The sequence below is a fragment of the Lissotriton vulgaris genome, chromosome 1_1 (genome assembly GCF_964263255.1).
Source record: "Lissotriton vulgaris chromosome 1_1, aLisVul1.2, whole genome shotgun sequence".
Classification (NCBI taxonomy): Eukaryota; Metazoa; Chordata; class Amphibia; order Caudata; family Salamandridae; genus Lissotriton; species Lissotriton vulgaris.
The window spans coordinates 1,345,147,096-1,346,300,528 of record NC_141685.1 but is presented as its reverse complement, the minus strand read 5'-3'; the positions used below and the strand labels follow the sequence as shown (position 1 = coordinate 1,346,300,528).

The 1,153,433-nt window shown below is 45.3% G+C and overlaps 1 protein-coding gene across 1 annotated transcript; it reads left to right on the top strand.

Annotated features, from left to right (window-relative positions):
* The first annotated feature begins 425,047 nt into the window (after positions 1-425,047).
* Positions 425,048-1,085,843, top strand: KIF5A (kinesin family member 5A). The gene is made up of 29 exons (XM_086966580.1): positions 425,048-425,736; positions 639,882-639,969; positions 685,824-685,897; positions 696,824-696,928; positions 704,955-705,003; positions 707,384-707,439; positions 746,539-746,626; positions 747,487-747,611; positions 751,767-751,871; positions 794,256-794,404; positions 803,266-803,414; positions 864,402-864,577; positions 866,852-866,920; positions 888,308-888,514; positions 892,733-892,879; positions 905,962-906,150; positions 907,583-907,700; positions 943,293-943,357; positions 946,019-946,128; positions 950,920-951,021; positions 956,282-956,342; positions 960,127-960,198; positions 984,480-984,584; positions 1,016,488-1,016,704; positions 1,017,791-1,017,944; positions 1,033,099-1,033,181; positions 1,045,281-1,045,308; positions 1,068,877-1,069,001; positions 1,085,500-1,085,843. Exons 1-28 carry the CDS (start codon positions 425,611-425,613, stop codon positions 1,068,953-1,068,955), a joined length of 3,096 nt encoding a protein of 1,031 aa, XP_086822706.1. The 5' UTR covers positions 425,048-425,610; the 3' UTR covers positions 1,068,956-1,069,001; positions 1,085,500-1,085,843.
* The last annotated feature ends 67,590 nt before the right edge of the window (positions 1,085,844-1,153,433 follow it).

Genomic DNA, 1,153,433 nt, shown 5'->3' with positions numbered 1-1,153,433 from the left:
AGGAGTTTTTCACTGTCAGGACATGTAAAACTGAAATAAACTTGTCCTGAATTTTAAATATAATGCACTCTGCCCTATATATTATGGGTGAATTATAAGTATTAAACAGGACGGTTTAGGACTAGCAAAAGGTTTGTAATGACTGGTTGAAATGGCAGTTTAACACATAACTTCAGATTTTAGTGGTAGGCCTGAGACAAGTTTTGCAGTGCTACTTTAGTGGGGGAGGAGGGCACAATGAGTGCTGCAAAGCACTAGTAGCATTTAATTTCCAGGCCCTGGGTATATTTAGTACCATATAATAGGGTCTTAAAAGTAAAGTAAATGTAACCAATCAGACAATTGGCTTGTGAACACAAAATGGAGGCTGGGGGTGCACTGTTTTAACACACAGGTCTTAGCACAGAACTAAGTAGAAATTTGGAGGGAAAACAGATTTGTCACCAAGGAATGAGAGGGACAAACTACAGAGGTTGGACTGCAAATCCCACAATTCAACACGTTTAATGCGAGCAATCATGGGTAGGGAAAACCACAAGTTTAAAACACAAAACAGGTGATCAAATATGCAATCACAGGCAGGTCAAAACTGCAATTTTAAACTGTAACAACCACATGCAAAGACAGTAATCACAGAAAGGGAAAATCGTTTTTTAAACAACTTTGTTTTGGGAAGAGATAGCACTAGTCTGTCTCCTTACCACATAAGTGTGCATGGATTTGGAAAATACATAGGCCTTTAGAGGTAGAACAATGCCTAAATTCTATTTAAGTTAAATATTAACATAATGGTTTTGATCCAAAACACAAGAGATCTCCCATCCATCTTATTCTAAGTGTATTTATAGTCTAAGGCACTTGTAATATGGCGGAAGAAGTATATGTCACATTTTGATTGAGTATCCCATCCACTATACTGAAAAAAGACCCTCAGACAAGCAATCTAATACATAAATTAACTTACCAGTAGTCAAGCTCACTAATAAATGTCAATGTTTAAAGAAATTGCACTTCTCCTGAGCTAACACAGCTTCAACCTCCTCCTTCCAAGTCTCCAAGGAAAGTGACCACTGCGCCTGAGATCTAGAACTCTCAGCCTCGGTGTCCTAGGCAGCACTAATGGAGCCATTATGACACTATCAGCAACCATCTGCTTGTTATGTTTCCATTTTTGCTACCTGGCAATGCTGATGATGTCACAGACACAGAATCTGCAGAGGGTGGAAGATGAGTTGAGAATCCTGGTGTGAGGGAAATTCCAACAAACAACTGAAGCAGGATTTCCATTAAAGAAAATGCAGAAAATGCCACAGTTCTGTATTAAGGGAATGCCCACAAGCTTTCCAATCCACTTTAGCTTTGTTTCTGTGGCACAGTGTCACAGAACTCACGTCTGGACATACAGTGTGTCAGAGCTATACCTGTCTGATGAGCCCTATTAGTGTGAAACCAGTCTTGGGTCAATACTGATTTGATTTTGACTGGGCCCAAATTGAGGTGGCATGGTATGGAAAATAATGATGGATCAGGATGAGATTAATTCAAGCATTACAACTGTCACTTTTCTGTACACTTTAACCTTTTCACTGCTAGGCTTCACCCCCCCCCCCCATGCTAAGCTTTTATTTTGGGCTATTTGGGGTAGGTTGCGCTTAGACCTCTTTAACACTTTGTCCACACAAGAAATCTGTTGGACTTGGCTCTTTTCCCTGACATTATTTGCTTTTTGCTCCCCTAATTCTGGATGTCCCCCCTTGTACTGTAATTGTATAGGCCCTGTGAGGTTAAAATGCCCTGGGTTATATTAAAATCAATGCTAGGTACAGGTGCCTTCTACCTTCAACATGGCTGCCATAGGCCCCTGTTACTGCAGTGTGGTCTTGTTAAGGTGCATTCTAGTTGCCAGGAGCTGGCTGAGACCCCATACATTGTTGCCAGTCCAGCCTGCCTTGCCTGCCCATAGTGAGAGTAGGGAAGCTCTTGGCACCTTCTAGAATAGGGGCGGAGCTTAGTTTTGCCGCCTTAGAGGGTAGTCACCTGACCTGGGCCTATAAAAGAAAAGGGAGGAAACTTTCCAGTCAGTTGAGGCATCACTGACCTGGGGAACCCACGCAGGAGTTTTAGGCGGTAGGGCCAAGTCGGGGACTTATGCCACTGGGAGTGACAGGACTTAGGTGCTGCCTCTTAAGCTGAGTGAGGTACCCTGAGCTAACCCACTGATGTGGCCCGGCAAGAGGGGAACCCCGGGACCATCTCCAGTGACCTGCAGAGGAAGCCTGCCTGCAGCCCCCAACTCAACCCCCCCTTCAAGGAACAAGAAACTGATATTTACAAGGGCGCAAAAACCATCAAGCGCCAAGAAAAAGAAGACCTTCAAATTACCACTGGACTGCTGGGGAATCAATCAGCTACTGGACTGTGTTGCACCTGCGCCCCCTTTGTCCTGACCTTGGTCCCTGCGTTAACCTGCTACTGTCATGTGGCCTGTCCTGCATCATCTGAACTGCCTAATTTACCTCAGCTGACAGAACTGCTGTGTGTGCACCCTCTAAAAGCGCTTGTGACTCCCAGAGTTGTGGTGCCCTTAAAGCGCCACAAATCTCCTGGGCGCTGTTCCTGCCTGAAGCGCTGTGTTCTGAGGACCTGCTGTGCCCCTTGAGAAGCGCTTATGTTCTGCAGACTATTGTGCCCTGAAGCGCCATACTCTTGAAGCGCCACAAAGTCCCTGGGCGCTAGTCCTGTGTGGAGGGCTTCTGTCCCGTTGAGCTCTGTGCCCCCCAAAGCGCTGCCTGTGTGTGGGTGGCTCACCGCCGCAGCCCCGGTTCTTGGTGAGCCCTGAAGTACTGCATTCACGGGAGGGGCCGTCGCTTCCTCCGCCGCGGTCCCCGTGTCAGCATTAGGCAGTCTGGGCCTCGTAGTCCCTGCCGCGGCCCAGCGCTTGTCCAGGGAGGCCCCCCGCAGGTGAAAATCGTTGCGGCGGCCCTCGGTGCCAGGAGAAGGCCGCCGGAGGGCAAAGTAGGCCGCACTAGGACCGAAGAGGCCAGACGCCGGAGTCCGCGAATTCCTGTCAGGCCGGACGAGGCCTGAAGCCTGTACCCTCAGCACGTGACGGGGGTGCGTCTTGCCCCGCCCCCGCCACGCCGCATGCCCATTGGGCCTTGAGGCTGCGCCTCCACCCACGGAGGCCGCTGATTGGTCCCCAGCCTGGGACCACGAAGGAGACCCCAGAAGACCTGAGAAACATCGGGGCTGAAGGGAGGCCCCGAGAAGAGCGCCGGAGTAGCGCGGGCCTCCCCTGACCGGCCCCAATCAAGGGCTCTTGTTGAGGAGCTGAGGAAAAGACAGGTAATCCCTCGGGGGAGGGGGGTGGGTCGCTGAGTGAGTGCGGGGCCTCTGGAGAACCGGAGAGAGGCCCCGAGACCGCCCCGCCCGAGGGAGACTGTTGTTGGGCCCCGTTGGCCCAGATTAATGGCGAAGAGGCAGCAAACCCCCAGGGAGGAGGGCGGAAGGCCCCGGGAGGCCCGGAGTTCGCCCCTCCCTGGGGAAAACTGGTGACTGGTCCTCGTTGGCCCTAATTAGCCCCAGAGAGTCCCCTGACCTGGGCCAGGGCCCCTAAACACACCATGAGGGCATCACTTGGTAAAAGTTAACCCCTGCCTGGGGTACTGTTGAATGCCAGTTACTGTAGCCTTATGCATGGCTTGTTTTGGATTAAATGAAATGCCTATTTTAGCTTGAGGGATGATGATCCTGACCTAAGGAAATGTCTATGCTTGCCTTGAAGAAATGTTCTCTGGTCTAGTGTAATGATTTACTGCTACACAGAATGAGTTACGGCAGCTGAGATTAATGCTTTGCTCTTGTTTAAAGTTATGCTGATTTCTGTCATAATGAAATGTTTATTGTGGGGTAAAGGGCTCCCTGCTTATTTAATGCAATGATTTATGAGTGCCTACAATTAACTAATGAAATGTGTAAGCTCCTGGTTAGCGCTGCAATCCCTGAATGCCTACAGGTATCTATTGAATTGGTGGGCCTTACCTACTGAAAGGTTTTACTTTGGCTTCATAGAATGTTCTACACATGCCAACTTAGGGGCTAAAAGAAAGCCTCCAGGTAACTCTTGGACCGCTCCTTCAATGAAAATGGTTATTTCTACCTAGGGAGATGTTCACTCTTGAGGAAGGAAAGGTTTTCTCCTAATTAATTAAATGTTTTACTCCTGTCTAGGGTAGGGGAACCCGAATGCCTACAGTGATCTAAGGGAATGTTTTATTCCTGCTAACTGGACGGATAATTGAATGTCTTTGTAATGAATTTCTTGCAGGAGCGGGCTACATGAAATGGTTATCCTATCTAAGGAACAGTTGCCCAGATGCCCAAAAGTGCTATACTGCAGGGGTTGTTTATTAATGAAATACTTTACCCATGCTGGAGGCAATGTGTCAATTTACCTGGTGACACACTGGTTAATACCTTCCTGAAATGCTTAATGCTGATTGAGGAGACGTTTATTCTTGATTAAGAAACTGTGATACCTATGCCTAGGAGGTGGTTCTTCCTAACTGTTAAATATTTTACTCCTGATGCAGCGGCTAAGGAAATGTCCTACATTTAATGAAATGTTTTATCCTCACTTAATGCACTGTTTAATCCTGCCAAGGAGTTTTAAGTAATGTTCACCCTTGCTTGGTGAGAGGTTAATTGCGTTACCTACGGAACAGGTTACTTACCTGAAGACCTGTGGACACTCTCTACAGGATTTGCTCATCCTTGCCGGATGAGCTGGTTGTCCATGCTAATCCTTTCATGAAATGTTCATTGTTAACTAATGAAATGCTAATTCTCTAAGGGATTGTTATTGCAACATGTTAAATTGGATATTGAACTGCCCCTTTTCTCCCCTCCTATGAAATGCTTTGATGAGTAATTGATACTGTGATTTTCCACTCCTAAACCTTAATCCTATATAAAAGTTATTTGATTTTTAATCAAACCCACTGGAGTGGCGTCAGTCATTGCGGGCCTTTGATTGTCTCAGTGGGTGTGTGCTGTGTAGTCACTTAACACCTAAGCTTTCGGGTGCCTACCTGCTCGTGCCAGGCTACCCCCGGGGAACTGGTGACCCCAGTTCCTACAGTATCCTTTCCAAATTTGCATCCTTTTCTTCCAGCATCAGGTGGATGTGAAAGGTACCCATGGGTTGTGTGTTCCTATGAATGCGAGACAGATATTAGCCAAAATACAGCTAAACTTTGGGTTTTGTGAGGAACAAATGAGAAACATTTCTGCAGAAAAAAGTGCTTGTATTCCCCTGAAAGTGGTATCAACAAAGGGTTTGTTGTGCTGAAATCACCATCTTCCCAGCATTCAGGGACAGGCAGACTTTTATTAGACAAACAACATTTTCTGCACAATTGTGGCATTTTATTGGGACATAGCCTATTTTTGCAATTTGTTGTGCTTTTAACCTCCTTCCAGTGTTCTTTTTAATTTTTGTTATTGAAAGCTTGCAGTTACAATCCAAATGCTCCAATAGGGAGCCATCAGCGACTTCATAGCATGATATAGCACAAGAATTTGTAAGATAAAGTGTCTTCATAGTGAAGAAGGATGCAACTATAACAGCAGCTCAGAGAGTCAACAATCCCCACCCCCGTACCCTGTCCCCTCAGCACTTAAAGAAAAACAGTATCAAAGAAGCAAGGCACTTGAATGGCATTGTCAAGGAAATCTAGGGACACAGAACATGAATTGAACAACAATAGCCCCCATTGAGAAACAGACCCTAAACATAGTAAAAGAAAAGAAAATGCTAGTAGCAGGAAGCTTCACAAATCTGGATGACTCAAAAGATACATTGTCAGTGGGGCCCAGAAATCTTTGGGACAAGAGGATTCAGCCAGATCCTCTGCATAGGTCTCCAGTTGTTCCCTGCAATAAGTTAGATCCCAAACCCATTTTTAAACTGTAGGGAGAATCTTTCCATCCCATCATTGTGCCACAGCCCGCTTGGCCATTAAGGTTGCTACTGCAACAAAACGCCTGTTACATCTCCCATCAGACACACATCTGGCACACACCGCACTCGCTCCATCACCACCTTGGTCAACACAGTCGCTACTTTAACCCAGAAGGCAGCCACCCCTGCACACTGCATGCTAAATGCAAAAAATCAGCATCAGCCTGCCCGCTCCTCACACAGCAGGCAGAGTCACGCAAGTCATATTTCTTTAATTGCAGAGGTGTATAATACCACTGATGGAAGAACTTGAAATGGAAAATTCGTAAATTATAATTGGCGGTAAGACGCCCCATCAATGTATAGCAGAACGGCCAATGTTCAAGTGGGAAAGTGTGCACCAAGGTTGTGTTCCATTTAAGAAATGAAGGGTGTTTTTCCAGGTCCTTCTCACGTTGAGATGCAGGGTATAGGTTAGTGATAAAACGCTTACTTTTGTCTCCAGAGAGCACTGTCTGCATCATGCACTACGGCTGTGGGTCTATTGGATAATCAGGGTAGATTGCCCTAATGCCTGTCGCACACTGACACATGTGAAGCACAGCGTCAGGTGGAAGCCTGACCCGCCTGAATATCTTGTAGTGAGCGGAACTGGCCATGTTTTTATAGGTCGCCCATCTTCCCAACCCCAACCGCATGTAGCACACGTAGGGCAGAACGCTCCTGCGCCGCAGAGATATCCGGATGAGCCGCAACAGGCAGCTTTGGGGCATAAAGGTAATCTAGCTGTGCTCTGCGGGCAAGGGCCCGCCAGACCCTGGCAGTACATAACACTGGGATAATCTCTGCCTGAGGACCTCCGTCACCGCCTGAAAGGGTAGCTGCGACAAGCAGAAGTGGGAGGATAGCATCCACCTCTATCGCTGTGTGGGACAGGGACCACTGCGGATAGAACCAATAGTGCGCGAATTGAGCTTGGGTGCATAAATAGTAGAGATGCATATCTGGGGCCTCGAATCCGCCGCGGTCGAATGGTAACACAAGTGTATTCCAACTACATCTAGGCTTCCCCCCCCAGACGAACAACAACAGGGCAGTCTGCAACGTATTAAAAAGGGTAAGATTCAAGCGGATAGGAATGTTTACAAATAAGTACAATAATTTAGGTAAAATGGTAATTTTGATCACAGCTATGCGGTCTGCGAGTGAAAGAGGTAGCCGAGCCTAGCGCGCAGCTTTATCTGCAAAGTGGGAGATGGTGCAGCCATAATTCATAGATATCACCTGCTCAAGGTCCCTATGAAGCCAGATACTCAGATATTTCACCGGGTCCTGGGTCCAGTGTGACTTCCTGGGTGCCAGCCATCTGAGGGGAAACAGTCGATTTAGCCCAAATAATCCCGTTCACCGGAGAAGCGCTCGAATTTCACATATTCTCTGAGCAGGTCACAAAGTGGACTGCAGGTTCACGGACATACAAGAGCATGTCATCGGCATATAACGCCACTATAAGTGGGCGCTGCCGAAGCTCAATGCTGCTGATGCATGCAACTGGCGGAGCTAGCAGGCGAGAGGCTCGAAAGCCAGAGCAAATAGCAGCGGCGACAAGGGGCAACCCTGCAGCGTGCCCCTTCTGATGGAAAAATCGGATGACACCCAGCCACTAATATGAACCCTGGCTGCCGGTTCGGTATACAGTACTCTATTCCACTGAAGAAAAAAGGAGGAAATCTCAGTCTCAAGAGGACCGTGACCATGAAGCTGCATTAGAGTGAATCAAATGCTTTTCTGCATCGATCTGCAAAGCAACAGCCTGAAAGTCGGAATCAAAGTAGTGTAAGGTGGCAAATAAAGTACGTAAATTGTGCATGGTTGACCATGTTTTCATGAACCCAGATTGGTCGGGAAGAACCAACAGAGGGATCAAGGCTGTAAACGCATAGCAATCATCTTGACCAGAATCTTAGCGTCAATATAAATAATGGAGAGAGGCCCAGAAGCGTCGCAGCAATTGGAAGCCTTGTCAGGTTTCAGTAGCATCACCAAAAGGGCTTCCCATAAGGAGGCTGGGAGACGACCCATGTCATATGCCTCCACAAAGACCGCTAGCAGTCTAGGGCCTAGTGCATCCACATAGGATTTATAAAATTCACCAGGGAGCCCATCTAAGCTCGCAGCCTTGCAGGTAGGAAGTGACATGATAGCTAATTTGACATCCTCCTCATCGAAAGGCTGCATAAGATATTCCCAGTGACCCAAAGACAGCCACAGCCAGAGCAATTTCGTTGAGGTATTCATGGATCTCTTCCTGCAGTGTGTCTGCTCTGCTTGCATATAACTTGGCATAAAAGTCCAGGATGATCTCACTAATGTCCGCTGGGGTATAATGCACCTCCCCACCTCATCGAGAATCTCCTTAATATGGTCCTGGCTACGAGGATCAGATAGCTTCTGAGCCAGGGAGCGGCTAGGTCTGCCCCCTCCCCCCCCTCCCCATAATAACAGGCTTTACTAAGTCTAGACCTATGGGCCATCTCCTGATCTACTGTCTCATTGTGTTCGGTAACCAATTCCCGGATTGCCGAGAGTGTCAAAGGGGAAGGGTCCGAGTCATAAGATCTTTCCAGAGCGGAGATATCTGCAGCCAATTTTTGAATCCTGTGCGTCAAATTTCGCGAAATGCCCACCTGCGCCCCCATGCACATACCCCTAATAGTCATCTTAAATGTCTCCCAGAGTACGCCCGCGCTATCAACCGAACCCTCGTTCTCCTTGAAAAAGTTATGTATAGCCGCCCCAATTTCATGTTTAAAGACAGGGTCTGATAGCAAGGAAGGGTGCAGACGCCAAATGAAAGTTGACCGCTGACAAGCAGGAACCTGCAGCTCCAACAGCACAGGAGAATAGGCTGAGAATATCCGGACCATATGACGGGCATCCACTGCCCAGGTACACACAGCCTCAGTGACCAGCAAGAAATCCAGGAGGGACCAAGTCCCATGAAGCGAGAAAACAAATGTACTCTCATGCGCCCCAGGATGTCGCAAGCGCCACACATCCCACAGCTGGCCAGCATCCATCAGTCGCCGCAAAACCTCAGATGCCTGCTTGGGTCGTGAAGTCTCACTACTCATGCGGTCTACAGTCATATACAGGCACGCATTAAAGTCGCCACCCCAAAGTATCTCAACCTCCGGGAAGCTGGTAATGCGGTGCCACACATCAGAAAAGAAGGTTGGATCATCTATACTCGGGCCATACGCATTTAACAACAATACACTCACCCCACCCAGTTGCCCATGTAATATCGCAAGCCGGACAGATTCATCCATGTCTGTGCGGAGAACGGTAAATGGGATGCCTTGTTTTATCAATATCATCACCCCTCTTGCACAACTAGAATACGAGGACATCACCCGCGCCCCCGCCCACCGATTCCCAATATTTCTTTCAGACAGTTTTGTGAGGTGGGTCTCCTGCAAAAAGGCTATCTGCACATCCATCCTGTCTAAAGTAGAAAATATAGAGTGGATCTTTCTAGGGGTGTTGAGACCACGGATATTCCAAGTTAACAGTCGCACTTTACCACTTATTATATCGTAGGGATCTTGTGCGACCTGTCAATGAGAACAATAAAAAAGAGTTGTGCATGCTCCTGCAAAAAAAAGGGTAGTACACCAAAAACTAAAGGTGCAGGACCAACCCTTCACCCACATCTCCCGCTTGCCAAACCCCCATCCCACTCCCCCCACCCCAGGCCCCCCCACCCACTTCAGCGTTCTCAACTCACTAAAGCCATCCCAACCATCTCTGTCCCAACCCAACTAAGAGAAAGCTAATAGAATTTGTAAATGGGGTATTCCCATGAGGGGTGACAAACTGCCACTAGCCTCCTAACTAGTAGAAGTTGGCTGAGCATAAACACCAAATATGCCTGATCAGAACGAGTATACCTTTAAATCCTGCGTTCTTTTACCACGCAGGGAATCACAACACAGTTGTTACAACGACCGTGTTGTGGTTCCGCATACCAATACTCCGCAAGTCGGAACAACGACTTGCGGAGGGGGGCGCTGGAAGTTGGAATAGTATAATTTACCATTCCAACTCCAGTCTGTGCAGACACTAGGGAAGGTGTTGGATTTTAAATCCAACACCTCCCCCTCCGCAAGTCGTTGTTCCGACTTGCGGAGTAATGGTATGCGGAATCACAACACGGTCGTTCTAACGACCGCGCTGTGATTCCCTGCGGGGTAAAAGATTTGTTGTAAACACTGTTTACCGATCAGAACACAGTATAGAGCCCCGCGATAAGGTGGTATAGTTGAGTGAAACCAAAAGGACTCTAGAGTGTCCATCTGTACCGGGTGGGGAACCTGACATGCGTAGGGGGCAGAGCATATAACAGGTTAAAGATAAAGCTGCCCGAAGAGCTACACATCCTAACCAATTATCAATGTGCTCACAATAACCCTGCTATTCATCAGTTTTGGATAGAGTCTGGGAATTCACTACTGTTGAGTAGCTTCAGAGATATTAAAGTAAAAAAATCTAGATATCTAGGGACGCAAGAAATCTATACTACTATTATAAAGAGAGAACACAAACCTTTTGGCAAGGTAAACTCGGGAACCACCGTGCTAATCCACACACCCAATACATTGTCGTAATCCTCAGGGTGTGCAGATGGACATAGGCTATAGAAAATTTTAAAAAAACGTAAATTTAAAAATATAACTTAAAAAAAAAAGTAGTGCCCTGAAATTAGCGCTGGCCACGACGCTGACGGCCATGACGTAGCGCTGGCCGCAACGTACGTGATGATGAGGAGGAGCGGTGGTGAAGTGAGGAGCTCGGGGAGGAGCGGCGGCTCAGGTAAGGCTCTGGGACATGGGACGGGAGGGAGCCGGTGCGGGAGGTTGGCCCGGAACAACTGCGGTAAGGCTCAGGGTCTGGGGGCAGCATTTTAGGCTTGCAAGCAGGAGCGGCGGTGAAGTGAGGAGCTCGGGGAGGAGCGGCGGCTCAGGTAAGGCTCTGGGACACGGGACGGGAGTGAGCCGGTGCGGGAGGTTGGGCCGGAACAACTGCGGTAAGGCTCAGGGTCTGGGGGCAGCATTTCAGGCTTGCGTGCACTCCTGCCCCGGCCCCCGCCCGCCACGACATTGTCCGGACACAGACAATGTCGTGGCGGGCGGGGGCCGGGGCGGGAGTGCACGCAAGCCTGAAATGCTGCCCCCAGCCCTTTTCTGCCCCAGGCAACGCTGGGGTGGGCTGCTAGTCTTTTATAAAAAAAGATGCATGGACTCCCACAGTTTTTTTTTTTATGAAGACCCCAGGTCGGCCAAATCCCAGGGGCATATTACAATCAAGGAAAAGGTTCATGGGGCTCCCTCCTAGGCTTTTGAAAAGCCACGAGGACTGCAACCTACCCGGGGCACTTAAGCACACAAATGCAGGGGGCTTGTGCAGAGAGGGAGAGGGACCACCCTCTCCCAGGGGCACTGAACTATGTAAACATGGGGGGCCCGTCCAGCCCCCTGGCAGCCCCATGGTCCGCCGCCTCCCTGGAGCACATACATCATTTAAGAAGGAATGTTGGAGTGGCCCTACTGCCTCCTCTGCTGCCCCGGTGACAACCACTTCCCCAGGGCAGAAATAGTATATTTGTGGTGGAGCCACCTCCCTGTGGCACAAACAGAATAATGGGAGGGTGTCCATTGTGGATCACTGTCCCCTGGGACCACCATCTCCCCTGGGCTAAATACTTGAAAGAGGGGGGCCAAATGGCCCTATTGTGGATCCGTAGATGGCCTGGGTGCTCTTGCAATGTCACAGGGAGGCCCCCTCCTGGGACATTGATGTTTGCCATGGCTCCTAGCAAATGCAACTTTGCTTTCATCAAGCGAGAACATTAAAAATACTCTCACTTTCTGAAAGCAGAGCAGAATTGCTTTGGGACAGAGGGAGCTGCGTGTTTAGCAGCTACCTCTGTCCAAAATCAATGCAGGCTTCTGCAGGATGCGGGGAGCAGGCAGGGACCGGGGTGCCCCTCCCTGTATTTACAACAAAAAAAAAAAGAGGGGCCCAGCAGACCACCTTTCAAGTGATTTTTGCACTTCCGAAGGCGTCGTAATTTGCGATCTACCCCATTAATATTCATGAGGTAGGTCATTTGTGATCCCCTATGAATCGCAGAAGGTGTTAAACACAATTTCATGCATTCTATTTTCTGTTTTTCTTATTGCGAATCGTAAGAATTCGCAATTAAGAAATCGCAAAAATGGATTGTTGATGCATCTGACTCTGGGTTCTTAGTTGAGAGAAGTGGAAGCACCACTCTAATAATAAATACATTCCTTGTCTGGGTGAAACGCAAAAGTCAGTAAGTAAGCCTGTGCTTATCCTCTAGTACTTTAGCACAAAAGGACTCATGCTTAATTTAGTGGTAATGTGGATACCACTTATGCTGCACTCAAACAAATAAAGTGATAAAGTGAAAACACTACACAAGAAAGATCCCAAATCTTTCTACGTCACTGGAGTTTCATGTTGGCAGTCATCACAGGCTACTGCTGCTGATGCTGGTTCTTGAAGGGGACGCAAAGAGCAGGTTGCCACAGGAGATTCACGTCAGCGGGCATCGCAGATGGTTGCCAGGCGACATGAGGAGTACATTTGTAGTTGCACACGGACAAAAACCTTATCTTCACCAGGAACTCAGGACTTGTGGTTTTCAGGCAAAAAGAGAACACTCTGATGGCAGTTCAGGGTCACAACCTGGATATGCACCTCTTAGGGATCAGCACTCAATCCAGCAGAGGCCAGCACCAGGGCCCAGACCGGTCCATGCAGGACCAGTTAGTTCTGGTCGGCTTGACAGTTGCAGGAAGCTTATCTTTTCCCTGTAGCTATAACAGGGAATCAACTGACACTTTGAATAACTTATGTGGAGCCTGAGCTCAAGTCAAGAAAGTCCAATCTATCTTCTTTCTTCAGATGGTAGGACAGTCCTTTTTCTGAATCTTCCACAGGACCAGCAGTGTTCTGATGAGAGGTTTTGAAGGTGCAACTTTTATCCTCAGTGCCAGCCTGCAGGTGAGGGATGTCCCCTCTGTATACACTATTTTATTTGGCTCCAAAATGTGTATGGTAACAAAGGCTAGTTAGGCCTATTTGTGAGCTGCATTTGTCAGTGACACAACAGGCAACCCTTAGAAGTTGGGGGGCGGGGGCAAGCCCTGAGGCTATGCTTGGATGTTCAGGAAGGCTAAGTACAACCTTCAAGGACGTCCTTGTTAGGAGGTGAACACCCCACCCCACCCCAATGCCTGTTTGTCCCCATATCTGGAAGTAATATACAAAACACAACAGCACACACATTCACATTCATGTGATCCTGGACCTTGGCAGAAATGTAAACTTTCTTTATGCAGAAAAATGCACACTTTCTAAAATTGGCTTTTCGAGAATAGCAACTTAAAATCAGGGTTTATCATTAAAGAGGATTTCAAATTACAATTTATTTTAATGGAAACAGTGTCTCTTGATATGGTCCCAAATTGAAGTCATGACTTCTTAAGCGTAACAAGGTAGCCCATTGTTTATCTATGGGAGTTCGTTTTACAACCCTAAAAACTTCTTCTAGGAGTTTTTTACTGTCAGGACATGTAAAACTGAAATAAACTTGTCCTGAATTTTAAATACAATGCACTCTGCCCTATATATTATGGGTGAATTATAAGTATTAAACAGGACGGTTTAGGACTAGCAAAAGGTTTGTAATGACTGGTTGAAATGGCAGTTTAACACATAACTACAGATTTTAGTGGTAGGCCTGAGACATGTTTTGCAGTGCTACTTTAGTGGGGGGGAGGGCACAATGAGTGCTGCAAAGCACTAGTAGCATTTAGTTTCCAGGCCCTGGGTATATTTAGTACCATATAATAGGGTCTTACAAGTAAAGTAAATGTAACCAATCAGACAAACGCCATCTTTACCCTGTTTACAAGGGAGACCATAATTTGTTTACCACTATTTAGCAGCCCTAAAAGCCATCAAAAACGAGTTCAGCGAATGAAGAAAAAAATGGTGGATGACCTTGCATAAAGGGCCAGGTTGAACACCACCTCATTCCGTTCCTGTTTAAAACATCTAGGACTCATATTACCAGCTCACTAACTAGTAATATTTTGTTAGGTTGTAAGGCTGATTTAAAACTATCACCACTGACATTGATTAGATGCAAATATATTTCATAAGCATTTATTCTTTAATACTATTTGATAGGTCGACAAGCCTAGCCCGAATGTAAACATATGGTAGATATCTCTAGGTGGTGAATAGTGTTTGAACAGAAGACAAGTAATCCTTCTCCCTTTTCACCACAGCCTGTATGTTTTCCTCTTGTACTGTACCACTACCCAGGTTCATAACACGGATGTGCAACCTGACAGCCCTCAAACACAAGACCCACATTAAAAGATTGAAGGAACAGCAGTGTTAAATAGCAACATCTCTAGCCCAAATGAGCAGCAAAAAACAAAAGTGACTAGAAAACCTAAATGGGCAGAATAGCAAACAAAAATAGAGATGCCTATAGAATTTTGAGGACAATAAAATACCGCAAAAAAATATATTTTACATAATCACAAATTAAGTAAGGCGTAACATTTACAGACTAGAGCTCCTAACATCTACAACACTTCACACTCAATTACCACATTTCTAGATGTTTTAAACATAAATCAATCACCAAAGAAAATTAAAATGTAAACATAAAAAATAACCTTTTTACTAAGCAAGAAATCATCTAAGCAGGTACATGGTGCACAAATATCTTTGGGTACTTAATTGAAAGCCAAGAACATGTTTGCCATAGAAAACAATATAGATATCAATAAAATAACATACTCAAATGTGTGTGTGATTATTTATTTTCTTACCTTGATAATTCACACTGTTTACTGAATTTCCAGGAAAGTCATGCGTGTTCCATTGAAATAAATTGAGTGCAATGTTACAGTGAAAAGTGAAGCTGCATATTTTTCACACAGCTGTGCTCAAAATTCCCAAGACACTCATGAGCATAGCATAGCAGTAAAGCCTCATCATTTGTCCTCAGTATGTATTGTATTGTATTGTAATTGCATTTATATAACGCTTACTACCCCTGACGAGGCGTCAAAGTGCTTTTTCGGCGGGTAGCACGCTACTCCGAACCCACATAGGATTAGTGTTGAATTAGTATAGTGAAACATGCAAGTACATTTTAAGTGGTGGATAGGTTAGTCAGGTATTTGGATATGGAATGATAGCAGAAGGATAGAGGAGGACAAAAGTTTCTATTTATTTATCGCTTGTTGACGCACGCTATTCCGGAAGCCTATAAAGGATTAGTGGTGAATTATTATGGTGAAATATGAGGTAATTTCAGTGGTGGATATAGTCTGTTACTATGAGTGAGAAGGATAGCGGGGGATAAAAGGGGAATAAAGATTAGCATTCATATAGCACTTGTTACCCCTGATGGTGGTTGAAGCGCTTTTCTGGCACGCCAGCCACTCCTGAACCCATAAAGGATTTGTGTTTAAAATTAGTATAGTATAAATATGAAGTAATTTGAGTAGTAGATATGTTATTCAGTTATTTGGGCAGTATATTAGTATAGGTGAATATGGAATTTGAGAAGTGAACATGTTAGTCTGTTAATTTTGATTGAAAAGGATAGTGGAGGGATGATGAAAGATGAAAGTGAAAGATGTTTTCATTTTTTTTAAGGTGTTGCAGTAGGAAGAGAAATGAGAAAAAGGTCAGCATTTCTGGCCCTAGTCCCGACCAGTCTCGAACAGGCTCAAACAGGCAACTACCCTTGTCCTCTCCGCCCTTAGCCTCGATGCCCGGGCTGAGATGCACTAACCCTGGCCTTGTGTAGCCCTAGTAATCAGGTGACCCCTTCTTCTAATGGGAACCTCCAGCCCTAACAGTATCCAATCACAACACTAGCCCTAAAATCTAGAGCCAATGGGAGACCAGGACCTTACTGCCAATCTTAGCCTTAGTCCAAGCACCCAATAAGTTCAAAAACCCTGATCTCTACGTCCAATAAAGGCCTTAGCCTTACCAGTAGTCCCAACCCAAGCCCAAGCAGCCAATGGTACAGGTAGCCCTAGTTCCTACTTCCAATAGAAATCCTAACCCTAGCACTAGTCCCAACCCTACAATGATTGAATCACAGACCCAGAAACCAATCAGAACCCTCAAATACCCAACCAATGAGGACATTAACCCTAACCTAATAGAAACACCAGATACAACCACCAATCAGTGTAAACATGTGCCAACCACTAGCAGACCATATAAGGTCCCAGCGACCTCACACAAGGTTTGCTGGCCAGGGAGTTGGTAGTTGCTTTTCCTGTTCAGAATCTCCAAGGAGACAGACAGGCTTAATCCACACTTTGGACTTCTTCAGGAAAAGGCTTCACTAACTCGAAATCTAACAATACTGTTTGAATAAAACTTTACTCCCCCTTCTGGCCAAAAAACTAAGTGCACAGGCCCCAGTAAATACAATTTAAACAGCTCACAGAAGCACCCTCTGATGTAGAATATCCCTGTTGCTGGGTGGGGGGGCATGGGGGCTGGCCTCACTGGCTTGTGAACACAAAATGGAGGCTGGGGGTGCACTGTTTTAACACACAGGTCTTAGCACAGAACAAAGTAGACATTTGGAGGGAAAACAGATTTGTCACCAAGAAATGAGAGGGACAAACTACAGAGGTTGGACTGCAACTCCCACAATTCAACACGTTAAATGCAAGCAATCATGGGTAGGGAGAACCACAAGTTTAAAACACAAAACAGGTGATAAAATATGCAATTACAGGCAGGTCAAAACTGCAATTTTAAACTATAACAACCACATGCAAAGACAGTAATCACAGAAAGGGAAAATCGTTTTTTAAACAACTTTGTTTTGGGAAGAGATAGCACTAGTCTGTCTCCTTACCACATAAGTGTGCATGAATTTGGAAAATACATAGGCCTTTAGAGGTAGAACAATGCCTAAATTCTATTTAAGTTAAATATTAACATAATGGTTTTGATCCAAAACATTAGAGATATCCCATCCATCTTATTCCAAGTGTATTTATAGTCTAAGGCACTTGTAATATGGCAGAAGAAGTATATGTCACATTTTGATTGAGTATCCATCCATCATACTGAAAAACGACCCTCAGACAAGCAATCTAATACATAAATTAACCTACCAGTGGTAGAAGTAGTCAAGCTCACTAATAAATATCAATGTTTAAAGAAATTGCACTTCTCCTGAGCTAACACAACTTCAACCTCATCCTTCCAAGTCTCCAAGGAAAGTGACCACTGCGCCTGAGATCTAGAACTCTCAGCCTCGGTGTCCTAGGCAGCACTAATGGAGCCATTATGACACTATCAGCAACCATCTGCTTGTTATGTTTCCATTTGTGCTACCTGGCAATGCTGATGATGTCACAGAAACAGAATCTGCAGAGGGTGGAAGATGAGTTGAGAATCCTGGTGTGAGGGAAATTCCAACAAACAACTGAAGCAGGATTTCCATTAAAGAAAATGCAGAAAATGTCACAGTTCTTTAAGAAGGGAATGCCCACAAGCTTTCCAATCCACTTTAGTTTTGTTTCTGTGGCACAGTGTCACAGAACTCACGTCTGGACATACAGTGTGTATCGAGCTATACCTGTCTGATGAGCCCTTCTAGTGTGAAACCAGTCTGGGTCAAGACTGATTTGATTTTGACTGGGCCAAAACTGAGGTGGCATGGTATGGAAAATAATGATGGATCAGGATGAGATTAATCCAAGCATTACATATGTCACTTTTCTGTACACTTTCACCTTTTCACTGCTAGGCTTCACCCCTTCATGCTAAGCCTTTATTTTGGGCCATTTGGGGTAGGTTGCGCTTAGACCTCTTTAACATTTTCTCCACACAAGGTATCTGTTGGACTTGGCCCTTTTCACGGAAATTCCCCCCTTGTACTGTAATTGTATAGGCCCTGTGAGGTTAAAATGCCCTGGGTTATATTAAAATCAATGCTAGGTACAGGTGCCCTCTACCTTCAACATGGCTGCCATAGACCCTTGTTACTGCAGTGTGGTCTTGTTAAGGCGCATTCTAGTTGCCAGGAGCTGGCTGAGACCCCATACATTGTTGCCAGTCCAGCCTGCCTTGCCTGCCCATAGTTAGAGTAGGGAAGCTCCTGGCACCTTCTAGAATAGGGGAGGAGCTTAGTTTTGCCACCTTAGAGGATGGTCACCTGACCTGGGCCTATAAAAGGAAAGGGAGGGAAACTTTCCAGTCAGTTGGGGCATCACTGACCTGGGGAACCCACGCAGGAGTTTTAGGCGGTAGGGCCAAGTCAGGGACTTATGCCACTGGGAGTGACAGGACTTAGGTGCTGCCTCTTAAGCTGAGTGAGGTACCCTGAGCTAACCCACTGATGTGGCCCGGCGAGAGGCGAACCCAGGGACCATCTCCAGTGACCTGCAGAGGAAGCCTGCCTGCAGCCCCAACTCAACCCCCCCTTCAAGTAACAGGAAACTGATATTTACAAGGGCGCAAAAACCATCAAGCACCAAGAAAAAGAAGACCTTCAAATTACCACTGGACTGCTGGGGAATCAATCAGCTACTGGACGGTGCTGCACCTGCACCCCCTTTGTCCTGACCTGGGTCCTTGCGCTAACCTGCTACTGTCATGTGGCCTGTCCTGCATCATCTGAACTGCCTAATTTACCTCAGCTGACACAACTGCTGTGTGTGCCCCCTCTGAAAGCGCTGGTGACTCCCAGAGTTGTGGTGCCCTTAAAGCGCCACAAAGCTCCTGGGCGCTGTTCCTGTCTGAAGCGCTGTGTTCTGAGGACCTGCTGTGCCCCTTGAGAAGCGCTTATGCTCTGCAGACTATTGTGCCCTGAAGCGCCATACTCTTGAAGCGTCACGAAGTCCCTGGGCGCTAGTCCTGTGTGGAGCGCTTCTGCCCCGTTGAGCTCTGTGCCCCCCAAAGCGATGCCTGTGTGTGGGTGACTCACCGTCGCAGCCCCGGTCCTTGGTGAGCCCTGAAGTACTGCATTCACGGGAGGGGCCGTCGCTTCCTCCGCCGCGGTCCCCGTGTCAGCGTGAGGCAGTCTGGGCCTCGTAGTCCCTGCCGCGGCCCAGTGCTTGGCCAGGGAGGCCCCCCGCAGGTGAATATCGTTGCGGCGGCCCTCGGTGCCAGGAAAGGGTCGCCGGAGGGCAAAGTAGGCCGCACTAGGCCCGAAGAGGCCGGACACCGGAGTCCGTGAATTCCTGTCAGGCCGGACAAGGCCTGAAGCCTATACCCTCATCACGTGACGGGGGCGCGTCTTGCCCCGCCACGCCGCATGCCCATTGGGCCTTGAGGCCGCGCCTCCACCCACGGAGGCCGCTGATTGGTCCCCAGCCTGGGACCACGAAGGAGACCCCAGAAGACCGGAGAAACATCGTGGCTGAAGGGAGGCCCCAAGGGCTCTTGTTGGGGAGCCAAGGAAAAGACAGGTAATCCCTCGAGGGAGGGGGGCGGGTCGCTGAGTGAGTGCGGGCCTCTGGAGAACCGGAGAGAGGCCCCGAGACCGCCCCGCCCATGGCCCCGTTGGCCCAGATTAACGGCAAAGAGGCAGAAAACCCCCAGGGAGGAGGGCGGAAGGCCCCGGGAGGTCCGGAGTTCGCCCCTCCCTGGGGAAAACTGGTGACTGGTCCTCGTTGGCCCTAATTAGCCCCAGAGAGTCCCCTGACCTGGGCCAGGGCCCCTAAACACACCGTGAGGGCATCACTTGGTAAAAGTTAACCCCTGCCTGGGGTACTGTTGAATGCCAGTTACTGTAGCCTTATGCATGGCTTGTTTTGGATTAAATGAAATGCCTATTTTAGCCTGAGGGATGATGATCCTGACCTAAGGAAACGTCTATGCTTGCCTTGAAGAAATGTTCTCTGGTCTGGTGTAATGATTTGTTGCTGCACAGAATGAGTTATGGCAGCTGAGATTAATGCTTTGCTCTTGTTTAAAGTTATGCTGATTTCAGTCATAATGAAATGTTTATTGTGGGGTAAAGGGCTCCCTGCTTATTTAATGCAATGATTTATGAGTGCCTACAATTAACTAATGAAATGTGTAAGCTCCTGGTTAGCGCTGCAATCCCTGAATGCCTACAGGTATCTATTGAATTGGTGGGCCCTACCTACTGAAAGGTTTTACTTTGGCTTCATAGAATGTTCTACACATGCCAACTGAGGGACTAAAAGAAAGCCTCCAGGTAACTCTTGGACCGCTCCTTTAATGAAAATGGTTATTTCTACCTAGTAATATGTTCACTCTTGCGGAAGGAAAGGTTTTCTCCTAATTAATTAAATGTTTTACTCCTGTCTAGGGTAGGGGAACCCGAATGCCTACTGTGATCTAAGGGAATGTTTTATTCCTGCTAACTGGATGGATAATTGAATGTCTTTGTAATGAATTTCTTGCAGGAGCGGGCTACATGAAATGGTCATCCTATCTAAGGAACAGTTGCCCAGATGCCCAAAAGTGCTATACTGCAGGGGTTGTTTATTAATGAAATACTTTACCCATGCTGGAGGCAATGTGTCAATTTACCTGGTGACACACTGGTTAATACCTTCCTGAAATGCTTAATGCTGATTGAGGAGACGTTTATTCTTGATTAAGAAACTGTGGTATCTATGCCTAGGAGGTGGCTCTTCCTAACTGTTAAATATTTCACTCATGATACAGGGAAAGAGTTATCCTAGCCTAAGGCAGCGGCTAAGGAAATGTCCTATGTTAGACCTGTCTGCCCTTTTGGGTTGTCCTTCCTATTTATTATTTCTTTTTGTCCCCTTTCTGCCCCTCATACCTTTTTTTATCTTTTAGTGTCCACTGGATTTTTGTGGTATTGGCAGGGGTTAGATGCTCTTTTGCCCTCATAGTTTTTTTTACCTGAGGCCTAGGTGCCTTTTCTGACTGGAAAGTATGGGACTCACAAAATGGTCGCCATTAACTGCCATAACGGTCACCCCTAGACAGGACCCATAGGCTAGAATGGGGACCTTCCAGAACCTTCTGGTCCCTTCCGGACCTTCTAAGGCCAACCTATAAAAGGTCAGCTGCAGTGCAGCCATTTTGTCTTGCCAGAGAGAGTCAGCTGGAGTACAGGCTGTAGCATTAGGTGGGGGTAGGATATCCAGAGGGTTGACCTCCCAGTTTAGGGACGCTTCCTTATTGCTTCACCACCCATCTCCCCTTGTAGTTACTGACTTGACCCTGCCACAAGGGATTCCTGGAGACCCTGGGCGCCTGACCGACCCATAGCCTAGAAGAAAGGGTTAGGAGTGGTTGAGGGTGAATGAACTACTGAGGAGTTCAGTCCATTGCCTAGTAGGAAAAGCCCTCGCTAAGATTCTGGAAGTGAGATACCAGGAAGAAGGAAAGTTTGAGACTGTGGGGTCAATTCCTTTAGCCTTCCCTTTTCCGACCTCCATGTGAGCTGGGTAACTGATTGCCCAACCTGCCAACTTTCCAACCGGATCCCCCCCTGTACCGGTGTTAGCGGACTGCCTTAGTAAAAGTAGCAGCACACCAGGAGGGAAGGAAGGGTCCGAGTGTCTGGGACAGGGCTCACAGGTGGAGTGGGCGTGTGGGGCAGGTAGCCTCATTCTTTCCTGGGCCGAAGAGGATGAACTCTGGTCTTGGAGCCGCTAATCCCTTGCGCCTGCTCAGTCAGGTCGCTTCCCTCAGGAAAGGCGGAGCAAAGGAAGAAGAATCGCCGTCGCTGAGCGGGCTCGGTCTTGGAGCCGCTAATCCCTTGCGCCTGCTCAGTCAGGTCGCTTCCCACAGGAAAGGCGGAGTCAGCGTCCAACGAGGAAGCGGGCGCGAAGCGAGCCTCGGCCCTCTACAGCCTGTGTGGCCCTCTTCACCCCGCGCCATCTCTGTCTCAAGTGGCTGGTCCGGCGGGTGAGGCGGGTGTGGCGAGCACCGGCCCTCTTCAGCCTGTGTGGCTCTCTTCACCCCGCGCCAGCTCTGTCTCCAAGCGGCTGGCCCGGCGGGTGAGGCAGGTGAGGCGAGCATATTCTGACAGAGACCATTGGTGTGGTCCTACCCTCCCCCGGCGATCCGAGACTATGGCCTGAGGGCCCAACTCTGAGAAGTAAGGAGTGTGTTGGGGGAGCTAAAGATCGGAGACCTACCGATCAAGGGGCTGAAGAGCAGTTTCTTTCTATGGGTCTAAGTAAGAGTGGGTTATTCAAGCTAGAAGCCTTCAAGACTTCCACCACTGACCTGATCACCCCAATGCAGAGATTGGAAGCTGTTTATTGATCTGTTGATAAATAATCCTCTTTGTTCAGGATTAGAGGAGAGCTTTCATGGAACAGTAAAGTGGGGGTTAATAGCCATTGTTCCTTGGTGTTGCCAGGGAATAGACAGTAGTCTCCACTTGTGGAAACCAAAGGTTACCTGAATTCACAAAGAGTGAACCGCTGTACTCACTACGAGTCCTTGTATTGAATTCTTTTGCTTGTAAAATGGAGTTATGAGAACTCAACTTCAACATCCAGTAATTTGCAGAAACAATGTTTAAATGTGTATTTCTGTACTGACGAAGGTTATTTAGTGGAAAGAGAGCCAAGTATTATTTTTATAAAGCAGCACGTATTTTCCTATAAAATTTTGGTGTAGTGTCCTTTTTGTGTGGAAGTGCATTGAGTTACTGCTGGGTGGTGCGCAAACTTTACACCTGTGCATCTAGGAACTGACTGTCTTACCCTAGGCCAGGCTACCCTATGTGACTTGGTAACATTAGTTCCAACATATTGGTGTCTAGCGGTGGGATGAGAACTGTGGTTGCGACTACTCTGCAGTAACTAAGTGTAATCCACTGACCTACACCAGGAGTTTTCTCCTGGCGGACTTCCTAATTACTACTTTTGCTTTTTCTAAATTCATTCCTGGTGGTGGGTGGAGGTAGCTTCAAATTGCCCCTTGTGAATCTATTCTTTTTGTGTGCTTGTCCCTAAATTGCCCTTTAGCAAAATGGAATTTGCTTTGGAAGAACTGGACACTTATTCTGTAGCCCAGCTTAAGGACTTTTGTCAACAGATGGGAGTGTTCTTTAAGCGTGGTGCCAAGAAGGGGGAGCTCCAGACCAGTTGAAGGGCTTGGGTGGCAGCACATGGAGAAGGGAAGGAGGAGGAAGAGGGGACAGACCGGGACACAGTCATAGGGGTAGAGGGATTGTTCCATCCTGAGATGGGAAACCTACTTCCAGGACCAATGACCTACTCAATGAGGGGCAGTAGTGTCTCCGGAGGAAGCTTGACCGAAGCTGAACTAACAGACAGGAGGGAGAAAAGGCAACTGAAGTGGGAGTTAGCCAGGTTAGAACAGGAGAGGGAGGAACAGAGGATGGCTCATGAGTTAAAACTGAAAGAGCTAGAACTCCAGGCCCTACAATTAGGACCCTCCCCTTCTCCGAATGGTGGCAGCGAAACCAAAGAACCAACCAGGGAGTACAGGCCCTACCTACCTAAAGACATAGTTGCCAGCTATAGCCAGGGGGATGATATTGCCAACTGGCTGGCTGCCTATGAGGTATCTTTAAGAGCCCATGGGATCCAGGAGAAACACTGGGAGGGGGGGGTGGGGGGGTGGGTTATATAAGTATATGCCTCCCACTGGTCGGGACACATTATTGGCCCTAGAACAGGAGGAGCAGACCCACTACCCCACCATGAAGGTAGCGTTAATCAAAAAGTTTGGGCTAACCCCGGAAAAGTATCGCCAAAAGTTCAGGGGGAGCCACAAGTTAAGCACCCAAAACTGGCTGGATTTCCTGGACTATGGGAGGAAGGCATTGGAGGGCTGGGTACAGGGCAGCGAGGTGAAGGACTATGAGGGGTTATATGACCTTTTTCTTAAAGAGCATCTACTCGAGAAATGTTTTCCCGAGCTGCGCAAACACCTAGTGGACAGCAAGCTGACCAACCCCCGGAAGCTTGCAGAGGAGGCAGACATCTGGGCAAGTACCCGGGTGTCCTCAAAGGGGACTGGAGGGGATTCCCAAAGGGCCAGACAGGGCGCCCCTCAGAAGAAGGAGGGGGGAGATAAAAAGCGGGAGTTCTCTAAAGGTCCCCAAAACAGTTTCCAGGGAAAGGGAACAGGTTTCACCTCTAAGGCTAACCCGCCCAGAAACCCTCATCCTGGCCAAAGCCAGCAGCCAAGGGTTCTCCACTGCTTTGAGTGTGGTGGTGTTGGACATTATAAGGGAGATGTCAAATGCCCAAAGAGACCACCCCCTCCCACCGGAGGAAAAGCCCCGGGAGTAGCTAGTGTAGCGCTCCGGGAAGAGTTGCCCTTAGATAAGGGGGGTGAGTGGGCGGGTGTCACCTTAGTGTCCCTGGGAGATCGGGAGATGGTTCCTAAGATCCAGGTGCCCCCAAACACTACCAAGTATGGGCAATGGATCACCATCAATGGCCAGAGAGGGGAGGCTCTGAGAGATACAGGAGCCAGTATGACTATGGTGAGGAGTCAACTGGTGTCTCCAGAGCTGGTGATTCCCAATGTACTCCACCCCGCCGCGATGGCTGACGGCAGAATGGGCCACTACCCTGTGGCCGAGGTTCCCTTTGAGTGGGAAGGGGTTGCAGGTTCACTTCGAGTTGCCGTAAGCCCTGCCGTGCCAGTCGATTGTCTGCTGGGGAATGACATGGAGCACAATGCTTGGAGAGAGGTGGAATACCGGACGCATTCAGAGATGCTGGGTACACCTGACTGGGCCTGTGTAAGCACAAGGTCTGCGACTGCCCGGAGAGGGAGTTCGCCCGGGTTGGAGCCTGGAACAATGGCCCAGCCCGCTGCCAAAAAGGGACAGACCCGAAGACAGGAGAAGCCTGCTTCGGCTTCCACACCCCATGTGACAGATCGGCCACCTGCGGTGGTGGACTAGGAGTCCGTGGAGGGGGAAGTAGTCTCCCTGGAGGACCTACCCATTCCTGCTGAGTGGCATGTGGAGGGAGGGCCTACCAGGGAGGAGTTCTGTAAGAGCCAGAAGGAGTGCCCTACCCTTGAGGGACTGAGGCGACAGGCCGAAGCCCAGGCAGCAGGGAAGGTTGCGGGACATTACCACATTTACTGGGAGGACGGACTCCTCTACAGTGAACTCAAGGTACCTTTACCTGGTTCATCTAGGGCCTTGGTAGTCCCTCAATGATACCAAGCCTTTCTGCTGGAATTGGCTCATGAGATTCCTTTGGCAGGACACTTAGGTCAGGACAAGACCTTTGCTCGGCTTGTCCCCCACTTTTACTGGCCTCAGATGAAAGTGGCGTCGGACATGTATATCCTGTCAAGCCAGTGGGAAAACAGGGGTGAAGCTGAAAGCTCCCCTGGAACCACTACCTGTCGTTAGCACCCCCTTTGAAAGGGTGGGCATCGACATTGTGGGACCATTGGATCCTCCAACAACAGCTGGTCACAGGTTTATCCTGGTTCTGGTGGATCACGCCACACGGTACCCAGAGGCAATTCCTCTGAGGACTGTCACTGCACCTGTGGTGGCAAGGGCCCTGATGGGGATCTTCACCCGAGTGGGTTTCCCCAAAGAAGTTGTGTCCGACAGGGGGACCAACTTCATGTCAGCATACATGCGGGCAATGTGGAAGGAGTGTGGAGTGACCTACCGGTTCACCACTCCCTATCACCTCCAGTCAAATGGACTGGTAGAAAGGTTCAACAAGACCTTGAAGGGCATGATCAGAAGTCTGCCTGAAAGCCTGCGGAGGAAATGGGACGTCCTCCTACCCTGTTTGCTATTTTCCTACAGGGAAGTGCCACAGAAGGGAGTGGGCTTCAGCCCCTTTGAGCTTCTGTATGGGCACCCTGTACGCGGTCCTCTCAGCCTGGTGAAGGATGGATGGGAAAAGTCTCCCAGGAAGCCTCCCCAGGATGTGGTGAGCTACATGCTGGCCTTCAGGAGCCAAATGGCGAAGTTGTGGAAGCAAGCTTCTGACAACTTGGAGGCCAGCCAGGCAGTAATGAAGGAGTGGTATGACCACATCGCTCACCCGGTGGAGTTGGAGCCTGGCCAGAAAGTGTGGGTGATGGAGCCTGGAGAGCTAAGTGCCCTCCAGGATCACTGGACAGGCCCCTTTGAGGTGTTAGAAAAGAAGGGTAAGGCTACATATCTGGTGGACCTTAAGACCCCTCGACAGCCCCTACGGGTGCTACATGCTAATCGCCTCAAACCCCACCATGAGAGGCCCGAGGTCATCTTGATGATGGTGACTGATGGAGGAGAGGAAGCGGAAAGCGAACCTCTCCCAGACTTGTTTTCGTCTCAGGAAAAGGATGGGTCGGTGGAGGGAGTGATTCTCTCCCCAACCCTAACTCCTGAACAGCGGGAGGACTGCCGCCAGATACTGGAGCAGTACTCTACGTTGTTCTCCCTTGTCCTGGGAAGGACCCACCTGTGTACCCATGATGTGGACACAGGAGACAGCCCACCAGTGAAGTCAAAGACCTACCGGCTGTCAGACAAGATGAAGGCTAGCATCCATGGTGAGGTTACCAAGATGCTGGAGCTAGGAGTTATAGAACCTTCCAGTAGCCCTTGGTCCAGTCCGGTGGTTCTAGTGCCAAAAGCAGCTCCACCAGGCACCACTCCAGAACTGAGGTTCTGTGTGGATTACCGGGGACGGAACTCAGTTACCAAAACTGATGCTCATTGGATCCCTAGGGCGGATGAATTAATTGACCGGCTGGGAGCTGCCCAATACTTGAGTACCTTTGACCTCACTTCCGGGTACTGGCAGATCTCTCTGACAGATGGAGCAAAGGAAAGGTCAGCTTTCTCCACGCCTGAGGGACACTTCCAGTTCTGTGTGATGCCCTTTGGGCTCAAGAACGCCCCTGCCACTTTTTAGCGGCTGGTGAACCAGGTCCTCTCCGGAATGGAGAGTTTCTCCGCTGCTTACCTGGATGACATTGCCGTCTTCAACAGCAGTTGGGAGGACCATTTGCAACAGTTGCAAGCAGTTCTCCAGGCCCTGAAACAAGCTGACTTGACAATCAAGGCCAGCAAATGTCAGATTGGGCAGGGGTCGGTTGTGTACCTAGGAAACTTGGTGGGTAGGGGAACAGTGCAGCCCCTCCAGGCAAAGATTGAGGCAATCATGGCCTGGGAACCCCCCAAGACCCAGACTGAGGTCCGAGCTTTCCTGGGCCTCACAGGTTACTACCGTCACTTTGTGAAGGGGTATGGCACTATTGTAGCGCCCCTCACAGAGCTTGCATCCAAGAAACAACCTCGACGGGTAGTTTGGACAGAGGCTTGTCAGCAAGCCTTTGAAAAATTGAAGCAGGCAATGTGCGCAGCACCGGTCCTGAGGGCCCCAGACTTCTCCAAGGAGTTCATTGTCCAGACAGACGCATCAGAACATGGCATTGGGGTAGTGTTATCGCAACTCAATGAAGAGGGTCTGGATCAGCCTGTAGTCTTCCTATCCAAGAGACTGCTTCCCCGGGAACAGAAGTGGAGTGCAATTGAGCGGGAAGCTTTTGCGGTGATGTGGGCTCTGAAGAAGTTGCGGCCATACCTGTTTGGCTCGCACTTCCTGGTTCAGACTGACCACCGACCCCTTCGTTGGCTAATGCAAATGAAGGGGAAAAATCCCAAGTTGTTGAGATGGTCCATCTCCCCACAGGGAATGGACTTCCGGGTGGAACATCGGCCTGGAGTGGACCACGCCAATGCAGGCGGTCTCTCTAGGTATTTCCGCCTTAGTGATGATACTCCCAAGGGGTTGGGTAGCTCTCCCCACTTTCAGCTGGGGGGGACGCGTGTTAGACCTGTCTGCCCTTTTGGGTTGTCCCTCCTATATATTATTTCTTTTTGTCCCCTTTCTGCCCCTCATACCTTTTTTTATCTTTTCGTGTCCACTGGATTTTTGTGGTTGGCAGGGGTTAGATGCTCTTTTGCCCTCATAGATATTTTTACCTGAGGCCTAGGTGCCTTTTCTGACTGGAAAGTATGGGACTCACAAAATGGTCGCCATTAACTGCCATAATGGTCACCCCTAGACAGGACCCATAGGCTAGAATGGGGACCTTCCAGAACCTTCTGGTCCCTTCTGGACCTTCTAAGGCCAACCTGTAAAAGGTCAGCTGCAGTGCAGCCATTTTGTCTTGCCAGAGAGAGTCAGCTAGAGTACAGGCTGTAGCATAAGGTGGGGGTAGGATATCCAGAGGGTTGACCTCCCAGTTTAGGGACGCTTCCTTATTGCTTCACCACCCCTCTCCCCTTGTAGATACTGACTTGACCCTGCCACGAGGGATTCCTGGAGACCCTGGGCGCCTGACCGACCCATAGCCTAGAAGAAAGGGTTAGGAGTGGTTGAGGGTGAATGAACTACTGAGGAGTTCAGTCCATTGCCCAGTAGGAAAATCCCTCGCTAAGATTCTGGAAGTGAGATACCAGGAAGAAGGAAAGTTTGAGACTGTGGGGTTAATTCCTTTAGCCTTCCCTTTTCCGACCTCCATGTGAGCTGGGTAACTGATTGCCCAACCTGCCAACTTTCCAACCGGATCCCCCCCTGTACCTGTGTTAGCGGACGGCCTTAGTAAAAGTAGCGGCACACCAGGAGGGAAGGAAGGGTCCGAGTGTCTGGGACAGGGCTCACAGGTGGAGTGGGCGTGTGGGGCAGGTAGCCTCATTCTTTCCTAGGCTTGTGAGGGGAAAGCCTCTCCCCAATCTGCGCAGGCTCGGTAGCGCGAACTCTGGTCTTGGAGCCGCTAATCCCTTGCGCCTGCCCAGTCAGGTCGCTTCCCTCAGGAAAGGCGGAGCAAAGGAAGAAGAATCGCCGTCGCTGAGCGGGCTCGGTCTTGGAGCCGCTAATCCCTTGCGCCTGCTCAGTCATGTTGCTTCCCACAGGAAAGGCGGAGTCAGCGTCCAACGAGGAAGCGGGCGCGAAGCGAGCCTTGGCCCTCTACAGCCTGTGTGGCCCTCTTCACCCCGCGCCAGCTCTGTCTCCAAGTGGCTGGTCCGGCGGGTGAGGCGGGTGTGGCGAGCATCGCCCCCCTTCAGCCTGTGTGGCTCTCTTCACCCCGCGCCAGCTCTGTCCCCAAGCGGCTGGCCCGGCGGGTGAGGCGGGTGAGGCGAGCATATTCTGACAGAGACCATTGGTGTGGTCCTACCCTCCCCCGGCGATCCGAGACTATGGCCTGAGGGCCCAACTCTGAGAAGTAAGGAGTGTGTTGGGGGAGCTAAAGATCGGAGACCTACTGATCAAGGGGCTGAAGAGCAGTTTCTTTCTATGGGTCTAAGTAAGAGTGGGTTATTCAAGCTAGAAGCCTTCAAGACTTCCACCACTGACCTGATCACCCCAATGCAGAGATTGGAAGCTGTTTATTGATCTGTTGATAAATAATCCTCTTTGTTCAGGATTAGAGGAGAGCTTTCGTGGAACAGTAAAGTGGGGGTTAATAGCCATTGTTCCTTGGTGTTGCCAGGGAATAGACAGTAGTCTCCACTTGTGGAAACCAAAGGTTACCTGAATTCACAAAGAGTGAACCGCTGTTACTCACTACGAGTCCTTGTATTGAATTCTTTTGCTTGTAAAATGGAGTTATGAGAACTCAACTTCAACATCCAGTAACTTGCAGAAACAATGTTTAAATGTGTATTTCTGTACTGACGAAGGTTATTTAGTGGAAAGAGAGCCAAGTATTATTTTTATAAAGCAGCACGTATTTTCCTATAAAATTTTGGTGTAGTGTCCTTTTTGTGTGGAAGTGCATTGAGTTACTGCTGGGTGGTGCGCAAACTTTACACCTGTGCTTCTAGGAACTGACTGTCTTACCCTAGGCCAGGCTACCCTATGTGACTTGGTAACATTAGTTCCAACATCCTACATTTAATGAAATGTTTTATCCTCACTTAATGCACTGTTTATTCCTGCCAAGGAGTTTTAAGTAATGTTCACCCTTGCTTGGTGAGAGGTTATTTGCGTTACCTACGGAACAGGTTACTTACCTGAAGACCTGTGGACACTCGCTACAGGATTTGCTCATCCTTGCCGATGAGCTGGTTGTCCATGCTAATCCTTTCATGAAATGTTCATTGTTAACTAATGAAATGCTAATTCTCTAAGGGATTGTTATTGCAACATGTTAAATTGGATATTGAACTGCCCCTTTTCTCCCCTCCTATGAAATGCTTTGATGAGTAATTGATACTGTGATTTTCCACTCCTGAACCTTAATCCTATATAAAAGTTATTTGATTTTTAATCAAACCCACTGGAGTGGCGTCAGTCATTGCGTGCCTTTTATTGTCTCAGTGGGTGTGTGCTGTGTAGTCACTTAACACCTATGCTTTCGGGTGCCTACCTGCTCGTGCCAGGCTACCCCCGGGGAACTGGTGACCCCAGTTCCTACATTGGTGGCAAGCGGTGGGATTCAGGACTTGTGACTATACAGCACCCTCCAGTGAGACGGTGTGTGCTGCAATTACCTGAGGCCTAGGTGCCTTTTCTGACTGGAAAGTATGGGACTCACAAAATGGTCGCCATTAACTGCCATAATGGTCACCCCTAGACAGGACCCATAGGCTAGAATGGGGACCTTCCAGAACCTTCTGGTCCCTTCTGGACCTTCTAAGGCCAACCTATAAAAGGTCAGCTGCAGTGCAGCCATTTTGTCTTGCCAGAGAGAGTCAGCTAGAGTACAGGCTGTAGCATAAGGTGGGGGTAGGATATCCAGAGGGTTGACCTCCCAGTTTAGGGACGCTTCCTTATTGCTTCACCACCCCTCTCGCCTTGTAGTTACTGACTTGACCCTGCCACGAGGGATTCCTGGAGACCCTGGGCGCCTGACCGACCCATAGCCTAGAAGAAAGGGTTAGGAGTGGTTGAGGGTGAATGAACTACTGAGGAGTTCAGTCCATTGCCCAGTAGGAAAATCCCTCGCTAAGATTCTGGAAGTGAGATACCAGGAAGAAGGAAAGTTTGAGACTGTGGGGTTAATTCCTTTAGCCTTCCCTTTTCCGACCTCCATGTGAGCTGGGTAACTGATTGCCCAACCTGCCAACTTTCCAACCGGATCCCCCCCTGTACCTGTGTTAGCGGACGGCCTTAGTAAAAGTAGCGGCACACCAGGAGGGAAGGAAGGGTCCGAGTGTCTGGGACAGGGCTCACAGGTGGAGTGGGTCCTCTCCGGAATGGAGAGTTTCTCCGCTGCTTAGACTGAACACCTATCGTGCCGGCAAGCTTAGGTAATTGCCCCCACTGTCTAGCCTGTGTGTAGTGACCTGTTTGACCCAGAATTGTTACCCACGTCCTAGCATCTTCCCTTTATTTTATCTGGGTCCCCACCTGGCAAAATGGAGTTCCAGCTGGCCAAACTGCCATGGGAATTTTGTCAGGGGATGGGGTGCCGGCTGGGCGGAGAGCCGCAAAGGAGAAGCTCCGTACCACCTTGAGAGCAGGGGTAAGGGCCCACCCAGAGGGGAGAGGGGATGGGGAACAGGAGGGGCAGGTCCCACAAGTGGAGGCGAGCGCTCCAGAAGGACTAGACCTACTGAACACTGTGATAAGTGGAAATGTGTCGTCAGGAAGACGTTCCAAGACAGGCAGTGGTGTATCTAGGAGGAGTGTGTCGTCCGAGGTGTATGAGGACAGGAGAGAGGAGAGGCGATTGAGATTGGAGCTTGCTAAGCTGGAGCACGAGAGGGAGGGAGAAAGGGAAGATAGAGAGTTTGCTTTGGAGGAGAGGAGGATGGCGCACGAGCTTCAGCTCAAGGAGTTGGAGCTGAGAGCTTTACAATTAGGTGCGCCAGGAACTCCTAATGGTGACAGCGTACCCAAGGTTTGGGGGAGTGATCCTGAAGGGGGTGGTGCAGGGATCTTCTGACCCAGCGAGGCGGGAGAGGTGAGGAGTAGCCCAGCTAGGTCCCAGGAAAGTGAGAGGGTTGTAGGGCCTCACATCCCATCTACAGGAGGGAGTGAGATGGGGAGGTGTCCTGAGGTGCCCCAACCGCAGTCACAGGGCCTGGAGAGTTCCATAAGGGGACCCCAGGTTGGGAGCCTAGGCTGTCCTGTTGTGCCTTCCAGTAAAGAGGATCCCCTTGTGTCAGGAGAACCCAGAGCATCCGTAATCGGGGCTCCAGTGGTTCGGGGTTATGACCAGTCACAGAGTTTAGTCCTGGACTGGGGTTTCAGGTTCAGGAGTTGCCTGACCTGGAGGGTGGGGCACCTGTAATCCAGGTCCCTATCAGTTTGACTTCCAGGGGTACTTCTCCCGGTGGGAGGGTACGGAACTCTGGAAGGGGTGCGGAGGGAGGAAGGACTCTCCTCCGTCACCGGCTCAGGCACAGGGCGCAGATCCTGGGTTGGGTGGCCAGGTTGAGGGTTTTCCGGACCTGGCGGGTGGGACATCTGTAATCAGAGTCCCCGCGGATGTGACTCTCAGGGGTACTTCTCCGGTTAGGATGGTGCGGAACTCTGGGAGGGGGTGCAGGGGGAGGGAGGGCTCGCCTCTGTCACCAGTTCAACCTAAGGGTCTAGACTCTAGGTTGGGGAGAGAGTGGTGTTCTGAGGCTGTCCCGCTTAGGAGGAATGGGCAGAACCCTCGAAAGAGAGGTAGGGGGAGGAGAGCCTCGCCCCTGGTGGCTGGTCAGCCTGAGGGTTCGGACTCCAGGTGGAAGGACCAGTGGCCGTTTGGAGCTGCAAGGAGGAGAAGGAGAGTGGTCAAATGGTACTACGGGCCGGGGGCTATTGCACCCCACTCTGTGAGAGAGCTAGGGCCATAGACTTTTGGGCTGTCTAGAGGCCAGTCCTGGCCACATCCCACTAGGGAACACCAGTGGGGTGGTTTGAATGGTGAAGAGCTGGCAGATGCCATGGAAGTAACGGGCCTGCGTCCACCTTTTTCTGCCCCAAGCAGGGAAGACCATCAAGGTGATGATTGGTCTACCCTGGCTTTTGGCTGGGGGGGGAGTTGTGTTGGACTTGGCCCTTTTCCCAGACATTTTTTGCTTTTTTCTCCCCTAATTCTGGATGTCCCCCCTGTACTGTAATTGTATAGGCCCTGTGAGGTTAAAATGCCCTGGGTTATATTAAAATCAATGCTAGGTACAGGTGCCCTCTACCTTCAACATGGCTGCCATAGGCCCCTGGTACTGCAGTGTGGTCTTGTTAAGGCGCATTCTAGTTGCCAGGAGCTGGCTAAGACCCCATACATTGTTGCCAGTCCAGCCTGCCTTGCCTGCCCATAGTTAGAGTAGGGAAACTCCTGGCACCTTCTAGAATAGGGGCAGAGCTTAGTTTTGCCACCTTAGAGGGTGGTCACCTACCTGGGCCTATAAAAGAAAAGGGAGGAAAACTTTCCAGTCAGTTGGGGCTTCACTGACCTGGGGAACCCACGCAGGAGTTTTTAGCGGTAGGGCCAAGTCAGGGACTTATGCCACTGGGAGTGACAGGACTTAGATGCTGCCTCTTAAGCTGAGTGAGGTACCCTGAGCTAACCCACTGATCTGGCCCGGCGAGAGGGGAACCCAGGGACCATCTCCAGTGACCTGCAGAGGAAGCCTGCCTGCAGCCCCCAACTCAACCCCCCCCTTCAAGTAACAAGAAACTGATATTTACAAGGGCGCAAAAACCATCAAGCGCCAAGAAAAAGAAGACCTTCAAATTACCACAGGACTGCTGGGGAATCAATCAGGTACTGGACTGTGCTGCACCTGCGCACCCTTTGTCCTGACCTGGGTCCCTGCGCTAACCTGCCACTGTCATGTGGCCTGTCCTGCATCATATGAACTGCCTAATTTACCTCAGCTGACAGAACTGCTGTGTGTGCCCCCTCTGAAAGCGCTGGTGACTCCCAGAGTTGTGGTGCCCCTAAAGCGCCACAAAGCTCCTGGGCGCTGTTCCTGCCTGAAGCGCTGTGTTCTGAGGACCTGCTGTGCCCCTTGAGAAGCGCTTATGTTCTGCAGACTATTGTGCCCTGAAGCGCCATACTCTTGAAGCGCCACAAAGTCCCTGGGCGCTAGTCCTGTGTGGAGCGCTTCTGCCCCACTGAGCTCTGTGCCCCCCAAAGCGCTGCCTGTGTGTGGGTGACTCACCGCCGCAGCCCCGGTCCTTAGTGAGCCCTGAAGTACTGCATTCACGGGAGGGGCCGTCGCTTCCTCCGCTGGGTCCCCGTGTCAGCGTGAGGCAGTCTGGGCCTCGTAGTCCCTGCCGCGGCACAGCGCTTGTCCAGGGAGGCCCCCCGCAGGTAAATATCGTTGCGGCAGCCCTCGGTGCCAGGAGAGGGCCGCCGGAGGGCAAAGTAGGCCGCACTAGGCCCAAAGAGGCCGGACGCCGGAGTCCGCGAATTCCTGTCAGGCCGGACGAGGCCTGAAGCCTGTACCCTCATCACGTGACGGGGTCGCGTCTTGCCCCGCCCCCGCCACGCCGCATGCCCATTGGGCCTTGAGGCTGCGCCTCCACCCACAGAGGCCGCTGATTGGTCCCCAGCCTGGGACCACGAAGGGGACCCCAGAAGACCGGAGAAACATCGGGGCTGAAGGGAGGCCCCGAGAAGAGCGCCGGAGTTGTGCGGGCCTCCCCTGACCGGCCCCAATCAAGGGCTCTTGTTGAGGAGCCGACTAAAAGACAGGTAATCTCTCGGGGGAGAGGGGCGGGTCGCTGAGTGAGAACCGCAGAGAGGCCCCGAGACCGCCCCGCCCCGAGGGAGACTGTTGTTGGGCCCCGTTGGCCCGGATTAACGGCGAAGAGGCAGCAAACCCCCAGGGAGGAGGGCGGAAGGCCCCGGGAGGCCCGGAGTTCGCCCCTCCCTGGGGAAAACTGGTGACTGGTCCTCGCTGGCCCTAATTAGCCCCAGAGAGTCCCCTGACCTGGGCCACGGCCCCTAAACACACCGTGAGGGCATCACTTGGTAAAAGTTAACCCCTGTCTGGGGTACTGTTGAATGCCAGTTACTGTAGCCTTATGCATGGCTTGTTTTGGATTAAATGAAATGCCTATTTTTAGCCTGAGGGATGATGATCCTGACCTAAGGAAACGTCTATGCTTGCCTTGAAGAAATGGTCTCTGGTCTAGTGTAATGATTTACTGCTGCACAGAATGAGTTACGGCAGCTGAGATTAATGCTTTGCTCTTGTTTAAAGTTATGCTGATTTCTGTCATAATGAAATGTTTATTGTGAGGTAAAGGGCTCCCTGCTTATTTAATGCAATGATTCATGAGTGCCTACAATTAACTAATGAAATGTGTAAGCTCCTGGTTAGCGCTGCAATCCCTGAATGCCTACAGGTATCTGTTGAATTGGTGGGCCTTACCTACTGAAAGGTTTTACTTTGGCTTCATAGAATGTTCTACACATGCCAACTGAGGGGCTAAAAGAAAGCCTCCAGGTAACTCTTGGACCGCTCCTTTAATGAAAATGGTTATTTCTACCTAGGGAGATGTTCACTCTTGAGGAAGGAAAGGTTTTCTCCTAATTAATTAAATGTTTTACTCCTGTCTAGGGTAGGGGAACCCGAATGCCTACAGTGATCTAAGGGAATGTTTTATTCCTGCTAACTGGACGGATAATTGAATGTCTTTGTAATGAATTTCTTGCAGGAGCGGGCTACATGAAATGGTTATCCTATCTAAGGAACAGTTGCCCAGATGCCCAAAAGTGCTATACTGCAGGGGTTGTTTATTAAGGAAATACTTTACCCATGCTGGAGGCAATGTGTCAATTTACCTGGTGACACACTGGTTAATACCTTCCTGAAATGCTTAATGCTGATTGAGGAGACGTTTATTCTTGATTAAGAAACTGTGGTACCTATGCCTAGGAGGTGGCTCTTCCTAACTGTTAAATATTTTACTCCTGATACAGGGAAAGAGTTATCCTAGCCTAAGGCAGCGGCTAAGGAAATGTCCTACATTTAATGAAATGTTTTATCGTCACTTAATGCACTGTTTATTCCTGCCAAGGAGTTTTAAGTAATGTTCACCCTTGCTTGGTGAGAGGTTAATTGCGTTACCTACGGAACAGGTTACTTACCTGAAGACCTGTGGACACTCGCTACAGGATTTGCTCATCCTTGCCGATGAGCTGGTTGTCCATGCTAATCCTTTCATGAAATGTTCATTGTTAACTAATGAAATGCTAATTCTCTAAGGGATTGTTATTGCAACATGTTAAATTGGATATTGAACTGCCCCTTTTCTCCCCTCCTATGAAATGCTTTGATGAGTAATTGATACTGTGATTTTCCACTCCTAAACCGTAATCCTATATAAAAGCTATTTGATTTTTAATCAAACCCACTGGAGTGGCGTCAGTCATTGCGGGCCTTTGATTGTCTCAGTGGGTGTGTGCTGTGTAGTCACTTAACACCTAAGCTTTCGGGTGCCTACCTGCTCATGCCAGGCTACCCCCGGGGAACTGGTGACCCCAGTTCCTACAGTATCATTTCCAAATTTGCATCCTTTTCTTCCAACATCAGGTGGATTTGAAAGGTACCCATGGGTTGTGTGTTCCTATGAAGGCGACACAGATATTAGCCAAAATACAGCTAAACTTTGGGTTTTGTGAGGAACAAATGAGAAACATTTCTGCAGAAAAAAATCCTTGTATTCCCCTGAAAGTGGTATCAACAAAGGGTTTGTTGTGCTGACATCACCATCTTCCCAGCATTCAGGGACAGGCATACTTTTATTAGACAAACAACATTTTCTGCACAGTTGTGGCATTTTATTAGGACATAGCCTATTTTTGCAATATGTTGTGCTTTTAACCTCCTTCCAGTGTTCTTTTTAATTTTTGTTACTGAAAGCTTGCAGTTACAATCCAAATGCTCCAATAGGGAGCCATCACTGACTTCATAGCATGATATAGCACAAGCATTTTTAAGATAAAGTGTCTTCATAGTGGAGAAGGATGCAACTATAACAGCAGCTCAGAGAGTCAACAATCCCCATCCCCCCCAACCCTGTCCCCTCAGCACTTAAAGTAAACAGTATCAAAGAAGCAAGGCACTTGAATGGCATTGTCAAGGAAATCTAGGGACACAGCACGTGAATTGAACAACAATAGCCCCCATTGAGAAACAGACCCTAAACATTGTAAAAGAAAAGAAAATGCTAGGAGCAGGAAGCTTCACAAATCTGGATGACTCAAAAGATACATTGTCAGTGGGGCCCAGAAATCTTTGGGACAAGAGGATTCAGCCAGATCCTCTGCATAGGTCTCCAGTTGTTCCCTGCAATAGGTTAGATCCCAAACCCATTTTTAAACTGTAGGGAGAATCTTTCCATCCCAGCATTGAGCCACAGCCCGCTTGGCCATTAAGGTTGCTACTGCAACCAAACGCCTGTTAAATCTTCCAGCAGACACACCTCTGGCACACACCACAGTTGCTCCATCTCCACCTTGGTCAACACAGTCGCTACTTTAACCCAGAAGGCAGTCACCCCTGCACACTGCATGCTAAATGCAGAAAATCGGCATCAGCCTGCCCGCACCTCACACAGCAGGCAGAGTCACGCAAGTCATATTTCTTTAATTGCAGAGGTGTATAATACCACTGATGGAAGAACTTGAAATGGATAATTCGTAAATTACAATTGGCGGTAAGACGACCCGTCAATATATAGCAGAACTGCCAATGTTCAAGTGGGAAAGTGTGCCCCAAGGTTGTGTTCCATTTAAGAAATGAAGGGTGTTTTTCCAGGGCCTTCTCACGTTGAGATGCGTGTATAGGTTAGTGATAAAACACGTACGTTTGTCCCCAGAGAGCCCCGTCTGCATCATGCACTACAGCTGTGGTTCTATTGGATAATCAGGGTAGATTGCCCTAATGCCTGTCGCACACTGACACATGTGAAGCACAGCGTCGGGTGGAAGCCTGACCCGCCTGAATATCTTGTAGTGAGCGGAACTTGCCATGTTTGTATAGGTCGCCCATCTTCCCAACTCCAACCGCATGTAGCACACGTAGGGCAGAACGCTCCTGCGCAGCAGAGATATCCGGATGAGCCGCAACAGGCAGCTTTGGGGCATAAAGGTAATCTTGCTGTGCTCTGCGGGCAAGGGCCCGCCAGGCCTTGGCAGTACATAGCACTGGAATAATCTCTGCCTGAGGACCTCCGTCACCGCCTGAAAGGGTAGCCGCGGCAAGCAGAAGTGGGAGGATAGCATCCACCTCTATCGCTGTGTGGGATAGGGACCACTGCTGATAGAACCAATAGTGCGCAAATTGAGCTTAGGTGCATAAATAGTAGAGATGCATATCTGGGGCCTCGAAGCCGCCGCGGTCAAATGGTAACACAAGAGTATTCCAACTACATCTAGGCTTCCCCCCCAGACGAACGACAACAGGGCAGTCTGCAACGTTTTAAAAAGGGTAAGATTCAAGCGGATAGGAATGTTTACAAATAAGTACAATAATTTAGGTAAAATGTTAACTTTGATCACAGCTATGCGGTCTGCGAGTGAAAGAGGTAGCCGAGCCTAGCACGCTGCTTTATGTGCAACGTGGGAGATGGTGCAGCCATAATTCATAGATATCACCTGCTCAAGGTCCCTATGAAGCCAGATACTCAGATATTTCACCGGGTCCATGGGCATCCGCAGAAATGTTTCCAGGGGGGGCAACATTTTAACTTCATCACCATCCTCCGACATGATTGAGTACAAGTATTAAATACATTTAAAAAAATCTAATAAGGCAAAGAGCTTAAATAAACAAAGAAATCCATAGGGGGAAGAAAAAAATCTTGTGAGGCGCCACATCAGACAACCTGGCAAGTAATAAAACAGAGGGAAAACTAAAAATGACCGGAAAACAAACAAAAACATTCTAAATCAGGTTGATGCGGTTATAGAGCATGGGTACTCACAAACTTTCTCTCAGGGGCCAAATTTACAGTGTGGTTTGTGGCCGAGGGCCGCACTGGTGGCGGCGGGGTCAGGGAGGGAGGGGGTGGGGCTAAAGCAACAAAAAAACTATGACCATGAGGTTGAACATAGGTCCCTGCAGCGGACGCCTTCATCTGCTGAGCCATCAGACCCGGCATACACACATCTTTCTTTCTCTCTCTCTCTCTCTCTGTCTGTCTCTCTGTCTCCTTCCCTCTCTCTCTGTCTCCTTCCCTCTCTCTCTGTCTCCCTCCCTCTCTCTATCTCTCTCTCTCCCTCCCTCTCCCTCCCTCTGTCTCCCTCTGTCTCACTCACTCTGTCTATCTCTCTCACCCTCCCTCTCTCTCACCCTCCCTCTCTCTCTCCCTCTCCCTCCCTCTCCCTCTCTCTCTCTCTCTCTCTCTCTCTCTCTCTCTCTCTCTCCCTCTCTCCCTCTCTCTCTCTCCCTCTGTCTCTCTCCCTCTCCCTCTCACTCATCCCTCTCTCTGTCTCCCTCCCTCTCTCTCCCTCTCTCTCCCTCCCTCCGTCTCTCTCCCTCTGTCTCTCTCCCTCTGTCTCTCTCCCTCTCCCTCTCCTTCCTCTATCTCCATCCCTCTCTCCATCCCTCTCTCTCCATCCATCTCTCTGTCTCCCGCCCTCTGTCTCACGCCCTCTGTCTGTCGCCCTCTGTCTGTCGCCTTCTGTCTGTCACCCTCTGTCTCCCTTCCTCTGTCTGTGTCCCTCCCTCTGCCTCCCACCCCCTGCCTCCCTCCCATTGTCTCCCTCCCTCTGTCTCCCTCCCTCTGTCTCCCTCCCTCTGTCTCCCTCCCTCTCTGTCGCCCTCTCTCTATGTCTCCCTCTCTCTATGTCTCCCTCTCTCTAGGTCTCCCTCTACCTCCCTCTGTCTCCCTCCCTCTTCCTCTCCCTCTGTTTCCCTCTCTCTCTGTCTGTCTCCCTCCCTCTGTCTGTCTCCCTTCCTCAGTTTGTCTCTGACTGTCTCCCTTTATCTGTCTCCCTGTCTGTGTCCCTCCCTCTGTCGCCCCCTTCTTCTTTCTGTTGCCCTGTCTCCCTCCATCTGTCTCCCTCCCTCTCTCTTTCTCTCTCTCCCTCTGTCCCCCACCCTATCTGTCCCCTGCCCTATCTGTCTCCCTCTCTCTGTCTCCCTCAGTCTCCCTCCCTCTGTCTCCCTCCCCCCGTCTCCCTCCTTCTGTCTCCCTCCCTCTGTCTCCCTCTGCCTCCCTCCCTCTGCTTCCCTCCCTCTATCTCCCTCCCTATGTCCCCCTTGTGTGTCCCTCCCTCCCTGTATCCCTCCCTCTGTCTCCCTCCCTCTGTCTCCCTCCCTCTGTCTCCCTCCCTCTGTCTTCCTCTCTCGGTCTTCCTCTCTCTGTTTTCCTCTCTCTGTGTTTCCCTCTCTCTCTGTCTCCCTACCTCTGTCTGTCTCCCTCCTTCTGTCTGTCTCTCTCCCGGTCTGTCTCCCTCCCTCTATCATCCCCCTCCCTCTGTCGGTTGCCCTCTGTCTCTCTCCCTCTGTCCCCAGCCCTATATGTCCCCGCCCTATCTGTCTCCCTTTCTCTCTGTCTCCCTCTGTCCGTCTCTGTCTCCGTCCCGCAGTCTCCCTCCCTCAGTCTCCGTCCCTCAGTCTCCGTCCCTCTGTCCCCCTCCCTCTCTGTCTCCCTCCCTCTCTGTCTCCCTCTCTCTCGGTCTCCCTCTCTCTCGGTCTCCCTCTCTCTCGGTCTTCCTCTCTCGGTCTTCCTCTCTAGGTCTCTCTCTCTCTCGGTCTCCCTCTCTCGTTTTCTCTCTCTCTCGGTCTCCCTATCTTTCCCACTCTTTCCCTCTTCTCGGTCTCTCTACCTCTGTCTGTCTCTGTCTGTCTCCCACCCTGTATCTCCCTCTATCTGTCTCCCTGTCTGTCTGTCTCCCTCCCTATGTCGCCCCCTTCCCTCTGTTGCCCCCTTCCCTCTGTCTGTCTCCTTCTGTCTGTCGCCCTCTGTCTCCCTGCCTCATTGTGCTTATCTATAATAATGTCCCTCCCTCGGCTCTTTCACTATCTTCTCTCGTCAATTATTTCTCAGTCTTTCCTCTCCCCCTCTCAGTTTGTCTCTACTCCCCACTCCATCTCTTATTTTTCCTTTTGGCTCTGTCTCTCTCTTTTATCTCTCCTCTGCTCTTACGTCTCCCTTATCCTCAACATGGAGGGTTAGTTACATTTTTCCACTACAACATTGTCAAAAGCGAATTTTCATTTTTTTCCATTTTAAGTCATATTGTTCTTTAAATGTAGTTATTTCAGTCCTTAGTGTTTTTTTCGGGAGTATTTCCACTCTTAGCTGTATTAGCACTCTCCCCATTGCACAAATTCATAACAATGAAACTTTCAATTTCAATCCGGTCTGTCACTTCACAGTTTTTAAACTAAGAATGTTGGCACTAACCCCGCTCCCCAAATGACGCCCCCACCCACGCCCCTTAGCTTTGTATCTGATCGTTGTGGCCTGCTGTGAGGGACTAAAGCTCACGGCCCCTGCTAATTGTGCTGCTTGAAAGCATCAGCAGCTCCCCAAGAACTCAAGGTCATCTCCTGAGGCCTGGGATGGGTCGAGATGCTCCATGCTGTAACTCCTCTGCCGGCCCATTGTCATACTGCCCATGACAATGAACGGCTGCCTCTGTGACCTGCTGGGACTCACACTCGGGCTGTACTGTAGCAGCCTTTCAGGTGTCGCCCCAGCAGGAAAGTCGGCCCAGGTATGTGGGCCATCCTCTAGAACCGGGCCTGGATCCAGGGGGGGGCAAGCGCCCCCTCTTGCCCCCCCCTGCGGATGCCCATGACCGGGTCCTGGGTCCAGTGTGACCTACTGGGTGCCAGCCATCTGAGGGAAAACAGTCGATTTAGCCCAAATAATCCCTACACCGGAGAAGCGCTCGAATTTCACATATTCTCTGAGCAGTTCTGAAAGATAGACTGCAGGTTCATGGACATACAAGAGCATGTCATTGGCATATAGCGCCACTATAAGTGGGCACTGCCGAAGCTCAATGCTGCTGATGCATGCAACTGGCGGAGCTTGCAGGCGAGAGGCTCGAAAGCCAGAGTAAATAGCAGCGGCGACAAGGGGCAACCCTGCAGCGTGCCCCTTCTGATGGAAAAATCGGATGACACCCAACCACTAATATGAACCCTGGCTGCTGGTTCGGTATACAGTACTCTATTCCCTGAAGAAAAAAGAAGGAAATCTCAGTCTCAAGAGGACCGTGAACATGAAGCTGCATTAGAGTGAATCAAACGCTTTTGCTGCATCGAGCTGCACAGCAACAGCCTGAAAGTCGGAATCAAAGTAGTGTAAGGTGGCAAATAAAGTACGTAAATTGTGCATGGTTGACCATGTTTTCATGAACCCAGATTGGTCGGGAAGAACCAACAGAGGGATCAAGGCTGTAAACGCATAGCAATCATCTTGGCCAGAATCTTAGCATCAATATAAATAATGGAGAGAGGCCAAGACGGGTCGCAGCAATTGGAAGCCTTGTCAGGTTTCAGTAGCATCACCGAAAGGGCTTCCCATAAGGAGGCTGGGAGACGACCCATGTCATATGCCTCCACAAAGACCGCTAGCAGTCTAGGGCCTAGTGCATCCACATAAGATTTATAAAATTCACTAAGGAGCCCATATAAGCTCGCAGCCTTGCAGGTAGGAAGTGGCATGATAATTAATTTGACATCCTCCCCATCGAAAGGCTGCATAAGAAATTCTCAGTGACCCAAAGACAGCCACAGCCAGAGCAATTTCGTTGAGGTATTCATGGATCTCTTCCTGCAGTGTGTCTGCTCTGCTTGCATATAACTTGGCATAAAAGTCCAAGATGATCTCACTAATGTCCGCTGTGGTATAATGCGCCTCCCCCACCTCATCGAGAATCTCCTTAATATGGTCCTGGCTACGAGGATCAGATAGCTTCTGAGCCAGGGAGCGGCTAGGTCTGCCCCCCCCCCCATAATAACAAGCTTTACTAAGTCTAGACCTATAGGCCATCTCCTGTTCTACTGTCTCGTTGTGTTCGGTAACCAATTCCCGGATTGTCGAGAGTGTCGAAGGGGAAGGGTCCGAGTCATAAGATCTTTCCAGAGCGGAGATATCTGCAGCCAATTTTTGAATCCTGTGCGTCAAATTACGCGAAATGCCCACCTGCGCCCCCATGCACATACCCCTAATAGTCATCTTAATTGTCTCCCAGAGTACGTCCACGCTATCAACCGAACCCTCGTTCTCCTTGAAAAAGTAATGTATAGCCTCCCCAATTTCATGTTTAAAGACAGAGTCTGATAGCACGGAAGGCTGCAGACGCCAAGTGAAAGTTGCTCGCTGACAAGCAGGAACCTGCAGCTCCAACAGCACAGGAGAATGGGCTGAGAATATCCGGACCATATGACGGGCATCCACTGCCCAGGTACACACAGCCTCCGTGACCAGCAAGAAATCCAGGAGGGACCAAGTCCCATGAACCGAGAAAACAAATGTACTCTCATGCGCCCCAGGATGTCTCAAGTGCCACACTTCCCACAGCTGGCAAGCATCCATCAGTCGCCGCAACACCTCAGATGCCTGCTTGGGTAGCGAAGTCTCACTACCCATGCGATCTACAGTCATATACAGGCACGCATTAAAGTTGCCACCCCAAAGTATCTATACCTCCGGGAAGCTGGTAATGTGGCGCCACACATCAGAAAAGAAGGTTTGATCATCTATACTCAGGCCATACACATTTAACAACAATACACCCCACCCAGTTGCCCATGTAATATCGCAAGCCGGCCAGATTCATCCGTGTCTGTGCGGAGAACGGTAAATGGGATGCCTTGTTTTATCAATATCATCACCCCTCTTGCACAACTAGAATACGAGGACATCACGCGCACCCCGGCCCACCGATTCCCAATATTTATTTCAGACAGTTTTCTGAGGTGGGTCTCCTGCAAAAAGGCTATCTGCACATCCATCCTGTCTAAAGTAGCAAATATAGAGCGGATCTTTCTAGGGGTGTTGAGACCACGGATATTCCAAGTTAACAGTCGCACTTTACCACTAATTATATCGAAGGGATCTCGTGCGTTCAATGAGAACAATAAAAAGAGTTGTGCATGCTCCTGCAAAAAAAAAAAGGGTAGTACACCAATAACTAAAGGAGCCGGACCAACCCTTCACCCACATTTCCCGCTTGCCAAACCCCCATCCCACTCCCCCCACCCCAGGCCCCCCACCCACTTCAGCGTTCTCAACTCACTAAAGCCATCCCAACCATCTCTGTCCCAACCCAACTCAGAGAAAACCAATAGAATTTGTAAAAGGGGTATTCCAATGAGGGGTGACAAAGTGCCACTAGACTCCTAACTAGTAGGAGTTGGCTGAGCATAAACACCAAATATGCCTGATCAGAACGAATATACCTTTAAATCCTGCATTCTTTTACCACGCAGGGAATCACAACACGGTTGCTACAACGACCCTGTTGTGATTCCGCATACCAATACTCCGCAAGTCGGAACAACGACTTGCGGAGGGGGGCGCTGGATGTTGGAATAGTATAATTTACTATTCCAACTCCAGTCTGTGCGGGCACTAGGGAAGGTGTTGGATTTTAAATCCAACATCTCCCCCCTCCGCAAGTCGTTGTTCCGACTTGCGGAGTAATGGTGTGCGGAGTCACAACACAGTCATTCTAATGACCGCGCTGTGATTCCCTGCGGGGTAAAAGATTTGTTGTAAACGCTGTTTACCGATCAGAACACAGTATAGAGCCCCGCGATAAGGTATCATAGTTGAGTGAAACCAAAAGGACTCTAGAGTGTCCATCTGTACCGGGGTGGGGCACCTGACATGCGTAGGAGGCAGAGCATATAACAGGTTAAAGATAAAGCTGCCCGAAGAGCTACACGTCCTAACCAATTATCAATGTACTCACAATAACCCTGCTATTCATCTGTTTTGGATAGAGTCTGGGATTCACGCAGCCATCTCTTAAGTTGTTTAGCATGCTCCATCGCCGCGTTGGGATTGGTGAAGATCTTGGAGTCCCCATCTGGACCAATCTTCAAACGGGCCTGGTATGACAATGCATTAGGAACACCTTCAGATTGTAAAAACATTTTCACCACTCCAAACTGCCTTTGGGCAGCTTGTATATTTACAGTAAAATCAGGGAAGAAAGAGAGAGTATTGCCTTGATGTACGATCGTTCCCTTGTCCCTGACCATGCGCAGGATGGTGTCTCGGTCCCTGTAATTCAAAACTCGTGCAATAATAGGGCGTGGCGGAGCCCCTGGGACAGGCGGAGCCGCAAGGGAGTAGTGATCCTGCCCAACAATGTACATGGCAGAGAGCAGTTCAGTTTGCCCATGTTTGTTGATTCTAGGCAACCCTGTTATTAGAATGTTATTCCTGCGTGAGAAGGCCTCCAAATCCTCATTCCTGGCCTGAATGATGGAGAGAACATTATTCATTTTGAGTGTTTTTCCCGCCACCTCACTCAGGCCATCCACTGCCGCAGATAAACATTGCTCCCCTTCTCCCAAACGTGTGCCCTGTTTTTCTAGTTGTGACAACATGTGGTTGAGGCGTTGATGAACTGCAGCCATGTTGCCTTCTATGGATTGGAGGCTGCGTTGCATGGCTCGTAGCGTTGTCTCTAGCATGGAGGGACCCACGTCTTGGGCATCCGCCTCTGAGTCAGAGGCAGCTTTTTGTGGGGTCTTAGATGTCTCACGTGCCTCAAACGTGAGGCGGGGTTGAGATTTATCAGTCCTCTCCATCCTGTCAGCATAGTGAGTCTCACCACCGTGGAGATGTTAGATTGGGGGCTCCTGATATGCAATGTGGTAGTGTTGGACCTAGAGTTGTCAGGTCACCTAGGGAAGCCTGGCCTAGGGTAAGACAGTCACTAAATAGAGGCACATGTGTAAAGATTCCACACCACCCAGCAGTAACTCAATGAAATTCCACTCAAAAATGACACTACACCGGTAATTATGGAAAAATATGGATTGCTTTATAAAAATAGTTTGGTTATTCTCTTTCTTTTTCACACCATCATTTCTCCTTATTTTTCTTTTCACTCTTAAAGTTGAAAATCACATTTCACAGTCAAATTACATTCCCTTTGTCAATTTCATAAGGGTTCAGCATTAAACTCTCTCTCTTACAGCTTTCTATCAGCACTACTCAATGGGGGGCAGGGCAAATAGAAGTTTGAGCAAATTAACCTTTTCAGTTCCCCCAATTCCAACCCTCCTTCACCCACCAATTTTCTAATGATGCAATACAGTCAATGGAAAAGAGAAGGGAGTAGAAGGAATCAATAAACACAATTCCCACAGTGAAGCATTGGCATTGTCATACAAGATAAGTTCCCACTCCTCTACGCTGTTCTTAGCAATCACACTCAATGCTAATGTTTTAGGAATGACGCCCTGTAGGATTCTTACCAGGGATCTCCTTCGCCACCCCTATAACAGGATCTTCTCCTATCCCAGTACCATGACAGGAGAACCCTTACAACATTACTGACTCAAGAGTCCTTGATGGAAGTCTTAAAGGCTTCTTGAGTCAATTACCCACTCATTCTGTTCTGCGCAGCAGGTGAGGGAAACACCTCTCAGGACTCTTGGTCAGTGGATCCCCGCTCTCCGGCTCCCCCAACACACACCTTCCTTACTTTCAAAGTAGGCCCTTCATTGGCCACCGTCTTGAATTGCTGGAAGGAAGGAAGGAAGACATCAACAGGAGCTCCGCAAGAAGCTGTTTGCCTCTTAAGCTAACCCACCAGACCAGCCGCTCACTCTCCGGTTAGCGCTAGGCGTAAGGCTTCTCTGACTGAGGAGAGTCGATGCGCACCTCCCGCCGGGTTCCTCGATGTGGGACAATTCCGCCTCACTCTCGATCCAGCCGAGGGTTTCTTCAGCCCTTCTCTGGGCCTGCGCGTCACACAGACGCTTCCGCACCTCCGGGGCCGCCCGCTTACCGAGCCTCCTCGCCTCAGGGACAGCTCTCCTCCTCCAAGGCACTGCCCCGCCTCGCACCTGGCCTGCACAACACTCGGGCCGCTACCCTTCAGCAAAAGGCGTGGTGCCTCCCAACGCTGGATACCGCTCCGCGCTTCTGGGCATGCGCGGGGATCAGCGTCTCCTCGATCACGCACCAGTCCAACAGCCCCACTGCAATCCCTTATCTCTGCTTCAAGGACTCCACAGCCGGCACAGGGCGTCTCAACTCCGCTCTTTGGGGAGACCGGTAAGCAGTTCAGAGGGAAGGGGTTTTACCCAGCCAGCGGCGAGGTTTTAGATTAGCAGAGGCCGGAGGATCTCAAGGAGGGGCCAGCTGAAATCACTGAGCTGACTCCCTCAGATGACAAGGTCCCACCAGAGGGTTTGGTCAGAGGCTAAGGGGAAACGTCTTCCAGAAGAGGCTGTCAAACTTTCTGTCAACTAACTTCTCTCTGTGCGTCCACCTCCACTTGCGACTGCCTCACTCCTCACACTCTCTAGACTACACAAAATGGCTTCCTGACCTCTGCCCTTATATAGCCTGTCCACACAGGGTCCAGTAGGGTCCAGCAGGTTCCAGAAGGCTCTATGTTAACCTATGGAGCTTTCTAGGGGATGACAGTTGTGGCAGTTAGTATCCACCATTTTGTTGATCTGGGTGAATCCCAGTCAGAAAAGGCACCTAAACGTGAGGTAAAAAACTATGAGGGAAAAAGAGCATCTATCCCCCAGGCCAGCACCATAAAAATCTAGCGGACACAAAAAGATAGAAAGGGAATGAGGGGCCAAAAAGGGGCCAAAATAAATAATAAATGGGAGGGACTACCCAAAGGCAGACAGGTCTAACAGGTAGGATCCTGGCAGGGGAGACAGCAACCCCAGGGGCCACTCAAGCGCACCACACAGCTGGTCACTTAAGACACTTAGGCTAGAGCCTGCCCCACACCGCGTGACATGTCCCACAAGGTACACTCCCTGGGTTAAACAGCGAAGTTAGGCAACAAGTGCCCACAGATCAACGTGCGATGGAGAGAAGCACCACATAAAACGGCAGACACACGACCCCCTCAGGAACAGGATAGACATACTTCTGATCGGCCAGGCACATCTGCCGGGCCTCCCAACAGACGCAGATGCAGGGCAAGTGCAGCAATTCCTGGAGATAGGCCTGCGGCCAGCAGTCAAATATCAACGAGGCAGGGGCAGCTCAAAAAACGAAAGAAGGCCTAATTACCATGCAGTGTAGACCCATTTCAGAAAGGGGGCAGCTCCACTTTTCCGATGCCAGCCAGGTGCTCAGAATACTGAAAGCGCTTCGGCAGGATCGGGTCCCCAGCAACAACAAGACAGGCAGTAGAAGGGCGGATGGTGCAGGCGCACTCCAGGGCCTGCTGCGCAGATCCCCTCAGCCCTGATGGCCCAGACTCAGCGGTCCCGCAGGTGTTCACAAGGCGGCACAATCCAGATGGCCGCAACAACGAGCGCCCACCTGCCCCGGCCACAACTCGCTCCCTTGCCCACACCAGCTTCTGCAGTTACCAGCCAGGTATGTGCCGCACACCACTCACTGCAGCCAGCACAGGCGGCACTCCACTCTCCCAGGGCGGCTCGTGACCCACCTCCGTTCAGCCAGCTCCGCAGACTCCCGCATACCACGGCCTGGTTGGTGCCCCCTTGGCCTCCGGGAAGATCGCACACCACCGCTCAGTAGTCCACTCTGCAGCCGTCACCGGCAATATTTAGGCAGCTCCACACTTCTCCCAAGCTCCGCAACCATAGGCCTCCAGGCACAAGTGCAGAAACAGCAGCAGGCAGGTTCCGCACTCTGGGCCCAGAGGCGGCCGCCATGTTGTGGAAGCGCCGCCAGGACTAATCCACTCAGCGTATAGTGTGTTGTCTTGCTCTATTGCACCCCAAACTGGCACAGGATATCCCAGAGGGGCTTGCAAATCAGGTCTGACACGTTAGTGGTGTGGATGCAGCAGTTAACAGGCAGAAATTAGTCAGATTGGCGCTCAGCCGGACAGAGCCTCACTAGAGTGCGGCCATTTTGCTGTGCACCCTCTAGCGCCCTCCTCAACCTCCTTCCAGTTAGTGGTAGAAATGGGTGTGAAAGCAATAATGGATCCCAGAAAGCTATACATTTCTGAAAAGTAGACGAAATTCTGAATTCAGCAAGGGGTAATTTGTGTAGATCCTTCAATGTTGTTTTATAGAAACTAACAGTTGAAAATATTTTGAAATTGTGTTAAAAAAAACAGGCATTAGTGCCAACGTTTTCACCTGTAACTTCTTCTAAGTGGACCTATTTTTTAGGTTTAAAGCATTTTTATTAAGACAAAAAACATAGGGAGAGGGAACAGGAGGTTAGGGCCACATACAGTAAAGCAAGGAAAATAAGCACGGCATTATGAGTGCGATTGTGGAGTAGTCCGCTATGGAAAAGGAAGCAACAGCAAATGAAAAGGCGAAATAAATACTATATCTCCATTCTGAGCATAGTCAACACTACCAGTCTGAGCATAGGAAATGATAAGTAATGACACAAGGAAGCCCAACCCACCATCCCCTAGAACCCCCCCCCAAAACACCCCAACTCCCCCACCACCCTCGTCCAATGTTCCACCGATAACACCACCTGCCCCCCAGCCGCACCCCCCACCCCTCCGAAACCCAGCCCTCCCACCCCTCCTAGTCTGCTGGAATCACCGGTGGCGTCAACCTTAGAAGCCTGAGGTACCTCGGACAGGTGAGTTCCCTAAATTCGGTAGTCAACAGCGCACGAAAGGGTTGCCACAGCTCATCAAACTGGTCTATCTCCCCCGCTACCATGAGTGACAATTTTTCCATACCCAGCACATGCCAAAGCCTATGCAACCAGCCAGTGATGGAGGGGACCGTGGTAGTGCGCCAATGAATGAGGATGTTCTGAACCGCTGAGCCCAGCGCAATCGCGATTTGCCTGCCCCTACGGGACTTCAGCGGATACATCAGGCCATTAGACAGGCCCAGCAATACATACGCCGGAAAGCGCGGTAACTCAATTTCAAAATGCGTGTCCACCTCATCAAGAACTTCCTTCCAATAAGCGGCCAACAAGGGACAATCCCAAAGAATATGTGAAAGGGTCCCCACCTGACCACAACCTCTCCAGCACCCCTTGTCAATGTGTCTGTTCATCTTGTGCAGTCTCTCTGGGGTGTAGTACCAGTACGTGGACACCTTACTGAATGTTTCCGTGAGGCCAGTGTGATACACTGAGTGTCTCGCCCGGTGTGCAACCCGGTCCCACTCCTTGTGACTAAGTGTCCTACCAGGTTCCCTGTGCCATCGTTCCCTGCCCGGGTTATAATAGTGAAACGGAGGGGGCTGTAAGAACTTGTAAAGATCAGTGATCAATTTAGCATCAGAGGCTCGGGTCACCAGCCATCGCTCATACGGTGTTATCTGACGATCAGCGGTGTCCCGCACCTGGAGTTGAAGCGCCCAGTGTCGGACCTGCATATATCGCAGTCTATCCAACTCCGTCAGGCAGAACTCCTGTTGAAGCTGCTGAAAGGGGACCACTCCCTCCGACCCATAGATCTGATAGAGCGCTCGGCAGCCCGCCGTCCTCCAATGGGAGAAAGCGCCCGGCTCCAGCCCCGGGGAGAAGTCAGGATTATCCACAATGGGCGTAAATGGCGAGGAGAACGTGGTGAGGTCCCGGACCTCGCAAACCGCGTCCCACACCCTCAAGGGAACCCTCGTAACAAAGGAAGCATAAATGTTGGGGGGGCGGTGAGCGCGGCGCAAGAATGGAACTTCCTGGAGGGTACGCCCTGCAACCGCCTGGTCCTGAAAGAGCCAGTGCTTATCGGATTCCCACCTGCTCCACTCCACAAGGTATCGCAGCTGTGCCGCCTGAAAGTATTTACAGAGGTCCGGAATACCAAGGCCCCCCGCTTCCGGGGCAAGCGTGGAGAGAACCCTCTTCATCCGGGGCTTGCGGCCTTGCCAGACAAAGCGTGAGATGTCAGCTTGCGTCTGTCTGATCCAACCCACTGGAGGCTGGAGCGGCAAGGCTCGGAAAAGATACAGGATCTGGGGCAGAACCGTCATCTTGACCGCCGCGATCCTACCAAGCCAAGACAACAGGCCCTTACTCCAGCGGCCAAGCTCCTCCTTAATCTTCTTACTGAGAGAAGCGTAATTAGCCATCACCATCGCTGGCAACGTCGGCGCCAACAGAATCCCCAAGTATGGCACTAGGGACGATGACCACTGCATGGGGAAGAGCCGCTGAAGGTCCTGTCTAGTGTCCGCAGCCAAGGACACATCTAAAGCCATTGATTTGCTCATATTCATTTTGAAACCGGCCACACGTGAGAAAGCATCCAGCTCGTGGACGCAGGCGGGAAGGGACCTTCTGTCAGCAGGACATCATCCGCATAGAGGCTGACCATGTGAACATACTGCCCCATCTTGATCCCAATTGCATCCGGGTTGTGGCGTATTCTTTTGGCGAACGGCTCCATGTAAAGATCAAAGAGGAGTGGGGAAAGGGGGCACCCCTGCCTCGTGCCACGCTCGATCGCAAAACTGCGGGAGCTGCACCCATTGACCCTCACCGTTGCCGAAGGGTACCTATAGCAGTTGAAAACCATCGAGCAGAATTTATTACCGATACCCAGTTTCTTGAGCACCAGCTCGAGGTACGGCCAATGAACCCTGTCGAAGGCCTTCTCAGCGTCCACCGCCAGTAGCATCCGCTCCTGTTCGAGCTCCCGGACCTGGGAAGTCAGCTCCTCCCTCTTCCGCTGCCGCTCCCTGTTTTCTGCCTGCCCGGTTATGGCCTCCTCAATATGTTTCACAACAGTTTTCTTGTGCAGAAGGGTGTCCCTAAGGCGCCACACTCCCCGAGAGGGGGAGGCCGCCGGCCACGCAAACGCACCTACGACCGGCGCATGATCAGACAAAGCCAGGACCCCAATGTCCGCCGCCGTGGCAGCGGCACGCATCGGTCCACTAACCAAAAGATAGTCCAACCGTGCGTAGGTCCGGTGCGCATGCGAATAATAGGAGTAGTCCCTGTCCGTACGGTGGAGTGAGCGCCAGAGGTCGTGCAAATCCATGTCAGCGATTCGGGCCTTCCCGGCTTGGGAAAGTTCCCCAGTCTGCGGGAAGCGCTGCGCCGACCTGTCTAATGCCGAATCGAAGACTATATTGAAGTCACCCCCTAGAAGAACATAACGATCGGGGGAGGCAGTGACCTCCACCAGCACTGAATCCAAAAAGCGTTCCTGATGATCATTCGGGCTATATACGGAGCCAATAGTAAACGATATGCCCCCCAGGCGGAGGCGGTATGCCAAAAGCCTCCCCTTCTGTTCAGCATATTTATACAACACCTCCCCCTTGAAGGAGCTCGCTATGAGAATGGCCACCCCCGCAGTTTTAGACGCCGCAGAGGAAAAAAACTGGGTGGGAAACCTAGCAGAGCGCATTCTATGGCAGTCGTGGGACAACAAGTGGGTCTCTTGCAAGAGGCAGATATCAGCCTGCGTCCCCTCAAGCAGAGACAAAATCGCCCTGCGCTTAACAGGATTATTCAGGCCCTTAACATTAAGGGTCACCACCTTCAGGGACGACATGTCTCCCAGAGACCAGGGACGCTATGCTGCGGGCAGGTAACTGGAGGGGGAGGGGCGCAGGGCAGCAGCGCGGGGCAGGTAAAAGTAGGCCAAGCGTGAACACAGGCAACATCGGACAGTTCTTTCCCAACCCCTGAACAACTCCCAACCCCACCCCAAACAAACCAATGGCAACTAGCCAAATACCAACTCAAACAACCCATTGTCCCAGTCAAGTCCCAAAACGGACAAGTCTGCAGAAAGTAGTAAAAGTGGACGTCCGGCCACTCACTTCCCCCCGTTCCCCCCCGACCCTCCCTCCAGCCCCCGAACCTGGCACCGAAGAAGCTGTGTCCATCTCCCCCCGGAGTGAGTCTAGGCCGTCAAGGCCACACCGTTCGAGGCGGCCGAGTCCCTGGCCGCTTCTCTCAGGGCACTGGCCATGTCCGCTCTGATGGTGGGCGAGTCAGGCCGCTCAGCGCTCGCCGCCGATCGTCTTCTCGCCGACCTCCACCGACCTCCTCTATCTGAGCGCCTCCAAGTCGGCGTTGCTCCATCCTCCTCCGCAGCCGTGAGCCCCAAGACACCGCAGATATCCTGTAAGGAGCGCAGCTGGTGAAGCACCCCGTTCCAACGAAATATCAAACGGAAGGGATGCCCCCAGGAATACGGCGTCTCATGTTCACGCAGGAAATCGGTCGCAATCTTGAAGGACCTGCGCTTCTGCAATGTGATGACGGACAGGTCTTGATACAGCGCCACGGGCCGCTCTCGGAAAGTCAGTGGTTGTTTCCTGCGGGCTTCGGACATGATGCGCTCCTTCAGCGGGAAGTCAGGTAGGAAGGCTAAGATGTCTGGTGGAGGCGCCGCCGACTGACGCTGTCGGCCAACTCTGTGGGCCCTATCAATGCGGATAGGAAAGTCCGCGGCCTCTCCCAGAATCTCCCGGAACAAATCTTGCAGATAGCCCACCAGGTCCGTCCCCTCATCTGCAGACGGTACACCCCGTACCCAGATATTGTTCCGCCTCGACCTGTTCTCTAGATCTTTGGTGTGGGCCTGGAGTTCAACACATTGCTCCTGGAGACAGCGAACGTCCTGTTGCAAGTGGACAATCTCGTCGTCCCGGCGTTGGGCTGCTGTCTCCACCGTCTCTATCCGCTCGCCAAGGCCCTCCACCTCTCTGCGGACCTCGCGTACCTCACTGGCCACCTCCTGCTTCAGTGTCCGGAAGTCTTCCTTAAGCGAGCTGAACAGGTCCTCCATGAAGGATCTCGTGACCGGGGGCTTGTAGGAAGGTACCTCCTGACTATGGTTGCCCCCAACTTTTTGCTCTGTGTTTTAGCTGGTTTTTGACATAGTCGACCTGGGACCCTGCCAATCAGGACCCCAGGCCTACTGCTCTCTCTGTAAAATGGATTCCATGTACCCTAGGTGCATTTCCAATTGGTACTGGGCCACCCTATCAGACCCTGTAACTCAGGGCATGGGTGTACCCAGGGCTGCCAGGGGCTGCAGCATGTATTATGCCACCCCTGGCTGGCCTCCTAAATTTGACACAACTGGCTGCATGACAGCTGGGGCAAAGTCATGTAATCACCCTTTGCTGTAGATATAGTATACCTATATCTAACCCTAAAATGGACACACAGATTCCTATCAGTCACTCCTATGGCAGGCCTTAACAATCCTGAAGGCAGAGTGCTTGGAATCGTGTGAGATGGTGCTCTGGCATGAGCTGAGCCTGTCTGCAGCTTGCGGAACCAAGTCCTAATAGCTGTTCCATGATATCGCATACCATATACTCTTAAGTGCATTATAATCCTCGCGGTTAAATGCTATCTTTGGTATTGCTTTATCAAAACATGTCGAGTAAGGTGTCATACGAATTGGAATACTAACCCCTCGCCAATTCTGGCGACGGGGTTAGCATTCCACCCTTCTAGAGGGACACGACATGTATGTAACTGTGAACCCCGGTTAAAGTTAAACGAAGCCTCAGCTCCACAAAATGGATGCTGCCACCACAGACACGAGTCTGACCCCTGCAGCTGGGAGTCCTTCCAGCGAGGGGAGCCTGGACAAAGGGTTTCCTGTCAGGGGCGGTGCTAGCACCGTCCCAGACATGGTTTTGTGTATCCTGGGTAGGCAGGGCTTTTCAGGAAGGTGACTGCTGAGTGGCACCTCGGTGCTCACTACGCATAGGCCAGTCTGAACCAGTTCCAGGGGCACACCCGCCCCTGGCCTGGGGAAGTCCGGCATGGGAGAGGGGTGTAACCACCCCCCTCCTAGTCCCACCCATAGGCAGGACCTAGTCACCGGGTCAGCCCCCTTTTTTAGTATGAAGATGGGAGCGGGCCCCCTGTTCAAATTAGATCATCTTTGGAATCAAGACCCGACTTTCTGCGAAAGACATCAAGATTTCCTTCTTCAAGATTCTCCCTTGTGGCTAAGGAGTAGTCACCCTGCATCCGCAGGCACCATCCTAAGAACACTGCGGTCTGCTGCAAGTCCTTCTTCACGAATCCGACAACCCAGCTCGACGAGACCTGGCTTCCCTGGCACCTCTGACCTCTACTCACCTCTATAGCAAAGCTGAGAACTGTGAGTGCGACGAGACCTCGAGGGACCGACGATCGCCAAGACTGCACGACTTCTTTGTAACAAGCCCACCGTGGGCTCCACTGGTGAGTGCTTTGGGGTCCGAGAAGCCCCAACCCTGAGCAGCTCCAGCACCGAAGATCAGCCCTCCAGCATCTCCACGATCTGCGTGGGGCCCTTCTGCTTTTGCGTGCTCACCGCGCTGTGTGGCTACTAGCCGGCTGGCTTGTGGCCTTCTTCACGACGCCCGACGACATCACTGCTGCTGGTCTGGTTGCTCCAGACTGGCCCTTGCTTCCTTCTTCAAGAGAGGCACCCCGGACCCTCCTGGTCCACTCCAGACGCCATTTTGAGTCCACCGCGTGGGCTTGAATTTGCCAAGGCTTTGTTGCCCAATCCTGGGTCCAGCGACGCCGACAGCTTCATCCATCGTGGGACAGCTCGCTCCTCCATCCTGGTCGCCGACAACGCCTCCTGGTCCGCGAGATCTGCGAGCACAGCGTCACCCACTCACCTAGTCGAGGTGGCTACCATCCGGTGCCCTCCTGGTGCCCACTGACTACTGGCTAGTAGTCTCGAACTTGGTCCCCTCTGCTTTCAGGTGTCATCTTCCTTCGATCCAGGCTTGGATCCATCGAACTTTCTTCACTGGTCGCCTGCCAGCAACTTCTTTCTTCCAGGCTCCTGGTCCGTCTACGAGGATTCCCGACGTCTTTTGAGACCTATGCAGCTGCAGCCCCTGGGCTAGGTAACTTCGGCATTTCGGTGCCCCAGCATAGCCTCACTATCCAAGGGTCAGAATCCACTTTCGTTTTCCTCCTACCAGGTCGGGTTCGCCCGAGAACACTAACTTTGTCATTACTAGCTACCATAGACTTTGTCCCGCATCACGCGTGAGAGTGCACACTCTGCACCCGAGTCCCCTGGGTCTCCTAGAAGTAATCTGAAGATTCTATAGTCAAGATCTAGCGATTCCAAAGCCTATTAGTACTGTACTTACCTGCTAGTAATTTCGCATTCCACTTTCAGAGTATATGGTTTTCCGTGCCCCTCGGGCATTTGTATATACTGTGCTAACTTAAGTATTTTCGTAAGAGTTTTGTTTTGTGCTTAGTACCCTGTCCTCATAAAGAGTACAGGGCTGTTGTGATTCTTAATAAATATCTTGTTTATTTTCATAACACTTGTGTGGTGTCCTTTCACTGGGTATTCAAGGGGTATATGTGTGGTAAACAGCTGGCTTAACACGCCCTCTCGAGTCTTTAGCCTTAGACTGCTCGTATCCATGCTACTAGGATAGCTGGTCTATAAGGTTGACTTACAACCAATCATCAATAAGGGTTGCTGGACTGATACATAGTGTTCACTAGAATAGTGAGCACTGCATATCAGGCCACCTTCTCACAGGGCTCTCCCCCGGTCGCGTCCGCTGTGGCCCGGGAGGATCCCGGTGACGGTTGCCGCCTGTCCCGCTGCTGCTGGGCCCTGCTGAGCATGTCCGGCAGGGTACGGTCCCCCTTCCTCGATCCTCCTCTGCCGGACATCCTTGTCCCGTACACCGTCGCGCTCAACCGAAGAAGGGGCACAGGCCTCGATCACCCCGGGGAGTTTCCAACCGCCAGTAGAGTCCACCAATATGAAGCTCTCAGCCAGACAGGGGACCTGCGCCACAGATGACAAAATGGCGGGCCAGTCTAGTCACAGCGAGCCGTGGGCGCCCGACCAAGATAGCAACTGGGACCCCCACTGGGGGAGCCCCGGCTGGCGCGTCCCACTGGAAAGGAGAGCTAAGCAGAGGCAAAGGTGCGGGAGATGACTCCAAGCGACACTGAAGGAGGTCTGTGTCTCCGTCTCTGTGAAGACAAGATGGCGGTTGGGTGGGGCCAAGCAGATCATCCGAGCCTGGTGATGCCACCGGGGCCACCCAGAAGCCAGGCAAACGGGGGAAAGCTCCAACCAGGGCCGTCCGGCTAGAAAGGAGAAACAGTAGATCTGGCTCCAATCCCAAATCGGTCGTTGACCGGCCCCGGGGCCGGGGCTCTCGCCACAGGAGAGGCCACCACCGCAAGTTCAAGCACCACGACACTCACTCCGCAGGTCCCCCGTGCAGTGAATCACACAGCCGGCAGCCCTCCGTCGATCCCCGTCGAGCACCGGGGCGATCCCAACACCAAGTCGCTAGCCATCAGCACCAGGCCCAGCCGAGGCCTCCGGACAGTGCTCCGATCAGCTCCGCCCCCAAGGCGCTCCGTCGTCCTGCAATCGGTCTTTTAAGGTGCTTCTACCAGAGCAATCGGGGCCAAAGTAGCATCAATGCGTGCTCCAGGGTCTCCGCCACACGCCTCTCAGCCGCTGAGCATCAGCGGGGGGAGAGAAGCTGATGAAAAAGGGCTCGAGCCTAGTCGGGCCGGAGGAGCTACGGGAAGAAGCTTCCGCTCACTCCGCCATCTTGGCCACGCCCCTCTGGACATATTTTTTAAAGCAATACATTGTTACATCTGCTGGACCCTTCTGGTTGTGGGGATATATAGGACTTGTAGGCTCACCAAGAACCCGAGGAATCCAGAGCCAATAACTGAGCTGCATCTTGCAATGATTTTTCTTTCTGTACCGGGTATATAGCAATTCATTTGGTAAAATATAAAGAGTGAAAAACAGGTACCAAAGAAACTGATATATTTCTGAAATGGCAACAAAATAAAGAATTTACAAGCAGTGGTTATTTGGACATCTCCAAAATTGTGGGGTCACCCATGTCAGCATGTGAATTAGAGGTCATTTTTTCAAAATACCGTTTTTTTTGTTACAAATTGTCTCACATTTGGAAGGCAGAAATGCATTGAAGATCAATTGGTAAAAATACTTGTTCTACTATTCTGTGTTTTCCTAAGTCTCTTGATAAAAAATGCTACCTCACTTGTGTGGGTAGGCCTAGTGCCTACGAAACGAAACAGCCCAACAGGCAACGTGAACGCAACGTGGACACATCACATTTTTCCAGTAAAAATATACTCTTTTTATGCAATGTGCCTAGCTGTGGATTTTGAACCCTAGCTCTGCCGGCACCTAGGGAAAACTTTCCAAATAATACATTTTTTTTAACTAGACATTAAGGGAAATCCAGAATCGGGTGACCTGTGTGGCTCCCACCAGGTTCTGTTACCCAGAATCCCCTGCAAACCTTAAACTTTGTAAAATAAATTACACATTTTCCTCAAATTTCTGTGATGGGAAGTTCAAGAATCTGCGTGGATCCACAAACTTCCACCCACTCAGCATTCCCTAAAGTCTCACAATAGAAATGGTACCTCAGTTGTGTAGCTAGACCCAGTGTCTGGGACAAGAAAAGGCCCAATTCACAATGTGGACACCACTTTTTTCCAGCGAAAACTGACCCTTCTTTTGCAATGTGCCTTGCTGTGGATTTTGATCCCTAGCTCATCTGGCACTTAGGGAAAACCTAGCAAACCTATACATTTTTGAAAATTAAACACCCATGAAAATAGAGGATGGGGGGACTTGTGTGGCTCTCACCAGGTTCTGGGACTCAGAATCCCTTGCAAACCTCAAACTTTAAAACATATTTTCCTCACATTTCTGTGATGGAAAGTTCTGGAATCTGTCTAGAGCCACAAATGTCCACACACCCAGCATTACCAAAACACTCCCAATAGAAATGGTACCTCACTTGTGTGGTTAGGCCTAGTGCCTGCAACATGAAACGGCTCAACACCGAACAAGGACACATCACATTTTTCAAGTGAAAACTGAACTATTTTTTGCAATGTGCCTAGCTGTGGATTTTGAACCCTAGCTCAGCCGACACCTAGGAAAACCTAGCAAACCAATACATTTTTAAAAACTAGACACTCTGGGAAATCCAGGATGGGGTGACTGTGTGGCTCTCACCAGGTTATGTTACCCAGAATCCTTTGCAAACCTCAAACTTTGTAAAAAAAAAACTACATTTTCCTCACATTTCTGTGATGGAAAGTTCTGGAATCTGCAAGAACCCACAAAATTCCACTCACCAAGCGCTCAACAAAGTCACCTGATAAAAATGGTACCTCACTTGTGTGCATAGGCCTAATGCCGAGGACTGGAAACGGCCCAAAACGCAACATGGACTCTTCAAATTTTTTAATGGTCAGTCAGTCAGTCAATTATCTTTATTCGATTATTAAAAATCATAAAAGAACGAGCATTATTACATAGCAACATTTCATCAGAACACAAGTTAATACATAATAATAACAGACAATCAATGTTTAAAAAACACTAAAATCGCAATGTACAAAGTGAATCATACGAGAATGTTAAAAATATTAAAAAGAGACTTTTTAAAAGACAAGGCGTTTAAAATCAGTGAAATAAGAAGGGAAATCAATGTTCAGGAGTAAGGTGCCTAATTCTTGTACGGTGCTTATTTATACGTGCTCCTGCGACTAAAAAACTAGCAACGTGAGAGGCTACTCTTACATTGGGAAGGAGTTGCAAAAACATCAGGGCTGGTTTTACCTGAATAAAGCCTTGATTACGCAGGATTGGAAGCAAATATCTTTTTCTAATCTCAGTATAATGACCGCAAAACATGGTAAAGTGAATCGTGTCCTGGGTGGAAAAGTGATCACAATCACATGGTTCAGCATTATCGGGTCTATTCCAAGTTTTAAAATTGCCCAGAATGAAGTGGATCAAATCAAAACGGAATCTCGTTAGAAGGAAACTATGGTATGGTTTAGTTACCAGGAAAAGGTATGGTTCCATTCCTGGAACAGATATCAACAAACAATGTTTCCTTACCATGGTTTTTTTTAACTCTATGGCTCCCCTCTCCATAACATATAAGTTTGTCAGGGTATTTTTTACTATTTTAAGATCATCCTGTCTTATCAAGCTCCGGTCGGCCAGCTAAAGTTAACTGCGTTTGTACGTATTTTACCCACGGGATGTTTTGGGCTCTATCCAGGGCTAAACAATCTTTTAAGATAATGTGGTTTAATGTAAGCTCCTGGTTAAGCCAAGTTTTCATCCATCCGATGACTGGGGCTAGTTTTAAAATGTCAGTTATATAGCCCAATCCTAGCTCTGTGTGTAATGCATAGGTGGGAGTCGATTGGGGGACTGAAAGCAGGGATCTCAGAAATTTGTTTTCTACTTTCTGGATTTTGTCATGATTAGTGTACCCCCAAATAACAGAGCCGTACTGGGCAACAGACAAACATTTTGCTTTATAGACCTTAATAATGCTTTCCATGGGACGGGCACCTAATTTTTTTAGCAAAACCAAGCAACCCTGAAACTGAAACTTTTTTTGCAATGTGCCTTGCTGTGGATTGTGAACCCTAGCTCAGCCGATACCTAGGGAAACCTAGAATCTTATAAATTTATGAAATGTCTATACACTCAGTGGAATACAGGATGGGGTGACTTGTGTGGCTCTCAGCAGTTTCTGTTACCCAGAATCCCTTGCAAACCTCAAACTTTCTAAAAAATATCACATTTTTCTCACATTTCTGTGACGGGAAGTTTTGGAATCTGTCTGGATCCAGAGGGTTCCACCCATTCCGTACTTAACAAAGTCTCCCAATAAAATTGGAACCTCACTTGGGTACGTAGGCCTAGTGCCTGCTACATAAAACGGCCCAAAACGCAACATGGACGCATCACATTTTGCCAGTGAAAATGGATCCTTTTTTTGCAATGTGCCTAGTTGTGGATTTTGAACCTTAGCTCAGCCGGCAACTAGGGAAACCTAAAAACCTATACATTTTCAAAAACTAGACACTAAGGGAAATCTAGGATGGGGTGACTTGTGTGGCTCTCACCAGATTCTGTCTTCAACACTGTCTCACACTGCACTCTAGCCAGCAGACTCCACGAAGCGGGTATCCGGAATAAGGCCCTCCACTTGATCGTCTACTTCCTCTCCAGCAGAACCCTAGAGTCAGGCTCCCTCCATTTCTCTCAGAACCCACCCCAACCACCTGCAGAGTTCCACAAGGATCCTCCATCAGCCTGACCCTGTTCAGCATCTACATGACCCCACTGACATCCATCGTCAGAGCACACAGACTTAATATCATATCAAACGCAGACGACACCCAACTCATCCTCTCCCTCTCCAACCAACCCAACATCATCAGACACAATTTTCAAGATGGAATGGAAGCAGTCGCAAGATGGATGAAGAACAGCTGTCTACAACGTAACACAGACAAAACCGAAGTGCTCTTCATGGGCCCACACCCCGTTGTCTAGAACAACACCTGGTGGCCCCCGCCCTCTGGACACCCTGCTCCCACAGACCATGCACACAACCTCAGAATCATCCTGGACTCTGAACTCAAAATGGACCGCCAGATCAACACCATCACCTCCTTCTGCTATAGCACCCTCCGCCTACTATGAAAGACATTCAACTCGATCCCTCACGAACACAGGAAAACCATCACATACACCCTCATCAGCAGCAGATTGGACTACAGCAACACAGTCTACGTGGGTATCAACAAGAACCTCACCCGCAAACTCCATAACGTCCAGAATACCGCGTCAGACTAGTCCTCAACCTACTGCGCCACATCAACCAACACCTATGGACTCTACACTGGCTTCTCAACCATGCACACAAGGCCCTCCACAACACCAAACCATCCAACCTAAACCACCCCCTCTCGTTCCATGCTCCCCAGCGTTTTCTTCTCTCTGCCCAGGTCTCCCTCGTGACAGTACCTCAGATCAATAATACCATATCAAGAGCAAGCTCCTTCTCCCTCCTCGTGGCCAAGGCATGGAACTCCCTTTCTCTCCACCTCCAACAGACCACATCGCTCCCTAATTTCCTAAAGGACCTGAAGACCTGCCTCTTCAATGGAACTCAGGGACCCCCTCAGATTGTTACAGACCCCACCTCCCCCCACTCACTTGCTCCTTGAGACCCATACCAGGTGAGTAGTTTGAGCTCTACAAAACCCATGATTGATTGATTGCCATTTGAAATGTCATCAGTGATGCCCCTGACTACGTCATGAGTAATGTAATATGTGAGGTCATAAGCAGGACATTGTGGGGTGAGAGTTATGGTTGTTTAGTTAGCCCAGTAACTATAACAGCTGAATTTCACTGGTTTTGTATTGAGTGAAACCTGAGCCTAACTATAATGTCCCTGTAATTTTATATATATATATATATATATAAATAAATAATGCAAAAACAGTGCTTGCGTAAATGCTTTTAATACAATTTAGATGGGTGTTAGATCTGGGGGTCTCTAGCAGGCAATGGTATTCTCCTTTGTCCAAATAGGGACCCTTACTTCTAAGTCACGATAAGAGGATTACACTCCTTAATAACCCCTGCTCACCCTCTTGGTAGCTTGTCACGAGTAGACAGGCTTATCTCAGAGTCAGACAGGCCCTGCGACACGCTTCTCCGGTGATGGGATGGCGACTCTCTCGATGGTGTCACGCTTCTCCCGTGATGCGACACCAGGCAGCTTCGATGAACACATGCATCCAGGGAGATGCAACGAAGCCTCGCTTCTCCGGCGATGTGATGATTTCAGCTGTGGCGGCGACACGCTTCTTCTCGATGCGTCGCACTTTCAGCTCCCAGCGACACGCAAATGTCTGGAGTTGAGAATTCCCAGCAAGGAACGTCAGAGGGGATTTGGAGGTGAAGTATTTTGTCCCTGAGACTTCAGTAGGAGGCAAGCACAGTTCAAGCCCTTGGAGAATATTCTGTAAATGATGAAAGTCCTTAAAAAGTTCCTTCTCTTTTCCTTAGCAATGAAGCAACCACTGCAGGCCAACCCAGCAAACAGCACACCGGCAGAGGGGCAGTAAAACTCCTGCAGCTTCCTTGGTTCTTCTCCTTGGCAAAAGGTTTCTTGTTCCAGATGTGATCTAATTTCTTGGAATCAGGGTCCCAATATTTATACCCCAAACTCATTTGTTCTCTGAAGGCAGAGAGGCCACTGCCTAGTCCAAACCAGTTCCTGAGCACTTTATTTAGATGACTCTCTTATTCCTTTCACTGTGCAGGGCAGATACATCAGACAAGCCACAGGAGGTGGAGCAAGCATTGTAGAGGGAAGGCCTAGCTCTATTCAGGTCCCAGGTGCAACTCCTCCCTCCCATCTAGATGCAGATCTCTCTATTCACCACAAGGCCGCCCCAGCCTGTGTCCTGGAATCCCCTAGCCCTGTCAATCATGAACCCAGACAAGCCAGCCAAGGAATACACAACCTAGCAGAGGCAGGCCTGGACAGTTAGGCAAGAAAATACCTACTTTCTAAAATTGGTATTTTCAAACACAGAATATTAAAACCAACTTTACTATAAGATGTATTTTATTATTCTGAGTTCAGGCTTACTAAACTCGAATTTCTACCATGTTCACTGAGTCAGTTAGGATTATAAGAATGTAATGATCCAAATGCACATTCTGGCCTATGGAGAACAGATAGCCTTCAATAGTGAAAAAAACAAAATGGCTGTAATTCACTATCAGGACATGCTACACACACCAGACTGTGTCCTACCTTATACTTACAATGCACCCTGCCCTTGGGCCTACCATAGGGGTGTCTAATATGATGTAAAGGGAAGCTTTAGAGACTGTCAAGTGGGTGCACTCGGCCACGTCGACATGGAAGTGCTAGACTGCACACAGGCCTTGCTATGACAGGCCTGATACACACTTTACAAGCTGCTTCTGTGGGTGGCACAGCCAGTGCTGCAAGTCCACCAGCAGCATTTGATTTACAAGCCTTGGGCACACATGGTGACTGTACTGGGGCTGACAGATAAATCAAATAACCCAATCATGGAATCACCAATTAGTACATTAATTTAACATAGGGAGCACTTGCACTGTGGCACTGATTGGCAGCGGCACAGTGCCCAAATCATAAAACCAGCAAAAACATATCAAAACAGAGGAGGCAATTCGTCAAAATGGAAGGGAGACTCACGCCAATGATGCCAGGTCTAACAATGGTCAGCTCTTATTACAGTGGCACAATAAAGTGAGGTTGTCACAGGATATTCACATCAGCGGGCATCGCAGATGGTTGTCAGGCGACATGAGGAGTCCATTTGTAGTCGCACAGGGACCAAAAACCTTAGAATCTTCATTAGGGACTCAGGAATTGTGGTTGTCAGGCAGGAAGAGAACACTCTGATGCCAGTCAAGGGTCACGACCTTGACTGGGGGATCAGTGCTCACTTCAGCAGAGGCCAGCAACAGGACTCATGCCGGTCCATGCAGGTCCAGTTGGTGCTGGTCGGCTTGACAGTTGCAAGGAGACATCTGGAAACTTGTTTTTTCCCTGTAGCTCTAACAGGAGGGTAGTCAACTGACACTTTGAAGCACTTATGTGGAGCCTGAGCTCAAGTCAAGCAGGTCCAATCTTCATTCTTCAGAGAACAGGGCAATCCATTTCCTGAATCTATCACAGGACCAGCAGTGTTCTGATGAGAGGTTTTGAAGGTGCCACTTTTATCCTCAGGGCCAGCCTATGCGGGAGGGATGGCCCCTCTGTCTAAACTTGCCGCTTACCTATGTTTGGCTCCAAAATGTGTAGGATAACAAAGGGTAGACAGGCCTATTTGTGAGCTGCATTTGTCATTGACACAACACACAACCCTTAAAAGTTGGGGGGGGGGGGGGGGGGGGGACAAGGCCTGAGGTCAAGTCAAGTCAAGTCAAAAAAAATTTGTATAGCGCACTACATACCCAGAGGGTTTCAAGGCGCTAAGGAAGGGGAGGGGGATTATTTGTCAAATATCCACGTTTTAAGCTGCTTTCTGAACGCTAGGTGGTTCTGGGTGAGGCGAAGGTAAGCGGGGAGTGAGTTCCATGTTTGAGCAGCCAGGTATGAAAAGGATCTGCCTCCCATGGTGGTCTTGTGGATGCGAGGTACAGTGGCGAGGGCTTGGCTGGAAGAGCGTAATTGGCGGGAGGGGGTGTAGAAGGACAGTCGAGAGTTGAGGCAATCTGGTCCGATGTCGTAGAGTGATTTGTGTGCGTGGGTAAGCAGTCGGAAAGTGATTCTCTTATTGACGGGTAGCCAGTGGAGGTCTTTAAGGTGACCAGAGATGTGTTCGTTGCGTGGGATGTCTAATATGAGCCTGGCTGAGGCGTTTTGGATTCGTTGGAGTTTCTTTTGGAGTTTAGCGGTGGTGCCTGCGTAGAGGGTGTTTCCGTAGTCCAGTCGGCTCGTGACCAGAGCGTGGGTGACTGTTTTCCTTGTTTCGGTGGGGATCCAGCGAAAAGTTTTTCTGAGCATGCGAAGAATGTTGAAGCAGGAAGAGGATACGGCGCTGACTTGTCTGTTCATTGAGAGTGAAGAATCCAGGATGACGCCAAGGTTCCGTGCGTGGTCTGTCGGGATGGGTGCTTTTCCGAGGGCTTCCGGCCACCAGGAGTCGTCCCAAGCAGAGGGGGATGTACCTAAGATGAGGACTTCTGTTTTGTCTGAGTTCAGTTTCAAACGGCTTTGTTTCATCCATTCGGCAACTTCTTTCATTCCTTCGTGTAGGTTAGTTTTGGCGGTGCTGGGGTCATTGGTGAGAGAAAGGATCAGTTGAGTGTCGTCCGCGTAAGAGATGATGTTGAGGTTGTGTTGGCGTGCGATGGCCGCGAGGGGGCTCATGTATACGTTGAATAGGGTGGGAAGGCTAAGTACAACCTTCAAGGACATCCTTGTTAGGAGGTGAACACCCCACCCCACCCCAAGGCCTGTTCGTCCCCATATCTGGAAGTAATATACAAAACACAACAGCACACACATTCACAGTCATGTGATCCTGGACCTTGGCAGAAATGCAAACTTTCTTTATGCAGAAAAATGCACACTTTCTAAAATTGGATTTTCCAGAATAACAACTTAAAATCCGGGTTTATCATTAAAGAGGATTTCAAATTACAATTTATTTTATTGGAAACAGTGTCTCTTGATATGGTCCCAAATTGAAGTCATGACTTTTTAAGCGTAACAAGGTAACCCATTGTTTATCTATGGGAGTTCGTTTTACAACCCTAAAAACTTCTTCTAGGAGTTTTTTACTGTCAGGACATGTAAAACTAAAATAAACTTGTCCTGAATTTTAAATACAATGCACTCTGCCCTATATATTATGGGTGAATTATAAGTATTAAACAGGACAGTTTAGGACTAGCAAAAGGTTTGTAATGACTGGTTGAAATGGCAGTTTAACACATAACTACAGATTTTAGTGGTAGGCCTGAGACATGTTTTGCAGTGCTACTTTAGTGGGGGAGGAGGGCACAATGAGTGCTGCAAACCACTAGTAGCATTTAATTTCCAGGCCCTGGGTATATTTAGTACCATATAATAGGGTCTTACAAGTAAAGTAAATGTAACTAATCAGACAAACGCCATCTTTACCCTGTTTGAAAGGGAGACCATAATTTGTTTACCACTATTTAGCAGCCCTAAAAGCCTTCAAAAACGAGTTCAGCGAATGAAGAAACAAATGGTGGATGACCTTGCATAAAGGGCCAGGTTGAACACCACCTCATTCCGTTCCTGTTTAAAACATCTAGGACTCATATTACCAGCTCACTGACTAGTAATATTTTGTTAGGTTGTAAGGCTGATCAACAGATTTAAAACTATCACCACCGACATTGATTAGATGCAAATATATTTCATAAGCATTTATTCTTTAATACTATTTGATAGGTCGACAAGCCTAGCCCGAATGTAAAAATATGGTAGATATCTCTAGGTGGTGAATAGGGTTTGAACAGAAGACAAGTAATCCTTCTTCCTTTTCACCACAGCCTGTATGTTTTCCTCTTGTACTGTACCACTACCCAGGTTCATAACACAGATGTGCAACCTGACAGCCCTCAAACACAAGACCCACATTAAAAGATTAAAGGAACAGCAGTGTTTAATAGCAACATCTCTTGCCCAAATGAGCAGCAAAAAACAAAAGTTACTAGAAAACCTAAATGTGCACAATAGCAAACAAAAATAGAGATGCCTATAGAATTTTGAGGACAATAAAATACCGCAAAAAAATATATTTTAGATTATTACAAATTAGGTAAGGCGTAACATTTACAGACTAGAGCTCCTAACATCTACAACACTTCACACTCAATTACCACATTTCTAGATGTTTTAAACATAAATCAATCACCAAATTAAATAAAAAATGTAAACACAAAACATAACCTTTTTACTAAGCAAGAAATCATCTAAGCAGGTACATGGTGCACAAATATCTTTGGGTACTTAATTGAAAGCCAAGAACATGTTTGCCATAGAAAACATTATAGATATCAATAAAAAAAACATACTCAAATGTGTGTGTGTGTGTGTGTGATTATTTATTTTCTTGCCTTGATAATTCACACTGTTTACTGAGAAATAGATTCAGTTATTTTGCTACACTTCCAACTGAATTTCCAGGAAAGTCATGTGTGTTCCATTGAAATAAATTGAGTGCAATGTTACAGTGAAAAGAGAAGCTCATATTTTTCATACAGATGTGCTCAAAATTCCCAAGACACTCATTAGCATAGCATAGCAGTAAAGCCTCATCATTTGACCTCAGTATGTATTGTATTGTATTGTATTGTAATTGCATTTATATAGTGCTTACTACCCCTGACGAGGCGTTGAAGAGCTTTTTCGGCGGGTAGTACGCTATTCCGGGACCCATCGAGGATTAGTGTTGAATTAGTATAGTGAAACATGCAAGTACATTTTAAGTGGTGGATAGGTTAGTCAGGTATTTGGATATGGAATGATAGCAGAAGGATAGAGGAGGACAAAGGTTTGCATTTATTTATCTCTTGTTGACGCACGCTATTCTGGAAGCCTATAAAGGATTAGTGGTGAATTAATATGGTGAAATATGAGGTAATTTCAGTGGTGAATATTAGTCTGTTACTTGGAGTGAGAAGGATAGCGGAGGGATAAAAGGGGAAGAAAGATTAGCATTCATATAGCACTTGTTACCCCTGATGGGGGTTGAAGCGCTTTTCTGGCGAGTAGCACGCCACACCTGAACTCATAAAGGATTTGTGTTTAAACTTGGTATAGTATAAATATGAAGTAATTTGAGTGATAGATATGTTATTCAGTTATTTGGGCAGTATATTAGTATAGTTGAATATGGAATTTGAGAAGTGAACATGTTAGTCTGTTAATTTTGATTGAAAAGGATAGTGGAGGGATTAAAGAGTGAAAGATTTTTTTTTTTTTTAGGTCTTAGCAGTAGGAAGAGAAATGAGAAAAAGGGGGCCATTTTTGGCCCTAGTCCTGACCAGTCTCGAAGAGGCTCAAACTGGCAACTACCCTTGTCCTCTCCGCCCTTAGCCTCGATGCCCGGGCTGAGACGCACAAATCCTGGCCTTGTGTAGCCCTAGTAATCAGGTGACCCCTTCAGTCAATGGGAACCCTAGCCCTAACACTATCCAATCACAACACTAGCCCTAAAATCTAGAACCAATGGGAGACCAGGACCTTACTGCCATTCTTAGCCCTAGTCCAAGCAACCAATCAGTTCAAAAACCCTAATCTCTAGGTCCAATAAAGGCCTTAGCCCTACCAGTAGTCCCAACCCAAATCCAAGCAGCCAATGGCACAGGTAGCCCTAGTTCCTACTTCCAATAGAAATCCTAACCCTAGCACTAATCTCAACCCTACAATGATTGAATCACAGACTTAGAAACCAATCAGAACCCTCAAATACCCAACCAATGAGGACATTAACCCTAACCCAATAGAAACACCAGATACAACCACCAATCAGTGTGAACATGTGCCAACCACTAGCAGACCATATAAGGTCCCAGCAACCTCAGACAAGGTTTGCTGGCCAGGGAGTTGGAAGTTGCTTTTCCTGTTCAGAATCTCCTAGGAGACAGACAGGCTTAATCCACACTTTGGACTTCTTCAGGAAAAGGCTTCACTACCTCGAAATCTAACAATACTGTTTGAATAAAACTTTACGCCCCCTTCTGGCCCAAAAACTAAGTGCACAGGCCCCAGTAAATACAGTTTAAACAGCTCACAGAAGCACCCTCTGATGTAGAATATCCCTGTTGCTGGGGCGAGAGGGGGGCAGGGGGGCTGGCCTCACTGGCTTGTGAACACAAAATGGTGGCTAGGGGTGCACTGTTTTAACACACAGGTCTTAGCACAAAGCAAAGGAGAAATTTGGAGGGAAAACAGATTTGTCACTAAGGAATGAGAGAGACAAACTACAGAGGTTGGACTGCAAATCCCACAATTCAATACGTTAAATGCAAGCAATCCTGGGTAGGGAAAACCTAATGGAGCCATTATGACACTATCAGCAACCATCTGCTTGTTATGTTTCCATTTTTGCTACCTGGCAATGCTGATGATGTCACAGAAACAGAATCTGCAGAGGGTGGAAGATGAGTTGAGAATCCTGGTATGAAGGAAATTCCAACAAACAACTGAAGCAGGATTTCCCTTAAAGAAAATGGAGAAAATGTCACAGTTCTTTAATAAGGGAATGCCCACAAGCTTTCCAATCCACTTTAGCTTTGTTTCTGTGGCACAGTGTCACAGAACTCACGTCTGGACATACAGTGTGTCACGAGCTATACCTGTCTGATGAGCCCTTCTAGTGTGAAACCATTCTTGGGTCAAGACTGATTTGATTTTGACTGGGCCCAAACTGAGGTGGCATGGTATAGAAAATAATGATGGATCAGGATGAGATTAATTCAAGCATTCCATCCATCACTTTTCTGTACACTTTAACCTTTTCACTGCTAGGCTTCACCCCCTCTCCCCCATGCTAAGCCTTTATTTAGAGCTATTTGGGGTAGGTTGCGCTAGACCTCATTAACAATTTGTCCACACAAGGTATCCATTCCAAATTTGCATCCTTTTCTTCTAACATCAGGTGGATTTGAAAGGTACCCATGGGTTGTGTGTTCCTATGGAGGTGACACAGATATTAGCCAAAATACAGCTAAACTTTGGGTTTTGTGAGGAACAAATGGGACCCCCAGGTAACCCATTAAGTCCGTAAAACTGCTGCGTTGGGACCCCCAGGTAACCCATTAAGTCCGTAAAACTGTCCAGCCTCTGCTGGCAGTCCGTCGAACCGGGCTGACCCACCAGGAAGAAATCATCCAGGTAATGCGTCATCGCCTCAGAGCCTGTGCCCCAGGAAAAAGCCCACTGCAAAAAGGAGCTGAATCGCTCGAACAATGCACATGACACGGAGCATCCCATAGACAGCGCTATGTCTACGAAAAAGGAACCCTCAAACTGGATCCCCAACAACTGGTGGTCCGCCGGGTGTACCGGCAGCAACCGAAACGCTGATTTCACGTCACATTTCGCCATCAGGGCACCCCGCCCCGCCCTCGTCACCAACCTCCTTGCCACGTCCACCGACGAATACGACACCGACGCCAACTCTGCAGAGATATAGTTGTTCACCGACGCGCCCTCCAGCCAGGACAGATGCTGAATGAGGCGAAATTGACCCGGCTCTTTTTTGGGGACCACCCCAATCGGTGAGATGAGAAATTCGGCAGTGGCGGCTCCTGGAAAGGCCCCACCATCCTCCCTTCTTTTACTTCCTTGAAAAGCTTCTCCCGGACAATACCTCTGTGTGCGTTCACGGATTTCAGGTTTTCTGCCTACCGGGCGATCCGCGGACCCTCGTACCCCAACCATAAACCCTCCCTGAAGCCCCAACGCAGCACGGCCGCATCGTCCGCCCGAGGGCAAACCTCCGAAAGAGGTTCCAACCTGTCCAGCCTAACCGGTGTATGAGCCTTTCCCCATGGCACTTCCCCCCCTCTGCCGCCCCCCGTCCTCCACTGGGCCCCGCCGCCGGCTGCTGGCCCTGTGCGGGCCGCCCGCGAGCCCCCAGCAGCGCACCACCGGGTGCCGTCTCCCGCACTTGGAGCACTCATGCCGAAAACGGCACACTTGTCTAAGACAGGAACCCCTGTTGAAGTCCCAGCAGGCCCCGACGCTGTGTGTGCTCGCGGCATCCCACGGGTGGGGCGGGCCGTAAAGGGGGTTGTCGTCAGCGGCAAACCACTGGCTGTGAATATGGTGCGGCCAAACTTGGCCCCGCTCATGGTCTGCTGATACAAGTCAGCATCCAGCTCCCCCCACTTGGCCTCCGGATCCGACGCCATGCGTGCCCGAAACTCCTCGTCATAATGTGACCACGCATAACCCCCGTACGTCACCTGCGCCCGCCGCACCACGTCCATATACTTGAACAGCGCGACCGACCTGTCGGGATACTTCTCGCAATAGACACTGGCGTAAATGAGGAAAGCGGCCGACCAATTCTCAATAGTAACCGGTACCTTCGGTCGCCTGGCCAGCTCCTGTTCCTCCTCCTTCGAACCCTCTTTTGCCATCAACTCCCTGTGCAGCATCTTCAAAATCTCCAAATATTCCCCTTTCCAGATTTTCTCCTTAGTCGCCAGCGACAAGTGTGCCCCCAGTGGCTTCGCTACCCCCATGTAAGGCAGCTTCCTGACCGGCACCTCACAACTCTCTTTCGCCCTGACGCCGCGGACCCCCCGGACTTCGTTTTCTCCCCCTTTCCAGCGCACCCCGACGTCGCGTCACCCGCCGCCTCCGTACCCACCCCGGCATCCGTCACATACCTGCCCTTCAACAACCGCACTACGTCATCACCCCCCACAGCATCCGTTCCCACAGACACCCGGCCTCCACCATCTGCACCCCCAGACGCCTGGCCTCCCTGAGGCCCGCCCAAACCCCTCCCCAGCAGTGCACCTGTCTTACCTGGCGTCAAGGCTGAAGTCTGCACCGTATCCCGCCGCCTAACCAGTTCCGCTGGGGGGGCCATCACTCGCGGCACCATCTGCCGGGGGCGTACCTGTAAAACACTGCCAACATCATTACTCGTCTCCCCCCTCCTCCCGAAGCTCCCCTTCCTCCTCCGACTCCATTTCCCCCCATACATCTCCATCACCGTGTCCTTGTGCCACCTCTGTGTGCACCTTGCTCAGCCCTGCCTTGTCCCTGCATTCCTGCATCAGAGTCACCAAATCTACGCTCCCCCGCCTCCCTCGCTCCGCCTGGTAATCCGTGTATCCATCCTTATGCGTGCTCCGTCCCCGTCCCCCGGCTCGACCCATGGGGGGGGGGGGGGCGTCGGAGACCCATGTCCCTGCCATCTGCGCTCCTCACGTGCATGGTCCCACGTTGGAGCGCGACCGCCTGTACTAGGCAGAGCCGGACCATCCTCTCGGCGGGTTGGAGCCGCATGCTGCTCACCCGAGCCCCTGTCCAAATGATCCTGCCAAGACAAAAACGGGGACGTCCAGCATGCCGAGGAAAATTCCCCTCCTTCTCCCCCCCACCCACCAGGTGCCCCTCTCCCCCACGCCGCCGAATGCCCCCCCCCCCCGCTGCGCCGGTCTGCCCCTCCACCCTCCGTCCCCCCATCGCCACCCCCACTCCCTGACACCCCCCAGTCCCCCTGACGCACCCTTCCCCGGACCCCCGCATGCACCGCAACCCCTCGAGCCCCACCCGCAGCCCCCGACGCCCCCCCTCTTCCTGGCTCCACCCGCTGTGGTGTCCCCTCTCCCCTTCCCCCCCACCCCCAACTGCCCCCAACCCCCGTGGCCTCCCCTCCCCCCTACCCACCCCCGCCATGCCCCCCCTGTGCACCCCCCCTCTCCCCACCTCGCGGCGACACCGACCTGCTGGGACCCACCACGTCCCCCTCACCCTCGGATGACGACCCCCAGTCCATCGCGGTCTCCCCCTCCCCTCCCCCAGCCCCCCCTTCCTCCTCCAACTCATTAATCAATAAAGGCGAGTCCCCCTCCCCACCCAGCAAACCCCCCGGTCCGCCTGCACCGCCCGCACCCAGTTGCGGACCGCCCCCCGCCCCCACACCATCCCCATCCTGGCCCGCCAGCGCGCCCGCGGCGTCCCTGCCCCTCCCCGCGGAGATTCCCCCACCCTGTTCAACCGGGACTTGGACCCCGCCCCCCCCTCGCCCCCCCACCCAACCTGGCACTCCTCCGCTTTTGTTGCGCACCCCCCCAACCGTCTTCCCACCGTCCTTCCCCATCTCCGGCTCCGCGCCCCCTGCAGGCGTCCCTCCCGCTGCACCGGAGCCGCCAGCCCCTCCCCGCCCTCCCCGACCTCCCGCGCCCTCCACAAACACCAAAGGCGCCTTCTGCGCCCCACCGCGTCTCTTCCCCCGTCCAATAGTCTCTACACTGTATCATCCTGCATTTAAAGCGGACTCCAACAATTTTACCTCCCTGAATTTAAAGCAGACTCAAACAATTTTACCCCCAAAGTTATTTTCCGTACATGGTCTTCAAAAATTGTATAAGGTGACTCCAAAACTGGGTTTGCTTGAATTCTAAACTCACACATAGACTTGTCTTTTTTTCAATTCCCACTACTGACATTCAACACAAAATTCTTTCTCAAACTCGAATTTTTTTGTTGTGGAATCATCTTTGTCGCTAGAAGACTGTTCCCTATCCTCTTCTGTGTACTTAACTTAATAATGCCTTTTCCCACGCTTTTTTGCAAAATGACCTACTACAGCATAAAAAATAAATATTTTTTTGACTGCTGCACTTGGTTTGAAGTAAACCAAATGATTGTTGTTGCCACACCGTTAACACCTAGGAAAAATCCTATTCTTCTCTGTCCCTTGTTTTGCCCTTGTATACGGTTTACCATTTTTTTTCCTTCTGCCTTACCCATGATTTTCCCTGTACTCTCACATGCAGGAAGCCTTGATTCATTTGTAATCACTTATATTCCTGGTATCTCAGTTGTGTATGCGTAGCCAAAATGGCTTTTATTTTGTTTTAACTCAGAATCACCAGTAATCCTTAAATGCTCTAGCATAGTGGGATTGCAAGCATGTATAACTACTGAACTTTGATACATGTGTCTTGTAATTTTCCAAATTTACATTCCAAAGCTAATTTCTTCAAGACTGTCATCAATTGATTCTCGTTTCATCTCATATCAATGTCATCTTTTAGTGCTAAATAATTAACAAAATCAGTAGGTATGTTAGTGAATACATTTCCATCCCTAGTACTAACACCCTAAGGCATTTGGTTGTAATTCATCTCTTCAGGGATCAAGGCAGGCTTACTGGTAGCTCTCCAGATATCTGTAAGTAGCTCTCCTGTGTGTAGCACAGCCTGATAAATTAGGAGCTTTTGCTGGGTTGAATATAACATTTCCTAGCTATCGTGAAGGGAAATTTAAATTCTATTAAGGACGCGGAGCAGAGGATCATGCAATGATGTTCATTATTTATGTCTCCAGCGAAAAACCAACATTAACATCGGAACACTAAAGACTACAAATTCCATGAGTCTTGGTTCTAAACTTTCAACAGTCCAACCAGAGTCCAACATATATGGCATTCACCAAGGAAAAGTACTTCCTCTTTCTTTGTGGTGCGAAAGTGCTTCTTCCAGCCTTTGAATTAAGCCATCTTGGTTTTGATCTAATCCTATCATAGAAACAACAAAACATATAGCACCAACCAGGACTCAGACTATAGTCCAAATTATTTGCAAAAGAGAGAAACTCGAATATATTGGCAACAATAATAGCATTGACATAACACAACGTCACAGTGACACCAAAGAAAATATACTTATCTCCACCTCCATCCAAATCAGAAAAAAACGAGGGAGGGTTACTGAACGTAAACGACTAACTGGGAGGGATAATCCTTGCCCCGCATTCTTAATAGAATTGAAACTTTCCTTTAAGATAGCTAGGCCATTTTATATTCTATGTCAGGACTGGAGGCTCAGATAGTGCACGTTTAAAGCTGGCTGATCACCAGTGAGGCCATTCCAGGGATCAGCTTAAAGTAGAAAGTCCTGAACATAGAATCCAAAGACCAATCTACCGCCACGAGGATTTGCGGCAATCTTCCTCTCAAAGCGAAAGCTTTTGAGGTTATCGCTCCCCTAGTCGAATGTGCACCAAAGAAGGAGGTGTCAACCCTTGCCTCTTGTTGGATCCATTTTATCCATCTTGCAATAGTAGCCACAGAGACCAGTTTGATCGGCTTCTTAAGAGCTATCCGAAGTTGTCTCTTTACCAGGGGGGGGGGGTTAGGTTTAGGAGATTTATAGAACGCGTAGCTGCCCTTAGGCTTCCCAGTGCTAGGAGGAACTTAACAGAGGTAATCTAGGTCAGAGTGTCTGATATCGAGAGGTGTTTAAGGAAATAGTAGTGTTTTGAGTTTTTTCCTAAATGCTAGTTTGTTGATTATCATGCGCATGCCCCTGAGTAGTGAGTTCCACATTTTAGAAACCAAGTGCTTAAAGGACCTTCCTCCCCATCTTTCTCTTTTTATTCTGGCTTGTTGCATTAGAAGGTCCTGTGAAGACCTTAGGGCCCTACTTGGCGAGTAGTGTTTAACCAACATTTTAATGAATGCCGTGCCTCTGTCAGTAATGGCTCTGTGGGCGATACACAGGGCTTTGAACCTAATCCTCGACATTTGTATGTCATGTAACCTTTGATTTTCTTCTAGATATTGGGACAAGGTAAGGTTTACAGTTTTTTCAGCATTTATTTTTAACAATGGTAGGACCGAAATGGGTCGGTTGTTTCCAGGTTCCGCTGGATCCAACTGGAGTTTCTTCAATAATGGCCTTATGATCGCGTGTTTCCATGTTTTTGGGACTATGCCTAGGGATAGGAAGAGTGATATCAAGGCTGCAGTGAATGATTTTGCTCTTGTGCCCGCTTGTAGTAAGATCTCTGGTCAAATTGGATCTTGGGGCTAGCCAGATTTAATCCTTTGCAGGGTGGAAACCAGATACTCTACTTGTATTTCTGGAAAGTGATCTAGTTTCTTTCCCGTTTTAATATTTAGGTCTTCATATGTAGTGAGGGAGGGGTTATCTGTTGTGATGTTTCTATTTTGTTGTAAATTCTCATATAGTAGTTCCACTTTATTTGCCATCTGATTACATCTTTCTATGGACAAGGGTTGGTTGTTTACTTCTTGGTTAGATGTTAAGGAGCGTACTACTTTGAATACTTTGTGCCGAATTAAGTTTTTTCTTCATAGAATGTGTTCTGCGCTTGAATCATCTCCCTATAGTATTGTCAAATCGTTGCTTTATAGTGATTTTTGATGGCGGGATCATAGTTTTTTCTCCACAACCTTTCTAATCTTTTACATAATTTTTTTGTAGTGATTAATTGCTTATTGAACCATGAAGCTTTTATCCTATCCTCCAATTTACTTTTGTTTTCTGTAGATGTTGGGCTGCGACTTTGTTAAGCCAGTGATACCAAGTTTTATTGGCCTCTTCTATGTCCTCTGTCAGGCTTGGCGCTAGCTCTTCTAGTTCAGACCTTATGTTTTCAGGTAGGGATTTTGGCCATTTGTTCTTGATCCTAGTTACTTTGTGAATGGTGTGTCGAGCCTGTGGATTTTCACGTATAAAAGGGGTGAAATAGTGATCTGACCATGCCATTGGTAATGGGATCCCTACCTTCATCTTAGGGTCATTTGAGAAAATGGCATCCAGTGTGTGCAACTTTACATGTGTGCTTGTGTTTATCAGTTGTTTTAGTTGCATGGCCTCCATGTCATGGAGTAGTCTCGTCGCTGTGGTATCCCCTGGTTCATCCAGATGGATGTTAAAATCCCCCAATAGTGTAGTGGAACTCACACTAACCGCCATGTCTGCAGTTAGTGCGGGAAGTTCCTCTAGGAATGATGTTGGAGGACCTCGGGGTCTATAAAACAGTGAGCCTAAAAATTAGTTATTGGCCAACAGTTTGAAGTTGAATTTCACTGTTAATGGTGGTGAAAGGTAATTTCATTCATTCATAGGTGCTTCTATAAATGATTGCTACCCCACCTCCTGTCTTTTCCTTCCTATCTTGTCTTCGGATATGGAAATCTGGGGGTATTGCTTTGATTATATCAGGGGAATACCAGTCTTTCAGCCACATTTCAGTAACGAAGAGGATGTCGAGTTCTTCGCTCTCTAATAGCATTCTGATGTCTGTGGTGTGTGCTGGCATGGACCTGCTAATGATAAGTCCCATTTTACAGAGCTCAGTTTTTTTCTGCATGTCTAGTTGTGATGGTCCTTCATTTTTATCTGGGTAAAGCTTAGTCTCTCAGGCTTTGACTCTTCTATCAAAGCCTGATAGGTACGAAGACACCGAACCACACACAATTTAGGCTGAGAATTGAAAGTAAGGTAATGCACCATCCTAGAATTAGTTTTAGTTCTTCTATATAGAGAAAACAAGACTCCCTCTTGGTTAAAATGTGAGCTGTAATATCAAGCACTCGTACGTCAGGCAACCGTCTACAAGGAATCAGGCACAATAGAATCTCTAGTTTAACAGACAGTTCCCTGCTTCAAAAATACTAATTATCCTGTTAAGCAACAAGCGTAACACCACATTAACATTCCTTAACCCTTTCGATGCTCATGACGAGCTCAGCTCGTCATGATGCACAGTTGAGCTGTGCTGATGACGAGCTGAGCTCGTCATGACACCAGCAAAATGGCAATTTCCAGCACAGGGGGGGAAAACGCCTAGCAGCCAAGGTGTTAAGGAAGAGTGGTTCTGGAGGAATAGACAATTGAATTCCTCTCTGTAATCTGCACTCCAGGGATGGTCCCCCGCTGGTACCTCTTTAAACAGTAAACGGCCAGGTGAAATAGCAGACCTACATGCATTGATTGTGCTGTATGCCCGGCACCTGCCATTACTGACTGAAAGTTCACAATGTGAACTACATCTGCCCCCACAACATCAATATCCTGCTGCAGACATCAGCATGACCATCTACTCCAAGCGGAACTATATTGTTTGACAGTAGAGTCTACCCAAGCTCTCCTAATGAGTAAAGAAGCTTGTGATGAAAGACCTGGGACATCCCAACATCCCCTGTAATTCTCCATGCCATCAAACGAAGAGTGCCGTTCTGCAAGTTGCTGTGATCGTCCATCAGAAGAAGAGGAGCCTGGGGAAGTGGGAGTGGAAAATCTATAGAAAGTTCCAGAAGAACTGGATACCATAATCACGACTTCCATAAAAGTGTCACCGGATCACCTCCGTTCCCTTGATGCCTGAGTAAGGGACCTCTTTGCCAGTGATCTCCCATACTGTGCGTACCACCACCTCCAAGCATTCACTCCGGTGGGGGAGGCTCACAACATGTGCAGGGTAGGCGCTTGTCCTTCACCACATCGTGGGCAGGCTGCCCCTTCCATCTGAAAGTATTTGCGTATGCATTCGGGGGTCAGGTAGGCTCTATGGAGGACATAATAATGTATCAATTTAAAGCACACGTTTCTAGATACTTTAGGTATCCCCTTTAGTATGTTATCCCAGTCCTTTGTCGGAATCACGGTGCCCAAGTCCTCTTTCCACTGGAGGCCTCCAGTGGGCACATGAAGTGCCCTAAACAGGCAGAAAACTGCTTTAATGGTGCCCGCTGAAGGGCTATGTAGTAGCAGCTCTGCTGGGATGGGGGGTTATGCAGAACCCGTCTTCCATTGTTTACGTATTGCTGTTGTAAGTACCCTATGTACTAAGAAATGTCCCCAGGGTAATCTAAACTCTGTGAAGAGCTCCTCAAATGGTAGTAGCTAACTGTCTCTAGTGAGGTTTCTCATCTTTGTCACTTCAGCCTCCAGGGCCCGCCAGTTGACCCAGTGCAGGAGTGCCTGTAGCATGTCTAACAGTATGTCTGGTGAGTATGGGACCCTCACTCCCATTCTTTGTAATCCCCTATGCCAGCACCTGGCTTGCACTTTAAGTGCATGAGGGTCTTGTCCCACTGATCTGTGCACCCTCAGGAATACCTGTAATAAATCATCTAGCGGTGGTTCAGTCATTCCCAGGTTTCCATCTGTCGTCACCCCAGAGCTATGCTTCGTACTCGCCACTGCAGTTGTGCTGCTATCTAGTAGCTCTCAAAATCCGGGGTCATCATACCTCCCACTGCTGTCGGTTGTTGCATTGTTGTGAGGGCAACTCTAAAGCGCCCTGAACCCCAGACGAAAATCCATATCTGGGAGCTCAGATCCTTGAAAAAGGCCTGGGGATTCCACAGTGGGAGTGCATTAAAAAAGTACAGCTGGTGGGGAAGCGCCAACATTTTGTGTAGTGCAATCCTGCCAGCCACCGAGACCAACAGGGTCCGCGAGAAGTCTATAGATGCTTTTAGTCCCCGGACGGCCCTCCCTATGTTGCCCTCATATAGATCCATCCAAGTATGGTAAATGTGGACTCCCAGGTAAGGCAGGCATCTAGGTTCCAACCGCAGGCTCCCGAGGTCCCTCTGGGGCGTCCCGCCTGCTTCACTGGGAAGAGTTGAGACTTATGCAAGCTCACATTAAGCCCTGAGATGAACCTGAATCTTTCTAGCAGGATCCTGGCCCCGTTAAGTCCTCGCCTCCCCTTTCTAAGAACAGCAGTAGATAGTCCGCATAGAGTGCTAAGTGATGGCAAGCTTGGCCAACTTTCAACCCTCTATAGGAGCACCCTGTTCTAGCCGCAAGTGCAAGGGTTTCCATGGCCAAGGCGAATAACGGCGGAAAGGGGCCACTCTTGTCTGATGCTACTCCCTTCTTGCCATATCCCCGATACGGTCCGTCCCATGTGTGCTCTCGCCGTAGGTTCAGTGTTTAAGAGTCTAGTCCACCTTATAAACCTCTCCCCCAACCCCATGTTCGCCATTACCTCGTACAAGTGTGCCCATTCCAGGCTGTCAAATGCTTTATCTTTGTCAACCTTGAAAATCACTGCTGTTTCTCGGTCTTCCCTGTTCGCCTCATAGACAGTGAGTAACCATCTAATATTTTTAGCTTGCTGCGAGTTGGGATAAACCCAGCCTGGTCCTTGTGCACCAGTGTGGTCATGAAGGGCAGTAGCAGGTGGCAAGAATCCGGCTTGGACTTTTGTAATCGATGTTTAACATTGATAACTGGCGGTAGGCCGTCTTGTCATGAGCCTCTTTATTAGGCTTCAGAATAGAGTCTATAACAGCCTCTCTTGTGGTGATTGGAAGGGAGCCAGCATCGTCAGCCGTCTCATACAGCCTCTCGAGGGGAGGAATTAATTCAGAAGAATATGTGGAGTAAAACTCTATTGGGAACCCATCGGCGTCCGTGGTTTTATTGCATGCCATATGCTTAGAAGCGTCAGCTATCTCATGGGTTGTTATGTCCCTTCCTAGTGTGTCTGCATCTTCCTCCGTGACCCGCGGACTGGAGGTCTGCCAGGCATGTTCCTGTTTCTTGTGGCTCGCTAGGGGATGCACTAGTGTATAAGGCTGAGTAATACCCTGCAAATATTTTGTTAATCTCTTCCTGTGTATAGACTCTGTTGCCTTCTTCATTCTCCAGTTCCAGAATGGGTGAACCTCTTTGGCTGGATTAGCCAGCCATGCTAACAAAGATTCCAATCTATCTCTTTCAGCATGCGTTCTGTCTATATAGCTCTTATAACCAAAACATTGTAATCTCTCCACTTAAGTTGCTACCTCTTCCTTGGCAGCAAGGAATTCCGTCTGGATCTCAGGGCAACCCGGTCGTCTTAGTTCTATGTCCCGTAGTCGTTCCTCTGCCTTTCCTACATCAGTCAGTAGAGTTTGTCTAATCCCCTTGGACTCGGCAATGCAGTATCCCCGTTCTACGCACTTCAAGGCATATTATGTACTAAAGTTCCCAGATTCACTTTAGGTTTACACATTCAAAAGGTACTTATTGCCTTCAACCACTAATCCCTCCACAGGGATGAAATCAGTTCTAGTATGGTTGCTAAATGGGACGCAGTTGCCTTGTTTAAATTTTATAGACATTGGCTGACATTGAAATTGTTCCTATCGGGTGTAGGGCACTTGTAAACATCGAGACTTTGAACTTTTAGCTCCATGGTTCCCGGTAAACCCTGTTGTATAGACAGCTAACTAGTTGGAAACCTCTCGTGTTCCTTGGATTTGAGACCCGCTGCAGTGACAACTATGGACGCGTTCTTACAGCGAGCCATGGCTGTGTTGGACAAGGAGATCGAGTTGGTGAATCAACATCTTTCTAGGTCGCCTGTTATTGCTTCTTCGTTATTGCACGTAGATACTCAATCATCTGTGGCCAATGCTTTAATTGAATCCCTAGATAACTTAGGGGTGCAGGAGGATATGCAGGGCTGTTCTGTGATAATTAGTCACCCAGTAGTTCAACAGCCACCCCTCTCGCCCGCTATTGTGGTTAACAATCAGAGGGCTGTCACAGCTCCCTTAAACAAGGGGCCGGCGGCAGTTACATCCGGCAAGCATATGGGTAACCCAGATATTGCTGGTTCCAAGGTGCAGTGGAGACTAACAGTTGCTGAGCCAGTCAGTTTAGGGTCCGGGACAAAAAGAAAGACACTTACAATGGAGGGAGGGAGGGAGGGAGGGAGGGGGGTGAAAAGATCAAGACCTAATCCAATTTCCCAAGAGACATCTGTCCATCAAGCTTTGACCAAAGCAGATTTGACGGGTATATCAGACTCTTTCCAAGTTTCTATGAAGGCATTGTTGGACACTAAATTGAGTCCGGTAATTCAGAGGTTGACTCTGGTTGAAAAGGGTCTACCGAACTCAAATGTTGTGTATCATCAGGAGAGGTAGAGGCTATCCAAGACATCAGACTACCAACAGCTCGCCCAATTATGAACGGTCCCTCTTCAATTACCCAATCTCTAAACACTGGGGCAACAATCTCAGCTATAAGGGGGGCAGACATCAGTCGGCCATCTGGTGTTATCCTTGGGTACCAATACTGGTCAAAAGGAACGGCAAGACATGCGGGATCCAAGCACATTGGAGAACTATGAGACCCTAGAAAACTTTATGACGAAAATAAGCTTTCTTTAATGATATTAACCTGTGCATGTGTGATGCTACATTAATTTTATTTGTTGTGTTTTAACACATTTTTTAGATGGTGATGAAACAGATGTAGAGATCATAGCCTGAAAAGCCAAAATGTAACCGCATACCCGCAATACATAGGCTTAAACATCATCTGAACCTTTATTATTAACCTTATCACAAACCATCATAGTCGAACAAAACACCATTAGCAAATTATAGCGTGTCATATTCATACAAAGATTCTTGTACGAGTAGCAAAATATATTTAGCAGGGCCACACCAGCAGACACAACTGCCTTCATAGACCTCTAACCGTCAACAAACAAAGAATTTCAAACCTCAACAACATTTTGATTCTGTAGAAGTACCCAACAATTCCACCACTTTCTCAGAGGCAACAAGAAACATAACACAGGTTCCCTCTTTCCATATTTGACAAGAGGGACCCTAAATGTTTACACTAAATAGGTAACAAACCATAAATCCAAAAATATGTAAAAAATAAATAAAAATAAATATAGCAATCCCCCTTAAAGCTTTACATTCCTGTAATTAAAGCTGCAACTTTCCCCGATCTTTAGGGCCGCTGCGCTGGGTCTCTGAGTGCCTGCTCTCGGCCGGTCGGTGACGGGCTAGTGAGGGGGGCCTTGGATTCTGCTCAGGGGAGGCTGCGTCTGCGTTGGGCCCCTCGGGACCAGCTGGCTGCCCTCCTTCGCTCATCTCTGGTCCTTGCTGTGGTTGCTGCCACCTAAGACTCCACTGCTTCGCTGCTTCTCCTGCCCCATCAACACCTTTGGGCCTGGCCAGTTTCTGCCTGGTTGATCTCACTGAGCTGTGATCACTGCGGGAGGTGCAACTCCATTGAAGCTATATTGTGTGGGGTCCAATGTTCCCTCTAATTATTTTCCTCTGTGTGCAGCAGAGTAAGGTCTGTGTGCGCTGCAGCCAAGGCTATGTGCGCCAAGAACCTGACCGCGTGTATAGATCAGGACTTTGAGTTGGATGAAAATACTCAGTGTTCATTCAAAGGGGCGTAACTGATGCAATTAAGGGTGTGGCTTAAAAGCAATTACACTAAAAATATGTGCATCGCATAGTGTGCCACCCTACTGATATATTGCTGCTTCTGTCATTGCATCCAGATATATAAGACAAGTAACATTACACCTACAAGAAGTGAAGACTATTGGCTTTGTCAATGGTTGTTTTTTGCATCAAGTTGTATATAATATTGAAAATGCTTCCGCTCTTGTGGTTGGGGTTGTGGCTAATGCTCGAGCTATCGATTTATGAGATGGGTTTTTAGTCTCGGGTCAGCCTAACATCCTGTCACTCTGGGCAAATCAATTAATCTCCCCATGCATACAAAAAAATATATAATATTACATCATGTGAAGCGCTCCAATACTTTTGGGTTGAGTTCGCACTATCTAAAAATTTACCGCAACCTTTTTTTAAATGCGGGGTAGAAACCATAACAGATGGAGAAACACAGCCTTCCTTACATTTCATCTTATTAACTACTTCAGCTTATTCTACTCCACCTCTCACTACATCACCTCTGTTTATCTGATCACTTCTTTCTATCCGATCTCTCTTCCTTTCTTCTCTCTCTACCTCTATTCCTATTAATCACTACTTGCTCTCGCTCTCTTCTCTCTCTTTCTGTACCTCATTCTCTATTTCATTTTACTCTTTTAATTTACCTACCCTCTTTATACATCTCTACATAATTACTTTCCTTTCTACCTCACCTTGTCTCTCTGCCTCTATATCAACACTGCCTCTCTTTAACTACGTCACCTCTATATCTCTGCTTCACCTCCTTTCTCTCTACAACTTGTCTCTCTACCCATCACTCTTTTGCTTTATTTTTCTCTTAGCTTTACCACTGTCTTTTCCTGACCAGTCTACCTACGCCTCTTATAATTTTTCCACCCTTTGATCCTCACCACTCTTTGTCTACTTTGCATCTGTTGTCTCCATTCCTCTAAACACCTCACTCGTCTCTCCCTCTTTAGCTCTTCATACTCCCCTCCTTCTGTCACAATTCTCTTTGAACTTCTTCCCTGTCCCTCGTTTGCATTTCCTTGTCACTCGACCTGAATGTAAAACCATCCGCCTACATCTTCCCCTCGGCAGCTTTAATTTTGGCTACCTCACCTTCATCTCTTTAGCTTGAATCTCGCCATATGTTCAGCATCTCTCCACCTTACCTGTACTACTACCCTGCTTGTCCCCTCCTTTAACTCTCTTCCTTTGCCATTCACAATACCTCTCTATTCTTCCCCTGCCTCATTTCTCCAACTCAGTAAAGCGAGAGGTCACACTTAGAATGAGGAGAGAAGGGATAACTGGGCAAGAGCATTAAAGAGGAAATTATTCCATATCATTAAATAAATGGTGAGCTTCAGTTATGCATGGAGAGTGGCAGGTATAAAGGTTGATGTATCTGTGATTGGTAATTTCCGTCACTTAAAGGTACAATTTCAAGCACTATGCATGTTTCTTATTCTGATATTAGCTATTAGTCCACTAAATAGCCATCCTTACTGTATCTTCCCTACACCGTGACTATTGACACTGAATCCCACATAAAACATTGTTGCAAGACAAAAAATATCTAACTCCATCCAGCGCACATTAAATAAACGGCAACTCGTAATAAAGTTATTCACTTTATTGCGAGCAATTTTTTATTGTTTCTCATTTGTCTTTCTATGCCTGTATATTTCTATTCATCTCATGCCTCGTGTGGTTATTGTGATAACCTTTGTGTTATTTGTCACTGGCTGTGTTGGTGCTGGCGAGACTATATGTAGTCAAGCCCTCTAGCAGTGACCTCCGCAGTTCTTACAGTGCTCTGCGTCCTACCATGCTAGCGACTGAGACCCCTTCTTAAACACTGGACTGCCAATCAAATGTGGTTCTCTGCATGACGTAGGTTTGTTTGTGCACGTTCTGTCATACTGGAAAAAATTCTACATCTAGTGCTGGGAAAGTAACTGCTCTGGTAAGTTTAATATTGTGTAACTTGCCCATTATGCAGGGCCGGCCTATTGCATGGGGGAGCCGGGCCCAGGCACAGGGCGCTCCCCTTCCGAGAGAAATCGAAGCTTCCTGGAACAGTTTTCCTTCCACATAGCAGACAAGTAAAACGTGCACACTTTGTAGGAATCCTATTGGTGACCGTGTCATCATATCGTTTCGTTCTCTTCACGTGGAGCACCTCAACCTTGCCCCCCCCCCTTCACCCTCATTTTTAGTCTTTTCACGCCAAAGTTTTCAACATGCAGAAATTTAAAGACGAGTGGGAAAGAGGTGAACAGGCACATGCATCAAAGGATTTTGCGATCGCAAACGGTGCGAATCGCAAAACTCGGCCGTTTGCGATCGCAAAATCTGCTTTTGGAATGCATGAAGGGTGAAGGCCCTCGCAATTAGAGAATTCGCAAATATTTGCGAATTCTCAAATTGCGATTGCATTTAAGGAATCACATTTTGCGATTCCTTAAATGCAATGCATGAAACTTAAAAAAAATTGCGATTTCGCAATTAGGGGGAGCAAATTACCATGAGGTTGAACCTCATGGAAATTTGCGAAAACTTTGAAAAATTCACTTTTGTGCATTTTTCAAAGTTTCATGTTGTGCACACACATGCCCTTAGGGCATGTGTGTGCACAACATATGTGCACAGATTGATTTCAGGGGTGCAACAGGGTGTCCTTTGGATACCCCTGCACCCTTGAAATCGCATTCTCAATTTGCGATTCGCTAATTGCTAATCGCAAATTGAGAATGTCTTCCCATTCATTCCTATGGGCCTCTAGGCCCATAGGAATGAATGGGGAGGTATTCCTTAATTGCGACTCGCAATTTGCGAGTCGCAATTAAGGAATATTAAGAAATCGCAATTTATTTTGCGATTTCTTGATGCATTGCATTTTGCAATTCCTTAATTGCGATTCCTTACTTTTCGCAATTGAGGAATCGCAAAAAGCAATATTGATGCATGTGCCTGTAAGTCTGGATTTGCCCAGGGCGCTATCTGAGGAAAGGCCCCCTACGCCAGTATGCCTGCATTCTCGTTGCCTCTGAACTATAGCTCCATTATCGACGAGTTCCTCATTCGTTTGTCTGACTTTCCACAGTCGGAATCTACCCATGTAGCTTGCTGTCTGCAAGTTCAGCAGTCGCTCTCCTGTTTATTTGCCAACAAAAAGGGGAATCGACTTTCCTCTCAGTTTGGACTCGCAGTCCACACATGGCGAATATACCCTTCAAAGGCAGGCAGCTGCGCATTCACGGACTCTACATTGCATGTGCATTATGTGGGCATTTGTGAAAGTATTCCTGTTAATCACCGCGTCAGTCATGCGCTGCAATTAACAGGAATACTTTCACAAATGCCCACAATCAGCCCGCACCCTCTCGCAATGGAGAAAAGACATGTAGCAAGTCCAAAAGCATGACGTGTGCTTTACACGTTGTGCTTTAGATTTGCTTCATTTCTTTTCTAAATAGAGCGCAGCTGGGTGCTGATTGTGGGCCATTGTGAAAGGATTCATGTTAATCAAAGCACCCATCATGCGCTGTTAATTGTAGTGCATGACGGGCGCGGTGATTAACAGGAATACTTTCACAATGGCCTCAAGCAACCAGTCAATTGCCTTTTTTCGCCGCTCGCGTTTTAAAAGCGGGCAGCGGCGAGAACTTGTGCGCGCATCACAGGGGACACTGCGCACTCGGTACCTTAAAGGTGCGCAGGAGCGCAGCCGCGCACATTAGAGGGAACACTGGTGGGGTCCCACGTTTTGTGATCTGGTTTGTTACTCCTCAGAGACTCTTGGACTGCGCAATATTCGCCACACGTGCTCCTGAAGGCAGGAACACCTCACGCCCTCACTTGCCCTTGCACTTTGGTGACTTGCCTAGCTGCAGCCATTTGCATTTGGATCCCAGGGGCTTTATCTGCGCCCTTTCGCCAGGCCAGTATTGAGACTGGCGATGTGTTGGTGAAGCGTTTGTTGAGGGCCACCTTACGCCTCTCTTCTGTTGAGGTGGAGCCAGGCGAGGACTTTGCGCTCCTCCACTCCACTCACCCTTCAAGCTCTGTTTTTGCTCCATTGGTGTCTTTGGAGGCAGTTATTACAGCCTACAATATGGGGAGGAAAGATCCCAAGCAGAGCACGCTGCAATTTGAAAAAGCTCCTGATCCTACCTTGGACGATGGGGCTCATGGCTCGGATGATGCGGATGACTCTGCCCCCCTGACGGCGGCCCTGCTCAAGGAGATGAGAGCTGGGTTTAGGTCGCTGGACGGCAGATTCGATGCACTTGACAAGAAAATGGCAGAGAGTGGCATGAAGGTCCAAGCACATGACAGGCGGTTGGATGTAGTAGAGGCCGGGGTCTCTGACATCGAAGACGGAGTGGCGACGTCACTAAAAAGGCTTGAGAGGGTGGAAAAGATTTTGAAATATGTGGCGATAAAGAATGAGGATTTGGGGGCTCCCAGTCGTCAAAATAACATCCACATTATTGGTGTGCCGGAGACCGCCACCACTGGTCGTGTGGACATCTTTGTTGAGCAATTGTTAACATACTTGTTTGGTAGAGAGACTTTCACGCAGGGGTTTGTGGTGGAGCGAGCCCATAGGTCTTTGGGCCCCCACCCCAAGCCTGGTCAGCCTCCGAGACCCATCATCGCCAGGCTCATGAATTTTAGGGACAGGGATACGGCTCTCCGTGCTGCTCGTGAACGAGGAGAGGTTCAGTGGCAAGGGAGTAAATTGTCATTTTTCCCTGATTTTACAATCATGGTCCAAGATGCGAGACGCATGTTCAACGGCGTTAAGGCCACCCTGAGGAACATGGGGTTTCGCTATGGCATGCTTTATCAGGCCAGGTTGAAGGTAGATGTGGACGGGCGATTCCGTATCTTCGAGTCCCCGACGGAAGCACAGGAGTTCTGCCACGATTATAAACAGTCACTTCCCCTCCGCAAAATGGGTCACAGGCCAGCGTTGACCTTTTCTCTGATCCCGGAACTGGTTGATCCATTGCTGCACTTATTCTTTTTTTCCAAAACAGATTTTATTGACAGATCATATAAATAGCCACAGATCTCTGTACCCCAGAGATATCTGTCAGGTATCAATAAAGTTGTACAATAAAGCAATCCGTCATTACTTTCATGATCAAAACAATGGGAACAATCACAAGAAACAAGTCCCCCCATCCATTCCCCCTAACCCCATCCCCAACTACCCTCCCCCCCCCCTCCTAACCCACCCAGGACCCTCCCCCGCACGGCATTCGGTCGATCAAGCCATTCACACACATCCATCCGGTCATCGCACTCATTCATACGTCTGGATCTGGATCCTGCACTACTGGGGGCTCTAGCCAAAGTCCCCTGTAGTCGTCCCACCTCTTCCATATCTTGTAGTATTTGCTAGGGCAGCCGCGGGCCAGAAATATGGGCCTCTCCATCCCCATACAGAAGTCCAGACCTCTCTTCCAAGCGAGAAGTGATGGGGGCTGCGGGTCCTTCCAGGCCCTAGCTATGTCGCGCTTGGCTATTGTTAGTCCCAGTAGTAATAGGTGTCTCTTGTACAGATTGCCCCCCACTCCCTCTAGCACATGCAGTAAACCCAAGCGCGGTGTGCGCGGGAGCACCCATCCGAGCGCCTCATCCAGACCACTCCAGACACTACGCCAGAACCTCTCCAGGCGCCCACAACTCCACACTGTATGAAGGAACGTACCTTCCTCGCTTCCAAGATGCGAGACGCATGTTCAACGGCGTTAAGGCCACCCTGAGGAACATGGGGTTTCGCTATGGCATGCTTTATCAGGCCAGGTTGAAGGTAGATGTGGACGGGCGATTCCGATTCAGGGTGGCCTTAACGCCGTTGAACATGCGTCCTGCCCTCCATAGCCTCTGCCGTGTGTAGTACACTCTGTGGAAGTATTTAAATTGAATTAGCTGGAGGCGAATCGAGATGGCCGCGCCTCGAGAACTCGCCAGCGCCTCATTCCAATCCTCTTCCTCCAGTAGCCCCACGTCCTCCTCCCATTTCTCCTTAAGTGAACATAAGTCAGAGGAGCAATGTATGATCAGGGATGGATATATGCAAGACATTTTTTTGGTATCCAACTCCCCCATGAAGACTCGGGCCTCCAGCGGGCTAAACTCAGGGAGTGAAGTCAGACCCTCCAGATCCAGAGTCAGGGCGTGGCGAAATTGCAAGTAGCAGAAAAATTGTGTGCCGGGCATGTCAAACTCCACTCTCAACTCCTGAAACGATTTAAGCGTCGTCCCAGCCATAACATCACCCAACCTAGAGATGCCGATAGCATCCCATCCTGCGAATCCCTACAGGGTAGCAAGGCCCGGGAGGCGGCCATTGTGCCAGAGGGGAGTCTCCTCGGTCAAGGTTTGCCACCAACCCATCCGCCTCAGCGACCGCCACCAGACGTTGAAAACAACCTGCGTCACCGTCGGCAAGGCCCTGCGCCCTTTGGCGCGTGGAGCAGCGTGTGTAATGTGTGTGGCTCCATTAGTAGTCTCTCCAGCGCATAGGCCGGGTCTCCCCTGTCCCCATACCACCAGTCATTTAGGACAAGAAGATGGGACGCCTGGTAATAGGAAAGTACGTCCGAGGTCGCCAGTCCCCCCGTATGTAGATCGAAAACATGTGCGCAGCGCCACCCTGACCGAGCCACCATCCCAGAGGAACTGTCCCAGGACCGAGTTTACGCGCTTAAACCACACGGGCGGAATCGGGCATTGATGGTTCTGCAATTGATATAGCAGCCTGGGCAGGGCCACCATCTTAAATATGGCCGACCTGCCATAAATGGTCAACGGCATACAAGACCACACCTTAATGTCTGCCTGAGTCTGTTCCCAAACCGGCACCACATTGCGCTCCCAAGCAACCGCTGATCTCTCGGTAAGAAACACCCCTAGATATTTAATTCCTCCTGCGGCCTGCTGGAGCTCTGCGGCCCAGTCTCCAACCGGCGGACCCCTTCCCAACACCCAGAGAGTGGATTTACGTGGATTCACGTACAGGCCCGATGTCTCACCAAAGATCTGTAGAATGCGCATGAGGCGGGGCCCGGACTTATTAAATTCCGTGAGGAAAAACAATACGTCGTCCGCATAAAGCGCGATGCGGTCAGACAGGTCACCAGTCCACTCAAAGCCCCTCATCTGCGCGTCAATGCAGACCCAGGCAGCCAGGGGTTCCATGGCTAGCGCAAATAAGTAGGGCGAGAGGAGACAACCCTGTCTGGTGCCCCTCCGGATGGGAAAGGTCGAGGACGCCACCCCCGCTGCCCGAACCGAGGCCGTAAGGTTAGTATAGAGCAATTTCACATAGGACAGGAACAACGGCCCCAGGTTCAGCCGCGGCAGCAGTGAGAAGAGGTACGTCCAGCTGAGTGAGTCGAACGCCCTGTCCATGTCCGCCAAAAAAAGCGCCGCTTGCACCCCGGAGGACTGGATTGCTGCGACCGCGACGTTGGCCCGCCTGATATTGTGCAGCGTCGCCCGCTTGGGCATAAAGCCGGCTTGGTCCGGATGTATGAGATCGGAAATGTATGGCAGCAATCTATTGGCCAGAGCCTTAGCTAACACCTTGGCCTCCACGTTCAATAAGGAAATTGGGCGATATGACGCGTAGTGCTCGGGGGACTGACCAGGTTTATGAAAGACCACCTCAGCATGTCTCCAGTCTTGGGGCATGCATCCCAGTTCCCGTGCCTCCTCCACTACCGCTCTGTACTGGGGTCCTAACTGGAGATGACATTTCTTAAAGAATTCACTGGGGAAGCCGTTGGGGCCGGGGGCCTTCCCCGTATTAAGTTCCCCAAGAGCGGTTCCTAGCTCTTCCTCAGTCAAAGGTTTATCCAGGCTATCGCGGGCTTCATCTGATAGTGCCCGTGGCGGTAAATCCGCTTTAAACTTGTCTATCAAAGCCTCACTGATGCATTCATGCGGGGAGTATAGGTCGGCATAGTAGATTGCAAAACCTTCGAGAGCGACCAGGGATCAGTTATCAGGGCGCCGGACTCATCTTGTATTCTCGGAGGAGTCTGGGTTTGAAACTGGCCCTGACACAACCTGTGCAACATCGTCCCAGATTTGTCCCCCCATTGGTACACCCTGCTCCGGGTCGCCAGCCACATCTGCCGCGTCTCATCAAGTAGCAACGAGGCGTAGGACTGTTGCACTAGCAGCAGCTGCTCCAGCACCCGATCTTCCCCACCCGAACTACTACACTGCTCTAAATCCCGTATGGCCACCTCTGCTTGATCAAGAGTCTCCCTGCGCCGTTTCTTGGCCGCCACACACCACGCTATATCTATGCCTCTCAATGTGGGCTTCATGGCTTCCCAGAGCGCCGCCTTAGTGGCCACCGACCCAGTATTTTCAGCCAAGTACTGCGCTATGGCTTTCTGCATGTGGGCCTGGTAATCCCCAAGCTGTAGGTGCCACACTGACAGGCGCCAACGAAACTGCTGTTGCCTCTGGTCCAATCTCATAGTGACCACCACCGGAGAATGGTCCGACAGCCCCCGTGGCAAAATATCCGCGGCCTCCACCCTACCCTGAGCCGCCAGGGGGACAAAGATGTAGTCCAGCCTAGAGAATGATTGGTGTACTGCCGAGAGGAAGGTGTATTCACGCTGTGTGCCATGCATATATCTCCATGTGTCTACCCAACCCAGATTTCTGATGATATCATGCAATTTGGTATGCCCGGATACTACTGTCCCCCCCCCCAGGCCTGTACCTGTCGCGCGTCTGATCAACCCCATCGTTCCAATCACCCCCAATGACAGCCAACACATCTGGAATAGTCCCCCACACTGTCAAGATCTTTTCAACCAGGGACCACTGCAAGGAGGGTGGGGCGTACATGCAGCCAAACACTACATCTTCATCTCCAAGCGTACCTTGAATAAATATGTATCTACCTTGTGGGTCTTGCCAATGAGTGGAGTGCACGTATGGGACCCTGCGGTGTACTAAAATGGCCACGCCTCTGGACCCCCTGGCAAAACCTGCATGGAAAACCTGACTGTAACCAAAGTGCTGAAGGCATAGTGTTTTAGTCCCCAGAAGATGCGTTTCCTGCAGCATAACAACATCCGCCCCCGCTCTTTTAGCCTGTTTCAGAATCGCTCCCCACTTGATCTTGTCTAGCATCCCTCTCACGTTCCAACTAAGGACCCGAAGTGTGGCCCCAGGCCCAGCGGCCCCTCTATCCAGGTTCGACATCATAGACCCTTCGCAGCCAGCATCCATGACGCATACCATCTGCGTGTGCTTCCAGCCACCATCTCAATCGTATCCGAACCGTGCAGTCCCCCCCCAATCCAACATCCACCAACTTCCCAGAACTCCCCCCCACCCCACCCCATACCTCAAGGAACGATGAAGTATCTGTTGCGGTGCAGCATGGCTTCTGCCTCCAACATGAGACAGACAGCCCACCCCACCAATGGATCCCCATAACTGCAGTTAACTCACCCAACACCTACTCCCTCCCACCCTCGCATGAGAGGAACCCCCCCGCCCACCCATATACTCCCCCCCACCCACCATCGCCCCTCATCTGTACATTCAGTCTCACACAAGGCACAGGCACCTCGCTCTACCCCCATGCACGCTCCCAAGAAAGGAGGGAATTAAGACAAGCTGTCCGCAATATGTCTCTGAGCGCCCTCACGTGCCCTTCTTCTGTTTCTCGGCCGCTCCAGTCGCAGTCTCCGAAGCCGTGCTTGACACCGACCGCTGTCGGGATCGGGATCTCCAATTGCCCTTAAGTTGGGAGGATCGTGTCTGCGTATCATCGTGTGAAGAGTCTGAGTCCCGTCCCGGGGGAGTGTGCGCCTTCACAGGCCTGATTTCATCTGTCCATTGAAACACTTCCTCCGAGGAATCAAAGAAGTGAGTGCGAGATTGGAAGATAACTCTTAGGCGGGCTGGATAAAGAAGTGCATATTGTATTTTCAGATCGAGCAAACGTGCCTTGGCCCCCGTAAAGGACTAGCGCTGCTGTTGTACTAAGCGGGTATAGTCAGGAAAGATCAGGATCGTGTGATTTTCATATCGCAGTGGTTCTTTCACTCTGGCCTGTTTGAGGATCACATCTCTGTCATGGTAATTGAGAAGCTTCGCAATCACTGGCCGCAGTCTCGCTCCCTCTGGCGGTTTTTGCACCAAGGCCCGGTGCGCCCTTTCTATCACAAAACAACTGGAGAGGGCCCCGGGTGAAAACCAGCTTCCAAGCCACTGTGTCAGGAAGCCCTCCATATCTACCTTCTCGCATCCTTCCGGTAGTCCTACAAAACGGAGGTTGTTGCGCCTGGCGCGCCCTTCTGCGTCCTCCACCCGGAGCGCCAGGCCCTTCTGTGTGGATTCCAGTGCAGCCACTTTGCGTTTGAGAGTCACCACATCATCCTCCACCCCAGATATCCGAGTTTCGGCTTCCGTGATACGGGAGACCGCGTTCCGCAGGTCCTGGCGAAGGAGTGTAACTTCTGACCCCACTGCCCCATTTTGGCGTCCAACGCGTCTCGGGACTGGGTAATGGCCGCCATCATTGCCGCATTGTCTGGCCCGGTCGTCTGGGATCCACCGGAGGCCCCCGCACTGCCGCCCGGCCCTGTGAACTTGTTAATGGGCCCGAATGTCTGACATAATATCGACAGACAGAATATCGAAATACAAAAATATCGGCACAAAAATATCGACATCAAAAATATCGGAGTCATATCTTCATAAAGGTAAGTACAAAAATATCGAAAAAATAATATCGTAGTACAAAAATATCGAAATTAAAAATATCGTTTTTTAAAATGTATTAATAATAATGTAAAAATAATTTTAAAATACATATAATTTTACAAATATTAAATAAAAATATTAAAACAAAATTAAAACTAATACATATACATTTAAAATAAATAAAAGACTTAATAATTTAATGTAATTTTCTTTTTTTTAATTTCATTTAATTGATTTAATGTAATTTTTTTTTATTTCTACCCTGTACGCCTGTATCCCAAAAACTCAAAACTGACCCTGAACCCTAAAAAAATCCTTGTACCCCAAAAACCCAAAACTGACCCTGAACCCTAAAAATATCCCTGTACCCCAAAAACCCAAAACTGACCCTGAACCCTAAAAATACCCCTTTACCCAAAAACTGAAAACTGACCCTGAACCCTAAAAATACCCCTTTACCCAAAAACTGAAAACCGACCCTGAACCCTAAAAATGCCCCTTTACCCAAAAACTGAAAACTGACCCTGAACCCTAAAAATACCCCTTTACCCAAGAACTGAAAACTGACCCTGAACCCTAAAAATACCCTTTTACCCAAGAACTGAAAACTGACCCTGAACCCTAAAAATACCCCTTTACCCAAAAACTGAAAACTGACCCTGAACCCTAAAAATACCCCTTTACCCAAGAACTGAAAACTGACCCTGAACCCTAAAAATACCCCTTTACCCAAAAACTGAAATCTGACCCTGAACCCTAAAAATACTCCTTTACCCAAAATTAATTAATATTATTTAATTACCAATTAATTATTAATTAACAATAACAATAAAGTAAATATATTAGCACATTAGCTGTAATTAATTTAATTTAATAATTAATATTATTTTTCCCAATTAATTAATTAAGAATAACAAAAAATTATATATAAAAAAATTACTCTAATTAATGCAATTAACTAATTATTATTAATTAATTACCAACTAATTAATAATAAAAAATATGTACAAAATTATATTAATTAATTAACTGATTAATATACATTAATTACCAATTAATTATTAATTAAAATATGTACCAACATATATTAATTAATTAATTATTATTAAATTACTTCCCACCCTATTCCCCTATAAACCCATAACCCGCTACAGAACATATTTATCAATGAATCAATTAATTATAATTAATTAAAAATTAATTCTCAATTAATTAATTAATAATTCCTACTAATTAATAATTAATTTAACATAATTAAATTACTTCCCACCCTATTCCCCTATAAACCCACAACCCGCTACAGTAGTAAAAGACAATATTTAATTAAATTACATTAAAAATAAATAATAAAACATAATAAATACAATATAATATACACTACATTTATTTAAAAATTGATATTAGTAACATCGAAGTTATTTATTTCGATATTATTGACATTGATATTTAAAACTTCGATATTACTGATATCATACTAATATTGATATTAAGACTGTCGATATTACTTACCTTCGATATTTTGTCCCATCGATATTTAAACTTCGATATAATTGTATATCGAAATTTAAAACTCGATATTTTGTCTGGGTACCGATGGGCCCCTGCTTAGGGCCCCCTCCGCCTCCACCTGCCCCGCGGCTCATGATGAGTGTGCTGCACTTAGATCTGGGGCAGCCTAGTAGACACTCGTCGGGTTACCACTCACTATGCCACCAGTCAGGGGGGGTCCCCCCACCGCGGTCCGAATTGACCGCCGAATAGTCAGGCTAGGCACTCCACCTCGATGTCTAGTGGCCCCGATCACGCCCCTCAGGGCCAAAGTCCAGCCGCGGCCTGCGCCACCAGGGTCCCCCCGTCTCTCAAGCAGATCTCAGCCACCCCCGACCTGCATCTGGCGTGGCGCTTGTCGTCCCACTGCTGCCTAGGGGGCCCCCCCTGTCCGTTACCTCAAGGATTGGGCATTAGGTCCCTCACTTCCCAGCCGCTCCGCAGCGGCTTTCAGTGTTGGTAGCTGAGCTCGTCCGGTCCCACGATGGCAGGCGGTCGGTGTCCTCTACTGCCAGGCCCCGATCCCTTGCACAGACGCACTGCTGGGTGTCATGAAAATCGAGGCCCCGGTCTAACGCTGCCGCTCCAGGCCTCTGCGCTGCCGCTGGATCTCCCGGGTCACCACCACTCCCGGACTTTGCTCCTCACCGCCCGGGGCCCAGAGAAGGAAGAGGGGCACTCACCTGGCCGTTCGGCTCCGCCAGCGTGGTTTCCGCCTTCCGAGCGGGCCGCGTTGCTCGGCCGCCTCCTGTAGGGCCGCCGAGTGGGACCAGTGGCTCCCGATGCAGAGAAGAGGCTTCTCCCAGACGTCCAAAGCCAGGCGCGGCCCTCAGCCGCCACCGGTCCGCCGCCTGTCAACCGAGCTCCGGCCGCCTCCGCAGGGTGTCAATCCGGGTCACGAAACTCGAGCTCCCCGGCTCTCGGAGGCCGCCCAGGCCGCACCTCGTCCGCCTGCCCCCACTCGTCTCCAGCGGCGCCGAACCGGCCCAAAGTGTGTTGAAGTGGGCTCCGCGGCCCCCGCAGTAAGCGCAACCCTTGGACCCTCGATGAAATGGGGAAGAGAAGGATATATCGACGGATAATCGGCAGGCGGGGGCGGAACTCAACTAGGCAGCGTCCGCCATGCTTGCCGTCCATGCATCGGTCTTCTTCGACTCACTGTATAACTGTTGTGATTGCCTTTATATGGTACAATTAGGTTAGCAGCCCGGACCTTCCAGGCTTTACTTGATTTCCTGGAATGTTAGGGGGTTGAATAATACCTGCAAAAGGAGACAGGTCCTTAATTATATTGCACAACACAACATTGACATTGTATACATGCAAGAGACCCACCTCTCCAGATCTACCCCTCTCTTTCACCATTGTCTATTTTTCTAACCAACTGTGTGGTCTCTCACTCCATTCCCTTGCATCACCTCAAAAGACCTCCTTTTTCCTTTTCCAGATTTCCAATATGTAATTTAAAGCACACAGATCCTCCTTTTCAAAGTGGCTCTCCTTTATATTTCTGTACCAGCCATACCGTTCCTTTTTAGGTCTCGCCTAAGCAGCACTTGTGCTGTCTTTTCGAGACATGCTGTATTCAAGATAGTGCTACGCAAACAAATGATGGACGGAATGCTGAAGAAATCATACATTCACCCCAGTCAAGAGATCTGGGTTTAATCCATTGTTCTTTTGCTCACCATGCCACCCCAGTTTAGACCGAACTGCCAAACCAAGTGGGACTGGTATGCCCAGACGTGGGTCCTGTGTTCTCCATGCCACTGGAGTCAAGCTATCCTGGCTGATGAGGCTGAAAGCCCGAGACCGGTCCTAGGATGTTTGTTTCCAGTCCAAGGAGGACCTGGCCTGGCAGTTCGGTCTGGACTGCTCCCATTGGGCGCAGGGCGAAGACTGATTTGCATATGGCTGGGTCCAAACTGGAATGGCACCGTGAGCAAAAAATGATGGATATAGACCCAAATCTCTGTACTGCTGTGAATGTATGACATTGTTTTGCATTCTGTCCGTCAATTGTTCTTTTTGCATTTATCACCCGAGTGAGACGGGTATGCCCAGACGTGGGTCCTGTGCTCTCCATGCCACTGGAGTCAAGCTATCCTGGCTGATTAGGGATGAAAGCCCGAAACTGGCCCTAGGATGCTTGTTTCCAGTCTAGGGAGGACCTGGCCTGGCAGTTCGGGTGGACTGTTCTCATTGGGCGCAGGGTCAAGACTGATTTGCATATGGCTGGGTCTAAACTGGAATGGCATGGTGAGCAAAAAAACAATGGATTTAGGCCCAGATCTCTGTACTGGGGTGAATGTAGGACATTGTTTTGCATTCTGTCCATCAATTGTTCTTTTTGCAGTATTCAAGATAAGGGCATAAGGCTCCGCCCACTTTCCGCCTATCTTTTTAACTGGCTCCTGTCCCTGACCTTTGTAAATGGTGGCTTTCATTGGTCAATAGGCTTAGTAGTCCCTCCTTAGTACCACCTTGTCTCTTCTTGTAACCTCTCATAAGGACACCCCATGTTACATGCGTTTTCACTCCCTAGATTTTAATTACAACCGCAGAGCACTTTTTTCTTCAAGGGCTTCAGGCAGGACACACGATTGGTCCTAATCAAGGCTGGCAGTGGGTACTTTACTTACTAGCACATCTCACATTTATATGAGACCTTCCATAAATGTAACTTCATCAGCTCCACAAAGAGTACAACCTAACTCGGAATTAATACACTAATTCTTTTGTCACATTTCAAAGCTATTCAATTCAATATTTATTAAAGATTTGGAACTCCTAGGAGGTCCACATAAAGATACTTACATATTGTTACAAATATTAAAACATAACGGAACTCTTTCCAAGAATCATCATACAATTATCAAGGGACCTGCTTTAGCAGGGCTGGAATTCATGTAAGTAAGAGCAGTCAATATTGTAAATTGTCCCAGTACGAAGAATACTTAAAGTGTTCAACATTAAAAATCATATGCAGAATAAAATCCACAGTGTTGTATCAACTGAAGGATCAATTTAGAATTATCAGCAATTTAAGTCCATGGTTCAATTTCAACTGAAATTTTCAATTTGGAATTAGCAGCGAAAAAAGAAATAGCTTCAGCAAATCCAACCTGTGTAAATGGAAATTCAGTAGCAGCCGATTCATGTGCAAAAATATATCCAATATCCTACTTCAATTAAGTTTTGAGGAAAACAAAAGGGAACATAATGGGAAACAAACGCATCATATCCCTATGTGCAAAATAGCAGTAGATAGCAGCCAATCAGTGTGCAAAATACAAAATTGATAAAGTACTGATACTTCATAAGAAGATGAAAAACGAGGGGGTTACTCCCCCAATTAAAAGGAATATATATATATTTTAATATATTCATAAACTCCTTAAAATAAGTAAAAAGTTTTACACACACTGCTTTGTTTTTTAGACAAAAGAGATAGTCTCGGGCTGTTGCTACATTTTTAACATGATTTTGTAAAAACATTGGCCGAAGCCAACTATGACTACTCGAGGCCAATACTGGACAAACAAACAAAACATGGTCCAGGGTCTGAATGCTCAGCTTACACAAATTACAAGTTTTTCCATTATTCAAAGTCTGGGACCACTTTGCTTTTAAATCATTTAAAGATAAAAGGTACATGCAACATAAAATAAGCAAATGTCGAGTTCCGTGTTCTAAATTCCAAAATAAGTATTTTGGTGCAATTCTTCGTGAGTTTGTACTGGCTATTAGTTTTAATCTTTCTTCAGAGTTGCAAAATGTAATATCTCTATTGAAGCAAATTTTGCATCTTAAGGTTTTTAGAAGAGATTTAAATCCTGATGGTGGGAGTGTTAATACTAATTCTTCTTGTATAACAAAGGTTTTTAATGCCAAAGATAAATCATGATAAACAAGCATTTACAATGCAACGGTTTCGCCTTTGGAAAAGTTAGAGCTATTGGCAATGTAAATGACAATGCCATTTATTTATCTGTTTTCAAAACCAACACATAAATAAAAATGTTGTCATTTACAATGCCAATCGCTCAAACTTTTCCAAAGGCGAAACCGTTGCATTGTAAATGCTTGTTATGATTGTCAGGGAAGGATGCCTAGTTCGAGATTTTCCTCTTTACGTTTGGACAGGAGGAAAGGAAATAAATCAACCAGTCTGGATATTGAGAGGTACGACCATGAAGAAGCAGCAGACAACAAGGTAGAAGAAAGGTGAGGTAGCATTGTGAAGACGAGTGCTGGGGAAAAAACTAAGATTTAGGGGGGGGGGGGGGGGGGGTAGTGGCGAGGAAGAGAAGAATGGCCCATCCAAATTCTCCAGTGGACAGAGGGCTGTGATAGTGTAGAAGACAAAATAAGTGTCCCTTGACTCTAGAGGTCCAGAGGACATTGGTACTGCTGCATGCAAATAACAGTGAGAAATAAAAAAGTAGGGTAAGGTTATATCACTTCTCATTTTTGCATTGGTCTAACTCTATATTGCTATGTAGAATATGGTCTTTTGTTAGTATGAATGGTTTTGAGCATAGAGTATTTTTGACTGAAATGGACTTGGTCACCAAGTTCTGTGCGCCATCTCTGGATGCGTTAGGACAATGATCCCAAGTTAGCGTCTTGACAAGTTGAATCTAACCTTAACCAAGCAGGACTGAGTTGTCACTTCAAGTACTGGTAAATTTATAAATCCAGTTTCACTGTTTTTTTTTTTTTTTTTTTTTTAAGAGCATGAAGCCTAGATATAGGATGGTGACGGAAGGGTGACTGGCTCTAGCCCCTTCTCGCGTTGCATGCAATGAAACCGTAGCATAAACAGCTGTGTAGCCACCTTGAAGTAAAGGGCACATTAATTCAATTCTAGCATAAAATAAATATATTTGGCATTACACCATGCTTAATGCATGGTCTCCGCAGTATCATCACTCACCAACATAATAAAAGCCAGCCCGGGCGAGTTCACTTGGCAGCACCTTGTCCTGCGGTCAGCCGCTGAAAGAGTACTCCCGCTTCCATTCGCGTGCCATGTCCGGACGCGCTGCGTGGTTTATTAATCTGGAGGCCTCTGGGCTCCTTCTCCGAAGTCCATCCATCCAGTCCGGGCTTCGACCCACTGGCTGATGCTTGGGGATGTTGCCCACTTCCCTCCCCATGACAAAGTGGCAGTACGGGACGCACTTCCGGTGCTCCTGCATGGCACTTGCCCGAAAGTGCCTGCATTTCAGAATGCCACCACAGGAGAAACACTGGACCCGGTCCTTAGGCCCCACGTAAAATAAGCCAGCTGTGGCCAGCTCTGCGCGAAACGCCTCGGAAGCGGATTGCCACCTTTCAAAGGACCTCAGCCTGTTGAGCTCGCACTTCATCTTCTCCTGCGTGCAGTCGGGGTTCCTAGCGCCAGCTTGCAGGTTCTCGTAGGTCTTCCCAAGGTGCCCAAGGTGCTCGCGCACAGCGAGGAAACCTCCAGATTCGATTGAGGTGGAGGAGCGACGTCTGGCACCTCGAGGGGCATCTGGCCGACAGTAGGCGTAGTTACTCATGCCGCTTACGCTCAATATGAGAAAGTAGGGGCGTCTCAAGTTTGAGGGCACCAGGCAGGATTCCTTCACACCAGTGGCGTGTCTGCTGCAGCGCCCAGTGGATTATCCAAGGAGGCCGATTTAGTCTCTTTTTAGGTTCCGACAGTGAGAATATACACAGTTCCTAAAATAAAAACAAATATATGGGTTTTAAGGAGATTGACCAGTAATAGACCCGAACATCGTCGGGACCACAAATAGCGAGGGGGGAAGGGGGGTTGCGCAGAGGGGTGATACCAAAGTCATTAAATGAAACAACCGACTCCAAATACTAGGACCACATCCCCCAGAATGCATTAACTCAATCGTAGACCCTGTGGTAGAGAAATATCCCTATATCAGTAAAGTAGGGAGCAAGGTAATGCAGGAGGTGCACGCACATGGCATCTGCAGCAGACTAGTAATTGCTGCATTTTTAGTACCCAGATTTTGGTGTGGGAAGATAGAGGAGGCCGGCACATTTACTTGTTTGCCTTGGGGCCCATGACAGCCCTTAATAGAGTAATTTAGAACAGATTGAGCATGGGTGGTGGCGAGTTTAGCATCCCTGACAAACAGAAGTCATACCCTACAAAACAACAAATACATTAACCTGTAAGAGCAGAACCCAGAGGCACCTGAGCCCACTGAACCCAATGTATGGCTGTATTTTACATCGTAGTGGTCGGCAGATGGTTGTGAGCATTTATATTTTTTACCTTACACAAGGGTCCCAACTGCCATGCTATGACAAAGCCATTATGAGTACTAATAAGATGGGGTATTTCAGTCAAACTGATTCACCACCCCCCTTCAGAGGATTACAATACATGAGCACTAGTTGCTTACACAAAGAAACATTTTTGTTAGGCACGAGGAGAGATTAAGTGATCCGCCCAGAATCACAGGATGGTGAGCGTCATTGCGGAGATTCGAACCCGGCTCCCCTTAGGCTACATCCTCTTCCCTAGATTTTAGAGCCACCGCTCTAATCTTTAGGCTACACCCTCTTCCCGGTTAGATGGTGGAAGGTGCAGCAGGTGAAATGAAGAGAAGGCAACCTCAGTAATCGGCAACCCTAAACTCTTAAGACAATCTTTGGGGCCATCGGCTTACTTATTTTATAAATCAAACACTTATGTCCTACTGTAAACATTTCTTTAGCAAATTATTATTGTGTCTGCACAGACCTGACAACATGAGAAACAAGTCAGGTCCCGGGCCGCGCTGTGATTGGCTGACGTCACGGGGGTGTCCCGACCGGCAGCCAATCACAGCGCGACCCGGGAATGACGTCACAGGGGTGTCCCGGGCCGGCAGCCAATCGCAGCGCGGCCCGGGACAAAGGGGCGGGGCTTAAAAAAGCACCAGAAACGCCCCCGAATCGCGTTTTCTGGAGAAAGCGCGATTGACAGCCTCTGTCTCCCAATGGCTAGCCTCCATTTATGGAGCTAGCCAATGATAGACAGAGGCGGTCCAAACATCCCTACTGTAGACAATAGTTTTCAATCTGGGAGGGGCTTTGCCCCTCGCCAGGTCGAAACCTAAAAAGTGATTACCAGCCTTGGCCGAAAATTTCATAACGCATGAAACTTCTTAGTGTATCTGGCTCACTATTTTTTAGCTGTTATCCCCAGGGTAGAACCCTGGATAAACCTTGGATAAAAGAGTTTATCAGGCCAAATTCCAATCTAATTGCTGCTGTGTTAAAATTACAAATTTTACGTAGTATCTGACCTTCATTCCTATCTAAAAAACTCCATTCCTTAACAGGGATTGATTCAATCGCATAAAGCAGTGTTGGAGGAATTTTTGCTTTAAAAACCTTCAATAAATGTGAAAAGTGTCTTCTGACCATAGCACTGTAAAAAATACGCAAACCATTGGCTTGAGATATAGCTTTACTAGTGCTGTGTTCGGTGTGAGGTTTGTTCTTCGAACAATCTATTAATAGTTTCCCTAAATAAAGTTATGCGTCTACCACCTCCAGCTTTTCAGGACCAATTTGCAACTTAAAATGACATGATTTTCTACTTTTAATACTTTTCATAATTACAATTTTACTTTTAGAGACATTTATTTTCAAAGCTACAAATTGTATATATGGACATAGCTATTTGAATGTACTTGTGGTACTGTCTTGCATGCAATGCATTATGTATAGGGTGGAGTAACCATATCTTCTGCAGGGTGCAGTACCATATGTGGCGAAAAAAAGTCCCATGGGATATCTTTTCGGACACATATGGTACTGCATCCTGCAACATGACTAGGTAAAAACATTGGCATTTATAATGCCAATAACTCCAACTTTGCAGGGTGCAGTACTATATGTGTCCAGAAGAGATCCCATGGGACCTCTTTTGGACACATATTGTACTGCATCCTGCAACATGGCTAGGTAAAAAACATTGTCATTTATAATGCCAATAACTCCAACTCCAACAAATGTGAGACTGATTGAATTTCCAATGCAATAGGTCTTGCATTTGTTAAAGTTAGAGCTGTTGGCATTGAAAATGACCGTGTTTTTTACTTTTGCTTTTTATAGCCATTGGCAATAGTTCTATGCAAATATAATAACTCCACAAAAAAAACAAAAGTAAAAAACATTGTTATTTTCAACGCTGACAGCTCTAACTTTAACAAATGCGAGACCTATTGCAGTGCAAATGCTTGTTCTAACAAGCATGGAGGCCCACCAAAAACGTTTGCCACACCCTTAGCCTTCTCCCAGATCACTCCTCTGAAGACTGTCCTGTACATGAAGTCTCTGCGATGACCTACAATGGAGGTGTCCTCCGAATGTGGATAGGAATGGCACTTACGTTAGCAGCACCGCCCGGACAGCTGCTGATCAGATTACCACAGTGGTTCACTGCATCTGGGTACAAAAGAGAGACTGAAACCAGGGGCAAATCTGCCATTCCCAGTTGAGACTTTTTTTAATACGGAAGCCGCTAAAAACATTGAATTGAGTTACACAGGTACCTTTTGAGAAGTTTTGAGTGTCAACCACTGGGGATTACTGGAGGCAGCATCCCAATCCATTGTGTTTTTTTGCCACCATGTCACCTCAGATTGGACCCACCATATGCAAGTCAACCTTGGTCCTGGTCCTATAGGAACCGTCTGAACTCAACTGCCAAGCCTGGGCCTCTATGAACCAGAACCCAACAGTAGTGGCTGTTAGGGAATGAGAGTGGAGGGGTGGGTGAGGGGAGGGGGAGGAGATCGCGAGGGTGAAAAAATTATAACAAAAAACACACTTCTCCCCTTGCCGCTGTCCCTCGTTGTCTCTGTGGCTACTGGTAGCAGGAAGCACACAGGCTCCCTCCCCTCAGCCAATCACTATGCTGCAATGTAGCGTTGTGATTGGTCTGAACGCCGTGGCTCAGCGCTCCGCAAGGGACTGGGAGGTTGAGCATGTTCCCCGCCAGTCTGTGTAATGCAGCCTGGTGGGGAACAGAGGGCCAGCCAAGCAGTCATGCCCACTTTTGAATGCAGCAACGAATCCTCTTCCCGGACGTCATGGAAGCCCAGCCCCGCCCAACCTGACTGATCATGAAAATAAAACAGGGGGTGCTTGGAAAATACTGCTGCTGTTTTGTTACAGGGGGCTGATATTGCAGCTATTCCTGCAAATCCAGCCCCCGGTAACAAAAACACCCCCCTCAGGGGTCCAAAACCATCCCCCACCCTGGCGGCCCACACTAAAAACGTCTGATGCCCGCTATAGCGAGTCCAGCCCTATGTACATGTATGTTGGAACCTCCTCAATATGCTGAAGTCTTCTCCTTCCCTGTACCCAAACACATATTTGACAATGTTCTCAGTTTGTAACCAGAAGAAGTTACTGAAGATCTGACATTCTGCCTTTAAGAGTACAATCAAATGTTGCCGGGAGAAGAACACTTGAAAGGACCCTTTATTTGGAATTCTCCATTTTAAGCTTATTGATGTTATCTGCTGCACCACTAGTTTCAGTGCCACTGTACACGTCTTAACTTAAATTCTGCCAAACTGAAAACATCCCATTAAATCAGTCCTGATGCCCCCATCCCAATTTTACAATAAAGCAGGGGTGGGCCCTATACCACACAGCTAGATTGGGCCAGTAAATTTCAAAGAAAAAAGATACCTAGCTGACCATTTAATTATGCTGCCAACTATTAAACAGACTGAGACCAAAATCACTAATAGGATGGTCTATATCATTTAATTATTCATTTTTTCAAGTACTACACAAGATAGAGATGGACCATACTTCATAATTTGTATAATGTGAAAATTAGGTTAAAAAAGAATTCAAAACAATCAGTACAAATATGATACAAACAATAAGTGATTTCACCAGGGAACAATTCACAAAAGACAAATAAACTTTATAAATAAATAAATAAATAAATAAATAAATAAAGTGCAAACATCAAAATTGAAACACATACAAATCAATTAAAACTGCTATCAGTCAAGGACAAGAACAATAATGAGGTATCATGTATAAGCATCAACACTGTTTACATCCAACGGGGGTATTTACATCTCATGCAAAAGAGGATATTTAAATTAGAAAAAATGTATCCCTCAATTGCTATACTATTTAGAACACTATTTAGTCCTCTGTTGGTCAACATTGTTCCAGCGCGTTTCGAAACCATCTTAATTTGAAGGGATTCTCATCAGGGCTGTGACTGGATTCTGTGAAACCAAAAAAAAGGTACAAGTTTGTTGAGAGGAAAAGAATAAATACCTGGCACCTACTTTTCTCTGTATTGATACCCCAGTTAAAAGGACTGCTAGAAGGTGTATACCTGTTCTTGTTTTTAGAAATTTCATCAAGACTGCTGTGAGCCTCGTTTTTCACATTGTGGACAAAAAGCCTGAGACATGAAGGGGCGATAAATGGTTAAACATGAAAAAAATTGAAACTAAACTAGTATAAAGCCAGATAACTGCATTCCGACGTACTTGTGGTTCCTGGCAATGTAGGCAGAGTGTAAGAAGTTTTGAATAGGGCAGGGTTTTATTTAGGATCTGAAAGAAGCAACAAAGCTTCATAATCATCCTTACATATTATTCTAAACAAAGGAGGCATAAAAAAGTAGACCGCAACACAAATTGCACTTCCTTTAAAGGCACAAATGCTAGACCACCCAGTATCATACTTGGGGAGTATTCTCAAGAACGTGTGACAACCATCGCAAAAGTAACTTAACGCAACACTCAACATCGCAGTCTATCGCTGGAAAATTATGCCATATTAACTAAGTATTCACAACACGGCGTTAACATGGCATAGTGGCAGGCCTGCAAATCCCACGCGTCTGGCGGTAAAATGCACTATAAAAGCTACAAAAACAACACACCAGAAACAATCCAAAGTGCATAGCAACATGGATGCACCCGGACTGAGCGCAGAGGCCAAGGCAAGCTCCACAAGCCCCACAAACCACCAGCAAGGAACAACAGGTTTGGGGAAGGCCAAGGAGAAGAGGGAGAGGACGACGGAGTGCAGTCCGCAGGAAAACGAGATCAGCGTCATGAAGGTGACAGAACACTACCATCAACTGACCCAAAATTAGACTGCTGTGAATGAAGTCGGAGTGTCGAGGAGGCCAATGGAGGAGGCCAAGAGGCGCTGGCATGTTGTGAAAACCTAAACCAGGCACAAAGCCGCTGCAACAGGAAGGCATCAACTGCGACAGAAGGTGGGAGTCCTGCGCCACAGGAGGAGCTGGAGGCCACAGTCATCAATGTGGAGACGGTGCAAGGAGTCGGTAGTCCGAACACAGCTCTTGGAGGACATGACACAACGACAACAGTGTGAGTAACGACCAGGGACAGGGGGGACGGGGAGATGGGCACAATGGCAAACATGCACAACAATGTGTAGCACACTGCACACCACAATTACCCAGGATCATGTCCCTGATCCCAGTGGCACACTGCAGCACACACACATGTGAATCACAGCACATCCCACGACAATGTGGCACACGCTCATGCGCAGAAACAGGCCAATCACATTGAACAAAGCAGGAAACTGTGAGATGCATTTGTACCTGTACAACCTCACATCCGTCACGTAGTCAAAATGTTCACTGTCCCCCCTCAAATTGCCAGTATCACCCAAACAGTCACAATGTACATTGTCACACAGTCTGCATGTCAACGAGAACAATGCGCCAACATAAATGTCAACACAATGTCAACATACATCTCCCCTTCACATTGCAGAGGGACAAACAACACCTCCAGCAGCGAGACCAGACAACCTATCAGTGATGCTGGAGACGACCACCACTCCTTTGACACCAATGCCCTACAACAGCTCATGGACATCTCAGGCAACCCAACCCCAGGAGCAGGGCAGCCAAGCTACATAGAGGAGACTCCAGCCCCTGCTCAGACCACACAGCAGGAAGCACCCACCACCACGGCTGGCTCCCAACACTTCACCGAGGCACACATCGCATTCCAATGCCAGGTGTCAGAATGCCAAAAGGAGGTGTCCGAACAGGTGAGGGTGGACTCAGAGGTCATGGAAGCTCAACTACATCACATACGAGGGTCGAAGTCCCATCTGGGACCACCTACACCCCGCAAAGGAGACCCACACTGCAATAGAGACAAATGCATTTGCACATTTCCTGTACTGAACTACGCCCAGAGCCCCGGAATTACCGCCGACACACCCACTCTGGTCCTCCGTACGACGGCCCAGTACACCGCTTTTACGTATTGAGTGGCTGATGACAAAGCTACATCTCCACGCTCTAACCCGCTGCCTGCGATGACATGGTTTGCGTCCGCTGTACACAGCACAATGTAATGTTGTAGGGCCCGGGGCCCTCATGCACACATCATGACCACACACACACATACAGATAGTTTTTGGAATCTGCTACCGGCACCTGCGCCCGATCCCTTTATTGGCAGGGTCACATGCACAATGATGCCTGTGCTGGTTGTGTGTGGGGTGAGTGTAAGCCAGCCCTCAGGGAGTTGTTGGTGCTGGCAACAAATACAACAGTGAACACTATAAATACGGAAACAGAAAACACCAGCATTACAGAGACAACTGCAGAGCATCATGGAGGTAGCCGGAGCAAATCCAGAGGTCTCACAATGAACTCACAGAAGTGTCCGTGAGTTGCTGTGTACTAAGGTGGGGGCACTAGAGCTGAGCATGCTCTTGTGAACAAATTGTCTAGGATTGTGTCCTTTCTGAACACTCCTGATGCAGCTGCAGTGGTCGGGGGGGAGGGGGGGGGTCACACCTGCATCATCTTCCCCATCATCGTCTCAGGTCTCCCACACTGCCTGAGGTGACATTGCTGCGTGAGCTCTCCACAGCACATAACCAAAACAGTAATGGACGATGATTTGTAGTGCACTAAGTTAGTGGCACCTGAAGTGCTGAGCAGGGGATCAGGCAGAAGATGGCATCCACAACAGGTGGGAGCAACTCAGTCAGTCAGCACGACTGTTTCAACACTGGCAGTTGGCGGTTGGAGTTGGTCCTGCCAGTGGTGGCGTGTGCCTCCTGCGGCGATGCGACGTCCGGGCCGGTCAGGACTCGATTTGATGTATGAGACCTTGTTGACCACAGTTGAGGCCAGAGGCAGCGGACAGCGCAGGGCCCCAAGGCCATCGTTTTAGAGGCCATCCAATATTTCAGAAGAGAGGGTCCCTAACTTGAGCTGCACAGAGTTAGTGGCCTCAAAGCACCGCAGCCGGCACAGGAACCCCGCCACGGTGCACTGAGGTAGGGCCATGCGGACTGAGCGGGTCCTCATCGATGTATGAAGTGAATATGGAGGAGGGCTGACGGGGAAAGTGGAGGGTGTCCTCCAGGGCATGATGCAGAGGGCAGAAGCCATCCGGAAGAAGCAAATGGAGGAGTGGAATGCTGCAGCCTTGTTTCCACCACCATTTAGGTATCAGCTACATGAGGATGATGACAATCCCCAGTCCATAGACTCAGCCACCACCAAAGTTCAAACAGAGAGTGTCCATGAATGACGGTGAACAGACTTTGTGGCACCGGAAATGAGAGGGGATGCAGTCTGCAATGAGGCCGGTACAATGTTATGAACTCGGCCATTGCTAAATCAAGACTCAGTTCTAACTGTGTGACCTACTCAACCTCAGTGTAGGCTGGAGGCAGCTGTCAGCAGTGACCCCCAGCCATGTGTCGTTGGCTCGCGATGCACAGAGTTAGTGACACCAGGGCAGTTGTCTGTAGTGTTCGATCAACTCCGTAACGAGGATCCTTTTTCCCTCCTGACTCCAACGCGTCATCCTCTTACACCTCTCCTTGCCTGCAATGATATGTACTCTGCCATGTAAAAATCGGTGCTCAGTTCCAATTGTGTGACCAACTCGGGCGCAGCGTAGGCCGAGGGCAGTAGTCTGCGTGGGCCCACAGAAACGTGTGGTTGTGATGGACTACTAAGACTTGGTGGCACCACATCAAAGGGAGTATAGTGACATTAAATCAGCCATAAATATTGTTCTCTGCCATAGTGTAATCAAGACTCAGTTCCAAATGTGTGACCTACTAGTCTGCCGTGTATGCCGGTAGCGTACATCAACGAGAAAGGAGTACTGTGGGCCTTGCCCTCGGAGGCCGTGATGGTCGTAGCAGGTTGCCACGTTCCCATGCCTCAGGCTTGGAGCTTGCACCGGCACGTGGTGGGCCCTCTTCGACACATGCCGGTGTCAGCAGGTGAGCAGTGGAGACCGGGTACCCAAAGGCGGGCAAGTCGAGTTCAGGGACCAGCGGCCTTGGGTGCTGCATGCACAGGATCGCAGGCCTCACCGCTCACTGCAACGGCCTTGTGGGGGGCTGAGGGGCGCCATTCTGGTAGAGATATTGGGTATTCCAGAAGAGGTGTTGTATCAAAAAGAGAGAGGAGAACTAGAGAGGCAAGTCCGTTTCCCCAGTTTATATGTTAGCAATCAATGGGAACTAGCTCTGGTTTAAATTGTTTGAATGTCTGCGAGTGGAGGAAAACCATTAGGTTTTATGAAGGCCCTCACCCACCAACCTAATTGGTGGCATGCTTCATCATCGGGACCCACCAGAGGTACCGAGTGTACCTCAGGTGTGCTTCGACGCCAGATTACTGCCGAGCAGGTTTTTTTGGGTTTGTGAGGGTGCTGTGAGTGTGTTCTGAGTGAGGTTTAAAATACTGTCCTGGCTGTCCCAAAGACTGTTTTAATGGTGAGCCCCAGGCAGTCAATAAAAACAAAGGCTATCGGAAGTACACGGTAGGCTTATGGCGTCCGATGTCCTGTGCGGTCAACTAGTTTCAGCCAGGCCTTTTCCTCTACTGGCTTTCGTCAGGACCTTATATGTGTAGAGTGTTACAGGGGTTAGTATGGGTTTGTCAGTGCCCTGTGTGTAAAGCACACGCTACGGTGCTTATATGTGCAGGAGGTGTTTCCTCTCGAGTTGTACCTGTAGGGGATAATAATGGACAGGCATAACATTTAAGTAAAGGCTCCTTGTAGCGGGCTAAAAGCATTTAGTGAGGCCGCGCTAGGTGCCTAGAGGTGACCACGGACAAGGCGGTAGTGTTGGCGTCAGTGGCGGGCAGTGAAAGTGTGGCCGGTCTCACAATATGCTTTATTATATGTGAAATTAGGCCTAAGTACTGTAACCAGAGTTGGCGTAAACAGTGGTGAATGAATAAAAACATTAAAATGGAGTTGCTTACACCTGATTTTAGCGAACAACTCAGCATGAAGCTCAGCCGGGGGCCAGGACCATGTGCACTCTAAATTGGGGGAGAAAAGAAAAAAGGCTGTTGGGGGAGGGGGGTAGTCTGCACCCAACAAGGTAACGGTAAAAGGATTCACACACAGACACGGTCGGGGGCAGCATGAATGGTGGCTGTACCGTTAGCAAAGTCCAGTTCAGGTACTTACTGCGCGATGTCACTGGGCCCTCAATGAACCTGTTGTCCGGGCAGAGGCTCCGTGAGAAATGAGCTTCAGTGTAGAAAGCGCCTAAATACCTGTGGAAAGGGCCAGGTGTTGCTTGTTAGCTGTGTCAGGTGTTCTGGCCTGGGCACGTGTCACAGGGCGTGTTCAGCTTCCTGTTGTCTCGAGGAGATGCCTGTAGTAGAGGAAATAGAAGAAAGACATGCAGGTGTTTGTAGTGCTCTCTCTATTTATTTTCATGGTGCAATTGGATGTCTAAATTGCTAACATGCGCCTGCAAATGTGCAGTTATCTAGGGGAGTCAAGCTATCCTGGCTGAAGACGGCTGATTGCCAGAAACTGGTCAGAGGATGCTTGATTCTGGTCCAGGAAAGACATGGCTTGGCAGTTCGGGCTGGACTGTTCCCATGAGGCACAGGGTCCAGGTTGATTTGTACATGGCCATGTCTGAACTGGGGTGGTGTGGAGAGCAAAAAAACGATGGATTTAGGCCCAGATCTCTGTTCTGGGGTGAATGTATGACATTGTTCTGCATTCTGTCCATCAATTGTTGTTTTTGCATTTGTCACCCCGAGTGGGATGGGTATGCTCAGACGTGAGTCCCATGCTCTCCACACCACTGGAGTCAAGCTATCCTGGCTGAAGACGGCTGATAGCTAGAAACCGGTCCTAGGATGCTTGATTCCGGTCCAGGAAAGACATGGCTTGGCAGTTCGGGCTGGACTGTTCCCATGAGGCACAGGGTCAAGGTTGATTTGTATATGGCCATGTCTGAACTGGGGTGGTGTGGAGGGCAAAAAAACTATGGATTTAGGCCCAGATCTCTGTACTGGGGTGAATGTATGACATTGTTCTGCATTTTGTCCATCAATTGTTGTTTTTGCATTTGTCACCCCGAGTGGGATGGGTATGCTCAGACGTGAGTCCAATGCTCTCCACACCACTGGAGTCAAGCTATCCTGGCTGAAGACGGCTGATAGCCAGAAACCGGTCCTAGGATGCTTGATTCCGGACCAGGAAAGACATGGCTTGGCAGTTCGGGCTGGACTGTTCCCATGAGGCACAGGGTCAAGGTTGATTTGTATATGGCCATGTCTGAACTGGGGTGGTGTGGAGGGCAAAAAAACGATGGATTTAGGCCCAGATCTCTGTACTGGGGTGAATGTATGACATTGTTCTGCATTTTGTCCATCAATTGTTGTTTTTGCATTTGTCACCCTGAGTGGGATGGGTATGCTCAGACGTGAGTCCCATGCTCTCCACACCACTGGAGTCAAGCTATCCTGGCTGAAGACGGCTGATAGCCAGAAACCGGTCCTAGGATCCTTGATTCCGGTCCAGGAAAGACATGACTTGGCAGTTAGGGCTGGACTGTTCCCATGAGGCACAGGGTCAAGGTTGATTTGTATATGGCCATGTCTGAACTGGGGATGGTGTTGAGTGCAAACAAACAATGGATTTAGGCCCAGATCTCTGTACTGGGGTGAATGTATGACATTGTTCTGCATTTTGTCCATCAATTGTTGTTTTTGCATTTGTCACCCCGAGTGGGATGGGTATGCTCTAACCCTGGGCGTAGTACTTCGCTACGCCCACGGAGTGGACGAAGTGTTGCCTACTTCGCCATTTGCGAAGTAGGCGTAGCAGGCAACACTACGCCCACTCCGTGGGCGTAGCGAAGTTGAACGCCACCCACCTTCCTCCCGCCCTCCCTAAATACTTAAATATTGTTTTTAAAAGGAATAAACACCACTTACCTTGTCGGCTGCATCTCTGGGGCTCCCTCTGGCGGCGCGGTTACCAGAGGGAGCCCCGGAGACGCAGCCGACAAGGTAAGTTGCGTTTATTCCTTTTAAAAACATTATTTGAGTATTTAAGGAGAGCGGTAGGGAGGGCGGGTAGTATTTAACGAGGGCGGGAGGGAGGCGGGTGGCGCGTAGTGCGGCCACGCGAAGTGCGTGGGTGTACGTAGTTTCTGTCCCACTTCGCGTAGCTTTGTGTAGCCCCACTAAGCCTACTACGCCCAGGCTTAGTATGCTCAGACGTGAGTCCCATGCTCTTCACACCACTGGAGTCAAGCTATCCTGGCTAAAGACGGCTGATAGCCAGAAACCGGTCCTAGGATGCTTGATTCCGGTCCAGGAAAGACATGGCTTGGCAGTTCGGGCTGGACTGTTCCCATGAGGCACAGGGTCAAGGTTTATTTGTATATGGCCATGTCTGAACTGGGGTGGTGTGGAGTGCAAAAAAACGATGGATTTAGGCCCAGATCTCTGTACTGGGGTGAATGTATGACATTATTCTGCATTCTGTCCATCAATTGTTGTTTTTGCATTTGTCACCCCGAGTGGGATGGGTATGCTCAGACGTGAGTCCCATGCTCTCCACACCACTGGAGTCAAGCTATCCTGGATGAAAACGGCTGATAGCACGAAACCGGTCCTAGGATGCTTGCTTCCGGTCCAGGAAAGACATGGCTTGGCAGTTCGGGCTGGACTGTTCCCATGAGGCACAGGGTCAAGGTTGATTTGTATATGGCCATGTCTGAACTGGGGTGGTGTGGAGGGCAAAAAAACTATGGATTTAGGCCCAGATCTCTGTACTGGGGTGAATGTATGACATTGTTCTGCATTTTGTCCATCAATTGTTGTTTTTGCATTTGTCACCCTGAGTGGGATGGGTATGCTCAGATGTGAGTCCCATGCTCTCCACACCACTGGAGTCAAGCTATCCTGGCTGAAGACGGCTGATAGCCAGAAACCGGTCCTAGGATCCTTGATTCCGGTCCAGGAAAGACATGACTTGGCAGTTAGGGCTGGACTGTTCCCATGAGGCACAGGGTCAAGGTTGATTTGTATATGGCCATGTCTGAACTGGGGATGGTGTTGAGTGCAAACAAACAATGGATTTAGGCCCAGATCTCTGTACTGGGGTGAATGTATGACATTGTTCTGCATTCTGTCCATCAATTGTTGTTTTTGCATTTGTCACCCCGAGTGGGATGGGTATGCTCTAACCCTGGGCGTAGTACTTCGCTACGCCCACGGAGTGGACGAAGTGTTGCCTACTTCGCCATTTGCGAAGTAGGCGTAGCAGGCAACACTACGCCCACTCCGTGGGCGTAGCGAAGTTGAACGCCACCCACCTTCCTCCCGCCCTCCCTAAATACTTAAATATTGTTTTTAAAAGGAATAAACACCACTTACCTTGTCGACTGCATCTCTGGGGCTCCCTCTGGCGGCGCGGTTACCAGAGGGAGCCCCGGAGACGCAGCCGACAAGGTAAGTTGTGTTTATTCCTTTTAAAAACATTATTTGAGTATTTAAGGAGAGCGGTAGGGTGGGCGGGTAGTATTTAACGAGGGCGGGAGGGAGGCGGGTGGCGCGTAGTGGGGCCACGCGAAGTGCGTGGGTGTACGTAGTTTCTGTCCCACTTCGGGTAGCTTCGTGTAGCCCCACTACGCCTACTACGCCCAGGCTTAGTATGCTCAGACGTGAGTCCCATGCTCTTCACACCACTGGGGTCAAGCTATCCTGGCTAAAGACGGCTGATAGCCAGAAACCGGTCCTAGGATGCTTGATTCCGGTCCAGGAAAGACATGGCTTGGCAGTTCGGGCTGGACTGTTCCCATGAGGCACTGGGTCAAGGTTTATTTGTATATGGCCATGTCTGAACTGGGGTGGTGTGGAGTGCAAAAAAACGATGGATTTAGGCCCAGATCTCTGTACTGGGGTGAATGTATTACATTGTTCTGCATTCTGTCCATCAATTGTTGTTTTTGCATTTGTCACCCAGAGTGGGATGGGTATGCTCAGACGTGAGTCCCATGCTCTCCACACCACTGGAGTCAAGCTATCCTGGATGAAAACGGCTGATAGCACGAAACCGGTCCTAGGATGCTTGCTTCCGGTCCAGGAAAGACATGGCTTGACAGTTCAGGCTGGACTGTTCCCATGAAGCACAGGGTCAAGGTTGATTTGTATATGGCCATGTCTGAACTGGGGTGGTGTGGAGTGCAAAAAAACGATGGATTTAGGCCCAGATCTCTGTACTGGGGTGAATGTATGACATTGTTCTGCATTCTGTCCATCAACTGTTGTTTTTGCATTTGTCACCCCGTGTTGGATGGGTATGCTCAGACGTGAGTCCCATGCTCTCCACACCATTGGAGTCAAGCTATCCTGGCTGAAGCCGGCTGATAACCAGAAACCGGTCCTAGGATGCTTGATTCCGGTCCAGGAAAGACATGGCTTGGCAGTTCGGGCTGGACTGTTCCCATGAGGCACAGGGTCAAGGTTGATTTGTATATAACCATGTCTGAACTGGGGGGGGGGGTGTGGAGTGCAAAAAAAAGATGGATTTAGGCCCAGATCTCTGTACTGGGGTGAATGTATGACATTGTTCTGCATTCTGTCCATCAATTGTTGTTTTTGCATTTGTCACCCCGAATGGGATGGGTATGCTCAGATGCGAGTCCCATGCTCTCCACACCACTGGAGTCAAGCTATCCTGGCTGAAGACGGCTGATAGCCAGAAACCGGTCCTAGGATGCTTGATTCCGGTCCAGGAAAGACATGGCTTGGCAGTTCGGGCTGGACTGTTCCCATGAGGCACAGGGTCAAGGTTGATTTGTATATGGCCATGTCTGAACTGGGGTGGTGTGGAGTGCGAAAAAACGATGGATTTAGGCCCAGATCTCTGTACTGGGGTGAATGTATGACATTGTTCTGCATTCTGTCCATCAATTGTTGTTTTTGCATTTGTCACCCAGAGTGGGATGGGTATGCTCAGACTTGAGTCCCATGCTCTCCATACCACTGGAGTCAAGCTATCCTGGCTGAAGACGGCTGATAGCCAGAAACCGGTCCTAGGATGCTTGATTCTTGTCCAGGATAGACATGGCTTGGCAGTTTGGGCTGGACTGTTCCCATGAGGCACAGGGTCAAGGTTGATTTGTATATGGCCATGTTGTAACCAAGGTGGTGTGGGGTACCAAACAAACGATGGATTTAGGCCCAGATCTCTGTACTGGGGTGAATGTATGACATTGTTCTGCATTCTGTCCATCAATTGTTTTTGCACCCATTTGGGGCAGGGGGGGTCGTGCTCCATCTGTGCACAGTAATCGGGGGCGTCTTCTCTAATTAAATGTAAGGCGGCAACTAGGCGGGGCTAAAGATGTAAAGTACGCTAATGTGCAGTGATGTTGCTGCATATGGGCCTGCCATAAATGGGGGTGATGAACCCACTTTGTGGGGGCTCACGAGTATGTGCAGGGGGGGTACATGTGTTCTTCAGGGAAGGGATATCTCAGGGTCATAATGGTCTCGGGTGGGTGTATACCCTGGCACAGTGTAGTGGGTCCAGGCGGGGCGTGGAGTTTAAGTGCCCTGCCGGGTGCAGTAAGGTTCACAGGGCATTGGTTGGCGGGATCTGTTGTCATCCCATAGAGTGATGGTTTAGCGCATGTAGAGAAGGACCTGTGAGTCAGTAGGTCACCACCTAGGTGTTCGAGCCAGTACGTCGCACATGAGGACGTTTGGTGTTGGGAGATGTAGTAGGGCATGGTCGTCCCGTGCCCTGCGCGGGCCCTGTTGGTGAGGTGGCACTCGGAGAGTGGAAATGATGTGTCAGGTGTTGACAGAAGGGGGGGGGCTCATCTGCTGAGGCTGTTCCACGGACTATTATCATTCAGTCCCTCCGTATGGGTGGACAATCTGTAGATCCAATGTTGTTCTTTGGACAGTAGCTGCTTCTCGTTGTCTGTAGGGTGGACAGGGATCTGTTCGATGACTGTCCATCTGAGGTCATTGGTGGTATGTCCAAGCCTAAGGAAGTGGTCTGTGAGTTTGCTGATAGTCCTCTTGCACTGAATCGTACTTCTGTGTTCAGTGATTCTGGTGCGTATTTTTCTTGTGGTCATCCCCACGTATCGGAGCTGGCATGGGCACTCAATCCAGTACACTAGATTGGTTGAATTGCAGTTCATGTGCTTGCGTTGGTGCCATGTTTTTCCGGTTTCCAGATTGAGGGTTTTGGTATGTGTCGTGAGATGGCAGATGCTGCAGTCGCCACAGGGGTAGTGACCTGTGACTTTAGGGAGGTTCCACACTTGATGTAGTGTAGGGTTGGTGGTGGTTTCCGTGGTTCTCGGCCGCGTAGAGATTAGTTGATCCCATAGGCTGTTCGATTTTTTTTATAGGCGAAGAGGGGCAGGTCCCAGTCTCGTTTGCCCGTGTTGATGATTCTCCAATTTTTCTTAATGATTTTAGCCACTGTGTTGGCGATAGGGTTGTACGTGGTGACACAGGTCAATGGTGTTGTTTTTTTCTTGACGGGTCAGTGTTTCCAGTAGGGCGTCTCAATTTTGGTTCTTTGCCCGTTTCTTGGTCCTATTGATGATCCTTTTTGGATAGCCCTGTTGTTGTAGTCTGTGGGAGAGGTATGTGGCCTGTGTGTTGTAGTCCTCCTTATTGCTGCAATTGCGCCTTATGCGTAGAAGTTGGCCATAGGGCAGGTTCTCCCTTAGTGGTCGTGGGTGGAAACTTTCAAAGGCCAGTAATGAATTTCTTGCTGTGGGTTTGTAATACGTAGTGGTTGACAGTTTTCCATTGGCGGCCTTGATCAGTAGGTCCAGGAAAGGTAACTGGTCTTTGCTGCTGGTGTACGTGTAGCGTAGGTAGGGATCACGTGTGTTGAGCCAGGTCAGAAAGTTCATCAAGGACTCCTCCGAGTCTTCCCATATCATGAGGATGTCATCAATGTATCGATGCCAGAAAAGTATTGATTCCGTGAATGGGTTGTTGGGCTCGAGGATGTGTGACTGTTCCAGGTGGTAGACGTATAATCCCGCCACGCTGGGAGCAAAAACACTGCCCATGGACGTTCCGTTTGTCTGGAGATAGTATGTTCCCTCAAATTCAAAAAAGTTTTCTTTTAGTGCCAATCTTGCGCAGTCTAGGACAAATTCTCTTGGTGTGGTGTGTTCCCATTGTGAGTTGGTGAGAGTTTCTTCTAAGACCTTGAGGGTGTCATCTTGGGGCAGGCGTGTGTACAGGCTTTCAATCTCCAGTCCCACAAGTAACTGGGCTGTGGGGTTAAAATCCAGGTCTTGAAGGAGGGACAGGAGATGTTTGGTGTCCTTGATGTAAGTGGTTGCAGCTTGCACTAGAGGGTTAAGAAAAAAGTCACAGAACCTTGAGAGGGGCTCTAGAAGTGAGTTGCAGCCTGAGACAATCGGTCGTCCCGGGGGTGGTCTTGTTTCCTTGTGTACCTTAGGTACTGTGTAAAAGTACGGTATCCGGGCTTGTGTGTTGCAGATGAAGGTAGCCTCCTGTTTGGAGATGTGGTTGTTGTTTGCCGCTGTGGTCACTGAGTTGGTGATTGCTAGCTTGAGTTGATTAGAAGGGTTGCCGTTGAGGCGTCTGTAATTGCGGTTGTCTTCGAGGAGTCTCTGGGACTCTGCTCGGTAAGCCTGGGTGTCCTGTATCACAATCCCTCCGCCTTGGTCGGCGGGTTTGATGGTAATGTTGTCTTTGTCTCGGAGGGTTTTCAGAGCTGCCTGTTCTTCTTTAGATAGGTTGTTGTAAGTCTCAGTTTGATTGGTTTTCTCTACTTCATTGTAGACGGCCTGCTCGAAGGCAATGACTTCTACAGGTATACTGGAAGGTGGAGGCATGAATGTTGGTTTGGGTCATAGACTTGTCTCATTGGTTTCCTTTGTCTCATTGTTGGTGTCTTGTCTTTCAAAAAAGGTGCAGAGCTTCAGCTTCCGGAAGAACTTGGCTAGTTCGGTGTGTAGGAGGAATTTGTCAACTCTCTTGGTAGGGACAAAGGAGAGGCTTTTATTCAATACTTTTTCTTCAGTAGTGGTTAAGTCTATGGAGCATAGATTGAAGACCAGGGAAGGTGTGTCCAATTCCCTGGTTAGCGGCTGGTGCTCGGTTGTTGTTCTTTGCCCTTGTTGGGGGTGTTGGCGCTGACCGGTTCGTCTTCCTCTGTCCAGTGTACATGGGGTGTCTGTTGCGCATTTCTCCTGCGGCCTCTTGTTCGGCCGCCCTGCCCTAAAAAAGGCGGTCTGTAGCGTTGGCCATAGAAGTTCTGGGGTGCTTGGTGGTACAAGGGTGGCCATCCGAAGTAGGGGTTCTGTTGTGGGTGGTTGAACGTCGGGGGTCCATAGGCCGCAATGATCATCGACATACAGGCCACCGAATCACATTCCAAAACTACTATAACCTCGTTCAAAAAGAAACTGGAAGAATCCAATAAAGAACTGAATGAGTACAAAGAGTACTAGACAAAAGCAAAGATAGCAACATTTGACAAAGACTTAAAGAAATTCAATTTCTAAAAAACCTACCCTTACGCAGCGGATGATTATGTGGCCCCTCTAAGACAAGACAGAGGCTCAGATTCATCGGGGGACAACACCTCAATGTCCAGCGACTCTAGCTCAGGATCTGTAAAACAACAAAGAAACAGAGGCTGGGGCCGTCGCTGGCAACAACCATGGGGAGGACAACCACAGCCCAACCAGGCCTATGGACCCCGACGTTCAACCAACCACACGAGAACACCTACTTCGGATGGCCACCCTTGTACCACCAAGCACCCCAGAACCTCTATGGCCAACCCTACAGACTGCCTGTTTTAGGGCAGGGCGGCTGAACAAGAGGCCGCAGGAGAAATGCACAACAGACACCCCATGTACACTGGACAGAGGAAGATGGACCGGTCAGCGCCATCACCCGCAACAAGGGTAAAGAACAACAACCGAGCACCAGCCGCTAACCAGGGAATTAGACACACCTTCCTTGGTCTTCAATCTGTCCTCCATAGACTTAACCACTACTGAAGAAAAAGTACTGAACCAAGGCCTCTCCTTTGTCCCTACCAAGAGAGTTGACAAATTCCTCTTACACACCGAACTAGCCGAGTCCTTCCGGAAGCTGAAGCTCCGCGCCTTTTTTGAAAGACAAGACACCAACAATTACACAAGGGAAACCAATGAGACGGGTCTACGACCCAAATCAACATGCCTCCACCTTCCAGTATACCTGTAGAAATCATTGCCTTCGAGCAGGCCGTCTACAATGAAGTAGAGAAAAACAATCAAACAGAGACTTACAACAACCTATCTAAAGAAGAACCGGCAGCTCTGAAAACCCTCCGAGACAACGACAACATTACCATCAAACCTGCCGACAAAGGCGGAAGGGTTGTGATACAGGACAGCCAGGCTTACCAAGCAGAGTGCCAGAGACTCCTCGAAGACAACCGCAATTACAGACACCACGATGGCGACCCTTCCAATCAACTCAGGCTAGCAATCACCAACTTGGTGACCACAGCGGCAAACAACAACCACATCTCCAAACAGGAGGCTACCTTCATCTGCAAAACACAAGCCCGGATACCGTACTTTTACACAGTACCTAAGGTACACAAGGAAACAAGACCCACCCCGGGACGACCGATTGTCTCAGGCTGCAACTCACTCCTAGAGCCCCTCTCAAGGTTCTGTGACTTTTTTCTTAACCCTCTAGAACAAGCTGCAACCACTTACATCAAGGACACCAAACATCTCCTGTCCCTCCTTCAAGACCTGGATTTTAACCCCACAACTAAGTTACTTGTGGGACTGGATATTGAAAGCCTGTACACAAGCCTGCCACAAGACGACACCCTCAAGGTCTTAGAAGAAACTCTCACCAACTCACAATGGGAACACACCCCACCAAGAGAATTTGTCCTAGACTGCGCAAGATTGGCACTAAAAGAAAACTTTTTCGAATTTGAGGGAACATACTATCTCCAGACAAACGGAACGTCCATGGGCAGTGTTTTTGCTCCCAGCGTGGCGGGACTATACGTCTACCACCCGGAACAGTCACACATCCTCGAGCCCAACAATCCATTCACGGAATGAATACTTTTCTGGCGTCGATACATTGATGACGTCCTCATGATATGGGAAGACTCGGAGGAGTCCATGAAGAATTTCCTGACCTGGCTCAATACACCTGATCCCTACCTACGCTTCACGTACACCAGCAGCAAAGACCAGTTACCTTTCCTAGACCGACTGATCAAGGCCGCCAATGGTAAACTGTCAACCACCACGTATTACAAACCCACTGCAAGAAATTCACTACTGGCCTTTGAAAGTTTCCACCCACGACCAATAAGGGAGAACCAGCCCTATGGCCAAGTTCTACGCATAAGGCGCAATTGCAGCAATAAGGAGGACTACAACACACAGGCCACAGATCTCTCCCACAGACTACAACAACTGGGCTATCCAGCAAGGATCATCAACAGGACCAAGAAACGGGCAAAGAACCAAAATTGAGACGCCCTGCAGGGGAGCTGACAAGAGGGAGGAGAGCGCCCGTGGAGGTCCACCAACACCTACCAAGTGCCGTGAGGGGAACGGCCGAAGAGACTCTTGCGCCACAATAGCGCCAGCACCCTGACCGCCGCGAGGGCAAGGGACTACATCCCCCAGGTGCCCCGGCGGTCAGGTGACGTCAGCGGAGCGCCCGGAGGCGCCGGCAAAAGGGAGGAGAGCCGAGCGCTGGTGGCGAGCGCTGCAGGGGAGCTGACAAGAGGGAGGAGAGCGCCCGGGGAGGTCCACCAACACCTACCAAGTGCCGTGAGGGGAACGGCCGAAGAGACTCTTGCGCCACAATAGCGCCAGCACCCTGACCGCCGCGAGGGCAAGGGACTACATCCCCCAGGTGCCCCGGCGGTCAGGTGACGTCAGCGGAGCGCCCGGAGGCGCCGGCAAAAGGGAGGAGAGCCGAGCGCTGGTGGCGAGCGCTGCAGGGGAGCTGACAAGAGGGAGGAGAGCGCCCGGGGAGGTCCACCAACACCTACCAAGTGCCGTGAGGGGAACGGCCGAAGAGACTCTTGCGCCACAATAGCGCCAGCACCCTGACCGCCGCGAGGGCAAGGGACTACATCCCCCAGGTGCCCCGGCGGTCAGGTGACGTCAGCGGAGCGCCCGGAGGCGCCGGCAAAAGGGAGGAGAACCTCTCGCAACGCGAGTCGCGCGCGGGAGCGCCGGGCTAAGCCCGGGCAAAGGGCGGGCCCTCTACGGCCCTCATCGGACAGAAGAGGCCGGGACGGGCCACCCCCCCATGGCCGTGCACCTATAATAGGTAAGACATCTTGTGCCAAACCACTCTCACTCCTCATAGGTACCTACTGCTATTTACACCATGTCTCAAAAGGGGGCCCCGAAGATTCCCACTGTGACTAGGGACTTGGCAAAGGGGTCGATGGTTCATTATTTAATCAAAACAACACCGCCTGTTGACACATCACCAAACTTATCATTTCTGGAGGAACTTAACAGTTTATGCAAAACTAAGTATGCGGCCGTTAAGTCGACATCGGAGCATATTAATGCCTCCTTTTGCCCCTCAGCCATCACAAGCCCCCATCCCAGTACATCATCCCCACCCTATGGAAATCTCCTGGCTACTTCCCCCTGCCCACCTGAAATAGGCAGTACGAACCCTATAATGTCCCCTCAGGACTTTCCAGGTGAAAGAAAACGATCAGCCGAAAACCAAACAGACTCCCAAGCCAAGGAAAATACATTGCCTGCACCCCCAATTTCATTAACCCTCTTGGCCCAGATACAGACTATGTTTAATGCCGCAATACACCCTTTAATACAAAAAATGAACGATCTTGGGGACAGGATTGCGGCAATAGAGGAAATGACTAGGACAAACTCGATACTCCTAAAAAACAAGGCCGACCCCAACCAACCACAGCCTTTACGCGATATTGTAAAGCCTCTGACAACTCCACAAAGTAGTGTTCTTCAACTCCATCGGGCATCACCAGGCACACTAACCCAAGCTACTGAGAAAGTCTCCACCAAAATAAAAACAGCAAACAGCTGTTCCTATAAGTCGGGACAGAACAAAGTAACCACGCCACCTAAAGGGTCACCTTCCAAGATAAGGAACATACAAAGAGGAACAAATCATATCCACCTACCACCAGAAGCTGCCCCGTTCGTGGGTGTCCTTTCTGGGGTCCCTGAACTCACAAAGGGAAAAACTGAAAGTGAACAGGAGCTGAGAAATAAGGCCCTATTTTGGTTAACAAAAAATAGACCCCTACCCCCTGACATTGATGGTAGTATACAATGTGTTAGAAGGGTGGGATGGTTGGGTCCGCTCCGAAAAGAGAGATCTGGTGACCTGGTTCTGATAAAGTTTCTAAACAGTAATGTCGTGCCTTACCTCCAGTCCTGGAAACCACAGATAGGAGATGGTTCTATACATACCTGGGGATTATCTGACTTTTATCCCAGAGATTCACTTTATCCCCACACAAGAACATCGAAGAGGCCAATTTTTGGCTGGACCAAAACGGCTCCGGGTTGAGGGGTTTTTAATACCCAGACTCTTACTTGATACACTGTGCATTTGGTACCTGATTTTTCTTAAAGATTTTTTAGCTGTAACGTTATTTACCGTGATATGATTTGAAATGTAATTGTGTATATATTTTGCAATGTGCTTTTATGATTTTATACCTAAAAATCGAATAAAGCTAAAGTTCAAGTTCAAGTTCGAGACGCCCTCCTGGAAACACCGACCCGTCAAGAAACAACAACACCATTGACCTATGTCACCACGTACAACCCTATCTCCAACACAGTAGCTAAAATCATTAAGAAAAATTGGAGAATCATCAACACGGGCAAACAAGACTGGGACCTGCCCCTCTTCGCCTATAAAAAATCAAACAGCCTATGGGATCAACTCATCTCTACTCGGCCGAGAACCACGGAAACCACCACCAACCCTACACTACATCAAGTGTGGAACCTCCCTAAAGTCACCGGTCACTACCCCTGTGGAGACTGCAGCATCTGCCATCTCACGACACATACCAAAACCCTCAATCTGGAAACCGGAAAAACATGGCACCAACACAAGCACACGAACTGCAATTCAACCAATCTAGTGTCCTTGATTGAGTGCCCATGCCAGCTCCGATACGTGGTTATGACCACGAGAAAAATAGGCACCAGAATCACTGAACACAGAAGTATGATTCGGTGCAAGAAGACTATCAGCAAACTCACAGACCACTTACTTAGGCTTGGACATACCACCAATGATCTCAGATGGACAGTCATCAAACAGATCCCTGTCCACCCTACTGACAACGAGAAGCAGCTACTGTCCAAAGAACAACACTGGATCTACTGATTGTCCACCCACATGGAGGGACTGAATGATAATATTCCGCGGAACAGCCTCAGCAGATGAGTCCCCCCCTTCTGTTAACACCTGACACATCATTTCCACTCTCTGAGTGCCACCTCACCAACAGGGCCCGTGCAGGGCATGGGACGACCATGCCCTACTACATGTCCCAACACCAAACGTCCTCATGTGCGACATACTGGCTCGAACACCTAGGTGGTGACCTACTCACTCACAGGTCCTTCTCTACATGCGCTAAAACATCACTCAATGGGATGACAACAGATCCTGCCAACCAATGCCCTGTGAACCTTACTGCACCCGGCAGGGCACTTAAACTCCACGCCCTGCCTGGACCCACTACACTTTGCCAGGGTATACACCCACACGAGACCATTATGACCCCGCGATCTCCCTTCCCTGAAGAACACATGTACCCCCCTGCACATACTCATGCGCCTCCACACAGTGGGTTCATCACCCCCATTAATGGCAGGGCCATATGCAGCAACATCACTGCACATTAGCGTACGTTACCTCTCTTTAGCCCCTCCTAGTTGCCGCCTTACATTTCAATAGAGAAGACGACCCCCAATTACTGTGCACAGATGGAGCGTTATCCCCCCAAATGGGTAGCACTCCCCCTAGATATCCGCACATTTGCAGGCGCATGTTAGCAATTTAGACATCCAATTGCACCATGAAAATAAATAGAGAGAGCACTACATACAGCTGCATGCAAGTCTTTCTTCTATTTCCTCTACTGCTGGCATCTCCTCGAGACAACAGGAAGCTGAACACGCCTGTGACACGTGCCCAGGCCAGAACACCTGACACAGCTAACAAGCAACACCTGGCCCTTTCCACAGGTATTTAAGCGCTTTCTACACTGAAGCTCATTTCTCACGGAGCCTTTGCCCGGACAACAGGTTCATTGAGGGCCCAGCGACATCGCGCAGTAAGTACCTTAACTCGACTTTGCTAGGTACAGCTACCATTCATGCTGCCCTTGACCGTGTCTGTGTGTGCATTCTTTTACCGTTACCTTGTTGGGTGCAGACCACCCCCCTCCCCCAACAGCCTTTTTCCTTTTCTCCCCCAATTTAGAGCACACATGGTCCTGGCTCAGCGCTGAGCTCCATACTGAGTTGTTCGTTAAAATCAGGGGTAAGCAACTCCATTTTAATGTTTTCATTCCTTCACCACTGTTTACGCCAACTCTTGTTACAGTACTTAGGCCTAATTTCACATATAATAATGCATATTGTGAGACCGGCCACACGTTCACTGCCCGCAACTGACGCCAACACTACCGCCTTGTCCGTGGTCACCTCTAGGCACCTAGCGTGGCCTCACTAAATGCTTTTAGCCCGCTATAAGGAGCCTTTACTTAAATGTTATGTCAGTCCTTTTTTATCCCCTACAGGTACAACTCGAGAGGAAACACCTCTTGCACATATATGCACCGTAGCGTGTGCTTTACACACAGGGCACTGACAAACCCATACTAACTCCTGTAACACCCTACACATATAAGGTCCTGACGAAAGCCAGTAGAGGAAAAGGCCTGGCTGAAACTAATTGACCGCACAGGACGTCGGAGGCCATAAGCCTACCGTGCACGTGCGATAGCCTTTGTTTTTATTGACTGCCTGAGGCCCACCATTAAAACAGTCTTTGGGACACCCAGGACAGTATTTTAAACCTCACTCAGAGCACCCTCACAAACCAAAAAAACCCGCTCCTCAGTAATCTGGCATCGAAGCACACCTGAGGTACACTCGGTACCCCAGGTGGGGCCCGATGATGAAGCATGCCACCAACTAGGTTGGTGGGTGAGGGCCTTCAAAAAACCTAATGGTTTTCCTCCACCCGCAGACATACAATCAATTTAAACCAGAGCTAGTTCCCATTGATTGCTAACATATTCTGGAAGAGGACCACACCCAGAGGTACGTGCTTTTTATCCACACCACTACGCTGGCCTGGCGACCGGCGGGTCAGCCCACTCTGCTCACGCGTACGGGGGGAATGTAACAAGCTACATTTCCGCAAGCTTCCCCAGTGGCTGGTGTGAATTGTTTGCTTCCACTGTCCACTACACTCCATACACCAGAGGTGTATGTCGACATGAATATGTGTGTGGTCTGCATACTGTAGTCTGGCCATCACATCCACACCACACTTGGCAATGTACATTCTCATTAATGGTTCACTTGCATCCTTCGCACATGCCTGATTCCCACCTCTCCCCACATTCAGCTATTGTGTGGCTGAGGTGCCATGACGTTGCTGGCCCATTTACATGGCTGGTCCAGGTTCCCACAGTAAGTTGTGCTGTCGTGTCTGGTGGGTGGGCATGTTGTTTTGCTTGTTGTATGTAAATTTGTAAAGTGTGCATTCCAAGTGTTGTGTGTTCCATGATTGTGGAGTTGAGGTGTGTATTGTGTTCATTTGGTACTTGCCAACGAGCAGTGCATTTCCTTAGGTGCTATCCTGGTAGCGCTGGTTGCTGATGGACTGTCGGGAGATGTCATAATCATGCACACTGCCTGGCTGGTTGTCATCGACGTTGGTGGAGATTTCCCGGGGGACCACTATTGCCTGCAAATTGATGGGATGCGTGTGCTTTCTGTTGCAGTTATTGTTTGCAGTGTAGCCAGGGGTCACCAGTAGGACACGTGTGCAGTCAATTGCACCCACAACGTGCGGGAAGCCAACTATGGCGTAGACTCCTTGCTTGGTCTCCAGCTGTTCCTGCGCAGTGTGGGGGAAATATAGGTACAGGGGTACTAAGCGGATGATGGCATCCAGGACAGGTTTGAGGAGCTTTGATAGGGCTCCTCTGACTCTGGCAGTTGTTGGTTGGTAGGTACCAGAGGCCAACAGGTGTAGCACAGCCAGCAGCTATGTCTGATGTTGGTTGTCCCTTTGAGCCTGTGGTGTGTAATGTCATTCTCTGGTGTTGGGTGTGTGAAGTTGGTGCGTTTTCAGGGGGACGCTGTCTTTGCCTGAGCTGCCTCAATGTTGAACTTGAATTTAAAGGTATTTGTTGAGCGCTCATATACCTAGCGTTTTCATAGCGCTGTGGGGGTAAGATCCTAAATCAGGTGGCAAAAGTGGTTTAGATGGTAAAAGCCTGTGAGAACAAGAATGTTTTCAAGGTACAGCGAAACTCCAAGTAAGATGTTGCAGTTCTAATGGAAAGAGGTAGAGAGTTCCAGAACAGAGGAGCGAGAACAGAGAACTTAGAGCCTCCCATTCTACTTTTCCTGAACCGGGGCACCACCAAGAGGAACAGAGAGGAGGAGCGCAGTTGTCTATTGGGGATATAGGGTTGAATTTTGGACTTAATAAAAGCTGGGGCTGTCCCAGCAAGAGCCTGAAACGTCATGCAGCCCATCTTAAAAAGGGCTCTTTCTCTGATAGGGAGCCAGCGGAGGGATCAGAGGAGAGGAGTGACGTGATGTGATTTGGGTAAGCCATAGACCAAGCGGGCGGCTTGGTTCTGCACAAATTGGAGCCGCCGAAGAGCGTAGGCAGGGACACCACTGTACAGTACGTTACCGTAGTCTAAACGGGAAAGAACCATAGCCATAAGAATCAACTTAAGAGATGAAAAAGGGAAAAACCGTGAAATCTTTCGGATGGTGCGCAAAATAAAAAACAAGAAGAGACCACCATGCTGATCTGAGAGTGTAGAGTGAGGTGTTGATTGAGAGTAATCCCCAGTGTTTTAACAGAGGAGGAAGGGGAGGGAGGAATGCCAAAAGAAGGGGGCCAAAAGGTAAGAGACCAGGGATTAAGTTTACCACCAGTGAGGACAAGCTCGGTTTTGTTAGGGTTGAGTTTAAGATGGTTGAAATTCATCCAATCCCTGATAAAAACCATCACCGACTGGAAATTGTGAATAGAGTGAGGAGAATCAAAGAGATTGAAAATGAGCTGGAGGTCATCGGCGTAGTTAAACACCGTGACATCCATCTACTGCAAAGCAAAAATAAGTGGGAAGCAGTGTTCCCTGTAACGTGCGCGGGCGCGGGCGCGCGCGCGCACGTTGATTACCCCGAGCGCGCAGAGTCCCGAGGGAAGCGCGCACACATCCTGCGAGTGCTTTCGCGCTGCCGCTTTTAAAACGCGAGCGGCGCGAAAACGGTAGTTCCGGCTGTGGCTGCGGGCTGTTTGTGGCCCTTTGTGAAAACATTTGTTAATTGCAGCCCCGTCATGCGCTGCAATTAACAAACATTTTCACAATGGTTTACAATCAGCCCCCAACCGCGCTCCCTTAAGAGAAGACATTTAGCAAGTCCGTGCTTTTGGACTTGCTAAATGTCTTCTCTTAAGGGAGCGTGGTTGGGGGCTGATTGTAAACCATTGAACTTTGAATTCATAATTTGCCCTATGCCAGGATTGGGTACACCGAGAGACAGGTGGTGCAATTCAAAACACTGAACACCGAGTTGTGCACAGCTCTCTTTGTGGGTGAGTGAGCAGGCTCGCGGATACCACGTGCCAACAGAGTGCCCAGTGCATGAGTGCAAATGGGGGAACGCCCAGAAAGGCACGTGCTGGTTCTTGACCAACATTTACATGCACAGTACAGTCGTAAACAAATATCTGAGAAGGGCAGGCAAACGTATTGTTGCTAATGTCTGGAAGGCCATGGAACACGCTCGCGTTTTGTGAGGATGCGGGTGAAGGGATTTGGAGACAGTTACGACCTGGATAAAAACAGAGAGGAAAATATTGTGCATTTTCTAATTGATTCCAACCCTAGGAATCTACAGTCTTGGGTTTAAAACTCACACACCTGGTGCGCCTCCAGTTTCTGAATCAACAGTACACCTTAGCGGCTAGTGTTCTCTATATGGGCGGGTGGGAGCTAACATCAGACTTTGGGTTTGGTAAGCACCTCCTTGAAAACGGAGGAGCTGAAATTCTGACATAAAAGAATCAGTGTAAAATCATAACGTGCATTAGTTACCATCACCCAAGAAAATCTTTACCACAAACTTGTTTGTTATAAGCTCTTTTAGAACAGCAAGGTGCAAGTGAGAAAAAATGCAGCCAAACACATTTCTACCGATTATGTGTTCACTTCTAGGGGCAGTTACCAGATAGCACAGTGCTCGTGGAAGCACGTGCCACGCCTCTGGGAGGACTGTTTAAAAATGCACTGGTACACATTGTTACACGTTCACTTGTTTACTAAACATCACTAACAGATCTAGGCATCGTGTTTTGTTCAGTATTCAAATGAGGGTAAACAAAACCAAATAGGAAGCTACAAACACAAAACAGCATTCCCTCACAAGTGTTTGTAAAACAGGCTTCGTACATGAGCATCGAAGCGTGGAGAAGAAGACGGCAGGTCTGTGTGGTTTGCCAGCAAAACAAAATCTTTCCAGCAATTTTTTTTCTTTTTTTCTGAGGCAAATCAACAGATAATCCTAAACGTCCAAAAATGTAAAAGTGGGTAAAACGTATTTGCGTCTTTGGATTACATCAGAGTTAGTGGGTCTGATATTTCGGGACTTTGTAAACAGGAGGACTCTAACAGACAGATCTGACAGCGAGTGAACTTTGGAAATGTTTTAAAGTGTGGATGTATTTTCTTCTTTTATTGTCATTATGAAGACCTATGCCAAACACACCGTTGCGAAATCAATAAGATGAGTTACAGACATTGACAATTTATGAGCAATAAATAAAAACAATCATCATTATCAGAAATAAATGCATTGCTCATTACTTTAGCACTAGCTTAAGAGACTCAAAGATGGTATCTCTTGAGAATTGATGGGAGACAGTCTAAAATATCTAGTCTTTCCACCATTGCATTCGTTCTTGTAAAGGGACAGGGTGGAAGTCTAGGTTTGGCCACCATGTTGGGGCACACCAGACCAGCAAATTAAGCTGTTGTTAAGTAGCTCTTTGACAAAGACATACAACTCATGCTTGTATTGCTTCTGTGTGGTAACTAATCTACTTCCCGAAACTTTGTTGATGCGTTTTTATGCAGCACTGTCTCCTGTGCAGGCACTTTCTGGTAATTCTCTATTTTCTCTTAAAACTTGAGTCGACTAAGTTCCTGGACTTAACTTAAGAAGTTGTTTTATTCTGTGAGGCTGCTAGGGAAGTCGACCCTGTTACCATCCTTGATGCCCCATAGGTAGGCATCATATGTCACATGTTCTCTGAATTGGTCCTCTAGAGAAGCAGGACATGCCTGGTTATTTCCCACAGTCTTGCCCCTGAGCAGTAAGAAGATCTATGTTCCCTTAGCTGTGGCTGCACTCAGATAGGGATGCTGCAAGGAGTAGATGAGAGGGACGTTTAGGGTCCAATCAAGAGAGTCAATCGACACCATTCCCTGACCTATATGTGTGAAGGATACTGTAGAAGCGCATGGAGATGTTTCTCTACCCGACGTTTGACTGCGTGCAGCAGCTCTTGGTGGGTCTCATTCCCTAGAAGTGGTGCCCCTTATGCTTTTGCCCAGTAATCTTTGATTTGTGCAGTACTTGGCACTGTGATGTAGTGTCTGTGCTCTTTGAGAAAAAGATATATTGTACCATTTCCTGCACGGCGAAAACACTGGGGTCCAAACGACAAGTACTGTACACTCTTAATTCCAACTCCGCTAGTCCTAATTTAGCGGCTGAATCCTCATTATGAGTGATGTGGAAACAGAGCATGCCTGATATTTTCACTCGGGCCCTTTTGTCTGCCGGAGGACACAGAGTGGGGCGATGATTTGAAAACAATAGTCAACTTGACCCATCAGCACTTCTGTCTGCATGAATACTGATACAGGATGCTTGCAGCATTCATTATCGGAGCTATGAGGAGGCATTTCATTGTATTTAGTTAGAAAGGAGACCGTACAAGTGGAGATCTGCAATGCACCTTCCAATATTTGGCAACATTATCCCACTCCTTTTCACTAAGGCAAGCAGTGCCCCTGTAGTCCTAAGCCAGCGGTAAGCGAAAGATGCCTAGCACTGTGGGCTATGGACTTCATTCCACAGGGGACCGGGAGGTACAAGGGGCTACAGCAGGAATACATAGACTCAATAAACTAGGCTTCTCCAATGAGTAGCTTGTGAACTACTTGTAGCACTCTAGCTACCTGTGAGTAGCTCTCCTGTGTGCGGCACAGCCTACTAAATTAGAAGGCTTTTGTTTGTTTGAACAAATATATGTATAGCAAAATTGAAAAATGTGTATTTGATATCAACCTCAGAAGGACGAAATGGCGAGTTGTTCCCGCCAGTATTTTTCCCTACGACTCTGCTGCTTATGGAGTTCTCTTTAGGAGGTTCATGCCTGCGAGTTCTGAGTAGAAAAAATACACAATGTGTGAAGAAAGCTCAACAGGTAGTGTGTGCTGTCGTGACGAGTGAATGGTTATTGATCCATAGGTCACAGGTTCAAATACTCAAAAGGACTTCACATCCTTTTGAAGTATGTAAAATGAATATTAATTTCAATTTGGCAATAGTATTTATGTAAAAAAAAGGTCTTTTTACCATACTTTTGATAAATGTAATACATATAACAGAAGAAGTTCAAATGGAATTTGAAATAATCTATTAAACGTATTTATTGATTTTCTAAGTCTTGAGGTGCCGGGCACGTTACTAGTCAGGATAGAGATGCATTGTGAGAGCACTTGGAGTGTCTTGGATCTGAGGCACAAGTGCACTGCATGTGGGGACAGGGGGGCATCGCAGAGTCTGTGAATGGGTCTGTTCTTAACAGTTGTGTATGCAGACTGCATTATGAGAGATTCATTCGATGCATAGTGTAGATGTCGGTGATGTTGCATTATATGCCCACCCCCTCCCCAGAGCAGAAGTTATAAGCGATGACTCACCTGGTGCAAAAGAACAACCACAGACTATTTGTGGTGAAACAACTTGAGGTGCATTTATTATACACTTGTGTTACAAGGTAACACACCTCCTCAATTGCAACATCAATAAATAACTTGTTAGATGGAGTTGACACCATTCCTGTATGTATACCCATGGCTTGCATCACTGATCGCATTTTTCTTTTGGGACAATAATTGATTTTGATGAATAAAGGTGAGAGTTTAAGCACCCGCCCCTGCACTTCTGCCAGAGAACAGATCAAATTCTCAATCTTAACTGTTATTGCTTTTATATATTTCTTACTACCCCTGATGAGGCGGAGAAGCGCTTTATGCCGGGCAGCACATTGCTCGGAACCCGTGGTTAATGGTTAGTTCAGTGTTATTGGTTACTGTTTGTTATTAGGGTTAGTCTTGTGCACTCAAAGCAAACCATTGCATGCAGTCATTTCAGTTTGTTATGGTGTACTAAAGTAATAGTGGATGGTTGCTGTCCTTAGTGGTGAGGTGAGCTCAGGCACATGGTTGGTGGTATTAATACAGGAGTTACAGGAGATTAGCTATGGTAAGGCTTCTCTGTGTAGTTAGGCCTCTGGTGTTTGCAGTCTATCTTTTCCCCAGTGGGATACAACCATTGTTTGGCCTTCAGAAGCTGCTGCAGGACTTGCTTCCGAACACAGCTGGAATTGATCCGTAATTGGGAAATCCAGTAAGATGACTTCTGAGGTCTTTAGTAGAACAATACATTGATCTCTTCTACATTTCCTGGCCCAGTTCCCAAAATGACCCCAACTTGCAGACTCTGGCCTTTTGTTTAAGTATTACTGTTAATCGGAGCCTGTGAAGGGGCTCTGATTAACATCAATACTTAAACAAAAGGCTAGAGTGGCTGGGGAACCGAGCGGAACAGGAGGCAAAAGGGGCACGAAAACATGGAAAAGCGAAGTGGGACAGAGGGCAGAAGGGCACAAAACGAGTGGGACAGAGGGCAGAAAGGCAAAAAAACTAGTGGGACAGAGGGCAAAAGGGCACCAAAAACGAGTGGGACAGAGGGCAGAAGGGTACCAAAACGAGTAGGACAGAGGGCAGAATGGCACAAAAACGAGTGGGACAGAGGGCAGAAGGGCACCAAAAACGAGTGGGACAGAGGGCAGAATGGCAAAAAAACTAGTGGGAGAGAGATTAAAAGGGCACCAAAAACGAGTGGGACAGAGGGCAGAAGTGCACCAAAAACGAGTGACATTTGGCGCCGCAGACACGCGTGGTTTGGTTCCTGGCGCACATAGCCATGGTTGCAGCGCACAGAGACCCTCCACTGCCGCACACAGAGGAAAAAAATTAGAGGGAACATTGGTGGGAAGATATATAAATTAAAAAGAAGAGGAGACAGAGAAGATCCCTGGGGGACGCCACATTGCACTTTGTGTGCAGGGGCGGAGAAATCCGCCAAGTGAACAGCCTGTGTGCGGTCCCTCAGGAATGAGCTAAGCCAAGCCAGAGCAGAGCCTCCAGTGCCTGCCGCCTCGACACGGGAAAGAAGGATGGTATGATCCACTGTGTCGAAAGCGGCAGACAGGTCAAGGAGGACCAGTGCCTGTGGGAGATTGACATCTAGCCCCTCTCTAAGTGTGTCCATAACAGAGACCACCACTTTTTCAGTGGAATGGAGAGGGCGAAACCCTGCTTGGCACGGAGCAAGATAGCCGCTGTCCTCGATGAAGGAACTGAGGACTTTGGTGGCGTGGCGTTCAAGAACTTTGGCCAAATAAGGGAGAAGGGAAATAGGCCGATAGTTTGATAACGCTGTGGGATCTGCACCTGGTTTTTTCAAAATTGGATTAATGGTAGCTGATTTATGGGAGGGAGGAACAATTCCTGATTTGAGGGACTCATTAAGAAAAATAAGAGGAGGAAAAGGGCAAGTCAAGAAAATATCACGCAAGGTGGGCAGATATCGGAAGGGATCCAGATTTAATACAAGAAAGCAGAGAGAGAAATGTTTCCCTAGACAAGGGAGTTATATGATCTAAGTGATGAGTATTAAATGGTGGGTCAAAATTTGTAAAAACTGGGGATGGGGGGGATGTTGGCCTTAATGTCTGCAATTTTATTAATGAAAAAGTTGTTCAATGAGTCACATAGGGATTGGGAGGGTACCGGCTTGGAGGTAGTCCTGTCCGAAAAAGCCAGTTCAAAAACTGTGGCAAAGATTTCCCTGGGTTGACTCTCTGCCCGGAGTATTTTATTGGAGAAGTAGCTGGTTTTAGCGTCAAGGATGGCTTCCTTGTACTCAGCCTGGATGGAGGTGTACAGTAGTTTAGAAACAGTGCAATAAGTGCGTCTCCAGGCGCGCTCTGCTCGACGAACCACCAGTTTTTTCTCCTTGAGCTCCGGGCTGAACACTTTGTGAGCATCATGGGCGCGCCTCACCCTAATGCGCCTTAAAGGGGCCACCTGATCGCAGGCGCTAGACAGCCATTTATTTATGGCCTCTGCTTGAAGAGGTGTGGAAAGGTCCTCTATTGCTGGACTAGAAGCTAAAAGAGAAGAGCAGATGTCAGCTTTGCCCCAATTACGTGCCCAGGTATTCTTAGGAAAGGAAGGTTTTTTGGCTAAACTTAAATCCAGGAAGAAGTAAATCAAATAATGGTCAGACCACAAACAGTGAGTGACAATAGGGACGGGGATAGGGATGTTAAGAGACCAAACTTGGTCCAAAGTGTGGCCCTGAACGTGGGTTGGAGTATGAATATGTGATATGAAATTCAAACTATGAAGTAATTCAATAGAGTCTCTAGAGGGGGCGTCTTCCGCCGGATCAGAGGGCCAAAAATGTAAATCTCCAAGTAGCAGGACAGCCGAGTTGTTCACTGCAAGTGTGGCTAGCAATTCCTGAAAGGCCGGGAGGAAGTGAGGCATGTATTAAGGAGGACGGTACATCAGAACACAGGTGATTGGGATTTGAAAGGAGGCAGAGTGTACTACCAAGTAGTCGACTGCTGAAATAGGTGGGTAGGGTAGTAGTTGAAAATGAAAGCCGGAACGAATAATCAGGGCGACCCCCCCCCCCTGCTTTACCAAGAGGCCGATCTGCCTGTAGAGCATAATATGAGGCGGGCAGGGCTGCAAGTAAGTTGGGCAGGGAGTCCTGGCATAGCCAGGTTTCCGTGAGATACATTAGGTCCGGTTTATGGGTATCCAAAAAAATGAACAAGTCAAGGTGATGTTTAACAGCAGACTGTGTGTTTAGCAGAAAGGCTGAGATGGTCGATGTCACGCTCACTTGAGGGAGCGGTGGGTAGGACTAGTGGGGAGTCGGGATAATGAGGGCAAATTAGGTGGAAGGGAGGGCAAAGGATGAGCGCGGCGTGCAATACCCACATCCATGACATGCCCCAACGTGGCTTGATTTAATTTCCATGGGCCTTGATAAGCGCAGAGTTGGCCGGGGGGGTAGGAAACAAAATGGGCATAATGCTGTGCCCCTGACTCCGTCTGGCCGCGGACGGGCTCAGACGGGCACAGACGGGCTTACCTTAGGCGCACCTCCGGCACGCAAAAGGCGTGCCCGCTGCGCTCGTTCGCATCGCTTCCGGTAACACATGCGCGCTTTATGGGGACCAGCCTCGGGCCGCTAGACCGCTGCCTGCGGTGTAAGCGCCCTTCATGCTACTCCCAAGATGGCGCCCTCACTTCAGCCGACCGGCACGAGAAGCCTCGGTGAAGAAAATACCCTCCACGCAATCGGCACAGAGAGCCGTGCGGGACCGGGGGAGGGAAGGCCAGACAGTGAGTAAATACACAATTACAGCAGTGAAAAGCAAAACGAAAAACGAGGTAGCAATGTGCTAGCTGCTAGAGGCAAAATGTAAAACATAGAAGTAAAAGTTAAAAGTTCGGCAGTATCGCTCACTGCACGTGTAAAATATGCCACAATGCCACAATGCTGTCTTTAGATTGCAATGCCCCCAATGGAATCAAGGAGCTGCCACCACCTGTATAGCCCTGTATTGTTCATCTGGGAGGAGTGGGGGGGGGTCCAGGGGGGTGAGGTGTTGTCCTGGGGTGGTGGCCGTAGGTGTTGTAGCCCTCTTGGGTGTCCTAGCTGTATGATCAGTGGCTCCATGGCATCTGTTGCCCTTCAGGTGTAGCTCTGGGCTGGGCTTCCTTTTGTGGTTCAGGCTGTCGTTTGACTTTACACCAGGTCAGAGCAGGTGTTAATATCCTGCTGCTAACGTGCCTTATCGCCTGTTTTGTGATCTTATCGCCCATCTGGCTCGTCATTGAGAATGTTGCGGAGTGTTTTTGTCACCGCTTTTGGCACGGGAACGCCTACTCTGCGTCTCATTAGCGATAGTTGCCGGGGTCATCTGTGGCGATGTTTATTGCGGCTGATATCACTGCTTGTGAATAGGGTGTTAGTTGTATCGCAACTTTGGCTGCGATAAAGTACCGATAACTCAGCGATAGTTCCTTGAGAATGTACCCCTTTATTTTTAGTCGGGCTGTAAGAAAGTGGCTCTATATATACTGGACCAAAGTAAGGTACAGTGGGTATAGAGTCCCCAGTCTCCAGAGGTATGGCAGAGGTTAAAGTTAGATATAACCTTACTCTCTAAAGTGGTAGCTTGGTCGAGCAGTTAGGCAGTATCAGAGGACAGTATAAAGCATTTGTTGTACACAGTCAGCAAATGGTCTCGCACACTCAAGAACTTAACTCTAGGCCAATTGTTTTATATCCAAAAATATAGTTGTTTTATTTTTAGAACTAACAGGTATCAAAATATACTTTTCTCAATATGAGTGACTTTAGGTAATTACTTTGTAAAAAGGTAATAAACTTTGTAAGTACAATAGCTACAGTGGTTGCCATAGGCAACACAATTTCAAACACAATTTAACATTGAGCTCAAAGGGTTTTTCTACATAAATGCAATAGATTACTTTATGGATTACTTTTCTAACCACAGGACTGGATCCTGGATTCAGTCCCAGGACATAAGCTGTAAACAGTTAAGTAAAAGCGTTTTGGTTACAGTGGTGATTTTTAAAGAATATAAATATATTTTCAAACTTGACACAAAAACTTTTCAGTGAAAACCAAGCACTGTTATCCTATGGAAGGAAATTCAAGTTACAGGTAAAGTAGGTTCCCGTTACTTTGGTAATCCAGTACTAGACTCCTAGGTTCAGTACTGGGATCTCTACCTAGGACAGGCAAGTAATTACGTTTTGGTAGTTTGTACGATTTTTAAAGAATATTTGTAGTTTGCAAAAATCGACACTTAGAAGAAATTTCACAGAAAAACAGTCAATGGTTTCCTATAAAAGAAAATTCACTTTACTGGTAACTACGGTTATGATGACTTTTTCGGTTCAGTACTGGGCTAAAAGGTACAGTACTGGCTTATCTCTTGATCACAGGTGAGTAATTCGGAATTCGTTATTTGGCTGATTTTAGATGAATATTTTAAAGTTTCAAAACTCGACACAAAAGAAATTTCAAGTGAAACCTGTCAATGTTAACCTATGGAAGGAAAATTAGTTATCAGCTTTTAGGTAAGTGCTCGACTGGTGGAGTTAAGGTTCTGCGCATAGACTAAGGGGTCTCCCAGGGTCGGAAAGGTACAGTAGTTACACCCTCAGCAGCACATGGGCAGGCGGGTGCAGAGAGAGTAGGCCCAATGCAATCTAATGGAGGGTAGGGGGCCTTTGGTTGGTGGCTGCAAGCAAGCAGGCCACGCGGCTGTGGGAGCTGAGCTTCTGGTCACTTATTCAGGGCAAGTGGGGGAGTAGAGTAAAGAAGTAGTTGCACTTCCAGCGGCACTCGGGCGGCTGGGTGCAGGGTGCTTTTGAGCCGTCGGGCACTCAATGTTATCCAATGGGAAAATTTAAAAGTGAACAAAGGCTGCAGGCTTGGGGACAGAGATTCTTCAGGTGCGACCACCACTTCGAGGGGTAAGTTGGGATCTTGGAGAAGAGATAGGTACCCCAAAGGAAGGCACAGGGGGCCGTGGGGCGCCGGGTGCAGGGGTGTCTTTTGGCGTCGGGAAATCTTACCCTCAGCTGGTCGCGGTTGGAGGGGTCCCTGGTTCTGAGGCTGCGGACAGGTAAGTAATTACGTTTTGGTAGTTGGTACAATTTTTAAAGAATATTTGTAGTTTGCAAAAATCGACACTTAGAAGAAGTTTCACAGAAAAACAGTCAATGGTTTCCTAAGGAAGAAATTTCACTTTACTGGTAAGTATTGTTATGATTACTTTTTCGGTTCAGTACTGGGCTAAAAGGTACAGTACTGGCTTCTTTCCTGATGACAGGTAAGTAATTCAGAATTCGTTATTCGGCTGATTTTAGATGAATATTTTAAAGTTTCAAAACTCCACACTTATAAGAAATTTCAGGTGAAACCAGTCAATGTTAACCTATAGAAGGAAAATTAGTTATCGGCTTTTAGGTAAGTACTCGACTGGTGGAGTTAAGGTTCTGGGCATAGACTCAGGGGTCTCCCAGGGTCAGAAAGGTACAGTAGTTACACCCGCAGCGGCGTAGGGGCAGCCGGGTGTAGAGAGAGTAAGCCCAATGCAATCCAATGGAGGGTAGGGGCCTTTGGTTGGTGGCTGCAAGAAAACAGGCCACGTGGCTGTGTGAGCTGAGCTCCTGGTCACTTACTCAAGGCAAGTGGGGAAGTAGAGTAGGGTAGTAGTTGCACTTCCAGGGGCACTCCGGCGGCTGGGTGCAGGGTGCTTTTGAGCCGTGGGGCGCTCAATGTTATCCCATGGGAAAATTAAAAAGTGAACAAAGGCTGCAGGCTCGGGACGGAGATTCTTCAGGTGCGACCACCACAACTTCGAGAGGTAAGTTGGGATCTTGGAGAAGAGGTAGGTACTGCAAAGGAAGGCACAGAGGGCCGTGGGGCGCCGGGTGCAGGAGTGTCTTTTGGCATCGGGAAATCTTACCCTCAGCTGGTCGTGGTTGGAGGGGTCCCTGGTTCTGAGGCTGCAGACAGGTAAGTAATTACGTTTTGTTGGTTGGTACGATTTTTAAAGAATATTTGTAGTTTGCAAAAATCGACACTTAGAAGAAATTTCACAGAAAAACAGTCAATGGTTTCCTATGGAAGAAAATTCACGTTACTGGTACGTACAGTTATGATTACTCTTTCGGTTCAGTACTGGGCTAAAAGGTACAGTACTGGCTTCTCTCCTGATCACAGGTGAGTAATTCGTAATTTGCTATTCGGCTGATTTTAGATGAATATTTTAAAGTTTCAAAACTCCACACTTAAAAGAAATTTTAAGTGAAACCAGTCAATGTTAACCTATGGAAGGAAAATGAGTTATCGGCTTTTAGGTAAGTACTCGACTGGTGGTGTTAAGGTTCTGGGCATAGACTCAGGGGTCTCCCAGGGTCGGAAAGGTACCGTAGTTACACCCCACAGCGGCACAGGGGCAGCCGGGTGCACAGAGAGTAGGCCCAATGCAATCTAATGGAGGGTAGGGGGCCTTTGGTTGGTGGCTGCAAGCAAGCAGGCCACTCGGCTGTGGGAGCTGAGCTCCTGGTCACTTACTCAGGGCAAGTGAGGAAGTAGAGTAGGGTAGTAGTTGCACTTCCAGTGGCACTTGGGCGGCTGGGTGCAGGGTGCTTTTGAGCTGTTGGGCGCTCAATGTTATCCAATAGGAAAGTTAAAAAGTGAACAAAGGCTGCAGGCTCGGGGATGGAGATTCTTCAGGTGCGACTACCACTTCGAGAGGTAAGTTGGGATCTTGGAGAAGAGGTAGGTACCCAAAGGAAGGCACAGGGGGCCTTGGGGCGCCGGGTGCAGGGGTGTCTTTTGGCGTGGGGAAATCTTACCCTCAGCTGTTCGCGGTTGGAGGGGTCCCTAGTTCTGACGCTGCAGGCGTCATCTGGTTCGCCGAGGAGGGTCTTTGGGCACTGGACTTTGGGTCCCAGTCGCCGGGGGGACGTCCTCGTGGTCTTGGTTCACTCAGGCACAAGCCGGGCTCGGCGGGTGCAGAGTGGGCTGGATTCGCGATTCCTGGCTGGCACCAAGGTTATTGCTGTTTGAGCAGAACCACTGCTCGTGGGAGCCCCAGTCTTTTGGAAGGTTCAATGCAGGCAGGTCCGCTGGGGTTTTCAAGGTTGCTGTCCACAGGAGACACTGGAGTTTCGCAGGAGCAGGTTCAAGGATCAACAGGCCTGTAGGGTTCTGGGGCCAAGTCAGTGGGCGTCGTCCTTTTGTTAGCAGCTGCATGGCAGGTCTTCTTGTTTCTTGTTCTTCTTCTTGTTGCAATGGTGATATGAGGAAGGAAGGTTCAGGGTGCCCCTAAATATTAAATTTATGGGCGTTACAGGTTAGGCAAGGGCAGGGACCAATGGATCCTTGTCCTGGGGTGGGTATACAGGGGTGCTGGTGACATTTGAAAGTGGTGGGGCGTAAACTAATTTGCATATTGCACCGCAGCGATCGAGCGCAGCGAGCGAGCCCGAACCACCTTGCATCCATCCATACATCATTCATGCATCCACCCATCCATCCACCCACCCACCCTGCATCCATACATCATTCATTCATGCATCCACCCATCCATCCATCCATCCATCCATCCATCCATCCATCCATCATGCATCCACCCATCATGCATGCATCCATGCATCCATCCATACATCATTCATGCATCCACCCATCCTTCCACCCACCCATCCTGCATCCACACATCATTCATTCATGCACCCACCCATTCATCCATCCACCCATCCATCCATCATGCATCCACCCATCATGCATGCATCCATGCATCCATCCATTCATCATTCATGCATCCATCCATCCATCCACCCATCCATCCATCATGCATCCATCCATCATGCATGCATCCATGCATCCATCCATACATCATTCATGCATCCACCCATCCTGCATCCATACATCATTCATTCATGCATCCACCCATCCACCCACCCATCCATCCTGCATCCATCATTCATGCATTCATCCACCCATCATGCATGCATCCATCCATGCACCCATCCATCGAATAATCATTAATGCACCCACTCTGCATCCATCCATCATTCATGTATTTTTATGACCATATAAAAATAAATTATGGACTCTAACAAGCCTTTAGGATCGATGTTGAAGGATGTGCCAGTTTACATATTACATCACCCCTACCTTTTTATGCTGGAAACCTTCTACCGCCCATGTATTTGCCATCCTGTAAGCCCTAGGTATGTACTATACAAATTCACATACAAACATACACCAACATGTATGCAATAATAAATGCATATATCATGCTATTCCGCCTCTACAGTTTGTTAACATTTTGAAATTTTAAAGAAAAAGAGAGATTGAGACGGAAAGAGTGTCAGGAAGAAGCTGAGGCATAGTCAGAGAGAGAGTAGCAAGCAGGTTCAGAGCGGCGTGGAGCAGTAACGGGGCGGGGGGACGCAGGTGGCAGAGGGGAAGAGTGGCACGGAGCTTTAAAAACAGAATAATAAAGACGAGTGAGAAAAAAGCTAAGAAATAAGGGAGATGTGTTGAACTGAGAGGGTAACAAATATGGGACGTGGTAGACGAAGAGACGAGACGACTGGAGTAATGCACTAAAAACACACACTCTTACCTTGCTGCCGGTCCCGGTCCGCGCCACCTCTGGGCTCTGCTCCCCACACGCCACAGGCTCACAGCGCCCCTGGCCAATCCTGGCGCCAGGGGCACAGGTACCCTCTCGCCCGCAGCATGCCCATTAGGGCTTCTGATGCGCATTGCCAACTCGCAAAAACACAAGTGCGCATGCGTGGGCACGGGTAAAAATTTCACCCTCCGTCCCCACGCATACGTACTTGTGTTGCCGCCTGTATGATCTCAATGAATCAACATGATGCCCGCCCGGCGGTCTGACGTCATGTTGATTCGTTGACATGATTGTCATGAGGGAGCTGCGGGCGGCGTTGGGCGGGGGGGGGCTACGCCCCCACGCCCCAATGGACGAACCGCGCCTGTGGGTACACCCCTTAGCCTGCTCCTCTCCTGTGGGAGGAGGGCAGGAGACGAGCTGTTATTGGGCAGGGCTCCCCATCTTCAAGATGGCAGGACCCCAGTGTGGTGCTTCACCTCGCCTCTCCCACCTGAGGGGTGGGGTTGGCATAGGCTGGCACACCCCCTTTCCTCACGTAGGGTTTTTAAAAAAATTTATTTTCAAAGCAACAAAAAGAGAGAAAATAAAAAATAAAAAAGATACATCTTCATCTGCATTGTAGCTTATGCACAGACATGGTACAATAATGCAAGCATCAACAATTTTCATCTCTTAAAACAAACAATGCCTCCACATGCTGCAATAACATTTTCCTACACGTTGAACAATCGAGCAGATCAGGCCACAGCAGAAGATCAAAAGAAAATACAAAAGAAACCCAGGAAGAAAAATGCATTGTCAATCACAAAGAAGCGTCAACTATAAATCACAGGCACTGTGCAAGCCATCCGCTTAGTAAGTCCTCTCATTGTTGTGTAATTCTTATTAAAGGATCCCCACAGCCACTCTCACCACAAACCACACCCCCGAGTCTCCCCGCCAACCTATTTCTTACTCAGCTTTATCGAGTAGATATAATCTCAACGACTCCCAGATGTCCCTCGGCCTTGATCTAAGGGGCAATTCTTCCGCATAAACATTAAGGTTGTCACAGCAGTACACCAGATCGGTCAGCCACTCCTTGAGGACAGGCCAGCAAACCTTCCCCCACATGATCCAGGGGCGTAACACAGGCCCCCGCAGCCCACGCGGTAAGGGGGGACCCTAGCTCCAAGAGGCCCCCTTGGCACTGAACTCTGGCTGGGACAGCTCCTGATTGAGCCCGGAGGGGGCCCCCCTAAGTATCGTTACGCCAGTGACGTGATTGCCACCCTACGCGTAGCCATTAGTAGCGCCAGATGCACAAAATTACCACTTGCCCCTCTCACATGCGGCACGCAACACAGGAGGCACACCAGAGGGGTACAGGGGAGGTCCACAGAAACCATCTCCCGCAATCAATTCACCACCGCAACCCAGAAGTCCGCCATTGCCCTGCAATTTCACGCTAAATGCATGAAGACTGCTTCATCTTGTCCGCACCTGTCGCAGCAGGCTGACTCATGCAGCCCATACCCATATAATCGTGCGGGGGTGTAGTACACCTGGTGTATATATTTAAAATGGATAATCTTTACATTGCCGTTGATACAGAGTTTACCCGTTAATCCGCAGACATGCTTCCAGTTATCTTCAGAAATAGCCGTAGGCAAACATTCATTCCATCTGACCCAGCTCTTATCTGTTACATCCACCGTTTCATCTTTAATAAGGGTATATAATTTAGATACCAGCCTCTTATTATTAGGTGTGGTGAGAACAGACTGTAGAGACAGCAGTACCGGTGGCTCGATCGGGAAGGTGCTGTAATGCGCCCTGGCCGCATGTCTCAGCCTATGAATCACAAACCGAAAAAAAAGCGACTGATTTGTAATATGCTGTAAATCCTCTTGCGTGACAAATGTGCTGTTTGGATAGATATCTTTCATATGTGAAATACCCGCCTCCCTCAGAACCCTCATAGACGGGGCCTTGTGCGTGACAGACATGCACGCATGATGTTCCAGTAGCATATCCGGCGCGTATAACGGCAACCTCTGTGCTAACTTCCCGATCCTCTGCCAAGCCGAGATCGTGGCGTCAACTGCATTGATCTCCGATATCGGGGTACCCCGCTAAAGATGAGTGACCACACTGTGCAGTCGGACGGGAGCCGCATCTCCTTCCTCCACTCCGACGTGCGGTGTAAAGGCGTGCGGCCGGTACCAATAGTAAAGATATTGCGCCTGCACACTTAGATAGTATGCATAGAAGTCCGGCGCTGCAAATCCACCCTTCTCATAGCCTCTGGTGAGGACCGACCACTGCACTCGCGCAGCCCTGCCCCCCCAAACTAGCCTGAGTAAGTGGCTACGGAGAGTCTTAAAAAATTCCATATTGAGCACGATTGGCACGTTCGCGAACAAATAAAGAAATCTAGGTAACACAACCCTTTTAATAGGAGCAATGTGGTCCGCTAGCGACAGCGGTAATAAAAGCCAGGTCTCGACCATAGTCTCCAGTTTCGAGCATGCCCTGCCGTAGTTCTCCCTGAGCACCACTGTGGGGTCCCGATGCACCCAAACACCCAGATACTTGACTGGATCTGTAGACCACATTAGCAGAAATTCCAGACCAGGCTGTGCAGTGCCGGCCGTTAGCGGGATTATAAATGACTTCTCCCAATTAATATGTAGGCCTGAAATAAGTTTAAAGTGTACATACTCCCTCAATAATTGTGCCAAGTATTTGGTTGGCTCACGCATGAAAAGAACCATGTCGTCGGCATATAATGATATTGATACCGGCCGGTAATTAAAATTCAATGCAGTCTCTCTGTGCCGCTGACGAATAACACAGGCCAACGGTTCCAGGATGATCGCAAATAGTAGAGGCGAGAGAGAGCACCCCTGCCGAGTGCCTCTCTCAATACGTAGTGACTCAGACGTCAGCCGCTGCCGTGTAAAGCACCGTTATCCATTGGTGAAACAATGGGGCAATCCCATACGCCGCAGCACCTGATGCATATAGTACCATTCCACCGAGTCGAACGCCTTGGCGGCGTCCAATAACACCACTGCGGCTTCCAGGTCAGGTTCTAAAACATGTAACGTAGAAAAGAGTGTGCGAAGGTTATGCGAGGTGGACCGCTCTGGCACGAACCCCGACTGATCAGGCAATATCAGCCCCTGCAGCAGCGGCTGCAGTTTGGTGGCGAGGATCTTTGCCAGAATCTTGGCGTCTATATTTATCAGCGACAGCGGGCGATACGATTCACAGTGATCCGCCGGTTTGTCTTTCTTAAGTAAGGTAACAATAAGTGCCTCCCTTATTGTCTGGGGAAGCATCCCCATGTCGTATGCTTCAGCATAAACTTCCAGTAGATGCGGCGCAATCAGGTCTACATATTTCTTGTAAAATTCCACCGAGAGCCCGTCTGGGCCGGGCGCCTTACCATTAGGAAGCGCCGCTATTGCCAATTTTATGTCCTGCTCATCTATGGGAAGACAAAGATATTTACGCTGCACGTGGAACAGCCAGGCACAGGCGATATCCTCCAAGTATGTGTCAAAATCCTCCGCCGGCAGCGACCCCCTCGTACTATACAAATCCGCGTAGAACGCACAGAACTACTCAGTGATAGCCTCCGGAGTGTAGTGCTCTACCCCCGTGTCATCTACTATCCTGTCCACACGCTGCTGCTCGAGTCGCTCCTTTATCTTAAATGCTCGCGTGCGACTCGGTCTGCCCGCCTCTCCGTACCGTCTGGCTGTATGTCTGCGAGACAAATACTTAACCTCTGTCTCCGCGAAAGAATCATATCCCCCAATCAGCTCTTGTTTCCGAGCCAGTTTGGCCACCGCAGGCTGACTCTCGTAGTTGCGCTCCAAGCAATGCAGTTCACTTTCGATTCTCTGTAGTTGTGTCCGTATATCACGGAGTATGCCCGCAGGAGTCCAGATGCACACTCCTCTGATGGTGACCTTAAAGGCCTCCCAGAGCATCGCTGCCTGGTCGACTGTTCCTTTATTCAACGCAAAACATTGTACTATGGCCTCATGTATGGCCTTCTCATACACGGGGCCCAGAAGTGCCTCGGATCGCAACCGCCATGTAAACGGGCGATGCACACCCTTCGGATTCCTCAGAAGCAATTTCACCGCATTATGATCTGACAGTGTACGAGCAAGCGGCACCACCTCATCAATCCATTCCATCAACCCATCATCAATCAGCCAGTAGTCGAGCCTAGACCAACTTCCATGCATAGGTGTCGCATGCGTGCTCTCCCGCCTCTGCGGATTCCGCACTCTCCAGGCGTCACATAACCCGAATTCTTCCATAGCCCTTATCACTCTCCCAGCAACTTTCGGGGTGCGATGTGTAACAGGATTGGACTTATCCAGCTGTGCATTTAGGTAGATGTTCAAATCCCCTCCCCAGATAATAAGGGCAGCCGGACAGTCTCTCAACCGTCCACAGATACGATCAACACACACTGGGTCATCCACTATGGGCCCATACATATTTATAATGATGACCAACTTGCCCTGCAACTTCCCACATACCACTGCACACCTCCCAGCATCATCAGTGTATGTGTGTAACGCCTGAAAGTCCACACCTTTCTTGACCAATATCATCACACCTCTTGCATAGGAGGAATACGAAGCAGCCAGACGAAAGCCTACCCATCTACTCACAGCCCCTCATGCCACGAGAGGAGCCAGATGCGTTTCTTGCAGCAACACAAGTTGAATCTCGTGTCTATTTAAATATGCAAGCACCTGCCTCACTTTTTTAGGAGAGTTGAGGCCACTGACATTCCAGGTCAGCATCGCACATCTATCTGCTATCAGACATTAGAAATCCTAGTAATTGCAGTTCGTGGCACAGAACCCAAGGGGGCATAGCATAAGCAGCAGTAGCGCAACTCAAGCACTTTGACAACAACAAATCTTGGCTCGCACAGTTGACTGAATTCAATGCTGAACACATATAAATCATACAAAACTTCACAACCCCAGCCGCCCCCCGCCTTCCACTGCAACCTCCCAATCAGGTCGAGACCCAGACCCCCCCACCCTCAATGCAACAGTCATATGGGTGATAACCTCTTGGGGAGGGAGGCTCAGCAGCACGTACCCGCACCGAAGTGCGGCCGCCGGAACTATGTCAATATCACACCTGCCAGGCCCCAATCAGAAAATATTTTAAACAACATGTCTCAGCCCCCCGTTACGCCCAAGGAAGCATCTTGTAGGACAAGCAACCCCGCTACCCCCCCTCCCCCCATCATTACATCCATCATGAGACACCATAGCCTAGGCGATACCAGTAGAGGGATATCAGAAAAAGGCACCCAGACGGCCATTTATAGTGTCTAGTCATTAATCTGCATCGTCCAGCCCCGACACCGCCTGTTCTTCCTCTGCCCGTTTCCGTTGCGTTTCGCCTTGCAGATGTGCTTAGTGAACTTTAATGCAGATTTTGCGTCCGTGAAGAAGTGGGACTGCTCCTCATGAGTAATCTTCAGTTTTGCCGGGTACAACATGGCATAAGGCACCACCGCCTCCCTCAGCAACTTTTTCACCGGCACAAACTCCCGCCCAGCCGACTGCACAGCCGGTGTGTAGTCCGGAAAAAAGGATAATGTGTCTCCGTTAAACACCACCGGCTCTTTGCCCTTGCCTCTCTCAGGATAGCGTCTCTGTCTGCATAATTAAGCAGTCATGCAATGATCGGGCACGGTGACGCCCCGGGCTTGGGCCAGGGCCCCAAGGATCTGTGCGCTCTATCACTATCATCACATTTGAGAGAGCCGGCCCAAAGAGCTTGTGCAACATGCCATCGATAAAGGGCTCCATTTTAGATATCGGCGTGATCTCCGACAAGCCAATAATTCTCACATTATTTCGCCTGGATTGTGCTTCTAAATCCTCGTTCTTTGCACTAATCACCTCGTGTATCTTTTCCATTTGTAGGATCTGTGTGCGTGCCTCCGCCTGTGCGTCATGCCTATCAGACACCCGGTTCTCAAGAACATCTAAGCTGTGTTCATGCTTGTCCACTTTCTTTTTCACGACTTCCAAGCCAGTCGCCAGAGCGTCAATTTTGCTGTCGATAGATTTCATCCCTACACGCAGTTCCAAGAGTATTATCCTGTTATCGTCCTCTGCGTCGTCTGGGAGACTCGAGGTGCCCCACTGTTCGCCCTGCTCACCCGAGCCATCCGTGGTGCGTGTCAACCTCTTATTCTCAAAGGTCAGCTTCACTTGTTTAGGCTCCGATTTGCCCATGGTGGTCAGCTAGTTGGGTCCAACAGTCGGAGAACACCTACAGACCAGCCGAAGCGGGAGCAGTAGTTAAGAGCTGCAGCACCTCAATCAGGCAGCCGCCCCGTCACTTGGAGCGCCTTCGTGGGCTCGGCAGATGGTCTCCACAACACAATATCACACAGAGCGCCAGGAAGCCAATCGCGCTTATTGCAGTGCCTCAGCGCCACTCCACACTGCCAGGTCTCCTTATTCCAGCATCTCCCATGTGCTCCCCAAAAGCAGGACACTCAGGGCAGACCCTCGTTGACCAGTATGGGTCCTTACACCGCCCCCGGCCACCTCGGAGCTCCCCCGCAGCCCCTCACCTGCCCTCGGCCGAACCCGACCGGAGAGCGAGACAAGATGGCCGACAGGAGCACTCCACCGGCACCGAGAACAGCCCAGCACCCAGCCTGCCGCGGTGAGAAGCGCCACCCCGGCCTCAGCCCCCGAGGGCCCCGCCACGCATGTCCCACAAGGCCCCGCCTCACCTAGGGGGCGCACCACCCTGCCAGCCCCACGCCGCCGGCCCCGTGGGCCCGACCGTCCACGGCACCCCACTCACCTCGCCAGCAGCACGTGTGCAGAGCCCGTCTCCGTGCCCTCTCTCGGCCGCATCCGGCGACCTGCAGCCAATTAGCTCCCTTCCAGGTCTCAGTGAGGGCTGGATCGTCCCACGCCAGTTACCGCAGGGCTGAATCCACCAGCAGGATGGGATGACGCCCGTCGTCAGCCGGGGCCCACCTCCGTAGTCCGGTCTCTTCAGCACGTCCGACCGCAACTTCACAGCAAGCCGCCAGCTGCTGCCCAGTTTCCGGCAGCCAGAGTACTCCGGTCGCTCCGGTCCGATCCTCGCACTTTAATCACTCCGAGAATCCACACAGGCGGGGAGCGCCCAAATCGCCCGATATGCAGCCCCCATTTTCTTGTCGTCCACGCGGTCCACTGCCTCACGAAGTTCGGTGGAGAAGCGCGGGGCACTAGCCCTCTGCACCACCTCAGATCATGCCAGTAGCTTCCGGGGGGCCACCGAGGGGTTTTTTCTCATGCCCAGCAGCTTCAAAAGGATGGTAATAGTCCAGTGTATGGTTCCAGCGCGCGGAGCTTCCCTACAAGGCAGCCATTCCGCTACGTGCCATAGCCACGTTCCCTCCTCACTTAGGGTTTCCCGCCGTTCTTCCCGCCAGAGTGGGGGTTAGAACCGGTGGGGGCCAGTTGCTGAGTATAGCAAGTGGCCTGGAGAAGCTCACAAAGGCGATGTGTCTTTGAAGCTTCCTCTGTCCATCCTGGGGAGGAGGCTTGGCACCTCGTCCCAGGATGTGCATTGTTCCATGCCCCTGAGAGCGGCAGGCTCTTGACCCAGGGGTCCACAAACATGTCTGGTGGTGGCAGCCTCGGTAGCCACACAGTCAGGACACTGGGAGTTGGCTAGGTTTCAGGGGGCATCTCTAAGTTGCCCTCTGTCGTCCATTTTACATTAAATCCCACACTGGCATCAGTGAAGGTTTAATGTGCTGAGAAGTTTGATACCAAACTTCTCAGTCTTCATTGAAGCCATTATGGTGCTGTGGAGTTCGTAATGACAACCTCCCAGCACCATACACTCTTAATGGCAGCACCGCACTTACAGTGCCCAGGAATGACCCTGGGTACTGTAGGGGCACAGGGCTCGTGCACCTGTGCCCACACCACTGGCATAGGGCACCCAGCTATAGGGGTGACTGATGGATGCCAGGGCAGTGAGCTGGTGGGCATGGCACACAGGAATGTGCGCCATGTCGACTCTCTGTTTAGTTCTGTACTTTGGGCCCGATTCACAGAACTAACTTAAGACAAAATCCTAAACTTACTACCATTTTCGTATTATCAGAAGGCACTTACTCATTTTGGAATCCACAGAAGACACTAACTCATTTCGGTATTCACTGAAGTTAGGAGTCCTAACTTTAGGACTCCTAAATGCCTTCTGTGAATACAAAAAGTCTTAAAATTAGGATTTTTCTTAATTTAGTAGTAGTAAAGTTAGGCCTCTGATGCCCTGGGGTCCGTCCTACTATGCCTTTGCAAACCAGCACAAGTACTACCCATTCTGCACTTTATTGATTTGAAGCGGTGGTGAGCAGTCACAGGCCTATCAAGAAGATGGTGTGGGGTACATTAGGATCAGAACAAAAAAATTACACAAAAGTGCAATCATAGATTTTCCAATCCAGTGCTTGTCTGTTATAAGAAGAAAGTCATTTAGTACACTCAAAGACTAAATAGTACACACTATAGTCAGCAGGCACGAATATCCACTGGCTCGGGCCACTGTACCAAGGGTTCAAGATCCCTGTTGCCCTACGCTCCCCAAATTAGGTGTAGGATATGGTTCGGCAGGTTTCAAACACAGTTACAGGGCTACCCCTCTTGTTCAGAGTTTTTGCCCTCAGTTTAACAGTCCTAGTCCTGTATTTAAATCTTTTTTTTTAAAGCTTTATTTATAATTTCCACAAAACAAACATTACTTTGTCGGTTCATATGCATACATTGTGACTAAGACAATATGCTGCTTATGCTGTCCTTGGCTGTGAAAGGAGTCCATATCAAACGCCATCCACAATGATCCCTGCTCCTCAACAAATCCACTCTCCTCCCTCTGTGGGGCTTTCTGCCTGTGGGTCCCGATCTGTCTGTGAGCTTGTCGATGCTTGTGCAGTAAGTAGGATTTGTATGGTTGCCTTGTGTCTAGTGGTCTTGACCTAGGGTGTTGCAATTGGGCATACAAGTCACTATTGGTATTACAGTAGGACATACTAAACAGCCATTCCTTCAATGTTGGTGAGGGTTTGCTCCCCCAGTGTAGCGCTACTTCTCTCTTTGCTATCAGCAAGGCTACCGCAGAAGCATCAGGCAGACTTGGTGAGGTCCTTAACATATTCAAGCAATGCCATTCAAGGAGATGGGGGGATGGGTATTTCTATCATGCGTGATAATTCGTCAAACGCCCGATTCAGAATTGGGCCACCCCACCGCAGGTCCACGTCATGTGTGAGTATGCCATCAGGGTGTTGCATTGAGGGCAATTATGGGGGCATGCAGGGTCCATGCGGTGTACTCTGGCAGGTGTAACATAAGCCCGCAGTAGGCATTTAAAATGTAATATTTTAAGTTTATGGTTGAAGGAGACCTTGCATGTTTGATCGCAGCAGAAATGCCAATGAGCGTCTGTAATGGGTTGCCCCAGATCCTGTTCCCATGCCTGTCATGTTTTGTCATCCCTGGCCGGGAGTAGCACCACTGCGGCCTTAAGTATTCTCTTCCTATATCTGTAATGAGTAAAGTCAGTGGTGGGAAGTCATGAGGGTCTATAGGGTAACTGGGGATCAGTGACCTAAGAGCCCTCTGCAGCCTGCAAAGTGTGAACCGGTCCATGAAAGTGGCTTCTCTAAATCGAGCGTCCTGGACTCCAGAGTAAATATGGCCCTCTGGGAATACATCTCCAAATGTAATCAAATTATACTTAGATAAGGTGCGCTGCATCACACTCTCCTGAGTAATTGGCACCCAGAGGTTCCCTGATAACGGGAGGGATGAAGAATAAAGTAGCTGTGCCCCGGTCATACGAGTCAGCTGCTTCCAGGCCCAGCTAGTCGTAGATAACGTCTGAAGATCTTGCGGGTCTCTGGCTAGGCCCACTAGTAGCAGAGCCGATAGGGGAGTAAGTAGAGAAAGGCCTGCTTCCGGACGAATGTAAGGCACCTGGAGTTGGCATGGAACCGGTGCCTTGAAAATCTGCATTGGGTAACCAAGTTGTAGACCTGAATATTGGGGATTCCGAACCCCCCTCTCTCATAAGATTGTGTCAGGACATCCTAACTAACCCTGGGCTGCTTCCCCCCCCTACCAGCCATATTAGTTGTGAGCGCAGTGTGGTGAAAAAACTCTTATTCAAAGGTATCGGTATGTTCTGGAAGAGATATAAAAACTGTGGGAGAGCAACCATTTTAATAAGGGCAATTCTTCAGTGGTAATTTCAACCACCGCTCTATCTTGATTTTCAATTTCTCCATAGCGGGCCATAATTAGGTTGGATAATTTGTATCTGGTCTCTGTGGATGTGTATACCCAAATATTTGACCCAGTCGTCACATCACTTTAAGGGGTACTCATTGAGCCAGTCCTTCCAGTCCTTGTAGGCGTTAGTCAGGAGGAAAACCTCTGATTTGTTCCAATTAATGTGCAAGCCTGACAGGGCGCTATAGCGGGTGACCTCTCGAAGAATCGGACCTAAATTTTCATCCGGGTGCCTCACGTATATGATGATGTAGTCGACATAAAACTGAACAGTAAAGGACCAGTCTTGAATTGTGGCCCCCTATGGGAGTGATGATCTTGTCAGTGGCGCACAAGTGGGTCCATTGCTATTGTGAATAGTAGCGGGGACAGAGTGAAGTCCAGCTGTTTGGCAGGGGGATGGCGTCCCCCCAGTAAAATAAGTGGGGGGAGGCCGTCCACCCGCGTGGTACCTCGACTCGAGCCCTGATCCTATGGAGTGTTGCGAACAGTGTCCGCAGATTCAATGCAGTGGATCTATGTGGAATGAAGCCCGCATGGGCCGGGGATACCATTTGATCAACTATCAGACAGCCTAGTAGCCATCATTTTGGCTAGAATTTTATAATCAAAATTCAGCAATGAAAGGGGCCTGTATGAGCCACAATGTAGTGGGTCATTCCCTTCCTTAGGGAGGAGAGTAATCACTGTTTTCCGCATTGTCAATGGGAGTACGCCTGTCTCAATCGCTTCCTGGTACTCATCGATGAGGTGCAGGGCTAATTCTTTCTTAAGTACTTTATAAAAACATCCTGAGAACCCATCTAAACCTGCCACCTTTGAGCGTCCATGTCCTCTATTGCTTGGACTACGTCGTCTACCGTGAAAGGGCTCAGCCAGAAACCCCCTACGTGTGTCTTCTAGCCATACCATGGCCACCTCGTCCAGGTAGGTATAACTGGCTGCTGTATCCGGAGAGACTTGTGTGGTGTAGCGATCCGTATAATATGGCAATACCCTGGCCATGATGCCCTCACAGTCTGAGATAGGCACCCCATTGTCTTCTAACTAAGAGGCTCGTAATGTATGTCTGTCCCCGGTTAGGTTGTATAAGCCTGGCCAATGTACGGCCTGGGCGCTCACCCTCCTCAAATCTCCTGGCTGTCGCATATTTCCCCAAGTAATGGGCTTCCCACGCTGCTGCTTCATGCAATTCCGCTAATAGTGTTGCACTTTGCCTCATACCAGAAACGGTCCGTGCTGTCACTTGGTCTGCATCCGCTGCCTCCAGCTGTGTTTCGAGCCTGGACATTGTGCGCCGTAAATCCTTGATGATCCCTGTGCCTTTACAGATGCAAACCCCTCGTATATATGCTTTAAACGCCTCCCACAGCATAGCTTTGGTCTTCACTATGCCGTGTTGGTCTCAAAATACTCCTCTAGCGCTAATCTTAACTCTGCTTCTAAGACCGGGTCTCGAAGGGCCATTTCAGGGAACCTCCACTGATGTGCCATCCCAACCGCCCTCGTAACCTGAAGCTCGAGCACCACCAGGGCGTGGTCTGATAGTATGTGTGGTAAGTGCGTGATCCCACCTAGCCATGTAGTTACACTAGGGGACAATAACCAATCGGGTCCAAGTATTGTGAGGGGCAGAATAGTGTGTATATGCAGGTGTATCTTGTTGGAGGTGTTGCCATGCGTCCGATAACTGATATATCGCCATCAAGCTGGCTAGTGCCTGCCTGGTCCTTGGTTTTGTAGCTGACGTTGTGGCTGTTCTATCCACTCTAGGGTTGAGTAGAATGTTTAAGTCTCCCGCTATGCAAATATGATCCGCCCTCATCCTGTACAAGTTAGAGTGCAGCTCTACAAAGAAGTCCGGGTCAGCCACATTGGGTGCATAAACATTCACCAATAGCATTGTGCTCCTCAGGAGCCACCCGTTCACTGGCACATATCTGCCTGCCTGATCCTTATATACTTCTACTGTTTTGAAGGTAGTCCCTTAAGTATTAGGATCGAGACTCCCCTCACATAGGAGCTAAAACCAGCAAAATAGCGATTAGAGCCCCAACTGGCAGTGAAGCTCGGGGACGCATGTGGAGCTAGGCGTGTCTTCTTTAGAAACGCTATATCCAAATAGTAATTGTGCCGTCAAGGGTTTTTGTTAAACTGTTGAATATTCAGAATTATATATTATTTTGTGGTCCTAAACATTTGACACCACTGATGCACAATTTGTGTCAGACAAAGTTTTTAGACAAGTAGAGCTAATACCAGACGGTAATAAAAAGAGAGCAATAGCAGGGTATATGGAAAAGTTCTGTTTGTTTTAATTATTCACAAAACAAGAATAAAATATACATGGGTATACCATTTGTTGCAAAAGCTACAATAGGAAAAATATCAATAAAACAGCCTATTTGCAGCAATTGTTGTAGCTTATCCACCTATTTACAAATTATATCATTACAAGCGGTGGAACAAGCGCAGTCGACGTTTCGGTCTCTAGACTTGCGTTATGGAGACCATCCTCAGGACAAACAAATCAAATCATGAATACCCTTTCTTATAGATTAATGAAGATCATGGAGTTTAAATGGGCCTCAAATTCAAGTAGATGGTAGCGCTGAGTGCAATCATCTGTAAAGACAGTAATCGACTGATTTAAGCTCTCCCTCTGTAACTTTAGAGGTGGCGCTGCTGATACACACGCACATCTAGTCTGTACTTCAGTTCTCTGTATATTTAAACGATTGGCAGGCCCTCGGTCACTTTTACATGAAGTTCACTTAACACGGCGGTCCTGGCTAAACAAAGGTCGAAGGCGATCCTCACAGTTCAACAGGCAGCAGCAATCCGGCCGGAATCCTCACAGGGGAAATCACAAACCATCCTTTTGCAGTGCTGCCTTTACTGTTGCAATTTTCCTCCTGGCATCCTGCACCATGGCCGTAAAGTCCGGGTACAGGGAGATTGAGAACCTCTGCCAATTTAGTGACCCCCTTTCCCGGGCCAGACGCAGTGCTATGTTTCTGTCCTTAAAATTCAGAATCGGGCCGGGATCGGTCGAGGAGGGCAACCAGGGTTCGGCCGTGGTCCGATGCGTCCTTTCAATCACAAATGTGGATGTCAAGGATTCGCGCCCAAATAAGTGTATCAGGAGTCTCTCCACAAGCTCATTGAGATGGCCTGTATTTGTAGATTCTGGGACCCCAAGGACACAGACATTGTTGCGTCTTCCCCTGGCTTCCAAGTCCTCATTCTTCATTGCTATAGTTTTGAGTACTCTTTCCATCATCTCTAGTCTCTTGTTGGCTTGTGCTGATCCGTCCTCCAGATCTAGTCGTCCATCATGATGGTCTAGCCTGGCTCCCATTTTATCCAGTCTGCTATCCAGTGCATCAAAGCGAGTATACAGTGCTCAAAAGCCAGCCCCCAATTGCGCCATTAGTGCTTCATTTCCCTGTGGGGCTACCAGGGGTGGGGCAACTGCGTCTCCTCCTTTCGCCATTGTGGTACCCGTCGTTTCTGCCCCTCCACCTATCTTTTCAAATGGAGGCTTCTTCTGCTTGGGATCGCTCTTTCCCATGGCCCCTTGGGTAGTGCACCCCAGTGTATGTCGCAATCTGCGGTGATCTCTGCTGCCTACTACGGACTGTGTATTCCCCCGGTCTGGGATTTGTGCCCTATAGCAACCTCCGTGCCGATAAGTGATTACATGAATTAATGTGTTTTTGTGCTGACTCTGGTGCCTGACTGGGGCTTGCCTCTGCTGTTACGTTGCATACGTGCCCTGCTTGTGAAATGTAAAAAGAAAAATGATCTTTCCGCTGAGCAGGCCCCGTCCCCGTTTCTGAGTGGGCCTTGCAATATTCTGGCTCGTCTCACTGTGTTCCTGCGCCCAGCCCTGATGCTTCCCACAGGGCCTCTGAGGCCGCCGCGCGTTGTACCTGCTGGGTCCGAAGGGCCTCTCACGCGTCCTACCGCCTCCTTGCCCGATTGCGTGCCTGTCATCTCTCGAGCCGGGCTGTGATCCGTTCTACTTTTGTGGGGCAGTCACCATTCCATGCAGTAGTCGCCAGGGTTCTCGATTTAGGAAGCTCCGGGGTCTTCCTTCCAAACCGATGGCATGACGAAACTTGAGCCCCCGGCTTTGCCTCTCAATCTGGGCCTCCCTCCTCCATCTGCAAATCCGCGGGTGCCGGAGTTGTGAACCAATTCCTAGAATGACCCCTTCATGGACAGTTGCGCCAAAGGTGCTGTTGCTTTGTCTCCGCAGGTCATGACTCGCTGTGGCCGCTCGTTGGGACGATTTTCCCAGGGAGCTCGGCGGAGCTCCAAAGCTACGCAGCAATCTTGGTCCGCCGCTTGGCCACGCTCCCTTTTTTAAATCTTATTAACGTGAGTTTTTTTCTCCTGTTGATCAAAGACTAGGCCTGCAGCATGTGCCTTGTCCCTTCTCTCTCTTTCAAGAGGAAGACTCACTGGTTGCGAATGCGTCAGTACTGCATAGCAGTGAAGTGCAGCTGGTGGCATTTTCCTGCGCTACTGGTGGTCTCTGTTCATTCGCAGGCCCACATGTGGGTGCAGGATGAGTTGGACTGGTTCAGAGCTCATAGGGCTACCAAAGGCCCTTCTCAAAGCAGTGGTGTATCTCTGACATCACTCATGGCAATTGGACAGCAGCTTGCTCTGCACAGGTCCAGTCAGTTATCACAAGATGCAAATGACTTTCGCACTTCTGGACTTGCCACAGCACTGCCCACCTTTGGCACAAATGTTTTGGGTCGCGCAGTACGCAGTCTGCCTAAAGCACACTTCAGGACAGTGCATGGTGCAGGCTGCTTGCACAGCCACAGTGGCAACGTCCACTCAGGCATACTTTACCAGTGCCAAAGTGCAGCCACATTGGGCTCGAGAGTCAACACTCCAGTCCAGGAGGATACTGATCATTTTCTTGAGCCTTGGCTCCGGGATCAGCTGTTTTAGCATCTTCTGCCTTCTTCAATGTTGGCACTTTCCTTCCTTCTTCTCAAGCAGGTCAGACTCCAGGTGCATCAGGACAGGTAGACAAATCTTCCTTTCATGTCACACTGCAGGTGATGTACCCCTCACCTCTTAGAAGCTGACTGTCTGGCAGAAACAGCTCAGGTTGCACAGCCATCCTCTGGGTACTCTGTGGAGCATCCCCTTCCTTGGCCAAAGAGAACTTGGAACTGGAACGACACATGAGCCAGCAGCTCTTTTTTATATAAAGAAAAACTGGGTAGGTGGATTCTTTGTCTGCATTCGCAAAACCAGTTTTAGTTGGTTTGTCTTTCATGTGTCCTTTTAAGAGGAATCCTTGGTTCCCAGTGATCCTCCTCACAGCAGGGTGATCTTCAGTTTGGAACACCCACAAAAGAGGCACAAAAGGTGTGAGCTTCCTGAGCCTGTCTATGAACAGCCACTCCACTAAAGGCTGTTATCCACGAAAGGACCCTTCACACTATGAACACAAAATTCTGCAGTCCCACCCTTCAACCCCTCTATCTACCAAAAGCAGTGGTCAGAAAGACTAATTAGCTTATTGCAGCATAAAAGAAGCTATTTGAATTTCTAAAGGATCCCTGCCTTCTCTGTTCACATGTCAGTGTCTCTGTCTCCTAACTCCAGCTTAATGAATGCCAGTTATACACCATCTGGGAAAACAACCATACCTCCACCATGTGCACATGAACAGGCCAGAAACTTCCAAAACCCATGGGCCTCTATTATTGTGGATCATTCATATATGCAATGTATCCATCACACAGTTGCTTCAGAGTACACATGGGTTCACATAAGATAAAGTTCACTGAGAAAGCTCAAAAACATACAAGGGTGTTTGTGACTTTTAGTACACTATAGTACACTATATTTTACACAGTGCTATAAAAGTGCTACAAAATAGAGTCCTTGAATAATATGGATTTTAGATAGCTGCACCTGCTAACATATTGTTCATTTTCAAGGGGAACCGCTTTCCTGGTCCTGGAGTGAGACCCACTGGTCCTGGGGTCAACTGTTACCAGAGTCCTTATTCCAAGAGGGCATCATGTGTTCCTGCTTCCAGTTGTCCATGGCTGTCACTGTCCTGCCCCAATGTCCAGCTATAACAAAAAGGATTCTCTCCTCCTTGTGCAAGGCTTTTTGAGTGGGAGTGGAAAGTTCTAGATGCTAAGAAGCCCTGGAAAATCCTAGGGTGCCACATCCCCTCTCCTCCCCTATCTCAACCCTCCTACACAGCATGCTGGAACAATTCAAGATAGTGCCATCCAGAAGTCACTGGTCACATCTCCTCTGGGGGCCTCAGCTCCGCACCTCACTGATATCACTGCCAGGGCCTTTCCCATCAGAACTTCAAAGAGAAACCCCTCTGTTTTGGCTCCAGAGGTCTGAGTTCCCTCCTTTGTTCTGTAGATCTGGGCTGTCTCATCCCTGATACAGTGTGACACCTAATTAATGGATGCAGAATTTACTTCCCCACCCATTCCTGCTCCCGAGCTGAGTGAGGCATTGTTATTTGCTCTCTTTGGATGGGGAGGCCTCTATGCCTTCTGCTGGAGAGAAATGTAATTAACTTGACCCAGAAGTGTGACAAAAGGCCTGGGTTCTGATCCTGAGCTGAGCCAGAGAAATATGACAACTCTGAATGACCCATAATATGTACAGATACCTTCTTGGGCTTGCAGATTTAATACTGGTGTAGTGTATAACCTTTGCCCAAGTTTGATATGTTGATGGACCTAGTAGGCCAAAGGGAAGCAAAACTGCGCTTTAAAGCCACATTTCCTCATATATAATAAAGTGTCACTGTAGACAAGACATTAAACAACATTAACTCTCCCTATGGGTTTTCACTATTATTATAAGACCTACCCAGGTCAATATCTAACCCTGCAGAGTCCTTTCCGCACCGGCTACCTCAGCTCAGTTATCTGGCTGCGCATGATAGTAGTCTCACTCATGCAGCCCTTATGCGTGTGCACACGTATTCACGTTTAGCCAGCCATGTGCCCCTTACCCTTGTGTTATATTCAAGAGTAAGGCCCATGTAGCAAGCAGTTTATTTGTTGCATTGTCCTAGAAAATAGCATTTCATCTATGACATTTTGCACACATTTGCATGCACAACAATGTTGGATTAGTTTCTCTGAAACTACTTTGAACAACATTATCACGATGCCCTGAACATCATGTACTAGGTATCTCTACACACTAGGTACAAAACTCGTCCTATCGTAATCAGCGGTGCTACAGCACTATCCACATATCCATAATATCACTAATCTAGCACGCACATTGCAAAGTCTGCTTTTATTATAAATAAAAGACATCTCAATAGATTGGTAGATGAGGCACTTCTGCTGACACCGAATGTCCCTGCAAGCTGAGAAATCACCACCCACCGGTCTGACATTCCGTGAGAGGTGTCCAACTCGAGACCAAGATGGGGTCCTTCACTCTCTCCCATCAGGTAATGGGGTTGGATCGTCTCTAGGGAGGATTCTTGGCTCTACACCTACACACACTCTCGGTACACTTAGGGTAGGGTTTGCATCGTAGGAGTACGTTAGATTACCATTTTGCATATATTCATTGCTTTAGCACCATGGTAGAAATGTATCTACTGTTTACTCTTTTGGTGCTTGTAATTTCCTTTATTTGCTACTGTCTACTAATCATTGCAGCACACAAATTTTATGCAAGAATAACGTTAGTTCAATAAATATTCCGTTCCCACTGTGTATTCTCTGTATATTTCTCTGAGAACAAGTGAGCACAAGTGATTGAGCGAAAGGTTCTGTACTATTTCCACAATTCCTGAGGAATCAGGGTTGTAATGTTCAGTGGTTGCCAGAAACTTTTTGCTGGTAGGTTAGGGGTGCTTACAGTGGCACTGTGAGCTAGCTGGTCTATAGGCCAACATATCCTGCGGGGTGTCCGAAAGCAGTCTAGGCCCCAAGCTCTTCGTTTATGTTGTCCAAACATGCGCAGATCATATGGATTAGTAGGAAATATGCCACATGGCGCCGCCAATGTTGGTTAGGCACTTATTTAATCTGAATAGTTCAGTAGTTCTTTCTCAGAGACCCCTACTCGCATTAAACCAGAGACGTCCGTCGTGGGAAAAAGTGAATCCGCCTCAGCTGAGTAGGTATGTCCTACGTATTGACTGTAGGTTTTATCAAGCTTGAAGGATTGAAAAGATTCCTATTGTACAAACAGAATCTAATTCATTCATTTTCATAAAAAAACATTTTTCACTTTTACTTTTACATTGAAGATGAGACACCAGAGGAATACTTTCCAAACGTGGACATAGAAGTCCTGTTAAGTTACCAAGAGCATATAAACTGGTTTAAAGGTACCCTCCCCACACTGTAGAAAACGTGAGACTCGGAGGAGCAACCTGGCCGGTCTTAGTTTCGTATACACCACACCCTGACATTTATAGGTTACGATCAGCAGAAATGGGCTCACTATCAATCAATCATTTATATGTAGAGCGCATTAATCACCTGCGAGGGTCTTAAGGCGCTGAGGGGGGAGGGGGGGTGCAGCTGCTTCTCGAACAGCCAGGTCTTGAGAAGTCTCCTGAAAGTCGCAGGTCCGGGGTCTGTTGCAGCTCTGTGTGGAGGGTGTTCCATGTCTTGGCAGCGAGGTAGGAGAAGGATCTGCTGCCGGTGGAGGTCCTGTGAATGCGTGTGATGGTGGTGAGGGCGAAGCTGGCGGTTCGGCGTGTAGAAGGTGATACGCTTGTTGAGGTATGCTGGTTCGGCGTTGTGTAGTGCTTTGTGGGTGTGGGTGAGGAGCTTGAAGGCGATCCTCTTCTTGACTGGGAGCCAGTGCAGGTCTTTCAGGTAGGCAGTGATGTGGGTGTGGCGAGGAATGTCGAGGATGAAGCGTGCAGAGGTGTTTTGTATGCTTTGGAGCCTCTTCTGGAGTTTGATTGTGGTCCCTGAGTAGAGGGCATTGCCGTAGTCCAGTCTGCTGCTGACGAGAGCCTGTGTGACCGCCCTTCTGGTTCTGGTAGGGGATTTATCTGTAGATCTTGCGGAGCATGGGGATGGTGTTGAAGCAGGAGGAGTTGACGACGTTGACTTGCTGGGTCATTGAGAGCTATGAGTCCAGGATGAACCCCAGGTTGCGTGCGTGGTCGGTGGGTATGGGTGCGGCTCCTAGGGTGGCCAGCCACCAAGAGTCATCCCAGGCGGAGGGGGTGGATCCGAGGATGAGGACCTCTGTCTTGTCAGAGTTCAATTTGAGGCTGCTGGACTGCATCCAGCTGGCAACGGCCTTCATTCCGTTTTGGAGGTTAGTTTTGGCAGTGGTGGGGTCTTTGGTGAGTGAGAGGATCAGTTGAGTGTTGTTGGCAAGGTTGTGTGAGCGGACGATATTGGCGAGTGGTGCCATGTAGATGTTGAAAAGGGTAGGGCTGAGGGATGATCCCTGGGAAACGACGCAGATGATCTTGGTGGCGTCCGAATGGAAAGGGGGGAGGCAGACACTCTGGGTTCTGTCAGTGAGGAAGGAGGTGATCCAGTCTAGCGCTTTGTCACATATTCCTGCGTCCTGTAAGCGTGTGCATAGGATGTGGTGGCAGACGGTGTAGAAGGGGGCTGAGAGGTCCAAGAGGATGAGGGCTGTGGTTTCGCCATTGTCCAGTAGGGTCCTGATGTCGTCTGTGGCAGCGATGAGGGCGGTTTTGGTGCTGTGATGGCTGCGGAATACAGAATGGGACGGGTCCAGGATGTTGTTCTCCTCGAGGAAGTGGGTCAGTTGCCTGTTAAAGATCTTTTCAATGACTTTCCTCGGGAACGGAAGAAGGGAGATGGGCCGGATGTTCTTGAGGTCCTTTGGGTCCGCTGTTGGGTTTCTTGAGTAGGGTGTTGATTTCGGCATGCTTCCAGCTTACCGGGAAGGTAGCGGTCTTGAAAGAGCTGTTGATGATCTTCTGAAGTTGGGGTGCGATGATGCGGTTTGCTTTGTTGAAGATGTGGTAAGGGCAGGGGTTGGATGGTGAGCCGGATTGGATGGTGTTCATGGTCTTGATGGTGTCGTCGTCGTTGATGTGGGTTCAGGAGAGCAGGTGGTTAGTGAGGCTGGGGGGCGGTAAGTCTGCAGTGTTGGCGGCTGTGGTGAGAGTCTAGGTGTTGAAGCTGTCATTGATGTCTGCGATCTTGCTGTGAAAGAAGTGGCTAGGGAGTCGCATAGGTCTTGCGACGGTGGGATGTCGTTGAAGCTGGAGCTGGGGTTGGAGAGCTCCTTCACAATGTTGAAGATCTCTTTACAATTGAGTGCGTTGTTGTTGATGCGTTCCTTGAAGGAAGTCCTTTTGGTGGTTCAGATGAGTTGGTGGTGCTTGAGGCTGGAGTTCTTTAGGGCTGCGTGGTTGTACAGTGTCTTTTCGTGGTGCCACTTTTTCTCGAGTCTTCAGCAAGTCCGCTTGGATTCCTTGAGGTCGGTGGTGAACCAGCTGGCCTTTCTGTTGGTGCGTCTGTTTGAGGCTTTTTTGATTAGGGCGAGAGTGTTGGCGCAGCCGTCGATCCATTGCCTGAGGTTGCTGGCGGCTGTGTCAGTGTCGATGGTGTCTGTCGGTGGGTCTCGGGCAAGGGCGGTGATGAGCTGGTCTTCCGTGACCTTCTTCCAGCTGCGATAGGGGATCCCTAGCGGGTGGTGGTGCACAGTAGGTTTCTTGAAGGTGAAGTGGACGCAGCGGTGGTCGGTCCAGTGGGGTTCGGTGGAGTGGCTGAAGGTGACGTGGTTGCTAGCTGAGAGGATGGGGTCGAGTGTGTGTCCGGTGGTGTGGGTAAGGGTCGTGACGAGCTGTTTGAGTCTGAGGTTGCCAAGTAGAGTGACAGAGTTGCTGTCGTCGGGGTTCTCAAGGTGGAAATTCAGGTCTCCTTGGAGTATGTAGTCTGTGGATGCAAGAGTGTGTGTGCTGACGATGTCGGAGATGGTGTCGATGAACTTTACGTGCATACGAAGATTTAGTGAAAATTGAAAGAAATCTTACACAATACATAATGCGAACATTTATAGTACAACCTGTGAGGGCTGCTCACGCTGCACAACCTCAATTGGCTACCACGGATATCAGCCCTCAAATGCTGAATGCCGTAATGGGAAGAAATGCCACCAGTCGGGAACAGGTACCGTTCTGGATAGCAAAAAAATAGCACTTCTTGAAGCGTTTTTTTTCCCATACGGGCCCACTGGAAAAACACAGAATTCTGACAATTCGCTTGCTGATGGGGATGGCTTCCCGATAGAAGATTGTGCCACTTGGGGTACAGTTTTTGCTGCTGTTTACACCAGAACTCATGGAACCCTTTCAATAGCAGTAATACCAGATGTACTGAAACAAATACAGGATGGATTTAGGGATGAAACTAATTGGGAATTTTAACAATTATGATAAGCATAAAAAATGGGGTGGCAAAAGCGAGGACTATATGCCAACTCCTAAGGGAACTCTTTCCTATACAACACGAGAGAGGGTTACCTAAAATTATCACAGAAACGCACGCTTCCTTGGGAAGAGATAATCTGGGCGCCAGAGCTGGGAAACCAGTGGCTAAGGGTAATTCTGAAAAGGATAACTCTAAGCAAGCTCCTGAGTCTTCTAAAAAGAAATAGGATAATAAACAAAACAATAATAAACAAAATAAACAACAATCACATAGTGGGTCTCCTCAACAGGAGCACATTGAAAAGAGATATAATCTCAGAAACCGTGATAACATTAGAAAACCTGACAGATATCCGGATAATGATACACGTTCCTCTCAGGATCAATCTGAGAAATGCTCGGAGAGAGGAGGACGGTCAAAGCAAAGATCAGAAGAGTGAACGAAGCCGAAAAAGGAGAAACATTTCGCGCCTAGATGCTCCTTGGAGCGATTGTCGCGCGTTATAAATTGGCATTTACATTACATTACATTACATTGTACTTCAGACTACAACATCAAACAAGAAGATAAACAAAAATCTATGAAACCTCAATTTAAAAAGAAAAAGGAGAGGGATTAAGATCAGAAATGCCCAGGATGCTGAGGACTCTGCTTCTGAACGGGGAATGGGCAGTGACGATGCTGGACGGACAGCACAGCAGAAGTCACAATAGCTTGTCAGAACATGAGGAATTTTCTGTAAGTAGTAGCGCTGAGTGAGTATATCATGGTGGAAACACCTGATACAAGAGTGAGTGTCTCACATAGTTTACACACAATAATGCCTCAGGTGGAAGGGGACATACAAAGAGAAGTGAGGGGTCTCTTTTGGGAGGAACTGGCACAGGGTTACGACATTCTTTTGGCTGAAAAGGATTGGCCACCTGAGTTCGTAAAAGATTGCTGAATGTGGGAAGAAGTAATTTTTCCTGCTTTCTCCGACCTCATAGCAGAATCAGTTAAAAATGTATATGAGTAGTAGTGGATGTCAGTTTTAGCACCTGCTCTATACTGCATTCGTGTTGGGTGGGATGATGAGTCTCCTCATCATGAGATCCCATTAAAAACAATCCCTCAACCGCAGAGATAGTACCTGATTAAACATGAAGCAAAGAAACAAGTCAGAGAGGTCTTAGATCAACTTGAGTACCAGGGTGTTTTTTTATAACTGAAGTATGAGAGGAGGGAGCAAAATCAGGCAGGGGGCAAGATGGCCGCTGCAGTTCTGTAGAGAGTAGTCGCACTCTCACTCTCTCCCATCCGAAAGATGCTGTAGTACTGCTGAACCAGGGATGTGGGGTCTGGTTAACCAGTTTCAACATACTCCGCTAGACGCATTCAACTCAGAGTGGTGGTGGAGCTTCGCACCAAAGAAAGTGTCAAAGAAGGTATTGAAGTGGCTGACTTGGTGGAGAGGGGCGCTAAGCTCTGTGAAGATCGCTGCCAACATGTCTCACAGAGTTAAGGCAGATAGAGAGAAGCCTAATACAGGACTGATTAAAGCCTCAGCCACTGCAGCAGCGAGAGAGGGAGCGGTCCCGAAGGTTAGCTCATTGAAGAAAGCTGCGGAAAACCCTAGCCGTTCCTCAAAAAACACAGCAGCAAAGAAAAATGAAAAGCTAGAAAAGAAATCCGAGGCTGGCCCGGAGACCCGCTCGGAAATAACAAAATCGGCGAGGGAGATTACACTGGAAGGGAAAGCGCAGCGTGCGCAAACAGTACAATCAGCATTTATGAAAGACCAGAAGCGGCAAGCAACTCTACCTGAGTCCTTTACGCCGAGAATTTCCTTAGCGGTACCACGGATCGAGATCCAGGAAGCTGATCCTTGTCAGGAGAAACCGCTGGTCGAGGTGGTGCTGCCGGTATCATTTGACGGCGTCCATGGAGATGCATTGGAGGAGAATGCGGAAGCAGCCGTAGGAGCAGGTTCGGCAGTCCGCGAGGACCGCGAGGACGCAAGCGTCAGAGTCGGCTTGGTTGCTGGGCAACCAACGAGTGCTGCAGAAGTCGGCAGATTGCGAGCAGAGGTGAACGCGGAGGTGAACACAGAAGCCACAGAAGCGGCAGTAGGCAAAAAAGCGAGCAAGGAGTCTGGTAAGAACAGCAGCCCTGACGATACTGTGTCAAACCCGATAGAGGCTCAAAATAATAAACTGATGCTTGATGCTCTGTTGGCTGTAGAGCTAGAATCACATAGTAGTTCTATACAGGATGCAGGATCAAGCTGGGGCAGCACCCAGAGCTTAACGGAGCAGAAAGGGCTGTCTATGAGTCAAGTCACTGGTAGGAATACGAAAAATATAGACAGAAGTTCAAGAGGAGGCTCGCCTGAGTTTTTCTCAGTATATGAGGAGACAGATACATCAAGTGCAAGTGCTAGTGCTACTACCAGTGAGCAGGAGTCAGTGGAATCTGAGAATGAGGAAAGCACTGAACACACCTTTGACTCAGATACTAGTAAGGGCCCTAATGATCCTGCAACGAAAAAGAAGAAAGGACTTGGCAGTGGCAAAAGAAGAAGTGGTAGAGGATCAAGGAGCAGTATGACGAAGAAACTGTCGTGGGATTATGCCGCTACTTCAGAGACTTACAATGAAAGCGAGCAGGAAGGAGCGAAAGAAGAGGGGGGGCAGAATACGCAGAATGTAACACTTGAAATGCTGTTTGGAACGTTAAAACAAATGCAGAAGGAGGCAAGGACTGAGAGCAGAAGGGCAAAAAGAGACACCAAAAAGCTTCAAGCGTCATTAAGGAAAGTAAGCAGAAAACAGGAGGAGGTTGAAGGAAGAGTCTCGCAAGTCGAGGAAAGGACAAGCAGGGTTGAAGATGAAGTGACAGACTGGCAATCTTTCCAAAAAGAGCAAGTGAAGGTGGTTGAGGATCTCCAATGGAAGCTAGAAAGCTTTGAGAACCGCCAAAGGAGAAACAATGTGAGACTGTTGGGCCTTGAGGAGGGAAAGGAGGGGCAAGACCCCAGGGGGTATGTGATCAAGATTTTGGAAGAGGCCTTTCCCGAGTCAAAATGGCATTGGGATGTGGAAGTGCAGAGAGCACATAGGTATCCACTCTTCAAGAAGAATAGGGGAGGGGATGAAAAGGGGTTCCCAAGAGCAATGTTGGTTTTTTTAGGCAACTTCCTAGCGAGGCAGGAAATAATAGATAAAGCTAGGCCTGATTCAAGGAAGATAGCCGACGGGAACACTTTTTTCTCCAGGCCGGACTTTTGCCACGTCACTGTGGAAAGGAGGTGGAGGCTAAGGCAGCTGATAGGGCCTTTCCAAAAGCAAGGGGCAGAAGCATACCTATTGTTTCCGTCGAGGCTGAAAGTGATTAGGAAAGGGTACACCAGAATGTTTACTTCAGAAGTAAAAGCAGCAGAATACCTAGCAGAAATTTCGGAAGCTGGTAGTGGTATGGAGAGTAGAACCAGATCAAGAACCCCACCAAGGTCTCCCACGAGTCCCCGTAAGCAGCAGTAGGTAAGTTTTAACAGTAAGGAATCAGGCTGGGAGAGAGTAGCGACTCTACAGACTACAGGAGGCTACACATAGGCCAGGATTGGCCTATTTGCCTGTAGCAAGGGGGGGGGGGGCTCCTAAGGGGTGGGGGGCAAGGGGGGGAGAGGGGTGGGTGGCAAGGGGGGGAGACAAACAGGTTGGTTTTGAGCACAAACACGGTGAGGGAGTAAGTAGTAGGAAGGTACGCAAAATACACCAAAAGATACATGGGCTAAAATATATAAACATACCCAAGGAGGAAAATGTGGGGGAAATGTTAAGGATATTTTTCAAAGCTTGTTGGGGCAAATGGAAATTTGGATTAGGAAAATTTTTGAAACATAATGACCTGTAGAATAGTTTCATTAAATATATGTGGTCTTAATGAGTTGAATAAGAGATTAAAAGCTGCTGCTTTGTTAAAGTCATTAAAACCAGACCTGGTGTGTCTTCAGGAAACACACATCGAGGGCACTAAGGCTTACTTATTAGATCAATTGGGTTTTAATGTTTTAGCAAAAACCAATCTGAATACTAAGACACGAGGGGTGGTAATCCTGGGCAAAAGGCAGGATACACTAGTCAAGAGAAAGTTGGAGGATCAATGGGGAAGATGGGTGATAGCAGAATTAACATTTGTGGGAGAAACTTTTACCCTTGTCTCAGTGTATGGGTCCACTGGTGATGATCCTGATATTTTTCAATTTTTGGATGCAGAACTTGCACAGTGGCCAGAGCCTATTATTTTATGTGGAGATTTGAATCTGCATGATGCAGATAGTAGTTTTCTAGACTCCAATAGGAAATACACAGGGAGGAAAAAGAGAACCTACAGGGCTCTGGCTGACATGGTAAGAAATAATTCCTTAGAGGATCCATGGATAAAGTGTCACCCGAATCTGGATGGGAGTACTTTTTTTTCAGCTCCCCATCAGACCTTAGTTAGGCTGGATTATTTTTTGATTACACGAGACGTAATAGATGGGGTAAAGATAGAAAGAGAACCTAGGATTATTTCTGACCACAGCCCACAAGTGCTAAGTGTAAATCTGGGGCAAAAGAGAAATAAGGAGCCGTCACAATGGACATTTGACAGAATGCTGCTTCAGGACCAAACATACAGGGAAAAAATGTCTGAATGGATTAAGGAATATTGGGAAATTAACAGAGGTACCTCAACACCAGGGATGGAGTGGGATGCTTGCAAAGCTGGGATAAGAGGAATGACCCTGAGTTATGGTATTTCTGCACAGAAAAGGGAGAGGGAAAAAGTGGTGAGAGACAACGAACTAATTAGAGAGGTAGAAGAGGAGCTTATGATGGCTATAAATATGCATTTACCACTCGAACAGATTTTACTGAGACTAGTTGCACTTAGAGCGGAAGTTATGGACGGGATGGCAAAAAAAACAGTGGAGAAGTACATGGCTAATAAAGAGAAGGCTTATGAACTCAGTGAGAGAGTTGGTCATATACTTGCGGTAAGAGCTAGACAAAGAGGTGGGGTTGCAGATATTAAAGAGATTAAAAATGAACAAGGAGTTAAAGTTAAGGGTCCAGAACAGATTAGAGAGGTCTTTAGGCAGTTTTATATGGCATTATACCAACTAGAAGGAGATGGAGGAGAAGAGGACATAAGGGCTTACTTGAGGGAGATAGAGTCGACAAAACTGGATGAGGCAGATAGGAAAGAGTTGGAAGAGAAATTCAAAGTGGAGGAACTGACTGAGGCCCTGAGAGAGCTGCCATCTGGGAAGGCCGCTGGTCCGGACCAGATCCCAGTTGAATTTTATAAAATCTTTCAATCCTCTCTGTTACCAGATATGTTTAGCATGATGCTGTTAGCACAAGTAGGTGAGTCTGTCCCGCACTCTTGGGGAGGTGCAGACATCATTGTTATCCCGAAGAAAGGTAAGCCGGCGGATGCTCCGGGCTCTTACAGACCTATCACGTTAATGAACGCCGACGTCAAGGTGTTCTCCAAGATGCTAGCAAAAAGATTGTCCAGAAAAATTGAATCCCTAGTCATTCCCTCTCAGCATGGGTTTATCCCTGGTAAGGGAACAACCCACCATACGAGGTTAGCAATTACGGCATTTGATGTTGCAGATACTTTAGAAGATCCAATGGCAGCGGTATTTCTCGATGCCGAAAAAGCCTTTGACAGGGTCTCATGGAGATATCTTTGGGAGGTTTTGAGGTGGCACGGTATAGGTCCAGGATTTATAAAGGCTTTACAGACACTATATATTGATCCGACAGCCAGGATAAGAGTCAACAGAGGTTACTCGGCTGCAGTTAGCATTCAAAGAGGTACAAGGCAGGGTTGCCCCTCTTCTCCTCTGCTTTTTGCTTTATATCTGGACCCCTATGTAAGGAAATTGGAATTCAATCAAGAGATATTACCACTAGTACTAAATGGTCGTAGGATTAAATCATTAGCCTATGCGGATGACGTCGCTATCTTAACTCCAGAACCCTCAGATGCCATTAGGGTAATTGAAGAAGAAGCTGAGAGGTTTGGTCAGTTCTCAGGCTACAGCTTGAACACTACAAAAACACAGATAGTTAAAAATCAGTGGGCTATTTGCAACGATGATAGAGTAACGAACATAGCAACCTATTTAGGGGTACAAATGACAGCGGAAGTAAGTAGAATTGTGGAAAAAAATATGGATCCTTTGATTGCTCAAACGAAAAAAGATCTGGAAAGAATGAATAACCTACACCTCTCGCTGGTTGGATGTACAAATATAATCAAAATGATGATTTTACCTAAATTTTTGTATGTGTTCAGGGCTGTACCCTTGTTGATCGAAGCCAGTTGGTTTAACAGTATAGAGGCAATATGTAATAGATTTATTTGGGCCCAAGGTAAGACCAGGAGGGCCTATAGGTACATGACGCTTCCTAGAGAAAAGGGAGGGTGGGGGGCACCAGATTTTCGTTTATATTACATGGCTACGGTGCTCCAATATATTCAAGGCCTTATTGGCGGAAATTCTGATGATGTAAGTTTGCAGCAGATGTCGACAGAGGTTTATGCTGTCGCGTTAGGGGTAAACGCTGAGAATTGCTTTTTAAAATGTATTGACTATAGTTATTTTAAACGGACTAAGTTTAAAACCGTAAGAGCGGCAGTGACGGTTTGGAATGCATTTTTAAAGAAAGTAAAGATGGGAAGGTATAATAGGTATGTCCAATTATTTAATAACAGTTCACTGCCTAAGGAAATTTTTGCTGATCATGTTATGGCAGACTGGGCTACAAGGGGGGTCATGCAAATTGGTGATTTACTCTCACAGGATGGTTTTAAACAATTCTCAGAGCTGAGAGATACATACGGCCTAGATAATAGGGGATTTGTTAAATATCTACAGGTCAGAAGCTTTCTTAACAACAAAGCCGGAGGTCCAGCGGGCTTTAATAAAATAGGGATTATGGAGAAAATAAAACTGATGGGGGATTGCTCTATTAAAACTTTTTATGCAGCATTGGTGGAAGAGAAGCAAGATGATTTAGATAAATTTAGTAAGAAATGGGAGGATAAATTGGGAATTGATGGTAGTTTGTTTTATGATTCTCTAAACCTGGGCTGTACGATAATCTGCGCTGCCCCGTTGCAATCGCAGCATTATAAAACACTGTATTTCTTGTATTTTACGCCTGCAAAGATTGCAAAATGGGGGGGGAATCAAGGTATCAACTGCCCTAGATGCAATGAGCTGGAAGCAGATAGTGTACATATTTTTGCAACATGCCCCAAGTTGCGATCATTGATTAGTGGGATCGAGGGGTTTCTGGCAACTTCACTGGGTATTGAGATATCCCTTACGCCGACGTGGATTATGTTAGGTGTGAATAATGAGGAGCAGGTTCAATATGCTGAATTTATGTTTCTAATAATGGCGGTTTATAGGCTCACAATAGCAAGGGCCTGGCTAGATAAAAGCCCTCCGAGCTTGCAATGCTGGCTAGCAAACACTCTGTATGCATATAATATAGAGGAAAAAATGTATGCTCGAAAGGGGAGAAATGGAAGACGATTGGGGAGTAGAATTTGGGAGCCAATATGTAACTGGAAAGAGAGGCAAAGAAGGAGTAACTAGGGGAGGGGGAAGGAGAATGTTGAAGGTATCGTTACCATCATTGTCTGTGGCTTTCATCTTCTTTATTTTTTGTGGTACTTTTTGAGTTTGATCGATTATTATAGCTGAATATTAGTATGCGTAAGCTTTCTTTAGGTAGATGTAGTATACAAGTGGTATGTTATTATTAATTAATGCTGGTGTTTAAAGTATTATATTATAAATTAATGTATAAAATTGTGATATATGTAATGCTCATAACAATATGTTGTAATGAAGGAAAATAAAATAATAATAAAAAAATAAAAAAACTTGAGTACCAGGGTGTAATAGAGACTTGCAGCTCATCTATGAATAATCATTTGTTTCCCATAATGAAACCCGACAATTCATATAGTTTAGTCTTGGATTACAGACATTTGAATGCATTCACGCGTACATTTGCATTACAGAATGCACACAGTGCTGCACTGATGAATAACATTGTGCGGAAAAAATCAAAACAACAGTAGACATCTCAAATGTTTTTTTCTGTTAGAATATAGTGCCTGGAAGTAGATATTTGACTGCATTTTCAGCGCTAGGGTCTTAGCTTCAATTTTGTCGCTTGCCACAAGGGTATAAGATTAGCCCTTGGCTATTTTCACTCATAATAACAGAGATACTTTAAAGTATTGATGAGGAGGCCGTGTCCTATGTAGATGATATTTATCTGATGGACGATGAATTAATGGAACATTTGGCTTGAGTAAAGAACATAATAGTTGTGTTTGCTTACCTGGGCTAAACATTTATTTAAAAAGAATCTAAAATAGCCCACCTCAGTGTCCTGTTTCTGGGACTCAAGTTTCAAGTGAAGGCAAAAGCCTAGTGACACATATGTTCGAAAAATGTGCATTGCTCCAACCTCCAACAACTCTGAAGAGACTACAATCCATTTTGGGATTTTAAAATTTTGGCAGAACTTACATTTTGGATTATGCAGAAAAGGTAAACCATTTTACGATTTAATTAGACATGACTTTTCAGTGCAACACTGGGCACAGGAACTTAATAATATTTTACGTTCCCTACAAGCTGACATGCCTGCCTCCAGGCTTTTACACACATGTGTCAACACAACAAACCTGGTGATCCACATAGTCGCTGGACCAACCGGGTACACCTACATTACTTTCAATGAAGGTGATATGATACCTATTAGCATACAAATCACAAACACTGAAATGCGTTTTGCATCCACTGAGAAAATACTCACAGCTGTACAGACTGCTGTATTGAGAGAGAGAGAGCCCTGGCTCAGGAAAAACACATAATTGCAGTCACCCCAGCTCTGACCTTAGAGACGGTTACTAAAGCGAGCATTCTGAATGCAAAAGTTCTGCAAACAAGATGGATTCAGTGAGCTAACTCACTCACTACAACAGATGTAGACTACAGATTTGACGCTGCATTACATTACAAGCACAAGCATTCCTGCAGTATGAACAAGAATATCCTCTGCCGAATTAAATTATGCCTCTAGATCGATATGAATATATCATTTATACTGATTGATCTGCTCAACCTGCCATAGGATTGAAACAGCAATATTCTGCAGCATTCACAATTATAAAAGGGCGCATGCGAGACGGAAAGTTTCTTACCAGAATAACACTCACACAGTTCCTAGGGGATTGCACAGCGCAGTTGGCAGAACTAAAATCCCTGATACTGGCACTAGAAAATATAGACTGAGAATTCCCCATACTTATAGTGTGTGATCCATTTTACTGTGTCCAGTCTGAAATTGAATATCTTCACTATTGGGGCCAAAATGGGCTTTGAGATTCGAAGGGTTGTACAATCAAGCACAAGATGCTTTGGGAACAAGTGGCAAAGCTGAAAGAAGGCCTGCCACAGGCTCATGTCATTCATGCATTGGGTCATCAGCATGTTGGCGTTCACATTGAAGGGAATTCAATGGCAGATGAAGCCACCAAGGCAACAGTGCAAACTGCTGTCATTGCTGCAATCACTCGTTCTAGCACAAAAATAGACAGAACAACTATGATAGCTGTTGTGCCACATAACAACAGCTTAGCACCACCGAAAGGCTTTCCTCTCGAGTACTCCTACAAGTTAGATGCACAAAATATTCCCTATGCTCAGATTCCTGGAGTGAGGGATAGAGTAATACCAAACACTGATCGCAGATTGGTATTGATACTAGCTGCACATGAGGGTCTGAGTTCAGCACATGCAGGGATTACTCCTACAGTTTCACTACGGAAGCAGCACTACTGGTGGCCAGGTCTCAGTAAACAGACCAAGGACTTAGTCCTCAAATGCGGCATCTGCCATGATGGGCTCAACCGTAGCACGTCCACTGCAAACACCTTTATTGATCACAGACAAACCTCTTGCATGTGCCTATTTGGATGACTGTGGCCACTTACACTCTGACGGGACTTACAAGTATATCTTGGTGGCAGTTGATTCATGCTCTAGATTCCTATTGTTTTGGCTCCAGCACACAGCTAACACCTGAACTGTTGTAAAGGATTTGAGTCTTTATCTGGACATACGCAATTGGCCTACTACATTCCAACCAGGGTCCAGCGTTTAGCTCTCTGGCTTAAAAAGAAGCCATGTGAAGTTTAAGTGCGGCCTTGTAGCACTCTTTCCCCTTTCCGAGGGAAATTAGGTCATTGAGAGGAAGAACCGGGACTTAAAGCAATCCTTAACAGCTAGGGTACAAGGCTTGGGTAGGAGTTGGGTCAATCACCCATATGGGGCCCAGAAGGCACTTAATAAAATGCTAAGCAATTCCCAGGGGGGGTGGGGGGGGGGGGGTGTACACCCTATGAGATCCTGTTTGCGGGTGAGAATATGGGTACAAGACCTCAATAGTGTCAACGCAGTGGCGGCTGAAACTCAAGTTGACATCAATGATCATTGGGATGTTTTATAGGACATGAAAGAATTTGCAACTTCCAGAAGCAACATCCACATAAAATGTACCGCCACTGGAGAAGTGAAAGCAGTATTGGTAAGACCTGCCTGGGTCCCCAACCTTGGGTACGTGGTCAGAGAAAAAATGCAGAACAAGAAAGAATTTGGGCCATCATACAGAGCGCCTGTACCTGTCCTGGCTGTTGAAGGTACCAGAACTGTACTTCTTCCGCTTCTTGCCGGTCGCTGAGACAAATGGTTTGTCTCCATCGATCTTATCAAACCACACTATGTGGCCGATTTTCAACAGTAGGCCACGTGGGCTCCTGGGCAGCTGACGATCTCTTCTCGCTACCTTACAGGAAGTTCAGATGGAAGCTTTAATAACGACTAAAGACTCCACTTTCCAAATAGAGGCTATCGACGAAAATGAGATGATGCTTCTTCCTATTGAAACAACTACAACTGTCCAGTCAACAAGTACAGAAATTTCAATGAAAAAAATTGATGACGTCTATGTCAACATGCCACAGATTGACCAATCTCCCAGTTCCACTAAACCTGCTGAGCTACCAAAAATTTACTGGATGTCTTCTGGCTACTTCGTGCATTATGACGATTTTTCATTGGATCCCAGTGAACCTAAATTGCCAACACTGTCACTCCCATTCAAGCTACGAGTTTATTCTCTCTTTGGCTGAAAAAGACGTACCTTGTTGCCCCCTGGATACATCTCTGGGTTACAATTGAATTACTTTTCCTGGTACTCTGGATTGGTTTGGTGACTGTCTTTTTTCTACTTCTGAATGGACATTATCTCTCAGAACACTCTCTAGTCCAACAAGTGAACTTGGTTCTAAAACAACATGCATCATCGCATCATGAACTGAGGGATCTGTCCCTGGTAAACATTACAGTGGTTCCAGTTCCTGCTGTAATAGTGTGAGATAGGGTATCATATGATGTATATGGTCCTACTGAACCTTAGCAAATTCTATATTTGTTTAAGGTTTCTTTAAATGATATCATCACCTCTAGTACATTGTCTGATGATTGGGACATTGAAACTGTGCATAATTTGCTTTCAGATCTAGAGCAATCAGCCGCACTTTCTCATGATGAATTGTATGATGGTACAAGAAATTTTGGAAACATGTTCTGTTACCAACATTATACTAATAATATTAATAATAGAGTCACTTGTATTGCTTAAACAGCTACCTCAAACAGAGGTGTCCTGGCGCTTTGTGGAAGATCAAGTGAGCAAACTGACCCTCACAATTAGCCTTGACCAAAGAGCCACGTTTTCAAGTTCCTATGGGACTAGGATTCAGAGTCTGACATGCGTAAATGTAGTGGAAGCTCATTCCACAGCATGGCAGTCCTGACTGTGAAGGACCTTCCCCCTTTTCAGGCTTCTGTGAAGCGAGGAACGGAAAATAGAAACTGGGAATTAGATCTCAGTATTCATGAAGGTTGGTAAGGTCGAAGCCTATTTCTCGGGTATCTAGGACCAATGTTATCCATGGCCCGAAAAACTAATACCAGAGATTTGAATTCAATATGTTTTGCTACTGGAAGCCAGTGTAGAAACCTGATGTGGGGGGTGATATGATGGCGGAAGGGCACTCGCCGAAGGAGTCAAGCAGCCGCCTTTTGAATTATATGCAGTCTGTGGATCAAATATCTGAGTAGACCCAGGTACAGACTGTTAGCATAATCCAGCTGCGATGTCACCGTGGCATGAACTACTGTCATGCGGCTGTCCTCCGACAAGAGGTGCAAGAATTTCTTTAAAATGTTCACTTTTCCAAAGCAAATCGACAAGACCTGACGTATATGAGTTTCAAAGGTTAAGTGTGAGTCCTTCTTGACGCCCAGATTCCTCGCCATCTTTGCCGGCATTGACGGAGTACCCAGCTCAGCAGGCCACCAAAGTCCTGTAGAGAGGGGGAAGGATGTCCAAAAAATAGGACCATAGTCTTGTCTGCGTTTAATTTCAGTTTGTTATGATTCATTCTGGCAATGTCCTTCAGGCACCCCAAACATTTAGTGAATGAGTCCTTCGAGTGGTCTTAAACGAGAACACCAGCTGGGTGTCATTCACATACAAGATAGCCTTATCATCATAGGTGTCAATAAGATTGAAGAGAGGTACCAGGTAGGTGTTATAAAGTAGATGGCTTAGTGCTGAACCCTGTGATACACCACATTTCAAAGGCTTACGTGATGATTGATTTGGTGGAAGAAACACACTTTGGGAGCGGTCATAAAGATAGGACTGGATTCACGCAAGTGCTGAGCCCCGAATTCCAAGTTGTTAGAGTCTGTACAGCAGGATGAAGTATGCAACTGTGTCGAAGGCTGCTGACAGATCCAGCAGGATCAACATAGCAGATGCTCCAGCATCCATCGACATTCTTACAGACTCCACCACCTCCACCAGAGCGGTTTCATTTCTATATCCTGCCCGGAAGCCTGATTGAGTGTCATGTAAGATTTGTGTGTCCATAAATTTGGCGAGTTGACGATGTATCAATCAAAAAAGGGGAGAAGGAATACTTTTGATCCCACCAAGTTCCTTGGCTTCAAGTATTTTTGATCAAAAGGGTGGGAGGGAGGATCACTTGTCCTGTATAACCTGGGTACAGTTCTAACTGGGATGACCCTTTGTAAAAGACCCTCATATACGTGTAGCAATGGTGGTATGGGCGGTATATGTTGGTTCTCCGCCTTCGTTTACACGTCTGTGCAAAATCATAGGGTCAGTTGGTATGCACCCTCCACCAGGAGGAGAACACCCTAGGTTAAAAACAGTAGTGATTAGTGATAGTGGGTGACGTGTGAGTGAATTTATAAAAACAATCCAATCATTCCAGGGAGAATGCACTTTATTGTCCGGGATTGAATCGTGGGTTGAGGATATGGCAGAATATGTTTTTAGAAGTAGTTAGGATTCATACATATTCCATCCTCTAGTGTCTAAACAATGGTCAACATGTTTCAGCCGTGTGTCGCCTATTAAGGTCAGTGGGGCTTTCTTCAGGACCAGGTGAGTTCTGTGTGTAGAGTGACTGATGTCTACTCTTAGATGAAGGTCAAAATTGGACCTGTGGGTGAAACAACAAATTAGCTTCTAGGGTGCGGGTCATAGGGACATGAGTTGACGATGTGCCAATTTTTCTAACATCTTAGCATGTGCCGGAAGAAGGGAGATTGGTTGGTAGTTGCTGAGCTCCGCTGGATCGGCATTGGATTTTTTCAGGAGAGGTAGTAGGAATGCCTGTTTCCAGATATCAAGAAAGATGCCAGAAAACCAAGACATATTCCAGATGTGATTCAATACCGGATTAATCCAGTGAGCTAGTATTTTAAAGATCTTGGGTGGGTGAGGGTCTGTGGGAGAGCCAGATTTGCATCTTAAAATTTCAGCCATTGATTCCTGCAGTGTTATATGGGCGAACTCCGTAAAAGCACCCGTAGGTTTGCTGGTTGGCAGTGCCAGTGGTTCCGGTAAAGGTTCTCCCATTGTAAAAGAGGAGTAGACTTTCTAAATCTTCTCCTCAAAAGAATTTGATACATTTATACACAAGATTAAGGAGGAAGGAATATTTCCTTCAACAGCTGATGGGTTTGTAAAGGATCTGACAATCTTAAAGATCTCCTTGCCTGAATTCTCTGCGCCCTCAATCCTTTTAACAAAATATTCTCTTCTAGCTACTCCCATCATTTTACACAGCTTTTTAAAAGCCTTTTTAAAGGTCTCTCTGAGACTTGGATGATTTTAGAGGTGCCACAGCATCAAGGGAAGACGTGATGCTGACACTAAACATAACCGCATCCTCCTTAGAATCACCCGTACATAATGGGCCACCTTTAAGGAGCAGCGGACCAATATTGTCTGCACATACTCTTTTCCAGTTCCCACTTAATGTAGAGTGTTTCTTGCCAGTGAGCTGTATATTCCCTATGTTAATGGAAAAATGAACTAGGTAATGATGTATCCATGGTAGACAATACAGGACTTTGGCTTTAATAGATTTGATATTTGAAAAATTAAGGTCCAAAGTATGGCCTGCTTAATGTGTGGAGGCAGATACGTGGTGAGTGAGGTTTACTCCCTTAAGGGCTTGCACAAGCTGTGAAGCCTGGGGACAGTAAGTGTCATCCACATGCAGATTGAAATCGCCTAAGGCCATAAAATTGACATATTGAAGTGATGATGTCTGAGCCATAAGATCACTCAGTTCCAAGAGATATTGATTTGGGCCATCTGGTTGACAAAGGACTTTCTTCTGTTTTTATATTTGTTGTCATAATGTTATGAACTTTTAATGAATATTACTTTGTATGATTATCTGTAACTCGATTCAGAACAACTATAGTGATTAGTGTATGTATTAGATATATCAAATTTTGTTGATATGTTTTAAAATGTTATGGAATAAATGTACTCAGATGTTTTAATATAATCTTAAATACATTTTGAGAGACAAAAACTACTTTAGTCTTGTGCAGATATAATAATCCGTGTCACTGTGGAACACTAAAAGTCAAACTAGTGTCTAGGCCCTAAGGTCATAAATGTATAGTGAATAACACAGAAAGGAATTCTCTCTTTTTTACTGTTGTATGCCCAGTCCTTTCTGGTTTTCTGGGAAACTCTCTTTTTTGAAACCTGTATATTAGTAAGCCAGCGACAGAGAGGGTTGGGGACATCCTAATGCAAAAATTCATGCCCTTGATTGGGCCCATACCACTCAAATCAGAGGAGTCGATGTCCCAAGCTTCCTTCAGATTAATGGGTACCCCACCACCACTCTTATCTTCTTTCATATTAGCACACATGATTCTGAGGCCAGCCGGGATCGCTAGGGTCAGCGACAATACAGTGTCCTCTTTCAACCATGTTTTCGTAAGGAACAGTATGTCCTATCCATTATCTACCAGCAAAAGCCAGATATCATCAGCATGCTTGGATAATGATCTGCAATTGATCAAACCGGCTCTTACCCCACTGCTCAATGTACTCTGTACCCTGAGCTTTCCCCTGCTGCATGACATCCCTCCTGGACTCCTCAGAGTAAAGTTGGAAATCTTACCATGATAGCTGGAGTCCGGGCTCTTCAAGCGATCCTCCTGAATTCCAGTGCATGAATTATTTCTCAAGGCCAGTAGGGATTCCCGCGGCCAGTGTAGTCTCTTCCCGCTACCAAAAATAGGCAGCATGGCCTGGCGCTGGTCGCGGGCCGAGCGCGGATGGGCGCAGACGGGCTTGCCTTTGGCGCACCGGCAGTGCACCCGCTGCGCGCGTCCGGTGCGCGTCCGGTACGCGACCGGATAGTGGTGTGCATTAAGTAGGTAGCCACCCAGGAGCAATCCAAAAGTTGGACTGCTCACCTCCCCAAAATGGCGCCTGTGAGTGGTCTAACCGAGCAGAGTAGAAATGACGCTCCGCTCGGGAATCTCCGAGAAAGTGCAAGTGCAAAGGAGCAACCAATGCAAACTTAGTGCAAGTAAGAGACAGTAAATGACAATAAAAAGTTAAAAACTAGGTCCCCCAATTCCCTTAAAAAGTGGAGACTCTGCTCACCCTGCAACACACAGCAGAGAGCCACTCCAAGCAGAGTCCTGCAGCAACAATAGAATTATCAGGTTTTCAGTGAATGTCCCATTAGTGCCTGACACCGCTGCACGACTGCATAATTGTGTGCATTAAGTAGGTAGCCACTCGGGAGCAATCGAAAAGCTGGACTGCTCACCTCCCCAAAATGGCGCCTGTGAGTGGTCTAACCGAGCAGAGTAGAAATGGTGCTCTGCTCAGGAATCTCCAAGAAAGTGCAAGTGCAAAGGAGCGACAAATACGAACTTAGTGCAAGTAAGAGACAGTAAATGGCAATAAAAAGTTAAAAACTCTGTCGGCCAGTAGGGATTCCCGCGGCCAGTGTAGTCTTTTCCCGCTACCAAAACAGGCAGCATGGCCTGGCGCTGGTCGCAGGCCGAGGGCGGACGGGTGCAGACAGGCTTGCCTTTGGCGCACCGGCAGTGCACCCGCTGCGCGCGTCCGGTGCGCGACGGCGCAGTGGTGTGCATTAAGTAGGCAGCCACCCAGGAGCGATCCAAAAGTTGGACTGCTCACATCCCCAAAATGGTGCTTGTGAGTGGTCTAACCGAGCAGAGTAGAAATGGCGTTCCGCTCGGTAATCTCCGAGAAAGTGCAAGTGCAAAGGAGCAACGAATGCAAACTTAGTGCAAGTAAGAGACAGTAAATGACAATAAAAAGATAAAAACTCGGTCCCTCAATTCCCTTAAAAAGTGGAGACTCTGCTCACCCTGGAACACACTGTTCGGGAAACTGCGATTGTGCCATTCCGCGTCCTACGAGCGGGTATTGTCCCGTTTTTCTGCTGGAAATCTGAGTGCTACTCGACTCCATTCCCACGAACACCACGATAATCAGAGTGTGCCCGGCTAGGTACACTGTAAGTCCAATTTAATTATTTCATCACGCATGGGTTGCGCTGAGTTGAGACACCACGAGATGTCCCTCACTGTTTAGTCCTGACGAGACCTCCATCAAGCAGGTCGAAACGCCGTCGACGCTATAGGGAAGGAACCCTCTCAGCACAGTGATTTATGATTCTAGATAGTCACTGTTAGCAATTACTGTATTATATTGCTTGGTCATTTCCCTGTGTAAATATCCATAACGCAAAATTGTACAATTCACCTATTATCTGTGTTTGTTCTGTTTTTGTTCACGAAATCACTTGGGACGCACTGCACTTTCTTGTACATATAACTTTTTGTATATGTGTTGTTGTTGTAAATATGGACACTTTCATGAGATGAAATATAAGAAGTCTTTCTTATAAAATTTGCATAGGCGTGCTTCTTTCCTTGCCAAACCCTTCTCTGTTACTAGTTAATATCGCTTATTTAAGCTGTTTAAAATTATATATTCTACAAATTGTTATGCCACAGGAACCATTGTTCTTTGGATATACACCCTGGAACACACAGCAGAAAGCCACTCTAAGCACAGTCCTGTAGCAACAATAGAATTATCAGGTTTTCAGTGAATGTCCAATTAGTGCCTGACACCGCTGCACATTAAGAAGGTAGCCACCCGGGAGCAATCCAAAAGCTGGACTGCTCACCTCCCCAAAATGGCGCCTGTGATTGGTCTAACCGAGCAGAGTAGAAATGGTGCTCCGCTCAGGAATCTCCAAGAAAGTGCAAGTGCAAAGGAGCAACAAATACGTACTTAGTGCAAGTGAGAGACAGTAAATGGCAATAAAAAGTTAAAAACTCTGACCCCAATTCCCTTAAAAAGCGGAGACTCAGCTCACCCTGCAACACGCAGCAGTGAACCACTCCGAGCACAGTCCTCTAGCAGCAATAGAATTTTCAGGTTCTCAGTGAATGTCGTATTAACACCTGACACCATTGTCATCATTTTTTACACTAAGCTAGTATCCACCGTGCTGTTTACAACTACACCCAATTGGAACCTTACCCGACACTGCCGAAAGATAGTTCAAAATCACTTGCACAGAAGTTTGAATTTTTTTCTGGTTTTGACACATCAGACCTAGCCTCTTATTATGATAGGCTTGCACCTACAACAGCAAAGAAGAATTTGCTCACAAACACCAATCTGATTTACTCTGCTTCCTTTATTTCCCAACTGTCTGTACAGGTTTTCGACTTTTGTGAAGGACTCAATAGACACAAAATCTGTCTGGGGAACAAAATATTGGAAGGCTCAAGGAAGGAGGCATTATTTAGAGCATGTCTCATTCCACATCAAATAATTTTCCTGAATAAAACAGTGCAACAAACTTCCTGTCTTGGTTTAGCTAAGTGTTAGACTTGGCTGTCTCTAGTTGGCAGAGGTATACACTTCTGACAAATAGGGACTCACCTCCTCTTGTCAGGGCAAGGGGATCACACACTTAGATAACCCCTGCTCACCCCCTTGGTAGCTTGGCAAAGCAGACAGGCTTATCTCAGAGGCAGTGCGTTAAGCATTTATGACCACATACAGTAATAAAGTGAATACACTACAAATGGACACGACACAGTAGTATTATAAAAATAAGGATGTTTATATAAGGCTTAGCACAAGACCAAATACCGGCAAAAATATACCACAACCTTATAAATACTCTTGGAAGGAAAAAATAATAGTTCAAGTGTAGTTTCTTCTTAGCACAAAGTCTTTAGTAACAAAAGCAACTCTTCTTATTTAAATCACAGTTCTTGGCAACAATGTAACCCACACGGGAGTCACACGACGTTGAGGCAAAGTTAATCCAAAGCTTCGGCGTCGACCGCGAGGAGCGCTACGTCAAACAGACCCCCACAACACAGTACCTTGGAAAAGCGAAGTACATGATGATCAGCGGCGTCAAGATGTCCGGCGTCGCGTCTTCGGCGTCGATCGGGCCTCGGAGTCGGGGCGATCTGCAGCGGCGTTGACAGATGTCAGGCAGGAGCAGCGCTCACGAGGTGAAGCAGGATACGGCGTCGATGTCGATGATGATGTTGCAAGAGTGAGCAGCGCTCACGGCGTCGAGAGGGCTCGGGGTCGATGCGATCAGCGGCGGCGTCGACACGGGGTCACTTGGAGCTGGAGCCGAACTCGCTACTCACTGGCGTCGCTACTGGCGTCGAGGAAGCGGGACACTTGAGCCGTTACTCATGATGTCGAGCTGGATTCGGCGGCGTCTGTCGGCGTCGAGATTGCTGGATTCTTCAGAGGTGCTGGATTTTCAGGTTCCAGCAACAAGCACTTTCAGCAAATAAATGAAGTCCTTTGGCCCTGTGGCTTCAACAGGAGGCTGGCACTCTTCCAACCCTTGGAGATTTTCTTTAGCAAAGTTTGAGAGTACACACACAGTTCCGCTCTCCTGGTTCCTTGGCAAAAATAAAGAAGTGACTGCAGGATTCCCCCCAGCAAACAGCACACTGGCAGAAGGGGTAGGCAAGTCCTTGGATCAGCAGGCTTCTTGTCCTTGGTTCAGGTTTCCTTGTCAGAAGTGATCTAAATTCTTGGTTCAGGGGTCCTTCTCTTATACCCCTTTTTGGCTTTGATCCCTTTGTCCATGCAGGGGAATTCCCCTCATCCTGGGTTTGTTGTGGGTGTAGCCAGGCAGAGGCACCTGGCCTATTCACTGTGCAGGGCAGGGTCCTCAGACGCCCAGCAGGAGATGGAGCCAGTATTGTGTCAGGCAGGGCCGGCTATCAGGAGCTACTCTTCCCCTACTCTCAATGCAAATGTCCCACTCACCCCACACTGACTCATTCAGAACTCTGGAGCCACCCAGCCCCTGTCACACACACACCAAACCAGCAGAAACCAGTAATAGTTAGACAAGAAAATAGCCACTTTCTAAAAGTGCTATTTTCAAACCCAGAGTCCAAAAACCATCCACACAAACGGATGCGTTATTAAACCCTGAGTTCAGGGATACCAAACTCGACATTGTACCATGCTCCCGAGCCAGCTAGGATTATAGCTTTTAATAACCCTGGCAGCCCATTCTAACTTATGGAGAGCAGGTAACCTTACAATAGTGAAAAACGAATATGGCTGTAATTCACTATTAGGACATGCCAACCTAGTCAGGCTTGTCCTACCTTAGGCTTACAATGCACCCTGCCTGTGGGCTTACCATAGGGGTGACTAACATGAAGTTAAGGGAAGGTTTAGACTGGCAAGTAGGTGTACTTGCGCAGTCTGCGTGACAGTACCAGACTGCACTTTAGGTCTAGCAATTGCAGACCTTTAGACATACTTTTACTAGGCCGCTCCTGTGGGTGGCACAACGGATGTATGACGTTAAAACGCATACTTTAACAATGCATACCATTACAACGCAATATTTACAACGCAGGATCCTTTACAACGAATGCCTTTACAATGCATTACATTACATCGCATATACTATTACAACGCATGCCATTACAACGTAAGTATAGGTAAGTATATTATTGTTTTATATTATTATATTATTTTTTTAATTTAATTAATAAATATTTATTTAATTTATTTATTATATACATTTTTTTAATGTCATTGTAATTTTAAAATTATATATATATATACTTTTTTAAATAATTATTAAAAATACTAAAATAATTTTTTTTAATTTAATTTAAGTATTTTTATAAAACTGAACCCTTAAAATACCCCTGTACCCCAAAACCCAAACCCAGCCCTGTACCCTAAAAATACCCCTGTACCCCAAACCCAAACCCAGCCCTGAACCCTAAAAATACCTGTGTACCCCAAAACCCAAACCCAGCCCTGAACCCTAAAAATACCCCTGTACCCTATAACCCAAACCTAGCCCTGAACCCTAAAAATACCCCTGTACCCCATAACCCAAACCCAGCCCTGAACCCTAAAAATGCCCCTGTACCCCATAACCCAAACCTAGCCCTGAACCCTAAAAATAGCCCTGTACCCCAAAACCCAAACCCAGCCCTGAACCCTAAAAATACCCTTGTACCCCAAAACCCAAACCCAGCCCTGAACCCTAAAAATACCCCTGTACCTCAAAACCCAAACCCAGCCCTGAACCCTAAAAATACCCCTGTACCCCAAAACCCAAACCCAACCCTGAACCCTAAAAATACCCCTGTACCCCAAAACCCAAACCCAACCCTGAACCCTAAAAATACCCCTGTACTCCAAAACCCAAACCCAGCCCTGAACCCTAAAAATACCCCTGTACCCCAAAACCCAAACCCAACCCTGAACCCTAAATATACCCCTGTACCACAAAACCCAAATCCAACCCTGAACCCAAACTATATATAAAATTACTTTAATTAATTTATTTAATTTATTTTTAATATTTTGGTAATTAAAAAAAGGTTAAATAAAATGATATACTTACCTATACTTACGTTGTAATGGCATGCGTTGTAATAGCATCTGCGATGTAATGACATGCGTTGTAAAGGCATGCGTTGTAAAGGATCCTGCGTTGTAATGGTGTGCGTTGTAACAGTATGCGTTGTAAAAGTTGCGTTGTAACGGTTGCATACCGGCACAACATGTGCTGCAGGCCCACGAGCAGCATTTGTATTTACAAGCCCTGGCACTCCTGGTGCACTAGACTAGGGACTGACAGTAAACCAAATAGCCAAACATAGTATTCAATCCATACAGTAATTTCACATAGGGAGCACTTGCACTGTGGCACTGATCAGCAGTGGCACAGCGCCCAAAGCAATATACCAGCAAAAACATTGTAAACAGAGGAGGCAAACAGAAAAAAATGGAGGAGAGACTCAGGCCAATGATGTCAGGTCTAACACGTGTCCCCTCCAGCTGAAATGTGGGGAGAACTACCCTTGACCTAGGGAGTCCTCATCACTAAGGCCGAAAAATCTGGACAGACCATCAGCATTGGCGTGATCTGTACCAGGGCGGTGTTCCACCGTGAAGTCCATCCCCTGTAGGGAAATGGACCACCTCAACAGCTTTGGATTCTCACCCCTCATCTGCATCAACCATCTGAGGGGCCTGTGGTCTGTCTGAACCCGGAAGTGAGTCCCAAACAGGTAGGGTCTTAGCTTTTTCAGTGCCAAGACCACAGCAAATGCTTCTCGCTCTATTGCACTCCACCTCTGTTCCCTGGGAAGTAACCTCCTACTAATGAAGGCTACAGGTAAGTCTCGGCCCTCTTCATTCACCTGAGCCAGAACAGCCCCCACCCCATGCTCTGAAGCGTCCGTCTGGACAACAAATTCTTTAGAAAAGTCGGGTGCCTGGAGTATGGGTACTGTACACATTCCAGTTTTCAGGGTGTTAAAGGCCGTCTGACAGGCGTCAGTCCAGATCACATTTCGTGGCTGCTTCCTGGAAGTCAGCAAAGTCAAGGGGTGCACAATGTTACCACAATCCTTGACAAACCTCCTGTAGTAACCCGTGAGACCTAAGAAGGCTCTCACCTGAGTTTAGGTTTTGGGCGGTGCCCAAGCCAGGATGGTATCAATCTTGGGTTGCAGGGGGGGGCACCTTGCTGCTCCCTACTTGGTGCCCCAAGTACACCATGGAACCCTGCCCAAATCTGGCACTTACTGGCTTTGATTGTGAGGCCTGCTCTGCGCAGGGCCAACAACACTTCCTGGAGGTGGCGCAAGTGTTCCTCCCAACTGGCGCTGAACACTGCGATGTCGTCCAGGTAGGCAGCACTGAAATCCTCCAGTCCAGCCAATACCTGGTTGACCAACCTCTGAAAGGTGGCAGGGGCATTCTTCATCCCAAAGGGCATAACCCAGAACTGGTAGAGCCCATCTGGTGTGGAAAATGCTGACCTTTCCTTTGCCCCATCAGTTAAGGCGATCTGCCAGTACCCAGACGTTAGATCAAACGTACTAAGGTACCGGGCAGCCCCCAACCGATCTATGAGCTCATCAGCTCTGGGGATGGGGTGCGCGTCAGTCTTGGTGACTGAATTGAGTCCTCGATAATCCACACAGAACCGAAGTTCTGGTGAAGCACCAGACGCTGCAGCCTTCGGGACCAAGACCACTGGGCTGGCCCAAGGACTGCTAGAGGACTGAACCACCCCTAAGGCAAACATCTTGGAGACCTCCTCCTTGATGTATGCTCTGACCATGTCAGTCACCCTGTAAGCCTTGTGCTTCACAGGAGGGCTGTCCCCGGTGTCCACATCATGGACACACCACTGAGTGACACCAGGAATCAAGGAGAACAGATCAGGGAATTGTCCCAACAGTGGGCGACAATCTTGCTGCTGCTCAGGGGTCAGTGTGTCAGAGACGACAACACCATCCACTGAACCATCTTGCTCTTTTGCATACAGGAGGTCAGGAAGAGGCTCACTCTCCTCCTCCATTCCAGCATCTGTAGCTAGGAGCATGCCCACTTCGGACCTTTCTAAGTGGGGCTTTAAACGGTTGACATGCAGGACCCTCAAGGGGTTCCTGGGAGATTTCAAGTCCACCAAGTAGGTGACATCGCTCTTTTTCTCCACAACCTCAAATGGTCCAGTCCACCTGTCCTAGAGCGCACAAGGTTCTACAGGGGACATGACCCAAACTTTTTGACCAGGTTGAAGCTCCACCAGAGTGGCATTCCGGTCATACTACCGCTTCATCTCTTCCTGGCTGGCCTCCAGATTTGCCTGAGCAAGATCCCTGAAGCGCCTAGTCTGGTTCCTAAAGGCCAGCATGTAACTGTATACATCCTGGGGAGGTTTCCTGGGAGATTGCTCCCAGCCTTCTTTGACCAGACTCAAAGGTCCTCTTACCGAGTGTCCATACAAAAGCTCAAAGGGGCTGAACCCTAGAGACTTCTGTGGCACCTCACGGTAAGCAAACAGCAGGCATGGCAAGAGGACGTCCCATTTAAGCCTCATTGGTTCTTCCAGACCCATGATCATGCCTTTAAGGGTCCGGTTGAATCTCTCAACCAGCCCATTACCTTGAGGGTGGTAAGGAGTGGTGAACTTGTAGGTTAGCCCACACTCCTTCCACAGAGACTTCATATAATTGGAAATGAAGTTGGTGCCCCGGTCTGACACCACCTCTCTGGGGAACCCCATGCGGGAAAAAACACCCATCAGTGCCCGTCCCACCACGGGGGCCATCACTGTTCTGAGAGGGATGGCTTCCGGGTACCGTGTGGCATGGTCCACCAAGACCAGGATGAACCTGTTGCCCAGGGCTGTCTTGGGGTCCAGGGGCCCAACAATGTCAATCCCCACCCGGTCAAAGGGGGTACTGACGACGGGAAAAGGTTGGAGGTGAGCCTTCTGCTTCCTTCCGCTTTTCCCACTTGCCTGGCAAGTTTGACAGGTTTTGCAATGGATATCTGTATCCCTTCTCATCTGAGGCCAATAAAAATGGGTGACAAACCTGTCATAGGTCTTGTCCTGCCCCAGATGTCCAGCTAATGGAACGTCATGAGCCAAACCCAGTAGGAAGGCTCTGAAGCGCTGGGGTACCACCAGCACACAGACTGACCCAGGCTCAGCAGCCTTAGGCTCGCTATACAGGAGATCATTCTCCCAGTAGACAAAATGTGATCCTGACTGGTCACCTGTGGTTTGGGCTGAGGCCTCCTGCCTCATACCCACAAGAGAAGGGCACACTTTCTGTTCTGCACAAAATTCTTCCCTTGAAGGACCACCATCCTGCTGCCAGTGGGTCAGCTCGGGCAGGTCTCCCAGTTCAGCAACTTGTTCCCCTGTGGGCTCCAGGGCATCCCCTCAGGGTCTGCCTCCTCCTGGACCACGGGAACTATGGGGCCGGTTTCCCACGCCTCCTGCCTCTTCTCTTCACAGCTGGGTCCTGGGCCATTCTTTCAGGCTCCAGGACCCCATCAACACCCTTACTTGCTGTCATCGATCGAGTGGTTGCACACACCCACTCTGGCACACCCAACATTTTCAAATGTGTCTCTCGCTCCACCTTAGCCCAAGGGGAGTCTTCCAAATCATTGCCCAGGAGACAATCAACAGGCATGGCGGGCCTTACAGCAACTTGAAGAGTACCTGAAACTCCCCCCATTCAAAGGGAACCTGAGCTACCTCACACTCTTTCTGGGAGTTGTCAGCAGCTATCACAGGGTAGAATGCGTGGGGAACCACCTGCTCTCTGGACACCAAGTGACACTTGACAGCTGTCACACTCGCTCCGGTGTCTCTGAGAGCTTCAACTCTATGGCCATTAATGGTCACCCACTGCCTATATTTATTAGTGTTACTAAGCAGAGGGGATGGAGGGACCATTTCCATGTCACCTAAAGAGACCAGGGACATCTCTGCAGGACCCCTCCCACCAGGGGCAACCATCTCCTCGCCTCCCAGGGCTACACTCGCCAACTGATGGGGGGTGCATGTGGTGGTGCATTAGGTCCATCATGGGACACTGGGGATCATAATAACGATGTCCCACCTGCTTACAAACATAGCAGGTCATTGGGCCCCTATGAACAGGTTTACCTGTCGGGCCCCTGGCTTCTTCACAGGGGGAGGCTGGGAACCCTTCCCTTGGTTCCCTTGGGGATTACTTTGGGGCCCTTTCTGGAACTCCCTCTGTTTACCCTTGCCCCCCCCACTCTTTTGCTGGAGACCCTGCCCACCTTTGGCTGAGTCTCCTACTGGACCCTTGTGGACCCTGGTACTCACCCAGCGGTCCGCCTCCTCAGCAAGTTTTCTAGGGCTAGATATCTTGCTATCAATAAGGTGCTGGCGCAGCTCTGGAAAACAGTTATTAGACAAGTGCTCCCAAGCAAACAAATCATAAAGAGCTTCATAACTTTCCACTTTGCTGCCCTTTACCCAACCATCCAAGGCTCTGCAAAAAAATGACACATATTCAACCCACGTAGTACCAGGCAATTTCTTACATTCTCTAAAGGTTTGTCTGTACTTTCCTGGGGTTAGGCCATACCTTAACATTAAAGCATCTTTCATATGAGCATAAGACATCCTATCCTCAACAGGCATGTCCAACAGGGTATTTATCCCCTCATTCACAAAGCGACCCCTCAACCCTGTTCCCCAATTCTTCTCAGGGACCTGGTGGGCCAACAATGCTAACTCATATGCTTTAAACCATTGACCAATATCCTCATTCTTCTGAAAATCTTTGATCATATCTTTGTTAAAATAAAACCTACTTTCTGCAGGCACAGATGGGATGCTGCCACCAGAGGGATTCAATTCTAAACTCTTAGCTTGGAGCTCCATTTCCCTCACCATTTTCTCACGCTCAAAAGCTAACTTTTCTCTTTCAAACTCCAACCTTTTGATCTCCATATCAGCATCTCTCCTTCCTCTTGCATTTTCTAACTCCAACTGCCCTTCTATCTTACGTTTTGCCATTTCCATGTTGTATACTCGCTCCTTTGCCCTTTCTTCTCTTTCTTCAGGGGAAAGACCTTTAGAGGAAACACTGCTACCGGGAGAGGACACAGGCCCATTCACTGGCACCTCCTCATCCCCTTCCACTGGCAGTACCACCACCTCATCAGAGGGATTTCTGGCCTCTAACCAGGCTTCCAAGGCTTTCAGATATTCCCCTTTCTTGGAGATGCCAGGGGTAGGAACTTTAAACTGCTTGCAAAAGGATTTCAGCTCCTGTATCCTGTAGTCGTTTATCTTTGCTCTATCAAATTCCTCCACAACAACAACAGGGGTAGTGACTCCGGCATCACTCATGGTCAAAACTGGCAGTGTTCAAAAATTAAGCTCCAGGAAAGCGGAGAACAAAAATAGAGTATCCTACCAAAAATAGGTTGTGGCTGCACTATGGTCTGCTTTCACTATGTAGCGCACACTAATCACTGCACATGGGTCATAAATGCAAAGTTCATATCCTCACCGCTGACCCACCAATGTTAGACTTGGCTGTCTCTAGTTGGCAGAGGTATACACTTCTGACAAATAGGGACTCACCTCCTCTAGTGAAGGCAAGGGGATCACACACTTAGATAACCCCTGCTCACCCCCTTGGTAGCTTGGCAAAGCAGACAGGCTTATCTCAGAGGCAGTGGGTTAAGCATTTATAACCACATACAGTAATAAAGTGAATACAACACTACAAATGGACACGACACAGTGGTATTATAAAAATAAGGATGTTTATATAAGGCTTAGCACAAGACCAAATAACGACAAAAATATACCACAATCTTATAAATACTCTTGGAAGGAAAGAATAATAGTTCAAGTGTAGTTTCTTCTTAGCACAAAGTCTTTAGTAACAAAAGCAACTCTTCTTATTTAAATCACAGTTCTTGGCAACAATGTAACCCACACAGGAGTCACACGACGTCGAGGCAAAGTTAATCCAAAGGTTCGGCGTCGACCGCGAGGAGCGCTACTTCGAGCCCAGAGTCGAACAGACTCCCACAACACAGTACCTTGGAAAAGCGAAGCACACGATGATCAGCGGCGTCGAGATGTCCGGCGTCGCGTCTTCGGCATCGATCGGGCCTCGGAGTCGGGGCGATCTGCAGCAGCGTCGACAGATGTCAGGCAGGAGCAGCGCTCACGAGGCGAAGCAGGATACGGCGTCGTCGTCGATGTCGATGATGATGTTGCAAGAGTGAGCAGCGCTCACGGCATCTAGAAGGCTCGGGGTCGATGCGATCAGCGGCGGCGTCGACACGGGGTCACTTGGAGCTGGAGCCGAACTCGCTACTCACTGGCGTCGCTACTGCCGTCGATCGGGCCCGGCGGCCGGTGTCGAGGAAGCAGGACACTGGAGCCGTTACTCACGATGTCGAGCTGGATTCGTCGGCGTCCTTCGGCGTCGAGATTGCTGGATTCTTCAGAGGCGCTGGATTTTCAGGTTCCAGCAACAAGCACTTTCAGCAAATAAATGAAGTCCTTTGGCCCTGTGACCTCAACAGGAGACTGGGACTCTTCCAACCCTTGGAGATTTTCTTTAGCAAAGTTTGAGAGTACACACACAGTTCCGCTCTCCTGGTTCCCCTGAAAAAATAAAGAAGTGACTGCAGGATTCCCCCCAGCAAACAGCACACTGGCAGAAGGGGTAGGCAAGTCCTTGGATCAGCAGGCTTCTTGTCCTTGGTTCAGGTTTCCTTGTCAGAAGTGATCTAAATTCTTGGTTCAGGGGTCCTTCTCTTATACCCCTTTTTGGCTTTGGCGCTGGTCGCAGGCCGAGGGCGGACGGGTGCAGACAGGCTTGCCTTTGGCGCACCGGCAGTGCACCCGCTGCGCGCGTCCGGTGCGCGTCCGGTGCGCGACGGCGCAGTGGTGTGCATTAAGTAGGCAGCCACCCAGGAGCGATCCAAAAGTTGGACTGCTCACATCCCCAAAATGGTGCTTGTGAGTGGTCTAACCGAGCAGAGTAGAAATGGCGTTCCGCTCGGTAATCTCCGAGAAAGTGCAAGTGCAAAGGAGCAACGAATGCAAACTTAGTGCAAGTAAGAGACAGTAAATGACAATAAAAAGATAAAAACTCGGTCCCTCAATTCCCTTAAAAAGTGGAGACTCTGCTCACCCTGGAACACACTGTTCGGGAAACTGCGATTGTGCCATTCCGCGTCCTACGAGCGGGTATTGTCCCGTTTTTCTGCTGGAAATCTGAGTGCTACTCGACTCCATTCCCACGAACACCACGATAATCAGAGTGTGCCCGGCTAGGTACACTGTAAGTCCAATTTAATTATTTCATCACGCATGGGTTGCGCTGAGTTGAGACACCACGAGATGTCCCTCACTGTTTAGTCCTGACGAGACCTCCATCAAGCAGGTCGAAACGCCGTCGACGCTATAGGGAAGGAACCCTCTCAGCACAGTGATTTATGATTCTAGATAGTCACTGTTAGCAATTACTGTATTATATTGCTTGGTCATTTCCCTGTGTAAATATCCATAACGCAAAATTGTACAATTCACCTATTATCTGTGTTTGTTCTGTTTTTGTTCACGAAATCACTTGGGACGCACTGCACTTTCTTGTACATATAACTTTTTGTATATGTGTTGTTGTTGTAAATATGGACACTTTCATGAGATGAAATATAAGAAGTCTTTCTTATAAAATTTGCATAGGCGTGCTTCTTTCCTTGCCAAACCCTTCTCTGTTACTAGTTAATATCGCTTATTTAAGCTGTTTAAAATTATATATTCTACAAATTGTTATGCCACAGGAACCATTGTTCTTTGGATATACACCCTGGAACACACAGCAGAAAGCCACTCTAAGCACAGTCCTGTAGCAACAATAGAATTATCAGGTTTTCAGTGAATGTCCAATTAGTGCCTGACACCGCTGCACATTAAGAAGGTAGCCACCCGGGAGCAATCCAAAAGCTGGACTGCTCACCTCCCCAAAATGGCGCCTGTGATTGGTCTAACCGAGCAGAGTAGAAATGGTGCTCCGCTCAGGAATCTCCAAGAAAGTGCAAGTGCAAAGGAGCAACAAATACGTACTTAGTGCAAGTGAGAGACAGTAAATGGCAATAAAAAGTTAAAAACTCTGACCCCAATTCCCTTAAAAAGCGGAGACTCAGCTCACCCTGCAACACGCAGCAGTGAACCACTCCGAGCACAGTCCTCTAGCAGCAATAGAATTTTCAGGTTCTCAGTGAATGTCGTATTAACACCTGACACCATTGTCATCATTTTTTACACTAAGCTAGTATCCACCATGCTGTTTACAACTACACCCAATTGGAACCTTACCCGACACTGCCGAAAGATAGTTCAAAATCACTTGCACAGAAGTTTGAATTTTTTTCTGGTTTTGACACATCAGACCTAGCCTCTTATTATGATAGGCTTGCACCTACAACAGCAAAGAAGAATTTGCTCACAAACACCAATCTGATTTACTCTGCTTCCTTTATTTCCCAACTGTCTGTACAGGTTTTCGACTTTTGTGAAGGACTCAATAGACACAAAATCTGTCTGGGGAACAAAATATTGGAAGGCTCAAGGAAGGAGGCATTATTTAGAGCATGTCTCATTCCACATCAAATAATTTTCCTGAATAAAACAGTGCAACAAACTTCCTGTCTTGGTTTAGCTAAGTGTTAGACTTGGCTGTCTCTAGTTGGCAGAGGTATACACTTCTGACAAATAGGGACTCACCTCCTCTTGTCAGGGCAAGGGGATCACACACTTAGATAACCCCTGCTCACCCCCTTGGTAGCTTGGCAAAGCAGACAGGCTTATCTCAGAGGCAGTGCGTTAAGCATTTATGACCACATACAGTAATAAAGTGAATACACTACAAATGGACACGACACAGTAGTATTATAAAAATAAGGATGTTTATATAAGGCTTAGCACAAGACCAAATACCGACAAAAATATACCACAACCTTATAAATACTCTTGGAAGGAAAAAATAATAGTTCAAGTGTAGTTTCTTCTTAGCACAAAGTCTTTAGTAACAAAAGCAACTCTTCTTATTTAAATCACAGTTCTTGGCAACAATGTAACCCACACGGGAGTCACACGACGTTGAGGCAAAGTTAATCCAAAGCTTCGGCGTCGACCGCGAGGAGCGCTACGTCAAACAGACCCCCACAACACAGTACCTTGGAAAAGCGAAGTACATGATGATCAGCGGCGTCAAGATGTCCGGCGTCGCGTCTTCGGCGTCGATCGGGCCTCGGAGTCGGGGCGATCTGCAGCGGCGTTGACAGATGTCAGGCAGGAGCAGCGCTCACGAGGTGAAGCAGGATACGGCGTCGATGTCGATGATGATGTTGCAAGAGTGAGCAGCGCTCACGGCGTCGAGAGGGCTCGGGGTCGATGCGATCAGCGGCGGCGTCGACACGGGGTCACTTGGAGCTGGAGCCGAACTCGCTACTCACTGGCGTCGCTACTGGCGTCGAGGAAGCGGGACACTAGAGCTGTTACTCATGATGTCGAGCTGGATTCGGCGGCGTCTGTCGGCGTCGAGATTGCTGGATTCTTCAGAGGTGCTGGATTTTCAGGTTCCAGCAACAAGCACTTTCAGCAAATAAATGAAGTCCTTTGGCCCTGTGGCTTCAACAGGAGGCTGGCACTCTTCCAAACCTTGGAGATTTTCTTTAGCAAAGTTTGAGAGTACACACACAGTTCCGCTCTCCTGGTTCCTTGGCAAAAATAAAGAAGTGACTGCAGGATTCCCCCCAGCAAACAGCACACTGGCAGAAGGGGTAGGCAAGTCCTTGGATCAGCAGGCTTCTTGTCCTTGGTTCAGGTTTCCTTGTCAGAAGTGATCTAAATTCTTGGTTCAGGGGTCCTTCTCTTATACCCCTTTTTGGCTTTGATCCCTTTGTCCATGCAGGGGAATTCCCCTCATCCTGGGTTTGTTGTGGGTGTAGCCAGGCAGAGGCACCTGGCCTATTCACTGTGCAGGGCAGGGTCCTCAGACGCCCAGCAGGAGATGGAGCCAGTATTGTGTCAGGCAGGGCCGGCTATCAGGAGCTACTCTTCCCCTACTCTCAATGCAAATGTCCCACTCACCCCACACTGACTCATTCAGAACTCTGGAGCCACCCAGCCCCTGTCACACACACACCAAACCAGCAGAAACCAGTAATAGTTAGACAAGAAAATAGCCACTTTCTAAAAGTGCTATTTTCAAACCCAGAGTCCAAAAACCATCCACACAAACGGATGCGTTATTAAACCCTGAGTTCAGGGATACCAAACTCGACATTGTACCATGCTCCCGAGCCAGCTAGGATTATAGCTTTTAATAACCCTGGCAGCCCATTCTAACTTATGGAGAGCAGGTAACCTTACAATAGTGAAAAACGAATATGGCTGTAATTCACTATTAGGACATGCCAACCTAGTCAGGCTTGTCCTACCTTAGGCTTACAATGCACCCTGCCTGTGGGCTTACCATAGGGGTGACTAACATGAAGTTAAGGGAAGGTTTAGACTGGCAAGTAGGTGTACTTGCGCAGTCTGCGTGACAGTACCAGACTGCACTTTAGGTCTAGCAATTGCAGACCTTTAGACATACTTTTACTAGGCCGCTCCTGTGGGTGGCACAACGGATGTATGACGTTAAAACGCATACTTTAACAATGCATACCATTACAACGCAATATTTACAACGCAGGATCCTTTACAACGAATGCCTTTACAATGCATTACATTACATGGCATATACTATTACAACGCATGCCATTACAACGTAAGTATAGGTAAGTATATTATTGTTTTATATTATTATATTATTTTTTTAATTTAATTAATAAATATTTATTTAATTTATTTATTATATACATTTTTTTAATGTCATTGTAATTTTAAAATTATATATATATATATACTTTTTTAAATAATTATTAAAAATACTAAAATATTTTTTTTTAATTTAATTTAAGTATTTTTATAAAACTGAACCCTTAAAATACCCCTGTACCCCAAAACCCAAACCCAGCCCTGTACCCTAAAAATACCCCTGTACCCCAAACCCAAACCCAGCCCTGAACCCTAAAAATACCTGTGTACCCCAAAACCCAAACCCAGCCCTGAACCCTAAAAATACCCCTGTACCCTATAACCCAAACCTAGCCCTGAACCCTAAAAATACCCCTGTACCCCATAACCCAAACCCAGCCCTGAACCCTAAAAATACCCCTGTACCCCATAACCCAAACCTAGCCCTGAACCCTAAAAATAGCCCTGTACCCCAAAACCCAAACCCAGCCCTGAACCCTAAAAATACCCTTGTACCCCAAAACCCAAACCCAGCCCTGAACCCTAAAAATACCCCTGTACCTCAAAACCCAAACCCAGCCCTGAACCCTAAAAATACCCCTGTACCCCAAAACCCAAACCCAACCCTGAACCCTAAAAATACCCCTGTACCCCAAAACCCAAACCCAACCCTGAACCCTAAAAATACCCCTGTACTCCAAAACCCAAACCCAGCCCTGAACCCTAAAAATACCCCTGTACCCCAAAACCCAAACCCAACCCTGAACCCTAAATATACCCCTGTACCACAAAACCCAAACCCAACCCTGAACCCAAACTATATATAAAATTACTTTAATTAATTTATTTAATTTATTTTTAATATTTTGGTAATTAAAAAAAGGTTAAATAAAATGATATACTTACCTATACTTACGTTGTAATGGCATGCGTTGTAATAGCATCTGCGATGTAATGACATGCGTTGTAAAGGCATGCGTTGTAAAGGATCCTGCGTTGTAATGGTGTGCGTTGTAACAGTATGCGTTGTAAAAGTTGCGTTGTAACGGTTGCATACCGGCACAACATGTGCTGCAGGCCCACGAGCAGCATTTGTATTTACAAGCCCTGGCACTCCTGGTGCACTAGACTAGGGACTGACAGTAAACCAAATAGCCAAACATAGTATTCAATCCATACAGTAATTTCACATAGGGAGCACTTGCACTGTGGCACTGATCAGCAGTGGCACAGCGCCCAAAGCAATATACCAGCAAAAACATTGTAAACAGAGGAGGCAAACAGAAAAAAATGGAGGAGAGACTCAGGCCAATGATGTCAGGTCTAACACGTGTCCCCTCCAGCTGAAATGTGGGGAGAACTACCCTTGACCTAGGGAGTCCTCATCACTAAGGCGGAAAAATCTGGACAGACCATCAGCATTGGCGTGATCTGTACCAGGGCGGTGTTCCACCGTGAAGTCCATCCCCTGTAGGGAAATGGACCACCTCAACAGCTTTGGATTCTCACCCCTCATCTGCATCAACCATCTGAGGGGCCTGTGGTCTGTCTGAACCCGGAAGTGAGTCCCAAACAGGTAGGGTCTTAGCTTTTTCAGTGCCAAGACCACAGCAAATGCTTCTCGCTCTATTGCACTCCACCTCTGTTCCCTGGGAAGTAACCTCCTACTAATGAAGGCTACAGGTAAGTCTCGGCCCTCTTCATTCACCTGAGCCAGAACAGCCCCCACGCCATGCTCTGAAGCGTCCGTCTGGACAACAAATTCTTTAGAAAAGTCGGGTGCCTGGAGTATGGGTACTGTACACATTCCAGTTTTCAGGGTGTCAAAGGCCGTCTGACAGGCGTCAGTCCAGATCACATTTCGTGGCTGCTTCCTGGAAGTCAGCAAAGTCAAGGGGTGCACAATGTTACCACAATCCTTGACAAACCTCCTGTAGTAACCCGTGAGACCTAAGAAGGCTCTCACCTGAGTTTAGGTTTTGGGCGGTGCCCAAGCCAGGATGGTATCAATCTTGGGTTGCAGGGGGGGGCACCTTGCTGCTCCCTACTTGGTGCCCCAAGTACACCATGGAACCCTGCCCAAATCTGGCACTTACTGGCTTTGATTGTGAGGCCTGCTCTGCGCAGGGCCAACAACACTTCCTGGAGGTGGCGCAAGTGTTCCTCCCAACTGGCGCTGAACACTGCGATGTCGTCCAGGTAGGCAGCACTGAAATCCTCCAGTCCAGCCAATACCTGGTTGACCAACCTCTGAAAGGTGGCAGGGGCATTCTTCATCCCAAAGGGCATAACCCAGAACTGGTAGAGCCCATCTGGTGTGGAAAATGCTGACCTTTCCTTTGCCCCATCAGTTAAGGCGATCTGCCAGTACCCAGACGTTAGATCAAACGTACTAAGGTACCGGGCAGCCCCCAACCGATCTATGAGCTCATCAGCTCTGGGGATGGGGTGCGCGTCAGTCTTGGTGACTGAATTGAGTCCTCGGTAATCCACACAGAACCGAAGTTCTGGTGAAGCACCAGACGCTGCAGCCTTCGGGACCAAGACCACTGGGCTGGCCCAAGGACTGCTAGAGGACTGAACCACCCCTAAGGCAAACATCTTGGAGACCTCCTCCTTGATGTATGCTCTGACCTTGTCAGTCACCCTGTAAGCCTTGTGCTTCACAGGAGGGCTGTCCCCGGTGTCCACATCATGGACACACCACTGAGTGACACCAGGAATCAAGGAGAACAGATCAGGGAATTGTCCCAACAGTGGGCGACAATCTTGCTGCTGCTCAGGGGTCAGTGTGTCAGAGACGACAACACCATCCACTGAACCATCTTGCTCTTTTGCATACAGGAGGTCAGGAAGAGGCTCACTCTCCTCCTCCATTCCAGCATCTGTAGCTAGGAGCATGCCCACTTCGGACCTTTCTAAGTGGGGCTTTAAACGGTTGACATGCAGGACCCTCAAGGGGTTCCTGGGAGATTTCAAGTCCACCAAGTAGGTGACATCGCTCTTTTTCTCCACAACCTCAAATGGTCCAGTCCACCTGTCCTAGAGCGCACAAGGTTCTACAGGGGACATGACCCAAACTTTTTGACCAGGTTGAAGCTCCACCAGAGTGGCATTCCGGTCATACTACCGCTTCATCTCTTCCTGGCTGGCCTCCAGATTTGCCTGAGCAAGATCCCTGAAGCGCCTAGTCTGGTTCCTAAAGGCCAGCATGTAACTGTATACATCCTGGGGAGGTTTCCTGGGAGATTGCTCCCAGCCTTCTTTGACCAGACTCAAAGGTCCTCTTACCGAGTGTCCATACAAAAGCTCAAAGGGGCTGAACCCTAGAGACTTCTGTGGCACCTCACGGTAAGCAAACAGCAGGCATGGCAAGAGGACGTCCTATTTAAGCCTCATTGGTTCTTCCAGACCCATGATCATGCCTTTAAGGGTCCGGTTGAATCTCTCAACCAGCCCATTACCTTGAGGGTGGTAAGGAGTGGTGAACTTGTAGGTTAGCCCACACTCCTTCCACAGAGACTTCATATAATTGGAAATGAAGTTGGTGCCCCGGTCTGACACCACCTCTCTGGGGAACCCCATGCGGGAAAAAACACCCATCAGTGCCCGTCCCACCACGGGGGCCATCACTGTTCTGAGAGGGATGGCTTCCGGGTACCGTGTGGCATGGTCCACCAAGACCAGGATGAACCTGTTGCCCAGGGCTGTCTTGGGGTCCAGGGGCCCAACAATGTCAATCCCCACCCGGTCAAAGGGGGTACTGACGACGGGAAAAGGTTGGAGGTGAGCCTTCTGCTTCCTTCCGCTTTTCCCACTTGCCTGGCAAGTTTGACAGGTTTTGCAATGGATATCTGTATCCCTTCTCATCTGAGGCCAATAAAAATGGGTGACAAACCTGTCATAGGTCTTGTCCTGCCCCAGATGTCCAGCTAATGGAACGTCATGAGCCAAACCCAGTAGGAAGGCTCTGAAGCGCTGGGGTACCACCAGCACACAGACTGACCCAGGCTCAGCAGCCTTAGGCTCGCTATACAGGAGATCATTCTCCCAGTAGACAAAATGTGATCCTGACTGGTCACCTGTGGTTTGGGCTGAGGCCTCCTGCCTCATACCCACAAGAGAAGGGCACACTTTCTGTTCTGCACAAAATTCTTCCCTTGAAGGACCACCATCCTGCTGCCAGTGGGTCAGCTCGGGCAGGTCTCCCAGTTCAGCAACTTGTTCCCCTGTGGGCTCCAGGGCATCCCCTCAGGGTCTGCCTCCTCCTGGACCACGGGAACTATGGGGCCGGTTTCCCACGCCTCCTGCCTCTTCTCTTCACAGCTGGGTCCTGGGCCATTCTTTCAGGCTCCAGGACCCCATCAACACCCTTACTTGCTGTCATCGATCGAGTGGTTGCACACACCCACTCTGGCACACCCAACATTTTCAAATGTGTCTCTCGCTCCACCTTAGCCAAAGGGGAGTCTTCCAAATCATTGCCCAGGAGACAATCAACAGGCATGGCGGGCCTTACAGCAACTTGAAGAGTACCTGAAACTCCCCCCATTCAAAGGGAACCTGAGCTACCTCACACTCTTTCTGGGAGTTGTCAGCAGCTATCACAGGGTAGAATGCGTGGGGAACCACCTGCTCTCTGGACACCAAGTGACACTTGACAGCTGTCACACTCGCTCCGGTGTCTCTGAGAGCTTCAACTCTATGGCCATTAATGGTCACCCACTGCCTATATTTATTAGTGTTACTAAGCAGAGGGGATGGAGGGACCATTTCCATGTCACCTAAAGAGACCAGGGACATCTCTGCGGGACCCCTCCCACCAGGGGCAACCATCTCCTCGCCTCCCAGGGCTACACTCGCCAACTGATGGGGGGTGCATGTGGTGGTGCATTAGGTCCATCATGGGACACTGGGGATCATAATAACGATGTCCCACCTGCTTACAAACATAGCAGGTCATTGGGCCCCTATGAACAGGTTTACCTGTCGGGCCCCTGGCTTCTTCACAGGGGGAGGCTGGGAACCCTTCCCTTGGTTCCCTTGGGGATTACTTTGGGGCCCTTTCTGGAACTCCCTCTGTTTTCCCTTGCCCCCCCCACTCTTTTGCTGGAGACCCTGCCCACCTTTGGCTGAGTCTCCTACTGGACCCTTGTGGACCCTGGTACTCACCCAGCGGTCCGCCTCCTCAGCAAGTTTTCTAGGGCTAGATATCTTGCTATCAATAAGGTGCTGGCGCAGCTCTGGAAAACAGTTATTAGACAAGTGCTCCCAAGCAAACAAATCATAAAGAGCTTCATAACTTTCCACTTTGCTGCCCTTTACCCAACCATCCAAGGCTCTGCAAAAAAATGACACATATTCAACCCACGTAGTACCAGGCAATTTCTTACATTCTCTAAAGGTTTGTCTGTACTTTCCTGGGGTTAGGCCATACCTTAACATTAAAGCATCTTTCATATGAGCATAAGACATCCTATCCTCAACAGGCATGTCCAACAGGGTATTTATCCCCTCATTCACAAAGCGACCCCTCAACCCTGTTCCCCAATTCTTCTCAGGGACCTGGTGGGCCAACAATGCTAACTCATATGCTTTAAACCATTGACCAATATCCTCATTCTTCTGAAAATCTTTGATCATATCTTTGTTAAAATAAAACCTACTTTCTGCAGGCACAGATGGGATGCTGCCACCAGAGGGATTCAATTCTAAACTCTTAGCTTGGAGCTCTATTTCCCTCACCATTTTCTCACGCTCAAAAGCTAACTTTTCTCTTTCAAACTCCAACCTTTTGATCTCCATATCAGCATCTCTCCTTCCTCTTGCATTTTCTAACTCCAACTGCCCTTCTATCTTACGTTTTGCCATTTCCATGTTGTATACTCGCTCCTTTGCCCTTTCTTCTCTTTCTTCAGGGGAAAGACCTTTAGAGGAAACACTGCTACCGGGAGAGGACACAGGCCCATTCACTGGCACCTCCTCATCCCCTTCCACTGGCAGTACCACCACCTCATCAGAGGGATTTCTGGCCTCTAACCAGGCTTCCAAGGCTTTCAGATATTCCCCTTTCTTGGAGATGCCAGGGGTAGGAACTTTAAACTGCTTGCAAAAGGATTTCAGCTCCTGTACCCTGTAGTCGTTTATCTTTGCTCTATCAAATTCCTCCACAACAACAACAGGGGTAGTGACTCCGGCATCACTCATGGTCAAAACTGGCAGTGTTCAAAAATTAAGCTCCAGGAAAGCGGAGAACAAAAATAGAGTATCCTACCAAAAATAGGTTGTGGCTGCACTATGGTCTGCTTTCACTATGTAGCGCACACTAATCACTGCACATGGGTCATAAATGCAAAGTTCATATCCTCACCGCTGACCCACCAATGTTAGACTTGGCTGTCTCTAGTTGGCAGAGGTATACCTTTCTGACAAATAGGGACTCACCTCCTCTAGTGAAGGCAAGGGGATCACACACTTAGATAACCCCTGCTCACCCCCTTGGTAGCTTGGCAAAGCAGACAGGCTTATCTCAGAGGCAGTGGGTTAAGCATTTATGACCACATACAGTAATAAAGTGAATACAACACTACAAATGGACACGACACAGTGGTATTATAAAAATAAGGATGTTTATATAAGGCTTAGCACAAGACCAAATAACGACAAAAATATACCACAATCTTATAAATACTCTTGGAAGGAAAGAATAATAGTTCAAGTGTAGTTTCTTCTTAGCACAAAGTCTTTAGTAACAAAAGCAACTCTTCTTATTTAAATCACAGTTCTTGGCAACAATGTAACCCACACAGGAGTCACACGACGTCGAGGCAAAGTTAATCCAAAGGTTCGGTGTCGACCGCGAGGAGCGCTACTTCGAGCCCAGAGTCGAACAGACTCCCACAACACAGTACCTTGGAAAAGCGAAGCACACGATGATCAGCGGCGTCGAGATGTCCGGCGTCGCGTCTTCGGCATCGATCGGGCCTCGGAGTCGGGGCGATCTGCAGCAGCGTCGACAGATGTCAGGCAGGAGCAGCGCTCACGAGGCGAAGCAGGATACGGCGTCGTCGTCGATGTCGATGATGATGTTGCAAGAGTGAGCAGCGCTCACGGCATCGAGAAGGCTCGGGGTCGATGCGATCAGCGGCGGCGTCGACACGGGGTCACTTGGAGCTGGAGCCGAACTCGCTACTCACTGGCGTCGCTACTGCCGTCGATCGGGCCCGGCGGCCGGTGTCGAGGAAGCAGGACACTGGAGCCCTTACTCACGATGTCGAGCTGGATTCGTCGGCGTCCGTCGGCGTCGAGATTGCTGGATTCTTCAGAGGCGCTGGATTTTCAGGTTCCAGCAACAAGCACTTTCAGCAAATAAATGAAGTCCTTTGGCCCTGTGACCTCAACAGGAGACTGGGACTCTTCCAACCCTTGGAGATTTTCTTTAGCAAAGTTTGAGAGTACACACACAGTTCCGCTCTCCTGGTTCCTTGGAAAAAATAAAGAAGTGACTGCAGGATTCCCCCCAGCAAACAGCACACTGGCAGAAGGGGTAGGCAAGTCCTTGGATCAGCAGGCTTCTTGTCCTTGGTTCAGGTTTCCTTGTCAGAAGTGATCTAAATTCTTGGTTCAGGGGTCCTTCTCTTATACCCCTTTTTGGCTTTGATCCCTTTGTCCATGCAGGGGAATTCCCCTCATCCTGGGTTTGTTGTGGGTGTAGCCAGGCAGAGGCACCTGGCCTATTCACTGTGCAGGGCAGGGTCCTCAGACGCCCAGCAGGAGATGGAGCCAGTATTGTGTCAGGCAGGGCCGGCTATCAGGAGCTACTCTTCCCCTACTCTCAATGCAAATGTCCCACTCACCCCACACTGACTCATTCAGAACTCTGGAGCCACCCAGCCCCTGTCACACACACACCAAACCAGCAGAAACCAGTAATAGTTAGACAAGAAAATAGCCACTTTCTAAAAGTGCTATTTTCAAACCCAGAGTCCAAAAACCATCCACACAAACGGATGCGTTATTAAACCCTGAGTTCAGGGATACCAAACTCGACATTGTACCATGCTCCCGAGCGAGCTAGGATTATAGCTTTTAATAACCCTGGCAGCCCATTCTAACTTATGGAGAGCAGGTAACCTTACAATAGTGAAAAACGAATATGGCTGTAATTCACTATTAGGACATGCCAACCTAGTCAGGCTTGTCCTACCTTAGGCTTACAATGCACCCTGCCCGTGGGCTTACCATAGGGCTGACTAACATGAAGTTAAGGGAAGGTTTAGACTGGCAAGTAGGTGTACTTGCGCAGTCTGCGTGACAGTACCAGACTGCACTTTAGGTCTAGCAATTGCAGACCTTTAGACATACTTTTACTAGGCCGCTCCTGTGGGTGGCACAACGGATGTATGACGTTAAAACGCATACTTTAACAACGCATACCATTACAATGCAATATTTACAACGCAGGATCCTTTACAACGAATGCCTTTACAATGCATTACATTACATCGCATATACTATTACAACGCATGCCATTACAACGTAAGTATAGGTAAGTATATTATTTTTTTATATTATTATATTATTTTTTTAATTTAATTAATAAATATTTATTTAATTTATTTATTATATACATTTTTTTAATGTCATTGTAATTTTAAAATTATATATATATATATACTTTTTTAAATAACTATTAAAAATACTAAAATAATTTTTTTTAATTTAATTTAAGTATTTTTATAAAACTGAACCCTTAAAATACCCCTGTACCCCAAAACCCAAACCCAGCCCTGAACCCTAAAAATACCCCTGTACCCCAAACCCAAACCCAGCCCTGAACCCTAAAAATACCTGTGTACCCCAAAACCCAAACCCAGCCCTGAACCCTAAAAATACCCCTGTACCCTATAACCCAAACCTAGCCCTGAACCCTAAAAATACCCCTGTACCCCATAACCCAAACCCAGCCCTGAACCCTAAAAATACCCCTGTACCCCATAACCCAAACCTAGCCCTGAACCCTAAAAATAGCCCTGTACCCCAAAACCCAAACCCAGCCCTGAACCCTAAAAATACCCTTGTACCCCAAAACCCAAACCCAGCCCTGAACCCTAAAAATACCCCTGTACCTCAAAACCCAAACCCAGCCCTGAACCCTAAAAATACCCCTGTACCCCAAAACCCAAACCCAACCCTGAACCCTAAAAATACCCCTGTACCCCAAAACCCAAACCCAACCCTGAACCCTAAAAATACCCCTGTACTCCAAAACCCAAACCCAGCCCTGAACTCTAAAAATACCCCTGTACCCCAAAACCCAAACCCAACCCTGAACCCTAAATATACCCCTGTACCACAAAACCCAAACCCAACCCTGAACCCAAACTATATATAAAATTACTTTAATTAATTAATTTAATTTATTTTTAATATTTTGGTAATTAAAAAAAGGTTAAATAAAATGATATACTTACCTATACTTACGTTGTAATGGCATGCGTTGTAATAGCATCTGCGATGTAATGACATGCGTTGTAAAGGATCCTGCGTTGTAATGGTGTGCGTTGTAACAGTATGCGTTGTAAAAGTTGCGTTGTAACGGTTGCATACCGGCACAACATGTGCTGCAGGCCCACGAGCAGCATTTGTATTTACAAGCCCTGGCACTCCTGGTGCACTAGACTAGGGACTGACAGTAAACCAAATAGCCAAACATAGTATTCAATCCATACAGTAATTTCACATAGGGAGCACTTGCACTGTGGCACTGATCAGCAGTGGCACAGCGCCCAAAGCAATATACCAGCAAAAACATTGTAAACAGAGGAGGCAAACAGAAAAAAATGGAGGAGAGACTCAGGCCAATGATGTCAGGTCTAACACGTGTCCCCTCCAGCTGAAATGTGGGGAGAACTACCCTTGACCTAGGGAGTCCTCATCACTAAGGCCGAAAAATCTGGACAGACCATCAGCATTGGCGTGATCTGTACCAGGGCGGTGTTCCACCGTGAAGTCCATCCCCTGTAGGGAAATGGACCACCTCAACAGCTTTGGATTCTCACCCCTCATCTGCATCAACCATCTGAGGGGCCTGTGGTCTGTCTGAACCCGGAAGTGAGTCCCAAACAGGTAGGGTCTTAGCTTTTTCAGTGCCAAGACCACAGCAAATGCTTCTCGCTCTATTGCACTCCACCTCTGTTCCCTGGGAAGTAACCTCCTACTAATGAAGGCTACAGGTAAGTCTCGGCCCTCTTCATTCACCTGAGCCAGAACAGCCCCCACGCCATGCTCTGAAGCGTCCGTCTGGACAACAAATTCTTTAGAAAAGTCGGGTGCCTGGAGTATGGGTACTGTACACATTCCAGTTTTCAGGGTGTCAAAGGCCGTCTGACAGGCGTCAGTCCAGATCACATTTCGTGGCTGCTTCCTGGAAGTCAGCAAAGTCAAGGGGTGCACAATGTTACCACAATCCTTGACAAACCTCCTGTAGTAACCCGTGAGACCTAAGAAGGCTCTCACCTGAGTTTAGGTTTTGGGCGGTGCCCAAGCCAGGATGGTATCAATCTTGGGTTGCAGGGGGGGCACCTTGCTGCTCCCTACTTGGTGCCCCAAGTACACCATGGAACCCTGCCCAAATCTGGCACTTACTGGCTTTGATTGTGAGGCCTGCTCTGCGCAGGGCCAACAACACTTCCTGGAGGTGGCGCAAGTGTTCCTCCCAACTGGCGCTGAACACTGCGATGTCGTCCAGGTAGGCAGCACTGAAATCCTCCAGTCCAGCCAATACCTGGTTGACCAACCTCTGAAAGGTGGCAGGGGCATTCTTCATCCCAAAGGGCATAACCCAGAACTGGTAGAGCCCATCTGGTGTGGAAAATGCTGACCTTTCCTTTGCCCCATCAGTTAAGGCGATCTGCCAGTACCCAGACGTTAGATCAAACGTACTAAGGTACCGGGCAGCCCCCAACCGATCTATGAGCTCATCAGCTCTGGGGATGGGGTGCGCGTCAGTCTTGGTGACTGAATTGAGTCCTCGGTAATCCACACAGAACCGAAGTTCTGGTGAAGCACCAGACGCTGCAGCCTTCGGGACCAAGACCACTGGGCTGGCCCAAGGACTGCTAGAGGACTGAACCACCCCTAAGGCAAACATCTTGGAGACCTCCTCCTTGATGTATGCTCTGACCTTGTCAGTCACCCTGTAAGCCTTGTGCTTCACAGGAGGGCTGTCCCCGGTGTCCACATCATGGACACACCACTGAGTGACACCAGGAATCAAGGAGAACAGATCAGGGAATTGTCCCAACAGTGGGCGACAATCTTGCTGCTGCTCAGGGGTCAGTGTGTCAGAGACGACAACACCATCCACTGAACCATCTTGCTCTTTTGCATACAGGAGGTCAGGAAGAGGCTCACTCTCCTCCTCCATTCCAGCATCTGTAGCTAGGAGCATGCCCACTTCGGACCTTTCTAAGTGGGGCTTTAAACGGTTGACATGTAGGACCCTCAAGGGGTTCCTGGGAGATTTCAAGTCCACCAAGTAGGTGACATCGCTCTTTTTCTCCACAACCTCAAATGGTCCAGTCCACCTGTCCTAGAGCGCACAAGGTTCTACAGGGGACATGACCCAAACTTTTTGACCAGGTTGAAGCTCCACCAGAGTGGCATTCCGGTCATACTACCGCTTCATCTCTTCCTGGCTGGCCTCCAGATTTGCCTGAGCAAGATCCCTGAAGCGCCTAGTCTGGTTCCTAAAGGCCAGCATGTAACTGTATACATCCTGGGGAGGTTTCCTGGGAGATTGCTCCCAGCCTTCTTTGACCAGACTCAAAGGTCCTCTTACCGAGTGTCCATACAAAAGCTCAAAGGGGCTGAACCCTAGAGACTTCTGTGGCACCTCACGGTAAGCAAACAGCAGGCATGGCAAGAGGACGTCCCATTTAAGCCTCATTGGTTCTTCCAGACCCATGATCATGCCTTTAAGGGTCCGGTTGAATCTCTCAACCAGCCCATTACCTTGAGGGTGGTAAGGAGTGGTGAACTTGTAGGTTAGCCCACACTCCTTCCACAGAGACTTCATATAATTGGAAATGAAGTTGGTGCCCCGGTCTGACACCACCTCTCTGGGGAACCCCATGCGGGAAAAAACACCCATCAGTGCCCGTCCCACCACGGGGGCCATCACTGTTCTGAGAGGGATGGCTTCCGGGTACCGTGTGGCATGGTCCACCAAGACCAGGATGAACCTGTTGCCCAGGGCTGTCTTGGGGTCCAGGGGCCCAACAATGTCAATCCCCACCCGGTCAAAGGGGGTACTGACGACGGGAAAAGGTTGGAGGTGAGCCTTCTGCTTCCTTCCGCTTTTCCCACTTGCCTGGCAAGTTTGACAGGTTTTGCAATGGATATCTGTATCCCTTCTCATCTGAGGCCAATAAAAATGGGTGACAAGCCTGTCATAGGTCTTGTCCTGCCCCAGATGTCCAGCTAATGGAACGTCATGAGCCAAACCCAGTAGGAAGGCTCTGAAGCGCTGGGGTACCACCAGCACACAGGCTGACCCAGGCTCAGCAGCCTTAGGCTCGCTATACAGGAGATCATTCTCCCAGTAGACAAAATGTGATCCTGACTGGTCACCTGTGGTTTGGGCTGAGGCCTCCTGCCTCATACCCACAAGAGAAGGGCACACTTTCTGTTCTGCACAAAATTCTTCCCTTGAAGGACCACCATCCTGCTGCCAGTGGGTCAGCTCGGGCAGGTCTCCCAGTTCAGCAACTTGTTCCCCTGTGGGCTCCAGGGCATCCCCTCAGGGTCTGCCTCCTCCTGGACCACGGGAACTATGGGGGCCGGTTTCCCACGCCTCCTGCCTCTTCTCTTCACAGCTGGGTCCTGGGCCATTCTTTCAGGCTCCAGGACCCCATCAACACCCTTACTTGCTGTCATCGATCGAGTGGTTGCACACACCCACTCTGGCACACCCAACATTTTCAAATGTGTCTCTCGCTCCACCTTAGCCCAAGGGGAGTCTTCCAAATCATTGCCCAGGAGACAATCAACAGGCATGGCGGGCCTTACAGCAACTTGAAGAGTACCTGAAACTCCCCCCATTCAAAGGGAACCTGAGCTACCTCACACTCTTTCTGGGAGTTGTCAGCAGCTATCACAGGGTAGAATGCGTGGGGAACCACCTGCTCTCTGGACACCAAGTGACACTTGACAGCTGTCACACTCGCTCCGGTGTCTCTGAGAGCTTCCACTCTATGGCCATTAATGGTCACCCACTGCCTATATTTATTAGTGTTACTAAGCAGAGGGGATGGAGGGACCATTTCCATGTCACCTAAAGAGACCAGGGACATCTCTGCGGGACCCCTCCCACCAGGGGCAACCATCTCCTCGCCTCCCAGGGCTACACTCGCCAACTGACGGGGGGTGCATGTGGTGGTGCATTAGGTCCCTCATGGGACACTGGGGATCATAATAACGATGTCCCACCTGCTTACAAACATAGCAGGTCATTGGGCCCCTATGAACAGGTTTACCTGTCGGGCCCCTGGCTTCTTCACAGGGGGAGGCTGGGAACCCTTCCCTTGGTTCCCTTGGGGATTACTTTGGGGCCCTTTCTGGAACTCCCTCTGTTTACCCTTGTCCCCCCCACTCTTTTGCTGGAGACCCTGCCCACCTTTGGCTGAGTCTCCCACTGGACCCTTGTGGACCCTGGTACTCACCCAGCGGTCCGCCTCCTCAGCAAGTTTTCTAGGGCTAGATATCTTGCTATCAATAAGGTGCTGGCGCAGCTCTGGAAAACAGTTATTAGACAAGTGCTCCCAAGCAAACAAATCATAAAGAGCTTCATAACTTTCCACTTTGCTGCCCTTTACCCAACCATCCAAGGCTCTGCAAAAAAATGACACATATTCAACCCACGTAGTACCAGGCAATTTCTTACATTCTCTAAAGGTTTGTCTGTACTTTCCTGGGGTTAGGCCATACCTTAACATTAAAGCATCTTTCATATGAGCATAAGACATCCTATCCTCAACAGGCATGTCCAACAGGGTATTTATCCCCTCATTCACAAAGCGACCCCTCAACCCCGTTCCCCAATTCTTCTCAGGGACCTGGTGGGCCAACAATGCTAACTCATATGCTTTAAACTATTGACCAATATCCTCATTCTTCTGAAAATCTTTGATCATATCTTTGTTAAAATAAAACCTACTTTCTGCAGGCACAGATGGGATGCTGCCACCAGAGGGATTCAATTCTAAACTCTTAGCTTGGAGCTCCATTTCCCTCACCATTTTCTCACGCTCAAAAGCTAACTTTTCTCTTTCAAACTCCAACCTTTTGATCTCCATATCAGCATCTCTCCTTCCTCTTGCATTTTCTAACTCCAACTGCCCTTCTATCTTACGTTTTGCCATTTCCATGTTGTATACTCGCTCCTTCGCCCTTTCTTCTCTTTCTTCAGGGGAAAGACCTTTAGAGGAAACACTGCTACCGGGAGAGGACACGGGCCCATTCACTGGCACCTCCTCATCCCCTTCCACTGGCAGTACCACCACCTCATCAGAGGGATTTCTGGCCTCTAACCAGGCTTCCAAGGCTTTCAGATATTCCCCTTTCTTGGAGATGCCAGGGGTAGGAACTTTAAACTGCTTGCAAAAGGATTTCAGCTCCTGTACCCTGTAGTCGTTTATCTTTGCTCTATCAAATTCCTCCACAACAACAACAGGGGTAGTGACTCCGGCATCACTCATGGTCAAAACTGGCAGTGTTCAAAAATTAAGCTCCAGGAAAGCGGAGAACAAAAATAGAGTATCCTACCAAAAATAGGTTGTGGCTGCACTATGGTCTGCTTTCACTATGTAGCGCACACTAATCACTGCACATGGGTCATAAATGCAAAGTTCATATCCTCACCGCTGACCCACCAATGTTAGACTTGGCTGTCTCTAGTTGGCAGAGGTATATACTTCTGACAAATAGGGACTCACCTCCTCTAGTGAAGGCAAGGGGATCACACACTTAGATAACCCCTGCTCACCCTCTTGGTAGCTTGGCAAAGCAGACAGGCTTATCTCAGAGGCAGTGGGTTAAGCATTTATGACCACATACAGTAATAAAGTGAATACAACACTACAAATGGACACGACACAGTGGTATTATAAAAATAAGGATGTTTATATAAGGCTTAGCACAAGACCAAATAACGACAAAAATATACCACAATCTTATAAATACTCTTGGAAGGAAAGAATAATAGTTCAAGTGTAGTTTCTTCTTAGCACAAAGTATTTAGTAACAAAAGCAACTCTTCTTATTTAAATCACAGTTCTTGGCAACAATGTAACCCACACAGGAGTCACACGACGTCGAGGCAAAGTTAATCCAAAGGTTCGGCGTCGACCGCGAGGAGCGCTACTTCGAGCCCAGAGTCGAACAGACTCCCACAACACAGTACCTTGGAAAAGCGAAGCACACGATGATCAGCGGCGTCGAGATGTCCGGCGTCGCGTCTTCGGCATCGATCGGGCCTCGGAGTCGGGGCGATCTGCAGCAGCGTCGACAGATGTCAGGCAGGAGCAGCGCTCACGAGGCGAAGCAGGATACGGCGTCGTCGTCGATGTCGATGATGATGTTGCAAGAGTGAGCAGCGCTCACGGCATCGAGAAGGCTCGGGGTCGATGCGATCAGCGGCGGCGTCGACACGGGGTCACTTGGAGCTGGAGCCGAACTCGCTACTCACTGGCGTCGCTACTGCCGTCGATCGGGCCCGGCGGCCGGTGTCGAGGAAGCAGGACACTGGAGCCGTTACTCACGATGTCGAGCTGGATTCGTCGGCGTCCGTCGGCGTCGAGATTGCTGGATTCTTCAGAGGCGCTGGATTTTCAGGTTCCAGCAACAAGCACTTTCAGCAAATAAATGAAGTCCTTTGGCCCTGTGACCTCAACAGGAGACTGGGACTCTTCCAACCCTTGGAGATTTTCTTTAGCAAAGTTTGAGAGTACACACACAGTTCCGCTCTCCTGGTTCCTTGGAAAAAATAAAGAAGTGACTGCAGGATTCCCCCCAGCAAACAGCACACTGGCAGAAGGGGTAGGCAAGTCCTTGGATCGGCAGGCTTCTTGTCCTTGGTTCAGGTTTCCTTCTCAGAAGTGATCTAAATTCTTGGTTCAGGGGTCCTTCTTTTATACACCTTTTTGGCTTTGATCCCTTTGTCCATGCAGGGGAATTCCCCTCATCCTGGGTTTGTTGTGGGTGTAGCCAGGCAGAGGCACCTGGCCTATTCACTGTGCAGGGCAGGGTCCTCAGACGCCCAACAGGAGGTGGAGCCAGTATTGTCACTGGCAGGAGCAGAGCCATCAGTCGCCCGGCAGGAGGTGGAGCCAGCATTGTGTCAGGCAGGGCCGGCTATCAGGAGCTACTCTTCCCCTACTCTCAATGCAAATATCCCACTCACCCCACACTGACTCATTCAGAACTCTGGAGCCACCCAGCCCCTGTCACACACATACCAAACCACCAGAAACCAGTAATAGTTAGACAAGAAAATAGCCACTTTCTAAAAGTGCTATTTTCAAACCCAGAGTCCAAAAACCATCCACACAAACGGATACATTATTAAACCCTGAGTTCAGGGATACCAAACTCGACATTGTACCATGCTCCCCGAGCCAGCTAGGATTATAGCTTTTAATAACCCTGGCACCCCATTCAAACTTATGGAGAGCAGGTAACCTTATAATAGTGAAAAACGAATATGGCTGTAATTCACTAATAGGACATGCCAACCTAGTCAGGCTTGTCCTACCTTAGGCTTACAATGCACCCTGCCTGTGGGCCTACCATAGGGGTGACTAACATGAAGTTAAGGGAAGGTTTAGGGACTGGCAAGTAGGTGTACTTGCGCAGTCTGCGTGACAGTACCAGACTGCACGTAGGTCTAGCAATGGCAGACCTTTAGATATACTTTTACTAGGCCGCTCCTGTGGGTGGCACAACATGTGCTGCAGGCCCACGAGCAGCATTTGTATTTACAAGCCCTGGCACTCCTGGTGCACTAGACTAGGGACTGACAGTAAACCAAATAGCCAAACATAGTATTCAATCCATACAGTAATTTCACATAGGGAGCACTTGCACTGTGGCACTGATCAGCAGTGGCACAGCGCCCAAAGCAATATACCAGCAAAAACATCGTAAACAGAGGAGGCAAACAGAAAAAAATGGAGTAGAGACTCAGGCCAATGATGTCAGGTCTAACACTAAGGAAAAAGATTTGAACATACCTCACATTCCCATATTGCATGCTTTGAACATTGGCAATAATACACAAAGTACAGTGAGGATATATTAGATGCCATACTCTGCAATGGATCATACAATACATCAGACCCCGAACACTAGGGTTGGAGGGTTGGTTGGTTTGGCCTCTAGTCACAGACAAATGTCAGTCTAGGTTCCTGGGTAACACGTAAGGATTTAAGATCAACAGGCCCGACCTACGCTATGTACAAACAGAACACGCAGGGGTGGTGACATCATATAGTGTTGGGAAGTTATGCCCAGATTGGCTAAAGACCTCAACACTTTCCCAGGTGAAACAACACTTGTTCCTTCTGTCTGATGACCTGGATCTCAGGAATTTTTTACTAGGTCCCAGAAACCCATGTCAAAAGCGCTTATTGTATCGAATATACAACTATGGAAGATTTTTCTGCAGGAAGCTAAAGAGAGGTTGCCCAAGATTGACAGGGTAAATATGGAAAAGTATTTGGCTGTGGATGACGACGGTATGACATTATCATCCAGAATTTATTCACTGGGAACATTGTGTCTTCTGCAATTGACATAATACTGCAGGGCATGTCTATTTTAAAACATCAAGCCTTTGGTTAGTTTGTGTTTGAGAAACTGATTGGTTTTCGAAAACTGGGGAAATGAACTAGCCCTTACTGATTTTCCTCGCTCTCTTCATGATATTTAAATATTAGGCAATATTAGGCAGCACACAGCTGTGAGAGCTGATATTTACACTATGTTCTGAAATCCCATTATCAGAACCATGGCTGAGATCCCACGTCTGACCTTTTCAGAGAGGATATAAATGAAATCCTCTCAGGCCCACCTTTACCCGCTGATTTTATTTTGATAATCAATTTTACTGATTTTGAAATTAACACATTTGCAGCAAGAAAAAAAAACACAGCCAGCTTTTCGCACAGTGGTCCATACAAATCTGTGACAAAAATAGGAAAATAATACTCCCACATATATGAATGTAGCTAGGACTAGCAAGTACCAATGTCCACAAGCATGTCAATATGGAAGCCTCAGGACAGTTCATTCTTCCACCACCTGACTCATTTACCCAACACCTTTCAAAACTTTTTGGGACAACCACGGGCTGCATACATTGGTCGTTCCTGCGCTGCACACCAATCCACCCCCTGCGCCACCGTGTCAAGGAAGAGGCCGACGAGTCCAGCCAAAGGGCTGCAATATCTTGTTTAGCTACCAACAGTGTTGTGGTGAGACAGAGCTTCTCTGCCCTTTTCCTGTCCAAACTATCAGTAACACCTAAAAGTATGGTCATCGGGTTCAGCGGGGGCTCCCAGCCGGACCTCAGTAAGTTCAGCCGTCACCAGTGGCGCATAATAGCGGGACAGAGCCATACCATGTGATAAAAAAATCTGCTTGGGAGCAGTGACAGAGAGGGAGAGGAAGCATCAGGCCGGAGCCCAGAGCGATGAAGGCGCTAAGGCGTGAGGTAAGCCGCATGCAAATAGTATATTTGAACTAAGCGGAGCTGCGCCGAAGCTGTAACAGTTTTAGGGGCCATCAACACGTCTCTTCAATCTGCGTCATCTAGGGAGCCTATCCAACCCTCCCACTTATCCCAGAGAGAGGCAAGGGAATTGGGGGTGTTGTTTGTGAGGGAATGATAAATGCGGGAAATACCCCCCTTCCCCAGGTTGCCAGTCATGACCTGAGCCTCAACTGGGCTATATGCAGGCAGGGAGGTCCCCTCTGAGATGTGTATATGAAGTGCATGGCGCAGCTGAAGATAGCGGTAGAATTGAGAAGCGTGGTGGGAAAACCGGGTCTGCATGTCTGAGAATTTGTGAATATGGCTCCCGCACCAGACATCTCCCAGCATAGAAATGCTGATGTGATCCCAGACTCTAAAACCAGAAAGAGCGGCAACGTCTTTGAGCCATGTTCTGCACCACAAAGGGGTACATTGAGTTAGTCTGCCTGACCAGCGTGTGTGGCGCTGGGCGGATCGCCAGTCCAAAAACACCCCACGAGTAATCTCCGGCAGGGTGTGACGGATAGCGGTTCTGTACAGCATCTCTTGAATACAGGAAAAACCCAGGGCATGTAATTCCAGGCCGTAGGCCGGGGAGGCCCTGCCACCATTAAACCAGTCATGTACAGTGAGAAGCCTGGTCGCCAGATAATATAGATGGAGGTTTGTCATTTCCAGCCCCCCATCAGAGGGCGGAATTTTGCATTGATTAAGAGCCAATCTCGGCCTCCAACCACCCCCATAGAAATTTTGTGGCCAAACCATTCATCTCTCGGAACCAGGACCGCAGGACGGCGAGGGGCGTGTTTTGGAGCATATAGAGGAACCTGGGTAGGACCACCATCTTATAAAGAGTAATCCCGCCCATAAGGTTCAGCGGCAGCATGTGCCATTGAAGAAGTTCACTGCGCACCCAGGGGTGACGTTAAGAGACCAGGAGAGATCAGGAAGGAGTGCCACCCAGATCCCCAAGTATTTAAATGATTGTCGTAAGAGAGGAATCGAGGAATGCCAATCGAAGCATTTTCTCGATAAATCTAGGGGAACCAGGACCAACTTGGCTGCATTCAATCTGAGGCCAGAGACACGCTCAAAGAGACGCAAGGCGCAGAGATACTGAGGCCCTGAATGGGCTTGGTCTGACAGAAAGATCAGGACGTCGTCGGCGTAGAGGGCGATCTTGTCCTCCGCCAGACCGGGCCATCGCCACCCTGTGAGCAGCGGTCAGCACGGACAAGAGAGGCAAAGGGCTCCATCACTAATGTGAAGAGGACGGGCGGGTGGGGGCAGCCCTGCCTCGTGCCCCTCCCAATGGGGAAGGGGTGGGAAAGAGCTCAGTTAACCATTACCTGGGTCCGCAGCTTGCAGCAAAGGGTCTTGATCAAATTACAAAAGAGGGGTCCAAATCCCATCTCCAGATACCACCAGTCCACAGAAGCAAATGCGTTCTCGAAATCCACGAGGAGCAAGGAGAGATGGGGAGTTAGTTGTTGTTGGTGTGCCAGAGCCATGTAGAGCCGTCCGAGGCAGTGTCTGGTGCCCCGGATGGGCATAAAGCCGCACTGGTCAATCTGGACCAACTTGTCCAGGTGAGGGCGTATGCAGTGTGCCAAAACTGAGGCACATATTTTGAGTTCTGAATTAATAAGGGATATAGGGCGGTAATCAGAGCAGTGAGCCCAGGGGGGTTGAGACTTAGGGATCACCACAATAGTGGCCAGGTCCGTTTCAGGACGGAAGGAGACGTGATCCGCTGCCTCACGGTACATTGCCAGGAGATGGGGGATCAGCGTGTCCCGGTAGGACGCGTAACATTCCTGCGGGAGGCCCTCTGGTCCTGGTGTCTTACCGGCTGCCATGCGGGAGATAGACTTGTTAATTTCTTATGGAGTAATCAGGAGATCAAGGTCCTTCGCCTCAGCGTCAGTGAGCCACAGGAGGGAGAATCTTTCACTCCGGAGGAGTTCCGACAGAGCAAGGTCTGGAGGCTGGGCAGAGTACAGAGAGGCAAAACACTGGATCACCGCCGTGGGTGTCTGGTGGGTCTTCCCCTGGGAGTCCATCACTTCTGGAATAATACGGTTAGCCATAGGCTATGTGGCCAAACGGTGGAGGAGCTTCCCATTTGTATCCCCCATCCATACACTCTCACCACGGAGGACCTCCACTCAACAAACAGAATAACTTTCAGATATCTCGGGATATGACACTTCATTCAACAGGGAATCAAGCACAGGCAGAAACCCAAGACAACAAGGAAGAGGCAAGTCTCGCCAATGGCCACAACAATGGGAATCCTTTCCTAACCAAGGCCAAAGATTTTTTCCAGCACCTTTTAACCAACCCCCTCCACAACCGTTCTATGGCTGGAACCTCCAGTTCTACCCTACCAACCTACAATTCTTTTCTCAAAATCAAAGCCCCCCTTTTTTAGGGAGAGGCAGGAGAGGAAGGGGCAGGAGAAGAGGCAGAGAGCATGTACACTGGGGAGAGGAAGTGTGACCAATCGAGGCAAACACAAGGAGCAAGTCAAAGGAGTCCCAACCAGAAACGAGCGGACAGAGAACATAAACACAACTTGCCAGAAACAAGGGTTAGTGTTCAATCTATCCTCTACAATCCTTACTCCAACAGAAGAAAGAGTCATAAACAAGGGACTTGGCCTTGTACCGACTGCACGCCTGGACAAATTTAAACTTCACTGCGAATTGGCAGAATTGTTCAGAAAGCTGATATTAAAAGCTTTTTTCGAAAACCACACCCCTAACAACAATCAGGACAATCACAGTGATACAGGATTGAGACTAAAGTCTACCTTTTGCCCCCCACCCGCATCAACACCGGTGGAAATAGTCGCCTTTGAACAGGCAGTCTTCAAGAGTACGCATCATAGGAGTACGTTGGATTACCATTTTGCATATATGCCTGCATATATTCATTATTTCAGCACCATGGTAGAAATGTATCTACAATTTACTCTTTTGGTGCTTGTAATCTCCTTTATTTTCTTCTGTCTCCTAATCATTGCAGCACACATATTTCATGCAAGAATAACATTGATTCAATAAATATTATTAGAGCATTGGAATGCTGGTAGCTCTATTGAAAACAAAGGAGTGCTCCGAGCTTATAATGGCTGATATAAGCCCGGAGCTCCAACATTCCAATGTTTCTTTGTTCACAGCTCTGGCTGTGAACAAAGGCTTCAGGGAGCCTTAGGGGATTTCAATCATCTTGCGCTCCCTGAAGGCTTTGTTTTATTTGCTAGAACATTCTGCCCTCTAGTGGCAGAATGTTCTAATAGCCTTAAACCCCTTCGTAGCAGGGCTATACCGGCTTTTAAAGTCCCGTTGCCTTATTAAAGGCCCGAGCCAAAGGCTCGGGCCTTTAACACTGCAGCAGGCCTTTAATAGCCGGTATAGTCCCACTCTGTATTTTTCTTTTAGAACAAGTGAGGACGAGTGACTGTGCAAAAGGTTCTGTACTGTTTCCATGATTCCTGAGGAATCTGGGTTATCATGTTCAGTGGTTGCCAGAAGCTGTTCGCTCCCTGGTAGGTTAGGGGGGCTTACAGTGGCACTGTGAGCTAGCTGGTCTATAGGTGAAGATATCCTGCGTTTCTAGGCACCAAGCCCTTAGTTTATGTTGCCCAAACAATGCGAAGATCCTACGGATTAGTAGGACCTACACAATACTTGCTGTGTTGCAGCAACCTTATCTCAAAAGGTGAACTCTAGCAGTAAACATGCGCAGTCCATTTGCTGTGGGTGAATCTCCAGTTGTGAGGTTTATCCACAGTAAAAAGTCCAAAACCAGGTGATCAAGAAGCGAAAAATCTAGGTGGATTACTTACTTGGGCAGAACCCATTTTGCTACTTTTGAGAAGATAGGGAATGTCCAGGAATTCGGAAGCACTGGCTCTTTATTTTTCATTTTTTTAAAACCACACATATTTTTGCATTGAGTATCCCAATAGAAAATAAAAATATGTTTAAGGGCATTAAGTATGTTGCTTTCCTGAGCTCTTCTTATTTTCTCTGTTTTAAAAGATATAAAAAGAAAGGAATTTGTTTTCATAAGGATACTTCTTCATACAAAGAAAAAACTGCACGTCCCTCTGAAGCATTCAAGTGTTTGACAATTTCCACTGTCCTCCCCATTTCTGCTTAGGCAATTTTTTTAAGGGACTGGTCAATATTCAATTTGATGACATTTTCTCCTTTTCTAGGGATTTTAATGTAGTTGTTGGTTTTGGTTGCTTTTTATTCTACCTCAAAATTTCCCTTAAACGTAGAAAGACCTGTACTTTGCCCTTTAGGGGAGCCTAGTTTGGTGTTGTGTTGGAGTTCGTAAAACACTGGGTAGCGTATACACATTCAGATAGGGACAGTGATGTGGGAGCAGGATGATGCTCCCAAGGGCAATGTCTGGTCTAGCCTGGTACTTTTTCTTTCATTTTGCAGTCTCCTCCTCTCCACTGGTCAATGTTTCCTCACTATTTACTGGGCTTTGGCAGTAGGCTGATCCTTAAGTGTGGGCTCACTATTTTTTTTGAATTTTTCAGTTTTCAACCCTTCAATTGTAACTTTATGCAGTTACACACAATATCACAGTACATTAAGGTCAACGTACAGTGAACGTACATTATCAACAGTAAGAGTACATCGTAGAAATACAACTATCCCAACCCTCCCTCCCCCAACTTTTTCTGGCTCCAACCAATCATAGCGCATAGAGCAAAGTGTTCCCACGTCCCCACGTCCACTCCCGGCTGCAAAGAAGCATACAAAGGGCATTTATGCACTTTGTAGCGCAGGAATGAAAAACAGTGGAATTCCTGAAACGTTAAAACTAGAAAACAGGGGCTAGGTGATACATCGCATGTTACGTCTGAGCTATCGGTACAGGTGGTGGGCCATGGCCTTGAACTCTTCCAGGATACTGTCTCAGTCTAGAGAGATAATTATTTTGCGCAATCCCCGGGCTTCCTCCCGGTGAATGGCAGCACTCTCCGCTCCCCCATCTCACCACTTCCTCATGCCAGCCGTAAAGCTGGGAGGGGGGGGGGGGGGGGTGTTGTCTATTTCCACCGCATAGTGATGGAGCGTTTAGCCAGAAGTAGGGACAGGTCTACCAAGCGAAGTTGCACTTTCTGTGCCTTAGGGCGTCGTATCAATCCTAAGAGGCACACCGCGAGCGTGTCCGGGACAGGGACCTTAACCCCAGTTGTAAGCAAGGACAGTACTTCCGACCAATAAGGAGTAAGCACGGGACACTGCCCTAGCATGTGTAGGAGGTCAGCATACTCTAGTTTGCATCTAGGGCAGCAGTGTTGTGTAGTCTGAAACACCCACTGCAGGCGGTGCGGGGTAAGATACGCTCTATGTAAAACCATATGTTGAATTTATTGCCTAGGTTGGTTTGTGGGGTCCTAGTGTGAGGAATAATGCCCTTGTAAAGCCATTTAGTAAGGTGGCGGCCACCTCTCATCAGATAAGTTATAAAGACCATTGTGTGGGGGTTCCTCCCTGTGTGGGGCCCAATGTTTCTTCACGTACTGCACGAGTGCAGCATGTGAGAGGTACAATGCATCGGTGACCCACAGGCGCAGCGCAAGTTTATCATGATCCATGAGCAGGCCGTCATCAAAGAGGTCACCCACTGTGGTCACATGTGTCGTCTGCCAAGGAGGATCCCCCGTGGCCTCGCTGACAGTCGCACCCTAAGGGCCAACGGCTCCGGTGCCAGCACAAAGAGCAGGGGGGACAAGGGGCAACCCTGTCGGGTGCCCCTACCCACCGGGTACTCCCTTGAGATGTGTTGTCCCATGTGGGCCCGTGCTGTTGGATCCGTATATAGCAGCCTCACCCATTTCAAATAGTCCTGGGGGAGTCCAAAGCATTCTAGCACTCAGAACATGTAGTCCCAGTGAAGCGTATCAAATGCTTGTCTTAAATCTAAGGTGACACAACCAGCGTTGGCCCTCTCCTTGGGGGTGGCTACCATGACATGATATAGTCTCCTGATATCGAGTAAGGTGCATCGTGCTGGCACAAAGCCCCGTTGATCCAGATGGATGAGCTGTGCACATATGGGAGCAGGCAGTTAGCTAGTACCTTACTCAATATTTGGTATTCGGTGGTGAATAGGGACAATGGTCTGTATCCGGACTGGTCTGTCGGCGGGCGTCCTGGTTTGGGAAGGGATACTACCAGTGCCTGTCTAGTAGAGTGGGGCAGGGACCTTGAGGACAGCGCTGCTTTATACAAGCTCTCTAGATGCGGCACCAAGGTGTCCGAAAAAGTGGCACAGAATTCGGCCAGGAGACCGTCCAAGCCTGGGGCCTTATTCCTGGGTAGGGAAGTGTGAGCTCACTAATGAATGATCTCCCGCTTCAAAATCATATACACAGACTATCTTGTCAGTGAAAAATTAGTAGTCGCATGACCTCTCTGTTCTCCCTTCATGGTTTCCCTACCATTCGTTTTACCCATACCTCCTCTTCAGACCCTTGTATTGATGCTAGTTGCTGAACCCTTATCCTTGTAGTTAACCTATCCAAACTTGAATCCTCACTTACATATTCTGGAAGTTTCTTCTCACAGGATTTCTGAGCCAACCTGTGCCGCCTCTTGTTTGCGTTCTGGCTTTTTCTGTGACTGTAAGTATGCCAAAGAAAACTGTGAGCCACCCATGCTTGGGGCTGCCAAAGAGACACTCAACTTGCAGTCCCACCTCTCTGTTGCTGCAATGTTCCTTCTGTGGGGTCTGCTGAAGCCTCTTCTTTAACCGCATCGCTGCGGCGGTTATTTTTCCGCTCTGCGGCAATTTACAAAAATCCGCGTTACATGGCGAGCTCAGCTCGTCATCCGCACACGACCACCGTGGCATGAGCAGGGAAGGGGTTAATTCTGCTTGCTCTTGATCTCTCCCTCGTTACTACAAACAACGATGGAGCAAGCAAGGACCCTCTGGGGCACATCTTACAAAGACTGCTGGCAGATCATCACCACAAAGAGTGCATCCTTTTTTCCTTGATTACCAGGATCAAGGTTATCCTCTCTTCTGCCATTCCAATGGATCGGACATAGGGTATGTTGGGATGTATTACTGGGTATAGATTCTAAACTGTGGCCCTCTTATCCTGCCCCTCTAGCACTCTGTATGTGAAAGCCTTCTAAATATCCTGGTTGTCATTTTAAATCAACACAATGTGTTGGTTATGTCCATGTTCATGTTTAACATCAACCACGGGGGTCAAGGACATTACACTGACCAGTGATAATCCGGACAAAATATGCCTATGCATTTTAAGGATTCTGCTTTCCTTCTAGTTCAAAAGGCGCGCATTTCAAACAGGTGTGGGCCTTTTCTGGTGAGGTTCTCCTAAAGGGAAGGGCGTGGAGGGGACCCCTGAAGCACATTACCTCACTTTAAAGCATGTTGTTCTTCTTCCTTCTCGAACGTTGGATACAAAATTTGCCCTGCAGTCAGATAATGGACGCAAAATCAATCCTGCAATATACAGGATGTGTCCATGCGGTGAAACCGGAGATGCTTGTTTACCAGAATGAATATGACCAGAGCACTCAAAATGGAAGAAAATGATGCGTCATTGCTGGCGGATTGTGCCTCTCTGGAATGGGAAGACTCAGCTACGCTATTGATCGAGTAGACTGAGAGAGTTTTTTTTCTGAAGAGACGTAGGTGTAGACGACCTTTACAGTGACTTTCTCAGAATTAATATTAAGTAAAAGTTTAGTTTTTTTCGTCTGCATCGGTTGTCTTCGTGTGTGACTTGTACACCGTGAACCAAGCTACAAAACATGACGCACTGCTGGCAACGGTATTTTACTGTGGTCACGGTGGATCAGACCATTGCATAGCAAAGTGACCCCACGAGGTTTTGCTCACAACCTTTCCCAAGCTTTTTCAACCAGGAAGTACCAAAAGGTAATTTCCTTCGCTAAGCAAGCTTCTTCAGTTATACGTTCATTTACTCTACTCTCATTCACAAACAACTTGTGGAGCAGGAGCACACACCATCCCAATGAATGCGACACCTATCAGGAGTTGTAGCGTTCTCTGGTTTCTCTTTTAGTCAGAAGCAATAGGTTAAATTCCCATCTTTGCTACAGTGCTCTTTGTGTGATCTATGGCCACTCACTCAACTTCTCTATCACGTCCCCATTGCTTTTAAGGGCGCTGTCTTGATGTCGTGGTGTTCGTTACATACACTAACTGCCAGATTCATGAAGCTACCATTTTGCGACTAGCAAATAGCGAAAAATTGCGTATCGCTATTTGAGAATCGCAAAATGGCATTCATGATAGAAAGCGCGGAAAAATTGCGATTCGCATTCGATCGCAATTGGCGATTGCGATCTAGCCGCAATCGCAAAATAATCGCAGTTCCGGCAATTTCCCATGCGGAAATAGCGATATCGCAAATAGCGATATCGCAATTAGCGATCTCGCTAACAGCGAGATCGCAAAAACGGGAAGGCGCATTTCGAGCCCACTGATGACATCACAACCAGGAAGTAGGCTCACCACACCCACAAACCGAACACAGAGCCAGGGAGTGGCAGCAGTAAAGTTTGGAGCTCCTAAAGCAAGACCCTGCAGCACCCCAGCCTGAAGGAAAGTGCAGAAAGATGTCCCGGGATGCAGCAGCAGGGAGCAGTGGGCAGGAGAGGAAAAGAAAAATGAAATTTTCCGAGGCAGAATTGGAGTATGTCATTGAGGGGGTGTGCAATGACTATGGGAAGCTGTTTGGCAAAGACTCTCGGAGGGTGCCAGAGCCCGAGAAGCGCAGGATTTGGCAGCGCATCCGCGCCCAGGTCAATTCCGTCGGTGTCACCCAGCGCTCCATCGAAGACATAAAGAAGCGCTGGTATGACCTGCGAGGACGTTCGAAGGAGCGGATTGCTTTGCGGCTTGGGGACCAACTGGGCACCGGTGGAGGGGATGCATTAGCCACATCTAACACCCCCTTGGAGAACATGATTGAGGAGACCATAGCGCCAGCAGCCTGCGTGGGGGTCATTCAGCTGGACTCCTCTCGACCCGGCCAACAACAAAGTCAAGGTAAGTGCCATGCGACTGCGACCCAGTCCCCTAACAATGCCCATACGTCCTGAACTAGCACCATGACATCCCCAAATATGCAGACCAAGCACACCAAAAAAGCCCCTTTGCATTGTGGTACTTGTAGTGTAATCATGAGCCCGCAGTCAGCCCAACAGTGCCAGAGCACTCATTGCTAAGTCTAAACAAAACCCAGTCAGGGAAAGCAAGGCTGCGTGCATGTGTCAAATTTTCCTGTGCAATAAACATAACATTAATCATCCACCCTTTCACATTACAGGTGCAGGGGATCAAGCCAGCACCGATAGTGATGCGCTACACATTGCTGAGAGCCCGGAGGACACTGAGGGTGAGGGACAGTCCTCCCAACAACCTGGCACATCACATCAAGCAGCATTGCAGCCAGCACCACTCACAGCATCAACACCCCGTGCCGACAGGGCCACCCCTGCATCCACTGCAGTGCAGCCAGCACCAGCGACAGCACCAACACCCCGTGCCGACAGGGCCACCCCTGCATCCACTGCAGTGCAGTCAGCACCAGCGACAGCACCAACACCCGTGCCGCCACAGCAGTCGTACAGCCTCCACCACCAGCGCCTGGGAGGCAGACGAGGCACACACCAGCTGGCAGGGCACAGACCATCGCACAGAGGCGCCAGCAGCGCCAGGGCCCAGCAGGCACCGGCAGGGCACTAGAAACACCAGACCCAGGCCTGGTCATTGAACGCCGCATGCTGGCGGTGCATCGCACGCAGGCACGCCACATGGCAGTAATGCTTGCACAGATGCAGGCAAATGGGCAATATATTGCCCAGATGACAGCAGCTGTGAGACAGAACAACCAGCTGCTTGTCTCACAGCAGGACATGACCCGTAGACGCCACCGACAACTACTGGCCCGCCTATCGGCCTACACTAGGTCTAACCATGTTGTTGGCCACGCCACATCTCAGCTGGCACGTCGGTCACTCGCTATGCAGGCACAAATGGTGCAGTGTTGCCAGGATGTGGCGAGGTCACTCGACCTACTCACTGCAGCAGGGGATCATCAGAAAGCTGTATTGCCGTTTGTGGGAGTCACTGGAAGACCCTCTGCCTTGAAAGGAGGTAACGCGAGGATAATTACCAGCTCCTTGCCGGACCAGCTGCGCGGGTCCCGCTGTGTTGCCTGCATCCGTGAGCCATCGTTTGGGAGCCGCAGGGCTGCGAGCTGACCCGCAGGGACTCAATCTCCCAGGAGTCCCTGCGTGAGGTCGAGACCCGCAACACCTGGGTCGCTCTCCCTGCCTGCCCCGCCCTCGCCTCAGCAGATAAGGACCTGCTGCACCAACCCTCGCTGGGATCATCAGAAAGCTGTATTGCCGTTTGTGGGAGTCACTGGAAGACCCTCTGCCTTGAAAGGAGGTAACGCGAGGATAATTACCAGCTCCTTGTCGGACCCGCTGCGCGGGTCCCGCTGCGTTGCCTGCATCTGTGAGCCATCGTTTGGGAGCCGCAGGGCTGCGAGCTGACCCGCAGGGACTCAATCTCCCAGGAGTCCCTGCGTGAGGTCGAGACCCGCAACACCTGGGTCGCTCTCCCTGCCTGCCCCGCCCTCGCCTCAGCAGATAAGGACCTGCTGCACCAACCCTCGCTGGGATCATCAGAAAGCTGTATTGCCGTTTGTGGGAGTCACTGGAAGACCCTCTGCCTTGAAAGGAGGTAACGCGAGGATAATTACCAGCTCCTTGCCGGACCCGCTGCGCGGGTCCCGCTGCGTTGCCTGCATCTGTGAGCCATTGTTTGGGAGCCGCAGGGCTGCGAGCTGACCCGCAGGGACTCAATCTCCCAGGAGTCCCTGCGTGAGGTCGAGACCCACAACACCTGGGTCGCTCTCCCTGCCTGCCCCGCCCCTCGCCTTACACCGCCTTATTAGTGACATAGCGCACCGCTGCGCGGGAGCGCGCGGGAGCGTCCGGGGCGAAGCCCGGTCAAAGGGCGGGCCGTCTAAGGCCGTCCAAGGTCGAACAAGGACGGGACGGGCCACCCCCTTAACGCCCAACCTTTGGCAATCGACTTTCCCTTCATCTGCTACTACCTCCAAGGATTTCTGTACTAAATCTACTAACCTCAAGCTGGATTAGATATCGCTTCTTGTCAAATAGATACCCGAACCATCATGCCTTCGGACCATGCAAAACCCAGGAATATTACTGTAAACACATCGAGGGGGCCAGTAACAGGAACCATTGGTCAATTTTTTAAAAGAGTCACAATTGTCCTAGAAAAAGAAATAGCGGACACTGAAAAGCGCTAATCGATGGACTTGCTAACCAGTAAGCGCTCCTCCTTAGGTCTGATTGGGAATGCCCGCTCTCCACATTTGATCGACTCTGATTCTCGGTCCTCCATTATTCCCTCCTCTAACATTAACTCACTCTCATTTTTGGGAAACGACGCAAGGGATACAATCACTCACCCACTTAGAAATGAACTAGAACCAGAACAAGAACCGGTTCCTGAAATAACTCTAATTAGCCCCAATGCATCTAGACTATCTAGTTCCCCAAATCTCTCCATTTCCCCCCCACCTCCCTTAGATCAAATAAACAATCATACCAAGAAACGAAAGCGACAATCTTCCCCTACCGCTTCTAGTACAATTACCATCCTGAACACAACCCCTACTCCGCCAACACCCCTTCTTCTTACCACCACGGCGCAGAATACCCGCACCACAACAGGATTACTTCCTGAAATGGAGGCGGAACTTCTCTCCAGAATAGAGGTAATAGTGAAGGCTCTCATGCTTCCGCTTATGGAGAGAACAAGATTAATAAGCTCCCATCTAGAAAAACTGGGTAAACAACTAGAAGAAAATACTGCGGCCATTCTTAAACTATCCACACAACCACACAAACACCCAGCACATAACCCCACAGACCAAAACGCACCTCTACTGGCCCAACCATCGACCAGTAGTGCGTCCATGAAACCAGGAACCACACAAGGGAAAAAAGCGGTAGCAAAAACCTCAAAAGAAACAACAACAAAAAGATACCCCAAAACCATTAAACAGTAATCAGGTAAAAGACGGGGTAAAACCAACCGTAGAGGGCAAAAACACGATAGGGAAGAACCCTACAGAAAGAACCCTCCCCGCATCTAACACCACCTCTAACCCCCCAACGAACCCTACACCAACTACCGAGATGGGCGAACAGTTATCACAGCGCCCATATAGACCTAGACGTAGGATAGTTGATTTACCTCCTGAATCTGCACCTTACACAATCGTAATGGCAGGAGTACCAGAACTAGCAGAAGGGGACAGAGAATCATACCACGCGCTAAAAAATAAAACCATCTATTGGTTGAAGCAGAATAGACCCCTCCCCGCACACGTTAACGGGGTAATTCTGTCGGTCAGGCGGGCTGTTTTGGTGGGGTCTAGGCCGAAAGACAAAAGAGGGGACGTCATAATTATCAATTTTAAGGATCACAGGGCGGTAAGAACTATAGGTGATTGGTATGAGATTACAGGAGGGGACAACATCACAACACACTACGTTAGCTACTTCTACCCACGGGAATTAATCAACAAGCCACCTCACCATCGCATTAGTAGGCAGCGCCCTGAGTGGAGAGAAGTAGGCTATCAATTCACCCAGAATCAGTTTTTAAATCAACTCCAACACCCACCTTATCACCATCCTTACCAAAATAACCCGTTTAACAACAATTACCATCTGATCCCCTCAGGCTACAACATACCTACATTTAACCCCTTCTCAGCCCTGAGCGGCTTAGACGGAATAGATTGACTTGCCAGCAACCAATCTTCACCCGCACAACCCTTCATAACAAAAGAGAATACCCCTCTGGCTGTCACAGTTCCAGATACTCCAATTGAAACCTGCAATAACGCAAGCCAACCTCAACTTACCCACTTGCATGGAACAAGTCCGAGGGAGCAGAAAGACTCTAGCATACAGACCGAAACAAATGCGAGGCCCATCAGAACTAATAGGGAACCTATTCCAGAGCCAGACACGGTCACAAGACAAACAGAAGATGGACTAAATAAAGGACAGATCCTCACCAGGAGAATATAAAAAATCCAGATAATGTTCTGGAATGTTGCGGGCCTCCGAGAAAAAATGGTGGATGGAACTTTATTAGATTTTGTCAAAGATTGTCAAGTAGTGGCCCTTCAGGAAACATGGCTTACGAAAGAAATGCACCTTGTAGGTTACAAAACCTATTCCTCAGCAGGGATCGCAGGAAAGCATGGAAGAGCCAAAGGAGGGCTGGCAATTTACATATCTAATACTATACCAGGTTTGGAAGTGACTGTACTTAGCCTAGAACCCAATTTCCAAATTTTAAAGCTGGTTTTCAAGACAAAGAGGACAGTAATTCTTGTTAACCTATATGATAATACAGGGGACAATGATAGGCTAAAAATGTTGGGGGCCCTTTGCAAGAAATTATCTAGTGGCGCGAGACTAAGACCAGGGCTGGAACCCGCAAGCATCGTATGGGGAGGTGACTTTAATCACCATCCCTGTACGATGTCAAATTACGATGTCTGCGGGATTGGAGGTGACTCAGAAGGCCAGATATTCCACTTTAGTCATTCAGCGGTGGGTGATCTATTAAATGAAACACTGTCAAGGTTGGATCTACTTATATTAAATCATATTAACCCCTCAACCGGGAAACTGGATCCCACCTACCTTGGTAGGGGCCACGAAACAACGGTCGATTACATTCTTACGACAGCATCCCTAGTAAATAGGACCGCAAATTTTAAAACTAAAATTAACACCCTGAGTGACCACTCGGCCTTAGTTTTTGATCTAATCTTAGACCAAGCTCAGACAATAGTCCAGACTATAATGTCTACCCTCACCCATAATAATTCACAGCTTACAAAAACAAATGGCTACACCCTGGGGTGGGGAAAGATTGACCCAACTGAGCTGACACATAAAGTGGTAACCGAAGCAGAATTTGCTATATCTAATTGTTTAGACCTTGAGGCGAGTGATGAGAATGTAATATTCCACTTTAAAAAAATATTATCTAAAGTAAATGAATGCCTTACCAAGGAACAGAAAGGGCCTAAGGAAATAAAGAAAAAAGGTTGGTTTAGTCCAGGTTGTACGGCTGCCCATAAACAATTAAAGAGAGCCCTGTCAAAAACAACAAGAAACCAGGAGGAGATTAGGATCCTGAGGAAACAATACAGGCTAGCGTGTAGAGCGCGTAAAGAGGAACTAAAAAAGGCCCTATGGGATCAGCTGCACGAAAGTTCACTCAATAAAGACAGCGATCTATTTTGGAAGGTGGTAAAAGCACAGTTCCTGAACGACACAGACGACCACCCTAGCATAGATGTGGCCATTGAGGGACAAACCTGGGTCAATCACTTTGCTAAGATCTTTGGACAAACCCAGCCTGTAGTCCCTATAGATAGAAGACACTCCCTAAATCAGGATAAAGTATACCCAATCTCATTGGAAATTCAATTATATGAAGTTATCACGGAAGTTAACGCTAGCAAGAGCGGAAAAGCGCCAGGCCCTGATGGGGTCCCGGTCGATTTCTTTAAATTCAAAATAGACCTGTGGGCTCCCATCATAACTAGGGTCTTCAATGCAACAATGCAGCAAGGTTTACTTAACTCTTGGACACAATCTATATTAGTACCCATCTTTAAAAAGGGCAATAGAGAGGAGGTGACTTGTTATCGGCCTATTTTACTTCTCGACTCACTGGGGAAAGTACTGGGAAGAGTGATACTCCAGCGTCTGCAGGAGTGGGCAGAGGATACCGGGGCCCTCTCGGATGTCCAGTATGGCTTCCGAGAGGGACTTGGAACAACGGAACAAGCCCTGAACCTGGCCCTTTTGCTGGGTAAATACGTGTCGGCAAAACGCCGGAAGGTCTACATGGTTTATGTCGACCTTTCCGCGGCTTTCGACTGCGTATCCCATGCAAAACTGTGGGTGTTGCTGTCCGACATGGGAATAGACGAGGCCTTGGTGACTTTTCTCAGGGAACTTTACTCGAACGCCTCCTCCAGGGTGCGCTTTGGAGTACGGGGCGAATTGTCGGAACCATTTTCTGTGGAGCGTGGGGTCAGGCAGGGGTGCGTCCTCGCCCCCTTCCTCTTCTCCCTCTACACAAATGGTCTCGAGGCGGAAATGTTGAGGGGGGGTTTGGACCTGCCCCGAGTGAACAAGAGATTGGTGCCCGCGCTCCTGTACGCGGATGACGCGGTGCTCCTAGCACGCACCCCACGAGAGCTCCAAAAATCCCTGAACACCTACGCTAAATTTATGAGCGACCTAGACCTTCACATAAATATAAAAAAAACTTATGTGATGGTGGCGGGACAAGCCAGGAAACAGGGAAAAGCTATCTTCCTAAATAGTGAAAAGCTGTAAACCACCTCCCAGTACCCTTATTTAGGGATTATGATAGATGAGAGGCTCACCTGGAGAGCAGCCATAGAAGCGCGCAAACACCAACTGCTGCGCTCTATCGCTGCCCTAATGAAATTTGCTCAAAAACTGGGGAAAAAACCCCCGGTAGAATTACTTAAGATATATAGAGCCAAGTGCCATTCCATCGCTCTATACGGGGCGGGCCTATGGGGACACAAAGATACAAATGCCCTGCAGGTAGCAGAAAACATTTTTCTGAGATTCTTGCTCGCGGTCCCAAAAAGAGCCTCCACCTATGCCTGTCATGCAGAACTGGGACTCCCACACATCGAAGATCTGGCTAAAATTGAACCAATACTCCTTAGGCGCAGAGTATGGGTCTCAACAAAAAACACACTTACCAAAGCTATAATCACGGACTGTATGACTCTAGACAGGGCCGTAAATATAGCCTGGCTCACATATGTAAAGAAACTTTTTGCAGATCTGGGAATGCTGGAGTACTATTACAATCCTGAAACCATCGCCGAAATAACAAAAAAAGAACTAAAGGTAAAAGCACTGAGCTATTTCGAAGAGCTTCGCATCACCGTGAAGATCAGGAAACAATCAGTACAGCATTCCATAGCAGTTATGTCCACCCTGGAAATGGAACCCTATCTAACATACGTAAACACGCAGTTTGAACGCTTTTTATTAACAAGATTTAGGTTGCACATTTTCCATAGGGTGGTAGCATTCCCTAAAAGAAACAGCTGGGATGAATGCTTAACTCTTTGCCCATGCGACGAACTATCAGAACAGTCAACAATGCACACTGTTTTGTTTTGTAAATTCTATTCTGCTCATCGCAAACTTTGGTTAATACCTCTGCTACGTTCTTTACATTTTAGAAGATGTCGCCCTGCTATGTTATGGTTACAATTTTTAAATTCGGCTTACGTGTGTAAAGTTGTTAGCACCTTCTTAAAATGCATTTTTAAGCATAGGCTAAACCTTTAAAAAAAAACAACCTCTAAAATTATTTGATAAGCCAATGATGATCTCTTACCAAACTGAATTTTAATCTGTATTGCTAAATTTTATAAAATGTCTGTACACTTTTATGGTTCTCTTTGTAAAAATGAAACCGAATAAAGATTTTACTTACTTACTTACTCACTGCAGCTGTGCTTGGCAGACAGGCCACTGGCCGGGATGAAGCAGAGGGTGGTGACGACGCAAGTGAGGCTGCGTCGACCAATAGCAGTGCCTCCTTACCACCGTTGCCTCCACCTCGCCGCAGCACCCGGCCAACATCAGGGAGTAGGGCCAACAACGTCCCTGACAATGCGGAGAGACGACTTGGGGCGTCTCGTCGTCAACATCGTTGAGGACTGTAAAAACATGAGGGAGGCCATGCAGTCCAGTCCTGCAAACCCCCTACCCCAGCATGGGGAGGTATGGAGTAATACACTCCCCATCAGACAATTATTTTTTTGGAAGGCCAATTTATTGTGATGTAACATTAAAGATGAAAGGTCATACTTCATACACACTCATGTCATTATTTCATCCGTCATGCATGGGTGCAGTGTTGTGATAGTGGTATGTGTGCACTAGAAACAGTTTGTAGTGATGTGGTTGCGGCGCCTGTGTCCTTCCGCAGGATCTTCTCCGCGGGCATGACGTACATGTGCAGGTGGACGGTCGTCCCCTTCAGATTCACTGCCAGAGATGTCGACAGGTATCCGGCGCTTGGTTGCCATGTTATGTAGTATTGCGCAGACAGCCACAATGCGGCAGCACACTGCTGGACTGTAATACATGGCCCCACCTGTCTTGTGCAGTATGCGGAACCTGCTCTTGAGCAGGCCAAATGTCCTTTCTATGCAATTCCTTGTCCGTATGTGTGCAGCGTTGTAACGCCGTTGCTGGGGTGTGGCAGGGTTGAAGTAAGGGGTCAGGAGGTATTCACGGAGGGCGTAGCCACTGTCACCTGAATGAGAGGAGCAGATGGTGATTGGCTGGGCTGCGCAGTTACTTCATAGCAATGTGACATTGTTGACAAAGTGCACTTACCAAGTAGGTGTCCTTCACCGAACTCTCCCCTGACCAGTCGTGAGTGGAGGCCGCTGTGCCGGAATATGAAGGAGTCATGGGTACTCCCTGGGTACTGGGCCACAATGTCAGTGATGTATGACTTAGCATTGCACACCATCTGTATGTTCAGGGAGTGGTAAGACTTTCTATTGCGGAACATATACTCTGTGGCAGCTGGTGGGCAGATGGCGACGTGGGTACAATCTATACATCCAAGTACATGGGGAAAATGGGCAACATTGTAGAATTGTAGCTTGGTCAAGTCCAATTCCTGTTGGCTCGTGGGAAATTTGATGTGACGCTGTAGCTGGGTGAGCATGGCGTCAACGAAAGTGTGGAGGCAGCGTGACATGGTGGGCTGGGATATCCCCCCAGCAGCCGCTACTATCCCCTGGAAACTCCCGGAGGTCAGGAGGTGCAGGCTACACAATACCTGCACATGTGTAGGCACCGCATTGGTACGGCTTGTTGGGTGCTGCATCAGGGGGTCAAGGTCCTGTATTAGCTGCATTATCATTTCCCCATTCAGCCTATATTTTGCATATATCTGCTCTCTGGTTTGGCCCAGCAAGGTGACCCGCTGGTGGAAAATTCTGTCCTGGATCCTGCGTCTCTTCTGTGCTGCTCGCTGTAGCCTTCGACGCCTCACCACCATGTACATTCCTGGCATTGTGGCACTCCAAATGCTGTTGCTGGATGTCCTTATGTGTGATTGGTCAGGCCTGAACCTGTTGCTGATTGGCCAACGGTTTTTCAAATGTAATTTTTTTCATGGCTTTTATGGTTATCACCTGGTTTGAGTTCTCCTTAATTTGCGCCGCGCAAACAGCGATTTTTGGGTTTTTCGCTATTAGCGATTTTTTATGAATGCCGATAGCGATTATTTAGCGAATTCGCTATTTATTTCGCAGATTCCGTGGTTTGTCGCATTTTCCGATTCGCTAATGATCGGCTACCGGGATTCTGCAAAATTTATTGCGAATTCGCTATTATGTGTTAGCGAATTCGCTATTTTGATGTTGAATGACGATTACGTCAATTGCGCCCGCAATTGCTTTCTCGCAGCGATTGCGGGTGCAATTTCACTTCATGAATATGGCTGTAAGCGATCTGTTTTGAGGGATCAGAGGTGAGTGGATAGGAGCATAAATCCTCCAAAGCCCCTTTGCTGCACTGAACCTAAATACTGATTTGGAACCCAGACAGCTCTGAAGCGTCGAGAATCCATCAATCAGCAATTGATGTAACAGTTTCCCACCATAAGCAAAATATCCTTGGGAACATATGTAATGTAATCCAGATTCCATTACGAGTCCCTCTCCCTGGCAACAACGCTGGGTCTCCAAGTGGCAGACAAAAGAATTGAGGGAAAAACGTAGCTACTCCTTCGAAAAACATATGAGTAACTAGAAAGGGTAAAAGACGTTACAAATTCACACCAAATGTATATATTTGAGAAAAACATATAATAAAAGGATCCTATTCACACAGCAAGTACATTTATTGAGGAATAGTTGCTGCTGAACTGCGTCCTTTGAGGGTGGAGGACGTGATTGTTTACTAAAGTGAAACTGCAGTTTTTCTTCTTTGCAAAGGTGCATCTCTATAGAATAATTTCCATGTTTTCTATTTTAAATTGATGAAATTGAATTGTGGTTACGGTGCGAGGTTGCTATATGTATTTAAACCAATTTGTACGTTTCTAGCTTTTTATATTTAGTTTATTTATCAATATTAAGAGATACAACATTAGAAGGAGAATATAGTATTTGAAGAGAACCTATATAAAGAGATCATTTTCTCCCTTTTAAAAGTGATTCGGGATCTACCAAAAAAGGCAGAGATGGTGTTTATTTGTTTCTCAATATAATGAACATTCCTACGATGCAAAGCTGGTTCTATATGTAGGTAAACTTTCCTTTTCTGTGCTCCACTTAGTCAGCTACAAATCTGATGTGATTAGACTGTCAAGAGTACAACAGGTGAAATGTTATTGACGTTATTATACAAGTGAGGTTCAGTCCGAAACTATTTTACTGATATAACTATCCTTTTCAAAATACAAAACATATACAAGTTCAGCAAACCACTTTCTTCAAATGAATGCACTAATATAGTAGATGCAAGGTTTCTACAATCATTGTGTTGATTTAAAACATTAGGAGTTGAATATGTTGCATGCCATTACAGCTTACATATCAATAAATTGATAAAACAGTACTGACTGTAAAGTTGCCTCAATCAGACTCCCCCAGGATGTTGCGGCATGGATTAGGAAATTTTGCGGGACACTATTGTGCTTTTTGCAGCAGTTTTTGCTGCACATGATTTTGGTAACATATAAAAATTCTGTCCTAATAACAAAGAAATATGGAGGAAAAACCCAAGGTGTATGCTCATCTAATCACAAATGCCCAAAGGTGGGTCCTTTGCTCACTGTGCCACTCGACTCAAGCTAGACTGGTTGATGAAGGGTGACATACCCAGAAATCAGCCCCAGGATGCTTGTTTCCGGTCCAGGGAGGACCTGGCTTGGCAGTTCGGTCTGGACTGATCCCATGAGGCACAGGGTCAAGACTGATTGGCATATGGCTGGGTCCAAACTTGGGTGGCGTAGTGGGCAAAAGAACGATGGATTTGAGCCAGTTTTCTTGACTGGGGGAGAATGTTTGAATCATTCAGCATTCCGTCCATCATTTGTTGCAGTTACACTTTTTGCCCTAAGTGGGACGGGTATGCGTGGGCTCCTCACTGTGCCACTGGACTCAAGCTAGCCTGGCTGATGAAGGGTGACATACACAGAACCCACTCCCAGGATCCTTGGTTCCGGTCCAGGGAGGACCTGGCTTGGCAGTTCAGGCTAGACTGTTTCCACAAGGATCAGGGTCAAGACTGATATGCGTATGGCTGGGCCCAAACTGGGGTGGTGTGGTGAGCAAATGAATGCTGGATTTAACCCAGATCCTTGTGTCTGGGGGTGAATGTTTGCATTGTCCAGCATTCCGTCCATCAATTGTTTCTTTTGCATATGTCGCCCTGTGTGGGAAGGGTATGTTCAGACGTGGGTCCCGTGCTCACCACACCACTAGATTCAAGCTAGCTTGGCTGATGAAGGGTGATGCCAGGATACTTGTTTCCGGTCCAGGGAGGACCTGGCTTGGCAGTTCCCGCTGGACTGTTCCCACAAGGAGCAGCGTCAATACTGATTTGTATATGGCTGGGCTCAAACTGGAGAGCGTGGTGAGCAAATAAATGATGGGTTTAACCCAGATCCATGTGACTGGGGGTGAATGTTTGCATTGTCCAGCATTCCGTCCATGAATTGTTTCTTTTGCATATGCTTCTAATCACAACAGCATAGGGCTCCTTCTCACCCTGGCACTATTTTGCAGCAGTGACTTGCACAGGTAAATGCTGTCGGGCGGTGAAGGGGGCGGGGTGGTGGCCTAAGGAAATTCGACATATACGATGGGAATGTGAAAACTAACTAAATAAATAAATAAAACCACTTACCTTGTGCTCGCCGCATTGCCGAGTCGTCGATGAGGCGAGCGCTAGGAAAGTAGTTTTATTTATTTTTTTAACAAGTTTTCACATTCCCTTCGTATGTCAAGTTCCACTACCACCACCCCTCCCCGCCCCCGCCCCCACCCTGCCTCACTGCCCCACAGCTTTTACCTGTGCGAGCTGCCACTGCTATTTTGGAGTACCAGTGTGGGCTACGACCCCAGTGGAGGAGAGCTCTTGAGGTGTAAAATGTTTGGAAGAGGATCCTATATGAGCAGTGGTGTGGGTGTCAACTTCTATTTAGGTAGAATCAGCAGGAGGGAAAATGAATGGTGTAAAATTGCTAACACTATCTTCTGGTGGAGTTAAAATGTTATTCTTGTCCACAGTGGGTGTCAGCGTGAGTAAGAGCCCTGCCTGCAGGATTATTGTTAGTGCGATTCAGTGGTCACTGGCATCTATGGAGAGTGGAGGGGACGTGCTTGCTGGCAAATAATAAAAAAAAATAAAAAAAAGAAACACCTACTTTACACGTCCTGAACTCCAGACTCTTCTTTCTCTTGTGCGGAGTGGCGGGCACAAGCAAACTCCCTTGGCAAATTGTGGTGCTGCTCACATGCTGTTAACCAGCATGTGAGCAGTGCCCTGATTAGATGGAGCGGCCTCACTCCCCGCTGCATAGCGCACTGAAGGCCTGCACTTACCCTCAACTCAGCTCTTCTAAAACACATGTGTTGAGAGGTTTAAAGAGCGCATGTCTGGCTGGCCGTCGCAAGACTCTTGATCAAAGAGACATGCACTCTTTACACAGTGCAAAAACAACCCTCTGCCCACCACTCCTCCCTGCTGTCATTCTGCAGGCCCCGCCCCGTCCTGACGCTCAGTTCAGGACTGGGAAATGTAAAATAAAAAGGGGATGAATTACCATTTTATTTTTCATCTCGGTGGCTTTGGGGGGGAATTTAAGTGGGGTGATGCACCCCCGCGCCAACGGAGGAGCTGGTCCTGTATTAAATAGTTAAATAGTTATGCAAACGTTTGCTTGTGTTTGATGGTAGACTGTGGAGATGATCAATCTGTTCACATTTTATTTAATAAAAAAAAAAAGAATGGCGAACCGAGAACAGGTGACAGCTGGCAGTTATATTTTAAAAATGATGATTGACTGGGTACATTTTGGTGCTACAGTAGTCCCTCGCCAACTCTCACTTCCATTTATCATCTTTTTTAAATAATGAAAATCTTTAGCAGAATGACGTTAAATAATCGACCAAAGTGTTATGGATTAATACATAATGTATCCCAACACTTAGCAACTTAAAATATTTCATGTTTATAAGCAGTCTGTAATAAGTGGTTTATTTGTGCCTGCACTTTATACACACACAATTATCAGATGACACCATGCCATTGGGGAAACTGTACTCCAGTACTGGACTTTCCTTCTAGAAATCACTGTTTTCAGCTGTGTTGGCCCTATTGATTCAACTGAAATTGTATTGTATTGTTACTGTATTTATATAGGGACACCCCTCACAGGGTATTGAGGAGCTTTATGATTAGGAGCAGACTATTTTAGGATACCAAAGTTAGGGGTTATTCCAGTGGTTGTTGATGGTTATCGTGAATAGTCTTATGCTCTCAAGGAAATCATTGGGGAGAGGAGTTGGCCTAACAGCTTGGGCAGTCGACCTCGAATCTGGGGAACTAGGTTGGAGCCTCAGCAACGACGCTGAACATCCTGTAATTCTGGGCAAATCACTTAATCTCCAGGTGCCTATCAAAAAAAAAAATGAATGTGTCCTCACGTAACGCAACTGGTGCTATGTAATGCGCTCTGATACCCGATACCTTCGGGTCAAGTTTGCGCTATATAAAACTCTGTAAAATAAAAAAAATTCCATGCACTTACTCCACTTCAGTCCGCTACAGGTAAACGCAACTACTGGACCCATTACCCAAATATCAAACTATCTCACTGAAAGCGGGAATATGTGACTTCAGGTTCTGTGCATGCAGTAAGTACATTAGTCAAGTGGTTCCTTTTAATAGGGATGGGACGTATGACCTGTAGGTAGGTTACATGCACATTTCAGCAGCAGGTGTATTATGTGCAAGCTGCCTCTGTAGCTCAGATTCACACACAGAGAAAGAAGTTGAGGGACTATCAGCTTTTCAGGCTGCTCCTCATCAAGAGCATGAGGATGTACAGATGAGCCCTTTACCACCTCAACACTCAGTGCATGAATAGAGTAGCCCAGCTTCCAAAGGTTCAAAGATCATTACCTTATCCCAGGGACTCAGGTTTTGCTCAAATACCCTTCAAAGTGGACAGGAGGGCAAAGCTATACACCTCATTACAAAGAGATTACTGCTTCAAAGTTAGAGGAAATATTGAACCAGCTTGTCGTCCAAGAGAAAGCCAGGCTAATACGGCTGCAGTAGTATAGAGATGAGGCCCAGTCACCATTACATAATGAATGAAGAGAGCGCATCAGTTCTGTTGTGGTCTCATACCACTAAGGGAAAGACCCCATCGTTTAATTAATCCCCCCCAAACATTACATTTCCACTGTATGATCAACTGCGAAGTCTTGCCTTATCCAAGGCAATGACCATGTCAACCTGAAACTATTGCCTATGTACAAAATAGGAAGATTTCCAACTCTGAAACAAACTTCTAGAAGCCATCCAACAACTGCATGTGTACCTCAAATTGAGAGCTGACCTTCTCACCGCCCCCAAATTCTTATAGTTCTTCCACTTTCTTTGTTTGAGTCAAATGCACTGAGAAGACCAACCCTCCCCAAACTTTTCGCAATTTCGCGAAACACAAAAATTGCCCAGGTGTGCATTGCTTGAAATGTAATGCCCAAGTGCCAGGATATAACGCAAAAGTGCTCTTCCTTGATGTATTTATTGTTTTATTGAATGCTGCTTAGGGTCTACAAATACACCATGATCTGAATGAAGGAAAGACAGCAGACCTGCATGTATTTTTGCCGCTTTCCTACCCTTCCAAGACGTTATCTAAATAAAGTTACATGGTTTTCTTCTGCTCTGCCTACTCGCCCATATTACTGGATTTTCTTTGGGACATGCAGAGAGCAAGGAAACCAGGCTGGTATCAGTATTTTTCTCCAGCGTTTCGTTAAGAGCATGAGCTTTTCTACTGTCATGGGCTCTGCTATAGTTAAAATTATTTTTCCTCATCCGCACTACAACCACCCCCCCTGCCAGATCGTTGACCTGCCAAACCACATGAAAGAGAACTATCCTGGTGGAGGTCAACAAATGAACAGAGAGTGAGCCAAGGGAGAGCCCTGGCTCCAAGAAAGAGCCTGTGGGGCCGATTAGGATGGCGGTGAATCCGCATCCTCCGGGCCGGCGGAAGCCACCGCCGGCGTGGAGGATGCGGATTCACTGCCGCGGCCACAGAAAACACCCACCTCCAGATTAGGATGGCAGTGGGATTGCGGTGGAACCAGCGGCGGACGGCAGGTCCGTCTGCAACTGATCCGTGGGGTGTGGAGGGCTATTTGGTGGCGGTGTCTGCAAGACACCGTCAGCCAAATTACGATGTGCATTGCAACATGCTTTTCCATGGCGGCTTTTCCGCTGTGGAAAAGCATGAGGTCTTTGGTGTTTGGGGGCCCGTTTCAGGCCCCCAGGGTGTCGGGGTGGGGGGTGCTCATGGGGGCTACCTATGGTACCCCCAGCATTTACATGCACAAAGCGGCAGGCACCGCGTGGTGCCTGTTGCTTTGTGCATGTAAATGTAAAACATGCATTTTTAACCTTGTGGCGGGTGCTGCTTCAAGCAGCACCCGCCGCAGGGTTAAAGATACAGGATGTGACCGCCAGGGTGGCGGTCACATCCTAATTGCACCGGAGGGACCGCCGCTGCCCCTGCGGACGGTCCCTCCACCTCGGGGGTGGCGGACGGACGCAGGTCCGTCCGCCATCCTAATAGGCCCCTGTGTACGAGCCAAGCCCAGAAAATATTTGGCATTTAAGCCATGCAGCAAAGATGTTAGAATTTGATAAGGTGTCTTCAAAATGCAGAAGTGTTTCACCATTGTACATCCGACTATACGTCTGCATTGAGTGAATCATTTATGTGAGAGTGTTTAAACAGAAACTGAGAAACATAACGTTGCTGATCGGGCCCTGATGACAATACTGTTAGTGGATGAAAAGCAGGATCACTGGAATTATGTGGCATGGAAACACCAAATTATACAGCAGGGTTTAGTAAATTATACAGCAAAAAAGACAAATTATTCTGCAAAATGCCACACATTTTGTTTATAGTATCACTTTATTATTTTATCGCACAGTAATACTGTCTAAACCAAGATTTCACCTGATTAGTGCTCATTAACAACCATATACAGAAATAAGCAACTGAAAGATGGCCAGTTAATAATTGGGAAAGGCTCTCCACTGGACGAGAACACATGTACCCACGTCTTTAGTAACCTTTAATCCATTTGAGCTAGAAACAAGTTTTTTCTGCTAAAAATTGCAGATTATGCAGCGGATGATGGATTATGTGGCATATGCAGCCAATCCGTAACTATGCGAAAAAAGCAGCAGCATTTCATAATTCCAATTGCCCTAAGGGGCAAATCAATTGTAATTTGTACCCTTTATGTGGCCTAGATATGTATTAGGATAGAGCAACATCATATACTATTAAATCAAACACAATACAGGTTTGTGCACAGCAGACTTCCTGAACTCACGTATTTGAGGTGCTCTCATATGTGGTAATGAGAAAAAAGGAGGCTCAGTGAAAAGTATGTGCCTAACATCACACAATTTGTTCAAACAGGGAACCCCCTAGCTTTCAAGTTTCATTCTGTGCAAGCCAGCAAGAAGATAAGTATCTCTTTCAGACATCAACAAGGTTTTGTGTTTAAGTTTTGGAGAATGAGACTAGAGTGTGGGTGACTGGCAGAATTCACACTGATTTTTTATAGTTTACAAAGTGCAAACACCACCCAAGGACATGAGTGTTTCACAGCATGAAGAAACTAGGTTACACAGTATTCAATTTTTCTACACAAGTGTATTTGACTGGATTCACAGGATACTGAGTTGAGGCTAGGATTCAAACTTGGTTCTCTATGTAATGTAGGTGGCAGCTGTATCCACTGCTTACCTCACCTCCTGTTAAAGCTCAGGTCATTTTGGGCTGAGGGTACAGGAGGACCTCTCGCAGAGCTAGAGTCAGGGATGTGGCTCAAGCTTTCAGAGACTTGCCCACCTCTAGTAAGGTGTCCTATTAGTTGCTGTGGCATGGGAGCATACAGTAAGTATGAGTTGCAACAAAGTGCAAAAGTGTTGCTTTCTATTCTTGTATACAAATGTACTGACTTTATCTAATCTCTCCCTGTCATCATCATCTAGAAAAACTTTAGTCGGTTTTACAAATAAAACCATAAAAGTCATACAAACATCAATAAAAACTTCACCAGGTTACAAAATCGCGATACAATACAACCAGAGTAGTTTAATTACAGGGTAGAGATTTGTGAATCCCGATGCCAAGATTAATCACAACTTGACCTCAGTCTAACGGCAACCCATAAAAAGTCAAGCATGTACAAAACGGTATCATTAGAGAGGAGTTGTAAAAAGATAAAAGCTGGTCTCACCCTCCTAAAACAAGCTTTTTAAGAATATGGATAAAGAATAACTTTCTGGGAGCAGCTTAGTGCAACATGTCCTGGGGAGACTGACCGTCGCAGCCACAGGGCATGAGGCACTGACCTCTATGAGCGCCTTGTGGCTGTGCCAGGAGATAGTGAAAAAGATCAAGTTGAAATCTCGTCAGTAAAAAGCGATCATGAATGCTTTTAAGCCCTAGAAGATATGGTTCAGAGGTTGGTTCAGATTTTAGCGCAATGTATCTATGCTTGCTGGGTTTACACAGCTCTGTTTCCTCTCTTTCACAGCACCTCCTACTTAAAAACACTATTTAGCCCTGTCAAAGTTCCCCTTGCATATAAGCTTGGGGTTATTAAACATTTCTGCCCTGCGTAGCCTAGAGAAGCCTGCTCTTATATACTGGAGTCATCGGATGCACATGATGTGTTCAAGGGAAAGACAATCCTTTAAAATGTCTTTGCTGAGTAAGTTTTCTTGCTTAGCCCAAATCTTTAATCACAATGCTAGTGGACGAAAAGCCAATTCGTCTGAAAGAAAAGGCATCCCCAGCTCCTAATGCACAACGTAAGACAGGGTGCTTTGCGGTACTGAAAGGACCCGTCGCAGGAAGGAATTTTCAGCAATTTGTAGGGCCTCTACCCCAATATAACCCCATATATCACTCCCATAGCAGGCCTTTGAAATGCATTTCACTTTATAAATCTTCAAAATGGCCCCTATTGATTCCCCCTCACTCTAGAAGCAAAGTTAAAAACAGTTGCCTTCGCTTTGACTAGGTCCCCTCTCTTACGGGTAAGCAAGGGGCCCTAACTCAAGGTATCATCAAACACTACTTCCAGATAGGAGAAGATGTTAGTCATGGGTATTGACAAGGTTCATAACTTAAAGGTGGACTGCTTGGCTTTATGGGATTCCACCTGCATGACAAACGATTTGGTATGATTAACCGTCAGGTCCAAATTCGCCATAAAATAAACAAAAGAGTTCAGCCGGAGTTGGAGACCCCAGGCAAATTCTCTATAAAATAAACAAAAGAGTTCAGCCGTAGTTGGAGACCCCTGGCTGTTCTTGCCATGAGAACAGCATAGTCACAGGCTTGCCTACCTGGGGGCAGTCAGCTTTTATGTCCAAAAGGGCCTTCTCTAGGGAATTGATGTATACATTAAAAAGAAAGGGGGCTAATATGCACCCCTCTCTTGATGTCAAACTTGCGGGTCACTTTGAAGTCTTTTGAATAATGGACAGCCGCTTTTGAATCTCTGTTAAGGTCCCTAAGAAATAAAACGATATCCCTATCAATGCCAATAGAGGACATTAACTGCCACAGCTTCGATCTATTTACACAGTTGAACGCTGAGGACAGGTCCATAAAGGCCAGGTGGATGGAGCTAGAGCGGGTAACGGTGTACGTATTCAAAACCATATACAGATTTAAACATTGTTCCACTGTGGAGCGACCTTGGACGAAAACCATATTGTATCTCGGCTAAAAAGTTGTTTTCGTCTGCCCAGGATACAAGTCTATCCAGTACCATACTACCCACCACCTTCACCACGGATTCCAAAAGAGAGATGGACCTGTAGCAAAGAGTGCTGTCCCGGTCCCCCTTTTTGAACACCAGGAGTATGATTGAAAGGGTCCAAGAGTCTGGACGGTCAACCTGGACTGATGCTTTGATGACAGCTCTAAGTCCAGGTACCCAGCTTCCCACATGAGCTATGTAAAGATCTGGCGGAATCCCGTCAGGCCCAGGATGCCGGCTCTCACCTCTGGTGTAGTAAAAACGAGCTCAGCCTTGCCTTCCACTCTTTCCTGCCTTTCAGTTATTGGGATGTCTGACTTAAAGATACCCTCAAAATAATTTATCCAATCGTCCTCTGTAATATCGGCATCCAGTAGGTTGCCACTGTCTCCAGCTAAGAAGGGACTGTTGATAATACCCTAGAACTTTGAGCTATTGCTCAATGTGCTGGCCTCTACTAAATCGACCCAGGCCTCCTCCTTCAAGGCGGGCTTTGATGGGCAGTTTGCAGCTGTTTGGTACAAATGCTATTGCTTCATCCAACAGTGACAATCCAACAGAACGGGGTGGCAGAACATATGAAGCTGTTCAAGCATTCAGAGACTATGTTGTGAAGTGCTTTGTATCTATGAGAAGTTTGAAGTATGCTTGATTGTGTATCGAGAGGCAGTGGAGTTCCCTTAGGTGAGGTGTGAAGTGGGCCCAGCGTGGGAGATTGAAGATTAGCCAGGCTGCTATGTTCTGGATGGTCTAAAGGCTTTTTGTGAGCTGGTTGGTTATTTCTGCATATAGGATGTTCTTGTGGCCCAGTCTGCTGGTGATGAGGGCTTGGGTGACTATTTTCCTGGTGTTTTTCTGTGGCCACTTGAAGATCTTCTTGTGCTTCTGGGCATGGGAGCGGGTCAGAGATCTGTTTGCCACACAGTGAGACGGCCTCCTGAAAATCAGAAATTCTGTCTTTCCAGTGTTTGGGCAAAATATCGGGTAAAAAATATTGTGATACAAAAGTATCATGTCAAGAATATTGGAATGTCAAAAGTATTGCCAACAGGAATATCCTAGGTAAGAATACCATATTCAGTGTTATTTTTATTATCATTGTAAAAAATATCAATTTAGACAATATCTTTGTATGTAAGACCATTTGCATTATCCAGTATTGGATCTTTTATAGATTCACAAGTTGAATCATTTCCCATAGTTGAAGTGAGAGTCCCATGGCACCATAGAAAGCAGTATGCAACTGTACCATGGCCATAATGGTAATGCAAAGTCACATTTTTTTTTAAAGGGCCAAACTTGAACCATAATCAATCAGGCAATAGAACCCTCTAGAACACTTCAAAGAGTCTGAATCCCTCAGATTTTCTACCTCACATTGTGTGAAGGGAGTCTCCCTGAGTTCTGCTCAGTTTCCCCTGAACTATTCTCAAGATACTATGTCTCTCATGTCTGATTCTTCTAAAACAGGTCTTTTCAGATCCTGCAAGTCCTGTGGGGAGAAAAAGTTGCAGTTCCACATAATGACTGTTTGTATTGTATTTACCCTCAACATCAGGTAAAGGTGTGCAAGATTTGTCACACTTTTTCTTCAAAAACCTTGCGAGATAGAGAGGGGTGACTGCTTCTGTGGCTAAAGAAGTCCAAAGCCCAGAAATCCAGCTCATCTGATGAAGATAGCATTTCACGTCACACAACCCAGAAAATGTAAAGATTTTCTGACCATGGGGTTTCTGAGAGGAGTAGAAAGGCCTTGAAGACACACAAAGATCCCCTGAAACAGGAGAAATTAAAACTAGTCTCCAGAGGGGTGGCCTCCTCCATACCCTCTACTACTTCTGACAGAAAAAGGGAGTGAAAACCTCCTCCCTCAGAACCGTCAACGTCAGCACCAACGATGCTAATGTAGGGGGGAGTGGCCAGCAGCATGGTGGAGTAAGACGTGCCTCTGTTCGGCTCCCGGCTTACTGCACGAATCCGTCGATAAAACTATCCCCAAACCTTCCAAAACTTCACCAAACTGAAGCCAGAGAGACTCCACAGACCCAGAAGCCCGATTTCAGAGACCTGGTTGCAAACAGGGCTGTATTCGGCACTGAGCGAGGAACGCGAGAGGCTAAGGCGAACTCGCGACAAGATGGCGACCGGGCCCGCTCCTTTGTATTAAGTGGAGCTCTGCCCGGCTCTGAGGTCGTGCAGCCGGCGGACCCTCTATATCGGCGGGGTCGGGAATACGGCCTGACCGGAGGTGCAGCGGGCGGCCCCGTCCGCCAGCGTCCAGAGGCAGCGGAGTGGTAATCCGGAGCGGAGGGTCCCTGCCGGGCCGGAGGGAGACCCGGACGGAAAATCGCCGCAAACCCGGGGCCGAGGGCTGCGGTGGACGGCTGCGGAGGAGAGCGCCGAGACGGTGGTGACATCTGCCGACGGAGGTCCGGGTAAGGAGGGGGGCCGCCCCGCTCAAGAGGCCGCGGATCCTGGGGCTCCCTCCTCTTCCCCCCCTTCACCCTGTGACTGGGACCTGTGCTGTTGGGGGTCCGGCGGACGGGCTTGCCGTCCCGATTGTGGCTGGCTGGTCGGACCGGCGACTGCTTCCCTCCATCCTGCCTGACCTGCCGCCGCCGCCGTGGGACAGGGGTAGCCTCAGGCGGCCTTGACAGGGGCTCACGACCAGTATTGGCGCCACGAGGGAGAGAGCTGGAGACACAATGAGGAGTGCCGTGAACGGGCCCTGGTCGGGCCGGCGCCGACCCCCTCGAGACACCGAACCAGACTGGTGAACCCCCCTCCCCATCTTGGTGAGGCAAAGGAGGGGGGAACGTGGGTGCCCACTGCAGCTGTTGTTCCTCGGGGGGACTCATTGGGGTGCTGCCTAACTTCGACGCTCATCAGAGGGGGGCCCCGATACACCTGGAGGCTCCGCTAAGTGGAGGAAAGCGACACCCGCCTCGGCAGGTAGCCGTGTGTGAGACCTTGGGAGGCTCCCTCCCCGCCTCTGCCCATCAACAGATGCCTACTGCCACCAGACTATACGCTGCCGGCGAGTCCTGCAGAGCTGGGCGTTCAAACTTCGGTGCTCTCCCCCCCCCCTCGCCGCCTGCCGGGAGAGGCTACTGCTCGAGATCGCCATGGGGAAAAGGGACCCTGCCCAGAGGTCGGCCAGACAGGAAACCATAGAAAGCTACGCTACGGCACGATCTCGGAGGGAGGTGACCCCGGTGCCGCCTGGCACCAGTACGGACACGACTATCATCATGGAAGCAATACAGGCCTCAAGGGCGTATATACAGAACTCTAGAAAGGCTCTGGAGACGAAAAAAGGCGAGGTGGGTGCAGAGGTCCTCCTGCTGCGCCAGGACTTCAGGAATCTCACAGAGAGAGTGACCGTCACTGAGACCAGAATCAGCGAGACGGAGGATTCCCTTACTGCACTGAAGAAAGATATGGCGGAGCTACAGGCATCACACAGGCAGCTACTGTGGAGAGTTGATGATGCAGAAAACCGGGCAAGACGCAACAACCTCCGCTTCGTGGGTTTTAGAGAAGGTATTGAGAAGACCGACGTTGCAGCGTTTCTCAGAGACTAAATAACAGCGATGTTCCCACAGGCCAAACTCTCGAACAGCTTTATCTTAGAACGGGCACACAGGGCTCTGCTTATGAAACCTCCGGAAGGAGCGAGGCCACGACCGATCATTGCCCGTTTCCTTAACTTTGCAGATAGAGACCTCATCCTGAGAGAGGCAAGGAAAAAAGGGGAACTTAGACTGGAAAATGCAAACATCATGATTTTCCCGGATTATAGCCAGGATGTGCAGAAACAGAGACGTTCATATGACTCAGTTAAGGCAAAACTGCGCGACATGCACATATCCTACATGCTACTCTTTCCGGCGAAGTTTAAGGTCTTATATAAGGGCAGATCACATTTCTTCAGCCGCCCGGAAGAGGCTTGGCAGTGGTTGGAGGAGCGACCCCTGCTCCGAGAGGCAGAGGAGGACGGCCGTAGGATCTGCTTCGAAATGGCGGCAGCCAACTTCCGGAGAAGCCCGCCCAAGACACAGCGGTCCCACATCCCGAGGATGAAATGCCATACACCCTCCCCACTGAATTCAGAATGCACCTCATTGGCCGGAGGAGAACGGGACCGAAATGTAACCACGGAGGTGAATCCGGTGCCGGGTAACAGATCTAGCAGCATGGGAAACCACACCGTCGAGGAGATGGAAGATGTGGCTAGCGCACGATCATCAGACTCTGAGGAAACAACAGATAACTCCCTACATCCCCTGGTCGCGGAGATCCGAGAGATGGAAAGAGGGGCCCTGGAGGCGCGGAGGACTGCGGCCTGGACTCACAGGATTCCCACTCATAAGGAAGTATGGAATTGGTATCCGGAACTGCAGTAGGCCACTGCCGGCGACACGCAAGTTACAAACACCACTTTTTGAATTCTGTTTGACACTGGTGCTCTCAGATCGACTAGGTACCACCTTTAGCGGCCCACGGGACGGCAGAACAAGTCCAGTCCCTGGTTAGACAATTAAGCTGGTGGAGGCCTAGACTGGAGCCCTAGCGTTCTTCTAGTTGGGGTGGTTTGCGGGAGGGCGATAGACCTTTACCGCCCAAGAGTCTCGTGCTTTCTTGGTTATAAGTATGGGATGGCTGGGGGGAAAAGGTGGGGAGGAGGTGGTGGGGACTGGGGAAGTTCGGACAGTTTGTTGGGGGGGACACTCTGGGGAGGTGGGGAGACCACAGTTGATTGTTCACAGTCATGTTTATTACTGCAATATTCTCTGCTCATACACCAGGAAACAAACACTCAGGCTATCATGTTACAACATCAGAATGGCAAGTACATTAGATACACAACCGACTGACCTTTCCAAACTCAGCGCCCTGACCTGGAATGTGAATGGTCTCGGTAACAAGATCAAGAGAGGACTAGTAAACGCATACATTAAAAGAATAGGACATGATATCATTTTCCTACAGGAGACGCACCTCAAGGGGTCCAATTGCTCCTTCATTGCCAGGGGACGATACAAAGTGTTGGCCCACGCGGGATACACTACAGACTCCAGGGGAGTGGCAATTATCCTTAAGACAACTTTTCCATTCTGCATCACACGCACATGGGTGGACCCACAGGGAACCTGCGTTGGAGTGCAAGGGACGTGGTGTAGGCGCACATACACACTAGTATCAGTATATGCCCCCCCTAAACTACAGGCGAATACACTCCAGACGTTAGCAAACATACTTCTAGAATCGTCCGACACCATTCAATTAGTGGGCGGGGACTTTAACGATGTCATGGATAAGAAGCTGGATCGCTCAGGGTCGACACCCACTAAGATCACCCAGACACCACTGGCCCAGATGATTTCTACAATCAGTCTTACTGATGTTTGGAGGTGGCTACACCCGGGGCAACTTACATACTCCTTTTACTCGGCCCCCCATAAGGTATTCTCAAGACTAGACTATATCTTTATGTCCAGACAAGACTTGACTATGGACTCGACCGCAGAATACAGGGCGAGAGGAATCTCGGACCACTCGCCTTTATTGATCAAAGTAGGTCACAGACGCAACACAACAGGGGCTACGATTGGACGCTTGGGAACTCAAAAACCCAGCGACCCTGAAGGGGGTGCGGGCAGATGCACGAGTCTATCTAGCTGACAACGAGGGAACGGTTGACTCTGGGAAGCCTTGAAACCGGTCATGAGAGACAGGATAATGAATAGAACTGGAGAAGAGAAGAAAAAACTTCAGGGAATAGTGGCGGGGGCTGAGCGGGCCATCATGGACCTGGAGAGAGAACACCTGTGCACCAAATCTCCTATAACCCTGAGAAAACTAGTAGATGCACAACGCCACTACAGGGACCTGGTGACAGATGAGGCTAAGACACAGAACCTGGCCACTCTTCATCGTCTGTATGACGTGGGGGACAAATCAGGCAGACTCCTAGCATGGCTTAGTAGGAAAGAGCGGGCAGCGCGGTGGGTAGAATAAGTTAGGGGTATAGACGGGGGCCTTGCCTGCACAGATGCACACATCGCTGAGGCCTTTGCTGCCCACTATGAGAGGTTTTATACCGCTAGGAACTTCGGTTCGAGTGATGATGCTCTCCGATATATGAGCCAGATTGAAGTCCCATCCCTAGACCCGGAATCAGTTAAGGCCCTTGACGCCGACATTACGACAGATGAGGTTTCTTTAGCGATAGGCAGACTGAGGCCTGGAAAGGCCCCGGGACCCAATGGTTTCCCAGCAGAATTCGTTAAATGTACGGCGGACATCCTGGCTCCACACTTGAGAAACCTCTTCTTAGGTTCCTACCAGGATGAGAGGCTCCCTGCTGACCTCTCTGCGACAATAATCGTCCCAATCTACAAAGAGGGTAAACCGCGGGAGGACTGCTCATCCTACAGACCTATATCCCTCCTGAACACCGAGGTGAAGCTCCTTGCGACTGCCCTGGCACTCTGGTTACGGACGGTAATACCGGATCTGATACACCTAGACCAACCCGGCTTCCTCCCTGACAGACCCACAAAATTCAATCTCAGACGTACACACAACTGGCTTCAAGAGGTATGTGACAGAGAGGCACCGCACTGGTTCCTCTCCCTTAATGCAGAAAAGGCCTTTGATGCGGTTCACTGGCCGTTCCTGGCAGGGGTGTTAGAAAAATGTGGCTTCGTCCCCAAATTCCGAGCCTGGGTTCGACTCCTTTACACTGCACCTCGAGCCAGGGTAAGAGTGAACGGGAGTCTATCCCGAGAATTTCAGATCCAGAGAGGGACCCGACAAGGGTGCCCTCTATCGCCCCTTCTCTTTACACTCACCATTGAAATCATGGCGGCCAGGGTCCGACAGAACTCGACAATCAGTGGTTTCAGAATAACAAACGCAGATACGGCTCAGGAGAAGCTGTCCCTATATGCGGACGATGTCCTCCTATACATCACTGACCCGGAGACGACCATCCCGGAGCTATTTCGGGAGTTAGAAAATTATGGTGCCCTGTCCGGTTATAAAATTAACTGGCATAAATCGATCGTATATGACCCAGGGGGAGGTGGTCGCTGGACGACGCTGCCCCAACAATTAATAACTACTACAGAGGGCTTTCAATACCTAGGGATTTACATTACCCTTGATAAGACACTCTCACTTCAGAGAAATATAGATAGGGTCTCACAAAACTCGATCGCGGACATGGAGAGATGGCGACGCCTGCCACTCACACTCTTAGGACGAGCAGCCTTATATAAAATGATTATCCTTCCCAAATACTTGTATGCACTTCAAAATGAATATTATTCCCTCCCTGACACATTGTTACACAGACTTCATTCGGATCTCCGGGCATTTCTCTGGCTAGGAAAGCAACCTAGGATAGCACTGTCCACGCCTCAGAGGCACCAGTATAGTGGCAGAATCTCACTCCCGAATCTGGAAGCCTATTATTGGGCGGAACACATGACCCCGATTAATGAGTGGTTACATTTGCCGGCAGACCATCCCACCTATGCCCTAGAACGACATACACTATCCACACACAACCTATTGCACTACTTGTACGGAGGGTCAACACAGCACAAACTACTCCCGGCTACCCGTACGACATTACGAGCATGGAATAAAGCAATGAAACGCACGGGCTGGGACAAGACCCCCACTCGCCAGACACCACTTTGGCACTGTACGTGGCTACGTGAGTTACACAAACTAAAAGGTTTCAAACGTTGGGATGATATTGGTATCTCCACCATCGGGGATGTTAGAGCTAGGGGAGAACTGAAGTCCTTCCAGAAAATGAGAGCTGATTATGGACTACAAAGCTCGCAGTTTTTTAAGTACACCCAGTTCAGGCACGCATGGAAAGCGCAACAGATACAACTATTAGAGTTATCGGAGTACGCTCCACTGGAGGGGCGGCTTCTGCAGGAAAGGATTCAGGGAAAAGCAGTCTCACTTACATACAAAACACTAACCAACAATATGCTGGGGGACCTTGCGAAGCTCAGAGATACTTGGGAGAGTGAAGTAGGAACATTGGAAGATCTAGACTGGGAGCTAGTGCTGATGCACCCCGTGAGGTAGCGATAAAATCGAGGCTGCGCCTCATTCAATATAATATACTGCATAGGACATACTACGATAGGGTACGACTACATAAAATGGGGAAAATCGAGAACGACAGATGTCTCAGATGTCAAGGGGATGGGGGAGGCTTTTATCATACACTATGGACCTGCACAGTGATCCAACTATACTGGTCCTGTGTCTTCTCAGAATTGCAGGAGGTCCTGGGAGTTCCATTGACGCCAGAGCCGAAGCTGGCTTTATTAGGAATGTCCAATGATGTGGATTTACCACGCCCACTTATAATTTTCCTGGCCCTAGCCCTGGTGGTGGCCAAAAGAGACATTGCGAAACGATGGGGGTCTCCGACTCCTCCTGACCTGGAGTAATGGAGGCAAGGACTAGACCTCTACATGGCGGCTGAGAGGGTGACCTATAAATCCAGGGGGTGCCCTAGGAAGTTTCAAAAAATTTGGGCTAAGTGGAGACAATATCATGGACTGGATGGAGGATTGGGGAATGACTGAGCTTACCATGGCGTTCCTAGTTCATATAGGGGAGGGCGGGTGGGGATGGAGGGGGAAATGGGGAGTTGGAACCTTGATGCATAGTCCTTTTTTACAATTCTACAATGTACTGCATATCCACAGTGTGTTTTTCTGGGGGGGGTGGGAGTGGAATTAGGGGGAGAGGCGCTGTTGAACACATGACTGTATTGTTCAGTTATATACAAAAAGCAAATAAAAATGTTTTAAAAAAAACAAAAACGGTGCTAATGTCAATGACGGCAACGAAGGCTATCATTATCACAGTCTCGTTGACAAAGCCATTGTCATCAATAATATCACCAACAGCAGCCATCACAGGTCCTATTTTGTTGATACGAGTGATCCCCTCTCCTAAATCACCATCAACTGGAGATCATACTTCCAAGTCACTGCAGACGAAAGCTGTCTGTATCCAAGCCTTCGACGGAGATGACACCATTATCGACATCAACAGCGTCGACGAGCTTACCATCGATGGCCGCACCCATGACGATAGGACCAGGATTGGCACCATCACCAACTACGCTGTCGATACCACAGTGTGTCTCTACGTTGTCGACAATGTTGTCAACGGGACCAGTGACGAAAATAAAAATTACAAAAATAACGAAAACAGACTCAACACTTCAGCTTACCTCACCAGGTAAGGTATCACCTTTGCTGCCTAGTCATTTACTAGACTTAGAAGAGGTGGATGAGGAGGGGCTTTGGGGGATGTGTACAGTCCTTTAGAGCTCTTAGTAAAATATCAAGATGAGAAATCTGATGCTTATGATAACCATGAACAGTGCTATGAGTCATACTACTCTCAGACGAGGCGATATTATGAACGTTATGAGTACCAGCAACCACCCAGGCAGTATGAATTGCACATGCCCACCTCTCTGGTACAAGACTTACAAGCTGTGTTATAGGACTACAAGAGGAGCTTCCGAGATGCTCCACATGAGCAACCACTAGCACCCCCTCAACCAGTTCTGCATCAAGAGGTCCTCGCGGTCAAGCCATATTGCTTTGTATTAGATATATAACATTGTGTGGATAAATGATAGCACATATGTGTAAATTTGTTAATTGGATCTGACTCCATTCTCTACCTACCACACCGGTGATCTATAGAATAGCTCTAGAATAGAATACTACGTGAGATTTATTTCCTTACAAAACAAGGAAAAGGGATTTGTGTATTTGTTTGAATATAAACCCATTCCCCTTTTCTTAATAAGGGTTTCTCCCAACACTTTTTCTCCTCGCGGTCAGGAGCCTTTGGCATCCTCCACTATCTGGGGAACCTGAGCTGAACTTCAAAGGTGGCGCCTCCTTTGAAGCTTCCCAATCTGGAAGGGCATTCCAGCCTGAGGGAGGTGTGAAGCACCTCCGACCAGAGCAGGCTTTATTTCTGGCCTCTGAGAGTGCAGGCTCTCACCCCAGGAGGTCACAAACATGTCTGGTGGTGGCAGACTGGCTATGACTAGTCAGAGACCACACCAGTGCTTAGTAGGTTTTCAGGGACCCTCTAAAGGGTCTCCTGTGTGCATTTATAAATACATCTCTCACTGGCATCAGTGGGGATTTACTAAGACCAGATTTTTGGTACCAAACATCTTAGGGTACAGTGAAGTTATCATGGAACTAGAAAACTCTTAATGACAAGTCCTCAGCCCATGTACTCCTTTATGGCTTCCCTGTGCACTTACAATATCCAGTATTGGCTCAGATTTTGTAGGGTCATATCTGCACATGCAGATATGTCCACACATGGGATATTGTGCTATTGAGACCCGATGCTCCCTGCGGTGCCGGCACCTATTCTCATCCCCGAAGACTCTGAGCCGTTACCACATTATGACCGAAGTCGTTTCCTGTGCCAACAAGACCACCAGGGCCTAGGTTGCTTACTGAGCCCTATTCTGGAGGGCTAAGATTAGGAGAAGACTGGAAGGGTTTCGCTGGACCCTTTAGAAGACCAGCCTTTTGAGAACATGTATTTGTTTGAGGAGCTGGGCTAAGCCGGCAGACTGGATACCTCTCCAGATACTGGCATGCTTTCTCACCCCACCATGATTATGGCGGAGGGAGCATCTTACACAGTGTTGGTGCATAGGGCAGCTGATGACCTGAACCTTCAGCTACCCTCAGCGGCAGTTACGACTAACATCTTGACGAAGGTGCTACAGCCAGGAACCACTTCTTCAGAGCCCTTGCTCTCTTTTACTGAAGCCCTCACAGACGTCTTTCTGGGAACATGGTCCAAACCCAGCGCAAGGGCACCTGTGAACAGGGTGATTGCCTGCTGCCACTGTCCTGCGCCGGGCAACCCAAACTTTCTCACAACCCACCCCATCCCAGAGATCTTGGTGGTCCAACCTTCTTCTTCTCAAGGCGCATTCCCTGCCGCTTCCCCGAACAGGGAATCTAAGAGACTGGACAGTTGGGGTGAGAATATCTTGTCTTTTGCCAGCCTTGCATTGCATTCGGTGAACACTGCATACTTATTGGCCCAGTATTTGCACTCTCTGTGGAAATTGGTTGCACAATTGTTGCCACAGGTCCTGGAGGATGCTCTGGCCATCCTCTTCTAAGCTGTAACAAACAAAAGAAATGCAGGAACGTTCCGCATTCAATGTGGCTTAGATACGACTGACTCGCTGGTCAGAGCGATTAACACGGAAGTCGTTGTTAGAGGCTGGCTGAGAGCATCTGGCTTTTCCAGGGATGTTCATGCTTTGCTCATGGACATGCCCTTTGATGGCACCCATCTCTTCGGAGAAAAGACAGACACAGCGCTGGAGTGCTTTAAGGACTCAAAGGATATGGCCAAGTCCTTGGGGCTCTCATTTGCCTCTTATCCCCAATCTACCTTTCACTCCTTTTGTGGCTATGGAAGGGGCTTTCAATCGTGCCTACCATGCCCAGGCCACAGAGCCGTGCAAGTTCCACAACCCCTGCACAATCGAGGACACAGTTTGTTCCAACCACATGGGTCGGGTTGACAGAGGTCTGGACAAGTTACTAACACCCCGGCAGGTTCCACCTCCAAACCCTCCTAGTCTTGCCCTTCCAGACCATGGACGTCCATTATTTAGCAGGATCCTCCATCAACTCCACCACTGGCAAAACATCACTTCGGACAGGTGGGTCCTCCAGATTATCCATAGGGCTACTCCCTCCCCTTAGAGACTGCTCCTCCCTCCATGCCTCCATCCTTCCACCGGCTGACGGAGGATCATCTGCTTGTGCTCCAGGAGGAAATCATGGCTCTCATCACAAGGGGAGCCATAGAGAGGGTTCTGAGGTTCCGTGACAATTGTAAGTGGTGCATTCGACTCGCACGAATATAGTCGAGTCTGGTATCTATGAACCGCAAATGACGAGTTTAGTGGGTGTACGCAGTTTCGCTGTGCTAACCTAAACCGTTCGTCTGTTACGTGGGTATTTCTATCTGTACCCACGGGTTCCATCTTAGATACGGCATCCATTTTGTCTCTTGCCCTCAAGTAGCCAGCGAACGGACGTTGTCCGCTTCGCGACCCTGGGACTCCCAAGATATTTGCGGAAGACACATGTTCTTTGTAAGTGTCTTTATGACGAGGGGGATGCTACTGTAAGGCAGATGGCGCCGCTCGAGGCTCATCTTGCCGCACGGACTTATTGTCTCAGCCGTGCATCTCATTAGGCACGTCCCTTTGATGCCTGTATCTCGTGTTTCTCGATACCTCCCCTTTTACACCCTTTCCGATCTCCCCACTGTCTCCGTCTTCCTCTACACCTGTCTTTGTTCCTATTTCGATCTGTTTTACTGCTGATTGGAATTCGCTAATGGTGGGAAGATGGGTTTTTACAGTTGGGAACCGCCAAATGTTTCCGCACTTATGTTCCGGACCTCATGTGTTTCAAAGTGACCAAAGCGACCCCTCTGGGGGATGATGGTGGGAACCGGGTTGTAAACCTTTGTGTACCATGTTGTCTTATGGGTAAAAACTGTATAAAAGGAGCGATCCACAGAACCAATTTGAAGCAGTCTCCCCGAACTACACTTGATGTACTTCCTGTGATATCTGTGTTCCCTGCAGCAAATAAACCTTGAATCTTTGACGCCGAAGGAAGTGTCCCGTGTCTCTGTGATTCGTACGCCGGAGCAGGTTACCCACGAAGGTTTCAGGTGTTGTGCCCTGGCACCGCTGGGTCTTAAAGAACCCAGTCCTTCAGTTGGCGCCCAACGTGGGGCTGCATCAGTGGTACCGGTCCAAGCCCGACGATCGTGAGGAACTTCGTGTGAAATCTCCGAGGGAAGGTGCACTCCGCTTCATCGATCCTGTTGTCGAAACAAGTGGCCCGAAGACTTTTCCCGCGAAGATTCCCGCCTCCTGACGGCTGCGACGGACTGCTGCCCTGACTGTAGACCTGTTTTGGCGCCTGGCGTAGACCTTGGTAGAGCGAGACGACTGACGGGCCTTCCTGGTGACGCCATCGATCTTTGAGTTAAGTATTTGTGGGTCGCTCCCAGAGTTCTTGGTTGTGGTTACTCAGTGGTTGCATGGTTCCATTGCATTTGTAGTTCTTGGTCCTTTGTTGTGTTGTTTGACGACTGCAGCCGCCAAAAACCGAGGGTTTTGTTCTTTGCTGGGACTTGGTAAATCCCGTAACCCTCGAAGTTTGTGAAACTCGGCTAGTGTGCAAGATGCCTGGTCGCAGTACTTTGTTTAGTTGTTTCAGACCTTGTGGTACGGATTCCCGACTGGAGGACTCGTGTCCGATACCTCCGGTTGGAACTCCCACTTATGAGCTCTATAGTAAGCATGGGCTAGGCCCAATTACCTTTAACGATTACTGGATTAAATACACGAAGAAGGACGGCGACCTTCGTTGGCCACCTCATGGTAGCTTCGAGGCCCCGATCTTAGATAATCTAGAGATTAAATTGTTCGAAAGAAAGTCAAGGCCGGCCATGTTTGATGCCTTTCGGTTGTGGCGTAAGGAAGCCCGACAGAAAGACATCAGACAGACTAAACGTAATCAGCGAGATAATGTTGCTACCATAGTGAAGAAAGCAGAGCAATTTCAGCGAGATAAGGAGGTTAAGGATAAGGAAGTGTTTGATAGACTACAGCGTATGACCGTAGATAAATGTTATCCCGCTTTGCCTACGGAGTCGGAAAAGAAGGAAGAGCCAGTTGAGGATCCTTTAATGTCTTATCTTATGAAGTCGCCACCTCCGTACGTACAGGGTACCGCAGCTCCTGTGGCCCCTGCCGTACCTATTCTTCCGCCTATTCCTCCTCCGCCTGTTCCTCAACCTGCACCCGTTCTTCTGACTGTTCCTGCTCCTTCCTCTGTTTCTATTCCTACTGCTCCTCCGCTTCCACATACTCCTGCTCCCGCTACTGCTCCTGTGCTGTTAACTCCTGCTGTTGCTACTGTTTCTACTCCTTCTCTTGTTAGTCCTGTGTCCTATTCTTCTCCCTCTACTCGTAGTCGCAATTCTCCTCTTGCGGCTAGCTTCTTTCATTCGCTCGGGCCCGTTCATGGGTCCGCTGGTTCCGATGGTCCTCAGAGACGTAGTCAGCTTCCTGGAAACAGAGAACGCGTTGCGCTATATAATATGGCGATGGGTTGGATGGTAAATCCTCTTAGAAGTCCACCCCGTGTTGTCCTCGAAACATTTTGTCAATTCAATATACCAACCCAGAGATATGTGTTCAACGAAATGTGTAAGTTCCTTCATGATCAAATAGCGGCCGATGCGCCTGACGAGGTGCTGACCGCCCTGTCTGATCTTCAGCTTCAGTTCTCGAACGGACTGATAGTGGATACTAACGTTCGACGTGCTGTTGAGCGATTGCTATCTTTTCGTCCCGCTCCGATCCCTCATGCATTGTTTGTTGAGGATATTGAAAAACAACCAGACGAGTCTGGCCAATACCCCATGCGGGAAGTTCCACCAGTGTGGATGCCGGGCGATGCTAATGCTATTCCTATTGTTCCGCCGCATTTCCAGAGAGTATGGATACATCTCCCGTGGAAGAGATCGAAAGTGTTGCAGGTGAAGCAATCCTTGCCTGACCCCCGCAAAAATCCTACAGGTTATTACAAAGAATTATCGCAGCTTGTAGACGCTACAATCATGAATCTTGCCGATATCGATATGTTGTTCGGCAATGTCGTACCGCAACCTGTATGGGCTAAGATTCGGCAGGAAAATCATCCGAATGAATTAGGTGGTGATTGGGCTGCCATTGTAGCGGCAGATGGTTTACAAACTGGTGGGGCTAAACCTGAGCAGCTAATTACTGCTCTTCCTCAACGAATAATAACATTGATGAAAACTCTTATGCCAGCTATGAGGGTGAACTGGGACAAATTGTCAGCTTGTAAGCAAAAGAAGGACGAGAGTGTTTCCGACTTCTTTACGAGGTTCGAGGAGGCATTCATCGACCATAGTGGCCAGGATATGGGTACCGAGGGTGGTCAAAGATTGTTTGTGGATAAATTTGTTTCGAACTTATTGCCCGATTTGAGCAATAAGTTAAAGAATTCGGAAAGTGCATGGGCTGTTTCTACTTCAGCTCAGATATTGGCTACGGCACAATATTATGAGAACAGAGAGAAAGAAGAGAATGACCGTGCTGATAAAAAGACGAAGGAACTGAAAACTAAAGTGTTGTTGCAACAAGCGTATCCTCCGCGTTCAAATCAGAATGCGCCACAACAGAATAGATCGCAGCCGCAATCGAACAGATCCCAAACTCATAATGACTCCTCCTCCCAAAGATCATCGTTAGGGTACAATCAATGCGCTTATTGTAGACAAGAGGGTCACATTAAATTCAATTGCCCTGTTTTGAATGAACGTAATAGTGGTAACTCATCTAGAGGAGGTCGTGGTGGTTCACAGCAGGCATCACGTGGTAGAGGTCGTGGTGCTCAGAATGATCGCTCAGATAACTCATCCAATTCTAATAATTGTTTCGATCAACGTGGATCATCGCAAGGACGATCTGCGCAGTACAATGTAGACGATTATTACGTCGATCAGGGAACTGACGACAGTAATTACTAGGACAGCCATAGACAAGGAGAGGGAGTGGTATCAGTTCCGGTTGATCAGAGAGGGCCTTACGTCGCAGTTGCTACATCGGGCGTCGTTGAGCCTTTTCTGTTGGACACTGGTGCAGCGAAAAGTTCTATCATGCATTCGAAACTCCCTGGCGCACCTTTGTCTGGCTTAACAAATGTTTCCGTTGGATTCTCTGGCGCCCCCGTTAGCAATCCAGTTTCGCGCCCTTTGCCCCTTAAAATTGGGCCACGTGAGCTAGAAGCTCCGTTGATTTTGACTACGGGTTGTGGTGAAAATCTTTTGGGCCTGGATTTGCTTAAACGTTTGTATGCGACTTTGTATTGTTCTCCTGCGGGTGTAAAGCTTTCGTTAGGAGAGAGGGTTGTCTCTCCCATGTACTTGTCCCTCGATAAGCTCCCACCGGAATTGAGTTCTCTTCCTGCGTCTTTGTGGGCAATGGGTCCGAATGATGTGGGCCTACTTGATATCTCACCATATGTTGTTCAGTTGAAATCTAATGTGCGATTGCCACGTATTCCCCAGTATCGTATCTCCCTTGATGGTGAACGAGCACTGTTAGCGATCATCTATGATTTGATCGAGAACGATGTTATTGAGGAGACTCGGGGAAACGTGTGCAACAGTCCTGTGCTGCCCATTCTTAAACGTACTGATCCTTCAAAGCCGCCTGTTTATCGTTTTGTTATCGATTTACGGGAGGTGAATAAAATTGTGGTTCCTCAATTCCCCGTTGTGCCTGACATCACGGCGCTACTGACTCTGATTCCAGCTTCTGCATCGTGGTTTTCGGTGATTGACTTGAAAAATGCGTTTTTCAGCATCCCGATTGCCGAGGAGAGCAGGGACCTTTTTGGTTTCTCTCTCGGTGGACGCAGCTTCCGGTTCAAACGCGCTCCTCAGGGCTACTGTGAAAGTCCATCGATTTACAGTCAAGCCTTGAAGGGTCAACTGGATGCGTTTAGGTTGCCGGTTGGTGCGGCCTTAATCCAATACGTCGACGACTTATTGGTGGCTGCTGATACTCAGGACATTTGCAAAATTGCTACGGTGTCGTTGCTGCAACATCTCTGTGAGTTGAATCATAAGGTGTCCCCTTCTAAACTCCAATATTGTTGTCAAGAAGTAACCTATTTAGGTCACTTATTGTCAAAGGAGGGAAGGAGGTTGACCCCAGAGAGAATTGCAGCGATTGCGCGAATGGCTGTGCCAAAAACCCAAAGAGATGTGCGTGCCTTTCTAGGTATCACGTCGTACTGCAGGCAATGGATTCCTAATTTTTCATTGCTAGCGAAACCATTGGTGGCTCTTACGTGCAAGGATGTTTCAACTCCTTTACCATGGACGGAAGAATGTCAGAAAAGTTTTTCTGAACTGCGTGATTCATTGTGTTCGGCTCCTGTGTTAGGTACTCCTGACTACAGTAAGCCGTTTACGTTATATGTTCACGAGAGAGAAGGTTGTGCTTTGAGTGTTTTAACGCAACCTTTTGGTGGTAAGCAACGTCCATGTGCATATTTTTCCTCGACCTTGGACCCAGTAGCTAGAGCATTGCCGAGTTGTTTACGAGCAACAGCGGCAGCTGCGGTCTCCATCCGACAATCAGCAGGATTGGTCATGGATAATATGCTTACGGTGATGGTTCCGCATGCAGTTGATACTCTTTTGAATCGTACGAAAACTCAGCACTTGACGAGTGCGAGGTTGTCTGGGTACGTGTTGACGCTGTTGGCAAGCCACATTCAGATAAAACGTTGTAATGTTCTGAACCCGGCAACTTTGTTACCAATTAGCACAGAGTCAGATGAAGTAGCAGAACATGATTGCTACTTGAGGACAGAGGAGGAAACAAAAGGTCGAGTGGACCTTAAAAACACCCCATTGGAAGAACCAGATGGTACATTGTATGTGGATGGGTCATGTTTTAAGTTGCCGAATGGCGATGTGACTACTGCTTATGCTGTTGTAACGTTGAATACTGTTGTTGAGACTGCAAGGTTGAATCAGAACTCTGCCCAAGCTGCAGAATTGATTGCTCTCACTAGAGCATGCGTGTTAGCGAAAGGGAAACGTGTGAATGTGTTTACCGACAGCCAATACGCATTTGGCGTCGCACATAGTTTTGGACGATTGTGGAGAGAGAGAGGTTTCTTGACGTCGCATGGTACGAAGATTCAGCATGGCCAGCTTGTGAATGATCTTTTGGATGCACTGACGCTGCCTAAGCAAGTTGCAATTGTTAAATGTAGTGCGCATCGTAAGGTGACGGATGATGTTGGTCGTGGTAATGCGTTTGCGGATGAGACTGCTAAGGAGACTGCCCGGAACCTTAGCACTCGAATGTATGTGACGAGTTCGGTTAGGTGGCCTACAGAATCGAGCATGTGTGAAGACACTATCGAAAGTGTGAAAGAAATTCAGAATGAGGCCACCGAGACTGAAAAGGCGAAGTGGAAAGAAAGTACGGGAAAGGTGGATGCGAATGGTTGTTGGATTGATTTGTCTGATCAGAAAAGATGGATGTTACCGGATGCGTATGTGCTGGCCGTTGTGACAATGGCGCATGGGTTAGCACATATTAGCGCGAAAGGTATTTGCAAATTGTTGTCCCCTGTATGGAAGAATGATGGTATCACGAAATGTGCTGAACGTCTGGTGAAGAATTGTATGGTGTGCATGATGTACAATCCTGGCAAAGGAACCCCAACTCCTCCTGGCAGTTTTGCTCCCCCTTCATACCCCTTTGAGGTGATTCAATTGGACTTCATCCATATGGAGCGATGCAACAACCTGAAATACGTTTTAGTTGTGGTTTGCGCATTCTCCCGATGGATCGAGGCCTATCCTCTCAAAGACAATACTGCTTTGTCTACTGCGAAAATCCTACTGAAGGAATACTTTCCTCGGTATGGAATGCCTAGAGTCGTGTGGTCAGATAACGGAAGTGAGTTTGTGGGTAGTGTGATGAAGAGTGTGTGTAAGGGCCTTGGAATTAATCAGAAATTCCACAGCGCCAATCATCCCGAGTCAGCTGGATTGGTTGAAGGGTACAACGGCACCCTCAAACTAAAGCTAGCGAAGATTCAGGCTACGACTGGTCTTTCGTGGCCTGACGCTTTACCTTTAGCATTACTGTCAACTAGGGCGACTGTACACTCCCGAGTAGGGCTTAGTCCCTATGAAATAGTGTTCGGCCGTCCTGCGAATGTGTGGGGGGTTCCTAGGCCAGGAATGTTCTCTGATCTTGAGTACCCAATGTTGATCGATTATCTACATGACTTGACTGCTAAACTGAGGTTAATTCACCAACAGGTTTACGACGCATTGCCGACGCAGACGGAGGGTCCAGGCCACCAGCTCCAGCCCGGAGATTGGGTGGTGACGAGAAATTTTTCACGCAAGAATAACCTGGACCCGAGGTTTACCGGACCCTACCAGGTGCTCCTTGCCACGAGGACTGCTGTTCGTCTCGAGGGACGCAAGAATTGGGTGCATGCCACCCATACCAAAAGAGTCCCCATCCCTTTGCTGGCAGACCCGTGGGTAAGGAGAGGCATTGCATCAACTGAAACCGAAACATTGCCGGCGTTCATACCTTTCAGCGACGCACAGCTTGTTGGAGAATCCTCAGCGCAGCAGAAAGACATTGTTGAACAATTATCATCAAAAGACTCAAGACCAAACCACTCAACTGATCATCGGGACGCTGTCTCTTCAACGGATCCTTTGTTTGACGAGCAGACACGTCCTGGGAAAACCCGATACTTTTTGCGATCTCGCACAAAAGACTAATAAAAAGATCCTGCTTTTCTGTATTGACAACTGCATTATCCCGTTTTCCGTGATCAGTTTTGAACATTCATATTACTGTAATTATTTTGTACATATATTGAGCTTCATTCCTTATACTTTTGCTTTTACAGCTGAGAGACTTTGTTTTTGCATATATACATATTGTGCATTAAAGGCCGTAGGGCCGCGTGCGTACTTCCTTCTGGATAGTAGGTCTTGACGCTAGGTTAAAGGCCGTCGGTTCCTGGGAACTCCTAGGGATTGACTATTACTGCACAGAACGAAGTGCGTCAAGAAACGTTGCGGACGGTCGTAGGGAATGGCATTCTCGAAGCTGAATGATTTGGAGGGAGCTCAGGCTCACAGATTCAAGCTGCAGCAACTCAGCCGTACCAAATGTTTTATATTCCAACTGTTTTTATTGTTTTTGACTGCTTCTGCATTATTGGCGGTGGGGTGTATTACACGATGTCTTACTTCTTACCTTCTGCTACACCTACTCCTACTCCTGACCCCAAACTTGCCTCTACTGTTTCTCCTCATTCCTTTCATATGTTACCGGAACACGAACTGGCTAGACGTGTAGAATTCCGCAACAATTCCTTTATTCAGCTCCTTCATCAGCATCAGTTAGTGGTTAACACTACTAATTGTTGGGTGTGTGGGTTGATGCCACATACTACGGACAAGGGAATTCCATATCTGGTGTTACCGTATAGTTCCCAAGGGTCAGCTCGAGCATTTCAAACAATGTTTCGAAGCGCACTGGGTTTCCACCCCATTCGAGAACCACGTTCCCCCTACTCTGGTCCTACCTCGTATCAAAAACCTTTGTCGATAGCCATAGAGGATTTAGATAGCGATATCTATGATCCCTCGCTTATTCCCGAAGAAGAGATACAAGCCTATAGGGTCCTAAGTAGAGGTGAATATAGTGCGTTCACCAGCGAAAAGCAGCTTAAAAGCTCGCCTCCAATATGGGTCGTACCCCACACTGGTAATTTTTGTCTCATGGGTCGTGGCCGAAGATCGCAAGCCCGACTTGGAGCAAGTGCTTGCACTGAAAATTACATTCTGCCGATGTTCTCGTCCCCTGTGTTTCTGGCTGCCAAGGGTAAATACTTTATCTGCTATGATCGTGCATATGCATGGTTGCCCGCTGACTTCATGGGCTCATGCTTCATTGCAAATCTGTTGCCTCCGACGTTCACTGTAGATGCCGATTATCATAAGACTAGAGTTGAACGAGGCGTAATTAGCGAAGAGGATACTGCCGGTCAAGAGGCAGGAGACTTTTTCAAGGGTTTCCTCCCGTTTTGGGGTCCTATGGTTAATAGTAGCAACCTGAGACAGTTGACTCGAGTGGTAGAATCGACAGCTAATATTACCGCCAGTGCCCTTGGTAATATCACCACAGAACTTCAGGCGGATAGACTTATGACGTTACAAAACCGTATGGTTTTAGATGTCATCTTAGCGGATCGAGGTGGGGTATGTAAGGTGATCCATTCGAGCTGCTGCATTTTTATTCCAGATAATGCTCCAACTGTCTATCAAGCCATCTCGAGGTTGCATAAAATCTCCGAATCCATACACGTGGATGTAGGGGATTGGACGCTACTTGGATGGTTTTGGGGCCTGATGTCGACTTGGGGTTGGAAGATTCTGATGATCATCGGAGTCGTTGTGGTGTTCCTGTTCACGTGTTGCCTTTGTGTGCAGTGTGGTCCTGCCTTATGTGGCCTCTGTGCTACAACGTGTATAAGACAACCACCTGTTACCAAGGGGACTCGGTTGGACAGAGCTATGCTACAGCAACATCTCGATGGTCTGATGAATATCGAATATGATTCCGACTAGTGCTTGCCTACATGAGGGCAAAAGGAGCGTCTGAGGTTCCGTGACAATTGTAAGTGGTGCATTCGACTCGCACGAATATAGTCGAGTCTGGTATCTATGAACCGCAAATGACGAATTTAGTGGGTGTACGCAGTTTCGCTGTGCTAACCTAAACCGTTCGTCTGTTACGTGGGTATTTCTATCTGTACCCACGGGTTCCATCTTAGATACGGCATCCATTTTGTCTCTTGCCCTCAAGTAGCCAGCGAACGGACGTTGTCCGCTTCGCGACCCTGGGACTCCCAAGATATTTGCGGAAGACACATGTTCTTTGTAAGTGTCTTTATGACGAGGGGGATGCTACTGTAAGGCAGATGGCGCCGCTCGAGGCTCATCTTGCCGCACGGACTTATTGTCTCAGCCGTGCATCTCATTAGGCACGTCCCTTTGATGCCTGTATCTCGTGTTTCTCGATACCTCCCCTTTTACACCCTTTCCGATCTCCCCACTGTCTCCGTCTTCCTCTACACCTGTCTTTGTTCCTATTTCGATCTGTTTTACTGCTGATTGGAATTCGCTAATGGTGGGAAGATGGGTTTTTACAGTTGGGAACCGCCAAATGTTTCCGCACTTATGTTCCGGACCTCATGTGTTTCAAAGTGACCAAAGCGACCCCTCTGGGGGATGATGGTGGGAACCGGGTTGTAAACCTTTGTGTACCATGTTGTCTTATGGGTAAAAACTGTATAAAAGGAGCGATCCACAGAACCAATTTGAAGCAGTCTCCCCGAACTACACTTGATGTACTTCCTGTGATATCTGTGTTCCCTGCAGCAAATAAACCTTGAATCTTTGACGCCGAAGGAAGTGTCCCGTGTCTCTGTGATTCGTACGCCGGAGCAGGTTACCCACGAAGGTTTCAGGTGTTGTGCCCTGGCACCGCTGGGTCTTAAATAACCCAGTCCTTCAGTTCCAGTGCCAGATGTAGGGTGTAGTTGCTATTCCTGCTACTTTCTTGTCCCAAAAAAGGACAAGAGCCTTCGTCCTATCTTAAACATCTGGGCCCTCAACTACTTGCTAAAAAAGGAGAAATGCAAGATGTGCATGTTGGCTCAGGTCTTGTCTGCTCCTGACCATCGAGAATGGATGTTAGCTTTGGACTTGCAGGACTCATAATTTCACAAACTCGTCCTGTCTGCCCACAAGCGTTACCTGTGATTCACAGTGGGCCACAAGCACTTTCAGTTCACAGTTCTCCCTTTTGGTCTTACAAGCATCCCTCAGGAGTTCATCAAGGTGATGCTGGTGGTCGCAGCTTATCTGCAAAATCAGGGGGGTCAGTCTTCCTCTATCTCAATAACTGTCTGTGTTAAATGTGGGCTCACCACAAGCTGTCGTCTCCCACCTCCAGACTACAGCAGACCTCCTGCATTTGCTGGAATTCACTAGCAACATGCCAAAGTCACACCTGACTCTCTCTCAGTAGCTCCATTTCATCGGAGCTGTTCTGGACACTGTGCAGTTTTGGACCTATCCTCCCAAGTAGCGAGTCCAGGACATTCATCCTATGATACCAATGTTTCAGCCTCTATCCTGGCTATAGGTGGGAATTACTTCGAGGCTGCTGGGTCTCATGACCTCCTGCATCCTGCTAGTGACACATGCCAAATGGAAGATGCAGGCTCTGCAGTGGGACCTGAAGTTCCAATGGGTGCATCATCAGGGCAATCTCTCTGACGTGGTCCAGATCTCAGCGGGAACTGCACAAGACCTGCAGTGGTGGCTGACAAATTGCGTTTGGGTCAGAGGCAGACCCCTCTCCCTTCCCCAACCAGATCTCACAGTAGTGACAAATACGTCACGTCTGGTATAGAGCAGCCATCTGGGAGAGGTGGAGATCAGAGCACTCTTGTCGACAGTGAAATCCAGACTCCACATCAACGTGGTGGAGCTCCGAGCAATCCGATTGACATTGAAAGCCTTCCTACCCTCCATCAAAGGAAGGCTAGTTCAAGAGTTCACAGACAACACCACCACCATGTGGTACAGCAACAAGCAAGGCAGAGGGGGGTCGTGGACTCTTTTCAAGGGCCCTGCATTTCTCTGGAGATGGCTGGAACATCAGGGCATATTCCTGATGGTTCAGCACCTGGCAGGCTCTCTGGACGTCACGTCAGACTAATTCAGCTGTCAATGCCCAGTGTATCACGAGTGGAGTCTCCATCAGAAGGTGGTGCAAGGTCTCTTTCACGAGTGTGTAGTCTTGGTTAGATCTGTTTGCCTCTGCAGAGAATGCGCAATGTCAGCAGGTTTGCCCGCTGGAGTTTCCAAGGCGGCTCTCGCTTTCAAACGCTTTTTGTCTCAAGTGGAGCTCCGCCCTCCTGTACGCCTTTCTGCCCATACCACTCCTGCCCAGAGTTCTCAAGAAGATCAGAAATGACCGGGCCCAAGTCATTCTTGTAGCTCAGGACTAGGCATGGAGAGTCTGGTATCCCGAAGTTCTGCAAATGAGCATCAATCATCTGATCAGGCTGCCACTTTAGGAGTAACTTCTGTCGCAGCAGCAGGGGAGGGACCTCTTCTTGATCTTGTCAACTCTATTTTTTCTTGCGTGGAGATTAAGTGGGGGCAGTTCACAGCTTTCAATTTTCCTCCCGAAGTTTGTAATGATATTCTTGGAGCTAGCTGTCCCTCCACCAAGACTGTATATACCTGCTAGTGGAAGAAATTTGTAATATATTGTACAGAGAAGTCTATTACCCCTCTCTTTGCTTCCCTTTATGATTTTTATCGTTTATTTTGACCCTTGCCCATCAGGGATCTGCTCTGGGCACCCTGAAAGGGTATTTGCTCTGTCTGCTTTCCTGAAGATGCCAAATCAACCCTCTTTATTAAAGCCACCCATTGTACATAGATTTCTCAAAGGCCTTGCACATATGTGTCTACCTTCCCCCTTCAGTATCCCTCAGTGGGACCTTAATTTGGTTCTCACATTCCTTATGTGTTCTCCTTTCGAGCCTCTGCATAATTGACCCCTCCTGCTGCTCACAATAAAAACAGACTTTTCAGTGGAAAGTACATCTGCCAGGACTGTGAGCGAGCTGCAGGCTGTTTCGTCCAAACCTCCTTTTCTGACGATATTCTCTGACAAATTGGTGCTTTGCACCAGGGCCTCTTTGCTGTCAAAAGTAGTAACACCTTTCCATACGGGACAGTCTGCTATCTTACCCACTTTTTACACTCCTCTGCATCCCTCTAAAGAAGAGGAGCAACTCCATCATCTGGACTCAAACGGAGCGTTGTCGTTCTACCTTGAACACACAAAAGAGTTCCGGGTAGACGACCAACTCTTTTTTGGGTACGTTGGAGCTAAGAAGGGTCAGGCAGTGCAGAAGAGGATCATCCCCCGATGGGTAGTCCTCTACATCAAGAGTTGCAACACCCTGGCAAAGAAGCAGTATCCTGAAGGCTTAAGAGCTCATTCCACCAGAACTAAAGCTGCAACCACTACATTAGCAAATGGAGTCCCAGTCCTAGAAATCTGTCAGCCAGCAACGTGGGCATCCCTGCACATGTTTACCAAGCATTACTGTCTGGACAGGCAGGTCTGCAGGGATGGCCATTTTGTCTTTCAGTCCTGCAGGACTTTCTAGTCTAAAACATGTCTGCAGTCCCTCCTCTGGGGATGTTTTTGCTAGGGTATCTATTCAAAGGTGAGGAATCTGCGACTAAATGTCTCTATCAGATGAACAAGTTAATTACCTCAGTAATGCCTTATCTGGTAGAGACAGTGTCTAGCTGCAGATTTCATACCGACCTACCACTCCTCCCTGCATTGCGAACTAGTTTCTATGGTCAAGGTTGTTCCCTTTAAGGGACACACCAATGGCAGTACTCTTCATGGCTCCGCGTTTCTGGTGTGGAAAGTCGTGAAAAGTAACAGACGTCAGCACACAGAGGTGGCTCCTATAAAAGTGATGTGGATATCACTCCTGGCATGGATGGCGCTGACAATGTCACACTTAGCAGACCAGCACCACCTACTGGCACACAAGGGTATTGCTCGAAGAAAAATCTTCTGGATCCAGTCGGATGCCTGGGAAATTCAAAGGTAAGGAATCTCCAGCTAGATACTGTCTCTACCAGATACGGTGTTACCGAAGGTAAGTAACTTATCCAACAATATCATTTCTGGGATAAGCATCAGCACAGATGTATCCAAAATGTTCACGTGTGAGGACACAATATCTCAGTCTTGATTACAATACTGGGCCGTTCTTTCTCCCATTGTTGAAGTAGTTAACCTGCAAACATTGTTTATTTTGAATCTCTCTATTCCACATGATTAGTTACTACTTTTGAAAGCCCAAGTCTCTTTTCAGTGGGTCAAAAATTCCATAGTGTACTTAGGAATTCAGATCACCTCCATGGAAATGGAGATCCTCCAAACCAACTACCTACACTTCCGAGAGAGATACAATGGTTTCTGCAGGCTTGGCACATGGGAGGCGTATTATGGATGATGAGATTAGCTGCAGTCAAAAGTGACAATGTTGCCTAAGATACTGTTGCGATTTGAGCCTTTGCTGTTATAAATTCCTCCTGTGCTGCTCTTGAGATTCCAGAGAGCAATTGATGATTGCGTGTGTGGGGTGAGTGGAAGGCAGAGGATATCTAGATGACCCTTAAATGAGACAAACTGGGGTAAGGGTCTCCCCAGCATGAGCAAATACCATCAGGCAGCCCAAATGTAATACATCTTTGAGCAATAAAGGGCTGAGTCTGGAAAACAATGGTGTTTTATCAATCAGCACTTTGCAGAGGCTAATATAGGGACTGCACCATGAATGGACTGAATATACTGTAGCTGGCGCCTATACTCTTCCCCTACAGTAAGAGCCACCATGATATATGGGACAATTTACCTTTAGTTATAGGCCTTACCACATGCACGCCACTGTCCACATCAGTCATGGCAAATAAAGACCTTCTGCTTTAAACACAGACAATCCGTAAATGACTGCAGGCTTTTTTAGAGTGGGTGATCTCTATAACAACCCCGTAATAAATCTGGACGTAATGAGAAGTGAATATGATCTCCTGGATTCAGAAAGATGTCAATATTACCACATTTTTATAGGTATTGCAACAAAAAGCCTCAAGCAACTAGACGTGTGACAGAGTTTTAAAGGTCGTTACTCTCGAAATAGAGGCGATAAAAACGAATCTTTGACATATACTAAATGTTGCTGAGTGCAACTAGAGCCAGGAATTCCCCAAGGCTGGCTAAACGGGAGAACGAGCTGGGACGCAAATTCAGTGACAGAGGAGAAGAAATGTACATACAGAGACACTCCTCATCCAATTACATAGTCAAAAAGGAAGCAATGCCAAAACCTATGCTATCCTTGCAGGATATGCCAGCTAGATTGTAGTAGGGCGGGGGGCGTGGCTTAGCGCCCGATACGGATGGAGGTCCCGGGGTGAAGCTCCGTCTAAACCGGAGTTTTGTGGCGGTTCTACCCCTCCTAGAAGAAAATGCAGCACACCGAGCGACGTCGGAACACCTCGCCTTCTTGTTGACCTGCCTACCGTTTCCAGGCTCCCTTAGCCTCGCACAGCAACTCCCGTTTTCCTCCGGCCGAGGCTTTCATTCAGCCGCGGCCGCCATCTTGTCATTTTAGACGGCGCCCGTCTGAGGAGCGAGTCTGCGACGGTGACAGCCTCCTGACTTCAGCGCTTCACAGAAAATGCCGTATTTCAACGGGAAATAAGGACAAACCAACAGAACCCTCACAGGTGACTTTATTCTTTTTTCTTGGAACCGTTTTTTTTTTTTTTTTTTTTCCTCGTTTATTCTCCCTCGGAGTCTTGCTTTCTCACTGGCATTGGCTTGGCAGCCATTTTAAGCTCCCTGCTCCCTCAGCTGTGAGTCGCCTCTACAGTAAATTGACTTTCCTCAGTTTTACAGCTAAAATTTATTAGCTCCATCGATTGTATGCTGCACTTGGCGCTTGCTCCTCCTCCTATTGACTGTTAGGTCTCTATAACGGTTGCAGCGCTCACTAGCCTGTACTTCACTGCTGCGCACTTTGCTGCTGGAACTTTATCTCAAGTGTTATCATGGCGGAGGGCCCCGGTAAAAACCCTAAAAGGAATTTTATCAAAAATTCAAAGCTTTTCACTGCATTGGCTAATTTAGACGCCTCAGCAGAGTCCTCCACAGGTGAACCATCTCCTACCATGGATACACCCCCGCAGCCAGGGTCGAAAAATACCATCAAAAGACTGAAACAAAATCCGCCCTCTCCCCCAAAGCCTACATCAGCTATTTCTATAGAATTACTCCTCGAGGAAATAAGGGCTTTGCGACCTTTCATGGAGGAGACAAACTCCAAATTGCAAACGCTGACTGACAACTGGTCCCTAATGGATACTAGGGTCTCCAAGGTGGAAAAATCTGTCTCATCCTTCCAGGAAGCTACCACCAAAGTTACCCACATGGAAACACAGGTCTCGTCACTCCAAAAGCAGGTGGAGGACCTTGAAAACAGAAATAGGCGCAATAACCTGCGCCTTTACGGCCTGAAGGAAGGTTGCGAGGGGAATGACGCCATTGCCTTCTTCACATCCTTCCTGCCCAAACTTCTGCACCTTCCTGAAGGCACTTCTCTTAATATTCAACGAGCTCATAGGCTGGGACGAGCGCCTTCCACCATCTCTCCTACGACAAAGCCTAGAGGTGTTATTATGTATTTTCTTGAATACACAGATTTGCTGAAGGTTCTATTGGCGGCTAAAGCTATACCTCACATCAAATGGTCAGACTCTACTTTATTCTTCGCCCAAGACTATGCCAAGGCTACTGCTTCCCGCCGCAAAGCATTTCTCGACATGAGACCGGAACTGCGTTCCATCGGAGCCAGATACGGACTTTTCCACCCCTGCTTATTCAAAGTCACACATAATAACAAAACTATGACTTTTGAGGATCCTCTCCGACTTCGCAGTTTTCTGAATTCCTGTGGTACAGCTGATATGGAGTTTTCTGGCTCTTCCTCTTCATTTCCACCTTGACTCTCGCTGCTGTTATTTTTGGAATACCTTGAAACTTATGGTTCCTAGTTCTTAATATATTGTTATGTTCTTTTTTTTCCACAGGTTCCTAAGCTATCGTATACCTTTCATGTTCACTACCTGTGTTGGTTTGTTCCCGTTACTCCATTGTTTAATCTTATCTTTTCCTTGATCCCTTTTCCTTATGTACCTGGAATACGTTGTTCACCTGGTTCTAATATTATTGTTTTCCTTTTGCAGAACACCTCCCTTTGTTCCGTCACGTCTCTCCGGTTGGACGTCCTGTGGCCCCGTCTACCTACCTACCGTTGGTTGGTCTCCCCCCCCTCCTCTCATCTCCGTCTCTCCCTTTGTGTTCAGTCCTCTGAACGTATCCACTTCCCAGAATCCCTTGTAAGTATCGACCTATTTTTTCTTCTTTTTCCATTGTTGACATGCTTCCTATTGTTTTATGTATTTTTGTCTTGACTTTTATATGGCTATTGTTTCATCCTTTAACATCGTTCTCTTGCAAACCATTCTTCTTCTTCTTTTTGATCCTAGTACTCCACTCTCTTATTGTTATCCTACATTTCCTTCCTTTTTCTAGTTTTATTCTGCAGCCCTATACTGCATCCTCTTTACTCTTGTGTAACATTTCATGGTTCTCTCCAAATTATCTTCTTTATCCAAAATTTATGGCCTATTTCTCCTCTTGCCTTTTATTCTTTTCTGCTCAGCTGACTTTTATCCTCTCATCACGATTTTCTTTTCATCTTCCAGCGCCCCTCTTCTCCACTATCCTCCTTCACTCTCATTTATATGTCCTCCTCTTTTTCAGGCTTTCTTTTTCTTTTTTCTCGTACCCCTCCTTTCTTGATTTATCTGAGGCTTTCTTCCATTTCATACTTGTATTCCCTCTCTCTAATTATTCTTAATGTCAGTACGCATTGTTTCTTGGAACGTTAAAGGCTTAAACTCACCTATCAAGAGACAAAAGATCCTTTCCCATTTAGCTAAACTGAATGTAGATATAGCCTTTCTTCAAGAAACCCATTTATCTGATACTGACGCTGCTAAGCTTCAAAGAGGTTGGGTGGGAAAGGTTTTTTCAGCTCCCGGGGATGGCAAAAGAAATGGTGTTGTTTTGCTAGTCCGAAAGTCCTTTTCTCACTCTGTATTACATTCTGAATCTGATCCCGATGGCAGATGGTTACATGTCAAACTTTCCTCTAAGGGTGTCCCTTTATCCTTGCTTAATGTTTATGCCCCCACAGGTGGTAACCCTACTTTTTGGAAAGCGTTTGCCTCTCGCATTACTCAATCCATTGAAGACAATTTTATTCTAGCAGGTGATTGCAACTTGCCGTTGGATCCCTTCTTAGACAGAAACTCCAAAGTTTTTTTTGTCCCTAATAAATCCCACAAACTCTTCACACATGTCATCTCTCAACACAAATTAATAGACGCCTGGCGACTCTGTAACCCGACTAGCAAAGAATTTACATTCTATTCCCCTGTTCACCAATCCCAATCACGCATTGATTATATTTTTCTCTCTCACCATTTATCCCAATCCCTCACCCAAGCTGATATAGGCCCCATTGTGTTTTCAGATCATGCCCCGGTTCTGATTAACATTGACATCTTACCCAAAACCACTGGTCCCAAACGGTGGCGTTTCAATAATACCCTTCTTCTTGATCCCAAATTCACGGCCTCCTTTATTGAGTTCACCACCGAATTTTTTGATATAAATGACACCCCTACTTTAGCTACCCACACTATATGGGACGCTTATAAAGCTGCAGCTAGAGACTTTATCCTCAGACATGTTGCCACAAAGCGTAACCTTGCCCGTCAACGTACCAGTGATCTTTTATCTCAGATCAAAGCCCTGGAACATGCCTTTTATACCTCTCACACCCAGGAAAGTTTGACAGCTCTTGTTAATGCGAAAATGAACTACAACAAACAGTCTACTGATGATGCATCTTTGTACTTATTGAAATCCAGCTCGAAATTTTATGGCGGGAAAAATAAGGCGGGGAAAGTTCTCGCTAACTATTTAAAGGTTAAACAAAATAAGTTGAATATTGAATCTGTTTTTGATGCTAATTTAGTTCTGCAACACAAAGATGCGGATATTTTAGAGGAATTTTCCCGTTTTTACTCTACACTATACTCTTCTGACACGCAACCATCTGAGCACTCTCTTTCCACTTTCTTCACAAGTATTCAACCTCCCTCTAACTTTCCCGTTGACCTTACCTCTCTTGAAACTCCCCTTACCGTTCGGGAATTACGCACAGCACTTCAATCTCTTAAGAAAGACAAAGCCCCTGGTCCTGATGGTTTCACTGTCGAATTTTATCAACACTTTGCTACCCTTCTCCTACCCAAATTATTTCATCTTTTGGAGTCTTTTAAAACTAGCGGAGCTTCTTCAGGCACTTTCTCTGATGCTTATGTTTGTATTATACCAAAAGAGGGGAAGGACACTCAACACTGTAAGAATTATAGGCCGATATCATTGGTCAACATTGACTATAAGATATATGCCAAATCTTTAGCCATCAGACTAGACTCCTTTCTCCCAGAACTTCTGGGCCCTGAGCAATCTGGATTTGTTAAAGGACGCTTCATATCAGACAACACCAGACTCCTTTTTAATGTATTATCCAAATCCTCACGCTTCAGTGATTCCCTAGCCGCAATTGCTCTTGACGCCGAGAAGGCGTTCGATAGAGTAGAGTGGTCATTCATGTTTTCTGCATTAAAATGGTTTGGGTTTGGCCCTAATTTTATTTCACTCATCTCCTTTCTTTACGCAAACCCTAGAGCAGCAGTCTGTGCTAACGGTTTAATCTCCTCCTTTTTTAACCTTGGCAGAGGAGTACGACAGGGATGTCCCTTATCCCCCTTTCTTTTCAACCTTGCTCTTGAACCTTTCCTATCTAAATTACGTCAAAATCCAAATATTCACGGTTTCCCTCTATCCCAATCGCAAATCAAATTAGCTGCCTATGCTGATGACATTTTACTCTTCATTTCAAACCCATCGGTTTCCATCCCAGCTTTTCTTGCTGAAGTTAATGTATATTCTCACCTTTCCGGTTATAAATTGAACAACGACAAATGCGAAATTCTACCCCTCACCAAATTCACCTTTAAACCTGATTTTGCGGCTTCTAACTTCAAATGGAGCCCATCCCATATAAAATACCGCGGTTTACATATTACCCCTTCTGTCTCGGATACTATCTCTTTATGTCTTACTAAATGCACTCAGAAGTTATCCGATCTCACCTCCAGGTGGCATCCCTTATACCTCTCCTGGTGGGGCAGGCTTGACACTATTAAGATGATGCTATCCCCAATCGTCCTTTACACCATTTCGAATATTCCCGTTTCCATCCCTGCCAAATTTTTTGCCAAAATCAACTCCACCTTATCCTCCTTTTTATGGTCTGGGAAAAAATTGCGCATGTCCTTATCAAGACTGCGTCTCCCCAAAGCGGAAGGCGGGGTTAATTTTCCAAACTTTCCTGCATATCATAAGGCCTTCCTTCTAAAACAGGCCGCTATCTGGCTTAAAGACCCTATCGAGCCTCTTCCTCTCTGGGCTAACCTTGAGCACCTTTCTTTATCTCCCTTCTCCTTTGCCGAATACCTTTCCTTTTCTCGCAAACCCCAATTTATATCCACTCCAATCCACAAACACACCGCGAAACTACTTTTAGCCATCACCCCACCTCCTCCCTCTTCTCTCGCCGATCTTCTCACTTCTACGATTTGGTATAATAGCAGTATTCTTATCAAACTCAAACCCTTCTATTGGAAATCTTGGAGACAACGTGGTTTAATTTGGGTTTCCCAACTTTTCACTGGTTCTGTCTTCATACCGTTCCCTATTCTAAGCCAAACTTTTTCTCTCCCACCCTCCTTTGCCCACAAATATATATTACTCAAGACTGCGGTCATGTCCGCATACGATTCCCTTTCTCACTCTCCTCAAAGTACGACTTCTACTTCATTGGCTTCCTCTTTACACTCTCAACTGCGCTCAAATCCCTCAGCATCTTCCATTTATCACTCCTTCCACAACCCTCCATTACCCCGGCCTAAGACTGCGGTGGAGACGCAATGGGAATCTGAACTCGAAGTCTCTTGGCCCACTACTCTATGGGATAAAATTTGGATCAAGCTTCGCAAGTCTTCCAGAGCCGCTTATCTCACGCAAACACTTTTCTTTCTTTACAATCGACTTCTTTACACGCCTTCTATTCTCCACAAAAGGTTCCCTACAACTCCAGATCTTTGTTGGTCTTGCTCCACTCCCAATGCCACGCTCTTCCACATGCTTTTCCTGTGCCCTCACACGCAAGCATTCTGGATCAAAGTATGGGATCAAATCAATACTATCTTTCATACCTCTATCCCCTTCTCTATCACTGACATATTCCTCGGTTCACTGTCCTCTTCCTGGACTGAAGTTGAAATGAATGTTCATATTATTGATTTACTGTTAGCTGTTGCGTTTCAACAGATTACTGCTCACTGGAAGAATTCTAAAGATATTACGTTTAAAGCTTGGTGGTTCAATGTATGTTTTAATCATAGATTGGATACTGCATTTATTTATCCCATCACCCTAGCCCCGAAAAGACATGCGTTGTGGCTTCCTGTTACCCTTTACTTGGATGTTTGCGCCAAACGCTCATCTCACCTTCCCCCATCGCAGCAAGAGGTCTTGAAACCCCCATGAATTGCCTTTTGTTCCCTCTCTTTATTTAACACTTCGTTTTCAGCTTATATTTGCACTATCTCCTGAAGAACAAAGCCTCATCGAGTATACACCTTGCATCCCAAGCCTCATTTACTATTTTTTGATTACCCTTCTCCTCTTTTTCCCCTTCGCTTTTTATTTTTGATGTACTTTAATAATGTTATCCTAGCTTATTATTCCTATCGCTATTGATGTATTGCATTTTACTTTTTGTAATGATAATTCTGTTTACCCTAATAAAAATTTTATTTGAACTTAAAAAAGATTGTAGTAGGGCACACATTGATCAGATTGATGCTGGAGCAGCTGTGGAGCGAAGGGAACGTTGATTCACCTGTTGCGACACTGGTCATGTCGCAACTACTGGACTGACATCCTAAATGCCTTTGCCCAGATGTTTGAAACAGCAGTCCCCAGATTCCCCTTCTGCAGACTATCAGGACTGTCATACAGGCATACTATTTCCTCTACGCTCGCTTGGGGGAAACACATAATCCCTGCTTTTTGCGATGCCAAAGAGGCCATGAGATTCTAGGAAGTAAACAACTGTCCATGCCTCTGAAACAGAAAGGTGAGAATTATTACAAGAATTATGTACTCTTTTTGCCTTCCTTATCTTCTGAATTGAGACATCTTACATGCCAGAAATATTGGAGGGCCCCACAAAGTTTACCTCAGAAACTGTCTCAGTTTCTATGATTAATTATATTTTGGCAACTAGATGGGAGCAGAATCTAACTGGATGTATACCTTTCAGAGCTGTCAGTGGCTGAAGTACTCTCCTTTCTTGACACCTCATCTGATACCTGTTGTTGCTAGAGGATGAAGAGGATGTTCATGTTTGTTGATTATTCTGACACCTCTGTTTGGAATCAGTGTATTGTTACAGGTTTTTCGTTGTAAGCCAGTCAAGGTAGGCATGGTGTGTGCACGCTATAGAAGATTAATAAAATATTTGATCCATAATAGACACCTTGAAAGAAAATGGTGTTGAGAGTCATAGAGACTTATAAATGAGGTACCTAATCCTCGAATGAAGCAGAGTGATAGACGGCTCATCAATTCTATTTTAGGCTCTCGTTCTATACGTTATTGGAGAGGATTACCAAACAAAATAGACAACAATGATGTGTTGCACTCTTCAGAGTTTATTTGTTCTTCAACAGTTAACTTGTGTTTGTTAAATCAATAATTATCTATCAAGACTCTTGACCAGGCTCATCTTATTTGTTAATTTTCCTTCTGTTCCGTAGGTGCGATGGAAATTGGTCAGACTTTATAACAGGATGGTTCCTCAATTTATCCATAAGATAAGATCAAGGTATGTGTTAATCACTTTTTGATTGCTCTTACCTCTTTTGGACAGGGCATTACTCCACACTTCTTCTTGTGTTGTCCCAGTGATTTGCTCTTATTCTTGGTAATCAAATGTAGGGGCATATTATCAAGGGGGTTTATCTCTGCTTTTTGGCTTTAAAAGCCAAGAAAGCGGAGATAAAATTATCTCCCTATTACCAAGCTGTCGCTAACACCAGTTAGCGACAGCTAGTAGTAGATAGCGACCATCTTGGGCCCAACTTTGCAAGTCAGTGATATTTATCACTAATGATATGCAAAGTGGGCGTGCCAAGATGTTAGCGACTGGACACAGTCGCTAACATCGCTATCTCCTATTACCAACTTTTGGAGATATTTGCGCTAAGTGCGAATATCTCCAAAAGCTAACACCTGCCCGGAGCAGTTCTTAGCCATGTTATCCAATGGGAGGTGGATAACATGGCTAAGAGCATTAGCTCGGTAATGCATGAATATCGCTGACTTTTCAGCGATATTCATGCATTGTGGCCGATTTTTATCGCATTTGCGATAAACCTTGGTAATACCAAGGTTTATTTGCGATAAAAATCGCCGCAGCTCAGCGGTAAATGTTTGTCTCTAACCAAGCAATAGCGATAATTATCGCTATTGCTTGGTAATATGCCCCTATGTTTCTTAATCTTGTATGGATAAGAAAGCACCAAATCCCATTTTGGACGCTCTAGCTTTTATTTATGTTTTTCTCTATTTTTCTCTTCTCCTTTCCTAATATGGTGTAGATTTCTGAGTGCTGTAGACAGCTTGGAAAGGTTAAATCCCTCAGGGTTGTGGTCTCTTGAGTTAAGAGTGGTTCTTATTCTAGAGGTTTATTGATATATTTATAATGTTCTTCTCTTTTTCATCTCTTTTGTCCCCTTATTCTAATGGCTTTGGTTTAAAGAAGAGTCCATAGTCATTTGTCTTCTCTCCATCAGTAAATAGGAAATAGTGGAAAATATAATAAAGCAACATTCAAGAAACAAATACCTTTGAAAATGTAACTGTTCTGCAGGGTCAGCCAAATTATTTTTTGCCTTTTCACTGAAACCTATTTTTGCTGGCTATAGAACTCTGTGTACTTTACTCCTGCTAACTAGTGGTAAACTGCTAGTGCCCCTGCTTTCAATATTGTAAAACTGATATACTCCGATTGGAATATTTCGCTTACCTATAAAACCCTAGTATAAGGTATCAAAATGAACCCAGGGCCGGTAAGTTAAATGTGACAAGCGGACTGCAGCACCCATTGAGCCCTGCACTGCAGTGACATTGCAAACATGACTGCAGGCCTGCCACCAGCAGCCTGGAGGTGCAAGTTTTAACTTCAAATTCGATCTGTCAAGCTAACTACTTTTGACACGTCTAAACCTTCCTTTTAAATAATTATAAGGCATCCCTAAGTAGGCCTTATTGCCCATAAAGACCGTATGCATGTTATTTAAAAGTAGGATTTGTAAATGTTTCATGTTAAACATGTCTTTACAGAGAAAATGGCCTTAAATCAATCAATCAGTCAATCAATTGGTAAACTTGTAGAGCATGACTGTCACCCGAGAGGGTATCCAGGAGCTTGCAGGGTCCATAGTCTCAGTGAAAGAGCCAGGTGTTCAGCATCTTTAAGTATTCTTGTAGAGTAAGGGAGATTCTGAGGTGTAGGGGAAGGCCGTTTTAGGCCCTGGCTGCGAGGTAGGAGAAAGAGCATCCTCCTGTTTTGCTGTGGTGTATGCTAGGGGGTGTGAGCCAACGCGAGGGAGGCCTGAGTGGAGGTGTCAGGCAGGCTTGTGAAATCTCAGGCGGTGGTTGATGTAGGCAGGTCTGGGGTCATGCAGGGACTAGTACACATGGGTAAGGTTCTTGAATTGGCATCTCTTATGTACTGTGTGCCAGTGGAGTTCTCTGAGGTGGGGGCTGATAATGGTGCGGCCCTCAAAGCTATTTTTACTGTAGCAAATTTGGCTACTCCACAGAAAAGCACTGAGATGCAATTCTAAATGCTAATTCTGTATCTCAGCAATAGCACTTTTTAATACTCGTTAAAATCCAGTTCAATGGTGAAGGCAGATTTGTCATAAATATTACAGAAAAGTAACTTTTAAAAAGTAACCTTTGCCCTACCTGAAGTCCCTGCAAGTTAAATCTACCTTACCCGCTCTCACTTCGACCACCGAAAAATGAAAATTTAAATAGACATAAATGAAGTGTGAGCTTGCTCCCAGGAGCTACATAATGGGCTGACCTGACTGGGCAGAGATGACCCCTTTGAGACTGACAGCATATACATGGAGGGGTGGTAGGATCCTTTTTAACACCAGAGTGTCAAGTACTACTTGAATATCACAATCTGCTTGGAAAGTCTGATGGGGTTTTCATATGACACTTAGGAAGCACTTCAAAGAGTCTTCCCTTCTCATGGGCAAATATTAGCTTGTCACTTGGGCAGGAAGCTTCTGTTGTATCCACAGCCAGTCAGGTCCCAATCACAGTGGGCTACTTTGATATCACAGTGCCACAGCCTGTTTGAAAAGGTCTGATGCAAGTTTACATATAACATTTGGGGCACACTTTAAATTGGTGAAATAGAATGCCAAAATAATTTGTGTGCATACATTTGCATCCATTGTCTGGTTGCTGAAAGCTCAACTTTGTTATACCAAACTTCTGTCTCTGAGGTTTTTGGGGGTACAGGGACAGCCTGAAACTGTCTTTTATTGTTAGATGGGGGAGAACTCTAGGATTACGATAGTACACTCCCCACACACGCACACACACACACACACACACACACACACACACACACACACACAGCCATCAGAACCCACGTTTAGTGTGACAGAAAACTTTAGCCTTCTTGAAAATGCCCAAAGTGGGTAGGGTTAGCCCCATGCACAAGCTTGTGCTTGGAATTCATTTGTCCATCACCACCCCCTTTTGTACCTCTTTGTTCGCCAAAAGTTGGCAGGTTATGCTCAGACGTGAGTCCCTTGCTCACTTTGCCACTGGATTCAAGCAAGCCTGGCTGAAGACGGCTGTAATGCCAGAAACAAGTCCTAGGAAGCTTCTTTCCGGTCTAGGGAAGGCATGGCTTGGCAGTTCGGGCTGGACTGTTCCCATGAGGCACAGGGTCAGACTGATTTGCATATGGCCATGTCTGAACTGGGGTGGCAGAGTGGGCTAAAGAACAGTGATGGATTAAACCCAGATCTGTTGACTGGGTGCGAGTGTTTGATTGGTTCAGATGCTCCGTCCATCACCACACCCTTTTGTTAGGCATTCATTTGTAGCATTTCCAGACAATCCCTTCAGAACACTCCTGGATCTGAGGAAGGTCAGAACAGCCACGGCCCGTGGAGGGAGTTTTGGTCGGGCGGAGAGGCAGGGCGGGGGAGGGGCAGGGTGGGGGGTGCCAAAAACTGGAGTATGGATAATTGAAGGTAAGTAAACAATTTAATAAATAAAACGAATTTCGTAGCGCGCCCTGCATCACAAAATGTGATGCAGGGTGCGCTACGAAATTCGTTTTATTTATTAAATTGTTTACTTAATTTCAATTATCCATACTCCGGTTTTAGCACCTCCCACCCTGCCCCGCCCCGCCTCTCCACCCCACCGAAACTCCTTCCACAGGCCGTGGCTGGGTCAGAAGAGGACTAAAACTGTTGTCTACAATGTAAGAAGAGCCCTGGAGGCCTGCACCTGCTCTCTTCTCTCTCTCTTATGCGTGTTTATTTGTTTTACGATACAATGTAGCAAAAGTAGAAACATTTGATCAATCTGCTGAATAAAGAATATCTTCCAGCCTTCCTCCTAACACAAATGCCTTACCGGCCATAGCACCTCCTGATGAATCGTCACTCAAATACTCTCACATTAACCAGATGACCACTTTTGAAGATGTTTTTGTCCTTATGGCTATACTGAAGATAATATCACTAACAAGGGGGAGAGAGAGAGATATATCGAAATGGATTCGTTCTCCCTGGTCAAATGTACATAAACGAAAAGAATCCACTCCTTGGGTGTATCCTCCAGATGTGGGGAACACCCTTGTTGTTTTTGGTCCCCTCACACACCAACAGGCCCCTTGGTGTCATGCTTCATCATCGGGGTCATCATACCCCTCTATCAATGATCGGAGCCTGAGAAAAAGTACAAATACCGGTACCTGGCACTCCCCTTGACACAACCACCGGAGCCACGGAGGAGTCGGTTGGGAGGAATTTCCTCGCTGAAATCGTGAGTAAAATTGGTAGAGAGCAGCATTATCTCCATGACGCCAATGTAAGTAAAAATGGGACCCTGAAACTCCATTTTTTTGACAGGTGCTAAATAGCATAAAAGGACCCTGACGTTGCGCTCATGAGGCATTTCTACCCCTACAAAACAGTATACCAGTGTATATGGGCATGTAGTGTCTCTTTTTATTCACAGGAGCACCCAACATTATATTTGACAACCCCTAACCACCAAGGGTGCAATGTTCAGAATATCGCTATAATGCTGAATTTACTAAGAAAAAGTGTGTGTTTTATGTTATATGTTAGTGAGTCTAGTTTGTCTTCTTTTTTCCACTTTTTTGTTTATATACTGAAGATAACTCTTTCTGGTACAAAAACATGCACTCTAACCTCTAATACTCTTCCAAAAGACATTAACAAAGCAAAATGGCTAGTTTCCAAAATAAAAGTTTAAGTGATAAAATCGCTATTATCTTCCCAATCTAATAGCATACATAGAATTGCATTTAAATCCATGAATGCAGAGTATTTGGTTGTTTGAAGTCTTTTAATCAGTATCCTTTTAATAAGTTTGCAGTCTCAATCCATTTAATCACAAAAGTCCAGCTGAAATGGTTGACCGATAAGAGTTTGCCGTTTGATAACTCAAAACCTTTTTCAACAATTCTGTTAAAAAACACCCCACAAGCACTATATGACCATCCACAGGATTAAAGCCCTGTCCAGCACGTCAACTAATATTATATACCTTCCAAGGTAATTAACACCTTTTTCTAATTCTTTACACTCATGCTTTATTAGCCTTTTGTAAGGCTACTGATTCTCCATGGACCCTTGAAATCTTCCAAGCCATCACATGTAACTGCCCCACAAAATCATCTTGCATATTTATTAGAAAATCTGGAAATACTGGAATAAATATAGGCACTTGAACACCCAAACTCATTACTGTTGGAAACCAAGCTTATACTGTCAAAACCAGGTGTTAATAATACCAGATGAACCTCATCTCTCTGTCTGTAATTATGCTTGTGGTTTTATAGAAAATGGGGAGAAAGCCTAAGTCCCAGTCTTTTAGCAAATCTGAGCAAATGCAACTACTCCTACTTCTTCTAGCCATAGCCTCCAGCGGTATTATCTTGGAAGATATCTGTATAAGAGTGTCCTTGTACCACTCAAGCAATTGACATACCTGACTGCTGACAGACTGCCTATCCTCGAAAGTTTTCTTACTCCAGTATTGCTGCTTTCATAGATTCACATGCTTGAATCATTCCCTGTCATCGAGATAGGTGTCCCCAGTACATATAATAGTAACACAATGTGAAAGATAGTGCATGAAGGACTTAGGCCCTCCTAATGTGCAACCTATCATAGTCTATTTAACAAATAGACCAAACTTATACCTCAGCCAAACAGGATGCATAGACAGATATCGAGTTTGAAATGTCAACATACACAAATATCGAGTTGGAAATATTGGATTAATTAATTAATTGGGAATTATGTTAATTGTGTCATTTTTCTAGGAGCTGGTTGTGGGTTTAGAGAGGAATAGGGTGGGAAGTAATTTAATTATAATACATTTAATAGTTTTTCTTATTGATTATTATTCATTTAATGTACATTTTATAGTATTAATTGTGGGAATTAATTTATTATTAATTAATTATTAATTGGTTGTAAATTATTATTAATTAATTATTTGGTAACTATGTCAATTGTGTTATTTTTTAGGAATGGGTTGCGGGTTTTATAGGGGAATAGAGTGGGAAGTAAATTAATTATAATCCATTCATTAATATTTGTTATTTATTATCTATATTTTATAGTGTGAGAATTAATTTATTATTAATTATTTATTAATTGTGTGTTAATTATTATTAATTAATTGGTCAATAAGTATGTTAATTTTGGGTTTTTAGGAGTGGCTAGTGGTGTTTATAGGGAAATAGGGTGAGAAGTAATTTATGTATAATTAATTTTCCCAGTGGTCTTCTGAGCCTAATCGTAAAGCTGCACGAGGGGAACTATGCGAGGGTTAGATGGGGATCCCAGGGGCAACTAACAGACAGGATCCCAGTGCGGAGAGGAGTACGTCAGGGCTGTGTCATGGCTCCGACCCTCTTCTCCCTATTCGTAAACGGAGTGGTTGACCATCTAAAGGGGGAGGAGTCGGATGCCCCATCCCTGGCGGGGGAGAGAATCCCCACACTTCTCTTCGCTGATGACACCCTATTAATTTCCAAATCCCCGGTGGGCTTACAAAAACTCTTGAATCGGTTTAGCTCCTTCTGCACCACCCGAGGCTTAACAATCAATACATCGAAAACCAAATTGATGGCTTTTGCACCCTCAAAAAGATTTAAAAACAATTTTGTGCTCAACAACGCCCCCCTCGAGCTGGTCGAGTCTTTTGACTATCTTGGTGTCCGGATTAACAGCCGCATGACCTGGAAGGATCATCTTTCCAAAATGTTATTAAACCATCGAAGAGTATCCGGGGTGACGCTGAAGGAGATCCGTGAATCAACCAGTAAACCGGTCTCCCCAGCTATGACCATCTATGAGGGACAGATTCTTCCTGCTGCACTTTATGGCTCCGAACTTTGGGGGTTTGAAGGGGTTTCGGACTTGATGAGAGCGGAAAACAATTTTTTTAGGAAAGTGGTAGCTCTTCCCGCTTCCACCCCAATGATCCCACTAAGATTAGATCTGGGCAGAAAAACAGTAAAGGACTTGGTGAGGCTACGCCCGTTGCTATTCTGGTCCCGCCTAAGAAGAACTGAGGAGCTCGCAAAGTATGCAGAAGGGCTGGATGAACTACTACTACTGGACACATGTAAAAAAATAGGATGGCTAAATAAACTGAAAGAATTGGCTTTCAGCTTGGGTCTAAGAGAGGCATGGGAGTTGCAATCACCACCACCCAAAGATGTCATAAAAAAACTATACTGGGACTGGGTACAGAGTAACGCTACGAGGCTTACGAATGTGGGCTCACTTACTGACCAATTTTTGACAATTAAGTGTGTGCGAAAATTGGAACCCTTTCTCGACTTAATAACTAAACCATTGGATCGAGCGCTGTACCTAAAATTGCGATATGGGACGCTCCCGGTTCATGACTTTACGGTGAGATGGTCGAATACAGATGCCCGCTCGCGTGCATGCCCTGGCTGTGCGGCCCCTAAGGAATCGGTGGCTCACTTGTTTTTTGCCTGCCCAGCCTATAAAGGGGCGCGGAAATTCTGGTTGAAACCCGTCTGTAGGGAATTAGGGCTGAGGTGCCATAGCCAGGCACTACGTGTCCTCTCTACAGATTCTTCATCTGCCAGTATGATCTGTGGGGTGGCTAAATTTTTGGGAAGTGCGTGGATGACACGTTCCCGCTTACTGAAACTACACTCTGGAGGTTCCACATGCTGAGGACGAATTTACTGCTAGTAAATTGACGAATGAGGTGTCCATGCTTTTACTGTATTTTATAATCTTTTATTGGTATTTTGAAATGTTTATGTATATGTATTCTTTTATGGTGATAAATTGCCGAATAAAGATATTCAAACAACAATAATTAATTAATAATTATTTGTTTATTAATGCTAATTAATTAATAAAATGTAAATATGGCAATTGCGTAATTCATTTTAGATGGGAGTTTTTGACACCGTCTGCCACGGCACCCTAATAACCCCCTCTTCCACACCGGGATCCAAGGAAAGGCCCTGGAATTGATCACCTCCTTCCTCTCCGACAGAACCCAGAGAGAACGCCTCCATCCCTTCCGCTCAACGGCCACCAAGATCATCTGCGGCGTACCCCAAGGCTCCTCGCTCTTCCCAACACTCTTCAATATCTACATGAACCCCCTCACCGCCATCGCACGCAAACACAACATCAACATCAACTCCTACGCCGACGACACCCCACTGATACTCTCCCTCACCAAGGACCCAGCCACCGCCAAAACCAACCTCCAGGAAGGAATGAAAGACGTTGCAGAATGGATGAAGCTCTGGCGCCTGAAGCTGAACTCAGACAAGACGGAGATCCTCATCTTCGGACATTCCCCCTCCGCCTGGGACGACTCCTGGTGGCCCACAGCACTGGGCTCCGCGCCTACTCCTACTGACCACGCACGTAACCTGGGATTCATCCTGGACTCCTCTGTCTCGATGACCAAGCAAGTCAACGCTGTCTCATCATCCTGCTTCAACACCCTACGCATGCTCCGAAAAATCTTCCGATGGATCCCTACCGAAACCAGAAAAAACGCCACCCAGGCCCTAGTCACCAGCCGACTGGACTACGGAAACGCCCTCTACGCAGGAACCACAGCCAAACTTCAGAAACAACTCCAGCGCATACAGAACGCTTCCGCCCGACTCATCCTCGACATCCCCCGCCACATATCCGCCCACCTGAGAAACCTGCACTGGCTCCCCATCAGCAAGAGGATCACATTCAGGCTCCTCACTCACGCTCACAAAGCGCTCCACGACAAAGGACCCGAATACCTCAACAACCGCCTCTCGTTCTACACTCCCATCCGCCTGCTTCGATCAACCGGCCTCGCCCTCGCTGCCGTCCCACGGATCCGCAGAACCACCGCCGGAGGAAGATCGTTCTCCTACCTGGCCACCAAGACATGGAACTCACTCCCCACATACCTATGAACGACCCAGGACCACCTCACCTTCAGGAAACACCTCAAGACCTGGCTATTCGAGCAGTGACAGCACCCCTGCCTTTAGTGCCTTGAGACCCTCACGGGTGAGTAGCGCGCTCTATAAATGTTTTGATTGATTGAGTTGTGGGGTTTATAATGCCAAAGGGTGGGAAGTAAATTATTTTACAATAATTAATACGTTGTTGTTAATTGATATTCATTTATTAATGTAAAATTAGTTTTGGAAATTGTTTATTGGGTAGAGGGTGGAAAGTAATTTAGGTTTAATTAATTAAGAACTAGTTGATCATTAATATTAATTCATAAATATTTATGGTAATTGTTTATTTTTATTTTGTGGGTGGGTTTTGGTTTTATAGGGGTAATGTTTGAGGAGTGAATGATTTTTTTATATGATTTAATTTGTTTTTTAATTAATATTTCTTTAAATGATAATTAATTATGTTAATTATGAAGGTACATTTGTTTTTAAATTTAGATGCGTGTAGTGAATTGTGTGGTGTTATCGGGTAGGAATTAAAAAAGATAACATTAATGTTATAATGTTTTTGATTATAAATAATTTATATTAAAAATAGTTATTTGTAAATAATTTTTTAATGAAAAAAAATCTTTCTAGGTACTTGTTAGCTTTTGTTAACATTATAATATGGTTCTATCTTTTGTAAAAAAAAAGATTATATTTTTATATCAGCTTAAAAAAAATATTTTATGTTGTAGTTGATATTTATTTTTTTTTGGTTTTCCTCATATACCAAGTTGTGGGATCCTGACGGGAAATAGCATGTCCCTTCACAATTGGTCATCCTATTCCAGCCCTGATGTTATAGACCAATGAACATGAAGGGGGGACCAAATACCTCAAGTCGCTACTGTTTTCTCAATCTGCTCCATTTCACACCATAGTGGGGACCCTGTGTTACTTTGGAGAAAGAGAACCAACAGTGCCCGGAAGAATCATAGGAAGACCATTCACCTGTTACGCCAAGCCACAAGGGCCGCCAGGATTTTATGAAGACTAGTGCTATCACATGCCATATACGATTCACTCGTGATAATGATATGTTTTAGGCATTGTGAAAAGGTGGGAGGATTTACATCTTTCCAAGCTCTGCATATTTCCCACCTTGCAAGAAGAATAACATAAAAAAAGAGTTTTGTGGAGGGGTCATTTAGATTGTAATTTGGCCTCAATCCAGAGAAGATAGTTCTTGAGGTGACTACCAAAGATTGTTGAAGAACATCTTCCAAAAAGTCCTGAATCTTGATCCAATAGTTTCTTATCTCTGGACAGTCAACAAACATGTGGAGATCATCTGCGGCAGGATGCCTGCATCTTGGGCAGTAGTATTCCAAGTTGGTAAACTTAACTAGTTTTTTGGGGGTTATATAGACAATATACATGGTAAATAGGTGATTTCTTTTTAGCGCGGCGGGCTTAACCACTGCCTGTAAGATGGTAAAGGAATCGATCCATAGGTCTTTGATATTACCAATGTTACCGGTGTTTGGACCCAAAAAATTACCCCAGAGTTTTTGTAGCTCAGAATCTGTGACATTCTCGGCCTCTAATATTGCCCAATACCAAAACGAGATTTGACGCTTCCATCTACCCCTCCTAAATACGGAGTCAAATTTAGGGTTTAATTCTTCGAAGTCCCATAGTCTGGTTGCCCACCATCCTGTTAACTGATAATATTTAAATCTGGTGAGTGTCCTCCCGGTCAAACCAGAAAGAGCCTCCCAACTTAGGAGCTGTAAGTTTTTTTGGAGGTCTTCCCAATATTCTAGCCCTGCCATCCTCAGGGGCCGGGACAGTTGATCGTTCAAGCAGTCCGGTGTACCGCGAGAATCCCAGATCGGGGCCTGAGATGTATAGTAGGGAATACCAAGACTTTTCCTGACATATACCCAGTTTTTCAGCGCTACCCCCAGAACCTTGAGCCTCACCTTTTTAAAAAACTTCGGACCCCCAAACTTAAAAAGAAATAACTCTTGTCCCTGTGGTATATCTTGCAGAAGTGCTTTAAAAAGTATGCCTAAAGAGGATGAGTCCATTCTATCAGCCAGTAATCTGACATTTTTAAAAGGAAATGAATGGCAATATACAAGTATGTCTGGAATGGCCAGCCCTCATGTTTTTAAGCTTCTCCTTAGCTTTTACCAGGAGATTCTTGGAGACTTGGTGTTCCAGATGAAGGATCCTATTTTCCCTTGTAATTTTTTAATAGCTGGTGTTTGGAAAGATAGGGAGATAGTATTGAATATGAATGTTATTTTTGGAAGGATGATTATCTTGATCAGATTGACTCTCGCAAATATGTTTAATGAGAGGGATGACCACCGCTGTAGCAGGGCACAGACATCCTTTGAGACTCTGTCTAAATTAATTTTTGGTATGTCTTCAATGTTTTGAGCCAGGTATACCCCCAAGTACCACATTCGAGTCCTAACTCCTAATGTCCCTTCCTCTTGGTGCCATTCCATGATCTCGGTTTTATCTTTGTTCATAGTGTATCCTGATATATCTCCAAAGGCTTCGGCCTGATCTATTAATCTTGGGAGAGCTTCAGCTGGATTTGAGGTAAACATAAGTAAATCATCGGCATACAGCGCAAACTTTAATTCCAGGTCTGAGATCTTGAAAGGCTTAATTACACGGTCGGACCAGAGGTGGCAGACAAAAGGTTCTATATACAAATTAAATATTAGGGGCGATAAAGGACAGCCTTGCCTAGTTCCGTGGGCGATGGTTACCCAATCTGTAAGAGATCCATTAACTAAAATTTTTGCACACGAGGAGCAGTAGAGAGACTTGATGGCTGTAACAAAATTATTTAGGAATCCAAACCCCGCTAGGCCCTTCGATAGATATAGCCAGTCAACTTGATCGAAAGCCTTAGCAGCATCGATGGCTACCAGAGTCAGGGGGAGCTTCTTATCGATTGGAACATCAATTGCAGCTATAGCTTGGAATGTTAATCCATTTAGTTGCCTATCAGGAATAAAGCCCCTCTGGTCATGGTGAACAATAGTTTTAATCACTCTAGCCATTCTCGCTGCAAGAACCCCAGCAAAGATCTTGTAGTCCGAATTCTATAAAGAAATCGGTCTGTAGGACTCTATTCTTTGAGGATCTTTATTGGACTTTAATAGTAGGGTAAAAGTGGCTTCAGACCATGATTTGGGGGCCATCTCCCCACCTAAGAAGATCTTGTTATACAGAATCGTCAGGACAGATACAACTTGATCAAGGATTATCAGGCACAACTTGAATGGGAGTCCGTCTGGACCGGCTGCTTTTCCCTTAGTCATTTTCTTGTTCTGGATTCTGACTTCGTTCTCACTGATATCAGAACTAAGATAGGATCTATCCACGTCAGTAGATTGGTAAGCTGTAGCTGGCTTAGCCAATCTTCCGCTCTCTGTGGGGAATGGCAGGTGTCAACCTTGTATAAATCTTGCATAAATGTCTAGCCTCTTCCCTAATTAGATCTTCATCGTGGGTGACCATTCCTGTACCACAAAGAGATAGACAGCTGATCTGATTTCTAGTCCTGTCTACCCAGGATTTCCAGGCCAGGAGACGGCAACATTTTTCCCCGTACGAGAAATTTTGGAGCTTTACTAGTGTCCCATCTGCCCTTTAAAATCTTATCAAGGCTTGCTTGGTACTCTGTCCGCTGGCCATCCAGCTCCTTTTGTAAACGTAGTCTAGTATTTGGCTGGTCTACTGACGCTCTCTGAAGCTCCTGCTCTTTTAATTTAAGCTTCAAAAGACGATCTTCCTCCATCTTCCTCCTAAGTTTATTTCTTCTGATCATCAAGGTGCTCAATATGCCTCTAAGAAAGGCCTTAAATGCCTCCCAAACCACCTGGTCACTTGTGGAGCCATTATTATACCTGAAATACTCATCTGTCCGTGTTGCTAAATCTAACCTCATCTTGGAGTAATAAGGGTCGATCCAGAGTCCACCTCCTCTGCTGCTCCCTCTGTTTAAAATAAATACCCAACTCCACAACCGAATGATCGGACAAAAGGGCTGGAATATAGGAAATGTATTCAACTGCAGAGAAGAGAGACTGCTCTAATAAAAAAAAGTAAATTCTGGAATGATGTCCATATCTTCGGCTTTAGAAAGAGAAATCCTTTTTGGTGTTGTTTTTGGCTCTCCAAGTGTCTATTAAATTGAAGTCTTTAATAATATTCTTAAGCTCAGTGCGAGATCTGAGAGGGGGTATAAACTTGACCCTTGACGGGCGATCCAATTTTTCATCTAAAATCAGGTTAAAATCCCCTCCCAGGATGACAGGGTCTGCCACATCTCCCAAACTGACCTTGAGCTTCATGAGAGCCCCCGGGGCATCTTGGTTAGGCCCGTAGTAAACTGCACATACAAAAGGGGTACTACCCCCTACTAATGAGGCCACCAACTACCTCCCAGAATGATCTGTCTCAAACTTCTCCACCCTAATCCCAACATTGACTCTGATCACTATTGCCACTCCTCTTGTGCTGCCACTTTGATCCGAACAGAGGATATCTTGGACCCACCGATATTTACTGAACACTAATTTACAATCTCGCATCTCTAAATGAGTCTCCTCATGTAGGCAAATATGGGCCCCAGAGTTATGCAGATATTCATTTACCCTGGACATCTTTCTCCTATCCCTCAGGCCGTTGACATTCCAGCTGATGATCTTAATTTTACTGGAGGTATAGGTCATATCAGCATTTCCTCGAATGAATCACTTCCCAACTCCCGCCGAAAAGAGCTATCTTTCTTCATATGTATATGAGGATTTATTTTTTCCCTTTTTACCCCTGCCACCCAACAGACAACCCACCTCCCATGAGGAACCCCCCCCCCCCCCCCACCTGCTTTGGCGATCTTGTCGCCTTTTGGGGACTCGCAGGATCTGGTCAGGATCACCCCCCTTTGTAGAGAATAGGCTACTAAGTGTACGTCTTGTGTATTACTGTATTTTTTTCCCCCCAACTACTACCCCCTATTATTTTCTCTTTTTTTTTTTCCTGGGTTCATATTTTTTTTCACTTGATACTAAACTATGATTTAGAATTAAGTACAAAGAAAGTACAAAGAAAGATGGAGGAAAAAAACAAAGAACACTCTACTGGGAGTTTTCTCTCATTAAAATTAGAAATGTATCGACTTCTTGAGGCGAGAAAAAATTATGCGTTTTATTCCTCCAGACTACCTTTAAAAAAGGCCAGAAATTTCATTTGAACCTGTGCGCCCATTGTTCTCAAATCAGGTATTCTGTTCCCTAACTCCCACTGCCTTTGGGCTGAGGCTTTACCTACATCCGAACGAATTAGGTATTTTGCGGAGTCAATCCGAGGTGTGGTGTCTGTTAACGCTCTCCCTAGTATCAACTCCTTTATTGTATGTGTGTGGAAGTTGACCAGGATTTTTCTGGGAGTTTTCCTCTCAGCATGCAATCTAAAGAGATCCCTATGGGCCCTCTGAATTTCTGACTCAAGATCTATGTTGAGTCTGTCTTTTAAAACTCCCTCTCTAAGGAGTTTAAATATTAGTGACTTAACATCCCCATTCTCAGCCCCCTCCGTAATCTTTAGGAATTTCAGATTATTTCTTCTAGAGTGGATCTCAAGTCTCTCAATGTCCAACTGGAGTGTTTTATTCTGAGTTTTAAGGGTTGCTATGTCCCTCTCATGTCGTTGTGTTACTCCCGAGAGCACGGCCACCTCTTCTTCCAGTTCCCCTAGTCCGTTTACAGACATCATCAAGTTTGGCTTCCAGATTGGAACACTTCTCATGGAGGCTTTTTAAATTGGCCTCCGAAATCTCGAATTTAGATAGGAGGTCCCCTCTCAGGGAGTGTAGGAGAGATCCCAACTGCAAGAGGCCACTACCTGAATCAGCTGATGCCGTCTCCGGGGAGCTCCCATCATCCTTCTCAAGCACTCAGCATCCGTGGAGGAGGAGGAGCAGTGCGCTACTGATAGAGACATTTGATGATCAGATATCTCTTGCTCCAGAGGAGCCGGCTCCGCTACATCTACCTCTGGGTCACACGGTAAAACAGAATATCTATTTTCAACAGGGACAGGATAGACTGTAACAGCTGGGGCTATAGCTTGCGTGTTTGCAGTGGGGTTATGAGAGAGAGAAAGGGGGGAGGGTCTATCCCCTTTGGCGACAGTCACCTGTTCCATGATTTTAAAACACGACTTCAATGAAGGGGTCGGTTTTAACAGAGCAGGACAGCTTTTTGGTAGTCTCAGTTTTTTGGGCTCCCCTGGCCTTGTAGTTTTCTCTTTCCTCTCTTTCTTCTTCCACTGAGGGGTAAGTGGAACTACCTCCGAACCAGCAAAAGCCTGTGATGTAAAGAGGCCAGTTTTTTGCAGATTGGAATTCGAACGAAGCTGGTATCTATTTTTAGCATATAATGGTAATATCGGCATTGCAGGCACATGTGTTGCGCCCTCACCTTTCCTGCCTCCTTCTGAGTCTGATACCGGAGATTCCCCTTCCACTCTGGAAAAAGCCTGTTCTGAGGCTATGTCCATCCCTCCACACCGTATTAGTGGAGGGGATGCGGCAACTGACCCTGGTGGCTGACAAAAACTCCCCAATAAATCTCCTGCACACCAATCCAGCACGGTACTCAAAATACTTGCGGTGCTACCACAGCTCTGCAACAGGCACCCCTGGCTCCCACGACCCCTCTGACTGACCCTAAATAGGTATCTCCAAATGAGGGCGTTCGAAAGCAGATCCTAGCAAGCACCGTCCTCGACCGCCTCCATAGCCCTGCCCTACATTCTCGCCGCTTCTCCTGCCGATATTCCTGTTCTGCGCCGGCAGCCCTCTCCGCCTCGCCTCCACCGCCTTCCGCTTCGAAACAAACTCTACTCCCATGAGGAGGATAGCCGTTCCTTCAGGGTCCTACCGCCGGGCTCTCATTTCTCCCACAGTCAAACCACATCGTAGTTCGGGAGATGAAAAGAAAGCAAGAAAAATAGAAACGTGTAAGGGGAAATGCTACATGTAGGAAAAGAGAAGCCTTTCACACCCGCTCACCATCCAGCTGAAATCCACAGACGGCTAATTGCAGACCTACACGGGGCAGTCTCCTTACCAGATTGGAGCTCCCGCAGCCGGCGTCAACCCGCCGCCATGTTCCTCTGCTCCACCCTCGAAAGACGTTGTAGTTGATATTTTGTTTGTTTTTAATTTTGAACTGACTCCAATGGGAATATTACATTTTACCCCTCTTCTATTCAACACTTTCCCTACTGTTGCCCTGACTGGATTGGGTATAGTAATTTTTACCCCTCCGCTATCCAACACTTTCCCTACTGTTGCACTCACTGGCGTGGGAATAGTAATTTTTACTCCTCCGCTATCCAACACTTTTCCTACTGTTGCACTCACTGGAGTGGGAATAATAATTTTTACCCCTCCGCTATGCAACAGTTTTCCTACTGTTGTACTCACTGAAGAGGGAATAGTAAGTTTTACCTCTCCTCTATCCAACACTTTCCCTACTATTGCACTCATTGGAGTGGGAATAGTAATTTTTACACGTCCGCTATCCAACATTTTCCCTACTGTTGCTCTCACTGGAGTGGGAATATTACGTTTTACCCCTCCGCTATCCAACACTTTCCCGACTGTTGCACTCACTGGAGTAGGAAGGGTAATTTTTACCGCTCCGCTATCCAACATTTTTCCTACTGTTTCACCCACTGGATTGTGGGAACATTAATGTTTACCCCTCCTCTATCCAACACTTTCCCTACTGTTGCACTCACTGAGTGTGAATAGTAATTTTTACCCCTCCGCTATCCAACACTTTCCCTACTGTTGCATTCACTGAAGTGGGAATAGTAATTGTTATCCCTATGCTATCTAACATGTTCCCTACTGTTGCACTTACTGGAGTGGGAATAGTAATTTATACCCCTATGCTATCCAACACTTTCCCTACTGTTGCACTCACTGGAGTGGGAATAGTAATTTGTACCCCTCCTCTATCCAACACTTTCCCTAATGTTGCTCCCACTGTCATGAGAATAGTAATTTTCACTCCTCCGCTATCCAACACTTTTCCTATTGTTTAACTGTAAGTCCTTTTCAGTCATATACGAGGCAAAGTTTTCTATTATTGATTGCAGACCGTTTGCCATCCTTAATATTAAAACAGCATTGTCTGCATAGAGTAATATAGGCGTGGGGCGCATCCCAAATTTTGGGTCATCTACAGTAAAATTTTGTAGATAAGGATCCACATTATTAATATATAGGAAAAATAAGATAGGGGCTAGAACGCAACCCTGTCTAATTCCACGCATGACCTTAAAATCAACTGTACATTCCGCCATTTTGCCAAACGATACCCTAGAGGTCAAAAGTGTATACATTTGAGATGAAATTTGTATTATTTCAATAGAAACCCGTAGCTCTCTCAAGGTTTGCCATAGTATACAGTGATTGATGGGGTCGAAAGCACTGGTCAAATCGATACAACAGAGATGTGAAACCCCTTCCTTCGCTAACGTGTACTTTCGTATCTGTAAATCAAGATTTACGCACTGTTCTACCGTCCCAATACCTCTTCTAAAGCAATACCATGTCTCTGTTAAAATTGTATTCTCATTTGCCCAATATTCTAGCCTCTCCAGCATTATTCGGCCCATCAGTTCAAAGGTGGAGTCAAGAAGAGATATTGGGCTGTAGCAGTTAGCCTTCCCATATCCCTCTTTTTAAAAATGGGTACGATAACGCTTTCGACCCATGATGCAGGTAAAACTCCTTTAAGGATAGCATTAAAAACATTCAATAAAATCGGAATCCAAAAATTTGTATTGTATTTAAAACATCAATGGGTACCCCATACGGGCCAGCAGCTTTACCATTAGCACTTTTTACCAGGGCAGACTCAATTTCAACTGTGGTTATAGGGGATGAGTTGAAAGGGTCCAATAAAATATAGTTGTTATCATTGCCCTTATATATTTTAGAAGCATCTGGATTAAATATACTCTCGAAATGCAATATCCAATCTTTCGGGGCCACCACAGTATCAATATTTACTGCTGTGTTCTCTTTAAAGAAAGGGTGATTAATAGTTTTCCAAAAAAGGGCTGGATCTTTCATTTCTGCAGCTTGAACTAATTTCTCCCAAGCCCCTTCTCAAATCTCCTTTTTCCTTTCTTTCAAGCTGTTTTTGTAGGCTTTCCACAAGGTACTGATCTTGGCACAATCTCTTGGTATTATTTTAAGGGCAGATTTTAGTTTCCCATTTATCCTAGATCATTCCTGATTAAACCATTTAGGGTTGAGATCACAAGCTTTCCTCTTCCTCTTAGCAGTTAAATGACCTGCAATTTCAGTTGTGATATTATAAAATGCATTATTAATGTCCGGGTTTGTCGAGGAACTATTCATACAAGTTTCTATGTCTCCTTGTTTTTTTCTCTATGAGCTTTTCTATAGAGATGGATGGATTAACACCAGACTATTTTATTGAGATTCCATTATTACCCTGGGTGTCAATATCAATGTCCGCGCTCCTCCCCCATTTCTTCTTTGTCAAGGTTAGCCTCAGAGTCATTGTTATAGGATAATGATCACTAAGGAGGCTAACTCTAATAACGTTGTTTCCCACTAAGTTCCTACAATTAGCTGATGCAACAAGATAGTCTATGATTGAAGATGACCTTGCCCCTACAAATGTTTGTATTATGGTCTCACCCTCTGACATAGTAGGTTCCAGAACAACTAGGTTACATTTATGTATAGCTAGATTAACGGCTTCCTTGTACGTATCATGTGAAAAATGGGGAATCCTATCACCATAGTGATCACAATATCCACAAGGTTCTCCAGATTCAAAGGAGGACATTTGGCACAGTTAAAATCACCCCCAAACCAAAAAGTAATCCCCTCCTACTCCCTATAAAAAAATACAAATCTTCTTCTAATTGCTGTATTACCCTGCATTTAGTTGTATCAAAAGTATTATTGTAAAAGTTTTTTACAATAAAGAATTGCTTTCCTTCTGAATATAAAAAAAAAGCTGAAAGTGCTGTGACAAAGTGTATGATTTCTTTAAAATTAAAGGTGAGGTAACTGCAATTAAAGTGGCTAAGCCACCCTTTGCTCTCCCCATCCAGGATGGAGTAGCATTGGTGCAAACAGATAGATATCCATTTAGAAAAAATGGCTCAGTATGCCATGTTTCTTGAATAAGTGCAAGTGTAAACCCTTCTATAGATTTTAGGCAATCTTCTTTTTTAATCTTATTTTTGATCCCTGCAGTGTTCCACATCATAATATTTAGAGACTCCTTTATATTTATACGGCACCCGGCTAACATCGTTTTACCAGAGGGAGTATCCTCTATATTGTTAATTGAGGAGTTTCCCGAAGATTTCTGGGCATGCATAGTTAAATCAGCATTTTCCGGATTAATACAATAATTGCCGTTGGGCGCACAGTCCTTAGAACTAAACAACAGTACTTCTGAATCAACTTTGTTTTGTGTGGATAGATCTACATCTATTGTACTGCAAAGAACAACAGGATCCAAGTCCCTATCTAATAACTTTACCATATTCTTTTGCTGTCAGTCTATTTTGCTACAACTTGTTAATGGGTTGAACCTATTAAACAATGGCACACTAGAAAGAAAATCTTGCCTCAAGTGTATATGGGAGTTACTAGGGCTAGGCCTATAGGAATAGCCCAATGCTACGGTCGTTATATAATCATTACTGTCAAGGCGGGTCCCATTAACATCATTCGAAAATTCTTTAACAAATTCCCCACCAGTCCCCTACTACGAAAGTTAACCACAACACAGTCTCCCTGGCATGATTTCCTGGATTTGCCTACCCAGTTCACTCTCCTTAACATAATAATATCCTGATGTAACACATTAGCCCCAACATTCGAGTTAGTGGATAACAAATGTACCACTTGGTTTTTCAATTACTCATAAGTTTCCCTCTGATTTTTTTCAGATGGTTTGGCACCTTATTTAGAGCAATGACATATGGAGTTGCCTGGGAGGAAGATTTAAAAACCCCTTGGTATTATTATTATCATACGTAATACTATTTATTTTATCTCTCGAGAGTTTTTGTGTTGCTCTTAATGGATGGATTATATCTACTTTTTGGGGTTTTTAGGTCTTGTGTTGACCAAGCTGTTGAGATACCCCCTGAAGTTAATGCTGAGGCCTGTCTTGGAGAAGCTGGTGTGCTCGGAGGCCGCTCGGACGCCAGCTGAGGCGGCGGCGGTCAAGACCCCCGCTGGGAGGGCGTGGGCTCCCGCGCCACGGCGACCCGGGTGGAGGTTTCCTGAAATTGACGGCCCGTATCGGTGAGAGGTGAGGAGTGGAGGGGCGGCTGCCTGGAGGCTCGGGACTCGGTCCGCAGGCCGGCGGACGGTGAGGGTCCCACAAGGGTGGTGCTGGCATTGGGGCCCGACTCTGGTGACGTGTGCGGCCTCCCCCCCGATCCCGGCTGCTCTCTGGGCTGGTTTGCTGGCTGGCCGGGGCCTGATGACCTGGGAGTCCCACAGCGCTTAGTATCGGCCCGGACATCGGCGGCTGGCACGGTGGGAAGCCCTTCTCTCCTACCGGCTGGAGTGCTCCCTGGAGCCAGGGGGTGAACTTGTGATATCTGTTCTGGGCACAGTGCTCACCGGGCTGGTGTGGGACCTCATATCGGCCCGTATATTGGCGGGTGGTGCTTTTCTACTTTCGCCTTCCCCCCATCTGCCGGGGAGCCCACGAAGTTTGGGGGTTTCCAGCAGTGCCCCACTGGAGCTTTGGGTAAAGCGGAGGGGGGACAACAATAGAACATCTCCGGAGGTGCCCGTAAGGAGGTCCGGGAACGGTGAGGAGGAGTGGTCGGGTGCCTGGAGGACACCTGATTGAGTTGTAGCCTCTGTGGGGCAAGTGGGGCCTAGAACCGGCCTGGGACCTGGTGTGGGGAGCCCCACCGCCCTGCTTGCTGGTCTACTGTGGGATGCTGCCCGTGGGTGCCCTGGACTGGGGGGTGACGTTGCCTCCTGGACAGAAGAGATGTGCGCAGACGGCGGTCTGCGTTGGCCCTTGCGCCAGGGAGGCCTGGTGTGATTAGTGGTGCTGGGGAGCCCAAGGGCTGTTCTGCAGTGGCGCTGCTGAGACGTGGCGGTAGTTAGACGAAGGAGGGAGCACCTTCGGCATGTGTGTCGGCGGGCAGCTTCTTCCAGCTGTGGCCTGGGCATGGGCCGCCCGGCGGGGAGTGGGTGCTGCTGTGCCCTGTTTGCGCCCTGCTGGCTCTCAGCGGCGCCAAGATGTCAGCCACCAGGGGTAAGAAGGATAAGCCCCTGAAAGATGCGCTAGAGAAAGTGGCGGGTCAGACTGCCTCGCAGTCAGATGGCCAATCCTCGCAGCCTGGGGATGTGGACGTGCGGCCATTAAGGAGGACATCTTATAACTCCGTTCCCAACTCTCCTCTGACGTGCGGGAGATGCGGCGAGATGTAGACGCTATTGGGGAGCGCATGGCGACCCTAGAGGAACACGACCTGGGCACTACCGATGAGGTTCATCAGCTTCAGCAGGACATTCTCCGCCTCATGGAATAAATCTGGACCTGCAGGCATACACCGAGAACTTGGAAAACCGCTCCCGGAGAAACAACATCAGAATTCGTGCGGTCCTGTGGAAAGGGGAAGAGGACAGTTTGCGGGAGTATGTGGAGGCTTGCTCTGACAAATCCTTGATGAGGGGGATGAGCTGGGCATCCAACTGGATCGTGTACACAGTTACATTATACACAAAATATAGCTTAATTAACACAATATATTAAAACATATGCCATTTGGAGCAGCAGCAGAATAATTCATTACTTCAAATCCAATTTGACAAAGGAGACCACAGTTTCCGACCAATAACTTTCTTCTAACACCTTTTGATTTATAGACTGCGGTCTCTAAATGAAATGTCGAAAGTAATCTAGATTGCCAGTTATTAAATACTGGTGGTTTTGCATCTAGCCATTGAGTTGTTATGCATAACCGAAAAATTGACATACAGATAACTTAAAACCCTTGCTCTACTTCCGTCCTCACGCTAACTTGAATTGACTGCAAACCCAAAATAACCAGTTCTGCTGATAATTGTGCCTGGATCCCCAGACTAACATTTAAAAAATATTCAACATCAGAAATGAATTGACTTAATTTTGGACAATAAAAAAACATATGAGCAGGGGGGCGGAGCTAGCCGGCGTCGATGGCGGACGCGTGAGCTCTCGGCTCCTCGCCTTAGCCCCGGAATAATCCTGATAATTCATCCTTAAAAGTGTCCTATATGCCATAGCGGGCTCTCCTACACCCGCCGACACCCCTAGATTCTTTTGGGGGCCTTTTTGGACATTGGCTGGCGAGCCTCTCCGAGTTGTTTGAAGGGTGGCTCCTTGCGACTCGGCCGAGGAGGACTGGGCCCGAAGCTGCGTGCTATCCTGGAGAGGTGGCCGGGTGACGTCGCCTGACGTGCAGCCTCAGAGACGGGAGTGGTCGGCCTGACCTCCGGCCGGACTGCCACTTGGATTTATCCCTTGCCGGAGAGTCCCTCCCCTTTGTCTGCGATTGCCCCACATCAGAACGGCTTGTCCTCCCAAGCAGAGGGTCACCGGCAGAGAGGACACTGAGCACCCGAACCACGAGGTGGAGCGGCCGCCATATCGGTGCGATCACTGGTTCGGATCCCCACTGCGGCGACCTGCTATCCCCGTACCCCTACGCCACGGTGGTGCGACGTTGACTGGTGCTGGCATTGTTGACCTACTATTACCCTGTGTCCAGCGAGTGTGGGTTTTGCCGGAGTGATTGGAGGCGGTTTGTCCGCCATAACGGACGCCATCTTGGCTGCATCGGGCCTCTGGCTCTGACTTGGTATCTAGTGGCAGTGGAGCGCTGGCTGGTGTATCTCCTGTATTGCCCCTGCGACCTGCTGATTGCGAGGCGCCTCTCTGTTCTGGGTCCCACCGCAACAGGGGCAGAAGATGGGGAAAAACGACGCTGCCCAGGCGAAGCTCTCCTTTGAACGGCGCCGACCGAAAGGGCCTGATGCGACGGCCCCGAAGTCATCCCCGAAGGGGGCCACTGCGACCGCCCCAGCGTCCACGGAGCTCCGGGACATGCTGGCCGCCATGGAAAAGGGCATCCAGGACAGCATTGCGTCTGTGGGCACTGAGATAGACGCTCTGTCATACCGCATGGACCGCATGGCGGAGCGAGTGGATAAGCACGCGGAGCGCCTGGACATGGCGGAACGTCGACTCACCGAAGCCGTAGAAGCCCAGACCGAGTGGGACAAAGATAGAAAGCAGTTTGATAGACTTTTGCAAGTTATTCGTGATAAAACGGAGGACTTGGAGGCGCGCTCACGCAGATCCAACATCCGTATTACAGGTGTGGCGGAAACAACACAAACTGGGAAGATGGAACTCTTCGTAGAAAAATTTCTGAAGCTGCTACTCGGGGAGGAGGCTTTTTCCCACATGTTCATAGTGGAACGGACCCACCGCACGTTGGGCCCTCAACCGCAGCCGAGCGCGCCGCCTCGCCCCATCATTGCGAAGCTCCTTAATTACCGCGACAGGGACACTGCCTTGCGCTTGGCGAGGGAGAAGGGAAAGCTTCAACATGAGGGTATGGACATCTCCCTCTACCCGGACTTTACGGCCAAAGTGCAGGAGGAGAGACGACAGTTCGCACCGTATAAAAAACAATTGCGTACTCTGGGCCTTGACTACGCGATGCTGTACCCTGCCAAGCTTCGCATTAACACAGGAGGGCGATCGTATTTCTTTACGGATCCGAAAGAACTCCAGAAATCCCTAAAGACATGGACTCGGGAGCGAAAGGAGGCCAGGCATAGTCAGGAAGACGACGCTGGCTCAGCATCGAACCTGGATGAACAGGACTAGAGGGATCTGCCGGGATATTAGGAACTTCTCAACGTGTGTGGGACACTGCAACCTGGTACCGCTGCGCCACCCCTAGTGGGGCGGTAAGTCTGCTCTACATGAGCGCTGGAGGGGCGGTGGCCACACTGTTCGGACATATGCCTTATGGTTTGCTGGTGAGGAGGTTGTTTACCACTGACAGGGGGGGAGATTTGATCACTGTTGAATCGTTGGGGGGGCTGGTAGGGTTGTGGGGGGGCAGTTCTACTTGCTACTCGAAGGGCACTGGCACACAAGTGGGGCAGGATCGAGGTGCCGATCTGGACTTTTCATTGGGACAGTTTGCGGTGTTGTACTATTTTGGCGCGCTTCGCCCCGGTGCCTTTGGTTGTGCGACTCTCCAGGGAGTTGGTATCGAACTGACGAATACTCTGTTCCTTGAGGGTTGATGGGGGGAATTTTCGGGGCCTGTCTGACCTGGTTGGGGGTGGTCGGCTGTGGGTGGGTGGGGGAATGGGGGGTGGGGTCGGGGGACTGGACGGTTGGGGGGGGGTTGTTGCCTTGGGTTGATTGGGGGGTTTGTGCGTTTTGAGTGTGGACTGCTTTGTGGAACTGTACCTGTTTGGAAATGCCGGCTGGCTACTATGGGATCAAATGTACTGCAGTGTCCTGTTTTGCCCATCCCTGCTGCTAATACAACTCATGAGCTCATGCAATGTTTAATGCTACACTGAATGCACCCACAAGTATCCTGAATAAGCTGAGCTTGATGACCTGGAATGTTTGGGGCCTGAACGACTTTCGTAAGCTGAGGAAGGTCCTCGGCTATCTCCATAGACATCATGTCGATTTGGCCTTGTTGCAGGAAACGCACTTGCCACTCACCAGCAGGATGCTGCACTCTAGGGGGTTGGCGGGGAATATAGTGGCTGCAGGCTTCACGACACGCGCCCGGGGGGTGTTAATCTGGGCCAATCCTACATCACAACTGAAATTGATCCCGGTACACGCAGACACTGAGGGCAGGTACGTCCTGGCTAGGTGTGTGGGTAGGGGTCTTGATCTGCTGGTAGTGAATGTTTATGGCCCCAATTATGATCACCCAGAATTCTATGCAACTCTGTCTGCCCTTTGCAGGTCACATGCTCAGCCTGGGATGTTGTGGGGGGGGGGATTTTAATTTTGTGTTCGACCCATCCAGGGACTGCTCCGCGGGCCCTACTCGACGCCCGGTGGCTTCGGCCACACATATGAAGGCCGAAATGACTAAATTGGACCTGGTGGATGTCTGGAGAGATAAACACCCGACGAAGGGCGGCTTCACGCACTATTCGGCCTTTCACAATGTGCATACTAGGATAGATTACTGGTTAGCATCTCCCTCGGTCCTGGGTGGTATCTGCGCATGCGAGGTTCTTCCACGCACACTCTCGGACCTCTCCCCCATTCTATTACACCTTTCCACTGCCAGAAAGGGGATACCGGCCTTCACTTGGAGGTTCCCTCCTTTCGCTTTGCTAGATGATGCCTTCCGGGGGGAGCTTGCGGAAGATATAGAACAATATTTCGCTACTAACCAAGGCTCGGTTGAAGACTTTTTTACAGTTTGGGAGGCTTTTAAGGTGTACATCAGGGGTATGGCTATGTCTAAGCACTCCAGTGTGCTACGTTCCATCAGGCGGGAACTCTCTGCTCTGGAGACTAGGATAGCGGAGCTGGAGGCTCGACAATTGTCGGCACTTAGTACTGCAGAAGGCCCGGCGCTCACCCAACTCCTGTCCGAGTTTCAGGCTCTGGCGGATAGAGAGATTCTTTATATGGGCAAGTACGCCACTGCCCGAGTGTATGGTGAGGGTGATAGGCCAGGCGCTTTGCTGGCTCGCATGGTTCGGGGCTCTCGACGGCCTCTGGTTGTTGAGGAGCTAAGGACCCCGGGGGTTGACACAGTTTCAGACGAGGAGCAGATACTAGGGACCTTTAGACGATATTATGCTGAACTATATCAGTCCAAGACGCAGGGAGTGGAGAGCGAAATGGACGATTATTTGGACCACATTGCCATGCCGTTCCTCAAGAACTCGGATAGGGAATTTTTGATGGCCGCCTTTCATCAGGACGAAATACTTGAGGCTCTTGCGAGCATGAAATCGGGGAGTGCGCCGGGTTCCGACGGACTCACGGTTGGCTTTTATAAAGCCTTCAAAGACATTCTGCTCCCGCACTTGGTTGCCCTCTTTGATGCTATCTGCGAGGATGGCGAGATGCCGCCCACCATGCGTGAGGCGTTGCTGATCACTATACCTAAGCCGGGGAAACCACCGGACCTTTGCGGCTTGTACAGGCCACTCAGCCTGCTGAACGTAGATGCAAAGATCTATGCCAAAGTCCTGGCCAATCGGCTGGCCTTGTTGGTCCCAGAGCTTGTCGCCCCGGAGCAGTCCGGATTTGTCCCATGCAGGAATTTAACTTACAATATACGCACGGTGCTGGGCACAATGCAACATGTCAAGCAGGAGAACAGCGCGCTGGCAATCTTCCTTGACATGGAAAAGGCGTTCGACTCAGTTGAGTGGCCTTTCATGGTTCGTGTACTGCGAAAGCTGGGCCTAGGCGAACCGTTCCTACAGAGGATTGGGGCGCTGTACCATCGGCCTTCTGCCAGACTACGGTTGGGAGACAGAGTGTCGGAGCCGGTATACATTGGTAGGGGCACTCGGCAGGGCTGCCCCATGTCGCCGTTGCTCTATGCACTGATCGCGGAGCTCCTCGCTTGCGCCATACGGGAGTACCACAGTCTGGAGGGTATAAGTTTTCCCACTTACAAAATCGGGATTTCGACGTACGTTGATGACACTCTACTGTATGTCCGGGACCCGGAATCTAACCTGTCCGCGGTTCTTCGGGAGGTGGTCCGCTTCGGATCGCTCTCGGGCTTGAGGGTGAACTGGGACAAATCCATAGCCTTTCCTCTCACCCAGGTGACGCAACCCTTTGCTATGGAGTACCCACTACAGTGGTCCGCTGACTCAGTCGTTATTTGGGTATCCACCTGCATACTGATCCTGAGGTCCTGGTTAGGGACAACTACGGAGTTGCGTACAATAAATTGGTTGATGATGTTGATGCCTGGGTCAGACTCCCGCTCTCCCTTCTGGGCAGGATCGCTATTATGAAAATGATAGTGCTTCCCCGATTCCTGTTCCTTTTCCTTAACTTACCTGTGGTTCTGTCGAGAGCATTTTTTAAACAACTTACCCAAGTCATGATCCGACTGGCCTGGGGCGACAAGCAACCAAGAGTTCGATGGACGATCCTGACTCTCCCCTGTGAGATGGGGGGCTTGGGAGCTCCGGATCTAGAGCGCTACTACCGAGTTGCGCAGGCCTCGCATCTGCACTCGTGGATTCATGGTGACGCACGCACGCCGCACCTCATACTGGAGCGGTTGTTTGCGGACCCACTCCCCCTGCCTGCCACTATTTGCCTTCCCACGGATCGATCGATCGGCCGGATGGACTCCCTTAAAGCGACCAATCATGCCTGGAACTCCCTGATGCGCTCCCGCGGCTGCGCCCTTTTGTACTCCCCATTGATGCCTGTTGAATGGGCCCTCTGGCTGGACCTGTTGGGCGAGAGAGGGGTGGTCGAGGCCTTGCGTGCCCTCGGCGTAGCGAGGATGGAGGATTTGTTCTCCGAGGGCACTTTGAAAACCTGGGATCAACTTACTACCACGGGATCGGGCCATTCCTTGCTACAGAAATTTCAATTCCACAGACTTCGCTCTGCGTTCCGGGAGGTCCTGGGCCCTACCATGGAGGAGCCTGAGGAGATCCCGGAACTGACCCATATTATTAAATCCACATCACCTGCAAAGCTAATTTCACAGGTCAACAGGTTGGGAGTGGCGCATCAGCGCCCACAACCCTCTAAAGCTAGAGCGGCCTGGCAGGACGATTTGCAAACCCCCATAGACGACGTTATGTGGCGATACTGCTGCTCCAGCACTCGCAAGATTTCCCTGAATGGCAGGCACAGACTGGTGCATTTTAAATTCCTTCTGCGGGTGTACTACACCCCCGAACGGCTGCACCGCTATGGCCTTCACCCCACTGCGGAGTGTGAGCGTTGTCGAACATTGGTGGCAGACTTCTTCCATTTAGCGTGGCTCTGTCCCGGTGTACGAGCATTCTGGGGGGAGGTATTTGTGGAACTTGACCAGATTCTGGGGGAGACCCTGCCGCGCACTCCGGCGCTTGCGCTCCTTGGTTATTCTAAGCCGTTGGCCCCTTCTCTGCGCCGGCTGGTCGATATGGCCCTGCTGTTAGCCAGGAGGGTGGTCGCGGCCTGTTGGATGCGTGGGCCCCTACCTGCCAAAACGAGATGGTTGCGGGACCTACAGTACTGCTGCACTCAAACAGAACTGTACAGCGACCTGTTACCGCCCAGGAGTAGGCCCAAGAATTTCTGGGATCTTTACAAAGAACATCTGCATAAGGGGGAGGATGGCGACTCTGACACCTCTGAAGCAGCTGAACTCCAAGACCGGGTGGTGGAATAGTGGTTCGAACGCATGCATTTCTTTCCCAGAGGGGGTGTGTTGGGGTGAGTTACGGGACGGGAGGGGGCTACACTGAGGTTCCTGATTCTGGGGTACGGTTGGGGGTAGCACGGGGGGGGGCATTCATTCACGGTGGGACGACACGGGGCACATGGCAGGTTCACATTGAGGTACACATGACTGGATGGGGTTAGCAGTTCCACAGCCGCACTCTGGGGGGAGGGGTATGGGTTTAGTTGGGGTAGTTCTATTGACCTTATTTCGATACTAGACCTTTTTGCCGCGATCGCAGCTGGGGATTGCCAGTTGACACACTGCTCTAATAAGCTGCCTATGGAGAGACATTGCACTTGGTTATACTAGAATAACAACACTTCACCACGCCGCCGGGCCTCCGGGATGCCGGCAAAAAGGCTGTGTACGGTTCTTCTCGATCATCGCTCGCATGTCTTTTGTGGCGTATGATACAGTGCAATGTGAAAATTGTAAAGACTCGGTGATGTCAATGGCTTTGCTTTCAATAAAGGTCTCTAATAAAAAAAATAAAAAAAATAAAACATATGAGCAAGATCTGCCGCAATGGCCCCACACCGGTTACATTTATTCCCTTTAATAGAATTCCATTTTGCCAGTTTCGCTAGAGTGTAGTATAAATCAAATATGGCCATAAAATGTTGGCTTTTAAGTAAGACTTTTATCGATAATTCAATTGCTCTAGTCAAATCAATTCTATCCATTCCTAGTTTCCTTTGCCATTTATCCTCCCAAACAGCCAAGTCATCATCTACGTTTTTTAACAAAAGCTGATAGATTGGGCCAATTTTCCATTTTACCCTTATTGCTTCTAATACTCCAACTTTCTCAATAGCTATTTGATTTTGCAAATTTTTTAAATCCAAAAAACTTCGTAATTGAAGATATTAAAAAAATTCTGTCCCAACCAAATTATATTTATTCTGTAAAAAAGGAAAGAGGCTATTTGGTTCCCCTGAAATAAATCACCTAGTGTATGTATCCCTACTGCTTACCATCTAGCCATCACCTGATCCCTAAAAACTTCCGGCAGTAGAGAACAATTATTTAAAGGTGTATAATAATTCAAATTTGAATTCCAACCAAATCAGTCCTTTGCAAAAGCAGTCAATAAGATTTTAAATTTTGTATTTTTGTAGTAGCTAGGCTCAATTATACGCACTAGACATTGCTGCACTTCCTTCCCCAATACCATCTCATAAAGTGAGGGGCTAACCAATTCTTCTAAAATAACGTCCTGAAAGATCAAAACACCCATATGTTTCAAGAGTGCAGCCCAATAATAGAGCCGGAAATTAGGAATCCCCCAACCTCCCCTATCTCTGGGTAATATACACCATTTCATAGCCCTCCTAGATCTGCGATAGCTCCAAAGAAACCTAGAGCATAGTCTATCAGTTCTAACAAAAAAAGATGTGGGGAAAAAGGAGAGGGATCGTGCAAAACAAATATAAAAATTTCAGAAAAATTAAAAAATGTAAAACATTACTCCGCCCATATAACAATAAATGGAGATTATTCAGCCTTTCCAGTGTCTTATTTGCCAAACCTAAAATAGGATCTGTATTCAGCCGCACCATGTCATCTACTTTTGCAGAGATTTTAATACCCAAATAAAGAGCTTCAAACACAGAGCTAATATCCTTTGGGCGTCCAGCATCTGAATGAAGTAACTGTGTTTTGGAAATATTTAATTTATAACCCGAATACCCCCCAAACTCATTGCCTTCTTCGACTATCTTTGGTAAGGCAACCTTAATATCAGGTGTAACAATAGCAATATCGTCTGCATAAGCAAACACTTTATACTCTGATGAATCTGAACCAGCATAATACCACCATCATTTTCTAATCTAATTAAAAAAGGCTTGATATATAAAGCAAATAACAAGGGGGAACAAGGACATCCTTGCCTCGTCCCCCGTGTTATTGCTATATTTTCCGAAGAATTCCCGGCAATTTGGATTGCAGCTTTTGGATTAATATACAATGCCTGTATTGTTTTAATTAATTCCACCGGGAAACCCTTCCAAATCAGAACAGACCACAGAAACTCCGAGGCAACCCTGTCAAATGCTTTTTCAGCATCTAACAGGGTGATCGTGACAGGAGAACCTGTAGCCTGCGCCCAATCCAGAAGAGATATCATTCTTTTAACATGGTCAGTTGTATCTCGCTTCAAAATAAATCCATGTTGTCTATTAGAGACTAACCTGGGCATAAAATCAATCAGTCTTTTGGCCAGTATCTTAGAATAGACCTTGCTATCCGCATTAAGAAGCGAGATTGGTCTATATGACCCCATGTCAGTGTCCTCCTTTCCCTTTTTCCTAAAGATTACAATAGTTGCTGCAGACCACAAATCTGGGGGGTTACCAAAAAAAGCTTGTTGACAAACTTCTAATAGCTCTTTCTTCAAAATCTTTCTAAAAGTACGAAAAAATTCAAGTGGGATGTTATCAGGACCCATAGCTTTACCTGGAGCTAGATCCATTAGAGCTTTTTCTATTTCTTCCCAGGTTATGGGTACCGATAACAGAGCTTTTTGCAATTCAAGAAGCTTTCTGCTCTCTAGATCTTTCAGATAATCCACGGGCATATGCCCCCCTGACATATCATCTATTGGAGCTTTATATAGGGATTGATACAATTTTGGAAGGCTTCTAAACCCCCTTCTTTAGTTTCTTGTAGGATCCCATTCAAATCAACAATCTTTAAAATATCGTTAAAGATTGTTTTCTGGCGCAGCCGTTTGGCCAACACTCTCCCAGTATTCTCACTAAATTCATAAGATTCTTCCTTATATTGATTATATTTGAGCGCAATTTGATCAGCAATATTGGAGTACACTATCGCTCTTTTAATAGTTAGATATTTTTGTGCCGCTACAATATCCTGGGTTAATCTGATTGTGTCAGTAATGTACGTTCTGCCCATATAACCATGTCACAATCATGCTTATACTTAGTCCATCTTTTTTTACGTCGTGCATTCGAATAGCTAAGGGTTTCTCCCCTGACTATCGCCTTGAAAGTATCTCAAACTATCTTATTTGGTGCCGTTTTATTATTACATTTTAAAAACTCCTCTATGACTTTGGTCATGTGTTGGCAATACTCTTCCTCCAGTAATAAATTTCGTTCAAAAGACCATGTCCAATTCCCCTCCACTATAAATGGATCCAAAGTCAATTCAAGAATTAAAGGATTATGGTCAGATATAAGTTTAGGAAGAATCTCTAAATTAAGCTTTCCTGTCAATTGCTGCAAGGCGAAAAAATAATCTAATCGAACACATTTTTTGTGTGGTACTGAGAAAAACGTGTACCTAGGATCTTCTGCATGAAGCAGGTTCCACACATCATTAAGCCCATGTTCTACAATTAAATCCCGTAGAGCCCTAAAAGTCTGAGGTTTCCTTCCGACATACCCCAAATTTTTCCTAATATCAAAATTAGCCTCCAAATGTATGTTCAGATCCCCACAGACGATCACTGGTTGAGGCCATTGAGCTAATTCGGAATTAATAAAATTCATAAACTCAGAGTCATCCAAATTAGGGCCATATAACGTGCACAACGTAACTCTGCTCTGATTAATCTTAAATTCCCCAATTACCCACCGCCCCCATTTGTCTTCCAAAATCTTAGAGCACCTCCCCAAGCCCCTTTTTATAAGAATAGCGACCCCCCTCTTGATCCCAGGTTTGCTTTGGGCATACCACTAATTTTAATCCTAAATTCTTGAAACATGCCCTCTTTGCCCAGGCAATATGTGTTTCTTGTAAACATAATATATCCATTCTTGATAATTTTAGCCAACATGTCTCTTTTCTTTAGGTCATTAAGCCCACTAATATTAAGAGTACAAATCCTTAGTTTCATATCCATATTCTAAAAAAAAACAAGAGTACAAGGTATTTTGCATGACATAAACATATCTGATTACACCTTTTATATAAGAATTCTCCAAAAAGATATAGATAAAAAAATATATATATATTTCCCCAAAGACCATGGCTGCTGCTGATTTTTCACCCCCCCCTCCACCACTCCGCCTCCACCTTCACCCCACCCCCCTCCCGCTCCTCCACACACCCCACCCTGCCCACCCATCCCTCCATATGGGGCACAAGGACCATCGGTCCCTGAAAATATGGAGTGCCGCCCCCCACCCCCTTTACTAGGTTGGAATAGAGACTATCTTTAATTGTTACCCATAACTTAAAATTCCTTAAGCATGAAACTCGCACAGAACAATGGCATCTCCATTATTAGCACAAACCACGTCATATAGACAATAGATATTCTTTAGCCTCGACTTCAGAAAAAAAAACCTTGTTTGTCCCTTTACAATAGTCTTTAACGTGGCAGGATTTTGGAGAAAGACCGTCGCTCCTTTTTCCTGGAACCCTGAAATAAGCTGCCGCAGATGCCACCGTTTAGCTAGTGTAGCCTGACAGAAATCAGGACGAACAAAAAAATTACAGCCTTTTCTCAGTCTTTTTTTGTCAGGCCTAGCTAACCCAAAAACCGCTTCTCGTGCTAAAAAGTTACCAAATAGAACGAGAATAGTTCTAGGGTGATCTTCCTCCCCTTGCCTTCATTTTTTGATAGTGAAAGGAAACCTGTGCGTCCTTTGTATCTCCATGGACCAGTCCCACACAGTCAGTTCTGGAAATGCCTCAGCAAATAGTTTGCAGACAAATTTACGAACATCTGATTCCTCTTTTTTCTCTGGAATACCTAAAATTCGCAAATTATTCCTACGGGCTTGGTTCTCCAACTCAGAAAGCTTAAAACTAATATCATCCTGTTGAGCTCTGATAGAGTTAATTTCAGCTTTCTGTGCTACCACCTCCTCTTCCTGAGTTGAAATTCTTGTTTCTGCTTCAGTTACTCTGAGCGAAGTATCTGAACATATTTTAATCACTCGCCGTACTGCATTCTGAACTTTACGACATTGAGTGCGAGTATTCTCTTGCTTTATTTCCGCTTTATGTTCCATCATAGTATGATAAATCATTGACAGAGTAATCTCCTGAACAGGGCCCTGCTCCCCTGCACTAAATACTTAATCACCCACCGGAGCCTCTTCTAAAAGGGGTCCCGATGTCGCATTCACTGAAAGGGCCTCATCCATTTCTAAAGATTTGTTCTTAGAATTTGCATGTCGATTTTTTCTAGTTTGTAACTTTTTTACAGTAGTAATTGCTGAACTAGGAGAGGTCTCATTTGATTTTGACTCGTCATCAATACTGCTACCGTCTTCATGATAATCCGCCTAATCTCTGCTTTCATCTGAAGAGATCGAGTAGAAATTGTTGAGAATATCTTGCGACCCAGTCAACTCCTGTGCAGAAGCACCCTCATTTAATGCCAGCAAATCTATCTCCGAGACAAGGTTATTCAAGCTTTCAGCAATGCCTGCCGAGAGAGAATTCTCAGGGACTCCATCTCCCAGAATGCCCTCCCCCGGGATTGCTTCATTGCGGGTTTCTTTCTCTTTCTCAATACCAGCAATTGATACTTTTGTTACAGCAACTGAAGGAATCGTTGTTTCAATGTCCCGAGCAACACCAAAAGTATCTTCTACTATAGCCTCACTGCTTTGTAATTGTGTTTGGGCGTTCTTCGATATTTGCCTTTCAAATAAGGCTGGGAGAGTTTGTGTCCCTTGCTTTTTGGAACGCGCAGCAACGCTAGACTTCAGAGACCTCTCACCCCCTTTCTTTTGATTTGTACCTTAGGGAGTCTGCGCTGCTGTCTTCTCTTCTTCACCCCGCTCTCCGGGCTCTCCAGCATTGCAGTTTTCTATGCCTTCCTTTGAAACAGTCTGTACTTTTGTTTTCACGCTTCGCGTATTGACTTTCGAAGCCATTCTGCTCCGCGACCATGAACCATTCGCCGGTGAAATCCCGGAAACTACCAAACCGGAGCTCCATTCAGTCGGAAAAGCAAAAGCCTGAAAACCATCCGGAACGCCGATATAGAGCAGCAGTTTACTGGCGCTCACCAAGAACAGCAACTCCTCCCAAGATGCCGGTAAGTCAGACACAAAATCGAACAGAATCAGAAATCAATCCCTTTCTATTACAGAGCTGTGCAAATGAAATGCTTCATAATCTTCGTCCCAGGGGCGGCTGGTGACATTTGAAAGTGGTGAGGCGTAAACTAATTTGCATATTGCACCGCAGCGATCGAGCGCAGCGAGCGAGCCCGAACCACCTTGCATCCATCCACACATCATTCATGCATCCACCCATCTATCCACCCACCCTGCATCCATACATCATTCATTCATGCACCCACCCATCCATCCATCATGCATCCACCCATCATGCATCCACCCATCATGCATGCATCCATCCATATATCATTCATGCATCCACCCATCCATCCACCCACCCATCCTACATCCATACATCATTCATTCATGCACCCACCCATCCATCCATCCACCCATCCATCCATCCATCATGCATCCACCCATCATGCATGCATCCATGCATACATCCATACATCATTCATGCATCCATCCATCCATCCATCCACCCATCCATCCATCATGCATCCACCCATCATGCATGCATCCACCCATCCATCCACCCATCCTGCATCCATACATCATTCATTCATGCATCCACCCATCCACCCACCCATCCATCATTCATGCATCCATCCACCCATCATGCATGCATCCATCCATGCACCCATCCACCCACCCATCCACCAAACAATCATTAATGCACCCACCCTGCATCCATCCATCATTCATGTATTTTTATGACCATATAAAAATAAATTATGGACTCTAACAAGCCTTTAGGATCGATGTTGAAGGATGTGCCAGTTTACATATTACATCACCCCTACCTTTTTATGCTGGAAACCTTCTACCGCCCATGTATTTGCCATCCTGTAAGCCCTTGGTATGTACTATACAAATTCACATACAAACATACACCAACATGCATGCAATAATAAATGCATATATCATGCTATTCCGCCTCTACTGTTTGTTAACATTTTGACATTTTATAACCTTAGTTCAAAGAGTACATTATATTTGTGGTGACAGTTGTTAACTCATTTTCTGGAAAATGTTTATAAAATGAAATCTGTTGAAGGCTGTTGTTGCAACTATCAAAAAAGAAATTCTGAGAATTTTTACATTTCCAAAACCCCATGCCGTGAAATAAACCTGTGACCTGGAATAGACGCACACATTTTTGCAGCAGATGCTTTAACACACTGAACTATCTCAAGTCATTTGTGCAAGCTAGTTTACTGGAACACCGAAAAACACACACTCTTACCTTGCTGCCGGTCCCGCACACGTCACAGGCTCACAGCGCCCCTGGCCAATCCTGGTGCCAGGGGCACAGGTAACCTCTCGCCCGCAGCATGCCCATTAGGGCTCCTGATGGGCATGCGCAACGCCGCCAAAACACAAGTGCGCATGCGTGGGCATGGGTAAAAATTCACCCTCCGTCCCCACGCATGCGTACTTGTGTTGCCGTCTGTACAATCATGTCAATGAATCAACATGACGCCCGCCCGGCGGTCTGACGTCATGTTGATTCATTGACTTGATTGTCATGAGGGAGCTGCGGGCGGCGTCGGGCAGGGGGGGCTACGCCCCCACGCCCCAATGGACGAACCGCGCCTGCTTCCTCCTTTCCAACCCAGAGCGGGGACCGAGTTGCTCACTCAGCCTTCCCAGCAGCCGCCATCTTGCCTCGTCATGTGTACATGACTTTCAGATTAAGGAACGGATTCTCCGTAGAGCGTGAGACCTCAATCCGGTGCAATTTTGTGGGCATCAACCCGCTCTCTTTCAGGACCTGGCGGCTTCCACTCTTGTCAAGCGCCGGAGCTTCCAGCCTATTTCGGCCCATCTGCAGGAACAGGGCATCCCCTACTCGGGGGGGGGGCATCCGTTTTGCATCATCTTTAAGTTCAAGGGCAAGCTTCTACAGATCCGCTCGCTGGGGCGCTAGGATTGGAGAGGTCTGCAGCCCACACCAAAGCAACAGGGTCACCTTCTCGGCGGCGCAGACACTCCTCTGAGTGGCAGAGAGTTGGAAGATCGCCTTCACTGATGAAGCCTGACCTATCTGTGAGCCTGTTAGAGAGGGAGGCGGCTGTCTCCTCGGTGGCCCTGGTGACTCACAATGAGAGTGTCCCTTAAGGATTGCTTGCCTGGCACAGGTTGGCTTCTTCTGCGGCGCGCTGTAGGTGGGACATGGGGGGTGAGACTGAGCCTTCCGCTCTTCTTTTCATCCTTGTGGAGTGGAGGTGTCCTGTATCAGGGCTGGGTGAGATTCTGGGGGGGCACCACATATTCCCTACAGATTGATTCCTCTGTCGGACTTTGGTCAGCTTGAAAGACTTTTGACATTTTTCTTTGTTTCTGTGGTTCAGTATTTTTGTGGGGGTTTTGGGGGTTGGTTTTGGGACTGAGTTTGTTTTTGGAGCTCCACATCAGATCTCAGGGTAGTTAGGTGTAGGTCGGGCCTCCTGCTCGCTTCCTGCGCTCCCTTCAACGCTCCTGTCCTCGGATATTGTACTGGCATTTCCCTCCCTTCTAGGGGCTATGGGTAAAGATCTGAAAATTGTAAGCCTGAATGTTAGAGGCCTAAATAACCCTGTCAAGCGTGCGGCCATCCTTTCCTTGTTGGAGAATGCCGACAGGGATATATGCCTGTTGCAGTAGACTCATCTCCTTTCTAAGGATACTAGGAGGATGAAGGACAAGCGATTCCCTGTGCAAATTTGGTCCGCGGGTCCAGCGAAGAAACATGGGGTAGCTATTCTCTTTAGTGCGCGTGCGCATTGCAAGATCCTATCCCAAGTGCTTGACATCAGAGGGTGGTTTGTGGCTGTTCGGGTGCAGTGGGGGGGACACAAACTTGACAGTGGGGTCACTGTATGTGCCAAACGAACACCAAGAGCCCTTCCTGAAGGCAGCACTCTCCAAGGTGCTAGCTTCCCCAGACGCGTTTGTGCTGGTGGGGGGGACCTGAATATAGTAATGGACACAGGGTTGGATAGATCTGAGTTGAGGTCACATCAGGTGGGGGCGCTATCGCGGGGGGACGCAATGGTTGCTAGAAGGTGGGCTACATGATGTGTGGCGGGTCCAGCATCCCCTTGATCAGGACTACACTTATTATTTCTCAGCCCATAAAACGTATGCGCATTTAGACCTTTTCTTGGCTACGTCCTCTCTTTTGCCCCATCTGTCAGCAGCTACTATCACCCTGCGCTCCCTGTTGGACCATGCCCTTATTTCAGTCATGCTTACCTGTCGTAGTCAGCGCCCGCCGTCATCTGGCTGACGTCTCCGAGATTCTCTCCTTCATTCGGAGTCTGCAGTCACTCGAATCAGGGATGCTATCACCCAGTATTTCGCTAACAATGATCAGGAAGGCGTTTCCCTAGCTTCGATGTGGGAAGCCCTCAAGCTGGTGGCCGGGGGGGGGGGGGGGGGGGGGGGGAGGGGGGGGAGTTTATTGCGCTGTCTGCGACATATGCACCGGAGAAGCGTGCAGAGTTAGAGAAGGAGGTGAGTTACCTGAAAGCGATACATAAGAGGACGGGGGCCCCGCGCGTAAGGAGGGAATTGGAGATGAAGAGACGCATGCTGATTCACCATGATCTAGATAGAGCGGAGCACACCCTCCTGCGCTTGCGGCACAAATTCTATCTTAGCGGGGACAAGGGGGGCCGGATGTTGGCGCACAGGTTGAGCTCGCGAGCGCAGCAATCGGCCATCCAATCCAATCCATTAGGGACTCTCAAGCAGTGGAGCATACCACTGACTCCCTTATCGTAGACTCCTTCCGGCAGTTCTATCAGACCTTATATCAGGGGGAGGCATCGGACTCTGAGTGGCAGCTTATTCGGCATCCTGCACCGTTACACCTCCTTTTAGGGCATCAGTGGATGCTCTGCATGCCGCGATACGTATTTAGGTGGTGATATCCACGATCGCACACCTGAAACTGGCCAAATCCCCAGGGCCGGATGGCTTCCCGGCCATCTTTTATAAAACCTATTGCGTTGAGCTGGCTCCCTTTTTAACACGCCTTTTCAACTCTTTTTTGGAGGTGGGGGAGGGGACCCCTTCAATGTCGGAGGCGGCCATTGCAGTCATCCCCAAGCCTGGGAAGGATCCTACGAAATGTGGATTGTATCGCCCGATCTCGCTCCTCAACATTGATGCTAAGCTCTTTGCCAGTATCCTGGCGGCACGACTTAGCCCGTTGATGGACGGCGTAATAGACCCTGACCAGATGAGCTTTATTCCAATGTGGCAAGGGGGGGATAACACTAAAAGGCTCCTACCCCTCACGGATCTGGTTCACCGTTCCCGCGCATAGGCCTTCTTCTTATCTATAGACGCAGAGAAGGCCTTTGACCGCGTAGACTGGAAGTATCTGTTTGTGGTATTAAAGGCGTTCGGTCTAGGGGATAACTTTGTGCAGTGAGTCGGCTGCCTGTCTGCGGCTCCGAAAGCGGCGGTGCGGGTGAATGGGTGCCGATCTGCCCTCTTCCCTATTACCAGAGGGTCACAGCAGGAGTGCCCCTTGTCCCCGTTGCTTTTTGCGCTCCATATGGAGCCTCTTGCTAAGCGGGTAAGGTCCAACGGGGGTATTGCGGGGATCCGGTTCGGCGCAGACACGCTCAAAATTAGCTTGTTTGCTGCTGATGTGATCCCCTTGCTCACGCAGCCCCACTCCTCATTGCGGCACCTGTCAGCAGAGCTTCTCGAATTTTGCAAGGTAGCAGGTTTAAAGTTAATTTCTCCAAATCGCAGATCCTTAATGTATCCATCTCTGCCGCTGAGGTGCAGGATCTACAACAGGACTTTGCTTATCAGTGGATACATTCCGATATTATGTACCTGGGTATCCGTCTTACTCCATCTATAGCAAAAATGGCTTCTCTTATTTACAAGCTGCTGGTGGCTCAGACGGCCAAATCACTGTCAGATTGGGCCTATCTTAATTTGTCCTGGTATGGTAGGCTGGCGGCAATTAAAATGACAGTGCTTCCCGTATCCTGAATCTTTTTCAGATGCTCCCATTGACCCCTCCACCGGGTGCCCTCAGGGAGCTGCAGGGGCTCATTAATAAGTTTCTAAGGAGCTTCCCTTATCACTCGTCTCGGCTCCTAAGTCCAGCGGTGGGATGGGTTTACCTTTGCTGAAGGCATATTTTCAGGCGGCATGCTTGTGGTTTGCCCTTGAGTGGAATAGACCTTGGTCCAGTAAGCATTGGAATTTTATGGATCAAACGGTAGTGGGGCGTAATATTTGGCTCAAATTGTGGCTTCCCGGTAAGCACAGGGCTTGGGGTCTTTACTCCTCCCCGGTGACCGACACTGAAGGCTTGGGATCAATTGGCACGGCGCAAGGGTTGGACTACTTTCCCGTCCCCTATGACGCCCATTGCGGATAACCCGGATTTCCCCCTGGGATGTGCATCCCCGACCTTCCTGCGCTGGAGGGAAGAGGTTGTAAGAGAGTGGGCTCCCTCTTTGACCTTGATGGTCTAATCTCATGCCCCCGGCTTTGTAGGGACTACTTCTCTCTCTTGGAGTCAGATGCCTTTCCTTACTCGCAAGTGGCGCATTGGGTTACTCAGCCTTCTAACGTTGCGTCTATGTCTCGTCCTATGACGGCTTTTGAAAAATGGATAGTCTGCAAGAAGGACGATTGCAAGCTTATATCTGACCTGTATGCAATGATTATGTCACGTCCCAAAGCTCCACGTATGAAAGCGCAGGTTCGCGGAGCTGGGGCGCCTGCTGTCTCGTAAGGAATGGGAGCAGGTCTTCTATCGTGCTCACCACACCACTGCCAACTTAGCAGGCACTGAGTCCGCCTACAAGGTGGTTGCTTATTGGTATTATACTCCAGCTCGTATTAAAGCTTGGGATAGGACGAACTCGGGCCTCTGTTGGAGGGGGTGTGGCCCCCCTGGCACTTTGACGCATCTTCTGTGGCACTGTCCAAAGCTAGAGCGATATTGGAAGATGATCCTTGATGATTTAGACAACGCTTTTCAGATCATATTCCCTCGCGCTCCTCAGCATGCGCTTTTAGGGCTTCCACATGTCAAATCGTTTCCTTTGCGCTCGCAGAGTGGTAGACAAATTGCCTTAGCCTTGCTTGCTGCGTGCCTGGTCATTCTGGTACGATGGGGTTCCCCAGGCACACCTGACCCGAGGGACTGGATTAGAAGACTGTGGCATCTTTTAACTATGGAGCAGCTATCACTGAGTATGGATGGAAAGGGAGCGGAATATGCGGAACTGTGGGGCCCATTCCTGCATCTTCTATCTAAGGACTTGACGGAGGTCACCTGCCCAAAGTACTTACAAATCGTTCAACTTATTCAGCGGGAGCCTTGGGGACCTGCTAAGGTGTTTTGAACGGCGCTGAGGAGAGGCCTAGGGGTGGTAAAGAGTACAAAGAGGAAGGAGAGACTGATGCAGAGGCGGGTGGTGTGGGGTGGTTTGGGGGGGCGGGGATTTAGGGGGTTTCTTTTGTCTTTGTTTGTTCCTTTTTTTACTCAAAAGCGGTAGCTTTGTACTTGCATTGGCTGCTTATTACGGCATAACATCTTCCCTCGCGGGGTCGCCCTCCGGGGTGTAGGCCCGAACGCAGTGTCTATAGCTTCTGGACTGCGCTCTGCCGGCCAGCGGATGTAGGCAGCTGAGCTGTGTTCTGAGTTGTTGTGCTGCGCAATAAAAATGATTGATTCTAAAAAATATTGTGGGTCAGGAATATCGACAGATCAGCCGTGGCCCATGCAGGTAAGAGCAGAGGGGCGGTGCGGGGGGATGACCAGGAAAAATTTATTATTTATTTAATTTTGCTACCCCGTGGGCCAACTCGCGATCCGTGGCTCTACCTGTTTCCTCTCCGCCGGCTGTGGTGCAGCCCGCAGCGCCCCTTACTCCTCTTCGGGGGCACCACAATGCAGCATTGCGGCCCGCTGTGGCCATTTCAATGGCGTCGCAGAAAGCACCCGCAACACCTGTTGGTTTTCGGGCACGCCGCATACTTGCTCTGCGGCCCATCTGCTTTCTGAGGCACCGTGGGACATTACACTCACCTGGTGTGGGCGTTTGGTGATCCCCCTTCCTTGGGGGCCATATTGTTGCTATCCTCTTTACCCTGCTCACAGAAGGCAATAGGGGAGGGTTACTTACCTTTCTAACATGGCGATTTTTCTGTAATACACTTCACTCTTTTCCCTATCCAAGATGGTGACACCTCTCCTTCCTGTTTTGTCACTTCCTGTTCCTGTATGTCACTTCCTGTTCCTGTATGTCACTTCCTGTTTTTTCTGTATTTAGGGATTAGAACCTTTCCTTCCTTGTGTTGCAACACTCCTTGTTCCTGATGGTGTGTCCTCATTCCTGTTGGTTCCTGCTGGTGTGTCCTCGCTCCTGTTTGTTCCGTGGCTCCTTTTTTGGTGATTCCTTCCTTCCGTTGGTGCTTATTTTTCCCCTTGCGCCTTCTGCTCCAGCTTGTCTTCCAGTCTTCTCCTGGTTCCTTTTTGGGCTCCTGGTCTTCCAATGTTTTCTGCCTCCTTGTCTTTTCCTTCATTCCTGGAGTCTCATCATCAACATCAGAGGTTTTTTCCCTCTGGGGTTTTCCTCTCTGGACTCCTTCTGGAGGCACTGGCTGCTTAGGCTTTCATTTTTGGCAGCACTGTGGCTACCGGAACAGGTCACCCCTATCTCGGCCAAATCTAGACTTACAAGAACCGAACCCGGGAACCATCCCAACACCTCGAGACCGGTAAGAAAGACCCTAAACCCTACAAATTTTCCCTTGTCATTGTCTGTCGGAATCCCCCCCCAGCCAACCCCACCGCCTCACCGCTGTTACCTGCATGGGCCGCGGCTGCAACAGACAAATTCTCATGGTCAAGAATATCTATTTTTTCTTTTTTTTTAGAGGGGCGTGGCTTCGGAGCCTTCGGAAATGGCCACGGTTCTTGGGAGCTCCGCCGAGACGTGAGGGCTTGGATCGGCCCCAGGGCGTATTACTCCGGTCCGGACCCGAACTTTCTCCTCTTCGGACGTCGGAATCAGGGCTGCTTCTAATGCAGCGAAGAATTGTGCTCATGGTGATCCCAGCGACTTTATTTTCTTCAATTTGTTGCTCCCCCTCAGAGTAACATCGCGGCCGCCATTTTGTTTTTCGGCGCTCCCGCTGACCATTGCTCGTACTGAGTACAATGAGTTTTTCTCTCAGTAAAACATTCCTCTTGTAATGACAACATTTTCCTTCCATATTAAGTACCTCTGACCTTTTTTCAATATGTCTCTCCCATTATTTCCTTATTTTGCTCTCTGCTCACAGACTTTTTCATGTCTGAAGTGTTTGTCGCATAATTTACGAACTCACTCACAATTTTCTTGAAGGGTGGATATTTCTACGGCTTGCCATGGCCACGTCTCGAAACAACCGTGGTGGGTCACTTCAACCCAAACAAACTGGTGTAGAGGATTTTAATCCTTTCCACGTTTTAGAGGAACCCGGGGATGATTCCATCAATGACTCTAATGCGTCTAAAAGCTCTGCATCCTCTTTCTGGTTCCCCACTCAAATTCTAAAGTACCCTCAACGTCGACAACTGCTTCTGGCAAACGAGTCAAAGTTAATCCGCCTTCTCCCACTAACTCGTCTTCCTCAATTTCTATGGAACTAATTCTTGATGAAATTCGTGCTCTCAAGCCACAAATGGAAGAGACTAATGCTCGCTTACAAAACTTGGAGTCTTCATGGTCGTTCACTGAGCAGAGAGCAGGAGATTTGGAAAGTCGTGTAGACTTAGTTCAAGGACTTACTAATCAAATCCCTCTCATGTCCAAAGAGATAGCTCATCTCAAGCAACAGATTGAGCAATTGGAAAACCGTAATAGACGCAATAATCTCCGCATTTACGGTTTGGTTGAAGGTTTGGAAGGGCCAAATCCGATATCCTTTTTTCAGACTTTCTTACCAACTCTTCTAAGACTCCCTGATGGTCCACCTCTGAATATTCAACGTGCTCATCGTCTTGGCCCAATTTCTCAGTCAGCGTCATCTTCCTCAAACCCTAGAGATGTTATCCTATATTTTCTGGAGTACACGGATCTACTCAAAGTTCTTCATGCAGCTAAACAACGTGGAAAAATAACATGGAACGGTTCTTACCTCTTTTTTGCTCAAGACTACGCCAAAGTAACTGTGGATCGTCGGAAAAGATTTTTGGAGATGACACCTGCTCTACGCAGTTTGAATGCTCGATATGGCCTGTTCCATCCTTGTCTTTTCAGAGTGACTTATAATAACAAGACGACCACCTATGAAGATCTGGCATTACTTCAACAGTTTTTGGACAGTTGCAATGGAGAATCCATGGAAGTTCCTCTGCCGTAATGAGTTAGAGTTTCTTCTTTAAGGATTCAGTTGTGTTTCATGTTTGACCTTCTTCCTTTGTTTGTATTGTGTAGCAATTTTGTACTGTTTTTTATTGACGTTTCTTGTTACCTATTGTTTTATTCGTCTTTGGTGTGTTTTATTACCTAATCCTTTATTTTTCCCTCATTTCTTTCTTAGATAGCAGTTTTGTGGTCCCTCATCACCTTGTACCTCATATGTTTCTCCTGGGGGTCCTCGCGATCTCGTTTTGTAGTCTCCTGTTCAGCGTTCCGTTTCCCTTATGTGGCTCCACCACCCCTGTTCTCTCCGTTTTCTTGTGGTATGTCTTTTGTTGCATTATCTCTTCATCGAATATTGCTCTTATTTTGTTCTTTTCCACTGTGTTCTATCCTATCGATGTTTCTATCTCTCCCCTTTCTCTCATTTTTCTTCTTTTTTCCTTTCTTCTTTCCCTCTCATTTTTTCTTCTTTACATTTCGCACTTATTCTTTCTTCTCAATTCCTGCTTTATTTTCTTCCATCTCCTTTTTGCTTCTCCATATTGTATTTCTCCATATTTTTCCTTCTTCTTCTTCATTTATGCCAATTGTTTCATTTATAATGTTCCACTTGCACCTTTGTTTGTTTCTAATTTGCATTTTTCATCATTACAGTTGTTAATTACATTTTACTGTTTTAGATGCCAGTAAATATAATCTCTTGGAATGTTAAGGGTTTGGGCTCCCCTATTAAACGACAACGTGTTTTATCACATCTAGCTCATTTAAAAGGAGATATAGTGTTTTTACAAGAAATTCATATCAAGAAGCTGAAATCTCCAAATTACGTCGTAATTGGGTTGGTCATGTTTTTGCCTCTCCGGGCTCGGGGAAACGTAATGGTGTTGCGATTCCCTGTCATAAACGTCTGAACATTCAACTTGTACATCAAGATAATGACTCGGATGGCAGATGGGTTGTTGTATCTTTATTGGTTGATAAGATTCCCTTGACTATTTTCAATGTGTATGCCTCTACTGTTCAAGATAAATTGTTTTGGCCTCAAATTTTTTCCTCATCGATGCAATATAGTGATGATTATTTTATTTTAGGTGGTGACTGCAATATGATAATTTTTAGACAGAAAATCATCTGCCCGTTTTTCACCCTCGCCCACTCACACTCAATTCACTTCTACTATATCCCAGAGATCCCTCGTTGACTCTTGGAGGCTTTGTCACCCCTCCCTTCAAGAATACACATATTTCTCTCCAGTTCACTCTTCCCAATCCCGGATAGACTACCTGTTTATTTCTAAAGCCTTATCCCAGCATATTCTTCACTCTGACATAGGTTCCATTTTAATTTCTGATCATGCCCTAGTTTCCTTACTTCTTGATTTACTTCCTCCCACTAAAGATTCTAGGATATGGAGATTTAATAACTCTCTCCTTCTAGACAAGAACTTTACTCCAGCATTCCTTGATTTTGCGTTTCTATTTTTTATAGAAAGTAACTCCCCTCAGGTTTCCCCTCAATTGGTATGGGATACTTTTAAAGCTGCTTCTAGGGATTTCATCATTTCCTTTGTTACCAAAAAACGGCGCTTAGCTGCCCAAACCATATCCACTCTTAGAACACAAATTAAGCAGTTGGAGCACTCTTACTTTTCATCCATGAATCAATCCGTTTTGAATGACCTTGTTAAGGCAAAATTATCATGTAATAAGCTATTCACTGATTCTGCGAATTTATTTTTACCTAAATCTAGTGCCAAATTTTATTCTGCGCAGAATAAGGCTGGTAATATTCTTGCCAATTACCTCAAAGTTAAAAAAGAACGTACGAAAATTGAATATATTGTAACTTCTACTAACCAGGTTGTTCATAAGGACAAGGCCATCTTGTCTGAATTTACTACTTTCTATCAAAATTTATATACTCCAGAATCATCCCCCTCGTCTTCTGACATTGATCATTACTTATCCTCCATTTCTTCACCCTCATTACCTGATATAGATTTTTCTTCTTTAGAAAAGGATATTATCCCTAAAGACATCTTGGATGCCATTCATGTTCTTAAAAAAGGCAAAGCCCCTGGACCAGACGGTTTTACAATAGAGTTTTATTCCCATTTTTCAAATTTTTTAGTCCCCAAACTTCATCAGTTGTTTTCATTTTTTATAACTTCCGGGAAATCCGAGGGTTCCTTTCAAGAAGCTTTGATTTGTTTATTGCCGAAAGAGAATAAAGATCATACTCTCTGCATGAATTACAGACCTATTTCCTTGATCAATTTAGATTATAACATTTTTGCTAAAATACTTGCCCTTCGTCTGGATAAAATTATTCCCCTATTGATTGGTAAGGAGCAATGTGGCTTTATTAAGGGTCGCCATCTCTCTGATAACACTCGTCTCTTTTTTAATGTCCTTAGTAAATCCCATACCTTCAATCGATCGTTAGCTCCAGTGGCATTAGACACTGAAAAAGCTTTTGATAGGGTCAATTGGGATTTCATTTTTTCAACCCTCCTTTGGTTTGGTTGTGGACCAAAGTTTCGTTCTTATATCTCCTTATTGTACTCCTTTCCTAGATCCTTTATTTTTGCCAATGGTCTTGTCTCTTCTTCTTTTCCTCTTTTTCGAGGTGTACGTCAAGGTTGTCCTCTATCTCCTCTTCTTTTTATTCTTGCTTTAGAACCTTTTCTCTCTAAAATCCGAATGAATACTAACATCTCTGGTTTCCCATATGGTACTAATCAAATCAAACTCTCGGCCTACGCGGATGATATTCTTTTGTTTATTTCTGAACCCAAAACCTCGATTCCTGCCTTCTTTTCAGAAGTCACGAATTTTGCTCAGGTATCAGGATATAAACCTAATGTAGATAAATGCGAAATCCTCCCTCTTAACAAATTTTGTTTCCACGTTGATTTTGTATCTTCCTCTTTTCATTGGAGCCCTACTAAAATTGAATACTTAGGTTTATGGTTCACTCCCTTGATTAAAGATACTGTAACACTTAATTTAAAAAATTTATAATTAACTCCTACGGATTCCACTGCTAGATGGAATCCTTTATTTCTGTCCTGGTGGGGTCGTTTAGATTCTATTAAAATGATGTTAGTTCCTATAATTTTATTCTTTCTTTCTAATCTCCCTGTGAAACGTCCTAAATCCTGTTTTAAAAATATTTATTCCATCCTATCTCGTTTTTTATGGCAAAATAAGTAGGCTAGGATGTCCTTTTACAGACTTAAGTGTCCTAAACATCTAGGCGGAGTAAATTTTCCAGATTTTCATTCCTATCATACTTCATTTTTTTCTTGCTCACTCTGTCTTCTTGTTATCGGAGCGCTCAACTGACCCCTTGTCTATCCCATTGTGGGTGGATCTTGAATCCTCTTTTTTCCACCCCTTTTCTTTTGAAGAATTTATCTCTTTATCTCGTATACCACAAAAAATGTCTCTTACCATCCTTAATAATTCAAGGAAAACTTTTCTTCCCTTGCTTTTTGGCAGTCTAGATGATCTATCACGCTTCTTAAAATCCACCATCTGGTGTAACTCCCTTATTATAATTAAAAATAGAACTGTTTTCTGGAGAGAATGGAAGGATCAAAGTCTTCTTTGGACTCATCAGCTTTTTAATGATGGCGTTTGTATTCCTCTTTCTCTCTTCCGTCATCCTTCTATTCTAAATATAAATTATTGAGTGCAGCTGCTCAAAATTCATATAATTCTCTTAACTCTTCTTCTCAGAATATGTCTTCTCCTATCACTCTTTCTTCCCTTATAACTTCTTCTTCGGCATCTCAAATTTACAAGAAATTGCATGATGTTTCGGATGCTAGAGCTAAATCTAAAACAGAACGAGACTGGGAGACAGACCTTGAAGTTTCCTTTTCTATCGACACTTGGCATCAGATATGGTCTAAAATAAGGAAGTCCTCTAGAGCAGCTAACACTGCCCAAACCTTATTTTTTGTTTACAACAGACTCCTAATCACTCCTGCCAAATTACATTTACTAAATCCGACAGTTCCCTCCACTTGTTGGTCTTGCTCTGCCCAAGTAGCAGATCTTAAACATATGCTTTTCACTTGTCCATTGATTTATTCCTTTTGGTCCAAAGTCTGGCAACAAATTAACACAATTTTTTCTACTCAATTTCCCTTTTCTCTCACTCATATTTTTCTGGGCAGCCTGTCTGACATATGATTCAGAAAAGGGGGTGGTGATGAACAGAGTGTCTGAATTAAGCAGACCACTCTTACCCAGTCCAAAGATCAGGGCTTGATCCATCACCGTTTTTTAGCTCACTGCACCATCCCAGCTCAGAACTTGGCTATATGCAAATTAGTCTGACCCTGGCCCAGTGCATCAGGGGAACAGGGCAGACCAAACTACCAAGCCAATTCTTATACTGGGAAGGAAACAAGCTTCCGGGGACCGGTTTCTGGCATTTCAGCCGTCTTCGGCCCGGCTTGCTTGAATCCTGATGGTGCAATGAGCAAGGGACTCACATCTGAGTGTACCCTTCCACGCTTATGGTGGACAAAAATTATTCAGAAAAGGGGGTGGTGATGAACAGAGTGTCTGAATTAAGCAGACCACTCTTACCCAGTCCAAAGATCAGGGCTTGATCCATCACCGTATTTTAGCTCACTGCACCATCCCAGCTCAGAACTTGGCTATATGCAAATTAGTCTGACCCTGGCCCAGTGCATCAGGGGAACAGGGCAGACCAAACTACCAAGCCAATTCTTATACTGGGAAGGAAACAAGCTTCCGGGGACCGGTTTCTGGCATTTCAGCCGTCTTCGGCCCGGCTTGCTTGAATCCTGATGGTGCAATGAGCAAGGAACTCACATCTGAGTATACCCTTCCACGTTTATGGTGGACAAAAATGATTCAGAAAAGGGGGTGGTGATGAACAGAGTGTCTGAATTAAGCAGACCACTCTTACCCAGTCCAAAGATCAGGGCTTGATCCATCACCGTTTTTTAGCTCACTGCACCATCCCAGCTCAGAACTTGGCTATATGCAAATTAGTCTGACCCTGGCCCAGTGCATCAGGGGAACAGGGCAGACCAAACTACCAAGCCAATTCTTATACTGGGAAGGAAACAAGCTTCCGGGGACCGGTTTCTGGCATTTCAGCCGTCTTCGGCCCGGCTTGCTTGAATCCTGATGGTGCAATGAGCAAGGGACTCACATCTGAGTATACCCTTCCACGCTTATGGTGGACAAAAATGATTCAGAAAAGGGGGTGGTGATGAACAGAGTGTCTGAATTAAGCAGACCACTCTTACCCAGTCCAAAGATCAGGGCTTGATCCATCACCGTTTTTTAGCTCACTGCACCATCCCAGCTCAGAACTTGGCTATATGCAAATTAGTCTGACCCTGGCCCAGTGCATCAGGGGAACAGGGCAGACCAAACTACCAAGCCAATTCTTATACTGGGAAGGAAACAAGCTTCCGGGGACCGGTTTCTGGCATTTCAGCCGTCTTCGGCCCGGCTTGCTTGAATCCTGATGGTGCAATGAGCAAGGGACTCACATCTGAGTATACCCTTCCACGCTTATGGTGGACAAAAATGATTCAGAAAAGGGGGTGGTGATGAACAGAGTGTCTGAATTAAGCAGACCACTCTTACCCAGTCCAAAGATCAGGGCTTGATCCATCACCATTTTTTAGCTCATTGCACCATCCCAGCTCAGAACTTGGCTATATGCAAATTAGTCTGACCCTGGCCCAGTGCATCAGGGGAACAGGGCAGACCAAACTACCAAGCCAATTCTTATACTGGGAAGGAAACAAGCTTCCGGGGACCGGTTTCTGGCATTTCAGCCGTCTTCCGCCCGGCTTGCTTGAATCCTGAAGGTGCAATGAGCAAGGGACTCACATCTGAGTATACCCTTCCACGCTTATGGTGGACAAAAATGATTCAGAAAAGGGGGTGGTGATGAACATGATACACTGGGCCAGGGACAGACTGATTTGCATATAGCCAGGTTCTGAGCTGGGATGGTGCAGTGAGATAAATAACGGTGATGGATCAAGCCCTGATCTTTGGACTGGGTAAGAGTGGTCTGCTTAATTCAGACACTCTGTTCACCACCACCCCCTTTTCTGAATCGTTTTTGGCCACTATAGGTGTGGCAGGGTATACTCAGACATGAGTCCCTTTCTCACTGCACCATCAGGATTCAAGCAAGCCGGGCCGAAGAAGGCTGAAATGCCAGAAACCGGTCCCCGGTAGCTTGTCTCCTTTCTGGTGAAGAATTGGCTTGGTAGTTTAGTCTGCCCTGTTCCCATGATACACTGGGCCAGGGACAGACTGATTTGCATATAGCCAGGTTCTGAGCTGGGATGGTGCAGTGAGATAAATAACGGTGATGGATCAAGCCCTGATCTTTGGACTGGGTAAGAGTGGTCTGCTTAATTCAGACACTCTGTTCATCACCACCCCCTTTTCTGAATCGTTTTTGGCCACTATAGGTGTTGCAGGGTATACTCAGACATGAGTCCCTTTCTCACTGCACCATCAGGATTCAAGCAAGCCGGGCTGAAGAAGGCTGAAATGCCAGAAACCGGTCCCCGGTAGCTTGTCTCCTTTCTGGTGAAGAATTGGCTTGGTAGTTTAGTCTGCCCTGTTCCCATGATACACTGGGTCAGGGACAGACTGATTTGCATATAGCCAGGTTCTGAGCTGGGATGGTGCAGTGAGATAAATAACGGTGATGGATCAAGCCCTGATCTTTGGACTGGGTAAGAGTGGTCTGCTTAATTCAGACACTCTGTTCATCACCACCCCCTTTTCTGAATCGTTTTTGGCCACTATAGGTGTGGCAGGGTATACTCAGACATGAGTCCCTTTCTCACTGCACCATCAGGATTCAAGCAAGCCGGGCCGAAGAAGGCTGAAATGCCAGAAACCGGTCCCCGGTAGCTTGTCTCCTTTCTGGTGAAGAATTGGCTTGGTAGTTTAGTCTGCCCTGTTCCCATGATACACTGGGCCAGGGACAGACTGATTTGCATATAGCCAGGTTCTGAGCTGGGATGGTGCAGTGAGATAAATAACGGTGATGGATCAAGCCCTGATCTTTGGACTGGGTAAGAGTGGTCTGCTTAATTCAGACACTCTGTTCATCACCACCCCCTTTTCTGAATCGTTTTTGGCCACTATAGGTGTGGCAGGGTATACTCAGACATGAGTCCCTTTCTCACTGCACCATCAGGATTCAAGCAAGCCGGGCCGAAGAAGGCTGAAATGCCAGAAACCGGTCCCCGGTAGCTTGTCTCCTTTCTGGTGAAGAATTGGCTTGGTAGTTTAGTCTGCCCTGTTCCCATGATACACTGGGCCAGGGACAGACTGATTTGCATATAGCCAGGTTCTGAGCTGGGATGGTGCAGTGAGATAAATAACGGTGATGGATCAAGCCCTGATCTTTGGACTGGGTAAGAGTGGTCTGCTTAATTCAGACACTCTGTTCATCACCACCCCCTTTTCTGAATTGTCTGACATATGGTCAACCTCAGATAGCAACATTTCTATTATTGACTTACTTATTGCAGTGGCTTTTCAGCAGATCACTAAGTCTTCGAAGGACTCCTCAAATGTTTCTTTTCGGGCCTGGTGGTATGGTGTTTGATATAACCACAGATTAGATAGAGCCTATGTTCATCCTATTACCTTAGCTATTAAACAAGACTTGTTATGGTTACCTATTACGAATTATTTAGATATTTCTGCTCAATCCCGACCTGTACACATTCCACGTGTTGAAGAAGTATCCAAGCCTCCTTGAGGTATTTCCTCATTTTTTTGTTCTTTCAATATTTGTTGATTCTATTTTCTCTCATAAGGTGCCATTGAATTTTTTGAAATGTTCTGATTGTTCGTTCTGAATATGAAGTTTTGTATTATATCAATTGCTTTCCCCCTTTTTCTTTTCTCCCCTTTCTTCTTACCATTTTCTTTCCTTTACCCCCCATTATTTGCCTAATTTCTTTGCAACATTATGTTCTTTGATGTATTTTTATTAATTCTGTAATGCATTGTGTATTCAATAAAATCTTCTTTAAACTCAAAGAATATCGATTTTAGGTACGTAATATCAATGTAAAAATATCGAAGTGTTTAATATCGTTTGCAAAAATATAGTTGTAAAAATATGGATTTTTTTCATACATTTTATGTATTTAAGTATATATTTTACATGTGTGTGTTGTATTTTTTTTGTCTAAGAATTGTTTGTATGTTTATTATATGTGTTAAAATGTTGATAGTTATTAAATATTTTTATTTGAATTTTGCGTTTTTAGTTCCGTAGCGGGTTGTGGGTTTATAGGGGAATAGGGTGGGAAGTAATTTAATTATATAAAACGTATTGAATATTTTTAGTAGTTATTATTATTATTTTATTTTTATTTTGCGTTTTAGCTCCATTATATTACATTTATTGAATCATTTTTATTTATTGATATTTATTTAATTGAGATGTTGTGTTAAATATGTAAAATAATTTGTCGATAAATATTTATTAATTAGTTATTAATTAATTTAAATTAATTAATTGGTAGTTAATTATGGTCAATTAATTTTAGGTGTGTGTTGAGGTGTTTATAGGTGAAAATGGTGGGAAGTAATTTATTTTTAATTGATGAATTAATAATTGTTAATTAATTTTTACTAATTAATTAGTCATTGATGATGCTAATTGTGTTATTGATTTTAGATGTGTGCTGCGGTGTTTATAAGTGTAAATGGTGGTAAGGTTGGGAAGTAATTTATTCTTTATTGATGAATTATTAGTTAGTTGTTAATTAAATTAATTTTAGGTGTGTGTTGAGGATATTTTAGTGTTAAAGAATGTGTACTCAATAAATGTTGATTATTTTTTTATTAATAATATTTTTTAAATTCATTATTAATGATGTTAAATATGAATGTAAATAAAAATGTTGAACTCCTTTTTTTTATTGATGTTATGTTCTAGGGTACGAAATAAAATGAATACATTTATGTTTTAAATAATTTGTTTGGTTGTTAATATTTTCTCTTTTGAATAAATATTGTTTATAGATGTATTTAATAACTTATTTTATACATTTGTACCTTTTTGTTACATGTAATTAATAATATAATCTGTGTTCTTTTTATATGTTTAATATATTTAATCGGATATTTTTAAAATATTAATTATTAATTTTTAACATTATTTCATTTTTTTCAATTGTCTAAATGTTATTAGTAAATTTTATTTCTTTGCTATCCAACACTTTCCCTACTGTTACACTCACTGGAGTGGGAATAGTAATTTTTACCCCCCGCTCTCCAATACTTTTCCTACTGTTGCACTCACTGGAGTGGGAATAGTTATTTTTACCCCTCCGCTATCCAAAAATGTCCCTACAGTTGCACTCACTAGAGTGGGAACAGTAATTTTTAACCCTCCGCTATCCAGCACTTTCCCTACTGTTGAACTCACTGGAGTGGGAATAGTAATTTTTACCCCTCCACTATCCGGCACTTTCCCTACTGTTCCACTCACTGGAGTGGGAATAGTAATTTTTACCCCTCCACTATCCAACACTTTCCCTACTGTTGCACTCGCTGGAGTGAAAATAGTAATTTTTACCCTCCGCTTTCCAGCACTTTCCCTACTGTTGCACTCACTGGAGTGGGAATAGTAATTTGTACCCCTCTGCTATCCAATACTTCCCTACTGTTGCACTAACTGAAATGTGAATAGTAATTGTTACCCCTTTGCTATCCAAAACTTTCCCTACAGTTGCACTCACTGGAGAGGGAATAGTAATTTTTACCCCTCTGCTATCCAGCACTTTCCCTACTGTTGCACTCACTGGAGTGGGAAGTCATCTTTACCCCTCCGTTATCCAGCACTTTCCCTACTGTTGCACTCACTGGCGTGGGAAAATTTATATTTACCCCTCCGCTATCCAATACCTTCCCTACTGTTGCACTCTTTGGAGTGGGAAAGTAATTTTTACCCCTTTGCTATTCAGCACTTTCCCTATTGTTGCAATCACTGGAGTGGGAATAGTAATTTTTACCCCTTCGCTATCCAGCACTTTTCCTACTGTTGCAATCACTGGAGTGGGAATAGTCATTTTTACCCCTCTGCTATCCAACACTTTCCCTACTGTTGAACTCACTGGAGTGGGAATAGTAATTTTTACCCCTCCGTTATCCAGCACTTTCCCTACTGTTCCACTCACTGGAGTGGGAATAGTAATTTTTACCCCTCCACTATCCAACACTTTTTCTACTGTTGCACTCACTGGAGTGAAAATAGTAATTTTTACCCTCCGCTTTCCAGCACTTTCCCTACTGTTGCACTCTCTGGGGTGGGAATAGTAATTTTTACCCCTCTGCTATCCAATACTTCCCTACTGTTGCACTCACTGAAGTGTGAATAGTAATTGTTACCCCTTTGCTATCGAAAACTTTCCCTACAGTGCCACTCACTGGAGTGGGAATAGTCATTTTTACCCCTCCGCTATCCAGCACTTTCCCTACTGTTGCACTCACTGGAGTGGGAATAGTCATTTTTACCCCTCCGTTATCCAGCACTTTCCCAACTGTTGCACTCACTGGCATGGGAATATTAATATTTACCCCTCCGCTATCCAATACTTTCCCTACTGTTGCACTCTTTGGAGTGGGAAAGTAATTTTTACCCCTTCGCTATTCAGCACTTTCCCTATTGTTGCAATCACTGGAGTGGGAATAGTAATTTTTACCCCTTCGCTATCCAGCACTTTTCCCACTGTTGCAATCACTGGAGTGGGAATAGTAATTTTTACCTCTCGGCTATCCAACACTTTCCCTACTGTTGAACTCACTAGAGTGGGAATAGTCATTTTTACCCCTCCGCTATCCAGCACTTTCCCTACTGTTGCACTCACTGGAGCAGGAATAATACTTTTTACCCCTCCACTATCTAGCACATTTCCTACTGTTGCACTCACTGGAGCGGGAATAGTAATTATTACCCCTCCGCTATCCAACATTTTCTCTACCGTTGCACTTCCTGGAGTTGGAATAGTAAATTTAATTCTTCTGCTATCCAACATTTACCCTATGTTTGCACTCACTGTAGTGGGAATACTAATTTGTACTCCTTCACTATCCAACACTTTACCTACTGTTGTATTCACTGGAGTTGGAATAGTAAATTTAATTAATCCGCTATCCAACATTTTCCGTACTGTTGTATTTATTGTATCGCAAAATGTATGTTTAAATTTTTTGAATGTTTAATGGTTTGATTAATTATAGAATTTTTTTATTTTAAATTGTATATATTGAATTTTTATATAATTTAAATAAAAAATAAAATAAAGACATAGTTAATAAATTACTTTAAAGTAAATATATGTATATTTATAAACTCTTATGTTTATGTTTTTATGTTTTTTTATTAAGTTTCTTTTTTATATTTTATTAAAATGTATATTAAATGTAATTAATTGTGTTAAAGATATTAATATTTTAAATATTTAATATATATTATTTTATTTTATTTATATTTTTTACTTCGATATTTTTGATTCAAATGTTTTTATTTACCTGTTTAAGTATAGGGAGTCGATATTTTTGCATTCTATATTTTTTCATTGATAATTTTGTTATCTATATTTTTGCTATCAATATTTTTTCAGTGAACCCGGCCACCATATTAAGGGGATCACTGCAATACAATCTGTGATGTAACAATGCCTTAGTTCTTCATGCACCATCAAGGCAGAGGTACTAGGGGGGCCAGCTAAAAGTTTCCGTAAAGATTTATTTTCGGCCCCTTGCAGATCATTAACTTCCTTATAACCCCAAACATCACTAACATAAGCTGTCATGGGGACTCATTCCTCATTATGAACCTACAGTAATGGCAATAAGGGTTTGCTCCCTAATCTCCTGGCAAAATCCAGTGTTGGTCCTGTGGCTCTTGCTAGAGTATTTTTCTTGAGTGTTCTCTGGGCCAACCAGGATCCCTTTTCATCAAATAGAACACCCAAGTATGGATAGGTTGCGACATTGGACAATGCCCCACCTATACATAACAGTGTTCGCTTCTCACCCTTTATATTGCCAGATGACATTATATGAGATTTTGTAAAATTGATAGAAAGGTCCAGTGCGACCATAAAATCAATAAAAGTATTTACTAGTCATTTCAGCCCTATTGGTGTCCTGGCAAGTAAAACTGCATTGTCAGCATATAAAAGGGTGGGAATGAGTTCAGAACCTGCTCTCGGGGTATCCCTGCTTGCATCAGATAACACAGCCCCTAGGTCATTAATATAAAGTGTAAATAAAACCGGAGCCAGGATATATCCCTGCCTCACTCCCCTCTTGACGATCCATGATTCTGTTAGGTAGCCTTTTTTATTATATCTAGCAGAGGCAGTTAAATTGAGGTGAGACCAATGCAATATCAGTTGACTGGGGGTGAGTGTTTGATTTGCTCAAGCGCTCCGTCCATCATCCCCTTTTGTTTCACCAATGCAAGAAAGACACCAAATCTGATTCCATGCCTATTTCTAACAGTAAGGGCCATAGTTTGGATCTATTCACACTATCGAAAGCATACGTTAGGTCCATGAAGGCCATAAACATATGATCTTTTTTGGCAAGAGTGTATTTGCTGGTCATCATAAGTAGATTCATGCATTGGTCCACCATTCCCATGCCTTTTCCTAAAACCAAATTGCAAATACAATAGCACATTGCTTTCCTCTAATCAGTTACTTAAACAATCTAAAATTACCTTACCCATTATTTTGGCTGCCGAGTCTAACAGCGTGATTGGGCTGTAGCATGCTGGGTCATCCCTGGCAGACCAAGAATGATTTGGGCCAACCATTGTGGCAGCATTAAAAACCCTAGTTAAAATCTTTGCGCATGTGTCCTGGATCCGATTTATAAAGATCAGCCGGTATCCCATTGGGCCCTGGGCTTTTCAGGCTGAGGTAGCCACAGTTGCTTTCTGTACTTCGTCAAACCTAAAACATAGTGAGAGCGATTCAGTACTGGGTTCCCAGGCAGTGTCAATTTGTTCTACAGCCACCTCTGTGTAAATCTGCTTAAAATGTCTGACTCATATATCGGCAGGAATAACACACTGCTCTCGACAGATCATTATTCTTAAAAAAGGGGCTGTTTATGATCTTCCAGAATTTAGAACTGTTTGCCATGGTGCTGACCTGATTTAGATCCCATGCATGTTACCGTATGTCATCTATCCTTAGTTTTAGAGCCATATTATATGCTTTCGTACAAACTTTGATCAATTCTTGATCCCAAGGCTTATTTTTAAATGCCACCATCAGGGGCTAATGAGTTTTGGAGCAATCTGCATTAAACCATTTTACCCCCTTACTGTCTCCTGATCTTCCTATACCAGTTACGTTTTTTTGCATTCTGCTTTGACAACTTATCAAATGCTTCTTATACCGCATCAGGCTCAGTGCGAGTGTCAAGGCACTGTTTTATGTCTTCTTTGACCTCCGTATACGGTTCATTTAAAAAATACTCTGGAATAATCTTCCCCACCTAATTTTATGCGCCTGGTCTGTTGGATAAAATACCCTATTTGTGAGGGTCTTTGATTCAGCTCCCCGAAAGACCATCAAACCCTTAGATTCAGCAAAGAATTGGGTTATGGTGATTGTAACCGGTCCAGGATGAACTCACTTTAGTTATATTTTAAAGCAACGAGGCGGACACTACAATGAAATCTATAGTTGAACAACACCCCCTCCCCTAAGAGGAGGGTACCACTTCTCTTTCGTTCACATGCTCTAAACAATGTAAATTATTGACAGCCAATAGGCTCTCTAACAGAATACCTTGAAGTGAATGTTCAAAATGAACCAAGGGGGCCAAACTATCCGATGTCCCACTATCCAGTAAACAGTTTGAGGAGCAGTGATGCACATTAAAGTCCCCATTATGATAAATTCACAGTGGGCACGACTGTCCTGTGCAACGTGCTCTAGAAAACTTTCAAGAGCAATTATGTGCTCACTATTGCTGTACCTACCAAAAGAGTTATAGAAATTGATGACCACCAGAGTAGGACTCCTGGGAAAGTTAATTCAACTGCTAAAATGTGTGGGGATGAACTAGACAGGTCCCTAATAGTACATGACTATTTAAGCGATATTAGAATAAGCAGACCTCCCTTTGCTCGCCCTGTAGGGGAGGGAGATGCGGCTTTTGAAAAAACAGCAAAACCATCTAAAACAAAAGAGTCTGACATGTCCTAGGTTTCTTGCAGTGAGACAATATGGCCAGATTTTATTATCGCTATCCACTGCTCATCCTCTTTTTTCACCCTCAGCCCTGCGATATTCCAAGACATGAAATTACAGATGAAAGGACCTATTTCTCCAGGAACTAAGGGGGTCCTCCCGCCATCCTATCGGGAAATGGGAACGCCCGCCATAAGGGCGGGGGTTCCTTGGGGTCCATTAGGATTCACCTACCACAGTGGCAGGCACATCCTGCATACCTGACATTGTGGCAGGCAGTGCACTCAGCATCGCCCGCCACAATGCCAGGAAGGCATGTTGTGCACTTCCATGCACAACATGACAGGCACCGTGTGGTGCCTGCCATGTTGTGCATGGAACTGCAGGGGGGTACCATATGTACCCCCATGTGCACCCCCCACCCCCCAGAGTCCCTGGGGGCCCACAACGGGCCCCCACAAGCAATTCCCACATGCCTTTTTGTGGCGGCAATGCCGCCACCGAAAGGCATGTTTCCGCCCCATGATAATATGGATGGTGGTGTCTAACAGGCACCGCCACCATATTAAACTCTTTTCCGCCTGGTCGACTTGTTGACCTGGCGGAAAAGTGGCGGACGGTCTTTCTGTCTGCCGTGGTCCCCCCACCATAGTAATATGGCGGGGGAAATGGGTGGCGGGCGGGGACGGATGTCGGGCGGATCGCCACCCCCATGCGGGCGGTGGCAATCCGCCCGAGATCCTAATGGGCCCCTAAGTGAGGTCAAGTGTTATTAGCCATTCCAACTGGTGAATGGCACCTGGTGCTAGCCAAGTCATCACTTGGGGCTAATGGTCAGTCAATAATATCTAGGTCCCTCAGTAGGGCATATCTGTTTACGAGGGAGATAATCATATTGATATTATCGGACACTTTAGAACCTTGCAACAAATTTCCTTGGGACAAACTAGGGGCATAACCCTGAATGCTTTGGGATTGGGCCCCATCGGGATAGAAAAAAGGAGAGCGGGTGACCTGAATTCCTGTGTGAGAATCGTGCCTATGCTGACTACAAATCATAGCTCTTACATGCGGCGAGTGTGTCAGATTGACCACAATACAAGCACCCCACCTGTCTTTGTGGCTTTCCCTACACATCCCACTCTTCTGGCCCTGATTACATGGGGGGGGGGCTATAGAACGACAATTTACCAATGATCTATCCAGCCAGTGGATCACCTTGTGTATCAGGTCTGTTATCTCCTTAGAGCCCCGCTTGATTTGTGGCACACCCACCAAAGCGGTCACTAAAGGCACCGACTCAGGGGGTAGATTTGAAATACCAGTTCTTTCTTCCAGCTGACAAGGGAAGTTAGAAGATTTAGGACCCTGTCAATCAATCCTCTGGTTCACCCGGGGGGCTTTTAGGTCAGCCGCTAATGATCTATGGGAAACTTCACCTAGAACATTTTGAGGGTCGTAAACTTCCTTGTGGGTCCCTACTACCTAAGGGTTGTTTGTTAAACCCTGGGACTGACTGTAGGCTCTCCCTGTGTGCTAAGTGCATGCCACTGCTTGCTTGCAGACCATCACTGGTTGTGAGAACTGTAGGATCAAGACCACCCTCATGAGTAGGGCCTAGCCCTGCCTTCAACCCCACCAGTTCTGTTTCCATTCCATGTGTTACAAGACTAGAATGGTACTCTTTTGATTGACAAAGCAATGCTTCCATCTTTTCCAACTGAACGATAATAGGAGCTAGATGTATCTTTGGAAAAGTTTAGCTCAGGGCCACGTTTACTTTTTTTAAGGCTGCGTGATTTTTTTCCATCCCCCTCTTTTCTTTTTAACTGGGGGTTCCAACATAGAAGCACCATTCACTTAGTTTGCCTCCGATCCTTCTGACAAGACGGCGACAGCTGTCAAAATGGGCGCAATCTCGCTTTGGCCAACCTTTGGGAAGGGGCCATTGGAGATAATGGGCTCTGTGGAAGATTAGATAATTCCAAAGAGGGTTTCCATTCCGTCAGGGCAATTTCATTTGATAAGACATCTGCTGCCCTGGCCATAAAAGAGTCAGGCGTAGTTACAGCTGCCTCTCCACCTGACCCAGGCATAGTTTGCTTTCTCTTACCCATTATCTTTTTACCAGACCTGCAGTAAGAGGCTTCACAAATCCACACATCAACGCACAGGAGTCACCCTTTCAACAATAAATCCACTGGGCACTGTAGTTAGAGGGGTGGCCCAGATCAGGGTCCTCCGGGCTCTGATAGGTGCAGGTGGTTGGCCTGGGCTTCCCCTGGGCGTACCACGCTGCGGGAGCCCTGGCCCAATTTTCATGCACCTCCGGGCACAGAAGTTGCGTAGTGGCAGCGGCCGCAAAGGATGGCGGGGATGCAGTCCTTCTCCTTGCCCCCTATGGTGTCAAAGCAGCAGCCACAGGCGTCCCGCTAGATGAGTGATAACTATGGCCTCTGCGTGTGGCCCTGTCCTGGGTGATTGGTGGGACACTTGGGCTCTCTGAATCTGCCAGGTCTTCAAATCTTGAGCGACAGCTCTGAACTACTGATCAGGTGACCACTTCATAAGCGAACATTAAAATGCCAGTGAATCCAACCATCATGCCCAGGTTCACCTTTATTAGTATGGATCAAAGGTGCTTTGTGTTATTATGTGGTATCAAAGAATACCTGACTCCATGATTTGCCATATTTTCTCGCCTCTTTTGAAGGGGTTTGAGAGGCACTAAGATCTGTTTAGCCATATGTTGATAAGCTGGTGTTTGCTCTATTTCCCTCCGATCATAATCACTGTGTTGAGCTTTAGCTGGTTACTCATCATCCTTGGATTTGAGGCATGGAAGCAATTGTCAAGTCTTGATATGTAGTGGTCTTCAAGCCATACATTTTTTGCAAGGTTTGTATATCATCTACGTAGCTGTAACAGATGAAGTGATTGATCGGAGTTAGGTAGATGTTGACTAAGAAAGGAGACATGATGGACCCCTGAAGGACGGCAGTTTTGGGTGTGAGGGTCTGATGTGAACAACAACCTATGTTTATCTTTGAGATATGAAGAAATCGGTTTTAGAGAATTTTCACATATTCAGAGATGATGGAGTCTTGTAGTATTGTGAGGTGAAGGACAGTGTCAAATGCTGCTGATAGGTCTAGAAGTAATACATCAGCCACTCTGTTCGTGTCCACTGTGAGTTTTAGGTCATCCCAAAAAGATTGAAGGGCTGGCTGCATGCCTCGACCTTGTCTGATCCAGATTGTTGGCCTGATGTAAATTGTTTTCCTCAATAAATTTGGAAAGATGAGTAAAAAAATTGCTCTTTCTAATTCTTTACCTAGAAATGACCATTAGATATTGATCTGAAGTTTGGTGGGTTCGATGCTGCAAAATTCTTCTTCTTAAGATGTGATCTAATGAAGTTTTTCAATGCGGGTGAGAAAAAACCTAGTCCCAAGGACTTGTGGAATAAGCTTCTAGATACCTTTCCTGTGCAAGTTGAGTGAAGAATATTGTGAGGAAATTGGTTGTATCATATGGTGTAGCACGTTGCCAGTGGTGTGTTGCAGGGAGTGGGAGGACTAACACTCTCAGTAGTGTCGCGGCAGTGCGCCGCCAGCGTGATGTCTGTCCCACGCCAGAAGGTAAAGAAAAGGAGCCGGGGCTTCCCCCAGCATGGGTGCCTGTTACCAGTGGTGTGCTGCAGGGAGTGAGCGGACTACCACTCCCAGTAGTTTCGCAGCAGAGCCTCACCAGCCTGACGTCTGTCCCGGGCCAGAAGGCCCACTCTCTTAGTGGGACAGTACAGCTATCAATATCAACATGTAGCAGTGTGATTTTTGTTTGAACTCCAGCAAGGAGATATAGGTGCAAGGAATCACTCTGGGGCTGGTGAGGGCTGACTGCATGACAGCGACAATTGAACCAGCTCTTGTGAGTAATTTCTCCCTTGTTTCCCCCTCCCGAGGCACCTTGAAGCATCTTAGAATTTTTACTAAGGAGGTGGGCTCATTAGGCTGATTGTTTTAAAACACACCAGGGGGAAGAGGAAAGGCCAGCCATCGTGTTCACCACAGGACTTATACCCAAATAATTGCACAAAGTTCCCCTGGGGGTGATATCTATGTAGTAAAGAGTGGAATAGTTCCCTCTCTCTGGAAGTGAGGTTGTATCTGGAAGTCAGGGGCGATCGTCCCTTATCGGAATTAGGGAAACCTCACACAACAGGTTGGTTCTATGACTACTGTCGCATTCCCAACCGGTCGCTTCGTGTCATCATCGGCTTCCTGCTCCTGCGTCAAGCCGGCACTGCAATGCCTGACGGGCAGCACTTAGTGCTGCACTTTAACGGAGGTCTTTTATTCCAAAGCCGATGTTTGCGTGGGTGTGAGGGACCCTAGTCGTGAAGTAGTGAGCGTGAAATGTGGTGATTCTAAAAAAAGTTAGTGGAGTCTACTCTGGGTACTTTATTCCTGTAGCTGCCTACTTTATTAAAACTAAGAGGGGTATGGGATTTCGACCAACCTATGTGTGGGAAGCCCATTTCAACCCTCAACAAGTGATCTGGTCGACATGTTTCGTGCCATCAAGGCAATTCATCAGGACCAAAGGAAGTGCTCATAAACTTAAACCGGAGCCCATAACGGGCTGCGGGGTTAGATAGATACAACCTGTGGGGTCGGGATCTGGAGCAGGAAGAGTTCCTGTATTGTTCTCCGCCCTGTGGGGAAATGGGAAAAAAAAAATCATATATATAACAACAAATACAGAACAACGTTGTCTATATTTCCACCAAAGTAGTGAGTCTCTTATTTGCAGACTGAGAGTTGAGGGAAAATATGTTAAAAACATATAACAAGCGTATTACCTCCCACTCAGCCTCCCGAGGTCCTACTTCTCTTTCTACCATCTCAACGAGAGACTTAAGGGCTTCCGGAAACCCGGCCAATCCACCGGCTGCCTGCTCGACCGATACTCGCCGGTCGGACGGACGTAGGTTGAATGGCTCCTTCGTTTCACATTGAAGGTAAGGGGCTGCCTGAGCCCGCGGCTGACTTGGTGACGCTGTAGGAGCGCTGTGGGCTCCCGGACTTGTCCCGTGGGCGCGCTGCCTCCGGAGGCGTCCGCGTGGGTAAGTGACCCTCCGTTTGGGCTGTGGCTGCGGTGGCGGGGTATCTAGCAGGTTTTGGTACTTGGAAGCCTTGCCCCCGTGCTTGCCGCCCCCTAAATCCGTATTGGACTGGCGGTCCGCTACCAACAATGACAAGGCTCCGGGACCCTGGAGCTACGCGTGTGGGAGGTTTGGCAAGCTTGGGCGTGCCCTCCTTATGGCACTACGGAGAAATAAACCCCCCCCCCGTGGGGATGGCGGCATATGGGTAATGGCGATCCCTAGTTGGGTCTTCCCGCCGCCGCGCTGCAGCGCTTTTTGAGTGGCGCGCTGGCGCGGACCCCTTTGGCCGGTATGTGGGCCCCCGGCGGGGGGCCCTTGGTTGTTCACAGTGCTCCAGCACTCGTATGGGCATAGCTGGTTTTTGAACTTAGATTCCAGCGACTTTCCATACTTTCCTATTTTTCCCACATCCCTGCAGGCTACTAATTGACCACGTAGGTCCTACCCAAGCAGCCCGGGGACAACTATCTACAACGACTGTGGGTAAGTCCAGAGCCTTCCCAAGTCCCCCCTGATGGCTTTCTTAAGAATCTGCTTAGGCCCATATGAGATCACCCACGGCACAATAACTTCCCTAGGTTTGATTGGAAACATAATCCTTCATTGTGCTCGGGAGGCTGAGTGGGAGGTAATACGCTTGTTATATTTTTTTAACATATTTTCCCTCAACTCTCAGTCTGCAAATAAGAGACTCACTACTTTGGTGGAAATATAGACAATGTTGTTCTGTATTTGTTGTTATATATATGATTTTTTTTCCCATTTCCCCACAGGGCGGAGAACAATACAGGAACTCTTCCTGCTCCAGATCCCGACCCCACAGGTTGTATCTATCTAACCCCGCAGCCCGTTATGGGCTCCGGTTTAAGTTTATGAGCACTTCCTTTGGTCCTGATGAATTGCCTTGATGGCACGAAACATGTCGACCAGATCACTTGTTGAGGGTTGAAACGGGCTTCCCACACATAGGTTGGTCGAAATCCCATACCCCTCTTAGTTTTAAAAAAGTAGGCAGCTACAGGAATAAAGTACCCAGAGTAAACTGCTGTAACTTTTTTTAGAATCACCACATTTCACGCTCACTACTTCACGACTAGGGCCCCTCACACCCACTCAAACATCGGCTTTGGAATAAAAGATCTCCGTTAAAGTGCAGCACTAAGTGCTGCCCGTCAGGCATTGCAGTGCCGGCTTGACGCAGGAGCAGGAAGCCGATGATGACACGAAGCGACCGGTTGGGAATGCGACAGTAGTCATAGAACCAACCTGTTGTGTGAGGTTTCCCTAATTCCGATAAGGGACGATCGCCCCTGACTTCCAGATACAACCTCACTTCCAGAGAGAGGGAACTATTCCACTCTTTACTACATAGATATCACCCCCAGGGGAACATTGTGCAATTATTTGGGTATTAGTTCGTTGGGACATGCACACTGGACCCCTATAAATATTGTCCCCCCCCCCTTTGTCCCCCTTTGTTGTTAACTACACCACAGGACTTAACCAAGGGATCCATTGACTCATTTCTGGTGTAAGCGGTAGGGCCAATTGCCAAAGAGATAGACAGAGCTGAGAGATGCCTCTCTTTAGGAAAAGTAGGGGCTGCCATGCCACTCATGGAGGGTTGCAGGTCCGAGGTGGCTGAATAACCAGCAGGGGGTTCTCTGGGACAAGGCCAATGTCAAGACGAAGTGGAGGTTGTCAAGGAAGGTTTGTTGTGCTGTTCATCAGGTAGGGGGAGTTGTAGAAGTCACATGAAGGATGGAAATCACTGGGTCTCAAAGAGATCTACAGTTGGGAATCAATTTTTTCGATTTTAATGAACTCACACACCCTCTTAGGTGTCATACTTCATCATATTGGCTGCTCCTCGTTGAGTCGGCGGTGCAATACCCAACGGGCTCACCTCAAAGAGGGGCACTTTACCGGAGATCTTCTATCCAACAGCCATATGGTGAAGTGCGGGTGTGGGGCCAGAGGAGTGTAGACGTGGTAGTGAGTTTAAAATGGGGCTGGGAGTACCTGGTATTACTTTTATTCTGGGGGTCTCTTGCTCTAATTAAAAGCAGTGTAAGCGGCACTCATTGGAGTGTAATGTCTCCTATTTATATGTCAGTTAGTGAAAAATAATAATAATAACGGTCAACATGTTTGTCGCGTTTGTGTCAATTAACTTGCGATTCTTCAGGACAATAAGGAATGAAACTATCTACAATGAAGACATTTTTATATAGAACGTTCATCAAAATCAAAGTAGAGAGGTGTCTAATTTATCAACATACCTGTGATCAGCTGGATCTACCTGTATTGGAGAGACAAGGATGCATACATTTCAGGTATATACATTGATAAACGATTTTAAACAATGTCTGTGGTGACTTCAAACTCAATTAAAGAATAATCAGTGGTAAGCTCAACTAGCGCTTGAGGACAATAAAAATTATAAAAAAAACATGGTGGTGGAATCCCACAGTGAGCTATCGTGGTTGAATGCCACTGTGGAATATAAATAGTGGAATCAGTCTTACTCCCACAGCTGTTGGTCATACCACTTGCAATAAGGCCAGGCCAATTAACACTAATGGTGTGGAACTAAGTGGCCCACCGGCCCCGAAGAATCAACGAAAGTTCCAGTGTATCAATCAATTGGGTTTTATCTGACTCTATGGTAGCAGAATGAGAAATGATTTTAGACTGAATGGGCGAGATACTTTCTAAATATTTAGCAGTCGAAAATACAATGAAAGGGGTGGTATCTTATCTACAGATTCTCAGGTCAGCCCGATACAGGCATTCGTAATGTACAACATAAGCGTATAATCCAGCGCTTACGCGACTTAGAATAAATTGGGCCTCAAACAATAGCTGACCATCTGTTTCATCCCTTCCTTTGCAAGCTGGATTAAATTTACTGCCCTCCATTTGGCCTTTCCATTTAGCAGTAAAAGTAGTAAGTGGAAGGGCGCCCAACCTAAACCTTATATGAAGGGCTTTTGTGAACGAGGGATCAAACTCATTCATATAGAACTCAAAGGTAGGGGATGGCTTTATCTCTAGAAGTCTTTTTGCTAGGGATCCCAAGCATGATAGTTGGTTTATCTTTGTCTCCTCGTGCTTCCAAAATAGGGACTTCATCTTTTTGATGGAAGAGGACATGACAACTGTTGGATCTGTCCAGAATTCGGACAGGCCCAATGAATCTAGAGCATGCCTTAAATATTTTAACCAGGATAAAGTAACCCCTCCCTTTTGTTTGTCCAAGATATCTCTAAAACCCACCCTATAAAATTCCAACTCTGTGGTGCACCAATTCCTAAGCCAGTACATACTAAGTTTATAACTCACTTTGGGGATGATAGATCGAATGCCTATGTCTTGTTTAAAAACTAGGAGAGAGCTTTGGGGGAGTTAAAGACTTTGTTTTCTGCTACCCCCAGTGCATCGATGTTGCTGTAGCCCCAAAGTTTGGCCCCATAAACTGCAGCCGACCCTGCCTGATCTCTCCAAACTTCAAGAAGGGAAGATACAGGATAACAGGAGGTGTTATTTGCAAATCTTAGAATTGTCACCCAGTGTGGTTCAGCAGGAGCATACTTTTAGAGATCTGGCTAGTTCATGAGTTGGAGCTGGACATATGGATTCCTAGATAGGTAAAGTGTAGCACATTCTCAAGCGCCACACCCTCCAGACTAGGGGCACCTCTTTTTCTCTTATGTGGGTGAATTACCATAAACGTCGTGTGCTTGAATTAATGGCCAGGCCATGGTTGGAACAAAAAGGTTTAAACCTTAAGAGTAGGGTCTAAATTCCTTTCCAGGTTTTTGGATACTGACAAGGTACTATCTGCAAACAATAAACTGGCAGATGCATCAACGAAAATACCTCCCGGTGAAACAACGAATCGGTAAAACAGGCCGATACCGAACGCAATACCAGAAAATTCTATGCATCAAACAATAAATCGGTAAAAAATAAAGAATCGCTAAAAAATCCCCGCAGTAAATTACCGAATCGCAAAACAGACAATCGGAATTACCGAACCCCAAAGCTGACTCGGAAATACCGAATCGCTATTAACGAATCGCAATGGTATGCATGAAAAGTCGCTAATACTGAAATTCCCCAAAATCTCAATTCAGCATGAGCAAAATAAGGGGAATCACAATCAGGAGGTAAAGTAAACTGAAGGACAGAAAAAAAAATGTAAACCCCATCAGCAGGTGCTGACAATCAGTAACCCTTCATAAATGCCCTCGGAAACCCCATATGTCAACCAAAATGGCTGCCCTCTACGTGCTTGTTAGGAGGAGGAGGATCAACGCCCAGGCCCACTGCAGGAGGATGATCCAGGACAGGATCTTCAGGGTGCGCATCACTTTGCTGGGGCAGACCAAGGAACAGGTGTACGACAAGTATAGACTCAACTGTGCCATGATAATGCGCCTAATAGCAGACCTGGAACCATTACTGCAGCACGAGACCCGTAGGACCAACGCCATACCAGCCCATGTGCAGGTCCTATGCTGCCTGCACCTGCTTGCGTCTGGAAGCTTCCAGGGGGTAATAGCTGAGACAGGAGGCGTGTCGCAAAGTGCTTTATCACGCTTCTTCCACCGGTTCCTAGAGGCCATGCTGACATTAATAAATCGCCACATCACCTTCCCCACAACCCCCCAGCAGCTGACCCGCACCAGACGGGAATTCTACCAGGTGGCACAATTCCCCCATGTAATAGGGTGTGTTGACTGCATGCATGTCCCCATCTATCCTCCATCAGCCACCGAATATATATTCCGCAACCGGAAGTCATACCATTCTATCAATGTGCAGGTGGTGTGCAATGCCAAGTACATCATTACGGACCTTGTAGCCAATTCCCCGGGAGCACACTCAACGCCTACATATTTCGTCACTGTGGCCTCCACAGGCGCCTGATCAACAGTGAATTTGGAGAGGGACACCTACTAGGTACATATAGATGCATCATCTTACTCTCCATCCACTCCATCCCCACATATATATTTTCATTCATGCTGATTACCATTCTCTCCCCATCCTGCAGGTGACAGCGCATATGCATTGCGGGAATATCTCCTCACTCCCTACCTCAACCCAGCTACACCGCAAGAGCAGCGCTACAACAGAGCACACATCAGCACAAGGAATGTGGTTGAGCGTAAATTCGGCATCCTCAAGAGCCGCTTCCGAATACTGCACAAGACTGGAGGTGCCTTGCAGTACGACCCAGTGACCTGCTGCCAGATCATTGCTGTGTGTGCCATCCTGCACAACATTGCCACACGCAGGGGGATACCCATAGAGGTGGACGGAGAGGATGCACTACGTGCACAGCAACCACCCCCCCAACACCGACAGGCGCATGAGCCCAACACAGCTGAAGGGCAACGGAGGCGGACATACATCACACGGAATCATTTCTGAGACAGGTAAGAGAGTGACTTGACAACAGGATCAGATTTGCAAGGGTTTATTGGGCATGGACACCTGACTGGTGCAGATATACGTAACACAAGCATGCTGCTGCTGCAGTTGAAATCTAAATTAAATTGTCCCTTGTCAGAACGGGTGATGCGTGCGGCACTTTAGTCTGATCATGGTTACGTCACCAAGGACAGTGTGACTTTGTCACATGTTCACTTCCGTTTGCCGCGTACCCCCAGTCCCTTGTCCTGTGTCTCCTCGGCTGCTCCACGATGGGAGTCTGTGGCAATTGCATTGCGCCCACTGCGCCTCCTCCCGCTGGTCTCCGACATGGAGACGCTGCTGACACTGGAGGCTGCCTCACTCCCCTTTTCCGCTCCCAGACTGCTGACACTGGCTGATCCAGGCTGCAGTTGCTCCACTGCAGTGGTCACCCTCTCAAGGGCCTTTGCCACATCTCCACAATAATGACCTAGGTCCACTTGCAGGGACACGGACCTGCGGGACAGCACAGCTGTGCTGTTGCACAGCTTATTAATGGCCTTGTTAGTTGAATTCACAGCCAGCATGATCTGCCTATGACGCCGGCGCTCACTTTGTTGACCTGCGACTACGGCACGTGTCAGTTCTTGCAGGCAAAGCTTGATTTCATTGTTGCCGGCAGCTACGGCAGTGGTGTGCTCATGCACAGCGTCAGTCATGTTGCCTAGTTTGTTGCAAAGTTTGGTCATGGAGAGTTTCATGGCACCCATGTGTTACCCCTGCAGGCGCTGGACACGCAGCACCCGGGTCTCCACAACTCCGTACCCTTCGGACAGATCGACTGGTCTTGCAGCAGCCCGACCCAGGGGCACAGCGTGTGGTAAATAAAATTACCGGGACTATTTTTCTGTACATTAAATGACAATAAGGATAGCTCAATAAAATGAGAGGCAGAGTCCGTGATATCTGAATCATACGGGCTTTAATTAAGTGGCTCGAGACACTGGACATCGGGTTCCATCACCACTAAGGTTCAGGTAGGGATATTCAACATTTTATTAACATCACACATTATATATAGTAAAACAGTATAATTGAAATGAATACAGTAGGCGTAACAAGTGAAAAAGAGAGTGATAAGAACACATGGTCGTAAAAGAGGGCGTGTACAGGGGCGTACACGGAGGTGTGTGCTGGAAACGTCACAGAAGTGTCATAGGTGGGTGGATGCATAGAGGGATTCTGCAGGGTCAGCAGAAACCTTTAACATGGGTGCGTGCGCAACTGAGCATGACGTGGTATTGACGTGTAACTGGGGAGAGCTGGGGGCTTGACTTTTAGCACTAGTAGAGGAGTCTTGGTGTCTGGGATGTCAGAACGACCTGCACCTATAGCATAGCTGGTATCTTGTGTTTGGAGGATGTGTTGTCTGAAGAAAAAGGTCTCTCGGGCAGAGGCCGTTCAATACTGAATGCTAGTGGGTGCATACGTGTCTTGGTGCGCGGGGGCCATGGGCCTACCAGGGTAACGGGTTTGGTAAATCACTTGCAAGGAGACAGGAAGACCGGGCCCTTTGCTCTGCAGGCTGGAATATGTTTACCTATTTCACTAGACTGGAATGTGTTTTTGCGGAGGCTGAGCAGATAACTGTAGGCAAAATACCGTCTTGGCAGGCAGGCCAGGCCGAGCCGGGCACCGCTCGCTGGGCAGGAAGTAAGGTAGAGGTCAGGGATGCATACCTATGCTGCAGCTTTCAGAGACAGAAGAGGCTCGGAGCCTCAATTAAGGGCCTGGCTCGACTGAGCCAGAAAAACGTGGAAAACGTGTGCTTCGCGTTATTTAAAAGTGCACCATGTAAATGCATTGGAAACGTGGGCCTCCGGAATTGGTACTTTATACAGGAAGGGCTCACTAACTGACATACTAACATTAGACGGAAATGCATTTGCATTATCATGGCGGACACGGGAAGGGAATTACATGACATACATGGGACACGGGTACATGGATAGGGTGCGAGTGGGGGTCACACTGACTACCTAAAAATTTCTATTTCCTCATTCCCTCCTTGGCCCCTACTGCGCCCTTTAGGATATATCTATTTTCATGAGACCATCTATTTGTTCGTATAACATCATTTGCTCATCTTTTTTCATTCGGGAACGGGAACGTGAACGTGGATGGGGAATACAAGACGTGGCGCACAAGCCGCAAATCGCTGGCCTACATTGCAGACAGAGACAACAACTGAATACTATAAGCAGTATTATTCCTAGGAATGACAGTACTTTCCATCCCCAGGCGGATATCACATTCCAGAGCCAACCAGACCAAGTCCAGGAGTCAGGATTCTGGTGCATCTGGTGAGCTATGTTATGAACCCTTGTTATTGCTTTATATACTGATGGTGCGTTATTAGGAATAAACACACAACAACTAGATCCGATCACTCTACAAGCTCCGCCCCTATCGGCCAGGATGACGTCAAGTACAAGACGGTTTTGAAGAACACCAAGCCTCATAGCAGACTGCTCTTCGGTCAGGTTACCTAAAGCAAAAGTAGTCTCATTCACTACTGCTTCAAGAGTTCGTGTTAACCTGCGTATTATCTTGCTGTTTTGGACGGGACCTATGAACCAGAAGTATCCTTTAATATAATCCTTATACTGGTCCCATGCTGACTCAGAATAATCGATAACAGGAGGAAGGTCTCTCTTATGTCTTACATGCACAAGATGGGTATCTCGATGATAATTGGATGGGGCTAGAAAAACAGGTGGTAATAGGAATGCAATATAACATGTTCCATCCCAATCTAATGGCAGACGTACATAAGCTGTCTGACCACATATAAAATAGGAATGGCGGGAAGCTTTGAAAGTAGACTTTCCTTTATCGCTAAATTCGACCACAGTATTACAATCACTGTGTCCTAGATGTACTGAACCATTCTTTCTGACGCATAATTCACCTTTCACTGGTAAAACTGTTATAAACGGCAAGTCCGAATTAGTCTCGGACTGAACGTTCAGGATCATAAGGCTAAGGGTAAAATTACCTAGTCCATACACTTCGTTTTCTAGATCGGTCCCTGTCCTTTGGGGAAGACCGTCCTTGTCTGGGAAACATGCTTGATTCATAACTGTATTCAAGTTCCCCCATATCCAATTGCCTTGGGAAACTTCGGACTTACTGTCTAAGGAGGACATTAAAGTAATCCATGCTCCGCATGAACCATTATGTGTAAAAGGATAAGGAAAGAGGGGCAGAGCTCCCTTGTATTTCTGGTAAGGTGGGAGTCGGCCACATACCCAGCAATTCGTGACATTGCTGGTCTGGTGAGAATGGTGTAACATACGGATAAAAGTATTGTTGCGCAGTGCTAGACGATAGGATAGTTCGTGAGGGGGCAGGTCACTGAAAGTGTGCTCTATGGTGTCATTGAAAGAAGAATGTACATGTGAACCAAGAGGAGGAAAGAAAACATGTAGCGTCCAGCTTATACATATGATCGTAATACTCAGAAAAAACATAAAAATCAAAGTGATAATACATCTGCTGTGGAGGTTTTTGCAGTATTTCATTTTCTTGACTTTCTGTCTATCTCTCTCACTATTTGGGTCTATCTCATACATGTCAGAAACCTGTCTAACCGCTTCACCCGAGAGGGACTTAAACAATTAAACGCTGTCTGACTTACTAGACCTTAACTTTGCTTTATACTCCTGTTGCGGAGTTTTCTCTAACAGAGGGAGTTTAGTGTTGGTATCAGAAACGGGGCAGTCCTTGGGAAATGTCTCTGGACACAGTCCATGAAAACGCTTGATGTGGCTGGAATGGAGCCACCCTTTTCTTCCCTCAACCTTCACTGCGGTTCGTGGTCATCAACACCAGTTTCGGTTCCCTCCACCTGGGCTCCAGAGGGCTTGAGCGGTCGAAGTTTCTTATGCATCCCCGGAACGATTTCATGCGGTTTCACTTGGGTGTTGTCCGGGAAGGCAGCCGCGACCTGTGAACGACAAGACAGTAGTGCAGACATCAAGGAAGCCAGGTAATCTGTCAGCATATTACTATCAACATCTGTTATTTTACGCGGCATAGGCGTACCCCACATGTTTGGTGGTCTGCCGAAGACTACCTCATAAGGAGATAGTCCGGTTCTGGAATGAGCTACCATACGCATGTAAAAGAGGGCAACCGGCAGGGCTACCATCCAATCTACGCCTTTTTCTGCACAGACCTTTGCTAACCGTGTTTTCAGAGTCTGATTATGTCTCTCGACGAGACCAGCTGCTTCGGGGTGTCGTACACAGTGGAATTTCCACTGGTATCCTAACAGGAGTGATACCTGTTTCATGAGTTCGGACGAGAATGGCTGTCCATTATCTGAGTACACGACACGGGGCAAGCCGTATCGCGGGAAAAATTCACGGACCAACTGTTTGGCAGTGGTTACAGCAGTGTAATCTGGGACTGGGTAAGCTTCTGTCCATCTGGAAAGGGCACATACAACTACGAGGACATACTTGAATCCTCGGCATCTATCCATCTGGATATAATCCATCTGGAGGACTTCAAAAGGATGGTCAGGAGGATGAAATCCACCTTGTTCCACGGGAATGCCTTTGCCTGGATTGAACTGACAACAGATCATACAGGTACGTACTTTCTGTTTCGCTGCTGCACGTAAATGTTTGTTGAACCAAATATTCTGGATACTGTCTAACATTGCTTTCTCTCCTAAGTGTGCTGGACTATGTGCTGTATTAATGATAATTTGAACCATAGAGTCGGGGAGAAACCATGTGGCTTTTCCCTTCGTCATCCATCCCTGATCTGTCTGGACCCCTCCTTGTTCTGTCCATTTCTTGATTTCGTCTGGAGTGGCATGTGACTGTATGTCGAGTACATCTTGTGTGGGATCCCTGACTGTCATGCAATGTGTCAGTGGAGATACTTCAGTCTTTGTCGTGTCAGTCGGTATGTCTGTTTGAGTCTGAGCTGTAAGCTTGGCTGTTCGATCTGCCAGGTCGTTACCCTGGGAAATAGTGTCAGTAACTTTAGTATGTGCTTTGCACTTCATGATGGCAATGGCTGTAGGCAAATGTATTGCTTCTAACAGAGCTTGAATGAGGGGACCATGTTGTATCTTGGCTCCGTGAGAGGTCAAAAAAACTCTCTCTTGCCAGAGAACACCGAAGTCGTGAACGACTCCGAATGCGTACTGTGAATCAGTGTATATGTTTACTTTCATGTTCTTGGCTCGTATGCAGGCTTGGGTCAGAGCGATGAGCTCTGCTGCTTGAGCAGACAGTGTGTCAATACGATGTGTTTCTACGACTTCAGTTTCAGTAGTCACTGCATATGCGGCTACTAACTCTCCTGTACTTGTTCTCATACATGAACCATCCACATAAAGTGTCAGGTCTGGGTCAGGTAATGCAATGTCTGTCAAGTCTTGTCTTGGCTTTGTTACGGTATTAATGACGTCCACACAGTCATGTGGCGCAGGATCTGCTGTGATTGAGGGTAACAGTGTAGCAGGGTTTAGTATGTTGCAACGTCTGATCTCTATGTGTGGTTGAAACAGTGTCAGTTCATATCCTGTCAGTCGTGCTATGGTCAAGTGCTGAGTCTGTGTCCTGTTTAGGAGAACTTCCACGGAGTGTGGAACCTGTACTGTCAGGGGATGTCCTAATACTATGGATTCAATAGAAACAGGACAACCCAATAGTCCCCAAGGAACTGGGTAATATAAGTTTAAATAGAAAGAAGCTCCTTGAGGAATTATTTCCAATATCTAAACAATTTATATTAAGTCTTATATAAGTACTTTACTTCGAAAGAAAACATAAGCAACATGGAATCTTCATGAAATTTTTATATTATTTAGAAAATACTGTTTTAATTTTTCAAGATTCTAAAGGCTCAAATAATAGGCAACAAAAACAACACTACAATTTCTTGTACATTTCCTGTAGTGTAGTACACCGTTGGTACAGTATGTAATATACAAATATATACATAGGGTGCTCCTGTACATGTAATCAATTAATCCAAAAATACAATATATACAAATCCTTGTTTGGATAATTGTGAACCAAACGGTGTATATGCGTCGACGTTTCGGTCTCTAATATCTACTTTTCACCGAGACCATCCTCAGGACTAGGTGTTGCACAAGGAATCTACAAAAACATATACAATATATACAATCAGTATAAAGGATCCAGTTACTTATGTCCAATATATAATCGTCTGCTCACATTAAAATACCTTCACCACACCCAGTGTGTGCCAAAAAACTATACAAGATATATACATATGTACAACCATTAACTCCTTAACACCTCAAATAAGGTTCACCACTACTCACTAGACAAGATGTCTTCCAAAGCCACAATCCACCACTACTTGTCAGGGTTATTGGCCCCACTCCTAGATACAAATTACACAAAATCAGTTTGAAATCCTAACCAACAGACACAGATATTACACCATATCGGGTCCGGAGCTTGCCTCCATTGTAACTCCACTTGTTATATATAGGGTTCTTTTGAAATCGTGTGCACTTATGCGGAAATCGGCTCTTCAATAGCCTGCCAACCATACAAACTACAGAGGGAACAAATGTGAAATATCACGTCACTAAAACCCATAGACCACGGGGGAAGCCTGCTCTCATGTTTTGAATTCAGGGCAGAGGACTTACTTGGAAAGCTTACATCCACAGACGCGACCGTGTTACTCAAGTCTCCGTCAGCGTCTGTACACTCGGTCAATGCGCGTCAATGTACTCCGTCGAGTCTATGCGCATGCGCACATCGTAGCGCTTGACTCACCGCGTATGGCGGCCATCTTAGAAAGGAGTATGACCTATGAACATACCCATGTAAATGGGAATAAAATCACCTGGAAAAGTGCATTAACCGCTAAATACCAACAATTCAGTAACAAGACTAACAATCCATTGAGGGGACCACACACATAAACTAAAATTCACAAAATTAACACAAAAGAGTGTATATCATGACCAGGACCAACCAAAGAATACCTACAGCTCGCTATAATCTCACTATAACCTCAGGTTATAAAACAATTGTAAATAATGTCAGAAAGTGAAGCGTTTCAACCTTATAAGGTTGCCAAGTTGTGCCATTCAACACATTGGTTTAAACCATGTTCAACTGTCTTTCCAGTCCAAATCCATCTATTCTCTTTTAATGTGAGAAGACGATCCACATTGGTCCTTCTTTTAGAGCCTTTAACAATCTCTAATACATACCATTTCATATCTTTGGGACCATGAGATTGTAGTATGTAATGTTCGACTAATGGGGCAGTTAGTACTTTGCACCTTATGCGGGACTGGTGTTGGATTATTCTTTTCCTCACTTCCTGGGTGGTTTTGCCTATGTACAATAATTTGCATGGGCATTCTATGCAATAGATGACATTCCTTGTGAGGCAATTCGAATGATGTTTGAAAACAATTTGTTTCTCATTAACTACACAGATTTTGGTTGGTGAAGTAGTGTCACATGCGGCACATTGTCCACATGGGTAATGTCCTACAATAGGTGGGAGCCCCCATTGATTGTGTAGAGTGGAAGGTTTGGGTTCCCTATAGGTTTTAACCAAGTGATCCCGAAGGTTTCTTGCTCTTTTAAACGCAAATCTGGGAAAATTTAGTTGTGGCTCAACCTTTTGTATCAGATGCCAATTTTTTGAAATAATTTTCTTGATCTGATTGGACTCAGTGCCAAAAGTAGTTATGCAGGCAATGGTGTTCTCAGTACCTTCCTTCCTCTTGTGTTCATCAAGCAATGCTGTGCGATCGTAGTACCATGCACGTTTGAGTGCTCGTTTTACTAACCTATATGGGTATTGTCTGGCACTCAATTTTTGTTGGAGAATCTTAGCCTCCCTGAAATAATCCTCCCTCTTGGTACAATTACGTTTGATTCGCAAAAATTGTCCAAAAGGGAGGTTATCTCTTAGATTTCTCGGGTGGTGACTCGAGTATTTCAGCAAGGTGTTACGTGCTGTGGGCTTCGTATACAGGTCCACTGCCAATACACCGTTATCATTCTTGATGGTCAGATCCAAGAAGTTTATAGACTGATTACTATATTCAATCGTGAAACGTAAATTGGGATTTTGCTCATTGAGCCATGCATGGAAGGATAAGAGATGATCGCACAGCATTGCTTGATGAACACAAGAGGAAGGAAGGTACTGAGAACACCATTGCCTGCATAACTACTTTTGGCACTGAGTCCAATCAGATCAAGAAAATTATTTCAAAAAATTGGCATCTGATACAAAAGGTTGAGCCACAACTAAATTTTCCCAGATTTGCGTTTAAAAGAGCAAGAAACCTTCGGGATCACTTGGTTAAAACCTATAGGGAACCCAAACCTTCCACTCTACACAATCAATGGGGGCTCCCACCTATTGTAGGACATTACCCATGTGGACAATGTGCCGCATGTGACACTACTTCACCAACCAAAATCTGTGTAGTTAATGAGAAACAAATTGTTTTCAAACATCATTCGAATTGCCTCACAAGGAATGTCATCTATTGCATAGAATGCCCATGCAAATTATTGTACATAGGCAAAACCACCCAGGAAGTGAGGAAAAGAATAATCCAACACCAGTCCCGCATAAGGTGCAAAGTACTAACTGCCCCATTAGTCGAACATTACATACTACAATCTCATGGTCCCAAAGATATGAAATGGTATGTATTAGAGATTGTTAAAGGCTCTAAAAGAAGGACCAATGTGGATCGTCTTCTCACATTAAAAGAGAATAGATGGATTTGGACTGGAAAGACAGTTGAACATGGTTTAAACCAATGTGTTGAATGGCACAACTTGGCAACCTTATAAGGTTGAAACGCTTCACTTTCTGACATTATTTACAATTGTTTTATAACCTGAGGTTATAGTGAGATTATAGCGAGCTGTAGGTATTCTTTGGTTGGTCCTGGTCATGATATACACTCTTTTGTGTTAATTTTGTGAATTTTAGTTTATGTGTGTGGTCCCCTCAATGGATTGTTAGTCTTGTTACTGAATTGTTGGTATTTAGCGGTTAATGCACTTTTCCAGGTGATTTTATTCCCATTTACATGGGTATGTTCATAGGTCATACTCCTTTCTAAGATGGCCGCCATACGCGGTGAGTCAAGCGCTACGATGTGCGCATGCGCATAGACTCGACGGAGTACATTGACGCGCATTGACCGAGTGTACAGACGCTGACGGAGACTTGAGTAACACGGTCGCGTCTGTGGATGTAAGCTTTCCAAGTAAGTCCTCTGCCCTGAATTCAAAACATGAGAGCAGGCTTCCCCCGTGGTCTATGGGTTTTAGTGACGTGATATTTCACATTTGTTCCCTCTGTAGTTTGTATGGTTGGCAGGCTATTGAAGAGCCGATTTCCGCATAAGTGCACACGATTTCAAAAGAACCCTATATATAACAAGTGGAGTTACAATGGAGGTAAGCTCCGGACCCGATATGGTGTAATATCTGTGTCTGTTGGTTAGGATTTCAAACTGATTTTGTGTAATTTGTATCTAGGAGTGGGGCCAATAACCCTGACAAGTAGTGGTGGATTGTGGCTTTGGAAGACATCTTGTCTAGTGAGTAGTGGTGAACCTTATTTGAGGTGTTAAGGAGTTAATGGTTGTACATATGTATATATCTTGTATAGTTTTTTGGCACACACTGGGTGTGGTGAAGGTATTTTAATGTGAGCAGACGATTATATATTGGACATAAGTAACTGGATCCTTTATACTGATTGTATATATTGTATATGTTTTTGTAGATTCCTTGTGCAACACCTAGTCCTGAGGATGGTCTCGGTGAAAAGTAGATATTAGAGACCGAAACGTCGACGCATATACACCGTTTGGTTCACAATTATCCAAACAAGGATTTGTATATATTGTATTTTTGGATTAATTGATTACATGTACAGGAGCACCCTATGTATATATTTGTATATTACATACTGTACCAACGGTGTACTACACTACAGGAAATGTACAAGAAATTGTAGTGTTGTTTTTGTTGCCTATTATTTGAGCCTTTAGAATCTTGAAAAATTAAAACAGTATTTTCTAAATAATATAAAAATTTCATGAAGATTCCATGTTGCTTATGTTTTCTTTCGAAGTAAAGTACTTATATAAGACTTAATATAAATTGTTTAGATATTGGAAATAATTCCTCAAGGAGCTTCTTTCTATTTAAACTAATACTATGGAGTCGCTTTGTCTGATAGCTAGAGCTGTTGCTGCAACTGATTTCAGGCACGCAGGCAGAGCCTGGGCTACTGGATCCAATGTACTAGAAAAATAAGCACAAGGCTTGTGTTTTCCTGCTTGATCTTGTAAGAGAACAGATAATGCTGTGCCATCGCATTCAGTGACAAAAAGTGTAAAAGGTTTGCTGTAACATGGTGTCGCTAAAACAGGTGCTTGACATAATGCTTTCTTCAATTCATCAAAAGCTTGTGTATGTTCCTGAGTCCAAGGGAGGACAGTCGAAGTCGCTGCCTCCTGTGTTGTCAACTGTATGAGTGGTTTGGCTAGATATGCATACTGGGGAATCCATTGTCTGCAGTAAGAAGTGAGGCCAATGAAGGCCCGTACTTCCTTTTGTGTCTTGGGCTGTGGAAGATGTGCAATTAACTGAATGCGGTCAGGTGTCAACTGTCTACCCCTCTTGGACAGCAAGTGTCCAAGGTAAACCACTTGCTGGGCACAGAATTGTAGCTTTGAAGGGGACACTTTATGCCCCTTTTCGGCCAGAAAATACAAGACTGTTAGTGATGCACGTTCGCAATCTCGTTCAGTTCGTGCTGTGATCAATAGATCATCAACATACTGGAGCAGGGCAGTGTCAGTAGGCATGTGAATACAATCTAGTTGTCGTTTCAGTGCTTGACTGTAAATACTAGGGCTTTCTGTGAACCCTTGAGGAGCTCGTGCAAATTTGAAGCTTCTGCCATTTAAACAGAATTCGAAGAGATACTGGCTTTCTGGATGAATGGGGACACTAAAGAAGGCGTTCTTGAGATCGATTACAGTGAAGAACGCCGCTTCGGAATCAAAGGCCGTCAATAAGGAAGAAATGTCTGGGACCACTGGGTACTGGGGTATTATGCTTTTGTTTAATTCTCGAAGGTCAATCACCAGTCTGTAGACCGGTGGTGCATTCGGGTCAGTTCGTTTAAGAATCGGGATGATTGGAGAATTACACACATTGGAGTCAGTTTCTACAACCACTCCTTGAGCAATAAGCTCGTCAATTATTTTCAGTAAGGCCACTACAGCCTCAGGTGGTAACTTGTATTGTCGGATTCGGGGCAGTACAACTCTTTGTTTGAGAGTAACACTATATGGTGTAATATGCATACAACCTACATCAGTTGGACCTTGTGCCCATAAATGCTGTGGTACATTCTGCAATCTAGGATCAAAATCTCTCAACACATAATGTCCTTTAAAATCACGTAAAAACAATCTCACTCCTTCCGGAGAACAACAAATCACTGCTCCCAGCGCTTTCAATGTTTTTATACCAAGCAAGTTTTCTGGACATGATTTCGTAAGTAACAAGTCTGTAGTATGGGACAATGGACCAACTTCTAGGGAAACTGGCTTTGACACTTTGTTAACAATAGGCTTTCCTGAAAATCCCAGGGAAACATTCTGTGAGCCTGAGAGGGGTGCCCCTGGAACCTCGTCATGACTGATGGTAGTTCTGCTCGCCCCTGTGTCAATCAAAAATTTTCTGTCTTTCCCTAATACCTGACTATGTACATAGGGACCCTCTTGATCTACAGGAACCTCGATAAGGGGCAAGCCAACCACCCTCTCCAGGCTGTTTCATGAATACTGCTGATAATCGGGGTAATCTGACTGAGCATACTGGTACATTTGCTGTGTAACATGTTGCGTGGCAGCGATGGGTTGGGGTTGGGGTACAGCTACTGTCTGTTGTGTGTTCTGAGGAGGTTGCGTGTTCTGCGGAATATTTTGTGGAACATGTTCCTGTCTACGTGGACGCGGTCTTTCTTTCGTTTTGCCGGTAGCGATATTGTGTCTCAGAACGGCACATTCGTTTATATAATGACCTGGCTGTTTACAATAATTGCAGTTCCCTTTAACAGGAGCTGCAGGATGACTGGTCGGTGTCGTACCCCTCTTCTGACCATCAGCTGGGACAGACTGAGCAACTAGTACTTTCATTTTCGTGTCTTTCATGCGTCTCTGTTCGTGTTCGTGTTCTTCTCTAATTCGGTTTTGATGGTACTGTAACATTTGCAACATTTGGGAAGGGGTATTAGCTTGCCATGTACTCTCAACTTTCAGTACTCTATTTTTAACCTGTGGTAAGGAATTCTCTACTAATTTGGTCACAAAAAGATGTGGACATGATTCACTACTTGTTTTCAGGCCGCTATTTATAATGAAACATTTCTCGAATCTGGAATAAAAATCACTAGTGTCTTCGTCTTGTTTCTGTTTGCAGGCTGAGATAGCATCCCAGTCTTCCTTTTTAGTTGTCAATAACCTCGGTAAGACCTGTACTAATAATTCTGGTAATGCTTTAGCTTTTTCCCCAAGACCAGTACCAGGGACTCGCGTATTTTCTTCGTGTTCTAATTCTGCCCAATCAATCTTTTTCTCTCCCACTTCCCATTCTTTTTCTTTAAGTTTTTCGTAAATGCCGGCTGGCAACAGTACCTTTAACATTTTAATGATATCGGGATACGTATACTCCCCCATGCGGAGCATGTCTTTTAGTTCACGGTGAAACCCTGCTGGATCTTTATCATGACACTGCACTAATTTTTTCATTTCCAATAATTCCATTTTGGTCAAGGGTGTGTATACGAATACTCATTCAAGCTCACCCCCTGTTGTCCGGACGGGATGAACTTCTCGTAAGGGATTCTGTCTGTCTATGTAAAATGTTTTCCTTACTGGGGGTGGAACAGGAACGAAATGTGGAGTCAGGAAAGTCCTGTATTTGTGTCGCTGTTCTAGAATGACATTAATTAAATCGGTACCTAGGCCTCTCCATCTACCTAGCAGTAACTCTTCCAATATATTATATAAGGGACCTGGATCAGAATGCTGACTTTCATACAATGTGATGAGATGTTGAATCATGTACATGCCAGCTAGTCGCTGTTCGTCTGGGGAAAGATTCAAAAAGGTTTGCGCTACTATGTCATCTTTATATATGCTAGTATTGCCAGCCCATTGGACTGCTGACCGGGCTAGTTCCTGTTCATGCATGGTACTAAGTTCACTGTAACCTATTCGTTGTTTCAGTACTTTATCAGTGGCTTGGAATAGATGTTCAAGAGAACATTGTTCTTGTATGGGAGAAAGAAAACTTTTCTTACATTCTGGGCGTATGGGTTTGTCAAAGGGTCTCGCAATACCTACGTACGCTATTCTACCTGCACTCCCAGTTTCTATATCATCGTCTTCTGAGACTTCATCATCCGCTTTCTCGGCTTCTCTCGCTGCTCTTTCCCTTTCGTGTATGTCTAGAATTTCTTTACGAATCTTTCTATACATGGATTCTATACAACCTTGTTTACTATGTTTTCCATCAGCTATGTTGTCACTCCATTTTATCAGGACTTTCATTTCTTCTTTGCTTTTACCTGGCTGGTCTTGTTCCCTTATCAAATAATTTATCAAAAACTGTAAGATCATATTTTGAGTCTCCACCTTCCTGTGTGCCATGGCCTCGTGAATACTTTCTGGTCTCTCCCCCGTTCTAATAAAGTGGTATATGTTGTCTAGATGTTCCCTCATGTCTGGTAAAATAGTCAAATAGTTTGTAACACGTCGTAGACGTATTGAATATAGTATCATCTGGTCTTCGCCTGGTACTAGATCATATCTGCAATCAGTAAGGTACTGCTTAAGGGCTGCGTATGTAGTTACTTTTGGTGTGCGTTGTAATGCTGCTTCTCTTAATGTTGTTCTTTTTACTTGAGGCGGGGTGATAGGGATACCTCCTACTGCTCCTCCTGAAGTGTGATCGTCGACTATTACTGGCTGTGCTGTCGCTGGTGGTAATGTAGCTGGTAAAGTAGGTGTAGGTAATGTAGGTTGGCCCTGGGTTACAGGTGGATTAAAAGGATTGCCAGGACCAGTGGCAGGAGAGGCATTTGGGGGAATCGTGTCATTAACAGGGTTGTGGGGATGAATAATTGGAGGAGGATTTGTATTTGCATATTCTGGGACAGTGTCATCTAAGTAAGAAGAAATAAAATGAGAGGCAGAGTCTGTGATATCTGAATCATACGGGCTTTAATTAAGTGGCTCGAGACACTGGACATCGGGTTCCATCACCACTAAGGTTCAGGAAGGGATATTCAACATTTTATTAACATCACACATTATATATAGTAAAACAGTATAATTGAAATGAATACAGTAGGCGTAACAAGTGAAAAAGAGAGTGATAAGAACACATGGGCGTAAAAGAGGGCGTGTACAGGGGCGTACACGGAGGTGTGTGCTGGAAACGTCACAGAAGTGTCATAGGTGGGTGGATGCATAGAGGGATTCTGCAGGGTCAGCAGAAACCTTTAACATGGGTGCGTGCGCAACTGAGCATGACGTGGTATTGACGTGTAACTGGGGAGAGCTGGGGGCTTGACTTTTAGCACTAGTAGAGGAGTCTTGGTGTCTGGGATGTCAGAACGACCTGCACCTATAGCATATCTGGTATCTTGTGTTTAGAGGATGTGTTGTCTGAAGAAAAAGGTCTCTCGGGCAGAGGCCGTTCAATACTGAATGCTAGTGGGTGCATACGTGTCTTGGTGCGCAGGGGCCATGGGCCTACCAGGGTAACGGGTTCGGTAAATCACTTGCAAGGAGACAGGAAGACCGGGCCCTTTGCTCTGCAGGCTGGAATATGTTTACCTATTTCACTAGACTGGAATGTGTTTTTGCGGAGGCTGAGCAGATAACTGTAGGCAAAATACCGTCTTGGCAGGCAGGCCAGGCCGAGCCGGGCACCGCTCGCTGGGCAGGAAGTAAGGTAGAGGTCAGGGATGCATACCTAAGCTGCAGCTTTCAGAGACAGAAGAGGCTCGGAGCCTCAATTAAGGGCCTGGCTCGACTGAGCCAGAAAAACGTGGAAAACGTGTGCTTCGCGTTATTTAAAAGTGCACCATGTAAATGCATTGGAAACGTGGGCCCTAATGCGGAATTGGTACTTTATACAGGAAGGGCTCACTAACTGACATGCTAACATTAGACGGAAATGCATTTGCATTATCATGGCGGACACGGGAAGGGAATTACATGACATACATGGGACACGGGTACATGGATAGGGTGCGAGTGGGGGTCACACTGACTACCTAAAAATTTCTATTTCCTCAAGCGCACTGCCTGATGCGCTGTCATGCTGCAGTTTGGCTGGGTGGAGTGACGACAGCCTGGCGTGGAACACTTTGGGGTGCTGAGCTGTGATCCGACTCCATCACGGGCAGGGAGGGAACATCTGCTTGGCGGCTCTGCGGAGTGGCCCGCACTGGTGGTGGTGTCTTGGAGCGCGAGGATAGTGGTGGTGGTGTCTTGGACCGCAGAGATGGTGGAGGTGTTGTCCGCCGTGGTGGTGAAAGGGAGGACATGGCTTCAGCTACCTGTGAGCACTCCGCATCTGACAACACTAGCGTCTCAGAGATGACGAGGCGGGCACTGTCGTCAAAATCGATGGGGGATGCATCTGTGTGTGAAATAGTGCATAGTTAATATCATGGTATAGAATGTGAAAATAGCTGTGGCATCTCACAATAAATTACTTTTTTTGACTGACATTTGGCCCTTTGCTGCTGTATTCATCTCTGGGCTCTGGCATGCACCCATTCATGTATTGACTACAACTCCCATGGTGCAACACAGTGGTGAGGCTATGTGTTTAGGGCAACGCTACATGTGCACTGGGTCTGGCATGGGGGATTGGGCAGGGACTTAGTACAAGCTGCATTGTTACGCTGCCATGCTTCTTACCTTGTCCTCCTTCCGCAGCACCAGAGGTGTCCAGACGTGTGACCCCCACAACAGCTTCCGGTTCTATGGTGGACTCCACTAGATCCTCCAGGGCTGTGTTAGGCGTCACATTGGATGTGCCCCCTCCTGTGCCAGCAGCATCCTTGACCCTCTGCGCAATCCTCTCCTTGGCCCTCTTACGCAGGTCATACCAGCGTTTTTTTAAGTCGTTGATGCCCCGGTGGGTGACTCCGCAGGCATTTACCTTGTCCTTGATGCGCAGCCACATCTTTCGTTTTTCAGCCTCTGGCACCTTCAGCGACAACTTCCCAAACAGTCGGTCATTGTTGCTGGTCACACACTCTATTAGGATTTCCAGCTCCTTATCAGAAAACTTGCGTTTTCGCTTTCGGTGTGCGTCCTTTCCCTGCTGGGGGGCCTCCTTCTCCATCTTGTCCTGCTTGCCTAGTCCTGGTTGCTACTGGTTCCGTCTGGGTCTTCAGCTCCTGTGCTCAGCCTCATCCTCTGTGCTACTCCAAACACAGAATGCAGCGTGGCTGTCCTACTTCCTGGTTGTGATGTCATCAGGCTGCTTCCAATGCGTCGTGTAATTTTCCCGTTTTCGCTATTACCGAAATCGCAAATACCGGATTCACTAATACCGATTAGGTATCTGCTAACTCGGTATTTGCTACTCTCGCTGACGTACTTTCGTTATTTAATAGCGATTTTTACCGATTCGGTAATTTTTACCGATTAGTTTGATGCATCGCGGTTTGCATGTCCTTAATATCGATTCCTTAATTTTCGCTATTATCGACATGTATTACCGATTGTTGATGCATATGCCCCAAAGCTGTTATTTTAATACCCCAAGTACTGGGGAATCATTGCTGCAGTCCAAAAGGAAATCTACACAGGCATTTGATACTGTCAGTTGTTTCCCCATTGACTCCCCAATGAACTTGCACACAGTTGTTATAGTGACGGTGTATTATCATATTTAAAATCTAGCTAGGGAGCCCTAGGTCCTTAAGGGTGCACCAGAGTCTTTCTCTGGGGACCATGTCAAATGCTGTTTTTGGATCAACAAAAGCGACATAGAGGCTGCCCCTGTTGATATCACCCACTTTCCATCTGATGAGTTGGAATCTGAAAACATGGTTGACAGTACTTATTTTAGAGTGTAATCCCACCAGGAACTGAAACAGAATTTTATTGTCATCAATCCAGGATAAGAGAGGGTCTAAAATTAGTGTACAAAATATTTCTTCACTACAATCAGTGAAGCTTATTGGGCGGTAATTTGCTGGGTCAGATTTGAGGCCTTTCGTTAAAAATGGCACTAATCTCTGCACCTTTCTAGGTTGCAGGTATTTCAACGCTTGCCGTGGTGTCATTGGCGTCGCAATTTAGTGTAGTGTAGTTCCTATATTCCCAATAGGCTCTGCGCATTGGAATAATATATCCTATAGATGTGACGTAGGACTTATGTAGAGGTCAATAGAAACTTTCTCGAATTCACAAGAAGGGATTAGTCTCTGACAACCGTATAAACATGACAACTTTGTTTCCCCAAGATAAAACTGATCTTCAGAGTCTTGGAAACAATAGATAGATATTTTACTCAGTCATTTGTACATGCTTCGTTTCACCAGAGGTGCAGAGAAATAGAGAGACGGGCGTTTTCAGTAAAAAGTATTTATTGAACAGTCTTCTTTCTCATGCAGAAGAAATTAATTGCTACAATCGTAAGACTGGCTGAAAAGTATAATGCGGACAGCAAGAATAGTATTATAAAATAATACTGTAAAAGCATGGTATGGTGTCTAAGCCATAAAATACATACATAAATAAATAAATACTAAAACATACACAACTGGTGCTTTTAAAATACGCCTACCCCGATGTACCTAACCTAAGTCTAGTACGAGGGACGAAGTAAGTGTGGTGTAGCATAAGTTTAGTATTCTTTTGCCAAGAATCTATCCAAGGTTTCTCTTAGGGTCTAATCAGCTCCGTACCTTAGTTTAGAAGGAGGTCTGGTATCGCTCTGTCTCAGGACTGGATTTCCCAACACCCCGCAAGGGGAGCTTGGAAACACTGGAGCTGGATTTCTCAGCAAGAGAAAAGACAGCGTCTCTCTCAGTGCGTCTGCTGTAGGGTCGGCTTCGTTCGGCCCTTGCTGTAGCGAGATGCGTCGGGCAAGTAGATAGTCGAACTGCTCCAAACCACTGTGTGTTTGCTTGGGCAAGTGTGGGCATATTTATACCTTGAAGGTGCCGAGTTTGACGTAAAGGTGGACATAATAACATCATCAAAGACTCTCAGTTCTTTGAAAACTCCATGCGACTACGGTGCAACCCCGGCAACATCGATTCCGTCAGCCTCACTGCAAAAACCCTCTTCTCCCAAGTCTCTGGGTTTTCATCCAAGCTGTCAGACGTCTGGCAAAACTTCATCGACACCTTGATGGCGAAAATGAGACGTACAGTGTCTAAAAACTCTGGCCAAGCAAAGGGGATTTCAGTTTGGAAACATTTATCTCCAGACATGAAAATACAAGAACGAATAATAAACCAAACCCTAAGACTTATGAGGAAGGACCAGGCAAACCATAGCTTTCAAACAGCTCTGTGGGAAGCGAAAAAACATCTCAAACGAATGAAATGGGAAAGTCAAAAGCAAAGAAACGATGATCTTTGGGCTAAACTCGTCCAAGAGGGGAAGCAAAAAAACAGCTCAAGGTTCTGGCAAATGGTAAAAAGGTTGCAGAACCCCGACCATTTAGGGCTAAAATCATATATATCAGAGGAAGTATGGGCAAATACCTAACATCACACTTCAATGAAGATGACACCAAATGTGACATGGTAATAATGCCTTCTGGTACAAAAACCTTAAGGCCTGGCACCAAGGAACAACTTAATCATCACATGGTCGTAAGCACACAAGAATCACAGGAGTGTGAAGGAATAAGGCCAATAAAACCTGACTACCCTAATAAGGAATAAAGACCTGCAAAAGATGTCGAGCTAGGGCCAATGAAAGCTACCCCAGCAGACATCAGACGGCAAATAAAAAAAGGAGACCCAATGGAGCGCCAGGGCCGAATGGAATACCATCTATGCTGTACAAATCGGATGCAGATTTCTGGAGTGCATCCCTGGCACCAATATTCAACAACGCAAATCTAACTCTGACGCTTCCAGATTCATGGCATGGGTCCGTCATAAGTCCGATTTACAAACATGGGAACAAGAGTCATCCAAATAGTTACTGTCTCATTGCCTTGCTCGACGTAGAGGCAAAATACTTTGCAGGTCTTATCCTGGAGGAATTATCATCATGGGCCTCCGACAATAACATCAGCCCTCTTAACCAAACAGGCTTCTGTAAAGGCCAACGGACCACAACTAACATCATGGCTCTGTCCCTCCTGATGAGTGAAACAAAATAAACTAAGTCACCCTTGTTCCTTACGTTCATTGACTATACTGCCGCCTTCGATCATGTGGACCGCAACAAACTTTGGCAGAAATTATATAACTGGGACATTCCAAAGCGCCTCTTAGACGTCCTAATACTGCTCCATTCTAACACTTAGATCAAAATCAAGCTTGGGGCAAGCACACACCTTTCGAGATCAATTAGGACGACAAAAGGATTAAAACAGGGCTGCTTATTAGAACCCCTCTTATTTAATCTTTTTCTAGCGGATCTGCCTGCTGAACTCGACAAATGCGCATTCACGCAACTAAGCTAGGACAAATTACCCTTTCAAATTTGCTATACGCAGACGATCTGGTGCTGATAAGCCGCACTCAAATAGGCCTTCAGCACCTCCTGAATGCAACTTACGCCTTTTCAGCAAAGAATGCCCTCCAAATAAATTTTCACAAGTCAAAGTCCATGACGTTTAATTACAGTAAAAAAAGGGATCCTTGTTGGTACCTGAATGGCGAAAAACTTGGCAGGGTAGCCTCATACAAATATCTGGGTGTCCTCTTGGACTCAAACAACAACTCTAGGCCTCAACTGCGCTCCATCCGAGGGAAAGCTACAATGACTTATCTAGCACTAAAATCATTAAAGGCAAAACTCCCCGATCTTACACTTAAGCCACTCCTTGAAATCCTGCGTGCCAAACTACAGCCAACGCTCACGTATGGGAGTGAATCACATCACGGGAAGGATGCCGTACTGCTGGACACAGTCATAGCTAACTCTTATAAGGCCATTTTTAACCTTCCCTCATACGTTTCCCCCGCCAAGATTCGTTTGGAATTCGGCATTGTTAAACAAACTTTAGAAAGGCGGAGTGCGTACGTAGCAAGCTGGCGTAAGATCCGCAAAGCAGAGGCCGACTCCCTAAATGCCAACGTATGGGAAGAGTTACTACGGCACCGCACCTCTCTGCCTAGAGCCTACCTTTTTGAATCAATTGAGGTCCTAGGTTTGTCCGACACCTGGGAAACGTCTATAGATCTCCAATCCTTTAAAAAACTGGCAAAAAAATCGGCACGCATTATTTCAGTGATCGAAGACAAGAGAGACCTAGCAAACAGAGCGCATGGATGGACAACCCTGGGGAACTATGGCAAAATACAGCCACAAGCCTATCTTAACATCGGGATGAAAATTCAAGCTAATGAAAAGTTTCTAAAATTACGCCTCAGCGTAATCCGGATACTGCTGCACCTGCCCTCTTGGGAGAGAACACTGGCCTCGCAACAGTGTCATTTGTGCAAGTCCGGAAAAGAGGACATTGTACACGTAATCTGCATATGCCCTAAACTGAGAGATTTGAGGTGCAACTTTCTGCTTCCATCCTTCAAGACATATGCTGTTCGGACCTGCAGGCAGGCAGTCAAACTATGCTTTAACTCTAGTGACACAAAATTCAACTGGCAGGTGGTGAAGTTCTTCGACTCAATAAGGAAAAGACTTGATATCATTTGAAGTTCTTCATTAACAACTTTGATCTGACCATTGCGAACTTTGATTTTTTTAACCTCAACTACAAAGTGGTTTTAAATGTCCTTATCTGTGTTATATATTTTTGTAAAGATTTTAATTAATCGTGTACAAATAAAATATTACCTTACCTTACCTTACCATGAGTTCTTGAACAAATCAATATTCAAGCAAGGGGAAGTCCCTAACTGCTGAAGCCGATTTTTCCAAGAAATCGTTGTGGATTTTCGGAACTAGTGGAAGTAGCCATGCCGTATTTGGACTGCACGGGCTATGTCTAAATATGGTTATGATTTTTATGCCTACATAAGGACAAGGTTCTCTATACCTACTATATAAGGGCATGAATCGGGAAAATTACACCTGGGTCCTAAAATGCTATACAACATTAGTAGGGCGCCCAAATTGCAGGTTCTGATATAAATAAATCCACAGGAATTCTGTCTTGCCACGGAGCCTAACTCACCTTCTGCGAACAGATGGCACTTGTTGTTTCTGCCACAGCATAAAAGCCTACATTTTTGAGTAGTTCTAATGCATGGGGACTCAGACAGAATGTTGTTGGTGATGCATTTCCTAACTCCTATGAGTCTCGGATAAAAGAAGAAATAGCCACAGATTTGATGTAAAGTAATTCAAAATGGTTAACCCAAACTTGCAGGAGGATATTGGACTCCAGTCTCATTCTGCTCATCTTAGCTCCTTGGGTTATCATATGCCACAAAGCTACCTGGTTCCTGGATCAAGGGATGTTCATAATATCATTCTGAATAGCTGTATCCCAGGTTACTTTTGCAATCTTTTTGACAGATTTCTAGGTGGCTCTAGCTGTCTGAATTTCTTGAGAAGAGCCACCTTTAAGGGTATTAGGCCCACATGCATCAAGCATTTTTGGAGTCGCAAACGGTGCGATTCCTTAAAATCGGCCGTTTGCGATTCCAAAAATGCTTTTTGGAATGCATCAAGCATTTTTTGAAATCGCAACATTTTTGCGATTTCCAAAAATGCGATTGCTTTTAGGAAATCGCAAATTTGCGATTTCCTAAAAGCAATGCATGAATACTTTTGAAATTGCGAATTCGCAATTAGAGGGACAAATTTACCGAGTAGTTGAACTACTCGGTAAATTTGCAAAAAGTGTAATTAACACTTTTAACGCATTTTAAAAGCATTCATGTTACGGACACACATGTCCTTAGGACATGTGTGTGCGCAACATGATGCGAAAAATACATTTCAGGGGTGCAGGGGGGGTTCATTTGAACCCCCCTCACCACCCTTGAAATGCAATCAGGATTTGCGATTTTGAAATTGCGAATTCGCAATTCCCATTCATTCCTATGGGCCTTTTGGCCCATAGGAATGAATGGGAATTGCGATTTCGCAATTTCAAAATCGCATTTTTTATGCGATTCGGTAGAAATTGCGATTTCTACCGAATTGCATAAAAATTTTAAAAATAATCATGCATAGGCTTTTGCGAATTCTAAATTGCGATCCGCTTTTTATCGCAATTTAGAAGTCGCAAAAGCCGAGATTGATGCATGTGGGCCTCAATTAGGTGACACTTTGCTGTGCTGTCCTACACTCTGTGTTGTACTACGTGGGGTCTGCAAGCGGGTGCAAACTCCTTTTAGGAGGAGGTTTAGTAAAAAAATGATTTCTCAGTTCTTTCAGTTATGGGGTGCAGGCTCAGAATCTGCTAAAAAAAAAAAGCAGGATGGGAATCAAGCCCTGATACACTTGGGCACAGGCATGCTCGTTGTTAACAAAACTCTGCCACCTTACCATCATCCTGTGGTTAGTCATTAAATCCACGTCTGGCAGAGATTGATGCCAGCTCGTCTTATCTATGTTACCCCGCAGGAGAAGAAACAGGGGAAAGTGATCACTTTCGAATCATGGCAAGACTTCCATATTGATAAGACTTTCCGAGGAATGTAAGTCTACAAGAATGTAATCAATGTGGCTCTGGTACAGATTCCTTTTAAAAGTGGGGTGCCTCTCAACATTGGAGAGTGTTCTTCCATTGCTAGCTTTCAAAGGGCAGCACAAGCAAAGATCCAGCATCTGCAGAGTGACCTTAGAAGGGGTAGGAATACAAGGGTCTAAGGGTAGCGGAGTGACCCCGAGTCGGGTTTCCCTGCCTGCTATATCCCTTAATAGGGCTGAGGGTTCAAAACTCACACTGAAGTCCCCACCCACTATAAGAGCATCTTCCTTCCCAATCTTTGAGCTGGTACCTCTCAGTAGATGTAGAGCGGAGGACTCTTATGAGCACTCCTACTGTAAAGATTGAAAAGAAATAATTTGACCCTGTCACAACAAGAGACTTCAAGACCAAGTAGGTCGAGAATCAATGATTAGCTGCTTGACATGGCAGTATCAGCAGCGTGAATTAAACCATATAACAAGACCCCCAGAGTATCTACAAGCTTGGGACTTTCATACTGGGACATAGAAAGTTTTGAAGCCTTGCTTATGGGGTGGTATGATTTCCCATGTGCCTTGAAAAATGATTAAGTTCCCCCTGTCAATAGAGGATCCCCAGTCCCTTTGAACGATCTTACTCCTAAGCCGGGCAATGTTCTAAAAGACTAATGATAAATTATTATTAGTGCTAGTCAAGGGAGTAACCAGATTTCTCTGGGGTAAAATGGTACGGTCACTTGAGGAAGGTCTCAGTGAGATTTCAGCAGAGTGTAACCCAGCTTCTAAACTATTTAATTGAGACTGAGCAAAGCATTTCATTGGCTGGATGGTAGAGATGGCATTAAGGCCAGAAGTAAGCCCTTGGGATAAGTGAGAATTGGAGCCTGGCCAGCAGTTTGGTGCAGAATTCACTACAGTCTCCAGTCAATTAACACAAGATAGGGATGAGGAAGATTGAAATCATTCAGCCCTCCGTGGGTGGATATATTGTTTTGAACCGAATCATGGAGTTAGATGAGGAAAGGGTTCAGGTGATAGAGCGCGTAGGTCACCCGGGTCACTAGATTACCAATTTTCAAGTCAAGTCAAAAAGCTTTATTTCGATAAAACAATTATCATAAAAGCAACTCAATAAATCATATGGTACAATTAAGAACAGTAATAGGTTTTAAAAAAAGACTCTTTTGTCTGTGTGCTTAGCAATAAAAAGGACAATAGTTTCAGTGATTGTTGTTTGCACAAGTAAAACTAGCCAATTAATTGATTGAGTTTTTTCAGATTGGTAAATCAAGAAAAAATGGTAGTTCATTGAGTTAAGACATTTTTAAAATAGAATTAAACAGTTAATTTCCACGCACTGGGCCCTGGCGTGCAAGTAATGACAGTGTTTTGCATGAACCGGATGAAACCTTTACCACGCTACTATGAGTAATTCGGGGGGGCGACTTTACACCACTTACTGTTCATGTACCTGACTTACCACAGGCACATTACTCCTGACGGATCAGGAGCTAGCAGTGGATAGGTGACAAGATTCCTAAAGGGAGTAGAACTCGTATATACCAAGTACATTTAACCACACTTTATACTGTAAAATGACCACAGACACCTGGTGAGTTTTAAAGATTTATCAAGAAATTTCAGAATGAATATGCCAAGATAATGAGGCAAATACAAATCAACACATCAATTATTAAAACTAATGCCACAATGTAACTATGGATTAGGGCAAGTACCATTAGAGTAATTGAGAACACTACAGGGTAAGAGTATTAGGAACAGAGCTATTCACCACAAGTTTAAACTAGGGCATGGGACTTGAACAGGACCTAAAATGTGCACCTAAACTAGGCTATTTATGCTATTCTTACTAAGTTCACTGCAACCATGCTAAAGGAAAGGGAAAAAATGGAACACACTAATATAATACGATAATTTAATAATATCCTACAGGTAGGGAGAGAAGTGGAACATTTCTAATAAACAATTGCATATAAGTTGCTTTCAAAAGGTGATAGGGCAATATCACAGGCAAGAGTGCTTTATTAAGAAGAGAAGAAAGAGAGATAGAAAGACGTAAACCCACAGATTAATAATTACCTAGATAGGAATGAGGACTAACCCTGGCCACGGGTCAGTTTGGAAGACGGGGACAAGGACCCTCAAGGATTGGAATACCAGAATGCGAGCAGGTACAGCTCACGGACAGTCAGGACAGGATACCCCTCAGGATTTGGGTCAGGACTGGGCTCACCAAGGTACGACCAACACCCACAGCTTCGGATGCAACGCCTGCGTTACCCCCTCTCTGCAAGTAATCCGCCAGTAACCCCGATTGGGTTTTCGAATTTCCCCAGCAAAGTGCTTCGCCAGCACTTAGGACTATTTCCACCCCTAGGAGCTTGTGGAAAGTATGGACAGAGTGCTCCGCAGCACTCTAGATTGATCACCTATAGAGTTCGTAGGGTCAGTGACAGGTCTGCTACTCGAACAAGTCGGACGATTTCTCTAAACTACACTAGGCCAGTTATACGATTTTGGGGACCCCTGGACCACCCACTAATGTTGCAAGTGACAGATTCCCACATTATGATTGGTCAGGAGAGGTGACTTTGTCATTGTCACCTCCTATAATTCAGTGTTCCCATCATTATTATGAATTTTTCATACCCGCCCCTTAGAGTTCATGTTCCCAGGCATAGGAATATAGAAGACAATGCAAGTGCACAGTATATAGCAACATTGTAGCGCGGTCAAGGTAGACTGCAGCATCTTCGAGGTGGGTTCCCAGGCGCATCGTGCTTCAGGAGCCAGCTGGCTTGTTTTAGCTTCTGCGCAGTGGGGTTTCTCCCATGTCACGTGACAGGGTTCAGAAGAGCTTCAAGTATGGCGCAGCTCCCCATCCCCGGGCCCACAGATACGCTGTACATGAAAAGTAAGCGAAAACAAATTAGAATCATACGAAAAAATGATTACACTGTATACCGTTATAGACTTCACTGTACCCCTTACTTTATAATATCTATAGCATTAAGGTTTAGTGCAAAAAGACAGATATGCAGAAGCAGCGGTGGCAAGCAGAGAGCGTGGTGAGAGACAAGCGGCCATGTTTGCAACAATGCGCATGAGCAATACAATCCCTCCAAAATGCGAGTGCGTCACATCACGTGAGTATGATCGACGCATGCGCAGACTGGATTTCTGAAAAGCAGCCATTTCCGTAGTGCAAGCATTGTTAGGATGAAAAGACACACAGACAAGCCTCCTGGGGACACCCGCGTGTTGGGGAAAATGCTAAATAAATGACGGACAGGTTGAATTAATATGATTACAAGTTAGGCGAGGTTCTTGAATCAGAGCAAGTCGCTTTCCGTGCGAATCCTTGCTCCATCAATCCCCTCTTTGATGATATTTACTATCATCACTATAAAGGAAACAGATGCCAACTTTCATTCTTCCATATCATGCATTTCGATTTCAACAAACTTATTGTTGAGTTTTCTTTCGGCTTCTCTATGAGAGTGGTGATTCTTTGCCTTTTTGTAGATTTGATTCCTCAATTCTTCTAATTCTAACTCATCAATATTTCTCTTCACTCCTCTCTTATTCACAGTGTACTTTTTGCATTTTTGACATTTACAGCAGATGAATATGATCAGTGCAACCACCCCTATTCCAGCTATTGGCATCAGTATTTTCCATAGAAGATTTTTACCTAAGTTAGAAAACCAACTACCTATAGAGGAGAGACCTCCAGTCAGTCTCGTCCAGGCACTGTCAACCTCTAATGGTTTGAGTTCTTTTTCCAAATTAGTTATGTTCCTTACATATTTCTTAAGTTCGATACTTTTGTCAGGTATGTAGGTGCAACAATGTTGCGCCTTCAGCATTCTACAGACTCCGCCTTCTTTTGCCAATAAGGTGTCAAGAGCAAGGCGATTCTGCAAAACCATTGATCTGATCGCAACCATCTCAGTATTGACCAGCAGGAATCCAGCAGCAGTGTCAGTTGATAACCGATCCACTACTGTAGACAATTTGCAGATTCTGTGAGTGTTCAGAACTACCCCCATTCCAGGTATCAGTGCACTAAAAATATCACCTATAATTTCGCCTACACTTTCACGTTTTCTACGCGCTAAGCCATTAGTCTCTTCATTGCTTCCAGCAGCATTATTCACATGGTACACTTTCGGGAAAACAATGCCAAAGTAGCAGCTTCCATACCAGTGATCCGGCAATTTGAAATAAGCCTTGTTCCCACATATATAATAAATTCCGGGAAACACAGGTTCTGACCCATTTTTGAAACCCCAACCTCCAATTACCTTGTAATTATGTTCACACTCGCTGGAACCGATGAATACATTGTTATAATATTCTGTCCTTTCTCTATGGAGACAAAGTTTCCCTTTCCGTTCAAAATCCAGCAACAAAGCAGGAGTAGCTTCGCTTTGCGAGGTGTTGTCCATGTTTTCTGCCCACCTAGGCACTCTATCCTTTTCGTCATTTGCCTTTTTCTGAAACTTTTCCCTCCTTCTGTCTGCCATTTTTATAAACATCTTTTCCTGCTCTTGCAAAGAACAGGTCAGATTAGCTTGTCTTGCTTCATTTAAGTCTATGTCACCTATAGTCAGGAAATATTCTCCCAAATAACGGGTTACCTCGCTCCTAATATGTACAAGGTTCAGGTGTCCCCTAATAGGAAGTTCAGAAAAGATTACGTCAGCATTTGAATAGTAGTACTGTAATGTGCTTCTATAAAACAAACTAGCTAATATACTGCAGGAAATTCCATAGGTTAGAGGTAAATGGTGATATGTCACACCTTCAGCTACAGAAGTGGGTAGCTTCATGCAGACATAACAATCTTCTATTTCCATAGCCTCTACATAATGCACCAAAAGGTTAGCGAAAACATTTAAATGTGTCCGGTTTCTCATCTTGTGAAAATGTAGTCCACCCTCATCTGATGCTTCTAATTTTGGTTGTGTGTGTCTCAGACTAACTGGGTTGTCACGTCGTTCTAAGCTTCGTGGAGTTTCTACAGTCTGTACAACGTCTGTGTCTAACGTTTCAGGTTCAGTAGGGGACAAGTTAGGATCTTTACTTATCATAAAAGGTATAAAGACTGTTAGTCCTATCCACATCACTATCAACATAGCTACACTACATAAGCATATTTTACAGCAAGTTTTGCAACACCTAAATCTGGACCTTCCAGTTACGCTTGAATCAGACATTATAGCTTACAGGTGGCTTTTGCAACCCCTCCTTGTCTCTTTGCACCAAAGGCTCACTCGGCTTTATCTCACGGAGGGTCTTCGTCAGAACTCCGATCAGCACTGGACTCTTCGTCACTTTTGCCACTGTGGTTGGGCTCATCAATTTCTTCCAACACCAAGTATGTCCATTCAGGGCTCCGATACAGCCGATTCTGTTTCTTTACTCTGTCGCTCTTTCTCAGAGACTTGCCTCGAGCTGCCTTTCTTTCACTTTCTGCCCTTTTTTGGTCCTTTAGTTTTTCTTCGACTGTCTTTATTCGAAGTCTCAGTCTCTTGATGTATCGGGGTTCACCCTTGCTTTTGTAGCTTTCAGTGGTCGAGGAAACTTGGCCTTCCTCGTGCCCTCTTTTGATTTCACTTCGTTGTGGCACTTTTGTGTTGGCAGAGTCTATTTCCCTTCCTGTCTGACTAGTTCCAGGTCTTTCATCTATTTCTTCTGCCTGGTCCCTAAGCTGGCCTTGTTCAGGTTGGAGTTGTATTTGCTCTTTACTTTCAGGCGACTGGGTTTCTACTTCCTGAACACGTTCATCTATCTCTATCTGCTCCTGTTCATGTACTTCGTTCCCTTCATTCTCTTCCGCATGAACTTCAACTTTGACCACTATCTGTCCCTTTCCAGACTCTGGAGTTTCAGGAGGAGTGTCGATGTCTTGATCTGTCCCTACTTGGCCTACTTCCTGATCAGGTGTGATGTGAGTCTCGCAGACCTGACCTTCGTCCTCTAGTTCTGTCTCACCTGGACTATCCCACTCACTGTCTAGGTAGGAATATTTTCTGGTTCGTATTGGATCAAGAACCTGGTCGTCGGCAGGGAACCAATCAACGTCTCGACTTGTGCTCGGTAGTTCGATGTCAGCGAGATCCGGACCCTCTTCGGGAGTCTCCTCAGCTGGACTACCTTCAGCTTCAGTCGCGTTTTCTCCAGTTACCCGCTTCGTGTGGATGGCATGGATCCACTTCGGTACACCAGCACACTTTACAGCAGTTGTGGTGACAAGGATCACTTGTCTTGGCTTTCCCCACTTTGGTCCAAGGCAACTCTTCCGGGTGTGTTTCTTTAACACCACCCAATCACCTGGTTGCAGTTTATGTGCTGGAGTCTTGGGCCAGTCGTCAGCTGTCTCTCCAATCTGGTGAGAGAGAGAATGCACTTGGTCACCCAGCTGCTTGCAGTATTCTAGCACCAAATCATCAGAAATGCTTAGCAGTTTGTGTCCAGGTACCCATGCCTGTCGCATCACTCTCCCCATTAGCACTTCATGGGGGCACAGGCCTGTTTTTCGATTTGGAATACTTCTCAAACTCATCAGCACAAGGGGCAAAGCTTCTATCCAGTTCATTTTGGTGGAATCACACATCTTCGCCAGTCTGGACTTGATCGTACCATTTATCTGCTCAACTACCCCAGAAGCCTCAGGATGGTATGCACAGTGCAGTCTTTGCTTCATCTTAAATGCCGTACAGAGTTTGTCTAGGACATCATTGGCAAAATGCCCACCTTGGTCTGTTTCAATCGTCTCAGGAATTCCATACCTAGGTATCAACTCCCTGAGCAACAGTTTGGCTACGGTCAGGGCATCATTTTTCTTTGCTGGGTAGGCCTCCACCCACCTGGAAAACAGGCAAACTATGACCAGGACATATCTATATCCTTTGCACCTGGGCATAGTTATAAAGTCCGCCTGCATCCTGACAAAGGGACCTACTGCCTTTCCAATGGTACTCTGTTCTACTACAGTCCTCTTTCCTGCATTGAATTGCTGACACACTAGGCACCTCTGGCAAAGCCTTTCCGCTTGGTTCCTGAACTTTGAATTATAGAACACCTTGTCAAACACACGACACATTGCGTCCCTTCCCATATGTGTTGGTTCATGTATCATTCTGACCAAGGGATCTACCAGGCTGTCGGGCAGTACAGGCACCCCAGTTGAGTTCACCACCACACCATCATTCCTTATCCTGCATTCGTTCGCCCTCCATCTGCCTTTTTCTTCCCTGTCTGTTGCCTATTGTAATTCTCTCAATTCTTCCCACGTTGACACATTTTCAAACAACATCAGTTGGCAGCTGTTTCCACCTCCCCATAACCCAATTTGGAGGGACATTTGGTGTCGGGCACAAAACTGGGCAATTTGGTCAGCGTATCTCTTTCCGGCTGTCACATCATCATTTCCGGATCTGTGAGCCGCACACTTGACCACAGCCAATTCTTTGGGCAATTGAATAGCTTCCAGTAAGTTTTGTACCACCTTTCCATTCCTGATAGGGGTACCTGAGGAAGTCACGAATTCTCTTTGTAACCATAGTTGGCCGAAGTCATGAACAACCCCATAACAGTACTGGCTGTCGGTATAAACAGTTATTCTTTTGTTTTTACCCCTCTTACATGCTCTTGTCAACGCGATGAGTTCTGCTACTTGCGCAGATTTTACTTCGCATAGGTAAGATGCTTCCAGGGTGTTCGTTAATGTGACTACAGCATAGGCAGCACACAGACCTCCACTCTCATGTCTTAAACACGAGCCATCCACAAAGATTGTAAGATCCCCATCAAGTAAAGGTATTTCTCGGATGTCAGGACGGGGCTTAGTGCTGAATTCTGTTAAATCGATGCAGTTATGCTCCATTTCATCCTCGGCTTCTACATCCAGAGGAACAGGTAACAGTGTTGCAGGGTTTAAGACATTGCACCGAGAAATGATTACATTCTCAGCACCAATCAAAATTCTCTCATACTTAGTCAGCCGACTAGGTGTGAGATACTGGGTCTTGGTTCTCGTCAGTAGGATTACAACAGAATGTGGAACATATACGGTGACAGGATGTCCCATGACAATATTCTCACTCTGTTCTAGACTGACGCAAGTAGCAGCTACTGCCTTCAGGCATCCAGGTAATCCAGCAGCCACTGGATCTAGAGTGGCCGAAAAATAGGCCACGGGACGCCTGACCAGCCCATGCTCCTGGGTCAGGACTGAGAGAGCACAATTTTCTCTTGTGTCACAGAATAGTTCAAAGTTCTTGGAATAATCAGGCATACCTAATTCAGGAGCGGTACATAGACAATTTCGCAATTTTACCCAAGCGGACATGCTTTCACTGTCCCATCTGACTGGGTCTTCTACTCCTTTCTTGGTCATTTTTATCAAAGGTTTGGCTAGAGCTGCGAATCCTACAATCCATTGTCTGCAGTACCCCACAACTCCTAGGAACATTCTTACTTCTTTCTGAGTTCGGGGTAGGTCCATTGTTTGAATTATCTTGATCCTCTCTGTAGTGACTTTTCGGATCCCTTTCTCTATCTGGTGCCCCAGATATTTTACTGAGTTTCTACAGAACTGTAATTTGTCTGGTGATACTTTATGTCCTCCCTTTCCTAGGTGATTCAGCAAGGCGATGGTGTCTGTGACACAGTCAGTTTGAGTTTTAGATGCCACTAACAGGTCATCTATGTACTGCACCAAAACGGACTCTCTTGGCAGTACTAAAGATTCAAGGCATTTCTTTAGGATCTGGTTGAAAATCGATGGACTTTCAGTGTACCCTTGAGGGACACGATTCCAGACATAGACATGGCTGTCAAATTCAAAACTAAAAAGGAACTTGCTTTCTGGATGCAATGGGATGGAAAAGAATGCATGGCACAAGTCAATGACAGTGAACCATTCCGCATTCCAAGGAATCTGATATAGTATCACTGCAGGGTTGGGCACAATGGGACAGCAAGGTACAACAATTTGGTTTACCTTGCGTAGGTCCTGCACTACCCAGTACTTTCCACTAGGCTTTTTAATCCCAATGATGGGCGAATTGCAGGGACTGCTCATTACTTCCTGTATGATGTCTGCTTCGAGCAACCTGTTAATTTCAATTGCGACTCCTGCTTTTACTTCTGCACTCATTTTGTACTGTCTTGTTCTAGGGTATACAGCATTTGTTTTTATTGCTATTTTAACTGGGTCCACATTTGCCATTAAGCCTACATCTTTTCCCGTGAAATCCCATACTTCGGGTACCACTCTTAACTGGAGTTCTTAAGGTAAGTCTTCAACAGATAAGGGTCTAATTTCAGTGTCAGGTCTCACTAACATCAGTTTGTACAAGCCATCTTCATCGGGGGTCTGAATTTCGACACCTTTTGGTGTGCAAAAGATGGTGCAGTTCATTTTGCACAACAAATCGCGTCCTAACAGGTTCACAGGACTGGAATCACAGACCACAAATCTGTGCATTTCTTTAAAATTTCCTATAGAGATTTCCATGGGTTCAGTTACTGGAGTACTGATTATTTGATTGGAGACACCCACTACTTGGATTGCTTCTCCTGAGAGGGGTAGGTTAGGAACATCCACTGTTCTCACAGTGGACCGGGTAGCACCAGTGTCCAACAGAAAGGTGTCGTCTTTTCCCTCAACCTTTCCTTCAATGTATGGTCCAGTCTGGTCTACCGGTAAGGAGGCGCCAAGCACGCACTCCTTGTCCTCCCCCCTCAGGCCCCGTCAATCTTGATCATCACAGAGGAAAGAATCATTTAACAAGTACTGCGGAATTGCTGCATTTCTCTCATTCTCTCCTTCCCATACCTCCGCCCTCTCATTCTGCTGACCCTGATTCTTATAATTCTGTCTAGGAGCGCGAGGTACTGGAGGTAGCTTTACCTGTTGCTGGTTCTTTCTTGTCCCCTCTTTCTGCACCTGTGGATTTAAACCATTTATAGGGGCATTACCGGCCTGTAGGTGTGGACACTCGTCTCTCCAATGCCCTATCTGGCCGCACCCGTGGCAGGGGAACTTCTTCATAGCCTCTTCCCGACTCATTTTTACCCGGGGCTTTCCTCCTCCCCCAGCATTGGTACTCTGGGCATTATTATTAGAATTCAATTTACTTAACTGTTTTTCATGCTGTTCAGCCAATTTCACTTGTGCCCACATAACTTTCTCCTTGAGGGCTTTCTTTTTATTTTCTATTTCATCCTCGCAGTACTTGGCGTACTTAAGGACATCATCTATGGGTTTTCCCTGCCAACTGATTTTATTGTCTCGAATCCATTGGGATATTTCAGGCCTTAATCCTAGCACGAATCTGTAACTGAAATGGGTCATGTCCTTCATGTCCACATTATCGATTCCACTGTAAGTTTTGAATACTTGTAGCAACCTTTCATAAAAGGAGTGGACAGTTTCATCGCGCTCTTGGGTAATTCTATCTATCCGGGTCCAATCGGTTTCCTTTGCAGGCACCTTTTTCTTGAGGTATTGTATGACTTGATCATACTTCCTCATTACTTCGGGTGAGGGAGCCCCGGTTCTGGGATCTCTCGCATACTCGTCATTGGGTCAATCAATTTCAATTTTGCACTCGGTCCACAAATCTACAGGCACCACAATGTCGAAAAACCCATCCAGGTCTTTTAGGAGACATTTCTGAACCTTTATGAAGCGTTCGAGCTGTCTGTACCAGTCGACTGGCTTCTCCCGTAATTTCGGGAAGTCATTAGTGAATGACACTATGTCTTGTCGGGACCAAGGAACATGGACGTATTTTCCCCCCGGGACCTCTCTCATGGGACACAATTTTTCTGCGGGACCTACTTCTTTGAGCACGTATTCTGAAGTTTGGGACTTGGCCCTACTGTCTTCCTTTTTCTTTGCCCACCGGGTTCTCCATTTTCCTACATCCCCCCATTTCTGTAAAAGTTTCAGTAATTTTTTATCTGGATCTGTTTTCCTACCACATTCAAGCTCTCTAAGTCTTTGTCTGCAAAATCTACTCTGTAGGGTTTCTGAAGGATTTTGGAGCGACTGACATCGATTCCCATCTCTGCGGCAGTGTCCATCAATCTCTCATGGAGTAATCTGGCGTTCCGGGTAAGGTTTTTGCTGATGAACAGTAACTCTTCTTCGTTAAAGGAGTTTAATTGGTCTAATCCTACATTTCCAGCCATTAGTTCCTCTATTTCTATCCTTAATTTATAGATTTCTAAGTGTTTTGGTTGGGGTGTGGTCTCTTTTTCTAATTCTTTGGTCCATCTGTCCAATTCTTCTGGAGAGACGACTGTGGCACTCCTAACCCCTGATGTGCTTTCAATCATAACTTCTTTTGCCCTACTCTGACTTCTTGGTCCTGGCATGCTAGCTCTAGATTCCCTAATGGGCATATCCATTAGGACTACTGACTCACAGTCACTTTCTTGATCATCGACTATGAGTGTCTCCTTTCTTGGGGGCGGAATACTTGGAGTTGGCATAATTGGGGTTATAACAGGAGGACGAGGGCTGGCCAGTCTATCCCCGTAAAGAGGAATAGCGGGGCCAATAGTTACTGGGATGGTCAGTGAATCTGGATGGGGATGTATCTGGGCGATGGTCCGAACTAAATCATCTTGCTGTCTAGCTAGAGCTTCCTTCTCTCGCTCTCGTAAAGCCTTTTCTGCAGTATTGTCATGCAACACTTGGGGTACCAAGGGAGGGTATATACTTGGGGCAGTCGGAGTAACCAACCGAGGAGGGTCTTCTCCAAACGGACGGTAATTCGGGACCGTAGAACTAGGTTTGCAAAACCCATCCCCATCACTGGTTTTACTATCCGTTCCCGTTCCATTTGTCTCACTATCCCTCCGACATCTCGGATATCTAGAAAACGGGTTTGGTGAACTCAGAGGCTCTGACTCTGCAACATAGGGAGGGGGGTTTTTCATCAACAAATCCTCTAGGTGTTCATCTTCAGAGTCCCCCACGGCCATTAAGTGATGGGTTTTCTCTTTACATTTTCCTTTCCCTTGTTCTAATACCCCTATCATTGGAAACAATCCCTCTACCATCATATTTTGTCTCCAATGTTTCATTTTCTGCTCTTTGGTTTCTCTATGGACCCTCGGATACCATTTGCTTATTCCCTTGTCCATCCGGGGTCTATCTCTTTCCAGAGCCTCAATTTCCCATTCTTCTAGGGCTTCGTACTGCGTTAATCTGGGTCTGGGATGTAATTCATTCATGCGGGTCCTCAAGTTAAACAAGATTCTGCCATTAAATGTACCATCAATGGGAAATGCTAGAACTCCGTCATCTGCAGTATACTTTGCCCAATTCGCTAGCCATACACAGGTATGATACCCTTTTTCAAACATCATGAAGGAGGCAGGAGTATTTGGTGGAGGGATGATCACACCCTCCCTCGTTCTAATGGGCTTGTCCGTTTAAAAAAAATTCTTTATTTTATCGGCAAATGACAATTTTCTTTTTACTCCATACATCATGTGCGGTCTACCTCGTAAAATCTGTTCCTTATAGAAGCCTAAGTTTTGTGGATTAGGTAAGAACTCGGGATACCACATACACCTTTCCAGACCCCTCTCAAGCTCCTGTTGATTAATTTTGTTTACCTTTGTGCTTCCAATGCTAATGCGACTTTTATTTCGTAGTAACCAACCAACACTGTGATTACAAAAAATCCTTGTCCAATGGGTGCGCGGCCTTTTCGCGAGACGAGGTCTCACGCTCCGGCACTCACCCCTCCCTTACAATTTCAGCTTTACTACACACCTGCTGTCTTGACCAATACCAGCGCGGCACGGAGTGACGTCAGAGCAGTCTTCCGACCGACTCCCTCCTTCACAAGGTAACAGAAACTTTTAACTTTTCCTAAAGTGCGAGTGCAAATTTTAGTCAACAACACACAACGTTTGCCACTGTGTCTGAGGGTTCTAAACAGATAGAAAAATTTCTTCTTACTACAAGTAAACCACTTCTGTCTACTTTTCATTCACTCCGGATAGACTTCTCTGTCTAACCTCCCACACGAGCAATATAGAACCTGCTACTCCTCTGACTCATCCACTTCTTTCCGGGATATATACTAAGTCAGGACTATGTTACTTACCATTCAAGCCTCGGAGACCCTATTACTCCTTCCGCATGTGACCCTTACTAGGTGATATCACAATGGAAGTTTTATACAAAAGGACTCGTAGCTACCATTTATTCAGATACAAAAAGATCCTAATTAGTGCTTCCAGGTATTCCTAACCCTGCACTAATGACTCACGACAAGTGACCTTATCAGCTAACCGGATTCTGCTCACCGTTAGCTATATACTTCCCCGGGGATTCGGACTACACTGAACACTTACAAACAATTTCTGTTAATGTAACATGTAACACTTATAGCAGCAATGCAAAATCATATACATATACATATAAATCCTTTAAACAATTGCGCAATATTTGAAACAATGCAATCAATATAGCAGCATAGAAACTTCAGCAGCACATTTTATTTTCACGGTTTGTCTACCTATCTTAACTAGTCCTAACCATACTACTGCTACCAGATAATTACTGATAGAGCGCGTAGGTCACCCGGGTCACTAGATTACCAATTTTCCACGCACTGGGCCCTGGCGTGCAAGTAATGACAGTGTTTTGCATGAACCGGATGAAACCTTTACCACGCTACTATGAGTAATTCGGGGGGCGACTTTACACCACTTACTGTTCATGTACCTGACTTACCACAGGCACATTACTCCTGACGGATCAGGAGCTAGCAGTGGATAGGTGACAAGATTCCTAGAGGGAGTAGAACTTGTATATACCAAGTACATTTAACCACACTTTATACTGTAAAATGACCACAGACACCTGGTGAGTTTTAAAGATTTATCAAGAAATTTCAGAATGAATATGCCAAGATAATGAGGCAAATACAAATCAACACATCAATTATTAAAACTAATGCCACAATGTAACTATGGATTAGGGCAAGTACCAATAGAGTAATTGAGAACACTACAGGGTAAGAGTATTAGGAACAGAGCTATTCACCACAAGTTTAAACTAGGGCATGGGACTTGAACAGGACCTAAAATGTGCACCTAAACTAGGCTATTTATGCTATTCTTACTAATTTCACTGCAACCATGCTAAAGGAAAGGGAAAAAATGGAACACACTAATATAATACGATAATTTAATAATATCCTACAGGTAGGGAGAGAAGTGGAACATTTCTAATAAACAATTGCATATAAGTTGCTTTCAAAAGGTGATAGGGCAATATCACAGGCAAGAGTGCTTTATTAAGAAGAGAAGAAAGAGAGATAGAAAGACGTAAACCCACAGATTAATAATTACCTAGATAGGAATGAGGACTAACCCTGGCCACGGGTCAGTTTGGAAGACGGGGACAAGGACCCTCAAGGATTGGAATACCAGAATGCGAGCAGGTACAGCTCACGGACAGTCAGGACAGGATACCCCTCAGGATTTGGGTCAGGACTGGGCTCACCAAGGTACGACCAACACCCACAGCTTCGGATGCAACGCCTGCGTTACCCCCTCTCTGCAAGTAATCCGCCAGTAACCCCGATTGGGTTTTCGAATTTCCCCAGCAAAGTGCTTCGCCAGCACTTAGGACTATTTCCACCCCTAGGAGCTTGTGGAAAGTATGGACAGAGTGCTCCGCAGCACTCTAGATTGATCACCTATAGAGTTCGTAGGGTCAGTGACAGGTCTGCTACTCAGACAAGTCGGACGATTTCTCTAAACTACACTAGGCCAGTTATACGATTTTGGGGACCCCTGGACCACCCACTAATGTTGCAAGTGACAGATTCCCACATTATGATTGGTCAGGAGAGGTGACTTTGTCATTGTCACCTCCTATAATTCAGTGTTCCCATCATTATTATGAATTTTTCATACCCGCCCCTTAGAGTTCACGTTCCCAGGCATAGGAATATAGAAGACAATGCAAGTGCACAGTATATAGCAACATTGTAGTGCGGTCAAGGTAGACTGCAGCATCTTCGAGGTGGGTTCCCAGGCGCATCGTGCTTCAGGAGCCAGCTGGCTTGTTTTAGCTTCTGCGCAGTGGGGTTTCTCCCATGTCACGTGACAGGGTTCAGAAGAGCTTCAAGTATGGCGCAGCTCCCCATCCCCGGGCCCATAGATACGCGGTACATGAAAAGTAAGCGAAAACAAATTAGAATCATACGAAAAAATGATTACACTGTATACTGTTATAGACTTCACTGCACCCCTTACTTTATAATATCTATAGCATTAAGGTTTAGTGCAAAAAGACAGATATGCAGAAGCAGCGGTGGCAAGCAGAGAGCGTGGTGAGAGACAAGCGGCCATGTTTGCAACAATGCGCATGAGCAATACAATCCCTCCAAAATGAGAGTGCGTCACATCACGTGAGTATGACCGACGCATGCGCAGACTGGATTTCTGCAAAGCAGCCATTTCCGTAGTGCAAGCATTGTTAGGATGAAAAGACACACAGACAAGCCTCCTGGGGACACCCGCGTTTTGGGGAAAATGCTAAATAAATGACGGACAGGTTGAATTAATATGATTACAAGTTAGGCGAGGTTCTTGAATCAGAGCAAGTCGCTTTCCGTGCGAATCCTTGCTCCATCACAGGCGTCTAGAGACAGTAGGCCATTTACAATAGAAGGGTGTGAAAATTGTAGTTGAACACAATCTAGTTTATAATCTGGAGATGGAAGTCGAATGGCCCTAATGATGCCAGAATGGATAACACTATAGCATTTCCTGACTTCCCTGATTCAATGGATAACTTTATTGGACAGAGTAGCTTTTTCCCTGGCGTATGCCTGAAGTTTAGAGACACCTGTCATATAAATTGTCCGAATGTAGGAGGAAGTATCACGATTTGTGTTAGGCTCGAGTTGACTTTGTGGGTGAGGCACAAATAAATGTAGGATGGCAGGGCTTGGGTTGCTACTGGGATAGAACCAGGGCTCGAGACGGTGCCCCCCCCCCACTTATTTTACAGGGTGGACGCCGTCCCCCCTGCCAAACAGCTGGACTTCACCATTTTGGCCTCTCTGGGACTAGATCGGAGCCACCTTTCGTGACGTCACTTTCTGTTGTGACGTCACTTCTGGTGACAGCGTCCCCCCACTTCTTTTTCTAGGACTTGTGCCCTTGACAGAACTTGAATAGTTATGTAAGTGGTCTGGTTTATAATATAATACTCTCATGTTTCCCCTTTTAATAGAACTCAAGTAGATAGTTGAGAATCCGCGCTGGATATAAAAGGTTTTTGCCATGTGTCTGTAGATGAAGGCAATGGAGGTTGCAGACTTGTGGCCCCAGGTCAGTGTAAAGGGCTTGAGGAAACTTCATTATATAATCTCAAAGGTAGCTTGTTTGAGAAAACAACGAGGAGAAGGTAAGGCCCCCTAGTTATGTGAGCGACCTCCTCCCATTTCACAACCTACTGGCGGGGGCCCTCCGAGATATGATTCCGTCAATAACCACACCTTTCCCCTCAGATCTGATATTTCTGCCCTTAGAATGTTAATGATTTTCCAGAGATCATTTGTCTGTGTGCTAATCTCGTTGGTCGCGGTCAACTGAACAATAGTAGCCGTTTCCACACTGGGATCGATTATAGGCTGATCACTAGAGGCCGAGGGGAGGAAACGATTTGTACAATATATTGTGGGTTCTAAAGGAATTGATCAATTAGGTATTTTTTCTATACAAATCTACAAAAGCGCTTTTAGATCGAGGCTTGTGTGTACCTGGCTGCTTTTTTAAACACGGGGGTTAAAGCTGCTACAGAGCAGAGTATGAATGGGGGTCCTTGATGCAATTGTCCTTTTCTCCTGGGACTAAATTCATGGGACCGGGGAAAATCACATTTTCACAGTATTGAGGCTTCCGTGAGCGCTGTAAATAAATTGGTTTACAAAACAGGAACAGACTAATTTGCATACAGCCAGGTTCTGAAACTGGGATGGTGCAGTGAGCTAAAAAACGGTGTTGGATCTAGCCCTGATCTCTTGACTGGGTGAGAGTATTCTGTTTAATTCAGAGACTCTGTCCCTCACCACCCCTTGTTGTAAATAAATTGGTTGCAGTAACTGCAGCATTGCGCTGAATGGTCCGACGGTGGTTTGATCCATTCTGCCTGTTTTACTGTGTGCGTGGCAACCCTGCTGTTTACATGCTGAGGCGTTTCTTTGCTAAGGGTCCCAACCCGTACATCGAATGTCTGCGGTTCGTATCATGAATGCAGCTAGGGTTCTGTAACTTCACTCTCCTCTCGAGAGATGCTACACTGGATTAATGTCGTAAAATGGGGTTCCATGAGAAAATACATTGGGTTTACCCAATACAAATAATATACAGCTATTGTCCATAAAGTATTACAAGAGAGGCTGGGTCTATAATAGTGCTGTTATTGGCACTAAAGAGTGTCACCTTTGATGCTGAAATAAATGTTTCATCACTTACAATTTAATCCAATAGTTTTGCTGTGGATATCTGCATATGCAGGTGTACATGTATAGTCCATCCAGGATTATCGGAGACGCTAACGATTAAAATCCAGATTAGTGAAACAAAACTGGAGGTCATGGTACACAACACAGTCTTCAAAAAGTGACTAGATGAAATTAACAAGCAAATGACTAAAATGAAAGATTTGTTGCCACAAAGTAGAATACAGAAGCTCAGTAAGGACTTCAAAAACTTTCCCTAAGAAAAGGTTTACCCTTACTCCAAGGAGGAATACAGACCACCAGAAGGAGATGAAGGGGAAACAAAGGATTATGATTCCTCGGAAGGGAATCTCCATGGACTTGAATAACTGGAGTGGTAGTGATGACAGCAGAGGAAGGCGGAGATTCAGAGGCAGGAATCAAGGCAGAGAACGCAGCTGATAGCAACATTGTCAGAAACTCTTCCAACCAGGCCGGTGTTTCGAAACCTTCCCCCCGAAATTTGGAGGATGGCTGAACCCTTATATGGTAGGACCACCACCACCCCTTAATTTTCCCCCTCTGCAGAGGCCAACTTTTTTAGGGAGGGGCCAACATCAATGGGCAAGAGGATCAGAGGTCAGATGGGAAGACACCTACACAGACATTAGCAACGAGGAACAAAGAAAAAGAGGAAAATCCAGCACTCGCTGACATTCAATTTAGCCGAGAAACCATTGATAGACACACAGATATCCATCTTAAACACAGGATTGGGCTTTGTGCCAACTCCCAAGTTCTACAAATTTTGTCTAAAAGTAGAAATTGCTGAATTGTGTCACAAATTGAAATTGAGAGCTTTCTTTACCGACAGAGAAAGTCACATTGAGGAAGGCGATACCAACCGAAGAAGGAAATCTACTTTCAGCCCTCCTGACTCCATGTACCAGTAGAAATCTTGGCCTTTGAACTGGCTATATTCAAAGAAATTGAAACCCTGGACACCTCTAAGGTAAACATATTCAACAACACCAATACAACCGAAAGACAGGCCCTATGGGCACTGACTGCAGATTAAATCGTAGGGATAAAACCGGCAGACAAGGGTGGTGGAATAGTCTTGCTAAAGAAGATTGACTATGAGAGAAATGTACAGATCCATCGGGAGATACCAGGTATTATGGAATCATCACACAGGATGCTACAGAAAGGCTCAAGAGGACAATCAGCATCGTGGCTGAGGAAGCAGAAATCAAAAATTGGAGTTTGAAAAAGGAAGCAGATTCGGCAGAGACCATATTTTTGCTCCCTCACAAAAATGCATAGGCATAGAAATCCTCCACCTCCTGACTCCATGTACCAGTAGAAATTTTGGCCTTTGAACTGGCTATATTCAAAGAAATCGAAACCATGGACACCTCTTTTTTCAAGTTCAGAAAGAGTTTATTGAACAATAAGAGGTGTCAATACAATATACATAGGTGATATAGAAAAGAAACAAAAACATTCTAGAAAAGCATTGCATGAATAACAAGAGGTAGACTGGCTGTAAAGAAATAAATGAGGCTATACAATAAAAGAATGAAAAGGCAACAATAATAAAATCTGTTAAAAGGTTAAGTATTTAGGAACAATAAGGTCAATCAGGGAGGTTTTGAGACTACATGCTGAATGAGTGATAAATGAAATGAAGCGTCAAGGTGTAATGTTATAGGAAGCCATAAATTGTGCGTTTCGTTGCCATATGAAGAGGAAAAACAAAGGCAGTATCTAGCCTATGGTTATGACAAACATTATACCACCATGCTTTGAAAGAGATATTTGTAAAATTCTTCCAATTAACAGTAATTTGTTGGAATGCAACCTTTATCAATAAATCAATGATTCGCACATCAAAAGTAACATGATCCCAACAAGGAGAAAGGCTGCCTAAAAAAAGTGGGTAAAAGAAAAGGAATTTGAGTGTGAAAGATATAATTGATTTGGGACCAAATTTTTTTTCCAGAAATCATGAATGACATTGCAAGAAAAGAGCATATGGAATAGAGTTGCATTGGGTGAAGAACAGGACCAACAGAGGTCAGGGACAGAAGTGAATTTCTTACTAAGCAAATGTGTTGTAAAAAGAAGTCTGTTGTAGATGAAAAATACTGTCTGTGTTAAAGTGGCAGATCTAGAGGATTTGCGAATCTTGGTCCATAACTTGTCCCACAAAGGAATGGGCCAAGAGGTGGCAAAGTCGCTTTCCCATTGTTCCTCAACCTTTGACTTTGGAGGAGGAGAAGGTATGGCACGAAGGAATGTGTAAATGAGGGAGGCTTTAGAGGGGGTAGTTAATAAGGAGTGTAGTTGTGAGACGAGGTTAGGAGATGTAGAGCGATTGTGAGAATGCTGGATCTGGGAATAAGTAGACATAACCGCTTCTTGAAGTGTGAGATATTTACGGGCAGAGGAAGCGGGAAGATTAAAAGATTGGCGTAGTGTTGAAAAAGGTAAAAAAGTGGAGTGAGAAAAGAGTTGAGAAACCCAAATTAAACCCTTCTGCCTCCAAGATTTCCAATAAAAAGGTTTGTTATTGATAAGGAGATTCTTATTATGCCAAATGGTAGTGGATAAAAAATCATCAACAGAGGAGGGAGGGGCTGGACAGGAGGCTAAGAGTAGCTTGACAGTAAATTTGTGTATGGGAATGGATGATAGCTGTGGTTTGCGAGAAAAAGATAGAAATTCAGCAAAAGTAAAGGGGGAGAGAGAGACGTTCTACCGTAACCCATAAAGGGCAAGGCTCATCAGGGTCTCGTAGCCAAAAGGAGGCCTGGCACAGAAGGAAGGCCTTGTGATAGGTAGGAAAGTCAGGGAAGTTGACACCACCCTCTGATTTAGGACGTGTTAATCTAAGAAGAGACATACGGGATTTTTTGCCCAACCAAAGAAAAGAAGAAAGAATGGTGTTAATCTTCTTAAAGAACTTCATGGGAATGGGAACCGGAATATTAGAAATAGTATACAGGACAATAGGGGATAACATCATTTTAATGGTATCAAGGCACCCCCACCATGAAAGATAGAGTGGGTGCCATCTGGTGGTGAGATCAGAGAGTTTTTGGGTGCATTTGTTGAGACTAAGCATGGGCGAATTTTGCAAATTCGCGATCCGCGAATTTGCGGATTTGCGAATTCGCGATCCGCAAAATTTGCGAATTTGTGCGAATTTGCGGATTTTTGTTTTTTTGCATGTTTGCGGGGTTTTTTGCTTGTTCGCTGGGTTTTTTGCGTGTTCGCGGGGCTTTTTGCGTCTTCGCGAGCCGCTTGCATAGCGAAGTTACCCATGCAGTCGTTTATGGGAGAGGGAGAGAGAGATAGATAGATAGATAGATAGATAGATAGATAGATAGATAGATAGATAGATAAAAGAGAGAGAAAGAGTGGGAAAGAGAGAGGGAGAGAGAGAACGAGAGAAAGAAAGAGAGGCCGGATCTCTGAAAGGCCAGATTCCTGAGTTGCCCCTACAGAACATACAGCTTTTTATTTTTAGAAAAATGCATATGAAAATTGTGCTGTAAAGGTCTCTTTTAGTTTAACCCCTCCTGACAACTCAAAATGGGTGTATTTGCCATCCTCTCCCTTCTTCCTGTTTTTTATATCTGTAAGTGCTTCCTGATGAGGTTTAATTCCTTGGGCAGGTGCCTCGTTGCCTACTTGTAACTATTCTCTGACCCTGTCTGTTCTGCCCAGCGCCGAGACACCACTTGTGGTATTTGTTCGCGCTTTAGAAATTTAGAAATAATAATAATAAGAGCAGGGTCAGAGAATAGTTGCAAGTAGGCAACGAGGCGCCAGGAAGCAATTAGCAGCAGGTGGCCAAGTTGAAGTTAATTTGTTTGTAACCCTTTTGTAAAAGGTTACAAAGAAATTAGGTTCAACTTTTGAACCTGCTGCTGTAACCCTTGCTTGGCTGAAAATTCGTCCCCGCTGATTCGCGGATTTTACCGCGATTTCGCGAGATTCGCGGATCACGAAATCGCGGAAAATCCGCAAATTCGCCTGCGAAATGGATTTTACGCCCACCCTTAGTTGAGACAAAGTGAGACCATGTCTGCAATGGAGGGAATGACATGTAAGCCTAGGTATTTGATGTGAGAGGGACTCCAGGTGAAATTAGAGGCAGCGAAATCAGGTTTAAAGGTATATTTTGTGAGAGCTAGAAGTTCGCATTTATCATTGTTCAGCTTGTAGCCAGAAATCTGCGAGTACTCATGCACTTCAGTAAGGAAAGCGGGAATAGAGTCAGTAGGGTTGGAGATAAAGAGTAAAATGTCATCTGCATAGGCAGCAAGTTTGATGTGAGAATGTGGTGTTTGAAAGCCCTGTATTTAAGGATTTTGGCTAAGTTTGGAAAGAAAGGGTTCCAAAGCTAAATTAAAGAGAAACAGGGATAGAGGACATCCTTGCTGTACACCTCTACCCAAATAAAAAAAAAAAGAAACCAGACCATTTGCACAGACCGCTGCTCTGGGATTGGAATAAAGAAAGGAAATGAAGGATATAAACTTAGGGCCAAAACCAAACCATTTAAGGGCAGAAAAAAGGTAGGTCCATTCTACCCTATCAAACGCTTTTTCTGCGTCTAAGGCAATAGCTGCCAAAGAATTTTGAAAGCGTGGGGATTTAGATAAAACATTAAAAAGAAGCCTAGTGTTGTCAGCAATAAAGCGTCCCTTAACAAATCCAGATTGCTCGGGCCGAGTAAGTCAGGTAAAAAGGGGTCTAATCGAGTTGCAAGTGATTTAGCATAGATCTTATAATCAATGTTGACGAGGGAGATTGGTCTATAATTTTTGCAATATCGAGTATCTTTCCCTTCCTTAGGGATAATACAAATATGAGCATCAGAAAAGGTACCCGAAGAGCTACCAAGGGTAACAAATGAATCTATGAGGGAATGTAATTTAGGCATTAGCAATTTAGAAAAATGAAGATAAAATTCAACAGTGAACCCATCAGGTCCAGGAGCTTTATCTTTTTTAAAAGATTGGAGAGCGGAAAGTAATTCTTGTTAGGAAATGTCCAATTCCAAAGAGGCTAAGTCAATTGGGAAATGGTCTGGTTGATGAATGGAAGAGAAAAAATTAGAAAGAGATTGGGGAGTGGGATAAGTCTCAGAGGAGTAAAGGGCAGAGTAGAAACAGGAGAATTCATCTAGAATATCATTGTCTTTATGTTTAAGAACAGCATTATCATCAAATACAGATTCAATGTTCAACTTATTGTGTTCGATTTTCAAGTAATTAGCCAGAATTTTCCCCGCTTAATTTTTTCCACCATAAAATTTCGAACTAGATTTCAATAGGTAGAGAGAAGCGTCTTCGGTGGATTTTTTTTTTATTTTCAACTTGGCGTCAATAAGTGCTGTCAAGCTTTCCTTCGAGTGAGAGGTATAGTAGGAGTGCTCCAAACCCTTAATTTTTTGGAGAAGATCGCTAGTATGCTTACGAGCGGTCTTCCGTTTCTTAGCCACATAATTGATGATGAAATCCCTAGCTGTGGCCTTGAATACATCCCAAATAGTGTGGGTAGGAATAGAAGGGGTATCATTAATGGCAAAATATTTGATGAAAAAATCAGTGAAGGAGGTGGTAAATTTAGGATCCAAAAGCAAAGAATTGTTGAAACGCCACCTCTTAGGCCCAATAACCTTGGATAGAATATCAATATTAATAGAGACTGGGGCATGATCAGACAAGAGGATAGGGCCAATTTCTGCACTGGTGAGAGATTGGGAAAGATGATGGGAAACAAAAATGTAATCAATACGTGATTGGGAATGGTGAGAAGGGGAATAAAAGGTAAACTCTTTGGTCATTGGATTACATAAACGCCAAGCATCAATAAGTTTATGCTGCGAGACAGAAAAGTTTATGAGGCTTGTTCGGAATGAAGGAAGCTTCAGAGTGTCGGTCCAAAAAAGGATCAAGAGGCTGATTACAGTCTCCTGCCATAATGAAATTTTCATCAATGAAATTGGTGATGCGAGTAGCCATATCGCGCCAAAAAATTGGGTCACCGCCCGTGGGAACGTAAACATTTAGAAGAGAGAGTGGAACACCCCTTAAGGAAACTTGACATATAACCATCTACCATCAGTATCAGATTCATTAGCCAGCAGGGAATAAGAAAGAGATTTACAAATTAGAAGAACAACACCATTGCGCTTACCATCTCCAGGAGCAAAACACACCTCTCCCACCCAACCTCTCTTAAGCTTAACAGATTCTGCTTCAGACAAATGAGTTTCTTGTAGGAAAGCAAAATCCACATTCAATTTGGCAAGGTGAGAAAGAATTCTTTGTCTCTTGATGGGAGAGTTAAGACCTTTAACGTTCCATGAAACGATACGTACTGACATTAAAAACAATAAGATAAAGGATAGCAAATACAATAAGAAAAAACCTCAGGACAGAAAAAGACAAGAAGAGATAAAAAGAAGAAAAGTAGAAACAGGAAGTTAGATAAAATATATGTACTAACATACATCATGTAACAAGACAGAATATAGAAGTCAAGAGAAAAGAAAAGTCTTGATTTGGTTAGGAGAAAAACGAAGAAGTGACGAACCATGCCTACAATACGAGATAAAGCAATGAAGTAAGGAGAACAATGAGAGTAAGATGAAAGGAGAAGGAATGACACCTGACTGAGAAATACTGAAAAACGAGGAGGAAAGGGGAAAGCCTAAGCACAACCAAGAAGAGGATGGGAAGTATAACAATGGAGAAGAAGACATACTTACAGGTGAGGGAGGACGGGGGAATACGACCAGGAACAATACCAGGAGACTAGGAGGAAGGGAGGGGTGAAGCCACATCGGGCAAGGCAAGACTTCAGGGCCGCACGTGGACGACCGGGAGAGCACCACGAAATACAGGGTAAAATCTACGGATGATAAGGAAGGAAGGACATTAGAAAAAACAGAAGGTATGTAACAATTGCAAAACAATGAGTAACAATGAATAATACAACAAATGTGAGATAGGAAATGCATTAAACATAAACAATAAACATAGGAAATGCATCAGTGATCAAAAACAGGGAAAGGGGAAATAACAAGGCCATTTAGAACAATGAATTCAACCAAATATTTGAAGGCTTCAATATTCAAGTAGGGAATGAAGATGAAGATCCAGAAAGATCCATATCAGAGGATCCGCATGAGTTCAGGAAACTTCGAAGGTGTAGGGGGTCTTCATAGGTCGTCGTCTTGTTTTTATGAGTGACCCTAAAAAGGCACGGATGAAAGAGGCCATACCAGGCTCCAATGGAGCGGAGCTCAGGTCACATGTCCAGGAAAGCTTTGCGTCGGCTAGCAGTGACCGCTTCCCCGCTGCTACAGCGCCTCCTCAGCCTGCCAGCCAGCCGCCTCCCCCCGTGTGCCAGCAGCCCCTGACCCGCGCCACCGATTTTCCCGCCGCTGAACCCCACTGTTTTTTCCCGCCACTGACCCCCCCTGCGGCCCCGCCCTCCATGCCCATTGGCAGCCTGCCCTCCCGCCTCCCAGCTGACCCCAGTTAAAGGGAGGCTGCTGAGTAACAGAGACAGCGACCCTTGACCCTCGGGTAGGTTGCTTCCCCGCCGCTACAGCGCCTCCTCAGCCTGCCAGCAGCCACCTCCTCAGCCTGCCAGCCTTCTCCTGCAACCCCCTGTGTGCCAGCAGCCCCTGACCCTGCATCACCGATTTTCCCGCCGCTGAACCCCGCAGTTTTTTCACACCACTGATCCCCCCTGCGGCCCGCCCCCCGTGCCCAATGGCAGCCTGCCCTCCCGCCTCCCAGCTGACCCCAGTTAAAGGGAGGCTGCTGCGCAACGGAGACAGCGACCCTTGACCCTCGTGTAGGTCGCTTCCGTGCCGCTACAGCGTCTCCTCAGCCTGCCAGCCAGCCGCCTCCTCAGCCTGCCATCCTTCTCCTGCACCCCCGTGTGCCAGCAGCCCCTGACCCCGCAACACCAATTTTTCCGCCGCTGAACCCCGCCGTTTTTTCCCGCCACTGACCCCCCCTGCAGCCCCACCCCCGTGCCCATTGGCAGCCTGCCTTCCTGCCTCCCAGCTGACCCCTCCTCCCCCTCCCACTTATGGAGACCGCGCAGCGACCGCGCAGGGGACGCGCGCAGCGGGCGTGCCGCTGGCGTGCCGAAGGCTTGCCAAAGGCAAGACCGTCTGCGCCCGTCTGCGCCTGGACCGCGCCCAGCGCCAGGACCCCTGGCCCCCAAAGATGCCAGCCAGCATGATGGACATACGAAGCCGCCACCCTCAACGCACTCAAACCGACCGGAACCCCGCCTGCTACCGAGCCACACCGAAACGCACCCACGGACCCTTCACCTGCCAAGCCTGCAAGTTCACCTGACTCCAGACCATCACCGCACCCGAAAGGCCAGGCACCAGCAACAACCACCTCAAGTGCATCCTGCTCAACACTCGCTCCGTCCACAGACACGCCGTCGAACTCTAGAACCTGCTCGACTCAACATCTCCAGACGTCGCCTTCCTCACGGAAACATGGATGAACGCCTCCTTAGCACCCGACATCGCCATAGCCATCCCGGACGGATACAAGATCACCCGGAAGGACCGCGTCAATCAGACCGGAGGAGGCATCAGCATCGTCCACAGGAGCACCATCCGCATCACGACCAACTCCGACGACACCCTCACCGCCGCCAAGCACCTCCACTTCCAGATACACACCGACCCCAAGACCACCCTCAGAGGCACTCTCATCTATAGACCCACGGGACCACGCAGACAATTCAGCGAAGCCATCGCAGACTTCATCAGCCCGCATGCCCTCGCCTCCTCTGACTACATCCTCCTAGGGGACCTCAACTTCCACCTGGAGAACAACAAGAACAGCAACACCACTACCCTGCTGGACAGCCTCGCCAACCTCGGACTCAAGCAACTGGTGAACACTCCCACCCACTACGCCAGCCACACGCTTGACCCCGTCTTCTCCTCCTGCAAGCACATCGCCTTCAGCCACTCCACCGGACTTCACTGGACCGATCACAGCTGCGTCCACTTCAGCTTCAAGAGAACTACGACCCACCACCACCCGCAACAGGTTCCCCGGAGGAGCTGGAGCAAGATCACTGCCGACAGCTCACCACCTCCCTCAGCCAGAACCCTCCCACCAACACGACGGACCCCAACGAAGCAACCCGCATCTTCACACAGTGGCTCATCAACTGCGCGAACGACCTCGCACCACTGAAGAACCCTCCAGGCAGGCACGGCAGCAAAAAAGCCTCGTGGTTCACCAACGAACTCAAAACATCCAAGAAAAACTGCTGCACCCTCGAAAAAGCCTGACGCCACAACCAGACCACAGAAAACATAACCGCCCTCAAGAACGCCACCCGCACACACCACCAGCTGATCCGCACCACCAAAAGGACATCATTCAAAGAACGCCTGGACAACAACCCCCACAACAGCAAGGAACTCTTCAGCATCGTCAAAGAGCTCACCAACCCCAGCGCCGGAAACAACGACATCACACCCTCGCAAGACCTCTGCGACACACTCGCCTCCTTCTTCCACCGCAAGATCGCCGACATACACAACAGCTTCGACGCACCAACCACGCACCCAACCACCGAAACAACACCCCCACCACCACCCTCTGCAACTGGACCCCGGTCAGCACCGAAGACACCACCCGCATGATGAACACCATCCACTCCGGATCCCCTACCGACCCCTGCCCCCACCACGTCTTCAACAAGGCCGGCTCCATCATCGCACCCCAACTCCGGAACATCATCAACATCTCCTTTAACACCGCCACCTTCCCGGAGAGCTGGAAGCATGCCGAGCTCAGCGCTCTCCTGAAGAAACCGACAGCGGACCCCACCGACCTCAAGAACTTCCGCCCCATCTCGCTCCTCCCTTTTCCTGCCAAAGTCATCAAGAAGACCTTCAACATACAGCTCACCACCTTCCTCGAGACGAACGGATGCCTTGACCCCTCACAGTCCGGTTTCCGAGCCAACGACAGCACCGAGACCGCCCTCATCGCAGCCACCGACGACATCAGATCCCTGCTCAACAATGGGGAAACAGCTGCCCTCATCCTCCTGGACCTCTCTGCAGCATTCGACACAGTCTGCCACGGCACCCTAATACAGCGCCTCAGCAACATCGGAAAGCACTGGAGTGGATCACCTCGTTCCTCGCCGGAAGAACCCAGAGAGTCCACCTCCCCCCGTTCCGATCCGCGGCCACTGAAGTCATCTGCGGCGTACTTCAAGGATCCTCGCTCAGCCCCACTCTCTTCAACGTCTACAAGAGCCCCCTCGCAGCCATCGCACGCCAACACAACCTTAACATCATCTCATACTTTACGACACCCAGCTGATCCTCTCCCTCACCAACGACCCGGCCAACGCCAGAGCCAGCCTACATGAGGGAATGAAGGACGTCGCCGAATGGATGAAGAACAGCCGCCTGAAGCTGAACTCAGACAAGACGGAAGTCCTCATCCTGGGATCATCCCCCTCCGCCTGGGACAACTCCTGGTGGCCCCCTGCCCTAGGCCCCACCCCCAAGCCAACGGACCACGCACGAAACCTGGGCTTCATCCTGGACTCCGCCCTCGCAATGACCAGACAAGTCAACGCCGTATCGTCATTCTGCTTCAACACCCTGCGCATGCTCCATAAGGTCTTCCGATGGATCCCCACCGAAACCAGCAAGACGGTCACCCGGGTACTCGTCACCAGCCGAATGGACTACGGGAACATCCTCTACGCGGGAACCACTGCCAAACTACAGAAAAGACTTCAACGCATACAGAACGCCTCCGCACGACTCGTCCTGGACATCCCCCGCCACAACTACATCTCCGCCCACCTGAGAGACCTGCACTAGCTCCCCGTCAGCAAGAGGATCACGTTCAGACTCCTTACCCACGCACACAAAGCTCTCCATGACCTGGGCCCCAAATACCTCAACAACCGCCTCACTTTCTACACACCCACCCGCCAGCTGCAATCGACCAGCCTCGCCCTCGCCACTGTACCACGCATCCGCAGAGCCACCGCCGGAGGAAGATCCTTCTCCTACCTGGCGGCCAAGACCTGGAACTCACTCCCCATCCACCTACGGCTGACCCAGGACCATCTCTCCTTCAGGAAGCAACTCAAGACCTTGCTTTTCGACCAGTAACGGAGCCCCCCCCCAGCGCCTTGAGACCTTCCAGGTGAGTAGCGCGCTTTACAAATTGTTCTGATTGATTGATTGATTGGCCTTGGCGTAGTCCTGTGCAAAAAGTAAGGAAGAACCAGACCATGTGAGACGAGGAAAGGCCCTTGCTGCCGACAAGACCTTTAGAAGGTCTGTATATTCCAGTAAGTAGATGATGACTCCTCTCGGCCTAGGTGAAGGTGAGGTGGAGGCGGAAGGTCGGCCAAGTCTATGAGCGCATTGAATATTGAGCACTGTGCCCTCTGGAAGTTGCAGAAGCTTGGGGAGGAATGACTTGAAGACGGCAATGGGGTAAGTCCCCGCGCTTCCTTCCCCCAGGCCGTAGATACGCAGATTATTGCGTCGATTGCAGTTTTCAAGGTCCTCGACTTGACGCTGAAGAGAGGAAACTTGTGACGACAGGTAAGAAACCTTGGCAGATGATTCTTGAAGAGAAGAGACACTTTACTCCACTGAGGTGACTCTGGTATCCATGCTCGACCAATTATCTGTTAAAACTTGAAGTTTGGCGTTGGTCTCCTCCAGAAAAGGACGAAGAGCCCTGATTTCCTCCAATAATAACTCCACAGAAACCGGAGATAAGGGCTTGGGCGGGGAAGGAGGTTCTTTTTTCAACCTCTTGGCATTGAGTTTTCCTGTGTTCGCGCTAGGCTGCTCTATCGCTTACATCGAATCTTGAGCAGTAGAAAGGTGAGAAGCTTCAAGTTTAGCAAAGGCAGAAAGCAGCTTCGAATTTTTGAGCAGAGCATGTGAGGAGGTTGCAGAGCGAGAAGGCTGCGTATTCCTGCCCATGAAGCTGAAATAATATATAGCAGGGGCAAGGAGCGTGGATGGAAGGAGGCAGCGTTAATATGCAAACTTGTCCAAGAAAGAGGCCAAAAAAGGTAAAAGGAGCATAAAAAGTGGAGCTATGAGGAGAAGTAGAATGAAACTCGAATGCTTAAAATGGCCACCACTGCTGAAGCGAAGGAAATCTCTGTGAACGTCATGAAGGCAAAGAAGGGCAACAGTGCTACAGAAAAGTAAAACGATGGGCCAAGGTGTGAGAGATAGTCATTATTTGGCCTTTAAAAATGATAAAAGGAGATAGGATAGTTGTGGGCAAAGAGGAGAGCAAAATCATCACGTTGACGCAAGGAGGAGAAGAGAACAAAATGGCGACCGCGGCCGTTGGAGAGCCGCGACCGGACTTACACCACCAAATTCGGAGTCTAGACTGCTTCAAAAGTCGATGAAATACTCCTCAGTTCATGCCTGCCACCTTCCGACTGCATATCATGTCATCGTGATGAAAAACGATGACGAAAACAGTGGGTCTCACTGCCGTCCTCGGAGCGCTCACCCTTCAGCCGCCATCCCCGTCCGGAGCCAAGCCACGCCCCCCCCCCCCGAAACCATGGACACCTCCAAGGTAAAAATATTCAAAAACACCACTACAACCGAAAGACAGGCCTTATGGGCACTGACTGAAGATTAAAACGTAGGGATAAAACCTGCTGACAAGGGTGGTGGAATAGTCTTGCTAAAGAAGATTGACTATGAGAGAAATGTACAGATCTATCGGGAGATACCAGGTATTATGGAATCGTCACACAGGATGCTACAGAAAGGCATGGCGGCAGCAGGTTGAGCTGCGGCAGCACTCCGCCTATGGACTCCTGCAACATCGCGGGAAAGAAGACCTAGACCTAGACTGTGCCTCTGCAGCGCGTCGCCCACTATGCTTTCTTCGAAAATCAGCCTGGGGCTCCTCTGCTGATTTGCGTTCGGTTACCGTTACCGTTACCGTTCGTTTGAACCCCCGCAGCTTACCTCCAACAAACAGCGGCGTCCCTCCGCCATATCGCTGCCTCCTATGTGTTTGGGGGAGGAGACTATAGCAGCGCCTGTAGCTGCAGCGGATTACGCGGAGATCGCGGAGCACACAGGACCCCCAGCAGCGTTTCCTTTACCAGCGAGTGAGGCTCCCGGAGACATTGAACAGCCGGTGCAGGTGAAAGAATCCCCACGTTGGCCCGCGGGGGGATTGATTTGGTCCCGAGCCGCCCTGGAGCTCAGGAGGGGCCGCTGAATTCGCGATGTTATCCCAAGGCGGTTTGGGGTCAATTTAGAGTCTCAAGTGCAGGCAGACTGCTGCGGGGGGGAGATACTGGAGGAAAAGCTGCCCCAAGCCAGACAGCGACGTCAGCATAGACGCCGGCATAGTAAAAATCGTCTCAGCGGTAACAGTGGGGAAGGGAGCAGTGGTGGTGAGTCAGAGGGCTTGTTTTCTGAGGGGGCATTGGCCTGTACTGTGGAACCCACTAAAGGAGGAAAAGCGAAGGTGATAAGGCACTTAAAGAAACATGATTCTAAAGTAAGAAAAGAACTAAAAACACTAAAAGAATCAAACAAAGTACCATTTTTTCAAAAGCCTGATTTAAAAAGTAATCCCTCCGCCTTTAAAGCGGACACAGCTACTAATATAACCACTTTGGAGGAGTCAAATAACTTAAGTAATGGAGGCTGTGATGCAGATGTAGATCTAAAGGGGCTAAAATCTCATACTAGCGCCATTAATATCACTTTTGCTGATACTACTGTCAGAACTGACAATAAAAAACAATCGTCATACCTAACTGGTCAGGTTAAGGCGAAACGTGCATATACTCCCAAGTCAGCAAAAAATAAACCAAAGAATCTGGTCACAACCTCCAAAATAACTCCCTCATTGCGTGCCTACTTTAAAGTGGTCCCTCAAGTGGTATTGTTAGCTAATAGCCCCCCCTCTCCCCTGCTGGGGCAACAAGAAGGTGATACTGTTTCTGAAAATCGGAAAGCTCCTGAAGAGGTTTCTAAAAAGGTGGTAGGATTTTCTACCAATAACATGGAGGCTACGGCAGGCGCAAGCGTCCTCTCTCTTGATCTCTTTCCAGACCTTAATCTAGAAGGTCCAGAACGGCAAAATGAAATACAAAATGATATTGATACATCTGCAACCGCCAACCCCATCAAAGTCAGTAAGCTGATAACATAAAACAACAGTGACAAGGGCAAGGGCAAGGGCAACGGAGTTAACGACGGCAAGTTAGACCAACTGTTCTCCCCTGTGTCAGGAGAAATCGGTCGAGGAGACATAACGGACTGTCAGGTCCCCCTTAATTTGGAACAGTCTGCACATTCTTTGGTTCTGTTTAATCCTTTAGCCCCACCATTACCTCTGGCTCCTCCGAGTATAGCGTCAGGGCTGAGTTTGCAGTCGGTTTTTCAAGAAGCCGGCTCAACAGCAGCTACTAGGGGACGGGAAGATTCCAGCTTTGCCAATGAAACCACTCAAGTCTTGAATACCGATCTGGTATCCACATTGCAGGCTTCTTTTCAGGCAATGTTTGCAACCTTGGCGTTAGACATCAAAAAGGGCTTTGAGACCTCTGCTTCGAATCAAGCTGATATTCGGGGTTTTTGTCAATCCCTTGATAGTAAGTTAGGTGCTCTTACTACTAGGACAGAAACTCTTGAAGATGCTGTCACAGAAGTGAACATTAATCTAAGTGCCACAAAAGCTGAAATAATAAACCTCAGACAAGAAAACCAGAGCTTGTCCGATAGGATGGAGACTTTGGAAAACCACGCACGGAGGAACAATTTACGGATTTTGAATATACCGGAGGAGAAAGAAGGTTCTGACATTAAACAATTTGTGGTCTCTCTCTTAAAAGAAGCGTTAAGACTAGACATGTCTGAGCAAGAAATAGCTAGGGATATCCAACGCATTCACAGAGAGCCTTTCCGAAAGAACCCTCAGAGAACAAAACCCAGAAAAGTTTTGGTTAATTTTCTTACTTACTCCGTTAAAGAAACCATTTTGAACATTGCGCTGAAACAGAAGGTGGTAAATGCTAAGGGGTTCAATTTCCAGATTAGATCAGATCTGTCTAGGATTACGCTTGACAGACAGTGGGAGCTTGGCAAGAGGTTGGAAGCCTTCAGGAGTCAGGGAGCCGTTGCTCAGTTGGTCTTCCCTGCGGCACTAAGAGTCATGTATAAGAACACTATGCATAACATAAGACCAGTGCAGGCTGCAGACGAATTCCTTCTAAGTATGGAAAGGAGAACGGAGTCTCCTAAGTAATGTGACTCTATACTATCTGTTTTTTTTGGTTTTTTTTTAGATTTTACTAGTTATTTTTTCTCCTTCTTCAGCCCCTGCCTGGTTCCTGGTGAGTCTAATTTTGGCTTGCTAATGCCGATTTTGATTCCACTAATATAAATCTTAAAAGGTTTAGACTTATCGTCTATATTGATATAAAGTGTCTAAAAAACTCTAAATAGAATATTTATGAGTTACATAGTACATAGCACATAGTATGTACTGTATGTACTGAAACGACCTTGGGCGGGTAGAGAAGAAGAAGGAAAAAGAAAAAAGGGAAAGAAAGAAGAGAAGAAAAGAAAAGAAAGAAAGAAAGGGGAAGGAAAGAAAAGAAAAGAAAAAAGGGAAGAAAAGGAAAGGGAAAAAAATAAAAATAAAAAAGGGAAAAGGAGAAAAAAAAGGGGAAAAAGGGAAAAAAAAAATAACACATAGGTGGATCACTATTAGTACCGGTTAGCTCTTTTTTTTTTTTTTTAAGACAAAGTGGGTAATAAGATATACAGTCACTTAGGGCCTATTTCTCATTCTATTTCATTTAGGTCTTTTTCTCTTAATTTTGGTTACATAGTTGTGGTGGCAGGGGTCCATAGTGGGGTGCTATCTCTCTGGTGAGTCCAGATAGATAGAGAGGGGGTTTCCCGTGGGTGGGGGGTTTGGGGGGGGAGGGGGGCTAGGGGGTGGGGAAAAAGTAAAAACGGTCCTCTAAAACGTCCTTTAAAGCTTTCTTTGGAGGGGAAAGACATGAATTTATACAGCTCATTTACCTTTGTCTGCCACTATCGGCCCTCAGTCCTGGTCATTTTCTTCCAATATAATGCATAACTTACGCATCTTATCCTGGAACACTAATGGTCTTCGGACTACGCCAAGAAGAAACATCATCATGCAATATCTTAGAGATTCTGCTGCGCAAGTACTAGTGCTCCAGGTGACACACTTGGCAGAAAACGAAATGCAAAATCTGTTGCGTAAGAACAAATGGATAGATTTTGGGGTCATTACATCACAAACTTCACATATTAGGGGGGTGGCCATTCTCTTTAAAAAATCTATTAGGGCAAGGCTAATCTCTAAACAGGTAGACCCTTATGGTCGATGGGCAATAGCTTCTGTTATTATCTTGGGTGCATCATTTACGATAGTAGGATATTATGGCCCAAACCAGGACGATCCATCAGCTTTGACTACACTCTTTTCACAATTATATTTATTTCCAGAGCCGGTTATCTTAGCCGGCGACTATAATATAGTTCTGGATCCAGTATTGGACAAATCATCTTCCAATAGGGCTAAAACTCTATCTAAAACTAGGATGTTTTTGTTAAACAATATGAAAGCATTGGATTATGTCGACATCTGGAGGGCACTCCATGGGTCTCAAAGGGGGTACACATTTAAGAACTATAAATTTCATCATCAATCTCGGATAGACTTCATTTTGATCAGTCACATTTTGGTTAAACAGGTAAAATCAATCGCCCATTTACCTTTTCACCTTTCTGACCACACAGCTATCATATTTGAACTTGAGGCTCCTTCTAGGCCCTCTTTAAGAAATTGGTCCTTTGATAGATCAATTCTTGCTTCACCCAATATCATTGAAGCATTAAATCAGGAAATTAAGTTTTTTTGGGAGATTAATCAGGGGTCTGCCCTACCTGGAATTACCTGGGACGCCTTCAAAGCCACACTAAGGGGTCACTTAACAAATCTATCGTCATTTAAAAACAAAACCTATAGGGAAGCAGTAGTCTCTCTTGAACTAGAGATCGCAGGGCTTCAAGAAGAGATCGATTCAAGCCCGGTAGCATCAGGGACCCCCTTAGTGGAGCTGCAAGACAGATTAACGGTCTTAAAAGGAGATCTCTCCTCAGTTCTGAATGCTCGGGTTTTAGAGAGATGGGAGGTTAGCAAGCTGGCTCATTTTGAATATGGGGAAGGAGCCGGAAAGATCCTAGCCTGGAAGTCTAAAACAGATAGGGCCCGAAACAATGTTAGTTCCATCTGTAAGGATGTAGTATTATATTCTACAGATGAGGAAATCAGTGGAGCCTTTAGGAGCTTCTTCACAGAAATATATCAAGAGGATAAGAGGGTAGAACCGAGCCAAGCAAGGGACTGGTTATCTGGTATCTCTCTTCCGACCTTAAATTTAGAACAAAGGGATGCCTTAGATCGCCCTATTACACAGTAGGAAGTAAGTTCTGCCATCTCTAAAAGTAAAAAAGGTAAGGCTGCAGGACCTGATGGGCTACCCTCCGAAATTTACAAACTAATTTGCTCAACAACTCTCTCCCACTTAACGGACCTGTTCAACAGTATTCTATTGGATGGCGCTTTACCTCCAGCATCTTGGAATAGGGCCTCCATAACTTTGATTTTAAAACAGGGTAAACCTGCAACTAGCTGTGGGTCTTACAGGCCAATCTCAATCCTTAGCACGGATTACAAGATCTTTGCATCTGTGCTTGTAAATAGATTGGGGGGAGTTGCAGATAATATCTTGCATGTGGACCAGAAAGGATTCGTAAAGGGAAGGCAACTTTATGAATTGACTTATGATCTTATCGGTGCAATAGACATGGCCACACTAGCATCGCTTCCCTTAGCTGTCTTTACCCTGGATGCTACAAAAGCTTTTGACAGGGTAAACTGGATATATTTAGAGGAAGTCCTGAAAAAGATTATTCTGGGTGATAATTTTAGGAGAGCTGTAAGCTACTATACAAAAACCCTTCTGCTTCCCTATTGGTTAACGGTGAACTCACTGAGTCATTTAACATTACTCGAGGAACCCGTCAAGGGTGCCCTCTCTCACCACTTCTGTTTGATTTATATATTGAACCTTTTGCTTAATTAATTCGGGATAACATTAATATAAAACCTTTTATTTTCGAAGGATGGGAGAAGAAGGTTGCATTGTATGCAGATGATGTTCTTATTTTTTCATCCGAGTTGGGCTCGTCCTTTCCTACCGTTATATCTATCGCGGAAGAGTTTGGTGCAATATCAGGATACGAAGTGAATGCATCAAAAACGGACATCATGGTCTGGAATCACCCCGTACCGATCGCAGGGGTACAGCCTAGTACTACCCTCAGGTATCTTGGGTTAAACATTTATTCTGACATCAATAAGATCGCCCCCTTAAATTTTGCTCAGGTGGCTAAGGAGGCTCGAAGATCGATGAGATTATGGTCTGCCCTACCTATCTCCCTGATAGGTAGGTCTAACTTGGTCAAAATGTCTATTTTACCGAAGATTATGTTTTTGTTTAATACTATCCCTCTTTTTTTTGATCCAGCTTTGATTGCCAAACTCCAAACCGAAATAAATAGATTCATTTGGAATAGTCATACGCCCAGATTATCTTGGAAGAAGATAAGACGCCGTCGAGAAAAAGGGGGCCTCGCAGCACCAGATCTGCAATTCTATGGATGGGCCTTTCAACTTTCCCATATCAGGATGCTCTTAAAGACCCCTAATACTGCTGGGTGCGGGAAATTATTTTCTGCACTCCTTAAGGGGGAAAAAATTGGGCCGACGAACTTCTTGTTAAAGTTTGGCGACCCTAAATACTTCAAAAAAGTAAAGCTAAAGGTTTTGAGAGACCTTGCCAGAACATGGGCGAGCCTAAGACGTACACTCAAATTAGATTACCATCTAGGTAGGGCCCCGTTATGGGACTCCCCAGGAGCGCCGTCTTGGCTATTGGATAGTTTAGCTCTCCCAGTCAGAGAGGCCAGATTCACATCATGGGGGGAACTGTTTGTTGAAGGAACTTTACTCTCATGGGAGACTCTGAGTTCTATAATAGGAACTCGTTTCTCACGATTTAAGTTCCTCCAAATCCAGAGTTGGTCGCAGGCCTACAGTCAAGGCAGGGGTAGGTTTAAAATAGGCATCGATAGTAATATAGTAACCCATCTGATGGATAAACCACCTTTCAAAAAAGAGATTACTTTCTGGTACAACCTTATTTTGGATGAGATTGATGGCGATTTCCTGCTACCCCTCTCGCTTTGGGAATCATACATCACCAATACTGATGTGGAGGGTCTGTGGCTAAAATCATTTAAAGTTCTGGGAGAGACTGTCAAACCATCTTGGCTCCGCCGTAATCACTTGTTTACACTGCACAGAGTGTATTATTCTCCATTGCGTCTATCAAAGTTCCCCAATAATAATCAGGTGGCATGTCCTAGATGTGGTTTGGTAGCAGCATCAGATATTCATATGCTTTTTGAGTGTCCGTTTATATCATTATTTTGGAATGAAATTTGGTCTTCCCTCTCGATAGCAATAGGTGCGCAAGTTAGCCCTAGCCCCATGTTAGTTTTCTTTGGCATTATACCAGAGCTGGACGGGATGTGTAAAAAATTGGTATTCTATAGCTGTTTGTTGGCCAGAAGAGAAATTTGCAGACGGTGGAAAGATAAGATACCTCCTCTCTTCACTGATTGGCGTGCAGCAATGCTACAGATGTCCAAACTAGACATGGCTAGAGTTGGTAACCAACACAAGAGAAGATTTTGGCTACTTTTGAACTGGTAATCCTAGACTATAATACTAAGGGTTTTTTTTGTGTGTTTTTTTTTCCCCCATGTCCTATGATTTTGCTACTTGCTGGGTCGTTTTTTTCGATCCTTTTTTGTTATACATACCCAACAAGGGAGATGTCGGCTACAATTTGGGTTGTATTGAGCAGTATGCTAGTCCAGTTGGTACCACCTGACGATCATTGAGGTATGGATGCTTGGCACTGTGGGATACTCCGGTAAGAATCATTAAAATCCCCCCCAGTAAAACTGGGTCAGTGTCTCAGTCATCTCCTCTAAATATTCGTCATTATATGGTCACCAAGGGCGAATATGAGGACAAAAAAAAAAAAGATTGACTATGAGAGAAATGTACAGATCTATCGGGAGATACCAGGTATTATGGAATCGTCACACAGGATGCTACAGAAAGGCTCAAGAGGACAATCAGCATCGTGGCTGAGGAAGCAGAAATCAAAAATTGGAGTTTGAAAAAGGAAGCAGATTCGGTAGATACCATATTTTTGCTACCTCACAAAAATGCATAGAGATCCTCCACCTGGCTGGCCCATTTTCTAGGGGATTCGCTCGGTTCTCGCGCCTCTTTCACAATTTGCAGATCTTTTTCCTCAGACCTTAAGTCCTACAAACATCTACATACCTTAAGGCCACTAGAGTTGTCCTCAGAATTTTACAAGATCTACCATACAACCCTGAGAAAAATCTCTTGATTGGTTTATACATCAAGAGTCTATTTTGTGCTCTTCCACTGTCTTTGATTTCTCTTTTTATCACTAGGGAAGCTGAGTGGAACGACTGCTAGCTTCTCCCTCCCCCTTTGATTTATTGAAGTTGACTCAAACACCAGTGCTACATATATGCTGTTATTTTTTTTAAGGATTTTAAGCTCTGTTTCAGTCAGTGACCATGTGTCCCTGCTCCGGTGGTGCCAAAAGCACAAGACAAGACCACACATGGAGTGACTAAATGAGGAATCCTAATTGCCTGACTGCAGGTCCTTGCTGCAGTTTTGGAATTCGAATGACATGTGTTAGTCTAACTCATAATGGTTGGGACTTTGACTGCCTGATTGTGACTTTTAAACTGCCCTCTGCTACCTGTGTGTGTGGCGTGCTGCAGCTATGTCAGTTTGATCCCCGACCACGTGTGTTTACTTATATTTATTCTTTAATCTGGTCTGGAGCCTTTGAGACGCTTACAGAGATCCGCTGTAAACGGGGCTATAAATCTCGTTCTTGTCGGTCACATTTGCACTCCTACCCCTTTATCCACAAATACCCGCTCCCCCAACCCCACTCTGTTACCCACCCTACAGCCTAAGCTAATAATAGCTCGCCCACAGCCGAGACCTACTAGCATGGCCAGTGCTTGTTAAATAAGGAGGCTATTTGTGGTTTTAGCACCATGTGTTTTTTGGGGCATTAGAACGCAAAATGTGCTCCACTTCTACAATAAGGTTATCTATGTCTTGCAAAGTATAATTCTTGGGGGAATGATCGGTAGGTAGCTTTTTTTGTTAGTAGGTTCAAATGAGCGTTTTTAAATACACTTCCCTTTTCCCATTTCAGATAAATATTTAAAAAGCCCCCCTTTGGAAAGATTTGGCAAGATTATGCCCTGATTGATAAACAAAAGTAATTGAAACAAAACAGGGATGATCTTAAAGCAACCACCTATTTGTCTTCCAGTAAAGCACAATAAACCCCTTTACACGCTACTAGTTGGACAGTGACAAGAGGGTACCACTCAAAGCTTCAGCACATGCAAACTAATCTGTACACCAGAAATATTTATTTAGCTGGTAGGACCAATAATTAACTAATGCAAAAAGAACAATGGATGGACAGAATGCAGAACAATGTCAAATATTCACCCCGGTACAGAGATCTGGGCCTAAATCCATCGTTTTTTTGCTCACCAGGCCATTCCAGTTTGGACCCAGCCATATGCAAATCAGCCTTGACCCTGCTCCCAATGGGAACAGTTCAGCCCGAACTGCCAGGCCAGGTCCTCCCTGGACTAAAAAAAAGCATCCTAGGACCGGTTTCGGGCTTTCAGCCCTAATCAGCCAGGATAGCTTGACTCCAGTGACATGGAGAGCATGGGAACCACGTCTGGGCGTACCCGTCCCACTCGGCGTGACAAATGCAAAAACAACAATTTCTGGACAGAATGCAGAACAATGTCATACATTCACCCGAATACAGAGATCTGGGCCTACATCCATTGTTTTTTTGCTCACCATGCCATTCCAGTTTGGACCTAGCCATATGCAAATCAGTCTTGACCCTGCGCCCAATGGGAACAGTCCAGCCTGAACTGCCAGGCCAAACTGGGGTGGTGTGGTGAGCAAAAGAATGATGGATTCCACCCAGATCCTTGTGACTGGGTGTGAATGTGTGCATTGTCCAGCATTTCGTCCATCCTTTGTTTCTTTTGCATATGTTGCCCTAAGTGATAAGGGTATGCCCAGACGTGGGTCCCGTGCTCACTACACCAGTAGATTCAAGCTAGCCTGGCTGATGAAGGGTGATGCCCTGAAACCGGTCCCAGGATGCTTTTTGCCGGTCCAGGGAGGACCTGGCTTGGTAGTTCGGGCTGGACTGTTCCCACAAGGAGCAGGGTCAAGTCTGCTTTGCATATGGCTGTGTCTAAACTGGGGTGGTGTGGTGAGCAAAAGAATGATGGATTAAACCCAGATCCTTGTGACTGGGGTGAATGTTTGCATTGTCCGGCATTCGGTCCATCAATTGTTTCTTCTGCATATGTCGCCCTAAGTGGGAAGGGTATGCCCAGACGTGGGTCCCATGCTCACTACACCACTGGATTCAAGCGAGCCTGTCCAGCATTCTGTCCATCAATCATACGTGGGTCCCGTGCTCACTACACCACTGTATTTAAGCTAGCGTGGCTCATGAAGGGAGATGCCCTGACCGGTCCCAGGATGCTTGTTTCTGGTCCAGGGAGGACCTGGCTTGGCAGTTCGGGCTGGACTGTTCCCACAAGGAGCAGGGTCAAGACTGATTTGCATATGACTGGGTCCAACCCGGGGTGATGTGGTGAGCAAAAGAATGATGGATTAAACCCAGATCCTTGTGACTTGGGGTGAATGTTTGCATTGTCCCGCATTCTGTCCATCAACCCACATATCTATTGTTTAAATATCAATCGCCCGTTGTGCAAGATCCCAAGGAAAAGGAAAAAGATCAGCTCCCCTCAAAGCACCAGAAAGTTAAAAAACGCCATCAAGGGAGTAACAAACAAAGTCTAAGACTGCAAACAATTAAACAGTCTGGATGCACGCAGTGTGCTTTCCTTTCAATTCTTATCACAAGGAAGGACAAATGAATTATCCTTTGCTTTAGACTCGGGCCACAGGCAAACATAATGAACCTCCAGGTGGTGACTATAATATCATATTGGGTTTACCAGAAAAAGTGGTAATCAAAGAGAAAGCCGGGGGAGAACCCTGCCTCTTCCTGATGATGACGGGCACCGGATGGGTCTGGCCTTGGCCTGGGCTTTGCCCCGGTGCGCCCTGCACTGCAGGGCAGACAAGTGGGCGACATAGCGCTAGGACCGTCACAGGTGTGCTGTATCCGGTGACGCCGCCTCCTGGCCCAAAGAGTCTTGGGACATGCAGTCCACAAAGCGAGTTGACGGGATACCTTGTTGCGGGGGCAGGAAAGTGCGCTATATAGCGCTAGGGCAGTCATTGGTGCACTGGATCTGGTTAAGCCACCTCCTGACCCAAAGAGTCCCGGGACAGGCAGTCCTCAAAGGTAGTTGACTGGATCATGCGCTGAGGGGAAGACAAGTGTACTATACTGTGCTAAGGCAGTCACAGGTGCTCTGGATCTGGTGAGGCCACCTCCTGGCCCACAGAGTCTTAGAACAAGCAGTCCCCGAAGTGAGTTGAATGGATCCCTTGCTGTGGGGATGACAAGTGTGCTATATAGCGCTCGGGCAGTCACAGGTCTGCTGGTTCTGGTGATGCCGCCTTCTGGTCCAAAGAGTCTTTGGACATGCAGTCCCCAAAGCGAATTGACAGGATCACGTGCTACGGGGCAGACAAGTATGTTATATGGCGCTAGGGCAGTCACAGGTGTGCTGGATTTGGTCAGTCTGCCTCCTGGCGAAAAAGAGTCCTATGACATGTAGTCCCCAAAGTGAGTTGATGGGATCCCATGCTGTGGGGTAGACAAGACCGCTATATAGTGCTAGGGCAGTCAAAGGTGCACTGGATCGGGGAGGCCACCTCCTGGCCCAAAGAGTCCTGGCACAGGCAGTCCTCAAAGCGAGTTGACAGGCTGGTTGAGTCACTTGTATGGAGTCACTTGTAGTGGAGTGTTAGCTAGGTTCTCCGTAAGGTAATCTTCGCTCTTTTCAATTGTGGAGGTCCGTTCTATGGATTTTTTGTCTCAGAAGGCTTACAATCATGTTGTTTCTTTGGCATTTAGGATTGTGGAATTCTCCTGTAATCTTGTGGAATTCTTTGGCTGGGCAGTATGCTCCAATTAAGTCTTTGGAGTAAGGTTGACTTTTTGTGGTTGTGATGGCGGATTACCAGGCTTTGTTTTACTACTGTAGGGTGATTTTGTCTATTTCATCCCTTGATTTCCTCAACTTGTATTGTATTATATTAATTTTACTTCGTTTTGGTGCTGTAAATAATCCATGTGGTCAGTCCTGGATGTGGCGTTTATCAGTATCTGGTTGTCCAGTACAGCGGAGACCCAGTTGTGGAAGGTGTATATTTCTCGAGGTCACATATTTATTGGCTTTTAATTATGGTGGGAGCTGAGTGTTATAAGGTCTACTTTTTTTATTGTCTGCATGTGCATGTGTTGTTGGCAGATGTTGTTTTTGCGATTTATTGTTAAGTACGTTGATCCTGAAGGCAATAATGTCCTGTTCACTCAGGAAAGTTGTCAGACAGGGGGAATATATGATGTCTGACTTTTGTCCAAAGGAATTAGTTGGTCTAGAAACAATTATTTGGAAGTAAAAGGCCTCATGGTTGGATGTGATAGCTGCAGTTGTAGTCATGCTGAGATCTCCTTGATTCTATTGGTTGGGGTCCTTTAGAAGAGTCTTGGCCACTATATCTATTAAGAAATCTTTAAAAGTTTTTATTGCCAGGTGTTGGTCTCTATATTTTGAGTAAGAAAAATTGAAGGTTGGAATTTGTTGGCCTCTTGTTAGCAATTGTTCACAGTTGTTCATGGTGAAAGTTTCAATGTATACTAATTTTATTGTTTCTTGGTGGATGACTGCTAGGCCTTCTCTCATTTTTCTAATACGATTGTTGTTGATGATGCAATATTCAGGTAGGATGGCTTTGACGCATTTGTGGGTCTGGTGTCTTTGCTAAGCAGTGTTTCTGTAATGAAAATGAGTGAGGTCTGGTGTAGTTTTATGAGAGCAGATCAAATATGTTGAATACGTTTTTGTTCATGGAACTTGCGTTGAAGAGTAAGCAATATAGTTGTTGCGTCTTTGTCCTCTTTACATGATGTGCTTTGGGGAAATGTGGTCTAGTAAGAGGAGGAGGAACAGAGGCGATGTGGGTGGAGATGAGTTGGGGTAGTCTGCCTGTGGCTTGAATTTGAAATGAAGGGTAAGTTGTTGGGTTAGAGAGTTCTGACATTTGAGAGGTGGATGTTGGTACAGGCCTTTTTCGGGAAGGTGGCTGTGCTGTAGCTGTCTAGTTGCAAGGGGTTCGGTCTAATTTGTTTGGTAGGAGGTTGTGGTGGTGTAGTCTTCTGTTGTAGCTCCATGACTGCATGTGAAAAGTTGTGAGCTAAGTGTATTGTAGGTAGTGAATATATTTTGAGTGTAACCAAGAAGGGAGGAAAACTATATAGGTCCAGCATACATGCCCAAGCCTAATCCAACAAAAATAAGTATGCAGGCTGAGAAGTTTAGTTGGCTATATGTGATGTAACAGTCACTGAAAGAGAGGAAATCAGGGAGAATGCCTCCTTTTGGAATCAGTGCCCTCACACACCCAGCCAGCTAGGTGTCATGCTTTATCATAGGGCTTTGCTCCTCATCAGGCCGGCGCTGAAATACCTGACGGGCACCCTATGAGGGGATCTTTAGCAGATATCTTTTATTCCGTGCCGTTTGGTGCAGTGGGGACATAAAAGTGTGTAGATATATAGAAAAGTAAGTAGCTAGACTTAGTGTGCATTTCCTGTTTTATTCCACACTAAGTCTAGCGACTTACTTTTGTAGCACCAACCGATCATTCTGCCAGCACCCTCCTACCCAACAGTCGTCCACCATGTCCACCACCACCACGTCCACCACCGGATCACTGAAACAATATCGACAGACCGAATATCGAGTACAAAAATTATCGACGTAATTATATCGAGTACAAAAATATCGACTCCCAATACTTAAACATAAAACTACTAAAATATCGACTCAAAAATATCGCAACAAAAAAACATCGAAAACAACATTATCGACTCTAAAAAATATCGCAATTAAAATATATCGACTTTCAATACACATAAAGACATCATCAAAAATATCGAAAACAAAAATATAGACCACTAAAATATCACTAAATCAAATTATCGACTGTACTATACATAATAAATATACGAATATATCTGTAAAAATACACATTAATCGTAACATAAATCAGCGTACTTATATAAAATATAACATACTTCAATTAAACAATAAATAAACATCAACATTTATAAAATATAAAACATTTTTATAATACAATAAGTTCACATGATATAATCATATAAAACATTATACAGCTCACATTACAAAACAATAATAATGAAAAATAATGAAAAATAATGAAAAATAAATGCACCACAATATAAAACCATTACCTACCATCTACAAAACGAATCACTGAACTACCAAAAAAATTCAAAATAGCTCAAACAACCAATAAAAAACACCAAACAATTAAATCACCCAATCAAATCAACCAACACATAATTCAAACACTATATAAAGAAAGAAAACACACAATTAGATACCACTTGGTGCTACAAAACGTGAAGAAGGGGAAACTCTGCCAAATTTTCACCATAAAAGAAAACTGCTACCATCAAACAAAGGACAAAGAAAACCAAAGTAAGTACCTGACATTAACTACTATGCTTAGGACTTCAAACTACAAATAATAAATTAAACAATAACCTAATCATTTTCTTTCATTTTTACCATTTATTGCAGATATACCACAATTAAAGAAAAAAAGGCCAACATTTACAAACCTATCAACTCTAAAAACAAAGTAAGTATACAAACTGAAATAACAGAGACAGGTTATAAAACGAAACTTAGAAAGAAAACGTCCAAATGAAAAGGAATCCAATAATTGTTAACAAAACATATACAATAAATTATTTTTCTTTTACCAACAGAACCATCAACAAAAGAAACAGAGAAGAAAACCATCAAAACACAGAGCACAGCCCTCCAAACAACTGAAAACCTGGTAAATATACTGTGAAAATGTGATAAATGTAATTATAAACGTAAAACAAATCTAAATTTCTGTATGTAACATTTATTTACTGTAGCAAGAAACCAGAACAATGAAAGAAGAAGCTAAATTTGTAACTTCACAGAAAGGCAAAATGCTTCTTTGTTATATGGGCTATACATATACCCAAGAAAAACAACATCAATTGAAAGTGTTTTGGAAATGCAGCAAATATTACAGTAATAAATGTTATGGTCGTGCTATAACTCAGGAAACAACTGTAACTAACACAACAGAACATAACCACCCTCCCAATGTTACAGAAATAGAAATTAGACAAATGCTTGACTCATTAAAAGAAGCACTAACACAGACCGCCCACCTACAACTATTCTTAAAGACCATCTAAGAACTCTCCCCCAACATGCATCAAGTCAAGTCCCTTCTATAGATTCCCTAAAAAGGACAATAGCTAGGCAAAAAAGAATACCTACAGCTACACCACCTGCCCCAAAAACATTTGAGGAAGTCCAAATACCCCCTGAACTAACAATAACCCATAATAACGAACCTTTCATCATATATGACAATGCATGTAAAGAAAAAAGAATTATAATGATTGCTACAGCTGACAATATGGTGAAATTACACCAATGCGAAACATGGATGATGGACGGCACATTCTCAGTGTGCCCAAAACCATTCTACCAATTATACACCATCCATGGACACTATCAACACTGCAATATCCCCATCATATATGCCCTACTACCCAACAAACAGCAAACAACCTATACTGAGGTACTAAATAAAATAGAAGACCTAACAAATAATTACTTCCCCCAAAAACTGATGATTGACTTTGAGAAATCAATGATAAATACAATTCTAAAAACCTACCCTCGCACAGCAATCCAAGGTTGCTACTACCACTTTAACAAATGTATATGGAAACATATATAAAAATCTGCCCTAAGCACCCAATACTGCACTGACAGTACTTTTGCCTACCAGGTAAAAAAATTAATTGCACTGGCCTACGTTCCAGTTACAGACGTAGCGGAACATTACAACCTATTAATAGACAGCCCCTATTATAATAAAAATGAAACTAAACTAAGCCCTCTCTTAGATTATTTTGAAGATACATGGGTAGGGAGACTACACAGATCTGGACACAGAAGGCAACCAAAATTCCAAATCCCCTGGTGGAACGTCTACCTAAGTATACTAAATAAACAAGCTAAAAGCAACAACGCTGTCGAAGGATGGCACAATGCTTTCCAAGCAGGTACAGGCAGAGGTTCCCTAACCCTACATAAACTCCTTCAAGCATTACAAAAGGAGCAAAGCTACCAAGAACTCCGAATGGAGCAATCTATAACACAAATAGGCCCTAAACTAACTAAAAGAAACTAAAAAAATGTAGAACACCTTACAAAGCCAAGTAACCCTATACCCAACTACCAGAGACCTACCATACCTATCTACCATAGCTAAAACAATTCTTTAAACATAAGTCTCATACCTACAATATTCAAATAGTAAACATAAAATATACATATTAAACACATGTTAGAAACTGTAACAAAATTATTGAAATATATTTAGTATATTTTTTAAATATATCTAAATAATTTCATTACAATTTCTAACATATACCATAAAATTACATAAAAAATAACGTAACAATCCCACCCAATAAAAAAATGAAAAGTACTTACTCACTTTGTTGCTGAAGACAAACCTTTGTAACCAAATAAGTCATTCCTTCGAAGCAATGCACCCAAACAATCCAAACGAGATGATCCAAAAATAACACGAAATCAAAAAAATTCTGCTCCAACACAATCCACTCGGAAACCCTTAAAAACCCCAAAATAGTACACAAAAACAGAAAAAACGCTCCATGGAAATGTAATATAAATAAAATTTTAAAAACAGATCCATAACGATTCTTCTCCATAATGGATCCAACGATAAGGCATTAAAGACCTGAAAATAGTGTAAAAGATAAAAACGCTCCTGGAAAAACCGAAAATGTTAGAAAGTCTGTCTCTAATATATTAAAAAATAATAGAGACCCTTCTTACGAAAAAAAAACGCAATCTTCTCCCAAAAACGACATCTTCATGAAGTACCTGTAAAATAGAAAAAATACATACCCACTGCACACAATACACCCCAACATACAATATTATTAAACACAATACAAAACATTACGTTACATTTCTAACCCTATTCCTACCTCATCAACATACTAACCCAAAACTAGTAAACCAGAACCAAAACGATAACCGTAACTACCGCCTAAAACACATACATCCTACAACTACCAAACAATATAAAACTTACACACACTCCACAAACACCCACACGAAACATATAAGTTATATAAAGTACTTCAAATTAAACGTACCCTTCCACACGTGAAGCAGGCCCCAACTGCGAGCTCTTCCAAATCGAAATGAACCAAAATAACATGGCGCGGTTACAAAATAGGCCCAAACAAACAAATAGTTCCATTTATATTAACATTAAATAACATTGTAAAATTATTTTACACATGTTACAATATACATTATGTAACTATTTTATTTGTTTCAATTAAACAAAAATGTAACGTTGTTATAAAAATGATTCCAATGTACTATATGTTATTTTCAATGACTTTACATTAAATAAACAAACATTTATCTTGTTAAAAATTACTTACATGACTGTATGAATATACAATACTGTTATTAATATTACTATTATTTACTGTTTGTATAAACCAATATTTTACCTAAAAACATTAGCAATGTGTCTGTAAACAATATTATTATTAATATTTTATATATTAATAATAAACATTTATTTCAAAAAACACAAATGTAAATATTATAATAATGTTAACAAAACCTACCTTTTTGTATTAATGTTTATAAATATGTGTACTACAAAAAATGTTTAAAAATACTACCACAATGTTAAAAAATTATTTTAAAAAGTTGTATATGACTTGTCAAATAAATCTTTATTTTTACATTAAAAACTGTGAAATAAACAAAACATGTACACTTAATAAATATTACTTTACTTCAAAATAATTGTAATAAATTATGTTTGAAATCATAATTTTTTGAGACAAATGTACAACTGTGATTAGAATGTAAATATTTTTAATTAATTTCATGAAAATAAAAATGTACAGATAACATTGAAAAATGTAATAAAATTATTTTCTGATTTCTTATTTTATGACGTACTTTTTGACAATAATAAAATATTTAAAACATGCTGTGACTCTAATTAATGTTTTTTAATTACTAACAATTGCAATAATTAATTAATATTGTTATAATAATTTTACCATACAACATGAGTTCAACATAGTTAATATCATTATATTTACTCTCACAAAATACTAAACATTCATATATTAGAATTTACTATTCCCACTGCATCAACTATATATTCTACCAAAATGCTGAACAGTCAACCAAAATAATTTATCATTCCCACTCCACCAAGTATAAACTCAGAGAAGGTGCTAAACCCTTATCCCAAATAAATTATTATTCCAACTCCACCAATTATAAACTTAAGGAAGATGCTGGACACAAAACCCATATAATTTACTATTCCAACTCCACCAACTATAAACTCAGGGAAGTTGCTGGACACTCAAACAATAAATTTACTATTCCCACTCCACCAAGTACAAACTTAGAGAAGGTGCTGGACACAAAACCCATGGAATTTACTATTTCCACTCCACCAAGTACAAAGTCAGGAAAGGTGCTGGACACAAAACCCATATAATTTACTATTCCAACTCCACCAACTATAAACTCAGGGAAGGTGCTGGACAGTCGAACAATATAATTTACTATTCCCACTCCACCAAGTAGTAATTCAGGGAAGGTGCTGGATACCAAACCCATATAATTTACTATTCCCACTCCACCAAGTACAACGTCAGGGAAGGTGCTGGACACAAAACCCATATAATTTACTATTCCCACTCCACCAAGTACTAACTCAGGGAATGTGCTGGATACCAAACCCATATAATTTACTATTCCCACTCCACAAAATACAAACTAAGGGAAGGTGCTGGACAGAAAACCCATACAATTTACTATTCCCACTCCACCAAGTACAAAGTCAGGGAAGGTGCTGGACACAAAACCCATATAAATTACTATTCCCACTCCACCAAGTACAAACTCAGGGAAGGTGCTGGACACAAAACCCATATAATTTACTATTCCAACTCCACCAACTATAAACTCAGGGAAGGTGCTGGACACTCAAACAATATAATTTACTATTCCCACTCCACCAAGTACAAATTCAGGGAAGGTGCTGGACACAAAACCCATATAATTTACTATTCTAACTCCACCATGTATAAAGTCAGAGAAGGTGCTGGACATTCAAACATTATAATTTACTATTCCCACTCCACCAAGTACTAACTCAGGGAAGGTGCTGGATACCAAACCCATATAATTTACTATTCCTACTCCACCAAATACAACCTCAGGGAAGGTGCTGAACACAAAACCCACATAATTTACTATTCCCACTCCACCAATTACAAAGTCAGGGAAGCTGTTGGACACAAAACCCATATACTTTTACTATTTCAACTCCACCAACTATAAACTCGAGGAAGGCGCTGGACACTCAAACAATATAATTGACTATTTCCAATCCAGCAAATACTAAATCAGAGAAGGTGCTGGACACAAAACCCACATAATTTACTTTTCCCACTACACAAAGTACATACTCAGGGAAGGTGCTGGATACCAAAACCATATAATTTACTATTACCACTCCACCAACTACTAACTAAGGAAAAGTGCTGTACAATCTACCTATATAATTTATTATTCCCACTCCACCAAGTATGAACTCGGGGAAGATGCTGGACAATCCAACAATATTATTAACTAATACCACTCCACCAACAACAAACTCAGGTAATGTACTGTACACAAAAGCAATATAATTTACTATTTCTTTTTTTTTAAATTTTATTTTTATTGTAACATTTTAGAAATAAATTTTACAAATTCCAATTTTTTAAACACTCCGCACCCTATACCCATAAAAACCCACATCCAGCTCTTAAATTTTAAAATTAATTTTAATTTTTTTTATAAACAATAAAAACATTTTTAAATGTATAAAAAATAAAATGTATGATTACAAATTTTAACAAAACTGCCCTCACTATTCCCATAAAAACACACATCCCATTCCAAAATTTAAGTTTAAATTTTCAAAATTGTAAATTTTCAATAATTTTTTTTTAATTATAAAAAAATTATTTTTTATTGAAAATTTTACTACAATCCCCACCCTATTCCCCTTAAAACCCACATCCCACTCCTAACTTTTTTTCTAAATGTTTTTACATTTATTTATTTATTTATTTTTAAATAAAATTTTAATTTTAAAAATTCAAATTTTTAAAACAATCCCCACCCTATTCCCTTAAAAACCCACATCCCACTCCTAAATTTTGTTTCTAAATTTTTTTTAAAAAATTTTGATTTTTTTTTTTATAAAAAAAAAAATCAAATGTCACTTTTTTAAAACACTCCCCACCCTATTCCCCTAAAAACCCACATCCGGCTCCTAAATTTTATTATACGTTATTTTATTATTTTTTTAATTTTTATTTTTTATAATAAAAAAATAAAATAAATTCCAAATTCACTTTTTTAAAACACTCCCCACCCTATTCCCCTAAAAAACCCACATCCCGCTCCTAAATTTTCATATACATTTTTTAAAATATTTTTAATAATTTTTTGAATAAAAAAAATGAAAACAATTATAAAAACACTTTTTTAAAATACTCCCCACCCTATTCCCCTAAAAACCCACATCCGGCTCCTAAATTTTATTATACATTTATTTAAATCTTTTTTTTAAAACATTTTTTTATAAAAAAATGTAAAAAACTAAATTCTAAATTCTATTTTTTAAACACTCCCCACCCTATTCCCTGAAAACCCACATCCCGCTCCTAAATTTTATTATACTTTTTTAAAAATAAATATGTGTTTAAATTATTTATTAATAATTACATAATATATATATATTTTAATAACTCAATTTACATATTTAACAATCTAAAAACCAAATATAAGTATTCTTACACTCTATATTTATAATTTCGATATTATAACTTTCTATATTTTTACATTCGATATTTTAACTTTCTATATTTTTACATTGGATATTCTAACACTATATTTTAACATTCGATATTCTGACACTATATTTTTGCATTCGACATTCTGACACTATATTTTTACTTTGGAAAATAATTAATTACTAACATAAACAATATTTTACACACTCGATATTAACTACTCGATATTAATACCTTCGATATTTATTTTAACTATTAAAATCGATATTACTTACCTCGATATTACTTACCTCGATATTATTGCAGACTCGATATTATGTCCATTTGATAAAAAAACTCGATATTTAGACTGCATACCCCACCACGTCCACCATAACCACCACGTCCACCAACACCACATCCACCACCACCACATCCACCACCACCACGTCCACCAACACCACATCCACCATGTCCACCACCACCACCACGTCCACCACCATGACCACCACCACATCTGCCACCACCACCATTTCCTCTACCACCACCATGTCCACCACCACCACGTCCACCACCACCACGTCCACCACCACCATGTCCACCACCACCACCACATCCACCACCACATCCACCACCACCACATCCACCACCACCACGTCCACCACATCCACCACCACCACCACCACTACCACGTCCACCATCACCACCACCACGTCCACCACCACCATATCCACCAAGTTCACCATAACCACATCCACCACCACTACATCCACCACCATGTCCACCACCACCATGTCCACCACCACCACGTCCACCACCACCACCACATCCACCACCACCATGTCCACCACAACCACATCCACCTCCACTACATCCACCACCATGTCCACCATCACCATGTCCACCACCACCACGTCCACCACCACCACGTGCACCACCACTACCACCGCCACCACGTCCACCACCACCGCCACCATCTCCACCACCACCACTACCACCACGTCCACCACCACATCAACCACCACCACGTCCACCACCACATCCACCACCACCACGTGCACCACCACCACGTCCACCACCAACACCACATCCACCACCATGTCCACCACCACCACATCCACCACCACATCCACCACCACCACCATGCCCACCACAACCACATCCACCACCACTACATCCACCACCATGTCCACCACCACCATGTCCACCACCACCATGTCCACCACCATCACGTCCACCACCACCATGTGCACCACCACTATCACGTCCACCACCACCTTCACCACCACCTCCACCACCACGTCCACCACCACATCCACCACCACGTCCACCACCACGTCCACCACCACATCCACCACCACCACGTCCACCACCACGTCCACCACCATGTCCAGCACCACCATGTCCACCATCACCACCATGTCCACCACACCACCACCATGTCCAGCACCACCACCATGTCCATCACCACCACCTGTGATGGGTAAAGTGTCACTGGAGGCCAAGGGTAATAGGAGTGTCAACCCTGGCTGTACAGGGGACATTTAAGGATGCATTGGGTGCGAGAAGATGGGAATAGGAGCTAGAAGTATTACACCAGACCCAAGATACATTTTGAAGAGGCGCAATGTCACAGGGGCTCCTGTAAAAGCACTCGCAGCATCTCTACCTCACAGTGGCATACCAGCACGAGCCACTCACTCAAAACAAGCATTGGCATACCCAATAGGTCTTGCCTTTGGGACCTTATAAGTGTTTAGCCATGCAAAACTTGATGTTGTTGCACCAAGGATATTGTGTTGGATAACTAAACACTTATAAGATCCAAAAGGTGAGACCTATTGGCTATGCCAATGCTTGTTCTCTCTAGGTGAACATCCACGAAGGCTGGAGGTTGAGGGGCTGGCATGAAAAAGTATCACTTACTGAGGTATCCCTCTCTGATATATTCTTTCTCCTCCTCCATACCCAGACCCCTGGACTTTATCACCAGACCAATAGAGTAGAGTTCCTCATCGACTCCTTTCTGAATAAAAAGCCCATTATGTTTGGCTACCAAAAGAGTCATCTACTCCCAGCTAATGCCCACCCCCCTCCCCAACATGTAGGCCGCAGGTTTTCTGCCCAGCATGGCCATCTGGGAAGTGTGGTGTCATTAAGAGGGGGTGTGCTCAAGAGGTAAGTAATCTCTGTAAGATTAAGGCAAGCAGTAATTGTGCTGTTAAGGGAGATTTGGTATTATGTAGTGATTATCTTAAAGTTAAGGTAGGGGGAAATTATGGAACTTTTGTGAATTTCCTCAAATGAGGTGGCCTATGGAGAAAATAAAGTCTCTCAGGAGAGTACATGTTTCACTCTATGGCTCTGAGGACTTGTAAGGTATGACATTAAGGGGTTGGTAAAGAGTAATGGTTTCATTAACATGGGTATGTTTCCATTGGTGTACAGACATGTAATACAGGCAAGCCACATGTGTCCCCTTCCTGTATTACTTTGTACGAATCTAGCTCCTGCAATGACTTAGACACGCAATGCAGAGCTGTGGCGGTAACACATGAGTGTGCACCCTGTGTTAACCAGAGCTGTGCAACGATCCACACCTTCCACTCCTTTGCCACAAGCAGATTGCCCCACAAATGCTATTCATGAATTTGTACATGCAAAGATTATGTGACTCATACTTTGTTTATGGGAGATCCGAGTGACTACAATTGGTAACCTTGAAAAACAGATTTGCTTCCACAGAAAGGGATTGCAAAATCCTTAAAATGTCATTTTTGTAGGGAGCTAGATGATACTGAACTGCCAAATGACTTAATGAACAGTAGTCATAGCTATTTTTATTCAATAATTTCATTTGAGCTTGGCCATGTTTTGTTGTAAATACATCTGATTGCAGTGGAATGTGCACTCCTTTCTCCCTTTTGTGAGCTCGACCTTTGCCTGACAATATTTTCAGGAATTATCCTGTATTTTTTAAAGTTGTGTATGCTCTCGTAGCATGCAAAATAATGTGGTGTTATACAGTACATCTGATGTAAATAAATTATTGATGTCAAATATATATCTAGGCGGGTCATGGTCAAGATTCTGAGGATAACCACTGACTTTGTTAATTAATTAGATTTAGGTTCATTCTAAATACATTTGTCTTAAATGGATATCCTGAATATATGGCATGGATCCGCCCTCTTGAAGCTACACTGGTGACCCCTGATTCCCAAGCAATGGCTGAGGAAATGGATCTCACCTTTTGGACCTATAGGCTTTGCCAATTAAGTTTACAGATGCTGCATAGCATCAGCAAAAAGCAAAATGGAAAGAAAGGCCTAATGACTCGACAGTCATATCATTTTTATGCACACATGCATCACCACGTTTGTGCCCCCTCCACAGAATGACGCAGGGGCCATTTTTCTTTTTTCGATTTACCTTTCCATGATGGCAGGCACCACTTGGATCAGTATTAAAATAATTATTTCTTTTGCACAAAAGTGTAAAATAGAAATACAAAACTCCCACAGGGAGGAGGGGGTAGGGGAGTGGGTGAAGAGAGGAAGGGAATAGCAGTACAAGAGGGAGGGAGTCACACTGGGACAGGAGGAGAAGCACCAGGGCACAAGTTCTATCAAAAGAAGTGGGGGGACTAGCCAAGTAAGACAGTATGCAGATTACCTCATGACGTCATGACATAGCGTTATAAAAGAAATAAAATAGTGCTATTTAAATTATTTGTGTAAATACTGGGACAGACTAACCCATCGGACAGTCTTACAGTGTCTGCATTTATATACAGGGACAGAACAAAGGCAAAAGTATGCCTCTTTCAAGTACCTGTGAAGAGAAGGCAAGCTATATGCCAGATGGCCCCTTAACTTCGGCCCAGCTGGAGGTGAAAAAAGACTCACACCCTGCCTGCACTTTGCTGCTGGGAATGGAAAACAGGCAACATGCAGGTGCTGCTGAACATGTCTCTGTGTCTGAAAATTACACTGGGACAAGTTCAGCATATTTCTGCGGGGCCCAACTTCTTGGCATGGGGGACGGCGTCCACCCTGTGAAAATAGTGGGGGGACGCCGTGTACCTGCATGTACCCCCGACTCAAGCCCTGAGAAGCACACCATAGATAGAGCAACATAAAGCACGGAGGGTTGGGGGACTTGGTGGGAGAGAAGCAAATGGGAGAGAGAGCAGCACACAGGGGGGATACCAACACAGGAAAATGGGGAGAAGCACATGAGGGACAGTAACGCAGAGCGCAGGCAGTGTGGGGGAGAACAGCACGAAAGAGAGAGAAGGAACAGCACAGCAACACAGAGTGCAGGTAGGTAGTTGGCAAGGGAGGACCACATGAGGGAGAGGGATGGAAAACACATGCACTATCACAGAGAGCTTACCCAACAACAACAAAAAGAGCTTCCTCAAAGTGAGTGAGCAGTGAAAGGATTCAGGTCAACCAATCAAAGGGATGGTAAAGATACTATGCTCTAGGTGAGGGACAAACACAAGAAGAGTGACAACAAAGCCAACTATGGTAAGCAAGAGGCGGGCTGGCTTATAATGCCACTGTCAGTTCACAGTAGGTGTTTCCCAAACGGGAGCTTGTGCTGTTGGATAGCCCAGACCTAAGATGCCATTTCCAGGCCTTCCACCTTAAGAGGATCAGGCTGGTTCTACCTTAAAAGAGGACCAGAGAAACCCCGCCTCCTCCCCTGCCAAGCCTTACTCTCCGCCCCACACCAGTGACGCAGCTTTGTAGTATAAGCTGCATCGGGAGGACATCACTGCGAGGAGCCACTGGAAAAGCATCCCAGGGACCGGAGCACTGCTGGAAAGATTAATGAGCTCCCCGAAAAAGAATCACCCTCGACCCCATAGATTCATCTATTTATTTATACCCGGGCGGCTTTGTTTGATCAGAGAGGCAGAAACCTGCATCTTAGTGCGAAACCCCTGAGTGCCAAAGGAATTCTCGCCGGAAGGAGCAGGCTGCAGGTGCGTCTGCCCGGCTTGCGACCTGTTTTTTATCTGCCTTTTCCAGAACAGAGACTTGATTGCCAATTATTTTTGGTTGCTTTCTGAAATATTCGAACCATCCCCGCCCGAGCAGGTCGCGGCATTCATTCCGAAAAGGTAGACAGCCTGCCGATCACCCACACCCTGACGGCTGAGCCGAGCAAAAAGACATATTTATTTATTTATATATAGATATTTACACGTAAAAAAAAAGCTGCCGCTATATTTTTGCATCCCTCCTTCCCGTCGAGCGCAGGACCGGTCTGCCCTTCCCAGCCAGGATGGCCGAGGCCAACGAATGCAGCATCAAGGTGCTTTGCCGGTTTCGCCCGTTGAACCAGTCGGAAATAGTGCGAGGGGACAAATTCATCCCTGCCTTCCAGGGGGACGACTCGGTCATTCTAGGGGTAAGTTGCGGGTGACTTATGCGAGCATGCCCTGTCTGTCTCCCTTTCTGCTGCAGTTCTTGGGGGGGAGGTGTAGGGGAAGAGGAGGAAGGCGCAGGAACGAATGCCACTTTGAACTTTTACCTGCATGCGCCGCCAGTGAAATAATTTGACACGATCAGTATTCATTTTCGCTTTCTTTCAGAGGCTTGTGATTTAGGGTTGTTGTAACGGGTGCCCAGCTAACTGGCACGCCTGTTTGTTTCCAGGACATGTATTCTTGTTCCTCGTTCCTTGTTTTCCTTCTAGACTGGTCTGTTTTTGCATCGGTGGCTAATGCTTGGCTATGGTTGTTTCATTGCCACAAATCTGTGTCTGTGCAGATCGCAGGTTTCCAGTGCAGTAAGCGCAGTACCCCCGCCGGCTGGTGCATCTTCTAAGTGACTGGGTGTGGCTTGGGCAGGCTGCCCGTGACAGCGTTCAGCGTATATTTCTTTTTCTCTAGAAGCAGCGAGCGCATTTCTTTACACAAGAAGCCTGCGCCCTTCTTTCCACCCCAAAGGATCGAACCAAAGTTCTTCCTAAACACGATGTTCTGACCGTCTTTATGTCTAAAGTCTATTCGTTGATTTGATTTCCTTAGTGGGTTTCAAAAGACACCAGCCGTGCTGCATCGCCGATCTGCCCTCTCTGGGGCGAGCGCGCAGGCGTCTGCTTCGGCATCCAGTCATCAGGCATTCAGCCTCTAGCCAGGAGGCCTGCAGGCAAGAGCGGCACTGCAGTGCCAGGGAGGGGAATATTTAACAACAAGGGGTGGTGATGGACAGAGTTTCCGAATTAAGCAGACCACTCTCACCCAGTCAAGAGATCAGGGCTAGATCCAACACCGTTTTTTAGCTCACTGCACCATCCCAGCTCAGAACCTGGCTATATGCAAATTAGTCTGTTCCTGTCCCATTGCATGATGGGAACAGGGCAAACCAAACTACCAAGCCAATTCTTACACTGGGAAGGAAAGAAGCAGTCCGTCTTCGGCTGTCAGGTGGACAATCCTACATACTGGAAGTTTTGTAAGGGTCTTCCTACTTTTTCTCGTTCCGTCCTGCCTAGAAAATTCGATAAATCAATCATTGTGTATGAAAAGGGAGGCAAGCAATTTATGCTACCGCCTCACAAAACATATGTACAGAGTCACAATTTGTCCTGAGTTTATTCACCTTCATAAAGATCATAAGACTGGCATAACTTGCTGCCACTTGGGTTTGGATCGAAGTGTTGCAACCTTACACTTGCTAAGGATTGGGTGTTAGTGTTTACTATTTAGTCCTTGGTAATAGTGGCTAATTCACTGGACAAAAAAGTCCTGCACAGGCAGGCAGCAGTCCCCAGGCAACTCGCAAGAATAAGGCATATGTGTGATCGGTTTCCCTCTAGGTAAGACTCTGAAAAGGTGAGTTAGGGCAGGGGGTGTCAATGAAAGAAGAATCGGAGCATAGTAAGAGGGGTCAGAAGGTACCAGTAAGAGCGAGACGACATATATAGCAGTGAGGGACACATCATAGGGACAACACTGAAGCAAGGATTAATAAGGTAGCAAAGCGAGAGAGGTTGTACGATAATCTATGGTTTTGAAGAAATCTTGAACCCCACTTGGGCCACCAAGCAGTATGTATGTATTTTGATTTCCTGGGTCCTATTGGCTTTATCCTCCTGGGGCTTGAAGGACATGCCCCTGCAACCCATGTTCTTCTGCACAGACAGGCAAAATGAGCGCCTAGTAGAGCTAAGTGCGATAGAGTCAAAATCTGTCCACTCGAGCCACACCCCTACACTGTTCAGTTCCTTTAGATTAGGCCACCAAATAAGGTGGCAGACAGCAATACATTTTCTTTACAGTGCCCTAGCCAACAACCTAGATTAGCAGACTATCCAACCAGGTATGAAATCACTGGATAAACTATTCAGATAAACACTTTAGCTCACATCCTGGTCCAGTCAAGGAGAATGGCGTGAAAGCCATTTGCTATAAGTGTTCAACTTTTTAAATGCATAACATTATTTTGAGAAGCCTGATGAAGAACTAGCAAGGCCTTCCACTATTGGATGGAATAGTAGATATTTTGTATTATTGCGGCTAGTCATCAAATGGCTGCGAGGTAGAAGGATGATGCAAAATTTTCTTTTAGTGTACAGTATGGATGAAATCGACTTCACTCATACAATTGATATTGTTAATGGTTCTTCCATGCAATCATCCATCAAGAATGATTTAGCATGCTACTCACAGGGAGTTATTTTTCTAATTTCCCTTCTCACGATGATCAGAAATCTATTGGTGAAGGATGTTGATAAATCTCTTTGACTTTCAATATCACTTACCCTGACATAAGTTACTATTCCATTATTATATACGTTTTGTATACAATTACATGCCTGGACCACAAGCTTATTTGAAAGATATAGATGGATCTTTCGATAGGACGCTGCTTTTATACCTACGCCTTGACCTTTTGCACATATGGGTTACCTTTCCTAATACAAATGACTGGTCACCTCACCTTTGTGTATGTCCCTGCGACCATATTTATGCCCAGTCGACTATTCATGTTGGACTGTTTTGCAAGTATTATAGCATAATTAGGAAAAAGTGGATCCTTCCAATTTTAAGACAGTTTGAACTCAGACAATGTCGCCCTGCTTTCATCAAACTGCAACTGTTGGCAGATAGATCACAGACTGTGCAAATTGCGAAATTTCTGAAATTGATGGTCAAAACTAGGAAAACAATGGATGATTTTCAAATATCTTGTAATTATTTACATTTTATACTGCAAAATGTTATGCTGTCACTTATGTGCTTTTATGGTTAATTGATTTTATACCGAATAAAGCGTATTCTGATTCTGATTCTATACAATTACAACTGATTACTATGTGATGTATTATTGTTTACAATTTTTGACTACTGAATAGTTCATCTTAAAGGATTTCTCTATTTACAGTAATATCACATATTGACACCTATCTTCCATTGCCCATTTGTCTCCTTCCTCTTTCTCTAATCTTTAATAACATTTTTATATTATTCGATATGTATAACGGCTGCCTTTGTTCAAAACAAAGGAGATGTTCAACAGTTAATGCAATATAATCATTAGTGTATCATCATTTTTGGGTTAAACTCTTTTTGTATGTTGACAACTCATATTTGTTTGTTTTTCATTCAGTAAAACAATTCTGAAACATTAAAAAGGAACTTACATACTGTTCAAAATAGGATGGGGCTGTCAAGGTGGCGTGCCTTATGGTAGTGTCAGGGGGTGATGGTGAACGTTAACTTTAAGTTCTTGCTTTGAGTTGTGATTGGTAGAGGTGAGTGGAGGGCGTGATTTGAAGTGAGTGTCATGGGAGAGTCATTTGACTGGCAATCTGGCTCTTAATTAGATGTGTCATAAAAGTGATTCATATGATAATTTAACAATTAGTACTAAATCAATGTAACCTGTTTGAAAAGTACTCTCTTTTTACCAACTTCGGGACAATGAAAGACGGAATCATCAAATTGTCAGGTCAGGAGCTTGAATCTCGAATGAATTCAACAACTCGTGTTGCAGCAGATGCGTAATGAAATGCTGGGCCTCAGGCTTCCTCGCTCTTGGGGCTCTTAGGTTTGTGCCTTCACACCAGCAGCCTAGCTTTGCTTGGATCACTTCTGTCTATAGCAGAGGATAAAAGGGAGCTACAGACATATCCCTCCATTGTTTTTTTTGTTGTTGTTTTTTTGCAGAGTTTTATATAGCGCAAACTTGACCCGAACCGAACTGGGTATCAGAGCGCTTTACATAGCACCAGTTACGTTACACAAGGACACATTGTTTCCAGGGCCGGACTGGGAACCAGAACCGGCCCTGGCAAAGTGCTCAGCCGGCCCCCCTCCCCCCCTCCGGGAAGAGGGGGGTGGGGGCGGTGCGACCGCGCTCTGTGCCAGGGCCGTTTTTCTGCCGTTTTTGTTACAGGGCCGTTTTTGCAGCATAACGGCCCTGTAACAAAAACGGCCCCCAGGGGCCCAAAACCGGCCCCCAACCATGCGGCCCACCGGGGGATTGCCCGGTGCCCGCAACAGCCAGTCCGGGCCTGATTATTTCATTTACACATTCGTATCGCCCTTCATTCGCTGAGTAGCCCATTTGTGCCACTGTGTAAGGAAACAAGTATTTGCTAAGCCTTTAGGACCTATTGGATTTGTCCACGGTATTAGCCATGCCCCACATTATTATATGTGATGTGCTGTGCAGCATGGCTAAAAAACATGAAAACGCCTACCTTGCCAACTGCATCGTTTTGTAGGTGCCCGCACCAGGCATGTACACACCTACAAAATGACACTAGTATTTTTTTTTTTGGTTCACCAATTCAAGTTGATCAGTTAAAATAAAAATAAAAAGCAACGCGAGTGGGTGGTGTAAAGAATGCAGGTGGGGTAGAATGCAGATGGGGGAAGCAACACAGTGGGTGGAATCACAGAGGGTGGGGAAGCAACAGGAAGGCAGGGGAAGCAGCATGGAGGGTGGGCGGGAGCAACACGGGGTGGAGAAAAGGCAAAAACTAACTTGGATGGTGCAGGTGAGGGGTAAACAACACAGAGGGTGTAGGGAGGGATGCAAATGGAGACATAGCTATGTGGAGGGGCTGAAGTAAATGAACAAGAGGGTACAACGCGGAGTTAAAGCGCACTGGACGGTGGCTTCAATGGCGTAGCTATATAAGAGTGAAAGCATACATAAGAGCGGCATGAAGGACAAAGAGGTGGAAACTGACATTTTTTTAAGGATATGAAAAGAAATGTGCTGAGAGAAGAGGCAAACATGCTGAATGATAAACTGACTTGCATTCTCATCTAATGTTTATGAAAAGAAATGCACTGGGAGAAGTGGGAAACACAGAGAACGAGGGACATGCATTCACTCCTATAGAGTGCTTTTAGGGAAGAAAAAAAGTTCCCTAAAAGCAGACATTTGTGGAAGGATTAAAAAGGTCAATCAGAAAGGTGGTAAACAGTTTATGTGCCACGAGAGGGACAAAGATTAGATGGATGAGATAAAACAAATAAAAACATTGAATAGACAGCTAGATAAGAGTGACAAAACGTCAGTGGAAAACAGTGGGTGGAGTTGCTTTCCAGGCCAGCTACTGACATGTCCCTAATAAGTCTTATGCAGCCAGGCAGCTGTTCTGTCTGGCAGATTTCGACCTAAAAAGACCTCTTCGTCAACTAGATGTGTCATCAGCTGAATGGAGACATAGATGGGCTGACAAAACAATACACTGACTGTACCAGACTTTTGTGTAAGTTGTGCACTTTGCTTCATTATTTCATACTACTAGTGGGATAAGGAGACGTTTTTAGACTTCAGTGATTCTTTTCGGTTATTTATGTGTGTATTTAAGGAGTTTTGTATAGTGTCATTTAATGACTTCAGAGCTCTGTATTTGCAACTGATTCTATGCTTTGGGAATCAGAGGTGAGTTCGAGTCCAGGTGTTGATGAGGATCCCTGTCTGACATTCTTCATTATAGTTCCTTTGTGCAAGATGTTAAACTGAAAGCGGGATGGTATCATTCCAGTTATGGGCCTTCCTCTGAAACATGTAGTTTGATTCTTTCCTGAGGCTTGGATTCAATGTGTTCCATTATATGGGATATGAATTTCTATGATTGTGCCCCATGTTCCGTCCGATTATACGCTTTTTGATAATTAGTTGCGGGGATGCAGAGTTGGGGATCCCTTTAGGCATTCAATCAGGCTATGAGTTTTTGCACGTGCATGCACCTTTTGCCCCAGTATTGTCTATAGCAGTTAATGTAGTTAAAGACTAGCCATATGTGAGCGTGTATCCTCAAAGGAGAGTAAGGCAACCTGGGTTTGGAAGTTTTGCGTACCAGGAATGCGTTGCTTTGGGAACCTAGGGTCCACAATGTTCCATTCGCCTGATTGCGTCATCATCAAGGCTCTCAACAAAGCCACCATCATGTGAGTGGAGGATACTTTGAAGAAGGAAGAGTTGCAGGTTGATGATCTTGATACCCAGATTGACTTGGGCATGAATTTGTCATCTGGCTGTTCGAGCAGTATCAGCCCCCCCCCCCCCCCCCCCCCCCAAGCGCCTTGAGACCCTCCGAGTAAGTAGTGCGCTCTATAAATGTCTTGATTGATTGATTGATTGATCTGTGTCAAAAAAGACTCCTGTGTGCCTTACTTTTAAAGTTGTGAGAGATTGCGGGCCTAGACTGAAAAGCGACTTAAATGGTAGAGCGTTGATTTCTTTTCCACCCACCACCAGGACATCAATCTTGGTTCATTTCAAACATAGGAAGTTATGCTTCCTCTACTGGTGTATGTGGTCGCGTGACTGAATCGTCTGAGCTCTGGTGTCCTTCTAGACTAAGGGGTGTTCACTATTAGTTCATAGAGACTGCATCAGTGGTAGGCTTTCTAGATACATTGTTGGAGCTCATCAGGTGATTATATCATGGTTCATACAAGAGCCAGACATACATTGGAAGTGAACCGATGCTCTCTGAAGCTTGAAGCGATGCAAACTTGGCAACATACACCAATAGTAGTTCCCCCATTAGGTGGAGAACATTGACAAGAACATCAGTCTAGCGATTGCACTCTATTTCGCCAGGTAAAAAGTCTGCATTGTAGCAAACTCGATGAACCTTGGCTCGGATGGCTTCTAACCACATGCTTAAATGGAGCCAGAGCTTTCTTTCTCTTTTGCATTATTTATGAATCATAATGTTCACAGTGCAGAATTTCACTTGTACTGCGTGCCTTGGTTATGTCTTGACTGAACAATATTTCCAGGATGTGCTCTAATGTGCTCTGATGGAAGCAAAACAGGTCAGAATTTGCTGTCACTCTTTCCAAGCAGGTTTGAACGATATTTAACAAATAAAGGGGAGCTATAGAGGTAAATACATCAAGGGCGCCCTCCACTCAGACCATTCAATCATAACAACAGTCATTTGTAACTATGACACACTTAATTCTTAAATCATGCCCCCCTCCCTTTTATTTTTCATTTAGGAAGGAAACAGTTCTAGTATTTACCGAGAAACACCCCCAATGTGTGAGCTACAATTAAAAAGACAGGTCCTGTGCCTAGGGATAAACTATAACATATGTATTTGTAAAGAAAGTATATATAAAGATATACAAAATATAGGAATTGCCTCACATAAGCAAACACCCTGGAGCTAACTGGCAGGTTCTCATCAATTTGCTCACTTTGTCATCATCTGCAACTTTTCTTATTTATATGGAGATATGGAGGAGCCAGCAACCAAACCAAATCAGAAGAATGCTTTCTGTGTTATCTATATAACCTTAATGTGTATCGCACACATCTCAATAAACCTCATATGGCCCTCAAATAAAGAAGAAAAAATTCTTCCTCACAAGAAAAAATATTAAAAATTAGTTGTGTGTGGTATGTAGCAAACGTCTTTAATTTACATGCCCACCTTCGTGATTAAAAACAACATACTAAGTTTAGACCATATTAAGAAGAAAGGCTGACATGTTTCATTGCCACCCTTTACTTACTGGAAACTTCATCAGGGCATAAGAGACATGTTTCACCCTTGTGTGCACCGGACCTGTGTATTAAAAGAGATTAAAAGGAGGACAGACAACCCAGCAGACATATATGAGTCAAATCATGTACATGATGGCCCGCAACCAGTATTTCAGGTGAAGAATGGGGATAATTACCATATGGCCATCTGGTCAGGATTTGTTGTCACTTTTTCCAAGCAGGCTTGAATGACATTTTATCAATCCAAAATCTGTGGCACTCTAAGTAAAATTGTGCTTGCTTTTTTCCATTTTCTGGCTCAGTGTGTTGGCTTCTTTAACAATCCATTTCTTAAAGGCGGTATCTGAATATAGACATTTCAATGGGCAAAACTGAAAGTGGTTGGTAGATTGGGGTCTTCTGAAGAAGTATCCACCCAGAGATACGGTTTATGTTTTGCAAATGGGTTGGAAATGTAACAATGTGCAAAGGAGAAACCAGGTGCCTTTCAATGAAAATATACTAACATTTGAAAGAGCAGGCCAATAGATTATTCCTTCTTCATCTAATTATTCATCACTTCAGAATATAATCACATTTTCTATTTTTTGTTGCCACGAAGAGGGTCATCTGTCTGTTTTTTACTGGGCATTACGCAAATATTATAATACTAGCAGCCCGTCCCGACGTTGTCCGGGTATGAATTGCTGCCGGCAAGTAGTATATTGTTTTGTAGGATTTTGTTTTGATAGCATTTCTTATCTGTGACAGGCCTGTGAAACGCTCCGATTCACAGTGCACTGGTGATGCACTTAAGAGTGCACGTTCAGTAGTGTGTGAACTCGAGTTTCCCTACTTTATTTTTCCTTGCAATATTATATAGTGCGAACTCGACAACATGGCATGAGCACAATTTACATTACAGAAGAACACATTCATTTGTGGTCGCAACGGGGAGACAAAGCGATTTGCCTGGAATCACAGGATGTTGAGCTGATGCAGAGATTCGAACGTAGCTTCCCAGCTCTACAGTTCGCAATTCTAGAACTTGTGGCGGGAGGTGTGTCTAAAAGTTTATGTCTGTGCTGGCCATCAATGAGAGAGACCTGTGCATTTTTCAAATGGGTGGTGAAAAAATATGAGTATGTTGCTGGAGATGTGGGCCGCCGTACCACCAATGTACTTACCGGGGGAGGGTAAACACCTATTATTCCGCAACTTTCTTTCTCCATACCATCACTCCGCATACTTTCATTAAGAAAGTACCATGAATCCGCAATGCCATTATAACGCATGGCATTACATTTGATATGCTTTTACCACGCATACATTTACAACGAAATTCGTTGTAAATGCATGAATGGTAAAAGCATGATTTTTTTAAATGTTTGGATAAGGTAAGTATGGGTATAGGGGTATATGTTTTGGGGTAGTGAGGTATTTGTTTTGGGGTATTTTAAGGGTTCAGATATAGTTTTGGGTTATGGGGTATAGGGCTAGTTTTAGGGTTTAGGGATAGGCATGGGTTTTGGGGTACAGGGGTATTTTTAGGGTTCAGTGCTAGGTTTGGGTTTTGGGGTATAGGGGTATTTTTAGGGTTCAGGGGTAGGTTTGGGTTTTGGGGTACAGGGGTATTTTTAGGGTTCAGGGCTAGGTTTGGGTTTTGGGGTACAGGGGTATTTTAGTGTTCAGGGGTAGGTTTGGGTTTTGAGGTACAGGGTTATTTTTAGGGTTCAGGGCAAGGTTTGGGGTTTGGGGTACAGGGGTATTTTTAGGGTTCAGGGGTAGGTTTGGTTTGGGGTACAGGGGTATTTTAAGGGTTCAGGGCTAAGTTTGGGTTTTGGGGTACAGGGGTATTTTAGGGTTCAAGGGTAGATTCGGGTTTTGGGGTACAGTGGTATTTTTAGGGTTCAGGGCTAGGTTTGGGTTTTGGGGTACATGGGTATTTTTAGGGTTTAGGGATAGTTTTGGGTTTTGGGGTACAGGGTATAGTTATAGGGTTGAGATGGGTTACTGTTTAAGGGTGTTGGGGTATTTTAAGGAGTAAGGGTGGGTTATGATTATGGGGTGCAGGGGTATTTAAAGGGAGCAGGGTGGGATTAGCACACAATGTGATACATGGCATGAAGGGCGGAACATACCACACGCCCCCAGCGTTTGTCACGCCCCCAGCACACTCCCACAGCACAACGCAGACACGCCCACAAGGGACTACTTTGCTGGAACGGTTCTTTTACCTTTTAAATGTATATGGTGGGCGTCTGCATAGCCTATGTCCTTCTGCTGCAACTGCCCTTTCCAACGCTGTATTGGGTGTTGTGATTGGTGCTGTGGTTCCTGGGATTACCACCTCAAAAGTTTGGGCTCTCTCTTTATTATATTAGTATGGATCAAGTCACTGTACTCTCTAAATAGACACAAGGATGTTCATGCTATTTCATGGAGAGGCTCTGTTTCTAAATGTTTTCTTGCTTACAAATCAGGTATGCCTTGTATTCTCAAACCATAATCCATGTTCTGAGTTTATCATAATGGTAATTTCCTTCTGTCGCCAAAAAGAAGCAGAAGTAGGATGTATTAGGTGCTTCAAATCATTATGTCAGTAACAACATTACAAATGTGAACAGGGGGTGGGAGGGAAAACTAAATTAAACAACTTACTTTCACCTGCGACCGCCGCCTCAGTGCTTCTCTCCTGATGCTGGCCACTCTGCACACACTACCAGGGGAAATCACAGCGCTGCTCTCATGCTGGTAATATTTACCAGCATGAGAGCAGCGCTGTGCTTGGCCTGAGCGGGCTGATTTGATACTCGCTCAGGCACAGGAAGCCTGCAGCTTTTCCCCAAACCGGCTGTACAACACAGATGGGTTGGAGAAACCAAAGTGCGCATGTCGGTTTGGCCAGCCTAAGACAGCCGGCCAAAGTGACATGCGCACTTACAAGTGCCCACCACTCCTCCCTACTGTGACGCTCCGTCACGATGGCCCCACCCCAACCTAACCTTGGCTGGTATTGGTAGGGTTAGGAAAGAAAAAGAAAATTATAATAAAATAGTTTTGTTATCATTTTATTTTTCAGTGGGGTAACGCTCCTCCACCATTTAGTACATGACAGCACAAAATTATCTAGTGGGACTAAGAACAAGAGATATTATTATTAAACTCAGTGGTAATCATTTTACCATCCTTTGTGTGACTGAAAGGTTTGGTTCGAAACCTACAAGCAACATGTAGAAAGCGTCTTTAATAAAAAAAGTATTTTTATTAATTTTTAGCATTGTACTTTTGACAGCCCATTTCTATCATCATCAACAATTTAGTTCCTCGACACAGTTTTGGAATACAATATGTTCCATCAAGCAGATGCGGATAACAACATATATACTGTGGTGTATTGATATGCAATCTGGTGTGAGTGTTCTGACAGTTCATACCCGTACATGAAGGATAAGGGGTACTTGACAAGAGGCAAACTTGAGTAAACGTGATAGCAAAAAGAAAAGGTAATAACATTTTCTGGGTCTACTCTACACGCCGCGTGTGCGTTTAAGGTGTTTACCGGGTGGGGGAAGGTGCAACTCATCTCTCTCCAGTGCATAGTTATGGCAGGTTGAGCAAGCACCAGTGCCAGGTCCAGGAAACTGACGCTGACTCTCCGCGCCTCAGGCATGTGTATAGGTCCATCAGGCATGTCCCCACAGTATAGTGGTCTGTTCTGCCCACCAGTCTCGAGAGATCAGCTGTAATTGATTGCCAAAAGTTTGCTATTGTCACATAAGCCCATGTCATATGAATACAATCTGCATCCAACAGTGCCCACCTAGGGCACTTCTTGTTGTCTGTACCAGCCATGACGTTACGCTTGTGTGTTGTGTGGTAGGTGGTGTAAAAAATTGACCTCTGTATATTTAAACCAATGTTCCTGGGCACCTAATAAAGAAGTTCCAGCACTGCAGCTTATTCCTTGTCCTGTCGCTCCCTCCATATTTCGACTTCCCAATAGGGTCTCAGCTTCGTCAAAGTATTCCTAGTCATGGATTGGAGGGATCTGTAAAGCTATGCTATCAGCTTACCGCCACTCCCAAAGGTAGACAAGACCTGCACTGTCTCGTGCATTGGTGATTCAGTGTTGTATCCCTCTGTAGGGCCCCCGGAGACCATCGTAGAGTAGCAGGAACCAAGAACTGGGACTCCAGCAAAGCTCCGGGTCAGCTATGCTGTCAAATTCATTGCGTTTCCGGTCCTCATAACAGTCGCACACCATGTGAATTCCCATCTCCTTCCACATCTGCATTCGGTGAGCCATAATGTACCCACCCCTGGGGCAATGGATGCCCACCAGAAGGAGTTCTGGCGCATACAACTGAGTGCCTGGTGCTCTTCGGGCTAGATCTTCCCACAACGTAATGCAATCCTAGGAGGTTTAGGTGTCCAGAGGCTCTCATTTTAAAATTCAATAGCATATCGAACAATACACCTTTCTGTCTCTCCTCGCCTATGTTGCTCAATTATGCCTTCCCGTGATTGTCAAGCCATCTAGCCAGTCACGGCAATTGTGCTGCAAGATAGTACAGTTCGAAATCTGGAGCCCCAATCTGGCCCTCCTGCAGTAGGCTCTGTAGAACGGTTAGGGCTACCTCTGCCGACCTCCATCCCTTATCAGCTCCTCAGCAACACATAAAGTGTTTTAACCCAGGATTGGGGTAGCCATATCAGAAGGTTCGCAAAGTGATTTAATAGTCGCAGGAGCATTACTATTTTTGACAGCGTGAGTCGGGCCATTATGGACAGTTCAATTAAACGCCAAATGCCTACACTGCCCTTCAGAGCACACAGCGCTCCTCCCAGATTCTACCCCCCCCCCCCCCAGGTATCCTCATCTTTGTGGATTATATTCAGTCCCATGTAGCAAAAAGGAAAGGGGTTCCAACTTGATGCTCACCCATAATACTGCAGGCGAGCCGTGCACAGTTCTGGGGATTCAGAAATACACATATTTTGGACCAGTTGGTCCATAGACCAGAGTTTCTACACAGGTCCTCAAACAGCTTCATGCTCAACTCAACACCCTCCCCAGAATCTCACAGGAACAGAAGGATGTCATCCCCATAAAGTGAGACAGTGTATCACCATCATGCAGAAGAATACCACTTCCTTGGCCCTCCTTTCTTGCTATGCTGGCAAATGGTTCTATTACCAACGCGAAGAGCATAGGTGACAGAGGGCAGCCCTTTTGCATCCCTGAGGACATTGAATGACTCAGATATACATTAGCCTGATTGGACCTGGGCCGCTATGGAGATTAGAGTAGCTCATCTAATCCATAGCGCCATATGTTCCAACGCTGCATACAGGTAATCCCTCTGGACCGTATTAAACACCTTTTGCCGGTTCAGCAAGAACACAACTGCATCCAGGTTTACGCCTGCAGGCAGCTACATACAGAGAGTTGAAGATGGCACCGAATCCACTGTGCTATCTTACAGGCTTGCAGATCTGTATGAATCCCTTTGTTATGAAATGAAGATGCAGAGCTTGATACCATGGTATTTTAGTGATTCATTTCAATGCAGGCTATCCAATGGCATTAACTGTAGCCAGCTGGCCTCACAAGTACATACAGAGCAGGGTGTTGCTTAACCTCTTTTAGAAATCCAGATAATGTCGTCAGTGAGGGCTCAGCTAAGGTCTGCTGGAGAAAGTTTTTTTCAAAGATTCCCTCACCAATAAAGCTGTCCTTTTGTTAAGACTCACAATGCTGATAGGATGCATCCATTGATGTAATACTGGGAGACATCTTCAGTCTCCTGGGGCCATATTTCTCGGTCAGGTGCATCTTCTTAAGGCTTCGGCTAATGGATTTGCCAGTCCATTTAAAATAGCAGAGTTATCCAGCTCTGAAGCTCGCTGACGGTTGATGTCTGGCAGGCACATGAGTAACTCATATATCTTTCAAGTACTGTGGTTCGCTTATGGTTCTGTTCTTTTCTCAGAACTCTAGCTTCTCAGCCCCAACATTGAGCTCACCTTCAATTTTAATGTTCACATTCCTGTATCAGCATTTTTCTAAATTCACAAGCCTGCTTCTTCATGAAAAATTTAGAGTTGTAAATTCCTGAAAGCAATTCTGAAAATGAGACGGGGACTCCAAATCTTGTTCTTAGAAGAGGAGGACTTGAGGCGTTAATAAACATTTGTAATATGCTAGTTTATGTTTTTAATTGCGTTCCAATAGCTTTTACATCACTAGTCGTATAATCCATATATATATATATATATATATATATATATATATATATATATATATATATATATATATATATATATATATATATATATAGATATATATATATATATATATATATATATATGAAGATGCAAGGAGTATCAAAGTCGAATCAAAAGGTATTTATTCTGGCAGAGAAAGACGCGTTTAGACCACAGCATTGGTTTTTGTCACATATACATGTGATCTTATTGACTGGAGCTAAAGTTGGCCCTGATGATTTTGAGTTGAGTGAACCGTCTGAAGATAGACCAGAGGAATGTGTGTGGCCATTCATTTTAAGAAGGCACCCCCTACTTTTTACCCAGAACCGCAGATGCAGTATTTTGTCGGACTACATTTCCACATACATGTTTTGTAAGCCACACTGGTCTTAGCTGAATTTTCTCCCTCAGGACACTGCAAACAGTGCATCCACTCTTGATGGCCACAAAAACATAATCAATGCCCGTGGCTTTGTGTTGATAGGTGCTGACCATGGTTATGCCCTGCATGGTAAGCTTTCCTTTTGTCCGATGATGATACTCCAGCTATGGTGGAACGTGTCACTTGGCTATATATTTTTCTTCTATCAAATGTTCCCAGTTTTCAAAATCCGAATTGATTATCTAGATATCGTTTAAGGGTTTGAAGTATGAGGGACCCAAAAACGGTGCTTTCTGTGGACCACTGTTTAGGATCCCGGGAACGCCACACTGACTTTTGCCCTGTGGAGGAAGGAAGGAGTTTGACATCGTCGAGGGAAGGACTGACCAGCAGCTTGCGGAACCCGCTGCGCGGGTCCCGCTGCGTCGAGGCTGCACATCCGTTTGTTGGCCCCTGCTGGGTGAGAGAGTGAGAGACAGGGCTGCGAGCGCTGGGTCCGGGACTCGCTTTCCCAGGAGTCCCGGCTTCCCAGAGGCCAAGTCACCTGGCCCGCTCTCCCTGACCGCCCCGCCCAGCAGAACAGCTGAAAAGGATTCTGCCTGTTTAGGATCCCGGGAACGCCACACTGACTTTTGCCCTGTGGAGGAAGGAAGGAGTTTGACATCGTCGAGGGAAGGACTGACCAGCAGCTTGCGGAACCCGCTGCGCGGGTCCCGCTGCGTCGAGGCTGCACATCCGTTTGTTGGCCCCTGCTGGGTGAGAGAGTGAGAGACAGGGCTGCGAGCGCTGGGTCCGGGACTCGCTTTCCCAGGAGTCCCGGCTTCCCAGAGGCCAAGTCACCTGGCCCGCTCTCCCTGACCGCCCCGCCCAGCAGAACAGCTGAAAAGGATTCTGCCTGTTTAGGATCCCGGGAACGCCACACTGACTTTTGCCCTGTGGAGGAAGGAAGGAGTTTGACATCGTCGAGGGAAGGACTGACCAGCAGCTTGCGGAACCCGCTGCGCGGGTCCCGCTGCGTCGAGGCTGCACATCCGTTTGTTGGCCCCTGCTGGGTGAGAGAGTGAGAGACAGGGCTGCGAGCGCTGGGTCCGGGACTCGCTTTCCCAGGAGTCCCGGCTTCCCAGAGGCCAAGTCACCTGGCCCGCTCTCCCTGACCGCCCTGCCCTGCAATCCCACCTCCCCTATCCACGCCCATAAGTAGTGACGAACCCCGCTGCGCGGGAGCGCGCGGGCGCGCCCGGGGCTAAGCCCGGGCAAAGGGCGGGCCCTCTGTGGCCCTCAGAGGCCAGAGGAGGCCGGGCTGGGCCACTGACCCTGGTCGTTTGTAACTATCTTGCTCGCACTTTGTACCCCTAGGGCATACGGGTTATGTCCACACGGAAAACTAGAAGTATGGCAGTTGCTAGTGCTAAAAAACTTACTGGGACACTGGATGACTTTATTACCCGCACACACGCATTAATTGACGAAGGAATCGTATTAATGGACAGGAGAGTATCACAAGACCTGGCCATGGCCAAACGTTCATCATTGGGCCTGATTGCGATGGCCCAAACCCCTATCACTGTTTGCCGTCCAGAAACCCAGGCTCTAATACATAGCCACGGAGATATTGGGGCTATGGATGGCTCTAATAGTAACACTGATACCGTTCAGGACTTGAAGGCTTCACCTAACCTTAATATTCTAACTCTGAGCGGAACACAACCGCAAGAGTCACACACCTGTGATACCACCGATGTTAACACTAGAAGTGAGAGGGGTAGGATTGAAGGGGCTATTCCTAAACAGAAACAGAAGGGTAATAAACAAACTACTTCTAAACGAAAGAAGGGCCAGACACACCCCAACCCCAATCCCCCTAACTGCGAGAAGCTGTCTGAGGTTCAAACTAGCTCAACAGGGGGGACACTCCCAAACAAGGTCGGTTTACCCCTAAATCTACCAGACGACACCTTAATTGATCAAAGTCTGGAGGAAATTTTACAGATTAGTGTAGACACTGGTAATCCTCCTCCTATAGCGCCTTCACAGGAGGAGGATGGTTTAACTATCAACAGCTCTGTGATTTTCAATATGTTGAAATCACTGCTAGAACCCATAGAGGTAAGACTACGTTGTCTTGAAACTGTCCTTAAAAACATACACAAGGACATAAGTGCTCCTAGTTTCTCCTTAAATAATAAATCTGTCCAGATTTCTAATCAGCCTAAACCACTAAAACCCCAGGTGATTACTAAAAAAACATCGGAGTCCGCCAAAGGGGTGCCTAAGAATCATAGTAATACTCCAATTCAGACTATTTCTAACAATAAGCCCCCTTCAGCAGAGGGAACTAAGAAAACTGACTCCGGCCATACACCCTCCAAAAACAACTCAAATTTAACTCCACAGGCTTCTTCTAGGGATGGTCTATCCAAACCGACAATCCCTGAAGCACTTGATAATGTTAAATGTAAGGTCCGGAAAAATATCCATCTGCCTCCAGATGCCTGTCCCTATGTTGTTATACTTACTGGGGTCACTGAAATACCCGCAACTGAACAAGAGTCATATCAGACCCTAAAAAATAAAGTATGCCACTGGTTAGCCAATAATTATCCTCTCCCTCCAAATATTCCCTGTAATATCTTGATGATAGAGAGAGCTCCATGGGTAGGACATAATAGGAAAAATCTTCCAGGGGATTGTGTAGTGATTACTTTCGAGAATACTGAGGTCGTAGAATTTATTTGTAGCAGAAGGGCCCCGAGATACCAGGCGAGCACAGTAACCGCTAGACCTCTCTCCTATTTTTATCTCCCACACAATCAAGCCGACAATCGATGGAGTTGGCTTAAGGGTCCTCACGATCGTAAACCCAGACAGAGATCCAATCTTCCCTGGATGCCACAAACCCCTGGATGAGAGGAGGAATGGGGTGGGGGTTGGAACCTGGTTGGGAACAGAGGAGGCAGACCACCTCAAGGTGGCCCTTTCTTTGGTCCGCATTCTTCTCAACTACATCATTTCCCCCAACAGCGAAATGGACCTCCCAATGCTCTGTACTTCCCGATGGCGAATCGTTTTGAATGCCTCTCAAATACAGACTGGGTGGACTGACATATGCGGGGCTCTCCAAAGGGAAGGGGACCTCAGACCAATTTAATTCCTCCTCATAAGGAAGTGGCAACATCGGTCTTGATTACGGACAAACCCTCTTTTACTCCCTCTGATAGTTCGTTGGAGGCGCAGGAACGGGGCACACCATCTTTTCTCCCAGCCACACCTCCCCCACTTTGTAAATTCCTTACTTGGAATGTGGCGGGTCTAAATGCAAAGGCGTTGGACCCCATATGGCAAGAGTTTGTAAAACAATACGACATAGTGGGTTTGCAAGAAACCTGGGACACCACAACTAATTTTGCACTAGATGGCTTTCGTAGCTTTTTTACCCCTGCAGCCTCTAGTGCAAGAGGTAGGGCAAAAGGTGGCCTACTTACACTGTGCTCCCTGGAGCTGGCAGGGGCATTCAAACAATTGGAATCTGCACCTGCAAACACGCTAGTCGTGGAATGGACCTTACCTGGCTTCCAACCTTTTCTAGTGGTTAATTTTTATAATTCCAGGGAGTCTTTATTTGTGAATGAACATTTGACTTCCTTACTACAATTTTTGTCAGCCTATAGAAGCGACTGCACCTCTTCCCTAGAGATGATCATCTTGGGTGATTTTAATATTCATCCCTGTGAGGGTGATTGCCTTAATGATAGCTATGGGGGTTCACCGACGGAGGCCATCCCCCATTTTGTGCATACAATTGAGGGTGAGTGTCTTGAGTCTTTCCTGGCGACTTTAAATCTATTTGAATTTGCCCAAAGTAGGAACGATCCCAGAGCCCCAACCTTCGTGGGGAAAGACGCTAATACTATTATAGACTTCATTTTTGTTTCATCTGGGGTACTAGCTAAGGCACGCGAGTACATGGTGGTCACTGCTAGTTTCAGTGATCACAATCCTGTCCTCCTGATGCTGGACCTAGACTGTTTCCGGACCCATAATCCAACAGATGTGGCAGCCCCAAGGGACTTGATAACTAAAGACCAGGGAAGGCGCCTAAAATGGGAACAAATAGTACCTGAACACTTCTTCCATTCACTTGCCCAAGAGTCAGAGGCAGATATGGCAGTATGTCTGGACCGAACTGCTCGAGGCCCGGATGTAGTAGTCGCATACGAGGAGATATGTGGAAGGATTGCTAAGAATCTGGAGCTAAGGTCTACCGGGCAAAGGATTAAGAAACCCCAGAAATGGTTCGATAAAGAATGTTCCCAGAAACATAGTGCTCTGATGAAAGCTCTAAAACAAAAACCTAGGGACAGGACGTTGGTGGCCAATTTAAGGAAGGATTACAAAACTGCAGTTCTTAAACGCAAATCTGGAATCAAGGAAGAAGCTTGGGAGAGCCTTTTATCTACGGATGTATTGAGAGACAGCAAAAAGTTTTGGGCCATTGTGAACCAGCCCTTCTTCTCCAATGAAGGGAAGACCGACATGGACTGTGTGATAGAAGATGATAGATGGATAGCCCACTTCGAAAAGATCTACGAATCCACAGCACCTGGTCTAACCGATAATGTCCATAAATCCACTAACATGGTTATGGAATTTAGTAGTTCGGAGGTTGAAAGGGCGATTAGAGACACAAGTAAACACAAAGCCCCGGGCCCTGACGGGGTTCCTGCAGACCTCTACATCCAATACCCCCAATTTTGGTCGAAGATATTAAAGAACGTTTTTAACGCAATACCCTCAGCTGGTTTTCCTTCCTCTTGGTCCACCTCTATCATTGTGCCCATATTCAAGAAAGGGAACAGGGGGGACCCGGCTTGCTACAGGCCAATCTCCTTGCTGGACTCTGCCGTTAAGATCTTGGGCAGGGTCATTTTGCAGAGGCTTGAGGACTGGCTTGGAGAGAGCAGGATCCTCTCGGAGTTACAGTATGGCTTCAGAGCACACAGAGGGACCATGGACCAATGTCTCAACCTCCACCTAATTATCAGCAAGTACACAGTGGCGAAGGGGGGCCTCCTTTATTTGGGTTTTATGGACTTATCATCCGCTTTTGATTTGGTCAATCGTTCTAAACTGTGGACTATTTTGGGCAATATGGGTTTGGACACAACTTTGGTTAATTTTCTGCACGATCTTCATTTAAATTTATTTGCATCTGTTAGGGTGAACAGGGATGGAAGGTGCACAGCAAAGTTCAAGTCTGGAAGAGGTGTCAGACAAGGCTGCATTCTGGCACCTCTCCTTTTCACACTGTACATCAACTCCCTGGGTAATTCACTGAACTCAGTCACCCCAGACATTCCGCGTATGGGGGGGGTACCTATTCCGGTCCTCCTGTACGCGGACGACGCCGTCCTCTTAGCTCGGACTGGCACAGGCCTCCAAAAACTCTTAGATCACTTTGGCCTCTTTATGGAAGCTCTCGATCTTAAAATTAACTCGACCAAATCCCATGTTATGGTTACAGGTTCACGGAAAAAACACACGAAGATCAGATCTTTTAGCTGTAATAGTTCACCAATTTCCAGGGTCCCTTTCTTTTGCTATCTGGGCGTCACCTTCGATGAGAAAGGAACATGGGGCGCACAAATGAGATTAAAACAGAATGGAGTTACTAGATCCACTACAGCCCTTCTGCATTTCTCTAAAAAACTGGGATCAAAACCTATGGAAGCCATGACCCGTATCTATAAAGCTAAATGTTTGGCAATTGCCTCTTATGGGGCTGCCATATGGGGTTATGTCTCATGCCCAGGCATTCAGATTGCAGAAAATAATTTTTTACGAGCCTTACTATCACTACCTAAATCTTCCCCAATACACACAATTCATAATGAATTAGGCTTGGGTCACGTTACTGACCTCTTAAAAATGGCCCCAGTGATATATTGGGTTAAAACGTGGACAAACGAGGAAATCAGTTTAAATCATTGTATCCTCAAAGATTGTTTGTCTCTGGATAAAGCCAATAACATCCCGTGGCTGGCGTATGTTAGAGCGGCATGCGCGAGACTAGGGCGTCCAGAAATGTACTCTTTACCACACAATTTAAAAAAAGAGGATGTAAAGTGGGTCAAGCTGCATTTCCAAAACTTGTTGGAGTCTGAAAGGGAAACGGTCGAATTAGGTAAACCAATGGTACGATCACTTTTTCAACTCTCCTCAACTTTAGCCATGGAACCTTATTTGAAATATGTTACCAAGCCTTACCATCGCTTTCTACTCATAAGGTTCAGGTTTAATTTAATACACCTAGTGCTTGGCTCACAATCAAAGTGGGGCTTACCAGAGAACTTACCCCCCTGTACCTGCGACTGTTTTTCCATACAGGACACCCTCCACTTAGTTATGCTTTGTGAACATTATTTGGTGGCTCGCAAAAAATTTCTGGTACCTATTCTGAAAAAATTGAATTTTGTCCAGGTACGGCCAGCATTATTACATCTACAGATGCTGAACTCAGTACAGACAACATATGGGGTAGCCTGTTTTCTGGCAGCAGCTGCCAGACAAAATAAACTAAGAATGGCTGCTACTTCTAACAACCAAAATTTGACACTTGTATAACTTTTGTTGGACACCATGTAAACTTGCTCTTACAGTCACTTATTTTTAACAAAATTCGGTTCTTTGTACTTTTTATGAAGGTGTAGTAATGTCTTTTCATATATGTTTAATTGAATTTTAAACTCGTTTTGTATACCATGTCTTGCTTTTATGGTTTTAAATAACCGAATAAAGTTTCTTTGACTGACTGACTGACACTAAAAGATTTTATGAAAACTTTGTTTGTGTTCCCCAAACCAACCTAACACCACATCCAGTTTAGAACTGTGGCACCAAGGGCTTGGGAATGAGGTGGAACCTAACCTAAGTGTCCTTTGATACAGAATGTGGTCCATGGCTATCTGTACTGCTACTGGGGAACTTAACAAATATTATGACATTTCCTTAAACTTGACCATGCTCAATGCAAGCCAGAACAGCTCTTGATGTCATTTGCCTGCCCAGCCTTGGAGTCACCTACAATTAATAAATAATTGCTCTGTTACTCCTACGTAAACATACTAATGGCCATTGGGGAAGAGGAAAAGGAGAACTGGGCTAAGTCACAGAACAGGCAACGATTTTGCACAGGAGAGAAACCTAACTCCATTTTGTAGAACGCTGTTTATGCAATAGTTTTCACATGAAAATTACACATATGTTGGATGTTTACTCTGTGCCTTCCATGACTATTATTGGAGGACTGTGGCATAGACTGCCTCAATGTATCAACTATGAATGTGTGACGGAAAAGATCACCATATTAATCTTCTTCACCCTTCAAGCATCAGCTCGGAGTTGGAGCTGCTGGGCAGTGTAGAGTACATAGGTATAAGGATTAAGGTGGTCCATGCTGGACCCTCTGTTCCACTGTTGATGACAGTAGACCCAGTCCATCACACCAGCTTCCCTCCACTGCATGATCTGAATTAATCTTGTCTGGTCATCATTTCATCTAATTATGGCCTGGGTTTTCTTTCCTGGCCACTTGGAACCATTTGAGTCAACCCTGTGTGAGGATATCACCCTGGGTGGATACTCAGAATGGATGGATGAGAAAACTCAAAGTTACATGTGACATTTGAACCTACATTTTAGAAATCAATTATACCAGTGGCAGTAAAGGATTCCAAACACGCATATGTATGTGCTCTTTCAGGGAGAAAGATACGAGTTCCCTCAATCAGAGTATGAAGTCTCGTCCTCACACTCTCGCATAGCCTATAGTATACATTTGTGGGTTCGGCAGGCAGGAACCCTGTGTTGTAAAAGCTCATCTCCTTATCTGACAGAATCAGACGGTAATGCTGGACCACCATTCCCCACAAAACAAACGTAGTAAATAAAAATACTGGCACCGACTTAGATTAGTCAGACGAATCGGGGAACAATGTTTCAGTCCGAGATTTTAAATTGAGGACTTCATCAGCAGCTAGGCGGTCACCTCTATATACTGTTATTGACACTGCAGGCAGCTTATGCTTCTGAACCTCTGGGTCTCATTCGGAATATTTCGTCTGAGCCAGTAAACATCTGAGGGTTACAATAACCTGTTGTGGCTACAAAGAGTTGCAATGGAGAACATTTGGAGAAGCCTGTAGAATATACAAGATACACGTGCGCAATCTTTGGGAATTCTATTTACACATGACCCTTTCAAAGATTGTATTTAGCCATCGGCAGATTTTCTGTAGTGCACATATTTTTAAATACAACACAAGAGGGCTGGAGTATATTGGCTATTCCCACTCTCCTATTTTGCCCCAGTTGTACTCTTTGTCAATCTGTTCCTTTTTATAAGAGGTGCACTGCCACACTCTCATGCACATACTCTGCATGTACTAGAAATCGATATACACGCAGGTGGGCAAACAAGAATGTACTTGTATTGCGCAACCATAGCCATTATTTCCCTTTAATCTCAACCTCTAGCAAGTTTCCAATCTTTGAGTTAGATATGGTGTAAAATAATCACTTTACATCCCCAGAAATACGAAATATGTCTCTTTCATGAAAAAAGCAGGCTGGAAAGTATAGTGCATGATGACTACTGAAGGATAGCGTTTGTGCCATTTTACATGATGCTGTTCTCTTTTCATGGCTTGTGAAATTTTAATTGTGGCTTTTCTTACGTTTGTCACGTTTCAATCATTTTGCGTGGGTGTTTTTAATGCGTTATTGTTATCTAGATCCTTTTTATTATGTGCTTTCAGCTTAATTGTCGTATTATGATTAGAGCTAAATTATTTTAAGTTTTACAAGTAGGTTTTTACCTACAAAGCATTAAGATGAGCTGATCTTCGTCGAACTGTGTGGATGCATCGTGTTATCTTCTTGTCATCAAAGATTTCCAGGTCTAATTCTGTTTTTAAACCTAGTTAACTAAAAGAAGCAAAATGGACGCCGGCAAGGCAAGTCTGTGAATGAAAGATTCCACAGTCAAGACTGCCTGATATTGGCCATGTGTTATTTGAATGAGAGTCTCAGGGCCTGTTTTAGATCTTGCCGGAGGGGAATACTCTGTCACATACGTGATGGATATCCCGTCCGCATTATTACAATTCAATTATATCCTATGGAGATCGTAATACGACAAACATGATATTGTCACATTTGTGATGAAGTATTCCATGATACCGCGATCTAAATAAGGAACTATGGGCCTGATTTAGATATTGGTTGATGCGTTACTCCATCACAATGGGGACGGATACCCCATTCGCCAAAACATAAATCCCATAATATCCTATGGGATTTAGAGTTCAGTGGACGGAATATCTGTCACCGTTGTGACGGGTTAACACATCCGCTGATATCTAAATCAGGCCAGAAGTCCCTCTGCACACTTCTTTAGTTTCAGATCAACTAATAGACTAACCACGTAGTTATGGGTTAGAGCCTGTACACCTCAGTCACTGACGTCAGGCACAAACCATGTTCTTGCATTATTTTTCAAAGGATCTTCCCTAAATTATTTGCTATAAAAGCAATCTCCTGAGTTCTGTCATCACACATTCGCATGGGTACGTTATGCGGTAGTGTTATGTACTGTTATGTGTAATGTTATGTTACTGTTTATGACCATGAAGTGTTTTAGGGATCTGGAATATAGTGTCTTCCCTTCGACCATAAAAAACAGGAAAATGAAATGTATTAAAACAACAGAACATGTTCACAAACTATTTAGGATAAATGTAGGCAGTTGGATATGATTTTCAGCACCCGAACTGCCAAGCCATGTCTTTCCTGGACCGGAATCAAGCATCCTAGGACCGGTTTCAGGCCATGTCTGAACTGGGGTGGTGTGGAGTGCAGAAAACCGGTCCTAGGATGCTTGATTCCGGTCCAGGAAAGACATGGCTTGGCAGTTCAGGCTGGACTGTTCCCATGAGCCACAGGGTCAAGGCTGATTTGCATACGGCCATGTCTGAACTGGGGTGGTGTGAAGTGCAAAAAAAACGATGGATTTAGGCCCAGATCTCTGTACTGGGGTGAATGTATGACATTGTTCTGCATTCTGTCCATCAACTGTTGTTTCTACAAACCTGTAAAGCAAGAAACACGTCCTCTGGTGTTATCAGGGGGAACTTCCCTACACTGGTACCTAATTCAGGGTTGCAATTGGTAGTTACACCAAAGTCCGGGAATGAGCGTACCGGAAAGCTGACATAGATCTTCATTATTTTATTTTGGAAAAATTCATCCATTTCATTGCACCAATTCTTAGACAGTATGATTTTCAGTTTTAGGGCCTAAAGGCAAATTCATTTGTTGACAATATCAACAAATTTTCTTGCTGCATAATTAGAAGATTCGATATAGGAGTTGCTGGCAGGGCAAAGCTGTTTGTGGTATTTTCTTAGCACTAGTTAGAAATCTGTTTTATCCTGTGGGAGGTAGTAGTGTCTCCACATCTGCTTAAATCTCTTGCATTTCTATTTTTTGAGGTGGCAAGCCTCTTAATACCAAAGTATGGAGGCTCTATGGTGCTGCTTGGGTGGATAGGAACGGGGAAATATCTGATAGAGTGCTGCACCAATTCATCTATTAAAATTGTTGGCTTGCATCTCTGGATCTGGTAATTAAACATCTCAGTCTTATTAAGTGCATCTTGAAACTTAAAATCCGTCAGTTTAGACCAAGCCCGGTGGGTCGGCTAGGTTGTGGGAGCCATTTCCTGGAGGAATCTAAGCTTATAGAAAACTAAACTGAACTGGCGGAATGATCTGATCAATGCATGTGAAAGGGAGAGTCACAGGTTAGAGATATTAAAATGGTACAGATATGATCCAGCATATGGCCTCGTTGTGGGTGGGGAAATTCCTTTCTGCTCTCGTTTGATCGAAAGCAAGGCATAAATAAAGTATGTGAAGATTTGTTAGGGTGTCTGTTATGATCTCCTAAAATGGTAAAATTGGTGTATATAAGGGCCAAAATGGGTTGTTCTCCCAGACAGTGAATTGACAAAATGTTCCAAAGGACCCACAGGATGGTAAATGGGCTGCCCAGAAAATGAGAAGAATTTGAGATTAAGTGAAAACATTAAGACTTATGTTGGGCTCAGGTCTAGTAGGGGTAGTTCTACAGGTGAATTGATCAGAGTGGATGATGAGTATGCCCTCCTAGGGTTACTAGGCCTATTAAGGTATTGGATGAGATAGCGGGCTGGAATAGCCTGGGCTATATTTGGGCAGATGAGTCTTTTAGCCAGGTTTCAATAAGAAACAGTGCATATGATTTCTGTTCCATCATATACTCCTAAATATAAAGACTGTGTTTACACAAGGACATAGTGTTAATAAGTATGTATTTGGCTAATGATGAGGTGTTATCATAAGGAGGTCTCCATTGTCAGGGGAAAGGACTTGTTTGATGTCACACCATAGGTTCTCCATGAAATGGGACCTAACTAAGTATCGGTTAAGACTGTGCAACAACCTTTTGCCTTATTGCGGTTGTTAAGTTCAATCAGTTCCTTACATGAACATTTATTTTGGATGGGGAAGTCTGCCGTGAAATGGCATGGGGTCCTGGCTGTGTGTGCGGACATGCTTGCTTTGGCGAGCCTTTGTAGCCACTATGCGGACAGTAGCACTTCTAAAAAGAAGGCGCCATGACCTAAGGGTGTGGTGACATGCCAGGAAACTAATTTGCATCACTGGGAATTCGAGCGGTTGAAGTACTATGTGGCCAAATGAAAGGGGACTGGAGCTTAGCAACTCCTGTGTTTCTTTACAGACTCCTCTGCCAGGCAAGGAAATCAAATTAAGATAAAAGTGAGAAACATGTATTAATAAAAAGTGATGATGGACTCGTTTCCAGAGAGCCTGGTGTTCTAGGAGTCAGGCATCTCCTCCTACTGAATACAAGAAAAACAAAGACGAAATGAGCAGCGCTTAGAGGTTCAGGCCGGCGGGCACCCAGATCACAGACCACAGTGATCCCTCAAAGGAGGGACACAATATAGGTTTCCTCTTTATATTGGTTGAGCAGAAACAAATGTTTCCACCAAAACTGGTATCACATGGACAGTAGTAACTCCATGGGCCCAATTCACAAACTGCAGTTTGTAATACGATTAATAGTACTCCAACAGGACTACTTACATACAATGGAATGTTGTTCACAATCCTACTCACAGATATCTCCTCCACCTCTCCTAAGATTTATTTGCGGAACTCCCCCACCCCCTCGATTGTGGAGACCTTTGCCCACATACAGGTTTTTGTAGTAAATGTGAGAGGAACAGCAGGAGTGGCTGGATAATGGGGAATACTCACTATTAAAAGGAGAGCTTTGGGGAGGAGTTACGTTTTTTTATGAGGGGGTACGTGAGGGACATGCATAAGAGGTGGACTTAACGGATTGGTGTCGTTACAACGCAGGCTATTACAACGCCTGCTGTTACAACGCGGTTTTTACATCGCATACCACTACAACGCATAGTGCTTTTAAGCGCTGGATAGTGATTTATTTAATTTACTATTCCAACTCCAGTCCCCGTGGATAGTAGGGAAGGTGTTGGATAGTAAATTAAATATATTCCCTATCCTAGAGCGCCCCCCAGCGCAATGCGTTGTAATGGTTTGCGTTGTAATGGTTGCGTTGTAATGGTAGTGCGCTGTAATAAATGCGTTGTAAGTGATGTTTCCCGGACTTAACTGGTGTAATTGTCTCTAGAGTAATTACTTGTAAATACAGCAAAATTGCTGGTAACTATGCATAATTACATGAGAAGCATATTCCAGCATTTAGCACTATTTTTTTACTGCAAATTGCGCCCTCACATTCAAAATGGGCCCGAGGATGCATAATGAGCTAAGAAAACAGCACTAAATGTTACAGGTGGTCATGAACAGCAGTAGTTTATTTTTAATTGTTTTACTAAAAAAAAATACATTTTAAAATAATGCTAATATTATTTTAGTGTAACTAATTTCTTTGAAATTAATTCTATGGATACCTTTTAATAAATTATATATGTATATAAATTAATACATGATATTTTTCCTTAAATGGATTTTTAAGTGGATTTTATCAAATAAATCTTTAAAGAACAATTTTTATTTAATTTAATATATTTAAATTGATTTAATATTTATTTCAGAATTGATTTGTGTTGTAGTATTTTTTACACCTTATTCAACATTTAAATAAAAAATATATAATTAATTTTCATAACTATTTACCTTCAAATACTTTTACTAATTTTTTTAAAGTTTAGTAAACTTTTAAACCTTTCCCTAAACATTACCGAAGGGAGTTCTCTGCCAATGTGGCAAGCTGAAATTTTGCACTCGTAAACTAGAATCCAACCAAATGTGCTACGAGGTGTAATAGTAATATTTACCATGTGTTTTACTCATACTTAAGTTCACTTTTATGAACAGCCCCTTGCATCTTCGAAGGGATTTCACTGAAAAATATGAATTATTTTTAGAAAAAAAGCTACACTTGTCTGCCAGCTGGCAATTACTGACTGATATCCTCAAGTCAAGCTAAACAACAGGTTTTGTCTTCCATCTATGTACCTATTCTGTTTTCTTCTGTTGTGCGCTTAGTGATGTTGCTTCATGGAAGAACAATCATATTTTACCTTGAGCCCATCTACTGTAAAAGTCCTACCCATTTATTGCCTCCTGCCTCTTTGCTGTTAGGTGGAATTCACGCTGTTTTTTCTCTGCAATTAAGTATTTTTATAATCCTAATAATTGACACTTTTCCATTCACACTTGCCTAACACTCTCAACGCTGATCCTATTAAATTAAATAAAGGTGTGTGTCCTAGAGCGTGTGCCTAAGAAGATCTGACATCACTTTTTTGACCGATAAAGGTGTCTTTTGAGATATTATTTAGGCATGCCTACTATGCCATGATCCTCACATTCCCCATCAATCTCATCCTCCGATCCTCCATCCTGCCTTCCTTTATCAGTTCATCCTTGCACCCATGACTTAATTTCCCCTGGGTCCATTTATTATGTCATTTTGACTCTTTGTCTTAAAAAATGCAAAACAGTCTGCTTCATTTCAATTGATTATAACATTTGTATTTGAGCAAGCCAAACAAGGTAGGCTTTTTTCTATCATCTTTACTGCTCATTTATGTACCACAAACTTGTGTGATTTGGTAATGCAAATGAGACCTGCTTTGAAGCATCAGTTATCATTCGTTGTGTGATGTCATATTTCGCATGAGCACCTCTCTTTATTTTGTAAGTGCCCCAAAGGAGTTCGAATATTCTTGGAAATTCCGCTGAGTGATTTCATAGGGAGTGTGTGTTTCTTTTTGTCACTGTTCTCTGCCCTTAAGGTTGATGGCTTTCTAAAACTGGTGAGTATCTTTAGTGCGCTCACACGTGCCACTCGCTGCGCCCCAGTGCATCACTCCCAAGGAGATGGACAAAAGTCATTACTGTGGTTTAACCAATGGCATAGCCTTTTAATCACATAGACACAACTCATTGTGAAATGATAAGTGACAACCTTCGTCATAGTAAAGCATACATTGTTATGAGAACACCGTTCATGAGATCAGCCAGATCATACATAATTGTTTGAGAAGCAGGATATTGGGCAGATTAACAGTTCATCGATTGTGTAAGCAACACATCAGTATCTCGACCTTCCTCTACCAAGGAACATTTCCGAAAGGTTAATGGCAAGTGCCAGCAGGCCCCTTTACCTTATCCATCGCCCTCACCTTCAACCAAGGGTATACATTTATTAATAACTTCCAGGGCACCGCATCGCGGTCCATCCCTGCCAGGGGATACCTACCACTAGGAAAACTCCCCCAAAATGTTCACTTTTCGGGCATCCTGGGCAGAAAGGTCTAGGACCACCAACAGGGCAGTCCCCCCTCCTGCCTGCCCAGTGCCCACATTAATAAAAAAACCCTCCCATGGGGAAAGTCCAGTAAATCAGTCCACATTTGGGGTAGCCCTCATTTCTGCTGCAAGAAATTCCGCCACATTCTGCCTTCTTGCCAGGGTGGGTGGGTGGTTGTGCGAATCCGGTGTGATGGATCTCGGAGCTTGGTGGGGGGAAAAAGAGGCAGATCCCTCGCTTGCTGGGCCTTATAAGCTGCAGCCCCCCTTTGGCGCCCTCCGATGATGTCATGGGTGTGACCCTTCCAGTGTGGCGACACCGAGGAAGGACGACTCTCCACCCTTGGCTGCTCCTGCCCGTATCGCGACTAAGGGAGCCCCTCTGCTATGCGCCGGGTGTGCCTTCATTCTTGAAATGTGAAGCAGACAGCCTGTCAACATCTATCTTTTAATGCATGCTGTCATCCCTGAGGTGCCACTGTTGCAAGGGCTACTGCCTTTGTGTGATATCATAGCGCATATGAGCAACTGTCCTTGGCTGTGTGATATTATAGAACAGGTCAACAACTATTCTTCATTGTCTGATGTCGTGCTTGCGCTGAGGGCCACTTTGGCCTAGGACTGTGCCTGAGTGTGTGTCATAAATGCGGATGAGGCTCAGCTTGTCACCGTGCTGCCCTGACTGGCTATGACACATCGATGAATCACAATGAATTATGGCCCCAGGAGGATGTCAATTTCAGGCTAATATTGATCACCGATTGGTCACTTTCTTATTGTAAAGTCTAAAGGCCATTTTAGCTGTATTAACAATACGTTCACTTCGTGGTAACCATAGCTTTAGGAAGACATTTATATTAATTTTATACTATGTTGCTTTGAAAGCAGCGCTTCTGGGTGTTCGCATGTAGATAGAGTAGATCTCTGACTACAGATAGTTATATTTCTCCGTTACCAATGTATTTAGTCCATTGTCGTGTGCGGTGCTGGCTGGTTGCCTCACTTCCACAGCCGTGTGCTTTTACAAGCCTGGAGTGTCGGGTGCCGCATATGACCTGGGGTAAGCCCTTGGGGCGATGCTGAACCAGAGGGAATGCGTTCTAGGATGCTGGGTGCCATAACATGTCAAAGGGAGTACCGTTCTGCCTGCCCACTGGTGGTCCTGGTGGGGCTGGGTATGTACTTGGATAGCCACGATGAGCGTACAGCTGTGGCCTGACACCCACAATGGATGGTGAGCCCTAGTTCCTTTGGGAGAGAATAGGGAGTGATTGCATAAAAAGATCCACAAAGTGATGCCTAATTGAATTTTCAGTGGCATTTTGCTTAAGAGTCAGTTTGCTTGTAATATTGCAGAGCGTGGCCTTTACTTTCATATTCCTTTGTATGCAGCCAGAGCGTCATATTAATCTCGGTGTACAATATTAGTACAGCCGTATTTCATTGTTGACATGTTTTCTTTACAATGAAGATTTGCCTCCGGCAATTAGTTTAACCTCTAACAATGTATTGATTACCCTTTAAATCAGAGTGATTCGTTTATCTCAGGCAACGTGCAAATATATTTATTTAAATTGTTGTCAGCGTATTTACAGCCGCAACACCAGTAGTTTTCCTAACGGAGATCTTCAGGTTTGGTTTCAGTAATTTCAATAACAGTTCTCGGGCCTCATTTATGAAAAGTGACTCATCTTTGCGTGAAAACAGCAATGCGTCACTTTTCATTGCGCCCTCCTTGCGATACCAATGATGCGTCATATTTACAGTATGACGCATCATTGCGCAAGGAGTTACAGATACGTCAGTATTTCTGACGTATCTGTATGGCGCAAAAGTGACGCATTGCTGGAGTGTGTCACAGAAGTGACGCAACTCCAGCAATGCGTCCTTTCACATGGGGCAAGCCCCATGTGAAAGGGTCTGCGTCAGTCTTACGCCTGCTGTGAGGCAGCTGTAAGATATTGACGCATTTGCATCCTAGAAGTGGCGAAGTGAAATCTTATAGGTTTCACTACGTCACTTCTTCGACCCTTTCTTGCGTCAATACGCCCGCTTGCATACATTATACCTGGCGCAGGTATAATGTGGCGCAGGGGTTTACAAAGTGACGCATCTACCTAGATGCGTCACTTTGTAAATATGGCGCAACAAGGCACATTTTTACGCCACTGGTGTGTCAAAAAAAGTGACGCACCGGTGGCGTAAAAGTGACGCACAGCCTCATAAATGAGGGCCCTCAAGTTTAAGACAAATTTGTAGAGAGTTAAATATTTTTGCTAAGAATATTCGCAGACACGTTGCAGACGTGTCCTTTTCTGAGTGTTTCATACAGCACAGAAGCCTTCTCCAAGCTACAGCCCAGAGCAAGGGCTGTTTGAAATGCATGAATGACCTCTGCTGAGTGCAGTGCACCTGATTACATTTGCGCCTGGCTGCTTGTGGCTGCCTTATTCCGCAGAGACAGGAGGGCGGGGCAGGGCTGATGCCTTTCCAGAGGCTTAGAGTGACGTTGGCTAGATGAACGTGCCTCTTCATTAGACCCAGGAGAACTGATCGCGGAAGCACGTGACGTTTGCTCGCCTCTCCCCCTCCTCCATGTTCGAGAAAATTAGTTTTGTGTTGATTTGACGCTTAAGCCTGACGGGTGTGATTATGTCATCCCACAAAGTGACTGAGAGCTTTGCTGCAGGTCGGTGGCAGCCATGCACAAAGAGATGCAGAAATTAAGCTCCAGGCCTAGTTTCTGGGCCGCCCATTTCCCTTAGTTAACACAGGCCTCAACCCTCGTCCAATATTTCCCTTTCTTCCTGCACCCCGCACGTTTCTACCCTCCATGCTTGGAAGTAGTTGCTTGCACGAGACAGCCCATTTATGAAGACACATTTCCTCGTTTCCATATTATACTCCCTATTGTCTTGGATCGTGAAACATCATCATATAGAGCTGCATGTTCCAGAATATTCTTTTGGCTGAAAGCGCTTCCCTCATTATTTATGCTCTTCAGGGGTTTGAATGCCTCGTCATATTTTCCTTCGCGCGGCCTCTTTTTTTCTGCAAGGCATGCATATTTATGTCCTTCGGTCTCGCTTCATGAAACAGATGCCACGCTTTTCTTATTTTTATACCCCTGTTGTCAAGCTGATTTTGCCGATGAATAACTGTGTGGAAACTGTGACCGCTAGACTGGAGTCTACTGGTCTGACACAGTCATAGATTAAGATGTCTCAGAATTGGAATTCTGGGAAATGGTGGTTGTTGGTGAACGAGTTAAATGGATGGTTATGGAATGTATGACATGGCATGTGGACTGGAGCAAGAGGGTGAGGCAACTCAGATTCACTTATACATCTTCTGAATTTCTCTGCTGGCATTACTAGGTCCATTTAAGGAAGTCATCCCCAAACCCGAGAAGGACGATCTCAGGTGTGCATCTAAGGCGTAATTTATAGTCAAGATTCTTGAGCTCTTGTTTTGTTAGGTTTTGTCACTCTGTAGCAAGCCTGACATATTCCCGGACCCATTGCCGGCTTAACCCCTTCGCTGCGGCGGCAATTCCGCCGCAGCGCTAGGGGGTGCGGGGGGGGGCCGAGCGGCGTTCGCATGCTCGTGACGGAGCCGCTCCGTCATGAGCCGCGGTTGAGCTGTGCTCGTGACGGAGCGGTTCCGTCATGGCCCCACCCGCTCAATAGAACGCGCCGCGCAGGCGCGAAATCAGCGCTGCGCAGGCGCGGCGGCAGGGCCATGACGGAACCGCTCCGTCATGAGCACAGCTCAGCCGATGCTCATGACGGAGCGGCTCCGTCATGAGCATGGGAGGGGTTAAGGGGGATATGACCAGTGCCACCACACCAGGTGCCAACCTCGAAGGGTGCAGGGAAGGGGGCATATATTTTAAAATATCTTACAGGATTAAGGGAACCTGCTGCAGAGTTCTTTGTGTGGTATCAAAAATCTTCAGACGATGATGGAAAAGTCAAGATAACGCTGGTGATTGGTGTGTATTTTCTGGAGAGAGTTTTGTTTAGTCACAATTTTTTCTAATGTAGAATAGAGGGTTAAAAGTACATCGTTTAATTTATACAGATCACAGATTTACATTTTATGTAGATAAGCGCTGGAGACACATTTTTTTTGTCAAATAGATCTTTCTGTTACTTACCCTTCATAAGACACACTCATTCTAATAGAGCACAGTGAATTATGAACTGGCATCAAAGAGCTGAAAGCTGTTACAACCTTATTGTTTTTTTGCTCCCCCATTCATTATTCTGAGACTAGTGAAAAGCATTCCTTTGACGAGAAAAATATTTTTTAGTGCAGAGAAACCCATCCACTGAGTTACCTTTTAAATCTTGACTTTCTGTTTCTTCAGAACAAGAAGTCCTAACATACATCATTTCTACTCATAAAATATGTGACTCTTGCCCTGAATTTCTCATTGTCTTATGGAACTTCTACTATACATTGATGTATATACTTGTATGATTCATTGTCTCTGTATGATATTTGAGTGTGATATAAAGTGCTCTGACACCATACATTGGGATGAGTAGTGCTATAAAAGGAATTGCATAAGTTTGGGAAGGAAATACGGAGAGACAAGGGGTATCGTTGGAGGGTGGCAGTGAAGGAATTCATGGTGAAGAAGGCCATTGGAGGGGCGCCAGATTTGCCATTTCATGGCGACTTCAAAGACGGGCTGGCACTTCTGTAGCATAGCAAGGCCAGATGGTACCCAGTGCGGAACATTTCTTGGCACCTCCGGCTTGACAAAGTGGCAAAAATATGTGTTTAAAACACATATACAATTTTGCCACCCCCTCAGTGAGGACACTTGTCAGCCCCGAATTGACAAAATGGCACAAATATGTGTTTAAAACATATATTTTTGTCATTTTGTAACCCCTTCAGTGATGACACCCAGGGCGGCCTGAACCAAGAGCACCCCCCTTCCTACGCCACTATGCCACTTATGTCTTTTCCAAAGATAGACTGCCAAAGCAATGAACTTTCCTCAGAAATGAGTTATCTGTGCTCCACAAGTGCTGGTAGTTTTTACCTCTTCCAGACCACTATGGTAGTTCCAGACAGGAAAAAGGTTTGTGAATATTCTGTCAGAGGAGTTCCTCCTTAGTTTCCACAGCATGTGTTAGAAGGCATTAACCCTGCGATGTTATCGGGGGTCAGATTGTGTGTACTGCCATTTCTGCATTCTATAGCATTTTGGTGTATTGTCGTCTATTAGAATTAGATTTTATTTTCATGTCCTCTACTTTGTGCGATATTCTCGTTCACGCAGGTTACCCCATCTGTCATACTGTTTGTTTGGCGAGGGGGTGCGGGTGTTACAGAATTTCCTTAAGTCGTAACTCGTTCCAAATTCTGGTACTTTACACCTTTCAATCAATCAATCAATCACTACATTTCTAAAGTGCGCTACATACCCATGAGGGTCTCAAGGCACTGAGGAGAGAGGGAGGGGGCTTCTGATTGAAGAGCCAGGTCTTGAGAAGTCTTCTGAAGGCCAGCAGGTCCTTTAATATCTATTATTAGCATATCTGCCTCACTGACTCCTTCCTATTTGTTTTTTGGCGTTATTATACCAAACCAAACATCCCATAAGCATAATAGGACTCCTTCATTCCCTGACACACTTTTGTTAACCAAATTTTAGGAGGCAGTTATATCATAATAGTGAACTATGGGGATGTTTTCATCGAGGGGCTCTGAGTCACAACACATAGGCAACAACAGTGAAGCTCAAGTTGTCTATGTCACTCAGAACCCTGAGGTGAAAAACATCCCTTTAATTATTTTTCTACCCTTCTATAATTTTAAGTTATATATGGATCTCAAAATGATCTGCCCTTCTTTCAACTGCTGCGCACTGGCAGAGGTTAATAGGGGAGCCATGTTATGTATCCGTGTCCCAAAGGTTAAAACAAAAAACACTACCGGCCATCCTTGACCACCTCACACCACCTTCCCTGCCTTCCTTCCCTTCCTGCAGCGGAGCTTTCTGCTTTCAGTCAAAGCAGACAAGCAGCACCGCACTGACAGGCTGTCAGAGAGGCCTGCCAGCCTGGAAGGGCTTTATTACATTACAACAGTGGGTAACCAGTTTTGTTATCAATTGTTGCTACATCATAGCATTGGGCTGTGGGATTCAGAAACTGAAATAAATGATAGAGGCTCTCTGTGAGAGACATTCATAACAAAATCATCTGTATACATTGTCATTCAATGTAAGGATTTTCTTCCCATTTTTCTTCCCGCTTCCCATTTTTACATGTTTTTATTCGTTTAAAAGGAAACACCGCCAACGCCCAAGAGGACCCCCCTCCGCCACTCCAATAGACTGCAAAGGAGTGTAGACAATTTCTATTGAATTTCCCTTGATGATTCTAAAATAATGTCTTCCTTAAGATACTTAATAATGCAGATATTTGCATTCAGATGCAGTCCCTCATTCCACCAACAAGCCTCAGTGTTGAGAGTCTCTGTGGTCATGCAAGTAAACTCTTCAGTCCTTCGCCATGTAATCCAGCAAAGTTAGCTACGCTGGCAAACATGACAATTACACCCCCAAATCCTCATTATGTCTACAGCTAGGGCCAGGGTTCTGTGTTTTTCCAGGTTCTAGACATAACAAACTTTGCTGAGAATGTGAGCTGATATCAGTTGCCAGCTCTGATAGTCTACCTTAGCCCACTGTTCTGATTTCTTACCCAACACTATCAGGGATGCCGCCTCAGGTTTCTCAAACCTCCTTATTCCTTTCTTTATAGACAGAACTTCCCTCCAACATATTCTGAATTTAGAGCACTTCCACTATGTATGTAATGGCATTTTCTTCTCCCTATGCCCTCTCTAACATAATAAACAATGTGTATTTGTAAAAGCGCACAGTCACCCTTGTGTCTGTTGGCACAAAAACAACACAGATTTTTATTGTGACACAACTCAATGGTAGTTCTTTTATTGACCTCAGAAGGATGAAAGCCATGCGGGGATTCAAACATGTGACGATGCAATCAAACACAGATCCCTCGAGTGGATTTATTAGCATTTTCCCTTAGCTGAACTGTTGTGCTTGTTCTCATTATATTGATCCATAGCCTTTCCTGTGTGTCCAAGGATATCCACATATCAGCCTTGACCCTGCTCCAGTACATATTGCTAAGCCAGGACCTCCATGAACCAAAACAGAAGCAACCCAAGGCCAGTTTTGTAGTAGTCGGGGATCTTCAGTCGAGTGAAGTTTATTCCAGTGGCAAATTGAGCATGGAACCCACTTCTAGGCTTACCCATCACTCTTAGGGCGTTGCACTTGAGTAAACAGAAAAGTGATGAGTTGGATGCTTGAATTAATCTGAGCCACTTATAATGACTTGAGCCACATTCTGGTCCATTGTATCATTGCACACCATACCATCTCAGTTTAGAGCTAAACATATGCAAATCAGTCAGGACTGAATTGATGGGTAAGCCCTGATATCTTAGGTGCAGTGCTGTCTTTGCCACTGGAACCAAGCTTCGCTCTAGCAAATGGCTTTCTTCACACTGAGCTGGCATGGTGTACAAAATAACAATGGCCTGAGATGTGACCCAAGTAATTACCAGTAACTGAACATTCCACCCATCATTGTTTGTATGCTTAATGCTTCTATCACAAATTCTTGAAGAACCTAGGAGTCCTAGTAGTCATCCCTTTGATATTTGGCTGACTAACCTAGTCAGCCACCTGTTAATAGTGGAACCTGTTTATGTTCTTCTGATCAAAACTATCTGTCAAAGGGCCAAAGAAGGGTTCGCCGTATATGTCCACTATCATCCTACACTTTCCACATCGTCATCTCTCAAAAAGCCTCTCCTCTATGCACTGGGAGAAGCTGAGAGCTAAAGTGAATTTGGATTAGCAGGGAACAGGAAGGTGGTCAGTGATTTTCTTAAGCCTGCTTCACCCCAGTACTCCACCAGAGTGCAGGCAGGTCTACTGCTACAAACATTCCGGAGAGTGTTGTTCCTGTTGAGCTGCAGTATGTCCCAAATCAGTCTCACAGATACCACCAGGTCCACAAGCACTCTCTGCTTCAATGACTCACTCTTTATGAAGTAGTGAAGTAGTGAAGTAGTGTGGCTCACTGGTTAGAGGCGGCAGACCCGAGAGCAGAGGACGGCCTGGGACCAGGGTTCGATTCCCGGCGCGGCAGGTTTCTGGACCAGGGTCAGCGGACTCGATAATTCTCTCGCCTCGGTGCCCACTCTGATCAGCGATCACACTTGGCAACTCTGGGCATTAGCTTGCCTCATCTTCACTAACGGCCCCACCAGACCGCCGGGGATGCCTGGTCTCACCCTGGAGATACCCATTAAGGGACCATCTCTCAGGGAAGCCAGGAAGGGTTTCGCAGCGGTCGAAGCGCCTTGGGACCTTCCGGGTAAGTAGTGCGCTATATAAATGCCTATACATTACATTACATTACATTTATCCATTCCATACTGCACAACTGTACAGAATTTCATAACATCAGGAAAACCAAGCCCAGTTTCCCTTTCTCCTTAAGCCCTCTGGAAAATACAGGAGCCTCCTTTGTAATGTTTCCAAAGTCACCATCTCTCTATGTGTCTGACCCCATTTGAGTGGGGCAACTGGCCAGGCAGGGTTACTGTGTTACAGCTGTGGGAGCAGGGGTCATTTGTCTCTACTGGCCTGGGGTCTGTCTTAGTATGGGTTAGCAAAACTCGGCCAAGTACAGGCTCTCAGCGGTAACTATGGCGAGCAATCACAAGCTCCTCAGAAATATTATTGTGAGGGCACAGTAGACTCTGAACTCAATAATGACCCAGCAGCACAATAAAATAATTCTCCTGGCCAGTGCTTCTCTTTAGACACATTTCTTTATTCCATAATAGGGCACAAGAATGTGTAAGAAACCTAATCTACAGGTGCATGCCCAATATCCTTCAAGGCTGGCGCATGTTCTCACTCTACTCTCTCATTTTCTTATAGTGTAGGGCCTTATGGCTTAGTAGATAGTGCAGGTGCAGCGATTCCCTTCTGGTAGTATATAGTCTTTCTCTGGCTGCAACAGCCAAATAGTCTCCCACCCATCCCCTTAGGCAGTTGCAGGCCTTGGTAGGCTTCCACTCACAGTCTGTAGTTGTGCTGGGTCGCAGTAGAACTATGTAGCAAAACAACTGAGCAGGATACTAAACATACGATGCGAGTGGCTAGCTTCTGGAGGTGGCCCTCTTCTGGGCTCCTAGCAGTGTCAGCAGCAGACGAGCATCGCAATTGCATCTGGCTAGTTCCTGCAATCTGGTGAGTCTCAATGGAAGTCACACTTTGCCTGTCTGGGATGCCTTAATGTTGCAGGCTTTCTTCCAGGTGCAGGGCTTTGGCAGTAACCCAACAGCTTTGAGGTGCTTGGGCCACAGGTGGGCAAATCCAAACAGGCATGCAGATGTCTAAGCTTCATGGCAGGGAATCAGTACTTCAGTATAGAGTGATATGAGGCAGCAGCTCTGTTCTTTGGAGTGGCCTAATCTATTCAGCACACCCTGGGCCAGTGCCAGGCTAGCTACTCATGCAGGTCAGTGGGATATCCTGGGGTTGGCACCTTCATTTGTAGAATTCTTCTTTATGAGCAGAAGAGACTGCTCAGGCATGGCTCAGTTGGCACATTCACACCAACCACAATCACTATTCTCCTTAGAGCTGGGTACTAATAAAATACCTCTGGTGTGTCAATCTGGCATGGGATAGATGTCTCCACTTTTGATAGATTTAGCATAACATCTTCCACAAATAGGGACACTTTGTAATTGCTGGATCTAACTTTCATTCCCTTAATCCTTAGAATCTCTTTATGACTCTGTGTAAGATTGTAAGATAATAATGTGGAATAGTAATGGAGACATCCCTGCCTTGTACCACTAATCAAACCTAGGGTTCCCACAAACAACCCGTTGAGTAGCATAGGCCATAGTGGATAAGTAACGCAGCTATAAATGCCTTACCCACTTTAGTACTGTCCAGAGTAGGCTGTATTCAATGTAGTCAAAGGCCTTCTCTGCATCAAGCGATATTAGATCAGCTTCCTGACTTCTCCGTATAAGGGCTAAACTGAGTTGAAAGTTTTATAAAACCTGCCATTGAATATACTGACCCTGGTGCCTTATTATATTTTAAGTGGTACAAAAGGGGGTACAACAGATCTGGGTTTAATCCAGCACCGTTTTTTAGCCCACTTTTTATATTTTAAGGCCTTGATGGCTGTTGCTACTTCCTGTCTGGCGATTTCTCCCCTATTCCTCAGCCTGTTATTTTGACACTTTTGGGAGATCTACTTTGTTCAGAAAGACCTCACTCTCTGAAGGACTGGCTCCACCTTTTATGTAAAGAATCTAATAAAATTCCTACTCAGAGAGGCCTTTCACTTGTCCTGTAACACTTCCCTGTCATCCTAATATTTTATATTACCAATAGTCACCTCAATTCTGGGCTGCTCTCAGTTTCATAGTGGCCATATATCCATCTTTATCACCTTTCTCATAGAATATTTGCTTAATCACAAATAGAACCTTTTTGGATCTGTTTAAGCACAGGTAAATTTAGGGTTTGCTTGTGACTTCACACTGACAGAAATTGTGGTTGCCGCTTGAGTAGGGTATCCCCAGAAGTGCCATATACAACCATGAAGGTGGGGGGTCTGGATTTAATGCCCAACACAACATTCACTTAAGCATTGTCAATTATCATGACAGATCCGTTACTAGAGTCTTTGACCCACCAATTAAGGCCCTTAATCAGCCTAATAAACTCATATGGAATGTGATCTAGGGACATATGGGGAGAAGGAATAGTATTTTACGTTGTTGTGCTTTGCCTTCCATTCTTTAGCCATCCGATTAGCATCAAAATATTCCAGTAGGTCCAATGAAACCACTTTGGTTGAGCCTCTCCCACTCCCAAGTCCACCAGAATGAAGTCACTTTCAGTAAGGGAGTCCCACCTCAGAAAAATGTGGCACCAATGTCTGTAGGAATCTATAATGACCCTGGTTAAGAACATAGACAACGCCCCCAAAAAACACTTCATCTCCCAGTTAACCTTTAGCCAACAAGTAGCGGCCTTCATTGCCTATTACTTTTTCTCATACCCTCATGTGTAGCATCTTATATGCTAACAGGACAATGCCATGTGGTTTATATTTACTAGTGGAGACACAGCAGAAAGAGGTGTGGAGTGCACCCCTCACCACCAAGTGCATTGATTGAAGCACTTCCATGTACATGCTCTTTCTATGGAGAAAAGATAGGATCAGATCATGGACCTTTTTGCAGGGGAATGCATCCCTTTTAAAATTAGCATTACGAATTTAAACACAGCCATTGATGGCTAAGTCCAGCATCTCACCACCCATTGTGGAGTGCAGTACCAAGAACATCTACCCAAACCCCCTGCTCTAAAGAAAATCCCCCACCCAAACATCTTATTAAAAGCATCAACAATGGGGGGGAGGAGCTACGTCACCAACCAAGATGGCCGCATAGCCTCCCGGCTCCGCCGACCTCCGTCTTTCGGTCTGTTATCCTGTAGACTATCCTGGTTTCCCGCACCGGATCCGTGTGTGTGATCTGACCTGCTTTCCAGTGGTGCAGTCCCGGAGTTTCTCCGCAGTCGTGGAGCGGAGATACGTCGATGGTTGTGTGAGGCCTAACCCAGCGGGGACGCCGGGGTCTCGAGTGCAGGCTCTGCCGGGTCCGAGCTGAACAACAACGGACTGCTGAATGTGGTAGGGTCCGCTCTCCGGAACATTCGGACTTTTGATTGGTATGCTACTGCCAACTGCCTGGTGTTTAATAGTAGGTGAGGAGACGAGTGACGCACGGCGATGTGTCGCGGGGGTCCCTGACCGGGGGTTCGGCAATCACTTCGTCGATCCCCCCGGGTCGGTACCTCGCTGCGTATTATTGATTGCTAAACTTCAGTCCCTCATGGCTTACTCCTGCTCCGTCTAATTTTGCCCCGGAGAAGGCGCCACTCCGTGGGGACCACCATGTTGGAGGAAGAAATGCAGCTAGCGGAGCAGGCTCGAACTGGCCCGTCATTGTGAACGGTGCTGGAGGCACTTATGGCACTCAGGGGAACCATTGCAGTCCGGACTTGCAGTTTGTTGTCTGCGACTGATGGCCTCACTGATCTGAGAGCGGACCCTGACTCGACACCCACGCCTCGGCAATCAGCCTGCATTTCAATATCTTTCTCCGAGACTTGTTTTGACCCGGCACTGGAAGCAGTGTTTGCTCCTACTATACTGGATCTACCTGACTGTACTGTGCCCGATCGCCCTATGGAGCCATTGAAACCCCCGATTGTGTATCCCCTGGAATATTTACAAGTTATCCCCATTATGGAATTGTCTACTTTTTATCCTTTGCTGTTTTGGACCTTGTCGACTCCCCTCCCCTGTCGGTCTCTCAAGATGGCGGATGGGTTACAACTTGGCTTCGGAGACGGGGAGGGGCACCATTATCACCAATCATCCATATCGAGAACTGCCGCATTTTCTTCAGCTTCGTGGAAATGGCTTTCTTTAACTAATGACTTTAGTGCATTTGATAGACGGGGCCAGGGTTGAGATTGTTATTTGGGTCTCTCACTGTCGCATAGGTTGAACAGGATGTTTTTTTTTTATCTAACGGAGTCCGGGGCGGGGTTGATCATGACGGGGGAAGGAGACCGGGAGTCCGTAGAAACATGCCCTCCTCCGATCTCCCTCACAAGTAGGGTCTTTTGCCTTTTCTTTCTTTCTCTCTTCTATATTTCGGGTTCTATTATTGGGCGACAGGCACGCTGCGAGGGGGGTGGCCGTAGTCATCAGCATGGGTGCAGGGTGGGGGGGTGTGGGGATGGGTGTTCGTTTTTATTTTTGTTCCATGGCCTCTTCTCTTCCTTCTCTTTTCTTGTCTTCTTTCCTTTCTTTTTCGGGTTAGTGTAGTGGGTTCGGCTTTCTTGCATCCTGGTCTCTATATACGTACCTTGATTATTCAGGGTTTTGGTGCTCTGGGGCGGTCAGTACTGATGGAGTCGACGAACAAAATGCGCTAGTTTATCCTGATGACTCATGTCTCAACTCCGTTGACTCAGTGGATAGCGAGTTTCTTTAGGACACGTTGTTTCTTTGCTTGCCCCCTTCTGTGATCCGAGACACTGTGCGATACCCGACTCTTCTACTTATTATTTAAAAATAAAAACCTCCTATCCTGTGTTTAAATCAAATTACTTTTGCAACCGGTACGCTTTGCGAATTGAGATCATATGATTAGCGGCCAGCCCTGGGGGTTGTAGGCCCTTGTCTGTATTTGATTGCAAATGTTCAATAAAGGTTTAAAAAAAAAAAAGCATCAACAATAATACGTTTGTCAACAGGCTCTCCCACACCATCTGTGTCCCATCTCTGGAGGACAGAATACAGTGCAGAGTATGTCTACATCCCGAGGCCAACCTCCAACTTTGCCTGTTAATATCCCATGTCATTGTCCATAATACCCGACTGTAATTAGCCACAATGTCTAAAGGCATAGGCATGCCAGACCTTTAAAACATTAATCCATCACAGCCATTATCATTGCTGCTAACAGCATAATAGCAGAAGCATTCCGCCACCCTTTTGTCAAAAGTCAGACACACTCTTTTCACTGATGTGTCACCCTAAGGGAAGCTAACCCCAACAATGGCCTTATCATTCTCATGAAAGGTCTCCCAGATAACATAAGCCTTAATTTCATTATAAAAAGTGATGGATGAAATGGTTGAATTAATCCCAGCCACTGGTAATTACTCAGGCTCATCAAGTGTAAAGACTGATTTCCATATGGCTGGGTCCAAACTAAGGTGGTATGGTGTGCAAAATAATGATGAACTGGGATGCAGCCATCATTAATTACAAGTAGCAACCATTCCACCCATCACTTTTTGTATACTTCAGTGTGTTCCCCTAAGTGGGACAGGTATGCCCTGACATGGGTCCCAAGCACATTGTATCACTAGACCCAAGCTATACCTGGCTGATGAGACCAAACTAGGGCAAAACTGGCCAAAGGTTGCTTGCGTCCTTGTTCACGGAGGATCTGGCCTGGCAGTTCAGACTGGACTGTTCCAACAGGAGCAGGGTGAAGACTGATTTGCAGATGGCTAAGTCCAAACTGAGGGGGCATGGCAGTGATCTATCAAAACCTTCATGGGTTTGGAAGCAATGGCATGTGAATAATCAGCTACTGTTATAAAGTAGGTACTTATAAAGAGAGAGCCCAGAGTTTCGAACCTCCTAGTGCTAAGTTGTGGAATCATTCCTACTTCATTAGTTAATGCCAGTAATAGATGTTTGATGAAAGACAAATGAGGAGAATATAATTCAGATATTACGGGTACATTGTCTGGTCTAGACCAGGCCCATGTCATGCACCTGAATGTACATATTTCAGAAGTGGGGTGGTGCAGTTTACATAAAATAACAAAATGCATTGGTTCGGGGGCTGCCAACCCCAACTCAAGTCACGGTGTGGTGCTCTACCAGTAGGATAGTGGTAGTGTCTAGCAATCTTGCTTCAAGCTTATCTGCCGAAATTCTTTTTGAACATTGAACCTATTTGTTTTGCATGATTTGTATATTTTATTAGATCTAATAATTATGGACTCAGATCTGTGATATCCTGTGATATCAAACCTGTGATATCCCTATATTAACTGACTGATCTGATGATATGAAAATCTCATGTACTGCTGTCCTGGTCTAGTCAACTCAGGAGAATTGTTTGGACATTTGATGTGCCTCAAATAAATAATCGTTTTTGGTATTCATTCTGGAGTGATGGTAAGAATCAAAATGATATGCTCTGAGTAATTTCCGTTTTCGGTGATCCTTTTTAAACAATGTGGTGGGAGCCAAAGTTGTTGTTGAAATGTTGGTGAATTTTCATTTTATCAAAATGGAACTCGAGATCCATTTATTGTGAAATCCATGGTTGTGGACGTTCCATGTGTGGTGCGAAATTACATATTCCCTTATAATGACCACAGTTATTGACAACTGTTGCAGGGACTTTGCTCAGGAACAGAACTATGCTTGAGATCATAGACAATCGGCATGTAGGGACTGAGTCATCATACAACCTTGGTATCTATGAGCCCAAGTCCAACTAGCTATAGTTCCTCACTTGCCTTCCCAACCTTACCAGAGAAACAAGTGAATTGGCACCCCAGAACCCAACACTCTCTGCCCTCTCAGGGATCATGTTAACAGGTCACACCCTTTAACTTTCTCACTAGTACTCATCTACAATAATATATACTAGAGACACAAAGGAAGTTTAGAATATTTATTTAAATGATTGGGCTCTAAAATGCAGTATTCACGCCACAATTAAAAAAAAACAAATACATATACCATTAGCATAGCTAATAAACCATATACTATAAAGGGCACTGTCATGGTCTAAGACATATTTAGCCTACCCCCTCCCCCTTTTTCCACTGAAGCTAAAATATTATATATCAAAGATGTTTGAAATTAGTGGTGGACCCTGTACCTGAGCATACACAGATGGATGTTGTACATCTCAGCTGACATAGCAATCTTGTCTCAGCACCCTCGCTCAGTGTGTTTCCTCCAACTCTTGTGCTCAGTTATGTGACAAAACATGTGCTCACAAACAGTAGCTGCGTTCTCGTGTTATGTGTAGGTGCTGGTGTCTAACCAGAGAGACTAACAAGGGGAATTGTTGTCTGACCTTGTCTAGTGTGTTCAGACAAAAACACAGGAAAAGTATAAAATGCGAAAACACATGTAGGTTCCGTGAGAAAGTACAATGTGGCACAAAACAAATGTGTTTATATAGTAACGTGTGCAAAAGAAAATATGGCCTACAACGTGCACAATTAGGCTAACATAGGGAAAACTACAACGGGCCTTGCAAGAAATACATTACATAATTTTTAAATAAGTGGAGAACCATTTAATAGAGGGTACAGAGCATGGAGGCCCGTCCTTAAGGGCCCACCCCCCACCTTTTACCCGATGTGAAGAGTGTCTGTCAGGCTGAGCAAATGTCAGCCTGACAGACACTCTTCTTGCCTAGCTCGGACTGCCAAGCGCTGTGCTTGCGATAAATGTGCAGGTGCTTGGCTGCCAGAGCGGAACTTTGCTGGGCTAAAGATGTCACAGCCTTATGGGTGTGACCTCTTCAGCCCAGCAAAGTGCTTGTTGTTCCTCCCCCTCATGACAAGGAAGAGATTTATTGATAGCCTTGGATCTGGGTGCTTCAGTTTTAAGCCCTAAAGTGCCCAGGGCCAAGTGTCCCTCGGTGAGGCTTGTCACAGAGTGAGTACGGTACTTGCGCCTCCTATCGTGGACTGACCCATAACAAGGTCAACCAATGAGAAGAGGCGGCGCTCCCAATTGTCAGGAACCACAAGGCTACCCTCCCACCATTCGAGATCACTGCTGCGGCTGGTAAGTGTTATATTGTTTATGTTTGGTGCATGTGTGTATGCATGAATGTATGTGTATTTCTGATTATGTGCTGTGAACGTGTGTGTCTGTGCCTGTGTATGTACTTGTGAATGATGATTGAATGTGTGCACGTGTGTTAATACATGGGTATGAGTGTGTGTACATGTGTGCATATGTGGCCTGCGCATATAATGCCTGTCTTCCCCCTAGTCTGCTACACTGTTGTGTCTTATATTTGTTATAAATTACAATATAGTGCGGTTATACTGATGGCAAAGTGCTGCCCGCCGTCGGAGGGCTGTGGTTATCCTAAAATCAAACCAATTTCTACAAATTATCAGAATTACTGGAAAAGGAACTGATGATGTTTTAATAGGAAATGGATAATGCGAAGCAGGGAGCAGTAAGAAAGAATGATTTAATTTCCATTCACCCATGACTGAATATGAGAGAACGAAAGAAGTTGAAATTTCCCATGGATGGGATGGCATTAATGATAGAAAAGAAGGTGTGGGTTATAAGATGGAGTGGTGAGTGATGATGTTTCCCCCAAAATCGCTATTACCTTTAACCCTTGCAAGAAATTTGCCTCAGCGATTTGACATTGTCCATCCAGTCTCAGAATGATTTGAGTGTCATCCACAGACCACATGCAGGATAGCGGGAAATCATGACCAGCTTTGCCAACTGTCACGTAAAGACTGAAAGTGTAGTATGTCCTTGTGGCACTCTGCCAGGGACTGTTTTGGCAGTAGACCTAAATGGGAGCAGGACCACAGCTTGGCTCCTACTTCTCAGAAAGGAGCACAACCTCTCCAGTGCACCTCAACCAGCCCCAATGCTCGCCATCTTGTGTATCAGAGTGGCGAACAGTGCCAAGGGCGGCATAGAGGGTGAGGAGGATCAGGGCTGCCATTCTTCCTTGGTCAAAGATAATTTTAACCCATTGGACTGTGATGAGGCAAACCTCCGTGCTGTGAGATGAATGGAAGCCAGACTGCCTGGAAATAAGTAAACAGATTGTTAGAGTTTATTTATTTATTTATTTTGAAAGTTTTATATAGCGTGAACATGACCACCGAGGGTATCAGAGCGCTTAACAGATTATGCAAAAAAATGGGAAAGAAAAAAAAAGAGTTACTTGTTTACTGCCTTCTCAGCCACCTTGGCACACAGTGCAAATTGGGAAATATGGCGCTAGGTGCCCTAGAAATGCAGGGTCCTGTGCAGTTTGTTTTAAATAAGGAAATGAAACATCAGCTTCTTACTGGACCTATAGAATACATTTATTAGCTGATATAGAGGAACATATAATCGGTGAGACCAGATGAAAGGTATGAGCTGGGCAGGTGTCGTCTGGTGATCTGAAATTAATGGTTTGCATAATTTGCAAACAGGCTCCGGGGAGGTGGGAGGTGCACATTAGAGACAAAATGTATGGACATATGCCTGTGTCATTTTGTGGGCAACAACACGTATGCGCGAGGCACACATCAGTACTGCCATATGTATGTCTGACTTGTATGTTTGGTTCCTGAATTAAGCTCAAAGCTCAACCAGTGCCACTTTTTCTGTTCATTTTGGACTTTGAAAATGAACCTGACTTGCTCCAGCAACAGCAATGAGTTTGTAGCTTTCAGATGCAATATGATGTTCTTTGCTGCTGCTTGGAGGTGGCGCCCTTTATCTTGCTTCATCGGCACCGTCGCCATGATTATCAGTGTCCACAAAAGTGCAATAATAAATATATGAAAAGACAGGATGCGGCAGTGGTGCTGGAACAATTTCAAGAGTTGGGGTGCTGCCACCAGTGTAAGGTCAGTGAATTCAAAGGGATGAAGACAAATCCAAGTATTACTGTTGCATTCTGTTGTATTTTTCTTTCTGCCTTGTTCTGTCCCATTGCCTTTCCCTGTCTGGATCTGCTGCCTGGAATGTATGATGCGTGCCTGCATCTTACATCCTGGGTTCCAGATTCCAGACCAACTGTATTACAATACCTGTACCTGAACCTGTTATGATGTGCTGTGCTTCAACTCTGATTCATGCATTAAATTCTTCATGAAATGCTACTTTAAGTTTCCTTGGATCTTTTTACTGGCGACGAGGTAAACCCTACTATTTCTGCCACCATCCTTGGAGCACAGGAGCAGAATAATTCATTTTGAGACTACGTTACTAAGGAAGAAACCTGAAATACATATTCATCAGCCTTTTCTTCTTGACAGCACTGGTTTATACTTCTACATCGAAATTACGAAAATTTACGACCTACCAGTGTTTTCCTACTTATTTTTAAAACTTTTCGCTTTGTCAACTGAAAACAGAAAACTACAAAGATTCTTCAAAAGCACCGCTTCTACCGTTTTATTCAGCGCTTCTCCTGATGTTTCCTGCGCTTCTGCTCCGGCGGTCCGGTGATGTATGAAACTGCTTTTATTCAATTTCAAGCCTTTTTCGACATTTCTCCATGCGCGAGGCTTTGCTTGGGCTCGAGGCTTCCTCTGTAGACGCGCGCTGTGAGGCTTCTTCTTTACACGCGCTGCGTCATCATCACGCGCTGCGTGATCACGTGACGCGTTCTTCCTGCCTTCACGCTGCACGCCTCAGCGCCATCTTGGTTGCCATAACAACGGAGTACACGGCAACGCATAAGAATCAATGTCGAGGCTTTCTAAACGTTTTCTACTCGCCGGAAGGTAAAATAAACTGTATATACACGCCGGATGGGAAAATAATAACAGATTTATCTTTATTATCGTTTTTATTTCATTTTCAAGTACTTTTGCCGCATTTACATTCAATTCAAAGGAAAGGATTTCTCTCTTCTCTTCGAACTGGTGACTGTACCACTTAAAGAACTATTGTTAAAACTCTATTTACGTTATTCGTTTTGTGTCCATTATCATTTGTGATATATATTTTTTTTTAATTATTTAAAGATTAGAGGAAGTACCCTTACTTTCTCTAGCCACTATGCAATTTGACCCACCTTCAAAGTTTTTGCAAACCAAAGGAGATCCACCCATCCCCTGGACTAGGTGGAAGGAGGAATTCTTTACTTACCTTAAAGCCATGGATGGCGAAAGGATGTCAGCGGAAAGAAAAAAGAACATTTTCTTACATTGTCTTGGCTCAGAAGGACAACTTGTCTTTAGAACTTTACCTCCTGTGAGATCTGGTGGTGATTCTAATGTTTATGATGAGGCTGTACACAGAATAGAGGGAAGGTTCAAACCAGTAACCAGTGTAGCCTTAAACAGGTTTAAGTTTTATACCAGGGTACAAGATGAGAATGAGTGCTTTGATGATTTCTTAACTGCTTTACGTGCACTTTCTCTCCATTGCAATTTTGGTCTAATAACCGACGAAATGATTAGAGATCAAATAGTTGTACATGTGAAAAGCAAAAAAGTACAGGAGCAGTTATGGATTTTAGGGGATCCTAGTTTGGAAACTGCCATTAGTACAGCTAAAGCATTAGAACAGTCCGACAAATGGATCAAATCTTTAGACAAAGCCTCTGTTCAATCTACCCCGTCCACATCCACTGGTGAGGTTAGCACTGTGAATGTTAAAACTCAAAGTTCTAACAAATACGAGGGCAAAGGTAAACAATTTTATTGTTTTAGGTGTGGAAGTCCGGATCACATAGCTTCCTTTCCACAGTGTCCTGCTCTGAATAGACAATGTAATAAGTGTAATCGCACTGGACATTTTTCTAAGTATTGTAAAACTTCGATTAAGCCAGTTAATGATTACAAGAAACCTTCCTATAGTACTCCCAGACGTGCTAATAGTAATGTGTCTTATGTTGCGGAGAGAGAGAGTAATGATCTGCTAGTCAGAGAGTCTGGTATTGTAATTTCTATACAATCTTCGTTCGACGTGACACTTGCAGATACTTTGCCTCCTCCTAAGAGTTCAGTGAACATACTAGGTAAAACTCTTGAACTCATGGTAGACTCCTGTTCACCGTGGACCATAATCACTCATGATTACTGTGTGGAGTCATTTGGTAACTTAATTGATGTGAATTCTTTGTGTGAACCTGATATCGATGCCTACAATTTTGATACTTCCAAGATCAGTTTTATTGGTTTTAAAGAAGTCCCTATTATTGTAAAAAACAATTCAGCTATCATCAAGATGTATGTAGCGTCCAAAGGTGTGAATGTTCTAGGTTGGCGGGACCAAGCTAAGTTGGGGATCTCGTTAAATCCTAGGTTAAAGGATCCTGTATGTGTCCTTGCTATAACTGATGGGGACTATGATCTAGCATCCATGTCTAAAGAGATATCTATCGCCTTTCCCAATGTCTTTTCCGAGAAACTTGGGAAATTGACTGGTTTTATGTATAAAATCAAAGTCAAACCAAATACTGTGCCTCTAAAGCAGAAGTTGAGAGGTGTTCCCATCAGTGTCAGAGAGGAACTCAGAGTCATGCTTGACAACATGGTTAAAGATGGTGTTATTGAGGAGGTAGAATCCTCCGAATGGGTTTCGCCTATTGTTTTGGCGATTAAACCCGACAAAACAATTAGGTTGTGTGTAGACCTGAGAGCGTTAAATAAATGTTTGGTTACAGATTGTCACCCGTTACCTAACATAAATGAAATGTTGTGTATGCTTGATGGTGCCTGTGTGTTCTCCACTTTAGACCTTAGGTCTGCATACCACCAGATAGAGCTCACGGAAGACTCAAAACACTTCACCGCCTTCATCACTCCCCATGGTGTGTTTCAGTTTAAAAGAATGCCTTTCGGCCTAGCGTCAGCCGCTTCTGTTTTCCAGAGGGCAATGTATCACATTTTCAGGGATCTGAATGTCTACGTCAAATGCTTTCAAGATGATATTCTTGTCTTTTCTAAAAATATCTCTGAGCATGATGGTCACCTTAGGGAGGTTTGTTCCAGGTTGGAGAAGTTTGGCTTGACCATCAAAGCTAGTAAGTGCAAGTTTTTTTGTAAGACAGTAGACTATTTGGGCCATTCACTTTCAGGGGATGGAGTTGTACCAAAAAAAAACCTTGTGGATGCTATTGTTAAGGCCCCTTCCCCAGACAACAAGGAAAAGTTGCTTTCTTTTGCAGGGCTTTGCGAATATTATAGCAAATTTATCAAAAATTTTGCGAACAAAATGGAACCTCTCAGAGAACTTACTAGGAGTTCAGCTAAATTCATTTGGTCAGAGAAGCAGGAACAAGCTTTTAAACAAATCAAAGAGGAAATTGTTAATGCTCCTACTTTGAAGTCCTTTTGTGTCAATAAAAAGTGCATTATTACTGTTGACGCCAGCCTTTATGGCATTGGTAGTGTGTTAAGTCAGTCATCAGGTAAGGATGAATGGTGTGTTGCCTTCTCCTCAAGGACTTTGTCTCCCACGGAGAGAAGGTACTCCGTAATTGAAAAGGAACTTCTGGCCTGCATTTGGGCTGTTGAGCACTTCAGGAATTATGTTTGGGGAAATCGTTTTGTACTACGTACCGACCATAAACCCTTAGTTGGGATTTTATCTCCTGGAGGTGGATGGAACTCCACTGCGCGTATAGCTCGTTTGTCCTCACGCCTTCAAGAGTATGATTTCGAAATTGTGTATGTTCCTGGTAAATGTAATGTGACTGCTGATTTTCTTTCAAGGTTTCCTTGTGAGGAGTCTCCAAAGATGGATATTGACCTCGATGTTGTTGCCTCTGTTGGAGATTGTGTTTCCAAGGAGTTTATTTCATTGTCGGAAGATGAATGGTTTCTTGAACTTGGCAAGGATGTGGTTTGCCAACATCTGTTTGATTTTGTCAGGAATGGTTGGCCACCCCATAGGGGTGTTTCTCCGGATATAGCTCCCTTTTGCCAGGTTTCTTCGGAAATTGAAGTGTTTTCTGGTTTACTCTTCAAGTCTGGTAAATTAATTCCACCTCAATCCTTACAAGAGAAGATTCTTCTTCTCGCTCACCAGAGTCACATCGGCATGTCATCGATGAAACGTCTAATTAGGGAGAGCTTTTGGTGGCCGGGAGTGGACAAAATGGTGGATAGGCTGGTGAGAGACTGTTCGCATTGCGTTAACAGTGATAAAATGCTTCATGTGACCTCTGCTCCTCTCAAGCCTGTGTCTTGGCCCACCTTTCCCTGGCAGAAAGTGGGTTTTGATATATCTGGTCCATTTAAACAGTTGCCTTATAATGCTCGGTATGCTTTAGTTCTGGTGGACTACCACTCCAAGTGGCCCGAAGTAAAGTTTGTCAGCTCTGTCTCTTCTCAATCGGTCATTCTTTTCCTTAAGGAAGTCTTTGCCAGGGAAGGATTTCCTGAAACCTGTGTCACTGATAATGGTGTTCAACTTGTGTCAGATGATTTTGAGAAATTCCTCAGTGCTTGTGGTATCAAACATTACACCACCTCTCTCTATGAGCCTAGGGAAAACGGCCAAGTTGAACGCTTTAACCGTGTTCTTAAGGATTGTTTGAATGTTGTGCAGTCTTCGGATGATAATTGGGTGGATGTTGTGAGGAAAAGATTGTGGACATATCGTATCACCCCCCACTCTGTTACCGGTGTTAGTCCCTTCAGGCTCCTTAAGGGTAGGGAGCCTTCTTCTGATATATGTCCCTGGTGGATTAAAAAACTTGATGTAAAACTTGATGTAAATAACTCTGTTTGTGACCTTGCTGCTGTGGCCAAACGGGTTGAAAACAAACAACTACAAATGAAAACCTTGTTTGATTCCAAAATGAAAACTAAAGATAATGACTTTGTGGTGGGGGATTGGGTACGAATTAGAAAGCCTGGCTTTCTGGTCAAGGGTCTTTCTAAGTTTTACCCTCCTATCAAAATAGTTAAAGTCTTTAAAAATAGCGTTGCCACGCAAGATGGTAGAGTATGGAACGTCCGCAGAGTAGCTAAGTTTTGCAATCCTGAAAATGTACGTTTCTCTCCTTCCTCCACTCAGGGTATTTGCCTGAGGAGACCTGATGCTTTTCCCGTTTTGCCTTCTCCCAGTTCTGTTCATCTGGATTCCTCAGTTGCCTCTAGAGTTAAAGTTTCCAATAGGCAAAAGAGTGTTCCCAGCAGATATCTGGATTAATGTTTTTTTTTAGGGGTAAGATGTGTTGCATTCTGTTGTATTTTTCTTTCTGCCTTGTTCTGTCCCATTGCCTTTCCCTGTCTGGATCTGCTGCCTGGAATGTATGATGCGTGCCTGCATCTTACATCCTGGGTTCCAGATTCCAGACCAACTGTATTACAATACCTGTACCTGAACCTGTTATGATGTGCTGTGCTTCAACTCTGATTCATGCATTAAATTCTTCATGAAATGCTACTTTAAGTTTCCTTGGATCTTTTTAATTACACAAAGAGCAAGTTTAGCAAATGAGCATCAGTAGGGGAGTAGTGTGTGTCCAGTTGTCCATTTTTGGAACATATTGTCCCAAATTAACGTGACAGTTTGGTGTGCTGAGGTACTGCCATTTACAGAGAGCTGGGGTTGCATCTGGCCGTTTCTTTACTTACACGACTAGTATGTTAGTGTCCCAGCTGATGCAAAAGAATGGGGAAATCACCTAAACGTGGTACTTTCCCCCCTTATCTTTACATGTGTTAAACAGTAAATATAAGAAATCACTTTAAATGGTTTCTAGAGCTGCCTTAATGATATCTGGCTGATAAATAAAGGCATTCAAACAATACTTCGGAGCTCAGAGGGAATACGGAAAGGGTCGCCCTCCACTCAAAATCTACAATACAAATAGAGACCCAATCCAATGGCATGCAAATATATCAGTGACTCGAAGGGAAGGGGGTCCAAATGTCCTGCTCCCCACTACTCTCTTATACAAATTATAAGGAGGTAATGCACTGTACTCCGCCCACGTTAAAAGACCTGTTCTCCCGGACAACACCACAGAACACCAACAGATAGTGAACCAAAAATGAAGTTGGTCACACAAGTCCACACCAAATATTGGACTATACTCTTAATAGAGGAAAAAATGTGCGAGAAGCAAATGACCCCTCACGGAAACACCACCATCGGGGTAACTGGTATGCAATTTCCAGACAGGCCCCTGTCTCATCATCGGTAGTCACTTGCTTCTCAAAGGAAATAAGAAGAAAGAAAAGAAGTGTCCAAAACAAACAACATACAATGTGACAAATAGTGAAGCGCAGAAAAATCTGCTGGTGACAAACACACACAAATATAACTGAGTGCCTAAAAACACACAGCACACCAGTCCCTTAACCAATTTTATTCATAGGGCGGTGATAGTGTGCTGTTTATATTAAAAAGGCTGGTAGCTAATCATGCGTACCATTACCTATTGCCAGTGCCGACATGTTTCACTGCTATATTGCGTTAAGCAGTTTCATCAGGGCTGCACTCAAATGCTGCCACTTCACTTTTTGGACACTAGTTCTGTAACGCACTGCCAGGAGAGAACAGGTAAGTGGACAGTGCTTGAGAAGATCAAGGGTTCCCCTCAGAACATCAATGGGATCCTATTGGCCAAAGAAGCACGCTGGATTTACAATGAAAAAACAGATAGGATTGGGCTCAACAAGATTATAGAATGGAATAGGGTCAAACTCTGACTGACACACTGCTCCATTAGTGGCCCACAATCTGCAAAGCATTTACAGCTCGCCTCTCCCAGGCTTGGGTGGGGTGGGCTATACACTCCCATCCCCTGAGTGGGTCCTTTCGAGATCCTGAACCAGTCTCTGTTTGGCTACAGTGGCCGATACCAACATGTAAATGTAAATGTAAATGTATAGGCATTTATATAGCGCACTACTTACCCGTAGGGTCCCAAGGCGCTTCGACCGCTGCGAAACCCTTCCTGGCTTCCCTGAGAGATGGTCCCTTAATGGGTATCTCCAGGGTGAGACCAGGCATCCCCGGCGGTCTGGTGGGGCCGTTAGTGAAGATGAGGCAAGCTAATGCCCAGAGTTGCCGAGTGTGATCGCTGATCAGAGTGGGCACCGAGGCGAGAGAATTATCGAGTCCGCTGACCCTGGTCCAGAAACCTGCCGCGCCGGGAATCGAACCCTGGTCCCGGGCCGTCCTCTGCTCTCGGATCTGCCGCCTCTAACCAGTGCCCTTCCCTTTTGAGTTGTAGCTACAGCGAGATGACAGGGAGGGCAATATATGCACACAGACCTGCTGGAGGGAGTATAACAACCCCCCTTTTTTTCTTTTTCTTTTTCCCTTGTTCTTTTTTCTGATATGACACAGCGGTCATTTTCTCTGAGGGCACACATGAGTCCTGTGTGTCTTTGTACATGTTAAGTACACACTTTTTACGAGCAGCTTTGTGTCTGTCTGGAGTTTTCCTACATGTCCACTTTTCACATACATCTTTTTGCCACACATTACTTATGATTGCGCCTGGTTGTGATAGTATATCCCCAGAATTAGGGCTGCATGTGACCAGTTTGGGGGACGGGGGCGTTATTATGCCTCCAGACATGCTTTAAATTCCCGTTTGTTGACTAAGTTAAGATGACCGCCGCGCCCGATGCCTGGGTCACGTGCTACAATGCGATGGGCGGGGCCCCGTCACTCTTCCGCATTTGTATGCAATCCGGACAGGCTTCCGGCACGGCTGAGGAAAGGCGTCTTCCTGGGTTCGTCACGGTGAGGAGGTTCTCCGGGAGTTATTCAGCAGGGAAGTACCTAGGGGAACTCCGGTCCCGCGTGACAAGATGAGTGTGTATGGTGCATGGTTTTAGACGCTTCTTATGATATGTTATTCAGCCCTGTAAACTAACAGTTGTGAAAGATAGACTCTGAGACGATCGAGCCTAGGTTATCATTGCCTCGGAAGTTTACTATTAGGCACCCAGTAGGCACACAGTGGAGGTGTGGCCTGTGGTTTTATACATCAGTGCTACGATCACAAGCTCATTGGTCGGTGACCTTCCAATGGGGCAGAACTCCCGGACATTTCTATGCCAATGTATGGCTGAGGAGGTGTATTGTTGTTTTTTGTTTTTGCTCTATAAAGGCTACTTGTGGAGCAAAAATGTTGTGTGACAATGCATATTGATAAGCAGCAGGGTGGAGCCCATGACAGTACATTATATAAGCTTGGGTACATTATATAAGCTTGTGTACATTTTCTCTTCTTTCAGACATAAAACTTTTTATTAAGGAACAAGGGACATTCTCACGTTTGAAATACACGGTGACCTTGTTGATACCGGAGCGGCGGGTATGACTAGCTTGGCTGTCTCCGGGTAATAATCCCCACACATTATCATACTTTCATTCCCCACGTTTTTTGCCACCCCAGGGTCTATATGTTTTTAATTGTGTCTTCTTACCTGTTCTCTCCTGGCAGTGCGTTACAGAACTAGTGTCCAAAAAGTGAAGTGGCAGCATTTGAGTGCAGCCCTGATGAAACTGCTTAACGCAATATAGCAGTGAAACATGTCGGCACTGGCAATAGGAAATGGTACGCATGATTAGCTACCAGCCTTTTTAATATAAACAGCACACTGTCACCGCCCTATGAATAAAATTGGTTAAGGGACTGGTGTGCTGTGTGTTTTTAGGCACTCAGTTATATTTGTGTGTGTTTGTCACCAGCAGATTTTTCTGCGCTTCACTATTTGTCACATTGTATGTTGTTTGTTTTGGACACTTCTTTTCTTTCTTCTTATTTCCTTTGAGAAGCAAGTGACTACCGATGATGAGACAGGGGCCTGTCTGGAAATTGCATACCAGTTACCCCGATGGTGGTGTTTCCGTGAGGGGTCATTTGCTTCTCGCACATTTTTTCCTCTATTAAGAGTATAGTCCAATATTTGGTGTGGACTTGTGTGACCAACTTCGTTTTTGGTTCACTATCTGTTGGTGTTCTGTGGTGTTGTCCGGGAGAACAGGTCTTTTAACGTGGGCGGAGTACAGTGCATTACCTCCTTATAATGTGTATAAGAGAGTAGTGGGGAGCAGGACATTTGGACCCCCTTCCCTTCGAGTCACTGATATATTTGCACGCCATTGGATTGGGTCTCTATTTGTATTGTATGATAAATAAAGACAGAAAGATCATGTCAAAATGAATGCAAACGATTACATTTAAACTCCTATTTAACTATCATGTCAGGGTATTTGCAGAATTTTTAAATTTGAACAAATGCCCAGTATCTTTCCCTGGCGATGATGGCACCCCAACAGAGAGTATATTTTCCATTGTAATGCACCTTTAAAATCTCTACTAAATTAGCAGCAGACATTCAGCTTTACTTCTAAAGGTATATGAGGCACAAATGATAACATGCAAAAATCAGATTTCTACCCATATTTATCATTTGTGCATCACACAAGTAAAGTGTCTTGGTTTATTTTGACCCTATTAAAATCTCTGTTTCATCACACTTTAGGTTACAACAAATTATTTACTTATTTATTTGCAGCTTATAAAGTGCAGCGTCCCCTCAGGGAGAAACCAACAGAGCCAGAGTAAGATAGACTGGACAACTGGGCAGAGCCTACTGTTGGTTAAGTTGTTTCTGAAATAGCCAGGTTTTGAGGCGTTTGCAGAAGGCCAGTTCAGAAGGTTCTAATCTAAGATCTAAAGGGAGAGAATTCCATTGTTTGGCTGTCAAAAAACTGAAGGAGGCACTGCCAAAGCATTTTCTGTTATAGAAGGGGACCTTAACCAATCCAGTGCCAGCTGATCTCAGGCAGTGCCCAGGATGGTAAAGTTGGATCATCGTGAGCTGGTATTGCGGGCCTTTGCCCTGCAGTATTTTATGAGCATAACATAGGGCTTTAAAGGATATCCTTTCCTCCACAGGCTGAAAAAGGAGAATTTCCAAGGCCCGTCCTGTGGGGGCAAATTTAGGGATATTCAGCAGCATATGAGCTGCTGCTTTTTTTACTTGCTGTAACGTGTGTATACTCTTCCTGTACGCCCCCAGGTACAGGATGTTGCAATCATCTAATCTAGAAGTCACAAGGTCCAGGACTGCTGTTTTTTGTTTTGCACAGTCTGGAATAAGACCGAGGATCTTTCTGATAATTTTTAGGGTCCTGAAGCATGAACCTGTGAGGGTGGAGATTTGGTCAATGAGGGATAAAGTAGAGTCAAGCCAGACTCCCAGGTTTGTAACTTTGCAGCTTGTAGTTGGGGGAGATCCCAGCTCATTGGGCCACCAGCTTAAGGACCAGATGGTTGATTGTTTGCCTACAACTAAAATGTCAGTTTTACTGGCATTTAATCTAAGGCAGCTATTTGTCATCTAGTTAGTCAGGTTGGTCAGGCATAGCCTGAAGTCCTCTGCTGCTTGGCCGTTGTCCTGGGTAATGATCAGTCGCATGTCATCTGCGTATGACAAAGTCTGCACTCCATGCTTTACCACAATATCCGTGAGCTGACGCATGTAGAGGTTGAACAGGGTAGGGCTCAAAGCTGATCCTTGAGATGCGACCTGTTTCTACTGTTGAGTGGAAGAAAACAAAAGATTGAAGAGTAATTTGAAAAGTACGATCCTCTAAGAAGTTGGCTAGCTAGCCCAGAGCAGAACCTCCCATCCCTGCATGGTATAACCTATCTAGGAGTAGGCCGCAAGAAACCGTGTTGAAGGCAGCACTCAGGTCGAGCAGAATTAGAGCAGCAGTGTGGCCCTTGTTTGCTGTTTTGCGGATATGCTCAGTTGCGAATAGCAGCACTGACTTTGCTAAAGGAGGGTCTAAAACCCGAATGTGTCCAGTGACGGAGATTCTTTTCCACAAACTGCATAAGTTGTTGAGTCCCCCATTTCTCAGCAATTTTTGTAAAGAAAGGCAGTTGTGAAATTGGTCTGAAATTTTCCGGCACTGATGGATCTAGAGTAGGCTTTTTAAAAAATGGAGTCACCATAGCATGTTTCCACTCTTTAGGAACTTATCCTGAGCAAAAAGATAAATTTAGTAACTCAGTAAGTACGGGTACAGTTGACTTCTCTACCTCGTATAAAGATAGACGGGGGTGCTGGATCTAGAGAGGATCCAGATTTGACTTTCAGCATAAGGCTGTTGGTTTCATCTTCCGACATTGGTCTCAGATGGAGGAGCATGTCTGAAGCATCTATGGGAGAACAGGCAGGACTCGTCCTTCTGAGAGTCCTAGCGCTCTCCGGGAATGAGGAGTAGATGGTGGTAATCTTTTCAGAAAAAGCTTGCGCAATCTGATTGCTGTGATCAATTGATGCTGGAATATGCGCCGCTATGCGATCTAAAAAGGTTACAGATTTAATAATCTGGAAGAGCTTCCTGGACAAGTTTTTGGATTGCGCGATTTTTTGAGCATATTCATTTGCCCGAGCACGACTGAGCGCCTTTTCATAATGTATCTCCTTTGTTCTTTCTTTGCTTCTGATATACTTTGTGCTTCCTTTGCTTCTGATATACTTTTTAGTTCATTTACAAGTATTTAAATGTTGTTTAAAGAATCATTTGACATCATGCAGCCTTCCCTTTCATACTTCTTGTACCCCAGCATCATTGTCACCCAGCTCACATTACACACATTTCTTAATACAAAATCAAGAAAAGTAAACACAAAACTTCATGTTAAATAAGCAGCAGTTTTGCAGAAGACATTGCCTGACACATGACCTCTTTTTTGAACGAACAACAAATGGACATGTTGAAAACAATATGTAAGGGCCTCTTTTTCGCCGATTTGCCTTCTGTACTCCTGCTAGGTTATCTTGGTTGTGCTGCAGCACCTCGCACCCCCGTACTTCCAGCGCCCCTGAGGTGTGAGACCCTGTAGACACTAACACTGCCAAAGTCTGAGTACAAGGATGCTTTCCTGAGGTACTTGAAGTCACCAAACGTTTCAGAGAGGTTCAGTCTCTGTGCCTTTGGTCTTGTATCTGGTGAAGCCTCAAATGCTAATTGACGTTGACATCCTTTTATGCATGGACCTCAATTCACCCAAAAATGCCTGGGGTAGCTGAAGTGACATCACATGCCCTTTAACCTTCCCTTTCACTCACACAGATGCTTACACATACACACACATTCGGACATACACACTCCTGCTCACATAAACACACTCTCACCTGCAAGCAGGCACACATCTACATTTTAAAATGTTTTTGCTTACATCAGCTGCCAGGGAAGGTCATATTCCAGCTTTTTGGCCTTTTATGACACTAATAGTAAATTAGTAATATCATTCACTATTATTGTAATTACAAATTGACATAAAACAAGGAAAATGGAGCCATAACTGACATCCATAAGGATCTGCCACTGTGTCCCAGTCACTGATTTTGCCACCTACGAGGCCAGAGGCCGCAAAGTTATTGCCACGGGTTGCAAGGGGCAAGGCAGGGGTCTCAGCTGCGACCTATAAATGACGTCAATATTTTTGGGGATGACAGTGTGGGAGATCTGCTTGGGTTTAAAATCTTGATATGGAGGTATTAGAAAAATATCTTAGGGCTGACAAACCTACTCTCATATATAAATCCTATGACAGCAACAAAACTCTTTTAGTGAAGTACACTTTCAAAACATTTTAAGTACATTTAATACCAAAAAGACAAAAATGCCAGTGAAACTGTCGAAGAATATGGCAACCAGAGTGTGAAAAATTCTACCCTAAATCATTTTACTACAACATGTAGTCATTGTTCTGCGTAAAACAAATTATATTATACGTTTAGCAGATTATACGTGTCACAGAACACATAGCCATAAAATCACGCTACAGGTGACTACATACATTGTACTGTGCTAGATTAGTTGAGTGGAATAGCTTGCTTGCTCAAATACTCAGCTGTATTAGTGGACATAGTCTACTGTGATTTTCCCCTGTAAAAACACTAAAACAAGCATTTACAATGCAATAGGTCTCGCAGCATTAAAGTTTGAGTTACTGGCATTGTAAATGACAATGCTTTGCATTATTTATTTTTTAATTTGCAATTGGTATATAAACATTGTTTGTGAATGGTTAGCTGTTGCTTATGCTAAGCAAAGTTGGCAGTAATATAGAGTGCTAGTCTTGCTTGTTATAAGCATGCTGATTTAAATGCTTCTGATACCTGCGGGTAAAGTTTGCGCTATATGAATGTGAAAACTAATAAAGGCGGTGCGGGGGAGGGGCAGGGTGGGGCAGGGTGGGGTGGTAAACAACGGAATATGGATAATTGAAGGTAAGTAAACAATTCAATAAATAAAACGAATTTCGTAGCGCAACCTGCATCGCAAAATGAGATGCAGCGCGTGCTACAACATTTGTTTTATTTATTGAATTGTTTACTTACCTGCAATTATCCATATTCCGTTGTTTACCACCCCCACCCTGCCCCTCCCCCGGACCGCCTCCTTGCCCATCCGAACTCCCACCATGGGCCGCGGCTGCTGGCTACACAATTGATATCAGCGACTCCAATTTATACCACATTTTAAGCATGAACGCTGACTCCCTGGACACCATGGCCATTCAGGGCAGTGTCGACTGCAGCCTGCCTTAGGCCTCAGCATGGAGAGGCGACTGTTCTGAGAAGTACCTGCATTACTCAAGGATTTAATACTCCTGGCAGCAGTCAGTGAGGAGAGCAGGTGTGGCGTCACTTCCTAGGATGGCCTCAAGCTACAATGTTATGTGCTTTTGGTGGTTCCATGGACTCTATTTCATCTCAGGCAGCACTGTAGGTGGGCGAGCCAAAGACTCAGCAGGGTGCTCCCCAGGCAGGCAACACACTGTTGTGCAGCACAGAAGATGATAAAGCAGACTTGCTATCCTGCCTGGCTAACTGGTTCCTTCCTCCATGTGGACCCAGGATCCCTTTGTTTGCTCAGCACAACAGGAAACTCAGAGTCTCACTGTCTGAAAATCAAACCACCAGGACAGCAGGAGTGGAATGGCGGGCATACCCCATAATTAAACTCCACAACATACTGCTCCACCACACAAAATGCAATTCTGCATAATTCCACTCCACATAATACCACTAAACTCAATACCACATAATTACTATCGACATGTTTCCATTACATACTGTAATATAGACTGTGGGGAGCGCGAAAATCACGCTCCACTCCAAAATGCACTGCATCTATAGGATACTAGATCCAACTTATATTAATCCATTTGTCCATCCATTACATACTGTGCCACATAATTCCACTCCACAAATCCACTCCACAATCTCACCACACACAATTTCACCACTAACAATTTCAAACCACACAATTCTACTCCACACCACATATATCCACTAAAATCCACTCAAATCCAAAACACATGGGCAAAAACACGTTCTCATTACCAGCGCCAATACCTCTAACTCTCACAAATGCAAGACGATTTTGCATTGCAAATGCTTGTTTCTTTTCATGTCTCTTTGTGCTGCCTCCTCACCTGCTTTTTCAAAACATATCACTCTTAAACCTGAATCTTGTCATATATCTCTTTCTCTCTCTCATACACACAGACACACACACCTATACACACCCATCCACACACTCACACACACACACACCTTTTGCTATGTACTTTGCTCTTACTTGTTGTCTTTCCTTCCACTGGTCATGTTTTTCTTCTCACTCTCGTCTCTGTGATAGTTCTCTCTCATTCTCCCTCCCCCTCTTACTCTCTCTCTCTCATACATGCAATGCACACAGCTGACTCTTTCTCACCTTATTCTGTAGAAATCATTTGTCCTCTCTGTTCCCGTTCACTATTGTTTTGTCTTTCACACACACACAGCTGTCTGTTTTTCAATTGTCTATTCACCACCCGTCTCTCATCTCTGCTGTAGCTCCCCCTCACTCTTTCTCACACACACACACACACGCACACACACACACACACATGACTTTTTCTCGTCTCTTTAAAACGCAGCTCTAACATTTGCTGTAGCTGACCCATTCAATATTAAGCGGCGCACTCGTCAGGGCTGCCCTCTGTCTCAGCTGCTTTTTGCGCTTGTGCTGGAGCCGCTGGTGTGCGTCATCAGACAGAGACATAGGGAAACGGCTCTAAATTTGAACTGTCGTGCAGTTGCCATCTCGCTATATGCAGACAACATTGTGCTCTTTGTCCGTGAGCCCTCGCGCTATCTGGCACAGCTGTTACTGGAATATGTCAGATTCGGCCGCTTGTCAGGACTAGTTGTAAATTGGGAAAAATCCATTGTTATCCCTCTAACGGAGTCCACGACTCAACTTGATGTGGACTTACCGCTGGTAAGGTCTACAGACCCAGTAAAATACCTTGGAGTCTTTATCCATCGAAACTAACCCTGGGCGAAGTACTATGCTATGCTCGCGTAGTTTGCGAAGTTTGCGCTACTTCGCACTACGCAAATTGCACGTAGCACAGTGCAAACGCGCGTAGCGATCATTTTTTGCTTGCTCGCAGTCCTCAACGTCAAGTTGGCGACCGCGAGCGAGCAAAATGACATCCTTGCAAGACTTTTTCTTCGTTCACGATCAGCAACATCAAGTTGCCGATCGCGAGCATGGAATATAAACCTCCCGGCGAGATTCTCAACGCTGGGAGGTCAGGATTTTCATTGCAAGTGATCGCGTATGCTCCTGAACGCTCGCGATGGGAAACTACCAGTCCGCTTTGAGAAAGCTGCCGCTCGAGTAGAAACCTACTCGAGCGGCAGAAAAGGACCGCTGTGCAAGATGAGGTTTGCACTGATTGCACAGTGCGGACAAGCATCCGGCACTAGGCAATCTTTGCGAACCACATTTTGCACAGTGCACTACACAGTTCCTGTAGCTACGCGTAGCTCTTGTAGTGTAAAGTGCACTTCACGTAGCTACGCGTAGCGCTACTACGCAAACTACGCCCAGGGTTAATCGAGACGCGGATGTAGTTATACGCGAAAATAACAGTTGGATCAACAGGTGGATCTATGGGTAGCATTGCCGCTCTCCTTGGTGGATCGTATTGCCCTAATAAAGATGGTGGTATTGCAGCGGTTTTTGTATTTATTGACAAACATCCCGATTGTGTTATCAAAGGTTTTTTTTTTAACACTCTCTGCGGGACCTTGCCCCGATTGGTTAGGGTAGGCAAACATGCCCGAGTGAATTGGTCGGTACTCACTAGCGATTATGATAAAGGGGGGTTCGGGGCACCGGATTTCTATGACTATTATCTCAGTGTGCAGGCCCAATATGTGTATTACTGGATGAGACCGCACGCTTTTACTCCGCATGTCACGGTAGAGGAGGGGGACGCCTGCCCAGTTCCGTTGCACAGCATGATCACACAGAAGACATGTGGACTCCCGATAACGGAAATCAATGCGGTAGACACGATTGCTGCCTGGCAGGAGATTGGACGATTGGCGCATAAACTGGGCATATACGCACCAGCCATGCACATAGAACACCACACTGCACTGTCAGTGACCCACAAAGGCTCCTTCGATGCAGCTTCTTAAAGAGGCGGGTGCAAGATCTTTACCCGGAGGGGTCGTTCCACACACCTGACACTTTGCAGTTCATAAGTAATCTACCCTGTTGTTTCGGTTTGCGATGCATGGACTCAGACATGCGGTTAGAGCGCACTATGACACCTACCCTCTTGAGCCTCCTACGCTGCTTTCCTTGCAGTTAGTGTTCACTGCCCCCACAAATAAGAAACTGGTCTCCAGGCTATATAGATTAATAAAGGAAGAATGTATAAGTCAGACAGACAGAAGCTGGGAGAGATGGAATGCCTGTCTACCTTCTCCGATATTGGAGAAAGATTGGAAGTATATATGTGAGTTAACAGGCACACTTATATTGAATGTGAACTTACGTATAATACATTTTTAATATATACACCAGGTGTATTATTCACCGGCGCAATTGTATCATTATGGGCTGCGAGAATGTAGCTGCTGTGTACGTTGTGGTCAGTGTGACACTGACTTTCTGCATCTCGCTTGGGGATGTCGGAGGGTGGCCGAGTTTTGGGCACTTGTGGAGAAGGAAATCGGTGAAATGGCAGGACTGGGGCTGCAGTATACCCCTCTTGTCTGTTTACTGTGTTGTGTTCCACATGTAAAGGGAGTGGTGATATCACATGGGGCGGGAGGCGTGCACCGAAAGTAGATCCCTGGATCAAAGACCTTGTATACCGCAAAGGAAATATGGAGACTTACGCAGAGGAGTGAGTGCCAACAGTCTATACACCAAAAGATATCAGGGAGTCCCTGAGACAATTTTTTGAGAGGAGGGCAACTGAGGCAGAGCAGGGTGATATGAGCTAGTTGGTACAGGGTGGGGCGGCGGGCGGCTCAGGGGCGCAGTATGTGTGTAATGGTAGGAGGATGCTCTAGTATTCCAGCACGACTTCTGTTATCCCTCAGGCACGATATGGGGGTTTCTTTTTGTCGTTATTATAATTTGTTGTTTATGTATTTTGTTGTATTTGTGAGGAGGATTTAGTTCATTATCATCTTTGCATAATGACGATGTGCGGCATGGATATTCTTTTGATGTGTATGTATTTTGTTTCTTTTTGAAAAAAAAATAATAAATTTAAAAAGAAAACATTTGCGGTAGCTACCTCTCTTTCTCTCACTCTCCTGTTTTCTCTTGTGCGCACACACAGCTGGAACTATGGCAGCTGTCTCTTTAGAACCCATCTCTCTCGTCTCTTCTGTAGCTCCCTCTCATTCTCCCTCTCTCGTACACACACCTGACTTTCTTTCATCTTGTCGTTTCTGCAGTAGCTCCCTCTCATCCTCTCGCTCTGTCTCTCACATACGCACACCCACACTTCTGTCGTCGCCCAATTTGTGCTCATAACCTTTCTCTCTGAAGTGGCCTCTCGCTCTGCCATTTCGCCTTTTCCCTCAGACCAACAGTTGTCCCATCCTCACTTTTCTCCAAACATATCCTCTCTTTTACTGTGGTGCTTTTCTTCCTGGCCTCTCTACCCCAGCAACAAGGGAACATCAAATGTGCAACTTTGTTTCTTTCTCCTGGGGCACTTCTAATTTCTCAACCAGTAGACAGCAACTGCTTCTCAGTGTTTGGACCTGCTTTGACATTATGGCCGTCCTGAAACAGAGGGGCATGAGGCCCCCCCCTCCAGTATGGGAAAACCTGGGGGCCGCGGGAGGTGTGGAGGCCTGTTTTACGCTCCTGTGGGCTTGAGTAAACAGGCCCGGTTAACAGGATGATCCGAAATGATATTCACCGTTCGGCCCTTTTTAATGACCCCCTAAGGCTAATAATGCTTTTTATGTGCCTATCTTCCCTTTGCCTGGTTTAAAAATTCATAATGTCCTCGAGTCTCTGCAATTCATTAATGGGATATTAGGCACACGTTCCTTTTGTGAACCCTCTGCTAATGACAAGTGACTATCTAGTGAGTCTCTATTAACAGCTCTGAGTTGTGACTGTGGGTGCTATCAAGAGCATTTTGGTCTCTCCTTCAACACCTAGAAGCGTCCCAGGGGTGGACATGCCGCATTATGGGCATTATTGAGAAAATCTCAGAGAGAGAGACTTGACCATTTTCTGGCGCAAAGCTCCCATAGATGCTGTGTACTATCAGGGACGGAGTTCTTACTGTGCCTCTTGGTATTATCAGGATCAGTGCCCCAAGACTATGATGGTACTATGAAAGTTAGTGCTTTTAGTTAGTCTAAAGTATTGCTGTAAGTTAGTCTTTGTATTAAAAGCAACATATTCCTCAGTCAGTGTGGAAAGTATCAGGGACCTGGCTCCCAGGTATAGCTATATGTTCAGGAGCATATAGAGAGTGCTGAATACATTGAGATATTCTCAACATACAGCGCTGAGTAAGTCGGAATATTATTAAGGGTAGAGCACTGAAGTGCGCTTGACTACAATCAGAAGCAGATCTCGACGTGAGACTGGGAATTATTGTGTGAGGTTTTTCTTGGTGTGTCTGGGCCTTTTCAGAAGCAGAGCTTTGACTGTGGATATTACCCCCAGGTCCCTCCAGTCCTCGTCCCATTCATTACAATCAGAGATAACCGTCTCCCAGACAGAAAAAAGAACAGAGGAATGCTGGGATCCCTACCCTACCCCACACCCTCCCATTGGTAGTACTAACCAGTACTTACCCAGCATTCCCCCTGTTCTCTTCAGGTTGAGTCTAGCGGCAGTGTGCATGCGCTCTTCGCTCTGCGAGGCATGCTGTATTAGGGTATGCACCGGAAGCCCTGTCCACTCTCCGCTCATATTTGTCATTGGCTTGTGTCATTGTCCTTCAAAATTGCTGGCTACTGATTCGTACATAGGCTTGTTAGTCTCGCCTTGGCACGGCCTTGTCTGCATTTGTTACCACCCATAACGGCTGAACCTTTTACTTGGCTCGTTTCATTGTCTCCGCTATTTAGTGGGTGAGCACTATTTTCTTTGAGGGTCTTTACTCATTCCAACACTGTCCGCTTTCTCTTTCGTGGCCCCGCTGCTTTATTTAATTAATTTGCAACGCGGTCCGCATCAGTTCAGTGTAGCACAGGAAAAACAAGCATTCGCAATGCAACAGGTCTCGCATTTAAGTAAGTTTGAGCTATTGGCATTGTAAATGACAATGCCTTTCATTTATGTTTTGGGTTTTGAAACATAAATAAAACGCATTGTCATTTACAATGCCAATAGCTTAAACTCATGTAAATGCGAGACCTCTTGCATTGCAAATGCTTGTTTCTGTCTGCCTACAGAATGGAACGAGGGGATGATGCTCCTGCTGGGCGGGAGTGGCAGTTTCCTGCATTTCCCGTTTGATGGCTGGGCTTCCTCTGACGGGTTTCGTTGTGTGACTTTCGATCTGCTGGGCTTGCTGAATGCGCGGAGGCCCTTTGCAGCTGGTGCACTGGTTCCGCGGACCGGTTGCAGTTTGCTGGAGCCCTTTTCTCCTGTTTGGTGGGCAGGAAGACGTGCTGGAAGATGGATTGCAAAAAACACAGTTGATGGACAGAATGCAGAACAATGTCTTACATTCACCCCAGTACAAAGATCTGGGCCTAAATCCATCGTTTTTCTGCACTCCACACCACCTTAGGTCAGACAATTGCTATATGCAAATCAGCCTTGACCCTGTGCCTCATGGGAACAGTCCAGCCCGAACTACCAAGCCATGTCTTTCCTAGACCGGAATCAAGCATCCAAGGACCGGTTTCTGGCTATCAGCCTTCTTCAGCCTGGATAGCTTGACTCCGGTGATGTGGAGAGCCTGGGACTCATGTCTAGCATACCCAGCCAACTCGGGGTGAAAATTGCAAAAAACACAGATGATGGACAGAATGCAGAACAATGTCTTACATTCACCCCAGTACAAAGATCTGGGACTAAATCCATCATTTTTTTGCACTCCACACCACCCTAGGTCAGACAATGGCTATATGCAAATCAGCCTTGACCCTGTGCCTCATGGGAACAGTCCAGCCCGAACTACCAAGCCATGTCTTTCCTAGACCGGAATCAAGCATCCAAGGACCGGTTTCTGGCTATCAGCCTTCTTCAGCCTGGATAGCTCGACTCCAGTGATGAGGAGAGCCTGGGACTCACGTCTGAGCATACCCAGCCCACTCGGGGTGAAAATTGCAAAAAACACAGTTGATGGACAGAATGCAGAACAATGTCTTACATTCACCCCAGTACAAAGATCTGGGCAAAAATCCATCGTTTTTTTTGCACTCCACACCACCCTAGGTCAGACAATGGCAATATGCAAATCAGCCTTGGCCCTGTGCCTCATGGGAACAGTCCAGCCCGAACTACCAAGCCATGTCTTTCCTAGACCGGAATCAAGCATCCAAGGACCGGTTTCTGGCTATCAGCCTTCTTCAGCCTGGATAGCTTGACTCCGGTGATGTGGAGAGCCTGGGACTCACGTCTGAGCATACCCAGCCCACTCGGGGTGAAAATTGCAAAACACACAGTTGATGGACAGAATGCAGAACAATGTCTTACATTCACCCCAGTACAAAGATCTGGGCCTAAATCCATCGTTTCTTTGCACTCCACACCACCCTAGGTCAGACAATGGCTATATGCAAATCAGCCTTGACCCTGTGCCTCATGGGAACAGTCCAGCCCGACCTACCAAGCCATGTCTTTCCTAGACCGGAATCAAGCATCCAAGGACCGGTTTCTGGCTATCAGCCTTCTTCAGCCTGGATAGCTTGACTCCAGTGATGTGGAGAGCCTGGGACTCACGTCTGAGCATACCCAGCCCACTCGGGGAAAAAAATTGCAAAAAACACAGTTGATGGACAGAATGCAGAACAATGTCTTACATTCACCCCAGTACAAAGATCTGGGCCTACATCCATCGTTTTTTTGCAATCCACACCACCCTAGGTCAGACAATGGCTATATGCAAATCAGCCTTGACCCTGTGCCTCATGGGAACAGTCCAGACCGAACTACCATGCCATGTCTTTCCTAGACCAGAATCAAGCATCCAAGGACCGGTTTCTGGCTATCAGCCTTCTTCATCCTGGATAGCTTGACTCCAGTGATGTGGAGAGCCTGGGACTCACGTCTGACCATACCCAGCCCACTCGGGGTGAAAATTGCAAAAAACTAAGTTGATGGACAGAATGCAGAACAATGTCTTACATTCACCCCAGTACAAAGATCTGGGCCTAAATCCATCGTTTTTTTGCACTCCACACCACCCTAGGTCAGACAATGGCTATATGCAAATCAGCCTTGACCCTGTGCCTCATGGGAACAGTCCAGCCCAAACTACCAAGCCATGTCTTTCCTAGACCGGAATCAATCATCCATGGACCGGTTTCTGGCTATCAGCCTTCTTCAGCCTGGATAGCTTGACTCCAGTGATGTGGAGAGCCTGGGACTCATGTCTGAGCATACCCATACCCAGCCCACTCGGGGTGAAAATTGCAAAAAACACAGTTGATGGACGGCTTGGGGCTGACTTGGTGGTGCCCTTGGAGTGAGTGCTTGGCAGGCCGTGGTGATGACCGTGCGTTGTGGATCTGAAGCGGGTCTTTTGCCTTTTGGGTCACCGATCCCTCGCATTCCACGGTTCATGTCCCGCAACCCGTGTCTCGGTTTGGCTTTTGCCCTGTGCTGGGGCGTTGCAGGGTGCCTGGGCTGGCTGGTGGGGGCAGACGGTGGAATGTGGTGTCTGTCTGCCCTGGGGGTGAGTGCCACATAGCGGTTTTTTACATCTCCTCTTTTTTCCCTTCTTGGTTTCTGGTCAAAGATTCATCTTCACTTTGAGTTTCGCTGATGTGTTGAAGCACATTCACTTATTAAAAAAGTGAAATCTAATTGCTTTGTCAGTGCTCGTTAACAGGTTGTGACACCTTCTGGATATGAAGTAAGATATATCTCTATCAGAAAGGAGGTATTCGAATTTTTCGAAACTGAACGATGGTGTTTTTGCTTTTACTTGTTGTTGGTAATACATTTTTTTTAAATGGACCCTTGATAATAAAACATGAAATTCGTTGAATGTTATCTGCATGATGCCCCTCAAACAGCATACCGATAAATGCAGAGGAATGGAATATTCAGTCTGATACAAATATTTTCTGAGGGCGATCATGTGTATTTAAATGCCATTGTGGATCATTTTTGCCATCTTACATTTGATAATTGCTTTTACGAAAAGCTGATTTGAAAAAAGTTAAGACTATGTGAATAAAAGGCCGTCAAACTCTAACACAGGAGACCTAATTAGCAACAGAGTGGATGTGGCCAAACGAAAGGGACTGGTGTCAGCAGAAGTTGCAAGACACAGATACATTGCAGTATGCCCCTTATTAAATCGGTGATAATCAAACATGGATGCTGTGAAGAACAAACAACAAGAAAAGCCCCACAGAGGAAAAAAAAGATGGCAAATTAATTGCAAGTGTGAATGTGAGGGGAACACAGGCAAACACATTACATACAAGGCGGGATAAAAATGAGAGAAAAGCCATTGCCAATAAGAGATTATCCCTCTCGGGCAGGATCCAAGTGAAACTCAGAAAGTGCATAACATAATCCACCTGGAGGCCACCTTTCTCTCCCATTGTAGTTGCTCTGCGTGATCTTTCTGTGGTCCCGGTTTTTTGAAAGGAAGATGATTTATTTATGAAGGATGGTGGAAAGGATCATAACAAATCAAAAGGGATGCTCATACATTGAGATAATGTTCTGCACTGCAAGTATTGGAGTACATTAGTTCTTCGTTATGGGGAGTCTTCTTTGATATTCATAAACATTTAAAGATTCTTTATATGTGTAAAATATTAGAGCACGATTTTATAGATGCGTTTGCTATTTTTTTTTAAAGAAACTGGGCTGCCAAAGGCAACATTTTCTACTTTTTAAAAAAAAATAAAACCCAATTAGAAATTATTGAGACCATAAAATGTATTTTGCTTGAAAATTCTGCTTTAATTGGTCCCCAAAAAGAAAACCAGAGCCGAAAATGTTGCAAGTGGCATCACTCCTTAAAAAGGAAAATGTTGACACTGTTCATAAAAAGCAACTCAGGACTACCGTGTTTGTGAATGCTCAGTAGGTGGTCCATTTTCTGGTTTGTACAGTAATGAATGCTGAAGTCCGTTGTGCTTTTGAGGCTATTTCTCACTAAACATATTTTTAAGTACTTTTTGGCTTTAGTCTGTCTCTTAGAAAATCCCGGTGTTATGATTAGACTAGACTTTTGTGTTTTGTAATGAAGTCTCGTGTACTGTTGTTATTTTACAGTGTGAAGTAATTTGGTTCCTTGTTGGAATTCTAAATATAATATGCTTTATTGAGGCTTTTGGGTTACCTGCAGACTGAACTGTTAACATCTGGTCCTCCTGGTGGCATTATTTATGCATCTTTACAAGACACCCGTATCTTAAGAAGGGCTATTGATTGTACCTGCCTGCCTTCAGTCTTCCTTCCAGGCTATCAAAAGGCATCTTCGCTGCAATTGGTTGACTGACTAACTTTTTGGTTTTGCCTTAGTGAGTTTATTTGACTCTTTTTTACTGATGAAAGTCTTTTCTCAGGTTCATGTGGTAGATATACGTCATAGAAAGATGAACAAATGGCTTGTGTGGTTTGCCTTCGATACTTGTATGCCAATGAGAGTTCAATCATAGGCAAATGGATTCCATAGATGTTGAAGGACGGAGAACATACCTCAGGTCCAATCTGAGCCTTCTAAGGAAGAGAAAAGGTACATTTTCTTCAGGGTCCCCAAACCAGCTCAAGTGCCATGAAATGCCACCTTGAAATGTTCCAAACACATCCTGATTGCAAGTGGGGTCTCTCAGAGTAACAATACCATTTCTATTATTTGTGCTTCCATTCTATGCTGAGGCTTTTTTTATTGAGAGCCTGACCAGCAACTATTCAATGTCGATGCACCTTATGAAGTCTCCCTCGATGAGAAGGACATTGACGTCAACATGGGTTTTGCTCACTTCAAAGCATCTATCTTCAGTGGTACTGAACAATCGCTTACAATTGGGTCCAGCATCAACTTCCAGAACAATGATGTTAGAGCATGGATCACAGCATGGTCTTGGAAAGGAGAGGATATACTCTTCAGTCGTCGACATCAAATGCTGGGGGATGCTATGCGGTCACAAACAGAGCACAGTACAAAGCTAACATTGGCACATCTATTCTCCTGTTCTATTCTTTGTAGAACCTTACCACTGATTCTATGGCAGGACCGGAGGCTCAGATTATGCTTTTCTTTCTTCGCATTTATTACAAATTTGAAAACACAGCAGCCTTAGAAAAGCTCATAATGCAGAAAAAATGCTTAAAACCGCCAATAAAGCATTTTAGCCATATAACTCAAGAAAAAATGTCTCTGGGACTACAACTCCCATCATAACAAAATAACAGTCCAAACGGAGTCCTTCCTCTATGTCCACAATCCATAGATAGGCAGTCCCTTCTCCATGTTCCTCCTCTTTCTTCGCTGCTTCCGCAGCCAGTTAAGTGTTTTTTTCTCTCCCGCTCTCAGAATGTGATTGTTGGGTATTTATACTACTTTGTGCACTGTTTTGCTTAACTTTTATTTGGGGCTATGGGTCTCTGGTGATTTCTTTGTTTCAGAGCCCCATTTGAGTCGCGGAAGCGCCGTTTCGCTTCCTTCGCGACTGTGCCCGGTGTGTTGTTGCGGTGCGCAGTCACCCGCTAGGGGGCGCGGCCGCGTCTCGTTGGTCTCCGGCGCGAGTTCTCCTCACAGAGGAGCCGCGCTGAGGAGACCAACCGTCGCGGAGCCGAGCCCTCGAGCCTGTCTCACAAAACGCCCGTTTATCGGGTCTGTATCGTTTTTGCCCCATATTTGAACGCCCCAGCAGGGGTCTGTATTGCGGTGCTCTGCCGCGTTAACGCCGACCTGGCAGATTTCGGCACTCGTGTTGTATGGTGTGGCAGCGCGCAGTGAGACAGCTGACCTGGTCCCCCTGGGGTGGGTCTGCGCGCTGGGGGTTGTGAGTGCGCCCTAATTTTGCCAGTCCCTGGCAACCAAAACTGTCGCAGTCCTCCGGTCTGCCCTAATTCTAAATAATACCCAGACTATTGGGTAGAGTGTCAATCCCTTAAGCTACCTTTGGGCAGCATGGAGGACGATTATTATGAGGGTGACTCCCAATCATATTTACAAGATGAGGAGTTTTACCAAGCTGTAGACAGCTCTATCTACCGCTGTGTCACGGAAGTGGTAACCCCTATGGAGGAGCGTCTTTCGGCGCGCATAGTTGAGGAGTGCGCCAAACTAGCTCAGGCGCAGTCAGGAATCCCTTATAACCTCCCAGGTCCATCAGGTGAGGGCCCCTCTGCTCCTAAGAAGCCCTGCAAGGGGGGGTTGTCGGAGGGTGCTCAGGGGGTGGACAAGGGTGCCTTTGAGCGTCTGCGTGACGCTTTTTTAGCTAAGGCGACAGAGTCCCCGCCTGACCAGCCTGCGGCCCCCGCCTCGGTGGTAGCTACTGAGACTGCCCCTTCGTCCCCGGGGGACTCCCCGAATTCGGACGGTGAAGAGGAATCAGTGCGTTCCTGGCGACCTTCGAGCTCGGCCACTGAGTTACCGCGGGACAGCTCAGGTATGCTGGATCCGGATGAAATAATGCATCCGCGCTCCGCAGCCTGGGCCCCGGGTGACAAGGTGGCAAAGTTCGTGGCTAGTCGGTTGCGTAAGCCTCTGGAGCAGGAGGCCAGGGGATGCCTCCGTGGGGAATGCCCTAGGCCCACCTTGGAGGGAAAAGTTGCCATGACTCCGGATTTAGATGCAAAGATGGCAACGTTTCTAGCAAAGTTTATGAAGGACCCGCGTAAGGGCATTGACAGATCCTGGCGATCGTGTCAGGACAAAATGCTCGACGCAGTAGGACCCATTACTAAGATCCTAGACATGGCGGAGGAGGCTAAAGCTACTGGTTCCGCCATTGACCCCGACGTTTTGTCGAATTGGGCGCAGAGGGTGATTGTTTTCTTGGGCAACGCCAACTGCGCCCTCTCCACCGAACGGCGGAGGTCTTTCCTAATTAAGCTGGATCCTAAGTTAGGAGACTTAGCCTCTTCAGAGGCAGGAGCGGTTGCCCAAGGTGGTCTCTTCGGAGAACCGTTCATTAAAGAGTTAGGGAAGTTCGTGGCTACCTTTACCTCCCTGGACAGAGCTCAGTCCAGTATTAAACGCGTATTCCATCAGCGTTTCTCCCAAGGGGCCGGTCGCGGTAGGGGCCGCGGGACCGGCCGTGGCGGGCAAAATGCCGGCAACAGAGGGCAAGGCTCCGGGCGAGGACAGTACAACACCTCAGCCAACTTCAACTCTTTCTACCCTACAAGAGGGCAACGTTTCGGAGGTCGAGGCTTCAGAAAGAACTCCAACGCTTCCAACACACACGGTGAGTGTTATCCCCGCAGAGCAGGTTCAGATTGGCGGCCGACTAGCGGCCTTTCGGGGGGCGTGGGTAGACCTTACGGCGGATGCTTGGGTATTGCAAACTATTCGCGGTTTTCATATCGAATTCTACGATCAACCTTTCCAGGTGTGCGCCCCGCGCCCTATAACCTTTTCAGCGACCGATGCCCAGTTGATAGACGAAGAGGTCGCGGAGCTTCTCCGCAAAAGGGCCATTCGTCAATCAACTCGACACCCGTCAGGCTTCCTCAGCAATCTTTTCCTAGTGGACAAACCCGGCGGAGGCCGTCGTCCAGTGATCAACCTCAAAGAATTCAACGGATGGTTGGTCTATCATCATTTCAAAATGGAGGGAATTCATCTCCTTCGAGATATTCTACTTCCACGGGATTGGTTCGTACGGTTGGATCTCAAGGATGCTTATCTTGTGGTTCCAATCTTCCCTCCTCATCGTCGCTTCCTCCAGTTTCTCTGGCGGGAACAGGTGTTCGAATTCACGGCCCTCCCGTTCGGTCTGTCCTCAGCCCCGTGGTGTTTCACCAAAGTGCTACACCCTGTGGTGGAATTTTTGCGAGCGCAGGGGATTCGCCTAATCGTCTATCTAGACGACATTTTATTGATGGCGCAATGCCCACACAGTCTGCTTTCTCAGCTGGACCAGACGGTCGACCTCCTCCAGGAGCTCGGTTTTGTCATCAATGGAGACAAGTCGGTCCTCGTACCCTCTCAGAAAGTAGAATTTTTGGGGTTTGTCATAGACTCCGTCGACGCTTCCCTGAGTCTTCCGTCTCGGAAGATGTCCAAGATCAAGCACGTCTTACGTCAGACAGTTGCAAGGTCCCACACATCGTTACGTCAAGTTGCCAGAGTGGTGGGCCTGCTATCGTCATCGATTCAGGCCATCTTTCCGGGCCCTCTGCATTACAGGGCTCTCCAACGTCTCAAAGCTTATCATCTACGCAGGGGCGTGTCCTACGACCAGATGGTTCCCCTATCGGAGGAGGTCAAGGAGGAAATGTTGTGGTGGCTTACCCACATGGAGGCCTGGAATGGTCGGGCAATTTTCGGATCTTCCCCGGACCTCGTCATCGAATCCGATGCCAGCAGAGTCGGTTGGGGAGCGCGATGTGGGGATTTTTCAACAGGCGGCACTTGGTCCTTGGAGGAACAGAAGTTACATATCAACTGTCTAGAGCTTCTGGCGGGTTCCTTTGCAGTACGCTGCTGGACCAGGGACTCAGTGAAGTCGTGCGTCCTGTTGAAAATGGACAATGTATCGGCGGTGCGGTATGTGAACCACCTAGGGGGCGCGAGGTCCCGTGCACTGGCGAATTTGGCGAAACAGTTCTGGGATTACTGTCTAGAGCACCAGGTATCGGTGACGGCGGAGTACCTGCCGGGTCAGGCCAACCAGGTCGCAGACTGGCACTCCAGGTACCTCCGGGATTCCAGTCTGTGGATGTTGGATGTCCAGGTCTTTCGCTGGCTCAACGGGCTGTGGGGTCCTTTCTCACTGGACCTGTTTGCGTCTCGTTTGGATCACCAACTTCCGAGGTTCTTCAGTTGGAGGCCGGATCCGCTGGCAGAAGCCACGGACGCGTTTCTCCAGGACTGGAGCAAGGAGAAACCCTTTGCGTTTCCGCCTTTTTCGATGGTGATGCGTACGGCGGCGCAGGTTCGCCGGCAGGAAGTGGAGCTGGTGTTGGTGACACCGCTCTGGAGGTACCAAGTCTGGTTTCCAGTTCTTCTGGAACTTTCCTGGGATTCTCCAATCCTACTCCCCCGGCTTCCTCACCTGCTCCTCAATCCGGATCGAGATCCGCATCCTCTCATCGTTCAGAACTCTCTCCGCCTCATGGCATGGAGGCTTTCAGGAGACGTTGGTCGCTCCCGGGCCTTTCGAGGTCAGCTGAAGGTCTGTTATCCAAGGCCTGGGCTGCCAGTACGTCGAAGCGCTACAAATCCGCTTGGTCTAAGTGGGTGCGTTGGTGTCTTCGACGGGGTTTGGATCCCTTGGTCGCGGGACTCGTTCCCGTGTTGAACTATTTGACGGAATTGGCCATGGGGGGCTTTGCTTACCGCACGATTAATGCTGTGCGTTCGGCTATATCGGCGGCGCACCACCCGGTTGACGGTGCCCCGATCGGAGTACACCCTTTTGTGTGCCGACTTTTGCGGGGCGTCCGTTTGGCGTTACCACCAGAGCCCCGGTACTCAGTCCTTTGGGACGTCAATTTGGTCCTGAACCTTTTCCTGTCCTGGCAACCTAACAGGTATCTATCGGTCAAGGAACTCTCGGCGAAGCTGGCTATGCTTCTATGCTTGGTGTCCTGCCGGAGAGTGTCGGATGTGCGGGCTCTAGATGTATCAGCACGCGTGTTTTCACCAGATGGTGTCACATTCACAATTGGTCGCCGCACAAAGTCGGCTTCTAGAACGATTTCGTATCCGGCCTTCGTAGATGTCCCGAAACTATGTGTTGTTCAGTGTTTGAAAGCTTATGAAGAATTGACTTGGGACATTCGCCCTCCGGGCGAGAGACAATTGTTGATTGCCTTGCGAAAGCCACACCATGCGGTCTCTTCCCCCACCATAGCCAGGTGGGTGCGTTGGGTCATGCAAGAGGCAGGTATTGATACTAAACGTTTCGGAGCTCATTCGGCCAGGGGGGCCATGGCCTCTAAGGCTTTCTCTGCAGGAGCTCGTTTGGAGGATTTGATGCGGGCCGCGGACTGGTCCTCCGATTCCACCTTTAAGAGGTTTTACTTTAAGCCGGTGGTGGATATTGCAAGTTTGGTGGTAAGTAAGCTTTGAACTAGCATAATCTGAGCCTCCGGTCCTGCCATAGAATCGAAATTTGCCTAGCATTTGTAACGGTAAGTTTCAATTCTATTAAGGACACGGAGGCGAGGATTATCCCACCCGGTATATCGTCAATCGACACCCCCCCGTATGGCGGTAAGTAGCCAGGTTTTAAAGTTTCTCCTCATGGTTGATTATGAGCCTTGCATGTTGATTTGATTGTAAATTCCTGAATATTCCCGTTACGGCGCTGACGCAGTTCTATTTCTTCCGTTAGGAAATGATGGTTCCAAGCAGGATCAATGAACTGACGGCGTAATTTGCGCGAAGAAAGAGGAGGAACATGGAGAAGGGACTGCCTATCTATGGATTGTGGACATAGAGGAAGGACTCCGTTTGGACTGTTATTTTGTTATGATGGGAGTTGTAGTCCCAGAGACATTTTTTCTTGAGTTATATGGCTAAAATGCTTTATTGGCGGTTTTAAGCATTTTTTCTGCATTATGAGCTTTTCTAAGGCTGCTGTGTTTTCAAATTTGTAATAAATGCGAAGAAAGAAAAGCATAATCCTCGCCTCTGTGTCCTTAATAGAATTGAAACTTACCGTTACAAATGCTAGGCAAATTTCGATTCCATGCGGCAAATCCTCTAGTGCCTTCATTAAAAAAAACTCTCAGAACCAACAATGAAATGTGTTTCTATTCTCTATTAGAGCAACAAAGAGGCTTCAGTCTCTTGTTCCCTGTGGACTCCTTCATTGTTTCCACTGCAATAGTTTTTATTGTTCTTCTTCATCACCTCTACAGAAAAGAGAGCAGATGCAGAGACGTTTTATGAAGATAATATGCCAGCCATAGAGGCCATTTCACTTGAAGTGGGAAGTTCTTCAGCCCTCTTAGCACATTTGATTCTTCCCTCTGCCAAAGATTGGTTAAAGATGTTCTTATTGTGGGGCACTCAGAGGGTTTCAGAGAAATCCTCAAAGAAGGAATGATCCCTTCTGGTCAAGTAACCATCTCTGTATAAGATTTGGTGGAACTGTGAGCCATGTGTATGACCACAGTGCAGTTTGCAGCTGTTACTGAGCAGCACCTTGCCCAAACCAAATACACAGAAGTCACACGTTCTCCCTTAATCTAGGAACCTGCCTTTGGATCGCACTGGATGAGGAGATCGAGAAAATGAAAATCGGTGTTGAAACTCGGAGATATTTGGACTAGAGAAAGAGGAAATAATATTTCAGAATTCAGCTTGAAATGTATTGACGAGTGTGCATACACCATTAAAGGTAAAATGGGAAATAGTCAACAGTCAACCACCACTGTTTAATCTCAGAGGAACCATTAGACAAATAGCTTCTCATTCTACCCCCATTTTCATCACGTTAAGCAAGGGAGTCTGTTCTCCAATCTCTGATCCTGTCCGCATATTAGCTAAAGACAAAATGCAGGTAGAACAAAATTGCTACATGCTCTACTTTGGATGTGACCTAGAACCTTGTTGGACGCCAAAGCCAGTAAATGGTAAATCCCAAACCTTTTTTGTCTGAAGTTACATTTTTAGCCCATATTTGATCTAAAAACTGCAAACAGATGGATAAAAAACACGAGTCGGCTCTGCACCCAATTTACCCCCTTTAAAACAGGAGGTCTGCACATGCACTATAGACTTACAAGAATCGAACTTCCTTCACCAATTACCAGGAAACGTGGAAGGTTTCTTTGATTCTAAATCAGCAATATTAGTACAGTGTTCTGCTTTGGACTTGCAGTCAGCCCTGGACACATTTTCAATGGGCATTTCAAGTATGGCAAGCCTTCTGAGGGTTATAAATCCTTAGCAACTTCTGCTTGTATGACTGGCAGATCAAGCACAACCTGGACCTCCGAATACATTGCCAGAATTAAACAATCAGAACAACTGATTTCACCTTGTCAACCTTCAAGGCAGACCTCGGATCCAGGCCTTTTTGAGAAGAGCACACAAGTTCTGAATGATAAATTGCACAGGGCTGTCTTATTCAAATGAGGGACCATTTTTTGACACTTCACTTGTAGGAGTCCAACTCCTAGAGAGAGTTCCTTTTCATAAATTTATCAGAAACACATCTGTACACTTGACAATTTATCTCCTCCTAAACCTCAACATCAAACCTGAAACAAAACAGAAGGACGCTGTGTCCTCTTTGCCCCTTACTGACCACAGCAGTGGTGGTGCGAAGACCTTTAATTGGCTAAAAATGATGCATCCTTTCAGGGTGGCTCATTAAGCGCGACCACATATATCCTGAATGCTATCACCTGGATCATATTACTGACTACATGGAAAAGCTTAAATACTCCACCCACTGATTCATCCACCCTGCTAAAAGGCATACATTAATCACATTACACAGACCATGTTGTTGAACTCCTTCCTCTTGAGTCAGCCCACCGCAGCAGAAGTTGCTTCATGCATTAGATTTTAAAATAGCCATGAAGTATTATCTTAGTATTGCTAAAGATGCACCTAGATCAAAACATCTAGATGTACATTATGGCTCTGTCCGCCTTTTGTTAGCATCTATAGCTCAATAAATAATATCCTGCCTCTCTACTTGGTATCAAAAAACCAACTGACCCCCCCAAGGAATCTAAGATGTGCTCCACAAGAGACATAGCAGCCTCTGCTTTCGCTTTGTAAAACATTACTGCATTGGCTCTGAGTCCAAAACAGATACCCTAGTTGGCAAGGTCTCTTTGTGCCTTTTGTTGTATGATTGGATTTTAAACGTTTTTCCCAGCTCCAAAGTAGAGGGATTAACTTGCTATTGTATCGCAATGCCTATGAAGGAAGATACCATATGTATGTATGTATGTATGTGTGTTCTTATATAGCGCTTGACTTACCCTAGGGCATCTCGGCGCTTGCATTGGGAACCCGTCCTGGCTTTTCCCTGTGAGATAACCCGTACTGGGCATCCCCAAGGTGAAGGCCAGTCATCCCGCCGCGGGGGGGCCGTTGTGGAGATTAAGCAAGCTTACTGCCCAGAGCTGCATAGTGTGAACCCGTGCTTAGAGTGGGCACCAAAGCGAGAATTATCGAGTCCGTGGCCATATTGAGAAGGACACAATGCAGATAGAGAAGGGAATGTTTATTTATATTTCCAGTTTACCACTTTGGATCTCTTCATTGAATTCATTCAAAGCCCGACTTCCTCCCCACTAAAACCAGAAGTATAGTTGGAAATTTGGGCTTTTCAGCCAAATGTATTCATAGTGTCAAGTGTTTATTATAATTGCTTCTAATAACACGGAAATAAAAGGCTGCCACCAATAGCCATGTTTTTTATCAGATGTATGAAATGTACTGAGGGACCACGTTGAGGTATTTTATTTTTATGAATTCGAAGAAGGTACATTCAGAACACAATTAGCATGACAAGCAAGGGGACTGTTTCTTCCTTCTAAATCTTCTGTGTCCAGTGAGCACTTTCAAGCCTGCGGCTGTTGTGATATTGGACCTTTTTTAATGACTGCTGCCATGGTAGGATTAACATTACTCCCAACGGTCTAGTATCGACGCACGTGTAATTTTTATTAATAAAGATGTGGCACTGCTGCAACCCCCGTCCTATCAATCTCAGAGACAGGGCTCAGGGCAGGCCACTTTTTAAACTGCACCAGATTCCCCTCTGTCTCTGACTCACTGCGATTTTGAAAGATATGTTAGCATTGTCTATGTGTGTCCACACTCAATATCAACTTGTGTTAGTCCATTAGCCAACATGTCTCTCAATTTGGGATCGCAATCCTAATCATTGACTCCATCTTCCAAAAGAGTCAGTGTTATACCGATCGACAAAGTTGCAGGGGGTTGTGTATGTAAAGTGTTGTCTTAATGTGGTGTCTATGATGCTGAGTACCTTCACAAATCCTTGGTGCAATACAGCAAAAAGGGCTGTTGCACCGAGAATATTGTGCTAGATAACTAAACCCTTATAAGGTCCCAAAGGCGAGACCTATTGGCTATGCCAATGCTTGTTTTTTGTTGTTGTAAATACTGCTCTGTTTCCTTTAAGAACACGGACAGCATTTTAAAGGCAAGAAAATACATGGCGGCCTGTTCACCATAACAGGCCACCATCCTGATGAAGGCCACCAATTGGAGTGAGTAGCAATTTGAGACCTTCCTCATTAATATTCATTAGGTAAGTCAGACTGCGACCCACTTTCAAATTGTAATTTTACGAACTGACCCATTGACACAAATTGTTTGCCATCCGTTCGTCATATATCTGATCCCCAGTGCAGTATTTCTTGACGTATTGGACCCTCGTAAAATATTAAAAAGTAATTTTGATATCATTTTGGATACACTATCAATCAATCAATCAATCAGAAGTTTGTTAAAGCGCGACTACTCACCCGTAAGGGTCTCAAGGCGCTAGGGGTGGGGTGGTGGGGGGGTGCAGGTTCCATTCCATCAAGGAGGGGGTCTGTCGAAGAGCCAGGTTTTGAGGTTTCTTGCGAAGATGGGGAGCGATGTTGTCTGTCTGAGGTGGAGCGGAACTGCATGTAGGTCCTGAAATAGTTGATACTTGCTTGGGCTGTGAGATCAAACTTCACTTGCTTCAGTTTTTGCATGGGGAGTTACTATCAGCTTTCCCATGCAAAATAGTGTACAACATGATCAAAATAAGTGCAAAAACGGTTTGCTCACTCTATCCCCCACTACTTACCTGGAAGATCTTAATAAAGTCCCAAATATGCCCAATACCAGTGCTAATGATAGTTGCACCTATGATCTTACTGGTCTAAAAGACCCTGTTAATGCCATTTTTCATGCGAAAAGGAAGTAAATGAAAAAAAAAATATCATCCATGTCCCTTGTAGTAAAAGTACACATATGTGGATGTAAAATGTATTTGCTTTATTTCCTGTTCTCGATGTGACGTACGGACAGATCTTGAATACAGGTATTGACAGTTTCATTAACACCATGCGCGCTAGCGGAATTCCGCTCGCACGCTGGGTTTTGCGGAAACGCACTTTACGTGACGAGCTGGGCTCGTCATCAGCGTGCGAGGAGGCTACGCCATGACGAGCCCAGCTCGTCATCAGCGTCGAAGGGGTTAAACACAGCAGAGTGTATTCATCGTCATGACTTTTGGAACTGCTACATGTGGTTGTAGTTGTATTTTTGAAATGGTAGTGGTTCATCTGTGTATGGAGGCGATTGGGAAATAAGGGGATCAGGGCAGCGCAGAGCTTATAGGTGCCAGCGGGTGTGAAGGAGGTTGAAGGGGGTTTCCCAGAATCCACTGTGGTCTATTTAAAGCACTTATGAAACAAAAACTTGCGACCCTCTCAACTAATAGCACTGCTTGTTAGATTCCCCTTTCCTAGCAGACAGTTTCCGAAGGACATATTTACATTTAAAACACAATGCTCAATAACCGCTTAACCGAAAGCGGGAATTCCGCCATGGTGCAGCAGTTTAGCGCAGTGGGTGGGATGCGTCGGCCAACGGACGTGCGCAGCACTACGAAGGGAGTGCGCCCGACGGCCGTTGGCTGACGCAAGCAGCAAAGGGGATAAAAATAGGCTCCTTAAATATAGCAGCATAACTGAGTGTCCCATCTCCACTTTCCTGAGCCTGCCAGTCGCTTAACAGGCATAAACAAGTATTTGCAATGCAATAGGTCTCGCATTTACACAAGTTTAAGCTATTGGCATTGTAAATATCAATGACTTTAATTTATGTTTTAAAAACGAAAACAAAAGGCATTGTTATTTGCAATGTAAATAGCTCAAACGTGCGTAAATGCGAGACCTATTGCATTGCAAATGCTTGTTCGATTAGTGAGTAGAAAGGCTGCCTTTCGGACGGCGCGGTAAATTAATTAAATAAACAAGCGCGATCGCTAAAGTGAAAGCGGACCGCGCTGCAAATAGAATAAAAATAGTGCTTACCGACTTATGAAGGAGACGTGTAACGCCACAAGTAAAAGATCCAGTCCTTATGGGAGGTAACAAATGGCGACGGGCGGTAACAAGGAGGGTCTAACAAGCCTCATTCTCAATCAGAAGCCAGCATTTACGAAGCACAATGACAGCAGCCAATCAAAAATATGGGCGGAGAGAAGGCGGGGCTTCCACAACATACTCGACTACTGCATGTCTCAAAGGAAGCGAGCAGCGAATGCACGCTGCCACTAGGCTTGATCTAAAAATGATGAAGAGGACCGGGGTAACTGGCAGATAAAATAAGCATTGGCAAGGCCAGTAGGTCTCAAATTGTGGCTGTAAATGCAGACTTATTGGAGTTACCAACGCCTTTGGCTGATGCAGTTCAGCATTAGCAAAAAAAAAAAAATAGAGGCGCATTAAGGTGTACATGTACATCCATCACTACACATGCATGTGCATATGAAGTAACTCAGTCATCATTTTCTTTTCTTTTTATTTACGTTCCAAGATAATGGACTTCAGTCTTAGAGTGGTAAATAAAAAAATATTTAAATGAACACATAAATGTGGAAATGGAGTGGCCTGGCAGCAGTTTGTAATTTCCAGGCCATCCCAAAAATTGTAAAAGAAAGGATTTATTTTTAAACGATCAGAAATACTGATTTCGGAGGAGTTGGGCCTCATTGGAGGAGCAAGTGAGGAGAACTGAGAGCATGGGGAGCAACAAGGCATGGGAGTGTGCAGGAGCAATGGAAGAGCTTGTGGTAGGGAAAGGGGAAAAAATAAAGCAAACAAAGCTGAACAGGGAGGGGTAAGCAAAGGAAGAACTGGAGAAGGGAAGGAGAGATCAACATGGAGCACACGGGAGCAGAAGCATTTGAGGCGGAAGCAGCACTCGAGGAGGAGAGCAACCAAAACACGTGCACTTCCATTGAGTGCTGACATATCTTATTTAGGGCTGTAGGGCAGACAGCAGCTACTTACTCCAACCGTGGGGCTTGTGGTCCGTTGCCACTGGTGTCCTGGAAGCGGCGGCTGGCACGGATCGAAGGTAGGTGGGCAGGATGGGGGTAGGACGCGGGTGAAGCAGGTATAAAAAAATAAATGTACCTTCTTGCCGCTTCTTCGCCAGGTCTCTCCTCTGTACTCCTCCCTCGCTCGGCCACAGGAAGCACACCCAGGCTACAAGTCAGCCAATCACAACGCTTCAAATGCAGCGTTGTAATTGGTCTGAGCGCCGTGTTTCGGTACTCAGACACTGACTGGAGCCCTGGGTATGTTCTATACATTGGCTGCGATGCAGCCTGCATGGAGAACATGCAAAGTGCGCAAAACTGTTTTGGGCTAGCCAAGAGGGCTGGCTAAGCAGTCATTGTGCATTTAGGAGGGTGCTGCCTACCCCTCCTCACCTGCCCGCCTCTGCATGCCAAGCTGCTTGTGTAGGAGAAAATAAAACAATAATAACACAAGTTATCGTTTTGTTTTCTTTTTGTTTCACTGCAAAAAAATGAGTAGGGCGATGCTCCTCCGCCTTAGCGGAGGAGCCGCCACTGTGTCCTAGGGTTCATTCTAGTATGACTCTGCTAACTCTGTATACTAGGCCAAGTACAACTCCTTTACCACTTGGCATACAGGAAAGCAAGGGTGAGCAGTCACAGGCTTTCCTGGGATATAATGTGGGAGGCTCAAGCTCAAAACCCAATCAACAAATTGTCACAATACCTTCAATATCCAGCCCAGAGCTTGTCTTTTCAGAAAAATAAATCACTTTTATGATGCTAGGAACTTACTAACCATGTTAGGAATGTTCATACTGTTTTCCCTGGGAATGTCATGCATTGTTGCATTATTTTCTCATTCTCTGTGGTTATTGTTCATATTTTATGCTCTAGACTTGGATTTTAGAAATAAAACATTTTAAAGTTAATTTCCTATTTCTTAGTGTTATTTTGAGTGTGTTATTCGTTTACAAAAAAGAATTTGAAGTTCCATTGTTTCTGTGAAGTCATCTAGTGGGACTAACAATGGGAAAAAAATCTTCCTAAACAGTACTGCTCAGTGTGTTGTGTATAACTGGGTTTCTAATTCATATTTGTGCGCTGAACTGAGTCCTTGCACCAGGGGGTTAGAAACCCGACCCCTGCAGCTCTGGTACCCAGGGGCACCCAGAACATGACATCTCCACATCACTGGACAGATCACGACCTCACTTAGTCAAGGAATAGGCTTGGGTCACTTCACACAGATTAGCATGATGCTGTGGCCCAAATAAAAGTCAGGAACTAGATACACTCGCAGCAGGACAGTCAGGGCAGGGATACTCCTGTATACCAAGTGAGTGACTTTCCAGCCCAAGTGCTAAAAGAAAAGAAAAAACAGCAGTTTCCTAAATTCAATCAGTGGAAGGACAGAAGTCATCAAATCAGACTACAGTAAAGGTGGGACATAAAAGGATAGGAATGAGAGAGGTCAAATAAGAGGCAGGGAAATTAGACCAACTAGAAAGCTACTTAATCAAGAGCAGGTGGCTGACCTAAAGCCAGCTACTGTTATATATTTTAATGCATCAATACCAAGAGGTCTTTATCAAATGATATCTACAGTTGTCTGTCGGCTAGAGCTAAAAAAGGTATGTGGGCATGGGCTAGCAAAAAGGGGGAATCCGAGTGTAATAAAAAAGGCTAACATTTGGGATTTCATTGTGGAGAAGTCGCATGATGAAGTATGTACGACTGTGAATTTCCTGTGGTAAAAGGACCAAGGGGTGATTGGTGGCAATTGGTGCAGCAAGAGCTGTGGCACCAGGACCCAGAGGCATAATGCGGCACACTGAACCCTGTTTATTGCTGTATTTTAGCAATCTAATAGTAACCAGGGGCCCTTTTTAATTCCTTACAGAGCGGTCCACAATACACTGGCTACAGTACTGAGAGTGTGAGAGAGATGGCTAGAAAGAAGATTGAAACGAAGAACATATGAAAAGAAGAAAGGAACTGTGAGAAGTAGGAAGGGCTAACAGCATGAAATAATGGATGCAAGGGTGAAAGATGACGGATGAAATGTAAAACAGCATTGTATTGGCGGGTGAAAGAAAGAAGGCTGGAATGATGAAAGGCTGGATGAATGGGTAGATGGATGAACGGAAGTTTAGATGGATGGGTGAATTGATAAATAGTGAAATGATGAATGTACAGATGAAAAAGAAGGGAAGTATGGGTGGGAAATGATGACTGAATGGCAGGAAGTGTGAGTGGAAGGATTGAGGGATGGGTGGAAGAGTGATGGTGAAAGGGTGGACAGGCCAAATGATATAGGAAGTAAGGAAAGATGATAGATGAACAGAAGGTGGGGTGAAGCGACCATATATGGTGTGAGTAAGGCTTGCTCGCTTCCCTCACCCCTGGACATTGGAGATACGGATCAAATGGTTTTTTTTTAATTTTCTGTCTACTCCCCTGGTCCTCGTGGGAAAGGAGGCTCTGCGGATTGCTGCCTGGCCCATTGGCGCCCTGAAGCCTGTCTGCCTCATTAAAGGAGGGCTGATTGAAGTAGAAACGTGCCAAGTCGCTATTACAGTTCAGAAAGGCAAACGAGCAGTGGCAGGGGACTCGTGAGAGACACTGATGGCGCCACGGCTTCTGTCACTACCACAGCAGCCATCTTCATGGCTGGCAGCTACTTTTCATCTGATTTCGAAAGGTATGTCAAAATGCGATAAGCTGCCATTTTACGGTGTGCTGTTTATATAACTATACCTTTTAACCATTGCTCTAATGAACAGCTAAATTTAATCCAGAGGGTAACCATGGAAATCTTTATTGATGGCAGAAAGATAGGAAGGATGGCGGGTCATGAGCCCTCTGCAAGGTTCTGGGTGCAACCTAAAGGCCCCATATTTAATTAATGGTTGTGATGAGTGGAGAAGTGTGGCTCAATGATTAGAGCGGCAGACCCTAATGCAGTAGTCTAGCCCGGGACCAGGGTTCAATTCCCTGCCTCGGCGGGTCTTGGGCTCAAAATTCCACGGAACTGATAATTCTCGCCTCGGTGCCTATTCCAATCATGGAGTCCCACTCTGCAACTCTGGGCAATAGCTTGCTTAATCTCCACAACGGACCCCACAACGCTAAGGATGCCTCCACCCTGGGGGTGCCCAGGAGTGGACGCCTCACAGGGAAAGTCAGGATGGGTTCCTCAGCGGTATTCGTACAAGTGCCTTGAGACCCTTGCGGGTGAATAGTGCGCTATACAAGTATCAATTTACATTTTACATTTACATGACTCTCCATGTCATTGTGCTGGGAATCAGTGAGATTGTAGTTGGAAATAGTGACACTTGTAATTGTAACACGAAAAGGCAGTTTTGCAGTGTGCCACGCAAATGATCGTTCTTGTTGCTGGAACACTCAGCTGTTACTAAAGTAAGGAACAGACTCCGTCAGAGGGCCCGCACTCCAGAATTTAACCCTTCCCGCACCAGCCAATGTTATAATCACTGGTGGGTTTCATGGTTAGGTCTTTACATTTATATTTGGTTCCAAAATGTATCCGTATCACTTCACTCTCACTAGTGGCTTCTTGTTGTCTTTGAAGACTATTGTGTGTGTTTTAGGAGTTTTTACTACCACAGGCTAACAAACGTTTAGATGGCTCCCGGCGGCTGTGCCGGTCAAAGTCATAACCGTCAGCTTTATGTGCAAGGTCCACTATGCTTCAGCAGGAAGTTCACAAAAAAAGACACCATCAAACTCCTTTGGGAATTCAAGTCTGAATTCTCCAACCGAAACCCTGTGGCCTCCTGCCTCTAAACCAGGCAGAGAAGCCACACATTTCACACACGAGGCATCCAACATTTTTGGGTGAATTGCTCTACATCCATCAACCTCTAAATGAGCCCTCAAGTCAGACGGCAACTTTCCTGAATAGACCTAAACAACCAAACCTAGCTGGTCACATGCACTCAGGAGTAGGTCTCATTATGGCTCTTGTCCCACTGACAAGCTGACAATATCTTTTTATTGATTATCATAAACAAACTCAGACATTTTAAAAAACTTTTTATTTTTAATACACACTTTTATTGGTATTCATTTTAACATGTTCCCTCACTGACGATTATTTAAATAGTTAAACCCATGTATATAATTTCCTTTAGTTTTTGTTGTGGTGAATAATACTTTTTCATTCTTATGAACTTGGGTTGTAAATTATCTTCCTTTATTCATACCCTGTATGCTATGTTCAGTTGCTGATTCTTGCACCCCAAGGCCTACCTCAGATTAAGTCTTGAGCTGGGCGGGTGCAACTGAAAAATGAGGCAGGAATAACTTTAAGGTGTTGTTTTTTTGCCTTTGGTAGGTCCTTCTGGCAAAGACGTAATGGAAGTGTAGTCGTAGCACATGCAAACTTGTTAATTTACTCTTCCCTACTAACCTGGTTGAAGGGTTTGTTACAAGCTCTCTCAGTAGAACCCTTTAGAATCCGAGTTGGTGCAGCCCCCTCCATGCTTCCACCCTCAGATTCTGTCTGTACACGGAAATTCTCGAAATAGGCGTGTCCCTTGAAAAGGGAAGCTGCCTGGAAGATTACTAGCCTCCAATGTGCTTATCCTCTCCGGTGAATTCTCCTAAGCCTTTACAACACAGGAGCCTATTAAAGGCCTTTCCCATCATCAGTGGGTGCTGATTAATCAGAGTTCCTGTAAAGCCTTTTTTCCCGACAGGCGAACGAAGGAGAGTTGATAAGGCAGCAGAACATTTTTATATCTGATGGGCTTGCTGTTTGTGAGGGGGGTTTGTGATGGCTCTTGCCAAGATATATGTACTCAATCTGCATATCTCTTTTCTCCTGTCCTTCAAATGCCCTTTCCCTTCCCTCTGCTCTCAATCACCTCTTTTTTGTTGGATAATGTCTGCTCTACTCCCTTTGCCCTCTCCTTTCCATGGCTCGCCTGTTCGCCCTGCTCACCAACCTTTAGAAGCCCGCCTTTGAGCTTCTCGGCAGAAAGCATGCAGCAGCAGCAGCGTTGTCAGCCCAGCAGGTACGGTAATGTGTTTTCCCGGTCTCTGGCGAGAGAGGCTTGGTTTTCTACAGAGCTGTTAGCACTCCCCGGGGAGCCAGATGCCCATCTCTGCTTTTGTTTATTGAATAATGTATCTATTAAATATGCTGTACCGCGAAAGAGGGGTTCCTTTGCGGCACTGGCGCCTGTTTCTTTCCATTATAACAAAAGGTCAGTGTAGATGACGTTTTTTTCCTTTGTTCCTTTTTCGTACCACCCATTGTTTATCAAGCATTGGCAACACAATCTGCCTGGTTTTAATGGGCGGCACCCTGCACTTTGACAGGCACACCGCTCACCCTGCATTTACATGGGCAGAGTTTTTTATCCCAGGTGTACTGGAGTGACATCTGAGGAATAGGGTCTGTCAGCTTTAGGAATAGGAAGATAGGCACAGCCAAGAGTTAATGAGAGGAAGAATGAGGCATGTGAGAGGGCACACAGGTCTGAAGGTGTGAGCTGAGCTACTTGGCCAAGGCAGTAGCCAGAAAATGAAAATACCAAAGTGAACAAACACTACTCTCCTTATGATAATTCCTTTCACCCTTTCCTCAACCATCTATCCATCCAGCCATTCACCCTTCATCTAAAAATCCATCCAACTGCCCGTCTTCACCTTTCTATCCACTTACCCCCGAATCTATCCATCTCTCCATCCAACTATACATCAATGCTTTCACCCACCCAGCACTATATCCATGTATGTATCCATCTGTCCTTTAACCTATCCATCCATTCATATTTCTCCATCTGTCCATTCACCCTTTCACTTCTCAAACCTTTCACTCTTCTGTCCAACCTTACACCCATCCATCTATCCATTCTTTCCCTTTTCCATCCTTTTATTCTTTTCCCTTCATCTTACCTTTCAATCTTTTCCGTTCTTTCCTTTCATGTTTCATTCCTGTCACTCTTCCTTCCTCCTCCCTTCCTCTGCCTTTTCCATCTACCCTTCATCTTTTTTCTCTCATCCTTACTTTTTATTTCCTACCTTTCTCTCTGGTGCTGTTTTCTTCTACCTGTCTTGTTCTCTCTTTCCCCCTATTTTATTTATATTTCTTTCTGTTTCCTTCTCTGTGCATGCCAGTCCAAAGCCCAAAACCCTCTTTCAAATGTTCCTTAATGTTAAAATTTATAAACATTTTGTCTGCAGACCAGCTGACAGAATTGGTCTATAAACAGCTAATTCTGCAATCCATCAGGCCTAGTAGCAGTCCACACTTTAACCGCATCGCTGCTTCGGCTTTTCCCGCTGTGTGCGGCATTTTTAAAAATACCGCGTTACATGACGAGCTCAGCTCGTCATCAGCATACGAGCGCCGTAGCTGATGACGAGCTGAGCTCGTCATCAGCATCGAAGGGGTTAAGCGGCTAAAGCGGGAGGTTCCCTACACCACTGTATTTGGGACAAGTCTCAGTAGGTGTCTTGTGCACCATGCAAAGTGCCCGAAAAAAGATCTGTTTATTGACTGGTAACCTGTGGAGGAAGTCCTACTGAGATTTAACAGAAGTGTGCTGAGGTAAATTAAGTAACAGATGTGGCAGCTACTTTTTAAAGCATTCTCAAGGTGACAGATAAGATATTCATATATGCAAAGCAAAACTGCATTCCTATAATCTAAACAGGATGAGCTAGCTGCCTATTTCACCAATCTTCTCTCTTGAAGTCATGTACTTAAGTTCTTCAAAAGAGTAATCATGTATTAGACGTCTTTTGAAGGTTAGAGCAGCATTGATAGTAATACCAACATTTTTGGTCATAGTAACAGGCCCTAAAAGTGGGCAAAGAGCCAGTAACTATTAAATGGAGGTCAAGTTTAATGGATGTTTCCATGAAACTAACATCTCTTTTTGATCTGCACTCCACTTCAATGCTTTATTTGACATTAAATATGATACTGAAGCTAGTCAAGGGGATAGTCAGTGGTATTCCTACCACTTTGTGCCAAAGGTATTGGAGTGCTTTACATAAGCACCAGTTACATTACACAAGGATGCATTAATTTTTTGGTAGGGAAGGTGAGATTTAGTGATTTGTCCAGGATCACAGGATGTTGAGCGGACGCCGACGGAGCTTACAATATAAAACTCTATCCTATGGTGTTTGACAAGCAATTCACAATGTGTAACCCCTTCCTCTTGTGTATGATAAATCCAGTTCAGGATGTCCCAGGGCAGTCAGTACTTTATGGATCCCAATTGTGTCAATATGGGTCTTTGTCCATTGGAGTCCTGGACTCCTTATCTTAGTCCCTGAGACTAATGACCCAGTACCCTTTTTAGCACTTGAATTTCAGGCTGATTAGGCAAAACAGTCCAAGGTTGACTCATAGAGGCAATTGTGGCCAGAAAATCAAAACTCAGCAACACACAAAGATAACAATAAATCAATGTCCAGCCAGTGCATCTTTAAAAAGCATAAGTATTGTAATGGACACATAAGTAGATACAATACATACAATTAAAAAACATTTACATGATTCCTAGTGGACATGCAAATTGAAACCACTTGTGAAAGTGCCTTGCAGAAATGTAGGGTGTAACTCATGCACCTCACAGAAACATCACAGGGAGCAACTGACCCATTACATCTAGACTGTTCCTTGTACATGTGTAGTACCAGGTGTTATGCCCCTATGTAGGCCTGTTGCAATATTTAAAGTTTGTTCATGGTCAGCAAGTTTATTAAAGTCATTCACAAAGTAAAATGAGAGGCCTACTGCCTTTGCGACTATACTCCATAAAGTAAACCTGTTGGCTTTAACATGAACATAAATATGACAATGTGGTATGTGCCTAGCACTACCCATCAAGTAGTTTAGGCCCCGAAGTATACAGCCAAAAAGTTGACATGAACATAAAATCTGCATCTGCAAACACTGAACATTTACTGTATCCAGACCAGAAAAAAAGAACAAGCCCCTCCCTATTTTGTCAAAGAGTTCACAATGTAACCCCCAAACTCCTGTGTTTGTCACATAGTTTGAAACAAAACCCTCTTTCTGTAGTGTATGTCATCGCGTTGAGGAAGCTGGTTCTTCAGTAGAACTTCTACTCGATTGGCAGAAGGAAGCAGCATCCTTTTGCATTGTGCGTGATGCAGTTTGCGCTGATTTTACAGCGCAGGACAAACACCCAGCGCTAAAAATCAGTGTGAACGGCGTGAGGTAACGCACTCGTGGAACCCTGCATAGTTTTTTTGTCACTTAACTGGAAATTCGTGTACTCCGCCTAAGCCTAGGACGGGTGGGGAGGGAGTTGATAGACGACAACCAGGGAAAATGTAATTAAAAAAGGAGAAAACCACTTACCTTGCACTTACAGTATCGCAAACTCGGCCATGGTAAGTGTTGTTTTTTTTTTTTTATTTAACTTTCCCTCGTCGTTGTCTGTTGACTCCCTCCCAATCCGGTCCCACCAATCTTACCTGCACGGGCCGCTGCTGGGTTGGAGCCAAAGCTCCTCTCAGCTGTGCTTCTTAAAACTCTTTTTCTATTGATCACAAATGGTCTGGCTACAGCTGTGCTGTCAAACCAGACCTAAAAATGAATTTATGAAACCCACTATTTACGTAAACAGTGAAAAGGGTATTCAAGTTTTTAAATACAAGGGGCAAGATGTAGGTAAATCTAATTTACCGATTCATAAATACCGAATTTTACAGATTCGGTATTTATGAATCGGTAAATTAGAAGGAGGCAGATGTAGGTAATTTTCAAAACACAATTACCGAATCTGTAAGATTCGGTATTTACCGATTCGGTAAATACCGAATCGGTATTGCCCATTGATTCCTATGGGTCTTGAAGCCCATAGGAATCAATGGGAAATACTGATTCGGTATTTACCGAATCGGTAAATACCGAATCCTGCAAGGGTGCAGGGGGTGTCACTTTGACACCCTCTAGCACCCTAAGTACAGGCTTGTGTGACATGTGGCACACATACATGCCCTAAGGGCATGTCTGTGTGTCACATGGCACAGGTGTGCATGCACAGATGTGCATGCACACCTGAATTCGGTATTTTACCACCCAATAGGACTCCTAAAGGGCCTGTGGCACTCTGTGAAGTGCCACCTACATATTGATTTACAGAATCGGTAAATTTACAGATTCAGTATTTTACCGATTCTGTATATTTACCGAATCGGTAAATTTACTGATTCTGTAAATCAGATGCCCCCTACATCTCAATAGCCAAATACCAGTCAGAAACGGCCGAAATCGGCCGTTTCCGACCGGTATTAAGGCTCCTACATCTGGCCCCGTGATGTGGTGAATCTGGTTCTATATCTGACTTAAAGCTGTGCTTGAATCATGTTTCCATAGTCTTAGCACTGCACACTTTATATTATCATATCAACATGGCTAGGTTCCAGTTTTCCAACATCTGATAATATTTTAGGAGGGAGGTGTCCCTATGAGACACGTCAAAACATAAGTACAATGTTCATGTCACCTCACAATAACCTGGATTTGGTGAAGCCTAAGCGCTGTGTTCCCATATGCTGATATGGTTAATCTGTTTTTATATCTCATTTAATCCTTTGCTTGTATCATGCTCTTATGCTTTTATAGATATGGTTATGATATTCTGGTTGATTGTAAATTTATTAATATACTAATTTACTTCCAATACAAGATGTAGGCAAATAAGCAGTAAGCCCAAGCCTTGCAAATTTTAATAATCAGAGTGGTTTTCAGACCTCTAGTTTCTTACAAAAACCACACCCGGATGTATGACGGTACAACGCGTACCGTTTCAACGCGTGCCTTTACAACGTATCTTTAACAACGCAAGTCGTTACAACGACTTGCGTTGTTGGGCGCGGATAGTAAATAGTATAATTTACTATTCTAACACCAGTCCCCGTGGATAGTAGGGAAGGTGTTGGAATAGTAAATATACTATTCTTTATCCTTTAGCGCCCTCCAGTGCAAGTCGTGGTTACGAATTGCTTTGTAAAGAACGCGTCGTAAAAGCACTGCGGGGTAACATCCGCGTTGAAAAGGATGTTCCCCACCACACCCCATGATTAAATAATGATCTACATCATTAATATGGGCTGTATTTTGTTTTACAGAAAGCAGGATGGAAAAACTTCAATGCCGATATCTAAATCAGTCCATGAACGAGATAGTTATTGGCTATTATGCAGTGCTTAGGGTATTGGAGAATAACATCTCTCTGCCCATGTTTATACATTTAAGTATTGTGAACTATAATCCGTGTTAAACCATTGCGCCAAACATCAACTTAAAACATTTTTCCAAAAACACCGGGAATCTGCCATTTACTGGGCGTGTCTAATGTCTGCATTGTTTTCGGTGGTGTTGTCTATCAGTGTTCCTCTTTGCTAATTGTGATTCATTCTGAAAGTAAATCCAGTGATTATCTATTCATGCTACGTCACTCCCATCATACTTCTCATTCTGTGAAAGGGCTATTATAAAGACTTCATGGCCCTGCTCTGTTAGATCATGATTAGCATTCTGGAAAAGCGCTCCAAAAGCGGGCACCTATTGAAAATTTAAGAGATACCTTTGGCCTATTTTATGTACAAAGCATGCTCGAAGCAGCACCTTCAAGGGATTTGCCTAGATGAGGAGAGAAAGAGATAAACTGCACACAGGCAGAGTTATCTCGTACAGATGATATTTTTTTAATGAATTTCGCTTGATAGACTGACCCCAGGTCGTGTCACTGATAATATGAACACAAGTTGAAAATTGTTAGCTGCAGGGAGAAGTTTAGTCTAACAGAAAATGCATTCTGTGCAGGCAATGGTACCACTTTAGGGTCAGACCAAGTAACAGCAATGTTATGAACATATCTAGCGATGATAAAGCTTCAGTTAGGTAAATTAAAAGTTGCAGAAGCATCAATACTGACAGCACATTCATCAGTTAAGATCGTACCTTAAATATGAATCCTGTCACGAGTGATAATGAGATGGGACTAATGCTTTAATGTAGATCTGAGTGCTTCCATCCCTGTCTACACAACCCCACAGTCACCTTCATCGGATGTCCTGGCTATGCATCACAGTGAGGACAGGCTGTACCACTAGAATGGCAGGCAGCGGCGGCTCCTTTGCTATGGCGGGGGAGCGCCACCCCCCCACCCCCACCAGCAGCTGCAGCTGCAAAACTCGAAAAATAAAACGATAATAAATCATGTTTATTATTGTTTTATTTTTCTCCTATCATGGAGTCTAGGGGCGGGGTCATGGGGATGACAGGCAGAGGTGGATTGGTAGGTGCAGTGTTGTCAGTGAACATGATGGTTTGGCCAGCCATCTCAGGACGGCCAAACCGTCATGCGCACTGAAGCTCTCTCCTACCCGAGCAGCGCTGCTTGGTGGGAGACAGCAGGTCCAGGGTCCCAGTCTGCCGGGGAGTGCAAATTAAGGGCGCTCTGGCCAGTCCTGACGCTGCTGTCATGCTGTGAGTGCAGTGTCAGGGTTGGCCATAGGGCAGTTTTGGAGCCTGTGCCTGCAGTAGAACCAGAACGGCGATGCAGCGGGATTCAGGTAATTTTTTTTTTATTTGTTTTGTACCCCACCTCCCCAGCGCTCCTCCACTTTGTCCGAACACCAGTCATGAATGATGGCAGGGCAGTGGCAGATATCAGCATGGCGGAGTAAGCACGGCCATGCAATGTCTGCGTTCCAGATTACAGTACTGCACGACACCTAGCGGGATTATCGTGTGGTGGAGGTCCCCTGCAGTCCCACGGTACCGCAGGATTCCCCCAATACTACTCTGAATATGATGCATGCGGGTGGAAGACAGGCGACTTCCAAGGGTCAGGGGATCCCAAAGCACAGTGTTAATGCTAAAGATTACCGCCCCTGCCTCTGTGCACTAAGCCAAAAGGTGAGCCAAGAGGCTGGGGGTTATTTTTAATTTTGACAAGCAGAGTGCAGAAAACAATGGGATAGTAGGTGTTATTTCTTGATGTCATTTTTGTGTGGTTATAAGCATTGCATTTGGTGTGTGAGTTATTGTTTGCATGGCCTGACATCTGTGCGAGTCATGGATTGGGGCGCTAGCCTTCATTGGTTAATATCGGTGTTTTTTAGGTTTAAGGCCTGATTTAGAGTTGGGTGGACGGAGTTTACTCTGTTTTGTTGGAGGAGGACATTACCTCAGCCATCCTGAGAGACCTCTACCCCCCAAATTTAGAGACGCCTACCAGCCTTACAGACAACTTTTTAAACTGAAAGGAACCTCTGTCACTGCAGTTCCTGTCAATGTAGGAAATGTTTGATTGATAGTGAATTACCCATGAAGGATGGCTGAAAAAATATAAAGTTTATTTTTGAAAATCAAAAAACTAATAACCCCCACATCCTGGGAGTTTTCTCCAAGGGTGTGGGGGAGGGGATTATTTTTTTGCTGCCCCTCACCACCAGGTGATTCCTGCTGGTGATGTCCAGGTGAAAAGCCTTTACACCGCCTGGTGTAATGCCCTTGCCCCAACGGCCCCTTCTCATTGGCCATATTTAAGGTCTTCTTGTCTCTAAAGGAGGCTGGCAGACTGAGAGTTTGGCGGGAAGGGTACTCAGTCCGGCTTGCAATAGAGCACCGTGTTTGCCAAACTCTAAATTCGGCCCTTAGTTTTGTAACCATAACTTCACATTATCTGCGAATTTCATAGTTTCCTTTTTTTTACTTAGATTCATGTGTTTCAGTCAATTGTAATTATAATTACACTTTAACTATATTTTTGCTCTTAATATCTTTTTTGGATAATTTACTACATCCAAATTCTATGAAAGTATACCCGACCCTCAACAGGGTTTGTCTGTGGGGGACTGATCTACCTACATGTCCCTTGCCCAACCTGCCATGGGTGGCCACCACAGTCTTTGGCCAAGTCCAGTGGAGATTGGCTGCAGAGCTGTTCTTTGACCAGATCCTAAGACAAAGCCACCATTGTGGGGGGCTAGATATTAATTGTTTACATTGTGTATTATTTATCCAAAACAAATAGGAGTTTTGCGGACCCCATTTGGGGTGTGCGAATGCTTATAGACTCTGGGAGCCTTGTTGGCCCTCTCTTGAGTTCAACAGGCCCAATACCAGACCTGCAAACCTGAGATTGGGCCAAACAAGTGTGGAAGAGTCCTTGTCACAGAGTCTCCGAGAAGGATTCGTGGACCTCAGCGCTATGATGAAGGTACACAAACCCTGTGTCAAAATGTACTTTCTTATTTAATATTCTCCTCGGAAGGGATTCCTTTGAGGATCCGCCCACCTGATCCACGGGCATCAGAGGATGCCTCCCCTGCCCTCTTATGGCTCTGTCATTTTTATTTTCAGGTCTTGGGTCTAAGCCCTGCATCCTTTAATAGGGACTACAACAAGGGTCTCCAGCCAATCAGATGCTTGGGGTCTGCTGACCCCGATTTTGGTCTGTCGACCTCTAATGGACAGAGGAAAAAAAAGAACAATCAAATTCAGTTATTTTTTTAATTTGTGCGTGCGCATGGTGTGGTCTATGGTCTATGAACCCCAGTTTGCAGCCCCTTCACAGATTAATGGTCCAGATATCTATAACTTTATAACCCTGTCAAGCCCACTCCACACATTTGCATGTGCTTCTGTACATCACATGCTCTGCACACACCTGCATTTAGAGTTGGGCATAGACATTACATTTGAAGTAAAGGTTTTGAAGTGACTCTTGACCACTCCCTAAACCCACAACGACCCTGACATTGACTTCACATTTTCTGCCATAGGATTTGGATGTACCGCCGAGAACTTTGGGCCTTTGTGCTATGGAATCAAAATCCTCGATCTTGAGACATAGGATTCACTCTTCTCATCTCACGAAAACTGTAGCTCGCATCAGAATTGAATAGGGTGCAAATCTTTGAGGCTAGGTTATGGAGCGTATTCATTTAAATTCCACCATATTTGCAACTGAAGATCAGCATCAGGTCAGCAAATTATGTGTCCAGAGCAATCACGAAGATATGATCCGCTTGACCTGTAAGGCCTTTAGCCCATTTGGCACCAAAAAGGTAGGCAGTGGGCATGACACAGAATGCTGCGCTGAGGATCTCCTGAACTATCAGCCACACCCAGCTCCGAAGACAATGAGGGAATTTACTTGTATGACGAAAGAGGTGAGCCCTCCGCCACTCTATGGATCAGGAGACGGCTGAGTCCAGAATGTGGTTTATCTAATGGCACTTCTTATAACCCTCTTGCCCTGGGTCCGTGATTGAAACCCATGTCTAGGGTATAGACCACACGGCGGGTTCCCCACTCAATAGAGGATCTTCTCTCTGGGGTTCGACCTCAAATTGAGGCTCGACTCCACGGCATCTTTGAGTGATTCATGTCTCAAACCCTGAACCTCTAAAACGACCCCAGCAGTCATGCCTAGCCACTGCTTCTGAGCCATCTTGGCACTGGAAAATCCTCAAAATCTTGAGCTTGGCCCTCATCAGAACTGAGCTCCAATGCTGATCTTGAATGCAGGCTTGAGTCTGGCACCAAGCCTCCCACAACCAGCACTAGACAAGGGCAAGTAGCCTGATATAAGGCAAAGAAACATCCATATAGACTCAATCTCTGGCCATATTCTAGCATGATTGCCTCCAACTAAAAAATGTTGCCTCAAAAGCCAGGAGCTAGGAAGCTCACACCCACCATCTACACAGTCACCTGCACAGTCATTGTCCCCTGCACAATCTCTTCATACTGACTCTGAACGAGTTCACATTGTTAATCAGCCAGACCATTATGAAAACCAATGCCTACAGATGACAGAAACAACCTGTGGCACAATTTTAATAGTTTGGGGAGAGGATGTTGCCTAACTGCTAGGGTGGTCGACCTAAAATCTGGGGAACTGGGTTCGAGTCTCGGCAATGACGCAAAAAAATAGTTGACCTTACTACGTGACCCTTTTTTAACATACTACGCAGTCCAGGTTCCTGCCTATGCTCAAAAGCATGGTAAAATGTTCAGCAGACAACTTCCAAGACCCAATTAAAGCCAGAAACATTACACCTAAAGTCAAGAATAAGTAAAAATCAATTCCACAAGACCTAATCTACCCCCGGATTAACTTGTAGTACATTTGGCATGCAAACGGGCTTTCATGCAGAGTACAACACCTGAGAAAGAAAGCAAAAAACTTGATGCAGCAGGCAAATGGGTGGCTCTGGGGGTCGCCACACACTCATGAATTGCCACCTCTGTTGGGTTGCATTCAGGGTTAGACTTATACCACTGGGAGGGGATGGAGGAGCTCGTAAAGCATCTTCCAGATCCTTGGATCCATGGGAGGAAGGAGCTCATTAGGGAGGGGAAAATCATCTTCAATGCCAACATTAGGTGTGTCTGAGACGCTGCTGACACTTCCACTTGAGAAACCAACACCAGCATTCCTCTCAGACGTCATCATTGGCTGTCAGTATCTAGGTTCCTCTGTGAGGTACAACAGCACCTCCTCAGCGTGCTTTTCGATGGACAGTACCTATTTGGTTATCAGAAAGAATCTATGTTAGCAAAATATAAGATGGATACCGATCAGGCAAAAGCTATGAAGGCACTCTTGTCCCAGCCTGCAAAGTTAGTATTCAGAGGCAAAAGGATACACACGAGCTAAGTCAGTTGGCCTCTCTCAACACTCATGGTGCCAGCAATCCCATTGGCCTGGACAGTGGCCTTCTCCCCTCCTATGCAGTTCCACCAGGTAGTTGCTGGCCTGCAGACCCACTGACCCTTGCTGATCAGTGAGTTTGAGGCCCTCCTCCACCTGCAGGCTCCCGCCTGTGCCTCATCCCTGTTGGTCCAGTGGTAGAGCATCTCTGCTCTGCTGAAGTTCTGCCCTCTTTCCCTCTTTTTCAGACTCCTTTCACCTATTTTTTCTGCTGTTCTTTTTTGCCACTTTTCTTTTTACTCTTTTTCACTTTCCTACTTTCACTTCACTGTTTTTCGCGCCGCTGTGGACCCTCGTGTCCCGCCTCCTTCCAGCGCAGCGTTTCCTGATCTCCACTTTCCACCTCTCAGCTGTCCAGACTTCCCCCTCACACTACTTAATTGCGGTTGCTGCATGGAGATAGGAGCAATCCCACTGACCTAGTCAGTAATCTGCTCCCCTCCTGTGCTGCCAAGTAGTTGCTGCCCTGCAGACCCACTGACCCTTGCTGGGTTGTGAGTTTGAAGCCCTCCTCCAGGCTTTTGGCTGTGCCTCATCCCTGGTGGGCCAGTGGTAGAGTGTCTCTGCTCTGCTGCTGTTCAGCCATCTCTCCCTCTTTTTTGAACTCCTTTCCCTAATCCTTCTACCCTTTCTTCTGCTGTTCTTTTCTTTTTGCCATTTTTCTCTCTTTACTCTTCTTCACTTTTCCCACTTTCACTTCTCCCTTTTTCATGCCACAGTGGATCCCTATGGCCTGCCTTCTTCCAGCACAATGTTCCCCGCTTCCCGCCTCTCAACTGTCCAGCCCATGTCCTTGACACTACTTAATGGTGGCTGCAGCGCTTACGCGCTCCAGTCACACAGCGCCACCGACACTGGTCTTCAAAGCCACCACTGCTACGACTCAAGCACCCTCCATGCACTCAACATCGTTTGCAGCACCGCCTGCCGGCTCTAATCGCCGAACGACAGCCACGGTCCCTTCACTTTCCATCGTCACCCACCTCCACACTCCAGCTCCTCACATCCTGCCCCGCCGACCCTCACTGCACTCAACTGTCTCAACTGCATCTTCCTCAACGTTTGATCACTGCACGAACATGCCATAGAGATCTGGCACCTCCTCAACTCTACCTCGCCCAACGTCGCCTCCCTTATGGAAACCTGGACCAACCCCAGCTCAGCGCCGGACATCACCACTGCCATCTCTGTCGGTTAGATCATCTGCAAGGACAGCGCCAACCGACCAGGGTGAGGCATCGCCATCGTCCGCAAAAACACCTTATGCCTGACCACCCACATGGACTACCCAACAACCTTCATGGAGCACATTTACAGACCACTCGGCCCTCTTCACCAACGCCATCATCAACTTCATCGCACCCCAGGCCCTCGCATGCACTGACTACACCCTACTTGGTGACCTTAACTTCCACTTGGACAACCCCATTGACCAAAATCGAACATCCCTCCTAGAGAACCTTGCCAACATGGGACTGAAGCAGTTAGTTACTCTCCTACACAAACAGCAGGACATACACTTGACCTGTCTTTCCCGCCAGTGACAGCATCATTTTCAGTCACACCACCAAACTCCTCTGGACCATTTCTCCTTCACCAAACCCACCATACATCATCACGCCTACCGCTTCCCTCGCAGAAGCTGGAACAAAGTCACTGAAGAACATCTACCCACCTTCCTCAGCAGATCCCCACCACTGGCTTCCGACCCCCTGCTCCCCTCAAGAAACCCACCAGCAAACCAAACATTCACCCCCACCCTCCAAGAGTCCAGTAGCACCTGTAGACAGCTCAAGAAGAGATGGAGGAACAAATTCTCAGAAGCCCACGTGGCCTTCAAAGTAGCCACCACCATCTCATCAAAACCACAAAGACAATGGCCCTTCAAGACAGAATCAACACCAGCGCACACAACAGCATAGAACTCTTTGCCATCGTTAAAGGGTTAGCCAAGCGCAGCAGCGAGACAACAGATGTCCCACCCTCCCAAGACCTCTGCAACAAACTCAGCACCTTCTTCCACCGCAACAACAAGCAGTTCTACAACAGCTTCGACACACAAGACCATCCGACCGCACCCGCCGCAACCAACGCCACCGCCCCCATCAGATCCTGCTCAACTGGACCCCGCCACCATGGACGACACCCTGAAGACCATGAAAAGCATTCACTCCGGAGCCCTATCAGATCCCTGTCTGCACTATATCATTCCACAGAGCAGCCACTGCAATCGCACCCGAGCTACACCACACCATCAACTGCTCCATGGACACCGCCCTCTTCACCGATGACTGGAAGCTGAGATCAACCCTCTGCTGAAGAAGTCTTCCGTGTATCCCAAGGACCTCAAGAATTTCAGGCCCATCTCACTGCTCCCCTTCCCAGTCAAGGTAATTGAAAACGCCATCAATGCCCAGCTTGCAAAGTTCATCGAAGCCAACCACGTCCTGGATGTCTCCCAAGCCGGTTTCCGAAGCAACCACAACAATGAGACTGCACTCCCCACTGCCATGGATGACATCCACTCCCACCTTGACCAGGGCAAAACTGTGGACCTCATCTTCTTGGATCTCTCGTGGCCTTCAACAAAGTCTCCCACCACAGCCTAAGCACAAGTCTCCACAACACCGGCATCCGCGACAAAGCCCTGGACTGGATCCACTCTTTCCTCACCGGCTGCACACAGCAGGCCATACTACCACCGTGCCTTTCAGAACCTACAGAGAGCAGCTGCAGAGTGCCCCAGGGCTCCTCCCTGAGCCCTACCATCTTCAACATCTACATGGCCCAACTCACAACCATCATCAAAAACCACGTACTACACATCTGCTCCTACATCGACTACACCCAGCTTATCCTCTCCTTCACAAATGAACCCACAGTTGCCAAGAACAATTTCCATGGAGGTATGAAAGCTGTTGCAACCTAAATGAGAGACAGCCGCCTCAAGCTCAAATCGAACAAGACAGAAGTCCTCATCCTGGTATCTACCCCCTCTGCTTCGAATGACTCCTGGTGGCATGCTGCACTGGGAACACCTCCCACACCAACGGACCACGCACCCAACCTCTGCATCATACTGGACTCGACGCTCACTACGAACCACCAGATCAACGCTATATTCTCATCATGCTTCAACATGCTCCTCCTGCTCTGAAAGACCATCAGGTGGATCCCCTTTGGATCCAGAAAGACGGTCACCCATGTCCTCATCAGCAGCAGACTCTACTACGGTAATGCACTCTACGCCAACGTCACCAGAAAATCTTCCGGGAGCTCTGGAACGTTCAAAACCCAGAAGCCAGACTGTTCCTAAACATACCTCACCACAGCCACATCACACACCTGCATGAACTCCACTGCCTTCCAGTCGACAAAATAATAACCTTCAAGGTCCTCATCCACGCGTACATACAATGCATACTTGAGCCACTGCCTCTCATCCACGCACCCAACAGACCCTTCCACTCCGCATAACTGTCACTGGCCACCTACCCACGGATCTGCAGGGCCAGAACCAGAGGATGACCCTTTTCCTACCTCCCCAGCAAAACCTGGAATACCATGCCCTCACCGCAGGCAATCCCCATCTCTCTGCAATTCAGGAAGGACCTCAAGACCTGGCTCTCCGAATTAACTCAGCACTGAGATGATTCTGCAGTGTCCCCTCCTGCGCCTTTAGACCCTCACAAGTGAGCAGCCGTGCTTTACAAACCCCTGATTTATTTATTGATTGACACCAACCTTTTAAGGAGGGTCAGTCATTCGAGTCGTTCTCCAGAGGAAGCTTCTGGGGCAACAACTACTGTAGGAGCAGAGGAGCCCAAAACAAGGATCAGACAAGTGGGTGCTGTTCATCGTCACCCACAGCTACTGCCTGGAAGTTCACATTATACCAAGAAGTATCCCATCAGCCCAGATCATAAAAAAGACTGCTGCAGGAAGAAGTGCAGGCATGTGTTTGTGATGGAAAGGTCCTCTGCATGGCAATTGACATGTCCCCCTTCCATGAGTGTCCTGCTATACCAATGTCTGGATCCCTAATGCTGATTTTTGTTGTCATAGGCAAACATGGATCATGCATAAGAGCTATGACATAGACCGGTCTCACAGATTGCGATCTTGTTGGACCGGGAGGGGTGGCCAAAGCACGACCCTCATAATGGTGGAAGGTGACTGCCTTCAGCAAGACTTAAGCAGCACAAGCACAGTGGTGACAGAATTCCGTGTAGTGGCCAGTAGAAGTGAACAGGACCTATTTAACCTGTGTTACTGGAGTGAGTCCTTTAGGCTCACTCACCTTTTTAAAGTTCCACTGCTGTGTGCTTAACTCATCCTTAGAGTACATCAGTTAGATGTAAAGTGCTGCACAGGGCAGGACCAGTGGCTCTGTACTGGATGTATATGTACCTGGAAAGGGTACAGTACAAGGATAGAGCACTGCTGTGAGGTACATGCATGGTGAGTGTGTGTACTGGGTTTATGTCTACCTGCGAGGAATACATTACATGAGAGATGTACAGCTGTGCAGCACGTGAACAGTGGAAGCATGTGCTGGATATATGTGTGCTTGAGAAAGGTACATGAAGGGTGAAGTGTTTTGCAGCACATGCATGATTAACGTGGGAGCTGGCATTGAGTGTGTTTGCAAGTAGCACACCACGGCACAATACAGAAGGGCTACAGTACTGAAGAGTCTGCAGAGCGAATGTGTGGGCTGAATGTATTTGTGTCTGTGGGGGCACAATGCATGGAGGTAAGAGTACTGAACAGTGAGTGTATGCTGTGTATATACACTGAGTGGAAGTGTGCCTGTACAATACATGGAAGAGCCTGGATTCTATTTTGGGAAGCTCAGGCCTGACTGGTGATGACATAAGGAGTACAGTAGTCCCCCAGACAGATTTATGTATTGCTGCATTCCTGTGAGCTGGGTGGGACACACTGGAGAAAAAAGAGAGTGACTCCCCTTTTACACTTCAAAGGTTGTTCTTTAATTCAATGAGAGATCTCAAGGAAGGGGCCGGGACACATGTCAGGAAGGAGATGGGGCTGATAAGGGAATTATAAAGCGTTGGGCTTGGAACCTGGGATTAACATTTTGATTCACATATCACTGTGGCTAACATCCAGGTGTGGACTTTGATCACGCTTATAGCCTGTGTTGTGGGACTATCAGCGTTGGAGTCTCTTTTGCTGTGACAGCAAGCCTTTCAAGAGGAAGGGAGAGGATGGAAGCGTGCACTTCAAAAGAAGCACAACTCCAATGTAAAACTCAAAAGACCCAGACCCTGAATCACATTTCATGTTTAGAAATGGAGTTTAAGAAAGGGAGGTCGAGACCCCAAAAGTTGTCATCTGCAACACAGGCAGATGGACTGTATAAGGAAGGGATGCTTTGCAAGGCTTGTGCTTTGCAAAGCTTCTGCCTGTGACCAAGACAAGGGGCCTACTAGTCTCCTTGCTGGGTGAGGGGACATCGCCCAAGGAGAGCAGGCCCACCTGCTCTGGACCTGGGAGCACCTGCCTGCTTTCCAAGATGAGTGTTCCCTGTGAGGTAGAGGAGAGCACTGGAGGGAGTGAGGCCCATTGGGGACCTCTATCATGAATATTCCTGGGAGAAGTTCCGCTATGCGGACCGCCTACAAAGTATACAGAGTTACATAAGTGGCAGAGTTTGTTGGGTCGCACCGTTTGTGCAGATTTTAAGTGCCAGGTGTTTCTCCCGTGCTGAAAAATCAACACGAGCGACACCATGCGCAGCGCAAGAGGGCGCTGCTTCTTTTTGCTGCTTGAGTAGATGTTTTACTTGAGCTGCAGCTTCCTCAACGTGAACGGAAGGTTTCTCAATGCAAGCAGTATCAGCCATCTGCCGGGAGGTAGTTAGATTTTCCTCGCTCGTGCTCACCAGCATAATGCTGGCAAGCTTGAGTGAGAAAAAACTCTGATTCACTACGCAGAGCAGAGTTTTTGGGAAAGCTGCCTGCTATGCCGAGCACGAAGTGAGAAAAACTCTGCAAACTCCGCGAACGAAGCAGAATTTCACACCCAGGCCTAACCGTGCGGGACTTGCTGTGCGAGATGTGAGAATGGGGCTTTGCAAAAATGGGGCCGTAGCCCATGTGCATGACTGTTTTCACTGACTCCCATATGATAGGAGAGAGCTGCCATACACTGTGCCAAATATTGAGAACTGTGTGAAGGCCGCTGAGGCCACACAGCTGGTTGCACTGATCGTGTATGCCAGAGAGAGCCATCGGTGAATGGATTGTGTAACCAGGGTGCCAGGACTTGTGAACGCCTGATAGGCGACCCTGTATGCCATGAGGAGCGGCCGTCCTGTGGACGATTACACTTGAGGAGTCTCTATTGCATTCAGAAAGTATCCCGATGGGCTGTGTGGGAAGAAGCTCTGTAAGGCTTCTGCCTGTTACAAGGACTGGGGGCCAAGGCCTGCTAGTCTCACTGCTGGGTGAGGGGACATCACACAGGGAAACCCGGACCACTTGCCTCGGAGCCTGGATCACCAACTCCTGCCTGCTTGCCAAGACCACTGTGCCCTGTTTGGAAGAGAAGAGTGTTGGGGGGAGCGAGGTCCATTGGGAGCTCTACTGTGAGGACTACCTATGTGAGACATGAGGATTTGGCTGTCCACAAGTTGGGCCGCTACCCTTGTGGAGGACTGATTTCGCCGAACCCCATATGCCAGGAGAGGGGTGCTGTTCACTGTGCGAAGTATCAAGTACTGTGAGGAGGGTGCTGAGCCCACATCATCCTTGTTGCAGTAATCCCATATGCCAGAAATGGCCACCAGTGAAAGAACTGTGTGACCAGCATGCCAGGACTTGTGAACGCCTGAGTGGTGACCCCGTATGCCAGGAGGGGCGGCGGTTGTGTTTGCGATTACACCTGAGAAGTCTACGTTACATTCGGAAGGTGCCACGGCAACCCCGTATGCCAGAAGGGGCTGCTGGAACCAAATCACCACAGACTTTGGCCTGTCACCCTGGGCGGGAGTGAGGCTGTGACTAGTGGATCTAGCCTCACCGAGAGATCTGTCCTGACTGACCCCCAAGGACGCAGAGGAGAAAAACTCGCCCTCGCGGGTCTCCAGTTGGGAGCCAAAGGATTGAATTCCCCCTGCTGGAGAGAATTCGACTCACCACATCACTGTGAGCTGGAAGCTGCTTGGGAGAGCCACCACAACACTCCAAAGCCTGAGACCGCTTGATGCTGCTATGTGTACCACCAGTATTCCAACTTCTATGAGCAGGAGTAAGATTTGAACTAGGTCCTGTGGGCCCTGAGGATTCTCTGTTGAAGGTGCTGCTGCACCATAGACACTGTTGACTAAAATCCTGAAGAGTCAAAGGAAATTCCTGAATATGGCCCAATAGTGTGCATTCCCTGGAAGTGTTCACCAGTGAAAACGAAATAACCTCAAACATGTTACATGTAGGAGGTTGGGGCAGGGATTTGCCTGACAACTAGTAGAGTCCTGAGCTTAAAGGGGATTATGTTGTTGCATCTGAATGCAAGGCCTGACTGGCCATACCGGGCATTGGGCGTTTCCTAAGTAGGCTGGAAGGGCGGCAGTATTGTTACTGGGGGCTGTGTTTTCGTAGATGTGCAGCAGCTTTGAAAGAACCTGCTGCAGAGTTCCTTGTATATCCAGTAGTTTTCTGGCAACAATAAAAGTGTCAAGATAACTCTGGTGATTAATGTACCTGCTGGAGAGAGATCAGACTTTAGTCTAGTGGCAGTTTTGACTCATCCAAGGTAGCGCAGACTGTTAATATGCCTGCTGCAAAGGACGTGTACCATGCAGATTACGGAACAGTATTTTATGTGAATAACTTAGTGGGTTCCTGCTTTTGACACAAAGACCCTTTTGTTACTGTGCAGTTCATAAATTACAATTATAATCCATCACAGTGAGCTATGATGTGTCATCAAAGAGCTCCCTGCAAACTACATGATACTGGTTAGAACGTCATTATTCTAATGTTGCTAAAAAAGGATTTGTTTGGGCAGAAATACATTTTTTGTTAGTAAAGCCAACTCTAACCACTGTGTTACATTCTGAATCCTAACTTTGTGCTTCTCCAGATCAAGCACCCTGAAAACATGCTTACCAGTATGGATGACATTAATCCTACATCTTGTAGTCCCCTTTGTCTTATGTAACATTTTCTATACACTAATTTACACACATATGATTCATTTCTCTCTATTTGTGTGTGATATAAAGTGCTTCGACACCCTACACTGGTATGACAGGCACTAGAAAACAAATGAAATAAATATTAGAGACGGGTGATGAGGCACACTGTTATACGGTGATAGTGAGGGAAACATTGAAGGGCCCCAACAAAGGTTATACTATCCTGTTGCACTGTAAGGTCACTCCGCTTTAAAAGCTAATACAATTGAATATATAATGAAATATGTGTAGTAGAATGCTCCATTTTTGCCCAGTAGAACCCCACTAAGCTCTTCTTTTTATGGTCAGGCTCACTTGCTGCATGCTCTCACTCGCTACGCACCATATGGGGGCTGGAGTGACAACATTTGCCAAGGCTGCTTTGGGTTCCGAGTCCATCCCTGCTTGAATGTCTCATTTCTTTGCATGTGTAGATTTAAAAAATAAAATGCTACTTTTTCTGATGAAAGCAAGTACTTGGCTGAACTTGATTTATTGTTTTTACTGCTTTCTCTTTGAGTTATGAGTCATGTACTCTTACCTGTATCTATATTGACCCGAGGAAGCCTTGACTGCTATATATATATAAAAAATCAAAACACTCCGCGTGTTTAAGTTTGCGCTGAAAACACGGACACAGACCCAGATTCCAGTCTTCTTATTTTATTGCTTGTGCCGCCATAACGTTTCGGCCCTTGACGAGCCTTGATCACATGACACAGGTAAGACGATACTTTCTGAATTTAAAGTGACAAATGCATGCTTTAAGACAATCATTGTACGTGCATAGCAATAGACATAGTAGAAATATATTTTGCACCTCATTCGTTTTTTTGGCGCAAATAGTATGAAATACTGTGCCTTAATGTTACTTATAAATTAAATTAAAGCAATTGGTACATCCTAGTACAATACTACAAATGCTCAATAACATTCCCATTTATATTCCTTTCAGACAAGAGCCTAATCCTCTATACATTGTAATTTAGGCCGATTGGCACGGTTGATAACTTCTGTATGCATGTTGATTCATGAATGTCTAAAATATATATAAGTGCAAATGTGATTATGTAAATATAAAAATGATAGTGAAGTGAATTAAAATTATTTTTTGTCAGACTCCTTACATTTTAGGTTTTGTAAATACACTTCGAGTAAATGCTGGTTCTGAAATTCACTTAGTTTGGCTGTCCCCCCACTCCCACATTCATTGTGCTATTCAGCTCACTATACAGCTAGGTGAGTTATTGGAGGATAATCCCTTCTGATGAAGCAACTGTCATTGCATTCACTTATATAGGTAAACACATAGAATTCTTACACTGTGCAAACAAGCTAGATAAATATAATTGAAAGATTAAATTAATTTAGGAAAATTTGATAAAATCCATAAATAAATAAAACCTTAACATATTAATACACTGTATAAAACATATACTGTGTTTTAAAATATGTACATGGTCATTTTATCCTATTACTGTATAAATAAGTTGTAGACAAATAAATACATATATAAATAGTCAATAAAAATACATATAAACAATCATATTAAATATCAATAAAATTGTTACTCATTCCTAAATGTGAATTTCATATATAGCTGCCTTGAAGAGTCTTATTTGTTTTTGGAGCCACTGTTGGTGATCCTGTGGCCTTTTCAGTGCTTCCATTTTCTTTGAGGCTTAATGCCTTACCCTCGCTCACCAAGTTAAAATAGATACAGTAACACAGCATAATTAAAACAAGTTTTGCATAAAAAGATGAGTTTTGCATAAAAAGACCAGTTAACTTAAGCATGTATGTATTTCTCAGTCACATTAGGACCTCCTGTTGTTTTGGAGTCTAATTGTAGTACGTATCTTGTTTCGAGCCTTCGCAACAACAAGTCTCTATTGCCTCCTCGCCTACTTGGTGGGACACTATCAATAACAAAATATTTAAGCCCTGTGTTGTTAGAATTGTGTGTCTCTCTAAAGTGGCGAGCAACTGTATAAGTATTATCCTGGTTGCTGATGGCTCTTAAGTGCCGAAGGATGCGTTTATGCACTTGCAATTTGGTGCTGCGTACGTATTGGAGTCCACATGGGCATTCCAATACATAGACAGCATATTCTGTCTTGCAAGTCAAAAGTTTCTGTATTGCATAAGCCTTACTGCTAAAAGGGGTTACATATGTATTCCTGTTTCCACGCCTTACATGTGCGACATTTGTAAAATCCAATGTTACTTTGAAGCCAACTAGTCTTCTCTAACACCTCTGGACTGGTATTAACCAATGTGTCCCTCATGGATGGTGATTTGCTGTACTTAATAGAGACCCTCTGTTGCAACAGGGGTCCTATCACCATATCATTTAACACCTTGGGTGCTGCCCCGATTCCCCCCCGGTGCTGGACATTCCATAACTGGGTGTGGTTGTGACTGAACCATTCCGTCATCAGCACAGCTCAACCGTGACTGATGACGGAATGGTTCTGTCACAAGCATCGAAGGGGTTAATACCAGTGGCCAACTTTTTTGTAAGATTTTGTATATCTGATTGTGCTGTTTACTGTATCTTGTTATCATTTTGAAGTTGGTATTAGAATCTTGGACACTGTCTGTATCAGGATCTGGTCCTGATATGTTGAGCAAAGAGTCCCTGGTAGGGATTATCGATGTAACTATGGCCTTAGATATAGTTTGTTGACTGTAGCCTCTTTCAAGGAATCTTTTTGAGCTTTCCGTTTGGGCTGTTTTAAGATCTGTTTCATTACTACAAATGCGACGCAACCGCAGCATCTCCCTGTAAGGTATACTTTCTATTAGGTGTGTTGGGTGAGCGCTGGTCGCATGTAGGGTTGTGTTTCCAGCTGTGGCCTTACGATACAATTTACTTTCTAATTTACCGTGTTGAACATAGGTCTCTGTGTCTAGAAAGTTTACAGATTTGGTACTCATTTTTGCTGTAAAATGGAGGTTAAGCTGATTGTTGTTAAGCGCTTCTACAAATACTACAGCCCCTGGTTGTGTACCTCGTCAAACAACAACTAAATCATCAATAAAACGTGGCCACTTTATTACATGATTTGTCATGTGGTGACTGAAAGTATCCATGAGGACCCGTACTCCCCAGTAGCCCATATGCAAACAGGCGTAACAGGGAGAAAAACTGCCCCCCATGGCGACTCCTCTGGTTTGCTGGAAAAGTAAGTTATTAAACATAAAGTTGTTATTTTTAAGACAAAAATCAAGCATTTCAATTAGCATTGCACTATGATCATTATAAACAGACGGTCTACGTGATAAGAAATGTTTTGTCGCCTTAATGCGATCTTCATGTTCTATACTCGTATATAAAGACGTAACGTCTAGTGTCATCAATATGGAATCATCCTGCCATTCAATTTCGTAGATTTGTTTCAAAAAGTCTGCTGTATCACGTATGTAGGAAGGTAGTTTTTTTACGAATTCCTGCAAGAAGAAATCTACATATACCGGCATACATTCCAGAAGACTGTTCCTCGCAGATATTATCGGACGCCCAGGAGGTGCTGCAGCATTCTTATGCATCTTCAGGATGCAGTATATAGTCGGTGTTATAGGATTGTCATTTCTTAGGTATTTGTACTGTCAACCGTAATGAGCCCTTTGGCTCGCAACAATGACAATTTGTTGTAGTATATTGTATATAAGATCTTTAGATTGGCCATTGTATTTCTTGTGTAACAATCCTTATCATTAAGTTGGCTAAATGCTTCTTTTAGATACTGGTCTTGAGGCCAGATGACCATGTTGCCTCCTTTATCGCTGTTTCTAATAACCAAGTTCTTGTCATTTTTTAATTTTGTCACTAGGTTGTGATATTGACACTGTTGGTTGTTGTATTTCCTTTTCGCCATACCTAACTGTTCATTTAACTTTTTCAGCCTGGTCGTTACGGTCTCATGAAATACATCAATAGAGTCTCGGGGCATGATAGGTTTGAAAGTAGAGGGTTGTTTAAACGGTGTTGGCTGCAGTGTTTGCTTCCCCTGTTTTATTCCTTGTATTTCACTATCACTGTTGGTCATCTCCATTCTGCCTTGTGGGTGTATCTGTTCAGTATTATTCTAAAGACTTTCAATTTCTGTCATTAGGTGTTCATCTGTTTGCGTCAAATTAGATTGACTTTCTATCACTCCTTGTGTGGAATTACCGCCGGCTCTTTGCCTTTGATTGAGAGTATGGAATTTTTCAACTTTAGCTTTCTCACAGTTCTGTAAACATCCAGTCTAGTTGATGCATAATCAAAGTCTCTTCCCGGCGAATATGTCAGACCTAGGCTCAGAATCTTTTCCTTCTTGGTGTAAGGTTGGTTTTTGAGAGAATGATAATATTGTTACCAGTTGTATCCAAAATATTCACTTTTTCTGCCAATAGTTTCTTGTCTTTTTTCTGGTGGAGTAATTTTGCCCGCTGTTTGTTTGCCTTCTGCCTCTGCCTCCGCCTGAAGTTGATGGTTGTTCTTCGTTCACTCTCGGCTGTCTTGGGCGTAGCGTTTGTCTCCTTTGCTCGCATAAAAAAACAAGCTCCTCTCTCGGAAGTGTTTTTTTTTGCATTGCCTGCGGATTCAAGACTTCTCATTTCTGATTCCGATTCGCCACCTCCACCTGAGCTCAGGTCCAGGGCACAAGTCCTAAAAAAAGAAGTGGGGGGACGTTGACGTCACAACAGGAAGTGACGCCACGAAAGGTGGCTTGCACCATTAGACTCATTGCCTCTCCTTGCTCACCTGTTAGATGCGATTGCATCAGAGAAGCGAGCGTGTGACATACAGCTGAGACACTTCATGTGAACTGTATTTTACAGATCAAAGGAGGTGTCACTTTGGCCGTGAACAAGCACGCACATTAGACTTTGGCAGTAGTTTGTTATCGAGCTTCCGGTAAAATAAGTGGGGGGGCGCCGTCCAACCGCGTGGTACCCCGACTCGAGCCCTGTTCAGGTCTGACTGTGAAGTTACTTGCTTTATATATGATGCTTTATTTGTACTGCGTGCATTTGCCATGGTTTTATTTTTTGCTATTCTGTATCCATCGTATTTTTTCGAGAACGTAAAGATTTGACCTAGTTCATAATCCTTGCAGTCTCTCTGAAACTTGTATGCTTTCCTTTCTTTTATTTTGTCTTCTTCTTTTTTTAATCTTGTTAATATATCTTTTCTCAGTTTTGCCATTTCCTCTTTTTGCTCAAGTTGTGCCAATTCGTCATTGAGCTCATCGATCTCTTTTAGAAGTTGCGCTCTGTCTATGTCTGCGTATTTGATGAGTATTAATACGAGTCTTCTTGAGGAATCCAAATTACTTTCCTCCCATTCCCTCATTAACTCCTGATTGGGGTCTTCGTAACGTGGGGCATTCAGTATATGTAGGGCTCTCAGAATTCTGCCTATGTCTATGTATTTCTGAAGTGACTTCGACTCCCACCATTTACTCTGTTCTTTTTTCATCTTTTTTTCTAATTTAATTTTTTTTTCTTTTAAGGAGTCTGTATCATTATTTCTGCCAGCGTCAGGCTGATTGACACCTGCCATATTTAGGGGACTGTCAGAAAACATATCCATAGCTGCAGCCTCCCTATCTCTGACTGTGTCGGCTGACATAGTGCAATATTTATTTGATACTTTGTAGCAGTCCCAGAAACTGACTAGGCAATCCCGCGTTCCTGGATTGCTATAGCTGGTTTCCTTTTCACCCCTGATCGCCCATTCGTTCCTACCTTAGCTCCTGCTGCGAGTCGCCGTTTCCTCCGATCCGGTGCCTCTTAGCGGTGCAGTTAGGTTTCCGGAAGTGTTGGGGCTCCGTGGGGTCAAACCTGCATTTCCTTCCTGGAATCAAACAAAGACAAGCGTACTCGTCTAAAACGTTCCGCTTACAAGTCGACTTATATATTCACCAAACTCCTCCATGAAGTACGAGCGTGGACCCAGCTTTCGTGCAAGTAGAATTTTTTATCTTTCACAAATGCAGTCCGCCATAATGTGTTTCAGCTGACCCTCGGCCTTGAGCACATGACATCTCTAAGACAGTGTTGCCTCTATTTAAAGTGTCAGTTCTCACAACCCAAGTAATGGGCATAAACAACATACTGCGCCATAGAATCAAATTGTCCTTTATGACTTGAGTTGATTACCCAAATAATGCCTACCCCTATTATAAAAAGTGAAGCTTTCATCTGCATTGTGAATGACATTTCTGGCTCCTCTATGCACAACATCTAAAATGGTGACCACAGACTGCTGTATCTGTGTTAGTACTGTGACCCTCGCCTCCATTTTAGACCCTCGCCTCCATTTTAGGTGTTGGGATTCATGATTCCCTTTTCGAACTCGCAAATACCACAACTTTTTTTTTTAAATGCCAACTAAGGTGGGGGTCCTTTGAGATTTGGCCTACTGTGGCTTAGGTTTAGAGGAAAAGTCAACAGTGGAAGATTCCCAAGAGAACAGCACCTAGTCAAAGATTCTCCAAGAAAGATCTTTCTTTTGAGCCCACCCTCTAGTACACGGGGCAGTCTGTGTGCACACTTCAAAAACACCCACTGTTACAATGTAGGTTCAAAACATGAACTATGAAAGGATTTGAAAGAAAGGTCAAGGTGCACCACTTAAACATTTTAGAAAAACTGTTATCTCTAATAAGGTAAACAGTAATGATCACATCAAATTTTTCTTTTGTTCTTGAGAGTTCTTTATTCAATTCAGTTGGTAAAAACTATACACAGGATCTACAGCCGACGCGTTTCGTCCTCAAGGGACTTCTTCAGGGCAAGTTGGTCACTAGCGATGATGTCCCTGGATCTTCTCCCATTGTAAAGGGATGCGTGAATATAACCGTATAGTTATATTATGGGACACATGGCATCACGTCTTTCAGACACCTGTATGTTTAGGGTTCTGTCTCAGCAGATCGAATATTGTTGATAGGTGATAGATGTCTATTCAAATTCAACTACAATCGATTTACACCCGTAATATGAGGCGTTTCCATATTGTATGTACGAGCCACATCAAAGAATGAGGATAGTAATCCAATAGCAATGGAACCAGAGTAGAAGGGTAATGGGGACCTCCGTTTATCGTCTACTAATATCTTCTTATTGTTGGCGGAATATGTGGTAGTTCTATTAACAAGAAACTCTTGATAAGGTTTGCCACAGCATTCCTTGGTTCCAGCGTGGCTCGTTACTGTGGCTTAGGTGTCAGGGTGTGACTACTCTTCCACATTTTAGGCAATTTCCTATTTTTTTATGCAGTACACGGGGACAGTGCTCCAAGTCATGTAATAGCTCCCACAATTTTTTTTTCCTATGGCAGCCAGTCGGATCTCCTGGCTATATATGGTACCAAGGGGCATATTACCAAGCAATAGCGATAATTATCGCTATTGCTTGTTTAGAGACCAAAATTTACCGCTGAGCTGCGGCGATTTTTATCGCAGATAAACCTTGGTATTACCAAGGTTTATCGCAAATGCGATAAAAATCGGCCGCAATGCATGAATATCGCTGAAAAGTCTGCGATATTCATGCATTACCGAGCTAAGGCTCTTAGCCATGTTATCCACCTCCCATTGAATAACATGGCTAAGAACTGCTCAGGGCAGGTGTTAGCTTTTGGAGATATTCGCGCTTAGCGCGAATATCTCCAAAAGTTGGTAATAGGAGATAGCGATGTTAGCGACTGTTTCCAGTCGCTAACATCTTGGCACGTCCACTTTGCATGTCATTAGTGATAAATATCACTGACATGCAAAGTGGGGCCCAGGATGGTCGCTATCTCCTACTAGCTGTCGCTAACTGGTGTTAGCGACAGCTAGGTAATAGGGAGATAATTTTATCTTCGCTTTCTTGGCTTTTAAAGCCAAAAAAGCGGAGATAAACCCCCTTGATAATATGCCCCCAACTCTGGTACTGCGGATCTGAAAGAGCGCCTGAAAGAAAAAGCTCCGTTAACAAATCATTTTTTATTTTTTATTCTCTGACTTGCTAATTATTTCCGAGACCCAAATGGCAGAGATTAGAGATATACAAAAGTGTTAACCCTGTTAAAACCCACTCTGCAACTTATATAAATGGTAAGATCTCAAAAGCTACCACTTTGATTTTCACCATAGCAACGAAAATACTTTTTCTGAATAAATTGCTACTTTCATGCCAAGTTTGATGTACATCCCTTGAGCGGTTCGGGATGTAGGTGTGAGCAAAATTTCTTATGGGAGGTAAACCGGTAAATCCAATACACCCCCTAAACTATTTATCCTGAGGACATATCGTCTTGAAACTGGCATACTGAAGCTTAGCTGATATAGCTGGTAATTTACCAAATTTCGGGCTAATGTGACACGGGCTTTAAAGCATTGGCAAATCAAAAAAATGCCTTTTTAATGGTAAGTATACGTCTAAAGCATAACTACACAGTGGGGGCTGCCACTCTGTAATATATATTATATATACAGATGGCCCGATTATAAAACCAGTGTTGAGTGCAGGAAGGGGCATCGTGACTCATGAGATGTGAAGCTTCTCATGAGGCGTGACCCCTCCGAACACTCAACAATGGTAATAAATAGCATATTGCCCTCTTCACATATCTGCCTATACATCTATATGTCTATAAATGAATATCTCTTTATTATGCTGTAGCAGTATATTTCACTACTCCCATAGAATGTAAATTGGTAGTTAAAATGCCAACCCGGTGTCATCTCTAATGTACAGTGCAGTCTGGATGAAAGGAATGACATGCATGTTCTAAGGTGATGAATACACCTTCTTACCTTTCTACTATCAGACTCACTCTCATTTTACCAGGACGAGATGTCCAGGGGATTCTGGTAGATGGATTGACTCGGCGATTCCTAAATCTTTTGCTTGAGAGGGGAGGGATTTAACAGCTCTTTGAAGGAAGACTGTGGCTCCCTGATGCCAGGAGCCACAGTCAAGTCCCCTCGGAGGCATCGCCATGGTGATGAACTGTAATTACTGGAAAAAAAGCCTAAGTGTGAAACACTGCCTTAGCCTGCAAAGGGATCTCTCCGCAGAGCACGTCGAGAGCTTTAGTTGAATGATATAAAAAGGATTACGCTTGCTGCTCCCAGGGGCTTACTTGTACCGTGGAAAGGCAGTTTTCCAAAAGACTTACGTGGATGAGGTGTGCAATAAGTTGCGTTAATGTTCCAGATATGGTGTAACACGGATAGAGTGGAAAAAAACACCGTTGAATATTTATGCATTGAATTGTTAGGCGCGGCATGATCCTTGCAGACAGCTTCATGGCACTAAGATGTTAGGCGTCAGTATAGAGGCTGGATAGGTCAACTCCACACTCACACCACACGACATCGTTTCAACGATTTCGTAGTACTCCTGTGCTCGCCAGAGACACGTGATATGGGTTTTATTTAGCTCGTTTTGCGATTTGTATTGTATTGTATTATATTGTATATTGGATTTGTATAGCGCCTTATCACCCAGGGGTCTCTAAGCGCTTAGCAGAGGATGAGCACAGTACTAATAGGGGAGAGAGTTAGACATTACCCCAAGCCTCCTGAAACAGCACCGTTTTTAGCTTTTTCCTAAAAGGTAGTATATTTGTTTCTTTGCGCAGGCTCTCTGGCAGTTTATTCCATGCACTGGGAATTGTATGGGAGAAAGTGCGCCCTCCTAAAGAGGATAGTTTAAATCACGGACAGACCAGAAGTGCAGCGTCTGCTGATCGTAAATTCCTGCTGGGAGCATACGGGACTAAACGTTCCTTGATGTATTTTGGAGCGTGTCCGTACAGGGCTTTATGCGTAATGCATAGGCCCTTGAATTTGGCCCGCTGTTTCACCGGCAGCCAATGGAGTTTGTGAAAGAGAGGGGTAGCGTGAGTCCTTCTAGGTTTGTTGAAAATCAGTCTGGCGGCGTCGTTCATGACTATCTGAAGTATGCTCATCAATTTTTGAGGGATACCAACATACAAAACGTTGCCGTAGTCCAGACGTATCAGAGGGTCAGTAAAAAGACAGGCTAGTTAATAAAGACAGAACAGGTGTAACGCTCCCACTATCCATATGATTCAGGGGCAAATGCTAAAGAATATATATATATATACATATATATACATATCTCTCTATGCCAGATCAAAAATCAGTATCTGGTCTCTGGCTCCCATCAGTCACCACTCGGAACCGCCCTTCATCATTTGGGGCCCCGAGGACCAACACTGTACCAGATCTCGGTATATTAACAGAAAGCAAAGATCTTCCTGTAAGTCTGTATGTGTTGGTATTATGGTTGAAACCATATGTGTAGGTGAAGTAACTGATGGGGTTGGAGAGAAATCTACAGTGCAGTGCAAGAAAAAACCAGAAAAAGAATAAAGGTGAATAAAATTGGTTTAAGGAGCAGAAAATAATTTAATAGGGTATATCTCCTAGCACCAATGTTAAAAAATAGCTCAGACAGGGTGAATTTATAACCTGCCTAGTGGTGTGACGTGGTCGACATGTTTCAGCAAACCTGGCTACTAGCCTTGCTTTCTTCAGGACCTATTAATTACAGCTACTGCAAACAAAGAACCCAACGTGACAAATAAGTAAAAAGGTAAAATGTAGTGTAGGAACGACACAGAAAAGTCACCTGAACCTCCAGGTTGTGTCTGTTCCAGACCTCTTCATACAATCAGCGGCGGGCTGAAAATAAAAAGCATGGTGTGAGCTAATCCCCCCATACCTGTCTTTAACCAGCCTATCTGATATACCTCGTGCAATGCATCCACATAGGTGTAGTCCGAAACCTGGACTCTGAACAGGCACACTGACCAAGTTTTAATGAAAACGTGAAGAATGAAACATTTCAAGTCTCACAGGGTACCCCTTACCTGATTAGTAAGAAATATACACCTCACCTCGCCTGGCTGCGGCTCAGGACTGGTGAAGCACCGCTCTATAAAAGGGGGTGAATAAATTCAAAGTCAAGAATCATTCACCGCTTAGTGCCTGAGTTTGATCAATATGAGCACTGGTCATAGTTAGTTGTTAGCATATAATGGGGAGTGGTGGAGATGTCATAGCTATTTAACATAAAGTGTATCTAATGTTACAAACTATCTGTTTTTGTTGGACCCAAATATCAAGTGTGCAAGGCCAGATAGTGTCTGGTGATAGGTGTCGCATCACCGCTTGACCATAGAGTGTGCCCAATGTTGTAGGATACAGATGCCAGAAGCGCTTGTGGCATCTGTATCCTACAACATTGGGCACACTCTATGGTCAAGCGGTGATGCGACACCTATCACCAGACACTATCTGGCCTTGCACACTTGATATTTGGGTCCAACAAAAACAGATAGTTTGTAACATTAGATACACTTTATGTTAAATAGCTATGACATCTCCACCACTCCCCATTATATGCTAACAACTAACTATGACCAGTGCTCATATTGATCAAACTCAGGCACTAAGCGGTGAATGATTCTTGACTTTGAATTTATTCACCCCCTTTTATAGAGCGGTGCTTCACCAGTCCTGAGCCGCAGCCAGGCGAGGTGAGGTGTATATTTCTTACTAATCAGGTAAGGGGTACCCTGTGAGACTTGAAATGTTTCATTCTTCACGTTTTCATTAAAACTTGGTCAGTGTGCCTGTTCAGAGTCCAGGTTTCGGACTACACCTATGTGGATGCATTGCACGAGGTATATCAGATAGGCTGGTTAAAGACAGGTATGGGGGGATTAGCTCACACCATGCTTTTTATTTTCAGCCCGCCGCTGATTGTATGAAGAGGTCTGGAACAGACACAACCTGGAGGTTCAGGTGACTTTTCTGTGTCGTTCCTACACTACATTTTACCTTTTTACTTATTTGTCACGTTGGGTTCTTTGTTTGCAGTAGCTGTAATTAATAGGTCCTGAAGAAAGCAAGGCTAGTAGCCAGGTTTGCTGAAACATGTCGACCACGTCACACCACTAGGCAGGTTATAAATTCACCCTGTCTGAGCTATTTTTTAACATTGGTGCTAGGAGATATACCCTATTAAATTATTTTCTGCTCCTTAAACCAATTTTATTCACCTTTATTCTTTTTCTGGTTTTTTCTTGCACTGCACTGTAGATTTCTCTCCAACCCCATCAGTTACTTCACCTACACATATGGTTTCAACCATAATACCAACACATACAGACTTACAGGAAGATCTTTGCTTTCTGTTAATATACCGAGATCTGGTACAGTGTTGGTCCTCGGGGCCCCAAATGATGAAGGGCGGTTCCGAGTGGTGACTGATGGGAGCCAGAGACCAGATACTGATTTTTGATCTGGCATAGAGAGATATGTATATATATGTATATATATATATATTCTTTAGCATTTGCCCCTGAATCATATGGATAGTGGGAGCGTTACACCTGTTCTGTCTTTATTAACTAGCCTGTCTTTTTACTGACCCTCTGATACTCTGTTGTGAATACTGTTAGTTGGGCTTGTATTCGGAGCTGGTCATTAAACTGCCCACGGGTCCCCCTTACTGTATGTGTTTTGGTAGTCCAGACGTGCCAGGATCAGTGCTGATACTGCTCTCCTGAGCGTGTCTACCATCAGGATAGGGGAGAGTTTACGCAGTATTCTCATTAGGCCCACACATGTGCCCACTACGGCTGAGACCTGGGCTGACATAGTGAGGTTGGCATCTACGATCAGGCCTAGGCTTTTCACTGCTTCTGCTAGTATTGGGGATGGCCCTAATTCAGTAGGCCAAAAGAGATCGTTCCAGGGGCTAGATGCCGTTGTGATCGCCAACACCTCGGTCTTATCAGGATTTATTTTTAATGAGTTGGCCGTCATCCAGTTCACTGTGAATTTTAAGATATTTTGCATTATCTGATATGCCATTGGACAGTTGTCAGTTTGGATGATGATCTGCGTATCATCGGCGTAGTTGTATATACTGCAGTCCATCTGATTTAGTGTTGAAATGAGTGGTTGCAGGTGAGCATTAAACAGTAAGGGTGATAATGCTGAGCCCTGAGGGACTCCACATGTGATACCTGCTGCCTCCGATACCAGGTCAGCCAATTGCACTCTCTGAACCCGTTCGTCAAGGAAGGAGGTCAGCCAGGCATGGGCGGTGCCCTGGATACCGAGATCCCACATCCGCGACAACAGTAGGTCATGCTTGACCGTATCAAATGCCGCGGAGAGGTCTAACAGCACCAGGGCACACGGGTTTTTTCTATCTGTTCTAAGTCTCAGGTCGTCCAGCACGGAAAGCATGACCAATTCCGTGCTATGGTGGGCCCTGAAACCGGCCTGGTTGGGTTCTAGCAGGAAGTTGTTTTCTAGATGTTGAGAGAGGGTGGGCAGCACATGTTGTTCTAAAATTTTAGCTAGGAACGGTAGTTGTGAAATGGGCCTGTAGTTTTTCAAGATCTTTATATCAGCCCCTGCCTTTTTCAAGAGGGGGATCAGGCGGGCTTCCTTGAAGTTGAATGGAACCTGTCCAGTTGTAAGTGAGCTGTTCAGGAGTGATAATATGTCGTCCTCCAGCCCTGACCAGGCTTGTTTGAAAATCCTCGGAGGACACGGGTCCGCCGGTGAACCTGCTTTAACTCGGCCCATCACTGTTCTCACGGTTTCCTTAGTGAGTAAGGGTAGTGAGATTAGGGGCTGGGTGACTGTTGGGGTTATTTTAATAGTAGTACCCAGACAGTCCAGCCTGGGGGTAGTCTCGATTTCTGACAGGAGGTCAGCTATCTTGATGGTAAAAAATGACTGACATTTTTGGCAGTCTTCTTGTGAGAAGGAGGGGGGCTGTTCCTTCTTTTTTCTCAATTTTGACAGAACCTTAAAGATTTCTGGGGATTGGGAGTGGTCACAATTCTGGCTTCATAAAACTCAGCTTTCCTGTCCCTAATAGCTTGTTTATAGATGGTTAACTCTTTGGCATATAAAGTTTGAGTGTTGGAATCATACCCCTTGCGCCAGGCTCTCTCCGTCCGACGCATGGAGCGTTTCAAAAGCCTTAATGCATCATTGAACCAGGGAGCACTTTTACCCTTATCTCCGATTTTGACCCTTCGAGCTGGTGCCACCGCCTTAATGGCACTTTCCAGTTTTAGTGACAGTTTGAGACTAGCCGTCTCGGCGTCATCCTCTGGTAGTCTATTAAGGTGAGGAGGTAGTCTCTCTAGAGTGGAGATTAGTGTGTCAGTGCTGATTGTGTTACACCTTCTCACGACCTGCCACTCAGCGGTATGCGGTACGCTTTGCACTGGAAATTCTATTCTAATTTGAGGTGGTATTTTTTGTGGGAGCTATAGTAATGTGATCAAAGTGCTCCATACCTCAGAGCTTAGTTCTGATGGAGATTTTAAACGCTAAAGGCCTCATTTAGAGCAGGGCCATAACAGGCTATCATTGAAAAATCGTCAGGTGTCCCGATCTCCCTTATCTATTTTCCCTCTCCTAATTTAGAGGCCTATTAGGATGGCGGACGGACCTTCGTCCGTCCGCCACCCCTGAGGTGGAGGGACCGTCCGCAGGGGCAGCGGCGGTCCCTCCATACCAATTAGGATACCCTGAAGCAGCACCCGCCGCAAGGTTAAAAATGCATGCTTTGCATTTACATGCACAAAGCATCAGGCACCGCGCTGTGCCTGCCGCTTTGTGCATGCAAATGCAGGGGGGTACCATAGGTACCCCCCATGTGCCCCCCCCACCCCCGACACCCTGGGGGCCCCGCAAGGGCCCCCCTGAAGCAAATCTCCGCATGCTTTTCCACGGCGGAAAATACGCAGCGGAAAAGCATGTTCGCACACACATCGTAATTTGGTAGCGGTGTCTTGCAAACACCGCCACCAAATTGCTGTCAACACCCCGCGGATCAGCGGCGGACGGACCTGACATCCGCCACTGATCCCACCGCCATCATGATCTGGCGGGGGTGTTTTCTGGGTCCGCGGCTGTGAATCCGCATCCTCCGGGCCGGTGGTGGCTTCCACCGGCCCGGAGGATGCGGATTCATCGCAGTCATAATCGACCCCTTAGTTTGCGGACAAGTACTTCTGCCATGAAAACAGGAGTAAATACGCAAAATCCTTAAAAATTGCGAGTAATGCAAAACTGTGATTTGGTGCTAAATTTGAGCGTAAAATGTGTCCTTTTGTCCCTTTGGACTCAAGTGTGGCTTTTTGTGCAAAGAAAAAAACACAAAATCAAAAATGCAATGAACAATGCTTATATGATACAACCACGCATGCCTTAACCACGCATACCTAAACAACGCAGTCGGAACTATGACCGCAACTTTACCATGCATACCTTTACCCTGCATGCCTTTACAATGAATTTCGTTGTAAAGACATGGTTTGTAAAGGGATATGGTCAGTAAAGTGCTCAACCCAGATGCGCCCTAAAACCCAATATCCCACCCCTGCAATCCACCCCACACCAGCCCTAAAAATGAAGCGGAGCGTGCGTAGTTTGCGCTACTACGCACTACACGAATTGCACGTAGCACAGTGTAAAAATGCGTAGCGTAGCGGGCATTTTTTGCTTGCTTGCGGTCCTCAACATCAAGTTGGCGACCACGAGCGAGCAAAATCAACATCCCGGCAAGACTTTTTCCTAGTTAGCGATCAGCAACATCAAGTTGCCATTCGTGAGCATGGAAAATAAACCTCCCGTCAAGATTCTCAACGCGGGGAGGTCAGGTTTCTCATTGCAAGTGGTCGCGTATGCTCGCGACCGCTCGCGATGAGAAACTACCAGTCCGTGTTGAGAAAGCTGCCGCTCGAGTACAAATCTACTCGAGCGGCAGAAAACGACTGCTTGCACTGTGCAACATTCCGTTTGCAATGATTGCACAGTGCGCACAAGCATCAGGCACTGTGCAATCAGTGCGAACAGCATTTCCCTAGTGCACTTCGAGTAGATGCGCGGAGCGTGCGTAGTGCGAAGTGCACTTCGCGTAGCTATGCGTAGCGCTACCACGCAAACTACGCCCAGGGTTAAAAATGACCAGACTCCCACCCTGAGCCCTAAAACCCAGCCCTCTGCCCAAAAAAGTACCCTGACCCCAACACCCTGCCCTGACTCCTAAAACTGACCCCCAGCCCTCAAACTGCTCCTTCTCCCCTGCCCTGAGCCCTAAAACCAGGCCCACAGCCCTAAATTTGACCCTGAATCCCCCTGCCCAAATTCCTAAAGGCAGGCCCCTGCCCACAAATTACCCAGACCCTAGCCCCTCCAACGCCCTGAGCCCTAAAGCCCAGCCCATAGCCCTAAAAACTACCGACTCCCCCTCTCTGAGCCCTAAAACCAGCCCCCTGCCCTAAAAACTACCCACCCAAAACCCGGTCTCAACCCCACGTACTAGGCTGCGTCCCGGTCCTTACTCCACCGATCCTTCCTGTTCCTCTTCCCATCCATGCGCACATCTAGGTCGCAGACTGCCTTATCCACGCATATCCTTTGTTCCGGCAATAGTTGTTCCACTTGCGTTGAAATGACATGGTTGGCTCAGCCCGTGTAGTAAATGCCGTTTCTCATGAACACCCACGCGTGTTCACGTTGTTACTATGATCCTGTGTAATGGCATAATTTCTGGAATTTCATGTAACAAGTGTAACACAAAAGGTAAGAAATTACACAAGATCAAACCAATTTCATAGAAAACACAGGAACTGGTTTGCAACTAAAATGGCCACCTCTAAATTAGGTTGGCTGGCTACGGCTGCTGTGGGAGAGTCATGCCTCCTTCACGGTAGCTGTGCAAAGGTTGCCCCGCTGAACTCTACCCCCTTAGTTTCCATTTCCCTGGTGGTGTTTTGCTATCTACCATGGCTCTGATATTTGTTGAGTGTTGTGTACATGTGGCTAGATGTTTCGGGCCTTGGGAACAGAAGTCCTTTTCTATAAGAAACAGCTTCTCCAAGGTTATGTTATATGAGGGAACATCCATTACGACGCGGTCTTTACACCGCACTACCATTACAACGCTGCTTTTACAACGCAAGTCGTTACCACGACTTGTGCTGGAGGGCACTCTAGGCTATGGAATAGTAGATTTACTATTCCAACACCTTCCCTACTGTACGTAGGCTAGAGTTGGAATGGTAAATTATACTATTCCTAAGTCCAGCACCCTACAGCGCAAGTCGTGTTAACGACTTGCGTTGTATGTAAAACCAGCGTTGTAATGGTAGTGCGGTGTAAAGACTGCATCGTAAAGTCATACATCCGTTATATGTCTTTAGGGCTCATTGCACGGAGGTTGCATAAAATATGCACTTTTGCACTCATGTAGTTGACACAGTCGGTATTCCAAAACTGCACAGCAAAGCTGCACAGTACGCAAGCTGCTGCTGAGTTAGACTACATCATTACATTAGAGACACATCAAAAATATTCCTGATATGGATGGAAAAAAATGTGAGTATATGTATTCGTGTACACAGGAAAATGAGTACTGCAAATATGAGAGTCAGAATTCAGCTCTTGTGAGATACAGCTGTTGCTGTTCAGAATAGCTTCTTACAATGTACACAGAAGGGCAGAGATCATCATTCCCACTGTGGTGTTACAAATGAGATACACATTTTAAATTGCATACACAGTACTTGGCAACCAAGAATTCACATGGTTGTGGAGGATGTCCCAGCTATGTCAGATTTTCAGGCTGTCAGCAGGAGATACATTTCCATATAATTAATCAAAATTGAGATTATTTATATAGTGGTTCTCTTGAACATTTGATGTGGCTACTAGCCTGGTGAACTTACGTTGTACACTTTGGACTAAACCAAGGATCTCCTGTGACACTATGATATCAGCGTTTTGTACAGCAGAAAAATGTATCAATCTGTCATCAAGCTTCAATTTCTTATTATTATTAGGATAACAAATGTTTGTTTCTTTCCTCCTTTGACTATGTGCAAGAAATGGCAGCAGATACGCTAGAATTATACAATACTCAGTTCTGATTCCCTACACATGAGTTTCACAACATGTACAATTTTTGTATGTTCACTTTCAATAGGTTACAGTCTGAATGGAGCTTGTAAGGAAATGAGCCATTAGTGGTGTGGCCTGTAGGAGTAATAGGTCCACATTGCCCCTCCACTGGGAACCAAGCACACCCTTGTAGAGCTTGACTCTCTTAGGGTAGCCGAGCAGAGCAGAGCAGTCCAAGGCCTTCTCAAGGGAAGTGGTGTGGGCTTGTAATTACCATCATCGGCACACAATAAGAACACTCAATAAATAATTGTCAAGTCTGTGCTTTTTCATTTGAAATAGGAAAAGTGCATTTATTACATACGCTACTAAATATTACACAGTAATTTACAAATATGCACAAGGCCGCTGGAAATACCTTTGATGAGATTGTGTAATCACCTCTGACCCCCTAAAGGGTCATACAAACACATCAGATAAGTCTATTGACTTGACCAAAGGGCAATATAAAACAAACCACGTGTTAAAAACACCATCATCTTAGGAGTAAATTCATTAATAGCCATGTGTAAATGCACTTATCAATGTTAATAAAGCGTATGCACTTTGATCAGGTATCACTGTCAACATTATTGTATCAATAAAGCATTTAAAACATGTGTCTATGGGCTTTGACTAGGCATTCCAACCATGAAATTGCAATATTAAAAACAGCCCTTAGAGGGCATCACATATTGAGTAAATAACATGGAACCATAGAATTAGCCCCTAGAGAGCACTGTGCCGCATGCACTTTTCTTTAGAAACATTCAGGTCACAGTATCTACAGCCATGGACATAGCCAATAGAAGGCCTTCATTGCCAGCTGTAGTGCTCCAGCTGGGGAGTGCTTGAAAAGGCAAATGAAGCCTTGAGTAGTCATCTTTTTCAACACCCTCCAAACATAGGGTCAGCACTTAAAGAAAACGTCTCTGGGTCTCTTTGAGGGGAGCTGTGCTGCTCCTGCAATTCCCCAGCACTCTCTTTTCCTTGGTGGTGGCACTGTCATTTTTGGCGCTCCTCTGTCAGTGAGAATACTTGATGAGCGGCTCTCCATAGCCTTTCTTTTTTTCTCTTGCCACGTGCCTTGAAGCTCTCTCATTTTATTTGGGGGTGCCAGATCCCACATCGTGCCCCATTCTTCCAGCTGTTGGGTACAGCTGAGGGAGCTCACCCCTCGCTGCCCCACCGGCTCCCCACTGCAGGAACCAGTAGTTCTTCTCCAGGATTGCCTTCTCTGTGGTGGCTGGCCGCTCCCCCAAGACACGGGCATGGCGAGTGGGGCAGGCCCACCACAACTGGGGAAGGGCCGCAATGGCGCTCCCCCAGTGGTAGCAATGTTGGCGGCCCAGAATTGAGGATCCGAGGCCCTTTGGGGTATTTTTTGCGGGGCACAATGGCGCTCCTCCAATTCTTCTCTATGGTGGAGCCCCGAAGATAGGATCCTGGGTCACTGGGGAGAAAGCAGCTGGCCCATGGGTTTAGATCCGAGGGCTATAGGGCCCCATGCATGCCCCTGGCAGAGTTTTGAAAGTGAAAGGGCTCTTGCACCGATTCCTGGGCCCTAGCCCACCATAGGGGTTTAGGATCCTCAGGCAGCAACGGTCCACATGCTCCGGGCCTTGCTGGAGGGGGTCAAAGGTCACATCCTTCTCCTGCTTATATCTTGGGTCCCATTTGGCCATTTTGCATGCTATTGAGCTCACTTTGCTCCTGGTGGCAAGATTTAGCCATCAGGCCACCTGGGTTCCAAAGGTGGTGAACTTTGCAGGAAGCTGGTTCCATTGGCTCCCTGCACCAGCCTTTCTGACTTTTCTCTTCTGGAACTTCTCTGCTTGTTAGCACAGAATTCCAGTCTCTTCCCCTCAGACGGCGTAATGGGACCAGTTTCCCTGGTCTTAGGGTGAGCTCCAATTGTCCTGGGCCAAATATAGTCAGAGTCCTTAGTCCAGATGGTAAGCAGGTGGTTCCTCTTTCCAGCTGTGCTTGCCTGCTACCTCCAGTCCCAGCGCGCAGCAGAAAATCACCAACAAGCGAGAGCTGTTCCCCTTGGGGGCAGTACCTTTTCAGTGGGGGCAGAAGGTTCTAGAGGGGAGGCAACTCTGGCCTATCCTACGGTGCCACATCACCCCCCCACCCCTGTCCCAACTCTCCTGCACAGCATACTTGGACAATTTAAAATGGTGTCACCCCTTAATCACAAGTCACATCTCCTCTGAGGGCCCCAGCTCCGCCCCTTGCTGACCTCACTGTCTGGACGTTTTCCATCAGATCTTCAAAGGGAGGTCCCTCCTGTGTTGGCTCCAGAGGTCTTGGCCCCTCCTTTGTTCAGTGTACTTGGACTGGCCCCTCCCTGGTACAGTGTGACAACTGATTGATGATGCAAATCCTCTCATCCCTTTCCTCCTCAGGAGTTGAGTGAAGCACTGTTAATTGCTCACTTTGTGCGGAAGGTCTTTCTTCCTGCCACTGGTGAGGTGTAATCAAGTTGGTACAGTAGGGAGTCAAAAGGCCTGGCTCTGATCCTGAGATGAGCCAGAGAAATATGACAATCCTGGATGACTCATAAGCAGATATATTCTTGGAACTCTCATTTATGGGTTTGTCATTTAGATTCCTTCCCCAGTTTGATAAGTCACTGGTCTCTGTAGGCCAAAGGGAAGTGAAACTGCACTCTTACGCACTCCCCCTAGTGGTGTATAATGGAGTTTCACTGCAGACAAAACAGTAAACCACACAGACTTTCCCTCTGAGTGTACACTGACAATATGAGGCTTACCCCAGGTCAATACCCATTCCTGCAGAGTCACCTTTGCGCCAGGCTACCTGTGCACAGTTACCATGCTACGCACAACGGGAGTCTAACATGTGCAGCCCTCACATGTTTGCACTCATGTTCACATGTAACCAGCCAAGTGCCCCTTACCCATGCTGAGTCGCAGCAGCCTTAACTTAAATGCGGACACTGGCGCTAATCTTGCACAGTCGATTTACTGCGAGTGAGTCTCCAGTGGTGAGGCTTGTCCACTGTAAAAAAGTCACATATCATTTGGCCAAAAAGCAGAAAATATGTGCAGATTTCATGGGCAGAACCCATCTCCTTGCAGAGCTATATTATAGTAACATCATATATGTGCTGAATGCACTTTAATAAGGATTAAGCTACCAGTGGTGTAGTCGTGCACTATCGGGTACCAAATAACTATGTTAGAACTAGGCAGCAGAATCACAGTTCAGCATACACCTACAATAAAGTTACATAGAGGATGTATTCTTCAGTGTATATCTTCTTCATGGTTAAAAACATCTGCACTTCTGTAAACATGTCAAAATTCATATACTCTGAGATTGCTTTTAACACTGTCTTTGACTGACTAGCATTATAGAATAAATACTCTGTGAGAGCGCGGAGGGAGGGATGGGAAATCCCAGAAGTAAAACTTAGCAAGGTGACAGAGTAAAACGGTACCAGGCTAGTCAAAGTATAACTGTGGAAAGGGGTGGGAGCACAATGCTTCACCTCCCAGCACAGCTCGCCCCTTAGCATAATGGCAAATGCAGTTCATGGTACATGCTTACTTGAATATTTACTGGAGTATTTCACCAAAGTTGGTGCAAGTTGGTGCTGTAAATCTCTAGACACGTGTTTCTGGATATCATCCGTCATCAGTAGAGATAAAACCGAAATTGATCTGGGGTTGCTGAGCAGGCTGCCACAATCCTTTCTGGTCTCAGTACCTCTTTCTGGCGCACAGGTGCATCTCCACAAGCTCGTCAGCTCAATGGCTCAAGGGAGCCTTTTCAAACAGAAAGGGGTGGGAGCACACTGCTAGATATTCAGCAATGTCTGCACCAACTTTGGTGAAAAACTACAGACAAATTTCAAGTAAGCACTAACTTTAAACTGCATTTACCAGGATACAAAGGGGCGAACTGTGCTTGGATGTGAGGCAGTGTGCTCACAACCCTCTTTCTGTTCAAAAAGCTTCCTTAAGCCAGTAAGTTGACGAGCTTTGGAGATGCACCTGTGTGCCTGTGAGTGGTACTGTGACCTGAGAGGAATTTGGCAGCATTTCCAGCAACCCCAGATGACTTTTCTTTTGCTTTCTACTACTGCTGCTCTCTACTGAAGAAGGGCTGAACCCAGAAACACGTATCTAGAGATATGCATCAATGTCTGCACCCACTTTGTTGAAAAACGACAGCTAAATTTCAAGTAAGCACTAATTTTGTACTGCATTTACCAGGATGCAAAGGGGCGAACTGTGCTGGGATGTGAGGCAGTGTGCTCCCAACCCCCTTTCTGTTCAAAAGTATATCTGTGGTCACAGAACTACACAGGATAAGAGACGGCTGTAAGCATGGACAAGTAGATAGACAGAAGGCAGACAAAAGCAAGGTTGATCACAGTAAAAGGTGTACTGGTGTATGACAAGAGGTCACTTGGTAGCCTAGGGGATTCCACTGGACTGACACCGGCATTTTGCTCTTCACAACAGTCATAAAGAGAAGTCAAAGTTGAGGTAAATTGCTAGAGAGAATGTTGTACTCAGAGCAATTGCAGAATTGCAATAACAAAAATGCGAGTGCAGAATAGACTGGACAGCAAGGAGACAGGCAAAAGACATAGGCAAGGAATTATTAGCAGGACTGCAGAAATCAAGAACAGGAATACAGGGATAAAAAGTAGGCTGTACCCAGCAGGCACTGGGACAAGTAAAGCCCTCTTGGTGCAGGGTAACTAAAAGTAGAACTCAGATAAAAACATTCAATTCAAGAATGTACTTAACAGGAACTGGAACATGCAATGCCTTGCTGGTACATAGAATAAACTCTGGAATTCAAGGTCAGAACAGTAAATCAAAACAATGAAAAAAAGGAACCACTGCCAACTCAGTGGATACGTGGTCAGAAGCCCAAAAGGGAAACAGAAAATTAGGATACCAGGCTAGAAAAGCTCAGCAGAAAGAATGATGAGGCTGTGAAGCAAGAAAAGCACATAAGCACAATGCTGTAAAGGACTGCCGCAGGAAAGAAGGACACTGCAAAAAGCAGTAGTAGGAAACAGAATTCCTCTCAGTATTTCAAAGGTTCAGCAGTGCAGGAAACAAAGGCCAGAGCTTCCAGTAACAGCCGTTGGAGCACTCATTCTGAATGCAGAAGCTGGTCTAATATCCCTCCTCCCAGCTCACAGACACACATGGTCATTAGAACTCAGAACAGCCACTGCACAGTGCAGCCGAGTTAAGAGTTAAAATCCCTCCTCCAGTTCTCTGGCTGAAAGAGTGCACTGAAGTTCCAGGAAGCCACCAGTGGACAGAATAACATTCCAGAGTGGAACAGGGAGCAGATATTATTTCTGAATGTAGCAGGAATCCATGCAAGGGAGCCAATGGGCATTCTGAAAACTCTAAGACACAGTTCAAAGTATAATAAGATTCATCAAAAGGCTCCTCTCCAGCTGTCATGCCTGTGGAATGGAATTTGGAGTGGAGTTATTTTCCAAAAGGATTCTTAAAGTCTGTGAATGAACAGTGAAGTGTGTCACTGGTTCCAAACTAGTGTTCACAATGGTTGTATGACATTACAACGCATACTTTTACAACGCATGCCTTTACAACGCATTTTTTACAACACAACATCCATTACAATGCATTCCATTACAACGCATGCCATTACAACGAATTTCCTAAAACTACAATTACAACGCATTCCATTACAACGCATACCATTACAACGCATGTTTGGTAAGTATTGGATAGTGTAGGGGTAAACATTACTATTCTAACTCCAGGTGGTGCAACAGTAGGGTACGTTTTGGATAGTGTAGGGGTAAACATTACTATTCAAACTCCAGGGGGTGCAACAGTAGGGTAAATGTTGGATAGTGTAAGGGAACTATGCGTTGTGATGGTATGCGTTGTAATGGTATAAGTTGTAATGACTGCGTTGTAATGACCTGCGTTGTAATGGTATGCATTGTAGTGTCATGCGTTGTAATGGTTGCGTTGTAATGACATGCATTGTAATGGATCTTGCGTTGTAAAAGTTTTGTTGTAATGGTAGTGCGTTGTAAAAGATGCGTTGTAAAGGTTGTTTCCCATTCACAATGGAAGCTGGCTAACAGAAGGGCTTCAAGCAGCGCTTCCAGGTGGCAGGATATACACTGTTTGGAATTTAAATGCATGAAGCTATATGGTAAATGCTTTGTCGATAAAAGAGATTCAGAGGCATACAATTAGTTACACTGCACACAAAGCGATCAGTATTATTTAAAGCAAATATATTAATTAATATTGCGGTGGAGGAGGTATTGGCATACCTGTATTGCTGATTATTGCATCAGATTTGACCTAGATCAACGTTGGTGGCATATGCACTGCTGATCCAAGCATCAGATTCATGATACTTGCACTGCAGATCCATGTACCGAATGTAAGCTAGATCTGTGTTTATGTTATCTTCGCCATAGATGCAGTCGTCGAATTTCAGTTCGATCTGTTATAGATACGTGCATCAAACCTGAGCTAGATGCAGGTTCTGGTATTTACATGGAGAATCAAGATTCACTAGTGTAGTGCTTGAATCCAAACATATCAGAATTGAGCCAAAATAGTATTCATGGTACTTTTTCTGCAAGTAACCACATTAGAATTTTGTTAGATTGATCTTCATGGTATTTCCACTGAAGAAACAAGCATTAGGTTTGAGCTAGGTCAGCGTTTATCGTGCTTGCAATGCAAATTCACACCGTGGGTTTGAGCTAGTCTCTTGGTTACTGTGGATTCATGGATTTCAGTTGCATCTGAGTTCATTATATTTTCATTGGTCTTTATGTCGTTGATTTTCAGCTAGACGTTTTTTCACTGTATTTGGACAACAGATTCTTGAATACGTGGTGGTTTCATTTGAGAAGCCGCACACAAATGGTGGGTCTTTTGTGGTGAAGGTAGCATCAGGCACGCTGTGGCCCCGCCTTTCCTCTTCTGATATGTAATTGTAATTGCATTTAAATAGTGCTTACTACCTCTCAAGAGGCACTGAAGTTATTTAAAACAAGTAGCATGCTACTGCAAAACCCAAGGTTAGTGGTTAATCCAGTGATTATTGTTAATTATTGTGATTAGTCATGTGCGCTCAACAACAAATTGCATGCATTTACTCCGGTTGCTTTGTGATAGATTATATTAATACCGCTTAGGGATGATCAATGGTGAGGGCTAGGTGGTTTCAGGTGAATGGTTGGTGAGATAGATAGGCTGATTGAGATTAGGGTGTGTTAGATTACTGGGATATGGTTGTAAGGAGGTGAGGTTGTGGTCTATGAAATTAGGTATCAGCCAATTGCACAATTACAATAAAAGAGATTAAGACAGAGAGGTATGAGACTGAGAGGGACGCTATACTCAGAGATAGAAGATATGCAGAGGATGGAAGCTAAGAAGATGGTGATGCTGAAGAAAGAATAGACAGGAATGAAGTTGTAGGAAGTCAAGGTCAATATTTCATGCACAGTTTTAGGAGAACTGTGGGAGGGTTTCTGAGATCACCAGCAATCTGATGATGTATGCTGTAGAAAGAAATAACATTACATATGCTGCTCCATGTCTGTCTCAGGCAGCATTAAACATGAAAGTCCAAGTGTACACATCATTTAAACATTAAGAGCCAGAGCCTGCTGTGTGCCAAGCTTAAGAGGGACCTTTAAAACATAGTCGGCATTGCTCAGTTTTGAGTCAGGGTCTGTACACTACCCAAGAGAGGTGGTGCAAAAGCCATCTTTAGTAAGCTTCTTTCTTTATAAATTCTCCTTTAGTGATTTCCCAAACTATTCTGCATTAAACAGAGTTTCAATCATTAAGCCTTTTTTAGGTTGTTTTTTATGGCACAGTGGAACAACCTCTGATACAAAAGATGCCTGGTGCTAATATACCAAGTGTATGTTGTGTGTGTTTGTGCATGTGGCCAGTGTGGTATATTGTTTGTATGTATAAGTGAAGCAAAGGAATGGAGGTGTGTGGGTTCCATTTTGGAATCCCCCCCCTACTTGTTCCTGTGCACAAGATGCTGGTGAGATGATTCTCCCATACAGGGGGAGTGTAACTGCTGACATTCCTAAAGCTGGAGGGAGGAGACTTAGACACTAAAGCGGGGCCAAAAGAGACATATCGCCTGTAGAAATTCCATTAGATCTTTTTGTTGAGATGGGTTGCATCGTTCTATGCAGGTCAAATGAGTGACTTGTAGTCTGCAGTGTGCATTTGCCTACCTTACGTTCTAGATGAGTTTCAGACTGCAGTGTGCATTTTTGTCCTGTTTTCTGTTTTATATGCCTGCTACTGTATGCATCGGTCTTCCTTAAATAAAGCAGTAATATTTTTAGTTCCTAATAAGATATTGTAACCCACTATGAAGAGGATGCTACTTCATTCACAATGGTTGCCTGAGAACGAGTCTGCCCCATATCCCTCTGGGAACTTGAACACTTCTTCCCACAGGGAGCCATTGCCAACAGGCCACACATATCTTCAATAGGGGTGGGCCGTAAACTCGGCTCCACAGGCGTCGTTCGCAGAGTTTTGCTGCTTGGAACAGGGAGTTTCGGAAAAACTTTGCCAACCGCTACATGGTGGAGTTTTTTTTCATGCACGGTTGGCGAACCTGAGTGGGAAATAGAGTGCTAGAAAGTCTCCTAGTGAGATTTCTCAACGCGGCGGTCACAGCAGGTCGCTACAGTTTGGGTTGGGAAAGCTGCCCCTCAAGCAGAAAGTCTACTTGAGTGGCAAAAAGAAGCAGCGCCCTCTGGTGCAGTGCATGGAGCTGTTCACGCTGATTTTACAGCATGGAACACGTTTCCAGGTCTACAAAGCAGCACAAGCAGCGAGACTTGCCAAATGCTGACACTTGTCGAACTTTGCGTAATCGCAAAACTCCATAAGTTCCTCCCACCCCCAATCTCCAAGCAGGCTCTTCTTGTTGTCCCTGTGATTCCCATGTCATGGCAGAATCCCCTGTAATACTTAATTACCATTCTGTTTGTTTATATCCTCCTGTCATGCCTCCTCAAATCCGAGTCCCCCTAATGCATGATCCTCTAAATAAATGCCCCTTTCCCTTCACACATTCCCGAATAACAAGAAAGCATCCCCCAGACACACATGCTGAAAAGCAGACATATTGATTTGTAGGTATACACACTCAGGTACAATGGTAGTTTATAGTTGCACAAACAGAGGTGGGCACCAACATGCCCACAGCAATATTAAGCTGGATAGGCAGATCTGCAAATGTGCCTATTTCCTTTAATTCGAGTGGCAACCGGGTTAGGGTTGTTTCCCCCTGTGCTGTGGTTCTACGTGGCTGCCCATCTCTCTAGCACAGATGGGTAATGTCACACAGTCAATTCACTTCGAAGCTCCCTCCTTGCCTATCCCTGGAAGATCAATGCATTTCCCTCAGCCTCCATCAGGGTGACAGGCACAGTGTCAGCCCAGCCTCGATTCGGTGAAGGCGAGAGCATCCTCTTAATTGGTCTTCACGTTCCAAAAGGGACCGCTGATGTTGTTGGTTTGCTGGAGACTGATGGGAACTGGATAGGCGTGGCACAAAAGCATTCCACGGGCAGAAGTCGGTCTACCGCTCCAGGGGCGGCCTTAGGTATGTGCAAGCTGTGCACCTGCACAGGGCCACCAAACCCCAGGGGCCACCACGCCAATATATATCCTTAATATAATAATCCTCTGAGGATGGATACATATTTGCGTGGTGGCACCTGGCAGGGATTTCGCGGCCTCCGGCTCTGTTCCATTTCCAAACACCCTGACCCCCCCCCCCCCCCCCCCCTCTTCACTGGCCTCAGCGCCTGTGTTCCTCCAGGGGCCCCCTACCTACGCTCCCTGCCCAGGGCCGCCATGAGCCTAGAGCCGCCCCTGACCACTCACATGTCCGCATATCGAATCACAAGCCTTTTACGTGGCACTTCTGCAACTAGACAGAGAGGAATAAACAATCTGAAATTCCATGAACTCCGTCCTACAAAATGTTTATTTTCATCCGCAGATGTTAAAACTTAGGTTTAAAGCAGTTTTATTTTTGGGAAAATTGTCAATTAAAGCTGCAATAGCTATAGCTCTCAAGAGCATTTACGGACAAACGCCTTTAGGGTATGCATATACTTAGCAAACTGCATTTGCATATTTTTTTCCTCCATGAGAAAACTATGGGGCATATTATCAAGCCTGGGTGATAAAATTATCACCGCTTTATCGGCAGGAAACTGCCGATAAAGTGGCGATAATGGGCTTGATAATATGCTCTATGGAATTCCAATCGAAGCTCATGTTAAATGTGAAGGACATCTAACACGAGCTTCGATTGGAATTACATAGAGCATATTATCAAGCCCATTATTGCCACTTTATCAGCAGTTTCCTGCCGATAAAGCGGCGATAATTGTATCGCCCAGGCTTGATAATATGCCCCTATGTTTCCATAGGGAGAAACCTCTTCTATTCCGCTGCGTCAATTTTGGGTGTGTTATCTCCACATTCCCATCCTACCTGCCCACTGCTCACTTCTGGCTTATATATCCTTCGACCTAATCTTATACCTTACTGGTGTAATTATACTTGTTGTTTTATGTCCCCATATCGACCACAAAAGTACTGTGCTAGTAAAATATTGTAGCAAAAGTATTAACAACGAAAACAGTATGAAGATAAATATATCTAGGTAATGTGTACCCTGACAATATATAGATTGTCATAGTACTTATGTGTGGAGTTAAGCGTAGTAAATCTATACTTACCTATATATACTTACCTATTTTTTTATTTTCGTTGTCTGTATTCCTGCTATGATATTTTTGTAGCGCAATATTTACAACTGAGTATTCTGGTAGTATGCCATTACTTGCGGCTGAATTGATGTGCAGAGATTTGCTTGGATTTGGGGTTCAAGTACCTTGTTGAAGCACAAGACTTCTGTATTAGGATAGCGAGGCAGAGCAGCCCAAGGCATACGCAGAGGCAGGGCCGGACTGACTACCGGGCGTTTTGGAATGCTGCTGAGCTGGGGACTGATTTCACTGTGGTGGGGGCTGTTTTCGTTCATGGAGACCCGCGTGTGCTTCAAAATAATTAAAGCAAAACGAATTTCATTTAGCACACACAGGTCGATCATCAACGAAATCAGCCCCCAGCTCAGCAGCATTCCAAACTGCCCAGTAGCCAGTCCAGCCCTGCTCAGAGGAAGTGATGTAGGCTAGTACCCCAGTCCTTAGACTCGTAACACATAACACCTAAAAAAATCATTGTCCGTAGTGGTTTTATTATCAAAGGAAAAGTACTTTATTACTCACACGCTACTCATTACTACACTTTAATTTATAAACATATACATAATGACAGGTGAAAATACCTATGCTGACACCCTCCTAACAGTTCACACTTTAGCAAGCCCTGAAACTTAAAACCAAATCCCACCCCACCCCCACACATATAGTAAATACAATACAATGTGGTGTAGTTATCACAAGGCAAGCCTACATGTTCTGACAGTGTGTCACCACATTCAGAAGAACAAAACTATATCATAATATTGCATCAACATTAAAACTACTATGGTTGACATTATCTTGCAATGACTGTCATTAAGGCATGTCATTATTCACTGTTAATTTGGTGATTCGCAGTAGGTATTTCATTGAATGTCAAATGATTCACTGTTAACTTACCTTTGTCAATAAAAGTATTTCCATGACTTTCATTAAGACATGCCATGATTCACTGTTTACTTTTTTATTGTTAATAAAACCTTAACATTTTCTATAAACTGTGTGCATGAGCCTGTTTTGTGTTTTCATACATGCCGCAGTGTAGTTTTAGAACCCACCGGCAGGAGTCCCCACACTCTAGAGCTGCTTGACTAAAAGTTCAAGGTTCAGATATGCTAAGAGTAATGAAATTTGTTTACCAGTGTCATCCGTAAAGTCTCATGGGAGACAGGGGGTGCCTCTTCCAAAGAGAAGTGGCAAATGGGCTCCTTTGGTTTTAAGGGGGGGATACTCGCAGTCCCAGTGCATGGCAAGCATCTGCCCAGCAAGGACATGGGGCAATCCTAAGAATTACCCCCATTCTTTCACTCTCTGGATGGGGGACAATCCGAGTGGCACATCTCTATTCTCAGGAGCTGTGTCCAGGATAATGTATGCTCCAGTTCTGTTGTCACCTGTGTCAGAATTGGGCTATCCCCGGGGAGGACCAGGTCATATCTATTATGTCAGTGTCCTGTTCATCACACCTGGGGCATTTGTTATCATTCAAGCCTTGTATTGTGTTGAGTTTGTGTGGAGTGAGGTATGTCATATGTAGATAATTAATTTGAGCGTGGTAAAATCTGGTGTTGCGTGCCACCTAATACTGCACCTTAATGTTATAATGTTACTTTTGGTGTTACAATATGGGCCACTAAAATATTGTTCTAGAAAAATATTGTAGCAAAAACATTAACTACAAAAATAGTGTACAGATAAACATATCTTCGTTCTGAACCAGTGGCAAAACCACCATCAGAGGCACTCTTGCCTGCAGACCACCGGGACCATGTTCCAGTTTCTGAAAAAACATTCCCAAATTCATCACCTACTTGAGATTGACTACAAACACTACATCTTTCTCTGAGACATTAATTTTCACCTCACATCAACGACCACAGCAACATCAACACCACCAACCACCTCAAAAGCAGGAACAACAGTGGCCTCACCCAACTAGTAACTGACCCCTCACACAAAGCAGGACACTCGCTTGACCCTATCTTCATGGCCAGCAACAGAGTCATGTACAGCCATGTCACTGAGCTCACCTGGACAGACCACGTCTTTTTCCACTTCACCATCACAGGATCCCCTTGCACCCCCCCCCCCGCCACCACCCCCCCAAGCTCGCAAGGAGCTCACACCATAGCTGGAACAAAGTATCAGAAAATGAGTAGACTGACACAGTCAACTTCTCCTACCCTGACACCACAACCAACCTAGGACAGGCTGTCAAGAACTTCTCTGCTTGGATCACTGACTGTGCCAACACGGTCACCCCGTCAAGCCCACTAACTCAAGAGATCCTCCAAACAGGCCAGTTGGCACACCACAGAACTAAGAACCACAAAAACGCAACTGCATGCGACTTGAAAGGAAATGGCGCCTCAGCAAGGAGCCCACCGAGAGAGCCACCTTCAAGACTTCCCTCAACCAATACTTGAGACTCCTTAAAAAGATGAAGAGGAGTGCCATAGCCGACCACATAGAACCATAACTAACCACAGCAAATAACTCTTCAACATCATCAGTGAGTTCTCCAATCCTGCTGCCACCAAAAACATTATCACCCCTTTCCAGGAACTCTGCGATACCCTGGCATATTTCTTCCACGACAAGATCTCCACCATCTTCAAAAACTATGAACTCCAACCCCACGCTGCTGACACTCTGAGCCTCCTTGTTCCCACAGATATCAACCCCAACCACCTGCTCACCACACAAGACACCACAACCATCACAAACTCAACCTGAGGAGCAAGATAATCAGCAATAGGGTCACCACCATTTTCAACACTTCCATCACCACACCCACCTTCCCTAAAGAATGGGAATATGCTGAAGTCAAACCCCTTCTCGAGAAACCCTCCACTGACCCCCGTGAACTCAAGAACTACCGTTCCATCTCTCTGCTCCCCTTTCCCGCCAAAGTGCTTGAGAAGGCCATCAACCTCCAACTCACGAAACACCCGTAGAAAGCCAATCTTCTGGACCCCACCCAATCTGGATCCTGCACCAATCACAGCACAGAGACTGCCCTGTTCACAGCCACTTATAATAACTGAACCCTCCTCGATCTGGGAGAAACGGCGGCTCTGATCCTCCTCGACCTCTCAACATCATTTGACACTGTATCCCACCACACACTTATAAATAGGCACCATCACCATTGGAATCCAAGGAACCGCCCTCAAATGGATCGCCTCCTTCCTCACCAGAAGAACCCAGAGTACCCTCCTACCACCTTTCACCTAAGTACCCAAATACATAATTTGCAAAGTCCCTCAAGGTTCGTTTCTCAGCCCTACACTGTTCAACCCCTACATGACCCCCTTGGCCAACATCGTCAGAGCCCATGGACTCAAAATCATATCCTAAACCAGTGACACCAGCTCATCCTCTTACTTTCAGAAGACCCCTCCATTACGATGGCCACCGTCTGCAGGTGCATGATGGGTGTCACCACCCGGATGAAAGAGATCTACCTAAAACTTGACACAGACAAAACAGAAGTGCTGATCTTGGGGAACAACACTTCCCCGATGAACAATGCAGGTGGTCTTCAAACTTGGGCGCTCACCCACTCTGACAGACCATGCATGCAAACTTGGCATCATCCTGGACAGCAAGCTTACCATGAAAAGCCAGATCAACGCAGTCTCCTCCACTTGCTTCCTCGCTCTCCATAAGATTTTCAAATGGCTCCCCGTCAACACCAGAAGTACAGTCACTCAAAACGTAGTCGCCAGCCGGCTGGACTACGGCTACGCATTATATGCCGGAGTCACCTCGCATCTCCAGTAGAGACTGCAGACCATATAGAACTCAGCAACAAGCCTCATTCTCGACCTTCCGAAGCGAACCCACATCACTCTCCATCTCAGGAGACTCCACTGCCTCCCCATTCACAAGTGATGTTAATTCAAGATGCTGATCCACATCTACAAAGCCCTAAACAACCAAGGACCAGCATACATTAGCCCCTGCCTGAACTTCCACCAACCCTCCAGACACCTCGCTCTGCCCACCTCTCCGTCACTCACCCCCGCCCCCCCCCCCAATCTGCCGAAGCAACAGCAAAGGGCGCGTTCTAAAAGAACTGGTTGATGATGATGGTAAGTTTAGTATTGTTAATTCAGCATCTATGTGCCTTGAGAATTTATTGATTGTCAAACTACATATGTGTGGAGTTAGGTTTAATAAACTTACAGTGACATACATATACTTGCTGTTACAATCTGGCACTCTAAAAGTTCATAAACAAACACTTCGTTCACAAAGCAATAACTGAAAGCCGCAGGCAGCAACACACTTAGGTTCATAAAGTCCTGCTGCTCTGTATTTCACTCAAGCAGGATAAGATGTTAAAGACAAACGTTTATCACAGTGAGGATGCTATTAACTAGAAACAAACAAAACATCCACTCAACAGAACTTCAGTTGCAGTGAGCGCTCTATCCCTGTAACTGCAGAGAATGAAGGGTTTTAATAAAATGCTTTATTATCAGCCTTCAGCAGACACTCACTGTATACATGGTACATTTAGAGTCTGAGCTCAGACCACTAAGCCGCCCCCGCGTATTCCATGGAATGTATTTTCTTATTACTCAGGTGATCCTATATTCGATTCAGCTGCTGGTCGTGGCAGCAGATATAATAAAGATGTATCTTCGAATTTACATCAAAGGCCAGGGATTGGAGACACAGCTACTGGGACCAGATTTTGTTCACACTCAGGGTGAGGGCAAAAACAGACGGTTCAATACGAACCCATCTCAGCACCTGTTTTTTTGAACTGTCAGTGCTGAGCACTGGCAGGACCCTGCCCACTTAAATCCCTGATCTCCATCCACACTGGACAAGCACTGAGGCCAGCGTCAGTCAGCAGAGCTCTCCTGTAAAACTGTATATTAATTGGCCTGTTTACCAGGCTTCATGAAAAGGGTAGTGTTCAAGGTGTGAGCATGGGCCTACATCGTTCTGTGACAAGTGTGGGTCTGCCATTGGGGGCTCATTAATGGATCTGGGGTCAGGATTAGGTCCCATGTTCAGTGTAGGCGCCTTAGGATGTTGCATACTAGACAGTGGTGAAATAAACAATCATTATTGATCATGGCTGCACCTTTGGTATTCTCCGTTGCAACCAGTGCTGAATTTGAGCTGGTGGCTTCCGGTGCTCGGCACCAGCACTTAATTGACACCACAAGGACTTATGACAGCTAGCACATGGTGGCACTGTTTGTTTAAAATATAGAGGATCACAACAACAGTTGTTTATTAAGCAAATAGACATTAAAACAATTAATACCTGCCTCCCAAGCCATTCATACAGCTTTGGGGGGCCTCGAACACTCTGAGTGGCATATCATCAAGGGACGGCGATAAATAGCGCATAGCGCTTTTTATTTATCGCCGTCTATCTCTGGATTTTATCGCCCTGGTAGCGCGTTATTAACAACGCATTTCTCGAGAGCGATAAAAATTCCAGAAACAGCGGGGAAATCGCCGTTTTGCAGGGAACATGGCTGGTTTTACAGTGATGTTCCCTGCAAAACGACGATAACCTTGCTGATTCGACCCGGTGGTTGTATCAGTATAATCCACCCCCAATATTAGGGATAGGTAAGTCTGCATTTTAGCAGACGTTAGTTTTTGGCAAAAACAGCGATTTTCTCCAAAAACAAACGTCTGCTTAAATGCTGGGGCAGCCTTGTAAATATCACAATGTGCACATCAGCGCTATATGCACGGTTGTACTGCCCAGTGACGCCCACTTTGCATCTCATTAGAGATGCAAAGGGAGGCGTCGGGTAAAATAGGGCTAAAAGATTATCTCTGCATTTTTGGCTTTTAAAGCCATAAAAGCGGAGATAATGCCCTTGTTAATATGCCCCTTAATTGTCACGCTTATAGCAGTGTGATTGCTTGTAGTATTGTAAGTACTATCATTGGTATCGATGTCAGTAGCAATGGGTGGGTCAAGGTGGGTAGGTGTCCTGAGAGGGGGGCCATGGCTCTTATTTTTTTTTTTACACATTAAGCACTAGTTGCAGCTCTTTTACAGAGACGAATAAACTCTTTAGCTATAGAATTTTTCATAAGCCGCTTCTTGGCTTCTTAAAGCACCATACAATGGAGCACTCTTAACTGGAAGCTACCCATCATACATTTAAAGAAGCAAATCGATTACACATCTCTATCACCACAGTAAAATGCCCACTCAACAGGAACAAGATGCTCCTTCATAGCAGAAGAAAGTATTTGACGCAGGGTCAACATCTTGAAAAACGTCAGTTTCTGGACAGGTCTAGCGTTGTGTACCCTTACTCGTCCCAAACTTGGATGCTTGTTTTTAAAAGGATTAGCTTTCTAGCGCATCAACTTTTTTTCTCTAACTTAAAGGGTTTAACCCCTTCGCTGCTGATGACCAGCTCGTCATCAGCTACGGCGCTCGTATGCTGATGACGAGATGAGCTCGTCACGTAAAGTGGGTTTTTAAAATCTTCAGCACACCGCGGTAAATCGTACCGCGGTTAAGGTGTTAAAGCTCCTGAAGAATGATTAAAATAGATTGCACTACAAAGTAAATGACTCATTTTATGTTAGTGCGCCTTGGAGAGCAAGATTTATCTGTTCTGTTGGCAAGTTGCTAATATTATTTGGTTTGCTTGCTATGTTTTTGAACTAGTGTTCAAGTTCCCAATAGAATGTTTCAGAAATACTACTGTAGACTTCTTTATCTTTGCTTAATTGAGGCAAAGGTGCAATTTTCCAAATCTAAGGCACGCCCTTCTGCCAGTAAGAACAACAATTCTAAAATCCCGTCAATATATGGCAGTGTGGCCTGTTTGATAAACCATTGAGCACAAGGCTTGTTGGAATTTCATTTTCTTATTGGATCATAGACTCTGTTGTACCCATTACCTCCTCCTCCATCTTCCTCGCAACAGTATTTACACAATGAGCCTTAGTCTACCCACAGAAACTCTCAAGTTGAAAGTTAGCGTACTACCTTCCCAACCCTCCAATATGGTCGACATCCCTTTCCAACTACATTATATAAAAAGGAAGTCGGCCCAACTCACATCCTGTTTTTTAGTTCCTGCAAAGACTTCTCAATTGATGCTTCAAACAAGTTTGCATGTATGTTTGGGGGCATAATTCTAGCCTTAGCAGAACTCAATATGCCCTGCAAAGTTGAGGAATTGCATTAGCAGACCCAGTACTTTGCACCAAAATGGGTGTTTTGTTATTGGCAGTCCAACTAAGGGGGATATTCATAAAGACGGGCGATAACTATCGCCATCGTCAGTCATCGCCAGAAAAGCTAACACTGCCTAACCCTGATTAATATCGCCATGTTAGCGGGGTATTTTCAAGCCCGCTGTACATGGCGATAGTAACAGGAAAGGGGTGTCAAAACCCACATACTAATCATCGCAATGGCGAATTAAAATCGTGCGTTAGCTGGCGATATGTTGTGAATGGCCAATTATCGCCTGAAAAGTCCCATCATCACTACTTTAAGCTCCCGGCCCAACACCGCCCCTGCTGGAAGCCAGGTGTCACTGTGAGACTGGCAGCATGGTGACTGCGGCAATCAGCTTCCTCTTAAGTCTGACCATTTGTTTTAACCAAAAATACTGTCATTTTAGTGGTGCTAACTTAGGCAGACACCGTCCATCTGGAAAATCTGCATCTTAAAAGGCTCCTAGCTGTGTTTCCTTCCATGCTGCAGGTAGTCGTCCTGCTTAACACCAGGAAAAGGCGGGTGTAAACTCCCTGGTGCTACTGCGGGTTATCCCCTGTTTTTGCTTCGCTTCTCAGATCTGGCAGTTCGTTGTGAATGTTGTGTTGTGATTTTCTTGTGTGTTTTTGCACAGGAACGCCTACTTTGCATCTCATTAGTGTTAGTCGGTGGTGTCCACCGTGGGGATAAATTTGGGGGCAGTTATCGCGGGAATACTGGTGTTGTCTGCAGTTTTCACCAGCTTGTGAATGGGGTGTTAATTCTATCACCACTTTTGATGCATTAAAGTGGGGATAATTCGGAGATACGTCCTTGTGAATATGCCCCTAAATGTTTTTATTGCCATTAAACAATTCTGTTGCCCAGGCACTCCCCCTTACCTGTGAGATCCTTTGTGAGCAGAGGAAGGGAGGGGGGGGGGGGGGGGACTGGTGTTGATCTTCCTGCTCGAGACCCTTCGTGGAGAAGGTTGACTCCCGCCCAGCGAGGATCGCGCTGGGGGAGTGCCTGGGCGTGAGCGCTCTGCATGAGCAGGTGGTTTCTGGCAGTCTCCATGGTAGCTCTTGCTTGCGTGTTTTGCTATATATGCGGGTAGCCTGTCATGGCAGTTTTATGGATCTTGTTTCCTCATTTGCAGTGCATGAAATGGAAAAATAAAAGTGCAGGTACTCTGTAGCACTGCTCATTTTACTTTGCGGCAGTGGGCACAAGGCATTGTGAGGCGGTGAGTAGGAGATTGTGACGCTTTTGGAAGCGTCATGCAGAATCACCTGGCAAAAATATAAGCAGGAAGTTTCTGTTTACTGTAGCCCTATTCAGATTGCGATATGGAGCCTGGAGCCAAAGCTACAGAAAAGACCAACAATGTGGAGGAGCCTGGGATTCCAGAAGCTTCTCCGTCTTATACAGAAAATTATCTGCTGCCTTTCGAGAGAGGAAGTCAGTGCTTCCACTTAAGAAACCTCGTTAGGAGACTGTGCTCCCTATAGACCCTGAAAACGAGGAGGATAAGGAACTTAAGGGGAGATATGTGTAAGGGCAAACATTTAAGGAAGCCCTGCAGAAAGTTAGGCAAAACCTAGAGTTTCCACATTTGGTTTTGCAGGAGGATACTGAAGATTTTTTCTTACAGTATCGAAGGAAAGAGCCTGAATCCCTGCTACTCCATTTGAAAGTGATGAAAAATGAATGGAAGGAGGTAGACAAACATGCCTGTCCTAGATTGTTGGCAAAGAAGAATCCATTAAAAGACGTTGCTGAGAAATTCTCAGCACCCATCAAGGTTGATTCTTTAATGAGATGGTTGGCATCCCAAGGGACTATTATTTCTGAAGACACTGCTCCTGCGGATCCAGTGGATAGGAGGTTGGCTGTGGCTGTAAAAGGTATCTTTGCCGCATCAAATTTAGCTATAAGGTCTGCAGCACATTGTTCATATGGCAATCAGTCGCTAATAACGAACTTCCAATCCTTTGCAGAGTTCATGGATCAGGTTGAGTGCATTATTCCTACACAACACAAGCCATGATTGAACAGCAGGTTAGGTTGTTATTGAACATCTCCTTTGATTACCTGGTTGCGGCTGCGTCCATTACAGGTTCATCCTTAGTGGCCAGACACTAGTTGTGGTTGAGGTCTTGGAAGGCAAATTCTGCACAGAAAGCATTATTGATAAAAATTCCTTTTTTTGGGGTCAAATGGTTTGAGCCTCCTTTGGAGGCAATGATAAAGAAGTCAGCTGAAGGCCACAAGCTGATGGCCCCTGAGAAGATGGTGCACCGTGCGACAGAACTTTTTTTGCAATAAGAGGGTGTTTTGGGGCAGCCAGACAGGGTAAGCCCAACCAACCCTTCCGTGGTAGGGTGCAAGGCCGGGGTGTCTCTTCCACTGATGAATCCCACTTTCAAGCTGGAGCTGCATCCTTTCAGTCCACCACAAAACCCTGACTATATGACCAAAGTAATCAACCAAATGGGGGGGGGGCAGATTTCTCTGTTCTCCAAGGTGTGGGCAAGGACATTGACAGACCAGTGGGTACTTCAAGTATTAAAAGAGGGGTTACAATATGGTTTTGCAACTTCCCCACCAGATGTTTGTTGGGCAATACCATGTCCGGTAAATGGAGTGAAAAGACGTGCCCTGCTAGGCAGAACTCAGAACTCCTGGAAAAAGGAGTTTTCATTCCTGTGCAGCATTCACGGAGAGGAAGGGGGTATATTCTATTTTCTTTCTGGTGGCAAAACATTCCAGCAAACTCAGACCTGTGGTGAATCTGAAATGACTGAACAAGTGCATTCCCCATGTGAAGTTCAAGATGATCAAAAATGGTTATTTCCCGTGCACTGCTGAATTTCAATTGTAGTTTAAAAATGTTGCCGTGCTCCTGAGAATCACCCCCCACTTGAGAGTGTACATCAAATGACTAGGTAGCACTCCTGCTTCTGCAGTGTGTCTCCCTGGGCACAGGTTGGGTGCTGTAACTCCAGCCAATCCTGATTCAAAAAATGTTTTCCACACAGTTCATTGATTTCAAGTAATCATATGATATTACACTTTATTTATCCAGTTTTTAATTTCATGCGGATTTCAAGAAATGCTAACTTTTAACTTGGGAGTTTCTGTGGGGAGACTAATGCTCATTATGTAAACACTGTGGTGATGAAGACCAGTACTCAGAGTAATGTAGGTTACTGGTAACTAATCGGGGCATTACTTCTGCAAGGCGAAGCAGACCACTGCATTTTATGGGATTTTGACATCAATAAAGAGAATGTTCTTACTATCCTCTTTTGAAGCCATATCCCAAACCCAACAAAAAGACCTCTTACATTATTTAAGTGAGCAGATCTGTGAAATTCTCCATAAACCCCCAAAAACCTCACTCTAGTCCCCAGGATTTCCATTTGCTGGTGTGAGAATGTGTCAGGCAGATAACTTTCAGTCACTTTCATTGCTCAATGGATTGTCTTACGTTGCTTCAATTATAATTAGTGCTCCCGGTTTTATGGTATTTACTTTTTAAACATTTCTGTATTTACCCATTTATTTTTTGGCCAGCTTATTGGTATTTATCCTTATTTATTTTGTGTTTTGTGAATATAAAATTGTATATTTTCACACTTATTTAACTGATAAACATACACTCACACTTTGCTGCACGTCACATTTTAGCAAATTAAACAGCCAAATGTTGTAAAACATTACACCTACAGGTAATTATCAGCATTAATAATACAAATATATGTTAACATATGCCTCTATTTAGGGAAATCCCCACCTGTTTTTAACTACCCATGCTGTCTATCTTCTCAGCTGTTGTCCTGGAAATTACGAAAAACAGCATGGAGAGTCGCCAAAAAGAATCACAATTTTCCATATTTTTCCACTTTTAAAAATAAATAAAGACCTGAAACACATTGTTTTCTGTCTGTATTTATCTGTAAAAATCAGCAAAACGGAAAACTGAGAGCCTTCATTATAATTTAATTCTTTAGGGAAATTTTTTATAAAGTGCTCATAGACTGTGACGATTCGGAGTGCTGTATAATATCATACAAACAATGACAATATCGTCTTAGATCAAATAACGAAAACTGTATCAGCAAGCTGATTCTAAGCAAATGGAAGTAAGGTAGCCTCATGCATTGAAAGAACTGTGGAGGGGATAAGGAGGCAGAGGGAGGAAGACAGCTGGAGGTGGAAACAGAGACCTCTGTGCAATGATTGCGTCATCATGAGTGGTAACCTTCCATGTATTGCAAGAGTTTTCAGATAGCCTCCTTCTGTAGAGCATAGCAACAGGTTGCAACCATTGCTTTTTGCACCAATGCTTTAATGTTGGGCATAGAGATCTGCCCACTGAAGTCTGACATGATCTCCCATTTACTGCATTCCTATATTGATTTATGATAGCCACTGGCTTGATTGGGTGCAAACAACTTTATTTTTCTCCCCCTCTGCACCTCAGCAATAATGCAGGTATCCTTGAATGTTATGATTTGTTATTGGACCTGTTATGTGCCTGGCATTTTTTTGTTATATGGTACCAGAACCGTATGGAGTTGATATAAGACAGTGTAGTGGCGATGTCATAATCACAAAATAGAAAGTAATTTCTCCATTTGCCTATTCAGCCTCATCTAAACATCTATTTTAATATATCAAGAAGTTGGGAGAAATGTGGCAGTGTGTCCTAAAATATAGATATTGATCACATTATTTCATAAGTAATCTGAATGTAATGATCGCAGGAAAGGAAGCTTGTTTAATATTTATGAATTTGGATGCTGTTTTATTTAAATATAGTGCTCAGTAAGAGGTGCATGAAATCTTAATGTGCTTTAATGGAAAAATCTTGATGCTTTGCAAGCAAATCAGGATGCCAGCTATGTATTGCGTGTAGCAACGGATGTGTGCTAGAGATGATAAAGTTAATGTCTTTTCTCTGAGTCCCAACTAAAAAAGCATATCAGGCTTCAGAGATTTGAAATCTCTTTGCAAAAGAGGAATGTGAGTAAATCAATATCCCATTTACCTAATAATTGCATTCTTTAGACCAGTAGTTCTTAATCTGTTGACTTCTATGGACCCCCACTGAGTCGTTTTTAGAAGCTAGGGACCCCACTGAGCCATTACTGGAAGCCGGGGACCTCTGGCTTAAGCAGTTTCTATGATTTGAACCTCAAAGCAATACACAAAAATACAAAAACACATACATATCAAACAAATGCTAAAATATTGATATAATTTGTTTAAATCACAATCAACTATAGGGAAATGTTTCACATTTTCAATGTTGCCTTTTTTTTTGTATACACTTTATTAATTTTATTGTATTAATTTCAATATTATTTAATTTTGTAGCACAGTCGCATACCACCTGAGCAGGCCATGTGGACCCCCAAACGGGCCTCAGACCAAAAGTTAAGAACCGCTTCTTTAGACAATAGCAGAAAATAATCTTCAACAGAGAAACAGCTACCTCTGTTAGTGGATTTTTTGGCTTCTGGAGGATGATCTGAACCCTTTCCCATCAGTGATATTCAAGCTTATAGGAAGCTTTAGTGGGGTCATGGGCAGACATTTTTCAGGCCCCACTCTGGTTTAAAATCCCAACTCTTTACTACAGCAAAAAGTTTGCTAGAGATAGAAAACAGTATTGGGCACCACCGACTGTTGTGGGCATGTTAGCTCCTTTGTAAAAGCACAGGTCAGGCCTAGCTTTTTAGCATATTAATGCATTTTATAGTCGGAATGTAGGGGCTTGCGGCACAGCGAGCCAAGTGTCCTACCCTTGTGTCGACACTGGTGAGGCTGGAAGATGGAGATGAAACAACTTCTGACATAAAGAAAGTTGTGTTAAAAGGCAGTTCAAGCACATAGTTGGTCAAGAATGCAATTGCATTGGAAAAATGGACATGTTCATTTATCTATATCAAACACTATTTTCAAAACTAGTATACAGTCAGTCGCTTGACTGTACCATGAACTTTAAGTTGTGTATTTACTGTTCATTTGTAAACTAAAGGCGGCGAGTGAATGAAAAGGAAGAAAAAGACATGTAATCCATCTTGGCACTTAAGGACCATCATGGTGATTCATAAAATATTTCGACTTGTTAAATGCTGAAGTTACAAGAATGCTCAATTCAGTATATCAAAAACTCATTTTCTGCACAAAAATACATTGTATAGTCATAATTACACAAATAATGAAATAGAAAACCTCATTATCTGGAATATACTTAAAGTTCGTATAGTGCAACAAGATCAGCATTTTGGAACAAGTAAGAAACCCTTACCCGCTTGGATAAACCAGAAAATCGTTTTCGCATTTTACAACATGGATTGATAACGGCTGACGTTTCATCCAGTAGGTGTTCTTTTTATCATTTTTTTTCATCATGGGTTTTACACAAATTAGACCCAATTGTGCACCCGGGAGCTTTACCAGGTAAGACTATAACTTAAAAATTGTCGTAGTTTTTTTTTATTCAATGTAGCATCTTCTGTCCCTGAAAAGGTATCTTTGTAGGTCAAAGGTGTAACTGACATTGAAACAGAAAGCACTTTAGTTCTTGTTTAAAGATATCAGAGGAAAGATTTTCCTGCAGACACTGAAAAAGATTGCATTATAATTGTAGGTTTTTCAATGATATGAGATTCCTGTCAAACTGATAGCACTCCATAGGGAGTGAGTGCCTCTTGAGATATTCAGTTTGTTTTTGGGCTAGCCCCTGCATGAGTCCTGTTTCTCAAGAGTGGAAAATAAGTCAAAAAACGATATGTCTTGACAGGAAATACATCCTTGCTGAATTAAAAGTAGAGATTGGCTTCACAATCATCCAACTACGATTTAATATCAGAAATTGTGTTCTAAAACATTTCAGCGAACAGAGTTTGTATAATTCGGTGTATGTACAGGATCTATCAGTTCCCTTATAGTGGCACAATTGTCACAGACATATAAATAAGCTTGAAAGTTAATTTGGGAGTAATATCTTGATTTTGCTGCTTTGATGGTGCACTTAAAATTAAACATTTGCTATTTAAGTTTGGAGGCAGGTGAGCAATTCTGACGTGATCGGATGAAAACCAACTATTAGCTGGCTTTTAGCGTTTAGAGGAACTTTTCTTCAGTGGGGCAGTCTGATCTAATGGCAAACTTAGCTGGCCATTATATAATTCTGTAATAACTGAAGACAGCCAAATAACAATACACGATTCTGGTGCGACGCCGTGGAGGCCAGTACTCCAGCCTAGACATTGCCCCATTTCTGATAGGCGACTTGTTCTACAGGCCCAAAGTCATTCTTAGTGGCTATAGTATAGTGCCGTAGAAAAGGAATACAAAAATAGTCTAACCACAAAATGTAAATGGAAGATTGAAGAAACAGGTATCTGAACAACTAATATCCACAGCATGATGAGTGGGAAAGAGACTGCTCATAGTTAGGTTAAAGAGGAGAAAGGGATCTTGGGTTGTCAAAATGGCAGTTTAAGTCTTCTAAAACCACAGTGTGTACCTTATCTGGGCTAGGTTTTGAAACATGGCAGCACATATATCATGAATCTCAAAACTACTGTGAGTGTTCAATATATTAAAAGCACCTTACACTCAGAACGAGACTAGTCAGTAATTCTAACCAACAAGATCTCAAGAGCAGGCTGAGTAGAAGAGTGCAACATATGGTATTTGAAGCAGTTTCTCCCAATTTAAGGCGTGTTTAGAAATTTGATAAACATGGCAAAACGCTATATAGAGATAATCATTAATAATGGATCCAAAGTCATCTTTTACCAGGTTTCTGCGAGGCAAGCAATGTCTAAATTGCATTAAAAAATCAAATCTTTGGTCGCAAAAAGTTTTTACTGTAGATCTGGCTCTGATTAAAGTCCCAGACAGAGACTTCGAGGGCCCATCGGTTGAGCAAAGAGAGAGCCTCCTAATGCTGAGGAGAAGGGACTGTGGAAGAAGATCATCAGATTCCAGTATAGATAGACAACAAAATGGAGGACATAATGGGGGGAAAATAAATTGGGCAGGTAATCACGAATATAATGTAAATAAGGCTTGTCTTTAGTTATGGTTGGCGTTGGCAGCATAACAGGCCATTGGGCTCATTATGGACTGGACTGGCACAAATAGTTGGCATGCCACAGTGCAGCAATGACACATCATGGCATGATTTAAATGTCCATCCTGGGGCCACCACAAGCTAGCTTAGGGTCCCAGGATGATAAAACAAAATGGCAGCCCACTACAGTTCCAGCCAAGATGGCGGGTAAAGAATAGAGCACGTAAATTATCAAAAAAGGAATAGAAAAAATGATCTAGAGGTGGGCTGGAGCACTAACCATTCAGACTCCTTGACCACTCTAGATGGTCAAAACACAAGTATAAAATAGCATTTCTTTTTGTTAAAAACAGCTAAAGAAGCAAAGAAGACGTTTATATCTGTCCCACAGTTTTGACTTAATAGGTAATCTTCTCTGATGGGGAATTCTTGCACAAAGGTAGTTGTTTTGCAGGTTCTTGCTGCATCTGTTTCCACAGTCTGTTTCCTTATTAGTCTGGAGTAACATTTTGAAATGCACACCCACTGCCAGCCTTCTGAAAGAATTGCATGTTCTTTAATAAAAATAAAAAAAGTATGATACTGAAGAAACAAACCAGGTTGAACGTCAAAGTGCTTCTCATGCTTTCTGGTGACTTCCTAATATTCATAGGCCATCCACGTTTCACGCGATAAGAAGAGTACTTGTAACGCTGGCCTTCTAGAGCGAGTGTTTCACGTCACTATGGAAATGACGCGCTATTTACTGAAGTGTCTGAAAGGTAGAACACTTGCATCACTCACAGCTGATCTTAAACCCATAACCAGCTTCCACCGTGTGTACCTTGTCTCATGTTTGGCCTCTAGACATGCAGTATTGACGCTGGAGCATTTTGCTCTGCCTGTACCACATCCCTGCTAATTAGATTAAAATCCATTTTTTGACCGGAGATACATTCCACCCCCAGTGGTGGTTTTGCAGCTGCTAAATGCATGAAAGAATATGTCACGCAAGGAGCTGATAACGGCATTGATCACCAGAGGTATTTCCAAGCAATCAGTAGTTCTGCAGAATTGCAATACTGCCAGCTGGTAATTTTAGTAGTAGTGGTAGTATTTTACTGTTGCCTTTATACGTTAAGTACATTTGCTAGTAATGCATGTGTATACTAAGGGCTCCAGCAACTTCCAATACAGACGTTCTAGGTTTAAACAGAGCTGAAGCAAAAAAGATGCTTAGCTCTATTACCAGCCCACATTTCTTGGAATCCAGGTCAATTTCCCGTGTATTTTTAAAATCTTCGACTTGTGCAAGCTGGCATCTATTTTAAGAGCACTCACCCAGACTGTTTAGCATATTGTGACAAAGCAGGCAACAGTACACGAGGAGTCACTTTTAGTATTGCTGGCAGTCTTAAAAATGTGATAACTAAAAAATTATATTATGTTGCCAGATTAATAGCCAAAGCCTGGCACTCCAAGCTTTTCAATCCGGGGACATCCAATTATCACTTGTCTTGTAGGAGGCTTCTTAAAAATTGAATTTGTAGTCTAACTGCTGCCGTTCCATTTTCAAGTATGTATCCTGGTGCCTGGACAACTTAAGCAGTAACAGAGCAATCTGCAGAATCCTAAAATTAAAAAAATAAGTGCACGGATGATCCGCTAAACATCAACACACCTTAAATTAAGTAGGAACCTCCCTGGCTGACTTTGTCACTGCTTTCCTACCAGTGGTACTCAAAACTTCACAACATTTGGAACATTCAATTTTTCATCGAATGTTTGAAAATGGACAACTAATCACAAAAACGTTGTGTGCTTGGTTAATTTAGATAACTTTGCTGTATAATTTGGATAAACTTGCTGCATGATCCTAGTGATTGGCAAAATGGTAAAGCTCTGCAGAGTGGTTTAGGGGCTCGTATGGGGGCTGCCATCATGACGATGAAACCTCGCGAGAGGTGAAGCCTCAAGTGGGTCATGATGCTGCATCGCTCCCACAACAATGGTCATCTGTATACCTGGGCTATGCCACGCTGGTTCCTTCTGTGTGTATATAGGCACAGATATTAACCAGAAGTCGCATGCATGTGGTAAACAACACTAATTAGTCCTGTGAAGACTAGCAGGGTTGTTTTCCTCTGCCAACATGCATTTGGTTGGTCAATAGGCAGTGTTATGACTTGCTAGTTAGACTATAATGTGGTGATAACATGGAATTTGACCTTTTCACTTTACTACGAAATGTATGAATGTGAATGTATTAATCACTTGCATAATAAACATGTGGTATTGGATCACAATTATCTTCGCTGGCAGGGCATAAATATTTTTGGATGCTTTTTTCCCCCAAGGGATTAACTGCTGTTTTTTTTTACTATTCTTTCATTGCATTCAGCTGCTTTACCTTTTCTAGATTTAGGCTAAATAGATTCATTTTCATCGATGCAGCATTCTTTAACTACGAGCCATAGTGTACAACTGCTTAAAATGCATGCATGCATAATGTGTAGATAAATCATGTCCAGAGAGCATGACGCTACCAACGCTGACTCAACTAAACAGACAGCGTTCATGATAATCAAAACTAATGACCTCACGTTTCCAAGTGGTGGTGCCATAGACATTAACAAGACATACATGGAAAATATGACCAATAATTGTAGCAGTAAAACAGGATCGGATCCTGGTGGTTTTATTAAATCAGTGATGAAAAACCTGCAAGGGAAGCAAAGAGCAGATCTCTGTGCTAAAGATGCAAACAGTGCTATGATCGCAAGTGCACGCAATGTGAGTGGGAGGACAACCAGGGTTTGATGTATGACAGTGACTGCCCAGTGTCCGCTGACAAACGCAGTGATACCTAAGGGCCAAGTCTTAGCTTGTTTTTCACATTGATGCTTTTAATTCGATTTGCATCGGGCTTTCTAAAATGTATTTGCCGTTCGTAAAACAATTATGGATTTTTCAAGTCAAACGCTTTAACACCTAAATTTGCACGATCGTCAGCTGTATTTTAACCCCAACTACATTTTGAATCAACTTCAACTTGTGTGCAAGTTAAAATGGCTTTATATGCACGAATCCGGTGTTTAATTAATCCATCCCGGAAGTGAGTTTAAAACAACCCCGTTTATTACATTTCCGTCGGCTAGATGACGTCTGACACCAATTGAAAGACCACTAAAGCATTTTATGTCAAGGATAGCTCCCAACATAGGCACTACTCGAATAAGCGACCAATCATAGGTGTTCAACATTTTCATTATAAATGTTCAAGCTATCTTTTCAGGAGCATTATATTACTAGAACCTCAGAAGCCAAAGCTGATGGGCTACCTTATTGTTTTGTAGAATCTATGATACTGCTCCAGACCTATTTACAAGAGAGCCACACGAGTCGATTCTTGCAGCTCATGAGAAACCTGACCAGTCACAATAATTACATAATATTGGGAACTCTCTAGAGGGCAATGTGTACACTAGGGTCGAAGAGTACTTCGTTATGAAACTTCTTAAATAAATAAAACATTTAAAAAATATGCATCAAATTAATGATACTACAGTATTTTTCATGATCAAATTAAATTATACTTTGAGGGATCGTCATATTGAATTTGTTTCAGAGTTCTATCATTTGGGGGAAACATCACTTACAACGCAACTTTTACAACGCAGTGCCTTTACGACGCAACTTTTACAACGCAAACCATTACAACGCATTGCGCTGGGGGGCGCTCTAGGATAGGGAATAGGTTTAATTTACTGTCCAACACCTTCCCTACTATCCACGGGGACTGGAGTTGGAATAGTAAATTAAACTATTTACTATAAAGCGCCCCAAAGCACTATGCGTTGTAATGGTATGCGTTGTAAAACCCGCGTTGTAAAAGCATGCGATGTAAAAGCATACGTTGTAATGTCGTACATCCATCATTCTGTGATTCTTCTTCGAAAAAAGAGACCAAGATTTTGAGAGTAAACCCCAGTCCAGCTCACTCTGATGCAACCCGCTCATAAAAGTAAGATGGTAAATTATATTAAAGAACTTTAAATTCAAGCATTGAATATTAAATATACAAAACAACGGCACAGTGATGCATGTTCTGAAATCTGTTAGTCTTTTTTTTGGAAAAGGATTAAAAAAGAGGTCCTGAGAGTCAAAAGCGTCTGGCTGCACTCCATGGCAGTTCACAGCCAAGGCACACGGGTCCTTCAGATCAAGCAAAGAAGAACTATAGCACTGTAAGGTGAGCACTCAGGAGCCAGTCAAACACTTAGCACGGCCATCGCTGGAGGAACACACTCTCTAATTGATAACAAGGAAAGATGTTAGATGTTAGATGTTAAGTTGGTCTTCTATAGCGCACGGCTACTCCAAAGGTAGCCGTGCGCTTTAATTAGTGACCGGAAAAGACAGACATCTACAACATGAACAAAACCACTACAGAGAGTAAAGAGATCCAGCACTGGAGAGGAAGAACACTATCGGGCAAAGAGCCATGTTTTAAGGCCCTTCCTAAAGGCCAGTAGATTGGATGTACTGCTCAGTGTCAGTGGAAGAGAGTTCCAAAGCTGCGGAGCTCGCAGCCTGAAAGAGCGGCCTCCAATGCGAGCCTTTTTTACTCGGGGAACCACAGCTAAGAACAGAGACTCAGATCTCAGGGAGCAAGCCGGATGGTAAAAGGCAAGCCTCCTTTGGAGATACTGAGCTCCTGTGGCATACAAGGCCTTGTGGGCCAGTGTCAAGGCCTTAAACTCTATCCGCTTCCGGATAGGCAGCCAATGGAGCGACTGCAATAGGCTGGATACTCTGATCCGTCTGTGGATGCCAAAGATAGCCCGCGCGGCCGCGTTCTGCACCACCTGCAGGCGTTGCAGGAGATACTCCGGTAGGCCAAGATATAGAATGTTGGAATAATCCAATCTTGAGCCGATTAGTGCCTCGACCGTAGTCCTCCTGTGCTCTTCCGAGAGCAGGGGGAAGAACTTCTGGAGCATCTTGAGGAGGCCAAAGCAGGTTCCCGAGAGAGCCATAACCTGGGATCTTAGTGACAGCCCATTATCGATCTTAATTCCCAGATTCTTAGCTATCTAGGACGAATGCGCTGGAGGGAACATGTCGGCAGGCCACCATTCATGCCACTCTGGGTCAGATAAGCATCCGAAGAAGAGTATCTCAGATTTATCTGAGTTGCACTTGAGGCTGTTTAGCTGGAACCATTTGAAAACAGCCCCAAGGCACTCATGGATACTCTCTCCGTCGAAATCTTCTCCTTTCCGACATGAAAAGAGGAGCTGGGTATCGTCGGCGTAAGATACGATCTGGGCCCCGAAAGACTCCACCAATGTCGCCAGAGGGGTCATAAAGATGTTAAAGAGAGTCGGGCTCAACACGGAGCCCTGAGGGACTCCGACTCCCAGTGGCGGCATCTCGGCGGAGCTCGGAGAGGCCCAGACCGTTTGTCGATGGTCAGCTAGGAAAGATCTAAACCAGCTGAACGTGACTCTTCATTTTACAGCATCATAAGAAACGAGTTGAAACTTTTTACTTTGCATCAAATAGTTGCTAGAATGTATATCCTTAGAAGACGACCAAGTGGCATCCATGAAGGATAACAAAACTCCGATAATTATCTTCTGTTCTTTGGTGACAAATCTGCGTTGTGGAGCTTGGACAATTCTTCATAAATTCCTTTTCCAAACAGCTCTAGCAGTGACAGAGAGAGAAAAGAATCCAGAGCTGCAACCCACTAACTCACAAAGGAGCAGGGGCGTAGCTAGAGCTTGTGGCGCCCAGAGCTAGCCTTCAGATTTCCGCCCCCTGGCGGGGGTACTAGGGAAAAAGGACGGCAAGCACCTGATAGAGGTCCGAGAGACACGTAGTATCACCGCTAATAGTTACCTGGATCATGCAAGTTACATGCACATACATGACACTGTCCAGGGCTAGACAGCCCCCATCCACAAAATAGTACCGCCTGGGGCGGACCGCCCCACCGCACCCCCCCCAAGCTACGCCGCTGGGTCCTTTTGTATTTGCTGATTCAAGGTAAGTAATGTTAGGTAACTTTATTTACAATTATGATTTAATTAATACGGATGAAAATAATTCCCCTACAGCAGTTTCATTACCTACTTTTTTGGGGCATGGCTGTGCCTTGATGGTTGATTACATCTTTATGCCGCACGGCCTCTTGAACCAATTTTGTATGTAGGACCATTATGGATGAAACTATATGGACCACAATCTGGTCACTTTGTCATTGCTGTCCCCCACCTCTAGTTAGCAAACATGCTCTATATATTCACCAGCCTGTTATACAAAATAATAGGCCGCTACTAGCATGGCACCGATTTAACAAACACTTGTTCTTGAAAACATTGATAGATTACATTTGATTACCGTTTTGACGTCTTTCAGAGACAGTCAGTCCAGCACAACTATTGGAGTCCTTTATTAATGTATGTGTTTGCATTAATTGCCCTGTCAAAACCTGGAGTAAGTCACCTGCACGAGCTCCACTGTGGTACGATGCTTCTTGTTCTGATGCCAACAGGGGACTGCCTGCAGCATTGGCTAAGAATCGGAGAATAGGCCTTACCTGGCACAAAGTTGTATATTGCCAGTTTGAAAAGTAGAAGAAAAGTAAACTAAAAAAAAGAAACTAAAAATAAAATAGAAGGAGGGAACTCCAAATTATGCGCTGTGACTGGCGGATGCCACGTTTGACAATCATAATCCAAAATATTTTTGGGAGAAGGTCAATTTGATTGAAATCAGAAATAGCATTGCAACGCTAATAAGCACCCATATTCAGGGCTCACATTGAGTATCTCGGTTTCAGTCGATCTACCGCTACAACAATCTTATCTGTGTTTCATACACTACATGTAGTCCAGATGCCGACCATAAAGATCAACTTGATATTGATGACGTTTCACTTGCTATTCATTAGAGCCCATCTGGCAAAATCCCCGGACCCAATGGAATTCCTTGAGATATTTTTAGATGTAATTTGGACATTTTGGCACCGTTGTAACAAATATTTTAAATAATTGTGGCACTGCTAAATTTCTTCCATCTTGGTCAACATCTATTATACTCCCACTTCTTAAAAAAAAAAAGCAACAGAATCGAACTACACAGCTATGTGCCCATCTCATTTATTGATTCTTCAATTAAGTTTTTATGCAGAGTGTTTTTTTAATATGAAGAAAAAGGTTCTCACCGTTAAGGAGTCCAGCTCGTGTCTTGATTGCCCTCGCGCTCCTTTCACACACACTCTAAATGGTCGGAGGTCCCCAGCTTTGACCTCGCGGTTTTGACGTTCTGCTTCCTGCAGTGATCCCACCCCTCAGGGCAATGATTCCGAAGGAATGCATGCACGTCCATGTGACGTGCGTTGCTGCTGCGCCGCGCTTGCCCCTTATACGGCGGCCACGCTGCACTGGCCTGTTGCGGCAGGGCTTTATAATTTATTTGGGTACATTGACTGACAGTAGTGTCAGTCAGTGTCCCCAAATAAATTATAGAGGCCGCCGCAACAGGCCAGTGCAGCGCGACCGCCGCCCTCAAAATAGTGCCGCCTGGGACGGACCGCACCCCCTTAGCTACGCCGGTGCAAAGGAGCATTTACCTTAGGACAGATTACCAGGGTTTGGACTGAGTTTTGAGAATTCAAAGAGAGTCAATAAATTCCATGTGAGGGAGCAATTGAGAGTTGTGATACATAATAATCAGGTAAAATCCATTCATTTATACAAGACCCTATAATACAAAAGGCTTGCTAAAACTGCATTCTAAAGCAACAACCTTCTACCAGAGATTTACTCTAAAGTAAGGTATCCGGTCCTTGATTGGTCCATACTTGTGTGCCCTGTTAGTGTTACTGGAGGCATGGTTGGTGAAGCTAATCCTGCTTGCTGTTTTTTATGTAACTAAAATGTCGAAAGGCTGAATGGGTTGCAACACTGGATATCTCTGTTATCGAGACTAAAACTGAAATGCAATTCTGTCGTATCAATCCTTTTTTTAGTGAGAAGCCTGGAGTTTCCTTGGAGGTTGTCCTTGAATATGTATCTTGCTTACCCATTGGTAAATCAGGTTCTTAGGAAACCTGTAACTTGTAACAGCAAAGAAGTAGATTTATAAACTCACAACATTTAATATTCATTCTCCTGTTTTCTCTACAATCCTCACTTGTACAACGGGTGGGACAATCGAGATACCTCTCGATTGTCACCCTCTATTTAGGTGAGTTCTGCTAGTATATAGACCTTTCTCTCGCCTTACGCATTCTTGCATGTGGGGCCTAAATGTGGTTAATCTTTAAACACCACCCCTTACGAATATGGCATGTTAGTTTGTGACACCTACTAATCTTCTTTTTCATTCACGGCACTTTACATTTATTGTCTGATTATTAGGATAACTCGCAGTGTTCTCTCTCCTATCTGTCTTATTATTAGATAGAAGGATATAGTGATCTATCTGCACCTCGTTTTCTTTCGTTGCACTTTTGGTGGTTTGAATACCTTCCTGGTGGCTTGTTCCTGTTTTCATAATGACACCTATTTTCCTTTATTTGGAGCAGGTGTAAACTATGGTGATGTTAATATGTAAGTACAGTACATACGTTGATATATTGACTGTGTGTATTGTAACATTCTAGCCCTGACGAAGTCTGTGGTTGTTGCCATGAAAGACGAAACATGTGTTGGCCAGGCTTGAAGTTGAAGATCATCATTGAATAGGGATATTAAATGAAGATTATAAGAAGATTGCGTCGACTTTGGTTTATTATGAACATTGATTGGTGTTGGAATCTAGCTCAGGATATATCAGTCTGTTTATGTTTATAGTGAATAATTTCTATTCACGCTATTTGGTTGATGGTAGATGGCCATCACCTTATCCTTTGAGCTTGGAAACTGTAAAATATATTAATCACTAGCCTGCGCAATTTTCAGATCAACTCATTGAACACAATCGCAGGGATACCACCGTGCACAGTTGATATAAGAAATAATGATAAAGAAAATATAGCAGGTTTATGTAAACACAAGTTAAGATCGTATAAACATAGATTATGGGTTTGCTTACAATGAACCGCACTTCTACAAATTGATGCCAGTTATATTGAAACAATATGATAGTATCTGTGGCAACCAAGGCCAGGGTGCTTCAAGGTATATGACACCTACCCACCAAAGTGTCAGTTAGTCCTTAGATTCAGCCGAATCAAGGTCAATTGTGAAAAAATATAATACCCAAGCTACACCAACGTCAGTATTTTCATGTGGAGGGGCGCGTAAATGTTCTTATAAACTTGTTTCTTAGTTTTTTTTCCCCAAGCGCCCTGTATCCATAAACTATACAAGAAATCTTAATGGAGCAAATAAGATAGTCCAATCACAAAGCTTCTGTCTTGAAGTCTGTTATTTTAATTTCCACAGGTTCATGATATTCCAAATTACAGCCGACGCGCGTTTCGCCCTCTGGGCTTTCTCAAGGCTCATTAGGATCTGATAAGGCTTGAAAGATTTGGATTAATTCCCTTTGTTAGGTGTCCCTTGATATTATACAATATTCCGTTCCGCACAATGATGGGGACACATTCGTAGATCAGTGGTAATTACTCAGGCTTCAATTGATTTTTAATAAACTTCAGAGAAAGATTTATCGCGGTATCCAGTTAAGATATCCATTGACATTAGTAGTCATATATCGGCATGTGTTTTCAAAGGATTTTGATAGATCCCCAAATACTGAGCATATTAGTTTTCGGCCATGTTACGATCCCGGTCAGTGCCCGTTCCGTCTTTCGAAAGACGGAACTACGAATCTACGAATGTGTCCCCATCATTGCGCAGAACGGAATATTGTATAATATCAAGGGACACCTAACAAAGGGAATTAATCCAAATCTTTCAAGCCTTATCAGATCCTAATGAGCCTTGAGAAAGCCCAGAGGGCGAAACGCGCGTCGGCTGTAATTTGGAATATCATGAACCTGTGGAAATTAAAATAACAGACTTCAAGACAGAAGCTTTGTGATTGGACTATCTTATTTGCTCCATTAAGATTTCTTGTATAGTTTATGGATACAGGGCGCTTGGGGAAAAAAACGAAGAAACAAGTTTGTAAGAACATTTACGCGCCCCTCCACATGAAAATACTGACGTTGGTGTAGCTTGGGTATTATATTTTTTCACAAGTTAAGATCGTACACAAGCTTATATCTTTTACATCTCTTAGCTTCACACTATGCTTAACGTCTCCCTAAAGCTCAGTATCACATGACTGAATCATGCTTTCAAACCTTATCATGACACATATATCGCTCTACATAACACACGCTCTGCCAACCATGCACAACAAACCGAGCATCTATTTTTGTGACCAACCAGAAAGTCATCGAGTTCTTGTTAGGGGCAGGTAGGCACTATACAAATGCGACAATTCATTTTCATCTTGAGATCTTAATTTAGGTGTGACCTTTCTCACAGCCCTCTATTTGAATCTACGTGCTCTTGTAGACGACACTTTCTCACGTGGAAGACCGCGATGCTGCTGGTTTACACATCAACAGAAGGGTGAAAGAGCTGAGGGCTCTTTCATCGTGATTTTGTTTACTGTATGTTTGAAGGATAAAGTCGTCATGAGAATGAGAGTTTCATTGTTTCTTCCTCATCTATGTAAGGGGGAGGCAGTTGCACTGGTAAGATTCCAGGATGGCTCTTAGCCTATATATTCGCAGAACGAAATATTTCAGAGTCAATGACAATCTAATTGCAGGCTTTCAGGGCAATTGGCACAGATACTCTGTCTGAGAAGCAAATAGCCTGCAAGTGTTCATCCTTGTGCGTCAGACGGGGTTAGGAACTAGCTGGAAAAGCCAAGCCAGAACGGTTTCAACAAGGGGGAAACCAGCCGCGTCAGCCCTTCTATTAACAGTTATGATGCAGACTATGTGCAAACAGTATTTTGGCCTCTTTGCGTTGCGCCTCTACGACGGATTGCAGTCTGTCATGTTCTTCTCTATTCTGAAATATTTCGTTATTTGAATTTGCTGGTGTAGGGCACTCCTTGGATCTCATCTTTTCAACTGCTCTTTTACAAGCCCCGCAGAGTCGCTTCGGTGAAGGCACGTAGAGCAATAGCTAGCCGTGGACAGTGCCACCAAGAAATGTTGACCTAACAATGCTAAAAAAGATAACTGAGCTCCAGTAATCACTGGTATCTTTCAGAAAGACCGGTAGGGAAGTTAAATATCATGGGGCATATTATCAAGGGGGTTTATCTCCGCTTTTTTGGCTTTAAAAGCCAAGAAAGCGGAGATAAAATTATCTCCCTATTACCTAGCTGTCGCTAACACCAGTTAGCGACAGCTAGTAGGAGATAGGGACCATCTTGGGCCCCACTTTGCATGTCAGTGATATTTATCACTAATGACATGCAAAGTGGGCGTGCCAAGATGTTAGCGACTGGAAACAGTTGCTAACATCGCTATCTCCTATTACCAATTTTTGGAGATATTCGCGCTAAGCGCGAATATCTCCAAAAGCTAACACCTGCCCTGAGCAGTTCTTAGCCATGTTATCCAATGGGAGGTGGATAACATGGCTAAGAGCATTAGCTCGGTAATGCATGAATAATGCTGACTTTTCAGCGATATTCATGCATTGCGGACGATTTTTATCGCATTTGCGATAAACCTTGGTAATACCAACGTTTATTTGCGATAAAAAGCGCCGCAGCTCAGCTGTAAATTTTTGTCTCTAACCAAGCAATAGCGATAATTATCGCTATTGCTTGGTAATATGCCCCCTTGTTCTTCAGCACCTCAACGTCTTCCTCTGTAGCCTGCATATATAATGCACGGTCACCACCTGGATATCTTCACTCATAGCATTCGCGCTGATTGCATGTAACGCACTTTCTACTCTGTACCATCCCCTCTGTATACAGGTTTCAATACCTGGATTGTTCCCGTCAGAGGATCTTGACTGAAAACAGATCTAAACACCAGGACGGATCGCATAGCTCCATACTGACAAACCTGCTATATGTGCATGCACAGCTCGTCAGCACTGTGAAAAATTATTGAAGCAATTTGTGTAGTTGGTTTAGATTTCAGCACATTGCTTTCATAGCATCCGCACTGAATGAAGATTTCAGAACCTGCAAAGTTTCCTGTGTACCATCTATACTGAAATCGGCTTTCTGGCACTGGACAGTTCCCTGCGTACCATCCACAATGAATACGAATTTCAGCACCTTGGACAGTTCCCTCCATAGCATCCACACTGAAATAGGATTTCAGCACCTTGGACAGTTTCCTCCATAGCATCCACATTGAAATAGGATTTCAGCACCTTAGACAGTTCCTCCATAGCATCCACATTGAAATGGGATTTCAGCACCTTGGACAGTTCCCGCCATAGCATCCGCGCTGAAATAGGATTTCAGCACCTTGGACAGTTCCCTCCATATCATCCACACTGAAATAGGATTTCAGCACCTTGGACAGTTCCCTCCTTAGCATCCCCACTGAAATAGGATTTCCGCACCTTGGACAGTTCCCTCCATAGCATTGCCACTGAAATAGGATTTCAGCACCTTGGACAGCTCCTCCATAGCATCCACATTGAAATGTGATTTCAGCACCTTGGACAGTTCCCGCCATAGCATCCGCGCCGAAAACGGATTTCAGCACCTTGGACAGTTCCCTCCATATCATCCACACTGAATACGAATCTCAGCACCTTGGACAGTTCCCTCCATAGCATCCCCACTGAAATAGGATTTCAGCACCTTGGACAGTTCCCTCCATAGCATTGCCACTGAAATGGGATTTCAGCACCTTGGACAGTTTCCTCCATAGCATCCACATTGAAATAGGATTTCAGCACCTTGGACAGTTCCCTCCATAGCATTGCCACTGAAATGGGATTTCAGCACCTTGGACAGTTCCCGCCATAGCATCCGCTCTGAAATAGGATTTCAGCACCTTGGACAGTTCCCTCCATAGCATCCCTACTGAAATAGGATTTCAGCACCTGAACAGTTCCCTGTATCTCATCCACACTGAATTCGGCTTTTAGCAACTGGACAGTTCTCTCCAAAGCACTGATAGTGGAGCTCGACATCTGCACTCATAGCATTAAAACTAAACGCAGATGCCGTGTCTGCATTTCTTCCTTCTATGCATTCACACTGAATGCGTATTCAGCATCTGGACAGTTCCCTCCATATCATCTACACGGAATGCGGATTTCAGCGTGAGACCAGTGCCCTGTAATGGGTTTACAATGAGGGCAACATTTTCTGATATTCGATGTACCATGCGTGTGCCATGACATCCTCCTGCATTGCACCCGCGCTCAGTGCTGGTTTCTGTGTCGGGACAGCTCCTTATATTCAGTTTCAAGTTCATATTCAACAAACCGTGCTGGATCTGCACTGAGCACAAAGTGTAATGCACATCCTGTTCTATTTCTCTCTCTGTTTGAATTATGCCATAAATGTCCTTTGTCTCGAAGCAGCCAGAAGCTTATTTGAGTGTAGGAACATATCGTACACTTTGCTCCTTTCCAGTTTCAATGATGGAATGTTTGGAAAAAAATGCGCCCAGCTCTTACATAAGCTGTCATCGATCAGTACAAAAATGTATTGTAACTGATACAACAGCACATAATAGGTCACTGAAGGCACCAATCAGAAACAACCCCCACTTAGGAGATGGATGCCATTTTTTGTTTCGCATTTTGGTGTCTCTCAGTTGACATGCATGAGTTCCTCTTTTCAATCCCTCTCTCATCACAACCAGCCATGCTGCCTACCTCACTGTGGGAGCTGGCATTACCCCCTCTCAGAAGAAACATCATGTGTACCTCTTGGTGCAATAATCCCTGAAAGACTTGCTTTTGTTCTGACGACGGTCACCGTGCCCCATCTACTGAGCTGGTCATAAAACTGTTGTCATGTTGCTTCCTTTGGTTATGCCTTTGCAGCTGTTTTGGTCTATGCAGTAATACATCCCTCAAAGTATACTGGTGCATTTTCAACTTTTGTGCGATGTTCCATCTTCGAAATGACATCATAATATGTTTGATTCATACTTTAAGCATGTTATTAAAATGGCTTGCACCACTAAACCGCACCTTCTTGTTTGAGATAACAACGAATCCTGGGTCTCGCTCGAAATTGTGCCAACAGCTTTGCAAAGACTTTCATTTTGACAATATCCTTTATTCTTGCATTTTTCAACAAAATGACATGAAATTGAAACATATTGTTTATGTACTGGAATTTGTAAGTGTTGATTAATAAAAAAGAACGCAACTACAAACATCTGTCTTCAACACATTTGCAGATTCAGGTAATCCGAGCAGAATCCCCTCAACCCCCAAAACGCATTTATTTATTTCAAAACACTGTGCAGTGTTCACGAGTAGCCAGGCAAACACGTAATATTGCAGATTAATGTTAGACTTCAGCACCCTTCATTTAGAATTTAAAGTGAGGTATTTTTATCCATTAATATCTCTTTGTGTAATAAGATCTTGGTTTCAGAAATGTGTCTCTGCCCACGCGACTGCCACCGGACTGAACCGGACGCTTGGCTCAGAAGGAGCTTCAAACAGCTCATAAGCTTGAAAGAGCATTTCTAATCACTGCAGAATGCCCTCTGAGAAGTTTGTGTGTTTGCGTCAAGCTGAATCTGTGGCTTCACGGAGGTTATAAAACATTTACAGAGGACTGATGGGGAACTGCATCAGTGCTTTGCACCGTTAAAAGGGCCGATAGGATGGGTCGAGGCAATGTGTAAGTCCCAAAGGAAATGAGCCCGAAGCATGAACCCAGAGAAACCACATAGGAACTTCACACTGGGAAATCCACCCGGAACAAGGTTCAAGTACAAACCACGAATGTTTATTTACAATTTTGAAATCATTACAGGAGGAAAAATGCATTGGATACTCGATAAAAATCAGACTATTAAAAATGAAAATAAATATAAATGAACATAGGAAACATTAGAAATGGAAGCTGAGCCCCTATTCTAGTGAATAGCTAGAATCACAATTGGTCTAGCACAATGCATTTAATAAATAAAGAACATGAATTCATAGGGACTTCTCAGTTTAAAGGCAGGAGAGAATCATGAAAATATTTTATGTTCAAAGTGAAACAACAGTGACATGGAGTCTGTCTCGAAGGGTGGGGAAGCAGATACATCTCTAAGTATGAAATCAAATAAGAAGGCTGACATAACGTCTGCCTTCAAGAGGAGCAATGGAAAGACCTGGCTCATTTTCCAAATGCAATGGTTCTTACCACGTTTCAGGAGGGGAAAACCAGGCCCTAAGCATGGTATGAAGTGGCACATGGGCTGTCCTAGAATATGTTTACATCCACCAATCATCATTGAGAAATAACATAACATAAAACAAGCTCACTCTAGAAACCCACCCAAACTTAATAAACAGGTAGGACTTTTAATCAACATACAAGTGGAAATGATATTGCAGTGATAAACAATAGCTGCTTGAAAATATGAAAAAGAAAGCTCTGCCAGGAAAGACATCAATCTTGAACATTTCAACATTGCATACGTTTTTCCGGCTGTGGGCAGTGAGCTCATACATTGTACATCTAAAACAAACATTACCACAACACAAGACCATGAATCATGAATGATTTTACATAACAGCCAAGGCCATTCTTTAACATGAGCTGCACAAACAAAAATCAGACATCACATTTAAAATGTGCACAGAACAACATGTGCAAATGGATTTGAAGCTTTGTTATGTCAACATTAAAACTTCATTATAAAAATGCAATACATTTACTCTGTTTGCGACCCATTCATGGTAATTAAACTCATCATTTTATTAATTCTTATTCTGTGCTCACACCTCCGGCAGGAGAGGGCTTGTCTTTGGGAAGTTGACGGACCGTATTGAAAAATCTACTTTTTCTTTAGCCGGACTGCTTCAGTTGGTCATTGGAATTCTAACATTAACAGGAACTAGCATAAGTAAATCAAGCTGTTTCAGATATTATCAACCTCAAATCATCATCAGCATCACACTTTCTCTCGAACCATTCTCTAATTTGAAATACTGCCGCTGAGGAAGAGCCGGTTTCAAATACTAAAATCCAATTTGTTATATATCAACTGCTGCCACAATCTTGCAACGTTTTGGGATTTTTATGCTACAGGTGTTATTAGTCCCTGAATGCAGTTTAATTAATGTTAGAGACCTAAGAAGGATTAAGGGTATTGTCAATCTATAGCAAGTCAGAAGCTGAATTAGGCACTGGACTGCCCCATGTGGACTAAGGTAGTGCACTCAATTCCAGTAAGAACTAAGTCCATTGAGGCAGTATAAGTACTATCTCTCAGTGAATTGCGTTTTGTTTATAGAATAACACCCTCACTATACACACCCAAACACCTCTAAAGAGAAGGTAGTTGTTGAGTGTGTATGGTAGTTACCACCATCTTGAAGACATGCACGTGCCCCAGGATTAGCAATTAAGAGGCAAGAAACACAGTGGACTTGAAGTGTCATAAACAACCATCATTTTTCTAACTTTTCCAACTGGAGGCATCCATAAAGAGAGCATTAGTCTACCCCAAGACAATGTAAATCCCACAGGTCCCACTAAAAGCATAGGGCAACAGCCATCATTATCCTCTTTGTATGGTGTGACTGTTTCCCATACATTGAGGCTTTACCTAACACTAAGCTCAGGGATGAAGTATTACAATTTAGGGTTGGAATACATCCCTTATATGTACATAGGAGGACAAAAAAAGCAATGATAGATGAGCAAGGTATGTGAACTTGCAGGATGACCCTTACTGACTGAAAGGAGAACAACGGTCTAGGGAATGTGACAGAAGGAACCTGTGTGAGAGCACATGCAGTTCACCAGTGGTACAAGACTTGTCCCAACCCAGGCTAGAGTAAGGTTTCCATCAGCCCACCCATTTGGCGGAGCTTCGTCATTTGGAGGACCAAGAGAGAAGGGTCACATATAGCCAAGTAGTACACAGGCTACATGTACAAGGGTAATGGACCTCTTGCTCTCTAGATGACTCAGCCTCTATGTTTGTCCAAGGTTTGAGGACCGGTGGAGTGCAGTGCAAGTGATGTGTGCAAGTGAAGTAAAAATGACTAGAAGGACAAAAAATATGTTTATTAAGGATTGTCCTAATGCCATGTGCTAAAAACCGCCTGATAGTTTAGAAAGATTTATACTATCGTTTGGCTAGGGGTGAGGTCAACATGTTTCAGCCGAGAGGGTTAATGACCTGGCTTTCTTCAGGACCTAAAAGTGGTGTGTGCTACTGCAAGTATATCAAATTTTGTGAAAAAATATGAATATATTAGTACGAAGAAAGGAAATCAGTGGTTTATTAACCACCCTGCCAGACATATATCTCATATGTGTGTGGTTTCCAAAGCAATTTCTTCATCCCTGTTGATAAGAAAAATTGTCAGGGGTAATAATACTCAATTTGAGGTGATCCACAGTAAACAGTGCTCGAAGACAGGGAGGTTCAATCTGTCATTTGGTTATGCAAATCATTGTACACAACTAATCCCGTTAGACGAAAGGTGCTGATAGTAGGAATATAATTGTAATGAAATGAAGGTACTCACCCAGCTTTGTGTGGGGGTAAGCCTCACCTCGCACCGGCAACCGCTCGGTGTATGAGGCCCGCTCTAGTGGTAAAAGACAAATCATGGGGGGACAACAAGTGATTACATCATCTAACTTGTGTACCCCTGGAGAACTCACTAAAAATACCTTTATCTAGGAAGACCACAAGCTGTATTGTTCCAACACGTAGACCTAACTGACCCCCACTACAGGTGGTGTTAATAGTCTGACCTTCGATTTATTAGTGCCAGGCTCTGTGGTTAAGACCATGGAGGGATTTGAAAGAGAACAGCCAAGGTCTTCATAAAAAACGTTTATGCCATTTGACTCACTGTAATGGAGCTATGGTGGCAGAAAAGCATAAGTAGTTTTAATAAAAGCTGTGCTTCAACAGTGTTTGGGGAAAATGGAGAGAACCATACTAGCCCCACTGGTGTTTTTTGTGGCTTTTATTAACTTTCTTTTAGGTTTTATTTGGCTTGAATAACCCCAGATGACTAGGTCAAGAATGTTAAGAGTCAAGAGTGAGTTTACTGCTTTACTAGACTGGCTAAAACATAAATGGGAGAAAAGAATAATACAACAACAACAACCCCGCGCTGGAGTTCCTTGTGAGCAGCAAGGCTCAAGGCTTACCTGTCCGTCGGTACCTCAGCGCCGTCTGCGAGCGGTGTGGTGAGGTTCCGTGAGAATCGTAATGACGTTTTTGACTTGTTCGAATATGGACGAGTTTGGTATCTATGAACCGCAAATGACGAGTTTAGTGGGTGTACGCGTTTTCGCTACTCTACTTTGCATCGTTCGTCTTATTCGTGGGTTTCCCCATCTGAACCCACGGGTTCCATTTTAGATACGGCATCCATTTTGTCTCTTGCCCTCAAGTAGCCAGCGAACGGACACTGTCCGCTTCGTGACCCTGGGATTCCCAAGCTCTTGCGGAAGACACGTGTTCCTTTGAGGGTGTCTTTATGACGAGGGGGATGACACGGCAAAGGCAGATGGTTCCGCTTGAGGCTCATCTTGCCGTGCCGGTCTATTGTTTCAGCCGTGCATGCATAAGGCACGAATCCTTTGATCCTGCAATCGTGCTTCTGATATTGCCCCCTACACTCTTTTTCAATCTGTTGTCTATCCTTGTCTTCCTTGCACCTGTTTCTGTCTCTTTTCTTAACTCGTTTACAGCCAGAATGGAATGTACTTAATGGTGGGATAACGCACTTTTACAGTTGGGAACCGGCGATGCTACTGTAATTATGTTCCGGGCTCCTGAATACATGAAAGCAACCCTTTTGAAGTTTACTGTGGGAACTGAGTTGTAACCTTTTGTTCGCCATGTTGTGCTATGACTAAAATATGTATAAAAGGAGCGATCCACTGTTGCAATTCGAAGCAGTCTCCCAGAACCTACACGTAGTGTACTTCTTGTGACTTCTGTATCCCTGCAGTAAATAAACGCTGATCTTTGACGCCGAAGGAAGTGTCCCGTGTCTCTGTGATTTGTACGCCGGAACAGGTAACCCACGAAGGTTTCAGGTGTTGTCCCCTGGCACCGCTGGGCCTTAGAATAGCCCAGTCCTTCAGTGGGAGGTACCGAGGAAGGTCAGAAGTCCCTTTTTATACTGGTGGTGATTGGAAGACAAGAGATAGTTAGGCAATTATCAATCCGGTAGCGCCGCTGTTTACGGCAATAACGCAGCGGAATTCGATTGTTAGAGACCCACCGCGCATGCGCATGCCCGTGACGCTAACAGTGTCGCGCATACTCATGTAGTTACTCTAATGTGCGCGTGCGCCATAAATTCACTACGTTGCTGAAGGAGATCGTGAAGCAGGGAATGCGTGCTATGTATGCACTAATTTTGCAGGATGACGACAAAATATAATAGGACACAAATCTTATTAGATTGTTTATGGTTCTTATACATGCAGAAAGTATTTTTAAAGCCAATTTTGATCAAGTATGGAATTGTAAATTATAATTAAGCATTCACTTTATTGGTGAATATGAGATTTTTGGATGTTACGTGTACAACTGTGAGATTTTGATCTGCGATCAAGGTTTTTAAAAAAAATAATTGGTAGTTAACATGTAAGGAATTGGTGTTGTATGTATGGGGTTCCCAAACTCTTCTCTCTTCTCTTTTTAATATAGTTTATTTACTGTATGTATTATCTTTAGGCTGTATTTGTACTGTATTCATCGGCTGTATCACTTATTGGATGAATTAGGGTGATTTATTAGACTACAGTTTAAATAAACAACATTTTGACTGACCGACTGTGTATGGTGCTTTACCAAGAAGAGTTCTCTTAGAACTGCGGACTAGAGGGAGCACACCTCAGACAACACTCAAGTGTAGGAAGAGTAGCAACAACCTGTTGACGAAGCATGCCCCTAGTTTGTGAGGGTTGCATATCCTCAGACTGAACCTTGTAGAACTAGTTAGTCCGGCCAGATTGGTGGAAAACCTCAACACATGCAGCAAACAAAGCGTGTCTCACCTCATTATTAGTTAGATATATTTCAGCAGCTGACACAATAACCTACTAGGCTATCTACAAGCAGTTTTAAGACTTTAGACTGCCAATGCTCTAGAAGACGTATATTTCATGACAATGGAAGAGGATTCCAAGTCATGCCTGCACCAGTGTTGCTGGTAACAAATCATGAGCCCCGCTACTTTCATCACGTCTTGGATAGGGCACCAGTCATCTCTTACTTCATGGTTAAACATTCACCCAGCTAGGGGCATTGTGGCTTCTATTACAGCAGAAGAAATCAAACAGACCTGTCCTGGTGTAACTGACAGAGCAGGAATAGGAGCGTCCACAGCCCCTTCCAAGGAGGGCTGTGTTTGCACCCTAACATGCCCCACCAAACTTGCACAATTTACTTTGCGTGGCTTCCACCACATTTAGTGCAAATGAACAGATTGATTATCCAGGTAAAAGGATGTGAGCATGATTACTGTCAGAACCCCTGACCAGTGGATCATAGTGGATCCTACGGTACGCAAGGTAACCTCCAATGGCAGCAGATTAGGTATGTTCTGTGCACCACTGTTTGATCAGAGCATGAGTTGTAAAGGGGCTTTGAGGCATATTATCAAGAACGGCGATACATTTATCGCCGCTTTAGTGGCAGGAAACTGCCGCTAAAACGGCGATAATGGGCTTGATAATATGCCCTTGTGAATTCCCATAGCGGCCCAGATTTTGGTGTTAACCTGGACTGCTATGGGAATTCACAAGGGCATATTATCAAGCTCATTATCGCCGTTTTAGCGGCTGTTTCCTGCCGCTAAAGCGGTGATAATTTTATCGCAGTTCTTGATAATATGCCCCTTTGTTCCCTCCCCTGAAGGAGTGAAACATTCTTACGAGTACCTTACTTCTGCCTGCAGTTGCCTTAAAAATCAAGTGTGTTTTCTCTGACTGATAGCTGCAGTAGAGCGTTATTACAATATCCGGACTACCTTGGAAGTGTGGGAAATAAAACTGTTCCCTAGAAGTTGGCGGTTGATTTCTGTCTGGGGTGACTTGCTCGCAAACCTGAATGCTACTCTACTGCTGTACCTGATGGCATTTGAGGCACGCTCACTAAACGTGGCCCTTAGTGCATGGCCTATAAATGCCTCTGGTTTTCACTGGGGCCTGGCCTTAAAACCTGGCATGAGGTGGTCCTCCCAGCTGAGTGGGTAGGTGCATGGCTTGGCCGGATTAGAGTGGCAAAAAGAGTGACACCAGAACTCGAAATTCCTGAATAAAGGGTGGTGATGCAGGCCACATGTATATAGTGCCAGGCTTCAAAAGCCTAATTTATGATTGATTAAAATGTGTATTAACTAATTGTCTTTTTGTGGCCTATTCTCCGATGGGCCTCTTTCTAACTTATGTAAAAGGAAGGTCCCATACTTGCTAATGTATGTTTTCTATGGCTTACTCTTGTCCGGAGAACAGAATCCTTCTAGTTAGTACCTCTAGCAAATTAGCTCATTTACATGAAGGATCTACTATTGGCCCTCTCCCTTGTTACAGGTTCTCTCAAAAGTGGTTGCAAGAAAGATATAGCTATATTCAGTGCACAGACTCCTGACCTCCGTCTCCGTCATGCTTCATTATCCCTCGCCTTGTCATAGGTGCTAGTTGGTGTTCGAGTACATACATGACGCTGGGGAAGGAACACTCAGGGCCTCATTTATGAAAAGTGATGCATCACTGCGTGAAAACAGTGATGCGTCACTTTTCATTGTGCCCTCCTTGCGACATGCTGAATGCGTCATATTTACAGTATGATGCATCATGTTTCAAGGAGTTACAGATACGTCAGTATTTCTGACGTATCTGTAGGCGCAAAAATGACCCATTGCTGTAGTGTAGCACACAAGTGACGCAACCCCAGCAATGTGTCCTTTCACATGGGGCAAGCCCCATGTAAAAGGGCCTGTGTCAGTCTTATACCTGCTGTGAGGCACGTCTAAGATATTGACACAATGGGGTCCTAGAAGTGAAGCGATGAAATCACATAGATTACACTGCATCACTTCTATGAGGCTTACTTGCTTGGGAATGCCCCCCCTGCATGCATTATACCTGATATAGGTATAATGTAGCGCTGGGGTTTACAAAGTGACTCATCTGCTTAGATGCTTCACTTTGTAAATAGGACGCAACTGGGGACATATTTTACGCCGCCGTTGCGTCACAAAAAGTGATGCAACAGCAGCACATAACTGACAGAAGGCCTCATAAATAAGGCCCTCAGTACGAGGAGGACTGGAAAAATATGACTAGTTTCAAAGGGTGAAAGAACAAGAATTGAAGTTAGAAAGGAAGCCATTCCATAGTCAGTGATTGTCTTGAAAATACAGTATGAATAGATTTGGGCCTACCTGGGCTTCTGTTTACTACCCAATCATTGGGAAAGGCAGGGGCTGGTTCGATTCTCCATGCACAAAAGCTAGGAAGGAGTTTGCTGTATGCTCTAAAGCCTAAGCCTAGAAACTATGGACAAATAGGAACATTGAGGACCTCTTACAAATTGGCAAGGACAATCAGAGAAAAGGAAATCAGGAAGGACTTATGGGCCAACCTAGATAAGGCAGCCAGCTCTGGAAATAGTTGCAATTTCTGGAAGCTAGTAATTGCACCATATTTCAAAAGCCCTAGTGACCCAACACTGGACATAAATTTCGATGAGGAGGGATTTGTCTCCCATTTCGAGAACATCTTTGCTCTAAACCCTGATATTACAACCCTTTATGTGGCAACGCAGGAAATGCGTCATGTGCTTATATCATTTTCATTTATTGAAGTTAATGCGGGGCTGGATTCATGTAGCCTAGGAAAGGCCCCAGGACCGGACGGTGTCCTTATAGACTTTTTTCAAGCTAACCCAGATTTATGGATAACAGTCCCAACTAATGTCCTGAATAGTATAGCCTTGGTAGCCCCCCCTGATGGTCTTCGGGGGTTATTGCACCCATCTTTAAAAAAGGAGATAGGGCCAACCCAAAAAATTACAGACCAATTTCCCTGCTGGATACAACATCAAAGCTCATGGGCCGCCTTCTCCTCTCTAGGCTAGAGGGATGGGCTAGAGAAAATAAGATCTTGATCCAGGCCCAGTATGGCTTCCAGCAGGGAAGGGGTACTGTGGATCAATGCTTGAACTTAGCATTGACCATAGAAAAATATACTAGTATGAAGGACAGGAAAATATACATGGCATTCATGAACCTGAGCGAGGCATTAGACTGTGTGGTCCATGATCAGCTATGGACTATAATGGAGATGATGGGGGTCGAACCTGCTATAATAAATTTCATCAGGCAATCGTATGCAAACACGACGGCATCAGTGCCTAATACCAAAAGTGGAGATTGTACACGTTCTTTTAAAATCTCCAGGGGAGTAAGGCAGGGTTGTGTATTGGCCCCATTTCTCTTCTCCCTACACAAATGGAGTTGAAAAGGCACTCACAGTGGCTACTTGGGATGTTTCCCTCTTTGAAAATTAAATACTACCAATATTGGTTTACACGGACAATGCAGTCTTAATGGCCAGAACGGGGATTGGGCTACAAAGGCTAATAACTGTGTATGTCTCTTTTATGGATCCACTACAGCTGAAAGTGAACCAAACTAAGTCCTTTGTAACATTAGCTGAGGCTAGAAAAAAAGAAAAAGTACTGCACTTCTGCGTGGATGCAGAGATAATTGAGATAGTGAACTCTTTTCCCTTCTTGGGCATCCTTTTTGATAAAGATCTGTCATTTGCAAAATTGATGGAAGAAAGCTGGTGATGGAGAGGGGTATTATTGCCGTAAAATCCTTTGCTAGAAAATTGGGTGCTAAACCCTTATTACCGATAAAAAATATTTACCAGGCCAAAGTAAAAGCAGCAGTGACCTATGGAGCTGGGGTCTGGGGTATGGTTACACCGACACCACTACAAACTATTGAGAACACATTTTTTAAATCTGTAGTGTGCCTCCCTCCCTCTTTTTTAAACTGTATCTTACATACAGAATTGGGCCTGCCCCGTATTTCAGATTATACACAACTAGCCCCACTTCTCTTCTGGCATTCAATCTGGAGGAGAGACACAGTACCATTGACTAAATCAATAATAAGGAGCTGCCTAGCTATGGACAAGTGGAAGAGGTCTAGGTGGCTTAGTTACATAGAGTCAGCGCTAAGGGAGATTGGTCTCCATGAACTTTTTATAGATCCCCTGGTCTGAAAGAAGGTCTCCAAACAGAAGGTTAGTGACATGTTCATGCTAATGTCTGAGTACAAGCGTAAGGAACACTATAAAGAGAAATGCGAAACCCGGGCATATTGCCTTAACCCACCATGAATCGAGGGAGGTTTCTCATTACCTAGTAAATGTAACTAGGATGCAACACAGATTTATATTACTGAGGTTTCGCACTAACCTGATTGCCCTCATGTTAGATTATCCTGCAAAAACATATATTCACTCTGATTTAAGTGCGTGCCCATGTGATAATTTACCACTTCAAACTGAATTGCACCTAGTTTTATTTTGCAGGCGATATGAGTATGAAAGGAATGTCCACCTCAAACCAATTTTAAGGACAATGAATTTTAAGCAGTGCTGGGTAGCACTATACTTTCTAAAAACACTACCTGCCCCTTTGGTTTGTTATTCAGTTGCGTCATTCCTATGGGCCTGTACGAGGAAGAGGAAGGGGACGGCGTGCAGACTACTGAGTTCACTAAACAACAACAAAAGTGCTTAGATTTAGCATATGAAAGGATTTTTCAACACCTTTATGTAGCTTTGTCTTTATTCTAGAATTGTGATTAAATATATGATAGAATTTTGTAATAATTTTATGATGATGTATTTATATGCGCTTTTATGATAATTTTTAACTTGATCGAATAAAGATTAATTGATTGATTGACTACCCACTCAGTAGAGGGTTTTGGATAGGCTAAGCAAGAGGTCACGTCAGTCCAGCATTATTTAGGTCTAAATACCTTTTATTGAACTAACAGGAAATTATATGCTATGATGGGATAGACGTTTAAAACTACATACACTTTTTTAAAATCGATACCACGTTGAGGGTAGAGAATAAATAGATGGCTTGTGTAAAAACGGTCGCACGAAGAAACTAGATCCAAGGTATGGTAGTAGAAGCATTTATTGAGCAAAGGTACAAGTATTGAACAAAGAGTTCAATCTTCCTCTACCTGAACTGCCATCGCCCACTATCATATCTAGCACCATGTTTTTTTTTTATGCTGGCACAAACGAGCCAACTAGTGCCCAACCCACCCACTTGCCAGCATTGTATGAAATAGATACAAGCGTGACAAGCATGTCCCTCTCTTGTCAACTTCATACAACAAAAATGCATGAGTGCAACGAGCATGACACACTTGTGTTTACAATACACCTTCCCCTTTACATTTCTTCAATGTTAAAACAAAATCCTTGAATTTCAAAGGAGTTTGACGTGACCTAACGCTTCTAGAAACAGTCTTGACTTCAACCCAGAGGAAGCACTCACACTTGTGTTCTTGACAATTTGACACTTTTATCAATAAACTGCATGATTACTTAAAATCTTTGCAGTATAAGATAAAAAAAAAGAAGAAAGAAAAAAAACAAAAAAAAAACTTTATGAACGTCCCGACTCCCCCCCCTCACATGTCCCACTTGTGTTCTTGGGTCTTCCTTCTCAGACACATAAAAAAACGCATTGCTTCCTGAGTTGTCACGGTACAAGCCACCACCCTTGAAAAGTGACATCCTGTTGAGTTTCAAGACACCACCACCATCCACATGCACCGCACTCCTGAACACTTCAATGACACAAACAGCATCTGACCAACTAGCAAATCCCTTCCCTACCATGGCCCCTTTCTTAAGACAATTTATCTGCTTACAGCACCCTTCTTTTTCTTAAATCCTTCATTCTAGCCATGTAATCCTCCACCCTACTCCGGATCCCTTTAAACTCCATTTCAGCTAGCTCACCATCCGCTTCCACTTTGTTCATTAACCACCACCGTACCAATCTGGTGCTGGGTTTACACCCTCCTCGACAATTCAAGTGGGCCAACAGAAGTCACAGAATTAGGCGAAGTCAATAAGCAGATAACATGGATTACAAACCGTGGGCCTCATTTATGAGACTGTGCGTCACTTTTACGCCGCCGGTGCGTCACTTTTTGTGACGCACCAGTGGCGTAAAAAATGCACCTTGTTGCGCCATATTTACAAAGTGACGCATCTAGGCAGATGCGTAACTTTGTAAACACCTGCGCTACATTATATCTACGCCAGGTATAATGTATGCAGGGGGGGCGTTCTGACGCAAGAAAGGGTCATAGAAGTGACGCCGTGAAATCTATAAGATTTCACTGCGCCACTTTTAGGACACAATGCGTCAATTTCTTATGCCTGCCTCACAGCAGGCGTAAGACTGATGCAGGCCCTTTGAAAGGACACATTGCTGGAGTTGCGTCACTTTTGTGACACACTCCAGCAAATGCGTCACTTTTGCGCCTACAGATATGTCAGAAATACTGACGTATCTGTAACTCCTTGCGACATGATGCGTCATATTATAAATATGACGCATCAATCATGACGCAAGGAGTGCGCACTGAGAAGTGATGCATCGCTGCTTTCACGCAGCGATGCGTCATTTCTCATAAATGAGGCCCCATATCTCCAACTCACCCTCCTTCACAGCGAGCTGGATAGCTTCCTTGACCAGACGGTTGAATCTATCACCCTGGCCATTAGCTTCGGAATGGAACAGCACAATTTTCCTGTGCTGTTCTCCACACTTCTCCAGATAATTCACCATATACCTGATGATAAATTGGGGCCCATTGTCAGTGACAATTTCCTGGAGAATGCCCTCCCTGCTAAAAACTTCATCCAGAAACTCCAAAACAACTTCTAAAGTAACATTTCATATCATTTTGAGCCACTTAGAATTGTAAGCAACAAAACAATATCAAAGGCCTCCTACCTTGGCAACACTGCAAAAAGACCAATGATGCCAAGACCAAGCTTATGCCAAGATGTTACGGGAAAGCCTACAGGTTGCGGAATGGTAGTCAAAGCCTTAACCGATTTGTCACTAGATGCGCATTTCTTACACAACCTTACCTGGTGTTCCACTGAGGTATCGATCCCAGGCCACCAAGAATTCACTTTAACATGTCTCCTCGTCTTTAAAATACCAAGGTGACCACCATGGGCGATTTCCACGGTGGGTTTCCTCAAATTAAAAGGGGGACTGAACATGTTCCCATGCAGCGCAAAGTTGTTCTCTATTGCCATTTGCTCCTGTACCATGAAATATCCCATTCTCGTTTCCAGTGTAAGAACAGTCACAGAAAGACACTGGATTCAAGGGGCCTTATTTATGAAGGCCTTGCGTCAGTTTTGCGCAGCTGGTGCGTCACTTTTTGTGACGTACCAGCGGTGTAAAAAATGCGCCTCGTTGCGCCATATTTAAAAAGTGACGCATCTAAGTAGATGCGTCACTTTTTAAACCCCTGCGCCACATTATACCTGCTCCAGGTATAATGTATGCAAGGGGGGCGTTCCCCCTCAAAAAGCCTCGTAATAGTGACTCAGTGAAATCTATGAGATTTCACTGCGTCACTTTTAGGACGCTGTTGCGTCAAAATGTTGCGCCTGCCTCACAGCAGGCGTAAGACTGACGCAAGCCCTTTCACATGGGGCTTTCCCCATGTGAAAGGACGCATTGCTGGAGTTGCATCACTTTTGTGACACACTCCAGCAATGTGTCACTTTTGCGCTTACAGATACGTCAGAAATACTGACGTATCTGTAACTCCTTGCGACATGATGCGTCATACATTAAATATGACGCATCAGGAATGTCGTAAGGAGTGCGCAGTGAAAAGTGACGCATCGCTGTTTTCACGCAGCGATGCGTCACTTTTCATAAATGAGGCCCAAGCTATGGTGGTAGAAGCATTTATTGGGCAAAGGCACAAGTATTCAACAAGGAGTTCAGTCTTCCTCTGCCTTAACTGCCATCGCCCACCATCATATCCATTACTATGTTTTTTTTTTAAAACGCTGGCACACATGAGCTAACCACTCCCCAAACCACCCACGTGCCAGCATTACATGAAATAGACACGAGCACAACAAGCATGTCCCGCTCGTGTCTCCTGCATAAAACAATGCACAAGCGTGACAAGAATGACGCGCTCGTGTATACAACAGCTTGAACAACATATTGTATAACCACAAAACATGTTGCAAGAGTAACAGCTAAGCGAAAGAGAAAAAACAGAAAGCAGGCTTGAAAATCTGGGCAGTGCATATTCCAGCATTCTGGCATGGGATCAGTGTTGGAATGCAGAACATTTTTATGAAGAAATGTCATTTTGAAGAATCCTCAACAATCTAAATTTCAATTACCATCAGATAGACTACAACAGCAACATTCCATAACAAATTCTGTTATGAAAAACCATACATTTCAACCGCCCTCACATGTTAACTATAACCCTAAACCTACACCTAAGTCTTAACCTTACTTTTATACTAATGTTTACAACTTCTTTTCTACATAATGATTTCTTCCTGCTGGTATTTTCTCATAAACATGTGTTCACAGTGACATAATTGCACTGGCATTAGAAGCACAGGATCTTCTAACTTAGGGGAGGGAAGGCAGGGGTCCATTTCAGATGTTATACGCCATGGTATGAGATGGGTGCTTTCTCCCATCATGTTGAGAAGGTGGGCAGAACAGTAGTAACGCAACTAGAAAAGCTAATGGTGCTACCCAATAGTGCTGAACGGGGTTGGCAGACAACTGCGCTCGTTCTCAGTACAGAACTTGGCTGGCCAGGTTAATGAAACATTGATGAGAGAGGTGAAGCAGGAACGAGGCTTTGAAGATGTAAGTAACTCCGGAAACCTATTGACCATGGAGGATTGGAGTGCTGGCTGACAACCAAAGACATGCGGAAGGCTGCAGGCCCCACCGTTCCCCAGACACCAGTGCTGTGTTCTGCATCTGGAAAAAGAATGCCAAGGATCTGATGAGCGCACAATGCAGTAAAGCCCACGGCCAGCCTTGTTAGTAAATGGATCTTGTATCCACATTGAATGATGGTCCTGACAATCTGTGTAGACATAATCAGACTTCTTGGCATCTAGTTAGCCTTCTGACGCAACAAACTTAATATGAAGCAACATTGTGGCTGTATGGTTTTGGCTTGGTTGTAATCACGCACGTTGCTGCTCTGCTGCTATCCATTGTTGTTTAAGATTGAACGTTTTGAGTTGCTCCTATTGGGTGGTTTGTAACCTTACACATGCATCACTGCGGAAAAGAATCCTACATTATACATTTGCAAAGGACTGTTCTTTCGACATCTGCCCTCTTTCTCCTAGCTGAGAACCATTTTTATTAGGTTTACTTAGAAAAGGAGCAACTTTTGGGAAACAACACTTGCAACGCAACTTTTACAACGCACTACCTTTACAACGAAACTTTTACAACGCAACATCCATTATAACGAATGCCATTACAACGCAACCATTACAACGCATGTCACTACAACGCATACTACTTCAACGCATGTCATTACAACGCAGTCATTACAACGCATACCATTACAACGCATACCTACACTATCCAACACTTACCCTACTGTTGCACCCCCTGGAGTTAGAATAGTAATTTTTACCCCTACACTATCCAACGCTTACCCTACTGTTGCACCCCCTAGAGTTAGAATAGTAATTTTTACCCCTACACTATCCAATACTTACAATACATGCTATGTAATGGTATGCGTTGTAGTGGTATGCGTTGTAAATGTAGTATGCGTTGTAGTGGAATGCGTTGTAAAGGTAGTTTCAAAGAATTCGTTGTAATGACATGCGTTGTAATGGAATGCGTTTTAATGGATGTTGCGGTGTAAAAAATGCGTTGTAAAGGTAGGCGTTGTAAAAGTATGCGTTGTAACAACATACATCCGCAACTTGTTAGATGTTTTCAGAAGCAGAGAAGGACCCCTATTTTTCACACTAATGAGAGAGGCAGCCAAGAGACCTGGACCAAGGACTCACACTGCCCATTTACCAAGTTGGACTTGAGCACACAAAGCAACTGATGTTAACTAACCAACTTTAATTTAATGTAATCTAAACCCAAAAGATATTTCAAGTGTTCATTATACCTTACTTTAACCATAAGTAGATCTCTACTTCTGTTCAAATTAGTTACCGCTTCGACTCCTACCAATATGGCTTACTCCACCTTCACCTTACTGTACGGAAATGGCTCTTTTTGCATATTCACCCCAACTTTTTGGACTGATGCTGCAGTATTTGTGTCCTGAGAGTGCACTGAGGCCTACTACCAGCCTACTACCAGCGCCAAGAAACCGCATGGTAAAAGCGCGCTATAGAAATGTTTTTAAATTCAAATTAAATTCAAATACTAACCAGACTTCAGTGCCAGTCTTCTAACCCCTTACAAAGTTCATGTCGAATTGGCTACCCCAATTGACAGAGACTGGCTTACTTATAAGTCCCTAGTATTTGGTACTCAGAGTACCATGGGCTAGAGTGTCCACGTCGGGCTGCAACACTGGTTGCGTCACCCTGTGCGTGACAAACTACAAAATGGCTCCTAGTTGGCCACTGCAGACTGCAAGGGAAGTGGTAACACTGCTAGTTCGACTTTGCCATTCAAACCAATGGCGAAGCCCCCACTTCCCTTAACAGTATATGTAATTCCCCCCTGAGGAAAGCCTGTCGAGTCCTAAAGCATGGAGCTGTGTATCATTGAGTAGGACATGTATTTATATGTATATATATATATATATATATATATATATATATATAAGTAAGAAAACTGGTATGGTCCTATATGTAGAAACCAGAGTCGAGGCCCAAATTGTGTTTTCAGTGCTCAAGGTTTAATTGGCAAAAAAAATAAACAGCCCCAACGCGTTTCGAGGTAAGCCTACCAAGAGGTAGGCTTACCTCGAAACGCGTTGGGGCTGTTTATTTTTTTGCCAATTAAACCTTGAGCACTGAAAACACAATTTGGGCCTCGACTCTGGTTTCTACATATAGGACCATACCAGTTTTCTTACTTATCTCAAGGATCGGCGATCCTGTCGAGCGCCCGCCGTGCAAGCGGCAGAAGCACGCCACCTTTTTGTGTTGTATATATATATATATATATATATATATATATATATATATATAAATCAATTTGGTTTTCCACTAGTGCTGAAAAACGCCGCCTTGACAAGACCTCGTACGATGTGGGCTCGTGCTGGGTGGCGAGCCCTGCAATACCTTCGTGATTCCACACGCTCCTCTCCGTATGAAAAGACACGAGCCCAAATGCATCCAAAAGTGTTTATTTTAGCAAAGTGACACTTGCTAAAATAAACACTTTTGGATGCATTTGGGCTCGTGTCTTTTCATACGGAGAGGAGCGTGTGGAATCACGAAGGTATATATATATATATATATATTCTCCCAGCAACACTTCCAAATTGTCTGTGGGAGAGTTAGTAACCCCATTGGTTAACACAGAGTTACCAGGTCCCCACTCAATCTGGCTAACTATTGAATGGGACTACTAAGGTGGGTGCTGTAAGGTATAAAATAAATCATTACACTGACCCCCTGGATCTAGCACCAGGGCTAACAAGACTGAAGTAGCCCAACTCGGCAAGTCAGTAGCCATTTCAGAAGAACCACTGCTGACTGCTGGTGGGTGCCCTAAGAGACCAATCGTCAATGGCCATAGTTAATGGCCAGAGTGATGTCTGAGTCTAGATTATTTGCCCAGGAGGTACACCAACCTCTACCAAAGGATACCTCTGGGACTGCTGTGGACGGAGACCAGTAGCCCAGGCACAGCTGTTCTTCAACCCTCTCAAAGAGGACCTCTGTGGCCAAAGTCACCCTACCTGACCCGTGGACTGAGGAATAATTGCAAAGGAACCCCCGTCGACAGCACAGCACACAGAGCATCCCTGAGCATCCTCCATCGCCTGCGTCGGCAGCATTAGCACCACTCCATTAAAGTCTATGGTGGTTGCACTGCAAAGTTTGGAACTGGACTGGAAAACACTTTGGTGGCCAGGTATCGGTCCAGATTCTCCCCAATGTGTCCCCAGACCTTCTCTCTATCAGGTTTGATTGCCCAAGTCAAAAACAAGTAGTCAACCTCAACTCTTACAAACTTTTCAAAGTTTACGGTTGCCAATGCTTGTTTGCGGCTAAACTGAGATTTAAGTTTTCTTTAAATACCTCAAATTCATTTTGTATGCAGACTACATGCAAATTCTGATTAGGCTTGATGACAATCTCCTTCACTGTCAAAACAACTTTGTTGACAGCCTCACTGACAGCATGGATGAAGTCCAATTGAAGGCAACTTAATAAAACAAAATGGAGTTGTTACTAGTAGGTGTCTCTCCCCCCATTTGGTCCTCAGACTGATGGCCCTCAGAACTTTGACTACTCCACCCCAAATGAGCCCGCAATTGTAGATTTCTTTTTGATACTGTCCTCGGGTTTGCTTGTCAGATCTTGAAAATATCTACCAAATACTTATATTGGATTTGTGTTCTGTGGAAAACGTATCTTAGCTCTCCCTTTAAATTCAGGAAAACTGTTGTTCAATCTACATTCTCTCTCACCTAGATTATTGCAACTTTCTTTACTGAAGGCTTCACTAAGTCATCATCTTTTATCTTAAAATTGCACAAAATAGTTTGTTGCATTAAGGATCTCCCTAGTCTTGCTCCCACTTCTCATTTCTTGGTTAAACATAATTGGCCTTCATTGCTCTGTGTGCTCTGTTTAAAGGAGTCTGTTTCTGTCTTCGGTCTGGTATTCTACGGTACCCACTTCATTCAGAAAAAAACAGCTGTCACTTCCATCTCACTCACTTCACCCTGAATCTCTTAACCTTGTTGCTGTTTCCAGAATGTACTGCTCCAGAACCAGAGGGTGTTCCTACTCATATATTGCCCCTAAATACTGGATCTTCTCCCTCTTGGTCTTCTCAAACAAAAACATTTTCTTTCCTTACGTAAGCCTCTGAAAACCTGTATTCTCATTGAGTGTGTATATGTGTGTGTATGTATTACTTTTATCTTGCAAACCTAAGCAAAAGACATTTAGTGATGGTGATAGTCATACAGGAAATAAATGCCTTTAATGTGATTTTGGAGTTAAACATAGACAGCATTTCTGACAGGTGAGTCTTGGGCTGTTACTTGGCAAAATCATTAGGATCTAGTGTATGTTCCTTTTGGAGTGGGAGGATCTGGCCTGTCTCAAGAGCTTCTATGAAGATGCTTTGAGTATGTTAGGCATTGTCAATGGTATATAGGGGTGAAAAAGTGTCTCTAGAGAGTTTTGATGAAGAGCGAGGGTAAGAAATCATCTTCATAAGAAGTGGTTTTGAAGGTGTTGAGTATGTTGGCGCGATCGGCATGAGATAAGGTGTTGAAGGAAGACCATTGCGAGATTCTACTGGAAGAGTGGGGTGGCTTATATTGTTTCCCTTCTTATGTAGTGAGTATCAGAACTGCTTTGCCATAGGCTATTTGTGCACATGGTACATTGCCACCACCATTGAATGTGATGCACCCAGGGCATGGACAATAGTTCACTGCCTACTAGGAGGACACACTTGGTGCGTCCCTTCAGGTCACAGACTTGGCCCTTGCAGAATATAAAAAGTAGGAGAAAAATAATTTAGCACCAAAAATAGATCTTGAAAACACAAAAACATCTGAAAGTAAAGGCAGCACATTTTAACATAACATAAGACACTAACCCATAGCATAGTACAGCACAATGCAGCAGTCAATAACAATCTACAGCAAAAATCAATGCATCACACCACAGCACGGCAGAATGTACTAAACCAAACTATACCTCAATGCAAGACTTCAAACCATAGCACAACACACAAAACCAACCCATAGCACAATAGTACAGAACACAGCACAATAGATCAAATGATACCAAAGCTACTATACTTAGCTATAGCCCAATACAACTTTTTGAACCATAGCACAAGATAATTTAGCATACTTTATTACACCATAGCACAAAAGAACATACAATACGAAACTAGAGCTCAACAGAATGAATATTCTGAACCATAGCATCACCAACACATCATATAACACACCATTTAGCCCATAATTATAGCCGGTAAGGTCAAAACAGAGCATGATCGAAAGCACTATAACAAATCTCCGTACAACAGGGCATCCCATATAAACCCAAACCAGTGCCCAGTACAACCCATTTTACGAAATTATTGGAAATTATAGGACAGCTCATCACATCTTATCAAACAAAACCACAGTACAATACAGTCTGCCAAACCAGACCACAGCACAGCTTGACACACCAAACGAAAACACATTGCACCCTAACATTCAATATCAAACATTAGCACTTTGCAAGAATTTCACCATCAAAACTAATTTCTACATTTCGTCAGCGCAAAAATGTCTCAGAATATTGGGCCCAATTCACAGAACTAACTCAAGACAAAATCCTAAACTTACTACCACTTTGGTATTGACAGAAGGCACTTACTCATTTTGGTATTTTCAGAAGTTAGGAGTCCTAAAGTTAGGACTCCTAACTTCTGTGAATACCGAAATGAGTAAGTGCCGTCTGTGAATACCAAAATGAGTAAGTGCCTTCTGTGAATACCGAAATGAGTAAGTGCCGTCTGTGAATTCCAAAATGAGTAAAAACCTTCTGTGAATACCAAAATGGTAGTAAGTTTAGGATTTTGTCTTAAGTTAGTTCTGTGAATCGGGCCCTGCATCTTTGCTCTGACATAGATGCTCCACTCAGGGCGAATGTGAATATGCTGACGATATGCAAAACAAATACAATTTAAGAAATACAGTGGGAGATAATAGTTTGCTTCAAATTGTTCTAAGAAAGAACGTTGGATACGTACTTTAGGGGGATGCTCGAGTCCTATAGCTCGTTTCTATGCAATGTTACCAACGAAGATCTGCACTCCACTGTAAAATACCAAAAATACCACCGATAAAATACAGTATGGATTTTGACTTTACCTAAAATGGTCAGAGCCTGTGGTGGGGGTTCTCTTACGATTTGCTTGCAGATCGAAACTGTGATAGGGTATGTTCAACCAATGTTGTTATTGTTTCTGCGGAAATGTCAATACACATTATACTACAAAAAAATAAGATAGAACGTCGGAATTGAGCAAAAATGGGTAAGAAGCCAAATCACCTTGAGCTATGAAGGAATGCGTACCGGTATTTCAGAATGAAAAATAAATTACAGCTTTCTGCAAGGTGAGAATAACAGGAAAATTATTTGTCAGGCCTGTCTCGGGGTGCACCCCTGCAGTGCACATGGCGCAGAGGCACTTCCTTATATAAAATAGATTTCACACCAGCTGGGTCTGGCACTCCTGGGATTGCAGCAAACTGATGTCACTTGCAGCACGCCTGCCGCTGAGAGACCCGCTGGCATTACAAATGCAGCAAGAACCGGCTCTTTGCAACCATAACATCTTGGCAGGTTGAAAGGTGCAGTAGGGCGGGATGCTGGGACCTTGTAGATGTCAGTGTCTAGTGAACGGTATCAATGTTGCTCACATTCACATGTTGGAAGCTTTTCTTCTGGCACGCGCTGCCAAAAAAATGTTAATGGGAAGTTGTAGTTATATGAACATTATATAAATCACTAGCTTACCCGTCGCGCGTTGCTGCGATCTCAGAAGAAATGAAATTTAAGGAAACTTGTTATGATAACATTCAATTTACATTGTGTCATTTTTATTGAAACTTATTCATTTTAATATGGAAAACATTTTAAAGGGTTGTTTTAATTCTGTTTATTTATTCGAGTGCTTGTGGATACACAGTATTTTTTGTTTTTCCGTCTGGTGTGTACACGAATAAATCAGAAGGTTTTCCGACGCGTGAGCTGGCCACATACAGTTGTCCATATTAGAAGCACGGATTCTCCAAATCTAGTCCACACACTTGCAGCGATTGTCCTTGTGCTTTGTTGATGGTCACTGCAAAAGCGAGTCGAACCGTAAACTGTAAACGTTCAGTATTGGAAAGATTATGAGGGCCCTTGGGGGCCGGGGGACCATATTTAACAAATGTTTCTTTTTTTTTTGCCAGAATCCTTAGCGGGAGTGTACTCAACAACTTTTAACCATTTTTTTTTGCCAGAAACCTTCGCGGGAGTGTACTCAACAACTTCCCAAAGTTTCATGGTGATCGGATGAATGGTGCAGTAATGCATAAAGGACAAGAAGACATACTTTAGTTTTTATATATATAGATTAAAATAATCCTAAAAAATTGTCGAAGGTCACATTGTTCACACACACAAACTTCATTCTTAATAAGACTACTTTAATTTAGTGCACGCAATTAGATCCATACTAAGCAAGATGATGATGTGCAAGAGGGCAGTTGTTTGCATCTTCATTCGCGTAAATATGTCATTTGTGATGTAATCTCTGATATCATGTTTAAATTCCAATGCTTTTTATTTGGGAGAGTTATGTTAACTGTAACATTCTTTCAATTGACGTTTACAGTGATGTTTGTGGATTTTTCATATCACACGTTATTTGTAGATGAGTGTATGCAACCATAGCTTCTTTTGAACATGAGTTCCTACAATGATTGTCCTTGTTTTCATTGTTGTTGATCGTTGCAGAAGTGAACGGTGGGCGGCATCAGGCTGAGTGTAGGACAGGGTCTTGGACAGGGAATAGTTCCTGGAATGGTTCCTCGAGTCTACTGGATAGAACTCAAGCCAATGTCCACCAGACGGTGGGGATTAGTCGAAGGTGCCCCGTCTTCCTGCCACTAGAGCTTATTAGGCATACCATCAGCTTTGCCCAGTCCCTCTTCCTCCAGTGCCCGCCTGGGACTTGCTCGGTGGGCTCTGAGCACAGCTTCCACCCTTCGGTCATGTTCTGAGCCAAGTGCCCCAAAGCAAAGGCTTTAGATCAGCACTATAGGGTCCAGGGGAAGGCAGCCACCAATCCTCCTATGGATGATTTCACAAATTGGGTGAAAGATGCACACTACTGAGATGTTTTCTAGGTGCAAATTTCACCAAGTAATTCTAGGTGACATTTGCCATGGGAAAAGAAGACAAAAAGAGGAAAACAGTGGTAATTCAGTGGGTAAATTCCAATACCGCAAGCTAAACCACAGCCTGACCTCAACAATGATAGGATAAGCACTTTCATCCTGACATTACATGGTGTTGTAATGAATTTTCCCCAACGCAAAATGACTGGCCTGGAAATCAAGTCCACGTGACATGAGGCCCTGGGAGTCTCATCCATAGGTGGGTTTTAGAAGGACTTCCTGCAAAAAGCACCAGAGGGTCCCTCTGCCGTCTCTGGATTCGTCTGCCCTATTACTGGGGTAGGAAGAGGCGTTCCCCGTAGTCAAGTTGCTGCTAGCTTTACCATATGGGAAAAAGTCAGACAGTGGAAATGGCACTGAAGCGGCCTCCAAACAAGGCATGCATGCCTGCCACCTCTTTTGGTGGAACCCCTTGAAAAACGTTTTGTTTACATTCTTTTTATTGATTTTCAAACACAAAAAAAGAAACAAAGGATCAAATAAATGTTTTGCATGGCATTAAAATGCATTGGTAATTACGAATCATAGGTACAGGTTACTAGTGCAGTTATACATTGACCAAATTAACACTACGTGACTGCTGTTCTACTAGTGACCAAGTATAGCGTACAATACCTAGGGCAGAGGTCTTCAAACTTTTGTAGGTTGTGCCCCCCCAGCTGATTTTTTTTAGATGTTGGGCCCCCCCACCACCTGTCAGAAATGTCTGGACTCAACCGCCACGCGCACATTCCGGGCATATTCAGCGAATAACATTCAATACAATAAGAGTGCTTAGTAAACTGCAGGTTTGTGAGTAGGTGGGTGTGGTGAAATGACAGAGGCTTATTACACAGCTCAAATGAATACATAATTCTTATTTATAAGCCTGCCTGTGTAATTTTAAAATAAACTTTCAGGGACATTTTAAGGATTTTGGGGCCTGTGGGCCAAATGTATTTTTGGGGCCCCTGTTCTGACCAGCTTTGATTTTATGATCAAGTCTCTGCTCTTTCATGCCTTCTTTGGTCAAATACTAAATGTGTGTACATCGGATATTCAGGGATAGTGATGTGTGTTTTCAGTATGTGACACAACAGCAGTTCACTAATATTACTGTAAATAATCTGTCACCACCTTCTATTTCTCATATTTGAGGTCATGTATTGATCTAAAATAAACTTTTTATATGGAAGTCGCATGACGCATAAACACATTTTGTCTGTAAAATGTATGTAATAGACTTTTACACATTAAAAATGAATGGTTGAAAAACGATATTTACAACATTGTGTTTTAAAATGATTCAAGGTCATGAGGCAAGACTGTAGAATAGAGCTGGCACTTTCAGTCCCCCCCACCCAACCCCTTTATTTATTTATGCGTTTTTATATAGCGCAGACTTTACCCGGAGGGGTCAGAGCGCTTCACAATAGGAACAGAACTGATACATGAGAGAACATTACAAGTGAACAAATTACAAAAGCAAACGCTAAATTACATGAGGCAAAAGTGACAATAGTGAGCAAACAAATACAAGAGAAAGTAAACGGAGCATTATGTCCCTGGAAACTTTGTCTCAGGCACCTCCTGCGCTATCGATCTCCCCTCCCTCCCCCTTACACATGGAGTCCGGAGTGCTTCAAGAAGACTTGCACGGACAGACAGACAACTGCAGGGCACAAAGATCAAATTGAAGTGGAGTGCGCGCCCCCCCCTGGGAAGGTGTCGCGTCCCCCCAGTGGGGCGCGCCCCACAGATTGAAGAACACTGACCTAGGGTGACCAGACGTCCCGGATTTGCCCGGACAGTCCCTGTTTTTCACCAGCTGTCCGGGCAGATTTCTGCAATTTTGTCTCATGTCCCGGTTTTTAGAAGGGGTCGACTGAAACAGTGAGAGGCACTTTATTGGTTGTTCTAAAGCTTTGCTAGTTATAACCTGTTATAAGAAAGAAATGTAATTAATAGGTATGATTTTGATTGTAGAAATTACATTGTATTTACTTTCTTAATGCATCTTCTGTGATCCTATGTTGATGACAGCTGTTATTCTGCGCCATTCCGTGGATGAAAATTTTTAGTCCTTCTTCTATTTTCCCCAAATGTCCCGGTTTTTGGTTCTCAAGATCTGCTCACCCTAACAATACCGTACCCGTACTAACTCTACGAGGGTATATACAACAACTCCTGGTATTGTCCTTTCTACTCTGCCCCCGCGGCGTTGTGTCGAGGCTTTTTTTGCAGTGTCAGTTGCGTCCCCGCATCATCTGTAGGTATGCTTGCAATGGTTGCCATAGGCCCATGGGCCTAGCCACAGGCGGCTGTAGTTGTCCATGCGTGGCGCTATTAGTGTTGCAATATGTACATGAAAACAAAGCTCACATTTCCATACCACAATTGGCAAACCTCCTAACGAATCCGTAGAAGAGTAAACGACTCTCGAAATAAATATATAATAAGAAGAAGTGATAAAATCGCTTTTTTCAAAAACAATCGACCTTGGTAGCATCTTTTTAAAGGCCTCTCTCGAAAATTAATTACTTTCTATGTCTGCGTGAAAACTCCTCTGATAAGTCAGAGCCAAGTAAAGGTTGGTAAATGTTGGCGCCCGGAGACAGATTGTCTAAGTATGTTGGAGGCCCCGGTGATCATTCACTATATCGACTTGTCATCGTGTGGCCTTGTACATGGATGGGCAAACTGTCAAAAAAGCAGAAAATGTGAAGATGAAAACACGTGACGCGGGAGGCGGTAAACAGGCTTCTGTTTGTGCTTCTTGTACGTCGAAAAAACTAGAACAGTTCTTCTTTTCGGTTGTCTGACTGCAGTGGGACCAGCAGACAATGGGGGCACATAGCGTGCCCTTCCTTATGCGGTTACAATGTTGGTGCATAAGATGTCGGCCTTCTCTGCTTCGGCACTGTCTGATCTCATTGCGACCAGCTTGAGAAGAAAAATAGAAGAGCTATTTCGTGTTTCAGATGCGTCAATGTCCTCTAAAGTCGCCCTTTTAGTTGTATGTATCGGAGCCATGCTTTTACCCTGAGCACCAGCACGAAGCGCTTTGAACCTGCTCGCTTTGTTCACTGAACAGACTATAAATAGAGAGAAAAATAGTACACGTGCTGGCAGATATAGAAGAACAGAGTTTTAATAAAGGAAGACAAAACACAAACTGAGCCGCACATGAACCCCAAGGTGTATGCGTTAGATGTATTAGTCTCAGAGCTTAGTATGAGGGCTAACTTTTATTAATTTAGAACATAAAGAGTTTTCATGTATATCACCACCTCTGTGGGCAAGTGATCTTTTCGTGTCTGCATTTCATATGTAATACGACAAATGAGGAGCACAGCAATAAGAAATATCTTTTTAAAGCATCAGATGTCTAGTGTATCTCGATTCGGAACTAGATCAAAAATAGATACAAGTTACGGGCAGGCGAAATTGTACACTTTGCATGGACTTTGGGAAACACGCCCTTGGCAGCAGGCCCGGCTGCAGGATGTGGATCTGTTGGGGGGGAGGGAGAGGGGGGACATGAAGAAGCACGGGTGAACAAGGAGGCAACTTGGGCTGCCCATCCTCTCCCGGGTGCCTGAATGTTGGGGCTAGGAAGGCTGGAATCCACGTCATGGGATGAGCTGCATGTACCACCTACTGCCAGGATCATGCCTACAGGTTCTAACTCTACGTTTCTGTGCTTTATCTCTTCTTGATTCAGCCTCACCTTCCTCTCCCTGTGCTCACTCTCCTTAATATCTGCTTTGCCCTGTGCCCCACCTCGCCCTCTACTTCCTCCCGCCTCTCCTCTTCTCCCTCTCTCCACCTCATCCTCCTGTCTCCTTGCCTCTCCCTCCTCTTCCACCTTCTCCCCATCTCCCTTGCACGACACCCTCCTGTCTTTTTGCCTCACTCTTCATTACTGTCCCCCTCACCCTTCCCTGTCTTCGCCCCAGGCTTCTCCCTCTGTCTCTCCCTCCTTCCACTTTCTGCCTCACCCTCATCCTTCCCTCATCCTAACTCTCCTCCCTCTCTCCGCCTCACCCTCTTTTGTCAGCCTCATCCTCACCACGGCTGCTGATTGGGTGACAGTTTTGTATATGCAGATGAAGCTTGAACTGCTACCATACAACGAGGGGCAGGGGAAGGGGGGGGGGGGGGGCTGCGAGTGGAGGGGAGGGGTGTTTGTATGGGTGCCTTGGGTGTGTGTGTCATTGGGCCTTGCACTCCTGCTGCCTGCACCTGTTCTTTGTATAATAGGAACGTGGACTCCTTCTTCCCATCCTATAACTGGGTTGTGTTCTGAAACTTGGTCTAAAGGCTTTTCGCTTCATAAAAGTCGAAACATTTGGCTTTTGTACTGTTATTTTTCATATAGTGCTGCAAGTCAGGGACAGCGTCACTGTGGGAAGAAACTAAAACAGGCATGTGTCCTGATTACATGCGCATTGTCCATTACTTTTCCTGGGATGGCAAAATCCGATCAGGTTGTTTCTGCCATGTGACAGTTTTCGACTGTTAAGTACTGTGTGCTGGGGGTTTGCCGTCTCTTATGATATAGTGAGGGTGTCACAGGCACCCCTGCTAGTCACATCTGCACGGTAACAGTCACAACCCCCAAACGTCACCCCTGTCCCCAGGCTCTTCAAGAAGCCCAAGGAATGTATGTTAGTTAGGAATGTTTAACTAATAGGCTAAGAAAGCGAGGGTGAGACCCGTGTAAATCACGAAGAACAATAGTTGTCTTTGTTCTTGTGAATGGGACTTAGCTGGGCCACGAGGTTACCTGGTGGGGCCTTGCACAAGTCCACCCAGAACCAGACCTGAATGGCAGAGGACAAAAAAGAGTTTGCTGGATGCCTGGCATCAGTTGTGGGCAGAGACATGAAGAATACGGGTTTGCAGCAGGAGAAAAGACGATGGCAGTGCGGTCCACAGGGGGCTGGGGTACCAGGGCTCCTCCGGCCAGGTGGTAGCGGGGGTGGGACTTTCTTAATGAGGCTTAGCTGGGATATGGGGGCTTGGACCTTGGGGCAAGGGGCAGCGGCGAGCAAAAAGATTTCTCGATGCAGGAAATGGCAGCTAAAGTTGCTCCCTTTTTCCTTTAACTGCATAGGCTACAGCAGAATCGACACTTTCTGGAGTGCCCCTTGCAGCACAGTGGCTTGGGAAGCGGCATCCCTGTAACACTCAATGGGGCTTAGTGATAATACACACACAGCTCGAATTGTGGGGGTGGTCACCTCTCAAAGTGGAAGAGAAATTAAAGTGGTTTCGGGGCTACATTTAAAGCAAAAACCGAGGGCCAGACACAGCACCTGGTACCCGGTCCACCTCACGCATAATGCGTGATATATAAAAGATGAAATATATATAAAAGATGAATGTGCAGATGTTTAGACGATCTCACCTGCGGGAGGGCTCTCAAGGCAGCTGAAGACAGAAACACTTCAGTAGATGCTGTGACGCACAGTGGCTCCGGGAGGCTCTGAATAGACCCGACGGCAAACACAAGGGGCTAACCTTGGGAGCCTAGAAGTAGGAAGAGAGTGAAAGAAAGGAGAGGGAAGGGAAACCCACACAGGCTCTTCGCTGCTGAATATCTCTCCCCTTTGAGGGGACTTCACAAAGCTCTATGATCAGGGTCACTGGAAGTATGCGGCAGGAGAGGACCAAATTATGCGGCAGGATTCGCAGTAAAGTATGCTACAAGAAAAGGCCAATAATGCAGAGTAATACGTCCCTTTTTATGTGACAGTATTACTTCCTTATTTAGTCACTTTAATTCAATTCAATACTTTATTCGGTTTGAATAAAGCCATAAAAGGGAATATGCAGTTGCAATAATAAAATCCATATCATGCAATCACAATTAAGAATATGTGAATAATGTAAATAATGGGATTCAACTTAAACTTTAAAACAGCTTTGTTCATTGTTATAAAACCTCTCCCTACCTTATGACTCGGCGATACAGTACATGACTGAGGTAGTTAGCGAATAATAAATCAATTTAAATATGTAATATATAAAATGATTTAGCGGAGACTTTTCCTAATTTTTCTAATTTGTACAAAAAAAACTAGCTACAGAATAACACTTGTGTGTAATTGCTAAATATATAAAAGTGCTACTCTACATTGCATAGTATGTAAATGCTTAACTACAGGGATGATCAGATCTCTCCTAGGTGTCCCATATAGACTACAAAAGAAACATACATTTAAAGTTCTTTGCTTCCAGAAGGTATTGCAAGCCAGGACAGGGCGAGAGAGACCATCCCATTCCACCTGGTTTGGTAAAATCAAATAAACAATCAATCAATCAATCAAGTAATTTGTAAAGCGCGCTACCTACCCGCTATGGTGTCAAGGGGCTGGGGGGGGGGGGGGGGGGAGCTGCAGTCAGTGGTCGAAGAGCCAGGTCTTGAGCACGCTATTCAAACGGAATCTTGTTAATAAAAATCTGATTTGTAACCATTATAACATAGGGTTAAATGTCCCGCTGAATAAGTTAGACAGTATGGGCCAACACACTTACTTGTGTAAACTCCTTCAGTCTCCCTTTCCCTGCTAACCAGGTCAAGGAAATACGTTTTAATTCCCTTTTGCTCACCCCAGTGATTGCTTCTGTATCTAGTAAGCAATCGATCATGCTGATTTTCCCTAACATATTCCTAATGCATTTTAGCCAGGAAATGTTATCGGCCCCATCTAAGACCAAACAGTCGTGGATGATTAATCTATTCAGGGAAGCGGCCATCTTACTCCATAGTGCCCGCCACAAAAGTAGAGATGCAAGATGGAGCCCATCCTCGATGTATGGGCTGGCTAGTTCTTCATGACATATGAAATGAGCACAGCTGGGAGGGCCTGCCAATATCCATCTCAAGCATTTATTTTCTGTGTGCTGGAGAATTTTTAGATCTTCCCATCCCCATAATCATGCTCCATAAGTTGCACTACTCATTTGCAGTTATGTATATAAGATATAACATTCAATGGTTTTGAGCCTAGCTTTGTCGCAAATTTAAAAACTGCCACAATGTTTCTTTCGAATGACATACTACTTGCCTTTAGCAGTGATTTGTAGTTATTGTGACAATTAATAAAGAGGCCCAGGTAGGAAAAGGCATTGGTATTAGCCATCTTGTTTTTTTTAAGGAAATATTAACCTGACGAACTTTTTCTTAGCTAGCCCAATCACCATTCTGAAAGAGTTCCCTTGATTCACACTCAGCCCCAAGGCCTCCATGAACAACACAAAGTGATCAAGCAGTAACTGTAGGGCATTTCCCGTGCGGGCAATCAAATCTGCATCATCCGCATATAACAGGATTGGCAGGGGTCAAGACCCAGCCTGAGGCAAATCACGTGCTTTATCAACCTAACTAGCAGCCCCTCCCGACCTTGTCCAGGAGCAATCAGGCTTCAGGGCCCCCGCCCGCCCCAACATTGTCCGTAGGTCCCCCGGAGTAGCAGCGAACTGACCTTGGCTTCAAGGCCCCCGCCCGCCTCGACATTGTCCGTGGGTCCCCCAGAGCCTTACCTCATCCGCTGCACCTCCCCGCGCTCCTGAGTTCACCAGTCCGCCGCTTCTCGCCGCTCCTCCCTGCCTGTCCGCCGCTCCTGCCAGCCTGTCCGCCGCTCCTCGCCGCTCCTCCCCGCCTGTCCGCCTGGACGCCGCTCCTCCCCGCGCTCCTGATGTCAGCACGCACGTCGCGCCCGGCGCTACTTCTGGGACTACTTTTTTTTCTCGTAGATTTTTTTAAATAACTTATATTTATTTTATTTATATAGCGTATGTCCATCTGCACACCCTGACAATTACAACGATGTATCGGGTGTGTGGATTGGCGCTGTGGTTCCCGAGTTTACCCGCCTCAAAGGTTCAAAGTTCTTCCTTTATAATAGTAGTATAGATATTTCCCTATACTATTAATATATCAAGAGAATAAAACCAGGGCCAGAAGACAACCCTGCCTCACCCCTTTTTCCCACATTAAATAACTCAGTGCACACCCCCTTTCTTCCATATTTTACACATGCTGTGATCCCTGTATGCAGTTGCCTTAAGAACAATATACGTTCATCAAGAGGTCCCATCATTTACTGTGGGTGACACTATCAAAAGCACATGACTGGTCCATGAATGACGAGTATAATGAGCCCTTTTCTGCGTGGACATAATTACTGATTAAAAGGTGCAGGTTCAAGCCATTATTTAGTAATTTTTACACTTGTTAAAACTGCCTGGGCCTTTATTTCACCATAATAATGCCAGTGTAACCTCCACATATAGCTATAAGCAACAGAAAGGTGACCAGTCAACCTTTGCAAAGGGACTTCCAATGTGTGCGAAAACATGTCCCTGCGTGTTTAGTAACTTTTGGACCATTTATATGGCTCCTTTGATTTTGCTGATGACCTCTTTTGGCATTGAGTCTACATCTTATGCCGACAACACTCAGTTAATCTTGTAGTTGGATAAATATTCCATTGGTCCCGAGATCAACTTTAAAAACTTTTTAACCTAGTTATCTGGAGGATGCACACTAACCATCTCACGTGCAACACCGATAAAACAGAGATAATGCTTCTTGGAAAGTCAAACTCCTTCGACTCTGCTTTGGTGCCCTAGTGATAACCCCCTCCTTTGTTTGAGGTCGTGAAGAACCTGGTTGTAAAATTTGACCACCGCCCTCTATCTTTTCGCCCACAGACTATGGCAGTAACTGGAATGTGTTTCAGTCTTATAAATACTTTGAACATCTCCCATAGTCGGCCAGAAAAACTGTAGTATTTGTCTTGATAACATGTAGATTGGACTATTGTAACAGTCTACATGCAGGTTCTTCACAACAAGCCTTGCAGAACTAGTCATGAGCGGATTTTGCGGATTGGCAATCCGCGAATTTGCGGATTTGCAAACTCGCAATCCGCAAAATCCGCGAATTCCCGCGAATTTGCGGATTTTTTTTTTTTTTTGTGTTCGCCCGTGTTTCTGCCATTTCGCGAGGGTTTTTACAATTTCGCAATTTGCGAACTTACCTGTCGGGTCGCAAGTTTTGCGAACTTGTTGTTTCTACGTGTCCAACCTGTTTGGGACACTCTTCTTCATCACTGCCACTCTCTGTCACCACTGCCACTCTCTGACTACTCATGCCACCCTCTGGCCCACCCATGCCACCCTCTGTTTCATCACCACACCCTCTGGTTGTCCAGTGTACATTATTTTCGGCAAAGCAAAGCACACCTTCCCTGCCTCAAGTGACCTGAATTAATTTGGGGCTGATTAATGTGTCACAGAATATTTTTTTAGCTGGCACCTGCTTCCTTAGTGCGCCCTGATTAGTGATCTTTTGCACTTGCTAAGTGCTTTCATTGTTGCAAAATTAGTTACAACACCTGCCCTGCCCCAACTGACAATAATGAATTAGGGGCTGATTAATGGATTTTAACTTCCAGCCTGGCTCCTGCTTGTCTCCCTTAGCTGTAATTCAGGACCTTTGTGGCATATGTGTAACTATTCTGAGGTTCAGAGCAGGGTCACATAATAGTTGCAACTGGCAACTGAACTCTGGAGGGGCCCCTCAGGAAGCACTACAGGAAATGGCTACTAATGATGTGCCTGAACTTTTGAACCTGGTAAGTAGTTACTTTCAGTTTTGCTTAGATCGTATTTCTGCAATTTCGCACTTATTCGCGGGGCGCGAACTCACGCGAACAGTGCGAGCAGTGCGAGCAAAATCCGCTGCTCGCGGATTTGCGGATTTTGCAGGAAATTCGCAAATCTCGCGGATTGCGGATTTCCCGAAAATCCGCAAAATCCGCGAGCGGAACGGATTTTCCGCCCATGCCTATGCAGAACCTACAGGTGGGGCAACCCTCTGTAGCCAGACTGGTACAACACTCCCTTGTTGCTACTCGGCATCAGCAGCCTTGAAAATTATATTCCTTTTCAGAGCTTTTAGAGGACTGGGGACAAACTATTTAATTCCAGAGTTACTCATCACATGACGACACGTCCACTTAGGTCCTTGCAAACCATCCTGCTCAAACCCCACAAGTACAGACTTAAAACCTGTTTAGGAAAATCTTTCACAGTTTTAGGCACTAGGGCCTGAAACCAGCTTCCTAGGGAGTTAAGATTCATTGATTCAGAAAGGATTTTCAGACTGTAGCTTAAGACATGGTTCTTTGGCATCCCTGATCCCTGAGACCTTATGTTCCCGGTCGCCTCCTCAGGTCAAGCAACCAGAATCTGCTAGTACCTTGCAGAATCTATAAAGCCAGAATGGGAGGACGTGCTTTCTCCTATCTGGCCCCATTCCATTGGAAAAGGCTGCCGGAAGAGATTCGTTGCTGTACCTCTCTGGCACACTTTAAAAAAAAGCTTGAAAACCTGGATGTTTTACGGGCCGGCACAGCTCGTGGTCTCTGTCTGCTGTCATGCCTAGGCGCCGTGAGATCCCCATGGGGATGATACGATGCGCTCTATAAATGATAAATGATGATGATGATGATGCTTTGTGTAATTCACTTATTCTCTGACGCATTGCTCCCCCAAGATTGACCAAGACGGACTAAGTGTATGCAGCCACAATCATTACTGCTTAGCGCCAGGGTGCTCCTCTGGGAGTGGCAGTGCGCTCTAGAAGTACAATATTCATTTATTCATTCATTTAAGCTAGATTTTTTTTTGTTAAAATCTGTACATTATGCAGCAGATTGTGGATTATGTGGCAAATGCGGCACATCTATAATTATGCAAAAAATTCTGGAGCCACACAATCGCATAATTCCAGTAGTCCTATTGATAATCCTCGTTTTGCGATTCATTTGAGAATATAATAATCCCGACCTCTACCAGCCAGCAATCTCAGCTCTTTCACATCCTCAGCCTGTAATCTTATGCTAGCTCTCTGGTCCCACTGCAGGTTCTCTCTCATGTTTAACCCCTCATACTCCGACATAGTCACTCGTTTTCTTTTCTCTTTCCCCTTGTTTTATTTTTTGCTTTAATCTGTGCCATTATTTCTTTTTTCTTTTTATTCTTGTTCTTTCTTTTTCTTTCTTTATTGTTTTTCCTTAAAATCTCAATGTGTATCTGTTTTCGCTCCGTCACATTTTCTCCTTTATTTTCTTTCGTTTCCTAACTTCCATTCCTTTCTTTCTCTTTTTTCATTTTTACTTTATAAATGACACCCTATTCAATTCTTTCAATGTCTCTTTTTGTGTTTTTTCCAGTTTGTGGCCAGTATCTCTTTATTTCAGAGTGTTCTTATTTCTCTTGGTGTATTTCATTATGCAGTTCTCTTTTCATATTTATCATTCTTTATCTTTCTGTTTTTCCTTCTTTCAACTATATTCTGACCACTTGTCTGTTCTCTTTTCGTTCTTCTTTCTTCTACCTTTATTTGTGCATGTCTAAGCTTGCTGATCTCTATAATCTCCATTTCCTTGTACCACTATCATTGAGCCTAAAATATATTTCTCAACACTGCTCTCTTCCTTCTTGCTTTCTCCTTCATATCCTCTCTCCCCCTTTAACTGCATGTTTCTGTTTCCAGCTGATAGATTTCCTCTTCCCCTCTGTTCACTCCTTCTGTTATCCTTCTCTACCGAACATTATCTTGTGTCCTTTCTCTTCTTTATCCCTAAAGAATCTTTTTTCCTGCCACCTCCTCACCTGACTAGTCTTTTTTGTACTTGCTCTCAATATTTCACTTCTCCTTTACTCCTTTTGTGTCCCTCTCGTATATCACATCATTTCCCTCATTTATTTTTCTCTTTTTCTGTATCACCCTGTCGTTTCTGTGTGTCTATTATTCTGTCATCTTCTTCTGACCAAGCTCTTCTTCTGTCTTTGCTTCTTTCTTTCTCTGACTCTTGCACTTTTCTCTCCCTCAACTCCTATTCTTTCTATATGTCCCGCTCTCTCAAATTTTTCTCTCTTCTCTTTCTGCCTTTGTCTCTCACACTTCTTACTCTTTTCCTGCCCTCCTCTTTTCTCTCATACTCTCTCTTTCACAATTCTGACTCTCTCTCTCTCTCTCTATATATATATATATATATATATATATATATATATATATATATATATATATATATATATATATGCCTTTTCTTCGTCCCTTAACTCTCTCATTTTGTCACTCCCTCAGTCTCCTTTGTGGCTCATGCTCTCCATATTTCTCTTTTACCCTCTTCCCCTCTAACTGGCCCTCTTCTTTTTTATCCCATCCCTTTCTTTGTTCCTGTGCACTGCCTCTCCTCGCCACCCTCACTTACCTAGCTGTATTCTTTTAACTGTCTGTCCATATTGCTTTTCTGTATGACTCTCACTCTTTCTCTTCTCTCCAGCGTCTTCCTGTGCCTGTGTTTCTCTGCGAGTGCGTCTCTCTCTCATCATGTCCCTCTACTTACCTCTCTACTTATCCATGCCTTCCCCTTAGCTCTCATGTTCCCTTTCTCCCCATACCTCTTCCTCTACTCTGTATGACTCTGGCATTCTCCTCTATTGCCTCTGTTGTATCCTTGTTCGTACTCCTATGTACGTCCCTGCCCCAGCTCTCTTTTTCTCCCCTCACCACTTAGATTCCCCCCTCTCGCCTCTCTCGTTTCTAGCTCTACGCAACCAGTGCTGGAAAGCAGGAGGATTGCTCCAGATCTCAGTTTTGGTAGCTATTTCTGGACCCAGGGATCTAGTAAAATATGTTGAATTTGTTCTGGTGTCATCAGGGCACAATCCAACATCCCCTGCTCGTTGTCTGCATTCCAATCCGAGCTGCAGCCTGTAGGAATGAAGGGCTTTCTTATTTTCACTTCCTGCCGGTCACAAACAAAGGGCTGATTTAAGCGGCCATCAGCCCTTCTGTTTTTTTGAGTATCATCCTGGCTGAGAGATATTTGAAGCCTAACACCTATATACCAATGCAATGGAAGGACATAAAGGCAATTCAGTTTATTACCTCGCAAAATACTTTAGAGAAACTATGACTTGGAGGTAAGCTTTTTACTTTGTTTAATCCCCGCCTGATGTGAGAGAAGTGAATGCACTGTAAGAATGAAAGATTTATGTGTGTATGAGTAACTGTACTAATAATGATTTAAATTGCACCTGCTATTGTAATTTTCCTATGGTTGTTTTATAGCACTACTCAGGTGACACTCTAGTCACCATCAAATTGAGTTATGGAAACACCCTCTACTCTGGGAACACCAAACAACTCACTAGAAGACTACAAGCCATCCAGAACTCGACCGCCAGACTCATCCTCAACCTGCCACACAGAAGTCCCATCACACAACACCTCAGGGAGCTCCACTGACCCCGATACACAAACATGTTCAATTCAATCTCCTCCCACACACAATCAAGGCACTACACAGCTCAGGATGCACCTACCTGAACAGTCGCATCTCTTTCCACCAACCACCTAGACACCTCCACTTCACAGGACTCCTACTTGCACACATCCCACGCCTACACAGAACCAGATCAGGAGGACCGTCGTTCTCTAAAACTATCACTCCTAAAGAATGGAATGGCCTCTCGTTCCGTATCAGAACCTCCACCTCTCTTCTTGAATTCCACAAGAAGCTGAAGACCTGGCTTTTCAATTAACCAACCTAAAGTAGGCATGGCTAGGCACATACAGCTGGTCTGCACCGGGATACCCTCTTGGGTGATAGTGTGCTTTACCAATCATGCAAGTGTGTAAATTAATGTACAGAAAATGTTACTTAAGAAAATAAGGGTTATAAGGTGCTGGAATCACCATCGTCCATACTTGTAGACATTATATTTTAAAAGTGAACTGTCGGTAGAAACAAAAAGTCAGGATTTAAAATGTACATCAGTGATTAGAGTTGTCTGTACTAACAAGACTGCATTAATTCCCAGATGTGCCCTTTTTTCAATCTTAGAAAAGCAAAAGATTGAGAAAAAACAATAAGGCTCTAAACTCAAGACTTACAGTTCCTATGTAGCTCCTTGATGCCGGTAAATAGATCACTGTGCTATAGTAGAAGGACGGCAACTCATGAACTGGAAGTAGCAAAATGATCTCAGTGTCAAAAGCAATAGTCCACTTACCGATCTACCTTTTTTTAGTAACACAACTTTATTGATTTCCTGAAAACAGAACAGCATATTTTTCAACAGCATATAACTTGAGTGGTCCCCCCCATAACAGCATTCACAAACAGGGTAAGCGAACAGATATATCATATAGAATGAAAGCAAGGAGGGATAGAGTGACCTACAATAGTACAGTAAGTCTAGTACATTAGATCTGTGGAGAACATGTAGTTAGCAGGTTGTTAGGGCACAAGCGAGAAAAATCAATATATACTATTACATTCTAAGAATTAAACAAGTGCTTATAAACTAACTCCTGTTTGCTAGGGTGAAGGTGGTGCATCCAGTACCACCCTCTTATGCAACTGCCAGGTCAGTATTAGTGAGGGCCAATAACTAAGCAGAGACTAGAGGTTGCAGGCACTGCAAGGCAGCAGAGACGTAATCATCACCCCCCTCTTAAACATCTGTCTGTAACATCAAGTAGCCTGCCCTAGCTGCCGGCCAAGGGACAATCTTGAAATATGGTCCCCTACCCCTGGGCAAATTCAGGGCCTCTATAACCTTGTTTCGCCTCCCTCTTTATTATCGTTCCTTCATATTCCAACCATTTTAGCAGTTTATTTCTCTATAACCAGAGTCTGAGGCCTTTCTAGGTACTTCCAAGAGATAGCAATTTGATGGTGAGCCAAGACCACTGGCAAGTCTGTGCAACTGGATGTAAATACCGTCTACCGGGGCCTCTGGAAGAGCCCCAACCGGCAGTAAGCTGGAGTTTTCAGGATGGGCCTCCCAGTGCCTTTAGGCATAAAATGTGCATGTGTCCAGCACTTACCTATCTACATAAAATATGTAGCTGTGATCTGCATGTTACATGATGTGCTTTGCAGCAGACGCATTAACCCTCTATGCTAATTTATGAGTCAAAACTGTGATTGGACAAAACATAGAACACTTCCAGAACTACATTAAACACCAGAGCTATCTTATGCTGTTATAATCCCCTCAAAATTGCTGGGCACACAGAGATATCTGCAGCAGGTGTCTCAAAAGTGTATTTTAAATTGTAGCCTGTTTGTGACCAGTTAAGTAAGCTAGAACAGATTTGCGGTCGCTTTTATCCCTGTTGCCAATTTATTTGCAGTAGATTAAACATTTTTTTTACAAGTTAATTGTCAGACTCTGCTTTTCAAGCACCACCTCTCTGGTCTCCACCCCATTTTCCCTGCCACACCTTGACCCCCAATTTATGGGTTCCCGGAGGACTTTTTCTCTAATTCCTGCACTGCACTAACCCCACTTTTTCTACTCCCTCCTTCACTCTTGTCTAGCGCCTCTCCCTGTGTATTTGCTTCTCGCTCCATCAAGGCTGGAGCGGCTGCAGTGATTGTGTTAGCTGCGTGCGCACTGTGCCTGGGCGCTGTCTAAAGAGCATCTCTCTCTTTCTCTCTCTCTCTCTTTCTCTCTCAACCACGCGATCAATGCAGGAAATCTATGCCAGACCTGGTGCGGCTCAAAAGGCAGCACACCAGTTCCCGGAATCCCATTTCCCGCTGGCAGCACTGCGGCTGAGCCCTGCAGAGAAGCTAATGGATCTGTCCTGCGGCTGCAGGTTTCCAGGTCACTTTGCCACTGGCAGGCCCTTAAATGAGCAGCACTTCTGCAGCAGAGCAGGGCGTGGAATCACGTGTGCATCTGGCACATCAGTGGTGCTGATGTAATCCAATATTCTAATTAGTTTTTTAATTACTTGGTCTTCATGTAGAGCAGACCACGCTCGGAGACCCAGGGCCAGATGCATCAAAGGTTTTGCCCATTCTGTGTCTATGGGGAAATGTGTTCATGCATATGGCCCCAGTCCTAGAATGCTACCCAGTCGCATGAAATAATTGCAGGCATTTTTATCGTGCAAATGCAAGCGTGGCACATTTTGGGCATCTCAGATCTTTGGGCGGTCCTCGTGTAAAACCAAGCATTGTTTTGAAAATCAGTTTCTCACCTCAGCCAAGGATCAGGCCCTTCACACTTTTTTCAGGTCGCCAAGAAATTTGCAAAACAACAGCCTTTCTAGGAATGGTAACCTGCTTCTCCTGTAGAAACTTGCAGGGACTGGCTTCACAGCTCATGTAAAGATAACGTTTAGCTTTATGTTACAAATGTTATAAAAGTATATCCCACCTGGTATTGCTGCTCATGTTCCTTAACCCTCCACACATTTTAAATTTGCATTTAGATTTGCAGAAGATTCAAAGCTGTGCCAAATTTGTTTCACAGGTAGAATTGTTAATTCAATTTTCAGCCCCATTAGATAGTTTTGAAAAGTGTACTTCTAAATTGATCTTTGCCAAGCTGAGATGTTTTATATTTTCACCCCTAAACAGTAAAGAGTTGCAGTTGCCTAATGAAGCTGCTTATAAAACATTTGGATGGGCACTTCTCTTTGTAAATTACCCAAATGTTATGTTGTCGCACAGGTTAAACTAATTGATTTCCTACAAGAAAGGAAATGTCTGTCGACATCGGTGTCGGATGGGTGGACTCTGCCCCTATGTATTAATTATATATAATTATATGGGCAGCTAACTTTGCCCCAGCCTTATGCCACCTGGAGCCTTTTCTTCTTTTGAAATGATCTTTATTGAAGATCCCTTTGAGCAATACTGAGGTCATAATACCTACTTTTGGCATGATCTACGACCAACTCCCAGATGTCAGAACTCTGCTACACAAGTTCATGTATGTCTGAGGGTAACTATGTCTGTCAGTGTTAGACATGGGGTCCCTAGTTGGCAGTGGTTTGCGTCTTGTCCAAGTAAGGACCCTCACTCTAGTAAGGGTAAGGGAGTCAAACAGCAAAGATAGCCCCTGCCCACCCCCTTAGTAGCTTGCCACGAGCAGTAAGGCTTTTCTTAAAGGCAATGTGTAAAGTATTTGTATGTACACACACACATACACACAGACACACACACACGCATGCACGCACGCAGGCACACACACACTGTGAAAACACTACAAACGGAGTTCACACCAGTTTAGAAAAATAGCCAATATTTATCTGAATAAAACAAGACCAAAATAATAAGAAGTCAACATACACAAGTCAAAATATCACTTTATATAGATTAAGCAAGTTTAGTCCATAGAAAACAATGGATGCATTTGTCTTTAGCATAAAGTACCTTAGATTCGTCAAAAATTAATGCCGGTGCAAGTCGCACCGGAGGTGAGGCGCCGGAAAAGCAAAGCAATGCGTCATTTCCTTGCTACACAGGGGAGGTGATGTGTCAGTTTCTTACTGGCAGGAGAGGTGATGCGTTGGTTCCTTACTGCTCGGTAGGGGTGGTGATGCTTTGATTCCTTACTGGCAGGGAAGGTGATGCATTGGTTCCTTACTGGAGATGTGATGGTCTACGGACACAAGGGCTTGGTTTCTTACAGCAGTGTGGATGAAGAATGGATGATCAGGGATGATGTGTCGGAAATCTAGATGTGCTGTGTTGATGCAACAGTGGGGATGCAGGCTCTGTGTCTATTTCTCTGCCACGAAGCAGGCACTGCATCGATTCCTCAGCTGCAAAGTAGGTGCTGCATTGGAGTCGATGCAAGTGCCAGGGACATCGGTGACGCAGTGCTTAGTATTCACACTTCAGTGAATTTTCTGACACGCTGCAACGGCATGCAGGGGCCTATGGTGAAAGCTGTAGCTTGTGCGTTGAGCAGGAACTATGCTTCGTTGCAGGCAGTGGAGTTGCTTCAATCTTTTGCAGCGGCGCGTCAAGAAAGTAGGTGCTCGGAGTTGATAAATGGATTTTCTTCTTGAGATCACCAGGTTACACTTCCAAGGCCTCAGGAACTGGATTTGGCACCACTTGGCAATTCAGAACTTTTAGCAGATGAACGCAGGTACTGGCAGGTGAAATCTTTAATGGCCCAGGAGGCAAACACACACAACTCCTTAACCCCTTCGATGCTGATGACGGCTGGGAGCCGTCATGGCACACAGTGCTCGGGTGCTGATGATGGCTCCCAGCCATCATGACCACGCCCGCGATCGGAATGTGCTGCACAGGAGCGGAATTCCGGTCACGGGCAAAGGGTTAAAGAACATTGGAAGCAGGATAGAGAAAGCAAAGTCCAGTCCTTCCACTCCAAGAACAGAAGCAGCAAGTAGCAGGTCAGCACAAGAAAGAAACAGGCAGAGTGGCAGTTCCTCCTACAGCATCCTTCTCTTCTTCCTGGCATAATGTCCTTAGTTCAGATGTTTTCTGATTTTAGGGTGTCAGAGGTCCAATACTTACACCCCTTCCTGCCTTTGAAGTAGGCAGACTACAAAGGAAAGTTGTTGTAGTACACAAGACCCTGCCTTTCCTTGACCTGGCTCAAGAAAATGCCCATGTTGTAAAAGTACACGTGTAAAGATGGAGGATGCACACCTTCTCTTATATTAATTTGATGATCAAAGGTTTATCCTGTGGTGCGTGCGATCAGATCCTGTGGTCCGTTCCAGTCCACAGCTCATACTTGCAAGTATAGGTCAGAGCGCTCATCTTGCCCCCTTCTGTCGCACTGCGTTATAGGGAACTTTTCCCATTGTTCCATGTATTCCATTAACCATATTCATCTTTAGAAACCCAAATTCATCCACTCCTTGTTACAAGATCAATAACTCACTGCAGAGACAGCGTCATGCCACTCTTTGAATTTTATTTTCCAAACTCCAAATAAATACTGCGTACCCGTCCGGGCTTTTCACAGCAACACGTTATCCAAACAGTGGAATGTACTTCAGAATAGTCTCCTCACTTCATTTCCCAATGCATTTCGAGTCTAATGTGACTCTTCATCAGGGGACAATGCAATAAATCAATAAAACAACTGAACCGGTTGCTCTCAGCTGACCTTGACTGAAACCTAACTGAATACTGATCCCCTAAATTTTGTTCTAACCCAACCGTCCCCTGCTCTAAACTAATTCCTAACTCAATAACACTCCCATGTTTATCATTAAACCCTCCCGTCTTGCAAAACCACCCTTAAATTACGTGAAAATTATTCATGGTATTCCTGTTTCATCCCACCTCAAGCTGTTGTGCCCACATTCGACGAAACCCACCTACAACACAAAATAACCCAAACATTACAATTTCCTGAAAAAAAGCTTCCCCTCTAAACTGAAACCCCAACCTCCAACAAACTACTATCCCTTCTTCCCCCCGTCCAGCAGGATTAATTACCATGAAAAAGACGATGTCAACAGACTAACCTCCTCGTTCACCTCTCTCGTAGTTGTCAATGATGATACCAGGGGCAGCTCTAGGCTCATGGTGGCCCTGGGCAGGGAGCGTGGGTAGGGGGCCCCGGAAGAGGGGGTCCAGGCGGGTCGGAGCGTGGAGGCCAGTGAAGAGGGCGGGTCAGGGTGTTTGGAAGTGGAACACAGCCGGAGGCTGCCAAATCCTTGCCAGGGGCCACCACGCAAATATGTATCCATCCTCAGAAGATTATTATATTAAGGATATATATTGGCATGGTGGCCTCTGGGGTTTGGTGGCCCTGTGTAGGTGCACAGCTTGCACATGCCTAAGGCCGCCCCTGATGATACTTTCACACTGCCGGGTAATCCTGTTTTTTTAAACAGACTCGCGCCTCCACGTAACCAATCCTTCTTACTCCTCACACCCACGTGACTCAACACCCCTCCTCCACGTAACCAATCCTTCTTACTCCTCACACCCACGTGACTCAACACCCCTCAGCTGTGCATCAATGATCTGTGTTGCACTCAAAAACTCCAACTCCCATAATGCACTTAACAAAATTCCTCCGTGATGCTGCTAAATTAAATTCCCACGTAACAAAGCTGAATCTAGTTAACCTCATAAAGCCCTTGTTCTAGCCCCACAACACAAATATGCCTATCCATTACAATACTACCTCTCCCCTATGCCCGCCCCCACCAAAGAGGTAAAACATCTGAGTGTTTGAACAAACAGAATTACAATATCCCGATAATGAACAAACCTTTACATTGCCTAAAAAACTGTAAAAAGAAACATTAATGTGATAGAAAACAATATATGCCTCAATAAGTCTGATACGTGACATAGAAAGAGGAAAATGCCTCACAGAATTGTTTGTGTGCGGGAAGGGGGCCCTTACTGCACAAAAACAATCCTTCTTACAACGCAGGCCTCCGTGCATAATGGTGCATGGGTGCCTCTGTTGGTGCTAGACAGCCAAAAGTGTACCAGTGCAAGTAAAGGACAGGAATGCGCTGTATGGTGTCAAATACAGAGCATTCCTGCCCTTTCTCATTCACACAGCTCAGCAAGGTTAAAACCACTCCTTTCTCTATTGTGTCAGAAGACCATCAGCAGATTAATCCCAGTTGCCAACCGCACCACTCCACCAGGGGTCGGCCCCATATCTGAGCACAGAGCCGCCAGCTCCCATTGCGGCGCAATGTCCGACCCTACCTTCTCAGTCAAGACTGATGGCACAGATGCTAACCCTGATGCTGATGCCAATGTCATCAATGCCAGATTTGGATCCAATCCATTTTTTGGATTCCTAAGCTGCAGCCCCACATCGTACCAACCCAGAGTTCCACAGATAATACCCACAAGATGATGAAAGCAGTGTTTGTTATGAGGAGGGGAACATTTTTGATGATTTGCAGGATTCCAAAGGGCCTGACACATCCTCTGACACAGACCTCTCATCTCCTAATCCTATTTCCACAGAAGAAACTGCCCACTACAAAACTGTTATTATGAGGGCAGGGGAAGTACTGGATTTACCCCTACTTTTGCAGGAGGTCAAGACCAATGTTTTCACAGGGGTTCGTAACCCTGCAGTGACCACCTGTGCTTCTCAAAGGAGCATCACTGTGACCGCTTGACACCAGGCAGGATCTTTAAAGGCCAGTGCGGATGAACTATGCTGGCGGTGCCAAGTGGATCATGAATGGCACTTACACTCGGGGGTTACACAGGACGTCTTCGACCAATGGGGTGTGTACTGGTTCAACCTATTGACTACCAAAGAACCAGCACAGTGTCTGCATTGGAGATCGGGAGGCCTGAATTCTCTTCAGCCCCACCCTCTCCTGCCCAAATTGCTGAAAGGGATGAAAAAAAGCCAGGCCAAAGTCATTCTTGTGGCTCCAGATTGGGCAAGGAGAATGTGGTACCAAGAACTTCTGGCCGTGAGCATTTGTTCTCCAAACCAGCTGCTTGTGTAGAGAACATTCTGTCACAACAGCACGGCCAGGTACTGCACCCTAGCATGCAACCTTATACCTCCACTCATGGAGATTGAGTGGCAACAGATGATGACTTGTGCTCTTCCTCCCGAAGTGGTTGGGGTCATTCTGGCACCCATGCAGTCTTTCACTAAGTCAGTAAATTCAGGGCGTTGGAAGAAGTTTGTTGCCTTGGGTTTCACTTGTCATGTTCAACCCTTGCAGACAAGTTTGTCAGGCATCCTTTTGTTTTGTCTTTAATTGTCTCATGTAGGTATGGCTGTGGCCACTGTTAAAAGTTATTTGTCAGCTCTGTCAGTCGTCTTATGGTTACTGGATCAGCCTTCCCTCTTTAAGTCACCTGTTGTGATACATTTTGTACGACCTGACCCATATGCTCCCACCAACACCTTTTGTAATGCCACAGTGGGACCTTATTTTATTCCTCACTTATCTAAGGTGTTCACCATTTGGACCTATACACAGTTTCCCCTCACGCCTCTTAACACCTTAAGTGCTGCCGTCGGCCAACGGTCGTCGCGAGCACTACCTTGCCAGTGCTGCGCACGACCGTTGGCCGACGGGCCAGCATTCGTTCGTCGATTGTTCAGCACTGGGCGCTGAACGCTCGACGCTCTTAAGGTGTTAACCATCAAGATGGTTTTCCTTGTCACAATCATATCTGCTAGGTTAGGGAGTAAACTCCAGGCATTGTGTGTAAACCAACCTACACTTTGTCCTTTCCCGCAAAGCTCGTCCTCTGGACAAAAGCAGATTTTGGGCTGAAGGTGATTACACCTTCTATATAGGGAAATCCATTAATCTGCCGGAATCCTATGCTCCACTACATTCTTATAAGGAGGAATAACTGCTTCACTGGCTTGAGCCTAAGAAGGCTGTTAGTTTTTGAATCGATCGAACCAGAGAATACCAGCGAAAATCACCAGACTGGTGGGCTATATTTCACAAAGAAGAAGCTCATGAAGGAGTTCACCTGTACCTGGTAATGAAGTGTGGTATCTATACGTTGTTACCCATGGGCGAGATTCAATACATGAAGCAGCGTGAATACCATGACACTTACGACCTGATTTAGAGTTTGGCGGACATATTACTCCGCCACAAACATGATGGGCATCCCGGCCGGTGTATTACAAGTGCCATTGAGTATAATGCTTTTGTAATAAAACGGGCGGCAGGGCCGGACTGGGAGCCCAAAGCAGTCCTGGCAATTTTTTCATACTGCTCTCCCGCCAGGGGAGCAAGCGTGAAGCACTTCTGTGTAACAAAACCGAGCACAGCACTGCTGCTATTGTTACTGGGGGCCGATATTGCAGCATTGCTGCAAAACCGGCGCCACTGCTCCAAAGCCGGCCCCACCACTCCACACCAGCCCCGCCCTTCCAGGTTCATACGGAAATGCTCAATGCCCGTTACGGCAAGTCCCGCCTTGGTGGACAGGATATCTGTCACGTTTGTGATGCAGTAACCGGCCACCGAACTCTACATAGGCACTCAGTGGTGAGACCAAATAATGCTTCTTTCAGCCACAGAAAATGTTTCTCTTAACTAAAAAGAGCATTTTCTGGTCTTGGTACTTGGTGTCAGAGTCCTCACCTATTAGGACTGAGAAAGGCATAATGGACTAACAGCTAGATTCATCATTGTCCCGTTTTGCGAGTCCTTAATAGCGATTATTAAGGAATCGCTATTAAGGACTTGCAAAACGGGATTCATGTAGGAATCGCTAAATAAATTGCGATTCCTACACATTCCTTATTTGCGATTAGCAAATTGCTAATCGCAAATTAGGATGCGATTTCAAGGGTGCCAGGGGTGTCCAATGGACACCCTGTAGCACCCCTGAAATGTAATGTACATTGGTGTTGCGCACATACATGTACAAAGGACATGTGTGTGTGTAACATGCAACGTAGAAAAATGCATTTAAATGCATTTGTCTAAGTTTTCGCTATTTACCACGAGGTTTGACCTCGCGGTAAATAGCGAACCAAAATTGCGATTTTGCAATTTTTAAATGGTTCATGAATTGCATTTAAGGAATCTCAAATAGAGATTCCTTAATTGCAATTCCTCGCAAATATGCAATTTCGCAATTACCGATTTTTGCATTTGGGATGATGAATCGCAGAATCTGGCCCTTTACGAGCCGATTTTTCTTTCATGAATCTACCTGTAAGTGTAATGGAGTGAGTATTTCGTCCTTGCCTGCAGTCTGTGTACAACCTTTGGATCACAGGTACAAAACTCTGAGGAACCCATTACTCCTTTCACCCTTCTCATATTGATAAAGTGAGCCTCTTTGAATAGCCTGTATGGGAGGAAGATCCTTCCGATACCTGGCGGCAAAAAACTGGAATAATTTACCTCTTAATCTCCGTCTGGACCCCTCCGAATCTAGTTACCGGAGGAAATTAAAAACTTACCTCTTTTCTAAATAAGTGGGCTCCTCCCCTACTTCTCTCTCAGAGTGCTTCAGTTCAGCGCGGGGACACGCATTCTGCGTAACCAGGCGCTCTATAAATGCCCCTTAATAATAATAATAATAACTCCTGTTAGCTGCAGTGTTTTGAAATGGCAAAATATGCAAAATATGCAGTAAAAAGCACTGAAGGCCAGTCGTTTACTGTGGGACATTGAGATAAAAAGCTGCTTTGACTGCCATATCTGAGTGCTGGATAGCTTTGGTTGCATTGGCTGTTCAGCCTACTACACCAAATTAGCTTCCAGAGAAACAAAAGTTGATGGAACGAGACAAAACATTTGATTTTAATACTCACGCCCACATAGTAAAATGTCATTTTCATAGGACATCCTAAACCTTCAAACCAAGCCTCTCTCTCTTCTGGTAATGTTAAGTACTGCCGTTTCCTGCAGACAAGAGTATGGCCTGCAGTGTATTCGTCAAATGAACCTTAAAACATAGATAATGTATTTGATGTGAGTTCTGTTAGTGTGTGCTCATTTATTTATAAACACTGTTTGCTGATGCGGTAAGTGGATCGTTGTTAGTGTGAATCATTCTCCAAATCAGAATTAACAAAAAACTCACAGTGTTCCTTTCTCTTCTTGGTGCAGGGCAAACCCTACGTCTTTGACAGAGTCTTCCCTCCAAACACTACCCAGGAACAGGTGTACCATGCATGTGCGATGCAGATCGTTAAAGGTAAGGTTGGCAATGCGATGGTTAAGAATACATAGGAGGTGCCAACATGCAATAGTTTTCAATGGCATTATTACAATGTTTTTACTGAATACAGGAGATTGTGAAATAAAGGAGCTCCAGGTGTAATTTACATTCAGGAACCTATCCTCTTAAAAAGGGAAACCATAAGTGGTGTGATGGCTTCACATGTCTATACAGAACAATCAAATTGTGGTTAATTTCCTTAAGATACCGGAGAGTAGCCACTAGCCATCTAGCTCTTTATAAAGTTTCCATTTACAAATGGACACTAGAACTAGGGGGCATATTGTCAAGTAACGGTGTTGAAATTATGTTCTAGTGGGAACCTGGGCTTCTATGGGAATTCTCAAGGGCGTATTATCAAACCCATTATCGCCGCTTTAACAGCAGTTTCCTGCCGCTAAAGCGGCGATAGTTTTAACGCCATTCCTTGATAATATGGCCCTATGTTTCTAAAGAGAAAACCTTGTGATACGTAAAAGTTTTTACTACAGATTGAATAGTGCCCCTAGAAGGGCTATAATAGATTTTACCCTCTCATACTATGTCATCGTCATACCATGTCCACTTTTTTGCAATTTAAAACCCGCTAGACTACCTACCCTATGCTATTGCTGCGAGTACAGCCAATTGTAAAATACAAAGCTTTGCCTCACCTATTCCATAGCAACAAAGATCGTAGACATTAAGTGCATCTATTAAAGAGGCCTTGCCCTGAGGAGTCTTTCTTATGAAACCAATAACTTTGAGTTTATTTAGCGAATTGTGCACCTCAATAGTGTACGTTCGCAATGTGCCAGTGCACGAGACTTATTTTTACTTTTTTAAGCTGAATTGGAGATTTTCAAAATTTCTGGCCATGTTTTCATTTTGATAACCGTAGCCAGGTAGGTGAACTTATTACTCAAGTTTATCAGTTGACTATTACCTCTGTATCATATTGCCTTTTTTTCTGAAGTTGGTATTGTGCAGTTCTACGTTTGATCGTATATCTTGGGTAGTACACCTTGTGCAGATAATGATCTTGCTGAGATGGAGGCCTGACAGCCCAAAGACTTGACAGAAAACATACTCTATTTTAAATTAAATTAAAACAAATAGTAAGAGAAAGACAGGTTAATCTACACATGCATTTGAATTATCCTGACAGCTGTGTTAAAGCAGTCAGGATGATTTGTAGTCAACAATGCACTTCACTGACATTAAACACCATCCTTGTTTTTGCAGTAATTAGAGGAAGGATTTCTGCTATCAGGACATTTTTCACTTTTACAAATATTTTTAAGCTTTCTAGAAGTATCTTCCATTTGAGAAGTCTTTCCTCTGAAGATAGTTGTTTCCCTTTTCTTCACTAAAGCAGTTTCTCTCCTTTTGTGTCCCTGTCACCTTTCCAATATTTCAAGATTTGTAGCATTGCATCTTTCATAGATTAACGTGCTTGAATTAAACCCTGGCATCAAGCTGGGAAATCTCAGTAGTCATTATTAAAGTAGTACTATTTCGATATTCAAATTGAAACTAAAAAATAAATGAACAAATAAATAACAACTTTCCCCAAAGGCTCCAACTTCCAGATTTTCTAGCACTTGGTATGGTCAGTTGTACTTCTTCTGAACCTTTAGCCAGTACTCACAAGGACATCTTCATTCGGTGCTCAAGCAGTACTTTTTTCCTTCTTTCTTTTCATATATTTTTGACTGAAACCATGGCAAAATTCTTACTTTCAAGGATTCTATTCAAGCCCTGTGCGGTGTGTGGGGTCAGGAAGGTTTACAATAATGAACCTTATACGAAATGTATTTTTGTGCCTGCATAAATCTGGCTATAAACCAAACAAGCATTTACAATGCAATGGTCTCGGCATTATTAAAGGTAGAGCTATTAGCATTGCTCATGACATTTTTTTTTTTAAATCATAAATAAATGGCATTGTCATTTACATTGCCAATAGCTTAATCGTTAAATAAATGGCATTGTCATTTACAATGCCAATAGCATAATCGCTCGCAAATGCATGGCCTATTGCATTTACACCCACACAGAGCCACACACACAAAGCCACCCACACAGCACAAAAACGGGATCACGGACAGGGGAGCACAGAAGCACAAAAACTGGAACACGGACAGGGGAGCACAGAGGCACAAAAACGGAAACAAGGACAGGGGAGCACAGAGGCACAAAAACTGGAACACGGACAGGGGAGCACAGAGGCACAAAAACGGGAACACAGACAGGGGAGCACAGAGGCACAAAAACTGGAACACGGACAGGGGAGCACAGAGGCACAACAACAGGAACACGGACAGGGGAGCACAGAGGCACGAAAACCGGAACACAGACAGGGGAGCACAGAGGCACAAAAAACCGGAACACAGACAGGGGAGCACATAGGCACAAAAACCAGGACACAGACAGGGCAGCACCACATGAGTAGGATTTACTGGTGTGGGTTTTCCAAAATACCAGTGCCGGAAAATCAGAGTTTTGTTGACATGTTCCCTTCAGAGAATAAATTACCCTATCACCGTCACAAAGCGCCCACCCCACACAACTCTACAAAGCTTCGAAGCAGAGCTCCGGATCAAATGCACCGGGTTTCAATTTCACTTTCAACCCTCCGTGCTGAATAACATGACCCGTGGATCTCACAGGTGATCAGGAGACAAGGAAAGCATGGCAGCACAGCTGGTAGAGTGTAATGTTTACCCAGTATGAATGCACACTGTACACACTATACTGGCAATGTGTATTATTACATGCACATGCTTTAAAAAAAACTCTGACAAACTGCTATTTCTATGGAGTGGTCACCGTCACTGTCTTGGGGGTTTAAGGGACTGTAAATAAGATTCACAAACAAAACCAGAAGGGCTTTTCTGACCTCTGAAAGAAAAAAAAAAATAACCTGTAACGAACAGGCTACGCTTTGATATCCACTGAGATGCACTTGTAAATTGCGATGCAGTTAACACTGTAACAGCTGAGATTTATCTTTCTTCTTTTCTGATCTAGTTTTCAACAATCATATATTTTTTTCACACTCGGAGAGCACAGGCTGCAGCACAGATCTCTGTCCATTGTAGGCAGGCTGGTTTCTGGACTGGAATTCTGCTGCCTCTGCAGTCTGCAAGCCCACAATGAAACAGGTCACTGTGGGATGAATGAACACGTTTAGCCAATCATCTACCTGGCAATAACGAATTCAAGTGAAAAGTAACTTCTAAAACGTTCATGATCACGTGACACAACATGGTAAAAGCAATTAGTGGTGTGTAATTGAAAGAAGCAAACGGTCCTAAACGTACTGGAATGGGACGCAGCTTGGGAAGCAGGGATCCAGGAGTCTCGAGCTGGAGATACTCTGGCCCTGCACGCGCATGGCTTCGTGTTCATGGTGTTAAGGAAGCATGGGTGGGTTGCACAGATCCGGGCGGGGGTACAGGACTGTGTAGGCACATACTAGGGCACGGTCTGGAGCTGCACTGCCCTACAACGACTGACTGGAAATGTACAGAGACCCGAGAGTGCAAGGCTGCAGAAGCACAGTCTCCGGCCGGGTTAGTGCTGGAGCTCGTTCAGATCTAACACAACAGAATTATGGATGCAAAGATTCAGGGTTTGGAATGAAGTGGTGAAAATTGGCATATGATGGAGAAGCACGGTGTCTGGGCGCAGGATGGAATGCACTACCCCAGCGCGGTACTTCCTATTATGCCCCCCTCCCCTCCCAGCATGCGGCTATGAATGCATGGACATAGGAGTGCAGGGCTGTAGATGCACGGCCGGCGGAAGCACGGTCTCACGTCTTAAGTGCCCTAGTATGACAGCACTGTGTCTAAAGACAACCAGGAGCATACGGAGAGTCATGCAGTGTCCTGTTCTAGGACACACTATCACGAAAACAGGAGTCCAGTGAGCAGGATGCTAAAGGACCACGGAGAGGTTTAGGGTTGGAGAAGCACGCACCAAGGAACTTAAAGCATGGTTAACATGTTGATGGGAGATGCTGTGCTCACAGTCTAGTACGGTGTGACAGGTTTGGGAAGGGGTTGACTCATTAGAGCGGGACAGGAGAAGCACGGACCAGGGACTGTCTGACTGAAGACTTTGGTATGCACGGTTTTAGGATTTTCAGCTCTGTATTAAACGGTGCGCAGTTCGTGGGTATAGTTCTGTAGAGTCTATTCCGGGGGGTAAGCAGAAGGCACCAATGAGTGTGGGGGGGGGGGTCAGGAGAGCAACACAAAACGGGATCACGGACAGGGGAACACAGAGGCACAAAAACGGGATTACAGACAGGGGAGCACAAAGGCACAAAAACCGGGATCACGGACAGGGGAGCACAGAGGCACAAAGGGGCACGAAAAAACGGCACAAACAAACTTACCTGGAGTGGCAGCGGGGCTGTTCCTGACAACAACACCAAAAAAAAAAAATGGCGTCCGCAAACGTACGAAAATGTCGGAATCGGAGGCGTGTTTTTGCCGTTCTGAGTGACGGATGACGTCACAGGTCAAAAGAACGCAAAAAAACACGCCCCGAATCCGAAAGAGACGGGGCTTGAACTGAGTGATGTCCCTCTCATCCAATGGCTGGCCTCCATTTAGGGAGCCAGCCAATGGAAGAGAGAGGCGGGTTCAAGCCCCATACTACAAATCATTAAATCTCCCACCGGAGACTGCGCAAGCGCAGCCTTCGGTCCTCGACCTAAAAACTGTGACATCTGTGCGACTTTCAGCACCAAAACTCTGAGACAATGTTTAGGCTGCTGTGTCTCCTTAATGCTGAATCACCATGGGCATAATCTGAGAAAATCCCTATAAAATCCAGAAAGCCCTGTGTCACTCCCAAGAGACCCCTGTCCTTGCCTTGAAGGGACAGACTGCTGGTCATGGTGAGGTCTCCTCTACAACCTGAGGAATCTCACCAGCTGCAAAAGAAAAATTACATAAAATTGTGCATATGGATCAATGAGTTTAGGATACATGCCATCATCTGTGAAACCATTGCCAAAGATAATGTTGACAAGTACATCATCAATGATGTCAGGAACTAAGATTATTATTATGGAATTTTATAAAGGGCATGGTTACGCGCCCCGGCGTGTCCCCGCGCTGAGAGCGAAGTATGAAGTGGCCTGATCAAGGAGGTTACAACAGTGCTGAGTGGAAGAGGTAAGTTTTTAGGGCTTACCAAGAAAGATCAAACATTGTCTTACCCGTTGTTTATGTATAAGAGGCCTCACCTCAGCCTGGGAACAGCTCATGGGAGAGGTGCTGCTCTGAAAAAAGGATGTTTAAAAGTGTCAAACTAATATAAGAATACTAAATTCGACACAACTCCAAAAGTGCATGCAAATTATAGAAGACTGTTCACAGTATCTACCAGGGCACAAAAGTGCCAATTAGCCAACTTTCTAAAAGTGTGAGTTGTATGTTATGCCTTATGAGCACTGCACCTTGTCTGTATGTGGGATCCAGAAGCAAGGTGGTGCATTGAATAGTTGTTCAGATTGTCACAAAAAACCACCTCTGCGTGTGTGACATTCAATCTAGAACATTGAGGAGGGCCCCTATGGTACTATCATTAGAAAACAATCAAAGTCGTAGGCCCTCAAGGCAGTTCTACTGACCATCACAAGGCATACTTGCGACAGCTAGATCAGCCAGTCTTTGGCTTCCACCATTCATGGGGTCTCAGGATGCCCTAGTAGGGCCTCTGTTCTGTACGCGATCTTCACCTTCGGTGGGGTGCCAGGACACTGCAACGCCTCTCACCTGACTCCACCAACCTGACTCAGGTTGTTCAGGGTCCCACCTCCCAGTGTTCAAGGTGGGTGATGGCACTAGTGGTGCAGGTCTCATCACCACCTCCGTAGTCTGCTGATGCCTGGCCTCCCATCACCACCTTAGCTTGAGGTGCCGGCTCACTCGTTACTTCATTGTTTGTGTGCAGTGTGACACAGTTGCTCACTTCTGGGTTGGACCCCGTCAATCATGTTGCAGCAGCTGTCAATGCTCTCCCCTCACGGACGGTCGCCTTCATGTTCGCGATGAATCTAAGTGCCCGGATTGAGTAGACCCTGCCTCGCCGCTCCATGTCCAGGCACATTTCTGGAACTTGCGCTTTGTGTTCTGGCTCTAGGGGGTCTTTCACTTTTATTTTGCTCGGTTTCGGTGTCGACAGCCTCATGGTCGCTTCAGGAGAGGGTTTTGTGGTGAATGGCGACACGATCAGGGGATGCTCAAGGATTAGAGGTAAGTAACTCTAAGCCAACTTAGTCTTAGACCGCCATCTTAGGTGGCCAAGTCACACACACCCTTTTCACCTTCTTAAATGCCTCAGGACGATCCACTGGCCGTTGCCCTCCTCAACACAAAAGTCCATAGTTCAGGATTTGATCACCTCATGTCTGGATTGGGTCAGCATGCTTTACCTTGGAATTAAGGGGGACCCTCTCTAAAGACTTCAGACCACTCAAACATTTGCTGCTCTTCTCCTAGGTCATCTTTTCAAGTTCCCCCACATCTTTGCCCACCTAAAAGACCTTCACTGGCTACCTGTTGTAAAAAGCATTAATATCAAGGCCATCTGTTTTCATTACAGAGCTCCGACGCATTCTGGCCTCTTATTTCTCAGAAGTTTGAATAGCCTCCACTGCTCTACAAAAGCACTATGCTCCTCCCTTCTCCATCTGGCACAGGTTCCTCGGTTCAACCGTGTCCGGATGGGAGGTCGCTCCTTCAGGTACCTTGCCCCCAAAACTATGGAACTCTTTTCCTCTGCACTTGCAGGGCTGCCAACAGAAGGGAGCTTCCACAAACAACTGAAGGCCTGGCTTTTCTAACTGCTGGGCTCTAGGCTAGTTGAGGGTGTGTGAGGCCTGTTCAGTGCTGGGAAATCCTACTTGGGTAGGCATACAAGCTTGACGACTTTTTTGATCAATATAAGCCGGAAATTATATTCCTCACTGAGACATGGAATAATAGTTCTTCCAAGCCGGACCTGAATACAGCCTTACCAACATGTTACGATCTGTTTAAAATTGATAGAGAAGGACAATGAGGCGGGGTGGCCATTGCATATCGCTCAAATATTAAAGCTACATTTGCATATATCCCCCAACTCAAGGAAGAAGCCATCCTGTTCACTTTCAAATGCAACAATATGACAGTTTTTAATGGGCTACTAATCTATCGATCACTCGGTCCTAGAAATCCTTTCATCTCCTCCATACTGACTGCTATGGAGTCCTGTATGGAATACTCCAACTTCTCCTTACTAAGGGATTTTAACTTTCACCTAGAGCCCACTGAATGACTTGCCACCTTCAATTTAATTGATGGGCTAAAGAGTTTAGATCGAAACCAAATTGTTACTGAGCCTACTCATACAGGTAAACATACTTTGGATGCCATTTTTACCAATTATGCTCGGATTACATTTAACAGAACACTACCAATGACATGGACTGATCATAGTGCTTTTTTCTTTGAGCTATCTCCCATTGGATCGCCCCTCAAAGAATCTAACAATAATAGGACGGGCACATCACGCCCTTGGTGAAACATAAATATCCCAGATCTGGAATCCACCTTACGCTCCCACAGCCCCTGTTTAAATACTGACCCTGGTTCAGCAGCCCTCAATTTTGACTCAATTTTGACTGGATTGACCCAGCAGCTAAGAAGCTAGCCCCAGAGACACATACATGCATCTTCAGAAGACAACCATCAGCCCCATGGTATACATCTGAGCTAAAAGAACTAAAGAAAATATGTAGGGCTAAATTACGGACTTGGAGGAAAGAATACTCAGATTAGATTTTTAAAAACGCTATAAAGAGGCGAGAGTAAAGTATGAAGAGTCAATAATCTCGGCAAAATCATCTTTTTTCTCCGAGAAAATTAGTGCTGCCAAAAACACAGCCAGAGAACTTTTTAAAACAGTCTTTGCCTTGTCCAAATTTGGCAAAAGCAAACAGTTTAGCCCTAATACACAGTCCTGCGACAAATAAGCAGCGTTCTTTCATGACAAAGTGAAAAAGGTATATGACGAGTTCTCCAGCTGAAAGGCCGGAGTTATTCTGGAGAGGCTGAACAAAGGTGAGGCAACCATGCAGGTTCATCTACAAAAATGTAATCCCTTAATGCCAGAACGAGTCGAGAAGCTCATAATGTCTACGAAATTGGGATACCCACTGGACCCCTGTCCTGCTATGGTCCTTTACACAGTCCCCAAAATTATTGCAGAACATTTAGCACCCCTTCTTAACAACATCTTGGACACTGGACACTTCCCTACCATCTGGAAAAAATCCCTGGTCAAGCCTATCTTAAAGAAACCGTCCAACGATCCAATGGAGGTTAGCAATTACCAGCTCATCTCCTATCTACCGTTTCCTTAAAAAATTCTTGAAAAAGCTTCTAACGGAGACTTGTTCCTTTTCTTTGAGTCTAACTACAAAATAGATCTGGTGCAACACGGATTCCAGCCCTCGCACAGCAGAGTCTGCCTTGATGTCTGCCACCGAGGAGTTACGTGTCCAACTTGACGGGGGAGGGAAAGCTATAATGATTTTGCTTGACCTCTCGGCCACATTTGAAACGGTTAATCATCAAATACTCATCCATCGCCTGTCCGAAATAGGGGTAATAGGAGAAGCTTCAAATATTCTTAGATCCTACCTAACTGACAGAGAAAAAAACTATAAAGATGGGAGAACATAAATCTCACCCCTACGCCCTGCCGTGCGGGTGCCCCTGGGATCCTCACTATCTCCAATTCTATTTAATGTGTATGTAACCCAATTGTCCAAACCCAGACGCTCTCACAGCTTCACTGCTATTTGTTGTCATCAGCTAAAACAGCAGGGGGTGGTGAACAACCTGATATTTTAACATTGACTCCTGAGCATTCCCAGCCTGTCATCAGGGAATATTTCAAGCATTCGAATCCATGAAATATACCTATGCTGCCGAACTGTAGTTACAAGTAAGTCACTTTTTGGATATAGCCAGTAAGAGAGACACTTTTTATAGTAAGAGACTTGACCAAAGCTTTTTCTGCGTCCTTAGGAGTCTCTCAGAAAGATGCCATTTTTGTCTGGCTTCAAACAATTTGACAGCAAAGACTTTGCTAGCATCATGTGTGGCATTGTGGTCTTTGCTTGAACTTCAAGCATTCATATATGTATCTATTGGTGTCCACGTTTCTGATGTGAAGGAATTGAACATCCACACCCCATGGTTTTAATAACCCCTGTTTCAAGACTGAGGAACTGGTTTGAGACCATTATTGTAGCAGTTGAGCTCCTGGAGAACAGAGCAATCCTTTTCTGAGACATGTCACTTCCCGACTCTCTCATGCAGCTGATCCAAGGCTGTTACCTCTGTATGCTACAGCTGACTAGGGTCTTCCTCATGCGCTGGTCTCTAACTGCAGGAAAATCCTGGGAGAAAAAGAAGATGGAATAGATCTCCTGGATATTATGGTACATCTTAAAGTCTGAAATATACTTCTCCAAGCCACGTGTGATTTTGATGATTCCCAAATACATCCATAAAGTTTCTCTTCAGTCTTGGACTCTTCCCTTTGGTGACCTGACCAACTTCACAGAATTGATGCAGGGGTTTCGGGAAGCTGAACATACCTATGTCAGCTCCATGTGATTTCTGTGATCTTAAGGAAATTACTATCACAAGACTCTGCCTGTAGTTCCATTGGTTTCTAGACTTCTGTTTTCTACCATGGAAGTATTCTAAGGTACGCCTTCAGTGAGAGAGTGTAGGCAAAAGTAAGAAAATAGAAAATTGCAAAATCTGATCCTTTATTCCTGTGTCGCAACCCCTGGCCTTCTCCGCCTAGGTTGTTTCAAGTGTTTTCATGTTAACAACTAGCATTCCTCAGGACACCAGTCAAACTGCATACTATATTTTTGCATTTCATACAAAAGTCTATAACCTTCATCAATCCCAACTTCTGTCCCTTACAAGCCACACACTCTGTTTCAATGCCCTGAATTGTGTGGGAAATTCTGGCCTCTGGATAGTCAAGTCAACTATTGAACAAGGAACCCACCATTGTTTGAATGAGCACAGAAATTAAAGAATGTTATGGTGTTTCTGATGATGATATAGTAAGGGATGAAAATCATCAGACTGGATCACAAATTATCCTTGGGGGTCTTGGTCTTGTCCTGAACAATAATTGAAGGTTAAATGAAGATGAAGCTCCCCACTGCAGAACACATAGTAATTTACTGGAGAAGAGAAGGGAGAGAGAGAAGCTCTGTTTTGTATCCATGAAGTAGGAGGTTATTGTTTGTTATTTCTGCCTCAGTGGTAGAGATGCTTTGAGAAAATGGCATATTGTTGAGGAAATATAAATTTTATGGTCAAGAAATGTTCCCTAACGAGTACCCCACCGTCTCCATGTACAAGCTTAAAGTGCATGTAACTTCCCTCCTGTGCCAGCTATGAAGACGCAAATACATTTGCGTCCAACGTTAACATATCCTCTTTCAGATCCACCCTGAACGGGTTGAATATTCCGTTCCTAAGTATGCCGTGCCAACGTCTTTTATGTAGTGTACTTTACACGTTTTCCAGCTCTGGCGAAGTAGGCCCCTGAATTCTGCCATCGAGCTTTTTCCTGCCTCTGTACTCGTGACCCCTGCCTTACTCCCTGCGCGGCTAACGGCGCTTAGCTCAGCCTGCTGCCTGCCAAGACTGTATTCAACCTTCGAATTATCTGCTCAGCTTCTCAAAAATACATTCCTGCCTACTAGTTCAAGTAAACATCCTTCCAGCTGCAGAGCAAAGGGCCCGGCCTCACTGTCTCCGTGCAAGTAATTCATAGCTTCTGTTACCATGGTAGGCCCATGCCCCCTCGCATCTCATGCAGACACGTAGACGCTTATAAACGCACTCACAGTCAGTATAGAATAGCCTCTGCCCAAGAGACCTTTCCCTCTAGATAATATGGTTCCCAAACATCAGATATCAGATATGATATAGGTACGAGTTGATCTGACATGCCAGACTTCTGTCTCTTTCCGCTAGTGTAAATGTCAAGTCCCCTGCACCCTCCAAGCTTCACGTCAATCACACGTCATGCAGCTGCGCGCGCATCCAGACCTCAGATTTCTGCTGACATTACAAGATTCTGCTATGTATCCACCTACTTGTGACACTTTCATGTGACGTTTCTAGCACACACCTCTATGTTCACGTCTAGTTCACGCCTTTTTGATTACGTATTGCTAACACGTGTATGCTTTTATCTTGTTTCTCTCAGCTGTTACGCCTACTGTATTGGTATTCATTATATGGTTTAAGTATAAAAGTTATGTCTTGTCAAGAAAGTATGCTCTATCCCTTCCTGCACCCCAGTGGTGTCAGGAATCCGATATCCGGTTCAAGAACCATTCCTTTTTAAAGGAATAAAACCCCTAAGAACTCTAACACCACGGACTCTGCGTCTTTCTTTCCGATTGAGTTATTTTTGTTTAAGTACTTACCTGCATAGAAATTAGGACGGTAAATCAAATATTTACCACATTATTTTGGCGCCCGAATAGGGACCCCTCCCCCACCTTACGCGCCGGTTGGTGCGTTGCAACCTTTGCCCCCTGCCATAAGTCAAGACGGACAATTACGCGTACCCGCAGGATTTCCTGTATCTCCCTCTGGCCCACGGAGGTGACGGAGACTGCGATCAGCACCCAGACGAGGCGGTGAGGAGTGCGGAGGATCCCGACCAGAGCCTAGCCGAAAGAAGCAAGGTCTGAGGTGTCAAGAGGCCCACCAGTTTCAGAAGTATCCACGTGTCGAGTCGAGTCGAGCCGAGTCCGGTCCCGTCCAGTCGAGTTTTCCGAGGCCTTCTGTTCCGTGCTTCCCGGTGAGTACCATTGCTGGGACGTATCTAGACGGGTGCATTATTATGTATCCGGTAAAGACGGGTTTGGGTACACAAACGCGGTCTGCACTGTTTTAGACAGTGTATCTGTACTGTTTAGCAGTATATCAAGCATTCAAGTTCTTGCACTGTTCTCGACAGTGTATCTGTGCTGTTTAGCGGCACATCTAGTATCAAGGTAGTCATATATGTTCAAAATGTTTTCATGTAATTAATGTCGTGGTATGAGTGATTGTTTGATGTACATTGTTGTGTTTTTGTGTAACTAGCTGTGTTCAGGGTAAGTAACAAGTATCGAGTATCCAGTACTAAGGATCAAGATGCCGTTTTTCAATAAATTAAGACAGATAGGAACTAGGAAAGGGATACTAGAGGAAGAAATTCCTATCCCCCCTAGGGACACTCCTGGAAATTTTATGTACCATAAGCATGGCTTAGATGCCATACTGTATCTAGATTTATGGGCCGATTATACCAAGCACCTAGACGAGAGACACAGATGGCCTGTTACAGGAACATGGGATGCCGAGTGCATCATGAAGGTAGAAGAAGCGCTATGGAAAAAGAAAGCCAGACAATCTCAGAAAGACGCCATAGAATTTTGGCGTAAAGAATCACATAAACGTGCCGAAAAAGCACTTCGCAAGGAAGACAGACATAGAGAAGAGTCGGATAGAGTCCGAGAAAACGAATTAGTTAATGAAGGGATCCGAGTAAAAGCAGAACAAGTAGACCGTATGCGAAACAATCTTGTAAATGGCATGTACTTTGTGGCCGAGGGTTTGCCTGAAGCCACTTCAGAAATACCAAAAAATCTGCCGCCGCCATTGGTTCCGACTAAAGTAAGTCACAGGACCACCAAAGACATATTCCTTGCTTCCTATCTAGACGATGTAGCACCCGCTTACACCAATCCACGTGCCCGCGTCCCGCCTACTGACGGTGACGGAGGTGGCAACCCGCCTCCAGACAATATCCAGCCATTACCGCAACAAGGTTCACCCGTTCGACAGCCTGCTCCGCCTGCTCCGCCTGCTCCTCCACCTCCACCACTTCCCACACCTAAGATTGACACAACAAATCCGTTTACGCCTGACCCCAGTAAGAGACAAGTTCAGGTACAGATACCGACTCCACAGACATACAATTTTCAAGCCTCCGCTACAGGAGGTGCGACCGGAGGTCTCCAGACCCCGCCAGCAACACATAGATTACACCTTAGGGACATGTTGAAGCAACGTACACCGCAATCACCCCGTCTCGACATGCTTAAAGAACCCCTTCCATTTTGCAGATATGATCCAGTACCCGGTAAAGACGATAGAATGATGTTAGCATCACTACGTTTACGAAAAGTTGTAGATTACCTAGTGTTATTTCCAAGAATGACTGAACACCTAGATAGAATATATCATTTTGTCCAGACTGGGGAAGATCCTGATAGTATTAAAGAGGCCCTAGCTCACCAGAAAGCTGACACTCAAGGTTGTATATTACGTTTCTTCATAAATTGCTTAATAAGAGAACGAGACAGGCCTGGAGTAGACCAGGAAGAGATGGAAGTATTAAACAGGTGGGGTCAAAATATAGCCGAGGGAAACCATGACAAACTGAATTGTATAGCAAGTATGTATAAGAAAATTAGAAAGACAGTAATAGAAATACACGAAAAAGAAAAAGAAAAAGAAAGTGACAAGAATGACTCCTCCGAGGACGAAGGACCTGAAGAACCAGATACGGTTAAAGAAATGATAGCGTATGTAGGTAAGGGAAATTATCTTAGGAAAGGCATTCGCCCAGAAAGCAAGAGAGTTTTTCTCTCTGGCATATCAAAACCGAGTTCTCCTGAACATCTGTTTCAGGTTACCGATAAAATTCTTCAAGAACAAATGGGGTACCATGTAATCAATTCTATGGACGAACAAGAACTAGCCCGGTCAGCAGTACTATGGGCTGACAATCCCAGCACATACAATGATGATACAGTAGCACAGACATTTCTGAACCTTTCCCCAGACGAGCAGAAATTAGCTGGTGTATACATGATTCAGCATCTCATCACGTTATACAGACAACAACATTCTGATCCAGGTCCCTTACCGGATACATTAGAAGCGCTACTTATGAATAGATGGAGAGGCCTAAGTACCAGATTAATTCAAATAATTCTAGAACAACGCCGCAGATATAACACTTTCTTAGGCCCACAATATGTTTCAGCTCCGCCCCCAGAAAGAAAAATGTTTCATTTTGACGGGCAGAATCCCTTACGAGAAGTACACCCAGTTATGAATACCAATAACGCCTTGGAACGTGTGTTTGTGTACACACCTTTAACAAAGTTAGAATTGTTAGAAATGAAGAAACTAGTACCGTGTCATGATAAAGACCCTGCAGGTTTTCACCGAGAACTTAAAGACATGTTACTCATGGGAGATTACACGTATACAGATATTATGAAATTGTTAAAAGTACTGCTGCCCACCGGCATCTACGAGAAACTCAAAGAAAAAGAATGGGAGGTGGGAGATAAAAAGATTATATGGACTGAAATAGAAGACGAGGAAAAAGGTCGTACTCCAGGGCTAGGCCTTGGGGACAAAGCTAAAGCATTACCAGGTTTAATAGTACAGGTCTTGCCAAGATTATTGACAACTAAAAAGGAAGACTGGGACGCAATCTCAGCCTGTAAACAGAAACACGATGAAGATACTAGTGACTTCTATTCAAGATTCGAGAAATGTTTCATTATTAACAGTGGCTTAAAACCAGGTAGCGAGTCGTACCCACATCTTTTTGTAACAAAATTAGTCGAGAATTCCCTAACATCAGTTAAGAACCGTGTATATAAAGTTGGAAAGTACATGGCAAGCAAATACGCCATCCCAGATGTTACAAATGTTACAATATCACCAGAACAGAATTAGAGAAGAACAGGATCACAAACAGAGACGTATGAAAGACACGAAAATGAAAATGTTAGTGGCACAATCGGTTCCAGCCGACGGTCAGAGAAAGGGTGTGACCCAGACAGGTAATTCGGCAGCTCCCGTTAAAGGGACATGTAACTATTGCAAACAGCCAGGTCACTACGTACATGAATGTTCAGTCCTGAAACACAATATAGCAACAGGTAAAACTAAAGAAAGACCGCATCCGCTTAGACAAGACCAGGGTCAGCCACAGACTTCACAGAATTCACAGCCTATGCATGCTCCACCACATACAACACAGACCGCAGCGGTATCACAGCCACAGCCACAGCCCATTGCCGCGACGCAGCAAGTTTCACGACAGATGAACCAGTATGCCCAATCTGATTATCCCGATTATCAGCGATACACATGAAACAGCCTAGAGAGGGAGGTTGGCTTGCCTCTTATTGAGATTCCTGTAGATCAAGAGGGTCCTTATGTACACAGTCAAGTATTGGGAAAAGACAGAAAGTTTTTAATTGACACAGGGGCAAGCCGCACAACAATTAGCCATAATGAAGTCCCAGGGGCACCCCTCTCAGGCTCACAGAATGTTTCCCTTGGTTTTTCAGGACAGCCTATTGTAAATGAAGTATCGAAACCAGTCCCTCTAGCTGTAGGTCCATTATCACGCGTTACAGACTTGTTACTGACTAAATCATGTCCAGAAAACTTGTTAGGTATCAAAACATTGAAGGCTCTAGGAGCTGTGATATGTTGTTCTCCGGAAGGAGTTAGACTTTTCCTGCGTGACTTTAAGGGTCACTATGTATTACGAGAGTTCGATGTCAGGTTGAAAAATGTACCGAAACACCTGTGGGCACAAGGCCCAACCGATGTAGGTTGCATGCACATTACACCATACCGTGTTACACTCAAACCAGGAGTTGTTTTACCACGAATCAGACAATACAAGTTACCACCCGATGCTGTAGTGGCTTTACTGGAAATCGTTGAAGAGCTCATTGCCAAAGGAGTGGTCGTAGAAACCGACTCCAATATCTGTAATTCCCCTATCATTCCGATTCTTAAACGTACTGATCCCAATGCACCGCCAGTATATCGGCTGGTGATTGAGTTACGAGAACTCAATAAATGCATTGTCCCACAGTATCCTGTGGTTCCCGACATCTCATCCTTATTGACTGCTATTGATTCAGAAGCGACGTTCTTTACTGTAATTGATCTCAAGAACGCCTTCTTCAGTGTCCCCATTGATCCAGAGAGCCAATACCTCTTCGGATTCAGTTTAAATGGACGAAGCTTCAAATTTTCACGCGCACCTCAAGGATTCACAGAAAGCCCCAGCATCTATAGCCAAGCACTGAAAAGACAACTTGATTGTATCCAAATGCCAGTTAACACTGCCTTGCTACAGTACGTCGATGATCTGCTGATCACCGCACGAAGTGAACCCGAATGTGAACAAGCATCACTGACAGTTTTACATTTTCTGGCCGACAAGGGACACAAGGTGTCTCCTTCGAAGCTACAATTCTGTGTTCAGCAAGTTGTGTACTTGGGTCACTTGCTGTCCAAAGTGGGGAGACAGCTCACTCCTGACCGCATCCAGTTAATTGTAAACATGCCACAACCCCAGACACAAAAGGAAGTGCGGGCCTTTATAGGCCTCACCTCGTACTGCAGACAATGGATTCCTCAATATGCATTTCTAGCTAAACCACTCATTCAGTTGACAACACAGGAGGCAGCGACTTCGACTGCCCTCCCTTGGACTCAGGAACATACACAGGCCTTTGAGGAATTAAAGAAAGCGTTATGTCAAGCACCAGTTTTAGCGACACCATGTTACAGCAAACCTTTTACACTTTTTGTTACAGAACGTGATGGTACAGCGTTGTCTGTCCTCACTCAAGATCAAGCAGGTTCACATAAGCCTTGTGCCTATTTTTCAAGTACATTGGATTCAGTAGCCCAGGCACTCCCTGCGTGCTTAAAGTCAGTTGCAGCGACAGCCCTAGCAATCAGACAGAGCGATTCAATTGTATTAGGACACCCATTGACAGTACAAGTTCCACATTCTGTAGAGGTTCTTTTAAACCGAACCCAGACTCAACACTTGACAATAGCACGACTGACAGGTTATGAATTGACGCTATTCCAGCCACACATAGAAATCAGACGCTGTAACATTCTAAATCCTGCTACATTGTTACCTTCGATTATGACAGATTCAGCCCCGCATGATTGTATAGAAATCATTAATGCAGTAACAAAGCCCCGACGAGACCTAACAGATGTTCCACTGACAAATCCAGACCTGACACTTTACGTGGATGGTTCATGTATGAGAACAAGCACAGGAGAATTAGTGGCCGCGTATGCAGTGACCACTGAAACTGAAGTTAAAGAAATACATCGTATAGATACACTGTCCGCTCAAGCAGCAGAGCTTATCGCTCTGACCCGAGCCTGTATACTAGCCAAGAACAGAAATGTTAACATATACACAGATTCACGTTATGCTTTCGGAGTCGTACACGACTTCGGAGTGTTATGGCAAGAACGAGGTTTCTTGACCTCTCACGGTGCCAAGATCCAACACGGTCCCCTCATTCAAGCACTATTAGAAGCAATACATCTGCCTTCAGGCATTTCTATCATGAAGTGTAAAGCACATATTAAAGTTACAGACTCTATTTCCCAGGGTAACGACCTGGCAGACCAAACAGCAAAACATACAGCATTGACTCACACCCAGACAACTGATGTAACAAAGATCATAGTGCCGACACATTGTATGACAGTTAGGGATCCCACACTAGATGTAATCGATATTCAGACACATGCTACTCTAGATGAAATCAAGAAATGGACTGAACTAGGAGGGATCCAGACAGATCAGGGATGGATGACGAAGGGAAAATCTACATGGTTTCTCCCCGATTCTATGGTTCAAGTCATAATCAATACAGCACATAGTCCAGCACACCTAGGGGAAAAAGCTATGTTAGACAGTTTACAGAATCTCTGGTACAACAAACATTTACGAGCAGCAGCAAAACAGAAAGTGCGTACTTGCATGATCTGTTGTCAGTTCAATCCAGGTAAAAGCGTCCCTGTAGAGCAAGGTGGATTTCATCCTCCCGATCACCCTTTTGAAGTCCTCCAGATGGATTATATCCAGATGGACCGTTGTCGAGGATTCAAGTACGTCCTCGTAGTTGTTTGTGCACTTTCCCGTTGGACCGAAGCATATCCAGTCCCAGATTACACTGCCCCGACCACTGCCAAGCAGCTGGTTCGTGAATTCTTCCCACGGTACGGCTTGCCTCGTATCGTGTACTCAGATAACGGACAGCCATTCTCGTCCGAGCTCATGAAGCAGGTTTCACTTCTGCTAGGATATCAGTGGAAATTCCATTGCGTCCGACATCCCGAGGCAGCTGGCCTTGTAGAAAGACACAATCAGACATTGAAAACACGCCTCGCCAAAATATGTAAAGAGAAAGGGGTCAACTGGATAGTCGCCCTGCCAGTTGCACTGTTCTATATGAGAATGGTCCCCCATTCGAGATCAGGACTATCCCCGTATGAGGTGGTCTTTGGCCGACCACCAAATATGTGGGGGACGCCCATGCCTAAGAAAATAACCGATGTTGATTGTAATATGCTGACAGATTACCTTGCCTCCTTGATGTCTGCACTCCAATCATGTCGTTCACAGGTTGCCGTTGCCTTTCCCGACAACACTGATGTAAAGCCACACGATGTCCGTCCTGGTGATACAGTCTTAATCCGAAATTTCGACAGGAGAAGCCCGCTGGAGCCCCGCTGGAAGGAGCCGAAGATCGTCCTTCTGACCACGAGGACGGCAATTAAAGTGGAGGGCCGAAAGGGGTGGATCCACACGAGTCATATTAAAAAATGTAATGAACTGTTGCCAGAAACTGACTCTTCCACCCCCTCAAAGGACTGCCTCGATTCTAGTGACTTTAAAGTTCCCAAGAGAGAGAAAACTCCCCAAGAGGAATATAAAACAAAATTGCGGTCTAGCAAGTCAGACAGTTTAATTGTTTAAGTCCTCCCCTAGGTGAATCGGTTAAATAGTTTCTGACATGTATCCCCTAGACCGAGATAGAGAGAGAGAGAGACAACTCAAGAAACATGCATATTGTAAATCACTTCGTAGTCACTGTATAGTGACATTATTGGTTATGTTTTTTCTAAGCCTTCTGACGATTGTTGCCAGTATATTGCTGCCTATATATTACCCTATCTTCAAGCGTGAACAATCTGCTTACAATGTCACTGCTGAACATTCTTTTAGTGAATTACCCCCTCATGAATTGTCATACAGACTTGCGCTGCGCAACAACACATTCATTAGTATGTTACATCACTCCCATCAGACTAATAATGCTACAAACTGTTGGATATGTGGCCGACTCCCTCCCTATCAGAAATACAAGGGAGTTCTGCCTCTTTTTCCATACCCGTTCACTCACAATGGCTCATGTGGAGCATGGTTTAGAATAATTAATTCCTTAGATCCTGATATTGCTGTTTTCGAAGGAAATTGGGTTTGGGGAAACCTGAACCTAGTTCTGCTTAACGCCTGTTATCCCGACAAGAAGGGACTTCCCACTAGGATAGGAACTGATCTAGAAAATGAAGTATATGGATTAAGTAATTATACAATTAACCTCATGATTCTTACTGTGGAATCCGAAGCTGCACCAGTTCTCCCTGCTATGTCAGTATTACCAGTCACTGGTGATTTATGTGTCAGAAAGAAGGGTTCAGTACACTTAGGTCATAGTAAATGTACTACTGTGGTCGAATTCAGTGATCAAGGCAAGTCTTCATTTAGAGCTACTCGTCATTCCTACTTTGTTTGTGGCCATACCGCATACATACGCTTACCTCCAGACTGGGATGGTACCTGTTACATTGCATTCCTTCTGCCACCTGTTTTCCTAGCCCCTCCTGATTATCACAGAAATACAAATCTAGTAAAGGATAGACTCCGAAGAGATCTCCCGATTGTCGACTATACTGAAACGGCATGGGAGCAATACACAGATTTCAATAAAGGTTTCTTCCCCTACTTAGGTACTGTCTTTAATAGTAAACTGATACGAAAATTAACTAGAACCCTCGAAGCAGTAGTGAATGAAACTACCTCCGCTCTAGGCAACTTAACAGAGGAGCAATCTGCCATGCGGGTTGTTGTTCTTCAAAATCGTCTTGTTATTGACGTCATCCTAGCAGATAGGGGCGGAGCTTGTAAGGTCATCGGGTAAAGTTGCTGTGTTTTCATTCCAGAAAACGCGCCAACAGTATATAAAGCTATCACACGTCTTCATAAAATTGCAAGTTTGATACATCAGAATCCAGGCACCTGGACTTGGTCCGGTTGGTTCTGGACAACGTTGACCGCTTGGGGATGGAAGATCCTATCCTTCCTAGGCATTGCCCTTGTCATAGTATTCAGTTGCTGCCTGTGCCTACAGTGTGGGCCAGCGATTTGTGGTCTATGCGCCACCTCATGTATTCCGCATTCAAGTTTCCACTCAAAACGCGAAAAGAAGAAAGAAGAGCAAATGATGTTACATGAACAGACTGATCGGTTCATGAGGATTGATATATCATGAAGGGTCCGTAGGGAACAAGGAGGGAATGAGGAAATATAAATTTTATGGTCAAGAAATGTTCCCTAATGAGTACCCCACCGTCTCCATGTACAAGCTTAAAGTGCATGTAACTTCCCTCCTGTGCCAGCTATGAAGACGCAAATACATTTGCGTCCAACGTTAACATATCCTCTTTCAGATCCACCCTGAACGGGTTGAATATTCCGTTCCTAAGTATGCCGTGCCAACGTCTTTTATGTAGTGTACTTTACACGTTTTCCAGCTCTGGCGAAGTAGGCCCCTGAATTCTGCCATCGAGCTTTTTCCTGCCTCTGTACTCGTGACCCCTGCCTTACTCCCTGCGCGGCTAACGGCGCTTAGCTCAGCCTGCTGCCTGCCAAGACTGTATTCAACCTTCGAATTATCTGCTCCGCTTCTCAAAAATACATTCCTGCCTACTAGTTCAAGTAAACATCCTTCCAGCTGCAGAGCAAAGGGCCCGGCCTCACTGTCTCCGTGCAAGTAATTCATAGCTTCTGTTACCGTGGTAGGCCCATGCCCCCTCGCATCTCATGCAGACACGTAGACACTTATACACGCACTCACAGTCAGTATAGAATAGCCTCTGCCCAAGAGACCTTTCCCTCTAGATAATATGGTTCCCAAACATCAGATATCAGATATGATATAGGTACGAGTTGATCTGACATGCCAGACTTCTGTCTCTTTCCGCTAGTGTAAATGTCAAGTCCCCTGCACCCTCCAAGCTTCACGTCAATCACACGTCATGCAGCTGCGCGCGCATCCAGACCTCAGATTTCTGCTGACATTGCAAGATTCTGCTATGTATCCACCTACTTGTGACACTTTCATGTGACGTTTTTAGCACACACCTCTATGTTCACGCCTAGTTCACGCCTTTTTGATTACGTATTGCTAACACGTGTATGCTTTTATCTTGTTTCTCTCAGCTGTTACGCCTACTGTATTGGTATTCATTATATGGTTTAAGTATAAAAGTTATGTCTTGTCAATAAAGTATGCTCTATCCCTTCCTGCACCCCAGTGGTGTCAGGAATCCGATATCCGGTTCAAGAACCATTCCTTTTTAAAGGAATAAAACCCCTAAGAACTCTAACACCACGGACTCTGCGTCTTTCTTTCCGATTGAGTTATTTTTGTTTAAGTACTTACCTGCATAGAAATTAGGACGGTAAATCAAATATTTACCACATTGTAAGTCACCTGTACTGGAGAAAAGGAGATACATTTGTGTCACATCTGAATAAAAACTGAAGTTGAAACCATGCATAGAGGCATTGAAAGATCTTTCGAGAAGTGATGTGTGAAGACGATAAATAAGATTGGAACATGGAGAACTCTGGGGAGCTCCTTAGATAAGTAGTATTAAAAATGTTATGAATCATTGGTCATCTTCGTTTGACCACAGTGTCACAGATGAAAGCCCAAAAAGTAGAATATCGAGCACAGCCTCTCAAGAGCCATCAGCTCATGAAGCCTGGTTTTGTTTCTCTGCTGGTAAGTAGATGGCTCTATTATTTTGTGCTGTGTTTTATTCTTTTGTGATGATCAACTCCAGAATGTTGGAAAAAGGAGTGTCAGTAAGGACCAACAGTTACCTGTCCAGACCTGTGGCATGGGCATTTTTGCTTTTATTTCACAGGATGGAAAGAGTAAGCTTTTTCCCAAATAAACCTTATGACCAAAAAAAGTTCAAGCTGAACTACTCCATCATCACCATAATTCCTTGCCAGCCTGGTCCCTGGAATTGTCAACCCAAAAGGAATTTTTTTTTTGTGACCGCCTTCTAGAGCTGACCATAGAAGATATCTGCAAGAAAATGAACCATAGTTCCGCCTTTGCATTTGACTATTCGAGCAAATCATAGCTCCAAGCCAAAGGTTTCTGCAAAAATATGTATTTTGACATTCACCAATTTAGATAACATTTTATCTTCATGCCATATTTCTGGGTAATGTATTTAGGTATTTTAGACTTAAATCGGGTAAATTATTGTTATTTTGTATATTGAAAAATGTCGAATTGTCCGAAGGCCTATTTGATTAGCTCTTCTTTTATGAGTCACCATGCAAAAAACTAAAATATATCCTTTTTTCCTTTGTTTCTATGTCTCACAATGTTCTCCTCTTGTTAAGAATGTAACTTTGAGGGTATGATAGATATCTGGTATATATTTGACCAAGTATCCATCCTTTTACTTTGCAACACTGAAAAGCCTTTCCTCGACACACCTTATGATATTACTCTCTAGACAATGAAGGGATTGTGTAAGGATCCATGAGAGATTCATGACCTACTACAGATAATCTATTCTTTCAACCCTCTTCTTATGTAATATATGGGAGAGAGTACACACACCTATTTATAAGAATGATATTGCGCATCACCAAGGAATTTGAGATCCTATAGACTCCGTTTAGCGACAGCTTTTATGAGATTGTATAAGTTGGACGTAAAGTATGAAGGTATGTGTGTTTAGGGGTGCATTATCCTTCGTAATAGATAATTCTTCTAATAAAAGTTAAGGGATAAATTGATTATAAAAATTGAAATATGCCAACTCTCTGTCTACAACTATTAGATGTAGTATAAGAAAAATCTCAGAATTACTCTGAGGTATGCATACCTTTAAATAGAAACTGATAAATGATAAAAAAACTTTCAATAATAGGTAAAAATATTGTAAAATAAAACAAGGTGATTTGGGGATATTGGCCTAATATGCTTACAACTTTCATCAAGTGCAATTTAAATATTGAAATCTAGGCATATTACATCATACGACTAAATTAAACATTCAAGTTTATGTATAATAGTTTTGAAGATGGAAAAGCAAGAAAGTGTTTGTTGTTGTCTGAGTGCCGATTTGTTTCCCTTTCTACATACTTTGCAACACGCAAAACATTTTCCGCTATCAAATACTGTTCTAGACCATCAATGCGGCTATTGCTTATTAAAGGCAATAAGTTGGATTTTCTTCGTAAGTCTAATGATTTGTGAAATCAGTATTTGTATTAAGAAACTAAAGGTATTCTATCTAATGTATTCAGTTTTTAGCCACAGCTGTACATTCTTATATTTTCCACTTCTCATTTTTCTAAGTTTAGTCACCAAGGGCCTGATGTCCTATCAAACCATGCTTAAAAGGGTGTAATTTGCAAGGGTCGTAAAATAATCTGCTTAATGAGTATTAGTTTGACAAGTTACATTTTGCGAATACTGTGAATGGCTACAAATACCAGGGTAGTAGCCTGCAAGGGACAGCAGAGCAGTAATCCTGCATTTTTCTTTAAAGAAAAATAGGTTACCAACATATGGAACATTCCTTTGCAACTCACAAAGAGGAGGGAAACACCTCGTTTGTACCTTTGGCACTTTGTGATTCAAAAGGGTTGCCGTGTTTTCTTTTTCTTTCTGAAAATGTGTTTTCCAGATGCAAAGCTTGATTCACAGGCTTTGAGACACAACATTCTTTAGTATATGAGACCCTAAGTTCCTGCTTTCCTGTCCACTTCCTAGAACCCCTTCACCTCCCTCACCCCCTGCCTCTGCAGCCTCAGAGTATGAGCACACATGCACATAGGTGATGATAAGGATCACTTCACTTTTCCCATTCTTAATATGTGTGTGAGAACTGTTTGATATACTGATAGAAGAACTGCCAGTAATCAAGTACACATTTTTTGTGTCATCACTTATTGCAACATTGTGTCAACTGTGCTATGCGTGTGGAGGAGAAGAGGTGTATTATTTTAAATCCAGTACTACAGTTTAAAAAAATTGGATCACCAACAGCTGGAACATTTCTTAGCAACTCACAAAGAGAAGGGAAATGCCTCTGCTCTATGGGATTCGGAAAGGGTCACAATGCTTTTATGGTCTTACCTAAGAGAGCGCCATGCATTGTCACTTTCGACAGATTTTGTATACTACAAGGGGCTTGCCATTCATTGGCTTCATTCTCACTCTTATTTGCGGCCTTCTAAATGACCAGGGCGTGCTGGCTTCACTTCCTCTTCCTTCGGTTGGAGCATGGACCATGATCTGATTGCTTCATCTTGATTAGTGTCCTTTCGCTGCATGTGCGGTGATTGTACTATTTTTATATCTTCTTCCTCTGTTGTCCTCGTCTGTGTTGCTTCTTCCCCTCCCATCTATCCTTGACCATGATGCATCTTCCCCATGATTGTCCAGGTTGCTTCTTCCCTGCTGTTAGCGCTGTTTCTCCCACCCTCCTGTTGCTTGTGTTGCCCTCTCAACCTCCATAAGAAAAAAAGCACTGTGACATGGCCAGTGATGAACACTTAATATTGCTTTTTTTCCCTTTTGTTGCCTGTAGCCTCCCACCCGCCCTCCTGTTGTTTGTGTTGCTAATTCCTTAACTCTCTCCCTCCTGTTGTCTGTGTTACCTGTTCCCTGTCACACTCTCCCCCGTTGTTCATGTTGCCCACCTCCACCTGACATAAGAAAAAAAAGAGCTATGGTGCAGCCAACCCTGGTCTCGTCATAGAGATTTTTTTTCTAACTTTTAGCCATGCTTCACTGCAGCCGCACTGCTCTACAACACGGCTAAAAGACATTGGCAAAGCCAATAGCTCTCATAAAGGCGAGACCTATTGGCTTTGCCAATGCTTGTTTACTTTGTTAAAAGGTATTTCAAGACTTTAGGTTCCTGCTTTTCCATCTACTTCCTAGAACACCTTCACCCCAGCCTTCAGCAGCCTCAGAGCATGAGGACACCTACTCACAGGGGATGAAATGAATCTCTTTTCCCTTTCGTAATTAGCGTGAGAGAGAACTGTTTGATGTACTGATCAAACACACACCTTTTCGGTCATTACTGACTGCTGCATTATTTCAAATTGGGCTATGTGTGTGGAGTAGAAGGGGGGGTATTACTTTGAATCCAGGACTGCAGTTTACTTTTTGTAAATATGCTTGCTCATTTGATGTACAACAATGCTCATGAAATCTGCGAAAAATATAACCTTTTCGGAAAACATCTAGGGCCAGATGTAGTAAGCTCAAATGGGTTCGCAAACATTTCGGCGTTTGCAAACTCATTTGAGCAAAATGGTATGTATGTCGCAAATTTCAGTGCAAAATAAGGAATCGCAAATTTGCGATTCCTTATTTTGCGATTGCATGTAAGGAATCGCAAAATTTTCGATTCCTTAAATGCAATGTATGATGAAAAAAAACCTGCTAATTGTCCCTAAGGAATCGCAAATTACCACCAACTTCAAGTTGGTGGTTATTTGCGAATTTCTTGAAAAATGCTCATTTTTGCATTTTTCAAAGTGTCATGTGATGCTCATACATGCCCTCAGGGATTGTATGTGCACCACATGTGCACCCATGCTTATTTCAGGGGTGCTACAGGGTGTTCTTTGGACACCCTTGCACCCTTGAAATTATTCTCAATTTGCGATTCGCAAATTGCGAATCTTAAATTGAGAATAATTTCACATTCCTTCCTATGGGTCTCCTGGCCCATAGAAATTAATGGGAAATTATTCCTTAATTGTGATTAGCAATTTGCTCATCGCAATTAAGGAATTTTAAGAAATCGCTAAAAAAATAGCAAATTTCTACATACATACCATTTTGCAATTCTCAAATAGGGATTCCTTAAAAATCGCTTTTTTAGAATCGAAAAAGTGTATCTTGATACATCTGGCCCCTAGTCTGAGTTAAAGGGTTATTGCTGATATGACAGCAGTAAGTGATGCAGTGCTGCAGATTATCAGTCAAACAGCCATTATCTCAGGTCATGGGCTTGTTGGATGCGGTCGATGGAAGCAAGAGATAATGATGCAGCACTGTGCGTCCTGTACCTTTTGTCTTCCAGTTTCTTGCTGCCTTAAGTTCCTTGTTGAAAGGGAGACCACATGATCCGGCACATTAGTTCTTGCAAAGAAGTGGTAAAAGAAACTGGTGAGGATTATTCCTGGGTCCTGGGGCTGACATATGGGAGTATTTTTTGGAAAACTGAAATAAATGCTTCCTTGGAAAACTATTGTGAATAAATAAGCTGAAGCAACAACTATTAAAAGGAAAACAGAAGTTTGTGTTTTTGTGCAACTGTGGCACACAAAATGATACACCCATCAGCTATTTTGACTTTCATGGTCCACAAAACACAGCACAATATTAGATATGGGTGACAGTAGTAGGACCCAACATGCTCAACATGCAAATGTTGCTGTAATTCGAATGAATCAGTTGTTTTTAATAGTATACCCCATGTACAAAGGCATGAAAAGGGCACACTGATCTCTCCTTTATAAGAGGATTCCAACCCAATCTGTCTGCGCATGAGAGATACAAAACCAAAGAAAAGCATAAAAAACACTCACCCTCTCAAAAAAAGTCCATGGTGCAGTTTTAAAAATTCAATATCCCATAATGTGAATCTGTTTTCATTAAAACTTTAATTAAAGCTGTACATCAGGCATAATGAGGCGAACACATACTCATTCAACGTTGTGTGGCACTAATTAATTTCACTTTTACAAATAGAGACAGGTGTTTGAGACTTTCAGAGAAGATCTGCTAAGCATGTAACTCTAAGCTTTGTAGTGTGGCAAATTGAAATTTAATTAAATACACCGATCTGCAGATGTAAAGACCATCCCTAGCATGAAAAACACGTGTACAATTGTTGGAATGTTTGGAAAGAAGTCTAGTTTTACTACATGCAGAAATAGTGTATTTAATGGTGCTTCTAGGTTTGAAGACAAGGCGTCAATTAAGAATAGCTATTCTTGAGTGTGAACTAACATTAATTCTTTTTTGCTTGCTTGAGAAATTTCTAAATTCGTTTTTTGAATGTTGATTGTCTTTGGTTCTTAGATGTTGCGATGTGCCACAAAATGTAGTGCCTGAAGGTTGAGCCGAAGTTGCCAGGGTTTTGTGAATGACTGCTACATAACCCTGTTTGAGAGTGGCATTGAATGCCCAGGGCTGCCCTAATCTACATCAATTTTTAGGTCTGGCTTGACAGTGCAGCTGTCACTTGACCTTATGAGATCAGCAAAAAGGGGCTTTCAGAGTACTACTTAGAGAGGAGGGGCTTAGGCTTCACCATTATGTTGGTTCCCCTGAGTACAGGATTTGATTAGTCCGAATTTGTGTGCTTCCACAAAAAAGACTGCTTGTATTGCATTTTTAACTTGTGGCAAAGCTTATATTCGAAAGGTCGGGTGGGCTGCCCTGAAAGGCTGGGGGCTCCCCTGCACCTCAGGGACTGCGTTACATCTCATGGTCAGATGGCTAAAAACAAGACGTTCCAAATTTTGGGCAAGAAAGACATTTGGAACATGGGATTATAGTTAGATGGGGTTTATAGATTGGCAGCATGTATTTCTTTATTGGCAGAACCACCAAAGCTTACTTAAAGCAAAGGGGTAGTAACCAGAGCTGTGAGTTGGTGAAGAGAGAGATTAGGCAAGGCATAACTGGATGAGAGAGCCAAGGATTTTACATCTTGGAACAGAAATAGTCAGCCGGTGCACTAGAGAGATTGGTGGATTTCAGGATGGAAAGTAGGAGATAAGGATGGTTTTTAAAAAGAAATGCAACATGTTTGAGATTCGTTTACATTTTTAATGGGCTCTGTAAATTACTTGCTTTGAGCACTTTGTCCATGATGTCACAGCAAATTTGCTTGTATTGAGAAATAAAACAGTTTCATGAGGAAGATGTTTTTTCTCTTTTTTTCCATGCTGTTTGAATTACATTTAAGCTTCTCAGATTTTTGTAGCCTGCTGTTACAAAAAGCCTTTTCCCCACTCCATCATCTGTGGATGTTAGGCTGTGAATATGGCCCTCATTACAAGTTGGGAGCATTAGAATGGGGGTATTTACTACACATGATAAATATCAGTAACTTGGAATGTGGGCCTAACTGTTCAAATCGGTCACCTCTTCACCTCTATCAACAGCTGAAAAGAAAAGTGACCAGTCAACCTTTGCAGTGGCAGGTGCAGCACTGACAACTGTTTAAGTTAGAAATATTTTTTTCTATTAAAATCAGCAAAATATGCAGCAGATGTGGGCTAACGAGACAAGTGCAGTACATTCATATTTATGCAAGAAAGGCATGGCTGTGGAATTGCAGAATTCTAGTGCCCTGCAAATAAAGTCTCTCAGCTTACCAGTTTAGCCATGACCATGAAAGAAAAATTTGGTCAAAGACTCCGGGCTGACGGGGGTGGCGTTTTGCTCAGGCAGAGTTAAGTTGGATGGAAAAGTAGCGTAGAAAGTTTGAATTTTGTCCTGAAAAATTTCGACAACCCCGTGCAGAGGGAAGAGGGAATCACAGTACTATCAAGAGCTGCTGGTTTAGTGAAGCATTGAGCGATTTTGAACAGAGCTTTCGCTGAATTTTCAGCTGATTTAATCTTGTGGGTGAAGTAGTCTCGCATGGTACTTCACTTGAGATTATGGAAGTTTTTAAGGGCCTTTCTGTTGGTGAGTTTGGCTGTAGGGCCATAAGATTGTCTCCAAGCACGCTCCAATTTTTTACATAAACTTTTCTCAGATCGAAGTTTGGAGGAAAGCCAGGGGGCAGATGGTCTCTTCCAAGAGGAGATGACAAGTCTGAGGGAGGCAACTGCATAAAGAGCATTGTCCACCCAACTATTAAAACTTGCTGTATCTTTATCAGCATCACCTGACAGCCAGCAACGGCCGGCAGTGGGAGTACCTGCAGGGTGTTGACGTGGGGAGGGGGAGGGGAAGGGTGGGGGGTAGTAATGTATGGATTACGGAGCTTCCCAGGTAAATAAACATTTAAATGAATATAACGAATTTCGTTGAGTGCACTGAATCCCCAAATGCTATGCAGTGCGAGCAACAAAATTCGTTTTATTTATTTAAATGTTTACTTACCTGTAAAACTCCCTAATCCATACATTACAACCCCCCACCATGCCCCTACCCCTCCCCACTTCACCGCCCAGCAGGTACTCCCATTGCCGGCCGCGGTTGCTGACAGCGTGGGGAGGGGACCGTGAGGAGAGCTGGAGTCATGCTATCTCTTGTGACTTTGCTCCAGTTTCTCCTTCTCTCAGGGCAGTGCTGAGGTCTCATACTGTACTGAGTAGATTTAAAGTTGAATGGTATCAGTAAATGGTCAGACCATGTTAGTGCTAAGGGAGCCTCAACCGTCAGGTTGGGGTCATTAGTAAAAATGACATTGCGTATGTGGCCGGCAGCATGAGTGGGGGCTGTGACGCATTGTGTAAAGTTGAGTCCGCTCAACGTATCTGCAAGTTGATATGCTTTCTCGCATATGTCACTGTCCATGTGGATGTTAAAGTCCCTTGGAATAGTAAAGCTAGTGTATTTTAAAGAGAGGTCTGCTGCTATATTGCAGAAATCTGCTAGATGACAGGTCGGAATGTTAGGAGGTCTATAAACTAGGATCCCGGCCTCTGATAGAGTGGATGAGATTTTTACGCAGAAAGACATGGCCTCCAGGATCCCTATTTGTTCAATCCTTCTGCAGATTTCCCAGCTCTCCCTAAGAATAATAGCCACCCCACCCCCAGTCTTATTGCCACCTCTATTGACACCCGACAACCAGAAACAATCTGGAATGGTCTGGATTTGAGCTCTCCTTGAGCTATATTTCGGTAAGAAACATGAAATCCCATGCGTTAGCCTCCAAGCAGAGCCAGATGTCATCTACATTTTTGGGGAGGGATCTGCAGTTAATCAGGCAGGCCATGATAGTGCTAATATCTCCCTTAGCAGAAATAGCAGGGGAGAGTTGGAAGAGGAGTCATCCTTGTATATCCCGGAACCTGCCCCTAAAGAAAAAGGGCAGCCGCTGCAGGTCATAGGCTGGTTAGCCTTTAAGTGGTCTAGCTCAATAGAGAGCTCACAGGCCTTACTATTCAAACTTAATAGTTGCTTCTTGGACCATACAATATGGCCACCTGACAAGTAACGGGCAGCGTGGCTGGCGCTGGCCACGATCCAGACGCGGCTGACCTGCTGCGCGGCTGCGCTGCTGCCCTGTTTATATGAACACCCATACGCAAAAAGCTAGAGCGCAGCCCAACTGTGCACTGCTTCCGGTGCCACATGGTGACTTTCTGGCATTCAGGAACCACCTCCATCAGAAATGGCTTCCCCCCTCCGAAGCCTCGCAAGAGCAAGGTGAGTACGCTTAAGGAATTCTGCCCCGGGACATGTGCATATTCAATTCAACAGTATTCAGAACAGTGCTTTTAAAATCAGGATGGGTAATAAAAGCATACAATTACAACAGTGCTATTTAAAATATGCAGAACAAGTTTGAAGCATTCAGTAATAAAGCGCTACAACATGCCAGCGTTTAAAAGCGTTAAAAGCATTAAAACGGTAAATGCGGCCGTGTTAGCCCATAGCCTTATGTGATCTGCGCAGCGGCCCCATTTATATGGACACCCATACGCGAGAAGCAAGACCGCGGCCCAACTGTGTGCTGCTTCCGGTGCCATGTGGTGATTTCCTGGCATTCAGGTACAACCTCAATCAGAAATGACATTGGGTAAAGTAATCAGAGTAATCAATGTGTGTCCTCCAATGTCATTTCTGATTGAGAGCAATGTTGTAACATTTGACTTATATAATACCTGCAATAAAAACATATTGAAAAAAAAAATGCGTGTTATCCAATACTTTGGAATGCAGTGAGGTAATCTATGGTTTGTTAAAGGGCAAAGTAATCAGAATAATTTCCTACAATTTAATGCAGACAAGATTATCAGACCAATCACTTTCTGTAGTCAAATTCAAGGTAAAGAAATCAAGTTACTATCTGGAAACTAATATGGGATACAATAGTTAGAGAAATCTGCTGTTGTCATTTGTTGCCGGGCAAGGCAATGAAACTCAACACCAGTACACCGATAATGTTCGCATTAATCAGAGTTTAAGTAATAGTAGTAAGAAATCTTTATTCGGTTAGAAAAATCAGAAAAGAGCACAATACATTTAATTGTGTGCTAAATAAGATCACGTTACAAATAAATCTCTTTCAATAAAAACATGGAAATGACATATCTAAGTCTAAAACATTTAATCAGTATCCATTTTCAAAATCCAGTTGCATTAACAAGCACTAATAAAACCAAACTGACACATTTTCAGTTAATGAACTGACACAAATAGTCAGAATCCCCCAAGTAGCCCTCTCCACTAACCACTGCAGATAGACTAAAAGGCTTGCTCAAAAATGTTGACTGGGAAGCAGATGAGTGACCAGACACGGTTATACAGTATGGTTCTATCACCCCCACACCATACACAGTAGATATAATAAAATATTAACGTGCAAGGTCCAAACTGCTTGTGTCACAGTGCAAATATTTGCCCACCATTTTATCCAGTCTTATAAATCTGTATACTGTGTGGCATACTACTTTTGTTTGTAAGAGCTGTGAGTGTAGTAATGCTGATCTGCAAGCTCTGCTGTTAAGCTTTCTATGCAGAGGGGTGAGGATATTTTTCCTTGGCACCTTATATAAATCGCAGAGAAAGACAAAATGCAACTGTGATTGAGTGGATATAGAATGACAGGGGCAAGCAACAAGATATTTTTTTATCAGAGTAATTTTCTTCTATAGTATAATCTGTGATAAAGTAACACGAGTATTATTTTGTAATGCAACGCAGGGAAAAGTAATCAATCTTCTGTAAAATAGCACAGGCTAAAGCACTTGGGGGAAGACCCTGTAATCTACTACAGAGTAATGAGAAACAATTACCCCTGTAACCTCCAACAGAGCAAGGCGATCACAGTAATCTTTTGTCATATTAATCTTTTGTAACATAATACATGGAAAACCAAGTAATGTTCTGTAACCAAATGCAGGATGAATAGAGTACTTTTCATTAGTTGAATACAGGCATAAGTAGTCAGTGAATATTGTTACTATAGGGCGAAGCACTGTCATTTACCATATTCTGTAATCTAATGCAAAGTAAAGACAACCGAACCTTCTGCATTATAAATGTGGATAAAATAGTGATCAATTTCTGTACTGCATGGTAGATCGATCAACCTATTTATTCGATCTAATTCTCTGTAAACCACATCAAAGACATAATATGTAATAGTGAAAGGATTAAAGGTCATGAAGGGAAACTCTGTTTCGTTTTGAGTTTAAAAACAGTGTGTTATAGTCAGTGTAATCTTTTCTAAATCTAATTCAGAGTAAAGTATCCAGATTAGCCTAATCCTGTAACCCCTCGCGAGGCAAACAAATCTGTGTGGTCCCATTCTGTAATTGCATGTAGGGTAAAGAAATAAATGTAATCAGCTTCTGTGGTCGAGTGAAAGGTCCTGTAATCTTCGTTCTCTCCTTTTACACTCAAATAAATGGTTACATAAAGTCATGTTGCCCTTTTCTGTGTGCTGGTGAAAACAATCATACGAGTTTCATGTGGTCAGAAGAAGGGCATGGAGAGTGCTGTCCTATTGAAACCGAATGCAGGGCCAAGTAAACCATATATATTCCTTCCTTAATCAAATAGATATTCATGTGTTATGTAATCTATGGTTCTCCGATGCATGGTGCTCTTTTTTTTATTAATGGTATTTATACACATACAAACAAAATAACCTGTGTAAAGCTTTCTGTAATCTGATGCTTTTTGCACTGCTCCCGCCCATTCTGCACTTGTTTTGTGTGTGCAGTGCTTTACCTGTTCCATGTAGTCAGCATTTTTGTCCTCGTGCTGTGCCTGTGCTGTGTGCATTAGATCCTTCAACTGCTGCATAGGCAGGCACAAAATAGCACTATCGCCATTATGACGGAAGGCGTAAATGTGAACACGAAAAGCGTCAGAGAACATAGACTAAGTATCAACAGACTTTTCCATCGGGGACACGATGAAATCAAAGGTTGAAGAATCCTTTTACCCAGAGGTCAAAGCAGGCCTCCAAACAATCATCGGATCTCTGATCACTCCGGATCTAATTATAGCTTGCAGCGCGAGCGGGTCTCCAGCCTAGGGCCGTCCATTTAATCCCGGGCACTAATGAGAAACGTGCGTGCGGGTGACTGCCAGACAGCAGCCTGGAAGCTCGTGCCCACAGCACAGTACCAGTGGGCACTGCAGTTTAAAGTCCAAAGGCTTAAAATTACAGCGATTTCAGGGAATAATGGAATCACAAGTTTTAGAGACGGATCCTCTGTGCTACTGTGTAAAAGATCAGCGACTGCTCCTTCTTTGTGGCTGGGTAGAGGGAAGCATAGACAATTTAATTGTATTGTATTGTAATTACATGTATAAGCGCTTACTGCCCCTGACGAGGCGTCGAATCGCTTTTTTGGCGAGTAGCACGCTACTCTGGAACCCATAAAGGATTAGTTGTGAATTAATATAGTGAGATATGAAAGTAATTTGATGGTGGATATGTTAGTCAGTTACTTGGTTTTAGAAGGGTAGCAGGGGGCTGGAAAGAGGTTTGCATTTATATAGCGCCTGCTACCCCGATGAGATGCTGAAGCTCTTTTTTTTTTGGTGAGTAGCACACTACTCAGGAACCCATAAAGGAGTAGAGGTGAATTAGTATAGTGAAATATAAAAGTAATTTGATGGTGGATATGTTAGTTGGTTACTTGGATTGAGAAGGATAGCTGGGGGATAGAATAGGGAAAAAGGTTTGCATTTATTTAGCGCTTGCTACCCCGATGAGGTGTTGAAGCTCTTTTTTTGGCGAGTAGCACGCTAATCCTGAACCCATAAAGGATTAGTGGTGAGTTAGTATAGTGAAATATGAAATTAATTCGAAAGGTGGACATGCTAGTCTGTTATTTCTATTAAAACTCATAGTGGAGGGATAGAAGAGGAAAGGATTTAGACTTATTTTTTTCGGAGGACATAGCATTAAGAGGAGGCTTGGGAAGAGTAAAATGGGTGTGGAAGGGGAAGAGTCAGAGGGAAGGGTTTAGAAAGGCTTGTTTTGGGAGATCGGAATAGTAAAAGAGGTATGAGATGATGCAAGGAGGGTTAGAGTAGGGAAGAGTTTTGAAGGGTTATTTTGGGAATAATAGTAGTGTCATGGAGTTTGGGATTAATGAGGGAGCAGAGGAAGAGGATATATTGATAAAGGGATAGGTGAGAAATGGGATAGTGCATTAGAAAGAGTAGTAAAAAGAGGTTTGAGATGAGTCCGAGAGTTGAGGTAGAGGTAATATTGAGAGAGGTAAAGGGTGAGAAATAGGGTAGTGCATTGGATATGCTGATTTTGTAGAGAAAAGTAATAAATATATCGATCCATAAGTACATGGAAGGTATATAGATGCATAAAGGAAGTAAGTATATGTAGATTAAAGCATCATTAAATAAACCCTGGCTTTCAAGTGTTGTACCTAAAATTAATTTTATTTATTTGTTTTTATATCTATATATATTTTTTGTCATTCAATAGTGAAGCAATTATAGATAAATAGTTATGATAAAAGGTTTGCTTATTTATGCAGTCACTTATATACACGTTATAAACATAAAAAAATGTAAGATCAGTAATATGTACTTTTGTTCAGCAGAACAAATGAATATCTATCTACCTATCTATATATATTTTTATATATCCAATTCACAATCCTGATGCGCACTCTTGATGAGAAATCAGGTACGGACCAGTCCATTAGATTTTCAAAGTGCAGTGCTTTATTTTCCTCCTACAGCAACATGACGGATTTCGACCAGGTTACCCCGGTCTTGATCACATGACATGTTCAAGACCCCATAGTGAATTTATACAGTTGTCGAAATTGGCCCCTCCCAACATTCTCATAGAGCTCAACAACAGACTACAGATCCATGATGTATTAGGCTTCAACATATTCGAAAGACCAGCTATAAATCCTTGCAAACATAATGTCCAAGTGGATCTATTTTCTACTGCTACGAAATAGTAGCAATGTTTATCTACCAAAAACTAAAGTTATGACACAAATGCATATTTGAAATACAGGGCAAGTGCCTATTTCAATGGTAGTGTTGGAATAGCCTATACAATCATCATATTCCATACTGTCTGTTGAAAATAAAATGCAAAGTGCCTGAATATATGCCACAAGCAATTGGGATCACATTTTCAAATAACTGTATAAGTGCAAAGAATATATAGTAAAATAATAAATTATATATCAATTATTACTGCATAATTTATATGCTCAAATAGTGTTAAATGAGCAGCATAGACGGACACTATTAGATTATGTCTTTTAAATATAAAGTGCATATTGCAACAAATTACTAAGTTTTAGCTAGACCACACCAAGCCAAAATGGCTGAGACCTAAAGTGCCAAATCAGAATAGAATATGCAAAAAAACGCAAAGCTCATATATCATAGGGCCCTAATAAGCGGTCCTACTGTTACAGTACTCATAATATTTACAGATTGAACAATAAAGTGCAACGCTTCTCTTTCAACTCAGTCAATGTTCACCCAATCCCCACATCCCACAGTCACCTAATAAAAAGAAAACCAGTAAAACTAGAAACTAGTAAAACCAGCTAAAATCCAATAAAAGCAGGGCATATAAAGGATACATATAAAAACCAATCAAGTTAAAAGTTGCATAAAATTATAATGTTTTCAAAATAGCAGCAGAAAGACATAAAAACAAACCATATACGATAGTCCGAGATCTACATTTCATTTGCACTAGGCATATTGATCAATAAATAAGTGCCTGAGAATTGCCTGCCCCATAAAATGACTTTATAAAAAATTGTACAAATCCTCTGCAGTGTTAAGGCCATTTGGGATCTTCGTGTCTAATTGTAAAATGTATTGGCTCTCTAGTTGGCGCAGCTTCCTTTCCCTATCGCCCCCTCTCTTTGACCAGGGGACTGCGTCTATTACAAAGTATGTATATATATGGCGGTCGATTTCACTTTTAGCCCGAACGGCTGAATGGATTTCCACCAAACTTGGCAAAATTGTAGGGACTGGTAGCCCGATGTGCCTTTGCTATGTCTCATGATGTGTGCTCCAGTGGTTTTTGAGTAATTTAGGTTCAAAAAAATATATATATCTATGGCAGCGCGCCGGTAAGCGCCCCGGGGAGCGCTCCGGGCGCGCCACGCGAGGTGCGCCACGCGAGGTGCGCACGGAAAGCTGATTGGCTCTCGGGTGTCTGTAAGCATTCGAAACAGTCCGGAGCGGCCGCCATCTTGTGTCTCGGTAAAATCGAGACACAAGTGGTGGCTAAAACAAAGGGGGAAATGACCATAAGGCGTCAGGGATAGACCCCCTCTGACCCCCTAGGTTTGATGTGGGGGCTATAAAAGGGCCCCGCGGGGCATTTCAAATATTCTTTTTTTCGTTTTGCGCGGGGGGAGCGCCCGGTACGCGCACCGGGGAGCGGACCGGGGAGCGTACTATGAGGAAAAAAGAATGACAGAGTTTTTAAAAAATGAAGCCTTTTTTTAGAAATTGGAGGTAGTTCTAAAAAGAACTTTTTTTTCTTCTTTTTGTTGTTTTATATTTTTTTGTGTTTTTTGAACATTTTGTACTTTTTTTGGCTTTTCAAAACAGTTTTATATTTTTTTTGTATTTTTTTAGGGGGAGAAACAAAAAAAAGGGAATTGAAACTGGCTCAACTGAAGCAAAAAAACAAAAAACCCAAAAATTACTTCTTTTTGGGGCACTTGTGATTGTCACCTGCAAGGACGATGAGCTTTACGCTCTTTTCACCATAGGCGATAAGCTTGCCACATGCAGTACAAGTGATTTTAAAATCAGCAAATCGTGGCTGAATACAAGGCATCATCTCTGATGTTTCTGGTCCCGATGAAGTGGGTTCGTTTCTTTGGGAGGTGGTCCTTGAAGACTGAGGGAGGTTACTGGCCAGTTCCCTGAGCTCTGCACGAGAATAGTTGTTAGGGTGCATACGGGTCATATGTTGAATCATGGTATTGTTACCAAAGGAATATTTTTTGTTTGGGTTGCCCCTTGACAGTTGTTCCTTACAGATTAGGCAAGTTACCTTGGCCGCATTCACTTTTTTCTTGCCCTCTGGGAGTGAAAAAAACTCCCATACAATGTGTGACTTGGGCTTGTATGGGGTATTTTGTTCAGGCAGCCATCTTCCACCATCCTCCTCTTCCTCTTCCTCCTCCTCCTCTTGTTGACCACCAATGTCATCTTGAGCTGGTCCTCTTGGTGGTTGTGGTGGTGGTGGTGGGGCAGATGCACCAGCTGCTGCTGCTACTGAAGCCATTATAAAGATCAAAAAGGTACAGAGAGGTACAAACAGGTCTTCCTAAGTCAAAGGACAAAGTCAGAATAAGGAAAAAAGGTGGGGTCTTTCATCATTTGAAAAAAAAAACTGTCCTGAACCAATGAGAAGTGTTATTTTCAGGTCACAAGACCAGGGGCTTCATCATTATGAAACCAAAACTGTTATGAACCAATGAAAAGTGTTATTTTCAGGTCACATGACCCGACGCGCTTACGCTACGCGCCCCCAGGCGCGCCCCGGGTCGCGTCGCGTAAGCGCATCAGATGTTTACGTTGCGCGATCGTATTCGCTCGAGTACTTCCGGGTGCGCTTAAGCCGTGCGTGTCACACGGACGCGGCTACGCGATACGTCACGGGACGCTCCCCGGTACGCGCCCTGGGGCGCTTCATAATACTACGCTTTCCGGGGCGCTCATTGGGCGCGCACCGGGAGCGCTCCGAGAAAAAAAAATATATATACAAACAAAAAAATTGGCTAAATTGTAGAAACTGGTAGCCCGATGTGCCTTTGCTATGTCTAAAGATATATGCTCCAGTGGTTTTTACGAAAATTAACTTTGAAAAAATATATATTGGGCTACATTGGGCTATATATATGTTAGAGCCCAAATGTAGCCCAATGTAGCCCAAAGATGGCCACCAGAGACAAAAAAAATCAAATGTAGCCCAAATATCAGCCAGATGTAGCCCAACTATAGCCCAATGACAGAATGTCCCAGAGTGTTCTAAAGAACAACTAGAGCGCTAACAGTCTTACTTATAAACTGAGACTTATAGTTAGGAATTAGCATTTAAAAAACCTATGAAATTCACTGAAAAAAACATAGGTTTCACACCAGTTATTGTTAGGATTTAGCATTAAAAAAACCTATGAAATTCACTGAAAAAACCATAGGTTTCACACCAGTTATAGTTAGCTGGAAATTTTACTGACATAAAACCAATGAAATTCCACGTTATAGTTAGTTGGACTCACTATAACTTGCGCGTGTAATGCACTGCTGATGACATCACATATTACATCACTCATGACATGGTCAGTGACATCACTCATGACATCACTGATGACACTATCCTTGCGACAAAGTGACAGACCTCCTTTCACTGTAAAGTAACCCTTGAAACACATATTCAAAAATAGAAACTAACATTTTCAAAAAAGTGGATATACCCATACCAGTTACAACAACCAATTCAGTAATTCCACCATCTATATACACATCCACTCATTCACCAACAGTTCTATATAGTCACTCATACATATACTCACTCATCATATGTAGTGATACACCTATACATCCTGTTACACACCGACAATCATCAAAAGGTTACTCACACACATACTCACACATGCAAATAAACTAATAAACATCCATTTATTTACATATACAGATATACACACACTTCCACCTTACTTCTAAGGAAACTTACACATACTTACTCTCTTAAACAATCACTTATAGAAACACATACTTATTTAAACAGAAACTCTTTCAATCTCTCACTCTCACATATACTGACTTATATATCAATACTCACATATACTACATTAAAACATATGTCGTTACTGATAAAGACACTAGTTGAGGCAGGTATTCATTTACTAACACACACATATACACTCTCATCCACCCATACAGTCCTGCACATATGCTGTCTTCAAAAAACATACAAACAGTGAGTTAGTCATTGATGCATCTATCTGCAAAGTAACATCCCCACCAAACCATACAGACACTCATACTGATAATAAAAAAACATCTAATAACCCATATACACACACATGTAGCTACTCACCAAACCATGCAGCCACTTATACACAAAGTGAAACACTGATACATATATTTAAATATTTAAACATTATTCGCTAATATATGTATTCACTAAGATACACTTAATAAGGCAGTTAACCAATCAATTCTTTTAAAAACAAACATCCATTTACACACTTATTTAACCATTTATTCTTCCATCGTCCTTTACAAATACATATATAAAACATATATATTTTTCAGAAACACACACATTCACTGGATGGTGTCATCAGTGATGTCATGAGTGATGTCACTGACCATGTCATGAGTGATGTAATATGTGATGTCATCAGCAGTGCATTACACGCGCAAGTTATAGTGAGTCCAACTAACTATAACGTGGGATTTCATTGGTTTTATGTCAGTAAAATTTCCAGCTAACTATAACTGGTGTGAAACCTATGGTTTTTTCAGTGAATTTATTAGTTTTTTTTAATGCTAATTCCTAACTATAACTGGTGTGAAACCTATGGTTTTTTCAGTGAATATATATATATATATATATATATACACATTAAACAATTATTTTACACGTTTATACAAAGCAATACGCATATATAGGTACATATCTGTTATGTTATGTTATGTTATGTTAAGCAGACTTCTATAGCGCACAGCTGCCCCAGCAAAGGGGCGTCCCGGCGCTTAGGATAGGCAGAAGAAACATAACACTACACAGAACAACTGAAAAACCAGAGGGAAGAAATCCTAGCATTCAGAGGGGAACAGAAAGGTTTCGATAGCCTTCCTGAACTTAAGTAAGTCATCTAAGGCACAAATATGGCATGGAAGTGAATTCCAGAGTTTTGCGGCCAAAACACGAAAGGAACGTCCACCCACTCTGCAAAGCTTGAAACGTGGAACAACGACCAGATTTTGACCAAGAGACCTCAGAAAGCGAGATGGAATGTAAGGGGTAAGAAGATTCTCAAGAATCCGAGGGGAGGACAGTTTGAGAATCTTAAAGGAGAGACAAAGGGTCTTAAAGTCAATCCTTTGCGCCATCGGTAGCCAGTGAAGTGCACAAATTGTTCCTTTTGCGGAGCAAAACCTTGGTAAGCCTACCAAGGCCCTGGCCGCAGCATTCTGTGCACGTTGTAACCGGGCAATTTCCGCTTGATTAGCCCCTAACAAGAGGGAACTGGCATAATCAAGTCGGGACAAGATAGTTAGACATCTATAGTTCAAATAAATGCTTATATACAGAGGGATATGCCGCATATTTTTGTTTGTTTATGATGCTTTTGTGGGGAAGAGCCAATTCTTGAGTAGTTTTCTGAAGATAAAGTGATTATCTGATTATCTGTAGATCTTATGTTGGTGGGTAAAAAGTTCCATAGTTTGGCTGCTTGAATAGAGAAGGATGTGCCACTGATGGGTTTTTACTGGTATCTAGGGATTTTGAGGGGAGTTGCCATTCTAGAGCGGAGGTTCCTTTGTTGAATGTGTTTGGTGATTTTTTTTCCTGACGAAGAGCAGTCCTTTTCCATGTATCGCTTTCTGGGTGATAAAAATAGCTTGAATGTGGATCTTCTGGCAACCGGTAACCAATGCAGGGTTTTCAAGACAGGGGAGATGTGGTCTTGTGGTTTTATATGTAAGAGTAGTCTGGAAGCCAAGTTCTGAATCCATTGTAGTCTTTTCCTGGCCGTTAAAGGTGATCTGTGGTAGAGGTTATTGGCGTAATCGAGTTTGGACAGAACAAGGGAGATGGTAGCTTGGTCCTTGTGTGGAAATCCCAAAATGGGGAAGATCGGTCACAGAGTTTTTATAGTAACAAAGCTTGATCTTGCTACTTTGTCCACTTGGGCATGTATCGATAGCTTGGAGTCCATGGCCATTGCGAGGTTTCTTACTTCCTTGGATACTTGTGCGACTTACTGGGCTTCCTGGGGCGCAATTTATCACTCAACTGATGGGTCCCGATCTCGCTAGATCCGCAACTCGGTTTTTATAGTAACAAAGCTTGACCTTTCTAGATTGTCCACTTGGGCATTTATCGATAGCTTGGAGTCCATGGTCATTGTGAGGTTTCTTACTTCCTTCAATACTTTGGTGACTTACTTGGCTTCCTGGGACGCAATTTATCACTCAACTGCTGGGTCCGGATCTCGCCAGATCTGCAACTCGCTGCTGGAACAACGCCTCTGCAGGCTACCTAGAGCTACTTAGAGTAAAAGAGTAGAGCAGAGGGTACCAGAGTAACTTGTGTTGAGATATATAGGGAGCCAATGCCTTGTGGAAGCATGCATTTCTTATATTAAATGCATTAAGCATACTTTGCGCTAGTGTGTCAGACCTTGGCTCAAGGAAGCAGTGGGTTACTGAGAGGAGATAGTGGGAGACGGCTTATTCTGTTTGTGCCTTGAAGAAGGCTTTGTTAGAAAGACAAAAACTCTTTTGAATTATCCTTTTCTTGCATTTATTTATTTATTTATACTATTATATAGCGCAGGACTCGACCCCCGTAGGGGTATCTCCGCGCTTGCGCATGTATTTATTAATTAAATTAGTCCCATTTTGTGGGGTTTCTCTGTATGCCTACATTAATTTTTATTTTGCCCAGGCTAGGGATTTGAGCACCCTGGGAACATGGAGCTGCAAAAGTTATTTCTAAGGGAATTCTCAGTCCAACAGCCTCAGCAGTTGGCATGTGTCTCAAAACAGTTAGCAATGCTGTGTCCAAAGTCCTTAAATGCGAATTCAAATACCTAAACAAGTGGTACAGCTGCAGTCCAGCAACACTCTCAAAGCATGCAGGAACTACGTCCCCAAACAGATGTCTGGAGGAATGTGAGTCAACCTTTGGTTCAGTAGTGGAGAGGAACACCTCTACACTTACTATCTTCCTTCCCAGTGAGATAAACCCTTGGCACGAGTAAATTTACACCCCTTTAAAAAGAATTTTGCTTGGTCTCGGTCTTCCTTGCTGGATTGTGACTTGACTGTGGGGCTGTTACACTGTGAACAGTATGCTCAAAACTGCGTTCTGCGTACAAGGGAAGAACGATGAAGAGGCAGATACATTGAGGTTGATCCTTCACACGCATTGAGGTGGGGACCAGTTGTATATCCCTGCTGAGAGTCTTGTGGGCTTAGAGTTTTCTGGAAATAGACATTTTCACATTATAAAACAATTAGTGGGTAGATCCTGGTTAGGAGCAGGAGAGCTGTCCTTGGCAAATGTTCCCCTTCTATACTGAGTGGGGAATTTGCTTCATGTATTTCCCTCCCTCTAAAATTACTAGTGATTTCACAAATCCAGGATCATACTGATTGCCTCATGTTGCCTTCGTCAATTTCGGTTATCGGAACTCATACTCCTTTTTCTATGTGCCAAGCCTGGCCAGTGTAGTCGATTATCCACACCTTGGTACCATTACTAAGTTTGAGAGCTTGGTCCCTGATAACCTAGCACATACATTTAAATATCTCTTATCATAACATCACCATCATTTGTTGTGTTAGAAATAATTCAGCCAGTGCTTAATGTTCTGCCTCCTAGACTTAGAAATATAACTCCGTTTTAAAGTTTAATTAAAATATGTGTTATCATTCGAATACCTATTTTCCTGGTGCATTAAACTTGATAGATTCTTCCAAGCACTGCCTTTCAAAACATTGGGACAGTTGCAGAATGCACAGTGACACCTTCATCTTTGAAAAGGAAGCCGCATGGCATCTCTTCAATAGACTTGAATATGTCCATCCTTCAATTCAAATTCTTATTTAGCCCTGTGTAGGATTTTTTGAGCCCTCAGAAGACGGTGCAGAAGAAGTGATTTCTAAAGCCATTTCCAGCGCTACATTAACAACTAACTCAACAAAATTCTACCCAACAGACCAGCCTCCTTAATGAGAAGTAGTTTTGTCCTCTTTAGTGAATAAACCATTTTAGCCAATGGTTTTGTGTGCCATAGATTGCTGACCCAAAAAACTGGCTCTTTGGTGCTATGGCCTCTGCAAGGTCAAACGGCGACCTTAAGGCTCTTTCCTAAAAAAATTGTAACAAAGTCTCAGTTATTTTTGTTCATCGGATGTTTACTTCTTTTAACCAATTTTTCTTAGAAAATGTCACTGACACAGGAATAACTCTTCTTGTTTTAAGCCACACGACCTAGGTTTCCCTTACCAAGATCACACAATATTGACCTTTGCAGAACTTTCAAATACTGCCATAAAGGAACAGCTCCTTTCAGAGTTTCATATCATCTGTGATGGTCATCTTTGCTACAAGCTAATATTGTAATGGATAGTATCATATCTTTAAACATCGTATTAAGCTAGTTTATGCCCCCAGTAATAGCTGTGATTCAATCTTGCATTTTTAAACAAGCATGTTAAGAACAGGGATGGGACTGTTTGGATACTTGAGCCGAGGGAAGCTTGAGAATAGGAAATCCTGAAAGTTGTAAAGTGATTTGTGAGCTTAAAGCCCAGCCACTTAATAGATCTATTCATCATCTTGGCTAAGCTGCTTTCTAGGATGGATTCTTAACCTGTTATGATAGTGGATGTGGCAATTCCTGATGGGGACCCACATCTGCTTTCCATTTATTTGAAGGTTGCAGTCTTTAGTCACTGTATTGGCAGGGGCAAACTGAAGAGCCCGTGCATGCCAGGCAGAGCCAAAGCTACATTAAGGAGAGGCGTTGGACTAACGGCTAGGGCGGTCGACCTCGAATCTGGGGAACTGGATTCGAGTCTCGACAATGACGCTGAACATCCTGTGATTCTGGGCAAATCACTTCATCTCCCTGTGCCTAACAAAAATGAATGTGTGTCCTCATGTAATGTAACTGGTGCTATGTAAAGCGCTCTGATACCCGATTCGGGTCAAGTTCGCGATATATAAAACTCTGCAAAAAAACAAAAAAAATTGGCATCAGCTTAGAGTGTCAAAAGCAGTAGGGTGGCACACTGTCCTTAGAAGCATGAAGATTGATCTATCGCTAGGAGAGGGGCAAGGAAAATGTATTTTATAGAACATTCCATAAATCCTAGCAACAACACTGACACCACAGCCTAGAAAGGAAGTCCTCCTGCTCCACATCGCCTGCAGACCCCTAGCACCTCATGGAGTATTCCAAGTGAGGGAGAAAACGCCTTCTGCCACCATCACTATGTGATGGGACTGGTGAGCTTGAGATAAGGTTGGAGAGCATGAGAAACCTCTTTCAATCAAGGCATGTCAAGGCTTGCATGGGGAAGACCCCCGTTGGATAACCAAGCCCCTGGCAGTGCCTTGGTTTAGGAGTGGGTAATCCGGTCAGAGTGTCTGGGGAGGTCTGTGGGGCTAAGCCCAGGAAACATCATTTACATTGCAAGCCATCACAACATGGTTGTTACAACGACTGCTTTGTTACATCGCGAACCATAACAAGGCAAGTCGTTACAACGACTTGCTGTAAGGGGCAGAAGGTGTTGGATTTAAAATCAAACAACTTTGCTACTGTTGCACAGACTGGAGTTGGAATAGTAAATTATACTATGCCAACATCCAGCGCCCCCTACAGCAAGTCATTGTAACGACTTGCGTTGTAATGGTATGCGATGTAACAATGCAGTTGTTGTAACGACTGCGTTGTAATGGCATGCGATGTATTGCATGTGTTGTAACGTCGCCTATTCGGCCATGTGTGGTGCATGGCTTAGACCAAGGCTGGGCTGGAGTACTTTTACACCTGATTTGTCACCCCTAGGGTTGCGGTAACTTGAGAAGTGTATTTTGTGAATTGAAATTGTCATACTCATTTAGGGGTGTATGTTTAGTAGTTTTCTGCCCCCTCCCAAATCCCACTTCTCAAAAGCCCTCTTACTTAGTAGTAAATATTCCCCATTTCTTGCCTCTTGCCTTTGTCCCTCCCACGCATACTATCAAAACGTATATCTAAGTTTGTGGAATTATTCATAAATGTGGTGAAGATCTCTGCCCAGAAAAGATATTCGAGGCAGAGAGCCCAAGTCCTAGGTTTCTGAACTGTATTTTGTAGTACATGAGTAGTTAGTCTACTTTGCGTACTACAAACTGCAGCTTGTGAATGGTGTGCAATGTGTTAGCTCAATGTTGTCTCATATCGGGTCTTTTTTTTATTATAAGGCATCAGAGAACAAAACTGCCTTTGATGTGTTAACACCTGGACTGAACATCACAGGCTGTGTGTATTTTTTATAGGCCTTTGGTGAAGGTGTTCACTCTTTTCTTTTCTTTATCTTCCAGATGTGCTTGCAGGATACAATGGCACCATATTTGCCTATGGACAGACTGCTTCTGGAAAGACACACACCATGGAGGTAAAGGCTTTCTGAAAAAGTCCCACTACTGAATCAAATGGCTGAACCCTCGATCGCATTTGCACTAATGATTAATAATTGTATTATTATTACTATCATTATTTTTAATATTATTATCACTGTCGTAAATCTTTGTTCATGACCCCCAGGCCCTCTTTTAGAATGGGTCGGCTGATTTTCAGTAATTCCATGATTTCGTCAGGCCCTCATGTAGACTGGGTCAGCTGATTTACAGTAATATCATGAGTGTGATGAATGGTGATTGCAAGTTGTATTTGAGATAGTACAGTGAAAATCAACATAAAAGTGGGATAACGTGTAAATAGTATTTCAACACGTTTCACCATACACAGTTAGCATTCATTGTTTCCATTGCTAATGGGCAGTTTTGTACATATTAGTAATAAATTCATATCTCTATTTCTGGTTGCACCTTTACCTTCAAATTCACCTAAAGATTCATCTTCCAAGACGCTAGAACGGTTATGGAAACTTTAAATAGATCTCATGTTCCAGCAGATGGTGCCTTGGCTCCATTTCCTTCCCAGTTGAGACGCCTTGGACCATATTTTGTGCCACCCGCAATATTGATGCCAGTTTCTGTTTTTCCAAACCCTTTGAGGAGGATCTAGAGTTCTTTCCTTGGATTTTTATATTTGCAATGACAGTGATTTTATTTTCGGTGCTCAGTTTGCACCTATTCTTGCTATGAACTTCCTACTTGACCTTCTCTCATTTTCCTCTGGTGATCGGTTAAATGTCTTTAAAGGTCCACGAGGATCAAGGTGGCTGTTGCCTAACCTGGTCCGAATTCCAGAATAATTTTGAAAACTCGGCTCCACGCTCGGGTCTTATTTCTGGTGATTCTTTCACCTCTTTTCTCCAAAGAAGCATTTCCCCTTCTAGTCCTGCTCCCACTCCAGGGGCAGGAATCTTTGTTGGTGGCCTCGCTTTTCGACTTTGACCATACCCAGTGCTGCTACATGGTTTTTTGGCCCTCTTGCCACCCAGTGCTGATCAGGTCACATGACAGTGGTCACACACATGTTTTTGGTGATGATATTCAGCCCTCCATTGGGTCTCTTTAGTGTGTGAATGTAAATATTAATCCGTATTTGTAAAGTGCAAACTACTCCCCCTTACGGGTCTCAAGGCGCTGGGGGCCGTCGTGGAAATTAAGTGAGCTATTGCCCAGAGTCACATGGTGCTGAGCTGAGCTGCTGCCGGAGTTGGGGATCGAACCGTAAATCCTGTGCTCCGAAGTCAGCTGCCCTGGCCGCTGCATCACACCTCTCCTCTGATGCCCAAGGTGCTTCAGGTGTTTCAACCTCTTCACTGCTGGTTGCTCTTACCCCAGTGGCAGTTGAAATTCCTGCTCTTGTTGATGCTGGTTTCACCTCATTGACTTTGGTTCTGCCGCTAGAGGCCTTGCTGATGATTAGGGCGACTTTGCGGCTGGCATTGGTGCCGGGTATGGTATTATCTTTGACCTTGCTTCTTGAATAAAGCAATATCTTTATTCGATTATAAATATAAGCATAAAAGAGCAAACCAATATTTCAAAATACAGATGATACTTCCATTAACAATTTTAAAAAACATGCTTAAAAAACAAACAAAAAAAGACAAGGTGAAAGATAATACAAAATATCAAAATCGCTCCCACTTCAATGGAGAACACTCAATATCACAGTATAATCAAAAACAAACCAATAGCAGCTACGAAAGTGCATCCAGAGGAGCATAACAGAGACAATACATTGTATTAAAAAAGCAATTGAATCACGCCAATAAAGTGCATTTTCATGAAGACCCCCACAAAATGACAAACATCTTAATTCGGGAGCATTCGAATATAAAAATAACGAATTTTTAAGAATTGGCAATACAAAGTTTTACCTAAATTCTTTATAAAATTATAAAATGGTCCAAAGTTTGGGAAGATGGTTCATACCAAAGACAGAGCAGAATAGACTTAGGGTCCATTTGACCAGCGGGGAAACTTAAGTAGCGTCTAATGGTTCCTAGACGGAATTTCGTCATCAATGCCCTTTCCCTTGTGTTATCAACTTACAGTACATACAGCTCAGCACCTTTGATCGTTTGTAAACAGATCAAATCTCTTGTGTAGGACTTCATACCCTAACTACGTTCCCTGTTGAACACTGCTCTGCTCAAGAATGAATCTTTGATACTACTAATGTACCCCTTCGAGATGACACTCAGTTTTGAAAATAATTCTGGTTTTCCTCTGCTGATTTCCGTATGTAATTCAGTCATGGGATTCTTAAGCCATAATCACAGGACAAACAGTCCTCAATGATCTCATGAGTAAAAGAAGCCTCTGGGTTACTACAGATGGAGGCCCAGAGAAGAAGTGAGGCAAGACCCACTAGATCAGTTATACAAGCCAACCCAATTCTTCATGCATAAAATACTGAGACTGCCCGGACCAAGACCAAGCAGCTGCCTGCAAAGATGATTTTCTTCCCCTTTAAAGCTACTGCAGTCTCTGAACCCCCATCTGTCAGCACCATGGGTGAGAACAGGTCAGCATTTTAATTTGTTAATTTCCAGCAAGGGTATTTTGGGTTTGGTGCCTACTTTAGCGGATACATCGAACAAAGCCCCACAGCACAATTGAAGCATGGGCACCGATTGGTAAGAAAGGACAGAAAACTATTGTTTATGTCAAAGATCACTCCCAAAATGGAGAATTCTTTGACCTTTGTAATGTTACTTCCCTTGATAGATATGGGTATAGTTAATACCAACAAGAGAGAAAGGGCCTGAGTTGACACTCCTGTACCCCAATAAAATTCATGAATAACAACAAAGGAGTGACTAAGTGGAAATAAGGATGGTGCTACCAAAATTAAATTGTGAAGTTTGTTTATTCGCTCTGTACTGTAAATGTGGTCAATACTCCCACAAGTGCATGTACAAAGTAATGTCTATCTATCTCCCTGTGAATACCCAACAAGCTCCCCTCGGTGCAGTGATCACCCAAGGCTATCGTAAGGGGAAGGGAAAAATCCTTTCTTTTTGAAGGACCCTCACTCACCACTAGTTGGTGACATGCTTCATCATTGGGTCCCCGCTGGGGTGACCGAATGTCCCCCCAGCGTGCTACAACGCCTGATTACAGCAGAGCGGGATGTGGTGAGTGTATCAGTGCCCAAATTAGAATGTGACTATAAATGAGTGTACAAGTGTGCTAAAAAATGCAGAGGTTGTAGCCTTTACAAAAATCTTTAATAATGGCCAACCTGCATTAGATTAAAAACAATGTGAACGGACTACGCAAGGTTCTGAGTTAAGGTCTGAGTTAAGGAACCGGAGTCCTGTTGAATATCAAAAATTGGTCAACATGTTTCTGCTGCTTTGGTTGCAATTTGCTCAGCATTCGTCAGGACCTACCAAAAAGTCCTTCGGTGGTGTGCGCGCGCTAAGGTGTACCCTCCCGTGAGGCTCTAAGTGTAAAAAATATCTTATGTGATAATTCACCAGACAGTCTCCGTAGTTATCCGCTGCTATTTGCAGGAATAAACCAAAAACTTAGCAAGAGACACGAACTCGCCCCTTCGGTGAGGACAGCGCGGGTTCCCTTCACGCGGTGTCTATTTCAGCACTCGCAGCTCCCCGCAGTATACCTGCTCTCTCGGCTGCTGTCCCGTATAGTGCGACTTAGCAATGTTAAAATCTAAGTTCAGATTATTCATAAAAGATACAAAATTGTCAACCAGGACCCGTAGCCTGTTGAGTGTGTGGGAAAGCAAGGCTGCATCGTCAGAATATGGTAAGGCCAGCATTAGATTAGATTTTATCTGGGGTAAATCATTACAATTACTAATGAGGAAAGAACTAAAATCATTAATGTACAAAATAAATAAAATCGGTGCCAGGACACACCCTTGGCGGGCACCTCGCATCAAGGGGAAGAGATGTACATTGCCTATCTATAACAAACCTCACCTTTGCTGATACCTCGCAGTGCACGGCACATAAAAAATCAACCAGATTCTGTAGCATTCAAATCTAATGAAGAATAACGCACAATTTGGATCGGTTGACTCTATCAAATGGGGCCTCAGGTCCTTGAAGGCGAGATACAATGAACTTTTCCTGGCAATCGTTTATTTCCCCATTATTAGATTAAGATTAAGACATTGTTCCTGGATCCCTAGGCAATCCCTATATCCATATTGAGCCCTACTTAGAATCCCATTGTGCTCGACCCAATCCTCCATATTGTGTAGAATCTCCCGGCCTGCCAGATGACCACAGAATCCAAGAGTGAAACTGGCATGTTGCAACTGGGGTACTGTCTAAATCTAAGTCCCTTTTTAAAGATTGATACAATGATTGCCTGCTTCCAGGACTTTGGAAACTCACAAAATGCTACAGCATTCAGTGTGGTAGTAATGATGGGGGCCCACAAATCAATATTTTCTTTGCACAGGCCAATGGGAACCCCTCCTAGGCACCAGGACTTTATTTGGAGGACTGGAGGAAATTACTTTTGTGACCTTCTCAAGGTGAAACCTGATGGTTAGTGGAGAATAGGGGTAAGGCTCATCAGACTCATGGGGCAATTGGTTCTCAAAGGAGTAGATGTGCTTAAAATGGTCAACCCAACTCTGGGGTCTAATGTTGGAGCCCAAACCATCGCTCTTGTTTGCGGGCTGCTGCTTGTCATTTACAGTAGCCCAGAATTTTTTAGAGTTGTTTTCTTTACAAGAGCTAACAAGTCCATTCCAAGCTGCCCACTTAAGAGCAATCTTGCTCTTTTTAATAGTTAGCTTACAGTGAAGGCTTGCTTTAGATATGATATTCCGGTCTGTACCTTGTTTCTTATAACACCTGCTCCTCGTTCCATTGAGACTGTTCTCACTGATGCAAACAGGGAAGTTAATATTTGTGTAATGAGCCCTCATTAGACATGCTACCTGGATTACTGAACTCTGGGTGTTCTTTTACCTCCATTGGCAGATTTAAGGCATTGCTCACCACAGTATCACATTTTGGCAACACTGTTGGAGAAGGGAAATCTGGTTCTGTGTCGACTCCTTTCTCTGCTAAGGGGGGTTCTATGGGGATTATCATTCGGCCAGTGGTTTTGTCTCTGAATCTGAGTTCAGCCCCTATCCGTCTTCTAGCCTTCCTTTGGAGGACATCCCCTCTTTCCATTTTACTTTGTGAAAAATGGTTCAGTTTTTGAATTGTACCTGCCCATGTAGGAGGCGAGAACTCATGTGACAGAGATCATATAGCCTTTTTTCTCCTCATCAGAGCCCTTGTATTTCCTTGAAACACTCAGAGACCCTTTTCGGGCTGTATGCAGTAGATTTGCCTCCACTCCAGTTGTTAGTGCTGGGATGCTGCACAGGTATCACCAGCTGAGAGTGGTTAGTCTTTTTGTCCTCTCTGCCAGTACTAGGCACATTCAAATGGCCTCCTCCTTAGACTCTGAGCCCAGCTGCATTACATTTGATTCTTCCTCCTCTCCTCTCAGGAATAGTGTTATGTTGATGCATTATGGAGGAAAGGGTTTTTGGCGGGTGGGCTTAGCACTAAGTTCATGTAGTCCTATATGTTTGTTTGGCATTATAATGATGCCCTTGAGTAGATCTCAGAGATGGTGGGGGGATTCCACTCTTTCCAGATCATATCAGTGATCCCTTTGTGGACGTGGGGCATGATGGGTTTGGCACCAGACAACTTCTCTGGTCTGGTCTTGGCTCAGTAGACTCAGTTGCCAGTCATTTGGCCTCCACTGTGTCCTTTCGTCTCTTTGTGCATTTGAACTGCTTCAGTCTCTCCAGTCAGGTTCTGGATTTACTGTTGGATTTGCAGTTTGATGGGTCACACCTTTGTGGTGCAGGCAGGGGCTGCTGTTTCTCTGGAGATGGTTTGGCAGAGATAGGTCTGATGCCGTTCTGAATGTGTTATCATTCCTGCTTGTTGAGTACAGACACGCCCAGGATTTTCTGTGGATTGCATGAGGTTGAGTTGAAAAAAAGAGGATGCTGGGGTAAGAGGCAGGTTTAGTCTGGTTTGCAATTTTCCCTTATACCTTATGATTTTACGCTCTTTATTTCTTGAGCCTTCAGAGCCAAGCTACACTGGTGGCAGATGCAATGCATGTTTGATTGTCATTTCTGCCCTATCTAATTGGGCAAATTATTTGTTCTACTGTCCTTGTTCCTATGATTTCCTTGCAGATGCAATGGCAAATCTGAACAAAAGTTGTTGACCTGGCTAGTTCGGTTCTCTATAGGGGGTCTGGCTATTTTCAATGTGTGGTTCCCCTTTTAAATGTGGGCCCAGATGGCCCCCTGCCATTAGGGTCTTGTGAGCCTGGGTATAATAGCTAGGATTCAAACCCTCTTGTAAGATCAGAAGAGGCCAGGTTGGAAAACTTTGAAGACTGGGGAATGGAAACCAGTATAGAAACTACACAATTCTCATTTACGGGTAAGGGGGAAGTACTTCCAATGTCATATGCTTCCTATGAATTAAGTAGGACTAGTATCTGGACAACATAACAGTCAGAATATGAGGAATGATTCCACACATATCATCAGAGTATGTTGGCCTAACTCCTAGATAGATCACAGTGCGCCATCTGGACTTCTAACCTTACAGGGTACCAGATAGTATCTGCAACCTCAGACCATGACCACTCTAATTCCCCAAGGAAATTTTGGAAACAGATCTACCCTTTCGTTGTTACTCAGACATGCTCAAAGGGAGACGGATGAAAGTTACAAATTGGTTTTCGAACATTTTTTGAAGCAATTGTTTTCTTGTGTAAAAAGCATGAGGTGCAATTATTAGTATGATGAAACAAAGCATTGTTACCAGCATTCCAAGAATGGTGAAAAAGATAAACTATTATAAACTTGCATTGTGATTATGAATATATTTATACGTCTATCCTATTCCTACCTACACTATCGAGAGCATAGTGGGAATACCCTCTGCCAGATCTCTTGTGACAAACCAACCCCCATACTTGTGTATGATGTATCAGGAAGCTGGTCTGATGTAGAGCAGGCTACCATCCTTAGCAGAATGAAGGCTAGAGTCAGCTGGATTCCCTCTCAGGCACAGTGTTCCAGGATAATCTTAACCAAAGTGCTCCTCTGTCTAAATAAGCTCAGAGGCGGTTTATATAACAAAATCACCGTTATCAATCACACTATGTCAAAAGTGCAATCACCATGTACTTGTTTGTCTTTAGACTCAGAGCTAAATGTAAAGGGCATTATGTACAGTGTTCCTTAGCCTGGGACAGAATGTGTGAACAATATGATAATACGCTTACTGAGAAATGTACTGCCTGCAAAATAATCTCTAAGTAAGTTATCTTGTAAGTGCAAGGCATGTAAAAAGCAGAAAGTCACCTTTTAGAAAAAAGATGTCAAGTTTAAAATGTGTAACAAATTGAAGACTTGTGCACTGGCCCTGTTGTACCTCACAACACCAGAGCAGTGAGAGTAGACATGGTACTGGGTAGGTGTCTAGCAATATTCTGGAATTGTTTAAGCTTTCTTCACTTCCGAATTATTTCATCACCCAGCTTTACATCCTTGCCCTTTATTACTTTCTTTGATTCTCTGTTCCCTATCCGTCTAACCCACCTCATTATTCTTTCAATTGATTCCCTGTAGTTCTTTCTCTTAAGTTCTACAAAATGTCTATTTCTTACCTCCCTTATTGGCGGCTGTCAAAGAGATGCTGCCAGTGTGCAGCCTTTATTTCCCACTGTCCTCTCCTTGACGTCTTCAGCTCTGTGCCTGTATCTCAATAGGATCAGAGCTGGTCACAGCTACTTCCTGTATGAGTGGTAAACTGATAACAAAATGTTCTTGTGTTTTGGGCAAATAATTGGTCACAAGAATCATATAGCTCTTGTTTGACTTTATGTTTATTCAAGATTATCGAGTGGGTGTTCAGAGACGATCTGGGGCTGCTGTTGGTGCCACTCCAAACCTGTGCCTCTGGTGTCTTATCTCTTCCTCCCTCTATCCCCATATTCCTAACCAATGTATTATGTCTTGATTCATCATTTGCAACAGGTGGACAATTGGGACTTTCGGCTACTTGCTTTGGGAATTTCATCCTTAACACCTTGGCTGCTATGGGTTTTCCCGCTGGGTGCTAAAATATCAAGATCCCCATTATTCATGACAAAGCCAGCTCGTCATAAGCACAGGGCAGGTAACACCCATGACGAGCTGGCTTTGTCATCAGCACTGAAGGGGTTAAACGGAATCCTGACAAACTCCCTTTCCGATGTTGAGTTTTTCTTTTTGGTCCTGTATGCCACGTTGGCACTTGTTTGGTTTTTATTTGCTCCACCCCTAAGCCATACTGGGAGGAGTGCTTTGGGATGGTACTGCTTCCTTGTTGTTGATTTATCTTGTGAGTAGCTGTCCCCTGTTGAGGGGGGCAATATACTTGAGTCAAGTCACCGTGGAGTGAGAACTTGTTCAGACTTGTTCCATCTCTTCTGGAGGGATGTTGTGATCATGCTTCTTGGTCTCTTTGCTGGAATCGTGGTTGGTTGTGGCCTGGGTGCTCAGTGGAAAATGTTGAACAATCTGTCAGTGCTCTGGTTTTCTCGATTTTCTGTCTAAGTCAGGCTCTTTTGGACTGCTTCTGTCTGCTTCTGCGGTTGGAGCTACTTGGTTCCCTCTACGCTATGGCCGATTTGGAAAGAAAATGTGCTCTTTCCTCTTGGATACACTTCAGATGTAGGAGGAAAAAGAGGGGAAAAAAGGTCCCAATCCCTAAGTAACCGTATTATTGAGTTGAATATAGGTAACGTATTTGCCCTTAACAGTGGGGAATCCCCATTCCACAGGAAATAAGAGAGTACCAAAGAAGTGTCAGGACAAATCTTGGTTATTTGTGGTTTTTTTGCGGAAAAATTCCAGACTGCAGCTTTCTTTTTTGCAAACGTGTTTTATGCAGGTACAGGGATACTGCAACATTCTCTTGGGTGAGCAGCTTCAGATTACAGCCAACACATGTCTCGTCCCTTAACATGGCCATCCCGCCTGGGGCTTCCTCAGGGAATATAGGCGTGCAATCAGTCCTGTCGGTTGGCTGAACCATATCGGTAGCTTGTCATCAATAAGGACACCAAGGGTTTTTACAGATTTCTTGGGAGACGGGGGAGTTCCCATCTCGGTAGGCCAGATTTCTATATTCAAGTAATCAAACGTACTCTTAGTAATGACAATCTCCATTTTGTCGGAGTTAAGTTTAAGACGGTTGCTGTCCATCCAGTCGCAGACGAAGAGCATTGTATTTTGAAAGGTTTTCTTTGACTCAGGTACTCAGCAGTATTGAAGAGATGTGGTGAAACAGCGAAACCTGTAAAACTCCACAGTCCAAATGGACTTTAGGTGACCTGAAAGAGGTCAGACAAGCTGATTGAGATCAATCCTTCAAAATAGAGGAGATCCAGTTATGTGCCAGGCCGGGTCAACCCTGTGGCCTGACACGGTCCATCTGGAGATCTGTGGTTGACTGTGCCAGAGGCCTCCGAGAGATCCAGAAGAACCAGCACCTGTATGCAGTCGCTTTCCGTTCTCCGATTGCCTAGGCTGTTGGCAGTCAAGGCCTTGTGTTTTTTTGGGGGATGTTTATTGAATTGAGGATTGTTTGTTTTATGGCATTTATATTTTTATTGAGTTTTTACAGTACAGGCAACAAAAGACAAGAAAGTAATTCAATCATGTTGACTAAAATTGATAGAGACTGCATTCTCTTTATCACATGCTAACATTGGTAGTACACAGTTAATGTTATTTATATATAATCATATTGTATGTTCTTATTAGCTTGTACAGCAAACAATATTCCCAAGGAACATAAATGGATACGGGCATTATTGTTGAGATGGGCTCTTTTGGTGACTGGTAATCTCTGGGCGTCATTTGCAATTGCTTACGGTGAATAGAGGATTCTTGGATCCGAATTTGGAGTTTTCCTGACAGCTCTATAGGGAGATACAAAATGTGAGCTGGTATTTCCCTGTGAATTAATAGCGATTATGGGTTATTTCCCCTGGAATGAGGAATAACGTCTGAACCCAGGAATATTGAGCCAAATTCCAGGTTTATCGCCCTTCTGGGGGAAATAATAGGTCCAAACCTGCACACATTTACCATCTGCTTAGAGCAGGTGGTAAATGTGTGGAGGAGTTATTCCTTGACCATGATAGGTAAATGGTGCGCGGGGCTGCAGGAGGGTAGAGGTTCATTAGCATAATCTGTGAGATTTTCTGTCCACCCCATCCTGCACTTTTTGGGAGGCAGGGGCCAGATGAAACAGCTTCCTGCAGTCCCACACAATCCCTCTGAGGAATGTGGGTGTAGTGTCTCCAGGCCAGAATTATCGGGTTCGGAGTTTACAGACCCAATAAGTTTAGGGCTAGAGACACCAGGAAAGTCCTACTTGCCAGAAGCAGTATTCTCTACAGGGATAATCTTCTGGGAAACTCTTAACCCCATCGCTGCGGCGGTTATTTTTCCCCTACGCGGCTTTTTTCTAAAAGCCGCGTTAGATGACGAGCTCAGCTCGTCATCCGCACACGCCCCCCGTGGCTGATGACGAGCTGAGCTCGTCATCAGCATCGAAGGGCTTAATGAGGGCCTAAGCTTTTAGGGTATTCGGTTGGTTCCTTGCTTGTCAGATCAGGTTTCCCTAAAGCCCAATATACAATCAGTAGTGTTAGTCTAAGTTGGCTTCTGAATGTGATATAAAACAATATGTTTAAAGTCCTATCCTCTATTCAATTCACTCTAACTTTGCATGGATCGTGTATCTTGCAATTGTACTAAGCCTTCTTCCCAGGCTACTTACTTTAATGATTTTGTCCTGAGTTTCTTCCTTCTCGTCCCATTTTAGGGAAAGCTGCATGACCCCCAGGGAATGGGTATCATTCCAAGGATAGCTCGGGACATCTTCAACCACATTTACTCCATGGACGAGAACCTGGAATTTCACATCAAGGTAAGTAGATGCCTGTCAGGGCCACTGGACAAGCTGATGCTGGAGATGAAGATGGTGTTATGGGTAGCTGGGGGCTATCGAAAAGTTTACATGAGATTGGGGTCCCTGAAGTCCATCCTTTCTTTATATCCTATACCTTTGCTTGCTTTTCTGTTACAAGGGCTCTCCAATTAGCAGCAGAATGACAGTCATTACGGAAGACTTCTCCACATACAGAAACATTTCTGCCATTCCAGTATCTTCTTAGACTGTCCAGGGTTTGGGGTGCTCGAAAAAAAAGTAAATCTACATTCATGCCATTACCCGTGCAATTATGTGGCAACAAAGCATTGGGAATGTCCAGGAGTATGTGCATTGGGGTAAGAAAAGGAGACAAAGGGTCAATTTGCAGAGCCATTTGTGCAACTAACTTCAACTTAGGTTCCCAAATGGCCTGATGTAGGAGTGCAAATTCACTTTCGCAATTTACAAAATATGACCTTTACACTTATATTTTGGCCCATATATGTTATTGGTATAGCGCAAACCTAGTCCTAAGGCAAAAGATAGCTATACATGACCAAAGGCAAAGTCACAGTCAATGACTGATTGGTGAGGAAGCTGCCTCGTGAGAGTGAATGATGATTGTTAATTCGTTATGTTTTCAGCTATTTCCTAAATAGGAGCAGGGTTGATTGAGGTGGTCATGAGGATTCTCTTTCCAGTTGTGTGTCAGAATACCATTGCCAAAAATATTATCTGACAAAAAATTGTGTTTTAAATATGCTTTATACAAGTATCCAAGTGGGTGTTGATTTTCTATTACTAACTCATCTTGGGTGATATTTATGTTAACAATATTTTGGAGACATTATTTCTGTCAGACGATAACTGAGTATGATATTTTGCTACCATATTTGTTGTTTTAGATCCTTAGGGGCATATCAGCAAGGACTAGAGTTAAAATTATCGCCGCTTTAGCGTCCGTTTTCAGGCGAAAAGCGGTGATAATTTTAACGACCTATTAGCAAAGACACGCTAACGCGTGAATCCATGCTTCTTCGCCCTTCCCTTAACGCCCAGCTTTGCATCTCTAATGAGATGCAAAGTGGGCGTTCCTCCCCAGGATAACGGGAGATATGTCGCTAAGCAACATTTCTCCTATTATCAAGCGTGAGGCTTGATAATAGGAGAAATGTAAGCATAGCAAAGAAGCATAGCGACAAGGAAAGTAGCGATAACCTCTGTTATCGCTACTTTCCTTACGCCTGCTGTGAAACTGACTTAGCCATGATATTCTATGGAAGGTGGATATCATAGCTAAGTATGTGTAGCCCTATCAGCAAGCTGTCGCCAAAAGTTGTGTGATTATCGCTGGATTTCCAGCGATAATCGCACAGTTGTCAGTTTGCGCTCTGAATTTTATCGCTTTGGAGATAAGCGTTGCTGATAGCACGCTATCTCCACGATAAAATTGAGAGTTGGCCGGCGATAATTATCCTAGCGCTAAGTGCGCTTAGCGATAATTATCGCCGGCCCTTGCTGATATGCCCCTAGGTGAATAAATAAAGAAGGCCTGTTGCTTTGTGTTTTTTAACACTTCTTTGTCTCCATTTACCTGGGGTTCTGGTCCCTGTCTTCACTCGTATGGTGTTCGACTTCACTAGCTTTGCGCTATAGGTATACCATGTACATACATACACACATTCATACATACATACAAAACTGGTTTTGAATAGATTTGTAGAAGGTAACCCAGTGAATGATGTTCCCAGTAAATCCCATACATCGATTTACTCCCACGACGTTACCAGAGTATGGTATAATATTCCATTTTAGTACATCTATTCCCAGCTTCAAGGAATGGTCATCTCATGGTGAACATAGCCTGGAATATTGGTGCACACAAACATTTTCTTGGCCCGTTCACACTTCCATTGACTAGAGCTTTATTCCAAAAATCGATACATCTACATGCTAATTTAGGTACAAACCTAGGGGTCACGAGTTACAAGTTTAGTAGGCAAATTGGGGCCAGCGAGTCTGTAGTAAATGGAGAGACAAAAAGAGAAAGAAAGACAGAAAATAAAGAATGGACTGACAGGATGAGAAGGGGAGGAGAGGCAGTACACCTTCCATAGATGTCAGGACAGGCGAGGAGTCGATGGGCACATCCATGTCATGAATAAAGAGACAAAAAACTGGAGAGACCGAGTTTGTGAAACACAAACAAAAGGTATAAGAAGAACTGAGATGGAGAGCATGTGATGGATGGAAGATCAGGGTGAAAAGGAGAGCCCGCTATACAGTGATGAGTGAAAGGACAGAATGAGAGGGAGCGAGAAGAGCCAGAGAGCCTGTTGTGAATGGATCGTTTTAGGAGTGGGAAATCAGAGCCCTCACAACCACAACCAATGGCCTGGCTGGGATTTGATAATTATTGCACCTTTTAAAATCTGATACCATGGGTCCCGGAAACTGAAAGGTATGACAATTATTGCCAATTATAGGTTGTGTCCTTTAAAATGGGACCACGCACCAAAATCTACATACACTGGCAATTGACAGCCATTTCCCCCCTTTAAAATTTGACATGTTTCACCTGTCGAAATTTACCTGGGGAAATGACCATTAATCGTGTAATTATTATCCCTGTCCAAACGTTACTTTGGGCAGGTTTCAGAAAAGAAAGGGCTGCCCATAATGAGGGTCCAGAGGTTTTGCGATGAATGTATGTACAAGACGAGAAAAGGAGGGGGATGGTGAACATATGATGAATGGTTGGATGGCCAAGAAGAAGAGAAAAGACAGAGACTGTAACAAATGGAGGGAAAGAGAGAAGAGCCTGGGAACCTGTCGGAACAAAGAAATAATAGTAGCTGAAGAGTCACCGTGTCTGTAATGAACGGGGCATGTGACCTCACATGACAATAAATATAGATCCAAAAGTGGTCTTGATTTGTAAATTGGGCAGCACAGGCTCAGTATTGACCTACAGATGTGCTGGTATCGAAGATTACTTTCACTAGATGAATATTACTACAATACGGACAGTAGGGATTGTGTACGGTAGCATTGGAATTGGGATACTTCTATAAAAAATAACTATACAATAGAGTGTTCTAAGACAGTGATTGGCTATAGGATTCAATGTCATGAATGGACAGGGTTTGTATTTTCACATTGACTTCTCTGCCCAGCTGGAGTATTGTACCTTCTTCAGGGCTGTCAAACATTACTAAATCGGGTCCCTACTGAGGACACAGAAGTAGAGCAAGTACTTTTACTTTCTGCCTCCCTCCGCTCATCAGTCTTTTGGTACCAGAAACAGCTATCATAACTGTCAGTTCTGAAATGTTGGCACAACACTTATGTACGTGCATCCAGTACAGCATGTCCACTTTCCTGAACGTATGTTCACCCTCGTCAGTTCCTATTGTTCTGCAAGAGGGTGTGGCAAGGAAACTGTGTCTCACATCCTCAGTAAGTTGCTAATGCTGGGCCTTGTGCCCGATACCCTTTCGATAGGAATGTATGACGTTACAACTCATACATTCACAACGCATACATTCACAACGCATACCATCACAACGCAAGATCCATTACAACGCATGCCAATACAACGCATGCCATTACAACGCAGATGCTATTACAACGCATGCTATTACAGCGTAAGTATAGGTAAGTATATAATTTTATTAATATTAATTTAATTTTCATTTAATTACAATTTTTTTAAAATAATTTCTTTAAATTAATTTTTATTGTTATTTAATAACATTTTATTTATTATTCTAAAACCAGGGGGTGTAAAAGTAGGGTAACTACTGGACAATGTAGGTGTTAAAATTACTATTCTAACTCCAGGGGGTGTAATAGTAGGGTAGGTGTTGGATAGTGTAGGGGTAAAAATTACTATTCTAACTCCAGGGGGGTGTAATAGTAGGGTAAGTGCTGGATAGTGTAGGCGTTAAAATTACTATTCTAACTCCAGGGGGGTGTAATAGTAGGGTAAGTGCTGGATAGTGTAAGGGTTAAAATTACTATTCTAACTCCAGGGGGGTGTAATAGTAGGGTAAGTGCTGGATAGTGTAGGTGTTAAAATTACTATTCTAACTCCAGGGGGGTGTAATAGTAGGGTAAGTGATGGATAGTGTAGGGGTTTAAAATTACTATTCTAACTCCAGGGGGGTGTAATAGTAGGGTAAGTGCTGGATAGTGTAGGGGTTAAAATTACTATTCTAACTCCAGGGGGGTGTAATAGTAGGGTAAGTGCTGGATAGTGTAGGTGTTAAAATGACTATTCTAACTCCAGGGGGGGTGTAATAGTAGGGTAAGTGCTGGATAGTGTAGGGGTTAAAATTACTATTCTAACCCCAGGGGGTTTCATAAAAAAAATATATAATTTAAATTATTTAATTTAAATAAAATTAAATTAAAATATTAACATTTAATATAATAAATTAAATTATAATTATTTTAATAAAATTAATTAAAAAATAAATGAATATTATTTTAATTAAATACTTACCCATACTTACGTTGTAATGGCATACGTTGTAATAGCATCTGCGTTGTAATGGCATGCGTTGTAACGGATTTTGCGTTGTAAAAGTTGCGTTGTGATGGTAGTGCGTGGTAAAAGTTGCATTGGGATGGTTGTTTCCCGTCGAGAATAGTCTTTTTAAAATCTTTTTTCTGTGTCTTTTTCCTTTATCAGTTTCTTCCTTTAACCCATGTAGTTTATGCCACGACTTGATCAGCAACCATTTCCTGCATCTGATCCTCATAACCTGGACCTCTCTTCCTTCCAGATGAATAATCATGTGCATGGCAGTGTTTAAGGGCTATCATCTGCACGAGGTATAACCACACTCGCCTGCCTTGCAGGCAGTGGAAGGTTGCCCCAGTCCTGGAGGAGATGATGCTTTTCACTATTAGAAAGAGATGTTCCGGCCAGAGTCTCGGGAAAACAATACTCAGCCCTTTCAGCTAGAGGCCGAGAGATCCCTCCACAGTGGGATACTTTCCCAGATGTATGCAGGTTTCCTCTGATCAGGAACACCAGAGTCTCTTGGGGGATTGTTTTGCTCCTAGAAATGTAATCAAAAGGCCTTTTAAAACGCTGACATAATTTCCTTTAAAAGTTGTATCTAGGTCACTTCTTTGCTTGGTGGCCACAACATCAGCCAAAAACATAAGCAAGTTACATGCACTTTGCACCTCAGAAGCTGCCACAGTGTTTCATAACAGCACGGTGGTCCAGACAAATTAAACATTTAGGAGCTTATGTATAGCTGGCACTTTTAGCTCCATTGAACCTATATGCAACTGAACAATTATTTGTGGGAACATGATGCTAGACAAGCAGCTGGTAAAGCCACCCCTGCACTCTGCAAGGAACCCAACCTCCATCTGCTGTACGCACACTCGCCAGCAGATCTAAGGCCATGCTGGTGGCATGTATGCTGGGTAGCCATACGGAATACTCCACGTGCATTCTGCTGAGTGTTATGATATCAAGATCTCCTCTCTGATTCAGGATATAGCCACGGAATTCTCCACAATCTTTTAGCCCAAGCTTTTACTGCCCAAACCTACTACCAGAAATTTGAAAATGGTAAAGATCAAGGACATAAGAGTAGGCTAAGGTTACCTTTCTAGTGGCACCATTACTATTAGTGCCTTATTTATAGCAGGCCGGGGTGAAATCTAATTTACGCCAGCATAATTTGTATAAATGTGTGGATTTCGCATTACACTTGTCATGTAAAATTCCTGAAATTACACCATTATGTCCCATCGCATAAGTACGCATCCATTTAAGGCAAAATTATAGCGTGGAAGCACTGAAACAACACAAACAACCAGAATTTGACCAGCTGTTGTTTCTGCAATAGTGTTTTTCGTGATATTTGTTAACCCAAAATGCGTCCTTGCATCAAAATTAGACACAAGGAGGCTTTTGTGCTACATTGTAGGGCTAAATGTCAGATTTGAATTTTGCATAGTTACGCCTAATGTGATGTGTCCCGTGACAAGTAATTTCGCGTAATTATGCAAAAGCAAAATGTAGCAGATTTCCTACACCAACAATTTGAGATGGGTAAATATAAGACTTCTGCCAACAGTTGGTAAATGTCCTGTCTGCCATATTAAGACTACACTCATGTCAGTGACACTCTGAACTTCTCTACTTGGGGCAGCCACTGCTTTTTGACCAATGTTCCTCTATGCCAAACAGTAAATATGCCCTTATTCTGTACTCTCTTTGCCATGATCACTGCCAGCTTACCCCTCATCCATCAGCCAAACCACACACAGTGATTGTTCCCCTGTATACAAGCTGGAAGTTGGAGAGGGTACATTTACCCACAGAGAAAGGCCATGCTGGGCACGACTTGTGTATGGCATGTAGTAGTGACACAAAAAAAGCTATCAATAACCTTAGATGCAGTTTCCTTGCCCACCAGTATGAGGCGAGCTTATGGAGTAAAAGTAACTGAGTCATCATAAACATAACTTTATCATATTGTTGCGGGCAAAGGGTGATGTGGTTAAAGATTATCAAGAACTATCACTTTTGTTAAATACCTATACTCCTTTTAGGGTTCAATGTCAGTGTTTGTAATTAATAAGGGTGTCAGGGTCATTGTATCTCTGTCACACTGCAACCCTTTACTGATTATAGCCGTTAAACCAATAGCGCCTGGACTATCTCTAGGGGCCACTTTAGATCTGGCTATATGTAGTCAAGATGATCTACCTCAAAACTGTATGCTCAAAAAACTGAAAGCTAAAATCCCATCCTGATGCTTCAATGCAGTTTCTATGAAGGTTATAAATGAAAAAAGTACCTAAAGTACCTCAATGGTAAAACCTATTGGAATACTTAAAATCTATAAAGGAAAACAAATGGGAATCCTACCTTGAAGACAAAATAAATACCGCAAAAAGACGACACGGGTGGACCGTGATAAATTCATATTCCGGGATAAAACCACAGACCTACCTAGAAAGCCACTTTAACAGTTCCCTAAAACAAAGATACATAAAACATCGACTAGGACTACAGTTCTCAAAGGACTTGTTACCATCCTGGAAAAATTGTCACACCGACCCCCATTGTTGTTTATGTGGATACCGAAATGAAACATTAACGCACTTACTATGTGTGTGCCCGGCGCTTAAGGACTTGAGGAGACGGCTTTTAAAGAACATTTTTAACAAATTGAACATTCGGACTTGTAGGCAAGCCGTAATCCGATGGCTAGATGGATCATGTCCTATGTTGGCCTGCAGGGGGGTCAAATATATGATGAAAGCCCAATCTCTCTTACAGCAAGCTGACCTTGGAATCACACCACCAAACTGAAATATATAACATTTACCTTGTCATTTGACAAACAGTTCTATTTGCCAATATTTTAACACATGTTTTATGTCCTATGATGATCTAAATGCATTTTGTAATAATTTTTAATAATTTTATACAATAAAAATTGACTTGACTATAAAGGAAAACAGAAAGACTGCAAGCAATGCATGTGCTGAAGATCGTAAAAGCCTAGGCAAGCAAAAAAAACTTCTAGACCAAGGGTAGCCTGGATTGGCCTAACACGCCTTATCTGTCCTCAAATTATAATAATATGATTCAGTGAAGAGTGGATTGATGCAGACATTTCTCACAGTGAGTGGTGGCTCAAAACTGTCCAGCAGAATGTGGAATTCTGAAGTGATCTGTATTTTAAATATTATGCTGGAAAAAAGGAGCCATACTATAATAGTGGAAGTACACAATAGGAGCAGGATCTTCTACTTGTCCGTTGACCTTAAACTTTGTTAATTATTTGACTATGGCTTCTAAGAGTGGTTACGGCAAATGTCTTGGGTATAAGGTTTCTCCTGTAAGCAGTAATGTACATTTATCACATATAAATCTGTACTCCTACTTGAGGATGACTATGTATGCTGCAGAGAAGCTTGAAGTCGTTTCTCAATGACTATTTTTGTTCTGTAACCAGTTTCACTGCTTTTCCCTCACTAGGTCTCATACTTTGAAATTTACCTGGATAAGATTCGTGACCTGCTAGATGGTGAGTAGTTTATCTATGTCAACACTGCTGTATTTCAGCCCGAGCATTGAGACCTCCACCACCCACCATTCTCAATGGAATATTTTATATTCTCATTTGTTTAGCAAGGCACATGCACAGTGGAAAAATTTACAGCAAAACTTAAAATGTATTGCGGTGAATCAGAAAAAAAGCGAGAGATTTACTTAATCACCCCTATTACGAGTTGCACAGTAATGGGGCATTTTTATTACCTGTTCCGTGAGGTTTAACACATTCATTTACCACATGCTCTTAGCGTGTGCTAAATATATGCTTCAGCTCTGTGTAGGGTGGTGGATGAGGAAGGAAGGTTGGGAGAGTATGGGATGCAAGGGTAAACATATTTCTAACAGGGGCAAGTATATCTAGCACGGATCTATTCACCAGCACCCAATTTATGTCTGACTGTATTGATGTGGTAACTGTGCACTCAATCCCAGCAGTAATTATTTTACCATATGTGGAAAAGGCCTTTGGCCTCGTGGGTTGGATTTCTTTGTTTAATGTACTGAGAAAGGTTAGTTTTTCACTCCCAGCTCACAAGGCCTGTTCTATTACAAGGGGCATTCCCAAAAGTGATTATCAGTAGTTTACCCTCCGGGCAAATATATCTTTAGAGCAGCCCCCATCAGAGATGTCCCCTCTCTCTCTAATTATTTGTTCTTTTTACCGAACAACTAGCTCAATATATCCACCAGAACAATACCATTTTGGCACTTCTTTTCTGAAATCCCCAAGATAAATTTCTATGCAGATGATATCACATTTTTATCCCCAGCAAAATGAATATACATGTTGTCTGGCTAGCAATTAAAACATATACTTTGCCTGGGGGTTACAAAAGCAATGAAATTAAGACCGAATAGGCTGAGTTTCTCTAAGTTTCTCCATAAGGGGAAATTATAAAAAAAGAACCTAAAATATATCTTGGAGTTTTATTCAGAACAACAGGTGGATTTATTTTCCAGTTACTACATTCTGCTAATGAAAATGACACTTTCCCTCCTTCATGTATGGAAATCCCTCCATTTGTCTATTGTTGGATGAATAGTATTATTCAAGATGTCGATTCTACCCTTATTCTGTTTATTGACTATATGTTGTAGGTTATATTCCGCTTTTCTTTCAAGAAACCAGAAAAGGCTCTCACCTCTTTTAGCTAGAATGAGAAACGCCCCAGAGCGATGATAACATTTTGCAACTAATTAAAGAGTAAAGTGGGCTGAGCCTTTCACATAATATTTGGACTCGTTGGTGTTACTGATGCTTATTTCTCCATGCGCTCCTTCCATTTTAATAATTCAATATTGATAAGAATGATTAGTAAATAGAATATACATGGCCTTCCTAGTTTTATTAAAAGTACATGCCTTCTAAAAAAAAAGTCAGGTTTATATCCCTAAATTATTTATGGACCATTTGGACAAGCATATCTCTTTACCAATGAGTGATTATCTTGCCAGTGCTGCCCCTCTAATCTTAAAACCATGGGGAATATTAGTAAGTACCTCGTTAAAATTATTGCAGTTTTAGCGGCAGGAAACTGCTGCTAAAACTGCGATAATGGGCTTGAAAATATGCATTATAGAATTCCAATAGAAGCCCAGGTTAGATGTCTTGCACTTACGATAGAGGAGAACACCTGATTGTTTATAATGTTCTTTTATAGATGAAATAAATCCAAACAGGTAGGGTAGGTCATTGTGCTTGTAATTGTAGTTAGAGCTAAGTGGAAGAGAGTTTGGATATCTCTGATACTGAAATGGAGCATTTCTTCCCTTTGATTGTCATAAGTAATTGAATAGTCTGCGGTAAGCACACGTCTTCTGAGTATCTGACACTGCTGGTCTAGGCCCCGAACACTCCAAACCAGAGAGTGAAGTCAAAGGGATGAAATTTCTCGTCTTTCTCGAGGGAACTCGAAATGCAGAGTAGAATCCACCGCCTGAAATTCCTCAATACCATCCCTTTGATGGAGGAAATTCAACCTGTGTATTGTACTCCATGTGAGAGTTTCTTTCATATTTGAAGACTTTTCAGTTCCCTCCAATCTTTAAATGATGGCCCAAGTCCCTAAAGCTGTAAAGGCCATTATGACCAATATGAGAGAGACCAGGTAAGTTGTAGCACAGTTAGTCGCCTATGAAAGAGAGAGTGAGACATACTTTGAGGACAACAGCAAGAGACCAAAGCTACTGGAAAAGTAAGGTATTATAGGCGTGGATCATGCAGCCTGTGATGGAAAGAATGGAAAATGCTTTAATTTGATAATTCAGTCGAATTGTCTTGGTGTTCTACTATATCAATTGTTTGCAAGTTAGAATCCGATTTCTCATTTTTGTTTGTTTCACTCTCTCAGTGTCCAAGACGAACCTCTCTGTGCACGAGGACAAGAACAGGGTTCCATTTGTCAAGGTATGTTCATGTTTCCTTATAGTACCTTCTTTTTCTGTTAGTCATCAGTTTTCAAGTTCCTGTTTTTGTCCATATGTATTTTTATTGTTATTCTGATCACAATTGCAACAAATGATCACAAACTGAGAGGGATGCGACTTGGTCCAAATGTGCACGTGAGAATTACATCATGATCTTAATGAGTCTCCCTTCTTTCACTTGACATCCACCCACCCTCCCAGCCGCCACTGCTCCATGGGTGATAGTTTCTTAGAGTAACCGGGTGCAAAGCGTTACAACTTATAGGTTTACGCCCTCCTTCACTGTTGCTGCCCTCCTCTAGCCGACAATGGTAATGATCACTAAAATATGATAATTGCCTTACAATGTGGTGGTAATGTGAATGTAGGTGTGCCCACGAGGATGTGTTGAAACTAATTTTTCTTCTAAAAGTAAATGTGTGCCCTTAAGGTTACTTATAGGATTTTCACATCCAGCATAGACCAGGGTCTATGACACCAATAAGTAATTGAAGGGGGGGATCACGTCTCTTTTAGTGAAGGACTACAGCTAGTTTTGCCGCCCCTAGGTATTTCAGTGCACAATGCTACTCTAAATTAGGCATATGTTTGCGGTTGGCGGATCTCAGTCCCAGGAAGAAAACTTTCATTCCAGGAACAAAGGGAAATTAAAGGACTTTTCTCAACATGCTCTTTGTTTCCTTCCAAAAAGGTGCAAAGTAAGACAGCCCCACCAAATGTGTAGAGTGCCTCCTACCGCTCACCATCCCCAGATATTTACTACACCATAACGGATACCCTTTATATCCTTCTCTCTGATTATCCATTGTACGAGGGATTCAATGCGTCACGCAAAAAGAAGAGGGGACATCGGACGACCCAGGCAGGTCCCCCTCTCTAAATATGTAGTTCTTAATACATTATTCATTGAGATCGTAGGAACTGGGTGGATATAGAGTGCCATTGTCATGATCATACATCATGCACCAAAGCCAATTCTCTCCAAAATCAGATGTGAAAAGATCCAGCCCACCCAGTCAAACGCTTTCTCCTCATTGAAACAGTCTAATGTTGCTGGAATGTTTTTCTTCTTCTCAACCTAGTGGACTGTCTATATAATGTTGTTGTGAGTTCCTAAAGAAATGAAGCATGGACTGGTCAGCATGTATTACATAAGGTAGAATCTTGCTTACCCTCCCTTTGAGGATGTTCAAATATATTTGACCTTCCATATGGGGGGAGAAGCTATTGGCCTGCATGAGGTGCACATTGGAGAATATTTAGCTTTATAAGGTAGAATCATTATAATGCCTTCACCCATGTAATTTCTCATCTTTCCTTGCTCTGCAACATGATTAATCAGATTTCTCAACTTTAATGTTAACAGGGTTTCATAGGTTTCATAAAAATCATCCACATGCTGGTCAGCGCCCTCGTTGATAGTTTATGTTTCTTTTTGATTATCAAGGAATCTACAATCTGTCTGGGTTCTAATATCAAATAAGGTAGAAGCAACTCCGTGAGTTATTGTTTTTTGTAGATCTATGGTAGATTCATCTTTGGAGTAGAGTTTTTTAAAATAAAAATCACTAAGGCCTATATTTACTCTTCATCTGCATCTTCATCTGAGTGTGGCTCAATGGTTAGAGCGGCAAACCCTGATGCAGAGGTCTGGCCCGGGACCAGGGTTCAAATCCCACCTCGGCCGGTCTTGGCGGATTCTTGTGCTCTAAATTCTTCGGACCTGATTTCTTGCCTCAGTACCTATTCTAATCACAGGCCCCACGCTGCAACTCTGGGAAATAGCTTGCTTAATCTTCACAACGGCCCCAACAGCGCTGGGATGCCTGGCCTCCACCATGGGAATGCCCAGGAGTGGACATTTCACAGGGAAAAGCCAGGAAGGGTTCCACAGCGGTATGAGTACAAGCGCCGGGAGACCCGGTCCGGGTAGCTGTGCGCTATACAAGTACAAAATCATTTATATTTACATTTTGTAATGACCCTTTGGAAGGCCTGATGTCCTTTGTGTAGTATTTTTCCTTTTTCCCTTTCCCTCTGAGCTGTTGGCAGGTGGGATCCTAGTTTATTGTCTGCACTCTAAGAGTGCCTTCTCTACTTTAAACGTGTGAATAGTCTTTAGCTGGCCCTTGTCATTAATTTTCTCATATTAGCCATTGTGGGTGATTCTATGTGTTTGTTTCCTTAGATTTTGATTCCTGTTCTAATTTCTGGGCATCCCACAGTCAAAGCTTGCAGAGGTGGGCCATCATCGAAATACAATTCCTACTCACCGCTGTTTAAAGGCGACCTGTATTCCCATTGATGTACTCTCTTCATTATCATATGAGCAAAGCATTTCTTAATTTGCTTTCCTGGATCTGCTTTTAGGCTGGTCCTGCAAGCAACAATAAGTGTAAAGACTACTTAGTGGAGTGTGTGGGTTCAGATGCAGATTAATGTCAGCAGTGACATGCACGTAGTACGAGAGTGTATCCCATGCAAATATTGCATTGTTGATACAGGGACCAAGAAGGTAAATATTGAAATCAGGTCTACACAGTATTAAATGCAGAGGATGTGAGAGAAATAGTGTAGTCCCTGTCTTCAGGATTCCTGGCAGATGCCCTAAGTCTTACATCTCTAAAGTCGCTCCTTCTATTCTCTTCAATCAGTCCTTTTTTCGCATCCCACACCGAGTTAAAATTGCCAGTTAATAATAAGCAGTGGCACTGGATTTATGTGGCCAAACTATGCAGCAGGGTTGACTAAGTTATGCAGCAAGTAAAAGCAAATTATGGGCCATACTGCAGCCCTTCTTGTGCCTTCCACTAAATTATTCTTGTGTTAAAATCTCCAGTTTCTATGTTTCATCCTATTCCCATCTTTACTAGCGAGGTGGGTCCCTGAATGCATACTATGATATGTGGAAGGTGCTCAACTGATCTCCATAGTGGTCCCCATTTCTCTCCATTTAATCCCTTTGCATTATAGGAGTGCACCTTCACTTTGATCTATTTCTTTGCTATGCACATTTCTCCTCCTGCTCTAGGGTACAACAAGAGGCTATGAAGCTACGGCATATTTTTGGAAAATGGGTGTTGTGCATCATCTTCTGCTTGTGATCCTCAACTATGTCCCCCAGGGCAAAAGAACAGATCAATGGTCTTGCATACCACCAAAACATAAAACCTTCCAGAGTGCCCACGATTCCTGCTGATTTCCCTTCCTTGATTGCACTATGCCGGAGGACTCCACACATGGGCCAGAAATCACCACAACCCAGTCTCACCAAATCTAATAACACCCAAGAAAGCTGCTGTGAGCCAACATTGTGAGGAAGGTCACCAATCTGACTATGTCTATATCCTCCCTTGTCACCTCCGTCTGCCGCCATTCCCTTCTAAGTCAATTGGAAAATCTGATAGGTGTCCCTCGGCTCTTAACAGAATCTACCACCAATCATTAACAACAACTTAACAGTCATTGGATTGTCTCAACAACTTTCTCGGACCTTCCTGCTTTCAGTCACTTTTTTTTCAGCTGCATTCTCTGCAGCTTTGCGCTCGTCTTCCAGCCCTCGATATTTGTCTTGCTGAGAGAGAAGGATCTGTTGTCCGCTCTCTGTTCCTTGTGCTAACTTCATCTCACCCCAAGACCAGTTTTATAATTTTTTTCAAATTCAGACCTGTCTGTGACATGGTCAAATAAAATAAAATCAAATGTAGGTTTATTCGATTGTAAAACTGTGCAATCATAGAAGCAGTACATACAATATAAACAAAATGACAATATAAAAGTAATGTAGCTCCATTAGTATCAGTCATACATGAAAGTTAAAAAGACATAGATGTAATCGGGAATAACAGAATTAAGATCCAAAGGTAATTAAAACACTAAGCTCGTCCTGTAGGCAACCGCCCTTTTAAAAAACATTGCAACTTTCTAGATCAAATCCGCATTATCCAGGGTTTGCAATGCAATATACGCAGGTCGACAAGTCCTAAGTCCCATCATTTTTAACATTGGTCAGATCCACACTTTCCTTATTGCAGAATAAAAACCACAAAAAAGATAACATGGATAGTGGATTGACATGAGCAATCATCACAAGGACAGGCTGTCAAAGAGCGTCACAAGGTATTCATATTAGGAAAGCTGGTAAGTCTGTGAAATATACCGAGTCGAAATCTTGTTAGTAAAAACCTGTCATACCCTGATGTAACTATGGCTAAATAGGGCTGTATTTTGAAAACGCTTAAAATCATTTGATTCTCCAATACCGAGGGCTTAAATATTTCAGTCCTCAGCCTTGTCATTTCTAGCATCGCAATCTGGTCATTGCTATGGCATAATCAAAGACAATTCCAAAGGAGTGTGTGAAGCTGTAATGTATTTTCTCTGGTTTTAACTTTCCAGGAACAGATCTGAAGTTGATGCGCTTTTGTAATGCGGCCTGAGAAACATCCTTGTAGAGAGTGCAAGTGAGTCCTTCAAAAGAGATATCCTGTCGCACAGAATCCACATCCACAAGTCATCAATGTTCTTTAGTATTTGATCTTTCATTGATTCACATCCTTGAATCATTTTATGTTGTTGAAGTGGGAGTCCCACAGTACAATAATAAATCAGTATAGAACATTACTACAGCCTATAATGGCAATGAAACCTTCATTTTAATAACTTATCCACATCATTTAAAAGGACCAAACTTCAGCCAATCAGGTGACAACACCATCTAGAATACTCCCCACAGAAGCTGATTACCTCAGACGTTCTACTGCACGTCATGTGACGGGAGTCTCCCTGAGCTCGGCCCAGTTCTTCAACTATATTTTAACTTTTACCTACAAATACCAGATACTGACTATTATTATGTCAGAGCCATCAAGGAAAGGACTCCCTGTGGAACCAGTGGGAAAAAGAGACTTCATTCTGAAGACCAAGACAAGGGTGTATCTACTGCCTACACCCTGCCCACAAGGTAAAGGCCTGCAAAATCTGTTGTACGTTTCCTCCAGAACTCTTAAATATAGGGAAGGGAGGCTTCTCTTATGGCCGCAGAAATTTAAATAAAAAAGTTCGGAGGAGGAGGATAGTGAAGATTCTACTCACTCTCAGGAAAGGTCACAGAAAAGAGAAAGGTCGCATGACCAATGGTCATTAGAGGTGCCTAGGAAGGTCTTGAAAAAAGACTCATCATGAGTTTCCAAGAGACAGTTTTAACAGGGAAAAGAAAGACAAATCTCCTCAGAAACTGTGAGATCAGAGCCTACCACTCCCTTTTCTAACCTGGCTGTTCGCCTAGAGAAATCTTCCCCAGACCCATCAATGGTTAAGGCTAAAGTAGCTTGAAAAATGTCAGTGATGGCATCATCACATTCGAAAATACCAGCATTGCCGCTGACCACAACAGCGGTAACGTCAACATCAGCATTGACGGCTGTTCTGTCAATAACAACCAAATTGACAACATTGTCAACGCCGATCTTGTTGGCAAAGGCATTCTTGACAAGTGATACATCGACGACAGCAATCCAGCCATCGATGACGATACCGTTGACAAAAGGACCATCCACAAAACATTGTCATCGACGTTTAAACCAGCGAAAAAGCTTCTACAATCGGGAAACGCTGCCACAGAGTCGACAACAATTTTGTTGCGATACCATTGATGAGGAAGGTAACATCTCAAGAATTCTTGCTTCCAGAGCATACCTGACCTAGCAAGGTCTCTCCTCTTCCGTTAAGTCACCTTCGTGATGAGGAGTCAGATGATGAGGGTCCATTTGGAACATCCCATAATCCCCCCAAACTAAATGTCAAGTATCAGGAGGATGATGAGGAAGAGTATTTTTAGGATTACTATGTTCCACAACAACGACAATACATGGAAAGGCCTAAGCAATATGTGGAACATTTCCAACACAATAGCCACTCTTCATCACAAGAAGGCATGGTCCACGTTCCACTAAACTTGGTCCAAGAGACATCCAAGGCATGCTGCAAGCCTATTATAAAAGATTTCCGGAACCCACTAACATCTCCAATGCAGTCCATTCTTCCACATCCAGCTTCAACTCTGAGAACTCCTTGTCCGATACCTTCACCTTTAACACCTAGAATTACTTCTGCTTCCAACATCGCAGTGCCTCCTAGGGATGACCCATCCTCCTCATATGATGACAGAGAGGAAGGGGAAATACCCAACACTCAATCTACTCCTAACGAATGGGATGACTATTTAATTCCAACTCCATCTCCACCTGCACCGCAGCCAATGGACTCCCCACCTGATGACATTGACGTTTTCCAAAATCCCATGGAAAGAGCTAAAAAAAGATTTCTATTACCTTTGTCTGTTAAGCTATCAGACTGCTTCTTGTAGGATTATAAAGAGCCTAACAAGAGATCTGTTAGAGCGATCCCAAAAGTGGATTACATTTGGGGGGAAGGCACAAAAAGCATAAAAATCCTGCTACAGTCGTTCTTGTCCTGCCAATGATTTACAAGAAACATTTGCCAGTGGTGAACTTTTAGCTAAGTCTTACAATGAGGAGGCATTATTTGGCAAGCATGTCGATGACGCCTTACAGACAATTAGGACGGATACAGACACCGCAATATCCCTGTGCATCTTAAAATTCAGGAATATGCCTTTTCCAGGAGCAGGGGGAAGAGGTTTGTTTTCATATAGAGGGTGTTTCCAGAAGTACCCACAATATCAACACTTTCAGAACCAATACCGACCATCATACTAACAACAATCATTTAGATAATCACCAGCCGCAGCTTACATGAAGCAAATGCTTAGAAGAAAGCAAACCTCACAGGCAAAAGACACTGGCAGAAAACAATGACTCTATAGAAGGGCTGGCTATAGCCATTACAAACCACCAACCTGTGGTAGCAAACATTCCAGCTTCTCTCATCAATGGTGGTAAATACCATCCAACAGACGGGTGTTAGACTTGATCACCTATGGCCATACTTCAGAATTCATGGAAAAGCTGCCAAACAGTCCACCAAAGGGAGTGCACCCACTTCATCTCCAGCTACTCCAGATCCTCACCAGGCTAAACAAAGGAGCAATAGAAAAAGTACACCACTCCCAAAAAGGAATGTCTTTCTACTCCCATTTTGTCCTAATAAAAAAGAAATAAGGGAAATGGTGACCCATTTTGGATCTCCAAAAGCAAAATAAATACCTTAGTAAACAATCCATTTGCATGGTAATCCCTCAACCACAGAGATTACATGACAACCTTAGTTCTACAGGAAGTTATTATCATATCCACATTCATCCGGGACATCGCAAATTTCTGACATTCAGAGTTGCCGGTACTCACTATCAGTTCAAAGCCCTCCCTTTTGGGCTCAAATCAGCCCCCTGCATTTTTACAAAATGTCTAGCTCCAGTGCAACCCCCCTAAGGCAGAAAGAAGGGTTTCCAGGTATTTCCATACCTTGAGGATTGGCTGATAAAAGCACTAATGGCACGTCATGCATTGATTGCCACACCGGCTTGTCTGGAATTATTTAACCCCTTGCATGCTGCAGCGATTTTTCGCCTTTGCGGCACATTCCGATTGAGGGTGCGGTCATGACGGCCGGGAGCTGTCATCAGCACACGAGCACTGTGTGCCATGACGGCTCCCGGCCGTCATCAGCATGCAAGGGGTTAAAAAAAATTGGTCTGACCGTCAATTACCAGAAGTCATTGATTCTTCCATTAAAGAGGATAATATTCTTGGGAGCAGTTTTAGATACAACCCAAGACCAAGCATTTGCATTACAGGAAAGGCAAAAAAAGAAAAACAATTAGTGCACATGCTATTGAAAAGAAAGCCTGTTTCAGCATACCTATTAAATTCGCTACTAGGGAGGATGCCCTTTGCCATCTCACTAGTACCTTTATCTCATCTGAGAATAAGGCCTTTACAGGAAGAATTGGACAAACAATGGATTAAGACAGAAGGAACATCCAACGATGTGGTGGACAGAAACCAACAATATCTCAGTGGGTCTAACATCCTTGCCCCAGATACCAGATTATGCGATACAACAGATGAATCCTTAGAAGGTTGGGGCGCAATTAGACCTGCATTTTTTTATGTGGCTTCCCCTGTCTTTTTGCCTATGACCTCCTGTTTCTGACTGTGTGCTGTATTATATTTTTGCTGGTTTTAGTGCCCTAGGCACTTTACCACTGTTGACCAGTGCTAAAGTGCAAGTGCTCCCTGTCTACAATGTAATGGTATTTGGTTTCTCCATGATTGGCATATTAGATTTCCTAGTAGGTTTTTAGTACAGTACACTGTGTGTGCTCAAGGCTTGTAAAATAAATGCTTCTAGTGGGCCTGCAGCATTGATTGTACCACCCTCCTGAGTAACCCTGCAAACATGTCTCAGGCCTGCCAGTGTAATGTCTGTGTGTGCAGCTTTAAACGGCCATTTCTACCTGGCAAGTGCACCCACTTACCAGGCTCAACCCCTCCCATTCATAACATAGAAGGTACACCTTAGATAGGTCCAAGGTAGCCCCATGTGCAGGGTGCAGTATATTTAAAATGTAGGACAATTACAGTTGTGTTTTCCATGTCCTGGCATTGAAATGCAGTTAATTTTCTTTTTCACTACAGCAAGGCCTATCTCTCCCATAGGTTAGGATTGGAGCTACATTGTAACATCTTAGTGTGTCTGCCTATTGGGAGCTAGTAAAAAATTGAAGTTTAGTGTCTCTGGATTCACAATTTAAAAACACATCTTTTAATGAAGGTGGTTTCTAAACTGGAGTTCGGAAAATGCTTTAAGAACAATCGATGGACAGATGCTGAACAATGTCAAACATTCACACCAGTACAGAGATCTGGGCCGAAATCCATGTTTTTTGCTCCTATTGCCATTCTGGTTTAAACCCAGCCATATGCAAATCAGTCTTGACCCTGCTCCTCATGGAAACAGTCCAGCCTGAAGTGCCAGGCCAGGTCATCCCTGGACTGGAAACAAGCATACTGACACCGGTTTTAGGATATCACCCCTCATCAGCCAGGCTAGCTTGACTCCAGTGGCTTGGAGAGCATGGGACCCTCGTTCCCATGTCTTTCACTTTTAGAAAATTTGAATTTTCTTACTTTAACCATCTGTGCCTCTGCCTGTCTCTGAAAATACGTCTGGGTCAGGATGAAAGTCGGGCTATTTGTGCATTCTCTCTAGACAGTCACACAAAGGGAGCTGAGGTGTGACCCATCATCAGGCTGATGGTCCTTCCCGAGCTAGAGTGGTGGGAGGAGTAGACAAGGAAACATGAATAGGGCTGTGCCTGTCCTCACACAAATCAGTCTACACCACCCTGTAGTTTCTCTGGAACCAGGTCAGGGAAAGGCAGTGTCTTGTGCACTGCAAAGACTTTCCTTTGAATTTTGCCTATTTCAGAAACTGAAATGGGTATAAGTACTGGACCTCAGACACCATAAACTCAGAATTCTTCTAAGTTGAGGACATTCTGATAGGAAGAAGAGCTCCACTTTGCTGTTTGCTTTGCTGTGCTGGCCTGCTGCTCCTGTCCTGGGAGTGAAAGGACTGGCTTTTGCTTTCTACATCCTGCCTCCAAGGTTCTCCAAGGGCTGGAGTTGAGCTTGCCTCCTTTTAAGAAGTATCAGGGCAAGTAAAGCATTCACATACCAGCATCTGGGTTATCTTACTGAGAGCCCTATCTTGCCAAGCTCTTCCTGAGCAGCGCCGGAGAGCGACTGAACTATGCTGCCATTTTGCTGTGACTCATCACCATCAAGGAGGTAAGTTCATTTATTACCCCTTGAGTCCAACCAACGGTGGACCATTCCCTGAAGACCTTTCCTCCATTATCTCTGGCTGTCCCTTGTATCGCCTTGTCCTGAGGAAGACCCGCCATGCTTATTAATAAATCATGCACCTTGGGGTCGAAACGTCGACATGCTTGTGATAATCCTGACCATACTCTCTCCGCCGCAAGTGAAATGGAAATTTAAAACCCAAGCGGTTTGGAGCTTCTTGTACCTAGGGATGGATTTCCTCTGGATGATTATTTTTAACGATTCATACAGCACTCTATATATCTTGTTCACATTTAGCACCTTTTTTTGCACTTTTTTCACCATAGCACTTGCGCCGTTGGAACAAAGTATATGTTCTTGAACTCTGACAGCCATGTAATGTCAGTTCGATCCCATAAAATGTAAATGAATATATGGATTTTTTCCTAAATACAGACTATGATTGATTCAAATTTGGTGTGTCGTTGATTCATGTTATCTGTCGTTTTCTCCTTTTTATTTGATTATTACTGAACAGTTTGAGTACTGTTTTCTTGCATTGGTTATTATTGAGCATACTAAGAATCCTTTCTGTTACCCGACAGAATCAGCTTTCTCCAAATTCTTGAACACCCAGGTTCTGAGGGGCATTGGGTCACCCCATTATACTAGATGTTGATGGTAGTGATGCAGGCCCTTTTAAGTCACTTTTTCGGGGGGCATTTACCTGCATGAGTTTTAAGTCTTCCTAATTCACTAATTGCAGTAAGAAACTGGGAATATTTTCCTTAGTTCATGGGTTACACCTTGGCCTGCATTAGCGTCTTCACTCTGTGATCTGCACGCTTCATACTGTAGGTATTCATCTCCAGCCTGATTTGTACTTCTCTTTTAGTTTTGGTAAGCATACTTTATTGGTTTCCTTTCCTTACATTATATCATACTGTGGATCCTTTTCTGTATGGGGGTGTGAACTCTGCCCCCAACCAGATTAGTTGCACCTCAGGGACTGCAACTCTTAGGAGATAGTAGCCCCTGCCACATTCTTGTTATTTGTGCCTTCCTTCAGGCTTTTGTGCCACTCTTGCAGTTCCCAGCAATACGGGGTCATCACCAGTATCCTGGTCCTATGTCTTCTGTGGATTCCCTTCTTTATTTCAATTTGGAGAAATATTGTTCAATGCTGAGTTCTTGTCCTTATTTCGTCTCGCGGACTCTAATTTCGGCGGCAGGCGGAGGGTGAGCAGGTAGTGGGTCCACTCACTCTGCCAACTTGTCACGAAGTGCCAATTTTGTATCCCAAAGGTATTCTTGTACCACCTACTTCTCTTATAAAAGAGCAGCCCTGATGTCATCTGAATAGGCCTGTGTGAATGCAATGGCCCCAGGAAGATTTTAGTCAAAGCCGATCAACGATATATGGTCAAACTCCAAAGAACGTACCTTAGGCATAGATCCTTCCAGAACAATACCATGAAAAGCCCACTCATAGCGATAAACTTTAGGTTATTTGCCACAACTCCTCCTTTGTCTCTTGGCAGGGTTACAAGCAGTTAAATAACTTGTTAGCGACTTACTTTACGTGAGTAGGATGAGTCTTATCCCTGGCAGTGGTTAATTCATGTTTTTCCTGTTTTTTAGAGCAAATCACTGTGAAATTCCAGGTTCTAATGCATGTCAGCATTGCACTATCCCTTCGGGTACATGGATACTCTCAGCAGACTAGAGCATAGTAAGATGTTTTCAAGGCTGGATGGCCGAGTGATCTTCAGACTATCCAGCATTGAAAGCAACCCCAAGGGAGCAACACACAGTTATGTTACAGGCACATATCAAATGTGCTGCTGTGAATACCAATACTCCTGGGGACTTTGCCAGAAACTGAAGTACTGGATTTTTTTTATTTCCCTTCCAAACTGCATCTAAACTCTGTGGCAAATTAAAATTGTGCTGTAAAATGAATCACTATGCAAAATGAAGTTGGTATTGAAACATTTTCCAGCATGTATCATAACGCTTCTTACATTTTCTTTGCTTTAGTTGAAACAGACCTTGTTAACTGCCCTATTTTAAGAGCTCAGCATCAGTACACTAATGGACCTTTGTGGAAATTATATGGATGTTCTAATCTTTACAGACATGTAAGATATGTAATATTCAATTTTCTCCAACATTGGATGCACGTTGAATCATTCCATATTGTCAGTTTGGGGATCTGTGGTGATTGTAAAACACCAATAAACAGTTAAAATGATCTTAGGGCCAACAACAGTGTTTGTTTGGAAGCACACCCAACTTATTTGAACCAACCTAAATGTTATCCAGTGACGTGGATGGGTGCTGAGCGTTCTGCTCTCCCTAGAAGCCGCCCCTGCACAGATTTCTGCCACAAGCATTGTATGAGGGAGTATCTGGAGAGAGATTTGCTCTTTGCTACCTAAAACATATTCTTTCTAGATTTGTGTTTTCTATCTGACCTTCCCTGAACTACAACCAGCCCCAGCTGCAGCTCCTGTCAACACTGAATTGTTTTTGGATTATATTCTTGAAATATTTGACCCAGGGGAGGAACTCCCAACTACCATAATGACAGATAAGGAGACAAGGTGTGGACTGCCAGTCGGTAAAGGAACTTTTACACAGATGATCCACACTCTCAGTGCAACTATTGCCTACATCCTTTGCAAAATTGTGACATCTGTAAAATATTTTCTTCAAAGGCCGCAAAGGACAAAAAACAGGCTGGCTTGTATCACCTCAAAGGAAGGGTATTCTCCCCTCTAATGGTTATGCTCCTTTGTCAGGGGAAGATTCCACGCAAAGTGCCACTCCAAGCACTACCATGAAGGCGGTGCAAATAAGGAAGCACTCTGAACTCCCAGAATTAGATTTCACCAGAAAAGTGCTGACTTCTTCTTTCTTTAAGTGGATAACCACGTCCTCCTAAGAAAATATGTCAGAAAAGGTTGTGGAACTACCTGCTGTCATGATTGCATGAAAATCCAGATCTTATCAAGCCCAGTTAGCCCTCATGCCAAAACCCTTGACAGGAAGCCTACTGTTGGCAACGAAGACTTTATCATTGTTGGCAGCACCACCATTGATGGTATAATTAATGACACAACCATTATCAACCATCACATTCATGAGGAAAGCCTTGGTCTGTCCATCATGGAGTAGAAACCTATCCTGTCGATGAGCAAGAAGACTTCAGCTATGATGACTCCATCAATGACGAGACAGCTGTCGAGGCCCTGACCACAAGCACTTTTCCGCAAACCACTTTGACGACCACCACTTTGGTTTACATTTGCCTACAGCCACTCCGTCTGAGATCCCATTGATGGTCCTGTTGACGATGACTGATGTTATCTTCCCATTGTTGTATTCCCATTCACCTTTAAAGCTTTCAACCCCCCCCTACCTGTCCATAGCCTGGATTCAGAACTAGGGGCAGATGTCAGTAACCAGGAGTGAGTAGGCCTCGTACACCGTATCGCCAAACTCAGCTGGATGTCTACTACATACCAGAGTATGAATAAGAGGAATAAAAGACGAATAAGAGAGATCACCACTAAGAAGAAATGTCAAAGAACAGCACAATGACATGCATGATTATGAGGCATATGCCCACAGAGCCCAGCACAGAAAATTGCAAGCAAGAATACCAGCACTTATTTGGGCCCAACTTCTATTATAGAGAGCCACCTCTAATGTAGGAATCAGTTAAACTTTATGAGCACCTTGCAGCAGATGCTGGAGGCATTCCAGTGGCTTTTCCCTCAGCCACAGGCTCTTTGAATACTGTAGAGGCTACCCAAAGATATGGCACAGCAGTGTCTTCCTGTGCTGCCTCAACCCAAACCACCTCAATCCCCTCCTCCACCATCTCCTCGTCTACGACCTCCTCAGCTTCCACCATAAGGACTGCCTGCACTAAAACTGCACTACAACCTTTTTCTCCAACACCCCTGGACATGTGTGAAGAAGAGGCACATAAGAGTGATTGAAAAAATGATACAAAAGTGGAGGAAGGTGATGTCCTGAAAAGGTACCCTAACAAAGAAAGTGATAATTATTCTGAGGAATGGAGGACATCTACCTGAGAGAGGAGATAACACAATCCTACAATCAGATTAACAGCCAGACAAAATAGCCTGCTCATGACTCATTGGAGAGGGTGGACAAGAGATTGGATCTGCCAATGTCCTCCGTGGAGTAGTAATGCTTCCTGTATGACTTTAACCCCTTCTGTGCTGCGCGAATTTTGCTGCGGTGCTGAACGTTCCATTGGGCCTATGGAACCATGACGGAACGGTTCCGTCATAAGCACAGGCCAACTTACGCTCATGACGGAACCGTTCCGTCATGAGCATGGAAGGGGTTAAGGAGCAGCCAAGGAAAATGTTACAGATGATCCCCATGCTGGAATGTGTCTGGAAGGAAAGGCTGAAACTCCAGCAACAAGTTAGGTGGTCATTCCACGTCTTGAGAAGAAATATAGAGGACCTGAATCTGCTGCAGCATTTGTAAAGGACCAACCTTAACCTGAATCAATGATAGCTGCTGCGACCCAGAAAGGTTCTAAAAAGTCCATTATGCCTGGTTCCTCTCTGCCCAGGATAGGAATGGTAGAAGCATAGTCAATTTAGGATGCAAGTCAGCTTGATGGAGGTGACTTCCATAAGCAGCAAATGCATTGGTCATCCTTGGACTGAACCACATCCAACTGTTGCATAACATCATGCCCCTGCTTAATTTGAGCCAAGGGAGAGGCCAACACCTCTGCAGTCATCATCGACATGGCTGTGGGTGTGCCAAATGCTGAGTTTTACCAGCACTTAGGAGCTGCAGTACTTAGGAGGTAAGGCTGGCTTAGGTCCGCATCTTATGATCCAATGGTGCAAGCTAAAATATTGAATATGCCCTTTGACAGACAAACTATATGACATGCACATGGATGACACACTAAAAAATCATTAAGACAAGCACGGTTACAGTGCACTCTTTAGGTACAATTCTTCACCATTGAGCCACGTCAACATTCTTTTCATGTACCAGACAGTCCCATTCTTAAAGGAGACCCCAAAATTGGTGTGGAGGACAACGTCATCAGTATTATTCCTACAAAATTGTGGCTATGACCAAAATTACTCCTCAGCCAAGATTTAAAGCCATCAAACTTACCAGAGATCAGCAGGAACGAAGGGTTGGGCTTTATAGTCATGCACCCAGGATGGTAATAAACGAGCCTGCCTCCCCTCTGCTGCCCTGCTTGCTAATCCCCAATCAGGCTGTTTGGGGACAATATCATACTTTGCCCCAGAATGGGCTAGGTTTATCTCAGACAGATAAGTGCTAGAAATCTTATGACCAGGGCATACCATGGAACCAAACAGGGAGGCACAAGGTCTTGCACCCTATCTGAGGATGCACAGTAATTACGAGATTGTGGCACAGTGTACAGGGTGGACAGAGCAGTGGAAGGGGTTCAGAATGAACATGCAGATGCACTCAGCTGTTCAATATGAAACTGTCACAAGCGAGAGCTTCACCAGCACCAGCTGCAACAAATGTTCAACAAGTGGGGTTACCCTTCCCTCTCCCACACAAGATCTTTTGACAACCTTGGAAATTACGAAATGCTGAGTTTGTACAAGCAGATGTTTGCAACCAGACTCGCAAAGCAATGCCGTGTTGATTTCGCCTACATCATTCTGTCAGTCCACCATTTCCCCTCAACCCTAGGGTTCCGAGAAAGGCCAGGATTGAGTCATGCCCACTTTTATAAAAATGCTTCAGCATAGTCGCACAGGTTTGGATACACCAAACTCATCCAGCTATCCAAGCATCCACCAATCTTGCTTACAATCCAGGCTGCTCAGATATTACATCTGTGAAATCCTGCATCACGGGCTGAAGTTTTTCATCCTGATCTCCTTGTTCCTAACCACTTAGAGTTTGGACATCTGGATATACCCCCAGATTTAAGGGCAATACTGACGCTGGTACATGCACCAACAGCAACCAAAATGTACAATATCAGTCAAATGGTCTGAATGCCATCCCTTCCCAATCGCATAGACTATTGATATATATGTATCTGCTCAATCATTAGCATCATCATGGATTTATAAAGTGAGGCTAATCACCCGCGAAGGTATCCAGGCACTAAAATCAGAGCTTCTAGGGGCTCAATTGAACAGCCAGGTCTTGAGTCTTTTCCTGAATTCCAGAAAGTGGGGTGAGGTCCGTAAGTGATGAGGGAGGTCATTCCCGAACTTTGCTGCAAGGTAAGAGAATCAGTGTCCTCTGCTGTTGCTTCTTCGGATGTTCTGGGATAGTTGCGGTGTCGGAGTGGGAGGTATTATTGAGAGCGTGTTTCCATTGGCTGTCTGGTACTTTGTTCTAGTTGTGGTGAGAGGTGATGGAGGTGGTGCCAGAGGATCAGATGATGGTGAAGTGGACAATGGTGTGGTATGTCCAGGTGAGCTTGGTGGAATGGCTGTACTTGACTCTATCGCTGGCTGTGAAGATGGGGTCGAGCATGTGTCCTGCTTGTGGGGTCGGTGATTAGTTGGGTGAGGTCAATGTTCAACATTTTAAGAAGGTTGACAGTGTTAGTGGTATTGACATTGTTGATGTGAAAGTTGAGGTCACCGAGGAAGATGTAGTGTTTTGAGTCAATGGCGAGCGGAGCGATGCATTCAGGGATGATGTTGCAGAAGCTGGGGCGTGGTCCTAGAGGTCTGTAGGTGATGGTGCTTCTATGGTGGTCTTGCCATTGGTATGGAGTTGGAAGTTGAGGTGTTCCATGATTGGGGTGATGGTGTCTGCAGTGGTGGTGCAGTGGATGGTTTCTTTGTAGAAGATGGTTATTCTCTCTTCACATTTGTTGATGCGGTCCCAGTGTGCTGTCTTGTAGCCATCGTTAGTCGCTGCAGCGATGTCAGGTGCAGATGCAGGGTTGAGCCAGGTCTCGTGAGGAAGAGGACATCAGGGGTGAGGGAGGTGATGGTGTCTCAGATCTTGATGGTGAGCTTGCATAGAGGCCTAGTGTTAAGGAGGATGCAATGGAGTTGCTATGAGGCCGTTGTTTTAGGCGCTGTTGGTGCAGGGGTGGTTGTCGTGCAGGCTGGTGTTCTGGTCTTGCAGGAGAAGCGATGATGCCAACAGTTGAAAGGTCCTACTGTAGAACGTGGAGAGTTGCAGCAGCAGTTGTTGTTGTGGAGCTGAGGTCCAGGGCTCGGAGATCAGCTTCAGTGTATCTGCGGTGGGCGGGAGAACCATGGTTCCAGGCATTGGGCACGGTCCAGACACAGACGGGCTTGCCTTTGACACACCAGCTGAGCACATGCATCTCGCAGCAGCTGCGCGGCGGCATTGCGACCTCCATTACGTAGGTCCTTGGAGGAGGGGGGCACTGGGTGGCAGTGGGCAGGGCTGGTGGGAGGCGGGGAGGGAGCGGCAACAGGAGAGCAGGAAAGCCAGAAAGCGGGAAAACGGGTAGAAACCCCAATGGACACACAAATAGAAGGAAGGGGAAAAAATGAGTGAGCAGAAATGGAAAGACAATATAGGGAGGGAATGAGGCAAAAACACTACAAGCATGCAAACAGAGGTAACATGAGAAAAGATGTCTGAGCAGAAATAGAAAACAGCAATAAAGGGACTCAGGTAAAAACACTACGAACACGCAAACAAAGGAGACAGGAGAAAGATAAGTGAGCAGAAGAAGAATGCAGCAATAAAGAGAATTAGGGAAAAACTATTTGAGTATACAAGCAGAGGAAACAAAAAACCAGGACAGCAGCAGCAAAAGAGCGATTCAGTTGAAGAGCGATGCGGGGGAAGAGGCAGTCAGCAGGCAAAAGGTAACAGCAGGAACGGGAGGACCTGTAGGCCAGGCAGTAAGGGGGAGTAGGTCATGGGCCTCAATAAAGAAGGACAAAAATACTGTTTAATAAGGGTACAACTGGCCGCAGTGTTGATCTTCAGGAGGCAGAGCGGTACTACTTCCTTCTTTTCTCAAAGGATCATCAAACATTTAAAGAAGGGACAAACCTATTCATAATGCAGAGCTCAAGCACCTTTCTTGGAAAAGATCACCTTTACAAATATTCCCCATAGCAAGATTTATTTATTTATTTATTTATTTATAAAAACATTTATAAAGCGCGAACGAAGGCCCTTGGGCATCTCGGCGCTGAAGTTGCTGCAGTGTGTTAAGCCTCATCGGACAGGAGTTCATTGGTTAAAGAGCCACGTTTTCAGTTGCTTGCGGAATGTCCAGAGGGAAGGGCTAGTTCTGATTGATTCAGGGAGGGTATTCCATAATTTAGGTGCAGCTACCATGAACCTTCTGTCCCCCCAAGAAACGAGTTTGGTTCGGGGTACCACTAAGTCATGCTGGGAGGATGAGCGTAGCATTCTTGAGGGACGGTAAGGAATAAGGTTTTGGACAAAGAACGCCGGTCCCACGTTTTTCAGAGCCTTGTAAACCAGGCAGAGGGACTTAAACATGACTCTTTTTCTCACTGGCAGCCAGTGCAACTGTCTTATAGTGGATGCAGCCGAGTGATGTTTGGGAATACGCCCTAAAAGCCTAGCAGCAGCATTCTGAATGGCCTGCATTTTCCAGAGCACTCTCTCCTGGGCACCCAGAAACAGTGCATTACAGTAATCTAGGGTCGACAAAACAAGGGAACTAACCAGTGTTTTGCCGGCACTTACTGGCAGGAACGGCAGGATTTTTTTTATAAGCCGCAGCTTATGGAAGGCTGAGGAAGAAATTTGGTTGGCATGTGGCATAAAATTTAGATGGTCATCGAAAAGGACTCCCAAATTCCTCACTTTTTTTGTTGGGTCAGGGGGTTGGCCCATAGATGATGGCCACCAAAGGGGGGACCATTGCGGGGATAAGTTACCAAAAATTACCACCTCTGACTTATCAGAGTTCAATCTCAGGCAATTTTCCGCCATCCAACTTCCGATAGCCAACATACCTTGGTTAAAGGTGTTTGCTATTTTGGGACCGTCATTTTTAACTGCGAGGACCAATTGAGTGTCATCTGCATAGGAGGTCAGGCTCATCCCATGTGCCCTGATGACTTTGGCAAGGTCCGACACATAGATGTTAAAAAGTGTCGGACTAAGGGATGAGCCTTGGGGAACTCCACATGGCAGAGACAGGGGGGAGGATTCAAAAGGTCCAATGGTAACAACCTGGGATCTGTTTGCCAGGAAAGAGGCAAGGAGACTCCTAGCCTTGCCTTGAATCCCAATGCTCTCGACACGGTCGACCAGGATGGTGTGGTCGACCGTGTCAAAGGCAGCCGATAGGTCCAGCAAGATGAGAACAGCTGTACCTCCGGCATCCCGGATGGATCTTATATCATCCGCCGCTTTGATTAGAGCGGTCTCCGTGCCGTGGAATTGGCGAAACCCAAACTGGGATTCGTCCAGGAGTTTATGTTCCTCGATGAAGGACGAAAGTTGGAGGTTCATTATTTTCTCAGCTATTTTGGCCATCAATGGGAGGCTGGCGATAGGACGATAGTTTTTCAGCTCTTCCTTATCGAGGGTGGGCTTCTTGAGGAGAGGTTTTATTAAAGTCTTTTTCAGTGTCTCTAGGAAGATGCCGGAACAGAACATAGAATTGCAGATTTCAGTTATGGCAGGGATGACTGTTTTCATAATTGGTCGTAGCACCTTCAGGGGACAAGGGTCTAAAGCTGATCCTGATTTAATAGATGACACTGTATTCTGTACCTGTGAACAGGTAACCTCATGAAACTGGGAGAAGGTATGACTCTGGTGGGAGATAGTGGCTGCCGGGGGGGTGGAGGAAATGTTGGAGAAAACCCTATAGATGTCGTCAACTTTGCTAAAGAAGAAATTAGACAATGCGTCACAAAGCGACTGGGAGGGAGGAGGGGCAAGATCGACGGACAGACCAGCGAGTTGTTTAGTTGTCTCGTAGAGAGTTTTATTAGAGTTTTTGGCTGATTCTATCCTATCACAGTAGTATTTTTTCTTTGCCTCAGCAATCATGGTTTTGTAAATGGCAACTGACTCCTTATAACTAAGTTTGGTTTCATCTGTATAGTTTTTCCGCCATAGTCTCTCTTTATGCCTGCATAGTTGCTTCTGGGTGCGTAGCACCTCAGAGTACCATGGGGCCGAGGGGGTTTGCCGATTACGGGAGCGTTTTTTGGTTTGGACCAGTGCTGTGGCTGCCGAGCTAACCCATTGGTAGAATTGAAGGGTAGCAGTGTTTGGGTCGGCGGACAGGGCGGGGGACGTGTCATCCAACAGGGTTTGTAACCTAGTTCCATCAATATCGTCCCATGCCAGATAGGGTTGGGGAGATATAGTGCTGGTTTCATTGAGCAGTGCGTCCCGTGCTGTCAGAGTGGCCAGGATAAAATGGTGGTCCGACCAGGTGAGAGGGAGGATTTGGGTAACTTGAAGACCCGGGGCATTAGTAAAGATGCCATCTAGTGTATGACCCCCGTCATGTGTAGGAGCATGTACCAGGGGGATGAGGCCAAAAGTAGACATATCAGCTAGGAACATTGTGGAGTCAGGGTTATCTGGGACATCAAAGTGAAAATTAAAATCACCCAAAATGGTGATAGAATTGTCAAGGGCGGACGCTTCCAGTGTGGTCCTAAAATCCGTGATAAATTCATTCCTGGAGCCAGGGGGACGATATAAAAGAATCCCTTTAAAGGTGTAGGATGGGGATAGTGTAATCGCAAATTCTAGAGCTTCACAGGAGGTAAGGGGGATGATTTTTGTTCGTACCGAAAAGGTGTTGCGGGCAATAATGCCGATGCCACCACCTTTTTTCTGTAATTGCCTGTCCAGTCTGTGTATGGTAAACCCAGAGGGGATGGCAGTGACTAGGTCTGGATCAGATGCCTGGTCCAGCCATGTTTCGGTCATGAATAGGAGGTCTAATTTGTAGTCCTGAATCAGCTCGTGAATATCCTGATTATGCTTGCTCAGTGAACGGACATTAGATAGTCCGATGGAATAGATTTGGTTGTTAAGGTATTTCTTACCAGTCCGCACTTGGTGGGAGAGGGGTAGCGAGACATTGCACTCTGGGCAGTGCGCAACAGGGTTTGTAAGCAAGGATTGGGGGGTGCATATAAGGCAGGCCTGATGAATCGGGGGACGTAGGAGCTGGAGTTGGGAGGAGGAATACTTAAGGCGTTGTGCTGGCGATAGTGCACCAGGGGGAGTGGCCCTAGGCCCGGGCCAGGCGCGGACGGGCGCAGACGGGCCCGCCTTTGGCGCGCCTTCGGCGCGCCGCCGGCACGCCCGCTGCGCCCGCCCGCTGCGCGGACGGGAAGGTCCTTTGTTTATATGCATCATGGTGGGGGCGTGAGGAGGGTGGGAGGGGCGCCGAGCTCGCCGGCCAGCCTTCCCTCTCCAAGATGGCGCCCAAAGTGGTGTTCAAGCCTTCCCAGCGCAGGTAACAGTGGCGCTGTGGGAGGCACAATGCAAGGTCCTCGGCGAAGTAATCTCGCCTAGAGGTGGGGGCAAGAATTCTAAAAGAGAACTTTTAAAATATATACAATCTTTAAAAAAGCGCTAAATCACACATATGCGTTGCGCAATTAAATCTAAATATCCTCCGGCTTCCGCCTCAGAGGAATAGCAGCAGTACCGATTAATAAATCAATCGTTCAATAGCAGTTTAAAGTGTGCAGGCAACATGTGGCAGACCTCCGGCTTCCGCCTCAGAGGGAGCAGTAGCAGAACCTCGAGGGAGTCAGAGGGCCGCCCTTAAGTATCCTGGGAGGGCGGGAGGGGCGCCGAGCTCGCCGGCCAGCCTTCCCTCTCCAAGATGGCGCCCAAAGTGGTGTTCAAGCCTTCCCAGCGCAGGTAACAGTGGCGCTGTGGGAGGCACAATGCAAGGTCCTCGGCGAAGTAATCTCGCCTAGAGGTGGGGGCAAGAATTCTAAAAGAGAACTTTTAAAATATATACAATCTTTAAAAAAGCGCTAAATCACACATATGCGTTGCGCAATTAAATCTAAATATCCTCCGGCTTCCGCCTCAGAGGAATAGCAGCAGTACCGATTAATAAATCAATCGTTCAATAGCAGTTTAAAGTGTGCAGGCAACATGTGGCAGACCTCCGGCTTCCGCCTCAGAGGGAGCAGTAGCAGAACCTCGAGGGAGTCAGAGGGCCGCCCTTAAGTATCCTGGGAGGGCGGGAGGGGCGCCGAGCTCGCCGGCCAGCCTTCCCTCTCCAAGATGGCGCCCAAAGTGGTGTTCAAGCCTTCCCAGCGCAGGTAACAGTGGCGCTGTGGGAGGCACAATGCAAGGTCCTCGGCGAAGTAATCTCGCCTAGAGGTGGGGGCAAGAATTCTAAAAGAGAACTTTTAAAATATATACAATCTTTAAAAAAGCGCTAAATCACACATATGCGTTGCGCAATTAAATCTAAATATCCTCCGGCTTCCGCCTCAGAGGAATAGCAGCAGTACCGATTAATAAATCAATCGTTCAATAGCAGTTTAAAGTGTGCAGGCAACATGTGGCAGACCTCCGGCTTCCGCCTCAGAGGGAGCAGTAGCAGAACCTCGAGGGAGTCAGAGGGCCGCCCTTAAGTATCCTGGGAGGGCGGGAGGGGCGCCGAGCTCGCCGGCCAGCCTTCCCTCTCCAAGATGGCGCCCAAAGTGGTGTTCAAGCCTTCCCAGCGCAGGTAACAGTGGCGCTGTGGGAGGCACAATGCAAGGTCCTCGGCGAAGTAATCTCGCCTAGAGGTGGGGGCAAGAATTCTAAAAGAGAACTTTTAAAATATATACAATCTTTAAAAAAGCGCTAAATCACACATATGCGTTGCGCAATTAAATCTAAATATCCTCCGGCTTCCGCCTCAGAGGAATAGCAGCAGTACCGATTAATAAATCAATCGTTCAATAGCAGTTTAAAGTGTGCAGGCAACATGTGGCAGACCTCCGGCTTCCGCCTCAAAGGGAGCAGTAGCAGAACCTCGAGGGAGTCAGAGGGCCGCCCTTAAGTATCCTGGGAGGGCGGGAGGGGCGCCGAGCTCGCCGGCCAGCCTTCCCTCTCCAAGATGGCGCCCAAAGTGGTGTTCAAGCCTTCCCAGCGCAGGTAACAGTGGCGCTGTGGGAGGCACAATGCAAGGTCCTCGGCGAAGTAATCTCGCCTAGAGGTGGGGGCAAGAATTCTAAAAGAGAACTTTTAAAATATATACAATCTTTAAAAAAGCGCTAAATCACACATATGCGTTGCGCAATTAAATCTAAATATCCTCCGGCTTCCGCCTCAGAGGAATAGCAGCAGTACCGATTAATAAATCAATCGTTCAATAGCAGTTTAAAGTGTGCAGGCAACATGTGGCAGACCTCCGGCTTCCGCCTCAGAGGGAGCAGTAGCAGAAGATGAGTTGGAGATCTTCTTGCTTTCACAATCAGTGCGATGTTCTTGCCTTTCACTAAGGATAATTCATCTTGTGCCTTAACTTGAAGTTTATATGTAAGTACCCTCACATTTCCACCTGAACAAATCTGTGATACTTCATTCCTTTATCCAAATCCAATGAGGCCAGCAAAGATAACACTTAAATTGTTGGATGTTTGTAGGTGCATCAAATATAAATTGATAGAACGATCAACTCCTTGTCTCCATTTTGCATCCAGACAAGGGTCGACCCCTTTCCAAGCAAGACATTGCCAATTAGCTTGCAGCCTACTTCTCCTTTTGCCACAATAAAGTAAAGTATCCTATTGGGAGTAAAGTGACAACACACTCCACCAGTAGGATGTTGGCAACTCAGTGTAGGGGGGGGTGCAACTATGCGACTTATGTCAAACAGCGACATGAAAGAGCAGGAACAAGTTTATAAAGCATTACTCCCTATATCTGAATGCAACAGCAGATCCCTCAGTAGGTCAAACAGTTCTATGCTATCTGTTTCCTTGATGGTGAGCCTGCTTCCGGCTTACTGACAATTCTTTTGGAATACTTAGTATTCTGTTTGAGGCGTGAATCAATAAACAATCCTTTGTTGGAAAAGAAATTGGTTACTCCAGTTCTCCAGTGTTTGTATCTTTCATAGAATCCCTTGCAACCCTTCCTCCTCTCCTGTTCAAGGCTCGCGAACCACGGTATGTGTCCTTCATGCTTTATGCGTCCTCTGAGCTGTGATGGCCTCTCGGCCTCCAGCACATCCAGCCCATTGGCCGATGTTTGGGAATTTTCAAAGGAGATGGTTGTATTACACTGTGGTTACACTGTTGTTGGCCCTGTGGCCATTTTAGTACTGTTTATTGCTATTTTAAATTTACCAGGAATTTCCAGCCCAGTGAGTGAAAGTGATATAACCATGTGAATCAATGAAAGATACCAACACTGGAAAACTGGAGTTACAGTTAAAAAACTAATTTTAACTGGCTCATCAATAATTTTGTTGTGTCACAGAGTTTCTTTAAGCTGGACCTGGATGTGGATTCCATCCCTACTGTGGCAAAGGGGCTTAAGCTCTAGCTCAACATAGTTCATCAAAATAGTTCATCAGGTTAAAATCCCCTGCAGCAATTTGTGCTGGACTGCCCACTTTGGATGGGCAATACTAATTTGTATATTGTTGATTCCTTTATATACTGGCACAGACAAGCTTGAAACCAATGAAATGGAATCCCACATGAGGAATAACCGGTGGTTAGGAAGTCTTGCCTCAAGCATTCCCAACTATTACTTATTTATCCGTTTTATTGGAAATTAAAGGCAGGGTAGGTCTTTCCTATTTGTATGTACCAGATAAAATGCTGTTGACAAAAGTGGCTAGTAGTTATCAGCCAAGGGGACATCTTTGTGGCATTTGTAATGCACCTTAAAGGTTTTTTTTGAGATGATGGGCACTTTTGTTATCACTGTTGTTCAATTGGATTTCACAGTCTGGTGTTGTTGTAGAGTCCTTATTGGGTGATCTTACAGTCTTGATTTAAACGAGCAGTGACAACAATTTCCGTACATGAAGACTCATGCTTAGCGGCACTCTGCCCTTGCTATCTTTTTGAAAGATTTAAAGTGATGTTTGTAGTCAGCTGTACTTTATAGTGACTGAATTTAATTCTAACTGACATTGTTTAAGTTAAGTAAAGACTGCGCTGGCTTCTATATGCTCATTTATAAAAAACTATTACTGTAAGAGAAACCTATACCTACTTAAAGTTAGTTCTGTGATCCTGAACACTGGTGTAGGTATTCTACTACTGTTTATGAATTAATGGGATACATCAGCGATGGAGAGCCAGGATTCAGATAAATAACCTTTCCTTGCACAATAGTTTTGTATTCACGCTGAACCCATGTGCGCTATCAACGATTTCGCCTGTGGATATATTAGCAAATGTGAAAAAAGGACACTGTCTGCACATATACTCATCCTAACTGAATGCATCATGTGCAGAGTGTAGTTCGGTGTTCTATTCACAAAAAAACTCATTCACTTACTGGTAAAGCTACTACATTTTCAGTCCTGCAGGCTTCCTCCCATCATAGCTGGGGGGAGGGGGGGTTTGAGGGTTTGACACCCCTCAAATACATGAGTTGACTTGGGTGTCTAGGCAATCAATCAATCTGTAAAGCAATGCTTATCAACCATGAGGAAATCCAGACTTTGGGGGTGGGGGGGGAGATAGGGTTTGCTGCTGGGAGTTGTCAGTCGAACATTCAGGTTTTTAGGCCATCTTTGAAGTTCTGTAGCGTGGATGCAGTCCAGAGGTGGAGTGATGGCCAGGTAAGAGAAAAGTGCCGCCACCGCTTTGGCTTTGTGGAAACGGGGCAGGTGGGCGAGGGAGAGGAAGGTGGAGTGTAGTTGTCTGCCGGGGTGGTGGACGTTCAGTCTGTGGTTGAGGTAGGCTGGTCCTTTGTTGTGCAGGGCCTTGAACTGGCACCTTTTTATGGTCAGGGAGCCAGTGGAGCGCTCTGAGGTGGGGCTGATGTGGGTTTTTCTCTCGAGGTTAAGGATGAGCCTGGTTTCAGCATATTGGTTGGTTGGTACTCTGCTCATCAGTTATGTGGTTTGCCCACATAGAGGGGTTTCCGTAGTCCAGGTGGCTGGTGACGAGGGCTTGGGTGATGGTGCATCTGGTGTTGATGGGGAGCCATTTGAATATTTTATGGAGCATGCGGAGGGTGAAGAATCCGGTTGAGGAGACAGCATTTATCTGCTTCTTCATGGTGAGTTTGTTGTCGAATATGATGCAGAGGTTTCTGGTGTGGTCTGTGGGAATGGGCGAGGGACCCAGTTCCACTGACCACCAGAAGTTGTCCAATGGGGAGGTGCTGCTCCCAAAAATGAGTACCTCTGTTTTTTCTGTGTTAAGTTTGAGGCATTTGGTTTGCATTCATGTGGCTACACTGGTGATGCACCTGTTGAAATTGGTTTTGGTGTTTGTGGGGTTTGAGGATAGGGAGAGAATGAGCTCAGTGCCATCAGTGTATAATATGATGTTTAACCCATAGGATTTTACCAGCATGGCCTGGGAGGCATGTATGTATTGAACAGGGTTGGACTATGTTTACGCATTTGGTGATCCAGGTGTTGACATTTTGTATGGTCACCTTGAGGTCGGCAGTGGTGTCTGGGGGGGAGTGTTGAGGGTGTTGGGCCATAGATTTTCAGTTACCTTGCTCCTGTGGGAATGCTAGTCTGGTTGCTGGGGGTTCTGTGGGTGGTGGAGATGGAGAAGAGAATGATTGAGTGGTAGGATAGGTGATCTCCGAGGTGTTGCTGTATTTGATTCTGTTGCTGGCTGTGAAGATCGGGGCCCAGAGTGTGTCCAGCTATGTGTGTGGGGTCTGGGATGATTTGGGTGAGGCTGAGTTTTTCATGTTTTCTGTTAAGTTTGCCGTGTCGGTGTCTTTTGGTCGTCGATGTGGAAATTGAGGTGTTTGAGGAAGATGAAGTCCTTGGAGTGGATGGCCGGGGGGGGGGGGGCTTGAAAGTCAGAGATGTCCTTGCAGAAGGCAGGTCATGCAGGCTAAATTGACAAATTAAATAGACCACTTGGCTCCATGTATACAATCAAGTCCTACATTTCTAGAACACGCATTCATGATATATTCTAAACTATGTCAGAATGTTTCTACTATAACAATTTGTGAAAAAGTATATTCAATACACTCATACACATGAGCATTTGAAGTAGGATGAGGTTACAGCAAACCTGTATGTACTCTCACAATTTAGTGGGCGTCATCTTTGTTTCTGCGTTTTGCAACAAAGGGGGTATTGATGGCTTAAACTATGAGCATTGCCATTTGCCCTATTGTCATATTCTCATAATGTTGGACACAGGAGTGACTTCCACACCTGCTTGGTTAGTTCATTCATGAGGCACTTTTTACACTAGGTGCTGGATTTATTTTACCTGATCAGAGTCGGACTGAGGCACAGGGATGACAGATTTCAGGTGGGCTGCTGCGGCGTAGCCCACTTTTATTGCTGCAGAGAACAGGCATAGAAGTACAATACGAATGCTAGTTCCCATGTGTTGAAATTGGGTGTTGGGACCATAACCCCCAGCACCGAGCCCTCTGCGGAGGATTCTACTAACTTGCTGTGCTTGATTAGACTTGTGAAATGTTCTAGGGATGCTCTTGTTTCCACGTGAAGCTGTCCAGGGAGTGTTGCTGAATGCATGATCTACCCTTGGGAGTGGACGACTTTCGGTCAAATAAGCTTTATTCGGTTTGCCAAGAACCATCAAAGCGTACGCATACAAACACATGTATATCATTAAAAGTCTAAAATACAATTCATACAGTACAAAAGGCATAGGGAGCAAAAGAGACCATTAACGTTTTCTCACATCTTTAAAAGATCTAATAAAAGGAAAAAAAACAATTATAATATCAAAGGTCCAGCAGCGGTATTCTTCTGACACTGCGTCTGTGCAAATCTAGCAGGAGACTAATATATCCTCACTTAGCTTAGTGAACGTCCAGTGCTATAATCTAATTAAAGCGAGTCCCACGAAACCCAGCTAAAAGAACTGGACGACTTTCACATACCATGGTGTCTGAGCTGCCCTTTCTCAGACCCACCCAGGATACGAACATGGCATGGAGCTTTAGGTAGGGTGACCAGGCGTCCCGGATTTGCCCGGAGAGTCCAGGTTTTCGCAGCTGTCCTGTCAGATTTCAGGGAATTAAGCTCATGTCCCGGTTTTTTGAGAGGGTCGGCTGAAAAGGGTGGGCGGTATTTGTTTATGTTTCGCAAAGCAGGAACAGTTAGCAGCTGTTATAGGAAAGCAATTAAATTAACAGGCATACAGCCAGACAAAATAGCCTGTTCATGACTCATTGGAGAGGGTGGACAAGAGATTGGATCTGCCAATGTCCTCCGTGGAGTAGTAATGCTTCCTGTATGACTTCAAGGAGCAGCCAAGGAAAATGATACAGATGATCCCCATGCTGGAATGTGTCTGGAAGGAAAGGCTGAAACTCCAACAACAAGTTAGGTGGTCATTCCACGTCTTGAGAAGAAATATAGAGGACCTGAATCTGCTGCAGCATTTGTAAAGGACCAACCCTAACCTGAATCAATGATAGCTGCTGCGACCCAGAAAGGTTCTAAAAAGTCCATTATGCCTGGTTCCTCTCTGCCCAGGATAGGGATGGTAGAAGCATAGTCAATTTAGGATGCAAGTCAGCTTGATGGAGGTGACTTCCATAAGCAGCAAATGCATTGGTCATCCTTGGACTGAACCACATCCAACTGTTGCATAACATCATGCCCCTGCTTAATTTGAGCCAAGGGAGAGGCCAACACCTCTGCAGTCATCATCGACATGGCTGTGGGTGTGCCAAATGCTGAGTTTTACCAGCACTTAGGAGCTGCAGTACTTAGGAGGTAAGGCTGGCTTAGGTCCGCATCTTATGATCCAATGGTGCAAGCTAAAATATTGAATATGCCCTTTGACAGACAAACTATATGACATGCACATGGATGACACACTAAAAAATCATTAAGACAAGCATGGTTACAGTGCACTCTTTAGGTCAATTCTGCACCATTGAGCCACGTCAACATTCTTTTCATGTACCAGACAGTCCCATTCTTAAAGGAGACCCCAAAATTGGTGTGGAGGACAAAGTCATCAGTATTATTCGTACAAAAATGTAGCTATGACCAAAATTACTCCTCAGCCAAGATTTAAAGCCATCAAACTTACCAGAGATCAGCAGGAACGAAGGGTTGTGCTTTATAGTCATGCACCCAGGATGGTAATAGGCGAGCCTGGCTCCCCTCTGCTGCCCTGCCTGCTTATCCCCAATCAGGCTGTTTGGGGACAATATCATACTTTGCCCCAGAATGGGCTAGGTTTATCTCAGACAGATAAGTGCTAGAAATCTTATGACTAGGGCATACCATGGAACCAAACAGGGAGGCACAAGGTCTTGCACCCTATCTGAGGATGTAAGTAATTGCGAGATTGGGGCACAGTGTACAGGGTGGACAGAACAGTGGAAGGAGTTCAGAATGAACATACAGATGCATTCAGCTGCTCAATATGGAACTGTCAGAAGTGAGAGCTTCACCAGCACCGGCTGCAACAAATGTTCAACAAGTGGGGTTACCCTTCCCTCTCCCACACAAGATCTTTTGACAACCTTGGAAATTAAGAAATGCTGAGTTTGTACAAGCAGATGTTTGCAACCAGACTCCCAAAGCAATGCCGTGGTGATTTTGTGATTAAATGCCTTCGCCTACATCATTCTGTCAGTCCGCCATTTCCCCTCAACTCTAGGGTGCCGAGAAAGGCCAGGATTGAGTCATGCCCACTTTTATAAAAATGCTTCAGCATAGTTGCACGGGTTTGGATACACCAAACTTATCCAGCTATCCAAGCATCCACCAATCTTGCTTACAATCCAGGCTGCTCAGATATTACATCGGTGAAATCCTGCATCACGGGCTGAAGTTTTTCATCCTGATCTCCTTGTACCTAACCACTTAGAGTTTGGACACCTGGATATACCCCCAGATTTAAGGGCAATACTGACGCTGGTACATGCACCAACAGCAACCAAAATGTACAATATCAGTCAAATGGTCTGAATGCCATCCCTTCCCAATCGCATAGACTATTGATATATATGTATCTGCTCAATCATTAGCATCATCATGGATTTATAAAGTGCGGCTAATCACCCGCGAGGGTATCCAGGCACTAAAATCAGAGCTTCTAGGGGCTCAATTGAACAGCCAGGTCTTGAGTCTTTTCCTGAATTCCAGAATGTGGGGTGAGGTCCGTAAGTGATGAGGGAGGTCATTCCCGAACTTTGCTGCAAGGTAAGAGAATCAGTGTCCTCTGCTGTTGCTTCTTCGGATGTTCTGGGATAGTTGCGGTGTCGGAGTGGGAGGTATTATTGAGAGCGTGTTTCCCTTGGCTGTCTGATACTTTGTTCTAGTTGTGGTGAGAGGTGATGGGTTGCTTGGAGGTGGTGCCAGAGGATCAGATGATGGTGAAGTGGACAATGGTGTGGTATGTCCAGGTGAGCTTGGTGGAATGGCTGTACTTGACTCTATCGCTGGCTGTGAAGATGGGGTCGAGCATGTGTCCTGCTTGTGGGGTCGGTGATTAGTTGGGTGAGGTCAATGTTCAAGATTTTAGGAAGGTTGACAGTGTTAGTGTTATTGACATTGTTGATGTGAAAGTTGAGGTCACCGAGGAAGATGTAGTGTTTTGAGTCAATGGCGAGCGGAGGATGATGTTGCAGAAGCTGGGGCGTGGTCCTAGAGGTCTGTAGGTGAGGGCGCCTCTATGGTGGTCTTGCCATTGGTATGGAGTTGGAAGTTGAGGTGTTCCATGATTGGGGTGATGGTGTCTGCAGTGGTGGTGCAGTGGATGGTTTCTTTGTAGAAGATGGTTATTCTCTCTTCACATTTGTTGATGCGGTCCCAGTGTGCTGTCTTTTAGCCATCGATAGTCGCTGCAGCGATGTCAGGTGCAGATGCAGGGTTGAGCCAGGTCTCGTGAGGAAGAGGACATCAGGGGTGAGGGAGGTGATGGTGTCTCAGATCTTGATGGTGAGCTTGCATAGAGGCCTAGTGTTAAGGAGGATGCAATGGAGTTGTTATGAGGCCGTTGTTTTAGGCGCTGTTGGTGCAGGGGTGGTTGTCGTGCAGGCTGGTGTTCTGGTCTTGCAGGAGAGGCGATGATGCCAACAGTTGAAAGGTCCTACTGTAGAACGTGGAGAGTTGCAGCAGCAGTTGTTGTTGTGGAGCTGAGGTCCATGGCTCGGAGATCAGCTTCGGTGTATCTGCGGTGGGCGGGAGAACCATGGTTCCAGGCATTGGGCACGGTCCAGACACAGACGGGCTTGCCTTTGACACACCACCTGAGCACATGCATCTCGCAGCAGCTGCGCGGCGGCATTATGACCTCCATTACGTAGGTCCTTGGAGGAGGGGGGCACTGGGTGGCAGTGGGCAGGGCTGGTGGGAGGCGGGGAGAGAGCGTCAACAGGAGAGCAGGAAAGCCAGAAAGTGGGAAAACTGGTAGAAACCCCAATGGACACACAAATAGAAGGAAGGGGAAAAGATGAGTGAGCAGAAATGGAAAGGCAATATAGGGAGGGAATGAGGCAAAAACACTACAAGCATGCAAACAGAGGTAACATGAGAAAAGATGTCTGAGCAGAAATAGAAAACAGCAATAAAGGGACTCAGGTAAAAACACTACGAACACGCAAACAAAGGAGACAGGAGAAAGATAAGTGAGCAGAAGAAGAATGCAGCAATAAAGAGAATTAGGGAAAAACTATTTGAGTATACAAGCAGAGGAAACAAAAAACCAGGACAGCAGCAGCAAAAGAGCGATTCAGTTGAAGAGCGATGCGGGGGAAGAGGCAGTCAGCAGGCAAAAGGTAACAGCAGGAACGGGAGGACCTGTAGGCCAGGCAGTAAGGGGGAGTAGGTCATGGGCCTCAATAAAGAAGGACAAAAATACTGTTTAATAAAGGTACAACTGGCCGCAGTGTTGATCTTCAGGAGGCAGAGCGGTACTACTTCCTTCTTTTCTCAAAGGATCATCAAACATTTAAAGAAGGGACAAACCTATTCATAATGCAGAGCTCAAGCACCTTTCTTGGAAAAGATCACATTTACAAATATTCCCCATAGCAAGATGAGTTGGAGATCTTCTTGCTTTCACAATCAGTGCGATGTTCTTGCCTTTCACTAAGGATAATTCATCTTGTGCCTTAACTTGAAGTTTATATGTAAGTACCCTCACATTTCCACCTGAACAAATCTGTGATACTTCATTCCTTTATCCAAATCCAATGAGGCCAGCAAAGATAACACTTAAATTGTTGGATGTTTGTAGGTGCACCAAATATAAATTGATAGAACGAAGGAACCAATAACAACTGATCAACTCCTTGTCTCCATTTTGCATCCAGACAAGGGTCGACCCCTTTCTAAGCAAGACATTGCCAATTAGCTTGCAGCCTACTTTTGCCACAATAAAGTAAAGCATACTATTGGGAGTAAAGTGAGAACACACTCCACCAGGAGGATGTTGGCAACTCAGTGTAGGGGGGGGGGGGGTGCAACTCTGCGACTTATGTCAAACAGCGACATGAAAGAGCAGGAACAAGTTTATAAAGCATTACTCCCTATATCTGAATGCAACAGCAGATCCCTCAGTAGGTCAAACAGTTCTATGCTATCTGTTTCCTTGATGGTGAGCCTGCTTCCGGCTTACTGACAATTCTTTTGGACTACTTAGTATTCTGTTTGAGGTGTGAATCAATAAACAATCCTTTGTTGGAAAAGAAATTGGTTACTCCAGTTCTCCAGTGTTTGTATCTTTCATAGAATCCCTTGCAACCCTTCCTCCTCTCCTGTTCAAGGCTCGCGAACCACGGTATGCGTCCTTCATGCTTTATGCATCCTCTGAGCTGTGATGGCCTCTAGGCCACCAGCACATCCACCCCATTGGCCGATGTTTGGGAATTTTCAAAGGAGATGGTTGTATTACACTGTGGTTACACTGTTGTTGGCCCTGGGGCCATTTTAGTACTGTTTATTGCTATTTTAAATTTACCAGGAATTTCCAGCCCAGTGAGAGAAAGTGATATAAGCATGTGAATCAATGAAAGATACCAACACTGGAAAACTGGAGTTACAGTTAAAAAACGAATTTCAACTGGCTCATCATTAATTTTGTTGTGTCACTGAGTTTCTTTAAGCCGGGCCTGGATTTGGATTCCATCCTTACTGTGGCAAAGGGGCTTAAGCTCTAGCTCAACATAGCTCATCAAAATAGTTCATCAGGTTAAAATCCCCTGCAGCAATTTGTGCTGGACTGCCCACTTTGTATGGGCAATTCTAATTTGTATATTGTTGATTCCTTTATATACTGGCACAGACAAGCTAGAAACCAATTACATGGAGTCCCACATGAGGAATAACCAGTGGTTAGGAAGTCTTGCCTCAAGCATTCCCAACTATTACTTATGTATCCGTTTTATTGGAAATTAATGGCAGGGTAGGTATTTTCTATTTGTATTTACCAGATAAAATGCTGTTGACAAAAGTGGCTAGTAGTTAGCAGCCAAGGGGACATCTTTGTGGCATTTGTAATGCACCTTAAAGTTTTTTTTGAGATGATGGGCACTTCTGTTATCACTGTTGTTCAATTGGATTTCACAGTCTGGTGTTGTTGTAGAGTCCTTATTGGGTGATCTTACAGTCTTGATTTAAATGAGCAGTGACAACAATTTCCGTACATGAAGACTCATGCTTAGCGGCTCTGCCCTTGCTATCTTTTTGAAAGATTTAAAGTGATGTTTGTAGTCAGCTGTACTTTATAGTGACTGAATTTAATTCTAACTGACATTGTTTAAGTTAAGTATAGACCACGCTGGCTTCTATATGCTCGTTTATAAAAAACTATTACTGTAAGGGAAACCTATACCTACTTAAAGTTAGTTCTGTGATCCTGAACACTGGTGTAGGTATTCTACTACTGTTTATGAATTAATTGGATACATCAGCGATGGAGAGCCAGGATTCAGATAAGTAACCTTTCCTTGCACATTAGTTTTGTATTCACGCTAAACCCATGTGCGCTATCAACGGTTTCGCCTGTAGATATATTAGCAAATGTGACAAAAGGACACTGTCTGCACATATACTCATCCTAACTGAATGCACCATGTGCAGAGTGTAGTTCGGTGTTCTATTCACAAAAAAACTCATTCACTTACTGTTAAAGCTAGCACATTTTCAGTCCTGCAGGCTTCCTCCCATCATAGCTGGGGGAGGGGGGGTTTGAGGGTGTGACACCCCTCAAATACATGAGTTGACTTGGGTGTCTAGGCAATCAATCAATCTGTAAAGCAATGCTTATCAACCATGAGGAAATCCAGACTCTGGGGGGGGAGATAGGGGTTGCTGCTGGGAGTTGTCAGTCGAACATTCAGGTTTCTAGGCCATCTTTGAAGTTCTGTAGCGTGGATTCAGTCCAGAGGTGGAGTGACGGCCAGGTAAGAGAAAGGTGCCGCCACCGCTTTGGCTTTTGTGGAAACGGGGCAGGTGGGCGAAGGAGAGGAAGGTGGAGTGTAGTTGTCTGCCGGGGTGGTGGACGTTCAGTCTGTGGTTGAGGTAGGCTGGTCCTTTGTTGTGCAGGGCCTTGTAGGCGTGAGTCAGCAGTTTGAACTGGCACCTTTTTATGGACAGGGAGCCAGTGGAGCGCTCTGAGGTGGGGGGTGATGTGGGTTTTTCTCTCGAGGTTAAGGATGAGCCTGGTTTCAGCATATTGGTTGGTTTGTACTATGCTCATCAGTTATGTGGTTTGCCCACATAGAGGGATTTCCGTAGTCCAGGTGGCTGGTGACGAGGGCTTGGGTGATGGTGCATCTGGTGTTGATGGGGAGCCATTTGAATATTTTATGGAGCATGCGGAGGGTGAGGAATCCTGTTGAGGAGACAGCGTTTATCTGCTTCTTCATGGTGAGCTTGTTGTCGAATATGATGCAGAAGTTTCTGGTGTGGTCTGTGGGAGTGGGCGAGGGGTCCAGTTCCACTGACCACAAGAAGTTGTCCAATGGGGAGGTGCTGCTCCCAAAAATGAGTACCTCTGTTTTTTCTGTGTTGAGTTTGAGGCATTTGGTTTGCATCAATGTGGCTACACTGGTGATGCACCTGTTGAAATTGGTTTTGGTGTTAGTGGGGTTTGAGGATAGGGAGAGAATGAGCTCAGTGTCGTCAGTGTATGATATGATGTTCAACCCATACGATTTTACCAGCATGGCCAGGGAGGCATGTATGTATTGAACAGGTTTGGACTATGTTTACGCATTTGGTGATCCAGGTGTTGACATTTTGTATGGTCACCTTGAGGTCAGCAGTGGTGTCCGGGGGGAGTGTTGAGGGTGTTGGGCCATAGATTTTCAGTTACCTTGCTCCTGTGGGAATGTTAGTCTGGTTGCTGGGGGTTCTGTGGGTGGTGGAGATGGAGAAGTGGATGATTGAGTGGTAGGATAGGTGATCTCCGAGGTGTTGCTGTATTTGATTCTGTTGATGGCTGTGAAGATCGGGTCCAGAGTGTGTCCAGCTATGTGCATGGGGTCTGGGATGATTTGGGTGAGGCAGATTTTTTTCATGCTTTCTGTTAAGTTTGCCGTGTCGGTGTCCTTTTGGTCGTCGATGTGGAAATTGAGGTGTTTGAGGAAGATGAAGTCCTTGGAGTGGATGGCCGGGGGGGGGGGGGGGGGGGGGGGGCTTGAAAGTCAGAGATGTCCTTGCAGAAGGCAGGTCATGCAGGCTAAATTGACAAATTAAATAGACCACTTGGCTCCTTGGATACAATCAAGTCCTACATTTCTAGAACACGCATTCATGATATATTCTTAACTATGTCAGAATGTTTCTACTATAACAATTTGTGAAAAAGTATATTCAATACACTCATACACATGAGCATTTGAAGTAGGATGAGGTTACAGCAAACCTGTATGTACTCTCTCAATTTAGTGAGCATCATCTGTGTTTCTGCGTTTTGCAACAAAGGGGGTATTGATGGCTAAAACTATGAGCATTGCCCTTTGTCCCAATGTCATATGCTCATAATGTTGGACACCGGCGTGACTTCCACACCTGCTTGGGTAGTTCATTCATGAGGCCCTTTTTGCACTAGGTGCTGGATTTATTTTACCTGATCAGAGTCGGACTGAGGCACAGGGATGACAGATTTCAGGTGGGCTGCTGCGGCGTAGCCCACTTTTATTGCTGCAGAGAGCAGGCATAGAGGTAAAATATGAATGGTAGTTCCCATGTGTTGAAATTGGGTGTTGTGACTATAACCCCCAGCACCGAGTCCTTTGCGGAGGATTCTATTAGCTTTCTGTGCTTGATTAGAATTGTGAAATGTTGTAGGGATGCTCTTGTTTCCTCCTGAAGCTGTCCAGGGAGTTTTGCTGAATGCATGATCTACCCTTGGGAGTGGACGACTTTCGGCCAAATAAGCTTTATTCGGTTTGCCAAGAACCATCAAAGCGTACGCATACAAAAACATGTATTTCATTAAAAGTCTAAAATACAATTCATACAGTACAAAAGGCATAGGGAGCAAAAGAGACCATTAACGTTTTCTCACAGCTTTAAAAGATCTAATAAAAGGAAAAAAACAATTATAATATCAAAGGTACAGCAGCGGTATTCTTCTGACACGGCGTCTGTGCAAATCTAGCAGGGGACTAATATATCCTTACTTAGCTTAGTGAGCGTCCAGTGCTAATCTAATTAAAGCGAGTCCCACGAACCCCAGCTAAAAGAACTGGACGTCTTTCACATACCATGGTGTCTGAACTGCCCTTTCTCAGACCCACCCAGGATACGAAAATGGCATGGAGCTTTAGGTAGGGTGACCAGGCGTCCCGGATTTGCCCGGAGAGTCCCGGATTTTTCGCAGCTGTCCTGTCAGATTTCAGGGAATTAAGCTCATGTCCCGTTTTTTTTTTTAGAGGGTCGGCTGAAAAGAGTGGGAGGTATCTATACTAATATAATAAAGAGAGAGCCCAAACCTTTGAGGCGGGTAATCTCAGGAACCACAGCACCAATCACAACACCCAATACAGCGTTGGAAAAGGCAGTTGCAGCAGAAGGACGTAGGCTATGCAGACGCCCACCATATACATTTAAAAGGTAAAAGAACCGTGCCAGCAAAGTAGTTTCTTGTGGGCGTGTCTGCGTTGTGCTGTGGGCGTGTGCTGGGGGCGTGACAAACGCTGGGGGCGTGTAGTACGTTCCGCCCTTCATGCCATGTCTCATATTGTGTGCTAATCCCACCCTGCTCCCTTTAAATACCCCTACACCCTATAATCATAACCCACCCTTACTCCTTAAAATACCCCAACACCCTTAAACACTAACCCATCTTAACCCTATAAATATACCCTGAACCCCAAAACCCAAACCTATCCCTAAACCCCAAAAATACCCCTGTACCCCAAACCTAGCCCTGAACCCTATAAATACCCCTGTACCTCAAAACCCAAACCTACCCTGAACCCTAAAAATACCCTTGTACCCCAAAACCCAAACCTAGCCCTGAACCCTAAAAATACCACTGTACCCCAAAACCCAAACCTACCCCTGAACCCTAAAATATCCCTGTACCCCAAACCCCAAACCTAGCCCTGAACCCTTAAAATACCCATGTACCCCAAAACCCAAGCCTACCCCTGAACCCTAAAAATACCCCCGTACCCCAAAACCCAAACCTACCCCTGAACCCTAAAAATAACTCTGTACCCCAAAACCCAAACCTTCCCCTGAACCCTAAAATACCCCGTACCCCAAAACCCAAACCTAGCCCTGAACCCTAAAAATACCCCTATACCCCATCACCCAAACCTAGCCCTGAACCCTTAAAATACTCCTGTACCCCAAAACCCAAACCTACCCCTACACCCTAAAAATACCCCTATACCCCAAAACCCAAACCCAGCCCTGAACCCTAAAAATACCCCAAAACCCATACCTATCCCTAAAACCTAAAACTACCCCTGTACCCCATAACCCAAAACTATATCTGAACCCTTAAAATACCCAAACACCCCAAAACATATTACCTTATCTAAACATTAAAAAAAAAACATGCTTTTACCATTCATGCATTTACAACGAATTTCGTTGCAAATGATTGCGTGGTAAAAGCATATAAAATGTAATGCCATGCGTTATAATGGCATTGCTGAGTCGTGGTACTTTCGTAATGAAAGTATGCAGAGTGATGGTAAGCGGAAAGAAAGTTGCGGAATAATGGGTGTTTACCCTCCCCCGGTAAGTACATTGGTGGCACGGCGGCCCACATCTCCAGCAACATACTCATATTTTTTCACCACCCATTTGAAAAATGCACAGGTCTGTCTCATTGATGGCCAGCACCGACATACACTTTTAGACACACCTCCCACCACAAGTTTTAGAATTGCGAACTTTAGAGCTGGGGAGCTACATTCGAATCTCGGCATCAGCTCAACATCCTGTGATTCCAGGCAAATCGCTTTGTCTCCCCGTACCTACCACAAATGAATGTGTTCTTCCGTAATGTAAATTGTGCTCATGCCATGTTGTCGAGTTCGCGCTATATAATATTAAAAGGAAAAATAAAGTAGGGAAACTCGAGTTCACACACTACTGAACGCGCACTCTTAAGTGCATCAGCAGTGCACTGTGAATCGGAGCGTTTCACAGGCCTGTCACAGGTAAGAAATGCTATCAAAATGAAATCTTACAAAACAATATACTACTGGCCGGCAGCAATTCCTACCCGGACAGCGTCGGGACAGGCTGCTAGTTTTTTTATGTTTCGCAAAGCACAAACAGTTAGCAGCTGTTATAGGAAAGCAATTAAATTAGCAGGCATGCAACTGGCTTTAAAAAATGCATGTTATGTATTTTTTTAACGCCTTTTCTGTAATTTTCTGCTAAGGAGCACTGTCATTCTGTGCACTGTGTTGCAGTAAAATTGTAGTCCTTCTTCTATTTTTGGGAAATGTCCCGGTTTTTTTTTTTGCTTTAAAATTCTGCTCATCCTAGCTTTAGGGGCACCTCTTTGCAGTGTTCCACCACATCTCCCCATGCATTTACACGTTTTGCATTATTAGTGCCTTTAAAGTGACGCATTTCAATGTGCATTAAGCACAAGAATTCATGATAAAAATGTGGTTATACACAGTATGCAGCAATCCTGAACTGAAGATTTGCTGGCCTTGTTTGTCGTCTCCCGCAGGGCTGCACAGAGCGCTTTGTTTCCAGCCCCGAGGAGATCCTGGATGTCATTGATGAAGGGAAGTCGAACCGCCATGTTGCTGTCACAAGTGAGTCCTGCTTTGGAGGGAAGAAGCTTCACAGGGCTCCAGATCTTGCTGCAGTGTGTCTGAAGGTTCACCTGTATTCTCAGATAGCTTTCTGTCCTGAGGGTGGAAATGGGAAATATTGTACAGGCTGCAGGGAGGGAACCATTCCTAAATGCTTCACCTGTTGCAGTATCTAACACTGGGTTGGTTTTTTATCAGAGTAGAGTCCTAAAAGTTGCAGAAACTTTTATTGCTCCGTTTATTTGAAATGCTGATCTGACATATGGTATCGGCAAACAGAAAACTGCTACCTATCCGAAGAAACAATAGGGGGTTGAATATTTAGAATGTATTTGCAGTAATTTGTCTCACAAGTGGTGTTCGGGTACATGGCTCGCTCTTTTGCACGCTGAGTTTCTTCCCACCAGGCACTGCCTTTCAATGTTGTTTTTTCTTCCTAAATATCTTGTTCTCATTTCATTTTCATCACGCCTCTGATGTTCACTTGTTGCTTACTGTTTCCATCCTCTCTCCTCCCAATACGCACTCTTTTCTCTACCACACTTTGTATTCTCTACTTCAATGTTTTTTTCTACGTGCTTTCTTTGGAAATGTCATTATCCGTCTTCCATTATGTCCCTCTCTAGCTCTCTTTCGTTCTTGTTCTTTCTCCTCTCTCTCTCTCTCTCTCTCTCTCTCTCTCTCACTCTCACTCTCTCTCTCTTTCTTCATCTCTTATGTGTTTGTTAGTGCTTTTTTTCCCATTGCTGTTTTATGTCACCCTCTTTCGATCGCTGTCTCTCGCTCTCCTTCCTTCTCGAAACCACGCTTCTTATATTTTCCCTTTGCTCTCTCATGTGACTCTCTTCCTTGGTTCCCAGACATGAATGAACACAGCTCCCGCAGTCACAGCATCTTCCTCATCAACATCAAACAGGAGAACATGGAAACAGAGCAGAAGCTGAGTGGGAAGCTCTATCTTGTCGACCTCGCTGGTAGCGAAAAGGTAACGCATTGCACCCTTTTTCAGCAGAGCTTTGTCAGACCACTTCCTCTACGTCCCAGTCCACCTGCAGCATCATCCCTGCCCACCCTAGGACCTTTCCACTCTGCCACCAAGAACATTAGGCTCCAGAATCATTCCTGCATTCCACCACCTTGAAGGCTCACCACTAGACCCAATCCCATTGGCCAGCAGAATATCTCAATCAATTTCCAGCACCATGTTACCCATCTTCATAGCCATTGCATAATCCGGTGCATAAAAGAGAGAGATGAAGTGAAAATAATCATTATGAGAGGGAGGCTCTCCTGTCCTTTCGTCCGTCCCACCCTTCCACCTGCTGTTTCGCACTAGAGGTAATTACTCCATTTCTACCGTGCAGAGCCTGTAGCACCGGTCATAATTCTGTGGCTGTGAAGTCTGCTCTTTCCATCGCGCTATTGAATTGCCGGTCATTGCCGAGTCACGCCATTGAGATTAACTCTCTCATTCTGGACCACGAGCTTGATGTGCTGTTTCTCACCGAGACTTGGCTTTCCCCCAGCTCGGGCCCTGATATGGTCAGTGCACTCCCTCCAGGCTATCTTATATCCCACCTAGACAGACCTGTGGGGAGGGGAGGAGGAGTTGCTATCCTCTTTAGAGACACCCTTGCTTGTAAGGTTCAGAACGGAGGGGTGGCTGATTGTGAGAGCTGTCAGTTCACCCTCCGTTTGTCATCTACGGTGTCTCTGACGGGCCTGTTGATTTATCGCCCGCCTGGCTCTCTGGGAAATTTCCCCAATTCCTTCCTAGAAACAACAACTCTTCTTGCTTCCTCAGCCACCAACTTTGTGGCTCTTGGGGATTTTAATATCCATCTTGACGACCCCTCTAACGCCCCGGGAGTAGATCTGTTGGATGATCTCAAAGCGTTCGGAATCACTCTGGCCAACCCGGGGACGACCCATGAGAAGGGTCACCTGCTTGACCCCATATTCTCTAACCTGGGCCACTTTATTCCATCTCCGGCGCTGCCCCTGCCCTGGACAGACCATTTCTTGGTGTCCGCAGTGTGGCAATTTGATAATCTAGCTGCAATGGTCCCAAGGGTCCACACTTTGGAAAGAGCCTGGTCGAGGCTCTCGATTGACACCTGGTCGGCACATTTGGAGGCAACGCGGCCCCCTCCTGGTTCTAACCCGTTAGTCGCGGAAGCGAATGTACACACTTGGCTTACGGACTCGTTAGATATCCTTCTTCCCAAAATGAAACAACTTATGAAGGGGAAGAGAGTGGGTTCGGCGCCGTGGTATACGCCCGAATTGAGATCCCTAAGGAAGGGATGCAAGAGGCTAGAGCGGTCCTGGAGGAAGGACTGGTGTGAAACGAAGCGGAAGGATTATCGGGAGGCCCTGAGTATATACAAATCCGCCATTCGTGCAGCAAAATCTGGATTCTTTGAAGAGAGAATAGGCTCCGCGGCCAACTCTTCTAAAGAATCATTCAGAGTTATCAAGGAATTACTCAACATCCCTGAACCCGAGATCATCCATGAGGACCCGCGCAAAAAATGCACAGAACTGGCGTCCTTTTTTAAAACAAAAATTGATAATATACTGGCTTCCCTTCCCCACCCAGGTGAGGTATCTCCCCCGGGTGATATCCCTGGTCCGCAGGGTAGGATGCGATCAGTGGAGCTGACCTCCTTTGGAACTGTTACCATGGAGGAGGTTCTCTTGATTTTGAGGACCATGAAGAGTGGCTCCCCGAAAGATCCGGTACCTGTTAAATATCTTAAACAGGTGGCATCTACCATTGGTGGCCCAGTGACGGACCTTATAAACTTGTCCCTCACTCAAGGGGTAGTACCCCCCAGTTGGAAAGGGGCGGTCGTGAAGGCCCTTTTAAAAAAGCCTAATCTGGACCCCGCCGACCTTGCCAACTTCAGGCCTATCTCGCTGTTGCCGGGCCTTAGTAAGATCGCTGAGAAGCTGGTCAACTGCCGCTTGTCGGACTTCTTGGAGGCCAATTCCCTCTTAGGTGACTCCCAAACCGGTTTCCGTCCCGGTCAGGGGACTGACACCGCCCTGCTGGCGGTTGTGGAGAACGCTAGGAGCATTTTGGATTCAGGGGGATCAGTGGCAGTGATCCTCCTGGACCTCAGTGCTGCTTTTGACACCGTGGACCATCAGGTGCTTCTCCAACGGCTGGCAGGGGTGGGGATCACCGGTCTGGCCCTCAAGTGGTTTGCTTCCTTCTTGGAAGGTCGCACATTCGAGGTATGGGAAGGCCCTGAAAAATCATCTTCAATCCCTCTCCAGTGTGGTGTGCCACAGGGCTCTTCATTGAGCCCTACGTTATTCAACGTCTACATGGCCCCCCTGGAGAGCGTGGTACTGCCACTGGGTATCAAAATCATCAGTTATGCTGATGATACTCAGTTGGTGGTAGGCCTTTCCCAGTCGGCTCACCATCCTGACCGGCTGCACTCGTGTCTGGAGAAGATCTACACATGGATGTGCAGCTCAGCTTTAAAGCTCAACGGCTCCAAGACGGAGCTGATGCTGCTGGGAAACTCCTCTCCATCTCTGTCTCCCAGCAGCTGGCCCGACTGCCTTGGACCTGTACCCACCCCAAGCAGGAGATTAAGAGCCTCGGGGTCTGGCTTGAGCAGGACCTGTCGTTTAAAACCCATGCCAAAAAGACTGCTGGCGTGTGCTTTGGCCTGCTCCGCTCGGCTCGGAAGATTCTACCGCTGCTCCCAGCGGCCACTAGGAGACTTCTCATCCAGGGGCTTATCATCTCGCGGCTGGATTTCAGCAACGCGTTGTTCCTGGGTGCTCCAGAATCTACCATGAACAAACTGCAGCAAGTGCAGAATGCGGCCGCCAGGCTTCTGACGGGTATCCCCAGACATCAATCTGCTCGCCCTGCGCTCAAGGCACTGCATTGGCTCCCTGTGAGGGACAGGGTGAAGTTCAAGTCACTCTGTATCGCTCATAAAGTCCTGCAGGGGGCAGGTCCACCTATTCTGGGGAAGATGGTTCAGCCCTACAAAGACCTCCGCTCTCTCCGGTCTGACCACCAACATCTTTTGCAGGTTGGGAGGGTGAAGAAAGTAAGAACTGGTGGCAGAAGGTTCTCTATAAACGTAGCCACTCTGTGGAATTCTCTTCCCCTACAACTTCGCTCGGAAGCCAGTCTGCTTCGGTTCCGCAAGCTTTTAAAAACTTTTCTGTTTTCTGCTTAAACCCCCGCATTACTCTGTAGTTTCATTCCCTGGTGAGCGCTGGGATGCCTTTCTGGTAACCAGGCGCTATATAAAACTCAGAATAATAATAATAATAATAATAATAATAAGCGATTCATGACCATCACCAATTTCAGGGCGCTGCTTGTGTCCTCCTCAGACCCAATCTAAAGGTGTCTGGGCGGGGCTGGAATCATATTATGTTTAAATCTATGCTGTTATGAGGAATCCTAGTGAGGTGATTGTCCCATGCAGAGATCTGTTTGTATCCTACGGCTCTTCGTTTGAACCTCACAAAATTGGTAATGTGACTAACTTTAAGGGCCTGAATATGAGTCAGGCAGACCGGAATTACCTAATGCTCACCCAGTCCAACTTATAGTCAGGTTTTTCCATATCCTGTTTTTCCTGGGGTGGGAGAATCTGATGATACTGGCCCGCAAAGCGCATGAGACTTTTGCTGCAACAGCAGTCAAGTGTTAGTCCTATTATTTTTTCTGATGGGAGGACTTGCCCCTGGAATAGTGAAATCTGTATGGTTTTAGGACCTTAAAAATTGGTCCCATGTGGCAATTCCCCATTCCATGGGGTATTACTCTTACTTGCAAGGTTAATGAATTACTGCTTGGTGAAGGTAAACTTACATGGAACTTTACTGCTATCCCAGTACTGTGCAGCATATAATCAGGGCCTACATTTGGTATTATGACCAATTAAATGAACAAAAGGATACAAGTTGTTTATGCTGTCCCTGTAGAGGCGTAGTCATAATCTTCACTTACCTGACCTTTTTATTTAAATCTAGGTGTGATAAGCCTTCAACAAAGTCTTAAGGTTAATGTTCCTGATTGTGACAGGCTTATTACTGTGTGTTTGCTGCATCTGGTGTATCATCCTTCTAAAAGGCTTTCCCCATCTTTATGCAGGTCAGTAAGACTGGAGCTGAAGGTGCAGTGCTGGATGAAGCTAAAAACATCAACAAGTCTTTGTCGGCCCTTGGGAACGTCATATCTTCGCTGGCAGAAGGGACGGTGAGATAAATACCTCTGGCTGTAAAATAGCTAGCATTTGAAAATAATGACAATTTTACCCCAAATCTACATTTGCGCAGTAATGATCTTTTTGGGTAATGTCAGACCCCTTTTCAAAGGGCCACAGCGCAAGGAGGAGTTACTGGGCTCAACTATGGGGGTTGAGAACTTTTACTCCTGGTGTCCCGGGCCCAACCTGCTATGGATCCTGAGCAACTGGGCCAAGTGCCCCTTCAGCACTTGACTCTCACTGATTGTGCAGTTCGAGTGGCAGAGTGTTGTATTTGACAGGAAATGTAATGCAGGAGTCTGAGAAGTCGTGAGAGCGAATTTTACTACAACGAAGATTCTTGCTGATGTTCAGCACATACAACGTATTGGTCACTTCCATTCAGATCATGTTCCTCAGGGTATGTTACCAGAATATAAAGTACTAAGTACTGTGCTAACTAAATATCGTATCAAAAACGTTGACAGTCAAAATATTAACAAGGTATGTGTGCACAGATAAGTATATGTTTACTGTTCTTAACTCCCCAAATATGTACCCTGGTGATATTGCCTTTAAAACCCTTAAAAGCTATCCCTAGGATGCATATATATGGTTTGTCTCCTCAGGAGACCTCTCTTGCAATTCTGCCACCAGAGATACCAACTTAATCAACATCATAATCTGCTAAAACTAACTACATCGTTGCCCTTTTAAATGGTCTCATGAACAACATTGTCAATAAAGAACCACTGTCAATGATGAATACAGTTGTTCCACCACACCATCATTGATGACAATCTCATCAATGACAAAAATGACAGATACCACTCGCACCTCATCGACAACCAACTCGTAAACCTCACCATCAGTAAATGTTTGTTGATGACAGCATTATGCATGCAGACTTTCTCATTTATGAAAACTTCACTGACAAAAAACCCTCCCCAGCAAAGACTGCCTTGCTAATGACAACATTGTCTACCACGTTCTCATTTGGAACATTTGTAACATTGCTGACAAGATGGTCATGGCCTAGCATCATTGGAAATGGGTGCAAGTCGGCGGAGTTACTTTCCGGGTAGCTGAATCCCCTGCACATGCCTATGAAAAGGCATGCCTTGCTGACGGCTGTGGATTACCATGTAGGGGAATCGAAATTGTGGTCTACATAGTCCCTAGAGCCAACCATGACCGAGACGATTGGGCCTTCCTCTCCATCTGCACCCTTTCGGGCCCTCCATCCTGAAAAAGCTGACCCACTGGAGTCGGGTGCAAAGCTGGTGAGTGTCAGACCACACTTGAAGCAGTAAGCGCAGTCAGGACGGAGAGAATAATGTAGGTGAATAGAACCACCCCTCCACTAGCAGTCAGCTGGTGTCTGGCAATACACTGCAGGAAAATGGGGTTCGTGAGGAGCACTCCGTTATTTTTGATCAAATTATTCTGCTTCTCAAATGGTGCTACGATTAATCAGGGTAGTCACTCCTGTGAAATATGACGTAGTTATGATGGGTTTTTGGACCCACCTAATCGTGCACTGTTCACTTGGTGCTCCGCACCTTAAACTTTTAGCATACTAATGATACTCTTAATTTGTGCAAATATTGTTGCTTTTATTTTTTGTTGTTACTTCTTTTTATGTCAAGATACCCTCTTGTTTGTTATTTACATTATTCATAACAAAAACATTTGTTTCATTTTCATTTGTGCAAACATTGTTACTTTTTTACATTTTCAATTCTTTGACAATTCAATAATCATGTGTTTACAAGTGAGCCCAATGCATTTCGGCACCTCTATGGTGCCTTCATCAGGGGAGACTCTGTAGTCTATGATGGACGTTGTGTGTGTTCGCCTCAATCAATTTTACCCTGTAAGGATCACTGATGTGCTTGATTAGAGCTCTCTTATCTTCACCAATGTTGTTAATCTAGATGGCCAAAAATTCACTCCGTGTCGACAAAAACCGCTGCCCTTGTGCAAAGGGCAGCGGTTTTTGTCGACACGGAGTGAATAAGAGAGGGTGTGGGCCACGTTTTTTTGGGCAGTGTATGGGTCGGTTTTATGGCCATGTCTGAACTGGGGTGGTGGAGTGAGCTAAAGAAAGATGATGGATTAAACCCAGATCAGTTGACTGGGGTGAGTGTTTGATTTGCTTAAATGCTCCGTCCATCATCCCCTTAGGTATCGCTTTATGGGCAGGTGGACTGGATTTTTTTGTTGATTTCCTTGATATTTCCACAAGCATTGCCTGCAGGAAACACAAATATATGGACTCTCCCACACCTTGCGAAATACTTATACAGCATCTTTACAAGTTCAAACCTAGCCTGGATTGCAAATTAAGTCAACTTTTATAGCTACCTAGTTGGCTAATGGGGGCTACATTTACTTTGGTGCCCATGCCTATGTTTTATCCCAGTCTAACCCTGCCAGCTTCTGAACCTGACACCCAAGGACGAACTACCCCTGAGTGATGATTTTTTGCTAGTAGAGTGAAAAGGATGGAGTAAGGGGACCCAAAGACCAGAAGGGCAGGAACTGTGATAGAATATACTCACACTGAGTAACACCAACTGTCTAAGCAACCAATATACAAGGGACGCCCAAGGGAATGGTTGGTAAATGACTTCCTTGTCTGGTTCCCCAGCTGATAGGCCGATGCCAAGAATTTATGACCTGGGGGAACATGGAGTCGAGGGCTGAGATTGGAAGACATAACTAAGTTAGTTGACTGTTGTCGCTATGATGCCGTAACCACATCTCTTTAGTTTAACTGTTTACATCTACTGATATTTTAGGATGACTGGCAAATTGTGTATTGGGTGCATGGATATTTCGAGTATTAAAGTGTAAATTTGTGGCGTCGTTTTGTGCTTGTGTTTAAATGGTGTTGGGACCTGTGGAAACAGATGGTTTGCAGACTGCATGCACAAGAGTTATTATGGATGCCAGAGGTGTGGCAGGTGGTGAAAGTAAATAATGAAATTCCCAACATACTTAACCTGGAACATTAAAGGTTTGGCTAACAAAATTAAGAGAGGAGAGATCCTGCAATGTGTATCCAGGCATTATGCAAACATTGTCTCCCTCCTGGAGATGACTCTGATGGGTAATGCATATACTCCACCTGGGTTACAGATAACAGTGTTAAAAGCCCTGAATTCCCTCTTAAACGTCTGTAGGCAAGGGGGGCGTGGCTAGCCGAGCAGCGAGATGGCCGCTCTCTGAGTGAGCTCCGCCGGCTACTTTGACTAATCCTTCATTTATCCTACTCCTGGTGAATGCGGACCCTGGATATACACAGGATCGACATCTATAACTCAGGTGCTCACTCGGCTCGAGTTTGGGGCGCATCGTTAACAATCCTGAGGAGCGGCGGCGATCCAGTCACTGACCGATCTGCGCGCCCGTTCTGCTCCCGGCCGGAAGTGCCGACCTCTGGGCGTTGCGGAGCACCGCAGACCGCGGCTGTGTGGGCCTCTGAGGACCCGGGGACCCGCCGTGCTGCAGCAGTAAATTGGGTCGGCGAGAAGGCTGCGACCGACCGAGATACCGGTGAGTCCCGGTTATGCATCTGTTGTGGACTGGCTGCTGAGATCCTGGGCCTCGCGGTGAAAGAAGACCGCCCCTTCCCCGACCGAGACTCCGCCGAGCAGAGCGCGGGCTTACACCCGGAGCCGCGGTAAGCAGTCCGGGAACCCGGGGCTTCACTGAGAGGCAGTGACACAGTTTGTGAACGTCCCACGTGGGATGGGAACATAGCAGCGCGGAGCTGGGGGGAGGCGGAGGCCGGTCTGAAACCATCTGCTGAGACATTGCTCCGGGACATATCGGCTGCCAACAGTTGCGGTAAACGGAGTACCGGTTGCACACTATTGCACCCTGCTGTCCGACTCCCCGGGTTTCCTTTACACCGCTGGCCCTTCAAACTAATTAGCCGGCGCACTACCGCACTGCCTCAATACAAGGACTCCGGCGCCCGCCACTTTGGGACTTGGTGCTGTCCTGCCTTCCACGCTGCAGCTTCACAGTGAGACTGGGCAGATTCACCCTTTGTGCTTTACACTTGGCCGGAGACTTACTATTACTTGGGTCGGTCAGGAGCACCTTGACGCCAAGTTACATTGCACGACCACACTGATAGGAAAGTCGCGGGAAGGCGCTGCTCCCTCGCGACGCTAGCGGACTCCTCAGAGCCTCGAAGATGGGGAAAAACGAGGCAAGGCAGCCCAAAATTAGCTTTGAAACCAAGAGACCCCAGAAGACCCACACGTCGGAGTTGGAGGGCGGCGAACCGTCGTCGCAGGGACCACCGCCGGACATAGACTTCGGGGCGCTTATTATGGAGGTGAGATCCAGCTTGAAGAGCATTGACGCTAAACTTGACAACATGACTTCGCAGCTGGAGTGTGTGAAAACTAAAGTGGACGCCCACGAAACCAGACTGGACTGCCTAGAAAACAGGCAGACTGAATGCTGCGAGTTCCAGACTCAGGCCAAGCAACATATCACGTCCCTGGAGCGGGAAATAGATAATCTACGCGCCAAAACAGACGATTTGGAAGCGCGTTCCAGGAGGTCCAATATCCGCATTACGGGTATTCCGGAGACAACAAACATTGGCAAGATGGAGACGTTTGTGTCAGACCTCCTACATGAACTATTTGATCCGAATCTATCTCCAGTCTTCACAGTTGAGAGGGCACACAGATCACTTGGGAAAAAGGCTCCTCCTGGTGCCACACCTCGACCCATCCTTGCTAAATTGATCAACTACCAGGATAGGGACCTCATCCTGCGCTTGGCGAGAGAGAAGGGTAAGATAACGCACCAAGGCAACAACATCTCCTTCTACCCGGACTTTACCCCTCTTGTGCAAGCGGCCCGTAAGGAATTTCTGCCGGCAAAGAAAGTTCTGCTGCAGGCTGGTGTGCCATACTCTCTACTATACCCGGCGAAACTGAAGGTACAACACGACAACACCTCGCACTTCTTCACAGACGCTAAATCTGCGCTAAAGTTCGCCAAACATATTTGCGCTGGTGCCAGGAGGAAATCGCCACGGTTGGAGGACGCTGCGGAACACCTGAGCGACAATGATTGAAGGGACTAATGCTGTGGGACTATGCAACTGCACCTTCGCCCCCCTTCGAATCTCGAGGGGACGTCTGGGTTCCCTTGGACACGCAGCTGTTTCGTCTGAACTGAGTAAGTGGGGGGTATGTTGCTGATGCGCCCTTGGGCGTCAAGCTGAAGCTGCTGACTCCGGGCTCCCTTTGTGACTGTGGTTAACTGAAAGTTTCGTGGACCCTGGGATGGGGGTTCCGCTGGTAACCAGGAGATCTATCATTTGTTTGTAGCCACCCCGTCCATACGGGGGTGTACGCTGGGCGCACCGCGCCTCATGGGGTGCTTCCCATTGTTACCGATGTTGGGGGTTTTGCACGCCCTGCGTGCTTGCTTTTGGGGTATGTCACGACCTGATTGGGGGGTTGCTGAGGGTGGTGGGTGGTGGGGGGGGTTTATGAAGTTGCAAGTTCTAGTTATTATCTGGTGCAATGTACGGCTAAATTGGACTACCTGTTTGCGCACTGTGTTGATTGTCATGATGTGTGGGCGACCCTCTGGCTATGGGGGATGGGGGCGATTGGAGATGGATCAGACTCTACTACACCTGCTCGATGGGGGGGATTAAACTTTGGACTTGGAACATTAGAGGCCTCGGGGATTACAAGAAAGCCCGTTTAATGCATGGTATATTGTCAGGGCATAATGTAGACATTTGCTTCCTACAGGAAACTCATCTTAACTCGACCCCTTCGCCCAGATTGAGAAATTCCCGATGGGCTCATGTTTACTCTGCCATTTACTCCAATTATGCAAGGGGTGTTGCTGTGCTTGTACGCAGGGGGCTAGATTGGCGAGAACACTCTCGCGTGCTTGATGTGGAGGGTAGATATGTTTTACTACACGGTTCCTTGCAGGGGCGGCCTATTGTTCTAGCTGCAGTATATGGTCCGAATGTGGACGACCCAGACTTCTTCAGGGGGATTTGGGCGGAGATTGCTTTACTGGACTGTCAGTCGGTAGTGTTAGGAGGTGATTTCAATATTGTATTGAATGATGAAATGGACCGAAGAGGTGTAAGCAGGCCACCACATGTTAGAGCACGACAGGCAGTCTTAGATGTAATGAATGAAGGTATGCTTTCTGATGTGTGGAGAGCCAGACACCCAGATGCCACAGTGGGTACTTGCTACACTTGCCACAGAGCGGCCTGGTCCAGATTGGACTTCTGGCTGGTGTCTCCTGAGGTTGCAAAGTGGGTGTCAAAGGTTGAGATTCTGGCCAGGTCACTGTCGGATCATGCCCCGTGCGTTTTGGAGTTGCGCCCCCCAGGCAATATTCACAGGGCATTCACATGGCGCCTCCCACCACACGCGCTTACGGACCCAGTATTTGTAGAGGAAATTAGAGAAGACATAGTCAAATATTTTGCTGAAAATGCTGGATCAGTCTCATCAGAGGCCGTCGAATGGGACGCCTTCAAAGCTGTGATCAGAGGCCAGTGCATAGCACGGAAGGCGGGAGTCCTGCGGGCCATCAGGGACACGTTAGCTAAACTGGAGTGGGAACTGATAGACCTAGACTGCCTTTTGTGCTGACCCATCATTGGAAATTGCTGGGGCTCTGAAAACCAAGTTGCTAGCTTTCAATGAGGAAGCAGAGAGGGAAGTGCGGTTCCTGGGAAAACAGGCAGAAGCACGCAGGTATGGGGAGGGAGACAGGCCGAGCAGGACCCTGGCTAGGTTGATAGCTCCCCGCACACACTCCAACTACATCCACACCATATATGACAGGGCCGGGAACCTAGCGGTAGGTCAGGAGGCAGTGCTAGGCGCCTTCGCGGATTTCTATGCTTCCCTCTACACCTCCAAGCAGCCCACGACACCGACCACATTGCAAGCCTTTCTGGATTCCATAGCCCTCGTATGGTTTAACAATAACCACAGACAATACATGGACCTTACTGTAACTGTCCAGGACATCGCTCAGGTGATTAAAAGCATACCGGCCAACAAAGCCCCTGGCCCGGATGGCCTGACTACGGCCTTCTATAAAACTTATGTAGATGAGTTGGCGCCGAAACTACATACCGTGTTTGTTGAGGCCCTTGAATTAAATTCCCTACCAGACTCCATGCGGGAAGCCCTAATAATTACACTCCTAAAACCTGATAAAGACGAGCTACACCTGGATTCCTATAGGCCCCTTTCTCTGATAAACGTAGACGCTAAAATCTATGCAAAAGTAATTGCGGATCGACTGCAACCTATGCTGCCTACGATTGCACTCCCCGAACAATCAGGGTTTATCCCTGGCCGCGCAACATCACATAACCTCAGAACCATTTTTTCTGTTCTCCACTACTTGCATCCATCTGTACAGGCGGCGGTGGTGTTCTTGGACGCCACCAAAGCATTTGACTCCTTAGAGTGGCCTTATCTGTTTAAAGTTTTGGAACGGATGGGCTTTAGTCAAAACTTCATGACCTTGATTAAGCTACTGTACATGGAACCTAGAGCTAGAGTGAGTGTCAATGGACTCGTGTCTAAGCCCTTCCGTATCTCCAGGGGGACCAGACAGGGGTGCCCTCTGTCCCCCCTCCTCTTTGCCATTGCAATGGAGCCGCTGGCGGCTCGGATAAGGCAGCACCACACTGCTAGGGGAATCGGATTCAGCTCTCGGAGCTTACTAAACTTGTTATACGCGGATGACGTCACCTTATACATCATCAATCCCAAAGACAACATGAATCCACTTCTCCGGGAATTCGTGAGATTTGAGGGCCTATCGGGAGTGTCCATCAACTGGTCTAAATCGGTTGCCTTCCCCTTGATGGAAGAGACTAGTCGCCCGGCTCCAGACTACCCTTTGAGGTGGGAGACGGACGCAGTCAAATATTTGGGAGTCTGGGTCAGTCGGGATGTGCAGGAGTTATGGTCACTCAACTTCGGGAGGGCGGTAGACTGGCTGAAAGGGAAAATCGAGGTCTGGAACAAACTACCCCTTTCCCTAGTCGCAAGAATAGCCTTAGCAAAAATGGTGGTCCTCCCCAAATTTCTGTATTTGTTCGTGAACGTACCGCTGCCAATGACAGCACACTTTCACGCTTGTGTTCGCTCTCTATTGCTGAAATTGGTGTGGGCTGGTGGGCAGGCGAGAGTCTCCTGGGACCTACTCACACTACCGCTCCGACAATGGGGTCTTGGGGCTCCTGATCTGAGGCTTTACTCCCTCTGTGCCCAAGCGCAATTTCTGCACTTCTGGGCCTTCCCTACTCCCTATCAACCGCATGTGGCGGTTGAACTGGCCGTGGTCGCCCCTTTGCCTCTTCGTGTGGCTTTATACGGTAAGGTTTCCTGCCCGTCGCGAGAAGTGGATACCGTGGAGATGATCCGCTGGGCTTGGCGTGAACTTCAGAAGAGGGCGGGTCTCTCCTTGCTTTATGCTCCGGCCATCCCACTTCGGGGTAACCCGATGCTGCCTTGTCTGACCGCCAGGGGAGACGTCCTCACGATCCGGGGGAAAAGGCTGCACACATTCGCTGATCTATATCCGGATGGTACCTTCGTCGAGATGAGCGCGAGCGAGGATGTCCTGCCTGACTCTTTCGCGGACGCGTTGTTCTACCATTCCCTTCGGGAATCCTGCAAAAAGATAGGGCCCCAATTCCCGGAGGAGCCATGCACCCTAGACGCCCTCCAGAATCTGCTCTCACGGCCTTCCCCCAAAAAGCTGGTATCGAGACTGTATAACTGCATGCAGGAGCAGGCCCCGATTACTGTGGCCACGGCCAGGCAGGCATGGGCCGCGGACCTGACTGACCCGCTAACGGATGACACCTGGGAGTACTGCTGTAAGCAACTCACGGCACTGTCTCCGAACTATCGGCTGCGGCTCATACATTTCAAGTTCCTACACCGCTATTACCGTACACCAACATTGTTACACCGCATGGGCATCCGCGCAGATGCCTCCTGCTGGAAATGCGGAGGGGAAGATGCGTCCTTTCTCCACGTAGCATGGAGCTGCCCCAAACTGGATGCATACTGGTCGGAGGTTTTTACAGCCATCAATCAAATAACACATAGGAATGATACGCCGACTCCACTCCTGGGATTGCTAGGCTATGTTAAAGACACTGAACCCTGCGACAGGAAGCTACATGCCCTACTCCTTCTTTATGCCAAACGACAGATCGCGCTGCATTGGGGTAGGAGGGCTCTCCCCTCATTCACGGGGTGGATTAGGGATTTAACGTATGGCCATACACAACTGACACACTACTGGGAGACTATGCCCACCGCTTCCAGACCGATTGATATCTGGGACCCATTCATACAGTGGGCTAGAGAACGTGAGGGCTCAGACACCCTGGGGAGGTCACCTGATACAGGTGTTTCAGATGATATGGGCTGACTGTGTTCAATACATTGTTGAGTGCTTGCTGCTTGTTGACCCTGGGTGGTGCGGACCTGCTCTGTACTGTCACACGTCCCGAACATGCGGCCCCACTGGTCCTGTGTGTGCCGCTGACCCTATCCCCGCAGACCCTCCTGAGGCCCCAGACCTCGGTGGATGCCCCCACTCATCCTCCTCCTCTCCCCCCCCCTCCTTTTTTCGCCTACACGTGGAGGGTGTGAGGGTCGTCACGTCCTCGCCCTTACCTTGACTCGCCTTTGCTCATGACACTCCAGCACAGGTCCGCGCAGCCCTATGGATGGATGATATGTTGCATAGCAATTCTATGTACTTGCATCGCAGTTTGCTGTTTTCGTTTTCTGTTTGTTGGGGGGGTATGTTGGGAGAAAACAGTGCTGTTGGACGTATCCTTTCAACTGGCCGCCGCGGCGGGTTGTTGACCGCTGTTCGATCCAAGGCGACCTGGTTGCTTCCTGATACATTTGCGTGTCTGCAACACTGAGAGAAAAGTAAGACCACTTATGCGCTGATGTTGCACTGCTCACAACCATGTTACTGCTGTTTATATATATCTCTGGGAGTACTAGATCCGGCTGGACTATAGCCCCTGACCTGTTTTACTGACCCTTGTGCATTGTATACTTGATAGCGGCCTGCCTCCGGGTTGTTGGCGTGACGCAGTGTACATCTTTTGTCTCTTTATTACAAAATAAATGTCTTACACCAAAAAAAAAAAAAAAAAAAAAAAACGTCTGTAGGCAATGTTAATGGCCGGAAGGGGGCTGGTCTGAAGTATAGCATGGTATTGGATGACTTTCTTGATGGACATGCATTGGGGCGGTGAGTTGGTTTTCCACACTCGACTTGGGGAATTTACTGGGGCGCTGCAACTATATAACATATGGAGAGTTCAGAATGCTTCACATAAATCTCTCTTGTATCACATGGGCGTACGTACCTCCTATTACAGAACAGATTGTTTCTTCACGGTGGGTTCAGACACTGATAGGTTCCGAGAAGCCACCTATCTGGCGAACGAATATCAGGTCCCTCCTGACTGATTATGAAAACATGCTCTATGCGAGGAATGGGTCAAAGAAGCTAGAGACTGGACCCTTGGTATCCTGTGGATACGGTGCTGATGGAGGAGATATACTTCGAGCTGAAGGCTCACCCTGTTGCTGGTGCTGTGTCAGTATGAGAAGCATGTACCCATGTCATCATGGGCCATTTCATGTCTTCGACAGAGGAAAAGAGGCGAGCTAGAAGGAAGGAGTACGTGGCCCTCGAGGACGGAATACTGCATATAGAGAAGTCTTGCGTTGTGGGCTGGGATGGCATTAAAAAAAGATGGCTGCAAGCCAAAAAGGTAGCATAGAAACCGTTATTCTTCAACAAGGCCCAAACGCACTACAACTCAGCACACAAAGAAGTTGTATGAGCTATTGGGCAACACCAGTAAGCTGTTGGCATGGCTTGGGAAAAACGAGAATGGCCAGAGGTATGACTGATCGGGGAGACGTTCGCAACCTACTGTTAGGCATTTTATACCTAGACTGATGTGTGATGACAAGTAGGTAGCTGGACCACCTTCTACAGTTAGAATAACCAATCACGACTAGAAGAGGTGGAATCTGCTCTGCCGCTGGTGTAGTCTGGAAAGGTGCCCAGACATAACATCCTGAGAGTCTGGCTACTATCACATCCTGACTGCTGCTAGACATGTTCCTAAAAGCGAGAAAAGAGGCCATACTCCTGTCAGAGCCAAGAAGTCCTTCAGTGCTTTTAATTCACAAAGCAGAGAAAGACAGAAAGGATTGTTTCCAATATCGAGCAATCTCTATGATTAAAAGTGAGGCGAAAATAATGGTAAAAGTCTTTGTGAATATATTAACCATGATACTCCACATATTGATATGCATTGATCTATCTGGATACAGGGCTACCAGTTATTCCAGAATTAATCTGTGTCGATTACATTACAATGTATCATTTGCTGAAAGAATTAGGGAACCAGTGGCTATAATGTCACTGGACGCACACAAACCTTTCAGCTCCATTGAGTGGACTTTCGTTTTCCAGATCAGAGCCTGAAATGGAAATATAAAAGTGTAGGTACTCAGTACCCCACAGTACCCGTTAGCTACTGAGAAGTGCAGGTACTCTTCTATTAAAAGTATAGCACCCTTGCTAAGAAGTGCAGGTACTCTCCCTTTCAATTTAAATAAGTGCAGATACTGAGTACCTGCCCATCCCTGTCTGTTTAAAGCACTGTTCCAGATCCGACGGAAGATGGAGGTTGGACCCTATTTCTTGTCATGGTTGTAACAGCTGTACACTGATCCAGAGGGATACATACGGTGTAATGGCCTGAGATCGAGGGTGAGTTCTATGTACCTGGAAGCTATGATGAATATGGATTGTTATGAACCGTCGCACTGCTAAGCGGGTGGAAGTGGTTGCAATGACTGACGAGAGGATATTGTTATACTTAGACAATGTTGTGCTCTACCTGGCAGAACCAGTTGATTCCCTACATAAACTGAGATTTATATTTGAAGCATACGGAAGGTATTTCAGTTTCCGGATAAATTGGACAAAGTCTCTGCTATTTCCGATAGTGTAGTGCAGGGTTCTCCAAAGTCGGTCCTGGAGGGCCGGATCCATGCCAGATTTCTTGCATATCCCCATTTAGATAAATGTAGTTATCTTAAAATTCTGGCATGGATCGGGCCCTCTAGGACCGACTGTGGAGAACCCTGGTGTAGTGGACAACACAGACAACTCTACCCATGCAGCTCAAAATAGATACTGTACACTTGAAATATTTAGAGCTCTGGTTATCGGCAAGACCTGAGGACTTCTAAGTTGCCAATATACGCATGTAATTGCAAGAGCTGGAAGGTATTATTCTAAATTGCAGGGTGTTGCCACTATCCCTGTTGTGGAGGACCACACTGTTTTCCCATGATGACTCTCCCAAAATGTCTGTACATCTTTAAGAACACACCGTATGATGTACCTGTTAAATATTTGCAAAGACTGGATAGGGAGTTGCAAGCTTTACTCTGGCTAGGGGGTGCCACTTGAATAGCGCTGACCCATTCCAGAAACCAGTATATAAGGGCGGTGCAGCACTTCAGTCACATAAAGAAAAGTTAAAAGGCAGCACAACTGGTGATAGTAAATGACTGGGTACCTGTGGTGATAGATGACCCAGAATGTCACCTAGACAAGCTTGCAGTGGGAGAGAGTAGCTACCCACGTGTTGTATATGGTGGACTTATGCCTAACAATCTGCCCTCAGAGACGACTGTGACAGTCAAAACCTGGCTGCTGTTGAGTAATGAAACCGGGTGGAGAGGAAAACTGGCATTTAGAATGCCACAGAGTGCTGAAAATGTTCTGAGAGAAACGTCTGCTTTTAAATGGTTCAGGGCATGGAACATCATGAGGGTAAAGACCATGGAAGATATATGTTATAGAAAGGGTGCCTTGTCCTTTGAACAGGTGCAAGAAAACCTAGCTTCCATGGCTTGCAGGCATCTACATAGATGCAATCAATACACCCTTGGGGGCTGGTGATACTGGGCATGTGGAGGACCTGGAGGAGTCGCTGCTGGAGACCATACTAACGGAGGCCAGATCACACAGGAAATAAATATCTCTCGCATAATAATGCACAAACAGAAGCATTTACATAGTATTTAGATTTGAAGGAAGAAGATGTGGGATCACTTGAGAACAGCGACTAGGAAGAAGCTGTGTGCATCCCATGCATGAGACGTCTCGATTAGATTGGGCTTCTGTCTGGTACAATTGAAGGTCCTTTACAGGGGTTTATTGCATGGTCCTAAAACAATCAGAAGGGTGGAGAACCACATATTCCCGAGGTTCTGGACAGAGGAGAATTGTTTGCACATGAAGTGGGGCTAGCCCATTAATGAAGACTTTAGAAGAAGGTGGTAAGGGATCGAGAGACAGTGTAATAGGCACACATGCTCCTCTAATACACCAATCTCACTGATGACATTACAGAAAAAGACTGACTGTTCTTTGAACAGAGATGCATCTTCTGGACACAGCTAAAGCTACCAGTTTTCGCCCCAACAGGCAAAATGAGAACACAATTGCCAGTGCAGATGGACATAATGAACACTCCATGGAATTCACAATAAATCTCTCGACATCCACACTTCCCAGGTTGAGGCATCATCAACATCGGCAGGCTTTGCAGGGGATATAATGAAGATATTGCTCAAAATAATGCAGCAGATCAAATACTAAACAGCCAATCAGGGGATTTTAATCCAGAATGTTTCCTAGTTTGAAAGATACTAGGCGACTGACGCCTTGATGTAGGTCTAGAAAGAAAAATGAAATATATGAATGGCCAAGGTTTCAGAATGGTGGCATTACAAGACAGCATGCTTCCTTTGGATCAGAGCAGCGTCCTTTCTTCTGCCGACCTGCTTTCATATCTCAGTACATACAGAAGACCAACAGTACCATCATTTAATGGTAACCAATTACCATTAGCAATCCAACATTCTCAACTTTTGCCTCACATTGTTGCCTTGTATATTCACCAGTGCAAGACTCCGGTGGTGCACCATTTAGGAGCCAGTATTTATTTATGTAAATCAAGACGATCTTCTTAAAGCCCCTTCACTATTGCTTCTCCGTTGCAAACATTCAAGATACTGGTCTAACTGAAACAAGAAAAGTCCTCTTTATCTCCAAGCACTATGACTTTTTAGGAGCAATTATCTGGAAATCAGATGCCAGCGTTTAAGCATCTATAAAAAGAAGGCACCAACTCATTTATTTGGCAAATAATACACACTCTCACACTCAAGACCCATCTCACAAGTAAAATAACACTGCTGGTATGCATGTCCTTCTGGCTCCTTGATGGGAAAGCCCTACAGAATGAACTGGATCTACTCTGGTTCCAATGTCATTAACCTAAGACGACTTGGTCTGATATGTGCTGCAAGGCTGACAAGATGTCCGCCCTTCTTTCTAAGGTCCAATTCGGTATCAGCACGAACCACAGTTCTTGTTAACTGCAGACTTCTTCTTCAAAGGGTGGAGACATATATGCAGGGGCTGACTTCATGCGGCCCTGATCAGTAGAAGATGAGTGATTACATTTTGTTAGCCAGAGAGGTGAGATTTTTCTGAATGCTTTGCTCCCACATATCAAAGATGCTCAAGTAAGGATAGACATTAACACATTGTCTGCATGTTCTGCATCCGCTATCAAAAAGGGATAAAATCTCCTCCTCTGTCCACAGAAGCACATATTTTGTGGCACAAGATAATCAAACACAATCTCCACAATAGAGTACGAACCAGGCCCCATCAACTACTGGATGAAGGCCCTATGAATATGTGAAAGAACTCACCACAATTAGGAACTAAATTAAAATCAGCTTGATTTCGCCTCTCAGCGCTGGTGCTCTCCTAACCATGCAAAATACCAAATGTTTATCACCAGGTTCTGGTAACTGGGAACAAGAGGGAAGTGTTGTCAATTTAATCGTAGAGGAAATTTGCACACCTTTTCACCCACTGTGCACCACCATTCTGTTGGATCCAGCATAGGTTAGGTTGAATTTGTCCACAGAGCTATGGAATATGTCAGTGGATACACTGATGCAGTTCAAGTTTGACCCTTCTCACCAGGGAACAAAGGCATACCCACATCATCACCTGGCTTCCGGATTGAGTGCTGAACACTTTCTTGGACCTCTTGATTCGCCAGAGAACTGTAGGCAGATCCTAGGGGATCTTGCAGTGCATTAAATGACAAAGCCTTATGCACTTAAATGCAGGACACTCCCATGGACCATTCGCCTGTCACTCCTGCAGGTTCACCTGCATCAGGACCCACACCAAATCCACTTCCTCCAAACACAGCTCCGACTCTACCCACCTGAAGTGCATCCTGCTGAACACCCTCTCTGTCCACAGACACGCCACTGAAATATGGGACCTACTCGACACTACATCACCGGACGTCGCCTTCCTTACAGAAACCTGGATGAACGCCTCCTCAGCGCCCGACATCGCCATAGCCATCCCGGACGCTTACAAGATCATCCGAAAAGACCGCACCATCCAAACAGGAGGAGGCATCGCCATCGTTCATAAGAACACCATCCAAATCACGACCAGCTCCGACGACAACCTCACGACCGCCGAACACCTTCACTTCCACATCCACACCGACCCCAGGACCACACTTCGAGGCACCCTCATCTACAGACCACCAGGAACCCGCACACAATTCAACGAAGACATCACTGACTTCATCAGCCCACATGCCCTCACCTCCGAGAACTACATTCTACTGGGAGACCTCAACTTCCACCTGGAAAAGAAAAACGACAGCAACACCACCACCCTTCTGGACAACCTGGCCAATCTCGGACTCAAACAACTTGTTGACACCCCCACCCACTTAGCCGGACACACGCTCGACCCTATCTTCACCTCCAGCAAACACATCTCCTTCGATCACACCACAGCCCTCCATTGGACGGACCACAGTTGCATTCACTTCAGCTATAAAAAGACCACGACACACAACCCCCCACAACCTATTCCTCGAAGAAACTGGAACAAAATCACCACCGACCAACTCTTCACATCGCTTAATCAAAACCCTCCTGCCATATCATCGGACCCAAACCAAGCTGCCACCAAACTCACACAATGGATCACCCACAGCGCTGACGAAATTAGCACCCTTGAAAAACCACCAGATCAAACAAGGTAGCAAAAATGCCCCCTGGTTCAACGATGACCTTAAGAAATCCAAGAAGTTATGTCGTACCCTCGAGAAAACCTGGAGAAAAACCCAACCACTGGCAACCTAACCACCTTCAAGGACGCCACCCGCAAAACACCACCAACTGATCCGATCCACCAAAAAATCAGCATTCAAGGATCGTCTCGACAACAACACCCACACCAGCAAAGAACTATTCAACATTGTCAAAGAATTTACCAACCCCACCGCCGGCACCAACGACATCACTCCCTCCCAAGACCTCTGCGATTCTTTATCCTCTTTCTTCTACAACAAAATCGCCAACATACATAACAGCTTTGAAAACCAGCCCGAGGAACAGCACACTCCACTCACCTCCGAACCAAAACAGCACTCTCACAACCTTTGTGCCTGGAACCCAATCACTACTGAAGACACCATCCGCCTGATGAACTCCATCCACTCAGGTTCACCAACCGACGCATGTCCCCACCACATCTTCAACAAAGCAGACTCCATCATCGCACCCCATCTCCGAGACGTCATCAACTGTTCACTCAACTCCGCTACCTTCCCGGGAAGCTGGAAATATGCCGAACTCAGCGCCCTTCTGAAGAAACCCACAGCAGACCCCTCTGAACTTAAGAACTACCGCCCCATCTCACTCCTCCCATTCCCTGCCAAAGTCATTGAGAAAGCTGTCAATAGTCAGCTCGCCGCCTTCCTCGAATCCAACAAATCCCTCGACCCCTCACAGTCCGGCTTCCGAGCCAAACATAGCACCGAAACCGCCCTCATTGCTGCTACAGACGACATCCGAACTCTACTGGACAACGGAGAAACAGTTGGCCTCATCCTACTTGACCTCTCCGCCGCCTTCGACACAGTCTGTCACAGCACCCTCATACAACGCCTCAGCAACATCGGAATACAAGGAAAAGCTTTGGACTGGATCATCTCGTTCCTCGCCGGAAGAACCCAGAGAGTCCGCCTCCCCCCATTCAAATCAGAGGCCACCGAAGTCATCTGCGGCGTACCACAAGGATCATCACTCAGTCCCACCCTCTTCAACGTTTACATGAGTCCCCTCGCATCCATCGCGCGACAACACAACCTCAACATCATCGCCTACGCAGACGACACCCAGCTGATCCTCTCCCTCACCAAAGACCCAAACACCGCCAAAACCAATCTACACGAAGGAATGAAAGAAGTAGCCGAATGGATGAAGAACAGCCGTTTAAAACTAAACTCGGACAAAACGGAAGTCCTCATCTTAGGATCATCCCCCTCTGCCTGGGACGCCTCATGGTGGCCACCGGCCCTGGGCACAGCACTCATACCCACAGATCACGCACGTAACCTGGGCTTCATACTAGACTCCTCCCTCTCGATGACCAGACAAGTCAACGCCGTCTCATCTTCATGCTTCAACATCCTACGCATGCTCAAAAAAATCTTCCGTTGGATCCCCACCGAAACAAGAAAGACAGTCACCCATGCACTGGTCACTAGCCGACTAGACTATGGAAATACCCTTTACGCCGGAACCACAGCCAAACTTCAGAAAAAACTCCAACGCATCCAAAACGCATCAGCCAGACTCATACTGGACATCCCCCGTCAAGCTCACATTTCCGGTCACCTGAAAGACCTCCACTGGCTCCCCGTCAACAAGAGAATAACGTTCCATCTCCTCACCCACGCACACAAGGCCCTCTACGACCTGGGACCCGAATGCCTCAACACGCGACTGTCCTTCTACACACCCACCCGCCAACTACGATCATCCAATCAAGCCCTCGACGCAATTCCGCGCATCCATAGATCCACCATGGGAGGAAGATCCTTCTCCTACTTAGCGGCCAAAACCTGGAATTCTCTCCCCACTCACCTCCGCCTTACACAGAACCACCTCTCCCTCAGAAAGCAGCTAAAAACCTGGCTATTCAATAAGTAATACACCCACCCTCCCTCAAGCGCCTTGAGACCCTCTGGGTGAGTAGTGCGCTATACAAATTCCGAACTTGAACTTGAACTAGGGTATTTTGCATATGGGCTCCTTCAAGACACCTGAATCATTGTCTGTTGTTTTTCAGAAACCTCTGCCCTCTATGCAATGCCTGAAACAATCAGGCATGAAATGCTTGGCGTACAATTAGTTGCTGGCCCTAGGTATCTCATACAGTCTAATAATCAGTCCATCTTCTCCAACAAAGTGGTTAAGGAATTAGCAAAAGGTTGTTTGAAACCCCAGTCCCTAAGTGTCAAAGTCAGCTTCTTCTTGGAAACTATAAACACACCACTGTTTATAATATACCTCTTTTTAAGGCTATCCATTGCGTTACAGTGCAATTGTTTTAGCAAGACAAGAGGGAGAACTCAAGGCCATTACCATTAAAGAAATTTTCCTTTGATTTTACAATGATTATGACTTTATTCCTAAAGTACCCACTTCACTGCATCTCAGCTAAGTGGTGCTCCTGCCTTCTATTACACGTCATCCTTACGCATGTCAATATCAATAGATATTGACAATTCTACCTACACAAACTAAAATCTATATGAAATCAGGACAACTATTTGTTCCTTTTGTGTTGTACATAAATGATATCCCTGGGTATTAGTGCACGTTACAAATTATAATTTCATTTCATTTCAATGGCAAGTTCAGCCAAACAGATTATTCCTCAAAGGTTAGTAATTGCATTACACTGTATCACACAAAGTCAGACAGACCTTTGCACAGAAGATTTAGCAACTGCAAGGTGGCTGGGTAATATCGGCATACACCTCCATGTACACACATGATATCACATAAAATATAACTCGCAATATTTGGTGCTCTAGGAGGAAAGGAAACCACCAAACAACCCTTAAGAGACTAAAACGTTCACACATATCGATGCCCTTAAGGTCACTCAAATATGTATAGAACAATCAACAGATCAACAGTAGAGTCAAATATTATCCCTGTAGTATTGCTACAGGAGAACACATATGGTAACAAAAGTAAAGCCCTAACACGGTGGGGATATAAACTCCTGGTACATGAGGACCACACTTCAGGGTCCCGGGGTACGGGGATTCTAGTCAAAAAAAGCCTAGCTCTTGTCGTTAAAAATACCTGGGCGGATCCCGGGGGTAGATTCGCTGTCCTGGAGGCTCAGTGGGAAGGGAGAGCGATTAATGTAATCTCATTGTATTTACCACCAGCATTGGGCAGGGAAGCACTGACAGACCTAAGCAAAATACTAACAGACCTCCTGATGGGCACCCTGGTCCTTGGATGAGATTATATTATGACCATGGATGACAGTCTAGATAGCACATGAGAGTTAAACCCTGTGTTTTTATGTGGTAATGGATTCCAAAATGATTAATGGGAAAAAATGTGCAGGGATAACAGACCACCTAGGTACATGGGGTTATGTGTGCAGAATCTAATTCAGAAATAATCAATTGATATACAGAACAGGGAGACTCATGAATACAAATTAGAAAATAGAAATTGAATTAAAAATATGTAGCGAAATTTATTAGGTACCTCCCTTTAGGGTTACAATCTGAAATATATTAACAAGTATTATCATACACTGATGTATATGAACATTTAAAAACCAGTACAGTAATAGTACAAAGAAGTCAAAAACAGTTGACGCGGCGTTTCGGTGGTGTGTGATGGTGTCACCTTCTTCAGGACAAATTGACTTTATGCAATAGGTTCAACTCTTGATGAAGTCTTTAGGCACCTTAAGTTTCAATCCTCAAGTGTGTCAAGCAGGTCTCAATTCTTGCTGCTGAAAATAGTCTGTTATTTCTTGAGTTGACTCTGGGTCATTCTCATTGGACACGGGGAGCCACCTTAATGCTGTTTATTTGGCTGCTTGTTTCCTAGATAGGTAATAGCGAGTTGATGCCCTTTTTCGTTTACGAATTGCGAATTTACAGTAGTCTTGGTGAATTCGGATGCTGCTACTCGCTCTCTGGTGAACATGGAGGGCTGAACTCTCCGTCTCTGTGCGCCTTTTTACAAGAATCAGGCCTCCCTGCTGCCGCCGTGTCCGGGTTCCAAGTCGTGTGACAGTCTAGATAGACACCCACAGCGGCTAGGGTACCGTCCAAACACACAAATGGCAGAATTCACCACGGCCATGCGTCTGACTGATATATATCATTAGCTGAAACCAAACGACACACGATACACCTATTTCTCGAATGCACATGGGAGCTAATCCCGAATCGGCTACTTCTTAACACACGTAGCCTCCATTGGGAATTTTCAGAACCCCCAAGCCCTGCCCAGAGGTATTTCCATTCCCCTGACCATTCCCCTGTTAGAGTAGAACTTACCCACTGGGAAAGACAGCTGCGGTCGACTATCACTCTTAATCCATGGTTGTTAAAAATTCCAAACATTAAAACAGAACTGTACCCGCAAACACAAAATATTTTAAAGAGAATGTAGGGTTGGTTACTTTGGCACAAACACTATGGGAAGCCTTCAAGGTGGTCCTAAAGGGCCAAGCCCTGTCCCTAAAGATGGGATATATCCAGAATAAAAATCGCCAGCTGGTCCAATGGGAAGCAGAGCTTCAACCATTCGAGTCAGACAATACCACCACGCCATCAGAAGAAACGTTACACCGCCTCTCACTCAAGCAAGCCGAATATACGATCAAAGCAAGGGAGCATATGATGGCCAAGTGCCTAAACACACAGCATAGGCTTTACAAACTAGGGGATAGGGCTGGTAAGACACTGGCCTGGCTAGAAAGAAGAGATCAGAGAGCTAGATGGGTCCCAAGCTTGACCTTGACTGATGGTAGAACTATAACACACCCAAAGGACATAGCGGAGGCTTTTGCGGATCACCTAGAACAGATATACTCTCAACTACATATGACGCAGAGAATTCCCGTCAATTTCTCTCTGATAGCAACATATCAACCCTCTCAGAGGCTGAAAAAGAGGCCACAGATGACGAGATTCTAAAGGCCATAAGCCAAATGACTCTGGAAAGGCTATGGGGCCTAACGGGACTCCAATTGAATTCTTAAAAGTCACTTCCTCTCAGGTTGCCCCCACACTTGCGGACTATGTATAATGAAAGCTATGAGCGAGGGATACTGCCTAGAGACCAGCAGTTGGCGTCCATAATTGTGATCCACAAACCAGGGAAACTTGTTAGTAACTGCGGCTTCTATAGGCCGATCTCATTAATAAATGTGGAGGCCAAGATCCTAGCAAAAGTTCTCGCCACTAGACTGATTGCGGTCATCTCATCCTTGGTTCACCCCGACCAATCTGGCTTTAAGCCAGGGAGGAATACTTCACTTAATATTCTCCGCCTACATAATGGGTACAGGGTCAAATGAGAATCAATAATTACACCTCACGGACATTCACACTGTGGAGAGGAACCAGTCAGGGCTGCCCTCTTTCTCCACTGATATTCCCGCTTATGCTAGGACCGTTGGCTGCCTGGATCCGTCGGGATGTTGGGGTGAGGGGCTTGAAGTGGGCGGAGGACCAGGAGGATCGCATATCCCTATATGCAGATGACATTCTATTATACTTAACCTCCCTATATAAATCCATACACGGCGTCCTAAATATCTTTAAAAATGTTGGGAAATATTCAGGCTATCGAGTAAATCGGTGTTGTTCGTACTTCGAGGCCCAGCTCCCCGTCTTCCGTCAAAATGTAGGGTGGAAGTGGCAGTGGAGGGTTTCCGACGTCAAACCCAACTATATTCTACGACCACAATCTGGACCCCCCACTGGCCCGGCTAAGGGCAGACATTAAACATTGGAGATCCCTACCTCTATCACTAGTAGGGTGCGCTGCCTTCTTTAAGATGCTAGCCCTCCCTCGCTTTTTGTACATTCTACAAAACTATCCATACAGAGTCCCAGACGCTTATTTCCGAGCGGTGGATGGTGAGGAGCGCACTTTGCTCTGGGACGGCAAGCCTCCCCGCATTGCTATATAAAAACTGACGAAAGGGTGGTACGATGGGGGAGTTGCCCTCCCAGATCTTCGACTCTACTACTGGGCCTCGAAATTGGTAGTGGTGAACCACTGGATGTAGAGCTCCTCTGATGATCCTGCCTATCTCTTGGACAAATATCAGGCGGGAAGATCTGGCTACTTAGGCTTGCTATACTCAAAGGTCAAGAGAGGGCAATATTTCGGGCCCTTCTCCCACACTGTAGCGATTTGGCATCAGCTGAGACGTACTGGAGATCGGGATGTTGTTTTTATGTAAATATTACCTTTCACCCCCCACTACCACAATGATGTACTATGTAACTGTTGACATAATGATTAACAATGTATGCATACTTACTGCTGAACCTAATAAAAATATATTTAAAAAAATATGTATATATGTATTATTCCTTTGTTCTTTAATTTCAGTCCCTTCATAAGATCCACATGCCTCTTGAAATCCACAGGGCCAAGCCTCTTGAAATCCACACAAGCCAACATGTGTTTTGTCGCTATGTCATTCGTCAGGGCTATAAGTAAATATGTCACCTTTATTATTAACTGTGTTATATACTGAATACTAAATATTACTCCACCGATCCTGATAGTGTATGGGATTAAATAGCATAAGAAGATGCTATTTGCAAGAACAAACTAGTCAATGTACAAGGGAACCCCAGATGCTAAAGTGAAATAATGATAGCATCCGAGCCTAGCTCAGTGTGACTATGCAATGCAATTGGGATTTACAAGTTCTTTGCAACACCAACCCATGGAAAACCTCAACTTGCCCCCCATTCAACTCAAGCTTATAGGCATTATAAATATATAATCAGGACCACAGGAATTATGCGATTGTGCGGCAGCAGCGATTTTCCCAAAATTATAGATTTGCATTTGACACATAATCCATCATCTGTCGTATAATCTGTAGATTTTAACAAAAAAAAGGTTTTTTTCTAGCTTAAATGGTTCATAACTTACAAGAAATGCAGAGACATGTGTTGCCGCACAGTGAAAGGCTCTTTGCAAAGCTGGACTTGCCACATTTTGTTCCATATGTCTATATTTGGGTATTAAAATGGCACCAATAATGTACAACCAATGCCCAGGCAGTGTTACCAAGTTGCAAAACAATGAAATATTGAAGTAATACTATTTCAAAATGTGCCAGATTATGCTGCATAATTTACCTTGTCTTGCTGCATAATTTCCTTAAACCTGCTACATAATTTGGCCTCTTCCTGCTGCATAATTTCAGTGGCCCAATATATAATATAATAACACCCAGGTGTCTAAACATAATGTAAAGATTTATATAAAAGGGTACCTCACATATTCATTGCAGCCTATCCAGTATGAACATCAACTCTAAAATATATAAATTATATTAAGTCCAAGGTTACCAGCAGTAATGCCTAATTAAAGCATAGCAGCAAACATAAATCAACACACTTACATTGTCAAAATATAAGTAATACATTGGTATTCACTTCATGTGTGATATAGGAAATTATATCTCTGCAGAACCTAAAACTGAAATAATCATGCATCAAAACCCATTCTTTATCATACTATGTCAGTAGCAGCAAATTATACTGCCCATAATAGAACCACAGTTAACCACAACCCAGTCAAAACACTCCATTCTTGAAAGTCCATCACTGTTTCTTGATAAAACTCCACATCTTCAGCGAGAGTTAGACCAGCAAAAAGTCTAGTTGAATACATCAAACCACATAAATGCCTTAAACCGCATTGTTTATTATCTGAAACTTACAGCATAAGTGGCAAATAGTACTTCATAATTACGTTTTACTACATTACACCAGAACCCTACACACTTCTAGTCCATATGGGTGGGGGATCGCAATACATTATCTTTAATACAACACAGCCCCGAGTACTCCGCCTCAGCCTCATGCTTGTATCTGGTGTTCTGGTCGGGCGCCATGTTGCACGGAAGAGTTCACTCAAGCAGAGGCAAGTGGTAGACCATTGATGGACTTTAGCAAAGCTGTGACTTAGAACATTTTGCAGACTTTCACAAAACCTGGATTTGCAAATACAATCAGAATCAGCTGTGGGGCAGCTGATCCTACAGTGCCTTTTCAGATTAGGTGATAAGGTGAGCCTCATTCCCGCCTTCTGCTACTATCACTAACTGCTATCTAGTTATAATTCAAATTTGTAAATCGATGAAGGATCAATTGCTGGAGATGAAAAATGTAATTACTTTTATCCAACTACAGTTCCCCAGCGTTGATATCTTTCAAAGATCAGATCCATATGCAACACTCCTTTCTCCTCTTTGTAAGAGACTCTTTCTTCATTTCATTTTGGTTATGAAAATTCAATGTATAGAGGACTTTAGGTAGATTGCCATCTCATTGTCTAGAGTAAGGGTCATCAAATAGGCTGCACATGAGCAAAGTTAAGCAAGTGTTTTTATCACGGCTGTTCAAATGAACTATTGGAGCTTCCAAGCCTAAAAATAAGGAGTATTTTAAGCATGTGACTTTATAAAAGATACCAATAGACTTTCATCCAAGGCCTAGTTCTAGAGGACGTCGAAATCCTACAGATGTCTGTACAGGAGCAGCTTACCAAGCAAACCTAGAGGCTCCCCATTCCATCTAAGCCCCACAGAAGTAAAGCTTCTCAATAGAAATAGTAGTACAGCACAGAGTCCAGATAGAACACAATCAAAACATCTCCATGATTGTTCATGTCCAAGATGCTCATGGTTGATGACATCCCACCCTTCAATAAGGTGATGAACACAATTGCTGTAAAGTATAACGTTTCCATTAAGATACCTTAAACGCAGCTGCCAATCATTTTTGCTAGTCTGCAGCATGTGTGATCTCTGGATACATTGAAAGGAGGCTTAATGGACTCTACCATGTAGATATTTTTGACAATGGATTCTGTAAACTCATAAATGTCTTGGTGGCAAAAGAAATAGTATTCGGCACAAACTAAGATCCTGTATTCTTGTGGGAGAATCCACCATAAAACTGTTTTCGTTTCAACAAACCTGGGGAAATGTCTTTCACCTTTATCTTGCACTGCTCCCCGTGCAAGGAGAGCAGGTATATTGATCTAGTAGGCAGGAAAAGCTATGATAATCCTTTCATGACTCAAAGCACTTCTAGGAAAATATAACAGATCACTGTGTGACTCAGTGTAGAAATTATCAGAATATCTGCCCAAAGGCAAAAGGAGGACCCTGTGTAAGTAATCAATGGAAGTGTTGTTCTTTCACAACCAGGTGTTAGGCACAGCTGCAGATATGGAAGATCTTTCACCTCACAGAAACAGCCACAGGGTTTTCCAGTATTACTCCTCTACGCCCCACCTCGCTTTCTCTAACTGAATGCCCAGCAAACGATTTTCACCTATTGTCATCCAGTGGTGTGCTCTGATTGAATGCAGATAGTGAGATTCAGTGAATTAAGACCAAGGAAAGAACATTTAAAACAGAGTTAGTTCTAGGTTACTTCCATTGTTTGCTGTGTGCCTGCATGCTTCTGTGGCCTTCACTTTAGATTTTGCAGCAAATGGCAAAGTTACTGGTGTTTTTCTTACATATGATTGAGTTGTTTGCAGAACTTATACCATCTTCTTTCTTATCTGGGATGCCATTGCCTTCCTTAAACTTTTGCTTTGCCTTAAACCTGCTTCTTTCTTATCTGGGATGTCATTGTCTTCCTTAAACTTTTGCTTTGATGGTATAAGCCATGAAAGGCTTGTGCTTACCATCTATATGATTGCATGTGATATTGCTTGAATTCACTGCATGTCACCTTAGGGTGAGTGAGGGTTCTTGTCCTAACAGAGCAGTGCTCTCTAATTTTCTTCCTTTTTCTGTTCTTCCTACCCACATACACAGTGTGTGTTTATTTATTATTATTTAGTCATTTCTAAATCTCACACCCAGATCTGTGTTTTCTATCTCCCAGTGGTGCCAGCAAAATAACATGCTAAAATAATTTTTTTAGAAACAACTTTCCCTACAGATAGTTAAAACATAAGAATCTATGATAGGCTTGAAATCTCACATCTCACATTATTTACCAAAAATTCAAGGGGCCTCATTTATGAAAAGTGACGCATCGCTGCATGAAAACAGCAATGCGTCACTTTTCATTGCGCCCTCCTTGGGACACCACAGATGCGTCATATTTACAGTATGACGCATCATTGCGTGAGGAGTTACAGATACGTCAATATTTCTGACATATCTGTATGGCGCAAAAGTGACGCATTGCTGGAGTGTGTCACAAACGTGACGCAACTCCAGCAATGTGTCCTTTCACATGGGGCAAGCCCCATGTGAAAGGGCCTGCGTCAGTCTTATGCCTGCTATGAGGCAGGAGTAAGAAATTGACACATTTGTGTCCTGGAAGTGGCGCAGTGAAATCCTATAGATTTCACTGCGTCACTTCTATGATCTTTTCTTGCGTCAGAACGCCCCCCTGCATACATTATACCTGGCACAGGTATAATGTAGCGCAGGGGTTTTCAAAGTGACGCATCTACCTAGATGTGTCACTTTGCAAATATGGTGCAACAAGGTACATTTTCTACGCTGCTGGTGACGCAAAAAGTGACGCACCGGGGGCATAAAAGTGACGCACAGCATAATAAATGAGGCCCAAGGAGCTTAGACTAGGCGAGAGAAAAAGCAAACTATACTGACGTGAAAGAACAGAGGGTAGTCCACCTAGCTCTTAAGTTTTCTTCTCTCATTTACATCAGACACAGTGTTGGGGACAATGTAGAAGATCATATGTGTGGCATCAACAACAATGTCCTCTAATAAGTCCTGGAACTAGAATGTTTTGCCACAGTAAGAAATGCAAAATGCTGAAATTTCCCATTGAGGTATCTGCTACTCACCTTCAAATAGGATTCCCTTTTGATAAATTAGTCAGGCACTTTTCTCTAGATTCAATGTTCCCCAAACCTCCAGTACCTAAAGTAACTTTCAATTTCAAACAATTCAGGATGAAAATATTCTTAATCACTTCGGTGTGCCTTGCCAGTGTTTATTTTCAGCTCCTCTCCTGTCAGGAAACCACACAATATATAGCCCTACAGGGCGGATCTCATACCCAGGCAGGAGGGCTGTATCTTCCATCACAGTTTTTTTCAGTACACGTAATTGCCTGGTTCAAGAGAGCTTGTGATAATGGACCATTTTTCTCTGAACTCTAGCATTCTGAAAGAGGTCAGACACCCTCCTACAAGGTCCTCACACAGTTTCAAAAGGATGAGATTCTTAATGTGATGTCTGGATGAAATATTTGATCCAAGAACACACCAGATCTCATTTATGATTTGTTTCTGAGAGGTTCACATGGCTCCCAATAAAGCTTAAAGCAAATGCCAATTTCAGGTACCTTTATTTACCATCCGCGTGGGAAGATTAGCACCCCATTTGGTCATTCTGTACACATAATCCTCTCCATATCAATAGGATCTTATTTTATACCAAAGAATACAGCGTATTTTAAACATGTTTAATGGAAAGCAATGTTCTTATTTGCAACTCATTGTTCACAAGGGTTAGCAAAATGCAAGTTCCATGTTGTGAGGAACTGTAGGTCACATTCTTGAAAAGTAAAGTATCTTTGAGAACGAATCACTCTGTTCTTCTTGTGATGGGGTTTCAAGTACAGCAAATGGGTGAATTATGATCATTCTTTTCTGCTCTATCTTCTAGCAGTGAGGTCACTTTACATAATTAGGGTATGCACCTGTTACAACGCATTTTTTACTCCGCACTACCACTACAACGCAGGCATTACAACGCATACCGTTACAACGCATTGCGCTGGGGGGCGCTCTAGGATAAGAGGTAAGTTTAATTTACTATCCAACACCTTCCCTAGGGTCCACGGGGACTGGAGTTAGAATAGTAAATTATACTTACCACTATCCAGCACCCCAAAGCGCTATGCGTTGTAGTGGTATGCGTTGTAAATACCGCGTTGTAATGGTACGCGGAGTAAAAGTATGCGTTGTAACGACAATCATCCCATAATTAGTGTGAAATGAACACTTTGCGTTCACCTTGATAAAACCAAACACCTTATGAAAATTAGTCAACATGTTAATTACAAAGCAGTTCACAGAGACTAGGGAACTTTAAAACAATTAAAAGCTAGGTGCTAGTTTCTTATGTCATCATATGCTACGAGGTGTCTGCTGTCACTGCTAAGAACACAACCCCCTCTCCTATCCTTGGGGGAACCATTAAAACCCATCCTCTGAGCCTGCATTTAGTGTACCTTAAGTGCCTAATTTTCTCAGACCTGCTTTAAAAAAAATCTTACTCGGATGGTATTGCGACCTTTTAAATCAGATATTTGATTGAATTTGCTCTTGTTCCACTTAAAGCACTCTAATATGTTTGCACTTTTGAAAGCGAGTAAATGGAAAGTATTTCCAAGTACGAATAGTACTCATTTGGCTGGAGATACAATTATCTTTACCGTTTTTCTCTGACATGTTAAAATGATCAGGGAAGGACATTCAAAATTAGCCCATACTTTTGGAAGACAGTATCGTTAAGATTATGATGCCAGAAAAAGCTCATACTTTGGTCAGGCCTATCTCTTAGACCTGTTTGGACCTGCTTAAATGACCTTTTTGCGAGGGTTCTGATCTTGAGTTCTTTTTGCTCCCTTTTCCTCCCTGCACAAGAGAAAATGTTGTTATTTTACTTCAGAGTTTATCAATGTTGAGTGAGGGAACGCAATTGTGAAGGTAATATTACACACTTGTAATCCTACTTCTCTATCTTGTGTTCCTCTTTTTGGATTCATAAACAACCCCCCTTAATCCTAGGCAATAGAATATCATTAAGAATAAACCAACTGGGTCATATAGTCATCTTAAAATGTTTTAGTTTGCAGAGAGAGATTTTAATTTCTCTAGTTTGTTCCTGGATCCCACACTTTTTGATAATATTCCAGTGTTGTGAATGTAATAAGGATAGATATGATGGAGAAATAGAATTACTGATAAGTAATGTATCTGATAGAGACTATGAGTAGCAGGTTCCTTACCTTAGAGTCAACACCAGACAAGAGATTGGATCCAGAAATATTTTCAGGAGCAGTACTCCTGCGAGAGGGTAAGTGGCATCATGTGGCTCCACATCGGAAGTAGCATGCGCGGTGCCTAGATAGGTGCCACCCCAGTGTGCTGACATCAGTTTTTTTCTGTCCGCGCCAGTCAGCGCAGATCCAGAGAAGAGCTACTGCTTAGTCACTTTTCGACTGACCTTTTTCGGCTTTTTATCATCCATTTTGTTTAAGACCTTGTCTCCTTGTGTGGCAGGTTGTCCACGAGGAATGCTGGTTTTAAGCCCTGGCAAATGTCAGTGATGGATCTATACCTTGTCTGCCTCTGGTGTCTCAAGCACGGCTAAGATGCCAAGACCTGCGCCGATTATTGCTCCATGCACTCCAAGTCCTTGACAGAGCTGTCCCTCAAGCTCCTTGCTGCTCGATGTGCGCTGCCATGACGCTCTCGATCCCAATTGAGAGAAAAGGTGCCGGAATTGGTCACTGAACCATCGATCATCGACGCAGTCAAAGTCATCCGGGTGTTTGGGTAAGTCCCACAAAAAGAAGAACAAGAATTCAAAGAGGTCTTTGACTTCGATTGTCCGTCAAAGTCATCTGACGAGACGAGGGAACATCGCCAGACCTGGCTCCGAAGTTCAGCCTACATCTGGGCCGTATCCACACCTCCCTGAATTTCCTGGAGCCAGAGCGACCCCCACCCAACTTCAAGAGTTTTATGAGGTCATCCAACTCATACAACACCCCACGCCAGAGAACTTAGTGGTCCAAGCCCCCGCTTCCAAACTAAATCCTAGAGCATTCCCTACCACACCACCCGACAGGGAATCCAAGAGTCTGTATACAGTTGGAAAGAAGATGCCTTCTTTTGCCAGTCTGGCACTGTTGTCAGTAAATACTGCATGCCCTTTGGGCTAATACTCCCATTTGCTCTGGGACTCGGTTGCTCAGGTGCTGCTTATGGTTTCAGAGGAGCACCGAGCCATACTTTCCCAAGCTATTGCTGACGGGAAGGACATAGCTAAGTTCGCCATACGCTGTGTGCTGGATATGACTGACTTCCTAGACAGAGCGGTTTCATCGTTGGTGGCCCTTACGCGACATGCCTGGTTGAGAACCACTGGCTTTTCAGGGGATGTCCAGGTCTCATTCATGGACATGATTTGTGATGGCTTCTGTATCTTAGAAGATAAAGCGGACTCAGCACTGGAGTGCTTGAAGGCCACAGAGCTACATCCAGGTCCTTGGGCCTTTCTATGGCCCCTCGCCAAACCCATGCTGCAATTTGCTCCTTTTGAGGTCATGGAAGAGACTTCCAGTGGTGTCTCTAACCGCCACGCCACAATGCACGCAGGCTTCCCGGTCCCTGCGTTGCCTAGGGTGCTGTACCCAGAGACTCCATGAGTTAGGTAACCAGAGGTCAGACCGGTCCATCCCACCAACCAGCTGCAGCTTGCAAGCCTCTTTAGTTTGCCCTCCAACTATCATGGGCATCCAGTGGGAGGCAGGAGACTCCATCACCTGCGCTACTAGAGGCCTACAACATCCGACTGCTGGGTTCTCCAGATTGTCTGAAGGGGCTACTCCCTCCCCTTTGTGACTACCCCCCCACCAATGCCTTCTAATTGCGACAGGCTGACAGAGGACCACAGCTCATTACTCCATCAGGAAATGGCTGCTCTTTTGCCAAGGGAGCCATAGACATGTTTCGGGGATCAGAAGTAGGTTGTAGTTGTTATTCCCGCTTCTTTCATCCTATCCTAAACTTACACCCTCTCAATTTATTCTTAAAAAAGGAGAAAATCAAAATGCTCTCACTCGCCCAAGTCCTGTCCAACCTGGACCCGGGAGACTGGATGGTAGCGTTGGACTTGCAGGACACATAGTTCCACCTCCCTGTTCTGACAGCTTATTGATGCTACTTGCGGTTCATGGTAGGCTACAAGCGTTTTCAATTCACTGTGTCCCCCTTTGTTGTTACCAGTGCCCCTTGGGTGTTCACCAACATAATGGCAGTGTTTACAGCTCATCCGCGGAGATCAGGAGTGCCAGTCCTCCCCTATCTGGACTACTGGCTGTTGAAGGGAGGCTCATCCCAGGCAGTCGTCTACCACCTCCAGACAATGGTGGACCTCCTGCATTTGCTGGGGTTCACTATCACCGTGCCGAAGTCACACCTGCCCCACCTCAGATGGTCCCTTTCATTTGAGCTGTTCTGCACGCAGAGCAGTTTTGGGCTTATCCTCTTGAACAGCGAGTCCAGGATATTCGGGCTATGATATTAATGTTTCAGCCTCTTTCTTGGATTTTGGTGAGACTGACTCTGAGGTTACTAGGCCTCATGGCTGCCAATATCCTGCTTGTGACCCATGCCTGCTGGCATATACTGGCTCTGCAATGGGACTTGAAGTTCCAGTGTGTACAGCATCATCAAAATCTCTCCGACATGGTCCGGATCTTAGAGGGCACTACAAAAGGTCTGTAGTGGTGGTTAACAAACCACGATTGGGTCAGCAGCAGGCCCCTCTACCTTCCCCAACCAGATCTAACAGTAGGGACAGATGAGTTCCTCCTGTGTTGGGGTGGCCATCTAGGAGAGGTGGAGATCAGAGACCTGTGGTTTCCGGTGGAATCTGGACTCCACATCAACCTGTTGGCGCTCCAAGCAATCCAACTGGCATTAAAAGCCTTTCTACCCTCCATCGAGGGAATGCTAGTGCAGGTGCACAAACAATACCACAGTCATGTGGTACTGCAACAAACAGGAGAGGGTGAGGTCATAGACCCTTTGTCAAGAGGCCCTGCATCTCTGGACCTGGCTGAAACGTCAGGACATTTCCCTTGTTGTATAGCACCTGGCGGGATCTCTGAACGCCACAGCGAAAAAACTAAGCCAAAGATGCCTAGCAGATCATGGATGGTGTCTCCAGCCGGAGTTGGTGCAAGGTCTCATTCAGCAGTGGGGAGAGACACCTTGTTAGATCTGTTTGCCACTGCAGAGAATGTGCAATGTCAGCAGTTCTGCGCACTGGAGTTTCCAAGGCGGCTTTCGCTCAAAGACACTTTTCATCTTGAGTGGCACACAGGCCTCCTGTATGCCTTTCGGTCGATACCACTCCTGCCCAGAGTTCTCAAGAAGATCAGGAACGTCCGGGCTCAAGTCATCCATGTGGCCTCGGAGAGGGCTCGAAGAGTCTGATATCCCCAGCTGTTGGGCATGGCCATCGGTCCTCTGATCAGGTTGCCCCTACTGGAGTATCTTCTGTTGCAGCAGAAGGGGCGGGTTCTCCACCCAAACCTGTCGGTGCTCCACCTTTATGCATGGAGATTGAGTGGCGACAGATGACAGCCTTCGACCTTCCGTCTAAAGTCTGTAATGTCATCTTGATAACCAGGCTCCCCTCCACCAAAACAGTATACGCCTGCCATTGTGTCAAGTTTGTGGCATGCTGTGCAGACAAGCAGGTTGACCCCAGTCTGCACCCTTTTAGCAGGTGATTCTGTTTATTCATTCACTTGCACAGCAGGGCTCTGCTTTAGGCATCTTAAAAGGCTATCTTTCTGCCATCTCGGCATTTCTGTGGTTGCCAGATCAGCCATCCCTTTTCACATCTCCTATTGTACATAGAGTTCTGAAAGGTCTCCAACACTTGTACCGACCTTCACCCTTCATCATGCCTCAGTGGGGCCTAAATTTAGTTCTAATTTTTCTGATGTGCTCTCTGTTCAAGCTGCTGCACAACTGTCCTATCAGGCTCCTTACTATCAAGAAGTCCATTCTAGTGGCAATAACATCTACCTGGCGAGACAGTGAGCTCCAGGCTTTGCCATCTAAGCCGCCATACCTCAACATCTTTCCGGACAAATTGGTCCTTTGCACTAGAGCTTCCTTACTACCAAAGGCAGTGACTCCCTTTCAACAGTCCATCACCCTGCCTACCTTTTACACTCAACCTCATCCCTCTAAGGAAGAGGAGCAATTCTACTGGCTTGACCCAAAAAGAGTGTTGTTGATCTGCCTTGAACGCACTAAAGAGTTGCGGGTGTACACTAACTCTCCGTGGGATATGTCCGAGCCCAGAAAGGGAAGGCAGCACAGAAGCGGGCCTTCTCTTGATGGATAGCGCTCTGCATTAAAATCTGCTATGCATTGACCAAAAAGCAACCCCCATAAAGGTGTGCATACTCATTCCATTACTTTGTTAACACATGGAGCCCCAATCCTGTACATCTGCCAGGCAGCAATGTGGGCATCCCTGCCCACGTTTACCAAGCACTAGTGAGGGACAGGAACTTTGCTCACTCAGTCCTGCAGGACTTTTTAGTGTGAAATTGTTTTGCAGATTTTCCTACGGGGAGGTATTGCTTGTGTATCAATTCTAATTAAGGAATATGAGGCTAGAAGTCTCTTGTCAGATAAACAAGTTACTTTACCTTCGGTAATGCCTTATCTGTTAGACTCTATCTGGCTGTGGATTCCTTACAACCGCACCCATCCTTCCCACTCTGCGAATGAATTTTTAGATTTAAGTCTTGTTCACCCTTTCAGGGCCTTAGTTTTCTCACACCAGTGGTCAGTGCTCTTCGTGTCTCTGGGCTTCTGGCATGGAAAGTTGCTTAAATAAACTGACATCAGTACACTGGGGTGGCACCTATTTAGGCACGTGCATGTAACTTCTGGCCCGGACGAAGCAATGCTGAGGTGAACGAAGCCACCTACTGGCATGCCGAGGTACTGCTCACGAAAAAATTGCCATTTCCAGTCTGACGCCTGGGGATAATTCTAAGGTAAGGAATCTGCGGCTAAGTAGAGTCTCTACCAGATAAGATGTTACCAAAGGTAAGTAACTTGTGTTTCCTTGCGCCTTACTTTTCTCATATTATGATTATGGCAGATACTGTATGCCTACAGTTCATGATACACAATGCATAAGTTAAACATAATTGCCCTTGGAGTAAACTTTTCGACATAACAACTATGCATTCATTGATGTTTCATGATTTTATAAAATGACACACATTTACTTCTGTGTTCACTGGCTTTGTAATTTATTTTCTTTAGTAGTTGTGACACTATGAGATTTGCAAATAAAGGCAACCCTGTGTAGGACACTTTCTTTTAATGCTAAGCAATCCATCCCAGAGCATTCGTGACTTCACCTCAGTGTAATTGTGCCAAATATGTTACAGCTTGCTTAGTATGTTTCGAGCGATTTCTTTAAAATGAATGTGCCATCATAAATAGAGTGGCAGCAGAATATAGCAGCAGGAAAGTAAATGGAAGAAATCAATCTTAAAAGTTTAATAAAAAACTCTGGAGGTCTGAATTATCTTTAGCAGAGACTTTGGAAAATGTGGGTTCGGTGGAATTTTGTGGATCCACATACACTCCAGAACTTTCCATCACAGAAATGTGAGGAAAATGTAGATTTTTTTACACAGTTTGAGTTTTGCAAGGGATTTTGGGTAATAGAACCTAGTGAGAGCCACACAAGTCACCCTATCCTGGATTCCCCTGGGTGGCTACTTTACAAAAATGTATAGGTTTGCTAGGTTTACCTAGGTGTCGACTGTGCAAGAGTTCAAGATCTACAGCTAGGTACTTTGAAAAAAAAGGATCAGTTTTCACTGTAAAAATGTAGTGTGTCCACGTTGAGTTTTGGGCCATTTCCTGTCCCGGGCACTAGGCCTACCCACACAAGTAAGATACCATTTTTATCGGGATTCTTTAGGAAATTCGAGATGGATGGAAGTTTGTGGATCCATGCAGATTCTCGAACTTTCCATCACAGTAATGTGAGGAAAATTTGTTTTTTTTCTTTACAAAGCTTGAGGTTTGAAAGGGATTCTGGGTAACACGACCTGGTAAGAGCCACACAAGTCACCTCATCCTGGATTCCCCTGGGTGTCTAGTTTTTAAAAATATAGGTTTGCTAGGTTTTCCTAGGTGCCGGCAGAGCTAGGGTTCAAAGTCTACAGTTAGACACTTTGCAAACAGAAAGTGTCAATTTTCACTGTAAAATTTTGGCGTGTCCACATTGCGATTTGGGCCTTTTCCTGTCACGGACACTAGGCCTAACCAAACAAGTGAGGTACAACTTTTATCAAAAGACTTTGGGAAATGCGGGGTGGGTGGAATTTTGTGGATCCATGCAGATTCCGGAACTTTCCATCACAGAAATGTGAGGAAAATGTGTGTGTGTGTTTTTTAGGTCTCGGCTAGAAGCGCGCGAAACGCGTTCTCGCCGAGAACTATAGTCGTCGGCTCAGCCGCCAACGAGTGGAGACAAGAGCTGGCCACACGCAGCATTAAGAAGCATGGCAGAGGCAGATTCCGACACGCGCCTTGGGATTGGGTCGCGTGCGTGAGCTTCTACTGTAGACAGCTTACGACGCGACGCGTGCCTTGTAAGTTTCGGTTTCCTTTTCACTCGTGCGTGTGCGGTGAGGCGCCCCCGGGGGAGGAGGAGGCTGGTGGAGAGGAGGAAGGAGCGTCGGAGATCCCCTCCTCGGAGACCCGGTGTAGGTATCGGCTACCCTCCACGCTCGCTCTCAGAAGGCATTGAAGGTGAGCAAACCTCCTCGTAAGCAGCACCGATTTCATCTGCGCAGTCCGGCACTAATGAGTGTTAAGTGAAGAGAATAGTTAGTTCTGCCAGGCAATGTGGCACTTTATGCCTCATAATCAAGACCTGTGGAATTATGCACTTTCAAGGCTGCAGTGGTTTCTCCATAGTTATGGATTTTCCGCCATTGCCACATATTCCATCATCTCACAATGGGGCCACACGCTGTGCACGATCATTATTTTTTTATGAAAACTCTCCCTCCCCGTTCCACAGTCCTGTACATAGTATCTCTGTGTGCATTTTCTTTGAACAGCATGGCCTGCCGCTAAATGTATTTTTTTAATAATAGCGGGCACGCCCGTTCATTTTCCCCTCAGTTTCCCGTGGTTGTATACTTAGTAGGTGCACACGCACTGAGATGCCGGTGTTATTACTCTTACTCTTCAGCGGCTTACTCCATTCTCTCCACAGTCCTTATGCACATTTTACAAAGGGTGAAGCCACCTCATATAGCGGTACCATATGGGTTTTGTGAGAGTTGCAGGCTACGTGTACCTTCATGGTGCGTTGTCTGTGCATGAAGGGGTTGTAGTCCGGATTTCCTTTGGTACTAGCAGTTTTGTAGCCGCCCTCATAGTCTCTTGGGCATAACTGTGTGTGATGGCCTGATTCTCAATAGCAACCTCGTATCTCCCTTCCCCGGCCCCCATGTTGGGTGCATAGACTTTATAAACTGAGCCGCTGCCTATTTAGCAGCTGAGACTCGGTATCTTTCATTTGCACATAGAGTTCTTCTTTAAGCATGTTATTTTAGGTGAGTGCTCAGTAATTCGCTATCGGCAAACGCAAAGTGAGGGGTCCTCCTACTGTGCCCCGCAGAGTCACATCTACTGATAACATGCTGCTAAAAAGGGTGGTGGTGTGGGGGAGGGGAGGGGGGTCCATAACTCTTGAAATTGCTCTGACTGAACGTTATTTGCCCCTTAACCAGGGGCAAGTACTTAGGGCAGTAATGAGTACTATCATTGGTGTTGGTGCTAGTGCTGGTTTAACTTTGGGACGAGTGCAGGAGCTCACATCACTGACACACTCTGGACAGGGACAATCGGACCTCTAGCAGTGTTTGTGATTGTGTTTAACATTAAGCTTCCTTAAATTCAGAGATGGGACGCTGTGGTTTATATGAGCTTGAGATTAGGGGCTGAAACATTTGAGTAGTTTCAAGTTTGTGCACTTTGCAAAGAGTTTAGTGTTCCTCGGTTTTCCTTATTACCCTTTTTTTACCTGTAGCAAGGTAATTTTCACTCTAACAGCCTAACAAAATATTACCCTACTTGCATCTTTCTGCTATGCTTTCATACAATAAAATGAATGCTGCATTTTTCTCTAGAAGTTTACTTTTGCAGAGCCCAGCTCATATTTGATCTATTCCTTTAGTTGCACATTGTTACACTCTAAAGGATCTGATGTCTCTATATATGTATCACTGTCTTTGTGTGCGCAGCTCGGTTCTATATGTGCAACTCTGTCTTTACTTTTTTATCTCTGCGTGTCTGTGTCTGTATGTGTGTCTCTGTATATGTGTCTCTTTATGTGCAACTCTGTTTGTTCAAGCCTATCTTTATATTTGTTTTTGTCTCTTTATGTGCATCTTTGTGCCTGCATTTACTATATGACTTTTTTTATGTGCTTCTCAGTCTGTGTGTATGTGTCTGAGTGTAACTGTTTGTTAAACTCAGTTTCTGTTTGTGTTTCTGTCTCTGTGTATGCATGTCTGTGTCTGCATCTCTGTCTCTGTGTGTCTGTATCTGTGTGTGTGTTTTTGCCTGTATGTGCAACTTTCTCTTAGTGTTGGCTCTCTGTCTAAGTGTGTGTTTCTGTCTTTTTGTATGTCTTTGTCTTAGTGACTGAAATCCTGTTTTTTGTGTGTACATCTATTTCTGTTTGGCGTATGTGTCTGTAAGTGCATCTGTCTTTGTAGGTGTATCTGTATTTGTGTGTGCATGTGCTTCTATATATCTGTGTCTGTATGTGTGCATATCTGTTTCTCTGTGTGTGCATGCCGGTCTCTGTGTGTATCTCTGTCACTATATGTCTGTCTTTGCTTCTGTGTGTGTGTTTGCGTTTTTGTAAATGCATCTCTGTATATGTCTTTGTGAGTACGCATTTCTGTTTGTGTTAATGCACGTACAAATAAAACAGTAAAAAACAATCTCATTTACAATGGAGTGGTGTGGCTCACTGGTTAGAGGCGGCAGACCCGGAAGCAGAGAACGGCCCGGGACCAGGGTTCAATTCCCGGCGTGGCTGGTTCGTGGACCAGGGTCAGCTGACTCGATAATTCTCGCCTCGGTGCCTACTCTAACCAGGGGTCACACTCGGCAACTCTGGGCATTAGCTTGCCTCATCTCTACAATGGCCCCCCATATTCGCCGGGGATGCCTGGTTTCACCTTGGAGATACCCAGTAGGGACCATCTCACAGGGATAGCCAGGACAGGTTCCCCAGCAGTCTACAGCGCCACAACGCCTCCGGGCAGCAGTGCGCTTTACAAGACACATACATTTACATTGCCAAAAGCTCAAACTTTTACTAATGGAACCTTTTGCATTGCAAATGCTTGTAAACTAAGTTTGAGGTTTGAAGGGATTCTGGGTAACAGATCCTGGTGAGCGACACCCAAGTCACCCCATCCTGTATTCCCCTTGTGTCTAGTTTTCAAAAATGTACAGGTTTGCTAGGTTTCCCTAGGTGCTGGGTGCGCTAGGGCCCATAATCCCATAGGATCAGATAGGCACATTGCGAAAAAAAGTCAGTGCCTAGTATGCTTTCTGCCTCCCTGGGGGACTGGGGAATCGGGGGGGATGACCCTATATACCCCAAACGGGGCAGAAAATTGTGTCTATTGTTTGGGGGGGGGCATCGGTATGCCCACTCTAGGTTGCCCTCACCCCCACTTATAAGAAAAGCCTGCGTAATTGCTGGTGCCTAGTGGGCTCACTGCTGCCCCCGGGGGTGGGGAGCAGTCAGGGGCTACTGGGGAGGCAGAACGACTGTGGGATTTTTCTGGGGGTGATGGGGGCATTGGCAAGCCCATTCTGGCCACTCCTGAATTTTGAATTTTTTTTATCTCTGATGCCTATTGGGCGTTCTGCCCCCTGGGGGGCAGATAAGGGTCTATTGCTGCTATCTGCCTCCCGGGGGGGACAGAAAGACTGTGGCAATTATTTTGGGGTGGAGGCTTTGGCATGCCCATTCTGGGCAGCTCCCACCCCTACAAATAAAAAAATAAAAATAATCTCTTGTGCTCAGTGGTCTTTCGGCCCCTCTGGGGGCAGATCAGGGGCTACTACCCCATCTGCCCCATGGTGGCAGAAAGACTGGCATTTTTTTTATGGGGGTGGGGGCATTGGCATGCCCGTTGTGGGTAGCCGCCACCCCTGAATTTTGAAAAATAATATTCCCTGATGCCTAGTGGGCTTTCTGCCTCCACGGGGAGCTGATAAGGGGCTATTTCCCCCATCTGCCTCCTGGGTGGAGGGGGGAAAACTGTGGTCCTTTTTTGGGGGTTGCTGGGGGCATTGGCATGCCCATCTTGCGCAACCCCTAACCCCTAAATCAAAATTGTAAAATTTCCCTGGCTTCTAATGGGCTTTCTGCCCCCCTCTGGGGCAGATTGGGGCTACTGTCCCATCAGCTCCCTGCGAGGGCGGAAAGACTGGAATTTTGCTGAGTGGGGTTGGGGGCATTGGCATGCCCATCTTGGGTAACCCCAAAAAATATCCCTGGCTTCTAGTGGTCTTTCTGCCCTCCCTAGGGGGGCAGAAAGACTGGAATTTTTACTGGGGAGGGGGGGGGGCATTGTCATGCCATTCTTGTGCCGCCCCCACCCCTACAGCAATACCAAAAGAATACCTGGATCTAGTGGGCTTTCTGTCCCCCCTGGGGGGCAGATTGGGGACTACTGCCCCGATCTGCCCCTCAGGGGGACAGAAAGACTGAATTGCTCCTAAAGAAAATTGGGGGGAGCAAAGGACCTTGCCCATGGGGCCGCTCCCCCTCCCTGGTGTCTAGTGGGTGGATTCCTGCTTGGGGATCCACTAGGGAGGGGTTCCATTAAAAATGGGAGAGTCTCCCCTGTCCAATGATACCTATCCTGACTTTCTACGTACTCAGGGGGCTGAGATAGCCGCCTAAGCACTTGGAAAGTGAAACTGAAATGAGCCCATTGGCTCATTTCAGTTTCGGTTTCTATGAAATGACGTCCTGGCCGGCCTGAGTACCCAAATGGTTAAGTTGAATGAGACAGAAATCATCCCCAGATTTTAATTCTAGATCATTGTAGCTGGCTAAATTGGCTTGGTTTTGTACTTTCAAAAGCATCATTTTGCAAAGGATACTTTTCCCAGACTCTAATCACATACAACTAGTGATCCATTTTACACTGGACGAACGATATTCCCAAATAAAAAGCCATAAAAACAATGCAAAAGTCTACGGATAAAGACTTAGAACCTATAAGCCAGTTATTGCAGATGTATATGGGAACTTTCCTATAATTCCACAAGTAATTCAGAATGTAATTAGGAGATTGTGTATATCCCTTTAGAAGTCTTTCAGAATAAATTTGAGTTATATTTTCCTGAATAGAGTAAAAAGAAAGGGGCTAATTTTTACAGCAGTAGCCAGTGAAAGTCAAGATCTGAATGTGAAAAAGAATATCTAATGACCTGATGTAACAAGAAAGATCATACCTTTCTTACAACTCATTACTTTTTTCTAGGGGAATAGATCATGTTGTCCTGTCTTTTTGGGAATGAGTTTCCACCCAGCATTGACTATCTTTTGAACTTTCTTTGCCAGAACCTAAACCCTTTTATAAATTTATCTGAAGGTATAACTTGGTCTCATTAATGTGTTGCTGAAAGGAAGTGGAATGTGAGTTAGAGAAAGAAAAAAACAAGCAGTTTGTAACACATTTCTTAAACCATACACATATTACCCAGAGACACTCTAAAACGTTTGAAGGATATTGATAAATGTACCATTGTCTACTCTTTTGAACATGTTGCCGAGATTCTGGGGAGTCACAGAACTATTCTAAAATTCATAGAACCTTAGTAGTCATGTGACTGAGTCATCCTGCCTCCTGAGTCCCCATGAGCATTGGGACCGAATAGCTATAGTGTCTCACTTGCCTTCCGACTCACTCAAAGAGGAACAAGTGATTAGACACCCCAGAACACAACACTCCCCACCCTCTTAGGGATTGCAGTTGCAGGACACATGCTGTGGCTCTCACACTCGAACTAGTCCACAATAGGTTCTGACTGAGAGATGAGGAAAGTTTAAAATGTTATTTTTAACTATTGTGCTCTAGTATGCAGTATTGCCACAGTAACTAAGAAAATGCCTAACACAAATACGGTCAGCATCGTAAGTAGTCCATAAATCATAAAAGGAGCTGTCATTCTATAAGACAAGGTACCCTAACCTCCCTCCACTTCTACAGAAGCAAAATGATTATATATCAGAAGATCTCTGGGTGTTAGCAGCAGACCCCATACCGTATTTTAGCATGCACAGATGAAAGTTCTACATGTCAGGTGCTGTCACGATCTCTTCCCTGGAAAGATCCCTCTCCAAGTGTGTTATTACCTATCTGTGCATAGCTATATGACAAAAATATGTGTTCCCAAACAACAGCTGCATTTGCGTGTTTTTTCTAGGTGCTAGGGCCTGGCCAGAACAGAATACCAAGGGTCTTTGTTGTTTGACCTTGTCTACAGTGTTCAAACTAAATCCCAGCAAAGAACAGAAAACGAAAACAACTTTGATTATTTGGGAAAGTACATGGTGGCACAAAGCAAAATATGTTTGTATAGTAACGTGCGCAAAGCAGGGGATAGTCTGCAATGTGCTCATGCTAATATAGGTAAAACGACAATGGCAGTTAAGATGGTTGAGCAACTATGTCATACTACCTTGGACAATTACACTGAAAAGATCGTCATCGATATGTGACGTTACTGTCAGCTGTTAAGCCATGCCGAAACGAATCTAACATATCCTACCAAGAATACAGGTTTGTATTTGATTTTTCGCATACATATCAATAACTCTCTTAAGTAAGTGGAAATCGTGACTCGTTTATAGGTGACTGGTGCTTTAGATTCAATGGTGTATTAGGTTCTTGACAATTGACTTTTGCATTGTAAAATGTATTATTGAAATAAAACTTGAAAAGAAAAATGCTAAGTGTACCATTTCTCGATCTGATGATGTTCTACAGGTCTTTCAATTCCACTTAGGAAGGTTGGTTAACATTGTGCAACAAAAATGCCTTTTCTGATGCACACACAGCTGTGTATTATTTTTCAAAGGTTTCGTTTGGTTTTCATTAAGTAGGAGCAATTCCTCAACCAATCTCTAAACACTCCCTGACATGTGTCTTTCAGAAAAGCTATGTTCCCTATCGTGACAGCAAGATGACTCGAATCCTCCAGGACTCCTTGGGGGGCAATTGCAGGACCACCATGTTCATCTGCTGCTCTCCATCCAACTACAACGATGCAGAGACAAAGTCAACCCTGATGTTTGGCCAAAGGTACCAGCAGAGGGAGACTCTGTGCTTCCCGATAATGCATGTGAATGCTCTATTGCTTAGAGTAAAGGCTTTTGTTATGTACAATAAGTCTTCAGACGAGAGCAGGACTCTTAGAATATGCAGTTCACTCCAGAGTAGTTATGTTGCACTTTTTTTCCAGTGAATAATCCAGATTATTCAGTATGTCTGCAATATCCTGCAGTAGGTCCATTTTTGTGTACTGCTCAGCACTTCTGTCACCCCAGTCCCTTTTCCTGCATGTCCTATATTAATTGTTTTTTACATTGGTTTTGTGCCCTGCCTCTTTCCGTTTGTCTTTCTGTCCCATTCGTCTTTTTCCCTCCCTATAGTTGTGTCCTACCACCCTGGTTCTTTCCCTGATGTTAAGTCCCATGCTCCATCATTCCTGCTTTGGTCTTCTGTCTAGCACCTCCATTTGTTGAGACCCACTTTTCGAGTTCCACTTTCCACCCTTCCCACCCTTGCATTACTACCTCTGACAGCACATCTTTGCAGTTGATATTGTATATTGCATGACCCCTGTGAACTCTCATGACGTGCTCAAAAACAATGGAGTGAATTAGAGCTTTGATGGTGGACTTTATGCCCTCCAGTAGGGCAGAGCTGCATTCTTCATACTGGCGGTGGGAAATTCACTGCGTTTAGATCCTCGTCTTGGAGGGGTAAGTATATTACTACCAAACTTGGCCATCCCAAACGTGGAAGAAGCCATTTTGGTGGAAAGGATTAGAAAGAATTCAGTCAGGGTCTATGTAAGATGCTGTAGAAAGTTTTATCAACTAACGTTTACAGTGGAAATGCACTTCTGAAGTTGGGAGGCGCTGTGAGATCCCTCATAACTTTTGTCCATTACATCCTGGAGATTTATGTGAAAGTCCAACCCGTTTTCCGTGACAGTCTTTCACAGTGGTAACTCTGTCAAATCTGGTGGTGGGTCTGCCATTGTCGAGAAGGGCAGCTAAACCCTCACCTCTGCCAGTGGCATGTGCGCCCTGTGCGGGGCTCTGCAGTCCGAGACTAGAGCACACGCAGAATAAAGAAAGGATCAGCTATTTTTTTTTATACTAAATCGCTCTAAATCTGGCTGAGCGTACGTACGTACGTACCTATGGGCCATATGTATCGACATCCTCATTTGTGATTCTCAAATAGCGATGTTTAAGAAATCGCTATTTGACAATCGTAAATAGGTATGTATGTACAAAATCGCATTTTTTTGCGATTTCTTAAAATTCTTTAATTGCGATTAGCAAATTGTGAATCGCAATTAAGGAATAATTTCTCATTCAATACTATGGGCCAGGAGGCCCATAGGAATGAATGGGAAGGTATTCTCAATTTGTGATACGCAATTTGAGAATCGCAAATTGAGAATAATTTCAAGGGTGCAGGGGTGTCCAAAGGACACCCGGTTGCACCCCTGAAATAAGCATGGGTGCACATGTGGCACACATACATGTCCTAAGGGCATGTATGTGTGTCACATGGCACTTTGAAAAATGCAAAAATGTGCATTTTTCAAAGAAATCTCAAATTACCACCAACCTGAAGTTGGTGGTAATTTGCGATTCCTTAAGGCAAAATTGCACTTTTTTTGTGTTTCTTACATTGCATTTAAGGAATCGCAAAATATGCGATTCCTTAAATGCAATCGCAAAATAAGGAATCGCAAATTTTGCAATTCCTTATTTTACATGCAGATTTGTGTGATACATACCATTTATCGAAAATGCGTTCGCAAACGCATTTGGGCTTGATACATATGGCCCTAAGTGAGCACGGCTTCTTTGATTATACTATTGCAAGCATATACAAATTTAAAAGTGTGTTTATTGAGAGTTAGCCTCTTTCGCGCTCTCTCTAGCATTGCTTTGTGAACCAAAGTGCTCTTGAAACCAAAGTAAGATTGTCCTGGGCCTTCATGTGCTTATCTGAAGGAGGGCTACTTTTTTCCAATAAAACACAAAAGTAGAGGGTGGGAGGCTTGTAAAAGCCTCAGCTAATGGCAGTCACATGGGGATGTATGCCAGCTCGTTGTTTTTATTGCCCACTCCATTACTCAAGAGGGACACCAGTCATATACAGATACGACTAGGGCCTGCTCCGGTAGCCGGAACAGTCCAGCCCAGGCCTACAGGGTAGTATGCTCACTAGCCATGTGCATGCTTTGTAATGTGAGAATGCCATGGTATTTTGAGTTGTTTGTAAAGCGCTTTTTCACATGTAACGATTTCTTGGTGTAAGCGAAGTAAGAAGGTTATGACCATGGATCGTAGGGCGTTTAAATTGGGAACAATAAGTAATTAGTAGTGGATGACCTCAGTAATTTAGCATTCGTTTGATGGATAGCGACAGTAGATGGCATATATGTATAATAAATACACAATATTTTGAAAAAAGTCAGATCCTTAACGGGTATGTCAGGCAGCACAGACAGAAGGGTAGTTAGCGCCTAGCTAACCCTCTTAGGGACATATTTACAATTACTGGCGCATCCCTGCAAATTAGCAGGGATGCGCCAGTAATTGTGCGCCATGCCTCCGCCACGCATTATGCACCGCATTTATAATGCGGCGTACCATGGGGCAAAAACGGCACAGATGCATCACGCATCTGTGCCGTAAAGGTATCGTATTGCTGGAGTTGCGTCGTATGCGCGACGCAGCTCCAGCAATGCTCTGGGGGGGCCATTCTACTAATGCTGCATCAAGCCTTATGCCTACTTCAAGCAGGCGCAGGGTTTTGACGTAGCATTGGCCTAAAAGTGACTGAGTGAAATCTTGTAGATTTCACTCAGCCACTTTTAGGAGGCGTTCCTGCGCCGGAACGACCCCCCTGCACCAGAACGCCTCCTTAAGGCGCAGGGCTTTACAACGTGACGCATCTCCCAGATGCGTCAAGTTGTAAATAGCCCACACCATGGTGCATCTTTTGCGCCTCCGCTGCTTCACAAAAGTGATGCAACGGCGGCGCAAAAGAGGCGCAAGGGGCTTGTAAATCTGCCCCTTGGTTTCAGTTCCAAGGCGCACTGTCTGATTATAGAAGCTGGCGTCTCTGTACAAGGCACTTGGGAAGGCTCAAGCACAAGGAATGTGCCTAGTCTAGCCAGGAGACAAGAATACCGTGGCTACATCCTTCCTGCCGTCATTCAAATAAAAGAAGTATTTCCCATAAACCTCGACGACGGAACATGCAGGTTTTAACAACAGGATAAAGCAGAGTCGACAGCTTCACAGGTTAGGGTCAGAGGTAACTGGATCTGAGCATTGACCCATCTCGCTGAGCCAGTCCATATCCAACCGGAAGTCACCCTTTCACCTATCGCCATCAGCAGTGTTTGAAATGGAAAAATAGAAGTGCAGGTACTCTGTACCAGAGTACCTGCTTGTTTCTGAGAAGTGCCGGTTCTCTCCAATTACAAGTATTACGTCACTCTTGAGAAGTGCCGGTACTCTACCCCTCAAAATAAGAAAGTGCTGGTGCTCAGTACCGGAGAGTACCAGCCAATTTAAAGCACTGGCCATCACCTAAGTCTTGTCTGAGAAAATCTTGAACCACTGGTTGTCCATTCTATCACAGACTCTCTTCATCAGTATTCATTGGTCCCTGCATAGTAGCAGTGGCAAGGGTCTCGCTGTTTCTGGTGTAGGTGTGATAAAAGGAAACCAGCTGCCCTGTGTATCTTGTTCCCCAGAGTATGCGGTGTCGCGTGCAGTGTGAGGTCAGTGCTTCTTGTCGAGTCTGACAGCCTCTGCTTCGTTTGTAACCAGCATACCTCCATTAATAGAGGCATTGAGGGGCATATTATCAAGGGGGTTTATCTCCGTTTTTTGGCTTTGAAAGCAGAGATAAAATTATCTCCCTATTACCTAGCTGTCGCTAACACCAGTTAGTGACAGCTAAAAGGAGATAGCGACCATCTTGGGCCCCACTTTGCATGTCAGTGATATTTATCACTAATGACATGCAAAGTGGGCGTGCCAAGATGTTAGCGACTGGAAACAGTCGCTAACATCGCTATCTCCTATTACAAACTTTTGGAGATATTCGCGCTAAGCGCGAATATCTCCAAAAGCTAACACCTGCCCTGAGCAGTTCTTAGCCATGTTATCCAATGGTAGGTGGATAACATGGCTAAGAGCATTAGCTCGGTAATGCATGAATATCGCGGACTTTTCAGCGATATTCATGCATTGCGGCCGTTTTTTATCGCATTTGCGATAAACCTTGGTAATACCAAGGTTTATCTGCGATGAAAATCGCCGCAGCTCAGCGGTAAATTTTTGTCTCTAACCAAGCAATAGCGATAATTATCGCTATTGGTTGGTAATATGCCCCTGAGATCCATGCACTATCGACAGGTGCAATAAAAAACACCCAAAATAACACCCTATTAATTCCTCTGCGAGAAATAATGCGAGATAAAGTGTGCAAGGTTTGCCCCTCTTATGTGCGTTTTATTTCCCCATAATGCTCATTTTAGCATAGGTAATCCCCACGTATTGAAACTGGATGTATGCGCTTCTGCTCAAGTCGGAGCTAGTTCAATTTAAGCTAAGCATGCCCCCATATTCAGAAACTGCTGCAGGCAACTTATCTTTCACTGATACTGCTGAACCCCGCGGGAGCTTTGCAGATGGAATCGTAAATCTCAGGGCTTCTTGATACCGCCTCTTTGCCTGCTCTGTGTTAGCCTCCTGCTCTCTGCTGCCTGCGCACTGTTCCATCTTCTTCCACATAATGGAATTTTTATTGAACTTCTGATTGTCTCTGTCTGAGTCCAGGAGAGAGAAAATCTGCTCAGCTGCCGAGTAGGGAGTTTGCTCAAAGTGTGATGGACACTCGGGGCCTCGTTTATGAGGCTGTGCGTTACTTTTACGCCGCTGGTGCGTCACTTTTTGTGACGCACCATTGGCGTAAGAAATGCGCCTTGTTGTGCCATATTTAAAAAGTGATGCATCTAGGTAGATGCATCACTTTGTAAACCCCTGTGCCACATTATACCTGTGCCAGGTATAATGAATGCAAGGGGGGGTAATTGACGCAAGGAAGGGTCGTAAAAGTGATGCAGTAAATCTATGAGATTTCACTGCGTCACTTTTAGGACGCCGTTGCGTCAAAATCTTGCGCCTGCCTCACAGTAGGCGTAAGACTGACGGAGGCCCTTTCACATGGGGCTTGCCCCATGTGAAAGGAAGCATTGCTGGAGTTGCGTCACTTTTGTGACACACTCCAGCAATGCGTCACTTTTACGCTTACAGATACGTCAGAAATACTGACGTATCTGTAACTCCTTGCGACATGATGCGTCAAAAATTAAATATGACGCATCAGAAATGTCGGAAGGAGTGCGCACTGAGAAGTGACGCATCGCTGCTTTCACGCTGCGATGCGTCATTTCTCATAAATGAGGCCCTCTGTCTTTAAGGGTCCTCCTTGTTTTATGATTTGTGCCTCTAGCACACACTGGGGGTGTGGCTCCTTTTCTGTATTCTTCACAATACAGGCAGGGGACTCCACGAACATTGAAGGCATGCTGGCCTATAAGTCTCAAGGCCAGCTTCAAGATAGTGAAAAGGTCAGAAATTGAACCGTTTTAAATAAATAAATAAATAAAATAAAATAAAATAAAAGTGTAGCGAACAATATTGACAAAGCCAGAAGGCATCCTGTGGTTTTGAAGAAAAGTGAATATGCCTGAAAAAAGTTGAAACAATTGGCAGAGGGTAATGCTTGAATATCCTGCTTGCAGGAGGGGGAGATTAAACTGATCTTCAATAGATATGCTGTGCAGTGGTGCAGTAGAGCAGCAGGGTCCCTTAAAGTATCCATGTTCAGATTTCAGCTCTTGAAAGATCCCTCACATGGGTGGATATATTCAGTGTTTATTCCCATGATGGAGAAGAAATGGTTACTTACTTGTAGACCTTTAAAGAAATTCCCCGCTCTGTGCGGGGATCAGGGAACAATTCATATCCATATATATGTCCATGTATCAGAGAAAAGGGTGACGAGCCAAACATCCCAAAATTTTGTTGAACACCTTCCAAAACATAGAACAGGGGGAATATTCCTTTTTTTAGACTGTCTGTAATACCAAAAAAACCTTCTCAACAATACATTGCAGCCCCTATACTCAAACTGCTTCCTTCGTGTCTGAGTATTGTGAAAAGGGGCAGCCTGGTAGGCTTACATTGCAAGAGTTGAAAACAGGCCTCCTGTCCCTTTCAGGCTTGAGCAGCTTCCACTGCCCATGATGTCTTGTACTGGTCACAGACTCCGTTCTTTTTAAAACCAAGAGTGGAGAGTAGGGATGAGCTTCAGAAGATTTTATTCTGGACTCTCAATAAAAGAAGCCGGGGAGGAGGTAGAGTTGATTATGACTCCATTAAGGATTTCTGCGGTGCCGACCCAGAGCTCCAAGTAAGTAAGAATTTATTCTGCATCGTAGGTTATTTATTGATCATCATAAATGTTAAAATAAATTAAAAAGCTGGAACAATGTCATAGTGCTCATGGCTCTTGGGCAGAAGGATTAACAATGATATCCATAAGGAGAAAAGGAAGGAACTTTTGACACAGGGTTAACCAAAGAGGTTTCTCAAGGTACCTTGAACCACACTAGAGTCACCTTTCGTATCTCAATGAAGACAATAGTGTCTTGTGAAAGTGCGGTTTGATTTCTAGGTAACCGTCTTACATGTGACTGAAAGAGGTGTGAGGGCAGCAGCGGGGGCCTTGAACTTTGTTTCTCTACGGCCATCTGGGGTGGGACTTCGGCCCCAGAGTCCAGCCAGCTATGGGCTGGACCAGGCCAGGACGACGCACTCTTAAGGGCCATCAGAGTTTCGCAGCGCGGTGAGAGCAGCAGCGGGGGTCTTGAAATTTGTTTCCCGCCTATGGCCACCTGGGGTGGGACTTTGCCCCCCAGAGTGCAGCCTGCTGGGGCCGTGGCCAGGCCAGAACGACACGCTCTTAAGCGACATCAGAGTCCTGCAGTGCGGGACACGCGCAGGATGCACCCGGGCGTGCTCACGGGCGAGGACCAGGCCCATCTTCTCCCGTCAGCGTACACAGGAGACTGGGCTGGGCCTACTCTCTTTCGGTTGATCTCTAGATGGATATTGATCAAGTGACATAGTGAGTAACAAGTGTTCCTCCTTTCTTCTCCCATGCTTAAAGTTATTTACAAGATCGGTGTGTTGTACTTCTTGGCTTTGAGCCGAGGAAGCATGAGGCATCTGACCCTCCCAAGACCAATGTGAAGAGATCTAAGAAACTTTCCCCCATTGGCACTCGCACTAACCTTTCTCCGGGTAGGAACTGGACTCTAGATGACATTGACCATTTAATCGAGTAAGTGGAATCCATTATTAGAACTGATACCGTAGTACTTACAAGTACAGAATGTGCAACCAAAGTCCTTGATATGTTTAAGAAAAGAGGTACAAAACGTGCAGGGGATACTGAAGGGGCTACACCCGCAGATGAGGGCTTATTGATTAATATCCCCCTATTAGCGTATTCAGAAATAAAGCAGCGTATAATACATTAAACGAAATTAGAACAATTTCTCACAAGCAAGGAACTTTTCCTACCTGTGTATTCTTCTTACTAGGCTTGTGAAATTGCCCCTTCCCTCTGCTTTCCAGAAGTGTAGTAATTAGGGAATCTTATAGAGTGCAAGGAAGCTTGTTTCAAAGTATAAGAGCCCTAACATAGAGTGCTCTCCCACCCAAGGGAGCCCGCCTAATTCTCAGTAAATTGAGGAGCGATTCCTCGGAGGATTGCAAACAGTGTGCAGGTACGTAGTTGGTGACTTTTTCCACAAATAGTCCAGACATCTGTTCTGAACAGCTTTAAAGACTTGAAACAGACTTAAAACAGCTCTTTTCTTTTAGTGGAAGCCAGTGAAGAGTCTTTAAAGGTACAGAAGCAGAAGAGAACGGTTGCAGCCCAAGAGACAGCCTGGCCGTCGCATTTCTAACCCTTTGCAGTATCTTTATCAGGCCAATGTCCATAACCAAAAAGAGAGAATTGCAATAGTCCAGACGTTTTGGCCACTTCACCCTTTGTACTGCTATATGGAGGCATATATTTTGCTATGAAGTGTTCTGGAGTCCCCACATGCAGCATGAAGAATTTATTCTAAAGTTTATGATCATCCATGAAGATCACACAATGAGGAACTAGAGTTACAAATCTAAAATAAAGCAATACTTTGAAGGTCTAAAAAAGTCTAACATGTGGTTTTATGCAAAAATAGCGTTTTAGCAATCAAAATAATGATCGACAATTGCCGTTTCGGCGCACCAGAGCATACGCTCAAATTGTGTTGGAGCAGTTATTGCTAAATTTCCACACATTGCACACTCATTCTTATACACTTTTTCTCAACACAAGCAAAAGAAAGAAAAACTATGCGATCGAAACCTTTACGTTTAGTGAAATGAGCAAATGGTAGAATCTTCTCATTAGAATGAAAGCAAGAAGTTGTCGGAATTAGAAAAAGAAATACAAATAAGTGCTGAGTTCATTAGCTTCCTCAAAAACTCGCCTTGATGTGCTACATTTAAAATTAGGCCATGCTTACTATAAAATGCAGGAAAATATATCAATATATGTTAAGGCACATTCAGGTATTAGAGTATTCAAAAATAAAGCAGGGGTATAAAACATGGAATAAAATTAGCACAATTTCTCACAAGCAAGTAGCTTTTCCCACATGTGCATTCTTCTTCCAGGGCATGTGAAACGACACCTTGGCTCAGTGGTAGTATAATCACTAAGGGGCCTTGTGTGTTGAGTTGCAAAGATTAACAAAATCCTGCTATTTTCAGGGCCAAGACTATCAAGAACACTGCATCTGTCAACCTGGAACTAACCGCAGAGCAGTGGAAGAAGAAGTATGAAAAGGAGAAGGAAAAGAACAAGACCATGAAAGAAGCCATGCTGAAACTGGAGGCTGAACTGAACCGCTGGCGTAATGGTAAGCCAACAAGAGACAATGGCATAGTTTGCCAAACTTGGAGTAGTTTCATACTGTGGGTTACTAAAAATGGGAACTCGATGACTTTTGTAGGTGCCTTCTGGGGAAAGTCCCATAGGCCACACACATGGAATGAGAATCTGCACTGTGCTTTTGCTGAAAGGGGGATCTGAAATGGAAAAGCATGACTTTGAGATGATGATTCTAGGAAAGAGAGGCCTGATTTGCTGGTCCGCATTCCTTATTTTGTCTAGGGTGCCGGTCAGGGATGCCTATTCTGAAAATGCTTGCACCATAGGCCCAGATGCATTCCTCAGTGGCTGTCTGTCCTTTTCATTTCCTTAGAGGCCACCTACCATGGCTTTTGTATGGGGTTTCATGCCGTATTGACCAGCGTTCTGACCAAACATGATTATTCCTATACACTTCCAACAGTGAAGACCTTCTCAGATACAATGTGGGTAGAGATGTTTTATTTGAACTCTATTTGGAGTGTATTGTCTAACTACAGCACACTTTATTTCATGTATCTTCTTTTTGACTGCTGCCTATATGAGGACTTTGGTTCTGAATGTAGGGGTTGACAGATAATGAAACAAAGGCCAAGGTAGAAATATGCTTTTTTCAGACACAGAATTTGTTAGAGAGGATTAGCTGAGTTAACAATACATGAGTAAAGCCGACACCATTCCCTTTCTCTCCGCCTCTTTGACTACTAGTTTAATGTAGAAACTTTAATCCTCAATAGATCACAGAAACATATTTCTTTCTAATCCTTACTGTGCATGTACTTGAAATACTAATCAACACGCCTCTCTCCTTCCTTACAAATGACATATCACTCTCTAATCTTTAACTTACTTCAATTATTCCATCTTCTTTTTCTATTATCTCCTCTCAGTTGTTCAATCCAGAAGCCTTTATGAGCAGAAATTCGTGTTCATCTCTCCACTTTTCATGAGTTGGCATGCAACATGTTCTAATATCTACTGAGATCTACATAGATAGCTCACACTCCTTTTGTCCTCTGCTTTTCTTAAAAGATTATTAAAGCTCTCAGATCAAGTAGGAGCTTAGTGGAAATGCACCTAAAGGAACCTTCTTTTGCCATATTGCAACATTCGCCACCCATTTAAATATGGTTTACTATTTACAGCATCTAGCAAAGGAAAGCTTAATAACAGATGCTGCTCAATAACAGAAATAAATATTACTTTAGTTCTTCAGTATTGGATCCCTCATGATTTCCACCCTTGAATCATTCCCTGTTAGGGGTGCCTCATGTGCAATGCCCATCCACAATTAACTATAGAAACGATTAAACAACATTTAGTTTAGTGGCTGATCCCCCTCATTAAAATGTCCGAAATTTCAGCCAATGAGGGTACGCTGCTATGATCTCCACTCCACCTAGTGGTTACTGCAGCTCAATATTCTTTTGCAAGTGAGGTCTACTGGGAGACCCCACAGAACTGCTCAGTTTTCCTTTGCTGCTCCGGGTGAATGGAAACCTTCATTTCTATATTTCTTAGGCTGCCTCAACTCCTTGGCCAGCTTTTTCCTGGTTAAAGTCTGGGCCAGAGAGTTCACAGTTATGTTGCCATGGAGATATCAAGAAATATCCTCCTTCACCTCAGTGGTGCTTATGGCATAAAACACTTTCATTCTGATAATCAGCACAAGAAGTACACAAGCTGCCTCCATCCACAGCATAAGCGACAAGACTCCACAATCCTACGAAAATTCTCTGCAGATACTCACCAAGGTAGGGAGAGTAGGCTCATGTACAGCCTGAAGAAAGAGGGGCTATCTTCAAATGTGGGAACCTTTCGGAAATTTGCACCCTCCACCCCAAATAAGGCACTAAAATGGGCTCTGTCAGGAAAGGGTAAGAGTCCTCCTAGAGCCTCTGCAGTGAACAACTCTTCCCCAATGGAACTGTCCTTCATTGTGATTAAATAATCACATAAGTAATTGATATGCAGATGCCGCGTCTACAAAGTACTCTAAGCTGAGCCTTCCCTCAGCTTCAGTGCAGCCTTCCTTATCGTTGAATAGGCTGTTGATCAGAACACTTTCAAAACTTCCATTGAATAGCAAGGTACTGCCTCCTTTGGTGCCAAGCATGACACTGTCTGCGAAGCATCCCTTGATAACAAATAGTCGACAAAACCATCAATGCCTTCTTAATCGATGAAGTCATCAATGACCACTCTATCAGTGAGGTTCCAACCGACATCTGCATCATCGATGACTGTATCGTCTACAACCCCACCTACGGCAGCCTCACCATTGACCAAGGCTGCCTCTCTTTAACTTGCAAATGCTTCCTTCTTCAAAGAGGCCATAGTCTGTGGCAATTCTGTTGTCAACAAGCACAATCTCAGCTTAACCTGGTCCGATGCTCTCTTTGGGCATTCAGTCCACATTACTACCGGCTGATACTTAAACCAGCAATGTTTCGCTTAGAACACCTGAACATTTTTCAAACCAACGCTGAAGGTAGAGATGAAGAGTCTGCTCAGGGAGGTCTCTTTGGTCCTGTCTATAGACCTGCAGACATGCCTGTCGAATGTCAAGATGATGATAATAGTGACTGTGGATCAAAGTAGGAGTACTCACTGTAGGCACACTCGTCTTTGTACCGGGGAGGATACTCATCATGAATAGTGTAACCCAATTCATGATGGACATTATGACTCATGTTATGAGGAAGATTATTGTAAGGCAAGTTGCAATGAACTACCAATGATGGAAGTACTGTTGGATCTGCTTCAATCTATAATGACAGATTACTGTGCCAGATTTCTGGCAATGCCACAGCCTCAGCCACCAGTTTTACCTAGGGCAACCCAGCTATAACAGCATGTACCTCCACCGTAAACTCAGCCATGCCAGCCACTTTCTCCAACATTGCCACAGCAACTGCCACCTCCATCTCCACCTTCACCACAAGTGCTACCTCCACCACCTGATGAGCAAGACTCTGATGTCAACGTCAGAGAGGGTGAAGAAGAAGAAATCTTTGACAGATTCCCTCTTACTGAAGATCATGAGTGGGACAACTATGTAGTGCCTCCCTCCCAAAGCATAAGGACCCCTCCAGTTGTCTCACTGCATGATACATGCAGGTTTCACACACTCATTGAAAGGGCATTGAAGCACTTCGTTTTTCGCTTGTTGATCCAAAAGGTCCTGTACGATTTGTGAGACCCTCTAAGAAGGCTTCCAGAGAGATTCCTAGTAAAGACCATCTTTGGGCAGAAGGAAAGACTCTCATGAGCAAGCCAAGAAGAACAAGAGCAATCCAGCTACTGTTCCAGCTATTGTGCCTAGATTGAAGAACAAATACAGGGCACCAATAAACACGCCAGTATGCCTGACATAGCAACTTCAAGCTGACTCCATACTATCCATCACTGCTAAAAAAGGTTCCATCAACACCTCGCTCTACACCCACTAATAAGGAGGGTTGGCAAATGGTTGTCTTTAGAAATAAAGGTTTATCTCTTGTTGCCACACCAGTCTCAAGTATAAATTCCCTAGCCATAGTCTAGAGATATGACTGACAAATTTAGACTGGCATATCGCCTTTCTGAGTTTTCTGCCTGATGACAGTAAGGCTAGATTGATTCTTCATGAAGGAGAGAAAACATCAGTGGCTGTTAGTGAAGCAGCAAGGGACTTATCTAATGTGGTCTTCGACCAGCTAGTCGCAGAAGCCATTCTGAGAGGCCAGGGCTGGCTCAGATGCACTTTGTTTCAACCAGAGGTGAAAAGTCAAATGTTGGACCTGTTTTACAATGAAGAAGCATAGATTAGGTGCTGCAGCATATCAAATCAGATATGAACATTGCGAGGTTATTAGGAATCCTGCAGGCCATCCACCTTCATCCTTTCGAGGGTCTGCAGGAAAGGGATTTAGAGGCTAGTATCAACCATACCAGCAGCAACAGCCACCCCACCGGTCTTTCTACAGATGACCATACTACCTGGTCTGTCAGTCCAGAAATTCAGGAATGCAGTCTCAGTCTTATTCCAGTCAGCCCAAGAAGAGAGTATGGGGACATTGCAAGTCCCACGGATAAAGATGAAAGTGACTTACCCAGCTGCCTCTTCCATTGTTCCACTAGATTGTATTGGTGGAAAAATGTCTTCTTATTTAGATGAGTGAGCACACATCACCTCTGACAAATGAGCGATAAATCTTATCATTGGGGGCATTACCTCGAGTTCTTGAGAGTTTACCTTGCAACCAACCAGAAACCCAATAGCGAACATAATCAACATCTATCACAATTTTAAGAAGAGAACCTAACAGTAAGGCAAAAAGGGGCCATCAAACCCTTCCCTAAATTTCAAATGAAACAAATAATTCTAGTGATGATTCTTCCTGAAAAGCGGAAAAATCTAGGGAGTGATGACCAATTTTGTAAACTGTGCAATATGAACAAGCTCTCCAAAAGACAATCATTTTGAATGTGCACTCTAGAAGACATTCTTCATATACATCTCGAAGAATATATACTTTTGCTGAACTTGCTGGATGCCTACTTACATATCTTCATAAACCCCTAGCACCGAAAGTATCCTTACTGTCAGGCAGCAGGTCGCCACTACCAATTTTGTGTCCTACCTTTCAGTTTCAAATCTGCTCTGTGTATTTACAAAATGTATTGTTCCAGTGGCAGCTTTCCTTTGATGTCATGGGCAACAGATATTTCCTTACCTGTACAAGTAATTTATAAAAGGAAAATCGCTATAAGATGCGGTAGTATCCCTTGCCACCGGTCTACAGATTTTCCACATTCTCAACTTGGAGCTAAGTCATGCCAAATCAATTCTATCTTTAACCAAAAGGATCTAATCTTTAGGATACATTCTCAGTACCAAACAGGGGAAGGAGTGTCCATCGTAAGACCGCATATGCTTCCTTCAAACCCCTTCCAAGTCCTCCCAGAGCTAAACATGTATATCACTATGGAATTGCATATCCCTCTAATGGATGATGTCCTCATGATTGCCACTCCTTCCCAACTGCCTTCTTCACATGGGAGCTCTACAAGATGAAATAGACACACAATGGATGCAATCTCAAGACTCCGCCAGGGACAAGGTACACATAACACATTGGATCAAGGCATCCCTTTCGTGATGGAGCAACAGAGGCAAGTATTCAGGTGTGTAATGAATGTGGACACCTCCTTGGAAGGATGAGGAGCACATCTGAAGATATTTGCAGGAAGAGAGCTATGGAGTCTGAGGGAAATTCATCTGCATATCAGTGCATTAGAACTTAGGGCTGTATGCAAAGATCTGTCTCCTTTCTTCCAAATATAAGTCAATCTTCAGTCCTGGTTCAAATGAATATCACAATATCGATGTGATTTGTGAACAAACAAGGAGGAACCCACGCTCAAATATTTTTGGGAATGGACACTTGTGGGAGCGGGCGATCAGGAACTGAATAACCCAAAAGTTGAAACACCTGCTCAGATCCAGTAATAAATTCAGCAGGCATGCTTAGAATGTCAGTGGGAGAGTGCAATTAGTCGGAAATTACCATCTCTAGCTAGTCAAAGTGTTCAGTCAGGAACACCCACTTTCAATATTTTTTGAAAAAACGTCAAGAAATGTTCTTTCTTCATCTGGCATCCTGAATGAGTGGGGAAGCATTTCAATGGGTTGGAGCAGAATACCCCCTTATGCCTTTCCACCGTTCCCCCTTGTTCCATGGTTCATAACGAAGATCAACAAGCAGGAAAGATGCCAGCTAAGTCTATTAGCCCTTGCATGCCCCGGACAGCACTACTGCAATGTTCTCCTACCACTATCTGTTCTGCATCTGATACACCTAGGCAGCAACTAGTTTTTCCTGTCCTGCTGCAGCAGTCAGATTTTGCCCACGGTCCCATCAATCCTCAACTTTACAGCTTGGTTACTGAGCAGTATGACTTTGCTTGCCTCGACAGCTTGGAGGAGTGCAAGCAAATTCTTGCACAAATAGAAACACAGTCCACCAAGATTTACAACTCGAAGTGGAAGCACTCCTGTGCTTGGTGTAAGTTAAAACACCAACATCCAATTCAAACACAACCTCAGCAGTTACTTCCATATCTTTGTCACCTGACATAACCAAAGTTGAATTATACTTCAATTAAAATTCGACTTGCACTTACTTCCAGATATCTCATTTTCGATCAGTGCCTTCTCCTATACCATGTTGCTTGAATAAATCATTTTTGAAAGGCCCTTTCAGTGAGAAAACCCCTGAGCACTGGCAAGTAAATACTGCCTTAGTTCAACTAAAGAAAAGTCTATTTGAACCAAATGTTAAGGTTGAATTGAAATATCTATCCTTGTAACCCTAACATTGGCCAGAAGGATGATCGAGCTACAGGCTCTCACAATAAAAGAACCTCATCTGACATTCACTAAAAATAAAGTCCTGCCATGGACAATGCTTTATTCCCAAGGCTTTGTCAGTCTTTCACCTAAACCAGTTGTAAAATATGTTTTTTTTTCTGAACCCATCCATTGGGCCTGAAAGAGCATTGCTTTACCTGGACATAAGGAAATGCCACGGGTTCTGTGTGTCTAGAACCCGTCCCTTCAAACAGACAAATCAACTTTCTGTTTCCTTTGGACATCCAAATAAAGGCAATACTTTATCCAGGCAAGGCATCACCAGAGGGAATTCAGCGACAATTACATACTGTCATAGGAAAGCTAATTTGCCCTTTACAGCAATGGTCAGAGTACTTCCCACGACAAGTGTTGCTGCAACTTCAGCCCTATTTGCTGGGGTCCCATTCTATAAAATTTAAATATGGAGTTGGATCCTGTTAAAGTTCATTGAGGGAGGATTGGCTACATTAGGTTATTCCGTTAGGTAAATGTTTCCACAGAAAGAGTAATTTTTCTCGCTAATTGTGTTTGCTAATAAGTTTGGTCCATTTGACAAACCTGCATAAAATGTTTCAACTTGGCTCCTACCTGGAAAGTGTCACACGGATACGTCAAGCGGGGGGGGACGGGTCAACAAAATGGGGGGTCCCAAACATTGATTTTTCATGGTAATTCCAATATTTGCTCTTTGAGCGAGAAAAAAAGGCTGAACAGAATTACACCAAATTTGGTACGAAGTTAGAACTTTACTCAGAAAGTGTGCTTTTGTGATATGACGTAACTCCGTTCAGACTTTTTAAAAACAATTGTGTTTAAAGAGGTGCTTGGATTGGGTTTGAAGGGGTTAAAAAGTTAGGTATATCAGGGCTGCTGGTCCCCATGGACTCCTGTGGAAGTCTTGCAGTACCATAAATAAAAAAATAGGGCCCTCTAATTTACTAAGGGAGCTTTTTCTACCATCGGCCCTTCGATACCAACGAGATTGACTGACCCAGAGAACAATGTTGTGACTCCCATTACTGGGCCTGGATCCTCAGGCCCCATATCCTGAAGGTGTGAAAAAAAACATGTAAGGTGGCAGGGTAAGGACTCCTTGACACCTTGGCACTTGTGGGGTCGACCCAGATGGATACCCCCAGGAGCTAAAATGAAGAAAACAAAAATTTGACCCAGACTGGCCTCCTGAGAGGCACTGTGGCACTTCTGTGGGAGCCGCTACACATTCTTCACCCACATGGGACTGCAGTGCCATGCAAGTTTTACTGGGGAAAGCGTGCACAATATCACAGTATCTTGGGGGTGAAGCTTGCTTGTGAAGTGGGTACTCCGGTACCTGTAATGTGTTAGGTTTTTTTAATCACAAAGTTGGTTAGGTATATGTAGGGGATTGGCAACACAAGGGGAAGAGGGACACAGAGCCTGGCCAGAGTACAGGACGAGGCAGACATAATTTGAGATGTCATCAGTGATGTCATCAATCATGGCATTTAAAATGTCATGAGTGGTGTTATAGGTGCGGTCAATAGCTGGGGTACTTGATTTTATATGATTTCCTAGAAAAAGGATTTAATGGAATACCATTACTGAGAAACCATTCCACCTAAACTGTTAAATGGAATTTTTGAAATGAATGGCATTTACCATTTCATAGACACCTATTCATAGATTATCTTTATTGTCTGAAATTGGATTTTGCGTGCTTACTCTTTAAGGTGAAATGACAATGGTTGCAGGTCTGACTTTCAGAAACAATTGTGTTGGATGTATATATTTCACTGCTTTACTTCAGGGGACCCAATTTCAGATTTATATCTTTTACAGTCTCAATCAATTACTTCAGACTCCTCACCACCCCTAAACACCATCCATTCTTGACTCCTTTAATCCCCTAAACACTATTAATCCCTGCCCCCTAAGTCCTCCTCACCACACCTACACTCCACCCATTTCTGAACCCTAAAAACCATTTCTACCTCTAAACTCCACCCATTCCAGAAACCTATCCCTAAAATACACCCATCCCTGACCCCTAAACCACACATATCCCTGAACCCTAAAAACCTTTTCTACTCCAACACTCCACCCATCACTAAACCCTAAAGCCCTCACTACCTTTAAATTCCAGCCATTCCTGGATCCTTAAAAACTCTTCCTATGTCTAAACCCAGTCCATCTCCTCAAATCCTCTCACTACCCTCAAACTCCACCCATCCCTGTACCCTAAAAAAACTCACCACCTTTAAACTCCACCATCATGACTCCTTAAAACCACTCACCAACCTTAAACTCTACCCATTCCTGAAACCTAAAAACAACTCACTACCTTTAAACCTCACCATCCATGACTTCTAAAAACTACTCACAACCCTAAACTCCAGCCATTCCTGAGCCCTAAAACCCCTTTCTACATCTAAACTCCATCCATTCCTGACACCTTAAAACCACTCGCCACTTTATTCTTGAACCCTAAAACATCTTTACAACCCCTAACCTCTACCCATCAATTAATCTTAAAAACACTCACAGCAAAAACCCATCAACACCCCTACACTCCACCAATCCCTGAACCCCAAAAACACGGCACCACCACAAAACTCCACTAATGTGTAAAGCCTGAAAAACACTCACCACCCTTAAACTCCACCCACCCATGATACCTAAAAAATGTCACCACCCCCAAACTCCACTAATCTCTGATCCCTCAAACCCCTCTTTCAATGCCTGAGCTACCGCCATTCCTGACCCTAAAAACCCCTCATAACCTCTAAACATTACCCATCCCTAAACCCCAAAACCTCTCACCTGTCCTAAATTCCAACCAAGTTTAATGTAATTTTGAATTTTATATTAGGAATATCTTTTTTTTGCCAATCTAGGCACAGTATTACAGCTTTGGATTGGTAAAATACCATTTCTTGTTGGGGATTTCCATATATAGTCAAAAGCCTTGAATAGTCCTGCCTGCCTGCGGGGACCCTAGAGCGCTTTTTTCCAATATATCTTCTTTTTAACAATTTTTATTTTCAACAAAATTGAATCTGTACATAGCATTATAAAAGCCGTATTAAGGCTCCCAATACATGACTCCAACATCTTTACAACCACATCATAATGAGCAAAGGTTACATAATTTCGCTGCTTCTGGTCAGTGTCTAACCAACAGTGCGCTATATCACAAGGCTGAGCAAATATGTACATCAGTAAAATATGAGATGATTGAGGCCAAGTGGACATATCTTTCTTAGTTTGTTGTTGGAGAGGGCTCAACTATATCTGTTAGAAGGGACACCAGAGTGTGCCTTTCACAACACAATTCTATAGTAGGTGAGATGCAGATGTCCTCTCTGTATTTATTCCACTTCCCCCATTTGTGATCTCATTTCCTGGGGCAACCTCGTCCCTGGCACACAGCCTTCTCTGCAATCATTGCACTGTCCGTGTCGTTGGCCCAGTCGTGTAAAAGTGGGACCGTGTCCACCCCCCATTTCTGTGCGATTTTTTGTTTTGCGATGGCCCAACCCATCGAGGCTCATGCCTGCTCCGCCTGGGAGAGGTCAGTAGCCTCCCATATATTAAGTAGGCAGAGTTGGGGAGATGGCTTTAGGGGCTTATCACATGTCTATTCCATTTGGAGTGTGATTTTTTCCCAATAGTACTGAATTTGTGGGCATTCCCATAGTATGTGAACAAAGGTGCCAGTTTGATTACAATGCCGGAGACAGAGCGGGTCGGGCAGCCTACCTAGTCTAAACAGGAGTTTAGCATCAAAATAAACTCAGTGGAGGATTTTCAGCTGGAGGAGTCGCAATCTCATTGGGATGGCTACTTCCTTGGGGGAGGCCAGCGCGTCTTGCCAGTCCTAGTCATCTATACTTCCCAGGTCTGTCTCCCAACCCGCACATAGTCTCTGCATCGGATCCGCATGATTATTTACCAATTTTTTATAAGTGAGGGATATAGCCTTGTGGTCCATGGGGTCTAGTATCATCCGGTCTTCTAGGGGGGAAGACTCAGGGATAGGGATCCCCTTTGGCATGGCAGCCGAAATGGCGTGACTGATATGGTGGTATCTGAAGGTCTCCGTGTGTGTTAATTGGTACTTTGTCTGGAGGTCAGCGAATATGGCTAGCCTCCCTTTCACCCACATGTCCCCTACCATGGATATCCTGATTGGGTCCCATTTATCAAACCCAGGGCATTTTCTAAGTCATCCCTATATATCCGGTTCCCAGAGTGGAGTTGCTTTAGTCAAATGGGTATGCCAACCCAACTTCCTTATGACTCCATGCCAAACCTCAACCGTACGGGCTGTGGGGCTAGTTAAGCTAAGCTTACAGGGATTGGAATATAACGCACTATTATAGCCTCTCTGCCCCATGAGCCTGTGATCTGTACGAAAATTGGGGTCGTCATGTGGGCAAAACACCCATCCATTTATTGCTGTCAGTTGGGAAGCTTGATAATAGAGTTGTATGTCTGGTAACACTATGCCCCCGTCATGCTGTCCCATGGTGAGCTTGTTCATTGCAATACGTGGCGGATGGTCCTCCCATAGTAGTCCCCACACGACGCTATCAATTTGGGAGAAAAAAGAATCTGGGATAGGATTAGGAGTGTTCTGTAACACATAAAGAAAGCGCGGAAGTGCAAGCATCTTAAAAAGGTATGCACACCCCAGGAGAGTGAGAGGGAGAGATCGCCAGTGTAGGGCATCTGGTTTGAGACGTTGAAGAGGCTCCAGCAGGTTCTGCTCGAAGAAAAGGTTAACATCCAGTAACAAAGATACCCAGGTAGAGAAAGCCCTGGGATGCCACTGGAATCGCATAGCCCAGAGGACTGGATGGGGGGTCGCCCCATAATACATACATGTGAGATTTGGACCAGTTTATCTTGTATCCGGAGTGTGCGCCAAATATATGAAATATTTGGAGTACACGCCACAGAGAATGCGCTGGAAAGGCTAAATAAAGAAGAATATCATCCGCGTATAGCAAGATGCGGCCCTCATGGTCGGATGTATGACGGTACAACGCGTACCATTGCAACGCATCCCTTTACCACGCATCCCTTACAACGCAAGTCGTTACCACGACTTGCGTTGGGGGTGCGGATTTAGAATAGAATAATTTACTATTCTAACACCAGTCCCCGTGGACCCTTGGTAAGGTGTTGGGATAGTAAATTTACTATTTGTAATCCTTTAGCGCCCTCCAGAGCAAGTCGTGGTAACGACTTGCGTTGTAAGGGATGCGTGCTAAAGGTACCGTGTTGTTAAAACTTCGTGGTAAACGATGTTTACCCTCATGGTCTATTGTCCATTTAAGTATTTCTAGATTCCCCTAACCCATACGGCCAGTGGCTCTCGTACCAGGGCGAAGAGGAGTGAAGACAGCAGACAATCTTGTCTCGTGCCCCGTCAGAGGGAAAAAGTGGCTGAGCAGTGATTGTTGACGGTGACATGCGCTGTGGGTTGTGTATACAGTAGCCTAATCCATCGAATCACCTTGGGTCCAAATCCCATGCGTGCCAACACTGCAAAGAGAAAATCCCATTCAATGGTGTCAAATGCCATGGTGGCATCTAATGATAAGATTGCTTCTTCCCTGATGGTGCCAAGTCTACCAAGGGCCCGGTTCACCCGTTGCAAATTCTGGGCTTTGTTTCTTCCTGACATAAATCCGGACTTGTCCGGTGAATCAGTCCGGTGATAAAAGGAAGGAGTCGATTGACCAGTAGTTTGGCCAAGATCTTAGCCTCGATGGTAAGGAGGGAGATTGGACAGTATGATTGACAGTCTTCTGCTGGTTTATTTGGTTTATGGACAACTGCTATAGAGGCAGTTCGGATATCAGCCGTAAGGAGTCCTGAGTCAAAACATTCCACGTACAGACTCAACAAGTGGGGAGCTAATTTAGCTGCCATGGGTTTAAAAGACTCAATGGGGAGTCCCTTAGGACCTATCGCTTTGCCGGAGCCGACATCCTGTATGGCCTTTTGAATCTGTCTCAGTAATGTCCACCTCCAGGGCGTCCCTATCTTGTGGGGAGAGACTCACCACATTTATAGTGCCAAGTAGATCGGCCGACAGCGGGGCTTGAGATGTCTCTGATATATTGTAAACCTCCTCAAAATAAGATGCAAAGGTGTTTTTATTTGCAGAGTTTTATATAGCGCGAACTTGACCCGAACGAAATTGAGTATCAGAGCACTTTACATAGCACCAGTTACATTACAAGAGGAGACACATTAATTTTTGTTAGGCACGGGGAGATTAAATGATTTGCCCAGAATCACAGGATATTTGGCGTCGTTACCGAGACTCGAACCCAGATCCCCAGGTCCGAGGTCGAGCGCCCTAGCCGTTAGGCTAGGGCGTTAGGGTCGGTGAGAAGCGTACCATCAGGGCCAGCTATCGCATTGACCCATTGTGCGGCTTGCTTCTTGCGTTCCAGCCACACCAGGAGTTTGTCTGTGCGTTCACCTTGCTTATAGATTCTATAATGGCTAGATAAGGAACGTGTTGTGGTTTCTTCTAACCAATATATCTTCTTAAGTGCTGAAGTTTGCCTTTCTTCAGGAACACCTTGAAAAGTCACTTAAGGAAGTCATAAAGCAGCCTATAGGATTAGGCTACAGTGGTCAGAATTCTTCATTTTGAAGTAACAAAAGGGGAATATGCAGAGAAACATTCACCTATTGCATGGACAACTTTGCAGTGTCACAGAAAAAATCCTTCACGAAACCCTTTTGTTCTGTGAGATAGGGATGAAGAAATGCAGGGCAATGTAGTCCATAGGGTGCCATTATAAGGAAAGAAAAAATAGACTGTGCCTTTAAGAACTGTGTGACCTCAAATATCCCATCATGCTCAGCCAGTGGCAGTTACCTTAGTTTTTTTTTCCGGCTCCTGCTGACAGGACCATTGGAGCATTGCAATTTCTTCAAAATATAGCTTTAAATATTGCTTCACTCTACGTCTTTTGTCCTTCTCTGTTGAGTGAGGTATTTTCCTGACAGCGATAGAGGTATTTTTCTGCTTTAAAATGCCTTCTTTGTTCAACAAATGTCCCTGTGTGGCAGGAAATTGGATAAAACAGATTCCCATGAGGTCTGTATCATCTGTTTGCTGTCTTCCCATCTGCGTGCCTCCTGTGACATTTGCACAACTTTCTCCATGGTAACCCTGCATGACAAGGAGAACATTTGCCTTCAAGGAAAAGAAGAAAGAAGGAGGTAAGAACGCAATTCTTCCACCAGAACTCTTCCTGCAGCTTCCAGTGGTAGTGAGGTATGACAGGCGTTTTTCAGGAAGAAAACACTATTGATCCTGGTCGACATCGAGGCCCACCTCCACCTCCTGTGCCCCCACAGCCTCCAGTACTGTCTCCACCAGCTCTACCGGCACTAGTCTTTCCACCTCTCCAAGTGCTCCAGGTGCCTGACACTCCAGTCCCCAGGAGATCGTGCTCAAGGACGCGCCATCGCTCACTCCATGGCCATTAGCTATCTGGGCATTTTCCTACTAAATCACAACATTCTTGTTCGCATCACAGATCTCTCCACAGATCAAGATCGCGATCCCACCATCATCACCATGGGGATATATCATCTTCCACCAGGGACTATTATCCCACCTTGTTCTTATCTCCTCAACCTCGCTCCTCACCAACTGATGACATCAACACCTTTCAAGAAGTTCTTGTTAGAGATACAGCTAAACTCTCAATATACCAATGGTGGTTCCAACGCCATTGACATCGGTGATCTTCGAGACACCTCCCCTACGCACAGCCTCAAGATCTTTACTCCCACTAGTGCCGGGTCTTCTTGATTCGGCTATGGAATTGTTCCTTACCTCAGCTGTGGCAAAGTCAGCGCCCTCCAGACTCCAAAAGAGATATCATACTGCGGAGCAAGATCCATTATTACTGCGTGCAGACCCTCCACCGGACTCCGTGGTGATTCTAGCTGCCCGTACGTCTCACTTAGGTAGTGGTAGTGGTCCCCACTTCAGTGGGGAGCACACAGTGTTTTTTAGAATACCCCTCACACACCAAAAGGCCCCTTGGTGTCATGCTTCATCATTGGGGTCTTCGCACCCCTCTACGGGATGCGGCGTGCTACGACTCACGACTACGTAGGAGCACTTGAAGGGTACTATGTGTTGGTGTGTGTGAGGGAAATAAGTGTGAGTGGTGAGGTGGTGAAAGAGTGATGGTTAAAAAATACCTGGCTCGTAGGATGAAAAATAAATTTTATTAAGCCCTCGGCTGGTATCGTTAAAAGAGGTGCAGGGTGAGGTTGTTACTGTGTAATTAGGTACAGCAGCCTCAAAGGTGCGTCGACATGTTTTAGGGTGTAAAAACTCCTTCTTCAGGACGAGGATATGCACAACTCTCCTCACCTTACTCATATGTGGTGTAGATGTAAAAGTGAAATCTACAAAACATAAAATAAGAATTAGGTGTAATGTTCCTAATAGTGTTGCAATAAGGTAGTCTGTTGCGCCCAATTGGCGTTTATAGAACAAGACCTGTGAAGAGATAAAGGCAAAGTAAATCATAACATCCCAATCGGACGTAGCTTTTGATCAGGGAAAAAATAACCTGTTCAAGACAAAGGGTAGTAGTGTGCCAAAATGAGGTCTAGAACCCTGAAAAGGAAAAAGGACAAAGACACACACTAAGACATAGACACACACATTCGTTACTTGAATAAGTCTTGGTCTCCTCCTTAGAGGTTGAATTTCAGGAGGAAAATGGTTTTATCAATGCTTACTTATAAACTAAGGCTGGATGGCCTCATGAGCTTTTACGTGATGTTGGGGGTTGTATTCCGGCTCAATACGGCAACCTACAGGGTATTAGAAAGCTCAGTTCAGATCTACGATGGTATTACTCACGAGTAATTTTGAGATCGTTTCCTTAGTTCTCTAAGCACCCAAAAACTCACGGTTTTAGCAACACCAGGTAGGATGTCCTCCCCAAAACGCGGCTCCGATGAAATGCCGTGTTGCAGTAAACTGCCCCCTTATATATTGCAAGGTATGGGTTCAATTGTTGCTTAATGTAAAGCGGAACATGCCCAAAGAAGGAGAGGATGTCTAAATTGTATTGTCAGTTCTGTGCGGATGTCTAGGGCGTTCCCTGGTCAAAGTGCATGCGCGGGTGAGTAGCGAACTGACACAGCACTATTTTTAGTCTATCGCGCATGCGCGATTGAGCGCAATGGTAATGCGCGTGTTCTAGGGAAACACAAAAGATTGTTACAGATGGTGGGACTACCGCAGTGGTTTAAAACCTGGAAATACATATTGCAAAAACGTCTGAAACATAGTTATTCTAGGATTAATTGCCAAGCATCATCTAACGTTCGGATTTTCAGGTGGCATGCTCCTGCATAAGTCGATAGTGACTCCCTCACAATATTCTATTAAGTGTTTATAAATAGGGAATATCATGAGGGGCTTTGACCAGAGGTTGTCGGATGGTGGTGCACTCCTGAGCCCACAAGTCATCGCAACTGGCCCCATGGGATAGAGTCGTTGAGTCCGGTGGTATCCGTGCCCAGACGGAAAACCCACCTCTGCTCCTTCTCGAATAATCCAACGTCTGTGGGTAGCTGTTCAATGACAGTCCAGTGCAGTTCATTGACACAATGTTGTGCCTCTAAAAAAATGTGCTGCCATTTTTGTGGTTGATTTTTTTGCACCTCACGTTGCTCTTGTGTTCATTAATTCTGGTCTTCACTGCCCGGGTCGTCATGCCCACGTACTCCATATTGCAAGGGCACGTGATAAGGTAGACAACATTCTTGCTGTTGCAGTTGGTGAAAACTCGTTGTTCCCACCTTGTACCATTCCTAAAAGTTAGGGTCTGACTTTTCTTCGTTAAGTGGCAACTGTTGCAATTTCCGCATGGGTGGTGTCCCTGCAGCCCTTGTAACCGTGATTGTTGGATAACTGGGGTTTGTGGTGTCGTATGTACAAGCATATCTTTGAGATTCTTACCTCTCCTGTGGGCAAAGAGAGGTTTCTCCAAGTCTAGTGTACCACTTGTTAGTATGCGCCAGTGCCTGTTCACCAGTTTAGTGACCTGTTTGGAGAGTGAGCTGTACGTAGTCACATATACGGGTCTGTTCACTGCATTGTCTTGTGGAGCTCTGTCTTCCAGGAGCGCTTCTCGGTTATTGTTACTTGCCCTTTTCATTGCATTGTTTATGACCTTGTATGGGTATTGTCTTTGTTTCAGTTTTTTACATAGGTCTTGGGCTTGGGACTTGTACCTTGTTACGTCGCTGCAGTTGTGGCGTAAACGGAGGAACTGTCCGTAAGGCAGGTTCCCTCTCAAATTAAGAGGGTGGAAACTATCAAACCGGAGGAGACAGTTCCTTGCTTTTGGTTTGAAGTGAGTTTCTGTCTTCAAGAGACCTGACTCATGGTAGATGTTTAAGTCCAGGAACACCATCGACTCTCTGGACATGGAATGGGTAAATTTGAGGAAGGCATTCTGGGTGTTGAGTCAGGCCATGAAATCTGTGATTGATTGTTCGTCACCCTCCCAGATTACTAGGACGTCGTCTATATAAAGTCGCCAGGTGCGGATAATGCCCCTAAATGGATTGTTTATTTAGAAAAACAAGTGCCACCCCCACTACTATTCAGTGCTCTTTACTTCGAGCAAACAAATCAAGAAATGAATCACCGATCTGTTTGGTACATTTATTTATACCTGTTGTTTAGAAAAGTTCAAAATTTTAGGCTTAAACGAGTTGTCCGAGGAAGACACTCAACATGTAACCAATGCTAGACAAAAAAGAAGAAAATATATTTGACAAAATTCACAAAAACAATTTCACACAAAGGAGAACACACAACTAGTGTGATACACATTTCATAATGAATGGTCATTTAGCAATATTCATTTAGCGACATTAATTTCATGCTAAAACATTCATTGTAGTAATCGGAACATTAGCTCATCAAACAATATATATTCAATGAAGGAGAGACGTTCTAGGTGAACCATGGAAGAATGCAGACAAATTAATCAAACAACCAGTTGAAACAAGAAAACAATTATGTGTTCTCTGCGTATTCCTCCAATGATGCCGACGCGTTTCGAGACCGTGCAACAAGTTAACGGACTCTCATCAGGGCTCATTCAATGTGGATCTAGAAGTGTGTATTAAAAACAGAAAAGAGAGCGACGAGTCACCATTGTGTTCAGTAACCGGGTGACTGCCCCCATTGCCCCTCTAGGCCCTATTAATACCTGAAAATGGTTCCGGAGGCCTGATCTCGAGGATCTGAATGTGACAACACTTGTGGCGGGACCTTGTTATCTGTAAGATAACATAGAGCTTAGAATGCCGTCCGGTCATTGCAAGTTCATTCAATACATAAGCGGGAAAACCCGCGAAACATCAAAAATGTAAACATCATAATCATACCTAGGACAGTACCGGGAAAAACTCCCTGTCCCCTTCTTATTTCAACAGTCCCGTCATTCCTTCTTTAGACCTGTGGGAATGCGAGCCAAAAAATAGCCTCATTAGGCTATTGTACCAACTCAAAAATTCAAAGTATGCAAACGGTATTTAAAACGAGAAGCCGCCTACCTGGACACTCAGCATTTTGTCAGTGGTCTCAGGTAGATGGGCTTGCTGATCGTTCTGGTAGGGACAAAAGAACGTATCATTGTAGTGCAAGGCTATCAGTGATCGTACTATATGTGTTTTGAGCGGGGTGCATTTTAAAACACTAATGCTTAGTGCTAGTTTACCTTCGCTTCAGTTTCCGTGGATCCAGCCCAATCAATGATCCTTCTTACGTTACGGTGAAGCCGGTAATAGCAAAATGGCACTGCACTCCAATTGCGTGGTCTGCAGCCTGTTAAATCAAGGCACACAGTCCGTCAAAAAACGTGTCCGTTTGCGCATTTACAATGTACCGAGAGCTATTTTGTACGGAGCACTCACCAACTCTGTAGGCGCTCCGTTGTCAGATTTGCAAGTTCGATTCTGAATCAGTACTGCCATGTTTGGGGCGGAGTTATAAACCTTTATTGGCCGCATGGAATTGTGGGACATGTAGTTTAAAGAGGTAAACAGGATTTAAAGTCTCGATACTTCAGACATTGTGTTGAGTCCAGTTTGGGCACTATTGAATCGCATAATCAAATACGCCTCCTTACGCAGGAGGGTTTCCTCAATATCAACAAGACCTTTTGTAACGGGCATTGTATACAACACAGTCCAGGAGAAATCAGTCTCCGTGTGTGATTTATCAATAAAGTGTTGGACCATTGGGGCACTAAGCACTTTATTTTTAATACGGCATCTATGCTGTGTTATCCTGGTGTTCACCTGCTGGTTGGTCTTCCCTATGTACAGTTTAGGGCACACGCAGGTGATGGCGTACACAACATTTTTGGTCCTACAATTGGAGAACCCTTTATTGGTCCATTTGACCTGCTTATGTTGAAATTCTGAACCTTCGAGGCAGGACCCACATGACACGCAATTACCACATTTATGGTGGCCCTCAACTGGTTTGAGGCCCCATTTGGATAAAAGGTCTTGCTTGGGTTTGGGTGTAGAAATGTCGGCACGTACCAATTGTTGGCCGATGCTTCTGTTTTTTCGATAGGCAAAGATTGGCCTAGGAAAGGGGCACTCCAATTCTTCCAACAGGTGCCAATTCTTTAGGACCATTTGTCTGACACGATGTGTGTCAGGCCCAAAAGTTGTGACACAGACCATCTGTTCTAGATCATTTTTTGTTTTGTTCTGCAATAGACTTTCTCTTGGTGTATATCGAGCCCTTTTATATGAATGTTTGAGCATCTTTTTGGGGTACCCACGAGTGATCATTTCATCACAGAACTTCTCAGCGTGATGGTCAAAGTCCTCCAGACTAGAACAGTTCCTCCGTATGCGGAGTAGTTGTCCGTATGGAAGGTTACTTTTCAGATTACGAGGGTGGGCACTCCGGTGATGGAGGATGGTGTTTTTGTCCGTTTTTTTGCGATGGAGTGAGGATTTTAGGCGCCCATCTGGACAGGTGATTTGGACGTCCAAGAACGTCATGACAGTTTTGCTCTGTTCAAGAGAGAATTTTATATCCTGATGTTTATTATTAAGCCAGTGGTGGAAGGACATCAGCTCGGCGTGGCTCCCCTGCCACAGGAGCCACACGTCGTCGATGTACCGTAACCACTGCTTAATGTGTTTCTGGAAGGGATTATTATTTTCAATGAACATTTGTTCATATTGCGCCATGTACAGAATGGCTACCTCCGGCGCATAAGGACAGCCCATGGCTGTCCCTTTGATTTGCATATAGAATTGATCATTGAATCGGAAGTAATTCTTTTTCAATGTCAATTCAGCCAGTTTTACAATGAATTGGGTCGGTACTCTATGGGGTCGTTCTCTAGTGTCCAAATACATCTCAATCACCTCAAGCGCCTCGTCTTGAGGGATCTGTGTATATAAGGACGTCACATCCATTGTGACCATAATTTCAGATTCAGAATCAAATTCCATGCCCTCAACTTTAGCTAGAAAATCCGTAGTATCCTTTAGATAGGACCTTACCCCACTGACAAAGGGTTTTAGGAAGAAATCAATGTATTTGGAAATAGGCTCCAAACACGAATCACAACCCGAGACGATCGGTCTTCCCGGGGGGTCAGTCAGGTTTTTATGGATCTTCGGGAGGAGGTACAAGACAGGGGTGCGGGGGAACTTCTTAACAAGAAATTCACCTTCCTTAATACCTACGAACCCGCTGTCTTTGCCCTCCTGGATAAGTTGTATTATCAATCCTTGGATTTCTTTAACAGGGTCTCCTTGCAATTTTCTGTACCATGTTGTATTGTCAACCTGCAATTGGCCTTCCAATAGGTATTTGTCTTTGGGCCACAATACCACAGCTCCGCCTTTGTCAGCAGGCTTAATCAGGACAGAGTGATCCTCTTGTAAATTCCTAATTGCTTGTCTTTGACCTTTACTGACATTTGAGGGGACATGCTTTTTTTGTTTCTCAAATTTGTTGATGGAGGACAATAATACTTGCTCATATGCAAGAACTTGCTTAGGGATGTTTTGATTTGGGATGAAATTTGATTTATTTCTCAACCCAGTCGTTTCAGTATTTACAGTGGGTGGTTGATTAGCAAAAAAGGCCCGCAGGCGTATTTTGCGGCAGAAAGCAATCATCTCCATCTTAAGTTTAGTATAATCAGTCTGTTGGCTAGGAACAAATTTGAGCCCCAAATTAAGCACGGTTGCAACCCGAAACATGGCGTTCTTTAGTAACCAGGAACCTACCCCTGACACGTCAGATACGGGTCTTAGGCCAAAATCTACCTTTACACCATCAGACAACCAACTTCCAGTTGAAGTTCTAGCATTCGAGAAGGCTATTATGCTCGAACTAAGTCAACTTGATACCAAGAAGAACGTTTTTCAAAACATGAGCAGATTAGAGAACGAGGCTATAAGAGAACTCTCCCAGAACAAAGAATTACCTATAAAACCGGCAGACAAGGGCGGGGCAGTGGTGATTCAAACTACTACCGCCTATGACCAAGAGTGTAGGAGACTCCTTTCAGACAGGAGAATCTACCAGGTCCTGCTGAGTGACCCCACTGAGTCCTTACGCATCCAGATAGGGGCGATGACTGAAGAAGCCCTGGCCTTTAACTGGCTTACAAAGAAGGAGTCAGAATTCTTGACACAAAAAAACCCTCGCATACCATACTTTTACAGTATACCTAAAATCCATAAAAGTCTGACAAATCCACCGGGTCGCCCCATTGTGTTGGGCATCTCATCGATACCTGAGCCACTGTCCAAGTTCGCAGACGCCTTTTTGAGACCCATGGTACAGGCGACGAACACATACCTGAGAGATACGAAAGCAGTACTACAATTACTACAGGACCTCCCATTTGACCAGGACTCACAGATGCTGTTGAGCCTGGACGTAGAGAGCCTCTACACCAGCCTTCCCCATGATGAGACCCTCCTGATCATCGAGGAGGTTCTACATTCCAACCCATGGAAATATCAAACCCCTCGCGGGGTGGTGATGGAGTGCATTTCAACAGCACTGACAAAAAACTTTTTTGAATATGAAGGCACCCTGTACTTGCAACAGCGTGGAACCAGTACGGACAGCACTTTCGCGCCGAGGCTGGCGGGACTGTATGTGCACCACTTTGAATCCACCAAGATCCTCCATGCCAAAAATCCATTTAGGGGCAGAATCCGCACCTGGCGACGTTATATAGACGACGTCCTAGTAATCTGGGAGGGTGACGAACAATCAATCACAGATTTCATGGCCTGACTCAACACCCAGAATGCCTTCCTCAAATTTACCCATTCCATGTCCAGAGAGTCGATGGTGTTCCTGGACTTAAACATCTACCATGAGTCAGGTCTCTTGAAGACAGAAACTCACTTCAAACCAACAGCAAGGAACTGTCTCCTCCGGTTTGATAGTTTCCGCCCTCGTCACTTGAGAGAGAACCTGCCTTACGGACTGTTCCTCCGTTTACGCCGCAACTGCAGCGACGTAACAAGGTACAAGTCCCAAGCCCAAGACCTATGTAAAAAACTGAAACAAAGACAATACCCAGACAAGGTCATAAACAATGCAATGAAAAGGGCAAGTAACAATAACCAAGAAGCGCTCCTGGAAGACAGAGCTCCACAAGACAATGCAGTGAACAGACCCGTATATGTGACTACGTACAGCTCACTCTCCAACCAGGTCACCAAACTGGTGAACAGGCACTGACGCATACTAACAAGTGGTACACTAGATTTGGAGAAACCTCTCTTTGCCCACAGGAGAGGTAAGAATCTCAAAGATATGCTTGTACATACGAGACCACAAACTCCAGTTATCCAACAATCACGGTTACAAGGGCTGCAGAGACACCACCAATGCGGAAACTGCAACAGTTGCCACTTAACGAAGAAAAGTCAGACCCTAACTTTTAGGAATGGTACAAGGTGGGAACAACAAGTTTTCACCAAGTGCAACAGCAAGAATGTTGTCTACCTTATCACGTGCCCTTGCAATATGGAGTACGTGGGCATGACGACCCGGGCAGTGAAGACCAGAATTAATGAACACAAGAGCAACGTGAGGTGCAAAAAAATCAACCACAAAAATGGCGGCACATTTTTTAGAGGCACAACATTGTGTCAATGAACTGCACTGGACTGTCATTGAACAGCTACCCACATACGTTGGATTATTCGAGAAGGAGCAGAGGTGGGTTTTCCGTCTGGGCACGGATACCACCGGACTCAACGCCTCTATCCCATGGGGCCAGTTGCGATGACTTGTGGGCTCAGGAGTGCACCACCATCCGACAACCCCTGGTCAAAGCCCCTCATGATATTCCCTATTTATAAACACTTAATAGAATATTGTGAGGGAGTCACTATCAACCTATGCAGGAGCATGCCACCTGAAAATCCGAACGTAAGATGATGCTTGGCAATTAATCCTAGAATAACTATGTTTCAGACGTTTTTGCAATATGTATTTCCAGGTTTTAAACCACTGCGGTAGTCCCACCATCTGTAACAATCTTTTGTGTTTCCCTAGAACACGCGCATTACCATTGCACTCAATCGCGCATGCGCGATAGACCTAAAATATTACTGTGTCAGTTCGCTACTCACCCGCGCATACACTTTGACCAGGGAACGCCCTAGACATCCGCGCAGAACCGACAATACAATTTAGAAATTCTCTCATTCTTTGGGCATGTTCCGCTTTACATTAAGCAACAATTGAACCCATACCGTGCAGTATATAAGGGGGCAGTTTACTGCAACACGGCATTGCATCGGAGCCGCGTTGAGGGGAGGACAGCCTACCTGGTGTTGCTAAAACCGTGAGTTTTTGGGTGCTTAGAGAACTAAGGAAACGATCTCCAAATTACTCGTGAGTAATACCATCGCAGATCTGAACTGAGCTTTCTAATACCCTGTAGGTTGCCGCATTGAGCCGGAATACAACCCCCAACATCACGCAAAAGCTCATGAGGCCATCCAGCCTTAGTTTATAAGTAAGCATTGATAAAACCATTTTTCCTCCTGAAATTCAACCTCTAAGGAGGAGACCAAGACTTATTCAAGTAACGAATGTGTGTGTCTATGTCTTAGTGTGTGTCTTTGTCCTTTTTCCTTTTCAGGGTTCTAGACCTCATTTTGGCACACTACTACCCTTTGTCTTGAACAGGTTATTTTTTCCCTGATCAAAAGCTACGTCCGATTGTGATGTTATGATTTACTTTGCCTTTATCTCTTCACAGGTCTTGTTCTATAAACGCCAATTGGGCGCAACAGACTACCTTATTGCAACACTATTAGGAACATTACACCTAATTCTTATTTTATGTTTTGTAGATTTCACTTTTAAATCTACACCACATGTGAGTAAGGTGAGGAGAGTTGTGCATTTCCTTGTCCTGAAGAAGGAGTTTTTACACTCCGAAACATGTCGACGCACCTTTGAGGCTGCTGTATCTAATTACACAGTAACAACCTCACCCTGCACCTCTTTTAACGATACCAGCCGAGGGCTTAATAAAATTTATTTTTCACCCTACGAGCCAGGTATTTTTTAACCATCACTCTTTCACCACCTCACCACTCACACTTATTTCCCTCACACACACCAACACATAGTACACTTCAAGTGCTCCTACGTAGTCGTGAGTCGTAGCACGCCGCATCCCGTAGAGGGGTGCGGAGACCCCAATGATGAAGCATGACACCAAGGGGCCTGTTGGTGTGTGAGGGGTTTTCTAAAAAACACTGTGTGCTCCCCACTGCAGTGGGGACCACTACCACTACATGAGTGTATTCCATTTTGTTTATATATATTGTTATGGGAGACCGAATCCACTTTTCCTCTCCCTCCCTCCTTTGTTATAGATTCGTAAGTCTCACTCCACATCTCCTTCTACCACTACTCCTCTGGATAAGGAGAGTAAAAGGAGAGTAAAAGGTTAGACTCATCGGGATGCGGTCTGCTATATGGCGGCTACATCATCTCCTGGGTAGATACGAACGAGCTTTGCTGGATTCCATTCCCCACTTTGCAGAACACCTTCCAAAGGATCAACAGGAGGATATTCTGAAAATCGTACAAGAAGGAGCCAAGGTCTCTAACCAGATCTTTAGTGCAGCAGCAGATTCCTCTATTCTGGCTGCTCATGGTTACTGCCACGGAGTGTCCTTAAGCAGACATGCATGGCTCCAACTGACATTACTAAAGCCTGGCACTCAGCTGAGTATCCAGAACCTGTAATGTTTGGGTTCCACTCTCTTTGGCTCACGATGATGAAATGGGATGGATGAAGATGAAGATAGATACTTTGAAAGCCATAGGGCTTGAGAAATCAATGGGCCAGCACCGGTCGTTCTGCCCCTATCACCGCTGTTTCCCATCACAGAGGGTTCAGACCCCTCAATGGCAGACTGGGAGATCGCAACAGTTCCAAGGGTCCTACCAACCTCAGTGCAAGCAGCAGAGGGTACGTACTGTACAACAATCTAACCAAGGGGGCTGACAACCAATAGCATAAAAACCCTGAATCCTCCCTTTCCCCCCTTCTGTTAACCACTATGATAGGGGGGAGCATTTCAAATTACTTGGCAGAGTGGCAACGGATAACGACAGATGCCTGGGTCTCGAATATTGTCAAACATGGGTATCATCTCAGATTTACTTCCTCACCACCGTCCATTTCACAAAAATCATCTCCTTCCCACCTCGGTCTTCTAAAGGAGGAAGTCAGCACTCAGTGTCACAAGAAAGCGGTGGAACCTGTCCCCTGAAGTCAACGGAGAAAGGGCATTTACTCTAGGTACTTTGCTGTGCCGAAAAAGTGCAAACAAGAGTTTAGGCTCATTCTCGACCTCAGGATAGTCGACAAATGGATTTGAAAGGGGAAGTTCCAGATGCTGGCTTTACACCACATATACCCTCAGCATCAATAGGGAGACTGCATGATACCTATTTCCATATAACCATCACAAAGAAGCATTGGAAATTTCTCTGATTCGTTGTGGGGCAAGACTATTGCCAATATACCTTCCTACCGTTTGGCCTCAAGGCAGCACCCAGGGCGTTCTCCAAGTGCATGGTTGTGGTGGGAGCATATCTTCGAAAACACAGAATCTTTGTCTAACCTTACCTGGACGACTCGCTTATCAAGGCATCCACCTTCCCAGAAGCCCAATTGTGTCTGAAATGGTTAAGTGATTTCCTCCATTGGTTGGGTCTTCATGTGAATTTTCACAAGTCCATGTCAACACCAGTCCAGACGTTGCACTATTTAGGAGCTACCATTGACACACTGCACCCAAGGGGTTGTACTTCAGAGAAATAATGCTTATCCATTCTCCAGAAGTGTCACACCCTTCTATGGATGTGCCATCTAACAGTCCACATAGTCTCCTCTTCTCAGTTTGAAGAGCTCCTACATCTTTCTGACTCCCCAAGCTCACCTCCACGTGCACACTCTCCAGGAGTGTATGGAGGATCAGTGGGACCATTTATCAGGAAACTGGGAAGATATGATCACATTATCCATTCATGCCGTCAGGTCACTCAAGTGATGGTGCTCTCCGAGCAATCTCCTGAAGGGGATGCCATTTCACCAGCAGGACCCAAAACAGACCATTGTGATGAATGCCTCTCTGCTTGGGTGGGGAGCCCACATGGGTCACCAGCAAATACAAGGCGCATGGTGTTTGAAGGAGAGGAGATATCACATCAACCTCCTCGAACTCCGCGCAGTTCATCTGCCACTCAAGGCATTCCACCTTTCGTTCACAACTAACACCCTGCTTGTTCAGACGGACAATACAACCACCATGTCCTACCTGAACAAGCAGGGAGGAACAAGGTCTAGAGGCCAGTCACAAGAAGCTTAGACTGTATGGCACTGGCTCCTCATCAAGAATCTGAAGATAACAGCCACTCATCTACCAGGTGTTAAAGAATGTCAAAGCCGACAAACTCAGCAGGGCTCTTGATGAAAACCACAAGTGGGTATTGAATGAAGATGTTGTGCAAGATATCTTCAAATTGTCGGGCACACCTTCTACAAACCTTTTAGCCACAGCGGAAAACAAAAAATGGCACAACTTCGCCACCAGGTTTTACCATCCAAGGTCATTTGTGGTTCCCAGACCTTCTTCCCCGGTCACTCCGTCCACATCTCAGGCAGCCATGCAGGCCAGACCTTCCCACCAAGTTCGGAGGACAACTGTTACACCCCAACCACTACTCCTTGAATTTGCTAGTATGGCTCCTGAGATAGTGCAGTATGGTCACATGAACCAACCTCAGGACTATTTGCAGATTCTGAAGGAGGCAGAGCAACCATCCACATGATCTGCGTATGCCTTCAAATGGAGGAGAATTTGCATCTGGTGTCTATCCAGACAGATAGTTCCTACATCTTTCCAGGAGGATGTATTTCTCTCATATTTGTTACACCTAAATCTGGCCTACAATTTTCTTCCATCAAAGTCCACCTGGCTGCACTCACGGCATACAGGAAAAGTCATTGACAAACCTTTTTCTTTAGGGTTTCAGCTATCAAAAATTTCCTGGAAGGGTTAAATAATGTCTTTCCTCCTATTAGACACCTCTTTCCTCCGTGGAAGTTCACTGTGGTTCCTTCACATCTCATGATACCTCCTATTATTAGCCTATACATAAGGCATTGCTTCAACATCTCACTTGGAAAACTGCCTTCTTTGCAGCTATAACATCTGCACGTAGACTTAGTGAAATACAGGCCCTTTGTGCTCATGAGCTATACACAGTCTTCCACTCTTCCAAAGTAGTGATGAGCACCCATCCCAAGTACCGACCTAAAGTTAGCTCCGATTTTCACGTAAATCAAACTATATCTTTACCCACTTTCTTTCAAAATCCACCCACCCCAGCAGAGAGTGCTCCTCACTCTCTGGATGTAAAGAGAGGGTTAAAATGTTATCTAGATAAAACCAAATCTATTTGCAAATCCAGCAATCGTTCATCAATTACGGCCCAGTTCGCACAGGTCTGGCTACCTCCAAACAGTGAGTTTCCAGGTGGATTGTCCCCTGCATCCTATTCTGTTATCAGGTAGCTAATAAGACTCTGATTGGCAAACCAAAGCACACTTCACAATGGGCAGTGCAGCCACTACTGCCTTTATGAGAAATATCCCCTTGGCAGATATTTGCAAAGCTGCTACATGGAGCTCTGTCCACACATCCACTAGGCATTACTGTCTTGACTCTGATGCCAGAAAGGATGCTCAAGTGGAACAGGCATCTCGCAAAATCTCTTTGTTTAACTATCTCTCTCTGTTGTTTCTGTCTACTCGACCACCATAAGGAGGAAGGGCTCGCTACTCTATTCCATGCTTATGACTATACATGGAAATCCCATATGAGAGAAGGTATAGTTCTTACCAGTAACTCCTGTTCTCTTTTAAGGGTATTTCCATGATAGTCATAAGCAACCCTCACTCCTCCTCTGTGGATTAGACAGACACATTAATTTTCCTATACTATTCAGCTAGTGCACCCTACAAAAAGAACTGATGCAACTGCCCCTGGCTGAACATGATGGGATATTTGATGTCACACAGTTCTTAAAGGCACAGTCTTCTTTTGTTTTCCTTATAATGGCAGCCTATGGGCTTCATTGTCTTGCATTTCTTTACCCTTCTCTCTCAGAGCAAAAGGGTTTGTCAAGGATTTTTTTACGTGACATTGCAAAGTTGTCCATGCATTAGGTGAATGTTTCCTTGCATATTCCCCTTTTGTCCATTAAATATGAAGAATTTTGGCTACTGTAGCCTAGTCCCATAGGCAGCTTTATGACTTTTTTAAGTGACTTTTCAAGGCCTTCCTGAAGAAAGCCGAGCTTCAGCACTTAAGAAGATATATTCGAAAAAATGCTCCAGGGTCCCCGCTGGCGGGCGGGTCTATTCAACGCTTATGACTATGATGGAAATACCTCTTCAAGAGAACTGGAGTTACAGGTAAGAAACTATACCTTCAAGCCAACCTGGAATGAACAAAAGCAACCCCAGGCGTATTTTGCTGCCATTACAGTTCTTCTAAGAGTTTTAACTTTGTCCAGACACAAGAGAACAACCAGTATAAATCAAAGCAACACCTTTCAGGCTTAGAATGCCACATAAATTATGCAAAAAAGGAAGCAAGGAACTCTGGGTAGTTCCCAAGTTTAGGCGGAGAGCAGCTCATGTATACAGCACTCTAGAACACCAGACACACTCTGAATCTGCTCACAACAAATATCTGTGTTTCTAGCAAAGTTTTTAAGCATAGGATTAGCACAGCGCCATCCACCGAGCTAGAAAGTGACAAAGTATTTTTTTACAGTAAAGTCTTTAAGAATAGGATTAGCAAGTCCTATCCTTGCCGATCTGTAAAACGACATAATATATATATATATTAATATGTGGGTGCTTCATTAATAGGGCTCCCAATTTTCCGTTTATACTGATAAATACAGACAGAAAACAATGTGTTTCCTGTCTGTATTTATTTTTAAAAGAGGAAAAATACTGAAAATGGGGGTTCTTGTGAGAAACTCTCCATGCTGTCTTTCATGAATTCTAGGCAACAGCCAAGCAGGCAAACAACATGGAGAGTTAAAATACAGGAGGAGAATTCCTTAAATACAGGCATGTGTTAACATATATTTGCAGTATCATGCTAATATGTAATTGTGAGTGTAGTCTTTTGTTATATGTGGCTGCTTAGTTTGCTAAACCATGATAGGAATCCATGTTTGAGTGCTCATCGAAGAGTTATATAAACACAGAAATATACAATTTTACAGATACATTTATTCTTGAAGCACAAAATAAATATGGATAAATACCAATAAGATGGCTAAAAAATAACTATGGATAAATACAGACGGATATGCAAAAAAAAAAAAAAAAAACATAAAACCGGGAACCCTATTCATTAACAATGAAAGTTGCGTTTCTTCCTTTGGAATGAAGGTCATTTACATATTTCGGCATTAGGCCTAGCTCACAATGTTGGAGGGAAAATAATGATGGTTCTGCAGCTCTTCCTCCGCGCTTAGAGACTTGCTAGTTCCTATGTCTGCTCAGGATAGTGCTTTGAAATCTGCGTTGTGATGATCAGAGCAGCTCTGCCTCATTGGCTGAAGTTTAGGTCCTTTTTAATTAGGTAAATTTGCCATTAAAGAACATGCTGTTTAGTTGTTTCTATAGCTACTTTATGTACGGCAGTGCTATTAAATGTAAAAGTAGGCTCCTACTACGACAACACGGAATGATCAGGCATGTGAATCAATGAAAGATACTAATACGCAAGAATGGTAGTTACACGTAATTGTCATATTTCTTTCATTGACATTTGCAGTCTCTGCTATTACATTATCCCCAGTCATTGCTCGACCTACATGCATCTATAAGTCCCTCGTTCCACACCATATCTTTTGTAATAATTGTACTCACTTGTCGATTACTTGAGAATAAATGACTTTTTCGTTGAAGATGCACACAACTTAACTTTCTTCTTGGAGTACCCCTGCAGTGGCTAGTGTCATTCATACCATTTGGTAAGGTACTCTATCCATTCCTTATCTGTAGATCAACTCACTGACATATTTAATATTTGTGTTCCGCAGCAATGCTTTTTACTTTTATCTACAATTCACAAACCTTTACAGTATCTCTGAAATATTTACAAAATATACTGAGAGATCGTAGTGGAAAATCTGTTGTGGAATCTGATCTGAGTTGGTTGACATAATATTTAACATGATTTTGTACGTCAGGACAGCAGAGTTAATATTGACTTTTTAAAATGGACGCTGTATTTCTTCCATATCCCCATTGCCTTGTAATATGCATTTGCTGGGTCTAGTATTTATGAAGTCAACAGCATGTATTCTCTTCCAATGAAAAAAAATAGCTGCACACAGCTCTTCATTCCCATTAAAACCAGTGGTGTAGGAAGAAGGGTGCGGGCCGCCCCGGGTGCCATCACTGAGGAGGGTGACAAAATGGCACAAATAAGTATTTTAAACACATATTTTTGCCATTTTGTCAAGCCGGGGGTGACAAGTGTCATCACTGAGGGGGTGACAAAATGGCAAAAATATGTGTTTTAAACACATATTTTTGCCAAGCTGGGGGTGATAAGAAATGTTCCGCACCGGGTACCACCTTACCTTGCTACGCCACTGATTAAAACGCTTATTGATTCATCTTATTGTGTCAGGCCCACCCAATCACGACTGCACCTAGTGCTTTTCTCCATTGGGACTTTCTCAGTGTGCTTAGTTACTGAAAGGTTTTTAATTAAGATAAGGCTGTGCACCATCGGCAGTTGTCTTAATTAAAATTATAAAAACCTTGTCAATACCCCAGATCTTGCTAGCAGAAAATGAGGAAGAAGAAATCACTACCTACTAAAAGACCTTCCTGACTGGATTGTCAATAGCGAACAATGCATTTAGGCATCAACACTTGATTAACAGGTGTACTAGTTCAAGATAAGACCCATTTTCGAAGTATTTCTAGACTACACCTTTGCTCTGGATTTGATAGATAAGAAAAGCGTTTGTCTAATTGGAACAACTCACCATAAATTGTCACCTGGAAACCTAACCCAACATGTGTATGCGAGTCCACCCTGCACCGGAGTGGGAGGCGCTGACGCTTGAAAGGAAATTCGGGGCTAGGGCTGGAGTGAAGCAAGCGAGCCTGGTGTCACCGCTCCTTTGTGTTGTAACTGGCTATCCGAATTAAAATATATATTCTAGCTATAAAGTCCCGAAAACTACTGATAAAAGGTTGTCATCGTTCTTTATCCTGTCGATGCAATATTGGTAAAACACAGCTAATGCAGGATGACTCAGTGAGCTAAAAACTGCCGGTGACATCCTCTGTAACCTGGATGAACGTTTCAATAACAGCAAGGCGGCCAAATCAGCCTTCGGTCCTCCCGAGGTCAGCGTATGCGGCAACAGGAAATTAGATGCAAGTGGCAAATAATATTTACAGCACTTCGAAACAACAAAAGTGCAAATGAGAAGCGCCAAATTAAAAAAAAGGTTATTCCCATTATTATTAATCTTCCAACGATGGATCTTTGAAAGAAGAGCCAATCAAAGATAAATAAATTGAAGATTATGGTTTGAGAGCTCTAAACTGAGGATGAAGAACCAGTAAAAAAAAGTTCACGCCTGGACGTACCTGAGTCTTATGAACCGAAATGTTCGGGTTCGGAGCCTTTTATCATGGATGTCCCATGCTCAGTCATTATTTTATAAGTGTCAGTGTCATATGTTTTTCTCAGAAGTCCTTCACCTGGTACTGAATGGCTCACTGGTTAGAGCAGGCAGACCCTGAAGCAGAGGTCAGACCCGGGACCAGGGTTCAATTCCCGACTCGGCAGGGTCTTGAGCTCAAATGTCCATGGACTCGATAATTCTCGCTTCGGTGCCTGACCTAATCATGGGTTCACACTCTGCAACTCTGGGCATTAAGCTTGCTTAATCTCCACAACGCCCCCCCCCCCCCTGCGGCGGGATGCCTGGCTTTCACCTTGGGGATGCCCTGTAGGGGCTATCTCACAGGGAAAAGCCAGGACAGGTTCCCAAGGCAAGTGCGGATATACCCCTTCGGGGGTCGATTCTGGCGCTATATAAGAAACATAATAATAAAGGCGGCGTAGGCTTGATTCCACCGCATGCCTCATTCCATATACTCCCTTCTTCCTTGTCTCACTCTGGTAGTTTCTTTTTAATACCTGCTTTCTCCCTTTGTCACGTTTGTCTGAGGTTCCTCTTCTTTTCCTCCTTTGTGGTTTTCTTTCCCTTGCTTTTGGTCAAAGGCTTGATCAGAAAAAATAAGTGCCTGTCCTCAAAAAGGAGTGCCGGTGGGCCCCACCTGCGTGCCTGTTCTAACATGGCACTGCAGATTGGTCGCCAAGCATACTTTTAACCCTTGACCCTCTGGATTGGAAGTTGAGCAGTCAAATCTTCTCTGGGAGGAAGTGTAGAGAGGTGGAGATCCAGAATTCAAACTACAGACCTGCAAGCCCAATGCTGGTCTTTGCCAAAAGAGAAGTACTTTAATTACACACCAAAACATAACAGTACACTAAAGAAATGTTAATCAGCTGCAACTTTCCAGGATGGATTTTATGGGGCCTAAACACAGAGACATATTCAGACATAAATCTGGCATTGGTTCGAGCACCCTGTAATATAATGCAGGCTTCCCTGATTCTGTAACCCGTAGGACATCTCTTATTCGTCTGAGAACTCAAGTTCTTTAGGGTGAATTAGCCACACTGGCTTAGAACCTGTTGGGAGTTTTAACTGAAGGAGACATACTGGTGAGTGCGTCTCTTGGACCACACAAGAATGCACCAGCTGGCAACAGTGGCACAGGCTAGCAGTCCTGCTCGCAGCTCTCGCTGATAGTGCGGGTTGCAAGCCGGTAGTCCCTTCCTTCTACTCTCAGCATTGATGGTTCAGTGTTGTGACTCCCAGAAGGACACTGCGGGATAAGTCGAGCAGCAACCCAAAGATCCCTCACTCACAGGAATACTCGCTGAGGAAGAAGTCTTGGATCTTCGATTGTAAAGGCTCAGTGTTGAAGCAGAGTTAGCACCAGTTCTCCAGCCTCTGGTAGATGACAGGCACATTGGACTGACACTTACTAGGGTCGTAGAATGATTGGACTCGCCAAGTTTATGGTGAAAACTTGAAGGGAAGCACGGAGACCCCCTCCAGATTCAGGTCAGTACAAGCTATACTTCCCAGTTGAGTTACTTCTGGGCTGCCCCTCACTCCCGGCACATTGGCCCGGCTTCTCTCCCTCAGGCAGCCTCTTCCTGAAGAAGCTCCCTCCCCTCTCCCTGCAGACTAGGCCACAGGCAGACCCATTGCTACATCAGCAAGATACATGGACTTAAAATGATATCACTCAACTCTGGGAGACTGGCTATCAAAAACAATGGTATAATAGTGCTACAAAGCCAATCTATCAATCCTACAGTTATAAAAACAACAGCACTCTAACCTGTCAGGATACGTAGAACCTACTTGATTTTCACTTATGGTGAGTCAAAATGCCCAAGTATAGATTTAACTGACTCTTTACAAATAATACCTCATGTTTATTACATTTCTCAAAACAAAGTTGCAAAAAGGTGTTCTTTAATGGCTGTAGTATTGATAAGTTATTTTACAGCACTAATATACACATTGTTTTTATAGCACCCTTTGTGGCTTTCTTGTTAAGACTGGCTAACAATTGGATACCATAGGCATCTCCATGTTATGTAACTTGTGAGTGAGTACCCAAATGAATTGTACCGTACAATGTGTATTGTAGCTGCATAAGACACAATTATTTTACATACCTACAATTGCACCACAAACTGAAGACTCAATGGCCTAAAGGTCCTGGGCTGCTGGAGTGCAGTCTCCTAGAGGCCCATCAGCTCTTAGAAGGAGATCTAAGAAGGATGCACCTCTAAGAGTTGTCAGTCTCTAATCATCAACACACCTACTGATTTTTTTAGCATTACACACTGATTTGGAGGAGGATATCAGCCCAATGGACCAAGCTGATTGGTGAAATGCATCCCTTGCTTTCAGGGAACATGCAGTATCATCCATCAAGTGAATCATGTACCTTACATTTTTACACAAAACATATCTCACTCCCAGTTGCTTGTGGAAGGAGGGTTTAATTCATGCTCCTACGTGTACCAGACGTCATAAAGATGTGGGCATGTAGCTACACGTGGTGTGGTCCTGTCCTAAAATAAATCCTTTTGGAAATGTGTGACTAAGACATCCTAGTGAGGATTCAGATGATGCCTGTTGACCTTTCCCCCAAGTTCTATTTGCTGAGGATACTAGAGGATGTGGGTGGTACTCTAAGAGCATATTGGATGTAGAACCAGAGACGATCGCGGGCAATGGCTTCTCAGAACAAGAGATAACAAGGATGATCAGGACAATGAGAAACAATGGGGCTCCAGGACCCAATGGCATTCCAGCCCTGGCATTTAAATCAGCTCAAGCATTCATAGACTACAATACAGCCTTTGACAAATTTGATAGAGGCAGACTTTGTGGAAAGCTGACAGACTGGGGGATTCCACTGAAGCTTTTGAAAGCAACCATAGCTCTCTAGGAGGGGACTTGGGTCCAGGCCAAAATAAGCCTCATAGCCTTATCATCAAGAGTCAAAATCAACAGTGGCCTGAAGCAGGGTTGCGTTCTGGCCCCATTATTATTCAATCTTTATACTGCAGATATGGGGAGTGCCCTGAAAGAAGCCAGTCCAATGCCCCAGAGATTGGGCAAGGTGAGACTGGCAATCCTCCAGTACGCTGATGAAATAGTAGTAATGGATCACACCAGGGTGGGCCTCCAAAGAGCTTTAAAGGAGCTGGGAAAGTACAACTGCTAGACAGTCAATCAGAGCAAAACAAAGTTAATGGTATTTGGTAAATATCCCCACAAAAAGCAAGCTACTTGGACACTGGGGAGCAGATTTACAAGCCCCTTGCGCCTCTTTTACGCCGCCGTTGAGTCACTTTTGTGACGCAGCGGCGGCGCAAAAGATGCGCCATGGTGCGGGGTATTTACAACGTGACGCATCTCTGGGATGCGTCACATAGTAAAGCCCTGCGCCATAAAGAGGCGTTCCGGCGCAGGGGGGGCGTTCTGGCACAGGAACGCCTCCTAAAAGTGGCTGAGTGAAATCTACAAGATTTCACTCAGTCACTTTTAGGCCAATGCTCCATCTGCGCCTGCTTGAAGCAGGCGTAAGGCTTGACGCAGCATTGGAAGAATAGGCCCCCCAGAGTATTGCTGGAGCTGTGTCACGCTTGCGATGCAACTCCAGCAATGCGCCGCCTTTACGGCACAGATGCGTGACGCATCTGTGCCGTTTTTGCCCCATGGTGCGCCGCATTGTAAATGTAAAAACTGATATGCGGATTCAACCTAGAGTTTTGCTCATAAGTTAGAAAAACGCATTCCAACCTACGATGTTGCTAATAAATAGCAGTTTATTCAGTTAATTTCAAAGAAATTTTTTTTACACAAATTAATACATTTTATACAACACTACACCATTATATTTATACAACACTCATTCAACTAGTCATCCATATCACATACATACAAAATCAGGCATCCATATGTACACAGAGTTTAAGAATTATCACAAAGGAAAAACAACAAAACAGAAATTAGAAAGGAAGAAACAAAGGCTGCTCATACAATATTCATCTGTGATATACCATCTATCTGTACATATATACAAAACTGGAGGCTAATCATGGACAACTTAAATGATGTCATACATTGTATATACACAGGTTTGGAGTATTCAAATTCACACTTGTTTGAATTTTTCAATTTAGAGAGAGCAGCACTTTGCAAGGGGCCTACGCGTTTCGAGTCCTATACAATGAGGGGACTCTCATCAGGGCCGGGGAAGTTATCTAGAAAGAAAAATAAAATATCTACGTGTCAGGTTTTAAGCTCAAGACCATTACGGAAAATTATCAGCATGGAAACCCAATTCTTTCACTCAGCTTACCCTACTGGTCTGCAAGGCCACTTTACAGGTGTAGAAAGAAGGGATGCGGTCGTTCACGCTCACTGGGGGGGATGTCACACTAGGGGGTGAAGGGCAGCAGTTAGCCTCCAGTGTGAACAATGGGCTGGAACTTCTTAGTTTATACTGGGATGGGCAAGTTCTTACCTTGCTTATTCCAAGTGGACCGAGGAGGTTTTTCAATTGTGGAGGACCAAGGGTGGAGACGAACGAGGTATGGAGTACCTTAAGGGAATATGAAATTGGCGGAACATGAGAAACTAAACGCCGCCTGGGAAAGCTGAAGCCCCTATCTAGAAACACTAGGTGAATGAGGAAATCGTACCTGTGTGGAGAAAGCTTTTTGACTAAATGAGCAGGCGTCCCACTTGAATTTGGACGAATGCTGGAAAATATTCTTTAAACTCCTGAAATAGAGTCAAGAGATATAAGTCACCAAGGCGCTCTAGAAACGGGGTGACACAAGCATAGAAATGCCCCGCTTGGGAGGTAAAATAGCAGCATACCTAAGGGAAGTGGTTTCCTCGTCTCAGTCGGCGTCTCCGAAGCGCTGATCCTTCGCGCATGCGCTGTGGATAGCGGGTCCAAAGATAGAGCCATTAATGTAGCAAGGTCCAGGAGGGACGCTACTCTCTGGCGCGTGGGCGCTGTGGAGGTTAAAATTGAAAAAACTCAATTGAAAAACGGGGGCAGTGTTAGAACAACGACGCATGCTTCCAGGTTTCTACAGACAGAGTACCGGTGGGACGCTACTCTCTGGCGCATGGGCGCTGTGGAGGTAAAAAATGAAACTGAAAAAACGGGGGCAGTGTTAGAACAATGACTCATACTCCCGGATTTCTGCAGACAAGTAACGGTGGGACACCAGGTACTTGTATGGGTTTTGAGACACAATGTGAAAACGGACAGGTGGCCCTGTCGAGGGCAGCGAGTCTACCAGAAACATCAGAGTTTATACATTTCTGATAGTTCATTAAGGCCAGTGACGGCCGTGTTGAACTTTACAATTAGGAGTGCCTCCCTTTTGGAGAGTCTGGCATCCCAGTCTCCTCCTCTGGGGTCGCGCTCCACCTTGGAGATTATTGTCCATTGCAAGTCCTTGATTTGATGACCCAGTTGTGAAGCCAACAGATAGGAATAAAGCCCTTCTGTTTTCGAGCAACCACCCAAGGAGTCTACGAGAGAATCTACCACTGGGGCAGTTCCTTCGCATTCGAAGGAATTGTGCCCTGAATGAGGATTATAAACATCATGCAAGCAACTTAGTGACAAAGCTATGCGATCGTGGATATCCCATCTTTGGACCCGCTATCCACAGCGCATGCGCGAAGGATCAGCGCTTCGGAGACGCCGACTGAGACGAGGAAACCACTTCCCTTAGGTATGCTGCTATTTTACCTCCCAAGCGGGGCATTTCTATGCTTGTGTCACCCCGTTTCTAGAGCGCCTTGGTGACTTATATCTCTTGACTCTATTTCAGGAGTTTAAAGAATATTTTCCAGCATTCGACCAAATTCAAGTGGGACGCCTGCTCATTTAGTCAAAAAGCTTTCTCCACACAGGTACGATTTCCTCATTCACCTAGTGTTTCTAGATAGGGGCTTCAGCTTTCCCAGGCGGCGTTTAGTTTCTCATGTTCCGCCAATTTCATATTCCCTTAAGGTACTCCATACCTCGTTCGTCTCCACCCTTGGTCCTCCACAATTGAAAAACCTCCTCGGTCCACTTGGAATAAGCAAGGTAAGAACTTGCCCATCCCAGTATAAACTAAGAAGTTCCAGCCCATTGTTCACACTGGAGGCTAACTGCTGCCCTTCACCCCCTAGTGTGACATCCCCCCCAGTGAGCGTGAACGACCGCATCCCTTCTTTCTACACCTGTAAAGTGGCCTTGCAGACCAGTAGGGTAAGCTGAGTGAAAGAATTGGGTTTCCATGCTGATAATTTTCCGTAATGGTCTTGAGCTTAAAACCTGACACGTAGATATTTTATTTTTCTTTCTAGATAACTTCCCCGGCCCTGATGAGAGTCCCCTCATTGTATAGGACTCGAAACGCGTAGGCCCCTTGCAAAGTGCTGCTCTCTCTAAATTGAAAAATTCAAACAAGTGTGAATTTGAATACTCCAAACCTGTGTATATACAATGTATGACATCATTTAAGTTGTCCATGATTAGCCTCCAGTTTTGTATATATGTACAGATAGATGGTATATCACAGATGAATATTGTATGAGCAGCCTTTGTTTCTTCCTTTCTAATTTCTGTTTTGTTGTTTTTCCTTTGTGATAATTCTTAAACTCTGTGTACATATGGATGCCTGATTTTGTATGTATGTGATATGGATGACTAGTTGAATGAGTGTTGTATAAATATAATGGTGTAGTGTTGTATAAAATGTATTAATTTGTGTAAAAAAATTTTCTTTGAAATTAACTGAATAAACTGCTATTTATTAGCAACATCGTAGGTTGGAATGCGTTTTTCTAACTTATGAGCAAAACTCTAGGTTGAATCCGCATATCAGTTTTGGCATATCTCTTGGTTTATTATGTTTAAATGCTCGGCCTAACTGATTAAGAGCAAACTCTCCGTTGTTTATTGAGCATTGTAAATGTGGCGCATCATGGGTGGCGGAGCTGCGACGCACAATAACTGGCGCATCCCTCCCTCCACCTTTTTGTTAACTGCTGACCCTGATGGCTCTCCATTACTCTTTCAGTCCTGAAAAGCGCTGGGATGCCCCAGGGTAACTACGCACTATATAAAACTGTATTAATAATAATAATAATAATTTGCAGGGATGCGCCTGTAATTGTAAATCTGCCCCTGGGAGACAATCAAATAGGGACAACAGCAGCCTATAAGTACCTTGGGCCTTTGCTATCTGAGAGGGCTACTCCTGCAACACACACAAAACATCTAATTGCCAAAACCATCTGCGTAATCGTCACACTGAGGCGCTTAAGCCAACGCCTGGCAAGCCCGATAACAGAGCATATGCTGACAGTCCTCAAGGCAAAACTAATACTAGCGATTAAAAGTAGAATCAGAAACCCCCCTTCTTGCTCTGCAAATTCAAAGGAAGAATGAAAGACCCTTATTATGAATAACTCTGAAAGTGATGAGTAGCGCCTTGAAATTAATCCTTCTGTTCACTGTAGCCCTTGACCTCTGGTCACTGCGCTGCTCTCCCATGTGCTGCTGTCAGCACCTCCACTCTGGGACTGCGCTCCCAGGTATGACAGCCTCCTGTTCGATCCTGCTGCCCGCTGCCACAGGTCTGCCTGCTCAGGGAGGGCTAACTGTATTTACATTTGGGTATTTGGTTATATCTTGCTGTAGTTAATTTGGTGTAGTTCTGTTTGCTTTTGGAGCATTCAGGTTTATTTCTGGTTTTATTTTTAAGTACTGGTTCTGCCAGTTGCCCCACCCATTGCCACTGTTTTTCCCACTCTCACAGCTGTTCGTGCTCCTATGCCATCCCGCCTCCCTGTCACCCCCCTCATGTTCCAGGACTACATGTGGAGGCAGCTGCACGGCTCCAGTGGGTAGCCCTTGAGCCCTAGTCACTGTGGCGCTCTCCTAAGTGCTGCTGTCATTTCCTCCACTCTGGGACTGCGCTCCCAGGCACGGTAGCCTCCTGTTGGATCCTTCTGCCCACTGCCAAAGGTCTACTTGCTCAGAGTGGACTAACTGTATTTACATTTGGGTATTTCGTTGTATCTGGCTCTAATTAATTTGGTGCAATTCTGTTTGCTTTTGTTTCATTTAAGTATGTTTCTGATTTTATTTCTGATTACTGGTTCTGCCGATTGCCCCGCCCAGTGCTGCCTTTTTTCCCGCTCTCAATGCTACTCCCACTCCATCGCTATCCAGCCACCCTGTCCGCATCTCCCAGCTCACAAGACTACTTATGGAGGCTGCTGTGCGGCTGCACTGCTGGTGGGCCAAAGGCAAGCCTGTCTGCTGCCTGTCCCCGTCTGGACCATGCCCAGCACCAAGACCCCTGGTCCTTCCACCACCCGCTGCTACACTGCCAAGGGCCTCCTAGCCCTGGACCCTGGGTGACGCAAAAATACAACTGCTTCACATCCTTCCCGCGATCAACCAAAGGACCCTTCACCTGCCACTACTACCACTTCTCATGCTACACAGTGGCCACCTGTGGCCGATCAAGGTCAAGACGCACAGCGTTGTCAGCTTCGAGGTCACTGGAGATTATCCTTTTGACGTTGAGCAGCTCAGCATCATCTACTGAATGTCCCCGTACACAGGAGACAGAGGCCCCTACACAAGAGGAGACAAGGAGGCAAACAACACCCTCTGTGAATCTCTCTCCTGGGTGGATGTTACCACTGCATCACTGGCAGAAATCCACAACAGGGCAGGTACAAGAACCACAGGTCTACGCCTGTCCCCTACACAGGCCGCCACTGGCTCATCTGGTTCAGGCAGTAGATCTCACGCCTACCACTCCCATTGAGGGGTCGAGATCATGCTCATACAGTGACAACTTCCTCAAGAAGGAGGTCTACATTTCGTGGGCTTTGGAGAAGACGCAGTTCACCAACACCTTCTTCTACTCAGTCTTTGAAAAGGGATTATTCTCCTTTGAGGGTCTCTCCAGTAGGCATGGGCGAATTTTGCGGATCTCGCGTTCGCGAATTTTGCGGATTTGCGGATTCGCAATCCGCAAAATCCGCGAATTCCCGCGAATTTGCGGATTTTTTTTTTTTGTGTTCGCCCGTGTTTCTGCCAGTTCGCGAGGGTTTTTACAATTTCGCAATTTGCGAACTTACCTGTCGGGTCGCAAGTTTTGCGAACTTGTTGTTTCTACGTGTCCAGCCTGTTTGGGACACTCTTCTTCATCACTGCCACTCTCTGTCACCACTGCCACTCTCTGACTACTCATGCCACCCTCTGGCCCACCCATGCCACCCTCTGTTTCATCACCACACCCTCTGGTTGTCCAGTGTACATTATTTTCGGCAAAGCAAAGCACACCTTCCCTGCCTCAAGTGACCTGAATTAATTTGGGGCTGATTAATGTGTCACAGAATATTTTTTTAGCTGGCACCTGCTTCCTTAGTGCGCCCTGATTAGTGATCTTTTGCACTTGCTAAGTGCTTTCATTGTTGCAAAATTAGTTACAACACCTGCCCTGCCCCAACTGACAATAATGAATTAGGGGCTGATTAATGGATTTTAACTTCCAGCCTGGCTCCTGCTTGTCTCCCTTAGCTGTAATTCAGGACCTTTGTGGCATATGTGTAACTATTCTGAGGTTCAGAGCAGGGTCACATAATAGTTTCAACTGGCAACTGAACTCTGGAGGGGCCCCTCAGGAAGCACTACAGGAAATGGCTACTAATGATGAGCCTGAACTTTTGAACCTGGTAAGTAGTTACTTTCAGTTTTGCTAAGATCGTATTTCTGCAATTTTGCACTTATTCGCGGGGCGCGAACTCACGCGAGCAGTGCGAGCAAAATCCGCTGCTCGCGGATTTGCGGATTTTGCGGGAAATTCGCAAATCTCGCGGATTGCGGATTTCCCGAAAATCCGCAAAATCCGCGAGCGGAACGGATTTTCCGCCCATGCCTACTCTCCAGTGAATGATGGCAGTATTTTCCAAGATATATTAGCCTGGGAGACAAAAAATTGAGCATTGATATGTCAACCCCTAAACTTCATCCTCCGTGAATTTTGAAACATTGCATCAAAGATCAGTGGCCTTTGATTGCCTCTGATACCGGGGCTTCTGCAGCCTGTTACGGACATGTTTCTCACACCCGCAACTATCAAGACTGCACCAGCAAGGATCTTGAAAAAATACAGGCCTCCAGAAGAGGATCCACTATTCCTTAAAGCCGATCCACATCCAGACTCTGTGATCATCGCGGAGGTACAGTGGCCTCCTCCTCAACAGTGCCTCATGTTAAGGAAAGCAGAGCACAGGTTTCTTGGGGGGAAAACGTCTGTGGTACTTTAGCCTCCATGCTGAAGGTTCCCAGCGTGTCAGCTCTCTTGGGGCGCTATAATAGGACGTTGTGGGACTCTTTAGAAAAGTTTAAGGACAAACTTCCCAAGTTAGATCGCTGAGATTTCGAGGAGGTGTTGCAAGAAGGAGGTTTGGTGGCTAATCAAATTATTAGTGATGCAGCTGATGGAGCAACACTGTCTGCTCCTTCTTATGCACACTGGATCTGTGCCAGACGTTCATCCTTGCTTTGGCTTACTGCACTAAAGCCCGAGGCTCAGCAATGGATCCTAATTCTCCCTTTCTCAGGATCTTCTTTATTTGGCATGCACACAGATGACGAGATGTCAAGGATGAATTTGGAGATAGACACCTTGAAAGCGGTAGGTCTTGAGAAGAAAAAGCAGTTCAGCCACAGATACAGGCCAGACGATCACCACCCTTTCCATCAGAGGGTTCAAATCCCTCAGTGGCAGAGGCAGCAACAGCACCAAGCCAGAACCCACTATCAGGGCCGTCTTACCTCCAGTGGGAGAGGGGCATCATTTCAATCTGCTACCTCAGCAAAAGCCCCATCAAAACAATGAACAATCTTTTCCCCCATCACAATTTCCCACTCCAGTGGGGGGAAGTATAGCCAACCACCTGGAAAATGGCTCAGCATCACAAATGATCAATGGGTATTAAGTATGTTGCAGAAGGGGTACTCTCTATGTTTCCATCATCAAACTCTGCAAATTGCTCCAGTAAAGACTGCGTGCTACCAGCTGCAAGTACTGCAGCAGGAAGTATCCACTCTCCTACGAAAATCAGCCATCAAGGAAGTTCCTATATCTCAATGAGGTCGAGGAGTATACTCAAGGTGTTTTCTAGTGAGAAAAAAAGGTAAAAAGTCAGAATTCAGACCTATCCAAACCAAAACCGACAGGGAGCCAGTCACAAGCGGAGGTAGTTAAAAAACTTGACTGGGACTACTCTGCAACATCCCAGTTGTATCACGAAAATGAAGGTGTAGACGCGCAGCACCACACCGCCACTCCACCACAGACTCCTACCATGGATTTGTTGTATAATACCCTTAAACAAATGCAGGGGGAGGCCAGGGCAGAAACTCGAAGGGCTAAGCAAGCAAATAAAAAAATACAAGGGTCATTAGGGAAAGTAAATAAAATGTATGCAGACATTGCCGGCAGAGTCAGTCAGGTGGAGGAAAGGACGGGGAAACTCGAGGACTATGTTACTAAATGGCAAGCTTTAAAGGAGACACAAGAGAAAATGGCAGAAGATGTGCAGTGGAAGCTCGAAGATTTCGAGAACCGTCAAAGGCAGAACAATATTAGACTGTTGGATGTGGCGGAGTTGGCAGAGGGGCAAGACTTCCGAGCATTTGTCGTCGCCTTATTGAGGGGGGCCTTTCCAGAAAATGTCAGCCTGGAATTGGGAGTCAGAGGAGCAACGAGCACATCGGTTCCCGTTGACCCAGAGGAAAGGTTTTGTAGCAGCCACAAATGATAGGCCCAGAGCTATTCTTGTCTACGTGGGGAACTACCTTCTTAGGCAGAAGGTTATGCACAAGGCTAAATTTGAGGGTACAACCTTTTTTGCTCGCCCAGACTTCTGCCACACTACTTTGGAGCGGAGGTGGATGTTAAGACAATTGATTCCGGCCTTTCAGAATCTGGGCTGCAAGGCTTTTTTACTATTTCCATCTCGTCTTAAAGTGCTGGTAAATAGTCAAGTTAGGATGTTCTTTTCAGAGATAAAGGCCCAATCATATTTGACAGAGTTAAAAGAAAAGAAGGCCCAAAGGGGCACCAGTGACTGAATATGTTCAATGATTCTAAACTCGCTGCTATAGGGACATAGGCTTAGAGTTAGTATGGTAATAAGTATGACAGCATCGCATCAGCCTTGGTGGCACTATGGTGGAACATAAACGGAGGAGGGGAGAGGGGTTCACGACTTCCTGTGGGTTATAGCTGTCACACATAGGTCATGATTGACCTATTTGTTATACAACAAGGAGATTTTTTCGTTTACCAGGGAAATAGGGCGCACACCTGTATGTCCGCAAAGTAGAGAGCACGGTGAGGTGGTTGGTACAGGCAAGAAGGGCGAGCGGTAATCTCACACAAACGCTCAAGGTTGGACCAAGATGATCCACACAAATAACAATACAACAACAATGCCCCTGCACTATACAAAATTTTGGAACATTTTAGTAATGATATTGTAGAAAGCGACGATCAGTTAGTATACATCCACACTTTCGGAGTGACTTTAAGAGAATCAATTATCCAAGTTCAGGTACAAGAGTTCCAAAAGAAAGAAGAAGAAATGTTCTGTTCCTGGTGTTAAGTAAATGTTTTATTGTTCCTTTGATAATGCCAACACGTGTTTCATTGCAGGGAACCTACTGCGAATCTTCAGGGCTGAACAGAAAACACAAAAAGGTGCATTTGCAAAAGGTTCTTGTTCTATATGCAAAAAAGCTAGTGACTTGTTGTGAGTGCCAATGTGAAAACGTGGTCATGCCAATGGTGACTCTGTGTATTTGTGACTTATGTTCAATAGTAGAGTGACTTGGTGAACTATAGAGTGTACGTGTGGTTGAGTGAATCTATTGTGACATGTATTAATATTTTTTATTACTTTTTGGTGCACTTGTCCATCTGAACAAGGAATTGGTGGAAAATAGTAAGTCTATACACTGACCGTAGAGAAAGTGGAGTGGTAATGTGAAAAGGAGTGTAGCTGTGTTTGAAAAGGCGGTATTCCCATGTGACATAAGTGATGACGCGAGATAACTAGATAGCATAATATTGCTCCACAAAAATTCATCTGTATACACACATAGTCAAATACTCATTGCAGCACATTATTTACTTCCTTATTTAGGTATATCATTGCAGTTACTTCACTACGTGATACCCTCCGGTTAAATAATTGCATAAAAGTTGACTGTTGGCTCTTTAGATTGGTTTGCGAAATGCAGTTATTACTGTACAAAGCACATTCAGGTTTTACTACAAAGTCAACGTTGTGTGTTCGCAGGTATGTATGGTTCCGTGATTAGACCTACGTGGTGTGTGGACGAAGACAGTCAGTGGCTAGAAGTAGTGAGGTGATTAAATATGTCAGCTAGGTAAGTATACACGAGAAGACAAAAGAGGAACTAGTTGTATCGGGTGTTCTCGAGGAATAGGAGGAGCTATATGATAATAAATCCTTAGTGTCGTACATGATATTGAGGTTTATAGGGGGAAGAGTACCTTGCTAAGAATGGCTCCAAGAATTATCTGTGTTGAAGAAAATCCCTAAACAGTATGTCACACTTACCTATTTGAAGAAAGTATGGCAAAATTGTCAAAATTGTTGGAAATGCCGGGTTCCGGACAAAGCTTAGGTTAGTTTTTCGAGTGGTTCGAGATCTGCAACACGCTGCCTGCGTGGTTAAAAGATCTGGGTGGGAACAGGCTATTTTTAGTTCCCAAATAACAGAATCATAACATAAAGCAAAGAAAGGGAGAGGTAATAGGTTATAACACACTCCTACCTTGTTCAGTAGTGGTGTGTGTCGTAACCGGGAGGAGTTGCCGAGTATTTACGGAGGGTCTTGATTAAGACATTGTATTACCTAACAGGCGGGTACACCTGAAAGAAAAGATCAAAGTGATGGGAAGAAGTGAGAAAAAAAAGGGCTGGTTTTGGCGCTACGATGTAGGGTCCTATATCGGGCGGGAAAGGGGCTCGTTTACCTTGTTTGCGCTGAACTCCCTCTTGAGGTTCCCGGTGCCGTTTTCCAATGACGGTCACGTGACGGGAAGTGATCACAGGTTAAATACTGGAGTTCCGTTTTCCACTCCCGATCAACTAGAGCGTGTCTTACTTCTCAGTGGAAACCAATAATGGCACCAAAAAGAAGAGTTACTCCAATTCTTCGAAACCATTGTGGACAGAAGTGGGTGGATACGGTGGTCATAAGGCAGCGTTATTTCTGGGAAAGCTACTGCATGTAGTTGAGAGCAGAGCTAAAATTAAGGATTTAATGTGTCAACAGTATATGTCTGTGGTCCGTGTATTGACAAAGATCACGGTGTTACATATAAGGTATTTATAGGAGGGCGAAGTCTTACTTCAGATGGGGCAAGTCCCAATGAATGCCTCATGTATCGTGGTGGCAGTATATATATCCCTAAAAGATTTTATTAAAACATCTTAGAGCCATATCTTGAGATTATATATTTGGTTCACGAAATATGTGAACATCGAAGTCAGAGTTGGTGGGTTATGAACTAGATGAGAACACGATAGTATAGCATACAAACATTTATAATATTTATAAATGATTTATGGGGTGAGAGGCGATTGTTTAATTCACAAAAACTTATTTCAGGCAAGGGATTATTTGTGGTGTACATATATATCATTACAGCTAGATAGAATACGCTGTTCATGCAGATTTAGCAGAGAGAGAACATTTGAAAATAGAGATTCACAAAAGTCTGTTATCCTAGGAAAAATTGCAGCTCGGGATCATAATTAAGTCCGAATTCAATGCTCCGAAGACGCATGATCCAGGTGGCTTCTTTCCGTCTCAATGTTAGTTCACGGTTGCCACCTCTGATATGGGCGGGCACTGTTTCAATTCCGTAGAAAGACACACAGAAATCCTCTGTGTTCGCCTGGCACTTGGCTACATGAAGGGCTACTGGATATCTTGGATCTTGTTTCTGGATAGCCCTCATATGTTCCGATATTCTGTCTTTTAGCATCCTGATGGTGCTTCCTACGTATTTTTTACCACATTGGCATTCTATTATGTATATCACATATTTTGTGGTACAGTTGATGTTAGCTCTGATGTCATAGTTCTCTAGTTTGGGTCCATGGAAGTGCTTGGTTTTATGCTTGGCCCATTTGCACATTGTGCAGAAACCACATTTGAAAAACCCATTGCTGCGTTGAGTGAGCCAGTTCGGTGTTAAATCAACGTGTGGAACAGTAGGGCTTAGTCTGTTCCTCAAAGTTCTCCCTTTGCGAAAAGTGATTTGAGGGGTGATTGGAATCAATTCTCTCAGTACTGCGTCTTCTTTTAGCAGATCCCAATGTTTATTGATACTTTTTCTGACTAAATGGTGTAGACCATTGTACTCAGTGATCATTCTAACCGTAGATTCTTTCGCCTGTTTGGAGTTGGTCATTTTTAAAATGTCAGGTCTCTTGATTTTGTCAAGTCTCTTTTTAGCTATAGACAGGGTAGCCTCCTGGTACCCCCGTTTCACAAATCTAGATTCCATATCCTTAACAGTTATTTCGAGATCTGTGTCGTCACTGCAATTGCGTCTCGCTCGGAGAAATTCCCCGAAAGGTATCGCCTTGATCTGGTGCGAAGGATGAAAGCTGTCTGCACGGAGTATCGCATTGCAGGATGTTGGTTTTCTGTAGAGTCTACTTTCTAGTTTGTCATTTTTCACGTAGAGTTCTAAGTCTAAGAATTCTATGTTGGTTTTACTGGATTTCATGGTGAAACTGAGTTCCCAGTTGTTGTGGTTGAGGTGATTGGCAAATTGTTGTAGTAATTCATCTGTCCCTGTCCATAGTAGAATGCAATCGTCTATATATCGACCCCAAAACAAAATGGAGTCGGTATAGTTGCTTCCATGGGTGCCCCAAATGTGATCAGCTTCAAATGCACCCATGAAGAGGTTGGCGAAAGAAGGAGAGAATTTTGAACCCATGGCTACGCCACGTTTCTGTTGGTACCATTGTTTATGAAAAATGAAGTAGTTGTTGTCAAGGATCAAGGTCATCATTGAAATTAGCATTTGGGTGTGTGCCCAAAGGGATGCCGGTCTGTTAGACAGAACACGGGTAATTTCTTTTAGGCCTAATGTTGGATTAATGCGGTGTAGAGTGCTACAACATCCATAGTTACTAGGGTGGTATTAGGTTGCCATTCTAGGTCACTCAAAAGGCTCAGTATGTGCTTCGAGTCCTGTATATAGGATGGAAGATTTCTCACTAGTGGACCTAGAAACACATCTACATATTCAGCCAGTTTTTCGGTGGGGCCCCCTATTCCAGAGACGATAGGTCTGCCTGGTGGGAAAGGGAGATCCTTATGGATTTTTGGGAGAGTGTATAGCCATGAGATGTATACTAACTGATCGTCGCTTTCTACAATATCATTACTAAAATGTTCCAAAATTTTGTATAGTGCAGGGGCATTGTTGTTGTATGATTGACCTATTTGCCTGTAATGGGGGTGGGAGAGTTCTGAGGGAGGGGGGTTGCGGGGGAGTGGGGTGGGGTAAGGAGACAGAGCACACCACAGTTGGGCACTTCTGGGGCCTTAGACATGGCGCATATTGGAATGCACAAAATAAAAGGATACCAGGGCTGGACTCTGGAGGGTTTGAAGACAATAGCAAAAATATGTTTATTGATGGGCTGGATAAATGGTTAGGACAGCCAGTAGATGTATTTTAATGTGTACAAGAATAATTACAATTAACGTGTGTGGCTTGAATGATCGACTTAAGAGGCAACGAGTATCAGCAGTATTGAGAGGTTCACGTGCGGACTTTATATGCTTACAGGAGGCACACATTGAAGGAACCAAAGGGTTTTTATTGGAACAGTTAGGGTATCACTTGTTGGCTTACTCAAAGCAGGGGGCTAAAACTAGAGGGGTGGCTATACAGTCCAGATTTAACGATGTCCTAGTTAGGAAGGAGCTCGAGGATCAATGGGGAAGGTGGGTTTTAATAGAATGTTTGCTAAATGGGGGCTGGGTCACTTTGGGGTCAATTTATGGATCAACTGAGGATGACCCAGAGATATTTTCCTTTTTAGATTTAGCATTATCAGCATGGGCACCACATGTGATTCTTTGTGAGGACTTTAATATTAATGGCGTAGGAGGTCTTGGTTTAGAACCAACAGAGAAATACCAGGGGCGGAAGAAGAAAGTCTGTCATGCAATTTTAAGTTTAGCAAGAAATAATGCGTTAGTAGATGTATGGACAAAATTGAAGCCCCACGACTTTGGGACAACCTACTACTCCGCACCCAATAAGGTGTGTGTCAGGTTAGATTATTGTTTGATTTCTAATAGTTTGTTGGTAAATTCCCAGATCGAAAAACTGCCTTGGATTATCTCAGACCATAATCTTTTAGTTTTCTCTTTAGACACTACAAGGAAAGCCAGGTCTGAGCGTATGTGGACCTTTGAGCGGGGGTTATTAAAGGATAATAATTATGTACACCATATGAAAGATTGGATTAAAGCGTATTGGGACATCAATAGGGGTAGTACCTCCTCAGGAGTCACTTGGGATGCCTTTAAGGCAGGTGTCCGCGGTGAAACATTAAGCTTTAGTTTTTTTAGACAAAGGCAAGAGCGGGTAAGGGCTATAGAATTGACTAGGGTCCTCACAGAGGCTGAGGAGGAGTTGGCAGGGCTCTCAACAGCAGGTGCACCCTTATAACAGGTACTTATTAAGGTGGATAAGGCAAAAGCTGAGGCAGAGGAGAATATTGCTAGTAAGGTGGCTACCACATATCTAGCAAAAAAAGAAAATTGCTATAAATTTAGTGAACGAGTGGGCCACACCGTAGCAGTTCGCACAAGGCAAAAAGCAGCTCTGGGTGAGGTTAAAGGGATTACCGATAGCTCTGGGCACTTGTTCACGGATTCAGTAGGAATTTGTGAGGTTTTCAGACAGTTTTACTCGAAATTATACGATGAAGAACAACCAAAAGATCCCTTGGAAATTCAATCTTATCTTAGTGATGTCCCTCCCCCATATTTTTCTCAGGAGAACAGAGATGTGCTTGACTCCCTCTGGAGGCGGAAGAGATTTTAGCCGCCTTGGCGAGGTTACTGTCAGGTAAGGAAGCAGGGACCAGCAGGCCTGACCAGATACTGATACTGATTGAATTCTATAAAACTTTTCATGATGTAATCTCCCCGGACTTGATTGCTACAATGCAACAGGCTCAGGTAGGGAGTTTTATTCCCAAAACTTGGGCGGGAGCAGACATTGTAATTATTTTGAAAAAAGGGAACCCATCTACAGAACCGGGGTCTTACAGACCAATAACATTGATGAACTCCGACGCAAACATTTTCTCCAAAATCTGGGCCGTTAGGTCATCAAAGGTTATAGATACATTGGTTAGTGTAACTCAACATGGATTTATTCCAGGAAGAGGTATGACCCAACATATCCGGAGAGTCATCACTTTATTTGATGCCACAGAAGTTCCAGGAGACCCGATGTCTGTTATGTTGTTGGATGCTGGAAAAGCATTTGATCGGGTCTCCTGGGACAACCTCTGGTCAACTTTAAGATGGTCGGGCATTGGGGAGGGCTATATCCAGGCCATTCAGGCGTTATATTCAGCTCCCACAGCACGCGTCCGGGTGAATGCTGAATGCACGAAGGGTCTAGAGATTAAACCGGGTACAAGACAGGGCTGTCCGTGCTCGCCGCTGCTTTTTGCGCTGTATATAGACCCCCTGATTAGTAAATTGGAGGTGAATGATAGGATCCCTCCTATAAAGACCAATGGTGGTGAGTGTAAAATCCTGGCGTACGCCGATGACGTGGCAGTTGTCACTCCAGCACCTACAGAGGCTATAATGGAGGTTAAGATTGATCTGCGGGGTTCAGACGAGTCTCTGGATATGCCATCAACGGACCTAAAACACAGATAATTAAGAATGAGAAGGTGGTTTGTTCAAATTATCGGGTAGTGGAATCTGGAGTTTACTTGGGGATTAATATCTCTACGGATATCGACAAGGTGGTGGGCAAGAATATAGAACCCATAATTAATAAAGAAAAAAAAGACCTAGATAGATTCCACAATCTCCATCAATCTATAGTAGGGTGTTCTAATATCATCAAAATGATCCTCTTACCCAAATTTTTATACCTCTTTAGGGCAATCCCACTTATATTTGAGGCAAAATGGTTCGGTATTTTAGATCAGCTAATAAACAGATTTATAAGGGCACATGCCAAGACGAGAAGGGTTTTCCCATTCATGGCACTCCCTAGGGACAGAGGTGGTTGGGCTGTCCCTGATCTTAAAATGTATTACTGGGCAGCAGCTTTGCAGTATATGTCTGGGCTTGTAGGGGGAGGTACATCAGAGATGGAGGACACTCTAGGCTCTATGCTATATATTCAATATTGCTGAAAGGGGAGGCAGAGAATGTCTTTTTGAAATATACAGACCCCAGCTATTTTAAGAGAACAGTGCTTAAGACCTTGATGGCTGCACATAAGATATGGACATCGTTTAGGAAAAAGTGTGGTTTGGGGAGGTTTAATGCATGTACCGGGCTATATAAGAAAGATTCCCTTCCTGTGGAAACTTTTGCAGATTCTGTCTTTACAGATTGGGGGCGGCGGGGGTGATGAAAGTGGGGGATTTGATGGGTCCAAATGGAATGTGCCAGTTTTCTAATATCCAGCAGCTCTATAGGGTAGAGATAAAGAACTTTAATAAATATTTACAAGTCAGGAGTTTTTTAATAACTAAAAGAGGAGGGCCAGCTGGGTTTGGGAAAAAGTCAATTATGGAGGTTATAAAAGGTAGGGATAGTTACACGATCAAAATACTCTATGCCGAGTTGATTGTAAGTGGAGAGGATGACTTAAGAAAGTATGAAAGTAAGTGGGCTGAGAAACTTGGGGTAGGGCATGAGTGCTTCCATCTTTCACTAGAACTAGCACAAAATATTCTTTGCTCAGCAGCACTCCAGGCCCAGCATTATAAAACAATCTACTCATTATACTATACGCCTGCTAGGATTGCGCAATTGGGGGGGAACAATTGGTATCATTTGCCCTCGATGTAACAGCACAAACACTGAGATAGTGCATGTTTTTGCCACTTGTTCACATTTACTTCTCAGTGCTATAGAATCCTTTTTAGAGAGATCACTTGGAATTGAGACTACCCTTACACCATCAAGGATTGTGTTAGGAGTTGATCAGGATGGTACAGATAATTCAGCATGTTATTTCATATTCCTGGTTATGGCAGTGTTACGATTGTGTATTGCCTCAGCGTGGCTTGACCAAATAAATACCACCTACCTTTCATCAATGGCTGGCTAGATTCCTTTCCGGTTATAAACTTGAGAAAGGGATATATGCAAGGAGAGGTAAAAGGGGAAGAAGACTAGGGTTATGAATAATAATTGGAAGGAAAGGCAGGAAACAAGTATTTAGGTATTTTTCCTTTGTTTTATGTTTCTTTTCTCTCTCCTTTTCTTTATGGTTATGTTCTACTTAGGCCATTTTGGTTTCATCTCTTTTTTTTGTGTACACTTATTGTAACTTCATAAGTTATGAAATGTTAACTCCAGTGCCTATATGAGTTTAGGGTGTTATGCTTTCCTTTGAATTGGTGTTACCTTTTGTATATATTGCAAGTTGCCTATTTTGATTGTTGTATACTGTGCTCTGTAAAAAAGGGGAGACATATTCAATAAATATATATTTTTTAAAAAGGACTGTATGGGCATTTTGAAAGAAGCGTTTAAATGGAAACACTTCTATTTGTGGTATGTACAGAATGGCTTATACCCTACCAATGGGCAAGAGGCAGTAATTTTGCCTTGTCTCCTACACGTCGCCATATCAGGCCAAAAATTCTCTTCCATAAAGGTATACCTGGCGGTAATTACGCCATACAGGCGGTCACCTTCCAACCTTCTTTCTTCTAATTGCAAGTGGTGAAGAATTTCCTGCAAGGGTTAAAGAATGTTTACCCTCCTATCCAAACTCCTTCACCTCCCTGGGAGCTAAATCTGGTTCTGTCCAAACTCATGACCCCCATTTTTGAGCCTATTAACAAAGCATCCCTCCAACACTGTACATGGAAGGCCGCTTTTTTGGTAGCAATACCTTCTGCCCGCAGGGTGAGCGAGATACAAGCTCTCTGTTCCGAGGAACCGTACACGTTTTTTCTCCACAACTGAGTCGTTCTGAGGACCCACCCGCCTTCCTTCCGTAGGTGGTGTCAGACTTCCACGATAACCAATCTATCTTGCTGCCTACCCTTTTTCCTAATCCCTCTTTAACAGCTGAGAGATCGCTTCAGTCTCTAGACTTGAAAAGGGTTTTGAAATGCTACTTGGACAAGTCTAAAGGTATTAGGAAATCTGATCAACTTTTTGTAAATTATGGTTCCGTCAGAACGTTTTTTTCCCAGCCTTTAAGTGTTCCATCTCCAGATGGATACCGTCATGTATCAATCTGTCTTATCAGTTGAAACAGAAGCCGCTTGGTTCTATTCACGAGGCTCATTCCACTAGAGGGAAGGCAGCTACAGTAGCTTTTCTGAACAAAGTTGTGGCCTCCTGCTTTGGCATCATAAGGATGCTCCATAAAGTGCCCACCTCTGCTCCCCTTCCAAGCAAGAAATCTTATGGTCCAGGCTCTTATTCTTTCACGCCTGGACTACGGGAATGCCCTATATCTTGGTGTGCCGAGTTCTGTCCTCGCTAAACTCCAAACAGAGCAAAACTGCGCTGCAAGGATTCTCGTGGGGATTCCAAACTGGCAATCTGCAAAACCCGCCATGAAATCCCTCCACTGGCTCCCAGTTCGGGAGAGAGTTCCCTTCAAGGCTTTGCGCATTACATACAAGATGTTAGGAGGAAAGGGACCAGCAATTAACTCATAAATGGTCCAGCCTTATCGAGCAAACAGGCGGCTGCGCTCAGATGAGCTATACTTGGCCGTCGTTCCCAGAATTAAGAGGGCTAGAAGCGGTGGCCGGTTATTTTCGTACCACGCCGCCAAACTATGGAACTCCCTTCCTTTTCATCTACGAAAGAAATCCAATGATATGGCCTTTCGTAAGTTGCTGAAAACGTGGCTCTTTCCTAAGTGATTCTTGAGGCCTCAGTTTAACTGCTTCAGCGCTGGGATGCCTCCGGGAAGCTACGTGCTCTTTAAGTGCTATCTCTTTCAGTCATTCATTCATTCAATTTACCGATTGCTAAGATCTGCAAAGCAGCCACTTGGAAAGCAATACATTAATTTACGAGGCACTAGTGTCTCAACTCGGATACCAAAGCAGTCACTCAAGTAGGCCAAGCCTCCTTGAAAAAAACTGTTTCAATGCTAAGTCGGCTATGATAATTTGGTTGGTTCACCTCCTTTTTATCTGCAGGTGGAGGATGGGCTTGTTATTCGATTCAGTGCTTATGACTATAGATGAGGATCCCCTGCAAGAGAAGGATAAGTAACTTACCTGTAATCCTAGTTCTCTTTCAGGTGTATCCTCATCAAAGTTATAAGCAACCCACCCGCCTCCCCAGGCAAATGAGATTTTTCTGCAAACCATATCTTTGTGCCCTGACCCTCGGGTCTTCACAAAGAACAACTGACCTAACTGTCACCCTTGAGGCATGATGGGAAGCTGGGGGTCATGGCTGCCTTAAAGGCACGGTGCCAGTTTTTTTGTTTACAGTTGCTTCCATTTTCTATGCTACTGTTTTTTCAATGCAGTCTATAGGCTAATAATGACTGCTGTTTTGCAGATGGAGACAGTTCAACTGATGCTTTTTATCCTGTTGTCTATATTCTATATTATATGGTGGCAAAAACCGTGTTTGTCAGTGCATTGATTACCTTTGTGTGAAAAAATTATATATATATATATATATATATATATATATATATATATATATATCAAGCTCGCATTCCTCTGATAGACAAAAGAATAGACTGCACTCCGTGCAAGAAGTTATTTCCGTATATCAAGCAGGACGCGTTCGGTTTCACACCTTTTTCCGAACTGTTGCAGCACGTAAACATTGGCCACCATATAAAATAATCGAGTATCAAACAATATATAGAGCTATATATATATGGTTTCGTATATATTTTTTATAGTTTTTTCATATATAATTTTTATAGTTTTCCGGGGTCCGCGCGCATGGGAGGGAATATTCAGTGCTTATTACTTTGATGAGGATACCCCTGCAAGAGAAATCAACCATGTATATTTATAGAGAACTATTTATATGCCAAGATGTTACTGAGATTGTATTTAAGGGCTAAAATTACGGGAATTTATTATCAATGTTGACTTTTAAATGTGCTCTGTTTTATTATTGCACAATTTGAAGAATGAACTTGATTAATTGATTGTGTTTGAGTTACTGATGAGTTTTTTGATTTAGCATAAGTCATTTTTTTTATTATAACTTGGCAAGGGAGATTGATCTGTTGATGATTTTTTATTAATGTTTTTATGCTGTGTATTCTTTTATGGTTTTTATTACCCGAATAAAGAATGATTGACTGAGTGACTGACATGTACAGCAAACAGAGACAATGTATGAACGGCATGTTAATTTGGAGAAAATGTGGTCTCTAGGAAGGATTGATGTTTATTCTTTCCTCCAAATGAGCACAAACCTAACCAACTCAATAACACAATCTAGCAAAGTTAGGTAAGGCTTAAACATATGGCTTCAAATATGCTCAGAAAATTAAAATGGCATTATTGGGTTCAAGGTCCAGGGGTCTCCCACTTAAATACAGTGTTGGAATGCATTAAATGAGGTTGTATGATGAAACCACGCATGCCATTGCCACACATGCCTTTACAACATGCCCATTACAACACGTGTCTTTATCATGCATGTCTTTACTATGAAAATGTTTAATACGCATGTGCCTTTACCACACATGCCTTTACAATGATAATTAAATATTTTGCAGGTAGTAAAAGCCCTTTAAATATATATTTTTTCTAGATGTGAGGTTAAAAGTACAGGAGGGCAAGATCCAAAGCAAAGCATATTGTAAGGACACTGCCGAAAACAGTGTCCGACATTATAGTAGTTTTCACCCCAAGAAATTGATTACTAGCATTCCCTACAGGAAGACGTTTTAAGACTTTGCAGTACTGAAACTAAATTTGTCACACAGATAGTGGGCCTTAAAAAAGTTTTAGAGAAAGAGGCTATTTGAATATAATCCTAGATTTGGCAGCAAGAAAAGCTATTCCCTTGACAGGGAAGCAATTGCTTCAACTGAATGAGAGCAGAAGATCGAAAAAACAGTACATCTGTTTCATCACTACATATAATGGTTGCTCGCAAAGATTTTATAAACCTATGTGTAAACATTGGGCGCTTCTCAAGAGTGATACAGTCCTGAGTTACCTGCTAATCCAGCTATCACATTTAGTAAAAGAAAATCCTTGAGAGATGAGCTCACACATGGTGAGTTCCATAATCAGGGAACCTCGTTACGACCTGCAAAGACTTCCACAAATGTGGAAAGTGCAAAGTGTGCAGATATATCTCCCACACCTATGTTTATCATACTTCTAATGGACATAAAAGACAGAATGGACAATTTTCAAACTGTGCCTTGGACTTCTGTATATATGTCCTGGCATGGTCATTTTATTGAGGTATGTGGGAAGAACTATTTTTCCATTAAAGAAGTAGGTTTTGGATCACCAACGGGTAATCAGGAACCTTGATTTTACCTATCAAGTGGTACAGCATTTTGCTGATAAACATCAGAGTAATGTATCCAAATTAAATTTCTTTGTGATTGACAGAGTAGAGAGATATATTAGAGAGTGGAGCAAGATGAGACAATTTGAAGACAGCCGGAGTTCAGATATATTATGGACTTTCCTACCACATTTCCCTTAGGGATCAATAAGGATGAAGAAATGGATGTCCATGTGGGCTAGAGGCATTGGCCTGGGTACAGGCTGACAACATGGCTAGGAGTGTGTTAGAAACGGGTAGCGTGGTGCAGAGCGGGCGGGCCAAACTCCTGAGGAAATGTGTAAAGCATCCGCACAGCACACACAGGCGACCCACAAGGCACACTACAAAAAGAGACTCCACACCAGGTTGCATGAAAAATAACTTGTGTATTTATAACACATTTAGAATGCAGAACACAGGTGCATATCTTCCGTGCCAGCCGGCACCGGGTAACCATACAAAGCAGACTATTTACAAGGCAGTACACAATATCATCAGTAAAGGTAAAGTCCATCAATGGATGGGTAACAGCCAGCAGCTACGGGCAATACTAGTCACTGGGCAACATCATATTTGCATAAACCAAGTAGGCATAAACAGGTCGCCTCATAAAATTAGGGATAAATCACCATTGCTGTAGCCTGGAATGGAAACATCAGGCTAGGCATAGTATGCAGAGTAGCATTGTAGCCTTAGGGGAAAAGAAACCATAAGCATTAGGCATAAAAGGTAAGCATCATGATAGCGCTGGAGCCCTCACCAGCTGCTAGACAGCAGGAATAAGAGTGTAGAGCTAAGTCCCACAAAAATAACGTTGCAGTGCTCTTCTTCCGCTGGCACTTGACATGTAGCACTCCTCTCTCCTGGCAATGTAGGGAGTGTGGCCCACAATACTCACCTCCTTGTAAATTGATACTTGTAAATTGATACTTCTGGGTACAGTCACTGCTGGAATCCAGTTGAAGCGCTTCACAGGCGCTAGTTCCCACCAACTAGTGCTGTAGCGCTCACGAGGCAGTAGGAGAGCAGCGGGCACTACTGGGCAAGATCAGCGGTCAGTGGTCACTCATCAGAACAGGGCTGCAGGTCCTAGGAACCGTCATCCTCTGTAACGTGGCACTCCTCCAGGCTCAGCAGTCTTTACTCCAGCAGAGGGGCTCTCCCTAGCCCTGTGGACAGCAGAGGGGTACAGTTGGGCACAGGGGCCAGCCCACAGGCCCATGTGGCGGTACCTCCTGGCAGAGTGTCCCCTCTCATTCAGGTCCCCGCTCAGAGTGAGCACATGGCATCCCAGCTCCGCTATTTATATGCCCCTCACCCCACCTACCAGACAGTGCCAAAAGCTTCTAGAAGCGTCTGAGGAAACTGGTCCTAACTGCTCTAGGGGGAGGTGTCCAGCACCCTGTCTGCCAGGTTTCCCTCCAAAAGCTGGGGTTGCTGGGAAACAAACAACTAGACTGGCAACCCAGCTTTGGCAGACAGGCACAAGCACACAGCAATGGCGTCCATTTTAAAAGTAACCCTTCTGCAAAGGTGAAAATAACTCTGTGCACGCCATTGCGCAGCATGTATCACTGCATCTCGCACCACACATGGCCTATACATTCCTCTACCATGGGGGAGATATCCTCTAATGGGGGGGGGAAGCGAACAATTCCAGGAGAAAGGGCCAAGTCCAACAGAGTTCAGAGTGTTATTCCATTTACCTCTTTACATTGTTCGTCAGGGTCATACTTTGAAAATCACATCTCTCTGTATGATCTCTCAAGTATTTCTAATGTATTCTAGAACTAATTGCAATGTACTGCTTTATCATGGGGTGAAAGATTTTCACAAATGAACAGAAAGGGTTTAAAAACAAAGCCCACGTACTTGTTTTTTAACCCTGTCCTCTTCCAGGGTTGCAGCTTCACACGATCATTGGGGAAGCTCCTTCACCTCACATCAGAGCAGTACCTGAGCCGGATGGAACCTCATAAGAGGGTAAAGCAGATACAAAGTAAACAAGCCCGGCCCGGGCAGAGATTAGTGGAAACCAGTTACCTCTCCCCCTAAATTGGGCTGTGGCTCACACTGCCTGGGGAACACAGAAGAGAAGTCTCTTTGGCTGTACAGCTAAGAGCAAGCTGAAGTGCCAGAGCGATTCAATCAGAGAGGAGCTTCAAAAAGCGTGGCTTTAAATATAATACACTTACCTGCAAATAATTACATTTTCGTTGTTAAGGCATGCGTGGGAAAGGCATATTCATGGTAAAATGTGCTTAGTAAAGGCATGCATGGTAAAGACGCCTGCCCGCATTGTAATGTTTGCGTGGTAATGGCATTGCATGGTTTCGGCCTCGTTGTAAAGGCTGTTTCCAATGAAATGACATACTGAAATCTCACCCACCATGCTGCTGCAAAAAACTTGAGTGGTATAGAAATGACCAGTTAATGATCCTGACGCACGAGACGTGCAGGAACAGTGATTGTAATGAGCTCACACCCCCTCTGTTTTTCCCCAAGATGTCTGGCAGACACAGGGGGCTTGAACAGGAAGATTAGTGGCAGAGACAGTACTTGCCATGGGGCAGAAGGAGATAGTGTGAAACACAGGTTGAACTGCTGACAAAACTCATTAGTCTTTCCCCTCATGTACAGTGTTCAAGGATTTCGAAAAGAGGAGGCTTAATCAAAAGCTTCCCTGAGACCCTGAAGCTCCTGCTGCTCTAAGTGTAGATCATTATTTTCCCTCTGATGTTTTTCAAGGCCAGTCAAGGGGTGGCCCAGAGTGAATAAGGAGGTGGTTTCAGAAGGAGTGGGCTAGTGTTTCCCAAAGCGGAATGATCAGAAATGTGTGCGCGTCTGTGAGAGAAAACCAGGAATATTTCCGAAATTATTCAAAGGCACATATACTCACTGAGTTGGTTGTGCTCTTTGATTTGATATCAACATCAGTAGGCCTTTTAACATTGAGATATCTCTTATTGGTCGGTAAGTCAAGTACAGTGCGATTTTAATTTCCTCCTCAGCGAGATGTTTGATTGAGATTGTTCCTCATGTCTAATCTGATGAAAGTCTCTTCTTTATGGAATGCTGGTAAGATTTAACTCAGAAACTAAAAGGTGATGGGTGGAATGCTTGCAAAAGTCTTAGACAGTGGCAGTCATTCAAGGCTCTATTGCAGCTCATCGTTTTTTGCCTAGCTATCGACTAGTGATGTGCAAATTGGACTTCGTCCTGCCCCAGTAGGATCTGTCCAGCCTGACCCGCCATATCAGCTCCATAAAATAATGGACTAAAAAGCAGTCCAAGTGATTTCCAGTAGCTAACAATTCTGCAAGCGTTCCATCCATCACCTTTGTGCTTGAGAGTTACCTTGCGACCTGGTGTATAACAGTACCTACAGCTGTAGCGGAATATTCCATTACATTTATGGCAGAGTCTAGGGAGGCGAGGGCATTGACAGAAATTTGTGCTGGTCATAGGATTCAAATAGAGGTAATAAAGACAGGATTCAACTGCAATGATAGTTTTATGGAAATTAATAGACAGGTCAGTGTTCCTGAGGGTGTTAAAGAAAGATCCCATTTAATTTTTTTAAGACTAGGAGCATAAGGCTAAGACCTAGCAATACCACAGCACACAGGAACAGAACATGTTATAAAATTCATTGTTTCCACCCACTGCGCTCAGATAAAAATGAACAAAAGTACTCAAGGGAGATTGCTCGCACTGAAGTTGCTGGGACAAGGCAGTTCAACATGTTTCTACATCCATGGAGGCCAAGAGTGCGGTCAAACCAAGATGTTTGAGGTGGGAACAAGTTGATTATAAGCCATTACCAAGTTATCACACTGAATGGCTAGCAAAGCCACCTCTGTTCAATGATTCAGGTGGCAATTTGACTGGCAGCTAAATACTACAAAGAACCGTGTTCAAGACCCCCAAATTGTACCACGGGCTGAATAAGTAAAGATTTGTGTTCATGGTACTGGCTAGTTGAATCTATGATATCTAAACTGAAATGGCTCTGGGAAGATACTGGTCCCTGCTGCCCAGCTGTTGTTACATTTCTACTTGAGGAAACTAACATAAGGAGAAACATACATGTTTGACCCGTCGGGTTGGATTGCCGGAAGCCGACTGAGTCCTTTCAGAGATTCATTGTTCTAGATCAATTGCAAGCTATTATAGACCACTGCTTTCTCCTCAGGTACACTGTGTAAACCTCCAGAAGACAGAACTGGTTATGCTCTTCTATGTTATTTTGCCAGCTCTGTAAAGTTGCTCTGTTGTTATGGTTGGTGCCAGACACATGTTCCTCACACATTTCCTACTTGGTCTCTTTGTGAAGGAGAGAATGTGCCTGAGACGGAACAGCTCATGGATGACGAGAAGCTGGTTCCGGACACATGCGATGAGACCCCAGTTAATGACAACAACTCCTCCATCGTTATCCGGATCTCAGAGGAAGAGAGGCAGAAGTATGAAGAGGAGATACGTAAGATGTACAAACAGCTGGATGACAAGGTAAGTCTCTTTCAGAACAGTTACAGGGTAGAAAGGCTCTCTCTGCTCTTGGAAGAACGGGTCAAAGGATCCCACTTTGCTGCCTGAATGTGAAGTTGGGATTGTAGTTTTTAACTGCTAAAGTCTGCTTTTCATCTCTTTCTGAGCGTGCAGAGATGCTGTTTTGGGTGTTTAATAACCAGGTCATTGCCTGGAGCTGAGACACGTTTTCTCTGGCAAGGTCAGACATCGGTCCCACAGTGTCTATTTACACAAGTTTTGGTTTAGTGGCCCGGCCAGTGGGATGAAGAGCCTTGCTGCTGAGGTGACAAGATACATAGCCATTATCATCTAGTGGGTGTCTGGAGAGGTCGAGTTACAGGGTCATGATCTGCTAGTGGGGTCGCTAATCAGAAATACTTTACTGAGGTGTCAAGGGGCACCATTGTCCAATGGGGGTTCTACTACATCATTGACAGGGTGTTAAAGAATAGGTTATCAATGCAACCAAGAGGAGAGTTTGCTCAAAAAAAGGACAACTGAGCCTCAGGCACGGCCCGTGCCGGGCGTTATACTGGGTCGGTGACGTCAGGCAGGGGAGGGTCAGGTTGGGGGGGTTGTAAAATGCGGGATATGGACCATTAGAGAAAAGTACCGAAAAAAATAATAAAACGAATTTCGTTGCCCACGCTGCATCACATTTGGCGATGCAGCGTGGGCAACGATTTTCGTTTTATTTATATTTTTCAGTACTTACCTCTAATGGTCCATATCCCGCATTTTACAACCCCCCACCCTGACCCTCCCCTGCCTGACGTCACCGCCCCAGTATAACGCCCGGCACGGGCCGTGCCTGTCGGTCTTGCTGTCTCCCGGGTTTCTCATCATTGGTGTTGCTTACAGGATGGCAACCTACAGGTCAAGGAAAACACGAATTAAAAATATACTAGGAATATTGTTCTACTTATGTAGTCCATTTTATCCCTGCAACTTGAAGTTAGTACTGTACGTGTCTCACTGTGATCAGCGGTGTTGCTTCCTAATACTCATTCCCTATCTTTGCTCGCCCCAAAGTAAAGTGAGTTGCTACTAAGAGTCCAGTACGAACTCTCAGCTCTAAAAACGAATGGACAGCTACCAAAATACATTCATTTGAAGTGTGCTGGCTCAAAAGTATAAAACCAATAATCTGGAGTTTGTTCAGAAAATGTTGACATGTTTCACTGCTTGCCAAAAACTTTTTCAGAATGATCAGGACTGAGATCAATTACATGGACCCATCCTTGGGTATGTCATGCAGCAATGCTCAGAAGGCAGGGGAGGGTCTCATTGCTTTAGCACCTTGAACACCATTGGAAGAGAAGTCACCAAAAGAAGCAATGGGAGGAATGTCCATGTAGAAAAAGTAATTCTCTCAAAACTAGTGCGAATAAAGGGACAGGGCCTGTTCATTCACTAAGTGTTGAGGCAAGGGACAAACTCCTTAATCAATAGGCTGTTTTCTTAGAATTTCCTAAATATGCACTTTGCAGCTATTCTTGAAGGAAGTACATGGACAGTGTTCTTGAAATAACATATTGGCCTATCATGCACATGTTTTCAGCCAATCACTTGCATGAGAACATTCTGTTGGAATGATGTTGTTGGAATGCATGCTGTGCCAGGATACAGGATACTTCTAAGGTAAGCGGGAAGCTCTCTCCATGCTAACACTGCAGGGGCAGAGTCCTGGAAAAACCTTCTGTTGTGAGAAAGATGCTTTGTTAGACAGGCAATCTATGTGTATCTCCGACAGTGAAAAGGTAAGTAATGCTTTTACATCTTTAACACTAACATTAAGCAAAAAAACCATGTTTGAAAAATAAAAAATGTCTTTGTATTTATTTTCACCTCAATGTAACCTGAGATTGATTTGTATATGCACAGAAATTGTTCCTAGCAATTAAAGTCCCTTGTTTGTGTTAGTGTTAGTGATACATCAAGAGAGTAAAGGAGAGTAAAAAGGTGAACCCCTTTCTGTGAATGCCTGGTTTGTATGCAGAAGGATTAATAGAGGAAATAGATGTTTAGATTTTTAGATTTGCCCAGACAGACGCTGAAATATAGTGATCAGATTTGAGTTACTAATCTGTATGACTGATGCAGCAACCATGCGACTTTCTTTCAAGCCAAAAAGTGAAGGAAGCTTAGTTGACCAGGTTTGCTTTCTATCAAAGTAGAACTTGTAGTGCTTGGAGGTGACCTCACCTAACTCCTTCAATGTCAACCCCTCTCATTTCTCTCCTGTGTGCCCAGGATGACGAGATCAATCAGCAGAGCCAGCTGGTGGAGAAGCTGAAGCAGCAGATGCTGGACCAGGAGGAGGTAGGAGAGCATCAAAGGCCTGGGGCCATGCAGGATCTGGTGGGGGAGGCTTAACCTGGTCTGGAACCAGAAATGCTAGATTCAAGGTCCACTGCGCCAACTGGCACCCGCCTTATCTGCTTGGGTATCGTTTGTGCTTTAGGGGCTTAAGCATGGCATGAGTAGTTAATGATGTCCACACAAACCTTCATGTAGGACATGAGTCACTGTAAATACCGATCATTTAGTAATGTATTCGTAGCAATCGATGATAATAATAGAGAACGAGCTCTACATGTTACAAAATTGACGTATGCTGTAGCATAATTCAATGAAAAGTGAGATTTTAAAAATTTGGCCCAATTCTAAGGCCCCATAATTCCAAGTCTCTCGTACTTTTGATGCATATGTATTAAGGTGTAATATTAAATAAAACGAATACCAATATTTAATCGCAGAATGCAGAACATAGCCTTCACCATTTCACTGTCTAAATCATCACATGTATATTGATTAATAGACCGCCAGGACCCTTAAAAAAGTCCTAAACTCCTTAACAGATGTAGTACCTTCATGTTTAATGAATACGACCAATTGATAGTAATGATGATGTTAACATACATTTTGATAGCCTTCAAGATTCAGCTGCACACACCATTATAGATGTTTTGGCAGACTTTCACCTTAAATTACTAGACACAATGATATACACAAGGCAACACGTACAGTAGATATTCGTGTGTGCTAACCAGACCATGTGGAACGGAAGACAGTTACTCCTTTAATGTGGACAGCTCATAAAATGGTCTTAATTTTATTATTTTTCCCATTTTCTATTAAAAGTCGAGAACTAAGAAACCACTCCTAAAGATTAGAGCATGAAAAACATTAAACAAACAAAAGTGGGACCCAAATTATGAATGACTGGTTAACTGCATACTTTGATCACCTTATCCCGGGTAAAGACATCATGATTAGGAGGCTTAAGCCCCAATCACCGTGTTACTATGAAAATCCAAACGAAGTCAATAACCATGTAAGAAATTTGTGTAAAAATGGCTAAAATATGGGTCTGAAGAAAATTGAAGACTCTTTAAACCTCAATTAGGGCACTACAAAAAACTGATTAAAATCTTCAAGCCCAACTATTATCATTTTTGTATTGTAGAGTAAAACAAATTCCAATCAGGTAGGGTTTTAAAATCTATAAAATCCTTTTCAGTCCAGAGGATGCCAAAACTATACCCCCCACCCCCTCAAGAGTTATGCAATAACATAGCTGACGTTTTGATATCTAAAATAATACAACTACGGACTAATTTAGAAAAGAAAGACTCAAGAACTTGCCATTCTCAGTCTGTGCCTTGATGTATGACCGATCACAACATTAGTACAGATCCAGCAAGATCCCAATTTGTATCCATTAACTTTATTCGTATTGAAAATCCCACCATGGAATAATTAAGAGGGATATGGTCAAAGGTTAGTTCTTCCTCCCATGTCAACTCTTGCCTGGTTATATATTTAAAAAAATTACTAACACAAACTTACTGGTTATTGCTGACTTTTGCAATCCATCCTTATGAGAGGGCGTTGTTCTTCCAGCCTGAAAAGAAGCACGGATCACTCCAATCCTGAAAGAAGCATCTCTTAATCCCCAGATAGCTAAGTATCGTCCCATCTCACTGCTCTCACTTATGGGCAAATTTACTGAGGCAGTAGTAAATACACATCGAAGCTCGATCCGGAGGAAAGGTAAGCACGTCGTCCAGTTCAGTCAAGCTTTAGAAAGCACAGAAACTACCCTTGTTAAAGCCTCCAATAGCATTCAGTAGATCATGGATGCAGGTGGGACAGCAGCCTCAGAACTACTTGAACAGTCAGCCACGTTTGACACTATCTACCATGCCATCTTGTTAGAGTGGCAGACAGAAATAGAACTAGAAAGTCACATTGTATTAAGGTAAATGATATAAGATGGTGTGAGAAAGCTGAATGAAACACACAATAGGAGTCAGCAAATTCCTAAGCAAAATGCTAGTTCTAGGCAATGTTCTAACGAAACGTTTATTAAGCTATGAGCAAGAGTTGAAAAGAAAGGTTCTTGAGGCCCAAACTAAATGTGAGCGTTTAAGAATAATGGCTTGGTACAAAAAGAAAAATTCACACATATCTATAGTAATATAATAAAGAGAGAGCCCAAACCTTTGAGGCGGGTAATCTCAGGAACCACAGCACCCATCACAACAGCCAATACAGCGTTGGAAAGGGCAGTTGCAGCAGAAGGACATAGGCTATGCAGATGCCCACCATATACATTTAAAAGGTAAAAGAACAGTGCCAGCAAAGTAGTCCCTTGTGGGCGTGTCTGCATTGTGCTGTGGGCGTGTGCTGGGGGCGTGACAAACGCTGGGGGCGTGTGGTACGTTCCGCCCTTCATGCCATGTCTTATATCGTATGCTGTGGGCGTGTGCTGGGCGCGTGGGCGTGTGCAGGGTGCGGGATTACTGAAAAAAAAGCGAGCGTTGTGCCCAATATTTCATTGTTTTTTCTTCCCAGGTTCTGTACATTCCAGCTCCGGGTGTTCACCCTGCTCCTTTTAAATACCCCTGCACTCCATAATCATAACCCACCCTTACTCCTTAAAATACCCCAACACCCTTAAACACTAACCCATCTTAACCCTATAAATATACCCTGTACCCCAAAACCCAAACCTATCTCTAAACCCTAAAAATACCCCTGTACCCCAGAACCCAAACCTAGCCCTAAACCCTATAAATACCCCTGTACCTCAAAACTCAAACCTACCCCTGAACCCTAAAAATACCCCAGTACCCCAAAACCCAAACCTAGCCCTGAACCCTTAAAATACCCCTGTACCCCACACCCAAACCTATAACTGAACCCCAAAAATACCCCTGTACCTAAAAACCTAGCCCTGAACCCTAAAAATAACCCTGTACCCCAAAACCAAAACCTACCCCATAACCCTAAAAATACCCCTGTACCCCAAAACTAGCCTTGAACCCTTAAAATACCCCTGTACCCCAAAACCCAAACCTACCCCATAACCCTAAAAATACCCCTATACCCCAAACCTAGCCCTGAACCCTAAAAATACCGCTGTACCCCATAACCCAAAACTATATCTGAACCCTTAAAATACCCAAACATTCCAAATCATATACCTCAGTACCCCAAAACATATAACCATATACCCATACTTACCTTATCCAAACATAAAAAAACATGCTTTTAACATTCAGGCATTTACAACTAATTTCGTTGTAAATGTATGCGTGGTAAAAGCATATAAAATGTAATGCCATGCGTTAATGGCATTGCTGAGTCATGGTACTTTTGTAATGAAAGTATGCGGAGTGATGGTATGCGGAAAGAAAGTTGCGGAATAATGGGTGTTTACCCTCCCCCTGTAAGTACATTGGTGGCACGGCGGCCCACATCTCCAGCAACATACTCATATTTTTTCACCACCGATTTGAAAAATGCACAGGTCTCTCTAATTGATGGCCAGCACGACATACACTTTTAGACAACCTCCCGCCACAAGTTCTAGAATTGCGAACTTTAGAGCTGGTGAGCTACGTTCGAATCTCTGCATCAGCTCAACATCCTGTGATTCCAGGTAAATCGCTTTGTCTCCCCGTGCCTACCACAAATGAATGTGTTCTTCTGTAATATAAATTGTGCTCATGCCATGTTGTTGAGTTCGTGCTATATATTATTGCAAGGAAAAATAAAGTAGGGAAACTTGAGTTCACACACTACTGAACGCGCACTCTTAAATGCATCAGCAGTGCACTGTGAATCGGCGCGTTTCACAGGCCTGTCACAGATAAGAAATGCTATCAAAATGAAATCCCACAAAACAATATACTATTGGCCGGCAGCAATTCATACCCGGACAACGTCGGGACGGGCTGCTAGTGTTTTATATTCTAAACACCAAAGTACATTTTCCCTACATTATTTGATTATTAATAACCTATTGTGTGTATTATTTATACATCACAAGGATTTCTTTTGCATTACAAGGTAGGCACATTTTCCTGCATGCTATTTCTTTTTTTTTTAAGTTCAGTAAGATTTTATTAAGTTTTAAGACACAATGAAAAGAATAAATACAATACAAAAAGGAGGAAGGAATTTTCAAGTGTAAATGATCAAAATTCAACCTGAAATGCATTTAAACTAAAATACACAATATTACCATATAATAATAAAAGAGAATCGCAATTAAAGAGAAAGGGTAAGGAGGAAAGGGAGGGAAAGGTAAGGGAAATAACATGTCATAGGATCATAAATTCATAAACTACAGAGTTACAATTGAAATGTAATGTAAAAATAGAACAAATGCTAATATATAACAATATCACTGCAAAACATATGAATCAATAGGAGACCAAAACAACTGAAATGAGTGTGGATTATGAGTAACGCCTTTAAGAGATAGCTGCGCACCTCTTCTCGTAAAGGTGATCCATGACCACCAAGTCTGCATGCTATTTCTAAGTGAAAGCCTTTCTGCAGAAGCTTTACACGCATTCTAAAAGTGCAGTTCGAACATGGCTTGCAAGTTGAATGTCAATTTTGTAACTAATGTCTTCCAAATCCCCATTCCAAAGCACTCTCTTAAACATTATTTGAGTATACCTAGATTGACAATATCAAGTCTTACGATATCAGTGATCATTCCAAAGATATTGAACAATATGCCTGAACAACTAAAAGATTAAAAACATTTAAAAAACATATACAAATGTTTTTTTTCTGATCTTAGTCTATAAGGCACAGCATTCTTGTGTTCAGTGACTCTTTCCTGGAATGGATCTGTAGCAATATAGCACTAGGATACCTTTTATTGAGGTATACATGCACCATATAAACTTAATCTTCCTTCATGCATAACATTAGTGTAATCTCAAGGCAGTGCTAAAGGTGTGCAAGCCACCACATTTATCCAAAGAGTGGCACTGGAACCAAGTCTAGGGTCCAGCTAGGCTCTAAGAGCCAAAGTATTATCCGAGCCCTCAAAAGGCTATTCATGGAATTCACAAAATGGATAACAGATACAAATGTCGCCACTTTAATTATAATGTTTAAAAAATAGTTCATTATTTTGAATGTTTATGTTTTTTACTGATACATTGCACTAATATATATATGCCACTTTTAGGTTTGGCTAACCATTACACTCATTTACACTCATTTACTTGCAGTTATTTACAAAGTTTACAGTTAAAGATAATGATGGACAGTGACACAAAGGGGCTAGTTACGATGTTGGGTGGACTTCAGTCCTCCCGACACCGCTTCAGTCCTGGGACTGACGGACCTCTGGTCAGTGGTCCTGACTGCCTAATTAGGATGCGACCAACCACTGTTCGGTCGCATTCCTACATTTCCCTATGGGAGCATGCATTACGGCCGTAAACCAGCCATAATATATGCTCCCATAGGAAAATGGGATGTGCTGATCATCCCTGCACCCCACGGCAGGCACCCCAAGGTTCCTGCTATGGAGGGCTGGGGTCAACGGGGGGCACCATATGTGGACTCTCGGCCCCCAACCGAAGGCCGCGCACCCGAGAGGGCCCTGCTGGGGTCCCACAAACACGATTTTCGACTTGGTTTCCATGTCGGACAGGCAATCATGGAAATCATGCTGAAACCCGTACATCGTAATCCCAAGGGCAGAAGGGCCCGAGTTTTGGGATCACGAGCCAGTTCAAACTGGCTGACGAGCTCCTTGAGCCTGTCGGAAGCCAGCCGGAATGACCAGCCAGTTTCGTTTCCGACCGCCAGCAATGTAATGTAGCTCTCTTAAAGTAAGAAAAGGGGCTGATTACGATGCGGCCCGGAAGGCTCTAACCAACGGCTGAAGACTTTAAGGGCTGCATCGTATTTGGCCCCAAAGTTGTTTGCCCAGGACCTCACAATTTGGCCAGGTGTGGAAAATTGAATGTTAGTCCAGGTTTCTAGTCGCACAGTCTGCAGTTCAGCACTGGGAGTTAACTCCTGTCTTCAGACTGACAGAAATGGACAATGCTCAGAGCAGAGTGGTCTTTCAGGAGCTAAATTATCACACTCTTTCAGTAAGCTCAATGAACTTGACTTACGCTTTATAAAAATCCAATAAATGGCCCTGATATTAAATAAGAAATTGTTCTAGGAACATGTTTGGTAAACCGAGTTTGATTCCATTACAAAAGCTTACCTTCAAATTTAGTAAGTAGTTTTCTAGCGATCCACAAGGATTAAAAGGTGGATATTTGTTGTTCTCCATGGAAATCCCGTAAATGCAAGTAAAACACAGAACTCCAGTGGCAGCAGTATCACCGACTTTCCCTGACTTAACACACAAAACTAATTGAGAGAAAAACTCTGTACCTCAATAGAGGCAATGCAACAGATTAACAAGATATAAACCATTTAAAGTGGTATGGAAAGTACACTCGTGTTAACAGTACTGCAATGCAAAATTTATCAGACGCAGGTTGCTTGACCTAGTTTAATGTTTTTGTTCCACATGTTATTAAAATTGCAGGTTAAGTGGAAGGAAGAGGAGAGAAATGCGAACTTTATTCACATTTGTTCCAGCAATTCCTTTACTTTGCCGAATTTTTGTTATTAATTAGCACTTGTAAGGTATATTATTAGTCATTAGTATGGCACTGCAGAGCCTTTTGTTGCCCGCGGATTGTCTATTCTAGGTTGTTTTCTTTTCTAAACTGCACAAGCAAGGAGAAAATCCGTCATCTGTTTCGTCTGTAGCTAGCCCTTCAATTGTACCCCAAAGCCGAACCAGAGCAAGACCTTTGAGCTGACCCAGGCTTGAACCTGCCTTGGCTCATCCACCTATATGGAATGCAATGCATTATTCGTCCATTCCTCTCATTAAGAATACATAAAAATTGATGGCCAGTCTCTCAAATTTTCAAACTAAGTAAATTATGAAATACGTGTACGCCTTTCTTTTAAACTCAGGTCTTAAAGTCTTTTTTTTATAACCAGCTTTTTTGCAGTGGCGGCTGCCATAAATGAAGGGTGGTAAGGCTGGTTGGGTCGCCCCGGGGGGGGGGGGGGGGGGGTTGGGGGGGTTAGAAATGTAAAAAAAAATAAATTTTTAAAAACGTTCCTTTTGCCGACTGCCGCCTCCAGCTATTGTGTCTCATCCTCCTGCCTCTCCTCTTCTTCCTGGGTCCCAGCAGCCCCTGGGACTTGGACTCCCATCCAATCCCTGCACTGCAGAGCAGCAGGGGAATTAGTCTGAGCAGGCAGGAAAGACACCTGACCCTGCTCAAACAAGGGAGTCTGTGGGGTTTCACCAGCCGGGCTGCTCAATGCAGCTGGGCTGGAAAAAACCTAGGTGCGCATGTGTGTTTTGGTTGGCCTGAGACAGCCGGCCTAAACACATATGCGCACTTAGGGAGTGGAGTGCATTAGCACTCCTCCTCGCCCATCCCATACCTAGGCCTTGCCCCTCCCAACATCGCTGGCTAAGAGACGGCAAATGTAAAATAAAATAATGCAAGATCATCGTTTTATTATACATTTGCTGGCTGTGAGCCAGGCAGTGGGGCGAGGCTCTGAGCCGCTACTGCTTTATTGCAAGTTTTGCCGCAAAAAACATTCATTATCAGATATAGATGAAACTGTGCATACAGGGATACAGCAGGACATGGTGACATCACGGTGGAGATAAACAATTGCTTACATTGACAGTCCATAGAAGGAGCACCATTTCCCTCATACCCATTCATGCTTAAGGAGGCACCCACGTGCAGTATCAGCTCTTACATTTTTAAGATGGTTTATGAAAAGGTGACAGTCAGAAGGGGAGGTAATGTACATTCAAGCAGAATACATGTGCCAAGGTGTATATGGCCTAGGTGAAAGGATTAACGGTTACAGAGCACAGGGGATTAAAACAGGAATAGCCTGCATACCACCAACAGCCTGATGCAAACAAGAAAGTTGCTGCATTCCTGAAAATATCTGGATGTGATAGATGTGAATAATATATCCCTTTCACATTGGCATGGACAAAGTGCATGAAGAGGGATTTAAAATAGGGTAAGAAAATACTATTTAGGAATTATCTGCATGAAAAGTGTATCAAAACTAAAGGAAGAATTATTTGAAGAAAGAGTAGTAGTGATGTACTACCAAACCCAAAAGAAATCTAAAACCACCTGATAAATAATACCTAAAGATCACCATACACCCCCATGCATAGACCCAGCATAGTATGGTCATCCTTTTATTCTTTCGAGGTGTATGCAACTAGGGACGGGTGGTAAAATATCCACTGATTAGGAATCATATATTTCTTTAGATGAAAAAATGCTGTACATTTCTAGGCTCGTATACAGAATACTTTGTTATAGAAAGGAATACATTTGGTTTATTTCTATAATTGTCTTGCATTTCTTATGTAGAAAAACCTCAACACTGTCATTTGTTCCCTTAAGGTACAATGCCCAACAATAGTGTATGCCTAGCCACAAAACCAGTGCTTAATTTGAGTTAGTGGTTTTTGGTGGTGAGCACCAGCACTCATTTTTAGGAGACTGTGGGGCATATTATCAAGGGAGTTTATCTCTGCTTTTTTGGCTTTAAAAGCCAAGAAAGCGGAGATACAATTATTTCCCTATTACCTAGCTGTCCCTAACACCAGTTAGCGACAGCTAGTAGGAGATAGCGACCATCTTGGGCCCCACTTTGCATGTCAGTGATATTTATCACTAATGACATGCAAAGTGGGCGTGCCAAGATGTTAGCGACTGGAAACAGTCTCTAACATCGCTATCTCCTATTACCAACTTTTGGAGATATGCGCGCTAAGCGCGAATATCTCCAAAAGCTAACACCTGCCCTGAGCAGTTCTTAGCCATGTTATCCAATGGGAGGTGGATAACACGGCTAAGAGCATTAGCTCGGTAATGCATGCATTGCGGCGGATTTTTATCGCATTTGCGATAAACCTTGGTAATGCCAAGGTTTATCTGCGATAATAATCGCCGCAGCTCTGCTGTAAATTTTTGTCTCTAACCAAGCAATAGCGATAATTATCGCTATTGCTTGGTAATATGCCCCTGTGTCTTTTTTCATCATTCTACATTGGCCCAGAGCAAGAAAGAGTAAGGCAGAAAATGGAGAAGGAATGTGGGAGAGAAAGATAGAAAATGTTGACAAAGGGAGAAAGTAGAGCTATAAAAGAACTTGTAGGGAATGAGACAAAGAGGCAGGATGTGTAGGGTCGTTGTAGGAAGTGGCATGAGGTGGAATCAAAAGTAGACCATCTTGGTATTCAACAAATCTGGAACTAAGCAGCACCAGTTGCAGGACGCTAAGAAAATATTTGGCCCCACACTTATTTTTTTCTCCACAAATTAAATATTTTGTATAGGGGTTTCTGGGCAAGTATCTCAAATGGGCTGGAAAGGAGACCTTTTCCATGGAATATGGCATTCCCCTTATTCCTTTTCTACCCACTTTGCAGATATCCAATATTATCATATGTCAGGTATGGGAGGCTCATGTAGTCTTGTTTTTTTCATTCGTTTTGGTACTTGTGGGTTTGCATCTGCTGTTATCGGATAGAGACTTATAGCCGCATATTCCTCACCTTTAAATTACCTCCAAGTGTCAGACTGGATCTGGAAATGTTTTCATGAGCAGTACCCCTGTGCCTGTAGATGGTGTTGTTTGGCACAAGTGGCGTTCGCAGTGCATGTATAGGCGCCACCCAGGCTCACTGATGTCAGTTATTTTCTTTCCGCACCAGTCAGCGCAGGTCCAGGATGAGCTGCCCCTTACTCACTTCCTAACTATGCTTTTTCGATATTTTGTTTACGTTTTGTGATGTCTTACCTCCTGGTGGGGCAGGAATGTCATCTAAAAATGCCTGCTTCAAGACCTGCAGTGTACGTCACTGACAGATGTCAGTGATAGACCCACATCTTATTTGCTCTGATGCCTCGAAAGATCCATAACCCGAAGGCCTGTTCTGACTACCACGCCGTGTACCCAAATTCCTTGAAGGAGTGGTCTCTCAAGCTTCTAGCAACTTTATGCGTGAGCTGGAACTACGATGCCCCGGTCAAGAGGAAGGTCTCAGTAGTAGTTGATGAGTGTAAGGTCATTGTCGCACTCCAAGTCATCGAGCCACTTGAGTAAGTCTTACTCCCACAAAATGAAAAAGAAGTCGAAGCTTGGTTCAACTTCCCATCATCTGTTGGCTGAGAAGATGAGGGAGCGCCACGTCTCGAGGCCTGGCCCCGCAGTTGAGCCAGCACCTGGGTGGTTCTGTGCCTCCCCCATTTTGCAGGAATCAGTGGAACCCCTGCCCAACTAAAATAATTTTATGAGGCCATGCACCTCATATTTGAGTATGAACAATAACAATTCCCAACAGGTTTCAATTTGAGACAGTTAAGTAATGTATGCAGTCTGCATTACATAAACAAGAAACAAGGAGGCTTGTGTGGTTTAAAAGCTTGTTATTCACCAAATTAAAGGAGGGTGTTAAACAGCACTGTACAGAGAGAATCATGTGACAACCCGAGGGCACTTGGTGAGTGAAGAATATATACAATTAGTGAAAAGTGAAGACGCAAGTGCTGAGAGTGAACAGCGTGAACGGCGCAAGGTGACAAGAAAGTAATACAGTGATGGCTCCGCAGGGTTAAGTTAAATTCACTTAAATCGTTGAACAAACAGATTTACAGGAGCACAAAACGTAAAGATGCGCTCTAAAATTGCGCTGTGATGTCGACGGCGTTTCGATCCCCGTGAATCGGGATCGTCATCAGGACAGGGTTGTCGATGTCAGGCAGTGTAGATCACGTCGTGTAGATCCCGTGAGTCACTGGACGCCCAGGCAACGTCTGAAATTGGGGTGTCTGGATATGAAGTGTGCAGTCGTGGGCTGGTCCGATTGGACAGCGCCTGAATAAAGCAAGAGCGTTGAGGGCTCTCGATGTCTCGCCCAGACATCGAGACTTGCGTCTTCACTTTTCACTAATTGTATATATTCTTCACCCACCAAGTGCCCTCGGGGTGTCACATGATTCTCTCTGTACAGTGCTGTTTAACTGTATTTCCATGTGTAACACCCTCCTTTAATTTGGTGAATAACAAGCTTTTAAACCACACGAGCCTCCTTGTTTCTTGTTTATGTAATGCAGACTGCATACATTACTTAACTGTCTCAAATTGAAACCTGTTGGGAATTGTTATTGTTCATACTTCACACCCATCCCGACGTGGTCTATGGGTTTACTCCTGTTGTTCTTACACACCTCATATTTGAGTGGCAGGTTCAGGAGGGGCCCCTACTGGACCCACATTGGCTACTCCAGTGTAGTCGGGCCCCAAGGATCCACAGATGGATCTGGATCAGTGCCGGTCGTGCCACCTCAACCTTCCCAAGCACCAATCACCGAGGTTGATGCTCCAGGCGCTGACGGTACTATCCCCATCCTCATTCCTGACTCCGACACAGAGCTTAAGGGGCATCATCCGACACAGACTCTGGCACCGACCGGAGCCATGCCATACAGGATGGAGCCTGATCCCTGTTATTATGGGTTAGGACTTAGGAGGAAAGGGAGGGGTTGCTGGGCCCTGAAGAATACCAGTCTTATGAAGAAAACATGGACTGGTGTAAGGATCTGGGTGAAGCCAGTGGACTGGACACTTCTCCAGATACTGTCATACTTTCTTCCCCTACCGTGGCTAAGACGGAGGGAGCTACATTTGCAATGGTGGTGCAGAGGGCAGCTGAGGTCCTGGACTTCAGTCTGCCCTCAGGGGCAGTCAAGACTATTGCCTTGACAGAAGTGCTTCAGCCAGGAGTGTCCCCATCAGAGCCACTTCCCCCTTTCAATGGGCACTTACTGACATCCTGCTTGGGAGTCGGTCCAAGCTCAGTACAGGGGTTCCTATGAACATGACAATTGCCAGCCAACATCGGCCCACTCCAGGGGACCCAAACTTTTTCACCCAACACTCCGCTCTGGAGAGCTTGGTGGGACATGCCTCCTCTTCATGCGTAAATCCTTGCACATTCCTAACCTCTCCACCAGATCGGGAATCCAATACCCTGGACACTTTAGGCAAAAAAATAATTTCTGCCACCAGCCTCGCATTGCGGTCAGTGAATGCTGCATGACTTTTGGGGTGCTATTCCCATGCACTTTGGGATATAATTGCGCAGGTGCTGCCAACCGTCCCGGAGGTTGCCTGAGCCATACTCTCCCAGGCTGTTGCCTATGAGAAGTACGCAGCTAAGTTTACCACTGGATTTGGCCTAGACACCACCGACTCACTGGACAGAGTGATTTCATCAACAATGGCACTGTGACAACATGCCTGGTTGAGGACTACGGGCTTCCATGGCCCATCGTCACCCTATATCTGCCTTTTATGGCTATGGAAGGTGCATGCAGCAACGTACCTACTCTCCCTGCCACCAGAGAGCGCAACCTTAACAGCCTCTGCGTGGCCGTGGACGCAGCTTCTACCAGCCCCGTGGGTCGGGTGGCCAGTGGTCGGGTAAGTCTGCCATCCCTCAGCAGCCGCAGCCTTCAAACCTTCCTGGTCCACCTATTTATCATCATAGGCGCCCAGTGGGTGGCAGGATTCACCATTATCTACCCCGCTAGCAGTCTATAACATTGGACAGGTGGGTTTTGCAGATTGTCCTAAAGGGCTACTCCTTACCCTTCGAGATTACCCTTCACTCCATGTCACCTACATATGGCAGGCTAATGGAGGACTGCCTATCTCTTCTCTGACAGGAAGCAACAGCTCTTTTGGCCACAGAAGCCTTATAGAGAGTTTCGATGCCAGAAGTGGGTCGTGGTTATTCTCTCTAATTTCTGGTGCTCAAGAAGATCTATAAGCGTTCATCCTATCCTAGGCCAATGCTACCTCAACTTCTTTCTTAAGAAGGAGAATTTCAAAATGCTCACTGTAGCTCAGCTCAGTTGGCCTGGACCCAGGAGACTGGATGGTAGCTTCCATATTCCTGCCTGCCTGCCCCCAGGCTTTACCTGCGGTTAAACGTGGGCCATGATCACTTTCAGTTCTCTGTGCTCCCCTTTGGCCTACCAGTGCCCCTCGGGTGTTCACAAAGGGAATGGATGTCGTTGCAGCTCATCTGTGGAGATCAAGGGTGCCAGTCTACCCCTATCTTGACGACTGGCTGTTGAAGGCAGGCTCACCCTAGGCTGTCATCTCCAAACTACAGCGGACCTATTGCATTCACTGGTGTTCACTATCAATGTACCAAAGTCACACTTGACTCCCTCTCAGACGTTTCTTTTCATCAGAGCTGTTCTGGACATAGTGCAGTTTCGGGCCTATCCTCCGGAATGGCGAGTTCGGGATATGCAGGCTATGATACAGATGTTTCAGCCTCTATCCTGGATTTTGGTGAGACAGACTCTAAAGCTGCTAGGACACACGGCCTCCTGCATCTTCCTGGTGGCACATGCCCGCTGGCATATGCAGGCTCTGCTGTGTGACCGCAAGTTCCAGGTGGCGCAGCATCAGGGAACTCTCTCCGACATGGTCCAGATCTAAGACGGAATTGCAAAATATCTGCATTGGTGGTTAAGTGTGGCTCACTGGTTAGAGGAGGCAGACCTGGAAGCAGAGGTCAGCCGGGGACCAGGGTTCAATTCCCGGCTCGGCGGGGTCTTGAGTCCTAAAATGTCCACTGACTCGACAATTCTCGCTCCGGTGCCTACTCGATTCACGGGTTCACACTCTGCGACTCTGGGCAATAGCTTGCTTAATCTCCACAACGGCCCCTCGCGGTGGGATGCCTAGCTTTCACCTTGTGGATACCCTGCCGGGGTTATCTCACAGGGGAATACCAGGACGGGTTCCCTAAGCAAGCGCTTAGATACCGGGTCGGTGATTTGCGCTATATAAATACATTAACAAAGCGCAATTGGGTAAGCGGCAGACCGCGCTTTTTTCCCCAACCACTCCTGGGATGGAGCAAGCATCTGGGAGATGTGGAGATCAGAGGGCTCTGGTGTCTGGCGTAATCTGGACACCACATTAACATGTTGGTGCTCCAAGAGATCCGATTTGCATTAAAGGCCGTTCTACCCTCCATCCAGGGAAGGCTAGTGCAGGTGTTCATGGGCAACACTACCGCCATGTGGTACTCCAACAAAAACTGTGGTGTGGAGTCTTGGACCCTTTGTCAAGAGGCACTGCATCTTTGGACATGGCTGGAACCACAGGGCATTTTCCTGGTGGTTCAACATTTCTGAATGGCAGAGCGGACAAACTCAGCCAAAGAGGCCTACCGGATCACAAATGCCATCTCCATCTGGAGGGGGTGCAAGTTCTCTTTCAGCAGTGGGGTGAGCCTTGGTTAGATCCGTTCACCACCTACGAGAACGTGCAATGTCAGCAGTTCTGTGCACGGAAGTTTCCAAGGTGGCTGTCACTCAGAGACACTTTTTGTCTCACGTGGAATTCAGGTCTCCTGTACTCCTTTGTGGCCCATACTACTTCTGCCCAGAGTTCTCAAGAAGATCAGGAACGACACAGCCCAAGGCATTCTTGTGGCTCTGGACTGGGCATGGAGAGTCTGTTATCCCGAGCTACTGAGCATAGCCATCAGTCCTCAGATCAGGCTGCCCCTTCGGGTGGAAATTGAGTGGCAACAGTTGACAGCTTTCAACCTTCGACCTTCGACCTTCTGCCCGAAGTCTGGTACGTATTCTTGGTTTCCAGATGACCCTCCACCAAGATGGTTTACATCTTCCGTTTATCCCACAGGATTACTACTCACCAAAAAAATTCTGGATCCAGTCTGACCCCTGGGGGTAATTCAAAGGTAAGGAGTCTGTGGCTAGAAAGAGTCTCTACCAGATAAGGTGTTAACAAAGGTTAGTATCTTATTTCTTAATGCAGGGCTGCAAGTACCAACATTTACAAAAAACACAAATAGGAGAGTTGTTCCCACCTGATAGCTACAATTGGAGATCATTGTGCTTTTATGAAATTTCCTTTATAGATGCACCCTTCTCTTTTCATAATTTCCGTACCTATGCTGCTTCAGTATTGTAACTGCAGTAGTAAAAAATAGTCTGCAAATTCAAGTTTGATGACATTTAAATGATTTCTACTTCTATGCCAGCCTTTCCCACATCGTCTCTTAAACTCTGCTGACCTGTGGTGGCCAACTGCACTCTTTGCTTTTCCAAGTCGTTTTGGTCATCTGTGCCCAACCAAGCAAATATACTGTGGCAGAGTAGCTGTGTAGTTGTTTTGCCATTTAACCTCAAATTTTAATGACATTTTCACAATTGTAGGGGCTTCACACAGGTGTATTGCCATTCTTCTGTACCACATTTGACATTTTTTTTTATTGACTGTAGTATTGACTGTATAATTAATTAAAATCATTACAGCAAAGTCAACAATGAAACAATTTCTTGTATATAGTAACGAATAGATACTTAAAAAGCTAAAGTTAAAAGCTAATGCTAAAATCTGGGCTGTATTTGGTTGCATCATTTGCATGCATAAAATATTTTGTTCAAATGACTGAGTCTCGCATGATTGTCCATTCCCCAACTTATGTGCCTTGGAATTAGTCTGTTGCTGGTAAGCGCATAAGCTACTCTCAAGGGTGCATAAAGTATCTTACTAGATGCATTATTTTCTTGGAAGGGGGCATGCAAATGGGACACAGTCAGTGGTACTACGTGAATGGATCCCGTCCACTGTGGCCCACAGCTTTTAAGGCCAGCCTGATTTGGTGGATGAATTTCGCCAGTCTTGCCAGGGTCATAGTGCTGGTGGTGGACAGACATAAGGCTGATGCTTCGCTACAAGACTTTATATTCTTGCTGAGGCAAATTGGGCGCAGCAGTCGCCGGCGATCATTGTTGAGGTTTGGGCAGCAACAGAGAAGGTGCAGCCAGGATTCCTTCTTATAGGTGCACAATCTGCAAGTTGTGGATTCTGTACCACATCCAGCATCCCTAATATTCTAAAAAAGCAATCTAGTATAACGTTAAACATTTTTCTATAATTTTGAATTTTCTGAGCCACCTATGTCTGTAATGACTTTCTCACGCCCCGAAAACCATCAAAACCTGCCTGCACTTTTTTTTTCAAATTAATTCTCAAATCAACTTTCGAATGGCATTCTCGTCTGCTGGGTGCCTATGATGGCATATTCCGAATTAATTTGCCGCTTGAAACTGTGACAAATTCACTTTTATTAAAAAAGCAAATAGTGTCAATTTCCTGCAAACCAATTTGTCTCTTCTGCAAGCTGTTTCTGCCTTCCTCGTACCCATAAGACTGACAAGTCTCTGCTTCTGTCATAAAGAAAGTTGTCATTTACACTGTAGACCGGCCATCCGTAGGGCTATGAAACGCTGAACCCAGCCCAGCAGCCAATAGAGAGAGGGTGAAAGAAAGCTTATTCCCTGTAAAGGTGGGTGGCGCCTACCATGGCTTTAGAATCTGACTATTGCCTGTTTCTTTCGACTTTTGTAGGACTTAGTGAACTTTTGGGATGGCGAAGCAACCCGGGGATTATTGTATGCATGTGGTGGTTATTTGTAGAGTGTGAACGTGGCTCTAGATTAGAGCGAAGGAGTGTTGAACGCGGGCAGGGCCCCTATGAAGATACAAGAATTGGGGAAAGTGCAGGGTGGAATTTTGGGTGGGGGAGTGCTCCCTGAAGAGGCGCCTCTTCAGTTGTCTTTACTCAGAATTAATGCAGGGCTATCAAGGAGGACCATAACGACTCCTGGCAGTGCACTTAGAGTCTATTGGGTAATTGAGAGGGCATGTTCTTTATCACAGTCACAATTTTGTTTACAGAATTTACAAGCATGAGGGCCCATTTACCACAGGGTCAGGAATGCCATTTCAATATTACTGCACCCATAATTACCACTGCAGACTACAGAAGGTATCATTAATTCTAAGATGCTTCAATACAGCAGTGATCAGAGTGGCACCTTTATGGTACCTTTAGAGATGATGAATGTTTGTCAGCCAGTCAGTCGAAAACGTTATTTCGGCTTTACAGCCATAAAAGCACATACGAATATAGCATTACATTTATAAGCACCTTATAGTACCCAATTTTACATAATTAAGAACAATTCAAAAGATCATTTTAAAAAAAGAGTACTATAGTGCAATTTTGTACATTATTTTCTGACTCATCAGCCTAATGCATAACAGTCTTTGGGGCATTCGCTAGCTGGTAATAATAAAAACATTAGAAACATTAAAAACGAGGTTCAATAAATACTGGATAAAAACAATTAAAATATTGTTACAAGATACATTTAAACTGTTTATCCTTCTTCGGGAGAATGTGCAAAATTAGCGTAACAATATAGTAAAATAAGGACGCAATATACAGGATTAGCTTGGCATCGTGATTAGTGGGCGAGCACAGTTAGGTTATTGGCAAACTCATTATTCTTATATAATGCTCCTACGTATACACCACATCGTAAATAGAAACCTAGAGATAGCAAACACATATAGTGGGTTCGTTTAGTATTTTAGTATCTTAAAGACCTCAGAGTGATGTCTAATTCCCACGTTTCTGCAAAGCTGGAGGACCGATTTGGACCTAGGTCTACTATAAGAAGGACAGAAGAGAAGAACGTGAGGTTCTGTTTCTTCGGTCGAGGTACACCCAGGCCATCCTAGTTTAATTGCTCCCTTCCATTTATTAGTGAATACTCGAAGTGGGAGCACCCTGTGCCTAAATTGTAAGTACAATTTCTTTGCAGTGAGGGGCTGGATACTATCCAGGGCCAACTCCAGTTTGTACTGCTGTTTGACTTCCAGAAACCTGGAAGTCAGACTTCATGAATTAGAACACTGTGATAGTTGGATACATTTATATTCCTTATAGGCAGAGAATTGTGACTTTTTGGAAATGGAGTGGCAGGTCTCTTCTGGCGTCAACCACATATTCATCCTCCCCAGTACTTGGCAAGTGTTCCTAATGAGTATGTTCCCTGCACCCAGGATGGTCATAACGTCCCTCAATTCCTCCCTATAATTTACCAACTCAGGCGTACTCTAAATACGGCGCAAAAATAGTAGTGGACGGGAGTCAATTAGATCAGCAATGGGGCCAATACCCAGGTCCACCGTAGTGGTGTCAAGGGTGTGCTTTTCGGAAGCCCAGCAACTGCCTTAGAAAGGTATTCTCAGTTAAGGATAGGATGTTGGTTGGACAGTGACCCCAGAGCTCCGCTCCATATAATGATGCGCCCCTTGCCTGTACTTTGTATATTTCTGCCGGTGGACCTACCACTTTCTGGGTGCAACTTTTGTACACTTTCAAAATTCCCCCTTTGGACTGTGTAAGTTTTAGGTTGGCTTTCTTTATCTGGTTCCCCCAGTCCATCTTATCATTAAGTGTAAGGCCTAAATAGTCATAGATGAACACCCTCTCTAGAGCCATACCTTCCATTTGAGGGTGTGGGCAGTTGATGGTACTTGCATGGAAGACCATATATTTTGTCTTCTGGAGGTTTATCTCCAAGTCCCTCTTCCTGCAGAATGAGCAGAACTCTTCCAGAACCCGCAGCATACCCATTGGTGACTTGGACAGTAGCAGCGTATTGTCCGCAAACATTAGAGCTGGTATTTTGCAGTTTCCTAACCTCGGGGAGTCTATGGGCCATATGCATGAACATATTTTCCCACAGAATGGGCAAAAACCTTTGATGCATCTGGCCCTATATCTTTTAGAGCCAGTAGAGTTTCAATAAGACATTTAAAAAGAGGGAGAACAGGGTCGGGCCAGAACACATCCGTGTCTCACCCCTTTCTCTACAGGGAAGGGAGCTGTCAATTCCCCTTTCTTGTCGTATCTTATTCTCGCATACGTGTCATGATGTAAGCGCTTAAGCAGGTTGCATAAGTGAGCTGGTACCCCCATATCCTGGAGTATGCCCCATAGTTGGTCCCGCTGCACCATGTCAAATGCGTATATAAGATCCACGAAGGTTAGGTAAAGACTGCCACCATCCAAGGATACAGTTTTCCAATAGATCAATTGCAATGTAAAAATCTGGTCTATGGTTGAGGTTTTAGTCCTAAACCCAGCTTGTAAAGGGGTTAGTACATTCTTTTCCTCCATCCATGATTGCAGTCGATCAAGAACAACCCTGGTAAATATTTTTTGAGTTACGCCAATGAGGCTTATTGGACGATAATTTGCCGGGTTGAAGGGGGAGCCTTTTTTATAAATAGGAATGATTTCTGCCCCTGCCCAAGTCTGGGGCATTGCCATACATAGTAATATGGCATTAAACAGTATCCATAGCTAAGGTGTCCACACTGCTTGCTCGTTTCCTAATAGGTTGCCAGGAATTCTGTCCAGCCCGGGTGCCTTGGCTGGAAGCAATTTACCCAGGGCCACGGTGACCTCTTTCATTGTACAGGGAGGGTACTACTGGTTGGGTTGGATTCATTTGTTGGTATTTCCCTGGGAGCTACATCGCCATCAACGGTCCTCATATATAGAGTTCTAAAATGGGATCTCCAAACTTCTTCCCCCAAGTTTGGCTCAATTGCAGAGTTGCCTTCAGATTTACCAGTTTTCACTAGATTCCAAATGCCTCTCATGTCCCGATTATCTAGGGCTTTTCTAATTGCTTCCCATTTATCTAACTCCCAAGTTGCTTTCGCTTCAGCTAAGGTTTTTTTGTAGTGTGCCCTATTTACTTTAGTGGATTGGTTTTCATTTTTTTTGATCCCCAGTAATAGAGCGCGTTTAGCGTCTCTACACATATTGTTATACCAGGGATGTTTAGATTTGGAGTCAGATCTATTGCTATGTTCGTTATTATAAAAGTGCACAGCCAATTTGAAAAACAGTTCCCGGTGGTTTGTGCTTAATAGCGGCAGGAATTCTAAACCTTGACTGTTATCAGGTGCTCGGAATGCAATTTCTAAAAAAAGGAATAATTTGATTATAGAGGGTGGCCACTTTTTCCGGTGACTGTACAAAAGTTCCCCACCGCACTCTTCTACCCCCTTCAATTGCAATTAGAGTTGGCACTACTTGTGAGGATGTACTCTGTGGAGCCTTAGACTGGGGGAAGACTATTTCAAGTGCCAACGGGTTGTGGTCACTTTCAGATCTGGACTTGACCGAAAAATCGAATGTTTGTTAGAATCAGGGTTTCCGCATCTTCAATTTTTCATCCATTTAACAACTAAACTTTTCACCAACTTTTAAGAGATGAAATGTCCATCTTAAATGATCACCATTATATATCAGTTCCTAAACTTGATCCAAAAATTCATTATAGAATGATATTGTCATCTGCTAGTTCAGTCTGTGGCCACTGTGAAAAAAACTGGTGCATCTCAGCCCACTACACATTGTAGCACCTGTTGCACAATCAAAATACCACAACACTCACAAAGAGGCACTCTTTTTGCTCAGCTATTTGGAGTGCAGTTCCACAGCCTCTGCTGTATCTGTTATGCGCATAAGCATTCATCCGTTATCTTCAGTGCTCTGAATCCTGGACTGAATTGATACAAGGGCCCAAAAGTAGTTGGGGTTGCCTCTGTAATTAGATAATGCAAGAGTAAAACGAACCCAATCTTTTATAAAAAACTATCTGAGTTGAATCCAAAAAGTGTCCATATGTTTAGTTGAAGACACTCTCGATAATTTTGTTTTTTTAGAAAACCTAAGGATAAGTATTATTTTTTGGAAACCACTGAAAAATGTTGAGAAATTAAGAGCTTGGAATTGATTGAAATTTCCAGGTTGGGGTTGCACACACAGAGGCAATCAGTTTTGGTATGACGCTTGAGCATTATGCACCGTAAATATCTTGTCATTTAAGTGAAGGGTTCAAATGTCAGGGTTTTAAGATGGAATCAGGCAACTACACAGGTCCTGGGCACGCATCATAGAGAGGCTAGAAAATTAAATAATGCCAGGTATGCATTATTCTGTTGGAGCAAGAAAAGCAGGTAGTACCGTGGAGGTATTCCAGTCTTCAGGTACTACACTGTTCAAGAAAAAAGAAAAATATATCCTCAGTTTTGGTTGGATGTGCCATCTTTGGCTGAGTTTATTGGCTCGTTTGGTTTATTGCTGATTTATTCACCAATGCTTTTTGGATATTCAGTCCACTTTCAGATCAGTGTAGTTCTTTCTGCCCTGACTTTTCAGGTTCCCCAAACTGTTTAATTCTGAATAAATTAATGTAGCTTCTTTATGTCAATTTCCTTATGTAAATTTGGAAATCGGGACAGGTTCCTGAATACTTTTAGTAGGGTGAATACTACAAAACAGATATTGTTAATAATTGATGATTTCTCTATTAGCTGCTGATTTCCACACGTGGGGATAATGACAAGGTACAGATGGAGCTGAGCCGACTGCAGTCGGAGAATGATTGTGCCAAGGAAGAGGTGAAGGAGGTGCTACAGGCGCTTGAGGAGCTGGCTGTGAACTATGACCAGAAGTCCCAGGAAGTGGACGACAAGAACCTGCAGAACAAGATCATGGCTGAGGAGCTGTCCCAGAAAGTGGTATGTTGATGGACAAGCTGGGCTGGCTGCTCCCAGTTGAGGCAATCACCTTAGTGGGTCTTGCCTTTTGGTAAATATGTAGAATCATTGTTGGCATCCCAAAATTGCACTGGATTCCAATAAGAAGGTCTCAATAGAGAACCCTGCTGGCAGTCTATCCCTATTTAGCCAACATTCTGACCATTTCCCTTATCTATCAGAGAGGTTCCTAAAGTGATTCCCTCTCCCCTCCAGCCCTCTTCGCTCGCGGGATAGCAGCCTGCAACTACAATTTGAGATCTCAATTAGTACTTTATTTGGACTGTCATTTAGGTGCCAGTATTGCATTGTATTGTATTGCATTGCAGCATTTATAGAGTGATTACTACCCCTATGTGGAGAGCTGAACTGCTTGCCTTCATGGGTAGCACAATAGATAATGTTGGGTGCGTGGTAGGAAGGATTTTGTTTTCGGTTTGATCCTGTGTGGGGAGTGTTCTATGTCATGCATGATAACCATCGTGTAGCAGTATGTTGGACAATGATGGGTGGGAGACAGGCGCAGAGTTTTATGGTTTCCGGGATGATAGTTGCTTTGAACAGCTCTGAAGGTCCCTTTGTGGCATTTCTTTTGATATAGTCTCCTTAGTTGGTTACTGCACTGGGTTTACCAATCTGAGATTTTGAGTATAATTGCGGGCCTGAGCTGGCAATTTTGGAGGGAGAGAGAAGTGCGAGGATTTGTTGGGATGGGCATTTTTATTATCATCCCATATCTGAGTGTCTTTGTAAGATGTAGGGAAGCTGTCACATTGAATATATATTTGGAACAAGCAGTGGTGGACGGTAAACAGGCCTCACAACCAAGCCGTCACCCTGCATGCAATTACAACGCAGTTGTTACAATTACCGTGTTGTAACAACTCATACCATTAACTCGCAAGTAGAAATAACAACTTGTGGAGGGGGTAGAAGGTGTTGGATTTAAAATCCAACACCTTCCCGACTGTCCACACAGACAGGAGTTGGAATAGTAAATTATACTATTCCAACATCCAGCGCCCGCCTCCGCAAAACGTTGTTCCGACTTGCGGGGTAATGGTATGTGTTGTTACAACGCGGTCGTTGTAACCGCTGCGTTGTAATTGCATGCGGAGTGAAGGCATACGTGAAAAGGAGGCATATTCATGGTGGACTATATTAAAGTCCTCCAAATTGTCTAGCAATGTGTAATTGATCTCTTCATTTATTCCATGGCTGTTCATTTGGTAATGTTTTTTATTTTATTTTGGCTCTACAGTGCTGGTGACGGGCAACCCTCATAGCATGTATGTTTTATGTGAATTTAAAAGGTATAAATTACATTTTTTAGGTGAACACTACGTATTAGGCCTTAATATTATTGTGAGCCATAATATTATATATGCAAGCACATAACTATATAAACCCATGGTGAACCATAGGTCAGCCTTTCTTAGCTTACCTGCATATCGAAAGCAGTTTAGTGGTTGAGTTGTTTCCAATTCGTTAGTTGAAAGCTGAGAATTGCTCACGAGGGAGAAATAGTTTTCGGGGCACTGGTGCAGGGGTGTGGGTGGTGCAGTTATCTAGATAACAGCCATGTTTTCAATTGCCTTAGGAAGCGTATATGCTCCTGGGCGCTTCTAATGTTGGCTGGTAGTGAGTTCCAGAGCTTGGCAACTTGAACTGAGAAAGCACTGCCTTCTACAGATTTCTTAATGGTAGTTTTGATGTGTTGAAGTAGTGCAAGCCTGGACAGCAGTGTTTTATGGGGTTTTATTGCTTGAATTAAATTTTTAGGTATAGCAACAATTTTCCTTAAGAGACCCTGTGGACATTTCAGAGTGCCATGAAGATCGCCTTTCTAGCTATAGCTAACTAGTGGGATGATTGCAGGACTGTAGTCATGCATTCTCTTGGGTAAAAATGGAGAAGAAACCTTCCGTCGTCATTTTGAATGAGTTGTATTTTTTGCATGATGAATGCAGGTGCGGCAAGCTATAGACTGCTGGCATAGTCAGGCTTGGAGATTACAAGTGTGACGATGGCTTACAGTTTATGTCGGTATGCAAGGTATGGGAATATGCAACATGGTGCTTTGTGTAGAAGGCACTCTTAGTGACATTGTTAACATGCTGTATCAAGGATAGGTCTGAATCCATGGTTACTCCTAGGTTTATAACTCTCTTGCTGTTGTTGGAGGCGTTTCAAGTTCCGTATGCCATATGCCTGTTGGCTGGTACATTTGTCATTGTCCACAGGCCATAATCTCTGTTTTTGCAGCATCGAGTTTTAGATGGTTATTCATCATCAAGTTGTAAATTGTAGAGTCCATCTGGACTATCCATTAAAAAAATAATTGTGGTGACATCTGCATAGTGATAACAGGAGCGTCTGTATAATTTAATCAGATTTGGTAAGGGGGTAATGTAGATGTTGAATAATACAGGCGATATGATGGACTCGTGAGGCACGCCACAGTGTTGTGTGTAAGGAGATGATCTGAAAGGTGATAGGTAGACTACACTTTGTCTGCGAGATAAGAAGCTATCAATTTTAGAGCTTTTTCACAGATTCTGAGATCATGGAGTCTTTGTAGTACAGTGGACAGTATCAAATGCAGATGATGAATTCGGAAGCAACTTGTCAAGTTTGAGTTTTAGATCAATCAAGATGGATATGAGGGCTGGGTCTGTGCTTCTGCTTGGTCTGAATCCAGAGTTGTGGTCTTACATTATACCACAATGTTCTGTAAAGTTAGAGAGTTGAGTAAACACTACTCTCCCAATTTTTCTTCCTAACAATGGTCAGTTTGATATGCGCTCTATAATTTGCAGGGTCGAGGTTTTTCTTCTTGCAGAGAGGTCTAATGTAGGAGGTTTTCAGCTCAGTTGGGCATGAACCTAGTTCCAAGACGTTTGTTTAGCCATCTGGCTACCTCCCATGCACAGGTTGAGCAAAGAATATCTTTAAAGTTGTTTGGCAGTGCTAGGACTTAAGGTGATCCGGATGGTCTGGCTGCTAAGATTATATAATGGAAATCTTTTTGTGACATGGTATTAAAAGTATGCATTGATGGATGTTTATTGTTGTCTCTTTCTATGGTGGTTAGGTCATGTGCTGTTTGGCTGTTGCTGCGTTCTCCATGTGAAGTAATGGTGTCTTTTTTCTAGTTCTGATAGCTCTATTCTAGGTTCTGTTATAGTCCTGTAATGTGCATTTGTCTGTTTTATCTCTTGATTTTCTCTATTTGCGTTGAGTTGTAATTTCAATCTTTTGCTGTTGTCATTAAAATGGGTGTTGTTTTTGTGGTCAAGATGTGTTTTTTGTTGGTATCTGTTTGTCCAGTGCAGTGAATCCAGTTATAATCTTTCGGCTACATGTTTATTGGGGTTCTTTCAAGGTGGGTGTTGAGTTTGTGGATGTCTAGTTTTTCCATTGTCTGTATGAGCATTTGATTTTTGGTCTTCGAAGTGTTATCATTGATAGCTGTCTTGATCTTGAAAGTGATGAAGTTGTGGTTACTCCAGCTGTTGTGCTGTGCATTACTTTCATAGGCTATAAAATTACACTACTGTGACTGTACGAGTCTGCTTCTTCCTAATATCAGCAAATGCCATATTGCGGCTGGTTCTTGGGTGTTCGCTGCTGCTCCACAGTCTGCTTTCCTTGAGGGTGTCTGCGAATACCACACTATAACTGGCCATTGGCTGTCACTGCCAGTCCCCTGAGTACTCCATCCATTCCATATTCTTAGTGCATACTGGCTGTCACTGCTCCACCACTGCTGGCCTTCCCCTTCCAAAACGTAAGGCAGCGCCAGAGTCGGTCTTCTCATTCTGGGACATCAGCCGTTGTATTCCCTGAGTGTCCATGGAGTGTCTCTGTGGCATTGATGTGTGTCTGCTCTGTCCTGGACTTTAGCTAATGACACTGCTTTATATAAGTGTCCTTCTCAGTCATGGATTGTAGAGGTCAAAGCAGGCAATATTTTGCTTTAATGATGGTTCTAGAAGATGGATATATCGATCACAAATTCCTTAAATGTATTGCATTGCAATTGGTGTAAGTTGCGGAGCAGCTTATTTAGAGCTGTCCTAACAACACCCCAAGCAGAAAAGAGCTTGGTACCTGGGTCATATAGTTGAATTCTTTTGGGTATTTATGCAATTCATAACAATTTTGCATGTTATTTCTTTTGCTATTCTGCTTTTACAGGCCACCATGCTTTCTTTGGAATCTGAGCTGCATCGCATGCAGGAGTTCAGCAGCCACCAGCGGAAGCGCATAGCTGAGGTCCTGAATGGCTTGATGAAGGATCTGAGTGAGTTCAGCATGATCGTGGGCAATGGAGAATTTAAACTGGTGAGTGAGGGTCAAACAACATGGAATTTTAGGCTGGTTCTTACAAGCAAATAAAGAGGAGAGAACTAAAACGCAATGCTGCTCTTTCTCCACACAAGAGCAAAAGAGGCATGCTCACATTATAATTCCTTTATTTTTGTTATTTGAATTAATAAATGAATGAGGGTTCCCACCACATTATACAGTTTAGTCCATAGATCTCACTATTTTATAACACTGTACGAGAAAAGGTATGGTCCATCTGTATGAAAATGTAAATAGTGTGAGTAAAATATTGGGGCAGTGTCTCTGTAGGTGGATTTGGTAGCAAGAAGATTGCTACATATATTATTGGGGAGCAGTCACTCTGTCAATAAATGATTCCTGAACTGATAGTAAAATGTGAGGAGGAAGTGGGCAAGGGATACTAATTCTCAGTAGTTAAAACCAAGCTGTGGTGGAATGGCTCACATTACTCACCAAAGTGACTACAATACTGGGTGGCTTTTAAGACTTCTTCTTCTAGCCTAATGGGATCTCCCAGCTATGAGTGCAGCATCTGGAACAAACTTGCACTGTAAGAGTTAACTTTTTGGGAGCTGGTCTCATGCATACCACATGTTCTGCTTTTCTTTTCTTCTCTAGCTCACAATCAAACAGAAGATGGTGGATAGGTTTTTCTGAAGGAAGGGGAACCTAAAGACTACCAATACAAGGCACTGTTATATGGTTCCTATTAATTTAGTATGACTCAGCGTTTGGGCAACATAAGCGTCAAACCTATGGGGACTACGTCCACCCATACCATCAGAATATGTTGACCTGGTTCCTGGCTAGCTCACAGTGCGCCACCTAGACCTGTAAACCTATAAGGGTACCCGATGGTATCTGCAACCTCAGAAGATGACAACCCTAATTCCCCCAAGGAAATTGTGGAAACAGTTCTACCTTTTTGTTGTTAACTCAGGCATCCCCAAAGGGAGACACAAAAAATACTCAAATTGGCATTTCAAACGTTTATTGAAGCAATTGGATTCCTGCACAAAATATGTGCGCTGCAATGATTAGAAGAAGGAAGCAGAGCATTGTAACCAGCGTTACAAGAATGGTGAAAAAGATAAATAATTCAACCAATATAATTATTACAATGATTATATGACTACATATAATTGTACTCCTACCTAGCACTACCTATCCTAGAGAGCATAGAGAGAATGCGGTTCTGTCAGATACCATGGAATGGTCTAACTTCCCCTTGACCTGTGTGCGTGTTTCATCCCGAAGTAAGCCTGTTGTAAAATAGGCCACCGTTCCACTCACGATAGTGATGAGATTCAGCTGGGCTAAAATTCTGGCACAGGTGATGACGACAATCCATACAAATGCCCCACTGCCAAACAAAGTCTTGGGTAGTTTATATAATGATAACTGGACCCAATCAATCAATCAATCAATCAATTCAAAACTTTATTCGGATGCAAGCAGCATCCTTAAAAGCATCATGTAGGACAGAGATTAAAACATACAATCCATAAAATAGGAGAATACAATACAAGGTAAAATGAGTAAAAGCAAGTGCCAAAAGGCAATACTGGCAATGAGATTACCACAACATACAACTGCGGGTTCGTACAGCAGACCTAAAAAAGGTCCCAATGTGCAAAACAGCTTCATCATCGGATAATTGAAGTAAAAATCTAAAAGCAGGCTGACATTGTCCGATGTCATGACAAGTCTTTCTAAAAAACGGAATTAAAAAGAGTTTGGTGCACCTTACATAAAATTTGCAAAAGAATGTAAAATGTAATATTGATTAGACTGATACATCATTACAGGGCTAGGGCCTCACATCAAGATTCAGAGTGAAAACCAGTTGGAAACATAACTGATATATTATTGTCTCTGATATGAAATAGAATAATAAGGAACATTCCCAATGGCCCCGTGCACACGAAAGATAGTCTGTGGAACAGTCTTATGAAATCAGGTTTAAGTAGACAACAACATTGATTTTCCTTTCCGCTTCCCTTAGTCATCGAGTGCACTCAGAGTTATAAATTGCTCATTCCACATCCATTTTGCTTAGGCTATTCCAAGTTAGCAGCTCTATAAAGGCAGAATGCATACCAATCTCACAGCATTCGGACTTCACATAAGCCAGCCAAGGGATGTGAAGTCCTCTATCACAGGAAAGCCAGTCCTATATAATGTCTTTCAATAAGGCAGCCTCTGCGCTCTTCCAGATTGCAAGCCACATTAATGCAGGCCGGGCTTTAATCCAATCTATTAAATAGGGAAGCCCAAGTTCTTGATGATGATTTGGGGACTGACAGGAGTTTCCAACAAAATCTATTCTCATCCAGCTGGATCGCCTCGCAGTGCGAGGAACCCCATCGATTTGCCCCATACATAGCAACAGGGATATATTGTGATTTATATATTTGTAATAAGGCGGCAAGAGAACCACTTCCTGCTGGTTGTGGGAAGCTGCATAGGGAACTAGTGGCCATAGACACTTTGGTTCGACGGTGCACAATGTTGGGTGCCCAAGACCCTCGAGCAGAGAAGAAAACCCCAAGATACCAAAAGTTACCAGTACTGTTCATATAGTTAGAACCAAGTGACAAAAGTGGAAGTTGTTTGCCCCTTGGGCTACACTGGACTCATTTGCACAGTGCCGGAGTTCAGATCGGAAATCTTTTTTAATTCTATCAATTCAGGACTGTCTCCAAACAGGCAGTACTATGCACAGGCAGTTTGTGCAGCGTACTTGGTCCTTGGACAAAATGTACCATGGTATGAAAATGTTCCTATGAAGAAATGTATTTATTAGAATAACAGTTTCGGAGTACACTATTGCAAGCAAGCATGCAAACAAAATGTGCTAAAAGTTATCGTCTAAAAAGATTTCAACTTTAATCTGAACATGTAAAAATGGGAGCGTTTGTGAACGGGCCCCATTAACCTCACAAGAGCACTACCACAACATCTACTAACGTAGCTCTTGTAATTCTCAGAATCAGGTCGGCAGCTGTCTGATCCGGGTCTATTTATCGGTTACCACCTGATACAAGAAGAAATCTGCAGAACATCCTTGTTAATCCTCCCTATTTTAAAACACTTTTTGAAAACGATGATGAGAGGTTTGCCCTCAGTGTGCAGTCCTGTACCTAGGTGGGAGGATTATACTGTGCTGTCTTCTCTTGAGCAGTTGCATAAATGTGACATTAAGTATCAGTCCTGAAAGAAAGTCTTGTGAGTAGCTCTTGTATAATCGGTGAGATAGTAAAATCCAAGTTTTATTCGCAGAAGAATCGTCACCAGTTTTTTTCATCGCAAGGTGGTGTTTACAATGCACCTGAAATTCATTTTTTGGGATTCCACTAGACTTTCAAGTTAACCACCTGATGTTCCTTCCTGTTTTTGTCCAGAATCTTTGTACACCCGTTTAGAAAGAGTAGTGCATGCCTTATTTGAAGAGAGCACGTCACAGTTATTTAGAGTTCTGTCCTAGTTAGTTATTTATGGCACAAAATGAATAGTACCATTTATAAAACTGTATTTCCCAAAAGGTAACAAACTTCTACTTGGCAGAAAGACAGCTCTCTCCACCAGAAGCACAGTGACACTTATAGCGACTGAGGGTTAGCATACTACTCAGATGATTTACAAGGTAGCACGGTCTCACCGCCCTGGTAACACTGCTTGGTGTTCCGTTTCAAAAGCATGTATATAGATCCATGAATTTCCCAAATACTGGAGAACTTCAGTAACTGGTTATGTATCATTTTCTTTTCTTTAGTTTTAGTTTTATCACAGTACTCTTGAGACCAAGACCTTTCCTATTAACAATGTGGCTTATCTAGGACAGGAGCCTGCACTTGATGTGATACAGCCTCCAAGACATCTATGTTAAGATACATTCAGGAGCATAGAAGCGGCTTCAAGAATACTTCTATGCCAGCTGTCACCTGTCGAGTCTGTGCTTACAGAGAAGAGCCTCTTGTTAGGCTTCTTACAGTATGGCTGATCAGCCAGCATACTGTCATTGCCCACAGTTACACCGATAGAAGGAGCTGTGCGGATGTCTGGTACTGCCTTGTGCAACGACCAATAACTAATGCACAGACCTGGTCAGGATCTCTTGATCACTACCTAAGCCTGAGCTGGTGCCAACAGGGCTCTTGGTGAGACTGAATGTTGTGTTCGGATTTGCCAGAGAGCTCTTCTCTTGCACTTGCAACTGGTTGTCCTTGGTTCTGCGGCTAAAAAGTGCAATAAGATCAGGCTATCGCCTATGGGACCTTCTCCCGTCCATCTGGTAGCAAATCTAGGCATGCTAATTGATGAACCCCTTTCCTTTGAACCTTAAATTCTAAGTTTCTCCAGTCCAGCTTCTTCTTTTTAAAACTCCTGAGGGGGATATTTCCCTGCTGACATTTCCTCAAACCTATCAGATATCTTTGCCTTTAGTCTCAACACGTTTCAACTACTCTCGTGCCTCCGCGTGCATGACCCACAGCCTCCAGCCACTGCAGATTGGGACAGTGTGCAGTGTCCTCAGATTTGCATGCTTCTTTCAAGGAGTTGATAGTGTTATTTACGTATCATCAAAAACTGTTGGTAGTAAGTATGTTAGCTGCCACTCTGTGTCAAAATGGACCAAACTGCCAACTTAACTTTATGGCCCTGAAAGATGACGCCAACATAGGTTCTGTTTTCCACAGTTATTTAATTGGCTAGGAAGCACTTTGTCCATAATCTAATTTTATCTGAACTGTATCCCATCTCTCAGTCTGTTGTCGTTTTTGTTGTCTTAACAGTTTTCTTTCTAACAGTTACATTTTTAGCTAGAAGTACCCAGAAGACACACGCAAGAGGGACTTCCCCCTACAGGTGCTTCTCAAGTGTAGGGGGGTTTCTCTCGTTCCTTCTCGTTTTGATTTGTCCAGACACCCGTGATTGAGAAACAAAAGTGAAAACCTAAAAATGCAGGAAAGTGCCACTACTCAAGGTGCTTCAACGTTAAGGACATGAGAAGGCAGCTTCACAAAAGTCTTCTGGTACAATTCAGAAATAAAATCCATCTGATCAACTATAAATTCAAGTCCAATTGCAATAAGATGTCTAACCTGACAGCCCTCTTAAACAGACACCCATTAAAAACTTGACTAATAAGGCATAATTACACATAAAATGTAGCCATTAGGAAGACTGCAAAGGATTCTGCAGCATCGATCAATCACATGACATTGAAACATGTTCCAGTGTTGAGTGTTTCATCATTGTCTAGAGACTTTTTCATGCAAGTAGTAGCTGCAATGTCTATTGCCCTCTTTCAAGATCAAGCATTTATAAGTGCTCATCTGGATCTTAATTTTGTAATTGTGCCACCCACAGTAAACCACAGTTAAATGTGCAGCAATTTTATGCTACGATAAAACAACAAATTGAGATAAGGTGCACAAATTGAATCAGATAACTTTATCTCATACCAAGAAGTGCTCAGTCATTTAATTAGCTGAGTCCGATTTCAACCACATTGCTTCAGTTCTTTCATGCGCGTGTGTATTATTATTATTAAATTTATAAGGCGCACAGCTACCCAAGGGTTTCCCAGGGCCGTCTGAAGGACCAAAAAAGGGGGAGCTTTATTGATTAAAAAGCCAAGTCTTCAATGCCCTACGAAAATGAGTAAAAGTAGTCTCTTGTTTAAGTGATAAGGGGAGGGAATTCCACAAAGTAGGGCCCATGCAGGAAAAGGATCTACCGCCCATGCGAGACAGTCTATGCCTAGGCACCTTGATCCGCGTTTGAGTGGATGAACGAAGAGAACGAGCTGGAACATATTGATGGACAATGATATTTAAATATTCAGGGGCCTTGCCGGTTTTGATTTTAAACATGTATGTTAAGGCCTTAAATTTAATGCGCTTTCAACCTTAAACCAATGAAGTTCTCATAAAGAAAGAGCAATAGAGTCAGATTTCGGAATATGGCAAAGTAGGCGGGCTGCAGCATTTTGTACAACCTGCAATGTCTGTATGACATCCTTACTGGCTCCCAGGAAAAGGACGTTGCCATAGTTCCAGCGAGAGATGACAAGAGCTTGGACAACAGTTCTTTGGGTGGAGACTGGCAACATCCGTAACATTTTACTGAGCCATTTAAGGATGCCAAAGCAGGTCGCAGCCACCATAACGGCTTGATGTTTCATAGAGAGTTGATCATCCAACACAAAACCTAGGTTACATGCTTGTTGAACGGGCTGAGTATCTAGTTTCCAAACTTGATTAATAGCTTAAGTGTCTTAATTAGAGTTTGTCAGGTGGGATGCTACATCAAAAACGGTGAGGATATTCCAATAACTGTAACACAAGTGAATTATAGCCTATGGCACTTGTAATACAGTGGACGAGATAGCCACCACATTTATGCGGCAATATTTCAACCACCAAATTCCAAAAGGGCCCTACGTTTCTTCACAACAATATGGCACTCATTCCAAGTTGGGTGGAATAAGGTTGAGTATTTACTACATTGCCCCAGGGTGGGTGGAATAGGGTTGGGTATTTACCACATTGCCCCTGGGTAGGTGGAATAGGGTTGGGTATTTACCACATTGCCCCTGGGTAGGTGGAATAGGGTTGGGTATTTACCGCATTGCCCCAGGGTGAGGTTATTACATGTGTGGTAAATATCTCATAATTTGTGTTTTCAACAAATTTAAAATGAGGCATTATATATGTAATCAATATGTAACACACCAAATTCCCCATGTTTTGCCTTTTTTACTGGACTTTTTCCCTCTAAATTTCAGCAAGTTTGACCTGCTGGAATGTATCAGGGGAAAACTGCTGGTGTGTGACAATTATCACACAACTCATACTTCTGATCCCTGTACATGCTTTTGCTTGTACACAAATTCAAATGTAACCCTTCACTCAGAATGAGGACCACACTGTCTGTACATTGACTGAAAACAAGTGTAAGGGGCATTTGAAAGAATGAAAGCATGGAGAAATACTGCAAGATCAGTAGGAGGGCAAACACTGTCCATTGACCATGTTAATACCACAGAGCCCCACAACGTCCAAGAAATATATACCAACAGCAGCTCAACCTTTCTTCTGGATAGCTCTCCTATATGTGTAGCACCAACCCAAACCAGACATAGAAAAGGAATCAAGGCAAAGCAAACAATCTCATTACTTCATTCTGTCTACTACCAGAGTATCCTAAACAAAGCTACATTTGGGAAAAGAAGTAGTTTTTTTAAAAGACATCTCTAGAAACACTGAGACTACACAGTTTACATTTCATCATGAAACCACAGATGTTCAAGCAAGGAAAGTGTTATGTGATCGCAGTTATGTTGTGTTACGTGGTTTGTAAAACGCATGGCTGCCCCAGCAACAGGGCGTCCCAGGGCGTCCCAGGGCTGATTCTAAAAGACCAAGAGAGAGAAAAGAAAAGGTGTCAGGACTGAGGTGGAGAACTTATCTTGGAAAGAGACAGTTCTTTATTGCCTTCCATAAGGCCTCATGGTTTTGGATGTTTCTGATAGTACCAGGGAGGGCATTCCAGAAAGTGGGGGCAAAGGCACGGAATGAACGGCCTTCGGCACATGCTCTTTTGACATGAGGTACACTTGCTAAGTGTTGGTCTGAGAAGCGCAGCAAGCGATTAGGAATGTAAGTAGTAAGAAGATTAGTTAAACTGTTAGGAGCTTGAGCGTGCAAAATTCTGTGGTAGATGCACAGTACCTTGAAGTGGATTCTCTTCTCCACCGAAGCCAGTGGAGCTTTCGCAGGAAGATGGAAGCTGTGCAGGATTTAGGAAGGGCGAATAGCATCCGAGCAGCAGTGTTTTGTGCCCTCTGTAGGCGATAGATCCCTGCTTTGTTGGCGCCCAAATACAGAGAATTGCAATAATCCAGTCTCACAATTATAGTAGACTGGGTGATGACCTGGCGGGTATGGGTGTTGAAGGACCCAAGTAAGGGCTTGAGTCCACATAGCAGTCCGAAACAAACATCAGCCACTGACTTTGGGTGTCTGGGTCAGAGCAAAGTCGACCCAGACACTCAGATTTTTTACGGTCTTCATGGGCAATGGGGGGCCCCTAGCGTGGCATGCCACCAGCACTCGCTCCATCAGTGGGTGTTTCTACCCAGGAGAAGCATCTCCAATCTTTTTGTGTTCAGCTGTAAGCAGTTGGTCGCCATCTAATCTGCGATGGCCACCAGATCATCTGGAAACTTGGTCAGGTTTTGGTCAGAGTCATTAGATAGAGACATCACAAGCTAAGTTTCGTCAGCATAGGAGACCAAAGAGAGGCCCTACTCTTAGCAACAGCCGCTTGAGGTTGAATGCAGATATTGAATAAGGTGGGGTTCAGAGCTGATCCCTGTGGCACCCCCTGACGCACGGGGTGCCATCCGAGAGCTGTAGGGAGGAGAGATCACTTGAAAGGATCTCTCAGCTAAAAATGATAAAAAACAGTTTAAAGAAGCCCCTCTGACACCTATCTCCTATAGGTGTCGCAGAAGAATCTGATGCCACACTGTATTAAATGTGGCGCTCTGGTTAAGAAGGATCAGAACCGTGGTATTGCCTTCATCCACGGAACTCTGTAGATGTTCGATAGTTGAAATGGTTTACAGAGAAACAAGGTTTCTCAACAGGCAAATGTCTCTGAAAAACTAGTAGTGTTTGGACAAAGTCAGGCATCTGTAAGGTAAGTCCTCATATTTAAGGCCATGAACATTGCAGTATGTCCAGGACTTTGAAGTTGGAATGGTTTATATGGATACAAGAGATTTCGCAAGAGACAGTTGTCTCAAAAATACCATAGTGCTTAAGTATAGTCAGTCAAATGTCAGACCAGTCAACACTGCTCCGTAACCACTCCTCCGTCTCTTATTGCAGCCCAGAATGGCAGCAACTTGGTTGGGCATGGTTAGCAACACTTTCATTCTTCATTTTTTTTCACCTGCTGACTAAAACCTTGTAGCTCCAAACACTTCTTGCATCCTGAAAAATGTAATGTTTGTGATGAGGACAATCAATTGATAAGAGAGTATGCATGTAACTACTGACTATGACTTTAAGTGCTGCCAATAATGCATTTATGATCTAAGCTTGTATATTAATTTCTTCAACACTCTGGGCTTGATTCACAAAGGACCTCTGCACTCATGGCGGATGCCCCACAGTCGTGGGGTAGTCTCCGCACTTGGTGCAGAATCTTCGCAATGAGAATTTTCATTGCGGAGATTCCGTCCCGAATGCCGGAGACTCCCACATGACTGCAAAGCCCCCGCCATTAGTGCAGAGGCCCTTTGAGAATGACGTCTATCATCTTTCATTGATTCACATGTTTTATTCACTCCCCAGTACATTTTAAATAGCAGTGAACAGGGCTAAAATGGGCACAAACCCAACATAATAGTTTGTGTAGGAGCACATCCTCCTCATTTAAAACACTCCAAAAATCAGCTAATGAGGTTGAAGAGCTTTGCTCGCTATTGCCCCTGCAGTACATCAAAGCACAGATTTCTACTACAGGGCATATGTGAGGGAGTCCATGGATAGAACTGTGGTATTTTGCTTCTAGCTAAATATTTCAGTGGATTTTCTACAACTTCTTAGTCTTCCAAGATCTACAGTCAGTTTAACTCCATTACACTGTAAATAGTTTCTGGCTTTTTAAAACTCTTTATTGGCCCATGGGAGAAATTTTCAATTGCCATCACGGCCAATAAGAAGAAGAGATCATGTCTCAAAACGTGCTCCTCTTGTGGACAAAGAAAGATCTGTGTTGAATATCCCCACTTACAATGCATTTTTGCCTACACCCCAAGGACTCAGGATGCAACATATGAAAGACTTTTTCTTCAAAGACTCTTATAGACAGATGAAGGAGGTTTGCCCTATACCTTCTAGAGAGGAATAAGACTTCCCGCTCAAAATGGGATGTTTCCTCGTTAGGCTGATGATTCTGTGAAGAGTGCTCCACGAAGCACTTCCACAAAAAAAAACATGTTGAACTTCCAGAGTTGGGGTTCTCTAAGGAAACTTCCGTTTTACAGCATACATGTTTATGGACTCACATGTTGTACCTTATTCTTCCATTTAGGATTTGGGTCTAGAAGTTTTTATTTACAACATTTTTGAATTTGGGCATTGTCCTAGGGGTAGTCAATGTGACTAACTGTGACGTTGACAGTAAGCTCAAAATGTATAACAGATATCTGAATGCATGAAATGAAGTCTTATGATCACAGTCTTCAATACTGAATAACCCTTTCAACATTCTACGTGCTTTACCAAGAGTGCAGAGAAAATTAGCATTTTATGGAGATAAAGAAGTGTTCAAAAAGAAAATATAACTTTCCTGGATTTAAGACATCTCAAGTTTCTACATTATAGCAAGCTTATTACATGGTTATTCTATCCATTCTTATCCCTGTCAGAGGGTTACAGGCTCGGTCAGTTCTGGGTATTACCATTCCGATTAAAATCAGAGTCTGCACACTCTCCAGCATTTTCCATTTGACATCCCTAATCACTGGTTTCAGAAACAAACTTTCGTGATTCACAACTTTTATCGGTAGGCCGGCGACCTCGCATAGCACTGCACAAATGCAGACAGTAAGTGTACAAAGGGGGGGGCTGGGTATGGCAGACATCAAACTGCATTACTGGGAGTCCCAATTGATTGAGTAGTCGACCGGGGGAAGGGCTGACCCAACGTACCAACTGGAGCTCTCACGCTTAGGTCTGGACGCAATTTTAGGACTGCTCTATGGCAACCCCATCCACCCTCATCTGGATGGGACTGCTGGTGACATTAAGATCTGGTGGGCAGGCCTCACTTTATGGGTTGGGACAAGACACTCACACAGCTTACCCCACTATGAGAGGGAAGGTGGCTATAATACACTGCTCACCTAGAGGGCTTTAAGAAATGGGACAGAATTGGGTTACAGTCTTATGGGATATCTGACAAGGAGGTCATATATACTGTTTCCAGGACCTACAACATCAGTTCTCCCTTTCCCGCACACAATTTCATAAATACTTGCAGCTACACCATGCCCTACCGTACCACTTGTGCGACTCTAATGAGCTATCTCACTACAGCCCTCTTAAAGCTAAACTTGGCATGGCAGCCGCTTGGAAAATGAAGCAATATCCCACACATACCACACTTTAGTACTCAATGCTCCTGAAGTTTTCCTAACCCTGAAACAAAAATGGGAGTTATTGGCGGGTCCCCATGAAGATATAGATTTGCAATATGCCCTGATGGCTCCCCAAAAAGTAGCCATCTCTTCCATAATGCGGCTAATCCAACTAGACTACTTACACACCACCAATTTAATTCCGGGAAACTATTCCAGCCCACCTGCTTCTGCTGCAATCAGGTGGAGTCAAATTTCTTTCATATGTTCTGCCCTCCACCTCCCAGACTGCGAGGAATTGAAAATAAACTATCTCAGATCCTGAACAGATCGGTGGATCGGACCCTCAAGGTGGGATTGCTTGGCACACTGGAAGACTTTGGTGGTCCCCGTTGTGAACGGACAATGGTGGAGGTGGCCATGATTTTATTTAATTAATTAATTAATTTATTTATAAAGTTTTATATAGCACTGGCCGAATGACGGGTGGGGGTGGACGGGTGTGCTAAAATGGAACAGCCAATCTGTCAAGCTAGGTGGGTGTTAACAAAAGCATACCAAGATTTGGGGCAAGTGGTGGACATATTATAGGCTGGAGACCGATTGACGACTGGCTTGTGGATAAGAGTGACTTGTTATGGTGTATGAATACTTACAGTGTGCTAAACCTGGAATGTCATAAAGAAATAAAGAACACAATAAAAATATGGTTTATGAAAAAGAAATCTGAGTCCAGAGTATGCATTTTGTGTATTTATGGATGCATGCATATGATATATCTATAGCACGCTCCTAGCCAAAAGGTAGCTGAGCACTGTACATGGTCAAAGACAAGCCTAAAGCCAACAGATATTAGGAGAGGTAGCTGGATTACGGATGGTTAATGCACTGTGATGTATTGTTCTTTAAATCTTGAGCTGTAATGGCATGGATTTCACGTCTTATCTTACCTGGACAACTGTAAAAAAAGGCTTTGGTGACGGTATGGCAAAGATGAAGAATAAGAGTTGTCCATTTCAGTTTCTCTTTTCAAAAGGTACTGGTGGGCATGGACGCTTTTTTGGAGGTTGAAAAGCCCACTCAAAGATCTGACAGTGAAAGTCATCTGACCTCTAGAAGAGCCTATAGTGGATGTCAGTAGGATGAAATTAAGATTTGTATGTCAGGGTAGTCATGCTTTGCACTCTACACGCAGAGAGATGTTTGAGTTATTATAAGCAACCAGCGGCATCTATGCAAAAAAGTGTGCGGAGATATACGTGTTGCTGTTGAAGGAATCACAGGCATTTTTTTTAGTCCGCGAAATTATGAAGTTGATGCAATCCAGGATACCTCCGACCCATAAAGCTCCTACTAATATGCTGAACTGGTGCAATAGAATAGGATAGCATGCCCTAGTGGTAGTAGGGTTCAGAAACCACAAGAGTAGAATGTTCTAAATTAAAAAGGGGAAAACAGAAAGACAAACATTGGATGGTTGAAGCTCCAGTTTTATACCTGCCATTATGACCCCAGAGTTACTCCATTTTCTTCAATGGAGCTCTCAACATTCCAATGTTCTAATAATATTTACACGTATGACATTTTTTCTTTCTTTACATGACATTATGACGTCGGCTTCTGTTCTATGCATAAACAATGGTACACAACACAATTGTTTTTTTTACATATGTCCTTCATGTATAATGCTCTAGAACCCTGTGGGAGGGTTATTCACACTGTAAGGCAAGGTAAATGGATCTCTTTTTGCTGTGAATTAACCCAGAAGCTGCATATTCCTTGGTGATGTAGATTCTGGATAGGTCTGTGGTGACAGCTGCAAAGGTGATATGCAATTGATGTGCTACTCAAGCAAGTCCTTCTATCGATGATGAGCTACTCAAAGTTACTGCTTTCCTTCTTGTGTCGTGTTTAGCCAGTAGAGATTAGTGGAGCCATTGAGGAAGAGTTCACCGTAGCCCGACTCTACATCAGCAAAATCAAGTCAGAAGTGAAGTCAGTGGTAAAGCGCTGCCGGCAGCTGGAGAACCTTCAGGTGGAGTGCCACAGGAAGATGGAGGTGACCGGCCGCGAGCTGTCTTCCTGCCAACTCCTCATCTCCCAGGTACGAGCGGCCATCTTTGTCAAGCAACATCCTACTGCTCAAAAACTGTAATGTGGCTATGCACAGCAACCATTGCGCCCTGGAGAAAAACAGAAGTCAAGCACAGGAGCAAGCGAGGTCAATATCAGGAATAATTGGTGCCGGGTGGGTCAGTAGCAGTCCCTCAGAAAGAACCCAACCACCATTTGCACGTCAACTCATTTTTGAGGGGTACTTCCAGCCAAAAAGAATATTTGTAGACCTGGGAACATATACAGTTTTGAAATTGAAGTAATTTTATTTCTCTTTACGTTTGGAATTTCTGAGTAAAAATTGATATTAGCGCAAGTAAAAATATCTTTTAAAGGGGCCACCTAGTATTTTTCTTGCTATTTCATGATATGCTGGAAATGGGCTAATTTTCTAAAGGAACTGACCTATCATTGGAAAACATCCATCAAGGTGTCTGGGTGCTGTGTTAAGAAACATCTGCCATTTTTTTCCTTCATTGGATTTAGGTTCTGTGCTTGGCGGCACGGTGGGCTAATACCTACAGAGAAGCTGCTCAGAAAATCCCCAAGTTATGCCACAGTCTTATCCTATAAGTCACCTGCAGAACACATATTAATTGTGCTGATTTTATATGTTTATGTTATCTAATTCCAGCAGCACATTAAGTGAATACATGAAAACAATCTCAGACAGTGGGGAGTTTTTTTACCAGTGTGTCTGCCAAGCCGGCTTGCTCCATGGACTACTATGAAAAGTGAAATGCAAGCAATCTTGAAGAAAAACTGGATAAGGGGAAGATGTCGCACATAAGGGCTCTCATGTTTTCCTATGACAACCCTACACTTTCAGTAAATTCCCAGCACCTTCTGAAATATCATGAAAAACACCGAATGCCACCATTCATTTCGAAATAGAGCATTTTATCATGGGTTTGTAGCCAGAACCTAACCCTTGTAAATGCAGGGATGCATTTTAACTTAGAGTACCTCTTCAGATTCTACAGTAATAAAATTGGTGCCTCCCCTAGTGGGATGGCGCTGCTGCTTTCACTGAACTGATCATATCAGGATAAGCTCCAGTGGAACCATGAAGTAAATTCCTGAGTATTCCTATCTTCTTATACTTTTGTTAGATCTTTTATTAGTCCCTATTTTTTATAGGGCATTTTGGCTGGATTTGGTTTCACAGGATTTTCCTGTAGGTTGTGAATTTGTCCGACTAATTTATACTACTTGCATACCTTAAAAACGGCACCCTCACTCCATCTGTCCCCACGCCTAGAAATAAAGAAAAATAATTTGTTTTGCTTCTATGTGGCATGAGTTGCATATTCCGATGTTAATTCATAATAGGTTGTTTAATAACAAAGGCCTGCTTCTACTTTGACTCACTGATGCTGTCCCTTCTGGCGTTTGATTTCTTTGATTTCTTCTCCTCCTAGCATGAGGCAAAGATCAGGTCCTTGACTGAGTATATGCACAGCGTGGAACAGAAGAAGCGGCAGCTCGAGGAATCCTACGACACTCTGAGCGAGGACCTGGTCAAACTGCAGGCGCAAGGTACTGCCCCATACTCTCTTTTGCCATGCGCGCTTGCTGTGCTGTTCCTATCATACCACAAATTTGTTTGTTTTTTAGAAAATCTCCCATCTGTGCCCTACGCACTCCGGTCCATAGACGCAGATGCAAATTGAAATCAAATTCGGCGCAGACAATTGTGACCACATAATATTTTGTCGAGGGTCTTATAGGCTTCAAATTCAGTTATAAATGTTAATGTTAATGTTAATGTTATATGGGCTTGTATAGCGCGTAGCTGCCCCAGCCAAGGGGCGTCCCGGCGCTTTCTGTATGAGGAGTGGACAGATGGTGGGATCGGGGAGGTAGGAAGGGAGAAAGAAAGATTAGCAGAAGAGGTGAGTTTTTATAGCTTTCCTAAAGGTCTGCAGATCCTGTATCCCTCTGATCGGATCAGGGAGGTCATTCCAGAGCTTGGTGGCCAAATATTTAAAGGAGCGGCCGCCCATCCTGGATAGTTTGATACGGGGTACTGTTGCGAGATTTTGTCCTTCTGAGCGTAGGGTACGTCGAGGGACATATGATGACAGAAGTGGGCAGAGCATGGGTGGAGAAGCCATCTTTAGGATTTTAAATGCTAAACACAGCGTTTTGAAATGAATTCGTTTCTCCATTGGGAGCCAGTGGAGTTTGGTGAGAGTATTGGCTACGGACACATGGCGGGGGATTCCTACCAGCGCCCTAGCGGCGGCGTTCTGTACTCGCTGGAGTCTAGCTTTTTCAGCTACGTTCGTTCCTAGCAAAAGGGAGCTGGCATAATCCAGCCTGGAGAGGATTGCTGCCTGTACTATCACCTGACGGGTTTGGTTGTCGAAGAATCCTAGGATGGGTCTGAGATTCCTTAGAATGCCGAAGCAGGTTGCTGCCACTTTTTTAGTGTGCTGAGTGAATTTAAGGGCAGAGTCTACCCAGACTCCCAGGTTTTTGACACAGTCCTTGGGTTCCGGTGGTTGTTCTAGGTCTGCTGGCCACCAGTTGTCCCCCCAAGTGTTAGTCTTTTTTCCTACCACCAACACCTCGGTTTTGCCAGCGTTGAGCTGTAGGTAGTTCGCTGTCATCCATTCTGTGATGTCAACGAGAGTGCGTTGGAATTTTTGGGTGCTAAGCCCACTTTCATCGTTTAGTGCCACCACCAGCTGAGTGTCGTCAGCGTAGGATACGAGGGACAATCCGTGTCTCCTGGCCACCTCTGCCAGGGGCTGGACATACACATTGAACAGGGTGGGGCTAAGAGCTGAGCCCTGGGGTACGCCCTGTTCAATGGGACATTCCCTGGAGAGGTGGGGGAGGTGGAGACTCGGAAGGACCGGCCAGATAGAAAGTCTCTGAACCAATATAGGGCTAGTCCTGATACCCCGACCTCATTTAGCCTGAACAGCAGAACCACGTATGACACCGTGTCGAAGGCAGCACTGAGATCAAGTAGAATCAGTGCTGCCGTTCCACCAGAGTCTAAAATGGTGCGGAGGTGTTCAGTCACACTTAGTAGGGCTGTCTCAGTGCTATGACCAGCCCGGAAGCCATGTTGTGACCAGTCTAAGATGTTATTAGATGCCAGGTGTTTGGTCAGGATGGTGTTAAATGAAGCCATGTTTAATTGTACATTTATAGTACCCCATGATAATGTAAATGCTGATTCATAGCTCTTTACCTAAAGGGAAGTAAATATACAATTGCTTTCCGTATAGTGAAAATGTTACAGGATATGCTTGTAATGCAGATAATCGTGTAAACAAACGTCTATATATTTGAACAGGCCTGTTTTATTCCTTTCATGAATTTTCCAAAGGCATTCACTGAGTAAGTGGCAAGGATTTCCATAAGAAAGTGAATTGGTCTTGCCTGTAGAAATTAAAAAGTGAAGAGTTCTGATTGTTTGGAAAGTGTATCTAATGTTTCAGTGAGTGAAGATTTTTAGTAATGTAATGATGGTGAAAGATGTTGGTTTTGGATTGCTAACTAAAATCATTTGGTAATTGTGGTTAGAAGGTGTTTGGTTTTGGATTTATGAGGAAAAGTGTTTGGTATCTGGTGGGGGAAACGTTCTTCTATTAGATTATTGTCACTAAGGTACAGTAGTACGACACTGAATTAGTAAAGGAATGTATTACTAAATATTTTGGGAAAAAATTTAGTATTTGATTTTTGCATGACAATTTTGTCATTTTATGTTTAAAGACAAAAATTATATTTTATTACTGGTGAAGGATATGTTATCTGATCGTTCTGTAAAAGGTCAATTGGTGGATATTGTTGTAGAACATTGTTGAGTGCGATATCGGTTACACTGAACTAGTGTCTATGGGAAGTATTTTGTGGAGGTGAGTATTCATAAGTAGTCAGTTTGTGACTGAGGATTGGCTAGAGAACCATCAGTTCTTTTTGGTGCGAGGTCCTTCTTGACAATGTATGGTTAGTGACCATGGGTAAGTGGCTGATTTGTATTTTAGCAGATTTACGAAAGAGTTGTTCAATAGGAGAAAGTGTTCATTTTGGTAGTAAACTGAAAGATAAAATGTAGATTGGTTTGTAGGTCCTTTTGTCGACTGAGTTAGTAAGTAAAGATTTGAACATCAGTCAGTGAGAATTTAGTAATATCACTCAGCACAAAAAAAGATTACAGCTGCCAAGGATTGCTACCTAGCCAGGAATGTGTGTGCTCTGAGTTGTGATCACTCATTACATGGAGTTGCTTCAACGTGTGTCATTGATGATTGGTGGTAGAGCAGTACTGTTCAATTTCCAGGTGTTGAGGAGTTATTGTTTCTGTACCTAGCAAATACAAATTGGCAGTTGTCAGTTAATGTGTTATTAAATGATTGGTTTAAAAAAAAATATGTGGCACTCTCTGTGGCGTACCTCCCTGTAAATTTGAATGTGTGAAAAAATAGAGATGAGAGAATGTGATCAGTATGTGTAAGGAAGCATAATGCAAATTAGAATCAGCATAATGCCTGTGCAGTCAAATTTCACCAGATAAAATGTTTCATTGTTTCCAGTTGTTACCTGTTTCTGCACCATATGATTTCCATTGCTGGACATAAAAGTTAGAATAATTCCTTGCTCAGATGCCAAAAAATAGCGTAGTCAAGGTTAGGGAGCACACTCTAAGTCCTATCATAGGCCATTTTTTTCATTAAATTTCACTGTACCAAATACTATTTTTCAAAATTACATTGCAGCGCAGAAAGCCTAAACTGCTGCCTCAATGTGTAACACAATGAGAGAAAAAAGATGCCGGAGAGGGTTAGTATTCAAAGAGTTAGATAAGAACCTTAGGCCTTTGAGACGTTTAGAGCCTCCAATCTCGCAGTGCTTTGTACTGACATTTGTCTCTCAGAGCCCCTTTTTTTTCTGGCTCATCAGAGTGGCGCATTGGAACACTGTTTGTGTGTGTTTTAACCAATGTTCGCCTTTTTTGACGGAATTCTTCAAAAAAACATTCTTAATTTCCTGTCTTGTAGAGCCACAAAACAACTTAAGACTTTCATAAGTCTTTTAAGCCAATTTTACTGTAAGAATGCTTTAATATTTTTCAGATGGCTTTCATGTTGAAGGGAGAGAGCTACATCTGGACCCCATCTGGTCTGTGTACCTTTCCTCCTATTGTTTCATTTCGCTAAGTGCTGTTAGTCTTATGCCAAAATGTCTAAGAGGATCCTCAAAGACAAAGAGGCAATTAGCCTAAAGTGTAAACTGGAAGACTGTTGTAATTAAAGAAGTCCTTGAGCCAGGTATATATAACATGCTGGTTTTAATTAAGTTTAGTTCCAAGTTAGGTTTCAAGTAAATAAGTAAAGATGAGAAAAGCCCCACTAGGAGCGGCCTCCCTGCCACTCAGCCTGCCTGCCATCAACTGCCACTCCACACAAGCCAGGCACCCAGGATTCTATTATGTCATCAGGCATTCCAAGAGCCACAGCGATACTTCAGATACTGGCTCATCGGGTTCCAACTCGAGTGGAAACAAAGGAAACAGACAACGGAGGGGTGGATGGAGACAAAGGCGCCAACAATTCCCAAGACAAAGAGGATGGCGAGGTTTCCAACCACCAAACCATTTCCAACCATTTATGGGTCCACCGCAATTCACCCCTTTCCAGTTCGGACCAATGTGGAACCAGGAATACAGTGATGGTTTCTATGGACAACAACAACACTATGGAGGTCAACAGCAGCCTTTTTTAGGGGCGCGCCAGAACACACGCGGGAAGAACCGGAAAGGGAACAACGTAGTGTGGGAAGATCAGGAACAGCCCAACGCCCGAACAACTCGGAGCATGACGGGGTCACTTCCAAACCAACCGTCCACCAGCAAGAAAGGGACTTAGTGGTGAACCTGACACCCATCACTTTAACAATGACGCAGAAAAACATCCTAAATAAAGGACTGGGATATGTTCCCACCCAGAAACCGGATGTTTTTAAACTTAATGTGGAGTTACAGGACTTCTTCAGGAAACTAAAACTGCAGGCCTTTTTTAAGGATAAACCTCCACCTGAAGAAAAGACAGATACAGGTCTGAGACTAAAATCAACTTTCACCCCCCCAGATACGGGTATCCCAGTGGAGATCCTAACCTTTGAGAAAGCGGTGGTCACAGAGGTCAACAAACTGAACACCCAAGGAAGAAATGTCTTCTACAACACAAGTGGAGAAGAGCAGAGAGCCCTTCGCGAATTGACAGCCAACTGCGAGCTCGTCATAAAACCAGCAGACAAAGGGGGAGCAATAGTGTTACAAACCCTTGAAGCATATGACAAGGAATGTCTACGCCTTCTGTCTGACCAACGGAACTATAAAGAATTGGAGAATGACCCAACAGAAAGACTTCGGACACGAATCGGGGGCATGGTAGAGGAAGGACTAGCCCATGACTGGATCAGCAAGAAGGAAGCTGATTTCCTACAACAACCCACCCCTAAGATACCATACTTCTATTGTATCCCCAAGATACATAAGAACATTGACAACCCACCAGGAAGACCAATTGTGTCCGGCATCGGATCTATCCTGGAACCTTTATCAAAATTCTCTGATGCTTTCCTCAGACCGATGGTACAAGCTACAAATACATACTTGAAGGACACCAAGTCAGTCCTACAACTCTTGGAAGACCAAACCTTTGACCCAACCATGCAGCTCCTAGTAAGCCTCGACGTGGAAAGTTTATATACAAGCTTGCCCCACGAGGAGACACTGGAGATAATTGAAGAGGTACTCTTCAGCCGACCGTGGAAGTATCAAACACCAAGAAACCTGGTCCTAGAATGTATCAGCATGGCTCTGAGAGATAACTTTTTTCAGTACAAGGAGACACTATACCTGCAAACCCATGGGACAAGCATGGGAAGCACTTTTGCTCCGAGCCTGGCGGGACTATACGTCCACCATCTAGAGGAACAGAAGATCCTACATGAAAGTAATCCTTACCGTTCCCAGATTGGCATCTGGAAACGGTATATTGATGACATTTTCATCATTTGGAACGGTGATGTCAACAGTGCCGAGAGTTTTGTGACCTGGCTAAATAACCAGAACGAATATCTAAAATTCACCAACACCGTTTCAAACACATCGATGGTCTTCTTGGATTTGAACATTTACAGCGAGGATGGAAGGCTAAAAAGCAACACCCACTTTAAGCCCACCTCCAGGAATTGTCTATTACGCTACGACAGCTTTCACCCAAGGCACCTGAGGGAAAACCTGCCGTACGGACAGTTTCTGAGACTACGGAGGAACTGCACGGAATTGAGCGAATTCAACCGACAGGCAAAAGACCTTAAGACGAAACTTATGAAAAGGCAGTACCCCACAAGGACCATCGAAAAAGCGATGAAACGCGCAAAAAACAATCATAGGGAGGCACTCATAGAGGAAAATCCCAAAGATAAGGAAACGAACAGAAGACCTATCTGTGTGACAACCTACTCCACCATATCAAACCAGGTATCAAAGGTTATCGATAAACACTGGGGTATACTGAATTGTGGAGACCTTAATTTTGAGAAACCGATGCATGCACATCGAAGGGGCAAAAACATAAGAGACATCGTGGTCCACACTAGACCACGGGAAAACCAGGCTGCGAGACAAAATGTGACCAGTATACAGGGCCACTTCCCGTGTGGTGATTGCAGCTGCTGCCACCAAACTCAGAAAAGCAAGAATCTCACCTTCAGGAATGGCATGACATGGGAACAGCGCCTTTTCTCAAACTGTAATACGAAAAATGTGGTTTACTTGATAAACTGCCCATGCGGACTGGAATATGTAGGCATGACCACCCGACCCGTCAAAATAAGGATAGGTGAACATAAATCAAACATACGCTGTAAAAAGACAACAACAAAGATGGCATCGCATTTTCTGTCACAACAGCACTGCATCAACGATCTCCGCTGGACTGTCATTGAACGACTACCTTCAGAAACAGGCCTGTTCCAGAAGGAACAACGTTGGGTGTTCCGTCTGGGAACCCACATCACGGGACTAAACGATGATATACCGTGGAGCCAAATCACTTGATTACCATTTTTGATCTTACGGTTGGAATCTGTCCAAAAACCCTCATACACCGTTTGTCAAAGGAGTAAATGGACACAAGTGGGAAACTACTCATGCGCATGCACGCATGACACACGTTCGTGCAACAGCCGTGCCCATTTAACGCTAGACTTAACATCAGTCCGTGAGTGGCTATTGAGCGGAAAGACCATATATGGGCATTCCGGCAATGAACAAATAACAAAGGGTCACATGTCTCATGTGATCAGATCACATGTACAGAGGCTAAAACAAGTATTCTTCATACATGGTCCCTGGTATTTCCGACAATTAACCAATAGGAACACACCCAGTCTCCCTCTATATACCACCGAACTCGTCCGCATTTCATTCACGGCGGAGCTGCACAGGGTGGTAGAAGGAGGCCAATATAGGCGGATTTCGTGAGTATTCTTTTCAACAGAATCCAGCCCTTCTAGGTGTATGGAGGAGGTAAGAAGTAAATAAAAACAACAGCACTGAGTCCACCTCTCTATCCTTATAGATTGTGGATCCACCTACCTACCTTGATGCTCAGGACTTGCTCATGGTGCAGTAGACATCAAAGACCACGAGTATGTCCAAAAAAACAATAAGTACAAAAAACCTAATTGTGTCTTATGTGTTGTGTGTTTAGTATGTCTTTTCCTTTACAGGTTGTTTAACTGTTTGGGGCTCCAGGTGACTGCACCTGTCTGAGCCAATACCATATGGTAACCAAACCTAATGGTTTTTTCTTTTTTTTTCTAGGACATGTAATTACATGATCCAGAGAACCGCTGTAGGCACATTGTAGCCAACTTTAAATGAGTGATTTTCACTTTTTAGCAAAATAATCGCCCTTTTTTTAGAAAAACGTGAGTAGGGTTGGGAAGTTGTGCCCCGTCCTGAAGAAGGTACACACGTACCGAAACATGTCGACGCACACCAGAGGTTCTGTCCCTAATTAAGACAAAAAACCTCGTTTTCTTTGCACACCTTTTTAATAGCACCAGCCAGGGGTACGAAATAAAGTTTTTTTCATTTTACCCACTAGCCAGGTACTTTTTAATTTTCTCACCACATCTCCCACTCACATTTAATCCTCTTTTCACTCACACTCAACACACACCACACATAGTCTAAATTTGTCAACGCTCCCGCGTAGTCGTAGGTCGCAGCGTGCCGCATCCCTCTAGCGGGGTGCGAAGACCCCGATGATGAAGCATGACACCAAGGGGCCTGTTGGTGTGTGAGGGGTATTTTACACAACACTGAGTGCTCCCCTTTCTGTTTCACACTGGTAGTAGGATTCTTCTTGTTTATTTATCAGTGCCCGTGGAGTAGGAATCCTACGTTATACTCTACCTCCCTTCTTTGTTAAAAATAATTCCAAGAGCCACACCAGCTGAGTAGCAGGGAAATCACCAAAGCTAAGTATAACATATCCCCCTTCCTGAGGAAAACATCAATTCACAAGTGAAGGAAGGAAATGGGAACAACCATCAGAATGTACAATGAAAATATACAATGCATTGTGAAAAGAAAGCATTTACATTGCATTCTAAAGAGAGAAACATTATCTCCCAAAATAAGCAATGCATTTTCAAACTTAACATTTACATTGCCCATCCCTCTCTCTCAGGAAAAAAAAATGAAAACAAGCATAAATGACACTAGTTAGCATAACAATAAATGCATGAAAATCTAGTAAACTTCCAGAAATAAAATAAACTGCACGGGGCACTCACCACCCCACAAACCCACCACCATAGGGCACTCACCACCCTAAAACAAACTGCACGGGGCGCTCACCACCCCAAAAACTCACCACCATAGGGCACTTACCACCTCACAAACTGCACGAGGCACTCACCACCCCATAAACTCACCACCATAGGGCACTCACCACCCTAAACAAACTACATAGGGCACTCACCACCCTAAAGCAAACTGCACGGGGCACTCACCACCCCAAAAAAACTCACCACCATAGGGCGCTAACCACCCTAAACAAACTACACCGGAAACTCACCACCCCACAAACTCACCACCATAGGGCACTCACCACCCTAAAATAAACAGCGCAGGGGCACTGACCACCTCAGAAACTCACCACCGTAGGGCACTATCCACCCTTAAAAAAAAATAACAAGCACTGGGGTACTTACCGCCCCACAAACTCACCACCATAGGGTACTCACCACCCTAAAATAAACAGCACCGGGGCACTGACCACCCCAGAAACTCACCACCGTAGAGCACTATCCACCCTAAAAAAAAACACAAGGACTGGGGTACTAACCACCCTACAAACTCACCACCGTAGGGCACTAACCACCCTAAAATTGGTGCAGAAGTGAACTACACTAGTGCACTCAGCACCCACTACTCAACAAATAAACGGGGCACTAACCACTCCAAAATACACAGCACTGGGGCACTCTCCACCCCACCAACTCACTACTGTAGGACACTCACCACCCTAAAATAAAGTGCATTGGCCACTATCCCATCCTCGTGCCTAAAAAATGTTGTAATTAAAGAAGTCCTTGAGCCAGGTATATATAACACGCTGGTTTAAATTAAGCTTAGTTCCAAGTTAGGTTTCAAGTAAATAAGTAAAGGTGACAAAAACCCCACCAGGAGCGGCCTCCCTGCCACTCAGCCTGCCTGCCATGAACTGCCACTCCACACAAGCCAGGTACCCAGGATTCTATTATGTCATCAGGCATTCCAAGAGCCACACCAGCTGAGTAGCAGGGAAGTCACCAACGCTAAGTATAACAAACACCGTATGGCACAGGGCAAAAAGAAAGACAGGCCTCCAGAGAAGCTTTTGCTTCCACAGAGTCACAGCTGTTAGTTCTAGGTTATCTCCAGGGAGAGGAAGTCTTGAAAGGAGGAAAAATGGCCACATCTGTCAAGCCACCATTGACATTGGTATCCCCAATCAACGGTTTTGAAGTAAACAGTATGAATCCAACCTATTCACCATCAAATGAGGGATCCAGATTGATGTAAACAATGAAACATCATGATGCTGTGTATCTGGGAGTTCATTGACATTGAAACATTATTTCCACCTGACATCGATATCGTGCTTGATGTAGCACTACTTGCCTTCAAGGCATCCTTCGTCTCGTGGCATCAACATCGAATGATCGTTCAAGGTCACTGTAGATGGGCATCAAAGTTTTTGACATTAACTTATTGTTTGTTGAAGGGAAATATTACCAAAGAAAATATTACACTTATTTCCTACTTCTGTAGGTACTCCAATATTTTGAGGACCTCTGCCTTTTACGGTACATAGAGAGGATCCTCTTCAGATTCCATTAAGGCCACCCAAACTTCCATCCCTCACAACATGAAAGGTAATCGCCTTGAGGCTAACATCAATATCCATGGATTGGTAAAGTTCTCCTTCTCCAGTACCAAGGGATCTTAGGCAAGAAGAAGCACCTCACCTTCGTCAGCAGTCTCCTCATGATCTGGAAAAAGATCAACCACCACAAAAGCATAGTTGCAAAACAACTCTTTCTCCATCTCCTGACAAATTGTCAGATGGTCGTGACGGTAGTTATTCTTAACACCACCATATGCATGAAGGGTTCACCAACTATGATTTCACCATTAGATGACATCATTGCTTTACATGAGGGAGTGACGAGAAAAGCATCTAAGCTCCAAATCCCATTGAAATCCCTTCATGTGGCAGAATCAGTTATCAAGGAAACTCTGCAGCACAGAGCCACACGAGGCCTCTCTTACCCTGAGTGGCAGGGCTCTTGGAAACGGCAGAACAGATATTCCCCACTCCCGCAACTGTCCCATGAAGAGGACACAGCATCCGTGCATATTAATCCAAGACCAGATTAATTTGTTTCTACAGTTTAGATGAGGCATACAACACTGGGGACATCAGCCCCTTTTGAGAGCGAGAATAAGAGAATGGGTTCTGTGGGAAGAAGGTCTGCTCCACTGCTTCCACAGCTCTCAAAGCTGCTAGTGCTACAGCTCTTTTTAAGGAGGTAGAATAGATCCCTATGTGAGTCAGGAGAGATGTTTGTGCATAAGCTCTGCGAAGAGTAAAAGTGGGATTTTCATGGGGCTATGCAGGAAGCCATCCTGCTTTCTATCCAAGTGATAAGTGTTGGTATTGATTAATCATAATTTGCTATATCTGGCTTCTTGCCAAGGAATCTCTCTGAGGCGGTTGTCATGGTTCCATCTCACAACATTAATTCCTGATGCCCAGTAAAGAAAATGAAAATGCAATTCTCTCACAATACCCTAATCGGCATACTGAGGAGAAAATGCTCTGAATGAAAACAGAAATGTAACCCCTCAAGGTATCTGGTGTATATGAACTTAAAAAGTTTATTAACAAAGGCTGGGAAGTTCCTTTCTCTTGTTGGTTGTACCAACCTTTAACAACAGCAACAATACCAATAGAGGTGAGGATCCAGGTCAAATCTGCCAATTAAAACAGCCACCAAATTCATCTGGACAGCTATGGCCCAACTCAAGGCAATGTCTCTTTTGTGTCCCCCTCTTGCTGCTTGACTCCAATTGAGGTTGTATCACTCAACATCTAGAAGAGTGGCAAAATGTTGTAAATCGACAGGTGGGTACTAACTTTTGTGGAAGAAGAATATTCTTTTTGTGTCAAATACCCATTTCCTACGTATATAACCAACGTCTTATGGAGACTTCTACCTGCTGATTACTCACTTTTCAAATATCCCAGGTGCTAACCGGATTCAGAAGCTCTTCAATTGCCCTTCCTCGCCAGTAGAGGGTGCTGGGTCTTTCTTGGCAACAAATATATGATTTTGTGACTTTTCCTGGAGCCATAAAACACTCACCTGAGCAACCTGACCTCCCTTTTTTCTACATTCACATTTCAGAACCAGAGCTCACTTCATAAACATTCAGGTTTCAAACGTGGCTGGGATTGTGATGGGTAAATGTCTATTACAGCCCCCCCCCCCCCCAACACAATACCTGTGTCTGGTGTCTGCGTCAGACCATGACATGAGGGCATGTGGCTCCTGCTTTATTGTGCTTCCCAAATTAATAATAGGAGAAGCGTGGTTCAATGGTTAGAGCGGCAGACCCTGATGCAGAGGTCTGTCCCGGGAGCAGGGTTCAATTCACGCCTAGGCGGCTCTTGGACTCAATCTCCCCGGACCTGATAATTCTCGCCTCTGTGCCTAGTCTAATCATGGGTCCCACTCTGTGACTCTGGGCAATAGCTTGCTTAATCTCCACAACGGCCCCAGCAGCGCTTGGATGCCTGGCTTCACCTTGGGGGTGCCCAGGAGTGGACATCTCACAGGAAAGCCAGGAAGGGTTCCACAGCGGTATGAATACAGCGCTATGAGACCTCAGGGTAGAAGTGCGCTATATAAATACAAACACAACACATAATAGAAAGGGAGTCCAAGCTGTTCAGTGCTTGAGCCTGTGAAGACCTCTGAGCCCAATGCCAATCTAGATAGAGGTCTAAAGTCCCCTTCTTCGCTATTGTCAAAATAAGGGAGGAAAGCCACTAACACAGAAAGAGAAATAAGTAGGGGCTTCTCCTGGAAGTAAATCCCTACAACTTTCCGTCCTCCAGAGACTCTTTCTTGTAGCTGGATTTGGTCAGCATCCCCTCAAAAGATTTGACATCAGCAGCACTGTCAGAGCTGACCATCAGCACTTTAGCTTCCCTCCGATCTAGTTCCATCGATGCCCCACTGACCCACAACAGCTTTCTATGCTAGCCTACCCCAAGTTTACAATTCCGGGTCCAGAACTAACATCGTTCTTGAGTGCAATGTTCAAGATGTTCGAGGGGGAACAGTCCTCTCCTGAGCATCTCCCGCACCGTAGGCCCCATGCTTACAGCACTTTAAGTTATACAGACTTCAGCTATTTTACTGGCACAAACAAATATGGCACGGCAACTGACAACATAACAACCAAATCCATCTCCCATTTAATGAAACCCATACAGATGTCCTGCTCATGGCCTGGTCTAAGCCCTGCAGAGGAGCTCCTGTGAACAAAACAAATGCTTGTGGCATCACCCCGCCCCAGGGGGCCCCTCTTTCCTCACCCAACATCACTTCCCTGAGAGCTTGGTGGTCCAAGCCTCCAGTTCCGGAGTAAATCCTGGTGTACTCCCTACCAGCCATCCGGATAGGGAATCTAAAAGGCTGGACACCTTGGGAAGAAAATGATTTCTTCTGCCAGTCTGGCATTGTGATCTGTGAACACTGCATGCCTTCTGGGCCATGAATCCTATTCCGTTTCAGATTTGGTTGCGCAGGTTCGGCCTGTGGCCCTGGAGGAGTCCCAGGCCATACACTCCCAAGCTATGGCTGATGGGAGAGACACAGTTAAGTTCACAATATGTTGTAGCCTGGACACATTCAACTCACTAGGCAGAGTGGTTTCTTAACCCCTTTTCTGCGTCGAACGTTCAGCACCCAGTGCTGAACGTTCGAATAACGAGCGCTGGCCCGTCGGCCAACGGTCGTGTGCAGCACTGGCAAGGTAGTGCTCGCGACGACCGTTGGCCGACGGCAGCGCTTAAGGGGTTAATCAGAGACCTTATGGCCCCACGCCTGGCTGAGGGCAACTGGCCTCGCAAGCTATGTCCAAGCTTTGCTTATGGACATGCCCTTTGATGCCTCCCGTCTCTTCGGAGACGAGGCAGACTCTCTGCTGGGGCACTTCAAGAACAGCAGGGCTACGGCCCGGTCCTTGGGCCTTTCCAATGCCCCCCATAAACCCCGTCTGTCTTTCGTGGCCACAGAAGGGGTTTCCTACTGCGTCCTTACCAGTCCTTCTAAAACAGTGTGCAAGCTCCCCAGCCTCAGCGAGGCCAAGCATGTGGTACCCACTGACCTTGTGGGTCAGGTAGCCAAAGGTCAAGCCATTCCACCGCCCTCCTCCACCCCAGCAGCCACAGCTGCCAAGCCTCTTTAATTTGCCCTCTGACCATCATGAGCAATCAGTGGGAGGTAGCATACGCCATCACCTGCATCAATATAGATTGAAAAAATTTTAATACCAGGTCACACAGGCCATTCTCACAGCCTGGGCGACCTGGTATTATTATTGGGTCAGATGGAATTGTTGAACTTGTGACATTTATTGAAATGTGACGGTTAGTGGACATCTATTTCACGTTGTCACTTTAATTTGGCTAGGGGCTGTAGCTGGGGTGGTAGAATGTGTGGCGGCTTCATGTCAAATACCTTCATCCCAGGCATCTATTTTTTATGGGTTTTTTACAAACTAAGCACTAGCTTTATGACTCGAGTACCTTGATATTTCAAAGGAGAGGAATTTGCAGGTAAGAGTATCCAACAGAAAGATCATTACTGAAACTTTTTGTTACCAGCAAAGTACCACCTGCCTGACCTATGCACTGCTAAAGAAGTGAATAACATACCCTGCCCCACTTCGCCAAAGGAGAAATTGTATCTTTTGAAAATAGTTTTCCTATAGAGAGGAAGCAATCCATTGCATACTTTATGTCCATTTTAGATCATCGTCCAACAAATGGACTGGGAGAGAAAGGCTCCACATGCTAGAGCAGACTGAATGTGCTTGATAGATCTATAGGATACTTATTCCACATTCCGATAGCAAGGTAAGACTGGATGTTTCTTCGGTTTGTAGTGAGGAACCCACTTCATCAGTACACTGGTCTTTCCTTTGACCTGAAGTCTGCATCTCAGACATTCCACACATGAGTAGCAGTAATACCAGCCCACCTTGGTCATCAAATGATCATTATATTCCCATATTTGGTTGGCTGGCTCTTGAAAGCTGACAGTTCTGTAAGGTTGAAAAGGGATCTTCTCAGCACTTTTTCCTTATTATGTCAGATGGGCCTTCAAGTACGTTTTCAGAATCAATAATGACACTGGTCTGAACATTAACATACTTGGGCGCGACTATGGACATAGTTCAGGAAAAAATATTTCCTTCAGAATCTCAGCAATTCACAACTCCAACGTAAAGATTACATCAGATTTCCTTTGTTGAGGGATCGATGGTCTCTAGCATAGCTACTATCCCAAATGGATGGTTGCATATAAGACCTCCGCGACAATGTGTAAACGATCAATGGTTGCAGAAAGTGGACATTGAGAAGGAAATTAGGATGACAACCTACAAATGACGCTTCAACAGAGTGTTCCTTCTCAGACAATAGTAGATGCCTCTCTACTAGGCTGTGGTGCATACCTAGGAAAGTTGTGCAAGGCAAACAAGAGCTTTTATCACAGCAGTTTTATCAAGCTCAGGGCAGTTCATCTAACTTTAAAGGCATTTCTGCTATCCTTGACAATGAATCTGATTCCAGACACACCACTACATTCCAGACACACCATCACAATTTGCTACTTGAATAATCATGGTTGAAGCCAATCCAGGCCACTGTTCGTGAAAGCTGAAAGGATTTGGTTGTGTCTCTTAGTCAGGAATCTGTCAAAAAGACCAATTCACCTTTCAGGAGTCCCGAATGAACAGTTTGTAGATGTCAAAGGGCTCCACAATCACTTCTCAGATTAAGGATTTATAGGCACCAATTGCTAAGACTCTTCGAGCAATGCCCTTTTGATCATTTGTTCAAAGAAATTACTTTAAGCTTTTCTTCACATTCCCAATATTCCAATGATGCTTTTGAAGTTGAATACTTCCCAAGCAATGCTGAGTCTCATTGCCCTCAAGTGGCTCAGGCAATGGTGGTTTCCGGATCATCCGCAGATCTTGGTAAAATGGCACAAAGGACTTCCATCCATACAAAACGTGCTGACCAGATTGGAAGTTCAACCTTTCCATATGATCTGATGTCCTTGACGTTGGCAGGTTGGTTCTCAAATCAGACAATAGGGTTATTAGAATTTGAATAGACATTCTGAAGGAAACTATGGAGCCTACAACTACACCCTCTTATGCTTTCAAATGGAAACTATTCTGTTTGCAATCCCATTTTATGTTATGAAGAAATTATCCTGCCAAGGTGGGGATTTCAATTCAGTAGTGGATGTGGAGACCGATCGCTCGCACCCGCCCCTCCCTGACTCTCCGGTCCGCCGTGTGGCTAAGGGTCGTAGGGACTGGCAGCTACGCTGGGGTTTGACGGATATTTGGAGGGCGCAACACCCCGACACTAGAGACTATTCCTACTTCTCGGGCCTACACGATTTACACGTTAGGTTGGACGGATTTCTTGGCTCGACTGAACTGGTTTCAGCAGCGGTCCGTTCCGAATATTTAACTAGGACCATCTCTTACCATAACCCCCTCCTGCTGGCCCTTCGCTGGTTTCCTGGGGCGCCGGCGGTGCCCACCTGGAAGTTACGTCCCGAGATCCTCGAGGACACTGTATTCAAAGCGGACTTAGGGGATAAGATCGCGGAGTATTTCGCGTCCAACAGGGGCACTGCGAGCTCGAGAGCGCTGGAATGAGACGCTTTTAAGGTGGTGGTGAGGGGTTATTGCATCACCAAGAGGGTAGGTATGAGGCGGGTTATCCTCGATGACTTAGATGTTGCCGATCGGAGGCTCCGTGAGTTGGAACTCCGCCGCCCCGGACACCCTGAACTTCAGGGACGCACGGTAGAGGCGAAGGAGGCGGTGGCGGCAGAGGTCGAGCGGCTGCGCTGCTTCGACTACAAGGCCTATACGGTTAGGTCCCTCGCAGAGGGGGATAGGTCGAGCGCATTGTTGGCGTGGCTGGCTAACCCTACGCGCCAGACCTCACTGACGACGTCCATGCGCATGGCGGACGGAACCGTGGTGCACACTCAGCCGGAGATTCTGAGCTGCTACCGGCACTACTACGATCAGCTGTATCGCAGTCGTTCAGCCAGGGACCCTGACCTTCTCGAGGATTATCTACGGCCCCTGGAGCTCCCAATGGTGGAGCCTGACGTAGCGAAAGCCCTGGGGTCCGATATCGAACTGGGGGAGATCTGCAGCGCCATTAAAAAGATGGCACGGAACAAGACCCCGGGCCTAGACGGCCTCCCTGTGGAATTTTACGCAGCCTACGCTGACCTCCTAGCCCCGAGACTGGTGATCGTATATAGAGAGGCGAAGAGGCTTGGCCGGCTCTCCGGCTCGATGCGCGAGGCCTTGGTGGTTCCCCTCCTCAAGCCGGGACGGGACTCGGCTGATCCGGCGTCCTACCGTCCCTTATCGATGCTGACGGTCGATTATAAGATTCTGAGCAGCATCTTGGCCTCGAGGCTGCTGGGCCACATGAGCTCCCTGGTACATGAAGACCAGGCTGGGTTCATCCCCAAGCGAAACACGACCATGAACATCCGTAGGTTGTTCCGCTTGCTGGGGGAACCGCTCGTGGACGCTCCGTGCCCGGTGGTCCTCTCGGTAGATTTAGAGAAGGCATTTGATAGCCTGGAATGGGACTACCTGCACACTGTGTTGCGGCGGTTCGGCCTCGGCGAGGGTTTCATCAGATGGACCTCGGTCTTGTATACCTCTGTATCGGCCAGGGTTCGGGCAGGCCCGTTAATTTCCTCACAGTACCCGGTGGAGAGAGGCACGAGACAGGGCTGCTCGCTATCCCCACTTCTCTTCGCGCTGGCGGTGGAGCCTCTCGCGCTGCTACTCCGATCGGGGGCTCATTATAATGGCTTCTGGACACCTTCGGGCCCGCACTACATTTCGCTATATGCCGATGACCTGTTGCTCTTCCTTGAAGACCCGGTTCTTGCCCTGCATGGAGCTGCGACGGCGCTCACAGCGTTTGGGGAGGTCTCGGACCTCCGGGTGAATTGGGCTAAGACATGCCTTTTCCCGGTTCGCAGAGGCACCCCTAGCCCTGTTCTCAATAGAGAGATTAGATGGGAACCTGACTGCTTTAGGTACCTGGGAGTGTATGTCTATCATGAACCATCTGACCTCCTAGACGGAAACATTGCCAGATGCAGTCGAGCGCTACGGGGTAATATGGACTTCTGGGCTACGCTACCGCTCTCGATGGCGGGGCGGATTGCTTTGCTCAAAATGGTGGCGCTTCCCCGGTTGCTGTATTATTTCCGAGCGCTACCGATCTGGATCCCGCCGGCCACATTTAGGCTCCTACAGTCAATGATAGTCGGATTCCTCTGGGGCTCGGGCCGCCGAAGGGTGGCCCTTAAGACCCTGATGAGGCCGAAAGCCGAGGGTGGGCTGGCGGTGCCGGACTTTGAGAAATACTATCTAGCGGCGCAGCTCCAGACCCTCACCCAGGAAATCGCCAGGGAATTCCGGGGCCCGGAGGACAGAAGAGGTACGGGGATGGCCAGGCATGTTCTCTCCTTCATAGCGCTACGACAACGTTTGGCCTTGCAAGACCTGTCGCTGGAGGAGAAGACCATTCGCCTGTGTTGGAACCGAGCCCACGCCCGGGGCCAACTGCGAATACCGTATGCGCCTGAAATACCTTTAGGGATGTTGACGGCCTTGCCCCATGGCGGTGATTGGTCACGGTTGGCGGACTGGGAGAACGCGGGACTGCAGTTGGTGGGGGACCTCTATGAGAATGGGGCGCTCTTGCCCTTTCAGGAGCTCATTGACCGCTTCGAGGTTCCCCGCGGAAACTTTCTATTGCACTCGGCCCTGGTCCGAGCGATCCAGGCGCACTGGAAGAGCGGGCAAGAGGAGCCCCCTACGTCTCCGGTGTGCCAATATGTCATGATGTCTGCGGGCACGGTGAAGGCGGTCACTTGCCTCTACGGTAGACTGATCAATGAGGGGCTGACCCCCCTCACGACCTTGAGAGCCCGTTGGGAGGCAGACATAGGCAAGGAGATCCCGGAGACGACCTGGTCCCAACTCGTGCGGCGAGCTTGGAAGGGCACGCGCCACGCCCGCTTTCAGTTGGTCCACTATTACGTACTCCATAGAGCATACTTGACCCCGGCGAAAATCCAACAGTATTTCGCCACGGGCTCGGCGAACTGCCCCAGATGCCCGGCGCCGGAGGCGGACCTCCTCCATATGTTGTGGGCCTGCCCGGGATTGTCCTCCTACTGGATGGAAGTGGGGAAGACCCTGAAGGAGGTGACAGGGAGATCCTTATCGGTCGATGCGGCAGTGGGACTCTTACATTGGTTTCCACATACCCCCAAAAACAAAATTTCCAGCAAATTCATTGATTTGGGGCTTCTCCTAGCTAAACGAGAGGTGACCAGGAATTGGAAGGCACGGGCTGGTCCGACTGGGAGCAGGTGGCACAGCGAACTCTTGAAGTGGGCAGCGGGAGAAAACACGCTGAGATACCAACTAGCTGGGAGACAGCATAACGAGAAGGCACAGGAGGCAGCGCTAGAATGGGAGACATTAGTGCAGGCCCTCAGGGACTATTGCGCCCCCAGCGACTCTGACAGTGAGGGAACAGCGCGCCCCGAGTCCCGATAGGCGATTGCAATTCATGTTCTGATACTCTCCTCATGGGTCCTCTCATGAATCCTACTGCGGCTGCTACCATACACTGATGGCGGGGTTGGGTTGGGTAGGGATTATTTGGGTTATAGTGTTTTATGGGAGGGGTTTTCTTTGGGGGTTTTATAGGCTTGTTTAGAAAAGCAGATGACGGACAGTGGATTATCCGGACCAGCTTTGCTTTCCTGCTGAGCCCCCATTGGATTTTGCCGCCCGACCTTTGGGTTGTGGGTTGAATGGCTGTATATGGGTACATGCTGCTGGGGGATGGTGGGATGCAGTTCATTGATTTTATTGGATTTATACTGCTGGTCGTATATGTAACAATTTGCTAATTCCTGCAATAAAAATATATTTCAAAAAAAAAAAAAAAGAAATTATCCTGCCATACTTGCAAAATTTAAGCTGCAATTTTCTACAATAAAAGTTCAACTGGCTGTGATAACAGCATACAGAAAAGGCCAACATAGGCCCGTTCTTCAAAATTAAAGTAGTTCAGACTATCTTAAATGACAGAATCAATTATAAAGTTTAATAAGCTTTTTTGTTTAAGTTTGGTCTAAAACATGGAGACTAGGGGCCAGATATTCAAAGCTTTTTTACGTTCGCAAACAGCCCGAATCGTAAAAAGGCATTTTTAAATGTACGAAGGCCCACATGCGATTATGAAACCTGTTACAGAATCACAATTTGAGTTTGCGATTTGGTATTAGGAAGGGTCGTGTTTAGGGCGTCCCTTCCTAATAACGAATAGGTGCGGCATGTATGAATGTTTTGTGACCAAAATGCGGCACAAAACATTTGCAATTTACCACCAACTTCAAGTTGTTAGTAACCCATTCGCAAATGTGAAGGGGCCCCCAAGGACCATTTCCCCTTTCTGAATGTTTGTAAAAATATGCTGTGAGAGCACGCAGTGGTCCCATGGACCCTTGCCTGCTTCTAAAAAATGAAAAGAAAACTTTTCATTTTTCTTTTTCAAACGCAACCCATTTTCCCTGTAGGGAAATAGGCTGCACTTAAAGAAATAAATTGCTTTATTGAAAAGCAATCACAGGCATGATGATCTGTGGATCCCTGCAGGGCACCCTTCCCGTGATTTTTGTGACTCCCAATGGGTCGCAACCTGAAGCCTATCTAATTAATATATATGAGGTAGGTCAATTTGCGACCCACCGGGAATCTCAAAATGTGTAATACATACATTTGTACATGGGTGTTTGGATTACCAAATAGCACATTGCAAAAATACGCTATTTGGTAATCATGAATGATTACCTATGTACATCTGGCCCTTAGTGACCTCAAAACAATCAATTACTCAGTTGTTGCTTGTATTTCTGTGCATTATCAATTTACAAATAAGCTGCTAACTCTAAAGCCGAAGGCTCATGTTACCAGATGTAAAGAGGCTACTATGGCTAGGTTAAGAAACATTCTCGTAGTGGAAATCCATGAAGTAGTCACTTCAATCAACCAAGCCAGATTTATAAAGCATGGTTAATCACCCGTGAGGGTACCCAGGCACTGAGGGTCTGATTCAGGTGGATCAGTTGAACAGCCAGTTCATCAGTGATTACGGAATTCTAGGAGAGATGTGGAGGTCCGAGGTGTACCGACAGTGATATTTGTATACTCCACATCAACTTCTCATCACCACCTGGTGGGTCTGAGTCCCTATCCAGCATTCACCAAATTAATCTTCACACTCACTGCTCTCCCAGGGCAACTATCATCAGTAGTCATCCCTTCTATACCGTTGACCTCCAACCACACTATCACTGATTCTATCAATGTGCCTAAGTCTCTCCCTTAGACCTATCATTGTCACGGCCGGATACTGAACTTTCAAATCCGGCTAATAATTTGACCCCTCTGACTCCAGAGCTCCAATGTAGCCATTTGTTGCGCCCCCAACGCTGCCCGTAAAAAACTCGCTCTACTCATAAGCATACCTCGCATCGGATGACTCTCCCAGGCCAGCATTTTTCCAGCAGTTGTATGACGTTACAACGCATTCTGTTACAACACGAATGCCATTACCACATATAACCTTTACCACAAAAATGTCTTTACCAAGCATACCTTTGCAACGATTTTAGTTGTAAAATCATGCATGTTAATGGCATTTTCATGGTAAAGGTTTTCTCCAATCCCTGCCCCAATTCCTTTAACTGCTCCCCTGCGCCCCACCTTGAACACTAAAAAGCTTCCCAGCCCTATTCCCCCACCCACAAACCCTTCTATCAAATACCCTTCCCCTGAACCCTAAAATGTTACCCCTGCGCAACACCACCCCCTCATCCCTTAAATTATTTTTTATATTTACTAAAATCCTCCTTACCTCTCCATCTCCTCTCCTCCCCAAGTTGTTCCGAGGTTCGTTGTACGTCGTAAAGAGGAAGCGGAAGTGTCTTTCTGTTTCCTCTAACGACGCTGATTGCCTCCTCATCTTTCAACAACAGCATCTGAAAACGACGGAAACTGAAAACAACGAAAACAGGTGTGTTTTTTGGGGGGAGGGAGACCCCCAAGCCCCTTTTTTAAAACAGGTTATTTTTTCGGTGGGGGGGAGACCCCCCAAGCTCCCTTTTTTAATTGTACCTTTAACACCAATGCCTTTACTACGTATCTCGTAGTAAAGGAATGCGTGGTAAAGATTTTGCGTCTAAACCACGCAGCATTGGAATGCATGCATGGTTAAGGGTATGCGTGGAAACGGCCACGTTGTAGTGGCTGTTTCCCTTTTCCAGCACTATCCTCCTGAACACACACCCAATCAAACTCAACCTCAAGTCTTGGATACCCCGCACTTACACCTCACTTGGACCCAAACTGGATGAGATTACCCTAGCCATTCAACAACTCAAAAGAAACAATTGATGGACGGAATGTAGAACAAATCAAAACATTCACCACCAGTCAAGAGATCTTGGTTAAATCCATCATTCTTTTGCTCACCATGCCACCCAAGTTTAGACCTGGCCATATGCAAATGAGATTTGACCCTGTGCCTCATGGGAACAGTCCAGCCCGAACTGCCAAGCATGATGATGATGGATTCATTGCAGATCTGTGACTGGGGGAGAGTGTCTGAAAAGTTTCAGCGCTCTGTCCATCATCTCCCTGTGTTCGTTTTGTTCACCATAAGTTGGCAGGGTATGCCCAGACATGGGTCCCTTACTCACTTTGCCACTGGATTCAAGCTATCCAGGCTGATGAGGGGTGTTACCCCGAAACCGGTCCCAGGATGCTTGTTTCCAGTTTAGAGAGAACCTGCCATTACAGTTCTGGCTGGACTGTTCCCATCTGGCACATGGTCACGACTGATTTACATATAGCTGGGTCTGAACTGAAGTGGCGAAGTGAGCTAAAGACCGATGATTGATTCAACCCAGATCTGTGACTGAGGGTGAGTGTCTGAAAAGTTTCAGTGCTCCGTCCATCCTCTCCTTGTGTTTGCTTTGTTCGTCCTAAGTTGGAAGGGTATGCCGAGAGGTGGGTCCCTTGCTTACTTTGCCACTGGGTTCAAGCTAGTCTGGCTGATGAGGGGTGTTGCCCCGAAACGTGTCCCAGGATGCTTGTTATGGTTCAGGGAAGACCTGGCTTGGCAGTTAGGGCTTGACTGTTCCCATGAGGCACAGGGTCAAGACTGATTTGTATATAGCTGGGTCTGAACTGAGGTGGCGATTTGAGCTAAAGAACGATGATGGATTCAACCCAGATCTGTGACTCTGGGTGAGTGTCTGAAAAGTTTCAGCATCCGTCCATCATCTCCTTGTGTTTGCTTCATTCAACAACTCAAGGCAGATGTACAAAGCCTTTTACTCCTCACCTCCGAGCTGGCGAATAATGGGGGACTAAGCAGGACTTCAAAAACAAATATCCATAATCACACCCAACCCACTAACTCCTACACCAGTCCTCCAGCATGTCACCAATTCTCTGTGCTCTCACCAATACTGACCTCTGCTCTCTAGATGGAAAACCTCAACCCTCCCCAATGGCCCCACTCGTCCCATTAGACTAAATGATCCACTGTCTGGCAAGCATATTCACTTGCTCCAACCTACGCCGACAACACATACAATAAGTGTCAAATCGAGACAATCCAAGCTGACCTGCACAGAGAAACCAGGGTTAACTCCAGAGCCTTAAACAATAACAACCTCACACAAGTCACAACCTCACATACAACTTTGGCCAACACCAATTCAAAGCTTAAATGCATGCTTCTCAACTGTAGATCTGCAGTAAGACACACAGCAGGTATCACTGTCCTCACCCTCGACCATGATCCTGATCTCTTAATGCTGACAGATACTTGGCTACTTGGCTACATGCCTCCCCTACACCTATCCTTGATCTACTAGTTCCTCCTAGTTGTGACATGTTTAGATTAGATAGATCTAGTGGGCAAGGTGGAGGTATCGTCTGTATATAATGAAACAATCTTGAGGTCAAACAACTTCAATCCGCTGCTCTCCCGTCATGTAAATACCTATGCATTGAGATTGCTTGTAAGAACAGGCAAGTTTGCAAATTCAACATGCTCTACCATCCTCCACGAGACAAGCTTTCCTTCATCGAACAGATTGTGGAACTTATCATACCAAACGCGGATTATCATGGCACCCCCATCTTCCTTGGAGATTTTAACCTCCACTGGAACGCCATGAATGACCCTTCTGTAAAACAGCTTTAAAACTTTCTTTATGGACTTCAATCTAACCGAAATATGCGATAGCCCTATGCACATCAAGGAAGCAACCTTAGATCTAATCATTGGTAAACCCACCTTCATGCAACTTTAATCTATCGTCTCTTGCGACTGGACAGACCACCATTGCATCACCTTCCTCAACACAGAATCTGTAAGTACTAATAAATGCAACCTAAAAAACCCAAACACTGGAAAAGAAGTCTGCAAAACATTAACCTGGATGATCTGACAACCCTGAGTTATAACATTTGACCCCCACCGTCCCCCCCAGGATATGTCCGATGTCCATGACCTCACTGAACACTACAACTGATCCATTACAAGCAATCTAGTCACGATGCTCCTTTACAGTTAAAAAGAATACCTTTCAGAGTCTCCAGACCCAGGTACAACCAAAGTCTAAACGCTGAAAGAATAAATCTGAGACTAGCGGAAAAATTGTGGAGATCAGCTCCGTCCCTTGAACATCTCAAACATCTGAAATCATTAAGGAACATCTATACCAACCACATAAGAATCTGTAAAGCTAACTATCTAATTAACCAACTCGAGCAAGCTAAAAATCGACCAAAAACACTGTTCAAAATTGTTAAGCTTCAATCAAATAGTCGACTCAATCTCTTCCCTTTGGGACCCTCTCCCCAGCCGAACTGCAAAGATTTTTCCACTTTCTTAATTGAAGAGACAACAAAGATGGAATATGATCTGCGGACTGAAATGGAGCTCCTTCCAATCTTACCACCTAACAGCCCCCACCCTCGTCAGTCTTTGGTGCCTCCGCTCGCACCAGTTCAAACCCTGAAGAACAATGCCTCTTGGAGCTTATTCAAAATCTTGGATGAAAAAACTATTTTAAAAACTCTCACAGCATTGAGACCATCCAACCACTTCAGTGGCCCTTTGCATTTGAATTTCTTCACTGAGATGAAACTATTCTTACTCCACTATGGGCTAAGATAGTCAGTGCTTCACTTCTTCAAGGTTCTATCCCCGGCTGTCTTAAGGCTGGACAGGTTACCCCTGGAGCTCTCAGGGCCCATCCTAGACTGGTTCGCCACAATAGAACTCAAAGCTTCAAGGTTAAGCAGTCCCTATCTAATCCCTCTTCGGTTAATCTGGGTGACTACTAGGGTCTACACTCTCACCAACTCTCTGGAACTTGTTCATGGAGCCTTTAACTTAAATTTTGAAGCTATCCAATGTCCATTATCACGTATGCAGATGACACCCTGTACCTGAAAGTCTCCTCCCCAGATGACATCAGGTCCCTCAGCACCACTCTACTGAAAGTCCAAAACTGGCTGACTATAAATCACCTTAAATTAAACGCTTTTAAAACGAATTCATTTTATTTATTTATTAATTTTTATTGATTTTTTAAGTATGCAATTTACAGGAAAAAGAAAATAACAGAGAAAATGGAACAACATAGCATAGCAACCCCCTCCCCCCCCACCTGAGCCTAAAGATACAGTGAATGCAAAGACTAAAAGACAAATAGTTATGAATAACACTTAAGCCTGAATATCGCAATCTAGAAAATAAGTGTAAGGTGCACGTAAATAAAGAGTAAACTCTAGACAATTTAGATAGAAATGGATCTATAGAGAATAAAGTGGTCTGTGCAGTAATACATCGTAATCTTTAGCAAGAAGTCTTGTGCAAATATACAAATTGTTAATACATATGGTTGAATGAACCTATTTCCCTAAAAAGTAAAGTGACCTGTGCAACAATGCATCATAATGCATTTCTAAAACTTTTTGTGTAAGTATACAAATAGTTAATGTGCATGGTTGGACTAAGCATCCAGCGAGGTCTATAAAGATAGCGATTAGTTAATATTTAACGACCCCGTCTTAGACGCTTGTTCTCATTGGGGTATAAAATATATGAGAATATTTCTTAATTGGCCACCGCTCACTCTCTGGTGAAGCCGGAAATGTGGACAGACACACCTCCTAACGTTTATACAGCACATGTCCCGGGTCCAGAGAAAATACCCCTCTTAACCAAACTTTATTAAGAATTAGTTTGATTGAGCCAGCGAGACAAGTCTCCCAGATACCAAATCCTTTCTTTTTGGCCCCGATACCTTTTTTAGAGTAAATTTATTTTTCTAGGGTAAATATTGAATAAAGCCGGGCCAACCACTGTGAGAATAAAGGAGGGTTAGGGTCTATCCAAGCTGACATTATGCATAGCCTGAGAAATAGCAACAAATATTAAGGCCCCGCCACTCTTTCTACTAACCGATTCTTGTATTCCTAACAAAATACCTGTAGGGGTTAAAAAATGTAATAGGATAAGACCTTTCCAATGAAGGCTTGAATCTTAGTTAAAAGGGGGCCTATCTCTGTGCAGGTAGCAAACATATGAACTGAATCTGCACTATATTCAGCACAGCGCGGAGAGTGTGTGCATTTTCCGGTCTCCCACTTAGCAATTCTGCTTGGAGTAAAGTATTTTAAAAAAAAGAGGTTTTATAAAATTGCACCTGCAAACTGGCTGATAATAGGTCGCTTTGGACAAATTTGAGTGCAAGTCAAAAGGTGTGATCAGTAGTGTTCAGTTTTTGCTGCCTCTTGTTTGAAATTTTTATCAGATCATCGGGCATTAGGCAATTTAAACATTCATAAATTACCCCAATTCGCGGGGTGTTGGTGCACATAATTTCTCAATTAGTTTGCATTTAGTGAAGTCAACAGACCCTCCCATCTTATGTGATAGAAAGGTCCTAATGGCCTGGTATTTAAAAGTGTCCCTGCTGCTCAGATTATATTGAGTTTGAAGATCCTCAAAAGCCAGGAGCCCCTAGATTGTTTACGCCTGAGTTGACCCAATTTTGGAAGTATGTTTACCCAAAAATATCCAGTAAATTGGGGTTCTTATTGGTAGGGGTGTAATAGTTCAATCTTCTAATTCCTAGGTGTTTTCGTACAGCAGAAAAAACCTTATATTCTCCAATAAGGGTCTTGAATTTGACCTTCCTGTAGTAGCCAAGTTCAATTTGGCGCCACAAGCACCCCCAAGCAACAGGGCTGAGTAAAAGTTCAAAAGGTGATGGATGACCTCTGTTTGGGGTTCAAGGTGACCCTTGCAGCAATATTGGGCAAGAATGTAAAACAGTAGCCCAATAGTATAATTTTGGGTTGGGTAGTGCCCAGCCCCCTCTTTCCCGAGGAAGAGATACAAATTTGAACACCCACCTAGTTTGAGAGTCTGTCCATACAAACGGAGAAAATAAACAATCCAATCTTAAAAGTATTGCGTTAGCAAACTTTAGAGGAATAGCTCTAAAAAAATACAACATTTTGGGAAAGAAAATCTTTTTAAGGATATTACAATAGCCCACAGTAGACTAATGTAGATTGGTAAGGCAACTCAGGGCCTTCTTTGTCTCTAGGGCTAAAGGGTCCATGATTTTACAGACTATCAAATCGATCTCACCCAAGATGTTTACTCCTAAATATTTTGCTTTAGGAACAACTATCTTATCAGTCCAGGTGATCCTTCTATTTACTATAATTTGGGGTTTCCCTTTATTTAGTGCATATCCGGATACTGTGCCAATTAGGTGAGTCTCCTGCTCTATTGCAAGCATAGCTCTCTCCGGATCGGGGGTCACAAGGGCTAAGTCGTCTACGTAAGCCATGATTTTTGTCTCTTTGCCAAGTCTACAAATGGCAGGAATGCCCTGGCTCTCATCCAGCCTCTTGATAAAAGGATCTATATACATAGCAAAATGCAGCAGGGAGCAGGGGCAAACCTGTTGGATCCTGTGCGTGATTTTAATTTGCTCCAACAATGACCCATTGATAGAAACCCTAGCTATAGGGGAAAGATATAACGCCTTAATGGCCTGAATAGCTTTGGGGCCCGAAGTTCATTCTCTGCATGATGCACCAGAGAAAATTCCAGGAGACCCGATCAAATGCTTTTTCAGCATCGAGAAGTATTAAGGCCATAGGGTCTCCTGAAGTCTGTGCCGCATCGAGCAGAATAATGGTCCTCCTGATATGCTCCGTAGTCCCCTTATTGGGTATAAACCGTGCTGCCACCTAGACACAAGCCTTTCAATGTTAGCCAATAGTTGAGATGCAAATATTTTAGAATACATTTTAGAATCTCCGTTAATGAGAGTGATTGGGCGGTACGAGCCCATTTCTAATGGAAATGTGTCTTTTTCAGGGAAGACAATAATGTTGGCAGTAGCCCACGAATGGGGAGGCATTACACATTTAAAGATTTGCTTTTCCACAGAATTAAAAATATCCTTGATTTGAGAAAGAAAAACTTTGTAAAATTCGACTGGAATACGGTCGGCCCAGCACCCTTCCCATCTGGTAGATGAGCCAAAGCATAGAAATTTCATCCCAAGAGAGAGGGACGGAATTCCTTTTAATTGCCCCACCTAAACAATAACCAGTCATAAAAGAATGAATGATTAGATAACAGCTCTTAACTGCATACCACACATCACTGACTCTGCGAGCTCACTGGGCATAACGCTAGACAATAGCCTGAAAATGCAGACGTACATTAGTGCTCTCACCAAAGGAGCAAACTTCCAAGTGAGCCTCCTGAGGAAAATAAAACCTATTCTCCCTCCCAATAACTTCAAATCTGCTGTGAAAACTCAAATGATTTCCAAGTTGGCTCCCTAGATCTAAGATGGCTCCACTCTAGCTCTCCTGCAAGACTCATCACAGGCTCTAAAAGAAACCATCATATCATGCTGGAGTTGAAATCCCTAAACTGGCTCTCATATGAAGCAAGGATATAACTAAAAATTGATGCATGACCCATAAAGCCTTACACTTCAACACCCTGCTATACCTCGCACAAAAACTTGTGCTATCTGGTGGTTCCACATCCCCCAGAAGTGCCAGCACCATACTGCTGAGGCTGCAGAAATTCCATAAAAAGAAAACTTACGATTGAGCTTTCTCGGGTATAACTCAGAGCATTTGGAACTCCCTGCCCCTTGAAATAAGGACAAACCACTAACTGACATCTTTCAAAAAGGAAGTTAGAGAGTTATTGATGAACAAATAATTGCCCTAGAAACCCCATGCCCGACAAGCACTCTTAAGACTCGTCTGCCTCGCCCTTGTTTATTACTGGACTTTTTATGATTGTATTTTGATTTGGGTTTCAGAGAGTTATTTCTGTTTGTACTTTTTCATATTACTTTGTTGTTAGATCCCAAGCTTCCTCCTCTGTTACATATGTAAAGTGCTTAGCTTATTCTTAATCCGCTAATTTCCAGGCCTACTCTGACACATTTTTCTCACCCCTAGTACATTCTTTGACTATTTATGATTATGTCTTGTTCTGCTGGCCTAAAGTTTTTCTCCTTTTGTACTTTTCAATTACCCCGTTGTCTGATCTATATGCCTCCTCTTTATCGCTTAATTGTAAAATAAATAAGCTGCATCTTACACTTTTGCTTCAGTGGATGCGAGGGGTGCGTGAGGGAGAGGGAGGTGAAATGCAGGTATCTGGAGGGTTGGTGGAAGTTCAGGCAGGGGCTAATGTAGGCTGTTCCTTGGTTGTGAAGGGCTTTGTAGGTGTGGATCAGCATCTTAAATTGACATCTCTTCAGGAGATGACTGGTGAATCCTGCGTAGAGTGCATTGCCATGGTCCATGCAGCTAGTGGCAAGGCTTCAGTGAGAGTTTGGCTGGTGTTAATGAGGAGGCATTTGAAGATTTTGTGGAACATGCGAAGAGTGAGGCAACAGGTGAATAAGGCTGCGCTGATCTGGATTTTCATGATGAGTTTGCTGTCCAGGATAATGCTGAGGCAGCAAGCATGGTCTCTCAGTGTGGGTGAGAGTCCTAGTTCCTAGGACTCGTCCACAGGGAGGTGTTTCTTTCAAAGATCAGAATTTTGCATTTTGTAAGTGCTGAGTTTCAGGCAGTTGTTTTTCATCCAGTTGGTGACGCTCGTCATACGCCTGCGGAAGTTGTTTTTTCTAGTGGAGGGGTCTTTTAAGAGCGAAAGGATGAACTGCGTGTCGTCTGCATAGGATATGATGTTTGATCCATGGGTTCTGATGATATTGGCCATCTGGGCCATGTAGGCATTGAACAGGATGGGGCTGAGGGACGAGCCTTTAGGAATTCTGTAGAAGATGTTATTGGGTTTCAAGGTGAACAGTGGTAGAATGATACTGGGTATTTCTGGTGAGGAAGGAGGAAATCCACTTGAAGGCGTTTCCTTGGATTCCACTGCGATGAAGTCTTTTGATGAAGGTGTGGGGGGATACGGTATTGAACGCTGCTAAGAGGTCGAGGAGGATGAGTACCACTAGTCAAGGAGGGCTCTGAAGTTGTTGGTGGCAGCGAATAGGGTGGTTTCGGTGCTGTAATTGGTTCTTAGGTGTCTGGAAAATGGTAATTCTTCAGGTGTTCTGTGAGTTGGGTGTTGATGGCTTTTTCGAGGACTTTGGCGGGGAAGGGGAGCAAAGAGATGGGAAGGTAGTTTTTGAGTTTACTGGTGTCTGCAGATGGTTTCTTTAGAAGGGGTTTGACTTCTCCATGTTTCCATTCTTCAGGGACAATGGCCGCAGTTATGGAGCCACTGAATTGGGTTAGTGAGCTTACTGCTGATCTTCTTGCTCCCGAGGATGAAGATGTGGTGGGGACAGAGGTGTGTGGGGGCTCCTGAGTGGATGGAGTTCATGATATCTGTGGTGTTTTGTGTGGTTAGCTGGTCCCAGGTGATGAGTGTGAGGTTGGGCCTTGCTTCTGTGGGAGCCAGGGGACCGAAACAGGTCGGAGTGAAATGAAGTTTTGCTATGCTCACAAAGCCTTGCTAAAGGCTTGTCACTTTCTGATTCAGGCAATGTTAATGTGGATCCCCTAAGGAAATTGACAGAGTCCTTCCTCGAGCTTAGGGGTGATCAAAAAATATATTTTCATTTAGGGCCACTACACATCGATTCTACCATGGGGAGATCAGCAAAATGTTCCTATGACAAAGTATAAGGAAAAGTGAAAACGTTTATTAAACTTGAAAAAAATTAGTAAACTAGTATTTTTATGTTAAATATTAATATGAGTTAATTGTATGCATTTGTTTTAAATGTATAGCAACATTTTTTAAATGCTACAGTGCTATTACCTTCATTTTGAATTAAATATTTAATTAAATTACACATATTAAATTGAGTAAAAATATATTTACAGCCCCAAAGTAAAACAAATGTTTTATTATGTGTTAACAATAATTAAAAAGGATGTCTAGAATTAATTAAAAGTAAGTTTATTATAGTGTAGTTAAAATTACTGGTACATACATTTTTAATTCAATAAATATTGTTAAAATATTCTAACATTTAATAATCTCTGGGGCATATTATCAAGGGATTTATCTCCGCTTTTTTGGCTTTAAAAGCCAAGAAAGCAGAGATAAAATTATCTCCCTATCAGCAACAGGGTGCTAACACGCAAATTCGCATGTTAGCACCCTTTTTCTCTACGCTTCCCCTTTCATCTCTAATGAGATGCAAAGGGGGCGTTCCAGAGAAAAATAATAGGAGAAATGTTGTTAATCGACATTTCTCCTATTGTCAAGGATTTCGCTAACCCTGTTAGTGATAAAAAAAAAAGCAGCGCTAACCTCGGTTAGCTCTGCTTTTTTTACACTGATATTTTCCTGACTTAGCCATGATATCCTATGGAAGGTGGATATCATGGCTAGGTTTGTGAGCCCCTATCATCAAGCTAACACCAAACTTCGAGTGATTATCGTTGGTTTTCCAGCGATAATCTCTCCATTGGCAGTTAGCGCGAGGATTTTTATCACTTCTGAGATAAACCTTGCTAATAGCAAGTTATCTCTGCGATAATTTCCGGCGATGCTTAGCGTTAAAAAATTTGTTGCTAAGCATCGTTAGCGATAAATATCGCTAAACTTTGGTAATATGCCCCTCTATGTTTTGTTTTAGATTATATTAAATGTATTTGTATTGTTAATTAGTTTGAATAATTTAGCTTAATGTAAAAGAAAATCTTGTGGGATTATATTTTTAATCACTGGCCTCCATTATTTTCTATGGGAGGGTGTTGGAGTGTGTTACAGTACCAGTGGTTGGCCATTTGTGATGCTGGACGTATTCCTGCTCTGAGCTGGAGTACATGTGCTACTGTTTTGGGTTCTTTGTGACACTACTAACTGAACGTTTCTGAATGGTAATGGGCATGCTCTTTCATTGGGCCCTCCTTCAACTCCTCTCCTACACTCATGAAACCCCCCCTTACTCCTCCCTAAACTCCTCCTGTTTAGTGGTAAGTATGCCCCTTCATCCAACCACTGCCCTGGTCCCTCCCACATTTACTACTAAGTTGTATCAATCAATCTGTAGATTTGTGGATTGCTTCATATAACCCATGAGGGTACACAGGTACTGGTAGGGTCCAGCTGCATAGCCAGGTACTTTCAGAACTCTGGAAGAGATGGGGAGGTCTGGAATTGAAAGGGTAGCTCATTCCATGTCTTCGCTGCTAGGTAGGAGAAGGAGCAATCACCGCATCTGCTACTTCGGATGAGGGGGGTGAGGGTTAGAGTCATGAAAACAGAGCTGAGGTGTCTGGTGGGCTGATGGAAGACGAGTCTGGCTGCGATGTTCTGTATGGTCTCTAGTCATCGGAGGAAGTGCGCTGCAATCCTTGCACAGAAAGCTTTGCTGTCTGTAGTCCAGTCGGCTGGAGATGAGGCCCTGGGTGATGGCACGCCTTGAGCTTTGGGGTAGCCATTTGAATATCTTACGAAGCATGCAGAGGTTAAAGAAGCAGGAGGAGGAGACGGACTTGACTTGAGTCATCATGGTTAGCTTGTTGTCCAGAATGATGCATAGGTTCCTAGTGTGGCCAGTAGGGATAGAAATGGGTCCAAGTTCTGAGTGCTATCAGGATGCATCCTATGAGGACCTTTTGTTTCAGAAGATCAGCACTTCTGTCTTGTACATGTTGAGCTTCAGGCAGTTGTCCTTCCTCCAGTTGGCGACATTTGTCATGCAGTTATGGAAGTTGGTTTTGGTGTTGGTGGTGTCTTTTGATAGGGAGAGGATGAGGATGAGTTGTTTGTTGTCGGTGAGGATATGATGTTGAGTCTGTGTGGTTTTTTTTACATTCTGGCCAGAGGTGTCATCTAAGTGTTGAAGAGGGTGGGGCTGAGCGAGGATCCTTGAGGTACCCCACAGACGATGTAGTCAGGGGGATCAAAGCCGTTGTTTCACCTTGATCGAGTAGTGTTCTGATGTCATTGGTAGCCACTGTGAGGGATGACTTTGTGCTGTGGTTGCTGCAGAATCCAGATTGGGAGGAGTCGAGTAGTAGGTTCCATTCCAGATATGAGGAGAGTTGTTGGTTGATGTATTTTTCTCATACTTTGGCCAGGAACGGGAGCAGGTAGATCAGTCGATAGTTGTTGAGTTTGCTGGGGTCTGCCTATGGTTTAATAGGGCATTGACTTCTGCGTGTTTCCGTCCCTCAAGGAAGGTGGTCGTGGCAGTTGAGGTGTTGAAAAAGGTGGTAAGTACATGACTGATTCTGACTTCATGTAGGTTGAAGATGTGATGAGCACATGGGTCGGTTGAGGCCCCTGAGTGGAGCGAGTTCATGATGGAGGCGGTGTCCTATGGGACGAGCTGGTTCCATTTGGTTAGTCGAATGTCTGTTGCGGTAGCGGGGGTCTTTGTGTTGCTAGAAGTAGTGAACTTACATGTGTAACAACAAAATAGATGGAGGGAAAGATTTACACTCATTAGTTTGTGAATTGCATTTTACTGTTCGTAAGTAGCACTGCTGTAGTAGTGAGCTACATAGACCAAAACGCAGTTTGTGAATTGGGCCCATTGAGGGATGCTTTGACATATCTTCAATTTGATTTGCTCTGGCACCATCTAGTGTCCATTTGTGTGATAAACAGTTTACAATAAAGTCAGATGCCAGGGAATACAGAGTGAATTTACAGGGCACAGTATCCATCAGAAAGAAAATGTCACTGAAGATAAGTTAGTCTTTCTGTTTTAGCACAGCCTACTGAGCAAGTGATCACCTATTTCCAATGTGCAACGTGAACCAAAATAAATTGCCTTTATTTTGTCTATATAAAAAAGATTTCCTTAAATGGCTTTTCAAGGTCACTGTTGCCTAAGGACCTCATAGTTGGACTTCGCCCTTCATGCCTACATGTGTGTGTCCCTACCACTTTAAAGTTACTCTGCTTCTCAAAATCCCTACAATTGACCCACCACATCCTGCCATCCTAATTCAACACTTAATATACTCTCGGGGCTATTTATGAGGAGGTTTACATTGCTCTTGCACCACGCAACATGGAGCAAGAGTGACACAAACCCTTAGTCAGATTTATAAGGCCACGCAAGACCACTTTGCATGGCCCTGAGTGGCTCCATAAACCTGGAAGAAGGCAACGCAGTGCAAATCGCTGTGTTGTCTTACTCTGCCCTGGGAAAGCGTTCCCTGGGCAATGCGTAGGTGTTCCCACACAACTCCCATGGTTTTTGACGTATCCCCAGATTTACCAGAACTGGTAAACCTAGAATTGAGCCAAAAAGATAACCTTCCCAGGAGAGGCGTAATGAGGAGAAATATCTTTATTTCACTTCGTTACTTCCTCTTTCATTGTGTGCAGCATTCTGCAGCACACATAGATAGAGGATTTTGAAGGTGTCCCTTCCTACACAAAAATAACCCTGCATGCAATACAGGCACCTTTCCACCATGGTGCAAGGGTGTCTGTGTTGGTGCTAGGCTGCCAAACGGCCATCAGCACAGAGGAAAAGACAGGAATTTGCTGTATTGTCTTAAATATGGGGCATTCCTGCCCTGTCCCTTTCATGCAGTGCAGCATACCAAGGTGACATGCGGCACTGCACGGTGTGACTATTTCATAAATAGTTCCCTCAGTATCCAGTAGTGCACCATCTTTCAAATATAAAATATGAAAAGTGAAAGGGTCTAATTCAAAAAGTAAATTATACATGTCACTCATCTGTATATTTACCCCTGCACCTAGTTATAACCCTCCACTTTTTTGCTCTTCTCCATTTCCAAGTGCAGGGTTACATCTATGGGCCCGATTTCGATGACAGACGGTTGTAAGTTTGGCCAAAATCGATTAGGTAGTGGGACCGACCAACCGACCTCCTGTCGGCAGTCCCAACCCAGCAATTAGGATGCAGCACTGTTTGGTCGCACTCATATTCTTTATAATGGCAGCTTGCGGACCGGAATGCATGCTCTCTTTGAAAGGAAAAGAGGTGCAGTTGATCCCTGCACCCCATGACAGGCACCTTAAAGGAATATTTAGACTCCTCACTACATCTTTGTATATTTCATATTGAGCCACGTTATATCTTTTATCATGCTCTGTGCACTCCTAGTCTGCCTATTATTAAGTCAATGGCTCTCGGGGCAGCCCATGGGCTGGGAGAGAATTTTTATTCTGACACACTCTCATACAGAGTTGTGACTAAATGAAGGTACATTCCTCTAAAATCCTGATGCAGTCTCCTACTGTTCAGTCCCTCTCAAGGAGAAATCATTGGGGTTTGAAGATGTTTGTGGGATAAATCAATAAAGAGATTAAATTCTTAGTAATCCAGACTTGGTAAGAGATGCAATGAATTCCTTAGGTGCAACATTGCATGTGGGTGGTGCTGGGCGAGCTGACGTCCAGAGTTGTGCATCTTTTGCATAAAATGTTTGGATTCCCTTTGGTTGGTGGATTCTTGGGAGACACACTTAAAACGGAAAGTGTAGATTTCGCATGAGAAGCCTTGTGTGCCATTGCTGCCTTTACATCAGGTCATTTGCAATTGCAGAAACTGTGCACGAAGTGACCATGAAGGACAAGGAGCAGGACATGCAGGAGGCAGATGAGGTGAAGGTAAGTAAGACAAGGTGGGAAGATGAATGGCATGGAGGAATGGAGAATGACGAAAGCATGCAGCATCAGAAACCTCCATTCTGCAGAAAAGCGAATGAAAATATAGCCAGGTTTCAAACTTTTTTGCCAGGTACACGTAAGTGTTGAGTCACAGCCAGAAAGTGTGGAGTCAGTTTTAGAGTAAGAGTAGCAGCAGGAAAACTGTCACAACCAGACTGTATTGCAGAAAGGTAACGCAAACGAAGTACAGAAGCTACAGGAAAGTCTTGACTTACGGCCACTGCTCTACATTGACTTTGAGCCAGAAGCCATTTAGAGTCATCTAGGGTCTACAGGCTTAGCTTTTCTACTGAAGTAGCTTTCTTGATTGCCAGACTTGTGAACTTGGATAAGAGAGAATCTTTGATCCACAATGTACATCCGGACCCTATAACAATAATCTATAGAGAAAAAAGATCTCCATCCTACGGTATTGCTCATAAGAGACAATAGTCATAGTTTTTCCTTAGAAGGGGTATGACTTTAAGGCCAACTAGCCCTACAAAATGGATTTACTGTCTTATCTTCATGATGAAAGGTATTGCTTGCCTTTCACTAGAAAGTACCTTACAAACCCTACTTAAGTTGTATGACCTTGTATTAAACAATATTTAACAATACCAACTACTTATAAAGACCTCTTAAAATGTTTAAAACATTAGGCCTGGTATCTAAGTATTTCAAGAGTTTTTCAGAAGTGATTAAAAAAAATTGACATTTGTGACTTTTTCACTACATTTGAGACTTTAATACAAATAAAAATTACTCAGGATATTGTTTTTGTTAAAAATTATTCTTTCTGTAAAAAATAACTTTTGCACACAAGAACAACCTACAGTTTAAAACATGATAAAGCTTAGTAAGGGTTATTAGAATCCACCATTATTGGCACAAAAGCCCAGAAGACTGATCATTTATACAGTCTATTGTTCAGTAATGAATATTCATAGACATTTCTTCCGCTGTTAACGTAGGTCACTGGACAATTACTTGACCCACCTATCCGCAAGATGCCTAGACCATACAAAAAAGGTTTGTCTCTATCGGAGTTTGGTGGAGAATTTCAGAAACTCCAGGTTTTAATAACTTATATTTTGCTACTCTGGACCAGATGTGCGTATATTGGATTAGGTAAAAGTGTTTGCAATTACTGCACTGACTTTTAGTTAATCAGACTCTATTTTGTGAACCGAACTATGTAGTAATAGGTCGGATTACAAAATACAGAATTGCAGTGGATTGCAATTGGACCTACCTCATGAATATTAATGAGCTACGTCACAAATTGCAACCCACTATGATATGCTGCCATCCCAGGAAGGGTGGCCTGCTGGGATCAGCAGACAATCTAGTCTGTGATTGCTTTTAAATAAAGCAATATTTTTTTTAACGCCGCCCATTTTCCTTAAAGGTAAACAGGATGTGTTTACAAAAACAGAGGAAAGTTTGTAAAACTATGTTTTAAGAGTAGGCAGTGCTTTAATGGACCAATGTCTATTCCTAAAAAATTTTTGGGGGACCTTTCACAGTACAAATAGGTGTTGTATGACGTTACAATGTAAACTATTACAACACATACTTTGCAAAGTGGTTTTTACAATGCAACTTCCATTACAACGCATGCCATTACAACGCAAGCCATTCCAGCGCATGATCCATTACACTGAAAATGACTGTTCTAAGACCGCCAGGTGCTTACCTCAGGGAAAGTGCTGGTAAGTGAGGGATATGCATTGTAATGGCATGTGTTGTAATGGAACTTCCGTTGTATTGACTGCGTTATAAAGGCATTTTGTTGTAATGCCTGAGTAGTAATGGATGTTTCCCACAATTGGGTTACCACCTAGTTTGAGGTGTCAGTAAAATATGAATGTTTTGTGACCACATTTTGGTTGCAAAACATTAACACATACCATAAGTAGTCGCCATTTGGAAGAACCGCCCAAAATACGCCTCTTCCAAAGAGTAATTCCCCATGATTTTCTAAACCCATCTAGCGATTTGGTACCATGTTACTGAATCGCTAAATCGGTTTAGCACATTGGAAAAATCGATTTTCTTGTCACAAAGCCTACGATTTACCAAATTGTAGGGTATACAACAAGAAAATGCACTAGTACAACCGGCCCTCAGTGCTGAGCAGGTACACTGCTTATGTTCACAAAGTTTCACAGACTTTCTTTGAGATGGCATCACATTTAATGCTCTGGAGGAGAATTCATCGGAAACCAAAACATATCTTCCACATGCTATTATAAAGCTTGTTATTAGTTTCAAAGAAATGAGGGAAAATCTCGAAACACACCTAATGGTGTGTCAGGCGTGCATCGAGAAGCCTTTCTTATAACCACCATAATCAAACTTAAAGACATGTTAGTTAGATAAATCAAAATGGTCAAAGAACAATACCATCCAGTTAATGAGATAATCATGAGAAGGGTTCATAATAAGTTGCTCTCTTCAGATATAAATGTTGCCACCTCACTCAGAGCAGATAACTATCTCAGATGGTTGTAAGTGACTAGGAGGTCTCGCGGTAGCTAGCTTGTGGTTGTTGATCAAAAGATTGAGACGTACCCTGGAATCACTGACCAGCAGTTGACTTTATACCCTTTATTGCAGAAGGCGCTGGAGCTGCAAATGGAGAGTCACCGGGAATCACACCACAAGCAGCTAGCCCGTCTGAGAGATGAAATCAATGAAAAGCAGAAGATCATCGACGAGCTGAAGGAGTAAGGCCTTGTTAATCTGGTTGTCTGGGATACGTAAATGCTTTGCCAGGGGGGATTATTGCTTGAGTAAATTGTGCTCTATGTGACTTAAACTAGTTCTAGGTGTTAATGCTCAATCAATTTCATTGCATTTGTATTGTCTGATTAATTATCACAAATATAATATCACCCAAAACATAAAAAACAAAAGCTCTACAGTTAGAAAGTTTTGAAAGTACTTAATCGCAGTGTAAAAGGGTTAAATACAAAGGTGGGAAATAAAATGCACAGAATTAGGCAGATCAGATAATACATGACCGGGGGCCACCTTAACCTAGTCCTGGGATTTCATTTTGCAAACCATTTGTTGTACAGGAGTTCGGTTCCTTTGTTCAGTTACTGAAACCGAGACCTGAGCAATGCATTGAGTGCCTTCAGTCTTCACCCTAGATGTTTCCCAGTGGTCCCAGCGAAACAAGGGTATCTGGTTAAGCCAGGTATCCCAGTTCTACTCAGGAGTACCAATGCTATTTATGTATTTGTTTATTTATTTATGCATGTATTTATTTCTTTTGTGGTTTTCTGGTGTGTGATGGGAGCCACTATTTAGCACTTTGGCACATTGGGAGTAGCTTTTGCTGCCATGACTCATTCCTGGATCACATTCGCAGACTTCAAAACTGATGGATTTGAACTCCTCATGCACCCTTTCCCAGCAGGAGTTTGGGCTGGTCCTAGCAGCTTCTTTCAAGATAGGAACACCAGGCTTCCACTGGCTAGTTTACACTTATTACCTTTAACAAGTCAGATTAGTCAGATTCATCATGGACAGTGAGTTCCAGAGTTGTGCGCTCAACATCGGGCTCAATTCTACCTTGCGTTGTGAGTGTACCATACATATTCCAGTCAGAGAGACTTTTACTCACTAGATATTGTTCTTTTATTACCACTCGAGCTTAGTGTTGCAAGTATGGCTCAACGTTTTGAACATATGTGCACGTGCATGTACTCCTACATGTACATATACACACACTCACATGCACACAAAAACACATGACCCCAATTTCGTAGTTGAATCCCTAACCACAAAAATCTGTTTTATTGCTTGAAAAAAAATTACGTTCTTGATTTATTTTGTTTGATTAACTGAAATTCGTATGGGATTGTGGTATAATCTACAAGAGCCGACAGGGAAATCGCTTATTTGTCACCAGGTGCACCAGGCGCATCCAACATGTGGCCAAGCATTGAGCACCCATGCCAGCTCCACTGAGGAAAGTGGGATACTGGCCTAAGTGACAGGGAATTCCAAATGTGGTGAACAACATGGACATCGATTCACCAAAATGCCAGGGGGTAGCGGAAGTGACATCACACCTTAATAACATCACAGGAAGTCACATCATTTGACCTTTGACCCTGAATATCCCCAGGAAGTCCTCACGATAATTGACAATTGATAATTGACATTGCTAAAGTACCATAACAGCATGGTTAATATAACACAACCCAGACAGATGTCCATTTTAGGAACCACCTGACATGATCCTTGAAAGTGGTGGGAAGTAATACTTGCCCTGCATTGCTGCAGGCCAGTCCTCTTCCAGGAGGTCTAGGGATTCTCCCCATAAGAACATTTTGAGTTAAATGGGATCAAATAGTGTATTTAAAGCACCATTTTCACATAATTGTGCTAAACAAACATAGTCTCTGAAAGAACACTCATTCATATTCAGTTTCTTTTATGATGTACCAAGGCAATGAAACCTGACATTCCTGAGAAGGTCTTATTGATTTCTTGTTTTCAGAATGTGCTATATATGCTCCCATATGCCACATATTACTTCCATTGAAGAAGTGTGGCTCACTGGTTAGAGCAGGCAGACCCTGAAGCAGAGGTCAGACCCGGGACCAGGGTTCAATTCCCGACGCAGCAGGGTCTTGAGCTCAAATGTCCATGGACTCGATAATTCTCGCTTCGGTGCGTGACCTAATCATGGGTTCACACTCTGCAACTCTGGGCATTAAGCTTGCTTAATCTCCACAACGGCCCCCCGCGGCGGGATGCCTGGCTTTCACCCTGGGGATGCCCTGTAGGGGCTATCTCACAGGGAAAAGCCAGGACGGGTTCCCAAGGCAAGCGCGGAGATACCCCTTCGGGGGTCGATTCAGGCGCTATATAAGAAACATAATAATAATAATAATTGTGCCAGGCACAACTTTATATCATGCAGGTCAGTTGTATGCCATGGGTGTCCCCTTATGCCAAACATTACCTACAACATACCAGTGTCAAAAGTTTGCAATTAATTCCATCCATATGTCTTAGGTCAAAATTACCTCTAATATGTAAGGGCCAGTATTTTATCCTGGTTGCCCCCTCGTATATATCATGCTTTTCCTCTCTTATGTCAAGAAGTATATCCAATGAGGTAAAGTCACAAGTGCCCCAATGTAGACATTTTCCTCAAGTATGCCAGTGCCATCATTTTTCCATGAGTGTTCCATAATCCAAGAATTGCTTCTAGTATGCCAGCACCAGTATTATACTTAAGGGTGACCATTATAGTGATAATTAGCTTCAGCATTCCAGAACCAATATTTTGTCACATCTACCTGTCATGCTAACAATCGCCTACAGTTTTCCAGCCAGTGGCAGAGGCAACATCCTTACCCACTCTAACTTACACTCATCCGAACTCCCTCAATCATTCTCATTTACTTGCACTCATTCACTCTTATTCACTATCTTGCACTCACTCTTGTTTACTCACTGATTCACTCATACTCACTGGCAATCATTCTCACTCAGTACCTGTCACTGACTCTCTTACTGTCACTAATTCTCACTCACTCACTTGCTCACTCACACATGCTCACACATACAGACACATGATCACAAACTCATACTCTCTTTCATCTTTCAAGCAAACACTTCTACTTAAATCATCTGCAACTGGAATTCTCGTTCTAGCTCTTGGTGCTCCATTTTTGTTTATTAAACTAGTAGTGAATAATAAAAAATTATTCACTATTAGTAGAATATAAAATGGGCAGAAAACAAGGGTGAACACCCATGCCCCTAACAGCAAGATGCCTCAGTTTTTTTGGAGAAGTGTGGCTCAATGGTTAGAGCGGCAGACCCTGATGCAGAGGTCTGGCCCGGGACCAGGGTTCAATCCACGCCTCGGCGGATCTTGGGCACAATTTCCCCGGACCTGATAATTCTCGCCTCGGTGCCTATTCTAATCATGGGTCCCAACTCTGGGCAATAGCTTGCTTAATCTCCACAACGCCCCCAACAGCGCTAGGATGCCTGGCTTCTCCTTGGGGGTGCCCAGGAGTGGGCACTTCACAGGGAAAGGCCAGAAAGGGTTCCACAGCGGTATGTGCACAGCGCCTTGAGACCCCTTCGGGGGTGATTCGTGTGCTATATAAAAGCACTACATTTATATATTTATTTTTGGCACTGACCTTGCTACCTCTGGGGCCAGGGGTTGCAATGTAAGTGCCAGGGGTGGCAAGAGGCAAGCTAGGGATCGCTGCTGCGTTTTCTGGCAACCCCTAAATGATGTCCATTGTGAACAGTCCTCCTTCAGTCGAGTGGAGGCTAATACCTCAGATTATCTGATTGGTTAGAGGGTTGTTGACCATATACTAAATCAGGCTTAGAAGTCTCATGTACAAAGTGTTTCAACTGTGGCAAACCCTCAGATTCAGTAAATCCTAGGGTTTGCGATAGCCAAAACACTAGTTTGAATTAAGTAGACCCAGTTAACAATTTGGAAAAGGTTTTTCGATTTGTTAAATGGATTTGGAATCATTAAGGAATCACAATTCGGATGGAGCACTTTAAAGGCTTCCTTTCTAATTACTGATTTGGTAAGTTGTGACCAAAATTTGGTCGCAAAACATTATCATTTTACCACCAACTCAAAGAAGGTGGTAACCCATTCCCAAATGGGAAAGGGTACCTGGGGAGGGGTCCCCACGGGCCCCTTCACCTTTGTGAATGGTGAAAAAACCAATTTGTAAGAGTAGGCAGTGGTCTCGTGGGCCAGTTTGTAAACATTTTTTTTTTATTTATCTTATTTCCTTTCTAGGATAACAGGCTGCATTAAAAAAAAATAGATTGCTTTATTTAAAAGCAATCAAAAACATGGTGGTCAGCTGTAGCAGGCTATCGTGCTTGTAATTGTAGCCAATTTTAGTGGGTCACAATTTGCAACTTACATCATTAATATTTATGAGCTAGGTCGAATCGCGATGCACTACAATTCTATATGTTTTGAACTGACCTATTAACACATAGGTTGGTTCACAAAATTCAATTAGTTAAAGTTTGTGCACAAATTGCTACCCTTTTTACCTAATCGATTATTTTTCATACATGAGGCCCTGTGTCTCTAATTCAAAAGCTAATGAAATTATGAAATTGAGAATGCTTTTCTTCATCAGCAAAACAATCTCTTTTTTTCTTAGGATGAGAAAATTCCTACTACTCTGCAGACAGATAGGCATTCAGGTTCTTCAGTCCATTAGTGACAGTCAGTCCTCAAAAGCAGAGTTCTCCATAGTCGGTCCTGGAGGGCCAGATCCATGCCAGATTTTTTAGATAACTACCTTTATCTAAATGGGGATATGCTAACAATTTGGCATGGATCTGGCCCTCAAGGACCGACTTTGGAGAACCCTGCTCAAAAGGGTTATCTGAGAAGGGCATGTCACTCTGTAATCCTTCCGAACCGTGCACATGCATGTTTCTAGCGCATGTGATATGTAACACTAAAATCATCTCTGCTTTCTTCACAGCCTGAATCAAAAGTTGCAGCTGGAGCTGGAGAAGCTTCGTGCTGACTACGAGAAGCTCAAGAGCCAGGAGGAGGAGAAGAACGGGCGGCTGCAGGAGCTGACGTATGTATCATGGCTCAAGGGTGGGTGAATGCCTTAGATGGGGGGGGGGGGGGGGGGGGGGGGGTCAAGTCTAGATTCAAAAGGGCTGGATTCAAGCAAATTATTATTATTCCAGAATTTGTAGTGCGCACAGCTAGCCTGATTGGTTCCCCGGCGCCAGGCAAGGGTAGGGAGAGAAAGAGGGAAAACACAAATAGCTTGAATAAAACAACCAGGTGCCCGATTACAATCTCGCTAGGAAGGCCTCGAGACGGGTTCTTGAACGTGCGAATCCGATTCGGAGCCCATGTTTTCGACGGAATCGTCCCCCGTACCAAACGGTGAAGTACGATGCGAAGATCTCATCCACGTCGACTGAATCGTTTCTGAACCCGAACCTGGCCGTCTAACTCATTCGGAACTGAATCGTGCCGCGCAATGGAGCCGGATTCCGAACGAGCGAGTACAATGCACGATTCAGACAGCTGTATTGCCTCGGTCTCAGCGAGATGAAATGGCTGTCGGAATCTGAGTTTTGGGGGCCATAGCAGGCCCCCCTTCACCCGGAGCCCTCCGAATCGGTCATGGGGGGTGCGCATGGGTCCCCCTGATCCAAGCATGCACAGTGTGGCGGGCAACATGAGGTGCCCGCCACAGGGTGTACGCTTTTCCCCACCCACCCCTTTTTTGCTAAGGGAGCCTGTGTACACGTCAGTATACAGGCTCCCATAGAGTTCAATGGGAGTCCGAGCGAACCGAACCTGTCAGCATACGGCTGCATCATAATCGTTCGGTCGGACTCGCACAGCGCGATTCGCCAAGAAAGCCCTCCAGATACGAGTCGTACGGAGGGCTTTCCTAGCGAGATCGTAATCTGGCCCTAGGTCTTTAAACTCTTATGGAAAGCAGGAAGAGAGGTCTCACCTCTCAAGGAGGCTGGGAGGGAATTCCATGAATCAGCCCAAGATAGGAGAAAGACCGGCCTCTCATACAGGCCAGTCTGATTTTAGGACCCACAAACCGGATCTGTTGAGCTGAGCGCAAGGGGTGTGATGGGTGGTATAGCTGGACCAGATCCTTCAAGTATTTATATCTGTCTATGTATTGGATTTATAAAGCGCATTAGTTACTCCAAAGAGTTTCCTGATGCTACAGCAGTAGGACCATCAGTAGGAAAGGAGAGCAGGTCTAGGGAGAGGAGAAAAGGCAGGTCTTGAGTTTCTTACAAAACAGAGGTGTCACCTTAATGCACCTGAGAGTCAATGGGAGCTTGTTCCAGAGGAAGGGTCCCAGAAAGGAGAAAGCTCTACCCCCTGACCGTGGCTTTCTAATTCACTGAACGGTTGCTAGACAGAGATTTTCGCCAGGTCAGTTCTCTAGAGAGCTCTCTGAGTAATGAACAGTATCTTTAAAAAAATCCTCTTCCTAACCAGGAGCAGATCCTGCTTTGATTTTAAACATATAACACAGAGCTTTGAACTTGACCTGATTAGACACCATCAACCAGTGTAAGTCTTGTAGAATCGCTGAGACAGAGGAAAACTTAGGTAGGTGATTAAGAAGCCTTGTTGCTGCATTTTGCACCAACTGCAACCTCTGGATGGTCGACTTATGAACTCTCAAATACAGGGTATTAGCCTGTATCACAGTTCTTTGTGCTGGGAGGGGAATCAGCCATAGAATCTTCTTTAACCATTTCAGGACTGCAAAGCAGATAGATGACACCTTAGCTTCTTGTTGTTTCATAGACAGAGATTCGTCCACAATGAATCTCAGATTCTTAACGCTGTTCACAGGCACGGGCAGAGCTCCAAATTCAGGGGGCCAGTGCTGAGGCCCCCAAAGATCATGTCTTTTGCCTAAGATCATAACTTTGGTTTTATCTCCATTTAAATTGAACAGATTGTTATGCATCCAAAGGGTAACTTTGCTCAGGCCCAAGTTGAGGTCTGAGGGCTTGTGTCCTTGTGGCGAAGAGAGGGAAAACACAATCTGTGTGTCGTCAGCATAAGAGAAGCGAGACAATCCAGCACTTTCTACCACCTCTGCTAGAGGGCAGACATATATATAAAATAATAGCGGACTCTGCGCCGAGCCCTGTGGGACTCCATAGGGGAAGGCGCGGGAATTGGAACTAGACATAGGGGACGAGACCTGGAAGGTCCGGTCCTTGAGAAAGGAGCAAAACCATTCCAAGGCCTTTCTGTCCAGGCCCAGTGTATGTAGAGCTCTCAACAGGATGTGATGGGACACCGTATCAAAAGCTGAGATCCAACAGGATGAGTGCCCTGGTTTCTCCTTCATCTAAACTGTGTCTTAGCATTTCTGTAACTAATAAGAAAGGGTGGATTCAGTAGAGAAACCAGTTCTGAAACCCAAGTGAGAGGTATGAAGCAATTAATGTGGACTTATTTATGTTGTCGCTTGAAAATCTGGAAGAATCGGCACTCATGGAGCTCTGGTGAATGAATATCCATATCCTTAGATACTGCTGTTGTCTAAGATAGATCTGGGCATAGTCCGCGGAGTTCTGCTACACGGAACTCCGCGAAATGACCCTAAAACTCCACGGTGCCACTCGTAGTTTCGCAAGTGGCGGAGTGTATTATGTCATGCTGTTCGTGCCGATTTTAGATACAGATGTTAGTCCCACGCTGTAAAATCAGCGCAAACAGCACAACAAATCAATACAAAAGGGCTCTGCTACTTTCTGTCTCTCAAGTAGATGTTCTCCTCTAGCGGCTGCTTCCTCAATGCAAACAGAAGGATTCTCAATGCGAGCAGTAACGACCATCCACGACCACCCGCGTTGAAAAATACCGGGAGGTGGTCTGGAGTAAGATTTTCCTCAATCGTGCTCGGCAACTTAACGTTGACGAGCAAGGAAAAAAAGAGCAGAGTTTTTCGGAACTCCTCACGCAACGCAGAGCGCAGAGTGGAAAAAACTCTGCAAACTCTGTCAGCGAAGCAGAATTTCACACCCAGGCCTAGTCTAAGATGGTTCCAATCAACCAATCAGTGTATGAATATGGATTCAGATGCTGAGGTCCATCATAAACCATTGCAGATTTTGGTTAAACCTAATCAAGTAAGTCACTTGAGTGGAACAGCTGTAGCCATGTTATGGTTCTTTGCAGCTGCTTTCTGGGTTCACAGTGATGCATACCATAAGTAATAGCATTTAACAATAGTTTGTTCAATGGCAGAACTTCAGAATTCACATCCATTATAAAAAGTATAGGGAAATCTCAGGGCTGGACTACACAGGAGTGCATTGGCAGTGATGTGAATACGGTGACTCCATTATTAGAGTAAGAGACAAAAGTGTGTCAGGGGAAGTGTTTATCCAAGGCTGGGGCACATTAGATGACTGCTGTATTTAGATGAGATCGTTGTACCCAGGTAGGTAGAGGGATATGATACATTGGCAGAATAGAATGGACTATCAGTACTCACTTAGTTGTGGTTGTTAAAGGCAGGACTGGGGATTATTGGAAGAGCTATTGAGTGTGAGTACTGCAATATGTAGGGCACTCAAAAGGCCAGGGTTAAGGTGCAGTGGAAGATATTTTACTCTGGGCATGGGGTCAATACGAGAAGCAAAATATAAATTAAAATGCATTGGCAGATCTGTGTGTTGGTCAAAGAACTGGAATAACATGAAGCTGCACCTTGGGTTTCATGTTGATTTTCAAAACAATGTTAGGGTTGCTGTTCTCAGAATAGAAAAACAACATTGTGATGCACTGGCAAGTCAGTTTTATAGAACAGGGGACACCCTAGAATGGCAATGGCAAGTGACACCAAAGATCTGCCTTTTGGGGCATTTTTCCCAACCCGGTTCTGAAAAGTCAAGAAATGGGTTGCTAGACCTTGCCCTGACCATGGATAGGAAATTGATAGCTAGGACCTAGAAGGCAAGAGCGGGTACCACATACAATAGTTGGCGGTCATAAGTGGAGCAATGGGCGAGAGAGGAGGAGGAAGCACCTATACGTGATGAGGCATGCAGGATACATAGACACTCGCCTTCGAAAATGTGGGAAAGTGACCCGGAGCTTTATAGAACATCCGAAACAACCCAGAACATGGGCTCCAGAGCTGGATGAATGGCCAAGAGCGGAGGAGGGCTCCAGATAATGCAATGTCTTGCCCTCGAGGGATGGGTGAGATATTGGAGCCCCCTGGTCCCCAGAAACCCTATTACTTGGTGGCATTGACTGACCCCACAACATGGTAATCCGATAGATGGAATATCAGTTGCTTGACCACTTATTTGACCTGTTACAATGCTTATTGCTATATGAAGAACTACACTCATGTATTTTCCTGATACAAGCTGACTACATTTGGAACATGATGATATACTCCATTACGTGGTAACTATTTTAAAAGAGTTCAAAAACATTGTTTTTCAAAATCTTACCCTTTCAAATCCAAAGTTTTTAAAAATTAAATATGCAAACTTGCTATCTTTTAACTAGTTGTTTTGACCTTTTCGCCTAATAAGGTTGTAGTTAAGGGTTGAGTCTGGATGAGGATGGGGTGCTTCAAGTGAAGCCTGAAGTGCCTTGGCTAAGTAGATAGATTGAGGTATATTGTTTTGCTGTTTTATGTACCACAGTTTTTTTGAGTATTTAGCTTTTTCCATTTTTTTGCTTCTGTGATGTTGGATGTCTTGATATGGAGACTTTTGTCTACTGGTTTTGGGTAATGCTATTCCAGGGATCACCCTTTCATTGACAGTTTGTTGGACCCGCAGGTTAAAGTTGAAACATAGGAAAGATAAGCGGGTGGATAGTGTGTGAGGCTTTCTGATGGTGCATTCAATCAGTTGAACCAGCTAAATGCTTCACCAAGAAAAAAAGAACAGTGATGTCAATGATTTATTTACAGTAAATATCAGTTCTTTATGAGTTTCTTAAAGACTTATGACTGTAATTCTGTACCCAGCAATAATGTATATTTAAAGTAAGCAAACAAATGCACTCAGTCTTCACAACCTATATCCACCATTCAAGTTACCTAATTTAAGGCGAAGTATCTGAATCTAAACTAGCTAATTTAAGTCACACATTTTCAATTAACCATCTTCGTCTGAATCCGACGTTGGAGCATTTGCTCTATTCAAATACCGTGTTTGCGACGACATACAGAACTCCACTTTTAGGGTTTAAACTTAAGTTCATGGCAGGAGTCTTCATGACCAAGTCGTACCCTGTCCCATTGAAAGTGCTGTGGTGGTTAAGAGTCTAAAGTTCTAACTTTCTCTCTTTTACAGATTTCTTTACGAAAGACACGAGCAGTCCAAGCAGGATCTTAAAGGACTGGAGGAGACAGTGGTAAGTGTGGGGCTCATTCTAAGTTAAAATTGCCTCTCACTTCAGCAGATATGAAATGAAGGCCACATCCAAGGCAGCTGCCTCTTTTGGGTTAAAAAATCAGAGGTGGCAAGTCAGAGCACTTAATGTAGATGATGATAGTGAGCTGTCAGCGCTTATCTGAATTCCAAATAAATACTAGAAAAATGTTAGTCCTTTAACATAAAGAATAGAACTAGTGTTCCAGTGCATGTGGTAAATCTCTGAACTTCTGTCTGGGACCATCATGGTTGATATGGAAGACCTGTTCAGAAAGGATGCTGGCGGGGATGGCTTTGAGGAGGTCATCATAAATAGATCAGCTCCTCGAATGCCATTCTCACCGTCTCTGGGTGAGCTGGAAGTATGAATAAAACAAGGAGCAATAGGTTCACGTACATCACTGTAGAACAGAAGAATAGCAGGTTATTTTGACACTTGCATAAAGTTGGCATGATCTGTAGGTTTCCTCAATGCATTTACCAAGCTAATCCTACAATATCACAAGTTAAGTATTTTCATTGATTCCTTCTGCAAATTTCTGAAGTAAATAGAACATTTCCTTACACCTTTTAAAGGCTTGCAAGTCGCTCTACATTATGGTTATATCAGTTACGTGTATTTATATAAATCTGCCGATAGTCAATGTTTTACTTTCACCCTAAATATCTTAAGAACATTTGTAACCGATCGTATTTAAGTTCCCCTGTTTTATTACAGTGGTGCATATTGGTTCGGGGTTTAAAGTCTGGATGCTGCTGGGTTGGAAGCATTGGTTGCAGGTGGTGAGTGGAGTAGAAACATCTAAACAAGAACTAAGCTACATTTTGGATTGGCACAACAACTACGCTGGGCTATTGTTGACAATTACCAGTGTATACACATGCAACATAAAGTTATGGGAAATGTAGCACAGTCTGATCACTCTGGTAAACTCACGAAGATGGTGAGCGATAGCCAGTGTCTGATTGGCAGGGCGGACAATCGGCCATTGCCTGAGGGGCCTATGGCAAAGGCCTATGGCAAAGGCCAGATGGTGGCCCATTTTGCATGGTCTGGTTTGACAATTATGGGAGCATTACTAGAGAGGGGCTTTGGTTCCACCCACATGTTTAGGGCCAAGAGTAAATGTTCTGATTAGGCAGAAGGCGTGTCCGCAAAAAAGGTATTGCCCTCCACACAGTTGTGATCATTTTGTTTATTTATCCAGTGGGCTGAGGTTGAACTTACAGGGGCACATATGGTGTAATGCTAATAAAGCTCTAAATAATTTATGGTGTTTTTCTGTGGCAGCAGGACTGATGATGGGAAGAGGGTAGTAATTACCCTACATGGATTTTTAGGCCTGGCTAGAGAGTGCATTCATAAAGCAGATCTACTGGCATTGCCAATGCTTTGTTCCCAGCTGTAGATACACTCACAACATTTGCCTGGGATGGTTTGGCCAATGGCGTTCAACCTGAAAGGTTGCTGCAGCCTTAGAGCAGAGGTCAATAATACCAAGTACAGAGCCTGGCTGGCTCATTCTCAGGTAGAGTGGGACAATGAGCCAAACTAAGGAGGCACAGTCTGTGGTGTGCCCCCTCCCATCCTCAGTGTCTTAGTGTGACATTGAGGCCTCGGGTATCGGCAGTGCTGTGCTCGAGCATCACAGCTAGCACTAATGTTACAGGGATAGGGATATGGGGGCTGTTCAGAGAGCCACACTACAAGTTGTGGCCAATTAAGAGGCTGTGCTTTTCTCTCAACCTGGAAATGACAGACGATCCCCTAGTGCCTGCTACCACCTTGCCATCTTAAAAATTGACACTGAGAGAAAGAAAGGCAGAGGAGGAGATAGAGAAAGAAAGGTTGGTGTTGCAGATGGATAGACAGAAATACAGAGAGCTAGAAAATCAGACAGATCGTTGCGATTGTTGATAGTAGAGGTGAAATGGGAGACTAGTGAAATGGGTGAAAGAAGAGAAGGGATATATATATATATATATGTTTCTGTGATAGAAGGTAATGGGCACATAACAGTGGTGTAACGAAACTTGAGGAGGCCCTCCTGCAAAGTACATGCGGCGCCCCCCCACGCTCTGGACCCAGTCCTGGGCCATCAGGCCAGGGACCAGCCAGTGCCGCATGGGGACCCCTGGAACTTGCCCCCCCCCCCCGCACCACAGGGACTGAATGGGCTTTTGTTACGCCACTGGACAGTCAAATCATGTCTCCACCATCAATAAAAAAGATATCAAGTACCAAGCTGTATGCATTTGTCAAAAATGAGGCTCCAAGCAGCAATAGAGGAAGCCTTGTACAAATCGGATGTGTACAACCGTGAGTGCTCTGTTGCAGCTTCCGAGGTAGTATGGCACTCACCTAAGGGTGGGTGGCAGCTACTCGGGATCCGAAGGTGTCAGAGAAAGTTGGTGGTTCAAGGGTGAGCAGGAACATCTGGGGCATGAAAGTGAAGTGAGGAGGATATTCAGTGACCTGAGGATTATCAGAAGTCTACAGCACCTCATGTTAGCAGGAGCTTCAGAGACAGATGTCCTAAGCAGGAGCATTTGAGAGATTTGAGGATGGTCAAGAGCCTAAGAGAAAAAAAAGTGAACAGGAACCTTGCGTGCCTGAGTGTGACCAGGAGTCCGAGGCAACTGAGGGTGAGCAGAGGCCTGAGGGTGAGCAGAGGCCTGGTGATAAGCAGGAACATCAGAGACCTGAGAGTGAGCAATGGTTTCAGGGAATTTAAGTTAAACTGGAGCCTCATGGATCTAAACTGAGCATCACCCTTGAAGCTCCTACTCGCCCCACTGTCCTCTATGGGAACTGGAAGACAACCTCAGGTCCTTAGGGTAAGCAGAGCACTTGCTCATTTGTCCGAAGGGTAAATATGGGAATCAGAGCACCTCAGGTGAACATGGTTGTAAGGAACCTGATAGTGAACTACTGGAGCTTCTGGGTAAGAGCCAACAAGAGCTACAGCTCCCAAGGATGAATAGGAAATCAGAGGAGATGAATTCCATTGGCATCTAAGGGTGAGCAGGAGACCTTGGGCACCACAATGTGAGCAGGAGCATTAGAGGACTGAAATGGAAATGAACTTAATTGTGCTGTTGGTGTTTGAGGAACTTTAACACTAACTACTGATAAGCAAGTGTCCGAAGCCCGTAGGATGAAAAGGACCCCATGTTCCTTGAGATTGAACAGAAGCCACAAGTTATGAATATGCCCATAGTCCTCTGACTCATGGTCAGATGGCAGACAGGCAACTCAGGGATCTGAGGGTGGGTACAGACTAAGGGAACCGAAGGGTGACTAGCAAAATCTTGGACTTGAGATGGAGACACTTATAGGCCTGTCTGAAAATTAGGTGAGGAGACCTGTGAGTGAGTTGCAGTGGATTAATGATGTTTCTAGTCCTGGCCAGTGCCACTGCCCACACTAGCTTAGAAAGCTTAATTTATGACAGATGTGTCCCACAATTACTTCCTTGATCCTGCCTAAGGAGTGTTTCATGAAAGGTTGTTATCCACAAATGTGGGCAACTTTTTATTTGGGTGCCAGGGCCTATGTTTTGGCCCAATCCGACCCTGGCTAGAGCAAAAGAAAGCTTTCTTGGTTTATACAACTTTTATAGCCCCATAGATTTTTTAGATGGGCCTCCCTAGTTCTGAGACAAGGTTGCATGTTACTAAGCTGAAACTTCTCATCAGCTAACAATACATGTTGGTCTAACATAAACATATTTTGATTGTGAGTGTATTTGCTTCCCCCTCAGGCCCGAGAACTCCAGACCCTTCACAACCTTCGGAAGCTTTTTGTTCAAGACGTCACAACTCGAGTCAAGAAAGTGAGTAGCCTAGCAAAATTCTGTTTTCCTCATTTGATGTATTTAGCTCCTAATATGCATTGGTGCTTTTTTGTTTCCTCTCCAGTTCAAACTACTGTATCCTCACACTAATCTACTTTGTGCCTCGAGTCCTAGGCCTGTCCTTTGACATGAGTGAGGTCCTGGGCCTGTTGTCCCGTGACGTGGAGGGGTGCACCAAGCCCTCATTTCACTAATAGTATATCAGCATCCATGTCCTCGGGTTAGTACATAGAGCAGTGGTGGCACTCCATCGTGTTCTGTGACTCTATAGTTGTGACCACATCTTTTAATCAGAGTCACTATAGATGAGACCTACTGACTCATACGTGTAACGTTCTGCTTCTATGTGATAATCCAGATCCTAGCAATACTTTAAGTGTATTTTGTGGCTATGTGTGCATGAGTTGTGACTGAGTGTGTATGTGAGCAGCATGGTGCGTGGATTGCATGTAGGAATAAATCAGAGTAATGGAGGCCATGTGCTCCATTTTGGATGGCCATGGCATGGCCTTGTGCACAAAATGGAAGTGATGGTGTATACCCAGACAGTGAAAGTGTATCAAGGCCGGGCTGGCTGGACCGGGCATCTAGTGTTTCCCTAGGAGGCTGGAAGTGATGGAGGCCGGTTTTGTTACTGGGGGGGGGGGGGTTCTTAGCAGCGCAGCAGTTTTGAAAGCCCCCGCTGCAGAGTTCTTTGTATATTCAGTAGTTTTCAGACAACAATAAAAGTGTCAAGATAACTCTGGTGATTAATGTACCTACTTGGGAGAGATGGGAGTTTTATTTAGTGGCAGTTTCGAATTTGACTCATCGAAGGTAGCTGCAAAGGACGTGTACCATGCACTAGGCATTCCTATGTAATGGTACTTTTGTATCCCTTATAGGGGATTTCCAATTATGACCTCTCTGGGGATGGTGCTCATGGCTTTCTGCCTTGCACCACCACCCCCATTTTTTCAGGTGTACTTCTTGTCACCCTTGCTTCACTCCATGCCGCATAACTTATACTTCATCTGCCATTTTTCTTTTTTTGCGTTCCAGAGGTCATGGAGCAATGCCTTGTGCATTCAGTGTCAGTGACTCCTCTAATGCAAGACTTCCAACTCCACCACTATCGGGAAGTAATCTCACAGTGGGGGGCGGGTGTTCTAATCCATGGTATGCGGTATATTGTCCGTCCATGGCCTAGGGAGTGTTCCCACATGGTCTGTTCCTCTATCACTGCGTTTGGCACTTCTTTATTGTGCGGCTCTCACTCTGCCTTGACGAGATGGCCTCCAGACTCTATTCTTTTTGTCTTCCCTGTTGTCTCATCTTCCCATATTTCTGCTGCAGGTGGGAGCACTGTTCTCTTGTACCCCCACCATTGTTGTATTTAGACTGATTCCTCTCTGCAAGGGGATGTTATTTACTTATCGCTTAGAGGGAATGCCTTGTACCTTTGTTGCCACAGCCAATACTTCTGCAATAGTTCAGATACCAACCACTGCTTTCTTTACATCACTCGTCAGTCTGAAGATGTCCCCATCAGCCCATTTTGGTGCTCGCGGCTGTCTTTTTATCTTGTTTTTCCATTTTCTAATGCATGTTTTATTATGGATGAGGCAAGGTCTTGTGCTTCTGGTGGAACAGGGTACCCCAGTAGAGAGGTCTTTATTCCTTTCACTCGTCCACAGTACGTGAAACTGTTTTCTAGCCCTCCAAGCCTAGTTATTACGCTTCTATCTTACTTTTTATTTCTTCTTCTTTAAGGATTGTTTCCCCCCTCATTCTGTCGTTCACTTCCTTTGGAAGATGTGGGGGCCCCTTCTTTCCTCCATATACGCTAGTATTCTGTGTTCAGATATATACCTTTCTGTAATTTTCCTGTGACCGTTTCCTGTAAAGACATTCTTTCCTGTCCTCAAACTATGCCTTCTATATATTTTTTTAGACGCTTCAGCCAGGCCTCTTTCGGATGTTGAGGCTGGAGACCTGTTCCAGGCTTTTTGTGTGTTGGCCTTTGTTTCTATTTCATCTTTTTTTTCGCACAGGTTGTGGTCTTGTTTCCTCTAGCTCAGTTCTTTTCACACCTGCTGTTTTCTTCTGGATATTATATCAAACGCCTGAATGTACCACCTCAGTCGGTTGCGTTGCTTTCATGTTGGGTTTTAGTAGTTTCTTGGAGTCTGCGATGTTCTCCACCCTCATATTCAGTGCTATCAGCTCATGACTCAGCTTCGTCTTCGTATATGGTTCTGCCATCATCACAGTGACAGCTTCTGTCTATGACTGATATGTATATGTATAGATATCTCTTGATGTATATAGGCATATATCTGAATATATGTATCTTATATATATATATATATATATATATATATATATATATATATATATATATATATATATATATATATATATATATATATATATATATATATATATATATATATATATATATATATATATATATATATATATATGAATTCCAACCGGAAAGTTTGTGCGACGCCTTTCGCACCAAACCCAGTGCGCAGACACAGGTGAATAAATCCACAGCCAGGCTTACTAAGGATATTCTTCTTCCTTTATTGCATTTAAAGTGCAGAGGTGCAACACACTGCCAAACAGACGCGTTTCGGGCGTGAACGCCCTTGCTCACTGTCAACGGGTAAGCGGTACACAATTCATTTAAATAATATATTGGTTAATTGCAACATCGCGCCAAAAGTTCCTCATACAGTTCAGTGAACTAAAAAGAGGACTATAGTAAGAACCCATTGTCAATATACGTTGCTGTTAGTTCGGCCATTTTGGAATGGTGCAAAGTTATAATAATGTAAAACATGACTTGGTTATTCAATGATTAGAGGTATTTAGCAATTCTTTGGAATCATTGGTTACTGTTTGCGACAACGGCACAAGACTGAAAGGAATAATCTGATGTAAAGTGCAAGTGCATAAATACCGTTACATCGTGTTCTGTGACTCTATAGTTGTGACCACATCTTTTAATCAGAGTCACTATAGATGAGACCTACTGACTCATACGTGTAACGTTCTGCTTCTATGTGATAATCCAGATCCTAGCAATACTTTAAGTGTATGTTGTGGCTATGTGTGCATGAGTTGTGACTGAGTGTGTATGTGAGCAGCATGGTGCGTGGATTGCATGTAGGAATAAATCAGAGTAATGGAGGCCATGTGCTCCATTTTGGATGGCCATGGCATGGCCTTGTGCACAAAATGGAAGTGATGGTGTATACCCAGACAGTGAAAGTGTATCAAGGCCGGGCTGGCTGGACCGGGCATCTAGTGTTTCCCTAGGAGGCTGGAAGTGATGGAGGCCGGTTTTGTTACTGGGGGGGGGTTCTTAGCAGCGCAGCAGTTTTGAAAGCCCCCGCTGCAGAGTTCTTTGTATATTCAGTAGTTTTCAGACAACAATAAAAGTGTCAAGATAACTCTGGTGATTAATGTACCTACTTGGGAGAGATGGGAGTTTTATTTAGTGGCAGTTTCGAATTTGACTCATCGAAGGTAGCTGCAAAGGACGTGTACCATGCACTAGGCATTCCTATGTAATGGTACTTTTGTATCCCTTATAGGGGATTTCCAATTATGACCTCTCTGGGGATGGTGCTCATGGCTTTCTGCCTTGCACCACCACCCCCATTTTTTCAGGTGTACTTCTTGTCACCCTTGCTTCACTCCATGCCGCATAACTTATACTTCATCTGCCATTTTTCTTTTTTTGCGTTCCAGAGGTCATGGGGCAATGCCTTGTGCATTCAGTGTCAGTGACTCCTCTAATGCAAGACTTCCATCTCCACCACTATCGGGAAGTAATCTCACAGTGGGGGGCGGGTGTTATAATCCATGGTATGCGGTATATTGTCCGTCCATGGCCTAGGGAGTGTTCCCACATGGTCTGTTCCTCTATCACTGCGTTTGGCACTTCTTTATTGTGCGGCTCTCACTCTGCCTTGACGAGATGGCCTCCAGACTCTATTCTTTTTGTCTTCCCTGTTGTCTCATCTTCCCATATTTCTGCTGCAGGTGGGAGCACTGTTCTCTTGTACCCCCACCATTGTTGTATTTAGACTGATTCCTCTCTGCAAGGGGATGTTATTTACTTATCGCTTAGAGGGAATGCCTTGTACCTTTGTTGCCACAGCCAATACTTCTGCAATAGTTCAGATACCAACCACTGCTTTCTTTACATCACTCGTCAGTCTGAAGATGTCCCCATCAGCCCATTTTGGTGCTCGCGGCTGTCTTTTTATCTTGTTTTTCCATTTTCTAATGCATGTTTTATTATGGATGAGGCAAGGTCTTGTGCTTCTGGTGGAACAGGGTACCCCAGTAGAGAGGTCTTTATTCCTTTCACTCGTCCACAGTACGTGAAACTGTTTTCTAGCCCTCCAAGCCTAGTTATTACGCTTCTATCTTACTTTTTATTTCTTCTTCTTTAAGGATTGTTTCCCCCCTCATTCTGTCGTTCACTTCCTTTGGAAGATGTGGGGGCCCCTTCTTTCCTCCATATACGCTAGTATTCTGTGTTCAGATATATACCTTTCTGTAATTTTCCTGTGACCGTTTCCTGTAAAGACATTCTTTCCTGTCCTCAAACTATGCCTTCTATATATTTTTTTAGACGCTTCAGCCAGGCCTCTTTCGGATGTTGAGGCTGGAGACCTGTTCCAGGCTTTTTGTGTGTTGGCCTTTGTTTCTATTTCATCTTTTTTTTCGCACAGGTTGTGGTCTTGTTTCCTCTAGCTCAGTTCTTTTCACACCTGCTGTTTTCTTCTGGATATTATATCAAACGCCTGAATGTACCACCTCAGTCGGTTGCGTTGCTTTCATGTTGGGTTTTAGTAGTTTCTTGGAGTCTGCGATGTTCTCCACCCTCATATTCAGTGCTATCAGCTCATGACTCAGCTTCGTCTTCGTATATGGTTCTGCCATCATCACAGTGACAGCTTCTGTCTATGACTGATATGTATATGTATAGATATCTCTTGATGTATATAGGCATATATCTGAATATATGTATCTTATATATATATATATATATATATATATATATATATATATATATATATATATATATATATATATATATATATATATATATATGCATCATCATGTGATCAAGGTCTTGTTTGACCGAAACGCGTAGTGGCGGAGAGCGAAATAAACTTCTGAGCACTAGTACCTGGGTTTGCCTCCTTCTGCCGAATATATATATATATATATATATATATATATATACACTTGCATTTCTTTTCCTCCTCTGTGAGTTATACTTTGTTGCCATTTTCTGTTGTGTTTCCACTCTTCTTGGCAGTTTTTTTTTCTCACAACAGTGAATAGTGGACTATTGTATTTGACATCTGTCCTGTTCCAACATTGTTCAGCGCTTTCTCCATCATGCATGGGTTCTTGGATTCCTTCTTTTGTGTCTCTGCAGAGCAGGCATCGCTGCTTAATCAGTTTCTAAGGCAAGGGGCTATAGCCCAGTGGCATCGCCTGTGGACTTTGGTTCCTCAAGTCCCTGCTGAACATAGTCAGGCCCCATCATCGGAGCATTCTGTATTGTGTTTCTGTTGAATGTTTTCACCAGACACATTTTTTGTTAGTTCCTCTGCCATGGCTAACATTGTTTCCATGCTTTTCAATGTCTTTTAGACTTTAGTTCCCTGTGTGTTTTTTTATGCCACAGTTCTTTAGGTGAAGCGTATGCTTTTGGTGCTTAAATTCCTCAGAGTCTCCGGTCTATTCAATCTTATCGTAGACGGCTCATCTCTTCAGGGATTTTTAGCAAGACCAGTTTGCAGATCTTCCTCCTGGGATGGATTGCTATGGTATCTTATTCAAAGGTAAGAAAGCTACAGCTAGATTTCTCTATCAGATTAATAAATTGCTTACCTTCGGTTATGCCTTATCTGGTAGAGACAAGATCTAGCAGCAGATTCCTTACCCACCCTCCGATCCTCCCCATTCTGCAAACTGGTTTCTCCTTTTACCTAAAACATCCCTTTTTCAACATTGTGATGCCATTCATTGAGACTTTGTACTTGTTTGACACCAAGCTGTCTCTTTTTTGGCACACTATATCCACAGGCAGTTTCTATTGTGGCTCTGCGTTTTTGGTGCAGAAAATAATCACGAAGAAACTGACGTCAGCAGAGGGCTTATATGGACTCTGTAAATGTCACATTCGGTGGTCGACTTTGCTATAGAGTTGGTAACGCCCTCTACTGACGTGCAGAGGTACTGCTGTAAAAAAAGGCATGGATCCAGTCTGGCGCCTGGGAGAATTCAAAGGTAAGGAATCTGCAGCTAGATCTTGTATCTACCAGATAAGGCATTACTGAAGGTTAGTAACTTATTCTTATGGAATAGTTAGTTTTTTAGCATATTTTAGATGCGTGCTGCCTGGTTTGTAGGAGTACACGGTGGGATGTTAATTAGTAATCGAATAACAATTATTTATTAATTGATAATTGCTTTTTTATCGAATAGTAATTATGTAAACTGATTAAATGTTTTTAGTTTTTTTGTAATACATATATGCATTTTCTGTGTTATTTATTTCTTTTTTTTATTAAGAGTTTTATATTTGTTTCTATATTCATGGTTACTCATAAACGTAATATTCTTTTAAGTGAAGTATTTTTCCTGCTTTTACTTAGACTGCAGTTGGAATAAAATATCCTCTTCACAGATTACACTTTCCCTACTGTTGCACTGTTTGGATTAGAAAGAGTACATTTCCCTACTATTGCAGAGACTGGAGAGGTAATAGTAAATGTTACCCCTCCAAAGTCCTAAATTGAGAAAAATCCTAACTTTAAGAGGTTCGGTATTCACAGAAGGCATTTAGGAGTCCTAAAGTTAGGAGTCCTAACTTTACTACCCCTAAACTGAGAAAAATCCTAACTTTAAGACTTTTGGTATTCACAGAAGGCATTTAGGAGTCCTAAAGTTAGGACTCCTAACTTCTGTGAATACCGAAATGAGTAAGGGCCTTCTGTGAATACCGAAATGAGTAAGTGCCTTCTGTGAATACCAAAAGGGTAGTAAGTTTAGGATTTGAGTTCTGTGAATCGGGCCCACTGTGAGCATTGCCAATCAAAGAGCAAGTCAACCACTGTCCACACTTAGCAGGCATTGTATAGTGTTATTTCAACAAAAATATGCTAATCATAAAACCAATAGTAACCATAGTTCAGAATATTTTAATTCCTTGAAATTCGTAGATAACATTTTTTTTATGGTGTTTGGTCAAGCAATGTGCGGTATGATGCACAATCTATTTCATTTAGAAGATGCCACTTTCACCTTTATGAGGAAAGTAGTTTATTATATAATGCGGTTGTGTGACATCACCATGTAATAAACACACAAACCCATAACATGTCCAGTCAGACACATTTAAAAACCTTTAGCTCAGTCCTGGCTAGCTGTGCATGTGCAAAAACAACAGTTGATGGACAGAATGCAGAACAATCCATCGTTTTTTTGCTCACCATGCCATTCCAGTTTTAACCCAGCCATTTGCAAATCAGTCTTGACCCTGTGCCCCATGGGAACAATCCAGCCCGAACTGCCAAGCCAGGTCCTCCCTGGACTAGAAACAAGCATCCTAGGACCGGTTTCGGACTTTCAGCCCTCATCAGCCAGGATAGCTTAATTCCAGTAGCATGGAGAGCACGGGACTCACGTCTGAACAAAAAAAACCATCCCACTCGGGGTGACAAATAAAAAAACAACACTTGATGGACAGAATGCAGAACAATGTCAAACATTCCCTCCAGGACAGTGATCTGGGCCTAAATCCATCATTGTTTTGCTCACCATGCCATTCCAGTTTGAACCCAGCCATATGTAAATCAGTTTTGACCCTGTGCCCCATGGGAACAGTCCAGCCTGAACTGTCAAGCCAGGTCCTCCCTGGACTGGAACCAAGCCTCCTAGGACTGGTTTTGGGTTTTCAGCCCTCATCAGCCAGGATAGCTTAATTCCAGTGGCATGGAGAGCACGGGACTCGCGTCTGAGCATTTCCGTCCCACTCGGGGTGACAAATGCAAAGACAACAGTTGATGGACAGAATGCAGAACATTGTCATACATTCCCTCCAGTACAGAGATCTGGGCCTAAATCCATCGTTTTTTTGCTTACCATGCCATTCCAGTTTGAACCCAGCCATATGCAAATCAGTCTTGACCCTGTGCCCCATGGGAACAGTCCAGCCTGAACTGCCAAGCCAGGTCCTCCCTGGACTGGAAACAAGCATCCTAGGACCAGTTTCAGGCTTTTAGCCCTCATCAGCCAGGATAGCTTAGTTCCAGTGTATGTGCATGTGCTGTGCATGTGGCCTGGAACCTCACATACATGCAAATACAATGGAGGGGAAACAAAAGCACACAGCTTGGTATCTCTTCACAGGTACTTAAGAGAGGCATGCTTTTGACTTTGTTCAGTCCCGTGTAAGAAGGATGCCGGTTCGAAACCACATTTCCAACATCTCACATCTTCCCTCAACCTCATTCTGTGAAGACTAACTGGTGTGCAATAGTACCGATGTAGAAATTTAAAGTGTATTAGGCGTAGTTTATAGTTTGGGGATAGTTCTAGCATTTGCTTATAACAATAGTCCCATTGGTCTTCCGGCATTGGGGGTCCAATTCGCTGTTCCACAACTGCAAGGATCTGGGCTGCGTGATTGGGGCCTGACATTGCATAGTAGCGTATAGGCGAGTTACCAATGTACGTGGGGACGATCTGGCTAGAATGTTTTCTAGTGCTTGGAGTGTCGGGGGGGCCTCTGGGAAACCCTCCCATAGTGCGCGGCATGCCGCTTTCAGTTTATAGTAAGTAAACTTTTCTGCGAATGGCAATTCCTGTTCATCCTCTCCCGTAGGTTGGGGCCTAAAAGTGCCTTCAGGGTATAAATCAGCAAACGTCAGTAGCTGTGTGCCTCCTATTTCTATAATCCCCCCTCCATGTTACAAACATGGCAAAAGTGGGTTGTCTCGTAAAGGCATGGACGGCGCGTAAAGTATTGGGAGATTAGCACGTTTCTGACGTTCCCGTCACGTCCACCTTAGCATGTCAGCATTGTCAACATCTTGCCGTGGGCACGGTGCCTATTTATAGATTGCTACTTTTAGTGGGGTTGGCAATTTCGACTGCAACATGTGGCTGGTATGGTGTTGGGTAAACCCAGAAGTGTAGAAACTGGGCTTGCGCACATAGCGCGTAGAGTCGCATATCTGGAGCTCCAAATCCACCCTGGCTTAGCGGTAGAGTCAGAAGGTTCTAGGACACTCTTGCCTGTCCGCCCGCCCATACCAAAGACAGCATTTGGGAGTGGAGACACTTAAAGAAGTGTTGCGTGAGGGGAATAGGCACGTTTGTAAATAAATACAGACATTTTTCCCAACGCCACTTTTCCTGCAGTGGATAATGGCAACTTGGACCAAATCGCCACTTTAGATTCCAGCCAAGTTACAGCCCGACAAAATTCAAATTCCAGAGTTATTGTAGACTACCACTGAGCCAAATGCCCAGGTATTTGACTTCCTCTGCTGCCCATCGCAGCAGATATTCCGACAGCACCTCAGGGGTCCCATCTGTCAACGGAAAAATGACAGAGTTCCTCCAGTTTATGGTAATACCAGATAAGCCGCCAAATCTAATAAATTCTCGAAGCACTGGGTCTAAGTTCACTGTGGGATTTAGGATGTACACAGTGACATCGTCAGCATACAGGGATATTAAGAGGCTCCTAGTGCTTAGACCTATCTCTCTAGCTGTGTGGTGTTGGCGTATTCTGGCCGCTAGCTGTTCCATGGCAATGGCAAATAATAACGGTGAAAGGGGGCAGCCCTGTCTCATGCCTCGGGTGACTTCAAAACTTTCAGATACCAAGCCATTCACACGAACATGAGCTCTTGGCATGTTATAAAGCAACTGAATCCGGCTGATGAAGAGGGGACTGAAGCCCATACGCACTAAAATCCTAAAGAGGTATGGCCATTCAAGTGAGTCGAACGCTTTTGTTGCGTCTAGAAAGACAGCAGCTGCCTGGACACTATTGTGAAGATAATGCAGGACTGCGAACAGTGTTCGAAGATTATGTGATGTGGCGCGCCCCGGAATGAACCCTGACTGGTCCAGGAGGGCCACCATCGGGAGAAGCGGCTGCAGACGGTTTGCCAGTAATTTAGCGTAGATTTTAACATCCACGTTTATTAAGGAGAGCAGACGATAGGAGTCCAGTTCCCTTTCTTCTTTATCAGGTTTTAACAATGCCATTATTAGTTCCTCGCGCATGGAATCAGGAAGGGCCCCGGCTTCCAAAGCCTCAGTATATACTGCCAACAGCTTCGGAGCTAGTTCATCACCATATGTTTTGTAAAAAGCCGTTGTCAGGCCATCTGGCCCAGGGGCCTTGTTAAGTGGCAAGCTTTTTATTACTTGCTTAATGTCTTCTACTGATATAGGGAGATCCATATATCGCCTATGTGTATCGTTGAACCAAACCAGACCCACGGAATCCAGAAAGTCCTGCAGACCCTCCGATTGTGTTGATTGAGTTGCTGTGTATAAGGAAGAGTAGAATGCAGCAAATTCCCGCAGGACTTCCTCCTGGCCCGTTACAGTAGTACCATCAGGTTGTATTATCGTGTGTATGAATGTGGTGGAGTTAGATTTATGGAGCATGCCTGCAAGTGTTCGGCCTGGCCTATCTCCCTCCCCATAGCACCTTGCCTCAGCATGCTTCCCCAAGAACTTAAGCTCCCTTTGTGCCTCTTCTGCAAATTCCAATAGTTTACTCTTCAGCTCCGCTGCCAGTTCTGGGCAAGCCCCAGAGCAAAATCGCTGTTCCAGGTCCCTGATCTGACATTCTATCTGTGTTATAGAGCCTCTGATTGCTTTCAAAACTCCTGCTTGCCTGGCTATGCATTTCCCTCTTATTACCACCTTGTAAGCATCCCATAATGTTGCCTCAGAGGAAACCGAACCAGAGTTCAATTCAAAGTACTCGACTATATAATTTCGAATTTCTTCTTTGAATGCTTCATCAAGTAAAGCATGAGGGGGTAGTCTCCAACTAAAGGCACGTGTTGGTGAATCTGGGAGAGACAGTTTAAGTAAGCAAGGGACATGATCTAACAGAGAACGAGCAAGGTGTGTCACCTCTAGCGTCCAAGAGGCTCATCCGCTGACACCAACCAATATTCTAACCTCGACCAAGCAGCGTGTTGACTCGAGATATATGTTCCCTCCCACAACTGGGGATGCCTATCTCTCCAGATGTCAACCAGGGCACCTTCAGATATGATGTCAAGTAGCGCCAAACTTGCGTGAGGATGCAAGGGGCGCGGAGATCCTCGCCTATCCTTGGTATCATTAAGCACTGCATTGAAATCCCCTCCCCATATTATCATATGACACTGTGTGGAGGCTATCCGCGCCCAGACATCCCGAAAGAAATCTGGGGAATCTATATTCGGACCATACACGGCCGCCAATACCACTGGTTTACCTCCCAATTGGCCCTGTAAAACAACATATCTCCCCTCTGGGTCTGTAGATAGTGCAGTTTCTTTCCAATCTAACCCTCTTCTGATAAGTATAGACACCCCTGTGCATAATTGGAGTAAATTGCAGAGTGCACCTCTGCCCTTCTAGCATTCCTCAGTTTTTGGGATGGTTTGACATTCAGGTGTGTTTCTTGTATAAAGCATTTATCTATATTGTGCCTCGTCAAATAAGCTTGGACTAGCCTAGCTTTCCTGCCATTGTTGAGCCCTCTGATATTCCATGTAAGGATGTTAAATGTTACCTTGCGCACCTCGAGAATAGTTGTGAGCTAAAAACATAAAAGTTCTACACCCAAGCATATAATACCCTCTAGTGCAACCTAATAAAATGCAAAGAGCAGGCAGACCAGTACGTACCAACCAACCAACATTTCCCTCCCCGCCCCCAGCCACTTCAATCCCCCAATCAGGTTGTGTCAAAACCCCCCATCCCTACTTTGAAAACAAACTGTAGCAAACATAGGGAAACTTCCCGTGGGGGCATGGTTTCGCCGGCATACACCCCCGTGGGTACAGGGTGGCTAGGGAGTTACATAAGCGTACCCGCTGAAGTACCCCTCAAATAGTAAAGAGGCAAAACTTCGCGTCTAATCAGACTGGAAAAGGGTGGCACTGCCCCAGAGTACAAGTATTATACCAAGTGAGCGGGTATCAGAACATTGCAAAAGGGACAAATGACAGTTAATGAGCGTAGGTGAATGATAAACAACACAAATAGTAAATTAGCAAGCATTTGGATGGACGTTGTAAATACGGTACTTCAGTCATTATCGCTAAGGTTATCACTGCCTCTCGTTCCATTGGAGCTTGTTGCCGCTGAGACCGGTTTGGACCTGCACACATGTTTGGCAAAGTTAAGGGCCGACTTAGCATCTGCAAAGAAATGGGCTGATCCCTCATGAGAGACCTTAAGTTTCGCTGGGTACAGAAGAGAGTAGGGGATTTCCGCCTGTCGTAGAAGGCACTTGGCTGGAAGAAACTCTCTCCGTGCTGCCTGCACCGCTGGGGTAAAGTCTGGGTAGAAGGAAATGTTTTTGCCTTTATGGGTGATCTGCCCCTTCTCTCTCGCCAGGCGCAATATCAGGTCTCTATCTTGATAGTTTAATAATTTGGCCAGGATGGGCCTCGGCGTGCCTCCTACTTGTGGTTTTGGGCCAAGTGCTCTGTGTGCCCGCTCGACCACAAACACCTGGGACAAATGTGGATCGAAGAGCTCGTGTAGCAGGTCCGCAATGTGAGCCTCCATTTTAGGGATAGCCGTAGTTTCCGGAATTCCCGTGACTAGGAGGTTATTTCTCCTCGAGCGCGCTTCCAAGTCATCATTCTTCGCTCTTATGACAGACAGTAATTTATCCATATGTGGAAGTTGTTCTTTCGTTTCAGCTCTGAACTCATGAAACTCAGTTTGTCTATTCTCTAAGCTGTCCAACCTCGTTTCATGTGTGGACACCTGGGTTTTAACAGAATCTAGTTGGGAGGTCAGTGTATCCAGTTTGGCATCGATGTTTTTCAAACTAGATCTCATCTCCAACATTAGGGATCTAAGGTCTTCCCCTTTATCACCTGCGGTCTCATCTTGACCCATAACGTCAGAAGTCTCTTGTTCCTGTTCAGATTGCCTGGTGCTTCGTTTATTTTCAAATGTTATTTTAGGCTGTCTGGCATCTGTTTTACCCATCGTGACCCCAGCCTGCAAGGTCTGCAATTGTATTATGGATTATCCGCAGATGACCGTGCGAATGTCTTGCGTCTCCTTCCTGGGCCTCTGTTCAATCGGCAGTCGGAGTAAGCAATATGTAGCCACATCCACCCGTGCTTCTTCAAGAGACCCTTTAGAGGTGGCGTCGTAACTCTGAAGTAACTAGGACTATCGTTACCACCACAGCTCTACACAGGTCAATAGCGCAGCTACTGGTCGTGCACCCCAGCGGGTGAGAGCTTTTCAGCTTCGCAGACAGGTGTATTAATGTGTGCCAATTGCGGATCATTCCTCGCCCCTAGGGACCATTGGCCACTGTGCGTGAATTGAGCAGGGCGTGTAGGGAGAACAGCCTCCTCAGCACCAGCACAGTGTATGTATCCAGAAGGCAATGACGGTATGTGGTCACAGCTCAAACAAAATGGAGGCGCGTCTCCTTGGCCGTTTATCAGACAAATTGGCGGGTGGCAGCTTTATATGAACATAGCTCACTCCGCTGTTTTGGGTCCCCTGGATCGGCACCCACAGTGTGCACCGCGCCTCTCCTGGGCCACGCAGGAGTGTAGCAGCAGGGTGCCCTGTCCACTCCAGTACACCCTGCGCTTCCCCTCCAGGCGCGGAAAGTGCTGTCTCGCGCCTCTCCGCACTAGGCCACACGTTTAATTCCCCAGCAGCAGCTAAGTGCGATCCAGCGTCTTGTCATGCACCTTGGCGGTAACTGCATATGTAGCCCCGTGGATGGGGACTGATTGTCAATTATACTGCTTTGCCAGCTTCCCCGCTATCGCTTCACACCGTCTCCACCTCAGTTACAGGCGCCGGTCACCCACTCATATGCGCCGCAACCACACATCCGACAATACCTGGGGTTCCCGATTATTGCCCTCCGCTACTACACATCTCTGGGCCGTTGTGCTTTCTCGGCTGTATGGACCCTCCGCCGCCGCTGAATCAAATCCGCTGCAGCCCCCAGAACGCAGTCCACTCTGGGTCAGGCCTCAGCAACCCCGGGCCCGATTTTGGTGCGATCCCGCGCTCAGGGTCGCAGCAGGCGGGCTATGGCGTTGTGCGAGTTCGGTCTTCTCGTCGGCAATCACAGCGCGCCATCTGTATGTTTCCTTCCAATCACCACCGGATCGCTGCGTGCCCGGTACCTTAATAATGCAGGGCAGTGCAGTAGAATTTCCACGTCAGCGCTTTAGAAAGGATTAATGTAGGATTATGCTCCCCAGCCGGCAGAGCTCACTAAGAAGCGGCCATTTCGCAGCTCGGTTGGCCACGCCCCGGGCTCTCCAATAAATGCTTTAACCTCCAGAGTTATCTCACCATTATCTGAAAGAAACACTTTAATTATAGATTCCTTACCTTAGAATTACCCCCAGGCGTCAGACTGAATCCGGAAAGTTTTCCGTCAGCAGTACCTCTGCGCATCGGAAGGTGGCGTTGGTCGGCTCCGGGTCTGTCATTGGCGTTGTGTTGCCCGGTTGACGTCTCGGCAGCTACCCAGACGCCGCCCTCATGCTCTGACGTCAGTTTTTTCTTTTTCCGCACCAGCCAGCGCAGATCCGGGAAGAGCGGTACCTCCAGTCATTTTTTGACTGACTTTCCCTCGACTTTTGTCGACTTCATTTTTGAGTCTTCAACTCCTGGTGCATGAGGGATGCCTGGCTTCAAGGCATGTGGTTTGTGTAACCGACTGATGTTGGTGGCAAACTTTTTCTTAATTTCCATTCCAGCAAAACAGGAAAACAATCTTGAGCATAAAAAAGCAGTATAGCACATCACTGGGTCGTCAGACTCCCTCCGAATCCGAATCACTTTCATCTCGGTTCGGTGGTGGATCACAAATATCACCTCTGTATTTATTCCACGCCCCCCAGATTTTACTCCACTTTTTAGGGCACCCCCTTCTATAGAATACTGCCCTTTCAGTTATCATGGCTGCATCCATATCTTTACCCCATGCTGCTAGAGTAGGCACCTCAACCACCCCCCCATTTTTATGCTATAATCCTCTTGCAACCATCATGCCCAGCCTTACCCATCTTTGCCCAGAACGTGTGAGGCAATCCGGCTCCCATATGTTTAACAAACAACGCCCGGGCTCAGGTAGAAGCGAGACCCCTTCCGATTGCGATATAGTTCTCAACACTTGTGTCCAATATTCCGCTATTCTAGGACAATCCCATAAGGTGTGATAAAAGGTTTCTTCTTCTCCACAGCCTCGCAGGCAGAAGGGATGTTCTGCCCTCCCTATCTTGTGCAAAGTGTGTCTAGTGTAGTATGAACGGTGTAGGAAGCATAACTGTACTATCCTCAGGCGTGAGGGTATGCCCACCTCTCTTGGGGATGTCAATGCTTCCTGCCACTCTGAATCATCAATCTCACCGATATCTTGGGACCATTTATCCCTCAGGGGTCCCGTCAGGTCAGGCAGGTTATTCACTTGTTTACGGTAGGTCGCCCTCTTTGGCATGTAATCAGTTAACAATCTATCTTCCATAGGGGATGCCTCTGGAACTTCAGAACCAGGTGGCAGTGCTGTCATCAGGGCATGTCGTATCTGCGTGTACCTGAACGATTCCGAGGGGGCCAATTCGTATTGCTGCTGTAGATGCTCGAAGGAGACTATTTTCCCTCCCTGACACATATCTCCGACCGTTGATATCCCAATATCATCCCATCGATCAAATCCTTTACTATGCCTAAGTTTTCCTAGCCGTTTCATGTCCCACAGTGGAGTGAGCTGGGTTATTACCCCCACCATCCTAATTTAGCCTGGGCCGTATGCCATAAACCAAGTGTATGATGCAATGGTCCAAACAGTGCCTGTGACAATTTCTTGTCATAGACGGAAGCAAACATATCTCTCATGCCTAATTGTGCTCTGTCTGCCTTAAATGTCGGGTCCGATTGTGGGAGATGTACCCATTTATTAATCACTTTCAGTTGCGCTGCCCAATAATAAAGTTGTATGTCAGGGAGCGCTATTCCACTATCAGTGCACCAGCTTGGCTTGCGCAATACGTGCTAGTTTATTACCCCACAGCAGATTAGAGACCTGTGCCGCAATAGCTTTAAAGTAAGGTGGCATCACTGGGTATGGTGTATTTTCTAAAATATATAAGAACCGGGGTAGGGCCATCATTTTAAAAAGTGCTGCCTTTCCCAGTAAGGTCAGCAGCAATGTTCCCCAGTGACACATGTCTCTTTTGAGACGATCTAGCGGTGGCTGCAGATTCTTATTATAGAATTCTCCTGAGTCGGCTGTGATGTAAACACCCAAGTACTTGAACGTACTTTCCACAATCTAGAGCGGGCAATTTTCGGGAAGATGCGGCGGTGGGTCGTGTATCACGTACATTATGGATTTGGACCAGTTGAGGGTGTACCCTGACGCCTTACCATAAGCCCTACAGATATCTAGAAGACTTACTATGGAGCGCCTCGGGGAGGCCAAAAATAACAAGATATAGTCGGCGTATAGGAAGACTCGATCTTCCCAGCTATCTGTCCGTTTGAGGCCTCGTATCATTGGCTCCCAGTGTATCCATGCCGCCAGTGGCTCTAATACCAGAGCAAAAAGTAGCGGCGACAATGGGCTGCCCTGGCGCGTGCCTCTCGCTAAGGGAAACTCACCAGAGATGTGGCCATTGGCAGTAACATGCACCATTGGTTTAGTATACAACAGTTGAACCCATGAACAGAATTTGGGACCGAACCCCAGATGATGTAGCACTGCGAAGAGAAAGGGCCAGTGGACCATGTCAAATGTCATATGTACGTCCAGTGACCGCCGGTTCCTGTACATACACTGCGCGTGCAAGCACACCATGTAATCTCCTCAGGTTGAGCGCCGTGTTCCTGACTGGCATAAAGCCCGACTGGTCTGGGTGTATGAGCTTTGACAGGTGCGGCGTGAGTCGAGTCGCCAGAAGCTTTGCAAGGATTTTAGCCTCTGTGTTTATGAGGGAAATAGGCCGATATGAGGTACAGTTATCCGCAGGTTTCCCAGGTTTTAAAATAGCCACTATGGTGGCTGTGCGCTGGTCCGGCAGGAGCTCTCCCGCCTTCAAACTGTCAGTGAACATATTCAACAGGTAAGGCGTAATGGGATCAGCCCTCCTCTTATAGAGTTCGACTGGTATGCCATTTGGTCCTACCGCTTTGCGCGATTGCAACCCCCTAATGGCTGCTTGCAACTCATCTGTCGTGAGGTCGGCCTCCAACTCCTGGGCTTCTTCAGGGGTTAATTTGGGCATGGCGAGGTCCTGTATATAAGTCAGCGCCTCCTCTGCTGACATTGCTGAATCTGAAGAGTATACTGTCTGAAAGTGTCGTGCCAGTGTGTGTACTATTGTGTGTGGGTCCGTTGAAGGTTGTGACCCCCCCGTGCTGAGCTGCGCTATCCATCTATCACTTTTCTCCTGTTTATCTAGCCATGCCAGTAACTTCCCTGCCTTGTCGCCGATTTCATATATTTTGTGTCGTGTGTTCGCCAGCTGTTGTCTAGTCAATTCCGTTAGGAGTTCTCTATGGCACCGCTGCGTGAGGCGCAAGTTATGGGCTGTGTCAGGGGTTGGGTCTCTAGTCTGTTGTGTATCAGCAATATTCAATTCGTACTCTAGATTCTGCAGTTCCAGCTGTCCCTCCCGTTTGTGTGCTGTGATGAAAGCTATGGCCTGTCCCCTGATGACTGTCTTAAATGCTTCCCAGAGAATGGTGGAGGAAGCAACAGACCCCGCATTGTCTTAAAAGTAATGGCTCGTCGCCCTCTGGAGTGCCCTTCTGATCTTGGGATTTTGTAGATAACCAGGGCGCATCGGATAGATCCGGCGCCGCTTCTGATGGTGATGGTGTATCTGAGCAGCAGTTGGGAATGATCAGAGATGCCCCATGGTCTAATTTATATATTGACTACATTTTGAAGGCTGCTCAGCGAACCCCGGAAGTAGTCTATTCTCGTGAGACTATTATGGACACTGGAGTGATATGTGAATTGACGTTCCGTGGGGTGGTATCTTCTCCATACATCTATAAGACCCAGTGCGTCCATGAAATTCCCAAGGCGTGATACTCCGGAGGCACCCGCCCTCAGAGGGAATCTGTCCGTGGAGCCGTTCGAGACTGCGTTAAAGTCTCCACCAACAAGTAGCTCCCCTGCTGGCAACCCAAGTAAGAACACACTTAGATCCGGGAAGGCCACCGCGTGCAATGCTGGGGGCATGTAAACTGATACTATATTTAAGGGCCTTCCCTCCCACTGTGTAATTATGGCAGTGAATCTCCCGGACCCATCAGACTTAACTTCTTTTATTATCATGGGGAACTGCTTCTTCACTAATATTCCAACCCCCCTGGAGCTAGATGTAAATTCGGAATGTACCACCATTTTGTATCCCCACCTGTCCATTGCTTTGCTGGACGTGCCTGTGAGATGTGTCTCTTGCAAAAGTACCACTGCCGGGCCTCCCCTTTTAATACACTGCAGAACCAGGCCACGCTTTATTTTATCACCCAGGCCGCGTACATTCCAAGTGAGCACGGAGAGGGATGGTACCATGGTGCTGGAACCCCCCACTGAGTCAACCTGCGTTTCGTCTCCCATCGCTATGTCTAACAGACCTATTAATGCTAGAGACTTGTCACATAATTGAACATGAGTGTTTCCCTGTGTGCGCTAGTACTGCATAACCATCTTCATACATAATAATAACATGTCCAATATACCAAGAACTTAGAAACAGTCCCTGCCCCCCAACCCCTCTCCCTGCCTTGCGGACCCAAAACTGCCCGCCACCCCAACTCAGCAGAGTGCTTAGAACCCAATCCCCGAAACTTTACTTGCATGTACAGGAGCGGGAAGTCCGAGGAAGACCATTCCTTCCCCATGCCCCAGAGTCCTTAGCCATCAACAATTCCATTGTAGTCCTAAGATCGAGGTGGGCCATAACATATATCTGGGTACCCTCCCCTTATTTGAAGGTGGGCACTCCCTGAGGATCTCACTCTCCGGAGTCCTTATTCAGTTGTTCCGACTCCTCCTCTCCTTGTTCAATGTCATCAGAATCACCTCCTCTCCCCAACCTTCGTCGTCTCCTTTGCACTCCTCTGGACTCCTCCGCTGGTCGCCATCCCTCAAGCCAGTCGTGTGCTCTTCAGGCGTTTCAAAAAACCAGGTTTTGCCATCTGCCACCACACGGAGTTTTGCTGGAAAGAGCATGGAATACGGTAGTTTACGGGCCCCCAGCTCCTTTTTAACCTCCAAAAAACTTCTGCGGCGTGCAGCGACCGCCGCCGTATAGTCCGGAAAGAAAGAGATCACAGAGTTTTCTCCTCGGATAGGCGGTGCTACCCGTGCCGTCTGAGGAATAGCATCTGTATTTAAATTTGAATTTAAAAACATTTGTAAAGCGCACTTTTACCTAGCAGTTTCATGGCGCTGAGGATTTATTGAACCCATATAACAACTGTGGGAGGACTAGGCTGGGAATGCTTGCAGGAAGAGATAGGTTTTTAAGGCCTTACGGAAGTCAGCATAGAGTGGAATAGATCGGATATTGGGAGGGAGGGAGTTCCAAAAGATGGGACCAAGAACTGCAAACTTCACCCCCCCCATCCTCGTCTTCCTATAACGAGGGATGGAAAGGAGGGATTGGGAAGATGAGCGGAGCTCTCTGGCAGGAACGTAGCTAGAAATTGCCGCATTTATGAAGGCTGGGGCAGTTCCGGCTCGGGCCTGGTAGGCAGTACAGCCCAGTTTGAAAAGAGCCCTCTCACTAATAGCCAACCAATGCAAGTTCTTTTAAACAGAGGTGACATGATGGAATTTTGGGAGGCCATAAATAAGGCGTGCTGCCTGGTTCTGTACAAGCTGTAAGCGTCGCAAAGCGTAAGATGGGACGCCATTGTACAGAATGTTCCCGTAGTCCAGCCGTGATAAAACCATTGCCATCACGATGAGTTTGAGAGCGGGAAAAGAAAAGAATCTAGAAATTTTCCGGATAGTGCGAAGGGTAAAGAAACAAGAGGACACCACTGTACTGATCTGAGTGTGCAAAGTAAGATTCTGATTTAGTGTGATCCCAAGTGTTTTAACTGACAGAGAAGGTGAAGGGGAGGGACCAAGTGAAGGGGCCAGAACAAAGAGGTCCAGGGACTGGATGCACCCCCAGTCAGAACCAGCTCGGTTTTGTCTGGGTTAAGTTTAAGGTGGTTAAAGTTCATCCAGTCCCTGATGAAGATCATGATTGATTGAAAATTAGAAATAGATTCAGGAGAGTGTGAAAGGTTGAAGGTCAGCTGGAGGTCATCAGCATAGTTAAATGTCCCGAAATATGAATATGCGGGCCAGAACCGGCCTCGGGGGTTCCAGGTCTCAGCTTGCCACCTGGTACCCTGTGTGCCCTTTCCACAGAAAAAAAGGTGGATAGTCCTTTAGGTTGCAGTCAGCACTTTATGAGTTCTTCAACATATAGGTCCATAGTGGGTCCCCCTTCATCCTCCGGGAGCCCCGTAATTCGAACATTATTTCAGCAGGAGCTTTCTTCTTGTTCGTCCAGCTTTGCCTCCATATGCTTGTTGTAGGCCTCCAATTGCGTCACTTTCTTGACCAGTAGCGTAGTCTTTAGCAAGAGACCTTGTTACCTGTTCCACCTCAGTTACTCTTGCTGACATTTTTTGGAAATCCGCTTTTAGGAATGTAACATCAGTTGAGATTGTGCCGACCATTTTCTGTACCTGGTGTAGGGCCACAATTACATCCTCTAGTGTCACTTTGGGGGCCACCGTCTTCCTCCGCGCCTATAGCCCCTGTCCCTTTGCGTTCCGGCAAGGGGGGGAAGTCCTTAGTGTAGGCAAGCTTATCCAGTTTGCCCTGCTGGTTCGCGCGGGACCCCATGCCACTCATTGTCCACTTCACAGCCTCTTCCTGCCGCTGCCGGACTTCTGCTAGACTGATGTGGTTTTTCTTAGAAGGGGCAGTCAGCAGGTCTCACTGAGGGGCTCTGTGTGCGTTCCACAGCTCCGTGAACCAGGGTACTCTTTCCCAGCGTCACTCTTATAATATCCTGGGGTCTACTGTATGTTATCTTTAGTACCAGTCCTCCACTATCTCGCGTGCCCCTGAACGCGTCTGTGTCGCACGTGCGCCGCTGTGTAGTGTAGTTCGTAGCAATCCTGCCCTTTGACACCCCCTGACTGAGGCTGTGTTTATTGGTACAAAAGGGGGTGGTGATGGATGGAGCATCTGAACCAATCAAACACTCACACCCAGTCAACAGATCTGGGTTTAATCCATCTCCGTTTTTTAGCCCACTCTGCCACACCAGTTCAGACATGGCCATATGCAAATCAGTCTGACCCTGTGCCTCATGGGAACAGTCCAGCCCGAACTGCCAAGCCATGCCTTCCCTGGACCGGAAACAAGCTTCCGAGTACCAGTTTCTGGCATTTCAGCCGTCTTCAGCCCGGCTTGCTTTAATCCAGTGGCAAAGTGAGCAAGGGACTCACGTCTGAGCATACCCTGCCAACTTATGGCGAACAAAGCGGTACAAAAGGGGGTCGTGATGGTGTTTATTGGAGTCGCTCTTCAGGCGACCCTCGATCCAGCCTCCGATCGCTGTGCCATATAACTGTTTGCCCCTCACTTCCACCAGATATAGCTCCTCGAGCTGCAGGTTAGTGCCTTTCGCTGTAGGTCCTTTCGACCGGCCGGCTTAATTATGTGTACTACAATCAATCAAAAGTTGATCTCCACTGGCCCCTGCACCTTTTAACATCCTAAAATCAGTTGCCCCAACCATTCTGCCTCTCATGGCGAATCTGATTAACACCTCGCTTTCTCATGGTATTGTCCCGCTGAGCTGGAAAAAGGCAATCATTAAGGCCCTGATCAAGAAACCACTCTTAGATCCCCTGGACCTAAGTAATTTTCGGTCGATCTCCCTACTACCAGGCATCAGTAAGGTTGCGGAAAAATATGTCAATCGTCAACTTTCCGACTACCTAGAAGTCAATGGCCTTCTTAAGCCCTCACAGACGGGCTTTAGACCAGGCCAGAGTACGGAGACCGCAATGTTGGCGGTGGTCGAAGAGGCAAGAAAGATCATTGACTCAGAAGGATCAGTTGCAGTGATCCTCCTGGACCTTAGTGCGGCCTTCGACACCATCAACCACTCCACACTGGTCCACAGGCTCAAGGACCTGAGTATCTCAGGGCCTGCCCTGTCCTGGTTGGAATCCTTCTTGAGTGACCGTTCCTTCCAGGTAACGGACGGTAATTTCACCTCCAAGTCAACAACTATACACTGTGGGGTCCCTCAGGGCTCATCTCGGAGCCCGACCCTTTTTAATGTGTACATGTCACCCCTTGAGAAGATCGTCGCTCCATTTGGGATCAAGCTTTTAACCTATGCGGACGACACCCAGCTGGTGGTATCCCTTAGTCCGCATGACTACCCTTCCACCAATCTCTACACCTGTCTTGGTGACATAACCAAATGGATGGACAGGTCCCACCTTAAGCTTAATAGCCAAAAGACGGAGATCATGGTCCTGGGCAACCAGTCACACTTCCGCCCCGAGTCCCTGTGGCCTCCCTGTATGGGCATACCCACTACCCCTAAACGTGAAATCAAGAGCTTAGGGATCTGGCTGGACGAGGGTCTTAATTTTTCCACCCAAGCCAGGAAAATGGCCGGAACCTGCTATGGTCTCTTACGGACCACCAGAAAAATCCTCACTCTACTCCCTGCACAATCTCAAAAATTACTGATTCGGGGCCTTGTGGTGTCCCGTTTGGACTATGGTAATGCCCTGTATCTAGGGGCCCCTAACAATGTGCTGGCAAAACTCCAGACTGTGCAAAACACTGCCGCCCGTCTTCTCACAGGGACACACAGCCGCTGCTCAGCCAAACCAGCCCTTAAATCACTACACTGGCTGCCCATCCAAGAAAGGGTGCATGTTAAAGCTCTTTGCACCACCCATAAAATCTTGCACAGAAAGGCCCCACTCATCCTAAAGGACCTTATTGCCCCCCACAAAACTAACAGAACCCTCGCTCTTCACACTCAAACTTGGCATCAGTGCCCAGGATTAGAAAGGCCCGCTCTGGAGGCCGACTATTTTCATACAATACCTCCAAGTTGTGGAACACACTTCCCCCAGACATCCAAGCCCAGCCCAACCTTCTTCCTTTTCGCAAATCACTTCAGACCTGGCTGTTTCCCTAAATCCACCTCCCCCTCAACCTGATCTATCACTAGCACTGGGACGCTCATGGGCAGCCATGCGCTTTACAAATCTGTAAAATAAATAAATAAAATAAATAGGTCTGTACCAACACTGATGCAAGCTGCACCAGTGCAGAACACCTGAGAGATGAGTGAGTGGTTGGAAAGCTGGGCATTGGTGAATATCTGGCACCAGCATCTCCCAACAGGCATACATATTCCTTTTATTACCAGGCATTTAACATTTGTAATAGATTAGACCGAATTGTGTGCACCACAGATATATTAGAGCCTTGTTCCAGACTAGCACATAAACCAAACACTATATCCAACCACACCACCGCAGAAACAAACCTAAGCTGGGGAGGCTGCTCTCACCCATCCCTATTTGGTACATGCAAACTACGATGCTTGACTATATCCCCTTTCGGCATGACATGGAAATATAACTTCCATGCACATGGTTGACTCTGAAAAGCCAGTATTTGTGGCTGAATTACATCCATAGCAGGCTGCTAACGTAGACCACAGAAAGCCTGGGGTCTGTTGTAGTACTAGGACTTTGCACAGCCCTTATATTACCACTGCTAGTGACCGAGCTAGCAACTGTCTGGGCATGGAATGAAGTCTCAAGGTTCGGCGCTGTCATTTAGTTGACTCATGTCAAAGACTGATCGTTGGAGGTCCCGCAGTTCTGATGCAGCCTGTCTTTGTTTTTCCACTCCACAGAGTGCTGAGATGGAGCCTGAGGACAGTGGGGGGATTCACTCCCAGAAGCAGAAGATTTCCTTTCTTGAGAACAACCTGGATCAGCTTACAAAGGTTCACAAACAGGTATGTGGCAGGCCTCCAGGGAATTCTCCACAGTTGGCTGGACTGAAATGCTCCATTCGGCCTTTAGGAGTATCCCCACTGTTGCTGAAAAAGTCTAGAAAACCTACTTGGGCCATTTTTGATTTTTAAAGCCATACCACTGCTGCAAAAATACTTTGTAAAGCTAAAAGTTTTCTCTTTTGTCATGAAATGAAATATGTGAAAATGTTTCTAAATATGTATTGATATTTCATTTTTCATTAATACCTGCATATTTCAGCAGTTAAGTCAAAGAATGAATCTAAGAGTATTTCCATGGAACTGGCTCAAGGGAATTTACTTTTTTGTATTTTTAAAGGCCATCGTTAATTAATGTACTATGTTAAAGTTCTTTGTCTTCTGTTTGAGATCTGGCTGGTTACTATGTAATATTAATTTGTTATGTTTCACTTATAAGTCATATTATCCCACTGTAAGACAAAGAGTCAGCACGCCTCATAAAATGTAACCTGCGATGAACACATTTGTCGGTCCTCTATAGTATGGCTGTGAGGCATTTCTTGTTCTGTGTCGTTTTTCTTGCCACAGAGTTTGCACAGATAATGACGGCATGTTATCTCCTTTATAGACAGCCACAAAATGAAGCGAAATCTCAAAAATGGCTGCCAGTCACATAATAATGCAAACAGATTTTGAATGCCAATAGCTTTTGTGAGATATCTAATCACTATCTAATCACTATTATCCAAATATACACAAAAAGCCCAGCCCAGTGTTTAGTGTTCCCAACAGGTTACTGCTGGAAAATGAAGTCCAAATCAAATGTCAAAGCTGTGCCCTTAGGGAGAGGAAGGTGAGCTTAAAGCACAATGATGTTTATTTCTCGTGCTAATGCTATGCTTCCTCTTTGCCACTTTCTTTCATTTTATTATGTTTTTAAAAATAAGTTTTATTTAAGTCCATAGGCTTTTGCTCCATTTATGCTGGTTTAAATGTTTACATACATTTGTATATATTCAGATGTACAGCATGTAAGACGCAATTCTGATGGATACTTCTACCTGCAGATTCCTCAGCCGTAGAACAACTCCAGAAGTCAGACTGGATCCGGAAAACTTCAAAGCTCTAAAGTCACTGATAGGGGGCTGCCGGCCTCAGTCAATGGTGGAAGTGACTTCAAGCAGCATCACCGAGGCCATAAACCACCCGCCTTGGTGCAACAACTTGATTTCCCTTTTTTCTGCACCTCCGGCACTGATGCAGAGCTTTGTTCTTTGAGTAGTTTTTCCTCGCAAATCATTCTGTAAAAGCAGTACCATGTTCCCTCACAAGAAATCAGGGTTCGAACCCTGCAGGAATTGTGAGGGACAGATATCCATTATGGACCCCATTCAGTTTGCCTTTGGTGCTCATGGTCCGACCATGACTCCCGGACCGGCTCGTCCTGCCTCAGCAGGCACCATAAGGCCATCAAAAAGCGGGAGGTCAAGCTCTTCATGGCCAGGGTCAGAAAGGCCCAGTGATGCCACATACATTTGAGGCACCACTCCAGATCTCCATCATCCTCTTCAACTGGCAAGAAAAAAGGAAGCACAGAATGTCAAAGAAGCACTCAAAAGGTAAGTTTCCTCATCACTCTCTGTCTCCCACAGGACTTTCATTCTTGGATCCAGAGTTAATCGACCTAACGCCATTGGATCCTCTAATGCGCAACCCTGCTTCACTACTGGACCTGGCTTCAGAGTGAACTCCGTCCTTCCTGGATCTTCAGCGCCAGTACATCTGCGCTAACCTTCCCTGAGTTTCCGACCTCCAGGGTTGAATCTGGCTACGTTCCTTAACACAATGTATTCTATGTTTGCAAAGGCCATGACGCCAACTTTGGGCCAGTGTTTCCATTTCTTCTTCCAATATTTATGCCTTTGCACACAGCGCTCTTCAGCGCTGCTCTGTCGTAACCAGTACCCATGCCATCCTACTTTGAGCCGGCAGTCAGCTACACGCCACCTCAGCAGAAAATGCCATGGATGGCCTGGGTTAAATGGCCCTTTCTGCTGTGAATATGCCCCTGAAGTCCCTTAACGCAAATTGCCTTTTAGCCTGATATAACCATGCCTTGTGGAACATAACCCAAAAGATCTTGCCACATGTGCCAGCTGACGTCTTAGTCAGTTTTCAGGAGGTCATTGCAGAGTTTTTGACCCCAGGGTTGGATCCGGCTGCGTTCCTTAATGCAATGTATTCTATGTTTGCTAAGGCCTCCATACCTTTTGGGACCAGCTGCCCCATTTCGGCTTCCAAAGTTTATGCCTTTACACCCAACGCCCTTTGGCACTGCTTTGTCAGATCCCGTACTCACACCAAACGGCTTCGACCTGGCATTCAGGAACATGCCACTGCAGCAGCAAATGCCATGGACGGGGCCTCTCCCACCACTGCCACCACCTCACTTACAGCACCAGATACTGCACCACCGTAGCCACAGCCTGACACCACTTCTCACCACAAGTTTCGCAGGGAGGGCCAGTGTCGTTTACAGGAGGAAGCATACAAGACCCATCTTCATGATATCTTTAGAACGGCTCTGGTTCTAGAGAATGTATGCCTTATGGAGACCCTGATCAGGATCCTTTGGAATTCCAAGGGCTGTTCTCTGCCAGCAGCATATACACTTATCTAGAGTTAGCGATGGACTTCCCACTGAAATTGGTATCTCTACATAAGGGATGCAAAAGTTGCTGAGGACTTAGATTTTGCCCACCACAGAAACTAAGGCCAATGTTCTGACGGAAGCCCTTTTGCCTTGTACTGCAGCTTCAGAACTGTTTATACCTTTTAATGAGGCCCTTTTGGAGCCCATTTTGGCAGCATGGGAGAAACCCTCTTCCACTTGAGCAGTCAACTGGCTCGTAGGTCACCTTTATTGCCCAGCTACTGGTAACTCAGCATTCCTTTCGGACCATCCATCACCAGAAAACAACGTTGTGCCAGGCTCCTGTTCTCTGGCATAATCTGGAGTCTTTCGGACAGTTCTCTCTGATAGGTACCCACAGCAACTCGAGACCTGGGATAATAAGGCCTTTTCTGTTGATAATATGGCCCTGAAGTCTCTTAACACAGATTGCCTTTTAGCCAGATACCCCCATGCCTTGTGGTACATAGCCCAGAGGATCTTGCAAGATGTCCTAGCCAACATGAAAAGACATTTTTAGGAGGTCATTAAAGATGGTCAGAAAGCCTCCCGCCAATTTTTAGTTGTGGTGGAATTTTCAGCTGTGTTGCATGTTTCCCTCCATATCCTCAATTCCTGCAGGTCTCAGAAAGATTCACCAAGACTGGGCTGAAGCCATTCTCACAACCCCAGATTGGCAGAGACGGGTGTGGTATTCTGCGCTTCTCTACATATCCTACACTTTTGCCTCCCACTCAGGACAGACTTTCTTTCCCAGTCAAAGGGCATGATTGTGCACCCCAATCTCGGAGACGTCTCCCTTCATGCTAGGAGATTGATTAGGGACAACTGAGCTCCTTTCTCCTGCTATAGGAGATTGTCAACGTAATCTTGTCAGCATTTTGCTCATCCACTAAGTCTGCTACTGTGGGATATAGGAGTACAAGGGGAGCTTGGCCCTAGTGGACAAGTGGGGAGGCTGGGCCTAGTATATTCAATCAGAAAAAAGGGTGCCTCTCCACAACTCAGTTACAACCATATTCATGGAACATTGAAAACGCAAGCTGTCGTTTCCAACCAGGTACTTTTATTTATACCACTTAATTGAACAGTTATACTTCATTTGTCAAACAAAACATATTATGAGCAGACAAGACCTATGTATAGCATAAGATCAAACCAAAGTAAGACTTTTAAATGCACCACAGTGTCAAAACTGAATGTGAGCAAAACTCAATATACTCATTAATTAAACAGACAATATATGAAAGACAGACAATAACATTTAAACATACATTACAATCAATGGTAAATACATTTAGGCATTTGATTAAAGCAAAAGAAAAGTAAAGAAAAAGGAAAATTAGAAAAGAGACGCGAAGATGAATTCGAGAATCTTGTGTCACCAGTGGTAGCTGGTGTATGAATTATCCTTTCCTAATTAGCCGACGCGTTTCGAATCCAGAGAATTACTATGCCGATGAGCCTGCATTCATCGTAGAAAAAAACGTCAACACTAACCTGGAAACAATTGACGGTATGTGCATTTTCAAACAAATTATTTTGCACTTTCTAGTTACCAGCCTTTTAATCGGTCTAATGCCAACTCACTTTGTTGTAGGTAGTTCCAATTCTTGGATCCCCTCTTCAACCTGCACTGCCACACTTCCAATGAATTAGCTTCCTCTAAAAGCGGTAGGTCCCCCTAGCTGAGTGTCACAATATAGGGAGACTGTCTCTTTTTCATGATGCTTATACAATTTTTCCTTCTCTTTGGCAAACTTACAGACAGAATAACCATGCCTTGATGAGAATCTGGAAAGTAATTCTCTGGATTCGAAACGCGTCGGCTAATTAGGAAAGGATAATTCATACACCAGCTACCACTGGTGACACAAGATTCTCGAATTCATCTTCGCGTCTCTTTTCTAATTTTCCTTTTTCTTTACTTTTCTTTTGCTTTAATCAAATGCCTAAATGTATTTACCATTGATTGTAATGTATGTTTAAATGTTATTGTCTGTCTTTCATATATTGTCTGTTTAATTAATGAGTATATTGAGTTTTGCTCACATTCAGTTTTGACACTGTGGTGCATTTAAAAGTCTTACTTTGGTTTGATCTTATGCTATACATAGGTCTTGTCTGCTCATAATATGTTTTGTTTGACAAATGAAGTATAACTGTTCAATTAAGTGGTATAAATAAAAGTACCTGGTTGGAAACGACAGCTTGCGTTTTCAATGTTCCATGAATATGGTTGTAACTGAGTTGTGGAGAGGCACCCTTTTTTCTGATTGCATATACTGTGGGATATACGGCAACTTTGTTGCATGTGTGCAGACAATTACATGGAACATTTGCAGGCCAAGTTGTTGCAAGTGCTGAAATGTTTGCGTTTCTTTGCTCAGTTGGGTTGCCCTATTGGCTCTGTGAAGAGGTATTTAACTGCCTTGTGTGCATTCCCCTGTCTATCTGACCAACCATCCCTTCTGCAGTTACCCTATTGTTATGCGCTTCCTAAAAGGTTTGGTGAATGGGTTTCCTCCAACTGTCTTTGTGGTTCCTTAGTGAGAATTGAATCTAGTTCTCACCTTTTGGATGGGGACTCTTTATGAGCCCCTTCACAGTTGTCCGCTATAAATGTCAACCCTCAAAACTTTTTTAGGTTGCAATCTCTTCTGCTAGAAACATTAGATAGCTACAAAGTCTTAACTGTCACCTTCCCTTCACTTCTTTCTTTCCAGTTAAGTTAATGTTGCGAAGCAGAGCTGCTTCCCCTTCTAAGGTTGTGACCCCCCCCATCCATCTAGGTCAGTCCATCAATGTTCTAAACTTCTGTCCCCCCTCCTGCGAAAGGGGAGTAATGGTTGCATCAGTTAGATATTAAGTGGTCGATTAATTACTACTTGGACCGCACCAAGAATTCTCGATCGGGTGACCATCTCTTTATCGTGTTCTGTCATGCCCAAAAAAGGTAAGGCTGTACATAAGAGGATTCTCTTTGTTGGCTTATCCTCCTCATCAAGATTTGCTATGTCTTTGCCAAGAAAGAGCCTCCTGAAGGGATCAAAGCTCATTCCACCAGGGCTGTGTCGGCGACTTCTGCACTTGACAGAAATCTGTAATGCGGCAATGTGGGCTTCCTTGCACACCTTCACAAAGCACTACTGCCTGGATTTGGAGGTGCGCATGGACGAACACTTTGTCATGCCCATTTTGAAAGAGTTCCTCGTCTAACCATCCATCAACCTTCCTCCTTAGCCGGGTATATCTATTATATGAGTGAAGAATCTGCAGGTAGAATTCTCTATCAGAAGAAAAAGTTACTTAACTGTGGTAACAGTCTTTCTGGTGGATACTCTATCTACCTGCAGATTCCTCACCAAGTCGCCCTATTTGATGGATGAGTTATAGGTAAAGTTAATAAGATCCCGATATATATATTTTTTGGTGTTGCAATCCTACATCGATGCCAATCTGCCCTCTCTCCTTGAATGGTTGGAAAAAACAGAGTGAGCCTAATGTTGCAACAGGGCGTGCACTTTATGGCCTCTGTGACACTACCAATGTCACTTCCTGCATTGACTAAGTCCAGCACCCCTTACTGGTGGTATGAGAGTTTTGAAGTTTTCCAGATCCACTCTGATGCCTGGGGTTGTTCTAAAGGTGAGACATTTGCAGGTAGATAGAGTATCTACCAGACAGCTCGTTACCTCAGGTAAGGAATATTTTCTTCATTATCATTGCTGAACGTGAGAGGGGCCATGAGTCATGATGGGCGAAGCGTCTTCTGAGTGATGATGTTACACCCTCAACAATACTAATACATTGCATGTTACTTTCAGAAGATATGCACTTCTTTTTCATGTTTAAAAGTTATAAATAAAAGTAGTTAAGCAAAACAGAGCAAAAAGGTTTAATACCTAGGAAGTAATAGCTTATTAAATAGGTCTCTGGAGCACAGGCATATTTATTTTCCTCTGTAAAGTGATTGAAACATGAAATCTACAAAGGAGTAGTTTGTGATTTCTTAACTTGAGCCATACTCTGATCATAACGTGGAATTCGATGAAGAATCTTATGGATGGTGGAGATTTCCGCCATGTACATTTTTCCTCTTTAACATCCTCCAAGTGACCCCCAGTCCATATTGAATGGAGTGTCCTATGACCAACACTAAAATCTGAGATGGAGTGTCTGAGTTCTTAAAAGCTATCTTTTTCTGCATAAGCTTCTCCTCTGAGAACTTAAACATTTTGTTGTTGAATTGAATACCTCTACCAGAGCACAGAAAGTACCTGAAGTTCTGCTTTTAAACCTCACTAAAGAACATCAACCTATTCACTTTCTCAGCGGATGGTGTCTTGCCTTAATTCAGATGGCTTCTCAATCAGCCATTATGTTGACACCTGAAGGACTTGCGGTGCGGCCAATCAAACATACAGAACAGACCAAGAGAATCAAATGTCAAGTGACATGTCGAATTGCCTTGTTTCTTTCTATCTGTCGTTATTTGTTCTAATGACGCTCTGGTCCAGCCTAGGCTGACATACGAACACTCAATCCATGACCCCATGTCATGAAGTGATCCACCTGAAAGACCTCTTTTCTAGTTTCTATAACTCTCACCATGAGGATTATCGACTGTCTGGTTCTCATTACCTCTGAAACATCCAGTATATTCCATCTTGACACGGTGGTGCTGAAACTTCATCCACCTTTGTTCCCAATATGTTATCTGAATTCCACCTAACAAAAAATGTGTCTTTTCACCTTTTCTGTGCCAGCTACATGGCAGTGTAATGGCCATGGGTGGACAGGGGGAGAGGGCTTTGGAACCAGGACTAATGGAGTCACTCTGAAGGAACATTGATAACATTGCATCTGAGGCATCCAGAGGTTTCTAATTAACTTAAGAACAAATAATAATGCAGGCTCCAATGTGATTAAATTCTGATTATCACACACCTCCGCTAGGTTACTAATCCAAACCAATATATACCGCACCATGAGCACATGTACTGAATGAGGAGCTATGTAAGCAACTCTGGTGCAACCTTCTGATCCCACAGTGCAAAACCACAACCCACAATGGTCCTCATCATGGGTAGGCTGTTCAGTTCCTCTGTGTGCTGTCGTAATTAGGAGTCTTGGGCTACATTTTGGCAGGTCAAATCTGCAGATATTTATCAGGGGAAATGGCCAGCGTTTACTGCACTAAGAACCAAAATCCACATTATTCGCCAAAAACTTGTGATATACGATAATTATCACACCCGATAAATACCGAAGACCTCGGTGTCGCTTTCAACTGGATGCGATACTAATCATAATGAGGGCCTAGAGTCTTACACACACCCAATAGAGGAATATTCCTTATCCCTCCTGACAGCAGTTTCCCACAAACTTATTTAGACTGAGGTCTGTGATGGAAATCAGCTCAGCATCCTTTGGAAAATCTTCCCTGGACCACAGAAAGTGCAGCAACGCCTAAAGAAAGGTCTATAGTGAGCTATGGAAAGGTCAAGTAACAATAACAGTTATAATTCTGGCTCCCAGATATCATTTGAAAACAGCCCCAGCAACTGTCTGCATGAAGTGACTCAAATGTATGAATTTATGCACAGGCGTAAAAGAATTAAAAGAAACAGCAACCTTCGATAATGCACTGGCAGAGCATCGTGCATCTTGGTTCAGTAATGTGATGGATGAAACAGACAACCAGAGGAATCAAGGGGCATATTATCAAGACAGACAATACAATTATCACTGTTTTAGCGGCAGAAAACTGCTGCTAATGCGGCGATAATGGGCTTGATAATTTGCTCTGTGGAATCCCAATTGAAGCCCTTGTTAAATGCGAAAGACATCTAACATGGGCTTCAATTAGAATTCCATAGAGCATATTATCAAGCCCATTATCGCCGTTTTAGCGGCAGAAAACTGCCGCTAAAACGGCGATAATTGTATCGCCTGTCTTGATAATATGGCCACAAATGTGTCAGAGTGCCTACCTAGTGCTGCATCTGGAGGCCCTCGTTTCTCCCTGGTGTTACCATGGCTGTGCCATAATTGCAGCAAGCTTTCTGAGCTTTCTGTAGATGTGACTTTTGAAATTCTGTTTCATATCCACATATAACTTTGTATATATTTATTCCAACAGTTAACAACTATACTTTGACAAATGCGTGTTGCCAAGGCGCAGGGTTCCTAGATGCATATTAAAACAATTTAGTTGGATCAGGAACTTAAACAATCATGGGGGAATACTATGACCACTTCTACAAAATGTGAACGTGACTGTATAAAACCTGAGTCTTGGCTTTAAATATAACCACCATTGTTCAAAGTACAATTTTGTTATTGTTCCTTTCTCCTGCAGTTCTTCTCCCCAGAATTATTCTGGGATAAAAATGACTTCAATTTGTTTTTGCATTTTGTGATATCAAAAAGTCGTACCCTTCTTCGTTCTCTCCCCCTACCTAGTTCATGTCTTTCTTTCTTTCTTTTATGCTCTCTCCCTCTTTGTCCGCCATCCCTCTCTCTCTGTCACATGCTGCCCAGGTGATGCAGTGGCACTACAAGGTAGAAATCCCTTGTTTTGCTTCTCAGCTCATTGAGCATTGGCTTGCCCAGGTCTGTGCTGTTTGGTTTGCGTGTTATCACTCACACCCCTCCTCGGATTCTTTACGCTATCACTACTGCAGCATACTAAGCACTTATCGGCTCTGTTTGGGCCTTTTTGTTACTTTGGGTGACTGCACCAACCGACCAACTAGCTGCCACCATCTTAGAAAAGAAGTCTTCACAGGGCACCGTGCCCCATTGGAAATGTCCCGTTGTAGTCAATTCTTCATTAAAATATCAACCCAGCACCACTCAGACAGTTATGAGGAACATAAGGTTGAGACTATGTTAGACAATCAGCCATCGAGATGAAGAACTAAACTATTCCAAAAGGATAATATTTCAAGTGATTGGGTGTGTTAGGAAGTTAAGGCTTTGAAGGGCGATGGAGGATTGTGGTTGTAATTCTGGCTTCCCAAATGCATAAATACTTGGATTAATTAACTTTTACAGCCCAGCATCGGCAACTGAAGTGTTGATTGGTGCTCCTGATTTGAGAGGAGCATTAGGAGGTTTAGAACAGATGCATATCCAGTTGTGTTTGAAAATTTTGCTATATAGAGAATAATTATGCAGCCTGTGTAGTTTAATCTGTGAATAAGTGTCCGTCTTTGGTCTCATATTGCTTTCAAGGGATATGGATAAGGTTTTAGTTGGTGGAAGAGTGACTGATTTTACATCAATCAAGAAAATGAATATTTGTTATCGTGTGTCAGACCGATGTATTTTGTCTACCAATACCATGCAGAATTCTTTTTAAAAAACTAGCTCCAATGGAGTTTCTTAAAACCAAACAATTGCTCTCCGGAAATGTTCAGCATGCAGTTATCCGAGAAGTACGTTTCTAGAGTGCTAAGCAACTGTGGTATGTCAGACACGACTTACTTTGGAATAAACAAAGTGCTCTTAACCAATTATTGCAGTCATGAAATTACTCAGGTTCGTTGCCCTGATATATTGAAGGTAATTCAGAAAGTAACTTTGACAAATGACTTAGTAATAATAGTGAATTGCTGGCAGGCTGACACCCAGGCTTTAAGTGGGATGAAAAAACAGGGGGGGTCTCTCAAAGAGGCGTGGCTGATATCATTAAGGGCGTGGCTTAAAAACACGTAAGCTAAAAAATGTGTGCTTAGCATAGTGTGCCACTCGACTGATAAATTTGCTGCTTCTGTCATTGCATCCAGATAGATAATGCAACATGTAACATTCCACCTAGAACAAGCCAGGACTATTGGCTTTGCCAATGGTTATTAGTTCCATAAGCTAGATAAAGAACAACTTTGGCTTCGTTGTATATAACATTGAAAGTGCTACAGTTCTGAAATGATGAGATTGTGAAAGATCTATATAGAGTCTCTTTGACGTTACATCAAAGGCAGTAAAGGGTGGTACTGCTGCAGATTTAAGATTTTTGTTTTCACCCTGAGGATGAGGGCAAAATTTGAGAGCCTGGTAGAGACCCGTCTCAGCACCTACTTTTTAGAACTGCCGGTGCTGAGAACCCCCAGGACCCGGCCCAGTTAAAACCCTACTGATGCTTGCTTTTGAGCAGTCATGTTGGGCGCTTTGCACTCAGACAACTCACAGTCTGTGACCCAATGGAGCTCTGGCCTCCTATTTGCCTTTCTGCCAATACCACAGCTGGCCACAGTTTCCAAGAAGATCAGCAATTACCAGGCCCAAGTTATTCATGTGGAGCCGGATTGGGAATGGAGAGTCTGGTATCTTGAGCTGTTGAGCATGACCATTGGTCCTCCAGCCAGGCTGCCTCTTCGAGATGATCTTTTATCACAGCAACGGAAGGGTTCTGCACCCAAACCTACATACTCTCCACCTTCATGTATGGAGATTGAGTAGTGACAGTTAACAGCTTTTGACCCTCCTCCTGAAGTCTGTAATGTTTTACCGACAGCAGACATCACTCACCAAGTCGGTATACGCCAGCTGTTGGGACAGGTTTTATCATGGTGTTATTCTCACACCTTTAACACAAGTTCTCTTGTTTGCCTTATCCTTCCCTAGCCAGGCTCTGCTCTGGGCACAGTAAGGGTTATCTTTTTGCCATCTCAATCAATCAATCAATCAATTAAACAGACCCTCCAGGATATCGCGATTTCGCGTTTTGCCGCGACATCGGGACTTTTGTAAAAATGCCGCGATTTTTACAGAAGTGCCCGCGAAATCGGCACTTTAGTAGAAATCGCGCCGCATTTTTACAAAAGCCGCCGCTATATTATATCCTGGGGGGTCTGGTTAGTGACTAAGCTCCGTGATCGACTTCCTGGAGTGCAGTCTGGACTTATGCATTGTCCACTAGAATGCATTTACCCGCTCTACGGGACGGGCGATTAGACAGTGCTCGCTAGAAACAAAGAGTCACCTTTGACTGACAGAGGAAGATGTGATCGCTGTAAGTGAAGTCATTAGGGCTGACCCTGAAAGAATGGATTACTGAAAGAGAAACGCATGTGCGTGCATCAGCAAAGCGCCAGGGCTTATAGAAGTTCCCTGGCTACATGAGCTCTGGCATGCATTGGATGGCGGCTGACGGTAGTGGCAGGCGGTCAGGATCGATCTCGATCTCTCTCTTTCTCTCTCTCCCCCACCCCTTCCAGATGCCACGTGATACTCTACAAAGTTTAAACCGCTCCCTACACCCACTGAATGACCATCATGTAATGCCTGTGGTGTCTCTGCCAGCCTTCCCATCTGAGAAGCCTGGGTTTGCAACATAGTTCATGACTGTTCCTCTTGCTGTGGTTCTGGAGTCTATAGATAGGCACTCCTCTCTGTGTGGGCACCCATCCTCTGTTGGCTCTATGCTCTTTCACTCTGTCACTTACTGACAGCGTCTGTGTCCAGTCCAATTTCTCCTGCTCTCTCTTTACTTCCCATACTTTGCCTTTTATGGACTACGTTTATTCAAAATGTTCTAGTTCCTGGCCTACTCAATATCCTTGTAGATATTTTATGTTTTTCACAAACCTGCCCTGCTCACTTATTTGTGATAGGACACTACATGCTCTGAAAAATGCCAACTTTTAAGTGTATATTATAATTGTGCTTCTGTCTGACAGTTAACAATGAATGATTTATATGTAATTACATTGTTAATGTTTGTATTCATACAATTTATAGTAGGTTCTCATTTCTCTTGTTCTCCTGTTCATGGGAATTGTCCGTGCTGAATAGATGCAAACACACATTATTCAGGAAGGAGACTCACGACCGTTAAAGCCAAATGTGACTTTATTTCAGTTGTACCCTGCCTAACATTGCCCTCACTTCAATGTAGGTCAATGGGTAAGATACTCCTCCCCATTTCTTTTTCAAAATCTCCCTCTTTCCTGCTTCCAAATAGTGGCATGCATGTTATACTGTAAATGTCAATGCTGCTCAATTTAAATATCATCTCTTCTCCCTCAGCTATGGTCAGATGTATGTTACTACTCTCCCCTTACTACTAATTACTTGACTCTGTCACTCAGCTGCTGTCTGAGAAGGCACTGGCCACGGCACAGAAATGCTGAACTGCAACAATCGCCTCATTAGTCGGACAGAACCCTAGCCTTGTTCTCTATATTACATGAACTACTCGCACCAAGCCATAGTGGCTTTTTATATGTACTTGCCTTTCTGAAAATCTATATATTTCTCTAAAGGTCAATTTGACTTAAACATTGGCAAAGCCATTTTTAGTAGAAAGTGCAGTCTGGACATACCGCGTAAGTTTATGTGCAGTTTGGCTAGCCTCCCAATGGTTTGGGCTCATGGTTTGGGTGCAGGGTCTGGACACAGAACAGGTACTGTGGCCAATGCGTGGTGCATGCTGCCAAAGGCCAAAAGGAGTATGCATAGTTATTGCTTGATGTGCACATACTCTGTATCCCATATGACACTGGTTCATACAATGACGTCAGCAATGATGCCATTGGTGATTTCATATGTGATCTCGGTGAGGTCATCACGTATTATCTGAGATGTTTAGCCTGGAAATAACATGAGATCAGGGGCAGCCCACTGCCTCGCTCCGATTTGGGTCGGATAAGTTGTTGTTGGTGAAGACGCAGATTCTTGCCTTTCCATATGAACCAGTTAATGACGAGATGTAGGTTACGGAGGATCGCTGGCAATGGTAGGGTCTGAAATCTAAAAAGAATGCGCAGGAGTATTGTCATTTTGACAGCCGCAATACGGCCGGACCATGACAGCCCTGAGCGGTTCCATGCAGAGAGCGTTGTGTTGGTCTGGGCGAGAAGGGGCCTTAGTTGGCTGCAAGTGTCTTCACCGGTGTGGGGGCCAGTAGGATGCCTAGGTATGGTATAGACAATTGGGCGCTCACCAACTCATGTGTTGGTAGACTGGGAGCTGCCATGTTAAAATCCCGTAGTGCACTAGACGTAGTGGCTGCAGTACTAGCTGGAAAAACTCCTGTACAATGAGGAGGTGTTGTTGCAACAACAGGGGAAGGATGGGACGGGGAGCAAGATACAATAAAATATGGACAGGAAAGAAATATTCCTTCCTAGTTGTAGATTTGCTGTGAAACTGCAGCAGCCCATAATTATGAAGCACACGCTCGAGGGAGACAAAGTGTCTACATTGTAAGTAAACCAAATATACATAGCTTAATGTTGTTAAATAACTAAAAAAACTAAGATATCTGTGTTTGTTGTAGGAAAAATGGGCACATAAAATGCCGCAAAATTGCCACTAAATTTCCATATTTGTGCCGCTAAATTTCCATTTTGGTGCCGCTAAATTTGCGAATCCATGCCGCTATATCCTGGGGGGTCTGATTAAATAATTTGTAAAGCGCACCACATACCCTAGAGGGTTTCAAGGCGCTGAAGGGAGTGGAAGAAGGGAGTGCTGTTGCTACTGGTCAAACAACTAGGTCTTGAGTTGTCTCCTGAAGGATAGAAGGTCTTCGGTTTGTCGTAGGATAAGGGGGAGGGTGTTCCAGGTCTTGGCGGCGCGGTGGGAGAAGCATTTGCCTCCGGCGGTGGTTTTACGGATGCGTGGGATGGTAGCCAGGAAGAGGTCTGCGGAGTGAAGTTTCCTGCTGGGTACGTAGAAGGAGAGTCGGCTGTTGAGATAGGCTGGGCCGTTCTTGTGGAGTGCCTTGTGTGTGTGGATCAGGAGCTTGAAGGAGATTCTTCTATCGACAGGGAGCCAGTGCAGGTTCCTCAGGTGGGGGGTGATGTGGTTGCAGCACGGGACGTCGAGGATCAGGCGTGCAGAAGCATTCTGAATTCTTTGCAGTTGATGAGCTTGGTCGGGGCTCCAGCGTAGAGGGGGTTTCCGTAGTCGAGTCTGCTAGTGATTAGGGCCTGAGTGGCTGTTTTCCTTGTGTCTGTCGGGATCCATCTGTAGATCTTGCGGAGCATGCGGAGGGTGTTAAAACAAGTGGAGGAGACAGCATTGACTTGTTTGGTCATGGTGAGTTTCGAGTCGAGGATGACTCCTAGATTGCGTGCGTGGGTGGTGGGTGCAGGGGGTGTCTCCAGTGATGCGGGCTCCAGGAGTCATCCCATGCTGAGGGTTTGGGCCCGAGGATGAGGATCTCCTTATTGTCTGTGTTCAGTTTGAGGCGGCTATGCTCCATCCATTCGGCAACGGCCTTCATTCCCTGGTGGAGGTTGGATTTGGCGGTGAGGGGGTCCTTGGTGAGGGAGAGGATCAGTTGCTTGTCGTCGGCGTAGGAGATAATGTTGAGGTCGTGCTGTTGGGCGATGTGTGCGAGAGGCACCATGTAGACGTTGAACAGAGTCGGGCTGTGGGAGGATCCCTGGGGGACGCCGCAGATGATCTCGGAGGCTTTGGATCGTAATGGGGGGAGGCGGACTCTTTGGGTTCTGCTGGAGACGAAGGAGGAGGTCCAGTCCAGGGCCTTGTCTCGGATCCCTGCGTCGTGGAGTCGTGTGCCTAGCGTGCTGTGGCAGACGGTGTCGAAGGCGGCGGAGAGGTCCAGAAGGATGAGGGCCGCCGTCTCGCCGTTGTCCAACAGGGCCCTAATGTCGTCTGTGGCAGCGATGAGGGTGGTCTCGGTGCTATGGTTGCTGCGGAAACCTGAATGGGAGGGGTCCAGAATGCTGTTGTCTTCGAGGTAGCAGGTGAGCTGGATGTTGACTATCTTCTCGATGACCTTAGCTGGGAACAGAAGCAGGGAGCTGGGCCGGAAGTTTTTCAGTTTGCTTGGGTCCGCCTTGGGTTTCTTCAGTAGGCCGTTGATCTCGGGGTGTTTCCAGCTCTCAGGGAATGTCGCGTCTCGAAGGAGAGTTTGAGTAGGTGGGGTGCGATGAAGCTGCCTGGTTTGTTGAAGATGTGGTGTGGAAAAGGGAAAGACGGTGAGCCGGAGCGGATTGTGGCCATTGTCTTGATTGTGTCTTCGATGCTCACGTTGGCCCAGGTTGTCAGGGGGTCGTAGTCAGTGGGGTGTGGTGGTTCCTGTGTGTTGGGGCCTGTAGGGGTCATCCGGGGGTTGAAGCTGTTGTGGATGTCTGCGATCTTGGGGTGGAAGAAGGTGGCGAGGGAGTCGCACAGGGCTTCACAACTTTGCAGAGCTCCTTGCTGTTGTGTGCGTTGTTGTCGAGGCGGTCTTTGAAGGAGGTCCTCTTGGCGGTCCTGATCAGGTGATGGTGGTTGCGGATGGCATCTTTGAGGGCTGCGCGGCTGCCGAGCGACTTCTTGCTATGTCATATGTTCTCCAACTTCCGGCAGGTGCGCTTGGACGCCAGGAGTTCCGGGGTGAACCAGTTGCTCTCATGCTGGTGTCTTTGCGGGTTTGTTTTTTCAGCGGGGCTAAGGTGTTGGCGCAGTCGTCCATCCATCGTCTGAGGGTGCGCGTGCCTTCGTCGGGGTTGGAGGGGTTGGTCGGTGGGTTGAGTGCGAGGTTTGTCTGTAGTTCTACTTCAGTGCCCCAGCAGCGACGGGGGATCTGTAGGGTGCAGTGATGTGCGATTGGTTTCGGGAAGGTGAAGTGGATGCAGTGGTGGTCGGATCTGAAAGAGACACGTTAGTGATAGATTCCTTACCTTAGAATATCCCCAGGCGTCAGACTGGATCCGGAAACTTTTGCGTAGCAGTACCCTTGCGCGTCGGTAGGCGTCGTCTAAAGCTCCGCGTCCGTCGTCGGCGTCGTGGGCGCCGTGATGACGTCGCCGGAGTACTTAGACGCTGCCTCCGCGTGCTGACGTCAGTTCTTCTTTTATCCGCGCCAGCAAGCGCAGATCTGGAAAAAGCAGTACTTTGGTCACTTTTTGACTTGTCTTTTTTGATCCCTTTTGATAATTTTTTCTTGAGTCTTGCGACTCCGGACGGTGCCTAGGGATGCCTGGTTTCAAGTCTCAGAGTCGACCATGACGACAAGACCTGCCCCGACTGCCGGGCCCTGACTTCGAAAGCTAGGCGGGAGCGGTCCCGCAAGCGACTCGAACTCCGGCAGTCGGCCCCACGCCGAGAGAGGTCCCGGTCCCACAGGAGGTCGAGGGACAGGTCGCGGGGTCGGAGCCATCACAGCTCGGAGAGTCGGCCTCACTCCTCCGGGTTGAAGTCGTCGTCATGTAAGCACAAGAAGTCGAAGAGACGTCATCGCTCTTCTGGCTCGCGTGACGCGGCGGGGGGTTGGGGTGACACCGCCCACGCGGCTCCGTCGGAGCCTTTTTGGCGACAAGGCAGACCATGCGCTTGAGCGCTTTAAGGACTCCAGGGCTACGGCCAAGTCCTGGGCCTCTCGGCCCCGTGCCAGCAAACGGGTGCCTTTCGCTCCTTTCGTGGCCAAGGAAGGGGCGCCCCCACACGTGCTGCCAGCCACGCACCGCAGACTAACATCCAGCGCGGTGTCGGCCGTGGAAATCGCCGTGGAGGTGGTCAGGGACAGCGGCGAGGCCAGTCCACACCCTCCCCCGCAGCATCCGCCTCAAAACGCTCCTAGTCCGTGCTTTTCGGCCCATGTGACGCCAGTGGGGGGCAGGTTTCGCCATCACCACTCCCACTGGTGCACTGTCACGTCGGACAGGTGGGTGCTGCAAATCGTCCGAAGGGGCTACTCCCTCCCCTTTGAGACAACCCCTCAAGCCATGACACCGCAACACCACCGCGTATCGGGGGATCATTTACGGCTTCTGCAGGAGGAAGTTACGGCCCTCTTGGCCAAGGGGGCCATCGAGCGCGTTCCTGGGCCAGAAGTAGGATGTGGTTGCTACTCCCACTACTTTCTGGTACCCAAAAAGGGCAAAGGGGGCCTACGCCCTATCTTAGACCTACGGAACGTCAACGGCTTCCTCCAGAAGGAGAAGTTCAAAATGCTGACTCTGGCTCAGGTCTTAGCTGCCCTGGACCCAGGAGACTGGATGGTAGCGTTGGACTTGCAGGACGCTTATTTCCACATCCCCGTCCTGCCGGCCCACCGGCGCTACCTACGGTTCACGGTAAGCCACAAGCACTTTCAGTTTACCGTGCTCCCCTTCAGCCTTTCCAGCGCCCCACGGGTGTTCACGAAAGTGATGGCGGTGGTCGCAGCTCATCTGCGTAGGTTAGGGATTTCAGTCTTCCCCTACCTCGACGACTGGTTGTTAAAGGCGGGCTCGCCCCAGACAGTCTTCAGCCACCTCCAGACGACGGCAGACCTCTTGCACCAGCTGGGGTTCTCCATCAATGTGCCAAAGTCACACCTGTGTCCCTCTCAGAAGCTCCTTTCATCGGAGCGGTTCTCGACTCAGCGCAGTTTCGGGTTTACCCACCTGAACAGCGGGTTCAGGATATACAGGCTCTGATTCCAATCTTTCAGCCTTTATCCCGAGTCTCAGTCAGGTTGACGCTGCGGCTTCTGGGCCTGATGGCTTCCTGCATCCTCTGGTGCATCACGCCCGTTGGCAGATGCGGGCTCTGCAGTGGGACCTGAAGTTTCAGTGGGCCCAGCATCAGGGCAACCTGTCCGACCATGTCCTGATCTCGGAGAGCACTGCGAGACAGCTGCACTGGTGGCTCACGGACCGCGATTGGATCAGCGGCAGATCCCTCTCCCTTCCCTAACCGGAGCACGTAGTTGTGACGGACGCGTCCCTCCAGGGCTGGGGAGGCCACATGGGAGAGGCGGAGATCAGAGGCCTCTGATCTCCGGCGGAGTCCCGGCTCCATATCAACCTTTTGGAGCTGCGGGTGATTCGTCTAGCACTGAAGGCATTCCTCCCCTCCGTCCGGTGGAGTGTAGTGCAGGTGTTCACGGACAACACTACCGCTATGTGGTTCTGCAACAAACAGGGCGGGGTGGGGTCGTGGACCCTCTGCCAGGAGGCTCTGCGCCTTTGGCAGTGGCTGGAACATCAGGGTGTGACCCTGGTGGTCCAACACCTCGCAGGTTCTCTGAACGCCAGGGCAGACGAACTCAGCCGCCGGTGCATGATGGATCACGAATGGCGTCTGAACTTGGACGTGGCGCAAGGCCTCTTTCAGCAGTGGGGAGAGCCTTGGTTAGATCTATTCGCCACGAAGAGAACGCGCAATGTCATCAGTTCTGCGTATTGGAATTTCCAAGGCGGCACTCGCTCGGGGACGCTTTATGACGCGAGTGGAGTTGCGGTCTGTTGTACCCCTTTCCGCCTATACCACTTCTTCCCAGAGTGCTGAAGAAGATCAAGCGCGACCGGGCACAAGTCATCCTTGTGACTCCGGACTGGGCACGAAGATACTGGTATCCCGAGCTACTCAGTATGTCAGTCGATCCCCCGGTTTGTCTGCCTCTTCAGGAGGACCTTCTGTCACAGCAGCAGGGGACGGTCCTCCACCCGAGCCTGTCCAGTCTCCACCTCCATACTTGGAGATTGAGCGGCGACAGTTGAGGTCATTTGACTTGCCTCCTGAAGTCTGTAACTTCATTCTGACAGCCAGGCGTCCCTCCACAAAGTCGGTACACGCCTGCAGGTGGAACATATTTGTGGCATGGTGCACAGCAAAGGCTGTGGATCCTCTCTCTGCCCCTCTTTCTGAGGATCTTCTCTTCCTTCTTTCTCTTGCCCAGCAGGGTTCTGCTATGGGCACTATCAAGGGCTACCTTTCTGCTCTTTCAGCCTTTTTAAGGCTGCCTGATCAACCTTCTTTGTTCAAGTCCCCTGTTGTTAATCGATTCCTGAAAGGCATCAGACATACGTTTCCACCTGTTCCCTTCATGATGCCTCAGTGGGTCTTGAACCTGGTTCTTACTTTTCTGATGTGCGCTCCCTTTGAGCCACTTCACAACTGTCCTATCCGCCTTCTTACCTTGAAGACTGCCTTCCTGGTTGCCATCACCTCTGCGAGTGCATGAGCTCCAGGCTCTATCCTCTAAACCTCCTTTCCTTTCTGTCCATCCGGACAAGGTTGTGTTGCGGACAAGGCCCTCTTTCCTGCCCAAGGTAGTCATAGCCTTCCACATCGGGCAGTCCATCACCTTGCCCACCTTCTTTCCGCCTCCGCATCCCTCAAAGGAGGAAGAGCGGCTCCACCGTCTGGACCCTGTGTGCTCTCTTACTATCTGGATCGCACACGCCAGTTCCGGGTGAATGACCAACTCCTTGTTGGTTACGTGGGCGCTAAGAAGGGAAAGGCGATGCCCAAGCGGACCATCTCGCGGTGGATCATCTTGTGTATCCAAGCGTGTTACTCCTTGGCTAAGAAGGAACCCCCTGTTGGACTAAGGGCTATTCCACTCGGGCCACAGCGACTACAACTGCCCTGGGCCGAGGAGTGCCCTTGCAGGACATTTGCCAGGCAGCTATGTGGGCCTCACTGCACACGTTTGCAAGACACTATTGCCTGGACAGCCAAGTCCGGAGGGATGGCTTCTTTGGCCATTCTGTCCTCCAGGACTTTCTGGTGTAATTATGGGTTCGCAGACCCACCACCGGGGTTGGTATTGCTGGGGTATCTATTCTAAGGTAAGGAATCTATCACTAACGTGTCTCTTTCAGATGCACAAGTTACTACTTGTGTAACGATATATCTTTAAGAGACATTAGTTAGTGATAGATTACTTACCGACCCACCCATCCTCCCCGTTCTGCGAACCGATATCTAGGGTTAAGGTCATCCCCTTTCAGGGCCCTAGTTTCAATGGCACCAGTGTTGGTTTTTAGCATAGCTCTGCGTTTCTGGTGCGGAAAAGCTGTGTCTAAGAACTGACGTCAGCACACGGAGCAGGCGTCTAAGTACTCCGACGACGTCATCACGGCGCCCATGACGACGGACGCGGAGCCGCAGACAACGCCTACCGACGCGCAAGGGTACTGCTACGCAAAAATTTCCGGATCCAGTCTGACGCCTGGGGATATTCTAAGGTAAGGAATCTATAACTAACTAATGTCTCTTACAGATATATCGTTACACAAGTAGTAACTTGTGCTTCAAGCCTATGCACAGTTTTCCACTGTAGGGTGTGGGGTGTTACGAGGGGTGAGAGGAACCACAGGACGCTATATTATCATACACGTTCTCTTTTATTACCTTTCGTTTAAGGTCTGTCTCTGGGGTTGGTATAGCTCACAAGAGCCTCAGTGCTCAGTTCTTTACGTCAGGTCAAAGAAAGATAGGAAAAACAAACAAAACAAAAAAAGGATTGGAGAAGGTATCTCCCTTCGTCTCCTCAGGGTTCTTCTCCAGCTCTTCGGGGCCTTGTGATATTCCCAGGCTTTTGGGCTTCTCGGTCTCTCTCTCAGGCATATTTGCAGGGACGGAAAAGAAAACAGAGCAGGGTTAAAACCGGGCTTTCTGTTTACCCTCGTGGTTTTAGTGCCACCGTCACCAGTCACTGCGTAGTGAGGGAAGGGAATCGTGAGGGGTTATCGAGTGCTTGGGTAAAACTACCCTGTGTGCTCTAACTCCCATTGCCTCCCCACCACCCCCACCAAAACGATCCCTTGAGCGGTACTCGCCTCAGACCACGACCCGTCTCCAGGGCTGTGGCGTAGGGACCTGGGGTGTCTTCTCCCTTCGGCAACCCGCGCTGTATAACAGATGCTCCTCCACTTCTCCGTCTTCCCGTCTGGATCGTCTTCATCCTCCTTCTTATGGTATCGCGCATTCATCTTCTCTGTCCGCTTCCTTCCATCCTCACACCCCTTCGCTTTCACCTCTCCAACTTTTGGGTCCGTTGATGTAAGAGGCTCCTCCCTTTGTGCCTCGGTCAAGACTAGACCACTGTTCGTTTCCGGCTGAGGAAGTGTCTGCTCGCCCGTCGGCCACTTCCTGTCTGCGTCTACGCTGTCCTCCTCACATCCACTTAGACTCTTGACTATAATAACTGCCTTAACATTGCCCAGGAAGGTTTGTGAATCACCAGCGCTGTCTGCGCACCCTCCTTATGCCACCTTCTATCCAGAGAATCAGGTTATTCAGACACATACCTAATTCTTTTCGAAAGTTATGACCGCTTTCCAGGCCAGAACATCACCCTGCCAACCTTCTTTGCTACACCTCACCCCTCTAGAGAGGAGTAGAGACTCCGCCGTCTGAACCCAAAAAGAGCGTTTTTATTCTACCTTGACCGCACAAAAGAATTCTGGTTCGATGATCAAATTCTTACCAGTTGTTACAATCCTAGGATCTTTGGTGGCGCTTGACTTCCATCAGTCACTAAAGTCTCCCACTTGGAGAAAAGATGTGCCATATACTACTTATATATGGCCTAGAATCTTATTATAGATGGGGCAGTTATATTCCCAAAACATCTAACACAGGTAATATTTTTGTACAGCGTAACCTGAACTCACATATTTGAGAAATGTGATCAAGAGAAAACCAGGCACAGGGAAATGAAATATTTGCTTAGGATCACACAATTTGATGAAGCTGAGAAGCCAGGCTTGAACCCAGGTTTTCTAATTTTGCATTATGCAGTTCATCCACTAATGGGTTACTCTTTCTCTTTACTGTTTTATATCAATAGTTAATGTTTTGTTTTAATTGTGGGTGCATGAGGTTACAACCTGGGTATAGGTGGAAGCCACATAAGATCTCTGCTCGTTTTGGACTCAAAGGTCCAGGAGAAACTCGAGCTGAGTCAGATCTGGCATGGCCATGCCTTAGGAAACTAAGGATAGATAAAAGGTGCACACCTTTATTTAATGAATTACTATTGTGACTCTTTTTAGTTGTGGACACTGGTGCTATGGTACTGCGTCCGCTGTCAATCGGATACCAAAGTGTCAATACATAATGACAACAGGAAGACCTGCTGGTACCATGCACTGTTCAAATGGGTTTAATAACCAAAACCCCTTTGTTTAAACAAATTAATCAAAAACATAAAATTGTCTATATAATAACATTTATGTGCATTGTCTTAAGTTCTATGCAACATTCATGTTATACATATATAACATGTGCTTTGTGAAACTAAACACAAGTCATGCTTAAATGATAAACATCACATGAATAGGAATACAATGATGTTGTTAAACTTTTTAAACAATTCTTTGACAGAAAAATCTTTTTCCATTTCTATATTGATGCCCGATGCATTTCGGGACAGTGAGGTCCCTTCTTCAGGGGCAGAACCTAAAGTAAATGTATTATAATTACACTTAAATAAAGTAAACATATCGGTGGCATATATACACACAACAGCTTCAGGTAAGTTGATATTTCAGGCTATACATATGAAAAACACATTGGAGAGGTGAAAAAATGCGAAAAGTGAAAACAATGCACCGAAACAGTGTGGGATGCTTGTGTTCAGGGTGTGAGCAATAAAGTTGAGTTTAAAGTTCCACTAGTTTGGATCCCGGTTTATTATAAAACCACTGTGGTCGTGAACCTCTAAGTAGTGGAAAGGTATAATGATAGTTAAAATCTCACCATGAAAAACGAAATATGACAGTTCTTGCTCTGGTTGTTGGATTAAAAAAAGAGGAACATGGATTGCGAAAACTGTATAAATAGGGAACCAAACGTAGGTAGTAAAAATGACAACAGCTATTTGAATGGCTTACCTCGAAAGGTAATTGAGGTAGTATCATAAACTTTTCAATGGGTGCACAAAAAGATATAAAAGTAAACATGCCAAACAATTGTAAGTGAATGTAGATCATTGCTGATGTGGTAGCTGGTAATGGCTAAGAAAAAAACGTCAACGGGGCTTACCCATAATGTTAAAGTGGCGCTGCAAATATGAAGATAAAAGTTTCCCAATGGCGTAGTCCAGTGCATCTAAAAATGTAAATACACGTGCCAAAAGAAGTGGACAACATTCAAATACCGATACACCAAAACATTCTTCAAGCAAAGATGTGGGATTAACAAGGACTGTGGTTTGTAAAAACTAGCAAAAAACAACTTGCTAAACGCCAAGTGTATACCGATAGCCTTTAAATCTATGCAGCGTAAAAAAATGCGCACAAAAGAAGATAGCTTACCAGGCAGTGCTTGCCAAGTGCATTGTATCAGTAAGGTTCAGCACGATAAAAGATATGTCGGGAACGCCAAGAGAAACGCCGAAGGCATTTAAACATTGCGAAAGACCTGAAATGACCGGATTACGTAACGATAATGAAACTAGTAAAATGACTACATGTGGGTTAATAGAACTACTATCAATGCTGCCGCAGAAAGGCATGTCCCAGCACACATCCAAATATTGCTGGGGAAAACAACCTTTACAATGCAACTTTTACAACGCAACTTTTACAACGCACTACCATTACATTGAAACTTTTACAACGCAACATCCATTACAACGCATGCCATTACAACGCAACCATTACAACGCATGACACTACAATGCATACCACTACAACGCATGTCATTACAACGCAGTCATTACAACACATAGCATAACATGTGTATTTGTAAAGCGCACGTTCACCCTTGGGTATCTTGGCGCTGAATAACAGATGTTTATTGCTACCCAACTCAATGGTACTCATTTTATCGACCTCAGTTGGATGAAAGGCTGAGTGAACCCCCGGGATTTGAACCTGTGACCATGAGGTCGAACACAGGCCCCTGCAATGGACGCATTAGTCCACTGAACCACCAGACCCGGTGAACCACCAGACCCATACCATTACAACGCATACTATTACAACGCATAGTACCCTTACTCTATCCAACACTTACCCTACTGTTGCCACCCCTGGAGTTAGAATAGAAATGTTTACCCCTACACTATCCAACACTTACCCTACTGTTGCACCCCCTGGAGTTAGAATAGTAATTGTTACCCCTACCCTATGTAAATGTAAATGTAAATGTAGGTATACTTATATAGCGCGACCTGTCACCACAAAGGGCATCCTGGCGCTTGCCTAGGGAACCCGTTATCAAACACTTACCCTACTGTTGCACCCCCTGGAGTTAGAATAGTAATTTTTACCCCTACACTATCCAACACTTACCCTACTGTTGCACCCCCTGGAGTTAGAATAGTAATTTTTACCCCTACACTATCCAACACTTACCCTACTGTTGCACCCCCTGGAGTTAGAATAGTAATTTTTACCCCTACACTATCCAACACTTACCCTACTGTTGCACCACCTGCAGTTAGAATAGTAATTTTTACCCCTACACTATCCAATACTTACCTTACATGCAATGTAATGTTATGTGATGTAATGGTATGCGTTGTAAAGGTAGTATGCGTTGTAATGGAATGCGTTGTGAAGATAGTTTTTAAAAATTCGTTGTAATGGCATGCGTTGGAATGGAATGCGTTGTAATGGATGTTGCATTGTAAAAAATGCGGTGTAAAGGTATGCGTTGTAAAAGAATGTGTTGTAACGTCATACATCCATTGCTGGTCATGTCTAACAGACACTCCCTCGATATTGAACCCTTCTCCGCCCGGTCGACTTGTTGACCGGGCGGAAAAGCGGCGGACGCTCTGTCTGTCCACTGCAAACACAGCTCCCAGTGTAAGAATTGGCTTTTGTAGTTTCCTGTTCCCATCATGCACTGGGACAGGAACAGACTAATTTGCATACAGCCAGGTTCTGAAACTGGGATGGTGCAGTGAGCTAAAAAACGGTGTTGGATCTAGCCCTGATCTCTTGACTGGGTGAGAGCTTTCTGCTTAATTCAGAGACTCTGTCCCTCACCACCCCTTGTTGTAAATATCACTGCAAACCCCACAGCCATTGTAAAATGGCGAGTGGATCGCCCCCGCCGGGCCAGCGTGACCACCGCCGGCCCGGCGGGGGCGATCCGCCTGCCATCCTAATGGGGCCCTAAGTGTCAGTACAGGGTGGGGCCAGTGCTACAGAGTGGCAGCAGCAGGGAGCTGTGCGCTTTAATCTGCGCATTTCTCTTTGGCCGGCCGTCTTGGGATGGCCAGACAGTAATGCGCATTTTAAAGTTCTCTAACCTTGCTGTCTTAGACAGCAAGGTTAGAGAAAGCACATGCCTCCAGTGCTCTCAGGAGCTCTGGGAGATCCTGCTCTATCCAATCCTGGCACCGCTTCTATGCTTTCAAAGCAGCCCCAAGATTGTGTTGTGCAGTTTCCTGCATCAGGAGCTTCCTGGAATATACCCAGTGGAGAAGGATGATGCACTGCACGAAAGGAAGGGAAAATACATGTTTTAATTATTTATTTTTATTTTTGTTGTGCCCCCTGCCTTTTCACCCTCGGTACATGCCAGCTGCCACGGATGGTGGCAGCCCATCTACAAAGGTTGGGGAATGCAATTTATTCCCATCTGAATGACTGTGTCCTGGAAGTCAGGATTCTGGAGGAGGTCTCACCTGCAGTCAACAGCATCCCCACTGTATGATCTGGGCTTATCCATTCTTGTACCAAAATCTCACCGGGAGCCCTCACAGTAGCTCCTGTTCATGGGGCTTGTACTGGATACCACCTTGACTCAAGCTATTCCACCTGCACAGAGACTACGGGGCATCTATGCTTTGCTTCCTTGCTTTCAGGAAGGCACTCAGGTTCCATTCCTGTGTGTCCTATTCCTACTTGGTCTGCTGGCTACTTGAATCCTCTTGGTCATGCCTGCCTGCTGGCATATGGAGGCCTTCCAGTGGTACCTTCACAGCCAGTAGTTCCAGAACAGGTTGATCTGTTAGACTCTATAGTAGTCTCCAGATACATTAAATTGCAGCTTGCCTGGTGAGACATGGTGGATAATGTTTCCAGAGAGATGTCCTTCCAACCCTCTCCAGCAGTGACCATGGTAGTGATGGATACCTCCACTATGGGGTGTGGGGGTCTGACCTAGATGACCTGGAGATCAATGGATTTGAGTCTCTGTGAGAACAGAGCTTGCACATCAATCTACTTAAACTGAGGGCAATTCACCTAGCGCTCAAGGTATTCCTCCTTTCCTTTTGTGTTCAGTCAGTTAATATATTAACATACAACATGACCTCAATGTGGTATATCAATAAGCAAAGGGGAGTGGGGTCCCAACATCTCTGTTAAGAGGCACTGTGTCTCTGTTCTTGGGCGTGCCAACATCGGATTTGGCTGGTGGTGAATGATCTAGCTGGCTCTCTAAACACCAAAACCAACAACCGGAGTCAACGTCATCTTACCGGCCACGAGTGGTGTCTCCATCGGTAGGTAGTGAAGAGTATCTCAGATCAATGAGGTGTGCTCCATTTGGATCTCTATACCAGTAGTTCAAATTAACAGTGCCTGAATGTCTGCGCCCTCCAGTATGGGACTTAAGTAGCCTTGAGGGATGCTTTTCAGTTGAAGTTGAATTTTCTTTGTCAACACATGTTTCCCCACACACCCTTGATTCCTCTGGTTCTGTAGAAGATCAGCCGGGACCAGGGAAAACGCATCTTTGTCGCTCCAGATTGTCCCAAAAGGTTATGGTATGCAGACTTTCTCCACCTTTCCTTACGCTCCGTGCTCCATCTTCCTCTCAGGGTAGACTTTCTCTCTCAGTATCAAGGACATGTCCTTCATCTGAATCTCCAACCTCAAGTGTGGAGATTGAATGAGGGCATTTGACTGCTTTTCATTTACCTGATGATGCAGTGGGCATCATATTATCTGCTCGTAGATTCTCTATTAAGCCTGTTTACTTAGGGAGGTGGTGGAGGTTTGTCACTTAGTGCGTGGACCACCAGACTCACCCATTGAGGGCCCAATCTTGTAGCATTTTGATCATTTCCCCCACCTCATTCCACAAAAAAAGGAGGAGATGTTGAATAGATTGGATCTGAAAAGGGCAGTCATCTTTTATGCCAACCACACTAAGGAGTTTCAGATGGAGTGCTCACTCTACATTGGTTATGTAGGTAAAAAGAAGGGGAAAGCAGTGAAAAAATAGACCTTATCCAGAAGTAATATCCTTTGTATCAAGATCTACTACGCAATGGCCTAGCAAGAGCCATCAGAGGGCATTAGGCACACTCTACAAGGACCAAAGTTTCAACTCTGCTCTGCCCAGGGGAGTCTCTCTAGGCGATATTTGAAGAGCAGCCCCTTGGTCACCCCTTCACACCTTCACCAAGTACTAATGTCAGGATTTCGAGATGAGGAGGGATGGTCATTTTCCCCCACCATCAAGCCTTTCCTACCCGGGGTGGTGTTGCTTGGAAATTTGTTCAAGAACTGAGGACTCTACTGGAAGAAGTTTCCATTAGAAGTTACTTACCTTGAGTGATAACCTATCTGGTAGATACGCTATCTACCAGCAAAATCCTCAACGTTCCGCCCACCTCCCTGTTTTTGCCAATTTCTTATGCTGTTACACTATATTCACCATATGATGTAATTCCTGTCCTCCTGCTTCAGCGTCACAGTAAAAATGGATGGGAAACTGGTGTTGTCTTTACTGTGGGGGCACTTTATGGCTCCTACAAAGACACATGGACATCACTTCTGGCTTGAATCGGTAGTTGGTGTCCCTTACCATCATGGGAGAGCTATGGAAGACGTTTTTACAGACCAGTCTTCAACCTGGAATGATATTCAAGAGGTGTGGGGGAATCTGCAGGTACATAGAGTATCCACCAGAAAGATCACTACCACATTTAAGTAACCTTTTTTCCAAGTCCCTAAATCTGGTTCCGTTTGTATTTCTTAGGCAAAATAGTGATGTAACAAACAGTCAAATCAGTGTCCTTCTCACTGAATAGCAGATAAATTATATAAAGTTTACAACATGTTATTTGTAGGACAGGACGGAGGCAGTATTGAAAAGTGGGTGATGCCCAACCTGACCTTTTTCAACAGCAAGGACTTAACAACTCCAGTCACAGTTCTAAAGTATTTTGCTACATAAAAAGGGTGCTAGTCCCTAAGCAGGGTGACCTTTCCCTGACACGGCGACTAAGAAGGACTGATTATTTTGCTTATACAGCCAAACAAGGGTTCATATACTTTGGACAGGCTACTGCAGAGTGTTGTTTTCTTGGCTAGCTTGAACTGAATAAGAAAATTCACTGATGGCCATTGTAGAAGGTCAACACTGTGAGATGTCTGCTTGAAAATAAACGACACAAACACCCATGTTCTACATTAAGTAACGTTTCTGAATCTTTACAAGTGTGCCGTTCACTTGTAGTGCTATTCACGTATAGGGCTTTCCCACACACCATGCACATCAAGACATAGGGTGAAGAATTGCTTTCCAAACGGAAGCATGCAGGCTAACATGATAAGTGCAAATATCAAAGCAAGTCTTCTCTTTCTCTTCCTGCTGCAAGATTGTAGGCCCTACATAGTTACCAATGAGGAGATCTCTTGCATTCCTGTGAAAATTAAGTTTGCATTTCTACTCTTGCTCTCTGTCACTGCATCACCTCTTGCTTATCACCCATCACATGTGCTCATGTGCTCATGGCTCTGGTTCATTGCTGATTTTTCATGCCGCCTCACGCCTGCCTGTGCCATGCTTGCATGTCACCCCGGGCACTTAAACCTGCAGTGCCACGTGTGTGCTTTCTTTTGAAAGGGAGTTAACGGGTGAGTGAACATGTCACATATGCATATTCATCTCTCGGAGTGTGGGGATCTCCATTCTTCCATGTTTCCTACAGCCTGGTCGTGGTTGGTTGGTTAGTGATGGTATACGAACGGAGAAGGTAGGTGGTGCCCATGCCGTTGCTCTTAGAATCCACAGCCCACAGTTATATTAGTAAGGTTTACAAAAGAGAACTAAAGTGCTCATAATTGAGGTGAACCATGAAAAATTCACCTGTATGCTGGACTTCCATTATGTTCTCCTCTTTTAACTTGTGTGAATTTAAGAAAAATGACTAGCTTTTGTAAAAACCTGCTCCCCTCAGTTGTACAGATTAGATTTAAAATAAATAGCATGGCAAAGTTACTGTCAGAAAGAATTTTAAATGATGGGAATTAGTTCACCCCCTGGGATCCTCCTGCCCTGATTAAGGCCTGTCAAGACGACAGAGCTGTATATGCTGAGCCTTCAGCAGAGCTCTTTTAAAGTACCTAAAAGACTGATACTGGGTTTCACTGCTCTTGGATTTCATGGATTTCAGCTTCGAAAACAAATTTGGCCAGCTTTGAAGTGCAAGGACAAGGAGTTCTGATCAGATGTGAAAATGCTTTGTAGATGTATTTAGTTTTCCTCTTCCAGAATAAAGATTGCATTTTTCTAGTCCCATGGAATCATATTGGCATATTTGAAAAAGGAATCTTAACTCTGTATGCATGCGTCCCTGATTATTGCCAAAATACATCTCCAACAATTTGAGGAGGTAAACTAGGTTCCTATAATCTCCACCCTTCTTCTCACGTATGCCCAGGTCCCGAAAAAAGATCACTGTCATTGTTAGCTTTGCTGAGAAATGAAGGATAACGTGCTCTGCAATGCCTGTCTCGCTCTCTCTCCATTTCTCTCTCAACCTTCTTTAAATAAAAAGGTTGGGAAGTGAGGGAAAATAAGGCAGCCTAATTTAGACAGTTTGTGGATTAAATTTGCTCATCTGGTTACCATTAGGGATCTTTTTAGTAATTGGTATACCTCACAATTTAGTGTTGTCGATTTTATTCTGGTAGAGAAGATGCATTTGCCATTTTTCCAGTGCAGTTGTGGACCTGGCATCCTAAATGATGCTTCAGTGGCACAGCTGTATTAAATCCTAACCCTCCCTTTAATTGCACCTTGAATGAGACGGCTTATACAGAGGTGATTGAGGGCCAGGTGAAGTGCACTGCAAAGGTGCATCAAGGCTCACAAGTGATACTTATTGGCTATGAGCAAAGCAGGTGCTGCACAAGAAAAATGCTTGACCCACCTAGAACAGTGCTTGCAAGGGGGCGTCACATTTCCTCAAGAAGTAGCAAGCATGGTTCCACTATCAGAGATGGAGAGAAAGATGCCACTTGAATGAGGGTATCAACAAAACTCAGATATATGATTTTACCAGTATATTTATCGGTGTCGTAAAGAGCTCATGGCCCATAAAAACTAAGGGGCTGATTAAGATGTCAGGCGGGCTACTACTGACAGGTTGTCTTGTGGTGATATGAACACCGACAGCCCCTTGGTCTGACCACTGGATGACAATACCGGAAGTCAGGACCACAGTGGCTGGGGGGAAGACCGCCGCCTCCACCAGGATCAGTGATCCCGATGGAGCCGTGGTTAAATTCGAAGTCCTCAATTGTTGCGGTGCTGAAGCAGGCACCGCCATCGGGATTATGATGACCCTGAAAAGGCTGTCGGAAACAGCATTTGGGGCACCAAACAGGTCCCCCATCCATCGTGGGCCACTGTAAGGTGCCCCCACGCACCTGCATGCACATTGCGCCATGCACCACATGGTGCATGATACATGATCCATGAACATGCAGGCAGTTCTCCTTCTTACTGCGGCTTGTGCTACGGCCTTTTTCCTGGGCTGCAGCCCAAGCCGCTGTGTTAAGGAGCATTTTGCGACCGCCAGCTCGGTGGTCACATCGTAAGGCTGCCGTAGGGCTGTCGGACTGTCGCCTGCTTGTTGGGCGGTCTCCTGACCGCCTCAATAGCAGCAGGTGGTCCAACTGTCCACTATCGAAATGAAGGCCTTTGTACTTTCTGTACATTTCTTACTAATTCATTTTACCTTGAGTCCTCTTATGTTCTCACAGTTTTCAAGTTCTTCCTCTCCCACCGGTAATGGGGTATCAGGGATCAGAGGCCTCAGTGAAGTCCTGTACCACCTTACTCCATGTTGGCAGATCCTCCCCCCTGCGTCCATCCGTTTCATGCCCACCAGATGCATACGCCTCTCCTCTGCCAGGGACCACTCATACACAACCTTGCTTCCTCAAATAAGATTAAAAAAAATAAGAACATGGCCTCACATCTACCACCGGGGAAACAAGGAAAAGGAAGAGACAGGTTGACCATAGGAGAGAACATTGAAACATGGGTTAGAGACATAGGATGGTAGCAAACTGTCATTTTGGCATCAAGTGGTTCTTAGAAAACCAAGTGTTTAGTTTCCATCTGAATTGATAGATAATTGAACATACTGATGGCTATTCTGTCTGTCACCCCAGGTTGCCTCCATTTTGATCTTACTCCCGCTCAAAAGAGGAAGTGTAAAAGTGCAAATCGAATGGTTAAGGTTCTCTAACCATGTTTATTTATTCTCTTTTTCTCTCTTCCTCTCCCACTCCCTCTCTCTATCACTTTCTGTCACCCCTTCCTTTTTTACTGCAAACACAGTTGGTTCGTGACAATGCAGATCTTCGTTGTGAGCTTCCTAAACTGGAGAAGCGTCTTCGGGCTACAGCTGAGAGAGTTAAGGCCTTGGAGGGTGCACTGAAGGAAGCCAAGGAAGGGGCCATGAAGGACAAAAGGCGATACCAGCAGGAGGTGGACCGGATCAAGGAGGCTGTGCGCTACAAGAGCAACACTCGGCGCCCACACTCTGCACTCATTGGTGAGGCGCAAGTGTAGTGGTTCTCTATCAGATAACGTGCCTGCTGTTACCACTGTTTGTACCTTCTAAAATGTCAATGCACTTACCATATACCACTGGAACAAGCTTCCCTTGTTCGTTAGAGCATGCACTGATTTTTTTTAGGTTTTAAAAAACATCTTAAAACCTGGTAGTTCTAATGGCTGCTTCTTTATTTGTTTGCCGCTTCTGTGACAAGATACCCCTTCGGGGGGCACTCGCTGCGCTATATCAAGTATCCATTAACATAACATTTAACTCCATGTGTGGCGGACCCAACTTGTCCTGACTGAAACTTTCCTTATATAAGTCTTTGTTTTCCGTTGCTATTGTCTAGCAGCAGTGGTGTAGCAAAGGTGTAATAGGCCCCAGTGCAAGAAAGGAAAATAGACTCCACTGCCCCTTGTTGGGTAGTAAAAGACAGCCATAACTGAGGTCAAAAGGTTGCTTCATGGAACTGGTCTTTGGTCCCCTTGTTGCTTTAATGATAGCGACACCTTGGTCCAATGGACCCAATTGAATTCCACTAAGACTGCAAGTCTCAGGATGCACTGATGGCATAAATAAAAATATCTAGGACTGTAAACAAGGCGTCCCTGTGTCATGGAGTCCTTATGTAACTCAGGCTTCCTCTTAAAAAGTATACGGGTGACTTATTTGTGTCCGTATTGGGATGTAGAACCACCCTGTCCGTTAATGCTTCACTTTGGTGAGACTTACCTGTGAACATGTAAACCAAGGAAGTTCTGCAGGGCATTTTTATTGAGACATTATTTCCATGGGCTTGTATTCAGTGGCTGTTACTGTGTGGCTGTCTTCATCATAGATTCGTCATTACAGGATTTACTTATCCCCAATAATATTTTGAATTTCAAACTTAGGAAATGTATGCATGTTATGTAAAAAAAAACAATCATACTGAATTTCTCTGGAAAGTATGCACGTTTTCCCCAAAAAAACAATTTTAAAAGCAGAAGCAAGTGGCTGGAACACTCAGTAATGATTAGATGTGCTGCTTTCTACCGTTAGCAAATGTATTTTAATGTTTTTTTTATAATTCACTTGCAGCTAAGCCTATTAGACCCGGCCACTACCCTGCAGCATCTCCTACTAGTCACTATGGTGTCCGCAACCCAGAGTGCCTCAGCTACACTAACAGCCTCTTCCAGAATTACCAAAACATGTTTCTGCAGCGTTCTTCCAGCCCTAGCACCGACACATAGTAAGTACCTGTCTGCATTGTCCACATGCACCAACTTCCTCGTACCTTGCCTTTTAATACAATTGTTGCGCGAACAAAGCTTTTAGATTGTTATTGTGGTTAATTTGAGCCGGTTGTTGCAGGTGGGGGCCCAGGACTTACTTATAATCATCAGGGTTTGACCCACAACAAGAGAGAGAAAAGTAGCAAAGGGGAAGAGAAGGAGGAAGAGAGAGAAGGAAACACAGTTGCAAAGGGAGAAAGCGGGATGGATAAGAACCTACCAGAATGCAACATAGGGGGCAGAGAGATTATATCGGTGGATGAAAGGCATGAAATGAAAAAAAAGATTATACGGCCTGGGTTTTAAGAAACATCAACATTCGGAAGTGGCTGCAAAAGGCTTCTTAAAAAATTTGAGCCCCAGCACTTCAGGCACATGCATCAAAGGAAAAACCGGTCGCAAACGGGCAGATTCTCAGAATCTGCCCCTTTGCGACCGGTATTTTTGCATTTGGGCTGCATCATTGTGAGAAGTTGGCCTGATAGGTAGTGTTTCCAATTCTGGAACCACTGGTTATCAGTCCAAGCAAACCCCAAAGATGTCAGGTTGTAAGTCAACCTTGTAGACAAGCTATCCTAGTGGTAGCATGGACTAAGCAGCCTTAAAGGCTTAACTTAAGAGGTCGTGTTAAGCGAGCTTGTTTTACCACATACAATCCTGTAATCAAATGAAAGGACACCACACAAGTATATATTATAAAAATATATGTATTTATTTCTAAATTACTCCCCAGTACTCTTTATGAGGAAAGGGGCACAAGCGTTAAATCAAAAGCACTGTTACACATATAAAGTTGCACGTTTATGGATGAGGGCGGGTGGCCACTCAGACCATATATCAAAAAAGTGGTATAAGTAACACTTTACGAACAATGGTTAGGCCTAGGGCCTAGAGATTCGCTGGGAGCAGTCAGGACAAGCAATGAAGAAGTCGGGAGTAGCCCACAGGAGACGGATGCAGCACGGAAAGTGCAGCGCGCACCAATGCACTGTCAATGGTGCGTAAAAGTCAATTAAAGTGAATAAAAAGATACTTCCGCTGAACCTAGGAACACAAAACTTTAGACACAGACCCTAGAGGTGTGTACCAGTGTAAAGACACCGGCGTTGCAAAGTTACCTCACCCACAGGCCGTGGGTGCACAGGGTCGAAGTGGCGTCGGGTTCTGTCACGCAGGTTCTGGGTGCTTGGAGCTGTTGCAGCTGCAGGCGCTGTGAAGCAGAAGTGTCCGGTGCGATCCAAGGGTGGATCGATGTAGAAAAGTACCTGAAAGCAGAGGGGACAGAGTCTGGGTCACTCAGCAGTGACCAGGGTGGAACCAGGACGGAACCAGGCAATGTCGGGCGCAATCAGGCGGTTGTCGATAGGCTTCTCTCCGCTGTCACGTGGGCTCTGGGGCATCTGCGACGTCCAGGAGCAGGTCACGATCTGTCCCACGTAGGCTCTCGCCGTCAGCACCGTCGGCTTGAAGATTGTAGCAAACAGCACTTGGCAAAAGCAATCCACGCGGAACCGGGAGATTGCTTATCACTCGAACCAGGAGGGTCAGAGTGGGTGCTCCTTTTCACAGGAGCTGGTGCAGATCTGGAGCAACCAGAAAAGCAAGTCGTATCTCGAAGTTCGTCGGCACAGGGGCCACAAGCCAGCTGGCAAGTGACCGGGCCAACGCGTCGAGCGCACACAAGCAGAAGGGCCCCACGCAGCACTCGTCGAGTGTGGAGGGGTGAGCTTTGGTGCAAGTGGAGCTCGGGGCTGGGGCTTCTCAAACCCCGGTGTACAGCTTCGAGGGTCACTCGTGGGCCGCACGGTCAGCGTCTCGTGGCCTTTTCAAGATGGCGTGCCCCACGCTTCCGGTCGCCTCCACGGGTCTCAGCTCTGCAGGGACTGTGGATCGGGCAGGTAGAAGGCAGGCAAGCTTGATCTCGTCGATCTCTGTCGCTCGAGTTCCGGCGGGAACTGCAACAAAGCAAGGGTCGAGGGCTGGATGGTGCCTGTTTGCACAGGGTGGTCACTCCTTGACCACAAGGGAGATTCTTCAGTCTTCTCACGTCGTGTAGAAAGTCGAAGGGTCCAGATTTCGTTTCTTATGTTTCTTCAGGATGATCTGAGGTCCGTTGGGACTGCTCCCCCTCTTATTCGAATCTCGGGGGTTGGACATCCTGCTAGGTCCCCTCCTATGGGTGGGACCCAGGAAGGGGGTGGTTACACCCCTCTCCTTTGATCCTGGCCGCGCTGGGACAGGGGCTGGGAGGCCCCAGAACCGGTTTGGCCGGATCCTGCAAGGGGCAGCCTTGTGCTCCCCAGGCAGTGTCTGGTTTCATTGAAACCTCCCTACTCCAATCCACTATCTCCTGTCTGGGGTGGTTTGACACCGCCCTGTGACAGGAAACTCTTTGTCCAGGCCTCCTCTGCCGGGTTTCGGTCAGCAGCAGGAGGTCAGACCCGTGTCTGTGGCAGGGGCATCCATTTTGTGGATCTGAGGCTCATTTTAAATCAACCGCGTTTCAGTAAAGTAACATGTCTTCTCCCTCTAGAAGGGTGGAATGCTATCCCCGTCGCCAGAACTGGCGAGGGGATAGTATTCCAATTCGTATGACACCTTACACGACATGTTTTGATAAAGCCAAACCAAAGTTGCTATATAACCGCGAGGATTATAATGCGCTTAAGAGTATATGGTATGGCATTATCCCGGATCAGCTTAGGGAGTTGTTCCCGACAGCTGCAGACAGGCTCAGCTCATGCCAGAGCACCATCTCACATAAAACCACGCACTCTGCCTCCAGGATTGATGAGGCCTTCCATAGGAGTGGCTTACAGGCTATATATGTGTCCAGATATAGGTTTAGATATAGGTATACTATATCTAAGCAAGGGGTGATTACACCCACTTGCCCCAGCTGAGTGATCAGCCAGTTGTGTCAATTTAAGAACCAGCCAGGGGTGGCAAAAGCTATGCTTCAGCCCCTGGTAGGCCTTGGTGGCACCTATGCCCTGGGCACCTATAGTGCATGGTACAGGGGCTGACAAGGAGTCCATTTCCAATTGTGGTATGTACCTATAGCACATGTATTATAAATTTAGAGAGAGAACAGCAGGCTGGGGGTCTGATTAGCAGGCCCACAGCCTCAGTAAGTCGAAAACCAGTGAAGCAAAAAGCAAAAATTGGGGTGACCATAGGATAGCAGACCCTACTCTCCTACATAACCCCCCCCCCAAACGCAGGGACATTAAACTTAACCTTGACCAGATAAGTCTTCATGTTCTAAGTGGAAGTACCTGGAGAGACCATCTGCATTACCATGGTCAGTCCCTGGGCGGTGCTCCACTGTAAAGTCCATCCCCTGTAGGGAAATGGACCACCTGAGCAGTTTGGGATTTTCACCCTTCATCTGATTTAGCCACAAGAGGGGCTTATGGTCTGTCTGAATTAGGAAGTGAGTACCAAACAAGTATGGCCTCAACTTCTTCAGGGCCCAAACCACAGCAAAGGCCTCCCTCTCAATAGCTGACCAACGTTTCTCCCTGGGGGTCAGCCTTCTGCTAATAAAAGCAATGGGCTGGTCTTGACCATCTTGATTAAGTTGTGAAAGCACAGCTCCCACCCCCAACTCAGAAGCATCTGTCTGTACAATGAACTGTTTGGAGTAGTCAGGACTCTTCAGGATAGGTGCAGAGCACATGGCCTTCTTCAGGTCATCAAATGCCTTTTGACAGCTAACTGTCCACTGAACCTTTTTGGGCATCTTCTTGGATGTCAAGTCATTCAATGGTGTCACAATGGACCCATAGTTCTTTACAAATTTTCTGTAATACCCAGTCAGGCCCAAGAAGGCTCTGACTTGTGTCTGGGTAGTTGGAGGAGTCCAGTCCTGTATGGTCTGGATCTTGCTCTCCAGTGGTTGAACTTGACCCCCACCTACTAGGTGGCCCAAGTACACAACCTTGCTCTGCCCTATCTGGCACTTAGTAGCCTTGATAGTCAGGCCTGCCTTTTGCAGGGCCTCCAGAACCTTCTTCAGGTGGATCAGGTGATCCTCCCAGGTGGAGCTAAAGACAGCAATATCATCTAGATATGCTGCACAAAAGTCATCCAGCCCAGCAAGGACTTGGTTCACCAACCTTTGGAAAGTGGCAGGTGCATTCTTCAAACCAAAGGGCATTACCACAAACTGATAATGCCCACTAGGGGTAGAGAATGCTGTTTTGGCTTTTGACTCTTCAGCTAGTCTGATTTGCCAGTAGCCAGCTGTCAAATCAAATGTGCTCAGAAACTTGGCAGAAGCCAATTTATCAATGAGCTCATCTGCTCTTGGAATGGGATGAGCATCTGTCCTAGTGACAGCATTGAGACCTCTGTAGTCCACACAAAACCTCATTTCTCTCTTCCCATCTTTGGTATGAGGTTTTGGCACAAGGACCACTGGGCTAGCCCATGGGCTCTCTGATGGCTCAATCACTCCAAGCTCCAACATCTTTTGCACCTCAGCCTTTATACAATCCCTGACATGGTCAGGTTGCCTGTAGATCTTATTCTTCACAGGCAGATTGTCACCAGTATCCACCTCATGGGTGCACCAGCTAGTCTGACTGGGTGTGAGTGAAAACAAGTGTCTGTGGGCCTGCAACACCTGTCTGCAGTCCACCTGTTGCTGCTCAGTGAGGCTGCCTGCCAAGGCTACTCCATCAACTGAACCATCATCAGGGTTCTGGGAAAGCAGGTCTGGGAGAGGGTCACTCTCTTCCTCCTGTTCCCCATCTGTGGCCATGAGGAGACTCATGTCCTCCCTGTCAACAAATGCTTTCAAACGATTGACATGGAGCACCCTGTGGGGGCTCCTAGGGGTGCCAAAGTCAACCAAGTAGGTGACTTCTCCCTTCTTTTCAATGATAGGGTAGGGTCCAGTCCATTGGTCCTGGAGAGCTGCTGGCCCCACTGGGTCCAACACCCACACCTTCTGCCCTGGCTGGTACTCAACCAGAACAGCCTTTTGGTCATGCCAGGCTTTCTGTAATTCCTGACTGGCCTCCAGGTTTTTGGATGCTCTCTCCATGTATTCAGCCATCCTGGAGCGGAGACCAAGTACATAATCCACAATGTCTAGTTTAGGCTTTTTGAGAGGTAACTCCCATCCTTCCTTCACCAAACTCAATGGACCTCTTACAGGGTGGCCAAACAAAAGTTCAAAAGGGCTGTAGCCAACCCCCTTCTGTGGGACCTCTCTGTAAGCAAAGAGCAAGCAGGGTAAAAGGATGTCCCATTTCCGCCTAAGCTTCTCTGGTAAACCTTTTATCATTCCCTTTAGGGTCTTGTTGAACCTTTCCACAAGCCCATTGCACTGTGGATGGTAGGGTGTGGTAAACTTATAGTTTACTCCACACTCTTTCCACATTGCTTTTAAGTATCCAGACATGAAGTTGGTACCTCTGTCTGAAAGAACCTCCTTTGGAAAGCCCACTTTTGAGAAAACTGCAATGAGGGCTTTTGCCACCACAGGAGCTGTGGTGGTCCTCAGGGGAATTGCTTCTGGGTACCTGGTGGCATGATCCACTACCACCAGTATAAATCTGTGCCCAGATGCTGTTTGAGGATCCATGGGACCCACAATGTCTATTCCAACTCTTTCAAAGGGTACCCCCACCACAGGTAGTGGTATCAGGGGGGCCTTTGTTGTGCCACCTGACTTACCACTGGCTTGGCAAGTGACACAGGAGCGACAAAACTCCTTGACATTTTCTGACATGTGAGGCCAGTGAAAGTGTGGAACAAGCCTGTCCCAAGTCTTGTTCTGGCCTAAGTGTCCTGCAAGGGGAATATCATGGGCCAAGGTAAGAAGGAAGCCCCTAAACTTCAAAGGTATAACCAACCTCCTGGTTGTGCCAGGCTTGGGGTCTCTAGCCTCTGAATAAAGGAGTCCTTCATCCCAATACACTTTATGGGTACCTTGAGCATTCCCTGCAGCCTCAGCAGCAGCTTGCTGTCTGAGGGGTTCAAGTGAAGGGCAATCTAATTGGGCCTGCCCCAGGTCTGCCCTTGAGGGTCCCCCTGTCCCCAGAAACTCAACCTGATCAGGTTCAAGCTCCTCAGAGACAGTCTCCTCTTGGACTGCAGAATCAGTTTCCTGTGAAACCTGATCCTCAACCTGGGGCAAGTGGGAAGGCACAGCCTTAACCCTCTTGCTCCTTCTCTTGGGTTGTGGTTGGTCTATTGTTTCAAGATCCACCACTGGTTCAGGAAGGCACTTCTTAGCCTGAGACCTTGTCACTGCAAGGACATGAGCTGAAATCCCTAGCATTTCTGCATGAGTCCTGTACTCCACTTCTGACCAAACTGAGCTTTCAAGATCATTGCCTAACAGACAGTCTACTGGGAGGTCTGCACTCACAACAACTTTCTTTAGGCCATCTACCCCTCCCCAGGAGAAGTTCACAACAGCCACACTATGGGAAGTAGTGGAGTTGCTTGCATTGGTCACTAGGTAACTTTCACCTAGTACAATTTGTCCAGGGTCCACAAAGCCAGGTGCCACCATTGTGACACTGGCACAAGTGTCCCTGTAGGCCTGAGCCAGTTTCTCATTGATTAAGGGAGTCTGCCTATATTTGCCCAGGTTACTGGGGCTTACTGCAGTGGGCAAAGATATGTCCACATCATATAGGAGAACTGCCTGTGTGGGGATTCTGACTAGGCCAGATTCCACCTCAGTACCCAGGGTCAACCCTACTAAACCCTTTGGCTGTGTACCACCACTGCTGACTGTACTAGGGGGTGCAGTTGCTTTAGGAGCTGCAGTGGTGGGGACTGGATTTTTCTTAGTGCATTCACTGCCCCAGTGTGAAACTGATTTGCAGGTATTACACCAAGGTTTCTTTGGGCCATCGTTCTTCTTTTTCTTGTTTCCATTTTGGGAACCCCCCTCCTTATTGCTAGTTTGGGGGCCTGAAGACTTCTGGTCCTTTTCTTTATCTTTCTGATTCCCACCCTTCTGGTCTGTTTTCTTCTGGTCACCTTGGTTCTGGTTTTTCTGCTTAATCCTTGTTCTGACCCATTTGTCTGCCTTCTTTCCCAATTCTTGGGGAGAGGTCAAATCAGAGTCAACAAGGTATTGATGCAACAGCTGGTTCTGACAGTTATTAAGGATCTGTTCTCTCATCATAAGATTGTACAATCCTGTATAGTCTGAAACTTTACTTCCCTGCAGCCAACCCTCCAGAGCCTTAGTGGCACAATCTACAAAATCAGTCCAGTCCTGAGTCTGTGCTTTTTGGGTGTCTCTGAACAACAACCTGTATTGCTCAGTGGTTAGGCCAAACCCTTCAATAAGAGCACTCTTCAGAACAGAGTAGTTTTTGGCATCCTCAGGTCTAACAGTGAGGAGCCTGTCCCTCCCTTTCTCAGAAAAGGAGTACCATAAAATTGCTGCCCACTGATCCTCAGGGACCTGCTGTACCATGCAGGCCCTCTCAAGAGCAGTCATCCATTTGTGGATATCATCCCCTTCCTTGTAGGGGGGCACAATTTTTGTCAGGTTTCTATTGTCATAGGCCCTGTCTTTTTCTTTAGGAACTTTGCTGCCACCAGTGGCATCTAAGCCACACAATTTTTTCTCTCTTGCTAAAGCAAGTTTAGCTTGAGCCAAGGCTACCTCTTCCCTTTCTATTTGGAGTTGGACAGCCCTCATCCTGGCCCTATGCTCTATTCTCTGGGAGGAAGTCATTCCTCTTTGAGATTCTCTTGAGGCACTAGAAAGGTGAGAGTCCCTTGACAGAGATCTCTCCCTTCTATTACCTGGGAGAATTTGGTTATGAGATCTGGAGTGGTGCTGGCCCCCTCCATTCCCATGTAGGTCCAAGTTGGCCTGGTTAAGCCTGGCAACCTGTACCTGGTTTCCCACCTGATCCTGATCTTCAGGCTCTTCTACATCAGAGCCTTCCTCTGGGTCTTCCTCTTCCTCCTCTATTCCTTCTTGAAGATCCTCATTCTCAGGGGAGTTTATCCCTTCCTCTGTTTCTAAGGGAGTCTGAATCGCCTTATCTAGGTCATCCTTTTCTAGGAGAGCTATTAGGGAAGGAATGGTAGGGCCTCTGCCCTTTTTTAGCCCCCTGGCTGTGCACAAGGCACTCAGGTCTTTGTGGCTAAGGTTGTCATATCTGGATGTTGTCCCTATAGGATCAACTATTACAGGAGCAGAGCCTGAAGCTCTACCTGTATCAGACATGACTGCTAGTGAGGTGTAAGTGGTGCACTTACCTACACTAAGTGGTTTCCTACTGTACCTTGCTAGTGAGTTGTAGTCAGGGTGTGCTAATCCCTTTAATCTACAACTACTAAGTTCAGTAGAACTTAATATGCTAAGCTTTTGATTTATATGTACCTAGAGGTACTTGATGTGATCTTTCAATTTGATAAAGATTGCAATGGTAAAACAAACAGCAAGCTCAAATCCGCACCGCTGCACACCAATGTGAGAAGTTGGCCTGATAGGTAGTGTTTCCAATTCTGGAACCACTGGTTATCAGTCCAAGCAAACCCCAAAGATGTCAGGTTGTAAGTCAACCTTGTAGACAAGCTATCCTAGTGGTAGCATGGACTAAGCAGCCTTAAAGGCTTAACTTAAGAGGTCGTGTTAAGCGAGCTTGTTTTACCACATACAATCCTGTAATCAAATGAAAGGACACCACACAAGTATATATTATAAAAATATATGTATTTATTTCTAAATTACTCCCCAGTACTCTTTATGAGGAAAGGGGCACAAGCGTTAAATCAAAAGCACTGTTACACATATAAAGTTGCACGTTTATGGATGAGGGCGGGTGGCCACTCAGACCATATATCAAAAAAGTGGTATAAGTAACACTTTACGAACAATGGTTAGGCCTAGGGCCTAGAGATTCGCTGGGAGCAGTCAGGACAAGCAATGAAGAAGTCGGGAGTAGCCCACAGGAGACGGATGCAGCACGGAAAGTGCAGCGCGCACCAATGCACTGTCAATGGTGCGTAAAAGTCAATTAAAGTGAATAAAAAGATACTTCCGCTGAACCTAGGAACACAAAACTTTAGACACAGACCCTAGAGGTGTGTACCAGTGTAAAGACACCGGCGTTGCAAAGTTACCTCACCCACAGGCCGTGGGTGCACAGGGTCGAAGTGGCGTCGGGTTCTGTCACGCAGGTTCTGGGTGCTTGGAGCTGTTGCAGCTGCAGGCGCTGTGAAGCAGAAGTGTCCGGTGCGATCCAAGGGTGGATCGATGTAGAAAAGTACCTGAAAGCAGAGGGGACAGAGTCTGGGTCACTCAGCAGTGACCAGGGTGGAACCAGGACGGAACCAGGCAATGTCGGGCGCAATCAGGCGGTTGTCGATAGGCTTCTCTCCGCTGTCACGTGGGCTCTGGGGCATCTGCGACGTCCAGGAGCAGGTCACGATCTGTCCCACGTAGGCTCTCGCCGTCAGCACCGTCGGCTTGAAGATTGTAGCAAACAGCACTTGGCAAAAGCAATCCACGCGGAACCGGGAGATTGCTTATCACTCGAACCAGGAGGGTCAGAGTGGGTGCTCCTTTTCACAGGAGCTGGTGCAGATCTGGAGCAACCAGAAAAGCAAGTCGTATCTCGAAGTTCGTCGGCACAGGGGCCACAAGCCAGCTGGCAAGTGACCGGGCCAACGCGTCGAGCGCACACAAGCAGAAGGGCCCCACGCAGCACTCGTCGAGTGTGGAGGGGTGAGCTTTGGTGCAAGTGGAGCTCGGGGCTGGGGCTTCTCAAACCCCGGTGTACAGCTTCGAGGGTCACTCGTGGGCCGCACGGTCAGCGTCTCGTGGCCTTTTCAAGATGGCGTGCCCCACGCTTCCGGTCGCCTCCACGGGTCTCAGCTCTGCAGGGACTGTGGATCGGGCAGGTAGAAGGCAGGCAAGCTTGATCTCGTCGATCTCTGTCGCTCGAGTTCCGGCGGGAACTGCAACAAAGCAAGGGTCGAGGGCTGGATGGTGCCTGTTTGCACAGGGTGGTCACTCCTTGACCACAAGGGAGATTCTTCAGTCTTCTCACGTCGTGTAGAAAGTCGAAGGGTCCAGATTTCGTTTCTTATGTTTCTTCAGGATGATCTGAGGTCCGTTGGGACTGCTCCCCCTCTTATTCGAATCTCGGGGGTTGGACATCCTGCTAGGTCCCCTCCTATGGGTGGGACCCAGGAAGGGGGTGGTTACACCCCTCTCCTTTGATCCTGGCCGCGCTGGGACAGGGGCTGGGAGGCCCCAGAACCGGTTTGGCCGGATCCTGCAAGGGGCAGCCTTGTGCTCCCCAGGCAGTGTCTGGTTTCATTGAAACCTCCCTACTCCAATCCACTATCTCCTGTCTGGGGTGGTTTGACACCGCCCTGTGACAGGAAACTCTTTGTCCAGGCCTCCTCTGCCGGGTTTCGGTCAGCAGCAGGAGGTCAGACCCGTGTCTGTGGCAGGGGCATCCATTTTGTGGATCTGAGGCTCATTTTAAATCAACCGCGTTTCAGTAAAGTAACATGTCTTCTCCCTCTAGAAGGGTGGAATGCTATCCCCGTCGCCAGAACTGGCGAGGGGATAGTATTCCAATTCGTATGACACCTTACACGACATGTTTTGATAAAGCCAAACCAAAGTTGCTATATAACCGCGAGGATTATAATGCGCTTAAGAGTATATGGTATGGCATTATCCCGGATCAGCTTAGGGAGTTGTTCCCGACAGCTGCAGACAGGCTCAGCTCATGCCAGAGCACCATCTCACATAAAACCACGCACTCTGCCTCCAGGATTGATGAGGCCTTCCATAGGAGTGGCTTACAGGCTATATATGTGTCCAGATATAGGTTTAGATATAGGTATACTATATCTAAGCAAGGGGTGATTACACCCACTTGCCCCAGCTGAGTGATCAGCCAGTTGTGTCAATTTAAGAACCAGCCAGGGGTGGCAAAAGCTATGCTTCAGCCCCTGGTAGGCCTTGGTGGCACCTATGCCCTGGGCACCTATAGTGCATGGTACAGGGGCTGACAAGGAGTCCATTTCCAATTGTGGTATGTACCTATAGCACATGTATTATAAATTTAGAGAGAGAACAGCAGGCTGGGGGTCTGATTAGCAGGCCCACAGCCTCAGTAAGTCGAAAACCAGTGAAGCAAAAAGCAAAAATTGGGGTGACCATAGGATAGCAGACCCTACTCTCCTACAATCATCCCAAATGCAAAAATCGCAATTTAAGAAATCTCTAAATTGCGATTCCCTTATTTGCGATTGAATTCAAGGAATCCCAAATTGAGATTCCTTAAAAGCAATGCATTAAAGTTAAAAAATTTGGGATTTCGCTAATAGGAGTAGCAAATTACCATGAAGTTGAACTTGATGGTAATTTGCAAAAACTTTGAAAAATGCACTTTTGTGCATTTTTCAAAGTTTCATGTTGCGAACACACATGCCCTTAGGGCATTTGTGTGTGCAACATATGTGCACAGATCAATTTCAGGGGTGCAACAGGGTGTCATTTTGACACCCTTGTACCCTTGAAATTGCATGAGCAATTTGCGAGTACCTACTGGTACTCGCAAATTGCTCATGCAATCTCCAATTCATTCCTATGGGCCTCCAGGCCCATAGGAATGAATGGGAAGGGATTCCTTAATTGCGACTAGTAATTTGCGAGTAGCAATTAAGGAATGTGTAGGAATCGCTATTTATATAGCGAATCCTACATGCATTGGCTTTTGCGATTCCTAAATAGCGATTCCTTAAAAATCGCTATTTAGGAATCGCAATTCCTTCTGTTGATGCATGTGGCAGTTATTCTTTTGCAAGTGAAACACTGGATTGCTATCTCGAACAATCCTCATCAGTCGCAGCACACTGTGTCATTGTGATTTTCTGTGGCTACCGTTGACTAGTCCGATGATTTAAAGATGGCCTTGAAGGACTTCAGATCCCTGCCTAGTATACAGTCTAGCTGTTCATGGAGCGTGACACCTCTGGACAAGCAGAGCGGAGGTTTATAGCTTAGGCATGACTCTCTCACCTGAAGGTCAGATCTCCAGGACTTACAGATGGCTGCTTCTCATGCCTGGCACCCAATATTGAAGACTCAAATACCAATGGTCTGGGAGGGTCATTCTGTTTCTGTTGGGCAGGCAACACTGTTGCATTTTGTTTTCTAACTCAGCAACTTCAAAGTCATTCTCCATAATTGTGATGTCCTTACAGTGGAAAACCAAAGAAAAAATAAAACTCTTGTGAGATTCAGGATCCATTTTGTTTTCGACTTCCAAACTTGTGCTCCTATACGGTCCCTGAGCAAAAAATCAAAACGCAGAAATGATCTTCACCCTTTTTCTATCCTTCGTCCCTCAAAAAAAATGATCTAAAAAATTACTACTCTCAAAACATTATTCTCCAAAAATCGCCTTTTGTAAACTTTTGCAACCAGATTTTAGTTGTCTTTGTGTTCATATCCTGTAATTTAGGCTTTACTGAAACCAGACAAAAAACGAATATCAAATAAAATTCTGCAGCTTTGACTATGTCAAGCCAACTCTCGGGCACAACAAGAGCTGAAGTAGGCTACAGGATCAGTTTCAAAGTAATATCACTCACCCATAAAAGCCTCGAGCACAAGTGCCTGTCTGCACGGGTGTCAGAATAATGAGCCAATCGAAATTTATCAACAGCCAGATTTTCCCCCAATACATTTCAACAGGTCAAACCAGCTGAAATTGACTGGATGAAAAATGCTTAGTAAATTGTGGATAATGGCGGTTTTCTCGTTTACTACGTTTAAAAAGAGAAACTCACAATTGGGGTTATTAACCCCTTGCATGCTCCCGTCGGAGCACTACCTCGCTAGTGCTGCCGTCGGCCAACGGCCGACAGAGCCCCGCCCGCCTAATAGTATGCCTGCACCGTGGCGGAAAAACTGCCGCGGTTAAGGCGTTAAATGCCCTCTAGGGTGTGTTTATTTATCGGTGGCAATAAATAGTACTCAAATATCCATGCACTTGTAATCGATGTTGCAGTTTTTCAAATATCCTGCCCTAGCTACATGGAGAAGTTCTTCTACAAAAAGTGCTCATACAATGTAGTATTAAGCCCTATCTGTACCCACAACGTCTGCCTTTCCACCCCCCCAACATATGCAAAGAGCAGTTATATCGGCTATCACTACTCGTGAGATTCCATGGTGATATCAGCTGCAAGCAGACCTCCACTAGTGCCTCTCTTACATCCTCTTCCTTTTACAGTTGGACACATACCTCTTCCATTTAGACTTACTCTAAGTCTACCCACCCACCATAACCTCCAATACTAGTGTCCTCGGTACTTGGGTGACTACTTCTCTAACCATCCATCTTTTTCTCACAACCATTACCCTGAAAGCGGTGTGGTGCTTTAAGGTCATGCACTAACTAAAAGGTAATGCAACACAACCACAGTCCCACTCAAGAAAGTTAACATAGACCTCAGTCACTTCTGGTCTTTGATGTCTCAAGCCATATTTATAGCTGTATCAGATACCAAAATATTAACGAGTGTCTGTAGCTGAGGGTACCTCTGAGCTCTAGTCCCAAGCTAAATAGCCCTTCTGGCCCCAAATGTAACATCACATAATATACTCATGCCTTCTGCCTAACAGTAGTTTAAACACAGGCTTGCATATCATTGACAGGCGTGGGTCCCTTGCTCACTGTGCCACTGGATTCAAGATATCCTGGCTGAAGAAGGGTGACATGCCTGAAACCGGTCCTAAGATGCTTGTTTCCGGTCCAGGGAGGACCTGGCTTGGCAATTCGGTCTGGACTGTTCCCATGAGGCACAGGGGCACGACTGATTTGCATATGACTGGGTCTAAACAGGGGTGGCATGGTGAGCAAAAGAGCAATGGATTTAACCCAGATCTTTTGAATGGGGGAGAAAGTTTGCATTGTCAGCATTCTGTCCATCATTTGTTTGCTGTAATACATATTATTGACAGCACCAGCAGCACAATTACTTTGGGACACTTTGGGTACACAGTTTCTACTCGATACGGAATTGTTTCTCACTGAGCACTGCGTAGTAATAGTTCGGACCATAATTACACAATCAGCACTAAACAAGGGAAGGGTGGTGAAATGGGGGAAGCGTGCATTTTTGTACTAGAGCACAGGGCTGAGTGAGCATCAGGGTACAGAAACGGAAGCCTAGCAGCAGATTGTTTCACATTTCAACTCAGCAGAATTTGAGAATCTCTCTTAATTTGAGTTAGAACATTGTGTCATAATGGTACATACTAATCCAGATAATTTAAATAACACACACTATAGTCTAGAGACCGGGCAGCATGCTACTCGGGTGATAGGCTAAACAATTCCCTTTTTCGTAATGTTTCAAGGTGTGTTGGGACATCGAGTATCAACATCTACCATCCATTATCATATTGCCAGCACACCTACATAGTAAATAAACGTTCAACAGTCTTGAGGTTTGTTTGGTTAATTTTGTGAATTCAGTGTTGGGGTGGTATTGTAGTTCACCTTCAATCATTGTCTAGTCTCCTATCACAATATATTCTCCTGTGGGCAGCTTCTGCAGAACGTCGAGTGTGTGACAGGTCAAGAACAACCTCCTTGGAGGTTGCCCTTTTACAGGACAATGAGAGAAGAGCTTCCATAGCTTGTGCCCATGAAATGCCAGGGCATTGCACAGGCACAAGCTATGATGCACAGAGGGCCCCTAAGCTCTAGGGGCCCCAACTCTCTAGGTGTCCACCAAACATGCTAGGGGGGGGGGGCATTCAGCCAAAGGCCAATGAATATCTGTAAGGTGTGTGAGATGTGGGGGCTCCTCACACATTTCTTCAAGGAGGTCACTTCATTTTGTGTTACCCACTGTGCAATACCTGCTCCTCCAGGAAATGAATGAGTTTATTCTTTGCACTGCCCATCCACCAAAAACATAAAAACAAGACATGAATATTCTACCCAATAAGAATAAAGAGAACACATATTTTCCTTTGTGGTCGAAAGGGAATTGAAAGTTGGAAGAGTAAACAGGAGAATGACCCTTGTTAGGAAATACATATGTTGTTGTTAAGATACACTTTGGTTTTGTTTCTAGCCCAACAAATGCATGCTCAGCCAATGACAGCAGCTCCTCCAGCAGCACCGTGGAACCCTATCGGAAGTTAAATGTGGACAACGGTAAGCCAGCTGCATGGGGAATCCATGGGTCTGAAGCTGCGTTGTAATCTAACAAGGAACTCAGATTACATGTTGATGCCGCGCACCGTAGGACAGGGCCGGCCCTAAAGAGTATAACCTAAGTATATGTGTTAACATATATGCAGTCAGACACAAAGATGCGCTTAGCCACTTTAAAAGAAGCCCCTAATGGAGCTCTATCGCTTTATCGAAATTTCAAGCTATCATGTGTACATGTGAACAGTAATGCTTGCTAATAGGCCAGGAGAGCCAGATTCAGGCCACAAATTCAGTATATCCATGTAAGATAGATGTACGTATTTGGCATACACTTGTTTAGAAAAGTAATAGTTATCATGAAAATGTGGCTGTCTTGGACCTATGTGAGGCTTGCTTGTCATATGGTACATCTTACTAAATATTGTTGCATGCGTGTAAAGTTGAACTTTAATGTTGTGCTCAGATGGAGTATCTTGAAAAACTTGTTCCATTTATGTTTTTAAATCAGCATTTCTTGCGCAGTCAATAGGACATTTTTAGAACATTCTCCTGATATATTAATAATATACAGTTGACATGGACACCACATGAACACTTGTGGGCATGCTTGCAAGGGCCATTTTGTTTTTGTCCAGCAGTTGAAAAATATAATTTTATTCACAGTAAAGTTTGTCATGGCATTAGTTTCTGATCATGTAGTTATTGGAGTCACATTGTATCTGATAAAGACTTTTAGTCGTAGAATCCTTACCATTTATTTATCCCCAGGTGTCAGGCTGGATCCAGATTTTTTTTTTGTGAGCAGTACCCCTGTGTGCCGGTAAGTGGCGTCAATTGGCTCTGCATAGCGTCATCAGTGCTGAAAGTGACGTTCATGGAGCCTATATAAGTGCCACCCCAGCGCACTGATGTCAGTTCTTTTCTTTCCGCGCCAGTCAGTGCAATAGAAGATCTGCCCGTCACCTTTTAACTGGCCTTTTTTCAACCTTGTCAAAGATTTTTGAGACATTGTCTCCTAATATAGTATGGCTGCCCATGAGAAAGGATGGTTTTAAATCCTATGGAGCCTGTCACTGTCAAATGTTGGTGACGGGCCCACACCTCGTCTGCCTCTGGTGCCTCAAGCGCGACACAAAGACCTGCATCGATTGTCGCACCATGCACCCAAGGCCTTGAGGGAGCACTACCTCAAGCTCCTTGCCACTCAACATGCAACACAAAGATGGTCTTGATCCCGGTTGAGAGGAAGGTTCCCGGATCAGTCGCGGAGCCACTCCAAAAGCTTCTCGTCACCCTCGAAGTCGTCCGGGTGTGTGGGCAAGTTCCACAAGCTCAAAAAGAACAAGACGTCGAAGAGGTCTACAATTTCGTCCCGTCTGTTGAAATCATCCAACATGACAAGAGAACATCATCATTCTTGGCCTGGCTCCGCAGTTGAGCCAGTACCATGGCCGTCTCCGCGCCTCCCTGAATTTTCAGAAGAGACCCCCACCCAACTTAGAGAATTTAATGAGGCCATGCACCTCATATTTGAGTGGCCCATTCCCGCTGGAGCACCTTCGGGCACCGCAATATTGGGAGGGGCTCCTACAGGTCTTTCACCAGTGGGTCTGCCCCCAGCACCAGAAGGGTCTCTTTGATCCATGAACAGTTGCAGAATGCTGCTAGTTGAACCACCTCGACCTTCCCTAGCACCGGCACCACAGCCGTCGTCCCCTCACCACCAGCGGCGCCACCCCCATACTCATCCCCGACACAGAGCCAGATGGGCATCATATAACGGCGATTCTGGTGCCAACTACAGGCATTCAATCCAGGCTGGAACCTATGCTATATTCCTATGGGCTAGGACCTGGGGATTACTGGGAGGGGCCACTGGACCCTGATTAATACCAGCCCCTGTCACTGAGGGCACCTGGTGTGAGGATTTGCCAGATGCCAGTGGACTGAGCACCTCCCCAGATACTACCTTTGTCTCTCCTCCTACCATGGCTAGGGAGGTGGGAGCCTCATTTGCTATGGGGAATAGGAGTGTGGATGAGGTCCTGGACCTTCAATTTTCCTCAATGGCTGTCAAGACAAACATCTTGACTGAGGTGCTTCAGCCGGGAATCACCCCATCTGAACCCCTCTCCTGTTTAATGAATCCCTCATGAACGTCCTACTCAGGCCTGGTCAAAGCCCTTCTGTGAATAGGACAACTACCTGCTGCCATCACCCCGCCCATGGGGACCCCTACTTCCTCACCCAACACTGTACCCAGGAGAGCTTGGAGGTCGAATCCTCCACTTCCAGAGTAAATCCTGGTGCATCTCGTACCACTCCACTGGACAGAGAACTGAAGAAGCTGGATACCTTGGGACAGGCTAGTACGACGGTTGTTGACCACTGTTTGCCTTTAGGGCCAAAACTCCCATATGCTCTGGTACTCGGTTGCGCAGGTGCTGCCTATGGTCCCGGAGAAGGCCCGAGCCATACTCTCCCAAGCTATTACTGATGGGAGGGCTGTAGTTAAGTTCGCAATACGCTATGGGCTGGATATGGCAGACTAACAAGCTAGATCAGTTTAATTGTCAATGGCTCTTAGGCGCCATGCCTGGTTGAGAACAACTGTCTTTTCTGTGGATGTCCAGGCCTCGCTGATGATTATGCCTTTTGATGGCTCCCATCTATTCGGAGACAAGGCGGACTCAGCGCTAGAGAGCTTCAAAGACAGCGGAGCTACAGCCAGGTTCTTGGGCCTTTCCATGGCCCCTTGCCAACCCCAGTCTGCCTTACGTTCCTTTTGTGGCCATGGAAGGGGTTTTCCGCTGCATCTCCACCCGCACAGCCACCACAGCATGCAAACTTCCCAGCCCCTGCATGGCTGAGGATGAGGTGCCCACAGACCTCGTGGGTCAGATAGCCTTCTTAGATGCTCCCTTTCATAAGAGCTTTTCTGGACATAGTGCAGTTTCAGGCTATGTTACCGATGTTTCAGCCTTTCTCCGGGATTTCAGTAAGACTGATTCTGAGGCTGCTGGGCCTCATGGCCTACTGCATTTTGCTTGTGACACAAGGTCTCAGGCATATTCGCCCTCTGCAGTGGGGCCTGCAGTTCCAGTGAGTGCAGTATCAGGGGAATCTCTCAGATATGGTCCAGATGTCAGAGGGCACTGCAAAAGATCTGTAGTGGTGGTTATGAAACTGTGATTGGGTCAGCAGCAGCCCCTTCTCCCTTCCCCAACCAGATCTAACAGTAGTGACAGATGTGTCACTTCTGGGCTGGGGCGACCATCTGGAAGAGGTAGAGATCAGAGGCCTCTGGTCTCCGGCAGAATTCAGCCACCACATCAACCTGTTAGAGCTCCGAGCGTCCGACTGGCATTGAAGACCTTTATACCCTCCATCAGGAAAGGCTAGTGCAGGTGTTCACAGACATCACCATTACCATGTGGTACTGCAACAAACAGGGAAGGATGTGGTCGTGGATCATTTGTCAAGAGTCGCTACGTCTTTAGACATGGTTGGAATGTCAGGGCATTTCCCTGGTGGTTCAAAACCTGGCAGGATCTTGAAACTTCAGAGTGGACAAAGTCAGCTGCAGATGCCTAGCAGATCATGAATATTTACAACAAGGGGTGGTGAGAGACAGAGTCTCTGAATTAAGCAGAAAGCTCTCACCCAGTCAAGAGATCAGGGCTAGATCCAACACCGTTTTTTAGCTCACTGCACCATCCCAGTTTCAGAACCTGGCTGTATGCAAATTAGGCTGTTCCTGTTCCAGTGCATGATGGGAACAGGGCAAACCAAACCACAAAAGCCAATTCTTACACTGGGAAGGAAACAAGCTCCCGGGGACCGGTTTCTGGCATTACAGCCGTCTTCGGCCCGGTTTGCTTGAATCCTGATGGTGCAATGAGCAAGGGTCTCACATCTGAGAATACCCTTCCACGCTTAGGGTGGACAAAAATATTTACAACAAGGGGTGGTGAGGGACAGAGTCTCTGAATTAAGCAGAAAGCTCTCACCCAGTCAAGAGATCAGGGCTAGATCCAACACCGTTTTTTAGCTCACTGCACCATCCCAGTTTCAGAACCTGGCTGTATGCAAATTAGTCTGTTCCTGTCCCAGTGCATGATGGGAACAGGGCAAACCAAACTACAAAAGCCAATTCTTACACTGGGAAGGAAACAAGCTCCCGGGGACCGGTTTCTGGCATTACAGCCGTCTTCGGCCCGGTTTGCTTGAATCCTGATGGTGCAATGAGCAAGGGTCTCACATCTGAGAATACCCTTCCACGCTTAGGGTGGACAAAAATATTTACAACAAGGGGTGGTGAGGGACAGAGTCTCTGAATTAAGCAGAAAGCTCTCACCCAGTCAAGAGATCAGGGCTAGATCCAACACCGTTTTTTAGCTCACTGCACCATCCCAGTTTCAGAACCTGGCTGTATGCAAATTAGTCTGTTCCTGTCCCAGTGCATGATGGGAACAGGGCAAACCAAACTACAAAAGCCAATTCTTACACTGGGAAGGAAACAAGCTCCCGGGGACCGGTTTCTGGCATTACAGCCGTCTTCGGCCCGGTTTGCTTGAATCCTGATGGTGCAATGAGCAAGGGTCTCACATCTGAGAATACCCTTCCACGCTTAGGGTGGACAAAAATATTTACAACAAGGGGTGGTGAGGGACAGAGTCTCTGAATTAAGCAGAAAGCTCTCACCCAGTCAAGAGATCAGGGCTAGATCCAACACCGTTTTTTAGCTCACTGCACCATCCCAGTTTCAGAACCTGGCTGTATGCAAATTAGTCTGTTCCTGTCCCAGTGCATGATGGGAACAGGGCAAACCAAACTACAAAAGCCAATTCTTACACTGGGAAGGAAACAAGCTCCCGGGGACCGGTTTCTGGCATTACAGCCGTCTTCGGCCCGGTTTGCTTGAATCCTGATGGTGCAATGAGCAAGGGTCTCACATCTGAGAATACCCTTCCACGCTTAGGGTGGACAAAAATATTTACAACAAGGGGTGGTGAGGGACAGAGTCTCTGAATTAAGCAGAAAGCTCTCACCCAGTCAAGAGATCAGGGCTAGATCCAACACCGTTTTTTAGCTCACTGCACCATCCCAGTTTCAGAACCTGGCTGTATGCAAATTAGTCTGTTCATGTCCCAGTGCATGATGGGAACAGGGCAAACCAAACTACAAAAGCCAATTCTTACACTGGGAAGGAAACAAGCTCCCGGGGACCGGTTTCTGGCATTACAGCCGTCTTCGGCCCGGTTTGCTTGAATCCTGATGGTGCAATGAGCAAGGGTCTCACATCTGAGAATACCCTTCCACGCTTAGGGTGGACAAAAATATTTACAACAAGGGGTGGTGAGGGACAGAGTCTCTGAATTAAGCAGAAAGCTCTCACCCAGTCAAGAGATCAGGGCTAGATCCAACACCGTTTTTTAGCTCACTGCACCATCCCAGTTTCAGAACCTGGCTGTATGCAAATTAGTCTGTTCCTGTCCCAGTGCAGATAAATAACGGTGATGGATCAAGCCCTGATCTTTGGACTGGGTAAGAGTGGTCTGCTTAATTCAGACACTCTGTTCATCACCACCCCCTTTTCTGAATCGTTTTTGGCCACTATAGGTGTGGCAGGGTATACTCAGACATGAGTCCCTTTCTCACTGCACCATCAGGATTCAAGCAAGCCGGGCCGAAGACGGCTGAAATGCCAGAAACCGGTCCCCGGTAGCTTGTCTCCTTTCTGGTGAAGAATTGGCTTGGTAGTTTAGTCTGCCCTGTTCCCATGATGCACTGGGCCAGGGACAGACTGATTTGCATATAGCCAGGTTCTGAGCTGGGATGGTGCAGTGAGATAAATAACGGTGATGGATCAAGCCCTGATCTTTGGACTGGGTAAGAGTGGTCTGCTTAATTCAGACACTCTGTTCATCACCACCCCCTTTTCTGAATCGTTTTTGGCCACTATAGGTGTGGCAGGGTATACTCAGACATGAGTCCCTTTCTCACTGCACCATCAGGATTCAAGCAAGCCGGGCCGAAGACGGCTGAAATGCCAGAAACCGGTCCCCGGTAGCTTGTCTCCTTTCTGGTGAAGAATTGGCTTGGTAGTTTAGTCTGCCCTGTTCCCATGATGCACTGGGCCAGGGACAGACTGATTTGCATATAGCCAGGTTCTGAGCTGGGATGGTGCAGTGAGATAAATAACGGTGATGGATCAAGCCCTGATCTTTGGACTGGGTAAGAGTGGTCTGCTTAATTCAGACACTCTGTTCATCACCACCCCCTTTTCTGAATCGTTTTTGGCCACTATAGGTGTGGCAGGGTATACTCAGACATGAGTCCCTTTCTCACTGCACCACCAGGATTCAAGCAAGCCGGGCCGAAGACGGCTGAAATGCCAGAAACCGGTCCCCGGTAGTTTGTCTCCTTTCTGGTGAAGAATTGGCTTGGTAGTTTAGTCTGCCCTGTTCCCATGATGCACTGGGCCAGGGACAGACTGATTTGCATATAGCCAGGTTCTGAGCTGGGATGGTGCAGTGAGATAAATAACGGTGATGGAACAAGCCCTGATCTTTGGACTGGGTAAGAGTGGTCTGCTTAATTCAGACACTCTGTTCATCACCACCCCCTTTTCTGAATCGTTTTTGGCCACTATAGGTGTGGCAGGGTATACTCAGACATGAGTCCCTTTCTCACTGCACCATCAGGATTCAAGCAAGCCGGGCCGAAGACGGCTGAAATGCCAGAAACCGGTCCCTGGTAGCTTGTCTCCTTTCTGGTGAAGAATTGGCTTGGTAGTGTAGTCTGCCCTGTTCCCATGATGCACTGGGCCAGGGACAGACTGATTTGCATATAGCCAGGTTCTGAGCTGGGATGGTGCAGTGAGATAAATAATGGTGATGGATCAAGCCCTGATCTTTGGACTGGGTAAGAGTGGTCTGCTTAATTCAGACACTCTGTTCATCACCACCCCCTTTTCTGAATCGTTTTTGGCCACTATAGGTGTGGCAGGGTATACTCAGACATGAGTCCCTTTCTCACTGCACCATCAGTATTCAAGCAAGCCGGGCCGAAGACGGCTGAAATGCCAGAAACCGGTCCCCGGTAGCTTGTCTCCTTTCTGGTGAAGAATTGGCTTGGTAGTTTAGTCTGCCCTGTTCCCATGATGCACTGGGCCAGGGACAGACTGATTTGCGTATAGCCAGGTTCTGAGCTGGGATGGTGCAGTGAGATAAATAACGGTGATGGATCAAGCCCTGATCTTTGGACTGGGTAAGAGTGGTCTGCTTAATTCAGACACTCTGTTCATCACCACCCCCTTTTCTGAATCGTAGCAGATCATGAATGTCATCACCATCCGGAGATGGTGGAAGAACTCTTTCAGCAGTGGCAAGAGTCTTGGTTCAATCTGATTGCCACCACTGAGAACGCACAATGTCTGCAGCTCTGCTTGCTGGAGATTCGAAGACCACTCTCACACATGTTTTTCATTTTGAGTGGAGGTCCGGCCTCCTGTACTCTTTTCCACCCTTATCCAGTCCTGCCCAGAGGTCTCAAGAAGTTCAGGAACAACAGGGACCAAGTCATTCTTGACTGAAACTGAGCTTAGAGAGTGGTATCCTGAGCTGTTGAGCATAGCCACCGGTCCGCCGATCAGGCTGCCATTTCAGGAGGATCTCCTGTCGCAGTAGCAGGGTGGGTTATGCCTTAGCTTGGTTCTTACTTTTCTAATATATTCTCCCATCCTAACTGCCTCTTATGCTTCTCACTATGAAGATGGACTTTCTTGTGGCAAGTACATGCCTGGAGGGTCAGTGAACTGCAAGCACTGTCATCCCAGCCTCCATACTTCCCTTTCTTCTTAAACTAGGTCCTTTGGACCGAGCATCCTTCTTGCCGAAGGTGTTTACTCTGTTCCACATAGGCCAGTCCATCACTTTGACTTCCTTTTATGCTCCACCTCATCCCTCAAAGGCAGATTAGAGACTCCACCATCTGGACTAAAAAAGAATGTGTTGTTTTACCTTGACCACACCAAACAGTTCCTTCCGGGTGGACGACCAACTCTTTGTGGAATATGTCGGAGCCAAAAAAGTGAAGTTCGTGCAAAAACAAATCATCTCCCCATGGATTGTGCTCTGCATTAAGATCTGCTATGCATTAGCCATAGAAGCAGCCCCCAGAGGGTTTGCATGCTCATTCCACCAGAGCAAAGGCTGTGACCAATGTGTTATCACACAGAATTCCGGTCCTGGACATATGCCAAGCAGCAATGTGGGCCTCACTACATACATTCACCAAGCATTACTTCCTGGACAGTCAAGTCCATCAGAGCAGGCACTTTTCCTGTTTGCTCCTGCAGGAGTTCCTAGTCTAAATCAAGTTTGCAGACCCAGCTCTAGAAAGGTACTGCTTTGGTATCCATTCTAAGGTAAGGAATCTGTGACTCGAAGTCCGTTTCAGATGAGCAAGTTACTTACCTTCAGTAACACCTTATCTGGTAAAGCCTCTATCTAGCCGCAGATTCCTTACCGACCCGCCTATCGTCCCTGCTCTGTGAATGGATTTATAGGTCCAGGACTACTCCCTTTTTAGTGCCTTAGTTCCACACACCATTGGTCAGTGTTTTCCTTGGCACTGTGCAACTGGCATGAAAAGTCGTGAAAAGAAAGTGACGTCAGTGCACTGGGGTGGTGCCTATATAGGCACGTGTGTCACTTACAGTGCGGACTACGCCAACGAGGCAACACAGAGCTGAACGATGCCACCTACCAGCACTCAGTCTGACGCCTGGGAATAGTTCTAAGGTAAGGAATCTGTGCCTAGTTAAAGTCTCTACCAGATAAGGCGTTACCGAATTTAAGTAACTTGTTCATCTGTTCCTATGATATGTGGGTGGTGAAACCATCTCACCTCTGACTGTGTGGCAAATTAAAACAAACTGTCTCCATTTAAATTGTAGGTATCATAATTTTGTGGCAGAATTGATTTTGTTTCTTTCCTCGTTGTTGAGTATTCTTATATAGATTCATGTGGTTGATGGAACCATTTTGAGGGTGGGGGTTAAGTGGGGAGGGATCCAACAATCCTGAACGCCAGTTTTCTGCACCTTTGGGCACTGAAGCATTACAGAAGGGGCTGCAGATGCTCATGCATCCCGTTCTGTAATGTAGATAGTGCAGGAACATATATAGCACCAGCAGTATCTTCAGGGGGTGTTCTCTCATGTGCATGGGGGCGTGGCCCCAGCCAAATGCGGGAAACATTTTTCGTCTGCACCCACACCACATTATAGATGCAGGGGTAAAGACATTGAGGCTGTCTGGAGGCACATTGACTGTACACCTCAAAGAAATGGCTCCCAATCAGTGCGCCATCCAGCCTGAGGGAGCCCTCTGAATGGGGGTACAGGTGATCCCTTGAACCATACAGATATTCCCCTGCAGAGGAGAGCAGTGACTCACCGCACCTGCCTGAAAGGGGATCTCTATTGTCCTTTTGAAGTGCAGGCCGTGTACCACCTGCACTGTAAAAGAAGGAGCAGCAGCCATAGTAATGTTCTGCTTACTCGTGGCTGCCCTCAGGGCAGCACATTATATGCCATAGGCCGCGTTCTGCACAAAGGCCAAACAGGCAAATTATGCCATACAGCTAATACGTCCCCTCGTGGGTTGAGCCATTTTGTTTATGTTATTCCTGGTCGGTGGTTGATATAACCATATTGTGTTCCTTGTTCTTTGCATGCAGTTGATAAATTCACTGTGTATCTCTGCATGTTGGTGGTGCAGCTGCCTTGTTTCTGTTTATATACAACTAGTTAGAAAGCTGATAAAGGCAATGTAACCTGTTTGTACATACATCTTTTAGTTACAGAGGCTGGAGAGCAAATTAAAATCTTATTAGCACAATGACAAAGGGACCACTGGCCCAGTCTTGATATTTCACCCCACATTCTGATCGAGTTCTGCCACCAGCGGCGCTGCAACTTTTACAAGTAGTCCAGAAATAATAATGAGCAAACATCATGGCAGTAGTTACATCGGTGAAGAGGGAGGAACGCTTTATCACAGACACTCGCACTGGTTCTGATGGAGCACTGGGCCCGCCTTACCATTTATCCTGCGGTTAAACGTTTTATAGTTGCCTGAGAGGTAAAGGGGAGTTAACATCAATCAAACAATTCGATTTACAGTGTAACACATTTAGCCACACATTAAGGACTAGGAATCAATCGACAATTAAAGTTAAAAGAGTTTTATTACATATTAAGGGCCAAACCAATATAAATGTATCTCAAGAAAATAAATAAAATTAAGTCTTAGAAGCTCAAGCACTACCAGAAATTCAGTTGCAGCAATACAAAAAATAAGAAATAGAATTTCTTGATCAGTGTTCAGATTTCAATCCTCTCGTCTATGCACGAATAAATCTAAAGTCACATAAACTATCATAAACCGAAGGAACACTAGGGAAACCTAGTTTAATCAGGGACAGCAGGATGGTGTTAGCATAGTGGATACTTTAATAAATGTTCTCCAAATCAGGACAATGCGTAGCATAAAGCCACACAATGGAAATAAGAGCAGAGAGGTCTAAACCACTCAGAGTCCAAAGGGTATCTGCTCTACAGACTAAAGTGTGAACACCAATTAAACACACAGAACATTCAAGATTCCACCTCATCAATTCCAGTTGTTTTCCACCATCTCACAGTAGAAATTGGCATCTTCCCTCGATTTTCCCATCCTAAAGTTTGAACATCAAGCCGACCTTGGACGTTTCCATGCTCCTGATACAACATAAATAGGAGTCTTCTCATAGTACGTTAGCGCCTCTCATTCTTGCCAAATGTTTTCCTCCCAGATCTCACTATCTCTAATACACAATACGCCTTTCACGAGCTATGAAATCATATGAATGCACTTGCAAAAGAAAGAACATTGCATTGCGAGCAAAACTTTCACGTTGAAGGTTAAACATTAAGGACCAAATTCTTAAGGCCTTAGGTTAAGCTAACTTAGTAAAATAGTCAGTGTACACAGAAATACATGCTTATTTATGCACCCACGATTATAGAATTATTACAAACATTAATAGATGAGTACATGAGTACACAAGAAATGCAATTTCTGAAAAATCAGTAAAACTCTAAGTACACAAATATAAGTGTAAATGAGTATAGATATTATCTCGTCTTCTGCGAAATTGTTGGACCTGTTTATTTCGCTTGCATTTAAAGTTATCTTGTCATGTTTGAAAGATAATTCCAACATTTCTACTCACACTTGGTGGAACTTTGTTTGTGATGAACATAGGATCGCTATCGCTTCATCCTATTCTGTCCCCTTGAAGATCAAATCTGATCTCCTTTGGCTTCCCTTTACCACTTATCTTTCCTCCAAATCTCTTCTTGATTGATTCTCAGTTTTCCCACTTCTCTTTCCCTTCTCCCCCTTCTCTCTTCCCTTCCCTTCTCTTGCCCCTTTCTTTCCTTTTGTTCTTTCCTCTATCCTCTCTTCTCTTTCTCCTATTTCTCTCTTTTCTCCTTTCTGTCTTCTTTCTCGGATCATTTCATTCTTCATTTTATTACTCATTGCATATGTTTTAGTACTTCTTTTTGATATTATCTTGTCTCACATTTCATATGACATATGTCTTGTATTTATTCTAAAATGCTAAAAAAAAATTCTCAAACAAAAAAAAAAGTGTAAATGAGAACTACAATTTATAACATTATAATGGAAATATTAGAGCTCACATCTATATTAATGACTACTTTCTACAGGGAATACATTTCAGCAATATGTTTGGTGCCTCACTTTACACTAATAAGGTTAAGGAAGGTGGCACACAGTAGATAAATTGTGCTAATGCAAGTAAGTATTGCTTCTTTGATGATGCATAGGAGTGGAGCTTAAATTGTGTGTCTCCTGTTCCAAAGTAACAAGTATATTTACTCAGCAAAAATTCAAACATGATGAGGGCTGCTTAGCATTATCTACAGTGATATTGGCATGGTAACGGGTACTGACAATGTTCTCATCTTCTGTTTCCATGTTCTTCTAATCTCTGGTAATTCCCTTGATCCGGCGGATTCAGGCAATGCTACAGACATCAATGATAACAGGTGAGGCATCAGCATGTTTCCAGGTGGTGCTGTTCTTTGTGTTTTACATTGCTGTTTTCACGTTATCAGTGCATATACAAAAATAAATTCACACAACAGCCTTGGTCACAGGCTCTGAGATTCTTAGAGCTGACAAATGATTGGCTAATAAATATTAAGCATAATAGACTGTGTGTTTGATGTGATCCATCCATATTTGGTTTAACAGGTGCATGTCACTTTCACATTTCTGCTCCAAATGTACTCTACTGTATGTTTACTGTGTGCTTGTCTCTGTGAGTTGTGTGTTTGCATTTAAGAATTTGACCTTCCTGATTCAACAGCAACGGCTCTATGAGTGGTATATGTTATATGTATTTATTCGACTCCCATCCTGTAAGCTTCTTGGCAAAATAGGGTATAACATATCAAAAGCTAAAATGAAAAAAGAAGAAATAACACAACTCACTTTTAAACCTTTTAACTACAGCACAAATCACGTGAACATTTACTGTTTACAAAGCCAGAATTTGAGTCCTTTTCTGAACCGAATCAAACTAGACATGTCTCGCAAGGAAAAAAAGAGAACATTTTGTAACCCGTAGTCGCTGCCACCATGAGACTCCTGTCCTAAAGGTTACAGGTCTAGTTTTCGGTACCATCGGAGATCAGCAAAGTGCATGCCACTTAAAGTGAACTGCCTACAATTCAGGAGTGCTGCATAGATGGCCTTGTTAACACCCCCAACTCCACTCTGCGTCTTGAGACCTAACGGGTGAGTATTTGCGCTTTACTAGAAACTTGATTGATTGAACGATGGTCATTAGCTCGAAAATATTCCTGCTGTGGGTGGGAAGGCAGTGTAAAGTTCCCAAAGCGATATGATTCCACCTGGAGAGACCCACTACCATACTTACTGCAGCATGCTGGACCACTTGCAGGTAATGAATAATGTTTATGGGAGTCTCAAGGTAAATAGCATGGTTTATTCCAGTCATGTTGGACTATAGCAGGAATACTGCCACATGTGGTTGTGGATCAGTACAGCAAGTTATCACCTTCTTCAGGCTCTCGAGTTGTAATAAGCAGCATATCTTTGAGGAGTCCATAACTGAGAAAACAAGGTACAGAAAATGCAACTGAACTGCCTTAATGGCTTTAAAACAAATGCTTTCTTCGTTCTCATATCAGCACCTTATAAAAATCTACAAAGAAAGTTGTAAAAAAACAAGTGCTAAAGTCTTTGGAAACCTTTTTCTTCAATGAATTATAGACCAAGGAATAGGTCCAGATTACGAACGATGTTATCAAGCAAAGAAGAGGTGCCCGTGATCTCTAGCAAAACCCCCTTCTCGATGGCAGTGAGTGCAGTCGAGAAAAAACCACAGTTTTTGTAAGATTAGGCTTCAACATACGTTTTGACAGAGTCAGTAGGTGCTAGATGGCAAGGCTCTGGACCTCTGCAACACCACCAGGCTTTTTCAACAGCACGACAATAAACTGGGTGCCAAAAGTATACCTTTTTGTGTATGTTTATGTTTATATACTTACTTATACAGCACTCGTCCAATCACATGGACAGCCACTGAGGGGCATTTTGTAATGATCACCACAGAACAAGAACTGCCAGAAAGCTGGAACCAGCTCCAAGTTCTTAAGAGAATAGATACGTTTTCAGTTTTTCCCAGAATCTTCGAATATTAGACTCAGAATCAGCGACGGCTCGTGGAGGGAGTTACGGTGGGGCAGGAGGGTGGGGAGGGGGAGGGGCAGGGCGGAGGTTGCTAAAAACCGGCATATGGATAATTGCAGGTAAGTAAACAATTTAATTAATAAAACGAATTTCGTAGCTCGCACTGCATTGCATTTTGCGATGCAAGGCGCACTACGAAATTCGTTTTATTAATTAAATTGTTTACTTACCTGCAATTATCCATATGCCGGTTTTTAGCAACCTCCGCCCTGCCCCTCCCCCTCCCCACCCTCCTGCCCCACCGTAACTCCCTCCACGAGCCGTCGCTGCTCAGAATGAATGCTGAGAGAAATGATACTCCACAGCTCAATAGCTTGACCCATAAAAGTCCTACCACCCAATATTTAAGTCCTGATTTTTGGGGTGGCAAAAAGCACCTGACTTTGAGATCATAGGGCATGACCAAGTCAATTTACACATTTCTTGATCAGGGAGGATGGACTAAGTTGTAAATCCTGTATGCCATACACGCTGAGTTGAACATAATTTGTTTATGAATCCGAAAGACAATGGAGTTGGTTATGGTAAGAGGTCATACCCTCATATTTCTGTAAGTAGTTGTGTTATTTGTTGAAGCGGTGAGAACCCACTTCAATAAATAATGACAATTTATTATCAAGGTGAACCACAAAAGTCCCTAATTAACCATGTGCTTAATCCTCTGGTAGCTCAGCACAAAAGCAGCCAGGCTTCACTTCGAGGCAATGTGTAAAGTATTTTTTCAACACTCAAACAGTAAAAAAGTGAAAACACAATTCAAGATAACCCCCAAACCAATTTAGAAAAAAATAATATATTTTACTAAATAGAATCACACCACAAAGGCAAATATCCAATCAGTAGAACCAGTGTTATGATAAAAAACAGCATCAATTGTTAGTGTCTGATCCTGCTGGAATGGCGCAAAGTCACAAGTTCAGGCTGACTTGTACCTTCAGCCCTTGGTGCGGGGTTGCGCCGTGCTGCAATGCTTTGCTTTGGATCCTATGAGGTCAGAGATCCAGAACTGTGCGGTGCTGCGATGCAAGGCTCTACATTGCTCTGTGTCTGATCCAGTAAAGCAGTCAATTAGGAGCTGCACTGTGATGCAATTCGGGGTTTGCATTGCTCTGCATCAGATAGGGCTGTGCCGCCAATCAGGAGCTACACTGTGCTGTTATGTGAGGCTAAGCGTCGCTCTGTGCCACATCCGGTGAAACCATCAGTTAAGCATGGAGAAGTACACATTACCTCCAGTGGGTTCCAAGACCTTGCAGTACCTTGAGGACAGTAATTGGGAGTCAGGACTCACTACCACAGAGTCCAGCAGATGGCACAAGGTCAGGTCTAGTTGCATAGGGGCAGCTGAAAAGTTGTAAAGGCCCCTGAAAGCATGCTGTGTCTCTGTAGCTCAAACAGGATGTCAGCCAACTGACCCTTTGAGTCACTTCTGGAGTCCTAAGTTCAAAGCAAGCCTGTCCAATATTAAGTCTTTAGACAACAGGACTGCCCTTCTTCTGAATCTTTTGATTCTAAATGTTCTGATTTCAGGTTCTGGGGTTGCCACTTTTATGCCCAGTTCCATTCTGTGGGTACAGAGCATTTCCTTGTCTACTCCAAACTAGTTCTGGCCAGTTCTTCCTTCTTCCCTAGGTTTGGCTGCAGCCTGGCCAGTGGGACAAAAGGCAGGGGTAGGCCTGGTGTCAGGTTCCATTGGTGTGTGCTGGGGCAGGTTCCTTTTCAGTGTAATCAGGGCAGGGCACTGTTCCTCTCCAGCCATTCTGTCAGGAAGATCCACTCCCCTCTACATCCATATCCCTTTGTCCACAGTCATGCCCCAATACACATTTCCTAGTGGGAGAGCCCTCAGCAGTCCAAGAGCTATTGACCCCTCACAGCTAGGCCCTAGAAACTTTAGGTAGGGAAATGCCAACTTTCTAAAAGTGGGATTTCCCCTAAATCACGTATTAAACGTAATAAGATAAACCAGTGTTAGTCTATGGGAGGCCAGTTTTTCCCACAGTGTAAAATGAGTTTGTTCACTCCCAGGACATGTAAAACATCCAATAAATTGTCCTACTTTTTAAATACCATGCCCCCATCTCTATGAGCAGTTACGGCTTAGTCTAGTGGTAACTTATAAGTATTAAAAAGGAAAGTTTAGGCCTGACAAAAGGTTATTTTTCCAGGTCTAAATGCCAGTTTTAAAACATTTCTACTGGCTGCAGTAGCAGGCCTGAGACATGTTTTAGAGAGGTACTTTAGCGGGTGGCACAATGAGCGTTGCAGCCCACAAGTGGCATTTCATTTACTATCCCTTAGTACAGAGAGTGCCATAATCTAGGAACGTATAAGTACATTAAATGTGCCAATTATGTATATGCCAAATGTATAAAGTTTAAAGGGCATAGCACACAGACTTTACTTCTATTTAGCAGGTTAAAGTGCACAGAGTCCTGTGGCCAACAAAAAAATGGAATCAGCAGCAGAAGGCAAAAATCTCTGGTGACCCTTCAGAAAGGACACATTTCCAACAACTTCTAAGTTGAGGATGAGTCTTACTCATCCTTCGTTGACCCTTGCCGCCCTGTTTGTGGCCTTGTGGAGGGGGCAGTACTTCGACCAGCATACTTTGTACATATTAGGAGGGGGCTTAGTGCTACAAAGCTCGCTTGTTTGCCGCACAGGGCCAGGCCATTCACTGATCCCTGCTGCCGTGTGTGTGGCCTTGTGATGCTGTGTGGCCTTGTGGAAGGGGCACTACATCAACCAGCATCCTTTGCCCCTGGGAGGAGAGGCTTAGCACTACAAAGCATGCTCATTTGCCCTGCAGAGCAATCTAATGGATAATCTGGTGCCGGTACACGGGATGCTCGCTAGGTAGTAGGCTGGGAGCACTAGATGGGTATTGTCATGTATCAAGTAAAATGTTAAATTCTTGCATATTGAAGGAAATCCAGGATATTATCGACTCCCCAACCTCCCGACAACCCAATTCACTGCCCACTAAAAAGAAAATAAAGGGATATCCTGCTACTGCCCAAAAGTCAGGCTTCAAGGGCATAACTGCTCAGAATGCATTGTTACGGCAAGGGGAGGTATAAGCTGGGCTGAAGCAAAAGTACCTTATGATCTGTCATTCTTTTATCATTGAGAAAGTTACTGAGCTTATGAAGTCTTTCATAAGGAATGGTACCGATTTTATGGTGTGGGTTGACAGCAAGATTGAGGTAGTTACTGATCTTATGAAGTATTTTATAAGGAAGAGTATATATTTTATGGTAAAGGTTGACAGCAAGTTAACTCATATTTAGAATGAATTACAAGGTGGGGAGGGGCGGAGGGGAGGAGGGTAAAATATATACATAAAAGTTTTGTCTTAAACACACAGAAAGAGGTACTAGGTTTATCAAACCCAAGATAAGGTCTGATAATCATCATGTCTTGAGTAATCTGAAAAGTCCAAAGTTCATATTCACTGAACCTTGTAAGAAGGGAGAGGTGCAGAGCTGCTGAGAAGCCCAAAGTAAGCCCAGTGAAACCATGTAGTCTAGGAAAAAGCATGTTAAGAAGGGTGACCAGTTAGCTAGATTCGACTTATTCCCACAAACAACCCCATATGTTGGCGTTCTAGTGAAGGTGCATGAGCTTCAACCTCAAAGGGTGAAAGCTTGGGTTGAATTAAAAAATAAAGCTGTTCGCTTGCTAGGATATAGAGTGGGCCTTCATAGTAGATTATATGCCAATGTCATAATTAACTGCAGAGTGTCCCAGATAGGCAGACCGGAGAAAGGTTTAGTGGGGAAGGTGTCATTCAAATTTAAATCACCAGCACTGGTTGAATATCTTCACTCCAAATTGTGTGATAAACAGTATGGTCATTTTGAAATTAGAGTGCCCCCTTTCTGAAATTAGAGTGGTCCCTTTTTGCTTCTTTTATAAACCCCCTGTGAAAAGTCAAATTTGTTGAAAGGCATTGGACTGCCGAGGGCTTTTACCTTTCCATCTCCTACAGATTCTTGTTCCTGACGCTAATACATCAGTTCAGTGAATAGGCCCAAGTTACATGGGACAGGAAGGCAAGCCCAAGAAACCATGTGATGAGAGATGAGGGGTGTGTATAGTAAGTCGGGTAACAAGGATAATGAAATATATGATATTGTGAATAAAAGCTTGCAGAGTGGCATAAACAGAAAGAGGGGCTCAGCATGAGATGGAGGAAAAATTGGTTAATAGTACTGGCACATCGAACACAGTAAAGATTTTGTATTGGAACATTGCAGGTTTCAACTATAAAGTGGGTAAGCGTGTCTGACTTTTGTAAAAGGAGCTGCGATTCTTAGCCTGCAGGAGACTTGGGCTTTCCCCACTCCATTTTTAAATGTCTTTGCTACCTATCATACTCCCTCACAACCTGCAATGACTTAACGCCCTAAGGGATGGGTGTGTGCTTTGTATCTTCTTTTGTGTGTACCTTAAGGAGAAAGTGTTTTTAAGTATCTTGATCCCCCTATTACCAACGTATTGAGTTAGAGATTGATAGAGATCACAGAGTAGTCCTAATTAACTACTACATTTGCCTTTTCAACTAAGATAGAAGTTGTGTGATCATTGGGTTTGACAAAGAGAGAGATATGAGACTTATATTCTCTGTAGATGGGATTTTAATACCCAGTTGCGTCCTTTACCAGCCAAACTAGTCTGTGGCTATGTGGACTCCAATGACGGGGGCAAACATATTTCACCCACGACATGCACGGGTAAGAAATTAATAAGTGTTTAATAGGCAACAGATTGGCTTTTGCCAGTGAGGAATTCGACCCCCTGAAGGAGTTCAGCCCCACCTTTATCGGACGAGGAGGTGGGTCCATAGTTGACTTTTGTTCTTGCATCTAAGAAGGCCCTGATGGGCTGGCAAACCTAAATCAAAGGTTTTAGGGACCATTTTCTGCACAGCACTAGGCTTCAAGTTGGGTGTAGGTGGGGGTGCTCCCTTTCTATGTAATGCCTAAAAGACACTGAGTTTTCTTACTGTTTATAATTGCTGTCAAACTTTGATTGGTGTTCTGAGACTGCACTAGACCGCTGTTCGATGGGGCAAGTTAGTTGACAAGTGGGTTCTTGACCTTGATGAAAGTGTGACCACAGGAGAGATCCACCCCGAACAGACCAGGCAGCACCTAGTTAAATAGTTCTAGGTTATCACTAATTATGATACCAGTTAAGAGGTAGGTCCTCTGTTTATATCTAAGCCCACCCAGCACTTACTAATTGCAGTGTAGGGAGCAAAGACACAGCCCTGATGAATGCCTTAGCCCCACGACTGATTAGAGGCAGAAACATGTTGGCATAATTATTTGTACAGTGACGCATACAGGTCATTACACCTAAGTATGCCTCCTGTATTTACCCCTTGGTAATCTTTTAATCAACAAGGGATACCACCAAATTGAAGGATACTTTAGTGGATTATCACGTTTTTTTAAAGTCATAAACTGGACCTAATTCTTTGTCCTGAGAGAAGAAATATCTAACAACTCCCTTCAGAATAGCTCCATTTTAAGGTCGAGTCAGCCCTGGTAGTAACATCTTACCAGGGTGGGAGGAGGTGGCATGTCACATTACGTGAGTGAGCCATCCTCGTCCAATTCTGGGAGTTGCCTTGAATTTAGGTAACAAACAACTAGCAGCACACAGAAAAGTTATTGGGTCTCTGGGACTAACCTGCTGATTTGCTGTTTCTCTGAGGGTATCATACCACTTTTTGTGTTTGTTTGAGTTAGTAATGGCAGGCGTGAGCCCCATGACACCCCTCTTGTCTCCCCTTTGTGATGGTATATGTTCTGTGATATTCACACATAGAAATGCATGTTTTAGGAACATTCAATTCAATTTTCTACATAGGGCACACCTAACCCCACATCGTCTCCACCGTTTTTAACGGGACTCACATTTTGCCTGCCCCTGATGCCAGACTCCTGAGGTGGGCTTCAAACATATGTTCTGGGACTGCCCCACTGTTCAGCAATACAGGGACAGAATACACCAAACACTTCGTGAGACGACGACCATGTAATCATGGGAAGCCAGTGCCCTCAGAATCTTCTGAAGTCGGAAAACCGAGAAGGTACATTGCCGCTTCGCCTCCTTAGCCATTCTCTTAGCAAAAAGGGGTATAGCCATTCACCCCCTGAGGCAGCCTGGATAGGGGCCATGAAGAAATGTGGCACAGCGGAGGAAGAGGGACTAAGGGATGTGGAAGTGAGGGGAATACAGAAGCACCCCTTATCTCTGGAGTGGGCACAATTAATGCACTGATTTACTCACGAAACAACACAATCGGCATCACAGGTAGCCTCCCAATCACAGACTTCGCCTTTGACACCCTGGAGACTGACGGAAGATAATATAAGACCAAACCCAGACGCCTAGGGCGGTAAATGTTATAGGACGGCATAGGACACTCCATTCTACTATGTCAGGCCAACCCCTTCACGGCCCCTCCCCACACTTTACATAACATATACTGCAACCACGACCAAGCAAATAAACATATCACTTTGGTAGCTCCACAACAGCTTCCCCAGTTCACCCCCAAGGTTAATAGTTTTACCCCTACATCGATGGTTCTGAAACCGATGGCATTTAAATGGGAACACATTCACCAAACGCCATGCGAGAGTTCACAAAAACGGAACACAAAAGGAACACATAGTAATCCTCCACTGCAGATGCTGTACTCAGCAGAGGGCTAGTAAATATACTAATACAAAATCAGATGTTAGGCACAGGGATAACACCTAGAATGTTTACTGTACCATGTCTGAAATGTCAGAATATGCAATAAGGGATGAATTTGTTTTTTTCTACAGTGATCTCTCGACTGATTATAGATATCTGTTAATGTATTTAATAATGAAATGATGTGCATTGATATAATGAAATGCAAAATCCCAATAAACAAATGTAAACAAAAAAAAATGAGTGGGTAATGTTGTGTTTTCAAAATGAATTGCACCATTTCACGCATCCTGCAATGGCAGTCTGCATGCAGTTTGTGTGTGGGTCCCTTTGCATGGCATAATACAAGCTCCAGCCCTTAGAGACCCTCTTTAGTAACCATGCCTTAGTTACCAGGGGTACCATTTACCAGGGTCTTACAAGGGTACTAAAGTTCTTGTCAATTAGATTACAATTAACATTTGTATCCTTTTAGAGAAGAGCACTTTCACTGAGGTCTGGTTAGCAGGTATCCAGTGCTCTTCCAAACAAAAGCATAAGTACCAATGAGCAAAACGTGGGGGTGACCATGTCAAGAAGTGGTACTTTCCTCCAGGTAGGAGGCACAATGACTCCTAAAATGAATGTAATAGAGAAAAGTTCATTACAGCTTGGAAACATGTGCCATCTATTATGGGTAACTCATTTCAAGAAAAATAATCAAACACAGACTATCATCAAATACTGTATAACAAATTTAACAAGGGTATTGGATGTTCATAGATTGCCATGATGTGTACTTGTGTGTTCCTATGATTAAAAAAAAACCAGAACATTTCTCAAGATGGATAATCCAAAATTCCCAATCTAAATATTGTCGTTTAGCATGAGGTCACCCAACAAGGCAATCTCTAAGTGTGTAGCAGTGGCAGCAATATTTCTGAAATGCCAAGTGATTTTGTGCTGTTCTTATGTACAAGACTAATTGACTAGGACTAAATTAAGTTATGAAAAAATAAGATTTACACCAGTCCAGTCAATAGCTGGGTACGATTCTTGATGCAAAGCACTTACGCTCATGTATTTTGGCTTAAATGCAGTCATCCATTTCCCTTAAATGTAATTTATTCAAGCAAACTCTTAATGCAAGCTTCCTCACTGCTAGGCTCTATGGCTTCCTGCAGCTCATAGCTCTGAATGTCAAACTTCACACAAGGCCACTGCAAGAGCGTCTGGGGAGCTAGTGGTGCCAGAATTCAGGAGACTGAGATGACAAGAAATTCCTATGCTAGGTGGCTGAGAATCCCTGTGCCCAGTGGTACCAGGGTCGTGTTACCTGTAGTCCCCTTTTGAAAACGTCTTCAAAGCACTCTTCAGCCATATTGGTTTCTACAATGCAAGATAGTAGCACCCACATGGAGGATCTGCCAGTATAGGGGAGTAGGTGTCCACAGAACAGTCTTAACAACTGGGCATGTTGGAAATGAGACCAACTAGTTTGGTGTTTTGTCCAGCCATAAATAACTTGGTTATTAGCAGACTGCATGATGGCAATGTATTTGAAAAAAAGCAGGCTATATAAGAATGGGTAGATAGAGACTTCTAGCCACAGACTCCTTACCTTAGCATTATCCGCAGGCATCAAACTGAATCTGGAATTTGTTTTGGGAGCAGTACCCCTTTGCGCTGGTAGGTTATGTCATTCGGCTCCACATGATGTCATCGGCGTCATCCGAGCCAAAAATGTTGTGCACACTGCCTATATAGTCACCACACTGACATCAGTTCTTTTCTCTCCGCCCAAGTGAGTGCAGATCCAGAGAGAGCTACCCCTAGTCATTTTTTGATTCTTCTTTTTTGACTTTGGGATGTAATGAGGAAGGCTAGATTCAAGCCCTGCCATGCATGTCACCGGCAAATGTCAGTGACGGACCCACACCTTGTCTGTCTCTGGTGTCTTGAGCTCGACCACAAAGCCAAGAGCTGCACTGATGAGGAAGCGATCCCTCAAGCTCCATGCCATGCAATTTTTGGACACCACAAAGGTCTTTATCCAAGTTGAGTGATAGGTGCCAGGATCCCTCGTGGAGCCATCGATCTTTGTCGAAGTTGTTCCACTCTAGTAAGCCCCTCAAGAAGAAGAGTGAGAAGTCAAACACATTTTTGACTTCACCTCGTCCGTCAAAGTCATCCGACGAGACGAGGGAGTGTCATCACTCTAAGCCTGGCTCCGCAGTCGGACAAGCACAAGTCACACCTCTGCTGAAAAAGCCAGGACTAGATACTGAGGATCTAAATAACTTTAGACCTGTCTCGAACTTACCTCTTTTGTCCAAAATCATGGAAAGATGTGTGCTTCCTCAACTGACCCAACATTTGGATAACATCAACCTTCTATATCCCCATCAATCGGGCTTCAGAAAAGGCTGCAGCACCGAAACCGCAATCCTCAATGTCATAGATGATCTACACAAGTCACTTGACTCGGACCAATTCTGCCTTCTCATCCTCCTGGATATATAGGCTGCATTCAATACAGTCGACCACAAGCTTCTCCTTCAGGTTCTACAAGAAAGGGCTGGTCTTGAAGAGACTGTCCTCCTTTGGATCTCCTCCTTTCTCCACAACCGCTCACAAAGGATAAAAAATGTAAATTTCGAATCCGACCTCCACCCCATTACTAGGGGTGTTCCACAAGGGTCAGTGCTCTCCCCTCAGCTCTTCAACATTTACATTGAACCCCTCACCTCTCTACTCAGGAAATCCAACATCCTTTCCACCTATATGCTGATGACACACAGTTATATCTAGAAATCACCTCCATTGAGGACCTCCAAAGACTCAAAGCCACTCTCAGAGAGGTGCAACATTGGCTCTCAAGTAATCACCTGAAACTCAATCAAGAGAAAACGGAAATACTCCTCATCTCCAACAAAGACGAAACCCCCCAAATTGCAGAATGGCTCAAAGCTATCGATGCCCTCAATGGCAACATCACACTGGCGGATTCTGTAAAATTTCTTGGTATCACCCTAGACCCGAAACTGGACATGTAAATACACATTACAAGATCCGCTAAAAGCACCTTTCTCAATTTGAAACTACTGTACAAAATAAAACCCTTCCTCCCACCCAAGGACCTTCAACAAGCCACCCAAGCACTGGTGCTCTCCAGAATCGACTACGGGATTGCATCCCTGACTGGCACTGCAAAATCCTACCTCGCCCCCCTGAAAACAACCTTCAATGCAGCAGTCATAATGGTCACTGGAACTAAGAAATTCGATCACATCTCCCCTGCAATCTGAGAACTTAAGTGGCTCCAATTGAGTTACGAGCCAGCTTCAGAACTGCCTGCCTCATGCACAAAGCCCTCCACACAGGTAAACCGTAATACCTAGCCACCAAACTCAAAAGGGCCAGCCAGTCCAGGAACCTCAGGAGCTCCAACACCCTACTACTCATCCTGCTGAAAACTCGCAAACAAAAAACGGCGACCAGATCATTTGCTGGAAACGCCCCCAAAGTCTGGAACTCTATCCCCCCGCACATCAGAGTCATCCCCTTGTTTCCAAAATTAAAAAACCTGCTTAAAGTCCCCTTCCTTGATCATTCTCAAGCGAGCAGATAAGAGCTAAGGAAGTACATTAACAGGCACTCTTAACTTTAACTAGGTGACCAATGTCACTGATTCGGATCTAGAAAACATTTTAGAGACCCAAATTATTTGAACAAGAAAACTCTTTGGATACTCGACCCAAGGAATGTGGATTATCATTTTACATAACTAAGGGCCCGATGTAGGTAACATTGATTTACCGATTTTCAATTACCGAATTTTACCGATTCGGTAATTGAAAATCGGTAAATCAATGTGGTTGGCATGTAGGTATTTCCAGATGTGGAAATACCGAATCTGTCACATTCGGTATTTACCGATTCTGTAAATACAGAATCGGTATTTCCCATTGATTCCTATGGGCTTCAAAGCCCATAGGAATCAATGGGAAATACCGATTCTGTATTTACAGAATCGGTAAATACCGATTTTTGCAAGGGTGCAGGGGGTGTCACTTTGACACCCTCTGGCACCCCACAAATAGGCATTTGCGCCATGTGGCACACAGACATGCCCTAAGGGCATGTCTGTCTGTCACATGGCTAGGTGTGCATGCACACATGTGCATGCACACCTGAAATCGGTATTTTACCACACAATAGGATTGTGTGGTAAAATACCGATTTTGTAGGGCATTTGGGACTCAGAAGAGTCCCACCTACATCGGAGATTTACCGAATCGGTAAAAATACCGATTCGGTATTTTACAGAATCGGTAACTTTACCGATTCCGTAAAGTTACCGATTCTGTAAAATTGAGCACCTACATGTCAAATCATGTATACCGGTCGGTAACGGCCGAAAATACCGATTTTCGGCCGTTACCGACCGACCTACATCTGGCCCTAAGTCACCTCAAAAGACACTCTGCATTTATTCTTCTATGTATTATGACAGAACTATAATATGCTCAGACGTTTTTGGGAGTGTTTTTTTTTATACAGTGACAATTGTTCTATGTCTCTGTAAAGGAACGTATATTGTATCGTTGTTTATATGTTCAGGTAACATTTGCTACTTATATGTGCATGTAAGGCTAGTTTGACCGCCACCCCCCCATGCTACCAAAGCGGCGGTTTGATTTCCCTTGTTCCTCTATATTCTCTGTACTTCCCATTTGCACATAAGTTACTTGCTGTGAAGCACTCGGATACCCTCGGGTCCAGCCTTATGCTATATAAAACTGCTAAAATAAATTAAAAAAATAAATAAACACTTCCCAAATAAATCCTGGCATATTCCTTACCTCCCCCCTGGATAGGTAATCTAAAAGGCTAGACACCTTGGGTAAGAAAATGTTTTCTGCCCCCAGCCTGGCATTGCGGTCTGTAAACACTGCATGCCTTTTTGTCCTTTACTCACTTTCCCTTTGGGATTTGGTTGCGACGATGCTGCCCATGGTCCAGGACGAGGCTGGGCCATACTCTCCCAAGCCATGACTGTTGGGAGGGACGTAGCTAAGTTCACAATTTGATGTGGGCTGGACATGACCAATTTGCTAGGCGGAGTGGTTTCTTCATTGGTGGCCTCATGGCGCTATGCCTAGCTGAGGACAACTGGCTTTTCAGTGGGTGTCCAAGCTTCGCATATGGACATCCTCTTTGATGGCTCCTGTCTCTTTGAGACAAGGCAGGCTCAGCGTTAGATCGCTTCAAGGACAGCAGAGCTACTGCCAGGTCCTTGGGCCTTTCCATGGCCCCTCGTCAACCCCAGCCTCCCTTTCGCTCCTTTCATGGCCACTGAAGGGGCTTTCAGCCATGTCCTTACCCTCCCACCCACCACTGTGTGCAGGCTGCCCAGCCTCTGCATGGCCAAGGATGTGGTAGCCAGTGATCTCGTGGGTCAGCCAGCCAAACATCTGGCCAGTCCACCACTCCCCCACTAGCTGCAGCCGCAGCCTCCAAGCCTCTTTAGTTTTCCCTCCGACCATCATGGACATCCAGGGGGAGGCAGGATTCGCCATCACCTGCACCACTGGAGGCCATTAACATATGACCCCTGGGCTCTCTAGATTGTTCAAAGGGGTTACTCCCTCCCCTTCGTGACTACACCTCCACCCATGCAACCCACTTGCAACACACTGACGGAGGGCAATCTCTCCTTATTCCACCAAGAAGTAGCAGCTTTCTTGGCTAAAGGAGCCATAGAGCGGGTGCGGATGCCAGAAGTAGCCTATAGTTGTTATTCCCACTACTTTCTGGCACCCAAGAAGTACGGAGGGTTATGTCCTATCTTAGACCAGCATCCTCTCAATTTCTACCTGAAAAAATAGAAATTCAAAATGCTCACACTGCTCAAGTTCTGTCTGCCCTCGACCCAGGAGTCTGGATTGTAGCATTGGACTTGCAGAACACATACTTCCACATTCCCAACCTGCCTGCCCACAGGCGTTACCTGCGGTTCACAGTGTGCCAGGGGCACTTTCAGTTTGCTGTCTCCCTTTTCGGCCTTACCAGCCACCCCTCAGTTGTTCACAAAGGTGATGGCGGTGGTCGCAGCTCATCTGCCTTTCTTCCCCTATGTCAACAACTGTAAGTTGAAGACTGGCTCGCCCCTGGCAGTCATCTCCCACCTCCAGACTACGGCAGACCTCCTGCACTCGCTGGGGTTCACTATCAATCTTCTGAAGTCACACCAGACTCCCTTTCAGATGCTCCCTTTCTAGCTGTTCTGGAGACGGTGCAGTTTCAGGCTTAGCCTCCCGAACTGCAAGTCTAGGTTATTCCAGCTATGATACAGATGTTACAGCCTCCATCCTGGGTTTCGGTGAGACTGACTCTGTGGCTGGTGGGCCTAATGGCCTCCTGTATGTGACACATGCCCACTGACATATGCAGACTCTGCTGTGGGACCTGAAGTTCCAGTGGGCACAGAATCAGGGAGTGTCTCCAACATGGTCCAGATCTCGGAGGGTACTGCAATGGGTCTGCAGTTGTGGTTAACTAACCGTAATTTGGTTTGCGGCAGATCCTTTCCCTTTTCCAACCAGATCTGACAGGAGTGACAGATGTGTCACTCATGAGATGGGGGGCCATCTGTAAGAGGTGGAGATAAGAGGCCTCTAGGCTCTGGTGGAATCCGGACTCCACATCAATCTATTGGAGCCCTGATTAATCCAGCTGGCATTAAAAGCCTTTCTACCCTCCATCAAGGGAAGGCTAGTGCAGGTGTTCACAAACAACACCACCTCCATGTGGTACCGCAACATGCAGGGCGAGATGGGATCATTGTCAAGAGTCCCTGCGTATCTGGACACGGCTGGAACAGCAGGGCATATCCCTAGTGGTTCAACACCTAGTGGGCTCCCTGAACACCAAGGTGGATGAACTCAGAAGAAGATGCCTAATGGATCATGAAGTGTCTCAATTCGGAGGGAGAGAAAGGTCTCTTTTAGCAGTGGGGAGAGCCTTCATTAGATCTGATCCCCACTGCCAAGAACACTCAATGTTACCAGTTTTGCACATTGGAGCTTCCAGGGCAGCTCTCGCTCTGAGACTCTTATTGTCTTGAGTGGAGCTCAAGCTTCCTATACACCTTTTCGCTCATACCACTCCTGCCCAGAGTTCTAAAGAAGATCAGGAACAACTGGGCCCAAGACATCTGTGTGCTCCGGACTGGGCTAGGAGAGTTTGGTATCCCGATCTGCTGAGCATGGCCATAGGCCCTTCGAACAGTCTGCCCCTTCAGGAGGATCTTCTTTCACGGCAACCGGGGAGGGTTCTTCACTGCAACACTCCACCTTCATGCATGGAGATTGAGCAGCAACATTTGACAGCTTTAGACCTTCCGCTTCAAATCTTTAATGCCATTTTGTCAGGTGTCCCTCCACCAAGATGGTATATGCCTGCTGTTGGAGCAAGTTTGTGGCATGGTGTGCAGATAACAGGTTCATTCTCTTTCTGTTCCCCTATCTTAGGTACTACTGTTTATTCTTTATCTTGCTTAGCAGAGCTCTGCATTGGGCACCTTAAAAGCAATCTTTCTGCCATCTCTGCAATTCTGCGGTTGCTAGATCAGCCATCCGGGTTCAAATTCCCTATTGTACATAGGATTTTTAAATGTCTCCAACACATATTCCCTCCTTCACCCTTCATCATGCCTCAGTGGGACCAAAATGTAGTCCTTAACTTTCTCATGTGCGCTCCCTTCGAGCCGCTACACAGCTGTCCTATCAGGCTCCTTATAATCAAAACATCCTTTCTGGTGTCCATAACATCTTCCTGGAGGGTCAATGAGCTCCAGGCTTTGCCATCTACCTCAACATCTTCCCGGACAAGCTGGCCCTTCACACAAGAGATTCCTTCCTTTCGAAGGTGGTCACTCCCTTTCATGTAGGCCAATCCCTCACCCTGTCCACCTTTTTCGCTCTGCCGCAACCCTCGAAAGAAGAGGAGCGACTCCACCGACTGGACCCAAAAAGAACATGGTCGTTCTACCTTGACTGCACAAAAGAGTTCCAGGAGGACAACCAACTGTTTGTGGGATATGTTGGAGCCAAGAAAGGGAAGGCAGTACAGAAATGGACCATCTCATGCTCGGTATCAAATCTGCTATGCATTGTCCAAGAAGCAGCTCCTTGAGGGGTGGCATGCTCATTCTTCCGGAGCTAAGGATGCAACCGCTGCGTTAGCATGCAGAATACTGGTCCTGGACATCTGCCAGGCAGCAGCGTGGGCCTCTCTGCACACGTTCAATAAGCACTACGGGACGTGCACTTTGCTCATTTGGTCCTGCAAGGCTTATTGGTGTGAAATTGTTTTGCAGTCCCACTTCCAGGAGGTATTGCTTGTGTATCTATTCTAGGTAGGGAATCTTTGGCTAGAGGTTTGTATCAGATGAGCGAGTTACTTACCTTCGGTAATGCCTTATCTGGTAGAGACTCTATCTAACGGCAGATTACATGCTGACCCACCCATCCTCCCTGCTCTGGGAATGGATTCCTAGGGACTGGGCTGTTCCCCTTTGAGGCCCTAGTTTAACATTTCAGTGGTCAGTGTTCTTCATGGCGTCGCACTCCTGGTGTGAAAAGTCGCAAAAAGAAACCGACGTCAGCATGCTTGGGTGGTGCCTATATAGGTAGAGCACATTTCACTTTCGGTGCTGACGCCGCCATGCGGAGCCGAATGACGTGACTTACCAGCACACAGGGGTACTACTTATGAAAATTTTCCTGAACCAGTCTGATGCCATTGGGGTAATCCTAAGGAAAGAAATCTGTGGCTAGATAGATTCTCTAACAGATAAGGCATTTCCTAAGCTAAGTAACTTGTTTGTCATTCTCAATGTATTCATCTCCTCTCTTGGTCCCTTCGTGCTGTTCAAGACAACACCACAAGAACAGATACTTCCTGCTTTTGTAGTTGCCAAGCAAATAGCCCGGTGAAACCTTGTGTTTCTCTTCGTTGCTTAGCAGCTACAAAAGGACTTGCTTGAGCGCACGCCTCTATAAGAGGCAAATGCTCAAGTCAGTGGCTTCAATGCAGCGAGGCCGTGGCTCCTGCTGAACCACCCATGGCCTCCAAAAAGACCAGACAGCCAGTGTTCATATTCCTGAGTAAGTTACAACCCCCAAGAAGCCTTCAGTTTGTGATCTGCTACACCAGGATCTGAAGCTACAAAGTGTATGAGCCCAGGATAGCAGATCCTCTATGCCGCACGTTTCTATTGCCTTAATCAGTCTAATTAAGTGCATGGGGAACATGAGCTTGCTAAAGCAAAGCCTCACCCCATTCATTGAACAAATACACTTAGCTGAAAACCTGCTTAAAGGTGATCTAGTGCAGAACCAAAAAAGAGGCAGAGGAAAGGATGAAGCTTCCATTTGAACGCAGTTCAAAGGGAAAAGGAGGTCAGCCAGCTCAGGGGAGGGATGGGAACAACAACACTGTCTTGCTTAAGCTTGAAATGTTGTTGGGAGGACCTATTTCTTATTCCCTGATTACTGTGGCGAGGAAGATTGGTGAGGAGGTAATGATTTTTTGTTTAGCCAACTCATGTTTATGCGTTCAAATGGGCAATGCACTCACTGATGTATACTTTTCTGTCCACCATGTTCCATCTGGAGGCGAGAGGAACATTTGTGAATTCAATTAAATGCTTATGATGGAGAACTACAGTAACTGAAGGCAGTGCAACAAAGGGATTTGCCTAGGATACTACAATGTCGACAGTTCAGGAAGCTAGGTGGTGTATCTTGGTTTGACAGTGTAATTATGTCTTTGTTTCGTTTGTCCTGGTCTCCTGCTTTAGCTGTAAAGTGTATTGATTCGGAATCTATTGTTGCAAGGTGCATGGACCATTCCATGTGGCAAGAGTTCTCTGTGGCCATTGAGAAGTGCACCACTGCCGACAGGGTCTCCTTGTACTGAAAATAAATCTTGAATTAATACTTTCTATTTTAATTATATTTTTTATATTAAAGTTTTATTATAGCAAAAGACAAAAGGAACAATCAGCAACCAAAAGGAAAAAACAGAAACAAAGGAATTCACAATAATTCTTCAGCAATATTGCAGGACCCAGTTGATAAAATGTCTACCAGATTTCAAAGTCCAGTATAAATTGAATCCCTTCCAACAAAACAACTACAAAAGCAATGTAAAGAAAATTAAAAGCAACAAACACACATACACATCTTTGGTATGGTACAAGCTTGAGTTGTACAATTGTAACTCAACAATGCTTAATTCTGTGCTCACTGTATGACTCTCCCCACCGATCCCTCTTCTAGAACAACATCAATCACTTTTAGCTAGCAAGTAAGTCCGCAGTGGTCCCCAAATTTCTCTAGGCTTCTAGGTCGTCGGCAGCTCCTCCGCATAGATTTCCAAATTATCTCTGCAGTACACCAAGTCCTTAATCCACAGATCAATTTTTGGTCTGCGCCTACCCCCCATGAGATCGCCACTCTCCGTGCCGCCAGTAATAAAGCCAGTCGCACAAACTTGCCACTTACACCCTTGATTTGAGGCACACAACATAGCAGACATATGAGCAGGGTATACTGAAGCTCCACACCCACCATCTCCTTTAAATAATCCACCACCGTTTTCCAAAACGTAAATACGCCCTGACATCCCCACAACAAATGCATAAAATCTGCGTTCCCTTGCCCACAACGCACGCAATGATCGGATGCACGCTGGCCATATCTGTGCAATTGTGCAGGAGTATAATACACTTGATGTATGTATTTAAAGTGTATTATTCACAAGTTCCCATTCATGTTGATAGTCCCTGTTAAGCCACATACATATTTCAAATCCGCTTCTGAGATCGGGTCAGGTAAACACTCATTCCATCTTTCCCAGCTCTCATCAGATGCACTCACACTTTCATCTTTAATCATCTTATAGAGCTTGGAAATTAGCTGCTTGTTAGTCGGTGTGGTAATTGCATACTGCAGAGACAAAAGAGTGGGGAGCTCGCATGGATAAGTGGTGTAATGCACCCTGACCGACTGTTGCAAGCGATGCATTGCAAACCTGAATAGCAATGACTGGTTACTGATATACTGTAAATCGGCATGTGTGACAAAAAAGCCATCCGGATAAATATCAAGCATGCGCTGGAGGCCGGCTTCATGAAGCAGCCGCATGGAAGGTGCTTCATGTGTTACTGACATGGCAGCATGATGTTTCAGGAACATGTGTGGCGCTTATAGCGGTAACTTCCGCGCTAGTTACCCTATCTTCTGCCAGGCGGAAATAGTGGCATCCACTGAGTTTATTTCTATTCTCGGAATGCTGCGCGCCCTGTGGGTGACTACGCTGTGTAACGGGACCGGTACCGCATCTCCTTCTTCCACTGCAACGTGAGGAGTATACGCATGTGACCTATACCAATAGAACACATATTGGGCTTGAGCGCTCAAATAATATGCATAAAAGTCTGGTGCCCTGAACCCACCTCTCTCATACCTCTCAGTAAGGACCGACCATTTGACACATGCATGCTTGCCTCCCCACACTAGTGGGAGTAGCTGCCCACAGAGATTTTTGAAGAATCCAAATGTCAGTGTCACTGGGATATTAAGAAAAAGGTAAAGGAACCGCGGTAGTACTATCATTTTGATAAGCGCAATGCGATCTGCCAGGGATACTGGCAATGAAATCCACGCATCCACCTGACTCTCCAACTTTGTGTACGCCCTCCTGAAATTCTCCATGACTAACGTATTCGGATCTCGATGAACCCAGACACCAAGGTATTTCACTGGGTCCGTTGACCACACAAGTGGGAACTCCAAATCTGGCTGCACCGTGGCAGTTGTCAGCGGGATAATAAGAGACTTATCACAATTAATACAAAGACCAGACAGGTGGCCGAAACGAACGTACTCCCGGAGGAGTTGCGCAAGATACCTGGAGGGGTCACGCACAAATAGTACCATGTCGTCTGAGTAAAGCGAAATGGCGACTGGTCGATAATTGAAGTTGAGCGCTGTCACCGTGTGTCGCTGACGAATGACACAAGCCAAGGGTTCCAATACTATTGCAAACAGAATCGGTGAGAGAGGGCACCCTTGACGTGTGCCCCTCTCTATGGCAAATGGTTCAGTGGTCAGTCCCCAAACACGCACTCTAGCTGTCGGTTCCGTATAAAGTACCGCTATCCACTGTAAAAACAAAGGCGGGAACCCCATGCGGCGTAAGACGTAATACATATACGACCATTCCACCGAGTTAAACGCTTTAGCAGCATCCAGCAATACAGCCGCCGCTGGCATTGTTGGTTCAAGCACATGGAACATGGAGAAAACGGTTCGTAAATTATGCGAGGTGGATCTCTCGGGTATAAAGCCCGATTGATCGGGCAGAACCAGGCTTTGCATCAGGGGTTGTAGCCTGATCGCCAAAATCTTAGCCAGTATCTTGGTGTCAATATTGATCAGCGATAGTGGGCGATAAGAGTCACACCTGGCTGGCGGCTCGTCTTTTTTAAGCAGTGTGATTATCAATGCCTGTCTGAGGGACGGTGGTAATTTCCCTGAGTCATGTGCTTCTGCGTACATCTCCAAGAGATGCGGCGCAAGAAGATCGGCATATTTCTTATAAAACTCTACTGTGAGACCATCAGGTCCAGGCGCTGTACCATTTGATAACGCCGAGATTGCTGTTTTAACATCCTGCTCATCTATAGGCACACACAAGTACTCCCTATGCGCATCCGATAGTCAGGCACACGCCACATCCTCTAGATAGGACTCGAATTCGGTCTCCGAGGCAGCCCCTCGTGATGTATATAAATCAGTGTAAAAACCCCGAAACTGTTCCACAATGGTATCTGAGTGATTATATTGTCTACCGTTGTCATCTGTAATTCTATCTATGTGCGTCTGCTCTAGATGCTCCTTAATTTTAAACACCAACGTGCAACCCGGCCATCCTCCCTCCCCATAGCGACGGGCGGTGTGCCTACGCGATAAATATTTGACCTCTGTATCAGCCAACTCCTTGTAATCCTTCAGCAATTCCTGTATGCGTGCTAATTTCCTCTCCTCAGGTGCCTCGGTGTACGCGCGTTCCAACTCACGTAGCTTATCCTCAGTGTTTTGTAACTGTGTCCTCAAATCCCTCGGTATGCTCGCCGAGGTGCTAATGCATACCCATCGGATCGTGACCTTAAAGGCCTCCCAGAGTGTTAAAGCCTCATCTACAGTGCTCTTGTTAAGGGTGAAATATTGTTCAATTGCATCCCGTACTGCAGACTCATAAAGCGAGTCAAGCAGAGCCTCGGATCTCAGCCGCCACGTAAAGGGGCGACGTACAGCTGTCGGGATCACCATGTCCAATTGCATGGGGCTGTGATCAGACAGTGTCCAAGCCAAATTCCTTATATCCTCCACCCAGTCCATAGTCTCCACCCCAAGCAACCAGTAATCTAATCGCGACCAGCTCCCATGCAACGGTGTCGCGTGCGTACCCTCTCTCACCTGCGGATTCCACACACGCCAAATATCACACAGTCTGAACTCCTCCATGGCACAACCAATGTTCCTAGCTACTTTAGGGGTGCGGTGGGAGATAGGGCTAGATTTGTCCATCTCAGTGTTCAGGTATGTGTTCAAATTCCCCCCCATAGAATAGGAGCCTCCGGCCAATCTCGCAGCATACTGGAAAAACAGTTTGGGTCATCCACGATCGGGCCAAACATGTTAATTATATTAATCAATTTGCCACTCATCTTGCCATGCACCATCGCACATCTGCCCTCCTCATCCACAAACGTATGTATCGGTTGAAAGGACATCCCTAGCTTAACCAAAATCATGACCCCACTCGCATAGGAGGAATACGACGAAGTCAGCCTGAAACTTGCCCACCTACCCGCAACACCACGTTCTGTATGTTTAGTTAAGTGCGTTTCCTGCAGTAGAGCTATATGTATCGCATGCCGATTCAGGTACGCCATCACCTGCCGTACTTTCTTTGGGGAGTTGAGACCACGGACATTCCAGGTCTACATTCTACACTTATCACCCATCATTGAGTGCTGGCGACTGTCTTACATCAATTGTGATCAGTTTCAGAAGGACGTTGTTTAAGGCACATTGCAACATTCTCTCCCCAGCCGTTGCGCCAAGCGGAGCAGTATGTACCATGGCAGATGCGTAACAAAAAAAAAGAACAAAAAACAATACACAACCCCCTTCTTCCACCCCCCCTCCACCTCCCACTCCAACCTCCCAATTAGGTCGAGACCAGACCCTACCCCCTCCCACAAAACATCCCCCTGAACTACCCGATGCAACATCTGGGGAACACCTACTAGGGGAAAAGGAACGGCGACGGACGATCCTCAGATCGGCGCCATTTTCTCGGCCGGTCCGCATGGAAATTTCACGGTGGGTACGGTGGCAATGACCACACCGCTATGTGCCCCAAGCCACTGTCTTCGCCCCAGGGGGTTCTGTAGCACGCAGAGGGGGCTTGAAGGATGGTATTTAACTAATATAATATCTGGCGTGAGGAGCTCCCTTACCAGGCAGCCATTCCGCTCTGCGCCGAGACCACGCCCCCCAAATCTTGAATTAATACTTATTCAGCAGCTCAGGTTTGATTTCCTTGTGCATCGGAGTTTAACACTATGATTACAAGTCAGAAGGCCTAGTTCCACAGTCAACATTTAACTTCTAAACCGGTGGGTGACGGCCGTGTCATGTGTATGGGAGCATTGGTTGAATACCCATGTTGAATTGGTCGTTCATCAGTTTCATCTGACTCCCTTTGGTGCAGTGAATACGATTATACACCAGACCTAACTTCTCAATTGTATGTGTCTGCAGCTTTGAAAGGACTTATGCAGTTCCTTTTTGCGTTTTGAATTGTGTCCCCTGATTGTTTGCATGTATCTTGTGTAGGGTACTACTATTTTAGCATTTATTTACGCACATTTTTATCAGGCAGTCATAATGTAAGGTTCTGTCAAGCACTCAGTAGATTTCAGCCAACAATCTCTAATATATAGCACAGCTGCTTACAGAGGTCCACTTTATATTTTTCTCACTTATCTGTAGAAGCGACCTACCCTGCAGCTGTGAGGCTGATGAACAATCAAAGATTTTCCCCCTCCACCAAGAGGCGGCTGCCAGCTAATAACACAACATCCGAAGACCTCCCTTTTCTCTGCACTTACTTACAGGTAACCTCAAATGAACCTTAATATTAAATAAGGAAAACGTGTGAGCAACATGTGCTGAAAACTTTCACAGGCACTAGAACAGTGTCCAGTTCATTTGTATATTCAATAAAATGTACTGGTAAACCTGTTGTCCAGATAGAAAAGAGCAGGATCGTTTATTTTTACTGGAAGTGTGCTATTTATTTTTCTTTATAAGAGCTATGTGTCTCCTTTTTGCTTATTCATACTGCTTGACAGAAGGGGGGCCAGGTAAACAGAATGAAGGAGGGGCTAGAATTCGGACGACTGGACACCTGACAGTGTCTAACATTATTCAATTGCCGCTCTGTTTTGAGCTCAGTTGAATGCAAGTTTGAAAAGTTCAGCTAAATGTTTTCTGAACTACAAATGATTGGTTTTGGGTCTAAGGTTCAAGCTAAGGGAGTTCCAGAGCATAAGACCTTATAAGGCCAAGGATCCTCCTCCTTGTTTTATCTCCTGAATGATCATAGAGTGATCCAGTAGGTGGAAATGGAGTGAAGAACCTGAGGAGGTGCATAGTACAGTTCCAGTTTCTGGAGGTATACTAGGCCTGTGCTCCAGTATGCTTTGTGGATGTATACAAACCCACACATTTAATCCTGATGTCACAAGGGAGCCAGTTGAGTGTCTTTAATGATCAAGTTTGATGTTGTACTTCTAGCATTGGTTAAAGCAGTGCCTAGGTGTCTGGCACTGCTGTCTGGGAGTGAGTTTTTAGGGAGGCAAAAGCATATGATATTATAGTCGATGAGATGCACAAAGAAGAGGGCTTTGTGCTTCAACAGACCGTTACCTGCATCTTTACTTCCCTGAACACATATGGTCTAAACGCCTCTAAATAGGTAGTGTCACTAAGTCAACAAGTACTGGCTGTGCTTGAGTATGAAATGAGTGGATTGACCTAGTCGTGTTCCTGTTGGTAAGAGATTTATTTTCCTGAAACATTTTCACTGTTTTGCTGCCATCTCGTTTTGAGAAAAAAAATGTGTTTTTCATGAGGATAGGAACTAAACTACTGCTCTCTCTCTATGACAACCAGGCTTCAAATACATTTTGCCTTTTCAATGGCTGCTTTGTCACTTCTCTCGAGTGCAAGAATTATGCACTACCCTTCCTGTATTGCAGTGGATATTAATAATTGATACATTGATTATGTATACGTTCAATTGATTGTTTTTAATTGAGTACACATATTTTTGGCTGGCGATCTGGCACTACCTTTTCTGTGCTGAAGGATTTCCTTTGTGTTGAGTGGGTAGGCACTGCCAGTGCAACTTCCTATTTCAAGCTCTTTTGCATGATGGGAAATTGCACTTGGGCTGCATGCATGTTATTTATTAAATATGTCTTAGTGAAGTCTTCAATTATGGTCTGTTGTTCTTATTGATCTCCCTGTTCTCTGGGTGAGGTAATCTTGAAATGTTCCTGGCTGTGCTGTATATGGTATTTGTGAAATACAAGCGTGTGCTGCCCCAGCCATGATTTGCAGCACTTGATAAATGGCACATTAATTTTTCCGAAACGATATATATTTTATCTGTCACTTGAAAATTCTCCATGTTCTGGCTAGGAATCCTCAACAAATGAATAACACAAAAATCTTATGGGTCACTTATGTTGATTGAGTTTTGATGAATACATCCTGTGGCCGTCGAGGAAAGGTTGTATAATGTAACACATAATATCTACCTTCCCCCACCATCCCAGAATAGCATGGATGCTAATCTATTCCTTCAATAGTGCAGGTCAGTGTTACCTCTATAGCTGAACATGTGTTATTCCCCAAGTGGTATGGCAGTGGTAACTATCTATGAGATTGGTGTTAGTGATTATTTGATCTGGAAGGAGAGGTGCAGGATCCTCCATTATCTGGGGTATGAGAGCTCATAGAATTCACTAGAAAGGAAAGAAGTAAATGGGACCTATACATCCTCCAAACTTGTGCTATTGAGTTCCAACGATAAAGTCTTTCCATTCCCAACAGGTCCCAGATCTAATATAGTGAGGCCCCACGATCAGAGGTCTTGTTATATCCCAAAGTGAGTTAAGGACTTGTTTGCTGCACAGAGAGCTCGACTATTTATTTCCCTTTCATTGAGTGTAGGGAAAATTAATGTTTGTTGGAAAGGCCCAGGATAATACATGTTGGGGATCTTTGCATTGTGTGTCAAAGATAAAATCTACTTAATTGAAGGTTTCCAATATTTGTCCAGTTTGAGGCAGTTCCAGAAACAAGAAGAGGGAGTCAGAAGCAAAAAAGAGAGCACTCTGAGCTTTCAATGTAAAATTACCAATATCATAGGGGAGAGAACTCTTGCATCTACGCTGCTCATACCTCATTTCAGAACTAACTAGAAGTCAGACAGTGACTAAAAAATCTATTTAGTATTTTTAAAAGGAACCTCATCTTCTAGTATCACCAGTGGCATGCTCCATCCTCAGGTCGTCACCCACCACATCTATTGTGTATGGGTGGGTTCAACGCACTTGTTTAGCGGAGCTCTTATTCTAAGGGATCTCACTCCCTTAGAATAAGTGCTCCGGTGAGGATCCTTTTAAAAACATACGCTGGTATGGTCACCACCGTCTCGTCCACGGCGAAGATACCGTCGACGGCAGCAACATCAACTAAGACACCGTTGACAGCGACACAGCAGACGGCGACACACCGTCCACGACACCATCGACGATGGAGTTCCTACTGTTGACGTCTAAGTTCACATTTACATCGTCGATGGGACCGTGAAAATCACGAAAATTAACAAAAACAACTTTAAGGCCTGAAGTGACACCCAACAGCAAGGTTTCACGTTTGCCACCAAGTCACTTGTTGGACTTGGAAGAGTCAGAGAATGACAGACCTTTTGGGGCAGCTCACAGCCCATCAGAGCTTAGGGTAAAATACCAGGGAGAAGAAAATGAGGAAGAGCATTACTATCACCAATATGATGCCCCTCCCAAACAGCATTATAAACATTACCAATACCATCCTGATCCTCAGCCCAGGTATTATGAAGTGGAAAAGCCTGTGTAACTAGACCAGGATCACCAAGCCGTGCTGCAGGATTATAGAAAAAGATTTCCTGACCCTCCACAGGAGCAGCCAGTAGCACCAGTTCAGCCTGCCTTTCCTGCTACGCCAAGACATACTCCTCCGCCTTTAATGCCCTAAATGACACCTGCCTTCAACAAAGCGATGCCACCAAGAGACAATCAAACGTCTTCAGAAGATGAAAGGGAGGAAGACGAAATCCCTGATCCCCAACATCCACAGGATTAGTGGGATGACTACCTTGTCCCTACTCCGTCACCTCCACCACCACATCCTTCATACTCTCTCCCAGAGGACATGACCTGATTTCCACGCTGCAACACGATTTCATCTCCCAATGTCTGTTAAGCAGTCAGCCAGTTTTCTTTATGATTTCAGGGAACAAGCAAGGAGTTGGTGCGGGCCATCCCCATCATTGGCTATGTTTAGGAGGAAGGGACTATAATAATGAAGAACCCACCTCGTTTAGACAAGTAGTACAAGGCTCCAGAGGGTTCCCCAGCTTGCCTCATGGGTCATCCCAAACCTGACTCAGTGACCTCTCAAGCAGCGCAAAGATGTTCCAAAGACCCTTTTGCTCCCATCTCCGCGCAGCTAGATAAAGAAGGCAGGCACTTGGACAACATAGGGAAAAGATTCTCCCCCATGTCTACCATCACCGTTCGAGCTTCAACTCGCTAGCATTCCTGGGTCGCAATGACAGAAAAATGTTGTCTGATAGTCTAGTCGACTTGGTGCTTGATTACAAAAAGGTGGAAGGAAAGAAGCTCCTCCAGGAGGGTGAGCACACCTCCTCAGAGATTAAAGATTGCGCGATTGACATCACCTCCCCAGGTCTCCGCCAATTTGCCGGAGCAGCGGTCTTGAGATGCCAAAGATGGGTTAAAGCTATGCCCTTTAGACCAAAGGTCCAATCAAAGTCTTGGACATGGCCCACGACAGAGAAACTTTGTTCGGAAAACATATAGATGATGCATTACTGGCAATAAAGATGGACACTGACACCGTTAGGTCTCTTGGCATCCTTCAATTTAAGAAGTTGCCCTTTTAGAGGGCTAGAGGAAGAGGTTACTCTGCCTACAGAGGGGGTTATCAACAATGCCAGCAATTTCAATCGCAATGTAGGCCCGCTTACCAACATCAGGCGTACCATCAACCACCCTCAGCAGCCTATAACAAACAAGGACCCCGCCGGAAGCAACCCACCCTAGGGTCAAGATACAGATGGTAAACAGTAACCTAGATCAGGTACCGCCTACATCCAATCTAACCCTTCGAGTGGGTGCGAGTATCTCCAACTACCTCACTCAATGGAAAAAGATAACATTGGACAAATGGGTATTAGATTTAGTAAACTATGGACATACCCTGGAGTTTGTAATGAGACCACCAAACAACCCTCCAACCCTTCACTTACTGAGGAAAGAACCCCTAATAAGGCTGGCCAAGGGTGCAATAGAAAAGGTTCCTTGTTCTCAGAAGGGCATGTGATTCTACTCCCATTTCTTTCCTTGTACAAAACAGGTGAATTTAGTCCCATCCTAGACTTCAGGAAGCAAAACAAATTCCTATGCAAACAATCTTTCCATATGATTACTATCTCCAACATCCTGCACCTGCTAAACAATGGAGATTACATGGCCTCTTTAGATTTGCAAAATGCATTTTCTACATTCCCATACATCCCAAGCATTGCAGATAATTCCACTTCACCATAGCTGGTAGCCATTACCAGTTCTGAGTCCTCCCATTCGGCCTCAAGTTAGCTCCTTGGATAATCACCAAATGTGTCACCCCTGTGGAAGCCACACTCAGGAAACAAGGTCATCAGGTATTCCCCTACCCAGATGACTGGCTGTTAAAAGCCTCAAAGTACCAAGACCTTGAAGTATCTATCAACGGGGTTACCTTTTTATATTTGAAGTGTAAAAAGCCTCAATAACAAAGCAAACTGCCAAAGCTACCAACGCTTGCCTCTAACTGTTTCACCGACTGGGCTTTGCATTGAATGAAAGGTTGCTGTCGCATGATTGCTTATAGTTCAAGTTTAGTCCTTTCTCAAAAAAGACAAAGACAAGCTATCAGACAGACTTGGCAATGCCATTATAGCCTATAATACTAATAAATGCTGCTTTACTATGGTATTGAGGGGCTCCCACTTTGACAACGGGGAATGATTCAAGCATGTGAATCTATGAAAGATACCAATACTGGAGAACTGCAGTTGCTACTTACCTGTAACCGTAGTTCTCCAGTTACAGGTAAGGAACTTATTTTCATCCTGATCATTTTGCTATCTTAGCACATTCAAATGCCTCTTGTGAGAGTTCAGTGATGAAGCCTCAATCTCTGTGTCTTTGAGGCCTTCTTCATCAATAGCAATCAAGATGCTGAAGTCTGTCAATTTTTCTACATTATCAGTAGATTAAGTGATGACCTCTTCACAATTGAGAATGATCCTGTCACCGTGATCTCACTGACGACTTATTGTCATCAAGAAAATCGACAAAGGTCTCCTTATACTTCAAACAATTTTAAGTTACAGTAATTACAATAAAACCTGCAACATTCTTATTATTGAGGCCACCTGCATCCTAATTAGCAACCACATGAAACTAAAAGTAAATGCTGACAGCCTTGTCAGTCACAAAAACACTATATAGAGGGTCAGAGGAAAATTTTACAAAGACCATAAAGGATTCAACCCCCCAACTTCTTATTCAACAAAAACACAGGAATCCATAGGTCTTAACAACCAAGATCTTTAAAGAGTTCATCTGAGAAAAAACGCCACATTCAACACTGCTTGATTCAGTATAACCAAAACAAAAAAGTGCAGAGAAGTAATGAAGTGAAAACGTCAGACTTGAACCACTTCAGGATTATTGGTGTCCCATCATTGCACATTCAACTGCAAAGGGGATCTTTTTCTTATTACTCTAATTAAGAGTATTTATTAGTGCAGGGCAAAAAACTAGTAAAAGAAAGCCAGGATAATGTATCCTTAGTGGCTGAAACTTGTTGACCGCTGAGACAGTGATACATTTCTAACTGTCCCCCTTTTCCACTCGCACGTTGGTTTTTAGTAGGACGACACTTTGGAGATCACGTCAAAAGAATCCTTGTGTCATCTCTCTGCTGTCTATCCTATTTTAATATTACACTTTACACTCTTTTATTAGTTTTTGCACTGCACTAATAAATACTCTTAATTAGAGAAATAAGAAAAAGATCCCCTTTGCACGTCCTCTTTCATGTTGGAACTACATAAGAGGATACAACTTGATCTTACTCTTCTCCCGATTAAATCAAGGGTGGACGTGAGATGGTTGTTTTGGAATCCCAGAGGATGACACTAGGCACTTGAATGTGCAATGATGGGACACCAATAATCCATCATGCACCTGCGGCTGAGTTTGTCTGCCCTGGCGTTCAGTGAACCCGCCAGGTGTTGAACCACCAGGGATACGCCCTGATGTTCCAGCCATGTCCAGAGGTGGAGGGCCTCCTGACATAGGGTCCACGACCCCACCCCACCCTGTTTGTTGCAGTACCATATGGCGGTGTTGTTGTCCTTGAACACCTGCACTACTCTTCCCCGGACAGAAGGAAGGAATGCCTTGAGTCAAGATGGATCCCCTGGAGCTCCAGAAGGTTGATGTGGAGCCCGGACTCCGCCAGTGACCAGAGCCTTCTGATCTCCACCTCTCCCATGTGGCCGCCTTGGTTAGATCTATTTGCCACCGAAGAGAATGCGCAATGTCAGCAATTCTGCGCGTTGGAATTTCCAAGGCGTCACTCGCTCCGCGACGCTTTTCGTTGCGAGTGAAAATGCGGTCTGTTGTACTCCTTTCCGCCTATACCACTTCTACCCAGAGTGCTGAAGAAGATCAGGCGCGACTAAGCCCAAGTCATTCTTGTGGCTCCGGATTGGGCACGAAGTGTCTGGTATCCCGAGCTACTCGACATGGCCATCGATCCTCCGACCCGTCTGCCTCTTAGGGAGGATCTTCTGTCACAGCAACAGAGGACGGACCTTCACCCAAACTTGTCCAGCCTCCACCTCCTTGAGTGGAGATTGAATGGCGGCAGTTGGCGTCATTCGACCTCCCTCCCGAAGTCTGCGATTTAATCTTGCCAGTCCGACGTCCCTCCACTAAGACGGTATTTGTGGCATGGTGCACACCAAAGGCTGTGGATCCCCTTTCTGCCCCTCTTACTGAGGTCCTATTGTTCCTCCTTTCTTTGGCCTAGCAGGGCACTATCAAGGTCTATCTCTCGGCCATCTCTGCTTTCCTTTGGCTTCCAGATCAGCCTTCCCTTTCAAGTCCCTGGTGGTAAATTGTTTCTTGAAAGGCTTAACTCATTCTCTTTCCTCCTAGTCCCTTAGTTATGCCTCAGTGGGACTTGAATCTAGTTTTAACTTATTTAATGTGTGCTCCCTTTGAGCCGCTTCACAACTGTCCTTTGAGATTTTTAACTCTCAAAACTGCATTCCTGGTAGCCATCACATCTGCCAGACGAGTGAGTGAGATCCAGGCGCTTTCTTCAAAGCTTCTTTTTCTATCTGTGCATCCGGACAAAGTTTTCCTCAGGACTCGTCCATCCTTCCTGCCCAAGGTTGTCAATGCCTTTCACATCGGGCAGACCATCACTTTGCCCCCCTTCTTTCCGCCTCCCCATCTTTCAAAGGAGGAAGAGAGGCTCCACCGTCTGGACCCAAAACGTGCACTTTCCTTTTATCTGGATCGCACCAAACAGTTCCGGGGGATGACCAGCTCTTTGTTGGGTACGCGGGCGCCAAGAAAGGTCGGGCTGTACACAAGCGGACTATCTCCCGATGGGTCATTTTGTGTATTAAAATCGGCTATTCTTGGCAAAAAAAGAGCCTCCAGTAGGGCTGCGCACCCAATCCACCATGGCCGGCAGCAACTGCTCTGGGATGAGGCGTTCCTCTGAATGACATATGTCAGGCAGCTACGTGGGCTTCGTTGCACACTTTTACAAAACACCACTGCCTTGACAGTCAAGTCTGTAGAGATGGCTTCTTTGGCCGTTCTGTTCTCCAGAACTTCCTGGTGTGATCTTGGTTCGCAGACCCTCCTCTGGGGTTGGTATTGCTGGGGTATCTATTCTAAGGTAAGGAATCTATAACTAACCTGTTTCTTTCAGATGAACAAGTTACTTACCTTCGGTAATGATATATCTGTAAGAAACATTAGTTAGTTATAGATTCCTTACCGCCCCACCCATCCTCCCCATTCGGGAAACTGATTTCTAGGGTTAAGGTTATCCTTTCAGGGCCCTAGTTTTGTGCACCAGTGGTCAGTGTCTTGCATGGCTCTGCGTTTCTGGCGTGAAAAGTCGTGTGCAGAACTAACGTCTGCACGCGAGGGCAGCATCTAAGTAGCTACCGCGACATCATCCCGGTGCCCCAGCCATCCTCCTCTGTCGGCAAACTGATTTCTAGGGTTAAGGTTATCCTTCCATGGCCCTAGTTTTGTGCACCAGTGGTCAGTGTCTTGCATGGCTCTGCGTTTCTGGTGCGGAAAGTCGTGTACAGAACTGACGTCAGCACGTGAGGGCGGCATCTAAGTAGCTACCGCGACATCTTCCCGGCGAAACGCTGCCAACGACGAACACGGAGCCGACTGATGTCACCTTCTGCAGAGGTACTGCTGACTAAAAATTTTCCGGATCCAGTCTGACGCCTGGGGGTAATTCTAAGGTAAGGAATCTATAACTAACTAATGTGTCTTACAGATATATTGTTACCGAAGGTAAGTAACTTGTTCGGTAATGCCAATTCTATCATTAGAGATATCTATACCCATTGTAAAAATACTGCTTCCCCTTTCCACCATTGAGACCCTGGGATGCTCTGGCATACTTGGTTTTCGAAGCATATGAGAAGGATGATGTAAAGTTGTTGGGATTCCAGATGACTTAAGTAATCAGTGGCGCTCATTGGTAGAAAACAATGGAGACAAGGAAAGGAGCATGTTGTTTTTCTTAAGAACTTATCAATAACTTAAACATGATACTAAGGTTTCAACAGAGCCCCTTCAACACCTGCACTAAATTATTTCTCATCCCCTAAACCTAGACTTGCATCTAAATCACTTTAGCTAAGGATTAGCACTCAAGTTGTGTCTCCCAAACCAATACATTAAATTAATGAAGGAAACCTTACATTTTCCTGAAAACACAAGTGCCTCAATCCCAACTTACAGGTGCATCTTTTGCCAATATCTTCAAAACCATCAGTCAAGTCATTTGGGCTATTAAGACTATCAGCAGTGCTTCCCTGCTAATTATCTAATAATACTACATAAGCAGTACCCCCCTTTGTACCTTTTTTTCACTAACTATGGATAAGTAATTACTAATAGGACCTCTAGCACTGGTCACACTTAGGTCCTTTCTAGGAAGAGGAAAAGGCTCTGATGCATATACGCTTGAGAGCCTTTGCGCCTGAATACTTTGCAACATCACTTGCTTGTTTAACCTCTTGTAATTTGTCTGTGAACCATTAAAGCACTCTCACCCCTGTTACGAAGGTGTTGGATAAACCTGGTCAGGGTAGTAGCTCCCTTTGAGTATTAAAGCATTCCATTTCTCACACAATGCAATTCTACCTAAAATGAGCGGAATTACTCAATACATTTATAAAAGTTCCATTACATTAACATATTTAAGTGACAGATCTGTACCTTATAAGCAGAATACACTTTTACAGCTATCATACCATGTCTCATTAGGTCAGACAAGTGTATCTGTATGCACAGGCAGCACAGGAGGGGGGATCGTGACCCCCCCCCCCTCCCCACCAGGCCTCCCAACTAACATGCTTTCCAACTAACATGCAGTACAGTGTACAAGGATTATTGAACATATGATTCCGCCTTTTGGAACTCCTCCTCACTGTCATTCCTTGTGCTGGGGAAACCATACGGTTCTACAGCATTTATTTGTAGAGACCATTTCCTTTCTTTTTTCCTTGCTTTCATGCGCATTTATATCAGAGTATATTTGATAAGCAAGCATGCAAGTAGTACCCTCTGTTACTGATCTTGCAGATATTGTACCAATTCATAAACAGGCCTATTTTCCCTACACTGTCATATCCTTCCTATCACCACCTCTGCTTATCGACATAAGACAATACATCAAATTGAATTTCACTTCAATCCACCCATCTTATCAGGATCATTGCAGTCCTTTCAGGGAACCAACTTCCTCTCCTAGTGTATAGTGAAACATACAAGCTTCAGTTCTAACTGCAGATTGGCCTGACCTGGCTTGGTTTGGCATTGCCACCCTCATCTTTTTAATACTCTAGGGAATCTTATCTTTCAACAGTCCCAGTTACTCACTGGCCAGCTTTAAACAGTGGTCAGTCCAGTCTAAATGGGGAGCCCTGCATGGTGCACAACACCCCTATAATACCGGGCTCCACCTGGATTCTGCTTCTCTTAAATTTCTCAACCTTTAGAGGATTGACACGTACCTTATAAGTATGGACCACATTTGTCTGCACTTATGAGTATTAATGGGGCAGGGTAGCACCTACTTGGCCTTAGGGGCATATTTTCTGAGGTCAGCTTCAACCATACTCTGGAACTTACTTACCAAAAGCCTCAGGAATGGCAGGAATTACTTTTCCTTTTGAAAGAAACTAGTAACATGGCTCTTTCCTCAATCTAAACATCATTGAAGCACTAATCAGTGCCTATTTCACTCAGGAAGTAGCACAAAATCTTGTGGTAGCAGGGTTGTCTATAAAACCATTTTACTTTCCAGTGAAAGGTACCAATGTAATGTTATGTTAGGTTATGCAGATTTGAAGAGCTCACTGTCACCCAGTCTGCTATTCTGGTACTGAGCAGGTTTTAATCTAAGCACACCTAGGACCTGGTAGGGCTACTAAAAAAGTCAGGTCTTCAGCTTCTTTCAGAATTCAAGGAGTGAGGAGGAGATGCTTCTGTCTAGCGGAAGGTTGGTCCGTGCTTTAGGAGCGATGTAGGAGAAGACTCGACTGCCAGATCTGGGCTCTGTGTGCATGCAATTTGTGCAAGCAGGAGTATGGACGAGCGGAGGTGTCTGGAAGGTTTGTTGAGGTAGGCTGGGCCAGTGCTATGTAGTGCTTTGAAAGTGCGGGTGAGGAGTTTGAATTGTGCTCGTGTGGCATTGGAGGGTGAGAGTGATTCTGGCCATTGAGTTCTGTATGGTCTGCAGCCTTTTGGTGAGTATTATGTTGATCCCAGCTCAAAGGCTGTTCCCATAGTACAGCTTGCTTGTGACTAGGGCATGCATGACGGTTTTACAGGTGCTGATTAGTAGTCATTTAAAAATCATCCTCACCATTTTCTCGTCATGGAAGCATGAGGTGTTGACGGCATTGACTTGAGCGGTCATTTTCAGTTTGGTCACAGTGATAATCCCAAGGTTCTTGGCATGGGTGGTGGGTGCAGGTGCTAGCTTTAGCCACCAGGTGGAATCCCACGGTGATGTGCTTCCCAAAAATCACAATTTTGGTCTTGCCAGTGTTCAGCTTTAGACAATTGGTTGAGTAATTTCAGTCATGCAGGTATTGAACTTGATCTGCACATTAATTGTATGGTCCATTAGGGGGAGATTGAGTTGCATGTCATCTTCATAGGAGAAGACGTCGATACTATGAGAGCGGATTATGCTGGTTAGAGGGATCATAAATGTGTTGAAGAGGGTCAGGCTCAGGGAGGATCATTGTGGAACTCCACAGATAAGGTTGCAGGCATCTGAAGTGTACGGTGCCAGGCTGATTGACTGGGTTCTCCCAGTCAGGAAGGAGCAAATCCATCGTAGTGTGTGTCCTTGGATTCAAATATTGTGTATGCGTTGGATGAGAATGGGATGGGAGACTGTTCAGAGTTCAAAAAGTACTTTATTCGGTTAAAAGACAATAACCATAAAAGCAACAGCATGAAATTTACAATTTACACAGAGAAATTTAAAAAATAACAAGTCTATTATATTTCATTAGCACCAATTGTTTTCCGTAATTTAAATACATGTTTAAAAAAAATTAAAACTACAGCAACGGTTAAAACTGTGTCCATTCTCTGACATTCTAAAAAGGCTGGGCGGCATCTATTTAAATTCATTTCTTTAAGGAATGGGATTATAAATTTCCTACGAGGCATAATATAAAATTTACAAAAAAATTAAATATGAATATCAGATTGGGGCGAGGAATCATCACACGGGCAAGTAGATAAATTTCGCGACCATGAATTCATTTCTGGGAAGGACAAGAGTCTAAAAACAATATTTAATCTAAAACGGGTCAAGAGAAATCGATCATAATTAGACATCGGCAGAGTTAAGTATGGCTGTACTTTATCGTCAGTTAATAACAAGAAGTGCGAGGTAACTGTCTTTTTATTCATTTCCTCTCGCCTTCTCTTGTCTTCGAGGTATTCCAAACACAGTTTTTTCAGCAGTTTTCTGGGTATATTTCCCATTGAGAGTGGGTCCTCGTAGTATTGTCGTCAACCAATTTGGATCATAAAACGTTTAACGTAATCTAGCCAATCAAATCTACCCACGTTTCCATTTTTAATACGTCCTGCCACATAGCCGGATTCATGACACATTCGTTAGTTGTCCATACTCTATGCCACAGGAGGATGGGTTGTGTTCTAATTAAATCCGAAATATGAGGTTGACCCAGTTCAGTATGGCAAATGTAGGTCGAAACACTTTGTGGTACTGCTAGGACGTCCCTCATAAATGTATTTTCGGCTATTTGAATTGGTTCTATATTCGAATACCCCCAAAGACCTGCGCCGTACAGGGCTACCGATGTACATGTGGCATTATATATAATCAAGATTTCTCTTATTGGTTTTTGACCCAACTTTTTTATAAAAGTCTTTAAGGTCATTATTGTTTTTTGGAACAAAAGAGTTCTGGCCTTTACAGCACTTGTCCAACCCCCAGATTCATGGAACAAAATACCCAGGTAAGGGAAAGTAGTGGTATTTTCCAAAGGAACGTTATTTATAAACATTCTTTTCATCTGTTTTCCAGATCTTGTGCCACAGTTCATGGAGAAAGTTTTACTACAATTGATTTTTAGATCTAGACTCAACATGAACTTTTCAAATTATATTATCAGTTTTTGTAGGGCCAAGGGAGTACGAGCCATTAAGACTGCATCGTCCGCATACAAGAGTGCAGGGATAGATCTCTTGCCAACCCTAGGCATCTCCCTGCACTCCTGCAGGAGACGATGCTCAAGTCCATTTATGTAGAGCAGAAATAGGAAAGGGGCCAGAACACACCCCTGACGTACTCCACGTCCCACTCCAAATTTTCTGGTACATTCTCCCCCACTACCATATTGGACTGAAGCTGTAGCTCCTGAGTATAATTCTCTCAGAAAGCAGATGATGGGATCTTCCATGCCCAGCCCTTTCAGGATTACCCACAATTTAGTATGTGGCACACAGTCGAATGCCGACGAGAGGTCGACAAACGTAAGATACAGACGTTCACCTTTTACCCTAGTATACTTTTGTTGAACAATCATTAAATTTAAACATTGTTCAACGGTTCCCATGCCCTTCTGGAATCCATACTGTAGGTCGCTCATTATTTCATTCTCCTCCGCCCAGTTCTGGAGTCTTGCCAGAATGATTCTTCCAAGGATTTTTACAGATGAGTCAAGGAGGGAGATTGGCCTACAACAAGCGCAGTTTTGTCTGTCTCCCTTCTTATATATCGGTACAATAACCGAGGTAAACCAAGACGGATTAAGCCCCTAGCTAGTGCTGCATTAAAAAGCTGCACCAGCATAGGGCCCCAGATCTCAATATTTGCTTTGTATAGATCTGCTGGGATCCCATCAGGACCTGCGGCCTTGCCTCCCTTCGTTGCTTTCAGACCCATCATGACTTCCTCCAGAGTTATCACCAATTTTTCAGCCCATAATCCACCATTACCCATTATAAAAGGATCTATAGTATGAGATTCATCTTGGGATCTATAAAGGTTTGAGAAATTCTCCACCCAGTCCTCCTCAGTATTTGCTATCTCCATACGGGCCTTGAGATTGTCAAAGAGGAAAGGGGTATTGACGGCCCTCCAAAATGCGGATGCATCCTTCGACTGTGAAGCCTCGCAAAGGGCTTCTAGGGCCTCCTTTTTTATAGCATTTTTTCAATTTTTTAAAGCCTCATTATATGTTTTCCTCAACCCTCTTATTTCTAGCGGGTCTCGGGGTGACCTGTGAATAGCATGTTTCAAGTCAGTTAGTGCCCTTGTACATGCATTGTCGAACCAACTTTTATTGCCCTTTGTCCTTTTCTTCGCCTCCACCCGCAGACTATTTTTAATTTCAGAAGCTATTATGTTAAAATGCTCTATTATCTGCTCACTATGAGACTTCTCCCCTAGGCAAATTGCGAAACTATCTGAGCAAAGGTTCAGCAGTTTCGCGAGGAACATTTCTGGGACGGCCTTACCCCATTTTAGAGTGTACCCATTCTGCCTCCCCAGAACTACATCAGGGACTGTACGTAAAGGGAGCATGTCTTCATGATGTTCAAAAAAAGGGTTTTCAACCTCTATTATTTGGGGCAGATGATCACTTAAGGGTAACTCTAAAGTCTTTATCCTATTAATCTTATGACTAACTATTTGAGGTAATAATAAAATCAATAGTGGACGATGCTCCTCTACCAATAAATGTAGGCCCGAAGGGAGTAGGTTTTTGATCTATTTCGTTGGCGTATCCCAGGTCATACATGAACAGTATTTCATTTAGTAAATCCCTGATCAAGGAGTGGTCAAAATGTGTTAGATTGATATCTTGCTCTAACATTAGGCCACAAATCCCCTGTTTACCCTTTGAGCAGAGTGGACAATTAAAATCCCCCCCCCCCATAAAATTATCAATTCCCTATTGTTCTTGTCAATTTCATGTTGTATATCGTCCCTAAGCATTTTCAGGGTATTGGGAATTTCATCTTTCAGAATATTATTGTAAAAGTTTATGACAACAACATTGATTCCCTTCTTAGTGCTTAGGGTTATTACTTGATAGTAACTGGATTTAGGGATAAAATTAACTTTCTCGTACTTGAGCTGGTTTGAAAGGAACGTAATTAAGCCTCCCTTTGCTCTTCCATGTTGACCCCCCACGGACGGAGTAAAAAAGCTTCTATAGCCGCTTATATACACTGGATCAATAGACCAGGTTTCTTGGAGGGCCAAAATATCCCGACCACTTATGACAGTTTCCCAGGATGGGTTTTTAATTTTATTCCTTAATCCTGAGACTGTTTAATGCTCTGGAGAGGTCTAGCAGTGTGAGGGCTGTAATGTCTCTTCTGTACAGAGTTGTGCGAATGTCATACAATGAGGGCTGTTTTCATGCTGTGGTTGGGTATGAAACCAGACAGAGTGGTGTCAAGTAGTTGGTGGTCGTGGAAGTATTCTATGAGGTGTCTGTTGATGATTTTCTTTAAGACCATGGCTTGGAATGGTAGCAGGAAGATCAGTCTGTAGTTGTCGACTAATGATGGGTCCTCAACTGTTGCGGGTTTCCAATCATCTTGGAAGGTCATAGAAGAGGTTGATCATTCAGAATGGGCATGAGTATGGTGCTGATGAGTTGCAGTCCTCTGGAGTTGGTGTGGTGGAGGCACGTGGCCAATGGGACCCCTGACTGGATGGACTTCATGGTAGTGGCAGTTTCCTCTGGGGTGATGATGGGCCATCTGGTTGGCATTGGTTCTTTGGATAAGATTAGGAGGCATTTGCAGGTGAGCTTTAACTACAGATAGGTAACTTTTACTTCAAATGATCTCGGTTCAATTGCTTCACCAACTGTGTACCTCGCTCGATTGGATAATTCTCCAGGTTAGGTAAAGATCATGAGATAATTAGCAAAGCAGTATATAATTAAAGCCTTCTCACCACAACATTGCGAATTTATATTCCATCTGATCATCATTCCTTCACTCTGGTTGAGCCAGTACCCTCCGGCTCTAGCGTAGTTATTTTTCCCCTCTCTGTCAGTAGAGGATATTTGAACAGAGCCTTTGCTCTCCTATACCTTTGACACATTGTGTACAATATTTAATATTACATTAAACAATCCAGAATCCTCACTTGAATTTGGAGAATTAATCATCTTGCATCTTCCTCAATGGACAGGTCAGTAATATGTTATAATGTCCGCATGACATTTGCTCATGTTTTTTTGGCAAAATGCAATTCCTTCATCTCACTCTAGATGAATTAAGTTAGACCCTAGTGGATAAACTTAACAGAGAAAATATGGCATGCCGTAGTCTAATCTGTTAGTTCTAATAGATATTGTATCACTTCATCCTCTTTGTGACTTGCATTTCTCTCCTTCTTCTTCTCTTGTAGTTTGTAAGTGGGACTGGGGCCTCCTCTAAGCATGCGGCAACAAGGCTTCCTGTGGCCTCTGCTACTGAACATAATCCTCCATGTATGACCTAAATGTCGATGTCTTTCTTCTGTACACTGTACCTCTTACTGCACTGTAACCCTAGAGCTGCTAACTTGTCTGTTCATTCTGTCTCTGCAAGATATTTACTAATGTAACAACTCATGTGTTTAGACCTTTATCTCTGTAAACAAAAGATATCTGTTGTATATTTGTCTTAAGGCACTCTGTGTGTTATTACCAACATAGGATTATCTCTGTACAAGGAAACTGTCTAATAAAAGATGGCATTTAAGAAATAAAATATTCGGCTTCAAGCTGTCTTTATATGCAAAGTGTTCCAGAAGCTGTTCCTCCACTTTAGTTAAGTACTTGATGGTGTTTTGTTGGGTTTATAGGAATGTGACTTGCCTGCTAAACTCTGAGATTTTGGTTAAGATTGGAGCTCTCCTCTCTGCAACTGATGTGCTTCCCTCAACTGTCTTTGTCCTCTTTATGGTCAATTTTGTGTATTATTTTTAATAATGGTAGATATACCCGTGTTAAGATGTGTGTTCAACTAGTAGTTTTCTTGGCTGTATCTTGTCATATCACACCTCACCCTCCCTCACACCCAAACTCCTACAAATTATTTTAGATGGCTGGAAGAAGAAAGAACACATCATTTATACCAACCCCTTTTCTCTCACCTCCTGATCCTGGACTAGTTCAGTTTTTGGGATGAATGCCTGGATACACTCTCCAGCTATAAAACCCATGACAGGTTGACTTCCCTAGGTCTATCACAGCTGGTAAATATTCCCTCATATAAAGCAGGTGGCAATCGCGATCATGTCATAACCAACTCAAAAACAATCAGAGTAACTAACACTGAAAAACTCCCTTGCACTGGCCATTTCCATATCAATTAAATTCAAAGAGATCCCCAACAATGCAGGACACAAATCACTCGCTGTAATCCAATTATAACTTTAAAAACTCCAACCCCTCCTAACGATGCAGAATATCTATGGTTGGAATTTAACTTATCATTAACTTCCACTTTAGATTCTATTGTCCTTGTAGAAACTTAATTGACTTAAACTAATGGACTGATTTAGAGTTTGGTGGACAGGTTACTCCATCACAAGCATGACGTAGTACGCTGTCCGCCAAACCCTCTGTCAAGCCACTCAGTTGTGAGTTGGGCTGACCGTCTGTTTTTATATCCACATTTTTGTTTAATTAATTTGGGTAATTTACTCATTTAATATACTCTACATATATACATCATAGAAATTGCAAATAATTATTCATTTACAATCTTAGTTTTATGATAACATTTACAGTCAAGTGTGTTTTTCTGTCTCTTATATCTTGAGTATATGCCAAGGGAGTTGTCAGCCTGTCGGTTGACTGACAACACTGCCCCAAAGTCAGTGTAAGGACATCAGATTGCTTCCCTATTTAGAATCGACCTTTTGATATTTTTATGGTCAAGCCATGTGGTAGTGCATACGAGACAATCTTGTTTACAAAAAGAGCTTGGAGCCCACCCTTTGCTTACCAGACCACTAGACTGCTGTTAGACACATGTCCCTTGCCCTGTCCATAAATCTTGGATTTCATTCATATATAACTCAATTATTGCTGTCCCTGCTTCCACAAAAATATAAAGCCATGTTACCTCAAGCTTTGTTTTTGTGCTGTATTTGGGTTTAATTTTATGACATGCTGCTTACTTTATGTTGTGCTTTCTCTTGCATGGTGAAGTCACATAAAAAAGCTCATTATGAAATGAACTGGACAAGTTTACGTAGAAATAAAAAAAAATTCAAATGGCAGATGATGACGATGATGCATAAGAGTGTTGTGTAGCCCTGATTTTGATTAGAAGCAGTTTTGACAGAAATAATTATAAGACAGGATTTTTAACAGGCACCATTTTAAATATATTTAAAAGATGCCATTGTAAATATATTTACTAGTGAACAATATAATAGCATTAAAGCTTACCGGAGGCATTTTTTTTAAAGTAACCCAAAAAATTATTGGTAAAAGTTCAGTCCAGTTTCCCTGAAAATGCCCTGGTTTTATTACTTTGTAATAGAATAAAGGTTAGATAACTTTGTAACTTTTTGAAATTTAGCAAATATATCTGTGCAGCAAAATGAAGTTTACACTGAGGGCAAAATCTGAAGGGCCAAAGGAAAATTCAAACTGCCACCTGTGCAAAGCAATACCAATAATTCGTTTTCTATACCAGTTGCTTTTCCGGCACTTCTGATATGTTTTTTGCTATCTCGCCAAAATACAGTAGAGATTTGAATTCCCTAGACCCTCTGGCAACACCAACATAGTCAGCATACCACCATAACAGAGAACCCGGTGGAATGTAACAAACACAACCCAACAATCAATATAGGGACCTAATGCCCTTTCACCACTTATGTTGCTGTGAAACCTTGTTTACTATTTGGAAAAATGTATAGATAAATCAAGAAATCCGATTATACTGAAATAAACATTAAACAATATATTCGAGCAAGCTGAATTATCACACTGCAATGAAACCATACTCAGTAGTGTGCATTTGTAATGAAAAGAGCATGCATGTGATTAAATAATATATAAACTGCAATGGGCAGTACCTTAATAGTACAACAATGAAGGTTTTATTATCCCCATAGTGATGATGCAGCATTTGCTATGAATATATATTCATGCACAGTGATGAATGAAAACCTCTATATTAAAATGCCTTGTCTAATTTGACTATTGCTGCTTAGTACAGAATTAAATCAGTTTATCCAAAAGGAATAAAAAACGAAAAGACTGGCTCAAGACGATATCCCACCAACCAGAGAACTAAAGTAGGAAGGGATGAATCCAAAAATAGGTTTAATAGCCAAGATCCATTGGTTTTAAAAACATGGATGATGCCAGTTGTGCTTAAAGCGCTGAAGATAGTATGTTATAGATCTGTGAAATGCATCTGGAATTGAGTCTCTGGAAGTTGGTAAATTTCAGATGCAGCCTGTTAGACGTTTCTGCCACAGAGGTAAAAGTATCTCTTTCTGTGTTAAATGTGCAATAAGCATTTTATTTCTCATAGCACATATTTATCTTATCATCTTTTATCTAGGAAACCCTTTCAAACTGTTTTTTAAGGGGGGTGTAACATTTAATACCACAGTATCTTACTATTTTTGAACAGGTAGCAAGTGTACAAATCCCAGGATCAACCCACAACAGGATTAAATCTGTTCTAAAAAAGTAGGAACCATTTCCTAGAAGTGTGTGATTAAAGTTAATCCAAGGGGCAGGTGCTGCAAGCAGTTCACAAGCAAGCAGTTCACAAGCAATGCAGGTCTTTAAACGCTTTGTGAATAGTGATAAAATCGCAAAGAAGTGAATGTTGTACTGTGTTGATGATGCAGATTGACTAATGAATGCATTATTGTCTTCTGTCCAGCAATTGAATCCAAAACAGAATTACCAAACATGTTGTAGAAAAGTATTGTGCATGCTGTGATACCACCCAATTGATGTGTGTTTCTTCCCATAAGAGAAATGAAAAATAAATCGGCAAGGCGATTACTCTTTACAGAAGCCAGATACAATATGGATCTTCAGCGAGTGCTTAATTTGAGCCCATGGTTTCCATTTGTGCCCACCTGCACTCATTTTTGGGGATTGGCTCTTATTTTTACTTATCAGGCTTTGATCCAGAGCAAAAGAGTAAAAAAGACAAAAGGGGGAAGAAGGAAGAAGAGAAAGATAGAAAAACTGTGAGAAAGGGAAAATGGAGTGATGAAAAAGAACTGTAAAAGTGAGAGACAGAAGCAGGGTGTGTCTGGTGGTAGAGGAAAGAGGCATGAGATGGAATCAAGACTCTACACCTTTGGTATTTGCCGCCCCAACCTTCAATAGCACTCGCCACAAGCTTCAGAGGAAACATTTGGGCCCTAAGCACTTATTTATTTACAAATTAAGTACTGTGACTTCAACTACAGCTCTGGAGTACTTTCTATCTTTGTACAATGCTTCCTTCTTAAAGATTATTGTCTGTCTTGATGTTGCATTATTTTATTTCTTCATCCATGAGGAAAGCACTCCCTTGTGGCCTGGATAATACCACTCTAGTCCACTTTAATTTAAAGGAGTACAGGTAGTCAGAGGTAAAGCAGAGCAGTTTAATCACACTCAAGTGGGCACAAACCAACACGAACAAATATGTCAGTGAAGGTAATAAACAACTGAAACAATTCTCCTTTCATATTTATACAATATTACAAACTCCACTCCCTTCCCATAGTCCATTGGAAATGTCCATCTAGTTATATATACAAAACAAATTGCTAACCACACTACATTTTCAAGGTAAGTAATGTGAGAGAGACTCACAGGGCTTGACTAACTACAAATTGGATGGAAAAAGTGGGATGGGTCCACCACCGAATCGTTCAGTAAGATGTGCTCTTTGTTTTCAAGGCATCGGCTTGGTTCTCTACCTAGGTTAGGGAGGATCCCAAAATCATCACCTCTCTCACTGCTTGCTAAATTTTCATTTACACTTTTGTGAAATTACTATATGCATTTCAGCATGTAAAGACAGATATACTTGTTATTTTACCAAAAGTATATGAGGTTTCTGTTTTATTAATTGAGAGTCCGACGGAGCTAAGTTGTGGAATTCACAGAGTTTTTTGTTTAACTTCGTGGAATTCCACGTAGTAGCACTCCGCCAACTACGCCCACCCTTAGTATTATGTAAAACCTGAATGAATGTATTATTCACATAATGCAAGCGGTGTGCTTGCTTATGAGGGGCGAGGGTTATTTAATGATGCTATGGCCTTGGTGTGGTGGCAGATGTCACTGACTTGGTAACTGGGTGGTTTTCTTCTAACCACCAGAACAACCCTAGCATTCCTAATATCATTATGAGAAGGCACAGAAGCACCGCAATTTCTACTTTCCTAGTCCAAAATTGTTGTATACCAGACACTTGAGTCTTCCCCTCCTACCACAGATATGAGGGTGACTTCCCAAACAGTCTCAGTTCACTACTTCTAGTCTTACCCATAATGTATCTATTGGTTATGATATACAAACATGAATTCTTGATGAGCGTTTAATGTTTCTCCTAATATTTGACTTTATGCTCAGACCATTTTATTTCTTTTCTACCCATCCTTTTCTTCAATAGAAAACCCTGTTCGTCCAAGCCTCTTCTTTTTTCAAATCAAAAATACCTAACAGCCAAAAGCAAAGTAATGTGGCTAAGACATCCTAAAAATCCCTATCTACTCTACCAAAGAACATCAAGATTTCCCAGTGTCCTTTACTTCAAAGCCTCACTGCAGGCTTATGTGCAGGTCCAGATTATGGCAGTCTTGACCACCGACATAGGTTGCTCTCTCCCCAGAGAGAACTTTTTCAATCAAAGTCTAATGTTTTTGACAGCCCTAGGTCTCAAATTTATACCTAGGCAAATCACAATCCGGATGCTCAAATGGAGGTATTGGTATCAATTCAGGCTCAACAGGAGTAAAGTTGATCAATGGATACAGTGCTTCTCCTTCTTCAACCAGTTCACCATCATTAAAAGGTACTTGCTGTGGAATTTGTTCACATTCCAAATCAGGAATCTTTTGCTTCACACGTTGATCATTGTGCAAAGGCAATGTAGCTTTCTTGATGTGGCTGGCATGTATCCAGTGCTGGTGTCCCATGTACTTGACAGCAGTCTGAGTGGCGAGTAGCACTTGCCCTTTTGAGCAAGTCTCAAGGCTGGATTTTCTTTGAAAGCTTCAGGTCAAGACCCAATCTCCTGGACTCAGTATGTGTCCGGCTCCTTCAAGGCAAGGTGGGAGACTGGCTTTGACCTGTTGATGACTGAGATGCAAATCTTTAGTCAATTTTCAAAATAGTCAACCAGCAAGGGATATTACATTTCAGAACATTTCTTTGGTCTAGGTACACCCTATACATTTGCATGCCTCCCCATGACATTTTCATAGGAAGATAAACCCATTTTTGAGTGTGCAGTGGTGCGACTAGAAAGCAATGCTATTGGTAACAGATCAGGCCATTTCAGTTTTGTTTCAGGGCATACCTTTCCCTGTTTTCCTTTCAAGATACCATTGTATCTTTCCACTAGGCCAGCAGCCTGAGGATGGTGGGCAGTGTGAAACTTTTGCCTTATCTGCAAGCCTTTGCAGACCAGGTGCATCCCTTGGCCAATGAAGTGTGGGCCATTGTCGCTCCAAAAAACTCGGGGCAAGCCATATCTTGGGAAGTACTCCTTCAGAAGTACATTTGCAGTACTCAAGGCTGTGTTATTTCATAGAGGGTAGGCCTCCACCCACCTACTAAAGGGGCAAACCACCACTCAGGCATACTTAAGTTTGCCCACTCCTTCCATTTCAATGAAAACTATCTGCAAGACCTCAAAGGGCAAATCTGGGGGGTGCAAAATGACCCATTGGGATAGGGGTACCTTTTCCTTGGTTATAAGTAGCACATACCTTGCATCTCCTTACATGTCACTCTGCCACTCTAGCAATCAGTAAGTTGAACAATACATGATCTAATGTAGCCACTATTCTTTTGGCACTAATGTAAGCCGGGATGTGTGCCATGATAACAACAGCATTAACATAACAATTAGGAAGCATCCATCTTTGTTTTTCTGCTAATTATACCCAACCTATGGTATCATCTAATCTGCCTTGTCTCTTTCTGTTCCATGGTAGCTTCCTGTTGCATCTCTCTAACACATTCTAAGGTATTGTTAAACATCGGTACTTCAAGGACCCATCTAGCTGATCCTGTAACATGCATTAAACTGCATTCAGATATGGTTGTTTGCTTTGCTGTTTCATCTGTGAAAGCATTTTCTTGACTTATCTCATCGATAACCTTTTTATGGTCATTGCATTTAACAATTGCAACTTTTTTTGATAACATCAGGGCATCCAATAACTTTACTATTAATTTCCCATGCTGTATCTTAGTACCATGTGATGTCAAGAAGCCTCTTTCTATCCATAATCACCCAAATGAGTGGGCAAAGCCAAAGGCGTACTGGCTGTCATTATAAATATTTACAATCGGATCTTTACTCAGTTCACACGCCTATGTGAGGGCAATTACTTCTGCTGCTTGTGCTGACATTTGGGGTATTTTACATGACTCTACCACTGTTTGCAAAGTGGTGATGGCATATGCAGCAGTGTTTGTGGATGGTTTATGTTTTGAATTACAGACTGGTACAAACAACTCTCCCTGTGGGTCAGATTTAGGAGTATTTGACAGTTCTACCCGTTGCTTGGTCTCTTCTTCAGTGGTGAACACACAATCATGATGTTCTTCCCCTGAATCACTGGGGTGGGGTAACACTGTGGCCGAGTTCAAAACATTGCAATGCTGCAGAATAATATTTGGAGCAAAAAGTGTTTACTCGTACCCTGTTAAGCGTGCATTGGTCAGGTGCTAGGTCTGAGTTTTGTTTAGTAGCACATCCATGGCGTGCGGCACCATACTGTCAAAGTGCAACCTAGAACATATATTTCTCATTGTCTAACTGCAGCACTGGATCCAATGTGGAGTAAAAATAGGAACACAGTCTATTCCTCCCCACATGGGATTGTGTCATAACAGACAAAGCTCAGCTATCTTTTTCATGCACAAACTGATGTGTTTTATCTAGGACCCCGATCAATATTGTGACCTCATGCCCCTATACGGCTATAATCAATACATATCCCTATAAATGGCATAATAATCAGAGCCATATTTCAGTAACTCGCCTCTGCAGTCCATGACACAGCAGAAGCCACTTCCTTAGATTCCTAGATAGCACACCGAGTTCTTTCGACATACCAAACCCCCAGCAACCTGGGAAAGCCCTGCTTGCTTTGTTTTGATTAGTAATAGAACTCCTGCGAGCACTGTAAGAACGACCAGTTCATAGTGACATCTTTATTGACGTCTTATGTCCAAAAACTTACATCAAACTCGGCACCTTTCAGGTATAAATATACCTATGTTGCCTTAAGCAAGCACACGGTGATGGTGAATACAGGAGCAGAACAGCTGTCCCCTTGCAGAGAGCCCAGCAGATGCGAGAAGCCCACGGACGCTGCCCCTCCTCCTTGACGCGCTGAGAAAGACGCTGTCTTTTCTCCTGCCGAAAAAATCCAGCTCCGGCGTTTCCAGCCTACCCTTGCCGTGACTGGGATATCGGGTCCTGAGAAGGAGATATCAGACCTCCTACATTCTATTCCAGAGGTTCGATGCTGACTAAACCCTTAGAGAGAATTTTTGAATCAAACTCTAGGCAAACCCAACTTAACTTAAACTGCTACTTACTTACTCCCTCCCACGTATTAGGCTTAGGTCAGGTACACCGGGGTAGGCGTAGTAGAAGCACCAGTTGAGGTCGTTAGTCAATGTATATAGGAATGTATATATTTTATTCATTTTAACTATCTTATGGCTAAGAAACCATATCAATGCTTTTACAGTATTATTTCGTAATACTCCTTTTACTGTACGCACTTTTTATAATAACAAGTCTTGCAATTGTGGCAATTCATTTCTCTTGCATGAGAAAGAAGACTGCTCAATAAATAATATCTTTTATTGAAAACGCCTGTCTCTCTATTCTCTGCACCCTGGTGAAATTAAATCTGCACAACTGACTGAGTGAAATAGCTGTCTATTGTTTCACACGACTCTAGAGATTGACTCTTATTCTGGGGAGCAAAGTTGTCATGTTTATGCGGTTGTCGGAAGCTGAATTCCTTCTTGTCTGAGCCAGGGAAGCTGATCACTTCCTATTCAGTCAAGAAAGTTTCCAGTGACCTCTGAGCTAGCTGGCGCAAACCTAAATTAAGTCTAACATAGTCAGTAGAGACCTAGAAGACCGCAGTCCTACGTCTACACTGCTGTTTATGTTATTCCAATGCGCAGGGCCTATAGGGAAAATAGGAACTACTCTACATGGCGCCAAACGTTTGGTAAGGCGATAAAACTAACGCAAGACGTTAGAGTAACTCAGTCGTGCTTTTTCACACAGACCCTTTTACCCGTAAATACTCCAATAGACGTCTGGAGTGGGTGAAAGGTTAAAATCCGCCGGAACTTAGTAGGAAGAGATTCCTATGTAGAGTTTCTGGTTTAGTCAACGTTGAAGGATACAGTGCTCCAAAATATTGTGCACCTAATCTTTGTTTCCTTGAAAACCTTTCTGAGTATAAAATGCCAGATAGTGATGAGGAAAGGGATGCTGCTATATTAGCAAATCAACTACAGAATGACCAGAATGCCATCCTCATTCCGGCAAACATAAGAAAAACGATAACTTCAAAACTTATAGAAAACGGACTGTCATCACGAGGTGGTACAGTCATTTTCGTGATAGAGGCACACGAATATCGGCAGACAGAGGTATTCTATTCTTGGATAAACTTTCCAGCGGCAAATGCTACAACACATGAGTTTCACTATTACAAAATAGAGGAACCACCGGAAGAGTACGCTCCTTTCGAGGAGATTGAAATCCCATTAAAATACCAAGAGCACCTGCTCTGGTTTAAAGGCGCCCTAAAACATAATGATCACATCACCAGGCTCGGTCCACTAGGTAGACCAGGAGCAACGTGGCCGGTTCTAGCCAGCTACACACCACATCCAGACATTGAAAAAATGTCAAAAGAAGAACTTTTAGCACAGCTAAAATTATTAATTAAAATACACAGACAGTTAGTCCAATATATAATGCGGACTGCAACAGTCCAAACAGCTGTTAATATTCCACAGCTAACCCCTCATCAGGGGAACACAAATAAAATAACACCACAGAACATACAATCATGTCTTGGAAAAACTCCTGCAAAACGGGAACAAATCCCTTTCTGGTTAGTACAGAAAATTACGCAAATAAAGGCAGTATTCCCGAATACTACCCCTATTGAGAAACACAGAATTCTGACTATCTGCCTTCCAATGGGGGTAGCACCACATGTGGAGGACTGTGACACTTGGGGTACAGTCTTTGCTTCCATTTACACAAAAACACATGGTGTTCCATCCATGGCGGTAATACCAGATGTGCTAAAACAAATTCAGAATGAATAAGGTCCAGAACCTGCTTTAACTCTTGGTATGAAATTATTGAAAGACTTCAAGCAGGCTCTCAGCTATATTACTAGCCAACAAAAAGGGAGAAGCAGCATCTGTGGCGATCCGCCAAAAATTGAAAGAAACAGATATAACAGATCAACCAATTGAGCTTGCCAGAATAATAGAAAAAAGCTATGAGGAATTAGGTAGAGATAGTTTGGGTGGGAAACCAGTAAAACCCCAACTACTTGAAAATCCTGAAAATTATTTATTAAAAATAATCTAAACACTCCTAAAAAGAGCTGGGTTGGAATTAAACAATCCACTGCAAAGAAAGAAAAAGTTTCCCAGTCCAGAGGAAGGTCTCCTCGACGTAGAGAAAGAACTCCGAATCAAGAACACCAGTCTCCCCAGAGGGAGCACTCTGAGAAAAGATATAACCTTAGAAATAGGGATAACTTGAAAAAACCTGATAGATATTAAAGTATTGATACACGTCCCTCTCGATCTTTTTCGCAGAAATCGGAAAGAAGAGGACGGTCAGATCCAAGGGAAGAGCACACTAAGTCCAAAGACAAGGAACCTGCTCAAAGTAAAAAATTACAATTTCCAAAAAAGAAGGTAGCCAGTATTAGAGTAATCAAACATGCCGAGAATACTGAGGACACAGCTGAAAAACAGAGAGTGGGCACAGACAATGCTAGACAGCGCAGCAGAAATCAGCATAGCTCGCAAGATCCTGATGAGTCATCTGGAGACAGTGGACACGAATGAATACATTCAAGTAGAAACTGCAGATACCAGAGTTAGCGAACCTCATAAGATATACGAAATAACACTGCGTATAGAGGGAGATAAGACTAGGAAAATAAGGGATCTATTTTGGGATAACCTCTCAAAAGGCTATGACATCCTGTTAGCCGAGAAAGATTGGCCCCCAGAGTTTGTCAGGGAGTGCCCTCATGGCGAAGAAATGAATATGCCTGCCTTCTCAAATCAAATTCCAATTCACACTAAATATATATATGCAAGGAAATGGGCAGTAGCCCAGGCACCTGCATTATATAAGAATCATGTAGGATGGGATGAAGACTCTCCTCCTCACAAAATCCAGTTAAAATGTCAACCAACTGCACAAAGGCAGTACGCAATTAAGCAAGAAGCTAAAAAACAGGTCAGGGAGATTTTAGATCAACTTGAATACCAAGGGGTAATTGAAACATGCACCTCTCAAATGAACAATCCTTTGTTTCCTGTCTCCAAACCGGACGATTCGTATGGTCTAGTCTTGGACTACAGACACCTTAACTCATGTTGCAAAACATTTGCAGTACAAAATTCACACAGTGCTGCACTAATGAATAACATAGTTCGCAAAAAATACAAAACAACATTAGACATATCTAATGGGTTCTTTTGCCAAAATATTGCACCAGAAAGCAGTTACTTGACCGCTTTCTCAATAATGGGGTCACAGAAAAATTTCTATAGGCTCCCACAGGGATTCAAGAACAGCCCAGGACTATTCACAGCCAGAGTAACAGAGTTACTACAAATGTATGATGATGAGGCATTATCTTATGTCGATGACATCTATCTCACAGACGACGACTTGGATACTCACTTGAAAAGAGTGAACACCATAACACTTGGGTTCGCAGCAGAGGGTTACATATTCAACTTTAAAAAGTCATGAATTGCTCATCTAACAGTCCTATTTTTAGGATACAAATTATCAAGTGAAGGGAAAAGCCTAGCGGACACTTCTTAGAGAAGTACGCTGTACTCCAAACACCGAAAACGCTGAAGAACTTACAATCGATTCTAGGCTTCCTGAATTTCGGAAGAACTTACTTTCTAAACTATGCAGAGAGGGTTAAACCTCTCTACGAATTAATAAAACCTGATTTTAAACCAATCAACTGGACTCAAAAACACACAGAAATTTTGAGATCACTACAAACAGACATGTTAGCTAAAACAAGATTAGAAACACGTGACGATACACGCAACCTTGTAATCCGGATCATCCCAGGAAGACACAGATTCACGTACCTGACCTCTAATGAGTGAGAAACGGTACCAATAGCTTACAAATCACATTTGTACACACAAGCAGAAAAAACATTCTGTCTCACAGAAAATACTGTAAAGGCAGTGCAAACTGCTGTAGCGAGAGAACGAGCACTAGCGGAAGGCAAAACAATCACTGTTTTCACAGCAGAATCAGCCTTCGAGGCACTATTCAGCCCAGTAAATCTAAAAACAGTGGCACTAGATCCGAAATGGATACAGTGGGAAAATTCTCTTGCAGCAGAGGACGTGAAATACTATTTTGTCCCGAAGATGAAAAAACTGAATGATTTAAAATATGAAAAAGAATATCCTCTGCCAATCAAAATTCTCCCTCTAGAACAGAACTCTTGTATAATCTATACAGACAGATTTGTACAGCATTACAATGTAGATGATAAAACCTACAATGCAGCCTGCGCGATTGTTAAAGGTCGCTGGCTCTGCGGTAAATTCAGACCAAAAATAACAAAAACTGAATCACTGAGAAAATGTTCGGCTCAGCGAGCTGAAATCAGATCTTTAAAGATGGCGCTTGAAAATGCCGAACGTAAATTCCCGACACTAATCGTGTGCGATTCGCATTTTTGCGTCAATTCTTACAATAATGATTTGCAGAACTGGGTTCAAAATGATTACAAAGATGACACAGGTGCCACAATCAAGCATAAAATGCTTTGGAAACAAGTAGTTCTTTTACAGAAAGAACTACAAAAGACTCACGTGATACACACTCTGAGTCATCAACGTGATGGCGTTCACGTTGCAGGGAATTCATTGGCTAATTCAGCCACAGCGGAAGCAACTAAACTGGCTTCCGTAGCCACAAAAAAGCGTTCATAAAAATACATAGACGGGGAAACCATGCTGGCGGTAAAAACGTCTTCAAAAGACAACTATGCAGCACTACCTGTGAACTATCCACTCAATTATACATCCGTAATTGATGCAATCTCCATTCCTTTTGCTCGAATCCCTGGAGTGGGGGATAGGGTAATTCCAAACACGAACCGGAGAATCCTATTAATAGCAGACGCACACATGGGTGAAAGTCCGAGGCACAAACAGATGAAGGAATCTCTGACAGAATTACAATCAGAATATTGGTGGCCGGGAATGAGCCTGCACCATTATAAATTTGTAAAGAGCTGTCCAGACTGTGACAGAGACCGCAGTAACGAGTCAACCGGAGTAATGCCATGGTCATTTCTGTAGGTAGCATAGGGCTGTCTACACATGAAATCCAGCGTCCTATTAATTTCTTTTAAGACTACATTCACTTCAAAATGTGGCCCCAGCGCTCGGTTGACGCCAGAACTGTTATAAAAGATTTGCGAGCCTTTATCGGCACATACGCAATTGCCATGCTTCATTCTGACCAGGATCCTGATTTTAGCTCTCGAGCTTATAAGGAGGCCATGACCAGCATGGGCATTGGATTGCGGTTCTCTTGTCCCTTCCATCCTGAGGGAAACGGGGTAGTGGAAAGAAAAAACCGAGACATAAAGCAATCTATAACGGCAAACGTATTAGGTTCGGGTGATGGGTGGGTCCAGCATTTAAAAAGTGTCCAACGTAGTCTTAACAACTTGCCAAGAAATTCTGTAAATGGTTTCAGCCCGTACGAACTATTGTTTGGAACTAGAATGTATGTTCAGGACTTAGATAGTCTTGCTTCAGTGGTAGAAGATAAGAAAAAAGACTTTGACATCAAAGATCGTTTGGCTGTTTTACAGGACTTAAATGAAACAAAAAAAGCCCTGAGCAACATAAAGTTAAAGCAACAGCCAACCACCACTGAAGACACACCACCTGTCCCAGCAAGACCTGTCTGGATTCCAAAGATTGGGGATCTGGTAAGAGAGAAAATAGCGGTGAAGAAGGAATTTGGGCCTTCTTACAGAAAAGCAGTACCTGTCTTAGCAATCAACGGAACAAGATCAGTAGTACTACCGCCCCTTGCTGGTAAAAAGGAGAACAGAGTTGTATCCATCGACCTGGTAAAACCACAATCATGTGGCCTATAATAAATAGTAGGCCCAGTGGACTCCCAAGAAGTAACAGAATACCCAAATTTGCAAGTATCCAAGAGGTTAAAACTGAAAGACTAATCACATTTGATAAACCTGCAGTGAATAACAAGCACTGGCGTTGCCAATAGGTCTCGCAGTAGGAAAGTTGGAGCTATTGGTTTTGTAAATGACAAAGCCCTTTATGTTTTTAAAATGAAAAACAAAAGGCATTGTTATTTGAAAAAGCCAGTACAGTGAGTGACGCATCTCTTCTGTTGAGTCGTTCCTAGTGAACAGGCAAAGATAAGAGTCACAGAATGTTAATCCCTAATAAGGAGAAAGGGCTGCGGCTCGAGCGCGACAGCCATAAATCCGTGTGGGAAAATCAAAGCCGGAAACAATAACAAAAAAGAACAAGTAACCAGGTAAATGAGGGAAGTGCTACGCTCACATGGAGACTTCGGTCACTAATCCCCGGTGCCTTACTTGCTCTGTCCTGAGTTAGTTCCCAACAGTACAGAAATCAACGGATTATGACTTTAAATGAAATAAAAGTTAAATTAACATTTAAAAAAAGGGTGTTTTGTGCCAAATGGAAACACTGAGAACTGCATGTCTAAGAATGCCAACATTCAAGATGTTACATAGGAAAGGAAGACTACTGTAATAATAAAGGTGACATAGATGAAAGTGTGCGTAAAAGATCAAATGTTGGATGCCACTGAAGGCTCGAGCCTGGTTCGAGTCAGATGTCCTGCTCTGGCTCAACCAGACCCACAAGCCAAAAATAATCCAAGATGATAGTTTCTGACTCCCTTGCACCACTCTGTGCACAGTCACTATATTCTCCAAAGCCTCCGGTGTGCAGCACAAGAGGGGCTGGCCTGGGCAGTTGATTATTCACATTTTCACAATCAAAATGCAAAAGTACACAACAGCCTGTCTGCGATGAATGACGTGACAGTGCATGAGAGGGATGGAAGGAGAGAGGGAGTGGTGCCCAAGGAGGGACAGTGAAAGAAAGAGAGAGTGGATGGAAGAGAAAGACTGGTAAAGGGAGGAACAGCAGAGGAAGTAATCAGAAAGAGACAGAAGATAAAGGAGAGAAAAAGAGAAGGGAGTCCCAAGGAGAAACGATAGAGACTAAAAGACGGAAAGAGGGATAATAGATAATGTTTTATTGCACACTTAATTAAAATTATTGCAAGCAAACTAGGTTATGAACAATATAACGTGCTTAATTTCAAGTATTAAAAATGAAGTGTGAGAGTATGACGTCCTATTAATCTAAAGATTAAAAAAAATATTTAAACATCATATTGTCAGATGAGGAAACATGGAGATTAAAACAATTAGCACAGCATAAGGAGGATGAGGAAGGCGAGGCAGCATCTGAGGCAGATGGAGAATGAGGGAACGTGAGAGAGTGGTCACATGACAATTTGTTTTCCAGCTCAACACGAGTTTGAGGTCTCAGGGCCACGCCAGTCCCTGGCGCGGATTGCTCCATGAATTCTCTGCCTAAATGTAGAGTGGGACCTTAAAATAAGTAGCAGAGAATCGACCAATGGGAGTGCTGAACCAGTTAAGAATGATTGAGAAATTAAAGAAGACAATGATAAATAACCGGCTTCCCATTATTATTGTTTTGCAGAAATCGGAGATAAGCGGTTTCCACGCGTAACATTAAAATACACAGATAAGAGTCAGGTTGTCAAGAAAACCACAGCAAATAAGTAGGCAACAATGAAAACAAGTAAATAAAGGCTCACGAGAGCGAGGCCAGTAAGTTCGGGAGCACATTACTGTGAAGTCTGATGGGCGGGGGAGCGGCAGCCTTTCAAGTCGACAAATGGTGGTGTTCGGGCAGCTTCCTTTCAAGTCTGATGGGTGGGGGAGGAGCGAATGGAACGTTAAATTAACATTTACAAGGGTGTTTTGTGTGAAATGGAAACACTGAGAAACGCATGTCTAAGAACGCCAACATTCAAGAGGTTACATAGGAAAGGAAAACTGTTGTAATAATAAAGGTGACATAGATGAAAGCGTGCGTAAAAGATCAAATGTTGGATGTCACTGAAGGCTCGAGCCTGGCTCGAGTCAGATGTCCTGCTCTGGCTCAACCAGACCCACAAGCCAACTGTTGCTTGTCTAAATACTTCTAAGGTCCCAAAACGGAGACCTATTGGCTATACCAATGCTTGTTTTTTATTATGTCACTACTCCCCTCCCAAGCTGTAATCAATCATATACTATTGGAAGTCACAAAAAGTAGCTTACTCTGTCAACTCAAAGCTGAAGGGGAACTCGTGTGTTCCTGGTTGCAGAACCGTGGAGGCTTCCGAGTGTGAAAAAATTCTAAAAAAACATGGCGCTATAAGTTGATGCTCAGCTGTCAAAGAAAAGAAGTAATAAAAACTGTATTTTCCCAACATTGGACTTTAAATCCCAAAGCACCAACTGATATGCAAACGATTGAGTCCTGCAGGTCTGACTATAAAAAACTAAGAGTTGATAGTGTGCATTTTATACCCAGCTGCTTGGTACTCATCTTATCGACCTCTGAAGGATGAAAGGCTGAGGATCCTTGTTGACCTTTGAGCCGGTGACTTGCACCAAGGCCTCGATTCGCAGATTAAACGGCGCCTCCTTTCTTTTTTTGCGTTGATGTGCAGTAAAAAATCTAAAGCAATTGCTCCTGACTACCCTGAAGAAATCCATACTAGTAAAGGGATACCAGTCCCGCACTGCTTTTTAGCAGCGCCAAACGCTGCACCACCGTACGTGTGAAATGTAGGCACTCCAGGAAGGCTCGCACGTTTAATCTCCAGCTCCGTGCATTGATGGGTGTCCAGCTGTCATGTGGCAGTGTTCACCAAGAACCTGTGATGCAGAAAATAGAGATGCCAATGCCTCTTCCTGAACAAAACAAACAAAAAAAACAATGCCCTGAATGAACGGTGCGAGTGGTGCTGTATTGCTGATAAATGCTCAGCATAAAACCACAGATAGGAGTAAAGTGAAAAGACTTACTTCTCTTAATGGCTGCGCAGATGGATGACAGGGCTCACTGGCTGCAAAGAAACGGGGCTGCAAACTTTCACAAAAGTGAAAAATAATTAGAGAAGAGGCGGCGAATGCATTACTTATCGACCAAACATGGCGCTATAAGTTGATGCTCAGCTGTCACAAAGAAAAGAAGTAATACAAACTGTATTTTCCTAACAGTGGACTTTAAATCGCAAAGCACCAGCTGATATGCAAACGATTGAGTCCTGCAGGTCTGACTATAAAAAACTAAGAGTTGATTGTGTGCATTTTATACTCCTCTTATGGACCTCTGAAGGATGAAAGGCTGAGGAGCCTCGTTGGGCTTTGAGCCAGTGACTTGCACCAAGGGGTCGACCAGCAGATTTAATGGCGCCTCCTTTATTTTTTAGCGGTAATGTGCAGTAAAAAATCTTAAGCATTTGCTCCTCACTACCCTGAAGAAATCCATGTTAATAAAAGGATACCAGTCCCGCACTGTTTTTTAGCAGCGCCAAACGCTGTACCACTGTGTGTGTGAAATGTAGGCACTGCAGGAAGGTTCGCATGTTGAATCTCCAGCTCCGTGCATAGATGGGCGTCCGGCTGGCATGTGGCAGACCCGTGAATCATGTGGTATCGCACTTGATGTCGAATGTTGCTTGTCAGTTTTGAGGGTGTTTTCATATGAGCATCTCGGAGTAGTTCAAACCAAAGATGTGGATGGATACTTTGGTTCAGGACAGACAGGGCGACCATGTTTATGGACACAGGATTCTCAGCTAATGTTTGTTTAAATTGACTAAATGAAGTCCTAACAAAGGAAAGAACTATGAAGCCACTTTGGAGCCATTACAAAACACTCCCTCCACCGCTTAACATGACAGAAAATGTTACCATATGCCGGGGAAGTGCAGTGACTGTACTTCCAGGCCCAGAACAGCACTTTGCAACGGGGCTGTATTTACATTCCAGCAATTTCAGATAAATAAAACGAGTGGAGAAGATAACGAGATAGACGAAAGGAGGGTCCGGCTAGGAGCTGGGAAAGAGGCTAAAAGGGCTGAAAGGGAGGGGAGAATGCACATAGCACATTCCAATGAAGTCTGGTGGGGGGCGGGGGTGGGGAGCAGGCATATGGTGTTTGAGTGAGCAGCCTTTGATGTGCGAGCGAGTGGGAGGGAACAGCAGGGGGCGGAGAAGCAGATTGCCTTCAAGGCAGAAGGCAGGCAGAAGGCTCGAGCAAGCTCGTGCACGAGAGCACATGCACTCGTGAAAAACCTCTTTTTTGGGCTCATGGTGAAACTCTTGGTTTCACTGCTATAGACTCGTCCTATTCCATTCCTGCGGAATGGAAATAGGCCGAGACCTAAAAAAGGACTATGCAGAAATGCCATGGAACTTGTGCCTCTTGAAACCCAAATTGAAACAGTTTGTCATGAAAGACCAGTCTACAATGATGTAGCATCAGAATGTGCTAATGAAAGGCAAATTGAGAAAACAATTCCAACAATCGACAGAACTGCATCTGGCTACTTCATCAATTTCGATAACTTTTCTGAAGATCAAAGCGACCCTGAAGTGATGCCAGCAACTAACACTTTTAAAGAAAAAAGCAACAGAACTCTTTCATCAACTCAAAGAAACCTATCTTATTTCTCCATGGTTAGAATTTTGGATTGGGCTAGGTGTATTTTTCCTCCTGCTTTGGCTCATCATGGTACTTTGCTTGGGAAAATTCATTGAGGGAAAATACAGTACAATGGACACAGCAAGTCAGAACATCAACTTAGTTCTGAAGCCTCACAAATCATCTCACATCACAAAGAGAACTATCATCAGTGAATGTCACAGCCATTCCAATACCCGGCGGGGTAGTTTGGGACAAAACTGACTACGAAATATATGGCCCGGTCGAGCTCTTGAAATATCCTCATCAGTTTAAGGTTTCATTAAGTGACTTTGTAAAACCAAGTACATTCTCTGATGAATGGGATTTTGAAAGTATAAATAATATGATGTCGAATTTAGTTTTATCAGCAAAATTTACAGAACATGATTATCTGCAAGGTTCATCTAATTATGAACAGATGTACTGTTTTACCCATTATGCAGACCACTATTTACATAAATCTGCTCAACCTAGAAAGGTTTTTAGATATAACCAATGGGAACATTGTGCTACTCCACCTAAAAGCAGTTCAAAAACATTCTATGAGATATTCCAATACTTCTCAGGGTTTAACACAAGTAATGCAGAAACATTTTATTATAAACTGTTAGATAAAACAGGGACAAAAACCATGCTGACAAATACTAAATTGATCTATTCAGAAGCATTTTATGAAAATATTATTACATTTCGTTTTGATTTCTGGAAGAATAACATTGAAACAAAAACCATCTGGGGTACAAAAGAGTGGCAGGTACAAGGCCTAGAAGCATTATTTCGAGCCTGCATGATCCCAGAACAAATAATGTTCTTGAATGACACAATTCAACAAACAACCTGTCTTGGTCTAGCCAAGATTAAAGACCTTAACAAACCGTCTAGCTCCATGGTCACTTGCTGTATGCAAGCATTGTATCCAAATGGTCCTGGAAACTCAGTGGCTCTGATTTAGCCTCCTTTGAATATCTCTTCTATACGAATTGATACTTTAAGCAGAATGAAGTCTGTGCTTTTGCAGACAACAGTGCCCATCACGTCATCAAAAGAGACGTATGATCTCCAAGTTGCAAGGACAACTGCAGAGATACATACACTTTTATCAACAAATTGCCCGGTGCTTTTCACAGAAATGCTCAGCCAAATCCTAAATATATCGAATGCCAGTGGTATCTCGAATGTATTTAAGACAATTTTTTCGGGACTGTTAACACCATTCGAAGCAGTCCTGGGCATCTTTCCCAATTTTGTCCATTCGGTCTTTGGCGGCCTACCACTACTTTTGGGACTCGTAGCAGGTATTTTATTTTTGACCCTCCTGCTCCGATATGGTAAACCAAAACGCAGACATGACTCCGGCAAGGATGGAAGAAACGATCCTAGCAATACGCTACCGGGACAGCATAACTAAAGTCCTTGGACTAGCCCGGCTACGAGATCTGAATATGACCTGGTTTCTTTCATTCAGACCTATATGGCAGACCTGCATCTTACCTGTGCTTCGATGTATGCTATGCGGCGAGGAATGAGTGTTAGACATCTGTCTTGCACTACAATCAGCAGTACCAATGGATGTCGATACTTTGCTAAGTCCAGTAACGGCTCACGCATCGTGTTGTCCCCAGTGGTTACCAATCCTGATGACGGCATTCGTTGAGACTCCTGCGCTACGATTAGGTGGTGACAGTGAAGCAAGAAATGAAAGCACCATCACCCAGGTACGACCTTCTGTGAGCATTACTGATCCTGAAATCGATGATAGCAATCATTCTCACAACTGCCAAATCACAGCATTATCGAACTTGGTCGAACTGTCACCTGAATATGTAGACCAATTCTTTGCGAGCCTGTCTGAAATGATGTTCTCCCCTGAACAGAAACAATAACTTTTTGGAAAACAATCCGGCACACAGCGTTCTCATGAACTCTGAATTTGTCCTTCAGCTTTGATAAACAAAAGCTACTGAAAAGTGTTTGGAACTATTTTTTGCCCCGCTCACCATGAAATTATTTTTTCTAAAATATTTACCTTTTTTCTGGCACACGTACTTTGCTTAAAGTAGAACTATTCATAAAGAACAGAGCTTCTATTTTTAGTACATCTAGAGACAAAAGTTTACCTCAGCCTCTAGCACATTTTTAGCAACTGCATTTATGTGTGATGACATAGTCTCGCCCTTCTTTTCTGTATTGAGACATTTCATGTGTAATTTTTAGCAAAATCGTTCAACTGAATATATATGCAAGATTTATTTGAATCATTACTCTGCTTAAAAACGTACAGTACCTATTATCATTTTTATGTATTTCATGTACACCATTTCAACTGCAAAATGTATTTTGGGGTGGGTAGGAATACACGTGCATCTTATTGCTTAAGTTTTTAGTAATTGATGGACTTAAATTCGTGGAGTGGGTGATGTGTTTTATCTAGGACCCCGATCAATATTGTGACCTCATGCCCCTATACGGCTATAATCAATACATATCCCTATAAATGGCATAATAATCAGAGCCATATTTCAGTAACTCGCCTCTGCAGTCCATGACAGTCCATGACACAGCAGAAGCCACTTCCTTAGATTCCTAGATAGCACACCGAGTTCTTTCGACATACCAAACCCCCAGCAACCTGGGAAAGCCCCGCTTGCTTTGTTTTGATTAGTAATAGAACTCCTGCGAGCACTGTAAGAACGACCAGTTCTAAGTGACATCTTTATTGACGTCTTATGTCCAAAAACTTACGTCAAACTCGGCACCTTTCAGGTATAAATATACCAATGTTGCCTTAGGCGAGCACACAGTGGTGGTGAATACAGGAGCAGAACAGCTGTCCCCTTGCAGAGAGCCCAGCAGATGCGAGAAGCCCACGGACGCAGCCCCTCCTCCTTGACGCGCTGAGAAAGACGCTTTCTTTTCTCCTGCCGAGAAAATCCAGCTCTGGCGTTTCCACCCTACCCTTACGGGTGACTGGGATATCGGGTCCTGAGAAGGAGATATCAGACCTCCTACATTCTATTCCAGAGGTACGGTGCTGACTACACCCTTAGAGAGAATTCTTGAATCAAACTCTTGGCACACCCAACTTAACTTAAACTGCTCCTTACTTACTCCCTCCCACGTATTAGGCTTAGGTCAGGTGCACCGGGGTAGGCGTAGTTAGAAGCACCAGTTGAGGTCGTTAGCCAATGTATATATGAATGTATATATTTTATTCATTTTAACTATCTTATGGCTAAGAAACCATATCAATGCTTTTACAGTATTATTTCGTAATACTCCTTTTACTGTACGCACTTTTTATAATAACAAGTCTTGCAATTGTGGCAATTCATTTCTCTTGCATGAGAAAGAAGACTGCTCAATAAATAATATCTTTTATTGAAAATGCCCGTCTCTCTATTCTCTGCACCCTGTTGAAATTAAATCTGCACAACTGACTGAGTGAAATAGCTTTCTATTGTTTCACACGACTCTAGAGATTGACTCTTATTCTGGGGAGCAAAGTTGTCATGTTTATGCGGTTGTCGGAAGCTGAATCCCTTCTTGTCTGAGCCAGGGAAGCTGATCACTTCCTATTCAGTCAAGAAAGTTTCCAGTGACATCTGAGCTAGCTGGCGCAAACCTAAATTAAGTCTAACATAGTCAGTAGAGACCTAGAAGACTGCAGTCCTACGTCTACACTGCTGTTTATGTTATTCCAATGCGCAGGGCCTATAGGGAAATAGGAACTACACTACAAAACAAGCAGAATTCCTTAGCATAATCAGGGTTACCCAAAGCAGATGCATGGCATAAAGCATTCTTTAGTTGTTGAAAAGCATGCTTACACTTATATGTTCAAGGGATTGGGTTACCAATATAGTTAGATGTTAGAGCAAGTAAAGTTTTTGCAGCTAAATAGAAGTTAGATATCAATTGCCTGAAAAAGAAAGTCATATCCATAAAGGTGCAAACATCAGATTGGGTCTGGGGACGTTTCATTGTCTGTACCAAATGAGTTCTTTGTGAGTGCAGTCGCCTACCCCCCTGTGACAGGAGGTGACCTAAATAGGCAACCACCTGTTGACAATATTGCATTTTTGATAAAGATATTTATGTCAGAATCATAGTAGAAGTAGAATTCATGTCAGGAACAACAGGATATAGGGGTACTACAACTTTGTTAATGGTTCGAAGATCAATCACTAATCTATATTTATCAGGTATTCCCTCCTTGTTTTTTTTAAGAGCAGGAAGCATGGGCTACCTCCTGTTTCTTTTATTACATTGTTATATATTAAATCAGAGATAACATCTTTGAGACCTTCATCTCCCTCCTGGGATATTTTGTATTGCGGAATGCGGGGTAAAGGAACACCTTGTTCAACAGTGATTACTATGGGACCTATGTCCGTTTTACCAACATCATTATCTCAGAAGCCCAGATCGTTTTATCAATTGTCTGTAATTCAGGTGGTAGGTGAGTAGCATTTGTATTGTAAAACATTTGCTTAAGTTATCAGAAGCCAGTAAGATAAAAACACCATCAGGAGAACAATAGATGTTAGCATTTAGTATTTTCAATAGGTCCAGACCTAATAAGTTCTCAGCACAATTTTTAGTGAGCACAAATGGGCCAGAGATGGTGAAGGGACCTATAGTAACATCTAGGGGTTTGGAGATGAGTCTTTGGGTGGGGATACCTGAGAATCCCATTAATGTATTCACTCTACCGGAGAAGGGAGCCCATGGAAATTGGTCATGAGCCACAGAGGTGCGAGTGGCACCCGTATCAACAAGGAAGTTGCATACTTCCTCTTCTATACCCATGATGACATATGGACCTGCCTGTTTCACTGGAATCATGAGCCTCTTTCCACCCTTTCCATTGTTGTCCTATTGTGAATACTCAAAGGCATTGTAATCAATGTCAATATAATCTTCCTTAAAGAAACTACTGTCAACTTGTTGGCCATCAAAATAATTCTGACATCTATTGTCATTCTGACGCTGGGTGAAATCTTGCCTATTTGGGCCACCTGTTCCTGCACCCCTTAGCACAGAACTACCTCTTCCTCTTGCCCCAATTGCTTAGACCTGTAGGCTAGGGCATTCATACTTCCAATGACCGTCCCAGAAGCAATAGGCACACTGATTTTGGCCTAATCCTGTTCTGTGTTGTGTTGCTGCACAGGAGCCGATAATGCTCTGCCAGACCCTCTTCCACGTCTTCCTCCCCTCACATTTCCCATACCCCTTTGTCTTCCCCTGTCTGGGAAGGCTTACTATAGCAAAACCTTTGTTTTCAATTCTTTAATTTTCTTATCATGCTTTTCTTTATTCATTTTCTTGTAATTCTCATCATGCGTAGCCATTACCAAAAGATCTGCAGGTTCTTTAGTTGGCCAGGTGCTCTCTAATGCTTTAATTAAGTCTCCTTATTCTTTCATCAAATTATTCACAAATTTGTCAGCAAACATTCTTTTCCCCATGACAGTTGCCAAATCCTGACCACGGTGAGCCCTGAATATTTCCTCCATCCTAGTGAAATAGTTTACAAGCTTTGATTTTAACCCAATTCATGTCTTCCCTTGGTATCATTAGTAGCAATTTACGAAAATACGATCAGGTAAATCAAGTATAAGTTATTCTGATCTGTCTCCTGGCCTTCTCTGCGTGTCTAGATTTTCAAAATGTTGCCAGGCATGCCCAAAGTGTGCTACATCATCATGTCTACGTATTCCATTCCATATTTCTCTGTGGAGTAAGGCATCAAAAAATAGATCCAAGTCCATGAATGTCATGACACATAATTTGTGATGTCATGAGTGATGTCACTGACCATGTCATGAGTGATGTAATATGTGACGTCATCAGCAGTGCATTGCAGGCGCGCAAGTTATAGTGAGTCCAACTAACTATAACGTTGGAATTTCAATGGTTTTATGTCAGTAAAATTTCCAGCTAACTATAACTGGTGTGAAACCTATGGTTTTTTCAGTGAATTTAATAGGTTTTTTAAATGCTAATTCCTAACTATAACTGGTGTGAAACCTATGGTTTTTTCAGTGAATTTCAAAGGTTTTTTAAATGCTAATTCCTAACTATAACTGGTGTGAAACCTATGGTTTTTTCAGTGAATTTCATAGGTTTTTTAAATGCTAATTCCTAACTATAACTGGTGTGAAACCTTTAGTTTTTTCAGTGAATTTCAAAGGTTTTTTAATAGCAAATTTCTATAGCTATGAAATGTAATATTTTTTATAATGAATCCTATAATGTATATTTATGTAATACTATTTTATTTATGTATATTGTTCATGGTTTTTTTTGGTTTTTTTTTTGCCCTGCAGTTTTGGTTTCCAAATGATGAAAGCCCTGGTCATGTGACCTGAAATTAACACTTTTCGTTGGTTCAGGACAGTTTTTTTTCCTAATGATGAAAGCCCCCACCTTTTTTCCTCATTCTCACTTTGTACTTTGAGTGAAGAAGACCTGTTGAAAGACCTCTCTGTACTTTTTTGGACTGAAAAATGGCTTCAGTAGCAGCAGCAGCAGGAGCATCTCAGCCACCACCACCACCACCACCACCAAGAGGACCACCACAACACCACACTGGTGGAGATGAAGAAGAGGAAGAGGAGGGGGAGGAAGAGGAGGGGAGGAGGACATTCCTGCCAGAAGACAATACCCCATATAGGCCAAAGCCACACATTGTATGGGAGTTTTTTTCCATCCAAAGTGGCCAAAAAAAGGTGAATGCGCCAAAGGTGAATTGCCTAATCTGTAACATGGAACTTTCAAGGGGGAACCCTAACAAAAAATACTCATTTGGCAATAACACCATGATTCGCCACATGCAGCGCAGGCATCCCAACAACTATGCTGCGGCAGAGGTGAGAGAACTGGCCAGTAACCCTCCCCTATCTTCACCCAGCACCTCAAAAAGAAAGCAACCCACTTCATCGGGACCAGAGACAAGAGAGATGGTCCCAAACATTCAGCCCCAGTTTGGGAAATACAAGATCACTTGTATTTTATGTGGGAAAACCATCACCTAGGGTGAGCAAAGCATAAAGCTCATCAACCGTGCTGGTGACAACCACAAATGCCCCAAAAATCCATAATTTTTTCCTGTTTTTTTTTTTGCTCCAGTTGAGCCGTTTTCAATTCCTTGTTTTTTGTTTCTCCCCATAAAAATAACAAAAAAAATATAAAATAGTTCATAAAAGCCAAAAAAAGTACAAAATGTTCAAACAAACATTAAAAAATATATAAAACAACAAAAAGAAGAAAAAAAACAGTTCTTTTCAGAACTACTTCGAATTTATAAAAAAAGGCTACATTTTAAAAAAACTTTGTCATTCTTTTTCCCCCATGGTACGCTCCCCGGTGCACATACCGGGCGCTCCCCCCGTGCAAATCGAAAAAAATAAATAATAATTTTGCCCCACGGGGCCCTTTTATGGCCCCCACATCAAACCTAGGGGGTCAGGAAGGGTCTATCCTGCCCACTTTTGGTCATTCTCTCTTTGTTTTTGCCACCTCTTGTGTCTCGATCCTACCGAAACACAAGATGGCGGCCGCTCCGGACTGTTTACAGACACCCAAGAGCCAATCAGCTTTCCGTGCGCGAACTCGCGTAGCGCGCTGGTTCGCGCCCCGGTGCGCGTACCGGGGCACGCTTATAGATATATATATTTTTTTTAACCTAAATTACTCAAAATCCACTGGAGCACATATCTTGATACATAGCAAAGGCACATCGGGCTACCAGTCGCTACAATTTTGCCAAGTTTCGTGGAAATCCATTCAGCCGTTCGGGCTAAAAGTGAGGTCGACCGCCCCATGGAAATTAACATGGGGAAAACACGTTTTGGGACCCCCCTTTTTTCTCGGCCCCCGCTTGACGAATCCGCCCCAAACTTTCAGGCAAGGACCGGAGCGCCGCGAGGCAAATTTGAGGAAATTTTCAGGCAGAGTCCTCAACCGGCGCCAAAGTTATTCCTAATAGAATGTTGCGATTTCCCTATTGTAATATATATATATATTTATATAGATATATACATATAGAAATAGAGAGACAGACAGATAGATAGATAGATAGATAGATAGATAGATAGATAGATAGATAGATAGATAGATGTATATATAGATAGATAGATAGATATACACTTGCTTTTCTTTTCCTCCTATGTGAGTTATACATTGTTGTCATTTCTGTGGTGTTACCACTATTCTTGGCAGGTTATTCTCAGGACAACTAGTATTGGTTTTGTTGTATTCAACATATGTCTGTTCCAGCATTGTTCAGTGCACTCTCCATCATGGATGGTTTTTTGGATTCCTTCTCTACAGAGCAGGTTTCACTGCTTAATGAATTTCATAAGCAAGGGGCTATAGCTCATGGCATTGCCTGTTTGCTTTGGTTCAGTGCTCAATTTGAGCCTGTGCTTCCCGGTGCTCAGCACCGGCACCTAATCCTCGGCACCAGCGCTTACAGCACCAGTTAATTATTTATTTATTTATTGGATTTGTACAGCGCAACAGCTACCCGTAGGTTTCTCGGCGCTTGGGATCGCTAAAAAACTGAGGGGCAAAGAGCAAAGAAAGAAGTGAAAAGTTATTGATTGAACAACCATGTTTTTACTTCCTTCCGGAATTTGAGAAAATATTGCTCAGTGCGCAGATGATATGGAAGCAAATTCCAGATCGAAGGAGCCAGACAAGAAAAGGAATGTCCGCCCATTCTCACTCGTCTAACCCTGGGAACTTCAAAAAGATGCTGATTGGATGACCGGAGCGTGCGAGATGGGCGGTATTGATGGACCAAAGCCTTTAAATACTGAGGTGCATTGCCCAACTTAATCTTGTGCATTTAGCACAAAGCTTTGAACTTCGCACGATTATCAATCCAAAGCCAGTGAAGATCACATAGCGAGGCTGAGATCGGGGTTCTGTATGGGAGTTTGCAAAGTAAACGGGCAGCAGAATTTTGTACAACCTGTAGCCTATGTAATACTTCCTTACTTGCCCCCAGAAATAATACATTACCATAGTCCAGCCTAGATGATATAAGGGCGTGAACTACAGTTTTCTGGGTAGGCAGAGGAAGCATCCATAGGATTTTTCGTAGCCACTTAAGAATCACAAAACAAGTGGAAGCTACTTTAATAGCTTGTTGTTTCATCGTCAGCTGATCGTCAACAATGACGCCCAGATTACGGGCCGATTGCACTGGAATAGGAGGTGGTCCCATCTTAGTGGGCCAATGTTGAGGGCCTCAGAGGGATTTATTATTGCCGAAAAGAAGTAATTCAGTTTTACCCCTGTTTAACTTAAGTTTGTTAGCATACATCCAATCGGCAATGCTAGTCAGTCCAACACAGAGTCCCAAAATATCATGCTTGGTTTTGGCCGAAAGTGAAAAAATAATCTGGGTGTCATCGGCGTAAGAATACACTGTGAGCCCAGCTTGCTCCGAATTCTAGCCAATGGACTTACATAAATATTGAAAAGTAAAGGGCTGAGTATGGAGCCCTGAGGGACTCCATACCGAGAGGCATGAATTTTGGTGCTAGAGGTGGCCGAGAAAACCTGAAAAGTTCTCTGCCATAGAAAGCTAGCTAGCCACTCAAGTGCCAGTCCAGTAACGCCATAAGATTGGACGGTGTTGAGAAGGATGGAGTGAGAAACAGTGTCAAATGCTGCACTTAAATCAAGAAGAATAAGTGCCACAATTTCACCTCTATCTACTAGTAAGCGGATGTTTTCCGTAACACCCAGCAGTGTGGATTCCGTGGAGAACCCTGCCCTGAAACCGGATTGTGAGGAGTGAAGGACATCATGAGACTCCACAAAACTAGTCAGCTGGGTGTTGATATGCTTCTCCAAACTGTTTGAAAATAAAGGGAGAAGAGAAATCGGGTGGAAATTGGATGGCTCCTCAGGGTTCAAATTAGCTTTCTTTAATAAAGGCACAATCATGGCATGTTTCCATGTTCCCAGTACTGTGGCTTCAGCTAAGGAAATGTTCAGTAACTCTCTAATGAGATTAGGTGAGGGCTGATTCAGAGCTTGAAAGACTGACGGAGGCAACGGATCCTTCGGAGATCCAGATTTAATGCCCCTTAAGATGTCGCAGAAAGTGGTAGCATCAAGTGGAGCCCAGCGTCAAGTGGAGCCCAGCTAAGGACACACTCATTTAAAAGGCACGGACTTTCCCCATATCACAAGATTTTGAGCCACTCCGAGACTTGAAACCGGCTTCCCAGCTCCAAAATCGGCAGCTTTACCCATTAGGCCAAGTCCTCTCCAGAATAATAAGTGCCAGGGCTCTAGTCAGGAGACAGTTTGCACCAGCACATTCCACCTGTTAGCGCTGCCTCCTGAGGAGAGCCCCGGCACTTCTTATTTCACAAATTAACCACTGCTTTGGTTCCTCAAGTCACAGCGGAACATAGTCAGACCTCATCATTGGAGCACTCTGGATTATGTTTCTGTTGAATGTTTTCTTCAGACACATTTTTTGTTTGTTCTTTTGTCATGGGTAACGCTGTTTCCATGCTTTTCAATGTCTTTTTTTTTTTTACTTCAGTTGCATGTGGTCCTTACCACTGTTCTTAGGGTGAAGCTTATGCTTTTTCCCACCTAAATTCCTAACAGTATCCGGTCTGTTCTGTATTATTAAGACCAACTAGTTCTATACAGAGATTTTTAGCAAGATCAGTTTGCAGACCCTCCTCCGGGGATGGTTTTGCTATGGTATATAATTAAAAAATAAGGAATCTGCTGCTAGATGTCTTTATCAGATAAATAAGTTACTTACCTTCGATAACTCCATATCTGGTAGAGACAGGATCTAGCCACATATTTCTTACCAACCCTCCCATCCTCTCAGTTCTGCGAACTGGTTTCTCCTTTTACCGAAAAGATTCATTTCTTGGCATTGTGATGCCTTTCATTAGAACTTCATACTTGTTTGACACAAAGATGTCTCTTTTTTGACACACTGTATCCACAGGCAGTTTTTTATAAGTGACTCCACGTTTTTGATGTGGAAAATAGTGACATAACAAACTGACATCAGCGCATCAGGGGAGGGATTATATGGACTCCATTGACATCACATTCAGTGGTCGGCATTGCTATGAAGATACAGCGCCCTGTACTGACTCGCAGAGGTACTGCTGTAAAATAATTCCGGATCAAGTCTGGCGACTGGGGAGAATTCAAAGGTAAGGAATCTACAGCTTGACCCTGTCTCTCCCAGATAAGTAACTTATTCATCAGTTCAAAAACTTGGGGGTGACCACACAAAAAGAGGCATTTCCTTACCCCTATCAGACAGAGCAGCTGTCTAGATGCAGAGTGTTATTGGGGACCTGCTGAAAGCTGACTAGGAAAGCATTCTGCCCATAGCTTACCATTGGCTTTGTGTTTTGTAGCTCACATTCGTTTGCATTCTGTTGGCTGGCATTATTTGTTCTATGCCTCCCAGCATGTCTTTGTCCCTCCAGTAAAGCATAGTCTCCTTACTAGCTCTCTGACTTGCTCCCTTAATTCATCTATGAGTACTTGCATTGCAAGTTTCGCCTGCACAGCGCTTGCATTGTGCTTGTGAAATCTCTTGTATTAAAAAATCTATCTTAAATGGGGCTTAGAGTCCACCCATTACTTACCTTTATTTACCATTGGTTGGCTCCCATGTGGCTTCCACGTCACACTACTTAGAATTGCCTGGCTCCCACGTCTCTCTGGTTTCATGGGTCCATACCTCCTCCTTGCCTCCCTCTTCTCCTGGGCTTGGAGTTGAGGCTTCTCCTGCCTGGGAGCCAGGCTCAAGGACTACTTCGGGTGGACTGTGTGCATACACTGCTGGCTTCTGCAGTGCAGGCATTCTATTTATTTGTCTCTGCAGTACCTCTCAGTCAGTCCCGCCTATAATGCTGTGTATGTTAACTTTTAAGTTTTCTGCTGAAACCTAGTAAGCAGGGGGCGTACTTCATTGATAATACTTAGAGAGTACCGGCCACCATTATAATTAACATACACCTACAGTGATGAATGTCTGCTACTTATTGTCAAATAGAGAGATTGCTGCTCTTTTTTGTGTAATACTTCAGACTTTGCATTTCATCTCAAAAGTGAGCTGTGACTGTCACCTTGTGGATTACTTGTAAATTTAACACAAATGTTAAAAAAATACAATGGGCCCGATTCACAAAGTTAAACTCAAATTAAAGTCTAACTTTACGAGTTTCGGTATTCACAAAGGGTATTTTCTACTCGTAACTGCCCTGTGGGAATACCGAAAGTTGTAAAATTCGACTTTCGGTATTCACAAAGGGCCTTTATGAGTAGTAAATGCCGTTTGTGAATGAGGAAAGTTGTAAAGTTAAACCTTCGTCTCAGTTTACCTTTGTAAATCAGGCCCGATTTCTTTGTTCTTCACTCTTTTTTGCAGTTTTATTTAACGCGAACTCGACACGAAGGTATTTGAGCGATTTACATGAGCACAAGTTACCTTACACAAGGACACATTTAATTTTGGTATGCACAGGGAAATTAAGTGATTTGCCCAGAATCACAGGATGTTGAGCCGATACAGTTGTATTGTAATGTAATTATATAGTGCTATTATTCCTGACCGGGCCTTAAAGCGCTACATCATCAGCACTCTGCTCAAGTACTCAAGGTAAGTTCTTAATCAAGTGATTATTGTTGCTTATTGTGATTAGTCACGTTCTTTCTAGGAAAACTATTCTATACATTTACTCCTGTTTCTTTCTGCAAGATTACAGTAATAGGGATATGGTGTTGTCATCCTTCTGTGTGCTCACTACTTATATGAGGAATTTAAAGAGAGCAGAAGCCATAAAGATTTGAAGGCACAAGTAAGACAAAGAATAGACTAGACAATGTAATATTTTATTGCGCAGAGCTATTTGGCTTTGTTAAAGTTTGTTGTCCAGCAGCGCAGGATGCTTTGCAACATGGCTTAAAGTACACATAAAAACACTATGAGGTGGTCAACGCTGGCAGCCCCATAGAGCTTTTTTTATTGCTTAGTTTGAGCAATGTTGCAAAGCAGCCTGCGCTGCTGTTCAACATCTTTAAAACATATAGACAACGCCAATAAAACTTCCATAGGTGAAACCTATTGGCTTTGCCAATGCTTGTTTATCTTTTTTGCGAGGTACTCCTTGAGAGTGCTTGTGTTTTCAGCTGTTTCCCTTGTATTCTATTTCACATACTATATATTTTTTAAAAGGTTTCATACCCATGACAGATTAGAGTTTGTCAGTCACGAATGTCTGTGGCCATGCTGGAATTCAGAAATCAAATGGGAAATAAAGAACCCTTTAAACTTCCCTTTTATCTTGGCACATCTGCTGGGATTCAAAGATAGAGGACACATTTCAAACTATGGGGCATATGCACAAGCTCCACATTGTCACTTTTACCGAGGTTGTGGTGGGGATAGGGGCTTAGCCTTCTTTACAAGGCAGCGTTAAGCCACTTAATGTGCAGGTACCTCTCATCTTGAATCCACCTTTGGGTTCCACCGGACTCTTTCACCTTTTTCACCAGCAGCTTCTTCACTGAAGTCCTCCATTGTGGTCTACAGCGGTTTCCGACATCACTTCGCACCTATGCACCCGGCTTCCCTGGTGTAGGTATCCTGGTTTCTGGGGTATCCACGGGTAGGGTGACTCTCCAACCTTCCATTTCCCATGGGGTTTCTTCAGGGTCCTCTGGGAAGGGTCCTTATTCTTAAAAACTGCAACAGAGACTTACCCATTTACTTGTATTGAGCACACAGTCATGTTCCCACTCTGCACATGGCCTTCGTAGGGTTCCTGGGTACTTACCTTGGGTGATTCCTTGGCTCCTCTGCTCTTCTATGTCTTCTGGGTCTAGGCTCGACTTAGGTTGTAGTTTCATAGTACATGGTTTGGTCTCCCCCTGGAGACCACGGTGTATTTGTGCTGCTTAAGTGTTCTATTACCAAAGTATTGTGTGTATAGTGATTATATCTCCAGGTAGGAGATATGCAATGTGTTAGTGAGTGTTTATAATAAATACATATTTTTATAACTACACTGTGTTGTTCTTTTTCACTTAACCTACACTATTTGATTAGTAATGGTAAAACAGGCTGATTTATGCTTCTTCTTGACTAAGCCTGAAGTCTGCACTCCCCAGCTACCACATAGAGAGCTTGCTAAGATTATCTAAGATCAATCAATCAATCATAGCATTTGTAAAGCACACTACATACCCGTGAGGGTCTCAAGGCGCTGGGGTGGGGGGAACACTGCTACTGTTCGAAGAGTCAGGTCTTGAGGAGTTTCCTGAAGGTTAGGAGGTCTTTGGTCTGCCGTAGGCGGATGGGGAGGGTGTTCCATATCTTGGCGGCGTGGTGGGAGAATGATCTGCCGCCGGTGGTCAATCTACGGATGCGGGGACAGTGGCGAGGGCACGGTCTGCAGAGCGGAGCTGGCGGGATGGAGTGTAGAGGCTGAGTCGGCTGTTGAGGTACGCTGGTCCGATGTCGTGGAGTGCCTTGTGTGCATGGGTGAGGAGATTGAAGGTTATCCTCTTGTTGATGGGGAGCCAGTGCAGGTCTCTCAGGTGGGGTGTGATGTGCTGCGGTGCGGGATGTCAAGGATCAGGTGTGCGGAGGCGTTCTGGATGCGTTGGAGCCATTTCAGGAGTTTGTCCGGGGCTCCTGCGTAGAGTGCGTTGGCGTAGTCCGGTCTACTGCTGACGAGGGCCTGGGTGACCATCCTTCTAGTTGTGGTGGGGATCCATTTGAAGATCCTGCAAATCATGCGGAGGGTGTTGAAGAAGGAGGAGGAGACGGCGTTGACCTGCTTTGTCATAAAGAGTGTGGAGTCGAGGATGACCCCCAGGTTTTGTACGTGGTCGGTGTGTGTAGGGGGTGCTCCTAGTGCCATCGGACACCAAGAGGCGTCCCAGGCTGAGGCGGTGGAAACGAGGATGAGGACCTCCGTCTTGTCAGAGTTCAGCTCCAGATTGCTGTTCCTCATCCAGTCGGCGACGGCCTTCATTCCTTTGTGGAAGTTGGTTTTGGCGGTGCTGTTGTCCTTGGTGAGTGAGAGGATTGTAGGAGAGTAGGGTCTGCAATCCTATGATCACCCGGACTTTTTGCTTTTGTTTCACGGGTTTACGACTTTCTCGGGCTGTGGGCCTGCCAATCAGACCCACAGCCTAGCTGTTCTCTCGCTAAATTGATGTGTACCTTAGGTGCATTACCCAATTGGAACTGGGCCACCCTGTCAGACCCTGTAACTCAGGGCATCGGTGTACCCAGGGCCTACCAGGGGCTGAAGCATGTATTATGCCACCCCTGGATGGCCATCTAAATCTGACACAACTGGCTGCACGACAACTGGGGCCACGTGGCGTACTCGCCCGTTGCTGTAGGTGTAGTATCCCTATACCTAACCTTAAAATGGACACCCGAGTTCCTCTCAGTCACTCCTATGGCAGGCCTTGACAATCCTGAAGGCAGAGTGCATGGAACCGTGTGAATTGGGCTCTGGCACGAGCCGAGCCCGGTTGCAGCTTGCGGAACCAAGACCCGATGGCTGTTCCATGATAACGCGTATCATATCGGTAACTTCGGTATCGCGTTATCCAGACATGTCGAGTAAGGTGGCATACGAATCGGGATGCTGCCCCCTCACCAATTCTGGCGACGAGGTTAGCATTCCGCCCTTCTAGAGGGACACGACATGTACGTAACTGTGAACCCCGGTTAAAGTTAACTGAAGCCTCAGCTCCACAAAATGGACGCTGCCACCACAGACACGAGTCTGACCTCCTGCTGCTGGGAGTCCTTCCAGCGAGGAGAGCTTGGACAAAGGGTTTCCTGTCAAGGGCGGTGTTCGCACCGTCCCAGACAGGGTTTGTGTTTTCTGGGTAGGTAGGGCTTTGCGAGAAGGTGACTGCGGAGTGGCACCCCGGTGCTCACTACGCATCTGCCGGCTAGAACCAGTTCCAGGGGCGCGCAGCCCCTGACCTGGGGAAAGTCCAGCAGGGGGAGAGGGGTGTAACTACCCCCCTTCCTGGTCCCACCCTTAGGGCAGGACCTAGTCATGTACCCACCCCTTTCTTTAGGATAAAGGCCGGAGCGGGGACCCTTCCAAATCAGATCATCTTTGAATCAAGAATACTTTCTACGAAAGGACTTCGAGACTCTTCTCAAGATTTCTCCCTTGTGGCTAAGGAGTAGTCACCCTGCATCCGCAGGCACCATCTAAGAACTCTGCGGTTTGCTGCAAGTCCTTCCTCAAGGATCCGACGGCCCAGCTCGACGAGAACCGGCTTCCCTGGCACCTCTGACCTCTACCCACGTCGTCAGCTCAGCTGAGATCTGTGGGTGCGACGAGACCTCGAGGGACCGGCCATCATCAAAACCTGCACGCTTTCTTAACCACCTTCACCCAATGCCAATATAGTATTACTCACCAAGGCATGTGAGCCACACATTGAATTACAAATCACAACTGTACACCCTGTTCATGTCGCATGTATTGACCACCTTGCGCCGTGGATGCTTAGCACAGTTTGCGTGACACTTCTCACACAGGTATGAATTAGCAACACCTTAAGAGCATGGTATGAGTTCGAATTCTAGAAATATTCCAAGTGCTACACAAAAGTCTAATTCGTTGTTATATGTTCCCCTTGTCCACGTTTTTGCAGGCTTTTATTCAGGCAGACAATGGTTGTCCTGATGATGATCCACTATCCCTAAATGGATCGAAACGCCGTCGACATGATATGTGGGCTTAACACTAGTTCACTATTATGTGCATAATCTGTTTTGTTCCCCACATATGTGAGGCAAGCGTATTATAGAGTTCCCCTTCTTGCTCCATTTTTGTTCACATGCCTGATACATCCTATATGTTTGTATTGTCTCCAAGTTTGTGTAAGCGTTGTGGATACAGGACTGTGTCCCACTGTTTTATTGTTCCCTTTAAATTGGTTATTGAATTATTGAATAAATTTGCAAGTCCGGCTGAACTTTTTTGCTATTATAGCGCACATTGTGGCCTATAATTATTATAATCTTCTATTTTTGTGTCAAGGGCCATTGTTTTTTGTAAAATTGTTGCCCGGAACAGCCTCGCTGCCACTGGAGGTAAGGTTTCTTCTGACCCTGATTGTGCCGTTTTTTCAAGTTTCTGTCGTCTCCTTGTTTTCTGCTCCTTTTCGGGTTTGGCTCTGACAGAATCCCTTTCACGTCATCATTAGCGCAATGAGAACGGGTGTAAAGTTCGCTTTAATTGCTAGTAAACGACAGCCGGCCTGGTATGCAGTTTCTTCCGTCTGGGTTACGTCCAGGGCTTCTTAAGAGATGGCGGAATCACTTTAAAGTTGTAATGAATAAGTTACGGGCGAAAATGTTGATGCTGCCGCCGGTGTTCTAACTAAATTCGCACCCCCGTCGTTTTGTACACCCCCTACGTCAGTGGGGTGCCGATTCATGCAGGTTCTGCCTGTATATTCGTGCTCCCCCGTCTGGCTGTGCACACCCTACTCGTGTCACTCACTTTGCGCATGCGTGCTTCGGTTTATATTTTTTATTTATGCGTTTTTATCTCGCGTGGACTTTACCCGAAGGTGTCAGGAATATATATATATATTTTAGGCACTGGGATGATTACTTTGTTTTGCCAGAATCACAGTATGACGAGCTGACATCGAGACTCGAACCCCTGTTCCAAAGTCAGCAGCTGGGGCGTAATGTCACATCTTCTCCCACTGAGAAACCGTTCTACACCGTCCTATCTGGGCTGGACATTGGTGTTTTGTACCAATGCTGTTGCCTTTTCGGCTGCGGATTGGAATTTACGTCAACCATTGAATCTGTTTTTGTTTCTGTTATTTATTTTAAATTGCATTTTTCTTATATCCCCTGCTGTAATTGCGACTGCTCAAGGCAGGATGGTTACATGTTTTGCTTTAAACCACTTTCAAAATACCCATTAGCGGAACAATATCATGGCCCCGTTTGCATGATTTTCATCATTCTTTTTTGTGAGGCAGACAAACATTTTTCTGAGTTGATGAGCCATGTCAATCCTCACTCCTGGCAAGGTCCCCTGCAGGTATTTGAATTTAAACATAAACACAAAATGCACCTGACAAGGACAACGACAAATGACAGGTCTCCCACTCAAGAACTTGGAGCGTTCCATAAAACCCCTTAACAACAAGAACATTACCATACATTAACATTCATCCTGATCAGCCAGACTGTTCATGAATATTATCCTGGGAATCACCTCAATTCTAAACCATTTATTCCTAACCTCACAAATGTGCCTTGTCTGTAGAGGTAGTCCCTCTACTATGCCCACATACAATTCAGGGAGCATAACGCCACCAAAACCTGCTTTATTCCAGAAATCACCCCAATTTCAAATAATGTATTTCAATTTCACTGCGCAATCCACATTCATGACAGCGCTCAGGGTGACACTCTTCAGTCTTTACAAACGTGAACTGCCTGTAGAGAAAGTCTCTCTACTATGCCCATATGCTAATCAGGGTACATAATGCCTCCAATTCTGTCCCGCCCCACCGGAGCACGTCAGACGATGATAACACGGGCAGCAAGCAAGACTTCTCACTGTAGAAGTATGCTTGCTCCGCACGCCCTCCGAGGGAGCCACTGAGCCCTAAATTAAGAGTTATAGGTACAACTGATCCAAAACACTACAGCGCACTTCTTGACGTCCTAAGTGTAATTACATACCTATGCAGGACACGTAATAGTGACTTGCCAATCCGGTCCTGAAGAAAGCCCTCTGACCCGACTTTGTACCCATAGGGCTGAAACTTGGTGACCGCTCGACCACCCATTTCTTGACACAGGTGCTATAGATCAGCAGCCCTTCTATTCACGCACAGCAATTCTTTTTAATCTTGCCCCATCCCCGACTAAATAAATTTGAACCAGTGGCAAGGAGGCAATTTTAAGTTCACTCCACTCTCACCCTCACCACTCCTGATCACCATCCCTGTTCACTACTGCGAATAACCAGTTGGTCTCCCTCCTGGTGGAGGAAAGCACAGATAAGACCCAATGATGCTTATCACATAAGAAACAAAAGCGGACAACCAAGATATACCGCTACTACGAGTAATATGCGAATATGGTTTTTTTTAGAGTGGAAGAACCCCAGATCCTGGTAAAAACAGGACAAGTGATCCATTCTCCCCTGATCAATTGGTATTTGGATTGCTACAGGATAGAGAAATAGCACACTCCTACCAGACAACTGATTAATACTGCTGTCTGCACGTTTGTCTCCTTAAAACAAAACACCATGCAACTACAAGCAGAAATAAGTGAAACTCAGTCGCCATAATTCTGAGAAATAGTCCCAGTCTCCTAGGCCTGACACTGAGTAAAGCACTCACCCTTAATGTCAGGGCCCTGTAGGACTATGTCCCTTTTCCAGGCAGGTGTTAAACTACTGTCTCAGTCTAAAGATCAGTGACTTTGGCTGTGCTAATGACACTTGCATATCACAGCACAGCCTGCTGTTACCTACATGGGATTATGCATGCACCTTTTGTTTCTCTTCATTTGTCTACTCTACTTTCCTAAGAGGGAAACACAAGGAAGTAGCCAGGTGAGGTACTTTTTACTAATGATAACTGTGGCGATTCACAGAAAAATGCATCCAATCCACACCAAGGAAGTAACGTGCACAAAAAATTGGGCCCAGTAGTTATTGAGAATCTGCAAAGCTTTCTGGACCTCACAACAGTGGTGGCTTTGGTTCCCAAAACAATATGCTAAATGCCAGTGTCTCTCTGGGTAAAATGTTGAGGTCGATTTGCACCCTGCTGTAGTTTTCTGTCCATGGCCAGCACAGAAGTTGACTTCTCACTCACTCAGAGCACCCTAACGCCAACACTACATGCGAGTAAACATGCAGTGTACAATCGTGTTTTCTTTCAATCAATGCAATGCCGGGACCAGCTCTTTAGCCTCCAAGTAGGTTTATTTGTAATATGAATTCTATCAGTATCGCAGGTTCCTAAATCCTAAATGTCGTGTATCCTCGAATAGAATTAGTATAGCCACGCTTTGTGGCCAAGCATTTTAGAGATTCAACCATTATTGTCTTTGAGGTTTTCTTGGGAAACCTCTCCATATTTGACTCCTCACAGTACGTCTACTACACTGTGACGGCCATCTAATTACAATACACACATATATAAATCTTTAAAAGCCCAAGCTGCAGGACAGTGGTTAGTTGTTTATTCTGTACATTGCATACATTTTTATTCCCATCCTTTTTCTTCTTTTTTGATTGTTATATGATCCCTGTCAGTATTGTATTGGAAATCCCATAGAAACACAGGAGAAAACATGTGTTATGTTCATGTTGCATGCTAATAGCTGTGGACCATGTAAGACTGGCTAATGCACATAGGGATCACGTAATGTACTCCAGCTTTGCTGTACGTGGTGAGTGTGCCATTAAAACTAGGTTCAACACAGGCCCGGACTGGCATAGCGGGCACCGGGCAATCCCCCGTTGCGCCGCAAGGGTGGGGGCCGGTTTTGAGCCCTTGGGGGCCGATTTTGTTACAGGGCTGTTTGTGCAGCAATCGGCCCTGCAACAAAATCGACCGAAAACCGGCCCTAGCAAAGCGCTCGGCGGCGCCTCCAACCCCCCCGAGTTGGGAGGGGGGGGGCGGCCGAGCACTTTGCCAGGGCCAGTTTTGGTTCCCAGTCCGGCCCTGGTTCCACACTTGGGTGAACACGGCAGACCCCCATCAAATAGAGTTTCAACCTTTCCCAGAGTAAACTACCAGCCATCTAATCACATTTTAAGATACTTCAAAGACCCGGACATGTGTCTTAAGTAGAACTTTATATGCAATCATCTGTATTCATTTTTAGGGTTAGATTGCACTGCACTTGTGTTGTGCATGCGAAATCTCTTGTAATGGGATTTTCTTTTTACAAGGAGCTTAGACCCCACCCATTACTTACCTTTAGTAAACATTGGTTGGCTCCTATGTCACTCTTATTTCCTGTCTTCCAATTGATCAGTGGCTCCTTCTAACCTCCGGCTACCTCCTGGGCTTTGGAGGCTTAATCCATCCCATGGAGCATAGACCAAGTACTGCTTCCTGTTGCCAGTGCCCTTCTACTAGCTGCAAGTACTCTTTTTTTATTTTCTACATAAGAGTGCATGCACCTGCAATCTACCCTCCCCCCACCTCCCCCGCTCCCTGTGGTTTCACCCAAACCCTTCCCCTTCACTAAAATCAATGTGAATGTATTGAAGCACTTTATATGAGCACATGTTACATTACATTACATTTGTTTTTGTTTTTTTAGGCACTAGGGAGATTACTTTATTTGCCCAGAATTACAGCATGTTGAGCTGACTCCAAGGTTTTAACCCAGTTCCCCAGTTCCAAAGTCGGCAGTTCTGGCCATTATGCCACATCCTCTCCTACAGAGATACCCGTCCTTACACCTTCGGTCTGGGTGCTGGTCTTTTGTACAAATAATGTTGCCTTTTTTTTTTTCACAACCAGTTTATTGATGAAGATGAGCATATGAAACAGAGTGGCAGCCCACAATCAGGACTACACCACCAGACATTACGATACAATCACAGCAGTTAACCAAGTGTCCAAGCAAGAAGATGATGCAATCAAGGATATCAGAAAACAGTTACCCCACCTTCACCTTATACCGCTACCTACCTACCCAACTCCCCGACCCCACCCTGGAACCCACCCGAACCCCATGCATGTGTGCACTAACTGTATCGACGTAAGATTGTGACGTGGGTAATGTGTGTGGACATGGGCCTTGCCAGCCAGTACGGGGCTAAAGGTCTTCTTCTTGCTCCACTGGAGGGTCCAGTGTCAGACCTCTATAGTCTGCCCACCTCTTCCAAATCTTAAAGTGTTTGCGGGGGCATCCTCGCGCCTCAAATATAGGTCTCTCCAGGCCCATACAGAAGTCCATACCAGCCTTCCATGCAGTCAGGGGGGGGGGCCTCACATTCTTCCACGCTCGGGCCAGGTCCCTTTTAGCCACCACCAGCCCCAGTAGGAGCAGGTGCCGCTTATAAATATTGCCACCAACCCCTTCCAGGACGTGCAACAGACCCAGACGGTGAGTACGGGGGAGGGTCCAGCCCAGCACCTCAGACAGACAGCCCCAAACACCCCTCCAGAAGCCAACCAGCCTAGAGCACGACCACATTGTGTGAAGCAGCGTACCCACCTCAGCCCCACACCGCAGACATTCCGGGGACCCAATCAGGCCCGCCTTCCACAGACGCTCTCGGGTATAGTATGCTCTATGGAGAATCTTGAATTGGATGAGTCGGAATCGCATTGCGATAGCCGCCCCCCTCGGGGATTCCAAGGCCTCTCGCCAGTCGTCCTCGTCCAAGGGGCTGAGATCAGCTTCCCAAGACGTCTTCAGTGAGAGAAGAGTAGGGGAGCAGTGGGTGACCATGGTTCGATAAATGCGCGATACTTTCTTGTCCCCAAGATCGCCCATGAAGACCTTCGCCTCGATCGGGCTAAATTCAGGGAGTGAGTCAAGGTTGGCAATGCTGGGCGTCAGTGCATGTCGGAACTGCAGGTACCGGAAAAATTGAGATTGGGGCATATCAAATTCGGCACTGAGGGTCTGAAAGGATTTGAGCGACGTACCAGACATCACGTGGCCTAACTGCGAGATACCTATTGCATCCCAGCCATCGAAGCCTGACAATTTAGAGAGTTCAGGTAGCATGCCGTTCCGCCATAAAGGTGTTTCTGCGGTTAGTCGGCCCCACCAGCCCACGCGACGCAAGGCCTGTCGCCATATAGCAAACACGAGTTTAGTAACCCTTGGCAGCGAGTTACGCAGTCGGGGTGAGTATAGGATGGTATGGAGCGAGTTGTCGCCCATCAAAGCACGCTCTAGGGCATAGGCCGGGTCCCCACCGTCACAGTACCACCATTCGTTCAGAATAAGGAGATGAGCGGCCTGGTAATACGACTGCAGATCCGAGGTGGCCAGGCCTCCACAGTAGGTGGACAAAAAGCATGTGCGCAGTGCCACCCGGGCAGAGCCTCCCGCCCAGAGAAAGCGGCCCAGCACTGAGTTAACCTGTTTAAACCATCGAGGTGGGATAGGATACGGATGGTTTTGCAACTGGTAGAGTAGGCGCGGGAGCGCAACCATCTTGAAAATGGCAGAACGGCCAAAGATTGTCAGGGGCATTCGAGACCAAGTTTTGACGTCCGTCTGAACTCGTTCCCAGACGGGCTGCAGGTTACGGTCCCAGGCAGTGTCAGCCGAGTCTGAGAGAAACACCCCAAGGTATTTCAGCCCATTCGTGGCCATCCGTAATCCTGAAGCCCAGGGGTCTGTCACCGGGTCTCCTGATAGCACCCACAGGGTGGACTTGTGGAGGTTGAGATACAAGCCCGAGGCCTCTCCAAACTGGTGCATGATCTCCAAGACACGTGGACCCGAGCGTTGCAAATCAGTAAGGAAAAAGAGGACATCATCCGCGTACAACGCGATCTTGTCCGACAGGGTAGCATTCCATACAAAGCCCCGTATCTGTGCATCCTGGCGCACTCTTGCCGCCAGGGGCTCCATGGCCAGTGCAAAAAGATAGGGGGAGAGCGGGCAGCCCTGCCTGGTCCCTCGGCCTATGCGGAATGTCTCTGACACCGCCCCGGCGACCCGCACCGAGGCTGTAACATCAGTGTAGAGGAGCTTTATATAGGATAGGAATACCGGGCCTAAGTTGAGCCAAGATAGTAAGGTAAATAGGTACGACCAGCCAACCGAGTCGAAGGCCTTGTTGATATCGGCCAGCAACAACGCCGCCTGGTCCCCCAGGGCTCCAACAGCGTCGATCGCCGCCTGTGCGCGTCTGATATTGTGTCGCGTCGCCCTTTGGGGCATAAAGCCTGCCTGGTCCGAATGGACTAAAGCAGTAATGTGTGGAGCCAGACGGTTCGCCAGAGCCTTGGCCAGTATCTTAGCCTCAGTATTAATTAAGGAGATGGGCCTGTACGAATCATGGCTATCTGGGGGCCTGCCAGGCTTCTGAAAGACCACTATTTCTGCATGGCGCCAGTCTGGTGGCAGCAGACCCCGAGTACGGGCCGCTTCCAGCGCTCGGCGGTAGTGCGGTCCCAACTGCACATGGAATTTTTTTAAAAACTCACACGGGTAGCCGTTTGGTCCAGGGGCCTTACCGGCGCTGAGTTGCCCCAATGCGTCTCCCAGTTCCTCCGCCGTGAGGGGTGCATCCAGGGCCTCCCTGGTCTCGTCCGACACCGGCACCGGCGGGAACTCCGCGAAGAAGCGGGCCAAGTCGCCCTCAGGCAATTGGTCGCGTGGGGCATACTGGTCCGTAAAGTACGTGGCGAAGCTTGCCGCCAATTCGTTTGGGTCGGTTAGAACGTCTCCGTTGTCGTTCGTGAGACCCGGTAGTACGAGGGGCTGGAAGTTGTGCTGGCACAATCTATGGAGCATGGAACACGACTTGTCCCCCCATTGATACACCCTACTTCTGGTGGCGAGCCACGCCTGTTTGGCCTCATCTAGCAATAGGGACGCGTACGATTGCTGTGCCTGCAGGAGCAGCCGCAGATCCACCCCATCACCACCAGTACTGTGTTCTTGTTCGAGGGTCGCTACTCGGGCAGCTGCCTCCGCAGTATGTTCTCGTCGCCGCCGACGGGCCGCCGAGCACCATGCAATATCGACTCCCCGTATGGTAGGTTTCATAGCCTCCCACACCACACCTACGTCGGCACCCTCCACCAGGTTCTCCCGCCAATAATGGTCTATGGTTTCTCGTAAGTGCTTAGTGTACGCCGGTGTCAGGAGATGCCACGAGGACATCCTCCATCTAAACGGCTGCCGTTTCTGAAGGAGATTTATTTTAACCGAAACTGGGGAGTGGTCGGACAGGCCCCTCGGCAAGATGTCTGCACCCTTCACCCTACACAAGTATTCTCCAGGTAGAAACATATAATCCAACCGCGAGAACGAGCCATGTACTGCTGAGACATACGTATAGTCTCGGGTTACAGGGTGCATATGTCGCCAAGCATCCACCCAGCCTAGCCCCTCACTCATGGCATGCAATCTGGTGGGCGGAAGGGAGGGGGGGGTGGTGTCGGTCACCTCCTGACGTCTCCGGCGATCCACACTCACGTCCATCACGTCATTCCAATCACCCCCAATCACTGCCAGTGATCCAGAGACATCTTCCCACACCGCAAACAGCCGCTCTGCCAGGGCCCACTGCAGGGGAGGGGGGGCGTACACACTCCCAAACACCACGGGCTCCGTGCCCACCATGCCCTTAACAAACAGGTAGCGACCCTGAGGATCCACCCACTGCTTCTCGTGCACATACGCCACCCTGCGGTGTATCAATATGGCCACACCCCTGGATCCTCTGGAGAACCCCGCGTGGAAAACCTGCTGATATCCAAATCTCTGTAGGCCCAGTGCCTTCGTGCCCATCATGTGAGTTTCTTGAAGCAGTAATACATCTGCCGCTTCCCTTTTCCCCCATCGCAACACCGCCCCCCGTTTAATCTTGTCTAACAATCCCCTGACATTCCACGTAACCACCCGCATAAAGTCCACAGGGAGTCGATCGGTCGATTCAGCCATAGTCAATCGGAGTCCACCATAAAAGCCCCCTAGGCCCGCACCACCCGCCACACACCCCACAAAGCATCATCTTGGTACACACATGCAGTACACTAACTACCCCAAGAAAAACTATTAACCCCCTCGTCCCGTGATCTGCAACAGTTCCCTTCCCCAACTCAGCAGTCGCATCCCCGACCGCCCGTATCCCGCCTCCCCCCACCCTATACCTCAATGAACCATGAAGTACCTGTCGCGGCATGGGTAGTCTCGAGCCCAAAACCGAGGGCCCGGGCCCACCCATACCAATGGATCCCAACATCCCAAACAGAAAAACCGTAAACACACCCCCCTCCCCTCGATGTCCCACTCACAACTAGGAGAGTGGTAGCACTTATATCGTAGTCCCCAAGTCCCAAACCCCACCAAAAACTCTCCACCCAATTAGGAGATCAAAACAGTACTATCTCAGAGCTGCAGAGTGGTCTGTAATTCACAGGTCTCAAGCGACTCAGCGCACCCAGCCCGGAGTCACAGCATTGCTAGCAAAAAATTGGAGTCGAGGCTCCGGAGACTTCAGTGATCTGTTCCCGACTGCTCCGAGTCTTCTGTTCTACCAGTGTCTTGTGAGCCATCCACCGAGGCCGCACGCCTGCGTGATTTAGAGCGTTTGGGCCGCCCACTCTTTGTCGTTTGGTCCCTCTGCGCCCGCGGTGAACCCTCAGGGGTGCCTGGATGAAGTCCTGGCTGAGGATTCGGTCTGACCCGTACTGTTTCATCCGTCCACTTGAAAAGGTCTTCCGGGGTATCAAAAAACAGTGTCCGTGACTGGAATATCACCCTCAGGCGCGCCGGGTACAACAGGGAGTATTGTAGCTTAAGACCTCTCAGCTTAGCCTTAGCCGCCACGAAAGAATGGCGCTGTTGCTGCACGAGTCTAGTATAGTCAGGGAAAATCATGATCTTTTGATTTTCAAACAGGAGGGTTTCCTTGGTTCTGGCTTCCCTCAGTATAGCGTCCCTGTCGTGGTAATTTAACAGCCTAGCGATCACTGCCCTAGGCCGCTCGCCCTCAGGCGGCCTTTGCGTCAGGGCGCGGTGTGCTCTTTCGATAACAAAACTGGCAGATAGCGACCCCGGGGGCATCCATGACTCCAGCCACTGTGTGAGAAAGTGCTCCATATTGCCCTTGGCACAGCTCTCCGGAAATCCAAGAAAACGGAGGTTGTTACGCCGTGCCCGCCCTTCAGCATCCTCCACCCGGAGCGCTGTGGTTCGCTGCGCGTCCTCCACCGCCGCCATTCTCTTCTTAAGGGCACTTACATCCTCCTCCACCACTGACACCCTGGACTCGGCTTCCGTGATTCGTGCCACTGCGTTTCTAAGATCTTGGCGCAACAGGGTTACGTCTGCGCCAACAGCCCCTATCTTTGCGTCCAGCATGTCTCGTGACTGGGTTATAGCCGCCATAAGGGCTGCATTGTCCGGCCCTCCTCCTGATGGACCACCCCCCGACGATCCAGGGCCCCCACCGGGGCCAGTAAATTTGTCTATGGTCACCTGCTTGGTGGATCCACCACCTCCCCTGGTCATGATTGTCCGGGTGGATGAGGGCCACTAGGGTCGCCGGACCACAGTCGGGGAGACCCGAAAGAAGTCTCTTCGGTAAGGACTAGTGGCAGTTGAGAAATAGGGGGCAGGCGTCAGCCACTTCCCCCAGGAACAGCCCCCCCAGCCGCCGCCGACCAGGGCCCCCCGTGACCCACGTTGCCCCTCAGGAGGCACGAGGACTCCCAGCGTCCTGCACTGCTGCGCCGATAATGTCACTGAATAGCGGGCCCGGGGGGTGGGGGGGGGGGGGGCCGGGGAGGGCCACTACTCACAGTTGCTGCTCGCCGGGCCACCGGTCGCCCTACGTCCGTCTGCCTCCGACCAGGGTCTCCAGGGGATGCCAGTCACTCCTCCAGGCCGCCGGCCCCGGCCCGACACGAGGCCGCGAAAATCGAGGTCCCGGCTGCGCCAGGCCACCAGGCCGCCTCCGCTGCCACTGTCCACTCGTGGCGCCTGTGCCTCTCTCCGGCCCAGCCTGGCCCCAGGTGAAGGATCGTCAGTAGTGTCACGGCCTCAGGGACAGCCAACACCGCGGCCGCTCCCGGGCCAAGCAGTGCACTCTGCCGCTTCGCTAAAATCGAGGCCCCGGCTGCTCCGCGACCACCAGGCCGCACCTCGCCCCTCTCTGCTCGGTTCTGTCCGGGGGCACGAGATCACCTCCGAGCCCACCGGATGGTTCCCGGCGCCTTCAGGAACATCAGCCGTGGTCCGGTAGTGGGCTTGTGGGTTTGGGGACAGGATAACTCGTCGGATAATCGGCGGGCCGGCGGGAGCTCTAGCAAGCTGCGACCGCCATCTCCGCTTGCGTAGCCACGCCCCCCATGATGTTGCCTTTTTAGCGGTGGATAGGAAGTTTACGTTTACCATTGTGTCTGTTGATGCAAATATTTTGGACGGTAATATTCTTCAGTGTAAATTTATTTTTCTACGCACTGTCCTCTATACCAAAGAAGGGGTAAATTCATTGCTGCGTCAGAATACTTGTTCTGTTTACGTGATGTCAAGAAGCAATTTTGAATGGAGCCGTACTCCTTCCTGTCCGATAGGGTGCTTCACTGCAGGTAGCGTAACACAGTGTTCACTATTGTAAGGATTTCTATCTGGCTCCTACAGAAGTCAGTGGTTAATAAGCGTCATACCTGTTCACTAACGGTGTATACCGCTGTGTCCCATGGTCTCATGCACTACAGTTAAGCTATTAGCACTTATATATGGTATTGTACTGTGAATATGACCCCATAGTGCTTTTTAGGGCTCGCCTGCTAATGCGCTTGCGCATTGCTGGCGAGAGATATTGGGGCTTAACCAGAGCTTAACTATCTGGCGATTTCATACAGTGCCCGTGAAAAGCGTGTGCACATCAAAGCCTTCTGCTTCCCTCCCACAGCTTCCCCCAGCGTGCGCTCTGCCTCAGGCATTTCTCCTCCCCTAATTATTCACGGCCGGCCGGCCGTACTTTCACTTTTACGGCCGCCAGGCCGTGTCTCGTTCTTTCACGGATTCCATACACATCCTTCAAGATTACAGCGAACGTTTCCCAGAGCCCTAAACAGAACGAATCGAGACTGCCACTTTTTCACAACTTTGAGAAATGTGCTAATGTTGCTGGCATAGCTGACATAATCACACAATTATAGTGCCATTGCGCCCTACCTTCGTGTAGTCTTCTATTTCCCTTCAGCTCTGGATTAATTATGCAGACCATGTCAGTGACTACACCAGAATCTATTCTGCTTTTCATATACTAAATATATCGGTATATAGAATGATGTTAAATCTAAAGATTGAAAAAATTCATAAATATTTCTCTGTGCTAAAGCATCCCGTTACGTTGAAATTGTTCTCTTTCTGCAAAATTCTCACTCTATCTTTCTGGTCTATCTCTGTATCTGCTCTCCTCCCCCTGTTTGCCTCCCTGTCGTCTGTCCTCTGTCTCTGCATCTCCCGCTCTCTCTCTGCTGCCCTCTGTCCTTGCAATCCTCCATCCCTCTTGCTGCCCCTGCTGCTGTTTCCCTTTCTCTGCATCTCGCCTGCTCTCTGGCTGTCTCCAGTGACGCGACCCGGTCTCTCTCTCTGCCACACTTAGGCTGCTCTCTGACTGTCTTCAGTGACCTCTCTCTGTCCCTGCTCGCCCCTCTCTCAGCCGCCCTCTGTCTGTCTAGGCTGCTCTCTGACTGTCTCCAGTGGCCTCTGTCTGTCTCTGGTCACCCCTCCTCACCATCACACACCCTCACATCCACTCACCCTCACCCTCACCCACCCTCACACGCCCTCACCCTCACACCCCCTCACCCTCACACACCCTCACTCACCCTCACACCCTCACCCCCCCTCACAACCCCTTCACCCTCACTCACCCTCACACCCCCTCACCCTCCTCACCCTCACACACCCTTACCCTCACCCTGACACACCCTGTCACCCTCACCCTCACCCCCCCCCTCACCCTCACCCCCTCATATGGACTCGGGAGGTCTTTGTAGCCCATCCCGCTCTCACCTCCCCCTTCCCTCTGCCCGGAGCCCTCCTCCGTCCCGCTCTCGCCTCCCCCTTATATCGTTTCATTGTTTGAGATGTTGAGGAATTTTAACGTGTCTTGTCCCAAGTTTGCCTCATTTCTTATTACTAGATTATACAACTCTTAACTCTTAGTGGGCTGCACACTAACCATCCATGTATATTGCTTGTTAGCCCTGCAGCAACTGCATGTCAGCTAACCTAGTGCACTCTAACCCCGCACTGTCTTTTATCCTGTAGGCAAGATGGAACTCTGTCTGCCTCTGCATTTTCAGTCCTGCTTACCGATTGTCCAGCGCAGTGAAATCCTTATGACTGCTGACCTTTCTTCACTACCAACACTGCACTGCTTTCAGCCACGAGGACAGAATTGCAATCTGTCCGCATTTTTAACTATAGCGCTGCATTCTTTCTGCGGCCGTATGGCACTCCCATCTATGAAGGCCCCCAAGTGCTCTGCCAGCCTGGGCGCTGCCAATGCAGAATGCGCACTGTTGGCTGTAACACTGTCTGCCGACCCTTCACACAAGCAGAACTTTCAGCTCTGCATTCCTGCTGTCAGTAAATAGTGTCAGGAGCACATATATGTACAGTTTACACACCAAAATGGCAACTCCCCTCAACATATTTTTCATTATCTAATATGCCATAGCAAATATGCAATAACAAACCAATGGCTCTGCACCACCATTTTAAAGGTGAGACCTATTGACTTTGCCCGTGTTTGTTTTAATGAGACTGTACTTTACTGAGATTTTGCAAAATAAATTTGAACAAGCATAGCGTGTATTTTTTCATTTTCATTGTAGCAGTGTTATCAGCCACTAAAGGCTGTAATTGGGATATTGAAGTTGAGGAGAGAGCAAGTAGAAACTATTGTGACATTTGTTGCTAAAAGTGGACTGAGGTGCCAGCATTATACACACATGATGGAACAGAGGCCTGACAGTTTATAATGGTGGAGAAAGCTGCATTTTGTATTTCGTTCTGTATTGTGAACTAATGTTCATTTATAGAGCTGTTCTATCAGACTTGTATAAGCATGATGATTGTTGGATTGGCCACTGGAGAATACTCATGGCCTCTTTGAACTTCACACAAAAGTAGATCAGTCATCTACAAGGGTTGTATTGTCAGTCCCCAGCCCGTGTGTGCTGCTGTCTCTGCTCCTCCTGCGCCCTTAAGGGGCTGATCCTCTGTGTGTGTGTGTGTGGCTCTGTGTGTGTGTCTGGCTCTGTGTGTGTGTGTGGCTCTGTGTGTGTGTGTAGCTCTCTGCATGGCTCTCTGTGTGTGTGTGGCTCTCTCTCTGTGTGTGGCTCTGTGTGTGTGTGTGTGGCTCTGTGTGTGTGTGTGGCTCTCTCTCTGTGTGTGGCTCTGTGTGTGTGTGGCTCTGTGTGTGTGTGTTTCTCTGTGTGTGTGTGGCTCTGTGTGTGAATGTGGCCCTGTGTGTGTGTGTGTGGCTCTGTGTGTGTGTGTGTAGCTCTGTGTGTGTGTGTGGGACTCTCTGTGTGTGTGGCTCTCTGTGTGTGTGTGGGGCTCTGTGTGTGTGTCTGTGGCTCTGTGTGTGTGTGTGTGGCTCTCTGTGTGTGTGTGTGGCTCTCTGTGTGTGTGTGGCTCTCTGTGTGTGTGTGTGTGGGGGGCTCTGTGTGTGTGTGGGGGGGCTCTGTGTGTGTGGGGGGGGCTCTGTGTGTGTGTGGGGGGGGGGGGCTCTGTGTGTGTGTGCGGGACCCTGTGTGTGTGTGGGGCTCGGTTTATCTCCCACCTCGGACAGCTACTAATTTCTGCTAACAATTTGTTCGCAGGCATCTACATTGGAAATGAAAGCACCCTAATTAATAATATTAGGTGATTTTAATTTTAAAGTTGGAGAAATAGAACCATTGGTTACATAGCCCATATACTGACAGACTGCTTTCATTATTTTTTACTGTCCTCACACACAGACTCATGATCTCTCACCCCACCCCTCCCTGCGTCCCTCCTTTCCCTGCTTACCCCTCGCACCTTTCCTCCTAATCATTTACTGAGCACTTTGTTTCTAGTTCATACTCACTGCTGCCTTGTCTGTCTGCACGCCCGGTGCGTGTGCTCACTAATTCCACTTTAGCCACTGAGAAACAATTATTCACGGTACATCTCTGTACAAGGAACGCTTCCGCACTTTGAATTACATGCTGCTATCAGTTTATTTGTACTCTTAGTCAAATTATAATTAAACCTCTCCACTTTTACTTATACACAATGTCTCTGTTTTTTTTCTTTCTCTTTTGCGTCACTCTACATGTCTTTATCCCCACTCCCTCTCTCTTTGGTTTCTCATTCCTCCACCTTCTCTCACACTTTTTACGCCTTTTTTTTTGCTGACACATTTTCCCTTACTCCTTCTCCATCATTCAGTTTCACACCATCTCACCAACTCTTTCTTTACCCCTCTTCTCTCTCTAGCCCATCCTATCCACTCCAATTAGTTTCTGTGCTCTTCCCTCTTAGTTTTCCACTCTCCTTTAGTCTCTCCCTGTTTAACCTGTTCTCTTCCTCTTCGTTTAGTACTCTCTCTATTTTCTCTAGACCTTTCACTTACTTCTTTGCTGAAAAATTCCCTCTCTCTAGTTCCATTGGCCTCTCCACGATGGGGATGCTCTCCCCTTCTCCCTTTCCCTCTGTCAACTGTCTGTACATCTCTATAAGCGTTCCTCTCTCTCACTCAACCCACACCTCCCTCTTTATTTTACACTCTCCTTTTCCTTCTTTTGGTCTCTTTCTTTCGAACCTAACTCCACCTGAGAAAAACCCTTCTTTCATTCTTTTGCCTCCACTATCTCTCTCTCTATATTATTCATTATCTTGCACTCTATAATCTCTCAGTCCTTATCCATGTATTTCTTCCTGCCTCAGTCCCCACTCCCTCTTCCACTCCTTCCTCCTCCATTCTTTGCCTGTTTCTCTTTCCCATCTCTTTCTTTCACTCTCTTTTTCTTCCACCCAACTCCAGGTTTCATATTTCTATATCCCTCCCCACCGATCTCTCCTTCTCCTACTACTTCCATATCTCCTTCTTCTTCTCTAGCGACACCTCTCTTTAAGCTCTACATTCCTATCACATACTTTTCTCTCTTACTTCCCTCGTTTGATCTCTCCCCTTCTACCTCTCCCACCTCACTATCCCTTCCTCTCTACCCAACTCGCCATTTTTAGGTCTCGCTGAAGCAATGCGTAAGCTTTGTTTTCGGCGAGAATCTAGAAAGCCGCTTTCTAAAGTCTACCCACTGCGGATCGCATACAGTTCATATGAGGTAGGCGCGTGCATAGGAATTCGCTCCCCCTACCCCTCCCACAAAGCAAGGCAAGACTCCTGTACTGATCTGCTGTTCATTTCCACTGCCTCCTTCTGTGACTCCCGGTTCTCTTCTCCTGTGACGATCTGCTGTTCTCATCCACTCCACCCCCTTCTTTAACTCCCTGTTCTCTTCTCATGTGCTGATCTGCTGTTCTCTTCCACCCCACCTCCTTCTCAACCTCCCCGTTCTCTTCTCCCGTGCTAATCTGCTGTTCTCTTCCACCGCCTCCTTCTCTTACTCCCTGTTTTCTTCTCCTGTGTTGCTCTGTTGCTCTCTTCCACCCACCTCTTTCTCTAACTCCCTGTTCTCTTCTCCCGTGCTGATCTGCTGTTCTCTTCCACCGCCTCCTTCTCTAACTCCCTGTTTTCTTCTCCCGTGTTGATCTGTTGCTCTCTTCCAGTAGTGAAGTAGTGTGGCTCACTGGTTAGAGGCGGCAGACCCGAGAGCAGAGGACGGCCCGGGACCAGGGTTCGATTCCTGGCGCGGCAGGTTTCTGGACCAGGGTCAGCGGACTCGATAATTCTCTCGCCTCGGTGCCCACTCTGATCAGCGATCACACTCGGCAACTCTGGGCATTAGCTTGCCTCATCTTCACTAACGGCCCCACCAGACCGCCGGGGATGCCTGGTCTCACCCTGGAGATACCCATTAAGGGACCATCTCTCAGGGAAGCCAGGAAGGGTTTCGCAGCTGTCGAAGTGCCTTGGGACCCTCCGGGTAAGTAGTGCGCTATATAAATGCCTATACATTACATTACATTCCACCTACCTCTTTCTCTAACTCCCTGTTCTCTTCTCCTGTGCTGATCTGCTGCACTCTTCCACCTCACCTCCTTCTCTAACTCCCTGTTCTCTTCTCCTGTGCTGATCTGTTGCTCTCTTCCACCCCGCCTCCTTCTTTAACACCCGGTTAACTTCTGCTGATCTGCTGCTCTCTTCCACCCCACCTCCTTCTTTAACTCCCTGTTCTCCTCTGCTGTGCTGATCTGTTCCTCTCTTCCACCCACCTCCTTATCTAACTCCCTGTTCTCTTCTCTCGTGCTGATCTGCTGCTTTCTTCCACCCTGCCTCCTTCTCTAACTCCCTGTTCTCTTCTCCTGTGCCGATATGCTGTTCTCTTCCACCCGCCTCCTTCTTTAACTCCCTGTTCTCTTCTCATGTGCTGATCTGTTGCTCTCATCCACCCACCTCCTTCTTTAACTACCTGTTCTCTTCTCTTGTGCTGATCTGCTGTTCTCTTCCACCCCACCTCCTTCTCTACCTCCCTGTTCTCTTCTCCCGTGCTGTTCTGCTCTCTTCCACCCCACCTCCTTCTTTAACTCCCTGATCTCTTTTGCTGTGCTAATCTGCTGCTCTCTTCCACCTCACCTCCTTCTCTAACTCCCTGTTCTCTTCTTTTCTCCCTCTGATGATCTGCTGCTCTCTTCCACCCCGCCTCCTTCTTTAACTCCTTGTTCTCTTCTGCTGATCTGCTGCTCTCTTCCACCTCGCCTCCTTCTCTAACTCCCTGTTCTTCCTGTAGGTTGTCAGCTGGTCGCCATGCCTGCCTCCAGCAGGCAGGTCATAGCTGCTGAGTCCGCCAGTGGTGCGAGTCAGCAGTTATTATAGACTGCATGGCCATACGATGGGGGTTTAAGGCCAGTGGTGGATTGGATATTTGTATAGCCGTGCTGTCCCTGTGGTCCTGTCTTTTGTTGTGCTCTGCCTGTTTAGCAAAACACAGCACCACTGTTTGTAGATAGGCATTTCTGAGAGTTTTCATTTCTATTACCTACAAACATAGCACCCATATTAGTAGACTGCAAGTACAACCCCCAGAGTTTGGTTGTGCTATTGAATGGTCAAAGATCCTCTGTTCAATGGTACTTGTTTTATCGACCTTAGAAGGACGAAAAGCTATGTGAACATGTGAGTATAGGAGAGCAAACACAGATCATTGGAGTATGCACATTGGCTCCTTGGGCCACCAGTGTAATACATAACTGTTAACATACCACATGTCCCAGTAAGATAACGGTGTTCGGACAGTGTAGTGACACACACACAGTAGAGTGTTTTGCTGCTACTGACGTTCGTCTCTGCAATATTGCTGATCAAACAACAGCAGGGGAAGGGCCTGCTGGGGACAAAGATGGCAGATTCTGTTGCTGCTGAGGGCAGGCTCCCTGTTTTCTATTCGTGCCTGTCTTCAGAGCAGCCTATGACCGAAAAGGGAGCTCTCTGTAAGCTCACTGACTCCTAGCAGTCACTGCAAACCCTCCTGGCCTGATAAACATGTCAACCTTGCTGACCTCTGATTCTCTCCAACCCCACTGACCACTGCCCACTCTGCTGTGACACCTACAGCACACTGCAGCCCTAACTTACTCAGTAAACCACACACCTTCAAAACACACTGCAGCCCTAACTCACTCAGTAAACCACACACCTTCAAAACACACTGCAGCCCTAACTCACTCAGTAAACCACACACCTTCAACACACACTGCAGCCCCAACGTACTCAGTAAACCACACACCTTCAAAACACACTGCAGCCCTAATCACTCAGTAAACCACACACCTTCGACAAACACTGCAGCCCTAACTCACTCAGTAAACCACATACATTCCGCACACACTACAGCCCTAACCTACTCAGTAAACCACACACCTTTGACACACACTGTAGCCCTAACTTACTCAGTAAACCACACACCTTCAACACACACTGCAGCCCTAACCTACTCAGTAAACCACACACCTTCGACACACACTGTAGCCCTAACCTCCTCAGTTAACCACATACATTCGACATACACTGCAGCCCTAACTCACTCAGTAAACCACATACATTCCGCACACACTACAGCCCCAACCTACTCAGAAAAACACACACCTTCGACACACACTGTAGCCCTAACTTACTCAGTAAACCACACACCTTCAACACACACTTCAGCCCTAACCTACTCAGTAAACCACACACCTTTGACACACACTGTAGCCCTAACCTACTCAGTTAACCACATACATTCGACACACACTGCAGCCCTAACCTACTCAGTAAACCACATACGTTCGATACACACTGCAGCCCTAACTTACTCAACAAACCACATACATTCGACACACACTGCAGCCCTAATTTACTCAGCAAACCACACACCTTCAACACACACTGCAGCCCTAACCTACTCAGTAAACCACATACGTTCGACACACACTGCAGCCCTAACTCACTCAGCAAACCACACACCTTCAACACACACTGCAGCCCTAACCTACTCAGTAAACCACATACATTCGACACACACTGCAGCCCTAATTTACTCAGCAAACCACACACATTCGACACACACTGCAGCTCTAACTTACTCAGCAAACCACATAACTTCAACAGACTCTGCAAACCAGCTAACCCACAAAACATTCTGCAAATCTCACCAACCAAACAAACAATTCAACCCTCATTGTGCACACAATATATTGCAAGCATGCACAACACACACGGTGTAAAACAACAAAAGCAGTAAAATGTATTTCTAATGCGAGAAATAAAGACCTACTCGAAAGCCCTAGTGTAGTAATGAGGGCAAGAAGGAAAATGTCTTAGCTAAAATAAAGTGCAGTGCTCTAAATGGCCAGTGTTTTCGCATATCTTGGGCTGTGATGTGCTTGACACTGAATCTCCGTTCTGCACCAAGAGAATGGGACAATCTCTGGGTGCTTTGGGCTTGCTTGAGCAGTGGTCTAAGAACTGCAAATAAGTAAACTACAACCTACAGGTTCTCGACCTTCGGCTGTGTGTCTGTATGTGTTTTGATGGAGTCTTTGCATTTGCAAGTACAGTAGACACTTAAAAATACATATATCTGCCTATGAAAGTGCAAAATAAATGTCAACCACTCAGGCATTGGATATTGCATCTTATTGCTACCATTTTAATTTCAATTTTAAGCCTCCAACTCCTCAAGGGCAGTCTCGAATCTCACCAGTTTGCCTTGTATGAAAATGACTATTCCCCCTCCTAAGATGCTTGTGAAACTTTGGCCTCCTTTATCTAAGAGATCGAGGTCATTCATGACTGTATTTTCCATCTTATTTCATGCTTTCCCATGCAGAATCATTACAAGCCTTCATCCCTCGTATCCTAGTTCTCCCAATGATTAAGGAAGAGGGGATATCTTCCTTGCTTACCGCCTGAAAGACAGTCTATCCAGATGATGTATTTTCCAGTCCGGACTTTGAAAATCTTTATCTGCGGTTGTTACACCTGCTTTCTAACTTCATCCTTCTAAGGAAGAGAGTTATGACTTGACAAGTATGTTAGTCCTTTACAAGAAATAAGTCTGCAACATTCTCTGTGCTGGGAACCAAGTACACGATTGTAGCACTTGACTCTGTCCGGCTAATGAAGCAGAGCAGTGCAAGGGCTATTCGGGAGGTGGTGTGGGCTAGTACCCCCAGTTTGCTAGTACGTGACAACCACACTCAATAAGTCATTGTCCAGTCAGTGCTTTATTTCATAAATATTACTTTATTGCAAACACACTATTAGATACTATGCATCATTTACTCTTACATTAGTATTAACGTTTTCATGATGCAAAGTTCTCTATACATGTTGGTACACCCAAGATTCGTTGTAGTAGAGTATGGTACTCATTTAGAGTTTGGTAGGTGACCCACCAGACCGCCATGCCAGCGAGGTTAGGCACATCTCCCCTGGTAGAATAGAGCTTGCCACACCTGGGAGCCCCACAAGGCAGGCAGAAATGTTTGTGCTGTAAGTGGAGCTGCCATTACCCTTGCCAAATGGGCACCATGTTTACTTGCCCTTCTCAGCAGAGCGTTTTGTCTTAAAGAGTATATTACAAATGGCTTTGACATACTGGGAATTTTCTCCCAGCAACTGGGGATCATTTATTTTGTTTTCTGTTGGGAACCACCGGGCTTTCAGTGACACAGTCTCAAACGGGAAAAATATACCTTGGAATGACTCCCCCCCCCCCCCCCCCCCCGAGGGAAGGCTTCTGACTTACATTGACTGATGGTTTCTGCCGTCGGAAACCTGGTCTCATAAGTACTGTTGTTGTACCGTGATGTGTGACAGTAGCTGTAACTGGATGTCGCGTTGAGGTGGCAAATGCTTAGGCGACTGCATGAGCCTTGTCCCAATGCATGATGTTGGCAGGTACTGTGTCTAGCTTGTTCAGCTGACATAGCACACAGTAAGAGTATAACAGGAGTTGGGTGTTATGTTGAGGTGGAAAATGCTTTGCAACCTCTATAGGTTTGAGCCATGTTTTGCACATGTAGCTGGGGTTGTGTTTAATGAGTGCTCTTTGTATGTCCTAGATGTTCTGCTCCTTAAAATGGTGCAGATGTAGGGTTTATCTGTGGGAGAGATGCACAAGGGGAGGCAGTGCTAGTCCAAGGCTCACAAGAACAAACAACAGTCATCTGTCTAAGCTTTGGACACCAAACAAGTAAGCATCCTGTCACAGTCTGCCCTCCACCCTAAATTTTGGTGCAGTGAAAACAAGGAAACCCATGTGTGGAACCAACCTGCCCAACAGAGCTGCCTGAACCTCCTACCCTCTGGAAGTGCAGTTTCTATGTCCGCCATGGCCGCAGTGAGCATCCAGGTAAGCTTTACGGGTGGACGGCTGATATGAAAATCCATATGTATGAAGTATAGGGACTTGGATCAAGTGTCTCTCTATGACCCAGACTGGCCCACACAACTTGCAAAGGGTTTCTCCACCACTAATAAAATGGAGTGACGCGTTTGCTAATATGACCTTTGCCCCCCGCGCATCCTGTTAGTAAATTCAGTGAGCAGAACTTCCAATAGGAGCAGAGGTGAAGACAGGTGTTGCTGTCTTTATATTTTTGTCCATCTGTATTTCTGGGCGGAAGAGGAAAATGCGACCTATGACAGACACTTTTAACCCCTGGCTCAAACATCTCCTCTGCATCCTATGTTTCTACAGGGAATACAATTTTCTGTTTGGAATATTTCATGCCGAAGAAAATAAGGCATGCTGTTGCAGACCTTCAAGTATTGTATTTTTAACTCTTTAGAGCCAATTATTTGGGAAAATTCTAAATGTATTTTTGGGATTGTCAGCACAGCCCTGAAGTGTCAAGATTCTATGTTGGCGTAGCTCACCTAAGTGTGTTTGTTGCCAGTAATTATGTTAGAACTTTTTTAATTGAGGACTACACATACCATAATGCAAATAGAAATGAAAAACAAATGTATGAAATATTCACAGGCTTAGTTGGGAAACTTGTGAAGCTTGTAGCGCTTTAAGAAAGGTGTGGACCTTCAATGCGTTAGCATGTCCTGCGACTCCGGGGCTGTATGCAACCCCTGTGATCTTGCGTCACTGTCAAATGGTTGCAGTTGTGACATTTTAGCTACCAGCACTGTTCATGCTTTATGTTTTGAGTCCATACGTGCAGTGTTCAATGTGAAACTACAAGTCCTAGAATGCACGTTGGTGTTAGTTAACAACTGTTACTAGTTACTAGTGTTACACCCAGCATGGAAAACTTGACACTACAATTTTGGCAAAATGACAGCAGTGGATGGCTGAGTGAAGAGACCCTTTGCTGCTGACAAATGTGGTGGTCAGAAGTTTATTTATTTCAAGAGTTTTATATAGCGCTGGCCAGACCAGAGGGTATCGGAGCGATTTACAACATACGTGTCAGGAAATCACACAGTAATGCAGTATTATTTATTAAGTATTCATTCAGAAGCAGCAATAACATTTTAATCGATGACTGAGGTAACAGCTACAGGATTTTTTTTCTCGATTCTGCTGTGTTTTTTCAAGCGCTTCCGTCATTAAATTTCAATATTGTAATGTATGTTAAGGGGCTAGTTAACTGCACCAGTTCTGCGGTGGGTTCTGACGAAAACAGAAGTACATTACTTTTGTTTCCACATGCATGCATGAAACATACATATTTTCAGAAGTATGAGGAACTAGAATCCATTTGTGTCCTTTAGGTAGCAGCAAGTAACTTCCCGATGTTGTTTTGAAATCCTGAGGTGAGCGGTTGCTTTAAAAGATGGTGGAGGCACAAAGTTTTGGGTGTGACAAGAAGGTTTCATTTAGGAGATCATAGATTCTACGCAGGTTGTTGTTGTAATAGCTTTATTCGATAAAAACATATCATAAAAGCATTTCTTACATCTTTAAAAACAATTTTATCAACGATCATCAACGTTAAAACATTTTATATACAAAGCAGCATATTGGAGAGGGGGGCTCATTCACTGGATTAGTAGTTTTTTTGCAGTTCTTAAACGCCAGGCCCAGCCCAAGAATTTTGCCATACAAGTGGAAAGAGGGGTCTAGCATCTGTACGTAGAATACGTAGGGCTTCTAAATGAGAACGAGTTCCCAAACACCTACAAAGGGGCTTCAACCACCTACGTCTCGGGGCTGCATAGAAACTGCACTCAAACAACACGTGGGACACGGACTCTACCCTTAGATCACAGAAGGGGCAGTAAGGTACGGTTTGGGCGGGCGGTTTCCAGGTGGAAGTGAACTCACACAATGGAAGCACCCCCAGCCTAAACTTAATGTATACAATATATCCCGAGCAAATCTGTGTCGTGTACAAAACAGAAGTTCAATCCAATGAAATGTTCCAAAATTTCTTTTATATCAAATTCTTCTTCTTTATTGTTCTTGATAAACCACAAATATCTCCTCTGATTACTAGCCAACACGTGTTTCGTCTATTTACAGCAGTCTATGCAATTAGACTTCATCAGGGCAATTCAATCACTTGCGATATAATGTTTAGCATTGGCAATATCGTCACAGCGATAATATTTGTCCACGAACAGTCACGAGTGCGGCGTCTAGACGCCGCACTCGTGACTGTTCGTGGACTTGAATACTCCAAGTTAACGGATGAGAAACTGGACCAGCCCTGACGCGGGTCGTGTTCATAGTGATATTCTAAGGTGCTGTTAATTCGTGGGATGAGATTATTCTTCGACGTCTGTAAAAACACAAATATTATCGCTGTGACGATATTGCCAATGCTAAACATTATATCGCAAGTGATTGAATTGCCCTGATGAAGTCTAATTGCATAGACTGCTGTAAATAGACGAAACACGTGTTGGCTAGTAATCAGAGGAGATATTTGTGGTTTATCAAGAACAATAAAGAAGAAGAATTTGATATAAAAGAAATTTTGGAACATTTCATTTGATTGAACTTCTGTTTTGTACACGACACAGATTTGCTCGGGATATATTGTATATAAATGTTTTGTGTGTAATTTATTACACCACTTATGACGCTAGATAGACGTCATTATTATCCCTGGTAGCAATTTTTGATAACTTGTTCTTATACATTTGGACAATTGGGCGCAAGGGAAAAACCTTCTATCTTTTGGTTCTACTATTAATCTAAACTTAATGTACAATGATCTGTCCCATGAGCTCTGAATAGTGTCTAAATAAAGTTCCCTATACGGGGTCTCTTTGACTAACAGAAACAGGGCTACGGATTTGCAATGATTTGTACTTCGAACCCTCTCATTGTCTACCCATGCCCAATAGGCCTTCTTTAGCTGTTGTTTTGGAGGTGCAGATTTGTTGGCCCAAGCCTCTCCTAGTCCTAATTTATGAAGCAGCTTTTTGACCTCCCTAAGACAGATGATCTTATGTGAGCCCGGTAGAGACATAATGTCTTTTAAGGCTTCTGCATAACTGCTAAGTTCTTGCACATTCCAAATTCTGGACCATAGGAGAAGTGGGCAGGTGTGTAGCTGCACAGGCTGTTGGAGAGGTACCTTGAATGCAGGTGCAATTAACGCCTACCACCCAAGCCAGTTTTTTTTATGGCTTTAGGGGCCTCGACCTGTCTTAATTGTCACACTAGTAGCAGTTTGATGGTTAGTAGTTTTATAGGTACTGTCATTGGCAGCACTGGTAGTGGCAATGGGGTGTGCTAGGTACAGTAGCCTCCTGACGAGGGCCCTTGCACTTGTTTTTATACAAATTAAGCAGTCAGTAGGTTGTTAGAGAAGATATGGGTGTGGTGACGAAATTAGTTGTTCCTATTTCTTGAGAAGTAGGGAAGTAGAGACACTGGGGATGGTTGGAGAAAACAGAGGGGTCAGTAGTAGGGCTTTAAGTGGGCCGGGTGTTGAGGGGTCTGAGCACCGGCAGTTTTATTAAGGGGGGGCTTGAAATGGGTCTCTATCGTGCTCTGTTTTGAGCCCTGGCACAGGCAGTCTGGTTTTTTTCCGGACTGCAGTGACAGCAGTTTGCTGTCACTGCAGTCTAGAAAAAATTGCCAGGGCACCGTCAGCCTGATAGAGACCTGTTTCGAGACAGCAGGCACATCGATGTGCGCTGCCCACACTGCTCACTTCTCACTAGTGAACAAGTTACGGCATGACGTCATGCCAGGTGAGCGTTGTGGGGGAAGGCAAATCTTTTAAAGAGTCATTTTCTCTCTGGATTTCCCTTCTCTTTCTAAAACGCAAGAGCAGAAACATTGTGGTAGGGTCACCAGGGCTTTAATTGGAAGCTTTTTCAATATTATATGTAATAACCATAGTTGCAGCTTATTTATATTATGCAACAAATAACTATTGGCAAAGCCAATAGTCCTTACTTCTTGTTGTATCATATATCTAGATGCAATGACAGATACAGCAAAATACAATTCGGTCGGCACACTATGCTAAACACAGATTGTTAGCGTAAGTGTTTTAAAGCCACGCCCCTAATTACACTGGCCACGCCCCTTTGAGAGACCCCCCCAGTTTTTTCATCCCACGTAAAGCCCTGGTCAGCAGTGATCTGTTTATGTAAAATACTGCAGATTTTAAACAAGTAGGCCAGGTGTCAGAGGTGCGGCACGTAGACCAGCGTCAGACTAGAGGCGAGGAAGAACTGAACAGAGAGGTGGGAGAATGGAGGGCCTTGGACTTCAGAGCCAGAGGTTCATGTCCAGATGGAGCGCAAGGACTGACAGCCTTTGTCACTAGAACGAGTTCCCTGCGACATGCTGTGACAAAGTGTGAGAAAGCTGGTGGATGAGGTAATGAAGGGGGCCAAAGGTCACAAGTGGAAATCATGGCAAGACAGACTCCTTTCGAGGGCTGTACATTGAGTGCAATAAATGTGGTAATAGTAGTATCTGTTATTTACAGTACTTAGAATCGGCAGAACTGTAGCAGACAGCGTTCAATAAAAACATTTTATTTCTCTGTGATGCAGGAACAATCATAAACTCTCACTTGGCCTGTTCCATTACCTAAAGAAAATTTGGAGCGCCTAAAGGCGATTGAATTTTCAGAGAGTGCTACAAAAGAAAACACACCGGACGTGGGCCAATTTATAATGGCAGCAATGGAATGAAGGGGAGTCCTTCAGCTGCACACCTGGCGGGGGGCAGCGCACTGTGCGGGGGCGACCAGAAAGAGGAGCTGCATCTGAAGCAGTGAATGGGCGCCTTTCTTTGGCGGCGGGGGAGCTTGAAAAAGCACCCCTCGCTCCCCGCAGCCCTCCTCGCCTTTGTGCGGTCCTCACCTCGGAGCCTCTGCCAGGTAGGAGCTCTCCCTGGTGAACCGGGGTTAACGAACGCTGCTCAAGCAGGAGTAGTGTTCGGCCTTGATCTTGAAAGCGCATGCGTGCAATAACACGCATGCGCACTAAATCGGCAGAAGAGTGGGGAGCTTAAAAATACATGCAGCCAAGACATGGGGTTTCCACGCATGCGCATAATTATGCGCATGCGTGGAAACGCTGGGGGTGTAAAGACAGATGGGGTGGGTCTATTGATAGTACACCGGCACAGGACTAGCCTCGGGGCCCAACAACTCGCCGTGCAGCTATAATGGTGCAAGACGTGTCTGCTGGGGCTGATGGGAGTGAAGATGGGTGTACATTGGGGAAGGCTTTCATGCACCACCGGCCTCTCTGCCGGCCCAGACGGACGACTGTGATGGTGTCTGGACAGTGTGTCTCTCTCCCTAAATGATCATTTCAATTTGGAGGCTGGGCTGGGCCTGCAGTAAGCGCTGCACATCCCTTCTTAACAGTGCCTGAAGGGAATAACAAAAGTAAGGGAACGCTGATCCGGAGTAGTTGGGGGGGGCGAGATCAGCGAGTGTGGGGGACGGGATCAAACAAGATGGACGTCTGGGTCAGAAATATGGCTAAAAAGAATTAAATGTCCTCTATTTGGGTAGCCTTTCACTTACAGGTAACAATCAAAAAACCCTCCCTCCTTGAGGCCCCCTTCCGAACTGACAGCCCCAGTAAAGCCCCGCCCGCCGGCTGCCCTGCTCATCCCCCCCCACCCGCTCTTTCCTTCATGGACCGCACTACAACCCCCCAGGACTCCCCCCAACCCCACCTCCCTCCAGTGGGTGAAGAGCGGAGCGTGAGGTACACGCGCGTGAAGGCGACAACAGCAGAGGAGGAGGGAACGTGGAGGGACGCTTTGTATTCTGCTCCCTGTGTTTTGGTCGTCAGTGCGACACATACAGCACCTTTCTGGGATTCGCCCTTCAGCTTTCCCATTTATGTGTGTGTGTTATTACAGGTAGCGCTATGTGCTGATTTCGGCGACTTCAGAGCGCCAACTAAGGGCCATGGACGTGTACTCTTACCTTTTGTCCCTAAAACGCACTGAAAAGACGAGAGAAACACTTTCTCGACGAATATTTATACTTGGGCAGGAGGGTCAACCCGCGGCACAAAACTACATGAAATCCGCATCCGTTCCTCGGAGTGGACCACCGTTGAGCGCCTCGAAGACTTCCCTTCGCTGGCACGTGGCTGTGCATCCGCCTCCAAAAGTTTACCACATTGGGAAGGCGAACGCCGGGAATAACAGATGATGAAGGCGAGATGCCCGTTATTCTAAATTGTGCTAAAGTGTGTCAAGCACATTTTTGATCATGTTTGCAAGTGAACGCCACACCCAATGAGAAGAAGAGTAGTCATTCTAACTCAATAAAAATGTCAAATAATGCCCTAAAATTAACTGGAGCGCGTGTTCGCCCTCATTCAATATAACCATTAATAAGATGTACAATTAAAGTGATAATGTTATCACAACCTTTTATTTTCCATTAATGTAAAAACGATTCTAAATGATTTTTTTTTTTTGCAGTGGCACAGGTTTGTAAGGGATGTCTTGGGTAAATCTGTTTCGTATTTCGGAAATAAATGTTTCCAATTGATATTTATATATAGTATTCAAGCCTCACTTTGCATTTATTCTTTCCCCTTCTTTCAATCCTTTTTTTACTTCTTTCTTGTGTTCGTTGAATTAAATAAATTCAATACCGATCTGCATAAAAGTTGTATTGTGGCTAATGCTGCAACTAGTGTTCTTTCGTCCCCAGTCTTTCTTGTTTCCAGTTTCTGCCATTAAGTGTCAGCCCTTCTAATAGGATCACCCAGACAAACTTCTTTCCACCGTCATAACGAACGTTTGATGAAATATCCCCTGATAACAGGCTCATCAGTGGTAAAAGATGGGAGGAAACACTGTCAGCTTTTGTTTTATTAGACTTGTAACGACCGGGAACCTGCGTCTGCCACCCAGCAACAACCCAATGAAAAAGAAAAAGCATTTCCTGATATGCAGCTTCGAACGCGGAAGTACAGTACCCTCAGCGATTTTCTCTCAGACATGTTCGTTTACATGAATAAATCCATTCATACATGCGTTGCACTCATCAACTTTACACTATTTATTTAAAATATTCTCCCACGATTTTGCATTGAATCTCGTCTCTTCGAGTTTTTGCCTTCTTTGCATCACTGATGCTCTTGGATATCTTTTAGTATTCAAATTTCCCTCTTCTCCTGTCATTTTTCTCTTCTTTCTTTCTCTCTTTCTTCGTCTCCCTCCACAATGGATCTTCTTTATCAATTTCCTCCTGCCCGCGACACCCCATAATTTCTTGCTGTCATGTCTACTGCCTCTTTCCACTGCTCTCTGTGATATATTTCTTCTCTTACCCGTGTTGGGGGCACGGTGCAGGAAATGAAGCACAGGGAGGCAGCCTCGTGGCGCTGCCCGCAGCTGGAGAACCAGAAGGCTGGTTAGTAACAGTACCTTGGTCTTGTGTTGTGAGATGCCCTTTCGGGCACTCTCTAACTCCCCCCACCCTCCCCCCTTCCCCTCCGCCCCTCGCTCATCCACCCGTCTGGACAGGCAGAGGGTGTCATTGGGTCTATTGACATTCTACACATCATATGCCTACAGCCACGAGGCCTGTACAGACAACTCCTCCCCCTGAGCCCAGTGACCCAGAGCATCTACAATACGCACCCCACATACACCGACAGTCCACATGTACCTGGGCACTGTCGGCATGCCAAAAGCCAAGCATTACACGTGACACTACGCATTTTAGTACACTGTGCCATACCAGCAAGCAGAGGAAAATGGCCTGGATTTGGCAAGTGTTGGTCTGTGGGGATTAAGGATCGCCATCCGCAGGACTCATTAGCTCCTCTCTGGCGTAGAGTCTCTTACCACCTTCCCTTGTTTTAAGAAAAAGGTGCATGATACTGGAAAAAAAGGTATGGGCCATACTGGGAGGGAGGAGGAAGAGACAGACACAGGCACTTGGGAAGGGTAAGAAAGATGCACGTCGGAGGAGAGGATATTACAACAAAGTATGGGAAGTTGAAGCGCCATCTGGAAATGTTTGGAGACCGAACAGCACTGAGAAAGAGTGAGACACAAATTAGGAGTGAGGTGGGAGGAAAGAAGTAAGAAAATGGGCACTATTAGTTTCATCTCTATACGGTGTGTCTTTAGTGAGATGCTGGAGCAAGGAGGGGGTGTGAGAATGAGAGAGGGACTAGACATGAATAGAAACCACGAAGAAAGGTGGAACAAAACAATAATACAACGGAGAAACGACAAAGCACAGGGTGCAAGGAAGCAGAATCTTCCAGGAGAAAGGTGCAACTATCCATGAAAACCAGGTAACTTTAAGCAGAACTGACGGCATGTGCTTTAGACCTTTGTTTTGAAGGTGTTGCATTCCTTATTAATATCCGAGTCTCTTTCATAGAGTTTGGTTGAAACTCGTGTTGCTTGAATAAAGTTTGGTCCTGTGGTATACTCTTTGAGATGTAGTGTCTTGGCGTTCATTTATGACACGCTGGCTCAGCAGCCACTGCTGCCAAGACCTGTCCATAATCTGGCGGTCACCGGATAAAATCTTGGTAGGGTGTTAAAGGGGCAACTGGCGCAGGAGTAACAGAGGCAGAAACTTTGAGAAGTCCTTTTAAAGAGGGTTTTATTTTCAGATAGGCTTTCCGTTTCCGGCTGGTTATTCTCTCTCTTGCAAAGGCTGCAGGGTCCGTCTTTGTATAGTTCGGGGATGCCAGACTGAGAATTCCAGGCAGCAAGGGGGTACACTCCGGTCAGCCAGAACCAAAGGAAAAGAAGAAACGCAAGGGCAGAAATTAGGAGGGTTGTCCGGGACTTGTATAATACGAGGGACCGTGGAGTGAGGGAAACCGAGTGCACGAGTGCTATTCAGAGATGACTCTACTGTGCTCAAGTGCTGGTGGTAGCGAAAAGGGTGTGCGAAGACTGTACAGGTTCTTTACACTATTTACAGGCGGGTTTCGGCAAGGCAGACTGGCTACTCAGACCCACCCAACCGCAACCTTGCCCCGTACCTGTTTGAGCCACGCTCCTCCCGTGGGGGCGTGGCGGGGCGGCTCGTGAGGACGTTGGCCTCCTGGCGTAATGTTACTGCATCAGGAGTCTAGAGCCTGGTCCGTCTCGTCTTATTCCTCTGTCTTTGCGGTCGCTCAATTCTCCTTCTCTCGCACTCTCCGTCTTCTTCCTCCTGGGAAACGCTGTCCGTCGACTTCCTGGTTTCGCCTCCTTTTGACGAACCTGACGTGATGATGCTCAAGGGAGGAGGAGTCTAGTCCTTCGGGAGTCCCCAGTTAAAGGTACCATGTCTGATTTCCTCTTCGTGTTTCCATAGGGACTCTGTGTCTTCTTGCCACTCGTTGGCGAGATAGGGATTGTCCTGCTGTTGAGAGGAGACAGAAGTGGGTGAGAGGGGGACAGCTGACCACCATTCTGTTACTGTGTCCGTTTCCTCCGTTGACCGTCTGTCCCTGCTACATAGGGCCTACTCTGTCTTTCAGCCATCTGAGCACACGAATATTATTGTTCCCTGCTTGTGCCTCTGTTCCCTGCTTGTGCCTCTGTTACCTGCTTGTGCCTATGTTCCCTGCTTGTGCTTCTGTTCCCTGCTTGTGATCCGGTTTTTCGTGCTTCTGTTCCCTAGGGCGTTACTGGGCAGAGAGCTGTGTGTGTGTGTGTGTGGCTCTGTGTGTGTGTGTGTGTGGCTCTGTGTGTTTGTGTGTGTGTGGCTCTGTGTGTGTGGCTCTGTGTGTGCGTGTGGCTCTGTGTGTGTGTGGCTTTCTTTGTGTGTGTGGCTCTGTGTCCGCAAATACTCTCTACTACTCTCTAATGCTCACCTATTGCCATTGTAAATGGCAATACCATTTATTTTGGTGTAGGTGGCTCTATGTGTGGGTGGCTCTGTCTGTGTGAGCTTGGCTCTGTGTAGGTGGTTCTGTGTGTGTGGGTGGTTCTGTGTGAATGACTCTGTGTGGGTGGCTCTGTATGTGTGTGTGTGTGTGTGTGGCTCTGTGTGGGTGTAAATGCAATAGGTGATGCATATGCGAGCGATTAAGCTATTGGCATTGTAAATGACAATGCCATTTATTTAACGATTAAGCTATTGGCAATGTAAATGCTATTTATTTATGATTTAAAAAAAAATAATCATAAGCAATGC

What these genes read in the sequence shown, in the direction of transcription:
- KIF5A (XM_086966580.1), top strand. Translation starts at nt 425,611, where the DNA reads ATGGCCGAGGCCAACGAATGCAGCATCAAGGTGCTTTGCCGGTTTCGC. An exon ending in TGCGATGCAGATCGTTAAAG is followed by an intron (nt 639,970 to 685,823) that starts GTAAGGTTGGCA and finishes TTTATCTTCCAG; the next exon opens with ATGTGCTTGCAGGATACAAT. An exon ending in AGCCCTAGCACCGACACATA is followed by an intron (nt 1,017,945 to 1,033,098) that starts GTAAGTACCTGT and finishes TTTTGTTTCTAG; the next exon opens with CCCAACAAATGCATGCTCAG.